The sequence below is a fragment of the Meles meles genome, chromosome 4 (assembly GCF_922984935.1).
Source record: "Meles meles chromosome 4, mMelMel3.1 paternal haplotype, whole genome shotgun sequence".
In the NCBI taxonomy this organism is placed as follows: domain Eukaryota; kingdom Metazoa; phylum Chordata; class Mammalia; order Carnivora; family Mustelidae; genus Meles; species Meles meles.
In genome coordinates, this window is record NC_060069.1 from 53,405,811 (window position 1) to 54,323,051 (window position 917,241).

At 41.4% G+C, this 917,241-nt stretch overlaps 11 protein-coding genes, 1 non-coding gene and 1 pseudogene across 29 annotated transcripts; 10 read left to right on the forward strand and 3 right to left on the reverse strand.

The window, feature by feature from the left end:
- The first annotated feature begins 20,046 nt into the window (after nucleotides 1–20,046).
- On the forward strand, nucleotides 20,047–79,295 carry ETV5 (ETS variant transcription factor 5). Of its 2 annotated transcripts, none has more exons than XM_046003134.1 (13): nucleotides 20,047–20,155; nucleotides 24,460–24,578; nucleotides 24,710–24,797; nucleotides 24,928–24,975; nucleotides 25,069–25,119; nucleotides 48,138–48,267; nucleotides 49,194–49,481; nucleotides 61,148–61,407; nucleotides 63,635–63,694; nucleotides 68,271–68,339; nucleotides 68,499–68,668; nucleotides 73,050–73,151; nucleotides 76,711–79,295. In XM_046003134.1, the coding sequence occupies exons 2-13, from the start codon at nucleotides 24,534–24,536 to the stop codon at nucleotides 76,930–76,932; spliced, it is 1,533 nt and encodes a 510-aa protein (XP_045859090.1). In that variant the 5' UTR covers nucleotides 20,047–20,155; nucleotides 24,460–24,533; the 3' UTR covers nucleotides 76,933–79,295. The 2 variants fall into 2 exon arrangements, with proteins under 2 accessions (XP_045859090.1, XP_045859089.1); XM_046003133.1 differs by lacking the exon at nucleotides 20,047–20,155 and adding an exon at nucleotides 21,124–21,268.
- Nucleotides 42,218–42,324, forward strand: LOC123941058. Its single transcript, XR_006818155.1, has one exon. It is a non-coding gene; the product is annotated as a U6 spliceosomal RNA (small nuclear RNA).
- A 71,249-nt stretch (nucleotides 79,296–150,544) lies between the features above and the next one.
- On the forward strand, nucleotides 150,545–169,384 carry TRA2B (transformer 2 beta homolog). The gene is made up of 9 exons (XM_046001937.1): nucleotides 150,545–150,752; nucleotides 162,387–162,520; nucleotides 163,574–163,736; nucleotides 165,000–165,188; nucleotides 165,415–165,530; nucleotides 166,532–166,615; nucleotides 167,769–167,828; nucleotides 168,403–168,476; nucleotides 168,976–169,384. The coding sequence occupies exons 1-9, from the start codon at nucleotides 150,717–150,719 to the stop codon at nucleotides 168,984–168,986; spliced, it is 867 nt and encodes a 288-aa protein (XP_045857893.1). The 5' UTR covers nucleotides 150,545–150,716; the 3' UTR covers nucleotides 168,987–169,384.
- A 103,440-nt stretch (nucleotides 169,385–272,824) lies between these two features.
- Nucleotides 272,825–433,372, forward strand: IGF2BP2 (insulin like growth factor 2 mRNA binding protein 2). Of its 6 annotated transcripts, none has more exons than XM_046002613.1 (16): nucleotides 272,826–273,183; nucleotides 274,773–274,833; nucleotides 389,436–389,484; nucleotides 390,876–390,927; nucleotides 394,492–394,573; nucleotides 396,769–397,041; nucleotides 398,941–399,075; nucleotides 407,929–408,051; nucleotides 408,386–408,521; nucleotides 410,876–411,004; nucleotides 421,780–421,848; nucleotides 422,758–422,874; nucleotides 426,782–426,856; nucleotides 428,180–428,311; nucleotides 430,035–430,148; nucleotides 432,528–433,372. In XM_046002613.1, the coding sequence occupies exons 1-16, from the start codon at nucleotides 273,006–273,008 to the stop codon at nucleotides 432,660–432,662; spliced, it is 1,860 nt and encodes a 619-aa protein (XP_045858569.1). In that variant the 5' UTR covers nucleotides 272,826–273,005; the 3' UTR covers nucleotides 432,663–433,372. The 6 variants fall into 6 exon arrangements, with proteins under 6 accessions (XP_045858573.1, XP_045858569.1, XP_045858570.1 ...); XM_046002614.1 differs by having other exon boundaries at nucleotides 272,827–273,183; nucleotides 394,510–394,573; XM_046002615.1 differs by having other exon boundaries at nucleotides 272,828–273,183; nucleotides 431,537–432,575.
- LOC123940137 (40S ribosomal protein S6-like) lies at nucleotides 369,825–370,647 on the forward strand. Its single transcript, XM_046002619.1, has one exon. The coding sequence runs from the start codon at nucleotides 369,848–369,850 to the stop codon at nucleotides 370,595–370,597; it is 750 nt and encodes a 249-aa protein (XP_045858575.1). The 5' UTR covers nucleotides 369,825–369,847; the 3' UTR covers nucleotides 370,598–370,647.
- Nucleotides 433,373–442,859: 9,487 nt separating the features above from the next.
- Nucleotides 442,860–479,571, reverse strand: SENP2 (SUMO specific peptidase 2). 6 transcript variants are annotated; one of them, XM_046001978.1, is made up of 17 exons: nucleotides 479,394–479,571; nucleotides 476,829–476,884; nucleotides 471,094–471,227; nucleotides 470,625–470,657; nucleotides 468,389–468,479; nucleotides 464,129–464,297; nucleotides 462,302–462,405; nucleotides 460,836–460,930; nucleotides 460,354–460,405; nucleotides 459,465–459,531; nucleotides 457,702–457,878; nucleotides 456,273–456,404; nucleotides 454,818–455,021; nucleotides 453,702–453,781; nucleotides 450,063–450,147; nucleotides 447,364–447,459; nucleotides 442,860–445,816 (listed from the first exon to the last, which is right to left on the reverse strand). In XM_046001978.1, the coding sequence occupies exons 4-17, from the start codon at nucleotides 470,635–470,637 to the stop codon at nucleotides 445,754–445,756; spliced, it is 1,428 nt and encodes a 475-aa protein (XP_045857934.1). In that variant the 5' UTR covers nucleotides 470,638–470,657; nucleotides 471,094–471,227; nucleotides 476,829–476,884; nucleotides 479,394–479,571; the 3' UTR covers nucleotides 442,860–445,753. The 6 variants fall into 6 exon arrangements, with proteins under 6 accessions (XP_045857934.1, XP_045857933.1, XP_045857930.1 ...); XM_046001977.1 differs by having other exon boundaries at nucleotides 470,625–470,691; XM_046001974.1 differs by having other exon boundaries at nucleotides 470,625–470,691; nucleotides 471,142–471,227; nucleotides 479,291–479,571.
- Nucleotides 479,572–480,814: 1,243 nt separating this feature from the next.
- Nucleotides 480,815–482,124, reverse strand: LOC123939908 (annotated as a pseudogene).
- A 7,520-nt stretch (nucleotides 482,125–489,644) lies between these two features.
- Nucleotides 489,645–533,457, forward strand: LIPH (lipase H). The gene is made up of 10 exons (XM_046001337.1): nucleotides 489,645–489,795; nucleotides 507,554–507,921; nucleotides 509,199–509,307; nucleotides 514,182–514,283; nucleotides 516,633–516,722; nucleotides 519,911–520,078; nucleotides 521,631–521,726; nucleotides 523,675–523,786; nucleotides 531,429–531,602; nucleotides 532,764–533,457. Exons 1-10 carry the CDS (start codon nucleotides 489,747–489,749, stop codon nucleotides 532,849–532,851), a joined length of 1,356 nt encoding a protein of 451 aa, XP_045857293.1. The 5' UTR covers nucleotides 489,645–489,746; the 3' UTR covers nucleotides 532,852–533,457.
- Nucleotides 533,458–540,755: 7,298 nt separating this feature from the next.
- Nucleotides 540,756–550,170, forward strand: TMEM41A (transmembrane protein 41A). The gene is made up of 5 exons (XM_046003820.1): nucleotides 540,756–540,973; nucleotides 542,416–542,569; nucleotides 545,590–545,751; nucleotides 546,559–546,697; nucleotides 548,388–550,170. Exons 1-5 carry the CDS (start codon nucleotides 540,762–540,764, stop codon nucleotides 548,606–548,608), a joined length of 888 nt encoding a protein of 295 aa, XP_045859776.1. The 5' UTR covers nucleotides 540,756–540,761; the 3' UTR covers nucleotides 548,609–550,170.
- Nucleotides 550,171–553,603: 3,433 nt separating this feature from the next.
- Nucleotides 553,604–727,442, reverse strand: MAP3K13 (mitogen-activated protein kinase kinase kinase 13). 7 transcript variants are annotated; one of them, XM_046002119.1, is made up of 15 exons: nucleotides 727,370–727,442; nucleotides 725,354–725,480; nucleotides 598,507–599,066; nucleotides 591,070–591,253; nucleotides 586,580–586,771; nucleotides 583,095–583,253; nucleotides 580,966–581,124; nucleotides 580,418–580,526; nucleotides 573,381–573,490; nucleotides 572,464–572,580; nucleotides 571,636–571,773; nucleotides 564,566–565,352; nucleotides 559,988–560,058; nucleotides 557,073–557,370; nucleotides 553,604–556,275 (listed from the first exon to the last, which is right to left on the reverse strand). In XM_046002119.1, the coding sequence occupies exons 3-15, from the start codon at nucleotides 598,979–598,981 to the stop codon at nucleotides 556,174–556,176; spliced, it is 2,901 nt and encodes a 966-aa protein (XP_045858075.1). In that variant the 5' UTR covers nucleotides 598,982–599,066; nucleotides 725,354–725,480; nucleotides 727,370–727,442; the 3' UTR covers nucleotides 553,604–556,173. The 7 variants fall into 7 exon arrangements, with proteins under 7 accessions (XP_045858075.1, XP_045858078.1, XP_045858076.1 ...); XM_046002122.1 differs by lacking the exon at nucleotides 727,370–727,442 and adding an exon at nucleotides 727,311–727,346; XM_046002120.1 differs by lacking the exon at nucleotides 727,370–727,442 and adding an exon at nucleotides 727,180–727,314.
- Nucleotides 633,079–633,452, forward strand: LOC123940681 (glyceraldehyde-3-phosphate dehydrogenase-like; the record flags this gene model as incomplete). Its single annotated transcript, XM_046003650.1, has 1 exon — nucleotides 633,079–633,452. A coding segment is annotated over one exon (282 nt), but the record flags the coding sequence as incomplete, so codon positions are not given.
- Nucleotides 727,443–739,005: 11,563 nt separating the features above from the next.
- Nucleotides 739,006–789,076, forward strand: EHHADH (enoyl-CoA hydratase and 3-hydroxyacyl CoA dehydrogenase). Its single transcript, XM_046003052.1, has 7 exons — nucleotides 739,006–739,157; nucleotides 744,652–744,755; nucleotides 751,294–751,466; nucleotides 755,321–755,432; nucleotides 764,152–764,256; nucleotides 778,634–778,975; nucleotides 785,671–789,076. The coding sequence occupies exons 1-7, from the start codon at nucleotides 739,084–739,086 to the stop codon at nucleotides 786,930–786,932; spliced, it is 2,172 nt and encodes a 723-aa protein (XP_045859008.1). The 5' UTR covers nucleotides 739,006–739,083; the 3' UTR covers nucleotides 786,933–789,076.
- A 32,249-nt stretch (nucleotides 789,077–821,325) lies between these two features.
- On the forward strand, nucleotides 821,326–903,339 carry C4H3orf70 (chromosome 4 C3orf70 homolog). The gene is made up of 2 exons (XM_046003847.1): nucleotides 821,326–821,838; nucleotides 898,216–903,339. The coding sequence occupies exons 1-2, from the start codon at nucleotides 821,643–821,645 to the stop codon at nucleotides 898,770–898,772; spliced, it is 753 nt and encodes a 250-aa protein (XP_045859803.1). The 5' UTR covers nucleotides 821,326–821,642; the 3' UTR covers nucleotides 898,773–903,339.
- The last annotated feature ends 13,902 nt before the right edge of the window (nucleotides 903,340–917,241 follow it).

A 917,241-nucleotide genomic window follows, 5' to 3' on the forward strand; every position in this document is an offset into this window, starting at 1 on the left:
GATTAGGAAATCAAGGCTCAGAAAGGGTCATTAACTTGCTCAACCAGTAACATAATAAGTAACCCAGTTCCCTCAAGTCCCAAAATTCTCGCTCTTTCCTCTAAACCAGTATTTCTCCAAGGGGTGGGGGGCAGGGACTGCTAACATCAGAAACACCTGAGGTCCGGATCTGGGGCCCTTTCAGACCTCCTGAATCCTGGGCTCTGAAAGTAGGACCCTCGAATCTGGGTCCGTCTGTAGACCCTCCCACCCACCGCGCCGCAACCTGCAGGGAGGGCAGGACCCGTCTGGGAGGACTGAGCCAAGTCAGCGTTTCAGGACAGCTCAGAAACCAGAGCCTGCGGAAGAACGCCATGAGACAGGAGAGACCCGGAGAGGAGACAGATGTGGGAAGAAGCGAGGCCGTGGACCGCACATCAGAGTGGGCTGACCCCTTACCCCAGAACGGAGACGCCAACAACAGATCCATCAGCTCGGCTCTAGGCTGAGTGGTCTCCAGCCAAAGGTTCCAAGTCACACCCAGGCGGGGTTAGGCAAGGAGGTGGGGCTCAACCAGGCAGCCTACAGGACAGGGGCCTACAATGGTGCGGCAGCGTCCGGAGGAGGACACCGTGGTTGCCAGCAGCTGGTCATCGGCCTCTGCTGCCTTTGCAACCCCCATTGCCCTGGCCAGCCTGGCCTAACTGGCCAGTCTCAGGAGCCATTGCCATTGCCTCTCCAGGTTCTTCCTGCCACAAGTGACCAACAGTGTTCCAAAAGACCCAGAACTCAAGTCCTGAAGTCTGTCTTCTCTGGGTCCCTGCTGTCATCCTCAGGGCTGGGCAAGCACTCTGGCCTCAGGGAACCTCACCAAAATGTTACTCACTCCTACCCACTCCCTCCCCTTTCCACCTGGATCTGCCGAATTCTATTTCGTGCCCTGGAGTCTAGGTGGAGGTTTCTGAAATGACAGTGGGGATGTTTGAGGTGGGGTGCTGTAAGGGGAGGCATCATTGCTACTGGGGACAGGACAAAGTTCTGGAAATAGCTCCACGGCCACTCAGCTGGGGACATTCGGCTGCGGTCTCACCCACCCTGCTGTAACACTCACCAGTCTCCATAGCTAGGGAAAGAATTGGGTAAACAAGGAAAATTCTGGTCCATTCAAGAACAAAGGCCCTTAGCAGTTGTGTTTGCATTTTAAACAATAGTGAAAAATAAGCCATTTGCCTTAGCATTTACAAGATTTTCTAACACATGTGACCGTGTTCCTGCTCCTTCCCCCACTTAACAGGTTACTGTGTGCCTTTCAAAGTAACAAAACTGCCTTTGTTTTTAGATGTTCTTCCCTCCTACTTTCCATTAAATCAGACTATCAGTTATTACAGAACTATTTCTGAATCTAAAATCTTCAAGCCATTCAAAGAGGGAGCCGAAAGTCAAAGAAAGCCAACGTGGCAAGGAAGAGCAGAAAGAAAAGATGGGAGAGATTCCAAGGAGAAATGGTGGTCTTGGACTGGAGGGCTCGCACAGAGAACCGAGTCTGACCTCTCAGCCAGAGCGGGTCTCAGCTCTATGGCCCCTGTCCTGTGCACGGCCGCCTCTGCCTCTAGACATCCCTCCGTGGGCAGCCCGCCTCCTTTCCAGGGAGCCCCTCCAGAAGGTCTCTGAGCCTTAGGTAACCTAGGCTCGTATTACACCCAAGTCTGCCTCCCATGGACTCCCAAGCCCTGGGCCCCGGCTTGGCCCTAGCAACCCACGATACACCTCACCCCTGCGGCAGCACAGCGCGCATTTATCTCAGAACAGCCACCTCGTCCTCTTTTTTTTCCCCTCGCCACACCAAACATCCCCTGAGTCCTTAAATCATCCATTATACGTCCTGACGCTCAGACCCTAAGCTATTCTTACGACTTTCTCTGGAACAGCAACAGGTTGCCAAGGTCCCTCTTAAAATGTGATTGCCAGAACCGAGCGGAGGGCGGTGCTCCAGAAGCGATCGGACAGGCGCCCGAGCCACACCCCGTGCTCCAGGCTCTGCGTTCGCTTTCCTTGGCAGCCTCACGGCTCTTCGGCCGGCAGTCCTGCTCTCACGGAGGCCACCTGCCATCTCCCACCTCCCGTGAGGGCCAGTCACTGCTGCTGGGGCGGTGCTTTACTGATCCCCAAGTGCCTTCCGAAACATGGCCTTGTTGGCTCTTCAGCACAGCTGGGGGAGCGTGGTTAAAGATGAGGAAGCTAAGGTTTTTCCAAAGCCGCGTGAGCCAGGCCTCACGCCCTGAGCCTGTGGTTCCGAGCCCTTACTCCATACACACCCATGTTGCCTTTACACTCGAACTTTTGTTAAGGCCAAGAAAGCCTCCTTGGCTTCACTTGTTAGTGTCTATTCAAAGTCTTTTTCAGGATGCCTGGGTGGCTCAGTTGGTGAAGGGTGTGCCTTCAGCTCAGGTTATGATCCCAGAGTTCTGGGATTGAGCCTCAGCCTACTTGGGCTCTCTCTCTCTCTGTCAAATAAATAAATAAAATCTTTTTTTAAAAAATCTTTCTTTTTTCTGTTCCATTTTGTTTTGTTAATTTCTGCCCATCCCGGAACCTGTCTAGATCTTTTTGACTCCCACTTCTGCCACCCCGTATATTAAAGGGAAGACACCGGATGGAAGAGAAAAGACAGCCAAAAAGGATGAAGGACCAAACAAGGAAGGAGAAAGGAGCTGGAAAGGGAGCATCTCAGAGAAGAATGGACAACACGGTGTGGCATGTTGGGGTTGGGAAGACTGGGTTCCAAACCTACCCACTTCTGCGGGCTCTGCCGCCCTAGACAAGCCACTTAGCCTTCAGAGCCTCACTTTCCCAGGAGAGGGCATCTGAATGGGACTAGTCCATTCCCAAGACTTGTCCCAGTTTCATGAATCTAATGTAGAAAAAGACTTTATCGTTAGTCCAAAGGGTCTTCTCTTTTAATCCAATGACTATACTGGACATCAGATTTCACTCCAAATATTTCACATGGTTTTCTTTTGCTACAATAAAGAAAAGCAAAGGTGGCTATGGGCATGGCATTGAGCAACATCTATTTCATTTGATCGCTACCCTTGCTTTTTACGGGGTGGAGGAGGGGAGGAAGGATTTGGAGACTTATGTCTCAAGATGTTGGACCCAAAGACTAAGGAATCCTCAGGGAGGTCGAACCAGAAGCTCTGTAGCTGTCACCAGACACCCTCTCCATATTATTAGAGGGCCAAGGGTCTTACAGTGAACAGTGGCCCCTGACATGTCATGAGAAGGGAGAGAACATGTTACTCATCTCTTGCGCACCTTCCTGGGGAGGTCACATGGCAAATGGTCTCAGACCATTGTGCTAAGATAGGAAATACCATCCCATGCTCTTATTCTTCCAGAGCAAAGTTGCTCAATAGAAATATAATGTGGACCACATATGTAAGCTTATATTTTCTAGCAGCCACATAGAAAGGGCAAAAGGGAATAGATGCAATGAACTTGAATAAAATATTTTCTTTCACTCAAAATTTCCCAGATATTATCATTTTCATGTGTAATTAATATAAAAGGTATTAACTACTTAATAATTAAACACTTAAATACTTCAAAAAATTTTAAACAACTTTAAATAATAATTCAAATACTTTGAAATAGTTAATTTAATAGCTAAATACTTAACTTTTTTTTTCTTTTTTGGACGAAACCTTCAAAACCCAGTATTTATTTGACATGACGGTGCTAGCCTGGGGGGAGCGGCTGCTGTACCAGAGAAGCTCAAGGTGCTCCCACCGCATCTGTTGTTCCCCCGACCACCACCCCCACCACAGTCCTTCTCCAACTATGTCATGACTGCCTGCTTCACGGTCTGCATTACCCGTCAGCCTGAAGGAAGTCTAGGAAGTCTAGGAAGGCTGGGACCATGGAGTTAACTGGTATGTTCTCGGCTCCCGGCTCCCTGTGTGACATGGATATCATAGGCCCTTGACGGACGACTGACAAGGAAGCAAGGAAGGAAGGGGTCTAAGCTCGCCTATATGAGCAGTACAGGGAAGAGCTTGGGTTTGAACCTGAGTGTCTGACAATAAAACACATCCTCCTTTCACTGGCTCTGGTCTCCTCCTAAACTTCCGGAAGCATTATGAAAAGAGCACTGTCTCAGTGGCCCACAGACTGAGACTCAGCCTCCAGCAAGGTGACCGGTTCCAGGCAGCTCACTGCAGAAGTTTGGGAGTGATCCCGCGCTATTCACCTTACCTCTCTTGGCCCTTGATTTCCTCATCTATAAAATGGGGATGATAATATTTACCTCATAGGTAACCATGAAGATGACATGACTCTTACAAACATCAGGCTTTCTGTAAACGTTAGTTGGTGTTCCTTGTCTAATGAGATGGAAATAAATCATTCTTATCTGGCCAACGTTGGATCCTGCAGCAGCTTTGTCCCTATCGAGAGAGGGAAAAGTAATGAAAAGCAAACCAAAATTTGAGAAAGGGAGCCAGCTCCTACCATCTGTCTCCTTGTTTGTTCTTTAAAAAGCTCCACAAAATGCAGATCCAGCCAGGGTAGCCCGTGAGAGAGTTATGAGGAAGCTAGCAATCCCCTTGCTTTCCCAGCAGGTAGACCGCACTGTCCTTGTTTCTGACCTTTGCCTCAGGGATTCCCGCCTTTCAACCTCCTCAGGCCCCAAGCCCAGCAGACCCTGTTTTTGCTATTCTGAGCTCAGGAGGCTGGAAGTGCCTGGAACCATGTCTGGGGCAACCACTCAGGTGGAGAAGGTACGCAGGAATCCCTCAGAGATTCTGTCCTGAGGCCTGAGTCTGAGCTGGGGCTGAGCCTCAGGGAAGGCAATGGCTCCTTTAACCAAGAATCTCACATGAGCTCAGGAAGAGGGACAGCTGGGGAAAGCAAAATTGCCATTGTCTGGATAAGAAAGCAGTTATCAAAATTAAACACTCCCTCCTAGCTTATTTCTGACTGTTCACCCTCCCCTCACACACCCCCTCGAGAGTCTTCTCATCTCCAGGCCTTTTCTGGCACAGCTCCTCTGCCTGCTGGGCCCTCCCCCTCCCCTGTCACCACCAGCCTGCTCCTCCCCACCTTTACTGGGCACTGAGCCTTTCCTCTCTCTGTCCTACCATGCCATGACCAATGCCATGACCAATAACAAGTACACATACACACACACCATACACATCTACCCCAAACGTCTTCCTTTGCCTAAAAGTCATCCCTTCCTCACTTCTACGACCACCATGATCAATACCCACCACACACACACACACCATACATACACAGCATCATCCCACACCCATACCCCTCACCACTACCACACCCTCACATCCCTACTCCCCACCATCACTTACTACATACATGTACACTTACTCCCTTGAACACGTACACGGCACCCTCCACACCACAAACACATGCACACATGCAGAGCCCCCACACACAGAGACACATATACAACACGCCAACTGTGTCATACACCTTGCATTGGTCCCCCCACCCTTACACACACCCAACACAGAATCGGAATAAATATCCACCTCAGAACATTTGATCTCCTGAGTTCTGAAGACTTATCTCTTTCCCTTGTATAGAGATAATCATATACAAACATCTCACCTCCCCTACTGGACTAGGAGAGCCCTGAGGACTGAGTCCATTTCTCTTTTTGTTTTTGTAAACTGCACGGCTCTTGGTCAATGGTTAGGGCTCAGTAATTTTCTTTTAAGATTTTTTTCTACTTATTTGAGAGAGAGAGAGAGAGAGCGTGCGCACAACCACGGGGAGGGGCAGAGGAAGAAGGAGACAGAGACTCTTAAGCAGGCACCATGCTCAGTGCAGAGCCCGACACAGCACTCGATCTCAGGACCCTGAGATCAGGACCTGAGCTGAAGTCAGATGCTTAACCGACTGAGCCACCCAGGTACCCCTCAATAATTATTTCTAAATGAATAAATGACTCAGTTAATCACTGTGAGTCTGCAGGGCCTACATGAGGCAGGAGGGAGAACCAATGGTGAAGGCCCTGAGCTGGCCTGGCCCCCCTAGGGGCTGAGGGTGGGAGGTGGGCGCTGTCTTTCACGGCAAGTCCTGCCTGATCCTGCTCGGCTGCCTCGGTTTCATTCCAAGGGAAATATTTGTTCTGTGAGCAAATAAAATGTGAATATGTTCTAATCTGTTGCAAAGATACACAGAGCTGCCTTGGGCCTGATGCTTAGCTCTCTGAGGGCACTTCAAAGAACTGCGAAAATAAAATGTCCCCGGTGGGGGCAGGAGGTGTAACTCTTTCCTTCCCAGAGACAAGGGCAGATGAAGACTAGGTATTATGACTCCCCTTGAACATTTCTAAGGAAAACCTACTCCTCCAGGGGCGCCTGGCCGGTTCAGTCGGTGGGGCATGTGGCTCTTGATCTTGGGGTTGTGAGTCCAAATATCATGTTGGGTATAGAGATTACTTAAGAATAAAATCTTAAAAACAAAAAACAAACAAAAAACCCTCCTCTGGGCCTGTCAAGATCCCAGACATGACAGGTCATGGTACAGTTCTCTTTCCCATTGTTCCTCAGCTTCACAAGAGCCAAACCCATGAAAACACATCACCGCACACTCACACCAGAAAACTTCGCTGGATGGCCACGGTTAACTAATGGAGAGTCTACCTCCCAGAAATGCATGTGTGTGACTCGAACTTCTCCATCTCCCTGGCCCTCTGGAGCTAGCCTCCTGCCCACCCGAGCATCACACACACACCAACATACACCATGGATCCGTGTTTTAAAAAACAGGCAGAATGGTTGGAGAAGTCAGGAAGAAACAAAATTCCTAGCGGCAGAAAACCAGGAAGGGAGCTTTGCATTTTGTTTGTTTCCTACTAAGGGATTCTTAGAAGTTCAGAACCTTCCATAATAAGCTGTCATCGGATACAGTTGTTGCCGAATATGGCCTCAGGTTTGATTGCAGGGTTTTTAAGCATCTGACCCCAGAATGCAATGTTTCAGTGTTCCCTTAGCCCGGCCCTGTCCCTGCTTACAGCCTGGGACAAAAAAAAAAACAAAAACAAAAACAAAAAAACCACAGCATCGAACTATCAGTTAAGGAAACCCAGGGTGTCCGAGTGCAACCATTTAGTAAGTGCCTCAAGAGGCGTGACTTCAGTCCCTACAGTAGATTCTGAAAATATAACCCAGGACTCCCCCTGCATGTCCAGGCTCTGGAAGTCTGAGTCTTCCAGGTTAAGCTGTCCTGAGGCTAGGCATACCTGTCTACGATTCCAGTTAGAGAACAAGCCTCAGCTACTTATTAGGGCACAGTCTCTGTGCCGTTCGCAGATCCTTCCTTGGTGTTCAAAGCCTCTCAACAAACCGCAGGTGAAAAATATTAGTGTCATCCTCTGCTTCATTTCAGAAGGTTGGGGGGATCTGGGGCTCAGAGAGGCCAAGCAACTTGCCCAGCGCAACCCAGCCCGAGCCAGAATTCTGATTTGCTGACCCCAAAACTCCTTCCCAGGGGACTGCTTCACCAAGAGAGCCAGCCTGCACAGAACTTCAGGAAGCCAATGTCTGCTTATTCCTACTAGTTTGTTATTCAAAGCAACTGCTATTCTCTCCCTCATTAGATCCTCTATTTTTTAACACATGCAATTTTAAAAATTTTAACACATGTAAAAGCAACACAATACTAACCCAATCAATTCAAAAGACTTCTTGAAAACCTCTATGTTTCCTTTGAAAATGAATTCTCTTTCAGATTCCTCCATTACAAAATGGAATCACAAGACCTCTCTGATGCCTTTACAACAGCCCTGTGCTCTGGGCTTTGCTGCCTCTTCCATGGACCAGGGCAACACCCTCTCCAGGGGTCTGGGGGACACCTCCAGAGTAGCCCTTCCTTCAGCTGACAGCTCTCATTCACAGTGAGAAGGGGGCAGCAGACTCTCATCTGGCATAGGCAACAGGGTCCGGCCCCATCTCCAGCAGTCACACCTATACTAAAACTAAAACACACACACGTGCATGCACACACACACACACACACACACACACACACAGAGATTGTCATGGTAGTGTTGTTTTTAACCCCCCAAAATTGGAAACAGCCTAATCTCCAACCTCAGGGAAACAAGTAAATGATGTTATAGCCATAAGAAGGCATAGTAAGCAAACCTTAAAAATGAAATTTAAGAGAGTTTTTAATGCCCTGGGGACATGCCTATAATCTTGGGCAAAATGCAAAGTTATATATTAAAAAATATATCTCCATTATGTAAAACAGTGAAGAGAAAAGCCAGGGAAGAAATATGTTTAAATGTTAACAGTATTCATTTCTGGAATTATGGGTGTCTGTTAATTTTGAATCATTTTTGTATTTTCCTAATTGTACACAATGAGTATATAATGATTTCATAATTTGTATGATATGTTTTTAGAACTTTTCAAAGACCAAATCCCCAATGTTCGTGAATTAAGAAGACTGATTTTTTAAAAAGTACAGAAACAAACAATTCTGGGGAAACTGTAAAAAAAAAAGTAAGACTATTAAATATCTGATTGGAGTTAAGCCATAAATTAAAAAAATTTTAAAGTATCATGATAGATATGTAAGCCTGCCAGTTGAAAGAACAATTTCTACTTCCGATCCTACTCCCTGACAAGTAATAATGTACCAAATCTTTTAAAATAACAAATGTAACAGGCTTCAGAATTCTGTTGCTTGTCAATCCCGGACTTGAGCTCAAAATGCCTTCCAATGACCTCTACCATTCAGGGTCAGTCTTCAGGAGGGGCTTTTGAAGAAATCCCATGGGGGAAGGGAGGCAGAGGTATAAGCAAACAGGAGCCTCCTCTCCAACCTGGTGCGAGCTTAGTCACTTACTGGAGGAATTTAGAACTCCGTTCTCCCTCCATTGTGCAAGCTAGCAGAGGCAGAAAGCAGCAGCAGAAGGAAATGTGTTGATTCCAACCATTTTGAGGCACTCAGAGGGCCAATAGGCCATAGCCAGCCCTCCCCATTCTTCTTGTAGACCCTGTCCTGTTCGTTTGCACTTTGGAGCATTCTGATCCAAGACAAGGAGGCATCTAGAATGAATGTTGGTTTTTTTTTTAAATCCGCTCCCCCCACCCTGACTCTTCATCTGACAGCTGAGCTATTTTTCTCTTACCTCTCTGTTCTGATGTACTTCAAGCCACCCTTCATATCCATTAGATGTGTCTTTCCCAAGTTTCCCCTTTTCATGTGTCACTCACTTACGCCAGACCCTACCATAGCTCCACCTCCCTCGAGGAATCAGATCCAGACTCCTCGGATCATCACTACCCAACTTCTGGTCCTTCCCCAGGTCCCTCCAAAGTCACCCTCCTGGGCTCTACTTCCCCTCCTCACTACCCCCCACTCCATTCTCCCTACCCTCACCCCAGCCTCCAGCCCAGCCCTCCCCACCCTGCAGGCTGCCTGCAGTGGAACCTCAGAAGTCCCATCAACTGGAAAGAAATGTTCCTTCACTAAAATAGAAGAATGGAGTCTTGTCCAAATTATGCTCAAAGATACAATTTTCTCAATGTTAAGTTTTCTCCCACTGACTTTTGTTAAACCTTTGGCACGGCAGCTCTGCCTATCTCTAGTGAGAGCCCACAGATGGCAGAGCGAAAAAACAAGTCCCTGGTGAAAAATTGTGGGAAAGCCTCAGGAACAGCCCATCGTGTGTCTTCAGTAGCTTGTTTATTTCACAGACATGTGCTCACATTGTGGTTTTATATGCACTCAAAAAATAAATCCTCATTTTCTGCTAATTAAATTGCTTGGGTGTGTGTGAGAGAATTCTATACCACGTGCTTTTTGTGATTCTCTTTTTTAAAAAAAATCATGTGTTCTTTGCATAAGAAAATTCTGATTGCTATGAGCCAGGACACCTGGGTGACTTTATAAACCATTGCTTCAGACCCTCTACTCCCAACATATCACACACATGCATATTTGTGCCTTTGTCATTCTGTTCTGCGCGTGCTCTCCACACCCCCTTCTCTGCCGAAGAATACCTCCTCAGCGTTCTACAAGACCCCATTCATACAACACATCCTCCATGAAAGGCATTCTGCCCTCTGTCCTGAGATCCAACAGAACTCCTTTAGTTCCTTCAGAAATCAATGAAGAGAGACACACTCTCGACATCAGAGAGAAGTAGCTAGGAAGAAAACACCAGCGAGATCTACGAGAAAGGAAACTATCACATCGAGAAACAAGATGTTAGAAGCTCTTTCATTTATCCCAGGAAGTACTGCAAAGGTCAGGTGTGGTCATGCAAGGTTCACCCAGCTCCTGAATTTGTACAGAGAAGAAAGGAGTGAGAACATGTGTTATGTTTCTAATTTATCCCACTGTGCTAGATGCTTTTCAAATATCCTATTTATTCCTTCTTAGAAACCTAAAGGTTTGCATTGGTATCCCTATTTTATAGTGATAAAACTGAGGCTCAGAGAGATTAAATTTGCTCAAATTCACCCACTTGGCAAGTGGCAAAGCCATAATGGAAACCCAGTCCCACTGCTCCTGCCTGTTCGCCACTGGACATCTTCACACCCAGTCTCCCTGGACAGACTACTCTGTACAGCAAGAGTTATTACTCCCATTTTTTAGATAGGACACTGACTTGCAGAGAACCGAAGTGGCCTCCACCAATAGTCACATAATTAACAGTGATGGAGCTGAAGTATGAAATGGGGCTTTGTCTCTGTATTCACACTCTCCTCCCTCTGTTCACCATACAAGGGAGCACAGGTATAATTTAGTAACTGCAAGAGAAGGCAGTGAGTCTGGGAAGCAGGGAGAGGTAGTCTAGCCCACTGAAGATTTTTTAATAAACAAAGAGCTTCTTCCAGACATGAGTCTAAGAGCTATTACCATATTACCTGATGGATTACCTCACAACCATTTACATCTGCGCGGTGTACACAGAGTTGGAAATGAACGCTACCCGCATTCTTTCAGGAATGTGTGGGTTGGAAAAGGTAAAACACGGATCCTGTAATGAAAAATTACATGTCATCGTGGAAGGTAGTCTAATACATAGGAAGGAAGAGGAAGGCCATATTTAGCATTTATATTCTCCTGTGGTTGAGACAACCCTGTTGGAACAGGCCCTGGGGTCAGCTTCCAGGTATAAAATGAACATTCCATAGTGGGAAGATCCAGATGAAACCCAGATAAATAGATAAAGCAATTAGGTATGCAGAAAAGAGCAGCAGGAGTGAGGAAAGACTGCAAGGGCAGTTCAAGTCAAAGGGCAGGGGAAATTCTCCCAACTGGGGTGCTACCTGGTGAAAAATAATTCTTCGAAGTTCCGGTAGAAATGCTGATGTTTCTGGGCTGCCTAAAGGGGACCCTTAGGGGTGGGGGTCTCTTCCAGGGAGCTGACCACAGTTAGGAAGGCCAGGCAGACCGAGGAGAAAGGGAAAGTGGTTCTTCCGACCTGTTTCATATCACCAGTCCAGTGGCTAAGGGGCCGTCCGCAGGAGAGGATCTAGGTTGAAAGAGTCAACGAGGAGGCTGATCCTCTTTCTCTGAGCAAGGCCTGGATTTCCAAAATGGGAAGGGAAGGTGTGGGCATTTTAGTGCAGTATGAATTCCCCTGAGTTGACAAGGACAGAGATGAGGCTGGAGGGTTTCACTGAGCTCTATGCCATCCCCAGTCTGGCTGAACTGAAGCCCCACATTGGACGCAGGTAGTGTTGCTAAGGAAATGAAGCAATTCCTTCAGCACACAGCCTGAGCTGGTGCAGAAGCCAAGGTTACCAGCTCTTCATTCCTCTCCCACCATGTGGGCAGGCAGAAGCTGGGTGTGCCTAAAAACAAATCCACAAAGAGACGCTCACCCACCCACCCCCTTTCTCAGGCACTGTTTTGCAGTGCAGGTGAAATCACTTGCAGCTCATTCATTCACATACTCATTCATCCTTTGGTGACCACCTGTTAGGTGCAGGAGCTGTGTTTGGGGCGGGGCAATTCAGGCAAGCATGGAAGGGGATCCGTTTGAGAGGATTTTGTCCCGTGAACAATACAGACCCAGAAACAATGTGATCGATACTTTAATCAAGGGTGTCGTGGAGGGGGTGATGTTGGAAGCAACCACTCCGTGTCTTTTGGCTCATTGTTTTTCAGCACCTAAGATATGTAGCCCATAACTCCGAAATGTGGATGATCACTCCCAGAATGACTGTCCAAGTCCCCCGACAGCTTATCCCCCAAATCCCTATCTTACTTCATTTCATTCATCTTCCAGCCCTACCCTCCTTCCGTCCTGGGGTCTAACCGCACATGAGCAACGGCCAGTCCCTGAACATGCCAGTGACTGCCCAGCCTCCCTATGTCTGCGAGAGTCCTTCCTTCTGCCTGGAAGGCCTTCCCTTTCTTGCTCTGCCCAGCAAAGTCCTAGTAAGTAAACATTCCAGGACTGGCCCAAATGTCAACTCTCTCTGATGCCTTCCTTGACCCTAACAGGAAGTACTCGCCGCTCCTTCATTTGTACTCTCAGAACCCATTTACCGGTCTCTGTTTCGACACCTGTCAACATCATATCATAGCTATTTGTTCCTGTGCCTTGTACCCACCTCCCACCACACTGGGAGCTCTTCTCAGACAAGCCCCACTCTGAGGACACCAGCCGCTCCAGAAATGTGTATGGAAGGAGGCAAGAAAGTTCCAGCTGTATAAACTCACATGTGTCTTACCTTAATAAGAGCACATTTAAAGTGATAGCCCAGCTTCGTCTGACAGGAGGGATGGGCCACTCAACTTATCGGGCCAGACACCCTCATCCGATGATTGCCAGGACTCTGTAATGCTCCGTGGGGGAGGGGGAGGGGCAGAAATCAAACGCAGTAAAATCCAATTTGTGGGATTTTTAATGGTATAATGTATATCCTTAGATATGATTGCCTGAGCAGCAGAAAATACCTAGACTGATACACAAGAAACCATTAATAGAGGATGATTCTGGATAATGGGTAAAGGCTAGGAAGATATAGGGGATTTTGTTTTCCATTCCATACCTTTCTGTGATGTTGAGAATTTTTGTCATGAGTCTCTGTCACTTTTCAAAGAAATAAGACACAAAACAGAATCTTATGGCTATATATTTTTTTAATTTAAATTTTTTTTTAAAGATTTTATTTATTTATTTGACAGAGAGAGATCACAAGTAGGCAGAGAGGCAGGCAGAGAGAGTGAGAGGGAAGCAGGCTCCCTGCAGAGCAGAGAGCCCGATGTGGGACTCGATCCCAGGACCCTGAGATCATGACCTGAGCCGAAGGCAGCGGCTTAAACCACTGAGCCACCCAGGCGCCCCTTAAATTTAAATTTTAAATTAAATTTTTTAAGTACTCTCTGTACCCAACTCACGACCCTGAGATCTCGAGTCATGACTGAACCAGGCAGGTGCCCCTTATGACTACATTTAAAATGAACCACTTCAAGTTAGGTTAATAATGTTACTGAAAAACATGATCTGCAGTTTTACTAGAATGTTCATAGCTGTGTCACTAGGAATAGCAAAAACAAGAAACTGCCTGAATGTCCATGAACAGTAAAATGGATGTATCAGCCGTAATATATTCATACAATGGGATACTATGCAGCAAAGACTGAATGAAACAGAGATACACACTACAAAATGAATGACTCTTTCAAATATAGTAAAGAAAAGAAGCTGGACGCTGAAGAGTTTGTACTGTACAATTCCATCTATAAAAAGTACAGAAACAGGCAAGATTGGTCCGTGATAACAGAAGACACAATAGGGGCTACTTTTGTGGGGCGTGGGGAGAGGGGAGTCACTGGGGAGAAGGAGACAGGAAGAGGTCTTTTGGGAGCAGGGAGCTGATAACATTCTCTCTTGTAATCTGGGTCTAGATGCACGGAAGTTCTTGCTTTGTGAAAATTCATCGAGTTCTACCCTTACGATTTGTGTCCTTGCCTGTATACATGCTTCAGCAAAAAGTAAACAAAGTCACAAAATGGGTCCTTACCTCAAGCTGATAATCCCTCTTAAGAGCAAGATGCCAACCTTCCAGCCTCCCAAAACATTCAGAGATGGGACAATGGAGATGGGAGCCCAACTGTGCCCCTGTGTCCTGCCCACGTGCGAAGAGGAACAGAAAGAGGACCTGAGCACTTCCACGGGGCAAAGATGTCAGAGCTTTCCTGGGATGGGAGTCTGTTCTCATATTTTGCATTTTTGCTTACGTATTTGGCTATTTCATGGGAGAGAATGTGGAGAAGGGAGAGGAGCGGGACGAGGAGAGGGCTTTAGGTGGGCTCTGGTTTAAATAGAAGGTGCTTATGTCCCAGAGGTAAGGGGTAGGTGACAGACTACTAGGAAGAATCGTGGTGAAGGAGAGACAGAAGGGGACGTTACCTGTATTTAAACACTGACTGGCTCAGTAGGGCAATAAGGGGGAAAGACTGCCTCAGGTCTAAAGGGTAGGCTGGATGTCTGGTTGAAACCATATGATCAAATCCACGGATCCGGCATTTCACCTGGGGGCTCCCTTACCAGTGGCTGCCCTTGATCTTTCCTTTGTCCAATTCAAACTAAATGCACCCCCCTCCACAGGCCTGATAGAGCTGAGGCAGAGGTGGGCGCTTCAGAAGCCAAGCCAAGAGCTGAAAGAACCGCCCTCCTTACCACCCGCTCTCCAGCTGCCACGCTGAAGCAGGCCCATGAGAGAATCCACGTTCCAGCCCCGACAGCCTGCCCTTCCAGCGGACCCAAGGGGCGATGCCAGAGCGAGGCCCTGCAGAGCCCGAGGCGGGCAAGTTCTGAACCTGCTACTCATATGTGGGGGGCTGAACTGAGAACAGTGCAGTAAGTGTTAACCCCTGGCCATAAGGAACTCTCCACAGTGGCATAAGGGAAGCAAAAAGAGGACTCTGAATGGTCAAAATAGATTTTGCCAAGTCGACACATTCAAATTCATCCACTTCCTCATTGGAGGGGGCCCCGTGGCTCTCACCCAGAACCCATGGACCCTTTCTCTACGCCCAATTCAGACTCAGTTGGTTGGCTGCTTTCCCGTCGCGGATCAGAGGCAGCAATTTACAGCAGCCATGAAGGGCTGCTAGGGACGCATGTTTTTCACGTGCAGACAAGTTCTGACTGACACGCTGGTGCGGCAAAGGAGCAAGAAAACTTTAAAGATAAGACTCGGGATTTCCCCCCAAATTCCAGCAGCTTGGTGGGGCTCCTTTCCGTGAGGACAGGCAGTCCTTCTTGGGCCTGGGGGGTCGAGCAGGATGTCGGGCTGTGACTGTCCCACCGGAGGGCCAAGGAAGCTCAGGAGAGACAGCAGGGGCACTTGTACACAGCAGAGAGCCCACCACAGGGCCGGACTCCTCCCTGAAGGCTGTGAGAGGCCTAGGAAGTTCCTGAAGATTTTCACTCTCCTATTTTTTTTTTCTCTTTAAGGTTTTGGGCTCAAGGATAAAGAATTCCTCAGCCATCGGGAATCTAAATATGACAGGCACTCCCAGGTTTCCTGGAGAGTAGATGTTTTCTAAAATCCAAGAATTGAAAGTTAGGAGAAGGAGGCAGGAGAGAGGATGTTCTCAAGCTTAGGAAATGAGACAGGAGAGGAGTGAGGTCCCACTAGGCCTGGCTTGTGGGTCAGAGGCCTGGCTTGTTCCCTCCTTGCTATGACAGCTCGGACAAATTTGTTAACCTCTTGCTATGACTCTCAGTTTTCACAGCTGCAAATTGGGTGTTCTTGCTCCCTCTGACGAGGATTGGGAGTATTAACTAAGACAACGTACAAGAAGCGCCTAGCTCGGAGCTTGGCATCTAGGGGACAGATAGGTCGGAGCTTGGCATCTAGGGGACAGATGATCAGTAAACCAAATTTCCATTCTCTTTCTAAAGTGGCTTCACTGAACACCAAGTCTTGCTGGCCCAGGAGTGTCATTCAGAAGTCAGAGTGGCTCTGTCTTTAAGTGTCTGCGTTCGGCTCAGGTCATGGTCCTGGGGTCCTGGGATTGAGCCCCACATCAAGCTCCCTGCTCAGCAAGAAGCCTGCTTCTCCCTCTCCCACTCCCCCTGCTTGTGTTCCCTCTCTCTCTCTCTCTCTCTGTCAAATAAATAAATAAAATTCTTTAAAAGAAGAAGAAGAAGAAGAAGACGACGACAACCAAGAAGTAGTAGTAGTAGTAGTCAGATGGGAGCTGCTGGAACAAGTCCCCAAGGAAACACTGGGACTTCTGAGGGAGGGGTCAGTAAGCAGTCAGAGCGCCTAAAGCAAATGAGGGAAGACACAGAGGGAAACTGCAGAAACATAGACTTCGTGAAATGTTTCAGAGCGAGGACTCCATTCAAGGAGTCCTACATTCGGCTCCTGACTCCAACTACTACTCTTAGATCTTAGACCAATTCCCTAACCTCTCTTGGCTTCCTGGTCTATGAAGGTCTAGGAAGGTCAAGGGGGTTAGTATAAGCATATCCCCTCACCCGCCTGGTGCAGCAAAATGCTCTCTCAGCTCTGGCTGTGGTCCTGCAGGTCCTTCCCTGGGGCTGAGGTGCCCCAGCAGAGTGGGGTCCCGCGGGCTCCGGAGGGACCCCCTTAGAGGCACTCCCTCTCTCACTGGGTGCTTGTACTGTGACCTGGAGTGATTTATGGAACCTTCCCAGGCTGAAAATCCTTCATCTGTGAAAAGTAGATGTGGTAATAATAGTACCTCCCTCAGAGGACTGTTGTTGGGACTAAATGTGCTAACACGTGTGAAGGGTTTGGGAAAGTGTCTGGCTCATATGAAGCACTCAGTAAATGTCAGCTGTTATTATTCTCCGGCTATAAGGAACCCTGAAGGCAATATGGCCCCTGTTTGTTTAAAGAGACACTGAATCTAAAAAATTTTCTTTTCTCTCTTCCATTTTTAGGGTATCTACTTCTAAATTTTAGAAAGGAAGAGATACTAGCCAAATGGAGTTCTTTATCTCTCCCTTGAAGACAAAACAAACAAAGGAACATTTCCTTACCTTTTTGACATTGCCCTCAAGCCTCTTCCTCCATATTATAGTGGATGTGTCCATGCAGCCCACACCCCAGCCTCCATCCAGGGCTACACTCACCAGGACAGTTCTAACAGAGGAATGGGAGGCAGTCCCCCAAGGTGAGGGACCGAGAGCAGGAGGCTGCCACATTTTCTGCCGCCATTTTGGTGATCAGCTAGAGGCAGAGTTGGCTGCCTTACGCTTTAACCTGCTTTGGGGATTTTAGGGAAAACTTTAAAAGCTGTCCTCTAAGGGAACAGATGTTTTCAGGCTTGAACCAAGGAACTTGTTTTTCCATCCTTCCATGTTCTTTCCCTGAAGACATACTGCACACTGAAGAACAAGGTTTGAGTTATCCTATTGTAATTAAGTGAATTTTGCTACCACTGGAGGACAAAAGCTAGGTTGACACTAGATGGGTGTTCCAGAGGACTGGTCACTCTTTTTGGTATCTTTTCCAGTCCTGTTACTCTCCTGGAACAGCAGAAACAGTACATTAGAACATACATTGAACAAAACCTTCAATGTAAGTGATATTCTAAGGAGGAAAGACTCAATGTACTAGACAAAGAGCTTCTTTTTTTTTTAAATTTTTAAACATATAATGTATTATTAGCCCCAGGGGTACAGGTCTGTGAATCGCCAGGTTTACACACTTCACATCACTCAGCATAGCACATACCTTCCCCAATGTCCATAACCCAACCACCCTGTCCCTATCCCCCTCCCCCCAGCTTGTTTGTGAGATTAAGAGTCTCTTATGGTTTGTCTCCCTCCCGATCCAATCTCGTTCCATTTATTCCTTTCCTACCCCCCAAGCCCCCTACATTGCCTCTCAACTTCCTCGTATCAGGGAGATCATATGATAATTATCTTTCTCTGATTGACTTATTTCGCTAAGCATAATACCCTCTAGTTCCATCCACATCATCACAAATGGCAAGATTTCATTTCTTTTGATGGCTGCATAGTATTCCATTGTGTATATATACCACATCTTCTTTATCCATTCATCTGTTGATGGACATCTAGGTTCTTTCCATAGTTTGGCTATTGTGGACATTGCTGCTATAAATATTCAGGTGCACGTGCCCCTTCGGATCACTATGTTTGTATCTTTAGGGTAAATACCCAGTAGTGCGATTGCTGGGTTGTAGGGTAGCTCTATTTTCAACTTTTTGAGAAACCTCCATACTGTTTTCCAGAGTGGTTGCACCAGCTTGCATTCCCACCAACAGTGTAGGAGGGTTCTCCTTTCTCCGCATCCTTGCCAGCATCTGTCATTTCCTGACTTGTTAATTTTAGCCATTCTGACTGGCGTGAGGTGGTATCTCACTGTGGCTTTGATTTGTACTTCCTTGATGCCGAGTGATGTGGAGCACTTTTTCATGTGTTTCTTGGCCATCTGGATGTCTTCTTTGTAGAAATGTCTGTTCATTAGACAAAGAATTTCTAAATACTGACACCTCTTTTTTTTTTTTAAGATTTTATTTATTTATTTATTTGAGAGAGAAAGCGAGCAGAGGGTGGTGAGGAGCAGAGGGAGAGGGACAAGCAGACTCCGCCCTGAGCACGGGCCCCATGCAGGGCTCAGTCTCACCACCCTGAGAACATGACCTGAGCCACGATCAAGAGCCTTAACTGACTGAACCGCCCAGGTGCCCCCTGAGAGTAAAGGAACTCTTATAAAGCAAAGATAACAAGAGAAGATGGCGAGTAGAATGGGGGTGGCAGCAGAGGACATAAGTTACCAAGAAGGAGAAACAGACGAAAAGGGGGAATAGGTGTGGAGAAAAGACATCAGAAATACTAAACAAAAAGGAACCAACTCTGGGCCCAGGAGTCAGCCCGCCAAAGTCAGTCACCACGAGTTACACCATCGTGTTTCACACTATAGCTACGGGGCCTGGGCCCCCAAGGACCTCCCTGTTCAACATAAGCTCCAAATTCCAGAATCATAGACTCTTAGAGCTAGAACAATTCCCTTCGTGCATCTATCTGCCCCCGCCCCAGTCCCTTCACCCAGCCACTCCAGACATCCCGAAGTCCTGTCTCATGCTACACCAAACTAATATCTGCTTCCCTGTGACATCAACCAGTTCTGTCCTCTACTATTTGGGGTTCAAATGATATTTCCTGGTGATTTGCTGATCAACTGAAACACACGCAATTTCTCCCACATAGGGTCTCTGGGGCCTGCCTGCCTTAGGGCAGTGGATGTGGAGCTAACCTGGGCGGGGAGTCTAGCTGAAGAGAAAAGGCCCTCAGGGCTGGTAGCAACCCAGTGGCAGCACAGGAGAGGGGTTAAAATCTCCATCCACCAAACAGAAATAGCATTACCTGGGAATGAATAGAGGTTCTAAGGGAAAAACTGTCCTTGAGCTGGGGTCAGAAGCAAAATGCTCTATTGGAAAATTAAATATCATGGAACTGCTTGTCGAAAGTTCAGAGCACCTTCCCACCCATCAACTCGTGCTCCCCCCAAGTATCTTGCAGAACCAATAGCTCCCACAAGACCAGTGCTGGGTCCAGGACTCAAGCAGTGTACTCCAGTTTCCTTTGGTGTACCCTAACATTTCTTGGGTTATAAATGACAAAACAAGTGGCTTCTCTCTTTAAGATACACAACTAGAAACAGAAAAGAAGGTGAGCAAATTTTGACTTAAAAAAAAAATTTTCCCCCTAAAAATCCACATTGCATTCCCCAGGCAGGAGTGGTGGCAGCCCCACAGTTGGCTACCCTGGAACCCCCTCTACTAGGGGAGGGGCTCTCTTCTAACATTTGATGTTTTTCCTCCCTACCACGGGCACACGGGGTGAATGGCAGGGCACCCCAGCATCCTGGGGGAGAGCAGAGAGCTGCCGCGCCTTCACAGAAGGGGGTAGAGGGAGCAGAGTCGGGGAGAGAATTGCTTATTTATTTGTTTCCTGGAACACCCTGTTAAGAATCTCAGCAATTGCAGTTAGTGCCCGATCGTTTGGCAGGCAGAGTAGCTTCTCGCGGTTCCCAGCTGCACGGGATCTAATTCGCAAATGCACCATCTTGCATTCAATACTTAAATGGAAAACAAGCAGTCCCGGAAGGGAAGCAGGCGGTCTAACTCTGCAGGCCGGTTTCGGAGGGATTTACGTTTCTAGGTCGGTTGACTGGCTAGTGCCATCCCCGAGAGGATTTCTTTGAGCTCCGACCCTCTCTCATCTCATCTCGGGTCCAGAACCCACTCTGGCGGGCGTTGTAAACTGCAATTAAACACTGCAATTAAACAGGGGAGCAAACGGAATTTGTTTGGGCCTTAGGCCTTGCCAGAATAAAATTGTAACTAAAACCTGTTTGAGAGCTCAGATTTTAAAGGGAGATACTGCTTATTCCTCCCCACTGGAAACCTGGTTAAAAGAAATCAAGGCCTCTCTTAAAGGTACCTAAGATTAGAGGGCTCGGTTTCCGTTTTCTGTGTTTCTGTGGGCCAAACGCCCAGGTCGGTCAGCGAGTTTCTTTCTGGGTGGAATGACGAATTTCTCTCGCCTGAATTCTAAAACGATAACTTTGCTTGGTGCTGCAGCTGCGAACGTCTGGCGCCCAGTGGCCCATCCTGGCAGTGGCGTTGCGGGGCGAGGGTTGGAGGCGAGAAGCAGGGGTGAATGGAGACGTGGGAAGAGCCAAGTCTCGGTGAAAAGTTGGGAGAGCTGCGAGAAGGCAAGTAAACGCGACTCTTAGCGGCTTCGTCCCCTTTAAGTGCTTCACTGACTCAGCTAAGCTTCCCCCTCAGGTCGCGTTTTTTATGAATGAAAAACGTCCTTACATTCATTATATAAACAAGCCTGTGCTGATTGGCCAATGGCCCCCGGTGCATAAATTATGTAAAACAGACCCCTGAGGGGGTGGAGAGGGACGCGTTATTGACCAATGGGGGCTGGAGTTGATGGGGCGGCTTGGCTGGATTTGCCCGCAGACAGGGTAAACAAGGCGTGATAGACAGGCGGAGGAGCTGCCTCGGGCCAATGAGAACCAGGCTGAGCTAGGACTGCGGGCCAATGGCGGCAGGCGGAGCAGCACGCCCCGGGGGGCCGGGCCAGCGCTCCAGCCTGGTTGGCAGCTGCGGCGCAGAGTCCAGCCGCTGGTGCGCAGAGCGGTTCAGCGTCCCCGGAGCGGTTCGGCCCAGCCATTCGCCCAGGCGCCCAGGCCCGGTGCGCGCGTGCGTGAGCGCGCCTGCGCCCGGGGCCGCTGCAACGGGAGGAGAGCGGCTGCCTCAGGTGAGGGGGCGTCGAGGAGGCAGGGGGGCATCGAAGGGGGGTGTCCTGTAACGGGTCCGAAGGACCCAGCCGGCGAGAGTTCACTGGCTGATTCAGAATCCTCAAAGTCCGGGTGTACTTTCTATCTGGACTGAGCTCTCCACCCCCACCCCCGAGCGGGCTGCCCCCTCCTCTCGTGGCTCGCTTCGGTTCGGTTCTTGGGAGGCGTAGGGTGGGGGTGGCTAACGGTTCCGGAGCGTTCCGAGAGCGGGTTTCCGCACGTCGCGAGGAGGCGCGCCCGGGCGCGAGGTGCTGGGGCTCTCGGGTGGGGATGGGGGGGAGGGACGCTGAGTTGCGGGGCTTTACAATCTCTGGAGGTCTGAGAGCCCGGAGGAGACTTGGAGGCTCGCGAGAAGAGACGCCCGGCGAAGATTTTCTGGTGGGGAGGAGGGGGCGGGAAGCAGCTTGAAGGGGAATATTTGAGAGGTGATGCCCCCCAAAGCACCAGGAAGGGTTAAGTGACACAGGCATGTGCAGCCTGAGGGTTTGAGGGTTGGCCAGGAACTTATGCAGGCCTTGCAAGTTTCAGATTGTGGAAAGTGGACACCCAATCCCGCAACTCCCACCCCCAGCAGCCTGAGAGCGTCAGGCTGCATCGTGGTTCTTGAGAAATCGGGGAGCATCAGTGCAGCGGCCCGAGGATGGTGGGGGAAAAGCGGGTGCGGGGTGGGGGTGGAGAGATGCTGGAGCCTCTCGCTGGATTAGGGATCTGTCCGCATTTTCAGAGGAGAGGAGACCTCTGGGGGGAACCGAACTCCTGGTTGAGGAGGAGTGCCAAGGAGAGATGTTTGGATGTTTGGGGGTCGGGGGCCGGGGGCCGTTGCGGGTGGTTGGTAGCGCCCGGCGCTGCTGCTCGGTTTTATGAATGTGAATGACTTTATGAATGAAGCGGGTTTCTTTCGTTGGCTCGCTGCTCCCTGCGGCTTTTTTTTTTTTTTTTCTTTCCCTTTTTGTGAATGAAGCATTGAGCTTTCTTCCTAAATCACTGGGGGTGAGGGGCCTGCGTCGGAGGCTGGGCGTGCGTTGGAAGTGGGGGCGGGGGCTCATCCAAAGGAGTTTTCATGAATGGGGAAGGCTGGGAATTGGGTGGAAGTGTGTCTTGTTTTGTGAATGGGGCCCAGCGCGAGGGATCCAGTTACAGCCTTTACCTGATGTGGCGGCCGCGGCTCGCTCTTCCATTCATAAAACCAGGCCCGCTGCGCGCCGCGGGGGAGGGGCCTCGATCGCGCCGCTGCGCCGCGTTAAAGTTTTCCTGGGGGCACCGGGAAGAAGGGGACCACAAAGGAAGTGGTTTAAACTCCCGTAAGGCTTTACAAAAAATTATACTTTGAACAAGATTTTCCTAGCCCTTGAACTCTGAGAGCTGCTTTAAAAATCCTCGATGCCCCTCCCTGGTTCGCGTAGGGCAGCTTCTTTCTTAATTTCATTTTTTTAAAAGGTATTTTTCTCTTCGTGGTGAAGTATCTTGCAACGTATTTCATCGTGAGACTCGGAAATATGTCCCCCTCCGATCTCTTCTCCGTTGTCCCTTTCCCCCTATAGACACTGACATAAATTCTAAGGTCACGATTTAATCTGACGGATTTTGAAGTCTACAGAGGACTCATTTTCATGGCCCTCAACTCACTGCCGACGTTTCTTAGATTTTGTGTATGGGTTAGTGACATTTGAGAAAGAGGCTTTATTCTGAACGTTTAGCGCTGTTTGGAAGGCATGCAGGCATGCCAGCGGGAGTGTTTTTCTAGGAAATTATGGACTGTGTACAGTTTTGCTCCTCTCCCTCTTTCTCTTTGACTTTGAAAATTTCTGACTAGTTGGGCCAGAGTGCTGAGAGGACCATGAAGGGTTTTCTTGTATCCTGCTCACTTAAGAAAAACAAGTTGTGTGGAATTGCCCACTGACAAAAAGTTCCCTATTTAAAATTTGTATACAAGGTAAACAAAAGAATTATCTGCAAACATTTTGCTTTGTTTAGAGCTGCGTAAATGAAATTACTGTTTTCTCCATTTTGTTGATTTAACTGCATTTCTATTTGGAGAATGAAACAAAGGGTTCAGGAAGGTGGTACCTTCCTAAAATTGTTACTTATTCCTCTGAAATTAGAAAACGTTCCCTCCTGGGGCGCCTGGGTGGCTCAGTGGGTTAAGCCTCTGCCTTCCGCTTGTCAAATAAACAAATAAAATCTTTAAAAAAAAAAAAAAAGAAAAGAAAAAAGAAAACGTTCCCTCCTTTCCATTTTGACCTTCAACCTGTCTTCCCAGGCCCAAGACTTGACAGTGCTGAAATAAGTTTTAATTTTTTTTTTTTTGCAAGTTTGGGGAAAATTGACTTCACTCTAAGAAACAAACTGAATTTTCTGTACATGGATTTTTTGCTTTTAATGCTTTTTTAAGATCTGTGGTAGAGATGCATTTAAAATCTGTGTGTTGGAATTTAGTTTCCTTGATCCATTACTTTTCATGGCTGTTTTATTTATTTTAGAAGTTGGTGATATCACAGATAATCTCTGTAAGTTGCCATAGGAATATTTGTGACATTACAGACACTATATCTGTTTGAACAGAAGAACTGGGTTTTAAAAAGAGTGTTGTGTGAAGATTAGTATATCTCTGATCAATATATGCCTGGAACTATATATGGTGTCTTACCACTGACCTACAAACTACTTTTAGAAACACTATGTATGTCAAATTTTTAATTGCCAATAATTTGGAAGGCTTAAACCCATTTTTCTACTTCCTGTCACTGTACTGTCAAAAATTAAATTATCTCTTAAAAAAAAAAGACCTAACATTATAAATGCCCTGGAGAATCTTCTATTGGAGAGAAACTTGAAATCACCCTTTTATAATGACAAGAAGGAGTTTTGGTTTTGGTTTTTATAGGGAACAGACAGTAACAAATTTACGATGTTAATGATTAGAGAGAGAGGGAAGGACAGCTAGGTAAATAGATTTGACACTAAGTATACTATGAACTTATGATGCCCTTAATCAGGCACACCTTTAGTCTGTAAATCTTACACCCCGAGTGGGCTTTAAGTACCTCAGAGAAAGGTAGTGATTTTACACAGGCCCTAAAAAAAAGCAGTAAAAATTACTTCATTTCTCCTTTTCCCCTCTCAGTTAAAATCTCCCAAATTCCTATTGCAGGAGGACCCCTTTCCCCCCAGAAAGTACTCAATGCTGAAACCTTTCAAAGTGATATTCGAGACATTGGAAACACCATGGATGGGTTTTATGATCAGCAAGTCCCTTTTATGGTCCCAGGGGTAAGTTTATGTGGCTTTGGGTTGTTTTGTTCTCCCTCTTCGAATATGAGTCTTCTCATTGGTTTAGTAGCACAACTCCCTTTGACCCCTTTATTACCTTTGAGCCTTCACTGTGTCTTGGCCTATTTCAGAAATCTCGATCAGAGGAATGTAGAGGGCGGCCTGTGATTGACAGAAAGAGGAAGTTTTTGGACACAGATCTGGCCCATGATTCTGAAGGTAGTGAAACTTTCCCTTTGGTCTGTGGCTTCTTCAAATGGTCCCCTGTGAGAGCCACATGTAGACTCACCCTCCCTGTTCTCCCCAGCACAGGAGTTCTCATTCTGGTGTCTTCTGTTTTCAATTCCAGAGTTGTTTCAGGATCTCAGTCAACTTCAAGAGGCTTGGTTAGCTGAAGGCAAGTTTTTTGGCTGTCCAATTTTCCATATAAAACATTTTGCTGTGCTTTGTAATAAAACTTAAAGGTCTAAAATAAAAATCTCTTTTCCAGCACAAGTTCCTGATGATGAACAGTTTGTCCCAGATTTCCAGTCTGATAACTGTAAGTACCTTTCTGGGGGTGGCACGTTTGTTCTGAAGACGTTTGGTCTTGGAACATCCATGTCTGGAAGACTCTTTTCAGCCAATGCCAGTGTATTTGGACAGTGGAATGCATTTAGTTTCTTTTAATAACTCAGAGTTAACCCCCAAAACTTTTGTTTCATTCCTTATTGGAGTTATTTCTAAAATGCTTTTATTCCTTTGCAGGTAAGATTTACTGAACATAATTTCATCCTAAATTTCTTTTTGCCTAAGAATATTGCAAGCCTTCAAGCTCAGAATTATCAATCAACTGACATCATATATATAAGATGTTGGACTTAACATCCATTAACGAGACATTATTTTATGGCTTTTTTGGGTTTGTTTTATAAATTAATTCCTTGATGCAGATCATGAGTCTGACATTTTTTTCTCTTTTAAAGGTGCAGAAAATAGTTAATGGAAGATTCCAGTTAATTGTGGCCTCACCCAACATGTTGTCAATTTTGTTTCTACTTCTAAGTTGACACAGGGTGGTCACGGTGTGACCTGATTAACTCTATTTTCTGTGTAGTTCAGGACTTTATCTTTCAGAGAGGAGTCTAAACTTACTCTTCGAATGTTCGTGAAGGGCTCCTATCATTGTGTTAATAAACTCAGTGGGAAGCTCTCAAAAGATGGCTCTCAGTGCTGGCAAGGGCATGGTTAGCTTTGTGCTGATCTTTCCGGGCTGTCCTCAACAGGTTTGGGAGCTTTTATGGTCCAGGCAGAGCTATCAAGGACAAAGCTGGCTGATGAAATGTGAGCAGCACAGGGCAGCTCTAGAGAGCATTAGTCACTGGCGAGTGAGCAGGTTTAAAGAGAGGCCTGGAGAAAATGTTGCCTCTCTTGAGGGTTGCATCATAGAGAAATTCATGTCTCTTAGTCATAGTTTATAATAGCAAGCACCTGAGCCAGGCAAGGATTCGATTTCTCATTTTGCACCAACAAATTCTTCCCTGCTTTGTTTTAGTGTGTGTGTGTGTGTGTGTTTATGTGTGTAAATGCCACGGGAGAGAGAGGGTTCTTTGTATCTAAGTAAAAGCTGGCTATTCAAAATTATTAGATAAAAGACCAGAGGTACCAGCTAAACATTCTTTAATGCACCCTGTTCAAGGCACAATGCCATGAAATTTAAAAGGGAGTAAATTCTAACCCACAGATGCGTAGTTACCTTAGCGATGTCACAGCTCGCTATAGTTTTTCTATAGGAAGGGGCATGCATGTTGATTATTGCCCTTTGATTGCTTTCAAGTGATTGGGAAAGTTGCCACTAAAAGGCTAAATAAAGATAACCCAAATATTGTGTGTGTACGCGCGCGCGCGCGCGCGTGTGTGTGTGTGTGTGTGTCTGTGTGTGTGTTGCAAGATAAAAGACAGGATTTGTAATCCCACTTTGTTCTGTGTTGACAATTTGGCCCAGCCTTTCCCGTTCCTGCTCAGAGCAGCATAAACTGCAGTCTGCTTGGGAGGTGGCTTTCTTGGCAGAAGTTCTTTGAAATGCTTTTATGACACTTTTGTTTGTTTCTCTGTAACCCAAAGAGTTAAGAGGGAGTTGAGATGACTGCATTCAAATTGATTTCATGTGCTGAAGCAAAGGTATGCTCTTTAGAGAAAGATGTCAGTAAACAAGATTTATATTTGAGATGAGAGATGTTTATCTGCAGGAACAGGCTAAAGTGAAGGAATCAATAAATGTGTTTTGGCTCCTTAGAAATAATTCCCACTCAGCCAATAGAATGTGCTAAATTCTTCAATTAAATTGCCATACCTACCTAAAATGGAGATGCTTTGAGGGATTTCTGCTTACCAAATGGGATGTGTTTTTTACTTTTGTTTGCTTTTTGCTTTAACTTCTTAAGGTTGAGCTTTTCTGTCCTTTAAGGATGAAACAGATGGTTGAGTAGCCTCAAAAAGTGTTTTAATAATTCTCTCCCCTTCTCTGACTCTTATTTCCGGAGATGGAGCTTTAAGAGGGAGGGCTTCAAGCAGATCAGCTTGCCTTAGAGGTTAAGTAAGAGTACAAGTCTGGGGTGGGATGTTCTTGAGCTGTTCACCATTCCTGTTGTTTGCGACTGGTTTGACTGCAGTTGTGACTGACAGTGGAGATGGAGGGGGGCTGGGCAGACTTCTCTGGGAGCACCTCTCACAGCCTTGGATTGAGGATCAGCTTTGACTGCAGTCACCTTCTGGAAGAGCCTGTGATTATTCGGGGGGGGGGGGGAACTCATTCAAATTTAATAAAACCTTATGAGTTGATTTGAATCAGCCAATCAATGAACTGTAAACCAAACTGCACTTGCCCAGTAAAGTAAACCTTTTCCCTATAGTGGCAAAAGCATTTGTAACAAATATTCTTCTGTGGCCTGCCACACTGATTATACTTGGTCCTTTTAAGATGATTTGATTAATTTTCCTGTGTGTGTGTGTGTGTGTGTGTGTGTGTGTGTGTGTGGAGGGTGCAAAGGCAGAGAAAGTGTGTGTGTGTGGGAGGGTGCAAAGGCAGACACTGTGTGTGTGTGTGTGTATGGGAGAAAAAGAAATACTAAGTAATGTGGTAGTTTTTATTTTAGAATGTCAGTTTTGAAGATTATGGCTTACTTTTTTCAGTAAGTGCTATGAGCTCAGCTTCTATAGAGATTATGTTTTGTAAGTTTTCCAGATTTGGGTTTCTACCCAGAGGCATCTATCCATAAGTGTGATTTGAATAAATGAAACCATTGTTCTTGTAAGTCTTAGAGAAATGTTCAGCTTACTTCTAGCTACATAGACTTCACCTTACCTCACAAGTACAGACATTAGCAAAGTATCCCCCCATTTGGAAACTCTTAAAGATCAAATTCAAGGCAACAGAAAGTGCAACCTATAGACGATAGAGGTTCTGCCAGTGCCCCCCATTGTCCCCTGACCCTGAGAAGTAACCTTGAAGTCCTAGATTGTTTGGGCTGCAGGTCCCTTGTAAACATAGCCTTCCTAACCCCTTCATTTTACAGAGGGGATAATGTAAGGTCCAGATAACTGGAGAAACTGACTGGTAGTTTGGGGCAAAGGGGAGGGGTTAGGTGAAATGAGAAAAAGAAATTATAAATTATAAAATATTATCCTTACAAAAGCTCTCACAGAGCTGCAGGGCTCGGGGGCATCGGCACATGCAGGTGTGGTCCAGGCTCTTCCTAATGATTCCAAAAACCTAGAGCCAGCCCTCAGAAACGACTTAGGGAGACCGTAGGCCACCCAGTTTGACACCTCAGTTCTCTTCATTCCGTGATCCCGAAAAACTTATTAAATATCTTTGTGCTTTGAGTTTTTCCATCTAGGATTTGGAAGAGATCTATAAAACAGAAAAATGATAAAACTGACATCTTTCCTATAAGACACACTAGTGTACATACAGACAAAACTTATCTGTATACATCCTGTATAATATAAATAAGTTTGTGTGCATATATATCCATATAAATGTGTGTATAGCTAAATATGTCTGTTAACACAGAGCTGCATACCTGGAATCTGGGTCAGTGGTTAGATGTGTATACATTTTTACTGTACATCTTCATAGAATTAACTATAAATCAAAACCGTGGATAAGATTGGAACTCAAAGTGCTTAGGTTTGGGGAGGGGGAGCTTACATTAATTTTTCTGGACTGACTTGGCACTTAAGGGTATTACTAGATTTTAGGATATATCAATAGTATTTTTTAAATGCAGATTTCAGTTCTAATTTTCTTTTAATTACACTCATTTGTTTGAATTGTAATATTGTGAATGTTTACCTGTTGGGGAAAAAGGCATGATAAAAATCTTATTTTTAAAACCATGGCCTCCATAGCAAATATAATTTAGAGAACTGTTTGAAAATCCAAATAACCTCATTTTCCCCTTGAAGTGTTCTTTTTTAGATCTGTGTTTCAAAAAGAATGGACCGATCGGAGGAAGTACTAGTAATTTCCTAAGGACTGCCTAATTAACTGATAAAATCGACTTCTCATAAATACATTGTAATAGGTGGCTCGGGAAAAAGGCAGCCCTTGAGCCTAAAACACATTGATCTTAATCCTGTTTTAATATGAAATTATTCAACTGGACTTTTTTTTTTTTTTAACTACATGTGAAGTTGATAGAGTAGAGACAGAGCCTTCCTTTTGGAGAGTGAATGCACATCATTTGGGGCCCAGTTTGGAGCAAAACTCTTTAGTTTACTTGCTCTGTGGTCTTGGACCATTTCTATTTGAAAACATGGTCTCTAAGTCTTTTTGTTTGGAAGCTAAGAAAGTAACAGTAGGCACTTTAAGCACTTGGAAAATGAGAGATGTGGGGGAGTCAAGGCTATCAGTTTGTCCTTTTTGGGAGCCAGAAATTCTGAAGGTAGAAGACAGGAGTGTTGGGGGAGGGGGGATGTGGAGGGAAGAGGTCATGTGACTCCAGGCTACAGTGTATCTTTCAAAGTCTTTGTTCTAGCCCACTACCTTACCACAGAGAGGGTGCTAAGTGACTGGAAATCCTTCCTGTTTTGATAGCCTCTAAGATCCTTAGACCAGACTCTTAAGGATCCAAGACCTAGAGTCCCCATTTATCTAAGAGAGCCATATGTTCACACGAAATCTATTTTCTCTGACTTTAATTCAGTTAGGCTTATTAAAAACAATGACTTTTTCTCTTCCTCTTTGATGTCTTTCTGCTCTTAGCCCTCTAATAAAACCCAGTAACCTTTCCAGTCCTTTGTGTTTGGCAAGAACTTGGGACGGGGAATTACATGTGTGTCTGCCCCAGGCACATCACTTATGTAAATTCCAGAGCTAACAAAATCCTGGTATCCTTCGAGAAATTACCATCTACCCTGTTTTCAGCATTCTTCTAGTTTTATGAGATTAAGATATGGGCGGCACGACAGAGCTGCAGATTTGTATTATCTGCCATTTCTACCATCTAGGGGTATCATTGTTTTCATTCCAGTCTCAGAAAAACTGTTCGTGGTGGTAGGCTTGGGTGGGGTGTGTGATTCTCTACCAAGGGACTGTAGCCTCCACATGTGACTCGAGTTTTAATGGCGGTAAAGTAGAACCAGCCTCAGAGGCTGACAGCCCCCTCTCGGGCGCACGGCTGCCCTTGAGGCAGCTTGGGCCCCATCTGTGCCCTGGCACACAGTGCTTCTCCACTTGGAATCCAAGGAGCTCAGAGTCTTGTCATGTTGCAGCTCCCAGCTCTTGGACAAGCGCCAGGCTTGCTGCTGCCAGTACCGGATTAGGTTGCTTTTTTAAAAATTCATTTTGTGAACTCATCAAGCTCATTTAACAGAGGCTTTGGTCGTCAGTTTCTATCATTGTCCCAGCCCTCTAAGAGGCTCGGCTTAAAGGAGGGGCAAAATACTAGGTCCCCAGTGTATATGCGGGTGGGCGCAAATGAGAGAGAGAAAGAGTGTGTGTGTGTGTGTGTGTGTGTGTGTGTGTGTGTGTGTGTAACCACAATGTAAGTACTCCTTTAGGCTTGGCAAGGGAGTAGCAGCTCTTCTTAAGGGAAGAGCCCCCACAAAGCAAAGGGGGGCTCCTCTGCCCAGAATGAGGAAACCTCTGGGGAAGGTTGCAGGACAGGGCACAAAGACTCCAGGGAGCAGGGTAAGATCTGGCTCTTGAGAGACCAGGACTGGTCTGCAGAGCAGCCAAGGCATTGAATGGAGGTTCTGTGGTCAGAAAAGCTGTAGAGAAATGCATACCGTGTTGCCCTCCGAGTTCACTAGTGTGGGGGAGGGGGCTGGGAAGACGAAGAGAAGAGGTAGAGAGGAGATATTTGAAAATAGCCAAATATGTTCTGAAAAAAGGGAAACAACCCAAGAGCTAATTTATCTTGTGGATTTGATTTTCACAAAGTAGGATGCTTTTTCTTGAAATAAACTCTGGCTGTCAGACTGGCTTCATCAGATCTTCTTCAGGGTAATTATTGAAGATTTGGGGGAAAAATCTCTAAGAAGCCAAACTAGTTTTTAGCCTTGTACTTTGCGTTGTCCTTGGAGTGGATTGCACCCGCCAACCCCAAGATATCCGTGCTCTTCCCTTTTGATGTCTCTTGGGCATGGGCGGGGGTGGGGGGGGGGGTAGGGGGGATTATAAACCTTTCAAGCCGGATGTGAAGCCGGGAAAGGAACTGTGAAGCTGTTCATAATAGGTAGCTCGCACCCTCCCCCCTCTGCAGCTAGAGAATCTAGTAGTGTCTCCGGAGACCCTCTCCCTTGAGGAGGATGCCAGGTGGCTCCCCATGTAGCTACTGGCAGTGAATGGAAAAGCAAGGAGTCTGGAAAGGCTGACTTCCATAGAGAGCTGTCCTCTAATGCCAGCCAGCTTGCCTGGGGGCAGGAGAAATACCAGTGAAGTCTTTCTCTCAGCTGGTAGCTACAGTCGGATTCTGAACCGGGCAACGCAAGGTAGTTTGCCTTTCCCCCTTTTGCCGGCGGGCACTTGCCGACCTTACTTGGAGCCGACTTGCCCATCCTTGCAGATTTCAGCCGGGGTCTTGGCCTTCTGAATCTAGGGAGGGAGCAGCGCAGGCAGGCGCCTGCAGTGTCTGAATTTCTTACATAAACACAGCGCACTGGGCGAGCGAGCGTCCCTCCGGCGACAGCTGGGCTCAGCTCCCTCCGCCCCAGCGAGCTGAGCTGCCTAGTCCCCCTCTTGCCTGAATGGAGCATTCCAAATTGGTTGTGAATGGAGGGCGGGGCTCCCTTGCAGACTTTTTCAATGAATAACCAGACCCTATTGTGCAGCCTGTGGAAAAACAAGCAACTCAAACAACACTGGGACTGTTAGAAATATGCTTGTGATTGGCAGCTTGGAGAACCTCCAAAATTAGTTTCCTTTGGCTTCCCTGCTGCTCCCAGTTCTCCGAGCCTGGGCTTAATGAGCCTGGGCTTAATGGGGTTCCAGTTTTCTTTTAAGTGCTGGCTTTAACCCTGCAACTGCCGGACAGATGGTCTGGGCTTCAGAGGCATAGCTGCCCCTGATCACGGAGACCAGTCCCCTCTCTTTTTCTCCCGTTTTAACCTGGAGCTGTCTGAAGGGGCGCTAACAAGAGGATGGTGTAGCTTTCCTGGATAGAGGGGTGTTGAGACTTGATCTGAGGATATTAGCCTTTTATCTCCCGCTTGCTTGCCTTGGGGCTGCAGCTCTCGCTCCCAGTGAAGGTTCCTGTCTGCTCTTTGCCACTCACTCCAGCCTTGACTGTGGGCCTGGGGATCCGGTGTTTGCTACAGCGCCCGGAGCGCCGGGATCTTTTGGCGAGGCATACATTTTGACTCGGCAATGACAAAGCTGTAATTTCCCTACTCCTTGGCCTTCTCTGTCCTGTTTAATTTCCCACTGTGGTCGGATACATGTCATTTTAAAATGATACTTCCCAGACTTACTCAGCTACAGGGGAGCCTTGCTCTGGCTGTGACCCTTCTCCAGCATGCATCAGATGCCGGGCCCCCTCCAGTGAACATCCCAGGAAGTACCAGAAAGAACCCTGCCTCTGAACAACCCCAAAACCAGAGCGGCATCCTCTCCCCAGATGAGGCCAGGGTCTAGGGGGACTCTTGCCTCAGCCACATCCCCTTGAGACACCGTCCACCATCTTGGCCAACAGCTCACAGAGCACCCCCAGAGGACTGCGTGGGATAGACCAGGGCCATGGGATAAACATAAAAAGGACAACCCGTTAAAAAAGCAAAACAAAACTCAATACTGGTTCAGTGCAGCTTCCTCGGGGGTTTTAAAGAGCCCTTCCAGTGCCTCTTCCTTATCCTCACACCTGAAATGAGGCTCTTTGCATTTGTGTTTCACTAAAAGGTGTTTTTCCCCCCCAAAATATTTCCTTTGTTATAAATTGGGCCTGCAAGACTGTCTTCCTTTCCTTATTGAAAAAAAAGAAAAAAACAGGCCTGGGCGGATTGTTCTTTTGTGAGAGAGTTTGAAGCCTCTCAGGACGTAACCCTAGAGAGCAGCCCTGTAAGAGGATGCTGGTATTTGTGCTTTTCCAGAGGGGCTGAGGACGACTTCGGCTTCCAGAAACACTTTCAGTTGAGTGCCTGGAAAGGCTTTGTGACTCCCTGAAAGGGCACTTAATAATGAGGGTCCTTTATACTTTTCTCATAGAAAAGGTGGATTCAAGGAAGGGATGTGTCTTCTATGGGGGCTGCCCTGCCCACAGTGAAGACCAGATCCTGGAATGCCTATCCCAAGTGTCCGAATCAGACTCTTAATGAGGGAGTAACTTAGTGATGGCTTCCCTGTGCCTGTGCCCACAGAGTCCTCCCGTCAGAAGACTTCTGCCCCTCAACTCCCTTTTCCTTTTTTTCCTCTTCATGGAATCTCTTGAGGAGTGAGGAGAAAGCCACAGAAGGCTTTAATGTCATTTCTATTTTGATAAATATTAAACTTCACCCCTGCTTCCCGATGTACATTCTTGTTAAAACAGGAAACAATCTCTCGAAAAGCAAAGAACCCCCGTGTTCTGTTTCTTTCTCTCTGCTGCAGCCCTAGCACGGGGCTCTGCTCACTGCCAGTACTTGGTGAGTATTTTGCATACATACCCCATTCTCTTGTCAGATTCCCTTCCCACCCCGTCTTTCAGCAGCCCCCAGCAGCAGCTTCTAACTGCTCAGAGAAACAGAGGATCTCAAAACCAGAGTTCTGAGAGTCCTTGGGATGACTTTAGAGATGCATAGGAAAAAACTAGGTAGGACTAGTTCTCATTTTCTGATTCCTCCTTTAAGCACATACAAGCCAAGTGTTCCTAGGCTGCATTTAGACTTTGTGCAGCTAATGCTATGTTTCCCAGTCAGACTGCATGTGCTAGAGAACAAGTCACGGTGTAGACACCCTTGACACATTTGCCGAGTTTCTGCTTTTAGGAGAAGGAGGGCCAGAAATAGAGGAATGGTTCTCAGAGAAGCTGATTTCCCTAATTTCTCTAGAGTTTGGATTTTTCTCCTGTCAGATTTTAAGTTCGAAGATAAAATTTTCCACAGTGCTTAAGTCCTGTTTCAAGTATCATTAACACTTTTCTTTAATGCTAGTTCAGATGAGAATCACATAAATTGGGAATAAATTATAGGAACGATGTTAAAGAAGGTTTAGTTTTACATTTTTTTCCCCATTCAGGAAAAACGCTCTGTTTCCTCTTTTCTTGACAGTGTTTCCCGCCGTGAGCAGCCCTTCACGGTATAATCTGTGGTTGACGTAAGGCCCACAGGAAAGGAAGCCATCCTGTCCTCTCTGCCGCAGAGGCTCTCTTTATAGACCCTGTTTCTCACGAGTGGAAATCAAACAAATGGTTGTCTATCATACTGGTGAAAGTTGAATACTAAAATTCTTGGAGCTGCTGCCCTAGGAAAGGAATTAGTATGGATAATGCTCAGATATTCCTTTTGGGGTAAGCAGGCCAGTCAGTCATCCTCCTAGTCTCTTCAGCTTGAAAGTAACCAAACGCCCCAGGTAGAAACCTGCTTTCTGGGCTGTGGGTCTAAAAAGCCCCATCTGGGGGTAGTCAAATGGGGTGGTTCTTTCAAAGCCAGAGAAATCACTTATTTTTATCTTGACTCTCCTCTGAGTCAGCTCTCTGTACTCGCACAACACTTTTCCTTCACTGTCCAATGCTCTGGTTTCGCCAATTGCCCACAAATTTGGGATATGACACGTTGATGCAATTAGATATATTTGTTTGTACAAAATATTTTGGTGGAAGAACCCCATCTCAGTTAATACACAAGTCCCAGTCAACATGGGGCTGGTACTTTTCGAAGCTTGTCTTCTCTTTAAGTTCTACCTCTTCTAGTCAAGGCCTCTGGGTTTCCATTTTCAAATTCTAAAGTAATAATCCTAAGTTGTTAGGATAAATGAGTCTTTTGAAGAAAAGAAACTGCACAGATCCAAGCCATTTCAAAAATAATACTGAGGTGTGGAGAGTGTGAACCTGAAGTAAATCGGAGACTAGTTTATCTGGGTCAGAAAAAAAAAACACCTCTCTGCTACCATTGGCATTAAATTATCTTCCTGATTTGATAACAGAGGCTTTCTATTTGGAAATCACTGCTTGAAAGATTTGCAATTTTGTGCTGAGAACAAGAAGGAGCTGTTCTGGGATAGACCCTTGTTCTTACCCACACTTCCCCATCTGTGAGTCAGGACATCCCTGATTCAGTACTTCCGTCCAAAGTGGGCTCCTTTTACCGACATGACCACTTCTTTTAAGGAGGATTCATACAAAGAATCTCTTTCCTTTTCTTTTAGCCGGACTTAGAATAGAACTCTTCAAAAATCATCTGTGTCATTATTGTTAGTACTGATGGAGTTTAAAGAAAGGACAAGGTCAATATCCCAAATTCTATTTAGAAACTCTCCTCCTACTTGATGACCAAGAAAAGACAGGACCCGCCAACTTTTTTACCCTGAAAGACTTGCTACTGGACAGCCCGTGAGGACTCTTGCTTCTAAGGCCTACAACAGGCATGTTATTACCCTAAGCTCTCCCCAGGGCCCATGCAGCCTTTGGAGGTGGGCAACAGCTTCCAGCCCCTCAAGACAGAAGAGGCAAATAGCCTCGAGGACCACTTTGGCTCTTCCTAGCAAAAGCTGTTCCCCCCCTCCCTACCCCATCTCTCCTTTAGAGCCTGGATGTCATCCTTCACTTGGATCACATTTTCTCCTCTCTGGAGTGGGAGTAAAGAGGTAGGGAAAGCCTTGAGCCCCACTGAAGGCAGAGGTACCCCCCCAACCCCCATATTCTGAGTGGTCAGCTTGTGTGGTACTGGCCCACCTCTTGGTACTTGGCCCAACAACAGTTGTGTATTACACAGTGACCTCCCAAACTGATGTTCTTGGGCAAAATTGAGTTTTTCATCTTTTGACCAACAGTATTTGAGCTGGTGATTTGATTCTGGGATACCATGTGCTGGTTCTGCCCGCCAGCTGCTGCTTTTGCTGGAGGAGACAGTGGAAGAGGGGGAAGGGGAGGGAGGAAATTATGGGATGTTGTCATCATTGAGCTGAGTCTAGCAGAGGCAAACCTCCAAATCATCCCATTCCCGTCCCCATTACATGAAGTCACTAGATGATACAAACTTCATAGTTCAAATAATATGATCCTAGCAGTCTAAGAGAACTCCCAATAAAGCCCTTTCCTGTAAAGTATAATCCCTTGTCAGGTCAGTCGTTTTGTAACCGGTTTTTCTCTTTTCCTGCTTTTACCCTTGCCAGAAGGGCTTTGCTGGAGGGGGCCGGGGCCGTCTACCAGAAGTTTCCACCAGGGGCCCCCTGGAGCTCAAACTACAGATGTGCTCTGGCATCTTTGAAGTTGGATTTCTCTGTTGTCGAATCTATCTTGTATCTATTCCACATTACAGGGAGGAGTAAGGGCATACAATGTCGTAACACTGGCCCTATACGAGACAAAATTTAGAAACACTTTACTTTCCTGAGCCAGTGTGAGCATTGCGACACCTTGTCGTTGCTCCAACAGCAGTCCTAGATATAGCCCGCATCTAGCCGGAGAAGGCGAGTTTCTGCGAGCTCAGTAAATATGGATGGCCCAGCCTAAACCCACGTCACCGTGAGCTCCAGACCATAGCAAAGGTTTAGGGTTATCCAAGGTAAACAGAAAATGGGAGAGGCTTCCAGAGCATGGCTTCAGGGTTTCAACTGCTTCATGGTATCAATTCCGCTGTCTAATTTAAAACCCAGGTGGGAGAAATTCTATCAATAACTCTCATTCCTGTACCCTGGGAGGAATTCTACTGCCTTTGCAGGTGGCCACTTAGAGATATTTCAGATACCACTTTTCACTAATGCTATTTATACATTTTCAGAGTTGGGCCAGTGCTTTTCTAAGCTCCTTTTCCTTCCCTTTAATTTCTAACTCTTGTATTCAAGGCCTCTGGGTTGCCGTTTTCAGAAGTCTGAAGTAATCTTCTGATGTCCCCACTAACCCTGTTTCTCTGCCACCCCAGTCATGAATTGAGAGTGGGCTCTCTCGAGACATAGTCCCCACCCCGTCTTGCAAGTAAGTGCCTCTCCAGTGTAACGGGAGCTCACCAGTGTGATCCCTGGGCTGTGTCCTCGAAAACATTGTCAGCTCTTCATTTCCAAATACCTGGTCCCCTGGTTATTCTCTCACTCTGGTATTCCCCGGGCCGTGTTCATGCAGGGTCAGAAGACTTGAATCTCACTTTTGGATTGGTCCTTTCCGAATACCAGCGTAACCCCAACCCTATTTGTTGGATCTGCCTTTTCCCACAGTCCACGTCATGATAGCAAGGTCAAAGTTTTTTTTCTTGAGCTTATTATATTACCCCAAGTTTCTAGCTCTAAATCATGAAAAATAAAGTGGGTTTTTATTGTTGTTGTTGTTGTTGTTGGGTTTTGTTTTGTTTTTGTTTTGGGGTTTTTTTGGTCCACACTCTAATTCCTGAAGCCTCTTTTGCTGACTGCAGGTTTTTCCCACTGAACAGAAGAAATCTGATTCCTGAAGCCAGATGTTCTGGGAACTAGCTTTATCAGTTCCTAATTTGGCTCTTGTGATATTTATTGTAGAGAAGATAATATTGGCCATCTAGGAAGGGCTTCTAGAATTGTTCATTGATGAATTCTGTACCTCAGGGTTGATTCTCCACCCTGGGGCCCAGAAATATACCGCCAGGGTGATGATACTCAGTCCCTTGGTGCCCAACTAGCAACAAGACAAGTAGGAAAAAACGTGGAGTAAACAACACCCCTACCACCGTGATTAATCACCAATCTAAAATCCTGAATATTGCCACCATGCCAATCCTAAAGAGAACTTTCTCTTTACCTTCTGATACCAAATCTATCCCAGGGAGGAAGCCTTGCTTTCTCCATGTAGGACTCTGTCCAGGACAAACGAAGCTGTTCCTACAGAGACTGCAGAAGGAGTCTGCCCCAAAATCCTAGTCCCTGTGTGCGTGTGCTCACCTTGGTGTTGTCCACGCCGGTATTTGTCATATATCCCATGAATTGGGCAGAGAGCCTTGATTTCACACCAGAGTCCTGCTGACATCCTTGATTCCCAAAACACAAATGCACAGGGGCTTCTCCAAGCCAGCATCCCTTTAAAACACAACTTAGGGCTTTCGTCTGCATTTCTGGCTGGTCCAGCTGGGTAAGTGGTTTGGTCCATTGACACTGTCCTTTCAGACACTTTGTGCCTTTTTCCCTAATACTCTGAGCACCAAAAGCCAAGGCCACCCATTTCAAGCTGTTTCTCCTGGCTCTGCTCAGCCTTTATGGACAGAAGGAGCCAAACCAGCTGTGTAGAAAGAAAGAGAACAAAGGAGAACCTCAAGGAAGAGGACTTTCATTCTTTCTTATTCTTCCAGTCTTCACAGATTGGTGATGACTACACTGTGTTCTCTTGAGGATTGTGGGGATAAAATCTAAGGAGTTGTCCAGCTGTTCTGGTAATGTTCTAAACCTGTTGCGCGTTTATATTTACAAGGGTAGACATTCTCCATCTTTTCCCAAGAATGCTTTGTGGTCTTGAGTTGGGCATTATGTTTTAGTTTCTGTTATGTGTGTATTGATATGTATGTGGAATTACTGATAGATTTTACTTTTGTTAATGTATTGTATTTGTGTAATTATTGTCTTTTTACCCAGACATTGGTGAAGGTGGCCATGGGCCATAGTCATGATGGTAGCAGTGGCGATTTTCATTTTGCCCTCTCTTGGGTGTTCCTTTCTCCTTTCTAAGTGGACTGGGGCCAGAAAAGGATTTGAGAACCACTGGCTTAGACGTTAGAATGTGACCAACATTTGTCTTTGTGGAATTTTAGTTCCTGGAGCTGTATTATCCAAACATGGTAAAGGATAAACAGGATAGTACCCTTCCAATTTGGTAATGAGCCAGAGGTGACTTTTTTTCTTGTGTGAATGCATGGTTTTGAAGTTCTTAGCACATCTACTTTTGACCTGTTAGTCAACCATAAGTTAAAGGCATTTTTTCCCTCCAGATATCTCAGAGGAGATGGAATATATCTGTCTGATTGATTTATTTTTATTTTTTTTAAAGATTTACTTACTAGAAAGAGCACAGTGGGCAGGGACAGAGGGGGAGGGAAAAAAAGAATCCCAAACAGACTCCCCAGTGAGCATGGAGCCCAACATGGGGCTTGGTCTCCTGACCCTGAGATCATGACCTGAGCTGAAATCAAGAGTTATTAGACAGTCAACTGACTAACCCAGGCACCCCCTTATTGGTTGATTTTTAAAACATATTCCTATATTTGCTTCATTTCTGTGTGTATAGATTATTTTTTTCTTTCTCAACCAATGCAAAAGCAAGTTGCAGACATGAATTTCACCTCTAAATACTTTAATGTGCATCTTCAAAGATTAAGGATATTCTACATAGCCTAGGAAAATTAATTTTTATATAGTAATATTCAGAATTCCCCAGTTGTCCCCCAAATGTCTTTTATAGCTGATACTAATGTCGTTTTTGATCTAGATTCAATTAAGAATCCCATATTGCATTTATTGTTACCTTTTATCTTCTTTACAACACTCTGTCCCTTTTTTCCCCCATAATGTTGACCTTTTCTTGAGGGGTCCTAGACAGTTGTTTTGGGAGGGTACTTTTTTTAAAGATTTTATTTATTTGAAAGAAAGAGAACACAGGTAGGTGTGTGTGTGCATGGAGGGGGAGGGAGAGGGAGAAGGAGAGAGAATCTGAAGCAGACTCCATCCTAAGCATGGAGCCTAACTCGGGGCTTGATCTCGTGAGAGATCAGGATCAGAGCCGAAACCAAGAATTAACTGAGCCACCCAAGTGCCCCTGGGGGGTACATTTTTAAAGGATACATAGAAATGCAAACAACACACAAAAATGCTGGCCTTAGGCCCAGAAATGCCCTATGTTGCTGATTCCCTTACTTTTCTATCCATGTTATTGCACTGACCTTAAAATGCTGGTATAAAAGGACAGTGAGTCAGATGAGATATTTAGGTCGGAGATAGTTTGCGCATGTTTGAGGAGAGGGCTTTTGAGGGAATCATTAAAATTTTTTTAGCACAGCTTACTAAATAGTTGATTTTACTATTTATGGGTGATTTTTCACTATATTCAATTTTTTAAATTTATGCTTAGCAAGGCTAGCTGTGTCAGATATTAAAGAAAACAGCACATTCTCCCATACCTCCTCCAATTCTGCTTTTAGAACTTGTGCCCCCTAACTACATTTGATAACATTTCAAATTTTTATTTTTGGAAACTGTTGCCAGGCAGAATTAATGTTAACTGTTCAAAATGGGTTTGAGCATGTTTCTTGTTTGGTTTGGAAATCTAAGAGGCATCTCCTTTTCCAGATGCTCTTTTAAGTGCCCGAACATATCCACTTACTTTATCTCCCTCGAACCTTCTTGGTTCCCAGAACAGAGTATTATCTCCTGTCCTTGTCATTCACTAGTAGTGCTATAGCAATTACAAAGAATATTGAAACATTAGAAATGTATTTTATGCTTGAAATGAATTTTTAACCTACTCAGCCCTAAAATAAAGACCTATTTCTGACCTCTTCTGGTAATAAGGTAGAACTTAAAAAATAAGCCTCGTTCTCTCTACCTCTCTTTTCCTACTAACTGGCTGTTTGCACTTTTTCTCAAAATTTGTCCAAAAAAAGCCAGAGCTAAGGAAAGGCAGCAGTATATTGGAAAGTAGGCCTGTTGGCTTTGTTGTGCTCTTCAAATCACAGGTCCCAAGGGATACTACAACTGGTGACTTAAAGCCTTCTGGTCTTTGCTAGTGGGGCACTCTGACAAGTTAAGAGTACATGAGGAGAGAAGAGATCACACCTGCTCTTTCCGGTGGCTTCTTTGGTTCTATTTTACATCCTGTTTATATTCCCATGTCCTTCTGCTTGATGGTTTTCCCCCTGCCTTCTTTCCTCATGCTCTACTCACTGCCATAACCAAAGAATAATACGGGCAGATGTCTCGGGCTTCCCCCCCCCCCCCCACTCTTGAACTAAACAGTACGTATTTCCTTACTATGGAGGGACATGAGGTGAGATGGAAGTGGTCTAAGAAAGGAACAGTGCCTAACGTTGGGGCAAAGGGAATAGTAAAGCTCAAGAATAGATCTTCACTGTAGGACTATCACTCTGGAATCTCAAGAAGTCTCTGACCATGACTACCTACATCACATTCAGGAGTGCTATGAGAAGCTCTAGAGACATAGGCTGGCCACCTAAGACGTAGCCTCATGGACTTGCCATTTGGAAGCAGGTGTTGGGGTTCTGGCCAACTTTGTCATGACACACAGCTTTCCGTGTAAAGTAAGAAGATAATGGCTGTCGAGTGTGACCACATAAGGTCCTCCCCCCAGGGCAGGCCTGCACAACTCGTTTGGAAAAGATGAGTCTGCTCCAGATGAAGGTACTGAAACTGAAGAAGGGAGGAGGAAAATCCCAAAACAAAACCTGAGCAATGACCATAGACAGGAAAGTAGGCAAAGCCTGTGTGTGAAGTGGGAGAAATAACGATGGACTTAGTCTTTCTCCCCCTCAGACTGCAGTATCACTGATCAGCAATTTCTTTAACGCGCAACAACTACGCGAATGTTGTATATATTTATAACAAAGTTAGTGGCAAATTGAAACTTTGATGATTATGGGAACACTGAAGGAAAGCCTTATTAGGGGAGGTGGGTTTTGTCTTAGTAAAAAAAAAAAATCCTTTTAAATCAAACTGTCGTTCATCATAACATTCAACAAAAGTGTTTTCCTTTGTTTTGATCGTATGTGCTGTAATAGTGAAGTTCACTGCCAGCACTGGCATGGGGTAGCTGACTTGGACAGAGTCCACAAGCCTGTACTTGTGGGCAGGAAACAGATTTTGTCAGCAGAGGGAATTATTATTTCTCTTGAATGGGCCAGTTTGTCTATTTTTTCTATTTCAAAACAATTGGGTTATTTCTTTGGAAGACTGTTTCTATACCATCAAAGAAGAAAGATTTTCTAAAATTTGAGAATTCTTAATAAGTATTAACTCAATGATGCTATTGAGCAGGGCTGCTTGCTTTAAAAAGGAGAAACTTGCACTCCCTTCAGCAGCACGTATACTAAAATTGGAATGATACAGAGAAGATTAGCATGGCTCCTGAGCAAGGATGACATGCAAATTCATGGAGTGTTCCATAGTTTTCCCAAAATAACCATGTATCTTAACAATACTGGAATTAAACTAAAAAACTTAATACAAAAACAGAGAAACTTGATTGATATGATGTATAGATCATAAAGCTTGACAAACTGTACAAGCATTTGGATCAAGACCCAGAACTTATCAGAGTACAAGAAGACTCCTTGTGCCCCCTGAATAGGCACTACCCTCAGGGTAACCTCTATTCTGACTTTAAACACCATCTATTAGTTTCCTGTCCTTTTGAATGTTATATAAATGGACTCACGCAGTATGTACTCTTTTGTGTCTGGCTTTTACTAAGCATATTTGTGAGATTCCATGTTGGTCAATGTAATTGGGATTTCTTTATTCTCATTTCTATATAGTGCTGAGATTTAGTTTGGGGTTGCAGTGAGCCTGTAGATAAATTTGGGAAAAATTCATATCGCTATAATGTTAACCTTTCTAAATGATGAACATGATATATCCTTCCATATATTGAGAGTTCTTTAATTTTCTTGTGTTTTATAGTTCTCAGTTTAGGCATCTTACATGTCTTTTATTAGATGTGCTCCTAGGCATTTGATGGCATTTGTTGCTATTGTAAATTTATTTTTTAAATTTCACATGTATACAGAAATGGTTCTTTTTTGTATTAGCCTTGTAGCCATTGGTCTTGGTAAATTAGTTTACTGATTCCTATATTTGGGGGATACTTTTATATTTTCTACATACCAAATCAGGCCATCTTTGAATAATGACAGTTACATTTCTTCCTTTCTCATCTATTTGCCTTGTATTTATTTTTCTTGCCTTATTGCGTTGGCTAAGATCAGGGCTGATTTTAAATTATTTATTTATTTATCTATCAGAGAGCGAGAGAGAGCACAAGCAAGGGGAGCAGCAAAGAGAGGGAGAGGGAGAAGCAGGCTCCCCGCTGAGCAAGGAGCCTGATGTGGGACTTGATCCCAGGATCCTGGGATCATGCCCTGAGACAACAGTAGATGCTTAATCAACTGAGCCACCCAGGAGTCCCTCAGGCTTGATTTTTCGTGTCAGATGGAAAAATCTCCCAAAGAGCTCCCTAATAAGAAACCAACTATAAAGTTAAGTTGATTGATCTGTGAACATAATATCTAGATTTAAAATGGTGTTATGGTGGTCTACAAAGCAATATATTGTACTTTGTGGTACACATCCATAGATACAGACTTAAATCTGGTTAAACAGGAATCCTTGTCTTTCCTACCCCTGACAAGTGAGACTCTCATAGTGTATGGATCCTTAACAGAGTTTTTGAAGTTCAGTAAGAGTCCAGATAGCTCACTCAAAGTATTCTTGCCTCACAGGTGGCACTGAGAGGGAATGGTCTAGAAGCACTTTCAGGAGAGGCAGAGAGATGGTATCCATGGCCATAAGGTGGGATCTGGCCAGTCAGTGACCGGCTGTGGAAGATACCAGGACTTCAAATTCCTATGGCTGTCTTAATAAGCAGAAGATATTGGTCAGCTGGATTATAGAAGGGAGGGGAGATCTTTTAGGTGGAATGGGTGGCAAGGACTGATAAGAAGTAAAGGCTACTGGAGTCAAGAGATGTTGGTTCCCAGTAGGAGTGAAAGAGGGATCTTGGGCATTTTGGTGGCCTAGGGACAAGAAAGGTATGAGTTGGATGGATGCAGGTGTATCAGGTGTGTCTCCCGCTGGAGACTGCAGAATAAACATGAGCGTAGAGACCCTGAGAGCTGGCAAAAAAATATTCTTCTGCTCTCTTCTCTGGTGTTGTCTTTCTTCTCTCTCTTCCCCCATTTCTTTTAATACTTTTGAATTTAGTCTTTTTCTTGCAGATTCTCTCAGGAGGTAATATGGTAGAGTCACTAAGCACTGTTTAAGTAGGAATCTTGACCACTTACAGCTAAGAGACTATGCCAGATTACTTACCTTTTTGAGCCTGGGTTTTCTATCCTATGAAAAGGGGATACTAGAAGTAGCTTTTTCATTGTGTTGGGAAGATGGACTAAAATAATGTATATAAGAGCAACTTATCACAAAGTAAATGCTAAGGGGTCTGTCTGGCTGCCTCTTTCTTGTCTGTCTACCTTGTTCTTTTCCAGAGGTCTTAATACTTAAGTCATTTTTCTCTTTGTTCTAGAGTACTTTCTCTCCACCAGGTGTAATGTGATATTTTTGTTTTTGTTGGGGGAAAAAAAAAAGGTTCGTGTCCTCTATTTTTAGTGTACAAAGTGGGTGAGCAAAATGTCTCCCATTTCTGTCAGTGCTGTAGATTACTGAAATGACAGAAACACTTGCTTTCTGTCCCCTCTAATAGCAGCTCCAAGACCTTGAGCAATTACTTTAATTCCTTTGGGCCTCACGGTCCTTATAAATGTAGGGCCCTGAATGAAGAGGACTATGGGTCCTTGGTCTAACTCGAAGTGCATCTAAGAGATGATGCTAGAAGTCAGATTCCTCACTAAATTGTGCATGCCATGAAAAAGGGGCCATGGCTGTTGGGCATACATCCTGTCCCCAGCGTCTTCAGGGTGCCTGGCCCATAGAAGATGCTCAGTGAGTGGGTGAATGGATGAATGAATGAATGATATCTTTATAACAGCAAAGTTTGTCTGTATTCAACGGGGATTATTGAGCCCATTTTCTGTAACTCTGAGCTTAAACTCAAAATTTCTAATTGTAGAAAATGTTTATCCACTTACATAGTCAACTCTTTCGGCATTTCTTCACCAACTTCCTCAGGAGTTCATGACCTTTCTTCTTTCCAGTCCGTCGCCATGCTTTGTAGTCCTAGGTCTCTGTCATAATTTAGGAAGTTGCCTGTGCGAAGTTAAATACTCTATTTTTGAAAGCACAGTGTGTAATTACACAACATCATAGCACCATCTGTAAGGTGCTGTGCCATTTTCTGTATTTCTCAAAGCAGCATCACATATCTCATTTTACAAAGGAGGGAGCAGACTGAAAGCAAGGAGCATTCCTTGGGCTTCTAAGTTCCTGCTTTAAATACACCACTATCTCTGACTAATGCATGCCATAATTAGGTTCCTTCACACATCCTCTGGCCCAGCAGTCCCTTTGGAGAGCTGAGCCTCCTTCCTTACCACTCCAATGGCCCCTAATGATTGTCTTTTCATTGACCTGTGGAACTTTCAATTCTTGCTCTGGCCATGTTCCACTTTCTTCTCTCTCTTTGCAGTGGTTCATTCCTGGGGAAAACATATTTATGACTAACACTGCCTTGCCTTGTAGGGTAGAAGCGGTCCCAGACTTCAAGGTTAAAAATTAATTGGAAACAATCTGCTCAGTCACTCATTGTCTTAGTGCATTCAGGCTGCTGTAACAAAATACCACAGACAGGATAACATATAAACAACAGACACTTATTTTGAAAGTTTTAGAGGCTGGAAGTTTGAGATCAGGGTGCCAGTATGGTCAGGTGAAGGCTCTCTTCTCGTTTTGTCCTCACATATCTCTGCCCTCATGACCTAATCACCTCCCAAAGCACCCCCCCAATACCATCACATTGGGGATTAGGATTTCAACATATGAATTTGGGGGGGATACAAAACATTCAGACCATACCACTCACCAGATATTTCTTGAACTCCTCCTTTGTGTAGAGAACATAAGATTCCAGGAATAAGACAGTTTGGGGGGTAGTAGAAGATGCCATTTACTTCAGAGGCAAAATGATAGTTTACACACTAAGAGTGCTGTGTAGATCTGAAGAAATCAGGACATCAGACTTAGCTGTCAGTTTAGATTCTCTTTCAAAATGGGTATGTGCTCTTCCTGAAGCCATTAGAAAAATGTTTCCTTCTGGACAACTTTGGCTTACCCTCTGGAGTTAGTCTTGTCAGCAGAACTGGTAACTTTATAAATAATCCTGTGAAAATGTCAATACATTTCCAAAACCTGAAATAGGAAAATTGAGTGATACCATAAATTTTTAACTTTCTAAATGTAGGTAAAGTCATGATTATAAAGGATTTTCTTTACATAAAGAAAAGTAGACTTTTCAAGGACATGTGACTTGTGTTTACACTGGGACATCATCAACCTTCCCTCATGATTTTTCCAAAACTTTTATGGCAGAAGGCTAATGAGAGGAGAGGCAATGACAAAGGGACCGTGCTGAGAACCACCAGAATACCACTGCATTGGAGAAGTGCTTTTCTGTGTCAAGTTGTCTGACTCTCACTTTTCATGTACTAAAAACATTCTCACAACAACAAGCTTAGCCATTTTCTGTGTCTGAATGTCTGAAAACATTTGATAACAATTGAGGGTTGCTGCCATGATGTCACCATCAAAAAATCACGAGAGCGACTCTAATGACTTCTAAATATAGTCTTCCAGTTCCGAACTTATTGCATGTATTTAGGAAAAGCAGTTGGCATTATGTGGGAAAGGAATTATAAAAACCTGTCCTTTCCAGTCAGTCACTGGCAGGACGTTGCTTTATAAACTTGTCATCTGTGATAGAGTCATCTGTTGCATTTGTTCACTTCAGAGACCTGAACTTGGGGTTGGAGATGGCACCTGAGCAAGCAGTTGGCCAGAAGATTGTTCAGTCTTCTCGGCAGAAAACAGATGATCGTTTCACTAATTCTGCCTGGTATCATCACTAAGAATGAACTAAGCTCCTGAAAGTGTTCTAGGGGCAAGCACTGAGTCAGAACTCAATTTTGGTGGGATATCAGGGCAGTGATGGTGGTTAGCTATCTAATGAGACCTTTGATAGGGTGGAGAGTTGCTGGCACAAAACTTAACTCGTCTCTCTCCCACCTTTCATGAGAGCTGGACTGGGAGCAGCAATCCTAACTCATAAGGAACAAACAGCCCCCGTGGTGTAGCGTCTTTTAGAGTTTGTCCTTCTACTTTGGGTAAAATGCCCTCACTAAAATGAGTCAGCTCCTAGATGAGACAGAAAAGGCAAACCTGGTTTTACTTTGTTTCATTTTGCTACCCTGTAAGTCACCTTGATTTGAAAAACTTTGCCCTCTCAGAATCACATAAGGAATATGCACTTGATTTCTGAACGTTAAGCAAGAGCTCTGTGTACTATTTCATCAGTTTTGGAGAAGTAATTGGCACTTATCTGAAAAGATTGGTTATGAAAACCTACCCTCGGGGGTTGGTCTGTAGGAAAGACACAGAACAGACATAAGCACAGAGGTTTCCAGGACTTGTCCTTACGCAGTTAGCCTTAGCTAGGCTGATGTTTGGTCCATTGTTGTATTTCTTTGCTCTTAAATTTTTGAAATGCCTTTAAAGCTCAGTATTTCTTACTCAGAGCTGATATTTAGAGCTGCTTGAGGAAGGACTTTTAAAAAGTCAAATATTTAATTTATATGTCTCTGAATAAGAAATATACTTAGCAGAGCAGTTTCAAGCCTTTGGTAAGTTAATGTGTACTGTCTCCCAATGTGTCTATGGCTGTTTTGTTCCTTTTGGAAACAGAATTCTTCCATGTCTGCAACTCTTGGTATTCTGTCGCACCTGCATTTCTCTGGACGAACCATCCCCTGCAGGAATTTTAAGGAAGTAGACCCAACACCACAGATATGGGGGAATAAAGAGACGGCGACTTGAAAGTGTCAGATGATGACTTGCAACTTGAAAGAGCTTTTCATTGGTTTTAGATGGAAGTCTCTGTGTTTCAGCGTTTGGCTTTCCCCCGCATGTGACTCGATATGACTTCCAAGAACCATCCACTGGTGACAGGGATTACAGAAGGAAAGCATTGTGCTTGCTTTTAATCAGCTATCCTCTCTCTGCCTACCCCCCCCCACCCCGCCCCAACCCTCTTCTGATTGCAGTGGTGCTTCACGCCCCACCTCCAACCAAGATCAAACGGGAGCTGCACAGCCCCTCCTCGGAGCTGTCATCCTGCAGCCACGAGCAGGCTCTCGGTGCTAACTATGGAGAAAAGTGCCTCTACAGCTATTGGTAAGTGGAGCCAGAGACGGCCGGCCGGAAAGGAGCCTCCCCCCCGCCCCCACCGCTGGCTGCTTCAAGGACCCTTAGCAGACACTTAGAGTAGAGCTCAGAGTCGCCGCTCACGACGATGTCGTCCTCTAGGTGGGGGCTGGTACAAACGGGGGACTTTGTGCTGCACATGAAAAGCTAAACTGTGAAACGGGCTCCGCAGGGGAACTGAGCGCAGGGGGTACTGAGCCCTCCTGAGGGAAAGAACCCTGAATACTGGGATATTTGATCTGGGGCTTCTAGGGAGGGAATATATACTTCTTCATGTCTATCATATGTTAATGTGAACTTTAAGCACCAAAGAAGTAATCTTCAAATCAGAATATATGAAAAAGTCCCTGTGCCTCTGCCCTTTACTTAAGAATATCCAGGCCCCAGGAATGAAGCTTTAATTTTAAATCAGTCTTTGCTCTAGAAGATAAACACAGATCTGCCTGGGAAAGGGGGAGAGGAGTCGTTAACTCAAGCGATGTTACAGCAGAAATGTATCTTCCACAGAGAACCTGACTAATTCCTGGGGACCCTGGAATCCTCGGGAGAAGGGCCAGAAAATCCCCAGGGCACAAACTCTGCCCCCCCCCATCCATCCCTACACATGGCATATATGGAGAATGCTTTTAGAAGGGGGAAAAAGGAAACCGGAAACAGAGGCTAAAATTATCTTTGAGAAGAATCACTAGAAGTGTTAAACAAGTCTCTGTGACGCAGTGTGTTTGTCACTTTTCAGAGGTACAAATATTCCCTCAGGGCTGCCAGCAATTTAACTATGTTAATGCTGTCATTTCCTGGCAGTGTGGCCTGCCACCCAGCCTAGCTGTCCTGCCAGACCAGGGACCAGGCTAATGGCTTCATCATGGCCTAATGGTTCCTTCTCTTTCTGTTTACAGTGCCTATGATCGGAAGCCTCCCTCTGGGTTCAAGCCATTAACCCCTCCCACCACCCCCCTGTCACCCACCCATCAGAACTCCCTGTTCCCCCCACCCCAGGCAACTCTGCCCACCTCTGCACATGCCCCTGCAGCGGGCCCAGTACCAGGTGTGGGCCCCGCCCCTGCCCCTCACTCGCTTCCTGAACCTGGACCACAGCAGCAAACCTTTGCGGTCCCCCGGCCACCACATCAGCCCCTGCAGATGCCAAAGATGATGCCTGAAAACCAGTATCCATCAGAACAGAGGTGGGTGCTGATCTGGGCTTCTTTCACTGCCTTCATCCCCTCCCCTGTGCTCCACCAGGAGAAAGGAAGCAGTTAGTCGTGTTTCCCAGGGACCTATAACGTTCTCATGGCATTGAGGTGTCTTGCGAGGTAAGACAAATGACAAGAATGTGACCCGTTTATATAGCACCCTGTTCTTGAGGTACATAAATCGGACGATTTATGAAGTAGATAAAGGAGAGATCATTAGTACCATCCCCCCATTATGGAGGTAGAAGACTGACGGAACCAGGTTATACAATCTGTTGACCCTCACTGAGGGCTGTGGCTTCTCACTGGATACTCCCTGCTAGCACTGAACCCTGGTTTATGCTACCCACAAATACTTTATTAACATTTTACTCACATACTAGGGAGGATTGCTAAATTACAAAACATATTATCTATCACTCATCTGATTTTAACGTATTTTAACAGGGAATTAACCAAAGACGTTATTTTGTAATTACCTATTTTGGAGATAGAAATCTTCTGGTTTCACTCTAGGTAGGTTCTGTGTTCAATAAGGAAATTGAGACATCGGGAATAACTTGCCCAGTCTTTCATTCATCAAACAAACTAAAGTGGAAAGGGAACCTACTCGAAAAACACCAAACTTAACATCTTAGGTCCCAGCCTTGTAAGTCCATTATCTGGGTATTCTAGAATTTTGGATGCCTGTGGCCTTCCTTTATATAGGGTGTTCTGGAGACCCATCTTTTTATTTCAAGTCTCTCTAGACATATAGGTAGAGAGTTGTCAGTGATGTTACCAAGGGTCTCAAGATGGTGACTGGTATTTCCTTCCTCGCTTTCTTGTTCTGCCCAGCCTGGGTGTGGGGCCAAGGGGCGGGAGAGGGAGGATATAGGAGTATACCTTCCTCAGGCTTGGTCCAACCCACATACATCCCAAGATTTACTCAGGGGTCACTTTATTATTTCTAGATGAAACACTGAAAAGAAAGTAGACATTCTTGTCTGATTTTTTTTTTTTTAAGATTTTATTTATTTATTTGGCAGACAGAGATTACAAATAGCCAGAGAGGCAGGCAGAGAGAGAGAGAGAGGAGGAAGCAGGCTCCATGCTGAGCAGAGAGCCTGATGCGGGGCTTGATCCCAGGACCCTGGGATCATGACATGAGCCGAAGTCAGAGGCTTTAACCCACTGAGCCACCCAGGCGCCCCTCTTGTCTGATTCTGATTCCCTTTCCCCCTTGCTGTGAAAGTCACCATAAAGAACTACATAATTTGGCTGGTTAGTCGTTATTCCCCTAGTGAGGCCAAGAGCCATGAACACCAATGATACATAGGTCCCAATAGGCAAGCATTGACTCAACTGTCTCAATAGCAGGCCTTGGTTTCAATAGGGAGCTCATCTGAGGGAGATAGCTACCACTAAGCTTTGCCAGTTTATTACCTTGTTAACAGCCTTGCACTTCTTCAGGAGAATTCAGAAATCGGATTTTCATGTGAAAATTCCAGGTTGTGTGGGGTTTTTTGTGGTTTTTTTTTTTTTTAAGTTGGCAACTAATTCAAATTGAAAACAACAGCAACACTTTGCAGACTAAACAAAACTTCTTGGGGCAAAATCACTCTGCAAGGCTGCCAGTTTGTGCACTCAGGCCCAGGCCTAGATAGCATTTTTATTTCAAAAGTTTTTTTAGTTTTGTGGTTTTTAAACAGTATCTTCCTGATTTTCTGCAGGGATCATTAATTGAGGAGGAGGGATGAAGGAGGTCATATATTTGGTATTTGAAATACTTAACAAACCTTGTATTTGCTATATCATGTGTAAAGGAAAATTACTCCATGTTCAGTCTCTTTTATTCATAGTTCCCCCTCAATCCTGTTTCTTATCCAGAGGGCTTGTGTAAGGAGAATGTTTGTCCTCTTGCAGCCCTGGCAGACAGGAAGCCTTAGTCTCCATGGTGAAATAGGTTTGTCACCAGGCTACCCAGCCCTCTGTCCTCCAAAAGGGGAGGTTTGATCCCTGAGATATAGGAGTATCTGCCCTCAGGTGTCCAGAGAGAGAGAGGCAGAAGCCAGAAACCAGGTATTTCTTTTTGGGGAGGATTCCTCCCTGACATCTGCCTGTGTATCTTAGACTTACTTCCCCTACATTCTGCCATTGGGACTGTGGGTCTAGAATAAAAAGACCCCACACACACGGGGCTGATACAGAGGTCCTTGGGAGAACTGGGGTGAAGGGCAAAGTCCTAAATTGATAAAACAAGAGCAACACTGGGACACTCAGTCTTCTACCCTAGGGCACTGTAGCCACCAGGTTGCGAGTGTACAGGAGTTCCCACAGGGGCTCATTAAAAACGCAGATTCCTTCCTTGGCCCCAGATTTTGAGTTGGTGGGTCTGGGGCGTGGCCTGGATATTTTAGTGTCACACTTTGAGAAAACATGATCCAGCTGTTTCTTCTACCCCCATCCTTACTCCAGCCCCCCTTTTTCTTAAGCATCAAATGCCCAGTACTCTGAATTTTGTTCTTATTGCCCTTATCAATTCTTAATAATGCTATCCGTGTGATATTTGGGTGATGTAAATTATATCAAAGACATGACAAATGATCTTGCTTATAGATTTTGGAGAGCACACAGAAGATGAGGCAAACTAAAATCCCTGGTCTGATTTTGTAAAAGTCATAGTAATTGCACTTGTGTATGATAACAAGCTTCATTATCCCACCTTTCATAATGATTATACCTGCCTAAAATGGAGCAGATCATTTTTTTTGGTAACTGGAGTTTGTTCTTTGATTTATTTTTTAAAAGAAAATTAAATTTGTATTTAATTACAATCTAAGAATATTACTTCAAAAAATAACCCCCCAACAAAATATATGGTATTTTACAAGATATGAGATATGAAGGAAATAATCTTTTTTTTTTTTTTTTTTAAGATTTTACTTATTCATTTGAGAGAAAGACAGAGCATGAGCAGAGGACGGGCAGAAGGAGAGAGATAAGCAGACTTTCTGGGAGGGTGGGGCCCCACATGGGGCCCTGATCCTAGGAACCTGAGATCATCATCCTTAAGCTGGATGTTTAACCAACTGAGCCACCCAGGTGCCTGGGCAAATAGTCTCGTTTGAGCTTTTTGACAATCCTCTAACCAAAGCAGAGTAAAAAACCCTATTCCACGGATAAGAGTTATCAGGCCTCAGAACAGCTAAGGAATTTCCTAATGGTCACATAGCCAACTACAGGGGCCTACATTTAGAAACCAAAGCACCCGCACCATTTGTTTTGGTTATGATTTGGTGGGGGGGAGGGGAGGTTGCTAACATTGTCTTAAACTACCAGAACTCTCTCCTTAAATTACAAAATCCTACTAAATTCCTATTTTACTCGTCTAACCTCATGTTGTGACAGTTACCTTATTTGTATTGCTCGCAGTATGCCTTATTTCTGCAGTTGAATAAACTTTCAGAGGTTTCAAAACCATGACTTAGAACCTCCTCAGCCCAGTATCTTACTTGTCCTCAGCGTATGTTTATTGACAGTGCTAGTAGTTTGCGAGGATTATGCTTTAAACAAGTAAAATATAATCTATTCAAAAGTACATTCTTAATGTCCCATATAATCTTAGTATATAATTTTTCACAACTCATAAGTTATTCTTAGAAGATAAATACTGTGTTTGGAAGCCATGATTTATATTCGTGATTTCCTCCCCCTCAAGGAGGGGGGGAGAAAAACTAACATGTAATTTGGCATGTTGAGACATGTTCCATTTATCCTTAAAGACCAGCTGTTTTTTAAAGAGGAGGCGTGTTTTTTCATTCAGCCATCCCAGTCTCAAAAGTTTTTTCATCGTGTTGCTTATGATGTTTACATGGGCTGAGTGGAGGAATTTAGAAAATGTTCCTATGTTATACCCATCGTACTGGCTAGGTATGATTTTGTCCTTTGTTTTACTATTTCTCATTACATCTCGAGTTGAGGTAGTCCCCCACAATTCAACTGAAGAGGCTCCACTAGGAAATTTTTCATCTAAAAATTTTGGAATACACTGCTTCCTCTCTCAGCATCAAGAGGCAGATCTCAAGAAATGACAACATTTAAGACAGTACTTCTGGCAGAAAAATCCTCTGCTTCTGGATGTTCCCCAAGGGATCAGTATTGTCATAGGCTGTCCTGCTGAACTGATAGAATAGAATGTCCCAGAGTCACCGAGAAAGGGTCAGTTATGCAAATCACCTAACCCGTTCAAGAAAATTCTCTCCCTCAGTGGTTATGATCCAGTCTTCAAAGCTTAAAGGAATGAGCTTACATTTTGTGGAATTGAGATTTGATAGATAACTATTCATTCCCTAAAGATGCTGTACAGATTAAGAGATTTAATAAACTCGGGCTTTTTGTTGTTTCTACTTCTTCCCTTAAAGTCCATCGGCAATAAATTGCTGTTCATTTTTGTCCTTCAGATTTTGTAGTTTTTAGAGAGGGAAGAACCTGACTGTGAGTCATATTTGTAGCCTGGCCTGGAATGAAGTGAATGTGTCTGACGCATCTCCTCTCCACGCACTGCTGTTAATAGCATGTTACGTATGGCGGCACCAATTCACTTTGGGATCCGGGACTGAGTTTCGGAGATGCTTAATGGAAGCTTCTTTGACAGACTGGTTGATGTACTTCTAATGGTTAGAGTGGGGGGTTAGTTTTGAACCTTAAGAGGGATTGTTTTTAGCATTTCACCATGTTTATCCTAGTTATTTTGTTACTTTGTGTCGAGTTAAAGGAAATTTCCTTCTATTCCTAGTTTACTCAAGAGTTTTTAATATGAATAGATATTGAATTTTATCAAACATTTTTTTCTGTCTATAGACATCATCAAGTGAATTTTCTCCTTCCATTTGATGTAGTGAGTTACGTTGGTTTATACCTGAAACCAACCTTGTATTCGTGTGCTAAATCTAACTTACTTGTTATGTGTTACCTTTTCCGCATTGCTGGACTTTTTATTCTAATATATATTGAGGACTTTTGCATCTGTATTTATGATTGACAATAATGTATAATTTTTTTTCTTATATTATCCTTGTTGGGTTTTAGCACTGAAGTTATTCTCATCAAAGGAGTGGGGGGTGGGGTGTCTTCCTTTTTATGTATACCAGAATAGTTCACGTGAAATTGGAATTCTTTATTCCTTGAATTTTTGGAAGAATTTACCAGTAAAACCATTTGGGCCTGATATTTTCTTTGTGGGCAGATTTTTAATTACCAGTTAAGCATCTTCTTCTCTGGTCTTGCTCTGAATTTCTATTTAGTTCAGTGAATTTAGTAAATTACTTTTTCTGGGAATTTTTCCATTTTGTCTGAGTTTTAAAATTAATTGCCATAAAATCTCTAGTTAGTCCTTGGCAGACAATATTATTTGTCTTTTCAACAAATCGACATTGGTTTTGCTCATCCTCTCTATGAGATGTTTTCTATTTCATTGACTTCTCCCCGCTCTTACTAAAATCTTTTATTCTTTCTACTTCCTTGCATTGTTTTTCTTTTCCTAAGTGCTTTGCTTTGATTCACTCATTACTTTTTTAGCTTTTTTTTCTTTATAGTATAATGTGTAAGCAAATAAAACTTCTCCTAAGGCTGGGGTCACCAGATACTCCGTTGGTCCCAGGTCACTTATGGTTTATGCCTAATGGAAGTTATTGCTCGTACCTTTCCTTTTTTACTCCCCTGAATGTCCTGATTTGTACAATCAGTTACTTGATTCCCCTACCCAAGTCCTGCTTTAGCTGCATCCCTGAAGCTCTGATTTAAATTAAAATTCTGATTTGATTTAAAACCTCAGTTCTAAGTGTTTTCTATTTTTTCTCTCAATCCTGCAGTTCTTTAAAAATATAGTTCTTAATTTCCAAACATATGGGAGTTTTCTAGCTGTCTGGACTATATGATTTTTATTTAAATATCATCAAGAGAGTATTTAAAAGTAGTTACAGAAACAGTATAGGCTCTGGAGTTGGGCCTGGGATTGAACCCCACCTCTGCTACTTCCTATCTGCGTGACCTCAGGCAGGCACTTAACTTTGTCTAAGCTTTGGTTTCTTTGTCTGAAAACGGTGGAAGGGTAGTTACTTGCCACATAGAATCATCAGGCGGATTCAATGACATCAGACTGGCATAGAAAAAGGGCTCAGTAAATGCTACCTCTGGTGACACTGTTTAAAGATCATTTTCATATTCCATAAAGGAATCTTCCTAAAATGATGCAGATACCACAGCTTAGAAACTTCTGTTGCTTCATTGGTTAAGGGTAGGTTCTTACCGTGTGAATCTCCCTTTATCCCTAATCTTTTCATCATCAGACGCATTAGTGTTGTGCACATAAAGCTAACACTCTCACCACCTGATATTCTGAGGACATCCTGTATTTCCATCCCCGTCCTCCTTCTGTGTTTGATGTTAGGAAACCAGACAAACATCTAGGCCTTTAAAGGACATATTTTGTTCCTCGTCTATCAATGTTTTATCACAGTTTAGATGGGCCAAATTTGAGTCGCGGCCATGCTGACAGACCTCGCAAAGCCCTGAGAGCTTTTTCAGAGTTCTGTGGTGTGCTTTTAGGGAGTGTTCGAGTTTTGTTTGGTAACAGCGTCTGGCTCTTGGTATATGGCAGGAAAGTAAACGTTAGTATGAAATAAATGTGAATAAAAATCAGCATTTTTATTCTGGGAGAGTGGATATTGGATAGGCAACTAGTGGACTCTTTCCATGTGTGCGTGATGGTTTTCTCCCGATTCTTTAAGATCTCCCCGTACAGTTATGTAGCTTCTGAATTTCGCTTGTTGGGGGGAGGGGAAGTGGGGAAGGATTTGGGGCAGTTGATGGTGGTGTTTGAAAGTAATGTAAGGTGGGGCGCCTGGGTGGCTCAGTGGGTTAAGCCTCTGCCTTCAGCTCAGGTCATGATCTCAGGGTCCTGGAATCAAGTCCCCGCATCAGGCTCTCTGCTCGGCAGGGAGCCTGCTTCCTCCTCTCTCTCTCTGCCTGCCTCTCTGCCTACTTGTGATCTCTCTCTGTTAAATAAATTAAAAATAAAAAAAAATATTGTTTAAAAAAAAAAAAAGAAAGTAATATAAGGAGAACTTAACAGCTAGCCGGGCCCTGTTTCATGCATTAGCTTTTGTAATCTCTACAACAAGACTTTGGACAGGTATCCTGATCATCCTTACTTTATTGACAAGGAAAATGAGGCTCAGAGCAGTTACATAACTCACCCAAGGTCACACAGCCAGTAAGTGGTAAAGATTGGATTTCAGCCCAGAATCTTCTGCCTTCACGGCCACAGCCTCTTATCCGGCTCTGCTGCTTCCCTGTTCTACCTTCTCTTAGCCTTAATGGAAACATTAAGGACATGGTGTTGGTTTCCTGGCCGATTTTGTCTCATCTCCCCGCTGACCTCTGGACCACAGCTACTTTACCTGGTACCCATAGCCACTGTGTAGCCTTCGTCAAATCCACACTTTTCTCCTTTCGTCCCCCAAGCATTGTGTTTACTCTGTGTGTTGGCAGCAGAAACCGAAAAGGAAATGCAGAAAAAGCATCTAACGGTTTTCATAACGTAAACCAAATGTTGGTAGCGTGGGTGAGCTCTTGGGAGGAAAGGCGCTATATAAATCTGACAAATAAATAAATAACTGGTTCTTTAAATAAACTGGCACCGAAAGAGCCTTCATCCGTCACCTATTGAATTTAAGCTCACTCCAAAGTCAGAAATCTTTTGCTCCCCAGCTGTGAGTTCACTACAGCCACGGAGGAGTTCTGCTGGGATGGCGGGTGTGGGAGGGAGAAGGGAGGGGGGTGAGCAGGAGAAGGGGCTTGTGAGGAACCAAGCAGCTCCTCCACTGAAAATGATTGCCTGCCTCCGTAAACAGGAGGCATCCTTGTCAGAGCTGTATTACATATACAACACGTTCTTAGATACTTCAAAAGGGTTGCAGAAAAGGGAAGGGGGTTCAAGTGAAGGTCAGTGAGTAAAGTTCACAGAATGTATTTTGAGGACAAGAATGGAATTACTCTACTAATCTCTGCGAATAAAACCCATTATCAGCAGCGAGCTTTGAGAGACGCTTTCTCCAAGTATGTTGGTTTTGTGACCTACCCTTAAGATCCCCTTTGCCATGCCACTCCCTCAAAACAAACCAGGACTGAACCATCCCAATTACAGACTCTCTCCTGCAGATCCCAGGCCTCTAAGCTCCATGCACCCTTGAAGTGGGGCTTGGGGGAGGGACAGGGGCTGCTGGCTGGTACCCATGTGGAAGTACCTTTTCCTGGAGGGGCCACACCAGGCCGACTCTAGAGTTTCATTCTGGAAGGTGAGAAGCTAGGCACCGGGAGGAAGTGAAGGACTTGGCCTGCCAGCTGCAGAGGCTCTGGTTACAGGACTAAGCAGTTCTGTGCCCTCTCAGAGCCATCAAAGGAAGTGATCTGTGGAGGTCACCTTTGAAGGTGCTAAGATGGTGGCAGAGGGGAGAGAATGTGGAAGATGGGTGCCTTCGTTCCTGTTCCTTCCTGCGGGTGTAAGGTTTGGTACTTTATAAAAATAAGGCCTTGAGAATATCTTCGTCTTTCTTTTCTGCCCACTTCTTCAGAATTCTCTTCAAAAATTCAGGTTTGCAGTGTGCTGCTGCTGCCTGTATTCTAAATGTCAAGCCTAAACCCGGGTTTCAAATTTACACTTCTTCAAAGACCATGGAAGGGTTTCCTTAAATAACAGCAACCTTGAAAATCCGCATTCCTGATGAAGTTCCACTGTAATGCATTCAGCACCGCAGCGAAAGGCTCTCAGCCCACCGAACCTTCTACAGTTGGTACAACTTGTGTAATACATTGACCAGGCAGATTCCGAGGCCTTTGGCATCTGGGATAAAAGAATGAGCGTATGTAAAATTGTTTGGTGATCTTCATGCTGGGGCATGATCTTATGGCGCTGCTTTTGGTAAGGTAGTAAAGATTCCCACAGAGGGCATGCCGTGCTAAACCCCGATCTAAACAATGTTTTATCTGCATCCAAATCTCTTCAGTTAAAGATTTTAAATCTTGATATTCTAGAAGTCTGTTGGCCACCTGTTGCCACAGATTGATTCAAATCAAATTCAAATTATTTTATGAAAACTATTCATAGGAGTCAAGCTATAATTAGAGTAAGACCTTAATATTACAGGATTCTATTGTTGATTTTAAATAACCTATTGGAATTTGTTGTTGTGAACAGGTAATTTCTGAACCTGAACCTCAGCTCTTGCTTTCCGCCGCATATATTCACAAATGCTTTTCGTTATACACAGAGATGAGTGCCTTACGCATATTTCCTGGATGGAGACCTCACTTTGACAGTTGCCGTCTCTGACTTCTAAACCCATCCTCCTGAAGTCTGGTAGTGCTTACAGCCATGGTGCAAACTGTGCTTTGTAGGCATGATTTTTATTTTGTCATTCCAGTAGCATTATGATGCAGAATACACCCCCGTGTTACAGACAAGGAAACTGAAGCTAAGAAAATTTACCGTCTATCACTTTCCCTTTCACTATACTGCCCTTCCAACAGAGAAAGGGCAGTTGGCACACTTCCGGATTTTTCTGACAGCTCAAGGATATTAATGCTACTCAGTTAATAACAAAAGGCTTTTATTGCCCTGTCTTATCATAAAGTAGTGTATATTTATTAAACTGTAGATGAGCAAAAAAAGAAAATCCCCTAATATCATAACCAACCAAAGATAAGCAGTATTCATATTTATATAAGTATGTAGATCTCTCCAAGGTTTGTATGGCACCATACTTTTTTTTTCATAATTTTTATTTTTGCAAAAATTTGATGCTCTTTGGAACTATTTCACAATACGTCAAAGATATCTTTCCAGGTTCTTACATATTTGTGTATGACATCATATTCGATTGTTGCTTTCAACTCAGTCGCTGTATCACAATGTGCTTAGCCAGTTTCCTTGTTGGAGGCTTGCACTGGTGGCTGTCCTTGTAGCTAGATCTCATCACATCTATGATTTCAGTGCTTTTTGTGTACCAGGCACAGTTCTGTTAACCACCTGTTCATCCTCCAAGTAACCAGGACAAACCTTTCTCTCTTAGTACTTTTTTGATCGCTGATGAAATTGAACTGCTTTTTTGTTGATGATCATTAGTGTTTCTTCTTTATTTATGTCTGTTACCAATTTTTTTCTACTGGGATAGTCATTCTCTACTGATTTTTAAAAACTGCTTGTTGTCAACAGTATTAACATTGCTGTACCTATTAGAGACTTTTCCCCAGCTTGTTTGACTTTTGTTTTTGATGTTTGCTGACTGTTAGAGACATTCTCCTCAGTTTGTATTCTTTTGATTTTGTTTCTGATGTTTTTTGACCTGTAGAAATTTATACAATGAGGAATATCCATATTTATCTTGACGATTTCCATTGTTGGTATGATGCATAGAAAGCTTTTCCCTCACTCCAAGATCATATGTTTCCACATATATTTTCTCTGCCATTAAGGTTTCACATTGAGGGGCTCCTGGGTGGCTCAGTGGGTTAAGCCTCTGCCTTTGGCTTAGGTCATGATCTCAGGGTCCTGGGATCGAGCCCCACATTGGGCTCTCTGCTTAGCAGGGAGCCTGCTTCCCCCTCTCTCTGTCTGCCTCTCTGCCTACTTATGATTTCTCTCTCTGTCAAATAAATAAATAAAATCTTAAAAAAAAAAAAAAGAGGTTTCACATTGAAATCTTGAATCCATTTGAAATTTATTTTGACATGTGGTATAAAACAAGGACCTATCCCCCCCACCCACACACACACACTAATTTCAAATGCTAACTTTAACAAGTAGTAAATTTTGGAATATACCTCAGTTTTTTACTTCCCTTTCAATTCCTTTGATATGCCTGTCTTTCATTCCTTGTATTACTGTTTTCATTACTGCAGTTTTAGAAAATTTGTGAATATCTAATATATCATCATTTCTTTTCAAAAACTATTTAATATTTTAAATAAAATTTAGAATCATTTTATCAAGTTGATTGGGAAGTCATTGCTTTAAAAAATAATTAACAAACGAATAGCTTCAAAGTCCTAAATATTTTCTCTTTAATTTAATTTTCTTTCTTTTCCTCAGAAAATAGTTTTAAGGTTTTATTCTTATATGGCCTGCACATTTCCTGATTATTCCTAGAGATTTTCTATTTTTTATTGCTATTATGAATGGGTTTCTTAAATTACATTTTCTAACTGGTCAATCTGTACTCTTTGGTCTTTAAAATTTAATTCTATCTACAGGTAAAAGAAGGAATGAACTAGTAAATATATGTATATGTTAGTCGTATTTGCAAATAAGTGGTCGTATATATTTAGACACATAATCTGGCCCAAATGTACAGATGGACTGTGTGAAATAAATGTGCGTGGGAGACAAGAGGCTATGTGTCATTGCTTTGATTTTTTTTTTTTTTTTGCCACTCCCTGACTCAAGAGGTCTGAACTATGCCATATAATTTGGGGAAGAGGGTAAAATGTTTGGAAATAAGCATTAATAAGTGCTTTGCAAATAATTTCATTTATCTGAACTTCTAATTCCTATGCTAAATCAGAGGAGGCATATATCATGTTCTTAGTTAAAAACTATAACTACTTTCTTCTTACAGATTTCAGAGACAACTGTCTGAACCCTGCCACCCCTTCCCTCCTCAATCAGGAGTTCCTGGAGATACTCGCCCCAATTACCACCGGCAAATGTCAGAACCTATTGTCCCTGCAGCTCCCCCGCCCCCTCAGGGATTCAAACAAGAATACCATGATCCACTCTATGAACATGGGGGCCCAGGCATGCCAGGCCCCCCAGCACATGGGTTCCAGTCACCAATGGGAATCAAGCAGGAGCCCCGGGATTACTGCGTTGATTCAGGTTAGCATAAAATCATGCCATTCCTTTCTTCGTTCTCTCATTTATCTGTCTGACTGTTATTGTCTTCTGTGTGCGGAGCTTTAGGGAGTAGCTTTACTAAAAATCGCCCTCAAAGAACTTAGGAGCTAGTAAAGCAGACTTGTTTATGCACAACTGAGTATAAAACCAAACAGAAGGGGCGCCTGGGTGGCTCAGTGGGTTAAAGCCTCTGCCTTCGGCTTGGGTCATGATCCCAGGGTCCTGGGATCGAGCCCCACATTGGGCTCTCTGCTCGGCGGGGAGCCTGCTTCCTCCTCTCTCTCTGCCTGACTGTCTGCCTACTTGTGATCTCTATCTATCAAATAAATAAATAAAGTCTTTAAAACAAACAAACAAACAGAAAAGCCATCCCGTGGTAGGAAGGGCAGTAGGCGTTGAGAGGTGGTGGGGAGTACACCTCTGAATCCAAGCCTAAAGATCCAGTCATGGTGATGCCCTTTTGTAAGATCTTAGGATCCCTGGACCTAGGAAATATCATTTCTGCATTTCAGTCCTTGCCCCTAGCTTTATGGCTTTCCTTTTGGATATAGTAGACTCACCAACTCCCAATATGGGCATGAGGAAGAGAGCCTACATGTAGGGTGGGATTCTTTCTGTTCTTGGAATGAATGGTATTTTGAGAAGCACCAGGTATGCCATGATTATATGGGGTGCGGGGTACACCATGGAGAAGGCTATCTTGTTGATTGCTTCATGGGATTCACTGCCCTATTGCATTGCTTTCACCTGGGAAAGTTCCTGGTGTCCTTCAGAGGCTATTGGTGTACACAGGGAGAGGGCACCTGTTGTCTATTTGTGGGTGACCTCTTGTCTGGAGACGTAAGCACATCAAGAAGTTTAAGGTGTACTTGGGGGCTCTCCCCCGACCACCACACACTCGTTCACTAACTATGTATCTTCCAGGCCCGGTAGCTAAAGTGACATCATTAGGGAAAGAAGAGTTGGAATGCTGCAGTTTGCACATTTTGAAACTGTTTCCTCCTCTTCTCTTCCTCTTCTTTCAGAAATTACTGAAACTTCTTCAGTCTTTTCTTGCAGTTGGTGCTAAAGGAATTTGAGGGTGGTAGCTAGGCCTTCAGCCTTTTCCATGGGTGCTTTTCTTGAAAAACCTGGGGGAGCAGTGGGGCAGTACGTATTTGAACGACTTTTGCAAATGGAATAGGATATGCAGTTTGCTCTTGGCCTTCTAGGAGATGATATATAGATTGCTCAATTCAGGCAGAAATGGATTATGGGAAAGGCTGTGAAGTAGACAGAAGGGAGACATCTGTTGCTTTATGATATTAAAAAAAAGTACCAAGTGCATGTATAGGTATTGATAGCTTGTAAAATTCCCACTGGCACTCCTCCTGAAGGCTTTGATGTATTTTTCTCAGGAACAGGCATGACCAGCAACAGTTTTCCTTTGGGATTGACATTTTAATCCATCCTGGCGAGTTTTTCACCCACCCCACTCCCTTAAAGCAAGACACTCAGCAGATGTTACCATATCTGCAACTCGTGTGTCCCGTATGGGCACAGCTCAACGTACCAGCCTTCCTCTCAGTGGACATCTTGGTAACCTGACGCTCGAAGAAGAGCTCACTTGACCACGGGTTTCATTCCAACACTTCCAACATGTGGGAATGTACTTGCAAAGGGCAAGTTCCCCCCTCCCCTCCTGCCAGCTCTTGTACTGGCTTCCTAACCTCAAATCCCCAAATCTCTTTGGCCCAGAAAGCACCCTCATCCATTGGAGCAGAATTGGATGTGACTGTCAGCTGTAAATGGGAGCAAATTGGGAAAGATCTAAAGCACCCCTCATCCCATTCTAACCCCTGGAGCCCCTGAGTCAGTAGAGACAGAAGGCCAAGCTTGGCCTTTTGAAAGCCAAGTTTTTTTTCTACCATTAACTCTCTCCCCAGAGTTGGTGCTAATTTCTAAGATGAACAAGTCATGAGAATAAAGCATTATTTTTTCCTACTCATTCTTTTGATGAGGAGCCAAGAGTCCTACTTTCAAATGGTGGGTGATGGTGTTGCCCATGTTGTCTGTTAGGGTGACACCTCTCTCCCAGGTCAGGACAAGAAAGACATGACCTGGGAGCAGGAGACGGTCTAGGGGGCTTTACCACAGGGCTGCAAGTCAAGAGATGTGCTGACTCACCTGCAGAAACTACTGACAGGGTGTATGTCTGTTTTTCTTTCAGAAGTGCCTAACTGCCAGTCGTCCTACATCAGAGGGGGGTATTTCTCCAGCAGCCATGAAGGTAAGTAACTTTTTAAAAAAGAGTATTCAGGGGCACCTGGGTGGCTCAGTGGGTTAAAGCCTCTGCCTTCGGCTCAGGTCATGATCCCAGGATCCTGGGATCGAGCCCTGCATCGGGCTCAGTAGGGAGCCTGCTTCCTCCTCTCTCTCTCTGCCTGCCTCTCCGCCTACTTGTAATTTCTGTCTTTCAAATAAATAAATAAAATCTTTAAAAAAAAAAAAAGAATATTCAAACAAACTGAAAATTACTCAACTCCCACGCTAAGATTTGGGATCATAGATAGGTTAAACCTTTCTTGAGTCATGAAAGTGAGAACTCACTGACAGTAACCTTCAGTCATTCTGCGGCACGGTCCTGAACGCAGTGAGGGCCACCGTCATTTTCAATAGTAATGACTCTAACTTTTCAGAGTTCATGAGATAATATGAAGAAAAAATAAACCAATAAAGCAAATAAAATTTCCATCCAAGGAGATGTATCTAGCAGTATATAACATTGCCAGCCTGAATGAGCACTTGGGAACTGTGTGACGACTTGAGATGGTAGGTTTAGGACTTTTTCTCTGAACGCTGAAACAGGGAAGGGTTTTTTTTTTTTTTTTCTTAAAACATTTTCCCCAGAAGTAGGTCTTGTCTTTTGTCATATACATCTCTCCTTAAATACCCAGAGAGGTGTGATTCCCCAAAGCCATGGCATCAGCTTCACCTGGGATCTGTTGGAAAGGTGGGTTCTCGGGAATCCCCCCCTCCACCTACTGCCTCAGAGGCTCCAGGGGCCCAGCACTCCCTGTGGTGACATGCCTTTCAGGTGGTCCTGATGCTCGCTCTGGTTTGAGAACTATTATAGCACTGGGAGTTGCAGCTTTGGCTGCATGTTAGAATCAGCTGGGAGCTTTCAAAACTTTTGGTGTCTGGGCTTCACCCAGAACAATTAATCAGAAATTCTGGGGTGGGTCTTAGACATTAGTTCTTTTTCAAGGTCCCCAGGTATTCCAATGTGTATCCAAGGAGGACTGAAAAGCTAATGGGACAGTACTAGGAAGCACCTGCTCGTTTGTGTCATGATTGGTTCACAAGCATGATCTCTATGGGGAGCTGCTTCCCACTGACCTGGAGAGAGGTGAGACCCAGTGGGGCTGCACTGGGTGCCCGAGAATATTCTGGAGTGCGTGTCCAGCCCTGGGAAGGAAGGGCTGTCTACCGGACCTCTGACTGCAATCGATCAGCACAGCTGTGCGAGGCTCTCTTCCAGGTTCCTGAATGTTTCTGCGGCAGCAATTGATGTCTGCAGCAGGCAAACTGGGAGGGGGTAGGGGAAGAGAGGGAGGAAAACATTTTGCATAATTACAACATTTAGGAAGGAGCATGCTCTTAAAGGAAATATTTTTAGTAAAGCATTGGGCTGCTTACTACACACAGAATATCTGGCGAGTTTGTATGTTTTCCCCCTACTCTCTTCCATTCCTCTACCTGACCCCCCACGCAGCGGAGAAGCTAGTTTCAAAGAGACCTGCATTTTAATTGCTCTAAATTACTGTGATGTGGCTTCTCCTTCCTTCTAGAGGCTTGACCACAGATGCCAGTTAGTGAAACAAGTGTTTCTGATTGGCATCTGTGATTACTAAGATAGCCATCCTGCCTTAGCATTCGTTCACCTGGAATCTCTGCACAGCGGGTGAATCTTTCATTTCCACTGGGCTCCTCAAATAGGTTCTTCCTTCCTGCAACCTTTGAGTGGTGGGATGGTTGTGGCCACAACTGCTGTAACTGCGGGGGCAAATTCAACTGACTTAATTTCACATAAGCCAACAGCACCTTGCAGATGTTTAGAGAACCTCGTGGGGCAGCGACTAGAAACCACAGATACACTGAAACGACACTCAAGGGCAGGCCCTCATCTGATTGGTTTGAAAGCCAAACCTAGAATTTCATGTAGATTTACCTTTTTTTTTTTCCTGTATACAGTGAATGTATTATCCTTACAGATAATACAAGTTTGACAGATGTGTAAATTTCAAAGAGTTTCCTTATAATGGCTTTATAATAAGGCCCTTAAAACATCACTGGAGTATCAGAATCCAGAGGGAAAGTCAGGAAATTTATAGGTTCCTGGCAGCCAAGGCAGAAAGGAAGAAAGAAAGAAAGGGAAAAATAGAAAGAAAGGAGGGAGGGAGAGAAGGGAGGGAGAGATAGAAAAGAAGGAAGGAAGGGAGAAAGAAGAAAAAGAAAGAAGGAAAGAAAGGAATGTAGAAAGAAGAAACATGAGGAGGGATTATGTAATTCTTATTGATAATAGAAAGTATAACAGTTTGTCATAAAAGTCAGTTTCCTGGTACCAGATTGGGAAATAAATTTATCATAGGATTCACTGAAACCCTGACTTAAAAGCAAGTGTTGTGTCCTTAAATCTTTTTTTAATGGAGATTCTTTCATATTTATTCAAATATTTGTTGAGCACTTATTATGTACAAGGCGATATGAGAATACAAAGATATTCAGGACATGTTCTTTATCCTCAAGGAATTTAGAACCCATGAGAGATACTGTATGAGATAAAGCTCTCACATTATCCAGTTTATTTCTTTTTTGGAAGGGGGTGAGGGAGACAGAGAATCTTCAGGCCCAATCTCACAACACTGAGATCATGACCTGAGCCGAAATGAAGAGTCAGACACGTAACCGACTGAGCCACTCGGGCCCCCCTACCATTAATTTCTTAATAGTACTCATTACAATGTACAGTTAGTATCTTAATCTTTTTAACTCTCCTTTATCGTACACTTATGTGCCAGGCACTACTCTTGACACCAAGGTAAAAAGATAAACAGATCAATGTAACAGAGTATATATTAATAACCCATATTCTCACACAACTAATTCTCATACAATTAGCATCTTCCCCTGTCTGCAAGTGAGGAAGCTGGAGCACAGAGAGGTCACACAGCGAATTCAGGTCCGTCAGTCCGGATCCATGGCCCACGCTCTATAATGCTCCCCACTACCCCAAGTCTCACTTTTCTTTCCCAATAGTCTCCTGCCTTTGGGATACAAGCCCCATGAGAGCAAGCACCAAGTCTCTGTTCTTCTTGTTACCCACCCTCTTCTAGCACAGTGCCTGGCATAAATATTTATTGGATTAAATAATAAACAAATGTCAATAAAATATGCTAATAAATAAATGTCAGTAAAATATACTTCCTTTGATATCGTGGGGCAAACCAAGAAATAGTGCTTCGGGCTGAGAAAATAAAAATGAGTAGCACACACCCTAAGGTAATCTCAGTCTCTTCCAAGGTGGGCAGTGCTTTCCCAGTCCCAGGCCTTTTAAACAGAGCACTGGTCCTGCCAAGAAGAACTTGATCTTGGCCGATTGTGAAGAAAGAACAGATTATTTCCTGGCGTCTTTACCTGTGAACTTTCCAAGTCCTAGCAAATCCTTCTCCAAATCTCATGCTAGTCATTCACCGCAGCGCAGGCTCACGGCATCTCCGCACCACACACCTGCCATGCACCTACCCAACACACGCACACCCCTGTACTGCCCACCCAGCTGGACAGAGCAGGGTACATGGCTGAGCTCATGGGAACTGCCAGGACTCTCTGCTGAGGAGTGTGCTGGAAGGGGAGTGGGGCTGGCATGCTCACCCCTTAGAAACAGGCTTGGCCACAGGGAGCGATGTGGTCCCATCAAGCCTATTACCTGACTTTGATTTGAACTGCTGATCTTGTCGGTGCCTGGTGACGTGACTGGGTGGTCAGCACGGAAGGCGCACATTCTGGATTGAGAGTGCCGGCCATCCTTCCTTCTCCTTGACCCCTTTCACTTTTTGCCCTCCCTTCCTTTCATTTCCACTTACATGTGTTGAGCCCATCAGTTCCCCTTTTTTGACCTCTGGTTTATTAGCTCTACAATGAACAAGTTTTTTGTTTTTTTTTTTTTAAAGAGTTAATGAACAAGTTTTTATTGCTAGGAAGTCTCTTCAGATTTCTTCCATTATGTCTGGTGATAAGACTTCCAGCTTGCTTTTAAATGTATTGCTGGTCACAATCCTCCACAGGCCCAAGTCTTTACTCATTTCGGCAGCGTTGTCCACCCTCCAAGCTCTTTCATAATTGAATGAGGTACACGGGCAGCCTCGACAATTCCTGGGAAAGGTTGAAATTAATATTTGCTAAAAGGAAAATGGCAAGACTATGTACAGATCAACCAAATCCTCCCAGGTAGGCCAACAGAAATAGATGAGTTGTCTTTTCAGATATAAAAGCTTAGTCATGGCAACACGGACCTATACAGACCTTATAACAAGATGTGAAGGACCTTACTAGTGACTCACCACTTCCCTGAAGTCTTAGCTCAAGTAGGAGGAATCGATGCTTCTCTGACTGAGGCATCAGAACAGCAAGGCCTAAGTCCTTTTGAAGCCCTGTCAGATTCAGTCTGGCAAACATATGGTAATTAGTAGGGCTTAGGACCTGAAATAGCAGAATTCCATTTTAGTCCTTAAAACCAGAGTTTTGGTAGGATACAGATAGAATTTGTTAAGCAGCATGATCATTCTTCTTAAATTCTCCTTCAGGTTTTTCCTATGAAAAAGATCCCCGGTTGTACTTTGACGACACTTGTGTTGTTCCTGAGAGACTGGAAGGTAAGTAGCTCCTCTAGTTTGTTGCTAAGCCACAATGTCAGCGATATCAGAGCCCCTCAATCTTGTGAACGCCAGGTTGGCATTAACAACTCCTTCATGCCCAAATTGTCCAAGAAACCTAAGACTAAACTATTGCATGTATATCCTCATCCCAAATAGGCAAAGTCAAACAAGAGCCCACCATGTATCGGGAGGGGCCCCCTTACCAGAGGCGAGGTTCTCTTCAGCTGTGGCAGTTCCTGGTTACCCTGCTTGATGACCCGGCCAATGCCCACTTCATTGCCTGGACAGGCCGTGGCATGGAGTTTAAGCTGATAGAACCTGAGGAGGTAAGCACCGGTGCCGGGCTTGGAAGGTGTTTGATTGGTTGATGATGACAACGATGATGATGTCTGCTCTTGTTCAGTTCTCAACGGAAGCTTCTTACTGTGTTAAGGATGCTCTTCTCATTCAGATCCTCACCCGGCCAGTGGGCTTGGCAATTCTCTTCCTGTTACTAGGACAAGTTACAATTCAGGGACAGGCAAAGTTCTCCACTGTAGAAAACACAAGAAGTACTCGTAGCACGTCTGTAAAATCGGGAAGAGTGGGGCCACGAAGACTGCAGCCAGAGAGCAACTGTTTTCCACCTCGGAAAGTCTTTTTCAAGTGTTGTTTCAGTGATACCAATATGTTGGTGATACCAGCTTGTGTTGGTGTGGGTCCTCGTTTGTCACAGGCTATATTGGAGGCTATGTGAATGTATTGTATGACTTTGTGGGAATATCAGCTGCAACTGCAATACAACAGATTGTATATTTGAAATGACTCTACCCTAGAGAAATAAAAATGATCAGAAATGAGTCATTCTTATGGGCTTAGATTTTTCTTAAGTGTATTATGTGACATCACAATAGTTGAGAGGTAGCCCAAACCTTCATTATCCTAATAGAAAAAGAAACACTATTACTATTTGTTTGCCCAGAACTATTGACAGAAAGGCATATAGACAGCATCAGTATCATTTCTTCAGTGGGGAGAATCTACAGAACCCCTTTCCTGAATATCACATATGGAAGTAAATTAAATCATGTTCTCAGTTTAGCATATTCCAAAGGGGTTGATTTTAAATTTCTATTTGGTTTAGACTCTAGAGAAATTATAAATGGGGAAAAAAAACTGTCCTGAAAATCTGATGTAGGCTTCTTCTGGTAGCTTATACCTAGGCATTATAGTTAAACCAGCAGAGCAAAAGCTATCTTTGGGTTGGATGTAAATGAAATGGGAAGAGTCCTCTTAGCAGGCATTTGAGCAGGAATGGCAGTTTTAGATGTTGTTGGATTAACTCCAGGGCTCACCTCGGCACACCAAAGGGATCAGTTGGCCTGGGGGTCAATAGCAGGAAATAGCCACTTGGCACTTGGTTTGGAAGAAGAAAATGGTCTGAAAGTTAAGATGAGAAAAGGAAACTATGTGGATTGGAAATGTCTCAAGAATCCCAGCTAGTAGGAGGGTAAGGAAGGCTTCGCTAAAGGCAGTTATAGAAGAAGGATCTGTGGCATTCCCTGTCTTGCGTCCTTCATAAAAATGAAAGTGTGTCACCATCTCCCGTCATCACCCATTTCCGTTAAGACTGAGTCTCCCTTCAAAGGCGGAGTTTGGTACTCCTGTGTTTCTCGAAGGTTTTCCTGGAGCAAGTCAGGTGGAAAATGGAGCCATGCCCAAGAGCCATCCACCCTACAGGCTCTTCCTCCTAACCTGCACCGGTTGATCGGATGCTTGAAGAAAGCATGTTGCCTGGACTCACCGAGGCTTGCTGCAAGCAAGTCTATGTCTGTCATGGGGGCCGTCCTTATTGATTTGTCTCATTTCACAAACAGGAGCTTTTATTCCTTTATTGCCACTGCCTTAGGCCTGACCACAGGCTGTGCTGTTGCAGGTGAACCTGGCCATGACCCTCTGTAAAGCCGTTATTGAATCTTTGGCTCTCCTACCAGCTGGAAAGATGATGATGAACCGATGGTAAAAGGCTCCTGCTTTCATACTTGTTAGAGAAACTAACATTAGTCCAAAATGCTCATAAATGCCAAGTAGCCAAGTCACATGAGAGGCCTATTGTGGCCTTGCGCCTCCCTCAGCTGACAGGACAGCTTCGTTTCTGCAGGAATCCTTCTTTCCACCCCACCCTGAAATCCCCTGGCGCTCCATGAGCTCTGAGTGAGCCGCTCTCTGACGTTCCAGAACCACTTCTGTTCCGTGTGCACACTCTGGCCTCAGGACACGCAGTGGGCAGCGTTGGCTGAGCTCTTTCCCTCCCGGTTGTGTTAACTTCACCATCCCCACTCTTTGTTAAAGCTGGGAAGATACCAACTCCTTGAGAAAGCTGGAAGACGTTGTCATGGGGGGAGCTTGAAGGGTGAAGCGGAGGAGGAAGCTGTTTGGGACGTAATTGTAGGCAGCTGTGTGGCTGAGTAGTGCACTCTGGGTAATTATCCATAATATCCATTACACTGTGCATGGAAATTGTGGTTTTAGAGCTGCGTTTTGGCAGGCCCCCTAATCAAATGTCTTTTGATAGTCATCCAGCTTAGCACCCTCTCAATTATGACTGACTCGGCTTTAATCTGGAGCCATTTTAACTGTGAATCTGCATTAATGAATATTTTGGGGGGTAGGGTTGTTTGTTGAACATGTGGCAGATAACTGATGCCATGGGGAGGTTTAAAAGGATAGGCTTCGAGAAAGAGCTGCTCCCCGTGCTGTGGCTTGCTGTCTCTTGAAGAGGGAGGAAGAGAAATATGAGGGTTTTTTTTAACTCTTTCGGCCTCTGTCCTCAAGATGCGTGTGATCAAAGTAATGAATGGGAAAATGACAGAAAGAGCTGCTAACAAGCTCTTGCCTGCTCCCCTTCTCCCAGAAATGGGGCAGCCCTCATTTCTAGCAGCTTGCTGTTGTGCTTCATCATGCATTACTGTAGAAGGAGCAGCCCTAGGGAGGGCTCCTGAATCACAGGGCCCCGGCCCAAGAGGATGAGTCAGTAACTATGGCTACCAGAGCTGCTTGGAAGTCGGTGCGGATGCAGAACGGCGCTCCAGGAAGCCATTGCATATGCAAGTGACAGCAGAGAGAGGTCAGGGCTGAAGCTGAAGAATCTTCCAGAATTGATTTCCACCACTGAATACAGGAAGACGACAAGACTGGGCTTCCTTTTGGGTTCCCGGCAACTGGCGGGCTCACAGCAGTTCAAAGTCAGCTTCGTAGTCCTTGCTTTTGAACAGGGTAGAAGGACGTGTATTGGTTGAGCAGGTCTCTCTTGCACCGCTGTTTCTGTTGGTTGAAAATGTTTATCTTCTGTAGCCAAGGGATGGATTTTTGGTGAACTGTGCCTTTTTGGCTATTTCAGAGAGAGACTTGGATGGGTGCAGTATGGAGAAAGAAGGAGAGCCAGGGACATCATGCGTGCCATAGGGGCCCAAGGCACACGAATGGAAACTTCACTTTCACACGGTCTGTTGCAAGGCAGAGAGGAATCAGAATCATGGCTATTGAATTATTCTAATGTAATTAGGACAGACGCATTCTTCCTTGCTTATCAGATCATTTCTGGTATTTTTAAAGGTCATTTTAGAATCCTGATTTCAGAAGATGTTGCTTTCATTCTGCCCAGATGCTTTAAGTGAAATGCTTTTTTTTTTGATCCTCTTTCCCATTTGCAATCTCCCTACTTCCCACTCCATGTGTAACATCTGTTTTTTTAAAGATCAAAAGAATATAGTTACTTTGTTTTTGTTTTTTCTTAAGTTTCAAAAGTGACCTCAAAAATTCAAAACACGACCCCTGGTTTCCATACATTTAAATACCTCTGAGGAGACTCACATTTCTAAAGTTACTCTTCTCCTACATGGACAGTCATCCTTACAAGTAGGATTTGGACACTGGGATTCTTGAGAACAGAAATTGCTTGGCTGTCCTGACAATTGAGTAAACTCTACTAGGAAGTTTTCTTGCTATCAGGCATCTTTGCCTAAAACTCCAATTACATCTCCCCATCACTGCACCTCAGGTGGACTGGGTTGGATATAATGCACTTCAGAACTGTTTGGGAAGCCCTGTTAATTTTTCATTAAGTGGATAATGGTGCTGCATGTTTTAATGTCCATTCTGCAAGTCTGCTGGGAGCAGGGGATTGGATGGCAGTGGGCTGGAATGATCTGGTTCCCCTTACTCCATGAGCTGCAGTAAGTAAACAACTCCCAGCCCCTCGCCAATCTTATTAGAATTGAACTTTTGCTCTGCTGGCCCATTAGCAACTCACTAGTGTGTTTCTAATGTTTCAGGAATGACCATTCTAATTATTCCTTATTGACTGCTACAGAAACCATAGCACTTAATGGCAACATGTTAATGGTCTATGGGTATTGGTCAATAATTCATATGTGGAGAAACAGTAGAGAGCCTGCTTCCTCTGGGCCATTAGCCAAGCCCTCTGTAATCTTAAAGTGCTAGGATCCTTCCACCTCTGGATCTCACCTCTCTTAGCGGTTGTGACTGACTCATCGCTTCTGTTGAATATTGGATCTTGAGGGAATGAAGTATTTTTGCTTCCAGGTCAGGGAAGCGGACCACTGGCCAAAGCCGTCAAGTCTCAGAACTGGCACTCCCAGGATTGGGAGAATACCACTAGGCCCAACGAACGAGTTTCCATTGCTCTCTACTTCCCTGTCTCTTTAGGTTGCTCGGCGCTGGGGTATCCAAAAGAACCGGCCAGCCATGAACTATGACAAGCTCAGCCGTTCTCTACGCTATTACTACGAAAAGGGCATCATGCAGAAGGTGAGCAGTTACGAGAGGCACCTAGACTACTCTGACCACTTTCAAACGTATCAAGGGCTTCTGTAATACGACTGTATGTAATGGCTGGGAGAATATGTTAGCCTTGTAAGTGATTCTGTGGTAGGAAAAAACTTGGGAGAAAAAACTTGAGAGTGAAATGAGATGTAAAGAGTATTGCTAATGGTCTTTGGTACATGAACACCAGAGGTGCACATGGAACACACTATAGGAAAATTAGGCCCCCCAGCTTTACTTAAACTGCCTCTAATTACCAAAATGTCCAGAAACATCGGCCAACAGTTACATCTGTAAAGGAGTGCATGGAGGAATCAGTTTGAAGGCCTCCACTCCAGTAAGAGCTGAGCTGAAGTCTTTAGTTGTCAAAATACCCAGACCTCTAAATCTCTTGGTTTCGTACTCTCAATAGTGTTAGAGGAGTAAGGAAATCCTATTTCTCTTTCAGAACCTATAGAAAAAACTGGAACTCAAATGTAAAAAAACAACAACAACAAAAAAAACCACACAAGGTTTGTAGAATGGCAGCAGAATCAACTAGTACCAGGTCACTCTTTGCAGAATGAAAGCTAAGGCGTATTTTGAGGAAGCCGGTACAAAAATCCTCATTGGGATGGGTGGAAAGGGACCACGGTCTGAAAATTCCGTGGATAGGCAGAAGATGGGAATGGTTAATCATTGATTCATCTTTCTTAGCCACCGTATTTTATGCTGCGCTCTTACCCAGATTCTAACATTTACACATTTAGGCCATCTGGTGGGTAGCCAGGAAGATGCAGCGGCAGAAGCATACTGCCGTGGCTGCTGAAAACCTGTCTGTGCTGAGGCCAGGCTTATCTCTTTCATAGGCAGGTGGTAATGGGACCCCAGGTTCCTCTCACCACCTTCAAAAGTATTGAACAGTTTGCCATGGGCCTCTGGATAGAGAACAAAGGTGAAGATAAAGATAAAGTCTTGCAGACTTTCTAGTGTTTCATACAGACTCTAAGGCTATTGCTGGTCTGGGTACCATCACCAACTCCTGTTTCCTCACCCACGCTTGACTGCTTTCACTAGCATGGCCATCTTCTCTTAATTCGTGTAGTATCTGTTTACCAAAGAATATACACCACGTGCATGGAAGTCATCAAGCATATTAGAAAGTGGGGGAAAAAAGAACTATTAGACTGTCATTCCATTTAAGAACTAGAACATTCCTAATGCCTTCATTACCTGGCCAGCCGATCATCACCTCATCACTCCCAAGAATCTGATGTGCTGAGGTTGGGTCTCCTTTCTTGCCCCCAGTAGCCCCTGCGCACCTCCCCTTCACGGCCCTTCGGTCTGTACTGTACTGTGAGCTCCTCTGGGGCAGCGCTGAGGGTTCGACTATAGTGCTTGGCACAGAGTTGATAGACAATCTAGAATGGGCAGTCTCTCGACTTCTCCTTTCTGTAAAGTATACAGTTCCGTGGTTTTTTAAACGTATTCACAGAGTTGTGCAACCATCACCACAATCAATTTTAGAAGATTTTATCACCCCAGAAAGAAACCCCAAACCTATTCGCAATCACTTTCCATTTTCCCCCAAAACTTACACACACACACACACACACACACACACACACACACTCCCCTTTTAATGTTAATACTATCAGGTGGAATCCTAAAATTCAGGAAGAAGAGCTATTATTCCTTTGCTATTCCCAACTCCGGATCCAATCTGAGGGAATGTGACCAAGACACAATAACTTGAACTACCAACAGTGAGTTGTCCCTGGGACTAGGTCCTCAGTTGTTTCAGGAAGTGGAAGAGAACTTCATTTCTGAGGACAAAACAGGCAAAGAGTGCCAGGAGGCACAAGAATGAGGCTTAGATGGCTTCCAATCCTAACACTCCCATTTATTAGTTGGATGCTTTAGATTGACCTGCCAAAGCCTCTCTTCCCAACAAAACAAAACAAATAAACAAACAAAACAATTTAAAAAAAACCCTACTGTAATTTCACAGGGTAATATTTGTGAAAATGTCCCAGAGATAATACTATGCTATGCAATGTAAGGAATTGTTGTTATATTTATGACATGACCTATGAGGGAAAGAGAACTAATTAAGGGTAAATGATAGGATTCCCGCGTGGGGAGAGATACAGAAAACCTGGGGTCCCATACTCTCAGCTTTTGAAAGGGAAAATTGAGGTGCACAGAGGTTAAGACTCATTAGTGACTGAACGGGGATGGGAAGCCATCCACTCCTGGCCCCTGATCTCATATTATTTCCACTCTGCCCTTCTACCTCACTCTGCTGTATATATGTACTGGCTTTCAGGGTGGGCCATCAAGAGATTTAGGGTTAAGCCTATAACTTAAAAAAACTAAATAGGATTGACTGTGTACATCTGCTACCCTTACATCTTGCTTTGGTGAAGATGCTGCTTGTTCAGTTTTGCTCACACAGCCCCTAATTCCTAGTGCTTGAGTTCCAAAGAACATTGGTGCAGACAGCCATGTTCTGGTGACTAAACACACATGTCACCATAAAATAAGCTTTCGGACCTATTAGGAGAATTCTACCATTCCTCTCTAAGCTGCCACCATAGCAACAGATTTTTTTAAACCCAAGATTTGGAAGCAAAGCAATATTTCTGCAATTGAAAAGAGATTCTAGAATCACAACATAATAACCACAGGGCAGGGTAAGACTCAACCTTTTGAATTTTTCAGCTTAAACATGTTCATTTTATCAGTAATCTCAGTGGCCTTCCCTTGCCCCTTTGCATTACCCAAGCCAAGCAAGTTTTCAGGCTTGATTTTCAGTGGTGGAGGTCTTCTCGCACCGATGCTAACAACCAGCAGAGAATGGCTGATCCCATGGACCTGGATGGCTCAGCAGCTACATCACGAGGCCTTTGAATCAAGACGTTTGGTTCTAATAATAAGATAACGCATAAAAATCATTAAAAGGTAGTTAGTTCTTCAATGTAGCAGAACCATGGGATGCAAAATTTAAAACCATAGGTAAGCCAAAAAGCAGTTCTGTTGGGCTGTGGAATGCATTCAAATTTCCACATAGGCTCTACTGATCAAATTCCTAGCCCTTCGAAATAACAAAGCTGTACCGTGAAGACTGTGAACTTTGGCGGTAACTGAAAACATGGTCTGGCCTCTGCTTTTCACTTTTCAATTTCCTTGAAACACCAAGCACCGGCCAGGGTATAACCTTTCTTTCTCACCTGTGAATATAACACAGCGAGAGTTTTCCTCTAAAAGAACATAAATAAACAAACAAAAGGTGAGCCTATCTAGTGTGAATTTGAAATTCGGATGTCTTTCCGTCAGTCAACAAAACACTTGGCACGTAAGAGGTCCCCCAGATTTCTCAAAATAAATCGGAATGGTTTGGGCCATCAGCTACTAATGAGCGTCCTTTGGTCCCTGGTTCCTTGAAAACCTGTTGTCATATGAATATCTCATCATCCTTCCCTTCCCTTGGTTTCCTGCCCCCACCCCTGCAGCCCCGCACCCTGTTCCAGCTGGGCCTGAGAAGGTGTGCTTTCTCTCTCAGGTGGCCGGGGAGCGATACGTCTATAAATTTGTCTGTGACCCGGATGCCCTTTTCTCCATGGCCTTCCCCGACAACCAGCGTCCGTTCCTGAAAGCAGAGTCTGAGTGTCACCTCAACGAGGAAGATACCCTGCCGCTGACCCACTTTGAAGACAACCCAGCTTACCTCCTGGACATGGATCGCTGCGGCAGCCTCCCCTATGCCGAGGGCTTTGCTTACTAAGTTTCTGAGTGGCTGAGTGGCCGAACCCTAGAGCTAGCAGTTCCCATTCAGGCAAACGAGGGCAGTGGTTTTGTGTGTGTTTTTGGCTGTTCCTAAAGCTTGCCCTTTGAGTATTATCTGGAGAACCCAAGCTGTCTCTGGATTGGCACCCTTAACGACAGATACCTTGGCTGGGGAGTGGGAACAGGGAAGGGGCCGAAAAACCACCAAAAGGCTGGTGCCTCAGCTCTGATCCTGACAAGGTTTCTGGGAAAAGATTGCAAAGGAACCTCCTTTCCACGGACAATATCTGCAAAGCAATACCTTGTTCAGGTTAGTGCCCACAAACCGGGACAGAGTGTATGACAATCTGCATTGGTCATGGGCTACGAATTGCCTTTACATCAAAGGGCTCTGATTTGCACAATTTATTGACAAAGAAATGACAAACCCATAGAACGTTCGGCGACGAAGCTGGGGCGGCTCAGCCCGCGAAGGGTTAAAAGTAGATCTTAAAATTCGGAGAGCTCTTCAAGCTCAAGCTGAAATGTTTCCCCCTGGGTCTAGAAAGAAGGGGGTGAAAGTCAGAACAGCTGTTACCCACTCCGTGGTTCTCAAATAATAAACCGTCGCTACTCTTGGGAACCTTCTAGCCATGTGGTCACCACGTAGAACAAGCCCCCTTTCTCTTCCCAGTCACACGGCTGTGTGTGGATGGCTTTCATTGTAGAAGGGTGACTTAGACTTTTGACAGTATTTTGTTTTGCTTCGATTCGGGGGATCGTTTTGTTTTGGTGGTTGTTTTGGGAAAACAGTTTATAAACTGATTTTTGTAGTTTTGGTATTTAAAGCAAAAAAAAAAAAACAAACCTTTTGGTAACTGTGCACTGCGTCCTTAGCACGGCGGTGCCGACTGATGAAGACGCTGCAGCTTGAAAGGGGCTTTGCTGGGGGCGCCCCCTTAGCCACGCACAAGCCCACTCTATTGCCTGCTTTGTGCTTTCTGCACCAGACAGCCTGACGGAACATTTGCACCTGAGTTGTACATTTTTGAGGTGTGCAGGGCAGCCTGGACACACCGCTTAGATTCCATGTGTATAGTTCCCCGTGTCCTCTAACACGCCCTCTCTGGAAAGCATATGTACATAATACGCGTCATGTCCATTTGACACCTGGCCACCCGGTGGGAACCCTGGGGCTGTCTGCTGTCTCCCCGGGCATGACCGATGACAATTTCCATTTCATCAGTTCGTTTTCTTTTTTTTTTTTTTTCTTTAATTCTTGGACTTTAAACCCTGCATAGGATTCAATAGAGTTTGAGATGTACGTGTGACACTGACAGGTGAAACAGTGCTAGCAGTTTAGTTTCCCTCCACCTTATCAAAAAAAAAAAAGTTTACTCCAGATGCTGTATGATATTGGAAAGGTTTTCCACCACCCAGCTAAAGCGATGTGCAAGTCGGCCTCAGAGTAGAGGAGAAGTTCTTAGGAAGTGGTAGTGCCTTGCTGCCTGCTCCGCTGATAGGATCCCTCGCTCCCCACCTCCCGCCCCCCAGCGGCACTTAGCACGTTGATAATGACCCCTGGTCTGCACCTGCACCAGACAGTGCTGACCCGGTGAGGGGAAGAAACATGCTTTCCGTTGTTGCCTCTGAACAGGGTGCGCACCCGTCTCCTCTAGTCCCCCTTCTGACCAGCAGCAGCACGTTCGCAGAGGTTCAGTAGGGAGAAGGGGCGCGTTTTACAGCTATGAACACATAAGGTTTCCTGCTATTGGAAGCTAATTAGCCCGCCAAGGTATTGAACTTCTAGCTTGGGCCTTAATTAGTATTGTACTCTAATCAAAGGACTCTTCCCCAACCATATTTATAGCTCTCTAACCTACACATAGTCTATATATAGATGCATACTTCACCCCCAGCTGGCTAGAGATTTATTTGTTGTAAATGCTGTATAGAATTTGGTTTTTTTCTTCCTTCTCCTGGTTTGGGTTTTCTTTTCTTGATGGATTTACGCTGTCTTAACAAGTATGAAACTAACCCTCTGTAGCCTGAGCTCTCCCGCCCCCACCCCCACCCCCACCCCCACCCCCATGCTGTAACTACGGGGCCTGTGCTGTCACGGGACACAGGGTGGCGTATCACCGTTGCATTCCCATTGGACTCATGCACCTCCCGGATGGTTTTGGTTGTTTTTGTTTTTTTTTTTCTTTTGTTTTGTTTTATTTTTGCTTCTTTTCCAGAGTGTGGAAAGTCTACAGTGCAGAAAGGCTTTAACCTGCCAGTTGATTTGAAATACTTTCCCCCGCGCAGGGCCGTATGCAATCCTGCCAAGCTGCGTTATATTCTGTACTGTGTACAATAAAGAAGTTTGCTTTCAGTTTACCAAGTGCCTGAAACCTGCCTCTTTCTTGCCCTCCGTGGTCTCACTGGAAAGCAAGCAGAAGCCACCTGGCTTCCTCTCTCTCTCATTCTCTCTGATCTCCCTCTCCCCCCACCCCCGTTCTCCCTCTGTTCGTCTCAGCTATTTAACCTTACCAGTGGACTGGAGTTGAGACTAATTAAAGGAACCTGGAAATAGAAGTGCCCCATGCTCTTTGGCCTCACCTCTCAAACTCTGGCGAAAAATTGGGATCTGAAGCATGGGGAGGTAGAGAGGTCCTCTTCCCAGCCAGTGGTGAGCTGAGACCATCCCATCCCCCTAGGCCCACCTACCTGCTCAAAATTTGTAACCATTTGCCAAAGCCTAGCTCCCGTTTGGACCTTGGATTTTGTGAAAGATTACTAACTAGGCTAGAACTGTGAGTTCCAGAGTGATTGGAGCTCAGCCCCTCAGATACATACTTACAAAACCAATAAGCACCTAAGGAATTCTTCATTACTAATTTTCCCCCAACAAGCTTTGATCTCAACAAGTAAAATTTTTACCAGTATCAGGCTGTTACTTGAGAATGACAACGAAGACTTGGGGAAGTCTTGGCCTGTTTCTTTCCTGGCCATGCAGCAGAAGGAATTTTTCTTCCCGGGGTGTCTCCTCCTCGTGGGCATGTATTGTTGGGGTTGGGGGTGTGGTGGAAGGAAATATTGGCAGGGTGTGGGGCGAGGCCGTGCCGTGTTACTCTTTCACGCTTTTCTGCACCTTCCTTTGGGCTTTTCAAGACTCCCATTACAGGAGAGGAATAAGTAGAACCTTTTTTCAGGCCTCTTAACGGAAGACTTTCTGTAAATTTATCTACCATCTTCCTTTCACTGTTTTACAAGTCCGTAAGTGTACAAACATCTGAGACTGAATCCGTGCACAGCGGCTCGAATCGGAGCTTGTGGGGCCTGAATGCCTGCCACATAAACCCATTAGCTTCAACAGATTAAGAGGAGATGCCTGGGGACAAGGCAGGGGAGCCCAGGACAAAGCGAGCTCTGCCTCTCAGCTTCACCACGATAAGTGTGACAATCAGTTCCCCGTTATTCACGGGCTCGTTATCCAACCCGGGCCTGGACCCAGATCGTTAACCTAAAGCCGGAGGTCACCAAACACTGGGCCGCCCTTCTAGCGTTGGGCACTAGGATAAGGAAGCCCAGAAAATGTGAAGTTTACTCTTCATCGAGGTCCCCTTTCATGAGCCAAGCCAGGCAGACAATGCTTACTCAGTTGTTAGATGACAAAGAGGTAGTGTGAGGGCAAAAGAATGCGGTCATGAGAGCCCGGGTATGTGCAGAATCTAAATTCTAATGCAGCTGGGACAAACGCAGACGAATGTGGAAGAAAAACTTTACTCATGTACCCAGATGGTTGGACACCTTAGACAATCCGTTGCCCGGTGGTATAGGTGGCTGGAGCTCCGTGTGTGGCCTCTGGAACACAAGCAAAAGGGGGAAAAGGCCAGAAAAGCATCAGTTTTAGCACATATATTTTTGTAAGCATTGATTTTATTTAGCATTAATGCACTGTACTTAAAGTAGGCAGTGGGAGTGAGACTGGTGGTCAGACCAGACGCTGGGTCCTGATCCCGGCAAATACACTGATGTCCCAGACGCTGGTCCTTGAGCCATCAGCCTTTCTTCTGCTCCTCCAGTTTAAGACCTGAATCCATACCCAAACCTTGTTTGTTGACCTTGGCAGTGAACCTCAGAGAGCTCACCTTTGAATGGCACTTAACAGTTTACAGAGCACTTTTTCGTCCCCATTATCTTTTTGGCAGGCTTTCTTAAATGGTAACACTCTGTTGAAATCGAATCTGAAAATACGGCTGTTAAGCCTCCCAAAGTACTTTCTTGGAATGTTCACAGTGGGTGCTGTGGGAAGAGAACTAGACACGGGGGTTCTGGCCCCAGCTCTGGGACTGACCGGATTAACTCGATGATCTCAGAGCCATCCTGGCCCTACCACCCAGGTCAGCAAGGACATTGACAAGCTGATGCTTCTGGATCTCTTAGGAGGTATGGGAGAGAGGAGTTCCTTCAGGAATTCAAAGTGTGTGTGTGTGTGTGTGTGTGTGTGTGTGTGTGTACATACACATGCATGCACAGGTTTCACAGTTAAAAACATTCTCAAGTCATCACTTCTGAGGAAGCTCTGAAGATTGCTGAGTCCCACCATTAAAGGTATGTGCTTGTTCATTTCCCAAGCCTCTGCGGGACACCTGCTAGAAGTCAGGCACTGCTGGACCCTGAAGATAAATGACCTCGGATGGCATTTTTCAAATAAAACCCTGTTCGTGGCACGGTAGTACCTTAGTGACTCCGTAAACGGTGTAGTCGCTAGCTCACGGCAGCTCGGTCACAAATACCACTGACGCCGCCTTCTTCGGACCACACTGACCAGAGGCTGAGGAGGGCGGGCATTTCCCCTCGAGGTACTTCCCACCAGGAAGAGCAGAGGGTAGGCCCGGGGGTCTGTGTGCTGGGAGCTGTTGGCAGAGGCGGGAACGCCGGTGGGCTTAGGCAAAGCAGAGCAGGGATGTGGGGTGGCGACGCCCACTTCCCGCATTAGCAGGGCTCTCCTGGATGATCTTGGTTGTTCAGTCTCCATACTTAAGGTGGGTGATTCTTTGCTTCCGTCGTTCTGTTAACCAACATTAGCAAGCATATCTTGTATAAAATAGTGCAATAGATGCTTCGAGGCAGGCGTGGGGTCACACAGGGAAACCTACCCTCCCCTTAAACAGCTCACAGGCTAGTGAGGAAAATGGTTTTCTACGTGAAGCTAGAATACGAGTTGTAACTATTACTCACCCAATAAATTGTGCCTGTGCTATGCTGGGCACCACCCTGCGATCCGTGGCGGGAAGACAAAAAGAAGTGCAAGTCTCGGCTCTCAGGGATCTTACCTCTGGGGCAGGGGGTAAAAACCACACGAAACACATAGTGACGGTGTTCTTTAGATGGTGTTCAGTACCGGGCCGAAAATAAAGCAGGGAAGGGAAATAGTGAAGGGTGAGGTGTGGGGGTTGCGATTCTAAGCAGGGATGTCGGGGAAGACCTCACAGCTGGGTAAAGACTTGAAAAAAGTAAAATGCCCCGATGGATCGCTGAAGGAAAAGCATGTGGACAGAGGGAAGAGCAAGTACGAGGCCCTGGAACTTTGAATACACGCGGAATATTGAGGAATAGCAAGGCCTGTGACTCAGATCAGAGGGAGTGAGATGCAGCGGGGCACACAGAGAGAGAAAGGCAGAAAGAAGTTGTGGTTGTATTATCTAGGGACAGGCGGACTCTTGAAAGACTCTGACCTTTGTTCTGTTACTGTTTAGCTGTCAGAGGTTTTGAGAGACAAGTGACATAATCTGACCTGTATTTGAAAGGACCCCTCTGGCTGCAGAATTGAAAATAGATTATAGGGAACAGGGAAGGAAGCCCAAGCCTGTATCGTAGGCTATACAGTAATGCAGGCGAGGTGACACATGGTTTGGTCCAAGCCACAAAGAGGCCATAGTCTGGCTGTATTTCTAAGGTAGAGCCAATAGGTTTTAGATGTGTAGAGTGAAAGAAAGACAGGAATCTGTTACGGCTCCAAGGTTTTTTGGCCTGGGCACAAGGAAGTTGCAAAGCTGCCATTTACAGCTACTTACTGAGATAGAGGAGGAGAGATTGGGGTGGGAGGGGGAGAAGAACAGGCCTCCTGCTTTGAATGTATTAACTTTGAGATGCCTATTAGAAATCCAAATGGGAACATAGATTCAGATATACAAGTCAGGAGTTCAGGGGAGAGACCCAGACCATAGGGACAAAGAAGTCATCAGTTCAGTGTGTATTTAGAGCTGAAGCTGGATGAGATCATGAAGGGAATATGTCTAGATAGAAAAAAGAAGTTCCCAGGACTGAGCTCTGAGGACTTCAAGATTAAGAGGCTGAGGCAATGGAGAAGAACCATCAGAGAAGGGGGAAAGTGGCTAGTCAGGAAGGGATGATCAGAACAGTATTTTCAGGAGAAAGGAGAAATCGATATGGTGGGTGCTTCTGATACCCTGTCAGTAGGGTGAGGAAAGAATTAGCAACATGGCGGCCATGGATTACTTGTGCATTTCCACAGTGAGAGAGAGAGACACGGCTGAATGATCCAAAGGAGGTTTGAGGCAGGGATCAGCCAAGGCTCCGTGGATTCCGAACCCCGGGCTTCAGTTCAGCTCAGACTGTCACTAGCCCTTGGATTCCCTGACTCTCAAAGTCTGAAAGAGCCCTGGGCATCCCTGCCGGTGCCCTGCCCAGGAGGTATTAGGTGAGCGCTTCAGGGATAGAGGAGGGGAGATTACATTGCTGTCATCACCATCTTTGCCATTCCTGTGGGACTCTGTTCTTGTTCTGTGCTCCTCAGTTTCCTTTTTTGAAATGTTAAGTGTTTTTAAATAACCTTTTTTCATATTACACAATTAGCATATGTTCTTTGTAGAAAAACAGAAAAAAGCCTTAGCCCAGATTTAAAACTATTCTGAAAACGCCACCTAGAAATCACAGTTAACCCTCTATCATACATCCTTCCACATGGCTTTTCTTTTTTTTTTATTAATTAATTTATTTGAGAAAGAGAGTGTGTGTGAGGGCAAGCTGCAGTGGGGGAGGGGGGTAGAGAGAGAGGGAGCGAGAATCCTCTAGCAGACTCCCCACTGAAGGGGAAGCCCAAAAGGGTGCTGGATCCCAGGACCCTGAGATCATGACCTGAACCAAAATCAAGAGCCGGTTGCTTAACCGACTGAGCCACCCAGGAGCCCCATCCACATGCCTTTTCTCTGTACTATTATTTAATTATGAAAAAAAAGGTCATGCTATACAGTGAACATAGTTTTGTAACTTATTTTTTAAACAATATATTTTGAATATCTTTCCAGATCGGGAAGTCTTTTTCCTCCAGTATCTTTTAGCGCCTGCCTCATATTTCACCGTACATTTGTACTATAACATTTTTGAGCAGTCCCTTTGCTAAAGATTAAGGCACCACAAATATATATCCCAAACCAAGTCAAATGATCTCCATCCTGCAAAATCAAATAAACAAGAACAAGAACTGGGTATTTTTCTGGGGTTCCCAATTAACAACCAACTCTGACTTATTTTACCTCCCAGATATCTCTCAAATCCACACCCACCATCATTGCCATAACTGAACCACAACCACCTCTCACTGGTCTATTGCCACCACTACTAACCCATCTCGCTTCATCCATCCTTACCTCCCCCAACCCCTTCTCCCTACGCCAGTCAGAGTGATGATTTTTAAGCCCAAGTCACTCCCTCACTTGAGACTTCCCATCGACACCACCGAAGTACCTAAAATTTAAAAAGCCTAATGTCACCACATGTTGGTGAGAATACAGTGCTGAGGGCGTGTAAAATGGGATGACCCCTTTGGAAAATGGGTGGTTTCTTATGAAGGTGAACAGACATCCACCTGATGATCAAGCAATTCCAATCATGAGTATCTACTCCAGAGAGACTCTGATATGTGTTCACCAGAAGACCTCTGCGAGAACATTAGAGAAGCCTCATTCACAAGAGCCACCAAAAGCAACCCAAGTGTCCATCCAGGGAGGATCCCATAAACAGGTTGTGGTATCCACAGAACAAAATACTACTCAGTAATTAAAAAAAGAAGGCAGCAGAGAAGCAGGAAGAGGAGGAGGAGGAGGAGGAGGAGGAGGGAAGGGCAGGGGTGGGGGAGGAGGAGGAAGGAGGAGAAGGAGAAGAAGAAGAATGGGCTGTGGTGATAGAAATGCTCTAGATGTTGGTTTCCATGGTTGTTATGTGTCAATTTGTCAGCACTGGGCAAACTGAACACCTGAAGTCTGCATTTTAGTTCATGTGAAGTAGTCCCCAAAAGAATATTTCTAGTCATTTCTTGGGATAAGCCAAAGTCCTTAACTTGGCCTTACAGTGTGGGTCCTTGCCTAGCTCTTCGGCTCCATCTTGCCCCGTTCTCTCTTATTGTAGATGTTCCAGCCCCCTGGCCTCCTGGTGCTTCAATCCTGCCTCACCCCCTCCTGCTTCAGCCAGACACAAACTATTCCCTGGACCCGAAATGTGACACTGCCTTCAAAACCTCCCTCCAGTTTAACCTCAACAAGTACTTAAATCTCAATTCAAAGGTCACCCCAGAGGAAAACAATCAACTGCTCTCACAAGTAAGTGAGTAATTTCAGTTTCCTCGCCTTCCTAGCTTTGCTCTCATCTCCCATTGTCCACTTTTCCCACACTATCTTTTTTCCCATAGCACTTCTCACAATTCTTAATTATTCATTCATTTGCAACATTAGTTGATTGTCTTTCCCAATAGGCTGTAAAGTCCATGAAAGCATGGACCCTGTATGCTAAGAACTTTATCTGCAAGACAGAGTAGGTGATTAAGAAAGATCTATTAGGGGCACCCGGGTGGCTCAGTGGGTTAAGCCTCTGCCTTTGGCTCAGGTCGTGATTCCAGGGTCCTGGGGTTAAGCCCCGAATCGTGCTCTCTGCTCAGTGGGGAGCTTACTTCCCCCTCTCTCTTTGCCTGCCTCTCTGCCTACTTGTGATCTCTGTCAAATAAGGAAATAAAATCTTTAAAAAAAAAAAAAAGATCTATTGAACGAGTATATACAGTAATCAGGTTCTTTGTTCTTTTATGACTTTCAGGATAAATTCCCACAAGATGGACATTTAAGCAAAGAGTAGGCGTATTTCAAGGTTATTTGTATAAACTGCAAATGATTCACCAAAAAAACTGTGATTCATACTTGGTTCTTATACCCTTTGGGTACACTGGTCATTATTTATGCTTATACCTCAATATACCATTCCCTCTTTCTTTTCTTTAACTTATTTATTCAAATATTTATTGAGCACCTATTACATACCATACACCAAGTCAGCTATCTAGAATTCAGTGATGAAGTATATGAGTAGTATCAGCTAGGTACTAGAGAAGCTGGGATAACCTCTGGAGCCCGCACACAGCAACGAGGAAGTAAAATCCTTTCTCCTTCAGGGTCACTCCGGCGTTTTCTACAGACAAAGTGTCACTGCCCCCTGGGAAAGAAAGAATGCATGTGGGGCCCAAGTTCATTTCACAGAGCAAACAAAAAGGATGAATTTGAGCTGAGTGACGATGTATTGATAATGGGCACAGCAACAGCAAGGGATGCTGGGGAATATAATCTAACCAATGTTACGGCGACAATCTTATTACCATGAGAGAAGAAGAAAATGAATTTGGTGGACAGCTAGCACTCTGTCCCACGGTAAATTTTGCATTTACGCAAAATTGAAAATTAGGACTCAAACTGACATTAAAACCTATCTCCTTCATACAGTGAACTAATGGAAAAACAAGAGCACTCCCATCCCAGGGATCATGGACAGATTCCTTTTTGATAAATTTTTACTTCTTAATTTTAATACATATCTACCAGATTTGATATGCCACTATATTGTTTAGACCAATTGTGAACTACTAATTTAGTAATCACTCAATACAGAATAGCTGTTTAACATGTAAAGCCTTATTGCCAAAGGAGATTATTTAAAACAATTTATTGTATACAGGTATAACAGAGTCAGATTAAAAGGCAGGATAAAGAAGCGGGATAAAGCATAAAAATAGATTGTATCAGCATAAAATTCATTTGGGGGTGGAAATACAATTCGGGATTAAAAAAAGAGTGACATAAGAGCATCTAGGTGGTCAATTGCTTAAACTTACCCAACTCTTGATTTTGGTTCAAGACATGATTTCAGGGTCATGAGATGGAGCCCTGTGTTGGGCTGTGTGCGGGGTGTGAGCCTGCTCAGGATTCTCCCTCTCCCTCTGCTCCTCCTTCCCCTCTATTAAAAAAAAGTGACATAAGTCTGTGAAGGAAGAGATTGTATAGTTTGGTGATAATCAATGATGAAAGTTTAGTGATGGTGGTAATTAAATTGGTAGCATATACAGAATCCATTGTTCAATTGGAATAATTATATTTTAAAATGTAAGAATTTACAATAAATTGGAGATTACATCCTTTTCAACATCTCATGATATGATAGAAATTATTAAATGTTGACTTAAGATAGTGCTAACATAACAGGTGTCTAGTTTTTTGGTTTTTTAAAATTTTTTTATTAACATATAATGTATTATTAGCCCCAGGGGTATAGGTCTGTGAATCGCCAGTTTTACACACTTCACAGTACTCACCATAGCACTTACCTTCCCCAATGTCCATAACCCAACCACACTCTCCCTACCCCCCCTCTGCCGGGCAACCCTCAGTTTGTTTTGTGAGATTATGTGGTGTATATATACACAATGCAATACCATGCAGCCATCAAAAGAAATGAAATCCTGCCATTTGCAGCGACGTGGATGGAACTAGAGGGTATTATGCTTAGCAAAATAAGTCAATCAGAGAAAGACAATTACCATATGATCTCCCTGATATAAGGAAGTTGAGAGGCAAAATAGAGGGTTTGGGGGGTAGGAAAAGAATAAATGAAACAAGATGGGATTGGGAGGGAGACAAACCACAGGTGTCTAGTTTTTTAAAATGTGAAAACTGCTGATGTAGTTCCTCACCAAGTTCTAAACAGCTGGCTTGGTGTATGGTATATAATAGGTGCTCAATAAATAATATTTGAATAAACAAGTTAAAGAAAAGAAGGAGGGAATGGCATATTAAGGTATAAGTGTAAATAATGTCCAGCATAGACAAAGGGTATAAGAACCAAGTACAAATCACAGTCTTTTTGGTGAACCTTTTGCAGTTCATACAAATAACCTTGTTTAAGTCTATCTGTAACAGCAGTTTAACTTCCCCTAATACACCTTGTTCACTGAAACAAATCCTTAGGAATGGAATACTCTGTGTGTGTGTGTGTGTGTGTGTGTGTGTGTGTGTGTGTGTGTGTAATAGAAATGGCACTCCTTTATAGAGTTGTCCATCCATGTTATATGCCAAAGTCCACAAACTGATCTTCATCAGAAATTATTTTAAATATCTATCAATTGACAATTCCGTTAGTTTCTCCTTCAATTTCCTTGAAAACGAAAGATTGGAATCAATTTAACTTATAAAACTGGAAGTTACCAGTTATTAGCACCTACCCATTTCTGATAAGTATACCAGAAATGTTTTACCAAGACTTAGCTACCAAATGCTTTTACATCAGTGGCTCTCGAAGTATGGGTTCCAGACAAGTGCACCAGCATCATCTGGCAACTTGTTAGAAATGCAAATTTTAGGCCCTATCCAGACCTACTGAATCAGAAATTCTGGGGATGAGACCAGCAGTCTGTGTTTTACCAAACAAGCCCTCTGGGTGATTCTGATGCTCCAGTTTGAGAATCACTACTATATGTTATATCCGTAATCCTTTTGCCTGGACCTGTATTTAATCTGATAGTTTCCAAGAGCACTCAAATATTGAAATATTAATTTCAACATATCTTTGCCACTTGTATTAGTTACCTATTAGTGCGTGACAGTACTACCTGCAAAATTAGCGGCTTCAAACAGCACATATTTATTTTCTCCCAATTTCTGTGGGTCAGGAGTCCAGGCATGACTTCCTCCTGGGTCCTTTCTTAAGGATCTTATAAGGCTGCTGCAAAGTGCCAGCTGGGACAGCAGTCTCATCGGAAGCAGAGTCCCTTCTAAATTCACATGGTGGTTGGCAGCAGAAAGTTCTCTGCTGTCTACTAGCTAAAGGCCACCTTCAGCTCCTTGCCATATTGACATCTGCCCAGTAGGGCAATTTACTGCTTCAGAGCCAACAAGGCAAAGTCTCTCCTAATAAAACTGGAGTGAAGCTTTTATATAACCAAAATCACTTAAATGTACTCACGTACATTCCATCATCTTTGCCATATTCCCTAAGTTAAAAGCAAGTTCTGGGTCCTGCCCATACGGAAGGGGAGGCTATTACACTGGGGCAAGAGAACCAGGGAGTAGGGATCATCGGAGCCGCCCTCAACTCTGCTGCATCACTCAGGACTTTTTGTTTGAGGGCCCTTGTTTCATCACTTGCTTGAACTCTATTTGGTCAAACTTCAGAGGTTCCCTTTAGATCATTCAATAATAAACATTCTGAAAAATACTTACTAAAATAATTTTTTGCAAAGCGGGGCCTCATGACCAAACCCATCAGCCATGCCAGACCACTTTCTGTCAGAAGAAGTCAGATGTCATTTTTCAGCTCAAATAAATGTGTTAATGCAAAATTTAAGAAATACAAAAACCTTGAAATAATACATTGTATAACATGTATTGTAAGAAAGATTACTAAAAGCAGCCAAGATCAAACTGATGCATATTTGATGTAATGGATCACATCTGAATTACCAGAATAAAGTGATAATAGTACTACTCATTACTTTATAATTATTCAGTGTGATGTGTAACGAAAGTTATCAATTACTATTAATGTGATAAGTAGTACTGAAAACAAGATACTCCTTCAGTAAATGTGTGTTCATGTGGGTTTTGAACTCTGGCGGACAGCTTCTGGGGATAATGCAATAAAATAATGCATTAAAAAGGCCAAAATAGCTCCATTAATTTCATTAGACCTTATGATTAAATTTCCCGTGTATTTAATGAAAAAGAAAGGTATATACTGCTAAAACTAATTGGTCCAGCAGCTAGCATATAATTTTATTTTTTGTTAATAAGAACTGGAAAATCCTATTATAAGCTGAAATAAGATGAGTATTGACTATAATTGCAATGCACATTTCATAATATGATTTGACAAAAGAGGTTTGAACTATTTTATTGAACGAGGCATACCAAATTTGAAGCCCCATGAGATTTTTATATAGTACCTATTTTTGTGTGCTTGCATGAAGGATACTTTGTTTGCAAATTCATCTTTCTTTAAATTTCAAATCTATGACAAAATGAAAGCAAAATATAATAGACACCTATAAACATTTCACTTAAATTCATCTAACCTTCTACCTATTTATAAAAATATATAAAATGGAAGTGCCTAAGTTGTAAGAATTTACCAAGCCTATTGTCTAGGAAAATACATCACAAGCTGGCTTTGTCTGATGTTCTGTCATGATTAGAGTCAACAAAACATCTTTGGGCAGGAATACTACGTAAGTGTTAGTGTACTTCCCATCCCATCACCTCGAGAGGCACATGATGTCAGCTTACCCTTAGAGGACAGATCCTGAAGCTGATCACGTGGTAAGGTGGTAACACCAGCTCCTTCTATTATGAAATTACTCTTTCCCTATGGGATTAATAAGTAGTCCATTCCCCAGTTAAATAATTACCTGATGGTTTTATCAGGCTCTGATGATCTTGCCTGAGCAAATCAATATATGCATTGGTGATTGACAATGTTCATTTTTGGTATATCTTGAAAGGTGAGTAGACCTCTTGGCTCACATCACAGAAAAGTGCAGGAGTGAGACAGAGTTGAACTCAGATAAATTCGCCAGTACCTAGTCTCTTTCTATCACACAAGGCTCTGCTTTTCACTTTGTTGGTTTTGTTCTTGGGTTACACACATGGTGTCAGTCCCTGTAAACCCAGGCTTACACTTTTGTAGCTTCAAGTCCAATAGAAAAAGATGATGTATTCTGAAGTAATACCAATAGAAGTCTTAGAGCAAAGTCTTCTTGACTCCGATTGTCTTAGCTTAGTTCAGGCCCCATCCCCAAGTCAATGACTGTGGCTGTGGAGAAGACACCAAGTTTGATTTATATGCCCAACCTTGTAGCAGGAGTTAGTGTCAGTTCCAGACAAACCATATGGACTGAGAGGTAGTTCCCCAGGGAAAACAGAGGGGCTGTTATTAAAGAGAGAGGCAAAGGATGCTGGGCAGAAGGCAGAAACAACAGATGTCTCCTATAACTGATTATCCAATAAAGATGTTTAGACATCTGATAAGCCATCTGAAAAGACCAACGTTCGGGAGTAGGAAGCAAAGCTAGGCACCTATTCACTCTTTACATCAAAATAAATTCCAGATGATTTTTTAAATTTTTATGTAAGAAACAAAACCACAAACGTACTGGAAGAAAGCATGACTGAATCATTTTAAAAACTGGGATTAGAGATAGTATTTTTAAATACAACATAAAATACAGAAACCAAAAAGGATAATTTTGATAAAACTTGACTACATAAAACCTTGACAGCTTTTATACATCAAAAATACCACACTGGGGGCACCTGGATGACTCAGTGGGCTAAAGCCTCTGCCTTCGTCGGCTCAGGTCATGATCCCAGGTCCTGGGATCGAGCCCTGCATTGGGCTCTCTGCTCACCAGCGAGCCTGCTTCCCCCCACCCCCATCTGCCTCTCTGCCTACTTGTGATCTCTGTCTGTCAAATAAATAAATAAATCTTTAAAAAAAATTACACTAAATGAGGTAATGAAGATATAATAGTTATAAAAATCTATACACCAAGAAATGTAACAATGACCATCATGTAGCATAACTTAGAAATGATACAAAAAGAAATAAACACAAATACATTAGTAGGAGACTTTAATTCACCTCTCTCAGTCCATGACAGGTCAGTGGATAAACGATAGATAAACAATGACAGAAAAGACTTTCCATACATAATTATTAGTAAGGAAGTTCTGATAGATAAAATTTCAACTCTGTACCCTGAAAATAAAGAATACATTCCGTTTCCCCACAAGGGCTCCTGAAACATTCATGAAACTTGATCTGGTGTTGGGACCATAGGAAAGCATTCTCTGACCAAGGTACAATATTACCAGTAATTCTAAAATCTGAAAATAAAAAGACTTCCCACCTTCAGAAATTTTTTTAAATGAACTTTTTTTTAAAGATTTTGTGTAATTAATTGACACAGAGAGAGAACACAAGCAGGGGGAACAGCAGGCAGAGGGAGAAGCAGGCTCCCCACAGAGCAGGGAGCCTGATGTGGGGCTCAGTCTCAAGGTCCCAGGACCACTACCCAAGCTGAAGGCAGACACTTAACCAAGCCACCCAGGCGCCCCCCACCTTCAGAAATTTTTAAAAAGTGTTAGAATTCTGTCTTAAACATTTCTTGGGTTTAAGGAAAGATAACTAAAGTTCTAGGCTACATAGGAGCAGTAATAATGAAAACAACATAGCAGCACCTGTGGGCTAACATTAAAACAGTGATCAGGGAAAATTCCATAATTTTATTTAAACTGATGAAGAAGATAGAAGAAAAACCAATAATTGAGCATCTGACTCTGAAATTTTAAAAAAAGAACAACAACATAAACTATAGGAAACTAGAAGGAAAAATAAACAAATATTGGAAAACAGAAAAAAATAGAAATAAGAATAAATTAAGACATAATGAATAAATAAGGGTAAAATAATAAAATAGATTAAGATTTCCAATCTTATTAAGGAAAAAAATGGGTATGGTAGGCAGAATAAAGCCCCCCCTCCCCAGGTGTCTACACTCTCATCTGCAGGATTTAGGAATGTGGGACTTTGCAGATGTGATTAAGGTGAAGCACCTTGGGACAGAAGAGCATCCTGGATTATCCAGGTGGGCTCAATCTAATCATAGGAGTCTTTAAAATCAGAGAACCTTTCCCTGTTGAGGTCAGAAAGAATGTTACGATGGGTGAAGTGTCCAAGAGATGTATGTGAGAATTTGGTATACTATTGCTTGCTTGAAGATGGAAGTAGAAGACCATAAGCCAAAGAATGCAGGCAGCTTTAGAAACTAGAAAAGGCAGAGAAAGAGCTTCTCTCCCAGAGCCTCTGGAAAGGAATGCAGCCCTGTCAACATTCTCATTTTAACCTGGAGTCGCCAAGTCAGACTTCCCACCTACTAAAATGTGAGATAATAGGACACTGTGCTTGTGGTAATTTGTTACAGCAACCAAAAAAAAAGGAATACATGAGGAAGTTCAATTCCACAAAATAAGAAATGACAAGGGAGAAGAAATATACCCAGAATTAGAGGACACTAAAATGGCATGAGACTGATTTGGTAACTCTATGCAGATAACTTTGAAAACCTGAATGACCTTGACCAACTTCTAGGAAAATGGGATTCCCTAAAATCAACCCCAGAATAGGTGGAAAATAAAAATAGACCAATTTCCATAAAAGGGGGTGAGAAATTTATCAAAGAGCAACTCCCTCAAAAAGCAGCAAACTCAGAGAATTTCATGAGGAATCCCTCCCCACACACACACACACACAATTTTTACTAGACTTCTTGGCAGCTGCTAATGCCCATGTTATTTAAACTGTCCTACAGCTTTGGAAAAAACAAAAACCATGTAAATGTTTCTTATGATGAGAATTTAACATCCATACAGATAAATAACAAATATTGCATACACAAAAGCTGTAGGTCGAGCTAATTTGTAAATATAGATACAAAAATCCTAAATGAAGTATTAATAAACAGACCCAGAAGAATTAAAAAAAAAAAAAAGACTACATGAAGATACTCAGTGAATGCATGGATGGTTCAATACTAGGAAATCAACCAATATAGTTCATATTACTAGATCTAAGAAGAAAAATAATATCATTCCCATAGAGGCTGAAAAGGCATTTGACAAAATTAAAAGAGCATATATTGGATTCACTAATAAATGTAAAAAGAATAAGGGAATTAGAAAATCATAATTCAGGGGTGCCTGGGTGGCTCAGTGGGTTAAAGCCTCTGCCTTTGGCTCAGGTCATGATCCCAGGGTCCTGGGATCGAGCCCCACATCAGGCTCTCTGCTCAGTGGGGAGCCTGCTTTCTCCTCTCTCCCTCTCTGCTGGCCTCTCTGCCTACTTGTGATCTCTGTCAAATAAATAAATAAATAATCTTTAAAAAAGAAAATCACAATTCAGCAACCATTACAATAGTATAATTAATGCAAACTAAGAACCATCAGTGAATGCCAAAATTAGTAAAGGAAAAGATTGAGGACTAAAAGATATTTGCACAGTCTCAGAGTATCTCCCCAAAGATACTTATTAATTGCAATGGAAAAAATAGTAACTTTAGAGGGGAAAAATCTGATCAACACCATCGAGTGATGAAGGTTAGTATCACCAGTAATAAGACAAATCAACATCCCGTGCCTCCTGATATGACACAGAGAAAACAGAGCATCCCTTCTGTAGTATTCCTACGAAGTAGTATAACCTTATCCTCATCACGAAGAAACATCAGACAAACTTAAACTGAGGGATTTTCTACGAAAAAGACTGGCCTCTACTCTTTAAAAATGTCAGCATCATGAAACAGAAAAAACTGAGGAACTGTTTCCGATGAAAAAAGAACAACTAAAGAAACATGACAGGGGCCCCTGGGTGGCTCAGTGGGTTGGGCCTCTGCCTTCCGCTCAGGTCATGATCTCAGGGTCCTGGGATGGAGCCCCGCATCGGGCTCTCTGCTCTGGTGGGGAACCTGCTTCCCCCCTCTCTCTCTGCCTGCCTCTCTGCCTACTTGTGATCTCACTGTCAAATAAATAATAAATAAAATGTTTTAAAGAAACATGACAGATGAATTTTCCTTCATTCTAAAGGACGTTATTGGGATAATGGTTGAATCTGAGTGAGATTTATAGATCAGATAACACTGCAGTAATGTTAAGTTCCTGATTTTTTTTTCAAAGATTTATTTATTTATTTTAGAGAGGAGAGAGAGAGCACGCATATGCGAGCGGGGGTGGGGGAGGGGCAGTGCGAGAGTAAATCTCCAGCAGATTCCCTGCTGAGTGTGGAGTCCACAGTGGGGCTGGATCTCATGACACAGAGATCATGACCTGAGCCGAAATCAGGAGTCTGACGCTCAACCTACTGAGCCACCCAGGTGCCCCAATTTCCTGATTTTGACTGTTGACTTATGTTCCTAGAAAATACACAACAAAGTATATAGGAGTAAGCAAGCATCCTGTGTGCAACAGTTCAGGAGAAAATATATATACAGGAATAAATCAATGTGCGGGGCATTTGGGTGGCTCAGTGGGTTGAGCGTCTGACTCTTGATTTCGGCTCAGGTCATGATCTCAGGGTCCTGAGATTGAGCCCCACGTCAGTTTTGGCACTGGGTGTGAAGCCTGTTGGGGATTCTCTCTCTCCCTCTGCTCTGCCCACCCCCCCATTAAAAAAAGAGAAGAATAAATCAATGTGTTAGAAAACAGAAAAGTATAAATAAAAATAAATCAAAACATTATGAATAAATTAAGGGGAAAATAATAAAATATATAAATACAAACATATCTATTTATATGTTTGGATGAAATTAGATCCAGAGAGAGAAAACAAATGTGGTAAAATGGAAACATTTGGGAAATCTGGGCCCAAAGTACGTGGGATGTCTTTGTACTGCTCTTGTTGTTTCTTAAACAGCCTGGATTGTGATGAGGAAGGACAGAGAAGTTGGTCAAAGGTTGGGGAGGTTGGAAGTATTTTTTTTTTTAAGATTTTTTTTTTTACAGTAAGATTTTATTTTTAAATAATCTCTTTAAATCTTTAAATAAATCTTAAATAAAATCTTTAAATAATCCCAACGTGAGGCTCCAGCTCACAACCTGAGATCAAGAGTCATAAGCTCCACCGACTGAGCCAGCCAGGCGCCCCAGGGGTATTTTTAATGAGAAATGTAAGCATACTGAAACACAGACAGCAGTAGTGGGGAGCGGGTGATAAATGGGGGAGAGAGTGTGCGTGAGAGTGGGGAAGAGCAAACAAGTGTGAGAGTGAGAACAGAAGATGAGGAATTGCTTGAGATTGTAAAAGAGAGTAAATATTCAAGGTTGAAGGATGCCTGGGTGGCTCAGTCACTTAAATGTCTGCCTTTGGCTGGGGTCATGATCTCGGAGTCCTGGATTGAGGCCAGGGTCAGGGTCTCTGCTCAGCGGGGAGTCTATTACTCCCTCTGCCTCTTACCCCCACCCCAACTCGTGCACTGCTCTCTCTCTGTCTCTCACTCTTTCTCTCAAATAAAGTTTAAAAAAAATCTTTTAAAAAGCTTCTTCTCTCTGCCTCTCACTCTTTCTCTCAAATAAATTTTTTAAAAATCTTAAAAAAAAAAAAAGAAGATGACAGGATGCTGCTGGCATTCAGTGGTTGGGAAGCAGAGATGTTAAACTTGCTACAGTGATCCAGGAAATTCTACACAATAGAGACAGTACTGTCCAAAATATTAGTGGGGTCAACGATCAGCCAACGCACCATTACTGAACCAAAGTGACTGGGCAAGGCACCAAGGCACTCATTCGTCTTGAAAAGGAGCATTTTATACTCACATCCTTCAGCCTCTGACATGCCCAAATTCTGTCATCATATTGGGTTAGCCCCCCAGAAGTGAGCAACAGTGGTCACGGGCTGATCCTGCCAATGATACACAGGTGTAGGCAGAGTTAATCCCCAAACCCTCCATTTTGTAACCTCCTCAGCCTGGGCTGGGTACTTACTAAACTCCTCATCTAGAATTTAAATGTTAACTGTAATTTCCATAAAAGTCTATAGTTACAAAGAATCTTCACCTGGGTTCTTTCATTTGGTAGTCCCATGAGTCCAGGGAAGTAGTTATTACAACTCCAGGTTTATAAACAAGAGAAACTAGATTCCAGAGTACAAATGACTTTCCCAGATAACTGGGTCAGTAAGTGAAAGATGGTGTAGGGATGAAGCCCTGCTTCTGAGGCCAGATCCCCTCTACCCCATCCCCACTCTCACCATTGCCCTGATGGCAAATGCCAGTATTCTGGTCCCTTTGGTCCAGGCTGGGCAAGGATCTCTCTCCGCCATGCTCCTGTCTCAGACGATTCTTTTCACTGGGGTTAGAAATCACCCAAAGAGCAAGTAAGAGGGTTGCAAGCTTTCTCTCAGCTTCCTGAGCAAACAACAATAGATGGCCAACTGGTCTGAAAGGTAGTGAGTTCTCTGTCCCTAGAGGTGTTTAAGAAGACACTGAGTGACTATCTGGCAAAGATGTAGTAGAGGAGATTCCTAATGTGCAGATTAAAAGGATCTCTGAGGGGACGCCTGGGTGGCTCAGTGGGTTAAGCCGCTGCCTTCGGCTCAGGTCATGATCTCAGTGTCCTGTGATCGAGTCCCTCGTCGGGCTTTTTGCTCAGCGGGGAGCCTCCTTCCCTCTCTCTCTCTCTCTCTCTGCCTGCCTCTCTGTCTACTTGTGATCTCTCTCTGTCAAATAAATAAATGAAATCTTAAAAAAAAAAAAATAAAAGAATCTCTGAGGTCCCTCCCAAATCTGAGAGCAGAGGACTCCATGCTTCAGGAGACAGCATGAGGTTTGGAAGCTGGCTGGGCAGAGGCCCAGGCCATGGAAAAGAGACAAGTCTGCAGAGGGAAAGAAAGAAAGAGGAAAAAAAAATCTGAAAGTGATTGTGAAGACGAAAGCAGATTCTTCTCTTCCAAGAAAGAGAAACTGGAGCCCCGACAGGGATGGGGAGACAAACTGGGTTGATGCCTAAAGAGAAAAGTTAGAGGAAATGTCAGTATTTCTCAAATAGCCTTGCCCAGAAAATGTGTCAACAAACACGCAGCCAAACTCCACTGACTACAACTCAGACAACACAGATGAGAAAAAAGAGGAGCAGTCTCTTGAGAGAGAAGCACTTGAATTGAGTTAAAAATATATTAAATTCACAATCAATCAAAAATGCTAAAGGCCCAGAGAATGTCTCTGGACTAGACTTCTTCCATTTTCCTGAAAGGAGATGGTGTGGAATTCTTTTTAAAGAATTATCTGAATCAACTTTTGGGGGCGGAGAGTGGGAAGGACTGGCCTGTGGTGGGAAATCTGCATTTCATCTAGCAGCCAGAGCAGGACTTCAAGTTCAATTCCAGAGAGAATTCTGGGGCCTACTGCTCTCCTTACAATGGAAACCAGGTCCAGAATGTCTCTTTGCAGCCTGTCAGCCTGAAGTAATAAACAGTATCATGTGGAAGAAGGATTCACATTGATGGTATCCGACAGGACCACCCTTCCCCAAAATCCGTTAGAAATCTCGTTCAGCTCCTCTTTTCAACCAAGGGTACAAAGACTTTAGTAAGTTTAGAGAAAAAATGTTTTTAAATAACTCCTTTTCTGACACATGAAAAACATTGAGAAAATGCAGATGCACTAAAAAGAAGGAAATAAACACGACATGTTTCTCCACCAACCAAAATTAGCATTTTGGTATGTCTACTCGATTTTTTTAATGTAATTTTCATTTTCTTGAATGGTTCAAAGCAAAGTGGTATTGAATTGATATTCCTTGAGAAGTGTTTTCCCCAAGCCCCCCTCCAGCTGTGTTTCCCACCCCCTCCCACCCTCTCAGGTCTAATCTTTTGGGTTGTTTGTGTATCCTTGTAGGGCTCCTGAACACAAACACAAATACAAACGGAACTTCCTGTTCTACACCTTTCTTACTATAAGAGGCATCAGACCACATATACCGCATCTTGCTTTTTGCTCTTGATCGTATATCTTGGTTCAGATTTTTCCCTATGTTTCTGCAAACATTTTAGTTTTTACTAAAATGGGATCACACTTTTGTAACTGGCTTTTTTCACGGATGAATGTTTTATGGACATGTTTGTACAGGATCGAACACTCCACAATGTGACTTTTAAAGGCTAGGATGTCAGGAAAAAGACCTGGGATACTAATATGGCTGGGTTTTGACCCTCCCCTGCACCCCCCATCAGATAATCTCCCGACCAGGAAAGAAGAATGCTTCGGCCCCCTGGTGTCAAAAGGCCGTGGACGTGGATGAGTTTCAGCTCAGGCAGCTAGTTAGCGCTCTGTGCACCAAGGCAGGGTTGAGGCTGCTAGTGTGAGTTTGCCATATTGACATTAACCTACCCACAGTAATGCCAGCCTGGCCTCTAACCCAGGACTGCAGGGAAGGTTAAATGAGACAATGGTTAGGAAAATACCATTCAATGGGGACCAACAAGGTGTTAAAATAGTGATACATCTACGCCATATACACAAGCATAGACCCCTGCATGCAAACACACATGCACACACAGGGTTTTGCATTTCAACAGAGAATTCTTTTTGGTTACCACTTTATGGTTTTTCAAGAAACTTTTGTTTTTAAAGAGTTTATTTATTTGACAGACAGAGTTCACAAGTAGGCAAAGAGGAGACAGAGAGAGAGGGGGAAGCAGGCTCCCTGCGGAGCAGAGAGCCCGACGCAGGGCTCGATCCCAGGACCCTGAGACCATGACCTGAGCCAAAGGCAGAGGCTTAACCCACTGAGCCACCCAGGTGCCCCTCAAGAAACATTTTTCCTCAAAATCTGAGTCTTCTGGAAACATTTTTCATATTACATATTTAACATGGATGCATTATAGAGAAATTAGGAAGAGTGGATAACCAAAAGAAGAAAATTGAAATAATCTGTAATTTGTAAATTAATTCGTAAAAATTACAATTTGTAATTTGTAAAAATCCCTGCAGAAAATTCATATATACACCTATATGTATGTATGTGTGTCTCTACACACACACATAATTTACAAAACTTGGTTCATATTGTATGTTTTGTTTTTGTAAACTCCTATCCCCACTCAACAACATGTTATAAGTACTGTTCCATATTCATAAATATTATGAATCATGGCTATATAGAATTCTATTGCAATAGTGAAGATACCATACTTGGTTTACCCAATCCACTTTTGTTGGGAATCTCAGTTCTTTTTTTTTTTTTAAGATTTTATTTATTATTGACAGAGAGAGATATCACAAGTAGCAGAGCAGCAAGCAGAGAGAGAGGGGGAAGCAGGCTCCCTGCTGAGCAGAGAGCCCGATGCAGGGCTCGATCCCAGGACCCTGAGATCACGACCTGAGCCGAAGGCAGAGGCTTAACCCACTGAGCCCCTGTTGGGAATCTCAGTTCTTTTAAGATTCTTATTATTACCTATAATGCTACACTGGACATCATAAAGCTAAATATTCACACTCATTGAAGCCGTCGATTTAGAGCGAGTGCCATGTGTTCTCATTTCTTCACTCAACCACACCCCTGAGCACCTACTCTTCACCATGAACCATCTAGGGGTTACAAAGGTGAATCTGGCACAGGGCCTGTTAATCGAGGCAAAGACACTGAAGGCATCAGTAATTACACTTTGGGCTCACTAGACTCCCCAAGGTTCCTAATGTGGCTGGAACCTATGTCTTATTGAGGCAGCCACCCTACTCCCTAACTGAAAGGACCCTTTCTTTGCCTGGTAAACTTCTACCCATCTGTCCAAGTATCCCTTGCTCTGTGGAGCCTTCCCCAACCCCTCAAGAGACAATAAGTCTCTCCTGGAGAATTTGATGGCCCCAGAACACCTGTCATGTTCCATTTGTAATGATTCATGTCTCTCGTCTCTCCCATCCTTTGAGTTGGAGACTTTGTCATCTTATCTCCAACTATGCAGAAAGATACCTAACACACAAATGTTCTCACTGGGAAGTTAATAAATGAGTCACTAGTACCATGTGCTTAGTAAAATAACAACTGAAATTATATTATTGGCAAAGAAGTACTTTTAGCAAAGACCCATGGTCAGCAACCAGTTCAAGAGAAGGCTCAGCTGTCCTGGCCCATGGGCTAGGCCAGCTTTTTCTCATGTTCGTATTTTGTCATTCTCTCGCTTGACCTTGACTGTTGAAGACTTCGATTTCATTCCTAAATGTCTTGGCTCACTAAAAGAAACAAGGGCACACCAAGGGCTCCCCAGGGCCTAAAACTTCTCTAATTGGAGGGACTTTCTAAAAGAAAAACAAACAAAATAATGAATACCGAATTAGGGATAAAGATAATATTTATTTTAGCCACGGAAAGAAAGCATAGCAAATTACGAATCTTAAAAGCTGACCAACATCATAAAATCCCTAGCAGCCTGACACACTTGTCTAATACTTTTTAAATTTTTCAATTATTCTGAGAAAAATATACATTAATCTTAAATTAAGGAGAACACAATATTAATACATTTCTAGATGGCTACAATCTAGGGCATGATGAACCTGTAGCAAGTTGTAGTTCTACAAAGTAAGGAAGTGTTTAAAAAAAAGAAAAAACTGATGGTCATATATCAGAGTGACCCCTGAGCCAACTAAAAGCGCTCCCAATGGCCAAAGCTGGAACATTCTGAGAAACAAAATAGAGAAGTACTGGATTAGAACCCCAAGTATAAAACAAATGTCTGAAGTATATCTATTATATATTGTTATAAATATATGATTGACTAAATAAAAAGAAAGAAAGGCTAAAAGAAAGCAAAAGAGAAATCTCCCAAGTAGAAGAATTACAAATAATTTATGGAGATACTACCCCCTCAACGAGGGTTACATAACTCCCCATCCCTCAAGTGTGGGCTGCACAAAGTGATTGCCTTCCAAAGAACACAGTAGGGCAAGGGCAGGGATGGGAGGAATAACTGAACAGTGGAGAAACCAGACAAACACCACCTCAGCCAGGTGATGGAGGTCACCATCGACAGTGACAAGTCATGTCAATAGTCTGTGCTCTTGATATGATGCGATGAGAATGGTCCTTTACCTCTGTGGCCTTCTGCCCCAAAACCCACAACCCTAGTCTATCCATGAGAAAAGCAGACAAATTCCGATAGACAGCGGCTCTAAAAACCCTAACCAGCACTCCTCAAAACTGGCCAAAGTCTTCAGAAAGAGGAAAATGTGAGAAATTGTCACAAGCAGGGAAAGTATAAGGGGTACATGAAAACCAAATGTAGCGTGGTGTCCTGGGTGGGATCCTGAGGCAGGAAAGGGACATTAGGTAAAAACTAAGGAAACTGGAATAAAGTATGAACTTTAGTTAACAGTAATGTATCAACATTGGTTCACTAATGCTAACTGATGTGTATTACCAATGTAAGATATTAATCGTAAGGGAAACCTGGGTGCAGGGTATGTGGGAACTCTCAACTGTCTTCACAACTCTTCTGTAAACCTAAAACCATTCTGAAAATTTAAAAGTCCATTCAGAAAAATGGCTAAAAGGTTACAATGACCTCCACAAATGTGGGGTTGTTGGTTTTGTTGGTTTTTTTTTTTTTTTAAGATTTTATTTATTTGGCAGAGAGAGAGAGACAGCGAGAGAGGGAACACAAACAGGGGGAGTGGGAGAGGGAAAAGCAGGCTTCTGGCCCCACATCAGGCTCCATCCCAGGACCCTGGGATTATGACCTGAGCCCAAGGCAGAGGCTTAACCACTGAGCCACTCAGGTGCCCCCACAAATGTGTTCTCAAATTATAAAACATATATATAACACACACATATAACAACACATATATAAAAATATGTGTTGGAGTTTGATCATGAGAAAACTTGTTCTTGGGCCATTTGGCTGCATCACGGGACATTGTCCCTATTCTTTTAAGTAAAACAACCGGACTTCGTCAGTAAATGAGGGGTTTCCATGTTTTACATGGAAGCATGTATTTAAGATTTAACAGATAAATGTGAGCGCTCCAGGTGAAGTAGAGTTGGGGGTCTGGAGCCCAGTAAATTGGCCCTCTGCTCCCCAGCACTCCGGGGCATCCAAGGACCTGCCCACGGCTCTGAGGAGTGTGGTTCATTCACTAATTCAACAAATATTTGCGCTGCTAGTGGATACTGCCATACACGAGAGACACGAGGTCTCTGCCTTCAGTCAGGGGTGGTCGGAAAACTCTGGACTGGCTCTCAATCCTGGCCGGACTTTAGAATCACCTGAGAAGATTTTTACTATTTTTTAAAGATTTTATTTTATTTTTTTTTTAAAGATTTATTTATTTATTTGACAGAGAGAGATCACAAGTAGGCAGAGAGGCAGGCAGAGAGAGGGGAAGGAAGCAGGCTCCCTGCTGAGCAGAGAGCCCGATGCGGGGCTCTATCCCAGGACCCTGAGATCATGACCTGAGCCGAAGGCAGCGGCTTAACCACTGAGCCACCCAGGCGCCCCTAAAGATTTTATTTTTAAGTGATCTCTCCATCCAACATGGCGCTGGAGCCCACGAACCCGAGATCAAGAGTCTCACACCCCACCCGTGGAGCCAGCCAGGCAGCCCATCACCTGAGAAGCTTTTTTCAAACATACCAGTGTCTGGGCTTCTCCCCAGAATCTCTGAAGGTGAGACCCCGGAATCTGTATGCTTCAAAATCTCCACCAAGAGATTCTAAAGTGTAGCCAGGATTGAGAAACAGAGCCTAACTGCTGTCGGAACAAACTGCTCTAAAACCCCGATTCGGTGATCTTTGTCATCAAGGGGAAAAAGGAGAAAAGGGCTGAAGTCCAGACCCTGGAGGGTGCCCCTCCCCCCCGAGGGAGTCTGGAGAGAAAGGCGCGGGGGTGGCAGAGGTTCCTCAGCTGAAGGCAAGGCTGGCGTCGCAGAAGTGGGGGCGAGGGGCGGGTGCTGAGGAGCAATGGTGCGTAGCATCCCACGCACTTGCTAGTTTTAGAACAAATCAGTTCTTCTCCGACATATGTACTGAAGAAGCCTCCTCCTGGAATTTTCCAGACAGAGCTGAGGACTACTCACAGCATAAAAGCAACAAGCCTAGATTCTGCTTCTTACAAAGAATCCTAAGACTGGAAGGTCCTTAAGGGGTCACCAACCCAGCCACCCACCCACCCTTACCTTCCCCCCCTCCACACACACAGACACACACACCCCTCAATAATGTTAGTGTCACAAGCTGTATGTTTTGGAGCAAGTTTTCACGGTGGGTGCGTCTGAACATTGCATGCAGATATTTGAGCTGCATTTTGGCATTTTTGCAACTGTAACCAAGAACTCTGCTTAAGGAAAAGCCTAGGAAACGTGGCTGAGGGACAAAGAAAGGGAAGAACAGATGACCAGGTGGCCTAGAATTGAACAACCTCTCACTCCCCTTATAACCTTAGAGAGAAGACAGGACTCTCCCACTTTACAGAGGAGGATACAATGCATCTGGGGGTCGGGTATTTTCTCAGAGCTCCTTTAGCTAGCACAGGGCAGAGCTGTGATCTGCTTCACCTTCACAACTCTGTCAGTAGCTTTCTTGCCCCTGTCCTCCCATGAGCAAAGTGAGGGAGGCAGGAAGATGGTGGGCTGCAGAGTGAGGCTTTCACGTGGGTCTCCTGCTCCAAGGTCAGTGTTCTCTCCTAGACACCCCAGCCACCTGTCCTCCGCCTGTCCTCCGGCAGGCCCTGTCTGTGCCCCCACCCCCAGCCACACCAGGAAAGCGTCTGGCCAACTCTCTGTACCGTCGTTGCAACTTTTCTGTACCTGTAAAATTATTCTAAGTGAAGTTTATTTAAAAACAGCAAATACTCAGTACCATTGCTTTCTTACTCCAAACTCTTTGCAAACAATAAATAAGTTGCAATTCTTTTTAAAATGCTAGTTTAGGGGCGCCTGGGTGGCTCAGGGGGTTAAAGCCTCTGCCTTCAGCTCGGGTCATGATCCCAGGGTCCTGGGATCGAGCCCCACATCGGGCTCTCTGCTCAGCGGGGAGCCTGCTTCCTCCCTTCTCTCTCTCTGCCTGTCTCTCTGCCTACTTGTGATCTGTCGAATAAATAAATAAAATCTTTAAAAAAAAATGCTAGTTTATTCAGGGCACCAGTCTGGCTGCCAGTAGAGACTGTGACTATTGATCTCAGGGTCCTGGGTTTGAAGCCCACGCTGGACGTAGGGATTACTTTAAAAAAGAAAAGAAAAGACAACTTTTTTTTAAAGTGTTGGTTTTTTTCATCTTTACACATTCTTCAATATCTTTTTTGTGTGTATATTTAGTAATGTGCGTAATATACCCATACAGGAGCCTATGTACAAATTACATTAGTTTCTTAGGGCTGTTGTAACAAAGTATCACTACCTGCCCTGCTGAAAACCTCAGAAACTATTGTCTCACAGTTCTGAGGGTTGGAAGTCTTTTTTTTTTTTTTTTTTAAGATTTATTTATTTATTTGACAGAGAGATCACAAGTAAGCAGAGAAGCAGGCAGAGAGAGATGAGGAAACGGGCTCCCCGCCAAGCAGAGAGCCCAATGTGGGGCTCGATCCCAGGACCCTGAGATCATGACCTGAGCTGAAGGCAGAGGCTTAACCCACTGAGCCACCCAGGTGCCCCTAAAGGTTGGAAGTCTTAAGGCAAATTGCGGGCAATGGTCATCATCTCTCTCAAAAGGCTCTAGGGGAGAATCCATTCCATGCCTTTCTCTTTGGTTCTGGTATTAATGGCAGTCCTTGCTCTTCCTTCCTCTGCCCCGTCATGTGGCCTTCTCCCTGCGTCTCTCTCTATGTATATTCCCTTCTTATAAAGACATCAGTCATATTGGATTACAGGCCCACCCTGCTCCAACATGACCTTGTCTTAACTTAGATCTTACATCTTCAACGACCCTATTTCCAAATAAAGTCAAATTCTGTGGTTCCAGGAAGGGATTGAATTTGGGGGAGGATGGAGACACCAGTCAACCTAGTATAGTCTGCCCTCTTGCCCCCCAAATTTCACATCTGTCCCATGTACTAAATATCCCCAAACGTCCCCAAAAGTTTCAAGTCATTCCAGAATCAGCTCTCAATCCAAAATCTCATCTAAATATCATCAACTCCAAAAAGCCCAAATTTCACCATCTAAGTCATTTATGACGTGAAACTTGGGATATGGTACATCCTGATGCAAAGTTCCACTCTATCTGTGGAGCTGTGAAACCAGAAAACAACTCATCTAGTTCCAAAATACAGTGGTGGGAGAGACATGGTATAGGTATTCTCAGTCCAAAAGGGAGAAAGAAGAGGGAAAAAGCATAAAGGGACTATGGGTCCCAAGCGAGTCTGAAATCCACAGCACAACTCTAGGTGACAGTCTAGTTTTTTTGTCTAGTCTAAAATTTCTAAAACTAAAGAAAAGGAAAAATAGCTCCCTTTTCTCTGATAGAAGAACTTCAGGTTTAATGCAGAAAAAATAGGAACAAACAAGCAACGTATAAATATGACTCCTAATTCCATGACAGAGTAACTCACTCTTCACACTTACTGCATTTCCACAGATACATCATTTATTTTTCTTATTTTATCACTTTTTTACATTATGCCTGTACTACATATGTAAAAAAGGAGAACAATGTATGTATATGTATGTGTATATATTATATATACTATGTATAGAGTAATATCTATATAGAATAATATCTATATGATTCTGACTCTTTGTCTAAGCAGTGTCCCAGAATATATGTATAATATATATTATATATTATAATAATATATATCGAATAATATATATGTATATATAGGATTTTATACACACACACACCCACACACACACACACACATATATATATATATGATTCTAATTACTTTGTCTAAGCAGTGACCCGTACCATATATTTCTTAGTCTCGTTACAAACGGCCTCGTTGGAAGGTGCAATTGCAGGTGATCTCTAACCACCAGCCGCCAGTCACCACGGAGATCCCTGGAATGGGGACGTTTTCTAAGACTGGAATGTGAAGTTACCTTTTCAGATGAAAGCCCCAGGTTTTTTAGGCTTTCTGTACAGTGACTCGCATTCTTTCTTTTCTCCTGCAGCTGACTCTAATGGAGGCTCTAAAGAAATCAAACTCTGAAATATGTTATCACAATAGGTTGTACAGGAAGAGAGTCACAAAAATAATTCTTTGAGCTAAGGTATCTGCAGCTGTCAGAATCCGCGGAGTTGTTTATTCTTAAGTATTGACTAGAATTCTGGAGCTGCACATCAATTCCAGGAGGGATATTCCTCCACCAAATAAACACGAACTTATTTATTTTTTATTTTTTGTTTTTTATTTATTTTTAAATTTTATTTTATTTTTTCAATGTTCCAAGGTTCATTGTTTATGCACCGCACCCAGTGCTCCACGCAATACGTGCCCTCATTAGTACCCCCCACCAGGCTTACACATCCCCACAGCCCCCTTTTCCAAAACCCTCAGTTTGTTTCTCAGAGCCCACAGTCTCTCATGGTTCGTCTCCCCTCCGATTTCCCCCAACTCACTTTTGCTTTCCTTCTTCTAATGTAGGCTCCATGTCCAGCGTGGAGCCCAATGTGGGGCTTGAACTCATGACCCTGAGATCAAGACCTGAGCTGAGATCCAGAGTTGGCTGCCTAACCTATGGAGCCACCCAGTTGTCCCTAAATGTGAATTTGAAAGAAACGTCGCTGCTTATGACTAGAAACAAATTAGAATTTGGATTAAAATGGTTGATAATACAATGTTGAAAATTATTCAAGGTACCTCATAAAATTCCATCTACGTATTTATATCTCTAAATACTTGCTTAGTAAATTCACTTTTTTGAGTTAAGTTTTGATAATACTGTTTAAGTTCAACTACTTAATAAACTGGTCTTTTTTCAATTTAAAAATAAATAAAATTCCAGTGAAATGCAACAATCCCCCCAACCTAGCATCAATCAGCTTCCCTTCCATCAGACCATGCATCCTTCGCCCACAAGTGTTTTTATTAACTGGGATACCATCCATCTCTGTGCAACTTTATGAAATGTGTTTTGGCCTGGAGCACAGAAAATCCATTTAGACATTAATAGTCTAGTTGCGAGTTATGTTATTCATTCACAAGAGTAACAACAGTGTGCTGTGATTTTTTTTCCAGCATTTCCCCCTTAATTTTACTGGCTAGTAAAATCCAAACACTGGAACCTTTTGCCCAGAAAGTGGCGCCAAAGGAAAGCAGCTGCCCACCCAGACCCCCAGGGGCTCTGCAAGTAAGACCTGAGTCTTGGGTGAGGCCCCAGGGGAGAGAGGAAGACTGCTCTCCAACCTCTAGCCCTCCCCACAGGGTCAGCCAGAGGTTTTCCTTCGCTCTTCCTGACTGAAGGAAGAAAACCTGGGTCTCCTTGTAGTTCTAGAAATTCAAAAGGGCAGGATCTCTGCAAATCGTTCTTCCTTTACTTCTTTCAATCAAGCGTTCTTTTTCTTCCAAACCCAACAAGCAATTGTAAGCAAATAATTATGTGCCAGATTCTATGTAAAGCGGTCATATGTAAAGGAGAGAGGTACATAAACCAATAACTGCAACAGAACCTGGTAAGAACCGTAACGAGACAGGATCAAACTACATGAAAGCCCAGCCGATATTCGGCACAAATACAGTCACACTAAGATTTAAAAAGTATAACTACTTGTAAAAATAATGACCAAAGAGCTATCGTCTATCCTAGCATCAAATATATACAAAAACATCACCTCGACCCCATTTGACAATGGTGAGGGACATGAAGCAATTTACACAAGAAAAAAAAGTACAAACAAGAAGTTTTCAAAGACCCTCTATTTCATTAGTCTTCAAAGCACAAAAATCAAAACAATGAAACCAAAAATTTATAAAATCCATTTCTCAGAAGTCTACAGAATAATTAAAAACGCCACTTCATCTGGTAGCAATGTAAATTGATACACGCTTCCAGGAAGGCAGTGGGGCCATATGACACAATTCGAAACAATAGTTACCTTTCTAAATCCAGGATCCCAATGCCATGGAATGCATCCTAAGGAAATAATTGTAATGACCAAAAAAAGCTATTTTTCACCATCTGTCCTTTATATTAGTGATAAACAGAATATAACATACATACCTAATACAAGGGGAGGTTTCAGTGGATTACAAAAAATAATTAGAAAGTCTCTGTAGCAACATGAGAAATGATTTACTTGTAAATATAAAATTTAATAAGAGGAAAACACAAAACTGTACATGATAATAAATACAGCTCTAGTCCCCAGATCCCAGGGATTCCAGCATCAGAAACCAGAACAGGTTTCAAAGTGATTTGGCAAACATGAGTCTAGGTAATCCCACAGGCGGCATTAAGCAGCTCTTCTAGGCGTCCTTCTCCCTGGCGACCTCCCACCCTTGTCACCCTCTGCTTTGTTTATTCTATTTTAAGATTTTTTTTTTTACCTCTTCATCTCCCTCCCTTTGAGGTAGAAACTATGACCTACTCACTTTTGTAAACCACCTATCCCTTCCCCAGCAGCGAAGAGATTCGATACCATCATGATTCTTCAATTTACTTAACAATGTACAAATATGTGATGAGGGGAATGCAGAGAAATGACAATAATTGTGTTAGGCTGGTGAAACTGAGAAAATATTTTTTAAAAATATTTTTCATTTCTGTTTTGTTTTACCATTTTTTTTTTTTTTAAAGGCAGAATCTCAATTGCCTGGACAGGATTTCACTGTGATATCTGAAATCAGGCTTTGGGTATTTATGTCCCATATGCGTAAGCAAGTTTATCTGGAAAAATAAATTTATAAGATGAAAAGACAAGCCAAGACATTTTTGGAAAAAAGTAAGGAAGAGGGCCTTATTCTATAGATATTATAACTTCTCTTAAAGCTATCGTTATTATGTGAGTGAGAGAGAAGCCAAGAACCCCAACACCTCACAGAGTGTGACTGTGTTGTTTCATTACCACTGGAATAGGTCTGACTTGAAAACACACATAGAGCAAAGACATCCAAGTCTTTAATAGTGCTGGACACCCACACATTTTCCCCTGTGAGCCATGATGAGTCTGAAGGACCACACTTGGCAGAACAGTATAGGACCTATCTTGGACATGACTCAAGTTCATAGTGAGGCATCCTTTACTGCCTTTCTTCTCTTGTCAGTAATTCTCCAAAATGCTTGTTTTGTGATAAGGCTTTTAAAGGACTTAAGCTTGAATAGCATGGAATTGTATAATTATGTTACAATTCCACTGCAATTATTAAGAGATCCCAGTCTGCTACATCATTGTTAGGTAATGAAGATGATGATAATAGTAATGATAGTTAACATCCAAAGTTGTGTACTGTGTGCCAGCTACAGTGCTAAACAGTTGGGAAGATGATCAGGCCACTACCTGCGAGTTCACATGCGCTACTTAATTAGCATGAAAAATTCTAAGATCTTCAGGTGGCCACAGTCCGGAGACAGATGAATCATATTTTGCTTCCGTAAATCATATTGGATGCACAGGCCAGTGTCCACATCCCCGCATGGCAACAATGGGCAGGAGCTGAATTGCTGAAGTTCTCTTTAGAAAAGGGATGCACTTCCTACTTTTCCACAGTCCTCACTGCTCCCTGTTGGGCTTATACTCCAGCCTTCTTCATAGCTTGCTTGTCTCCTATCCATTTGAATTTTCGACCCCTCCCCCTAGACATCGTGACAGCAAGTCAGGCATCTGCCACTAAATGGTACCATGCCAATAAGTAGACATAAATCTAAAAGGAACATTGGCAGTCATGTAGACTGATAGATAGCTTCTCCAAACCTTTTAGAGCAGTGAAGTATTTCTTCTTTTTTTTTTTTTCTCATTTTATTTATTTTTTCAGCGTAACAGTATTCATTCTTTTTGCACAACACCCAGTGCTCCATGCAAAACGTGCCCTCCCCATTACCCACCACCTGTTCCCCCAACCTCCCACCCCTGACCCTTCAAAACCCTCAGGTTGCCCCAACCTCCCACCCCTGACCCTTCAAAACCCTCAGGTTGAAGTATTTCTTCTAATGAAATCTTACACAAGGCCTGATCCTCTAAATACAAAGGGAAACTGATCTGGCTGGAGTGGGGAAAATGCCAAGAAAGACCCAATCTTCTCCCCGTCCTTCTCCCTTACACCCTCTGTTAGACCCATCGACACTCTAGGGACATTGGTAATGGTCCAATCTCCTGATTACAAAGCAGGAGACACAAAGAAGTGAAGTCATCTGTCCTCAGTCACATAACTAGTTAGTGGCAGAGAACCCAGGTCTCTGATACATGATTCAGTGTTTGGCAGCTTCCTCCATTAAAAAGTTGTTGAATTTGTAGAATGGAAAAGAAAAATTGTAAGAATCATGATTCTCTATTGGCTACTTTTTTCAAGCCCTCATTACTCCATATTACATACCTTTATTAGAAAAGTTTTAAACTAGGGGCGCCTGGGTGGCTCAGTGGGTTAAAGCCTCCGCCTTCGGCTCAGGTCATGATCCCTGGGTCCTGGGATCGAGCCCCGCATCAGGCTCTCTGCTCCACAGGCCTGCTTCCTCCTCTCTGCCTGCCTCTCTGCCTAGTTGTGATTTCTCTCTGTCAAATAAATAAAATATTTTTTAAAAAAAGAAAAGTTTTAAACTAAATAATCAAACATAGAATCATGAAACCACATGGTCTTAGAGCAGAAAGGGATATCCAGAAGTTTTTTTCATCCCACCCCCTCATTTTACAGGCCAGGAAGATGAGGAATTTCTTAAAACCAATTTCCCCTCTTAGGTGTTCCTGGTTACCATCCCATTCAATATATCAAGTACTGTTACATTTTGGCTGGACAGTCAGAAGCCAGAGCTTTCTATTTTAACCAGTTTCTCTCTGAAAATCATGAAGTTAAAATATAAATTAAAGTTGTGATTTCTTTCTTTTCATGATTTTGTTCGATCTTAAACGCACTCTCCCAGGTGGGCATTCCAACATCTCTTTACTCCGAAAAGTGCATTTACGCTCTTAAAGAAAGATTGTTTGTCTCAGACTAAGCTTTCCAGAATTCAACTCTAACTATCTGTGGTCAAGAGCTTTTATTTTAAAATTTCCAATTAATCTTCTAATAGATCAGGAATTTGAAAAAGACAATAAAATCCAAGTAATAGGCAAATTGAATTTTTAAAAGCCTCACAAAATACAACTTTTTAATTATTAGATTCCAAACAGAAAATTACTCTTTCAAATTGTTGGAACAGTTTTTAACCACCTACCTTCTATTCTTGTCCTCACCCCATTGTGAACCAGTAATATACACTTCCTGAGCAAATCCTGGAGCTACTCTGAGTAGCTATAGATAAAGCACCAGGGTTGGTCAGGATACAGGGCATGATAGTGAGACCACTCATGGGAACAAGGTAGTGCTTCCCATCTAGCACCTGGCAGCCCAGCCAGCCATTTTGAGAATGTGGTTGTGGTCCTCAAAGGTCTGGGTCATGGTCTCTGCTCAGAAGGAAGGAGATGTACATAACCTTCTAACTGCACCACCTGGAAAAGAGTAGGGCAGGGTTCAGATCAAGGAGGCCATGCAAATGAACTAAGAAATGTTGGGAATTCATCCTGAAAGTAATGGGAAGTTGTTAAACTTGACTTGAGTCATATTTGGATAAGAGAACAATAGGTCAGCCTGCAAGGTGAAGCAGGGCCGAGAAAGGAACAAGACCCATCAGAAGGCTTCTGCGATCGTTTTTGGAAAGAGATGATAGAGCCTGAACTCAAGTAGTAGCTGTAGCAGTGGGGTTTCAAGAGCAATTCAGAGGACTTGGCTATTGATTGAATGTAAGTGATGAAGAGCAGGGAGAAGTCACTAATGACACCCAGGCTTTGGCTTGAATGACTACATGGCTAGTGGTACCAGTTACTGAGATGCAGAACCCAGAAGGAGGAAGGTGCTGAGAACAAGTCCAGTCCCTGACAGGCTTTGAGCTGCCTGATCCTGCAGTCTGGCTCATGGTGGTCTCTAAACTGGAGTGCCCACCACTAAAATCAAACCTAAACCATAAAAAAGACATTGCAACCATCAAAGAACATAGTAAGAACACTAAAGCAACATGGCAAGACATTTATTAAGTAACATTAGGTAAAGTAATAAAAATGCAAATTAAAACAAGGTGAAGTTCTTCCCCTGTTAAATTGGCAAAAAAAAATTTTTTTAATTAAAATGCCCCAACTGCCAAGGATGTGGGAAAATTGGCACTGTCACACATTGCTGGTGGGAATGTAAATTGGTACAAACCTTTTGGAAGGAATTTGGCCACATGCGTGAAGAACCATAAAAGAGTTTGTTCCTGTGACCCTGTAATTCCACTTCTGGAAATCTATTCTAAGGAAATAACTCAAAATGTGGGAGGAAGTATTTCACACACAAAAATGTTTATCATAGCAGAAACTGGAAACAACCAAAACGTTCAATAATAGGAGATGGGTTAAATGAGTTATGATACATTGATTTGCCAGCCTCTCATGCAGAACGAAGCAGCTCAGTAACGAAGAAGAATGCTCGTGCTAGGATGTAAAGTACGTGTGGATAATACTTCTCTGCTTCCATCCTTCTTGTGTAAACAATTTCCACGGGAAAAGGACTAGAAGGAAATGATCATGATGATTAGGTTACAATGATGAGCCCGTAGATAATTTCTAAAGTTGTTTTAAATGAATTTCCCCAAAGCCATTCATTGTGAGTGGTCAAAACGCTTATATAAGAAAAACTACAGTGTATCAGGAAGAAAACTGGTAATTAAAAAAGTAAACTAGAAAATTGTATTTGTGTTAGTTATTTAAAAAAAAAAAAAGTGTACGTTTACTCATGGACCAGGAATGGAAAAGATCGGTGGTTAAAAAAATAAAATAAAATAAGAAAGGTCATGTTTTGGGGTAAGAGATTTTTATATTTACAGTATTACGATTAATTAAAATATTATGTGTGAACTTGTAGTCATTTCAAGCCACCTGCCCAATCTTCAAAACCCACCTCAAAGAACTTTTCTTTTCTCTCCTTTTTTTGAGTATTGAAGTATAATTGCCAGGCAATGCTATATTAGTTTCAGGTGTACAACATAGTAATTTGATGATTCTATACATTACCCCACGCTCACCAGAGTAAGTGTAGTCTCCATTCATCGCCACTCACTGTTATTCCAATATTGTTGACCATAGTCCCTGTATGGACTATATATTGACTGTATTTCCTATTCCCCATTTCACCTCCGTGACCTACTTATTTTATAACTGTAAGTTCGTGTCTCTTAATTCCCTTCATCTACACTGCCCATCCCCCTAACCACCTTCCCTCTGACAACCTTCAGTTTGTCCTCTGTATTTATGAGTCTGTTTCTGCTTTTTTGTTGTTGTTTACTTTTTTAGATTCTACATATAAGTGAAATCATATGATATTGCCTTTCTCTGTCTGCTTTATTTCACTTAGCATAATACCCTCTTGGTCCATCCGTGTTGTCACAAGTGGCCAGATTCCCTTCTCTTCAAGGGCTGAGTACTATTCCATTGTATATATACGCCACATCTTCTTTATCCACTTATCTATCGATGGCCACTTAGGTTGCTTCCCTATTTTGATTATTGTAAGTAATGCTGCCATGAACATAAGGATGCATCTATCTTTTCGAATTAGCGTTTTCATTTTCTTTGGGTAAATACCCAGTAGAGAAATCCCTAGATCATAGGGTAGTCCTATTTTTAACTTTTTGAAGGACCTCCATCCTGTTTCCCACAGTGGCTGCCCCAGTCTGCATTCCCAGCCACAGTGCACCAGGGTTTCCTTTTCTCCATATTCTCATCGGCACCTGTCATTTCTTGAAAGACCTCTTAAGGCTTTCTTTATCCTCTGATCAAACATTGCTCCTTCCTTCAGCCACTATGGCGTTTTGTTTTCATTCATCAGCTTTCGAAAGTTCAAATAAAGTAGCATCCACTGAACGAGGCACTAGGCAGGAATGGGGAAGACATAAATAAAGCTTAGTCCTGTCCCCAAAGTCACCGGTGACACAAGTAAACAAATGCAGTACACAGCCCCATGGAGGAGAGATGAGGCAGCCTCGGCATTGTCTGGAGGAAGAGAGAAAGGCTTCCCAGAAAGAACCGTATTAGAACTGTGACCTCAAGGGTGAGGAGGGATCCACCTGGCAAAGGTGGGAACCAGGTGAGAGCAGTCCAGGCAGAGGGGCCAGCCAGGGCAAAGCCTCCAAGACAGGACTGTACTGGCCCACGGTGGGGTAGCATGGACCTACCTGGAGGTTTGAGAGGTTTGTGCCCAGTAAGGGATGTAATGGGGCCAGGTGGGAGTCTGGGGTCACCCAGATAAACACTGGGGAGCTTTGGATGATCTTAAGAAGAAAAAAAAAAAAAAAAAAAAAAACCCTAACAGCCGTGTTTAGGAAGAACCAGAGGAACGGGAAGGCAGATCGGAAAGTATCACTGTCATTGGTTAGGGTGACGAGGGCCAGGACAGGGGGCAGTGCTAGAGGAGGACAGGAAGGGACGGCTTAAGAGAAGTTTTGGGGGTGGAAGCACAAGGAGCCAAACCTGTTCAGCATTGTGAATCCTTCCAAATCCCTTTTACACACCTACCCCCTCAGTCCCCAGCCCCCCAGCTCCGCGGCGCATCCTTCTTCCCTCCTTGGCTGTTAAATTCTAAGGCAAGGAGATTCCAAATGCTGACTACATCTTCCTTGGCCCATCTTAGCTTTTGGCAAATAAACTGGTGCTGTTCCCCAGAAAGCTTTTCTTGAACTTCATAAAGTTAGCAAAGAGAAGACGTGTTAACAGTATGATCTGTTGAGTCTCAAATTCTAATCCCAGCCCTCACACTAACCCAGCTTTTTCACTCCCTGAAGTTCTGCCAAAATCAAAAGAGAAGGTCTGTGCCAGACGCAAGTAATTCCAGCTGAACAAGCACTCGGTGGGTCACAGAGCACGGCTGTGCTCACAAAATGTCCTGCCGCTGGGGAACGGGCTTGGGGCGGCTGCTGGTGCGTGTGGTGGTGCATGTGTGTGACACAGGCAAGAGGAGAGGGAAAAGGGGTTTTCTTTGCTAAGCAAATATTCCGCTGTTTATGCCGAATTACATGAGGCTGAGAGAAGACAGGTGTCATTCGTTTATTTTAAAAATGGAGAAAGAGAGAAGGTGTGATTCTAGATGGCTTTTCAGTGAGAGACAAAAACAATTTATCCCCAGCAGCTTGAAAAAAGTCAAGGTTTGGGAGGCATGCGATGCCCATTCTCATGTGTCTCTCAGGTGTGTAATCCTTTAGAAAAACCATTGCATTTAATCCCCGCGAATCACTCTAGAAGGCAAATGGTATTATGCCCATTTCACAGATGACAGAGCTGAGGTTTAGAAAGATGAAGTCATGCGGGAATGTGCAAGCAAACTTCATCACAGTGAAGTACAGACTGTATGGAAGAAATATTCTGACCAACTTGGGGACACAAAAGGCAAAAATGGTGCTGATTACCTCACCTCTGTATGCGACTCTCCAGTTTGCAGACCACACTCATATCCGTTATTCTCACGGCGTGCTCGGGAAAACCCCGTGAGGAGGACAGTGACAGTCCCGTTGCAGAGGTGGGGGAACTGAGAGTCAGGGAGAAGGGAGTTGAACACAGAAATGAGTCCAGATCCAGCTCCTCCCTCAAAGAGGCTTTGTAAAAGACACAGGGCATGCTAAGAAAGGAGAAGAGGAGGCGCCTGGGTAGCTCAGTTGGTTAAGCGTCCAAATCTTGGCTTGGCTCAGGTCATGATCTCAGGATCGTGAGATCGAGCCCTGAGTCAAGTTCTGCAGTGGGTGTGGAATCTGCTTGAGATATTCTCTCCCTCTGCTCCGCCCAACCCCCTCACTCTCGAAAGAAAGAAAGAAAGGAAGAAAGAAAAGAAGCATAAGAGAATTCCCAGGAGACAGAGGACAGGAAAAAAGATTTTATGGGCTATGATAGAGAGCCCAAGGTCCACATGGCCATGGTGGTATGGTCATATGTGTTGGGCCTGGAGCCATGCCACCAGGATTTGAACCCAGAGTCTACCATTTAGTCCACATGCCTCAGTTTCTTCCTCTGTCAGCGCTGACAGCAACAGTCCCTCCTCTGCAGAGAACGCTGTGAAGAGTGAGCATGGGAGAAGCCCTGAGAAGGGGGCGCTGGGGCCCGGATGATCTTCATGCCGCTTTGCTGCTGTGGCCGTTTTTCCTGCTCTTACCACTACTACCACCATCAGCGAGTTCTGGGGACAGGGCTTGCCTGAGGAGAGAAAGGTTGGAGTCTCAGGTTGTTTGAGCCTCATCTCAGCCTCTTCAGGGAGCTATCACAATGCGCCACAGACGGGACGGCTTCTAAACACCGGAAGCGGACCCTGCACAGTTCTGGAGGCTGGAAGTCTGGGGTCAAGGGGCCAGCTTGGTCTGGTTCTGGTGAGGACCTTCATCCAGGTTGCAGACTGCTGACTTCTTGTGGGATCCTCGCATGGCAGAAAGGGTGAGAGGGCTGTCTGGGGTCCCTTCAACAAGGGCACTAATCCCATTCTTGATGGCTCCACCCCCATGACCTCATGACCTCCGAAAGCATCTAACAACACCTAACAACATCACATTGGGAATTAGGATTTCAACATATGAATTTTTAAAAAGATTTTATTTATTTATTTGACAGAGAGAGAGAGATCACAAGTAGGCAGAGAGGCAGGCAGAAGGAGAAGGGGAAGCAGGCTCCCCGCCGAGCAGAGAGCCCGACCTGGGGCTCAATCCCAGGTCCCTGAGATCATGACCCCAGTCGAAGACAGAGGCTTAACCCACTGAGCCACCCAGGTGTGCTCAACATATGAATTTTGATGGGATACATTCGGCTCATTGCAAACCTGAAGGAGCAAAAGGAATAGAAGGCCAATTTTCGTTAAAATAGGATAGGAGGGTCTGTGGGATGACAGTGAGCATGGCCGGTGTCTGCAGGGCTCCCCTCACACGGTTCCCTGCGTGGACGAGGACCCCACCCATGGGCTTCCCCAACTGCCTGCACTTCTTCCATCACCACACTCACCCCAAATCACTGTACATGCCTGATGACTGCCTTCTTCCCCGGCTGGACCGTGCTTGTCTTCCTCACCATGCATCGGGCGTCCAGTACGCTGAGGGGCACCTAGTGGGTCCTCAGTGAATGCCCTCCTGATGAACGAATAATAAACGACACCCAGTGGAACGACAGTTTGGAGAGGAAAGAGTCTATTGTGGAGACCAGCCAAGAAGCAGGTGCGAGAGGCAGGTGCAAGATTCTGGGTTAGGATGGGAGGGAATGAGGGAAAAAGAAGAAACATAGGAGGCATGCACAAGAAAGGACAGATAGGGCTTTGTGAATGACGGACTGTGGGAGTTCAGGGGAAATGAAGGGCAAACTGGACTCCAGCCCCGGGATCCCGGACACTGACAATGACCCTCTAAAAATGGGCCTGGGTGGCTCAGTGGGTTAAGCCGCTGCCTTCGGCTCAGGTCATGATCTCAGGGTCCTGGGATCGAGTCCCGCATTGGGCTCTCTGCCCAGCGGGGAGCCTGCTTCCCCCCCCCCCCCCCGCCTGCTTCTCTGCCAACTTGTGATCTCTCTCTGCCAAATAAATAAATAAAATCTTTTTAAAAAATAAATAAATAAAAAAAAATGGGAAGAAAGGAGACATTGGTTTGTGAGAGAAGATCCAGCCATAGCTTTGACTTGTTGAGCTTCCAGAAGTTGCTGGTGATGCAAAGGGAGTCACAGAGGGCAGTGTGGAGTGAGAGGTGCCAGCTGGAGGTGGGGGTTCGATGAGTGACTCTTCTGTGAACGGGGCAGCAGCAGGCGTGGGTAGGGACTGCCCAGTCTAAGAAGGCATAGAACAGAGAGGAAACAGGTAGATGGCGAGGAGAGCTGGATGGAACAATGGGACAGTCATTCCCAGGCTGTATGGCCCCATTTTTGCCCCAGGCAGCCCAATCCATCTGGGGGAGGTGGCTTTAAAGCCAACCCTGGTCCTGCCCAGATGTCCTCTTTCACTCTCCCCCCTCTCCCTGCCCTTCTCTGCTCCTCCCTTCCCTCCAGCAGCCACTCCATCTTTTCTCTGCTCTACCAAGGAAATCCTAAAATACAAGCAGGAGAAGGTACATTCACCAAGTGTCCTAGAGAAAGGCAGTGCTTAGCTCTTGGGACCGCTGACTCTCCTCTTCCTTTTCTCGGCAGTCTGTACCTGCCCAAGACCTGCCGAAGAAAGAACCGAATCGGAAAACCAGAAAACCAATTTCGCTTAAAGTAAGCACACAAAAAGAAGAACGTGCCATTTAATGTTTCTTTTTCTTCCTTGAAACGTTTTATTTCAATCGTGGCTGCTGTGAACCCACAACTTCTCATTGCCTTATTTCTGCAGGAAAACTGCGGCCGCTGGGGTTCTCCGGAGAGAGAAAGCACAGAGCCGCTTCTGCATGTTTCTGCCTCCCTGTGGCAGGTGGAAAACCCACGGAGAAAAGGCTAATGTTCATCCACGCTGTGAGACAATGGGAGAAGACGAACTCTGGATTCAGCTACACTTAGGTGTGTTCTGTAACTAGGGGGCTGACTCATTGTGTTTTAAAGCTGCTGGCTCCTCACCGATCAAACACAGTGAGAACGACTGAGGCCTCGGGAGGGGACATGAGGGTGACATAACATGGTCAGTGACTTAGCCCAACCTAGGTGTTCCCAGAAGACTGGCCTGGTGGGCCTAGCTGCTTCTCACCAGAGCCACCAATCCCCTAGAGGAGCCCCACAGGAGGCACAAGCTAGGGACCCACTCCCACGAGCTTTCTACCTAATGGCTTCCAAGAATTTTAACTTTGTGATACATTTTTTCAGGCTTCAGTCTGATTTGACTAAAATGTAGAGAGACCTCACAAATCTGGGGCGGCCAGACCGGCATGCCTTCCTAAGCTTATCACACTGTGTGGGCCCAAGTTTAACACCATCTCCAAACAAAACATCTCTTTCTGGCCAAAAGAAGGCCCTAGAAGGCCTGAACGGTCGACTTCATCAAGTGGAGCACTTGCTTGGAAGGAGGCCAAGTGTGTGGGAGTCCTGGCCAGCCAAAAGGACCCCAGCCACTTTTGGAGAGGGCAGGCGGAAGTGAGGGCTCTGATTTTCATGTTAAATCCCCATTTGGCCTCGGAAATGTTAAAAATAAACTTTCACCTGCATCTGATTTTCCTCTTTGTTATTGCAACCATTGTCTGTTTGAACAAAGAGGTAGCAAGAGCCTCTTTGAGCAGTTCACAGAGTTCAAGCCAGAGCCCAAATTGGAGGGACACAGATGTTAATGAACAAGGGGACCAAGCAAGAGTGCCACTGGGAATCGAAACTCTTCCCCAGGACTGTCAGGCCACACTCTGCTCTGTGAGCGGCCCCTCCTGGCTCTCAGGAGAAAGACCTGGGAGCCGCCTGTGCAAGTCACCCTCTACAAGGAAGTATTGAAGGGAGATGGTGATCCAGCCCTCCCCCGGGCCCCCCGTTTTTCTGTCCACTTGCTTGCATTTTTGAAGGCACCCATCAAATTTGGAAGTGGGTAGGTTAGTTATAATAGAATGAGAAACCACAAATTAAAACACTACAGAATTTACTGGCTACCTTAGAAGCAGTATGTTGTCACAGACAGAGTTTGGGTTTGGCAGCTGGATAAACCTGGGTTCAAATTCATTTATTTTCCGTGGCAACCTTGGGCAAATTACTTGACCTCTCTGAGCCTCAGTTTTCTGTGCTATAAAATGGGCATAAAAACACCATATTGGTTCAGGCAATGCTAGCTGTTGTAATAAACACACACACACACACACACACAAAGTTACTTGGCTCTAACATTGTTGAAGTTCATTTCCAATTCACATAAAATACAAAACAGGTATTCCTAATCTGCAGGCCGTTCCCCTGTGGGAGAGGAGTTACATGCCTGGGTCCTTTCTCTGTCTGGTTTCCTCATTTTCTAAACATGGCTCTCCAGATCATCAGACTCTTTAGGTGTCAATGCAGAGGTGGGAGGAAGGTGGGAAGGAGGACTGTGGGCTGTGGAAGACGTTTATACTAAGCCTACAAACATCACACGGCACTTCCACTCATGGGCTAGTGTCTATAGCACAGGTACGTGGCTGCAATTAATTGCAGAGAACACTTAGAACTGAGGTCCACCCAGGAAGGTGAGGAAACAGGTTTAATGACCATCTACCTAGTCTTGGCCACATACACCAACTTTTCAGGGCAATGATGGGGCTAAAGGAAATAATGTCTATGAAATAGGGCAGCTTTCAACACAGGTTGTTTCCTCTCCTCTCTCTCTTTCTCCAGGGCCATACTTTTGCAAGGATCAGTGAGAGAATCTTCATTTGTAATGACGCACAAGGAGCAGCTGGTGCCAACAAGCTCCTGACCTCCACAAGCCCTCGCCCGACATTTCCCCATTGCTGACATGAGGGACCCTGGAACCATGTTCGTGCTCCTTCCCCACATCTTCCAGCACTCTCCCCACAGCCCTGACAGCTTCACCAGGTCCCTACCCTTCCACGACATTGGAACTTGGAGCTGTTAAACCCGGGGTTAGAAAATCATCGCTTAAGGAACAGGTGAGGTCAGTTACCGGTGGTTTTCCTGTATTTCTGTTAAATGTTATTCTTCATGCCTGCAGGTGGGGTTTGCGGTCTCTCACTTCTGTAGTCCCCACACTTTCCTGTTGATGATATCCCTTCTGCTTCATTCATTGACCTGCCTAGTTCCTGGAAACCCTTGGATTTGATGCCCCCCAAGACCTCTTGGGGGCTCCCTGGGTCTTCATGCAGGGCTGCCACTCTCAAGCCCAGCCCCTTTCTTGGGTGCATTCCCAGTTTGCCATTCAGACCTCATGGGTTTTGCCTGTACCCTGAGTCACACCTTGGCTCTGCTTTCTCTCTCTGTACACACACACGGCTTCAGGGATACCCGCCTCGTGACTCCCCCAAGTACTGCCTTGTCCTCACCTTAGCATCAATTTCATTATTCATCTGGGTGAAAGGGTTGGCGAGCGACATCGTACTGAACCTTGTCGTTTCGGAGCGTAGGACTGGACAAGGTGTCCCTGGCTTCTGGAGTGTTGGTCTATGTACAGTGTGGCCGGCTAGCGCTTCTACCTTGTTTCTAAGAGCAAATGGGTCCCGAATGCCAAACAAATGAATTCAGGAAGAACATTATGATCCAAACCTTCCATAACTTGAGAATTGTGTTGGTCAAAGTGGAAAGCTCACGGACTTCAGAGACAGACAGACTTCAATTTAAATCCTGGCTCTGTCACCTTCAACGTGTATGACTTTGGGCAAAATATCTGAACTCTCTGACCTGGTGTCTCTTTCTCTGTAAATTGAGGAGATAATCTTGTTGAGAGTGTTGGTACTAAGACTTTGTGAAAGCACATATATGCAGTTTCAGAGCACGGTGATGATATGAAGTGAACAATCTTAAATAATTATTATAGCTTGCCATGATGTAAGGAAGCATTAGGGTGATCTATGCTCTTCATTAAATTTTACTTTTTACTTATTTCTTATTGAAGTTTAATTGACATACAATGTTATGTTAGTTTTAGGTGTACAACAGTGATTTGACCTTTATATATATTATGAAATGATCCCCACAATAAGTGTAGTTACCATCTGTCACGATACATAGTCATTACGGTATTATTGACTATATTCTCTATGCTGTACATTGCATATTTATTTCATAAATATGTGACTTATTTATTTTGTAAGTGGAAGTTTGTACCTCTTAACCCCTTCACCTATTTTGCCCCTCCCCGCACCCTCTGCTCTGGAAAGCACCCATTCTCTGTATTTATGATTCTGTTTCGGTTTTGTTGTTTGTTCATTTGTTTTGTTTTTTTAGATTATTTGTTAAAATTTTAAAGTTACCTTTTTTCTCATAAAGTTTCAACATATAATTGATATATTTTATATATTTATATATAAGAAAAATGGGAAGAAAGGAGAAGCTCAAAAGAGGAAAAAAGGAGTCAACCAAAAACCTCACTATTCAGTAAAAACCACTATTACTATCTTGGTCGCTTTCCCCTCAGGATTTTACTATGTACGTGCATAATTTGCACCATTGGAATTAAGCTCACTATAATGTTTCACATCTAACATTTTCCACTTAAAACATAATAAGCTATTTTTCAGTAAAAATTCTTTACAAATGCTCTTTTTTTTTTTTTTAAGATTTTATTTACTTACTTGAAAGAGAGAGCATGTGTTAGTGAGGGGAGCAACAGAGGGAGCACAGAGCCTGCCGGGTCCTAAGACCCTGAGATGGGGACCTGAGTTGAAATAGAGGCTTAACTGACTGAGCCAGCCAGGCACCCGACAAATGCTAGTTTTAAAGAACTTGAAATTCAAGGAAATTTTAAAACTATCCAATCATTTATTTATCCATTCCTTTAGTGCTGAACATTTAGATTATTTGCATTTTCTTACTCTCATGAACAATACCTCCATATAAAATGCTGCAACTTTTATTTGTATCAGGATTTGTGTTTACTTACTTAAAATAGCTTCCCAGAAGTGATATTGCCAAGTCAAAAGGGATGTACATTTCTAATCCTCCTGCAACAGGCTGCTCAGTATTTCCTTCAGAAATTCGATTACCACTTATTCTCTGGAGTGTTTTAAAATCCATGCTATTGTTTTCCTATTCACTTCTGCAGGGAGCCCATGAGCTGACTCTATTACAGGGGACAGTGACTTTGGAGAGTGCACAGTTTGGGGGGTGGGGGGGGTGGGGGGAGGGGCTGTCCAGCATACACTTTCTTTTCCTAACAATGCCCTGAATTCCTTTGGGGGAATTGTCTCTGCCCCTTGTACAGTGGTGCACAGAGTTGGAAGGGTCCCTGGGCAGGAGATAGAATGACACTGAAGCCAACTGCTGGAGCACCCAGACTCGGGCTCTGCCCCCCTCACCACTGGGCTAAAGAACAGTGCTCTGTGCTCCTGGGGCAGAAGCCCTCTTTCGGTGAAAAGTTCACCTTCCACCTGAAACTCTCTCTCCATGCTGGGTCAAGCCAGTTCTAGAGCCTTTGGATAATACCCTGACTCTTCCTTTCCTTTCCTTAATCCCAAAGTAGGCGCAGAGGAGGCACTTAATCCCACAGTGCCAGGTGCAAAGACGGTGTCTAGCACATGTTTGTTGAAATGACCTTGGCGGGGGACTGAGAGAGCCTAAAAGAGAGAGACCAAAAGGCTGTAATATGCACCATCTTAACTGTCTCCTGGAGCCTCGTTCTCAGTGAGAGCCCCTGGAGAAATCCAAGTGGGTCAAGGCCGACGTCAACCTTTCTAATGGAAGGCTCGTCCTGCCATCTAGTGGTGGGCAAAGGAGCTGGGCAGGGACAAGACCGCCCCAGAGGGCAGTCGGGGTAGGAGGAACACACAGTTCAGAAGGCCACAAGTGGGTGGACGGTCAGGGGAGACCCAGAGTGCTCTGGGGATAGCACAGAAGTCGGGGTGCCATGTGAAGGAGTTAAGGGCAGGAATTATTCCCAATAAGATCTACAGCTACTCTTCACTGAATGCTTACGGTCTGCCAAGGACTATCCAAATTGTTCTTTGTGCTTTCAATGTTTTGGTCCTCCCGGCAGCCCCTTGGGAGGATGGGAACCAGTGCCCAGAGAAGTCAAGTGACTTGCCCAAGTACCCACAATTAGTTAGTGCCACAGGGAGGGATGAAATCCAGCATTATCTGACTTCATAGCTTGGGTTTCTAGGAACGTTTCCAAAATTGAGAAAGTGAGAGAGAGAGAGCGCCTGTGTCCCTTCTGTTTCATCACCCCAGCCAGCCTTACCCTCATCCAACCCATCCCCTGGGCAACAGAGGTCAGTTTTGTTCATGCTGGTACACAGCCCTATGTTCACTCCAGGACCTCTCTCGACTCCCCATGTCTCTACTCAGAGCAACTCCAAAGGAAAGTTTTCCTCTCCTAAGCCCAGACATTGTTGAGGGGGAAGACAGGCTGATAGTGGACTCCTTTATCTGCTGTCAACAAATATTAAAATATTGTAGAATTTCTGTCACAGTTCTTTTCCTTTATTGATTATGGGAGAGGAAGATGCAAAGGAGGCCCCTAAAAGCACAACCTCCTTTCCAATGAGCCACTGTAAAGTTCGCTTTACAGTGAACTGTAAAGTTCACTTCTAAGCCCAGAAGAGGCTTCATGCGCCTTCCAAGAACAATGGTGGGGCTGGCCCAGGGCCCAAAAGGACCCAGCAAATACACAAGGGGGCCAGGAAACCCACCAGCCTGCCGACACTCCCCATTAGAGGACACTGAGGTTTACCTAGGAAAGAACAGCCATTTTTTCCTGCCTGGCCCACCCAGATGAGTAATAAACTGCCTATTTTTAGTTTAGTCTTTTGTTTTCCTTTTCCCTTTTTAGAGATCTATCCAGATCCATTTCCCAGGGTTGAGAGCTTCAGTGGCCTTGAAAATGCCCTTGAAAATGCTCTTTGAAAAGGAGAGTGGTCCTCAAATGCACCGTGACTGTGACTTCCCCCCAAGAACCAAGATTGCCCGCAATACCTTCAACATCATTCATCAATAAACACTTGCCACTTGATGCCTTAAGAGCCAAAACGGCTGATGTTTTTGGTCTTTCTCTGGGTCAGATCCTAGGCCACTGCACCCAGAGAGCACCCTCTCACATGGGGAGCATCATCCCATCCTGACTCAGCTACTCTCAGCACCAGCCACTGCCTGCCTCACCTCCGCTCCCAGAATTGGACAACCTCTCACTGGCTAAGTACCAGTTGCTGGTTCTTACCACTCTCCAACCTGTGCACATGTTTATTTCTCTTTTTTATAATGATATCATCAATGACCTTTTTCACTCATTTAGTCAATCAATACCTGTTGGTCACCTAACCTGTGCAGACACCAGGACAAAGATGAGTTGCAAGTCTCTCAGAACCCAGAGAAAACTAGTAGGTAAGACAATTACAATACGGCATAGGAAATGCTAAGTCGGAAATAAACAAAGATACCATGGAGGGCCTTCCTTCACCTTCTCGTTCCACTTTCCTCCCTTCACCCTGGCCTTCCCTCAAGTTCCTTGCCTCCACCTACCATGGAGCCTCTGGGTTTCACTGAGCTAAATGCTTAAGTGGCCCCTCTTCCCTGGCTTGACACAGACCCCGTCACAAACTGCAAAAGACCTATGGCAGCCTTGGGAGCCTGGACCACCCCGTTGGTGCTGGGGCTAAACATGAAGCTTATGGAATGGATAAATGAAGGATGGATAATAAATCGATGAAGAGCTGAATGATGAGTCAATAGGTGGTTTAACGAATGAACCAGAAAATGAAATTCCATCCTTGAAGCAAAACTGAATTTTAGAGTTTCCAACACTCATGTTTGCTCACTGAAGGCGGTGTTCCCCAGAAAATTCCCTACAAAGATTTTTTTTTATATTTTATTTATTTATTTGACAGAGAGAGAGAAAGAGGGGGCATAAGCAGGGGGGAGCAGCAGGCAGAGGGAGAGGGAGAAGCAGACTCCCTGCCTGGCAGAGAGTCATGACCCTGGAATCATGACCTGAGCCGAAGGCAGATGCTTAGCCAGCTGAGCCACCCAGGAGCCCCAGTATGATGAATTTTTAATTTAAGAAATTCAAGTTACATAAAAGTTTATTGAGAATGTGACAATCCTCTCGGAGAGGCTGCAGCTGCGGAGAGAATTTCAGAACCAAGGTTCAGAGTCACTTACACAGGAGAACGTTGAATGGCCCCCAACTCATGTGAGGGAAGAAGCTTCAGATTCCTCAGGACAGAGCCTTTTGAGGCAATTTGACAGCTGGGGGCCGGGGAACAGCTACAAAAGGTGATAGGTTTGGGGCTTCTCACTTAACCAAATGGGGGTACCACTCTGAATGCTGGCTGGAAATTTATGTGTGAGTGAAAGTACCGTGTCAGATCACCACGGCCGTGTTCCTACTGAGAAGAGAACCACAGGGACATCTCTGGCATTCCAGCAACCACGTTTTGACATTATCTCTTCCATAAGTGTAGATGCTGTGCTATAAAGAGGACCAGGGCCAGGGAGAAAGAGGGTTTTGTGGTCAGGGGCCTGTCTGAACAGTTTAAATGCCCTCCAAGGCTCCCTGGTTCTCTGAGATAAGCTGACTGAAGCTTTTGACTTTGGGATTTAGTCAGTGGGGGAGCCTGACATCACGATCTGGCTTCATTTGAGAGACGCGACAGATGTTGGCCATTTCCTCCGCTGCAGGAAATCCCAGCTTCCCATAAGCTTAGGGGGGTGATCTTTTAAGAACAAGTTAAAAGACATGGAATGCTGTAGCCCACATTTAAAGTAGTTTGAAATGAAATTATTCCCCTTAGTAATGAGACAGGTCGACAATGCTTTAGCCCAACTCTAATACCCAAGATACTCTGAACATTCTTCATGAGCAACCGGGCAGCACACTGACTTTTCTCAGCTCATTTGGTGGCAGAATCTGATCTGAACTTATGTGAAGCCATTTGTGGCGTTCGGTGATCCCATTCAGTCGAAATAGTCATATATTCTTCTGCAGAGACATTGATGCATTGATTACAGTTTTCTGCTCGGGCCCCTACTGGTGATCTTACATAATACACGTGGACCGTAACCTATCTAAAATTGCTGGAAGATCCTAAAGGTTACATTATTCCTGCCCCAGGTGTTTCGAATAAGGTGCTGTGGACCTGTACCCCTCTTCACGTGACTGGCTTCCATAGACATGTCTTCATGGAATTCATCAGGCAGCCCATTAACCCCTTGCAGCACCAAAACTCCTTCACTCTGGCACCAGGCTCTCTCCCCTTCCCTTCTGCCTGACACCCTTTCCATCATCACTCCCCTCCTTGGTTAAAAATGAGCATTTTGAGCATCCCAGCCTCTGCCAGGGAGGGCCAGGCCCCCACAGAAATACTACTGATCACGTACCTACCGAGCTACCTTCTGTCACCTTCCACAAAATCCACCCACCTGAGTCCCGTCGGACCCTAACTAGACCAACAGTTGCCCACCTGAATCAGCAAAGACCATTTCCAACCTTTGGGTCCAGTGTGATCTGTCTTTAGTCTCCAGAGATAAACTCTCACCTTGTTATGCCACTTGGCTTTAAAAAATGTGGCAGACACAAAAAATGTACATAAAAGAGTGATCGTCATGTGCCATTTATAGTAATGAAAAATCAATAACAAACTACATGTCCCAAAAAAAGAATAGCAAAATAAATGTGGATACATTTTCTCTAAGAATATTATGCTGCTATTAAAAGTAATGTTTCTGAAGAAGTTTAACAGAATAGAAAAATGCTCATAATATAACATTAAACAAAAAAGCCAGACACAAAATGGTACATATAGTGCTATTTGAATTTTATTGCATAAATACACTGGAAAAAGACCAGAAGAAAATGTGCCAAATCTTAACAGTTGCTATCTCTGATAAATTGAATTACGTGATTTTTATTTTCTTTTTTATAATTTTCTTTATTTTCCGAGTTGTCTGCAGAAAGCACTGTTATTTTTGAAAACAGACAAAAAAATTAAAATTGTAGTGAGTTTTCAACTAGAACACTATATGAGAAGCATGAAGCATGATTTATTGTCTCCTTGGGTCACTCTTTCATCCTGTAATTTGGATTACTAATATCTCTCAGTCAAATAAGAGATTCTTTTCTGTAGATTTTTGAAGGAAGAAGATTTGTTCTGTTGTGCTCAACTCCTGAGAGAACTGTGTTTCTTTTGGGATTAGACAGTTTCAACCACACCAGAGTTGTTTTGGGTTTTTTGGTTTTTGTTTTTTTTTTTTCAAGATTTTATTTATTTGACACAGAGAGAGATCACAAGCAGGCAGAGAGGCAGGCAGGGTGGGGTTAGGGGGAAGCAGGCTCCCCGCTGAGCAGAGAGCCAACCCGGGGCTGGATCCCAGGACCCTGAGATCACGGCCTGAGCCAAAGGCAGAGGATTAACCTAGACTACATTTCTTTATGGGAGTTTGTTCTGAGCCGCGCGTTCCCTGATGTGATTAACCCCACAGCCTCGTCTGACCAGACTCGGAGGAAAGTCAGACTTCCAGGGCTGCAGCGCCACCTCGTGGCCACATGCATCCTTCCCCAGAGTAGCGTGGCGCGGATACCCTTCCCCACTTGAGACAGTGGAGAGTATGTTCAGGTTACTAAGAACAGGATCACCCACTCTGTAGAACACCCAGTCTTTAAAGCTCTTGAACTTTTGGTGCCAGAGAAGTTTCCGTTGCATTGTGGAACAACTCGGTGTACCAAGAATAGTCAAGCACCAGGTATATGATTGAAAGATGCTTGGAAGGTCCTGAGCCCTCCAAAATAATGTCTACTCAGTCCACTGAGAATGAACACACACACGCACACTCACACTGCATGTTCACACTCCTTCGCTTTTCTCCACCTCTCCCTTACAGAACTCAAACCCCACACCACAAACGGACTATAAGACCCAAATGCAAATTCCCTGGGAGAGAGGTTGGTCACGGAGAAGTAAGTTTGTATCCAGGTTCAAGTGACTTGGCAGGCCTTCTCAGAAGTCCATTTTTTGCATGGGGTTGGGAGTAACCTATTCTCTCCATGAAACTGTGTGTAGTTTTTAGTGAGATTCCCCAGATGGGTTTTGTGGCTAGACTGAAAGCTACAATGGCTCCTACTCCTCAAAACAAAAAACAAAACAAAACAAAAATCCTGGGGTTCCAGTACCTGAGGCAGCATTGGGAACCTAGATAGCCCCGCAAGACTCTCTTGGACCAAGAGTTGCAGATAAAAACAAAAGACAACGTCTATCCCTAACTCCGGGAAGCATTCTACCTCAGGGATCATCAAGCTTTCTCTTAAAGGGCAAGATGTAAATATGTTAGGCTTTGTGGGCCGTATGGTCTCTAACTATACAGCCCTGTCACTGAATCATGAACAGAGCCACAGGCAATACACAAACAATGGTGTGTCTGTGTTCCAATAAATCATTATTTACATAAAGCAGGCTTGGACTCAGTAAGGAAGAAGGGGGCCCCTACTCTGAAGAGATGTTAGTGCTGGATTGGACTTTAGAAATCATCCAAACAACAGTTTTATTTCACAGCTGGGAGAACCACAGCCAAGAGAGGCAAAGAGCCGATTAGTTCATGCTTGCCAGCCTGAGAGAAGGCCTGGGCCCCTCTTTGGCTCTGACAGACTCTGTGTGAGGCACACACACACACACACACACACACACTTCCTTCTCAGAACCCTCGTTCTCTTCCCCCTTTCCTTGGAGAAATGGCCAGATGTGCTCAATACCATCAGTTTCTCTAGAAACTGTCCTTGGGGCTGTCCTTGGGGCATCTGGGTGGCTCAGTCGGTTAAGCGTCTGCCTTCGGCTCACGTCACAATCTCAGGGTCCTGGAATCGAGTCCCGTATTGGGCTCCTTGCTCACTGGGAAATCTGCTTCTCCCCCTCCCTCTGCCTGCCGCTCCCCCTGCTTGTGTACCTGCTCTCTCTCTTTCTCTTTGCCAAATAAATAAATAAAATCTTAGAAAGAAAGAGAGAAAGGAAGGAAGGAAGGAAGGAAGAAAGAAAGAGAAGGAAAGAAAGAAACAGAAAGAAAGAGGAAGAAGGAAAGAAAAAGTCTGTCCTAGCCACACTCTAGGCCAGGCCATTCCCGCCTGATCTGCTCCTTAGGACTTACTAAGCGCCAGACCCCATGCCAGGACCCTCCCATGTGTTCCTCATTTCGTCCTTGCAACAGTCCCAGGAGAGAGAGATGTGATAATCTTTTTAAACATATGAATAAACCGAGGCTGGAGAGGTTACCTATCTTGCCAAGATTCTACAGATAGATAACAGGAGAGCAAGGATTTGTTTACTTCCCCCAAAGAGCCTCTTGCTCACTCATGTTGATTCTAGAATTTAACCAGACCAGCTGTATCACTCCCTCCACCCAGACACAGGCTTGCCCACCCTCAAGGACCACCTTCTGGCCTCTTTCTTCTCCAGAAAGCTTCTCCTGCTGGTCTCTGGTCCTGTCCAGCACAGATTGTGTGAGCAGCACAGCTGAGCACCTATGGCCTTCTGTTCAGTACTGAGCACTGGGACTTCAGGTACATTAACATTTTTACAGCCCCCGACCCTGCAAACTCCTCAAAAATACCACTGGGACATAACAGGGGCCTGACATGTATGTATTGCCTGCCAAACACTTCTCCCATCTTCACGCTACCTCACTGGTCCTAGCCACCACCCCCCTTGACTTGAGTTATTGCCAAGTTGGTCTCCTTGTTTCCACTGTTGCCCTTCCATGGTCTCTTTTCAACAGAAGTGGAAATGATTCTGTAAAAACCGAAGTCAGCTCATGTCCTATCTGCTTATACCTCCAATGGCTCTCTGTGTTTTCTCTCTCAGAAAACAAAAACAAAATACAAAAACAAACAAAGAAACAAAAATATGACTTATAGGCCCAGCCCCTCTGTTAGCTCTGGCCTCACGTCCTACTTTCCCCTGCATTTGCTTTGATCCAGCTATACTGGCTGTTCTCTTTGCCCAAAAACCTCTTGCCCTGAATATTCACAAAGCCCGTTATTTACCTCCATGAAAAGGTGCTCTGACAGTCACCATCTCCAGGAAGCCCGCCAGTTGTCTCATTTAAATCTCACATCCTCTCCTTCCTGCTATCTTTCCACATATCCTGACCCTCCCCTGCGTTGTCTTCTTTTTTTTTTTTAAATATTTTATTTGTTTATTTGACAGAGAGAGAGGTCCCAAGTAGGCAGAGAGGTAGGCAGAGAGAGAGGGAGAAACAGGCTCCTCACTGAGCCGAGAGCCTGATGCGGGGCTTGATCCCAGGACCCTGGGATCATGACCTGAGCCGAAGGCAGAGGCTTAACCCACTGAGCCACCCAGGCGCCCCTCCCCTGCGTTTTCTATAGCACTGTCGCCTTCGGACATATACTGTGTTTTACTTCTCTGGTGTGTTTATCATCTGTCATCTTCATGAACGTGAGCTTCACGACGGCAGAGCATTGTCTGTTTTGAACTGTTTGTTCGGATTCCTCAATAAGGGACTGGCAAACAGGCAAAGAGTTTGGCTAGTTTGATCCTCAAAACAGCCTTGAAACACGGGAGCATCAGGTACTTGCCTGAGGGGACTCAGCCAGCCAGCAGCGGAAGTGGGTTCAAACCCTCCTCTGTTACTCCCAACACAATGGCCTGCCTACAGGGTGGTACAGCCTCTCACCCATTCTCAGAATCCCAGAACAGAACCCAGTGCAGACATGACTTAACCCCAGCACACTTTCTTTTACATGAAGAAACTAAGTCTATTTACTCGCCCAGCGCCTCATGGCTAGAGGGCGGCCAGCAGAGACAAGCATCATGGCTCCTGACTGTCATTCCAGGAAAAGTGACCTCGGGCTTAGCAGACGGGGACTAATAACCACAGTTAGTCTTTTATAGCAAAATTTGCTTCCTTGATTAGATCTTCTGGGCAAAATGCTCATTCCTTGGATTAAATTGTATTTTGCGTTTGTTAAGCAGTTAGAGCCTTTTGAGGCACTCCAAGTCAAGTCTGTTCTGACTTTGAGAATTGTTTTTACTTCAGGGTTGACGTTCTTGGGCCAAGCTCAAAACAGCTGTGGGACTGTGGTAAAGAATATCGCTCTGGAGCCAAAGTGCCTGGGTTTAAGACCTGGTTCTACCTTCATGATCTTGGGGAAGTTACTTGGTAAATCTGTCCCTCGACTTCCTCATCTGTAAAATGCAGACAATTAGCACGGTGCCAAGCACCTAGTAAGTGCTTAGTCAATGTTACTTATTCCTATAGTGTTGGGGGGTGAGATGTGGGGATATTTGATGCTGGGTTTTACAGACTTTGTGGCCCCTAATGGGACAGGGTATCAGCAGAAGTTAAAGGCATCATCTTTACACCGAGGCTCGATCTGGGAAATGTCAGACCAGCAGGCCTCTGAAACCTGGGAGAGCGGTGGGAAGAAAGGGGTGACGAGATGTGCCATATTTACACACTTATCTAGTCATTTGTTGAGCTATGACTGGAGTCACCTATGAGGCAGGGGATGTGCTCCTGACTCTAGCTCAGGTCTACTCTGCCTGCCCCAAGTTACGCCTCTGAAGAGTCTTAATAGTGCACCAAGGAAGAAAGGTTAAGTTGCTGCCATTGATACCGCAGTATTCTCTCCACACTCCAGAACCAGCCCGGACTCTCGGTAAAGTAAACAGCCCCAAAGGGTAAGGGGACGCTGGCCAGTGGACTGACAGCATTGGAATTCCCAGGTGTCCTCGTTAAAACTACAGTCCTTCGGGGCCCCAGCCGAGACTGATGGACTCAGGCTGCGCAGGCAGCTGGGAACCTGTCCCTGGGGAGCCAGGATCCCTCGGGGGATTCTGACCACGGGACCCACCCAGGTCAAGAGGGGAATGCTTTCCCCTACTGCCCCAGAAGGTCAGGTGGATGAGCTAGAAGAAGTCATATTGTCTAGCTTTCCCATCAGACATGAGAAACTAAGGCTCGAGGTCACCAAGCTAACTACTTAAAGAAGGAGCGTCAGTATGTTGAGACTGAAAGCATAACCCTTTGTGTTCCCAGTCCAAGACCCCGTTCTCTCTGAAGTCTGGGACAGTCTGCTCTCCCTCTCAGCTCTTCACACAGAACTAAGCACAGAGTAGGCACTCAAATGTCCACTGAGGAGAAGACGCCAGGGAAAGAGGGAGGAGGAAAGGGGAGGACAGCAGCTATCTGGCTAACTTTCACTACAACCTTCCAGGGGCGCCTGGCTGGCTCAGTCGGTAGAGTGGGTGACCCTTGATCTCAGAGTCGTGAGTTTGAGCCCCACATAGGACACAAAGTTTACTTAAAAAGAGAGAGAGAGAGAGAGAGAGAGAGAGAGAGAGAGAGAGAGAGAGAAAGAAATCATTGCAACCTTCCATTTACCTAAGGTGTAGCAATCACGGGCTTCCACATGGTAAGAAAGTTTTCAAAGAGGCTGCCCTGCAGACACTAGTCATGGGGATGCCAATGGACCAGAAATACCCCTCTACCTCTCCCTCCCCAACAAACTGCGGCACCTCCAACTTGCCACCTACCCAGGCACTTTCCCTTTTCCAGGCCACTCTATATCACCTGCTTCCCACCCAGGGGCTTGGCAGCCTCTGCCATGAGCTTTCTTTAAGGCACAAATTCTTTCTATAGATGGCTAGATTTGCACAGAGACTAGAGGACAGGTGCTGGGTCCCCTCCACTCCCTCCTTTTCTTACCACTCTCCTTGGAAAGGGGCTCTCCAGGATAAAAATATATTTAAGGCATCGTACGAGGGGCCACCAGAATTAGCAAGCAGAGACTCCACTGTGTCAAAATGCTGAAGCCAGCGGCCTGCTCCTGCTAGAGCTGGAAGACCCTGGGACACTGCGGAGCTGGTGGGGAGTTGAACAGGAAAGAGGGAGGAGGAGCAGAGAAGAAAGGAATTCCAGGGATCTCTGGGAAGCTGAGAGGCAGCCTGGTGGGAACAGTCTACATTGGCCCCTCCTTCTGGGCTTTCAGAGTCTTCGTGGTGGATTGTCACATTTATGTATATATATATAAAATGTGGTTTTCGGCTAATGGAGTCTATCTGCACATCATTTGGACATGGGGGGCATAACTGAGGGAGATATAGATATATTACACACTTATAGTTTGTTTATACAATTTATAAAATATGTAAATTTTATACTTACAGCAAATATATCTATCTTCTCTTTTTTCATGGTTTTTTTAAAAAAAGAGTTTATTTGTTTATTTGATAGACAGAGATCACAAGTAGGCAGAGAGGCAGAGAGTGGGGAGGGGGGGGAAGCAGGCTCCCCGCTGAGAAGAGAGCTCGATCCCAGGACCCTGAGATCATGACCTGAGCTGAAGGCAGAGGCCCAACCCACTGAGCCACTCAGGCACCCCGTCTTTTTTCATGTTTTTAATTCCAAATTTTCCAAAGCACCTTCATTTCTCTCTCTCTTTTTCTCTCTCTCTTTTCCCTCTTTTCTCTTTTCTTTCTTACAAAACCCATGGAGCAAGCAGAGAAGACATCATTAGCCTGAAACAGTAGATGCAGAAAGTAGAACAGAGAAGTAACTTGCACTCCTCAGCTCCACAGTGAGTGGAGATCTGAATCAGAACCCAGAGTTCCTAAAATAAGCCCGCCTAAAGTTTATCATTGAAAGATAAGCTGTAAATGGTAGAATCCATTTCACAGACATTCCTTAAACGGTTCAATCTTGCTCTTAATTTTTTGAATTGTGCCACTTCTGTAAGAGGCTAACCCCATCTATTGCATTTTTAACATCCAATTTTCATAATTTTTTCTAATTTATACATATATATCATTTTCAAATAGTGCTGTCAGGAGGGAAAACGCAGATCTTATAATGACAAAGCCGTTCCCTGAGCCCCAGTGCTGATAACTGCTCTCCAGAAGTAACTATTTTCATCTATTAGCTGTTTCATTATTTCTAAATAACATATTAATTCTGCTAACTCTTGATTTTTTCCAGTTTCCAGTGTCATCTCCTAAATTCCTGCTATGAAAGATGAGCTCTCATTTTAGTGCTCTCTCTCAATTCTCTCTCATAGACATAGTCTATTGCTATCACCGCCACACGGATACACAGTTTCCTCCAGTTCATCCTCCCAACACCGTATCTGTGGGTTAGATCAGGAATCAGGGCTCACACACAGCTGAGGCTGAGCCAAATGACATTCTATGGTTTCATTCGCTTTTTCTACAAACTCTTGTTTTCTCAGGAGTCAATGCTGTGGGGTTATTTGCTTGTTTATTTCTTTTTCTGTGTATCCATTACTAATTCATCCCCAAATTCTCGACCAGAAGTGTGAATATACTCATTGCACTTTTGTTCTTCCCTTTCCACTGTCAGGGTAACCTTAATATGTGGGGTGTCCTTCCTGCCACCCCTCCTTTGCCATCTACATGCAAATGGGAAGCCAAGAATCTAATGACTGGCCCCATTACTCAGTCCCTCTCAGGTATCCTAGGTCTGGAGATTTGGACAAGTGACACATGACACTGATTTCACAATCAAAGACACTCTACCAGGCACCGAAAGTGCATCGATTTCTTAAATACCGGAGTGATGTTATGGAGTGAGATCTATATTTTTGCCCAGACTGAAGGCCTACCCTCTTCTAGGGAGGGTAGAGCAGCCAAGGAGGATGAAAGGAAAGGGCTCAGAGGTCATTGCCACCTGACATGCTTCTTTCTCTCGGTCCCTTGCCTGAGATGGTCCCAGAAGCTGGTTCCCACAGAAGCCCCCTAGGCACCTTTTAAGGTGGCATCTGCTTCATAATTCAAGTCTCCTTATACCACTGGGGCACCAAAGCTCCGGAGCACCAGTGCATTTGGTGGAATCACAAACCTGGTCAGTCGTCTCCCAGACAACATTTTGCTCCAAAAGAGCCCTGGTCATAGAGCCATCCTGAGCCCCTACAGCATCAGGGAGAGGAGAAACACAGGAAGGATCAGCAAGAACGTTCACTAAAGGAAGTTGAGCTCCACTTTTCAGAGTCGAGGGGCCATAGCAGCTCCATCAGAAGGTGTCCCCCTACCTCTTACCACACTGGTTTTCAAACTAGTTTGAGTCATTTGTTGAACTATGACCAGAGTCACCTATGGGACAGGGGAGGTGCTCCTGGTACCTTTGCAGAAGTCATGGGGAGGCTGGGGAGGTAGGATGGGAGAGGCTGGAGGCAAAACGTCGCCAAATGAGCAGGGCGACAGAGCCTGCCCCAGATTCAACTGAGCAACCCTTCTCTTAGCAGGTTAAAGATTTTATTTTGAGATTATTCAGACAGTTTTATTTTCCAAAGAGGCTCCTGGCCTGATCTCTTTTCTAAGATAAATATGCTCATGGAATACAGTCAGATATATCACAAGAAAGACACGTGATGCCTCTGCTGCCCTACAGTACACAGTCCTGTTCTCTAGCTGGTTGGAGAATTCTCGGGACCATTCCAAGCCAACAGGCAAAAGAGACAAAGATTTATATTCAGAGCAGTTTATCCATAGCATTGTTGGAGTTGTAACATAATCTAAATGTTTGCCGCTAGGGAATCAGTTAAATTATGGCACAGCCGTAGGACAGAATGGTATATCTCCATTATAAATTACATTTTCTAAGACTTTTCGTACTTTGGGAAAACACAACATAAAGTGATGTGTTATCAGTAGAATAGAGAACTCCATATAGGGTGTGATTCCGGGTTGTAAGGAAAAATAATTATACACACATACACTATTGAAGGCTTTTATGCAATACGTTGGTGGTGGGGCCCAGGGACTGGGCATAACGTGACAGTATCACACTCACACTTTTCTTGCAGCTATGACATGTGGAGCGGAAGGGTAGAGGAACATCTAGCATATGATTTAAAAGGAAAAACTGATCTACAGTGATAGAAGTCAGAACCGTGTTACTCTGGGGGATAGTGACCCAAAGGAGCTTAACAAGGCCTTTATATATACACACACACAAATATATATCTATACAAATATTTGTGTATATACAAACATATATACAAATCTTACATATAGATATATAATATATAATTATTAATATAAGATATATTTTAAATATTAATATAGAAATATTTAAAATTAATGTAAAATCACATATCATTATAAATAATTTGTGTATTATAATATATAGGTATATGTTATATAAAATATATTATATTATGTATTATAAAGTTATATGTAGGGGCGCCTGGGTGGCTCAGTCATTAAGCATCTGCCTTCAGCTCAGGTCATGATCCCAGAGTCCTGGGATGGAGCCTCGCATCGGGCTCCCTGCTCAGCGGGAAACCTGCTTCTCCCTCTCCCACTCCCTCTGCTTCTGTTCACTCTCTCACTGTGTCTCTCTCTGTCAAATAAATAAATACAATCTTTAAAAAATATACACATTTTAAAAAGTTATATATATATATATACATCTATATATATAGATGTGTATATATATCTTACATAGAGATGTGTATATATCTTACACCTCATTGGAAAGTTTACTTCAAGGAAAAATAAGAAGTTTAAAGTGACCCAACAGGAGAAGCTGAAGTGGGCAGCCTGTAAGCATATACACAGGGTGGAAACAAAAACCTGCGACTTTTTAACTAAGCTAATCCCCACCAGGGTAAGAAGTGACCCTTTAAGACCATATGTTCACAGAGAACAGTCAATGCCTTTTTCTTTGTAGTTTGAAGGCATCCTGAGCTGACGTCCAAGTGTTAATTTAGGGTTCCCTGGATAAAAGGAGTCTGTGTTGTTGGTCCACCCAGCGGAGAGAACGGGCAGGATTCTCAGCTCTTAAAGTTCAGCGGCACACTGCCTTGCCTGGCTTTGCCTCTCACTTCGAGTGTAGTTACCTCCAGCTCGTCGACGCTCAGCTGAAAGGCTGTATAACATGATTCGAGCTGCGGAGTATGACCATCCTGGGTTCAACACCCCGCTCCAACCCTTGCTAGCTGTGTGAGCTGAGACAAGTTTCACACTCCCCCCAAGCTTCGATTTCCTCATTTACAGGCTGGGCGTTAGAGTAATATCTACCGCATATCGGCGTAGTGAAGATTAAATGAAATTAAACCACTTAACCTATGTGGTGCGGTCAAAGAAATGAACTGCTTTTATTTCTCCACCCACTTTGCACTCTCAGGCTAGCTTCCTCACTGCAACCAGCCTCTTACCCCACGTTGCCATTCATCTTCTCCCCTGCACTAAACTGATATGTGCTCAAAGAGCAGCAGTTAGCTTATCAAAAAGGAAAATTTGGAAATAAATCTGGCTGGGAGTGGGGGAGGCATGAAGCACGTTCAAATCCAAACAGAAAATGTAGTTGTTAGGCCAGGTTGGAGGGTTCCCGGTCTCCCACTCTCCACCGCAGTTTCTCTTGAAGGATGAATGGCACCTTGGCTCTAACGTTTTCCTTGGGTCTTAATGACACCATCCAAAGAGAGAGAGAAGCTTGGGGGATCTGGGGAGGTTGCCCTGAGGAGGATTTGACAAGTGAGGCACCCAACTCAGTACACAATTTAAGAGATTGCCAAGTGCTCCTGGGTGGCTCAGTTGGTTAAGCGACCAGCCTTGGCTCAGATCATAAGAAACTGCCAAAAAATCCATGATGAAGATAAAGATCTTAATGCAAGATTTTAAAAAATCAACAGGAATCCCTAACATCCGTGGTGAACATATTTCAAAACGTTCAGTAAAGACAGGATCCAGCAAGGCCAGGATTAGGGGGAGGGAGATGAGATTAAGTCTCCTTAGCACAGACAGGACTCCTAGGCATCTTAAATTCTTAGCTTTTACCCAAGAGAAACACCGCTGTCTGGTAAAACACACATTTGTGTAATTATCTTTTAAACTAGATAGTTCCCTTTCTGTAGGAACCTGGCCCAGGATCCTTCGTCTTCTTGGTTCCCTTTGGAGCAGACCAGGACTTGTTATATACCTGCATTTCCCAGAGCAGCAGCATGTGTGTGTGTGTGTGTGTGTGTGTGTGTGTGTGTGTGTTCTCTCCCCTGAGAATGGGGGTAAATTCTCAGGGGAAAGGATTGATCTGCCTAACTTGGGTTAAGTATCAACCCACAGTCCACTCAGCTGAGACATGGTATGCCTAATCTGTCCCAGTCACTACGTCAGGTATTAGCAAAATACCTACTCCTTATACCAACCCTGTGATTACTTTTCAGAGGAGGAAAGTGAGTTACATCTAAATCCACAGAACTAGGAAGGGGCAGAGCCAAGGTTAGAATTCAGTTCTTCTTTCTGTCTGGATGCAAAGCCCATGCTGTTTTCAATAAACACACTGCCTCCCTTTCTATATAAGAAGGACATGGTAACTGTTCAATAATTTCTCCATATTATAGTAAATATAAGCTAAATTATTGGTGTTCTAAAGAGGGAAAAAATCATTTATCACTTGGAGAGAAGAGTAAAGGGGAAAAGTCAGGGGAAGGACTTAGGAAAAGCCTCATATTCTAGTTCAGGTAAGAATTCGGATTGTAGAACTGGGTAAGAAAGTTATTCCTGCCAAAGGATAAAGCTTTACAAGCCCATAACAGGTTTTTTTTTTCAAGGAGTTTATTTTTATTTATTATTTTTATTTATTTTTTATTTTTTAATAAACATATAATGTATTATTAGCCCCAGGGGTACAATCTGTGAATCGCCAGGTTTACACACTTCACAGCACTCACCATAGCACATACCCTCCCCAATGTCCATAACCCCACACCATAATAGTTTTAAGCATTAAAAAGTTTAGGGTACCTGGGTGGTTCAGTCCGTTTAGCCTCTGCCTTCGGCTCAGGTCATGATCCCAGGACCTGGGGATCAATTCCCACATCGGGCTCCCTGCTCACTGGGGAATCTGCTTCTCCCTCTACCCTTATCCTCTGTTCATGATCTCTCTCTCTCTCTCTATCTCTATCTCAAAAAATAAATAAATATAAAATATTTTTAAAAAATTTTTTAAAGTTTAGATGAAGTTCTTTCCTTGTGTTTATGTTTCTCAGAGTTGAATGGATTTTTCTAATTTATCAAATAATGTTTTCCCCTCCAGAAGATTTGGAAAATTCTAGTACGTGTAGAATAGGATCACTTTCCTCATAATATCACTACCTTCCTTGAAGGAATGCTATTTAACGTATTTGGTCTCATATTTTTTTATTCATTTTTGTCTTTATATAGTTGAGATCATTCTTTACATACCGTAGGTGGGTAGCTGTTAGGTAAAATAAAGGTGAACAAAATACAGTAAAATCATGTTAGTATATTGAAGATTTTAGTAGTGAGGACTCTCATTTGCAAACAATAGACACTGATTGTGGAAATTATTCAAAAGATACGAGTCAATTTTAGAAACTTCAGAAATTCTGAGGACAAATCTCAGAGGCCGAATAGATAGGACATGCCTCAAAATGATGTCACAGAGCTGGTCTGGCAAAGGTATACCAGGGCTGCTGTTCCCTGCCCCCACCACAACTTAGAGTCACCAACACTGCTGACCCTGGGTGGGAGACGATGGCAGCTTCAAGATAAATCTGTATACAAATGGAAACGTAACTTACAATAAAAATAGAAGCACACAGGAAAGGACAAGTTATTTACTACCGCATGATGGAGAAGCTGGTGATCCCTCTATGGGGAAAAAATATAACAATCTATGTCCCACGCTACACACAAAAGAGGACTGTACTTGGAATTTCACCTAAATGTGATAGATGAAAACAGCAAGTAGAACAAAAGATAGAAGATCTTTGTAACTTATGATCGAGGAAAGATTCATAAATAATTCATAAAAAATTCATAAACAAAATTTCTCAGACACTGGTAGCCAGTTTAACACCTTAATAGGAAGGTACCGAATAAGAGAGCTACAGCACCTGACTCTCCCTCAGATGCCGAGAAAAAAAGCCAGCAGTGTGAATCTGAGCCCCAAGGGCCCTTCTACCTCCTGGCGAGGAGCAGTAGAGGAATGCCACAAGGAGGAGGCAGGTGACAGGCACCTCCTTAGGGTCTCCTTGGACTGAATCAGGAGTGACTAAGGATGGGAGGGAAGGTTTCAGCTGGTTGAGCATCAAATCCTGCATTGTAACTGATCATTCGACTTCTCGCCTCACCATGCTGATGTGGTCTGGGAAGACGTGTGTTGATTTAAAAAAAAAAAAAAAAAAAAAACTCTATCTACTCATTTTTAATGGTATTGGTCCTATAAATATTCTGGTGAAGGTGTTATTAACATGAAGACATTCATTTTCCCATAGCAAATCAGTAAAAGAAAATCTCTCATATCAGATTTGTCTGAGGAGACAAATATCAGAATACAAACAGAGTTTTAACCTTCCCTCTCACTTCTGTTGTTGGGTCCATGGTCAAAGGAGCGAGACAGATACAAAGGTGAAGGTCCAGCAAAGCTTTATTTCGCACCAAGCATCGAGAATCAAACTGAACGGCCAGGGCCGTCTCTTGCAAAGAGGCGACCCCTCTCAGCCTCACAGACTAACTTTTATAGAGTAAAGGTCATGTGGTTGAACCTGGCCACACACAGGTGGCCAACTGAATTACAATTCACCCCATACTAGCTATTTGAACTAGCCTATCACTCTGGTCGGAATTGGCGCCCAAAAGGCACCCAAAAGGCAGGGCCCACATTCTTGGATGGTTAGGGAGGTGCTTTCGTGATTGGATGTCTCCACCTGGTTTGACTCATCCTTGTATTCTGGGCTCTGTTACCTCCCCCTGACCTGACACGTCCTGGTATATGGGCTCTGTTATCAGGGGCTGGTCAGTCATATTTTACTGGTTTCCCAGACTTGTTTCTAAGTAAGTTCCTCAGAAGCGGGGGTGGGGAGGGGGACGGGACAGGGTCAATCCAAGTCTACTGCATAAACAACAAAATGGCTTGCTCTGGCTAAGTAGGCCCTTACACTGTCTGGTCAGAACATTTTTCCTGCACGCCGAACCCTCTTTCTTTATTTCCTCCTGCGTTGTCATAACAAAAACTGTGCAACTGCTGTCAAACGTTTAAACAAAACCACAAAAAGAAAAACCTTGAGGAAAATGTAAAGGTACATTTATCTTATCTCAGGATGAGAAAGGACTTTCTCAGCTTAAATAGAATTAAAAAAAAATTCATAACAAAGAAAATGTGTAGCTTGGATTACATGAAAATTGACAATCTCTTGCGGTCAACACACATTGAGATAGGTACCCAGTTCACAGTGATTTCCCATTGACCATATTTGTGCCACTTTCTTTTGCCAGGAAGAGAGCTGCATCCTAGGCTAGGGGTAGGCACATGACCTAGCCTAGCCAATCACAGTACCTCTCTCCTCCCACTTCCTATCATTTTGTCCTCCTTTCATTCCACATCTATTCCTTGAGCGAGGATTCAGTGATGAGGAAAATATTCCTGTCCTCTTGAAGCTTAGAGTTTGGGGGGAATTAAACATTAATCAAAAGAAACATAGAAAATTGTTAAATAATTTATGTACAGCCATATGGTAGAATATTACGCAACCAGTAGTATACATGCAACATCTAAGACCACTTTTATAACCAGAGAAAAGAATCCAGTTATAACATTCCAATTGCCAACAAGTCACGGGGCGGCAGGCTTCCACCTCGTCTGGTCCAGATCTGCTCTCAACACCACAAGCCTCCTTACTACCCAGCTGTGCTTGCAGGCATCCCGTGGACTTGTCTCTGGGTCTTGTCCCTGGAATCTGCCAAATATTCTCACCTCAGTGCCTTTGTGCCCTCGCTGATTCCCTCCTAGGAATACAGCTTTCTTGCTTTTGAAACAGCTGGCTTCTCATCTTCATAAAAAGGGCATGGTATAAAGGTCATGGCACAGATTTACCGTGGGATACCACGCAACTGTTTTTAAAATATGCGCTAAATCTATGGGTACTGATACGGAAACATATTTAGTGTATTTTAGATTGCTAACTGAAAAATGCAAGTTGCAGAATAGCATGTTAAAAGAATATATATACATGATTCCATGTGTTTTAAAAAATTTTTTTGTCTATCAAACATCTAAATTTAGTGTTTTTACACTAAATACATACCTGGAGAAGCTGAGTAATGAAACTGGAAAAGAAAAGAGAATGGGAAAAGGGATTTTCACTTTTTACATTGCTCAGTTATTACTGGAGTGTTTTTTATATCTCAGCCTATATTATTTATATAATAAGAACTCTAGAAGGGATGGGGTGGGAGGGACAGGGTGGCTGGGTGATGGATATGTGGGAGGGTGTGTCCTGTGGTGAGTGCTGTGAATTGTGTAAGACTGATGATTCACAGACCTGTACCTCTGAAACAAATAATACATTGTATGTTAATTTAAAAAAAAAAAGAATTCTAAGGCAAACGTTTTCTTTGTATGTTAAATGTCTGAGCTCTAAATGTTTTTATTTTGGTATTCTAGTTTTTGCTCCCTTGATCTCTTTCCCAGATTTCTCCAAGTAGCTGGAGAAGGTCTTTATTTTATTTTTTTAAGCTGAGTTTCTCTTTAGTGCTCAGGACACTCCAAAACGATTGGTTATTTCACCATGGTTATTCCTATTATGCAGCCATAGTTATCATATTAGGTTTCTTAATTTCCTCTCAGTTCTAAAGTGGTTCATGAAAACCTGCTGTAACTAAGTCTCCAAGTTTTGACCTCTACATTCATGTTTCCAAGCAATGGACAGGTGTTGAGTCACTAGATCCACTATTAGTTCTCTGAGGACACGCCCCCATCACTCCTTTAAGGATCATGCTTATTCAGTGGAAGGTTCCTTGACCATCTCTATACTGGTAATTCCAGTTCTATATTTTCTACCCAGATCTCCCCAAGACCCACATTGCAATAACCAGTACTCACTGGACATCTTTGCATGGATGTCCCAGCAAAACCTCATTCCCACGTGTCCCAAACTTAACTCATCATTCTGCCCACCTGCCCTTATTTTCCTCTCTAGTTAATGGCACCATTGTCCTTCCACCTTGTCACCCAAGCTAAACCTAGAAGTTGGTCTAGCTTTTCTCTTGCCTTCACTTACACACCCCAGCAGAATTTTAGGGGACCACATTCCTGGGAGCAATGTTGAATCAGGGTCCAATCAGGAGAGACAAGCTACATGGTAACATGAGCAGAGAACTTTTCTGTTTGCGTGCAGTTCTCAAACAACTTTTAATAACCAGAGGCACCCTCTAGGTATTCACTTCCTAGAAGGACAGCCTTTATCCAGCTATACAGCCATGGTATCCTTCTAGGCACATGTGACCTCTTTCTTGCTGACACAAGAAGAAGGCAATTTCAAGTATTGCCCATGTAGTTTTTTGCTGTGTTTTTCTTCCTTGTAGGAATTTATCTTTTCTGATTATAAGAGCTTTTGGGTTTTGTAAACTTGCCAGTTTCAGATATGAGCAAGGGAGACTGGTCAGAATTGCTGAGTCACATTCTGGGGCAGACCCTCCAGAGTTTGCTCCCCTGAGTCATGCTGAGCCCTGAAACCAAGGGATTTGAGGTAAGAAAGCAGCAAGCCTGCCCAAGCCATTCTACCCAGCATGGAATTCCCCAACAGCAACTTCCTGTCTGATCTTCCTGTTTGTTCCAGAACGTTCTTTTCCAGTTCTAGAGGCCAACCACATTCCTTGACTAATGGCCCATTCCTCCATCTGCAAAGCCAGGCTTTCTCCCTCACTCTCCCTCACCATTTCACTCTGACCACAGACCCTTAATATAAAGAATTATTAACTAGAACTGGGGATAGGGACAATGAGAAACTAACTATGAAGAAGTAAAGGGATCTCTAAAGAACACAGGAGTAGCAGATATAAGAGAAGCCCTACACCTAAGGCTATCTCGGAGTCCCCACAAAAGACCTGCCTCTCCTCAAAAGGTGAGGTCCAGACCCTTCCACAGAGAGCACAGCTGTGGCTCACTGGATGACAAAGAAGTTGCTGAGGTGTCATCCTGGCAGAACATAATAGAAATCTGCCCTCTAGAATTTTTCAGAAATCTTCCCTCTAGGATGCCAGGGAAAGTTGTTCATGGGGCAGTGTCTCAACTACAAAACTACCCGATGTGGTCCAGGAAAAGCCACCAGCGGCTGGGCGCTGCGGGGGTGCAGCTGAGTGCTGCTGGGTACTGTGCACTATAGGAGCAGAGTACTGGAAAAGCGGCAGATGCTGCAGGAGCCAGAGGCCTCTGCTACAAAACTTGGTTGGAATTGGGGGTGGGTGCTCTAGGGAAGCTGCAGGCTGCCAGGAGGGGCATGTCCCCATGCACTGCAGGAGCTGGGATCTGGACATGTTGCCAACACACTGCAGAAGCTCAGAGCTGAAAAGAGTTATAATCTCTGTAGGAGCTGGTCACTAGGGAAGCTTCATGTGCTGCAGGAGTCTGTAGAACACTCTAGAACTAAGAAGTCAAACCCTTCCTCCTGTAATGCCTGTCTGATGCCCTATCCTGACAAAGCGTCAGTGCCAATTGGCCAAAACAGATATATTTAAAGGGCCACATCTATTTTCACAGAGCAGGCAAAAAGGATGAGTTTGGAGCAATGAGCACAGGAAGTCAGGTCCATTCATTCTCGTCTAATACCATTGGCCATGCTCTCATTCAGACTTACTCACTTGCTCACTTTCTCTTTTTATTCCTTGTCTGGAACGTTGAAAGAGTCTAGGAACTGGTCTCTTGGCTTGGTTGCTATTTACCCAAATGATGATGTGTGAATTTGCAGAAGAGCCTTCCTCTGGGTATACAAAACACATAGTCTGGGTATCAACTCGCCTGGACCCTTGCTAGATATGCCCTGCACAGCTGACAGCAGAGGTCTTGTTCCTCATCTGTCCCTAGACTCCAGTCTTCCTTGGCCACATCATTCCTCAGATCTCTGCTCCATCTTGCTACCACACTTCTACAACCTAAACATAACAATGTAACTCACCTTTTAACCCCTCAAAACTTCCCTGTTGTCTATTTAATAACATCTAAACTCCTTAAAAAGTCATACAATATCCTCTGTGAGCTGCCTCTTGCTTTCTTCTCCAGTTTATTGAATAACTAAATGAACAAAAATGAAACCATCAATCAAAGAAAGAATGAACTCGTGAATTTCAGAACAGAAGTTGAACATCAAGGTTCTAGTCTCTATAAGGACAAACAATAATCAAATTTGGAGGCAGCCTCTGCCTTTTCCCTAAGCTGTGGGAGTAAGTCTCAGGTAAGAGAGTACTGCCAAGTGGGCACATTATTTCCTCTTGCATATACCTCCCCTACCAGAACAAAGTATTTATGGTCATTTTTCCCTATCTCTCTGCGTTTTGTCCACATATTCCCATCATCAAGATCAGTGAGGCCCAGCCTCTGAGAGTCTACCCACTCACGGTTTCCTCTCCATTTGCGTCTGCCAGTCCTCTCCACCTTGTGTTTACAGTATGGGAACCACATCCCACACAGTCCCTCATTCAACAGCCTGGCCCTGTACTAGATGCTGAAGGTCACAGACGTGAATGACACATAAGCCCTTCAGAATAACGTCCATGTCTTTGCCAGGATAATCTTCCTTGCTTTCAGTAAGTCTTTTCCCTGCTCAGGGACCTAAAAAAATCTACCTTTTGCCTACCTACTCATTTCTAAATTCATACTTCACACTCATTCACCCAACAAGTATAACTGAAGGCTTAACATGCCAGGTACTGGTAGTAGGTATAAAGCAATAGATGAGATGGGCATGGGATCTAGTCCTCGAGGAATCCAGTCCAGTGAGGAAGACAGACATAAAAGCCAAAATCACAGAAATAATCGTAAAACTAGTATTGTTTAACTACAGTCGTTATGAATGATCTGAGGGGTGCTTATACAAGTATGAAAACAAGAGATCTAATCTTATCTAAACCAGGAAGCAAGCCAAGGCCTGAGATCTGAGTAGGAGCCCAGGTATAGGTGTGTGTTGGGAGAAGGAGTGGTTGTTGAATGTCCCAGGAAGAGGAAACAGCTTACTCAAAAGTCCAAGTTTGAGGATACAAGGAGTGCGAGAAAATGTGTGCCTGCAGGATAGTAAACAAGTGGGAGAGTGGCAGATAAGAAACAGATCATGCAGAATACCACGGCTTGTATTAAGGTTTTTGAACTTTATCCTAAAAGTTATGAGGAGCCATTGATGGTTCCAGAGCATGTGGTACCATGACCTGACTTACATATTTTCCCCTCAACATTTTACTACGAAAATGTTCAAAAATAGTGGAGAGAATTGTACAATGAACACCTATCAGTTTGCTGCTGACTTAATTTTTAAATTATATCACATTGACAAATGTCTAAGTGTGAAAAAGGAGGAAAGAAATTTAAAGATTTTTTTTTTTTTAAGATTTTATTTATTTATGACAGAGAGAGATCACAAATAGGCAGAGAGGCAGGCAGAGAGAGTGAGAGGGAAGCAGGCTCCCCGCCGAGCAGAGAGCCCGACGCGGGACTCGATCCCAGGACCCCGAGATCATGACCCGAGCCGAAGGCAGTGGCTTAAACCACTGAGCCACCCAGGCGCCCGGAGGAAAGAAATTTAATTTCTTCTTCCCAGGGAGGCTACAAGGAAACCTGATACCACCTGGCCAATGAAATGACTAGAAATTAATAATTATAATAAATTAATAATTAATCAGTGCACAAAAACACAAGGGATTGTTGCAAAATTCAAAACACAATTATTAGGGGAAGTGTACTAGAATTTTTTTCTCAGGTACACCCTGTCCCATTTCATCTTTATAAATTATGACTCTGGGTCCAAGGTAATGGTTTGAATCTTTTCAATCACTATTTTTTTCTTATTAAAACTTGAAATAAAGCTGCTTAAAGTGCTTAACGGTGTAAAAACCCCACAAACACTAATTTAGTTTCTTAAGTAATAGAATATTCTCCAGGTATGTGGAATTGATGAGGTCCTAATAAATGGGGGCAAGGGGCATAGAAAAGAAAAGAAAAAAATTTTAATTGTGCAGGAAGTAGAATTGATGAGCTATGTTAACTAATTAAATAAGGAGGGAAAGCGAGAAGAAAGTTTTGGCAGAGAGATTTAGATGGCAGGGGAGGAGATTATTAAAATTATTTATTATGGATATGTTTATTTTTATAAGCCTCTGAAATATCCAGGTAAAAATTCAAGCAGGCAACAGGAATTTAAGCACAAAACTGAGGTGGGTGTTCAAAAGCGTAAATATAAAATTGGAAGCCAGCAGCATGCAGGTCACCGATTGAAACCATGAAAACAGGTAAGGATGGCTCTAGAGAGTATGTAAAAAAAAAGACAATTGTCACCTTGAGTCATCACCAAACCTCTAGGTCTCAACTGCCTTAAATACTGATGCTATACCAAGTAAGAATCAAATTGCCAGTTCTTACAACTCAGTAATAAAAATTTTTTTAATAATAAAAAGATAGATAACCCAACTAAAAAATGGGCAAGACATCTGAATAGACATCTCTCCAGAGAAGAGCTATACATGATTGATAAACACATGAAAAGATGCTCAACATCATTACTAGGAAAAATACAAATCAAAACCACAATGAGATACCATTTCACCCTCATCAGGGTAGCTAGAATTAAATTACATTTCCTTAAAAAGTTAAACATATAGTTACTATACGACCCAGCAATTCCACCCCCAGTATATTCCCAAAATAATTGAAAATGTATGTTCAGACAAAAACTTGTACCTGAATACTCACTGCAGCAGCTATCATTATTCCTAATAGCTAAAAAGTGGTAAAGTGCACTTTTGGGAGCAAAAGTCTATCAACTGATGAATGAATAAATGAAATGGATATATCTATATAACAGAGTATTATTCACTAATAAAAATGAAATACTGGTACATGCTACAACATGGATGAACCTTGAAAAGATCACATTAAGGAAGCCAATCACAATGGACTTCATACTATAGGATTCCATTTATATGAAATGTCCAAAATAAGCAAAACTATAGAGACAATGTAGATTTCAGATTCCTCAGAGCTGGGAGTGTTGTAGAAGGAGGGTGGAGAAGGTGATGTACAATGACAGGTTTCTTTTTAGGGGTGATGAAACTATTCTAAAATTGTGGTGATGCTTACACAGTTCTGCAAATACAACAAAAAAACATTTGAATTATTCACTTTAAATGGGAGTATTGCATGGTAAGTAAATTATATTTTAATAAAGCTGTTTTTAAAAAATCAAACGGCCCTTTACAGGTACCAAAGTACCTCACCACCCGGGTACCATACTTCTTTTTTAATCGGTGGGGAAATGACAAGTGCTGAGAATAAGGTCTGTATTTATCAAAAATCAAAACAACAACAACAAAAAAAAACAAAAAGTAAGTATAAGTGAACCAGAGCAGTTCAAACCCATGTTGTTCAAGAACCCACTTTATACCATGGGTTGGTATGAAGTTGGGTGATAAATGAATTAATCATCCACCTGTGACATCATTATAGTAGACACCTCTAGCACTTAAAATCATAGTTTATACATGTGTTTAATTGTTCTCCCTTACAAGACCACTAACTTTTTCAGACTAGAGTGCGTCTAATTTCAGTACAGCAAGAACTGACAAGAGTGCTTGGACACTTTATAGGTGCTCAAATGGTTTTTTCCAGGAAGGAAGCACCCACAATTGAAGTTAAATAAACGCAAAGTGGAGCATGAGACCCGGTATAGGATATCCGCCCTCTCCAACCAAAAAGGCACAGGAAAGCAAAAATTAATAAAGCAGAAGAGAGGAATCACGGATGGGAGAAAAGGGCATCTCTTCCCTCCCACCGCCAGGACGGTTTTCCTGAAAAGTTCCAGAATTGATTCGGGTGTGGCCGCTGACATCACTACACTCCTTGGCGACCACCAACCACAAGGGTAGGCCGGTGCAGCTCGCTGACTTTCCCGCCTCACTGAGATCCAGAGATGGTGGGTGGGGCCCGGCGAGCTGCGGGCCTTGCGTCACGTCCGCTTCCGGACGCGCCGCTGCTAGAAAGAGAAGGCAGAGAGTGGAGGGGCGGGGCCAAGAAAGCGCGCGTTCTGAAAGGGGGAGGGGCCAGGTTAAGGAGCGCCGCGTCACGTCCGGCTGACTTAGAGCCCGTGCGGAGGTGGTGCGGAGCGCTTCGGTACTCAGCGGCTCGGGAACGTGTGCGTCCTGAGAGGCTGCGGCGGAGCCTCCATATAGAAGGCGCAAGAGGTTGGCAGCTTCGATTGAAGCACGTCGAGCGGCGACAGCAGCTAGGAGTCATGAGCGACAGCGGCGAGCAGAACTACGGCGAGCGGGTACGTAGAGGTGGTGCAGGGGGCGGCTGTGTGGTTCCAGCTTGCATCTTTTCCCAGGCCCGTCGGCCTCAGACCTGGAGACGGAGCGATTTAGGCTCCGAAGTCTGAATCTGAAAAGGATGGGGGGGGTTGGCTTAAAAAAGCCTTCGCGGAGAGTGGTTTTGGTCGTTAAGTAGGACACCGGCCGGTTTGTGTGGCCCTCTACCCGAGACGGCGGTTTTTTTCCGTTAGAAGAGGGGGAAGATTAAAAATGGCCGCTGCGTCCCCTTGGTGTTGGGGGAGGGGAGCGGTAGCTCATATCGCCGTTGCTCTCTTGCGAAGCCTCGCTGCCGCCATCTTGGGCTGGCGAGCCAGGCGCGCTGCCAGAGGCACAAAATGGCGGAGGAGCCGCGTCAAGGCGGGCCCGCGCCTCACAGGGCCGCGTGGGGGTGGAGAAAGAAAGGCAGCCTTCTCTGGGGCGGGGGGTGGGGGGGTCCCGTCTGGCTTTTAATTTAAGAAAGGATCGTTTTACAGACCCCGGGAAGGCGGAATCTGAGGTGTTCTTGGAGCCTTTTAGGGTGGGGGAAACTAATCCCGAGGTAGACAAGTTCTGGGCGGTTAGAGGGGGTTGGCGCGGGCTTTGTGTTGGGCCTAAATGGAGTGCTTTTCTTAAATACCGACAGCGCTTTCAAAAGAAAAGTAGTTATCAGAGCATCCAGTGGACTAGACCCCCGGGCCGCAGAGGTTTTCTTGTTTTATGGAGTGGATATTTTCCACTGGACTGTGGAAGAAACTGGCGGGCAACCGTTTATGGCGCCGTTATTTCCTTTGTTTTGAGGCATTCTAATTCTGTGAACTACAGCTTGTGTTGGTAACACATATTCTGAGTCTCCCCCTCCCAGATAACGGAGTTCGGTGGGCGGTAATTAAGTTGCACAAACAAGACAGTTTCGGGCTTAAAAAGCGTGATGCAAAGCTGGTTGCAAGCCTGTGGGTATTAATGAAGATGCAGAAATACAAAGCTTGTCAGAATCCTGCACCTTTTGGAGGTTATGAAGAATTTTTTAGGAGGTTAATAAAAAGCATCATAGAACTCGATCTTTCAGCTTGAAAGGAATGAGTAGGGTTCTTTTACAGTTGACCTGTTAGGTTTTCCCTTTCTCCTACTGCCATCCTAAGATTTTAGAAGCGGCCGTCAGGTAAATCTATTCAAATATATTAGCAAGCAGACTCCTATAAAACAGATGTGGGGCCCTTTATTAGGAGGCCATTTTAAAAAAATTCTTATTTTCTGGAATGTTGTTGAACTTACTGTGTAACTGTGGAGCCAAATCTCATTGATTTAGCTTGAAATAACCAGACTTCTTCACCTGTTCAGAGGAATATTGGCTTTTTACACTTAAACATAACATAATTGATGACACCGTCTTGGGTGCTTGTACCTACCATTATTTTTAAGCCCTTGCTTTCTTATGGTAGGAAAGTTTGGATTGAGCTGACATATTAAAGATGTGATTTCTGATCTGCCAGTTGACTGTGCCGTTGAAACGAATCATTGGTGTTTGTACCAGAAAGCAAAAGATAAAGTCTTCCTTTTCGGAACAATTACTGAGTGCTTTTTGGACTGTTGAGAGAATACAAAATGGCAGGTTTCTGAGTAGAAGAGCTTTCAGTTGCATATACCTGAATAAGGTACTTGTTATGGTGTGCTTGTGCAGTCAAATGCTATACACTGAGCTATACCCCCAATGGTGTGCTTGTGAAGACAGAAATTGCCCCAAAATCGGCATATTTTACATAAGGCAGGAAGTAATTGTTGGAAGTATTTTCCTGGCTTGAGACCACTTCAAGGGACATCATCCCAATTATTTGACATTCTTGAATTGTTTGTGGGTTTTGTTTTGTTTTTCCTAGTGAAACATACATCCTTGTTTTTTCCACAATCTTGTTTACATAGATTAGGTATTCACTGATGTCTTATGGAAGGAAACTTAAAAATAATTTCAACCTGCATGTTAGAAATTAACTTTTTTCCTACATACGAGTCTTGAATCCTGGAAGTGTTTCTAAACTTCGAAGTAGTGGAATACTTACAGGTTGTTTCGACATTTTGTTTTGTATGTAGATTGCTTTCCATTTGGTGTATTGAAGCCTGAAGAGGTTAGAAGAGACCTTTAAAAAAGCATGTTGAGTTTCCTGAAGAACGTCTGGCAAAACCCTAAAGCTTAATAGAGCAGTTTAGATATAAGGTCATAAAAAAGACTAGGTGTGGGTAGCAGGCATTGGCTAAATTGCTTTTGAAAATGCCTGAAAGCAGTGAAAAAGTTATATTCGGGCTAATAATCTTGGACATGCCTGTTAGGAATAGCTTCTCTGGAGCCTGAAAAATTACTGTAAGTCCACTCTGGGCATTCAAACACTTCAGACTGTTAATGTGAATCATTAGTAAAAGCCAAATCGGTACTGATAATGTAACCACTTATAATACAAATATCCTCGTTTTGGTTGGAATCCCAACCCATAGTAAACCTACCCCATCTCCCACATAATTTAGCTGTCCAGGATCCAGATATTCCGGTATCCGCAGCCCTAGGATAGTTCTAGAGGTATTTTTTCCTTATTTGGACTTTAGAAGTTCTTTTCCTAAACAGATTGGTAGTTTGTGGTGCAGTAAATTGTTCTCAGTTTGATCATCCTGATTGAGTGAATTACTGACTCTTAGAACTGCGGTTAAGTATGTCCCCTTATCTCCTTTTAAATGCACACTTAGGGTATATTCTAGAATTTTTGTCGTTCACGTAACACTTTGAGTGTCACAGTACCTTTTACCTTTATTTTTGTTTTTTGGTTTTTTTTTTTCCTGTGAAAGTTGATAGATTTAAATTAAAATTTGTCTTTAGAGTTGATTTTCTTGATGTAGCCAAACCGGTGCAAATATACTTTTGATCTCCAAATTCAATTATCTTCCAGTATTGTCCAAAAATTACTGACAGTTTTTGGGAAAAGGTTGACCAGCACGTTTGCAAAAAAGAAGTATTAGCTACGGTCACAATTTGAACCGAATAAGAGTATGATAAAGTAGCAAGTTTGGAGGTCCTTAGTACTGTTGAGGGGTAATAAATCTTTAAGGCCCACCAACAGTCATAATATTTAGAGTATGCAATGTTTGTGTAAGTTTGGTCTCGGCACCGGTTTAATGTTCTACTTTCCTAATTGATTGTAATTTGTTTAAGATTCTGCAAATGCATCTATACTTAGAGAATCCAGAAACTAAGGAAACACTACTGTGTGAACCAGATGGTTTTAATTTCTGTCCTGTAGTTAGGACTATAATAGCAAGCAGTTACAGAAAATTTTCTGATAGAATATGGGCTGTAGTTTTTGTAGAAATGTTTGCAATATAGATATATTATCTTTAGTCTTATTCTTTATGGAGGTGAATAGCATCCGGATACCATCCCATCAAACTGCTTTTCAGATTTCTGCAGTTTTTCTCTTCTGCTTAATCTTGGGTTGTCTTTCTGTATTCATTGTTTTTAGCCCTTAACTCTGGGTTCTGATTTTCAAAAACTGAAACATCTCAGTCTGTTTCTTTCTAAAGAATTACAGCTATTGTGCCAATTCCTTTAATACAGGATTGAATTAATGTCCATTGGGAGGAAATAGTTTGCATTGTTTCACTGAGTTTGGTTAGGTACAAGTCTCTTGAAGAAACCAGGTTGAAGAATATTTTGCTTGATTTTAACTAAGAATGTGTTAATGTTGGTGTTGTCTGGAACTAGAAGGTGGCATTTTCAAACTGAAATTACAAGTGATAACAAGGTAAGTACTCTGGTTTTGTCAAAAGATTAAAGAGGAATTGTGGTGAGAGATGTTAATGTTAATAGCATTTACCTTCCCCCCCTTTATTTCCAATAAAGCCCAAAACTAAGTGATAAATAACATTTTCATAGTTCACATTTACCCAAGAGAAGGACAAAACTACAGTTCTATTTTTTGAGCCTTAGCGTTCTGTCTTATGTTGATCTGTTTTCATTGGTAATTATTTTCTGAAAAGGGATGGTGATTGAAGTTTAGGAAATTGTAAGTGTTTTTACCCAATTTAGTTTTGTGGGGTATGGGTTACATCGAATTTTAGGTATTGTTGTCACTTGGTCTTGTTTTTAAGCAAGCCCCCCCCCCCCAATGTTGCACTATAGCAAATTGGACTTTTGAAATTCCCCAAAATCTTTTTGAATTAGGTAGGTTGTGGAGGTTATTTTCACATTTGCTACTTTGATCAGCACAGATCGCCTGATAGTTAGGCATGTGTGAGGCCCCTTTTCAGAGTCTGTATGAGATGGTGTTACCACTGATTGAGGCAAGTCAGATAAAGGGGCACTGCTCCATCCCCAGGCATTTTTCTTAGTCTTTTGAAGATCTTTCTCCACCCAATCTTCCGGTAGACTTTGACTACAGAAAACTAGTCCGTTGATGTGAGCATTAACCTTTATATTTCTAGCAGTATCAACAGACTTTTCTTTGCCCTGTTTCAGTTTTTAAGATACTACCTTGTCAGTGGCCTGTGGAGTTTGTACATGTTTTTAATGTTACTTGAATTCCAGCTGTAGTCCCAGAATCGGTTTTTGTTTTTGTTTTTTAAACAGAAATTGTGTTGATGATGGGAGAAGTTTTTTTGCTTATTTCTAATAGGATCTCTTAACCAAATGGACAATAACATTAGCCCAATAGTTGGTCATCTGGTTTTATTAAAGTGGCCACTTGAGCTTAGTAGTTGAGTTGAAATAAACGTGATATTTACATTATGTAGCAACATGTTTTGATCTTCGAATATAAAAGGAGGAAGATGGTTGGGAATGGGTAATAAAAGAAAGGCAGGAAGGCGTCCATATTGATAAGTTCTGATACCTAGAGCTCTGGCCTCCTCCATTCTAGTATCTTCTGTATCTAAGCCCTGTATCTGTATGTTATCTTTAGGAGGCTGTAAAGAGGAAACCTGCTTGGGCATTCTGATTCCACGATTACATTTGTGCTGCCAGCAAACATTTCCCATTACATTTTAGTGATGGATATTAAAAGAAAATCAATTACTGTGACTCCCTTAAAAAGCTATTTAAAATTTTTCCTGGATTAAATAAACAAACAATTGACTTTCCAAAAAAAAACTAGACTGAAAATTGTACTTTCTTAGGAAAGACATCATAACACTTCCCACGATAGCCATGGTTGTCTTTATACCCAGTTAGAGTTGTAAGGACTTATTTTTTTTTCCTTTTTTTAAGAACCGTTTAACCCCAGTCACCCCAAAAGAGAATAAAACTAGTAGAGAGGAAATTGTTGACAAATTAAATGGAAGATCATAAGGTGAAGTACAGGATAACAAGGAGAACGAGGATGTTTTGTGAGGACTATTTTGTTCAGAGTGTTCAACAGACACTATTATACTTTATTGATCTGTTAAGTGATGTCGGGTTTTTTTGGTTTTGTTTTTTAATAATTTCAGGAGGTGAGCTTTAATTTTCTCCCAGTATTGCCACCTTAAAAAGTAGGATTTCTCCTTTGCACTGAGGAAGATTTTAATACTTTGTTCATTGAGGGGGAATTTTAAAAATTCTTTGGAAACACCACTGTTGGATTCAAGTTTGTTCTGCTTTCCTTCATAGCTACTTGGATATAGTAGTTGGTTGGCCTGATTTTGTCTTTTTATTATGTTAGTGCTAAATTTAGTAGTTGAACCATTCATAATTCTAAAATGTCACTAGAGCAGCTTTCTTGGGGGGTGGGTTTTGAGCACTTAAGTCCAAATTTTCTGATTTCCCTGACATGGTCTTCTGAGAGCTCTTTAAATATGCAGTACAAAATGTGTGACATTAACTACATTTCTTTACTGTGACATTAAATACATTTCTTTACTTTATAATGTAGACAAGTCACAAGTCGTAAGCCTCTCCAACCCTGAGCCTTGTCATCATTGTACAAATGAATTGTCCGTGCTTTCCTTTCTTGCACTTTTGTATTAATGTGTCACTTTTTGACTAGAGATGTGCTTTTGACACTTAACATTTTCTCTTGATGAATACAATAAGAAGTGTGAAATGTAATTAAAGTTTTTTAATGTTAGATGAACAGCAAATGTTCAGTTGCGCACTTCGCATAAAACTTAAGCATGATAAATCTATTTGAAGTAGACAGTTGAGGTTGATTACCTTATGTATTTTAGAACCAACAAGAAGCTAGTTTCCGTTTTTTGAGCTGCATATTGTAGGGTTTTTGTTTTTTGTTTTTTTAAGTCCAAAAAAGGGATTTTTTTTTTTTTTTTTTTTTAGTTTCAGTTTTGGCACTGGATTTTATCCTGGAGTTTTAAAATATCTTCATCCTGTTCTTTTTCTATTAAGGTTAATGTTGAAGAAGGAAAATGCGGAAGTCGTCATTTGACAAGTTTTATAAATGAGTATTTGAAGCTCAGGAATAAGTGAAGCTGAAATTTGAAAAAGTAAAAGAAAGAATGCATGCTAATTATCAGACCAGAAGTCCCACTTGTAGAATATTGAGCAATTTGTGTGAAGTGGGGAAGATGAAAGAAGTCAGAATTTGAAACGGAAGAATGAAGAAAAGAAATAAAAATGAAGTTAAGATAAGAAGTAATCTGGAATCAGAAAGCACTACGCTAAGTAATTACTAGTCTGTTTATGTGTCCCTGTATATTTTGCTAAACATGCATGCATTATTTGTTTAATAGAAGAAAATATATACAGGGCAAAGAAGTGCCTTCCAGGGGAAACGTTTAAATTAGGTAATTCTAATTTTAACTTCTTAGTCAAATGATTGAAATGCAATTTAAAAAAATAACCCTTTATAGTCAAATATGAGGCAGGAATGAGCTCTCCAGCATGGGTAACAGTTGGCTTCATGTTGTCCCTCTAGATTTTTTTCATCTAACTCTGCTGGTCCTGGGGTATGAGGGAGTACCTCCAGAGTTGGAATTGGTGGTTTGTGCCACCTCCGTGGACTCTTAAAATTCACTGACCCCTGTCATTCAGTACTGAGAAATGTATAATACAATGTTTTCTGTGTTTGTCATAGTTTACCTAAAGAATGTCTCCAGGATAGTTACAGAAAGGAACCCTCAAAATTGAAGCAAACCAGTGAGCAGGATAGTTAGCTCCTTTGGCCTTTATGAAAATATTCTTTTCCCAGATGGCATAGTGGAAAGCTATGACCAATTAGGCCCTACTTTTTAGGATGCAGGTTCTAAATTGACAAAGTGATTCTTAATTCATTTCTGTTCAATGCCTTTTCCAGCTGAATGAGTAGGATTATTGTTTTTTAAAAAATAGCAGCTTACCTTAGAACGAGGTGGGTCATACAAGTGAACAGGATCTCTGACTCAAAGTGGCAGTAGGTGCTTTGTTCAGAAAACAGCTTTATTCCCCTTTCTCATTTTCTGCTATTAACACTTAACTGTTAGAGTGATGTGAGAAGTATAGATTATAAAGTAGCTTTATTCTGGTTCCCCACTCCCAGTACTTACTGGGGAACAAAAAAACCTGAAAATTGTTATTTCCCCATCTGTGTGTTTTGTTTTCGTTGAATAAAAGAATCAGATGATCAGTGTAATGTCGCTTTCAGTTGGATGGGACAAGTATACGGGTCAGAATAATATCCAGTGGTAGCTAACCAACAGTTGTCCTCTGTTGGGAAAGCCAAAGGTATCACTTCTTCCTGAAATGAAGACAATCTAAAAAAACTTTCTCTGAGAGTTGTTAGATTGTCTAGCTCTTGGAAAAAGTGGCTTAAATGACATTTCTATAAGGATCTGTTCTCTGGGGTTTTAGGGCCAACTGTCAATGTGAGATTTGTGCTTCTTATAATTATTTCTGTGTTTTGCAAGAAGAAAATTATTCCCGTTTATAGTAGTTTCCAGCTTTTGCTTTGTCCCAGTTACTGGTTTGTAAAAGTTTTTGCCATGTATAAACTAATAACATTAAGTTAATGTTAATTTTGCATTCTGAATTACTTACAGATTAGGCAGAGAGCTGAGGTAAGAGAGATGTGAATGGATATTCTATTTCTCATCAAGTCCGTGGATTCTTCTATCAGGAGACCTGAAAGGTCCTTGGGGTCCAAAAGAGGAAAGACCTGTTAAGCCTCTTAAGTGGAAGTAAAGCAGTATGGAATATGATTATATGGTCTAAGCTGGATAGCTGTGTGGTGAAGCTTAAACACTGATGCTGGTGGACCATCCCATCCTTCAGGGGTTCCCCCCTCCCCCCCATCACCTATTGGCCACAGTATCTTTGAGTCTGACAGTGCCTCCTCTCACCCCTACCCTGGCTATTGGGGAGGTAAAAGGGAGATAGGCCTCTTGTTCTGAGGCAGGTGGAAATGAAAACGAGAGAAACAAGGTTCCAAGGAGATGCTTTTGCCAAAAAAATAGGCAGGTAGCATAAAACTCTAAAATTGAGTAAATCACTGAGACTTAATTGGCATCATAAATATGTATGGTGCTTCTAAGAAATGTAGAAGACCAACACCAGAGTTACTAAAATTAGTTCTAGTTTAGGGACTTGTATTATTAAATGCTTGTCGGTTTACTGTATACCTCTGGTTAAGAGCCACTGTTCAGAATCTAGTTTCTAAAAATAATACAGGAGAAACCTAGAGATTTGATGGTTTTCCAGATGATTTCCACTTCCTTTATCTGTTTCAGAAAGTTTTTTTTAAGATAGTGTCATTCTTGGAATAGGGGGAGATGAAGGTTATTTTGTTGAAAGTCTTGATTTTTTTCTGACATGCTCCTTTTAATGTATATTGTTAATATTATAATTAAGCTCAATCTACAAAAACTTGATACTCTGAGCAGAAATTCAGGGAATTTCTTGGCTTTGATACTTACATTAACTTTAAGTTCATGGTTCTTTTCTTTGAGGTATTGAAGGTCCAGAATAGTGTTTTTGGTAGGGTTTTAAGGCATTGACACACACAATTTTTTAGTCCTGAGAGTGGACTTTGAGTTTTCTTTGTGTGGAGGCTTTCCCAGCTGCTTTTATAGATTTGCCGGTGGATTAATGTTTAAAGTTAACTTTGTATTTAGATTTGGCTAATAATTTTAGGTCTCATTTCTTCTGGACAGGCTAAATTTCCTTGAATGTATTTCCTAACTAGCTAATAGCCAAAATCTCTACAAAAAGGAGTTTAGCTTCTTTAGAGGAAACATCCCCGGCAAGATAAGAGGTGGAGGTGTTGTTTAGGTGTTAGCCTAAGCCTGACCGAACAACAGCGTAAAAGGGAAAATCTTTGCATTCTAGCTGGTGTTTCCTCTATTCTTGGCCTAAGAAGTGATTACTCACAAAATTTATATGCATATAGCCAGTTAGTTTTAGAGGCTGAAAGGAAAGTTATAATTTCACAGATACGGTGTCTTTCACCCTTATCTACTAGGCTAAAAAGCAATCTCTTATCGTTGGGGAGACTGGTGAAGCAGGTTAGAAAAAGGTTTTTCTGTTCAATGAAGCAAGAGACACCTGACTTTCACACTTTGTTCCTTTATAGTCCATCCCTACACTGACTGATTTGTTAACTGCAATACTTTGTTGGTAATCTTTTAACTCTGTTGTGAGTTGTTATTGTGAGCGTATTTAGCTCTCCTTTTCAGAGTAAATTGTTTCCTTTGGTTTTCATTATAAGCTGTAATGATTCCATGAAGTAATCTTTTCTAGCATTGGAATAAATGAAGGCAGTTAACTTTTGGGGTGGCTTTTTCTATTTTCTCTTTCTAGGTAAGCTTTTGCCTGTGGTAAAAATGCGGGAAACCACGCCCCTGTTTTTTGAGAACTTCTTTGTCCAAGGAGAGGGAGGTGGATTGTTTTTAAATGTCAATGTGCAGAATATTTGCCAGAGAATGCCAAGAGATTAATTGGGGTCCCCAAAGCTGCAGTACATCCTTTAACCTTTCATTGTTAAAGGTAGCTGTTCTCACTAATAAGGGTGTCATTTTTTTCTTTGAACCCTTTTACAGTCAGCTCATGGGATGGAGAGGAGGCTGTCGTATTTCATGTCCCTTTACACCATGTTTTACAATAATTGAAATCTTACTGGGAAGTTTCTAGAGTTCTTCCAGGCTTAGAGACCAGAACTCATTTTACTGGCTGAGTAATTCTTTTTTTCACTGTTCTAAACTTAAAACTTGAGTTTCTTCTGTATTGCATATACATTTTTTTCCTGAGCATCATAGAAATGATCTTCCAGATTGTCTCCCATTATGCTGTAGATTACAGAACATAATCTAAAAAGGCTTCAGCTATAATTTAAAATCCTATTCTACCAAGAATGGCCAGAATATTCTGAAAGTGTATCACACAGGGAGGTCTCCAGTGGCACTTTTATCCAGTAGCTTTTAACTTCGGGTCTTTAGGGTAATGTTGTTTCCTTTTGGGTCTGGCCGGTTCTGCTCTACCTTGGGTGGAAAGACTCAACTAACTTGATGCCTTTTAATTTGCCTTAAGCTGGAACCTAAAACAAGGTGGTCTTGCTTGATGATACACGTTTGCTATCAGACCGAGTGGGTTTGTTCTCTTAATCCGCTGTTGCTGTTTTTGGTGCCTTGGCAGAACATTCCTTTGTTCCATTACTTCATATGTATGTCTTTTTTGCTGATGAGTTGATAGTAAGTTTTGACTCACTGATGAGCCAGTTACCGTTTTGCCATTCTTTTTGCTGGTTTCTTCAGAGATTTCTTTTCTGTGCCACTTAGCGGGTAGTCTAGTTTTGATTGGGAAAGCCATGGTTGTATAGTGTGTACCAAGACTTTGGTTTCTCATACAATTCTGAGTTCCCTTCTTTCATGGACCTTGGTAGGAGCCCCTGATTTAATCTGTTCTGGTTTTAATAGGTCCTTTATGTAACTTACCTGGCTTCTTGTTTCTAGATCCCCATCAGTTTGCCTTGATTCATCTCCATTTAGCCCAGGAAGCTGTAGATCTCTGTCTCTCAGCTCTTCTCTCTGCATAGTTCACTGCCTTTCTGCTGTGGTTCCATCTGGTTGCTTTAAGATTCTTAGGGGCCTCCCACCATGGTTAGATGGAATAGGGTTTTGTGTCCTTCAGACTGGTCCTTGCTTTCCACTAGGTATCTGCCTTTTTCTAAGACTTGAAATAGATTGTCCTTGCCTCTTTTCCCACTCAAAAATAAATAAAACTTGAGAAGTTGAGGTCTTATGGGGGAAAAAGCATTTTTAAAGTTTTATAACTTTCATAGGGTTTTTTTTAATTGATGGCAGCTTGATTGATATATAGTATAAGATATAGGTGTCATAGTTAATAAGATTCTTTCTCACCCTAGTCTTTATGGAGGAACAGTTCCAAAACACAGTCCTTGGACAGTTCCCTTAACTGCTTGGCTTTGGCACCCATTTCTGAAGAGTGTGGGATCAGTTAACTCTTCTCCCAGCTCCAGAAAAGGTGGAAGTTCAAGTTAATTGGCTTATGTCAGTTGGAGCAATGTAAATATACCAGGTATATTCAGTTCCTGCCCTTACCTATGTTTTCTTATCTTGGAAGGGGAGTGCTTTCCCTCACCATTTATCTCACAGCAGCTTATTTGTTTTTAAAGTTGCCCAGAAAGTATACAAATTAAACTTTTGACATCTACGTGTAGGAATCCCGTTCTGCTTCCAGAAGTGGAAGTGCTCATGGATCTGGGAAATCTGCAAGGCATACCCCAGCAAGGTCTCGCTCCAAGGAAGATTCCAGGCGTTCCAGATCAAAGTCCAGGTCCAGATCTGAATCTAGGTAAGAAAGACTGTCTTGGGATTTTCTTCTGTTACTCTTAGCTTTGAAATTGGTGTGTGCTTTGTAAATTAGGTAGATAGAGAGGGTTAGATCATTTGTTGGCTTATTTAATATTGGTACTAGCAATGTACTTACATAAGTTCTGGGACAGAAGACTAAGTGGTTAAGAGCCTGGGCTTTTGGCATTAGGGTTCAAATCTTACCTCTGTTTTTTCTGGCTTGGGCAGATTACTTAACCTTTTTCTACCTTAGCTTCCTTATCTTTAAAAGGCGGTTTAGTAATAGTCTAGTTCTTCAGAATTGTGAGGATTCGCTATGAGTTTAAGTATGACAGATAGACTGCAGAACACTGGCTTTCATAACTACAATTCTTAATAAATAGGTGTAGTCTAATATTATATAGACGTGTGTATAAATCAAATAATACCTTAACACAGCGCTTTTTTTTTTTTTTTTTTTTTTTTTTTTAAATGTTGGTGAAGAGTAGGCTATATGTCCTTGTATGCCCAGGACAGCCCCAGTTTATGCCTATTGTCAGGCATAATTAACTGCACCTCTTTTCTCTCTTACAACATGTCCTGTCTGGTTTAGATGACAACTCCTATCACTCTATAGTTAAGAGCGATTGATTGGTTTTAAAACACTGTTGGAGAAGATTATGGTGATGGTGATTTTATCTTAAGTGAATGGTGGTGGGCATAATGGGAGAGACTGAAAAATTAGAGGGTGGTACACTGAGGGAAAAGGTGGGCACAAATCCAGCTAGTATGAAGTACTGCATGTTTTATGTTCACCAAATTTTTGAGTGTGTTACCTGGTCTTAAGTACATTAATTTTGATCTTTATTTAAAGAAATAGAAGAGAGCTGATAGTGGTTTGGAGCTCTTCCTAGCAGAGTTCAGATGACTATAGACAGAAGAAAAATCTCAATCTCATGTTAATATATGTCTGAATTGTGTTCTGTCTTTTGGGGTTTAACTCTAGATGATTAAAATAATTGAAAGCTGTATTAATCAATTATTTAGTTATAACCCCGAACCCTTTGTCTTACAGGTCTAGATCCAGAAGAAGTTCTCGAAGGCATTACACAAGATCAAGATCTCGGTCTCGCTCCCATAGACGATCCCGTAGCAGGTCTTACAGTCGAGATTATCGAAGACGGCATAGCCACAGTCATTCTCCCATGTCCACTCGCAGGCGTCATGTTGGGAATCGGGTAAGAAGAAAAAATTGTTTTAAGAATTATGTCTCTCTCGTTTTGAAATTAGAACTGATACATTTGACAGCAGTGTGCACATGAGTTCTTTAGAGACATTTTAGTGTTTTGAGGTAAGTCTTTTTAAAAGGTATTAATGTAATGGTCTGCGTTTGGGCTATCAATCACATGTAAGCAAGATACTGTGACAGTGGTGTATCAGCTCATCCCCCCAAAAAAAATCCCCATTGTACATTACCATCTGTGTGTACTATACTGTTACTGAAGTTTTCTGGATCAGCTTTATTTAGAATGCTTCTTGGTTTTTCCGTTTAATTGTAAGCAAGTTTATTTGGGGTATTAAAGCTTATCTTACCTGAGATGGTTTTTCCCTCTGGCTTATAGAGGTAATGCTATTCTCATTATTATGTCTAGAATAAATTCCTAGGAGGTGAATACCTTGGCCAAATTACTCTCCAGTATCTTCCTACCAAAATACCAGTTGTGGTATTCACTTTTCATGAGTCCTTATTTCCCCCTCCACACACACTTAATTCTGAGGTTGAAATCCTCTTTTCAGTATTTTCTTTGGTGGGGGGGTGGAGGCTGTTAGAGCGGGAGAGATTTGGGGGCAGGCTCCATGGTCAGTGAGGAGCTGGACATCATGACCTGAGTCAGAATCAAGTCTGATGCTTAACTGACTGAGTCACCTAGGTGCCCCTTTTCTGCCCATTTTTAATGCTTGCAGCTATTGCCATAATATACCAATTTTATGGCACCTGGGTGGCTCAGTCCTTAAGCAGCTTCCTTTGGCTCAGGTCATGATCCCATGGTCCTGGGATCAACGCCCACATCGAGCTTCCTGCTTCTCCCTCTCTTGCTCCTCCCTGCTTGTGTTCCCTCTCTCTGTCTCTGTCAAATAAAATCTTTTTTTAAAAAAATACCAATTTTAAATTTTAATTGTTGGTTTTTTGTTTTGGGTTTTTTTTTAAGATTTTGTTTATTTATTTGACAGAGATCACAAGTAGGTGGAGAGGCAGGCAGAGAGCCCGATGTGGGGCTCGATCCCAGGACCCTGGGATCATGACCTGAGCTGAAGGCAGAGGCTTTAACCCACGAGCCACCCAGGCGCCCCTTAATTGTTGGTTTTAAATCTACTTTATAATTAGTGATATTTGGGGTGATAATAAGTTGTTTTTTTTGTTGTTGTGTTTTTGTTGTTTTTTTTTTTTACTTTGATTTATGATAGTTTCAAGATTTAAAATTTATTTTTTCCATTTCTAGGCAAATCCTGATCCCAACTGCTGTCTTGGAGTATTTGGATTGAGCTTGTACACTACAGAAAGAGATCTAAGAGAAGTATTCTCTAAATATGGCCCCATTGCTGATGTGTCCATTGTATATGACCAGCAGTCTAGACGTTCAAGAGGATTTGCCTTCGTATATTTTGAAAATGTAGATGATGCCAAGGAAGTAAGTAAAAGTGTATCTGTATTTTTTTTTAATAGTCCTATTGTTGGGTCCCAAGTACTAATGAACTTGGATAAGGAGTTTTTGCTTTTTTGTACCGTAAATAGGATATATTTATAGTTAAAACTATCTTATTTGTAAATATTTATAAAAATATTTATATCCTATTTATATTGGATAGTTGTGGCTTTGTCACAAGTGTATATAATAACAGTATTATCTTTCAAAGGCAAAAGAGCGTGCCAATGGAATGGAACTTGATGGACGTAGGATCAGAGTTGATTTCTCTATAACAAAAAGACCACATACCCCAACACCAGGGATTTACATGGGGAGACCCACCTAGTAAGTTTATTTTTTAAGATAAAGATTGATGGCTGAATGTAGTTTTTCTAAGAACTACCATGTACAAGGGGAGAATCTTTGATATTTCACCCAGTCTTGCCACAGTGCAAATCATTCTTCATTTGTGGTTTCTTTTTAACTGGGTAAGACCAGTCAAAAGAATATATTCGATGAAAACCATATATTATGTGCTGCACACTGATGACATCCCAGCATATCCTATAGAAAGACCATATATCTGGTTTTGCTTGGTAATTAATGTTCTTAATTAGACCATTTTTATCATGATGGAATTTTAACCATTATAGTTAAAAGGTTTATAACAAACTCTGCATTTTTACAATTTTTGTTTTCGTTAAGCAGAGTGGAAAACACATTTGCATTGAACTATGATAGGGTATCTCTCTCCTTTATTGTCATTCTCATCAGTGTATTGATCAAAATCTCTGTTTAAGTTTTTTTTTTTTTAATTTAAATTTTCCCACTCCTGAAACCACCTTCTTCCAAATATTTAATTTTTCCCTTCTTCTAGGAAAATATATAGGTTTAACAACTGACTTTTGCTTGAAAGCAAGTTAGCAGAATGTGTGTCCCTTAACCAAAAGATTTTTTTGAATGTATTTATGTACATTGTTACAGGGAGCAACGTTTATCCCAATTAGTGAAGTCTTAAATAATAAGAATAAAAATCCTTTTCCAGTTAACTTTTCTGTTGGAAAAGGCCTATGAATTAATAATTAGGGAGTTATTAGTAGATACTATTTTTGCCCAACAAAAGAGAGTAAAGAGATGCCTCAAACAGTTGCCTAGTCATGTTCTTAGAATTCCACTCCCAGGACCCAAATGAGCCATGCTGTTGCTGTTGTCTGAATAGCTTTAAACAGTAACAGTTGTACCTAGGGAAGATAGGAAAGGAAGGCCATGTGGTAATTAATGAAGAAACTCTGAAGATATGTTTCATTGGGTGAAATACATTTATGAAGATGTATTACTATTCATAGTGGCAGCTCACGCCGTCGGGATTACTACGACAGAGGATATGATCGAGGCTATGATGATCGAGACTACTACAGCAGATCGTACAGGTAAGTTAACCATACTATGAGATATGTTTCCCAAAAAATGGAAGGTAGGTATCCTCTCTTCTGAATCACTTGCAACATAATTTAAGGCAAGTGCCTTAGAAACACTAAGTTTTAGTGCTTAATAAAGTCATTTTTATACTAACCATTTTTTATACTAAGAAATGTAGGGCTAGAGTTTAAACTAGATTTTAAGGTTCTGTGTCAGTTTAATATGTTTTTGTTTTTTTTGTTTTTTTTTTAAACATCAAGCTGTAAACCAACTGAAATCCTGGTTTTGAGCATGGCAATGGAACCAAAATTACATAAACCATACTAAAGTCTTTTAACTTTTTTGTTGCTTGTTTTAAGAAAAGTTCCATGAGCTGCACTTTTAAAGTAATTGCTTTATAAAGCATTTTTGGTGTCTCTAATGTATGATGCACTGGAGAGATAGGGAAGAGTCCAAAGAAATAATTGTTGAAGGGTAGTAATTCGGTATCAGGATGGCTAGAGGTTTTTTTATTACAGAAAAATCCCTTTTTTCCTTAAGGCTTAGTAGTAGGGAAATAACTATCATACTGAGAAATACTTATTAAGATAAAATGAAAATTCTTTATTTTAGCTGCAGCAGGTAATTTAGACCCTGTCTTGCTTATGAAAATGTAATGTAAATCATGTGATAATAAGTATTGGCACACAGTTATCTTTGGTGCTTTATTGAGGTGTGAGTGTCTGTTTTTGTGTACAGTTTCGAGTGTTTAAAGAAGTTGATGATTGTCAACTATTACCTGTGGAAGTGAGTCCTTAAAGCTTGCTTCTGACACTGTGGTCCAGGATTTTATCCCCAACAAAAAGTTTGTTTGAAAGAGCATTTGTGTGTTAATTGCCACTTTTAAGCGATTAATCTGTGGAGGCTGGGAAGATTAAACTTTCAGGTTTTATTTTAATTCAGTTGAGCATTTACTTCGGAAGTGTAATTTGTTCTGTTACTCATTTTAGCCACCAGAGAGAGCTCTATGCCAGTGTGTAAAAAGGGTGACAAAACTTAGCGCTTTAATCACTTTACTTAAAAAAATGCCTTACACTTCTCTGTGGGAGTTCTAATTTTACTTCATAAATAATACATTGTCTTTAAAACTTAAAAAAAATATGTGTTGCTTTTCTGCCTTCACAGAGGAGGAGGTGGAGGAGGAGGAGGATGGAGAGCTGCTCAAGATAGGGATCAGATTTACAGGTATGGCAGGAGAGGATTTTAAATCTGCACAGTACACAGTAAAATGGCTCAGAATGGCTCACCAAAGACACTTGGTTACTAGTATTTTGGTAGTTATTTTAAGTTGCATCATAAAATTGGATTGCATGAAATCCATCAGATACTGTAACTGAAACCAATGATAGTGTATGTATACATGGCTTCATTTGTGTGTCAGAATAAATTGGGCTTATACTAGGTAATTACTCAGTGGCCCCCTTTTGTACTTTAATATGCGACTATGGTATAAGTTAAGGTCGCTGATTAAGTGTCCATAATATTCTTAGTCTTTATTCCTTAAGCTATTTTTTTGTGTTACTGCATTTTTGTTAGCTTTTAATGAGCATCTCAATAAGCAAGTAAATATTCAAGTCAGTCTTTAAAAACCTTGAAGTACTAGTAAAATTTGTTTTGGGTGTTAGTTTATGAAGGTGTTCTTGGGATTAGTGGTTTTCTTACCTAAAACAGACTTTTGAAATACTGTGACTATTGCAATCTTTATGTCAGTCTTTCTTCAATCTGTGGAGTCTTAGATGGTCTTGGCATTTGTTTACAGAAGGCGGTCACCTTCTCCTTACTATAGTCGTGGAGGATACAGATCACGTTCTAGATCTCGATCATACTCACCTCGTAAGTTTTTAACTTGATAATGATTTTATATATTAGTATGGTTTGAAGTTAACCAAACGACGGTAATGGGTTAATTTAGGTACTTTTATATGTATTATATATAATCCATCCACCCATCCTCAGTTTTTGTGTGTAGGGTTCAAGGTATTATATTAAAACAATCCTTGGGATGTTATTCTTACTGCTAATTAAAATAGTAAATGTATACTGTATTCTGGTCACCATTTGTAGTTTTTTTTTCTTCAGGAGGGGTTGGAATTTTTATACAGCCTGGAAACGTTTGGGTGACTATAAAACATTAGTTATTTGGGGGTGGAGTTATACATCCTAGCTATTTCTATTCAGTGTTGGTTCTTTGATTTCTAGTATAATAACCCTTTTCAGGAGAGAATCTGGTATATAGAATTTTCTAATGGTGGAATAGTCTAAAAAAATCTCAACATTAAATTATACTTGATAAATATGCTTCAGTACTGAAAGACTGATTATTTCTTCCTAGGTCGCTATTAAAGCATGAAGTTGAAGACTTTCTGAAGCCTACCCTAGAGTTGGGATATTGTTTGTGGACAATATTTTTTATTGTCTCCTGTTTAAAAAGTGAACAGTGCCTAGTGAAGTTAGGTGACTTTTACACCTTTTATGATGACTACTTTTGGTGGAGTTGAAATGCTGTTTTCATTCTGCATTTGTGTAGTTCGGTGCTTTGTTCAAAGTTAAGTGTTTTCAGAAAAGTATGTTTTGCATGTATTTTTTTACAGTCTAAATTTTGACTGCTGAGAAGTTTCTATTGTACAAAACTTCATTTAAAAGGTTTTTCTACTGAATCCAGGGTATTCTGAAGATCGAAGCCTGTGTGTAAAATGCTACCAAATGGTAAAAAGCAACAATAAAGTTTGGTTTTTACTTTTCTTTCTAACATCAATGCTTAGCAAAACTGTTCAGATTAGGTTGTCAGTAGTAAATTTCAAGACAAAAATACCCATTTTCCTCCAATCCGTGAGACATATTATACTTAATATACCTGCAACTAAGTGTTAAAAATTACGCTCTGTAACCCTGTACTGCTAGTATTAGAACTAAAGAACTTTCAATACAGCCAATGCTTAATGCTTATATAAATGTGGATTTGTCAGCCTTTATGTAATCTGTATCATATAAAGCAGGGAATAAGAAAAGAGGTACACAATGTATGCCTTTAAAAGGCTATTTCTTAAAGCTGTTACAAGGGGATAATGGTATTTCAACTAGTTATCAGCAAGCGACAATACATTCCACCACAAATGTACTCTTGTTCTTCTAGCTTTTAGACTATGGAAACAAATGAGTGCTTCAGAGTTCGGGAAAAGAGAAGGGAACACTACACCTGTGTTGTGGATGAACTGAAGACTTGCCTGTTCATTTTTTAAATATTATTTTCAGGTCCTTTGCTTACCAAAGGAAGCCCAATTTCACTCAAATGTTTTGAGAACTGTGTTTAAATAAATGCAAATGAAAAGAGTAAAAGGCTGATACAACTCAGTTGACCTAGAAGATTTTGTTTTAACCTTGTTACTTCGAGGGTTTTTTAAAATAGTTTTTAGTCCCTTGTACAGTAACCCTTGGGCTGAAATGTATTCTCTTTGCTTTTTTTTATTTTATTTTTTTTTTAATAGTTAAATTATACGTTCTGGAAAATACCTTTAAGTAACAAAAATACGTTCAAGTTAGTTACTTGAGTGATTATCTTCGTTAGGATGATGTTAAAATACATGAGTCTAGTTTCCACACCTGTCTTGGGGGGATGGCCAGTTCCAGGGGAAATGCAGTAGGCATGTAATTTATTAAAATCATTAAGTATGTCCTAGGTAATTTTTAAAACACTTCGTATATATTAGTTCATTTAGTCTGTAGCAGCCATGAGATGTACCTTACCTGAAGTTAAATAAGTATTAAATGCCAATGCCAGGATCTAGATGTGGGCATATCTCCATCCAGATTATGGGTGATGCCATTCTGCCACTACTCTAGATAATCAAATGAATGAAAGAGTAATGGTGATGGGATGCCTGGCTGGCTCAGTTGGGTAGAACATGCAACTCCTGATTCAGGGTAGTTCAAGCCTTATGTTGGGCATGGAGCCTACTTAAAAATACAGATATGATTCATAGGCAATATTTGCAGGCCTTAATTTGTTGCTCTGGGTGGCGTCTCACATGCATACCTGTCTCATACCTTAGAAACTCATGTAAAATTCTGCATGTTTGTGTTTCTAAAAACTACCTGGAACTATGTTTCAGATTTATTGTCAGCTAGTTTGAGAGTAAGACTTGGCACCCCGGATAGTTGTAGAATGTGGTCCAGAAGGAGTTGCAGTTCTGTAGTTTAAGAATGTACATGAAGGAACATGGTACCACTTAGCACTCTTGCTAGGGGAAAGGACAGGCCAGCACCTAAGCAGTGGGTGTGAGAACTATGGACATCAGTGTAGGTCTCACTGAATGAGTTCCCCTACTCAAAGACCTATCTCTCTCTCATTATAGTATGTGGAGTAAGAATTAGAAAGATTTCCCCGCCCTCTGATTGACTTTAGGCCTAGAGCAACTTTAGAAAGCATCCATGCCTAATTCATGTATCCCAGGAGGTGTTGGCTTGCAATTAAATCATGTAAGCTACCCATTATTCTGCTGTGGTGGTGTTTTTAAAGCTAGTGATCAGTTGAGCTTTTGGATCTGGAAGCATTTTGACTTACAAATTAATACCAGGAGTGTATTACAGGCAGCCGACCTTGAAAATTTAGAGCTTACCAGGTTTGATGGGTGGAGATTTCTTTCCTATTCTGGGATAGGAAACAAGTCATCTGTTCATGTGCTCTGATAGTCATCATCTGGTGAGTCCCTTTTGGTTAACTGTTGGCATACACCAATTAAGAGAGACAAATAATGTCGGGACCATAGGAGAGCCATTGGATAATTCAGGGATTGGATAAATAAGTCTTGAAATTCTTGCCTTAAGGCAAAAAAAAACTCGGGTTTTTATATGCCAGTACTCGCAATACATTGTTTACTGTTGCAGGCCTGGGATGATTGAAACCAAATGCAAAGTTGATTTGGGAGGACTGCTGAACTAAAATAGTTAAAATTCATAATCATACTTGGGTTTTGTGAAAGCACACATTATTCAGGAAATGTCAGATCCCAACAATTGGCGTAAGATTTTGTTTTTTGTTGTGCTTTTTTGGAGGCCTTTGAGAACCCCAGGCCCTCCAAAATGGTCTCAGTTGCTTTCCTTGCATAAGGAAAGTATGCCTCAGGATAAAAGGAACACTGCCAACCCTCATTTCCTGTTAATCCGTATTTCAACTCTGCAGAGGCTCAAGGGGACAAATTAAAAACTAGGAAGAAAAGTTCCACCCAGAAGTGATACTTACTTACATTATCAAAATTAGGTAAATTTTACAGGAAGGATTTATTGATAGTGTGCACACCAGCAGTTTTGTTTCAGACAACAAACTGAAATCTTACTTAATTATATAATTTTTAAAAACTTCTGGATCTTGTGAACAGAGGCCTGGCACAATAGAGAATTCATAAGACATTGAACTCTTTGAAGAAGAGGCCAGAAACCCAAAATAAGAACCACCTGTGCATATGAACTTTACTAGTTTTGGCAAAGGGTTGTGCAATCATTTGTGTACTTAACTATGTACAGGAGAAAAAAAATATCCAAACTCAACAGAAATATTAGATACTGGCTTGCAGTTAAATTACTTCATGGGAATGAGGGACAGACAGTATTGTGATTTTTTTAAAAAAACAGGCTTGGAACTAGGTGAATAGGATTCTGTTGAAATTTATTTTGTGGTAAGTGTGGAGGAACTTTGAATCATCCAGGGAGAGGGGTTCCCCCCACCCCAATCCTGTGTAGGTTTTAACTATTATCCTCAACTAGGAGGATCCTCTTAACCTTGGGATAAAGGCCATTGGGAAGCCATTTAGGACTTAATAAGTCATCCTGTCGCTGAGAATTGAGGGGTGTAGTGGTAGTGGCTCTGGCAAATAGAGAATGCAGACATTTTCCATTTCTTGCTTAAGTTTTGCCAGTGTGTAGACTGGTGGACATTTTAGGTGGTGATTTTAAACGCAGGTGCTAATCCAGATCAATTTTTTGTATTGGGACAAATAGGTCACTTGGTATGTCCCTAAAATCTAAAGGGTTTTTTTGTTTGTTTTTTTCACTATTCTGTTCAATACTAGAAGCAATATGCATTTGTGTGGGAAGGAGTGCAGTTTACCTTTCCCTCTTAAGAATTTTTGAATTCCCAAAGGTAGGCAAACAGCTACTAAATCTGGCTGGTTCCAGGGTTTGTTTTCCAGCTATAACCATTCACTTAATGCATTATATATGAGTGCCTTCACAGTTGTGACAGACCATATGACCCACAAAACTGCAAATAATTGCTGACCTCTTACAGGAAAATTTCTGCTTGCTACTTTGTCCATGGGTAAATAATCCACCTCCCTGTCCTACTGAGCCTGATTTGTAGGTGGCCCTCTACCCTCTTTGCCTGCATCACCCAGAATCAGACTTCAATGTTCAAGACGCACTCAGAAGACCCTAATGATTAACACCAGTTTTCCCAGTGAGAACTAAGTAGTGTAAACCTCCACTGTCTTGTCTAAAAGATAAACTGAGTTCCTGGGTATCTCCTAGACAGTGTCTTATGACCTCACTATATCACTAAGTAGCTGGATATAAGGGTTGGAGTAAAGCAAAGCAATGAACCTATATTTGAATATCTGTTCACCTAGGCTAAACATTACTGTCACTTCGAAGAGCCTGTTTTGCATAATAACCTACCCTGAGCTCCAAAATGCAGTAAGTAATACTTCTAAGGAATCACTGATAGGTAGTTTGAATTCCTTCCACTTGTGAAAGGGACATTAGTTTTAATTCTAAGAATTCTGGAATTGGATTTCTTGACATGGTAATATCTGCCACACAATTTAGGTTTATCAGGGTTCTTCAGAGAAAATGGAAAGTGGGTGTGTGTATGCATATTACATAGACACCTGTAAATATTATCAACTATGTAAATCACTTTACATTCTCACTACTTCCATACCTTAAACATGATGCCTTTAAAAAACTTCAGAAACATCCATTTGAGAGTTTTAAATTGTTTAGACTCTTGTTACCAGAAATTAATGTAATACATAAATTTCTGTTCACCCATTCTTAAATTCTAAAATGGACTTAAGTTCTAAAGTGTATGAACCTTTTTTAAGGCTCAGGAATGTTCCAGTGCACATCACTAAGTTATTTTCCAGAAGATTTTAACAAATATACCCTTCCCCCAGCAAACAAAATCCCTAAACCCTTAGTTGTCTTACACAGTTAAGTATAATCATCCTAGAAGCTTTTCAGATTTAATAGGTAAACGCACCTCTGAAGTCTTAGAAAATTGGGTTACCTGGGATGAAGAGTGCTTTTTTGTGGCTCTTAAAAAGTTTAATTCTTACAGTGCATCCAAGGACAAGCAACACTGGAAACTGGCTTCCATTATCCATTCCCTTCACTGCTGCTGATACTCCCCACTATAAGATGTGATGCTGGAATTACACCATCAATTTTGTCATTTCATAGGAAAACCATTGTTAGAATGAGTATATTAAGAGCTCTAAGCAGTGAACACAAATGGTGTCTTAACCTTATATGTAGTTTAAGTTTACATATTCAATTTTTAGGGAAGACTAGATTTCTCTTTAGCATGACATTTGACAGAAAAGAGGTGAAAGTGAGCCATAGGGATACCTGGGGAAGGTATATTGATGGACTAAGTTCCTTGGTTTGGTCAAATCTAAGGCACACCAGGGAGGTAAGTGTGAGTAAAGATTAAGTGGGAGAGCCATATCAACTTGGGATTTTTGTAGACACTAAGGAAAATTTGGCTTTTACTTGTGATGGCATGAAGAACCATTGGGAGTGTTCAGTGGAGGAGTGAACTGATAGCTCAATTCCAGAGTGCCAGCCAGTGAGTAATGAAAAGAATGAGGTCTTCAGTGGGAAAGACAGGTACATACAGAGGTGATTTTGTTAAAGATGATCTGTCAGATACATTTGTGATGCTTTGATGTTCCAGAAGAGAGCCACTGGCTAGGCTTGGGTCACAGGACAGTAATACTCCTGGGCTTATGACCATTTTTACAAAAGTGATTGTAAGCCATAAGACCAGCATATGAAAGAGAATTTTGAAAACCATCCATACATACAGAGGCTGAGTAAGTCTCAGAATTTAGTGCAGACAGGTCTCATGACCGAACACAAACATTTCTTGTTTCTATAATTAAAGCCTTATACTTTACTTGGCAACCTTTTCAACCTGTGGAATTCCTTCAGATACCCTCAAGGGTACCTAGTCAGCTGTTGCTGCATAATAACCAATAGAAACTCAGAGGCATACACTTAAGTTTCACTGCTGATCTCAGCCAGGTTCCCATCTGCAGGACAGCTGGTGTTTGTTCATTGAGACTCTTGCAGTGGTAGAGACGGGTTGGCTTCATGCTGCAGGTGTGTGGGTCTGTTCCACATCTCAGCCTCCTTGGGAAAGTGGGCAAGCTGGCACATAATTCCTCTCGTGATCACAGAAACAGGATCAATCACCCAAGTACATTTCAAGCTTCTGCTTGTCTGTTAACGTCCCAAGGCAAAAGCAAGTCACATGGCCAAGGAAAAAAGCCACAGGATGAGCAAACACTAAGTTTGGGAATTGCAGAGTTAACATGCAATGGGCACAGATAACAGAAAAGGGTCAATAAATCTACCATACCAAGTTTTCCATTGTTGGATTGGGTGTGCCAATTTTCTCAGCTTCTCTGGAGGCAGACCTGTCCAAGATATTCACCAATAAGTTTTGCTGGGAAGCAGAGACCTAACGCTGAAGATGTAGAAAATTCTAGGTACTTCAGCCCACCCTTTTCTGCTTGTAGTGCATAAAAGCCTGTAACTTAAGCTTGGTCAATCAGATGGATCCAAACTTGACATCACTAACCAGTAACCCTAAAAAGTATAGTAGAAAATCTATTCAAGTGGATGGGGTGGCTAAGAGTGCCTCAAAGATGTGGGGCAGGAGGTGGGGAGGAGGGGAAAGGGTGAAGCTGGGAGTGGGCAGTGCTTCAAACTTCAGTAGCCAGATTGCTTGTCCCTTGTCAGCGGCAGTGGGGCAAGCTATGGTTTGGCAGTGGCAATGACCACACTGAACCGTGGTGTAACTTTGGCTGTTAAACTTCCTCCCAAGCCTGGTTCCTCTTTCCTCCAGAATATGCAAACTACCACATGGTCTTATTTTAAAAATAAAATTAAGAAACAAGCTCCTTTTCTGATTAAATCAGCTGGCATTTTCTATTTTTTTTACAACTAAGAATTTTCACTGATAATACTCAGTTGGGACACTAACTGGTAGACATCTGTAGACTCAATTCCTATCTGTTCTTCAGTCCCTTCTTCACTCAGCAATGAGATTGAATGTCTTAAAATGTAAATGGAAATCAGATCACATCACTCTGCTTTGAAACTTGCCTCCCTCAAACCTTGTCATGATCTGGATAATGAAATCTTTTGATGGATTCCTGTTGCCATATTTAGACATAAATCCAAACTCCTAGTAGCCTACCAGAACATTATTCAGCCAAGCCCCTAACCCACCAGGTCTCTCCAACCTACTCTTGGAACTGTCTTCTTTTAAATACCAGAAGCAGGAGCTTCCCAGTTTTAAGAACAAGCAGCAGAGCCTCTTAACAGTAAGCCACTTAGGAAGAAAAGGATAGAAAGGAGGTAAGATGGAGACAGATCTTTGGAACTAGGTACCTCACAATGGTACTTCTGAGGCTTGGGACCAATTTCTTAATCCTTATTTTGCTTACTGCCTGCTTGGCCTTTGTAATTACAGTAGAGTTTGTTTTGAAATAACGCTTTAAGAAGCAAGCAGCCTGGGGCGCCTGGGTGGCTCAGTCGGTTAAGCATCTGCCTTCGGCTCAGGTCGTGATCCTGGGGTCCTGGGATCGAGCCCCACATCGGGCTCCCTGCTCAGCAGGGAGCCTGCTTCTCCCTCTCCTTCTGCCTGCTGCTCCCCCTGCTTGTGCTCTCTGTCAAATGAATAAAATCTTTAAAGAAAAAAAAAAAGCAAGCAGCCTAAATTTTTTAAATTTAATAGGATGACATCCAAGAGCTATGAGACAACTACAAAAGGTATAACTTACACCAAATGGTAATACCAAAAAGAAGAACGGAAGGAACAGAAGAAATACTTCTGAAACAACAGTAGTTAAGAGTTTCCCCGACTGCTGTATCAGACTGCTGTAGACTGTTCCCCCGCCCAAGTTCATGTGGAAACCTAATCTCTAATGTCATGGTATTTGGAGGTTGGGGCTTCGGGAACCAATCTGGTCATAAGGATGGGACCCTCATGAATGGGATGGCTTCTCTTACAAGAGAGAGCCCAGAGAGCTCCCCTTGCTCTTTGTAGTATGTTAGCACACAGCAAGACAAAACGACTATTCAGGGAGTGGATCCTCACCAGATACTGCATCTGACAGTGTCTTGATCTTGGATCGCCCAGCCTCGAGAAGTGTGGGAGAAACACTCCTGTAGTTGATAAGCCACCTAGTTTATGGTATTCTGATAGAGCCACCTGAACAGACAATGACACCAAACTATGAACCCAGGAAACTGAGTACGCCAAACAGGATAAATGTCAAACGAACCCTAAACAACAATAACAAAACTATACCTACGCCTACGATTTTCCAACTGCAGATAATCAGAGATGGAGGGAAAAAATCTGTAAGAAGCCAGAGGAAAAACCTTACTTACAGAGTAGCAAAGATAAGAATTACATCTCAATTCTCAGAAAGGATAAAAGCAAGAAGAGAGGAATGTGAGATATTTAAAATACTGCGGGGGCACCTGGGTGGCTCTGTTGGTTCCAAGTATGCAATTCTTGATTTTGGCTCAGGTCATGATCTCAGGGATTGGACTGAGTCCTGCATGGACTCTGCCTGAAAGTCTCTCTGCCCCCTCTAAAATAAACGCAATTTTTAAAAATACAAAGACACATATACATTAATAGTAAGTAGAAAAAAATATGCCATGCTAATACTAATAGAAAGCAAGAGTGGTTATATTAATTTCAGACAGCTGACTTCAGAGTAGAAGTTTATCAGGGAGAAAAAGAGGCATTACATAATCATAAAAATCATAATCATAATGGGGTCAATTCTTCAAGAAGATAAAACAATCCTCAGTGTATGTGCCTAACAACAAAGCATCAAAATGTGTGAAGCAAAAACTGCTAGAACTGCAAGGAGAAAGAGATGTCCCAATAGTAGAGATGGAGACTTCAGCTCCCCACTATCAGAATGGGTAGACCAAGCAAGCAGAAAAGCAGTAAGGTTGTAGTTGACTTCAACAATAACATCAATAAACAGGATCTAATGGACATCTACAGACTTAATTTATACAGCAACAGCAGAAAACATTCCTCTCAAGCTCACATGGAATATTCACCTAGATGGACCACATCTGGGCCATAAAATAAACCAAAACAAATTATAAAAAAATAGAAATCATACAATGCCTGCTCAGACTAAATCAGAATTAAACTAGAAATCAGTAACAGAAAGACAGCTGGAAAATCCCCAAATAATTGGAGGTTAGCTGACACACTCCTAAAGAACACATGTCGAAGAAGAAATTTCAAGAGAAATTTTAAAATATTCTTAACTAAATGAAAAACACAACTTACCCAATTTGAGTGATGCAGTGAAAGCAGTGCTTAAAGGGAAATTTGTGGCATTGACTATATGTAGTAGAAAAGAGAAAGGTCTAAAATTAATCATCTAAGCTTCTAATTTCCTTAAGAAATTAGGAAAAGATAGCAAATTAAGTACACAGGAAACAAAAGAAAATAAATATAAAAATAATAAATATAGCAAAAAACCAATGAAATTGAACTAAGATTTCAAAAGAGAAAATTGGTGAAAACAAAGCTGGTTCTTTGAAAAGATTAATAAAATCGATAAATCTCTAGTGAGGCTGAGGAAAAAAGAGGACACAAATTGCTAATATCAGAAATGAAGAAAGGGTCATTACCTCACATCCCATGGGCATTTAAATGATAATAAAGAAATACTATGAACAACTCTATGCCCACAAATTTGAAAAGCTTGCTGAAGTGGACCAATTTCTTGAAAGACACAATCTGTCAAAACTCCCACAAGAAGAAACAGACAATCTGAATAACCCTATATTTATTTAAGAAGAATCAATATGAATAACCTTCCAAAACTGCACCAAACCCAGAAGGATTCACTGATGAATTCTACAAAGCACTTAAGGAAGGAATTATGCCAATTTTCTGGAGTCTTTTAAAAGAAGCAAAGGGAATACTTTCTAACTTATTCTAGGAGGACAGCATTACCCTAAAACCAAAACCAGACAAAACCATTACAAGAAAACTATAGCTCAATACCTCATGAAAATATATATAAAAATATTAGCGGGGCGCCTGGGTGGCTCAGTGAGTTAAAGCCTCTGCCTTCGGGTCAGATCATGATCCCGGTTGCCCTGGGATTGAGCCCTGCATCTGGCTCTCTGCTCAGCAGGGAGCCTGCTTCCTCTTCTCTCTCTGCCTGCTTGTGCTCCCTCTCTTTCTGTCAAATAAATACAATCTTTAAAAAATATATATTAGCAAGTCAAATCCAACAACGTGTACAAGGAATTTTACACCATAACCAACTGGGATTCATCCCAGTTGCAAGACCGTTTCAACATTTAAACATCAAATAATGTAATCCATCACATCCACACATTAAAGAAGAAAAATCACATAATCATATCAATAGATGCAGAAAAAGCATTGGAAAACTCCACAAACTCCAGCAGCCATTCATGATAAAAACTCTAAGTAAACTGGGGGGCCTAGCTGGCTTAGTCAGTGGAGCATGTCACTCTTGATCTTGGGCTTGTGAGTTCGAGACCCATATGTGGTATGGAGTTTACTTAAAATTAAAAATTAAAAAAAAAAAAACCTCTTAGTAAACTAAACGGAAGGGAATTTTCCCTGCTTGATAATCAACAAAAACCCTATAGTTTACATCATACTTAGTGGGGAGAAACTAGAAGCTTTACCACGAAGTTCAAGAACAAGTCGTCAGAGGCACCTGGGTGGCTCAGCGGTTTAAGCCTCTGCCTTTGGCTCAGGTCATGATCTCAGGGTCCTGGGATCGAGCCTGGCATCGGGCTCTCTGCTCAGTGGGGAACCTGTTTCTCCCTCTCTCTCTATGCCTGCCTCTCTGCCTACTTGTGACCTCTCTCTCTGTCAAATAAATAAATAAAATATTTAAAAAAAAAAAAAAAGAACAAGACGTCATTCCCTCTCAACATCATCCTGGAAATCCTATGATGTCCTAGCCAATAACACAAGAAAAGGAGTTTAAAAATATGCAGATTGAGAAGGAAGAAAAAAGACTGTCCTTACACAGGAGACATGATTGTCTATGTACAAAAGCTGAAAAAAAAAAAAACCCTACAAAATAAAAATTTAAAAATTGGAATAAGCAATTATAGCAACATTGCAAGATACAAAGTTAATATATAAAGGTCAATTGTTTTCCTATATATCATCAATTAACAAGTGGTATTTGAAATTAAAAACAATACCTTTGGGGCGCCTGGGTGGTTCAGTGGGTTAGGGCCTTCGGCTCGGGTCATGGTCCCGGGGTCCTGGGATCGAGCCCCGCATCGGACTCTCTGCTTGGTGGGGAGCCTGCTTCCCTTCCTCTCTCTCTGCCTCTCTGCCTACTTGTGATTTCTGTCTGTCAGATAAATAAATAAAAATCTTTTTAAAAAATACCTTTATACTAACAAAAGAAATGAAATGATTAGGTATAAATCTAACAAATTATATAGAAGATGTATGAGGAACACTAAAATAACCTGATGAATAAAATCCCAAGAATAAATAAATGAAGAGGTCTTTCATGTTCATGGATAGAAAGACTCAGTATTGTCAAAACATTGATCTTCATATTGAATATGCATATATGCATATGCATATGCATATATATGCATATATATGCATATAGATCAAAACATTGATCTATAGATTCAATGCTGTCTATAGAAATAGAAATCTCTGCAAGTTATTTTGTGGATATTGACAAATTGATTTTAAAGTTGATATGAAGAGTCAAAAGAACCAAAATTATCAACAAAACACTGAAGGAAAAAAAAAAGTTGGACTTCAAGACATACTAAAAGTTACAGTAATCAAGATGATCTAATACTGGAAAAAGAACAAACAGATCAACAAAATAGAACAGAGAGCCCCGAAATAGATCCATAGAGTTAATTGATCTTTAACAAAGGAGCAGAGGAAATACAAAAGAGAAAATACAGTCTTCTCAATAAATGATGCTGGAACAACTGGACATCTACATACAAAAAGGGAAAAGAAAAATGTAGAGGGCGCCTGGGCGGCTCAGTGGGTTAAGCCTCTGCTTTCAGCTCAGGTCATAATCCCAGGGTCCTGGGATTGAGCCCCGCATCGGGGTGTCTGCTCACCAAGAAGCCTGCTTCCTCCTCTCTCTCTGCCTGCCTCTCTGCCCACTTGTGATCTCTGTCTGTCAAATAAATAAATAAAATCTTTAAAAAAAAATGTAGATACAGACCTTATGCCTTTTACAATTAACTCAAACTGGATTAGAGGGTGCCTGGGTGGCTCAGTGGGTTAAGCCTCTGCCTTCGGCTCAGGTCATGATCTCAGGGTCCTGGGATCGAGTCCCACATCGGGCTCTCTGCTTGGCAGGGAGCCTGCTTCCTCCTCTCTCTCTCTGCCTGCCTCTCTGCCTCCTTGTGATCTCTCTCTGTCAAATAAATAAATAAATAAATAAATAAAATAACTGGATTAGAGACCTATATGTAAAATACAAAACTATAAAACTCCTAGAAAATAACATAGGAGAAAACCTAGATGATCTTGCATATGGTGATGATTCTTCAGATATAATACCAAAGAAGCAATTTATGAAAGAAATAATTGATAAACTAGATTTCATTACATTTAAAAACCTCTACTTTATGGATGATAATGTCAAGAGAATGAAAAGACAAGCTACAGACTGGGAGAAAATACTTGTAGAAGATATATCTGGTTAAGGATTGTTATCCAAAATATACAAAAAACTCCGTTTTTTGTTTTTTTTCTAAGTAAAACCCACTGTGGGGTTCACACTTAAAATCCCAAGATCAAGAGTCGTGTGCTCTACTGACTGAGCCAGCCAGGCACCCCTGCAAAAAACTCCCATGCAGCAATACATAAATGAACAACCTGTTAAAAACATGAGCCAAAAAAAAAAAAAAAAAAAAAACGAGCGGAAGACTTTAGCAGACACCTTCAACAAAAAGATATACAGAAGGTAAATGGGGTTTTTGAAAGAAAGCACATGAAAAGATGCTCCACATCATATGTCACCAGGATATGCAAATTGAAACAATGAGATACCTATTAGAATGTTCAAAATCCAGAACACTGACAATATCAAATGCTGATGAAAATGTGAGGCAACAGGAACTCTCATTCACTGCTGCTGGGAATGCAAAATGAGTCAGCCCCTTTGGAAAACTAAATATCCTCTAAAACTGAACCACATGATCCAGCAGACTCCTTGGTCTCTTTACCCAAAGAAGTTGAAAGTTTAGGGGTACCTTGTGGCCCAGTCAGTTGGGCATCTGCCTTCAGCTCAGACATGGGATCGTGCCCCACATTGGGCTCCCTGCTCATGGGGAGTTTGCTTCTCCTCCCCCTCCCTATGCTCATGCACTCTCGCGCACGCTCTCTCTCTCCCTCTCTCATATAAATAAAATCTTTTAAAAAAAGAAGTTGAAATTTATGTCCACACAAGAGCCCGCACACAGATGTTTATAGCAGCTTTATTCATAATTCCCAGAAGTTAGAATCAACTAAAATGTTCCTCACTGAGTGAATGGATCAAATATGGTACGACCAGAAAATGGAATATTATTCAGCACTAAAATTGCCAAGTCATCAAGCCTTGAAAAGATTTGAAAGAAACTGGGGCACCTGGGTGGCTCAGTCAGTTCAGTTAAGCCTCTGCCTTCAGCTTAGGTCATGATCTCAGGGTCCTAGGATCGAGCTCCTCATCGGGCTCCCCGCTCAGCGGGGAGTCTGCTTCTCCCTCTCCCTGTGCCCCTACTTGTGCCTGCTCTCTCTCTCTCTCAAATAAGAAATCATCTAAAATTTTTTTTAAAAAATAAGGTCTTCAAAGAAAAAGCTAAAGACAAGAGTTATGCACAAACCAACAATTCCACTCTTACTTACCCAAGGTAACTGAAAATATATGTTCACACAAAAACTTATACGTGAATGTTCGTATTAGCACTATTCATAATAGCCAAAAAGTAGAAACAGCTCGAGCGACCCTCAACTCCTGAATGGATAAATGTGACATGTCTACATAATAGGATATTACTTGGCAGTAAAAAGAAATGGAATACTATCACATGCTACAACATGAATAATTCTTCTATACATTTTGATAAATGAAATAAGCCAGTCAAAAAAGAGCATAGGTTGTATAATTTATATAAAATGTGCAGGACAGGCAATTTGATATACAGAAAAAGTAGATTAGTGGTCTTCTAGGGCTGGGAATTTGCAGAAGGAATAGGGAGTGACTGGCTGTGGGTATGGGGTTTCCTTTAAGGATAATGAAAACATTCGAAAACTGATTGCGGTGATAGTTGCATAACTTTGTGAATACACTAAAGGTGTTGAATTGTACTTTTTATCTTAATAAAGCCATTAAATTCTAGTCACCGAAAGGCAGTATTAAGAGAGTGAAAAGGCAAGTCACTCTGACAGTGTTGCCACATCTAACAGAACTTCTAATCAGAATATGTACGAAAGAGCAGACAAGCTGTGGAAGGCAGCTCCCTAAACCACCCCCACTGATGTTTGCTTCCTGGTAGTCACACCCCCATTTAGTTAGTCCCCTCACATACTGAACTAGACAGACTTGGGCAACCAAGAATGTTACAAACATGACACAATATAACTTCAAACTCAGGGTCAGAAAAGACCTGGAAGCTTCTACCTACCTCTCACCTGGGTCACATGCTCTGGGCAAGGCCAGTAACAATGTCGTGAGAAGTGTCAAGCCACCCTATGAAGAGCCAGTGTGGCAAGGAACTGTGGCCTCCTGCCAACAGCCATCACCACCTCAGCAGCCACGTGAGTAAGCCATCTTGGAAGTGGATCCTCCAAACCTGCTCAAGCCTGTAGAAGACTGCAGCCCTAGGTCACCTCTTGAGTGCAACTTCGAAAGAAACCCCAACCCAGAAGCACCCATCTCACCCATTCCAGAGTTCCTGACCCTCAGAAACCAAGATAAGAAAGGGTCACTGGGGTTTTAGGTCAGTATGTCTTGAGGTAATTTGTTACTCAGAATAGATTCTATACAACTCAATTTTCTAAAAAATGGACAAAATCTTGAACAGAAAATTCATGTTAAAAAAAGGATAAAGGGGTGCCTGGGTGGTCCAGTCAGGCACCCAGCTCTTGGTTTCAGCTCAGGTCACGATCTCAAGGTTGTGGCTCCCTGCACAGCACAGAGTCAGCTTGGGATTCTCTCCACTTCCCTCTGCCGCTCCTGCTTGTGCATGCTTTCTCTCTCAAGTAAATAAATCTTTTAAATTTTTATTAAAAAAAAAAAAAAGGATATGCAGGGATGACTGGCTGGCCCTGTCAGTGGAGTGTGTGACACTTGATCTCAGGGTTGTGTGTCTGAGCCTCACATTTGGTGCGCATAACTTAAAATACTTTTTTTTTTTTTTTTAAGATTTATTTGACAGAGATCACAAGTAGGCGGAGAGGCAGGCAGAGAGAGAGGGGAGGAAGCAGGCTCCCTGCCGAGCAGAGAGCCCGATGCGGGGCTCGATCCCAGGACCCTGGGATCATGACCTGAGCCGAAGGCAGAGGCTTTAACCCACTGAGCCACCCAGGCGCCCCCTTAAAATACTTTTTAAGAAAGGATATGCAAATATCTAATAAGCTTAGTGGGGGAAATTCATATTAAAGCTGCAATGAAATATTGCTACATACCCAGGAGAATGACTAAAATTTCAAAATTGACAAGTGTTGATGAGGATGTGAAACAACTGGAACTTTCATACATTGCAGGTGGAAGTTTCCATTGGTACAGCCAGTTTGAAAAACGATTTGACAAAATATTTTAAAGCTAAATATTTATAACCTTATGACCTAGAAATTTCACTCCTGATTATACTTCCCTGAGAACTGAGTGCTTTTAACTATAATAAACATAAACAGGAATATTCTTCGATTTATCTGTAATAGACTCCAACTGGCAACAATTCAAAGTTCTTTCAACAGCAAAGTAATGAACAAACTGTGGTATATTTATACAATGGAATATTATACAGCAACAAAAATAACCAAAAACTGCTACATTGATTACATGGATGACTTAAACAGGCTTAATATTGTTGAAAGAAATAAACCAGAAAAAGAATAGTACATACTGTGTGACTCCATTGATATGAAGTTGAAAACCAACAAGACAAACTGTTGTTGATAGAAATCAAAAGAGTGATTTCTCCTTAGGGGGTTGTATTGCCTAGAAAGCATCATGCGGGAGTCTTTTTTGTCACTAGAATATTCCATATCTTGATCTGGATGTGATTACAGGAGTGTAATCAAATACAAATTCATTAAGTGGTATAACCAAGTTCTCTATACATCTCACTAAGTTATACCTCAATTAAAAAGTTAAACTGAAATGGGGGGATTTATGTAAGAGAAAAACCATACAGGGAACAGAAGAAAATATTTAAAAATTATCATTAACATTAACATATCATTATCATTAACATACTAAGATAAAATATTATAGCTATAGATGAGTACTATACCTAAAACCAAGAGCAATTAGCAAGATAGAACTCTTCAAAATTAAAAATGTGACGGGCGGAATAGAAGTTCAACAAAAGGTTGAAAGGTAAAGATGAAGAAAACTCCCAGAAAGTATAATACAAAAACCAAAGAAGTGGAAAGTATGAGTGAAAAGAAGAAATTAAGAGTATTTCAGGAGACGGGAGTACTAGAATTTGCCAAAAGAGAGACCAGAGGATATGGAGGGGATAAAATTATTTAAGGTGGGATACAAATAAATTTCCCAGAACTGCAGCAAAAATTCTCTATATTGAAAATGCCCATTGAGTACCCAGCACACAAATCCACATCACAAAAATTAAGAAATACTAAAGAAAATCATAAAAGCATGGAATGGGACAGAAGGAGATGGACAGAGAGAAGCAGAGAGGGAGATGACCGAGACGGAAACAGAGAGAACACAGGTCCCATTCGAGGAACTAGATAAGAGGGCGCCTGGCTGGCTCAGTCTCTGGAGCACATGACTCCTGGCCTTGGGGTCTTGAGTTTGAGGCCCACATTGGGCACAGAGGTTACTTAAAAATAATTTTTGAAAAATCCCAAAGAACCAGATAACAGAATAAGGATAGCATGGAAGTTTTCAAGAGCAACACTGGATGTTAGAAAAGAGTGGAGAGATGTCTTTAAAATTCTGAGGAAAACTTATTTTCAACCTAAAAATCTATACCCATTTAACCTTAAGTATGAGGATTGAATATTTCCAAGTATGCAAAGATTCTCCTTCTTTGAAAAAAAATATATATCATTTTTTCCCGGGAACCTGATTAGCTCAGTAGGTGGAGCATGCAATTCATGATCTTGGGGTTGTGAGTTTGAGCCCCACGTTGGGTTAGGATTACTTAAAAAAAAAAAAAAAAACTCTAAAAATATTTTTTCCCCCACATGATTTTTAAGGAATCTCCTAGAAGATGTGCTTTGTCAAAACTAGGGCATAACTTAGGAAAGTAGAAGGAATAAGATCCAAGAGACTGAGCACTCCAGCCAGAAATGCAGCCAAGGTAAGCCCAGTATGACAGTTGTGTGCTCAGCCTAGAGATGCCCAAGTCTACAATGGAGGGAAGTCTCTATGGGAAAATGAAATCATGTGTTTTGCACTCAGAAAAATATTGAGAGGCTTTAACAGATTTGTTGTTTTCCCAAATAGTTGGAGGAAGTTTTGTTACATGCACATGTAAAACTTTGAAAATGAAATGATAAAATGATTTTCAACCCTAGGATAAAAAACAAAATCTGTAAGAGATAAGAAAGTCATTCAATTTATCAAGAGAATATAATAGTTGCATATATATATATATATATATATATATATATATATATACATACATATATATCTCTCTCTCCAATATCAGAGCACCTAAGTATATAAAGCAAATATTAATAAAATTGAAGAGAAAAATAGACATCAATGCAGTAATAGTAGGAGGGTTCAATAACCCATGTTCAACAACAGAGCGATCATCTAGACAGAAAAGCAATAAACATTGGACTTAAACCATACTTCAGGCTAAATGAACATAAAAGAAAAATCCATGCAATAGCACCGGAATACATATTGTTCTAAAGTGCATATGAAACATTCTCCAGTAGAGATCATATGTTAGGACACAAAACAAGTCTTGACGAATTTCATTCAATCATTCATAGATCTTAATCTCTACACCCAACATGGGGCTCAAACTTACAACCTGAGATCAAGAGTTGTATGCTCTACCAACTGAGCCAGCCAGGTGCTCCAAGTCTTGACAAATTTTAAAAGAATGAAAAGCATATTGAGTATCTTTCTAACCACAACTGGTATGAAACTAAAAATCAATACAGGAGGAAAAGTGGGAATGTTAAAAATATGTAAAAATTAGATAACACATTCCTGAAAACCCAATGGGTCAAATAAGAAATCACAAGGAAATTTTTAAAATATCTTGAGACAAACAAAAATGGAAACACAATATATCAAAACTTAAGGCATGTAACAAAATTTGTTCTAAGATGGAACTTTATAACAACAAATGCCTACATTAAGAAAAAAGAATTACATCAAGTAAATATTGTAACTTTACATCTCAAGGAATTAGAAAAAGAATAACTAAGCCCAAAGTGAGCAGAAGGAAGGAAATAACAAAGGCGAGAGCAGAAATAAATGAAATAGGCACCAGAAAACAATAGAAAATATCAATAAAACCAAGAGGATGTCTTTTTGAAAAAAAAATTGACAAAGTTTTAGCTAGACTAGGAAAATAGACTCAAATAAATGAAATAGAAAATGAAAGATAAGACATTACAACTGATACCACATAAATCCAAAGGACAAGAAACTACTATGAATAATTATATGCCCACAAATTGGATAGCCTAGAGGAAATAAATTCCTAGAAACATACAATCTACCAAGACTGAATCATGAATAAATAGAAAATCTACACAGACCAATGGTGAGTAAGGAGACTGGATCAGTAAACAAAAACCTCCACAAAAAAGAAAAGACCAGGAACACGTGGTTTCACTGGTGAATTCTAAGAAACAGTTAAAGAACAATCAACGTCAGTCTTTCCCAAACTCTTCCAAAAAACTGAAGAGAAGGGAACACTCCCAAACTCATTTTATGAGGCCAGCATTACCCTAATACCAAAGCCAGATAAGGACACTAGAAAAGGAAACTACAGGCAAGTTTCCTAATAATATAGATGCAAAAATTCTTGACAAAATATTAGCAAACAGAATTCAACAACACATTGAAAGGATTATACAGCATGATCAAGTGAGATTTATCCCTGGGATGCAAAAATGATTCAACATATGCAAATCAATCAATACCACACACCACAGTAAAAGGATGAGTGATAAAGATCATATAAATATCTTAATAAATGCAGAAAAAGCATTTGGCCATACAGTATCTTCTCATGGTAAAAATTCAACAAATTGGGTATAGAAGGAATATAACTCAGCATAATAAAGGCCATATATAACAAATCTACAGCTAGTATTACACTTAATAATAAAAAATTGAACGTTTCCCCTCTAAGATCAGGAAGAAAACAAAGACACCCATTGTTACCACTCTTACTCAACATCATACTGTTAGTCCTAGCCAGAGTAGTCAGGCAAGTAAAAGAAATAAAATGTTTGTAAATAGGAAACAAAGAAGCAAAATTGTTGTTATCTGTAGATGACATGATTTTATATACAGAAATCCTAGGAGTGCCTAGCTGGCTCAGTTAGAAGAGCGTGTGACTCTTTATCTTTGGGTGGCTCAGTTGGTTAAGCATCTGATTCTTGGTTTTGGCTCAGGTCATGATCTCATGGGTTGTGAGATTGAGCCCCGAGTCAGGCTCCAAGCTCAGTATCTGCTTGAAGATGCTCTCCATCTGTCCCTCCCCTGGCTTGTGCGCTCTTTCTCTCAAATAAATACATCGAATAAGAAGAAGAAGAAGAAGAAAGCTGGAGGCCATCATGCTTCTTGATTTCAAACTATACCACAAAGAGATAGTAATTAAAACAGTATGACACCAGCATAAAAATAGATAAACATACCAATAACAAAAGAGCTCAGAAATAAATCCCAGCATATATAGTTCACTAATATTTGACAAGAACACCCAGTGGGGAAAGAATAGCCTCTTCGACAAATGCTGCCAGTAGAACAGGATAACTACATGCCGAAAACGCGGAAAAATTGGACCCTTATCTTATACTACTCAAACAAATTAACTCAAAATAGATAAATATAAGACCTGATAGCATGAAATTCCTAGAAAAAAACATGGGGAAGAAGCTCCTTGACAATGGTCTAGGCAATGATTTTTTGGATATGACATCAAAAGCACAAGCAAAAAAGCAAAAATCAACAAATGGTGCTACATCAAAGTAAAAAGCTTCTATACAGCAAAGGAAACAATTAAAAAAAAATGAAAGTCACACTGTGGGATGTGAGAAATATCTGGAAACCATGTATCTGATAAGGGGTTAACATCCAAAATATAGAAAGAACTCCTATAACTCAATGACTTACAAAAAAATCTAATTTTAAAATAGGCAGGGGAATTAATAAACATTTTTTCCCAAGGAAGACATCCAAAAGATCAATGGTATATGAAAGGATGTCCAACTAATCATCAGGGAAATGCAAATCAAAACCACAATGAGAGATCATCTCATACCTGTTAGAATGGCTATCATCAAGAAGATAAGCGCTGGCAAGATATGGAGAAAAGGGAACCCGCATTCACTACTGGTAGGTATGTAAATCGGTGCAGCCATTATGGAAAACAATATGGAGTTTCCTCAAAAAATTAAAAATAGAACTACCACCTGATCCAGCAATCCTGAGTATATACCCAAAGGTGATGAAACAGGATACTGAAGAGATATATGCAATCCCATGTTTATTTTGAAGCATTATTCACAACAGTCAGGATACAGAAACAGCCTAAGTGTCTGACAACAGATAAATGGATAAAGAAAATGTGGTATAAAAATATAGAATGGAATATTATTCAGCCATGAGAAAGAAGGACATCTTGCCATTTGTAACAACATGGATGAACCTTGAAGGCATTATGCTGAGATAAGTCAGAGAGAGAAACACTAGTACTGAATAGTATCATTTATATGTAGAATCTAAAAGAGCTAAATTCATAAACACAGAGCGTAAACCAGTGGTTACCAGGGGCTACGGGGTGGGAGAATTGGGGATATATTGTTTAACAGCACCAACTTGAAACTAACTAGTAGATAAAAAAGTCCTGGAGAGCTAATGCATAGCATAGTGATTATAGATAACAATGCCATATCATAAAGTTCAAAGTTTCTAAGAGAGTAGATCTTAATTCTTCCCACCAGAAAGAAGTGATAATTATGTGACAGAGGTATTCACTAATGCTATGGTGGTAATCACATTGCAATGTGTAAATTTATCAAATCAATGCATTATATATCATACAATATGTCAACTATATCTCAAATTTTTAAAGCACAGGAAACCTAGCAAAAGAAATCATGATTGGGGCACCTGGATGGCTCAGTCAGTTAAGCATCTATTGATTTTGCCTCAGGTCATAATCTCATGGGTCATGGGCTAGAGCCCCACATCAGGCTTCCTGCTCAGTGGGGAGTATGCTTGGGGATTAGCTCCCTCTGCCCCTTCCCCCCCACTGATGCTCTCTCTCTCTCTCTCAAAGAAATAAATAAAATCTTTTTTTAAAAGATTTTATTTGTTTATTCAACAGACAGAGATCACAAGTAGGCAGAGAGGCAGGCAGAGAGAGGGGGGGAGGCAGGCTCCCTGCTGAGCAGAGGGCCTGATGCAGGGCTCCATCCCAGGACCCTGGGATCATGAGCCAAGCCGAAGGCAGAGGCTTTAACCCACTGAGCCACCCAGCTGCTGCAGAAATAAATAAAATCTTAAAAAAAGAAAAAAGCTATATGAAAAAATAAAATAATCCCATTTATAATAGCATCAGAGTCAATAAAATATTTATAAATACATTTATCCAAGGATGTGAATGACCTGTACACTGAAAATTATAACACATTGATGAAAGAAACTGAAAAAGATACGATGGAAAGATATCATGTGTTCATGGATCAGGAAAATTAATATTGTTAAAATGTCCATACCATGCTCGCTTCGGCAGCACATATACTAACATGTCCATGCTACCCAAGCTACTACCAAGAGGTCTACAGATTTCAAGCAACCCCTACACAAAGATTCCAATGGCATTTTCCACTGAAATAGAAAAAACAAAATCTAAGCTTCATACGGAACCACGAAAGACCCCAAAGAGCTAAAACAATCTTGAGCAAGATCAAAGCTGGAGGCATCGTACTTCCTGATTTCGAACTATATCACAAACCGACAGTAAGCCAGTCTGGTACTGGTACAAAAGCAGAAGTACCTGACAATGAACAGAAAAGCGAGCCCAGAAGTAAATCCACACACACACAGCCAACGAATACTGGTGCCAAGAAGACACATTACCAAGTCAATGAAAAGTAATGCTAAAAATATACAATGGAGAAAGAACAGTCTCTTCAAAAACTGTATATCCACATGCACAAAAATGAAATTGGACTCTTATCTTACACCATACACTAAAATCAACTTAAAATGGATCAAAGGCTTAAACATAAGACCTGAAACCATAACACTCCTGGGGAGGGGGTGGGAACAAGAAAAGCTTTAGGGCATTGGTTTTGGCAATAATTTTCTGTATGTGACACCAAAAGCACAAGCAACAAAAACAAAAACCAACAAGTAGGACTACCTTAAACTAAAAAATTTCTGCACAGCAAAGGAAACAACAAAACTAAAAGGCAACCTACAGAACAGAAGAAAATATTTGCAAATCCAATAAGGGGTTAATAACCAAAATATATAAATAACTCATACAACTCAAATAGCAGAAAACCAAATAACCCAATTAAGAAGGCAGAAGATTGGGGCACCTGGGTGGTTCAGTAGGTTAAGGCCTCTGCCTTCGGCTCGGGTCATGATCCCAGGGTCCTGGCATGGAGCCCCGAATATGGCTCTCTGCTCAGCGGGGAGCCTGCTTCCCTTCCTTTCTCTGCCTCCTTCTCTGCCTACTCGTGATCTCTGTCTGTCAAATTGATAAATAAAATCTTAAAAAAAAAATAAAATAGGGGCGCCTGGGTGGCTCAGGTTTAAAGCCTCTGCCTTCAGCTCAGGTCATGATCTCAGGGTCCTGGGATTGAGCCCCGCATCCGCATCGGACTCTCTGCTCGGCAGGGAGCCTGCTTCCCTTCCCCTCTCTCTCTGCCTACCTCTCTGCCTACTTGTGATCTCTGTCTCTGTCAAATAAATAAATAAAATCTTCAAAAAAATAAAAATAAAAATAAAATAAAATCTTAAAAAAAAAGAAGAATGTGCAGAAGATATGAAAACACATTTTTCCAAAGAGGATATACAGATGGCCAACATATATATGTAACCATACTCAACCTCCCTAGTCATCAGTGAAACGCTAACCAAGACCATGATATCATATCACTTCTGTCAAGATATTATCAAAAAGTCAAGAAATAACAAGTTTTGGTGAGGTTATTGAGAAAAGGGAACACCTGTGCTGTTAGGAATGTAAATCGGTGCAGCCACTATGGAAAACAGTATACAGGTTTCTCAAAAAAAGTTAAAAATAGAACTACCATCTGATCCAGCAAATAGACTACAGGGTCTATATCCAAAGGACTATCCAAAGGAAGTCACTCTCTGAAAGAGATATTTGCACTTCCGTGTTCACTGAAGCATTATTTATAGTAGCCAAGACATAAAAGTAATCTAAGTGCCCATCAACACAAAAATGATTTTAAAAGGTGGCATATATATATATATATATTTTTAATGCAACATTATTCAGCCATGAGAAAGAAGGATATTATGCATTTGTGACAACACGGATGAACCTGAAGGACATGCTAAATGAAAGAAGGTGGACACAAAAGACAAAAAGACGTATCCTGCATGGTATCACTCCTTTGTGGAATCTTAAAATGTTCAGCTCATAGTAATGTAGTAACACAGAGTGGAACAGTGGCTACCAGGGGCTGAGGATGGGGACAAGGGGAGATGCTGATCCAAGAGCACAGACATTAATTCATAAGACGAATAAGTTCTAGAGGCCTAATGTACAGCATAATGGCTATAGTTAATACTAATGTGCTATACACTTGAAATTTGCTAAGAGCGTACATCTGTATTGTTCTCACACACAGAGAAAGGTAACTACATGAGGTGATGAATATGCCTGACTGTGGCAATCATCTCACAATGAATACATATACCAAAACATCACATTGTACATCTTCAATACATGTAATTTTTATTTGTCAATTAAATCTCAGTAAAGCTAGAAAAAAACCAGGATAATAAAAAAGCCATTCAGAATATATTACAGCACGTGACTCAGAAGTGAACAATACTGACACAGTCATAATAAGGTAAACACTGCATCTTAATACACTGAAAATTGTGATATACCTATATTGAGAGGACGGGGAAGAAGAAAAGCATGGATATGTAAGTAAAGGGTGCTAAGATCTCAATTTCCATAACAATAAATGGATAATGTCTAAAATTGAGACAGGAAGATATAACAATACAAACACAATATTTAGATATAGAGGTAGATACTAGGAGAAATACTAGAACAGGGGCACCTGGGTGGCTCAGTGGGTTAAAGCCTCTGCCTTCAGCTCAGGTCATGATCTCAGGGTCCTGGGATCGAGCCCGGCATCGGGCTCTCTGCTCCGTGGGGAGCCTGCTTCCCTTCCTCTCTCTCTGCCTGCCTCTCCGCCTACTTGTGATCTCTGTCAAATAAATAAAATCTTAAAAAAAAAAAAAGAAATACTAGAACAGAATGGTAAAATGAGTGTTGCTTCTTGTCTCTGAGAAAAAGAACTGAGAGAGGATAGACTCTCCTGCATTTTTATTTATTAAATGTGATTTTTAAGTTATTTTGACAAAAAATGCCTTTCATAAGATAAATTAGAAACAAATTAATTCTGTTCCTCCCTTCTTTACTTGTTCATGGGAATTCTACACATTCCAACTGAAGAAACTGATTTCACCAAATGATATAGAAATGTATTGTGTTTGGCTTGAAGTAAAAAGAACACCAAATATGCAAAAACGTGTGCACGTGTAGGTGTGGTAATATGTGCATGGGCACTAATGTAGACATGCTTGCCATCACTTTCCCTGATTAAAATTTTCCTTAACTGACAAAGAGGTTGTTTAATGCTTCCAAATTTCATGAGGTCTGGGAACTCCGAAAACAGGCTCTACTGTCTGATGTCCCTCTTGTTTCTGTTGAGAACTTTTGGCTCAGCTGTGTGGCATTTCAGGAAATTTAACCACCCTGCTAGTGATCAAAACTGACCTGTTGGGAAATCAAGAAATGGACAAAGGAGGGGCTTGTTATAGCTCAAAAGAACAATGGAAAAGAAAACGAAACTCTACTTAGAAGAAGCAAAGGTTATGAGAAAATAAAACGTATCCTGGAGGACCTGGCTGTGTTTCTGAGCTGTGATCTTGCTGGTGATTGCAGTGATTGGCTTGTTCTTGAAGAGTTTCATGACCCAAAAGCATGGAATTACAGATTAAATGAGAGAATACAAATGCAATGCCGTACACAGAGTCCTTTTGTGAGCAAAGTGTTTCCGTTGTTTTAAATTTGGTAGGAAAAACTGAAACAACATATGGATATCGGTTACAATCGATCATTCATTCACTCAACAACCAGTGACTGTATTAGATCTTCCACTAGGCACTGAAAGTGAGGGAAAGAGGCTGGGGCAAGTGCACAGATACAAAGAGAAACTGGCATACGCAGGTCTCTGGCTGTAACAAAGGTAGTGAAAGAAATACTGCACGTGTAGAAAATGATTTAAAAAAAAAAAAGGCACAGGTAAAAGCTGAAAGCAGCAGCCGTCACTGTGAACTGGGGGACTCGGGCCTGGTGTGAGGAGATGCCTTTGGAGCCTGTGCCTTGGAGAATGGGTAGTGCATGTGGGCTGGACCTCATCAAAAGGAGTCACATTGGGAGGGAACTGCAGATATTTCTGGTGCTTATTAAGGGATTAATAATATTTACGGAGTTAATGGTCCAGCTTGGATCTGAGGGCTGGAATCAGTTTTTCTGAGACACTCACTTCCATCCAGCAGAAAGCAGAAGGGTGTCCAGCAAGTCACTCTCTGACCGGAAACTGCTGACACCAGGCACCAGCAGGCCTGCTGACTCAGGGCGATAGGAGCAGCCAAACCCTCGTCAGCCCTGGGCACATGAGTCTTTACTACAGCTGTTGGGACATGGCCAGCCTTTGCAAATTGCCTTTCATGTCACTTGCCAAGTGTGAGTGTTCACTGATTTTTCTTCCCCCTGGGCAGAGGAATAAATGAGAGTGAGTCCCTTGGCTTTCTCTCCTGAGAGAATGGTAGTTGTTTCAAAATGTATAATCTGGTCAACTTTGTGCATGTCATGCTCAAGTATAAAAGTCAGACCTGATGCTAGAGGTTACAAAAGTATGGGGCGCCTGGGTGGCTCAGTTGGTTAAGCAACTGCCTTCAGCTCAGGTCATGATCTCAGAGTCCTGGGATCGAGTCCCCCATCGGGCTCCCTGCTCCTTGGAGAGTCTGCTTCTCCCTCTGACTTTCTCTCCTCTTATGCTCTCTCTCACTGTCTCTCTCTCAAATAAATAAAATCTTAAAAAAAAAAGTATAATTATGTTTGTGGGTTTGCCTATTTATTATCACAGCATTTAATAACAGCTGGATGGATGAAACATTTATGTCAAGTTTAAAAAGCAGGTGAAATAATATATTTGTCAAGATACATACATACGAAGTAAGATGATACATACACATTAGTAAGGTGGTAAAAACAAGCACAAGATTCAGTATAGTGGTTAATTCTACAAGAGACAGAGGGATACACAGGGAGCTTCTGATTGTATTTGGTTGGATAATCTTCTTTTGTAATCTGAGTGATAACTGTAAGGGCATTTCCTATACTATTCTTTATGCTTATTTGTGTGCTGAAAAATCTAATAGTATTATTATGTGCTTGCAAAAGTCTTTATTTTGCCTTTTTATGAACTTTATTGAGATTTAATTTATATGTAATAAAGTTTACCAGTTTTCAGTACACAATTGTGTACTCTTAAAATGCCAAGAATACGGTCATGAAATGGCCATTAAAATAATAACAGAACATTTCCATCACCTCCCAAAATTAAAGATATAAAATCATACAAGAGGCAGACTTATGGTTCTAGCCATGACAGAAATTGATATTCAGGGTGCCTGGGTGGCTCAGTGGGTTAAAGCCTCTGCCTTCGGCTCAGGTCATGATCTCGGGGTCCTGGGATCGAGCCCCGCATCGGGCTCTCTGCTCAGCGGGGAGTCTGATTCCCTCTCTCTCTCTGCCTGCCTCTCTGCCTACTTGTGATCTCTCTCTCTCTGTCAAATAAATAATTTTTTTTAAAAAGAAATTGATATTCAACCAGCCTTCCCACTATAACAACTATAAAATTGGATAAAATACATGAAATAACTGTTCTCAGCTGTTACATAACAGGTAATGCAGTATCATGATCCCTGGGAAAAGTGAAAAAAAACAAACAAACAAGATGAGCCTCATATTCCTTGACTTTCTATCTTTCGTCCATTTCTGAACTGTGGCGTAAGAAGGAGTTACCTAAGCAGAGCACATCAGTCTCCCTGATTTAACAAAATAGAAACCAAATACTTAGTTCTCTGGAATTTGTGAGCCAAGTAACAAAGATAAAGGAGCAGCATCCAGGAGCTACTCCAGAAATGTACATAGGGGCCCTCTTGAGTCTGGGCAAATATTAAACTGTGTATGTATAAGACAAGGCTCCAGGAGGCTGGGCAAAGAGCAACTATCAGTTAGCTGTGAGCTAAATAACTATTGAATATCGCAGAGCATAGGAAATGTTCAGCTTTGAACTGGGCTGAGTGAAAACACTTACAAAAATGATACCTTGAGGGGCGCCTGGGTGGCTCAGTGGGTTAAGCCGCTGCCTTCGGCTCGGGTCATGATCTCAGGGTCCTGGGATCGAGCCCCGCATCGGGCTCTCTGCTCAGCGGGGAGCCTGCTTCCCTCTCTCTCTGCCAGCCTCTCTGTCTACTTGTGATCTCTCTCTGTCAAATAAATAAATAAAATCTTTTTTAAAAAAATGATACCTTGATAGAGGCTTCAGAAAGATGATATCTTAGGAGAAAAACTAATCTAGACTAATCTAAATGTTTCTTTAGATCTAGCCTAACAAATCCTAAAAACTTTAAATCTCTAAAGGTTAAGCTAATCGCCAAGACAGAGTAAAATCCCAATCTAGGCTCTCAATAAGGTAACATTCGTGATGCTAAGCATATAATAAAAAGTTACTAGATATGGGAAAAAGCAGGAAATATAATTCATAACTGGGAGAGAAACCAGTCAATAGAAATACACCAACAAATGATGGAAATGATGTTATTATCAACAAGAATTTTAAAATAGACCTTTTTCGGGGGGCACCTGGCTGGTACAGTCTGAACAGCATGTGACTCTTGATCTTGGGGTTGTGACTTCAAGCCCCACATTGAATGTAGAGATTACTTAAAAACAAACAAACAAACAAACAAACTTCTAAAAAAATAGACACTTTTCCAAAGAAGACATACAGCTGGCCAAAGACACATGAAAAGATGCTGAACGTAGGGATGTCTGGGTGGATCAGTTGTTCAGTTTCTGCCTTTGGCTCAGGTCATGATCGCAGGGTCCTGGGATCAAGCCCTGCATTGGGCTCTCTGCTTGGCAGGAAGCCTGCTCTTTCCCTTCTCACTCCTCCTGCTTGTGTTCCCTCTCTTGCTGTCTCCCTCTCTGTCAAATAAAGAAATAAAATCTTAAAAAAAAAAGATGCTGAATGTAACTAACCATCATGGAAATGGATATTAAAACCACAGTGAGATATCACCTTACAGCTGTCACAATGGCTAAAATAAAAAAGACAAGAAATAACAAGTGTTCGACAAGGATATGGAGAAAAAGGTATCCATCCCCATGCACTGCTGGTGGAAATGTAAATTGGTGTAAATTTCCACTGTGGAAAACACTATGGAGGTTCCTCAAAAAATTAAAAATAGAAATACCCTTTGACCTAGTAATTATATTACTGGATGTTTACCGAAAGAAAACAAAAACACGAATTCAAACAAATATATGCACCCTGGTATTTACTGCAGCATTGTTTAAAACACTCAAGATAAGGAAGCAACCTAAGTGTCCATTGGCAGGTCAATGGATAAGGAAGTGGTATGCACATAAAATGGGATATTACACAGTCAAAAAATGATGAGATTTTGCCATTTACAACAACATGCATGGACCCAGCAGGTAATAAATTAGGTGAAATGAGTCGGACTGAGAAAAACAAATTACATACAATTTAACTTAGATGTGGAACCTAAAAAACAAAACAAAACAAACAAAAAAACAGACTTGAACTTATAGAGGAGAAAATGGTGGTTGCCAGAGGGGAGAAATAGGGAGGGGTGGACAAAAAGGGTAAAGGGAATCAAGAGGTATAGATTCCCAGTTACAGAATGAATAAGTCGTGGGAATAAAAGGCACAGTGCAGGGAATATAGTCAATGTACTGTAATAGTGTTGTATGGTGGAAGAAGGTAACTATACTTGTGGTGAGCATAGCATAATGTTTAGAGCAGTTGAATCACTATGTTGTACACCTGAAACTACTGTAATATTGTGTGGCACCTATACTGAAAAAATACTTTTTTAACAGTATTATAAACAAGTTTAACCACTTTGAGAAAAAAATGAGCAGAATGAAGAATAATTTGGAAATCCTGATAGAAAATTTGAAAATGCAAAAAAGAATCAAATAAAAAATTCTGGATTCCAAAAGTAAAATATATCAATTGAAAATTTCATTGAAGAGGTTTAGCAGCAGACAGAGACACAGAAAGATTAGTGAATTTAAAGATATTATAGAAATGATTCAAACTGAAGCACACTGAGTAAAGAAGCCTTGGAAATTGTTAACAAAATCTCAGTGATCAATTATTGGACAATATCGGGCCATCAGTTATATGTGAAATTCAATGACCAGAAGAACAGGCAAGAGAAACTAAGGCAGAGGGGTGCCTGGGTGGCTCAGTGGGTTAAAGCCTCTGCCTTCGGCTCAGGTCATGTTCCCAGGGTCCCAGGATCGAGCCCCCCATCGGGCTCTCTACTCCGTGGGGAGCCTGCTTCCTCCTTTCTCTCTGCCTGCCTCTCTGCCTAGTTGTGATTTCTCTCTGTCAGATTAATAAAATATTTTTAAAAAAGAAAGAAACTAAGGCAGAAAAATATTTGTTGCAATATGGGACTTGAATAACGGTCAATTTTTTTTGCAACATTTCCAAAATAAAAACTCACAGATCTAAGAGTCAAAGAACACTAAGAAGGATAAATATAAAGGAAAATACACCAAAGAACCATCATAATCAAATTTCTGGAAACCAATGAAAAAAAGAAACTTAAAAGCAGCCAGAGGGGGGAAAATGCATTAAAAAGGTAATAACAATAAGAATTGTGTCTGGCTTCTGAGCAGAAAAAAATGCAAGCCAGAGTACAATGTAGCAACCATTTAAAGTGTTGTAAAAAAAAAAAAATCGTAATAAACCCTGTTAAACTAGAATCTATATTAGGCAAAATTATCCTTTAAAAATGAAGAGGAAATACAGGCATTTCCAACAAAGCTCAGAAAATTCATTGTCAATAGACATGTTCTATAAGAAATTTTTTTTTTAAAGATTTTATTTATTTATTTGAGAGAGAGACAGTGAGAGAGAGCACGAGTGAGGAGAAGGTCAGCAGACTCCCCGTGGAGCTGGGAGCCCGATGCGGGACTCGATCCCGGGACTCCGGGATCATGACCTGAGCCGAAGGCAGTCGTCCAACCAACTGAGCCACCCAGTCTGAAAGGAAATGATGCCAGGAGGAAGCGTGAATGAATAAATGTAGGAATAAAGAATAAAAAGTAGTAGAACTGGTAAATAGGAAGGTAAGTGTAAAAACTGTTTCCCTCATTTCTTAATTTATTTAAAAGATAACCGTTTCAAGAAACAAAATAACAATGTACTGCAGGGTTTATGATGAATGTAGAAGTAAAATGTATGTAAACAACACCAAAAAGAATGGAAGGGAATGAAAATGCATATTATAAGGCTCTTAAATTATGTATAAATTTATATTATTTGAAGGTAGAGTATTAAAGATGAACACTACAAATCCTAGAATAATGATTAACAATATAAAACAAAGAATATGTACAGTTAGTAGGCCAATAGTATAGATAACTTTGGATACTGTAAAACACAAATTATACAAACATAGGTAGGGAAGGAAGAGGATAAAAGCAAAGCCCAAATGAAAAAAAACACAAAACAGCAACCAGAAAACAAATAGCAAAATGACAAAAAAAATTTGACAAAATTTGACAAAAAATGACCAAAAAAGCCGTAAAAAATTACATTAAATGTAAATTAATATTCTAACTTAAAAACAGAAGTTATCAAATTAGATTTTTTAAAAAAGCAAAACCAAGTGTATGCTCTTTAAGAGGTTGCCATTAAATAAATAACCCAGAGAGATTAAAAATATAATAGAAAGATATATCATGCAAATACTAATCTTATGAAAATCTATGCAAACACTAATACTCTTATACAAATACTCTTTTTTTTAAGATTTTTATTTTTTATTTTTAAGCAATCTCTACACCCAATGTGGGACTCGAATTTACAACCCTGAAATCAAGAGTCACATGCTCTACCAATTGAGCCTTCCAGGCACTCCAAAAACACTTATTTTTATAAAAGGTGGAATAGCTATCATACTATCAAACAACAGACCTCAGGACAAGGAGATTACCAGACATAAAGAAGGACATTTAATAATGATAAAAGGATCATCTCACCAGGAAGACACAATCATAATTTGTATGCACTTTAATAACAGAGTTTCAACATACATGAAACAAAACTGACAGAACCAAAAAAAATACACATTTATAATTATATTTAGCAATTTCAACACTTCTCTCTCAAGAAATAATAGGATAGAGTATCAGTAAGACTACAGAAGACTTGAATAACACCATAAACTAACTTAATCTTTTGACATTTATAGAACACTATATTGAGTGACTGAAGAATACACATTTTTTTCTAAGTGTACAGTGAACATTTATCACAAATGGCCTAGAGTGCAAGACACAAAAAATTTTAGAAGTTGAAATGATATAGAGTTTGTTCTCTGACTGCAATTTAACAAAAATAGAATTCAGTAACAGAAAGATATCTGGAACATCTTTAAGTATTTGGAAATTAAATAACATGCTTTAATTAATCAATGGATCAATGAAGAACTGCAAGGAAAATTAGAAAATCTCAAACTGAATGATAATAAAGATATACCATATCAAAATTTGTGGGATTTGGCTAAAGCAGTGATTAGGAGGAAATTTATAAATTAAATGATTTCAAGTAAAAAAGGAGAAAAACTTAAAATCAATAATTTAAGTTTCCATGATTAAGAAGTTAGAAAGAAAAATGAGCATATTAAACCCAAAATAAGTAGAAGGAAGGAAAAAAATAAAGAATTAAAATCAATGAAACAAAAATCATATAAGTGGAGGAAATAAGTGAAACTAAAGTTTGGTTTTTAAATAATTTAACAATATTGCTACACCCTAGTGACACTGACCAAGAAAAAAAAGAGGATACACACTATTAATATCAGTAATGAAGGAGGAAACATCATTATAGAGCCTACAGACACTATTAAAAGATGAATTTGTAATTTAAAATCTTTTCATAAAACAAAACAAAACAACAGCAACAAAAATCTTCCATACCCAGTGTTAGCATCACCAAGTGAATTCTATCTAGGAGAGAGACACCTGGATGGCTTAGTTGGTTAAATGTCTGCCTTTGGCTCAGGTCATGATCCCTGGGTCCTGGGATTGAGTCCTGCATCAGGCTCCTTGCTCAGCGAGGAGCCTGCTTCTCCCCCAACCTGCCACTTCCCCTGCTTGTGCAATCTCTCTGACAAATTAATAAATAAAATCTATTAAAAATATCTAGGAGAGACATAATATAATTTTTTTTAAAGATTTTATTTATTTATTTGACAGACAGAAATCACAAGTAGGCAGAGAGACAGAGAGAAAGGAGGAAAGGAGGAAGCAGGCTCTCCGCGGAGCAGAGAGCCCGACGTGGGGCTTGATCCCAGAACCCTGGGATCATGACCTGAGCTGAAAGCAGAGGCTTTAACCACTGAGCCACCCAGGCGCCCCGAGACATAATACAATTTTAAGCAAACTTTTTTTTGGTAAATAAAGACTAGAACACTTCTCGGCTCCTTTTATGATAACAGCATTACCCTGATATCAAAACCAGATGAAGACACTATAATAAAACTGCAGAGTAAATACTTCTCATGAACATAAGTGCAAGATCTATTCCAAAATAATGACAAATTTACTTCACCAATGTATAAAAATTTGCTGCATCACAACTAAATCAAACTTTCTGAAGCATATAAGTTTGGATCATCATTCAAAAACCAATTGATGTTATTTGCCACATAAAAAGGGGAAAAGAGAAGAAAAACTTAATGACCATCTCAAAAGATGCAGCAAAGGCATTTGACAAAATTCAACACACATTCATGACCAAAAAAATCAACAAACTAATAATAGAGGAAAATAATTCTTCAGTCAGTTAAAGGGCATCTATGACTATGCTTAGTGATTAAAGACTGAATGTTTTTCTCCTAATATTAAGATCAAGGCAAGTCTATCCACTCACATCATTTCTATTCAACATTATACTGGAGGTTCTAGCTAATGCAACAAGAAAAAAGAAAAGCATACATATTGGAAAGGAAAAGTAAAACTGTCTTTATTAAAAAATTACATGATTATTTTAACAGAAAATCTTAAGGAATCTATAAGAAGCTATCATATTTAATAAATAAATTTAGCAAATGTCAGAAAATAAGATCAGCATATGAAAGTCAATTTTATTTCTATACAGTAGCAATGAGAAAAAAGAATATTAGAATTTAAAAACACCATTTACAATAGCACCCAAGACATTAAAAATATTTAGGAACAAATTTTACAACGTGCAAGATCTTTGCACTAATATCTACACAACACTGTTGAGAAAACTCAAATTTAAACCAAAAAATGGGAAGATATACTATGTTCATGGATTTAAAAAAATCAAGGTTAAGATACCAAATCTCCACAAGATTTTTAGAAACTGAAAATTTGATGCTGAAATTTATGTGGAAATATAAGTAATCTAAAATAGTCAATACAATCTTGATAAAAAAGTAGAAATTTTGAGGACTTCTATACTTCCTTCAAAGATATACTTTGAAGCTCTAGTAATCACTGACAATATGATATTGACATAAAAAATATGTCAGTAGGAGAGAACACAATCCAATAATAGACCTACTCTTATATGGTCAATTGTTTTTTTTACCAAGGTATCAAAGAAATTTAATGGGGAAACAAACTTTTTCAACAAATGGTGCTGACACAAGTGGTTTCCTATATGGAAAAAGTGAACCTTGACTTTTACCTGATTCGATACAAAAATTATTGTAAGATGAATTATGTAAATTTGAAAAGATAAAGTTATAAAGCTTCTAGAAGAAACCATAAAGTTAACCATCTAGTTAAAATGGAGTAAGCACCTCTCAGCTCTCTCACTGAATGTAACTAAGAAACCCAGAGAGAATGCATGGTGGGACTGAAGCCTCTAAAAAAGCAAATAATAGCAAATAAATTGATGAAAAAAAACAGCCTGAAAGTGTTACTAATTTGGGGTACCTGGGTGGCTTCGTTGGTTGAGTGCTGGACTCCTGGACTCCTGGACTCCTGGACTCCTGTGCTCAGGTCACAGTCTTTTGGGTCAGAGGATTGAGCCCCATGTCGGGCTCCACACTCAGTTCCAGGGTTGGGGGTGGGGGCTCTGCTTGGAAATTCTCTCTCTCTGTCCCTCTCTCAGCTCATGCCCTCTGTCTCTCTAAAATAAGTCAATAAATCTTTTAAAAATTTATTTGTTTGAGAAAGAGAGCATGCGAGTGTGAGAAAGGGCAGAGGGAGAGGAAAAGCAGGCTACCCACTGAACAGGGAGCCTAATGTGGGGAACCTGCTTGGTGGACCCTGGGACCACCCTGGGACCCATGACCTGAACTGGAGGCAGATGCTTAACCAAGTGAGCCACCCATGTGCCCCAGCATAAACAAATCTTTAAAAAAAAAAAAAAAGTTCTACTAATTCAGCAATAAGTTTCCTCATTTTTCTTCTTCTGTTATCTACTAGCCTGAATGCAAATGCAGCCCAAATCCCAGAACTATGCACCAGTTGAAGATAGGAAGTTTCAAGAGAATCCCTCTCTTTCTGGATAAAGGAATGGAACTAAGACTTCTACATGTCAAAGAGAGTGGAGAAAATATTCTTTTTCCTTTTTTTCCTGACCACACCCTCTAGCAATCCCCAGTCTTGAGTTGCAATCCTGTGGTGGTGGTTAGTGCAGGCAGGGAAAGTCATATGGACACCTAAAATCTGAGATAAGGGAATATCTCTGTCTGATTAGAGGAACCATGGTGTGAAGAGAGAGTGTTGATTTTTTTCTCTAGATTGCCTTCAATTCCTCAGTCCCAGAGGCAAATCTAACTATGGAAAGCTGAAAGAATAAAGTACCAACTTTATAGCCAGGGTATCAAAAGGATTCCCTGAGTGCTTGAGAATATAAGGAGATTGTGGAGAAGAGGGAGCTAAACAAAAGTTCTGCATGAACTCCTTGGCTTATACTCAAGCTATGGATGCATAGATATGATATTAAATAGAATAGCAAGGTTTTGAGAAATGTACTATGGGGCAGATCACTGCTCAGGAAGCAAGCTGGTCCTTACATGGCAAACGTGAAGGATTAATCCCAATAACACCACAAAAACTTTAAACTATGAACTTACACTGAAATGACAGAAGGTGAGTTATAACTTATATCCTGAATCTGTGCAGGCTGATTTCCTGCTAAACAAAAACAACAACAATAATAATAATAATTGAAAAATAAAAATTCTCTATAGTATTTAAACAAAACACAGTCTCATATTTTTCAAAATATCTATGATGCTATCTAAAATTATTCAACATAGAAGAGCCAGGAAAGGGGTGCCTGGGTGGCTCAGTGGGTTAAAGCCTCCGCCTTTCGCTCAGGTCATGATCCCAGGGTCCTGGGATCGAGCCCCGCATCGGGCTCTCTGCTTGGCAGGGAGCCTGCTTCCTCCTCTCTCTCTTTCTGCCTGCCTCTCTCCCTACTTGTGATCTCTATCTGTCAAAAAATAAAATAAAAATCTTTAAAAAAAAAAAAAAAAAGAAGAGCCAGGAAAATCTCAACAACTCACCAGGGAAATGACAGGCAACAGAAGCCAACTCTGACATGACCCAGATATAAGTATCAAACAAATGCTTTCAAGCAACTATTATAAATAACCATACTCCAAGAAGCAGGGTGAACATTGTTGAAATGGATGGAAAGGTAAAAAAAATCTCAGCAGAGAAACAGAAGCTGTAAAAATGAACCCAATAATACAGATGGTCAACAGACACACGAAAAGATGCTCAACATCACTAATCATCAGAGAAATGCATATTGAAACCACAATAAGATATCACTTTATATCTTCCTGAATGGCTAGCATCAAAAAAGACAAGAAATAACTAGTGTTGGTGAGGATATAGAGAAAAAGGAACCTTCATGCACTGTTGGTGGGAATATAAATTGGTGCAAACACTGTGCAAAACAAAATGGAGATCCCTCAAAAAATTAAAAATAGAAATACCCAAAGAAAGTAAAAACACTAATTCACACCCCTATGTTTACTGTAGCATTTCAATAGCCAAGACCCAGTGCCCATTGATCGATGAATGGATAAAGAAGAAACAGTATATACACACAATGGAATAATACCCAGCCTTAAAAAGAATGAGATCTTGCCATTTGCAACAACATGGACGGACCTAGAGGGTATTAAACTAAGTGAAATAAGTCAGACTGAGAAAGACAAATACCATATGATTTAACTTATATATGGAATCTAATAAAGCAAAGCAGGAACAGACCTATAAATACGATAATAAACTGGTGGTTGACAGAGGGGAGGTACGTGGGGACTGGGCAAAAAGGGGTGAAGCAGAGTGGTAGGTATAGGCTCCCCATCACAGAATGAATAAGTCATGGGAATGAAATGCACAGTGTAGGGAATCCAGTCAATGGTATTGTAATAGTGTTATATGGTGACCAATGGTAGCTACACTTGTGGTGAGCGTAACATAACATACAGAGTAGTCAAATCACTATGTCATACACCTGAAACCAATGTAACATTTTGTGCCAACTATACTTCAATAAAACAAACAAATCCAACAGCTATTTGAGAACTAAAAAATATAATAACCAAAATTAAAAATTCATTAGTTGGATCCAATAGCAAAATGGAGATAACAGAGGAAAATGTCAATGGACTTGAAGACTGAGCAAAAGAAATTATGCAATCTGAGAAAAAAAAAAAGAAACAAAACACTGGAGAAGAGGATGAAAATGAGCAGAGTCGTAATGAACCTTTGGGAGATACAAAATCATCTCACATTTGTATCACTGGATTCTCAGAAGGAGAGGAGAAAGTGTGTTGCAAGAGTTAAATTGAGGAAACAATGGCTGAAAACTTCTCAAATTTAGTGATAAATGTAAATGTATAGAATCAAGAAATCTCACAACCCCAAAAGGCTAAACTCAAAGAAATCTATGCCAGACACATAGTCAAACTACTGAAAACCAATCACAAATTTAAAATCTTGGGGTGTCTGGGTGGCTCAGTGGGTTAAGCCTCTGTCTTTGGCTCGGGTCATGATCTCAGGGTCCTGGCTCTCTGCTCTCTGCTCGGTGGGGAGCCTGCTTCCCTCTCTCTCTCTGCCTGCCTCTCTGCCTACTTGTGATCTCTCTCTCTGTCAAATAAATAAATAAAATATTTTTTTAAAAAAATCTTGAAAGTTACTAGAGGAAAACAAAATATTACATATAGGAGAGTAATTATTTTTTAAGATTTATTTATTTATTTTAGAAACACAGAGAACCTGCACAGTGGGGTGGGGCAGAGAAAGAGGGAGACAGAATCTGAAGCACATACTGTGAATAACATAGAACCCAATGTGGGTTTTGATTCACAACCCTGAGATCACAACCTGAGCTAAAACCAAGAGTCAAACACTTAATTGATTGTGCCACTCAGGCACCCCTTAGGAGAATAATTATTTTTAAAACTTCAGATATCTTATTAGAGACCTGTAGAGGTAGAGGTCAGAAGGCTTTGGAACAAAGACTTCACTGTGCTGAAAGAAAAGAACTTTCAACCCAGGATTCTGTATCCAAACAAAATGTCCCTCAGGGGTGCCTGGGTGGCTCAGTGGATTAGGCCACTGCCTTCGGCTCAGGTCATGATCTCAGGGTCCTGGGATCGAGCCCCGCATCGGGCTCTCTGCTCCACAGGGAGCCTGTTTCCTCCTCTCTCTCTGCCTGCCTCTCTGCCTACTTGTGATCTCTCTCTCTGTCAAATAAATAAATAAAATCTTAAAAAAAAATGTCCTTCAGAAAACAAGGTGAAATAAAGACATTCACTAGTAAAAGAAAACTAAGGTAATTTGTTTCCAGCAAATTTTCTCTAAAAGAAATGCTAAAGGAATTTTTTTTTTTTAGGTATAAGGAGAATGATACTAGATTAAAACTTCAAACTTCAGGAATAGGGGAAGAACAACAGAAATGGCAAATCTGGGTAAAAATAGTACATGATTTTCTCCTCTTCATTAAAGTATATGTGATATTTGAAGGCAAAAATTACAATATTGTCTGGTAGGGTTTTCAATGTATATATAAATGTATCATATGTGACAACATCACATAAAAAGGGAGAATAAGAGACTTATACAGTGGTAAGGTTTTTCCATTCTGCTTGAAGTGGTAAATATTAATTCTAAGAATACTGTGAAAGTTAAGTATGTATTATAATTCCTAGGACAAGCATTAAAAAAAAAACTGTACAAAGGGATGCAGCAAAACAAGAAAAAAAATAATGGATTTGATCACAATGGAATCCTTTAAAAAATCAAATAATCCAAAGAAAAAGCAGAAAAGGAAAAAACAGAAGTCATAAATGGGAAGTAAGTAGACTAGACCTAAATTCAATTATATCAATAATTATACTATATATAAATGGTCAAGCACACTTATTAAAAGACAAGATTGTCAAATTTAATAAAATAAGAAGACCTAACTATATGCTATCTATTAGAAACTTAATTTAAGTGAAATGATATGGGTGGGTTAAAAGTAAAAGGACAGAAAAAGTGTGCCATGTAAACAATCAAAAGAAAGCAGGAGTGGCTGTATTAATATCAGACAAAATAGACTTGAAAGCAAAGAAACTTACCATAAATAAAGAGGTATATTACATAATGATAAAAGAGTTGATTCACCAAGAAGATATAACTTTCCTAAAACTGTATGTACTTAACAGCTTCAAAATAAAAGCAAGAATGATAGAATTGAAAGAACGTATGGAAAAATGCACAACTATGGAGACTTCAACACTCTTCTCAGTTATCAATGGAACAAGCAGACAGAAAATTGACAAGAACATATAACTTAAAAACACTATCAACTACCATAAAAAGAACTGAAATCATAGAGATGTTTTCTGACCATATGGAATTAAAATAAAAATTAATACCATTAACATCACAAAATGATCTTGAAAGAAATCAAAGACAACCTAGAGAGAAAAATATACTATGTTCATGGATTGGAAGGCTTAATACACTTAGAATGTCAATTATCTCCAAATGTCATACTCCTTTCTTACAAATATAACCTCACCAATATCCTGCACATTGAGTATGAAAAGCCCATTTGTGCGCTATATTTTTTCTACTATCACTACTCAATAAATGGGCTTACTTTGATTCTGGCTCTAGGTTTTGGGGGATAAATGTAAGTGGCTTCTGATCTCTTTAGGTAGACAAAATGTGAATATAAAAAATACATGAGAAAATAATGGAAACTCTAAAAGGGCGACAGGCTATGGACCAATATCAGAAGCTGGGTAAGACAAGATCTCCTACCAAAGCCAGGAATATGAAGTTAAAACAGAGGTAAACATGATCTGGAGGACCAGAACAATTGAACAATCAGCAATTCCATTTTTAGGTGTATATCTAAAAGAATTAAAAATACATGTCTACATAAAATCTTATGCATGAAAATTTATAGCGGCATTATTCACAATAGCCAAAACAATCAAAAGCACCCAAATGCCCATCAACTGAGAAATGGAGTTTAAAAAATGTGGTATATCCTTACAATGGAATATTATTCAGCAATAAAATGGAATGAAGTCCTGATACTTGCTACAACACAAGGATGAACCCTGAAAATAGTACTCTAAGTGAAAAAAGTCAGACAAAAAGTGCCATATCTTATATGGTTCTAAATGGCCAAAATAGACAAATCTATAAAGATAGAAGTAGATTAGTGATTGCCTATAGATGGGGGAGATGGATTAGGGGTTATGGATCAAAGTTATGGGGTTTCTTCCTGGGGTGATGAAAATATTCTAAAAATGATTGTGGATATGGTTGCAAAACTTTGTGAATACACCAAAAACCACTTAATTGTACACTTTAAAATGATGAATTGCATAGCATGTCAATTATGCCTCAGTAAGACTATTATTTAAAAAAAAAAAAAGCAACAGAAAGGGAGAGCTATAGCTAAGCTATTCTAAATATTTGCACAAGGTGCACAAGGTCACTGTGTAAATGGTGCACTGAACCAGGTCATGGCCGATGTCAGGTCTCAGCAAATTCAACAGTGTATTGGCTAAGATTCTTATTGCAACTAACCAAAATCCAACTGTAGCTGGTTTAACCAAGTACATGGGGAGTTTTTATAATTCTACAGGGACATCTCACACAACCCAGGGCATTTAGAAATAATCTGCAGTTCTGATAATTTCCAGAAGTCTTATTCTCAAGTTTTTCTCTAAGAGGTTATTTTTTTTTAACTTTTGAGTCTTTTTAAAAAGACTTTATTTATTTGTCAGAGAGAGAGAGAGAGTGAGTAGGGGAACCAGCAGTCAGAGGGAGAAGCAGGCTCCCCACTGAGCAAGGAACCTGATGTGAGACTCCATCCCAGGACCCTGGGATCATGACTTGAGCCTAAGGCAGACACCTAACTGACTGAGCCACACAGGCATCCCTACCTTTTGAGTTTTATTTTAATTTTAGGAATGACCAAATCCCCTCAGTGTCGTCTAAGGCAAGGTGGATGATTAATGTAGGAGTTAACTTTTCGTTCAAAACAAGGTGAAGACACGACAGTGGAGCTGATTTTGAAAAGGAGCGAGAAAGAGAATCCTCTTGGCCACATGCCTTGGGAGTGAAGATGTTGTCCTAATCTCAACATGGCCCATTGACACTGAAACAGAAAAGACCAGAAGGGCAGGGCACATTTGATTGCCTAAAAGGTATCTTCCCCCCTCTATTTCAGTTTTGCATACTCAAAGCAGTCCAAAATGATATTCTCTAGTTCTTTAAAAGGCAAAATTGATCTTCTTATAACACAAATTTTTCTCAAACTTTTCCAAAGAACTGAAGAGAAGGAAACACTACTAAACTCATTTTAAGGAACCAGCAAAACCCTAATATTAATGCCGGACAAAGACCCTATAAGACAACGACAGACCAATACCCCATATGAGCACTAATGCAAAAGTCCTTGGCAAAATACTAGCAAAACCAAATTCAGTAGCATATTGAAAAGATTATACTCCATGTCCAACTGGGGTTTATTCTTAGAGTGCAGAGATGGTTTAATACATGAAATCAATCAGTGTAATGAACCACACTAACAAGATGAAGGGGAAAAACCCACCTGTTTATCTGAATTGATGCAAAAAAAAAAAGCATTTGATAAAAATTCAACACCCTTTTGGGGCTCCTGGGTGTCTTAGTTGGTTGAAGGTCGGTCTCTTGGTTTCTGCTCAGGTCATAATCTCAGGGTAATGGGACTGAGGCCTGCATCGGGCTTCCTGCTCAGTGTAGAATCTGCTTGAAATTCTCTCTTTCCCTCTCTCCCCACCCCTCCCCCCACTCATGCTCTCTCTCTAAAATATATATTTTTTAAAAATTCAATACCATTTTATGATAAAAGCACACAACAAACTTAGACTAGAAGAAAAGCACCTCAGCATATTAAAAGCCATATATGAAAAACCCAAAGAAAACATACTATTCAGTGGTGAAAACTTGAAAGCAAAATCAATGGCTATAGTTGTTTTATACCACTGCTTTGGGGTAATTTGTTATATAGTAATAGGTAACCAAAACATTAATAAATTAAAGATTCATGTGGGGCTTATTATAGTAAATGATGTGAGGTAGAAATCCAAGCTAATTCTTATCCACGTAGTGACTCCAGCATCTCAATACTTGTATATTTTCTAAGACAGAAGATTATGCCTTATTTGTACTTTGTTTCAGCATAGAATATAATGATTAATACATAATAGTTACTAAAAAATGCTTGCTAAATTGAATTTATACTGAAAATGTGTCATCCTTACTGATCCTTCTCAAGCAAGATTTCTCTTTTATATACATGCTTGCTTTTATTAATCAATCCCCTTAGGGTTGTGTCGTTTTCTTTAAATCTCTTTGATTCCAAGTCAAGTCAATAAAAATTTTATTACTATTGTAAACAGAAGTTATTTATACAGCATTTCTAGTTATATGAAAATATAACAGCAAAATTTTATCCGATAAAATATTTTGCTTCAATATAAATTTTAAATACCTCTAGTAATTTAAATACCTTCATAGTATAAAAAGATACCATTAAGAAAATTTTAAAAAACAAGGCAAGGACTGGGAGAAAATATTGGCAAATCATATATCTGAGAAGGAACTTGTATCCAGAACAGATAACTTCTACATTTCAATAATAAAAGGAAACTCAATTTGAAACATGGGTGAAAGACCTGAATAAACATGTCACTAAAAAAGATAGACAAGTAGCTAATAAGCCCATGAAATATGCCCAATGCCATTTGTCATTAGGGAAATGCAAACTAAAACTACAATTAAAAAAAAAGCTACAATGAGATACCATTTCACACCCACTAGAATGGTTGTAATTACAAAGGAAGAGAATAACAAGTGTTGGTGAGGAAGTGGGATAACTAGATCCCTCATACATTGCTGGTAGAAATATACAAGGGTATAACAGTTTCTTAAAAAATAAACTTTCCATACAACCCAGCAATTCTACTCCTAGGAATCTACCCTAAAGAAATGAAAACACATATCCATACATAAAAACACATGTGTGTAAATTGTTCATAGCAGCCTTTTTCATCATAGTGTCAAACTGGAAATCACCTAAATGTTCATCACCAGATGAATGGATAAACAAAATATACTATATCCCTCTATGCAAATACTAGTTAGCTATAAAAAGGAATATAATTCTAGTACATGCTTCAGTGCGAATAAACCTCCAAAAAGTGCTAAATGAAAGAAGCCAGACACAGACATTGTATACGATATGATTCCATTTACATGAAATGTCCACAAGAGGCAAATTCATAGATACAGAAAGCCTGGTAGTTGGGCTGGAGGTGACAGGCCGGGGTGTGGAAGGCGAGATTAACTACAAACAGACATGAAATTATTTTTTGATGTTGTGGAAATAGTCTAAAAAATGGAGTTCAGTGATAGTTCTACAATTCCATAAGTTTATTAGAAGTCATTGAATTATACCTTTAAAATGGCTCACTTTTATAGTTGTGAATTAAAGCTTTTATTTATTTATTTGACACAGAGAGAGAGATCACAAGTAGGCAGGCAGAGAGAGAGAGGAGGAAGCAGGCTTCCTGCTGAGCAGAGAGCCCGATGCGGGGCTCGATCCCAGGACCCCGAGATCATGACCTGAGCCGAAGGCAGCGGCCTAACCCACTGAGTAAATTATACCTCAATAATGCTGTTTTTAGGGAGAAAAAAATACTCAGATACCTAATTATGTTAGTGTTTTAATCAAGAAAGGATGCTAGATTGTAATCAGTACTAGCAAGCGTGGCAGAAATCCCCGTTTAGTCAAAGGATATGACTTTTTTTAAAGAGGGAAGCATTTGTCCCAGAAGAATCTATTCAGGAAATTCTGAGCCACCTTGTTAAAAAAGAATGTTCAGCTATATATCATTGGTGCCAACTGTTTCTTCGGAAGCAATGTGGCTATTAACTCCATTCATCCATTCAGCAAAAGTCATAGAGTGCTTACTTATTTGCCAAGTATTATTTGTCAAACAAGAGGGGGATAATAAAAAATGAAAGGCATGGCTTGGCCTTTAACCTGCCAACATTTCAAAACTTGTGGCTCCATTAGGATTTTGGCCCTTCTTCCTTTTCTTTTTTTTTTTTTTTTAAGATTTTATTTATTTATTTATTTGACAGCGAGAGAGAGAGATCACAAGTAGGCAGAGAGGCAGGCAGAGAGAAAGAGAGAGGGAAGCAGGCTCCCTGCCGAGCAGAGAGCAGAGAGGCCGATGTGGGACTCGATCCCAGGACCCTGAGATCATGACCTGAGCCGAAGACAGCGGCTTAACCCACTGAGCCACCCAGGTGCCCCCTTCTTCCTTTTCTGACTGCTGTCCTCTCTCCTTGACTTCAGAGCCAAGAGGCTCACTGCTTTCACGTCCTTATCTCCCTTAATCACTGTTTTTTCCCTATTAACAGTATTTCAAACATACAGAAAATTAGAGAGGAAAAAATATAATAAACATCCATGTGCCTGAGTAGCTCTTAAACTTTTTAGATCTCTTTTAGGTTTTAATCTTGGGCATTTAAAAAAAATCAAATATTATAGACCCCGTTAAAGCGCCTTGTGGTCACTTCTTTTTTCACAGAGGTAAATGGGATCCTGAAATTGGATCCTGAAATCATTCCCACACATGTTTATATGCTATTATTTTGTGCATGTAGTCATAAAGTATGCCAATGTGTACCATTATTTTATAATTTATAAACTTTATGTAAGTGATATGATCCTTTATATTTTCCCTATAGTTTGTGTTCTTCACTCAACATGTTTTTTGAGGTTGATACATATTTTAACTTCTATTTAGTATTCCAGTATATGAATAAAGCAGAATTTATTGATCCACATATTGTTGGACATTTAGGTTATTCCCATTTTTAAAATTATAAACAATGCTACATAAACACTCTTATGCATATTTTCTAATGCAAATATGCAAGGTTTTTTAATGGGCTCTACACGTAGGAAGGGAATTTCTGGACCATCAGGTATACCCTATTTTTCACCTTTGGTAGATACTTCCGAATTGCTCTTCAACAACTGTTCGATTTACAGGACCTGAAAATTCCTGTTTGTCTACATCTTTGCTAACATATGGTTTTCTCAGATTAAATTTTGCCTATATAAAAAAATGTAATATGGTGTTTTATTGTGATTTTAATTTACTTCTTCCTGATTACTAGGGAGGTTGAGTACTTTCCATGTTTTTTGGCTCTTGAGATCTCTTCCTCTGTAAGTTACTGTTATTCTTTGCCCATTTTGTATTGGACTGTTGGTCTTTTTCTAATTCATTTGATGTGGTTCTTTTTTAAAAAAATATTTTTATTAGTTTACAGAACACTTAATTTATTTCTTTTTTTAATTTAAAAATTTTTTTTATTAACATATATTATTAGCCCCAGGGGTATAGGTCTGTGAATCGCCAGGTTTACACACTTCACAGCACTCACCATAGCACATACCCTCCCCAACGTCCATAACCCCACCACCCTCTACCTACCCCTCCATCCCCCCCCTGCAACCCTCAGTTTGTTTTGTGAGATTAAGAGTCTCTTATGGTTTGTCTCCCTCCCTGATGTGGTTCTTTAATCTTGGACTGTTATTTGTATTTATCTTTTCTCAGTCTATCTTTTCTCTTTTTTGTGGTGACCTTTGATAAATGAAATTTTAAAATTCTTAAGTGTCAATAAATGTATGAACTTTTTCTCTGTGATCTGTGTTTCTTATCTTAAGAAATCCTTCCCTAAATTATTTTTAATTTTGTTAGGTGTGTTAATGGTTCCATGTTATTTAGAAAAAGGTCCTTATCAACTGGAAATGAATACTGGATTATTTACAAGTAAAACTAAATGTTCATCAAAAAATGGTGGGGGTGCCTGTACGGCTCAGTCCAGTTAAGATTCCAGACTCTTGGTTTTAGATGGGCTCATGATCTCAGGGTCGAGAGATCAAGCCCCGCATCAGGCTCTGCACTTAGTGGGGACTCAGCTTGAGATTCTCCCTCTTCTCTCCCTCTACTCCTCACTCCCAGTCTCTCTCTTAAATAAATAAATAAATCTTTTTTTAAAATGGTGGAGGTATGCAGCGAAAACAACACTGGCAAAATGTTAATAATTACTGAAGTTGGGTAACAGATACATGGAGGCCTGTTATTCTAACCTTTCTTTATTCTTGGTTTAAAATTTTCCATACTTAAAAATTTAGAAAAAGGGAGAGAGAAATGCTCTGCTAATTCTAAGGCATAAGAGTATTCTGAATCATCCACTTTTTCAAGTTTTTATTTAAATTCCAGTTAGTTAACATATAGTGTAATATTAGTTTCAAGTGTAGAATTTAGTGATTCATCACTTACATACAACACCTAGTGGGCATCCCAAGTGCACTCCTTAATCCCCATCACCTATTTAACCCACCCCCCTATCCACCTCCCCTCCAGTGGCCATCCAGTAGTCTCTCTTTTTCCCCTTGTTCATTTGTTTTGTTTCTTAAATACCACGAGTGAAATCATATGGTATTTGTCTTTCTCTGACTTATTTCACTTAGCATAATAGTCTTTAGCTCCATCCATGTCTTTGCAAATGGCAACAAATCATTCACTTTTTAACCTGCTAGAAACTCTCTTCTGCCCTAACCATTCCATTGAAACTGCTCTGAAAAAGCCACCAATGACAGGTATGAATGCAATCTTCTTAGTTTACATCTTATTTGATCTTTCTGTGGAATTTCATAATGTTGGTAATTCCTTTTTTTCTTTTAACTTTTTATCATGGGAAAATGCAAACCTATATAAATGGAGACAAAATAATATAATGATATCCCAAGTGTTCATTACTATCTTTAACAATAATCAACTCATCTTCTGCGTAGAAAAATAAGACAAACAAAATGAGAAGGCAACCTACTAAATGAGAGTAAATGTTTGCAAATCATATATTGGATAAGGGGTTAATATTAAAAAGATATAAAGAACTCACACGACTCAATAACTACCACCACAACAAATACAATTTAAAAATGGGTAGAGGGGGGCGCCTGGGTGGCTCAGTGGGTTAAAGCCTCTACCTTCAGCTCAGGTCATGATCCCAGGGTCCTGAGATCAAGAGCCCACATTGGGCTCTCTGCTCAGCAGGGAGTCTGCTTCCTCCTCTCTCTGCCTGGCTCTCTGCTTACTTGTGATCTCTCTTTCTCTGTCAAATAAATAAACAAAATCTTTAAAACAAATAAAATAAAAATGGGTAGAGGAACTAAACAGACATTTTCCCAAAGAAGATATCCAAGTGGCCAACAGGTACAAGAGAAGATGTTCAACATCACTATTAATCAGAGAAATGCAAATCAAAACACACTGAGATATAGTCTCATACCTGTTAGAAGGGCTCTCATCAAGAAGACGAGAAATAACAGTTGGTGAGGATGTGGAGAGAAGGGAAGTCTTGTGCACAGTTGGTGGGAATGTAAATTGATTCAGTTGCTGTAGAAAACATATGGAGGTTCCTAAAAAAATTAAAAATAAAACTACCATATGATCCAGTAATTCCACTTCTGGGTATTACCTAAAGGAAATGAAAACAGGGCCCTGAAGAAATAAATGCACTCCCATGTTTATTGCAGCATTATTCACAACAGCCAATATATGGAAACAACCTAAGTGCCCACCAAGGGATGGATGGATAAAGAAGATATGGTGTATATATACAATGGAATATTATTCAGCCCTGAGAAAAAAGGAAATCCTGCCATTTGTGACGATATACATGGATCTTGAGCATATTATGCTAAGTGAGATAAATCAGACAGAGAAAGACAAGTACTGTATGATATAACTTACATGTGGAATTTACAAAAGCCAAACTCAGAGCAGGGCACCTGGCTGGCTTAGTCAGAAAAATGTGTGACTCTTGATCTCAAGGTTGTGGGTTTGAGTCCCATGTTGGGTGCAGAGATTACTAAAAAATATAAGTAAACTTAACAAAAATGTTTTAAAAATAAAAGTAAAAAAACCAAACTCATAAAAATAGGAAGCAAAATGGTGCTTGCCAAGGTAAAGTGGCTGAGGGGGATAGGGCAGATACAGTTTAAGGGAACAAACTTAAAATGAATAATAAAAAAGCCCTAGTGATCTAATACACAGTATAGTGAATATAGCCAATAATATTGTATTACAACATTCAACCTTGCTAAGAGACCAGAACTTAAAAATTCCAACTACTAAAAAGAAAAGATACTTATATAATGTGATAGCAATGTAATTATTGCTACAATGGCAATCATACTATAATATATAAATGTGTCAAATTCACAAATTGGACCCCTTAAATTTTCATAAAATTTTAAAAAGATTTTATTTATTTACTCGGGACGGAGACAGAAAGCACAGAGGGAGAGGCAGACTCCCTGCTGAGCGAGGAGCCCGATGTGGGGCTCGAGCCTAGCACCTTGGGAACATGACCTGAGCTGAAAGCAGACCTTAACCAGCTGGTTAAGGTAAAATTTGGTGCCCCAAATTTTCATAATGTGATATGTCAAATGTATTTCAATAAAAACAACAAAATATGTTACTAAGCACTTCTCCACATGAGAAAGACAATTTTTTTAGAAGCACTATCTCAACTTTCTAAAACAAAATAATCAACTCATAACCATGTGTGTCATCTATTTTCCAGTTACTTGCTCATTTCCCATTTTTTAAAAAACACAAATATTTTATAACTATTTAATAGGCATTGCTAAATTTTAAGGTTTGCTTTAAATTTTTTGAAAAAACAATGCTATATTTTTTTTTAAGATTTTTTATTTATTTATTTGACACACAGAGAGAGAGCACAAGTAGGCAGAGAGGCAGGCAGAGAGAGAGAGGAGGAAGCAGGCTTCCCGCTGAGCAGAGAGCCCCATGCGGGGCTCATCCCAGGACCCCGACATCACGACCCGAGCCAAAGGCAGCAGCTTAACCCACTGAGCCACCCAGGCGCCCCCAATGCTATATTTTTTAAAGTAAAAAACCATATCTAGAAAAATAAACAATTTCTTAATATCAAATATTCAGGGTTCGGTTTGTAATTAACTCAAATGTTATAAATGTATGTGTACATTTTATAAATTTACTTGAATCATGATCAAGAAAAGATCTATACATTGTGATTTGTTTTTGTTTTTGTTTTAAGATTTTATTTATTTGGTTGAGAGAGAGAGAGAGCAAGTGAGGGAGCTTAAGCAGGGGAAAGGGGTGGAGGAAGAGGGAGAAGCAGACTCCACGCTGAGTAGGTAAGACAATCTGGGACTTGAGTCCACACCCCAGGATCATGACCTGAGCAGAAGGCAGATGCTTAACTGACTTGGCTACCCAGGTGCCCTATCATTTGTTGATCTATCCCTTAATTCTTTCACTCTAGGATCCTCCTCCGTTTCTCTTTTTTCCTTGAAACTTATTTTTTTTAATAAAATGACTTGTTTATTGTGAAGAGTTTCCCACAATCTGTATTTTGCTGATTGTATTCCCATGGTGCCATTTAACATGTTTCTCTATCTTCTGGTTTTTTTCCTCACAAATTGGTAATTGGATGTAGAAGACTGGTCACATTCAGATTCAATTTTTTTTTTTTTTTTTTTTTGGCACAACTTGGTGCTCTTGTGATCTTCCACTAGTAGACACATGATGTCTTGTGGTCTCCTTTTGTGATGTTAGTAGCTATAAAACACCAATAACTAGATCCACTAATTCTTTAGAACTTCTAAATGGTGATATGCAAAGTCTATCATGGCTTTCTCATTTGTTAGCTAGAATTTTTTTTAAAGGTTTTATTTATTTGACAGAGAGAGAGAGATCACAAGCAGGCAGAGAGAGAGGAGGAAGCAGGCTCCCTGCTGAGCAGAGAGCCCAATGTGGGGCTTGATCCCAGGACCCTGGGATCATGACCTGAGCGGAAGGCAGAGGCTTAACCCACTGAGCCACCCAGGTGCCCCTAGCTGGAATACTTTTATAAAGAAATACTTTTCATCTACTATTTATTACCCAGTTCCTTTACAGTTCATAAAGGAAAAACAGAATACATGGTAATTATTTGTCCTTACTCAGCAACTCTCAAAAAGATGAATTTTGGTTCACTTGTATCTTCCAACAGCAACCAATTTTTAGTATTACTAGGAACAGTGTTGACAAATACATTGATATACTGTACATATTACCCCATCTTGGTCAGTGGGAGGACCTTAAAGTTGTAAGTTCTTTTGATAAAACCTTAGTGGTCTTTGATAACTTTCTTGCTATTTGATATTACAGGCTGCCCCAGACATGGAATCAGCCATTTCTCCAAGGAATCCTAGTTCCTTTTAGTGGGAATAGTATTTTAAGATCACGATCTGGTTGCCAGGATACTCATTTTTACTTATTGATATAAGGCCTTTGAAATGGACAGAAGACTTTTTTTCTAAGATAAATTCATCATTAGTTTATAATGACACTTCCAACTCAGAGTGTACACTTAACTCCTATCTTGTTTTTCTCTTACCATGCTGAGAGTGCCAGTTTTCAGTGACACTGGGAATGATACTGGAGTATCACATAATTACTTTCTTCACCCCACGATACACATTCAAGTCTCAGAGTAATGAAGTCAACACTAGTGCCAATAATATGGCTGCCATAAACAGTTTAAAATTCTTTAAGTAATTTTGTCCTTAGGGTAACCCCCTGGGATAAGCAATCAAATTACTGTTTTAAACTCACTTGAAATAGGTCCTTTTTTTTTTTTTCTTTAAGACTATTTATTTGAGAGAGAGAGAGAGAGAGTACAAGCAGGGGGAGGGGTAAAGGGAGAGGGACAAGCAGACTCCCTGCAGTGTGGGGAGCCCCACGGGGATGGGGGCTCAATCCCAGGACTCTGAGGTCATGACCTGAACTTAAGTCAGACACTTAACTGACTGAGCCACCCAGGCACACCAAAATAGATCCCTTCTGTTTGTCTTTGCCAGTAGCCTGATTTACAGTTTGGTTCATTTGTTTTATTTTGCTTTTAATTTTTATGAGATTGTTTTTAAATCTTAATTTTGTTTTATAATTATATAAAATGTTTACACAGTTGCTAAGTAAAATCTACAAACAAGTCTAGCTTCTATTCCTCCCTTCTTTACGCTATTCCTCCCTCCTTCTACAGATAACCTTTCAAAAAATATTATGGCTTATCTTTCCATATTTCTTTAAATATAAACGTTCTTTTACATACGTAGTTTTTACTATAAGATCCATTTTATTTGCTCTCTTCCTTTATTTCTCTCTCAAGATATTTTTTAGTGTTCCATAAGACCCCACAGACAACCCACCTTAAATCCCCTGGTATGGAAAGAGAATGTGGTGAAAGAATCATGCACGATTCTTGGGACCAATCAGGATTTCCTAATTTATCTTAGAAAAAAAGTATTCTGTCCATTTCAAAGGCCCTATATCAATAAGTAAAAATGAGTATCCTGGCAACCAGATCGTGATCTTAAAATACTATTCCCACTCATCTGAGAAGGGATGGGGTGGGGGGATGGTTCAGGGGAGAAAGTGGTCCCACTCAGCTCTCAGCACCTTCTGTGTGGCCAGTGGAGGTGGAAGGGTAGCTAGAGACATTCTTCTCACCAATACCCCATCTTCTCCTCTCAGACAGGTCACTGGAGTTTCCACTAGATGGCTTAGTTTTGTGTTTCGTTTTGCTTTCTTCTGAAGATGTGGCGATTTGCAGAAATGAAAGATCAGGTTTATGGAGAAATATGAGAAACAACAGTTTTGGTGTCCTAGTTGGTAGGGTATAAGGGGTACTCAAACCACTGCTGCCCAGGACCTAGTTTGGCCTCTACTTGTTCAGTGGTCCCACCTGTCAAGGGGCTGTCTCCAAGTGTGGGTGGAAGAGTCACAGCCCACTACATTGTAGTATGTTTGCTTCTTTCTGGAAGCTAGAATGGACAGAAACCTAACTGTGTGGTCTCAGCTCTTGGAAGGCCTCAAAGATTATAAGTGGGCCAGACACTCCAGATTACCTGAAGGACTATGACCCTAGATTCCAGCTTTAAACTCCATGATATATAGTCACATCAACTTTCAGATTCCTACTGACCCCCACGGCATGTCTAGTCCTCTCTTCCCAGAATCCCTGCTCTGCCCAGTCCTTGAAGACACACCTCTACTCGTACTCAGAAACCAACTCCACTGACCCTAAACAGTGAGTCTAAGTATTATATGAGTGAGATACGAGATTCCTGGTGATACCAATTCCACCACAGGTCTCTTGTGAAGGGCACAGGCTGGAGGACAGCCCAGGGAACTGGACTACCTACTGCCCTACGCCCTTTGCTATCTCTAGGAATTCTGAAAGGAACATCTCTGAAAGTGACAGTCTCTCCAGGGTCAACAAGGCCCTAGATGTCAAAGCATCAGAAATACAAAAAATAAAAAGGCATGACTAATATATACCATGGGCCAGGGCTCAGAACTCTGCTTAAACATGTACTTATTTATTGGCATGTCCTCTTCTTCTGGTGGTCTATTAGAAAAAAATTTTTTATTATAATTAATGTGTCTTAATATCTTCACTACACAGCACAGTGCATTCTTGCCCATAATAAGCAGCCGGAACCATGTAGTCAAATTGGAGCAGAGCGGGAGATGACAAGAAAGCAGCACTGGTTGTTCGAGCATGATTCTCTTCCTTCTGTCCACATGTAAATGTAAGGCTCTTCAGGGTTCTATCCTAGGCCATTTCTTCTCATTATACCTTGTTTCCTGACACAAGTTTATTTATGACCATGGCTCCCATTGTCATAACAAGCAAATAACTCTCTTCTCTGAATTCCCAACTCAGTTTCATGTATCCGGGAAACCACAGGACTTCTCTCCTTGGACATCTCCCTGGCATTTAAAACTCAACATGCTCAAAGTAAATGACCAACTTCTTCCCCAAACTAGCTCCTCCTCCCACACTGTATTTCCGTTTGTGTCACTCTCGCTCTCCTCCATGGTCTACCTGGAAACCTGAAGGGCATACTTGACTCTTCCTCTCACCAACCTCCCTTACCCATCAGTCAACCTGGCTTACCAATTCTATCTTCTTTTTTTTTCCCCTTTCTGATCCTATCTTCTAAATATATAGAGGATGGGTCTGTTTCTCCATCTCTCCTAATCCCCTGAACAAGGCACCATCCCCTCTCAACTGGATACACAGTAACAACCATCTAACTGGCTTGTCTTCAGCCTTCTCTACAATATAGACATACTTTCATTTAAATCACAGAGTCAGAGCTTACTTGAACTCATATCAGTCTTACATTTTTTTCATTAACATTTTTAGTAGTTTTAGAATGCTGTTAGTTCTAAATACAGAAAAGAACATAGTTGGCTTTTTCTTTATAATTCTGTGTTTAATGACCTCTTTCAATGTGCATGTTTTCCTGTTGTATTTGAAAGGAAAATAAGCTCTATTAAATTGGGCAAGCTCACATGAAAAAGAGACTGGGATGGAATTGCCAGAGAAAAGGAGAATGTTACGAAAGCCAAGGCAAGAGCAGGTTCAAAGAAGAGGGATGGTTAACAATGCCAAGTGCTTCAGAGAGCATTCAGGTTGGATGACAACTCAACAGCACCACAGCAGTCTCCACGTATGAAGTCTCTGGTGACTCTGGCAAGTGTCATTAAGGTGGAATGGTAGAAGCGGAAGCAGCCGCCGTGGGCTGTCAAATGAATGGGGTATGAGGAGGCGGAGACGATGAAATCTGCCTGTGAAGGGCAAGAGAAAGATACGGCAGTAGCTGGTGAAGAACATCTTTGGCAGAAAATATTTTGAAGGGTAGGAGAGGTGAATGGTTTAATAAAGAGGTTACAGCTGTCAGCATGCTGAAAGAAATAAATGGGCAAGACCAGTGTCTCAACGGTCCCTTTACAAGGCTTTCAACCTTGTGAAAGAAGGACTTCCTCTATTTCGTCAGCTACAGGGATGACTAGATGACACGGGTGATGAGAATACCGATGCCAAGAGGCTGCTGCAGCCAGGCTTTCAGAGCACGGGCCGGTGAGAAGTGCACAAGCCTACCAGGGTGCTGGGTCTGGAGCCAGGGCAGAGAACAACACTTCTGGCAGTGGAAACGTGGGTGCCTCTAGCTTCAGAAAATTGGGGTTGAGGGATTAAACAACAACAACAATCTTCTAGTATCAATGCTTATTAATATTCTATCCTCTTTTGACTGTGACAAGGAAATCTATGTTTTACATTGTGACCTCATAAGAAATATACATAAGAAACAAAAATTTCACAAATGAATATATATTTTTGCTATGTATAATAAAGAAAAAATTACAAAGTGTGTGTTATGTATTATTAATATTTAAATACAATATAGAGAAGCACCAAATAAAAATACAAATACAAAAATTGGGAAAGACGACAATTTGAAAAATGTGAATCTCATTTCTAGGTTTATACAACCTGCCTACTACTTTCCCTAAAGACAACCAACAAACTGGTTATGCATAGTTCCAATACTTGACTAAAATACTCTTATTTATTTTTATTTTTAATTTAAAATTTATTTATTTATTTTAAGGAATCTTGACATCCAACGTGGGGCTTAAGTTCATGACCCTGAGACCAAGAGTTGTGTGCTCCTCTGACTTAGACAGCCAGGTGCCCCTGAATAAAATATTTTTAAAGGTCAGGGTATTTATACTAACAAAAGAAATGGCCCAAATATCCATTTAGGGAGAAGTGGTGGGATAAACCATATATGATAAAATATATAATGGAATACCACGCACATGTAAAAATAAATGAGAACTACATTTGTGTATCACTATAGAGTGATACTCTGGACATATTAGTAAATGAAAAAAGCAACCAAAACAAGTATGCATGGTATGCTACAGGGAAGGAAAGGCTAAAGAATAAAGGGACAGAAACTAAAGCTTTCTGAATATATTTTGTTTGGGGGGTGCCTTGGTGGCTCAGTCGGTTAAGTGTCTGACTCTTGATTTCACCTCAGGTCATGATCTCAGGGACAAGGGATCAAGCCCTGCATCGGGTACCCCATTCAGTAGGGAGTCTGCTTGAGATTTTCTCTCTCCCTCTCCCTCTGCCCCTCCCCTCCAAAAAAAGAACATATCTAGTTTGAAGCACTTGACAAAGAAATCATGTAAACATTTTACATAGTTATAAAATATGTGATTTTTAAAAGGTAATCCCTAAAAATCAAAAGCAAAGTAAGTAAATCTAACTCTATATTGAATTGGCAGAATACACACAAATTTGTGTGTGCATGTGGGATAAAGCAAAAAAGTGATTATGTTGGTTTTCTTTCTTTTTTAAAAGATTTTATTTATTTGACAGACAGAGAGAGAGATCACAAGTAGGCAGAGAGGCAGGCAGAGAGAAAGGGGGAAGCAGGCTCCCGCTGAGCAGAGAGCTTGATGCAGGGCTCCATCCCAGGACCCTGAGATCATGACCTGAGCCGAAGGCAGAGGCTTAACCCACTGAGCCACCCAGGCACTCCTTATGTTGGTTTTCCAGGGTGAGAAAAAAAAAAAAGAGAACTACATTAAGATAGATGAGGTTAAATCAAAACCCTATGGTCCTGAATTTGAATTAGAAATTTCACTATAAACTCATGATGTGTTTTATCATTTAAAAAAAGTATTTCCTAGCTATATCCATTGAAAAGGCCTAGAAACAAGGCCCAATCAAGAACCAGTGAGTACTCTACTGAGACTGTGGTATCCAAAATCTATTTCACACTTAAGGAAACCAGAGCTCTTTGGAGAAATGATTGATTCCATACCTGGGACAGAGATATGTAAATTTAGTCTGAATTATGTCAGAAAACAAGAAAGCCCCATTAAAGCTGAGTGAGGGTTTGTTAAAATGACCCAAAACCCAAGTTTAAGAGACATCTACTGCCCCAAAACGGGACAATTACTTGGTGGCCAAAAAAATGTCCATAAGAATAATAAATGGGAGGGTGTGTGGATGGCTCAGTCAGTAGAGCATGTGACTCTTAATCTCAGGATTGTGAGTTCAAGCCCCACGCTGGGTGTGCAGCTTACTTAAAAAAATAATTAATGGGGGTGCCTGGGTGGCTCAGTGGATTAAGTTGCTGCCTTCGGCTCAGGTCATGGTCTCAGGGTCCTGGGATCAAGCCCCGTATCGGGCTCTCTGCTCCGCAGGGAGCCTGCTTCCTCCTCTCTCTCTGTCAAATAAATAAATAAAATCTTCAAAAAAAAATTTAAAAAAATAATAATTAATGGAATTATTTTACTTCAAACATGTTCATGAAATCATAATGGTCCTTAAACAAACAACAACAAAACTTATTAGTCACCTTTGGAAGATGCTAAGGAGCCAAATCATTCTTTTGAAATCTTGTCAAAAGATCTTTCTTGGGGCGCCTGGGTGGCTCAGTGGGTTAAAGCCTCTGCCTTCGGCTCAGGTCATGATCCCAGGGTCCTGGGATCAAGCCCCACATCGGGCTCTCTGCTCCTCGGGGAGCCTGCTTCCTCCTCTCTCTGCCTGCCTCTCTGCCTACTTGAGATCTCTGTCTGTCAGGTAAATAAATAAAAAAAAAAAAAAGATCTTTCTTATACAAATTGTACCAGAGAGTAAACAAATAGTTGAAGTTTCTCTTTATATAAATATTCCAGATAATAAGCGAAGAATGATATAACATTACCATTTTGCAAACAATAATGAAATTGTGGCTCTTGCTATTGATCACCAGTGATTGCTAGCATCACATAAAGAAAGACAACCAGGGGCACCTGGATGGCTCAGTGGTTAAGCATCCAACTCTTGATCTCAGCTCTGGTCTTGCTTGATCTCAGGGTCATGAGTTCAAGCCCTGCTTTGGGCTCCATGCTGCGCATGAAGCCTACTTAAAATAATAATAACAATAAAAATAAATTAAAAAAAGAAAGACAACCAGACATTATATACCTCCCAATAGAAATATACACCTGTTATTTATATCTTGTCCGTGGCCCACCCCGGAAACTGAACCTCAGTCAGATGAAGCCTCCAGATCTAAATAAATTGAACAGAGGAATGTGGTAAGCAACACTATAGGGACACAATCCGCAAACAAAATCCCAAACCCAGACTATGGGAAACTCTGCCAGATAAATGAATTACTAGAAAAAAAGAAAAGAAATAGAGGAGAGCTATCAGCTAGGGTTCGTTCAGGAAAGCAGAAAAATTTTGGGTGATATAAAGGATTATACACTTAGAGCCAACATACTTGGGAGAGCTAGTTGGGTAAGCAGTCTGTGTAAGTCAGTTGCACCTGCATTGGGCACTGGGCTTGAAGTCAAGGAGGCTGACGGGGAGAGCAAGAGCAAGCTGGGTCCCTACTATCTCTCACTGGAACACATGTTGGTCTTTCACTAACTCTAAGCCTCCAACTTTGATGATGTGGGTGAGCCACAGAAAAACTACAGCAGTGTTTTTTGTTGTTGTTGTTTGTTTTAGGGTTTTGGAGGAGGGAAAGGGAGAGGAAGAACCTTAAGCAGACTCCATGCCCAGTGCAGAACCCAACCCAGGTTTTTATCCCATGACCCCGAGATCATGACCAGAGCTGAAACCAAGAGTCTGACCCTTAACCCACTGAGCCACCCTAGGCACCCCAAACTACTACAGCTCTTAAAAGCACTATACATAAAGCTGGTCCATTAACCATATGTCTATCAGTTAAACTTGAACTTGCCTCTATTTTTCACTTCATCATTTTTTACTCTTAAATAATTTTAAAGCATTTTGTACAAGTTCACTTAAAATGTTACAATCAGTTAAAATGTTACAAACTCAAAATATATTGCATTGATAATAATGTCTTCTCTGAAAAACACAAAGTTCTTATATAAAATCCATTATAAAGTATCAATAACTTTGCCAATAGCAAATAAAATTATACTAAACTTTCCTTCAACCTTAGTTGCAATTGTAGAACATTAACCCTTCCATTATGATATTCAAATTGATCATCATATACCAGGTAACAAAAGATCAAATGACCCAGTCCTCACCAGCTCATGTATTCCTCACACTCCTCTCTCTATCCCCCTTCATTGCAATTGGTGCAATATGCAGCTTTTGCTAAATACCCATGATGAAACTCTGGTATTTGGGGCACCTGGGTGGCTCATGGGTTAAAGCCTCTGCCTTCAGCTCAGGTCATGATCCCAGGATCCTGGGATCAAGCCCCACATCAGGCTCTCTGCTCAGTGGGGAGCCTGCTTCCTCCTCTCTCTCTGCCTGCCTCTCTGCCTACTTGTGATCTCTGTCAAATAAATAAATAAAAATCTTAAAAAAAAAAAACACCTCTGGTGTTTTCTACTCCATTATAGTGTATTATATTTCATTTAAAAGTAAAAATCTGGTTAAGAGCTACTAACTTGATTTCATGGCCTACTAATGGATTGTGTCCTAAGCTGGATTATATCTACAATATTAAAATTCTCCTTTTATTAACATTTAAATTCACTGAGGTCTTTTGAGTTTCTTTATCTTTATTTTTATCCTCCATATATGTGCTTTTTGCTTTCCACAGTTCTTACTGTGTTTTTTTTTAAATTTTATTTTGAAGATTCATTTATTTATTTCAGAGACACAGAGAGAAAACACACATGGGCAAGCATGGGGAGGGGCAGAGGGAGAGAAAAACTTTGGCAGACTCCTCACCCCCATGTGGGGCTCAATCCCATGACTCTGAGATCATGACCTGAGCCAAAACCAAGACTCAGATGCTCAAATGACTGCGCCACCCAGGCGCCCTAGTTCTTACTATGATCTTTACAGTTCAGGGATATGATGGAAATTCTGAGTGTGGGTGATTTTGTAGATCATGCGATGGTTTGTTTCTGCCTTCAAAGAGATAAGTCAACCTAGCTAAGCAAAAACTCAGTTCTCTTCAATTTCTTCTTATCCAACATCTCAGGGACTAGTCTTAAAGTCCCTTTTATCACTGGGTCTCTAAAACTTAGTTCTCATCTTCTATTTGCAACTCACACAATTCTACCTTTGGAGGTGGCTTCACTGGTTAAGCATCTGCCTTCAGCTCAGGTCATGAACCCAGGGTCCTGGGACTGAGTCCGCTTTGGGCTCCCTGCTCAGCAGGGAGTAAGCTTCTCCCTCTCACCCTGCCCCTCCCCCTGCTCATGCTCTCTGTCTCTCTCAAATAAGTAAAATCTTATTTTTATTTATTTTTTATTAGCATATAATGTGTTATTTGTTTCAGGGGTACAGGTCTGTGATTCATCAGCCTTACACAATTCACAGAACTCACCATAGCACATACCCTCCCCAGTGTCCATCAACCTATCCCTTCCAACCTCCTCCACTCCAGCAATCCTCAATTCATTTCCTGAGATTAAGAGTCTCTTATGGTTTGCTCCCTCTCTGGTTTCATCTTGTTTCACTTTTCCCTCCCTTCTCCTATCTTGTTTCTCAAATTCCTTTTATCAGTGAGATCATAATGATATTTGTTTTTCTCTGACTGACTCATTTTGCTTCACATAATACCCTTTAGTTCCATCTACATCATTGCAAATGGCAAGACTTCTTTTCTTTTGATGGCTGCATAGTATTCCTCTGTGTGTGTGTGTGTGTATGTGTGTGTGTGTGTACACCACCTCTTCTTTTTTTTTATTTTGCTGACTTTCATTTATTTAAATTTATTTATTTTTTCAGCATAACAGTATTCATTGTTTTTGCACAACACCCAGTGCTCCATGCAATATGTGCCCTCCCTATTACCCACCACCTGTTCCCCCAACCTCCCAACCCCGACCCTTCAAAACCCTCAGGTTGTTTTTCAGAGTCCATAGTCTCTTATGGTTCGCCTCCCCTTCCACGATCAAGTGGGATTTATTCCAGGGCTGCAGGGTTGGTTCAACATCTGCAAATCAGTCAATGTGATAGAACACACCACCTCTTCTTTATCCAGCATTTGTTAATGGACATCTAGGTTCTTTCCATAGTTTGGCTATTATGGACATTGCTGATATGAATATTCGGGTGCATGTGCCCCTTTGGATCACTACATTTGTATCTTTAGGGTAAATAACCAGTAGTACGATTGCTGGGTCATAGAGTAGCTCCAGTTTCAACTTTTTGAGGAACCTCCATGCTGTTTTTCAGAGTGGCTGCACCAGCTTGCATTCCCACCAATAATGTAGGAGGGTTACCCTTTCTCTGCATCCTCACCAGCATCTGTCATTTCCTGACTTGTTAATTTCAGCATCCTGACTGGTGTGAGGTGATATCTCATTGCAGTTTTGATTTGTTCAAATAAGTAAAATCTTAAAAAAAAAAAAAGTCTACCTTTGTAAAATTTAAACACCGAACAAAGAGGAATCTTGAAAAGGAATGAATGGATATTTTTTCTGAGTATTCTAGTGCTACATGACAAATCACCCCAAACTTGATGGAGTAAAACTACAATCATTTTATTATGCTATGGATTCTGTGGGTCAGTAATTCAAGGAGAGCACAGTAGAATGGGCTTCTCTCTTCTCCACATGTCTGGTGCCTCATCAAGACAAGACTTATGCAGCTGAAAGATGGATCAGCTGGGAGTTTCTTCACTCCTATGTCTGAGGCCTGGCTGGGATGTCTTGAGGCGTGGCTCTGTGGTGTCTGTCAACTGGAGTGTCATACTGTAGCCTCTCCATAGAACATGGATTTGTGTATAAATGCCCTGATATTTAGGTTTCTAGGTTGTTGTTTCTTGTCCATCACTTAATTGTTCAGTGATACCTATTCAGATTTTTATTACTTTTCTTGATGTCTTTGGTTCATTGATTCATTCCCAAATATTACAGACCTACTTGTTTCAGGTGTGATGCTGAGTACACAGTTACAGAGCTCAGACACAGCTCTCACTTCAGGCAGGAATGCATTTTAGTGAAGGAGCAGTGGCTCTGATATCAGGCAAACTGTACCTAGAATCACAGCTCTATCGTTTACTAGTTGGAAACTTACCTGAAAAATTACATACGTCCTTGTCTTCTTTTTCCTTCCAAGGATGGCAATACTACTCACTCAACTAAGACAGTTCCTGGAACTTGGTGGAAATCTAATGTGTTTATCCCCTTTAAAAACAAGAACTCAGTGGAAAATTAATAATTACATCAACACATTCAAAACAATGTGAAAGGGTTAATATAAAGGTGTATATAGGGGTGCCTGAGTGGCTCAGTCAGGTAAGCAACAGCCTTCAGCTCAGGTCATGATCCCGGGGCTTTGGGATCAAGTCCCACATCGGGCACCCTGCTCAGTAAGGAGTCTGCTTCTCCCTCTCCCACTCCCCCTGCTTGTGCTCACTCTCTCTGTCTCAGATAAATACTAAATAAATAAATCTTTAAAACAAAATAAAGGTGTATTTATAAGATTCTTTGTGAACAGAGAAGTGCCACCTAGCCTAGGCTGACATCTTGAAAAATTTCCCTTAGGACAGTAATTTCCATTTTGGCATGGGTAGGAGGAAGGAGTACAAAAGCTGATGGGGAATCTTTGCACTAAAGAACAAAGGCTAAAAAAATATACGTTCAATATTATAACATTACTTTACACATGAGGAAGTGAAAAGGTATTGTTCTGATGATGCAAACTATAGAAACTAAACACAGAATCACTCCATATGGTAGAAATATTCAAATGTAGAGGATATATTCTGTATATCCCCAATTCTCAAAAAGCTATAATCATAATCTCTAGGGAAGGTTGGTATGAAATGAAGACAGACATACATCACTTTAACGGTATGGTTTTTTATTTTTTATTTATTTTTATTTATTTTTTTAAAAGATTTTATTTATTTATTTGACAGAGAGAGATCACAAGTAGGCAGAGAGGCAGGCAGAGAGAGTGAGAGGGAAGCAGGCTCCCTGCCGAGCAGAGAGCCCGATGCAGGACTCGATCCCAGGACTCTGGGATCATGACCTGAGCCGAAGGCAGCGGCTTAAACCACTGAGCCACCCAGGCGCCCAAGGGTATGGTTTTTTAAAAGATTAAGAAACTTCAGGGCTCCTCTTCTGGGTGGGTCAGTTGTTAAGCGTCTGTCTTCGGCTCAAGTCATGATCCCAGGGCCCATTCACGCACTCTCCGTCTGAAATAAATAACTCCTAAAAAAGAAAAAAAAGAAGATTAAGAACTTCACTAAAAAAACTAAATGACTAAGCCTTAAATAATGAGTAGGAATTGGCTAGGTGGAAAAGAGAGAAAAAGAAAATTCAGGGTAGTACGAGCAGCACTTAGAACAGCTCTGGGGTATGACAGAGCTGGACTAGTTGGAGGACTACAGGTGGTTTTACAGGTGGTTTTACAGGTGGTTTTACATGGCTGTGAGGGAGGGAGGGATGAGCATGGAAAGGCTGGCAGAAGCCAAATCTTAAATCACTCGTATGCTCTACTGAGGGAATACTGAAGGCAGCTGGGGGTCGCTGAAGGATTTGGAGGGAGAAAGTGAAAAAGGCAGATTTGTTTTTCTTGTAGTACCCATAAATTTCCTTCCACTGTCATGATTTCTTCTTTAATATTTCAGAAAGTAGTTAAGTGCAAGTTTACTGACCCTGGCTGGATCCTTAATGGGTAACTGCTTCTGCCATGGTAGATGCCCTATTTTTTGTGCTTTCTCTGTCAGACACTTGGAATCCTTATTGATTGCACAGGTGGACCCGGATAGTTGTTCTGCTATTTTGAAGCAGATCTACTCAACTGTTACCTTTGAACTGTCACGATTTTGGCTTTGGTGAGTCTATCTAGGAAGCTTCCAGGTCTGTTTACTGGGAGGTCGTAGGAGGAAGTGAAAAAACACAGTAGGCTTGTAGTTCAAGTACTTGATTCCATACTTTGCTCTGCATGACTTTGAGCAAGTCACAACCTCTCTGAGCTGTAGTTACTTCACTTGAACCATGGAGCGAATAATAATCGCCATGTAAAATTGTTGAGGGACTAGAGAAAATGTTCTTCAAGTGCCTGAATCAGAATAGGTGCTCCATGACAGTAACCTTGGCAGATGTTGTCAGTGCCCCACCTGGATGCCCTCAGCATGCCTGCAGGCTTTCTCTGGCCCCAGAAGTGTGATCAATCCTTGCTTGGGGTAGGCTGGAAATGCCAAGGAATTAATGCCTGCTGATGCAGCCCTTTCAACCAGTGATCATTGGAACTTGCTAGATTAAGACTCCTTCTTTCTTATCCTCTGAGTGAGACAAACTAAAGCCTATTTTCCATATTCTCCAAGAGGTCACCAGTGGATTGTAACTCAGTAGTCTTCAGGGTACTTTCTTATTCAAGTGCCCTGTATTGGCTTCTTTCCCTTCCCAGCCTCACTTCTCCATGCCCTACCAGTGATCACCTCCCAAATACATTACTTGCACTCAAGTCCTTGTCCCATGGTTGGCTTCTGGGGAACCCAGTTGAAGACAGTAACTACTGTTCATGCATTCAATAGTTATTAGTACAGAGAATGTAGCAGGCATTTTTTATTATTATTACTGCTCCATCCTCCTGTAAAACTCTACACCTGGGATTTCTGGTTTCTTGCATTTTAAATATTCCATTATTAAAAAATTAAAGGAAAAATGTAAAGAAAATTCTTTCCCATAATCTCAGCAGCTTAATACAAAAACTACTTTTATGTCTTCCTATTTCCTACTTTTCTTTATCCACATTACACATATTTCTCAGCTGCAAGAACAGGTACAAGCTAGTATTCCATGTTTTATTTTTCTATATTTTATTTTCCTACCATACTCATTTTCCCTAGCCTTTAAAATTAGCATTTAAGGCCTGTGTTATATTCTATTACCCTATTGTAGGATACTGTGATGGTTAATTTTATGTGTCAGCCTGACTGAGCCATGGAGTTCCCAGATAATACTTGGTCAAACATTATTCTCAGTGTTAAAGTGCTTAGATGAGATTAACGTTTCAGTTAGTAGACTAAGTAAAGCAGATTGCTTTTTCCAGTGTGGGTTGGCCTCATCTAAACTGTTAAGGGTCTGCATGGAAAAAGGCTGACCCCACCCCATGTAAAGAAATTCATTCTGTTCAGCCTGCCTTTGAAATAGGACATCAGCTTTTTATTTCCTCAGACTCAAACTGAAATATGAGCTCTTCCTGGGCCTCCAGCTTGTTAAGTCACTTACAGATCTTGGTGCTTGTCCGCCTCCATAACTGCATGAGCCAATTCCTTATAATAAATCTTTTTATACACACATGCACACTACTGGTTGTTTCTCTGGAGAATCCTAATACAGATGTGTAGGTTGGTTTTTAAAATTTTTTTTCCATTATGGCTAGCACTACACATAAAGTCTTTATGCTTGTTTTGAACTTTATTTATTTATTTAATATTTTTTAGATAGTTGAGGGAGGGGAAGAGGGACAGAATTTTAAGCAGACTCCACGCATCAGTCAGAGCCTGACACAGAGCTCGTTCTCATGACCCTGAGATCATAACCTGAGCTGAAATCAAGAGTCAGACACTTAACCCACTGAGCCATCCAGACACTCTGATTTTACTTATTTTAAATGGACAAAAATGAGTATTATACAAACTGAAAAGAGATTCTTTCCTCCACAACGAAGTTCACTATTACAAGTTTCTTGTACCTCATTCAAGAAGTAGACTATGGGTGTATCGCACAACTGACGGCATGCTACACATACAGTTCTATGCTTCTAACATTCATTGACATGATGTGGTCATCTTATATGCCAACCTGTACTGCCTCAGTGCTTCTGAGAGGCTTGTTCCCTCAGCAACCCTGGCTGCTATTTTTGTAACACCACCTCCTCAGCATAGTGGCTCTCTCTTAGGCAGATAAACCACTAATTTATCTCTACTAATTCTAAAATTCTCTACTAATTCATGTAGCCACCCAACAAATGTTCACTGAATATTTGCCATGAACTTAGCACTGTGCCAAGCAATGGCGCAGAATGTTGAGCAGAATAGGCCACAGCCTTGACCTCATGAAGCTTGGTGTAAGGACACAGAATCCCTGAGCCAGAAATTTCAGAGAAACTAGGAGAGTGAAGTGATGAAGGACGTTTGGGGTGCAACAGAAGACACAAGAGGGAGGACCTGGCCCAGAAGGGCTTTCTGAAGAAAGTATCACCTTACCGAGACCTGAAGAATGAAGAGTAAGCTAGAGGACGGGACTGTGGGAAAGGTGTCCCCAGGAGGAGAGAGAGCAGAGGGAAGAAGAGACAGCATAAAATGGAGAAAGCTTAGTGGGCTGGAGAAATGAGGCCAGCAAGGTTAGCAGGGGCTGGGCCATGGAAGCTTCACGCACTCTTTCCTGGCGGCACTGAAGGCTCTGCTTTTTGTTAATTCCTTCAGTTTGATGGGTTTTGTATTTTAAATATTTTAATATTTTAATACTTAAAATCTACTGACTTTTTCACTACATTCTCTGCATTATTGTTCAGTGCTTGTTCTGGGGTTTATATTGGCATCCTTAACTTCCGCAGCCTAAGTTAGCATTTATACTGTATCACTTTATATAAAAGGTAGAACCTTAAAACCATGTGGGTTCATTTACCACCCAAACCCACTCAACTTTATGAAACATATGTCATATGTATTATTTCTGTGTATCTTATAAATCCCAGAAGAAACTGAAATTTTGTCTTAAACAGTCTTACTTTTTAAAAATTAAAAGGGAGAACATAATCTTCTATCTACATGTTTACCATTCCTATGCTAATGCTCTCCATTCCTTCCTAAAGATGAGTTTCCATCTTAGTATCATTTCCATTTAGCCTGAAAACTCCATTTAGCATTTCTTATACTGTAGCCCCAATAAAAAATTACCTTAATTTTAATGTGGGAAAGTCATCTTTTTGTTTGCATTATTGAAGGATATTTTTGCTGGGAATATAATTCTGGGTTGACAACATTTTTTAGCATTTAAAAAGTGTTACTGTTACTATGAACAACTATACATCAACAAATTGGATAACCTAGAAGAAATGGATAAATTTCTCAACACATACAATACTCCAAAACTGAATCAGAAAGAAATAGAAAATCTGAACAGACCAATTACTGGTAATGAAATTGAGTCAGTAATCAACATATTCCCAACAAACAAACATCCAGGACCAGTTGGATTTACAGATTAATTCTACCAAAGATTTAAAGAGCCAATATCTATTCTCCTCAAAGAATTCCAAAAAACAGAAGATGAAGGAAAGCTCTCAAATATGTTCTATGAAGCTACCAATACCCTGATACAAAACCATACAAAGACACTACAAAAAAAGGAAACTAGAGGCTAATATCCCAGATGAACACACTTGTAAACATCCTCCACAAAATATCAGCAAATCAAATCCTACAATACATTAAAAGGGTCATTCACCACAAAGAATTGCGATTTATCCCTGGGGTGCAAGGATGGTTCAACATCCACAAATCAATCAATGTGATACACCACATTAACAAAATGAAAGGTTCAAATGACATGATCACCTCAATAGATGCAGAAAAAGCATTTGACAAAATCCAACATCCATTTTTTTTTTAAGATTTTATTTGTTTATTTGACAGAGAGAGATCACAAGTAGGCAGACAGGCTGGCAGAGAGAGAGGGGGAAGCAGGTTCTCTGCTGAGCAGAGAGCCTAATGTGGGGCTCAATCCCAGGACCCTGAGATCATGACCTGAGCTGAAGGCAGAGGCTTAACCCACTGAGCCACCCAGGCACCCCTCCAACATCCATTTATGATAAAACCTCTCAACAAAGTGAGTACAGAGGGAACATACCTCACCAAAATGAAGGCCATATATGATAACCCCATAGCTAACCATTATACTCAACAGTGGAAAAGTGAAAGTTCCTGGGGCCCCTGGGTGGCTCAGTCATTAGGCGTCTGCCTTTGGCTCAGGTCATGATCCCAGTGTCCTAGGATCGAGCTCCACACCTGGCTCCTTGCTTGGCAGGAAGTCTGCTTCTTCCTCTCCCACTCCCCATCCTTGTGTTCCTTCTCTCACTATGTATTTCTCTGTCAAATAAATAAATTAAAAAAAAATTTTTTAAAGTCCTTTCTGTTGAATGAGGAACAAGACAGGATGCCAACTTGCATCACTTTCAATCAACATAGTACTGGAAGTCCTACCCAGAGAAATTAGGGAAGAAATTAGACAATAAAAGCCATCCAGGGGTGCCTGCTCTCTGCTCAGTAGGGAGCCTGCTTCCTCCTCTCTTTCTCTGCCTGCCTCTCTGCCTACTTGTGATCTCTGCCTGTCAAATCAATAAATGAAATCTTAAAAAAAAAAAAAAGCCATCCAAATTGGTAAAGAAGAGGTAAAATTGTCTATACTTGCAGAACACATAATACTACATATAGAAAGCCCTAAAGAAAAACAGTATGGAGTTTCCTCAAAAGGTTGAAAACAGAGCTATCCTATGACTCAGCAATTGCACTACTGGGTATTTACCCTAAAGACACAAATGTAGTGATCTGAAGGGGCACACACACCTGAATGTTTATAGCAGCAATGTCCACAATAGCCAAACCATGGAAAGAACCTAGATGTCCATCAACAGATGAATGGATAAACGAGATGTGATATATCTATATATCACATCTCCTTTATCCTATATATATATCCTATATATAGGATATATTATTATAGGAGATATATATATATATATATATATATATATATATATATGAATGCTATGCAGCCATTAAAACCCCCCCAAAATCTTGCCATTTGCAACAACGTGGATGGAACTAGAGGGTTTTATGCTAAGTGAGATAAGTCAATGAGAGAAAGACAATTATCATATGATCTCTCTGATATGAAGAATTTGAGAGGCAGTGCAGGGGGTGGTGGGGGATGGGGAGGGAAAAAATGAAACAAGATGGGATCGGGAGGGAGACAAACCATTAGAGACTCTTAATATCATGAAACAAACTGAAGGTTGCTGGGGGGTTGGGGGGAGGGATAGGGTGGCTGGGTTATGGACATTGAGAGGATATGTGCTATGGTGAGTGCTGTGAATTGTGTAAGACTGATGATTCACAGACCTGTACCCCTGAAGCAAATAATACATTATATGTTAATTAAAAAAAGAAAAGGAAAACCTAAAGATTCCACCAAGAAACTGTGAGAACCAATAAGTAGATTCAGCAAATCTGCAGAATATAAAATCAATACACAAAAATCTCTTGCTTTTCTATTAGAAAGAGAATTTTTAAAATACTAATTACAGTTGGATCAAAAAGAACAACATACCTAGAAGTAAGTGTAATGAAGGAGGTGAAACACTGAATATATATATTGAAGAATTCTGAAAACTATAAGACAATGAGGAAAGAAACTGAAGAAGACACAAATAAATGAGAAGATATTACATGTTCATGGATTACAAGAATATTGTTAAAATATACATAGTATCCAAAGCAATCTACAGATTCGTGTAATCTCCATCAAAATTCCAATCGTATTTTTCATTAAAATAGAACAAACAATCCTAAACCTTACACAGAACAACAAAAGGCCCAGAATAGCCAGGGCAATCTTGAGAAAGAAAAACAAAATTGGAGGCATCAGATTATGATTTCAAATTATATTACAACTTTATAGTAATCAAAACAGTATGGTATTGAGATAAAAAAAGACACATATATCAGCGCAACAGAATAGAGACTCAGAAATAGACCTACGCACATATGGTCAATTAATTTATCACAAAGGAACTAAAAATATACAATGGAAAAAGGACAGCCTCTTCAATACTGGAACTGGTAATACTGGTACTGGAAAAACTGGATAGCCACATGCAAAACAATGAAACTGAACCCCATCTTACATCGTATTCAAACGTCAACTAAAATGAATTAAATAATTGCACATAGGACCTGAAAACATAAAACTAGGAGAAAATACAGGGATAAGCTTCAGACAATAGTCTTGGCAATTTTTAAAACTTAATACCAAAAGCAAAGGCAACAAAAACAAAATATAGACAAGTGGGACCACATCAAACTAAAAAGGGGAGCCTGGGTGGCTTAGTCGGTTAAGCATCCAACTCTTGATTTCGGCTCCAGCCATGACCTCAAGGTCATGGGACCAAGCCCCTACCAGGCTCTGCACTCAGCAGGGAGTCCACTTATTTTTCTCTCCTTCTCCCTCTGCCGTCCCCCTGCTTACAAACTCTCAAGCACGTGCTCTCTCTTTCTAAAATAAATAAATCTTTAAAAAGCTTCTGTATAGAAGAAAAAAGAATCTGGGGGCCTGGGTGGCTCAGGTGGTTAAGCATCTGACTTTTGATATCAGCTCAGGTCTTGATCTCAGGGTCATGAGTTCAGGCCCCATGTTGGGTTCCACACTGGGCATGGATTCTACTTAAAAAAAAAAAACCATCCAACAAAATGAGAGGCAACCTACATAAGAGAAAATACTTGCAAACCATACCTTCAGTAAGGGGTCAATATCCAAAATATACTTAAAAATTCACAACTTAATAACAACTTGTGCACAAGAAATGAGAGAGAGCACACAGAGAACAGGCAAAAGTGATGGAGACATGGTAATGAAGGGAATACTTCCTACCACTCCAATCATGCCACAAACTACAGGGGGGAGGGATAGTACCCAGGGAACATGAGCAGATTTGTCTGTGCTGGGGTTTGAAAAAAAGCTATAGTTTAAAAAGGCAACTAGAATATAAAGGAACCAGTCCTAGAGCCCTGCCAAATAGCAGGGAAGCTGCTGGAATTTTCTCTAGGTCAGAGGTGTGGGCAAATGCCACAGTTACCACTCCACCCTCTCTGCCATGATAGCACAGATGGGAGCACACTGCAAGTGCCATAGTATGCCTGCTGCCTCAGTGATATCTGAGTCCACACCAGTCCTAGATGCCCTGGCACAAGGAAAAAAAAAAAGCTGTGGAAAAAGAAAGCAACTGGAATATAAAAGATCCAGCCCTAGAACTCTGCCAAGTAGTGGGAAAGTTACTGGAATCCTCTCAGGGTCAGACGGGCTGGTTAATGTCACAGTTTATGTTCTTTCTATACATGGATAATGTGGACAGGAGCAGTGTCCAGGTATCCTAGCCAGCCTATCTCAGTGAGCCCTGGGCCCCTGGCCAACACTAACCCAGCCATCCCACCGGGACCACCCCAGCATGGAGCACAGTTGAAAACATCCCTAAACTGAGGAAGGAAATAGTCATCCAGGTTCAGGAAGCAAAGACAGTTGAGAACAAGATAAACCCAAAGAGGTTCATGCCATATAATAATTAAAATATCAAAGGTTAAGGAAAAAGAGAGAATTTGGTAAACAGTGAAAGAGAAGCAAGAAGTTATATACAAGGGAAACCCCATAAGGCTGATTTCTGCTGATTTTTCAGCAGAAATTTTACAGATCTTAAGAGAGCAGCATGATATATTCAAAGTGCTAAAAAGGAAAAAAAAACTTCAACCAAGAGTACTCTACCTTGCAAAGTTATCATTCATAATTAAAGGAGAGATCAAGAGTTTCCCAAACAAACAGAAGTTAAAGGAGTTTATCACCACTAAATCAGCCTTATAAGAAAATTTCTTTCCGTGGAAAAGGCCATAATTAGAAATAAAGAAATTGTGAACAAAAAGATATAAAATACGACAACATATATATAAATCTTTTTTATTTTTTATTTTATTTATTTATTTGACAGAGACACAGTGAGAGAGGGAACACAAGCAAGGAGAATGGGAGAGGGTGAAGCAGGTTTCCTGTCAAGCAGGGAGCCCAGTGTGGGGCTTGATCCCAGGACCCTGGGATCATGACCTGAGCCAAAGGCAGATGCTTAACAACTGAGCCACCCAGGTGCCCCTATAAATCTTTTTTTTAAAATTTATTTATTTATTTATTTGAGAGAGAGTGCAAGCAGGGGGAGAAGCAGAGAAAGAGGGGAAGGGAGAGAGGCGCACTCCCTGCTGAGTGATAAGCCCTACTAGGGGCTCAGTCCCAGGACCTTGAGATCATGCCTTGAGCTGAAATCAAGAGTCAGTTACTTAATAGGCTGAGCCACTCAAGTGGCCCTTGACAACATATATATTTAAAACACTGGAGGCAGGGGGAGAGTAAAAAAGCAGTTCTTATAGAATGTGTTAAAACTTAAGTGAAGGGAACCTCAGTGGTTCAGTTGGTTAAGCTTCTGACTCTTGGTTTCAACTTAGGTCATGATCTCATGGGTTGTGGGATCAAGACTTGCACTGGGCTCCATGCTCAGCAGGGAGTCTGCCTGAGGATATTCTCCCTCTGTCCCTCCCCCTCCACTCTCTTTTTCTGATAAGTAAATCTTAAAAAAAAAAAAAACACAAAAAAAACAAAAATTGGGGCACCTGGGTGGCTCAGTTGGTTGAGTGTCCAGCTCTTGACGGACAGCCCAGCATACTGGGCTCTGTGCTCAGCACAGAGTCTGCTTCTCTCTCTCCCTCTGCTCCTCCCCCTTCATGCTCTCTCCCTATTTCTAAAATAAGTAAGTAAATAAATAAATAAAATTAAAAAAAAAAAAAAACAAGTGACCACCAACTTAATATAGACTACTACATACTTAGAGTGTTATATATGAAACTCATGGCAGCCACAAACCTGAAACCTATAATAGTGTACACAAAGTAAAGAGAAAGAAAGCCAAGCATAACACTACAGAAAGTCATCAGTCACAAAGAAAAAGAGTGAGAGAAGAAATGAACAAAGAAGAACTACAAAAACAACGAGAAAACAATTTTTAAAATTGCAATAAGTACATACTTACCAATGATAACTTTAAATGTAAATGTTCTAAATGCTTTAATCAGAAAATGGATAAATAAATGGGGGGGGTAGGGGGATAGGAGAAGAATAAATGAAACAAGATGGGATTGGGAGGGAGACAAACCATAAATGACTCTTAATCTCACAAAACAAACTGGGGGTTGCTGGGGGGAGGTGGGATTGGGAGAGGGGGAGCGGGCTATGGACATTGGGGAGGGGAGGCGAACCATAAGAGACTATGGACTCTGAAAAACAACCTGAGGGTTTTGAAGGGTCAGGGGTGGGAGGTTGGGGCAACCTGAGGGTTTTGAAGGGTCAGGGGTGGGAGGTTGGGGGAACAGGTGGTGGGTAATGGGGAGGGCACGTTTTGCATGGAGCACTGGGTGTTGTGCAAAAAGAATGAATACTGTTACGCTGAAAAAATAAATAAAATGGGAAAAAAAAATAAATGGTGGAATGGATAAAAGAAAAGACCAGTCTATATGCTGCCTGCAAGACACTCAAATTAGATGTAAAGACACATACATACTGAAAGTATGTATGTATGTGGAAACTTCCATGTAAATGGAAGCAAAAAAAGAGCAGAGGTAGCAATACTTACATCCGACAAAACAGATGTTAAGCAAAGACTGTTACAAGAGAAAAAGAAGGGCATTACATAATGATAATAGGATCAGTCCAACAAGAGGATATAATGACTGTAAATATCTATGTACCCAACAGGGGAGTACCTAAATACATAAAACAAATATAAATAAACATAAAGGGAGAAATTGACAGTAATACAATAATAAGAGCAAAGTTTAACATCCCACTTACCTCAATAAATAGGTCATTCAGGCAGAAAATAAGGAAAGAGTATCTTTGAACAACACATTAGCCCAGATGGACTTTACAGATATACACAGAACACTCCATCCAAAAATAACAGAATGCACATTCTTTTCAAGTGCACATAAAACATTCTTCAGGATAGATTGTAGTAGGCCACAAAACAAGTCTCAATAAATTTAAGAGGACTGAAATTATATCATGCACCTTTCCAACCACATTCATTTCAGTATGAAACTCGAAATCAATCACAAGAAAAAAACTAGAAAAAAACACAAACATGTGGAGGCTAAACAATATGCTAGTAAACAACCAATGGGTCAATGAAGAAATCAAAGAGGAAATAAAAAAATACATGGAGACAAATGAAAATGAAAACACAGTGGTCCAAAATCTTTGGAAAACCATGAAATTGGTTCTAAGAGGGAAATTTATAGTGATCCAGACCTATCTCAAGCAACAAGAAGAATCTTAAATAGGGGTGCCTGGGTGGCTCGGTGGGTTAAAGCCTCTGCCTCTGGCTCAGGTCATGATCCCAGGATGCTGAGATCGAGCCCCACATCGGGCTCCCTGCTCAGTGCAGAGCCTGTTTCCCCATCTCTCTGCCTACTTGTGATCTGTCTGTCAAATAAATAAATAAAATCTTAAAAAAAAAAAAAAGAAAGTTTTAAAAAAAAAGAATCTTAAGTAAGCACTCCAACCTTACACCTAAAGTAACAAGAAAAAGAATGAACAAAACTCAAAGTTAATAGAAGGGAGAAAATAATAAAGAGAAGAGCAGAAATAAATGAAATAGAGACTAATAAAACAATAGAGAAGATCAATGAAACCAAGAGCTGCTTCTCTGAAAAGATAAACAAAATTGACAAACTTAGTCAGATTCATCACAGACAAAAAAAGAGGGAGGATCCAAATAAAATCAGAAATGAGAGAGAAGACATAATAACCAACACTACAGAAATACAAAGGATTGCAAGAGACTACGTGAAAAATTATATGCTAACAAATTTGGCAACCCCTAAAAAAAAGGGATAAATTCCTAGACACAGACAATATTCTAAAACTGATTCAGAAAGAAATAGAAGATCTGAACAGACCAATTACTAGTAATGAAATTGAATCAGTAATCAACATATTCCTAGCAAACATACATCCAGGACCAGATGGATTCATAGATTAATTCTACCAAACATTTAAAGAAGAGCTAATATCTATTCTTCTCAAAAGATTCCAAAAAATAGATAACGGAAGAAATCTGAATACATTCTATGAGGCTAGCATCATCCTAATACCAAAGCCAGACAAAGACACTACAAAAAAAGGAAACTAAAGGCCAATATCCCTGATGAACACACATGTAAAAATCCTCAACAAAATATTAGCAAACCATATTCAACAGTACACTGAAAGGGTCATTTACCATGATTGAGTGGGATTCATTCCAGGGATGCAAGGATGGTCCAATATTCATGAATCAATGAATGTGATATACCACATTAACAAAATGAAAGATTAAAAATCATATGATCATCTCAGAAGATGAAGGAAAAGCATTTGACAAGATTTAACATCTGTTTATGATAAAAACTCTCAACAAAATGGATTTAGATGGAACACATCTCAACATAATAAAGGTCACAAATAACACCACACAAGAAAAAGAAATAAAACACATATGAACTGGTAAGGAAAAAGTAAAACTGTTTCTTTGCAGATGACATGATACTATACATAGAAAACCCTTAGACTACACACACACACACACACACACACACACTCTGTTAGAAGCATTAAATGAATTCAGTAAAGTTGCAGGATAAAAAATTAATACCCAGAAATCATTCATTTCTATACACTAATTATAAAGTAGCAGAAAGAGAAATTTAAAAAACAAGCTCACTTAAAATTGCACTGAAAAGAGTAAAATCTCTAGGAATAAATTTAACCAAGGAAATGAAAGACCTGTACTCTGAAAACTTTAAGATCCTGATGAAAGAAACTGAAGATGACAAAAAGAAATGGAAAGATATTCCATGTTCATGAAATGGAAGAATATTGTTAATAATAAGCTGGTAACAACAATTCCAGATTTCAAGATATACTACAAAGCTATAGTAATCAAAACAGTACAGTGCTGTCACAAAAAGAGAGACACAGATCGATAGAACAAAATAATACAGAAATAAACCTGTGTTTATATGATCAATTAATCTAGGACAAAGGAGCCAAGAATGAAAAGGACAGTCTCTCCAATATGTGTTACCAGGAAAACTGGTTAGCTACATTCAAAAGAATGAAATTGGATCACTATCTTACATCATCCACAAAAATGAACTCAAAACGGATTAAAGAACTAAACGTGAGATTTGAAACCATAAAACTCCTAGAAAAAAATGTAGGCAGTAATTTCTTTGACATTGGCTTTAGTGACATTTTTCTAGATAACGTCTTCTCAAGTAAGGGGGAAGAAAACAAAACTAAACTTTTGGGACTACATCAAAGTTTTAAAAAACATTTTTTTTTTAAGTAAGCCCTATGCCCAACGTGGGGCTCAAACTGCCAACCCCAAGATCAAGAGTTGCACACCCCACCAACTGAGCTAGCCAAGTGCCCCAGAAACAACTTACACAACTCAGCACCAAAACCCCAAATTATCCCATTTAAAAATGGGCAGAAGTCATGAACAGAGATTTCTCCAAAAAAGACCTATAGATGGTCAATAGACATGTGAAAAGATGCTCCATGTTGCTAATTATCAGGGGAATGCAAATCAAGACTACAATGAGCTATCACTTCACAGCTATCAGAATGGCTCAATCCAAAATACACAAAACAAGTGTTGGTGAAGATGTGGAGAAAAAGGAATCAATGTGCACTGTTGGTGGGAATATAAATGGGTGATGCTAATATGCAAAAGAGTATTGAGATTCCTCAAAAAATTAAAAAATAGAAATACTATATGATGCAGTAATTCAATTATGGATACTCACCCAAAGAAAACGAAAACAATTCAAAAAGATATAGGCACTCCTATGTTTATTGCAGCTTTATTATAATAGCTAAGATATGGAAGCAACCCAAGTGCCCATTTGTAGATGGATGGTTGAAGATGTGCGTGCGTGCATATGTGTGTGTGTGTACACAATGGAATATTACTCAGCCATAAAAAAGCATGGGGTCTTATTATTTGAAACAACATGGATGGACATAGAGGGTATCGTGCTAAGTGAAATAAGTCAAAGAGAGACAAATACCATACAATTTCACTTACATGTGGAATCTAAAAAACAAAGAAACAAAAAGCAGAACAGACCTATAAACACAGAGACCAAATGGATGGTTGCCAGAGGGAAGGGAGTGGGGGAATTGGCAAAATGGATGAAGGGGAGTGGGATATACAGGCTTCCAGTTATGGAATGAATAAGTCATAGGATAAAAGGCAAAGTATAAGGAAGAGAGTCAATAATACTGTTTTTTCTTAAGATTCTATTTATTTATTTGACAGACAGAGATCACAAGTAGGCAGAGAGGCAGGCACAGAGAGAGGGGGAAGAAGGCTCCCTCCTGAGCAGAGAGCTCAGTGCAAGGCTTGATTCCAGGACCCTGGGATCATGACCTGAGCTGAAGGCAGAGGCTTTAACCCACTGAGCCACCCAGGCACCCCTAGAGTCAATAATATTTTAATAGTGTTGTATAGTGAAAGATGGTAGCTACCCCTGTGGTGAGTATAACATAACATAAAGACTTGTAACATCGTGTGTCAACTATATTTCAATAAAAAAGTATAAAGCTCAAAAACTAGATAAAAAATGAGCAGAGGCCCAAATAAACAAAATCACTAATGAAAGACGAGAAATAACAACCAATACCACAGAAATACAAACAATTGTAGCAGAATGTTATAAAAATGTATAGGTCAGCAAATTGGACAACTTAGAAGAAGTGGAAAAATTCCTAGAGACCTATAACCTACCAAAACTAAAGCAGGAAGAAACAGAAAATTTGAATAGACCAATTACCAGCAATGAAATTGAGTCAATACTTAAAAAACAAAAAACAAAAAACAAAAAACACCAAACTCCCAACAAACAAAAGTCCAGGACCAGACCGCTACATAGGTGAATTCTACCGAACATTTAAAGAAGAGTAAATATCTATTCTTGTCAAACTATTCTGGAAACAGAAGAGGAAGAAAATCTTCCGAATTCATTCTAGGAGACCAGTATGACCCTGATACCAAAACCAGATAAAAACACCACAAAAAAAGAGAGATTGGCGGACCTATAGGCCAAAATCTCTGATGAACACAGAAGCAAAAACCCTCAACAAAATATTAGCAACCTGAATCCAACAATACATTTAAAAATTCATTTACCAAGATCAAGTAGGACTTATTCCTGGGATGCAAAGGTGGTTCAATATTCACAAAACAATCAATGTGATACATCACATCAATAAGAGAAAGGATGAAAGCCATATGATCGTTTCAACAGCTGCAGATAAAGCATTCAACAAAGTACAACATCCATTCATGATAAAAATCCTCAACAAAGTAGGTTTAGAGGGAACCTACCTCAACACAAAAAAGGCCTTATATGAAAAACCCACAGCAAACATATACTCTATGGTGAAAAACTGAGAGCTTATCCCCTAATGTCCAGAACCAGATAGGGATGTCTACTTTCACCACTTTTATTCAGCATAGTACTAGAAGTCCTAGCCACAGCAGTTAGACAATATAATGAAATAAAAGGCATCCAAACTGGTAGAGATGAAGTAAAATTCTAATTATTTACAGATGACATGATACCATATATAGGAAACCCTAAATGCATCACCAAAAAACTACTAGAACTGATAAATGAATTCAGTAAAGTTGCAGGATACAAAATCTATGTACAGAAATCTGTTGCTTTCCTATACACTAATAATGACGCAGCAGAAAGTGAAATTCAGAAAATAATCCCATTTACAATTGTACCAAAACCATAAAATACCTAGGAATAAACTTAACCAAAGAAGTGAAAGACTTACACTCTTAGAACTATAAAACACTGATGAAAGAAATTCAAGATAATGCAAGGAAATGGAAAGACATTCCATGCTCATGGGTTGGGAGAACAAATACTATTAAAATGTCTATACTACCTAAGGTGCCTGGCTGGCTCAGTCAGCAGCACATGTGACTCTTAATCTCAGGGGTTATAAGTTTGACCCCCACATTTGGTGTAGAGATTACTTAAAAATAAAATCTTAAAAAAAATAAAATGTCTATACTAACAAAATCAATCTGCAGAATTAATGCAAACCCTCTCAAAATACCAATATTTTTCACAGAACTAAAACAAACTGTCTTAAAGTTTGAACAGAACAACAAAACACCTTGAATAGCCAAAGCAATCTTGAAAAAGAAAAACAAAACTAGAGGTATCACAATTTCAGATTTCAAGTTATATTACAAAGTAGTAGTAATTAAAACAGTATGGTACTGGTACAAAAATAGACACACAGATCAATGGAATAGAGTAGAAACCCCAAATATAAACCCATAATTATAGTCAATTAATCTTCAACAAAGGAGGAATGAATGTACAATAGGAAAAAGAGAGTCTCTTCAACAAAAGATGTTGGGAAACCTGGACAGCTACATGCAGGAGAATGAAATGGGACCACTTTCTTTCACCATACACAAAAATAAACTCAAAATGGATTAAACAACTAAATGTGAGACCTCAAACTATAAAAATTCTTGAAGTGCACACAAGCAGTAATTTCTCTGACACTGACCATAGTTAACATTTTTCTAAATATGTCTCCTGAGGCAAGGGAATTAAAAGCAAAAATAAACTATTTCCGGGGGGCGCCTGGGTGGCTCAGTGGGTTAAGCCGCTGCCTTCGGCTCAGGTCATGATCTCGGGGTCCTGGGATCAAGTCCCGCATCGGGTTCTCTGCTCGGCAGGGGCCTGCTTCCCTCTCTCTCTCTCTGCCTGCCTCTCTATCTACTTGTGATCTCTGTCAAATAAATAAATTTTAAAAAATAAATAAATAAACTATTTTGACTATGTCAAAATAAAAAGTTTCTACACAGGGGTGCCTGGGTGGCTCAGTGGGTTAGAGCCTCTGCCTTCGGCTCAGGTCATGATCCCAGGGTCCTGGGATGCAGCCCTGCATCAAGCTCTCTTCTCGGCAGGGAGCCTGCTTCCCTTCCTCTCTCTCTGCCTGCCTCTCTGCCTACTTGTGATCTCCGTCAGTCAAATAAATAAATAAAATGTTAAAAAAAAAAAGTCTCTAAAAAGTTTCTGCACAGTGAAGGAAAGAGTCCACAAAACGAAAAGACAACCTACTGAACGGGAAAAGATATTTGCATATCACATCCAGTAAAGGGTTAGTAGTCAAAATATAGAAAGAGTTGACACAACTTAAAATCCATACAATCCAGTTTAAATGGGCAGAAGACATGAACAGAGATTGCTCTGAAAACACACAGATGCTCAACAGACACATGAAAAGATGCTCAACATCACTTATCATCAAATGACATGTGATATCATTTGGTATCCTGTCACACCTGTCAGAATGGCTAAAATAAAAAATACAGGTAGCAACAATTGTCGGTGAGGATGTGGAGAAAAAGGAACCCTCTTGTTCTATTAGTGAGAATGCAAACTGGCACAGTCACTGTTGAAAAGGGTACGATGGTTCCTCAAATAATTAAAAATAGAACTACCCTATGATCCAGTGATCACACTTCTGGATATTTACCCCCAAAATACAAAAACACAAAATCAAAGCAATACATGACCCCTATGTTTATTGCAGGATTCCTTAAAATAGCCAAACTAATGGGGCACCGGGGTGGCTCAGTGGGTTAAAGCCTCTGCCTTCGGCTCAGGTCATGATCCCAGCGTCCTGGGATCGAGCCCCGCATCGGGCTCTCTGCTCAGTGGAGAGCCTGCTTCCCTTACTCTATCTCTCTGCCTGCCTCTCTGCCTACTTGTGATCTCTGTCTGTCAAATAAATAAATAAAATCTTTTAAAAAAAGCTTCTAATTAATTCTATAAAAAAAAATAGCCAAACTAAGGAAGCAGCCCAAGTGTCCATCAACATATGGATAAAGAAGATGTAGTACATATCTACAGTGGACTATTATTCAGCCATAAAACAGAATGAAATCTTGCCATTTGATACAACATGGATGGAGCTTAGACAATATATTTCTAAGTGAAATAAGTCAGAGAAAGACAAATATCATATGATTTCACTCATCAGGGGAATTTAAGAAACAAAACAATCGAGCAAAGGGAAAAAAGGGAGACAAACCAAGAAACAGACTCTGAACTATAGAGAACTGGTGGTTACCATATGGGAGATGGGTGGGGGTGGAGGGATGGCTGAAATAGGTGATGCGAATTAAAGACTACACTTATTATAATGGAAGAAAACCAGACAGAGGAACTGCATAAACATGTTGGCAGTAAAAGGCCAACACGTACATGAAAACATGCTCAGTATCACTAATCGTCAGGGAAATGCAAATCAAAAGCACAATAAGATATCATATCACACCTGTTAGGATGCCTATTTTTTTAAAGATTTTATTTATTTATTTGACAGACAGAGATCACATGTAGGCAGAGAGGCAGGCAGAGAGAGAGAGAGAGAGCAGAGAGCCCGATGCGGGGCTCGATCCAGGACCCTGAGGTCATGACCTGAGCTGAAGGCAGCGGCTCAGCCCACTGAGCCACCCAGGCGCCCAGGATGACTATTATAAAAAAAAAAAAAAAAAAAGAAAAGAAAAGAAAGAAAAAGAAATAACAAGTGCGGGCAAGGATGTGGAGAAAAGGGAAGCCTTAGGTACTATTGGTGGGACTATAAATTGGTGCAAGCATTATGGAAAACAGTATGGAGGCCTTCAAAAAATTAAAAATAGGTTGACCATATGATCTAGCAATTCCGCTGTTGGGTTTTTATGTGAAATAAATGAAAATACTATCTGAAAAGGCATCTGCACCCCTATGTTCATTGCATTGCAGCATTTTTTACAATAGCCAAGATACAGAAGCAACCTCAATGTCCACTGATGGATAAAGAAAATGTGAGATTTACTTTGTTATTATATATAGATAGATAAATAGATAGCTATAGATATAGATATAGATATATGGATGACCAATAACCTATATGACCAATATAAGATATATATATATATATATATATATATATATACACACACACATACAGATCTGAGTGTGTGTGTGTAACAAAGAAGGAAATCTTGCTTTTTGCAATAACATGCATGGACCTTGAGGGCATTATGCTAAGTGAAATAAGTCAGACAGAGAAAGAGAAATACTACATGATCTTACTTTTATGTGGAATTAAAAACAAAAAACCCCAAGCTCACACATACAAGAACAGACTGCTTGTTGCCAGAGGCAGAGGGTAGAGGGTGGGCAAAAGGGTGGAAGGAAAAAAAAAAAAATTGTTTCACTGTCTCTGTAGTCTTCACTAAAAGTCAGCATTGTTCCCCTGCATGTCGTGTTTTTGTGATCTTCCCTTTATCTTTTTTAAGCAGTTAGACTATGGTGCTTGTACACATGGCTTCTTTATATTTGCCCTGCGTAGATTTCACTTTCTTTACCCTGTCTGTCTTCGCAGGAAAATTTTATCTATTATTTACTAAAGTATTTGCTTTGTCTCACTCTTTTTTTAATAGCTTTTAAAAAATACTTATCTGAGAGAGACTGAGAACATGAGCAGAGGGAGGAGCACAGAGAGAGAGAGAAGCAGATTCCCTACTGAGCAAGGAGCCTGATGTGGTGTTGAACCCAGGACCTCAAGATCATGGCCTGAGCTGAAGGCAGACGCTTACCTGACTGAGCCACCCAGGTGCCCCCATTTTTTAAAGCATTTTTAAAATTAATTAATTAATTAATTAGTTTATTTATTTGCGAGAAAGAGCACAAGTTGGGGGAGGGACAGAGGGAGAGGGATTATGTTTCTCCTGAGAATGGGTCACATTTTCCTGGATCTTCAAACTGTATTTTGGACCTTGTAAATGTTACATTTCACAAATTCCAGATTTTAGGGATGCCTGGGTGTCACAGTCAGTTAAGCATCAACTCTTGGTTTCAGTTCAGGCCGTGACCTCAGGGTCATGAGATGGAGTGCCATGGTGGGCTCCTTGTTCAGTAAACAGTCTGCTTGAGATTCTCTTTTCTTTTCCCTCTGCCTCTCACCCCATTCATGCTTTCTCTAATAAATAAATGTAAAATGTTTTAAAAATCCAGATTTTGCTATATTTCTTTAAATAATGTGTTTTGTTATTGTTGTTTTTATATAAACCAATTTTCTGGGACAAACTGTAAACTCTCTTTTAAATGGTAGCTCAAATGTCAGTTCATTTCTTTTCTTCTTAAACTCAGAGTCTCTCCAAGGCATATACAGTTCAGGGGTCAACCAGAGATCTGGACAGTTTATACACAGAATTTAGGGGGCTCTCTCCATGATTCTCCCCTTTCTCAGATTCCACCTTCCCCCTTCCAGTACCTGAGGTTTCCCTAAACTTTGTCCTGTGGTGCTTTAGACCAGAAAGAGTTATGTTTTAATCATAGCATATAGAGCTGTGACTTGTCTTTAGGCAAAAAGCTCCAAAAGTGGGTAATTTTTCCTGTGATATTCTTTTCCTGAATATTTCGAAAATCTGCTTGCTTTTGATTACTCTCCAATGTCCTTAGGTTTTATGCTTTTGTATTTTGTCCAATTTACAGTAGTCGTGGGAGGACTGAGTCTGCTAGGAGCTACTAAGCCAAATACCCAATGGTCTATTCTTGTTTTGAATCATATGCTTAGGATAAATTTTCAGAAATGGGATTTGTGGGGGAAAAAAGGTATAAAATTGTATGTTTTACAATTTGCTTGCTCATAGATATTTCTCTTAGCATACTAATATTTAGAGAAACTCATTTAGAGAAACTCATTAGTCTTGCTTTATTGTTTTAATTTTTAAAAATATTTTATTTATCAGAGACACAGAGAGCACAAGCATGGGGAGAGATGGGCAGAGGGATAAGCAGGCTCCCCTCTAAGCAGGGAGCCCCACACGGGACTCAATCCCAGGACCCTGGGATCATGCCCTGAGCCAAAGGCAGATGTCTAACCAACTGAGCCACCCAGACATCCCTGATTGAAGTTTTGGTTTAAGTAGGCTCCATGCCCAGTGCGGAGCCCAGTGCCAGGCTTAAGATCAAAACGAGCTGAGATCAGGAGTTGGATGCTTAACTGACTGAGCTACCCAGGCACCCCTGAAATTCTTCTTAAAAGGTGAATGGGTAGCATAAATGTCGGACTAGTAGTTCGACTCAAAGGAAACAGTTCACGGACTGAATGATAGTTCTCTAAATCTCACACGAGGTGTCCACAGTGACTTGGTTTCAGGATCTTCCAGCTCCAACCTCAACCACAAAACCTAGAACCTTCTACTCTTTAGATTCATGTCCTTGCTGTAGCTTCATGCTAGGCAGAATGTATTTCCACGACCCCCCAAAGGACTTCCTTTTAAACTCTGGAAACCAGCCTATTTCTTCTCTTTTCCCCATTGGTCATCCTTATTCTGGGCCTGGCCCACAACTGGCTTTCCTACCCTAGAACCTGAGAGATTTGGGGTTTGTTCTCCTTTTTTTCTCAGAATGTCATGCAATTCTATGTGACTCTCTCCCTCCTTACTGGAGACTAGCTCTCGTACCAAGAGGCACTACGTATTAAATAAAAGGCTTGGTTATACCCTTCCCCAGATGGTGAGAACTTGTAGACCTTATATTTACATAACCAAATTTGGACTTGCATCAACATATCAAGGGATTCTGTTTTGTTACATAATACAAACATCTTTGTGTTTCCTATCTGCATAATAATTCTATATAAAATATAACAATCCGTAACTCAGTGACTTTAAACCATAATCATTTGTTTTTTACCATGGATCTTCAGACTGGCTGAGATTGAAGCTTTATGGTGCGGGCTGGGTCTGTGTTTGCTCCGTGTATTTCTCATTCCCCTTGGACCAGAGGTTGCCTGATTATTCTCATGGCAAAAAGCAAGAGTATAAGAGAAAAGGCTCCAGTGTGCCATTGTAAGCCTTCCTTTTCATTATTTTCCTTCTTAACCCACTGGCCAAAGCAAGTCACATGGCCAAGCCCAAAATCAAAGTCCATGGAATCCATTGCATCTATCATGAGGCCACAATAAGGGTGTGCATGTAAAATACTCCTACAGGGCAATAAATAATTGGGACAATAATTCAATTTACCACACTCAAGGTACTACATTTGTATTTCTTTTATACATGGTTTTTAATATTAAGAAATATTCAACAGCTGTTAGAGCATGGAATTTATAGTCAAGTCAACTTGGGTTTCAATCTGCACTCCAGCATTATGTTAACTATAAGAATTTGTAATAATAATAACCTCACTTCTCTGAATCATGGTTCCTCTTGAATCATCCATAATTCCATCACCCATATTTAAACCCTGTAAATATTTTGGTGTGCTTATTTTTTCTAAGTACATTATAATTTTCTCCACAAATTTGTAATAATACAGTGTGTTTTTTTAAAAAATTAACTTCAAAATAGCATTTCCTCAGACAGCATAAATATTTTGAAAGAATGATTTTTTTTTCTGCTCCCCTCCCCATTTCTTTCTTCTTTTTTTTTTTTTAAAGATTTTATTTATTTATTTGACAGAAATCACAAGTAGGTTGAGAGGCAGGTGGCAGGGGGAGGCAGGCTCTCTGCTGAGCAGAGAACCCGATGTGGGGCTTGATCCCAGGACCCTGAGATCATGACCTGAGCTGAAGGCAGAGGCTTTAACCCACTGAACCACCCAGGCACCTCCCTCCCCATTTCTTTAAAGACTTTATTCATTCATTTAGAAAGTGCATGCACACACACACACACACACACACAAACACACACGTGAGCAACAGGAGGGGCAGAGGGAGAAGAATCTCCAACTGACTCCATGCTGGGCATGGAGCCCAATGTAGGTCTTGATCTCACAACCCTGAGATCATGACCGGAGCTGAAACCAAGAGTCAGATGCTCAAAGACTCAGCCTCTCAGGTGCCCCTGCTCCCCTCCCCAATTCTTGTCAAAGTGAAGACCCTGGTGGTGAAGGTATCAGGCGGGGTAGTATGTATCTCAGGTTGTACTCGTGACAGAATCACAGGGAAACCTCAGTAAAATGGACTCCAAAGGCCCCCGGACTTGCAAAGACAGAACTGGGGCTGGGCTTCAGTACCCCCACTCCCACCCTCAAGATGGCCTGATTTTCACAGTCTATGAAGGAAAAAAAGTAAGTTCCTAAAGGGACCCAAGCCACTCCTACTTTCCATGCTGGAAATCCTGGAAACTCAGAATGGTTATCCAAATATTTTAAACCACCTGCCAGTTTCAGGGAAAAGCACAGTTTTTAACTGCCACATAATTTTTATCATATGGTTGTAACAATTTATTTTCCTTTTGCTGGGCATTCAGGTTCCAATTTGTCCCTATCTCAAGTAAATCATGTTGCAATAAACATATTATACAGAAATCTTTGGCCACGTTTCTGATTATTTCCAGTGGAAAGATTCCTAGAAGTGTGATCATTGAACCAAAGGGTATAAACATTTTGAAGGCTCTTGATAAGAACTATGTTGCCAAATTGCTTGACAGAAAGGTTATACCAATTCATTCTCACACAAGCATAATCTTTACATAGTGTTGCTAATGCTTTTAGATAGAACTCCAAAGGGATTATTTTCACTTAGGGTGAGAATGTGAAACTGTCACAGAATAGAATCGAATATGGCACATTTAAATATAAATTTCTTTTAAAAACTGAAGTTGGAAGCAATAAAATCTTTAGATATAAAAATCTGAATGACAAATGGAGGAGAGGAGTAGGAAATAAACCAGAACCTGTGTCAATACACTTCTAAGAAAAGAGGAAAAGAAACAAAACAAGAAAATGAGGTCAAGTTAGAAAATAACTTAAGGACAATACAGAGGGGTTTCAGAAACGCACTAAAGGGGGAAACGCCTGTGTTCTAATCAAACTATCAGTACACACAAGGGATCCAAGATCTCAGACTACCTCTTAAATTCACATGCATGCGAGGAGGGTGAAAACACTCAGGATGAAGCTGGCAGCCTGCAGATTCCCCATCATCAGGGTAACTTAAAGGTTAGCTGGGCTCTGTTCATGTCTTAGATCAGATGGGCTAGGGGCCCACTATACCCAATCAAGGTCCACAGTCCTAGCAAGCCTTCTTCTAATTTATAAGGGCATTTATTTTGGAAGGCCCCTCTGCCTCCCAGTTCTGGCTCTTCTGAAACCATCTCTGTTCCCCAACATGTCCATATGGTTCCCTGCTCTTCTTTCAACAAGCTGCCACTCACACAGAACATTGGTGTGTTCAAGTTCACCAAGATGTGGGGGCTTGGGGGGTGGGTCACATTGCCCATTATGCCACAAAGAGTTTAAGATTACATTTCAGGCTTTCTGGTTCATAAACATCCTTTTGATCATTCCTTACTGGTTTCTCCCTGGCTTTTACTCCCACAATATCCTACCCCTCTCCTCTCTTCACTCCCCCATCCTATAGGGAGAACCTACTTCCCACCCCGACTCCCAAGAAAAATTAACTTCCTGCTTCTGTAAGTGCAGTCTTCTGGTCCTTGTTGGTTGCCTGAGCCCTAGCCAGCCCTTACGCCCTAGGGGCTTATCATGGTATTTCCTGAAACTAAGCTACTTTCCCAAGAATCTGCTAATAGATCTTCCGCCTGAAAGACCCTCCCAGAAGATGATTAGAGCCAGCCTTCTGCCTTCAGCAGGTAACTGAGACTCAGATTAAATGAACTGTTCCAAATTCTTAAGAATGAAGTGGTGAGAAGCAGACTCTAGGTTTTCTGTTTCAAAAGCTGTGCTTTTCCACGTCAAATTTATATTTACCATCCGATGGCAGCTCGTTTGGCTTCTGAGTTAGTAAACCTACTTAGAGAGCCTTGGTCTCTCATCAAAAGCAGAATCTCTACCACCATTCTTTATGCCTTTTGATTCTGACAGGACTAATTGAGTTGGACAATTCAAAATTCTTTACTGCTGGATTCAAAAAGTCTGAGAACTGCTCAGCTGAATACTATCACAAACCTTGTAGATGCACTGATCACCCACTGCTACCTCACTCTCTTCTCTCCGAAAAGGCAGTGAGGCCAAATGAACAGCTTCAATGGAGCTGGGCATAGTGCTAGTTTTGAAACTTAATCACACTTCCCACTGACTTCCATATCAATTTGATGATGCCTTATCAGAGGAAAAATGCTTTGTGTGAAGAGAAACAATATTTAAGCCCACAATAAGATTTTATAAACTAGGTTTTGTTTTGTTTTTTTTAAAGATCTTTTCTTTCAGAGAGAGAGAGTGTAAGAGCAGAGGGAAGAATAAAGGGAGAGAGAGGAGCAGAGGGACAAGCTGACTCCTGTCTCAGCATGAGCACCACCAGGGCTTGATCCCAGGACCCTGAGACCCCGAACTCGGCTGAAATCAAGAGTTAGATGCTTAACCAACTGAGCCACCCAGGTGGCCCTAGTCTTTTAAAAAATAATCAAAGGGAACCACAATGCACAGTTCTTCTACTGAACCAAAACCAAATCAATATCTTACGGACGAAGTTACAGCAATGCTCCTACCTCTGACTGGAGCACGGTGAAAAGACACTCACTGGTGTCCTGCCTGACTTTTACATCCAGTCTTTCAGTCCAGCTCGAGTCCAAGATAAACTTCCGTAGAGGCGGGGGTTAGCTATTTGTTTATTTCATTGACCTAGTAAGGGCTATTAATGTCAGTTGTTCTTTTTAAAACAGCAAGAACCATGAAAAACTGCCTATAGCTGGCTGCTTGTGTGTTATTTAAAATGGGCCATCCGACTAATGGCAAATTTCTGATAAAAACAACAATTTTCATTTTGGCATAATATTTAGCTGTTCTCTTTGACAATGATTAGCTAAACAGATCATCTACTTCTGAGAACCATTTCTGGGGTGATTGCTAAAAATGTCTTTCATATAAAGGAGAGTTTTTTTTTTTTTGTAACTTATCTAGAAGGGTATATATCCAATTTGTCTAAAATGGGACAAAATTGGGGCACCTGGATGGTACAGTTGGTTAAGCGTCCAACTCTTGGTTTCGGCTCAGGTCATGATTTCATAGTTGTGAGACTGAGCCCTGCATTGTGCTCTGTGCTCAGTGCAGAGTCAGCTTGAGATTTTCAATCCTTCTTCCTTTCTCAAGTAAATAAAAAAACTTAAATTCTAAAAATGGGAAAAAATTACAAAATAAATATTTAAAAATCGAGTTACCTGGGATATAAAAATAGATACTTCCCATTACAACTAGAATTTAGGCTACCCATTCTAATAACAATGGGTATTGGTTTTTAATATTTAGAAAAGAAAATCTCAAAAACCAATGACCAGACATGGTGCCAATCTTAAAAAAACAAAGTAGTGAGGATTATTCAGTTGAATACAGTAAGATGCTCAGTCATGCTTCCTCAAAAACACTGTGAAAACCAGAGATAATTTGCCTGGCTTTGAACAAAAGGACTCACCAGTGTTATTCATCTTACACCAGGTAGATCTGGTTTGTATCATTTCTATCAACATTGCCAGAAAATGCCAGCAGTGCTGGACTTCTAGAAATTTTGCTTAGGTATATTTTAAAGTCACGTATCAGGTCAATACTTTATTTGGGAAAACTGTAAATTAACAACTCTGGTTTTGAGGCAACACATCTATTTCTTCCTTGACATGTTCCCCTACCTCCAACCTCCCCATTTTATGTGTATGCTGAGAAAACATTAAAATTAAATCTATAATCACAAATATTACCGAATGCCTTCTTTAAACTGGCATTGAGGTTTCAGAAACACAGAAGACAAATTATAAGTGTCCAGTGAGAAGGGCCACAGCCAAGAGGGTTGTGAATAACTGTGACCAATCCTATTTTTAGGGATTACCTGCTGGCTTGTCTAGCTCAAGCTCTTGCCTTTCTAGGTCTAATGGCCATCCCTCATCCCAGATATGACTCACAAATAGCCTCATTTCACTCTGCTGAAGCCAGATCACAGTAAAAGTCAGACTTAGTTCTAAGCATCAAAGTTTGCATAGGCAAAGGTGGGTGGTCAGAGTGGTGAACAGTGGGCCCAGGTTCATGGTGGGGAAGCTGAGGGATGGAGCATCTGAAAGAACTGGAGACCATAACAATTGATAACACTAAAGGGCAAGGAGGAAGCTGTTCTTTGTATCTCTACAATGCATTACCACCAAGAACACTGCCTTGCTTCACGTCCCTGACCGTCAGCTTCTTCATTTATAACATAAGCTGGTGGGCTGGAAGATCTTGCTCTAAATGGCTTTGAGTCTATAATTAGCGGGGAAGCTGATTTCAGCCCAACTCAAGAAGAATCTTTCTTCCAATCAACAAATCTTCTAGTAACAGGCAGCTTTAGGAGGTGGTGCTCCCGTGTTGGTATGGGCAGAGTTGGGACAATCATCTATCAGGAAGCCTAAGGCAGGATCTCATGCATCTCCTGGGAAGATGGACCAGATGACAGCTAAAACCCTTTCCAACTTTGTCTAGAAATTTTTCTGTTTCAAATAGTTGTCAGGAGAGCAACTCCTACTGTAGCAATGTTGAAGGGCTCAAAGTTAAGAACCTCAGTAGGAAGAAGGAAAGGAAAAACAGTCTGTAGTAAGAAAGTAATATCCTCATCTGAGTGAGAGGCCTGGTACCAGCTACTTGACATCTTTAAGTTACAACATGTTGGCATCTTTAAGTTACAACAGTTCCATTAGGCATCGTTCTCCTTTTACAAAATGGAATTGAAGCTCAGAGAGGTTAAGCCACTTTATTAAGGCCACAGAGCTAATAAGTGAACATTGGGAAATTTAATTCTAGGTGTACTGACTTCAAAATAGCATTTTCCACAACACTTTCCTGTCTCAAAGGAACAGTGTGTAATGGGAGGAGGTAAAGAACATAGAGAAGTAGAATATCAAGGAAGCCCAATGCAATTTATGCTTAACCGACTGAGCCACCCAGGCGCCCAGCCCAATGCAATTTAAATCAGAAACCATGAGCTAAAGACTAAAGCTCCATGGCCTGTAGGCAGGGGAGAGGCCACTATACCAATAATGAACATTCAGTCATAAAACAAGAGGCTCCTGGTGTTTCTGCTGCCACGATTGTTTTAGACTGAATGTTTGTCTCCCTTCCAGAGAATCTGCCAGATTCCCTCACTGGGACTGCCCCCAATCTCTTCAGGCATTTACCACTTTTCGACCTTTATTATAATTACTTGACTCATGTTCCCTTAGACCACAGATTCATTGACTAAAGTTGTTTTTTACTGTTACTTTATCATTTTATTATGTGCTGTCCATCTACAGACTTAAATGTATGATACTTTGCTTGGATATCTTCCATGTGCCCCTTCAAATCCACTCTCCACCCTTCCCTACCCTACTGTGTGCTGGAGGTTGCCAGTTACAAATGGCACTAATGGGCTCCCTTGGCTTCTGCCTTCTGCTTCCGTTCAGCCATTAGGGAGCACAGGCAGGAGTGGGAGAAGACTAAGAGGATACTTACTGCCTCAGCTCCCAACTTGTCATGCCACAGTGAGCAGTGACTGTGCTCTCCCAAATGTGAGGTTTCTACTAGGTAGTCTGCCTGTCCTGTAGCTCTCTTGATTCCATTAAATTGTCCCTCCCTCCCATCACTCTCAAGCCAAGCTCCTTGTTGCTGCTTGTGGCAGGCTGCTTCACCAGCCCTTGTTTATGCCACCTAACTCCACCCAGACTTCTACATGGCCCTTCATTAGATTTTCAATCAACCTGAGTGTGTCACATTTCTTACCAGGATCTGGTCTGATATGTGTACTTAAAAGCCTCATTAAAAAAGAAGGAAGGATGGAAGGAAGAAAAGAAGGAAAAAGGAAGGAAGGCTGCCCTCTCATACTTGTAGTTCTTTCCTTTGGCAATTACCTATGTATTTGTAACTAATTTGCTTGTACTATTCCTCGATTTATCAATTTTATCCATTATCTCATCGTTATCCCCTGGAGGTCAATGACATTTAACTCTTCCTCAGCTTCCTCTTTCCAACACAGAAACCAATGTCTTTTGTTAAATGAGACTGGTGAATAAAAAGGCAGCCTTTGTTCGTAGATGTGATGATTCAACACCAAAAAGATGTCGATTATCCTAAGTTAATTTACAACGTAATGTTATCTCAATAAAATACCAACTTTTTATGGAGCTTGACAGGCTGGTACTAAACTTCATATGGAGAAACAAACATGCAAAAACAGCCAGGAAAACACTTAAAAAGAAAGAACAAATGAAAGAAAAGAAAAAAGCCACAAGGGGACTATGCATACTGGACATGAAAACATACTATAAAGCCTTTCTAACTAAACAGTGGGGAATGGGCACATGAATGGACCAATAGAAAAGGAAGTCCACACATAGAACCAAGTACTTATGAAACTTTAGTATGTGATAAAGTTGGCATCTCAAAATACCTGGCTAAAAGGATTTTTAAAATAAATAGTACTGGAACAACTAGTTAGCTGCTTGGAAAAAAAGGTAAAATTAGATCCATACCTCATACCATACACAAGAACAAATTCTAAATGGATCTAAATATAAAAATGAAGCCACACGAATTTTATTTTTAAAAATGAGCAAATTCCTCTTTAACCTGGGTGTAAAGGAAAGCTAACTCAAAATCAAATGGAATGCAAGAAAAGACTAATAAACTTGACTATGTAAAAGCAAAAATTTCTGCATGGGAAAAACACTACAAACAAAGTCAAAGATAATTAAAATCTGGAAGAAGAAAATATTTGCAAAATGTATCACAGATAAAGGGCTCCTATTTCTTTAAGTGACTCATAATAAAAATTGAGGAGAAACAGGGGTGCCTGGGTGGCTCAGTGGGTTAAGCCTTTGCCTTCGGCTCAGGTCATGGTCTCAGGGTCCTGGGATCTAGCTCCACATCAGGCTCTGTGCTCAGTGGGGAGCCTGCTTCCCCCTCTCTCTGCCTGCCTCTCTGCCTATTTGTGATCTCTGTCAGATAAATAAATAAAATCTTTTTAAAAATGTGAGGAGAAACATAGATCAAAACCCAACAGAAAGGGACGCCTGGGTGGCTCAGTTTCGGCTTGGGTCATGATCCCAGCGTCCTGGGATCGAGTCCCACATCCGGCTCCTTGCTCAGCAGGGAGCCTGCTTCTCCCTCTGCCTATGTCTGCCAGTCTGTCTGCCTGTGCTCGCTCACTCTCTCTCCCTCTCTCTCTCTGACAAATAAATAAATAAAATCTTAAAAGAAAAAAAAAAACCAACAAAACCCAACAGAAGAACAAGCGGGCAAAAGACATGAACAGAAAACACACCCCCAAAAAGGAAATAAAGGTGGTTCACTTTTTTAAGAAAATAAAGGTGGTTCTTAAACATATGAAAAGAAGTTTCTTCTCATTCATAATAAGAGAGATACAAATTAAAACTACACTGAGATACCATTTCTCACCTATCAGACTGGCAAAAAATAAAAAGTAGAATCATATACCTTGTTGGCAGGGTGTAGGGAAATAGGCACGCTTATATATAGCTGGTGAGAAGGCAAATTGGTATAACCTTCATGGAGAAAGATTTCATAACGTTTATTTAAAACACACACATGTGCACACATATATAATCTTTTGACCTAGCAATCCCACCAAGAATCTACCCTGAAGATAAACCTCCAACGACACAAAAATACATATGTAAAGGTTATTTACAGCATCACTGTTTGCAAAACTAAAAACTCCTGGAAGCCACTGACAGGCACATATATAAGGCATATGAGGAGTAGGCAGTTGTTAAATAAAAAAGAATGAGAAAGACCTCTGTGAACTGGTGTGGAGTGATTTCCACAATATATTAAGGGAAGAAATCAAAGTGCAAGAGTATCTGCAGTTTGTCTTTCTGTTGGAAAAAGGAGGAATAAGAAAACATACATGTATATGTTCATGTGTGCAAAAAGAAGCACAGGAAAGATAAGCAGAAGTTATTAAGACTGGTTACTCTCAGGAAACAGACTATTTTTAAAAATTATTTTATTTAGTTATTTGAGAGGGGGAGGGAGAGAGAGCGCGCAGGAGCATGGAGGTGGGTAGGGCAGAAGGAGACTCCCTGCTGAGCAGGGAGCCAGATACAGGGCTCAATCCCAGGACCCTGGGATCATGACCTGAGCTGAAGGTATATGCTTAACTGACAGAGCCACCCAGGCTCCCCAAGAAACAGATTCTTTATTTTTTTTAAAAAAGATTTTATTTATTTATTTGACAGAGAGAGATCACAAGTAGGCAGAGAGGCAGGCAGAGAGAGAGAGAGAGGGAAGCAGGCTCCCTTCTGAGCAGAGAGCCCGATGTGGGACTCGATCCCAGGACCCTGAGATCATGACCTGAGCCGAAGGCAGCGGCTTAACCCACTGAGCCACCCAGGCGCCCCGCAAGAAACAGATTCTTAACTATAGAAAATAATTTAATGGTTACCAGAGGAGAGGTTGGGAGGGGATGGGTTAAATAGGTGATGGGGATTAAGGAGCACACTTGCTGTGATGAGCACTGGTAACATATGGAATGTGGAATCACTATATTGTACACCTGAAACTAATATAACACTGTATGTTAAGTAACTGGAATTAAAAAAAAAAACCAAAAACTTAAAAATAAAAGACTGGTTACTCTCCGGGGTTAGGTGGGAATGGGTTGGATAGAATAGAAGGAATGAAAAAGGGGTGAAAATCATCTGACTATATCTTCTGTGTTTTGGAATCATGTTAATGTCTTAAATACTCAAAACAGGGGCACCTGGGTGGCTCAGTGGGTTAAACTTCTGCCTTCGGCTCAGATCATGGTCTTGGGATCCTGGGATCAAGCCCCGCATCGGGCTCTCTGCTCAGTGGGGAGCCTGCTTCCCCCTCTCTTTGTCTGCCTCTCTGCCTATTTGTGACCTCTCTGTCTCTCTTTGTTAAATAAATTAAAAAAAAAACATTAAAAAAATACTCAAAACAATAACAAAAAGAGAAAAAAATTAACAAGTGTGGGGGAGACTAAAATGTACAAAACAAATGAACCAATCAAATTTCAAGTGAATAAAATAACACTGAAGGGGAAATAAAACACAAGTAACTTCTGAACACTGTAATTGGGCCCTATACTCTCGGGCTTAACAAAAAAAACCTCTAAACTAATATTAGATAACAGGAGCCCAGTTAATAGCCACCTCTTTTTTCCCACAGAAGCATGGATTAGCAATTCTGTGCATTCTGGGACTGGGCAAATAAGTAAATATATTGTGGATAATGGGAACCGGGTTTCTCACTGTTGAGTTAAAAATAGGAAAAGTGGGACGGAAAAGAAAATGACTCCTATAGTGTTTCACTGGAATCAGAAGTATTGGTATGAACTTGTGATTTTTAAAAAAGATTTTTATTTATTTATTTGAGAGAGAGATAGCACATGAGACAGGGTGGGGCAGAGGGAGAAGCAGACTCCTCGCTGAACAGGAAACCCAACATGGGGCTCGATCCCAGGACCCCAAGATCATGGCCTGAGCTGAAGGCAGATGCTTAACCAATGGAGCCACCCAGGCACCCCTGGTGATTTTTTTTTTTTTTTAAGATTTTATTTACTTATTTGACAGAGATCTCAAGTAGACAGAGAGGCAGGCAGGGGGTGGGGGGAAGCAGGCTCCCTGCTGAGCAGGGAGCCCTATGTGGGGCTCAATCCCAGGACCCCGGGGATCATGGCCTGAGCTGAAGGCAGAGGCTTAACCCACTGAGACACCCAGCCACCTCTCCCCCCAACCCCCACCCTCCGGTGATTTTTAATGTAGTAATATACTGGCAAATATAGACAGGAATAAATCTGCACGTGTGTGTATCCACGTAATCTATCTCCTAGCCTTTTTGGTTGAGAGGGTCTAGAATCAACAATATCCCAGCAGCAATGAGCATATCTAGCATGCAGATGTTTGTTTCTAAATACTGTTCTCTATTAAAGAAGCACCAGGGCACCCTAGGTAAATGACTGATTAAAGGACTGAGGCAGAGAAAGTGCAAACTAGGAACAATGCCAGAAGTTCACATGAGCCTGAAGGGGCTCTTATTGGCTAAAAGTGGGACAATCTGAGCAGAAAAATACTTAATGGTAGTAAAAGTTTATAACAGCTTGAATAACATATGCATCCACACTGATAGATTTAATGGGGGAAAGGGGAAAGCTCTTCCTTTCAGTAGAAAGCCAACTAATACAAAAGGAATGATGGAATTAGAATCACCATTTGGCAACCATTAGTCTAGGCAAGAATCAACAATTGATACTAAAACTAGTGGTTGAACTTTTGAGGAATAATAGAGTATCTACCATTTCAAAGCATCTCCCTAAGAGATACTTAGTAACTTTATAACAGAGAAACCTGGCATACACACCACTTTTAGTAAATGAGCAAAATTTGTATCACCAAAGTTAGTAATGGGACAAATCAGCATCATATGCCTATTGACACCAGGTACAGTATCACTGCTACGGTGTTCCTGCAAGAAAATCTATAATCTAATCATCTAATCACAAGGAGACATCAAACAAACGCAAATTGAAGCGCATTCCACATAACTTTTTTTTTAAATCAATAATGTCAATGTTATGAAAAACAAAAGACTAAGGAAATGTCTAGAATAAAAGAAATAGACAAAATAGTGAAATGCAACAGATGATTTGGGATTTTCTCTTGCTCTAAAGTTGTTGACATATTTGGTGAAATCTGTTTAAGGTTTATAGATAGTAGTCTTGTTTATTTCCTGGTTTTGACAATTATAGTGGGGTTATATAAATATTACTCTTTTCTTTTTTAAAGGGCAGTTTTTTTTTTTTAAAGATTTTATTTATTTGAGAGAGAGAGAGAGAGAGACAGACAGCATGAGCAGGGAGATTGCCAGAGGGAGAAGGAGAAGCTGAGCAAGAGACCGACACGGGGCTTGATCCCCAGGACCCTGAGATCATGACCTGAGCTAAAGGCAAATGCTTAACAGACTGAGACACCCCAGGTGCCCAAGACTGCTGTTTTTTTAAAAGTAGATGTAAACTACTTTTTTTAGTAGTTTTTAGGTATAAGGGGACATTCTGCCCGCAGTTTATGCTACTCTTTGAATAGAGAAAAGGTTAAAACAAATGTGATAAGATGTTAATATTTGGGGCGCCTGGGTGGCTCAGCGGGTTAAGGCCTCTGCCTTCGGCTCGGGTCATGGTCCCGGGGTGCTGGGATCGAGCCCCGCATCGGGCTCTCTGCTTGGCTGGGAGCCTGCTTCCTCCTCTCTCTCTGCCTGCCTCTCTGCCTACTTGTGATCTCTATCTGTCAAATAAATAAATCTTTAAAAAAAAAAAAAGATGTTAATATTTGGGGATCTGGGTAAATGGTATATAGGACTTCTTTGTACTATTCACACAACCCTCTTAGAAGTCCAACATTACATATATATGTTATATATGCTATATACATGTTATATACATTTATAAATTTACATGTGTATATATAAACACACAAATATAATTTCCCATATGTATAAAACAATTTTTAGTTTTTAAAAAACATAGATTCCTGGGCTCAGCTCTGAAATTTTTGGTTTAGGACTTTTAGTAATGGGTCTTGGGGATCTGTATTTTTAACATTTTTCTGGTGGTTATGATGCTTAATCTGGCTTGAGAATCATTCCCTACCAGATAAAGAAATAAAAAATATACTACTAAAGAGGTAAAAAAGAACAATCCATTTACCTACCATCCAGCTTTAAAAACAGAACCAAAAACCAGTTATAACAGAAACTGTGTGCCTTTCCATCTGCTATTCTGTTTTCCCCTCGCACAGGTAATCATCCCAAATTTGAAGTTTGTCTTTCCAATACATGCTTTTATACATTTATACCATATAAATATGTTCGTATCAGCAATGGATTTTCCACATTTTCAAACTTTATAAGTGATTTATAATAAATACTCCTTCCTACAATATAACTTTTCATTCAGCATGATATGAATGCTGAAAGGAGACATCAAACAAACCCAAATTGAAGGGCATTCCAAATAACTTTTTTTTAATCAATAAAAAAATGTGAAAATTGTTTTTCATGTCAATGTCATGAAAAACAAAAGACTAAGGAAATGTCTAGAATAAAAGAAATTTTAAAAATTCTTTTTAACATTTATTTAACATTGATACAAGTAGCCAATCATTGATTTCATTGAGAAGACAGGAAAAAATTGATTCCAGAAGAAATGAATGACATGCATATTCTTTGACCTGATGCATAATATTCAATTTTTGACTATACCACAATTTTAAAAATCCGTGTGTGTGTTTTTTTTTTAGATTTTATTTATTAGAGAGGGCACATGTGCTTGAGCACGGGGAGAGATGGGGGGAGGGAGAGGGAGAGGATCTCAAGCAGACTCCTCTCTGAGCACAAAGCCTGATGTAGGGCTGCATCCCACGACCCTGATATCATGACCTGAGCCAGAACTAAGAGTCAGACACTTAACCCACTGAGTCACACAGGTGCTCCTAAAAATCCATTTTCTTGATGATGGAACTGGGTTCCAGTTTTTCACTATCCTAGTGTGATAATGAACCTTGCATATGCTTGTACACACGTAGAATTTCGTTAGGTCAAAGGGTGTGCATGTTTATTCATTTTCTCTGGATTCATCAGTTTTCCCCTCTTTTTTTGAATCATGCATGGTCGTCGTAATAGAAGAGAAATCTGGGTCTATGGGCATAGATGATATGAGGGTTTGATAGAATTTGTTGAAGTGTTCTTCTCATTGTTTCTATTTTCTCAGTGAAAAAGAAAGCAATGTGATTGAGAGCTAGGGTGAGTGAGAAGCAATTGGAGATTAGAGGATGTGAAGAGAGGTGAGATGATAAGTAAAGGCCATCTAGGAGAATGGGAGAGATTGCCAGGGAGTGCTAAGACCCTAGATCGCCAGTTTCACTAGATACTGACAAATTGTTCTTTAGAGGAATTGTACCAGTGTACACTCTTGCTGGCAATGGATGTCTGTTTCTGATGCTATACACCTTCATCAATCCCTGTACTCAGAATTTTATAATTTTTGCCAAGTTAATGTTTGTGAATGGTTTTAATTCCCTCAATCACTCATGAGCTCAGCTTACTGTCCATTTGTTTCATCTTCTGTGAATTAGTGCATTCGTATTCCTTCCGATTTTTCTAACAGCTGTCTTTCTCTAATTTGTAAGTTCTCTTTATAAAGTTTGGATAATATATCAATGTTTACATTATGGCTATACAAATATTTTCACTATTGAGCCTATGACCACTGCTTCTTTCTTGTATGACCATGTATTTTTCCTAGAGTTAATGATTTCTTTTTCCATCACCTAGTTTTCCATATATCTATGTTTTTTTCCAAATGCTCCAACATGCCTGGCATCTGATCAGAAATAATTACTATGCATTCATATAGAAGTTCCATTTTTTTCCCCTTAAAGTCTTCTCTTTCTTATCCATCTATCTTCTTGTTCCAATCTGTGCTGGTTGCTCTTTGGAAACCTGCACTGGTAGCATTGTAGATCTTCTATTCACAATCTCCTGGGTTGGATTCCATGTTCCCAAATCTCCTATTTTCCTCTTCCATGGTTTTGCTGGTCTTTATCCTCCAGCTTCCCCCCAATGGGGACATATCTGAATCTATGCATGTCTCCCCCCCCCCCCCCCCAAGTCAACTGTATGCCCAATGTGGGACTCAAACTCAGGACTCCAAGATTAAGAATTGCATGCCCTACTGACTGAGCCAGGCAGGGGGCCCCTGCTCTTGACTTTTGATGCTGTGCCTTCAATAAACTCTTCAATCTGAAGATCCATATCTTTGGTTCTGCAAAACTTTTTGTTGTTATTTTTTGGTAGGGGGCATTATTTTCTCTTTTCTCTTTTTCTCAAACTTAGTTCTGAATCAACATTTGATTTTGATTTTAGATGTGGAGCAGATGCTTTCTTATGTTTCTGTGCCTTTGCAATTGTTACTCCTTCTGCCTAGCATGCATTTCCTTCACTCCTTCTCCTATCCTAGCATATCCCTGCTTATCTTTCAAAACCCATTCCTGATATCAGCTCTTCCATGATGATCCTCTCCTGAACTGAACTGATGAATGAGATGGTCTTTCCTCTATGTGTCCAAAGTCTATTATGGCACCTCTAAAGGCATACCATAATGCGTTTATACATCGGTCTCCCCTACTGATCATAAAGTCTTTGGGAGCAGGACAATGTTTATCCATTTCTGTATCCTCAGTGCCTAACGTTGTGTAATGCCATGAATAAATGAATGGATTCAATGAGGGGAGAAAAGTGAACATTTCCTCCTCCCACCTGTCAAGGATCATGCAAGACAGGTACCATCTCATACATCTTCATTTAATCTGTAGAGCAAATCTCAGGTAGTAATTGCTTATGCAACAATTATTACCCGAGCTTCTATTACATGAAAGGTTTGCTACTTGACCAAAGAATGAAAAAAAAACAAAATCTCATTTCTCCTGAAATTCACCACAGAGGCTTTTTTTTCCCTTCATGTAATTTTTGAAAATTGACATTTAATTCACATACCAAAAATTCACCTGCTTAAAATGCACACTTCAGTGGTTTTTAGGATATTCACAAAATCATGGAAATCACCACTAGAAAAGATACTTTTTATCAGTATGAAGCTGTGTGTGCATACTGGGGTCAAGTTATAGGAGGAGGCAATTTACCAGGGGAACAATTTCCAGGAAAAGGAGAGTATGTGCAAAGAAGTAGAGCTCTGAGAGCCTAGTATTTGGAAAAATATAAAAAATACAGAGAAGCCGGAGTTTATGTTGAGGTAGTAAGTGAGATTATTTTACAAATGAGAAATCTGAAGTTCAGAGAGGTGAATTAATTCAACTAAGGTCAGACAAATTTTCTGCTGCTACAAGAAAAGGTATGTAAAGGTTACTCTACTACCACCAAATCATCCCCATTTAGTAAGCTGACACCAAAAACACTGATTTGGCTCCAACTACATTTTTACCCCCAGCCTTCCAGCAAATAGGCCTCATTTTCCCTCCCAAATCCTTGTATTACCTAGCACCACTGGCCATACAGACCACCCTCATTAGTTGAGCAGAAACATTTTCACCATGGTTTTATAAATTCAAAGAGTTAAGGCAGCCAAAGTGATGCTATCAGAAGGTGTTCTGTCCCTGGACAAAAATATTTTGGTCATGGAAGTCCAAGGAGCACCAGGTTGGCTTGGTTGGAAAAGCATGTGACTCTTGATCTTGGAGTTGTAAGTTTGAGCCCTATGTTGGGTGTAGAGATTACTTAAAAAAGAAGGAAAGAAAGGAAGACAGTCCAAATTGAAGCCCTAATACTTCTTCATAGGCTCTTTGTTTAGCTAGACTATGTTGCCAGTCACGTTTCAAGCTCTGTATGACCAGGAAGAAGTTCTACTTTCCTGGACCTTAGTTTTCCTATCTGCAAAGTAACCTTAAGAAAACTTGTCCCAGCTACCCTACTGTGGATCCTGCCCAAAGGAATCACTGAGAAACCATGAGGATCTGTACTGTCTTTAATGTTCTTGAGGAAAAGGTTAATATGCCTAATAGAAAAATGTCTCCAAATTTCTGACCTCAGTTAAACATTCATAAAATCTTAGCTTAGTAGGCTTAAGTTCAGTCAGATCTATTTCCATTTCAACTCTGGGAGGGGATGAATTAGGGGAACTCAGGAGAAAACAGGCAGAAAATAAAGTTTTGTCAGGCAGGGGCAATGACCTCTGGATTTCTGGTTTTGCATTTGGAGGCTGTCCCCTTCTCTCTCATTTGAGAAAGCAACTCTGCATTCAAAGGTAAGGAGCCGTGGGGGCTACAAATCAGAGGAACGGTGGTAACTGTCCCCCACGACACTATTTGAAGACTTCTGCAGCACCATGGTTTACAGACCCGTGGCAGAATAGAAGACACCACTGCAGCAAAGAGCAGTTATTTCTCAGAAAAAAATTTGAAAGTGACCAGGTAAGACATGGCAAAAAGTTCACTAGAAGACACCTTGGCCAAGAATCTTTAGATGCTTGCTGCCCACTAGAGAATCCATGCTAAAATGTTTGTGGTTTTGCAGTACGACCAAGGAATTGATATGCCTGAAAATATCAGACAAAAAACAGCTTTACTTTTTACTTTTAGAGAAGAATGAGACCAATACCCCTGCCACTCTCATTTCTCTTTCAGAAGGTGCAAATTTGGATTATTGGAGATAAAATGAGCAAACACTGTCCTATAATACAAAGGTGACTATACTAATTAGGGGTATTTGTGTAAACAGTCTGAAGATCATTACCTCTGGGTTTGCTGAGGTTTATACACACATACACTAGTTTTCATTTGTGGTTCTCCAGTACATTTTGGTAGGGAAACATCCATACCGAGTTTGCCTATCAGTTTGGGAAATAATGGCAAAGTCCATTCCCAACTCCAGGAGCAGTGCAATCCAATCGTTTTTTAGAGAGAGGAACTATGTGAATATTTGAGACCACGGCCAGAATTCAAATAACTGCAACATCTAGTTATACATTATTTTTCCTGCGGACAACTAATTATTTAAGGAGCCCTCCCTCTGCCAAAGAAAGTATTTTAAAGCTCCTTAGTTCCTAAGAAGAGCATTATGTGTGCGAGCACTGTGTCTCTACAAACTACTGAGTTCCCTTTCATAGAGACTTCACAACAGCCCTGCAAGGATTGGTTGTTTTATCCCAAGCCACACAGCTGGGGACAGAAAGGAGGAAGGTTTGGGTCCTATGCCTATGGGCCTTCCACCTGCCAGTGCGTTCCAAACAAGAATCACCTGGGAGCACTTAAGGACTATATAAAATCCAGGCTCTCGGACTCAGTCTGCAAAGGGGCCTGGAAACAAGCTTATTTATTTATTTTTAAACAAGCCGCGCTCCCTCCACCCTCTTTGTCAACAGGAACGTTTAGGAAAGACAGTACTTCACGACCCAGCCAGGAGATCTGAACCTGTTTCCTCTTCACCAAGAGATCACCAGTGTCCTCAAGAACTGTTATTCCTCAGGTCAAACCATCACCACCGCTAAGGCCCCCCAGAAGTCCAGATCTTGGAATCTTCTGCCCCTTGTTCACCTCTGAATCCTGCCAATTTTTTTTTTTTCTTGCCCTGTGTAATTTCATTTCCTGGCTGGGCTCTAACCACCAGACTTCCAGCCGGGCCCCGGAACTCCCAACAGCCTCCAGCCCTTCTGGCTCCTTCTCTAGCCCCTCGGTTCGGGCTGCTATCATCCCAACCCTGCCTCTTCCGTCGGTCACGTTGTTTCCTCCGCTTGGAAGGACCTCTTTCCTCCCCGGGCCCTTCCCAATGCTCGGGGAACTCCTACACAGCCCGAGCGCCTCCGCTTCCAGCCACCCTCGCCTCCCACCACGCCAGCTCTGGGATCAAACCCGGCCTCGCAGCCCGGCACCGAGCGTCGGTCCTCCCGGCCGCAGCCCCTGCCCCCTCCCCGCTGGCCTCCCCACCCGCCACCTGGCTTCGCAGCGGCCGCTCGGGAAGCCCTCGGCACTTCCCAGAATAGAGAGCAGCTGCCAACGTCAGGCTGCCGCCCGCCGCGGGGTTCCGGGCGCATGGGGTGCGGGCGGCGGGGACGTGACTCCGCTCTGGCCTTCCGTCTCCCCCCAGCGGGCCGGGAAACTGAGGCCCAAAGCCAGCGGCAACTTCCCCGGGGTGCGCAGTCCGCGAGGGCCCGGCCAGTCCCGGGCCCCAGGCGTCCCGACTCCTGTCCGCGATCCCTCGACCACACGCGCCGCCGGGTCGCCCCGGAGAGCCGGGCGGGGAGCGGGTCTCTGAGGGAGCGCTCCGCCCGGGACCGCGCAGGGCGCCAGACGCGGCCAACTCGCCGCGAAAGTTGCCTCCCAGCCTGCCCTCGCCTCTCACCTCCGAGACACACCTTCCCGCGGGCCCGGGCAGCCGCACTCTCACATCCGGTCCACCTTGCGCACACCCCTCTCCCCGCTCTCCCACCGCCCCTCTCCCTCCCACGCCTGCGGCTCGCGGCCGCTCCCCCGCGCCCCCTCGCGCACTCCCACCCGCGCCCGGGGCGCGCCTTCCCCGCCCCGCCGCACGCCTGGCCTCCGCGCCGCGCCCGCCCGGGCTTCTGGCGCCCGGGAGCCCCAGCCCCGGGCGGCGACCCGCTTCCGCCCGCCCGGCGGGAGGCAGAAGCCCGGGTAGCCGTGCGGGGGGCGAGGGGCTCGGCGGCGCGGGGCGGGGAGGGGGCGCTCGCTCGCTCACTCTCGGCTGCGCACACGCCCGTACAAACTCTCACACAGACACACGCGGGGTGCGCTGCCGCCGCCCGCCGCTGCTCCTCCTCCCGCCACCGCCTTGAGAGGGAGAGAGAGGGAGGCAGAGAGAGCGCTTTGTCCGCGCGCCGCCGCCCGGCCCGGGACTCTGCCCCGAGGAGGCAGCCGCGCCGAGTCCCCGCCTCCGCCTCTGCCCCCGGGCGGGCCGGGCCGGCCGCGGTGGGGGGAGCCAGGCTGAGGGTGGGGGTGGGTGGCGGGCGGGCGGAGGGCGGGGAGGGGGGGCGGAGGAGGAGGAGGAGAGACGAGGGCAGCGGAGGAGGCGAGGAGCGCCGGGTACCGGGCCGGGGGAGCCGCGGGCTCTCGGGGAAGAGACGGATGATGAACAAGCTTTACATCGGGAACCTGAGCCCCGCCGTCACCGCCGACGACCTCCGGCAGCTCTTCGGGGACAGGAAGCTGCCCCTGGCGGGACAGGTCCTGCTCAAGTCCGGCTACGCCTTCGTGGACTACCCCGACCAGAACTGGGCCATCCGCGCCATCGAGACCCTCTCGGGTAAGCAGTCGTCGCTACCCCCCCTCCCCCCGCCTCGCCCAGCTCAGGCCGGGACGGCGCCCGGAGGGAGGCCGAGCCCTGCGGGCGGCGCCCGGCGGGGGCTCCCGCGCCCGCACGCTCACTTCCACGCACCAGACCCTCAACTCTCGCGGCCGGCCGGATCCCGGGACGGCCCGCTCCCCTCCCCCCACCACTCCGGACTCCCCCTGCCCTCCCAGCCGCAGCCCTGGGGCGACCCCCGACCGTTCCGAGGGTGCCCGGGGCTCGCTCGCTCTCTGGGGGCACCCTTCCTCCCCCTGGCTCCCCGAGCTGCTCTCCAGAGTTTCCCCACCCCCATCTTCAGAGAGCCCCCGTCCCCTCTCTTCCCTGACCTTCCCGTCACCCCCTTTGTCAGGGACCCCCTCCAAATCCTGCATCTCTTTCTCCCTTGACCGGACCTTACCCTTTTCCGTGCCTCGTGCCCGGGACCTCTCGCCCTCTGGCGTCCCCTGAGCCGCACTCTCCTTTCAAGCCCCCCTCCCCACCTCGCCTCGCGGTCCCCCACTTTCGGCACCCCCTCGGCGCCACCCTGATGATCCCCTCCGAGGTTTCGGGGCTTCCCCAACCCCAGCCCCTGCGCGACGGCACATCTCTCCCGGTCCTCTCCCGAACCTCAGTCCCCTCTCGCTCGTCTCTCAAGCGCTCCTATTTTTCTCTGAATTTTTTGTCCGATTTTATTGAGAAGAACTCGGGGCTGGGGGCTTTCCGCCGTCTGTCCCCCCGCCTCCCGCTCGGCCAGAAGCACCTTTTTACGAGGTGCCCTGTCTCAACTCGGTGGGGGCCCGGGCTGAGAACCGGGAAAGAGGCGACCGGGGGGCCCGCGAGAGCGCTGGAGCCCAGACGGGAGACGGAGAGCGACACACACACACACTCGCGCGCGCGCGCACTCACCAACTCTCCCTCTCGCACACGCACCGCTCGGAGCCGCGCTCGCCCCCGGGCCGGGAGCCTGCGCCCCCCAAACCCCAGCCCAGCGGGAGCCCCTTCCCCACTGGCGAGCGGGGTGGGGGCGGGGCGGCAGCGAGGCCAAGGTGACACCCAGGAGCCGGCCGGGACTGGACTCTCGCAAGCGGCCCCCCGGGTGGTGGTGGGGGGGCAGGAGGAGGGGGTCGGTGCGTCTTCTCGGGGCCACCGGGTGGAGAGGGCAGGGAGGGGAGCGCAGCGGAGCCTTCGGGGCCCGGGTTAGCGGTATGGAGAAGTGGGGGCCGGGAGAGGAGCGGGGCCGCGCCAGCCCTGCAGCTTGAGTTTCAAATGAGCTCATCCTTTCAAATTGGCGCCGCTCTTTATTAAATTTGTTTTTCCGGTAATGCCACCCACAGCTATACCTGGGGTCGGATCCCGGCTCGCGCCTTTCCCACCTCGTCCCAAGACTAGGGGCGCCCACCTTGCTTCCCACTGGGAACCAAGTTTGCCCAGCTCTGGCCGGGTAGGAGACCCCTGGAGGGCGCCCGAAGGCGGAGCCCGAGCGTGGAGTTCCGTGCGTGCCCCTCCTAGACCCCCGCCGTTTTTATCTAAGGAAGGTTCTGAGTGCTTTAATTTCTGTTTTAAAGGTAAAGTGGAATTGCATGGGAAAATCATGGAAGTTGATTACTCAGTCTCTAAAAAGCTCAGGTAAATATCTTTTACTTAGTTATTTTGTGATATGGCTTACGTAAAAATACAAAAATACACTCCGTTTTTAAAAATGTGCTTTTATAGTTAAAAAGGGGGCTTTTGTTTGTTTTGTAGTGGAGATAACACAGTTTAGAAAGTTACACTTTTTACTTTCATTATATAAGGTGTTGACTGTGCTTGGAAAATATCTGGTGCCTTATTGGGGGTGAGGGGTGGCGAACCCTAGCTGTGTGAAATTCGCTGGGACCGTTAAACTTGTTTATCAAAACTTGCCTCCCACCCCTACCCCCAGCACAGTGGCAACAAATGCTTGTCAAGACTTCCTGTGAGATGTTAAGAGTAAATATTTACTTTGTCAGCTAAATTGCTTATCTAAACTTCGCGATTAATTAGTTTTTTTTTAAGATAGCTTAACGTTGAATAATAAAATAATTCAGTAAGGGGTCAATATTTTGCATAGCACTCTAAAGAAGGTTGTTTGGATTGGATGGCAGTTAAAAAGCCAGACTTTTTTAGTCAGTGAGACTATTGACTATTGCTTCTGAGCATTTTGTTGTTGTTGCTTTTAAGATATGTTTGAGGCTGAACAAGAATCTTTGTGAAATCTATAGGTTATATTTAAGTGCACGGTTGTTAATGAAGGAGTAAAGAGCTTTGTGGAAGTTGGATTTCTCCACAGTGATTTGCCTACGTGAGAAATATCTGTGAGGAGAGAATGAGGGAGAACATCTTTGTTTAAAGTTTATTGTGGACTTTAAATCGGGGCCCTTTATTACTCATTCTAGATTTTTTTCTCCCATGTGTCGTAACTTAGTTTATATCCCATTCACATACATTTCTTCACCATTAGTCATTAAGTAACTGGATTGAAAACTCTAAGTGAAGTCTTTGATTTACCACCTTTACAATTTGTGATACTCAACAGTGTAACCACTAACTTGATTTTTACCAGGATTGAATAAATTTTAAAACAAACTGACTAATTTTATAAATACTTAGATGTTTTGTTAAAGAGGTTTTAAAAACTGTGGGCGTCTTTTCAGATACTTTTATTTTAACTAAGCAACAGAGTATCTTTTGTTTGCAAATGATTTTGTGAGGTGTCACAAAGCTACTGACTTTAGAAAAAGGCAAAAGTTATGATTTGCAGCTTCATGTGTAATATTAAGCTAGCTCTTCTCTCTAGGAACAGATGTAATATGTAACTGGTTTTTCAGTTAAGTGCTTTAATTTGTAAATTTTTCTATAATTTTTTTTTTTGCCTGAGAAATTCAAGTTGAAACTTTCTGATATATTAAGTACTTACTGTAAGTTTAAATTACTCATTTTTACAACACTTGAAAATTTGATAAATATATTGAGCAAGGCTTGAAAGAACTACCTATAACATTTGATGGGCTATTATTCTATAAATGCCTGATTCTATGGGCTGTATAGCTGTTTTGAGCCCTTTTTTTGGGTTATAATTAATAAAAATCACTTGAATTTTAATTTTGTTTAGTTGGTGTCTCATTTCATGTTGCAAAGTACATTATTTCATGTTGCAATGTAAGTGAAATACTAATGCATCTGAAGTTATTGACTTATCCTGAGCCTTCTCACAAATAAACTTCTTCTAAACTTTTTCTTTCAAAATGAAGAGGTTATTTGCTATTAGCCAGAGTATCATTTAAGTAATTTTGCTGTGTTTATGTAAGAGTTCAGAATTAAAAGCATTCCCAATTTTTTAGTATTAATTAAATAGAGAGCGAACTAGGACTTACATAGTCCTATGAGTACATGATTTCTTTGAACATGTGGGCGATGTGAAATACCTAGGAGGTAGATTAAATGCGCTGTGTATGATTCACTACACTGAAGACGTCTGACATACCAAATGTATGCATAAGCTGCTGCTGTAGAGGGTTGCATCATTTCTGATTGGATGGTTTTACTCTTTTTTTCCCTTTCCTTTATTGGTTTAAAATGCAGGAATTAGTTGCTTGTACTGCAGGCTAAGGGAGAGATGGCTAATGACTGGCGTTGTGTACTGAGCTCAGACCCTGGGATGAAGCAGCTGTATGTTCTCATGTACAGGGCACTATCACAGTGCTGGCTTTCAAAAAGCAGGGTACTGTGACATCTGAAACCAAAGCTTTTATGTTATATGGTGACCATTTTGGTGTTCCTTTGTTGCATTTCCATGAAATCTCACAAGTTAGAAGTAGATTTGTCAGCGTTAAGTCAGTTCTATATGTGGTTTCTGTGTTAGTTGAAGTGAAAATGTGAAGAAAACAATTCATCCTCATTGCTTGCTCCCTTAAAAAAATCATTCAACAATTGAGTGCTCATTTTCTTTATATTGTTCTGATTTCTTTCTGTTTGCAAGAATTAACTTTAGTATCTGCATTTCAAATAGATTTTTTTAAGCTAATGATACTTTGGGAGGAGATGTTTTTATCTTAAGTCATGAAATTATTGGTGTGCCATTTGCTTGCCAATTGGGTCTTTTGTTAAATATCCTTCTAGCATCATTTTACATGTGCTATTTTAGCAGACAGACTAGATAACCATTATTTTCTCAGGGTCATCAGAAGCAGAAAACTCTTTTTCTTTTTTGCCACATGTGTTTCATTCTTATTAGATGCAAATTATTATAATGCAAACCATAGACAAACCATCTATTTTTCTTACTTGCTAAGTTGGTTTCAAGCTTTGTTGAATATAAATCTTTGGATTGTTTTTCTCTATTCATATTTCTTGGTGCTATATATAAATCAAAGATTGCTCAAAGAGGAAGAACCTGGTAGTGACTTTAAAATTCTGTTAAAAGTTGGGGTGCCTGGGTGGCTCAGTGAGTTAAGCCTCTGCCTTTGGCTCAGGTCATGATCCCAGGGTCCTGGGATCGATGGAGCCCCGCATGGGGCTCTCTGCTTGGCAGGGAGCCTGCTTCCTCCTCTCTCTCTGCCTGCTTCTCTGCTTACTTGTGATCTCTGCCTGTCAGATAAATAAATGGGGTCTTTAAAAAAAAAAGTCATTAAAATTCTGTTAAAAGTTGTGGAAACTTCCTTGAGAGAAATTTCATTTTTGATGTCGAGGAGAGTTTAGTTTAAAAACATATACAGATATCTGCATATGTACCTACACACATGCACACACAAGCGCATGTCACACAAATTGTTTTGGGCTAAGACATACGTTAACCTGAATGTGCTTTGTAACTAAACTTGAATGATTCTGTGAGAAACAAAACTTTGAAAAATGTAATTTCTGCCCACTGCTAGGAAGTAACCAAGTGTTGCTAGACATGCTTTCACTGAGATGGTGTGAATACTATGTGGTAGTGTAGGAAAAAGCTATGAATTTGTCTTTCATGAGTTAAAAATCAGTAATTGTGTTCTATCCAATGCAAATGAATTCGGTCTCCTATAGGAATGTTAAAGAAAACAGTATCTCAATTGTATTTTGCTTGTATGTACTACATTGTGTATAGTTGAATTAAATACCAAAAAGAAAAAAAAATCACCCAACCTCAAGCCCTCCCTGCAACAAAAGCTTTTGCTGCATCAATTTTTAATTTTGTAGCAACAGAAAAGACTTTTTTAGGTTAAAATCATACAATAACCTTCTATTTAAAGAATTTGTTGAATTAAAAATTAATCCCAAATTTAATTATACAGATTACATGGGTGGATATAACATATATTAATATAAAATATATGTCAGTGTAAGGTAACTTATGATTTGACTTTGAGTTGGACATTTAGTTTCCCATTTTTGAAAAAGCTAATAATTTTTTCATGTTTCTAGGCAATGCCATAAAGAATTTCACATTTTTGTGACCTTTAAGAGATAAGAATTAGAATTGAAATAGAAGCAATAAAGAAAAAAACTAGTTGATAATTTAGGTGATAATGTAGATTAAAAGTTCTAGCTTACAAATATTAAAAGACTGGCCATTTGATGTTTTATATCATTTAGCTAAATTTTAAAAACCATTGAAATCTGCAAATCAAAATACTTTTTATGTGCTGCTTGATTTCCAATTGGTCAAATTCATCTCAGTTTTAAATTTGTATTGTAGCAATTTATAAAAGTACTAAATGACTACATCTCCCCACTAATTCTAAAAGGAGGTTTGGTGATGTTTAATACATTCGTCAAATGGTGTTTTTTTAAAATAATGTTTCCTTGTAATTATGGCTGGATATAAGATGACCAGTAAGGGATGGTCTCAGAGTTTTGTGTTTTGTTCTTTTAACCTGAGATTATATGAGAGAAGATTAGTAGTATTTGTACAATAGCTTTTATACATGGTGATATAATATATTTTCTTTAAGAAAAATTTTTGAAAGGAGATTAGATGACTTCGAACTAATCATTTATCAAAATTTACATCTAACTATTTTGAGTAGATGTTTTTGTGGAGGTTGCTGCAGGTTTTCAGCTGTGGGAGTGTAAATGAGGTTGAAAGTACAGAAGAGGATAGTAACTTGGGCACATTTATTAAAAGTCAAAACAATGAAAATCAGATTTCTACAGGAACATTTTACACATATCTGATACTTCTCAACTTTCTAAATATTTGCTGTCTATTGCTGAATCACTCTTCCAAGTCTTCTAATGAAATTCTCAAAAGTAGATGAGCAATTGGTCGGAGTTGTGAGAGGATATTATTTGAGCTAAGTGTGTCATCTCTGTGATTCAGTGGGGTGTGTGCACATGGGTGTCTGTGTGCATGTGTGCTTTGTGGGGGACAGTATTTTCAGACAGATGGTATCGAGAGGGAAGAGGAGGAAATCTTTAATTGAGCAACATTCGCTCTGGATTTTAGAATCTGACACGGCAAATGAAAATTGCTAGATGTTTGAACCTTGTGACAAAGGGGCTCAGTATTTGCTTTGAGTGATATGTAACCCTTGTAGGTGGTTAACCTTTTGGAAGCCAGGGCTCAGGCACCTATAGTGGCTTCTGCCCTAAGTGTGCTGCTGGGAGGACGATGCAATGCACAGTCTACTCTCTTCCTTTTGCTTGGATAGCCCCTCTCACTCATAGAGTTAGCTCAGTGATTCTGTGAAGGCTCTGATAATGGATAAGCCATTTTTATAAATGTTAGAAAATTCAAGATTTGAATATGCATTTTCATTTAGAAATAATATACTGTGGAAGACAGTATATTATTTTGCACAACAGAAGTACTCTGACAGAATCAATTTCATTAGAAACATAGATATTGAACTGGTTTCTTCGGAGACTCTTAAAAAAGTTTCAAAATATATTTTTTAAAATTCCACTTACATGCCACCAAATTGTCTTTACATTCTTTTTGGTGTTGAAGAAGAGAGTGGTGTGGCTTGGCTAAGCCAGTTTGTTAAACCAGTTTTCTGAAACTTTTAGTCAAAAGCATAATCTCTCAAAAGTTATGATTAACTTCTTAATTTGAAGTATGGGATGGTTCTGTTTAACAAAACATGCCCAAGTGATTTATTAGTCAAGGTTTATCCTTTTTACACTGAAATTCAAGTCTAATCAGTTTGGGTAGTCATTCAGAACACTATCATTGAAGAAAACTTAATAACAAATAAACAACAAACACCTACCAGTAAAGATAACTGTCTTTCCTCCCATTTATCATCATTAAAATATTTTAAAAAATCTTTTACTTTATAATTTGACTTCATGCTTACAAACTTGTAATTTTCATTTGGTGGCATGGACTGTATGGGTTCTATTTCGGGCAGCAAAATTGTAGAGTGCTCAGAGCATTATTTTTAAGGTTTTTCTTTTCCTGTCTTGATCATGTACTTTGGTCTTTCCATAAAATAGTGAAGAAAAATTATTTTACTTTATAGAAAAATTCAGATTCTGTTGCTTTGGCTTCCAAAGACAAGGGTGGATATGATAATTCTTTCTTTAATTTGGTTTAGAGTTTGAGGGCATATTGAAGTAAAGATTAAGTAGACCAGAGAAAATGGATGCTTTTACATTAATAGCAGGCCATCAGATCTCAAAGCTAACCCAGTGCCCATCATTGAATAGATATATGTCTCCTTCCCAAGCCTCTCTTTCTCACTGCATAATAGGCTTGCATTTTTGAGATATATTTTGTTCATTTATTCCTGGATTTCCTTGTTATTTATCTATTCTATACTTGATTCTTAAAATGTGACCATTCCTTAGAATTTTCCCATTCTGTGTACTATAAAGAATATTTCATAAAATAGGTGTTTTAATGAGTCCAATGAATGAAAATTAAGAGTTCTTTGATGCATGTTTTAGACTTTTTGGTATTTATGTGTGTTATAAGAAATGTTGTACCTAATGACCAGAAAAATATTTTGGGACCATCGCAATGAGAATATTTTCAGCTTTTCTCATTTTGATATAATTAATATGTGCCAGTGTGTGAGAATATGCCTCAGGGGGAAGCTTGGATTTTTAATTTTTGTTTTAAATGTAATCAGAAAGGTGGTTTCATGATTCCACGTGTTGATGTGTAAATAATGCTAGTAGCGTTCTCTTAGGGAGATACATCTATTTTTATGTGCCTGCATCATATATTCATATAGTACGGATGATGTCCCAGCCCCTTCAACACATTGTTTCATTTATTCCAAATAATAATTATGTGAAGAAGATAGGACAAGTAATTTCCTCCCTTTTTTTTTTTTTCTGATGAGGAAACTTAGTTTCAGAGAGATTTAATAATTTGCCTAAGGCCGCATGGCTATTAAATAGTGAAGCTGTGGCTAGAGCCCAGGTCTTCTGAACCTCAGTCTAGCATGCTAAGACTTTTCCCCCCTCTTTTTTAAGTTAAAGAAGTCAGTCAAAATCATTGTAAGGCTCAAAGGATGCTTCTCAAGAGTGATGAAAATATATGAAAATAGATTTGTTTGTGAATGACCCTTTGCAGTCTTATTCTTACATCAGTCTTAGTGATCTGTACTTTGTTACGGGTTTTTAGAAACAAAAATAATTAGAAACAAACAGAGGCAATTTAAACGTTACCAGCAGCATTACCTCCTCCCAGCACCATGCTCGCCCATAGACAGAAGTGGGTTTGGAGTTTGTTGCTTTTTTCAGTGGTTGCATTCCTTGTGCTGTGAAATAGAACACTGCCAAGAAAGACGTATCTCTCGACATCTTGCGCGACACGCATGAGGCAGTGAGCTATAGCTCTGGTCAAGACTGTAAGCCTTGTGGTAAAGGAAAGTCTAGCTCAAGGAATCACTTGGGTGGGTTCTTGCTGGGTTTTAACCACCCCATTGCTGGAGGTCAGGACTATGTTTTGGTTTCTTTTCCTGGTGTCTGCCAGGTCTTTCCCTAGATGTGGTGTCTCTCTGCTTCCCTTGCTGTACAGAATATGGCTTTTGGCCTCTCCTGTGGAGATGGAAGGAATATTGGTCGGATAGCACCCGTGAAGTTTTCAGAGGTCTTCACTAATGATATCATCACTCAAAAACATATACTGAATAACACAGTTTGTGAAGTGCAGTACATTTTCCCTTAATTGTAAACTTCTCCTGCATTTATCCTCTTGTTTCCTTTAACTTTGGGATACTGTCCTGTGTATATGGTGGTGGTGGAAGGGAGGAAGGCACTATCAAGAAAATAATAGGTGAAAAGACTCCCCACACATGTCTTTTCTTTAAGTTAGGATAGTATGGAGTAGGATATTGCATGATCTGTGGAATTCTGACTCTGAAGATGAGGAAGGAAGGTAACTAATACTTAGAAAGCAATTCCTGTGCTAGGGGCTGCCCTAGGCCTTCTGGATCTTATTTTATCTTCACAACAGCCAGGAGAGACCTGTAGTTCATCCCTATTCCAGATAGGGCTGTAAAGCTTCAGGCTCAAAAGCAATTCCTCCTTCCACCTGACTGAACCTGCTTCAAAGAAACAGAGGTTCTATTACCTTTGCTCTCCTCCTAATTTGAATATAGTGACAGCACCCTACCAGTTAAGCAGGAGTTGTGATAATGTTTACATAGGCTAGAAAGTAACTTTGTATGTTTTTCCCAACTCAGAATAAGGAGTAAAATTTACATGTATACAACAGATATGCTGAGGAAGATAAGGGGCTGAAGCTTGGTTATTTTTTGATATAATATAATTGAAAAACAGCTAAAAGTGTTAGTCATAATTGGAGGACACTTTTTGAAGTAGTCCTTCCTATTGTAGAGACGTTAGTAATTATGAAAGAGAGATGTTTTTAAAAGTCATTGTGGCTGAAAATTTAGTGTAAAAAAACATAATGTGTATGCAGTGTGGGGAGAAGGTCTGTATTCATGCCTTTGGCCCAGATATATATTTTTTAAATCCTGAAAAAAGACTCAGGCTTTTTTGTTTAGGACTTAGAATGTTGCACAAAGTTTGGCATGGTTTCATTTTCATCTGTATATCTAAAAATGTGTATGGTCTAGAGAAGGAAAATTTGGGATTCTCACACATTGCTTTTCATAAAATGATTCATCCAACATTAGAAAAGTTTAAACCTTTCTGACACATGAAAATGTCAGTGAAAGCATAGAGAGTAAGAAGATCTATATGTTCTTTTTGATACAATACTTAAACATTATATATATAGTACATTGGTGACTTTTTTAAGTATATAAGACATAAGATACAATTATACTATCAGTGAAATATGAAATATACAAGAATTTTGCTTCTAGATACAGAGGTTGTGCTTTTTTGATAAAATCATAATTTATGAGCTTATTATGAATAAAAAATAATGACTTTCTCCATCAAGAACCTCTAATAGAGCTTAAAATGTTATCAGAGAAGACATTTTTATTATCTTGCTACATCTCTTTTCTCTTTCTCTTCAAAAAGTAAAGCAAAAAATATGTAATCGAATGGTGATTCTGCAGACGGTTAACTTCAAACCAGTTCACGAAATAAAAGGTATTTTGAGAAAGCTCACGTGAGGACAGGCGATAACTATATCATATGGAGACCTTTTAATTGAGTCCCTCCTGATTGTTGTGATTTTAACCATGCATAATGAAAAATGGATGTTTTTTCTTCATTCTACGGGTAAGATTTTGGAGTAAAATATTTGTGCATCTTTGAGAAAGTCAGAGGTAGATGATTCAACAGTTTAACACTAAAAAAAAAAAATGGAGTTTATCCTCTTCAAATAGAAGGAAGGAAGAAGGGAAAGAGAGAAAGAAAGAGAGATAACTGGAGGGAGAGAGGGAAAGGAAAAGGCCAGGAGATAGGCGGCCATAGGACATAGGTGACTGAGTGACCATGCCACACAGCTCGTGCATTCTCTAATTGCAGAGCGCAGGGAAGACTGAAGTTCACTGATAGTGCGTAGAAGACAGTAAGTGACTCCAGTGGTGCCAGCAGGACTGAAAATCTCACAGTTTATTCTTTGACGTTTAAAAACTCTAGGAGTATGTGGCTGGCCTGCCCCACAAAAGGTTTTGCATTTCTTTCTATGAGGCCCTATACTGGCCACTTCCCCTCTCTCTCTTTTACTCTCATTCTCCTTCCCCTTTGCGTGTCCGTGGGGATAGCTGGGCAGGGCTGGAAGGTGTCGGGTGTGCAGGCCTGCCTCCAGCGTCGTGCCCCCTCGCTAGCTGAGTTTGGGGAAGTCAGGGAGGCGTGTGTGCGTTTGCTCAGTGTGTTGGAATGTATGGGTTCTGTGGCATACACTTACCGGGAAAGTGCAGTAGACAGACAGACAGACAGACAGACACACACACACACACACACACACACACACACGCACTCGTCAGTGGTTGAGTGGTGGTGTCAAACACTGCTGGCTTTTACCAAGAGCTGAAAATTTGGGAAGGAATTTCACAGTGTTGAAAGTTTGGGATACTACTCCCCCACCCCAGTGCAATTGTATTTATTCTTTGTAAAAGGAAAACATCTCCCCCCACCCGCCCCCAAATACCATTGAAGGATAGAAAAAAATTTTGTGGATGCATAATCTGGCCTTGCTCCTGGGTCTTGCAGTACTTCCCCCCCCCCCCTTTATGTGAATAGCGATGTCTTCAAATCATGGACAATGAATTTGTAAAATAAGCTTTTGAAAACTCTGAGTTGTGTCAGTGCTAATGGTGATAGAATCAAGGATCTTTAGAAACCAAGTTTTAAACTCAGATATTTTAAAATGTAGGATTTAGCCTCCCTTTTGAAGAATACATAATAAAATACTAGTCAATGAATACTTCTAATTCTTTTGTCCCTTAATATTTTTTAATATTTTACATTCATTTTTTTATTCACAAAAGATTTGAGATAACAAAGGTGCTGTTTATTCAATTATTTGAAATAAAGAAGAGAGGGATTTAGTTTTATGAAGTAGATAAGTGAAACTGACATTTTGTTTTAAGGGCTATAAAAGAACTGGGAACAGGTGGTCGGTTCTAATATAATTCTTTATATATCTTAGGAGATTGGCCAGAAAGAGTTGGTTCATTGATTTTTGTATTAATGGTTTGCTCTCCATGTCTATTTCAGTGATTTCAAAACAATAATTTTGATATTGGAAATTTGGGGCTTCAGTTCACTATTATGGACAAGATGTTAATATCTGCCTTAAAAATTTCCAGGCCTGCTTGGGGTGCCTGGGTGGCTCAGTTGTTAAGTGTCCGACTCTTGATTTCAGCTCAGGTCATGATCTCAGGGGGATGAGATCGAGCCTCATGTCCGGCTCTGTGCTCAGCAGGAAGTCGAGCCTGCTTAAGATTCTCCCGCTCCTTCTACCTCTTCCCCTTCTTGGTGCTTTCTCTAAAATAGATAAATAAATCTTTAAAAAATATTTCCAGGCCAAAGTCCTACCTTTTCTTCCTCCATGGTAGTATGTTTCACAGTATGTTCCACAAAGCCTTAGGATTCTGAGAAGATGCCAAATTCATGGGAAGGAAGAAGTGGACATATGTACACAGGAGATCCGGGCTCCTTAACCACCTTTCAGTCAGAAAACAGCTATATTCATTGCAGTTTTATGTATCGGAGTTCAGTCTAGACTTTGGTTCAGAAAAGAGGTTTGCTGCTTTAAACAACAGTTTGAAAGTTATCTGTCCTATAGTATGTAATTCCATGCCTTGAATCTGTTCCTTGTTCAGGCATTCCAGCAGATCCAAAGCTCTTTCTCAACGAAAATTTAGACCCTGCCTTTGCTACTTCTAAGTCTACTTCCTGTGGAATGGCCTGTCACTTTCACTTTAGTAACAAATGTTTGCTTTGCCAACTGCATGCCAGACTAAGTAAATCTATGGATTTTTCTATAATCAATAGCACAGAATGTTTGCCCTTCTGGAACTTTCTAGGGAGCTCCTTGGCCAATGATTGCAGTCCAGTTCTTGGCAGAGCCATTAGAGTCAACTAACTCTGAAGAGGCATGGGTCTGGTGACAGGGGACCCACTCATTCATCAACAGCACGTTTTTGGTTCAGGAGGTCCAAGCACGTTGGCCCTCCTGCCCCTTCTTCTACCAGAGCACCCTCCTTTTATCTGTTGCATTTGGTGAGTTTCCATAAACACAGAGGTGATCTTCAGAATATTTTCAACTAGTTAGAATGGACACCTTGCAAGTCAGAGGGAACATAAACCATTATCTAATACACACTTGCACAGCATCAGTCCTACATGCATGAGTCTTGTTCTAAAACAGGGTGTTAGGGACCCCTGGGTGGCTCAGTTGGTTAAGCGTCTGCCTTCGGCTCAGGTCATGATCCCAGGGTCCTGGGATGGAGCCCCACATCAAGCTTCCTGCTCTGTGAGGAGCCTGCTTCTCCTTCTGCTTCCCTCTCTTTCTCTGAGTCTCATGAATAAATAAATAAAATCTTAAAACAGGATATTACTTCAAACAATATACGTTATTCTCTCAGTGATTTCTTAACGTGTGGTCAGGGACTCTTGGGGCAGTATCTAAAGCCCTTGGACTTTGCCTTCTGTGTTATTTAAAGAGTCTCCTGAATGGTTTTCATGCCCAGAGAGGGGAAGCTCCCCTCTGAGCTCTGTTCTGTGCCCCGTGCTCCATTGCTCCCACTTCCTGAAGACTGGTCTTTGAAGATTGCTGATTTCATGCCATACATTCAAGTTTCATAGTAAGATTACAAGAAACCACTATATATTTACAGGGGTCCACCCTCAAATACCTGCAGATGATGTAAGTGGTGGCAAGGGGGGGCTTCTGTGACGTACAGGAGAGGTAACTCTTAAGTCAGCCAACTGCTACCATGTGGAAATGTAAGGCCAGCGTTCTTAAATCTGATTTTTCAGAAGAAGCTGGAAGTCAAGGTTCTTTTGTTAAATATTGGCAACAATTCAAAAAATTTTATAGAGACTGTGAGGGGTCAAAGAAGATAACTTGTGGGTTGAACCTGGCCCATGGGTTGCTGTTTTGCAGTTTCTGCCACATGAAAATTCTGCACCTTCTGTAAAGACTCTCTCCGTTATGTCTAGTATCTCCTACCCTAAGGCTTGCCTATGAGTGAGAGGGGAAAGTCCTTCTCTTGATAAACTGGATAAACTCGTATGTCTCTTATCTAATGATGATGATAGCTGTTTGGAAGCTCAAAATTAAAATTATGTCTCCATTGCAGTAGCCTTCCTTAGTCTAGATGGTTTCCTGAAATAATTATTTTCTCTACTGTATGGTACCTTATACGTTAAATTTGATATAATTATTATGTTTCTATTATATGAAACCATCTGAAATCCTTTTGTAAATTTAGAATGTACATATGTAGAGTATGTGGCAATCTTATAATCTTATGTATATACTATTTCATTATACATGTCTATGAGAAAAAAAAAGCCCTATTTTCATATAATTGGAGGAACATAGTTCCTCATCAGTCTCAATTACACCTTCTCCAGTTAAACACTGGGCCATCTATAGATGAAGTTTTAAACTGTTTTTTAAGAAAATATGATTCTCATATGTCTAGCAAACATTTTTCTAAGTAAGAGCTTGCATTCTGCCTGTAAATCAACATCTGATGTAAGACAGGTAATTTTAAAAGCAGAGTGTGTACTTGGCAGGAAAATTCAGTGGTGAAAAGTAGTGCTTTTAAATATTTTGAAAAGTTTTGGTTACTGTTACACTTTCTTATATTTAAGTTGAGGAAATTGAAAGCCGTATGGATTCTGCTTCTGGGTCCTGCATGCAGTAAATACTCATTAAGGCCAAACTAAACGGAAACTGCCAGTTACCTAAGGGACCTTTACAAAAAGAAACAAAAAAACACACACAAAGCAAAAACAACACAAAACCCAAGAAAACGGAAAAACAAAAAACTAGTAGAATAGTTGGATTACCATTTTAAAAATGTATCTTTTTATTCTAAAGCTTACATGAAATGAAATTGCTCATTTGGAGGAATCGCTATAATGGTGGTGAGGAGCGTGTCTTGGAGAACATAAATTAGATCACCTGTGGTAAGACAGATAGCGTGGCATATAGGAGTCTGAGAATTCAGGGTTTCATTTGGTTTTCCTCATTTGTGAAGGATCTCACGGTCATCGGTTCCACAAAAACAGCCAACCCTATTTTTTGGACTGATCTTTTGAACTTCACAATTTTGAAGTTCCACGAGATCTGGCTCTTGTCTTGTTTTTTATTTCTGCTGGCGCATCTTGAATGCCTTGAAAAGTGAAATTAGCTGCTCATTAAATATTTTTCAACTTTTCAACTATTAGAGCCATAATAAGGTATCCTTAATAATTTGCTTTTATTTCTTTTCCTTGTCTTTATTTTCAGACTGAGGGTGGGGAGTAATAGCAGTTCAAAGATTTTACTCTTTTGTGAATGGGTTTGGCAGTCTCTGTACTGAATGAATCTTTGGCCTAAGTGGAATGAAGCCTTCATGGGCATTTTAGGTACAAAGGCCCTTTAAAAATAAGAGTTGCACTGCAGAGAGCTGTTGCACAGGGCCACAAAATGAGTTTTGGAAGGTAGAGCTTTAGATCTGGTGGAACCAGAATAGGTTTTCTTTTTTTTTTTAAGATTTAATTTGTTTATTTGACAGACAGAGATCACAAGTAGGCTGAGAGGCAGGCAGAGAGAGGAGGAAGCAGGCTGCTGAGCAGAGAGCCCGGTGCAGGGCTCCATCCCAGGACCCTGGGATCATGACCTGAGCTGAAGGCAGAGGCTTTAACCCACTGAGCCACCCAGGCACCCGCCAAATCAGTCTTTTAAAAAAAAATTATAGTAATAATAAGGGTGGGTTAATCTTAGTATTACCGGATTCGTTGAGATTACTCGAAAATACAATTTTCTCTGTAGGTATTTCTTTCTCCAACCCAAATTACATTAAAAATCTGCCAGGAATCAAAGAAGAAACACACACATGCACACACACCCAAAACGGCTATCCTCCTATTGCAAGATAGTAGGTGGATACAAGAAGCAAGTTAAGGTGTGTTTTTATGTAGTAAATCAAAGATGATCAGTTTATGCAGACAGCTTCTGAAGTTGTTGTGAGAAAATAGACAAGTACAAAAATGACAGAATTTACCAATGGGTGAGATAATTCATACCCAAAGAGATGACTGATCTTAAAATACATGTTAATTGCAAAACAAGATGCTGTCAAATGCTTTGTATTAGTAATCTTTCGCTGCATACAGATTATCCCCAAACTGGGGTGCCTGGGTGGCTCAATGGGTTAAATGGGTTAAAACTCTTTTTTTTTTTTTTTAAGATTTTATTTATTTATTTGGCAGAAAGATCACAAGTAGGCAGAGAGGCAGGCAGAGGAGGGGGAAGCAGGCTCCCTGCTGAGCAGAGATTTCCAGATGCGGGGCTCAATCCAAGGACCCTGAGATCATGACCTAAGCTGAAGGCAGAGTTTTAACCCACTGAGCCACCCAGGAGCCCCAAACGTCTGACTCTTGATCTCAGCTCAGGTCTTGATCCCAGGGTTGTGAGTTCAGGCCCCTCATTGGACTCCAATTACCCCCAAAACTTAGCAGTTTAATTTAATGCAATTAAATGCACTGAACGTTCATTATCTCTTGCATTTTCTGAGGGTCAGGAATATGGCAACAGTTGAGCTGGGTTGTTCTAGCTCAGCATCTTTCGTGAGGTTGCGGTCAAGAAGATCTGCTGTCAGCCTCCCTCATTTGGTGGTAGAAAGCCTCCTTTCTCCGTGGCTGTGGATAGAGCTTTCAGGCCTTCACAGCAGGGGCCTCTCCCAGCAAGGCCCTGGGCTCCCCTGAGTGAATAGTCCAGGAGAGCGTAACACCGCAGTGCCTTGCACTCCCTAGTCCGTGAGTTGCACATCATCTTGTCTTGTGTGTGAGACCGGAGACACTAGTCCAGCCCACACTCAGTGGGAAAGGGTCCCTCAAGAAGTGAGGACCCGGAGGCAGGGAACCTTGGGGCGCCTAGGATTTAACTAAGTCAATCAGGAAAAGTCAGCAAATCAAAGAGAGCCTTGGTTGATCTGGGGTTTATACTGAGGAGAATAATGCCCTTTTGTTCATAGTGATATGTAGCCCCTTTTGGAGTAAAACGAATCCCTGATAAAACACCAGTAATAACAATTACAGATTACTGAATCCTTTTATAAACCTTACTTGATTTTTCAGAACCCCTTCTAGGGTGAGGAAGGCAATGCTCTCCTTAGTTCAGAGATTAGGGAACCGAGGCCCAGACTGTTCAAACTGCTTCGACAGGTCACATATTCAGCATTCGACCTGAAGTGGCTCCTCTCCCCCTCCCCAACTTTTTACCCTCCTTCTCTTCTTTTCTCCAAAGAATGATTGTAGTTACTTTCTCTTTTATAAAACACAATTTAATTTTTCCCTTTCAGCCTTATCTGTAAGAGCTGATTTTTTAAATGCATAATTGAAAAGTTTAAAACTCTGTTCTTACAGTATCAATAAAGATGTTAGCCATTTTTCTGCCAGCAGTAAGAGCCCTTTTTGCTATTTTTGTAACTGGGTGAGGTCTGATTTCTCCAAAATTGTGCCATATTGTGGTTAGCCATGGTCTACAAGAGGAAAATAGATTTGCCCTTCTTTAGAATCATTGGTTTTCTAAGAAATATGCTATTTACTATACCAAATTTGAGTAAATCTTTCTGGGACAAAATGCAGTGGTCACTTTGATATCAGACGAGGCCAATTCTCTTCTCCACTGAAAATGCAAAAAGTATCAGGGGTGCCTGGGTGGCTCAATCGTTAAGCATCTGCCTTCAGCTCAGGTCACTATCCCAGAGTCCTGGGATCAAGCCCCGTGTTCAGCCCCCTGCTCAGTGGGGAGCTTCCTTCTCCCTCTCCCACTCCCCCTGCTTCTGTTCCCTCTCTCGCTGTCTCTCTCTGTCAAGTAAATAAATAAAATCTTTTAAAAAAATGGAAAACATCAAGCCTTCAGATCTTTGGTATCTACCTTTATCTACGTTTATTTCTTGAGGAAATTTGATCATGTTTCTGGTGTTAGTCATATCCACATTGGTGTTTAATACAGATGAGTATTTTGCCAAAATCACACAGACCTGTCAGCTTTGCTTATAGAATGTCCTGACTTTGACTTCACTCAGATATAGTATGTTAATAGTCAAGTCTTTAAATTTTTATTGAATCTCAGTGCTTACTTTACTTACATTACATCTTCCCATAACCCATCTAACCTTTTCTCTCAAAGGTCCTAATAACAGGATAGTGTGAGTGAGGAGTTATTTTGGTTCTTTCCTTTTGAATTTGTATAGACTGAGGCTTATAGAGGGTTTAGTTTCCTTTAGGAATGATTGCTCTCAAGGAAAGATGGATGGGCCACATCTATGTAACTTACATTGTTTAAGAAAAACCACTAGGAGTAAATACTGAATTCTTTTAAAGATTTTATTTACTTGGGGTGCCTGGGTGGCTCAGTGGGTTAAAGCCTCTGCCTTCAGCTTGGGTCATGATTCCAGGGTCCTGGGATCGAGCCCCACATCAGGCTCTCTGCTCCACAGGGAGCCTGCTTCCTCCTCTCTCTCTCTGCCTGCCTCTCTGCCTACTTGTGATCTCTGTCTGTCAAATAAATAAATAAAATATGAAAAAGAAAAGATTTTATTTACTTATTTGAGAAAGAGAGCACGGGTGGGGTGAGTGGCAGTGAAGAAGCAGACTCCCCGCTAAGCAGGGAGCCTGATGTGGATCTTGATCCTAGGACCCCAGGATCTGAGCCGAAGGCAGACTTTTAACCGACTGAGTCACCCAGGTGCCCCCTGAATTTTTTACACCCTGTGTATTCTAGTTAAACAGAATATATCCTGAGTTACCCTTTTTGGGAGAGGGTTGTCCTTGAGTGGGTTCTCAACCTCTCTATAGTTTAAAATCTTGATGTATTTTTTTCATAAAGCAATCAAATGATGACATTGAAAATTTTTTTTTCCTTCGGAGATTTTAGAACTCCCCAACTGCCTTCAGTGGAAGGACCAAATTTAAGATTTATTTGAGATTTTTGTCATTTTCAAGTATTAGGAGATTAAAGGTGACCATGAACTTCTGGGAGCCCAGAGGATGACCAGTGTGGTATGTAATTCTACACATTTTTTTTATTATTGCTAGTTTTGTAATATTTTGACTGCCTGTAGATATTCACCCAAAGAAACATATTTTTTCTTAGTCTTCCTCGGTGACTTTTCTGTTAGAATCCCAGCCTGGGGGAGAAAGAGGAGGGCAAAAATTAGAAGAACGGGCTGAACTGCCACAGGTGACCTGCCAAGACCTCGTATAATCTCAGTTACTCCTCCTCGAGCTGCCCCTCCAGCTGATTTGTTTTTCAAGTCTAGAAAAGCAGCATTTGGGGTAGAGGAGAGCGTTTCCTACTTGGCTACCTCACAGAGCCTGTTTCCCAGGCCTCCTCCCAGAGCCACACAGGTATCTCTACCTACTAAACACCTCAGCACAGGAGCTGTCCGCAGAGTTCCGGTTAGGCCACCGCTCCTCAGAGTGCCTCTGGATGTGTGTCGTGGCTCTCCTGTAGGATTGCATGTTCTTTGGAAACTTACATGTTTCCTGGTTTTTCAGAAGTGCTTGTGGGCTAGCGCAATTGATGTGTGAACCTCAGACATTCTCTCTTGCATCGAACAGCCTAGGGACCACATAATGTACAGTGAAAGTGGTTGGGTGTTTTTCATCATCAGATACATCAGATCCTCTCTGAAAACACAAGCAGCATCAGTTTGTCTGAATCTGGTTGGCGCTGCTCAATTTTTGACCTGAGGTTATGGTTAGAATTAAATACCTTGAGGCTTTATTGATGCAGGTTAGGGGAAGATCAATGATAATTCGTCCAATGTCTGAATGGGCAGGTTTTTAAAAAATGTATGTTACTTTCAATTAAGTACTGCAACCTGAGTAGTTAAAGAACAGTCCTACCAGACCTTTTTATTGAATAGAAAAATGATTTATATTCATCATATCAGTTATATATAAATACTTCTGAAATGTGTTTAAATAGCTTATTCTCTTGAGTAGCTTAAATTTCCCTCTTATGAGCTTGTTTATATTGATCCCGGTTGAATCAACCACCTTTACCCTCTTTTTAAAGAAATGGTGGAATAAATTCCAGTTCTGTGCTATTACAATTAGAATTAATGGCATTTCACTCTTCATGGACTATAATATGATCTCAGTTCTTTATAGGTTTCCAATGCCCTTAAGATGCAAATAATTTAATATCTAGGTATCAAACTATTCTGGAAGGATTTAGGATGATGCTATCATAAGTTTCACATGACAGGAAGTCGTCAATTCAAAACAGTTTAAATCATGGCAGTCCATTATTTAATCGACAGAAATGAATGCAGTTTGATCAGAATAATTAGAGCTTAATAATTATTCAGTACTTTTATTTGGGAAATATTCACCAACAAGAGTCTAATAACCCAATCATACTTTAATTTGGGGGCTATTTTAATGTTTGATCATTTGACATTTGATTCTGTACTACCCTTTAAAGGCAAAATTTATATATGTTTTAGTTTTGAGGGAAATATGGGAACTTACAAGTTTGAGTATAGCAAACTACATTTTTCAGAGAGAGGATGATAACCTTCAATATCCAGCTGTTAAGGAGAAGGGGCTGCCTGGGAGCTGTGGTCTAGTAGGAGCTGTGAAGCCTGGAGTTGGCTAACCCCTACTACACATGCACTCCAAAGGGTACTTCTAGCATTTAACTTCTGCATTTATTTCAGTTCTTTAGCAACAAAAAAGTGTTTGTGGGTGTGCTCAACTTGAGAAAAGCTTTTACTTCTGGCTCTTTTCTCTGTGGGAGGTCTTTAGAGACCTAAGCTTTGTTGATTGTGCCTCAGTCTGGCTGGTGGGTAAGAGGGATTCTACGCCTCCTTGGTGATACTACATTTTGAAATTCACTGCCTGCCTGCTCTCAATATCACAGGTGACTGTCACATTATGTCCCAATCGTTTAAAACATGTTTTTGAGACTCAGTAAGGAATTCAAGTTATTTCAGTTTGGAAGAAGATTACTTGAGCGCCTACTATGTGTTTAGCCAGAGTGCAGGACACAGAACATAGGACACAGAAGAAGCCAGCCCTCAGTCTCCACATTAATGAGCTAGGTTCTAAAGAGTCTTCTCTTACTCTTTCCAAAAGCACAGAAGCAAACCATGAGGAAAGTCCTGCTTTTCATCCTTAACATCCCCATACCAGCTTAATGTGTTGTCATATTTCTGATTAGTCAAGAATACTTTTCCAAGTGTCTGTGGTGTGTTAAGCTTGGAAGGGAGCAAGACTCTCAACCTGAAACTGAACCGGACCCCCTTCCCTGTGCCTGAATGCACCCCTGAGGTGCACTAGATTTATTTTCCACATTACATTTTTTTTAAGATTCATTTATTTCAGAGAGAGAGAGAGGGAGGGAGAGCATGCAGGTGAGGGGAGGGGCAGAGAGAGAGGGAGAGAGAATCTCAAGCAGGCTCCCCATTGAGAGTAGAGACTGATGCGGAGCGCGATTCCATGACCTGTGAGATCATGACCCGAGCCAGAATCACGAGTTGGGTGCTTAACCAGCCAAGCCACCCAGGCGCCCCACCCCCCCTTACATTTTTTTCATCACTTACTCCCAGGTGTTCAGCCACACTTACCTAGTGAGGCATTGGGCTAATTTTTGTAAGAAGTACAAAGGTAGATAAACCACAGGTCCTGCCTTCAGCCTGGAAGTAAAATTAGCCTGTAGTTCCTGATCACACCTATCATGCCTGGGGACAAGGTCCAGATGCACCCTCATGGGGCGGGGAGGACACTCACTGGTGTTGTAAACTTTGTTGTGGGTATTGGGAAACTGGCAACAGGGTGACCCCCTTGAATTCTAGCTGTAAGTTTTCCTCCTGTGTAAAACTCCTTCAGCTCTTTCTGAAATGTTCCCAGTCAGGTTTTCACTGTTCCCTCAGCTGTCACCGTCTGGCTGCAGAGTTCTCTGTGTGTAGAGCAGGCTGGTCTGATAGTCTGTTCACTGCTCTAGGAAGGAAATAATGAGTTACTCATGGTGTGTGCCCAGCCATCACATGGGTGGTGCTTGCTAATGGTGGGAGTGAACTGTGTCTGATTTTTTTCCTGGTTTAACTTTAGTAACTAAAATTCTCAAGGGATGGTACATTCTGATAAACTAATTGATGGTTAAGCAGAAAGTCCTTTCTTTGGCCTGTTCTGTTGAAAACTTTCTAAAATTTTAAACCTCACTTTATTGAGGAGAGATCTAATATTTTTCTAATGAAATTAAGTTAGAGTAACTATTAATATTCAACTAAAGAAAGTATAAGGAAGTGATTCTCAGTGTGGCCTTTTGGCCATCAGTATCATCTAGGAAGTTATTTTAGAAATAGGCCTCCTGAATCAGAAATTCCCAGATGGGTCCAACAGTCTGTGTTTTAACAGACTTAGTGATACACTAAGTTTAAGAACCACTGGTACAAGTCAGTTGTTCTGAACTCTGGGTTCATAGTGTAACACTTGGGGAGCTTTAAAAAAATGCAGCCCCTGAGCCCACTCCCAGAAATTCTGATTCCTTTGGTCTGTGGTAGGCCTGGCATAGCTATCTTTTGAGTGACCCCAGGTGATATGACATGTAACCAGAGTTGAGAATCAGTGATGTAGGGAGTGGAATTATTCCACATTATCATCTGCATTTCTCTTAATAAATCCAGGGACACCTGGGTGGCTCTGTTGGAAGAGCAACTTTTGATCTGCGACTCTTGATCTTGGGGTTGTGAGTTCGAGACCCATGTTGGGTGTAGAAATTACTAAAAAATAATAATTTAAAAAAATCCAAAATAAAGCTTCTTTCTCCTAAAGAAAAATTTACAGTTGTGTTTTGCTCAATCGGGGTTTCGTTGAGCAAGGAGTACCCACTTTTCATGGCATTGCATTAATAAAGAAATGGGTGTTTAAAAGCCAGTGGTGTTTTCCCACAGGAACAATGTCATAATTGGGTGTTAACTTCCTGATCAACTCCTTGGCATCAAATAAATCATAGATGGACCAGTAACATGTCATGAAATCAATGATACAATAATTATAAACATCTGTGGTCATTTAAAATCATAAAATTATGCTCCAGGTCCAATAAAATCATCATAATGTGATGTGCAAACTGGGATCACCCAAGATGTCTCAGTGCCATAGAAAAATGCTTGTGGAAATAGGAAACAAAGGTTCCTGAATCTATTACCTAATAAATATTCATTAACACTATATGTATGCACTCTTAGAATTTGGAGGGGGAGAGATTCACATCGTCTAAGTCTCTAAAAATGCCCAGGGATGTCTCTTGATTGGATGCCTTTTCTCCCAGTAGATTGACCGGGAGTAAGCTTGGAGGTGGATAAAAATACAGAGACCTAATCATTGTCTGCTGCTATTGGAGGTGGTGGTAATGTGGGTGTTTCTATGCCTGGAAAGCTCTTTTTAATGAAAGGACTGATCTGAGATCTCTCCTCTTGGCATTACTTAGAACTTCAAGGTTCTGCCTGTCTGCAGAAATAAAGGTAAGAGAATAAATGATGTGATCAGTGCACTTCACACTTGACTGAAAAACCATAAATTAATTTTTAAATCATTAGGGGCTGCTTTTTGAGGGAGGAGCCTCAGATGTTCTCTTCCGGGTGACCCAGTTTGGCATAGACTTGCAGAGTGTGGGCAAATGGTGTGGCGGAAGAAGTGCTGGACTTGGAGCTGGCTTAATCCGGCTGTGCTCCTTCCTACCTGCTGGCTCATGATGGGACGCTTCTCTGAGCTTCCTCTGCTTTCCTGTAATGTGAACATGAACACACCCTGTTCCCAGAATTGTCAGTATTGAATTGGTTAATATAGATCATTGTACCCAGCAAGGGAAGCTAACCATAAAGGTTACTTTAAGAAGTTGAAATACTGGGGGCGCCTGGATGGCTCAGTGGGTTAAAGCCTCTGCCTTTGGTTCGGGTCATGATCTCAGGGTCCTGGGATCGAGCCCCACATCGGGCTCTCTGCTCAGTAGGGAGCCTGCTTCTCTCTCTCTGCCTGCCTTTCTGCCTTCTTGTGATTTCTGTCGAATAAAAAAATCTTAAAAAAAAAAAGAAGTTGAAATACTGACAGGGGAAACAGACCTGAAGTCTATCTGTATCTTGCTCCTCTTGACCCTGGAGTAGAAAGCTTGCTTCATGGTAGGTGCTCAAGCAGGTAGAGTTCTGGGAAGCTGGGGAAAGCAGGGTGCAAATCTTTCCTGAGAAAGACAATAATAATGTCCATGGGTCCTTAGGAAAGGCCCAGGAATGGCTGGGGTTTGGAGTGTGTTGTTGTCTCACTTGCAGCCAGGTCTGCATTTTGATTCTGAATGCCTTGTCAGTTAGGGACCTTGGTGACTGTATGTTGCTCAGTAACTGAAGTGTTGTTTGGACCAAACTATTGTTTCAGACTTTTCCTGGCAGGTATTCCCTGTTGATAACTGAGCTCAGTGGTGTACATTCATATCAACTACTATATCAACTACTATAAAGTAATCATAAGTCCACAGTGACTTAAATTAAGCCACAGTGACTTAGAGTATACAGATAATACACTCTAGAAAATTCTAAGGCAATTATCAAATAAATGTGCTACTAGGGAAGATTATTGCCTATTATATTAAGTTAGTCTCAATGATTTTATCAATTAGTCTCAGTAATTTTTTTTTTCTAGCTCGGAGGTTCTCCTTGCCCTTGAAATTTGTTTTTCAAGAATACACTAAGTTTATTAACTAGACACAGTTCTTTGGGGCACCTGGGTGCCTCAGTTATTAGGCGCCTGCCTTCAGCTCAAGTCATGATCCCAGGGTCCTGGGATTGAGCCCCATATCGAGTTCCTTGCTCAGCTGGAAGCCTCCTTCCCCACTCCCCCCTGCTTGTGTTCCCTCTCTCGCTGTCTCTCTCTCTGCATCAAGTAAATAAATGAAATCTTAAAAAAACAAAACAAAACTAGGAACAGTTCTTTAAGCTTTAATACAATTGCTTATTCAAACAGAAGTAAAGGAAAGTAATAATGAAGAAGGAACATAGCAATTCTCTAAGTTTTTCCATAGATTCCTAGAACCCACAGAATCTATAGACATTAGGGATTGTCTAGACTGCTTTCCTCCCACTGTCTCCTACATGTTCAGGGAGGTCAACAGTGTTACATTAGACATTAATACAAAGTCATTCTCCTCACTATCATTGCTGTGCTTTTTCTTCTACCTAATACAACCTCTAAAAGAGATCTCACAAAATTTGTTTTTAAGTTAAGCTAAGTTCAGGAACAAAACACTCAGTATTTTCCTTTCCTTTCCTTTTTTTTTTTTTTTTAAAGGATTCACCAAGCAATATAATTTAGTTTCTTCTGTTTCCTTGAGTAACATTTCAAAATAGCACTGGTATACCATATGATCCAGCAATTCCATTTCTGAGTATGTACCCAAAATAAAAGCAAGAACTCGAACAGATATTTGTACACCTATCTGAATAGCAGCATTATTCACAATGGCCAAAATGTGAGAGCAGTGTAAATGTCCATTGACAGATGTATGCATGCAGTGGAACATTTTTCAGCCTTAAAGAGGAAGGAAATTGAACACATGCTATAACATAATTGAACCTTGAGGACATTATGCTAAGTGAAATAAGCCAGACACAAAAAGTCAAATACTATATGATTCTACTTATTGTGAGGCACCTAGAGTATTCACGTTCATGGAAACATAAAGTAAAATGGTAGTTGCCAGGGCTGGGGGCAAGGGGAGAATGAGGAGTTACTGTTTAATAGCTACAAAGTTTCAGTGAAGAAGATGGAAAAAGTCCTGGAGATGGATGGTGGTGATGGATACCCAGCAGTGCAACTGTATTTAATACTGCTGAACTGTATACTTAAAAATGGTTTACAGGGCTCTTGGCTGGCTCAGTGGAAAGAGCATGTGACCCTTGATCTTGGGGTCTTGAGTTCGATCCCCATGTGGGGTGTCAAGATTACTTAAAGTTAAAACTTTTTAAAAATGGTTTAAATGGCAAGTTTTATGATTTATACATATGTGTGTGTGTGTATGAGATATATATGTAAATGAGATATATATCTCGTATGTGTATCTTCACAATAAAAAGTGTTTGGAAAAAAAGAGGTTTTCTTCCAAATAAAGTCAAGACTTTGAAAGGCTTTAAAAAAAAAAAAAAAAGAAAACTGAAAGAAGGGAACTGGCTGAATGAGATGGTAAAGTTTGGTGGAAGGAATGCTGGCCTGGGCTCTAATTCTGGTTCTGCCATTAACCAGCTCTGTGCCCTACCCATCTGGCCATTAGTTTTGTCATCAGTAAAGTGAGCATGTAGGCTGGTTCATGTCCAGCCTTCCTGCCTGCTCTAGAATTCTGGGAGTCCACACTCTTTGTAAAGAAATACTTTCTCAGGAACAACTGCCTATGCAAAGATAGGGAGCCAGGAGCACCTGTGAACTGTGGGCAACCCAGTTCTCTAGGACTTGTTCTGACCAGTCCTTGACTCAGGCACATTTGAAAATAGAGTAATCATTTTTTTTTTTAAGATTCTTTTTATTTATTTGAGAGAGTGAACACAAGCAGGAGAGAGAGGGAGAAGCAGGCTTCTCGCTGAGCAGGGAGCCTGACATGGAATTCCATCCCAGGTCCCTGGGATCATGACATGAGCTGAAGGCATACACTTAACCGACTGAGCCACCCAAGTGCATGAAATACAGAGTCATCATTTTAATCTGTCCATCTTCGCCTCACTGCTCAAGAGGCAGGAGCAGACCTCCAGAGTTGTCGGATTCCAGAGCTGTATTTTAGTGTCGTTGTACCTGCTTTTGACACCAGGCCCGGAGACAGGGATTTTTTTCTCTAAGTGTTTTTGACAGAGTGATTGTGGCATCAAAACTCAGTTTCTGCCTTCAAGGATGGAGGCTGTTCCTCCTGAATTGTCTTTATTTTCACTCATCTGTGGAAAAGGTTCTCTTACCTGGGCTAGTATATCAGTCATGTAAAAGTTGTTTCTTTTGGCTTTAGAGCATATAGTTTTGTACGAAGTTAATCCTTCTTCGTAGGTTTGGTGTAGGCTCATGTGAGCAGAGCTTTGCTTTTATTAAGCACACACAGGCCGAGTGACAGGCTGCAGCTTCCCTTCAGCATGCTGTGAGGGCCGTGTGCGGACAGTGTGCGGCTGTGTTGCGTGAGAGGAGGTGCAGACAACTTGGCATGTCAAATAGAGGCCATTGACTGGGCTGGTTGCTTGTATGGATTGTTTCCCACCTCTCAATAGCCCTGTGAGACCTGGTGGCAACTTTATTCCTCAGAAAAGAAGATTGAGAGGTTCAGGGAGACTGCCCTTCTCCCAAGGCCACCAGCAAGAAAGGGGACAGACCTTAGATCTGAACTTACATCTGTCTGACTGCGAAGCCTGTATAGTCTTTCTGCTCTGAACATTTGTAACTAGTGAGCCATGCTTGTAATAACTATGACCAAAAAGTAAAACAGTTCTTCCATGCCCTTGTATCTTAGGACAATAGAATATTCTAGCTGGGATAGAGGAGGAAGTAGGGTAGGCTGCTTAGGGGAAGGTCTCAGGTGGTTCAGAGCTATCCCAGGAGTCTAATGCTGCTAGTTCTTTCTAGGTCTATTTGTGGTGTGTTTTCGGAATGCTTATGGTGTGACCAGATACTCTCCTCATTTTGTTTGCACCTGCATATTTCTAAGTAATAGTGGCTCTCACTCCATCTATTTTTAACTTCTACTCTACGTCTGTAATTTATTATAGGATAGTACTTGGAATTTATCTTCCCTTCCTACTCCACTCATTAGTCATTCATCTAGACTCTAACAAGTCAAGATGAGAAATAGAAAGAATGCTACTTGATGTGACTAGTTGAGGGTGTGTTCCCTTTGTGTGTCCCTTCTCCCTTCCCCTCAATATTTTTCCTAAGGCTAATGTGGTATCTGACACATAATTTGTGTTCCATGGATTAATTTGATGAATAGATGAAGGAGCTTTCAGTTTATAGAGAATCACTGTTTATGTCTTTGATAACATCTATGTTAAATGAATATATGTGCAATTTATTTTACTTTTGGTATGGGGGGAAAAAGGCAGATACTCAATTCCAAAATTAGTTAGAGTTTTATTCTGTGTATCTGCTATCTTTGGAGGGGTTGTAATTTGGTGGTGTTTGGAACCAATAAAGTAATGGTCTGTTTTTTTTTTAACAGGATTTGCTATAATTTAATGACTGTCTATGATCATGCATTCAAGCCGATAGCAGTAATAGTAATATCTTTACTCTTTCACTAAAGTGGAATTCGGTATGCAAACCAAGATGCATCTGGGTTGAATGAGTTTCAAAATTAAAGTGTAGCAACTCCTGTCTTCACGTACTCAAATGGTCCATGTCATACACATGAATATTGCACCCACCCTATCTTTCCTTCTCTCTTTTCCCACCCTAGGAGACCCCCATTGTCAGAGGTGCCCTTTATGTCTTTTCTTCCACTTCTGCCTGAGCAACTGAGGCAGAAAGAGGAGAGAAGAGAAATTAAGAATGGGGGGACCTGTTCCTAGAACTATATAGCCTCCTGGTTAGAATTTTTTTAGAATGTATTTCTCTGTAGAAATGATATTATGGAAATAATTGGTTATATGATCTATAAGATCTTAATGGCTAGTTAGGATACTTAGGTGCATTTAAGAATCACCATTCTGGGGCACCTGAGTGGCTCAGTGGGTTAAAGCCTCTGCCTTCGGCTCGGGTCATGATCTCAGGGTCCTGGGATCGAGCCCCACATCGGGTTCTCTGCTCCACAGGGAGCCTGCTTCCTCCTCTCTCTCTGCCTGCCTCTCTGCCTAGTTGTGATTTCTCTCTGTCAAATAAATAAAATATTTTAAAAAAATAAAAAATAAAAATCACAATTCTGTTAAGTTTTCCATGGTCTTCTCTCCTTCTTCCCACTTTTATAGTCCTACCTAGGATGAACCTCCTGGTGAGCTGCTGGGTCCTGTGAGAGCTGGGCCTCTGGCCAATGTCAGCTCATTCTGATGTGCACCCTGCGATGTACCTGTATCTGTGTGTCAGCAGCTACCAGTCTGTTGCCTGGCACAGAGCACATCCTAGCCAGTTCTTGCTTAATTACATTGAATTTAAGGAAGAAAAATGTTTACATTCTCTATTTCCGTCCTCAGTAGTTTCTCAAGAACTTTCTTAGGTAGAACTCATCAGCATGGGAAGTAGGACATGCAGTTGGATTTACTCATTGACCCCCTTATTTACTTAATCACCAAACATTTATTGATCACCTGTGATGTGCCAGGCACTACCAGGCTCTAAAAGCATAGGAGTGGACCAGTACCGATCTGTGGCCTGCTCTTGGAGCTTATAGGCTGGTGGGAAAAAAGGACCATCATCAGGAAGACCCTCACTGGGTCAGGTGGGACTGTTCCTAGAAATACATAGACCGCTATTTTAGAACTACGTGGTTGGACTTTGAATTAACCTATGCGACTTACAGCAAAGTCTTTTCTTAAATACTAGTGATGAAAAAGTGACTTTTAAAATTATTCAGAATTGTCCTTAAAAGTAAACTAATGAAAGATATGTGGGCACTTTGTTTTTACACAGTGTTTGATTAGAGTAATTCTTATTTACTTTCTTTTTAAATAAAGTCTTAAAGTAGTAATCTGAGATATTAAATAATAAACTTTTCCAAATATTCACTAGCAAATTATTAATTTTCTGAGTTTTCTATTAAGGCAAGTGATCAGTTTTCTTTATGTCTGGTAACTAATTCAGTTGCATATTGTGTCTACTCATAGTTCCCCAATCTTAGGTAAAACTGAATTGATTTAATGGTGAATAGCTTTATTAGTTTCATATGGGTGAAAACAGAAAATCATGAAAAATAAAGTTAAGAAGATCATAATACAAAGCTGGAAAGATAAAGGGTGAGTAGGCTGGTGGCCAGGTTGGAAGAAAATGAAATTTTTTCTTGATATTCTTTCTGTGATGCAGGATTTCTTTCCCTAGATTAGTATAATTTACAGGAGCTGTTTGAAAAGATTACATTGTCGACAGTTTCCATAGAGTTCTTTATTATATACAGAAGCTGCCCTGTCACTTATTCACACGTGTTTCTGTGAGTAAATGCTCTGTAAAATGTAGAGGGGCTTTCAAGATAAACATAATTCTGTTGGGGGATCTTGGGAGAGCTTCTGAGAACAAACGTGGATAAATAGTACCTCATGTCAAATCCGCCTGTGTAAGGAATTCGAGCACACCTGCCAGCAAAGAGGTTTAACCTAGTTTCTCAGATAAAAACTTGAGGTGGAAGAAGGATGAGGAACCATCCAGGGTGAGCTGAGGCGGTGTTACCTTTAGCCTACTTTCCCTGGGATGACGTACTTTATCCTCAGGTCAGTCAGCCTCCTCAGCCCATGTGTTAAGACTCTTGGTTGCGGGGCATGTGGGTGGCTCAGTCAATTAAGCCTTTGGCTCAAGTCATGATCCCAGAGTCCTGGGATCGAGCCCTGCATTGGGCTCCCCACTCAGTGGGGAGCCTGCTTCTCCCTCTCCCTCTGCTGCTCTCCCTGCTTGTGCTCTGTCTCTCAAGTAAATAAAACCAAAGAAAGAAAGAAAAAAAAAAGAAAGAGAGAGAAAGGAGAAGGAAGGAAGGAAGATCGATTGATTCTTGGTTGCAAGTAACAGAAACTCATTTCATCTAGCTTAAGCAAAAGGGGGATTTTTTTTTTTTTTTTTTTTGCTTACTTAACCACCCTACAGAATAAGCTGGGATGGAGTGGGTTTTAAGGACCTTCAGAACAAGGGACTTGAACACAGCTGTATGTCTCTGTTTGGCTCCTTCCCTCTTTCTTGCCACCTTTTGTCTCTATATGTCTCGATCTAGCCTCACTTTTTTCATACCTCAGATAGGCTTTCTTTGCATGGAAGGTAGTACCACATTCAGTGCCAGCCTGTAGATGTCTTGAAAGCCTGTGATCCAGGATAAAATAGCTTACGTTCCCTCCAGTTTAAGTTTGAAAAATCTCAGGGGAGAATTCTGATTGGCCTGGCCTTGGTCCTGTGCCCGTGACAGTTTATACAGCAAAGGGATAAGGTGTATGACAGGCTTGGCTCGTGTCCCGTGCCCGGCGAAGTCACACAGATATTGCTATGAGGGAATGGTTCCAAACAGCTTGAGCTATTTCTTGTTTTTGTTTGTTTGTTTGTTTTTTAAGTTCATATGAGGCCCAGTTCAAACAACTAGTTAAGGTTCTTTCATTCATTGAAAATCGTTTAAAGTCTTTTGTTGTTGTCGTTTTTGTCAGGTTATGGACTTTACACCCAGCTAACCTGTAGGCTCCTCTTTGATTTGACTGTTTTCGTAAGAGCGCAGACCAGCAACCTGTGCTGTACTGGGTTCGTGAGAATGGTGGTTGATTGGCTAAATGAATCCCACCAGAGTAAGTTTACCGAGGCAGAGAATCATAAAACTCAAGCAATGAAAGAGATCTAAGATTCCCTCTGCCTTTAAAAGTTTCACATCTATTATGGCGTCTCCAAAACATGAAGGACCTAGAAATAAAAGAGGGTGAGGACTTACAAATGTTCCTACTGGTTCTGGGAACAGAGGATAGTGACATGAAACATAAGGAAGGTGCTTGCCCTCGTGGACTTGACATTTATTACCTAAAGAAATCTTGACAGGCTAACCAAGGATGCCGCATTTCTTTGATTTTTGGCTGAAATCAGACCAGTTTAGAGTTTGTCTTTTAAGAATGGGCTGATGAGGAACAGAGCTGAAGTTCTGATTGCCAGTATGTATCTTCAAATAATTGTTTAAAAAGCAAAACAAATTATTAGTGAGTGATGTTTGTTTAGAAGATTCAATCTTTTGAAGTATGGCATCTGTTGGAGAAAATAAATAAAAAGAGTTCTTGGGGGTGAGAATGACTAAGAGCTCAGTCTTTGAAACTAACAAACTAGGACTCAAATCTAAATGTTCCTCTTGCTGATTTGGTGACTCAGGTAAGTTGCTAATGCTCTTCTAGCCTCACATTCTTTTAGTTATAAAATGAAGATATCTATTTTTTATGGCTTTTTGGTGAGTATTAAGTGAAAATTAAAGTTATTTTTAATAACTTTCTATTATAAAATACACATAATATAAAGTTTATAGTTTTAACCATTTTTAACTGTACAATTTAGTGTTATTAAGTACATTCATATTACTATGCAAGCATTACCACCATCCATCTCCAGAACTCTTTCATCTTGCAAAACTAACTGAAACTCTATACCCATTAAACACTAACTCCTCATTCCCCTCTCTACCCAGCCCCTGGCAACCACCATTCTACAAATAGTTACTTTTTTATAAATGGTAAGATCTCAAGAAATGTTAGCTGTTATCCCTCTAGATCAGGCGTCAGCAAACTCTAGCCCACAGGCCAAGTTTGGCCAGCAGCCCATTTTGGTAGGGTCCTTGAACTAAGAAAGATTTTTATATTTCTAAAGGGTTGTAAAAACAAAACAAAGACAAAATAAGAATATGCCACAGAGTATGTAGCCCACAAAACCTAAACTATTTACTGTCTGGTCCTTTCAAGAACAGAAGCTGACCCCTGTTCTAGATCTGTTGTATGTATATATTTTATCATGGGGTCCTTAAAGAATTTGATTAAAAGTGTGTGTGTGTGTGTGTGTGTGTGTGTGTGTGTGTGTGTGTGTACGTACTTGTCCGTGTCTGTAGATGTACCTCTCCATGTATCTTATGGGGGTTAGGTGAACATCTCTCCTAGACCATGAATTCTCAGGGGGGCCATATTACCCTGAGGGAATGAAATTGGTTCTTGGAGGATAAAAATCTTAGATATGACAATGATTTGCAGACTTGCAAAGAGCCGCAGAATAAGCCGCAGAATATAAACAGATACACAATGTATCTTTGGTATTAAAATTTCTTGGGGAGAGGGACTGGGGTGATTAGAACAAATGTCTAGTTAGGTACTTAGGCTTGTTAGGGAAATGATAAAGAAAAAAAGTTTGAGAAACACTGCCCAACACTGAATTCTAGAAAGCAAGATGTGTGTCTTAGTAGTCTCTGAATATACCAGCATTTAGAGGATCTAGAATATTTTCTTCAGTCTGTTAAATTCGTTATAGCATAGTTGAATGAAAGAAGCCTCTGATCTAGTTCAGTGATCCATTCCGTCTAGAAATTGCTTTCACAACAAACTGCGCAGCACTAGAAATTTTTAAGTTCTCTTTAACCTTTAAGAAGTTTGTCAGATGAGGGGCGCCTGGGTCGCTCAGTGGTTTAAGCCTCTGCCTTCAGCTCAAGTTATGGTCTCAGGGTCTTGGATCAAGCCCTTCATCACGCTGTCAGCAGGGAGCCTGCTTCCCCCTCTCTCTCTGCCTGCCTCTCTGCCTACTTGTGATCTCTCTCTCTCTCTGTCAAAGAAATCTTTTTTAAAAAAACTTTGTCAAATGATTAATCTTTCTGATACAACAAAACATGTTTCTTGCTTGTTAGGATAGAATTTTTATTCTTATTTTTTCTTATACTTGTTACTGGCACTATAAAATGAGCGTAGGTATTTAGAGTGTAAAGACCTCTAACCTTAAACCTCCCTGTAAAGCTCTTTGCAGTTATGTCAACTCTAGATTGAAAAGAAAACACAGATATACCATTGTTTTACTTGAAGAAGAAGTCGGACTTAGACTATACAGATTTTGATAGCAGGCCACTGAAATGTCGGGAACTTAGGTCATCCTGATCTCACCTCACATACAAGGACTGTGTCCTATGTATTTCTGTATATCCCCAGTGCCTAGGACATGGCCGGTGATTAGTGAATGTGTTTCTGATACTGGCTGTACTGGTGATGTGTCCGCACAAGCCTCATCGCACCTTGGAGTTCTTTCTACTAGCAGGTTTTCTTAGCCCCAGCCTGTTCTCACTCACAGACTCATTCCTGTAGACACATCCTTCCTGTCTCACTTTGGTCCCTGGTACCAGTTCATCTTTCCACCACTGTCGTAGAGTTTGATGATGACGAATAGCAGGGTATTGTTCAAACAGCCTTCGTCGCACAGGGAACGTTTTCATGGCATAACAAATGCTAATGTAGTAGTGCCCAGCTCTGTGGTTGACTTAAGAATGTAGTGTGGTGGATGGCACTGAAAAGTCTGAGCTAAGATTCATGCCTTCTCTGGGAGCTGGAAGTGGCATCTGGGGAGGGGGACCTTCCATTCCAGCCTGAGGCTCTGAGGGAGCAGCCTGGCAATCCAATAGGCCAGTAGTCCTCAAATATCTCTACTAATATTCTCCTTGGGAATCAAAAGCCGTCCACCAAAAAGACCTTTATGAACATAACACTTGTCTCCTGTTACATTTTTTAAAACATTTCCGTGTGTTTAGCAATGTACTCCATCATATATGTGTTTGCTTTCATAAAAAGATATCAAAAAATAATGTAAAACTTTACATGGAATTGATATTCCACAAAAATTAGCATTCATCCTGTATCTTGAGCCCATCATTATGGAGGCCTGGGAAGACTTATATCATAGCTGGAGAAGCATAGTGAGGCTATTGGTTGGACACAAACAGATATTAGCCATTGTGGCCAATCAGATCTTGGGGGTTGAGTGTTTTCATGTGGAGTGGTGAAAACCAAGGAGTAGCTGCAGAGGCAGTGTCCTGTGGCTAGAAGGACAAAGTGATAGCCCTCTGGCTCTCCCTGGTTTGTGTCTCAGAGTTGGTGAATCAGTGGCTGGGGTGGAGTGTCTGGGAACGCTTTGTCCTGCCCTCAGTTTGGTGACCAGGGCAGTCCCAGTGGTCCTGGGTGTCCCCATCACCTGAAGTTCTGCACATCCGCGGAGCTCCATGAAGCCCCAGGGAGGCCCACAGTGTTCTCCTTGCTGAGGGCCAGGGTGCAATTAGGCTTTCTCAGAGCAGAGGCACCATTCTCTTTTCAGTTAAGAGTCCAAATGTTCAGAAACTTCTGGATGCTTATATTGCTGTAATGGAGCAGGAGGGTCCACTCTTGGTTTGCAAGTATCCCACGTGTCTCAAATTTGAATCATATGTATGATAACCCCCAATCTTATAGTTACCGTTTTCTGTAAACCTTCTTAAATGGCCTAGTTTCACCATGACATTTTAGTGGAATTAAACTTGAACTAAAAATTATGTAATTAATTACAACTACTAATTGAGTCAAGCCTGTAACTTGATAACACAAGGCCCACAGCTGACAGGTGGTTAATCCCTACTGCATAACTTCTTCATATTTGTTCCTTCAGATGGGATTTAAAAGAACAAGACTTTTGGTAAGAAATCTCAAGCTAGTGTATTATTTGGTGACCAGTCTGGAAAACAGTGACTTCCACCTTCCAGCTCTCAGCCTGAGGTCCTAGTCTGCCTCATGGAGGCTCCCCTCTATGAAAGTCCTGTAACCCATGAGTTTTGTGCTTTCACATACTCTAGTCACTGTGTGGACATAGTTAGTCATGCAGCTATTTTCAGATAAGATTAGTGTAGCTGTGCCCCTTAATTTACATTCTGAGCTTCTGGTGATGGACTAAAATTACTAAGGAATAGCCATTTCTTGATGACTACCTTGTATGTGCCATGGTGTAGTGGAAAGTCTTGTTTCTCAAATATAATTTTCTATATGAATGAATATGAACTTCTTAAAAACATGATGCATTAGAGAAAGCCATGGTCAGGGCGCCTGGTTGGCTTAGTTGGTTGAGCAACTGCCTTCAGCTCAGGTCATGATCCTAGAGTCCCAGAACTGAGTCGTGCATTGGGCTCCCTGCTCAGCAGGGAGTCTGCTTCTCCCTCTGACCTTCCCCCATTCATGCTTGCTTGCTCTCATTCTCTCTCTCTCTTTCTCTCTCTCTCTTTCAAATAAATAAAGTAAAAAAGCCTTGGTCAAAAGATTAATGCCAAGCAGAGATGGTGAGTAAAACTTACTTCAAGACTATTTGAAGCAAATATAATGGTATTATTGGTCTATTTGAGTGTCTTTGTGGTAAAGAGGAAAGGTTGTAGATTTTGGAATCAAACAGACACATGTTGGAAGTTAGCTGTGATGCTAAGCAGGTTTTTCCAGGGTACAAGCAGTTTTTATTCAGAAGAAAGCCGGGGGTGGGGGGAGACTAATAAGTCTCTACATCATTAAAAAGTTCCTGACACATGAAGTTCTTGGCACACAGAGGGTGTTGTTAGCAGTCTTCCCTACTGGGGCATCTCTTCCACTCTTCCCTCCCCAAAAGAAGGAAGGACTTGTCCTACTCTACCTAGTCAGGGTTTACATTTAGCAAGATCTCAGAGTCAGTACATATTTAAACCATGTTTAAATGGTTATCGGAAATCGAAAATATTGTGCCCAATATTTGAAATGAGCTGTACGTGGTTCATGATTCTTAGCAATCTATATATTCAGCCCTATTCTTAAAAAAAAAATCTCCTTTTAGGCAGTTAATTCATTTCTTAGTCATACGATGAACTCCCAGGACCTTATCCCACGAATGCAGCCTGGGTTAGAGGCACTTTCTTGAACCTTGAATGCTTCAAACCCACTAACCTCATTTGCACATTTCCCCAAAACAGGCGCGTGTGCACACACACACACAATTCATGACCCAATTTGGGGGACACAGTGTTAAAACAAACAAATAAAATTCTTAGAAAGTTGTGAGGTGCTTAAAATAGTTTGATTTTTAAATGGTTTAGGAGATTTTCCCATAAGACGTGGTGCTTGCTGCTATAAATAGAAGCATGCATGTGTGTCCAGAGTGTCCTCTGTAGTCCCAGTGCTTAAGAGGATCAAGAAGTCAGTTGTATTATCTTGGTATCTAAAGTCCAGTGTGAGATTTTAACCTTGTTAACTCCATACTTTAAAAAATAACCATAACTTCACAAAACCTGTAAGTCCAGTGGAGACTCTTTCACATGAGCAATTTTCAGATGTCTTGTCTCTTTTATTAAGAGCAAACAGCTAGTTCCCCTCCCCCCAACCACTGTTTTCATCACCATCAAGATTTTTCTAATAGGCTTTGATAGCTGTTAAAATTGGGAGATGGGAGGATGGCCTGAGCCTGTGCTCTTGGGACTCCAACCTGCTCCAGATCTCCCCTTCCTGATTCACCGAGGACAACAGTTTTGGATCATTTCAGTGGGTCTGAGCTTGCCGATGATCTTCTCCTCTACTCCTGCCCTGTGAATCTTGGACTTGCTTAGCTAGCCCCCACAATCACATAGGCCATGCCCTGCAATAAATCTTAACGCATAAAAAAATAAATAAAAGCTGGGAGATGGGTACATAGTATTTATCTACATATATATATATTTATTTAAGATTTTATCTATTTATTTGACAGGGAGAGATCATGAGTAGGCAGAGAAGCGGGGGGGGGGGGGGGGGGAGGGAGGCGGTGAAGCAGGCTCCCTGCTGAGCAGAGAGCCAGCTGCAGGCCTTGATCCCAGGATCCTGAGATCATGACCTGAGCCGAAGGCAGAGGCTTAACCCACTGAGCCACCCATGCGTGCCATATATATAGATATATTTTAATAAAAATATTATATATTAATTATATTAATATTATATATAGATATGTATTTTAAAATGTAAATTAGAACAGACAAATTTTTCAAAACTCATAATTACCAGAACTCATCCTTTTTTATTTATGAATGGAGTATGGTGGTAATATTACTTTCTCCAGTCTCATCTCCTTGAGTTGTTCAAGGCAAGGTATTGGAAAAGAAAAGAAACTAAAAATAATTGGACATGAGATCCCCGAAGTGTACATATTATTGAATTTTAATATTTCTCCTCAGAATTTCCATTCTGAAACAATCTAAAAACTGCTGGGAAATGTGAGTAAGAACCGTACTTGAGTATGGTGGCATGGCCACTGTAGTATAACTGAAAAGCAGAGGACATGGAATCACAAATGGAGAGCCCAGGTCTGGCTTTGCCACTTACTAGCCAAAGGGTCCTTCCACACACCACCCAACCTTTCTAAGCCTGTTTCTTCAGCTATAAAATGAAGAGAGTATGTGCTCTGCCTCTTAGGAGTTTTTTTTTGAGCTATTATTATTATACATAGACTGGTGGGTTATTCATTTAGCTAGACTGCATGATCATTTGTTGAACTAGGGACTGGGAATATGCAGCAATAAAGCAATCACATACAGAATTTATTTTCAAGTAGCTTGTAGACAAATGAAGGGAATACAAAAATACACAGAAAATAAACACCACACCACTTGTTAAAAAGATTTTATTTATTTATTTGAGGGGGGAGAGAGCAAGCGAGCACGTGCACACATGGCCAAGCAGGGGTACGGGCAGAGAGAGAGAAGGAGAACAGACTCCCTGCCGACCAGGGAGTCAGACATGGGGCTCCATTCCCAGGACCCTAGGGTCATGACCTGAGTCCAAGGCACATGCTTAACCAACTGGGCCACCCAGGTGCCCCCAAATACCACCTTTGAAGACAATTTTTAAATAGTGTAAAATGTGCCCAGTACCATCTGAATGCACATGTCGAGGAAAACAGTGAGAAAAAAATGGTCCATCATATATGCATATATGCAAATAACTAATTTTTAAATACCTACAGTTTGTCAAAGGTCTTTAAAGGTCTTTAAACTTCCTATCCATCTTTCTACAACCTTACCGTGATCATAATTTCTCTAGATAAACTCCCTTGGTATAAGAAACTATATAGCTGCTTTAAAAATATTTGTCCCACAAATGCATTCTCCTTTCCATAAAAAGCATATATAGGTCCTCCTCTAAGTCCGCATCTGTATTCCCACTTCCCTTCCTCCTTTCCCAAGTGTAACCACCATTTCCTTTTGGTATCTGTTCTTCCGCACTTTTCCTCTTCCTTTACTCATGCATATATGTAGCAGAGAAAATACATGATGAAGCATCTGTTTTTCTTTTGTTTTGTTTTAAACAAGTGTTGTCATCCTAAATGGAACATCCTGCAACTGCTTTTTTTCACTCAACAACGTGTTCAGGAGAACTTTCCGTGATCAGGCTCATTCATTTTAACCTCTGGTTACTATCTGTCCTTAATGTTCACCATTTATTTACTGATGGACAGTCAGATTGTTTCCAATTCCAAACAAGGCTGTCTGCGCCCGTTTGCAACATCCTCTGTAAGCATATATGTAAATTCTTCATGTATTCTTCGGATGGATATTGAGAAGTTGGAATTGCTAGGCTGTAAATTATATACTCTAAAATTTGACTAGTTAATGGCAATTTGGCCTCCCAAGTAAGATGAACACTATTTTTCATGCTTCAGTTTTTTGCCCAGCTCCTCGGAGGAACTTAAATAGGGAAAGGTTTGCCGAGGATAGTGATGGTGGTCTAGAGTAGATCAGTGCTTCTTAAATTTTAATATGCAGACTAATTACCTGAGGGTTTTGTTAAAATGCAAATTATAATGCATTTTGAAATGGGGCCAGAGATTTTGCATTACTTAAAAGCTCCCAGGTAGTACTGACACTCCTAGCCAGGAACCACATTTTGAGTAGCAGAAATCTAGAGAACAGATCTCATTCTAGCTTGTTTCTCTGTTGTACCGAAAACTACAGTTTTCATGGGTATGTGTGTCCATGCCTCAACACATGGACACGAACATGTTTCCAGAGGGAGCTATGTTTTGCCATCGTATTTAAACTTGGGCCCTTGAAGGCTAGACCTTTAAGTCCTGTGAACACGTACCGCAAAATGTTGATGGCTGTTGAAACTGGATGATGGGTACATATGGGTTCTTTGTACTATTCTCCCTACTTTTATGCAGAGCATTTTGTAGAAATGCTCATAATATAAACTTTAAAATAAGAGAAAGATCCTTTGAAAGTCGAGTTGCTCCGAAGAATTTTCACCTTGATACATGCTACTATGTCTTTCCTAGATTTCCTCTGGCAGGTGATTGGAAAGTATTCTGTGTTAATCAGTAGTGTATTTTGAGTCATGTGAGTTTTAATTTTGATATATCCCAAGTATTTTTAGAAGTTTAAAAATAAGTGCAAGAAGAGCTTTGTTGCGTACTTACCTTCCTTAGCAGCTGCAGTCAGATCCTCCTCAGCATTCCTCATTCAGAGACGGTGTCATGAACTATGACTGACACCATGATCGTAGCATGGTAGTGTGTGTGCGTGTGTCTGTGTGTGAGAGAGAGCACGATGGTACTGCAGGTACTTTGAGAGCTCGAGGGTCAGAATGCTTGTGTGCTGGTTGATTGGTGGTTACCTGGAACACCGTTGGCAGGATTTTGAGGTCTTTTTAGGATTCAGCAGAAAAAAGCTCTGTGACTCATTAGCAGTGTTTGTCGAGGTGTGCTGGATTGGAGAATGATAGCACACCTGTTGTCTGTGGTTGGTTGACGGTGGCTCGGTGAAAGCACTTGTTTTATAGTTGAGAAAACAAGGCTCAAAGAATTTCAGTGATCTTGAACTCACAGGTTATGAGGCTCCTGATGGTTCATGGTTAGAAGAGCAGGTGCTATGATCACTAAGCCTCCTGATTCCTAGTCCAGTTCCCTTCCTGCCATTCTACCCTCATGATGGGAATCTAATTATGCTCAAGGTTCTTCACTTGTTGAAGGAACTTGGTAGAGTCCAGGAGCCATTCACCTTTCACCCACCTTTTAACTGGGTGATGTTGGGCCAATCAGTTAATCGTAAGGAGGAGTGTAGTTTCTTCTTAGAGAGGTATCTGTCTTTTGCTGAACTTGCACTTCTGATTCAACTCTCTGGTCCCAGTTGGCCTGCATAGTTCTATTCTAATCCTCCCCCCCTTCCCCCACCTTTATTTCCTATTCTGATTCCCTGTTTTCTTGCTCTGGTTTATTTGTTTCATTTTTATTTCTCTGCTTTATTGTATGTCTTTACCATGAGCTGCTTCAAATATTTGTGAAACAGATGGTATATGAATGAAGAACATTGGAATGTTGGAAGAAGTTGTTATTGACAAGGCTGATGAGGATGAAAATACTGTCCTAGTTCTGAGAAAATGTTGGTGTCTGTGGTATCTGGTCTCTTTTTCTTCCTGGTCGTCTTTTCTCCCTAATGGATCCATCTTGGTCACTTCCACTCCTCTTTCTCTGCGGCTTTGGCTGCATCCCAAGCAGTGACATTTCCAACTCTGTCTCCAGCCTCACCTGAGTTTACAGATACACGCCCATATTTCTGACTTCCCTCTTCAGATGGCTCCATCTGAATGTCCCACAGGTCCCTCAGCTCAAACGAAGCTCTCATCTCCCCAAACCCCCAAACCTTCCTCTGCCTGAATTCCATTGACCCCACCATCTACCCCATTTCTCCAATCGGTCACCTGTACTCACTTTTTACCTTCTGTAATCTACCACATCAAATCAGCATCTAAGACCGGTGACTTTACCTTTTTACCCAATTTTTGGGTCTATTCACTCTACTCCATCCTTTCTGTCTCCTTCTTCTTTTGTTTCCCCATTCCAGCCCATCCTTTGTCCTAAAGTCAAAGGTCTGCATTTCTCTTCAGGCTAAGGTTCAAGTTACTTAGGCCTTTCATACACTTGCCTTTGCTTATTGGTCTTATGTTTTGCCATTCCCCAACCTTGTCCAGAAAGACCGTTTCTTTCCTCTTCCTTTGGTGTACTCCAGTCCGCCTTTTAAGACTTGGCTCTTCTCCCTTTCTTGGATGTCTTCAAGCTTCTTGCTTCTCTCATACTCTACATATCTCTGTCGTAGATCTTACCACTCTGTGACATATTGTCATATTTGATTGGATGCTGTTTGAGGGTCTGGATTGTGGCCTTTGAGTCTGTATCTCTTGTGTTTAACACTACACACATGACACACATGGTGAGTGCTCATCAAAATGTTTGTTGAAGGGATGCCTGGGTGACTCAGTCGGTTAAGCATCTGACTCTTGATTTCGGCTCAGGTCATGATCAGGATGGTGAGATGGAGCCCCATGTCGGGCTCCGTGCTCACTGTGCAGCCTGCTTAAGATTCTCTCTCTCCTTCTGCCCCTCCCTCTCTAAAAATAAAATAAGAAATAAAATAAAATAAAAATAAAGAGTAAAATTTTGCTGAATGAAGGCATTGCATTCTTTTGGAGAACAACATGAGTCACAGTAGCACATCACATCAATGGCTATTACCACCATCATTTATTGAGCTCTTACCTGCCAGGTCCTGTTCTGGATGCACAACCTTTGGTGGTCAGTACTGTTACTATCCTTATAGTAACTGAGGCACAGAGCTTAAGTAACTTGGTAGAATTTACCCAGACATACATGGTGGAGCCAAGATTTGAACCTAGGTTCGCTCTTGACCATCATATATATACTATGAAACTTACTTATTTCTCTGTGGGAAGGCAGAGCTTTAGCCAGGAGTTATTTTTTGAAGTCACTTTTGCTTTTTCAGTCTGTAATTTTGCAGTAGCAGAGGAAAACAAGATGATGTTTGAAACTTAGTGAATGGCACCGATATCCTGTGAGCCCCTGTGTAACAGGCTTCTTGCTTCCCTCCCTTCTACTCTGGACCCTTCACACTCTTCTCAGCTGTGTGAACTGGAATAAGGAAGTGGCCACAATTCTTTGCTTTTGTAGAAAGCACACATTCTGGAGCACCTCCAGAAAACTGTGTTCAGCACTTTATTAAGGAGAGGTGGAGAGTGGCAGGCAGCCCTCACCCCAGCATATCAAAAGAAATTTGTTTCTCCCCTTAATCAGCAAACTCAGGACTTCCTGGAAGGGAGGGCCAAAAGTGAGAAGTCCGAGATAATGAATGGAGCTGGACAAGTATTTGCTTTTGTCAGATCACTTACACAAGTGTGCTCAACACATTACAAGTATGACTAAGGGCTTTTAGAGCCCTTGTTTTTAGAGTACTCAGACTGCAAGAAATTAAGATTGAGCTAATACATAGCCACAAAAGGAAAAAAAAATTCTACGTGTTTAAGCCCAAGAAGTTACATTAAGAAATTAAAACAAGAAAGAGAATGTGGCATGAAATGAAGTGATAGAAGGAATTGTAAGGAACTGTAGGAATGAAGCCACTTTATCCATTTGTGATGATAAGGCTCATTTACCCATTTGTGATGTTTCTTTCTACCTTATAAATAAAGCCCCTCCTTGGTTTCCCTAACTTGGTTTTTATGTTGGGAATTTAATCTTACCTCAAATCTGGGGTGTTTTTTTTTTTTTTAACCAATTGATTTTAAACATTAAACGCTTTTTTTTTTTTTTTTTTTTTTTTTTTTTTAGTGTTTAGTGCGTGTATGAGCATGGGGGTAGGAGAGGGACAGGGGAGAGGGTGAGAGAGACTCTTAAGCAGGCTCCATATCCAGTGTGGAGCCCCGTGCAGGGCTCGATCTCACAACCCTGAGAGCAAGACCTGAGTCAAAATCAGTAGTTGGGCGTTTAAACAACTGACCCCCCTGCCCCCGCCAGGCGCCTCTACTACTAAATTTTAAAGCTAGATATTTGGGGAAATTTTCTACTTAAAAAAAAAACTTACCTATTTCTTCATTATGTTTCCATTTGAATATGTAATCTGGACTTAACGTTTACATGGCAGCGGTTTATATTCTTTTAGCACTCATGCTTTTTAAAATAAAGATCCGGGGCACCTGGCTGGCTCAGTCAGTTAAGCATCTGCCTTCGGCTTGGGTCGTGGTCTCAGGGTCCTGGGATTGAGCCCCACATCGGGCTCTCTATTCAGCAGGGAGTCTGCTTCTAACCTCTCTCTCTCTGACCCTCCTCCCCGCTTGTTTGTTTTCCCTCCTCCCTCCCTCCCCCCCAAAAAATTAAAAACAAAAACAAATAACCAAAAATAAAATACTTAAAAATCTAATAGATTATTTCATCTTAGCCAAACACTCAACTACTGTAGTCTAGGTGTTATTATAGTGATTGTTCCCTCTTAACAATATAGAGAAAGAGGACTGATCTGTTGTACTAATCAGCACACAGAGCAGTTAAGTGGCTCGGATATAGGAACTGGTACAGTGTCTAGGAGGTATAAAGATTTGGCCAGCTGTCTTTTTGCAGTTTGCATGCTCCTCACCTCAGTGAAGGGATTTACAGATATATTGACATGGTTTGGCCTACTGGGTGGTAATCACATGTGGCTCTTGGGAACCTGATTGGTACTGTAACGAAGTCAGCAGGGCTTCCCCAGGTACCTCCTTATTCCCTGGCTGGCATCATTTAAATCCTGGAACTTAAGAAGCAGGAATGAGTCTTCTGCCCATTTATTGAGAGATGGCCTGGCCAGTGACATTATCGAGAGCAGACTTTTGGAAGTATAAAAGGAAAGAAATGGAAATTTAGGGTTTATTTTATGATGATGATAATAGTACAGTACACTGTATACAACAGATGTACTAAAGAGCTTATCTTTTTTTAAATATTTTTTTAAAAAGAGCTTATTTATTTGAGAGAGAGCATGCTCAAGAAAGGAGGAGAGGCAGAGTGAGAGGAAGGAGCAGACTCCTCGCTGAGCAGGGAGCCCCATACAGGGCTCAATCCCAGGACTCTGGGATCGCGCGACCTGAGTGAAAGGCAGATGCTTAACCCACTGAGCCACCCAGGCATTTAAAGTGCTTATCTTTAAAGGAAAAATGAAGCGTGCCTGTTAAGCGACTGCCTTTGGCTCAGGTCATGATCCCAGAGTCCTGGGATCAAGTCCCACATCAGGCTCCCAGCTCCACAAGGAGTCTGCTTCTCCCTCTGAACTTCTCCCCCCTCATCCTCTCTCTCACTCAAATAAATAAATAAAATCTAAAAAAAAAAAAAATGGGAAAATGTGAATTTTTCAGAGGTAGAAGCATGGGGAACAGATACTTGCAAAATGATGGATTTGAAATCTTTCACATATTGTGTAGAAACATGGTAAAGACGGACTGAGCCTTCTCTTACACAAGTGGAATGTGTACACTGAATAAAACTTAACAGTGGAGAAAACTAAAATAATATTCATTACTCAGCAAGATTTTTGAGTATCTAATATGGGTCAAGCATTGTTGTAGGCACTTGGAATATAACAGTGAACAAAACAGATAAAAATCACTGTCCTCATAGAGCAAACAATTTGGGGAAGCAGAAAATAAATACATAAAACGTATGACTTCAAACCTTTTGGTTCCAAGTGGTAAAAACAGAATCCAGCTAGTTTAAGCAAAAGGAATTGCTCGGGGGAGGTTTCTGATTGGCTCTCTTTGGGACAGATGTCTATTCCACATCAATCAGATAGGGCCCCAGGGATAGGGTTCCAGGATATAAACATTGCCTCCAAGAGCCCACTCTGGACATGAAGAGGCAGTTCCTGAGGGTGTGGGGTGCAGTGTGAACTACTGAGTGTCTCAAAAATGTGTCTATTAAAGGCTCTCTACTTTTCCAGTTCCATTGTTTTCTTTTATTACTGAGAATGAGTCTTGCAATGCAAATGAGCTCATAGGATTTGAAATGTTCCATCTTAAAAACTCAAATACAAGACTACTTATTCAAATAGGGAAACAGAGAGCCATAGGAAGCAGAGAAAAAGATTGATTGAAATTGCTGGGAAGAGGCTTTAAGCAAAACCTTAGTTATCCAGAAGGTTTTTGCAAAGTGGAAAGTTTATCTCCTTTAGCAAATGTTTTAGTAGTTTTGGGTAGTAGTCTTTTTTTTTTTTTAAGATTTTATTTATTTATCAAAGAGAGAGAGAGAACACAAGCAGGGGAGCAGCAGGCAAGCTCTCCGCTGAGCAGGGAGCCCGACGTGGGACTTGATCCTAGAACCCTGGGATCATGACCCAAGCCAAAGGCAGCTGCTTAACTGACTGAGCCACCCAGGGGTCCTGAATAGTAGTCTTTCTAAAATGGACTTAGTAGAATGCACATATTTTAATTGTGATACAGTGATTACCTTGGGCTCTTTTCAAGCTTTATAGACCTGTTTTTCCCTATTCTGAATGGTCTCAGGCCTCTTGCTTTTTAATTTCTGTTGCTGTTTCTTGGATTTTCAAAAGCCTTTCCACCATGTCATCTGTTAGTCTTTCTTAACTTTCGCAAGCTGCTCTGTGACTACCTATAGGACCTCCTTCTCTCCTCTCATAATGTATAGTGGATAATTAAGCCACTTCCCACTTGAGTGTCACAGGTGCTTTGGGAAACATGATAGACCTCAGCGTGAGTCTTGAGTCTGCTAATTTGCCAGATTTTACAAACAAACCACTTAAACTTCTCTAAACTTCAGAGTCTTCTCTTTCTAATCTATAATGTCAGAATGAAGGTACTTTCTCTACCGGGTCTTAACTAAAGGAGCAAATGAAATGTTTGCCAGAGTTTTCTGCCGTGTATTAAAATATCTGCAAATATGAAATCCCTGTTACTGCTGTCACCAGTGTGATGGTCTCTGTTCTCTGGTTTTGCCTGTCCTGCCACATCCCATTTTCCCTGGGAGGACCAGAGAGTTAACTGTAAATCACTGGACATGTTGCCTGGGGTTGGCCAGTCCTGCTTGACCATTCCTGAATCCTAACTCTGTGCTTGTGCTCTTGCAGACCAGAGATGTAGGCTACATTTTCTCAAGTCAGTTATACACCTACTAGCACATGGATTTTCTTGGCATTTGAGCTTAAGAGGGAGGAAGTCTCCCAAGTCTATTCACTGAGGGATGTGGAGAAGGGAGTTGTTTCCCTGCTGGGGCAGCTGGATCTTACTGGTTTGTGTGGCCCTTTGGTCCACAACAGCTGAACTGTGGAAAGAAAAACTGTAGCAACTCCTGCTATAGGCGTTTAGCACCATATTGGAGATAAACTATGAAAAGATGGTTCATTCATCCTTATTTTGTGGTTTTTGCTTAATAGGTAGTAAGCATGGCAGAGACAGTATTCTTGGTTTGTGTGGTTTTGTGACTGAGATGAAATGTCTAATCTTTGAGACTGTGGTTTCTCTATCTGTAAAATGGACTTGAGAGCAAATCAAGGAATGGCTTTAAAACGGAATACCGTTGGGGTGCCGGGGTGGTGTAGTCGGTTAAGCATCCAACTCTTGGTTTCCGCTCAGGTTGTGATCTTGGGGTCGTGATCTCAGGGTTGTGAGATTAAGCCCCGCATCAGACTCCCCACACATCAGGGAGTTGGCTTAAGAGTCTCTCTTTCCTTTTCCCTCTGCCTCTCCACACCGCTCTCTCTCAAAACCAAAACCAAAAAAAACCCAGAATACCCTTGTTTGATCATGGCTTCACTATTTAAGAGTTACAGGTTTGTAGCAATGTTTGCTATATCTTTATAACTTTGTTTTTGTGGACTCAACCTTTTGAAGATGCTTATTGATCTGTCAAAAGCCTCAAAGTGAAAGTGTGATGCTTCGCCACTAGGGGGCAGTGCTGCCTTAGTCACATGATCTGAACCTACAAATGGCTGGATTTGAAGCTCCTCCCTTCAGTCTTCCACTTACAATTTGTAGTAGTTCTTTATGTTAAATATACACAATAAATACAACAGCAAAGTACAAAGTACTTTTTCGTATTTAAGTAATACGAAATGATCTTTTAAGAAATATTAAAATTAACTTCAAATATAAGTATTTATCACACAGTTCTTTGTTGTGGTGTTTACCCAGTTAACCTGAATCCTGGAGTAAACTGTCTGTCTCATAGGTTTGTGGTTTGTCATCAGCCTTTAGATTAACTCAGGGTCATACCACTGCTAACTACTTATCTAGTCACCTAGGTTTCTTCTCCCTGTTTCATTTACAGGAATGCTGCGTATCTGGCCTAGGATGCTTTAATTAATAATGGAGATATTCTTGGGAAAGTTTCCAACTTCTTCCTTTTTAGGCGGAAGGTAAAGAGCTAAAGAAATGTTTATATAGTGTCATGATGCTACTAAGGATATAGACACACTTTTGTCTCTTTTCCCTGCACCATAAGAAAGTCCTTTTTCTATCACCTAAAAAGAAAAATGAAGTAGCCCCTTTTTGTTTTTCTCAAGTCATAGCATAATTGTTTTTCCTTTTCACAGAGTGACAAAGGTATCTTAAGAACTGAGGGTCTGACATTTGCCCACATTTCAGATTATATGTTTTAGGATAGATTCCTAAAAGTGAAATTATTGAGTCTAAAGAGCACAAATATTAGGACATCTGCTAATTATTGTTAAATTGCTTTCCAGAAAGATTATACTAATGTATACTCTTCCAGCAATTCTACTGTGTTTTTTTTTTCCACTGTACACAGTCCGGAATTGGATTCCTCCTTTCTGTAGCCTTCTTTCAAAACGTATTTTAGAACTATGAACACTTTTTTCTTTTTTTAATAAACACTTTTTTCTAGGTAGAATATAAGTTGATCAGTACTTCCCAAAATGTATTACTAAGCTAATGCATTATTAAAAAATGGTTCAGTGGTCCAATAAATTTTTAAAATGTTGCATACGTTTTTGTAGATTTATGAAGCACACTTGTATGTTAAGGCTCTAAGAAATCCTGTAGTAAACGAATCTGTTTAACTTGGTGTTTCCCAGTTTTATTTATCTAATTACAGAATCCTCTTTTAAGAGTAACATCTGGTAATATCTCATGAAACCAGAACTGGTGATAGTCATTCTGGAAGCTTTTAGGAACCACCATATTATTATAAGGATTTCTTCTCGACTTAAGTTATATTCATCTCTGATCTTGATTCTGGAGAAGAGAACCTGGAGTAGCTTGATCAAATAAGGAAGATGCATTAAGATATGTAGGTAGAGCAAGAGCTTGTCCGGCTGGCTGAGGAAACACACTCCAGCCTGAGCTTCCAGGAATTCCACAGAACTGGTCGGCCACGGGAGCTGCTGCCTCTGCTGGATCCATCTCTGCCAAGATGGGAAACCACTGAGTCTATACTCGTGTGTCTCTGCCCAACTAGAAAGAAGGGTTGGGAGTGTGGTGTTTGGGCTCCTATTTTAGGAAGGAGGGATTTTACGCTATGGTGAACTATCAAATATGGAGAGAATGTTTAAAAGACTTTTGGCAGCCACTGTTGGCAGACATCCAAGAGGACAGAGTTGTGTAATGTGAACACCTCTGGATGTAGGTCAGGAAATTGGAGTGTAACTCTGGCCTAGCCACTTAGCAGCAACATGACCTTGGGAAAATCCATTTTCAAACTTCTGTATTCTCGTCTCTAAAGAGGGGATAATAATTTCTGCTTATCCAACTTACAGGCTTGGAGTAAAGAAGAATAAGAGTAACAAGTGTGAATTTACCTGAAATACTATAATGTATGAAATAAGTGAAAGGTGTTTTTCACACCCTAGATATGTCTCTAGACCAGCGGTTGGCAAACTTCTTATGCAAAGGGCCAGATAGTAAATATTTTTGTCTTTGTAAGCTATATAGTCTCTTTCTTACCTATTTAACTCTACAAAAGGAGCCATAGATAATATGTAAGTGAATGAGTGTGGCTGTGTTCCAATAAAATGTTATTTATGGAGAAATTTGAATTTCATATAATTTTTTACTTGTGGACTAGTATTCTTCTTTTGACTTTTTTCAACCATTTTTAAAAAGTGAAAACCATTCTTAGATTGCAGGCTGTACAAAAAGCAGGCGGCAGGCTGGACTTGGCCTATGGTCCATATTTTGCCAACTCCTGTTCTGGAACATGATACTGAAAATATTTTAAAATGTTGAGTTGTTTTGCTTTATAGTCACAAATACATTTGGAGCTTTTTCTGATATTGTCTAAATAGAGAGTATACTATCTTTATTGCTTCCTAGATTGGATTTGATAGTAGCTGACTCTAAATTAAATTAATTCAGTGGGCATATATGGAAACAGGGGTGGGTACATTTAGGTAAGAATATTCTGTGAAGGGAAGCCTGGGTAGCTCATTTGGTTGAATGTCCCACTCTTGGTTTTGACTCAGGTTGTGATCTCAGGGTCCTGAGATGGAGCCCTTCTCTCTCAACTTGCCCCCCCCCCCAATAAATAAATAAAATCTTAAGGAAGCCTGGGTGGCTTAATTGGTTAAGCATCTGCCTTTGGCTTAGGTAATGATCCCAGGGTCGGGATCGAGCCCCGCATCAGGCTTCCTGCTTGGCAGGAAGCCTGCTTTTCCCTCTCCCACTCCCTCTTACTTCGTCTCTGTGAAATAAATAAATAACATAAATATCATAAATAAATAAAATCACAAATAAATAAATAAAATCTTAAAAAATACAGGGACACCTGGGTGCCTCAGTTGGTTAAGCATCTGCCATTGGCTCAGGTCATGATCCCAGGGTCCTGAGATTGAGCCCGAGATCAAGCTCCTTGCTCAGTGGGGAGTCTGCTTCTCCCCCTGGCTTGTGCGCACGCGCTCTCTCTGTCTCTCTCTCAATAAATAAATTTTTAAAAATCTTTAAAAATAATATTCTGTGAAACTCGAGTTTGCTACCCAACCATTAGGCTCTTAGAACCTCCACATTTTCTCTCTTCTTCTGTGCCTTTGGTTTTGGGAAAGAGATGGGGCTATCAGGTACTTCTTTATGGAAGAATGACAAAGTTGCATTAGTGCCATTCCCCTTCATGCCCACAGTTCATGCCCCTCAAACCCACCCATTTCTTCTTTTAGAATGTTCTGTATTTGGGCAAGAAGTTCTCCCCCCAAATCCTGATTGCCACTGTAGTCTCATTGTTCCTATTGGAAAACCAGAACCAGAGTGTTTCCCTCCCTGGTCCTTAATTCTATAGAATTTTCTTCAGTCAGCAAAAGCCCAAGATCCATTTTAAATAAAACAACTAAAGTAAAAATGTATACCACGTAGCACTTACAATGATATGCTTCCGAACAAGCTTGGTTTAGAATTTCTTGGTCATCTGAGCACTTTTCCGTGCTCCCTTTCATTTAAATGAAACTTTCTCAGTTTTTCTTTTTTCCTTCTAGGTGAAGGCAGAAAGTCAAGGGTGGTGCAGATCTCCTGAAATGTAGAAATGGAGAGTGGAGAGATGGGGGTGGCAGGGAAGGGGGCTAGGGAGATGTGGGAGCAAGAAAGGAAAGGGCGGTCAGAGATTGAAGAGGGGAGAGAATGTGCCTGCCTTCCTATTGTCCTGCCACTTGGTGAAGCATGCAAGGCCGAAGGCCACTTTCGGAGAAGGACAGTGCATCTTAGGAATATATGTGTATTTATACGAACTTCACTTTCTTTCTTTTCTTTTTTTTTTTTTTAAGATTTTATTTATTTATTTGACAGAGATCAGAAGTAGGCAGAGGGAGGGGGAAGCAGGCTCCCTGCTGAGCAGAGAGCCTGATGTGGGGCTCAATCCCAGGACCCTGAGATCATGACCGGAGTTGAAGGCAGAGGCTTTAACCCACTGAGCCACCCAGGCACCCCCAAACTTCACTTTCTTAGCTACTGCCATATAGGCTAACTCTGGGATTTACTGATTCAAAGAAACTATATTTAATTTTGCTTTGCCTGTATCCCTTTTATTTGGGCTTTACTAAATATAGCTGGATGGAAGGGAGGGAAGGAGAAAACAGTGTGTAGAGCAGAAGTTAAAACACGCCAGAGCTTTGGCAGCTTTGGGACAGAAAAATAAAACTTTAAACCTGCTTTCTATTTTGAGGCCATCACAAGATGTTTTGTGCTTACGTTCATTCCTAAGTCATAAACAGGGATAGGAGGGGTCGGGGATTAAGTAAGTTATCTCTTGAAAAATATTAATTTGAAATTGAGTTAAAATTAGCAAAGGGAAGAAAGGGGAGGAATAAAACATTGGACTCAGCCTATTTGGAAGCAAAATAATAAACAGCTTACGGAGTACGGGAGTAGAAGAGGCACGCAAATTTCCTTCCAGTCTTTGGCCTCCGCTCCTGCGCAGAGCCCCACTGTCTCCAAGTCGGGGCAAGGCTGACTTGGCCAGTGAGGCCTGTCAGTGCGTTTTGACATAGGTCCACTTCTTCTTGAGGCTGGGATCTTGGAGTCAACATGATTTCTGACCAATAGGCACTAGCTGTCATGCCACGAACTGGTTTATCATAATATAATTATCACATACTAGATGCGGTAATCACCTATTTTTAGGCATTTCTGTACTGGGAATCCTGTGTGGTGAGGATGGTCTCAGGAAAGCATTCTCTGTCTTGTGAAACAAGGCCCTTCCAGAGGTGAGCCTTCCCTTCCTGGAGACCTGTTGTGCTTTACAGGTACCTCTCTCTACCTATGCCGAGGACTTTCGACTTTACTGAATTGCGGTAGGAATGCCTACCCTAGGTTTTGGCCTTGGCCTTCCCCCTCAGGTGCTGCTTTGCCCCTCAGGGTGTATTGGTGGGTCTGTTCTGAATACCCGGTCTCTCTTCCGACTTGTGCAGGTGCAGAAACGTAAACAGGAGAAGCTGTGAACATGCGTCCGGAAGCCTGAACCAGTCACCTCCATACCCAGAGAGTCTACTTTGCACTTAGACCGTCTTTGAAGATTTTATTTATTTTTATTTTGAGAAAGAACAAGACAGTTAGCATGAGGAGGAGGAAGAGCAGAGGGAGAGGGGGAAGCAGACTCCCTGCTGAGCCGGGAGCCAGACCTGGGGCTCAGTTCTAGGACCCTGGGACCATGACCTGAGCCGAAGGCAGATACTTACAAACTGAGCCACCCAAGTGCCCCTATATTTAGACCATCTTTAATCAGCCTTCTTAAAGCGTAGCCCTAGTAATGTCACATTCCTGCTCAAAAATCTTCCATGACTGTATAGATAGGGAAGAGACTGGAAAGGAGGGTGCCAAAATATTAATAACAGCTTTCTCTCTCTCTTTCTGGTGATAACTTTTTTTTTTTTTACTCTATGATTTTTAGACTTTTCCAGTTATTTTTACAGTAAATGTATACTGTTTTTTGAGAAAAATATCATTTTTGTAATGATAAAAAGTATCATTTAAAAACATTTACTGGCTCCCAGGTGCTGATTATAAACACCTAACCCCCTGCACCACCACCCCCCTGCCCCCACCGACATTCAGGGTCTTTGCACTGTTGCTCCAGCCTGTCCAACCTTACCTACTCTCTCTTGGTCCTGCCCTCCAGGTTACAGCAAAACAGAGTCACTCCTGTTGCCAAGCACATACTCTGCTTTGGCTTTGCTTTTGCTCCTCTCTACCTATCAGTTTTCCATTCTTCAAACTGATTCCACTTTCTTTACAGAGTATTTTTATTATGTGCTCCTTGTAAAAGATTTGCAAATAGAAAAACACAGATAACAAAATCCTTGATCCCACTTCCTAGCGATAACCTCTGTTAACACTTTGATATATGTCTTTCAGAAATATTTCTGAGCTCTGCAGCTAAGCGTGGTCAAGCTCATCTTGGGTCTCTGTTACAGACTTCATATTCTTTTTTTCTTTTTTAAGATTTTTAATTTATTTATATGATAGAGATCACAAGGAGGCAGAGGCAGACAGAGAGAGAGAGAGAGGGGAAAGCAGGCTCCCTGCAGAGCAGAGAGCCCAATGCAGGGCTTGATCCCAGGACCCTGAGATCATGACCTGAGCCAAAGGCAGAGGCTTAACCCACTGAGCCACCCCATCAGGCGCCCCATCAGACTTCATATTCTTGTGCTGTTATTCAGACCTGTCTCCTCTCCATTCTGGATTTTAGGTTCCTTGATTGCATGTGTAGCTACAAGAGTGACTTTCCGTCTTTGCACCCTCCGTAGGTTTTGAGCACGGTGACCTTCACATAATAATCAGCCTAAAGTCATCTAATAAATCAAACGAGAGCTCTAACACAAGCATGTCACTTAGCACAAGCCATAGTGACAAACACAGACATGATAGTTACATTATGAATATAATGCTGGATGTTTTCATAAAAAGCCACAGGAAGAATACAGAAAACCTAGTGTCGGAGGTACACCTGGAACGGGTGAATGACGAGGGCCCCACTCAGGTATGACCATTTGGGTGCACTGCATGAAAGAGATTCACCTTTGAAGGAAGGAAAAGCTTCTTTGAGGCGACTGTATAGACCATTGGCTCTCAACCCTGGCCCACTTTGGAATCACTGGGGAGCTTTTTAAAAATATCAGTGCCTGGGCTCAATCCCAGACTATTAAATTAGAGTCTTGAGTGGTGGGGGAGGGGGCTTAGCTGTTTGAAAACGCTGTCCAGGTGATTTTAGAGTGCATCCAGGAATGAGGATCACAGTCTAGGCAGAGAATCCTCCTTTGAAAAAAAAAAAAAAGTGAGTGTGTTGCTGTGACATTGTTAGAGAAGTCAGTTTATCGTCTTGAGGGTAGGAGAGCTCGTCTTGGTGGTGAGAAGAGCCGGTTCAGATCCTTCTGTTACGTGTCCTTTAAAGCGTTTGGATAAAATTCATCTGTTAGCTTTTATTAAGATAACAGCCTTTGTACATCTCAGATTGCCCAGACTCTTACCCCCTCCCAATGGCTGCTTTCTCCTAGAGCCATAACTGAAATAGAATATGGCCCATACAAGTTACTTTATCATGTTCACCTCTATTATTGTAGCCAAGGTTCTTCCAAGGATTTGTCCCCTATTCAAATACTGTCAAAATCATGTGTACTCCCACTCTTTTGTCTCTTTTTCACATGTTAAAACCCAATACTACCTACCTGCCCCCCAACAAAATTAAACAGAGACCACTGGGCAGTTTTTCTTCACGCAAGTTGTCGAAAACCACAAAGTGGGGTAGAATATCTGTTGCAGTTTATCATAAGGAAAAGGGAATCTCAGCCCCTTGCTATAGCTGTCAAGTAGCCACGCACTTGACAGGACACTTTCCACTTTCCACTGTGTGCCTCCTTGGATGTAATACAGGAAATGTTCTTTTGCTAAGTTGTGCTTTCATGTTCTGAAACATGCTTCCATGTTGTCATACAGTACTGTTTAAATCCAAACCAAAGTGATTTTGTTGCAGGGAAATATTTCAATTAATGTTTACAGTTGGAACATATAAACAAAACTTGGGTTGAAATTAGTTGATTAATCATTGCATTCCTGTCCAGGAAGAGTTTTGTTAAACGCTATCAGGGGAAGGATTAATGTCTCTGTCTGTGAGGTCCTTCCAGGCAACTTTTCCTTGGGAAAGCCTGGGTTTTCGTGTTGCTTCGTATAGGATATTTTTCTTTTGGCAAAAGAAGAACAACCAATACCACCAAGTAAAATGTGCCAGCACTTGGAAGGGGGATGAGTACATTACACTTCTATCAGTAGAGCTGCAGTTCTTATTCCCTGAAATTTACACACACACACACACACACACACACACACACACACACACACACACACCCTCCCAGTAAATGCAGTAGTAAGTTATTGAGGCACTGCCCAGCATCCCAGAATGATCCCTCTCATGCCTCTTTTCTTCTTCCTCTTTGTTTCCCCTGACAATCAACTCTCATATTTAGTTCTCTAAACCACTGACTCACCAAGTCTTCCTTCACAGATTCTTCTGCACACACACACCTCTTTTTTGTGTGTACAGGAATAAACTTCACATATTCTCACTCAAGTCACCCTTTATGCATTCATATCCTTTAGTAGGAGTCCTAGGACTGTATTTTTGGGAGTACGGGTCTAAGTGTGCATCATCAAAAAAGAAATAATCATGGCCAAATGGGAGAGATTTTCCTAGGCTTTTAGGATATGATAGGATCATATAAAAATGTCTGGAGAAAAATTTAAATCTTTCCTTGTTCCAAAAGAGCATTTGACATAAAGTACAAAAATTCTTGAAATATAAGGAAAAAAAAGCAAATGAAGAAAATAAAAGGAAAATTAAGGTAGAATACTAAAGTGAGGACAGAGGGAAAGTTTGGTCAGAGAAAGGTATATGATAAGATGCTACATGGTCATAAAAGCTGGGCCACAAATTTGACTCTGAGGTTTCTAATAGAGCAAAAAGAAATGGCTGATTCTCTCCCCAGAGGAGAGGAGAGAGGAGGAGCCCCTTGCTGGGGCCTCTTGTTCCCAAGATGAGTGTCAGGTACCACGAATACCTTCCCCAGATGACAGTTCCTGCCTTGGTTGGGAGTGGGAGGAGCAACCCCTAAACGATTTTAAAGCAGTGTGAGAGTGGGGTAAGAATGTCCAGAGAAATGGACGAAGCCCACAGAGGCAGAAGGCAGATAAGTAGTTTCCAGGGGCTGGAGAAGGGAGGTAGGGAGTGACTGTTGACGGGTACGGGGGTTTCTTCTGGGGGCGGTGGAAGTGTTCTAAAGTTAGGTAGTAGTAATATTTCAGAACCTTGTGGGTATACTAAAAACCATGTTAAATGGGTAAATTTTGTGGTGTCTGAATTATATCATTATAAAACTATTTTTAAAAATTTGAAAGTTGTGGGGGGCCTGGGTGGCTCAGTGGATTAAGCCACTGCCTTCGGCTCAGGTCATGATCCCAGGGTCCTGGGATCGAGCCCCGCATCAGGCTCTCTGCTCCGCAGGGAGGCTGCTTCCTCCTCTCTCTCTGCCTGCCTCTCTGCCTACTTGTGATCTCTCTGTCAAATAAATAAATAAAAATCTTAAAAAAAAAAATTTGAAAGTTGTAATTACAAAAGATAGTAAAATAACAATAGGAAAAACATCAGCTCATGAGTCTAAGATTCACATCTTCCACAAGGTGCACACTTCTTTTTTTTTAATTTTTTAATTTTAACTTTAATTTTTTTTTGAGAGAGAGAAAGAGAGAGTGAGAGAGAGAGCATGAGAGGGGAAAGGTCAGAGGGAGAAGCAGGCTCTCCACTGAGCAGGAAGCCCCATGTGGGACTCGACCCTGGGACTTCTGGATCATGACCTGAGCCAAAGGCAGTCATTTAGCCAACTGAGCCACCCAGGCACCCCCAAGGTGCACACTTCTAAGGGACAGTGTCACCGCTTCAAGGGGAATTGGGTCATACTGGGTAGAAATTGAACAATGCCGTCTCTAAGTTTTTTTCTATTGTGAACACTCAAGTTTTGATCAGTTGCAAAAAGATGATTAGGTCATGGGACAGTCAGGACATATTTGAACATTGATGAAATATTTGAGAATACAAAGGAATTATGTACTTTTCATTGTTAGTTATGATAATGGCATGGTGGTGACTTTCTAAAAGTCTTTGAGAGACGCATTCTGAAGTGTTTCTAAATAGTTGCGGGGATTCTGGGTTCAGCTTGAAAATAATCCAGTAGATAGGGTGTAGATGAAACACAGTTGGCCATACGCCCATAGCTGCTCAAGTCGAGTCCACTACACTATCTCTCTACTTGTGTGTAAGTTTAAACATTTTCCTGATAACATGTTAAAACAGATTTTTATCATTCTCTGTTAAATACAAAAAAACCCCTAATGTCCTAGCCAGGGTTCTTGCTCATGAGAAAGTATGTTCTTTGCAGCACTTGTCTCATTTGCTGATTTATGGGTGACTTCTGAGAGATTGGAAGCCCAGGTGCTGGCTCTAAGTCACAGGTATAAGTAAGCATGAAATTCCAGTAAGGTCATCCACAGCTTTTTCAGCCTTCCCTATGCTTCTCAGATCGTGCTACATGGGTTATGGAAGGAAGAGGTGCTGCTCTTCAGAGAGGCAGAGGGGAACACTCTTCTCTCTTAAAGGTAGTTTTGCTCTTGACATTTCTTTGTTTCCTCTTTGTCCCTGCTCTTCAGTGGGATTCAAGGGCTAAAGTGCTTAAATGTGATATCTTCTTGGGAGGGAAACTGAAAGAATAGCATTGGTCCTCGACCTCCTATGTGAACTTGAGACCCGTGCACCAGAAACCCATGCCCACACCCATATGACTGTGGGGAAAATGGGTAATGCTGATGGTGGCACGTGCTTGCGAGCGACTGCTGGCTCCTCTTGCAGGACTTCTTCAAGCACTCTTTGTTCTCAGGAGAGACCGAAGCTGGGCATGTGTATTTCCTTCTCTGATTCTCAAGACTCGAATGCTTATTCATAAACGTGTATGACCTCGCGATCCCATGTGTTCATTACACTGGATGTCCAGGCTCATTGCGTAACTGAAACTCATTTTTATGTTTAGCAGACGTGTGTGTCTACTGTGTGCTAGATGCCCTCCTTACAGTGGCCCACAAGGGAGCTGAATTCTTACACGAGTTTTGGATTCCCGCACTACCTTCCCCTAAGGAACTAGCTTTGGTTTTTGGAACAAGATTGGCTTTCTAGGAGTTTACAGGCTATATTTAGCTCAAGGTAAAATAGATGAAGGTACTTTGAAGTGCAGTCAAATGTTCTACCACTGACCTATATCCCCCACAGCCGCTTGAATTGCTGAAAGCATGGAGTGACTGTGGTGTGAGAGTAAAGCTGGAGATGTTTTACTTCCGAATAGTTTGGGTCAATATTGCTTGTGATGTCAATGAAACCTCCACATTACTTAGATTTTAATGACAGAGTTCCAAGGCATAAGATGTATATGTATATGTCTTATGTATATTCACCTTATTTCTCTAAGGCGGGCTCTCCCTGGAGCTTGTCTTGTTGACAGTGTTAAGAGGCGGCAATGCTAATTAAGTGCGATGCCGGCACTGGGGATACCACTGCTGGTTGCTGTTCTTCTCCTTCAACTGTAGCAACAACTTCCCACCTACTGAGCACCTGCCTATGCCAAGTAGTTTGCATGCATTACCTCATTTAATCCTCAGAGCAACCTTGTGATGGTAGGTGGCCCTGTGCTTGTTTTACAGAGGAGGAAACCAAAGCTAAGCAAGGTCAGATGTCTTTCCACACAGCTAGTTAGTGGCATATCTAAGAGTCAACCCAGGTTTTCTTAGTTTCAAAGACCATACTCTTCTCTATAAAGTGTGTTGCCTCTCCTTGTTGTTCAGTAAATATTTGCTGAATTGATGCATGTTTTGGATGCCTGACAGACCTTTTGCATATTTCCTAAATTTATATGAGATGAAGTAGTTATGAGTCTATAAGAAACACCAAAGGCATTATATGAATGGGAATCTATGACCAAACCCATGTTTCATGGTCTAGACATAGGAAGGCACAACCCAGCTGTACTGTCTTCTCTTGCCGTTCAGAAGTGCCTTTGGCTGCTGCATCAGGGTTTCACAAAGTGTTCTTGGTGCCAAAGGCAAACTGTTCACATTCTCTGTGGGAAAGAATATTATTGTTCTTGGTCAGGTTGCCAGGTAGCCTAGCTGGTTTTGGAGAATAGTGTTACTAAAGGTTAGCCCTTCAGGTATGAGCCAGTTAGCTTGAATGCATAAACAGCTTCTGTCACAGGCAGGTCAGCGTACGGGTGTATGGCTAAATCAGATCTCTAAGCACTGATCAAAAATTAATCAGCAAACATTTATTGACCAACTGCCACATGCCTGACACTATGCTAGGAGTGCTGGAGGATTAAGAGAGGGGGGAAAAGTGTGAGATCTAGCCTCTCAAAAGTTTATACCCAGTTGGTGCACATATGACTCACACAAAGAGGAAAAATAAAAACAGGAACCATATCTATGGTTCTTTTACATGTCCTCCTGCTCAGCAACCAGCTTAGTGCCTGGCGCATCATTAGAACTTGATAAATAGTTTTTGAATGAATGAGAGTGGAGAGCAGAGAGATAGGTAGCTTTTTAAAATGGATTTGTAGAAGTTGGATTTCAGCTGGACATTCAAGGATGAATACATTTAAGGAAGAAGAGAGGGGTGGGAAGGTGGGAAGGACATTCCAAATGTAGGAGATGGTGTCAAGAGTACTCTGGAAACACAGGAGTGAATGTGTAAATGTGCCCAGGAAGAGAAGACACCGAAGAGACCAGTTTTGCTGGACCAGAGATACAGCTGGAACCATGGAGTATCTTGAGTGCTGGATGAAGACACTGAGATTTTATTCTGTAGCCACCTGAATTTCTGATCAGCAGGAAGGTATGATCAAAATGGATGGTCGAGGATGGAACAGACTGATGGGTGGGGAGGCCAGTTAAGAGACTATGGTTATATCTTGGTGTTTGGGGAGTAAGGACCTGAATTAGAGTATTGGCTAAGAAAGCTGGAAGAAAGAGGCAGATGGACAAGCTATTACGAAGAGAGAAGAAACAGAGCTTGGTGAGTACTGACTGGATATGTAAGTCTAGTGAAGGTAAAGAAGAACAATCAGAGGTGGCTCAGTGATCCTGAACCAGGGATCTTGGGAGAAGGGTGATGGTATTGTTTCATTAAGTGTAACATGGAAATCAGAAGAGAGGTGGGTTTGAGAAAGTAGTTTTAAATTTGAGGCACGGGGACATCAAAAGGAAGTGTCTGCTTAGTAGTGGGGAGAGGATGGCTGTACCCTGCTTGTCTCTTTGAATGGGGCAGGGACTGTGTCTACTACTCATGACACAGTGGTATATCCTTGGGGTTCCCCCCCCCCCCCGCAGGGTTGATTTGTTATAGGAAGTGATAAATAGTTCAACTTTTCATAAGGGATATATGAGTCGATTCTAATAGGTAATATATATAATCTTTTCTGCATCTTTTCTAGTAATATTGGTCCTCCCAAGATGGGAAAACATATATGCTTTGAAGCTGTTAGTGAGAAATGAGACTTTGAGGGTTTGGGTAAAGGGCAGGTGGTCCCTTTCAAGCACAGTGCACCCCTGCAGGTACTAGAAGTGATGTCAGTGCTGGATGTGAAGCCCATGCCTGTACATGCTTCCTGGAATGGGATTCCTATACTCATGATCATCAGTTTTATGAGAGCTTTTTGATAAGCACAGCATAAACAGAAGAGTTAGACTTTTTCTCACATGGGGTCGCTTACTGTTTAACAGCATCAACTAATTAAAAGTGCAGTTTAAGACTTTGATTTGTCTCCCCCAACCACTCTGTATTGTCTCTGTAGTAATTATAGAGCTAGAGCATGGTAAATAACTCAGATAAGTCTTCATTTAAAAAAAATTTTTTTTTAATTTAAAAAAATGTGTTTTTTTATTTAAAAAAATGTTTTAAATACTCTTATTCTCTTTAGACCATGGGGAATGTGTGTAAAGTATATTCCTATTGAATTTCATTCACAAGATTAAATTTCTCATTAAAACAAAAGTGGGGGGAAATGCTCCACCTCCATTGAAGTACCAAAAAAGTGTGTGACTACCTGCTCTCCAATATGAGAATGTATAGAAACAGAAGTATTTTTAATCAACTCAGATGTTTTCCCCTGATTTAATAAAGTCAAGATGTAGGTTCATTAGGTAATGATTCCTTTAGCCTTATCAATCCAGCAGTTCTATCCCTGCACATGGCCCAGTGATGGAGAGCAGGGATAGTAAATACATGTATTAATTCTTCTGGATCCTAAATGTGCATAGCAAGTATGAGAGAGAAAAGGTTCCAAGGGGTTAAGTAAGTTATTGTCCAACCATGCCAAGAAATCTTTTGCAGCCATTAAAATTAATATTGTAGAAGAATATTTAAAAACCTGTACAGTATACTAAGTGAAAAAGATTGCAGAACAGAAATAAATAGTATGATCACATTTTCGTGAGCACATGCCCAACTGCAATAACACTCATCAGATTACTAACAGTAGTTATCTTGTGATAGAGTTACTAGGGGTCTTAATTTCCTAATTTCTTCTCTATATAATAAAAATGTTGTAAAACTGAAACATTTTTTAAAAGGAAAAAATGTGCACTGAATTACATAGATTTCAAAGGAAATGGCATGCATTCAGGTGGTAATGGTTTGCTTATCTTCAGATGACTGAATTAATGATGGCCCACAGCTTTCTTCCCTTTTTCCAAAAAGATAGTTTTTTTTGAACAGTGATGAAAGAATTTAGGGTGCCTGGAGGACTTAGGTGAACATACGCCAGTTAGACCTCATACATTAACATATATGGAGGGTCTGGATTGGAGCAAAGATACAAGGATGGCAGGAAGACAAGGGTTCCGAGGGGACTGGTAATGATGTTCTCTCAGGAGATGCTTTCTCCTGCCTTGGCCTCTTGTAATCCGGGTAGGGGGAAGTTATCAGTGGAAGAAGAGATCCTGGATTACAAATGTGGAATTCAAGAAATCTCTAGCAAGGAGTAGGCATGATGGCACCAACCTTTGCTGAATATTCTAGAGTTAGACCTAGGGCTAAAAGCTGTAGATACATAATTGACCCTTGAACAACATGGGTTTGAAATGCATGGTTCCACTTAGGCAATGTTTTTGTACTACAGTACTGTAAATATATTTTGCATATGATTTTCTTAATATCATTTTCTCCAGCTTACCTTTTATAAGAATGCACTGTATAACACATATGCAAAATATGTGTTAACCAACTGTTTATGTTATCAGTAAGGTTTCTAGTCAACAGTAGGCTATTAGTAGTTAAGTTTCAGGGGAGTCAAAAGCTATATCGGGATTTTTGACTGTATGGGGTGTTGGCATGCCTAACCCTGCATTAAATGTCAGCTGTATTATTCTTTCACTGAATTTTTACTATCACACTATGAGTTATAGGTATTATTATGAGTCCCATTTTGTAGATGAGGAAATGGTGGCTCAGAGACGAAATAACTTGCCCAAGAACTCACTACTTAGTAAGAGAAAGCCAAGATTTGAATTCAGGTATGTCTTACTCTAGAATTTATACTTGTAGTGGACGAGATGCATGTTGTCCCAGGTGAGATGGTTCCTAGGCTGAGGGAATTGCTCTATTTTGCTGGAAGTTCTCAGAGTTGTCTGGAGAGGTTTATGATACGTAGATTAAAGATCAACAAACAGTAAATTTGCAGTGTCAGAGGCAAAGTGTGGATCTATGGTGGTGGGCATTTCCTGAAGGATCCTTTCACCTTGCAAATTTCCAGTGCTGTTGAGGGAATATTCCCCACAGAAAAGTAAGTAACCTCTCACCTTTATACAACCCATGGAACATAAAAGCTGGGATAGTGATTCTCAAAGTGTGGTGGTCTTACCATCAACTGGGAACTTTTCTGGAAATGCAAATTCTTAGGCCCCACCCCAGATCTGTTGTAAACTCAGAAACTCTGGAGGGAGAGAGGTCCTGTGTCAAATCCTCCAGGGAATTCTGATGCATGTTGGCTTGAAGCAACTGAGCTTGGATATAGCCCCACTTTTGAAGAGTTTCTAGTCACATATTAAATCAGCAAGAGGAATAAAAGCTAAAATGCTGCTGTGGTTTTGGTGTACTTTTAATTTTTGTTGAAGATGCATGCTTGCCTGATTTATCTCAGGAACAGGCTCTTTTCTCCCTGAGCCAAGCTAATTCATGTTTTTGGCTTGGTATTAGGGACCCTTTTAACACACTGCAGCTTTGCTAATTTTAATAGTACCTTTGTCTTTCCGTGAGAGATCATATCCTGGCTAATTCCAAAACTGACTGTAAGCACTAATTTTTTTTTTTTTTTTTTCACACTGGTTAGTAAAACAACTTGAAGTTTTTTCCTAAGAATTACCCAGAGGAAGAAGTGATGGTCATAAAAACAACAACACTCTGCATTCTAGAATATTACTAGTTTTCAGAGTTCTTAAACACGTACCTGGGAGGAAGTGGCATGGGAGTTACCACAGAGATTGCAGGATAGATGGTCACTAAGTCTCCATGAGAAAGAGGCCAAGAGAACAGCAATTAGTCCATTCACTTAATTGTTTACACTTCTCTTGTAAGCATTAATTGTTTGTTTGAACTATGGACTCCAGCATAAATTATAATCATTAGTGTCTAATCAGTAATTGATTATATGTCGTTATTTCTTTAAGTTGAGTTTTATCTTCAAATGAAGACCCCCCACTTCTTGTTTGTTTTCCCTTCTTAACATTTATTTTTAAGACCAAGAGTCGAATAAATAAATAAACTAATAGGTAATTACATCATTTACCACATAGCCTTGGCATGTACATGTTTAGGTTAAATTACCATTCTCAGTGCAATCAGTCAGAAAAAGGGAGAAATTCTTGAGTTACTGTATATGTTTTTAAAATAATTTTAATGGCTGGAGAGAGGTAAATGGGCCTTATGGAATTTCTGACGTTGCCAAGGACATTGGAGTTCTTTGTGTCAACAACTTAGAGAATGGGTTTCTCAAAATGTGACTTATCAGGCTGATTTTGAGATTATGCGGGATAGCCAGACCTGTTGGAACAGGGTTGCCGCCCATCAGGCTGTGTGCGGAGGCTGAGGTGGGGGAGACAGTTGGTATATTCTAAATCCAGAGTTGGGGAATTCATCCTCCAGTGATTGTTACATAATATGCCCTACCAGTAAGAACTGCTGGCCTACAATTTGTTGGTTTGTAATTTTTAGAAATAAAACAAGCTCAGGACACCTGGGTGGTATGTGACTTTGGCCAGGTCCTGATCTCAGGGTCTTGAGGTCCAGCCCCACATCCTTGGCTCCCAGCTCAGCAGAGAGTCTGCTTCTCTCTCCCCACCATTCCCCTTCCCCCATCCCCACACCCCCCACCGCTTGTGCGTGCGTGTGCGCGCTCTCTCTTTCTCTCAAATAATTTTATAGAACAAATTCTATAATTTGTTATAATTCTATAATACTAAAAATCATAGAACAAATTCTATAATTTGGAAGAGAGGGTCTATGTAATTTTATTGGAGGAAAGGAAGTTAGTACTTAAAACGGTTGCTGTTTGACTTCCCACAATAGTAACAGCCACAGGCTTTGTGGCATATTTTTCTGTCTGCCAGTTGCTGCTTCTGGTGTTAAGGCACAAAGTACTTGTTTATGGACACACTGAGCAGATGCAGGCAGTACATCATATATTTAATGGTGTGTCTATTACGCTGACCCACTAGTCCTTTCTTTGCCTTCTCTGCTGCTGCTGAGGGCAAGCTGAATAGGACCACCTAAAAATGTGATAGGAAGCAAACTTTCTTAAGTTATATTTGTGACACTCTCAACCTACTAAAGAGACTAAAGTAGTCATTGTCCATATACACGTGTTTTAAATCCTGTAAAGAACGAGTGCCTAGACCATAAATACCAAAGACTTCCAACCCCAGGGATGGTGTCTGGACCAAAGCATAAGGAGAGTGAAGAGAACTGCTGTCAGAATATTACGGATTTTCAGTAAAATATGTTAGCAGTTTTCAGTTAAATATGTTAACATCTTAAAATCAAAATTTCTTCAAAGTAGGGGTGCCTGGGTGGCTCAGTCTGGTAAGTGTCTGACTCTTGGTTTCCGCTCAGGTGATGACCTCAGGATCCTGAGATGGAGCCCCAGGTCTGCCTCCATGCTCAGCCTGGAGTCGGCTTGTCCCCCTCCCTCCCCCTCTGCTTCTCCTTTTCATTCTCTCTCTCTTTCTCTCTGTCTCAGATAGATAGATTAATTAATGTATTTTAAGAATTTCTTCAAAGCAGTAAAAAAGTACCTGTTTATATGTTTGAAGCTATAAGTAAGCAGATAATTAATGTTGAAACTATAGAAATAATAGAAAATTAAAACATAGTAATTCCATTGATACTTGATAATTTGATAATTCCATGGGTAATTGTCCATAACTCCTAGTGATTTGGAGTTTTCTGTGTCTCTGACTTATTTCTTTGTTTTATCTGCTTTTGCTTTTGTTTGCTTGTTATTTTGCTTTTTGCCCAGTTACACTTCCAGAAGAAGGCAGGTCCAGAATGAGAAAGAGTCCACACTCCGATTTAGCATGACCACCTTTGGATACCTAGAGCTTTACAGATCAGCTTTTCAACTTGAAGCATCAGAGAAATCCTTTTCTTGTCCTGCTTCCAGACATTAGAGTACTTTCTCTTCTCCCATAAAATACTTCAGGTGATTTCTACAGGAATCTGTAGCTCCAGAATCCATCCTTTAAATGAAAACTTAAATAAAAATTATAAATAGGTGTCATGTGTAAGATGGTATGTGTTCTTGTTAGCTTTGTCCCCACTTCTGTTCCACTCCCATATAGTCTTTCTCCTGGAAGCTCACAAAGTCTGTAAATCAAAGTATGCCTCATACCCATGGACTCGGCCTTTTTGGATCCCAGAATAGAGATATTCCGTTTAAACTAGGGTTCCAGTGCTAGAAAGGCTAGTCCTTTTGAATTATATTCTATCCTAGCTGTCCGCCCCAGTGCTCCTCAGGAACATAATCAGTCACCATCTAGTGGAGCAGTGCTGTTGTTACGGGGAGGATGTGGAGTTGCCCGTGTGAGGAGCACCTCTGCAGCAGAGCAAGGCCTGCCCTTTGGAGCCCTTGTCCTTGGAGTGCTGATGTTTGGAACCACCAGGTTTTATGTCCATGGTTGCTGCGAGCAGTCAGGTATGCCTGGCTTCAGTAGCTCTGAGAGGTGGCTTCCTGTACCGTCGAATGCCCCTACTGACTCAGGATGTCCCCAGGCAAAATGTGTCATCCCACATAGACCGTATCTTAAGTTATATGGAAAAATGGGCTTGTTTTTTTAGAATTGCATTAAATTAGAGTGTACTAGGGGCAGGAAGGGGTGGGTTTCCCAGGAAACTATAGCTCCACATTTTTGTGTTTTCAAGAAGTTTCGGGGCGGGGGGGGCGTCTGTGAGGTCCTTAGATGATAGGATAGAGTCTCTTAAGTCTGGAGTGGTTTAATTGTGGTTCTACCTGAAGGAAGGTCAGCTTCTCAAACCTAGGTTCTTGGCTTTTCAGTTAGCCAGGAGTGTAAAGGAACGGATGTGTCCTTGTTGAAAAGAGACCTTTCAGACCACCCACCAAACCAGAGTCAGGTTAGGACTTTTTTTCCTATGTATAGCCTCCCACAGCTTATGATTTTTTTTGCTATCCAGTGGCATTTGCAGTCTAACGTGGTGCCAGTGACCCCCAACCTGTTGGGAAGCAGCTAACGCGCATACTGCTGTCAGAGCTGTTTGTTTGGTCAGCTACCCCAGGCTCTCGTTTTTGTGGCCAGTGTTTTGTTTATGAATGTTTTCTCCTCTATGGTTTCCGGCTTCAGGGACCAGGGGTGGGAGTTGTGGGGGCTGGAGGGAGAAGGCAGACAGAAGATGGTTGGGCTCATTTCATTTCCTGAATCCTGTTAGGCATTCTTGTGTTTCATGGTTCCATCTTGGCTGGACAGCATTTCCCACTGGTTTGTCAGACCAGCGTTCCCAGCCACCTCCGGGGGTGTCAAGGAAAACCACACCTTGCTCTGTGTCACCAGTTAACGGGCAGAGTTTTGTTCAGTAAATATTTATAGAACCTCCCTATTAACCTCGAACCCTGCAACCTTCTACCTTTGAAAAGTTTATTCTCCCTCCCTGGCCTCCCAAGTAACTGTTTGGGTCCAGGCAGTGCATGTCAGAAGGACATTGATGGTGCCATTTATCTCAGGCTGGGCACCAAGGAAGAAACTCATCCTTCCTGATCTTAACCCTGAACTTGGTAGACTGTGCCGCTTTTTTAGGGTGAGAGAGCGTTCGTGGGAAAGGGACAGGGGCAGATCATCTTTCACAGTTTCCCCCTTTGATTTGTCAAGTAAAACCCTTGTGATTAGAGAAGTGTAGAGCAGCTTAGGGAGAGGAAGGAGCCTAGCCTGCAAACCCAGTGAGCTGCAGCCTCTCCTGGCTCTGCACACAGCAACAATGAGGTCATCGACCTGCATGAGCTGTCACCTTGTCCATGAGAGAGAGAGAGAGAGAGAGGTGCCCTCTGGTAATTTTGGAAATAAATCAGATACAACCTAAATATCCAGCAATAGGGGGCTAGTTTATTAAGTAGGGTTTATCTTTAAGCATTACTATGTTGAATTTTTTAAAAGATTTATTTATTTAGTTGAGAGAGAGAGGGAGAGAGCACAAGCAGGAGGGGCAGAAGGGGAAGGAGAGAGAGCCTTAAGTAGACTCCGTGCCCAGTGCAGAGTGAGCTGGGGCTCCATCTCACAAGCCCTGACAGCACGACCTGAGCTAAAAGCAAGAGTCCAACGTGCCCCCTGTGTTGAATTTGTAATGCTTTGTAAAAATGTGATATGTTAGAGAGAGAAAGAAGAAACATCATGGAAACATGATTTTTTTAATGTAAAAAAAAAATCATGTTTTATTTAAAAAATCAGTTTTATAAAAACAAGGGAGGCATGCCTGGGTGGCTAAGTCAATTAAGCATCCAACTCTTGGTTTCAACTCAGGTCGTGATCTCCAGGTCAGGAGATTGAGCCCCGCATTGGGTTCCTGAGCAAGGAGCCTGCTTAAGATTCTCTCTTTCCCTCTGCCCCCCCCTCCCCTGATTGTGCCTGCATGTTCTCTCTTTCTCTTTCAAAAAAAAAAAAAAAAAAAGGGTGGGGCAGGGGAAGAAGCATCCAGTTGTTAATAGTTTTCTTTGGGAATGTGGGAGATTTTTAACCTTCATTTCCAACCTCCTGCAGTGAACATTTATTACCTTTTGTTCTTTTCATTGCAGACTTACTTATACACAAAAGTATTATATGAAGGTTCATGAGTGAGTCTAAAGTGAATACCCATGGAAACACTCCAGGTCAAGAATAGTAAAAGCAACATGACTTTAGCGTTGGAATACTGATAATAAAAATGGTATTGAAAATTACTTTTCCCGAGTCCCTCATATGACTGTGGTAGAAATAAAATAAGACTGTGTATGAATGTGCTTACGTTAAGTCTTAAAACATCTATCAAACATAAGCAGTTTTCTTTCTCCTTGAAAGTACCAAATAGGACAGATGCACGTGAGCAACAAGTCATTGCTGACGTCTGAGGCTGCTTGTGTCAGACAGAGATTTGCACTGAAAATGTGTCCGTGAATTCACGTGTCCTATCTGCTTGTTCTTACCTCAGAGGGAAGCCCTGCTGCACAGTCTTGGCCTCCAGGAGAGGTCTGTGACTGACTCAACATAAAAATCTTTTTCCTCCTTTTCAGACTGGATACCCTTGGTTTTCTGTGATTCTCTGGGTGGTTGCATGTGGTGTAAGAAGGTTTTGTGTGTGTGTGTGTGTGTGTGTGTGTGTGTGTGTTGATGAGTTGATTTCACCAAAGTCAGAATTCCAAGCAGTCCTGTTTTTTTGCTTTATTACAGAATTATCAAGTCTTTCACCTCTTGATTTGAAGTTTGACTGGATACAGGCAATCAGTCAATCATAACTTAATCCCCTCCTCTGTTATTGTTGTCGTGGCTGCTCCAAATTTGTTGGGCCATGTGCAGAGTGAAATGGAAGTGCCCTTTTTCAAAAACACAGGGAAAAATTCTTGTTAAAGGTACTAAAATATAGAGCTTTTCCCTTTCTTCCATGGTTTCTGTCTTGACTTGTTATAGTGTACTTTATTTGCTATTTCATGTCACTCTAAAGAAGGGAAATTTTAAAATTTTAATTATTATGATGAATTTTACTGTTTACCTTTATAGGGTATGATGCCAGTTTGTTTTATTTTTATTAAGTTTTTAATTTTAATTCCAGCACAGTTAACATACAGTGTTATGTTAGTTTCAAGTATATAGTCATTCAACAGTTCTATACATTACTCAAGTGCTCATGATGATAAATGTACTCTTATTTCACCCACCCCCCAACCCACCTCCCCCCACCCTTTCCCCTCTGGTAGCCATCTGTTTGTTCTCTGTAGTTAAGAGTCTGTTTCTTGGTTTGTTTCTCTTTTTTTTCTCCCTTTGTTCATTTGTTTTGTTTCTTAAATTCCCCATATGAGTCTAAAATGCAAATATAAGCATTTAATTCATATGCAAAACCACCATTATAAAATTTATATTTTGTAGCTCATACATTGTTCTTTTAAAAAAAAGATTTTATTTATTTGACAGAGAGAGAGAGTATAAGCAGAGGGAGCAGCAGGCAGAGGGAGAGGGAGAAGTAGACTTCCCACTGAGCAGGGAGCCTAATGCAGAGATCAACCCCAGGACCCCGAGATCATGACCTGAGCTGAAGGAAGCCGCTAACTGAGCCAACCAGATGCCCTCTCAGACATTGTTCTTACTGCACCGTGGAAATTCTGCACCAAACGAACCCAGCCATTTTTATTTCAGACAGTGTGTGCGTGTTCTACCAACACTACCTTTAGCTTACTATTGGTAAGAACTAATGGAAAGTAAGCTACAGGTTGCCCTATCTTGTCCCTTCCTTTTCCATCAGACGTGATCATTTTCAGTGTAAGTGGTTGGCTAACATGGGAAAGTAACATGAGTGAGAAAGGACATTAGAGGGTTCCTTGTTTTTTTGTGTTTCTCGGGACGGTATTGCCTTATTTCTACCTTCCAGACAAGTTCTGGTGCCAATGGAAAGCATTCCTTGGGCCGGCACCTCTACTCATGCAGTTATAGACCTTATCTTGGGCTTATCTTGGGCTTGCTCTGAGTCTTGCTGAAATCCCATGTGTGCTCCCAGGAACACTGTACGCAGTTGGGATCATAGTGCAGAACAACACACCCATTACTGACATCTCCTCTGCTCATACTCCTGCTCTGCTATTCTGTTGGACTTCACGTTCAGAACACAGATTCAGAGGTAAAATGATTAAGAATTCTCATTTGGCCCCAGGACAGCATTAAACAAAGTGCAGGCCCTGTGGGGAGCAGGGCCCTGAGGGATCCAGCCGACTGCCATGGCTAGGAAGCTGGCCCTGACTATTGTCATGTTTGTGATCCTAATGACTGGTTCTTGTTGTCACCCTCCCATGGCTTTCTCTTCTGGGTTTTGAGTCCTCCTTATGTGTAATCCTGTTGGGCCCAGAGTTCTGTTCAGGGTGAATTCTAGTTTTTTTGACAACGACAAATAGCATCATTCGTAGTACAAGGTACGCTTGCTGTTGGTACCAGTTCATTTTTCTTTGTACGTTTATCAGTCAAACACATTAGCCCAGGGATTCCGAATAGGAAGGAAAGAACACTGAATCGAAAAGGCCAAGCTCTTGGAATTTAAGGAGTTTAATAAAAATCAGAATTTATAACTAGCAGCCTCAAAACTGTACTTTTGCTGGCGGTAAGGTATTCTCCCTGTGTTCCTATTGGGTTTATAAAATCATCAGTGTATGGATGAGCTGTTGGCAAACCAGTAACTTTCTGAACTTATCTCAGAGAGGTTATTGGAATATTTTGCCACTGTGACTTCGATAGAAAATTCCTCAGAAAATATCCAAAAATTCTTTCCATTTCCAAATAATCTTGACAGTCTGTTGAGTAAGTGGGGGCTACCAAGCTTGGTAGTCAAGAGCATAACTTCTGGTCAGGGAGACCCATCCTGGCTCTACCTCTTAACTCGATATATGATTTGGGGCAAGTCACCTATGGTTCTGAGTTTGGATTCCTCACCTGTGAAGAGGCATAGCAGAGTAGCTAGCTGAAAGGATTATGCTTGTTAATATAGAGAAGATGGGTTTGTTTGATGTTTGACACAGAATGGGCATTCACTTTTAACTATATGCTTAGTAGTATACACTGGAAATAACAAGTCTTCAAGTGACTGTAGTTGTGAGGTTAGAAGGTGAATAATATTATTAGCAGATTAATAAATAGTCTTGTCTATATCTGTAGGAAATCCAGCAGATAGCCATGAAACATAAAGGAGAAAAATAATGTTGTCTATATGAAACTGAGTGTTTGAGAACAGGAGCTGTGAGCTGTCATTTCAGTATCCTCAGCCCAGCACAGTGGCTAGCACATAGTAGGTGCTTGCTGATTAAATGATGAAGGAATAAATAGGTAAATATTTTATTTTTCTCCTTGTGTGACTTCTGTCCTTCTAAATTACAAACAAACCAAGAAATACATTTTATGGTTTTTCCATGTGTGAGGATCCCTTTGCTTATTGACAGCTTGGGGGGAGGGGGGGACAAAAAACAAGGGGGAAAAAAAAACAGACAAAACCTGGCGGCATCTTTACTTTTAGTAAAATTTCCCATATCTGAACACTGGGCTCACTGGCAGATGGTCTGAGTCTCAGCTGGGATGTGGGCTGCATTGTGGGCCTGGATGGAAACCAAAGTTCTGTGTGGTTGCTTACCTGGGCTCTAGGGTCATAGCCTTCCCCTGGAGCTCCGGGCAGGAGAAGCTGTCTCCATGCTGCATGCAGCATCAGAGATGTTAAGTGTCTGCTCCCGGCCAAGCCCAGCTGCATTCTAGCAGGGGGTGGTGATTCCTAGGGAGACAGGAGAAAACCAGGCTGTCGTTCGATTGAGGCAAGATCAGTTTGTCTTTTGACAACAAAGCCTTTAGGAAGATATTTGAGCCATAGGGTGCAATTGAAGGGCTTAAATTTAAGTGAAAATAATTGACAAAGTAATTCAAAAGCCATTTTCTAATAATTTATAAGAGACCAGAGAGGCCCTTTTGTATGTGATTTTCTGCCAAGTCTATTTAAGTCCTCTGCAATTTAAACACCAGAGGATTAGTGACCTGGAGAGGCGTTTTCAGCTTTGAAAATTAGGGAATAAATGAGAGGCTTTTGACCCAGTATAGCTGCAGTTGTCCCCTCCACCCGCATTTAAAGTGTGCTGCAGGAATTCACGTTCTGCAAGAGCTTTCCAGAACAGTTAGATTCCAGACATGGGTATTTATATTTGCCGCTAGTGACATGTGAAAACACATAAAAGGGCAGCTTTTAGGGATATTTTTATTATTAAAAACGATACGGTGCCAAAATAGATTTTTATACTATTTTTTTAAGACTTATTTATTTATTTTAGGGAGCGAGTGAGCGTGAGTGGGGGAGGGGCAAAGGGAGAGGAAGAGAGAATCCTCAAGCAGACTCCCTACTGAGCCCAGATTCCCAACAGGGGGTCAGTCCCAGGAACCTGAGATGACAACCTGAGCTGCTCAACTGACTGAGCAACCCAGGTGCTCCACACTGTTTTTGTTTTTTTTTAAAGGTTTTATTTTAGGGACGCCTGGGTGGCTCAGTGATTTGAGCCGCTGCCTTCGGCTCGGGTCATGGTCTCGGGGTCCTGGGATCGAGTCCCGCGTCGGGCTCTCTGCTTGGCGGGGAGCCTGCTTCCCTCTCACTCTCTCTGCCTGCCTCTCTGCCTACTTGTGATCTCTCTCTGTCAAATAAATAAATAAATAAATAAATAAATAATCTTTAAAGGTTTTATTTTATTTATTTGACAGACAAAGATTATAAGTAGGCAGAGAGGCAGGCAGAGAGAGAGGGGGAAGCAGGTTCTCTGCCGAGCAGAGAGCCCGATGCGGGGCTCGATCCCAGGACTCTGAGATCATGACCTGAGCTGAAGGCAGAGGCTTAACCCACTGAGCCCCCCAGGCACCCCCTCCACACTGTTTTTAAACTGGATTTTGTGTCAGTCCAATTGATTATTTTTTTAGGAGTAGACGGGAGTTATTAATCTCATTTCTAATCCCTCCTACCTTACTTGAGAAAACTAATTATTTTTTACATTTTTTTTTTTAAGATTTTATTTATTTATTTGACAGAGAGAGATCACAAGTAGGCAGAGAGGCAGACAGAGAGAGGAGGAAGCAGGCTCCCTGCGGAGCAGAGAGCCCGATGCGGGGCTCGATCCCGGGACCCTGAGATCATGACCTGAGCCGAAGGCAGCGGCTTAATCCACTGAGCCACCCAGGCGCCCCTATTTTTTACATTTTTATTTAAGTCCAGTTAGTTAACGTAGTGTTATATTCATTTCAGGTGTACAACGTAGTGATTCAACACTTTCATACAACATCCAGTGCTCTTTGTAGCACCTTAACCCCCCCTCACACCCGGCACTTGTTTAACCCATCCCCCACCAACCTCCCCTTTGATAACCATCAGTTTGTTCTCTGTAGTTAAGAGTCTGTTCCTTCCTTTGTCTCTCTCTTGCTCTCTCTCTCATTTTTTCCCCTTTGCTTGTTTTGTTTCTTAAATGAGGAAACCATTTAAGGGTGATTAAGGATTAAATATCCTCTTACAGTTTGACAATCTAATTTTTAAAGATTGTATTCGACAAAATGGCTTCCCACTTGTTTTTGTGAAAGTGTTCTCTGTGAAGGAAGCAGGAGAAATCTTGCACCTTCAGTTGTTGGATGGGATCGCGGGAAGATTTGCCGATTGCTTTTCCACGGACAGAAATGCAACTGCAAATGATAAAGAGAGATGATAACACGAGAACTACCCATGAAGCTTGAATCTGGATTGCTAAGATTTTATATGATAAAACATTTTCTTGGGGAGGATTCTAGTGGCTACACAATCAGCAACTGGCTCCTGTGCCTGGATCACTCTCCTCCTCTCTTCCTTTTCTGGTCATGGCCTAAGCTTACCCCAAAGCTTATCCTTCAGAACCCAACTCAGATGTCACCACTTCCTTGAAGACTTCCTGACCATTCTCGGCTACTTTGTGTTAGTTTTGCATTTTAGGTGCACTTCTTAAGGAAGGAGCACTTTTCTACAGTGTTCTGTAATTATTGGTATTTATCTTTTGCACTGAATTTATGAGCCTTTTGAGGGCAGAGTCATCTTTGTGGTCTAACCCCCAGTATATTGCCTGGAAAGTAATAAGCTCTCAAAGATTCTATTGAACAGGCAACTACCAGAAGGCAGAACCGAAATAGATACCACATGAGGATATTTTGTGTTGGTAGAAATGAATTTATTTTAGATTTCCTCCTGTTTATTACTTCTACAAACAATCCCTTAGATGGGGAAAAAGATAATACCCAGTGTTGGCAATAGTATGGTAAGAGATATTTGTATATTGGTGATGAGGTATAAATTGGCACACCCTTTTTGGGAAACTATTTGAAAATTTGAAGTTTAAATATGGGCATAACCTTTGACCTAATAATTCCGTTTCTTTCAATTTGTTCTAAGGAAATAATAAATCAATCGTGTTTCAGGGCATAATCAAAGGAACAACAGTTACATGTTAATTATATCTCAATAAAAAAAAATTTTTTAAAGTACAGCAGGAGTGGCTTTCTAATATGTGATCCAAAGCGAGTATGTAGTAAGTTCCTGACTACTTAAGATGATGATAACTCCTTGAAGTGCTTCTTTTATGTTTACCGGAGCCCATTGTCTTAAATAGAGTAGAGGTTGAATAAATACTTTTAATGAGTCGATGAGTAACTCCATACATTGAAATAAAAAAAATCATGTCCATGTTCACCCATATCATCCAGCCCACTGTCCTGCATGTGGTAGAAGTTTAATAAATACTTTCAGTGAGTAAATAAATGAGGAATTCCCTAAATTGAAATTTAAAAAGCCGTCAAGTCCATAGAATAATGTAACCATTGCTCCTGATGCTACCACTAGATTTAATAACCGTTAATTGGCACACTTGTTTCCTATCTTATTTTTCTTTGTTTACACTTTTAAAATTATATAAGTAATATATATGCATATCCTTCATGAATAGTACTTTGTAATCTGCAAAGTGATTTTTATATTTTATCTTCTTTTGAATCATAAGAGGTACCACTCCCATTTTATAGAAGGGACAACTGAGGCTTACAGCAGAGCCAGAATTAGAACTACCACTTCTGACTCCTGGCCCAGTATTCTTTTTACTATAGGGCTTTGGAAAACTCTTAGGAAACAGGGAGTACCTAGCATGTTTATTAAGGGAGAGTGTGCATCAGTTCCAGAAAGATGTTGACAGATTAGAAGGAATTTAAAGAGGAGCCAACACTGCTGGAAGGAAGGACATAGGAGAGATGAAAGGAGCTAAATATGTATAGCTTGGCCAAAGGATGATTAAAGGGGATATGATAACAGTCCCTAAGAATGTGAAGGATGTAAACATCATGGAAAGACAAAATGTATTTAGAACCAATCAAAGCAGTATTTAAAAAGAAATAAAAATTAATGCTAAACATCAAGAAAAGCTGTTTCATGGAGAGACTTGCTAGCTTGTAAATTGGAATCCCCAGAGAAGTATCAAAAGCCCCATATATAGGAGGCATTTACAACTGAGCTCTCCTGCCTACATTTGGGGAGGGCTTTCTAGTTCTAATTTTGATGGCTGAGATCATGGCCTTTCCTAGCATGGATTTGCCACCCAGTTCTGATTGCACAGTTTTGCATATCAGGGTCAAAAGAAAGAGTCTTGTTACACTCTTGTAGAAGCCAAACTCAGGCATGTCCCCAGCGTCATGCAGTCCAACGTTGCTGACTGTTCACGAAGCCTAAATTGAAACCCTAAGAGTGTAGCGGTTTAAGTCTGCGGTCAGGTGAGTGATTCCTCCCTCTATGGTGCCCCCTGCTGGGCATTTCAGGTTGTGAGCAGGATACGAGGAGCCTCCTTGCTATAAAATTACCAGCCACACTTGGTGAGCAAGTGGAAACATTCCAGAGGGAGCCTGGGAGCCACTGCAGTCCTTGGTCCTGTGAATGCACTTAAGGCATTGCCATTGCCTGAGGAGGGAGTGATCTTGCATATATTGTGTGTGTGAAGTCATGTACCGGGAGAGGCACCAGAGCCCATGGGGACGTCAAATAAAATCTGAGGCCGAAGCTGTAAAAGGTATTCACCATTCACTGGGAGGTCACCACAGAATTACCTCTGCCCCACAGGAGTCATGCAAGAGAGATGTCCAAACTAAGCAAGAGTTAAAGGGTGGTCCTAAGAGGAGGAGTGTGATGTTCGGGGCCCTTGGAAGGAGCTGGAAGGCATTACTTGGAAGGCCACCCCACCTCTGAGCCCACATGAGGCTAGGCCCAGTGCCATCTTAGACCAAAAGGTGCCAACATGGCTTCAGCCAGGCCCATGAGCACCCAGCCTTAACGCTCTGGTGAATTTGATTTGGAAAATTGAACAGGACTGAAAACGGTGATTTGGGGTCCCACTGGGGCCTGTGACACTACCACTAAGAAAACCTGAGAGGGGGGGGAAGATTCTTAGAGGTCAGACCCAGCGCCCTGGTGAGGCAGAACTAGGCTAGATTTGAGTTAACAAGTATATGCATGTAGTGTATAAATCAACCTTTCTCCTGCCCTTGCAGCCTTCCTCTCCATTGCCATTCTTCCCATTCCTGCTTATTCACTCACTCAGCAAACTCAGTCCACCCCGCTTCTGTGGCCAGTGAGGAGCCTGATGAGAAGGAGATGAAGCCCGTGATGGTACAGGATCTGGGGGATGCTGGGTAGTGGCAGAGCTGTGATACAACCCAGGTCTTCAGGTTTCTAGGTCAGGGAGCTTCTCCTCTGCTGCAGAAAGCTTATTATCTCCTCCCAGAGGAACTCTGTCATTTTGCTTTTCTTTCCTGACTGAGTACTTGGCATCAAGGCAGCCATAGATAAGACACACGGTGTCATAAAAGCAAAGATAGGAAAACTGTATACTCCTTGGCAATTTATATTGATACTCTAAATCCTTTAAGATAAAATCTGCTGTGCACATAGGTTATTAAGGATTTAAATATATTTTCACATGCACATATTGTCATGAAATGCAGTTCTGAGACATAAAGCACATAAAGTTGTTTTCTTTAGCAATCACTGTAATTCTGAATTCTGTCCTTTAGAATAAGGACTGCGTTTCATGGCTTGAGAGCCTGTGTACTCTCTGGTGCATGGATGGTCTGGGTATCTTCAATATTACATGGTAAGGGAGGAGTTGCTCCCCCCCGCCATTCTGCCACGGGGAGACTGAGACACACTGGCGTTGAGGAATTGGCCAAGGTCACCGGGTAAGTGGCAAAATCTGGATTTGAACTCATGCAGTCTGGCTGCAAAGTTCAAGCCCTTGACCATTGTGCTATACTGTCTCTCACAATAGAAGGCTTTTGGAGTTACATTTTAGCCTCAATCTCATAGGATCTGCCCAAGAAATTTGAGTTTTTAGTTAATTTCCCTGTCCTAAGCAACACTTAAAATTATTCTAGTCCATGTGAATGCTGCTGTAGACCACTGTAGGCCACTGTCAGCACACTTCTCACCTCATTGGAAACCCATAAAAGTAATTGCCAGGTGTTAACACACACACTTAAAAAAAAAAGAGCTGTAACACCGCAAAGGCAGCAAAGTCTCCTGGATCTCTCCAGTGTATGATTCTTTGCTCAAAATAAGTGTAACGGATGGATGGAGGCACTAAATGATTGAGATAATGGGTTTTGATTATGCTCTTAAAGGGAACTAAGAAAAATGTATATAGGATTTGGAAATCAGAAGACATTCGTTAAGTTTGGGCTCTAACGTCATTCCCTCTTTGCCCTTGGGCAAGTCACTTTGCCTCTGAGTGTGTTTCCTCTTCTTTAAGATGAAGTTGGTACTTTTCACCCTTTCCAGCCTCACAGAGCTATTGTTAGAATTACATGAGGTAATACATGTGAAAAGAGTTGACCTACATAACTGTATGCTCATTATCCTGAGGCTCTGGGGTCCCAGAGAGAGGTGCCCGAGCAGAGGTGGGTATTTAAGAGTTTCCCTTGTCTACCCTATTAATAAGGAAGTGTGCACCCTCTTGTGGCAAAGTGTGGGGGTTAAGGGATCCTTCTGAAAAATACTGGAAATGTTGTTATTAGGGTTTTTAAAAGTTGTCTCCAGAAATCCTTTCCCATTCATAAATGTACATACTCTTTCTAAACAAATTCTTAAATTGTGATGTAAATAAATTGCTATGTCTTTACCCGGTTTTGTTTGCAGAGGGAGATATTTTTTTTCCTCAATCAGAATAAATGTTATGTTTTCCTCCATTTCTTTCCTGTTTGATTCATAGAGAGTCTTGCTGTTTTTGTTTTCCTAGATTGCTGTATTTATTTTGTTTTCTTTTGCCTGTTTGCATTTACTTTTTAAAATCTGATTTAATATCTGTTAAATTTTTAATGCACAGTTAGAGTGTACAAGGTCTGCGTGGGCTAACACAGGGTGTCGACTCCCACCCATATAGTAGATGCTCGATAAATGGGATTGAGTGGATGCTGAAAGTCTTCTTAAGCATTCCTCAGCTCCTTTCCCTATTTTATCTGTGGGTACCCCCTTTTCCTTGGCATCAGTTTTCCTGAAACATACAGAAATAAATGAAGGAAATGTGGCATTTCAGTCACTTAACATTATTTTTCTCAGTTCCCTCTCTAGTAAAGTGAGGGGTGAGAATAGGTAAATTTCCAAGGTTCATACTCTGTAGAAATAAAGAAATAAGCTGACATTCCTTAGCACAGGTTGTGAATGTCTTATTACGCATGTCAGCTTTTTTTTTTTTTTAAGATTTTTAAAAAATTTATTTGAGAGAGCAAGCGAGCAAGACAGAACCCAAGCAGGACGAAGGGCAGAGGGAGAAGCAGGCTCCCCACTGAATAGGGAGCCCAGTGTGGGGCTGGATCCCAGGACTCTGGGATCATGACCTGAGCCAAAGGCATACGCTTAACTGACTGAGCCACCCAGGCGCCGTTGTTATATATTATTATATCCTCCCTCAGTTCCTAGGTGAATAGAGGGAGGAAGCATCAGAACAAGATAGAGTGGAAAGAAAGGCAGAAGGAAGGGTAGACGCGGGATGAATTACAGGATGAGAGATCATTGTGTGTTGGGTGGGGGTGGGGAGTAACAGGACAGTAGCAACATTCCAGAAAGAAGCTGTAACATCCTGAGCTTGTGAAAATTTCTCATAACTTATGCACATTCTATTGTCTGTGATGCTCACAGGGGATTATCTGACTCAACATCCTTTATTCCCACACGTTGCTTATATTAAATTTGAGGAAAAAATCTTTTTCTTTAATTGAGTTATAAAGTCCCTGATCATGTGGCCATTCAAATGACAGCACTGCTTTTTTTTAACTGCTTTATATGCTCTTCATTTTGCTAAAAGTTTCTTCTTCAAACCTGTTTCTTTAAAAGACTGTGTTGTTTTAGAGAACTTGTGACACAGGTATCACAAAAGGAGGCTGGTGTCCTTACAGGGAGGGCCCTTGTGATTTGCGGAGGTCACGGGGTGGTGGGAGGAGGCTTGCCTGGCATTGGGTCTCCATTGGACAGTTTCAAGATTCATACCAATCTAACTAATAAAAGTCTTGATAGTCAAAATGCCAGTCGAGTGACATACTGAGAAGCACTGAAAAACCTGCACTCTTCCCCTGGGCTGTCTAGTCTTCCCCTGGAGAGGTCCGGTTGCCGTTGCAAAATGGCTTGGTGCATGGTGGGGAGTTAATTAGTTTCATTAATTAAACAGACCTTTTTTGAGTTTCACTCTGTGTGCCCAGTACTGAGCAAAATTCTACCTTTTAAGGCCTTACACTTCCATCAGAGAGCCACGTAAGCAAATATTACAAGCATGGGCTTAGTGCTGCAGAAAAGAAAAATACTGGGTGCTTAGAGGGAGAAGGAAGAGGTAAGCGCCTACTGGGCTAGAAGTTCCCCTTCCGGGAGAGTAAGAGTTTCTCTGGATAAAAGCAAGAACACATACACTCTGGGAACTGCAAGGAGTTGAGAATGATCTTTAATGCTCATTGTCATTAGGCCATAAAACCTGATGAGAAATGGAGTCCTTGAAACTTAACTTGCTGAGAAGTCTAAAAGGTTCATGGTTGCTAGTCATGGTACCCTCTCACCTGGAAAGTGATGCAGTTCTACCATCTGCTCTTTGGGCTTCTCATCTTCTGGATTCTTGCTGTACAGGTAGTTTTCAAACTTCTGGTCTCTGGACTTCTTTACGCTCCTACAAATTATTGAGGACTCCAACAAACTTTTGATATTCACCAAATGTGAAGTTAAAACTAAGAAAGTTTGAAGGTATTTATTAATCCACTTAAGATAATAATAAAATGATTACATATATTAATAGATATAATGCTTTTTTAGAAATAACTATATTTCCCCCCACCTCAGGTCGCCTTTTTTTTTTTTTAATTTCTTTTCAGTGTTCCAGAATTCATCGTTTATGCATCACACCCATTGCTCCATGCAATATGTGCCCTCCATAATACCCACCACCAGGCTTACCCAACCTCCTGCCCCCCTCCTCTCCAAAACCCTTAGATTGTTTCTCAGAGTCCACAGTCCCTCATGGTTCATCTCCCTCTCCAATTTCCCCCAACTCCCTTCTCCTCTCTAGCTCCCCGTGTCCTCCGTGTTATTCCTTATGCTCCACAAATAAGTGAAACCATATGATACTTGACTTATTTCACTCAACATAATCTCTTCCAGTCCCATCCATGTTGATACAAAAGTTGAATATTCATCCCTTCTGATGGAAGCGTAATACTCCATAGTATATATGGACCACATCTTCCTTATCCATTTGTCCATTGAAGGGCATCTTGGTTCTTTCCACAGTTTGGCGACTGTGGCCATTGCTGCTATGAATATTGGGGGTACAGATGGCCCTTCTTTTCACTATATCTGTATCTTTGGGGTAAATACCCAGTACTGCAATTGCAGGGTCATGGGGAAGCTCTATTTTTAATTTCTTAAGGAATCTCCACACTGTTTTCCAAAGTGGCTGCACCAACTTGCATTCCCACCAACAGTGTAAGAGGGTTTCCCTTTCTCCATATCCTCTCCAACACACGTTGTTTAATGTCCTGTTAATTTTGGCCATTCTAACCGGTGTAAGGTGGTATCTCAATGTGGTTTTGATTGAATTTTCCTGATGGCCAGTGATGAACATTTTTTCATGTGTCTGTTAGCCATTTGTATGTCTCTTACTAACGCAGGAATTTGTAATACCAAACATTAGTTGTTTAGAAAATACTGGGTATTCAGGTCTTCCAGATGTTGATTTTACATTATACAGTATCAAAAAATCAATCATTTGCTATGCTGGCCAATCTTATCTCAGAAGTCTTTAAATATTGGTAAACTGCAAGCTCATGATGATAAAATACAAGTTTTCCCAAATCCTCATTTTTGCTTGAGAGGTCCTGTTTCATCATTAGCAGCAAAAATACTGTCAGTTGTTATCCTTGAAGTCACATGCTCCCTTCATTTGTGGCTTCCTGTCAGCCAGTTTGTTTTTTTTTTATTAAAAATGGTATTTCTATTAAGAAAGCCCACAACTCAGTCACAGAAGTTCCTTTTCTTGAGACAACATCTTACTTCAGTATGTGCAAAAGTGTCTTATGTGTAATATCCATTTTATCACACAGTATTTTGGAAGACCAGTGCTCCAGGGTCAATGATTTTACAAAAATTAGTAAATTTTGCTGCTTATCAAGGACTCCATTACCAAATGGGTACGGGTGAGAATTCAGTGACTCCAGGTACATTTTGGTGCCATTGCCGGGATTCATGCTAAGGGTTCAGCAGTTTCAGCTATCATATATGCTTTTGTGCCATCTGTACAATTACCAACACAGCGGAAGAGGCAAATCATATTTTGGTATTATTAAGAAAATAGTTTTAGCCTTTTACAATTCCTGGAAGAGTCTTGGGGATCCCAAAGGTCTGTAGATCACACTTCGAAAACCACATGATGGTTAAGAGCATGACTCAGGGTCCAGGTTGCCTAGGATTTGACTTCTGCTTCTGGTGCTGATTAGCTGTGTGACTTTGGGAGGATATTGAACCTCTCTGTGGCAGTTTCCTCTCTGTAAAATAGGTGTAATAATAGTACCTACCTCATTAAATCAGTTAATCTGCTTAATAGTTAATCCGTCAGTGGGTGTTGGTAAAACTTATTACCTAGTTGATTGATTATCTGGGGAAACGCCTAAAGGCTGGGTTACCCAGAAATTGGTTGTCCTGTGTTAGTCTTCCAAGCTGCCTGAGATGTCTACCATTATCATTACTTCTTTGTACCCTTATGGTGGTAATGTACTATTAACGGAGTTATACCCATATCCTAGGAAGGATAATGTATTAGCCAACAATTTAGCAGAGGTTAGTTTATTTAATTAACCCAAAGTCTTGCCAACCAAGTCAAGGCTCTGAGGGAATGGAGGAAACGGACAGTGCTTGGTGAGGGGATGGGGGTGGGAGAATCTAAGAGTAGTGAGGGGTCCATTGGACTGCCAGCTCTCTGGGACAGGGAGAAATGATTAGTAACTTTGCCTCTCATACCCAACTGGGATTGGTCCTGGCCATGTATTTATCCTTTGTGAATTGCACACATAGTTCAGGCATATGTAATGTAAGTGCCCCTCCCAGCACGTTCTCTAGCTCCGAGCGCCGTCATCTCTAGGGCGGTACAATAGATCTCATTAGTTCAGACCTGACTAATGTTGAACTTGTGACTATTGGGAGGTAGGTGGTGCAATGCACAGAAAAGAACATGAGCTTTGCAATGAGGCATGTCAGGGCTCAGACCCTGGCTCTGTCATAAACTAGCTGTATGGCCTTGGGCAAGAGGTGAACCTTTCTAGGCCTTGGTTTCATCTCTGTGAAATGGGGGTGCCACTACCTCCAGAGGGGGTTGCAGATACTAAATGAGACAGCCGATGGTAGGTACTCAGTAAATGCCTGGGACCTTGCGTGTGCCAGTTTCATTTATCTTAAACTTCATCACTGGTCATTTATAATAAGGCCCTGACTACTATTGAGTGTGATCCTTGATTTTTCACTTTTATTAAGACAGTGAGTTTTTTGAAAAAGTTAGGTGCAGTACCGGAAGGATTGTTGCGATGCTTCTGGTTCTCCAGGAATTCCAAGTAAATATTTCACAAAAGCATGACCTCTCTTCTTCACTGTTCCTGGGGACGCAGGAAGTGCTCTGATCCAGAACCCCTCTGCTCCAAAGGACTGCCCTTTTGTTGACCAGCTCAGCCTGGAAGTAGCCCAGTTACTGTTCAGTTCACCTCAGCCACTTTCATGCCGTCTGCCCAAAGTGAAGAAGCAGAAGGAAGCCATGTGTGGCACAGCTGGCACACAGCCACCTCTCCAAGGTCTGTCCCCAACAGCCTCTTCCCTCCTGGTTGCCACCCAGACTGATTCTTCCCCAGTGCCTTGTCTTTCTGGCTGTTCTTAGAATCCTCGCTATTCCTGGAATTTAATTGTTTCTAGACTCTGGGTGGCTGCACTTTTTTTTTTTCCCATATCACCCTCTGTGAGTTTCAGAAAACCCTGTGGTCATTAATGAATCTATTTTCACAACCTCCCCAGAAACAAGCCTCTTCCGTGTTACAGATCAAAGAACCTATTACTGACACAAAAGGAATCCCGCCAACTGGCCTTCCCTGCCACAGGAGGCAGGCCCCATTCTAATCTTGCCTTGGCTTTTGACTTGCTGTGTGGCCTTTGTTTCCTCATCCAACGATAATATCTACCTCACAGGAATGTTGTGGAGTTCAACAAATGCTAAGAACTGTTCCTCTTGGTGGCTGAAAGATCAGGATCGCAGCTACTACAATGCCAGAGAACTCAAAGCACTTTATAGGAGTCTAATCTGTCCCTTATCTGGGTGAGGTGGATTAGTGGCAGGTGTTCCCTGTGCCCATGTTGTACCCTTACAACATGTTGTACTGCCTTTCACTGTCTCATTTCAACAGTTCCTATTCGCTTCCTCTTTGCAAGCTCACAGGAGATTGTCTATCTGAATGGAGACTAAAGACCGATGGACTAAGCAGACTTTGTGCCATTTCAGTCTTCAGTTTGTGCATCTGATCCCACTTCGCTTGTCTCCTTTTTGGTTTCAGTCCCCTTTTTCAGTACTTTATCCTTTGACCGCTTGGCAGCATTTAGCACGAATAATGATCACTCTTCCCAGAACTTCCCAGAACTTGTTAGTGATGTTATACCCCCAGAATTCTGCCTCTGTGACCTACGGAACCTGGTCCCTCTCCACTGTTGTTCCTCTAATAAAGGCTGAGGTTAAAACCTTTTCTCAGCACAGCCTCAGAGCTAATCTCATCTGTTTTCAAGGTTTTAACCAAAACCAGTGTTCCACTCCTAGTCCTGAATTTCTTCTTGCTCGATTGGCACTTTTTAGATCCTCCTAACATCATGCAGATTCAATGTATTCAGTATATTTAGAATGGAATTGACTTTCTCTTCTCTACACACCAGAAATCAGTTCCTCTTCTGGAGGAACTTAATTCTGTCAGGGCTTCCATCAGTAGTTCAAATGCTGAAGTCATGTGAACTCTTTTTCTCAACCCCTACATTTAATCTGCCCGCCCCCCCTGCCCCGTAAAGACTCTCCCTGCTGCAGCATTTGGGTTTGTGTATAAAACGTGCCGTATTGTATCAGTGATTCCCTACTGGGTCTCTCTGCAGACAGTGTCAACCCACTTCAGTCAAGCTGGCCTTCTGGGGAAAAGCACTTCCAGACCTATGCAGTCCCTCTGCTGCCTTAAAGCGATTGTCATGATTAACTGTTGCGGTAGAACAAATCCAAACTAAGTGGCATAAAACAGCTACCATTTTTTAGACTCACGGATTTCTGGATTAGGGATTTAGAAAGGGCACAGTGGGTCAGCTTGTCTCCGCTCTGTGATGTCTGGGCCCTCTGCTGGGAAGATTCAAAGCTGGGGTGTGACTTGACATCTGAGAGCTTACTCGCTCACGTCTTTGACAGGCTGATGCTGGCTGTTGGCTGGGCCCTCAGCTGGAGCTGTCAGCTGGAACAGTGGTCTCGCCATGCGGTGACTTGTGCTTCCTCACAGCATGGCGACAGAGTTCCAAGAGCAAGCATTCATAAGGGAGACAGGGTATGATCTAGCTTCAGAAGCCCTATACTATCACTTTTGCCATGGTCCCAAGCCTGACCAGATTCAAGGGAGGGAACATAGAATACCATCTTTTAGTGGGAGAAGTGTCAAAGTCACATCATAAGCGCATGTGGATGATTTTAGTTGCTGTCATCTTTGGAAAATACAGGTTGAAGAAGCTGGTCAAGGGTCTTCCAATTAGTAGATAGTTGGGTGGGGTTTGATCATAGAACCTTTGGCTCCAATCTCAACCTCCAGAGTGTCTCCACTTAATCGGGGCAAAAGCCGAGGTATAGAAAGAAATGGAAAAAAAAAATGATAGCAGTTATAAAAACTTACTAGGAATTAGTTTTAAATTCTGATATCCCCTTGTCCAGTTGTGGTCCTGTGAGGTTCACAACTCTAGGGAAGGAAGATTCTTGTTGCCAGATAGCTTGAGCCAGCTTAGTCCTTGGACAGCACTGGCCCCTGTGGACAAGAGCCCACAGAATCTCAGTGACTGTCTTCTTTTTTTTTTTTTTTTAAAGAAGAGGTTTTTTTTTTTTTTTAAAGATTCATTTATTTGACAGATAGAGACCACAAGCAGGCAGAGAGGCAGGCAGAGAGAGAGAGAGAGAGAGAGAGAGAGAGAGAAGAGAAAGCAGGCTCCCCGCCAAGCAGAGAGCCCGATGCGGGGCTCGATCCCAGGACCCTGGGATCATGACCTGAGCTGAAGGCAGAGGCTTTAACCCGCTGAGCCACCCAGGCGCCCCTCAGTGACTGTCTTCTTGTCTGCCTCTTCGGACCTCAGCAGGGCTATTTTGCCCATGTGCTTTCTGGGAAGCTTGCTTTCTCCATCTGTTCATTCCTTCCTAGTTCTGGTGCCCACTTAGACCTCCCTGCCTCTACTATGTTTGCTTTGACCTCATCCTCATCGCAGCCCCACTGAGAGTTAGAGATGTGTCTCAGCATGGTTTGGCTTCTCGCTGGAGTTGGCTCCTCTGGCTTCCCTGGGGTTACTCAGGGTGAACCTGCTTTTCTGGGCTTTCCTTCCCACCTTGTTCATGCTGTTTTGTCTACAGGATGAATGTCCTTTCCTCCTCCTCTTTACCTGAATAATGCCTATGCTTGCTTTATGGTTTAGGTCAGGTTCCTGCTCCTCTCCCTTATGGCTGCTTGTGGCCTCTCCTCAGAGCTCCCAGAGTTTCCTGTACATTCTTCTGGAATGAATGGTTTTTCACTCTATTCTGCACTTATCTGTTGTTTCATTCCATGTGACCCTTACAAGGTTGGGAGCTCCAGCAGAGAAGAAACTGGAGCCCTCCAGTTCATTGTTTATCATGGAGCCCTCCGTGCCTGTTCAGAGCCATGCATAATGAAGACAGTCAGATCCTCCTGAGGTGGTTGACTTGTGGCTGGAATACCAGTGCTTGCTCGTGTCTGTTAATGGGTGGACTGGTGGGGGGCACTGAGGTATTGGGGTGGGAAGAAGATTCAAGGATCCTTCTCATCCAAAAAGCTATTGTGTGTCTTTGGACAAGTCATTTCTCTGGGATGCAGTCTTTTATTTAAGAATGAAAAGATGTCTTTAAGGACCTTCTCAGCCTTAATACTCTATAAAGATAACTTTATCTGATAAGCTTTTGAGTATATACTGCTGTGGAGCTAAGTAGTGAGTTCTGAGTATTGGAAATATGACCCAGTATCATTACTTCCTAAGGACAGGGTTTAGTTATTTGCACAATTTTGATTGTGTCCCTGGTCGGGGGACTGTGGTTGGCTGGATTTGATAGAGTCATAAACACATCCACAGTCCATAAACCCTGTTCCCTCCTCATGTTAAATCTCAGTGGATCCTAAATTGCATGACTTGTAAGTCTCCATTGAATTTTATTGTCTTCTCTCCAGTTTAGCCAATAAGAAACATTTCAAGAATTTTCAACTCTTAGTTAGCAAAGCAAGACAAAAGTACATATGCCTTTGGAAACAAGACAAAACAGTGTTTTTATGGCTAGCAGTTTTCCCTTACGATGAAGTCTGCTCTTCAAAGTACTCTAATATAGTAGGTTCTCATGACTCAATTATAAGTGCATGCATATATAACATATACATAATAATTACATATAATTATGTAAATGAATGTGCATTAATGTATATTATTTATGCACATAAATATGTGTATGTGTGTATATACATATACACTTGATCCTTTAACAGCACAGTTTGAACTGCGCAGATCCACTAATATGCTTATATGCAGATTATTTACAGTATTGTAAATGTATTTTCAGTTCTTTATGATTTTCTTAATATTTTTTTCTCTCTCTTTGTTATAATTAGTTACAGTGTATAATACATATAAATATAAAATATATGTTTATCACCCGTTTCTGTTATCAGTAAGGCTTCCAGTCAACAGTAAGCTATTAGTAGTTACATTTTGGAGAGTCAGAAGTTATATGCAGATTTTGGGGGCACCTGGGTGTCATAGTCTCCGACTCTTGGTTTCAGCTCAGGTCATGATCTCATGGGTCATTAGATGGAGCCATGTGCTCCCCACAGAGTTGTTGCTCTCTACCCCTCCCCTGCGCATGCACACGCCCTCGCTCTTTCTCTCTCTCTCAAAGATTTTATTTATTTCAGAGAGAGAGAGTGTGTGCACAGTGGGGAGAGGGGCAAAAGGAGAGGGAGAAGCAGACTCCCGGCTCAGCAGGGAGCCCGATGAGGGGCTCATTCCCAGAACCCTGGGATCATGACCCGAGCTGAAGGCAGACGCTCAATTGACTGAGCCACCCAGGCACCCCTTCAAATACATTTTTAAAAAAAGAGATTATTTTAAAAAGAAGAAGTTATAGGCAGATTTCTGACTGTATGAGGTGGGGTTCAAAACCCTTAACCCCTTGTTGTTCAAGGGTCCTCTGTATTTATATAATTACACAGCACTGGGCCTGAAGTCTCCATCCACCAGCCCTGATGTAAAGAGGCCACATAATTTTCTAGTGAACTTAAATTGAGTACAGCTGAGGGTCATTTCCTGGAGTCTCTGTGTAGTCTCCACCAGACTGATCATTCTTAGTTTGATCATCCCAATCTGGATCATACAAGCCTCTTTCTTTACTTCTCTTTTCTACCCTCCCACTGTATCACCCATTTCCAAGCTCAGTATACCTCCTCCAGAAAACACAACATGGCATAAAACTGAAAACTTCAATCTGTCAGTGTTGCCTCTCGTTTGAGTTTCATTTCAAGTTGAAGAGTGAAGGAAGTGGTAAGAAGGCAGTACTGTATTAAGAAGTGATTCCATTCTTATTACCCCTTCTTTAGTTTTTGAAAATAACCCATGAAGCTGAGTTACTCTTATTTTGTATCTTGCTCCTATGGCATGTCCTGACAGTGATTTCCTCTTCTTGTGCCTCAGTTTTGGCCCCTACAAAATGGGGATAAACAAACATTGCCACCTGGATGTTTCTAAAGGCTGCCAAGGAGGCTGGTTAGTGGTGAGTGAATGGTTGTTAAATAGAAGGCATTATCTGCCACCCAGAAGAAAAGCACCTCACAAATAGACTGAAAGGCTGCCCTGACTTGCCAAAGGAGCATTCTTTGTAAGCAGGAAGAGTCAGGAAGGAAGCTAACATGGGTAAATTCTCCCTACGGTCTGTTGGTCCTGATGACAGGGAACTCACGAGGTGGGTGTTCACTTCTTTTCAGATGAAGGTGAGGGGGGTGGTGGACAGAAAGGGAGGAAGACATAACTGGTCAGGTACAAGAGAGACCTACTTGAGGTTTTTGTTCTGTTTTGTTTTGAGAGAGAGAAAGTGGGGAGTGGGGGCGGGGTAGAGGGCAAGGAGAGAGAGAATCTTAAGCAGGCTCCACACCCAGCATAGAGCCCAATGTGGGGTTTGATCTCACAACCCCTGAGATCATGACCTGAGCCAGAATCGAGGGTTGGATGTTCAACCAACTTAGCCACTCAGACTCTCTGAGGTTTTTGTTTGTTTGTTGTTGATGTTGATGTTTTTAAAGATTTTATTTATTTGTCAGGGAGAAAGAGCACAAGTAGGGAGCAGGCAGAGGGAGAAGCAGGCTGCCCGCTGAGGAAGGAACCTGATGTGGGGCTTGATCCCAGGACTCTGGGATCATGACCTGAGCCAAAGGCAGGCACTTAGCCAGCTGAGCCACCCAGGCAACCCACCCAAGGTTTTGGTTGTCAAACAGCGTTATATTAGTGTGACGGAAACCAGTATGGAGGTACAGTTTTTAGAGAAAGAATTCATTCCCATAAAATTCATTGTTCATTTGCTGAAGTAAGCAAGTAACAAAATTAAAAGTTTTAACCATAAAGATAAGAGACAAGAAAAAAACCCACCCAGGGGCGCCTGGGTGGCTCAGTGGTTTAGGCCTCTGCCTTCAGCTCGGGTCACAATCTCAGGGTCCTGGGATCGAGCCCCACGTCGGGCTGTCTGCTCAGTGGGGAGCCTGTTTCTCCCTCTCTCTCTGCCTGCCTCTCTGCCTACTTGTGATCTCTCTCTCTGTCAAATAAATAAATAAAATATTAAAAAAAAAAACCCCACCTGGAAGGAGGAGTATGAGCCTATCCTTTCACATGTGATATTAACTGGTTAAAATTTACACATTAATTTTTTTGTTATTTCAAATAAGATACCTGGAGTATTTTGCTCTCTTGATAGTACATAGGAAGTGGCATTTGGGAACGCTTTGTGGCCTCTGCTCTCTTACATGTGCACCTGTGTGTACATGTGTATACACATACACATACAGCTTCTAGACATCCTAGATGGACTTTCTTTGCTTTAACTAGACTACCCTGGGAGTAGTTTGCCAGCCCTGTATCAGCTGTGGCTTAACTGTAGGCTAACTTCTCAGTCTGCACTTATCCATGTCTGGCTTCAGAATTTGTTTCTGATCATGCAGAGCACGCTCCCAGCCTTGCCACATAGTCCAAGGTGAGCAGTTCCATAGTTCTGAGCTAGTTTGCTTTTCTACAAAATGAAGTTCTTTTGAGATTTGAAAGTAAGGTTCGGGCGCCTTGGTGGCTCAGTTGGTAAAGCAGCTGCCTTCAGCTCAGGTCATGATCCCAGGGTCCAGGGATCGAGTCTCTCTCATGCGACTACCTGCTCAGCAGAGAGTTTGCTTCTCCGTCTCCCTCTGCCTGCTGCTCTGCCTACTTATGCTCTCTATCTCTCTGTCAAATAAATAAATAAAATCTTAAAAAAAAAAAAAGAAAAGAAAGTAATGTTCTTCAGAACCCTTTTGAGAATGTCAGCTGAAAGATCTCAGTCTCAGCAATGGGGTGGGTAACTTCAGCAGCAGGACTTCAGAGAGATCTGTCCGGGTAGGAGCTGCTGTGAACAACTTGCTGGATTTCTGGTGGTTTGCTGGAGAAGGCTCGCTCTGCTCACTAGAGTCAATTGTGAGCATCTCTTTCCAACTTTCACTTGGTGACGTCATGTTAGTGGGTTTAAATGAGCTGTGCTAAGAGTATTTACACCATGGAAATTGGCACAGCTACAGATTACTGCCCTCCCCTCTAGCCTAGCCCCTGCAAGTTTGTGTACTCATGGCTCTTGGATCCAGTACAGCTTGGTTCTCTCATTTGAATTTGTCTCTAGCAGGGCCTACTTACTTCTCCCCAGGTCAGTACTGCTGGTCACTCCTAGGGCATCACTGTCTTGTTTGTGTTTAACTCATAGAAATGTCTGTGCAAGGAGATGAGGCATGTGAAAGAAGAGCTGGCATAGTGTTGTGAGCCTGTAACTGCAGCAGTTTCTCACACTCTGCTGATAGACGTCTTATTAACACCTTTACTCTAGCAAACCCAGTCTGTTTTGTCTTTTAGACTATTGTCACCCAAAGATAGGTAGTATTTTGCTGTTTCGTAGAGCTTTGTCACCCCCCACTATCTGCCTCACAAATAACCGGAATTACAAATTACCTCCCTGCTCAAATGCCTGCAGTGATCTCCCATAGCCTACCACAGTAGTGCAAACTCCTCTCCCAATGGAACAAGGCCTCTGCACTTGCCCCAAGTTAGTATTCATCTCTCCTCGTTGTACCCAGTTGGCCCTTGCCCAAATACAAGCTGTTATTTCCTCATCCCACCCAAGGTCATGTGTGACCATCACAGTCATTATGGTTCACCCTCAGTACCACCTGCCAAGGCACGACTGGGGTCCCCAGTTTCCCAAGGATCTGGCTCCTTTAAGTTGCAACAGGCAGCAACTTGGGAAGGTCTGGAAAGCCCAGAACAGCTCATCACAAAGGTGGTTTTGGACTCCAACAGATTCCAAACTATTATCTCTGTTGTTACCTTGCCCCTCGTTCACCTTCCCTGCTTGTCAGGTTTCCATCATAGCTTTGCTCTTCCCCTCTTCGACATTCAGTTTTCCATTCAGATTTCTTCCTTCGCACCTATCTGCAGTTCCAGGGGGCCATTTCTAACTTAATTTCTGGTGGAGTTATTGCTTTGGTTCTTGAACTACACTTCATTGGCTCTGATATACAGTGCCTGCCCTCCCAAGTGCAAGGGTCAGGTTTTTTGTTTGTTGGTTTGGGGTTGGTTTGGTTTGGTTTGGTAAAGAGCCAGAAAGTAAATGTATTGGGCACAATGCTCAGTGTGCCATTGTAGTGACAATATGCATATAAACAATATGTTTGCAGTATGTAAACAAATGTGAGTTTCAATAAAACTTTATTTACAAAACCAGTCTTTGGGCGAGATGTAGCCAACTAGTCAAGTTTGGTGAACCCCTTCTCTAGTCAAACACTTGTTAATATCCACTTCTTACACCTGTTCATGTAACTGTCTGCCAACCTGAACACATCATATTCTTCACATAGCCCGTGCAAGAAATCATGTCTGGGACATGCCAAGTTGGGAATCTTGCAGTCTCAGACTTGAGGGTCCTAGAGAATATACGTGTCCTATTTACCCAACCTATGCAGGAGTACTAATTTGGAGCTGCGGAGGAGCACTTGTATTCTGAGAGCCAGTGTGATGTAGAGCAGCATTTCTCAAATTTCAGCCATCAGTATACTGCTTTCATGTTTTCTGTCATGGCTCCGCGATCTGCACCATTAACTACTTTCTTGTCCTTTAACATGATCCTCCCCACCCCTGTTAAAAAGCTTAACTCAGGGGCACTTGGCTGGCTCAGTTGGCAGAGTATGACTCGATCTTGGGGTTGTGCATTCAAGCCCCACGTTAGGTGTAGAGCTTACTTAAACAAACAAACAAAAATTGTAAGCTTAATTTTAAAAGAAACTTTATTTCATTTATGTAAATGGAAAACCAGTACCATTTGCAATAGAGAAAAAGGAACAATAAAAATTAAAATATACTGTGAACAAAGTGTTATTAAATTCTAGGTACTGTTGCTTGTTGAAAGGTTCTGCTTTCAATATGATCTCCTTTTTTAAAGAGAGAGGAGGATTAGTATTGGTGAAGTGTTAAAAACTGTCCAGCCACCGCCTGAGACTTTTCCCCTGATGTACAAAGAAATACTAGAAAATAAGTGAAATGTGATACATTGTTTTTTATTGCTGTATTTGCTCACCTCCTGCAGTTACCACATGGAACTGCGTGTCTCATGTGTCACCTAAAAACACTACCAGAATGGAAGGGCTGGTGACGTGGGCATCAGATCTGTGTTCAGATTCCTGGCTTCCGGTTAGGTACCCCAAGGGCAAAGTGCAAGCTGTTAATACTTACCCTCATTTATGCAGCAGATAGGGGCCAAGTGCTGACTGGGTCAGGCTGAGTGGCAGTGTGGGGCTTTTTTAGGCACTGTGGTTAGTGTTCGTAGGTTAGCCAACACAGTGCCTATCCCTTGTGTAGGCACTGTTGTTGTCCTTGGAATGCCTGTGAGTCGGCAATATCTCTTATAGGTCTTACAGTGTTATCTGTGACATTTCTGCAGCTGGGCCTATCCCATCACACCTGAGGGACGTTGGGCAAGTTACTTACATTCTCTGCTGGCCCGCTGGCCAGAGTGAGAATCACATGAGGTAGCGTGCGTAAACATGCCTTGCAGTGGTGAAGGCTGCACTGGTTTTATCCTTGATAATACCTCGGATGGTAGGCTCTGGTGTCCTGTCTTCCAAGCCTCCCGGACTGAGTTCCTGGAAGGCAGAGGCTGTAGTGGGAGCCTTCTATCTACATCACCCCTTGCATTTACAGCTTATGCAAAAGTGTCAGTGAAAGGAATGGAAAATGTAATTCCTGCTCATTCGCACTTCCTTTTCTACCTCCCAAGACCAGAGCTTTTGGCCTTACAATCTCTAATGAATCTCAGTAGTCCCTACTTCCCGTGTAGAAAATACAAGTATGGTAGATGAGGCTGTGCCTACTGGTGTGGGCCTGGGATGAAAATGTGTCTACTTGTCCGCAGCGGGTGCTGCTTGGGTCTGTGTGTGTCACCTCCCACAGCCCCATTCTGTGCCATTTGCCCTTTAGCCGGTTAATTCTCTGCCATTTCAAAGCTCACTCTCCACCTCCTGTGATCCTGCTGATTCACAGTCTTTCCCTTAGAACGTTTGTTTGTTACAGATGTTTTTACCAGTTCTTAGCCATGGGGTTCTTTTCTTCTGGCCTTTACAAACCATTTTTCTTGGCTCACAGATTAAAGTCTGTCTATCTATGTCATTGAATGAAGATTTCTAAGACTTTTCTGAGTCCTATTCTCCGAATAAACCACTCACAGCATAGAAATTCTTCCTTCAAAGGTTGGGTTTTTTTGTTTTGTTTTGTTTTGCCTGGACAACGTAGTTCTTGTACAGATTTCTATGGGAGGAAGAGACATCTGTGGTGTCCTTGAGGGAAGACAGCAGGCAGAACTGGAGAATTCCTGACACTGAGCAGGTTTGTAGAAAGAGGCCATCTGGCCCCAAGAAATGAAGTAGCCTGCTGTAGTCACATATTGAGGAGGTGGCCGTGCGCTCAGCAGTCCTGGTGCCTCACCTCTCTGCCTGTGACTTCCCAATAAACTTGGGTCTCAAACACTGAGGGAATGAGCTTTCTCTCAGAGCTCTCTGACCCTCAGAGGGCTGTAGGAAACCTGGTCAGAGACAGAGTGGTCTCTTCCCATTCCAGTAACCTGGCCTGACCAAAGTGGATGAACTGAGAGGCCTGGTGACATGGGCTTCCAGGACAGCTACTCCTGCCATCTGCTCACTTGTTTACATACAGCATGGAAGGTGCTGGATGGTGGGATGAAGGAACCACAGGGAGCAGAGTATGGCTGGGCAGTAGAGATGTAAACAGAGGGTTGTGATAAGTGCAACAAAGAAGGCTGTGGGAGCACTGATCTTGCCAGGATAGGCAGCCTCCCCCCAGTGAAGGTGAAGTTTTGATCCTGGCACCTAAAGTTAACCACACAATACCTGGAAATAATGAATGTCCCCCGCCCCCATCCTGATAATCAGCCAGCACTGATGGGGTTGACTTCCCCTTTCACCAGCCCAGCCCTGAGTAAATACCCTCTCCTTAACCAGACCAAGATGCTCAGGATAGCCAATGGTGTTCTCCCTGGTGCTGCTCCTCTCCACCCTCCCTGAAGGAAAGTAGGAGGTGAATCCCCCATGAGGATGGGTTGATGACATGGATATGGTGGCCAGCAGCCTACTCCCCAGAGATCTGTGCTCTGTGCTGTTAGCAGAGGCAAGAGGAGCCAACTCTGAGTTTTGTTTCTGTTGAATATAGAAAGGGGAAGAGAAAGGAAAAGAGGCCTATTCTGCTTCAACACACAGCAGATTTGCGATTGTACTACAAACCAAAGGCAGATCGGCTAGATCCGTGTTTATTGGATAGCTGCTAAAGAAAATGTCAATTTAAAAAAATTCAAAAATATGTTGGACAGAAGAATTATTATTGGAGTAAGTGGATAGTCTTCTGTGGGCATTACTTTGATGGAGGCATTATTTACATTGAATTAAATAAAAGAAGTTCTAGTGCATTTGTTTAAAAAATAATCATTATTTAACCGTGACTTTCACTAACCTAAAACACTCTTAATATTTTTTTTAAATTTTTTTTTAAATACTTTATTTATTTACTTATTTGACAGAGAGAGATCACAAGTAGGCAGAGAGACAGGCAGAGAGAGAGAGGAGGAAGCAGGCTCCCTGCTGAACAGAGCCTGATGTGGGGCTCGATCCCAGGACCCTAGGATCATGATCTGAGCTGAAGGCAGAGGCTTTAACCCACTGAGCCACCCAGCTGCCCCCACTCTTAATATTTTTAATGGATTTATCTGTTGTACTCTCAATAGGTGTGGTAAATTCTTGCTGGAGACAGAAGAGTCTTACAGTGGTAGTTGGTGAGATGCTTTTAAGTTCAAGAGGCTCTTCATTTGTTGGTTAAATGTACCTGGCAGTCCCATGTCCAGGAGAAGCGAGGAATAGTCAGCAGACGTCCCCAACAGTGGTGTGCACACAGCCACAGGAAAGGGTAGAATTATGCTGTACCCAAATTTTCAGAGCCACAAGGCTCTTTCCTTGGAGGAAGGAAGTCAGTAAGAAGAAAAAAGAGAACGGGTTCTGGAAAGAAAGTTAATGCTGATGGCTGTGTTTATGTGTCTCCACTCTTTCACCTGGTGTTCAGTGACCTTGCAAAGGGCCTGATCTTTCATTTCTGGATCTTGGTGAAAGGTTTAACATTTTCACGGTTCAGCTCAGGAAATAGGAAGCTTTTCCTGATCTGGTTCCTGCCAGCCTCTCCAGCCTGCTTTCTTGACCCTCCCTGGAAGCATTCTTTGCTCCTCTCAAACTGAATGACCATGCTTCTGTGTACCTCATTCCCTTGACTTGGGAGACCTTGCTGGATCCTTCAACAGTTTTGACCTTGCTTCTGGACCCCTTACCTTTGTTCCTGTGGCCCATTGTGTCTCCTGCTGCTCAGGACTCGGCTGGGGTGTGTCTGGCCCTTGCTGAGTTCCACCCCGGCTCCATCCAGCACGACGCAGGCCTATCCTGGATCCAGGATGTACTGATTGCATATGTGGCTGTCTTCCCAACCGGACTGTGAGCTCTTCATGGGAGAGGATAGGCTTTTCACCTGTTTCTCTGGTGTCCAGCATAGTAAATGCACAGCAACTGTTTGTCAAATAAATGAAATGAGTGAGGTTAATTAAATCTAGAAGTCAGCTCTTTTTCGTGGCGCCTCGGAGGCGGTAGGCTGCTTCAGGATGAAGCTAAACATCTCTTTCCCAGCTACTGGCTGCCAGAAACTCATTGAAATGGACGATGAACACAAACTTCGTACCTTTTATGAGAAGCGTATGGCCACAGAAGTTGCTGCTGACGCCCTCGGTGAAGAATGGAAGGGTTATGTGGTCCGAATCAGTGGTGGCAATGACAAACAAGGCTTCCCCATGAAGCAGGGTGTCTTGACCCACGGCCGTGTCCACCTGCGGCTGAGTAAGGGGCATTCCTGCTACAGACCAAGGAGGACGGGAGAGAGAAAGCGCAAATCTGTTCGGGGTTGCATTGTGGATGCCAATCTCAGTGTTCTCAACTTGGTCACTGTAAAGAAAGGGGAGAAGGATATTCCTGGACTCACTGATACTACTGTGCCTCGACGCCTGGGGCCCAAAAGAGCCAGCGGAATCCGCAAACTCTTCAATCTCTCTAAAGAAGATGATGTCCGCCAGTATGTTGTGAGAAAGCCCTTAAATAAAGAAGGTAAGAAACCTAGAACCAAAGCGCCCAAGATACAGCATCTTGTTACTCCACGTGTCCTCCAACACAAACGTCGGCGTATTGCTTTGAAGAAACAGCGCACTAAGAAAAACAAGGAAGAGGCTGCAGAATATGCTAAACTTTTGGCCAAGAGAATGAAGGAGGCCAAAGAAAAATGCCAGGAACAGATTGCCAAGAGACGGAGGCTGTCCTCTCTGAGAGCTTCTACCTCTAAGTCTGAGTCCAGTCAAAAATGAGATTTTCTAAGAGTGACAAATAAATAAGATCAGACATTAAAAAAAAAAAATCTAGAAGTCACTTTCTAGAATACTGAAGAAAAGCAGGGGAGAATTCTGTCAAGTTTCTGGGGCACCTAGGTGGCTCAGGTGGTTAAACGTCCAACTCTTGGTTTTAGCTCAGGTCATGATCTCAGGGGTCATGAGATCCATCCCCATGTCAGGCTGCGTGCTTAGCAGAGAGTCTGTTTGAAGATTCTCTCTCTCTCTCTGGATGACATGAGGGAGGTTCTTCAACATACAAAGAATGATCAACCTCATTTGTGATTAAAATGCAAGATAGTACTTCTCACATATGAAGAGGCAGAAATTTAAAAATTTGATAACTATATTTCCAAATGTATGGAAAAACAACCTTATGCTGCATTTGTATTTTAACATTATAAATGCAAACCCTTTAACCCAGTGATTCTATTGCTAGGGGCTCATCTTCCAAGATGGAGTCACACATGTGCAAAATTAGTAGACAGATATTATAGCATTTGGGTTTTTGTTGGTTGGTTGTTTGGAAATAGCAAAAGAATAGAAACATATGTCCATCAGGAGGCCGGTTAAATTAATTATGGTACTTCCATAAAATTGAGAATTAGGCACTTATTAGAAAGAATAATACAACTATGTGTATGAGTATGAAACAATCTTCAAGTAAAAAAAAAACATATACAGAGCACAAACATATTTATTTGGGGGGGATATATACAGCCATGTTTATGTATAGAATACTTTGGAATTATTTTTTTTTTAAGATTTTATTTATTTATTTGACAGAGAGAGATCACAAGTAGACAGAGAGGCAGGCAGAGAGAGAGAGGGAAGCAGACTCGCAGCTGAGCAGAGAGACCGATGCGGGACTCGATCCCAGGACCCTGAGATCATGATCTGAGCCGAAGGCAGTGGCTTAACCCACTGAGCCACCCAGGCGCCCCTGGAATGATTTTTTTTAAAACTGGTATCAAGAACAAGAGTGTAGCAGGATAAGTACAGAAGAGAATTGTTCTACTATACCTTTCGGTATCTTTTGAACTTTGTGCAAAGACGATAGAGTATCTGGGGCACCTGGGTGTCTTATTTGATTAAGCATCTGCCTTCAGCTCAGGTCTTGATCCTGGGGTCCTGCAATCAAGCCCCATATCGGACTCCCTGCTCAGCAGAGAGTCTGCTTCACACTCTTTCTCCCTATTTGCTCTCCCTGTCTCTCTCTCAAATACATAAAATCTTTAGAAAAAAAAAAAAAAAAGTGCATTTGTTTGAAAGAAACCGGTTAAGTGGTAGATATAAATGTTCAGATTTGCTGAATTCTGCAGGACCACTGTACAGAAGTCACTAAAAAGAATTCTGTCCCATAAACACTTTTCCTCCTGATGTCTCCCCACACCCTTCCACCCCTGACCCCTGTCTGTAAAGTTTTTCTTGCTCACCTGTTACCTAGACCCTTATTGCTAGAAGGAGCCTTGGACAGTTATCTTGTGGTGTCTTCATTAAATCAAGCTGACCATTGCTACTTTTGAAATAAATGTGCTATGCCTGAAGTTTCACCTACTGCTAAAGCATGTTACTTTAAAAATACGAATGTAGGCTTTACAGAACTATTTAGATCAAAGTTGCAATAACAAGTAGACTATCACCACAATACTAATTAACCAACATCTGAATTACGGGCCAGAGCTGTTTCTAAGTAGTGGAAACATAGGCTTTGATCTGGTGGTTTCTGACATCAGTGGAATTCCTTGGAGGCAATTATAGTCTCCTTATTCACAGTCCCATGCCAAGACCTACATATACCTGTGGGATATAGACGAGCTCCTGCTTAGCTGTGCCATACCCGTCATTCATAGTAAATTTCATGAAATAACATAACACCTTCAAAATCCAGATACCACAAGTTGTGCAAGAGTAACCCTGAGAGTGGTGAGGGTGTAAACATAAAGCTCCTGTAATCAGGTAGAAAGGGAAATAAATGGGATAAACTGTGGCTGTTCGGATGGGTTATGATACAAGTAGAGTCAAAACCCACTGTTTTTGGAGTACTACTCATCCATCAAAAAATGAAATCTCACCATCTGCAATGACGTAGTTGAAACTAGAGGGGTATTATTCTAAGTGAAATAAATCGATCAGAGAAAGACAATTATATAATCTCACTCATATGTGGAATTCAAGAAACAAAACAGAATCATAGGGGAAGAGAGGAAAAATAAAGATGAAATCAGAGAAGAAGACAAATCATAAGAAACTTAAGCATAGGAAGCAAACTGAAGGTTGCTGGGGGGAATGGGGTAACAGGGTGATGGGCATTAAGGAGGGCACGTGATGTGATGATCACTGGGTATTATAGGCAGCTGATGAATCACTGAACTCTGCCTCGGAAACCAATAATATACTATATGTTAATTAATTGAATTTAAATTTTAAAAATGGGAGGAAACGCACTATTTTTGGATTGTAAGCCATCCTTTTATAAAATACGATGGACTCTGTCATCTAACTTATTTATTGGTTTGTTAAAAATTATGACCCAAACAAAATGCAGGCTTTGCTGAATTGGGTGTTTGTTTGTCTGTTTGTTTGTTTTTCCAGTTCTCTTTGTAGCTTAGGTCTGTGGAGATACCTCTTCTTCTTCTTACCTTCTGTTTGTGACAGTTCTGTTCTACTGCTAAGATGAAGTGAATTTTAGTTTGAGAAAGCATTTGGTCATCTCGTCTAACTGCCTCCAGGTCTGCAGCATTAACTAGAGAGGTTAAAGAACTGGCCTCAACATCTGTCTGACAAGATGTCCAAAAGGGACTGGGATTCGAACTCAGCTGGGCACGCCTTCCACTCTGTTGTGCTGAAATAACAGTAGCCTTTGGTAACAAAATGTTTTATTAGGGGAAGGGAGAAACATGGAGTTAGGAAATCCAGGGAATATATTTAAATTTATATTTTTTCTTAAATCGTATTTCTCTTGGAAATCAGGGCCTTTTTTTAGCTTACAGACGTTAGTTAATAAAGGGTTTGCATTTCCACAAGTTTCTAGCAAGTATTACAACTTCTCTATTTCCCACCAAGGAACAAAAGTACTCTCACTTAAGCATAATAATCAAGGTGCTCTTAAATGAAGAAGCATAATCCTTCTAAACTTACCCTGAAATGGATTTTTAGCCTGACTCCTCAGGTGGCTCCATATAATTTCAGTAACGTCTCCCCTGGTTCAGTGCTGGCTCCATGCAGTGCCTTCTAATGAATGACATGGTTGTGACTCATCGAATGAAGTCAGATTCACTCGCATTTCATAGGAAAACCAGCTCTCCTGGGTACATCAGAACCAAAGCTGGGAATGAGAGATGCGAGCGCAGTTGGAGGCTTCTGTGCATCTGTCAGAATAATCCTGCCCCCATTTGTAGGGTACACTGTAGTTGACAGAGTACTTTCTCATAATTCCTTGCGGTTTGCAAGGGACAATTAAGAGGAGAGGGCAGTTGCTCATCACGAAACTAAGGAGACTGGGACTCTACGAACAGCAGAGGGGAGGGCACCGCTGAACTCTCCTCCCTCCCCCAGTCATGTTTCTGAGGACCTGGCTCCAGGCAGAGAAAGAAGGAGCACCCTGAAGTAGGGGGCAGCCCTGGCTGCATCCAGGGAAGGGAAAAGAGATGGGAAAAGGAATCAGAAGCTGTGGTGGCAGGACCTCTTATGGCCACCTGCTGAGCCAGGTGGGTTGTTCACCTGTATCCAGGTCTGGCGTTGACTTCTCTCTGCAACTTCCCATTGATGGATGGTGGGGCGCCCACCCAGCCAATGGTGCTGGCTTAAGAGGAAATGATGAAAAGTCAGGAACCAACTGAGACAGATGCTCTGTTTACTGTCTTTGTAAGAAAAGAGTGTGAATCAGCAGCTGGAAGGAATTCTGTGTTTAAGTGCCAGAGACATTAACCCTGTCGTGTACGTTGATTCATTCATCAAATTTACGGGATGCCTGCTGTGTCCATGCTACCAGGTTGGAAGCTGTGGACGTATAGCCGTAGGGGTATAATGTACATAGTTGTGGAAGGGTACAGTTCATGAACCTTGCATTTCTGTTAGCACCCCTGAGAAAATTTTCTGTGTAAAAGTCTAGTCTTCCAAAATCGGTTATAAATCAAACTTACATATTTGGAATTATCTCCACGTGTGTTTGTTTCATTTCAGAATTGATATAAAGGGATCATAAAATGAATCCTCATTAAGATAATGAATGCTTTTTTTAAAAAAAATATTTGAAAGATAGAATGGGGGAGCCGGGGGGTGGGCAGAGAGAGAGAGGGAGAGAGAGTCTTAAGCAAACTCTGTGCTGAGTGCGGAGCATGAACGTGGGCTTGATCTCATGACCCTGAGATCATGATCTGAGCCAGAACCAAGAGTCTGGCTACTTAATCAACGGTACCGCTCGGGTGCCCCTAGATGATGAATCCTTTTTAAAATAAGAATAACTTATATACTCTTTCCCCAATTCATTCAGATGTTTTTAAAGTTGACTATTTGAGGTTTTAAAAAACAAATTGCAGGGTGCTTGGGAGGCTCAGTCGGTCAAGCGTTGGACTCTTGATTTCGGTTCAGGTTATGGCCTCAGTGTTGTGAGATCGGGCTGTGTGTCGGGCACCATGCTCAGTGTGGAGTCTGCTTGAGGTTCTCTCTCTCCCTCTCCTCCTGCCGTGCTGTGCCTGTGCTCACGCTCTCTTTTCTCTCTCTTCTCTCTCAAATAAATAAATAAATGAAATCTTTTTTAAAAAGTAAGTTGCATTGTATTCAGATCATGTAACATTAAGAGCTAGTGATTTTTCTCACTTTTTTCATCGCAGCTTATGAGATACTGGTTGGTCACTGATTTTTTTTCTCTGTATCCTGTGAACTGCTTTTATCTTTGCATTGGGACTGTGCGAAAGTTGTTTTTCTGACTCCTCTCCCAACTTTGATAACTAACTTTTCCCATGATCTTTTTTATTTTCTCCAGAATACCCCTTTGTATAGCAGAGAAAGCCTTAGGGGGTCCAGTGCCAAGGACAGGCCCTGGGTAGGGAGGAAAGCTTCTCCAAAACCCCTCTGTGGCAGTGCACTTGTCCCACTACTATTACACACGGAAGTACCTGCCCCAACCACCACTTCCCTCACGGCCCATGGGAACAAGGACTTGGCCATGCTCTTTGCTAACTGCAATTACGTTGTAAGAATACTGTGCAGAGGGGCGCCTGGGTGGCTCAATGGGTTAAAGTCTCTGCCTTCGGCTCAGGTCATGATCCGCAGGGTCCTGGGATTGAGCCCCGCATCAGGCTCTCTGCTTAGCGGGGAGCCTGCTTCCCCCACCCCCTTCTCCTGCCTCTCTGCTTACTTGTGATCTCTGTCAAATAAATAAATAAAATCTTTTTTAAAATATTGTGCAGAAGTAGATGTTTAAAGATATTTGGTTCACTTCTAGCTAAAACCAAAAAAATTTAAGCTAGCAAAAAGCAGGGATAGCCTTTTTCCTTCCCTATTTGATTAGATCAAGGCGCCAACTTGGAAGTACTTTCTTTTGTTCTGTTGAGGTTGAGTTGAGAGTTTTCAGGGTTGCTGAGGTCAATAGTGTCCTTTGTTTTTTACTCCCTAGAACATAAGCAGCCTAAGGACATTTTTGTTTTGTTTACTAATATACCCCAGAACCTAAGACAAGTGCTTGGCATACAACAGGTGTTTAGTGAGCGTTTGCTCAATGAATTTGGAAAAGTTTTAGGTATAATCTTAGAAATCATCCTGTTCTCCAAAATTGGATGAAATGTCCTCTCTTTAATCTCCTGTCAGAACATTCGGGTATGTGCAGTTTGGGTTGTTTACAACCTAGTATAGGTGAGATGTTACTCTTGTGTGAGGTGGTGAATACTACTTGATTTGCACAGCCAGGGAAAGGAGTTCCCTTGTGAGGGAAGGGTATGCGATTTGGCCAGCCTTCTCCTACCTTTCTCTGCTTATTGGGATTTAGGGCTATGGTAGAGATGCATTTAATTTTTCTTAGTCATCATCAGGACTATAATGAATAAGATCAAAGTGTTGTATAACTGCTGGGAACGATTCCTTCTTTTCAGGAGAAAAGTCGTGTTGGTTTATCACTCATTTCCAGACATTGAGGACTCATAGCTTCCGGCTTAAATTTTTGTGTTCATTGTGAAACTGTTTCTTCAGTAAGTCGAGACATGCTGACGTACTTCTTGTCTGAAGGGGGTAAACACCACCTTTACATGAGTCAGGACACCCAATCACAGGAAATGTATGTACTGGCTGCTGTGCTAGAAGAATCTTCTATATTTTTCAGTCAGCCACCGAGCGTTGAGCTGATGAGCATAAACTAGAGTCAAAGAAATCGGCTTGGTTGAGGACCAGTCAGTGTCTTCCATAAGCACATGTTCTTGAGTTGGAAGAGAGAAGATGGGATGGAGTGGGCCAGCAAAAAGAAGCCAGCTGTCAGCAACAAATGCTTCTGGTGAATTTGCTGATTGCTGAGCACCTGCTGTGTCCCAGACACTGTTTGGGCTGAGAAGGGGAAAAAAATGAAAAAGACCCAGGTAGGAAGGAAGGAGGGGGACAGATTTGTGTGCTCTTTGGAAAACTATAGAAAGCAATTATTTGAAATGGGTTGAAGGGATGTTGGAGGGATGGTATAACTGTGGGTGGCCAGGCATGTGGCTCTCTTTGCCTTTACGAAGATGAGTCTGTGTCTGCCACGCACCACACAAAGCAAACGCTTATATACTCGGATTATAACTTGTGTTGCATCGTGTTTATGGGTATCATTTATCTTGGCTCCAATTATGATGTGTAAATATGTGTTTTTACCCCGGTTAGTCTTAATTACAGATAATGAGTTGAGGGCCTTGTAAAGAGTAACTAATCACTTCTGTAGAAACACAGTTTGGTTTTGTTAACTGGAATCTTCATCACAGCAGAATTAAAACATTAAAGAAAATCTTTTCAGTTCTTAACTCTGTTTCGATCTTAAAAAGCGGGAATTTGGTGCACAGATTTTTGGTTCACTTTACTTTTGGTAAAACTCAGCCTTACCTCTCAAAATCTCACTGTCCTGAATCCAAATGCGTGTTTGTACTTTGGCACACATAAATGTCCTAAGCTTCTCAGGACTTCACCCACGAGTCTGGGATCTACTCCACCTTTCCCCATACAGCAGTCTGTATCTGGGAGAGGGTTCTCAAACTTTATCATGAGGCTCAGCACAGCCCTGATTGAGGCCGGTGGTAACTAAGCAAAACTGCCAGGCAGATCGGACCCCCTCAGGTCTTTGCAGGTGTGTCCATCTCCCAGCCCTGCGTCAGGAAAGCCTGAACGTCAACCAGGAATCAGTCACCTAGTCAACCAGGTGAAGTGCTTGACTAGGTAAAGCCTTTATCCCTCCCCGGACCCCCACCCCAGCCAAGGGGATTTATCTGTAAGCAAATTCTTTTGAGAAGCAAAGAGTGAGCTGCCACGGTGAAGTTTCCAAAATAACCCTTCCTAGAGGTGGTGGTTTTGGTCAGAGTCTCCAAGGAGGTTGACACTGAGAGGGAAAGGCTAGAAGCCCATTCCTAAGACCCATTTTCCTAGAATTTGCCTGAAAGTGCACATCTTATCCAAAATTCATTGAACTGAAATCTATACATGAAGTGTAAATTTTGCTATTAGTGAATTGACAATTCCAAAGTGACATTGTAAGAACAAAGATTTAAACTTTCTGAGCCTACACCAAAAATCAAGGCAGGGGACTCATCAACTCCTCAGTTTATTTGTCTGAAAAATGGGGATAACAATGTCTACTTCCTATGGGAGTGGTAAGGCTTAAATGAGATGCTTAGTATACAGGAATGTAAGTAGTAGTGGTGGTTTGGGGAAAGCTTCCTGCTAAAAACACTGTGATGGATGTTTTGGGTGAAACCTCTGAAAACTTTATGAGACTTCATTAGTAAAATACCTTGGATGGGGAAGAGATAGTGTTCAGGGAAACACATGGAGAAGTTCTGGTAACACCAGAGTTAAAACTGTTTCTTTGTCACGTCACAAAATGAATGAAGGAGGGTAATGATGGATGGGAAAGGTGATACTATCTGTAGAGAATTGTATACAGACCTTGATAAGAGTGTCACACTTTTCCTGTAAACATTTTTTATTTTCTTTTTAATTTCCTAAAGAAGTTATTGGCAAAGAAAAATATTGTTTTCCCCAAATTATTATTTAGATTTCTTTTGGTCTTCCTTCAGTTCGGATAGTTCTCCTATTTACCACTATTCTGGTAAAAGGAGCCCCTTTGTCAAAAACCGAATACGAATAAAGAAAGAGAAGGTTTTAGATACTTCCTTTTTAAAGAGCTAAAATACTGAATCTCTGAGAAATCTGGTTATCTGCTTTGCTTAAATAGTATATGGTCATTTCAGTCTATAAACTCAAGCGTGCTAATTCCTTTTTATTTAAGATTTTAAAATCTTAAATCGTGCCCACTTTGGGGCACGAACCCATAACCCTGAGATCAAGAGTTGCACGTTCTACCAACCAAGCCAGCCAGGTGCCCCCATACTGATTTCTTTTAACTGGAGATTATTTTAACCTTCCTCTTACACTTTCCAAAGGATTTGTAGAATTCTGCAATTGGAATGAAACTTCATGGTCTTTTAATGCGAATTATACTCACTGTATGCCTTCCCCATAGAGGAATTACTTCACCATCTTGCCCGGGAGTGGCTGGTCTTCTCATGATCATCTAATCATCATAAATCATCCCACTGACTTTTCTCTTTTGCCTTCTCCTTCTTTCAGCAATAATTAAGAATCCCTGTTGCTTTCCTCAAAAGGGAAATCTGGAATTGTGTTAGTAACTTCTTAAGAAGTCAAGGCCTTTTTATAAGCTAGTGGACAGAGAGGGTGTAGGAGGTTACGTAAGTTGCAAAGTCTTGGGCTACTGTTTTGTCATATTCACTGATGTCTTTTCTGTCACATTCAAGCAGTGGACTTTTCATGAGCTCCTGACCCTGAATGTGCATGAAGCTTGAGCATGTTAGGGCTGCTTGGGAATTTATGGTTTTGTGGCCATGAATTTATAAAGCAAAGGAAGTTACCAGGTTTTTAACTGAAGTTCTCCCGGCTCAAAACACTCTGCAGTAGGTCACCACAGTAATATCTGATTTAATCCTCTTGTGATTTGGCCCATAGTACTTGCTAATATTCACAAAGACTTTGATCACATAATTTTTCTTCCTAAAAAATCAGAAAACCTCTTTTTGTTCATTTTCAGCAATTTATATATTGAAAACATTAAGTTTTCTATTAACTGTTATAATACATTTATTTTAGATCCCATGGAGGCAAAGGCAATTGTTCTTAATTTTGTAAAAAAAAAAAAGAAATTGACTAATTTGTTAAGTTGACCCCTAATCATTTTCTGTGCCCTGCCTCTGTGTGTGTGTGTGTGTGTGTGACAGAGAGAGAGGCAGACAAAGGGGGATTTGGAGTTAGGATTTAAATGACAGTTGGCTAGAGGATTGGACTTGGCTAGCACCTAGGTCCTGGTCCAATTTAGCACAGAATAGCCCTTGTACAGACTATGCAGAAGTTTTAAGTTTAAGGTTTTTTAAAATTTTATTTAAATTCAACTAATTAACATACAATGCATTATTTTTTTCAGGGGTACAGGTCTGTGATTCATCAGTCTTATATAATACCCAGTGCTCATTACAACACATACCCTCCCCAGTGTCCATCTCCCACTTACTCCACCCCTCACTCCCTTCCCCTCCAGCAGCCCTCAGTTTGTTTCCTGTGATTAAGAGTCTTTTATGGGGGGGGGGGGGGGAAGAGTCTTTTATGGTTTGTTTCCCTCTCTGGCTTCATGTTGTTTCATTTTCTCCTCTCTTCCCCTATGATCTTCTGCCTTGTTTTTCTTAAATTCCACTTATCAGTGAGATCATATGATAATTACCTTTCTCTTATTGACTTATTTTGCTTAGAATAAACCCTCTAGTTCCATCCACATCGTCGTACAATGCAAGATTTCATTTTTTGATGGCTGCGTAATACTCCATTGTATGTATGCCACATCTTCTTTATCCATTCATCTCTCGATGGACATCTGGGCTCTTTCCATAGTTTGGCTATTGTGGACAGTGCTGCTATAAACATTGGAGTGCAGGTACCACTTCAGATCACTGCATTTGTATTTTTGGGGTAAGTACCTAGTAGTGCAATTGCTGGGTCATTGGGTAGCTCTATTTTCAACTTTCTGAGGAACCTCCATACTCTTTTCCAGAGTGGCTGCACCTACTTGCATTCCAACCAGGAGTGTAGGAGGATTCCCCTTTCTCCACATTCTTGTCAACATCTGTCATTTCCTGACTTGTTAATTTTATCCATTCTGACTTGTGTGAGGTGGTATCTCATTATGGTTTTGATTTGTATTTCTCTGATGCCGAGTGATGTGGAACACTTTTTCCTGTGTCTGTTGGCTCTCTAGATATCTTCTTTGCAGAAATGTCTGTTCATGCTTTCTGCCCATTTCTTGATTGGATTAGTTGTTCTTGGGAGTTGATTTTTTTTTTTTTAAGATTTATTAATTTATTTGACAAGGAGAGAGAGAGATCACTAGTAGGCAGAGAGGCAGGCAGAGGGAGAGGGGGAAACAGGCTCTCCACTGAGCAGAGAGCCTGGTGCTGCTACGCATGATATCAGGATCCTGATAACATGACCTGAGCCAAAAGCAGAGGCTTAACCCACTGAGCCACACCCAGGTGCCCCTGGGAGTTGATTTTGATAAGTTCTTCAGAGATTTTGGGTTCTAGTCCTTGTATCTGATATGGCATTTGCAAATATCTTCTACCATTCTGTCAGTTGTCCTTTGGTTTTGTTGACTCCTTTGCTGTGCAAAAGCTTTTTATCTTGATGAAGTCCCAATTAAGTCTAAGTTTTAAACACATACTAATGAGTGCGTGGGATATAGTAGAATCTGACTGTGGCACTATCTGGTGAGGCAGGGCAACACAAGAACCATGGTGGTTTTAGTCTTGGCTCTGCCACAGTCCTTGGAGTTGGTTAATGTACTTGCCACTCTTTACAGATGATGCACATGTCATGGTGCTCTATTCCCCTCCGGAGCGAGGACTGCGTGTCATCTGATGGCATCCAGAATGGCTGTGGAAACAGATGGGACCTAGTTAGGTAGACTCCCTCATTGGAGTCAAAGGACTCTTTTGTAGGACCCTCTTTACTTCCTAGATTGCCTCTCTTGCCCGCAGTTTACCTGGGGATCCTCCAGTCCCCAGACAGCCTAATTTTCAAATGGAACCTGAGAGCTCATGAGCTGCCATTCCCACAGTTTGTTAATTCTGTTCTCCATTCAAGCCATCATCATGGTCAAGGCTTGGGCTAGAGTTCCCAAGGAGCTGATTAGACTTGTGGCTAATTACCATATGCCTGAAAAACTATACCATCATCCTCTGCTCATGCAAGCATGTATTTTACTTTTTTTTTTTTTTACCCCCAAATACAGGTAAAATGGTTCTTCAGAATCATAGCAATTCCATGACAATTGAATATGACTGTATTTCCCCACATGATTGGCCACTTATTTTAAGCTACAAATTCTACCATACAAAATAATTTCTGTTGGGTAATTGAAATTCCTAACAATGGACATCTTGTTTATCTGAAATTCACTCTAGTTGGAACTTTCTATCTCCTCTGGGCATCTATAATACAAAGATAATAACATTCATAAGAAGTAGTCTAAGGCACTTAGATGTTGAAAAGTTCCATATACTGTCAATTAAGTCAGTTAGAATTAGATTAATTGAGGTTAAGTGTATTTGTTTTGTAGTTCTTTAAGATTTGATAGTCTAGACATGTCTACTACAGTCACCGATTAACCAGAATATAAAATCAAAGTAGCCAAGTACCCCAGCCCGTTCCCGAGATGGCTGTACGACTGACTGTATTCCCCCTTTCCTGGTAGTGTGGAGGCTGAGCTTCTTTCCTTTTCTCACCCAAAATGCTTACCTTCCTTGAATTTTGAGAGTGGGTAATTCTAAATTCCTAAATCCTGAAGCCACTGGGAAAGAGCCTGTGTATCTCCATTAAAGGGCACTCTCTGCTTGACTGTAGGTCTTACTCTGCTTTCGATTAAACTGAAAAAGAAAAAAATCAAAACTGTGCTTCTGACTGCCCTCTTCACTCTTGTCCATTTATCCCCCTTGGTTGTTGGATCTCTTTATTCTCTTTAAATCTAGAGCAATCTACAGTTTTGGGATTTTCTTCTTCTTCTTTTTTTTTTTTTTTTGGATTTTTTAATGACATTGACATTTTGAAGAGTCCAGACTAGTTAGTTGTCTTGTAGAAAATTTTACATCATTTCTTTGCATTGCTCTTCTCTCCTGTAGTATTGTTTTTGTTTTTGCTGTGGTGAAATGTACATAACAAACGTTTGCCATTTTAGCCATTTTTACGCGTGCTGTCCAGCGGCAGTAAGCCCACTGGCAGTGTTATACAACCATCACCACTATCGATTTTCATCATCCCAAAGAGAAACTATGTACCAATAAACAGTAACTCCCCATTTCCCCTTCCCTTAACCCATTGATCTAGATCTAATTAACCTGACCCGTATAAGTCTGAGTGGATTCTCTTAAGTTTGGAGATATATCCAAAACATTCCTTCATGTGAAAAAGTTATAAGAAAATAAATATAAGACCCTAAGAGATTAACTTTAGTATGTGTACTGCCCAAGTGAGCACACTAACAGATTAAGTTTAATAAGCAGTCCAGAGGGATGCCTGGGTGGCTCAGTCAGTTAAGCGTCTGCCGTTGGCTCAGGTGACGAATTCAAGGCCCTGGGATCGAGCCCCACATCAGGCTCCCTGCTAAGGGAGTCTGCTTCTCCCTCTCCTTCTGCCCGTCCCCCAGTTCGTGCTCTCTCTCTCTCTCTCTCTCTCAAGTAAATAAAATCTTTTAAAACATAAAAATCAGGGCAGAGCATAAAATTTTGATACATGCTACAACATGGATGAGCCTTGAAAATATGTGAACTGTAATAAGCCAAACGGAAAAGGACAAATATTTTATGATTCCATTTACAGAGGTATCTGTAATAGGCAAATTCTTTATTCTTATATTTGAGGTAGACTGATGAAAACATTGAAGGCATGCATATAAACTGCAGATGTAACCAGTTGCTTTTGATGAAGGGATAAGTGCACAAAGTCTGGGCAGTTTGGTGTGACAAGAGAAAGAGATGAGGGAGGCAGTAACAGGGTCATGAAAGGGAATTTGGATGTGGTGACAGGGAGTCAAAAAAGGCAGGAGTAACTAGTCATAGTTGTGTTTTAGAAAGTCTCTGGCAGCCAGGGAGGGATGGATGGGAGAGGAGGGAGTGCAGGTGGAAGACAGGCCAAATGGGAGATTGCTGTAATGCTTCTGGGCAGTGAGGATGAGAGATGTCATGACACAGATTTAGAGAAGCTTGATTTCTTTTTTAAAATAAAGGAACTGAGGGCACCTGGGTGGCTCAGTGGGTTAAGCCTTGCCTTCGGCTCAGGTCATGATCTCAGGGTCTTGGGATCGAGTCCCGCATAGTGCTCTCTGCCCTGCAGGGAGCCTGCTTCCTCCTCCTCTCTCTCTCTCTCTGTCTGCCTTTCTGCCTACTTGTGATCTCTCTCTGTCAAATAAATAAGTAAATTTTTTTAAAAAAAAGAACTGAGATTATTCCCTTTTTTTTTAAAGGAATTAAAAAAAATGATTTTCTTAAAACCAGTCCCTTTCCTGGGGCACCTAGGTGGCTCATAAGGTTAAGCATTTGTCTTCAGCTCAGGTCATGATCCTAGGGGTCCTGGGATCAAGCTCCATGTCAGGCTCCCTGCTCAGCTGCGAGCCTGTTTCCTCCCCTACGCCCCTCCTCCCACCCCGCTCATGTTCTCTCTTACTGTCTGTCTGTCCGTCTGTCTCTCGCTCGCTGGCTCGCTCACAAATAAATAAATAAATAAATAAAATTCTTTAAAAAAAAAAAAACTAAAACAAACAAAAACAGGCCTGGGTTACTGTGTACGTTTGGCTTTTTAAAGCAAGACACACTTTTATGAATTTCAGAGAGTAAAAGATCTACATTGGCTGGTTGAATCTGAGCCAAACACTTTGTTTCTTTTTTAAAGGGAACAGGGAAAAGAACTCTTCCCTTTTCTCTTGACTACCTGGCCGGGGAGAAGTAAACAGTTGGCCTTCCTGGGTGGGGTCAGGGGATCCACATGCGAGGCAGGCTACAGCCAGCAGGAGAAGTGCTTTTCCCAGCCCCGGGGGTGCCCTGTTCACCTTTTAGACTAGACACTGGGCTCTGTGCCAGTCAGGAGACTAGTTACCGGACAGGAGACTAGTAACCAGGAAACTGTCCTTGAGGAAATTACTTTCAGCAGAGGGTTGGTGGGGAGACATGACAGCCCCAGCAGAGAAATAATGATAGTGGAGTGAGCTGTTAGAAAAGCTGGAGTGCAGAGGAGACAGTTCTGCATGGAGATGCCCTGGAAGCCTCTGTAGGTGTGAGCAGGGTTTGAAGGGCACGTGGAAGTCCTTCCCAGAGGAGAGGGACACAGGCATCGCAGGACACTGACACAAGGGGGCATACCATCCAGATGGTGCTGTGCAAGCCAGCAGGACCCGTGAGGGTCCTGATCATTCCTGATCCTGAAAGATAATCGCTTGGGATAATCTTCCCAGTGACCCAAGGATCAGTTTAATTAGTTCTCCAGTAGTGATCACCAGTTCCTTTTTTAGTTCTTGCTTCTTTTTCTTCCTTTGCATAGTGAGTTAAGATTAGAGATGCCACACTGTAGTTTTTTAGAGATTATTTCTCCTAGAATCCTAAACAAACATTGCAGTTGTTGAACTGATTGCTCGATGTGCATTCTTTACATGAGGTATTACAGGGAAACATTAGTATTTCAGACCCATTTAGTTAGGATTTGGGGTAATTTGGACCAGGCCAAGTGTGACAGCTTACACATTAGGAACAGAGTTGGCTAAATAATTAATATTTTGTTAAACAGGATTTCAAGAATGCTTAACCTAATTATGGAAGAAGTGAGCTGTTTGTTTTTGTTCTTTCCCTTTTTTTCTTTCTTTTTTTTAATTTAGTAGATTCTGGTGTACTTTTCAAGAATAAATCTTATGTATTCATTAAAGCAGCCTTAGTAGGAGTTTTAATTGTTAATTTTTTAAAGCAAGTAAGATGTGAATACATTCCCATTTTATTAAAAATGTAAATGATAGAAGTAGCTAAAATAAAAAGTGTATGTTCCCCCCTTTACCAACTGCTTCTAGCTACCTTTTTTTATGCATTTATAAACACATACATTTAATAACAGGTAGCTTGTTTTTGGGTGCTTAAAAAACAGGATCAACCTAATCTATAATTAGCTCTCTTCTTATAACAACATGCCTTAGAGAGTTCCCTATGACCATGCCCATGTGTTTACTTCATTTTTTAAAAGTAATCTCTACACCCAGTGTGGGGTTCGAACTCTCAACCCCGAGATCAAGAATCGGATGCTCTACTGACTGAGCCAGCTAGGTATCACTACTTCATTCTTTTTAACGGTCATCTAACATTCCATCTTGTGACTATCCTATGATTTAATTTTTTTTAAATTTTCTCACCATAGCATATAACCTCCCCAATGTCCATCACCCAGCCACCCCATCATTCCATCCGCTCTCCCCTCCAGCAACCCTCAGTTTGTTTCCTGAGATTAAGAGTCTCTTATGAAAAAAAAAAAAAAAAGGTCTCTTATGGTTTGTCTCCCTCTCTGGTTTCATCTTGTTTCATTTCCCCCTCCCTTTCCCTATGATCCTGTGTCTTGTTTCTCAAATTCCTCATATCAGTGAGATCATATGATAATTGTCTTTCTCTGATTTACTTATTTTGCTTAGCATAATATCCTCTAGTTCCATCCACGTTGTTGCAAATGGCAAGATTTCGGGTTTTTTGATGGCTGCAGAGTATTCCATTTTATATTTATATATCACATCTACTTTATCCATTCATCGCTTGATGGATATCTGGACTCTTTCCATTGGCTGTTTTGGACAGTGCTGCTATAAACATTGGGGTACATGTACCCCTTCAGATCACATTTGTATCATTGGGGTAAGTACCTAGTAGTGCAGTTGCTGGGTCATAAGGTAGCTCTGTTTTCAACTTTTTGAGGAACTTCCATGCTGTTTTCCAGAGTGGCTGCACCAGCTTGCGTTCCCACCAACAGTGTAGGAGGGTTCCCCTTTCTCCGCATTCTCACCAACACCTGTCGTTTCCCGACTGGTTGATTTTAGCCATTCTGACTGGTGTGAGGTGATATCTCACTGTGGTTTTCATTTGTATTTCCTTGATGCTAAGTGCTATTGAGCACTTTTTCATGTGTCTGTTGGCCATTTGGATGTCTTCTTTGCAGAAATGTCTGTTCATGTGCTCTGCCCATCCTATGATTTATTTATTCCTTGCCCTGTTGGTGGATATTCAAATTGTTTGCAGTGTTTGTCATAACAAACAATGCTATTATCACTGTCTTTTTTCAAATCTTTGTGTTCATGCATGAATTTCTTCCAATAAGACTTATACAACTAAATTCTTGGTTAGCATTTAGAGTCAATGTTTATATTTGGAGATAACAAAAACTTTTTTTTTTAGAAATATTCAATTTCTTGCAAATTCTGATGCCTTTTCTATAAGTAGTTAGACTTGTGACATCTTCTGTGGAGCAATCCATGTAGCCACGACATGGGATGGTGTCAGCAGTTTTATTAGGAACTATTGCCAAGGGCAGTGTCAGAAAAGAGGCTTCATAGCATAGAGGTAGAAATGAATTCTTGGTTTGTTTTCTTCCTTCCTACCCTGATGCAACATTAGGGAGTCTATAGACTGGCTTGTATTGTCATTTAAGCAACCCTATAGAAAGCATTAATGCATTCTCATTTTTAAAAAATATGGCAGAAGTACTCTGTAGGCTCTAGAACATAGGGATGCCTCCACTGCATTTAAAAACAATCTGAGAAAGCTGGAGCCCTCCCCCCCCCCAATTAACTTCATTGTTGGCTTCCATGTTTCGTCTCTCTTTTCCTGTCTGCATGAATTGTAACATTGTTTTCAGGCGCTATTGCCCAGATTAAAGCCATGCAAAAACATGTGTTACTACTGTTTGTTACCTCTGACACCAGAAGGAAAGAAAAAGTAATGGGTACTTTGGCTATCACATCCCTTCTCTTGCAACCCCTCCCAAATGGATATGTAGGAGAATCGAATGTCAAGTCTATCCATGAAAATGACCTCTCTAATATTTAAATGTTGATTTGTGGGGCACCTGGTGGCTTAGTCGTTAACCACCTGGCTTCTACACAGGTCATGATCCCAGGATCCTGGGATGGGGTGCCAGATCACTCTCCCACTCCCCCTGCTTGTGGTTTTTTTTCCCCCTCTCTCTCTGTGTCAAATAAAACCTTTAAAAATAAATAAATAAGTGCTGATTTGTATTCTTTTCAGGATCTAACATGTTCTTAAAAGGTAGAAAAAAGAAAAATTCATGGGGCACCTAAGTGGCTCAGTGGTTTAAGCCTCTGCCTTCCGCTCAGGTCATGGTCTCAGGGTCCTGGGATCGAGTCCCACATCAGGCTCTCTGCTTAGCAGGGACCACATCAGTCTCTCTGCTCAGCAGGGAGTGTGCTTCCCTTTCTCTCTCAGCCTGCCTCTCTGCCTACTTGTGATCTCTGTCTGTCAAATAAATAAATAAAATCTTTAAAAAAAAAAGATAGAAAAATTCTTATCCTCCTATTTCTATTCTTTTCTCGATCTAATTTTAATGTTTACATAAAAACAAGAAACAATCGAAATCACTTAAAGTTATCAGACCAGCAGGATGTCCCAGGAAAACAGAAAAATCCTCTGACTAGAAAGGCGGAAGTCCCAACAGTCCATGAGCAAGGGACGGGTTAAATGCACTTTGGTACATCCAGGTAGGAGAAAATAGAATGAGGAAAAACAGTTGCTCTCTCCCAACATGGGAAGATCAGCAGGATATTACTGTTAGGTGAAAAAAACAACATGCAGAGAGTTTGTAGAATATGCAAATATTTCTGTAAGAGAAAAGGAGAAATAAGAATTTATATTTGTATTTGCGTTTATTTGCATGAAGAAATGGAAGGACACATGAGTAATAAGTAAAAGTATTTGCTTCTGGTGAGGGAAGGGGGTGCGTGGGAGTAAGTCTTTTCCTAGTCTACCTTTTTATAGTGTTCTAATTTTTGGGTTATTACTGTATTATTTAAAGATAAAAGTAATTTTTGAGAGGAAGTTTTGCATTATTAGGTATGGGGTGAGCTAAAGCTGATCTTGGTGAAGCCCACTCTACATGTGACTTGACCTGTCATGTTTGAGCCTATGTACCTTTTGGGGTGGGGTCAGTTGCAGGGCCATATGTTTTGGGGATGAAGGTAGTAAATTCTGTAGTTAGAATCTCTATGACAATTTAAGTTCTAACCACTTTGGCAAGAAGTTGAAAAGGCATGTTTGCATTTAAACTGTTTCTTTAGCATATTCAGACTTTTTGGGCTTATTCTTCACTTTTTTCCCCCAAGTAACTGACACCCTTAAAACATGATGCTCATGAGTCACAGCTGGAATCTCTTGTCGATGCCTCCATAAGCCCCCTGAGAAGGTGAACTCGAACTCTGGTCTTAAGCCTCTTTTTATTGCTTGTTGAAGTCTGTGTCCTAGAGAGAGTGCTACAGTTTGAGCTTTCGTTTTTACAGGAGCAGAAAAATTCAGATCCGAAACATCCCTCCTCACCTGCAGTGGGAGGTAAGCCCATGTCACCTGTGTAAACACAGACGATGTAAACATCTCTTTCCTGCTCTCTTTCCTCACCTTGCTTTTTAATAGGCCAGCAAAACCTCTCTCCCTCTGTTAGTTCCCTGAGGAATTAGAGGTCCTCGAGGCCTTTCTCACAAGGCCACTGGGTCCTCTATCTCCCTTTATCAATACCCTAATGTATGTGATCTATCATAACATTAGGTTTGTGTTTGTCCTTCTCGTGGTGCAAGATGTACGCTTTAAGCCCTCCTGCTCTGTCTTCTCCAGCACCAGGCACCAACAAATTGAAACAAAATGTGTATCTGGTTGGTGATTTTTGTCTTACGATTTTGTGAACGATTTTTGCCTTTCCAAATTATGATTTTGGAAAAAAAAATAAAATCAGTGGAAACTCAATAAAAATAGAAGTTTGTTAGTTTGAGTAGGTTTTCTTTTTAATTAGTTTTGCTACGAGTAGTGGGTAAGATACAGTTTTAGAACTGTAAAACTTTTTATAAAATAGCAACATTAAAATCAAGAAGATAAAATTCAAAGAGTGGCTTGCATTATTTAAAAACAAACTGCCCAAATGTTTATTTCCAACTCAAAATCAAAACAGCCTTGAAGGAAACAATGTTTTGTCTAATATTTTTATTACTTAAAAAAAAAAAACTAACCTTTATTATGAAACATTTCAAACATATATATCCTATTGCTTTGTAAAAATTAGGAGATTCCATATATTATATGTTAATTTAAGAATAAATAAATAAATAGATAGATAGATAAGGAGATTCCCTAGAGAGAGACAGAAGGAAGAATGATTAAAACTTTCAAGAAGGACAAATGAGCCTTGTATTTTATTCTGCTTTTCATTTCAAAAGCAGTATGTTCCAACCGTCATGATGAATGGGATTGTTAACAGTTACTAAGACTGAAATTCTTCTGTGTCACCTCAGTGAAAAGATTACTTAAGAGTCAATAAGCAGGGGCACCTGGTTGGCTCAGTGGGGTAAAGTCTCTGCCTTCGGCTCAGGTCATGATCCCAGGGTCCTGGGATCGAGCCCCACATCGGGCTCTCTGCTCTGCAGGGAGCCTGCTTCCTCCTCTCTCTCTGTCTGCCTTTCTGCCTAGTTGTGATTTCTCTCTGTCAAATAAATAAAATATTAAAAAAAAAAAAAGAGTCAATAAGCAAATGCAAGTACCATGTATTTTTCAGTTCTGTTTTTTTGGAAGACCTGAAATATCAATTTAATTGGATTATTGCCATAACTGTCCTTGTTTTGTTTTAGTTCATTTGCTGGAAGTTATCGCTATACCTTCTGTGTGTGTGTTTGTGTGTGTGAATATGATCTTGTCTTCCATTCTGACATTGAAGCTTTCTTTCTTTCTTTTTTCAGGTGCTGGATGGACTTTTGGCTCAGTATGGGACAGTGGAGAATGTAGAACAAGGTAATAAGTGAAGAAATTAGCCTGTTGAATTTTTTTTTCCATTTTATTTATTTTTTCAGCGTAACAGTATTCATTGTTTTTGCACAACACCCAGTGCTCCATGCAAAACGTGCCCTCTGTATTACCCACCACCTGTTCCCCCAACCTCCCACCCCTGACCCTTCAAAACCCTCAGGTTGTTTTTCAGAGTCCATAGTCTCTTATGGTTCGCCTCCCCTTCCAATTTTTTTTTTTTTAATAAACATATAATGTATTTTTATCCCCAGGGGTACAGGTCTGTGAATCGCCAGGTTTATACACTTCACAGCACTCATGATAGCACATACCCTCCCCAATGTCCATAGCCCCCTCCCCAGCCTGTTGAATTTTGATAGGGATTATTATCTGTTATTTCTTATAGGCTGGGCCAGCTCCAAGGAGAAATAGTAAATTCAAATTCTTTTGGAACAAGCTTCCTCGTATATGAGAGATATTCAGATCTTTTTATCCATATTTATATAATTTATGTTTTCAAGGACTAGGATTTTCAGGTTGTTTTTTTAATACTCTGTTAATGTGCTGAAGCAGTAGGCAAACACTGTCAGGCCAGGGTAAGCTTAATTCACTTGAAAGTAATTGAATTTATGCTCTTACAGTTTTCCTCTTCCTGGCTGAGAACAACAGATCCCTAATGTCTCAGTGTTTCTCAAGGAATAGGACTCCTACACCAGAATCCCCCACAGTGCTTATGAAAATGCAGACTCTTGGGATTCACCATAGACCTAGAAAGTAAAACTCTTAGGGGCAAGAATTCATGAATCTTTATTTTAAACAAGCACCCCCAAGTGATTTTTGTGTATATTCAAGTTTGAGAGCCACAGGCTTAGGAACAGAGCTGGAAATCCACAGAAAATAGATACTCTTCTTTCTACCATTCTCATCTAAAACATGAAATGCTATGATTTGAAAAAGAAAAGAAGGTACATTTTTATTTTATTTTATTTATTTATTTATTTTTTTTTAAGGTACATTTTTAAAGAAGCTGGTACCTTATATGGCTCTTTAAGTGTCCCAGAAAAGTAGATTCCAGGCTTCTGATGTGACGGACTATAACATGTCATAAAGATTATTTTTCCTTTGGCCTAAAAAGCAGGATGTGAATTCGGTCATTTACTGACTATGGGCCCTTGGGAAAGTCACTTACCCTCCCTGACTCAGTTTCCACCTGTACAAAATGGGAAGAATAATTTCTATCCCTTCCATTTCACCGAGTAGTTGTGGCACCCAAAGAGAATATAAATATATGGAGTCCTCTATGATCTCAAGGGATTGTTGAGGTTCACTTGAAAATCATCACAGAGAACCCATTTTTTTATATGCAATCTGTTCTATCTGCCAGTATAATAATCATTTTAAAGTAGTAAGTATTCAGATGTTCTCCATTCCAGGAAAACATAAAATAAAATAAAAATATTATTATTCAGTTTCATGCTGCTGACTGCCCATGCCCAAAGGTGAAGGGAAAGAGCTCAGAAAGAAGATACAATTTAGAAAGATTTTTCTCAGTTCTTGGTATTTCCCTCAACATGGAAAAGAAGACACTCTAATAAGGATTGGATGTGGTAGGCAAGATGGCCTCACAGACATGAACCTGTGAAAGTTACTAGCTAAGGCCATGTTATAAATTCAGAACAATGCCAGGCAAGGAAGAATTACTCCAGGTCCCTGGGGGAGTGTACAATTCCTAGCACACCTGTGCCCCAGAGACCACCCAGTTTCTGTCTGCCTCACAACTACAGGATGGAAGTGTTGGGCTTTTGTTTTGTTTTGTTTTGTTTCATAGGTGACTCCTGATTGAGCAGGGAAACATTTTCAGTAGAGTTTTAAGAAACTTTTTAGAGCTTTTATGTCTAGTGAAATAAATATTTGAATGGAGCTCAGTTCTTTCCAGAATCACTGAACTTTCTGATTTCCTGAAGGCAGGTGTCTTTGAATAACAGAGAATATGAGTAAGAAGTGAGAAAAAAATCTGAGAATCCTACTGGATAGATTTATTCAGGAGGGTCAAACCCAGCCCTTTCTCCCTTTGTGGGAGTCAACAGCCTCATCCAGAGCACTAGAAGGCAGCAAATAGAAACCCTGTGTACATTCTGTGTGTCAGCACTGAGAGAGGACAGTTTTGAGCTGCTCACCCCCTGTTTGGCACTGTGAGGACTTCTCTGGGTAAGTGTGAATTAGAGGCAGGAAGAACGCTCCTGGGCAGAGCCAGGTTGGGCTCAGCATTTATGACATGAACATCTCAATGGCAGCTCCTTCCCGAGGAGTGTGCATCCCTTCCTTGGGAAGGCTGCAGCGACTTTGAAGTTATTGGATAAACAATATTTTTAACCATGGTCTTTAACCTCTTTGAGAGTCTTATGGAAATTATAAGCCAGAGAGATTCATATAGCTGTACCCTTGAGTCTTGGGTAGGGGTGGGGTGTGAGTTTATGAAATTCCTGAAGCTCTAACATGGACCCAGGATTAGGAATTCCTGCACTACAGGGTTTTAGTATTCCTTTGGAAAGCAGCTTTATCATAGTTTTCTTGAATTATCATTAACTTCCTGTTGTTGTTAACTCCAAGCCTCCCAATAGCTTAAATGTTTAAAGGAAGGAACTGATTTAGTCATGGTTACTAGTTAGGAGAAGATCAGGATTAGGGGGTTAACTTTACTGGCTTGGACTGGGAAAGTTTTATCTTGCCTTCTGAGTTTATTTTTAACTCCTAACTTTAGAAGAAGAGGCAAGCAATTAGGAGCCAAGATAAGCCCGCTCACAAGAGTTTGGTATTAGCCTTTCTTAGAGTTTGTGTTCTTTCCTTCAGCCAAGTGAGTTATAATTGTCAGTTTTCTTTGTTTATTATACACAGTTACTAGATTTAACTCACACAGTCATGGAACTCAGTCAAAGGGAAACAGAAATATTATTAATTCAACTTTAGGAATGAATGAAGACTTAAAATACTTGCTTATTATTTTATACATATGTCCAATTATTTAAAAGTAAATGCAGACATAACAATTAAAACTCATACCTTGCTGGTAGTACAGTAAATTGACATAAACTTCTAGGAAAATAATCTGAAAATATGCATTAGGCATTATGTTCTGTTACCCAGTTATTTTTCTTCTGTGATTTTATCCTAAAAAAGTATTCAGAAGAGAACACAGATCAGATGGTGTTTGCAGTAAAGGTAATTTTTAGCAGTACTACTTAGAATAGCAGGTATTGGGAATAACCCATATGTCAACAACTGAGGAATGGTTAGGCAAAAGTCATGGCACATTTACTTGCTAAAATTTTATGTAACCTTAGAAATGAAAAATACAAATATGTGCATAGACATAGGCACAGTATTTATAAGTGGAACTATAGCTTTGAGTTGTATATACAATTGATTACAAATGTGTGTATACAGTTGATTAAAACGAATGCACACGAATAAAGATAGAGATTCGAATGACTGGAGTTTTTTGTGCATTCTTCTCTAAAGTCTGTTTACGTGGAGCCGGAGGGTGACAGCTTTTTTTCTATGACAGTATAGTTTTTGCTTCTTTCCTAGTCAACACAGACACAGAAACTGCCGTTGTCAACGTCACATATGCAACAAGAGAAGAAGCAAAAATGTAAGTGGATTTGGGCTACTTTCCTTTTAAATTTGGGGACGGTTGTCTTTGATTTCCAAAAGATGCAAATGTTTGACACAGCAAAGGAGCCCCAGGGCATCTGTGCTCCCTTTGACAAGTCAGTGGAGCAAGGCATTTGTACTGGGATGTCCGTGGGTGGGTGGTATGGAGACTTTATCTTGAAAAATGTTGAGCCTTGGCATCAAAACCGAGGTGGGTGCTGTGTCTTGACGTGGTCAGCAACAGAGGCACCAGCTCTGTGAAACCGTGTTCCTCAGATTCTGCTTTGCCAACCGCTGAGAGCTGTTTTACCTGGAGCTTCCCGGTGCACTGTGAGGAAGAAGCACAAACCTATTTCTGCCCACACTTGGTGAAGAGATTAACATCCATTTTTCCTCTGTGTAATGTTAAAAAATGGGGATCCATTTCAATGACACCAACAGCAGGGAGAATTGTCCGGGAGTGGTTAGTCAAAGATCACCTGGTTTGGGTTCTCTTTTCCTGACTTCCATTCACTTCTAGTCCCCATTCATAACTGCATTGCTTCAATGATAGTTTATTTGCAGTTGACAATGAATGGTCATGGGATTGAGTTTTTAACAACAACAAAACGAAACAAAACAAAGCCAAGTTCCTCTCTGTAAAAGGTCCTTAAAGTGAAATGCCTGTCAGGTCATTGTAACTAGAATTATGATCAGACATGGTCCTGTTTCATGGATGTGGCGTAACCTTGGTTGTACACCCCAAAATTATAGTTTTATTTATTTTTCAAGGTGTCAACACACATGAAGATAACCCATCCTCATACCACTAGTCTTAAAGAAGTTAATTTTGCATCGAAAAAGGCAATAGATCACTTGCTGTGGACTTTAGCCACACATAGATAAGCAGGATGCATACCAGCAACTCACCATCGTAGCTTGTGTCCAGTTGCCACTTAGCCAGGGCTGCCATACACGATATGACTGTGTTGCTTTTATTGAATTCAAAGGTACTGTTTTGTAATAAATTTACTAACCCCTAAACATCAACCTAGTAGAATAAGATTATTGTTTTCACATGCTGTAAAAAATTTGTGAAAAAAATTGTTCCATTTCCTGTATAATTATAAAAATGCAGTAGTAGGATGTTGTGTATTTCCTATCAAATTAATAAATAATTTTCAGTAATACTTTTGTTTTCGAGGACTCAAGGAAACAAACGCTCTCTTAGCTGCTGCGGGATAGTAAGTGTTGAAACCTTTCCGGAAGCACACTGGGCAGTAGTTAACAGTTAGACTTGTGCATATACTCTCTGACCCAGCAGTTCCATTAGGAGTCTGTTCTATGTGCAGTTGGAGTTGCAGAAATGCCCATGGCAACACTGTACATAATAATAAAAGATTGGACATATAGACATAGATACCTATATATCTGTATCTAACAATAGGGAATGAGTTGCAAAAACGATGATAAGTCAGTAAAATGTTAAACAGCCAGTAAAAACTAAATCACAGGGACGCCTGGGTGGCTCAGTTGGTTAAGCCTCTGCCTTCGACTTGGGTCAGGATTCCAGTGTTCTGGAATGAGCCCCACATCGGGCTCCTTGCTCAGCAGGGAACCTGGTTCTCTCTGCCTGCTCTTCCCTCTGCTTGTACTCTTTCTCACACAAATAAATAAATAAATAAAATCTTTAACAAACAAACAAAAAACAACTAAATTACAGGACATTTAATGACTTGGAAAACAATTAGAGTATTAACTCTTTTTTGAAGATTAGAAAATAGTATACACACTATAATCTATGTTTATAAATGATAATATTTAAGAAAAGAAAGATACAGAGTGGACTAGAATTTTTTTTCTCATTTGTTCATATCTATTTCTGAATTTTCAATAAGATGTATTATGATCAAAATGAGAAAAAAATGACTCCTCATTTTATACCAATATTTATAAAGAGTTTTTGATGAGGGGGATACAACCTTGGGTGGTGAAAAAAGGCAGAATCCGTAGTTGTATATCAAGTGGGACCAGGCCTGTACATTGTAATTATGTGTTTAATTGTTACGCTCTGAGGGAGCAGAACTGGCATCTGCCTTGCTCATCGCTGTATCCTCGGGGTGGATTACCTAGTAAACCAGACTGTCCGCTGGCCTGAGTGTCCTCTTTGACGTCACTCTCTAACAAAGCTCGCCTGCTCCTGCTGCATTTCAGAGCCATCGAGAAGCTAAGCGGGCATCAGTTTGAGAACTACTCCTTCAAGATTTCCTACATCCCGGATGAAGAGGTGAGCTCCCCTTCGCCCCCTCAGCGAGCCCAGCGTGGGGACCACTCTTCCCGGGAGCAAGGCCACGCCCCTGGGGGCTCTTCTCAGGCCAGACAGATTGATTTCCCGCTGCGGATCCTGGTCCCCACCCAGTTTGTTGGTGCCATCATCGGAAAGGAGGGCTTGACCATAAAGAACATCACTAAGCAGACCCAGTCCCGGTACGTGCCTCCGGGGCTTCCTTTGCTTCCTTCTGACAGGCCCCCTGAGTCCTGGTGGGGCCCAGTCATCCTCAGGTGGCTCTCGCTTGCATCAACAGTGGGGGGGGGGGCTGTGCTGTGTGGGATGGTGGCTTCTTAAAACAGAACTACTAACAAACTAACAAAGCTGAGGACTTTAACATGCTTCCATCCAGTAGCCTAAAGGTCAGATCCTGAAATACTAAAGGTTCATAAAGAAGGTACTAATGACTTCCCAGCAGAGACTAGTCCTCATAAGCTTATTAATGCTTGTGAAAACATCAGTTTCTAAAACAGCAGAGGTATAGGGCTGAGTTTTGTGGGATCCCAGAAACCACTTCTCTTAGTTCTTACCTCCTGTCTCGAGTTGGAACCCTGAGTGGTAGTCGTTCTTTGAGATCACTTAGGTGGTCTCCTAAATAGCTATGTAAAAGAAATGAGTGGGTCTGCTCTGTTGACCAAGAAACGAAGTACGTTAGCCTTATGTTTAGTCTGTCTAAGGAGATTGGAGCAGGAGTTGTAGTTATAAGAGGTGGTAGGGTGGGTGAAATGACCTGTGGGACTGTTGATTTTTGAATGTTCTTAAGAACACAGCCTGACGTAATGAAGAAAGCCCAGGACTCAAAGACCCATGTTGAAGACTGACCATTCAAAGACTCTATGATCGTAAGGGAAAAAATTGATCTCTGAGCATCAACTGCTCTTTCCATAAGCCCGGATTATTGTTAGACTTAGGACAGCCAGGCAGATTAAAAAAAATAATCACTATGAAAGTACTTAAATTGAAAAACACCAAAAGGCATTATTTACATGCCTAGTGCATTTTATTCACGTCATCCAGAGTGTCTTGTAACCTGAAAGAGAAAACACTATTGTCTTCAAACTGAGTTACTGCCAAATAATGAGCACTTAAATGTATGAGTCCCAGAGTTCACAGTCATAGCAGTGAAATGATGACCCAGTAGAGAGGGGAAATACTGTCATTATTAAATAACGAATTTAAAATAAATTCCATTTATTTTAAAATCAGCCCTTTTCTCCCCTCCAAGTTTGCTTCACTGCAGAAGTGATTTTTAGTTATATGTCTTTTTTTCCAAAAATTTCTTAAAGTGGCTTTAACAATGCAACAAGTTTAAATAAAAGTGAACTTTAGTTCTCAAAATATGTGCCTGTTTTTTACAAAGAGGCAGAAAACCTCGATCTGGGCTTTCTAACAGCCAGAGTAAAAAGGGATACAATCAATTATGTAATTTTCAAAGATAACAAAAACAAGTAGGGCCACAACTACCCTAAGAAGTCTGATAAAGTCATCAAGCTTTTGAGCCATTAGTTTTTAAGAGCCTGGAAGAAGGCAGGCTGCCAGTGGCAAGGAAATCAAAAACTTAGAGAGGCAGAGAGGCGAGGGCATGCCTCTGTTTTTAATCCACACTCAAATATATAAAGCGTGCTTGAATTTGGTGTTTGGATTTGGATTAACACATGGCTTTTAAAAGCTACAATCAGTTTAGAGACTGGCACCATGCCACCATGCAGTGTTACCCCCACTCACTTTACCCGTTGCTTCTATGATCATTTGAAAGACTACACAAAATACTTCATTTACCAGACTGGCTTCATTACCCAAGTTGGCTTGGTGCCTTTGTCCCACAGCACCGCTGCAAGAAATATTCCCTTCTAAATGGAACTGCAAAGAATTCAAGTTTGGCACAAGACATCCTGCCCTGCTTGCCGCCTTCTTGAAGAATGGCATTGGTTGCAGACGTGCTAATGACACTTCATTGTCTGTGTCCTCACTGTCTGTTGGCCCGTGAGATGCTTTCTCGGGACTAGCGTCCTGTCCCAGATGATGTTGTGTTATGGCTCCTGATTCTTTCCTTACAGGGTAGACATCCATAGAAAGGAGAACTCGGGGGCTGCAGAGAAGCCTGTCACCATCCATGCCACCCCAGAGGGGACCTCAGAAGCATGCCGCATGATTCTTGAAATCATGCAGAAAGAGGCTGATGAGACCAAACTGTAAGTTTGTTTACAATGCCCAGATCACTTAACAGAGAAGAGTAAGTTCTCATTCACTTAACACAAGAAATTTTTTAAGACCTGTAACTTTGTTACTCAGTAAAAGGAGTAGGGGACAAATTATTTTTAAGAAATTTGTTCCCAAGGAGAATGTAGTAAGAAATAGATATTTGTAATATAGCTGTTTCTTCACTTCAGTGTTTCTTTTGGTAACCTGAATGCTTCTGTCACTCGTTAGAAACAATTACTGGTAGAAACATACAGATACATAATTCTAATGCCATGCAGTGGTGGAGGCATTGTGTATCTGCATGTTCAGTATGATAGCCATTAGCCACATGTTGCCACTGAGTGCTTGGAATGTGGCCAGTTGAATGGAGGAACTAAATTATTTTAATTCATTCAGATGTACGTAGTCACATTTATGACTAACGGCTATCATACCGGACAGTGCAGGTGTGTATGGAATGTACGTTGTCATGGAAACCATCATTTACTTTTCTGGAAAACGCTTTTACTACCATGTTGCACTCTTAAATTTTCCTTAAGTAGTAGAAACTGGTATCCAAGTATCTACTTTAGTCTTCTTTCATCTCCTTCCCTTTTTTTTAAATTTTTTTACAAAATACTTCTTGGGATTCCTGAGTGTTGTACCAATTCAAACAGTGGTACAATTCTTACTAAACCCATTGACTTTGTATTATAAATGAATTAATGGTAATGGAATAGACAACAAAGAAGCTCCCTGTCCGTTTGGGAAAAAAATCCACTTACCGGTAGGGGCAGTTTTATAGAGAAGGAATGAGGGGATAAATTGAATATAAAATTAACTTAGCAAATAATGTCAAATAAGAGTGTTCTAAAACCAAGAGGCTGAAAAGAAAATTAAAAAATAAAACCAGGAGGATGAAAATAGTCCTTAAAAGCCAAACTTCACAAATCTATTCTCAGATTTCATAAGGGACTCTAACTTATAAATTTATTACTTACGAATTATTTACTCTGAGGCCTTGGAAACACCCCAAATGCCATGACTTCATTTAAATAAGCCCCTCCCTCAACCAGGTTATTGGGAACTTTATAAATAATACCCTTCTTGGTCCTTCAACCTCAGGACAAGCAACTTCAAATATTCAAAATAATTAAAAAGACTGATGCACAAATTAAATTTTTGAGTTTTCACATAGCGTCAATATAGAGTTTGAATATCTTTGAAATCAGTTTTTTTGAGTGCCACACTGTGCTCAGCACTGGGCTGGGAAATGAGGCTACAGCCATAAACAGGATCCAGTTCCTACTTTTGTGAAGCTTATGATATAGTGGGAGAGACATTTGCTAAACAGATCCTGAAACCAGTGGGTCATTAAGCGCAGCCATGGCGCGTGTGGGAGTTGAAAATAACTACATGTAAATGGAGGGCCCTCATTAAGGTTTTAGGAGAATAGAAAGAGATTTGAGGGGCTCAGAGAAGACCTCCTTGGGTAAGTGACATTTAAGCTGTGTCCTGAGGGGGATGAGCAGGAGGGAGAGGATGTAGAAGAGGGATCCTAAATTTTCTTTTTATTCATTTATCATTTATTGAACACCTACTCTGTGCCGGGCACTGTTCTCTGTGCCAATGAACAAAGCCAACAAAAACCCTTCCCTCCGAAAGTTCCGTTCCAGTGGCGTTGCTTCAAATGCCAGTGTGTAGTGGCAATGAATGTTAGATTGCTTTTGGCCCTAACGAGCAGAAAACATAAGTGGCTTAAATAATAAGACACTATTATTCTGTCACATAATGAGAAGTCCTGAGGTGAGCGACTCCAAGGTCAGTTAAATCACAGACTCAGAGACTCACAACCCTTCTGCTCTGTCTTCCTCAGGATGTCTGGTACTCCCCTGGTGATGACAGGATGGCTGTAGTGATTTGAGACCTTGTGTCCCCACAGAAAAATATTCAAAAGTTGAAAGAGAGGGCATCCTTGCTCTTTCTTTTTTGAACATTTAAAAAAAAAAAAAACCACATAACAAAATTTATCATCTTAACCATTTTTTTGTTGAGGTACAATTGACATATAATACTATATTTGTTTCAGGTATACAACATAATTATTGAATATTTGTATATATTGTGAAATGTTCACCACCATAACTCTAGTTAACATCCGGCACCATACATGTTATAATTTTTTTTCTTGTGACAGGAACTTTTAAGATTTGCTCTCTTAGGAACTTTCATATATTCAGTATAGTGTATCAGCTATAGTCACCAAGCTGTACATTGTATATCATGACTTATTTATTTGATATGGAAGTTTGTAACTTTCTACTCTCTTCACCCATTTTGCCCCTGCTTCACTACCCCCTACCCCTGGCTCTGGCAACCACGAATCTGTTCTCTGTATCTGTGAGCTTGTCTTGTTTTAGATTCCCCATGTAAATGAGATTATGCAATATTTGTCTTTCTCTGACTTATTTTACTTAACCATTTTTAAGTGTATAGTTCAATATGTTTATATATAGTCACATTATTGTGAAACAGATCTCCAGAACTTTTCATCTTACAAAACTGAAACTCTGTACCCATTGAACAGCTCCCCTTTTCCCTCTCCCTCTAGCCTTTGGTAACACCATTTTACTTCCTGTTTCTATGAATTTGACTGCTTTAGAGACTGCATATAAGTGGAATCATGCAGTATTTTGTCTTTTTGTAACTGGCTTATTTCGCTTAGTGTAATGTTTTCAAGATTCATCCAAGTTGTAGCATGTGGCAAGACTTCTTTTAAAAGCTGAATGAGGGGCGCCTGGGTGGCTCAGTGGGTTAAAGCCTCTGCCTTCAGCTCAGGTCATGATCCCAGGGTCCTGGGATCAATGATCCCAGGGTCTTGGGATCGAGCTCTGCATCGGGCTCTCTGCTCAGCAGGGATCCTGCTTCCTCCTCTCTCTCTCTGCCTGCCTCTCTGCCTATTTGTGATCTCTCTCTCTGTCAAATAAATAAATAAAATCTTTAAAAATAAATAAAGCTGAATGATATTCCTTTGTGTGCATATATCACATTTTGTTTATTCATCCATTGATGGACATTTGGGTTGCTTTCACCTTCTGGCTGTTGGGAATAGTGCTGTTATGAACATGGATGTACAAATAGCACTTCAAGATCCTGCTTTCAGTTCTTTTGGATATATACCCAGAAGTGACATTGCTGGATCATATCATATTCCTATTTTCAGGGTTTGTTTTTTTTTTAATTATTTATTTATTTGACAGAGAGAGAGAGAGAACTCAAGTAGGTAGAGCAGCAGACAGAGGGAGAGGGAAAAGCAGGCTCCCTGCCAAACAGAGAGCCCAACACAAGGCTTGATGCTAGCACCCTGGGATCATGACCTGAGCCGAAGGCAGATGCTCAACTGACTGAGCCACCCAGGCACCTCTCTATTTTCAATTTTTTGAGGAACCTCCGTACTATTTTCCATAGCAATGACATCATTCTACAGTGTCACCAACAGTGCTCAAGGGATCCATTTTCTCCACATCCTCACCAGTCATTGTTACCTTCTATTATTTGGATAGTAGCCAAACTAATGGGTGTAATATTTTGTGCTCACAGTATCTCCTAGTGGTTTTATTTGTATTTCTCTGACAATTGGTGATATTGAGCATCCTTTCATAAGCTTATTGGCCATCCATATATCATCTTTTGAGAATGTCTATTTAAGTCTTGCCCATTTTTAAAATGGGTTATCTGATTTTTTTGTTGTTGAATTGTAGGAGTTCTTTATATATTCTGGGTATTAATCCATTATCAGACACAAGATTTTCAGATATTTACTTCTTTTCCCTGCATTGCCTTTCCACATTGACTGTGTCCTTCAGTGTACAGAAGTTTTTGAAATTTGATGTTGAATTTGTCTATTTTGGTGTTTGTTGCCTTTGCTTTGGTGTCTCACTGCTAAGTCTAATGCCATGAAGCTTTCCCCTGTTTTCTTCTAGGAATATTAGAGTTTTAGATTTTACATTTAAGTCTTTATTTCGTTTTGAGTTAATTTTTGTATATGGGCTAAGATAAAGATCTGCCTTCATTTTTTAAAAAAGATGTTATTTATTTATTTGTCAGTACAAGCAGGGGGAGCAGCAGGCAGAGCAAGCAGAAGGGGAAGCAGGCTCCCCACTGAGCAAGGAGCCCAATGTGGGACTTGATCCCAGGACCCTGGGATCATGACCTGAGCCAAAGGCAGTTGCTTAACAACTGAGCCACCCAGGCTTCCCTAGCTTCATTCTTTTGCATGTGGATATCCAGTTTTCCCAGCGCCATTTGTTGAAGACTGTCCTTTTCCTCACTGTATTATCTTGGCACTCTTGTCAAAGATCATTTGATCATATATGCAGGGGTTTATTTCTGGGCTCTGTTCTGTACCATTGGTTTATTTGTCTCTCTTGATGCCACTACCATAGTATCTTTTTTTTTTTAAGATTTTATTTATTTGAGAGAGATAGAGAGACAGAGAGAGCATGAGCTGGGAGGAGAGAGAGAAGCAGGCTCCCCACTGAGCAGGGAGCCCGACACAGGGCGCAGTCCCAGAACCCTGGGATCATGACATGAGCCGAAGGCAGATGCCCAACTAACTGAGCCACCCAGATGCCCCACCACTACCATAGTGTATTAATTACTGTAGCCCTGTAACATGTTTTGAAGTCAAGAGGTTTGAGTTCTCTAGCTTTGTTCTTCTTTTTCAGAATTGTTTTGACTGTTCAGGGTCCCTTGGGATTCCAAGTGAATTCTTTTATTTCTGCAAAAAATGCCATTGGGATTTAATAGGGATCGCATTGAATCTGTAGATCACTTTGAGTGGTATGGACATCTAAACAATAAGTCTTCCAGTTCATGAACAAGGGTTTGTCTTTCCATTTATTTTTGTCTTCTTTAATTTCTTTCACCAGTTTTATATGGTTTTCAGCATATAAGCCTTTATTTCCTTGGTTAGGTTTATTCCTAAGTGTTTTATTCTTTAGGATACTATAGTTAAATGAAACTTTTCTTAATTTTCTTTTCTGGTTGTTCATTGTTAGTGTATAGAAACACAATCGATGGGCTGCCTGGGTAGCTCAGTTAAATGTCTGCCTTTGGCTCAAGTCATGATTCCAGGATCCTGGGATCCAGCCCCTTGTCAAGCTCCCTGCTCAGCCAGGAGTCTGCTTCTCCCTCTACCTCTCCTCCCTGCTTGTGTGCTCTTTCACTCTTTCTCGCTCTATCAAATAAATAAAATCTTTATTTTTTTTAAGATTTTATTTATTTATTTGACACAGAGAGAGGGAGATCACAAGTAGGCAGAGAGGCAGGCGGCGGAGGGTGGGGGGAAGCAGGCTCCCTGCTGAGTGGAGAGCCCAATGCGGGTCTCCATGCCAGGACCCTGAGATCGTGACCTGAGCCTAACGCAGAGGCTTAACCCACTGAGCCACCCAGATGTCCCTGAATAAACTTTTTTTTTTTTTAAGATTTTATTTATTTATTTGACAGAGAGAGATCACAAGTAGGCAGAGAGGCAGTCAGAGAGAGAGGAGGAAGCAGGCTCCACCTGAGCAGAGAGCCCGATGCGGGGCTTGATCCCAGGACTCTGAGATCATGACCCGAGCCGAAGGCAAAGGCTTTAACCCACTGAGCCACCCAGGCGCCCGAATAAAATCTTTTTAAAAAGAAAGGAAAAGCAAAACAAACAAACACAATTGATTTTTGTGTGTTGATTTTATATCCTGCAACTTTGCTGAATGAGTGTATTCTAACAGTTTTATCGTGGAATCTTTAGAGTTTTCTTCATTTAAGATCATGTTATCTGCAAACAGATGATAATTTACTTCTTCCTTTTCAATTTTGATGCCTTTGTTTTTGATCTTAGAGGAAAAGCTTTCAGTCTTTCATCATTGAATATGATGTTCAATGTGTGCTTTTCAGAAATGGACTTTATTTTGTTAAGGCAGTTTCCTTCTATTCCTAGCTTGTTGAGTGTTTTTATCATTAAAGGGTGTTAAATTTTTGTCATATGCTTTTTCTATATCAATCGAGATGATCATAAGGTTTTTGACCTACATGTATTGATCTACATTAATGTATATTACATTGGTTTGTTGTTTTTTTTTTAATGTTGAACCACACTTACATTCTAGAAGTACATCCTGCTTGGTCATAATGTATCAATTATCCTTTTAATGCATAATGTCTTTGAATTCATTTTTCTTGTTTAGTTGAGGACTTCTGTATCAGTGTTTACCAGGGATGCTGGTCTGTAGTTTTCTTTTCTCAAAATGTCTTTGTCTAGCTTTGGTATTAAAGATGGCCTCATAGAATTAGCTTGAAAATGTTCCCTCTTCTGCAGTTTTTTGGACATTGCAGAAAAGGATTGGTGTTAATTCTTCTTTAAACGTTTGGTAGAAAAAATAAGTGTTTGGTAGAATTCTCCAGGGATGCCAGCTGATCCTGGGCTTTTCTTTGTTGGGAGGTTTTTAATTGCTGATTCAGTCTCCTTACTCATCATTGGTCTGTTCAGATTTCCTGTTCAAGGTTTAGTCTTAGTAGATTGTGTTTTTCTTAGAATTTATCCATTTCTTCTAGGTTATCTGTTTGTTGATGTACAACTGTTCCTCGTATTCTTTTGTAATCATTTTTATTTCTGTGACATCAGTTGCAATGTCCCCTCTTTCACTTCTGGTTTTAGATATTCAAGTGTTCTTCCTTAATTATTCTAGATAATGTTATCAATTTTGTTGATCTTTTCAAAAACCAATTCATAGTTGGTTTTTCTTTTGTTTTTCTGTTCTCTCTTTTGCTTATCTTTGCTCTAATCTTTATCATTTCCTTCCTTATACTAGCTTTGGGTTTAGTTTATTCTTTTTCTAATTCCTTAAGAGTTTAAGGAATCATTTATATTCTATACACCAAAATTATTAGAGCAGATTATTATATTTGTGTATTCACTTTTACTAGAGAACCTTATATTTTCATATGGCTTTGTGTTGCTGCTCATTGTCCTTTCATTTCCATTAAAGGACTCCTTTTAGCATTTCTTGTAGAGCAACTGTAATAATAATGAACTCCCCTAGCTTTTGTTTATCTAGGGAAGTCTTAATTTCACCTTCATTTTCACAGGACCATTTTGTCATCATAATATTCTTGGTTGATGTGTTTTTCTTTCAGCATTTTGAAGATATCATTCCACTCCCTTTTGACCTGCAAATTTTCTGCTCAGAAATCTGAAAACTCCCTTCTATGTGAATAATCACTTTTCTCTTGCTGCTTTCAAGATTCTCTCTTTGTCTTTGACTTTGGAAAATTGGCTTATAATGTGTCTTGGTATGATTCTCTTTGGTTTTATTCCCAGTTGGAGTTCTTTGAGCTTCTTGAATCTACATGTCCATTTCTTTCCTGATACTTGGAAAGTTTTCTGCCATTATTTCTTCAAATGAGCTCTCTGCCCTTTCTCTTTCTTCCTTTTGGGATGTGCATGAGTATATTAGTCCATTTGATCCTGGCCCCTAAGTACCTTAATGCTTTGTGGGGACTATTTTCATTCTTTTTTTCTTTTTTCTATTTTGACTTGATGGTTTCAAATGACCAGTTTTCAAGTTTGCTCATTTTTTCTTCTGCCTGTCAAATCTACTGTTGAACCTCTTTAATGATTTTGAGGGGGAGGTTGGTTATTATATTTTTTACTTACATTATTTGTTTTTTATAGTTTCTCTCTTTGTTGATGTTTCCATTTTGTTCATGCATAGTTTTCCTGATTTTGTTTAGTTGTCTCTCTGTGTTCTCTTAGTTCATTGAGTGTCTTTAGGACAATTATTATAAATTCTTTGTCAGGTAGCTCACAGATCTGCATTTCTCTAGGGTTGTTTTCTGGAGTTACATTTTGATCCTTTGATTAGGCCATATTTCCTTGTTTTGTTTATGTGTTTTAATATTTTGCTAGGCTTGGGGCATTTGGAAAAAAACAACGATCTGTTTGTCTTTGTGCACTGCCTTCATTCAGGGGAAGACCCTCCTTCACTTATCAGCCCTCCTGGAGGTGTCAGGGCCTCTCAAACCTTTTCTGATCTCTTTCTCACCCCTGACTTCTGATTGTAAAACTGCAGCACTAACATGCTGCTCACCTCTTTTTTCAGTGGCTTCCAAAACTCTGGTGCCAGTCTCCTCACTGTTCTAAGTGAGGCAGGACAGAAACCAGTCCCTTGGGCAGCTCCCACATGAGCCAGAGTGTTGGATGTGTGGTCCCGTCTTTTGTTTACATCCCATGGGAGGATCGCTGGTATGGGAGAGTTCTTCCCATTTGCTCCTCGAAATGCTGCATAAGGGAAGGAGCACGTGCAGCCACACTGAACACTGCAAATTTTCCCACCCCTTTTACTGGAGTCTTTCTTGGCTTTACAATGGTCAGGGTGCTATAGCTTGTCAGTTGAACTCTGGAGTTCTCACAGAGGTATACCAGTCTTTTCTATTGTTAACTTGTCTCTGTGGGATCAGGAGGGCCTGTAGCATCTTAGTCTGCCATCAGGATGATATTCTTTTTTTGTCTTTTTTTAAGAGCAAGAAAAACCTTCCTAAAGTCATGCAACAGACTTCTAATATCTCATTGTCCAGATTTGCCTCATGGACCCACTTCCAGTCCATCGTAAAAAGGGAATATAATTACCGTGGTTTGGCTTATGTTAATCAGAATTCATGCACTGGGCTTGGTGAGGGAACCAGCCTCACCTAAATCCTATTGCCACTTGGGACCTGAACAAAGATCTCTGTTTGTAAAGGGGAGAAAAGTGGTTTAATAGCTCTTAGGAGGCAACCAGTATGTCCACCTTGAGTGTTGAATTGTTGTTTGTCTCTTTTAGAGCTGAAGAGATTCCTCTGAAAATTTTGGCCCACAATGGCTTAGTTGGAAGACTGATTGGAAAAGAAGGCAGAAATTTGAAGAAAATTGAACATGAGACGGGGACCAAGATAACAATCTCATCGTAAGCCACCCATCAGTTTAATTGTGCCCAAATGGAGAACTTGAGCATTTTGTTATGCCCAACTCCTCCATCTGCTTTCCTTAAAATGGTAGTGTAATCATAATTAATCTAATTCTCTCCAACACCGTCAAAACAAATGCATAAATCGTTACCAGTCATACACTTTCTGCTGTGGATATGAGCTAAGTCACTTCTAAGATTTGAGATAAGATGGCAAGTGTTTGATACCACAGTGTATGGTGAGGGAATCCTCCACCAAGACTTGTTTGTGATCCTTCTGGGATTTTATTTTTCCTTTTGAAAAAGGAAATCTTTCTCTTTTCCCGGTGGCCAGCTTGCAGGATTTGAGCATATACAACCCTGAAAGAACCATCACTGTGAAGGGCACAGTCGAGGCCTGTGCCAATGCAGAGGTAGAGATTATGAAGAAGCTCCGTGAGGCCTTTGAAAATGATATGCTGGCTGTTAATGTAAGTGCCGAATGCTTTCTTCTCTACTGACTTTCACATGTGTTTTCAGGCAGGACACAAGCCTCTCGAAGGATAGTTGTCATTCAGCTAGTGAGTAAGTGCCTTAGAATAGATATGCAGAGTTATTCCTGCCTTCTTGGGGCAAGAGCGTTGAAGCAAGCAGGAAACCAACTAGTGGACTGGGATAAATGCACTGGGAAAAAATACTGTGAAACTATTAAAAGCATAACTCTGAAGATTATAAAGTGAAGGATTGCTTATGATATAATGTTAATTAAGAAAAGAGCACATAGAAGCATACTTAACTCGGGTTACAGTTACGTAAACTAGTATGGAGCAAAATGACTGGAAGGCTGCATACAAAAATAAAAACAGCTGGTGTTCTAGGAAAGGGGGATTTTTTTTTCTACATCACAAACTTTCTGTATTGTTGTCCCGTTACTTTTTAAATTTAAAAATACCTATTTTAAAATTAAATGCTGATGTTCATCCCTTGCTTACTGATCTAACCATCCGGATCACCTAGTAAATGTCATCTACCACCTTGGCTCTCACTGATGCTTCCAGCACACATCTGGGTTTGGGCATGTCCTTCCTGTTATTGCTAACTAACTCTCACTTTATAATGAGGAGACACCAGTCTGACGTCTTCAAAATATTTGTCTATCAACAAAACCCGAGCTCCACTCAGAGGAGTAATTTTTTTTTTCATTTTTTTATGATAATGATTTTCTAACATAAAAGAGGGAAGGATACTGCAATAAATCCTCATATACCTATAATCCTACTTGAACAGTTATCAACTCACAGCCTGTTTTGTTTCATCTGGACCTCCATCTGCTATCCCACCCTTCTTGAATGACTTCGAAGCAAATCCCAGACCTGATCATATTTCACGGAGGAGTAAATATTGACCAAGAGCTTTGTAGGCCAAACCCAGTGCTGTCAGTGTAGCTCTTTCTGAGGACCCTCCTCCTCAGGTCAGAGCCCTGCTCCCACCTCAGCCCAACCCCCACCCCCAGTAGCAGCCCACATGGCACGATAACTGTGAAACATGACGAGGACAGGGTTGCACTGTCATCTCCTTGTTTGTTTGTATTTGTCCGTGGAAATAGCCTCAGATGATCTCATTTTCTTCTTCGGGGCTCTTGACATCATATGATAAACATCTCTTCTGTGAACACCAAGAAAAGCTGCAGAAGGGTCTGTGTGCTCCCCGTACCTCCACTTAAGCAAATCACTTAGACGCACCCATGTCTGCACCAAGGTCATGTGTTGATAGATGGATAACAAAACTACTGGATCTTAGGTATCAGATGAGGTCAAGGTTAAAGATCTCAGCTTTCCTACTCCAGACATCCTAAGAGAAGGCAAGATAATGGGGGACCCCACTCACAGATAAGAAAACTGGAAATGTTAGCTGCTTAGTGTTCAGGGAGACAAAGGTGGGAGCAGGGAGGTCCCAGGCCAGGTGACGACATCCCTCTGCTTCAGGAGGGCTATGCAGTTCAAACCCACCGCAGCCTAGGCGGGCATCCCTGTGTATAAATGGGAAATGAGCGAGATGAGAGGATGACAACACTGGCAACCAAACGGTGAAAAATTTGAAGTTGTGAACCATCCTGAACCTGGAGAATGGAGTTTACATGGGCGGTATACTGTTGGAAGGTCTGATGTTTCTCTGGATAGGTTGGAAAACCTATTAACCCAATATATTTTAAACATATTAATTCCACAAGTATTTATTGAGTACTTACTATGTACCAGGCACTGAGCACACAACACTGAGTGATACAGTCTCCATCCACAAGGAAATTACGTCTAAGAGGGAGAGGCAGCCACTCGGGCGGTGCAAATCCGTGTGACTGATCCTTCAAATACTATTTGAAGGAAACAGAAATGTTGGTGGGCCACATAGAAGGGTTTCCTGTCTGAGGGGACATCTGAGCTCAGGTGGGACCCACATGAAGGGCAGGACTTAGCCCCGTGAGGGGGAAGACAAGCACATTCCTTACACAATGGCTAGTGTCTGCAGGGGCCCAGGGTTTGAGAGGAGCAGGCTGGGCAGGGGGAGGCTGAGGGGCAAGCAGGAAAGAGGGTGTGGGGGCCTGAGTCCCCCGAGGAGCCTGGCTGGCTGTGTGACGGTGTGTAGACATTCTCGGAGAAGCTTTGAAGGAATGCCATGGCGATCTTGAGGTTTGGAGAGCCCACCCCAGCGCAGGGTGGTCCGCGAGGCCAGGGCAGACCTCACCAGGAGGCCCTGGTGCCAACCAGCCAAGAGATGGAGGTTGACCCAGGCAAGCTGGGCCTCTCTGCTCTCCTCCCCTCATCTTTTTCTCCATTTCTGTTCCCAGCAACAAGCCAATCTGATCCCGGGGTTGAACCTCAGCGCACTTGGCATCTTTTCAACAGGACTATCCGTGCTGCCTCCACCAGCAGGGCCCCGAGGAGCTCCCCCCGCTCCCCCTTACCACCCTTTCGCTGTAAGTAGCTCAGCACCCAGAGGTTTGCTCACGCTCTGGGCACCCCCAGGCAGCAGCCTTACTCTGCTGTGTTGAATCACAGCTAAAGCTTTAATTCGGAGGCCATAATTGCAAGTGATTGGAGGATAAATCCAGTATTTCTTAGGACTTCTTCCTAACGGGCAGAGAAATATTATTAAACCATCCTCTAAATGTGTGCTCTTGAACATAGTAGATATCATATCTAGGGAAGAAACTGCAGTGCTAGCAAATTCACTAACTAGAAGCCTCTTTATTATAAAAAAGGATTTGTTAGCTCAAATAAGAATCTTCATGGCTGTTGTTCATTTATTAATAGGGTACCTGGGTGACTCGAATATATATATTTCTCACCTGTTTCTACAACTCAAATTTATCATATTTTATTCATGGGGAATTTTTAAAAGAAAATACACAGTGTTTGTTTCTGAACACTTAGCACAATGCCTGGCATTTAGTAGGTTCTCAATAAGTATTTACTGCTTGAGTCATAATTAATAAAAAGGGAAATGTGAATGTTAAGAGTTTTCTAACTGTTACTTCCATTTCCATCTACAAGCATTATAGATCAATACATTGTCAAATTTGGGTTCAGGATACTTGACAGCTTATCTTTTTTCACTCCTAATTCTTTTCTATATGTATTGCTTATTTTTTAAGCAAACTTTCTTTCCTCTAATCTTTATACTTTTTAATGGGAAGAAGTAGGTTGATGAACACTACCTTAGCTAACATTCCTTTCTTTTCAGAGCTGGTCTCTGCTGGAGGCACTGCAAAGCCAGAGTTCCTAGCAGCTCTCTGAGTTACCTGTAGAGAGACAGGGTGAAGCCACTAAGCTCTTCTGCCAGCAAAATACAGACATGACTGGCACCTACAGTTTTGGTCACAAGAATATACACATTCTGCAGTCTTGTTTATATACCGATCTTCTGAGTCATTTCTAAACCTTCATACCATTTCTTTGGAGTTATATCCATTTCTCATGAACTAAAGGATGGGGCCCAATATTGGGCCATGTGGGGGGGGGGGTGGGGGCCAGGTAAGAGGGAGCTGAGGTGTGCCAGGAGGGATTGTGGCAGCTGTCACAGGTGGCTTCTCCAAGGAGCTAGGCCAGCTTTGAGAGCTGTACATCCCCACATCTTTGCTGTGAGATTTGAGAATGACCAAGCTTGGTCCACTTCAGTGGTATTGGGACACATCTCATTTCTTAGGAGAGAGTCTGCATCTACTGCTTACAGAAGATAACCTCAGAACCGAAGTTGAGATAAACATAAATAGTGGGGGGAAAGTATAGTAAAATAGGCCACTTCTAATATTGCTAATCTGAGATCAGCGGGTCAGGAAGCCCTTATTTTGAGATTTGGCTCAGGGGCCAGACTTGCCTACCACTTATTTTTGTAAATAAAATTTTATTGAGGGGCACCTGGATGGCTCTCTAGTTTGGGCCTCCAACTCTTGTTTGGCTCAGGTCATGAGATCAAGCCCTGCATTGGGCGCTTGCTCAGCAGGAAGTCTGCTTGAAGATTCTCTCCCTCTGTTCCTCCCCCTGCTCAACTCTTTCCTGCTCTCCCTAAAAAATAATGCATATGTATTTTTTAAGATTTTTTTATTCAGAGGGAGCAAGAGCGAGAGCAGACTTCTCCATTGAGCAGGGACCCCAGACATGGAGCTCCATCCCAGGACCCCAAGATCATGGCCTGTGCTGAAGGCAGACACTTAACTGACCGAGGTGCCCATCAGTAAATCTTAAAAAAAAAAATTTATTGGAGCACAGCCATGACCTTTGGTTATGTATTGTCTGTTTGCTTTTTTGCTATGATGGCGGAGTTGAAGAGATGCAGTAGGAAACCTGTGACCTGCAAAGTCTAAAATAAGTATTTGACCCCTTACAGAAACAGTTCACAGACCCCTGGACTGAAACAAGGGGAGAAACTCTCATGTGAGAGCAGAATATTTTCTCGACTTGAAAATAAGTTTTGCCTGTTAGAAAGCTTCCTTTCAACTGAGATCTTCTACAATAGGAAGATAACCATTTTACTAAAATACATAGTTCCTGTTCTTCATCAAATAGATTTTACTTTTTTTAAAAAAAGATTTTATTTATTTATTTGACAGAGAGAGATCACAAGTAAGCAGAGAGAGAGGGAGAGGGGGAGAAGCAGGCTCCCCGCTGAGCGGAGAGCCGGATGCGGGACTTGATCCCCAGACTCTGGGATCATGACCTGAGCCAAAGGCAGCGGCTTAACCCACTGAGCCACCCAGGTGCTCCTAGATTTTACTTTTTTTAAAAATTTTTAAAAATTTATTTATTTGTCAGAGAGAGAGAGCACAGTGGAGCCTGCTCCAGGACCCCTCAGCCAAAGGCAGACACTTAACCAACTGAGCCACACAGGCATCCCAGATTTTACTCATCTTTATAAAGCTAAAAGCCATATACTTCTGATCTCAATCCCATTGATTAAGACTGGGTTCTAATCCAGAGCATGTAGTCACCCTGACTCTCTGTAACAATATGGCTCCCTGGGGCAGCTGTGAAAGTGCCCGACAGGGCCTGAAGGTGGCCATCGCTACCTACCTGCTCAGGACCTAGGACAGGCCCCCAAAGCCACACTTGTGGCGTCTGAGAAGGACAGGGTAGGGTGGGGTGTTGGGCATGCTTTAAATACTTACATTATTCTCCTGTCACATAGGCTTTCAGATTTCCAGGAAACTCTAGGGTCCATCTTGGCTTTTATGTATCACAGAACTACTAGTATTTTTGCTCTTGGCATCCAAAGGTCAGGAAGTCTCTGTACCTCCTCATAGCTGGCTTACACACGCCGAGGTTGGTCTCTGACCTCTGAAATTCTGGAAACGTGTGTATGTTTGAAAGCTTAATTTTTCTTATTTTCTGGTTAATAAAAGTAATACATGCATAGTATTTAAGAAGCAACTAATACAGAAATGTGGAAAGTGCATGTTTTTTCTCAATATAGAAATAACCAGTGTGTGCATGTGTATGGGTATATGTATATATAATTTATATATATACTACATATATTTATATATACTCAGATTTTTCATGCTGCTTTGGAAATCCTTATATATACATCTTGGCTCTTTTCTCCATTTATTTCTTTGGGATAAATTCCTTGAAATAGAACTTCTGAGCCTAAGAATGGCTATATTTTATACATAATATATAGTTAAAAAATATATAAATGTTGATGCCTAATACGTAAATTTTGATACATGGAGGATGTACTACTTTTCCTTCCCACCAGTGTGTGACAGGGGGATTTTTCCTCCCATACTCTTATTACTCATGTAATGATTCCTTACAATCTAATACTTTGAAATACACATTTCTGGGGCACCTGGATGGCTCAGTGGGTTAAGCCTCTGCCTTCGGCTCAGGTCATGATCTCAGGGTCCTGGGACTGAGCCCCACATCAGGCTTTCTGCTGGGCAGGGAGCCTGCTTCCCCCTCTCTCACTGCCTACCACTCTGTCTACTTGTGGTCTCTCTCTCTGTCAAATAAATAAATAAAATCTTTTAAAATAAATAAAATAAAATACACATTTCTTTTGTTATTATGGGACTCAACAGTTTTTATTGGCCATTTTCCCCCTCTGTCTTTCTGTATCCTTTGCCCATCAGCCTTTTGAGACGCAGTACAGGTTCTGGAGCCGGACTGCCTGCATTTCCATCTCTGCATTACCACTTGCTATTTTTAACCTCGGGCAGGTGACTTAACCTCTTTGCATCTTGATGTCCCTGGCCTATGAGATGGGGGTAGTAATCGTAAACATAGGGGTTGTTGTTAGGATTATTAAATAAGTTAAGACCTGCATGTAATAATTTCTCTACGCAAATGTACTTGCTATTGCCATCACCTTACTTTCCATCTTTTTGTTAATAATTTCTAACAGCTGATTACATATTAAGGATATTATCTGTTCATCATGTTTGTCCATATTTTCTACCAGCTCGTCATTTTTCTTTGCCTTACTCATGGTGTCTTGTGCCATAATAATTTAAAATAGATATATTTTGAACAAACTGTTGTATGAAGTAAAATGTAAACATTTCCTTTGGCCTGCCTTATCTTACCAAAGTTTAGCAAACAACCACTCCCCAGAGGTATACCACCTTTAAGTTTACCCTTTTTAGAAATGTTTTCTCAGCATAGATAAAATCATATTATTCAAAACTATAAATGTAATCATGTCATACAGAATTACAAGGTTTTTTGTTTGTTTTTACTTATTATGGGCATTTTTTCATAGCTAGACTTAATTCTCTTTAACAGTCACATAATATTCCACTGTATGAATTTACTATAATTTTTCTAACGAGCACACACTGTTTTTAGACATTTGAATTGTTCCCACATTTTCTCTACTACACATAGTGTCAAAATGAATAGTCTTCATTATGTCTTTGCACAAATGTATGAGTATATCTGAAAGTAAATTCTCTAAGACTGGATTTATTATATCAAAGGCTGTATGCAGTTTAAATTCTCACAGATTTCCTTTCACCAGAATTCATGCAGAAATTTTAAGAAGTAAGGTACTTAAATCAGTGATGTTTGTGTGGATTCTGGCCTTTGATGACATGCTAAAGAAAAAAATCTCCCATCCAAGACTATAAAAATATTCTCCCATGTTTTCTTATTGGTTTTTGAGGATTGTTATTTGTATCTGTATCTGTAATCCTTAGGAAATTTATCTTGATTTATACTTTGACAAAAGGATCTAACTTTATTTTCTTTCCAAATGAATAGCCACATTTCCCAAAAACACTGCTTGGGTGGTGTACTGTTTTATCACTCAGTTTGAAATTCTAGCCTTGTCATACACTAAATTCCCACTTAGTCATCTTCCTGACTCTCTTCCATTCATCTCTTTGTCTACACTGTAATTACTGTAGTTTTATACTCTCTTTAACAGCATGATTATTTTTTTTTCTCAAAGAATGAATTGGAAAGATGACCAACTTTTAATGTACTTGGGAAAATTAAAGAATATATAGGAGTTTTCTACTTCTTGAAGAATTGATAAGTACTATCTGTGAAACATCTGGGCCTACCACTTTTTGTTTGTCTGTTTCATTTATAAACCTTTTGGTTTCTTATTAGTTTTTGACTTAGTTGTGTTGATTTTTACTTTCCCTTGAAAGTATTCATTTCATCTGATTTTCATATGTGTTGGCATAACCTGTACAGAGTGGACTGTTGGCCTTTTAAATCCCCAAACTTGTATATTACTCTTGTAATTCCTAGCATCGTATGTTTTCTCTCTTTATTTCTTTTCTTTTTTAAGTTTTTTGTTTTTTTTAAGTGAACACTGACCCCAACATGGGGCTTGAACTCATGACTTCAACATCCAGAGCCTCGTGTTCTAGGGTCTGAGTCACCCGGGGCCCCTCTCTGTTTCCTTAATCAGATTTGCTAGGGCTTTATCTATTTTAAACTTCGAAGTAGTTAATGGTTTCTTTTTTGTTATCTTGCATTTGTGTCCTGTACTTTGTATTCAGACAGTGTCATCAGAACATTTCTGATTTTTGTGGCCCTTACCTTACTCACTCATGATCAGTTTTTGAATTCATGAGCATTTGGAAAGATGTACCTTCTCTGATAGGCTCAGAGTTGTGTTTATAGCTATGAAAACAAGCTTCTCATTGGTGGCTCATATCTTCTATATAATTATTTTTATCCATATGATTTAATACATGATGGGAGAAGTTTGCTGGTCTCCCGCTGTGATGATGGTTTTGTCAAATTCTTTATTGTAACAAAGTTTGCTTCATGTGTTTTCGTCAGTTCACTCTAGAAATAATCTGGAATTTTATTACAAATTATTAAACTTTCTTAGTGAATACACAGCCTCGTCATCTGCAGTTTAGAATTAACTGTATAACGCATTGCTTCGCTCACTGCAGATGGTTTCTTGCGCTCCATATGCTCTCATTTTTTTAGTTACTTAGGGCTTTTTTGTTAGTTTGTCAGGAATACTTGTTTGAACAACCTTTTTCAGGAATAGTGCATAAGTAGCATAACTTCTCAGCTTTCTAGATCTGAAATGCCCTTTTTCCCCCTCACACATGAATGAAAGTTCAACGGGCTGTCTAGAGATTCTAGAGTCCTAGTACCTTTAGAACTCTAAAAACAGTACTTTCAGTATTTTGTTTTTCGGATTCATGTGCTAACCAGTCTGATTCTCCTTATTTTGTAGATAGCTTTTTCTCCTTCTAAGGTTTTTACCTTTTTTTTTTTTTTTTTTTTTTTTTTAGTATTCTGCCTTCCCCCTTAGAATTCAGAAATCTGAATCTCAGCCTTTTGATCTCAAGATTCAGGTTTTTCTTTGGTTCAGGAAAATCTTTTGCTTCTGTACTTAATGGTAGTATTACTCTCCCTCCCTCCACTTCATTTTCTCCTTCTGGAGCTCCCACTTTATGGCTCATACATCTTTATTCTCATGTCTGGTTCTTTTTGTTTTGCGTGGGTTAATCTTCCAGGGGGGCACTGATGGGCTTTGCAGGAGGGTCTTCTCTGCTGTTACATACAGCGTTGAGTGTTTCCTTTCCAAGATCAATGTAGGCCCCTCCTTGTTTTTTTCTCACAGCAGTTACTTACACGTGAATGAACTGCCATCTTGAATCTAATTAAGAAGTCAAATCAAAGGGCACCAGGGTGTCACAGTCTGCCTTCTGCTCAGGTTATGATCCCAGGGACCTGCGATCAAGCCCACACTGAACATGGAGCCTGCTTCTTCCTCTCCTGCTCCCCTGCCTGTGCTCCTGTGTATGTGCGCCCTCTCTGTCAAATAAGTAAAATCTTAAAAAAAAAAAAAAAAAGAAAGAAAAAGAAAAAATAGAAATCAGACACTTTTTTTAAAAAAGCTCTTTCTCTTTCATGAATTAATTCACTGGGGTCATTTGTTTGCCTTTCTCAGCTTTGCTCCCCTCTTTCATGTTGCTGATTCTCTGTATATTGTCTAATGAATTTTAATTGTCTATTCGTATATTTAAATAAACTCAACAGAGGGCATATTAGAATTCTTAGGGGAGTTTTTCCATAACATGTGCCATGGGCCCCCCTGAACCCATGAATTCGCAGTGTTCTAGGTGGGGGCAGCCTTGGGTATAGTGGTTGAGACCTTGGGCTGCAGCGTCAGACGCAGATCTGTGCTCAGATCTTGGCTCTGCCTCTGGCTAGCTTAACAATTTCTGGTTTCCATCAGTTCCTGAGGTTGTCCCATGAGAACACAGAGGTGGGTAAGCAGCCATTGTGGGGAAGCCCTTTGAAAGTTGGGGTAGAATGGCGAACCTTCAGAATCTTGGAGAGCTCTGCCCAAGTCCACTGCCCCCCCCCCCCACCCCCCAGCCAGGCCTGCAGCCACATCCCTGGTCCTCGGGAGAGCATCTACTGTCTTTGCAATGTGACATTATTGTGTCTTCACTAAAGCTGTTTCAGTATTTGAACATGATCTGTACGCCTGACCACTGCCATGTCCACTACCCATTTCCTACCCCTCCCTCTTCCTGCCCCCCGATTTCTTCATGCTTCAGTGTGTTACTTAAATGTGGCATCATGCTACTGGTCATACACAGCAGCTTGGAATGAAGGGTGCCACAGTTCTTCCAGGAAGAGCCGGTCCTACTATTCGTAATTCCCTTTTAGTTTTTACAGATGCATTTGATATGTACTCCTCTGCTCACACCCCAGCACAGTCAAGCAGCCAGTTTCCCTCAAACGGAGAGTGTAACGTGAACCAGTGGGTAATAATGACCCCATCCTCCCCTTGCTGCCTCTGTTGGCAGGGAGTTGGGGCATACTTGGCACAGGTCACCTTTCCTATGACATCCCTCACCCCCTCCGCAGTGTCTTGATGCTTCTCAAATACTCTAAAGTAGCTTCTCCTTTGTAAAATAAGTGGGAATTCTCAAACTGAGACAGTGAGGCCCGCTGCTGAGTTGGGGGTGGGGTTCCGTACCCACTGCCGCCTCCCTGGGCCCTTGGTTTACCCAATGGCTACAACCTGCTTTCCCAGGAGAGAGAACACGTATTCAAGTCATCAGCGGATCATTTCTCTGATCATTGTGACAAAGCATGTTTTAAAAACCTCCTTACGTTTGAGATTGTAGACTCCATTTAAGCTTGGGAGGATGGGAAACAGAGTGAGCTCTGAGCCATGCGTTTCATTATAAACCATGCTCACATAACACCCCTCATTCAGCCCATACAGCAGCCAGCGACAGACTTTTCATTCCTGGGACCTCTGAATGCCAGGTAGCATCCTTCGGGGGCATCTGTTGTACCTAGGGTCTAATGCACCTGGGCACCAAGGCCTGCAAGACCCTGCCTGATCTCCGACGGCCCACCTCCCCGTTGTTTGCAGCCGTACTCTCTTACTTGCTTTTACCAACCCATCCCATACTTTTCTGTTTTTCAAAAGTCCAACCCCTTTCTTAGCTCAGCACCTCTAAGAGCCCTGCTTGGACGGCTCCCTCCCCAGGGCCTTGCATCGGGTGCTGTGGTCTCCATGGGTCCCAGCTCAGAGATCCCCTCCTGCAGGGGTCTCCCTGGACCCTCCCAAGGCTGCCCTCGCACCCCTCGTCTCCGCTGCTTCCCTTCCGCACGCTATCCTGTTTGTTCCCTTCTTTCACACTCGTCTGCCTCCCCCATAGAATGTCAGTGGTGGCAGTGGCCGCTCTGTCTTAATGGCTGTGTCCCCGGCACCTAGAACACTGCTTTGTGGGTGGTTGGGTGCTCAGATATCTTTCTCGTGAGTGAATGAGTGATCGAAGGAACCCTCGCAACAATTTTGGAAGATCTAATTTCTAGATCTAGGTGATACTATTTTAGTCTCTTTGTGGATGAGGCTCAGAAGGGTTGGATAAATTATTCTAGCTTGTGTAGAGCTGGTGATTCAGCTCATTCAAATGGTCTCATGACTATTTGGACTCCAAAAACCGACTTCTGTGCCCAAAGCCAGGAGCTCCGCTAGAAACGAGCTCCTGGCTGCCGAGTCTAGGGTTCTTTCCCCAACAGTTTTCCTGCTATAATAACTCATGAATACAAGGAGAGTGGGGAATTCGTCCTTCTTACCCTTTTACAGCTAATTTTCTCCCTTAACGCAAGGGGTAGATCTACATTTGATACAGTGTTTATGTTGGGAGTATTTGAACCCAGAATAGGAGCTACACTGTGGCTGGTCTACTCTCGGTCTCGTGAATTTTGGGAAAAGGCAAGTATCAGTTGAAAGCAATCATTGCTGCTCTGTGGCCTCCTTCAAGAGGAAGGGAAGCATCCTTTCCCCAAGGCAGCGCTTTGAGCAGAAAGCCACAGGAATTCTCCCCTCACCCTGCATGGCTCAGGACAGGCACCTGTGCAAAGGGTCTGGCGCAGACTGCTCGTCGAGGAAGAGGCAGGACCCAGAAAGCCTTCTTCACCGGACTTCCTGTCCGATGTGGAGAGTGCCAGGAGAAGCTGGTCTCAGAGCACCCTCTTGTGGGTGTAAGGTGTCACTGCAGCCTCTTTCCAAGGCCTGAGAGTTTGCCCTCCCTAGAGCACCGCAAACCTTCCCTGAGCAGAACTCTGTGGACATCTAGGGCACCCCCCGGGGGAAGCTTCCCTGGTGTCCACACCTGCTCTCCAACCCCCTCCCTGAGACCAGAAGTCCACTCTCCAGGTTCAAAAAGGGGGGACTGTTTCATTTTTGTCCATAGTGAGTGGTAAGGCAAAGTTGTGATTTGGAGCTAAGAGAGCAGCTGGAGATCTGGGAGACCAAGAACGCCATGAGATTTGTTCAGGGGCCCTCAGGTGAAAGCTAGGCACTGGACTCGAAGTCTCATCCGTGTCTGACCCGTGTCGGAAACCTAGGAGATCATCCTGCAAGGCAGGCCCACAGGCATTGGCTTCATGGTAACCTCCCTTCCTGTAATAGGCATGCCTGCGTTTATGTGGCCTTATTTATGTAAGGCACCGCTAACTGGACCATGCTGATTCTGTCAGCATCCTGCCCATACGAGTATACGAAATCAGACCTCTTCCTGTCTTGTGGGGCTATTGTGAGGACTGAGTCTGTGAATAAAGTATCCAGCATAGTGCCTAGTATACAGTAGGTAGTCAGTAAGAAGCAGCTGCTTTTTAAATCCTACTTTCCTAATAGCTCTGTTGTTTCCTGTCCACATCTACCTTCCTGTACCACCCCCCCCCCACACACACACACACATATACGCTCTCGGTACTGTTCATTCACTCATTTTCTTTCCCTCCTCTCCCAACCTCTTTCTCATTTCCTCCATTCTCCATCTCGTCATTCCTTCTGAAATACTCTGAGGGAGCTCACGGACCCAGCTTCCCAGGAGCACATTTGATGGGAATGCCTAACTCCAGACACTGTGCCGCAGTCTCTGTGCCTTGTAGTCCCCAGTCCGTGGCTTCCCAGAAAAATAGCAGCCACGGGGCCTGCCTGTCTGAGGGAGAGCAGGTTAAAGGAGCGTGCGTGCGCCCTCTCTCCCGCGGCGGTAAGTTCCTAGGGGCCTAATGCCTAGCACAGCTGAGCCGTGACAAATTCAGCCCGGCATTCAGTGCTCCAGCGGGAAAAGTGCAGCAGAGATCTGAGCCAGGGGATAGGTGCAGACGTGACAGTGGGGCCAGGTGATGGTGCAAGGAGCCTGTGCCATGTGTGGGAATCTCGCCTCTCTGAGAGTGGGGCATGTCCCAGTGGGCCCGCGCTGACTGACCAACTGTTTCTTTCATGCTGCAGACCCACTCCGGATACTTCTCCAGCTTGTACCCCCCTCACCAGTTTGGCCCGTTCCCGCACCACCACTCCGTAAGTGTCCCTTTGGGTCAGCCCCGTCTGACATTCTTCCCTCTCCTGTGGCAGGCACTGCAGAGTCCTTGGCCGACTGATCAGCAAATGCTCTCAGTGTGAGTGCTAGGTCCCGTGCTTCCTAGTCACCCTAGGAGTGACAGTGGCAGGGCAGGAGCACACCAAACTACCCCGGCATCCGGGTCCTCAAGGTTCGTCAAAGTGGTGGTGCTGTACTGTTTGGCCGTCCTGCGGAGGCTCAGCAGCCATGGGTGGCAGGAGACCGTACATGTGAATGGTCAGGAGGCGGTGTTGAGCTCAAGAACAGAGTTTCCAAACAGTCTTTGAACAAAGTCTGACACAGGGAATCATGTCTTTGGCAAGGACTCTTAGAGCAAGGACCCCTGGTGGCCTGGCCCATGGCTCTCTGGGCTGTCACAACTCTGACATGGCAGGTTTACTTATCTACTTTTGAACAGGATGCCGCGCTCATGAAAATACCGCTGTGGCTCCCAGGTGCTGAGTAGTTTCCCATTCCTTCTAACAGAGGGCCTCGGGACCCCATGCTCAGGCCAGCTATATTTAGTCACGGTCTTAATTTCCTGGATGAAGACACAGGAGCAGTACACATCCCATTTGTATGTGACAAAAAAGCCTATGAGCAGACTGCTCTCTGTCAGCAGCGTCCGAGCTGCTCAAGAGGACTTTTCATTTTGACTGTCACTCAGGTGTACTGCGGTTAGGTTCATTCCATAGGCCTCACGCCCGCAGAGCCTTAGACCACAGAGAGCTCCGGGCACCATTTTGGCCACTTCCTTGGGCATTGGGGCCTTCACAGCAGATGGCTTGTGGTAGATGCTCGGTAGCTGCTGAGTGCCTGAAGGAGCCATCTCAGTGGGAATGACATCTCGTCTTGTGTTGCCCTTCCAGTATCCAGAGCAGGAGACCGTGAATCTCTTCATCCCAACGCAGGCTGTAGGTGCCATCATCGGGAAGAAGGGGGCGCACATTAAACAGCTGGCCAGGTTCGCTGGGGCCTCCATCAAGGTAAAGCTGCTCTCTATGGCCACCCTTTTCCATCACCAGCCCCCACCCCGTGTTCCTTGTTCCTTCTGAGGCTCCTGGCCAACGCTGATGCCAGAGACAAGAGCCCACGGGGTCTGGCAACTTTGCCTCCAGAATTAATCCTGTTGGCTCTCCTCTTTTCCTCTCCCATCCATTCCCTTCTTATTCAACTGAATTAGAAAAAAATATTAGCACCACCTAAGCCAACCCGGTCCTCTTGGGGCTAACACAGCCCTTTTCTCAAGAACGTAAAGCAAAGACATGCTGCGGGCCTTCCCGAGCCAAGGGGCAGATGCCAGCAGAGCGTCACTCGCACTTCACCCTTATCAGAGCTTTGACACTTTAATTAGCCTCTGCTTCACAAATCCTTGGCCCTCGAGAAAAGTTTGCGTGAAACCCGCTTTGGAAAGCACTAATGCTGTAGATGACCGGAGCTGGGGACACAGCAGGGTGGGCAGCCCTAGGACCGAACACAGCAGCTCAGGACGAAGGCCCCTTGATTTCTGGGAAGAGTCGCGAGTGCCGGCCTGGCAGTGGCAGTCCCATGCCCATATCCTGCCCCCTCGAGCACCCTGGGAAGAAGAGTCCCAGGAGCTGAAAGGGAAGGATTCTTCGACCCTGGTCCTGCTCCAAGCCCAGCTATCGGCTCTGACTCACGGGCAGAATGCTGAGCACGTCCCAAGCCTCATGAAACACTTCTGAAAACAGAGTTTCCGTTGTTATGTAAAGTAATTTGCTACCATGGGACAACCCGGAATTCCAAACGAGAAGTCTCATGACTTGGAGAGGAAGAATGCTTGCACTTTCTCCTCAAGAAGAGCTGGAACTTCTCCCACAGCAAGTGTGCTGCAGAAAAGGCAAAACCAAAGCGTCTGAGTAAAGGACTGCTGTGAGACCATCAGAGAGTTTCACGTAGGTAAAACATTTCCCCTCTGTTACCTGCAAAGCACAGAGACCCGGTGGGAGCCCTGAGGTACAGCAGCCCACAGCGCTGCACCCAGTGACGGGCGGGGTGCTCCCAGCAGGCTTGTTGCCGGCGGGACCCCATCCCGCGATGGATAGCTGTGGCGGGACAGGTACAGCAGGAAAGCCCACGGGGCTGGCTGTCCCTGGGACCTTTCCTGGTATCCAGTCCTGGGGCCTGAGAGGCCGTGGAGCCAGAACAAGACGATTTCAACCACGGGGGGCTTGAGGCATGACGTCACGTCCCCCGTTCCTTAAGAAGAGTGGGACTTCGGGAGGCTCCAGGGCCGGGCGGAGGCACACCAGCGGCAGGACCAGCTGTGAGCTCATCGGCAGTGCTGACCTTGAGGATACTGAGCACCTGCTGGGGCTGGCTGCGGCAGTAACTCCATTTACCGATGCCCCTAAGGAACCGGGCCCAGGGCCTGCACCGACTGTTGAAGGCCGCAAAGGCGAAAAATGTGAGAGCCGACGTTTGACCGGATGACCCAGTTCTGGTCCAGTGTTTACCGCAGCAGCCTGGGTGCTCCACCAGAATCATGCCCTGCAGGCTTCAGGGAAAGTAGGAGAGAGAGCAGCACTCCCTCAGGCGTTGCCCCACAGCGGGCCCAGCACCCTTCCCGATCCCGGCAAGGCTGAGTGACTGTGTGTCACGTTGCTCATGACCTCTGGGATGGGTGGAGACCGCAGGGCAGAACCAGGGGGCACAATGGGCTTCTGCAGTCGTCCCTGCTGCTGCACCAGCAGGCTGCTTCCCCAGCGCCCCCTCCTCCTTGGCCCTGGCCTCTCCCCATAGCAGAGACAGAGAGAAAACCAGACAAGCCAATTCTTTGTGGGAGAGATTTCCTACTTTTAAGAAATCAGTCTGGTTTTTGTTCAGCAGGACTCTGAACACATTTTTCTTTTTTTTTTTTTTTTAATGTATTTGACAGAGAGAGATCACAAGTAGGCAGAGAGGCAGGCAGAGAGAGAGTGAGAGGGAAGCAGGCTCCCTGCCGAGCAGAGAGCCCGATGCGGGACTCGATCCCAGGCCCCTGAGATCATGACCTGAGCCGAAGGCAGCGGCTTAAACCACTGAGCCACCCAGGCGCCCCTGAACACATTTTTCTAAAGTAAAACAGAGCATATAGCACCAAAGAACAAACCACTGCCCCTTCCTGCTCTGCCAGTCCTCCGTGGCTGCAGGGAGGCAGGGAGAGAGCTGTGCACTCCCTGTGGGAGCTACGTGCTGGCAGGGGGTGGGCAACCTAGAGAGGCTTTGACACTGGGCTTCCGTCACTTGCCTCCCCTGCAGAATGCCACACAGACTTCCTGAGCCTTGTGTCCGGCCCTGCTCACCCTGGGATCTGGGCAGGCACCTCACCTCTGGGTCCCCTTTGCTTCAGTCATAAGACAGCATCCTCCTTCCCGGCGCCGTCACGGGAGTTTGCCAGCAGAATGCCATTGCAGAACCGCAGGAGCGCACGAGTAGCTCTGAGACTTCAGGTCTGGGCGGTGGAATCAGTGGAGAGATGGGCTGTTTGCTTCCGAATCAGAGACAGGCAGACAGCGACGGCAGACTGGTTTTGGTCAGCAGGAAGTGTGCATTGGCCTGGCAGCCCTTACCGATTTGGGTGGGTAAGAGCCGGGACCCACCATGTCCATGCTCCCGTCTCACTTGTTTCCTCTTTGAGATAAGGACCAGACTTAATACCAACTGTGGATCGAGAAGTAGAGGCAGATGTTCCCACCAGTGGTCTCAGGGGCCAGTCTGTGTGGGGCCTGCTGGCGGGCTCCAGTCCCCTGGGGACATGTGATCTTCACTTTTCGGCTGCGGCTGCTGCCCTTGTGCCGCCAGAGCTAGCAGGTCATCTGCCTGCACGAGAGCAAGTCCTCCCGAGGAGTGCGGGGTTGGAGACCTGGGCCTCGTGTTCATCCTCGTACCACAGAGTGTCAGTCACAGCCCTCTTTGAAGATGCTCTGATCCCAGAGCCAGACACAGGTCAGAGCACACCTTGGACGCGTCGTCCCTGTAGAGCTGAGTGCCCGAGGCTCACGGATTCAGCGGATGCCGCCTGGCCTTGGTCACGGCAGAGGTGGAGGTCAAGGTCTTCCTGGGGAAACCTATGTCAGAGGCGCCACAGATCGTGGTGAATTACATCCACTGTGAACAACTCCTTCTCCAGGCTCTGGCTCAGGATGGGATGTCTCCTGAGCCACTGCTTCTTTGGCTTTAGGAACACTGTGACCCTGTAAATGAGGTTTTTTTTTTTTTTTTTTTTTTTTTTTTTTTTTTACTTTGTTCTTGGTAAGCTTGCAACTGAGTCTGCAGCCCATCTGAGGCAGGTATACGGGACCGCATGAGATGCATTTGTGTGCTGACCTCGCTCCTGGCTCATTTCTCAATGTCTGGTGTACTTTTCACTCATTTTACTTTACCTTTAGTCTTGCTACACTGTATTACTTTCCAAAGCTACCTTAATGGTTTTTGGAACAAGGTAGGCTATGCAGAGAAGAGCCAGTAATGCGGATCTAACAAAAAGTGCTTGCCTGGTCTGTCATTTAAGATGTGTTACGAGAGGACTCTAACACACAGACGGTGAGAGCCAATGGAGGAATTGAGCTTGCCGGGGTTCACCTCCAGATTTCACAGATGAGGAAACAGAGTCCAGGGAGGGGAGGGATTTGCAGAGCAGACACTGGGACCAGGGTGTCCTCACCCCTGCTCTGGAGCTGTCACACTCAGTTCCCGTGCCATGGATGAGCTGGCCCTAGCCCTCCCACTGCCCGCCCACCCCCCTGCCATGCTTCCCAGAGGGGAAGCAGCAGGTGCAAAGGCAAAAACCCTGTAGTCCCTTGCTAGTGTACGTACCACACACTCAGACGAGAGAGGGGCCTGGGGAGCACAGCCCGGCAGCAGCATTTTCCTCTTGCTTGTCAACTGCAGATTGCCCCGGCAGAAGGCCCGGACGTCAGCGAAAGGATGGTCATCATCACCGGCCCACCTGAAGCCCAGTTCAAGGTCAGTGCCAAGGGTCCCCTCAGCCTGCAGTAGCCGAGGGCCTTAAGCCGGTGGCAGCCCCCTCAGAGGCGTGTGTAAGATTGTCTTTGGGAGGCGTCGCCTCCACTGGCCTTCCTGCTGCTGCTCGCTCCTCTCAGACTTACCCTGTCTTGCCTACCCCCAGCTGTCCCTTCTGCTTGGAGCCCTCCTTCCTTGCTCTTCTATGGAAAAGTAGGTTGTGGGGACCCAGTTCCGATGGCACCCACTCTGGGGTGCCTCTGACCCCTGAGCCCTGGTTCCGAGGACAGGGGATGTCAGACTCACTGAGTCACTTACACCCTCCCGGCCCTGGGGGCAAAAGCCGCGGCTGTAAGGGGATGCAGAAGTTTGTTGGGAGTTGTTTGGTGGGGGGTGCATTTTGTTTTTGCCCTTTTTTCTCCCCTAGGAAATTTATAAATTGAGTTTTCTGAAAGTCAGAAGCTAATTTATGAAAATACAGTCCTTATCATTAAAAATATCTAGATCTGAGAACAAACAACACGCGTGGAAACATTTTAGAACAGTAACCCCTCAGCTCCTGAGCGGATGAACAAAACTTGGTATATCCACTTAGTAGGACATTAGCCATAAAACACGAAATTCTGGTGTGTGCCGCAGCGTGGGTGAGCCTAGAAGACCCGCGTGTGGTGGCGAAGACGGAAGCACAAGGCCACATGCCATAGGAGTCCCCTCATCTGAAATGTCAGGAAGAGGCCCATCCACAGGGACAGACAGTAGGCCAGCGGCTGCCTGCTGGCGTGGACATGTCCTGGGTAGTGGGGACGGTTGCTCTGATATAGTGGATACACCGAAACTCCTGGGATGGACACTTTAAATGATGAATTTTAGGTTATATAAGCTATATCTCGATTTTTCAGTTAAAAAAAAAAACGTACTTACGCTCCTAGCTGCTCTGGCTCTGGAGCTAAGACCTCTGCAAGCAGCTGCGTCCCCAGCCGCCTCGCCTCCAGCCTTCAGTGACTTCAAGTGACTTGCTTCAAGTGACTTGCTGTGTGGCGGGAGGGAGGAAGGAATGTCACACACCGGGCTGTGGGCGCTAGGGCAGCAGTGGAACGCAGACTGGGTCGCCTCCACCCCAACCCCACACCCAGCGCTTCCTAGCAGGGGCAGTCACGTGCGGCCCTGCAGTGTGGCCAGAGCGGCCCCCGGCTGGGTCTCTGGAGGAGTGACAGGCTCCCAGGCGCCCCGGGTCCGGCCCTGCGGTGTTTGGGGCTAGGGGTGCACCAGGTCCGGCCTGGCCAGTTCTGGCAGCCGAGAGTCACCCATCCCTCCTTGCTCTCTCAGGCCCAGGGGCGGATCTTTGGGAAACTGAAAGAAGAAAACTTCTTTAACCCCAAAGAGGAGGTGAAGCTGGAAGCCCACATCAGAGTGCCCTCTTCTACAGCTGGCCGGGTGATTGGCAAGGGCGGCAAAACCGTAAGTGTGCTGCGAGCTGGCTTCATCTGCTGGCTCATTCCCTGGCCAGCCTCACCTGACTTCCCTCGGACCTCTGTCGGCTCTTCAGGGACATTACTGTGGGGCTGAGGGCCCCAAATCCTGGGAGCTGAGCCAGGCCAGCAAAACCACCAGGGTTCTGTACACAGAAACCCAGCATCTCAGCCACATGCTGGAAAATGAAGATCCCGACATCCTGAAGACCAAGAGGCTGCCTCCTGCCCTCTTTAAACCCACATATAGCAGCAGGAAAGTACTAGGGAACAGAATCCATTCAGAGGATACCTACTTGGTTGACGGTTGTCTTCTCCAAAGTCACGCTCAGAGGCAGGCAGGGTTGGTTGTCCTACATGCTCCTCTGACATTTCAAACTCTCCCACTGGCAGATTCTGTGTCCTGGCTATTTCCCCAACCTGTCCGTCTGTGTCTGGGGAGCTAGTTTAGCCATCAGGTGGTGGGTGAGGAGGAAATACTTAAAAAAAAAAAAATTATTAAGGTTTTCAGCCTGAAGGTGTAGCACAAAGAATTTGTAAAAGTGCCAGAGAATGATCTGTGAAGCTTGTAGGAATGAGCATAGAGTTCATCAGACGCAGGTGTGTTCTAGAACATGACTTACCTACATGGCAGGGCTCTGACCCCCAAGAAGTTCTCATAGAGCCTGTGCACACTACCAGAGTGGCCTGTTGAGTGGCAGGAATTTGGGGCATCTCTGGAGTCCTGCGTGTGTGTGCATACAGGTGCCGGCTGTTTTCTTTACACAGAAACTTGCTAAGCACTCAAAGCCAAGCTCTGGGTATAACGAGTCGCCTTTATACAAAAGCATAAAGCCAAAAGGCTTACAGATCACCCCCACATCCAGGAACGTGATCAGCATCCGAGGGCGTACACCCAGGCTCTAGACAAGCTAGACTGCGGTAGGCAGGAGAGCTAATGGCCCACGGGAGATTCACATCCTGAGCCCCTGGATCCCGTGTATGGTCATTTGGGAACCAGTCACTGAATTCTGTGCACCCCACCCCCCGGCTGTCCGCTATCCAGGGAGCACTTGGTGCCCCCACCTGTGTGTTCGGCACCCTGGGGTCTGGGGCCCAGGCTGAGCCCCCATGTAGTGTAGGCTTCTTGAGGCTGGGGAGGAGCACTGGAGAGCAGGAAGTGGGCCACAGGTGATGGGGGAGCAGCACCAGCTGGAGGCTTCCCGGAGGGGGGCCAACACGGAACGAGAGCAGCAGGGAGATAAGGTAATGATCCAAAGGTAGAAGGAGCAGAAGGAAGAGCAGAGGCAGGGATGAAAATGAAGAGCCAGGCTCACAGCAATGCCTGATTAGAAAAATTTATTTTGGTGAGTCTGAGATACTGAGAGAGGGGTGATTTTGGCTGACGACTGACACCCAGGAGAGCATGTCCAAGAGGGGTGTTCCTTCCTGGATGGCGGGGGAGCCTGGGTCACTGGGAGCATGTGCAGGAGCCTGCATTGAAGGGAATTCCAGAGTAAGAATTCAGCCCCAGAAGGGGCTCCAGTTGGGGGCTGGACCCTCCCTGGGTCACCCAGTGAGTCTCTAGGGCTCAAACAAACATGGCCCTGTGTGACCAGGGGCTGGGAAGCCCCAGACACGTCCTAGGCTGAAAGAAAGGAGAGGAGCCTCCAGCCAACCTTCCCTCCAGCACTCTCCTCTCCCACTTCTGAACCCACTCTCTCCCTTCCCAGGTGAATGAACTGCAGAACTTAACCAGTGCAGAAGTCATCGTGCCTCGTGACCAAACGCCAGATGAAAATGAGGAAGTGATCGTCAGAATTATTGGGCATTTCTTTGCTAGCCAGGTACCTGTGCCGTGAGGGTCTGGTCTCTCCTGCCAGCTGCTTTTCAGTTCTTTAAGTTGTTGGCCTGTCTGGTGGCCACAGGCCCTGCACACACCCCACACCCTGCTCCCCAAACCCCACACACAGATGCAACCTTCCCCTGGCTCTTCAGGGAATACCTACAGGGCAAGGGAAGTTGCTCCACACCCTCTCCTCACGGCTCTCCCCAGGCATGCTGGAGGAGCTCGAGGAAGAGCCTAGCACTTTGAAGTCAAGCCAAGCATATCTCCAACCCCCTGAAACGCTAGAGCATAAGAGACCCCCTTCCTTTGCTGCCTACAGAGGCCTCAGTCACAGCCTTCCCCTGCTGGGAACCACATACCAGGCAAGGACCCACCCTCGGGGTTCCCCAGTCAGACTCGGAACCCACGTGGGTGCCAGAATCTCACTGGGTTGAACAAGGGTTGAACGTGCTCGTTGCAGGAGCCCTCCGTTCCTCTGCCGTCCTTCTCCACCTCACCGTCACATCCCCCGTCAGGGCCCAGGACCTCCTGTCTTCCATTCAGAAGGACCAGTGACTCCGCATCACAGTGGCCTGGTTCTTCTGGATGCTCTTTGTGTGTTGGGTTTGGGGATGGAGCAGTCCCAGTCCTTGCCCCAAACAAGTGAGGGTGAGCTAAGCTTACCTGGCAGCTTTGTCTGCAGCTTTGTCTGAGGGAGCCTGCTCTCCCAGAGCTGAGCCTGTGCCCAAAGCTCCGCCCCTCCCCCATCAGAGCCCCAGCCTGGCCCACTCTGCCGGCTCCTGCTCCCAGCAACTCCAGTGCCCTGCCTTCCTAGAGGGGTGCGGTTCTGCCGTCCCTGTGCCCTCCTGGCCCTGGAGCACCGGTGTGGGGGGGGTAGGGGTGGCAGGCTTGGGCTCATGTGTTTTCTCTAGTTGTACAGGGTAGAGTGTCTGGGCCTGTTTCTCACTTCCTCCCCATCCCATTTCCTGTCCGTCTTTCCTGCCATCATACTCATGTTCTTCCTAGGGGCTCCAGAAAGGTGGGTGGGGCATCCCTGAAAGCTGCAGTGGGCAGGGGATGCCAACTGATCTCCACAAGGCCTCCTCGGCGCTGGTTCCCTGCCTCTGCTTCCTGGCCTTTCCGTCCACCAAGTACCTGGAAGTTTCTGGCACCCCACCTCATTCTGCACCCAGTGGCCTTGGGGAAGGGTGGGGGGAACCCTCCACTTCACTTGAGGCAGAAAAGCCCCCCCAACCCCTCCAGAGTGAGGGCCTCAGCAGGTCGATGACACTCTCCTGAGCTTCCCACTTGCTTTCCCCACGTCCCATCCCCAGCCTCCCACCCCCACTGCTTGTCCTCAGAACCGGGTTCCTTTTTCTCCCCGTCCCCTCCTCTCCCCTGCTGCAGACCGCACAGCGCAAGATCAGGGAAATTGTACAACAGGTGAAGCAGCAGGAGCAGAAATATCCTCAGGGAGTCGCCTCACAGCGCAGCAAGTGAGGCCCCCACAGGCACCAGCAAAACAACGGATGAATGTAGCCCTTCCAACACCTGACAGAATGAGACCAAACACAGCCAGCCAGCTCGGGAGCAAACCAAAGACCATCCTGAGGAATGAGAAGTCTGCGGAGGCGCCCTGAGAATCCCAGGGGCCAGGAGGGAGGAGGGAGGTCAGCCCGGGGCCCCGCCCGGCCTCCTGCCTCCCCCCGGGGCCTCTGCAGGCTTCCCAGCCAGCCACTGCACCATCCACTCGGATCTCTCAACTCCCACCGCGCTATCCCTTTTAGTTGAACTAACATAGGTGAACGTGTTCAAAGCAAAGCAAAATTCACACCCTTTTCTTTTTGTGGAAATTGTCTCTGTACATGTGTGTACATATTAGAAGGGGAAGATGTTAAGATATGTGGCCTGTGGGTTGCACAGGGGGCCTGCAGCGTTAATATATTTTAGAAATAATATATCAAATAACTCAACTAACTCCAAGTTTTAATCAATTATTAATTCTTTTTCTTTTTAAAGAGAAAGCAGGCTTTTCTAGACTTTAAAGAATAAAGTCGTTCTTTGGGAGGTCTAATGGTTTAGTGAAGGAGCTTCGAGACCACCCAGACAAAATCCACCCGCGGGAAATCTCGAAAGGACACTCACAGCAGTTCTGGATCACCTGTGTATGTCAACAGAAGGGATACCGTCTCTCTGAAGAGGAAACTCTGTCTCTCTTCATCCCTGTCTAGCTCACACACCCATTTCTCTTTGCTTCACAGGTTTTAAACTGGTTTTTTGCATACTGCTATATAATTCTCTGTCTCTCTCTGTTTATCTCTCCCCTGCCTTCTCTCCCTCCCCTCCTTCTCCATCCCCATTCTTTTTCATTCCCTCACCCCTCTGTCTCAATTCCCAGTATCTGCGCACCCCCCAGGCAAAGCAGTGCTCTGAGTATCACATCACACAAAAGGAACAAAAGCGAAACACACAAACCAGCCTCAACTTACACTTGGTTACTCAAAAGAACAAGAGTCAATGGTACTTGTCCTAGCATTTTGGAAGAAGAAAACAGGATCCCATCAAACCAACCAACCAAACAAAGAAAAATTCCACAAAGAAAGAATGTATTTTGTCTTTTTACATTTTGGTGTATAAGCCATCCATATTCAGCGAAATGATTTCTTTCTTTTAAAAAAAAAAATGTGGAGGAGAATAGCAATTTACACAAGGTCGTTGGCCCAGGGCGTTAAATTTACAGATTTTTTTAAACGAGAAAAACACACAAAAAAAGCTACCTCAGGTGTTTTTTACCTCAGCACCTTGCTCTTGTGTTTCCCTTAGAGATTTTGTAAAACTGATAGTTGGAGCATTTTTTTATTTTTTTAATAAAAATGAGTTGGAAAAAAATAAGATGTCAACTGCCAGCCTGGAGAAGGTGACAGTCCAAGTGTGCACCAGCTGTTCTGAATTGTCTTCCGCTAGCCAAGAACCTGTATGGCCTGCTTTTGGACAAACCTTGAAAATGTTTATTTAAAAAAAAAAAGATGACAAAGAAAAACAGAGAGAGAAAATATTGGAGATGTCCTGAATTTCAATAGGGTACGCGCCATTAGGGCTTTTTGCGCTAAAGGATGAACATGTACTGGTTTATGTGAACAAGCCATTTACCACCAGACTGCAATGCCAGTTTCCTCTACTGCAAACAGTGTTCTGTGACAAAAACAAAAACAAAAAAAATTGAAATATATCCAGCTAACAAGATCCTGGTGTCGTGGTCTCTTATTTTACTAAGCATTGCCCATGCCTAAGTGTCAGGAGAGGTCCTGCTCTGGGGGACTGAGGGAAAATGCGCAGGAGGAGGCGGGCTTCCCCAGGAAGCTTTCGGGGAGGAGCTAAACTAGGTCAGTGGTGCTCCAAGTGCGGTCCCCATCAGGCAGCACCCAAATCACCGGGGAACATGTTGGAAATGCACATTCTTGGGGTCCACCTTGAATCAGAGACCCTGAGGGGCCCCGCAGTCGGCTGCAGCAAGCCCTCTGGGTGATTCCTGGGGTGGCGGAGTTTGACAGCCACGAACTGGAGGAATGAACAGACTGCGCGTCAAGGTAGGTAAGACTAGCCCCTCTTTTTAGGGAATGCTGAAGCTGGCCTGGCGAGAGCTGATCTTTATGTGGGGGAGGAGGAGCAGATAATACGCCTGACAGTTCAAGGGAAGAGGGGCTCACACACCACCACCACCACCCCCACCCCTCACCCCCCCACCCCTGCCGAAGCCCCATTGTAAGTGGTCCGGGAGGTCGGGGGCGGGCAGAGCCGGCCTTGGACTGGAGGTGGGGACGGGGTGCCCTACTGGACACTCCCGTGCATGGATCGGATGGGTGGGAATAAAGTCAGACAGGAACGGGCCCGTTGCATGTCAGAGCCTGCGTTCATAGACCTGTGGGGCCTACCACAGACAGATGCTCCAAGTCCAAGTAGTCTTTGGAACAGAGAGGTGACAGTAGACTGCCAGCAGTGGCCAGCCAGGCCTTTTGGGGTGACTGTTCATAGCACAGAAACGACAGACGGAGGGGGGCTGATGGAGTTGCCGAGGAGCCTCATTCCCCTTCTAACGAGCTCTGAGGGCTCCTCAGTCACTTAAAGTGTGTTCCTCACCCATGTCCATCCCTATTCCTGATTTTCTCCTTACTCTGATTTCTGAGACGCTCTTTGTACGTCTAGTGTTTCTGCACGTGGCCGCCCGCTGTCCTCTCCCTGCTGTGCCTGGCATGACTAAGGGCAGGAACAGACTCCATTCCTGTGGCCCTTACAAGTCCTGGACCCTCTGGCTCCACCCTTCCTCCTGTCCCCTTTAGGACTCAAACCCGCTGCCCTCTCAGGGACAAACAAACCACAGGCTGCTGTCAGAGAGAAGCCACAGGATTCCTGGCAACCAGGGTTACGTCTGAGAGCTGTGCCCTGGCCAGAGGTGTCCCTGTCAGATGAACAGAGAAACAGCACACCGTTAAAGGCAGAGCTTTAAATACAGGCCCAAGGGCTTGGTAACCAGTCTGTCAGGATGGAGCGATCTCTGTGAGAGCAAGAAGACACAGGACCCTCCAAAAATGCGCTCTTAGTTCTGCTGCCCCCGTTTCATTCCTTGGCCTTTGTTCTAGCTGGCAGAATCCGAGGTTTCCTTCCAGGTCCTAAACTGCCCCGTTGCCAAGTTGTTGTCTCTGAACATGGGAGAGAAAGGAAAGGAAGTGCTGATGATGGCCTGGCCTGCCGTGGTACTGAACACCCAGAAGTTTTCCTAGGGTTGCAGAAATGAAGGGGAGGCCACACGGAGAGGCAGAAGACAGGAAGGAGACCGTTGGCTGCTTCCTAAGCAAAGATGTTCACCCCCATTTTCTGAGAACCCAAGTGCTGGATGAAATCCTGCCTCACCTAACTAAGCCAGAACAGCCTCACCCCTGCACCGGACTCCGAGGGAGCACTCACCGCATCAGCCTGGGCTCAGACGACTCCCACTTTGTATCCGTCCTTCTGTGAATCCCCGACTTCCTGTCTTGAGAGGACATCCTGACATTCCAGAAAGTCCTACTTACGTGATTTTATGCAAATAAAGGACAGTTGTTAAATGGGGCCTTAGGTCAACAAGAAAGGTTTTATTCTTGAGCCTGCAATCAAAAAGCCCCTCCCTGTTCCCTTGGACAGAGCCCCTTGAAAACCCATGACCCCTAGTGCTTTTGAAGGTAATGCTCTCCCTAAACTTGGTGAATAGCTACAAACATCCTTTCTGTCCTGGTATATTTTCCCTCTAATTAGACTTCTAGATGTTATTTTTCCATCCAACATGGAGCTCTAGAAAAGGATGAGGTTGCTTTGGCCTGCTTCCACAGATGTCTAAGAACACTGCTAGCAAATTCCCCGGGTGTTTACAGTCAGCTGTTGCTGCTGCCTTTTATTTCCTCACTACGTTCCCCTTAAGGAGCTGATGAATGGAAATTTCAGACTTCTTCCATATGCACTGCCCCAGGGCAGGCCTGAAGGCAGGGATGGACTGGGACTCTATCTGGTACCATAGCTCCCTTTTCTTTACTGGGGTCTCACGTCCTCATCAGGAACATAAAAGCAAGCCCGGGCCCAGAAGTATTCTCCCTGCTCGTCTGTACGGGAGCAGTATGGCCTTGGAGACCTGTCTCCCTATTTGTAAAATAAACGTTTAAATACAACAAAGTCCCTCCAAGTCAAAAATAGCTGCCGGTTAGCAGCCTTCAGTATTTCTTCTTATGTTTTCTCATTCCGTATCAAAGAGGAAAACTTAAGAGCACCAAAACCAGACAAAACAACTGAACACCCAAAAAGCAAGGGAGACTGGCATTAAGTGATACGGAACTGGAAAGGGAAAACTTCAGTGCCTGGCCTGGTCTAGTTTCACAGAAGCCCTTTTTTGAAAGATAGAAACACACATACTTGCCATCTGCGGGGTCACCCACCACTTCCGCCTTCCCCCTGGAGGGAAGGCCGATGTGGGGTTGGGGAGAGCAGCGATGGAGCTATAACAGCCATCTTTAACGCAACCCTGAAGCCAAATGTTAAGGAAAGCTCCCGACACCATCGAGGATAAGGCCACATCGGACTGCTCTGACTCACACTGGTACCTGAGAGAGAAAGCTATCCTTTTAAAGAAACCGTTATTTTATGTCCTTTGTTACAGCAACAAGGCAGTATCTTAATGCGACCAAACAAAGAGATTCAGACCTAAGTAGATTCTGGCATACTTTTGGATAGAACTGAAGTTCTAATAGGATACAGAACAAAAAAATTATTTACAAAGCAAAATAAGCAAAAATCAAGCTAGTTTCAGCTATCTCTGCTCCACCACAAGACTGCCAGAAAGCAAGTTGTAAGAAGAGAAAGGGCCATGACTTGAGAATTTCAATACCAGTCATCTTTCAGGTGTGGAAACTTCAGAAAGATTCTATTTGCAGGGATTCAGATAAGAGAATTCCTATGTCTTTAAAAATAAGTATGTGAAAATGTTTCTAACTAACAACTAAAGCCGAATGAAACTCATGTTAAAAAAAAAAAAAAAAGCATTGAAACCAAACTGAAAAGTTCAAATTGTTGTAAATCTATAATTACAACTAAATTTAAAACTGAATTTAAATATCAAAATTACCCTAGAAGAGGAAGCAAAACATGGCAATGATAAAATCCCAAAACACATATTAACAAAGACCACAAATGTGTGAAGTGTATACAGGAAAAGTAGGGGGAAAACCAAAAGTGTCATAATTGGGACAAAATTGAGCACTGTGCCGGAGTGCTAGCTGCAGAACAAAAATCCATGGTCCCCTCTTCCCAGGCACCAGACCCTTGTCTCCTGGTCTCCCTTCTCTTGTGGAACTACGTGGACATGTGACTAAGCACGAGGTTGGAGCCACACCTAGCCCTGCCCATTGAAAACTGTCTACACTAGCTCCCGCAGGGACTCGGTGCTGGCCAGACCTTAAGGATTGCCATGAGGGGGATGACACCCTTTTCCGCAAACAGTGTAAATATTTTAGGCTTTGCAGGTAAGACTGAGGTGACACAACGATGCTCCCTCCAAGGAGGGACATTTGGCAAATTATATGTGCTACATATCTGACCCAGCAATTCCACTTCTAGGAATCTGTACCAAAGGTATGTTCTCAAACACGAAGTGACACAGAAGGCACATGCACTGAAGCGTTATCTGTAACAGAAAAGGACTGACAGCCTAAACGTCCGCCGTGAGGGGACTGGTAGTGAAGCACGGTGCCCTGAAACACTGGATTATTATGAAGCTATAAAAAGAAAGGGAGGGCGCCTGGGTGGCTCAGTGGGTTAAGCCGCTGCCTTCGGCTCAGGCCATGATCTCAGGGTCCTGGGATCGAGGCCCGCATCCGGCTCTCTGCTCAGCAGGGAGCCTGCTTCCCTCTCACTCTCTCTGCCTGCCTCTCTGCCTACTTGTGATCACTGTCAAATAAATAAATAAAATCTTAAAAAAAAAAAAAGGGAGAATGAGAACTAACTTACTTATCTAGAATAAATTGAGGTTTTTATTTATTTGTGTGAGAGAGAGGGGGCACAAACGGAGGGGCGGAAAGGGACCAGCAGACACTCCACGATGAGTGGGGAGCCCAACACGGGGCTTGATCCCGGGACCCCAAGATCATGACCTGAGCTGAAGTCAAAGTTAATCGACTGAGCCACCCAGGTGCCCCTAGAATAAACTGAGTTTTTTCAAACAATCAGGCACAAGTGTTTTTAACATGGTATCTTTACTAATGTAAAAAAGGAATGCAATATGAATACTTACACACCTAGCTGTATTTTCAAAAAAGGGAAAATTAAAAGCTATTAAGTTACCTACACAGGGAAAGAACAGGGTGAGGCAAGGAAACTGTTAATGTATCTTGGTGCATCGTTTTGCTCTTGGACCAATGTTTATGTTTTATACAATTAGAGAAGTAAAACGCAAATCCCTAAACACCAAGAACAAATGAGTCTAACTGTGTATCAAGTTGATACACATATCAAGCATAATTACTGGGGAAAAAAATTAAGTGATTTTAAGGGAATATTTTCACATGAATCTCCAGTGGGATATGGTCTAAAAATAAAAAGAATTGCAAAGAAATCTTAAAATGTATTTAGTGACCTTGTTAGTTGTTATGCTGGATATGTTGAAATTATTTTAAGTATACTATGGGGTAAAACAAATAATTATGTGGATGTTGTTAGCAACCAAGGTTTTCAAGATTACAATGTAAAGTCAAGAAAATCCTTAGACTCAGGGTGCCCGGGTGGCCCAGTCGATTAACTTTGACTTCAGCTCAGGTCATGATCTCGGGGTCCTGGGATGGAGCCCCGCATCGGGCTCCCTGCCCGGAGAGAAGCCTGCGTCTCTGGCTGCTCCCAGCACTTGTGCTTGCTTTCTGTCAAATAAATAAAATCTGAAAGAAGAGCAAGAGCGAGGAAGAAAGAGAGAAAAGACAGAAAATCCGTAGGCTCTCACCTTGGAATTGGAAATCGTCCCTTGGAAGAAAAAGTATTTTCTAGTCCCCCAATTGGAAAGGCCTAGAAGCACCCATAACCCAGTGGTAATCAGCTTTAACACTGCTCAAATTCTGGCTCTACGATTTCTCACTACAAGAAATCCTTCCATAAATGGCCGTTTCAGGTCTGGGGCAGGAGATGGGTAAGATGAGCCTTTAGCATACCAGTTAAGCAAGAAAGCTACCACCCTCAGACTTGCGGGATTCTGTCAAAAGAACGCAGCAGCCCAAAATAGGGCATGTGACATCCAACAGAGTGCTAAGGAGTCAAAACATATATTCTTTGCTGTATGAAGTGCATTTCAGGGTAACCAATTAGTAAGTTTCTTTAACAGAAGAATTCAAGAGTTCAGTGAACACAGAAGCAAAGACAGAATTAGAAAAGTACCATTTGTACCTTTTAATGAAGTAATGGGCCATCAAATTTAAAACCAAGAAGAGAAAGATGGATAGGAAGCCTTACAGCCTGAACCACTGATCTTAGTGCCACTAAGCAGGACAACCAGATGCAATACAACAGGGACAGCAATGAAGTGTCCTCACCTACTTCAACCCGAATCCAGTCCAGCCGCTAGATCACACTTAACCAGTTTCTATGAAATACAAGGGCTGGCAGAAATATCTAAGCACAACCAAGGAGCTCTAAGCCAAATCTGGAAGGTGGGACATTCCACAGGACAAGGCAATTTCTCTAATTAAGAGTTTAGGGAGGGAAATTGGAAGGGGAGGCGAACCATGAGAGACTATGGACTCTGAAAAACAACATGAGGGTTTTGAAGGGTCGGGGGTGGGAGTTTGGGGGAACAGGTGGTGGGTAATAGGGAGGGCACGTGTTGCACGGAGCACTGGGTGTGGTGCAAAAACAATGAACATTGTTATGCTGAAAAGAAAAAAAAAAAAAAAGTTTAGGGAGGGAGACCCCTGCTGCCCCGGAGTCTCGAGAGCTTGGTAATCATCAAAGGTAACACACACATCAAATAAGGTTTCTTATCTGGAACCTGAATTAGACTCGAGAGACCACTGTAACTACCTACCACAGATCTGATGGATTAAAGTAAAAATGTATTCTCTCACAGTTCCAGAGCCAGGAGACCAAAAGCCAGGTGTCAGCAGGGCCTTGTTCCCCCGAAGGCTCCTCCAGCTTTCGTGGCTCCAGGTTTCCGTGGCTTGTGGTGACATCACCTCAGACTTGGTTTCCATGGTCTTACTGCCTCCTCCTTTTTTTTAAACTCCAAAAATGAGTTTATAAAGAAGAAAGTAACAGTCTGTCCAGACCACCATTATTAACACTCCGTATCTTCTTCCAGACTTTGAGATATACAGATTTTTTTTTCCCCACAAAAATTAGTATAAAATATAGACCTTGCCTAGGCCCATTTTAACACCTCCTCCTTTTCTGTCTCAAACTCAGTCTCTCGGGGCGCCTGGGTGGCTCAGTGGGTTAAATCCTCTGCCTTCGGCTCAGGTCATGATCCCAGGGTCCTGGGATCGAGGCCCGCATTGGGCTCTCTGCTCCACAGGGAGCCTGCTTCCTCCTCTCTCTCTGCCTGCCTCTCTGCCTAGTTGTGATTTCTCTCTGTCAAATAAATAAAATATTAAAAAAACACACACACACACACACAAACAAACAAACAAAAAAAACTCAGTCTCTCTTATATGGCCCCTGACTGCATTTGAGCCCACCCAGATAATCCAAGATCAACTCTTTTTCTCAAGACTTTTAAGTTAGTCAACTTTTGTCACAGAAGGTAATATTCACAGGTTGCAAGGATTCGGATGTGGACCTACCATTTTGGGGGCCACCATTCAGGCCACTATTATATCCTGATTAGAGGAATAGAACAAAACATTTGTTAAATGGTCAGGAAAATCTGAATACGAACTGAGTATTAGATGATATTAGCAAATCCTTATTCTGTTAGATGTGAAAATGACAGGATTCTTTTTTTAAGTATTACTAGGGAGACATTCTTAAATATTTAGTAGAATGACACATGAAGGCTTTGCTTTAGAATACTTAGGGAGGCCTGGGGGGCTCAGTCAGTTAAGCATCTGCCTTTGGCTCAGGTCAAGATCCCAGGGCCCTGGGATTAAGTCCCTGCTCAGCAGAGAGCCTGCTTCTCCCTCTGCCATCGTTCCTCCTGCTTGTGCACTGCTCTCTCTCCGACAAAATCTTTAAGAAATAAAAAATAAAGATTAAAAATACTTAAACAATGGAGATACATATTATGCTGTGTCAGAAGTAATCAGTCAAAATACCAATAGGTGATTTTTCACCAATTTGTTTTTAATATATCTAACTTTAACTCGCGAATTTTGAGAATTTCTCCTAAGAGAATGACCCAAACATGGTGCAAGATGGTATGCGCAACAATACTAAATATAATAAATTATGTTATAGCCATATTCTGGAACACTATGCAACACTAAATGTCAGTATTTAGTGCCATGAAGATATGTTCGAGATAAACTAAGTAGAAAGGGAGTTATATAGCCATATATATGTAGTATGATTCTGGATTTGTTAATAACAAAAAAGATACATGTGTGACCATGTACAATTCACACTTACTTATATATATAAGAAGGGGCATATACCGAAGGCCAGGATATATACCAAAATGTTAATGTTCAGTTATTAACTCTGAATGGGGAGTTTGCAAATTCCCATTCTTTACCATTTATCAGCATTTTACTTTTCTACTACGGAGAACCTATTACAGGGATACAATGAAAGAAAATCGGAGGCGTGACTCCAGACTGTGTGGTCACATGGCCCTCAGGAGGCCGCGTGCATGTTGAAGCCGGTGGGGGCAGCTTTTCCCCAGGGTATTTTTGAGGTATGTTCTTCTGAACTTGATGTTACTTCTGGCACTTTCCAAAGTGTGTTCCATACAACAGTTCCACAAGTGACACACAAAGAAGGGTTCCACATCCAAGTTTTCAGAAATGTGAGGTTCCAACATTAATCTGTTCTAATGTTTGCTGTGCGTCCCAGGAGGAAAAGCCACAGAACACACACATCCATGGACCATTCTTTCACATCCCACATAGAAGTAATAGGACTTGTACTTAATATAGTTTAGAAATGCCAGAGCACAAACCTGAAGAACAAGGACTCTTCACATATTTCCATTGAGGGTCTGAAAACTTCTGGCCCATTTTCCTAGACTGAGACTGATTCATCTCAGAACAGTCCCACATTTGCCATATTTTTGTGGTCTCCAGCTTTATAGTTTTAAACATAATTTGCATCCTGCTGTCAGGTGATTTGGAGCTGAGCGTTTTAAAGTGGATTTCTATCGATTAGTGGGTTGAGAAATCAGCTTAGTGGTCAAAAAAACCTACACTTTTTTTTTTTCTTGTATGAAGTCACTTTTTATTGTTATTTACCTATTTATTTATTTTCAGTATTTAAATTTATTTTTTCAGCATAACAGTATTCATTGTTTTTGCACAACACCCAGTGCTCCATGCAATACGTGCCCTCCCCATTACCCACCACCTGTTCCCCCAACCTCCCACCCCCGACCCTTCAAAACCGTCTGGTTGTTTTTCAGAGTCCGTAGTCTCTTATGGTTTGCCTCCCCTTCCAATTTTTTTGTTTTTTTATAAACATATAATGTATTTTTATCCCCAGGGGTACAGGTCTGTGAATCGCCAGGTTTACACACTTCACAGCACTCACCATAGCACATACCCTCCCCAATGTCCATAACCCCCTCCCCCTCTCCCAACCCCACTTCCCCCCAGCAACCCCCAGTTTGTTTTGTGAGATTAAGAGTCATTTATGGTTTGTCTCCCTCCTAATCCCATCTTGTTTCATTTATTCTTCTCCTATCCCCCTAACCCCCCATGTTGCATCTCCACGTCCTCATATCAGGGAGATCATGAAAGTTGTCCTTCTCCGATTGACTTATTTCACTAAGCATGATATGCTCTAGTTCCATCCACGTCGTCGCAAATGGCAAGATTTCATTTCTTTTGATGGCTGCATAGTATTCCATTGTGTATAAACCTACACTTTTTTAAAAAAAGAAATGACACTATCGGAGTTTAGCAAGGATAAGTAGTGTTTTTGTGAAACTTTTGTGTCCACATAAAATCATATTATATGTGTATGTGTGCTGGTCACAAGAAAAAATACAAAAAAATTTGCAATCAAAAAATTGGAAAGCCACTGAATTAAAGACACGAATTTATTGGTAAATAAGATAAAAATCAACACCTACTGATTTGATAAAATCAATACCTATTTCAATACACCCAAACTCTTCATTTTATAAATTAGGTAAATTAGAAGAAAAAGAAGTTATCAAAGCAATACAGCCAGCTAGATCTCTAACTTAGAAACAATACCAAAAGTTTGAATATTGGGTGCTTAAAGAGTTTTTGCTCAAAGAAATGAGAGATCAGGTTCCCAATTAGTTCACAAAAGCCAATTTAAACTATGTAGCTTAATTATAATACTAAAGTTATTACAGACTTAAATTTCTCAACCTTGATTTATTTGTATTTGAGGTTCAATAGCTCTCCAAGGACACACTCTCCCAGCACCAACCAACTCCTTACAGTGCAGGCAAACAGCCACCACTCAATGTGGCATTCCTCAAGCTGTGCTTAGGATTTCAGAGGAGGAACAGATCAGAAGTTCTAATAGTCTTTGGCAACTGAGGTAGAATATAGGGCTCTCCAGAACATCTTCCAAATGCCCCAGGTCTGTGTCCCTCCCACCACATACCAGCTCTGGTATAAGGTCTGGTATAAGGTCAGACATGAGAAAGATACTTGCTTACCAATAGTTTTTGTGTTGTTGTTGTTTTTTTTTTCATCTTTATCAATCTTCAGGAGAGACTGCCTACTAAAAAAGAGCAATGGTCCATTTAACCTTTTTTTCAGATCCCCAAACCCCTGCAATTTAAAAAAAGTATGTATCTACCACTGGCTTTAATGTTGATAATTGGCTACTCGTAGGATCAGCTGTTGACTTTATCACCTGACTGCTTCTCTCATAAGCTGCTGAAATATAAAAATTCTATTACTGACAAGTTTCTCAGCACTGAGAGAGACACATCAGTGCCTAGAGAAGCACGGCCTGCAGCAACTGTTAAATTCAGGAACTCAGGGTGAACCAGGATGCCACTCTAGCTTTGCTCTGCCGCGCTCTGCTCTCACCGATTTCGTTATGTCCTGGGAGATGATTAAGGGCTCTCCTGAAGAGTACACAGTAGTGGGCAGCTCAGCGAAAGCTGCCTGGAGCAGCCCCTCAAATGCTCGTGTTAACACGAACGAAACCCCAGTGTCACTCACTGGGGCAGAATACAAACCGCCACTCCTCAGGATTTACCACATTAACCGAGGTACTAAATTCTCAGGGGAAACCTCTAAAAGCCAAGCGGGAACCAGGTTTTCAGTATAATGCTGACCCAGTAAACCTCTGGCTTTTGGCTTACCAGCTGCTGGATCCCAGCACTCACTGGCGCAGCTCCAGCAGCCTCCAGAAAAGGTTCTGAGAAGCCAAGCTTGAGGGAGACTCAGCAGAGCCAGCTCAGCCTTTTAGCAGCATCCAGCACGTGCCCTCTGGAGTACCTATCAAGCAGGCACAACACTTTCTGCCCGGCCCCAGATCCCATACCAAGACTCTGACACTTCTCTGGGGAAAACTGGCTACAATACCATGCCCCTGGGACCAGCGGCCATGCCCTCCAGAGGGCAGACACGTTGACTCATGGAGAACACATGCCCGATTTTTCTGGCATGAAAAATGCTTTTGCGCACCAGGACAAGTTTGGGAGGTTTAGGTACGGAGAGGATTAGAAATCATTTCAGCATATACTTTTCAGGTTCTGCCAGACAACCTTTATTACATCGGAAAAGCAACACTAGGCACTAGATCTTGCAAAATATGTTCTGACCAACTCTAAACTTTCTGAAATTAAAAATGCGTAACGACTGTAAAGTTTTTAATGAACAAAAAAGTTAAATACAAACTTTCATATGCAAAATAGATTATTGTATAACTGGCAGCCTCGGAGCCAAGTACTAAATTTTCTTCCAAATTTCAGTGGGGATGGAATGGGGGGGAGGGGAATGTAAACCCTAATGAGTACAAAACTTAATTTCGGCTTTATATATAGAAAAAAAAAACTTTGAGGAAAAATAGCTTTTACAGTGAATAGTATCTTTTGAAATCAACGGCCCAGGCCAGCCCTTACAATTCTGAGGTTTATACTCAACCAGATCTAGGATGAAAATGAAGATTTCGGGTTTACAGTTACTTCAAATCCAGTTTCAAGAGTAGCCAAGTCACCTCATTTCCAGAAAGCGCGGTCTCTTTAGGATGACACGACACTCTTCTAAAGACGCTTGGAGAGCCACAGTTCCACTTTTCCATGCCCCCACGCCAGTGCTGTCGTGTCAGGCGTGCTCTGGAAGGCGGCCGAAGCTCTCGGCCGCAGCGCTTCTCCCGGCATCGTCAAGCCTCCAACACAAGAAGATCTCCAGCTTCGAGTTGGCAGTCTCTGCTCCAGCCTTAGAGAAGTTCATTAACACTTCCTTCCTCCCCACCTCCCTGATTGCCCTCCTGATCTTCAGCTGGGAGTGGAGCTTGATTAACACTCCTTTCCAAAATAAATAGTTCAAACAGGTAATTCAGGGTTAACTGGAAGAGCAGCAGCACACAGCCACAGCCCATTATGTCTGCTAATGAGTGAGCGAATGAACACACGTGAACAAACACACAAAAGACAAATCATAGAATAAATCCTGCATTTCCCACATTCACAGGGAAAAAATCATAAAAAAAAGTTATTAATTAGCGTTTGTTCTTGTGTGGGTTGAACAGTCCAGGCTCTGAGCAGGCACAGGCTCACACATGGGGTTGCAGGCAGAACCTCCACACGGCACGTCAGGACCAGGGTGCAGGAGAGGCCGGCGCGCACGCCTGACAGCTCAGTACCTGTGAGACAACAGAGGTGATGCAGGGACTTCTGAACCCACGATGCATGAGGTATATGGAAACATCCGTCCTCCGTGACAGAACCACCAGCAGCTCAAGGGACTGGGCAGGGCATTCTCACAGCAACTGCTGATGAAGGATTTCCCACACCATCTTCTTCCGGAAGAGAGGCATCTGGTGCTGCAGACAGGCCACAAACAATGTATCACTCACTACACAGTAACAGGCCCCCCTCAACAACCTCGAGGTGTAACCATGGAAGAAACCATGTCCTTTACAGAAGCCTTCACTCTTTCCTGTCATGGTTCAGACTTACAAAGCCATAAATAAGGAGGTTATACTGTTATTATATTGTATGTCTCAGAAACATTTTTACATGTTAAGGAAAATCAAAGCAGGTTGCAGAATTATACAACAGAATCCCACAACTACTTCATAACAAAGGCGTAGACCAAAATGGAAACACCCAAGTGCTAGCATAATACGAAACTTTTCTACTTACAGATATTTACAGAACATTCTAAAATGAACATATTTTGCTTTTTTGAGAAAACATGAACTTTATTTAAAGGAATAAAAATTCAAAAATTTCTTTGTTTTACTACATGTTGTACATTGCCAATTCTCTTCAAACGGCCACTTGTGCCCTTCAAATCTCATGTCAGTAGGTTCAGAGAGCAAGTAAATCCTTGTTATTTAGAAGCATCAAAGAATGACATGCTTTGTTCAATATATTATTCTGCTTTATGATAATCACTACATGAGCCAATTTTCAAAGCAGCAGCAACACACAAGACAAATCCAAAATAACCTGTAACTCAACTAGTTCTCTTTTTGATGAAATCAGAAGTTCATACCTTTGAGTTACCCCTGGTGTCTCATCGTAAGATGGATACACCACTTTACTATGGACTAGTGATTTCCTACCTGGAGGGGCCTAAAAAGTCTTAACACATGGATGTGTAAGTTATTTTAAATAGCTCAAAACATGGAGTAAAAAAATAAAAATAAAAATAAATCACACATTTATTCTTAGTAAAACTGCTAAAACTAACCAATAAAAAGTGCCTTATTTTCGACTATAATTGTATTAATTCAGCATGGGAGCCCTAGTTATCCTATTGCTCACCAGCTTGGAATAGGGTCATTAGTCCTACTTAGTAAGTAGTTTGGTAGACATCTATCCAAATGAGATCTGTTAAGAAAAACGTATTTTAAAGGGGGTTGGTCCTCAGTTATAAAAAGGCTGAGAATCCACTATTACAAACAAGTTCTCAAGAGTTCCCAACACACTCCAATTCCCACTCAAATAGAGAGCCATGAAGAACCCTAAGTAACCAGCACGGAAGGGAAAGGCAGCATTTGTAGTTCCTAGTTCAGACCCGCAGCTTAACTTCTCACAAGGCCTGATTTCCCCGGGTGTCACACACTCTTACTTGCCAACTCCTTTGGCCAGAAACATCAGTAACATTCAGGAGCTAGTGAACACTGGAGTTCAGAGATATACAATTTGCCTCACTGGCCACCAAAGAGGAAGAGCAACGTAAGCGCAGATGCAGTGACAAACACTGACCCCAGTAGGAGCAGGGCCACCCAGAGGGTGACAACAGTGATAACCGCGGCACGACTGCCACTGTTAAGACCTCACTGTGCACCAGGCATTGGGAACACGCTCAGAGGTGAGCTTGTTCCCTAACAAGTCTGGGTGAGGAGGGGGCGTCACTCACCTGAGTAAATGTGATAGGTTTGTCCCTAGAGATATAATCTGCATATTTACAAGTAAACATTCCACAATCACTCCCATTCAACTGTTGAGGAATCTCCTAAAATTACAAAAAAAGGGGGGGGGATACAATGTCATCACACACAAACTCCTTTGGCTTCTCATAAATATTACAGCGGATAAACAATATTATAAAGAAATGTTAAAGGTACTACACAAACCATCTTCATGTGATATAAAAACCCCCACCATGACATGGAGTTCATGACCCCCACAGAAAATATTTTTCAGACAGAAAAAGAAAAGCAAACTGAGAACACCATTTCTTGGCTCTCATACCAAGAAACCAAACTGAAGGTTTATTACTAGGAGCAGGAAATCTAGTCAGAATGGTTTCAGAAGCACTTTATAAAGGGCTAAATATGGCTCAATCAGAAACAGGCTTACAATAAAACTAACCTACTTCAATACTACAGGGTTTAACTCCTCTTCTCTACACAGGAAAATAAGAGCACAACTTTTGACCCCTATAGCTACAAGCAGGGAAAAGAAAAAGTGCCTCTTAACAGCTTTAATCAGGATCTTGTTTTGATGGCTCAATTCTGTACTGAGGCAAAAGCAGTAGAGCTCACTGCAAGCAGTGCTGAAGGCATCAGAAACCATTCCACGTGAGCTAAAGTCACACTCCGGGCCTCTGCTGCCCTAATCTTGGCCAGCCCCACATTTTGGCTGTCAGCTCTAAGAAGCACAAGACAGTAAGAACAAAAGTCTGAATCCCCTGCTGGAAAACATTCTAGATGACAAAAGCTCAATTTTTATTCAAAGAAATACAGATGTATTACATACAGATGTATGGGAAAAAAAGAAAAGATCGTTTGAACATGCACAACAGCCACACATATGGGAGGTAGCTTCTCCCACAGAGTGGACAGAACTACAGATTCTGACGTACAAAGGCAGAGAAGCTGTCTTCTGTATTACGTTCCCCATACCAGAACATGGTATTCATCCTAACAGACACCTTCTATCTATGCTTTCTTCAGGAAATTTCAAAGCTTAACCTTCTAATTATTCATCTTGGGAAGGAAAATCCTTTGAGTAAAGGTAGGGGAGCCATTATACACCAGTGAGGGTTAAAACTGAATTCATGCAGCCTACTTTTACAAGAAGCCACTAGGACTCAAAAATGTATGTATTCTCAAACCCTGAATGAGATTCAAATCTGGCAAATATTAATACAATGCATATTCACTAAAAGTGTACTTGAGTCTTGAGGACCTGTGGCATGGGACCTTTAAGACTTAAGTAAGCAAAATTCCCAGTAAGTAACAAGAACTTTAAACCTTCATTAGCACCAACCAAGAAAAACATCTGACTTCAGTTTATTAGCTTTTCTGCTAATGAAAATGCTACACGCTAGCATATAGTTATTATTTACAATTTGTTTTTTAAAGATTTTCTTTTATTTATCTGAAAGAGAGAAACCAGGGAAGTGGCAGAGGAAGAAGGAGAAGCAGGCTCCCTGCTGACCATGGAACCCAATTCGGGGGCTTGATCCCAGGAACTCTGGTATCATAACCAGAGCCAAAGGCAGACACTCGACTGAGCCACCCAGGTGTCCCACAATTTTTTTTTTTTTAAGATTTGAGAGACAAAAAGAGCATGCATGTATACAGAAGGAGGGGCAGAAGGAGAGGGACAGAGAACCTCAAGCAGACTCCCTGTGACTGTGGAGCTCAACACAGGATGGTTCTCACAACCCTGAGATCATGACCTGAGCTGAAATCAAGAGCGGGATGCTTAAGAGAATCCAGAAAGAAAGGACAAATTGTCTGCAAAGGAACGGGAGCTATACATCAGGTGTCTCAGTAGCAACAAGGAAACCAGAACACAGTGGACTCACCTTCAGAGCTGTTAGTGAACATACACTGACAACCTAGAGAAACATCTCTCCTCTATGAAGGTGAAGTAGACATATTTTCAAATTTTCACAAACTAAGAACATTTACTACCAACAGACACTGGCTACAAGAATTTTTAAAGGATATGTTTCCAAAAAATGATCTCCCGAGAAAAGTCTGAGATGCAAGAATGAACCCAGAGCCAATAAGCTGGTAAAAGAATTAGGTAAATGCAAACAACCATTGTTTACAGCAAGTGATAATGATGTGTGAATCACAGGCCTTTCCAACAGGCAATCTAAAATAGTGGACAGCAACAGCATGTTCAATTGGCAGGAAGCAGATGAGTTGTGTGGCACAGGCATGGGCCAGGGCCAGGGAGGAACTGGAGAGAAGGGTTCCCAAGGGGCATAAGGAAGCTCCTGGGGTGATGGGCATCTCCATTATCATGTGTGATGATGGTTTCACATGTATATACCTATGTGTAAACTTGTCCAATGCACTTTTCTTATGTCAACTGCACCTCACTAAAGATCTTAAAAAAAGAGAGTCAGATGCTTAAGCAACTGAGCCACCCAGGTGTCCCAGCATATTGAAACAAGAAATAAAGCCTAAGAAGCAGATATCTTGGTGAAATGAATTTCTAAAGATTTAGAAGTAGATCATTCTTAAGACGTATACTTCAAGAGAATGCATGCCTAAGGGTTAAGAGTGAGTGAGGGGAGGGAGGAAGCCAAGTCCACACGATACGCCAATCAGTAAATACAACAAAGCACTTCAGATACAAATGATCGTCACTTACATGTGGCTTCATGCTGTAGTGGGTCCACTCTAAAAGATTCAGATCAATATTTCTTTTGGTCTTACTTTCATCCTGTAAATACTGACTAAAAAAACAACAAAGAAGGAATATATTGATGAATCCCTGTGGAGACTTACCATTATGATTACAGGCAGGCTATTCTCCAATCCATCTTCACTAGCCTTTTAAAAAATGTGATTGCTTTGGTTTTTAGTATTTTTCCTGCTTACAAAAAATGTACATGCTGAGGCACCTGGGTGGCTCAATGGGTTAAGCCTCTGCCTTTGGCTCAGGCCATGATCTCAGGGTCCTGGGATCAAGCCCCACATTGGGCTCTCTGCTCGGCGGGGAGCCTGCTTCCCCCTCTCTCTGCCTGCCTCTCTGCCTAGTTGTGATCTCATTCTCTCTCTGTCAAATAAATAAAATATTTTTTAAAAAAGTACATGCTTGGGGCGCCTGGGTGGCTCAGTGGGTTAAGCCTCTGCCTTCGGCTCAGGTCATGGTCTCAGGGTCCTGGGATCGAGCCCCACATCGGGCTCTCTGCTCAGCGGGGAGCCTGCTTCCTCCTCTCTCTCTGCCTGCTGTTCTGCCTCCTTGTGCTCTCTCTCTCTCTCTGTCAAATAAATAAAAATTAAAAAAATAAATAAATAAAAAGTACATGCTTTAGAAAATTAAAACCTGTAAAATGTAAAAGGCAAGACCTCCTAATAGCCATCCAGCAGTAATTACTAATAAGTTTGCTATGTATTCTTCTAGTTCTCCCCTCCTCACAATTTAAAAACATAATCTTTATTTTAAAAAGTACTTCATTACACAATTTGCTTTTTCTCACTTAAAAATGGATATAAAATGGGGCGGTGGGTGAAGCCGGTAAAGGGGATTAAGAACACACTTACTGTGGTGTGCACTGATTACATACACTGCTCTGTGATGGCTGAATCTCTGCATTGACTACATTGTACACCTGAACCTAATATAACACTGTATGTTAACTAAACCAGAAGTTAAAATAAGAAACGATCTAAAACAGAAAGTACCTATACTTGTGAGCACAGCATAACTAGAGTTGTCAAATTACTAAGTTACATACCCAAAACTAGTATAACACTGTATGTCAACTACACTTCAATTAAAAATTAAAGTAAGTATAAAGTAAGACAACTGGCCTAGATTCCCCCCCAACAAAAAAAAGCCTTTGCCATGAAAAGTGAAAAAAGGATGACTATTCTAAATTAGACTAAAGAGATATTATATCCATGTGTGAACTCTGACCGGACTTCCTGGATTAGGGAAAAAACTGTAAAACATACCTGAGGAAATCAGAACATGAGCCAAAAATTACAAAGACTGCTAATATTCCTTTTTTTAAGATTAATTAATTTATTTGAGAGACAGGGAGAGGAATAAAGAATCTCTAGCAGACTCCCCGCTAAGCGCAGAGCCCAAAACGGCTAAGCACTAAATCCCACGACCCCGAGATCATGACCTGAGCCAAAAGCAAGAGTCACATGTTCAATTGACTGAGCTACCCAGGTGCCTCTGATGGCTAATTTTCTTAAGTGTGATAATGACACTGTGATTACTTAAGGGAACTTCCTTGTTCCTAGGAGATGTATACTTAAGTATAGTTTATCCAGATCTTCAGAGGGTTATCAAATGTAAGCCAGGCATCTCCCTTCTCATCCTTACCTTCCCATAAAGGCAACCAGTGCCTGGACTGCACTCTCAGTGGGAGCAATCCCGCCCCCAAGGAGGTGCAGGTGGAAACTGGCTCTTGGGAGGCAAGAATCTTAGATATTTCAAAGATTTGTAGCCTTCTAAACCCAACAGACCGAAAGTCTTTTTTTTTTTTTTTTCAGCGTAACAGTATTCATTGTTTTTGCACCACACCCAGTGCTCCATGCAACACGTGCCCTCCCTATTACTCACCACCTGGTTCCCCCAACCTCCCACCCCCCGCCCCTTCAAAACCCTCAGGTTGTTTTTCAGAGTCCATAGTCTCTTATGGTTTGCCTCCCCTTCCAATTTTTTTTTTAATAAACATATAATCAGACCGAAAGTCTTATTCCTTAGCACTATTTTCTCTTGTCATGGAGAAATTATATTTTTCTCTGAGGGGGGAGGTAATAATGGAAAAAAAGGTGTAAAAAAAAAAAAAGCTGAACTAGGAGCATCAGGAAAGGGAGTGGGCCTCAGATACCCACAGAAGGGAGAGGGAGAAAGAAAAAGCGAAGAGTGAGGTGTGCAAGAAGTACGGTTTTTTTGTATTCTGTTATAATCAGGACACAAAACTCTGCTGTATGATTTCAGCGAGAACATTTCTATATATGTGATAATATGTATGTGTCTGTGCACATGTATGTATGTGTGCATTTTATATACATCTTAAACAGAAAAGACTAGAAGGAAATAACTGCTTATAAACAATTCAGTGTATCTTATAATTTTTTAAACTTTCTTCTCTTTAAACTTTCTATTCAAGATAAATAGTAAATAAAAAGGATCTTTTACACTAAGACAATACTGAAAAAGAAAGAACTGAACTGTTATTAAAAACAAATATTCTTGTCATTCACTTAAGAGGTTCCTTACTAAAGTACCCTTATAAACTTACTCAAATATCCTTACTAAAATTAAAAACGAGAACCCCCTTTCGCTTCCAGCGAGCAGAAGGAATTCAAAGCAGACTGCTCTTACTGAACTGCTTCCTCACTGTGAAATTCATGTCACCACTTTACACAGCTGAGTAAGTGGCTACGCTTTGAAGGCAGGTTTCTAGCAATTACTATTCGACACAGTTGCCTACAAGCCATACACTTTAACTTAAAAGTTACCTCTTGGTTCTGAGATGAACCCAACTATCACAGAAAGCAGAGACATGAGCTGGTTTAAGAATTCGAGGAATATAAATGACTCTTAATCTCACAAAACAAACTGGGGGTTGCTGGGGGGAGGTGGGATTGGGAGAGGGGGAGGGGGCTATGGACATTGGGGAGGGTAAGTGCTATCGTGAGTGCTGTGAAGTGTGTAAACCTGGCAATTCACAGACCTGTACCCCTGGGGATAAAAATACATTATATGTTTATTAAAAAAAAAAAATTTGGAAGGGGAGGCGAACCATAAGAGACTATGGACTCTGAAAAACAACCTGAGGGTTTTGAAGGGTCAGGGGTGGGAGGTTGGGGGAACCAGGTGGTGGGTAATAGGGAGGGCACGTGTTGCATGGAGCACTGGGTGTTGTGCAAAAAGAATGAATACTGTTACGCTGAAAAAATAAATAAAATGGGAAAAAAAAAAAGAATTTGAGGAATAAGACCCTAGTTAAGAGCTCTTTACTTCAGAATGTGTCAATCCCAAAGAACCCTAATTCAAATCACAGGATTCTAATAAGACATATTTTACATTACAATGCATGACAAACTTATTTCCAACGATGCTACTAAAAAGTTCTCAGTTAAGATCAGATATTAGGGGAGTTTTTTGACCAGAAGATGAATTCAAGTCAATTCCTGAACAACTGGGAGAATATCTTTCAACATTATACTACCAGCCACCAGAGCGTCCTTGGATTAAACAGAAGATAGCTCATCTATCAAGGGCACAATGACACAACAGTAAAGCTGTTCAGCATTTACTTACAGGAGAATCTCACAGATCCTGTGGCCCTTTTGTCCCATAGAATCCAGATATTTAAGACACCTTTTTCTTAGGTCTATCACCTGTAACGGAAAAATACAACACCCAGAAACGTCTTAAGCAAAACAGAATTTTATTTCTAAAAGGAAAAGCATCTTTTAAAAAGTCAATATAAGTACTAACATAAATATACTTCTAAGACACATTTTTAAATTTTTTTTAAAAGATTTTATGTATGTATTTGACAGACAGAGATCACAAGTAGGCAAAGAGGCAGGCAGAGAGGGAGGAGGAAGCAGGCTCCCTGCTGAGCAGAGAGCCCCATGCAGGGCTCGATCCCAGGACCCCGGGATCATGACCTGAGCCGAAGGCAGAAGCTTTAACCCACTGAGCCACCCAGGCGCCCAAGACACATTTTTTAATAAAATATCATATCATGAGATATGAGCTTCATTCTGTAAAATTATATACTTCCAGTCCCAGGGAAAAGCCTAGAAACTTAACTAGCAAAACATTAGTCATCTTCTCAAAGTGATGAGATTTTTTTGTTCTTGTTTTTTTCCTTTATACCTTTACTTTTCTATAATAAAACGGTACCATCTTGTAAACAAAACTAAAGAAATCAAGTAAAGAACTCATATGTGTACTAAAACTCTTTGCTGTTTTCCTGTATGCCACCTAGCTTTGTGTGTGTGTGTGATTATAATTTAATTTTTTATATTTTTTCACACTATTCTTTTTTTTTTTTTAGATTTTTTATTTATTTATTTGACAGACAGAGATCACAAGTAGGCAGAGAGAGAGGAGGAAGCAGGCTCCTTGCTGAGCAGAGAGCCCGATGAGGAGCTCGATCCCAGGACTCCAGGACCATGACCCGAGCTGAAGGCAGAGGCTTTAGCCACTGAGCCACCCGGGCGCCCCCACACTATTCTTTAAATTTAAATTCAGCTAACTGCCATATAGCTTTCTAAGTTGTTCAACTCAAGAACCACGAAGGGTCTCTATAGGGTATGCCTTTATACATTCTACTGGATTTTTCATTGGATAGAAAAGGGCAGCCTTCCTTATTCAAGAAAACAGCCATTATACAGACTCCAACAACTAACCCTCTCAACTCACCACCAGGCTCCAATGTACCTTCCGATGAATAGGCACCAGAATAAGTTCCTGTTCAAAGAGATTGACCCCTTTGGTCCATCTTTTCACTGCCTGGTACCCACCAGACTTTAATTTGGGATAGAAAAAAGTACTGAATGCATGAAGTGCTGGATACCCTTGCTTTTTGTTTCTTTCCACCAGAAGATTCATGTAAAAATTAATGACCTGTAATACCAAGGCAGTAAGCATCAGAACATGGCAAGTACATTACCAAAACTAAATTTCTACCTAACTAAATTAGGATGAATTAGAAGGTAAGAAGCTCCAGGAAAGGAAGGTACTAGAGATGGGGATGAAGGGACTGTTCACAGCAGAGTAAGGAAAATAAAAGACAATGAGTGCAAAATGGGAGGACTTAAGGAGTAAAATTGTACTTTTGAAACATGTGAGTAAAAGAGCCAAGGAACTCAAGGAGAAAGTCTTCAATAATGAAAAGGTGTACATAACTTCATCACATGAAAAAAAATGCAGAAATATTAACTAGAATTGAATTTTACTATTTAAAAATTTTACTATATATAAAAAATATTAACTGGAAGAAAATACGCCCAAATATTAATATTTTGTTTATTTTTGAATGGTGGCACTTCTGAATGGTATTTTTCTTTTACTTTTCCTGTACTTCCCAAATTTTCTATAATAAATATATAACATTTACAATGTAAAACAAAAATACTAGTTTTATAAAAATGTGTTTATATGTCATTAGTCTGGGGTGGGGAATAGGAAGGAAGGCAAAGGGGTAAAATGCAGGGACTTTGGGGAGTTCGGGAAAGGACCAGCTAAAATACGTGCAAGAACTAAGAGCTAGTTCTAGCTAACTATGTAAGGATATAAGATGACAGTTCGGTAAATTTTTACAGTTATCACTCCAAGAAAAAGACACATTTTATAGATACATGTATGCATAGTGATCAATCTATCCTTTTACTATTGGAAAAATAAAAAGGCTCTTATAAGAATTCCTCTAAACTAAGTATCACCTGCTGCTTCTTTCTATTCATCAGCTACACCCAAGGTTATAAAAATGTCACTGAAGAGGTGCCTGGCTGGCAGAGTCAGCAAAGCATGCGACTGACTCTTGATATCAGGCTCATGAGTTCAAACCCCATGTTGGGCACAGAGCTTACTTAAAAACAAATAAATAAAATTGTAAAAAAAAAAAAAAAAGTCACTGAAGACTACTAGTAACTAAAGTGGGGGATGAAATGAAGCACCGACGCAGAAGGAAACATGGCCAATCAAAGGCAGCAAAGAATCAGAACGGCTCACCGTTTTAACGTTTGAGATGTTTCTGTTTTAAATGAAACTAAAAGCTGCTTTCCCAACCCCTTATAATCATGTAGAGCTCACTCTGGCTATAGATGGCAAATGGTTAAGCATAATGATAGAATTGGGGGGAAAAAAACAACTTACTTCATCATTGAGCCAGTGATAGTTCTTCAAGGTCTGGATGTCACCTCGAGTGATTCGCAGCTTGAAAGCGCTACTTAGGACCTCATCCTGTGGGCCATGACCTAGGGCATTACTGATTTCCCTTTCCATGTCCTGAATTAGAAAGTCCAGAGGTTGTATTTTAAATAGAATCACAATCAGATTTCAAGAGTCTGAGGCTAAAACAAGCTTTTCATCTCTACAGTACAAAGCAGTTCTACTAATAGCTATAAAAATGTTAGTTCAATTACCAGTTTCTGGAAACAATAATTTGATAATAATATTTTACATTTAAAGTACAGTTTCAATTATCTCACTATCCTTTACTGAGCACTATGAGCCAAACATGGTACCAGACCTTTGAAGCACATCAGTAATCCTTGCTTGTGGGGAAAGTATTATTACCATTTTATAGAAGCAGGGAAGTTCAGAAAACTTAGGTTATGTCTCAAAGTCAGACAGTTATTAAAAGGAAGAGCCTAGCATGGAACCTGGGGTGTCTAACTTTCCAGCCTTTGCTCCTTTCACAATACTCTTTAAGTATTTTCATGTTTCCTTATTTACCTATTAACCTTTTATTTAAAATCATCAAAATAATAGAATTAGAACCCCTTGGAGATGATACTATACAGTTTGGACATGAAGGGACTAGGCAAACAGGGAGAAACTCTGCTCTACCAACTGAGTCCTCATTGAATAGATAACTTCATTATTCTGAAGAATTATGCAGATAAATGCATATTTAAGCTACTGAGATGAATCTATAAACCCAACAGAAATGAGTTTCATTCAAATATTTTAAATCTTGCTTCCTCCACTGCTCACAATTGTGCTGTTTTATGGATCTCTCCACTTTCATGTCCAATATATAGTAAGTGCTCAACGGGTTCTCACTGCACAGGACTGACTGCTTACCACCTACTAACACAACACTGGAAAAGGAGCCAAGATACGGGCTCACTTTTAAAATGAGAATTTTTAACTACCTTCATTTCCTTGGTGTTTCAAGTAAGTTTTCACTATTTTCAAATGCAATAATCAATGAAAGGGACATTTTAGTAAATAAGAATCACTTCTTAAAAATGAAATGAACTCATTCCTAATGCCAAACCCATATTATGTAACCCAAAATATTTGAAGAAAAATCTGCAAAGAACCCATTATAATTCCAAGATATGTGACAAATATGTCCACTCACATTTGCTGAACATTAATCTGATCCCTTAGGCCACCTTCACAGATCACTAATGATCAGTGTAGCCAGTGACTGGACAGCCCTTGGACCTGATTTCTCTCATACACTCATCCCTATCCTGGAGAAACTCCTCAAAATAAAACATGTGTTCAATTCTTGGTAACTAAAGTCATTTAAAAACATGCCTCTTACTCTGATCAACACAAGAAACAATACCTCTGTAAGTTCAAGAAGATCATCCATCCTTTTATCCCTCTCTTTGCCTGAGCAATGTTTTTCTTTTGTCTCAAGTATTGACATTTTCCTCCTGAGTAAGCCATTGCTCCCACTGCCCAGGCGGAGTCGGGCTGACACCTCTTCGGATAGGTCAGGTTCCAGCTGGTGTCCCCTCCTCTGATCAAAAAAGTGTCTATATTCTATTGACATGTTTGATATTTACACATATAAACACACATAACACATGAAACATAGAACAGTGCCATTGTCCTGAGAGATTTAGCGAATCTCCCAAGTAAGTGAAGGGGATTTGGTCTATCTGCCTGTCCCTGCAAGAAGAACAAAAAAATGCTCAAGACCTAAGGCTCACAGGATACCTCAATTATAAACCATGAAACAGAACACTCATCACTCTCCCTGTAGACAGCAAGAAAAGTATTTTCAGTTCTCTCAGGCCAATGAAAACTAAGATGGTTATAAGACATTTTGAAGTGTTTTTAAAAAGCAAAACCTATGACCCATAATCCCATCACTGGGAACAAAGTACTACTATCCTTATAATAAGTAAACGTGATCCATTTCATTTTCTTAAAGGTATTATTTACTACAGAAAAATGTACAAACATTTACGTACCACCTGATCTTTATAAAATGAACACCTATATAAGCACCATTCAGGTCAGCAAATAGAACTCTGCCAGCATTCCAGAAACTCTGACAATATTCTTCCTTATTATGACCCTATGTGACCTTAAATAGTGACTTTTAAGACATCTAGTAGCCCAAATTTTAAAATTAAGAAACTGAGTTAGCAAGAGAGCTTCAGACGAGAACCACACTTGTCTCCAGGGCCGAGCCAGTACTCTTCTCTCTAGTTCACGGCCAGGGATCCTGGTCCTAGGAAACCAGCAGCTGCTGGCCCCAGACAGCAGAGTCTTTAGGTTCGGCACAGAGAGAAGCACCAGGTAGTCTTTAGCCAGGTTCCAAATATACTCCCTCTCCGTGCTCTCTCAGCCATAATTTCCCCCCTTTTGCAGCTGGTGTTCCACAGGTGAAAAACAGTAACTCTACATAAAAGGTTTCACTCCAAATGACTGGGATGTTCGGAGACCTACACTCAACCTACACAGCAGTCTAATGGGAGAAGAAAAATCTGATTGAAGAGGTACTTCACATAAAGCAGCACCCTAAATTTTGGTATTTCTATGTATCTAAAATGTGAAATAATCTAAAACCTCAAGTTTGCCTTTAATTTAGAAATGTATTTCTTTTGGATACAGACTATTTAGCAAAACACTCTGCTATTATTAAAATGTAGGTATTGTTATGGAGACCACAGAACACTTTTTATTCCAGTACTTACATCGAAAAATGTAAAATCCAGTTAAGTATAAGATTGCTAAATTCTGAAATAAATCTGAGCTCCTGACTCTCAAAAGGTCCTGAACATATCTTTCCTAGAAACCACATGGTTTTTAAAAATTCTCCAAAAGAAGCCAAGTACTACAGATAAGGGTTGGGATGGAGGCAAGTTGTCTCTCTTACAAAAACGGTGGCTACCATACAGAGTTTTGTAAAAACCTGGGAATTCAGAAGGAAGCCAAAAGTTGTGTATCTTCAATCCCTGCTGCTTTTTCAAAGAAAACAATCAAATTAGACATCAAAGTAATATTTTTCATCTTTCTTTTCATGGACACCAACATTTTAACACAGGTCAGGTGAAAGAGTAAACAACATAAAATTTAACTAGAGTTTCCACTTACACCTTCATTTTCAAGTCTGATTCCAACTGTCCTCTCTGTATCAGAAATTTTCCCCTTTGAACAACACCTGAGGAAAAATATTGGGAGAGTACAGGCTGGATAATTTTAACTGGCACATATGAGACTAATTTTAGAAATAAGAGTTAATAATTTGTCAACAAAAACCACCTTGAGTTTATCTAGTCCTCTAAACCAAGGGTCAGCGAAGTTTTTTTGAAAAGGGGTCAGAGAGTAAATTATTTTGGGCTTTGCAAATCTTATGGGTTTTGTTTTTTGTTGGTGTTTTCGTTTTTTCTTTTTAAGTAATTGCTATGTCGAACATGGGGGGGCTCAAAGTCATGACTCTAAGGAACCCAAGATCAAGAGTCACATGCTCTACAGCCTGAGTTAGCCAGGTGCCCCAAATCTTACAGCTTTTGTCACATCTTCTCAACTTCCATCAGAGATTAAAAACAGCCAAACAGTATATAAATGAATCAACGTGAATGTGTTCTAATAAAACTTTATTAAAAAAAAATAGTCAGGTGGATCAGATTTGGACAAGGGCCATAGCTTACCCCAAACTCTGCTCTAACTATCATCCAAAATACTAAAGGCACACAGAACTGTCTTCACTATTCTTATACGAGGGGTGCTAATGTCTACAGATACCCACTACAACCACACTCCTATCCAAGTGGCATCTGCATCTCCCAACCCCTAATGCCCGGGGCAGAAGGGCACCCTCCGAGCTAGGGTGGGCATCTAACACAACAGCTACCTGTGTACCCATTTTTGCTGACCAGAGCTAAGGAGAATTCAGAATTCTTTAGACATAGTTATTCATCAATATAGCTTATGAAGAAAATAATGGATCAAAAGAAAACTTAGAATGAACTGAACCATGTACCTCTTCTCAGTTCTCACTGAGCATAAAGGTCCCCTTGTTTCAACAACTCTGTCTGTAAAGATGATAAAGAAAAGATTGAATGTTTCCTTCTTTAATCAATAATACAGCTGGAATTTCAACTTATGCAGTTTCCAAAGTATCAAGACATTTACTTATCATTTAGTGCCATTTAGTGAATAGCTAGTGGAGAAATATAAAGAAATTAATAAAATAAATATTAAGAAACTAATTTTAGGCTCACAAAATACTCGGTTAGGTAGAAGCTAGGAATAATAATCAAGAGGTATCTTATGAATCTACTTCGTCCTGAAATACCCTTTTTACTAAATTACTTATACTGGATAAGCTCAAGTCAAAGCCCTGGGGTCTCACAATGTTTCAAACTTTGGTACGCCATCTTTCACTAGGATGTCATTTCTCAATTTCATGTGCACGTGAACTAAGGTCAATATATGGAGATAGGGCTAGATCTGGGAACTCACATTGTTTTGGAACAAACTGAGTTGTTCTGACTCCGTGACTTTGCTCGTCCCCCCAGCCTTTGGTCTTTAATGTGTCCATCTGACTTCTTTGAGAGCTTAGGAACACAAAAAGTGAAGAAGGTCAGATACAAAAGGAAAGTCTACCATAAATATTATCTCCATCTGACAAGTTCCTTGAAACAGGGCTTACTGATTACCCTGTAACATCAAATTAGGAGAGGATGAAACATAGCACCATCTGGGACTGGGATACAAGGATTGTAAGCCTGATGCTAATATTTTAGTCAAGTTACCCTAACCTCCAGTTTCAATGTTGGTAAAATTAGATGTTCTCAATCCCCAGCACCATCTCAACCAACCAACCTCAGTATGACAAAACTCAAGTTGAAAGAGGAAATATTTCAAATGACATAATGAAATGGATCCTAAAACAATAAAACCAGGAATGTAAAATAAATAAATAATTAATTAATTAATTAAAAAAAACAAAAAAACAAAAAACAAAACAGGAATGTAAACAACAAAATAGTCTGAGAATTTTGCCAACATGACAGGAGCAAAAGCCCATGAAGCATATTGCTGCTTCCAATAGTCGCTAGTCAAAACAGAGAAAATATTAACATTCTGCCTGCGTAAACAAATTAAAAGAAAAAAAAAAACCTCAACAAAAGTTAGAATTCCTAGACAAATAATCTTTTGCTATTTGTACAGTCAACAAGCTAGACAGCCTTGTGACTTTTACCTTCAACTTGCCATTACATATTTCCAGGATCCCCCAACCCCTGCCATGTATTCTCACACCACTTGTTAGAATTCCCCTGTGTGCCTCAACCTTGTACTCACATATTTTGTGTCCCTTTTTTACAGGTGAATATAAGGCCAGACATCAGCTCCTTCTGCCACTGTCATCTTTTGCCCAAAGCATTAGAATATTTAACAAGAAGTCTTATGAAGAAAACCTTCTATAACCTGGGGTGACTTTAATCTTATTTCTAATGTGGAGGACTTCCAATCATGCAAAAATGCATTCGCCGACATGCCACAGAGATTGTGTATGTATCAGAGAGAAAGACTAGGGGTGCGAGAGAGGGAGAACTGGGCAGGAAAGAAGAAGGAAGGGGAAAGAGACAGAAAAAGACAAGAGACTAAGGGAAATGTGTATGCTGGAGAGGTTGAAAAAACTCTGTTCCCTCAGAACTTGATTTCCACCTACAATTCTACTTTTCTATATCAGAGTTTCAAGAGTTCATGTGAGCAAAAGATCCTAAAGCTAACAGAAAAATCTATTTTGTAAAACCACTGTGCTCTCTATATCTTATTACTAGATATACCGTCGAGGCAAATTATAAGGCTAGTTCTCTCAATATAAACCTCTTTTTTCAACAAAGCCTTTCTCGTCAATCCCCTCGCCAAAAATAAGGAAAAAGATGTGTGGCAAAGCATTTACTTTGTTAGCTCATTTTTACCTGTGATAAGTAGGAGCTACCGGAGGAACAGAGTTTCCATGACCACCTTCTTTAAGTCGCTCCAATAACCTTCGGTATTTCTCTCTTTCTTCTTTTTGAACACCCTAAATAAAAGAAAGGATGTCATTTAAGTTTTAACACATTAAAGCTATCATTAAATCATAAACAGAGACTAAGAGGTCAAATGCAGCCCACAGATGTGTTTTAGTTGCCAACACTTTTTAAATTTCTTGAATTACCAATTTTATAAATTTGAAAAGAAAAATCTAAAAATCTGGCCTCTTTCAGAAAACTCAATCGACAATCTGGAGCTGGGTAGGGCTATTTTCCTTAGATGGGCCACTCATTCCAGCCCACTCCACTCATTTATGTTGTCCGCTAGACTCTGATGGCATCTGGGGTTTTGACAGTTTTTGTCAACCACAAAAAACTCAACAGAAATAATCCACCTGCGTATTCAGAACATTCAGGTTCCAAAATGGATCTGGTCTCATCAGGGTCACCAATGACTTCACCACCAGAGCAAGCAGACACTTCCTCAGCCCTTATGTCACTTAACCTCTCTCTCTCCAACACCTCACCCTGCTGACCTCCCTTTGCCTTCCTAGACAATACACTCCTGAGTTCTGATCTTCTTAGTCTCCACTGCCAATTATTTTTTCTGCCTGCCCTCAAATGCCGATGGTCTGCCCATTATCTCGTCTCTCACACTACATTCTCTCCCTGAGTATCTCTCTAGCTCCCCTGATTTAGGAAACACCAAGATACAGAAGATTCAGAAATGTATCTCTAACCCTGCCTTCTTCTCATTTCTCCCATCACCTATATCCAAGAGTCTACGAGACAGGTCTTCTTGAATGTTTCACAGGCACTTTAAACAATGATCAAAACTAAAGTCATCATCTTCCCACTAAACACAATAGGGTATCTTTGCCCGTGACACATATTTATCCAAGACTGAAATCTGAGACTCAGGCTCTTCTAACTTTATATTATCCTTAGCCAATGAAAATGGACTTGCTAATATTACCTTTAATTGTCTAGAATATATCCTGTATATAACCTATATTTTTGCTCAGCCCCATCTCTGATTTCTCATCTAAGAGATACTGAAGCCTACTTCACTCTGCTTGCCTCTGTTGATTACAACTATTTAGGTACAAGCTCCTAGGGGACAAAGACCACATTTTATTCAATTTTTGAATTGCTGACAATGAGCACAACACCTGGACCTCCAATAACTCTTTGACCAACGAAACTAAATGGCTCAGAAAACCATCTGGCAAACTGCAATAGGTAATGGTCCTGGGAAATGCCAAGTACAGGAATAATTCTAAATTCTCCTAGAATAAGCAAAGATCTCAAGAGAGAAGTAAAAAGAAGACTGTTGATGAAGATTTCACACTAAGTGCCCTGAAAAAGGAAAATGTGGACACATTCACTGTTTACTTCTCTTACGCAGTCACAGTTATGCCTTATAAAAGAAACAAGTTAGTAGAAAAATTCAAACACCCAAAAGGAACAGAATCTCCTCTCTCCCTAGCATGATTCCTTCTTCTGTCCTATAGTGGAAAAAAAACCTGAAAATTGATGAATTATGTATTTATGCAGTATCTCCAGAAGGGTACAGACAAGTGTATCAGTGGTTACTTGGTAACTATAAGACAGGGTCGTAAGGTCAGGTACTAGAAGGGAGACTGGGAAATTTACAGTCACTGGACACCTTTCCATCCCTTTTGAACTCTGTATCCCAGTACACTTATTACTGATTCCCTGGAAAATTGATAAACTATTTTTTAAAAGAGATCAGAGGCTAAAAGGGCTTACCTCCTCCACGGTACAGTGGGGACGCCTCAGACCCTTGCCACCCTCTTCAGAAATCATCTCTGTTACAACCTGTTCCTGAGGCTTCCAGGTTAAGGAACTCTCTGAAGGGCCTTTGCTATGACGACGGCCACCTGGTCTTCTGTTATACCCCTCTGAGTTCAAAGTAAAACTGCGAGACAGAAAAAAAGAAAAGAAAAAGTTATCATCAAACTCCTTAAGCTGAAATTAAAGCTCCCAGACCATCCTGTGATTAAGCTATCTGTCCCAGGTGAAGCCTGCTCTTGTCAAATCAGACAACTACCTGCCATTCACAAAAGTTAAATCTATCTCTAGACCAGAAGGCACCCCCTCCACTATGGAATGTCTGTCTGTGGTCACCAGGACTGCCACACGAAAGCCTCTGCCTTCTTCTTCGTGCCCAACTGTCCAACCATAATTCTGGATTTAGCTCCCTGTGACACATACCCTCCTCTGGTGCTAACTTTTCCTTTACTCACTTGGCACCACTGGAATTAATTACTGGTGTCATTATTTGTTTAATGTGTACAACCCACACTAAACTTTAAATTCCATGAAAACAGAGATTACATCATTTCACTACTGTATCCTAGTACGAATTTAGGCCAAATGGCTCTCAGTAATTATCTCCTGAATGCTACATTAATAACCATTAAAGAAATGGAAGCCATGAAGCCCCCCCCCCCCCAGTCCTTGTTGCTGCTGACAGAGCCTGCCTCTCCTACACTTACCAATAATGTGTCAAACTGGTGTCCTACCTATCTCGATGTGATTTTTTTTGTAAAGATTTCATTTATTTGACAGAGACAGAGAGACAGCCAGAGAGGAACAAGCAGGGGGAGTAGGAGAGGGAGAAGCAGGCTCCCCACAGAGCAGGGAGCCCGATGGGGGCTCGATCCCAGGACCCAAGGACCATGACCTGAGCCGAAGGTAGACACTTAATGACTGAGCCACCCAGGCACCCCTGATGCAATGTTTTCAAAAGGTTAAACCACCAATGTAGTATTTTTACCAAAACAAACAAACAAAGCAAACAGAACTGCATAATCTTGAACAAGTAATGAGTAAACATCAGGCAAAATTAGAGAACATTCTACAAAAGAAATACCTTCCTCTCTTTAAAAATATCCATGCCATCAAAGATAAAGGCAGGCAAGGGAACTGTTCCAGATTAAAGGAGACCAAAAAGACATGAAAATTAAATGTACTACATGATCCTGCACTGAATCCTGGACCAGAAAAAAATCATCTCTATAATGGAAAAATTTAAATGAGATTACAGAATACTATTGTATCATGTTACATTTTCTGATTTTGCTTATCTATGATTATGTAAGTGAATGTCCTCACGTTTAAGAAATAAACACACTCAGGGGTGCCTGGGTGGCTCAGTGGGTTAAAGCCTCTGCCTTCGGCTCAGGTCATGATCCCAGGGTTCTGGGATCAAGCCCCACATCAGGCTCTCTGCTCAGCGGGAGCCTGCTCCCCCCCCCCCCCCCGCCCTCTGCCTACTTGTGATCTCTGTCTGTCAAATAAATAAATAAAATCTTTAAAAAAAAATCTCTTATAAAAAAAAAGAAACTCACTCATGCACTTATGATTAAAGGGACATGAGTCTAAGACTCTCAAATGTTTCAGAAAAAAATTCAGATATATATGACAGAGCATGAAGCAAATATGGAAAATGGTAACAACTGGTGAATCTGGGTCAAATGTACTCATTTGCAGAGTTTTAAATACATGAAGACAATACTGACATAACTAGATGGAGACATAGACAAATCCATAATTATAGTATAAAATATCAACATTCCTCATTTATCAATCAGCAAAAAACCCAGAAAATCAGTAAGACCTGTAAAATATCATCAGCCAACTTGACCTGTGTGACAATTATAGAACATTCCACCACCAACAGCAGAATACATATACAGAATACATTTTCAAGTGCACACTGAACATTACCCAGACAGACCATATTCTAGGACATAAAACAGATATTAACACATTCTAAAGAATTGAAATATACTACAGTGTATCCTCTGACTCTAATGGAATTAAACAAAGAAATAACAAAATGATACTTGTTCATACTTTTCCTCTTAGCCCTACAATCAGCTATTTATCCAACTCCAAAGAGGCTGCTTTTCAGTTAATGTCTCATTCTTAAACAGGAATGGAGGGCCAAACATTACCAGATATTTGAACAAAGACTCTAATACTGAAAGATAACTTCATCCCCATGTTCACCTAAGCATTATTTACCACAGCCAAGACACGGAAGCAAGCTAAGTGTCCATCGACAGATGAGTGGATAGAGAAAATACACACTGAAATGAAATGTTATTCAACCATAAAAAAGAAGGAAATCCTGCCATTTGGAAAAACACAGATGGACCCTGAGGGTATGCTGTTAAGTGAAATAAGACAAAGACAAATATGATTCACTTATATGTGGAATCAAAAACGCAAAAAAAAGCCAAACTCATAGGTACAAACATCCCGTTATTAAATCAGTAAGTCATGGGATGTAATGCACACCATGGTGACTACACTTAATACTATCATGTTGTATACTTGAAAGTTACTGAAAGAGCAGATCTTTAAAGTTCTCATCACAAGAAAAAAAAATTGTAACTCTGTATGGTGACAGACATTAACTAAACTTATTATAGTAGTCCTTTCAATAACATATGCAAACATCAAATCACTATGTTGAAATTAATATATTATAGCTCAACAACAACAACAAGACTGTACTATGAAAGAAAAGACCAAAATAAACCAAAGTGGGGAAAGGAATTCAGAGGAAACAAAGTAAGGAGACGAAGAAATTTTAAAATAAATTAACAGTTCTAGAGAGATAAGAAAAGATATGGCATCCATCTTTGCCTTTTTTTTTTTTAAGATTTTATTTATTTATTTGACAGACAGAGATCACAAGTAGGCAGAGAGGCAGGCAGAGAGAGGGAGGAAACAGTCTCCCTGCTGAGCAGAAAGCCCCATGCGGGGCTCCATCCCAGGACCCTGGGATCATGACCTGAGCCGAAGGCAGAGGCTTTAACCCACTGAGCCACCCAGGCGCCCCCCCCCTTTTTTTAAGTAATCTCTGTCCAACAGGGGTCTCGAACCCACAAACCCCGAGATCAAGAGTCACATGCTCCACCAACTGAAACAGCCAGGCAGACTCTTTTTTTTGCCTCTTTTAATAATAAGATTCTTAGAGCAAGGAAAAAACCATAAGAGGAAGGAGTAGGAGGACTCTTCTGACTTAAAAACTATGACATCAAAAAAAAGAAAGAAAGAAAAATCAGTAAAAGATTTCTTTTTTAGGGGAAAGGAGAGCAACAAAAGAAGAGAATATTTTAGATCAATCAAATCAATATAGAGAAAAATTAGAAAAATAATATCCAAGCAATAGAAATTCTAGAATGTGAGAACACAGAAAGGAAAAGAAAATTACTACTAAAAGAAGAAGAGTTCACAAAATTGATGTGTTCAGTATATGAAAATTCATCATGGTTTCTGCATTTTTCATATGTATATTATACTTCAAAAATAAAGTTCAGGGAAAAAATAAAGTTTAGGGAAGTCGGGTGGGGGGATGGGTAAAACAGGTGTTGGGGACTGAAGAGTACACTTAGCATGATGAACACTCAGTAATGTGTAGAATTGTTTAATCACTAGATTATATACCTGAAACTAATATAATACCGTATGCTAATTATACTGGAATTAAAATAAAAACTTAATGAAAAAAACTAAAGCTTCGGGGCACCTGGTGGCTCAGTCAGTTAAGTGTCCAACTCATGGTTTCGGTCCCGGTTGTGATCCCAAGGTCATGGGACTGAGCCTGCCTGGTCTGGGGCTCCACCATCAGCATGAAGACTGCTAGAGATATTCTCCCTCACCCTCCATCTCTGCCCCTTCCCACTGCTTGTGCTCTCTTTCTCTCTCTCAAATAAATAAAATTCTTGAAAAAAAAATAAAGTTTAGAAGTAAGCAAATCTTTTTTTAAAAGGTTTTCAAAATCAGATGCTATAAGCATAGGCTATTATGTAGAGAAAGTAACACACACCTGAATCCAAATCTCTCAAGAGCTGTATGATATCTGGCAAGTTACTAACCTCAAACTACTTACTTAACAAGCTTACATAACAGAACAAAAGTGGGAATGCCTAAGAGTGAACACCTAATAAGTGCTAAGTTTCCATGTACAAAAAGGCAGGATTTAACACTTACCCAAAGGAAGGCAGGACTCTGCGGGGCTGATCTCGGGTTACAGTCACTCTGATCTTTGGATAGTCACTTATTCCGTTAGGAGATTTATTACCTATTTTTATTAAAATGCATTTGAATTATAAAACACACACACACACAAAACAGACCCCAAACCTGTGAGCAGTCTGCACTAGAAAATCTGTGAACAGTCTACATTATAGAACTAAATATCTTATCCTTTCAAATGCCATTACCATACAGAGATCCAGCACAAAGTGTAAAAGTTGAAGAAAAAGCAATAGCGCTTCATTTCTCTGATCTCAGAGGGACAATAAAAATTCACAGGTAAGCTTTTCTAGTGTCCCTGTCTGGGGCCATCAAGAAGCATTAGGAATTCAATGATTACAAACTCCATGTAATCTAACCAAATTGAGTGAGTTGTTCAAATCATTTCTTTTTCCCAAGAAAACAGAAGTATTTTTAAACGAAAACCTGCTATATGTTACCACACTTCACCGGAAGCCTCAAACACTTGTTGAGATGGTTACTGGTCTTCATAAAAGGGTAATCAGACTCTCATCAGCCACATTTACTACCACAGCTACTGCACAGCCAAGGAGCCCCTGAGGGCTCCAAAATGTAGAGAGATCTAAAACTGTAAGTTTTTTCATTAAGTCTGTGGCAGCAGAACTTAAACTGACCTGATTCCTTTGTTTGCAAAACCTGATTTGAACCAATGTTCAATTCTACTGGGACTTTTTAAAAACAATATTCAAAAAAGACAATATATCCAAAATATGAAAAATTCTAAATTCCCCAACACATCTTCAAGGATTTCAAGTAAGAGACGGCAGACTTCTTTATACAAGAAACCTGCCCCCGGAATACCTGTGCTTCTCTGACAAGGCTACACGAATGCACAGAAAGACAGTGCTGATGCCTCAGTCACAAGACAAATATACCATCTCTTCCGTATGTCCTTTTTAATAATAATGTTTAACATTTACATATTCGAACAATGTGAATAGATTATAAAATCTAATTTGTATTAACTTTTAAAATGAAATGAAAGACTCCAAAAAAGTATCATCTTTGTTCCAGGTCCTTTGGAACTAGATTCTCAGACTCAGGGGTATGCGTTTGCTCCCCTTTGCTCTTCTCTGCCACCAGAAATACCTTACTTAAAAAACTTGAGAAGGAAACTTACTACTGTAAGGTTTTTATCATTTCCTTAGTTTCTTCCACTTTGACTCCTGAACCCACAACTTTTCTAAGAGCTCTTATCCCTTTATCTCAAACTTTATAGGCTGTGTGACATAAATCTCAGCCATTATCAGGAGTCTGGATTCTTCCTGTTTTTTCCCATCTACAAAAAACAATTCAATTTTGGGCTCCAAGAATGACATGGAGGTTCCTAATCTGGAACTGGAAACCTAAAGTTGCTCCCCAATCAGAAGATGTCCTTCAAAGACATTATTTGTTTTGTTTTGTTTTTTTTTTTCATTTCTTTTCAGTGTTCCAAAATTCACTGTTTATGCACCATACACAGTGCTCCATGCAATACGTGCCCTCCTTAATACCCACCACCAGGCTTACCCAACCCCCCTACTCCTCCAAAACCCTCAGTTTGTTTCTCAGAGTCCACAGTCTCTCATGGTTTGTCCCCCTCTCTGATTTCCCCCAACTCACTTCTCCTCTCCATCTCCCAATGCCCAACGTGTTATGAAAGGTTTTATGTATTATTTTGCCCTTTTGTTATTCTTGATAACCTAACACATGCCTGACACTGAGTAAGCTCTCAGGAAATGTTTTTGTTTTTTTGTTTTTTAAGATTTTATTTATTTATTTGACAGACAGATCACAAGTAGGCAGAGAGAGAGAGAGGAATGGAAGCAGGCTCCTTTGCTGGGCAGAGAGCCCAATTGGGGCTCAATCCCAGGACCCTGGAATCATGACCTGAGCCGAAGGCAGAGGCTTAACTGACTGAGCCATCCAGGTGCCCCAATGTTTTTGTTTTTTAATGAATGAACTCTGAACTAAATCATATTAAGGACACTCATAATACAAATAGAAAACACAAACAATAAATTCAATGACAATTCTAAAAGAAACCAATAATTTTTAGAAGGTAGACAGAGTATATCTGTGCTCTCATCCCAACCCAAATCGGTGTTTGTTTTCCTTTCATATTCTCAAAACTCAGAAAACAGAGGCAGAAAGAGGTACAGGAAAGCAGAAAGATTTTTGACCACCTCACCCAGTTTCAGCATGTTGTTCCAGGATCCAGAACCTGTCAGTTCACAAGATGAAGAGTTCGAAAATACCTTAAAATCAAAAGAATCACCTCTGTAGTATCTCAATTTTAGAATTTAAGTAAGTTTTTAATATAAAAAAATCACTCTATTGGTGATTCTTTCACTAGCTCACAGAAGAAATATTATCAGTAAGACCAAAAGTTTAATTGGTAAAGACTCACAAAATTATGTATAGAACAACAATTTCGGGTTCTTTACATATACTTATTCAAGAAAAGCAGATGTATTAGTAGTAATTGGGCTCTTTACAAATATTTTTTCTTGGACTTTATATCAAGGCTAATAAAGACATCAATATTTCTGGAAAGAAATGTCATTCCACTCAATTCCTAAAAAGAATATTTCTGAATTTTAACTTTAATGACTAAGTACAAAGATCAGTAGCCCCAATGTAACACTATCCCCACTGACCTCTCCTGAAGAGGCCACATTCCGTGTTCCATTACAAGCAGAAGTTACCATGGGTTTTGTGGTCAGCTGGAATGGGAATCCAAATAAGCTGGCAGCATTGTAGAGACTGGTTTTGACTTGGTGAATGAAATAATCTAGACAATATAATATAGATTACACATACATATAGAGTAATAAACTTCTAGTAAAAAAATAAGATTATATTTTAGAAAAGGCCTCTCTCAATCTCTATTAGAAGTCCTATGTTCAATCACTAAAATAAGAAGGTATCCATAAAAGTAATTTTTCTCCTATCTGAATAACTAGATTTCCAGTATTGTGATTCTGGGATTTGGGGGTTGTTTTGTTTTAGGGAGGCTCCACACCCAACGTGGAACCTGAACCTATGACCCTGAGATCAAGAGTCACAAGCAGGACACCTGGTTGGGGCCGTCGGTTAAGTTTCCAATTCCTGACTTCAGCTCAGGTCATGATCTCAGGATTTTAACATCAAGCCCTGCACTGAGCTCCATGCTGGTGGTGGAGCCAGCTTCAGATTCGCTCTCTTCCTCTGCCCCTCCCCCTCCCATCCTCTCAGGCACACTCTCCCCCTCTCTCTCGGGGTGGGGTGGAGGAAAGAATCACATGCTTTGTTAAGCCAGTCAGGTGCGCCTGTTTTTGTTTGTGTGCTTGCTTGTTTTTTTTTTAAGATTTTATTTATTTACTTGACAGAGAGAGATCACAAGTAGACAGAGAGGCAGGCAGAGAGAGAGAGAGGGAAGCAGGCTCGCCGCTGAGCAGAGAGCCCGACGCGGGACTCGATCCCAGGACCCCGAGATCATGACCCGAGCCGAAGGCAGCGGCTTAACCCACTGAGCCACCCAGGCGTCCTGCTTGGTTTTTTAAAGTAAGCTCTAGGCCCAACATGGGGTCTGAACTCAGGAACCCAAGTTCAAGAGTTGCATGCCCTACCAACTGAGCCTGCCTGGAACCCGGTGATTTTTGTTTTTCAATAAGATATCTCTTCTTCTGGATGCTACAAAAACATGAAATCATCACTTTAGCAAATCACATACTGATTCATAAAGAAATGCCCTGAAATGACAACTCGTAAGCAATGAGTTCTAGCAAGGAGTTCTTCAGAATATATAAAATAAATAAACCAAAGAGACAGGGGCATAACCTGCAGCACGCAGACACTAAGTATGGCAGAATCTGACAGGAAGCACTATAATTTACTCACTCATTTGTCCTTACTTCCTAGGCAGGGTAACAACGCACTCCTAAATAACTATTTACTAAGTGCCTATTATACACTGGCTACTCCAAGGTAGAATTAGTGAAGTATAAAATATGCAGCTCTAAACATCTATGATGAAATAAGGCTATCCCTCTACTGAGAAGATTAGATAGCCATATTAAAAAATGGGCAGAAGACATGAACAGACACTTCTCCAATGAAGACATACAAATGGCTAACAGACACATGAAAAAATGCTCATCATCACTAGCCATCAGGGAGATTCAAATTAAAACCACACTGAGATACCACCTTACAGCAGTCAGAATGGCCAAAATCAACAAGACAGTAAACAACAAGTGTTGGAGAGGATGTGGAGAAAGGGGAATGCTCTTACACTGTTGGCGGGAATGCAAATTGGTGCAGCCACTTTGGAAAACAGTTGTGGAGATTCCTCAAAAAATTAAAAACAGAGCTACCCTATGACCCTGCAATTACACTACTGGGTATTTACCCCAAAGATACAGATGTAGTGAAAAGAAGGGCCGTATGTACCTCAATGTTCACAGCAGCAACAGCCACAATCGCCAAACTGTGGAAAGAGCCAAGATGCCCTTCAACAGATGAATGGATAAAGAAGATGTGGTCCATATACACTATGGAGTATTATGCCTCCATCAGAAAGGATGAATACCCAACTTTTGTATCAACATGGACGGGACTGGAGGAGATTATGCTGAGTGAAATAAGTCAAGCAGATAGTCAATTATCATATGGTTTCACTTACTTGTGGAGCATAAGGAGTAACATGGAGGACATTAGGAGAAGGAAAGGAAAAGTGAATTGGGGGAAATCAGAGGGGAGACGAACTATGAGAGACTAGGACTCTGAGAAACAAACTGACGGCTTTAGAGCAGAGAGGGGTGGGGGATAGGTGAGCCTGGTGGTGGGTACTAAGGAGGGGATGTATTGCATGGAACACTGAGTGTAGTGCATAAACAATGAATCTTGGAACACTGAAAACATAAAATTAAATTTAAAAAAATTTTTTAAATTAAAAATGAAAATTTAAAAAAACAAAAGAGAGAAGACATGTTAGATCTGATGCACCCTTCCCTGCCACCAGAAATAAAAATTACAAAATAAGTAAGTAAATAAATAAGGTAAATAAGGGGGAGGGGTAGATTCAGTGCTTGCCACACTTCCTCCTTTTATGACACTACCCCTTTCTCATTTCCTATGCTGCTGACTGGTTCTCTACAATTTCCTTTCTATTTCCCAATTAAGGGTTTTAGAGTACTAGTTTGAGAGAAAGAGACTATCATTTTATCCACATTGTGCTTTAGAGGGAAAAAAAGCCTGAAACTGAAATGGTGGCTTTAAAACAACAAGCACTCTGGAACATATAATGCTATAAAACAGAAATAGAAAAATAGGAGAATAACTTAACAGGGAGGATGTGATAGCTAAGCAGAATGCAATGTGAAGTAATCTGTAACCAGAGAATAGGTAAAAGTATCAAAGTTTGCAAATTACTTGTTTCTCATTTTCAGATTTAGAGAATTCCAGGTTATCCCTCTAGTAATGTTGAGGGTTATCACCTACAGTGGGCTGTACTTTCTTAGGTGGAAGAATAAGAGCTTTAGAGGCTGGTGCTTGACCCACAGATTGTTATCCAGACCCCAGGGGGCATGCGGTATTCCTAATAACTAACAGAGTTAAATAGTGGATGCTAAGAAGTATTGTAATACTTCCTAAAATCTAGGTATTCCTTGAGATTATGCCAAAAAGATCTCAGTAACTCAAAAAGGAAGAGGAGGAGGAGGAAGAAGAGGGGGAGGAGGCAAGAGAGGGAGGAAGAGTGAGGAGGAGGAGGAAGGTGGGAAGGAAGACAGGCTGGTCTGCTTCATCTGTAAAATGGGGATAAGACCACCTTACTTCCCTCACAATAGACTGTTAGCTCTCTTAAAATTCCTTTCATCTCTAAGATCGTGAGTCTGCGACTCTAAGGTCTTCCTTTTCCTTTTAACCCTCTTGTTTTTTAACTCTCCAAAGCAAACAAGAGAGTTGTATCACCCAACATAGCTGCCGATGGCCACAAGTAGTCACCTAAGTTTATATTTAATTAAAATTAAATCGAGGTCCTCCGTCACACTGGCCCCATTTCAAGTGCTGAAGAGGCATCATCACGGAGAGGTCTATCAGATGCACTCCTGTAGACCTTTACAAACTCTGCTACCTGCTGCTTGCTCCTTGCCTTAGGTTCCTTTCTATAGTATCCATTCAGAAAATTATAATACCTATATATATATAATACATATATATGATACATACAATATGTATTTCATGGAAATCATGGAGGGACGGATCTTTAACATGGAAGGAAGTCCATGAAATAGATGATTACCATAATTATTTCAGGAACCTTCTGTAATACCACCTTCAAAGTTCTTTTTGTTTTTCTTGTTTTGTTTAAATTGAAGGACAGCTGACACAAAATGCTACATGAGTTTCAGATGTAACCACCATGAACTTGCTGTTATTTATTTACATTTTTGTTCAAAATTGACTCATATTTTTTACTAAGTAAATGTATTTGAAAGGTAACTTTATATCACTACTATAAATGTAAAGAAATATTATTTGCCTTATAAAGAAATGAAACAACAATGTAAGTTTTAGGTGGGCCTGTTAACAGAAGGGAGAGTCACAGTTAGTAGATGAGTATCAAAAACATACTAGCGAAGAACCTAGATGTCCATCAACAGATGAATGGATAAAGAAGATGTGGTATATATACACAATGGAATACTATGCAGCCATCAAAAGAAATGAAATCTTGCCATTTGCGACGACGTGGATGGAACTAGAGCGTATCATGCTTAGTGAAATAAGTCAATCGGAGAAAGACAACTATCATATGATCTCCCTGATATGAGGACATGGAGAAGCAACATGGGGGGGTAGGAGATAGGAGAAGAATAAATGAAACAAGATGGGATTGGGAGGGAGACAAACCATAAATGACTCTTAATCTCACAAAACAAACTGGGGGTTGCTGCGGGGAGCTGGGATTGGGGGAGGGGGAGCGGGCTATGGACATTGGGGAGGGGAAGCGAACCATAAGAGACTATGGACTCTGAAAAACAACCTGAGGGTTTTGAAGGGTCAGGGGTGGGAGGTTGGGGCAACCTGAGGGTTTTGAAGGGTCAGGGGTGGGAGGTTGGGGGGAACAGGTGGTGGGTAATGGAGAGGGCACGTTTTGCATGGAGCACTGGGTGTTGTGCAAAAAGAACGAATACTGTTACGCTGAAAAAATAAATAAAATGAGAAAAAAAAAAAACATACTAGCGTTAAATCAAGATTTTTCTACTTGAAATAATCAGAAAATAAAAAACAAATGAAAAGGATACAACTTTTACTACATAATTCACATATTATTTAATGCTATGCAATGTGGTATTCCCTAAAAATCATTTCCTGAACTAGTATCTACCCTGTGCTTTGGGAAATACTGTCCTAATGAATTTAGTATAAATCTGGCATTCAAAATCCTCTTAATTTGATCCCCTTCTCTCTCACCAACTTTTCCCGAGTTCTATTCACTGTTTCCTGAATTGCACAACTCTCCCATACTGTTCCCTCTGCCTAGAATGCTTTCTCTTCCTATTGCTCTCTTGATATCTCACCCATACTTTAAGATCCATCTCACATACTCGCTCTTTCACCAAATATTTACTGAGACTTTAATCAGCTGAAAATTAGACAGTATTTTGTTACTATCTTTCTTATTTCATTTACCATATCCTTACTGACATTAGTAATTATTTATATGCTTGTCTTATACCCTCGATGATACAATCATATACCTATACAACTCTTAAGGTCCCTAAAAATAGACACCCTGTCTTACTCATTTTTCTTTTTCCTGCAGAACCTAACACACTGCTTAGCAATAAGACATGCTCAATAACTACTCATCGAATTTAGATGAAATCTTAACAGACATGTTTACTCCTAACTACCACATCGGGAGGTAGATCGAAATTTACATTCATTTTTGAGACAAAGGTAATACTATTATAGCACTTCATTGTGCCTTTTTCCTTTAATCTAGGTTTGATCTCTTCTATTAAGCTATGTCTAGTCCTCTGGATACAGAGAAATAAACAATTTGGGCAACACATTAGATTCATTCACTAAGCTATATGAACTAGATGACTCATTTTGAAGGAGATTTTTACCATGTTTTGTCCTCAAAAATAAAAAGCACCTTTTCTTTATAGGAAGACTGAAAATTTTAAAATACATGTTCACCACACAGCCTTATTTATCTGGACAGATAATCAAGTCCCTGATAACACTGGTTACCTCTGGAAAAGATAACTGAATAGAAAAGGACCAGGAAAGAGACTTACTTTTCACTGCACATACTTTTTACCTTTTGAATTTTGCTCCACACATATACTTTTCCTACTTAAAAAATTTTAATTTTAAAAATTATCATATTCAATACCTAATCTTGGTCTTTTGGCTGGTATTTCATCAGGGTCCACTGTAGAAAACAAAGTGCTGAAAAGAGAGAGAGAAGAAAAAAATTATATATAATCTCTCTATATTTACATATACATACATACACCCGTTTTTATAAGTAAACCTAGAATGCATACAACATATCTCCTCCATCCACTTTGTCAAAAAAAATGAGATTCAACTGATGCTTAAAAAGAAAACACTCTTCTATAGTAGGCCTTTACCATTTGAGGACTTAACACTATTATTTAAACTATTTGAAAAGGCACTCAAAACTCCCTATCAAATGATAACCTGTAATCTGGCTAAAGTACAAACCTGAAACTGGCCAGAAATCACTTGGCTTAGTAAATGAACATAGGTAAAAGCCTAGGACTAGTATTTCCTTTTTCTCTCTAGAAATGATTTTATCTTTTTAAAACATCTTATTTATTTACTTGACAGAGAGAGAGACAGTGAGAAAGTGAACACAAGCAGGGGGGGTGGGAGAAGGAGAAGCAGGCTTCCCACGGAGCAGGAAGCCTGATGTGGGGCTCGATCCCAGGACCCTAGGATCATGACCTGAGCCAAAGGCAGATGCTTAACAACTGAACCACCCAGGCTGCCCTCCAGAAATGATTTTAAAAGAACAAATAATTTCCTTTTGAAAGATGACTTCTCCTCATCTTCCCCCGAAGGGAAAGTCATCTTCTACTTCACTAGAAGCAGACAATACAAGAAGCCTTAAAATTTAATTCTTAGAGAACTTGTTCTATTTAGCTGCACTTCTATCATGGAAACAATATTACAGTGGTAATAAAGAAATTGGGTATTTGCGCAAGTTTTGGACCTATACCTCAAGAATGTTAAAGGCTTATGATATATTATTAACAATCTTTTAAAAAAATATTTTATTTATTTGACAGAGAGAAATCACAACTAGGCAGAGAGGCAGGCACAGAAAGAGGAGGAAGCAGGCTCCCTGTGGAGCAGAGAGCCCCATGCAGGGCTTGATCCCAGGACTCTGGGATCATGACCTGAGCCGAAGGCATGAGGCTTTAACTCACTGAGCCACCCAGGCACCCCAATAATCTTTTAAAAGATGATTATGATTGATCATTTTTACCAAAAAAATGAACAGAAAATCCTAGGAGAATACCATTCAGTTCACAACTTTAAGCATCCCAGTAAGAGCTCCTGGCTTCATTTCCACTGAAAAAAAATGGCTTACATTGTAAAGAACTGTTTAGATTAAGGATATGTGGTGAAGAATAGTGTTTTGATCTCCAAATCATTGTTCCATATTTGAAAGTAGGGATTCAGAGCAAAAAGAAAGGATAGGGGAGGGGGAATTAACATTCTCTGATTCAATAAATACACACCAAATGCCTATCATGCACCAGCCTCGGCACAAGGCCCATGGTGTAGAATAAACAAACACTATCCTTATATATATTAAGCATCATTTTTGGCACTTTACAACATGTTCTCAAATGATCCTCACAACAACTTCACAAAAAGACAGAAAATAGGATGAAACCTTGGATTCTCTAGAACACATGATGGAATTCAGCCAACAGCCAATTTCATCAATGACCTGCATTCTCAGACTCATGGACTAAATCATCTTGTTCTCTCAAGCTCCAAGAAACCACCCTTCAACAATCTTGAGGCTTAATTAAAAAGAAACAAAAACAAAAACGAAATAAACACTTGATCACTAAAAGTTGATGGTGGGGTGTACAGAATTGGTATGGTATTTTATTCTCCAGATTAATTCTCCAGCAAGGTAGTATGAAATGGGACAAACCAACTTTTAGGTTTCCCAAAATTTTAACTGAATTTTAGAGTACAATTTTTATAGGAATGAGACACCTAATTTTTCTCCGTCATACACTAACTCTAAAGCACGGTACCACCCTCCCTCCCTCCCCCGCAAAACACACACACACAGTTTGACAGCTGTTTCAGAACAAAACAGCTGCTGTTTCTTGGTGCTACGAGAACAATTCTTGCAGTCAAAACGGCTTTGGGCAAGCTATGAAATCTCACTTCCCTTAGCTGCATTTATTGCCTACAGATGACGCTTGGGAGTGTGCTTTGTAAACAGTGAGCCACAACACAGACAGTATTCCTTCAATTTTTAGTTTTCAACCCAAGAGTAGCAAGATACGATACAGCCCCATTTGACAGCAAGCAGCCTGGACTCTGACAAGAACATCAAAGATCCTAACCATCGCGGGCCACTCCAAAGACAACTAGCTCGCTCCATCATCCGGAGCGCATCCGCACTGGAGGGAGCGACTACGTCACCAGGACACCCGCCACTCGCACCTCCACAGCCTTGGCCCGGCCAGCTGTTTCGGCCGAGCAGGGCCTGCCCGGCTGGAGCAGCGCTCTCCGGGCCGAGCCCCGGGTGGGGGAGGGGGTACAGCCAGGCTGGCACTCGGCCCCCTCTCCTCTCACCTGTTCGAGCGCCGCCTCTTCAGGAGGGCCCGGGTTGGGGGCACCGGCCGGTCACAGAAACGGAAAATGGTGCCGAGAATCCTAACCAGCCATTTGTACATACCAGGCCCAAGCAGCAGCGGCGGCCGACACACCCCGAGAAGCAAACCCCAGAGCTGTCGCCGCCGCTGCCGCCTTCGCCGCCTCGGCCACCACCGCCTAGGCTCAGTCGCCGACTTGTGACGCGATCGGAGGGCCCACAGATAAAACGTCCAGAGGGCTACAAGAGCCCCCCCACAACCCCGCCACCACTCCTGACGTCACCTCCTCCCGCCGGACCGGAAAGCATCTTCGTCTTCAATCTGCGCACGCGTAGCTTTGCCCTACCTTCTCCTCCCGAACCTAGCAACCGGAATGCGTGCGAGACGGTCCCAGTCCAATCGCTGACGAGATCGAAAAGGCTGTGGGCGGCGTTTTCTCTTCCCTTGGAGCCAGTCGCCAGACGGCCCGCGGGGCAAGGCCCACTGGCCGCACGTGAGGCTTCTCCACCCGGGAGGGAGCGCTCGGGACGCCTGAAATACAGTAGGTGCTCAGTAACCGTTTCTTGAGGGCACAAAATATAGGTAGTTCACATCAATTAACAAATGTTTATCCTGTTAACCGCCCTTTAGTTTGCATATACGTTACGTCTAGTACTTTATACACATGGTCACCTGCGTTTCTCCGAGCACCCCCAGGCGATGGAGAGAGTTTTGTGCCCATTTTTAAATAAATAAGGAAACCAAGCATAGAGCGATTAAGTTATTTGCCTAAAGTCACAAACCTAACTAGTGGTGTAGCTGGATTTGAACCAGGACCCGAGAGCCAGCGCCAGTCCCTGGCCCTTGTTGTGAGTCTACCCGGAGAGACACGATTACGAATTGCAAGATAATTATGTGCAATGAAACTTAAAGAGGCCTTACCTGAGGCGGAGGAGTACCTATTGGCCTCTTCCCCCACCCCTCCCCCCGCCAGGCTGGCCTGGAATGCTGATTAACTCTCTCTTTGTTATCTAGAGGTCACACTTTGGTTAATTTAAATCAATGAGGAAAAAGTCCCACCCTATTTAATGACAGAATATCCAATCCCCTTCTCCAAAAGGTCCTGGAATCCGTCTTTTTTCCTGCCCTAGAAATCCATTCCTGTCACTTGACCCTTACCTAGGATTCAGTTAAGGGCAGACTTCCCCGCTTGCTTGAACTTTAACACAGGCACTCCCCCTGACAGCTGTGTCCCTTGCTCAATAAAGTGTCCCGGAATTCTAGTGCAAGTCACCACCTGGAGCCCCAGGACTGCCAGCTACCCACCTATGTCTGTCACCCCTCTGGAAGAAAATCCTAAGTGTGGCCATTGGCCCCTCCCTTCATTCTCCAAATACAGCTTACACCAGACTATTACTGAAAGTTTGAGAATAGAATTACAAAGACCAAAGATTTTTTTATTTGAAAAAACTATTTAATTTCTATCAACCTTATTCCATATGGTTTGCCTTTGTGGAAGAGCACCTTAAGACCACTCAGAGGTTGTTCCTATCCATTCAGTGGCCTGAGCAGTGGGAGCTGCAGACCTGTCTTCAGCGGCCAGCTGGGCACTCCAGTCTTCAGTAGGGAACTGCTGAATTGGCACAGAGGGCACCTGCAAGCCTTCAGACCAGTCTGCGACTTCAGGCTGAGTAGCAGTGAACTCAGGAGCTGGAGCCGTCCATTTGATGAGGGAGCAGAAGGCAAGCCAAAGACAGAGCATAAGCAGACACCCTGAAACCTCCCCCCACAACCCTCACTCCTGGGTAGGACACCTGTGACAGTCTTCCAGGAATCTCCCAACTATCTTAATGTTAATACCTTGCTAGAGAGGAAGACAACCTTAACTTGACAATGGCAAGGCCTCTAGTATCTTATAGGTATCTTGTAGGTCAGTCCTCTTTAGCACATGAAAGTTCTTTTGAAACCTCCGTTTTCCATACTTTCCATACTTCCATAATCACCACTTCTCAAGCCCCCAGTGCAGCAACTCTCTCTGCCCACAGGTTCTGTCCTCGTGCTTTAATAAAGCCACCATTTTGCACTAAAGACGTTTCATCTTTCTTGGTGGTTGGCTCCAGACCCCACCTCACCTCACCTCTATTCCAAAGCCTCGTCACATTCACCCTGCCATTCCTCCTGGGTCACAGTCTTCCCAGCATCAGTCTGCTCTTCCTTTTCCAACTCTTCAGAATCTCTGCAGAAGTAGGGATCAGGCGTGACCTCCCATGGGTGTTCATGGGAATTGGTGCCACAGATGCACAGAACTTCTCCGGCCAACATCAGACCCCCTTGACTGGGCTCCCTTGTTGTTGCGAGGGATGGGCCTTTTCCACATAGCACTAGGGAGAATCTGTGTTACGTGAGCCATGGTAGGCAGGTTAACATAAGACACCTCTGTGAGAGACTGGTGGTCAGCCCTGGGATCAGTAACCACCAGAAGTCTTGGCTCCCAGAAGGCTGCCTGGATCTGGTTAGTGAAGGTTCTGGGAGTGAAATGGCTGGCCATAAGAGGGGCTCCAAGAGCACAGGACACTTCAGCACAGCTTGCTGGCCAGCATTCCTGGACATTTTCTTTTAAGCCACGTTTTCCACCACAGCAGTGGCACAAGTGGCCAGCAGAAGCTTCTCCCAGGTTCTCTTCAGATTTATGATGTAGATCCCGTTACTTTTTCTTTTGTAGGTAGACTGTTCCATTTGGAAGTCAAGTTTGGTGCCACCTAAGCAGATTCCCACTACAAGGGATTTGAAGACATCTTCCTCCTTCATTTGCAGGACATCAAGGGCTCCAGACATTGTACAAGTTTCCCTTTAGGTTACCATAGGAATGTAGAACAATGCCACTGGATGGACCCCTCGCGGAGGAGTGTGGAAAGCAAAGACCAGTTGATTTAGAAGTGACTATTAAAGTACTGCATCCAAAGTCCATTGCTCATTGCCTCCCAGAAGGACTTTCCTTCCCTCAAAGTCATCTCTCCACTATTCTCAACATCTTTCATGAGGCACCAATAGAAGAGAATTTCTCCTCCACCTCTACCCTGATGTGTTTCAGGCTGGGCTCTCAATTAACTCTAAAAAAGCACCTGCACATACACAAAATAAAATGTTAGTCATCCTCCATGAAAAGTGGAGGGCTTTGGAATTACCTCAGTCCAAACCCCCTGGGCCTCATGAACAAACAGTAACTCTTGAGTGGAGCAATGGCCAGCCACCACCCTCACTTACTGCCCCACCCCCACCTCCACACACGTCCCCTTTTTGTCCTCTTACTGCCTCTGGTTGCCCTCCGAAAGGGAGAAAAGAAAGCCACTCAACCTTATAGTTTCTCCTGCCTGGGGTTTTGCCAGTTAGTGCCCCTGCTGTCCTGTGGTCCTCAGTAGAGGCATAGGCCAATGCCTGTCCACTGGCAAGGAGTGGGATTATCCTCACCCCCCAACCCACCACTATGCTACAGCCATTCCTGGACTTCAGAACTCTTCACAAGAGGGCTGGAGAGAAAACAAAAACAAAACAAAAAACAAAAGTCCTATGGAACAAGGACATTGAGGTTTCTTCCCTGGTTTGGATAACTTGCACCCTTGTACTGTTAGTAGTGCTTAGGTTTTCATTGGGGTATCCTCCATGGTTGCCCAGTTTTCTGAAAAGATCCTCTTCCTTGGGGCACCTCGGTGGCTCAGTGGGTTGCTCCTCTGCCTTTGGCTCAGGTCATGATCTCAGGGCCAGGTCCTGGGATCAAGCCCCGCATCGGGCTCTCTGCTCAGTGGGGAGCCTGCTTCCCACCCCCCTCCCCCCGCCTGCCTCTCTACCTACTTGTGATCTCTCTGTCAAATAAATAAAATCTTAAAAAAAAAAAAAAAAAAGATCCTTTCCCTCCTCTTCCTCTTCCTCCTGCGGAGATCCTCTCCGTCAAGCCTTTCCAAGGCCCATCCCTAATTCTCCCCCTGTCCGCAAAACACTGAACAGTGAAGACCCAGCCAGCCCTCCAATTCATTGTTCAGTCTTGCACATTTTCCCTTTACCAGCACTCAGAGTGTTAAAAGATTTCTTGTGAGTTTTGGTCTAGCTGACCCCTGCCAGAGTTCTGGGCCATTTGATAGAAGTGGGTAGGAGCCCAAAGGTGAGATGTTGTTAGTTTGGGCCTATTGCGCCTAAAATCCAACATAGTTCACCACCCTGGAGATTAATTTCCTTCCGGGGATCAACTCTGGTATTCAGGAAAAACATATCCTCCTAATAATGGGACGTTGATCTTATTCAGTCTAATCTGGCCTTATTATCCAAAAGCAAGTAGAGTTCCTTGTCCTAGATTTTATTACAAAAGCTGCTCACAGGCTTGGCCTGCCTTGTGGAGAAATAGCACCCGGCCCTACCTGAACTTCTTTCCTAATCTGTAAAATAGAGGTAATCGAACCTGCTTCTCAGATCTGCAGGCCAATGAAATGTACTCGTGTGTGATGGACTGACTTCAGCGGCCAGCATGGCCCAATGCCTAATGTTTCTCTTCCCTCTTCTTCAATGATCTAATAAGCCGATTTACTGATCACTTCCACATCTTGCATTTTCCACGGGATCTGCGTTTCCCCTCTCCAAACCCATCAGAACTACTGTCATTCAGGGCCTGATCATTTCTCAGTCCTTTGCAAAAGCCACCTCCTCTTGTATTCTGTCCCTCTTGTATCTATTTGCAGGGCGATCCCTCTTTTATTGTCTTTTGTGGTGGTTAAGGAAGGCAAATTTATAGTTGTTCTTATTTATTAAGGAAAATACATTTATAAATTAAATTTGTTGTTTTCTGTTACTAAATCACTAAAAGTGGTTGGGTTGATTCTCATCAAATTCCAACTGTTTTTTGGAGTAGTCTGACTTCAACTATGGAGCAACCCTGATACTTACTTTGGAGGGCCCTAGGGAGAACCGCAAAAAGAAAGGAACCTCTGGGAGGACCTCAAGGGTTCCCAGTTTCCCATCCGGAAGAGGAGGATGACTCTAGGCAAGAAAGACCCTGATCAGTTAGCATGAATACCTTGAAGGGCTCATGATGGTTCCAAATGAGGGCCCAAGGCAGATGTTACATACAGGTGTGGATTCTTCCAGAGTTGCTTCTCACCTAGACAAACCTGTGTGCCTGCTCTGTGTATATAACTAAATAATGAGGTGCAAGATTCTTGTGACCAATCCTTGGAAAGCCAATTAAAAACAAAAAGAGAGTGTGCCTGGGTGGCTCAGTTTAAGCCTCTGCCTTTGACTCAGTTCATGATCTCAGGGGCCTGGGATCAAGTCCCACATCCGGCTCTCTGCTCAGCAGGAGTCTGTTTCCCCCCCTCTCTCTGCCTGCCTCTCTGCCTGCTTGTGATCTCTCTCTCTGTCAAATAAATAAATAAAAATTTTAAAAAATAATAAAAATAAAAACTGGATTTTGATTCTAATAATAATTTAAAACAGCAGTTTAAGATCTAAATAAATCTAAAATATATGGTACCAATGGATATTAAATATTGGACACTACCCCTAATTTTTAAAAAAAATTTTAATGGACTTTAATTTTTTTAAAGATTTTATTTAAAAAAAGATTTTATTTATTTATTTGATAGAGTGGGAGAGGGAGAGAGCACAAGCAGGGGGAGGGAAAAGCAGGCTCCCTGCTGAGCAGAGAGCTTGAAGTGGGGCTCAATCCCAGGATCATGACCTCAGCCCAAGGCAGACACTTAACCAACTGAGACGCTCAGGTGCCCCTTTAATGAATTTTCAATTAAAAAGCATTTGCCTCTGTCTTGCCCGTGTGCCTACAGGCCTTGCTAGAGCCCTCTACTCTTGAAACCCTCTGAGCAGCACTCTGCAAAGAAGCAGTTACTTAAAAGCACTGGACTTGCATTTATTTTGTTTGATACATTGTAAGGAAGTCATGGTTTCTAAAACAAAGTAGCTCTATTCCATGAAAAATACTTCTTGGGCCAGAACAGTAGTATGCAGGTGTTTTCCTTATTGTTTTGTAATAGACTACCAAAAAATTATCCACATAATAATGTTAATAAGCTAACCTAAACGTATTATTCTCTATACATTTATATTATTTCTTACATTTTTTAAAGGATTTTATTTATTTGACAGATAGAGAGATCACAAGTAAGCAGAGAGGCAGGCAGAGAGAAAGGGGGAAGCAGGCTTCCCACTGAGCAGAGAGTCTGATGCGGGGCTTGATTCCAGGACCCTGAGATCATGACCTGAGCCGAAGGCAGAGGTTTTTTTTTGTTTTTTTTTAAGATTTTATTTATTTATTTGACAGAGATCACAAATAGGCAGAGGCAGGCAGAGAGAGAAAGGAAGAGAAGCATGCTTCCCACTGAGCAGAGAGCCCCATGCGGGGCTCCATCCCAGCACCCTGGGATCATGACCTGAGCCAAAGACAGAGGCTTTAACCCACCGAGCCACCCAGGCGCCCCAGAAGGCAGAGGTTTTAACCCACTGAGCCACCCAGGTGCCCCTATTATTTCTTACATTTGTTATATATTGTTATGGCATATGTCATTTTTTATATTTATTTGTATTACTACATAAGAGTAATATATTAACATATAAACAAGTGAATAAGAAGAAAACTCAGGTTCTCACTGCCTTGAAGGTAAAACCCAAGGTCCTAAGCATGGCCCACAAAGTTCTTCATAGCCTGTCTTCAAGTTATTTTATCGTTTCCCTATGCATACATCCAAATTGGCAATCCACACTTCTTTTATGACTCCAGGTTTGTTCCCTCTGCCTGGACTGCCTTTCCTCCACCTTATTCGTCTCATGATGATGATGGTCTTTAGAACGCAGTTCAGAGAGGACCCCCTGTGTGAGGCTTTTCCTTTGGCTCTCCTCTGTGGAATTCCAGCATCTTACTGTTTTCTCCTCAGTTCTACAGAGTACTTATCCACAACTCTATATTAGTGTTGTTATCATTAACACATTTGTCTTCTTTTTTTTTTTAAGATTTTATTTATTTATTTGACAGGCAGAGATCACAAGTAGGCAGAGAAGCAGGCAGAGAGAGAGGCGGAAGCAGGCTCCTTGCTGAGCAGAGAACCCGATGTGGGGCTCGTTCCCAGGACCCTGAGATCACGACCTGAGCTGAAGGCAGAGGCTTAACCCACTGAGCCACCAGGCGTCCCAATATGTCTGTCTTCTTGAGAGAAGGAGCCACCCCCTATTCTTTATTATTTTTTTAAACGGAAGCTTGAGAAGAAATAAAACAAATATACAGATGAGGGGACGGTTGCCCTGGTCTCCTTGTAGAAAATGAATCGAGGAAACTTATTTTTCCAAAGTGTACAGCTAGCAAGAGATTGTGGGGTCACTGATGCAGATGAGAAGACATTAGAGTGAGTCATAGAGCAGCTTGGAGCACTAGACCAGGGTGAGAGAGGACATAGGTCACCTTCCCTGACTGTTGGCGCCAGTGAGAGCTATAAAATTACCTCCCCTCAGTTCCAGGACACTTCCATACCTGTTTTTCCTGTCCACACATTTGGAACCTTGCCTGCCTCCTTTCTATTCTGCTCTCTGTAGCAAGTGATTTCTAGGTTAAGGCGGCGGGGGGGGGGGGGGGGGGTTGGAAAAAGAGCCAGTGCATAATACTAAGTTGGAAGTGAAACCAATTGTGTTATTCTTGAGTTCTGATCATTTATCAGGGTCATTGTATTGAGAAAACCGACCATTATTCACTCTTGACTAGCTGATGAGAAATGAAGAAATGGTTTTCCTCAGAATACCTTGGAATAAATGTTAACACTCAAATAGTTAGGAGTTAGCCCATCTTTTGGAATTTTTAAAGACTTTTATTCTGAAACAATTATAGGTTCACAGGAAGCTGCAACAATCATACGAGGATGTGTCCTGTACCCTCACCCAGAGTCCCCCAAATCTGTAACATCTTACATAAGTAGAATGGAGAAAATTGATGTTGGTCCAATCTACAACTCAAATTTGGGTTTTACCAGTTTCACACGCACTTATGTGTTTGTGTGTGTGTTTGTGCGTGTGTAGTCCTGCCCAATCTTATCACCTGTGTAGATTGCCCTGACCACCCCACAAGCAAAAGACAGAATTAATTCCCCTCTCAAAGATTCCCTGTGCACCTGTTCTCCAGTTCACCCCACCTTTCCTCCCCCCCAGCCCCCATCCTCTGGAATGCTTTATGTTTTTTCACATTTGAGATTTCTTTTTTTTTTTCATATTTGATATTTCTTACTAAATCTCTTTCTTTGAGAGTATGGGTTCTCCCATTGATTCCTGTGTTGTTTTCAATGCTCTAAATAGAAAAAAGCACACAGCTGGGGAGTCAGATGGCACCTTCTGTGCCTACCAGCAGGAAAATCATTAACAGTAATACAAAGAGGCCTCCTAAGGGAAATGATTCTTATTCCTATAATTGGCCAGTTTCCAGGAAAAATGTACATTGGCTCTGCCTAGATAAAGGCTTGGCGTGGTACGAAAACTGATAGGAGCTCAACAAATATTTATCAGACAAGCACACTGATCCAGCAGTGAGCAATGCATTCCATAAACAGGTTCCTAAGAGAATGTGGAACAATTCTCCATTTGTTCCAGAGGGCAGTTGTTTCCAAATCAGTAAAGCTTGCTGCAAATGGAAAAATAAAAAAGCTAGCAGGTCCCCTATTTGTTTTTCTCTGTTTGTGTATCCTTAATTTATTTCTCCAGCGGGAGACAAAAGATGAAAACAGACTACAGAACTGACTCACGTCGTTCACCTGAAACATCACTGCTGTCAGGTGCCCTCCATTCCTAAAATCCACTTGATCCCTATTCTCAGCCTGGAGCAGCCCTGTTTTCCGACAGGTGGGAAAGGTGTGGAGGGCATAGCCACGTAGGTAATAGGAGTTACGCAGGGCTCAGCGAGCTTACCTTCGTAGCAGGCACAGTGCTGTGAACTGTACTTAAAATAGTTCATTGAATCCAGAAAACAGCCCTGTGAGATAGGTGGTCTTGCTTTTTTCATTTGACAGTTGAGAAAAGTAAGAGTTCAGGAACGGAAATGTTCTTAAATGTGGCTTCGAGCCACACAACTATTGAGTGGAAGACACGGGATGTGGACCACTGCTGGGGAGTCCTGGCATTCATCAGGTGTGAGGTATGACCAAGAATCTACACACAGTGCTTTGAAAAGTCCCCCAGGGGAGATCTCAGGTACTGACTCTTTGGGAAGCATTGCTGGAATCTACTTCCTGCAAGGAATCCCCTACTGTTGGGATGGAGTACAGACATAGAGGACTGATAAACTACTATGAAAAATACTGTTGCTTCATAAATGCCTATTTCATGCAGACAGTGCTAAACGACTAGTGGCTTCTGCCCTGGTGCTCCAGAAGAAAACGTATTCTTCAGTTGTTCCCGTCTTTATTTATAAATTCACGGTGCCTGGGTGGCTCAGTGGGTTAAACCTCTGCCTTCGGCTCAGGTCATGATCTCAGGGTCCTGGGATCGAGCCCCACATCGGGCTCTCTGCTCAGCAGGGAGCCTGCTTCCTCCTCTCTCTCTGCCTGCCTCTCTGCCTACTCGTGATCTCTCTGTGTCAAATAAATAAATAAAGTCTTTAAAATAAATAAATAAATTTATGTTTCAGCTCATCAAACCCCCACTAGCCTGAGTAAAGGCTACAGGCACCTCCACCAGAGGGAATTAAATGACCTTGTAGCCGTGGGAGCCCAAGTTCAGTTACTTCCAACACTGAGGTAGATAAGTTCTGACACAGCTATTTAAAGCTTTTGTGCTTACTTTTCTTTTAAAAAGGAGGAGGAGAAAGAGAGGGAGAGATAGGAACTCTGGATAGGAAGAAATAAAAATATGTGTAATGCCATAAAAATTTCCTTCAATCTGAAGCCTATTTGGACATATACAGGGGAATGATTAGGCTTACTGAAATGTTCTTAGCAGTCTAAAGACTGCCATATGAGGCAGGAGCGTGTGAATTAACATAAAAAGTAGTTTTGTGTTCACAGGCCAACAGAATAGTCATTGCATTTGTTTCATTCACAAGGACAGGGAGGCAAATATCTCAAAGCACACTTGATTTCAACATACCACGCCAAACGACTAATAAACCGCCCACAAAGAATGAAACTATTTTGAACTCGTCATTCTGCAAGTACACATTAGGATATTAAGACATGCATACAATTTTTTAAAAGATATGCATAAAATTGTGTCAGGCAAAAATGTACCAACCTTCCACTGAAAAGAGGAGGAGTCAAATATCCTGAAAGGGTTGGGACCTGCCTGCGGTCCCTCTCTGGAACTTCCTGTTATCACCACACCTCTGGATTAGTCCTCTGAACTCTCTCTGAGCAAAGCCTTCTGAGAAACTAGGTTCTGGGCAGGACACCCTTCTTGTGAATGTGACGCACACCCTCTCCAGTTTCCATATGCTGAAATTATACTTCTTCATCAGTTTGCTGTGCTTGGCCAAATCAGGTAGGTCATTTATCGAATGGCTTTCTTAATTATTTAAAAACATTCTAGCAGTATTGTCACTTTGCATTTTATTAGCCCAGTTCCTTCAGTGGACTTTATAAGCTTTATTTAATCACTTTTAAGGAAACAAGGTATGGGTTAAATGGACTTGCGAATCCTGAAAAGCTTTTTTTTCTCAGTAATAAAAGACATTATGACTTCTTTAGATTAACTTGTTCTTCTGATGTACAAAAAAAAAATATGCTGGGAAATCTAAAAGTTATTTTCTTTCATAGTTAAGTCTTCTGTGTCTTTCCACCTCTATAAAATAAGGTCAATTATTTTCCAGAAATCTTAAGTTTTCTTTTATTATACTATCTTATATATAAAGGACAGGTTTTTATAAGCTTTCGGTAACAGTTTATTTCAGTTATCTTTTAGGAAAACATGACTTTATGTAACTGCCTTGGAATGGTGCCTGGCATATTGATAACTTAAAAATTATTAATCAAAATGAATATAAATTAAAACAGTGATGTACAGGGTCTCCTGGCTGGCTCAGTCAGAAGAGCATTCAACTCTTGATCTCAGGGTCATGAGCCTGAGCCCCACATTAAGTGCAGAGACTACTAAGTGAATAAATAAGTAAGGAAATAAATAAATAAAACAGTAATGTGCATAGCAGGGTAAGAAAAATAAAATGAAGTGTTTGTTTCTTTGTTTTTTTAAAGAAACTTGGCCTTCTTAGGAATCCAGTTCTTTTTCTTATGATAATTTAGTCTTGTGAAACTTTACTATAGTTTATGGTAATGAAGATTGGTACAATTTTCTTAAGGGAAATATGTTACTTATAGTATCTATAAAAATGTTCATGCCCTTTGAACTAGTAAAACCACTGCTGAGAATTTACTCTAAGGAAATGTCTTTTAAAAGGGAAGATGTAAGAAGATGATTCTAACTATGTTACTTAAAATAACTTGAAACTAGATACAGCAGAAATGCTTCTTTGTACAGGAATGGATGAAGTCCAATATGTCAAACTTCTTTTTAAAAATGAAGCCTTTAGAATAATTCTGAAGCTATGCAGAAATGTGCAAACATGTTTATTAAAATAATGCCAAGTAGACAAAACAGAATTCAAACTTGTAGATAAACTAAGATTACAGCTACGTTAAAATCATGTTATCTATGCCTGCAAATGAGGCTTAGAAAGGGAATGGAAAAGTTAAAATAGTTGTATGAGGATTTCAGGCTTATATAAATAAATTTTTCTTAATTTTGCCTTTGAAGTTGATTTAAAAGTAAGTTACAATTATACTCATGATGGTATTTTTCACTGAAAAGTCAACATTTTAAAGTGTGTGTTTATTCTAATGTTTAAGTTTAAAAAAATGAACATAAGGGGATGCCTGGGTGGCTCAGTTGGTTAAGCATCTGCCTTGGGCTCCAGTCAAGACCCTGGGGTCCTGGGATTGAGTCCCACGTCAGGCTCTTTAATCAGCCTGCTTCTCCCTCTGGCCCTCCCTTGGCACGGCTGGTGCTCGTGCTCTCTCTCTCATAAACAGATAACATCTTTTAAAAGAAAATCATTAAAAAATAAAACAAAATAAATTTAAAAATGAACATAAATTTAGAGATAGTTTTAGGGGAGTGGGCTAACCCTGACACAAAAATCCTGATGCTGATTTGTGGGTATTTTCTTTCAGTCTTGCATTATATATCTCTATATACAACGTTGGAACTTAATTTTTTTGTGACCTGCCTTTTTACTTATCATTACGTCATCAGTAAAGTCTTATTTTAAATGATTCTAGAAGACTCACTGCTGAATGATAGAATCTAAGCAGACACACCACAATAAACTTCTGTAGCTGGAAGGAAAAAACATAATTACAGCTGTAAGCTAAATTTAGACTTCTTGGTGTCTGCAAAACCATGAACTTGCAACTTCATGGGAGAGGGTGTTGAATAATATGCATCTGATAGCAGAAATTATTAATCACAAATACAATTGACTTTCTGCTTTTCCCTTCTTTGGCTTGCTGTCCCCAAACCAACAAGTATTAAGATGTGATTCTGAAACGTAGAGGATACAGGTCATTCACTACTGGAGATCTTTATTCTGTTCCAGTGTTTGTGCAGTCATGATGGGAATATTTGCCATAATTTTAACAGTGAGCAAAGCAATGGCTACCAGCTCTAGTGTGCCCCAGAACTCCCCGGGGACTTGTTTAAAATGCAGACCACCCCCAAAGATCCAGACTCAGTGGGTCTGGGATGAGATCCTGGAATGTGCATTTCTAACAGACCTTCTGGCTTTTTCAGCTGCAGGTGATCCAAAGAACACATGTTGATAACTATCGTTCTAAATTAAGGCTGTGGCCATAAATAATATTTTAAAGTGACTCTTCTGTCGGTACTTTGGCTTACGGAAATCTGTGTAAAACTACATAGAGAAAATAGCTTAGTGCCCAAAACAGAGAAGTAGTTTCTCGGATATTTGAAGTCTTCCTGAGATAATTTATAACTCTGTGGTGTGTGTGTGTGTGTGTGTGTGTGTGTGAGAGAGAGAGAGAGAGAGAGAGACAGAGACAGAGACGGAGAGAGACTTACCCTTCTCTGACAGGGAGACAAAGGTGAAAGGTAGTGGGTATGAACGTACATATTTGTGCACATGATTAAGAGGTAAGAATGAGGAAATCTAGTCTCTTATTTATTTTCTCCATTGTATCCTAGAAGTTATGCTGGTGGTTAAAAGCAGAAATGTCCAACCAAGATGGCATTTTGCCCGTATGCTTCTTGCCTATATTTGTCAGGGTTTTAAAAAAGAAACAAGAGGTACTCCATCAGGTTTGGCCCCAGCCAACTGGGAATGTTTCTGTCCGGGGGCAAGAATTTCCTGCCCCCTTCAAAGTGCTTCAGGCCACATCAAGAATCAAAATGACATGACTCAGATGAGCAGCAGAAAATCAAATTTAATTTAGTACCTATGGGGATCCCACGGAGACACAGGTATTTTAAGGGACAGTCACACAAAATGAGGTATATATGTCATTCTGAATTAAGGAGAGGAAGGAAGAGGTCTGGGACTTCAAAGGGAAGGAATGAATTCATGGGAAAATGAAAAAGAGTAAGTGTGTGGTGAATGTGTTTGCTGGGCCACTCAGAAACAATGGGACATAGAGAATTTTGTTCAAAGAGGCCTTCTTGGGTTTCTCCCTGTCTACACACCTAATTTGTAACAGTGAAGTTATCTATAGTGATAGCTCTCCCCCTGGAGCCAGTCCTCTATCTATTCTTTCTAGGCTGTTGAAGGAGACTTAAAAAGCTTTTCCTGAATCTGCTGCATTTTTATTGCCTTTTTTTTTTTTTTTAAGAGGTGGGGGGAGGTTGGGGAGAGGCACAAGGAGACTTGAGAGAGAATCTTAAGCAGGGTCTGTACCCAGTGTGGAGCCGGATGTGGGACTTGATCTCACAACCCTGAGATCATGACCTGAGCTGAAATCAAGAGTCGGATGTTTAACCCACTGAACCATCCAGGCTGAAGCACCCATCGATTGCTTTTATTTTTTATTGTTTTAAAGATTTTATTTATTTATTTATTTGACAGAGAGACAGAGATCACAAGTAGGCAGAGAGGCAGGCAGAGAGAAAGAGGAGGAAGCAGGCTCCGCGCTGAGCAGAGCCTGTTGGGGGGCTCTATCCCAGGACCCTGAGATCATGACCTGAGCCGAAGGCAGAGGTTTAACCCACTGAGCCACCCAGGCGCCCCCATCGATTGCTTTTAATTCAAAATAATCTTCATGCTAAAGTGGCCTGTTTGGGGGCAGCCTGCCCTGGGCCCCTACACTTCACCATCTGGTTCAGAACAGGTTTCTAATGCCAAAATCAGTGTGGTTCCTCTGCATAAAATACATACATACATATATACATGCATGTGTGTGTGTGTGTGTGTGTGTATCTGAGTTACTTTCCAGATTTAAAAATTGACTAGAATTTCATAGTAGGAAAATGTTACTTCCCCCTTCTACCTCTTTTAAAAATAGGAGTCCAACTCATATTCTGATCTCTTCAAGGCAGTTTCTGGCCTAATAGGATTTTTATTTCTGGGATTTTTGGAAATTACTTCAGAGCAGTGTTTTCAGGCAAGCATAAAAATGTGCTCTAGTGTGGGTTACAGGAAACATCGTGACTTCACCAATTAACATGTGGGGAGCTGTGTCTCGGAAGAGGACTAGTAACCTTTGCCCAGAATGTGGAATCCTTGACAATATCTCCCTTCATCTTGGTATCACTGAATACTTTCAGGAAACATAAAGTTAGTATACCTGTCTGTGGACCTCCGTTCTAAAGGAAGTTATTAACACCTGTGTCATGTTTGGGGGTGGGAGAAATGATAGCTTGCGCACACCTTGAAACGCAAAGCTTGAAATAAAGGAAGCATGAGTCAGGGCCATCCTAGTTTCACTTCCTGACTGAATACTGTGCATCAGGGTTAACTGAGGTGGAATTTCACTGAGCCTGCTGCTTGGGTTTGGCTAGTGGACTACACTTCGCCAACCATAAGTCTAAGAGAAACTGATGCTTTCGTTTGTAATCAGTTGACTCAGCCACATTGAGAGACTGAAATATGAACCTCCCTGTACTTACTGATTCTCACAGAAACTCGGAATTTTCTCTCCCCCGCCCTCATTCCCAATTGCTTCATCAGTGGGTTATTTCCATCCACAATTCCATCTTCTCTTTTCACTGAAAACTCTCTAGATATGAATGAGGAGACTCTTCTTTTTGTAGAAGTTTTCCCCTAGTCAGAAATGTGGGAAATGGAATCAGTTCCAAAAGCAGGTAGAAGCTAAAACACTAGAACAGTTGAGTGACACCAAGAAGAGCCTGGGCAGCTTCATTTTGCTTTCGGGTGGTAGGTCTTGTGAGGGTAAAGGGAGAGTATCCCTTGGAAGTCTCATCAGAAAGGGAGTGGGGTTGTCAGTGGTCCGTCTGAGGGAATCACACTTTGCTCTCCAGCTAGCACTCAGCTGAAATCGATCAGTCTAGGAAAACAGAGGTCTATCTGTTTTCTCTGTTGTATCCTAAATAAATATAGCCAGTGGTTAAAAGACTGGAGGTGTCCTTGCAATCAAGAGGGCATTTTGTGTATCCAACACAGTTTTCTCTGGCAAACATAAAACAAGGTCACAGCTATAAGTAGTTCCTAAGGCTGAGAATAAGAGTACTTTATTTTGCAGGAGCAACTGCGAACCCTCCCCACAACAGACTCACTAAAGTGGGGGCTTTATTTAGTGGTATGAAGTGGAGGTCCATCACTCATTTCCCAAGGGGAAAGAAAAACTGGAAACTGGAGGCCTGTTTTGATGTTGATGGAAAAAAAGTGAATCTTCTGCCCAGTTACCCTCAAAAGAGTTCACCTTTTCACCCTGGTCTTTTCATGAAAGTTTGAAATTATAAGAACCATTTCTTAAAGCAGTTGTATTGTGACGTAATTCATACATACGATTCACCCATTTAAAGTGTTATTCAACAGTTTTTAGTGTATTCACAGAGACGTGCAACAATCACTAGTCAATTTTAGAACATTTTCATGGCCTCAGAGAGGAAACTGGCACCATTTAGCTACTGTACCCTCTTTCCCCAACTTTCTCCTTCCCCCAGCCCTTAGCAACCACCGATATACTTTCTGTCTCTATAGATTCCCCTACTCTGGACATTTCATATGAATGGAGTAATATAACTTGTGGTCTTTTATGACTAGCTTCTTCATTTATCATAATGTTTTCACAATTTATCCTTATTGTAGCATATTGAACCATGTTTGTTAACTGAAGGGTATTTAATTAGCTAGAAAATCTTGCTTAACATAAAGTGACAAAACACCTATTTGGTCAGTATTTTATTTTATTTTAAAGATTTTATTTTTAAGTAATCTCTGCACCCAATGTTAGGCTCAAACTCACAACCCTGAGACCAGACTTTGCATGCTCTACCGATAGAGCCAAACAGGTAACCCTGGTCAACATTTTAACTCCAAGGGTAATGTTTGCTTATTTTCAGATCTTTTAATTAAGATTAAGAGAAATTTTAATTTCTTGCTATATTAATTTTTTTTAGATTTGGGTTGTCTTTGGTTAGTAAGACTGCCCTGGAAATTCATTTTCCTAAATTAGGTGCCTCAGGTCCTTTCAAATGAGCTAGCTTGCAGATCTTAGAATTTTGTGTCTGAAAGGAATGCAAGAGATTAGCTAAATCTCTAAGGAATGAGGAACCAATCTGTCATAAGAGAACAAGGATGGCCCAAAGAGGTTTTGGTTAATGACAGTGTCAGAGCCAAACACGGTTCTCTGGCCAGGAAGAACTGTCACCTGTATACTGGCTAATACACTTCCCTTTTCCAAAGTCCTTCCAAAATGATGGAAGGAAGGTAGTTAGTATTTATTGAGCACTTGCTTTATATCAAATCCCATGCTAAGCAATTTACTTATTTTACTTGGCCTTCATAACAACCCTATAAGATCAGCACTTTGTCAGGGAGCAGAAATCTCCTGTCCCCTTCAAGGTGCTTCAAGCCAGACTGAGAATCAAATGAGCATGAGACAGATTAATAGCAGAAGATAAAATTTAATTTAGTACCATGGGGAATCCACATAGACATGGAAACTCCAAAGGACAGTCAGGCAAAATAAGATATATCTGTCATTCTGAATTAAGGAGAAGAAGGTAGCCTGGGACTTCAAAGGGAAGGAAAGAATTCAGGGGAAAATGAAAAAGATGTGTCTGGTTAAATGTGTTTGCTAGGCCACTCAGAAACAATGGAACATAGAGTACTTTGATCAAAGAGTCATTGCTAGGTTTCTCCTTGTCTACACATCTAGTTCATAACAGTGTAGTTATCTATGGTGACAGCTCTCCTCCTGGAGCCAGTCCTCTATCTGTTCTTTTTAGGCTGTTGAGGGGGTCATAAAAAGCTTTTCCTGAATCTGCTGGATTTTGACTGCTTTTTAACTCAAAACAATATTCATGTCAGCTAGCCCACATTCAAGTGGGCCTTAAATATTAACCCAACTCATCATACACATCATCAAGAACCATTAATTTTTTAGCATTTACTAAGCACCAGCTAATTCTTTAAATACTTCATAGACATTATCTCTAGTTCTCACCACAGTCCTGACAGCAGGGATTAGAGTGAGGTCAGTGAATCACTCATCAGGTGCAAAATTTAAGGGAGTAAGGGAGACCCAAACTCAATAATCAAGATAAATTATATTTATGATTTTAATGCAGTAAAAATATTTTTCATATTTTAATGCAATATGTGATAGTTTAATATTTAAGTAATATTTTCCTGGAAATAATGTGCATATCATTAATAATGTGTTCTCACTGTACATAATGAATGATACACATAAGTGATATTTTGGGGGCACAAGTGATATTTTAATGTAATATCTTTGGAAATGAAAATCAGTGCAAATAAGTCATTGATAAAAAAATATTCAGGGGCACCTGGGCGGTGTGGTAGTTTAAGCATCTGACTCTTTTGGTTTTGGCTCAGGTCATGATTTCAGGTTTGTGAGACTGAGCCCCGCATCAGGCTCTGGGCTCAGCAGGGAGTCTGCTTGGGATTCTCTCTCTCCCTCTCCCGTTTCCCCCACTCAGGTGTTCTCTCTCTCTAAAATAAATAAATAAATCTTTTTTTTTTTTAGGAAAAATATCAACACTTTAAATAAAGACAGACTATTATTCGTTTTACAACTCCGTTCTATTGTAGAATAGGAGTGTCATTTCCAACTCGCCGGCTGTTCCTGGGCCCACGCCATCTTCATTTCCTCGCTATGTGGTTTGGTTTCCGAGAGTTGATGATGGTGTCTGAACAGACTGAATGACAAAGGGCCATGTCTATGGTCATGGTTTTTTACTATCAAGCTAAACTTTTCCCCGCTTGATTCAAAATCTGGGAGGATATTTTGATAAGTATACATATCGTTGTTTTTTTTTCTTTTGTCTCAGGCTCCATATGGCTCTGCAGAGCACTGCCTGACAAATTGGCATTCCTGTGATCATTTTACGCAGGTGAAGCTGAGGCTCAGAGAGGTTAGGCAATTAATCACCAAGGGTCACATAGCTAGGAGGCAATGGAGTTGACCTGACCCTGAAATCTGTGCTCCAAAGTCATGTTGTATTCTGTTTAGGACATTAGACCAAGGTTGGCAGACTTTTTCTGGAAAGAGCCAGACAATAAATATTTTCGGCTTTGTGGGCCATTGGTCACTTTTACAACTGCTCAACTCTGCCTTATATCAGGAAAGCAGCCATAGACCATACATAAAGGGTCCTGGCCGTACTTGGCCGTGGGTAACCTTGCATTATTCGACCATAACAAGGCACAGATATGTTATCTCTGAAGATGTTCTCTCCAGGTTTCTTCGACATCTTACTCTGCTCTCATCTCAGCCTGTTCTCCATCGGAGTCGAAATTCCTCAGTAGATGGGAGACGTCACCCATCCAATGGTCATTTTCCAATCATTAACACTAATCGGCATTTCAGAGTAGTTGAATTTCAAAGCAGACTGAAGGGAAATAAACTTCAAATAAACTCCAGTAGAAGAGGTTAAGCTTTAGAAACCAGTTTAACATGTTCTGTGGTTATTTGGTTAAAGGCTCTGTTACTACTACTTCCAAGTAAACTTGACTTTGTAACAAAACAGCACAATAAGCAAAAAGAGGTTTGCTTTCTGAAGGCATACAAGTAATTGTTTTAGAAATATAAATGTAAATCAGAAATTAAATATAAATGTAAAGAACTGTATTTGTGAGGATGAAGCAGTTTAACCCATTTGCTATTCACAGATATCTAGTCCTTGCCTACCCTCCAAATTGCCTGAGAATTTGAGATCCAACAAGACACGTTCCTTCTCTACGTGCTGGGGCATAATGCTAGGGAAAAAGCCAAGACAGAGCTTGCCCTCAAGGAGCTTAAACCAATTTGTAACATGGTCCAAAAGAAGATAAATTTAATATTTTCTTTTAAAATGTTGTTAATTCTGAGTGGAAAAGAATAAATAACCTCAGGTAGCTTTAAGCAGAGAACATCAGAAATGGAATGCAGAACTCATTTTTGTTCGCACAGTATTTTGCAGGCCTTATAACCTGCAGACATATTTTTACACAGTTCAGTCATAAAGGATGTGTCATTTCATACTCTATTTATTTCATAAACATTATATCATTACTACTTGGAGTATCCAGATGGATCACTCTGAATGGCTGGATAATGTGATACACGCTTATTCACAAAACATTTACTGATGTCAACTCTAAGCCAGGCTCTCTTGTTGGCATTGGATATACACCAGTGGATAAACGGATCAGTTATTTTGGAGTATCAACACCAGCAGGGAAAGTTATTTCACAACAAGAAAAGAACACTTCATGGGTCATGATCCCAGGGTCCTGGGATCGAGCCCCGCATCGGGCTCCCTGCTCAACGGGAAGCCTGCTTCTCCCTCTCCCACTCCCCCTGCTTGTGTTCTCTTTCTCACTGTCTCCCTCTGTCAGATAAATAAATAAAATCTTCAAACAAAGAATAAAGAAAGAAAAGAATGCTTCAGGTGTGTGGTAGGAAAAAACCAAGGAGCATCGAAGGGTCAAAGTTCTTTAGAATGGGATCCAATACAAGAAAGCAGAGTAATACCTATAAATCCTGGGGGAAAGAATATTGTGTGAAGACCTAACTGATGACTTGGGCCTAGGGATTCACTTATGGGTATGAATGAACTTAGGAACTATATTCTCCATTAGCTCTTCTTGAAAAGACAGCAAGAGCTCTCACCCAGGGGTGAATGAAGCAGCCTGGGAACAGGATTCACTGGGAACAATGATCGTGGACATTATAGCCCTAAAACTATGTAACTGGGGAAATATGAGAACTATGATTCCAGAAGACAGTTTTATATACAGCCCCTTCTCATGATTCATGGTAGTTAACGTGCCATGTAGTCACTGCGAACACTGAATTAGTAAAGACTGAGCAATTGCTCCTAGGGGAAATGGTTTTCCCAGGGTTAGGGTTCCTGCAAGCTGCTGGTTACAATATTTTTGTTGACCAGGGAATAGATAATCTTATTTTATGTGTTTCTGTTTAAAGACACTTTATTTAGGGGCATCTGGGTGGTGCAGTAGGTTGACCGTCCGACTCTTGATCCCACCTCAAGTCATGATCTCACGGTGGCGAGACTGAGCTCCACATTGGGCTCCACATTCAGCAGGCAGTCTGCTGTCCCACCCCCGCCCCCACCCTCTAAAGTAAATAAATAAATCTTTAAAAAAATAAGAATAAAGATATTTTGGAATGTATCATTCACACGTTAACACTGAACTCATGGCCAACAGCACTATAACTCATGCCTGGAAGAAGCTTATCTGAGGTGCATGTTTTCTCTGGAAGGTACATCACACCGCTTCAGGATTGTGCTTGGGGTGCATCCAAAAGAGTGAAACCACCAAGAAAAAGGTCAAGAAGCAAAAGACTTGGCAGTAAATAGACTCTGAAAAGGACATTGGTGATGGGAGCTGAAACAAGAAGGCGGAGTGTTGCTGTGTTTGACCCCATTTAAGAGTGAGCATGTGGGGCAACCCAATTTTTTTCCATTCAGCACATGTCCGTGGATGACTACAAAAGCACCCCAAGTAGTGATTTAGGAGGTGCAAATAAATTTTAGTGAGTTGGTGAATTCATAAATAGGAAATCCGCAAGTTATGGGGATTGACAAAAAAATGTGAGTTTGTGTGAGTGTGTGTGTGCGCTCTGAAAGAGGGGCCAGGGAGGGTATGAAAGGCGATGTGTGTTAACTTTCTTGTCTTTCTTGGTAGAAAATGAGGGGCTAGAACAGATGTAATAAAGACAATAGAAACAGAGTTTCTGTTGAGACATCCATACACAGGGGCTTAAATATTTATTTTTAAACTAGGAAAGGAATCACTAGATGAACTGAAAATAATATGATAACAAAAATTGGGAGATGGACATTGTGTCAGTGAGGAGAAGTACTGGGTGTGCTGATGCCCTCATAATTTGTAATAGGATCAGTCAATACAGTCTCAAGTTATTAAAGCAAGGACTGGAACTGAGAGAGGAAGGACAACTCTTCTGGCAAAGGGCAGCAGCAGGAAGCATGGCAAGAGTTAGAAGTGCACCTCCCAGACGCCCAAGAATCCTTGCTAGGGGTTCACCTGGGTGGATAACTACAATCTTAAGTTCAAGTGCGTCAGCTCGGGAGCTCCCAGAAGCAGTCACCAGTATGGACTGGGACCCGCAAGAGATCTGCTGGAGGTACAGTGCGGGAAGGAGGAAGGATCTAGAATGTGGGGATGAGCAGAGAGAGCCTTCACATCTGGGAAAGGAGGTGGGCAAGGAAGTCTTGCGAGGGGGAGCTGTGCTGCGGTTGTGCGAATATTTCAGCTGGGCTGATGGGGTATCCCTGAGCCCAAGTTACCTGTTCTGGGAGTCTCCCGTGAGGCTGGAGGAGCCAGCCTGGTCTGGCTAGAGGACCCTCATAGTGCTCGATCAGCCACGGGAAGCAGCCTGGGGGAGCCACAGGTTTGTGGGCACACTGCGTGGTGACACAGGTGACTTCCCTGTGCTTCCCATGGCAGGTGCTCTTGAAGGCAGATCTGAGGACGACACATCTGTGGTCTCCACACCAATTACGTCTGTTACACCAATAAATGAGAACTCACCTGTTTTCTTTAAAAGGGCTCCAAGATTGGGCCATAAAATAAAACCCAGCTGGACGCTATATGAAAGATCCCTTAAAACCAAGGGATTCAGAGGTTAAAAAGGACAAAATCACGCTAGGAAAATGCTAACAAAAAGAAAGCTAGTTAGAGTCATAATCATTTGATGGGATTCAGGGAAAGGAAGCACATGAAAATGAAAAAGGATATAATACCCAAAACATAAGTCTAGGAATAAAAGTAAAAAGCTATGAAGTCAAAACTTAATAGTTTGGGAACTTGAATTTGTCCCTTTAGCAAATGTTACCCTTTGCTAAAGGGGTCTTCCATTCTTAGGATTTAGATACATGCTTTCAAGATGATGGAAGGGAAGATTCTTGATTCCCAGACCAGGGGAAACTCCCTATTTAAATTCTTATTTTATACCATATCCCTTTATACAACATACATCACAAGTTGCAATTTCATACTTATTTGTGTGTTTTATTTCATTAATGCCTGACTCACCCTCTAAAATGCCACCTGATCCAGAACCTAGGGGAGGGTAGACTTACTGAGCAATTGGTTTCCTCTGAGAATGAGAGAGAATCCATATTAAGCTGTTATAGTATTTTGTACTGAGAGAGAGGAACAAGGAAATTCATTTTTCACTCAGTACTTACAATGGGCTTCTCCAGAGCCCAATGCCATTATAAAAATAAGACGTTAAAATATATGAAGTCAGAGTGTTTCTAGCAAATGAAAATAAAAATCCACTTGCTCTGGGGGCACCTGGGTGGCTCAGTCAGTTAAGTGTCCAACTCTTGATCTCTGCTCAGATCCGATGTCAAGTTTGGGAGTTCAAGTCCCCGCACTGGGCTCTACACTGGGCATGGAGCCTACTTTTATTTTATTTTTTTTTTAAAGATTTTATTTATTTATTTGACAGAGAGAGATCACAAGTAGACAGAGAGGCAGGCAGAGAGAGAGAGAGAGGGAAGCAGGCTCGCTGCTGAGCAGAGAGCCCGATGCGGGACTCGATCCCAGGACCCTGAGATCATGACCCGAGCCGAAGGCAGCGGCTCAACCCACTGAGCCACCCAGGCGCCCCTGGAGCCTACTTTTAAAAAGGAAATAAAAATCTGCTTGTTCTGCCCTTCTTGCCCTTCTGTAACTGTCCAATGTAAGGGGTCTAGTAAAGACTCAGCAAGTCAGAGAGGCTGGTTGAGCCATTCTGTAGACATGGAAAGTGGCACATGGGCTCAGAATAACTCTGGCCCAAACTTCATGATTCTAGTCTGAGCCTTCTAATGACCCAGATATGTGACTTTTGACATACTGACTTAATATGGCTCACAATGAACAGACCTAGCAATTAAATAGTCCCCTTCTTCGGAAAGGGATCTCTATCTTCCCCCAATATGACCTCATTCATAATTAATGTCTACAGCATTCCTCTCTTGGGCAGGTAGCTGGCAAGTGAAAGATGATGTAATTTCCCCAGGTTGCCTGGTGAGTCAGTTGCACAACTAGGAACAAAGCCTTGTTTTACTGGTGGGTAAGATCAAGAGGCTCAGCCCTACCTCGTGACACCTCCTCTTCTGTAAAATGACTAGTTAAACAGTCAGTTATTTGCTCTGGGTCTTGCTCTACAAACACCAGACAAGTTTCAGTCCATGTTCTCCAGGAGCATGCAATCCACAGGAAGGAAAAAAAATGGAAAGGGCCAAGAGATGGGGAGAATGGTTATATAGGTGAGTAAGGTCTTCCATGTAATGCACAACACAGTGACTGTAGTTAATTATACTGTACCGTATCCGGGAAATTTGCTAAGAGTGTACATCTTAAATGTTCTTGCCACACACACACACACACACACATGTAACGGTGTGAGACGATGGGCCTGTTAACCTTATTGCGGAAATCATTTTAAAATACACACATCGATCAAATCATCCTGCTTTACAACTTAAACTTGCACAATGTTACTTGTCAATTATATCTCAATAAAGCTGGGGGAGAAGGGAAGACAGACAGTTGTGAACATGCCTCACTTTCCACGCCAGAGCAAACAGAGGAATATGTGAGTACGGGGCTCAATTTTTAACCAGTTTTTTCTGGAGTGAGGAATTTCAAAATCTTAATTTTTAACCTTCTGTTTGAGCTTCTTCTGCTCATTCTGTTTTGGAACTTCGTTCATTGCTGAGTACCAGACCCTTTGCAGTTTCAAATAAAAGCATACATGAATGGACCCAGGTTAAAAAGTTTTATCTAGTTATTTGAGAAAGAGAGAGAACAAGCACAGGGTTGGGGGGAGAGGGAGAGGGAAAGGGAGAAAGAGTCCTAAGCAGATTCTGCACTGAGCATAGAGCCTGACACAGGGCTTGATCTCAGAACCCTGAGATCACAACCTGAGCAAAACCAAGAGTCAGACGCTTAACCAAGTGGGCCACCTAGGGGCCCCTGAATGGCCCCAGGTTATTAAGAAAGGGTAGAGACGCCAGGATGAAGTCTGTTCTGAGGCTCAGAATGAGGGGAGAGTTATTCCTGGGCAGATTCACTGAGAATAAAGGCCCTGGGGAGAATGGTTCTTAAATTTCTATTGGAGGAAGACAGAACAGGTGTTCCCCAAGGCCCTCTAGTCTCCTATTGGACCTGCTGCAAGTCAATAGTCTTCTCCTATTCCCTCCCACAAAGAGAGTGGTCATCCATAGGACCTTGCCCCTCGCCCAAATATCCTAACGGACCATCTCCAGGGCCGCTTGGGTGGCTCAGTGAGTTAAAGCCTCTGCATTTGGCTCAGGTCATGGTCTCAGGGTCCTGGGATTGAGCCCTGTGTCGGGCTCTCTGCTCAGCGGGGAGCCTGCTTCCCCCCTCTCTCTCTCTGCCTGCCTCTCTGCCTACTTGTGATCTGTCTCTCTCTCTGTCAAAAAAATAAAAAAATAAAATCTTAAAAAAAAAAAAAAGGGCCATCTCCAGCTTGCACCTGGGGCTGATTGCTGCTCCACTTCACCTCCAACTCGGCTCTTCTCTCTCAGCCAAATAGGATATAGGAGAGCAGGTCATAACATAGTTACAGGTAATTTTTATGATTTCAAAAAACCAGTCTTTCCAAACATTGTATTTTGGATCAGCATGCCAGTGTTGATTAGAAGTTTACTTTTAACTTTTGTTTGATTGTGGTTCTTTTTATTTTTATTTTTTAATTTTTTTTAGGATTTATCAATTTATTTGAGAGAACAGACTAGCGAGAACTTGAGTCAGAGTGGGGGAGGAGACAGAGGGAGTGGGAGATGCAGTCTCCCTGCTGAGCAGAGAAAATGACTCAGGGCTCAGTCCCAAGATAGCAGGATCATGACCTGAGCTGAAGGCAGAGGCTTAACCGGCTGAGCCACCCAGGTGCCCCTTGACTGTGGTTTTTGATCAAGACCTTCCATAATGTTGCAGAAGTAACACCCTGTTTCAGTATCCAAGGACCCCAAAGCCCTCGTTCCTTCCTAGCCCCTCGTTCAGTTTGCATCTTGATCTTTAGTTTATTTCCAACTCCCTGCTGCCTTTCAAATAGAAGACTTCAGCATTCTTACCTATTTTCATTTTCTGGTATCAGAACTCACAACCTCACTCCCATTTTGCATCTGGCTGATATGGCTCTGTCCCCCTCTCTTTCTCCTTTCATTTAAGCTTTTTTACTTGGAAATAATTTCAAACTTGCAGAAAAACTAGAAGAATTTAAAAAAATATTCAGAACAACAATAACCCTTTACACGGATTCACCTACTATTAACATCTGGCGATGCATGCTTTATCATTTGCTGTCATCTGTCTGTCCCAATTTTTTCTTCTCAGCCATTTGAGAATAAGTTGGGCATTCAGTTAGTAAATACTTAAGCTGTATTTGCTAAGAATTAGGATTTTCTCCAACGTAACCACTGTGGTTATCAACCTCAATTAATATAATGCTGATACCATACTTTTATCTAATTTAGTGTTCATGTCCCAATTTTGTCAATTGATCCAATAATTTCTTGCATGACATTTTTTCTTCCATCACAGAATCCAATCGATGACCAGATATTGCATGTGGTTATACTATCTCTTCAATCTCCTTTAATCTAGAAATTTCCACAATTCCTTTATGTCCTTTATGACATTGATCTTTTTTAAGAACACAGGTCCCTTTTTATTTTTAATCTTTAAAACATTTTTTCTTTAAGGATTTTTTTTGGGGGACACCTGGCTGGCTCCGTCAATTGAGCATCTGACTCTTGGTTTTGGCTCAGGTCATGATCTCAGGTCATAGGACGGAGCCCCTCAGTGGGCTCCGAGCTCAGCATGAAGTCTGCTTGAGATTCTTCCCCCCTCTGCTCCTCCTCCTGCTTGCAGTCTCTCCCTCTCTCTCTCTCGCAAATAAATAAATAAAACCTTAAAAAAAAAAAGGCATTTTTTTGGCACTGCAAGCCCCCTTCTCTGCAGCGTGGGCCATGGTTACAGCACACCCAAACCCTACAGTTCCTTTAAAAAAAAAAAAGTAGACTATTCCTCATTTTGTGTTTGTTTGATTTTTTCCCCTGGGGTTAGGTTCAGGTTATGCATTCCCACTGGAATACTACAGCTAGAGCCCCATATGTCTGTCTGCCCCTCATTGGTAACGTTCAGTTTGATAACCTAGTCAAGGTGTTGTTCTATTTCTCCATTGTATAGTGACTTCTTCCCGCCTACTTACTAATTATCAATCTGTGGGACAGAGCTTAAGACCATACATATATGCTCCTTCTCAAAATAACCACCTCCTCAGTTTAGTGTTCACTGATAACTCTTGCCTAACCAATCTTTATTGTGATGACTGCAAAACGATGAGTTCTACCCCCAGCATTCACTCATTTTCTGGCTGGCATTCAGCACTATACCACAAGAGTCATCCTTGCTTCCATTGATTTATTTCTTTGCTTGTCTGTTTGTTATGGAATCAGAGATCCCTAATTTTCTCCAAAGGTCCATAAACCATGACTGTCCTTAATTATGTAGTGCTCAAATATCCCAGATCTGGACAGTGGAAGTCCTTTCAATCTGGCTTCCTGTGTCCTTCTGACATGTCTTTATTTATCTATTTGGTTTTATTTCTATTTATTTGTTCGGGAGAATCAGAGAGGGAGAGTGTGCACAAGCAGGGGGAGTGGCAGGCAGAGGGAGAAGCAAAAGGAGCCTGATGATGGACCTGATCCCAGGACCCTGGATTATGACCTAAACCAAAGGCAGACACTTAACCGACTGAGCCACCCAGGCATCCCGAATATTTAAATAATCTCTTACTTTCTGCTGTAACAGTATGCTCCAGCCTCAACTTTTGCTTCCACCCCATCCCCAACCTTTCTCCAAAGGCCATCCTTAGAGATTATGCAGCAGGATGAATGCTGGAAGACGGTGCTTGAGGAACGAGGAGAGGGTTCGAGAAGGCACCATGGTCAGCTATTTCAGATGCTATCGAAAGGCGCAGGGCAGGGCACATCACTTCTTCCGCTGTTGTCCCAGGAAGATGCTCTAGGCAAGGAAAGAGGTGTCTGAACCATGCAGATGCAGTTACTGAGACCTCTACTATGTGTTCTGCACTGTGAGGGATACACAGATTACAGGACACCCATTCCAAGGAGGTGCCCAGCAAAACAGACAAACATGTCCATAAAGACGCATAATACACCCCTGCGGGTATTTTCATTGTGCTGTCAATGAGGTACAGACAGTGCTTTGGGGGAGTTCTGGGATGAAATATAGTATTTAAAGCTGGAAGAGTTGGAGTAGGTTTCATCGAGGTGACTTTTGGGTTAGATCTTGAAGGAGAGTAAAATTTGGAAAAATGTCTTTCCTGATGAAAAGGAAGTCACTACTTATGTATGCTGAATCAGATATGACTTTGCAGTTTCGTTCAACTAGATCCAGTCTCCTGCTGGGTGCTGTGAAGCACAGAAAGAAGGCCAGTGAATGTAGGGCAGCGCGCTTGCTTGATGCCCAAGTAAGGAAAGAACCATCATGATGCCATCTAATTTTTATTTTCAGACACAGATGAAACATGTCCTTCATTCACCAGACTGAGCTTCCACAGTGCTGTGGTCGGTACAGGACTGAATGTGAAGTTGATGCTCTACACCAGAAGAAACCAGACCTGTGCACAAGTCATCAACTCCACATTTTTGGGGAACTTGAACGTGACCAAGAAAACCACCTTCATTATCCATGGATTCAGGCCTACAGGCTCTCCTCCAGTTTGGATGGAGGACTTAGTACAGGGTTTGCTTTATGTAGAAGACATGAATGTGGTTGTTGTTGATTGGAATCGAGGAGCTACAACTGTAATATACAACCATGCCTCCAGTAAGACCAGAAAAGTAGCAACAATCTTGAAGGGATTTATTGCAGAGATGTTGGTAAGACAGAATTCTCTTATATGATTCTGGGCCAAATTGAAACTACCCTGTTATCTGGAGATTTAAAAACAAGAGATACCTGCGGTCAACAGAGGAACTATTTTGAAACCCAACTAAGCCCCAGGGAAGGTAGAGAGCACAGCTGGAAGGAAGGCCCATAGGTATGGCTGTGCAAGTTGTGCACTGCACAGGACACCCATCTAAGGGAGCATCATTGTCATGCTATACGTTGTAGATCTATATATTTATTATGATATTTTCCCAGCAGTAACAGTTAAGTGTCTTCAAGAAGGGATATCTTTTTCTATTTCACATAAAGGTGTCTTATGGGTAAGAGAGGTTCTGTCTAGGGGTTTTCTGGCTTGACTGTGTTAGAGTTTCCTCATCTTCTAGAGTTATGCCTTTTCCTAGAAATGCCTAAAATTTACTGACCCAGTTATCAAAAACCAAAACGGATAGATGTGATCTGATGAGAGATTTGTGTGTGTGTGTGTGTGTGTGTGATTTATATTTTTAGAAGACTCACGAAGACTAAATAAATCTTAACTATTATTTAGTGATCTATCTCATGAATTTCCCCCTTTACAAAAAACCAAAACCAAAAAACAACCACAAAAAAGTGACTTTATATGAGACAATCAGGCCTGGTGGCCGCTGTGGCCAGGGGCAGCAGAATTTTCACACAAGCTTCTCACTTAACGCTATAGCCCTGGGAAAGTGAGTAATACTAACATGACTCACCACGGGCTGCCTCAGCCCACTGCAGTGTTGCCCCACCCCCACCCCTTTCTTTCCCTCCTTCCTTCTCTGTCCTTTGTGACTTCATTAACTGAGCCAGCATGAAGATAAAGGAGTTCACCAAAATGTTTCTTTGCCCTTCTCCTCAACTTAGAGCTGAAATTTAGAGATGTCTCCTCAATTCAGAGATGCCTCAGCTTGATTTCTAGCAGAAGCATGAATGGAGACACCGTGGCGTAAAGGTTAAGGCCCAGACTCAGAGTTGAACAGACTGGTTTGACATCTGCTCTGCTCCTTCCCACCTGCCTGATATTGGGCAGGTTACTTTGATTCTGGGCCTCAGATTCCTCTTCTGTATAATCAGAAGAATGGCATTTACTTTGTGGGGTTGTTGTGACATTTAAGTGAGTTCGTAGGTATAAGTTGCTTAGAAATATTTCTCCTAAGAACTGTATCCAAAATCAAGTTTAGGAAGTTTCTACAAATGTCAGCTCCTCGGCCCCTTCCAATCTGTAATGATGGACCTCTTGAAATTCCAGGTACAAGGAGCTTCTTTTGATGACATTTATATGATTGGAGTAAGTCTAGGAGCCCACATAGCTGGGTTTGTTGGAAAGATGTACAAAGGACAGCTGGGGAGAATTACAGGTAAGTCTTCCTTGAATGGGTGTGTGTTAGTCAGCCTGAGCTCAGTGTTCACTGAGGGAACGTGATACGGGCTGTCCAAGTCCTTGGGTTCAAAGCCAGCTCTTCCACTTACTTAATCCCTCTGAGTGTGTGTCCTCTTGTGCAAAGGAGAGACCATGACAATACTGACTTCAGGTTATTAGTTAATAAAATACATAATAAGATAAAAACACTTGGTAAATTGTATATGCCATAGAAAAGATTGGTGGTAACTTTCTTTCTCTTCTGGTTAGAAAATACAACTATGGCCCTTGGGGATTTGCTCTGTGCCCTTCAAACAGATAACCATCTCCCTTTCACTTAATCTAAGATAACCTGAGCCACATACCTAATATGTTTCCATCTCCAGACACAGCTGGAGTCTCATGATAGAAAAATGAGATGGGAATTTTGATAGTGGGTTTTACTTTCTGAATATCAGCTTTCAGGGCAAAGCCGAATCAAAACTCAGAAACACAGCAGGTGGAACCCCAAACAAAGGCTTTCTTGCTGGGTTCTCTGGCCTGCTGCTCCAGTAACTTTCCACAGCCACAGAGGACAGGCTGAGGGAGGCTTTCTGTTTCAGAGACTCAGGGCTTCTCCCCATGTTCATACCCTTCCCAGAATCCATCTCACACAGAAAGAGCTATTTTCAGTCTAGGGAATCTGGAGGGTAGAAGTGAACAGAAGAAGGAGAGATTCAAACCAACTGTATTTGTGAGGTAAACTTTTAGCATTGCAGTCTGAATGTGCTGCTTGACTGGTAAGCTCTGAGCAAGTCATTCTCATTTGCTCTCTCTCTGTCTCTGTCTCTGTCTCTGTCTCTCACACACACACATATCACAGGTGTCTCCTCTAGCCCTGCTACTCAAGGTCACATTGTTTTGTTTTTCCTGATTTTTTTTTTCTCACTTTCACCTCAGCAAAGGTAGCCAAGGCCACCCTCATCTTTTTACCTGTTTCCTAGGGAGGCCAAGCTCTATTTAAGTTTTTAACATTATTATTTTTATGTTTTAGAAAGCAACATGTCCTTTGTAAAAAGTTTCATTTCCTGGAGCACCTGGGTGGCTCAGTGGGTTAAGCGTCTGCTTTCAGCTCAGGTCATGGTCTCAGGGTCCTGGGATCCAGCCCTGCATAGGGCTCCGCACTCAACAGGGAGTCTGCTTGTCCCTCTTCCCTTCCCTCCACTCGTACTCTCTCTCGCTTGCTCTCTCTCAAATACATAAATAAAATATTTTTTTTTTAAAAAGTTTCATTTCCCTTATGGGATCAAAGGACAGACAGCTTGAATCTGCTTGTGACCATTATATGTTGGGAGCTCTTCTTCTGGTGGGTGGGACTTTCCCCGGTGGTATGTTAAGAACCGGAACAGCTTCCCCCAGTCCCTTCCCCCAAAATTCCAGATGTGTAGTGTTTGCTGACCTCCATGGCTTGAATATGCTCACCACTGCTGATTTCAAGCTGCCAGCCTGACATGGCCAGCCGCAAAGTTTGGGAAGAAATGAACAAAGTCAGCTGTCCAGTACTGGCCCTAGCAGAATCCAGCCCATCACTGCCTCATTCTGTCTCACCCCCCATCTCGCTGCTAGCAAACCTGTTCCTACCACTATGTGAATGAGAGTGCAGTTTAACCTGGCTTCTGACCACGGATGGGAATTCCCCAAGCCAGCCCGCCTTCCTCTCTGGGCCCACATGGCCCTGCTCTGCGGCCGGAACACCGCGAATGGCTCACGGCTCAGTCTTCTGGGTCCCCTGACTTCCCTACGTTCTTCGGATGCCTCATCCTTTCTGATCCCTGCAGTCAGTCTCAGCTGTCCCCCAGAGCAGCTTCGGAAAGAAGCGTTTCTCTTGTCGGCTCACCTCTCACCACCTTTTCGGACTGGCCTCACGGGATTCTGGGCTGGGAATTGAGCCTGTTGCCTAGGAACACGGTTCGCGCCCACCTCCCCCACAGCGGATGGGTCTGCTTGTTAATTAGCTAGACCACAATGGCTGCTTCATTTCCTCCATTTCTCTCCTTTCACTGCCCTTCTTCTTGCTTTTTCTCTCCAGGCACCTCTCCTGGTTTTATTTCTCATTAACTTCTTAATGTCGTTGTTTTTCTTTTTAAATTTTAAATAGGCTCCCTGCCCAACGTGGCGCTTGAACTCATGACTGTTAGATTAAGAGTAGCGTGTTCTACTGACTGAGCCAGCCAGGCACCCCCTGTTTCTCATTAACTTCTTTAACACAAATGGTGGAGCGTAAGTGGATTTTAGAATATTCCAAGTACCTACATCACTTGATAAGACATTGCTTTTGCTTCTCAAATTTAAGGGTGTGCCCAAATCCCCTTAGGGGTGCTGGTTACAATGCCAACTTGCTGAACCAGCACTCTGGGGTCAGGGTCCAGGAGTCCACCATTAAGCAGAAGATGCAAGTGGTCGGAACACCCTACTTTGAGAAATGACCTTGGAGCTATGCCATCCAGTCCAGTAGCCACTAGCTACATGGAGCCACTGAGCCCTTGAAATGTGACAAATACAGACAGAGATGGTCTATCAGTGGAAGACACACACACTGGATTTCAAAGACTAGGTTAAAAAGCGATATTTTAAAAATCTCAAATATATTGATTACATGTTAAAATGATAATATTCTGGATATGCCAGGTTAACTAAATGGGGTTAAATACAGTGTATTATTAAATTAATTCTCCTTATTTCTATTTACTTTTTAAATTGGCTTCTAGAAATTTTAAAATGATATATGTAGCTCACATTATACTTTTATGGGACAGCATTTCCTTGGAGAGTTCACAGTGAAGTTGGGGATGGGAAAATGAGGCCCCTGAAACCGCATGAAAAATGTCAAATGTCTGTCTGCAGAGAGGTCTCCGTTGGATGTCTGTCTGTCTGTCTGTCTGGGGAGAGGTCTAAGGCCTTCATCAAATTCCCAGATTGGTTAATGCTATAATAAAAGTCAATGAGCACCAGCTAGACACTTTTCTGATGATCTTTGAGCAATAAGGAAGAGCTCCATTTTCCCATTTTGTTTCTGTTCTGTAATAATCTCAAAATGTTCTGGATTCAGATCCAGGAGTCCTTTTATAAGTCTTCTGAAGTAGCTGTTAATTCTACCTCCATTTTGCAGATTCAAACAAACAAACAAACAAACAAAAACAACAACAACAAAAAACCCCCCTGAGGTTTAGAGAAATAAAATGGCGTACTTAAGGTCACATAGTTGGTTGGTGTTAGGTTTGGGGCCCCAAGTCACATCTCTTCTCTTCCAATGGTCTCTGTCCACACAAATTATATAGCTGTTTAAGGGCACTGTAACTGTGATTTTTGGCTGACATTGTAAGCTGATTATGTGTTATGAATTGTCACCAAGGTGATCAGACATCCAAGCTTCCTATCCCCATCTCCATTTGTGTGTCCTGATGTAATTATCAGTAGCACCCTGATCCGTCTCAAAATTGCTCTGGTTTGAACGTGTGTAGTTGGCCAATTTCTCTGCCATGGATCTGAAGGCTGCTATAGACTGGGGGCCCTCACTGTTCGTCTCCTTAAACCAGAAGTGCTGCTGTCTTATGGGGGGAGGGAGAATTCCTCAGCAAACTCTTTCCAAGGTCCTGAGTTTCTCTTGGTGTGTGGAGAATGTCCTGTGGACTTGGGTGTCAGGGTGTTGGTCCATCTCCACCCACATCAGTTTCAGTGGAGAGCCAACAAAGAAGAAAAGCTAGAGGGTGGGGATGAGAAAGATAAGGGAGGCTGATCAAGACAGGTCCCAAGAAGCACGGGAGTTGGGAGAGGAGAAATAGCAAGATTGAGGCCAGAACCTGGGAAGTCAGGCAAGAATGCCATCTCTTGGATTTTATTTCTAACACCAGGAGATGGAAGATGCCATTTAAAATGACTTTCATAGACTCAGGGTTCTGAGACATCCCTTGAAGTCTTCTTCACTCTAGGTAGGTTTCTAGAAAGCCAGGCCTTTGGCAACCTCTGGTGGTGCGTCTTTGACTGTTGTTTTCATTTACAGTTTTTAGTTTGTGGTTGCAACATCACGGGAGCTGCACTCTTGTTTTTCCAGCTGAGGGTTAGAAACGCCCAGCTCACATGGACCTAAGGCAAGAAGTCAGCCCAGGCAGTTATGAGATGGGTTAGTTCTGCAGGAACTGACACCCACTTTATTTCCCTTGCTGATACCTGGCCTGACCAGCAAGCTTCGCACTTTCCCACCACGCTTGCCAAACCCAGTGCGATGAAACCAAGAGCTCAACAGAGAGAGGTCATTGCATTGTGAGGCTGCGGCTCTGATGAAGACACTTGATCTCCCTGAGCCTTGCTTCCTGCATCTGTAAAATGGGAATAATAGCTACCCTGCCTCCCACAAGCTTGTGATGTGGGTCGTATGAGCTAATATTTAGGAATAAAAATTGACACTGTAAAGGAGTTTTAGTCATAACAAGAAGGAAAGGTTGAGGGAGGTTTCTGGACCATTTAAGATGGAATATGTATAAGTATAACATCTGCTTTTTATAAGTACCCTCAGGTGCTTTTTCCTGATGAACCGGTTGATCCCCCTGCCCTGGTCCCCCTGGCACTCGCTGCCTTGGAGCCCTGCCAAGGCACAGCCCCTAATGTTGTCTGGATGCCATTCCCAGGGGCCACGGCCAGGGTAGCCATGTCTTCTGTGGGAAAAGGCCATGGGGCTGTGGAAAGGAGCCCGACAAAGCGGGATGGGAATGTGAGTGCTTGCCCACCTGAGAGTGCCCTGTCTCCTGCTTGCCAGCCTCCTGCGGAGGGATCAAAAGCCTGGCCGCTTGTGACTCATGGCGTGGGGCTGCCAACCTGACTCGGTTTTCTTTCCAGGTCTCGACCCTGCGGGCCCTTTATACAATGGGAGACCTCCTGAGGACAGATTAGATCCTGGCGACGCACAGTTTGTTGATGTCATCCATTCCGACATTGACGGTAACAGTCCTGTCCTTGTGGGTCCGTGAGCACCCCCCTCCCACACTCCTAAAGAGTCTCCCCCTGAAGGGGTCATCTCAGGGAGGGTTGGCTCAGGTTCCTCCAGATCCCTCTTTTCCTGCAGGTCAGGGTTCCAAATCCACTGAAACACTGAAGGGACACTGGTTTAATGTAGGCATCTGAGATGTCTTGCTGGAGTGGAGGTGCTTTTCCCATCAACGTTTCTTATTTATTTATTTATTTATTTATTTATTTATGATTTATTTAACAGAGAGAGACACAGTGAGAGAGGGAACACAAGCAGGGGGAGTGGTAGAGGGAGAAGCAGGCTTCCCGCTGAGCAGGGAGCCTGATGTGGAGCTGATCCCAGCACCCTGGGATGACTACCTGAGCTGAAGGCAGACGCTTAATGACTGAGCCACCCAGGTGCCCATTTTTTATTTTTCAAGTGACCATCTTGACCTTGATTGGCTGATTTGCACACCATGTGGACAAATGTTTCCATATATGCAGCAGGCTTTGGATGCATGGTTTCTGTTCTTGTTGGTTCTTTCTCATTATTTTCTTAAGCTGAAAGGTGTGTTCAAGTGTTGTGTCTTTATGGAGAGCGATTTTGAGCCATCTGGAGCTCTCCAGCTCTCTCTGGATCTTCTGGCCATTTCTGTCTTTCCTGGTGCTGATATCATATCTGGGGTTGGGTACATGATATGGGGGTTAGGGTGATGTTAAAGATGGCTCTTTATATCCAGACATCTGGGAGAAGAGCCAGAGTAGGAACCTGGGAAGGGCTGAGGGGACAGAGCAGAGTAGTTTTTAATAATAAACCCTCTTTGGGGGCATCTGGGTGGCTCAGAGGTTTAAGCCTCTGCCTTCAGCCTAGGTCATGATTTCAGGGTCCTGGGATCACGCCTCTTATCAGGCTCTCTGCTCAGTGGGGAGCCTGTGTCCCCCTCTCTCTTGCCTGCTTCTCTGCCTACTTGTGATATTTCTCTCTCTCTCTGTCAAATACATAAATAAAATCTTTTTAAAAAATAATACATCCTTTTTGCGACACAACAACCTGAAAAACCCTTGATCAGGGGCCCCTGGGTGGCTTAGTCCATTAAGCGTCCAACTCTTCATTTCAGCTCAGGTCATGCTCTCAGGGTCAGTGGTTCGAGCCCTGTGTCTGGCTCCATGCTCAGCGCAGAGTCTGCTTGTCCCTCTCTGCTCCTCTGTTCCTCCCCACCCCCTCGTGCCCTGTCTCTAAATACATAAATAAATAAAATCTTGGAAGGAAGGAAGGAAGGAAGGAAGGAAGAAAGAAAGAAATTGCTGTCTTTGCACAAAAAGAAAAACCCTTGATGCCCTGTCACAGGCTGTCTGGTGTGATACTCAGCAACTGCTGGCCTTAAGAGAAAATGTCTCTGTGAAATGGCTGCATTCTTACTATGTAGTTTGCAATGTATTACCTTCCTAAAGTGCAGTCCCTCAATGCCATTTTAATGCTTGATGGAATAGAGTAATTTATTTTTTTTATTCTTGGAGAGAGAGTGGGTTTTGAGGAAAGAGAATAAACTTTGCCATCAGGCAGAGGCAGGGCTGAGATTCCAGGTTCTGTCCTCTCCGTGGTGTCATTTAGTTCAGTAAGCCCTCTGAACCTCTGTGTCGTCATCTGTAACTTACTTCATCTGAATTTACCAGTGGACACTTTTTAGACATTGTGAAAATGAGAAGAAAGGTGTGTACAGCACCCAGTACCGTGCCCACAGACACGTGTAGGTTCTCAGTATACAATAGCTGCTATTATTGCAATGGTCCACTATATGTATATGTGTACAAATAATCATTTAAGTCAAGCACTTTACTGATTATTTTGTGGTTACAGGGTTAAAGAGGATAAGCAGTTATTAAATCAATCTACAATTATTTTGGCCCCCATTTTCTAGGAAAGTCTCCAATTTAAAAATTTTTGTTTCTTACAAAGTAAAAGTTCATTTTTTTCTTTTTTCTTATTCATTAAAGACTGACATGAATGCAGTTAAGAGGCCCAGGAAACACCCGCAATTCGAGGGTTCCAGGCAAATATAAAGAAGAAATGCTATCATTTTATCAGACTTGCTGTGAATGAGTGATCAAAACCCCCTCCCTATAGAGAAAGAATGGAAATAAATTTCATTGCTGTCTTCATAGTCTCCTAGTTGGATATCACTGCTTTCTAACTAACTACCTGGGTAACTTTGGACAAAATATTTAAATAGGTATAACAACAACAACAACAACCACAGAGTCCCTGCCTATATCCTTTCAGCAAATGAACTATGCAATGTGAAAAGTTCAAAAATAAAAGCACAATATATTCTCCTCTAGCCCTGGGCTACAAGGAGCCATTAGGAAACATAGACTTCTACCCAAATGGAGGATTGGATCAACCCGGTTGTCCCAAAACAATATTGGGAGGTAAGTGCAGATCCTTCACATCTTGCACAGTAGTGGTTTTAAAAGGCCTATTAAAAATCTGATCTTATTCTATGAGTAATAGTTTTTAATAGAAAACAAATAATCTGAGAGATAGATACAGTATAGGTATAAATTATGTCTTAAAATTATTATTCAAATACACTACTTAAAAAAACTATTGCAGCATTATTTACAATAACTGAGATATGGAAGCAACCCAAGTATTCATCGATAGATGAATGGATAAAGAAGATATGGTATCTTTATACAACGGAATATTGCTTAGCCATGAAAAGGAATGGGTCAAATCATTTGCCACAACATGGATGCATCTAGAGAGCGTTATGCTAAGTGAAATTAGTCAGAGAAAGACAAAAACCACATGATTTCACTCATATGTGGAATTTAAGAAATAAAACAAATGAACAAAGAAAAAAGAGACAAAGAGAAAAAAACAGACTCTTAATTATAGAGAACAAACAGAAGGTTACCAGAGAGGAGGTGGGTGGGAGGATGGGTGAAATAGGTGAAGGGGATTAAGAGTGCACTTACCATGAGTAATGAGTAAGCTACAGAATGGCTGAATTGCTATATTGTACACCTGAAACCACTGTATATTAATTATACTTAGTTTAAAAACTAAATTTTAAAAAGCAAATAACCATAACCATAAGATTGAAAGCTAATATGAAGTATTTCTCTCTCTTAAAAAGGTATGTCCTTGATCTAGAAATTCCATATCTAGAAATCTGTCCTAGAGAAATAATGGAAAAAGTAGACAAAAATCAAAGTGCAAAGATACCTGACATAGCATTATTTTTTTTTTTATTTTATTTATTTGACAGAGAGAAATCACAAGCAGGCAGAGAGGCAGGCAGAGAGAGAGGAGGAAGCAGGTTCCCTGCGGAGCAGAGAGCCTGATGCGGGGCTCGATCCCAGGCCCCTGAGATCATGATCTGAGCTGAAGGCAGCGGCTTTAACCCACTGAGCCACCCAGGCGCCCCCTGACATAGCATTATTTATAATTGCTAAATTTTTAGAAAGAGTCTAAATATCCAACATGGAAAATTGTTAACTAGGTATGGTATGCCCACATAAAGGAATATAATTGTTTAAAAGTCATATTTTCAGATTAATGAAAATGCTTACAGTGGGATGTTAAGTGCAAAAGACACAAAACTCTACAGTATGATCCCAGTTTGTTTCTTTAAATGTGTATTTATACATTTGTAAGTATAGAAGAAAAGACTAAACCTAAATGCTGAAAATAATTATTAGTGGTGAACTCTGGATATTGGACTTCTAGGTGATTTTTGCATCATCATTTCCTATTATTTTATATTTTCTAAATGAGCATGTATTATTTTATAATGAGAAAAACTCATAAAACAAAAAAAAAAATGGGTAGCCAGAAGGCAACATAAAAGTAATGCGGGGGACAGAATAAAAAACCCATCCTCAAGTGCTCTGAGTATGTATTTCACCATTGCTAGAGAAAGTTAAATAATCATGAATATGATTCTAGAAAAAAATGATCTTATTACAAGATGGTAGCTATATACAGCCGCATGGACATGACGTGGTGTTTGGAAATGATCCAGATGAATTGGCATAAGTAGGGTCAGCCATATTGTACCATAAATGGTGGGTGTACAAATCCTGTCCCATGTGGTATAGCGTCATTACCTCTAAGGAGCCAAAGATAGTGTGCTTTGCTTATAAAGGACATTCTCTGTATTGGTATCAATGTCATTGTTTCTGCAAGTGGAAGTTCCAGAAAAAGCAAGTCGATACTGACCTGTCAGATTTAGTCCAGTCCAGCTTGGCCCCATGCCAACCCACGCTTTTCTTCTCTTGCCCCGATTTATTTCTGTCCTTCACTGATCTCCTCTGTGGGCATAAGTGGACTCTGGGGGAAGAGGAGACATGGGTCTGACTCCAGCACTGAATGCCTCTCCAAGCCACTAGCTCATCATCATAACTCCTCTTCTGGGGTTCACCGTTTCCTACTCAGATCCTCACCTCCATTGTTTGCCCATCTTTGGGGCCCTGCTCCCTTTCCTGAATGACTAACTTCATCATCAGACCCATCCATCTTCCAACAACCTTTCAGTGTTGTGTACTATGGTGCTTTGTCATGTCCAGTTCTCCTGATGCCATCTCCGCACCTTGCTGCCTTCCTCTCTCATCATTGCACTAATGGCACCTGCTAGGAACGAACTGCAGGCTTGCCTACCTCTTCTTGCCCATTCATGGCTTCCGGTGCCACCCCTCATTGTTCAGTCCCTCTTCCTTCACCCTTCACCCTGTAGCAAAAATGGAACCCCTACCTCTGGGCTTCTCTCATGAATGCCCTGTGTACACCATTAGAGACTCCTTTAGGTCTCTACCATGTCAGCCCCCACATTGGCGTGAGAATATTCTGGAGCTGTCATAGAGCCTTGTTAATTGAATACAAGGTCCAGGCAAACTTGCTAGCTTTTTCATGGCCCTCAAAAGTACTAGAGAATCCTTATGTTTATTTCTTGCCAACTCCCTGTGATCACCCCTCATGCGTCTATTCTAAGATCTCCCTGCCTATAAACCCTCACCTCTTAGAGGTGACCTCGATTAAGATCTCACCTGAGAGAGCCATTCTATCTCTCCTCATTTGAGGTTACAAGCTCAGTCTTCACATTCCTGTTCCCTTCTGCCCTCAGGGTGGAAGCATCCCCCATTCCTTTTCAAAGCCGTCTCCTCTGCTTGCCTTCCTTGGGGGGAATCCTCAGTGCCTTCTTTCTCTGTCTTTACTGGTTTAAATGTGCTTGCCTTCTGCTGAGCGTCTCTGGAGAAACTGTCATTGGATTTTTCTCTTCCTTTTCAATGACAAAGCAAGGACATAGGTTGAATCCTAATTCTATCTCAAAATAGCTGCGTGACCTTGGTCAAGTCATTTAAGCTCTCTGAGTCTCAGTGTCCTGCTGGGTAAAATGGGGCTAATCATGCCTATCTTCTTTTATCCTGCCATGTGCCGGCAGGAATCCTGATCTGTGGGTTTTTATAAGGTTTCAATGGGATAAAATACACTGAAGTTGTTAGCGCAGTGCCTGGCATCTAGGAGACGGGATGAAGCGTGCGTGCACCATGTGACGCACCGTTGTTAGGTGCTACACCTGCTCTACTCTTTCCTCCTTCCTTTTACAATCAAGGAATGCGGTATTTTAAGTGTGACCACCAGAGGTCCGTGTACCTGTACCTTTCTTCCCTGAGAGAGAACTGTTCCATCACCGCGTATCCCTGTGACTCCTACCGGGATTATAGGAACGGCAAATGTGTCAGCTGTGGCATAGCACAAAAGGAGTCCTGTCCCCTTTTGGGTAAGTCCAACAAGAGTTTTACCCTCTGATTCACAAAGAGTTGATTTTTGGTAGGATCCCACACCATTTTACTATCTAAAAATGGGCCTGAAAATAACGTGGTGTAAAAAAATTTTTTTACTTTGCTTTTTCCAGCCAATTTGTTCTGTGAAGTACTCTTGGACTTCCCACTCATGTGTTAGAAAATCCATTTGTATACAATTTCATCCAGAGGGCAGTGAAACCTCCCTGGACACTCGAGCATAAAAAAGAAGTTTCCAGACTAGCCCACCCAGGGCATAGTCACCTTACATAGCCTGCTCCCATGGGGACATGTGTCCTCTTTGCGCACACAACCTCTCTGCTGGGGGAGGGTCACAGTGGGCCCAGACTCCGCTTGCAGAAAGATCCCTTCCAACAAACTGTGTCTGAAATGCCCTTACATTGAACCCTGGTTCTTATGTGCATGTACAATTTGGAATGGGGGTCACAGATACACTGCGGAGGCAGCTCGCACATTTGCCAAGGGTTGGTAGAAATATTCCAGATTGTGAGGACTTTGAAACTGGATGATCAAGAGACTTGTCCAATTGTTCGAAGGGAAAACCCATGTTAACATCAGGTCGTGCTGCAGACAAGGGATTCTTAACCTTGATTGTGCCTAAGTTAATTGGAAAGCTCTAGGAAACTTTTAAAAATTACTCATGTTCCCATTCTGGATCGGTCAAGTCAGCATGTGAAGGCCATTGTCTAAGGGTGCGGACAGAGTTGAGAGAGAGAGAGAGAGAGCTCAGCCTCATTCCTGCAGGCACAGATATGAAGGACAAGAGTCCCCAATTGTTTGAAGGGAAAACCCATGTTAACATCAGGTCGTGCTGCAGACAAGGGATTCTTAACCTTGATTGTGCCTAAGTTAATTGGAAAGCTCTAGGAAACTTTTAAAAATTACTCACGTTCCCATTCTGGATCGGTCAAGTCAGCATGTGAAGGCCATTGTCTAAGGGTGCGGACAGAGTTGAGAGAGAGAGAGAGAGAGCTCAGCCTCATTCCTGCAGGCACAGATATGAAGGACAAGAGTCCCCTGCTTGTTCACATGGTCCTCGCCAACTCAGGTTCTGTGCAATTTAGGGGCCTAATTGTAGTTCTTCAAGAAAGCACAATGCTTAGCAAGAGTGATGCTATTTGAGGTATAAACTTGAATCAGTTTTAATCTATAAAATGAGTGTATTACTGAAAAATGTCAGCGCTATTCTTAGTCTACCCAGTGTGTGAGAGAACCAGCGGGCTGCTGAGAACCAGCGTGATACAATGTCAGTAGAAATGGGGGAGAGCCACTGTGGGGTCATTTTGCAAGTCCCAGCTCTGAGGGAGAGGGTAGCAAGAAGGGGCGGTGGATGCGGGGTCGAGGAGGGCAATGCGCTGGTGGCTCTGGAGGTCCTCCTGTAGGGTGGGTGTAAGAGGGGGGTTGTCTTGGGGGTGTGGGCGGTCAACTCACTGCTCTCACTACCTCCCCAGCTGCTTTGACACTTACATAATACATGTTAATGTTCCATTTTTCCAACTTGCTTTACAGGCTATTATGCTGATAATTGGAAAGAGTATTTAAAGCAGAAAGATCCTCCTATGACTAAAGCATTCTTTGACACAGCTGAGAAGGAGCCATACTGCAGTGAGTGCTGGATGTGGTGGTTTGCTTGTGCCCAGTCCCCTCCTTTTTTGTTAAAGGGCAGAGTCTCAGCTTCCTGGCTGCCTCCTGGCAAATGGCTTCTGGGCTACCTTGTGGCAAATGAAGGTCATAGTTTGGAGCTGGAAGGATTTGGGTGGAGTCCTGACTCCACCACATAGTAACTATGTGACCTTGGTCAAGACATGTAACCTCTCTGAGTCTCGGTGTCCTGCTAGGTAAAAATGGGGATAATAATGCTTATCTTCTGGGTTATAAGGATTACATCTCAACAAACATGATTATTAGCTTTGCTGGATGGCTATTCTTTTTTTTATTTAATAAAAAATATTTTTAAATAAAAAAATACATTTGTATTTTTAAGTAAACTCTACACCTCATGTGGGGCTTGAACTCATGACCCTGAGATCAACAGTTGCATGCTCTACTGACTGAGTCAGTCAGGTGTCCCCTGGATAGCCATTCTAATTACTATGATCTTCCAGAAAATTTGCTTAGCGCCCCCCAGAACCTGACATTGCGGCTAGGTAAAAATCAGGTGTCAGCCACATCTACAAAGCAAGCATGATGACCTTCTAGTGACATTGAGAGTTTGAGTATTCCAGATGGGGGCTAAATAGGGCAGCAGATGATTAGATGCCCTGTGAATCAAGCAGGGATTTTCCTAGGGCAGCGGATGATTAGATGCCCTGTGAATCAAGTAGGGATTTTCCTGGGCATATCTTACTGTCTTGTTCCCGCTTTCACTTTTCTTAGGAGCACCCTAATGAAAGAGATTGCAGATAAGTGGGTTTCCCTCCTCCTTTGGAGCCATTTGTGGCAGCCCAGGGTTTGCTGTCTGCCCAGTCCAAGTGAGGCAAGTGCCCGAAAAATAATGGACCATGAAATGGCAACACGAGGGCTACCCTAATTCCTTTATGGGAACGACATCTCCCTGAGCCTCCATCCCCTTCTTGGCAAGTCTGATCAAGAGATAGCAAGTGTGGCTATCATGGTGGGTTCCCCATCTTCCCAAAGCATCTGTGACCTTGGGAAGCAAAGAGTGGGGAGGAAGACTAATTCTCTGAACACATCATACACTCCGACTTATTCAGTAGGAATATACTGAGTGCCTATAAGGTACTACTTCTAGGATTACAAAGAGGAATCCCTTCCCAGTTACTGCTGTAGTATATTTTAGCTTTATTTTTTTTAACTGCATAAGACGTTACTTGGGCAATATTTGTATAGATGTACCCATATATTTACCAGGTTTTTGATTATCATTTTTTTCTTTTGCATTTTTAAATTCAGGTAAGTGTGCTGACTAATGGGAGAATACCAGAGCATGATAAGAATTCTAAGAGGGAAACCTGACTTAGTCTGAGGGTCAGTGAAGGCCTGACCTGGAGGAAGTGACGTTGAGCTGAGACCTGAAGGACGAGCTGGCCAGGGGGGCAAAGTCAGAGTGTCCAAGTGGGGAGAAGGCCCAGGAGCAAAAGACAGCCTGGCAGTGCAGGTGATAGGGCATGACTGGGGACGACCTTTAGGGAGGTTGGTGGACGTGGCCCAGATTATGGAAGACCTTGTCTGCTCTGGAGGGTCTCTGCATGGCCACCTGGTTGGTTTATTCTAAAAGGGGAGGGAGTGCAGTGAACCAGTCATACTCAGCAGTAGGCCATGATATCTCAGTAAATAAGGTGGGAACACCAGTCCAACTGTGATGCCTACGCATGACAACGGGAGACCACTGAATGCCACCATCACCCAGCCCATCTTTACTGAAAAGGAAAGGAATATTAGAAAATTCTGCCTTGGATCTTTGCAGAGACTCTAGGAAGGAAAAGAACAAGAGACTCAAGTTATGAGGGAGGTTGGGTTTTTTAGGAATTGACCTTTCAGGGGACCAGTTGAGAGTGTACCTCTCTTATAGTGCTCTCTTCTTGTTTTGTAGTATATCATTACTTTGTGGACATTATAGCTTGGAACAAGAACATAAGAAGAGGGTCCATTACAATCAAATTGAAAGACAAAGCTGGAAACATCACAGAATCCAAAATCAATCAGTAAGTTGGGCTGGGATAGTTTGCAGTTTGGTATCTCCCTTTTTGTGCAGAGAAATTATATCCCAAACATACTCACTTTCTTATTTATAGGTTTGTACTTGTTCTTGTTCTACAAAAGATCTAAGGGAGCAGTTGCTTCTTGTGGCTCTTGATCCTCCAGGCAAATGAAAGTAGTATAGAGATTTCCTTTCTTTTCTTCTTCCCACCCTCTTTCTCTCCCTTCTGCCCTCCCTCCCTTTCTTCCTCCCTCTCTCTCCCCTCCCTTCCTCCCTCTCCTGCTTCCTTCCTTTGTTTAAACATTTAACTGCTAAAGTCATCCTTGCTTGCTGTAAAGGATTTAAACAGTAAAGAAACATATAACGTAAAATATGTAACATAAAAGTGCAAGTACTTGTCCCATCCCAACAATCCCACACCTAAAGACACCTACCCCGCCACTCAGTATATTCAATTTTTTCATGAGTTCATAATATGCAAATATTTAAACATATATATGTATGTTTCTGAAACTCAGAAAATGTGATTTGCAAAAGAAAATTGGAAACATCCTAAAAATCCAATGATGGGGAAATGGTTAATTAAATATTATCATGTAATAATATATTATTTATATATTAATTTATGAAACATTAAATGACATGCTTTTAATATGCTAAGTGAAAAATGAAGGATATCAAATTATAGAAGGTATAAAATTGTTCAACAGTGCCAAAAAATAAAAAAGAAATATACCTATTATGTTAGATTGTGGTAGGAATATGAGTGCTTTTTTCAGCTTCTCTTCACTTTTCTCTTTTCAGCTTCTTTTACTTTTATATGATGTTGCATATATAGAGTTTAAAAGTGGTTAATTGTTTTCATACATCAATTTTATAATCAGGAGAAAGGGGGAATATAACTCAAAAACCTTTAAGCAAAGAAGTTTGCGGCTCGTTTTATTCATTTACCCAGGAAACATTTTTTGGGGTCCTATTATCTAGTAGGCACTTTGGTTGTCTGTTAACGTCACTCATAGAGAACCAAATGTAATGTCATCTGAAACTGAATGTCACCTATGGGTTTACCATGTAGATGAATAGAAAAGCTGTGTGTATTGGTGGTATGGAGGTGGCTTTTTTTTTTTTTTTAAATGCATCCTTGGATCATAATAATAACAGCCTTTGTTTATTGAATTAGGCACAGTACACATGCTGGCTAATGCAGGTCCCACTAAAACCCCGTGAGGTGGTATTACTATCTGTATTTTATATTTAAGGAAACAGAGGGTCATTGGCTAATACCACACTCCCTTGAACACCAATGTCCCCAAGCCCAATGAGGCTGCATTTTCGGGGAGGGCACCGCTAGGGGGCGCATCTTGACTAACCAGCGCCAGGCAGTTTATAGGCTGTGATCCTCAGTAAGGAAGCTGGACAGAGACCTCATCCGGAGATTCCTAGAAACAGCAGGGGAAATTGCTGTTACAAATGAGACGTGGTCACTTAAAAAAATTGGTTATTCATGCCAATAACTGGTTACATATTGGCTTTACATTGTCTTAGGAATTTTATTTTTATTTTTATTTTATTTTATTATTTTTTTTTTTTTTAGGAATTTTAATCTTACGTAGTAAATCTCTCCTGAGTAGGACTTTCTAAATGTGAAGGGTTTTCTCTTGGTTAAGATAGCGACATTAACGTCTGAACTTCATTCACATTTAGTCATTCTCAGTCACATTTGTGAAAAAGTCATCACCAATCAGAGAATATCCGGGGAAAAAAGGGAAATGGTTGTTCTATTACACGGTGAGATATGTCTACTTTTCTCTTTCTTTGCCAGGTAAACTTTTAGTTTTCAGTGTTTTTACAACAGTATCAGAGAATGCGCCCTGAGTTTATTCAGTCTTACCAGACTATGGGTACAAATGGAGTCACATTCAAGGATATTATCTGCTTGGCGATTCTCCCTCTATCCATATCTTGGATGTATTTCTTCTTTTTATTCTTAAACCTTTAAAAAAATTAAGATATAATTCACCTACCATAAAATTCACCCTTTTAAAATGTACATTTCAGTGGTTTTTAGTATATTCACAAAATGTACAAACATTACTACCATCTGATTCTAGAACATTTTTATCATCTCAGAAAGCAGCCCCGTACCTATGAGTAATTCCTCGTTCCTCCTTCCTCCCCAGCTCCTGTCAACCACTCATCTGCTTTCTGTTTCTATAGATTTACATATTCTGGGCGTGTCACATAAATGAAATCATACAGTACGTGGCTTTTTGGTGTCTGGGTTTTTTTTGGTTTGTTTGTTCAGCATAATGTTTTCAGGATTCTATAGCATGTACCACTGCTTCATTATTTTTATGGCCACATAATATTCCGTGGTATGGATAGATCCCATTTTATTTCGATCCACTGACCTCTGGGTTATGGGCCCAGCTCACTTCCACCGTGCCACTCTTCACACATACAACACTTTATTTATCCTTTTGTCAGTTGACGGACATTTGGGTTGTTTCCACTTTTTTGGCCATTATGAATAATGCCACTATGGACATATGTGTACCAGTTTCCGTGTGTACCTACGTTTTCATTTCTCTTGGGTATATATATGAGTGGAGTTGCTGGGCCATACGATAACTGTGTATTACACATTTTCAGAAAATGCCAAACTTTTCCAAAGTGGCTGCACCATTTTACATTCCTGCCAGCCCTGTGTAAGAGTTCTAAGTTCCCCCACATCCTTGCCAACACTGTTAATACCTATTTAAAATTTGTTTCTTTTGCATTGTGATTAAAAAACACAAAACATAAAATTTACCATCTCAATCATTTCTGAGTTGAGTAGTGTTAAGTATGTTCACATTGTTGTGAAACAGACTTCCAAGAACTTTTTCATCTTGTAAAACTGAAATTCTATATCCATTAATAACTAATTAATTAGATACCCATTATAACAATTCCCATTTCCCTCGCCCTCTAGCCCCGAGCAAGCACTGTTCTAGTGTTCTTATGATTTTGACTAGTCCTATAAGTGGACTCACATAATATTCATCTTTTTGTGGTTGGCTTATCTCACCTAGCATAATAATCAAGTTTTATCCGTGTTGCAGCATGAGACAGCAAGACTTTATCTTGTTTGATGAAGGGTGAATAATATTCCTTTGTGTGTATGTATCACATTTTGTGTAAATATCACAGGCATGTCTGTTTTCTTTATTGTAGCCATTCTAGTGAGCATTATGTTATATCTCGTGGTTTTGATTTGCAGTTCCCTAAGGATTAATCGCTTTGAGTGTCTCTTGTGCGCTCACTGCCATTTCTATATATATATTTTTTGAGAAATGTCTATTCAGGTCCTGTACTCATTTTTTTCCTTTTCCATAGACTTCATTTCTTAGAACAGTGTTAGAAGGGTGCTTGGGTGGCTCAGTGGGTTGAAGCCTCTGCCTTCAGCTCAGGTCATGATCCCAGGGTCCTGGGATCAAGCCCCCCGTCAAGCCCCCCATCAGGCTCTCTGCTCAGCGGGGAGCCTGCTTCCCTTCCTCTCTCTCTGCCTGCCTCTCTGCTTGCTTGTGATCTCTGTCAAATAAATAATTAAAATCTTTAAAAAAAATAGGATAGTGTTAGATTCCCAAAATCAAGCAGAAAGTGCAGAGATTTCCCATATGCGCTCTTGGTCCCATACACACAGCCTCCCCGACTATCAAAATCTGGATAATAGAGTGGTACACTTATTAAGATCATAATTCTGAATAAAGCTGCTATAAACATCTGGGTACAGGTCTTATGGGCCTCGCTTTAAAATTGGGTTATTTACCTTTTTACTGTTGAGTTGCAAGGGTTGTGTATATACTCTGGACACAAGTCCTTCATTGTTTTAGGTCTCACATCTAGATCTTATCCATTTTGAGTTCATTTTTGCCCACAGAATGAGGTAGGGGGTCTGACTTCATTCCTCTGCCTGTGGATACCCAGTTGTCACAGTACCCTTTGTTGAAAAACCTGTTCTTTCTCTGTGAATGTCTTGACACCTTTGCCTAAATCAATTGACAGTCAGTGAGAGGGTTTATTTCTGTACTCTGAATTTTCTTCCATTGATCTATATATTTATCCTAATGCAAGTACCACAGTGTCATGTAGCCCACGATGGCATTACTGAAGCTTTCCCACAAACTTTGAAATCAGGAAGTATGAATCTCCCAAATTTGGTCTTTTCCCTTTCTTTTTTATTTAGAGAGAGAGGGAGAGAGAAAAAGTGCATGCTGGGTAGTGGGGGTGGTCAGCAGAGGGAGAGAGAGAATCCTAAACAGGCTCCACTCCAGGCATGGAGCCCACCGCGGGGCTCGATCTCAGGACCCTGACATTGTGACCTGAGGTGAAATCAAGACTCAGACACTTCATTGACTGAGCCACCCAGGTGCGCCAAGTTTGGTCCTTTTCAAAGTTGTTTGACTGTTCTGGGTCTCTTGAATTTCCCTATGAATTTTAAATTAGTTATTTGGTTTCTGGGGTGGGGGGAAGGCAGCTGGGATTTTGACAGAGATTGTTTCTGGCCCCCCGAGACAGTAGGAGAGTTGTTTACTTAGAATTCATTTTTAGTTCACCCCTCCATGGAGTCTCCCATTTAAGTCCCCTCCTTGAGTGGCTTTGTTCCCTCTCCTACTGCACTGCAAGGCCATGAAAAAGAAAATCCATTACCAGCTTTCACAAAAGGACACCAAAAGATGATGTGATTTCAGTATTTCTACCTCCACCAGTTTTTAAGGTTTCTCAATAATCTTCACTTTCCCCTTCGCTCAGTGCAATGTAAAAGGTTTTGAGTTTTGCTTTTAATTGTATCCATCACTAGGAGTAGTTCTCAGGCTTTCCAGGGCACCATCCTACCAGAAGCAAACATCTGGCTCCTATTATGGGTCCTAACCCGTGGCTCACCAGCTCTCACTCCATTTATTCAGCTATGACCCCAGTCCCTTGGGTAGTGCCACCCCAGATATTTCCAGATTTCCCTCCAGATGGAAGAGTGGGTTCCACCTGTACTCGTAGACAGGCTCCTCAGCTCCAGGAGGGTTTTCCCCTCTCCTGCCTTCGGTCTATCCCACTGGGGTTCACCATCTGCCGGTGGCCTCACCCTCTCCTGAGGCCCTGCCTGCTTGTGGTTGCACAGCTGCTGTGGGAGAGGGATCCAATTAAGGGCCACTGGCTGCCATTGGTCATCCTGTCACTTTGGTCCTCACTTGCAACCTTCCATCCTTCCTTGACTTTGACACGTACCAGTCAGTTATTTTTAGAACTTCTTCAGTCTGGTCCTCATCTGATGCTTCCTTGTGATTACATTCAGTTCGCGCATCTCCCGCAAGAGGGGCGTAGAAGTGGTGCTCTGTTTGGCTCAGCGTGCCCTCTCAGGAGGCCCACAGCTTTGCTTTATTCCATGAATGTGGATCAGTTCATTAAGGGGGTTGCTGCTAGGCTTCTTCACTATCAAATTGTTTCTCCTTTGTATTAGTAAGTACGTTGCAGGGAGGTACTGTGAGACCATGCAAATGTTCCATTACTGGTCAAACTTTTACCCACTACTTTTGAGGTTTTGGGGTTGAATTGTTACTACTGTGGTTGCCAAATGACGATTTTTTCTAATTCATCATTTAGGAAAAGCTTTCTCATTTCCCCCGTTTGTTTGGTCATATCAATATGGACTCACGGATTTTTATTTTGTTAATGTTAATATTTTGTTAATGTTTTATTTTTATTTTATTAATGTTCATGTTAAATTAATACCATTTACTTATTTTGATATTTAAATTGTCTCAGATCTGGCCAGTGAAATCTCTTCAAACTGGGCCTGTGCCCTTTTTTAAATGCATTTTTTTATCGTTACGAAAACACATAATGTAAAGCTTATCTTAATCATTTGTAAGTGTACAGTTCAGTAGTGTTAAGAATAGTCATGTTATTGTGAAATAAATCTCCAGAATCTTTTCAGCGTGCAAACTGAAATTCCGTGCCCATTGATCAACATTCCCTTTTCCTTCTCCCTCCAGCCTCTCCTAACTACCATTCGACTTTGTTTCTGTAAATTTGATTACTCTAGATACCTTATATAAATGGAGTCCAACAATATTTATCTTTTTGTGATTGGTTTATTGCATCTAGTATAATGTCCTTGAGCATCCATCTTGTAGCATGTGACAGAATTTCCTTCCTTTATACAGCTAATATTCCATTGTGTGTCGGTATCACGTGGTGTTTATCTGTTCAGCCACTGACGGACATTTGGGTTGCTTCCATCTCTTTCTCTTGTGAATGTTGCTGTTGTGAACATGGGTGTGCAAATATCTTTTTGAGACCTTGCTTTCGATTCTTTGGAGTTTCTACCCAGAGGTAGAATTGCTGGATCATGAGGTAATTCTATTTTTAATTCTATGAAGAGACCCCAGACCCTTTGCCATTGTGGTCATACCACCTTACATGCTAGCAACAGTGTACAAGGGTTCCAGTTTCTCCGTATCCTCATCAACACTTCTTCTTTTGCTGAGCAGGGAGCCTGATGCGGGGCTCGATCCCAGGACTCTGAGCCAAAGGCAGATGCTTAATGACACCCAGGTGCCCCATCCTTGTCAACACTTCTTATTTTCAGTTTGTGTGGGGTTTTTTTAATAGTAGCCCTCCTGATGAGTGTGAAGTGATTCTAGATCCTTTGGAACATCTCCCACCATTCTTTGAGCCCTTCCTCCCTTTTTGGCACACAGGTTGTTGGAGGCCCGCTCTGCACTTTCCCTGACCTAGCCTTGGAATTAGCCATTTCTCCTGCAAGACGGAGGTTTTAGTGAGGGTGGTATTTAGAAATAAAAATCTGGGTACCTTTCAGATTAGTTTTATGTGTGGCATGTTTGCTCTCCACAGGGCTTACACATGATTCTAGGGGGGCTGGGGTGACACGTGCCTCCCTCACCCCCCAATCCCACCTCCAAGTTAAGGATTCACTTCTAGAGCAAGCCTCCCATTTCTGAGTGCAGGGTGGGTCTCCAGGGTCTCCTCCCCCAGCTACCCAGGGGGACACAGACCCAGCTGAACCTCCCCAGTGGGTTTACCTTAATTAGGCTCAGTGTGAGATTCCAACTGTAGGAAACATCGCATACTTGGGAAATTATTTAGCTATCTTATTTGAGGGGCAGGACTGGAAGAACAGATGCTGAAGCACAGCTCCTCTATTAGCAGCTAGCTGGGCTAGAAATACACATACACATCTAGCAATGCAGATTCATGGAAAGACCCTAACCTTGAACTCAGAAGTGAGCTTGAATCCTCACACAGGTGCACATAAGCCATGTGACCTGGGTGAACTTAAGCTCTACAGGCATCTGTTTCCTTGTCTGTAAAAGGAATAATCCTTATCTTGAAGAAGTTTTCAGGGGAATGAAGACGTGCTGAGAGACGAGAATGCTATCAGGTGTATGGTAGGCGGGTGCACCTGTCTTGTGCCCCAGTGAGACCATCATGCATGGGGCCAGAAGCTGCACTGATGCTGTTCTCTGGAATCCAGCAGAACTTGGGGGTCAAGTGGCTACCTGCTTGTGCATGATTTGTAGGCTTCAAAACTGTTTCCTTTCATTAGCGATCTATATCCACTTAGAAATATTATCTCTTCCTTCCAGTGAACCTGCAGTATTTCAGAAATACCACCAAGTGAGTCTGCTTGCGAGATTCAATCAAGACTTGGATAAAGTGGCGACCGTGTCCTTGGTGTTCTCTACAGGATCTGTAATAGGCCCCAAGTACAAGCTCAGGATTCTCCGCATGAAGTTAAGGTCGCTTGCCCATCCAGAGAGGTGAGCCATTGACAGGGTGTGACAAGTCCTTGTTTCCCAAAGACCTTACCGGTTCCTGTCCAATCCTCTGGGTCTGAGGTTTTAATAGGACTTCACAGATTACAATGAAGAAGGGTAGGGGTTTTCCAAAAATAGACATGATAAAAACCAGTAACCCCATAATTGAAGAAAATTTTACTAGTAGGCGCTTAAAGATAAACGACCCAATAATCCAAAGAAATAATGTTACATGCTTATGGTTACATAATTCTGCCCTAAACACTCCACCCACACTGCTTGCAAGTATTTCTGTTGTGGAAAAGAGCCTCATATAAAAAAAAATGTACAGAATAACCGGAATGTTTTATTCCATTGATGCAGTATGAAAGTACTATCTTGATGTTGAACTTGAATGTCCTTGTTCTTAGGAAATAGACATTGATGTATTAAGGGAGAAGCAACCTATTCTCAATTGGTTCAGGAGAAATAAGCAACTGTGTGCCCGCGTGTGTGTGTGCGCACGCACGCGTGCACGCACGTGCCAGGGGACAGAGTTGAAATGGGGGAGAAAGAGCAAAGCTGTGGTGGCATGGGCGCTCTGTGACTGATGCCGCTTCAACATATGGTCTGAGCACCCTGTCTGTGGGTGGACAATGCTGTGAGCAGTCAGAGAGAATTCCTCTCTCCTAAAGGGTTAGGGTACCCTAAAACATTTAATAACACAACTTTCTTCTAAGAGGACAGTCATTACATCTTAAAACCATGGGATTCCTTAATACTTTTTTTCCTGATCATCAAAAGAATACACATTGATTTTATAAAACCTGGAAAGTACAAAGGTGTTAAGAAGCAGAATCATATCACCATCATGTCATTATTCAGAGGCAATAAATGTTAATAGTTTGGGTTATTTTTTTTTCTAATCTATTATTGCTTTCAGCCTAGATGAAGATAAATCAATAAAATCTTTAAAAAAATCAAACCTAGATGAAATTAGGGGACAAATAACATCTTACATCCTGCTTTCTTATTGTCACTGATATTTACCATAAGCTTTCTCCTATCACGTTAGGAATAATTGCTCCACAATGTTAGATCCTAAGGACAGAATGTGACTTCTTTTCCAAGAATGGGATGTGTTTACTACTTGATTGATGAGGATATTCTGTCTCACATCCTCAGGCCCGAGCTGTGTCGGTATGATCTTGTGCTGATGGAAAACATCGAGACGGTCTTCCGGCCTATCCTCTGCCCTGAGCTGCTGATGTAACCATTATTGGGACACAGGGGCACCAATAACATCAAGCAAGCTACAACTGTAGTTTTCTTTAAAGAATCGCCTCACCTCTTCCTCAAGGCACAAACCAGTATGAATAAGCAGGTGTTTTTCCAGCAGCGTCCCATGGATGTCACATTGCAAAATGTGAGGCGACTTTGGATTATGGAACGGTCCTGGGAAGGGAGCCCCTAAGTAGGGCAAGTCAGAAATAGCCAGGCTCCCCACAGTCCAGCGCCTTGTCTGGCTACATTCTGGGGCCTTGTTTGTCCTGGCCTGTCGGCTCTGCTGCCAGTCACTGGGGCCGCTCTGCTCAGCGTGGAGAGCATCCGAAAGGGAAGGACTGGCTGGAGACCTCACTTTGGACTCAACCCTACACTCCCTGTGCCAAACTCCTCCAGGTCCTTATACGTAGAAAGGAATGGAGCCTGACCTACCTCACAGGGATGTTGTGTGGGTTTGGGGGGCAAGTCTGTGAAGGGTTCGTTGAAATCCCATGGCGGCCACATCCGTGAGTGGTTTGGTAAATGTGAATATGCTTTTATTTATTTTGATATGGCGGATCTAAGATGCAATAAGAGAGTTTCTCATCCTCAACAACAACCTGTCTCTTGAGCTGTTCACTCTGGGAAGGCAGGAAAACCACACCCCGCCTGCTCTAAAGTGCGTTGGTGTGTAGAGGAAGGGGGGACAGAGGGACAGTATGGGGGGTGGGAGGCAGCTGCTGGGACTACACAGTAAGCAAAGGGGCAGGGGAAGGTAGCTAAAGCGGTAGGACAAGCTCTCTCACAGTGACCATGGAGGGAGTGAGAGGCAGGAGAAAAAAAGCTTGGTTTTCACTTGAGATGAAGAAGGGTCACTTTCCAGGCAACCCTCATTTTGAGCAGTCCTTCAGAAATGTTCATCCTTGTTACTGACGCAATTCATGGTTATTTGAAGGAAATTGAGAGGATATGGAAATGGGAAATGAACACATGCTATCTGCCATCCACCTGCTGGAGGTCACGAATGTTCACCTTTTGGAAGGATGCTGAGTAACCTGTGTCACTAACGTGAATCAGATCCTACACCAGTGTGCTCCAGCTGGAAAAATTCTGAGGCTGCCCCAGGAGTAGGTATGCTCAGTGAGTCTGGACTGACGACAGCAGCTAAGTCAAGAGGCCCTGGAGGGCCAAGGCCAGGGAGGCCAGAACCAAAGGTAGACCATCCCTGGGGCTGGATGCCCAGTGCAGGCACAGAGCCAAAAGGGTGGCACCACCCATCCCACAGCTGTGGCCACTGCCATAAGGTTCCCCGGATTCCGGAGTGTCACAGGCCCATAACCTCCTCCTCATCCGAGTGACTGTTCTCCTGCTGCTTTCTGTGAGAAGAGCCCTTTTAAAAGAAATGGAGTCTTTATTTGATAAACTGGAGAACCCTGCGCCTTCCCGTGTGGCACATCTTGTGCGTATGTCTCTGTGTATCACGTGGAGACTGAGCTTAAGAAGGAATGAGACTCAGAGATACTCCTGCCCGCCTGGCTTTCTCCGCCTCTGTCCCTTTTCCCACATTTCTCCAGCAATTGTGCATAGAGAGATCCGTGTGCCGGTAGGCCCTGATTTCTCTTTAGAGTTTTACTGGTCCTGTGTTTTTTTTTTTTAAGACTGTATTTCTTTATTTGGGGAAAGAGACCAAGAGAGAGAGCACAAGCTAGGGTAAGGAGCAGAGGCAGAGGCGGAAGCAGACTCCCTGCTGAGCAGAGAGTCCCATGCAGGACTCAGTCCCAGGACCCTGGGATCGCGACCCAAACCAAAGACAGACCTTTGACTGAACCACCCAGGCACCCCTGGTCCACCACTTCTTTGTCCTCTTTCCCTCACCGGGTAGGCGGGGGCCAAACCAACAGCAAGAAAATGTTGGAGTAGCATCATTATCATATATGAACTCCTTTCACCAGGGTGTCTCTCAGCTTCTTCTCTAGTGTCTCCTAGCATGGTATGGGGCTCACTGGGGAATGGGCGGATGGATGGACAAACGGACGAATGAATGAATGAGTAAAGGAAGGAATGAAATTTGCTCACTGGATGGAGATGAATTTCAATGAGTCTCACATGACAGCAACCCGGTGAAGTGAAGGCAGGTGTGACCACTCCCTTCACAGGTTCTCCCGAGGCCCCTGAACTTCCCACTCTCTTGCTATACTTGCCTCTCCTCCGTCTTCTTTGTCAGAGTCTCTTTCTGAATCCCAAATCCAAGATGCCATTAAACTGCAGTCTACCCACCTCCCTCCCATCTTCATCAATTACCTCCTACTGAGCTTTTCCCCCCTTACATTTATTTGTGAGATTATTTGATTAATGTCTGTCATCTCCACTAGACTGCTCTGCAAAAGGCAGGGCCCTGAGCCTCATGTGGCGCCTACAACGTCGTCTGTGCTCAGGACATAGTAGATAAACACCTCCTAGAATCTTCTGAGCCCTGTGGAACCATGTGCAGTTCAAAAGCGCCCTCCACTCCCAGCCATTGCCCCTTTCCACAGAGTCACACCCCCTTCTCTGCCTTAGCCTTCCGTCCAGCACTTCTTTATTATTGTTTTCATTCTCTCTAGAGACCCACTACCCATCTCCTCGACTCCCCAGGAAAAGAGAGAGATTGGTTCGGTTTTTTTTTTCACTCCTCTCTAGAACCTTCCAGATAGTCCTGACACCATTCTTCGCCAAAACCACCCGACCTGAAGGCAAGGAGATTTTGCTGTCCTCCACTTCCCCCATTTGAGCGCCTTGGCTAAAATCCTCCAGGCCCCTCCGGCATTCCTGGACGACTCCAAGCTGTGGCTCAAAGACCCCCCTTGCTTCCCACAACTCGCTTCTGCCACTGATTTTGTATGTGTATCCTCACTGCTTTTATTAGGCTGCATTGTACTCTATTTCTGTGTCTGTACCCACTCTGAAACTGAGCACTGCCAAGAGCAGCTGTGGCATATTTGTTGCCCTGGCACCTGGCACAGCATGAGGCGCAGAGCAAGTGGTCAGTGTCTGCTGGACAGAATGCAGTGGGTTCACCTTTAGGACTCGAGGGAGTCACTCCACTTGGAGTTAGACAGCAATACACTTAACCCAACCCTAAACTTGGAACCTCTCTTCCTTGGACCCCTGCCTGGTGCTCTCAGTCCTGCAAAACCTAGCTTAGCCAAGAAGACTTTGAATGCCCGTAACAGAAATCTACTCAAACGAATGCAAATGTTACTAGAGAGAGGATTTGTGGAAACCCAAGAGCTCAACCATTAGCCTTCAGGAAGTGTCAGGGCAGCCCAGAGCCTTTAGCAAAATATTCATAGGCCTTAACTGACCCTATGCTCTACCTCGAGTCTCTCTGACTCAGCTTGGCTCCCGCACAGGGCAACTGTGGACCACTGGGATCTTGGCACCACTGTGTCCCCAGCTGTTAAATCACTAGGTGGCCCAATTCCAAAATCCAGGGAGAGGAAGCAGCTCTTAGGTCCTCCTCTTGGGGAAGGTGTCCAACCCATTCCAATCAGTTGTGGCTGGAATGGGGTAGGGAAGCTAAATCCTATGGTCCTCGAGCTACTCCTCTCAATTGCTCTCTGCTGATCCGATCCACCCATAAAAGGAGCCTGAGTGCCTGGCTAGTCCACTCTCACTGCAGCCTCTTGTCTTTTCTTCCCTCCCGCTTCCTCGAGCCACAGGCACGTACCTGCTTCTCAGTCCAGCATGTGTCCTTGGTCGGGGTTACTGTTGTCCTTCATCAGGCTGCCTGGGCACGTGCTGTAAATGAATGGGCTCAACAGAGGCTGCCGAAGATGCCAGGTGGTGCACCAGCTGCTTAGAATTAGTGCCACAGGTGCTGGGTCTGGTAGACAGATCAGCGTGGAGGTGGGATGGGAGTGGGGCACACAGTCCAAGGCTTCTTCCCCAAGCAGACAGGTTGAGCTGGAGGAATCAGAATGGGAATCCCAAGGAGTGAGGCAGGTCAGGCAGCAAGTAGTGAGCCTGTAGGAAATCAGGCTTGCATCTCCCAAAAGAGCTCTGTCAAAGGTCTCTTACCCCCTTCAGGTTGGTGGAAGCCCATACCCTCGGGTCTGCTTGGTGCATTTTCCCATGGACTCTGACCCTGCACATGGTTTCCTTTTCTAACATTGCTTCTTGGGCTCTCGGGACATTCCTCCCACTCATGGACATCCCTGAGTGAGCCATCTTATTCTCTGGTTCCACGATTTCCAAACCAGTCTTCTGATCTCAGTCCTCTCTCTCAGGAAGGTAGCATAGGGTGAGAGATTAGGCTCTGGTGTGTGACCTCTGTCAGCTGCTCTTCCTTTCCGAAGTCTCATGGTCAGGCTAGGAAGCCACGTCCCCTCCCCTTGTTTCTACTGTCTGCTCTAGACGGATAATCTCCAGATCCCAATGCGGTTGGAGGTCTGGATTTTCACCTGCTTGTTGGGAGGCACTACTGCGCAGAGGAAGGAGCAGGGGCTCAGGAGGGGCAGATGGGGGTTTGCGCCCTGTTCAGCACTCACAGCTGCAGCCTTCAGCAGCGCTCAGACAGCCTTCATCCAAACACCTGCTCAGCCTCGCCCTCATAAGTGGGTTCATAATACTTGCTTTTCGGGAGTTGAATAAGCTTTGCCGTATCTATTTTCCCCCAGGGCACCTATTCTACTTTAAAATGATAACTCTCTCCATGCTATCCCCCAGCCAAAGGGCAAGTGAAGTCCTTGAGAGTAGAAGCCTTTTTGTCCATTACTGTGCCCTGCCCTAGCACACTCCTGGCACAGGCTCAATAAGATTAGTTTTTCATTTACTTTTTTTCCCTCCTATGTTCCTCCGGCTTCTCAAAATCGACATGCACCCATCCAAACAACTAACCATTTCCTCACTAGACCTGACCCATTAATTTAATAAATTAATTTAATAAACATTTGTTAAATGCCAATTGTAAGTCCCAGCACAGCTGGGACAGACAAAAGATAGATGTGACGTGGTCTCATTTCTGGAGATGTTTACTCTCAGTTGGGGGGGGGGGTGGATAATGACCCAGTATTTGTACTAACAGGAATGCAGACCCTCCACAGGGAACCCCAAGCACAGAGAAGGAACAATATTTCCGACTGTAGGAGCTGGAGAAGGCTTCTCAGAGGAGGTGACGATTGCCCTGGGTAGTTACAAAAGAGTAGCAATTTTTCAGGCAGAGATTGCCCAAAAGAGAGGGAAGAGCACTATAAAGACATGAACTAACCTGTTGCAAGCTTAGCTGGAATTGAGGGTTTGAAGGGAGAGAATGAATGGAGGGCTGAGACCCTTTCCCCACATTTTCTAAATGGAAAATTTCAGACACATTCGGAAATAGAATAAATGGTACGAAATCCTCCTCCACATGCCCACATCACCCAACTTCAACAATTATCAATCCAATGGCCAGTCTTATTTGATTGCTGTCCCTACCCATAAAACCCCCATCCTATTATTTTGATGTACGTCCCAGACATGGAATCATTTAATTCATAAATACTTCAGCATTTTGAAAAGTTAAAGCATATCCCTCTTTTCTTCTTGTAGATGTCTCATAGTATCCTCTAACAATGTGACTTGTTTGTTCACTCTTCAGCCCTGCTGTTTCTACGGGGACTGCGCCGTATCAGGATATACAGAGTTGACTCCCTCTTTTAGGAAGCTACTTAGTGTTCCTTTTGTGAATATACCACAATTAACCTCACTAGTCCCCCGCTGATGGGCATTTAGGTTGTTCCTGATCTCGTAATACCAAAACAAAGCTGGGAGAATACCCTGGAACATACATCTTTGTCTGGGAGCATATCTACAGGTTAAATTCCTGGACGTGGAACTGCTAGGACCCGGTACACTTCAAATTCTGACAGGTGCTCCTTATTTAGCCCAAGAGGTGCTTTGAATGATATGACGAAGATGCTTTCTCTCTGTTGTCTAGGCTTGTGGCACTATGGAGTCCTCTCTGCCTCTTCTCCATTTAATCAATCTGATGTCCTACCAACTCAGCTCCTCCTTCTGTGTCCATCCTCCTCCCTTCACTCTTACTGCTGTGGTCCTGGCTCAGCCCACATCCTTTCTCACAAGGACAGTTGGAACTGCCAACTCAGTTGTATTCTAATCATGTGCCAGAGCAAACATCCTAAAACAGGAACGGAATCATTCTCCTGTCTGAACACCTGTGTTGCTGTCTTACCGGGTCCACTACTGAACACTCCAGCTCCTGAGCCTACCTTCCAGGGCTTTCCAGTTTGTCTCCGACTTCTCATTTCTCATATAGTTCAGGCTTCACGAAACTGGACTCTGGCGCCCTGCTTGGGCCCACGGCTCACCCTCTGCCTCCTTTCTCTGCTGTGGAAATCTTGCTCATCTTTAAGGGAAACTCAAACCCTGTCTCCTCCATGAATCCACGCAGTGTGGGACCACTAGTTTTGTACCCAGACTGACTTGGATTCTAGATTCACTTCTTATTTCTTTTTCTTTTCTTAAATTTATTTCACAGAGTGTGAGACAGCTAGAGAGGGAACACAAGCAGGGGGAGTGGGTGAGGGAGAAGCAGACTCCCAATGAGCAGGAAGCCCAATGCGGGTCTCGATCCCAAGACCCTGGGATCATGATCTGAGACAATGGCAGACGCTTGATGACTAAGCCACCCAGGCGCTTGCTGACTTGGATTCTAACCCCAACTCTGTGTCCTTTAACGTCTGGAGTCCTCTGCCCACCAGATGGATACATTTTCATTTGTAGATACGATCACCAGCCTTGGGCTTATGAATACCTTAATAGTTGGAGGCCTTAGTGAAGCATGTTTCCGAAGATACCTAACAACCCCTCTTATTATTCTTAAAATGATTATAGCCGCTACCCCAAACTTTAGTCAAGAAAGTCAAGAGCCTTATCAATAATAGAAAGTTACTGCCATGGGGCACCTGGGTGGCTCAGTCTGTTAAGGGTCTGCCTTCAGCTCAGGTGATGATCCCAGGGTGCTGGGATCGAGCCCCATGTCAGGCTTTCTACTCGGTGGGGAGTCTGCATCTCTCTCTGCCCTTCCCCCTTTTCTCTCTCTCAAAGAAACAAATAAAAGAAAAGAAAAAAAAAAAAAACACAAAAAACAAAACTGTGGCCACAGCCAAGGCCGCCTGCCACCTTCCTGCGGGATATCCCAGAGATCAGTTTAAGTGATACTTGAATCATAGATTCATGGCCCGGAGCAGGCACAGCAGACCCAGAAGTCACTACCATAAACTTTTGCCAGAACTGTTAACAAAATAGCCGACTCCACCGCCAGAGCCATCAGACACCAGCAAAGCGCCTGAGGCGCCCTAGCTCAGGTGGTCCTCAACAACAGCAATCAGGGCTCTCTTTGGGGCGGGGGGGGGGGGGGGGGGGCTGGGGCTGGGGATGTCACTTAATCTGAGACTCAGATTTTTCATCCGCTAAATAAAAACAAAAATACCAACCTTGCAGGATGGTTGTGAGGATTAGGGATAATGGGCATATAGTAGGCGCTCAATAAAAGGTAATTTTCATTATTTCTGTGGTCACTATGACCGCCGCACCGCACCGGACTGGAGCCCCGGCTGTATCTGCTCTGTAGCACAGCTGGGGGTGGACAAGAGTGTCTCGAGCACCAGACTGCAAGCTCGCTGCAGGCAGGCCTCCTGCATCACCCCGGCTCCCCCAGCGCCTGGCAAAGAGCCTGCAAATAAGCAGAGAAAGAGACTAAGGTAAACATGGGGGAAAGATGCGCAGACGGAAAAAGGGTAAGCGCCCATGAGAGCTGCTGGAAGACCTGTTTCCGCTGGAATCTCCACAGGCCGGCTCAACCCGCGGAACCCGCGTTGGGGGCGGGGCTCGGGTCTAGGGGCGGGGCTTGGCGCGGCCCCCGCCCCGGTCCGTCTGCGAATGCGCTCCGCAGGCGCAGGCCGCGCGCAGCGCCGACCAGGAGCCCCCTGCGGGTTCTTCCGCGGCTCGGCGGGTGCGGGAGCGGGCGCCGAGATGCGCCCTCTGCTCGGCCTCCTGCTGGTCTTCGTCGGCTGCACCTTCGCCCTGTACTTGCTGTCGACGCGGCTGCCCCGTGGGCGGCCCCTGGGTTCCGGCGAGGACACCGCAGGCAGGTACGTGGCGGGGGTCGCGGATCCGGTCAGAGGAAGGGAGCCAGGTCCGAGGAGGGGGTCCGGGGGGTGGGAGGTTCGGTTCCGGGAGCGGAGGCGTCGGGGGCAGGGGGGCCGGTTCCGGACTGGGGGTCGGGTCTGGGGTCCCGGCCGCGTCCGTCCGGCGTCGGGCGGGCGGGGTGGATGGGACTGGGGGCCCCGGCTGAAGGTGCGGGCTGCGGGGTGTGCATTTCGGGCGCGCGATCCGTGGCTTTGCACCCAGGGCGGGGATTTGCCGAGGGAGACGCGGCGTCTTCTCCCGGCTGCGCCCGTTCCCGCGCCTCTGTGGGCGCGTGGGCGTCGCCGCGGGAGCCGTGTGCCGGCCGCCTTCCCGGGCCCGGCCCTAACCCGCCCCTCGCTTCTGTGCGGACCCGCAGCCCGCTCTCCGTGGCTGCTGTCAGCCTCCCTGCTTCGTCCTCCCTCCCCATCTTGTCCGCTCTGCCCTTGGGACTTGCAGGCATTCGGTCTTCACAAGTGTTACATGGACAGCTTTAAATTATTCACGAATTAATGATCAGGTCCGCCCGTCTTCCTGGCTCTCTACTTTTCGCCTTCTCGTGACCGACTGGGTGGGCCAGGAGGCGGCACCGCCGGGCTGATTTCCCCAGGAGTGTTGCCCACTGTTTATGGAGGTGTGCCTGACCCGCCTTGCGTTGGCAAGGATGTTACTGATACTTGAATATGAGGATAACTTTTCAGTTACAGTATTCTTTTGCCCTGGTGGAGAAGGCTCTGCTGTGGGTGTCAGACATGCTAAGAGAAACATTCTGATGACAAGTGTAAGGGTTTGCTGGTAGTTGATCGTTCATGGATTCTGATGTCAGAGGCAAGGTGGCGTTTACACTGTAACCCTTGTACAGGGTTCAGAATGCACTAAAGGCCAGGTAAAGAGAGGGGTGAAAAGGCAGGGTTGGTTTCAAGTCTGACCTGTTATCATGGAGCTTATGTTTATGGTACAGGACAGGTACACCTTCCCAGAGAATCTTTAATTGGCACGTTAGTGACTGATAAAACAGTATTTTACCTAGTAACTGGGGAGCACTGTGAAGTTTCAGTTGTCCTTGGCCTGAAGCTTGTGGGGGAGGGGGCATTCCATGAAGGGAAAGCAATTTAGGAGTTTAGTTCTTGCTTGAAAGCGAATCCGTTTAAGAATAGATCAAAGTCTGAGAGTGAAAGGGCACTTACCACTCATTTTTCCTATAAGAGGACTGAGGCCCAGGGACTAGCCCGAGATCCCACTGCTAGATAGCAGCAAAGTTGAGATGTTAACCCAGGTCTCGAGTCCCAAACTAGGGCCCTGTGATGGGCACATTCATAAACCTGCTTTGGAATGAAGACACAAGTGACTTTCCCAGGTAGTATATTGATCTGGACTCCCGTTTCTATGCGCTTTCCCAAATCCCTAGGTCACTGTGGTTCCCCTCAGATCTGGCGGAGCTGCGGGAGCTCTCCGAGGTCCTTCGAGAATACCGGAAGGAGCACCAGGCCTACGTGTTCCTGCTGTTCTGCAGTGCCTACCTCTACAAGCAGGGCTTTGCCATCCCTGGCTCTAGCTTCCTGGTCAGTGCCCTGCCCTCCTTCTGTGCCCTCCGGGAAACCACCTTCTGTCTTTGCAGAGGGGCCCTTAGGCTGCATTCGTGCAGTCCTGAGGAAGACTGGCAGCCATGTGCTGACAGCCTCCCCCCGGGTCAAACACTGTCTTAATTGCTTTGCTGACCTTATTTAACTCTCCTAGCAGCCTTAGCGTGTGGGTACCATTATCACATTTTATAGATAAGAAAGCAGTGCACTGGGAAGTGACTGTCCGAGGTGACAAGATGAGGAGGGCTGGGGCTGGGGTCTGAACCCATGTATGTCTGCCTGGCTCCAAGCGCTGCCGGAACAGGCTGTGTGCTGTCCCAGAAAGACTTGCACAATCTGGGCTGGGTCACTGTTCCTCTGCAGAGCTTCCATAACAGTTTGCATTTCAGCACTGTTTTCTGTTACTTTTTGAAAATCTGTGTCCTCCTTTCATCTTTGGGCTCTTTGAAAACCAGGCCCATTCCTGATTCTTGGCTTGGTGTTTCTTTGCGTGGCTTAGGGACGCGCCTTCACAAATGTTTGATGAACAGATGCATGTTGTGGTGATGTGGGGCTGGAGGGCCTGGGGAAACCTCCCCATTGTGGGGAAGATAAGCCCTTCTGACCTCCCCGGCATCCCCCAGCACCCCCCCCCCCCACAACCGCCCTTGGAGCCACAGTGCTGGGCCTGGGCACGCGCTCTTGCTGCAGGCTGCTTCTCTTCCGTTGTCGCTTGAGTTCTGCAGAAGAACCTTCCTGCCCTCCCTGCAGCATTTTCAGCTGTCTCATATAAATGTGTGTCTATTTTAGGGCTTGGGGTGGGTTTGAATCTCAGCTGCATAACCACGGGGAACCCCTTTAACTTCTCCAGCCTTGTTTCCTTGCCTGGAGAATGGGGCCCCTCCTACACATTGTTGTGTGGAGGAGTAAATGAAACTGTATGAGAGCAGCTGGGTCAGTGACAGTGCCTGGCACACAGTGGCCCTCAGCGCTTGTTGCATGACTAAGTGACCGAGCAGGAGACCCTGAAAGCTTCCTTCCATCCTGCTTTTTTCTTCTACGTTGGCATCTTTTCTCTACTCCAGATTTGGGCTGGATGCCTGTAAGCCGTCTCTTTGTGGGAAACGGGAAGAAAAGCAAACGTGTCCATGTCAAGAGAGACAGGGAGGTGTGTGGTGCTTGAGGTCAGGGACTGACTGCTTGGGGATGCTCCTGGAGCTGCCTTTTTTTTTTTTAAGCATGCTCCATGCCAAACATGGGGCTTGAACTCACAACCCTGAGATCAAGAGTCAGAGGCTGTACCTACTGAGCCAGCCAGGTGCCCCCTCTGCCTCTCTTCTTGAGTTGATCCCTCTTCAGGGCAGAGTCAGATGCTACCTGGGAGTGATCCTGTCTCTGCCTAGTGTGAGCTTGGGCGTGATACTTAACCTCCCCCTGGAGAGGGGCATAAGGATGGCATATGACACAGGGTCATAGTAAGGGGGGGCATAAGACATATAGTTCATCCCTTCACGTATAGTAGTGCTCATCAGACCCCCAGCTTCTTTTTTTTTCTTTTTATTAAAATATAATTTATTATTTGCTTCAGGGGTACAGGTGTGTGAATCATCAGTCTTACACATTTCACAGCACTAACCAAAGCACAGACCCTCCCCAGTGTCCATCACCCAGCCACCCTGTCCCTCCCACCCCCCACCCTCCAGCAACCCTCAGTTTGTTTATTGAGATTAAGAGTCTCTTATGGTTTGTCTCCCTCCCCGGTCCCATCTTGTTTAATTTTTTCTCCCTTCCCTTCCCCCCAAGACCCCCGCCCTGCCTCTCTAATTCCTCGTATCAGAGAGATCATATAATTGTCTTTCTCTGATTGACCTATTTCACTCAGCGTAATACCCTCTAGGTCCATCCACATCATTGCATATGGCAAGATCTCAGTTTTTTGATGGCTTCATGGTATTCCATTGTGTATATATACCACATCTTCTTTATCCATTCATCTGTTGATGGACATCTAGGTTCTTTCCATAGTTTGGCTATTGTGGACATTGCTGCTATGAATATTCAGGTGCACTTGCCCCTTCAGATCACTACCTTTGTATCTTTAGGGTAAATACCCAGTAGTGCAATTGCTGGGTTGTAGGGTAGCTCCATTTTCAACTTTTTGAGGAACCTCCACACTGTGTCCCAGAGTGGCTGCACCAGCTTGCATTCCTGCCAACAGTGTAGGAGGGTTCCCCTTTCCCCATATCCTCGCCAACATCTGTCATTTCCTGACTTGTTAATTTTAGCCATTCTGACTGGTGTGAGGTGGTATCTCACTGTGGTTTTGATTTGTACTTCCCTGATGCCGAGTGATGTTGAGGACCTTTTCATGTCAGACCTCCACCTTCTCACTTGGAAGTTCCCCTTTTACTTTCTCTCTTGGATCCCCTGTTTGGCAGGGTGACATCTACCAGCTAAACTGTATTTAGGATGTATTCGTTCACTTTTCATTTTCCTTAATCTAAGACTTTTTTGAGTGTCAGCTAGAGCTCCAGTCAACATGGAACCCCCAGCATTCTCTGCCACACAGATGTAATTCCAACAAAAAGCAAAGAAAGAGGACATTTTATATAGCCTGGGTGGTCTTCCAGAAGGAAAATTCACGGTTTACATTCATCTAAAATGGTAACAATAATGTGTGAGTTGCATTTCTCCCTTCTTGGAGCACTAGTGATTGTAAGACCTTCCACCGCCCACGCAGCAGGCGGGGGGTGGGGGGGGCCTGTATACACATGTTGTCCCAGAGAATGTTCTCCTGCCTTCTGAAGTGTTCATCCTCATCCCTGTTGGGAAGGTGAAGAGATCAAGGCCAGGGGTGCAGTTCCCAGCCCGGTCATCACTTTTCATTCACCACTACAGAACGGGAGTTGGGTTTTGGTTGGGAAAATCCCTGGAAGAGGAGGGAGCCTGGGGCTCCAGTACAAGGTGGCTGGTAGCCACCAGCTATTCTAACGGCTGAGGTGTTTTTTCTATTTTCACAGAATATTTTAGCGGGTGCTTTGTTTGGACCATGGCTGGGGCTTCTGCTGTGCTGTGTGTTGACGTCAGTGGGTGCCACGTGCTGCTACCTGCTCTCCAGTGTCTTTGGCAAACAGCTGGTGGTCTCCTACTTTCCTGATAAAGTGTCCCTGCTGCAGAGGAAGGTAAGGGGGGGGCTGCGACTGAGTGCTGGGCCCCCTGGTGAGGGTCCCCTCAGGGCCTTGAGGGGTGTGCAGGCAGGAATTTCCCATTGCGCTCCTTTGCCCTGCTTTGGAGCTCTCAGGGGTTCCTTTCGGTATGTTCATGAGGCACAGACCCGGGGTCAAACTCCAGCTTCATCATTACCCACTCTGTGACTTTGAGCAAGTTCCTGACTTCTCTGAGCCTCAGGTACTTCCATTTTAAAAATGAGGAAAACAGGGGCGCCTGGGTGGCTCAGTCAGTTGTGTCTGCCTTCAGCTCGGGTCCTGATCTCAGGGTCCTGGGATGGAGCCCCAGGTCGGGCTCCCTGCTCAGCGGGTAGTCTGCTTCTCTCTCTCTCTCTCTGCCACTCCCCCTCTTGTGTTCTCTTTCTCTCTGTCAAATAAAATAAATAAAATCTTAATTTAAAAAAAATGAGGAAAAAAGTCTCTGCTCTGGGGAGTTGTTGGAGAGTCAGGAACAGTATATGTGAACTAGGGCACCTGGGTGGCTCAGTGGTTAAAGCCTCTGCCCTCGGCTCAGATCATGATCCCAGGGTCCTGGGATCGAGTCCTGCATTGGGCTCTGCTCAGCAGGGAGCCTGCTTCCTCCTCCCTCTCTCTGCCTGCCTCTCTGCCTACTTGTGATCTCTCTCTGTGTGTCAAATAAATAAATAAAATCTTAAAAAAAAAGAATATGTGAAGTATCTAGAGCAGTGCTGGATGCTATCAGATTTTCAGTATCTGGAGATTCTTTCTGCTTCTTAATGGCCTTGTCTTTTTTGGCTACAGGTGGAGGAGAATAGAAACAGCCTGTTTTTTTTCTTACTGTTTCTAAGGCTTTTCCCCATGACACCAAACTGGTTCTTGAATCTCTCAGCTCCGATTCTGAACATCCCGATTGTGCATTTCTTCTTCTCTGTTCTGATCGGTAAGAAGCTGGTGGGGTGAGTCTGAGTCCTAGCGTTGCCATACTGGGGGCCTGCTCTGGGTTACCAGCCACGTGGTCCTGTGCCTGCCTCTGAGAGCCCAGGTTTGGGAAGAACAGCGTCAAGCCTTGTGACCTCAAGTAATTATTCCTGATTCCAGATCTGCTGGGGGGTGAACAGAAAACCCTTAAGAATACTTTGGGAAAAGTAAGGATTGCTCATTCCACCAAGGTATTTAGCGCATGTTGTGTGGCCAACACCAGGCTAGGCACTGGGGTTCAAAGCATCACCTGTGGAAAACCAGTGACTTGGCCCTTGGCAAGGTCTCAGGAAATGCTGGCAGGAAAGCAGAGCTGGAGTGAGAGTGTGTGGGTGAAGAAAGGGCAGAGGCTGAGAGAGGAGCAGAGCAGAGGACTTCCTCTCTGGCCCTGGCCCCAGTTTTGATTCAGAGCTGCCTTGAGAAGAGTCGATACTAGTAAATTTCCTTCTTGCCTTTCAACAATTGTCTGACCTTCAGCAAGCGACTCACCCTCCATGGGCCACTTGGCTAGGTGAGGGGCTGGGACGAGAGCGGTGTTTCTCAAAGTCTGGGCCTTGGATCCCCTTTATCAGCATGGTAACGTGCTAATAGCCTACAGAAAACTGTGGTTTTCTCCACACTGGAAGTAAACCATTGCCTCTCTTAAACCTGCTTTAGAGCATGGAGAGACTGACTGACTACTCAGGGCTTCTAGGTCGAACATAACAAATCTGTGGTCGAGCAGCTGCTATTAATAGGGAATGCTTGAGAGAGAAATTGAGGTCTTAAATCGAAGCAAGATCGACCACAGCTCCCTCTGGTCATAGTAGCTTTCAGACAAAGTGCCTTGGTTCCTCAGCAGCCTGTAATTACCTAGGTGGCAGGAGGCTTGGAAAAACTCTGGAGACCAGTGTTCCAGTCCCCTCTCTGAGAAGCTGTGTGACCTTGAGTGCTCTGTGACCTGGAGGCATTGTCTACAGTAGGGGAGGAATGGCTTATCAGGGGGTCCCAAACCAGTTAGTCTCAGGAGTGGAGGTCAGGAGAAGCTGTTAGGATGCAGGTTCCTGGGATTTACTCCAGGGGTAGGTAACCAGAATTGGGGGGTGGGGCCGGGGGCAAGGATGTGTTTTTACTGCTTCTCCAGGGGGTTGCTATACAACCAGCCTGGCTGGCTGCCAGTCAGACTTCTGGGGTCCGGTGGAATTGATGATCTCGTAGAGACAGTATAGAATGCAAAAGTAGTGCTATTTCTGAGAAACTCGTTTTTATCTTATGTACATGATAACTCTCATAAAGCTGGTGCCCCTCATTACTTAGGCTGTTGGGTGCTCAGAACCCAGTTACATGGGTGAACCTTATGCTTTTTCATACCAACCGTATCTCTTGATTTTAGTCTTCATTTATTTTGGGTTTCCTGTTAAAAATATTTTTATCCTTTTGTAGTGTATGCATTTTTTGTAAATCATTTCAAGTCTTTTTGTTAAGGCAGTTTATGGGAAGTGAGGAAAGGAGAGGGGAAGGGGTGAAGAAGGGAAAGAACTAATGTGCTTAGGGGTCAGGAATTGGGCAAAAAAGATCTGGAGTCACGGGTGTGAATTCATGGGGACATTTCTGAAGGGTTGTTGGTTTTCATTTTGCTGCCCCTGGTAACAGGCTCTTCCCCTTTCTTCCAGGTTTGGTCCCGTATAATTTTATCTGTGTGCAGACAGGCTCCATCCTGTCTACTCTTACCTCCCTGGATGCTCTTTTCTCCTGGCAAACGGTCTTCAAGCTTTTGGCCATTGCCCTGGTGGCCTTAGTTCCTGGAACCCTCATTAAAAAATGTAGTCAGAAGGACCTGCATTTGAATGAAATAAGCAATGCCAATCATCTAACTAGTAGAAAGGACACGTGATCTGGGTTTTTTGTTTGCCACGTCCCTGGACTCTGTTGCTCCTTTGTGTAATGGTGTGGTCCTCTGCAGCCCCTCACTGTTTTTAATTACCCTCAACAGGTGACTTGGACACTGTTCATCTCTGTGTAGTGTTTTCATAAAGGACTTTCTATGCTCTAGAAGGGGAATTGTGTCGGCCTAGTAGGACACTCTGTGAAACAGATGGCCTTCTAGAAAATCCTGTTTATGTTCTATTGAATAACAAGGAACTCAGGGTGGTCTGTTGCATTTGCCTCTTGCCAAGCCCTGAGCTGCCTTAGGAGAAGATGCTGATTGTCCTTGTCCAGAACACCTCTTTTCCAGCCAGCTGTGACAGGTGTTCTCTGGTTAAGTCCCTAGTGGGTGTTCTTGGTGTAAATGATGAAATTACCCTTCATCTTGTTAGTCTCTTGAAGAGTATTCTGTACTACTTTTTTGCTGATGACCTACCTCTTCCATAAAACAAGGGAAAAGGGAAACAAGCTGATGTACCGCGCAGAACTTGCACGCACAGCTCAAATGCACAGTGGTCTCCGTGACGCTCTTCATGTCCAGATGCGCTGACGTTACCGTATATGTCAGACCTCTTGGTTGCATGTTCTGATAATTAAGCTGATTGCAAATAGATTATTAAATATGAATGCAGCAAACTCTATGTTATGGTATGTTCTGGAGAAATTCTTACCTGTCTGAATGGGGCAGCATCCTTGGCTCACTTGAACCAAATGACTATCAGTACATTTTCTCATCTGGCCTTCCTGTGTGGGAATCCTTTCTCCATCCTCCTGCTAGGAGAATGGATTCAGTACACTCGGCTATCAGCCAGTGTGCCCTCTGTATTTGTTTCATGTTGTCATTTGTTGAGAATAACTGAGGAACACTTTGATCTTTTAATCCAAAGAGGAAAACTTGGTTTTAGATTACTTTGTTGTGTTATATTTTAATGATCTGTAGCTGACATTGCCTCTTGCAGCTTGAACAGGCACAGGCCTGGGTTCATGCTGCCAGGAACACAAAGACCTCGGCACCTGAACTGACCAGCCCTCTGGGATCACGGACCTTACGGGAGTAACTCATATTTCTTACCAACGGAACTGTTGCCTTTGGGCGTCAGCTGCTGGGTTTCGATCTGGCGCAGCCAGTCTTGCCAAGGCTTTCACCTGGGCCACTGTTGTACATGCATCCTTGAAAATGCTCCTGTTCAGTAGGAAGCATGAATTCCCAAGCACTGCTTTTGGGACATGGTATAATCCTAAAAAACACCACAAGGACTTCATTTTTGAAGTTGTGTTGCTTTAAAAAAAGCTTGGTAACGAGTGGGGGTGAGGAGAAGGCTTTGTGAAATCTGTGGCTTTGTGTGTTCTGGAGGAGGGGGAGGGAAGGGAGAAACCAGTGTTTTCTACACTATTGCAAGTACATGCTCTTCGCCCTTCACAGGATCCTTATGTTTGTCTCTCTCTTCCCCCATGATTTTGCTACAATGTGCCTTACCAGTTGTGAGTTTACAGGTAAAGCAGTTTCCCAAATAAATGGATGTAAATGTTCTGTGTGGTGTGTGTTGGACATGTTGCTAACTTTCCATTCCCCTTGCCAGTGGGAATCAGGATTGGCTGAAAAGTGGATAACCCCAAATGGTGTTTTAGCTTTCTACTCTCAGGAGGCATCTTACCATGATGACTCTTTGGACGCCGATTTTTGTTTTTCTCTGTTTCTTCTCTACACCCACTTTATAGTGGGTTCACTAATAACAGAGGAGGAACTAGAAGATGGGCAGCAGGGAAGCTGTGGGAAGGCAGGAAGCTCTTGTCCAGACTGACAAAACAATCAAGGAGAGACTATGAGCAAAGAAAACAATAGTTTCCCTTCCTTCTATGGGTGTGTCTAAAACAACAGAGCCACAGAAACCAGCTTCTCCACACCTGGCTTTCCTGGCCGCAGGACACCCTGCCTGTAGAGTCTTCCTTTCCCTAGAGCTCTGACAAGTGCCTTGATGTGAAGGCAGCTTTCAGGACACACACAGCACCTTAGGAAAAGACAGGACCAGGAAAGAGTGAAGCACACTTTTGGTTTAATTCCATGCATTGGTTTGCTTCGCTCATTGCTCTTGTTCCCCTCAGCGTACAGTCGCTCAGTACAGATGGAGCTGGCATCTGAAACCACAGGAAGCGGGGGACTGACAGGGCTGGAGACCCAGAGGAGACTTGAGGAAGGTCAACTTGAGACTTAGCCACAGAAAAGAATTTGCTCCAGATTGATAGGAACTCCCAATTACCGCAATCAAGAATCCGAGTGGGTCTTCCGACTTCCGGAATCTGAGGAGAAGTGGAGAGCCACCTGGGTAATACGGTCCCTGAGGGACATCTTCCTAAGAGCTTGCACATTCTGACTGGGGGTCTCTGTGGAGAACCACTGGAGGACCCCTTCTGCCAGGTCACTGGGCAGCAGCCTGGGGCCAGGAGCCGGTGTTCCCCTGAGTGCTATGAAGTGGCTCCAGAGTAAGCCTGGCAGTCTGCTGGAAGTTTCCTTACAGCGGCCTTGCATCCACGTGGGGGCCTGTCTCTGTGAAATCCTGCCACGATACCCTCGTCATGTGACAGTTAAAAGCCTCACCCCAACTCCTTTGAGGTAACCCTGTTTCTCAAAGCAGTGCTTTGAGAGCTCCCCTCTTCTGCCATTTGTCCCTGAGAAGTGTTCCAGGTTCCAGAAGGGTCTTCCACTTGGCAACGTTGTTCATTCCAGTTTGACTAGGTGCTTGCAGTATTGGCCATACCATGCAAACGAGCCGACTAATGTAATTCTTCCGTGCTAGTCTACGAGGTTGGTAACATCGGTGGTAGGAGTATACGAGGGCGTTTATTCTATGAAATCAGCAAAGAAGAAAAATCTTGCTGCCTGGAAAGGCACTAAATTCATGCTGACAGTACAAGTCAAAGTCTTAAAAAGAGTATCACATTGTTTTGGTACATTAGCCTCATGGAGCCTAACAAGCAAATAACTGGGACTTCACATACTATGTTCATAGAAGGGGAGGGAGGAACATGCTTATTGAACACAATGAAATGATATAAATGAAGAGACACTTTTGAATTCCATTCATCAGTGTTTGGAAATTCTTCAACTGGAATTGTCCAAAAGGGCAGTGGGTGGAAGCAAGTGGCTTTTTTCCTGCCAGTGAGCCACAGGGTGGGCTCCAGAAGGAGGACACTGGTGTGATCCTGTCACTCTCCCTTCAGGGCTAACTCAAGATACCAAACCACCTTGAGAGAATTAATTATGAGTTCAGGATTGGGATGCCAAAACAGATCTCCCCTTACACACCAATTCCAGTCAGGTGGTGGTGGTGGTTCCCAGTGCTCTGTTGGGAGGGGTTCTGAGGCTGTGTCCAGGCTGGGTAGGGAAGAATATGGTGGTCAGTAAGTAACATCAATCTTGGGTGTTTGGGGTGGAGGTGGGGGAGGGCAGTATGCAGTCATATTTTGGTTTCTGGCTTAGCGGAAAAACAAAACACACTGTACTGCAAAGCAGGGCAGGAATTCCTTGGATTCCAAATGTGTTCTGTTCTGGAGAATTCAGTTCCAGGAAGTTCAAATGAGAACATTTTACGAAAAGGGGAAAAACTTGAGACAAAAGAGCATGGGGAAAAAAAGTAAAATATTTGATCCGTAAGGCTGCATTCACACAGAATGGATGTCAATGTTTCACAGTAGGGAAGGGCATTTAAAATTGGGTTGGTACCAGGAAACTCCAATACCATCACATCTATTACTTGGGGTAAGGGAAATTTAGCACAATGAGGCCCTGAAATGTCCAGTACTTACTAAGTACTACTTAAAAAAAAAATCCTTAATTCTAGAAGGATGATTTGTTGATACTAAAGTTTTTAAATATCTGAAATTCCAGTAGGCTGTACCAAATCATCTTCCCACAGAGCTAGCTAGCATCTTCACCCTTTTTGAGTAGGAACTCCCACTATCTTACAAACAGGTCGAAACTTCACTGGCAGTAAGGTCTATTATCATTTCAAAGTGGATGTCGCCTTCTCAGTCCCTCTGCTAAGAAATTGTTGTCAGAGGACATGATCTAAAAATAGATGAAAATCAAAACCAAATGTTCACCGGCAAGACAAATTAAAACTCATTATCTTGCAGTCCGTCAAAAGCAGATGCTAAATGAGTGTGAACGCTCATCCCAAGGGGGTTAACTTTTCAATTCCAACACTGAAGCTTGAAATCAGAGTCCTGAGGACTGAAGAATCAGCTCTTCGATTCCCCGAGCTCTGGACGCAGCAGTTTTCAGGTAACTGTGGAGTTGTTCTCAAAGAAACATATACCGATTCACAACGGTCCTGGTTAGCTCAAGGCAGGCAAGGAAGGGCCAGGCTACGCTGGAAAAGGCTTTTAACCTAGGCTATGGTTACTGTTCTCTTCTGAAGCCTCTAGTCATTTCTACTAAAAATAAAAATAAAAACGTTCAGCGTGGAACTTTATTCAACTCTTGACAATACAATGAATGGCTAAAGATTCAACACTGCCTACTAACCTAACATGCTCATAACAGTAAACCCAATAGGTAGATATGGCATTATCATGACAAGCAGTCAAGATGGGAATTCAAAAAAATATCAGAAATATGAGGTATCAGGTATGGGTTTTCTGGGAAGACCATCACTGAGAAGCGTAAGACAGAAGCTGACCCTCATGTTTCCCTTTTGCCACTAGAAGTGGGCAAGAACTGGACGAGCTGAAGCATGTTTTAGGTTGGAGAGAAAGAGGACGTAGGCTTGTAGCTTCTCTGTGCCCAGAAGCGACGAAGCAGAAGGATTCACAGTACAGTGTGGTTGAAAGTCCAACGATGGAAACTATGGCCTTTCAAGGTACCTTTCCAGCCCTGTCACCCTCTAAGTGACTAGAATTTCTCTCATCTTTTATGGGATGACATTACAGCTAGGCAATTTATGTCCGTGTCATGACATATATATTCTTTTTTTTGTTTGTTTCTTTTTAATGTTTCTTTTCTATTCCCAGCCAGAAGAAAAAAAAAAAAAGGTTTTGATGCTACCGGACCCGGCAGGAAGGAGATGACAAACTGCCGACCACTCCCGACGCTGCCTAACCCATGGACCCCGGGAGGAAACTCCCTAGGCTGGTTCCTCCCAGGGCACTAAATAATTCTCTTTTGGCTTCTAGGGTAGTCCCATGATTTTATTTCTTATGAAACTTGAGAAAGTTTACAGCTTTTGAAGTCTTTGTCCATCCACTCAGTCACCTGCCCACCCAGGAGCTTTGAGGATCAAGTCAAAAACCACAGTGTATCCATTGGGCTCCGGTGCAGAACCCAGACCCTCAATGATTGTTGTTGCACAGAGAAAATGAGGGACTACAACTAAGGGGAGTACCAGGGAGCTCCCAAATGGCAGTTCCATTTTCATTCCTTCATCAAGGTCATAAAAAGCCATCATTACTCACGGTTAGCAATACACACAGTCATTGTGCTACACTGTAAACCACACCTTCTGATCGACAGAAAATGAGAATAATTATTATAAAATAAAATAACAATGATAATAATGCCATAACTTAAGATTTTTCATGTAGTCCAGCTACAGAATTTATACAAAATGGAATAATTTAATGCAAACAATACTGCTCTCTGTATAAGTTAAACATTCTCCTTCATCCAAGCTAAGAGCTGTAAATTATAGACACTAAATTTTAAATCAATGTCTCAACATAAAGTGTAAACAAATGGAGGGATCAAACAAGCAAAAGGAACTGCTCTAAATTCCCTCCGCCTTTCCTTTTTTGGCTGATGCAATCAGTGACACCGAGAGGGGGGCAATGGTTTCATCTGAGCTGGAAATAGTTTAATACCTGTATGTGTAAGTCTTTCCTAATGTCCAGCATGATGCAGTGCCAAAGAGCTGAGCGCGGTCTTCAGGTCTTGAGCCTAGAGAGGTTGTTTGACAGTAACCTTTCTTGGAGAAAGAGACGGAAACTAGGCCAACACCTGTTTCTATATAAAAATTCTAGGTAAAAATTTCCTTGGAGCTGAGGCACCATCAAGTACCCTGGGATACTTTCCAAAGCCCATGACCCCAAGCCAAGCAGAATCTCATGCCTTGGACAATGTCAGATCTTTCTAATTGCTGCTCAGCATAGGTTGTTCTTTCCAGAAATTTCCAAATCCAATTATTCCAAACTGCATTGATCCAGAATGCAGAGTTACATTTTACAAGTTGCATTTAATGAAAATGCTGTTGTGGTGGGGAAGGGGTTGCCTTTTGCAAGATGCTTGTTTTGCCTTTATGCTGCTAGTGGTAGCCACGCACTAAAGCTTCCCAGATAGGATGAGTTAATAAATGAAAACAAGGGGGGTGGCTTGGGGTTGGACACTGGACAGACTCACACACATACTAGCTGCCTTCAAAGTGTGTTCTGTTTGAATCAATATGACTCTAGTAGACAAGCAACCCGGTTCCACAGAGGGGCAGTCTTATCTTCTGCTGGAAGCTCAACTGAGACACTGTGAGAACGTATTTCCATTAATTCCACATTTGCTTTTCAAATACTGTTGTAAATCTCCTCTTTCTCTTAAATCAGCACCCCTCGCCCTTCTTCCTAAAGGAAGTGGTCAACAGGTGGAAAGGAAATAGGCTACAAGAAAATGGCACTTGAGTCTGAAAAATCAACACAATGGTCAAGGTCACACATTGGTCAAGGTCATGACGATGAAGGCATTAAAAAGGGAAGTATTTGTCAAAGACAAGGTCTGATGCTATCTGTAAGTCTCACTACAAAATGCTGCTTCAAATTTTTCAAATGAAATCAGCTTCCACAGGTATAGTTGTCTTCTTCCTCCTGGAGGAAGCACATGCCCTCAACGACCTTGGGTTTAAGTATCTGGTCACCAATCTTTTCTGGACAATTTCCATTACCCATGTGGACAAGCTGGTTGAACTTAATGTGGTCTGTTCACAAGTTACCTGGAATTGCTTTTCTTTTGTTGTTCTTTGTTTTCTAAAATAGTATGTCTTGCTCTGGCTCTTCTTCAGTCACTTATGGCCAAAAGAACTGGTCCCCTGTTCAAGTAGCAATAATACCTCCTGGCACCACAAATTCCCAAGGATGTTGCTCCTAAATTCCACTTCTTTCTTCCTTTATCTCTCACTCTCTCTATTTTTTTTTTTGCAAGAAATTATTGTCTCTCTCTGTCATATATAGTTCACTCTTTACAGTACAAAGTGTTAAAATGTCGAACAAAAATAAATATCAATGTTACAGTAGCTAGAATATTCAATAAAATAGATCCCTGCCATTCTTGATTGAAATGTTCAGTGAGACTTAATTTCATTTGGATATTTTTTTCCAGAGATTTGCGAAGTCTCATGTTCCTGTTATTGCAGCTCATTTCTAGGGGTAAGAAAGATGGGGGGCAGCTCTCTTCCCAGACAAAAAAGCAAGGAGAGAGGGGAAAGAGTCTGGGGAGAAGGGGGAAAGGATTTGAAATGCCAGTATAGTCATGAGATCTTCAGGATGGGTCTTCCTCCATTACCAAGTAGCAGAGCTGTAGTGTTTATTGGTCCTAACCGTGGCATCAGAACACTCTCCATCGGAAGAGTCACAGTCCGAATCTTCAAACTGCATAGGATTCTGCAAAGCGGAGACAAAATAAAACCCCCATTCACTTGGGAAATTGCTTAGTAAATGCGTATTGGCCACCTCCCACGTGACAGGCACCACTCTGAGTTCCTGGCTAAGATACATGAGGCCAGGTCCTGCCCTGCAGGGCTCCTGGAGAAAGAAGACCTAGAAAGGTGATGATGGCCACGACGATGATGGCAATTACAGCAGGACTGCCTCAGCCCCGCTTGCATAGTGTTGGCTGTGATCTGGGCACTCCTACAAGTGCTTTACGACCAGAAACCCACTTAATCCTCAGAAGCACCCTAGGAGACGGATGCTATCATCACTGCCCCTTGTAGACGCCAATCCGGACCCACAGGTGAGCAGCTTGCCCAGCGTGGCAGTCAGTAGAGAACCCCGGCTGGGTGTGGCATCTGTTCAGATGCCCGGTGTACCCTCTCAGCCACTGTGCTAGCCCATCTTCCAAGACAGGGACTGTCCTGTGCTGTGCAGGCCCTCAAGTGTCCCATGTGCGATGAGAGTGTCATCCAGGGGATGGTGGGGACACGGAGGAGCGAGACGGGGTCAGGAGGAGGTCATGTTTGACCTGACCTTAGAATGAAGGAGGCCTGTGCAACTTGATGTTTGTGCCTCATTTGGGAGCCCTGCCCTTATTTGGGGAGCAGTGTGGATCTCTGGATTCTACTTACTTCTTGGAGGCACCTGTCTTATCTCATATACTAAATGGTAACTGTAAAGGGCTCAGGGACACAGGCATGCTGTAAGCCCAAGAAGCTACAGGGATGAGAAGGGAGAAGCCCCACCTCATAGCCACGTTCCTCTGCACACAGCTTGCCCAGAGACATCTGGGTCTTCACGCGGCGCACAGCGCACTCCTTGTCAGAGAGCCCGTCGGAATGCGAGGATATCTCAATGGGGATCTCTGGCGTTTGCGACAGTAGGTCATCCAGCTTCTCCGCCAGGTGGCCTTCCAGCTTGTCCGCTAACTCATCAGGACTGTTGGAGTGGTCACTGGTATTTCCCTCCTCTCCATCAGACACAGAGAAATTCTCAGAGCTAAAGGTCGAATAGGACTGGCAGCTGCTGATACAGCGATGGGGCCTAGAACCACAGAGAACCAGAGGACCTTAATCACATGCACAACTGCTGTTCTTCCCTTGCCTCTCATCGTAGCCTCGCCAGAGGTCATCTAGGCTTCTCCCAACCCCCAAGGGAGATTCCAATACAGATAGAGGGGCGCTATTTAACTTTAAAGCAGAAGAGAAGGAAACCTGACTCTCCCTTTGCCTTTGGTTTGTATGTTGCTGTAGCTAAACACTACATTCCAGAGCCGCTGGCTACTGCTGGTCTTTGAAAACCTCAGCTGGTCTGACCCCAGCGTGCACACGCACACACGGTACGGAGCAGTCCTGCTTCTTGTGCACAGACCTCCCAGATTCTTACAGGTAAGAGAGTCTTGGGAGATTCTTTGGTCTAACTCCTTTCTGGACCATAACGAAAGTGACTTGCTCCAGGCCACATCGCCAGAAAAGGCAGAGCTGTGTCTTGGGCTGGATCTACTCAGAGCTCATACCATGTCATTCCCTACCTCTCCCCTCACCCCAGCCGCATTGCTCATTGGGCACAGCAGCCCTGGAAGGCCAAGTACCTTCACCCTGTTAGCTGACCCCCAGTGGAAATGAGCTTGGAAGGAACATTCACTCCACAGCTGGGGGCACTGCCTCATCAAGTAATGGCTCATTCCAGTGAACATATGAGTTTAGCTCAGATGAGGCAAGATGGGGGTGGGGGACAGGCAGGCGGAGTGAGGATTTGCAAAAAAAATTTCATTTCTTTCCCCTTGTTTATAAGTAGACTAGTAAATAAGAATGCTGTTAGCTGGGGCGCCTGCGTGGCTCAGTGGTTTAAGCCGCTGCCTTCGGCTCAGGTCATGATCTCAGGGTCCTGGGATCGAGTCCCACATCGGGCTCTCTGCTCGGCAGGGAGCCTGCTTCCCTCTCACTCTCTCTGCCTGCCTCTCTGCCTACTTATGATCTCTCTCTGTCAAATAAATAAATAAAATCTTTAAAAAAAAAAAAAGAATGCTGTTAGCTTACATTGGTTTCAAAACAAAACAAATAATAAAATGAGGACTCCCTTTTTTCTTTGTCATTATCTGATCTTTCTGTATCTCTTAGTACAAAATGATTTTGATGGCTTATGATCTGAGGCTTGCCACTGACCAGGCCAGGTGATAGGCTGAGGTTGGGGGCCAGGGGTGGGCGGGAATCAAGGACACATGAAAAGAGCCCAGATGGGAAAGGGAAATTAAAGTAGGATTCACACAACATCTCCAGGCTGGTAACAGAAAGGAGATAGGGAGGAAAATGTTATCATATAAAAAGTAAAACCATGCAGTGAAGACATAAATATAATTTGAAGCTAACAACAAAGGCAGGAAGCCATCAGGTGGGTCGAGCTCATGGTGCGTCACAGGAACAAAGCTGGAAGTAATAAACTGTGATGTCAGTAGCGTGAGTTCAGAGAATGAAGACTCTTTACTTGGATCCAATCTCACCACGTTGGAGAAACCAAGGAGACAATAAGGTAGCAAGAGCAATAGCAATGTGGAGAGCGTAGCTCAGGGAATGAGAACGGATTTAATTTTGGGGCAGTGTGAGGACCCGGAATTCAATTTACCAAAGGAGTCCCTTGGTTTGCAGAGAATTCCTGTTTCTGGGCAGGTACACAAGCCTTCCTGGGAGGTTTCTTAGAGCCCTATGCTTCAAGAACAGAACACGTACTCACAGAAGAGGCTTTCTTGGAGGAAAAGTAGCTTCCCTACTTCTACAAAAGGCAGCTCTTCTTCTAGAAGTAGGGGGATGTGGTCCTTCTTCAATTTAATCCTACCAGCAAAATTATTCTTCCTGGCTAGGCAGGAAGCAATTTTAAGGCTGGGCTGAGAGATGACTCAACTTAATTAATTATACTTAATTTAAGGCATAATATCCAAAGCCATGGAGAGTGCTATGGACTGAACTGTGTCCACCCCCAAACCCAATTCATATGTTGAAGCCCTATCCCTGGTATGACTGAATCTGGAGATAAACTCTTAGGAGGTAAATAAGGTCAAATGAGATAAAAAATGTAGGGCCATAATCCCACGGGACTGTGACCTTAAAAGGGGAAGATCTCTCCCCCCACTTCTATACCCCCCTCTTTTCCATACTACCCCTCTCCCCCCAACCAACCCTGTAAGGACACAGGAGGGAAGGTTGCTGTCTGCAAGCTGGGAAGAGAGTCCTCACCAGGAACCCTGATCTTGGACTTCCCAGCCTCAACCATGAAAGATAAATTCCCATTATAGAAGCCATCCAGCCTGTGGTATTTTGCTGTAGTAGCCAGAGAGACTAATATAGGGAGGTACACCAAAACCCCATCAAATTATCCACAAAACAGGATGGTCATCTCTCATAAAATGCCCACTCCATTCTCAACGGTAACCTTGAATCCATATTTATGCTCCTTATCTTGAAGTTCCTAAGAAATGAATTCTAATGAACTAGGATCTGCTATGCAAACCGAGTGGCCAAAACGTCACAATGGGAAAACAGGGATGGTGAGTTCGAATCTCCCTACAGGGTGGTTGTTTGAAAGTGACCTGCCTGAACAGGAGGCATGGCAGACTCGGGATTTTCCCCATTACACTGAAAGCAGTGCATGTGTTTGTTGGGTTTACCTCTGTCTTCGTGGAAATTCAACTTCACTATCTACTTCCCCTTCTTCCTCTTCTGAGGAGTCATCTCCACTCTGAGGAACACAAAGAGAAAGAGTTTTATCTTAATCTGTGTCTCTCTTTCTCTCTCTCTCTTACACACACACACATACACACACGCACATACACACACACATTCCGTGTAAAATGTTTATAATCAAAAGGCACTAAATAGCAGTTTGCTAAGTGTCATCTTTAAACATATATATTTTCAGGGGTGCCTGGGTAGCTCAGTCAGTTAAGCACCTGCCTTTGGCTCAGGATTCTGGGATTGAGCCCCGCATCAGGCTCCCTGCTCAGCAGGGAGTCTGCTTGAGATTCTCTCTCCCTCTCCCTCTGCCCCTCCCCCTGCTCGTGCTTTCTCTCTCAAATAAACAAATAAAATCTTTTTAAAAAATAAACATATATTTTTTCACTCATTCATTCAACAACCTTTCCTCGGTGTCCCTGAGGACAGGGTCTGTACTAGATGCTAGAAGACACACAGAACTGAGTAAATGGGAATTTTGCCCTCTAGTAGGTAAGGACTCCATGAGATTATCCAAGGTGAGTGATGGGGAGGGGAAACTAGAGAGAAGATCTTGGATTTGGGGGCAGTCTCTTGTAATCACTGTCATTCATGGTCCAGGCCCTGACCTAGGGACTCCACCAAGAAGTGATCTTTTAGTTCTTCAAAACCCAACAACTACCTCTTCCCTTCTATGTACCAATCGCTTTTTCACTAATATTATAGTTACTGTGCTCATTTGCACTACCAAGGCAGACATTATTTGAGTGTCAAACCATATCCTGTATTTCTCCTTCCACCATGAACACAAAACAGGTGCACAGTGCATTATGGAGTCAGCTTGTTGGTCAGGATAAGGGAGCTCTGGTTGGGACATCTGAGGCCTTGTGATTGCCAGGGCTCTGTGGTTGATCTAGAAAGGCTGTGTAAGTGTCTTGTCTGAGAAGATGATCTTCCCTCAAAAGGAAGAGACCATCTCTCTTTGAGGACATAAGAACAGCCACACTTAGCTCCACACCACTCGGCATCAGGGAAATACAGATCAAAACCACAGTGAGATACCACCTCACACCAGTCAGAATGGCTAAAATTAACAAGTCAGGAAACGACAGATATTGGTGAGGATATGAGGAAAGGGGAACCCTCCTGCACTGTAGGTAGGAATGCAAGCTGATGCAGCCACTCTGGAAAACAGTATGGAGGTTCCTCAAAAAGTTGAAAATAGAGCTACCCTATGACCCAACAATCGCACTACTGGGTATTTACCCTAAAGATACAAATGTAGTGATCCGAAGGGGCACATGCACCTGAATGTTTACAGCAGCAATGTCCACAATAGCCAAGCTATGAAAAGAACCTAGATGTCCATCAATGGATTAATGGATAAAGAAGATGTGGTATATATATACAATGGAATACTATGCAGCCATCAAAAGAAATTTGCAATGATGTGGATGGAACTAGAGAGTATTATGCTGAGAGAAGTAAGTCAAAGAAAGACAATTATCATATGATCTCTCTGATATGAGGAATTTGAGAGGCAGGGTAGGGGGGCTTGGGGGATAGGGAAGGAAAAAATGAAACAAGATGGGATCGGGAGGGAGACAAACCGTAAGAGACTCTTAATCTCATGAAACAAACTGAGGGTTGCTGGGGGTTGGGGGGTAGTGATAGGGTGGTGGTTATGGATATATGTGCTATGGTGAGTGCTGTGAAGAGTGTAAGCCTGATGACTCACAGATCTGTACCCCTGGAGCAAATAATACATTATATGTTAATAAATTCCACATCTTAAAAAAAAAAAAAAGCCACACTTAAAACAAACCATCCTTACCCATAGAATCATGACACACTGGATTACTACCACCGATTGTGAGGTGGGTAACAGGGCCCAAGTAACAGTACCAAAGGTTGAGGATAATTTACTTTTAAAGTCAGTTTTAACATACCATCATTCTTATCCATTTGTATTCTGATATGATTTTTTGAGTAGAGAGGACAGGCATGGGGTTATACTGCCAAGATGACATTTACCCGAAGCACCGTGGAAGTGGATCTCAGTCAAAAGAAGCGGAACCGCCCCGTGGGTACTGTTCCAATGAGGCCAAATGTAGAGGGAGTGCACTCCCTGGCCCCACTGGCCCACAGAATTCATCAAAATGGCATCAGAATAGTTCAAAGGTATGTGTTACTCGGGAGTGAACTAGAGTGCTCCCAAAGCGTACAGGGTTTCTTTTTGGGATGATGAAAATATTCTGAAATTGCTGATGATGGCCTAACTGTGAATAAAAGAACAAAGTAGTACATTTAATGGGAGAACTTTATGGTACGCGAGTTTTATCTCAAAGTTGTTACCCAAAAGATACGTGTTACTGGCCATAGAGTGGTCGGGGAGCAGAATAACCCAAATTTACCGCCCAAACACAATTTAATCTCTGGGAAGGCTTTGTCAGCTGCGGCACTGTAGGGGAAGAAATACAGTTCTGAGAGAGTAGCTCTGAGGATCCACTTCTGTTTAAACTAAAGTATAACTGAGGTACAGTATTATATTAGTTTCAGATGTGTAGTGTAGAGCTTCAACAATCATATATATTAGGCTCTGCTTGCCAAAATAAATCGTTATCATCTGTCACCTTACAAAGTTATTACGTTATTGACTCTATTCCCTACGCTTAACTCTTCACCCCTTGTGAGTTATTCTGTAACTGGGAGGTTGAACGTCTTAATCCCCTTTATCTATTTCACCCATTATCCCCACCCCCCTCTCCTTTGGCAACCACTAATTTGGTCTCCATACTGTTGAACCTATTTCTGGGTTTCTGTGTTTGTTCCTTTGTTTTGTTTTTTAGATTTCACATGTAAGTGATGGATATGGTATTTGTCTTTTTCTGTCTGACTTATTTTGCTTAGCATAATACCATATAGGTCCATCCATGTTGTCATGAATGGCAAGATTTCATTCTTTTTTTTATGGCTGAGTATATCCCATTGCGTATATGTATGTATGTATGTATACACACACACACACACACACACACACCACATCTTCTTTATTCATTCATCCACTGATGGATACTCAGGTTATTTCCATATCTTGGCCATTGTAAACGATACTGTAATAAACACAGGAGTACATGTATCTTTTCTAATTAGTTCTTTTGTTTTCTTTGGGTAAATACCCAGAAGTGAAATTACCGGATCACATGGTATTTCTATTTTTAATTTTTTGCAGAACCTCCATACTATTTTCCACAATGGCTGCGCCAGTTTGCGTTCCCACCAACAATGCACATGAGTTACCTTTTCTCCACATCCTCTCCAACCTGTTATTTCTTGTCTTTTTGATTCTAACCATTCTGACAGGTATGTCAACTTCTTTTAAATGTCTAGTTGACTGAAACATATTCATTTACATTTTAGACCCTTTTGTTCCGTCAACTGCACTCCTGATGAATGCTGACGAGATGAGGCAATGCTGAGAACTGAGTGGGTGTTTGCACTGTGCCAAACACTTTTCATACATAATCTTATTTTTAACTCATTAGCAAGATGAGCTAATATTTTTGGAAGGTTGTTATGTTCCAGGTCCTGTCCTAAGTGCTTTATATGTATTAACTCACTTAATCTTCACATCAACCAATGAGGCAGGGCCCACTCTGTGCCCCATTTATAGATAAGGACACCAATGTGAACTACTGGTTCTCAGAACCAACAGAGGTTCTAAGTGGAAGAGCCTTGCTTCGAACTGAGATCTCTCTGGCTCCCAGGTTCATGCTCTTAACCACTATGGTACACTGCCTCCAAGCTAATAAAACCTAGGCAGCCAGTGGGTGAGAAGAGGAGGAGGAACAGGTTTCAGTGACGGAGGCCTCACTGGGTCATGATGGTTACTAATAAAGGTAGGGTTTTCCAAGATATATTGGTCTTTTAAAATATTTAATTTTATTTTTCTTAACTAGGCTCCACACCCAACGTGGGGCTTGAACTCACAACCCCAAGCTTGAGAGTCATACACTTTACCAACAGACCAGGCACCCATCCAAAATATATTGTGAAGAAAGCTAGTTCCATGGGATATTAATAGATACTATTTTTAAAGCCATTATGGCCAAATAGGTGAGGGAACGGCTGGATGAAACAAGGAACCGTAAGATTTTTTAAAGCCTAGGATTTGTAAATGTCCATTAGGAATCTCCAAGAGGAGAGAGAGAATACTGTTTCTCAAACTTGTTTTATAATGGGATCCTTCCTTCTTGTAACATCCAGCAGGACTAGGCTAGGATAGTTCTAGTTTTGACTACATATCCCTAGTATATGGTTATTTATTTATAAATTAGATACATTTGAATCAGTCCTCTGGTTCCGTAGTTGCCAAAGCATAGTCTCTAATCCATCACTTAAGCAGTGTGCCGAGAGAGCATTTAAAGCCAAAGAAACCTCTGTTTATGCTTCTGTTACCTCTTCCTTTCACAAAATGGACACATGATGTAGGTTTTCTAGTGTGTACAACACGACGGGCTGTCATTACAGCTTACCTTTTGCAGGGGCCTTGTGTTTCGAGGTAGCATTGGGGGGGTGACGTGGTGAGGGATGCCGAGGGATGATGCAGACCTGCAACCTTTGAATTCCCTTTCTCCCATTTTCTCGGAACCTTGGGCATCTTCCGAGAGGGGATTGTGTGCTGGTGACTTGAAAAGGTCGGGGCTCCTCCCCACTGGCTCAGCAGAGGGTATGTCCAAGGACCCACACTGTTCTGGCCTGCACTGGAGGCAGGGGTCGTAAGGGTCAGCCTGACAACAGCCCCAGGGCCCAGCTGGGCCTGCATCAGGCTCAGAGCTTCTCCAGCAGTCCGCCGCCATGGCCGTGGAGATGAGGTCGGGGCTGGAGCCGGGCATCTGTCTCTGAGCATGGTTGCTGAGTGGGCTCCGCAGGGCCGCTGCTGGGCCAAAATACCTCAGGTTGTTGGCGCAGGTGGCAATGTCCTGTCCATGCATACTGAGTCTGGGATGGTGACTATGGGACACAGCAGGGGGGGCTTGCTGGTACTGCTGCTGCAGAGGATGGTGGTGATGGGGAGAAGGGTACTGGGACTGAGCGTGGTGTAGGTCAGTGGGATGGGGTGAACTGTCCTGGGTTGGCTGGTTTTTCAAGATCCCTGCGAAGTCACTGTGGCTGCCTCTGCTGTTCCCTCGGCGGTGGCGTGGCTTGCTCCGATACCGGCTCTTGCTGCTCGAGGTTGACGTTTTGGGACTTCCGGACAAAGGGGATGCAGCAGGAGCCACCTCTGTACTGGGGATACCTTCAGATCTCAACAGATCTGGCCTGGGAGGAAAGACAAGATTTCGTTGTCAACATCTGGAAACACATTCAAGTTTGGGGAAATGCAACCCAGACCTGAAAGTACACACACCCTTTGAAATAGCAGTCACATGTTCAGGGATTTATCCAACGGAGGTAACAGATGTGCACGCAGATGTATGGTTGAAGACGCTGTGTTATATTCTACAGTTTAAAATAGCAGAAAATTAGAAACAACCTCGATGTCCACCTATAGAGGATTTCCTTAATTCCTTCTGGATTTTATTCTGTGCCTCCCTCACTGAGGTACCCAATCCCCTTTAAGTTCTAATTCTACCCTACAGGTTTCTTGATCTCTTCCGCATAACCTCAGCTATCAGTCTGGTGCCAACATGCCAAGGCAGAGGCAAGGGTTTGCCCATCATCAGAAATCTGTCTGATGATGGATCTAGATAGATCCCACAGCAGATCACAAATCACAGAGGTCTGGCACCAAAGAAGGAAACCTGAGGTTAATGAGGCGGGAGGCTAAGTTCAGGGACTTTGTCCAGACATGGTCTCCCAGAGGTCTGGGACTATGTCCATCCATCTGTGTATGGGAAGGACACTAGCAGGGAGCCTTGCTGACTCTCAGTATTCAAACATGTTTAAGGAAGGGGGCATAGGGGGTGGGGATTGAGGAGGGGGAGTACAGAGCCTAGAAGGTTGGACAGAGCCAGCAAGAGAAGGGCTTGCGAGGGGCGGCCTGGCGTGGTCCTGGCTCCTCTCCTAGTCTGTTGTCGAGTGCTCACTGGGCTGGTCGTGTAGCTTGTGTGCAAGAGCAAGCCAGGGCTTGAAGGTACACGTCACAAGCACTGATTTCATGGTGCACAGGTAAACAATAAACGGTTTCTGAACTGATGGACTGACGGGCAGAGACTTGAGGATACCAGAGAGCACCATCACTTACCTCCTTCTTAGGGACTAGACACAAATCATCAGATTACAGTGCTGAAGGACCCAAACTTTATTATATTTTTTGACCCAAACTTTATTTTAACAACAGAATCCTTTTCTCGAGAAACTCAGTATATAAAATAGATATAGTAACAGAACAGACTAGTGGTTGCCAGAGGTGGGGGATGGAGGAATGGGTGAAATGGAGGAAGAGGGTCAAAAGGTACAAACTTCCAGTTATAAACCACAAAAGTCCTGGGATATAATGTACAGCCTGGAGGCTATAGGTAATGATACAACTGACCCTCGGATGATGTGCACAGTCAAAAATCCGGGTATAACTTTTGACTCCAAAAAAGCTTAAAAATGGCCTAGTATTGCCCAGCTGCCTAACTGACAACATAAACAGTTGATTAATACATATTTTGTATGTGATGTGTATTACAGACTGTATTCTTAAAGCAAGCTAGAGAAAACAAAATGTTAAGAAAATCGTAAGAGAAAATACACTCACAGTACTGCACTGCAAAAGACTCACATACGAGTGGACCTATGCAGTTCAAGCCTGCATGGTTTGAGTTAGCTGTACCGTATCGTGTATCTGAAAGTCTCTAAGAGATCGTGAAAGTTCTTATCACAAGAAAAAAATATATAACTATTCGTGGTGATGAATGGATGTGAACTAGACTTAGCGTGGCAATTATTTCATAATATATATGTATACTGAATTATTATGTTGTACACTCGAAACTAATATGATGTTACATGTCAATTACATTGCAAACTACCCTCTTCCACCCCAGATACAGTGGGACATTTGTGGGAGGGGAGCAAAGTCCCTCCCCGCTGGGCGCCCCCCCCCCCTCTTCCTCTCTACTTCCGCAGCAATCCCTGATGTCTGTGCAAGCCCTAGGGTGTCCCAGACCTTGCTTGAAAACCCCAGATACAGTCCCACCTCTACCTTATGTGATGAGGAAACTGAAACCCAAAGTGGCTCATGGTCTCACAGTGCAGAATGGTCTCTCACTGGCAGAATCCACACAAGAAGTCTTTCCTAATCCCCGGGCTGGCTTACTGGAGATTCAGATAACAAGTTTCAACAGGCCTACAAATCACCTTAGTTAAATGGCTGAGTCGGTCAGGTCTGGGATGGGGCCCAACAGTCTGCACTTCCAGCACACTCTCTCATGACACTGAACTGAGGACCACATTTGAACAGTAGGGCTCGTAGAAAATGAGTCGGCATCAGGGTGTAGGAGATGGGTTTTTTTTTTTCCTTTTCAAGAGAACATTTAGAGGCTCCTCTTAGCATAGAAGTTCCTGGTAACATTGGTATATGATAGGATGGGCACAGTATTGTGCTGCTGTGAGCACCTTCCTGTCCCAGGTGCATGGTTCTGTGGTCAGCTGTGGTCATCTTTTGCCATAAAAAGTACATGGACTGAGGAGGTCCTGGGGCTTTTATTGAGGCAAGGGAGCCCTCCAAGGCCCAGTTAGGGGCACCTACCTATCCAGTGACTGGCTATAGGAGGACCTGGAAGAGGAGGTGAAAGTATCTAAGTCAGATGAAGGCTGCTTTTATGGAACCTGGCTGTGCAAAAATCACAGAATAACAGTGACACCGTACTTCACAGTTGACAAAACACTTTACAATATATAAAACACTTGTTTCCGACTATTCATTTTTCCAATATTCATTTTACAGGTAAGGGTACTGAGGGATCCGAGAGGTTAGCTGGCTTGTGTCCATCCCAAAGGGAGCCCATGGCGGAACTCCCAACTTGAACCCAAGTCTTCCGACATTAAGGCAGAGTTCTTAACCCCATCCCGAGCCTCTCCTTATTATGACGTATTTAGACCACTGTACTGGATTATACTCACTTGTAACAGGCTTGCTGGATCCATAACTGAACTCTGATTCTCTTCTTTTTAGTCCCCAACTGAACCCACATTGATACCTAGGCCAAAGGATGATGGATGGTTTTTCCTCTCTGATCTCCTCCCAGGTCACTGGACTTCTGACTTAATCATTGGACTGTCCGAACAATGTGAAACTGACATCTTCCAGGGGCCAATCAACCGAGAGCAGAATGCTTTGCAGCTCAAAGACCCATTCCAGGTTGTCTTCCTGCATGCTTAGTCTACTAAGCATCTTCTGGTGGTGGCAAACTTCCAAACGTATTCCTCATAGCCAACACTAAAAGTAAACATGCGCTCACATTTTGAAGAATGAAACAGTACTATTTTCTTCTCAAAAGCTCTTAGTTTTAACTGTAGCAGAATGCAGGGAGGAGCCAGCAGGTGAACTCTGTCTCCAATTAAGACATTAAAAGAAAAGAGGTGTTGGGATCCTCAGAGGGTTTTGCCAGGTGACACCTGCAATTTCTCAGAACTTGACGAGAAGGTGATCACGGGTGGGAAGTAAAAGCAAAACTGGATTAATCCATGTAATTACTCTTCAGTAGTTTTAGCATTGTATTAGTCATGCTGGGGTAGAATGGCCTTATTCAGAATGACTGCCATTCTGAAAGACTTAAAATACATTCTTGGTTTGCATTTTGTCATTATCTTTATTCTTACTGCATTCCGCAGTAGAACATTTGGTCTACATCCCAGGTTTTAGGGACATTTCTTTCCTTTGTATTAACTTGGCTAGAATAGAGTTCACTCTCCATTATTTGGGAGCAATGGCCTGATAATAAAAACTGACTGGAAGAGCATTCTAAGACTAAACTAGTATAAGGAAAATGCATTGTAATTAGAGGAAAGGGCAATCTTTTATTTTTTTAACTATTCAAAAACTCGTTTTTTAGCATCTGTGATTTGTAAGGTGATTTCACATTTCTCTTATTTAAACTTCACCAAAAGCCCATGCAGGAATAGAATGAGGGGCCCTACATGGTGAGGTACAGGTCATTATCAAAGCCCCTTCTTTTGTTTCTGGTAATGGATTTACAGGCACTTATTACATTATTAAAAAGAACTAACTAAATGAATATGTGAAAGTGGGACACACATGGACCAATGTTGCCTACAATAAGAATTACGATAATCCAAAAGAAAAGAGAGAAAGCCCAAATTAATAAAATTATGAATGAAAAGGGAGAGATCACAACTAACACCAAGGAAATAGAAACAATCATCAGAAGTTATTATCAACAGTTATATGCCAATAAGCTAAGCAACCTAGATGAAATGGATACATTCCTGGAAAACTATAAACTCCCAAAATTGAACCAGGAAGAAATTGACAACCTGAATGGACCGATATCTAGTAACGAGATTGAAGCAGTGATCAAAAATCTCCCAAAAAAGAAGAGCCCAGGACCTGACAGATTCCCTGGGGAATTCTACCAGAATTTCAAAGAAGAAATAACACCTATTCTCCCTGAAGCTGTTTCAAAAAATTGAAGCAGAAGGAAAATTTCCAGACTCTTTTTATGAAGCCAGCATTACCCTGATCCCCAAGCCAGGCAAAGACCACACCAAAAAGGAGAATTTCACACCAATATCACTGACGAATATGGATGCTAAGATTCTCAACAAGATCCTAGCAAACAGGATCCAGCAGCACATTAAAAAGATTATCCACCATGACCAGGTGGGATTCATCCCTGGGTTGCAAGTTGGTTCAACATTCGCAAATCAATCAATGTGATAAAACAAATCAATAAGAGAAGAGAGAAGAACCACATGGTCCTCTCAATTGATGCAGAAAAAGCATTTGACAAAATCCAGCATCCATTCCTGATTAAAACGCTTCAAAGTATAGGGCTAGAGGGAACATTCCTGAACTTCATAAAATCTATCTATGAAAGACCCACAGCAAATATCATCCTCGATGGGAAAAAGCTTGCAGCCTTCCCGTTGAGATCAGGAACACGACAAGGATGCCCACTCTCACCACTCTTGTTCAACATAGTATTAGAAATCCTAGCAACAGCAATCAGACAACAAAGAGAAATAAAAGGTATCGAAATTGGCAAGGAAGAAGTCAAACTCTCTCTCTTCGCAGATGACATGATTCTTTATATGGAAAACCCCAAAGACTCCGCCCCCAAACTACTAGAACTCATACAGCAATTCAGTAACATGGCAGGATACAAAGTCAATGTACAGAAATCAGTGGCTTTCTTATACACTAACAATGAAAATACAGAAAGGGAAATTAGAGAATTGATTCTATTTACTATAGCACCAAGAACCATAAGATACCTGGGAATAAACCTAACCAAAGAGGTAAAAGATCTGTACTCGTGGAACTACAGAACACTCATGAAAGAAATTGAAGAAGACACAAAAAGATGGAAGACCATTCCATGCTCTTGGATAGGAAGAATAAACATTGTTAAAATGTCTATACTGCCTAGGGCAATCTATACTTTTAACGCCATTCCGATCAAAATTCCACCGGTATTTTTCAAAGAGCTGGAGCAAATAATCCTAAATTTGTATGGAATCAGAAGAAACCCCGAATTGCTAAGGAAATGTTGAAAAACAAAAATAAAACTGGCGGCATCACGTTACCTGATTTCAAGCTTTACTACAAAGCTGTGATCACCAAGACAGCGTGGTACTGGCATAAAAAACAGACACATAGACCAGTGGAACAGAGTAGAGAGTAGAGAGTAGAGAGTAGAGAGCCCAGATATGGACCCTCAACTCTCTGGTCAAATAATCTTCGACAAAACAGGAAAAAATATATAGTGGAAAAAAGACAGTCTCTTCAATAAATGGTGCTGGGAAAACTGGACAGCTAAATGTAGAAGAATAAAACTCAACCATTCTCTTATACCGTACACAAAGATAAACTCGAAATAGATTAAAGACCTCAACGTGAGTGAGACAGGAATCCGTCAGAATCCTAGAGGAGAACATAGGCAGTAACCTCTTCGATATCAGCCACAGCAACTTCTTCCAAGATATGTCTCCAAAAGCAAAGGAAACAAAAGAATTATGATGACCCACCCAATTCTGTGCTGGAGGGGTCAAAAAAAGAAAAAGAAAAAGAAATCTCATGTGTGATCATTCTACCATTTTTCCCATGGCTGAAAGAGGGCAGATGACATGGTCCACATTATACGGCTTATACCAATAGGCAGAGCTGGGATTGGAATCCACGTCGGCCTGGCCCTCCGTTTATTTCTCTTTTCCCTATGCCATGCTAAGACGAGAAGTATCTATGTCTCAGAGAGTGAAAACTAGATTCCTAGAGTTCATGACACATCCTCTCACTTTCCTACTCTGTTTTTTTCTGGAGGCAAGTGTGCCCACGGTGAGCTACAGAGCAGACACACTGTCATGGGATCATGTATTTTTGGGGGGATGTTTTCCCCTTTCTCTGAATGTCAGGTTGGCACCGGTGTCTCACCGTTTGGTCTGCATCCCTGATTTATGAGGCGTGCCCTTCCTCTTCATGAGCTTCTCCATGGCGTTGGGGTGGATTATTGGACGGATGGGGTGTCGTTTGTACGTTCCGGGATACTTCTTTTCCACCGCTTGCTCACGCCTGCAGACGAGAGGAAAAGCCACAGCTCAGTCACTGCAGACAGGAAAGATGGGCAGGATGTTTCCACAGGCTAATTCCTCTCACAGATTCTGGACACCCATAGAAATACACTATCTGAATAACAACACTATTATTCAGGTTAAAAAGGAAAAAAAAAAAGATGCTCAATTCAACTAATCTGGACTTTGCTGTGCTCTTCCACTCTCTGGTGTGCTCAGGGGCTCACCTTCCCTCCCCCAACGTATCTCATGAGAGACACAAGGCGATGATAGAAGACCTACTTATTTTCGGTTATGGTTTTGGTCAGGACCACTGACCGGGGTCTCCTGTCATTGTCAAGAATCCCTTAAACCACTTTCATCAGCCACCTTATTTCCCCAGTGGGCAGAAGGCTCCCCCTCATCCACACCAAGCTTTTCTCGAGATGAGGACCCCTTCTCGGAGCCATTCAGCGGGGTGAAGTTGCAAATGCCAGTCAAGGGCACATTCCTCCATAACAAGCTCTGCAGCAACTCCCCTCAACTGAAACTTCATGCGGGGAAGGCATAGCACGTCCCTTAAGGAATGCTGGGTGAATGACTCAAGCATCTGCCATTTTAGTTTTGAGGAGCAGCAATATGGCAGAACAGTGCGTTTGGGCTGACTGATAGACCCAACTCGGGAAGGACAGACAGAAGTCTGGATACATACTTAATGAGCTCCTTCTCCCGCATTTCTAGCTGCAGCATGATGGCACTCAGTTCCATGTATAAATTATTAGCCCGCTCAAGTTTTCTCTCATAGTGTTCCCGAATATCCAGAGCATGCCTATCAAAGAAAAGAGAGGATCAGCAAAGCTGACTACCTGGGGGGTCAGGGGGAAGGGGGGGATGACAAAGAACAGCTCCAATGAATAAGAACCAGGATGGTTTATCTCAAAAGCGTTTGTCTGAGGGCCGTCTAAATTCAAGGGTCCCGTGTCTGAGGTAACGACTCGGACAAGATGGAGTGGGAGATGGAAAATTCAAGCTTTCGCTTCGTTTATCCTTAGGGGCCATATCCAGCCACGCTGAATAGCTGGGGCGGGGGGCACAGATAAAAATCGGACCATGATTTGTGTATAATGTGTAGTCTTTGTGTGCCACTGACGATACCTTAACAAGAATACAGTATAATATAGTCATGTTCATGGAAATATGCCAATAAGGCTGACCCCTGACCCCGTACTTATTAGGGCACAGATCCTGCCCTAATACGGTGGTTATCTATGGCTACATTTTGTACCCCTTTATCAGTCATAAGCATCTTGAGACCAGGAACTTCCTCTTATAAAGAGGAAGTGCTGCCCTCCATGTCACCTAGGACAGGCACCGAATGAAGAAAGAGCCCGGCTCCAGGAGCACTGGCTGCAGAGCTATAATAAAGAAGGATAACAAGGCTGCAGGGAGAGGACGGGACAGCGGGGTAAAGTGGGGCCAACTCTGGGGGTAACTTTTAAAGAGAATTAACAGTAAGTAGCCGAGGTGAAAGGTGTGTAGAAGGTGAAACGGCGATTCACAAAAGCGAGTTCCTGCCAGTATCTGCAGATGTGGGGATGGGATGAGGTGGAGAAGGAGGGAGCAGCCCACCTGAGCTCCTCTCTGCGCCTCCGAATCAGCTCTTCATCTAATCGGTGTATACAAGTTCCCTCACTTTTGATCTTCTCAAAGTGTTTTTTCACCTCTTCTCTCCATTCAGCCTGAGTGAGGACAGATGAGACTTTGTTAGTACTCTAGGAGTTTCAGTCCCTGGTAGAGCCAGAGGATCACCGGCAGGATGGTATTACCCCACTTGCTTTTACTGAAGAGCCTCACAGGACAAATGTTCGATAAATATGAGTTGATGGCAGACTAGCTCATGCTTCGGCACCCTCCACTCCCACACCATGACCTCATTTTCTGTCCAGCACGGGATGCCGTCTTTTTCCCATTTCCTTGCCATACTGGCCACCAGAAATATCACAGTTGGCATACTGGCCGTCACCTCTGGAACAAGAGAGCTCAGTTTCAAGTAAAGATGGTGGCTGAGATGGTCCGGTCAAAAAGAGGAGCTCTGTTAGCCATCTGCTGTAAGTACGTGCCAGTGAGAACATGATCGTGTTTACACTGGCACCGGAATTTCTCTGAGGTAACTTTGTTATGAAAATATCTTGGGGCACCTGGGTAGCTCATTCCGTTAAGCGTCTGCCTTTGGCTCAGGTCATGATCCTGGGATCCTGGGATTGAGCCCTAACTGGGCTCCCCGCTTCTCCTTCTGTCTGCCTCTCTCTGTGTGTCTCATGAAAAAATAAAACCTTTAAAAAAAAAAAAAGGAAAATATCTTGAAAAAAAATATCTGGAGTACATGACCCAAGGGGCATGCACAGTAGGACTTGGGAGTAAAAATATAGGGAATTCTATAGGAATTGGGGAGTGAGGGAAAGAACAGGAAAAGAGAAGAGGAGGAGAAAAAGGATGGCTAAATAATGTAGTGGTTTGACAAAATTTTTAGAATGGGGATGAATATCAAATATGTGACTTCAGTTATTCAAAATGTAAGCCTCTTCCAATTTCTGAAACCTTTAGTAAAGTCTCTGACATTCACCTTGATTTTGGATGAGTGTTTTTTTTTTTTTTTTTTAGACATCAAGGACGGTGCTGAACTTCATGTCTGGGTAGATGACAAGATAAAGGAACAACCAGAAGATGGAGGGGGTGGAGCCCAAAAATTTTAGGAAGGCAGAGCGAGAGTGACCATGAAATTATAGTCTCCCAGGAATTCACAGATGTATTACGACACTGGGATTTCCACAAGGCATGAAATTCCAGGCCAATGTCATCTAAATTTTAGGCAGTAGAAAAACATCTGCTGGAATATAGTCTATAGGTAGTTTCTAGAAAACAGCTAAGGGAGATGTTTCCTCAAATTACATATAAACTACAATTCCAAGAAGCTAATGAAATTGATTTCCAATGAAGGCTAGATGTATAACTAAATTCCTCTATATATTCTTCCTCTGGAACTATTCTATTACCTCAAGATTCATGTTTAAAATTATTTCTCTAGATCATGGAAGAAGTTATGTGTAAGTAATTTTGAAATTATAGAAGGTTTCTCCCCAAATTTGCTGTTTCTCATTTACTTTTTTTTTTTTTTGAAGAGTTTATTTATTTATTTGACAGGGAGAAAGACAGAGAGTGCATGTACGCACAAGTAGGGGGAGTGGCAGGCAAAGGCAGAGGGAGAAGCAGACTCCCCACTGAGCAGGGGGCCCGACACTCGATCCCAGAACTCTGGGACCATGACCTGAGCCAAAGGCAGATGCCTAACTGACTGAGCCACTCAGGCGCCCCTCTCACTTACTTTTATAAAGGAAATCATGGGGCGCCTGGGTGGCTCAGTGGGTTAAAAGCTTCTGCCTTCAGCTCAGGTCATGGTCTCAGGGTCCTGGGACTGGGCCCCACATCGGGCTCTCTGCTTAGCGGGGAGCCTACTTCCTCTTCTCTCTCTGCCTGCCTCTCTGCCTACCTGTCATCTCTCTCTGTCAAAATAAATAAATAAAATTTAAAAAAAATAAAGGAAATCATATTGTAATTATTTAGAAAGTGATCATCCTGCTTATCTGCTTGTAATATGCTAGATCTTCATATATATATATATATATATATATATATATATATATATATATATCTTGACTGACCATTGGAGAAAGATTTCTGTCAGTCAGTTGACTTTTGGGATCAAACCTGCCAAACAACGTCATCAGCAAGTGACGGTCATCAGAAAGTGAAGGTCATCAGAAACTCAGATCCAGAATGCAGTGCCCTGTTTGGTAACAGTCTGACAGTCTTAAGAAATAAATGGAAGTTTGGCTGAGCCTCCAGTAATGACGTTCTTGTCATCATCAGATCAAAGTCTGAAGGAAGAATACGTGAGCTTTGAGAAGCCTAAGATTGACAATCGGGAGTTATTAGACCAAAAAAGGTAAGAGAGAGGGCCAGGGTTGGGCCTTGAAGTCCTCTTTCATGCAAAAACGGATCAGAAGACACCAGTACAGGTACCTAAAGTAAAGGTACCAGGAAAAGGAATATCTCCCTCTGGTGGTCAGGAATCAGATGAACAGATTTTTTTTTTCTTTTCTTTTTAATTCTTGAAAACCTTGAGGAAATAAACCTCCTGATGGGAATGGAAATTTAAAGAGAACCTTTCGAAGATTGAAACCTATGAAAAGGGGCGCCCGGGTGGCTCAGTGGTTTAAGCCTCTGCCTTCGGCTCAGGTCATGATCTCGGGGTCCTGGGATCGAGCCCCGCGTCGGGCTCTCTGCTCAGTGGGGAGCCTGTTTCTCCCTCTCTCTCTGCCTGCCTCTCTGCCTACTTGTGACCTCTATCTCTGTCAAATAAATAAATAAAATATTTTTTAAAAAAATTAAAAAAAAAAAACCTATGAAAAAAGTAGATTTCCAAAAAGAAGTCCTCCCTTCCCGCCCCCAATCATGAAGAGGGAACAGGATGTGTGGGAAAACCCCAGGTCCTGATGACAATATCTTTTCCCCCAAAGCTATGGTGTTACTGGTAGATGCTAAGTCTGGAGTTCCATTCCATATGCTTAGAATCTTTATATAACAGGAGTTCCAATTTCCACTTAATCTTCAGTTCAGACATGTCTGGGCACAGCTGGAGAAATGGGAGGTGGGTAGGCTGGAAGCAAATTTGCACAGAGACTGAGGTGCCTCTGAGAGAAAATGCGGCATGAGAGAAGGAGGAATCTTTCATGACCCTGACCTATGACAAAGCCACCATCATAGGAATGGAGGAGCACTTCCCAGTGTTTCATTAAAATATCCGTAAAACACTGGGCTGTAACCAGCAGGGCTCTCTGTTACCTTTAACCAAGTGTAACTCAACAGAGAAAGGAGTTCATTGGGGAGATAGAACAATGTGCAGCTTTGGAATCAAGAAGTCCAGAGCTGTAGTTACAGGAGGAAATGGCAGCTCCTGATGGGTGAGGGCAGTGCCTTGGGCTATGGCAGCATCCAACGGATGGGCTTACGGTGTTGTAGCAGAAAACAGAGCTAACTCACAAAGTAATACCTAGAAGACATTAGCAGGAGACTGCTGTGTCTTGCCAGTCAGTGGAAAGCAGAGCAGAAGTTATTAGGAGGTTACTGAGATCCCCACTCTTCACTGGGGATCCCCCCCCCAATGCATGAGGGGTGAAGGGAGTACAGGCTGCTTCACAAGATAAGCTTAAGGGAAAAATCCAGTGACACTTGGGTTATTACCATTAATGGGAGTCTTTTTAAGTCCTAGGTAAGGCCTGGGAAAGGCCATCCCGTCTAAAAGGTTTTCATCTTTTCCAGCCTTCTACTTATTCAATCAGTACACTGAACAGGTACATTCACAGAGACAAAAAGTAGAACAGAGATTACCAGGGGTCAAGGGGAGGAGGAAATGGGAAATGACTGCTTAAGAGGGTGATGAAAACTTTTGGAAACAGCGGTGAAATTACACAATGTTGTGAATTTAATTAATGCCAGTGAATTGTACACTTCAAAATGGTTAAAATGGCAAATTTTGCATTATTTGTATTTACCACAATTTTTAAAAAGGAAAAAAAGAAGTGCAGCCAGTTCCAGGCTAGCTGGATAGAGAAGCAGGATGTTGGGGGGCTAAGGAGCAGGAAATCAGAGATTCTGAGTCAGAATAGACTTAAGAGGTCCTCGAGTCCAACCTTTACTGGCACAACAATCCTCTTGACTCCCTTCCCTGGTGAGTGCCGGCCTCTGCCTAAGGACCTACTTGCTCATGATGAAATTGTTCTCTTTTTTCTTTCCTTCTGAAGTTTTAAATATTTACTGAAGTAATCTTTCCACGTGGGGCTCTAACTCATGACCCCGAGATCAAGAGCTGTATGCCCTTCCGACTGAGCCAGCCGGGGGTGCCATGACAAGAGTACTCTTAAGGAGCACTGTCTGTCCCTCTAATGAACTTCGTGTGTCTGCAGTTCGCAGCCTCTGAATTTCTGGGTGCTCACGGTGGTACTCAAAAGGGAACCAGAATGGTGCAAAGGCAGAGTGTGGGGGGAGAGCTTAGAGGTGGAGGCCATGGCCCACCCAGCTGTGGCGATCTGGGACCCCAGCAAAATGTTTCTAACAACTGATATCCAGTGCTGGGGCTGGCTCAGTCAGCAGAGCATGTGACTATCGATCTCAGGGTTGTGAGTTCAAGCCCCACACTGGGCGCAGAGCTCACCAGAAACAAAACAAAACAAACAAACAAAAAACTGATAACAAATGCAACTGAATAACAAGACCAGTAGTTGCCTCCTTGGAGAAATAAGTTACTGTCTGGGAAAGAAGCAGCGGCTTCGGCAGAATCAAATGCTGGGGTGAAATCGGCTGCTATGTTCATCTGTGCTACGGAAGCTGCTGCTGAGAAACAGGGGAAGCAGTCAGCTGGGCTCCTGGCATGCTCCTGATGGAGAGTTTGGTGGAAAAGGCAGCACCGAAGACTACCAACCACTGATGGGTAACTGATGCAGCCTGGGCTCTGTTCTCGGGCCGGGGGAGGGGAGGCCTCAGGCATGAGACTGCAGAAGGAGTAAAACCAGGTGCTAAACTGTCAGCTCCTTCCCCATCCCAGTGGCATCAAGAGTCAGAACACTGGGGAGCGGAGTTCCCAGGCAGCCACCTATCAGTCTCAGGAGTTCACCAGAATGTACCAACCCAAAGAAGGCTTCATTTCTGCAGCTTCGCGGGCAACAAATGATGTCTTACACTCGAGTAATTCTTTAGTTTCTAATACAGTTGCATTTTTATTTTCTTATTGGGTCCTAGCCAAAACCACGTAAGGACGAGAAGAGATGATCATCTCCAGGGTTTAGATGAGTACACTGAGGTTTAGAGAATTTTAGTGACTGACCCAAGATCCTAGGACAAGGGTTAGACTCAAGTGTGTTGCTTTTCTCAGTACTTCCGTAGCTAGTTCCCAAATATTTTATCAGTAGCCAGAGAGAGTCTGAATTTCAGACCCAGAGACAGACCAGCTTGTTAAGTACCTGAAATAATCCTAGGAACTAGCACACCTAGCAGACTTGGGGCTATTTAAGGAGAGGTAAAATTTTATGTTGGGAGAAACATGTGGAAGAATTAATATTTAAAAGATGTCCAGCGTAGGGCACGTATTGCATGGAGCACTGTGTGTTGTGCAAAAACAATGAATACTGTTACGCTGAAAAAAAAAGATGTCCAGCGTAATGTTTTCCCCTTCCTTTCCTTCCTCTTCTTCTCCCCTTCATATTCTTGCTTCAAAAGAAACTTTCCTGAGTTCAGTCTCTCTGCTGCACATATTGGTAAAAGTCAGTTTGTGCAGGTGAGGGTACTGGGTCCGGGTGCTCTGTGGCACGACACAGTGCTTTGCACACGGTGGGCACTCGGAAGAGATGGCCCTGGCTTCAGGAGGGACATCCTGGGAGCATTCACGTAGAATCGTTTCCATTTTGAAGTTTTCCAAGTACATACAGTTTGACTGTTTCGATGGCTTGTGACTTTAGTACTCTCACCAAAAACTGCTTTTCCAAACCGTGGTATGTATACTTTTATGGTAAAGGAAGCAAAGCTGTAATTGCAACCATAGTCTAAAGTTTGAGAGATTCCCTAGAAAGTACTCACTGTTATTCTCTTTCATTTCATGGAAGGGCCCAGGTCTTTTTCTGAACACTCACACAGAGACTGGGCAGATTGCTCTCCTCGTGCCCCATACATATAGGTACCTGAATAGACAGCACTAGTGTTAGTAGTTCTGAGGGAGTTTATCTGAGTGTTTGAAGCCGTAGGTCTGGAATGGTCTGTGAGACAGTAAGGCTAACAGATACATTAAGTTACATTTGATCTGGTGCTAACAGGTGACGCACAGAGTCAGGGGAAAGGGCCTAATTCTATCCTGGGCTCTCTCCGGTACTTAACTTCCCTCCTCTGTACTTTAGATTTTCTCCTTCAAGGGAAGCAATCCTTTCATGAAAGTTGGCAGTAATTCCTTTTTTTTTTTTTTTAAGTTTATTTGTTTGTTTGTTTAAGTAATCTCTACACCGAACGTAGGTCTCGAACTCACAATCCCAAGATCAAGAGTTGCATGCTCTTCCAACTGGCCAGCCAGGTGCCTGATTTTAGTTCAAATACATTCATTTTTTCTTTTCAACAATTTTACCACTTGGAGGATCACATTCCGACACCTGTTCCTTTCAAATGAGATAATGATGTATCTTTTTTTTTAAAAATAGATTTTATTTATTTATTTCACAGAGAGAGATCACAAGTAGGCAGAGAGGCAGGCAGAGAGAGAGAGGAGGAAGCAGGCTCCCTGCTGAGCAGAAAGCCCCATGCGGGGCTCTATCCCAGGACCCTGGGATCATGACCTGAGCTGAAGGCAGAGGCTTTAACCCACTGAGTCACCCAGGTGCCCTGAGATAATGATGTATCTTAAGTGTTCAAAAAACTCCCAGATTCCCCATGTGTGACATATCATAGCTATTGCTTCACGACTGGAGCCCTAGAATCGTTAAGACTCAGAATGGTTCTAAGCCCCTCTTTCTCATCGAGCGCTCTCTGCCTATGCACTCAGTACACAGGAGGAAAGCTTTCAGACTTACCTGAGACTTGAAGTAGGTTTCCTGGGGGGTAGCAAGAACGTCTGCAGAGGCAATGTCTAAATGCATGAGCGTCTGCCGGAAAGAAGGCCGGTTGCGAGGTTTACTCTGCCTACAAGTTAAAAAAAGACAGCTTGTGCATTGCAGAGGGTGTGTCTGGGAGCACAGAGATTTTATTCTACTTTATGGAAAACATGTTTGGCTCCACGCATGGCTTTATCTCGGGCCGCGTGCACGTACTAAAGAGCAAAAGGAAAATGTAACCAGGAGGTACCTGTAATGATAAATGGAAATCTCCAGGATCAGTGGCCTGTTTGATAAGAACAGTCCCTGAGGACTCGTCAAGTCATTGTGGCCATCATTTACTAAGGCCTATTTGTTTCAGGATATACCAAGTTCTTTATTTATCAATGACTCCAAGTCTGCCAGGCTTTAACCAGGTGATTCAGTCTAAATCCATACTGGAGACTTCCCTAAGGTTTCAGAGAAATTTTAAATGTGGTTTTGAGGAAGGAGGTCAAAGAGAATCTTGGGAGAAAGAGATTTCTTACCATGTCTGTTTCATAAGGATTTTGAATCCATCAGGGCAAGTGGAAGGAACTGGAAGGTGCAGGCTATTGCTTCCAACACCCCAAATAATGGCTGAAGAGTCAACATCTTTGTAAGGAATCTCTCCTGTCAGCAGCTCCCAAAGCACCACTCCAAAAGACCTACAGTAGTACCAGGAACAGGCACCAAAGACAATGCAGAAAGACTGGTTTGTACGTTAGCTCTTTATTCATGTTTAATCAAGTATATCCAGTTCCTAAATTCCAAGACTTTCATAAGAAGAACAGAAACAGCCAGGAAAACTCTGGAAAAGAAACTCAGTGAGGGGTAACCAACACTGCTTGATATTAAGACATATCCTAAGGCTTCGGTAATTAACTCTGGTGTGTGAGTGGACAGCCAAACAAACGGAAGGGAACAGAAATCCATAAATGGGCTAGATATATACAGGACTTGAGTATATGATGGAAGTGGCATCCCAAACCAGCGTGGGAGCACTGACAAGTCAGTACGTGCTGTTGAGACAACTGGGGGGGAAATTAAATCCATGGCTCATCTCACACCAAGAAACATTCCAAATGAATCAAAAATTCAAATGTGAAAAGAAAAAATGAAACCATAAGCTCCTGAAAGAACACATGGGAAATTTTTTTCTTTTTACTAATCTTAGAGTGGTGAAAGCTTTCTAGTTATGAAATCCAGAAGCCACAAACGGAGAGATTGATCAGTTAAATTGCATTTAAAAAAAATAAAAATCCAGCAGGGAGGAGGAATTCCACCACAAACAAAATAACAAAATGTGAAAAGTACCCATAATTCATAGACACAAAAGTCTAATCTCCTTAATATATAAAATACTCTGATAAATTGATAGGGCTCAAGATCAGAGAGCTTAGTAAAGGATCAGAATGTTTCACAAATAAGACATTACAAATGGTTTATGAAAATAGGAAAAAAAAGTACAACCTAACTTATAATTACTAGAAGGGAAACACACATTAAAACTGTACCCATGAGGGGCGTCTGGGTGGCTCAGTGGGTTAAAGCCTCTGCCTTCGGCTCAGGGCACGATCCCAGGGTCCTGGGATCGAGCCCCACGTCGGGGCTCTCTGCTCCGCAGGGAGCTTGCTTCCTCCTCTCTCTCTGCCTGCCTCTCTGCCTAGTTGTGATTTCTCTCTGTCAAATAAATAAAATATTAAAAAAAAAATCTGTACCCATGATACCATGTGTTACCTAGATGGTTGGCAAAAATCCAGAAAGTGAGCACATTTTGTTGGTGAGACTGAGAAAACACATTTCTGTTGGGAACTTAATTGGTATAATTCCAGACGAGATCGGGCGCGTTCAGGGTGGTATGGCCGTAGACTTAATTGGTATAATTCCAAAGGAGGGTACGTTGGTGATAATTACCCAAGTTACAAATGATCCCACATTTCTCCTTTATCTTACTCTGGTGTTACATGTAATTTTAACATATGCTATTATTTTGGTTTTAAGCCTAAAAGTTATATTAGTAGCCAGTTTTAAGGATGGAAGAAAAGTGACCACAGGGAAATATGCTATTAATAGTAAAGATTCGTAATCTCAAAGGAAAAGGTGATAAGGATTTTAAAAAGGCCAAAAAGTAAATAAGCATAGCTCATTGGGGATGTTTACTAAAAGGGCAAACAGCCCTAAGATATACTTCAAATAGCTCTAAAGCACATAACCATATCCCAGAAAAGTACTCACTGATATGTTGAGGGTCTGAGGCACCAAAAGTAGGTAAACTTTGTTCACTGTATTTAAGAAGGTAAGAATTATGTAATATATTTCCCAAAGATTTCTATGCTAAATGCTTATTTGAAGTAAACTTCCCATTTGCCAGAAAGTTCAGCATATTCTGTGAAGCCCTCCCAAATGGATGAATTACTAAATAGATATTCACCCTAATTCCCCTCTCAATCCTTCTCACCACGTTCATCATGACACTGGGTAGGGACTCAGACAACAGGAGTCTGAAATCAACCATCAGTGAGTAACACTAAAGAGTATTTTGGGAAAGCAGAAGTGCCGGAGGAGGACAGGACTCTGGGAGCGGCGAGGGTGCAGTGGGGAAGGCTTTCTCGTCGGGACAGATGGCACTGCTCACCATATATCGACTTTCTCAGAGACGGGTTCATTGCGTATGACCTCTGGTGCCATCCACGCCACTGTACCGGCGAAGGACATCTTGGTGCTTTTGTCACTGAGTTCCTTAGATGTGCCAAAATCTGAAATCTTTACTGCATCTGTGTGAGTCACCAAAACACTTTAAAAAGAAATAAAGAGAACATCCAAATCATTAGTACTAATACGAATCATGACCATAACCGGCAACTTCGTGTGCTGCCTCCTACCTTGCAGAATTCAGCCTGCGGGTTCCAGTATCACGGGGGCGGTAGGTCTAGGCTAGACAGAGCATCATTCGCACACATGAGGTTGCACGGCACGGCAGGCTTTCTCTGTCTGGTCTCATCCTGCCTCCACCACTTGCTAACTCTGTGACCACCGCCAAGTTCACCTGATTCTCCTAAGCCAGTTTTCTCGTCATAAGATGGAGAAAACTCAGGTCCCAGTAACTGACCCACGATTCAAGCGTGCAGAAAACTGCACACCGTGTATAAATATTTTCTCATCTATTACCAAGCAAACTCATTTTATTCATCTGAGGCTCATTATAGAGTATTGTCCTAGACTCTGCTTGGTGTGTGAGGCAATGTACTATGTTACTTTTCCGAAATCCTCCAAGAGTTTTTTTTTTTTTTTTTTTTAGTATTTTATTTATTTGATAGGGATCTCTCCCTATCACAAGTAGGCAGAGAGGCAGGCAGAGAGAGAGGGAAGAAGCAGGCTCCCTGCTGAGCAGAGAGCCCAATGCGGGGCTCGATCCCAGGACCCTGAGACCATGACCTGAGCAGAAGGCAGAGACTTGAACCTACTGAGCCACCCAGGCGCCCCCTCCAAGAGTTTTTGATAAGGAATCATGGGCCTATAAAAATGGCCTTGTGGTATTTTCATTTGAATTAAAGGAGATAAGAGACATAAAGCACCCATGCTCAAAAAATACTGGTTTCTACCCTTGTCAGTCTCAGACAAACCACTAAGAAAAACACTTCTTTTTAAAACACTGTTTAAATGATGGCCAACTAAAATCACACATGGGACCACGACACTAGGGATTTTTACATTAAAAGGTTAACAAGTATGCTGGGATTCCACCAATGTTGATAAGGAAAAACGGGAATAAATTTAGGCTTATGTAGATTTCACACAAGTCATGTTTGTCTTTTCATGGTATATATCTGAATTGTGGCCTGGGGAAAATTGCTTTCTAGCCTTAAAGATGAGTACAATCCGGTACCAGTCGAATCCAGAATAAACTGGACTGAATTCACTTGATAAAACCTGTTTGGAACTTTAGAATATTAATGAGTTAGGGTTTCAGAGGCTTAATGATAGAGCCCTATTCTTCATAAGAAGGGGGCTTGATATTCAAGGTATCAGAATTGAGGTGGCTAGAAAACAGAAAACTTCTCAATCTCTCTGCTCCCTTCTCTGAACTGGGGACTTCGCAGTTGCCCCTCTCCCTGCCGGTGTCACACGGCTCTCTAGTCACCCAATGGCTCTGCTTACAACTGTTCTATAATACCTTCCTCCGTGTCTGACCCCCGGTTTTGCCCCTGGTATGTAGAATGTACATACTTTGAGGGAATGGGCATGGGGAGAGACTAGAGGGCACATGAGGTTAGAACTTGTATAAAGTCTTCTCTGAGACAAAGCTGGGGTCACCCAGCCCAAGATTTAATGTGGGTAATGACATTTGTCTTTAAAGCAAGCCAGACTGATCTTTGTCTTCTCAAAGTCAGCTTGGAACTGAAAGAGGCCAAGGCTGCCGGAAGTTCAAGGGAGCGCTGATAACACAGGGAAAGTCTCCCTGCGTAACTTATTACCCTAATCTTTAAATGACAGGAGCTAGAGAAAGTAGCATGTGATTTTATACATTCTAAAACTTCCTGACTTCTTCCTCTACAGTTAATTCTTAAGGGGAACAAGGTGGTTAGGAAGGAGACCATTCAAAGAGGTCTGTGGCAAGTGTTTCGTGTCTTTTGTGTGTATGTAGTGGATGATGAAAGCAACAGGTTGTGTCAGAATGTGAGCAGATGGAATGAAGACCATAATAAGTTTATTTGCAAGTAAAGGAAGGAGGGGGCTGTTCAGGGAGTTAACGACTACGGTAAGCATGGCAGAGAACGAGGGTGAGAAACAAGAGCTGCTTGAAAGTTTATAATCAAGACTGATTTTTATCTCCCGTGGACAGGAGGCAGAAACCACTGTGAATCCTTCCAGTAGGAAGCAGTCGGGGGCTTCAGGTCTCAAAGTTCTGGCCTCAAGTCCTAGCGCCAGGACTTTGGGCTCTGAGCCCTCATTTTTCTTTTTCTTTTCCTTCTTTTTTAGAAAGGGAGAAGGGGAGAGTGGGGCAGAGAAAGAGAGAGAATCACAAGCAGGCTCCATGCCCAGCTTACCCCGAGATCATGACCTGAGCCAAAATCAAGAGTCAGATGCTTGTTAACCAACTGAGCCACCCAGGTGTCCCTCGTGTCGCTTATATAAAATAAGAAGGATGATGCATGTTGCAACTATCCCCATGCAATTTTTGCCAACATCAAAGAAGATGTGATAATGGATATTTTAAAAAATACAATAAACCATGAAAGTACAGAGACCTGTTTTTGAAAAAAGATTAATTCCTCTCTGCTTCTCTAAACCAAACTGTGGTGAGAAATAATAAATAATAAATAAATAATAATAAAATAATACATAAAAATAATAAAAAATAATAAAATTAAATTTAAAAATAAAATAAAATGATAATTTAAAATGCTTAAAAACAGGAGCTACAATGAAATACACCATTTTATCAGTTCCTTTCTTCCCTTGATGTGGTTTGGGGAAGTGAATAAGCACTCCTCTTAAAAGTGGTTATTGACAGCCAAAGAATCATTTTGATAACAGATCACTAGAAACAACCCTGTTTCTCTTAAATAGCCAGCTTATATTATCTTACGGACACTGTGAGCCTTGTGACTATTTATTTCCTTCTTTGCTTAGACTCTTTGAAAGTCAAAGTCAAAATCTACAGTCCACCTCTAACAACTGTACAGAGTCTTTCGTGAGCAAGCTTTAGTTCTAACGTTCTTATTTTCTCTTTGCCTCAGTCTCTTACTCATGCATTTTTAGCCTATTTTCTGAAACTCAGTTTTTAACACAAATCCAGCCTTCAAGGTGGGAAAACGTGGCATTAATTATCTGGGATGATCAAGAGTGAACACTTCAGTTAATAATGAATCTCGTTTTACAGCTGCACAACTAAAAAGCAACACAAAGGGAAAACTTGTGCCAGGTGCTCGGAGCTGTCTGCTGTATAGGTGAGTAAGTTGGTCAACGAGAATCCAAAAAACACGCAAACAGAATTACCCACTGTGCCGATTTAAACTCAACTGCAAGTATGTCTGAAAAACTCAACCGGGCTTGATAAAATTCCCTTATTTCAAAGCAATAAAACAAAGTGGCTGAAAAATGAACTCCCAAACTCACTTAGGTGATTTGAGATCACGATGAATAATTTTATGGAGGTGCAGATAATTCATTCCACTTGCAATTCCCGTGGACCAGTCCACTAGCAATCGCGGTGTGATCTTTCTGCCGGCTCGCAAAACTTCGTAGAGCTGTCCATGGGCACAGTACTCCATGATGATGCAGTAACAGGGGGCCTGAGTACAAACACCCCTTTCAAGAAAACACAAATATGTTTATAAATTCACATATACATACAAATGTACCTGTATACATATTTATATCTATTTTACACATTCATATTTTAAGAATATTTAATGAATTTAACGATTTTAAGAATATTTAATAAATTTAATGATTAAGACCAGTTCTCTACCGAAATAATATTGGCATAATAAGGCATAACCTTTCCTGATTCTTCAAGTACCATTAAATCCCCTCTAGTCTACAAGCTTCTCTATTATTCATTCAGACAATTTTAGTTCATTTTGCTCACTCCAGATTATCTCTGTGTTGTGCTGTACCAGTGCTTCTCTGTGGGGCCATTCCATTTTGGGACAAAGAGCATGTTTCCTGACTTGTATAGGCCGGGTACTGTGTTGTGTCAGATTGTTAAGAATAACTGAAATATCTTCCTTTTAAAATTAAATAAAAGGTTCTATATATAGGGTAGGGAAAGAGAGAATCCAAATAAAATACTTCTATTTTTGTATTAATTGTTGAATTTTAAGTTATCGAATTTAAGATAACTAGACTGAGGACTAAAAAATGAGTCAATTTTCTGTACTATATAGTCTTTGAAAAACATTACTGTTTAGAATAAAAACAATATCATACAATGTAACATATTTCTACATTGCCTTTATTTCCTGTATCTTCCACAAAGTCTTTCCCGATAATTCCAGTCCATGAAGATCTTTCTTGTCTCTAAATTCCTATGCTACGCAGGAGCCATTCGTTTTTTATACACAATTTTCCTCTCCCTACACAGATTATAGATAGACTCCTTGAAGGGAAAGGTCTTCAGGTTCTTTTCTTTCTACTGGGAGGCCAAGAAGTTCACAGCAAATCCTTGACAAATATTTCTTAGCTTCACCTTAACTTTCTTTGCTGCTAAACCCTTTGCACAAACGTGAGCAGGTGCACGGGGTGGGAAGAAGGGAACTAACATGGAAGAACTTCCTCCGTCAGGAATGTTCCATGCTTATTTAATTGTCTGATTTAATCTGCCCCAGCCATTGCACAATGCATATGACCTCTTCCATTTTTACGGGTGAGGCTCAGAGAGGGAAAGTGATACACCTGTGTCAGAGCTTGGATTCAAATCCAGTCTAACTTCAAAGCCTATGCTCTTTCCACTCACTAGGCTACACTGCCCTCCCTTTGTGCTTTGTAACTCCTGTATACACAAGCAGGTTGGGGATTTCTGTATCAACATTACCCTAGAAAAGTAACAATAATTAACTTCACACTTTTGTTCTGAAGATGAGAAAAGAAGACAATTATCACATGCAGTTCTCGGTATCCCATCTCTTTATAGTATGTACACCTTCTTTCAAAACTTTCTAGAGGAGCTGAGAGTATTCTGTCTACAAGATGCCCATCTAAAGTCCTCAGCCAGCTACAAATTCATGTCTTCTCTCTTAGGCAGCTGTAAGCGATGAGACAATGAAGAGGCCATAGCTTGCGACCAGGGGAATGTCCCAGAATGACAGAGGTTATGAAGAAGTAAAATTAGTCTTCATTCTCCCTGCCGTGACACACTTGTCAAATGCCACAGAGTTATTCCTATTACTCTCTTATCATTTTCCAAGCTACCCAGAATTCTCATCTTTATTTCTAATGAAAATTTTTTTTCAAGTTTCTGTTACTTGACTCTTAGGAGAACTTGGCAGAGCCCAGATAGACCACAACCATAATCAGACAATTTAATTTTCATTACACGAAAACAAAGAATAGGCTGGGATAATGTAATGTGCTTAAGAATATCAAAATAAATATTGGCTTGAAGCTACCCAGCATCCTAGTCAACCATGTTTTAACTTGTCGCAAACAGGCAGAAAGGGGTAAGAGTGATATGTTACGTGCTTTTCACCTTTCTTGACTGATGAATGAGAAGCAATCATGCCATCAACCTGGTACTATGTATGACAAGGCTTCTCAGTGGCTATAAATAGCAGCTCTCTAATGACTTCTAATTGCTACCTTTTCTTCCCCTTGGCACCCAATTCCATTAGGAACAGTCAGATTAGGTCTTCCGAAAAGATTGCTTTCAAAAAATTGGAAGGAAAAAAAATACAGAATTCTTTTCTTTCGCTTCCCCCTCTGTACACGGTTCTTACTTCGAAGGAAGCTGTAAGCACAGCAATGAGTATCCAGAGAGACATACTAAAATCTAATCATGCCTTCGTATCTTCCAGACGGTCCTGAATGATTCATTGGCCAAGCAACACATGGCACAGATGGTTGCAAACACAACACTGCACAATGCCTCAAGAGCATGCGGTAATGAACCAGGGACACAGTCTCACTATTGTTTTCCATGTAGAGGTAAAGACTATTCAAGCATCTTCAGCCTAAAAAGTGGGGCACCGGCACGGCCATACGTGTCCAAAATGCGGAATCTGTACGTGTAGGTGGGAGGGTCAGGAGAATGAGGTACAGAAAACGTTGCAAAGAAAAAGGAGAAAGCAAAAGAAAGGAAGGAAAAACCAAGCTTCTCACAGAACACATCTCTCCCTTTAGTTACCCAGGACAACCTGCTGGAAAGACCTCATACCTGGAACAGATAGCCCAGCCCACATCAGGATGCCAGAAAGCCATGCCAATCTGTAGACTATCAAGTGTCTCAAACTCAGCATCCTACTGATTGAAGCTTGAAAGTTTTTCAACAGAAGTTAAGTGAGAGACCCTTTCTTCCATCTAGGATGTAGCATACTAGAAGGGATGATTTTCTTGGTGAAGTAAGAGGAAGAAAAGGAATCTCTTGGGAGACTGTCTGCTTAAAAATAATCCTTCTGTTGTCTTTGGAAATGTATCATCTTTGGAAAGAGTATAATTAGTCTCTCTAGCATTTCATTTTCACCTCACATCCTCCTGGCCCTAACAGGGCAACAAAGGATGAAATCACTAGGGCAACCAAAACTCTCTCCCATGCCCACTGTATGCATGTCCCTTCCCCAAGGAGATGCGTCCAAGCGCTCCATTTAGTATCCCAGCTGGATGCTTATCTTCTTTTCCACATCTCTTTCCCTTTCCATGAAGGGGTCTTGTTTGGGAATCAAGACTCAGCATCAAGCTCATTTAAACCCATTGTACAAAATCCGTACCCAAGATTTCTATTCCTTAGGAGGAGAGTGATTCCATTGAAAAATGATCCCATGACGTGTTTACCTTTATAATGAGAGTTTTATCATGAGAAGATCCCTCTTGGGAGCTGGGAGAAGTTCCTCCTACTTTCGGGAAGGAGAGATTGTAAATTATTCCCCTTTCAGCGGTAGCCTCATCAGTCACACTATTTTCTGGGACTGAACTACATATATCAAACATACCAAGAAGCTCTAGTTTCTAACTGTCATTCCACCTAAAGACTGGCTTTCCTGTTCTTCACCTTCCCTCCTGTAAAGCCACTCCTCATTTGTTGGTTTCAGGCTGGGGCAGAATTTGAAGGCTGGCAAGAGAATGTGAAGCCTGGCAAGGGACAGGTAAGAGGCAGAAGACATTACACATATTTAGGGCTCAACACTGCCAGGTTTGAGGACTGCCACCAATGTACCTTTGTGCCTCCCCTTTTGCTAGTGATCCCCGCCGTATTATGAAAATAGTCCGGCCTAGAAAGATATGTTCATACACTCTTGAAAACAACTACTTTGTGGCATAAACATAGCATAAAACTTACTCTCATCAGTAATTCAACTGTCATTAGACTTAGAAAGCTGAGTATTTGGCATTACTTGAAAAGGGATCACTGAGGCGGGGAGAAACTTTCTCAGGGTGCCCTCTTAGTACAAGTTCCTATTTAAAAAGGGAGGCTAATAGAAACTAACACAAAAAAATACCTCTCTGTTACACAGAGACTAATTGTTCTATGATCACTTCAGATATCAGCTTTGTTTTCTTAATTGAACTTTTGGATGGGCAGGTTATCTCAGAGTGACCTCCATCATCCCACTGATAAATGAGGTTGAGTCATCAGATATGATTGCTTGGTAAGAATCCATCATTCCATCGCAAAAAAAAAAAAAAGAAAAAAAAAAAAAGGCATCATTCCCTCTCTGTCCCATGTATACCCTTTCCGGGAAGGCTGAGCTCTGGCATAAAGAACTATCAGATTATATGATCCTTAAAGACCTGACTTTCATTTAATCATTTTTTGATGTCTTCCCAAAATACCTAGCATGGTACCAAGTCTATAGTCTTTTAAGACAGGAACTCATTAGTAGAAATTGGGAGAAAGAAAATCTATTTCTTAGAAAAAAAAAAAAAAAGAAGAAGAAGAAGCCTTGACCTACTTGAAAGCGATGATGTTAGGGTGCTTCAACTTCCTCAAATGCTTGATATCCGTCTCATTCTGTTCTCTCACTTTCTTGATGGCCACTTCCTCCGCTCGGAACTTGCCCAAGAAGACAGCTCCTTGGGCTCCACTACCCAGCCACTGCAGCTCTGAGATCTCCTCAAATGGCACTTCCCAAGTATCTAGGCACACAAGCGAGAAACAAACTTAGATCTCTGGATTTGCTCAGGGACGGTTCTACGAGGCCACTCCAAAGGTACCAACTTCAGCTTCACCCAGAATGATCTCTGCCCTTGGACTCTCACCTGTAACTCTCCAAAAGATATAACCTTCCTATGGGTCTTGATACAATAGATCAGATATTCTCATATATTACTTTGTATCATTTTAAAAAAAGATTTTATTTGAGAGAGAGAGAAAGTGAGAGAGAGCACAAAAAGGGGGAGAGGGTCAGAGGGAGAAGCAGACTCCCCGCTGAGCAGGGAGCCCTATGTGGGATGTGGGGCTCCATCCTGGGACTCTGGGATCATGACCTCAGCGGAAGGCAAAGGCTTAACTGACCGAGCCACCCAGGTGCCCCAATTTGTATCAATTTTTAGCCAATGAAATCAAGCATATCAGAGATCTCCAATATACTCTCCTCCAAACAAAATATATCTTGACATTCCCACAGCCCACCTCCTCACTTCAAGCTTGCATGTTCAATCCACTTATCTGTCTCTATAACACTATCCCTACCCCATCACCCATTGTAAGTCAGTGTTGTTTTAGTCCTCTTTGAATTTCTACTGCAGATGTTCAGTTAATCCTTCCTGGATGAACTGTCAATAATACTCTCCCAAGGGCCTAATTATGCATAAAATTTATATTAATATTTACCTTTTATTGAGCACCTACTATGTACCAGACACTAGCATAAAAGCTTTATATATCTCATGTTTTGATCTTTTCAACAATCTTGGAAGTTGGGCCTTATTATGGTTATTTATAGATGAGAAAACTGAGACACAGAGATTAGGTGACTCTCCCAAGGTCGTGTAGCTGGTAAGTGGCAGAACTGGGCCCGGACTCAAGAACTGGCTGATACCAGGGCCAGTGCTTTCCCCACTATACCACATTGCCTCCCATGAAGTAAACGTGAGGGTCATTAGCCATGATAGATTTACTCCCATAGATGAGTAATTTCAAGTTTCTCTTTCTTAGAATTTGATTTTCTTTGCACCAAAAAGGTAACAGGAGTCATTTCTAAGTGATCACATTATTGATGATTCGTATTATGCTCTTTATCCTTTCCTGAACTTTTTTTTTACCGTGAGCTTGTATTACTTTTATAAGGAATAAAATGTTATTTTAAATAAAATACTTCAAAAACCCAATCAATACGTGCTTTAATCTTGTGGAAATTAAAAAGGAGAATATGATCCATTGATCCTTCTCCTTGTCCCCCTTTTTATCAGCAAACTGTCACTACACTGGTAAGAAATAAACATCAAAGAACGAGGCGTCCCATGGAGTGAGGAGAGGATGATGACAATGTTAAAGGTTATGGGGGATTTTTGTTAGATCACCAATCACTGAAAGGTCACTGTTTGCAAAATACTGAACAAGGTAGTGTTGAGTCAGCTTTGAAGATATTCTTGTCTTGAAAGCAAATCAGCTCCCATCTACTATGGTGATGAAGAGCAGAAAGAAGTCATCAGTACCTAGAAGGGAACCACATTTCCCTCATCTCTCATTTTCTCAAGCTTGAGAGAAAATAAATCCTGTAGATTCTTTGTAAAATGCGGCTTCTCATTATAGCAGTTAAAACATGACCTTCCAGAAAGGGTGACATAGAGCAGAACAAATGATCGTGAGGGTGTTTGAGAGCATAGGTATTTAACCCATTCTTCTGTATCTGCTCTGTGGAAATTAGATAGATGCTACATAAAAACAAATTTCTCTGAACTACAAATAGCTCACAAACATGAAATCGCCAAATAAACAAATGAAACCAAGTGAGATGCAGGAGGGAAGAGCAAGTTACGGGCTTGACTGCTTTGAGGATCTTTCTGGCTTCAAATGACTGACAAGTATGAAGTGTTTCACACGGTCCCACCGTCATCCCCACAGGCTTATCTGTGCAGCACCCACAGGACCCAGATATCGATGGCATACTCGCAGAGGGTTTTACTTGTGAGGGGTCCAGTGAAGAATAGACACAGTGTCATTTTGGCCATTCTGGGGCCAAAGAAAGCACTATTACTGGATTCTGGGGCAAGCACATCCTGGGCAATATTTTTCTGAAAAACTTAAAAAAGCCCAAGTTAGCTTAATTTTTCATATGAAAACTACTAAAATTAGACCTCTTTGGGTGGTTTTCTTCCCCTATTTACTCCATCTTTATTTACTGTTAAATGCTAGAAACACCAGCAAATATTAGGGAAAAAAACCCCGAAGTATTTAATCTGCAATCCCTTTCCATATTCAGTTTATGTATGCACCTTTATAGAAGTTGTAGCTGACACATAACCTTTTCTACTTTTCTCATGTATTGTGTGTTCCCCATGTATATACAGATCTCATTATAAGCTTTAGTAGTGGCTTACGGTACCCGTTGACCTTTTCCGTACTTGTGTTTCCGTCTTTTTGTTTGTTGGTTCAGATTTGATACTTTTTCTTTCTTTATACAATTTCTTCAGGCTCAGTTCTTAGGTTAGAGTACCGTTTCCTGGCTTTTGCTATACCTTCTAACTTGCCACCCAAAAGGGCTTTGCTAGTTTTTGCTGATAGCAGTAATGAACGTGTCCCTTCTACTATAACTTTGCCAGCAATGAATACAGTCGATAGTCTTTCGGGTTCTAAGTTATTTAGGTGTAAATAATGTTTTATAAGTTTGCCTACTTCATTCTTTCACTCACTCATTCACTCATTCATTCATTCATTTAGATTTATTCATTTGAGAGAGACAATGCACACAGGGGCAGAGGCAGAAGGAGAGGAAGAGAAACCCAAGCAGCCTCCTCACCAAGCAGGGAATCCAATGTGGGGCTCAAACTCCCAACAAAGAGATCACAACCTGAGCTGAAATCAAGAGACAGACCCTCAACTGACTGCACGACCCAGGCGCCCCAAGTTCGCACCACTTTAATTGCCAGGGATGTAGAATATTTTCTCCACATTTGTTTAATGCTCACATCCGCTTTGCATGGATTGTCACATTTCTGCTTTGTGCATTTATCTGTCAGGGGGTCTCACAGTTCTCATAAATGTGAAGGAGTTTTTCTATTTGATACCTATGAAGAGAATTTTAAAAATTTTTTAAAAAGACTTTGTATTTTCTTATTTTTTGAACAAAATGTTTTCATAGATGCCTGTCATTTCCTTTGTAATATCTTCTATGGCCTAGTCAATCTTCTGAGAATGATCTACCGTTGATTTTTTTAAAAAAGTTGAACCTACACAACCAACTGGAGTTTTTCTTGGTGTGTGGTGTGAGAACCGAGGCATAGTAGTTTTTTTCATGTTGTTACTGAATGATTCCAAACCAGTCTGTTAAATAATTCTTTCTTTTCATATCATTTTATAATGTTTGTATGATAATTTGCTATATTTTTATATTTTAATGTATATGTATTTTTAAAGTAAACTCTACACCCAACACGGGGCTTGAACTCTTGATCTCAAGATCAAGAGTCACATGCTCTACCAAGCCAGCCAGGAGCCCCTACAATTTATTATATTTTTAAGTAAATAATGCCTATTATATAATATTTTTATAAAATGGGAAACACCAAAGGTTGATGAGATTATATTAGAGAATAAAATTTTCCTCTGCCAATGGTAGCTCATGCCCGTTATTCAGCTGTGGTTAGCAAAGTTTTAATTATCCACAGAAAAATAGAGGGGACCACACTGGTAATCCAGGAACAGAGTATTAAGTGACACTTCAACCACTTTTCCATAAATCTCTTCCCTGGAACTAATTATCAGAAGTAAAACTGACTGATGTGATTTAGTCCTTTTATCCCATCCCAGTGTCCCTGACAATATCTAGCTAGGAGCCAAGGAATAGGAAAATGACAGAAAAAAGAATGATAGCAATGAGGATGTGCAAAATTGGGGGCCCCAATAATGGACAGCAAGATAACGACTGTGTTCCCTCCAGGGTTCGTCCCAGACTTTCTGCTTTTATATCTGTCCATTGGTCCTTCTCCCCAGCTTCTATCTTCTGATTCATCACTATAACTATTTTCTTAATTCCAATATCTATCGTGATCTTTAAGACCGAGAAAAAGCCCCATGCCCACCCACTTTTAAGGCCTACGTTCTCCTTTGTTTGTATTCAGACATGGCTATGATAATACTGGCTTTAGGACTGGGAACAATTTGGTAGTAAAATATTTCTATTACACATACCACCTTACTTGGACTTCACTACCAACCAATTAAATGGGAGATGAAGAGTTCATTAAGATTTCTGAAAAATCAAGTGAAGTTTCCCTGTATGTATTGAATGCAGAGAACAGCTGTTCTGTGTGCTCTCCTTTGGTTGACTGTAATCCAGGATTAAAGATTAGCTCCCGGATCCCAGAGCTGACAAAGAAAAAACTACCTTAGTTTCTGGCTAGAGAATCTCTTTCTGGGCCCCAGCCACACCAGACCACAGTAGTGCAAACTTATAAAACATTATTTACATCTAAATAACTTAGAACCCAAAAGACTATCGACAGTATTCATTGCTGGCAAAGTTATAGTAAAAGGGACACACTCATTCATTACTGCTATCAGCCTGTCATCTGCTGAAGAGTTAGGCAGCTATAAACTGCCTTGTAAGCTTAAGCTGACCAGGCCCATTTCCTATTTACTCTTGAAATAAGCCTTTCTGTCAGTCACATAATCAATCAGAAGACAATTAAATACAAGTTTACAGGACAATTAAAAAAAATTTTTTTTTATTTAGGTAGGCTCCATGCCTGTTATGGGGCTAGAACTCATGACTCTTAAGACCAAGACCTGAGCTGAGATGGAGAATTGGACACATAATGGACTGAGCCACCCAGGCACCCCCCCCTCCCAAATTTTAAAGCTCTTTTTGATGGACATATAGGATATGTCTGTTTCCTCTCTTTATGAGCCTGAACCTTGATGCTGCATTTGGATCTTGAGATCTCCAAATTACCACCACAATAATTATTAGACTGAATAAATTAAGACCCTATTTTAGTATATGTGCTGCCCAAGCGAGCACATAAATTAAGACCCTAAAAGCCCAAAGTAGTTTTATCATGTGAGCAGATATAAGTAGGTTTTGTGTCTAAGCAGAGAAGAGGGAACTTTTTAAAAAATAATAAATTAAGGGTGGTTATCTCTGGGTTGTGGGATAATAAGTGATTTTTTATTTTCCTCTTTATGCTTATCTTTATTCCCATTTTAAAAAATAATAACACTGTTTAACTTTGAAATCCCTAACCTTTGTGTGACAAGGAACAACTTTTTAATTTCCTGAAACCTTAAGACCATAGAGGGGGAAAGAAGGGTGGAATGTGCAGGATGTATGAAAGACAGTGAGACAGACAGACAGACAGAACAACCCCACACACTGACAAAGATGTTCTGCATGTACAGGAAAGGATGCTGTGACTGACAAATCCTGGAAAGCACAACAGGGATCCACAGATTTACCAGCAAATCCCAATACACTTATGAAGAAAGCGTATAGAGGGAGAGGTTTAAGAGATACAGGTTTAAGGAAAGTATTTCAGAAATCGGAAAAACAATACACAAAAAAGTGGTCAATAGTGACTGAGGTTGATGGGCTATTGTGGAAAAGCCGTGAACAGTCTCAACTGAAAGATATGAACATACATATATTTAAATTTTTTTAAGATTTCTATTTATTTATTTGAGAGAGAGAGAGAGAGAGAGAGCGAGCGTGAGCAGGGTGAGGGGCAGAGGGAGAGGGAGAAGAAGGCTGGCTGATGTGGGGGTCGATCAGGACCCCCAGATAATGACCTAAGCCAAAGTCAGACACTCAACTGACTGAGCCACCCAGGCACCCCCAGATAAATATATTTTTAAGAGAGAGTCACAGAGTCCAACATTCAGTTATAAAACAAGTAAGACAGACTCTCATTTCTGGTCTACATTTCTGGTCCTTTCCAAAATTTCTTGATGAGAGAACTGTTAACAATGGAATCATTTATATAAGCCTACAATTATGTGTATCAAAAGCCTCAAAAAGCCATGAACCCTTTTAACCCAACCATTCCTCTTGTAAAAACTTATCTTCAGGAAATCAAAGATATAGTAAAAATGATCACAGACATAAAGATATGTGTGAAAATTAAGTAATAAACAGTTGTTCATTGCAGTATAGCTTATGATCACTAAAAAATAACAAACTGTCAAGGAATAGAGGATTGCTTAAAGAAATCTTGGGACATACACATAATTTAGTATTATGTATGTATTAAAAATGCCGAAGTATATTTCATGATATGGGGAATATTCAAAATGTGAAATGAAAAGGCCTAACGAAATAATTTGACTCTGTTTTTTTTTTTTTTTAAAGCACACACACACACACACATAGTAAGGCTAACATAGCATATACCAAAAACATTAATAGTGGAGACTGAGGATCATAGATAAATATTTTTACTTTGGGGGGGACACTTACCTGAATATTCCAATTTAACCATATATATTACTCTTGCTATCAGGAAGAAAAAAACCCTTTTAAAGACTATAAATGAAGTGATAAAGAACACGAGGGCCATGAGCTCTCTTTCCTTCAGAAGCATAACGCTTAAACTGGAATAGACAAATATGCATGTTATACCGTGATGGGAGTTAATTTACTTTTAAAAAAGCTGTGGGGTCTAGACATAATAATGCTTCTCAAGATTGGTTGTATATTTGTTCTTTCCTCACAATGTGAGCTTTCTGTGTCTGCGCTGTAAGAAAATGATTCCTTCTTACTACAGTCTAAGCCAGGACACAATCTTCAGGCACAGAACCACATGGCATCTGTCTGGTTTTGAATTATTCCAGTAGCCAACAGACTTTTCAATTGCATGGACTTTTAATAAAAAAATTTTTCAAACATGCACTATGTGATTTATTTTTGTTATGTATCTATACAACTTTATTAAAATACCAAACATATATGAAAACATGGATGAAAATAGAACCTTAAAATGATGATAGAAGGAACAGGAGCTCTAGCATTTTCTTCCTCCTAACACTGTGGATTGTCTTCTATGTACTCTACTTGACACCCCTAGACTGGACAACTACAAAAGATGGGCTTTGGCCAGAAAAGACCAACCAAAGGTGAATCTGTTGCAGTCAGAAGGTTTTTAGGAGATCGGTATAGGGTATTCATCTGGCACTAGGGTTTTAATCAAGGTTATCCAGGGAATGGTGGTGATGTGTTTACACTCCAGCTTACCTTGCTGCTGTAATTTGTAATCTGTGGAATATGCCTTGCCAATGATATTCCATACAGGCCTTAAGCATCCGAACAGTCCTTCCAGAAACCCGCCACTGCCGCTGCCCGATCTACTGAACTGGATCTTGATGTCTTCAGTTCCACTTGTGCTCTCCCCATCCACGGCGTTGCTGGTCCCCTGAGACATGGCCATCTCTGATTCATCTTGTTCCCTCAGCTGAAGAACGCTGTTCTCAAATTGGTCCCTGGAATCCTCACTCACGCTTGTCAACACTGTTGTGGTGATGGGGCTGTTCATGCTCTCGGTTAGCTCTGTTTGTGCCATCCCCTTTTCCTGCTGGTCCTTAAGGAGTGTGGGGGAAGGGTGGTTCCCCACAGGCGTGAGTTCATCCTGGAGTCTGCTGAAGGTCCTGCTTTCACTCAAGGGCAAGTGTGGGGAAGAGGAGCAGCTCAGGGGCTCCTGAGTGTTGGCCATGGTGCCATGAGTGTGCCCAGGATCCTGAGATGACACTCAGAGGATTAGTGGGACAGAATTCGGATGCAAGAGAGGGCTCCAAAACCTGGGGAAACGAGGAGGACATGAGATCACCCTTCTTTGAGTCACCCACACTACCACGCTTCTGCTTATAATAATAAAAACACTGAAACGATGGGGATTGGTTAAACACTGGTATACATCCAAATGGTGGGATACTGTGCGGTAATTACAAATCACGTTGAAGAAGAGTACTCACGAACCTGAGAAAGTGCTCATGACGTTAATATAAAAAATAGGTTAGGGCGCCTGGGTGGCTCAGTGGGTTAGGCCGCTGCCTTTGGCTCGGGTCATGATCTCAGGGTCCTGGGATCGAGTCCCGCATCGGGCTCTCTGCTCAGCAGGAAGCCTGCTTCCCTCTCTTTCTCTCTGCCTGCCTCTCTATCTACTTGTGATCTCTCTCTGTCAAATAAATAAATAAAATCTTTAAAAAAAAAAAAAATAGGTTAGAACCATATATACAACACAAATCCTTACAATTTTTTAGTTTTTATTTAAATTCCAGTGAACATACAGTATATTAGTTTCAAGTGTACAATATAGTGATTCAACACCTCAATATGTTACCTGGTGCTCATCACGACACGTGTACTCCTTAATCCCCATCACCTGTTTCACCCATTCCCCCTCCTTTAAATGCAAAGGACATACAAATACATGTATAAGAAAAAAGACTGGAAGAATATATCCCAAGAATTAACTATTGTTAACTATTAACTATTGTTAATTCTAGGTGGTTAGATCTGGGAGGGGTTTATGTAGTGTTTTTCAAAATATTCCAAGCATTCTGCATTAATACGTCGCTATGGAATGAATGTTTTTGCCCCCTTGCTCCAAAATTCATACGCTGAAACTCAATTCCTTTGGGAAGTGGTTAGGTCATAAGGGTGGAGCCCTCACAGGATTAATGCCCCTTTCTCAAAGAGATTCTGAAGAGCCCCCTTGCCTGTGAGGACACAGTGAGAAGACCGCTGTCTATGAACCAGGGAGCAGCCCCTAACCAGACATATCAAATATTCCAGTGCCTTGATCCCGGACTTCCAGCCTCCATAACTGTGAGAAATACCTATTTGTTGTTTGAGCCATCTTGTCTCTGGTATTTTTGTTATAGCAGCCTAAACAGACTGGCAAATATTATATATTAGGTTCCTAATCAGGAAAAAAAAAATTGTTTCCCTTTCCAAAATTAAATGTCTTGATAAACATTGTTTTATTAGGAACAACATCTACTTTCTTTATAAATCCCTATATAATAGTTACTCCTTCCTTCACTCTGTACTAAACATCTAGGATATATTTAATAGGAACCAGGGTATAAAGATAATCTCACTTTACAGAGGGAAAAGAAACAGACCAACAGTGATTGACAGCACAGTGCTTATCATGAATCAACCAAGTGCTCCGGGAGCACAGAAGAGGGAGATACTTTGAGGGCTAGCTGCCCAAAGGTGCTAACTATTGATCAGTGTTAGAAGTGTAGAATCTCACTGGGTTGGCAGGAAAGGGGTGAGAGAAGAAGGGTGAGTGAGAGAAGGAGAGAATACAACAGGGGTGGAGAAAGTATGAACAAGGGCAAGGATGCCTGAAAGACGATGGAATATATGACAGATTGAAGTGGCTGGAGTTTGTATGTCTATATACAGAGAGAAAGACAAGAATGGAGAGAAAGTCAGGGATGAGGGGCGCCTGGGTGGCTCAGATGGTTAAACCTCCACCTTTAGCTCAGGTCATGATCTCCATGTCTCCAGATGGAACCCCACATCAGGCTCAGCATGGAGTCTGCTTCTTTTTCTCTCCATTTGCCTCTCCCTTGGTTGTGTTCTCTCTCACACTCTCTCTCAAATGAATAAATAAAATATTTTTAAAAAATTCTAAAAAAAAAAAAGGACCCTTTTGAAAGAAGCTTTGTATGCTAGGATAAGAGTCTTAAATTTTAGTTGATGGGGGTCATAGTATCTCATATTTGTGGTTACAGATAAAAAGAAACTACCCCCTTTTCATGAATTTCTCATCTGCATTACTGAGATCCAAATCTTAAGCATTTTTTCTTTCTTTTTTTTTTTAAAGATTTTATTTATTTATTTGACAGAGAGAGATCACAAGTAGGCAGAGAGGCAGGCAGAGAGAGAAGAGGAAGCAGGCTCCCTGCCAAGCAGAGAGCCCGATGTGGAGCTCGATCCCAGGATGCTGGGATCATGACCTGAGCCGAAGGCAGAGGCTTTAACCCACTGAGCTACCCAGGCACCTAAGCATTTTTTTCATCGCCATACCCTATGAGTAGCTTGTGTGAATGAACCAATGAAAATACCCTTTCCTTTGAAGTCTCATTCATTCATGTAAACATGTACTAAGCTCCTATTATAAGCTATATAATGTGTTAGGAATTACTGAATGGTACATAGGCATCTGCTCTATAGGAACTTACAATCTAGAGGGAAAGACCAATGGACAATAAGAGCCATGTGGTTAGATATATGGTACACAGACATGAACAGGGTGCTACAGGAGCTCAGAAAAACAAACATCAAATACATCCAGAGAAGTCATAGAGGAAATGTTGCTTGGGTTGGAGGGTAAACCAGATAAAAGTGGGACTAGACACTGCAGGAAGTATTGGGAAGTGGTGGGCCCAGATGACAAACTGAAGCTTTTGGATTTTATCCTCAAGACAATAGACAGCCATTAAGAAATTTGAATTGAAGGCGTGATTTGGTCAAATTTTTAATTAATTTATTTTATTGTAAAGATTTTATTTGAAGGAGAGCACACATGTGCGTGCACATGGCGGGAGGGGTAAGGGAAGAGACTCCCTGCTGAACAGGAAGCCTCATGCAATGCCGGGCTGATCCCAGGACTCCTGATCATGACCTGAGTTGATCATGACCTGAGCCAAAGGCAGACACTTAACCGACTGAGCCACTTGGGTGCCCCTCAAATTTGTAATTTGAAATTACATTTATAGAAGTAGAGTTGGATTGAAGGGGAAACACCAAAAGTCAATGTGTCACTTAGGAGGAAGACTTCAAGTGGGAATGATGAGGGCCCGAATCGAGGCAGGAGCAGTGGTAATGGGCAGGACGGGAGAGATTGAAGAGGCAGAATAAGCAAGATCTAGGGATTGATCAGACTTGGGTATGGGTAAGGACAAGGGAAAAGAGAGGAAGACTTTCAGATAACTTACCTGGGGCAGTGGATAGATGGGCAATATCATCAACTGAGATATGAAATATCAGAAGAAAGAAAGGTTTGGAAAGAAGGTAATTAGCTCAGTTACAGACAGGGAGGGCTTGAGTCTACTGAGTGTGTTATGCACTGTACCCGGCTGTTATTTATGTTATCTGATTTTTTTTTTTAAGATTCTATCTGTTTACTTGACAGAGATCACAAGTAGGCAGAGAAGCAGGCAGAGAGAGAGGGGGAAGCAGGCTCCCCGCTGAGCAGAGAGCCCAATGTGGGGCTTGATCCCAGGACCCCGGGACCATGACCCAAGCTGAAAGCAGAGGCCCCAACCCACTGAGCAATCCAGGCGCCCCAATGTTATCTGATTTTAAAAAGACACTTTGTAGGGAGGGATTTGAAGAGATAAGGATGGGGGTGCTCCTTTAGCTTAGGGCAGAATTATCAAAATAATAAAAGGGTGAACCCAAGTTAAATTAAAAATATACTAATATATGCTAGGAGCTGTGCTTTGCACTAAGCTAAATTCTGTCGATACAAAGCATTACTGTTACCGTTACTACTTCTAATGATAAATGAGACTAAGTGTCTTACGATTTACACAGCCCAGTATGCATAATCAGCAATACTGTGGTAAAACAGCTCTGCAGGGAAAAAAAAGGGGGGGGGGGCAACCAAAATAAAACCGGGGCACTCTGATTTGTAGTGTTTACTGATTTCTCTGGTATAAATACTCCCACCGTGGCAGATTTCAAGCTAATAATAGTTGAGTAACCTACTTGCAAAGTTACCACTGGCTCTTACAAATTGGTGTGTAAGTCAGCACCAGCACTGTAATCCTTATAATAGTGTCATTCTCATTTTACAAAGAAATAAAAACCTTTTTAAGGTCATCAACTGGGTAAGTGGTAGAGCAGAAATACAAACAGAACTCAAAATTCAGATCCCCAAATTCCATTGTCATTTTTTTGTAACATCAAAGCACCTCTTACAACAACTTTTGCTTCCTCCGAGTGCTTCACAGGTTAAAAAAGTGCTGTGGGCTATGATCTTGACCTAAACATTTGATGCCTGTGCAAGAAGTCAGGGCATGGAATCATGATGCCTAGTCTTCACAGAAACGAAGGCCTCCAGAGAGGTATTCTGTTACCCAGAGCTGTGCAGAGGGCAGACAGTAATGGGGACTGGAGTGGCTCACTCAGGCTGAATGAAAGAGGGAGGACTTGAGATGAACCTTTGAAAGGAAGATGATTTGAGACCCACCAAAGAAAGGAAGTCAGGGAGGCTAAGAGCATTAGCAGACACAAGCAGAAACCACCAGGGTATGTGTGAAAAGGCTGGTAACTCAGAAATAGTGAAATAGCCAGCTACTGTCAGGAGCAGTAACAGCAAAACCTTACCTTCTTGTATGGGCTCTGAAACCCTGTAAAATAACGCAGACGGTTTTTCCCTTTAAGCAAATCAGAGAGACAAAGTTGGGTGGGATGAGGTTAAGTTAGGGAAGACTTGAACTCTAGGGCATGCAGAAATATAGGGGCTAGGAAGTTGCCTGGGAATATAAGGCTGGAGGGAGGCAGAAGAAAAGAAAATACTAGCCGGAGCCCTCTGTTACCACAACAGCTACTTGCTGAACTGACCCCTACTTCCCTCACCCCGTCCTCCCCACCCCATTCCTTTTGTGCTGATCTCTCAGCTCTGACAGTACTGATCCCTTCATTTGCTTTCTGGATGATCTCCTGCCACAACCTTGAGCTCTCCTGCCTTTGGCTTCTCGTATGTTGTTGCTCTGCCTGAGGTCTTTTAAGACTGCTGATTTGATACTATCTGACCTGGCCACTGCCTCAGCAGTTCCTTCCAATCTGCCTTTGCTGTCGGCACTCGTGGCTACCCTGTACAGCACAGGGTGTACATTATGCTTTTGGCTCACAGCAAATGTGAGGATAATGCAAATACCCAAAAGCGTATGTGAATTTCAGCCAAATACCTATTTGTGCAATTTGTTCTTTGAATCAAACTCTAGGACTTTATGTTAATTCCTGGTAAATTTCCATTTTGTCCATTTTTATCCTAAGTTTCTCCCTAATGACACCATACTGGAATGGGCTCATACCAAAAAGTGAGAAAAACACGAGTTTGTTTTGTAATCTCCTCCTCTTTCTAGGAGGAAGTTGAGTTGATCATGAACATGAAGTTGAGTTGTGCCCACAGGTACAGGTAATGAGTTAAAGGAGCTCATCACGCTCGGTTTGGTATTTATCAAGGAATATCATCCAACCCACTTGCTTTACCTCTGAGATAACACTCATGGGTCCAGATTCAAATTCATAGGCTATTGCTGACTTGCTCGACACAATCGCTCATCAGCGTCAGAGTAGGATGAGTCCTCTCCTCAGGCTACACTCTTTCCCTGGTCTGGTTGTTTGTTTACACAGACAAAGAGAAACAAATAGCTATGATATCATGACCACTGATGGAAAAACAGTAGTAATTCAGTGTTATTCTCGATGCCCTAGAGCTACTCCCAAGGAAACACAAGCACCCACCTAGACGGGTGACTGCCCCAGTCAACAGAACAGTGAAAAGCCATCCAGCTACTGCAACCCAGCAGTGCTCTGGGAGGGGAAAGGGGCGAGAGACACCTCAAAGCGTGTATAAAGCTGAGTGTAGTCCAAGAGGCTTCCCTCTGCTCACTAAGAATAGCAGATCCAATCTCCACCAACAAAGGCGGAGATGGAGGCACAAGAACAAAAGGGAAAAAAATCATCACCATGACTCTCTTAAAATATGATCAGAGCTGACTACATTTAAGAAGAGTGTAGGAGGAAACTATCTAAATTTTACCTGTGTGTATGCGTACGCCCACGCACTGCCACCGCACAGCGAAGAAGCTGGTACGTGGAAACAAGGAACACAGGGAGCCCCACCAGCTCTGCTCTGTCTTTTGCCCTCTCCATTCCTCTCTCCCTGCCCAGATTTGGCTCTGGCACCCTCATGGCAACTGACTGCTTGGATCTTTTGATTCATGAGAAGTCAAAGCTAGTATTTACTAAAAGGGAACTGGAAAAAAAAAAGCAAAAATTTTAAACCTCGAGAGCCAAAGGGAAAAAGCGAAGTGAGAGCAGGAGGGGAAAAGGGCGAGGTTGGAATGTCACCTTGATCAGCAAGGAGCTCTCTGGGCAGGGCTGCAGGGGACTTTGTGTTGCTATCCTTCTGGGCTCCTGAATCCACCAGGAGCTCAAGGCAGGGCCTCTGTATCTGCCCTCCAGGCACACTTCCCTTGCCCTTTGAATTTCTCAGTCTCAGGAGGAGGAAGTGGTTTGTGCAAAATTAGTAAGCAAGGGTTGGAGACGGCGGCAGCTGTGCATTTGCCAGGGCACTGCCAATTTCTGGAAATTACCTTGGCTCTGTGCCTAAATGGATTCAGCACTGAGAAAAGGGGATGGGAGAGGGGATGTGGCCAAATAGCCCTTGAATTCTTGTGCCTTTATCCCGTAATACATATCTTCCCAAGTTGCTAATAAAGGATAATTTTATAATAGATCTGATTTTGAGGTTTCTATCGTAAATATGTGTAAATCAAAGCTTCTGGAAAATTCTGCCCCATAGAGAAAGTTTTCAGTGTGACTAACATTGGATAAAATTATAAATTAAGAATTATTGCTGAGATTTCTTGAGTGGTGCTAAGCTCTTCCCAAGTTGTCTTCTCTTTACTTGGCATTTTCCTGCTTTACAATGAATGCAACTCTGCCATCTCTAAAATTCATTTAACAGTATCTAGAGCATAAGAGAGATTTCTGCTATTAGGGTATCAGCCCATTTTAAAAGTGGGATTAAGCTACTTGTTCATAGTATTAACATAGATTGATCTTCCCAGGATAGACGTCTGTCACTGAGAGGTCTGTCTGGATTTGAACTTAAAAAAAAAAAAAAAAAAATTAGACAGCTTTTTCTAATGGAATTTAAAAATCCTAAGTATGTGATCTAAAACTAGATAAAAGAGTGGCCTACACATCCCTCCAAAGCGGCTCCAGCCACATTGCATCCAGCAAGCAGCCCCAGCAGGGACCGGCACCACTACCAGCACATCCTGCCCTGGGGAGAGGGGATGAGAACCACACACATCCGGTCCACTGCAGCCGGGACAGGCAAATCTTGAAAGTGGCAGTGCAGAGACAGTGCCCTGATCTGACTACTGGCCTTGCCCACCCACAGAAACCTCTCGAAGGCAGCATATGGAGGAGAGAGCCCTGCAGTTCAGGGTCACTGCCATCCTGGGTATTTGGTTTGTCTGCAGGGCCCGCCCACCAATGAAAGCTTCTCAAGACAATACAGGGAGGGTGTCCTGCAGTCCAGTGTGACCTGGCCAAAGGGGTTGAGAGGGCAGGTACCTGGTCTGACTGCAGACACCGTCCAACTACAAGCTCACAGCAGCCTCAGACAAACCCTTAACAGCACAGGGACCAAACCCACCCCACAAGACACAAAGTGAGCCATTGCTGTTAACAAGACTGAAGACCAACGAGGCTTAGCCACAACACTGGGGAGCCCAACAGGGGCCTGAATTCATGACCCTGAGATCAAGACCTGAGCTGAGACAGAGTTGGATGCTTAACCAACTGGGCTACCCAGGCACCCCTTTATGTAGGTTTTATTTTTCTTTTAGGAAGATTTTATTTTCAGGGCACCTGGGTGGCTCAGTGGGTTAAGCTTCTGCCTTTGGCTCAGGTCATGATCTCAGGGTTCTGGGATCGAGTCCTGCATTGGGCTCTCTGCTCAGCAGGGAGCCTGCTTCTTCCTCTCTCTCTCTCTCTGCCTACTTGTGATCTCTCTCTGCCAAATAAATAAATAAAATCTTTTTTTTTTTTTTTAAAAAGACGGTTTTATTTTCTTATGAGCAAGAGCAAGAGCACACAAGTGGGGGAGGGGAGGGACAGATGCCCTGTTTTGCGGGGCTCGATCCCAGGACCCCAAGACTATGACCAGAGCCGAAGACAGACGCCCAACTGACTGAGCCACCCAGGCACTCTTATGTAGGTTTTAAAATGAATAAAGATGCTTTATTTTCAGAGTTGTAGACTATCAACTTAACATGAAATAAAAATCTGTAAAGCTCCCAGTACCTTAAATGCTAAATACCTCAAATACTAAACATATTTCTTTTTTTTTTTTAAGATTTTATTTATTTATTAGAGACAGAGCAAGTGAGAGAGAAAGCATGAAAGGGGAGGTCAGAAGGAAGAGCAGACTCCCCGTGGAGCTGGTAGCCCGATGCGGGACTCAATCCCAGGACTCCAGGATCATGACCTGAGCTGAAGGCAGTTGCTTAACCAACTGAGCCACCCATGTGCCCTAAACATATTTCTTGACCAGAAGAATTATTTCTCTGTAACTCCATAAATACTTAATTAATAATATGTACTATTATAAGTATGAATATTCTAGAACAGAATCAACAATTTCTTTTTTTTTTTAAGATTTTATTTATTTATTTGACAGAGAGAGAGAGACCACAAGTAGGCAGAGAGGCAGGCAGAGAGAGGGGGAAGTAGGCTCCCCGCTGAGCAGAGAGCCCAATGTGGGGCTCGATCTCAGGACCCCGAGATCATGACCTGAGCCGAAGGCAGAGGCTTAACCCACTGAGCCACGCAGGTGCCCCAGAATCAATAATTTCTGACCTAAATCTAACTTGCCATATGAAGCAAGTCAATAACTACATAAATGCACTTAAAATGTCTTAAATAATAAGACACAGACATATATGCCTTTAAGTATACAATATTAGGGGTACCCCATGTGATTTCTGTCTGTCAAATAAATAAATAAAATCTTAAAAAAATAAAGATACAAATATTAATATAAAAACAATCACATAAGTATTCCAAGAACATAAAATAGCTTTAAAAGGTCAACGGTGGTTATCACTCTTGTTCTTTTAAATTTTCTGTATTTCCCCAAATTTCTTCTTTTTTAAAGATTTATTTTTGAGAAAGAGAGAGAGAGAGAATGAGCTTGAGGGTTGTAGGGGGGCAGAGGGAGAGGAGGAAGGAGAGAAGCAGATTCCATACTGAGCATGGAGCCCCCATGAGATCATGACTTGAGCCGAAAAGAGTCAGACCCTTAACTGACTGAGCCACCCAGATGCCCCTCCCCAAATTTCTGTTATTAGCGTGCACTACCTAATCAGAAGTTTTCAACCCAAATATCTGTTGCTTTAAACACACAGACTAATGAGCCAACTTTACTACTTTTGCATATAGGAAAAATCACATAAAATGGTAAGGACATTGTTGGGAAGCCCAACAGTGTGTGGCGAGGCTTGCAAACAGGCTTAATTATAAACTGAAAACAAATAAAAGAATAAAAAACAGATGACAACGAGGAAACAAAAGTTGATGGCTCCTATTTTGTTTTCACCTTTTCTACTAGCAAGAATCATATTCAAGCAGACAAGTTAGAATAATCATGACGACAAGAATGGAAACTCAAGACAGATGAAGAGACAAAGGTATACTGGAGTGTTGTGATTATTTCCCAGTTCTAAGTTCCAGACGAATAACATGTTAAGGCACTAAAATTCTTGCACTTAGGATCACAAAAACAACCTTTGGTAAAGAATTATCGTTAGGAACTGTGAGCTATTCATGGAAAAGTAGAAGATAGAAAAATATCGTAATTTTTTTTTAAAAAAAGGGGAAAAGGAGGATTATAAAATATGTAGAATTAGGAACTTGAATTAGTCCCTAATAAAAGCATAACACACCCAGGACATACTGATTCCTCAGTGACTGTTAGCCAATCAAATCCTTAACTAGAAAAATGAGAATAAAAAGATGTGAGTATACTCAATATACATGTGAAATTGAGGAGCAGGAGAGGAAGGGCAAATGGAAGACACGTTTTTCTTAAGGAAAGTAGGAAAATGAGAAAAACGGTAAGAGCAGGGAGATCAATACACTTGGAACTTGAGACACATTGAGCTTTTAACATGCATTCGAAATTATAAATGAAGACAGAATCAATAAACAGAGAGATACAGGGTCAAAAGGGCAAAAGAAAGATGGAAAAGAGGAGAGGAAAATCCCAAATGTATGCAACTTCTTTTTCATATTTAATTTCCTTTGTCTCTAATTTAATTACAGCAGCTATTTTTACATTCCAGGTTTTACCTAAATTGGGAAAAACAAGAAAGGCTGTAGGTAGCTATAATGCTTGGGAGAGTGTTAATGCTGCATCATTTTGATACTTGGGAGAAAAAAAACCAATTTCCATGCTTCTAACACTACGATGTTAAATTAGGAGCTAATTTTATTGGTTCAAGAAAATATCTCCAGGAAAAGACTGCTTATGCTTTCAACAAAAGGGCAATGAGAACATAGAAGAACCACAGCAGAACCGTGGTCCCAAGAGAGCTCATGGAATGTTCTTCCCCAGAGATCTGCATGTTTCCACACCGTGTTGTGCACACAGGAAGGCGCTCTGCCCTTCAGAGAACTGCCTAAACCCACGCCTGCATCCCGCATCTTCCAGGAGTGGTTCCTGCCTTCACAGCTTGCCTTCACTCTCCTCAGGAAGACCTGATCTCCAGGGCAAAGTCTAAAAAGTTTGCTAGAGCTCTAGGCCTAGAGAACTCTGTACAATGGCAACTTCCCACAAATTTAGAAGAGTCATAAAAAATAAAAATGAGTGATATCCAGATTCAAACTCTCTGGGTCCTAATACTGATTCTGTCCATGGGAAAATACCTTCCTGGTCTTTGTGTGTCTCCGTTTCCATGATCAGAAACTGAGATAATATAGGGAGACTGCCCTCGCAGGGTGGTAATGAGGACAAATGAGAGAACTCCAACAAGGTGCATGACATATCCTGAAACAGAGTAAGCACTCAATAAAAGTTGGCTATTATGTTTTAAATTAATAAACATTTTATTTTTAAGGAAGGGAGTATATGCTTTATTAATAATACCTACATAATTAAAGGAGTAAGATCACATGAAAACATAATACTTTATTTTAAAATTTAGCTTAATTTCAACAGTTAAAAAAAGCAAGGAGGATTTTACTCAAAACTATCGCAATAGGGTAGAGAGACTGAACTCAACTCCCGTAAAACAAAAAAAAGCAGGAGGATTTGTAAACGCTGGGGTAAGGGAATGGGAAATACTTGGAGGATGGTGGAGTAGAAGAAGAGGGAAGTTCGGTCAAAGTGATTAGGCCATCTGTCAGAATATGTACTTGATTATTATTTATCTTTTTAAAATTGAAGTATAGTTGACACACGGTAGTTTTGGGTGTGGGACGTAGTGATTTGACAATCTGTGTGTTACGCTGTGCCCACAAGAGTAGTCACCATCTGCCGCCCTGCGGCACTATTACAACACCGGTGACTCTGTTCCCTATGCTGTGCCTTTCATCCCCGTGATGTATTCATTCCATAACTGAGAGTCTGTATCTCCCACTCCGCTTCACCCAACTTATCCATCCCTCCCCGCACCATTTCTGGCAACCATCAGTTTGTTCTCTGTATTTATAAGTTTGTTTCTGCTTTTTTATTTGTTCATTTGTTTTGCTTTTTAGATTCCATATGTAATTGATATCATATGGTATTTGTCTTTCTCTGTCTGACTTATTTCACTTAGCCTAATACCTTCTAGGTCCATCCACATTGCTGCAAATGGCAAGAGCTCATCCTTTTTTTTTTTTTTCCATGGCTGAGCAATATTCTAGTGTGTGTGTGTGTGTACATGCATATATATAAATACATATATATACATACACACATACCACATCTTCTTATCCATTCATTGAACCGATGGACGCATAAGTTGCTTCCATATCTTGGCTATTGTAAATAATTATACAATAAACATAGGGGCACATACATCTTTTTGAAATAGTGTTTTAATTTTCTTTTTTTTTTTTTAGATTTTATTTATTTATTTGACAGACAGAGATCACAAGTAGGCAGAGAGGAAGGCAGAGAGAGAAGAGGAAGCAGGAAACAGGCTCCCTGCTGAGCAGAGAGCCCAACGTGGGGCTCAATCCCAAGACCCTGGGATCATGACCTGAGCCAAAGGTAGAGGCTTTAACCCACTGAGCCACCCAGTGAGTTAAATGGGTGAAAACACCCTAGTGTTTTCATTTTCTTTGGGTAAATACCCAGTAGTGGAATTACTGGATTGTATGGTATTTCTGTTTTTAATTTTTGGAGGAAACTCCATACTGTTTTCCACAGTCGATGGACCAATTTTACATTCCCACCAGCAATGCACAAGCATTCCTTTTTCTCCACATCCTTGCCAACACCTGTTATTTCTTGTCTTTTCGATTCTAGACATTCTAACAGGTGTGAGGTGATATCTCATTGTGGTCTTGATTTGCATTTCCCTGTTCATTAGCGATGTTGAGCATATTTTCATGTGTCTGTTGGCCATCTGTATGTCTTCTTTGGAAAAAAAAATGTCTATTCAGTTCCTCTGCCCTTTTAAAAATAAGATCATCTGCCTTTATTTTGGGTGTTAAGTTACATAAGTTCCTTACATATTTTGGGTACTAACCCCTTATCAGTGTATCATTTGCAAACACCTTTTCCCATTCATTAGGTTGCCTTTTCGTTTTGTTGATGGTTTCCTTGGCTGCACAGAGAATATTAAAAGAGATTTGTCCTTGGTTATTTCAGGGCTATAACCACGGAAAAAACGAAACCTTAAAGTTGTCGCAAAGGACAGCTATTTCCATTTTATAAGGAAAAGACCCTTATTTCCCAGGGGTTAAGTAGAGCAGCTTAGCCCAGAAATAAGCAATGGCCTACCCTGTAGGATTTGACATCCCTATTCATTGGCCCCAGGCCCTGAATCCCCTCTGACCATTCTTGTATCTCTACGCCTTGTCTAGTCTGCAAAAAATAAAAAGGATCTAATGTAAAGAATTACAATAATCCCCTAACTAGGAGACAGCATGAGTAGCACAAGTTAGTATTCTGATGTTGACAATAAGCACATAATTAATCATTACCTCTTTAAGTATCACTGTCTTAAGTACAGAATAACTGTATTTGTTTACTATGTCACCTCTATTTTCCTTTGTAGACTAGGTATGTTTCTTTCTTTTTTAAGATTATTTATTATTAGAGGGAGAGCACAAGTGCACAGAGAGTGGGGGGAGGAGCAGAGGGCGATAATCTTCAAGCAGACTCCCGGATGAGCATGGACCCCAATGTGGGGCTTGACCTCATAACCCATGAGATCATGACCTGAGTCGAAACCAAGAGTTGGATATTTAACCAACTGAGCCACCCAGGTGCCCCCAGACTACATATGTTTTTTAAAGAACAAAATAAGCAAAATCTAATTAGTCCAAATATACTAGGGATTAAACTGAAGGAAACTTTTTATGCTGTACACAATCATTTTTCTGAATTAAGATTTTCGGAAGTCTGTGTGGATACTGCTTGGATGATGAGCAAGCAGTAGAAGCAGGCACAATCACCGAAGTAGGACCCTATATTAGCCTGAGCTATTACAGCAAATGGCGCAAATGAGGAGAGTCCAGTGGGACTCCGTCACAAAAGGCAGGAGCAGGAAAAGCAGCAGGGATGGTTTTATGCCCCAGAGCTAGGAACCCCCAGCAGGCTTTAATTGTGGAGGGGAAAGAATGATCACTAGAACCTGGAGAATAGCTACAGAAGAAAGTCATCCAACAAGACCTGTAGCCTTTGGTAGAGTGGTGCAACCAAAGTGCACTGATCTGATAGTGAGGGAGCGAGGGGAGTTAATACTGAACCCCAAACTTACTTTCCTCTTGCTTTCAAAGACCCTGCAGGTGCTTCCTATTGGTTGAACCTAATAGCAAAGCAGAGGGCAAGGAAGTCCACTGATGCAGTCCACACAAGTCAACCTCCAGAAACACAGAACAGGGTGCTTTGAGAAGGTCAGGAAGTGTATCTGATCCTAAGTGCCGTACCAGTGGAGATCCTGCTGCTAAAGGCAGAGACACAAAGTTCAAAGCTGGAAATGCAACTGACAGTGCTGAGTCTCAGAAGTCTACCTGAGAGCCTAAGAGGTCCACCTCTGGCTTCTGAATCTTTTGATTTGGTGAGAAAACTTGGACTCTGGTGTCAGTCATGGGCTCTGCAGCAGTTGCATGTCCGTTGGACAACTGTCCAACCTGGGCTGGGGAGTATTTTTCCCTCTAAACATATAAGATTCAATTTATTACACTTAGGTCATCCATGAATCTCAATACTGTATAATGTGTTCCCCAAAAAGCATTTCATCAGTGAAAACTAAATGATATCTATATTGTGATTAAATACTTACCATGGAGGCAGTTTGCTATACATGGGTTCTGAAAAATGGGCATCTTCATGGGATTCATGTGAGTATTAAATGAGATAGTGGACGTGAAATTGCTATTTAAGCCTCAAAGTAGTATTCGCATGCCAGTTGTTGCTATTCAAATACGTGTCAGCCAGAGGGAGGTGACAGAGAGTGCACTGCTTGGTAAGAGTTGGTTAGCTCTCCCGTCAGGAGCTACTGTTCATGACTCTCGGCAAGTAAGAAGAGAAAATCTTCTTGCATAAAACTGTATTATGAAAGTTCTTTTTTTTTTTTTTAAGATTTTATTTATCCACCCGACAGAGATCACAAGCAGGCAGAGAGGAAGGCAGAGAGAGAGGAAGGAAAGCAGGCTCCCTGCTGAGCAGAGAGCCCGATGTGGGGCTCGATCCCAGGACCCTGAGATTATGACTTGAGCCGAAGACAGAGGCTTTAACCCACTGAGCCACCCAGGTGCCCCTGTAAGTTCTTTTTTCCCCATTAAATTTACTGTCATTATCTGGACTATTTAGCTGAATACTAAAATATAAAGTAGAGGTATGAATGTAACACATTCTGTACCTGTTTTATGCTATGTAACATTCAGACCAAATAACACATTGCCATCCTGGTATAACAGAGTTACTGAAGAGCAGCAGTAACAGACTTGCAGTGATACATTTGGAATGTCTCACAAGGCAGCAGATCCTGCACAGTGCTCCTGGGCAGGCCTCCATGTACTTGGCAGGCAAGAAGTCATCAAGGGTCCTTCTGCCATCCTCAGATTGCTTAGGAATGATGGAATCGTAGATTGTTAGAATTGGAGGGAGCAAACATTAGGTCACAACTCCTATTTTTCAACAGAAATAACTCATCAGTTGGTAAATTCACCAGGAGCAGAATGCAAGTATCATTTATGTCTGTACCTCCTTGTCCCTCTTCTTTCCCTTCCTTCCAGCTTCAACACTTAGTTCAGAACCTGATATAATATGATGTAATTTATTTTTTGGATGAGAGAATTTTACATACACACAAACGCACACAGGGAGCAATATGACAAACAGTGTATTACTAACAATAGCTAACGTTCATTGAGATTATTGCCACTCACTCCTCTGGCCACTGCACTTACATTAACTTTCTTAATCCTCACATCAACCCTTTGAGAAAAGCGTTATTATTAACCCTGATAAGAACTGATAAAGAAATGGAGGCACAGGAAATTCAAATAACTCACTACAGCTACTAAGTGGTAAAGACAGGAGGCGAGCCCAGCCCCATGCCAGACCCAAAGCCTGAGCCTTGAGCCCAAGTCCATGGCCACAGTTACACTCCACTGTCAATATTAAAATGGCCTTTTATTTAATTAAGAAATGTCCCAATCAGAAAAATATGGACTTGACTCATTTTACCTTGAGCTAAGGTTCTATGTTTAGGAAAAAGCTAAAAATTCCTAGCAACAAATAAAGTGGAGAATTCTAAACTATGCCCACCTTATGTAGGGTCTACTCCATTATATTTTAGCATTTAACTTCTACACCCGCACTAATACTGTAGCTTCTAGTCATATGTGGCTATTTAATTTAAATGAATTAAAATTAAATTAAATTAAAAATTTAGTTCCTAAGGGGCGCCTGGGTGGCTCAGTGGTTTAAAGCCTCTACCTTTGGCTCAGGTCATGATCCCAGGGTCCTGGGATCAGGCTCTGCATCGGGCTCTATGCTTGCTGCGGAGCCTGCTTCCTCCTCTCTCTCTCTCCCTGCCTGCCTCTCTGCCTACTTGTGATCTCTCTCTGTCAAATAAAGAAATAAAATCTTAAAAAAAAATTTAGTTCCAAGTTACTCTAGTCCATTTCAAGCACTGTTAGCCACATGTGGCTAGTGGCAACCATACTGGACAGGGCAAAATAGGACACTGCACTTCCATCGCAGAAAGTTCTATTGTACAGCTCTGCTCTGTATGTCTTACTCACCTTAACAGATTTGCTTGTTGTGGGAAGTGATAAAGATAGTAGCTTCCCTTTGTACATGAGGATTTGCTAGATGCAGAGAACTCCATTACTTCTTTTAAAAATAACAGGTTTAGGTGCGCCTGGGTGGCTCAGATGGTTAAGCATCTGCCTTCAGTTCAGGTCATGATCCCAGGGTCCTAGGATCAAGCCCTGCACCAGGCTCCCTGCTCAGCGGGAAACCTGCTTCTCCCTCTCCCACTCCCCCTGCTTGTGCTCTCTGTCTCTCTCCCTTTCGAATGAGTAAGTAAAAGCTTTAAAAAAAATGTAGTAACAGGTTTGCTATCAAATTTTAGTAATATCTGTGAATGAAATTATTTAAATATAGCTTATTCCAATGACTTCAGCAGGATCAAATTAGAGGGTTTGTTTTTAAAAGATTATTTATTTATTTATTTATTTGACTGAGAGAGAGAGAGAGAGAACACATACAAACAGAGGGAGTGGCAGGCAGAAGGAGAAGCAGGCTCCCTGCTGAGCAAGGAGCCCCAAATAGGACTCAATCCCAGGATCCTGGAATCATGACCTGAGCCAAAGGCAGATGCTTAACTGACTGGGCCACCCAAGCACCCCAAATTAGAGATTTTTAAAAAGGCTGTTCCAAGGGATGCCTGGGTGGCATAGTAAGTTAAGCAACCAACTCTTGGTTTAGGCTCAAGTCATGATCACAGGGTCTTGAGACAGGGCCCCATGTTGGGCTCTACAGTTCACACAGAGTCTGCTTAAGGATTTTATTTATTTATTTATTTATTTATTTGACAGAGAGAGAGAGAGAACACAAGCAGGGGGATCAGGGGAGGGAGTAGCAGGTTTCCCACTGAGCAGGGAGCACGATGCCCCACTCTATCCCAGGACCCTGGGATCATGACCTGAGCCAAAGGCAGATGCTTAACCAGCTAAGGCTCCCTTTCCCTCACCCTTGTCCCCTCCCCATGCGTATGCATGTGCTCTCTCTCTAAAATAAATACATAAATCTTTTAAAAATTTTTAAAATAATAAAAAAAAATCAAAGGATTTTCCAACAGACCATAATCAGGTGTCTAAAATTATGAGAAAAGCAGAAGGAACAATTTTCAAATACCTAAGTAGTTTCAACAGTCATTTGTGGAGAACTTGAAAGTTGAAATTGTATTATTGCTGTTTTCATAATTACCCTTCTTTGAAGTCTCTAATCACTGGACTAGTGTAGGTGAAAGGCAGAGAAGTAGGGGAGGGCTATTGGAGGGAAGGGTGAACAAGACCAGAAGTTTCTAGCAAATCACCAACAGCTCCTGTCACTTCTCAGAGAAGACAGTATTACAATAACCAGGATAAGAACTCCAGGAGGAGCAAGGAACTCTAGACTCTGGATCCAATGTCCAACGGTTATTGAGAAGTAATTAAAATCATATTAGTGAAAGATCCCACTGCTTTAGACTTTTTAACTTAATGATATTTTGTTCTCCTTCCTCAGCATTGTTTTTGTTCCCAGAAGCAGTACTTAGTTTTAATTTCTTAAGATAATGATTCAATCCAGATGATACCCTAGAAAAAGTATCCTAGAAAACAGAACAGTTTGGACTTTAACAAGAATAGAAATTTGAAATTGGCAAAGATCAATCATTTTTCACCTGTCCCATGTCATTGTTTTGGAAGGTGAATCTGACTTTATGCTAGAGAGTAATCTAAACCCGTTCTTCAATTATTCATTGGGGTAGTTTCCATTTTTATTCCCAATATACAGCTGAAATTTGCAGACTACTAAAGGATCCTTGGTAAGTCCCATCTGTCCAAGATCAGGATGACAAGGAAGAACATCAATAACTATTAAATATTTATTCTAAGTGTTAAAAAAATAATAAATGTACAAGACAGTTCTAATGGAAAGAAAAATAAATTCAGAATAACAAACTATGATAGAAATTGGATATAGCCCCTCAATACAAAGATTTATACTATACAGCATGGAATTTAAAGACATATTCAGCTACCTCCCTTCAGAAATTATAATCTGAACTCATTATGAGTGCACATTTTAAAAATATGTGTTTCTAAGAAATGTATAAATTACATTTATACAATTTAATTTAAGAGCTAAAATTTAAAAATCCCCAATAGAAGTTACTATTTGAAGTAATACTAGTAAATCTATTTGCAAATATTTAAAAATCCTTTTGAAATGGTAATGATCGCTTTATTATTGTATTTTTTTGCTAATTTGATTTTCTTTGGCTTCAATGTCTGGTATGAAGCTACTAATCAACACACTTGCCATTGCTTCTCATAGCTCTTAGTAAACCACTATGACTAGTTAATATGTCCTTATCATTTGTCATGGCCTGGGAACCAGACAGGCAAACTCGTTAAAAATGTGTGCAAAATGAGAGCAATTAGGTTTTGTACAAAGGCTTAAAGAATCTTCTTCTGAGTAAACCCTGAGGGTTGGTACATGGACTTCATGAGGTCTATTCTGGCCTCACCCCCACCCCCTACCACTCTTTTCTGTTTCTAAATAACTGCTGGCAAACTTATGTGTATGTGTGTTTAGCTGTTCTTAAAAAAAAGCATGATATATAGATCACAATATTTTGTAAAGTGAGGACAAGAAGAGACAACTTGTGGAGCTTATAAAATGGAGAACCCACAAAATCCCAGTGGCCCTTTTGGCCAAGTAATAGCTTTGAAGGGGGTGTAATTGTTTTTTGTGATTTCTACTCCCAAAAGGAATGGACATAACATAAATTGTCACTTGCTTCCCTTCATAATCCATTAAAGAATCTTATTCATGGGAGGCTTGGGTGGCTCAGTGGGTTAAAGCCTCCGCCTTCCACTCAGGTCATGATCCCAGGGTCCTGGGATCGAGCTCCATATCGGGTTCTCTGCTCTGCGGGGAGCCTACTTCCCCCGCCCCCCTGCCTGCCTCTCTGCCTACTTGTGATCTCTATCTGTCAAATAAATAAATAAAATCTTAAAAAAAAAGAATCTTATTCATGTGTTGAGCTTATTTTTGTATTAAACGTAATGCCTTTATTTTATTTTATTACTAACACTTAACATTGTAAGTGATCTCTCTCTCTCTCTCTCTTTTTTTACAGAGAGAAAGAGAGAGAGATCACAAAGAAGCAGAGACAGAGGGGAGAAGCAGGCTCCCTGGTGAGCAGAAAGCCGATGCGGGGGCTCGATCCAAAGACCCTGGAATCATGATCTGAGCCACCTAGGTGCCCTGTAAGTGATCTCTTTAATATGTATGTTTCTTTCACTAGAAGAGAAGCATGCTGAGGGTAGGGACTATCTTCTAACTGTTTTCCCCAACACCTAGCATGGAAACTGACATGAATAAATTCTTACAAATTTATGAATTGAGGTAAAAATGCTTTTCAAAATTTAAAAGTAACACTTTAAAAAAATGTGTTCCAAAACGCTTTTAAGCTTCAGGTGATGCTCCTGAAGTCTAGAATTCCCAAATTTATGCAGCATGTTTTTATAAATATCAACCTGTGTTCTTCGACACTAATGTGTCGTAAAAGTTCCAGTCTACATTCCTAAGGCAGGACACATACATCCCTGGAATTGTTTCAATTGCTTTTGATCCATCTCCAACTTCACTTCATCTCTCCTTAAAACTACCACCCAGAATCAAGCCCCAAATGTCACTGCTCCTGTGTTTGTAGATTAAGAAGAAGATACTGTTTTTTATTTCATTCCTAGACTCCTTCTGATGATGTCCAACATGTTAGTGGGTCATGATCATACATTGGGCACATTTCACCAGTGAATAACTTGCCATTACTGCAAAGTTCCTCCCAGGACCATAATGAACCAGACCATAATGAATATTATAAATAGTTGCTTTCCACACATCCCATTACATTATGCTTATGACGTGTTGTAATAGGAAAGAATGTACAGCTTCGAGCTGGAAAGACCTTATTTGAATCCTAGCTCTGCCACTTACTTCTTTAATAAGTTACAGAAATAGCTCAATTGTATATTGGCATTAACAAACCTCCCTTTTAGAGTTGTTACAGATACAAATCAATCTAACGGGCATTTTTTATTTACAGTAGTGAAGACATAGAAGGAACCTAAGTGTCTATCGATAGATGAATGGATAAAGAAAACGTGGTGGGTAGAAATATGCAATGGAATATTATTCATCCATAACAAAGAATGAAATCTTGCCATTTGCCACAACAATGGATGGAACTTGAGGGCATTATGCTGAGTGAAATAAGTCAGCAGAGAAAGACATAAAATATGATCTCACTTACACATGGAATCTAAAAACAAAACAAAACAAAAAACCTAAGCTCACAAATACAGAGAACAGATTGGTGGTTGCCAGAAGCAGGGGGGTAGGGAGGGCAAAAGGGGTAAAGGGGGTCAAAAAGCACAAGCTCCCACTTACAAATAAGTCATGAGGATGTAATGCACAGCATGATGATGACAGTTAAGAATACAGTACTGCATATTTGAAAGTTGCTAAGAGAGTAAATCTTAGAAGTTGTCATCACAAGAAAATATTTTGTGATTATGTATGGTGATGGATGTTGACTTGTTATGGTGATCATTTCATGATGTATACAAATATCTAGTCACATTATTGTATACCGGAAACTAATATTATATGTCAGTTATAACTAAAAAAAATCTCCTAACAAGCATTTTATTGAGAACTTACTATAAACTGAAATCTTCAAATGGTTTCTTTCTGTCATCTTGGCATTTCTCACCAAAATACATTTAATTTCAACTGCAAAATAGGAACATTTCACTCTATATGCACACCTTCTGATTTTTTCTAAATAGTTAACAAGAGTTCTAGCTAAACCTGGTAGGCTGAATACATTTTATTTGCAGTTCTCCCCATCCCTGCACAAAATCACACTAAGATGAAAGTACGGCAGAAGAAAGGAAGGAAGGAAGGAGGGAGGGAAAGAAGGAAGAAAGAAAAGAAAAGGAGAGAGAGCGAGAGAAAGGAAAGACAGGAAAGAAAAAGAAAAGATCCAGCATCCGATAACATGGACAAGTCTCAGAAGCACTATGCTAAGAAAAAAAAGCCAACACAAAAGGCTACATACTATGATTCCATTATATGAAATTCATTTATAGGAAAGACAAAACCACAAGGACAGAAAACAGAACAATGGTTATTAACAGGGCAGGTGAGAGGGGACCAATTTGGGCTCCCACCCCTCACCCAACTCTAGTACTGAGATCTTTGAAAGGCATTCTGAAAGCAAAGTCCCTGAGCTTCCCTGGACAATGGCAGGATTGCCAGAACACATCAACAGTTTTGCCAAGGGCTCCTTGGAAGCCACCAGTGTTCTCAATACACTGATACTTTTCCCAACACTTTCACTATGATGTTTTTGATAAGGACAGTTGTGTGAGTTGTAGCAATCACATTGCTTTACAACTCTCCGTATGTGTTTACATTAGAATTAATCTTATATTTAGAATTCTTTAACATCATTTGTGATAGAGGTACCTCTAGGTATTTCTAAATGAAAGTTAATAAACATGAGTCTAGAGAGTAAAATGAGATAGGAATTTAGTGCAGTCAAGATTATATGTCCTTAGACTGGAAAAGCCACCCCTAGATTTTCCCACCTTAGAATCAGTGTTGAATTAGAGGTTAAGGTAAAGATCCAGGGTCCAGGGCACCTGGGTGGCTCAGTCCGTTAAGTGTCTTCCTTAGGCTCAGGTCATGATATCAGGGTCCTGGAATCAAGTTCTGTGTCGGGTTACCTGCTCAGTGGGGAGTCTGTTTTTCCCCTCTGCCTCTCTCTGTCTCATAAATAAATAAATAAAATCTTAAAAAAAAAAAAAAGATCCAGGGTCTAGTGGCAGGAAAAGGTTAAGGAAGGAAACACTGGTTATATCCTGAGTGTTCACAGACAAACATATAATCACTCATGAATCCTTTCCCTCACTTACTGACGCAAATCAAAGAGTTCTTCCCATAAAAATCTTTAGAGTTTCTACTGTCCTTTTACCATTTTCCTTTCCAGGCATGCTTTCAATGTTAATTTTTAAACTTTATTTCCCTGAATAAAATTTTGTGGAATAGACCCACATCTCTTCTGGGACGATCCCAACCACCCCACACACACTCTATAATTTCCAACTCTCATTTGAAAGATTATTCTACAGAGCCCCTTTCTACTTGCTCAGCATAAAAACAAGTAGATTCACTAGAGAGAATGGGTTTTGCAAGGAAGCAGCCTTTCAATCTCACTAGGCTAAAATGAATTGAGCATCAAAATTTAAACTATGAAAAAAAAATCATTAAGTACCTACAAGGAATCACAAAGCCCTTACAGCTAGTCAACTAAATGGACTTCTTCTCACAATCATTGAAATAACAATTGGGCTAGGATGGTTCACTAATTGTACCAGTAACTTAGAAATTAAGCCACTTACAATGCCTTGGACAATCCAGATTTGGGGATTAGTGGCTTTCTTCCTTTAGCCTACATACATCTAATCCCAAGGGGCAAAATTAAAGGCACGCTTGGGCTGTGGACACAGAGAAGCTTGAAGAAGAGTCTGATTATTTTTTAAACCCAGTAGATTCAGCTTCTGATTCTGATTTATTCCTTTTTTTCCTCTCCTTCCAACCTAGGCAGAATCAAGAGAAAGGACACAATTTCATAATAGCTAGGGTTTAGTTTGAGAGTCAAATAGGTAGAATAAAAATGTATTTAGCCTACTCCTACATGGGCCTGCCATGAGTCTGGCTTTATTTCAAGCCGTTTCTTGTTCACATGGCAGGGTAATTTAATTAAGGGAAGGTGCTACAAAAAGAGAAGTTGAGAACTAAATTGCTGGCTAGGGATGGCTAAATTGGGAGTCAAGTGATACCCTAGGCTTCCTGTTTTTCTGACTTCAAACTGTTTTCGGTAATTTTTCCTGACTACTCTGGCACCCTCTGGCCTTTTTTAACTTTTCTGTTACTGGACTCGCACTCCTCTTTGCACCCCTGACTCCTCTGCTACACAATTCTAGGAGGCCTCCTTCCCAATGACAGCCCGCTTTCATTTCTCTCTTCCACAAATGATTCTCAGCATCGAAGCTATTGCCCACAAGATCAATTGATGTCAGCTGCTTGTTTCACTTCAGGGAATCACAACCAGGGTATTACAACTGAGTACTCTGAACACGCAAGTAATACTGTAAAGGAACTGGGGAAGTCCTTCCAATTCCCTCACTGCAATAATCAGAAGGTCTGGGTCTCCCCAAAGTTCACATGTTGAAATCCTAATCCCTAAAAGTGATGGTGTTCGTAGGTGGGGCCTTGGGGAGATGCTTAGGTCATGAGAGTAGAGTCCTCATGAATGGGATTAGTGCCCCTGTAAGGGAGGCTCTAGAAAGATCTGCCGTGGGAGAATACAAGGAGTCTGCGACCCAGAAGAGGGCCCTCGCTCAACCACGCCGGCACTCCGATTTGACTTTGAACCTCCGGAGCTATGGGTAATATATTTCTGTTGTGTATAAGCAACCTGGTCTGTGGTGTTCTGGTCCAGCAGCCTGAATGGACAAAGACACTAGGTAAACACACACCGAGCACGTGCCTGACAATTATGATGCCATGGATGACGGGGCAGAGATATATTAGAAGGTCCTACCCTCCAGGAGCATTCCACATAGCGTGTCAGACAGGTCAGTAACCAAGTAACTGTAGTACAGGGCAGAATTAAGCAAGGCTTCAAGAGCAGAGATTCAGCTAGAATCTATAGGGCTGTAAATGCCCAGCACAGTGGACGGCACAGCAGGGGGTGTGATAACTCATTCTGAGAATATCGGGAAAATTCCATAGAGGAAATTTCATCAACAAAGTGGGACCTTGAAGTAGGAGTCACACCCGGGGAGAAAGGGAAGAGGAAGGGGGAGGCAGAGGTGCTATTTGGAGAACGCATCCATTCCCATCAAAGAGAATTCATAAAGAAAAGAATGCAGGGCCCGAAAATAAAGGCATTTTCCAGGAATAGCAAGCAGTCTGGGAGGGTTGGAACACAAGGTGCACGGGACGGCAGTGATCAGCATGCTGTAACTATAGGGTGGTTTCACGTCATGGAAGGTTCTGAATGCTGAGCTAACAAGTCTCTTTCCTGTGATCAGAAGAACTTGGCTTCACAAAAACCACTACTCATTACTCATGCAATGATCAAAAAACTTTTGTTCAAGACTATAGTAATTGGAACGAGCAAAATATGTAGTTTCTGAAATCATGCTATTACACCAAATAATGCCTATATGCCTTCCTAACAAAATAGAATTGTTTGGGGGCATAAACTTGAGGCAGAGTTTCCTCCAAGTCATTTAATGACACAAACACATTCTTCAGAGCCACTTCCGGAAAGCTAGCAGGAGCCAGGAAGGAGAACACATGATGGCCTCTGAGCAAAAAGAAACATGCCACAGGAAAGGTTCAACATACTGAGATGTCCTGCTGGCCAGAACACCATCTCAGGGCTTATGACAATTTTATAGATTAACGAGACCGGCTAGGAAATTTGCAGGATGACTACAAAATGAAAATTCTAGACCCCTCTGTTCAAGAACTGTTAAGAATTTCCGGGCAGAGATAGCAGAGCATTAAATCACGTATGGGGCCCTGTGGTCATGCACCCATGAAGCTGGTCTGATCACCGACTCTAAATTTTAATAACAGCCACTTAGTTTCCACAGGCTGGCTTGAGTACAGCAGCCCTCCGATTCGAGTGTGAACTGCTGTCACCGTTGTACCCCCAGGATTGACCCCATCCCTGCCGGAGTGCTTTCCTCTCAGCCTTTGCTGGCAAGGGTGACTATAGGAGGAGCCTTTCTTAGAGAAGTGAGAGCTTTCTCACCTATTCTGATAACACTGTTCTTCTGCATACCAAAAACAGGCCCTCTCTCTTTACTCTTTTATGTCCAAAAATTCCTCTCCTCAGAACATCACAGATAGGAGGTAAGTTCTCAACCACATCCAGGGCTTAATCTGAGACGGATGCAATATTGAGGCTACCATTTCTGCAGAGCCTAAACAGAGTGGCTACTGCCACTGCAAACAGCGACGAATGTGACTGAGCACCCAGGTCCCATGCTGGGAAATTGATCAGCGGGTGATCCCATGGCTACCTGACCTCCTTGTTGTTTACCTTTTGGCCCTCTTCCTCAGTGCATGAACACATCCCCAGATGGAAGGAGGAGGAGAGAAAAGACTTCAGTCAGCCAATTTTGTTACTTGTTAATAGGGTTGTTAAGGAAAAAAAAACTTAAAGATCAAAAAAAATAAAATAAAATGATCACTCAGTAGCGCTTATGTTATCTGTGCACTTCATTTATTCTCCCTGACCTTCAGTGGATAAACTGTTTCCTCTACATCAATAAGCTGGCCATGCTAGGCAATAAAACCATGGAGAAAAGACGCGTCTTTCTGAGTTGTATTAGTCCATCACACACATAGCATTAACTGGCTGTAGAAGAAAGAGGGACCGATCATTACTAGAGTGTGAATTCTACTGAACTAATCAGTATGTATATTGCACCGAGCCTTATGCTTCAAGCTCTCTTAAAAGACGGTGAGTTTTTATATTGTTCGTGTACTATTATCACTGAAGAACTCCTTGGTGTATTTGGTGTATCTATCAGCCTGTATTTGGTTCAGAGCGCTAAGGGGGGTTAATTTGTTTAAACTTCGCCAGTCTCAGAACATCTAACATCAGACGCTCTCAACTGATCCAAAGTAAACTCTGTATTACACCGCTCCTATTCGTTTTAGTTAGAGGGGAATGATTTTGGTCTACTAACAGTTTCCAAGTTGTATATGTAGCTGAAGTTGGGCCCCCAGTCTGTCTTTTGTTTCGTTTTGCCTTTCTATTCTTGCTTTGAGAAGGCTATATACTACTGTCCCGTGAATATAAGACGCGTTTTTCTTTTTACATGCAGAGATATATCTAGTACCTGAGGACATTTTCCCCCTGAGCCACAGCTTAACAGCATTAGCAGAAGCAGCTCGGCCAGAGGGGAATTGAACAACAGCTGAGTACAGTCTAATAATTTACACTGGGGAAAGCCCTTGGAATTCAGAGGCACATTGCCCAGCTGGAGACACAAATCTAATCTCTGCTAATGATGTTCCTCCCTCTCTTTCCTATCAGGGCTGGGCTTTTTACGCATGCGCACGTAATTATATATGCACACTCGGAGTCCAGTGAAGCCAAACAACACAGCACCCAGGATTAAATTACACAGTAAGACTTCCAGGCGTCATCTGGCTTCTACATCCTGTCCAATAAATGCTGTCCATGGTTCACGTTGTGGAGCTGTTAAAGGTCTCAGGAGTTCAAAACCATATACAGCTAAACACTGGAATTCAAGAAGTGCTAAAATTGTGGTTGTATTTGAGACCCCCCCCCCAAAAAAGCATGACTTCTTAAATTGGTTAAACCACGCAAACACATATTAGGAAACAGATACATGGACTTTGCCCTAAAAAGGGCTTGAGACTATTGACAAAAATGCACATAATACAGGAGGTGGTAAATCAATAAAAGGAAAATAAGATGGAAAGGTTTAAAGAATGAAAAAAGCCAAAGTAAAACCAGTGAACAAAAATAATTTGTATGCTCGCTGAAAAAAATAAAATGAGGAAAAAATAATTTGTATGCTAACAACTATTTAAAAATGTATAAATTTGGACCAGAGCTTTCTATGGATCAAATGAAATAGAAAGGTAGAATGAATTATTCAAGTAAGATAAAAACACGCCAATTGTCCAGAAGAGGCAGTTTTTACTTGTACTAAGGCCTGTGAGGCCTTTCTCCGTGGATCTGCACAAAATGAGGAAGATAACACAGCCTCAACAAATAGAGTAGCATCTTTCCTAGGACAGTTTTCAGGGTCCCTCTCCTTATAAAGTGAGATTCTCAGGTATTCCAGAACAGCAATGCTTACAATCAGGGATTCCAAGCAAACAGCGCTTAGAAAGTCTGATTTAATCCAAAAGGGCATAGACTACACCTTCTTCAGGGAATCTTCCCATTATTTAATCTTATTATAGTATTATTTAACATTACTATTTAATAAGAGATCATTGTTAATCACGCTCAAGCTTTCAAGAAAAATGAGTATCTGTTTTCTATTCTCTGCCAAGAACCTGACAAGCAAATATTCTTGGTTTTCTTATCAAGGGTATACCCATAAGCTTTAACGATGAACCAAGAAGAAAGAGCTGATGCCCTCCTATGAAAATTCAGGAATCCGACCAGAATCAGTGCCTCAAAAACCTCAGTTCCACACCGAATTAGGACAAGAATGATAAGCCTGGCCATGTGGCTATTTTTTCTTATAATGCATTATGTGCTTCACGCTCTGATGAAACTTTTTATTTTTTTCTGTGTTTTTACAAGTATTTTTATACAAAGCCCTTTGCAAATACCATTGATTATTTTTAAAAAAGAATGAAGCAATTCAATAGTTAATACCTCTGCTGCTCTACTGAAGTAAATGGGGGAGGGGGTGTGAATCACCATCTGGGGCTATAAATTATAATCCTGCTACATGGTAATAGACAGAGGACTGATCCATGAAGCTCCCCTAGGAGAATCCATCTATCAGCGCAGCCATCCATACAACGGATTGAAGAAAAGGGCAGCTCCAGGTCCAGACAAGGGACTCTGCTACAGCAGAAGGATACAGAGCTGGCAGGTTTTCAAAAGCAACTCTCAGACACCATCCCCCTTTCACCCAACCACACCAAATTTCTGAATTCAGAAAATTACAGGGAGATTTCTCATTCTTTAAATATTGGCAAATAAAGGGAAATCAAGGATTTGAGAAGCTCTGGGGGGAAAAAAAAGTCCTCAAGTGAGAGAGGCAAACAATAAGTTCTGAGCTGCTTCATCTATCCTTAGTGAGCTCACAGATGTGTCTTGAAAAGAAAAAGGGCATTATTTACCACAGAATGAAAACTACTGAGAGGAAGGTCCGGCTGGCTTCATGCACTCTGACTCTTGATCTAGGGTTCCTGAGTTCCAGTCCCATGTTAGGTGTACAGATTAGTTAAAAAATAATAAAATCTTAAAAAAAAAAAAAGGAAAAGAAAACTACTGAGAAGTTAACCTGGTGGCTGCCTGCGTGGCTCAGTTGGTTGGGTGATTGCTTTCAGCTCAGGTCATGATCCTGGAGTCCCGCATCAGGCTCCCTGCTCAGTGGGGAGTCTGCTTCTCCCTCTGACCCTCACCCCCCTCATGCTCTCTCTCTCTCTCTTAAATAAAGAAATAAAATAAATAAAATCTTAAAAAAAAAAAAAGTTAACCTGGCAAGAAGCTTCACAATTTTGCACACACATTCTTATAGAAAGTTGCACACCTGGGGCACCTGGGAGACTCAGTGGGTTAAAGCCTGTGCCTTCGGCTTGGGTCATGGTCTCAGGATCCTGGGATGGAGCCTTGCATAGGGCTCTCTGTTCAGCAGGGAGCCTGCTCCCCACCCCACCCCCCTGCCTGCCTCTCTGCCTACTTGTGATCTCGCTCTCTGTCAAATAAATGAATAAAATCTTTGGGAAAAAAAAAAGAAAGAAAGAAAGTTGCACACCCTCAAACAGGTGTCCTAGTGGGTGATAATTCTTTTCTGCCTCTTACCTCAGTCTAAGGGTTCAGTTGCTTTGGACTAAAAATGATATAAGCAAGTAAAAAGAAGACAGAAGATAGGAATGATCCTAATGGAAAGAAAACAGTGCTGAGAATTGAGCTTATAAAAATAATCAAAAAATTACAAGTGGAAAGAAAAACTTAGAGTTAGGATACTTTTTGAGGTCTTACATTAAACCTCAGAGGGTACCTGAGATCAGTCTTAGAAAGAGAATACAAGTGGGACGGCTGGGTGGCTCAGTGGGTTAAGTGTCCGACTCTTTTTTTTTTTTTTCCCTTTTTATTAATTTTTTCAGCGTAACAGTATTCATTCTTTTTGCACAACACCCAGTGCTCCATGCAAAACGTGCCCTCCCCATCACCCACCAAGTGTCCGACTCTTGATTTCAGGTCGTGATCTCAGGGTCCTGGGATAGAGCCTCATGTGGGGCTCCGGACTGTTATGGTTGAGCCTCATTTGCCTTCAATCCAATCAGCTGCAATGGCCCACTTTGACTCTTGTGGGCCAGGTTTGGTGCCCAGCCTGCTAAAGACTGTCTCTCTCCTTCTCTCCTTACCACCACCACCCCACCCCACAGGCTCTTTCTCTCATGTGCATCTTCTCTCTCTTAACAAAAGAGAGAGACAGAATACAAGTTACAAGCGCTAAAACAACTGTTTTCTTTTTTTTTTCTCTGTTGCTTAAATACCTAAAGCTTAGACCTATCACATCTTCTAAGATACTCAAAGACTTTTAGGGACTTTCTCACATCAGCTCTCACCACAGCCACCTGAGAAAGGCACCCATCAGATTTACCAGTGAAATCACAAGATGGCATGGAAAAATCCTCATTTCTGTGAGGAAGGTAGTTGCTTATCAGATATCTTCTATTCAGCTCATTCATGGAATCAAATTCTTTACTAGTCCCCTAGGGTGCTGGCTCTGTTAAGCAATGAGGATGCAAAGATGAACAAGATGGCGGACCCCTGCCCCAGAGAAGCTTACAACCTTTTAGAGGGGCAATATATAAGTAAATGATTACTACATAGCCTGAGAAGCTCTCTAAGAAAAACGGGTATAAAATTTGAAGTATAAAGAAGAGAAAGTTGCTGCCCAGGATGAATATGGAAGGGGTATAAAGAATATCAGTCGAAAAAAAAATCAGATTACTTAATAGAGGAATAGGCATGCATGAATGCAATGAAGGTGTGAAAGAAACCATGTGGTTATGCAGGGAGAGGGGAAACGGTCAGCAGGTACTGGTGGGGGTTTGAGAGAGGAGAAGATTAAGGCTGGAAAGGTGGGTTAGGGGATTTTTTTTTTTTCTTTTCTTTTCTCCTACGGTCAAAAAAGCTTGGAGAGGTGAAGGGAAAAGGTGTGATTAGATTTTTTTTTAATTTTTTTTTAAAGATTTTATTTATTTATGTGAGAGAGAATGAGTGAGAGAGAACATGAGAGAGGAGAAGGTCAGAGGGAGAAACAGACTCCCCAAGGAGCTGGGAGCCCAATGCGGGACTTGGTCCTGGAAGTCCGGGATCATGACCTGAGCCAAAGGCAGTCGCTCAACCAACTGAGCCACCCAGGCACCCGGTGTGATTAGATTTGAAAGACAATTCTATTTAAGGGGAGAGATGGATGGATGGATGCTGAAGTATGGGAAAAGCTAGAATGGAGAGACTGGAAAGAATCTGAGAGTTATGTAGAAGACAGATTTGACAGGACACAGGGACCAGCTGGGTATGATGGAAGAGGTGACAGGGTGGGAACTTCAATGAGAAGGTAACAAGATAGGGTTTCCACTGTCACTCACATATTCTATCAGGCAAAGCAGCAGGAAATGGAATAAGGAAGTAGCTACACTGAAACTGGGACAAAGGACTGCAAATACTGTTGAGGAGATAAAAAGGAGAGAAAAGTTTCATGTAATTATTATACTCACATCAGGAGAGTCATACATTTTATGGACTCACTTTACCCTTGGCTTGGTGCCAAAGGTTATTGTATTATTTTCCTTTATCTCTTTCATGATCCTCCTGAATGTACCAAAAAGTTCTTCGCCATTGTCCATACCACATACCGCACACACACAAATCATCTCCTCTGGCCCTTTCCTAATCCAAGAGTGTTCGTTTCTTCAAATCCCTCTGTCTTCCATGAGCCACTTTCTGGGTCTCCTCAAAAAATCAGTGATGGCTAATGAGTACAACAGTGAACACAGATAATAAACTACTTTTATCATTTAAGGCCAAGTCCATATTCCCATTAGTTATTTACACCCTCACTGTTTCATTCCTTTATATAAAACTTCAAACAGAGCATTTCTGAATAGAACACTACTTCTGAGTGCTAACAACCATCAATAATTAGGACCGTCCACTGTGGGCACCACTGTTCCACGATATTTCCATGAATATCAGAGTATATTTGCATTGACTCTGAAAGTTTAGGTCCCAGAGAAAATGATTCTGATTTGGCATAAATCTGCAAGGGACAGGAAGCATGACTGCACAAGTACAAGAGAGAAGTTAGTACTATGATTCAATGAACATTTCCTGAGCACCTGCTGCAGGCTAGGTGAGTGTGGAGCTTCTTAGAAGCTGTGCAGGGATATGAAGATATAAAGATGGCATCCTCTTTATCTTTTGGTATGCCTTAGATATTTCTTTTTTTTTTTTTAAAGATTTTATTTATTTATTTGACAGACAGAGATCACAAGTAGGTGGAGAGGCAGGCAGAGAGAGGAAGGGAAGCAGGCTCCCTGCTGAGCAGAGAGCCCGATGCGGGGCTCGATCCCAGGACCCTGGGATCATGACCTGAGCCGAAGGCAGCGGCTTAATCCACTGAGCCACCCAGGCGCCCCTGCCTTAGATATTTCTAAAGAAAACCAAGTTCCTTGCTCTTGAGAACTCAAGTCCAGTGGGGGAGTTAGCCGTGAACACAACTGAAGTCAGGCCATGATAAATGCTTATAACAGAGGTATGAGGTACAGTGTGATAATAAATAACAGATTCAACTTTCTGCTCTGGGGAACAAGAGTCTGCTCATTGGTCTTCACAAGGTTAGGGGCCAACAGTTTGAAATTTGGGGAGAAAATGTCTTTCTTGTTGATGCATCAGACAAGCCTTAATATTTTTCAATTTACAACAGACAAGGAATTAAGGTTAGCCCATTGGATGACAGGCCCAAAGCTGCTGCCAGGTCCTCCCTCTCCGAGGTCTTGGTAATTTCTTAGAAGACAGCACTGCTTGTTGGCTCTTTACTATAGCAATGCTCCTTCCCCCACATCTGTCCACACACATCAGACCCCCAGAGTCTATCGGCTTCTTCTGTCAGAGCCAACGAGTGTTCTGTCTTCCTCTTCACCACCCATCCCACACACAGGACAAGGGGTGATCCTAGGGCTTCCAGCAAGTAACTCCACAGGACAAAAAAAGGCTGCAGCTTCCTTTTAAATGCAGTCCTTCCAGAAAGCAGGGATAGGCTAGGCAACCTTTCAAAGTCCCCTTGGCATATGGACAGCTCTACTCCTGTCTCATCCTCATTGCCACTGACAGGCCTGGGACCAAAGCCTGACAAGAACAGAAAAAAGCCCCTGGCTCCCGTCCATTCCCCAAACCTCATGTGAGGCAGAGAAATGTGGTTTTGTGTCTTTTTTGGTCATGTGAGTTCTTAGATATAAGAATCAGACTGATGACTTCTTACCAACCCCTGCCCCTCAAAAAGGAAAGTGAAGAAAAAAAGTCCAGTTTAAAACAGGGAAGTTTTCATGAAGTTTTAAGGAGATGTTTGTACAAAATTATAAAGAAAGATTTACATTTTCTCCACCAAAATCAAAATAAGCTTACTTATATTACAACATAAATATTGGCCACACTAAAATAAGCTGCATACTAAAGTACTTATATAGTGCATAATAGCATTTAATACTACTCAACATTTAGGACTTCGGTAATTTTGCTGTTTAATGATTTGGAAAGAAGCTGCCAGGAATCAGGAATCCCAGCTGTGTTATGAATTAGTTGTTTAGCCTGGGGCAAGTCACCTAACCTCTCTGGGCCTTAATTTCCTCATGTGCAAATGGAAGGAATTGAACCAGAATGGTCTCTAAGACCCTTTTTAGCAAAAACAAAAACAAAAAAACCATTCTGTGAATATAAAGAATCAAAATAATCAACAATGCAAAAGAATATATCAAAACCGATTCACTTTCCCCAATCCCTGGAAATGCTCAATCTATTAGAGAAATGATAAGATTCCTGCTTTAGTAAAAAAGATTGAGCCAAATGGCCTCTCCTATGTCTTTCAATTGTAAGACTCTCTCAATTTACGGGTTACTTTTGGAGATTATAAAACAATTACAGTGAGGCGCCTGGGTGGCTCAATGGATTAAAGCCTCTGCCTTCGGCTCAGGCCATGATCCCAGGGTACTGGGATCGAGCCCCACTTCGGGCTCTCTGCTCAGCAGGGAGTGCTTCCTCCTCTCTGCCTACTTGTGATCTCTGTCAAATAAATAAATAAAACCTTTAAAAAAATTAAAACAATTACAGAATAAGATTAATTTAATAGTAAAGGGGAGGAGGGGAACACCATCTTCTAGGTACAGTAAATGTTTGCTGTTACGTTAACAGAGCAATGACAGGTAGAGCGAGTCACGGTGCAGCTCCCAGGGACTGTTTGTCTTGGGCCAGGTTGCTAGGTGGTGTAAATAACTCGGCAAACACAACACCCAGCAATGAAAAGTTCTAAATGCCTTCAGTCGCTCCAAAGTGAGCATATAGGATTTCATCACATAAAGCCTTCTGACTGCCAAGGCTAAGGAAGGAAGAAAAAGATCACAATTGGCTCTCATTTGTTTAGGGGCATACACACACTCCCTGCAGTGCCCCATCGGCCTATGTTCTCAGGGACTTACATCAAAAGAATGGCAAAAAATAGCAATAAACACTGCGTTATCTCCGCCTGGAGAAAGCTGCCAAATATGATGCCATCAAGAAGGTGGTGAAGCAGGCATCAGAAGGCCCCCTCAAGGGCATCCTGGGGTACACCGAGGACCAGGTTGTCTCTTGCAACTTCAACAGTGACACCCACTCCTCTACCTTCGATGCTGGGGCTGGCATTGCTCTCAATGACCACTTTGTCAAGCTCATTTCCTGGTATGACAATGAATTTGGCTACAGCAACCGGGTGGAGGATCTTACGGTCCATATGGCCTCCAAGGAGTAAGAGCCCCCTGGACCACCAGCCCCAGCCAGAGCAAGAGGAAGAGAGAGGCCCTCAGCTGCTGGGGAATCCCTGCCCCAACTTATCCCCCCAAACACTGAGAATCTCCCAACCTCCACTATTTCTATCCCAGACCCCCTGAAGAAGGGGAGGGGCTTGGGGAGCCCTACCTTGTCATGTACCATCAATAAAGTATACTGTACCCAGCCAAAAAAAAAAAAAACCCACTGCGTTATCTTACATTTATATATGCAGTTCAGTTTCCAAGGTAATTCCATATATATGGATTTCCTTTGAGCCCCATAGAAGCCATGTGAGGTGAACGGAGCAAGTATCATTGACCCTTCTCCAAGGAAAACTGAGGCTACCAAGGTTTAGTAACAGTCCCCTTTCCTAATAGTGGGAAATGGACCCAATCATTATATCACTTTCAAACTCCCTGAAATGCTTTTGTCACAAGCGGTCTGGCAGGATATATCTGCCTGTTTATGATTTCAGTATATTTGCATATTTCAGGAAATGGCAGAGGAACAGAATACTGTTACGGAATTTCAGGAAATGATTTTTAAGAAGGAAACAAACAACAATCCTGAATTGTATCGGTATTTTAATTTTTTAATTTTTATTTTTTTGAAGATTTTATTTATTTATTTGACAGAGAGAGAGAGAGACAAGAGAGGGAACACAAGCAGGGGGAGTGGGAGACGGAGAAGCAAGCCTCCCGCTGAGTAGGGAGCCCAATATGGGGCTCGAATCGCATGACTCTGGGATTGTGACCTGAGCCGATGGCAGACGCTTAAGGACTGAGCCACCCAAATGGCCTGTAATGGTATTTTTTTTTTAAAGATTTTATTTACTTATTTGTCAGGAGAGAGAACAAGCAGGGGGAGCATCAGGCAGAGGGAGAAGCAGGCTTCCCACCAAGCAAGGAGCCTGATGTGGGACTTGATCCCAGGACCCTGGGATCATGACCTGAGTTGAAGGCAGACGCTTAACTGACTGAGTCACCCAGTAATGGTATTTTTAAAGCTGAATTAAAAACAGATATTAAGGGGAGCCGGGGTGGCTCAGTTGATTAAGTGTCTGCCTTTGGCTTAGGTCATGCTCAGGTTCTGGGATCGAGCCCCAGCCACTGAGCCAGGAGCCCGCTTCTCCCTCTCCCTCTGCCAGTCCCCCAGCTCTCACTCTCTCAAATAATCAAAAATCTTAAAAAGAAAGAAAGGAAGGAAGGAAGGAAGAAATAGATGTTAAATTAGAAATGCCTGTCGAATCTGAGAAATAAAGGGGACCAAAATGCTATAACTAACCAAACGCAATTTAAGTTGTAATATAGCAGTGTGATTCTAGAAACATGTAATGGCAAAGGTTAGTATACTGGGAAGAAAGAAAAGCAAAGGATTTGAAATAGGTGATAAACATATCAAGAAACAAATACCTTTCTACAGAAATTATATTTTAAGAAACTAAGTTTAGGTTAAATAAGAATTAAGCAAAGGATTTAAGTCCTAAATATAGCCCATGTTAAAATAGAGGCAGATTTTAGTATAAAGGAAGCATCTAAAAGCTTTAAGCCTTAGAAGAAAAACATGCTAACATCTGTTAAGGCACCTATTACACTTCAACTTTTTATAGACTTTACCTTATTTAATCTTTATACCTTCATGAAGGTCAATATTATCACCATTTTATAGACAGAAAACTGAGGCTCTGAAAGGTCAAATAACTTGTCCAAGGTCACAGTTAATGGATGGTTTGTTAAGTCTATTTGACTTCTGGAGGGGTCCTTTTAGGTTACCTCTCCCTAGAAAAGGCATATCTAAAATTTGCAATTATATTTGGTTACTGGAACCATAAGAAACCATCTTTCCTAAGAATTGGTAGGCTGAAAATTCCATGAGTTTGTAACTTAACTCACTCATCCTAGTGACAACAGCGATAGAGTCAGAAGAATTGGGTTTGAATCCCAGAATCCTTACATAAGCAGCTATATGATCTTGGATAAGCCCTTGAATTCTTCAGGCCATAATCCAGTATGTTAGTCTTTCATTCTATCTATTTACGAAATATCATTACTGAATGTTATGGCAGACATCCCAGGGACAGCGATACACAAGACTATCTCTGTCCTCAGAGTTTATTTGCATTAAATCAACTTAGTTGAATCAAAATGACTTCCTACACTCAACACCATTCTTTTGACTTCTACTCCAAGCAAGCAGGTACAGAAGGGCAAGTGCCCAGAGGGACGTAAGATAAAGGAAGAGTTCTAATATGGACACTACAGACCAGAGGACTACTGGGAATAATTCTTCAAAACTTGTAGCCAGGTAATCCCACCCTGCAACACCTTCTGGGTCTCCTTTGTTAGGGCCCAAGATGTAAGTAAGCATCTCCAGTTTAGGGTCTCAACCCTGTATTTCTCTGTGTATCCTCTTCCGTGACCCCATCGCCCACTCTCTCTTCCCTCCGAAACTTTCCCATTGGCCCCTCCCATTCCATTTTCAATTTCTTGGCGGCATGCTTCCTCAGCTTCCTTGAATGAATGAAATGGCACAGGTGACTTTTCTCTTTTCCTCTCCACTTACCATTACCATGTCCAACTAATCACCAAAGTCCTGTAGATATTTTCGTGTCAGGGAAAATTGTCAAAGACTTTGAAAAGGGCAAAAGGAATACTGGGTATCCTTGCCTAGGACACCACTCCCAGTTTACGGGAGACTTGCCTTGGTTTTGTGATATTTACAGCTTAAAACTGTAGCAAACGTCTAGTAATGCAACTGATTCTTGTCCATAGAAATGTGAATGAATTGAGTCTGGGGGAATGCAATGGATTATTAATGCTCTGTGGATACTGACTGGTTTTGCCCCTAGTTGCACATTCATTTTGGCACGCCATCATTCCTTATTGCCTACGTGTATATGTGTTTTTGGGATCTTCCTTATAGGATCTTACTGGTTCCCTCATTAAATTAATGAGTTAAGTATAATATTTGACATACATTCATTTGATATGTGTATGAATCACTATTTTACCTTTTAAAAAAGTATCCTTCAACATTCTGAGTATCTCTTTAAATTTATGCACTTCGTTCCGTCACAATAACCCTTTCAAGCACAGCTCATCTTCACCATTGCCTAGATTATTTTAACAACCCCCTAATTGTAGCCTTGTCTCCAGTCTCTCCATCCTATTCCATTCTCTCCATAGCCAGAGTGCTTTTTCTAGCATGTAATTCTGAACATACTACTTAACTTTGCAAAATCTCCTGCTCCTAGAATAAAGTCCAACCCTCTTGGCATGATTTGCTTCTCTAGCCTCATGTTTGATACAGCCCTGCAATCACATTTCAGTTCTTGGAATTCACTGCCCCCACTCTCTTACTTCTGGGAACTTGTAGTCCCCCTGGCATACAAAGCACATTCTGTACCATCCTCTTCCCACCCAGCTCTTGCTTGTTCTTTGGGGTTTATGTACCTGGATCACTCAAGTCTGGGTGAGATGCCCCACTTATGTCCTCCTCCAGCAGCCTATACTCCCTGACCCCTTCACCCCCTCACCCAACAGCACATATCTCTCTATTATAATGACTCTTTGACTAGCTCTCCTCCTAGACTGTAAGTTCTGTGAAGGCAATTGCCATGGCTAGATTGTTCAAGAACATTAGAGTCACTACATCCCAATACCTAGCCCAGCAACAGCACATGGCGGTCATTCAAGAACGTACTCTGAAAGCTGTGTTCTCCGCAGGGTCCCAGGATAAGAGAAACTTTCTTATACAAATCCTTCTCAAGATCTGTGACCCAGCCCCCACCCCCCCCACCGCCCACTACCAAAAAAGCATAGGTTATGCTCAAATAGAATGTGTGGACTTTGGTTTTCGGCTTTTACTTTATGGAGTCAGAGGGAAATATTCAACTCATCTGCTTTTAAAACTGTGAACAGTTCCATAAAATGGCCATTCCTAGTAGAGATGAAAGACAGTTTTGTTTGACTTTCTCTATGGCAGGGAAAAGGGAATGGGAGCAGAAAAAAGCATGCAGAAGGGACGAGAAGGCGAGAATCATGTGATCACAGCACACATGCTCAGCCCTTCGTGGTACCCTCACTGGGTTCTACAAGGGCCCTCATTGTATCTATGAGGGAAAACTCAGAGGTGCTCAGTAGGGCATTGATAAGGCATTGATAGCTAATAGATGGGACTGTCACGACTCAACTCTCTGACTTCGGAAGCCAAGCTATTAATCACGTTGAAAGAGTAGAAAACAGAGAGAAGTTAGAAGAACTATGTTTAGGCAAGATAAATTATTGCCAAAGCTTGGTTTCAGTAGTACCTACCAAGTACTTGTTTTACGTTTGCTAAGGGTTTGTAATTCGACTTCTCTTCGATATTCACATGTAACTTGGAATAATTTTGATATGATTTAACACAGAGAGCATACTCTCTTATACTAATGTTAGTAAGGTCTTTCCTAAGAAGGTCAATTTCTTAAGCAGTGGTCGTACCTTTCGTATCTTATCATTCTGAAAGAACTAGTAAGACACATATTTTACAGCATAACATTATAAAACCAAATTAACAGTATTATAAAAAGTTGAGAAATAGAGAAAAAAATAATTCCATCACCCTAACTCAAAAAGGCTTGGCATACTTCCTTCAATTTTTCACTTGAAAAAGATCTTAAATATAACTCTGTGCTACTCTTGAAACTTTGACTCCCATTTCTTTTCTCTTCCCAAAACATCATACACATTTCTCATCTGATTGCACAGATTTCATCACCCTCATTTTAAAATGGCAGCATATAGTCTATTAATTGGCTATTAACTATAGTTGACTCTGGTTGTCTTGTTCCATAAAGTCATTGCAAACAGTGGATTGGATTAGTAGATGCTGAACCACACAGCTCCTTGGAGAAATACACGGGTAGGTTTCTGGTCACAATATTTTCATCAGCTGATCAATACATAACCTTATTTTATGTGTGTTTCTATTTGAAGACACCTTACTTGATATATTGTTGATTCATTAATGCTGAATTCATGGTCACCAGCACAGTAACTCACGCCTCAATGAAGCACATTTTCTCTGTAAGGCACATCACAGCCTTCTTGCACCAGGAATAGTAGGCAACACTTCAGCACTATGCTTGGGGCTATTTTATTTTATTTTTTTTTAAAGGTTTTATTTATTTATTTGACAGAGAGAGAGCACACAAGCAGGGGGAGCAGCAGAGGAAGAGAGAGAAACAGGACTCAATCCCAGGATCCCAGGATCATGACCTGAGTCGAAGGCAGTCGCTTACCCAACTGAGCCACCCTGGTACACCCCATGAAATTGACTTTGAGAAGGCACTTGTTCACAGTATGAACGTTGAAACATGAAGGGAGAGAGTGTCACCTTGCTCCATCTGAACCGGCAGTATGTATTTCCGTCAACTCAAATTTTTCTCTGTTCTGCATATGTCTGTCTCTGAATGACTGTAAAAGGACCACAGGTATTGATTTGGGGGGTGAGAAATAGATTTTAGTGAGTAGGTGAGTTAACAAATACACAATCTGCAAATAGTGAGTATCGATCGTATTTTCCTATTTTTCCATTAAAATAATTCTGTGATTAAATCTTTAGGCCTAAAACTTCCTCCTCTTTTAGGAGTATTTCCTTGGGAAAATTCCAGTTTTGGCAAAGCCTACTTAATGCAGTTCTTACAATGGCTCATGTTGAGATTCTTCAGATCGCCACGACGTACAAAGTGTGGTCCAAGGACTAGGGACATCAGCATCACCTGGGCACGTATTAGAAATGCCGACAAAAATCACCAAGACTAAGTGAATCAGAATCTGGTTTTCAACAAAATTCCAGGTGATTCCCATGCACACGAGAGGTCTGACAAGCTCTACTATAAACCAAAGATTCTCACACTTCAGTTTGCATCAGCATCGCCTAGCCGGCTTGTTAAGACACAGCTGCCTGGGCACCCCCATCCCCAGCATTTCTGATTCAGAACATCTGGGGACTGGCCTGAGAATCTGCATTTCTACCAAGTTCCCAGGTGACGGTGATGGTCTGGTCTAGGACCACACTTTGAGAACCACCCAGTAAGCTGCTTCCAGGGTATGTCTCTTCCCGGATTTAAGCTTGCAGTTTTTAAACTGGTAATACATCTTTTTTGCCGGGAGCAGGAGAAGGGAGAAAAATAATCAATGCATACCTCATCAAAAGAAATCCACACCAGGTTTTGTGGAGGCGAGCTAGCTAGCCAGGATGGTTAGACCTAATCACGGCTGGTAGGGGGAGGCCAGTATGGCTGCGTCAAATTCTCAGTTGAAAATAAAGGGGAAAAAAATTGTTGTTGTTTTTTCCTCTTGTTATTTAGGCACACTTTCTACAAAAGCTAACATTAAAGTACCTGAAAAAAAAATCTTACTGAGTAGTTTTTCACAAACTATATTTTATTTTATTTTATTTTTTTTAGAGAGTGTTTTTTTTTTTTTTAAGATTTTATTTATTTATTTGACAGAGAGAGATCACAAGTAGGCAGAGAGGCAGGCAGAGAGAGTGAGAGGGAAGCAGGCTCCCTGCCGAGCAGAGAGCCCCATGCGGGACTCCATCCCAAGACCCTGAGATCATGACCCGAGCCGAAGGCAGCAGCTTAAACCACTGAGCCACCCAGGCGCCCCCACAAACTATATTTTAGGAATTACATACAAAATAGGATGATCTGAAAAATTCGCTTGGTAAAAAGTGTCAAAGAATTTTTTTTTAACTTTTTCAGTTTCCTGTGATAATATACAGCTGTGGAAGGATAGGTCCCCAAACCAGGCCCGCAAGCTTAGTTTCTGGGTCTTTGGCAAATCCTTAACTGCAACCACCCAGGAATAATGCAGAAGAGATTTCTCTTGGAAGATGGAAGTCCTGAGCCTTCAGGTCAATCCCCAGACATAACTGTTCTCCGGCATAAAGACACCCCTGGGTATAAGACATATGCATCTCAGGTAAATAACAATTACCGTTTCACATTGCTCTTGAGCTTGGCGAAGCTTTTGATGAAGTGTAGTCAGTCTCCTGGACTCCCTTGGAGTGACTCCTTCTTCCTTACCCTAGGGACCCTTTTGCTCTGCATTAATAATGACTTTCTCTTGGTCATTCCTTTTCCCCTTCCAGACTCGGTTCAAGGCTTTTAGAATCTGGGTGGCTGGGTGGTTCTTTGGTTTTTAAAACCATGCCACAGCCTTTTAAATAGCAGGGAAAAGACAGACAGCCATTTGTAAGACCATCTGGGGCAAAAGCAGTTGACTCTAACAAAAGCCAGTATCAAAGGTGTTAAGATTCAGTTAAAGGAAGCCCTTATCATGTAGATAACCTTGGGATCAAAGGAGAGCCGGTGATGGGAAGTGAGTTCTGTTTCCAAGCGTGATGATCTTTTCTCCAAACAGGGCTTCTGCCCGAACAGAAAATACAAAGGATTATGTGATTGTTTCTCATTCTCAAAGAATCAACTCTGGTCTCCAGGTCTCTGAGACTACTTAAAGGTTAGATTCGAGCCTGGCTTTGATCATTAACATAAGCAGTATAAAAAGCAAATGTTCAGTTATTTTTGATTAGACAAACAGATGGAAGGGGTTCTGTTCAAAAATGGCCAGAAAAAGGAGGAGGAAGATGGGAGGTGGGTGGGGAGGAGAACCTGGCAAAGGAGTACAATTACAATTTCTTTTCAAATTGGCTCTGAGCCCTGGCAGCTGCGATATCAGGTGGGTATTTCCCAGGAGTTTCTCTTCTTAGCAAAGATTTAAAATGAGTCTGTACTTTTCAGCCTAGAGAGTAGTGACTGAAAGTATCCAAAGGTATGTTGCATCTGTTTCTTCTTAGGTGCATATTTATTTGAATTTGTTATGTGAGAGGAAATAATTGGTGCGTAATTAGTAAAATGCTTAATCTCACTTTAATCAAAAGATTATCTTCCCTGGAAAAAGCAGTCACGGTTTTGTATTTTGGTGGACTTGATCTCCCTAGTCTCAATTATCCATGGTTATCCGCGCAGATAGCCTAATGTGTCCCATTAGAGGCAGGCAGGACAGCTACCATAAATGTAGGCACAGCGCCTCAGGGGTAATAAGAAGCCTCAGTGGGCTTATTTTGCAAATTGAGCCCTCTTTAGTAATAGCAACTGTGACAGCAGCCCCTTTTAGGACTCGAAATTAGTCCCCCCGCCCCCCCAGTCTGGCTCCCGAATCCATTCTCTCTGATTTAAGATAGAAGCTGCTCTCCTCGTTGCCACCTGGCCAGGGTAAACCATCAGTCCAACCACAGGCTCCCTGGGCTCTGCCTCCCCGCACCACCCCCCACTTCTTTTTTCTATCACCTTTCTCCAGTCCTTTATCTTTGACTATTTCCTAAGCCCTTCACCATCAATCAACTCATTCTTCTACTTCTCTGGCCTTTCTGGGATCCAGAGTTTCACTAAAATGTCCTTCTAGTACTGCTGAATTCAACTATTACCCTAGCCCAGGAATTTGGTACAAATTAGCGGAATGAAGACAATTACCATCTGTCAGTGGGAAGTCCTACATTTTTCCCCCTAATTTTTAAACAACTAAAACTGCACAGTACTAACCTTCTCTGTAATACATGAGTGCTTTTTGCAAGATGGTTTTACCACACGGCTCCACATACAAGGTATTGTTACTAAATGGAAGCCATTATCTGAAATTATTATAGCTGTTAGGCCTAGACATGAGACTGCTCTTCTTGATTATTATACAGATAAAAAAGAATACAAGAATAATTCTAGACTGATGAAATGAACCTAAGATGGAAAGGATGTTTTCTGTTTTGTAATTTTTACAATTTATCTTTTTCCTTGACAAAAATCTGCAAACTCAAGACACCAATCCATCAACCAACTTGCTATTTGGAGAAGTCTGGGAAGAATAATTCTCGGGGCGCCTGGGTGGCTCAGTGGGTTAAAGCCTCTGCCTTCGGCTCAGGTCATGATACCAGCATCCTGGGATCGAGCCCCGCATTGGACTCCCTGCTCAGCAAGGAGCCTGTTCCTTCCTCTCTCTCTGCCTACTTGTGATCCCTGTCTGTCAAATAAATAAATAAAATCTTTAAAAAAAAAAAAAGAATTCTCAAAACCTAGCAACTCTCATACAAAATAACAGAATCTTATTTTTTCACAAAAATCCTATTTTTTTTCAAAGATTGGTTGTACCATTTATGAATTTAGTGGTTCTCATTTTCTTATTTACTATAGTCTTTTGCTCTTCATCATGGTTCAGCTGATTTAAAGAATGACCGGAGGTAGTGACAGATGGACAAAAGGAGCCAATATGATCAATTTGCAGGACTCAATCCTAGGACTCTGGAATCATGATCTGAGCCAAAGGCAGATGCTTAACCGAATGAGCCATCCAGGTGCCCTGAATTTTGCTTCTTAACAACACTAACAGAAGTCAGATCAAAGAAAGGCTGTAACACACAATCAAACTAAGGTTATTAAATTATCTGTTGCCGTATTTCCTATTAGCCCAGATCACCAGTCTAATGGAAGCTCTCTCTTGACCACAAAGAATAATGGCCAAGACAAGTGACATTTATATGGGCATGCCCAAAGGTGGCAAGGTCAGATCTCATTAGGATTCTATTTCCCGTTTATGATGAAGTCCGTGGGCAGATCCCAAAGTGACTTAACCTTACTTACTATGTCTCACCCATCTAAAACACTTAAGACATTTTCCCCTCCTCCTCAGCTATAGCAATATCCCATGGGGGCTAAACTGGTAGAAAAGTACTATGAAAGAATTGGAGTAAAGGCACATTTTAACCAGATTGTCTTATGAGTTGTCACTCATCTGCTCGATGTTGGTAATAATGAGATTCCAAGAATGGTTACGATGTTATAGAAAGGACATTTGAGATCACTAAAAAAAGTCTTCATATTTTGAAATGAAAGCTGACGGCAAATTTTTAAAAGCCAAGAGAATTGTCTTGCCATGGATGACTGATACTGCTACATAGGTACTTACTGCCTTAATCCGAAGCCTTTGCCATTGTGTCTTTGTGCCTTAAAAGGCAGGCAAACAGAAAGCACATTGATTTTATCCATTTTAATATAAGAAATCTTTAATATGATGAAAGAAGGTAGGTATATGGTTGCAAAGAAGAACCTCATTATTAAAAACTCTACATGCAAGGGCTCAATTCATCATCTGTTCAAGGTGGTGCATGGGAACCTTCTGCTAAAGTGTAATAAGCAAAAGCTATTTAAGCCACCACAGTGGTTCTTCCCCTGATTCATCTGACAACTAGAACACATCCTCCTCATTGACTATCACTCACCATGCAGTAATTTTCAGTGTGACGTTATGAAAGGACATCCCCTCAGCCCTCACACCCTCTCCCCTCACCCCCACATCTACCCACATACTCAGATGGATTGATCCTAACAAGGCAGCAAGCAAAATTTGGAAAAGTTTCCCAAGTACCACCTCTGCTCTGGCCTCTGCCCAGCAGAAAAATCACTAATCCCCCAAAATGGTTCTCCTACAATAAACAAATGTTGACAAAAAAGCCAGACACAGGCTATTAAGTGATGAACAGTGAATATTAAATATTCACTTTGAGTTTTAGTCTTAGAGCAGTTCTCTTTGTATACCCATTGTGCCTGACTTGGTCAACCACCTGGTTTGATAGTTCCTTAGTTTCTCTGAATCTCTCTGACTCTATATCAACAAATATAGCATACAGTGAAAAAGTCCCTTTTAAAAATGTTAATGTATTTTAATTAAATTATTTTTTTTAAGTAGGCTCCACATCCAGCACAGGGCTTGAACTCATGACCCTAAGACCAATAGTCGCATGCTCTACTGACTGAACCAGCCAGGTGCTCTGAAGAAGTCCCTTTTTGACTTTACCCCACTCCCAGCGTACTTTATTCCTCTTCCACCTTTACTCTTCTCTTTAAAATTTATCACTGCCTGGGGCGCCTGGGTGGCTCAGTGGGTTAAACCTCTGCCTTAGGCTCAGGTCATGATCTCAGGGTCCTGGGATCAAGCCCTGCATTGGGCTCTCTGCTCAGCAGGGAGCCTGCTTCCTCCTCTCTCTCTGCCTGCCTCTCTGCCTACTTGTGATTTCTGTCTCTCAAATAAATAAATAAATAATCTTAAAAAAAAAATTATCACTGCCTAAACCCAATTTACTTTATTTGTCTTCCCAATGAAATAAGGCCCCAAGCGGGCAAGAATTTTTTTTCACTGCTATGTAAATGTTCGATATTTGTTGATTAAAAGAATGCCAACACTTCGACACCTGTTAGTTCTATTTAATATATCTGCTTTCCCATCACAGTCTCCCCACCATTCCTTTCAATTATTCTCTCAACACTAGTATATTGCTCCTTTGCCCTCTTGGGATTTTTCCTGCTGGCTATATCTACATAGAGCATAGCCAGCTTGGGCTCCATGACTAACTGTCACATGATAATCTTCATTTACACATACCCTCTTATCTTCTACCACACCTGCTGTACCAACACTTAACCCTCTATTACTCCCCACCATCCAACTTATCTTACTCCATTGTCCTTTCCAGAGCATTGCAAGAGAAGACCTTAGACCATTGCCAAACCTCAGACCCTTGCTAGACCAAATCAATAACAAGTGAAGGTAGATCTCAATGTTCAAAAGCCATGGTATACAGGAGAAAGAGAATGGGGTGGAGAATTAGGCCTGGATTTCAGAATTGGGTATCATATGCACTATCTGGTGTCTTTGGCTGAGTTAGCAACCTTCTTGAGCCTCTTTTCTCATCATGGGGGTAGTAGTACCTACTTCATACCTCGAGGATTATATTTCAAATGAAATAATGTATGTGAAAGGTCCCAGATTTCTAGGCATGGAGAAGTTGCTTAGTAAGTGTCAGCCTCTTCTCTTCCTTTAATGTATCTCACTAACCTCTTTGAAAATGACTAACTCCTACTCAGAAGAAAATCCATGCTCTCTGGTATGAATCTTAATTTTCCTCTTTTCTCTCCTTTCTGTATAGAATTCTGTGTCTTCTTGACTTTTCTTTTTTTTTTTAAAGATTTTATTTATTTGACAGTGAGAGAGGGAACACAAGCAGGGGGAGTGGGAGAGGGAGAAGCAGGCTTCCCACTGAGCAGAGAGCCTGATGCGGGGCTTGATCCCAGGACCCTGGGATCACGACCTGTGCTGAGGGCAGATGCTTACCGACTGAGCCACCCAGGGGCCCCTCTTCTTGACTTTTCTTGATTCAGAAGTAGTGTCCCTCTTCTTTTTAAAACTAACCCTCTATCCATACAAATAGTTTTCACCCTTGCTGTACATTAGAATCATCTGGGAGCTTTTAAAAAATGCAGATGTCTGGGCCCCACCACAGACCAACTAAATATGACTCTCTGGAGGCAGGAGCATGGTATCAGTATTTTTTTTTAAGTTTCCTGGTAGGGTGCCAAGACAATTCAATGGGAGAGAGAACAGTCTTTTCAACAATATTGCTGGAACTGGATATCCTCATTCAAAAGAATGCAGTTGAACACTTCCTTAAACTATGCACAAAAATTAACTCAAAATGGATCACAGACATGAATGTAAGAGCTAAAACTGTAAAGCTCTTTAAAAAATAGGGATAAATCTTCATAACCTTGGGTTAGGCAAAGTCTTCTTGGATAGGACACTAAGAGCACAAGCAACAACGAAAGTGAAGAAACTGAATTTCATCAAAATTTTTAAAAAGGGGCACAGCAAACAATATCACCGAAGAAAGTAAAAAGACAGCTCATAGAATGAAAGAAAATATTTGCAAACCATATATCTGATAAAGAACATATCAAAGACTCTCAAACTCAATAGCAAAAAGAGAAATAAACTTTTTCAATGGGCAAGGGATCTGAATAGACATTTCTCCAAAGAAGAAATACAGAGAGCCAATAAGCACATAAAAAGATGCTCAACATCATTAACCATTAGGGGAATGTATATGAAAACCACAAGGAGATAGCACTTCAAATTCACTAAGATCACTCTTATCAAAATTAGAGATACAATGAAATGTTGCCAAGGTTGTAGAGACTGAAAGCCTTATATGAGGCTTACACTGGGGGGAATGTAAGATGGTGCAGCTCTTTTGTAAAACAGTTTGGCAGTTCCTGAAAAACGTGAAACATATAGTTATCATAGGACCCAGCAATACCACTGGTAGGTATATACTCAAGAGAAATGAAAACACGCGCTCACACAAAAACCTATATGCAAATGTTCACAGCATTATTCACAACAGCCAAAAAGGAGAAACAGGGGGTATAGCTCAGGGGTAGAGCATTTGACTGCAAAAAGGAGAAACAATCCAAATGTCCATCAACTGATGGATGGGTCAGTAAAACGCGGTATATCTGTACAATGGAATATTATTCCACAAAAAAAGGAATGAAGGGGCGCCTGGGTGGCTCAGTGGGTTAAGTTGCTGCCTTCGGCTCAGGTCATGATCTCAGGGTCCTGGGATCGAGCGCATCGGGCTCTCTGCTCAGCAGGAAGCCTGCTTCCTCTCTCTCTCTCTCTGCCTGCCTCTCTGCCTACTTGTGATCTCTCTCTGTGTATCAAATAAATAAATAAAATCTTTAAAAAAAAAAAAAGGAATGAAGCCCTGCTATATGCTGTAATACAAAGAACTCTGAAAACCTTACCCAAGTGAAAGAAGCTAGTCACGAAAGCCTGTGTGTTACATGATTTCATTAATATGAAATGATCAGAATAGGCAAATCTCTGTATAAAGAAAAAAGATTAGTGGTTGCCTAGGGCTGGGGGGCTGAGGGGAAATGAGGAGTGGCTGCTAATGTGTATGGGTTTCTTTTTCTTTTTTTTTCTTACAGTGATGAAAATATCTTAAAATTGATTGCAGTGATGGTAAAACAACTCTATGAACATACTAAAAACCACTGAACAAAGAGACAGAAGGTTCCACAGGTAATTCCGAACCTGACCACCCTATATGTGTATGGTATCTCACCTTCTAGATTCCTTAGGAGGAAATATGGCATCTTCTAAATCTTTCTCTCCTCCTATATTCTTAAGGAATAACCAGCCAACACAGAGCAGGAGGGTATTATCTCTTAAATGATTCTTTTGTTTTGTTTTGTTTTGTTTTAAAGTAAAGGAGTGTTCTTGGAAAATGCTTTCTATTTTAGTCAAAATTATAAGGGTCAGACTGCCACCTGGCAGCATTGGTCATCTTGGCTATTTTGATTCACTTGAGCTCCGCAAGCAATTAATTCAGTTGTAGCCCAGCGAGAGAGGGTAGGTAGACAGTGTAAACCAAACTGACCGGTTTGGCCATCCAAAATACTGTTGTTCTGGCCTCTACCAGTGGATATGGCCTCTGGCCCTTTAGGAACCATGCTTTTGACAGTTCCCCAGGAGAGGGCTCTGGTTTGACTGACTTTGTTTACTAAATAAATTAATTCCTACTTCTGGAGTAGCTTCAATTTTGAAACAGAAAGGCATCTATTGACAGTCACTGATACACAGGATTTTATTGTTTGATATTAAACAATTAAACAATTAAGAGTTATTGTGTTTTTTTCCCTACAAGTACACTATACAGGAAAATAAATATAATCTAGAATACAGCCACTAGGAGTGGAGAGAGAGGGAGATTCTGTATCTACTCTGTGCCTTAAAGGGATAGTTTTACTTTAATAAAATGCAAAGTACAGACTGTATTTCTTTCATGGAAATAAAGCCCTCTTGCCAAAATGTATAGAAAAGACAGCATTTGATGAACATTTCTTGAGTTTAATTATATAAACACATTTTTTAAAAAGAAAAAAATCTAAGAATTCAGTCTTTTGATCCAACAATGATCTTGACTTGAGTAATTTGATGTAACTTTGCAATTGCTACTTTCAGCAGAGTCTGAAGGTACACAGAAGAATGATGAAGTAAGTCTAGAAGCTTACAAATACAGGGAAATTCTGTCATTTGCTCAACCCAGCCTATAAAAAAAATAGCACAATATGAAACCATAGTTATCTGAATAGAGGACAAAGATCTGATTTAGAAGGAGGCATAAGTTCTCCCTTCTTTAGTGAGTTCAGATGCATTCAGAAAAACAAAATGAATAAGGGCAATGCCAAGATGAGAAACAAAAGAAAACTCCAAATTCTCAGGTAATTCTGAATGAGTTTACAGTGGGAAGAGTCACTGATAATCTTCAAAACAGGTCACGAGAGTTCCAGTTTAGAAGCCCTATTTCATGAGAAAAGATGATAATAGGAAAAATCTCAAAACTAAGTATTGATTATACAAAGTAAACATGAGAAGGCTGGATGATAAGAAATTAACAGACATTTTGCTTTCCTTCTCACTGGAGACAACAAGCAGGTAGACGCTGCCAACTAGAATATAATTTGCTCCAAGTGAGGGAGGTGGAAAATGCTATTAGGTTATCTGGGTTGAGGAGCTGCCCTGGGGCAGGACATGTCAGAGTCCCATCCCTCTTCTTTAGGATCCCAACTTTCACCAGAATACAGTCCAGAATCTTGGAAAATAAATTCGATCACAAATACTAACTTTCTGTTAAACCTCCAAGCAAAAGTATCAAACCAACTTAATACATGGAACATATCAGAACTTTCCCATGTTTGCCAAGCACAGCAGAATAAACTATTTTCAGCTGGGAGTTCATCTTCAGAAAACACTCATGTGCATTTCAATGCAATATAATTATGGAATGTATTACGAAACCACTTCTTAATTTTCATTCGGGGATATTTTGCAGATCAGAATATAAGGATCACTCCCCTTTTGCCTCTGGTGCAGGCTTTTAAGTTTTGAAAATATAAATAAAATGCACAGAGTGACAGAAAGAGCCCTAAAGATGTATAAATACACCCCTGTGAGTCCCATAATAAAAGCTTTGGAGGGGGAAAAATGGTCGGACAAGTATTTATCTTCCCCAAATTGCAAGCTCGAGACCCTGACTGGTACACAATTACGAAACAAAGGGGAGGTGAAGGGTGACACACAACAGAAAGGGCGGCAGAAAGGAAGACCACAGCTCGGCAGGTTAGAACCTGCTCTGTCTCGCTGACCCAGCTTCCCCCGGCACCTTTCTGGTACCAGCTGGAGGCTTTGCCTCTCACGCGACCCGCATCCTCTTCTCCAAGAATGAATCTCCCTTCAAGGAAAGCCAAGCCTGCATCCAGAGGTAACGTGCAGAACCGTAAATGAAAAATGTCCACGTCTAGCAAGCAAGCCGACCAGCAAAGGGAAAACCAGCTGTCAGTCTGGGAGGCTCGGAGCTCTAACTGGGTTTCAGATTACTCTTTGCCCCTGTCTTCCGCTCTGTCTTTCTCACCCAGTCTCCCTCAATAATATCAGCTTTCTAATCAACTCAAATCTCAAATACCTTCTCCATCTGTCCTTGTGCTAGAAATGCTGATGAAACAGAAAAAAAAAAAAAAAGAATGTGATACTCACAACAGTGAAGAATTCCTACACATGCCGTTCCATTTTCTTGCTTTAAAAAAGGTGGAAGGTTAATTTAAAAAGCCTTGCAGAATTAGGAAAATAAGGGGGAGGGGGATTCCACCCACACAATCCTCCAGCCCACCGCAAAGAAGCCCAAAGGCTTGCTGACGTCACAGATTCATGAATGGATGTAAATTGGGCTGGTTTAGGATTCCGCACAGACTTCTCTGTGGTGTGTGCCATGAAAAAGAAGGGGAGGGTCCAGAGCAGGCCTGGCCAATAGGCTTCAGGCACTCATGGCCTGCCTTCTTTTAGGCGGAATCTGGTCACAGAATAAACAGAGCCCGCCAATCAGGCGTCTGCCACTGCCTTAAGACAGACTGGCAGCTTGAGGGGGTGCGGAGAGGGAGGGGGGTGGGGGGATGTGTGTGTGTGTGTGTGTGTGTGTGTGTGTGTGTGTGTGTGTGAGAGAGAGATAGTCGTGAAAACGTTTTATTGCTATTGAATGAGAAAATCAAAATAGAATTTCGGTGGAATCAGGGCTACCAAAAATGCATATAGAAGAATCACTCTTTTATTCTTTAGAGCTGTTTTCTTTACTCCTTTCTTGCCGTTCAGCAACGTGCCTGCTCTGATGTGATAAAAAACAAACCAAGTCAGGGAAAGAGTTCCTAAAACTAGTGATGAGTAAGAAATGTACACCCTGCTCACCAAGCCTTGTAAAAGAAAAACAATAGGGAAATATTAATGGGAATAGTGGTTAAGAAATATAAATATATAAGCAATATTACATAAATTTCATTTTTTTTTAGAATAATGTCATTTGCTTACCTTTGTGATGCATCAAAGTGGGTGTGGAAGAGCAATGCTGTGTTTAAATAAGGTAGGTAAATATTTCCTCATTAAGACACAGCTCCAAAACAGCTCTTAATGATTCTTAGACCAATTTTTTTTAATAAGATGCCTTACTATAAACAGCACAAACAGCTATATTAAATTCACCCAAGAGCTCATGACATTTAAAACTTTCTAATTTAAAAAAATTTTACCAGCTTTATTGAGATATAAAAAAATGCACGTATGTAATTTGTACAACTGGATGAGGTCAGAGTCATGCAAACACCCGCAACACCATCGCCACAGTCAAGACAGAGGGTTTTCTTGTGTTCCTTTGCAGGTTTTTTGGTTTGTTTTTATGGTAAGACTACTTCACATGAGATCTACCCTCTTAGCAAATTTTGAAGGGCACAATATAAGACCACATTGTTAACTATAGGCACAAAGCTGTGGAGCAGATTGCTAGACTTACTCATTTAGTAAAACTGAAACTTTACACCCATGGAATAACAACTCCTATTTCCCTCCCCCCTCCTCTCTGGCAGCCCCTATTATATTCTCTGCTTCTACAAGTTTGACTCTTTTAGATATCTCATAGAAGTGGAATCATACAGTATTTGTCTTTTTATGACTGGCTTGTTTCCCTTGGCCTAATGTCCTTCAGGCTCATCCACATTTTCCCAAATGACAGAATTTCCTTTTTTAAGGCTGAATAATATTCCATCATAAGTATACACCACTTTTTCTTTATCTGTTCATTTGCTGATGGACACTTGGGTTGTTTCCATATGCTAGTCATTGTGAATAGTGCTGCTGTGGACATGGGAGTGCAGGTATCTCTTGGAGATCCTGATTTCAGTTCTTTGGGGCATATGTCCAGAAGTGGGGTTGCTGAATCATATGATAGTTCTATTTTTCATTTTATGAGGAATCTCCATACTGTTTTCCACAGTTGCTATACCATTTTACATTCCCACCAACAGGGTACAGGGTTCTAAATTCTCCAAACCTTGCCAACATATGTTATCCTTTTTCTAAATAGTAGCCATCCTAAGAGGTATGAGGTGATATCTCACTGAGATTTCGCTTTGTATTTCTCTGACAATTAATGACGTTGGGCACCTTTTCACATGCCTATTGATCATCTGTATGTCTGTGTGTCTTCTTTGAAGAAACGTCTATTCAAGTCCTTTGCCCATTCTTTTTTTTTTCTTTTTTAAGATTTTATTTATTTATTTGACAGAGAGAGATCACAAGTAGGCAGAGAGGCAAGGGTGGGGGGAAGCAGGCTCTCCACTGAGCAGAGAGCCCAATGTGGGGCCCCATCCCAGGACCCTGGGATCATGACCTGAGCCGAAGGCAGAGGCTTTAAGCCACTGAGCCACCCAGGTGCCCCAAGTCCTTTGCCCATTCTTGACGTTGGTTTTGGCAATAATTTCTTGAGATGACACAAAAGCACAGGCAACAAAAGCAAAAATAGACAAGTGGGACTATATCAAACTAAGAAGCTTTAATCAACAGAATGAAAAGGCAACCTACAGAATAGGAGAAAACATCTGTAAAACACATATCCGATAGATTAATTTCCAAAATATATAAGGAACTCATAAAACATGATAGCACAATAAATAAATCATGACATTTCTTTGCTCTTTATTTTTAAAATGTTGAAAGTTACACAAAAGTGGAGATTAATATAATTCACTGCCCCTAGACCCTATCATTTCACTTCATGATTACCAATACTAAATAACAATACTAAAACTGATCACAACTTTTTTGAATTTGGGAAATCCTTGATGCTGGAACAACAGTAGCTAATATAAGGCCTCTGTTATGAGGTGTCCAGTGACCAAGAACATTCTGAACAGAGATCTTCCTCTATTTCTTAATCAGACTATTTGTACAGCTAAAAGGAGAGTGGTTGCCTGTCTCTGTGTGGCTATGGAGGGTTCAAGCCTGACACTAGTGAGCTGTACCCTGCTAAGCTCATTTGGAAAAACAAAATGCAACAAAACTCTCCAGGACTATTTTACACACAGCAAAGATGTTCAGGGCACTGTTCTATGTACTCAAACAATAGAATATCATTGGCAAGTAACATATTCAGCAAATTTCTCTAAACGAGCTTACTGTGGAATATCACTATGGAAAAGATGGACCACTATGATTGCTCAAGACAAGTACATGACTGGTACAGTCCTAGTAGTCCTGAGGGTACCACATTGGCTTATATCAATACGTCCATGGACCAAGATTATTTTAGAACCCCTAAATGGAAAGGAATTAAGAATATACATCTCTGTTTCTTTTGACAACAATCACAACTAACCAGGGCACACTAAAAGAATCAGATTTTTTAGAAAATAATCTTTTTTCCCCAAAAATTGGTCAACAAGATGTTCAACTCTGTTATGGAAGCCAACGATGTGTTATAAGTTTTGACAGCAACACCGTCACTCAACTAGTTTACCAGGGAGGAGGGTAGTCTCTGGTGTAATTCAAAAACACAGCCTATAAATGGTTCTAAACACAGCCACCTAAGAAGTTGGCTCTATATGTAATCTGGCAAATAAAAACGAGCTGGCTGTATGGACTTGTCATTTTAGTAAGATGAACTTGGTCTGGGTTAGCATGCTTCTCCATACCACAGAAATACCGAGAGGGCCAACAACAATTTCTCCCGTTGAATATCATGGGAAATCTTTGGGAAGATAAGTTATCTCCTCCAAATTACAGAAACTGTAGAGGTAATTCTTGGAGGAAGCCATTGTTGTTTTGGGAAGAGAAGGACGGTAGGGAGAGGGGACCATGAGAAATGTATATTCAAGAGCAGCAGTGCCCAAAATTTCCTGCAATGATAGAAGTATTCTATAATTCACACTAATACAGTAGCCCCACGTGATGGTTTAGCATTTAAAATGTGGCTACTGTGATTGAGGATCTGAATTTTAAGTTATATTTTAGTTCATTTAAATGTGATTTTATTTTTATTATGTTCAGTTAACCACCATATAGTACATCTAAATTTTAAAATAAATACTCATATGTGGCTTGCTGGTGGCTACTGTATGGGACACAGCAACTCTAGAGATATCAAGCCAAGTCCCATCATCAGAATTAATTTTTTTTAGTATATGTGCTGCCGAAGCGAGCACCAGAATTAATTTTTTATTTTAGCATGTGGGCATGCCAAGTGTGGAGGACTACAAAGTCATTATCAAGGTGAGTAAACACTTTTAAGAATCAAATGAACCTCTTCAAATCTCAGTAATGACTGGAAGATTACTCTGGTCCTGCTTCCCAAGAAGATATTCAAATTTCATTATTAGAAGACAATCTAAGAATAGACGTTAAGGTATAATTATTCTGCTATTAAAAAGTATGAGCTAGTCTAGGATTGTTTTTAAAGAAAAAAAAATTTTTTTAAGGAAAATTACTCATTTAAGCCAGAATCTAAGAGAAGATCAAAATATAATGATCCGATGACAATTTCTGTCAGAAATATCACAAAAAAGGATAATGACCTTGAGGCTAATGCATGAAGATTCAGATTTCTTCCACAGGTACCAATGTGTAGTAGTTAAAAGCTAGTAGAGAGATCTGGGTTCAAATCCTGACCTTGCCACTTAACTAGTTTTGTAAGTTCAGGTAAACTGGAGTTTCTGTGTTCTCATTCTTTAAATGGGAATAGTAAGAGGCCATGCCTATTATGTTAAAGTTGACACATGAGAAGACTAGCACAGAATCTGTAATATAAAAGATACTCAGCAAATGATACTAGTAGCTGTTTTGTTTTATTGCTGTTATTCAAATACCATGGGCCCTTCCTATTCTCAGCAAGGGAAATTTCAACAACTCTGCAGATCCAGGGATTAAAAACCACAGAGAAAAACACATCTTTATTTTGCTTATAATAAACTTGAACAGATCCCTTGTAGGAAATTCTTTTTTTTTTTAAGATTTTATTTATTTATTTGACAGAGATCACAAGTAAGGAGAGAGGCAGGCAGAGAGAGAGAGAGAGGAGGAAGCAGGCTCCCTGCCAAGCAGAGAGCCCGATGTGGGGCTCAATCCCAGGACCCTGGGATCATGACCGGAGCGAAAGGCAGAGGCTTTAACCCACTGAGCCACCCAGGCGCCCCACTTGTAGGAAATTCTTAAAAAATATGTACTAGGGACACATTTTCCAAAGAAAAGCTCATCCAAATCATTTTCCTTTGGGAGACTGGGCGATACTCTTTGAGGGACTGCACCCAAGGAGGGGGGAACCTTCAGGAGGTTAAGCCGGGTGACCAAAAACTCAGTTCATAGGAAAAAAAAAAAAAAAAAGCTAAAATTTCCCAAGAAAACCTCTAGTTTATATACAATCATTTGAACTGATATGGAAAACAACCTACTAGGTGGGAACACTGGCTGAAATTCTTTACTTTCATATCAGAATGTTAACTGTAACTTTCCCTGTTTTCAAAGCGTATGGTTTGATAGCATGGATAGCAATGTCAATAATTCAATATTCAAATTTCAATATTCAAAGACTGCACCAAACTATTACTTCCATTTTGTTGTTGTGCTGCTGTCTAGCTGCCGTTAAATGCCTAGCTGAGAAAGCGATCTTTAAGCAACATCTAAGGAAAAAAAAAATTATTTTAAGTATCATGAAAATGTGGGAGCCTGGGTGGCTCAGTCAGATAAGTATCACTAAAATTTGTCCTTGTATCAAAGGAGAGAGATGGATCTTCAGAAAGCTACCTCTTACCTAAAATATCATTAACCTAGTGCCCCTTAGCAGAATCATTGTCATAGCTTTCATGTTATGCCTTGCTTTTATCAAGAATTATTATAAGGAATAGGAATATTGTTTCTGTGTTGTCCATTACCTTGCATGATGTCTCATATACCAGCAATTCATATGAACAATTCATTTTAGAACTTAATACCAGGGAAAAGTTTCCAGTTCTTGAAAAATTATTAGGCACCCACATTTTCAATAGCAACAGTGTGATCCATTGTATTTCCATTTTTTTTGTTCCTGCTGGTGGGAAGCTCAAAGCCAACTTTAGGCTCAAATATGTCTATCAATCTATGTATCTATGTCTATTTTAGCTTTTGTCATTAGCAAAACCTCCTCCCTGCTTTGGGTTTGATTTCCCTTTTATTAACCTTATTGTATATATATTTCATGGTGAGTACTACAAATCCTTTTTAAAATAGACTATAAATAAAAATGTACACTAAACACTTATCTATTAACCTTTAAAAAGTTGAGCGTCTCATGTCCATAAATTCTACAATCATCTTTACGATAAAGATAACCCTAAAGGTACACATCATTATAGCAAACTTTGAAAGATATTTTGAGTTAAATGGATTTGAAGTCTTTAATATTTCTTATCAAAGTATAATAAAACATCCAGTCAGCTGGAGAAAAGCAATTGCTTAGAGATTTTATGTGCTATTTAGAATAAATCTTAAGAGCTTAATGAAGTTTTAATGTATTATCTCTATCAAAAGGATGACTGCAAACGAAGGATGTAAGAATTCTTCTCTGATTAATAATGAAGATGCAGTGAAATAAATCAAAAGCAAATGGATTTCTCAATTAATAGAATATTTAGCATCCCTTAAATACACCATTCCATAATATACGAATTCTGGCAAGGTACCATAAACCTAACCTTTGTGGGGCTAAAAATAATATCTTGAGTTTATAAAGGCACTTTCCATATTGAAAGAGTAAAAGGGAAATTTATATATTACTTCACACATCCATAGAGACTTTGTGCTACTTCTGAGAGGCCAGGTAAACCATCTAACTTCTGTTCTTCTGAACCTATTTTAATTTCCACCCTTCTTAGCTAGATACGGGTTGGCATTTCCACTTTAGCTGCATAGTGCAAGCAAGAGAACTGAAGAGCAAAACATAGGAATAGCAAACATCTGCCATTTTGTTTTTAGTCTGCTCCTGCATCTTCTGCATTGAGAACACTGTCTCTCCAGCACTCTTAGTTCAAGTGGTTCAGAAGGGGCCGCAGGCCACCTGAAGCTAAGGGCTCCAGGAATGAACAAGTGGCACAGAGCCAGCCGTGACTTTGTGCTAAAATATCTTCCTTATATAAGTGTGTTCTTTTCACATATAGGATACCTAAATTCCAGAAACAATGACTGGGAACAAATCTGGTCATAGACATTCTTTATAAACAATCCTGTACTTCGCTTTACAATTTACAAAGTACTTTAAAATAGGGTAGATATTCGTCCTGTTTCATATGTTAGAATATTAAAGTTCAGGAAGACTGGCTCATCTAATCTAATCTAGCTCTATCTAAACTCTGTAACCTACTGACTCTACTTTTTTTTTTTTTAAAGATTTAATTTATTTATTTCACAGACAGAGATCACAAGTAGGCAGAGAGGCAGGCAGAGGGATATGAGGAAGCAGGCTCCCTGCTGAGCAGAGAGCCCGATGAGGGGCCTGATCCCAGGACCCTGGGATCATGACCTGAGCCGAAGGCAGAGGCTTCAACCCACTGAGCCACCCAGGTGTCCCCCTACTTTTAAATTCTATCCATTACCCCTTGTCCCTCTCCCATTAAAGACCTGTTTACAATCATTCAATGACTAAAAATTAAAAGTGAACTAAGAAAATTGTTTCAGAGTTTCACGCAAAGATGAAAAAGCCAGTTCTTAGTCTCAAGGAGCTTTGGTGAGATGACGACTACACAAATTGGTGAAAGTACTAAATCAGTGGGGTACACAGGGATGTTGTACTTGAGGTTGGAGAACAGTACTAGAAGGAAGTTAACTGACATTTGGGGGTGAGAATAGTCTTGCTTGCATGGGACTGTCCTACATACTGCAAAATGTTTAGCACTCTCCATTGCCTATACCAGCACCAGTCTTGGTCATAGCTTAAAAAAAAAAGCCCCCCATGTTTTTCTCCCTAAGCACTAGGGAAATTGGAACTGTCCTACTTTGAGATCTACACAGGCTGTAGAATGGTGCTCTCTGCTGCCCTCTGCTGACATACAGAGGTAAGATCAAAGCCCTTAACAGAAAAAGGCCGGTCCTGTCCTTTGGAGAAAAATGTCCCAAGAGCAAAGAAGGTGCATGGTGTTGAGGCTCTGTGAGGGCCCTGGGAATGTGGGGTGAGGCTGAATAAAGTCTGGGAGCCATTCCTCCTGGTCTAGACTATAGCCAGTATTTGCCGTTTACTTGTCTTTGGCAAGCTGGCATGTTTGTAAAGGGAATAAAGGCTTGTCCTTATACAAACACACCCTGTCCTTAAGCTGTAGTTTGCCCAGGGCTTGAACTAGGTCTTCTCTTTCTGATACAATGATTATTTGGGGCTGGGTGGCTACAATCGGTTATAAAAAGGAGGCAAACTGGAACTGGGCCTCGAAGGGGAAGGATTTGGGGAAACTGGGTATGAGAGAATAAGGACAGTTGTTCAAAGATAGTTTTTATCAGGATGTCTGGGTGGCTCAGACATGATCCCGGGGTCCTGGGATCGAGTCCGCCATCGGGCTCCTTGGTCAGCAGGGAGACTGCTTCTCCCGCTGTCTGCTGCTTATGCTCTCTCTCTGACAAGTCAATAAAGAAAAATCTTAAAAGAAAAAAAAGATAGCTCATGTGAAATGTAAAGCTGATAAGGCACATACTAGTATTTTTATTCCAAGACAAGATTGTAAGTGTACAAGAGCAGCAGCTATGGAACTGGAAGTCAGAGTGGATAACATGTTAACATGGAATCAAAACTGGCCTGTTTTTGACACATAGACCAGTGGAACAGAGTAGAGAGCCCAGATAGAGACCCTCAACTCTATGGTCAAATAATCTTTGACAAAGCAGGAAAAAATATACAGTGGAAAAAAGACAGTCTCTTCAATAAATGGTGCTGGGAAAACTGGACAGCTATATGTAGAAGAATGAAACTCGACCATTCTCTTACACCATACACAAAGATAAACTCGAAATGGATAAAAGACTTCGACGTGAGACAGGAATCCATCAGAATCCTAGAGGAGAACATAGGCAGTAACCTCTTTGATATCAGCCACAGCAACTTCTTTCAAGATATGTCCCCAAAGGCAAAGGAAACAAAAGCGAAAATGAACTTTTGGGACTTCATCAAGATCAAAAGTTTCTGTACAGCAAAGGAAACAATCAACAAAACAAAGAGGCAACCCACAGAATGGGAGAAGATATTTGCAAATGACAGTACAGACAAAAGGTTGATATCCAGGATCTATAAAGAACTTCCCAAACTCAACACACACAAAACAGATAATCATATCAAAAAAAATGGGCAGGAGATATGAACAGACACTTCTCCAATGAAGACATACAAATAGCTATCAGACACATGAAAAAATGTTCATCATCACTAGCCATCTGGGAGATTCGAATTAAAACCACATTGAGATACCACCTTACACCAGTTAGAATGGCCAAAATTAGCAAGACAGGAAACAACGTGTGTTGGAGAGGATGTGGAGAAAGGGGAACCCTCTTACACTGTTGGTGGGAATGCAAGTTGGTGCAGCCACTTTGGAGAACAGTGTGGAGATTCCTTAAGAAATTAAAAATAGAGCTTCCCTGTGACCCTGCAATTGCACTGCTGGGTATTTACCCCAAAGATACAGATGTAGTGAAAAGAAGGGCCATCTGTACCCCAATGTTTATAGCAGCAATGGCCACGGCCACCAAACTGTGGAAAGAACCAAGATGCCCTTCAACGGATGAATGGATAAGGAAGATGTGGTCCATATACACTATGGAGTATTATGCCTCCATCAGAAAGGATGAATACCCAACTTTTGTATCAACATGGACAGGACTGGAAGAGATTATGCTGAGTGAAATAAGTCAAGCAGAGAGTCAATTATCTTATGGTTTCACTTATTTGTGGAGCATAACAAATAACATGGAGGACATAGGGAGATGGAGAGAGGAAGGGAGTTGAGGGAAATTGGAAGGGGAGGTGAACCATGAGAGACTATAGACTCTGAAAAATGATCTGAGGGTTTTGAAGGGGCGGGGGGTGGGGGAGCTAGGTGGTGGTATTATGGAGGGCACATATGGCATGGAGCACTGGGTGTGGTGCATAAAGAATGAATTCTGTTATGCTGAAAAAAATTAATAAAAAAAAACTGGCCTGTTTTAAAAGGAACCTTATTTGACTCTCCATAAATAGGCTCATACTATACAGATTCACACTCAGCACCACAGCCTGCTGTTTATTATGAACACCAAGGAAGAGAACAGAGAGCACAGAACCCAAAACCATTTCAGCGAAGTATGTGTTTTGAAGTTTACTTGTAACTAGAATGATATGTGATGTCTAGGGAATACACTTTAAACCAAATGCTGAAGCCACACTGGAAAGCTCTTGGTTTTCCCTTACATGTAATCATGCTACCCCCAAACAGGGTAATAGCACCTTTACTACTAGTAGCAAAAGATAGTAGCTGCTACTAGTAGCAACCTGTTCCCAATCACTCCATCTATCTATCTACCTATCTATACACATTTTAAGAATTTTACTTCTTCATAGGTTCTGAATTACTTTCCTCAACTAGACTGAGAATTAAAGTTATACATGTAACATTCACAAAACAAGCTATAAATAGATAGACCAGGGCATTGATGGGGGCGGGATGAACATAGTGGTTACTTAATGGCCTGAAAAATCAATATATAAATCAAATATCCACATTTTTGTTGAATGCCATCTATGTTCAAGACACCTTGACATGTGTTGGGGGGGGGATATTTGTAGGGATAAATCGCAGATCCCGATCTCAACCTATTTCACTAAATAAGATAGAAGCATAATCAGCAGCAAAATAAAAAATTGCTATTGTGCCTTAAAATCATAACAGAATGTGGAGTCTATCCCCCAGTATTTGATCTCTTCTCTTTCCTTTTAGGTATAGAGCCTTTACCCCACCCCCACTCTTAACATTTTAGGTGGGTGCGTGCTATGCTGCTGAAGACTTTCTTCTCTTGGCTGTAGATGTGACATGAAACTGAGTTCTAGCCAGTAGGGTGAGAGTGGAAGTGAGGTGGGCAACTTCCAGGTGTTCTTATCTAGGAAGCTAAGCTGCTGGTCCTGGAAGCTCTTCCTCCCCATGCTGAGTCAGCTTTTACTGTGCAGATGGCAAGAGCTACAAGACCATTAACTTTGGGCTTTGAATGTTCCAGTGAATCAGAGTCCTCCATCTGTATGGAAATACCTGCCTACTTGAGGATTGTTAATGAAGGCCTTAGAAATAACAGTCTTCCTTTTCTGAGCCATCAAATTTTGTTGAGATTCTTACTGCTGTTTAGCCTGTATCCCAACTAATGTATATTGTTCCCTAGTGCTATATGATCATTTCCTAAATAAGACAAAGAAGAAATGATTATTCCAGACATCTGAAGAAGAAATACTGACTCAGACGATCAAGGACCTGTGAGAAACTTTAAAAGTCAAATCTACTCTGTCTCTCTTTTTTTTTTTTTTTAGCATATGAAGAAATTGAGGTTCCGAAATTTGTCCATAGTCTTGGAATTTGTGCCAGAGCCAGAAAATGATACCAGGTCTCCCGAGTGTTTTGTAGTACCTCATCTTGTCTGTGTGTCTGTGTGTAAGATCATAGGGACCACAATTGCTCCTTCTTTCTTTTCTTGACACGGTTAAGACTCATTCAGTACTCCTGGGACATAGAATATTGTCCTCAGTTCTAAAGGAAAGCCAGCAAGAATTTTTAAAAGACACACATTTTGTCTCAAAGGTATCTGAAATCCAGCACAAGAGAAGATTCTAGGATAACTACATGGTACTACTAAAACAAGGACAAAGAAACAAGAACATAGACCCAAACAATTAGTCGGCAATTCAACAAGCTCTAAGTGGAAATAGTTATACAAGTATTATAGAAGCCGTTTGCTCCTGATAACAAGTCCTTTGAAATTCAGAAAATATGACTAAAGAATACTTGAATCAATTCTTAAGTGCTTTATTGAAACCTAATTAAACGTGCCAGGGCCTGAAAATATATTTTTGATTGTTACAAAATTTCTTTTTTCCCTTAGCCAGGAAGTTTTAACACTTCAATCTCATAAAAATCATCCCAAAGCCTTCAGTCCAAGCATCTTTTCTGTGTTGGCTAGTCAGCAACAGCCATTCTTTACCTCTCTGGGAAGCTATACTCTGGCTGAGGAGGAAGAGTTAATGCATATGTCATTATAGGCACACAGTCTTCTCCAGAGCATGTGAAGAAAGGGGGAAGTTTTGGGGAGATGTGAAAGGAAAGAATGCAAGGAGGGGGTTTCTCTGAGGTAGTTCATTAACTTCATTTAGTCATTCATAAAAACTTGCTGTGCACTCGAGCTGAGATCTGGTGATAAATACATAAGGATAAATCCCTACCCTGAAGAACTTTACAGTCTAGAACTGGAAACTTTCCTTTCTTATTACGTGTTCACATAGAGAGTTTGAGCTGGGATGGAATTGAAGGTGAAAGAATGCTTCCTCTCCACCCCCTTCCCCCCCAAAACACACCTTAATCTTTGGAGTTGGAAAGACCACTCCTGACCACCTTCACTTTGTTCCTGAGTCCTATTCTGTTCTTTTTCATTCTGAGGCAGTCTTCAGACCAATCTACAGTTCCGTATTTTTCCTACAGTATCTAGTTGAGAATAATCTGGCCTCTCTGCCATCACAATCATCATTAGCTTTCAACTAGCCATAGCAAGCAAGTGTTCTTGTTTGTCCTCAAAACCCACAACCACAGCGCCTGTCTTAGAGCCACCCCTCCTGACCTACGGAACATGACATCCACCTGTCATTGTAGTCTGGAAATAAAAGCAGGAGTGTTCCCCAGTCCCCTGTTGTGTTGTTGGTTGCCCCTGTCATGAAAGGATCACAGACGATGCTTGTTCAACTTCAGAGGGCATATTAAGATCAAAAGAAAATTATTACCAATACTCTTGAAACATGTATTGGCCCCGAACTTTTAAATTAGCAAAGCGAAGCCCCACTGAAGACCACCCATAATGAAGGAGTGGCCTAAAAAGGCCACATTTTCTTAGCATGTATTTTTAGTGTATTAAATGACTCAGAGCTCCGCATTAAATGGTCATCGTTCAAAAGGCCACTCCTCTGGAAAAGAGGCTGGTGTCTTGAAGTTACTCTTACTATAAATATAAGACAAGGTATGTAAGGGGAGCATATGATCCAGAAAAAAAGATACTAAAACACAGTGTAATTAGTCAACACTGCAATATTTGAAAAATAAAATGCATTTTCTAAGGAAGAGTGTTTGTTGGGAGCTTCCTTTTTAGGTAGGCTGTGAAATACTCACAGACTTCATGCTGAACGTATGCTCTGAGTACCTTTCATCATGAAGCTCTTCAAATTCAGGACAAGTTCCTTTATACTGTCCTGCATAAAGTCCTGATTACATTTTGAAGCCAATGAAAGCACGTTTTCTGCTGCTGCCACCTACTGCAAACTTGAAAAATATGCTTGAAAAGTTTTAAAGACAAAATGCAGTCTATTCATAAAGAATAACTTACAAGTAGACAAGTAGACTGAGATCAATGTCATTATGTTTTACTTTTAATGAAGCTATAATTATTCCAAGAACTTGAATGATGATCAGTACGTTAATATTGCATGAAGAGGACAAATAAGCTAAGAACATGCCACAGCTTGACCGATGTGTTTCTCTGGTCTACCTTATGCACAAAAACTAGTCTATCTTTTCTGTTGAGAAAAAGCCAAATCAGAGCTACTGGAAAACGGAAGTAGAAAATACACTTTTACTAGTTTGAACAACTCTTGAGTTCAAAAATGATAAAGGTAGATAAACATACAAATGAAGTGGGAGAAGGAGGAAAAGGTTCATGAACAGGTAATTTACGGAAACAGAGATGCAATGACCAGTCAGAAAAATACGTAAATTCAGTATTAAAGAACTGCAAATTAAAACAAAATGAGTTACCAGATTCTCCTTGCAAAGTGGCTAAAATTGCTTTTTTACACATGGTAATACACCATTTTAGAAAAGGTGTGGGACAACCTTTTTTTTTTTTTCTTGAGTATAGTTGACACACAATGTTACATTAGTTTTAGGTGTACAACATTGTGATTGGACAACTCTATACATTATGTTCTGCTCACAAGAGTGCGGCTCCCATTAAACATACACTCTCATACACCTCTGGTGGTTAAATAATTGTTACAACTTCTTTGAAATGTAATTATTGGGCAGTAGGCTTAAATTATAAATACCTTTTGATCCAAAATTCAACTTTAAGGGATTTATTCTAAACAAGTAACCAGAAATTTGCGAAAAGAGTCTAGCTATAAAGATTTCATGAAGTGTGAAAAAAGGAAGGTAACACGATAATAGGTACTATGTAATCCTATATATACATATATAGGATAGACACACACACACACACACACACACACACACACACCCCTAGAAGACTATACACATAATATTAACCATGGTTATCTCTATATGTAGGTATAGGGATGATTTTATTTTTTTCCCTTTTAATCTAAATCTCTACATTATCTATGAAGTACAAACATATTACTTTTGGGAAAAAATAAAGTTATAAAAGCTGCTCATAAGTGCTCATTGTTATTTTAACTTATCTAAATTATTTTAACTTAAAAAAATCTTGTTACAGTTTTCCCCCTGTAATTTAATTTAATTTAATTTTAAGATTTTACTGATTTATTTGAGAGAGTGAGAGCAAGAGCACAAGCAGGGGGTGGTGCAGAGGGACAAAGGGAGAGGGAGGGGGGAAGTAGACTCCCCTCTGAGTGGGGAGCTTGATGTGGAACTTGATCCCAGGACCCTAGGATCATGACCCAAGCCGAATGGCAGATGCCTAACTGACTGAACACCCAGGTGCCCAACCCCTGTAATTTTAAAGGAGATATCAAATTTCAAGACACAGCTCCCTGGAAACAATTTTGTGATATACTATGCTATAGTAGGTAATATATCTTTTCATAGAATGAAGGATGGTCATGGTTGGCATAGGCTTTGAGGAAACAGGAGGGCTTGAGACTAAAAGCCTTGACAAGAAGGGTTGTATGTGTGTGTATGTATTATTTTTGTTTTGCAAGAAAATAGAAAAGTGAGGATGGCAATAGGAGATTATGAGAAGAGTAGAAAGGAAGTTGGGAAACCCCCTCAGGGAGCACAGTCACCTGGTGAAAGAGGATGCCAGAGCTGGACTTACAGGGAACAGAGGGAACAGAGAGGTTTGGATAGCTCCTGTGGAAAATGTAAATAGATATGAACTAAAGGCTACCAATCAGCAGTGATGACCCAACTGAGGAGGCAAAACTATCATGGCAGCAGAAAACATGATTAGGGAAGTACAGTGGGTTGGGCACAGTCAGAGGAGACAGGTCCAATGGCTGACAAAGAGTGGAAGAGGTATGGAGGAAAGGATTGTTGAAATGGCTACTGATGTCCCAAGCTGGACAAGGCATAAAGGGAAAGGGGCCAGGGCTATATTCAGTTTGGTTACCATAGTGTCTACTACTATGTCTGACACACAGTAGAACAGTCTATGTTTAAGAAAATTAAAAAAAAAAAAAAAAGTGAGGAGAGACTGTGTAAAGAGAGAGGTGAGACAGCTGATAAAACTGAGTCCCTACTATAGATCAGATTCTCTGGGCACAGATAAATATATCATCTTCAGTCTCTTATTGGCTAGACTTCTCCTTTGCCATGTCTCTCCCTCTTCAAAATTTCCTGTGGCTTAACTACTCACTTTCCTGTCCTCTGCCACCAAACTTCTTATAAGAACACTATATGCCAGGCTGGCAGAACTAAACATGTGTGCCTCTAGTCCTCCCCCAACACCCACGGCAGTGTAGCCAGTAGAAGGTGGCACTCTCCCCATTACAAACATGTAAGATTGAACAGCTCTAGCAAAGGACCTTCGCATGCAGTAAGCATTCAACAGAAATTCACCGAGTGAATGAATGAATGCACATCACACATCAACGTAGATTTGGGATCTATCGCACCTACTGTTGTCCTTCTTATTCTAAGGTCTTACTAAAACTTGAATACCACCTATGCCAGTATGATTGAAAAGGAATAAATAATAGTACTTTATACACTGTATCTGTGACCTTCTGGAAATGGGCTCCCTTTATGCTACTGGCAGTGGTACCTTCGGCTCTCCCCATACGCAGGAAGTCTTTGCTTAGGGTCTATCTAACTAGCTGCGTGCCAAGCTGTTTCCAGCTACAGTATTTTCCAGCCTGGAAGTGTTTTAGGATTAGGTATATCTTTCATCTCCCCTGGTTTTTGTTTATCCCATCTCTATTCATTTTCCCTCCATTCTTCTAATTCAGCACCCTTCTAGGTGTCAACCATTTGCAGTACAGAGGACAAAACAACAACAAAAAACCCCAAAACCCACAAACTCCCCAAACAAAAAACAATGCACTACATCCTTTTTTCTTTGCATACAGCTAGTATCTTTGGTGAAACATTAATTCCACCTTGCAGGTAGGATTTGGCTGGGAAGTCCATTGTGGCAGACATATTCTTAACGTGGCTCCCATGCCCTCCACTTCCTAATCTTCACACAGCTGTGTGAGCCCTCCCCTTGGGAGTGAATGAGACTTACTTCCAATCAATAAAATACAGACGATGTACTGGTTGATTACCTGTACATAATTCTGTGATGTTGCTATATAAAACCACAGCATCTGTCTTCGTGAAATCTTTCCCTGGCTAGCTGTCAGAAAGCAAGTGGCCATTTGGGGAAACCCTATGTGGCAGGAAATATGGTGGCTCCTAGGAACTGATGGCACCCTCTGGCCAACAGGTAATAACAACCAAAGGGGAAAAAAACCCCAAACTGAAGCTCTCGGTCCTACAACCACAAGGAATTGAGTGCAGTCAACAACCACAGAGTGCCCCAGAGGAACTTCCAGATGAGAATCCATCCCTGGGCAAATCTTGACTGAAGCCTTCCAAGACCTTAAGCAGAAAGCCCAACTAGGCCATCTTGAGTCCTCTCCCACAGGAATGGAGGCTGTAGATGTGTGTTGTTCTAAGCCGCTAGGTTTGTGATAATACTGTGATGCAGCCATAGGAAACTAATATACCCACAGAACTCACCACCATCCCAGCTTGCTTGGTTTGCACTTACAGAGGGCAACTAAAATCCTCCAGACACACCTAATAAAGATTATAATGGCACTATCGAATACTCCTGTTTATATAAATAATAGTGAGTAACCTAACAGAGCAAACATCCTGCCTGATGACTCAAATAACCATGGTTACAAACCTAATATTTTGTTAGTGACAGTCAGTCTCAGTAGCCACGATCACACCTCGTGCTATGTTAGTTATTAAGGAGAATATGGGAAATGTAGCCCTTGCCTTCCACTATCCTTTGTTTCCTCCCAGTCTTATCTATGTCATCTCGGAGTTTCTTTATTATATGTGCTGCCGAAGCGAGCACTCGGAGTTTCTTTATAAAATAGGTTTCATTCCCCGTATGTTTCTAAAATAGCGAAAGCCTGGGGCACAGGTAAGATGTACGGAGCCGCTCACAGGCTGCATTTGAAACCACAGAAGGGGCAGATGTGTGGACTGGTTACGTGTCACAGCATAACAAACTGCCCCGAAACTTGGCAGCTTAAAACAACAAACATGTGTTATCTCACACCGTTTCTAAAGGTCAAGAATCTGGGAGCAGGATAGGTGGGCGGTTCTGGCTCAGGGTGCCAGGAAGTTTCGGTCAAGCTGTTGACCACGGATGCAGTTCACTTCCATGGCTGCTTGTGGGAGGCCCAAGTTCCTTGCCATGTGGACCTTTCAATAGGGCTGTCAGAGTGTCCTTGTGATGGGGCAGCTGGCATTCCCCAGAGCAAGTTAGCAAAAGCAAGCAGAAAGCTGCAGTGCTTTTTATGACCTAGTTCAGGGACTGGAAACTTTTTCTTAAAGGGCTAGACAGTAAATATTTTAGATTTGCAGGCCATATGGTCTCTACTGTCACTACTCACCTCAGTGGTTTTTGTGCAAAAACCACCACCTCTAATACATAAACAAATGGGCATGGTACGTGCCAATACAACTTTATAAAAACTGGCGGCCAGTCCATGGACCATAGTTTGCCAAGCGGTGAACTGGCCTTCAAACCTATACACCCTCATTCTCTCTTTACTCATTAGAGGTGAGTTATTAGGTCCAGCCCACATCCAAGGAGAAAGGAATCAGGCTCTGCCTCTTGAATGAATAAAATTATCTTAAAACCACAACAATGAGCTGAACCCATAATACGTAGAATGTGGGTTGCATATTGCAGTAGTTTCCTAAGGCTACTGTAACTAACTACACAAAGGGGGTAGCTTAAAGCATTGGAAGTTTATTCCCTCACAGGTCTTCAAACTAGATGTGTGAAATCAGGGTGTTAGCAGGGCCATGCTCCCTCTGAAGACTCTAGGAAAGGATCCTTCTTTGCCCCTTCCTAATGTCTGGTGGCTCTTGGGAATCCTTGGCAGCCTTTGGTTTGTAGCTGCTTTGCTCCCATCTCTCCCTCTGTCCTCACAAAGCCGTCTTCTCTATGTGTATATCTGCATGTCCTCTCCTCTTCTTATACTTCAACCTACCACAACACAGAAAAGTGTGCCCCTCCAAATTCATACTTACCTAGAACTTTAGAATGTAACCTTATTTGTAATTAGTCTAGGTAGATGTAATTATTTAAGCTAATATGAGGTCATACTAGATAGAGAGGGCCTTAAAATCCAATGACTGGTGTCTTTATAAGAAGAGGAAAGGATACACACTTAAGCCCTAAAATATGCAAAGGAAGTTCCTCAGAAGACTCAGAATGAAGTACAAATTCCTGACCTTGGCACATAAAGCCATTTCTGAAGCAATCCCGACAATTTCTCAGTCCTCGTTTCCTACTGCTCCTAGTTCTAGGCTCCAGCCAAAGTGAACTGCTTATTCTCTTCACCTACAGGAACTTGACCACGTTGTTGCCTCTCACTAGAGTGCCATCAACTCTTGCTTTTTACTACTTCTCCTTTAAGACTTTGTTCAAACATATCTTCCATCAGAAACCCTTGATGACCTTTTGGGATCTGTTGGAGGTCCTTCCTCTGTTTCCACAGTACACTGTGCATCTTTAACATATTTCTATTATAATGACTGGTGTATACGCTTATATTTTGCACTAAACCCTAAGCTTCTTAAAGTCAGTAACTGTGTCATTTTCATTCCCGTGTCCTCAGCATCTAGCGGAGTACTTAAATAAACAGAAGTGTTCCAGAAATGTTTGTTAGTTGAATAAAGTTACAGGTTTTTCTTCTTAGAAATTCTTAAACACAGGATAAAACATTTTTGGGCTGGGATAATTTTAACCCAGTCTTTCATGACCACAGCAGGTTGGATTGGATAGTCCAATAGCTACTAGACCTGGACAATGGAGGCCTCCTGGCGCACAGCTGGCCCACAAGTGCAAGCATGTTGATAAATACTGTTCCGAACCCCTTCTACCACTCTCTATCTACCAGGCAATAGGAACTAAGAAGTAGTGTTGAATATTCTATTTTTATAATATACAAATCAAAGTAGAAATGTGCTTTGTCTTTTTTCTTTCTTGATACTTGGAAGCCCCTTACTTTAGCAATGGAAATTCGGTTACCTGATAGCAAGAATATTTTTTATTTTTATTGAGATAATTGCAGATTCACATATAGCTATAAAAAATAATAAAGAGATTCCTTGTAAATTCTGTCCAGTTTTCCCCAACAATAACATTTTTCTGTCCAGTTTTCCCCAAGGGTAACATTTTGCAAAACTAGAATATAATATGTATCACAAACAGGAGAGCGACATTGATATGGTCTGCCGGTCTTAGATTTCCCCAGTTTTATTTGGATGTGTGTGTGTATTACAGTCTACATGATTTTATCATCTGTGTATTTTAACCCTCATGTTAACCCTAATGCAGTATAATTCTACTACATCCCATCTTTTGTGTTCTTACTGTCATATATTCTATATCTTTAGTTTTTATATTTTATAAGAAATGATATAATATTAATTAGCAGACTGTAATAACTTAAGGATACATAGTAAAATCTCTGGTGCGAGAACTAAAAATATTGAAAAGCCATAGCTCAACAATCATTAGATCAATCAATTAGATGAATACTATAAAATATTTGATAAACTTCAATCAATCAATCAGTCAGAAAAGGAAATAGGTCACAAACCCAGATGGGATAAATAGAAAACAAAAAAGTACACCTAAGTGCAACCATATCACTGAATACATTAAATAAAGAAGGACTAGAAGGTAGAAACTGTGAGACTGGATTTAAAAAAAAAAAGCAAGACTCAGCCATATGCTATTTATAAAAAAGACACCTCAAATATAAAACCACAGACAATTCTAAAGTAAAAGGTAGGCGGGGGGAGGAGTACCATGCAAATACTAAGTATAAGAAAGTTCCTGTAACTATATACTATCAGTCAGACAAAGCAGATATCAAGACACAGTACTAGCAGAAATAGAAAGGGAGATTTAATAAACATAAAAGAGCCACTTCATCAGGAAAACCTAACAACTCTAAATACAGTTGTACTCAACAGCAGAGCTTTCAAGCACAAAACTGACAGAACTAAAGAGAGAAATAGGTGAGTCCACAATCACAGAGATTTTAAAACCCCTTTCTCAGTTACAGATGGTAGTAGGCCAAAAAAAAAAAAAAATCAGTAAGCAGATAGATTTGAACAGTATTCTCAACCATCCTAACCTGACATTCACAAAACACCACACTTAACAACTACAGAATTTGTGCAAAGAAGATTCACCCACATGGACCTTATTCTGGGCCTTAAAATGAGTCTCAGTAAATTTCAAAAGACTGAAGTCTTTTTATCTATTTTTTTATGTATCAATAAGATAGCTTAGCTAAAAAATCCCTGTTGAGGCACTTGGGTGGCTCAGTTGGTTGAGCAACCAACTCTTGGTTTCAGCTCAGGTCATGATCTCAGGGTGGTGAGATGGAGCCCCGCATCAGGCTCCATGCTCAGCAGGGTATCTGCTTAAGGTTCTCTATTTTCTCTCCAACTCCCTCTGCTCCTTCTCCTGCTCACGTTCTCTCTCTCTCTCTTTCTCTAAAATCAATAAATAAATCGTTTTTTTTTTTAATCCTGTAATGTTTGGATACTAAAAAACACACATCTAATGGCCCATGGGTGAAAAAACAAATCACAAGGAAAATGAGATTTCAAACTAAATGAGATTGAAGAAAGCATATCAAAATGTGTGAGATACAACTAAACCAGTACTTAGAGGAAATTTTATAGCTTTAAATGTGTAGTTTGGAGAAGAATTTAAAAGCAATGATCTGGGGGTGCCTGGGTGGCTCAGTGGGTTGGGCCTCTGCTTTTGGCTCAGGTCATGATCCCAGGGTCCTAGGATCGGGCCCCACATCGGGCTCTCTGCTAGGCAGTGAGCCTGCCTCCTGCTCTCTCTCTGCCTGCCTCTCTGCCTACTTGTGATCTCTCTCTCTGTCAAATGAATAAATTAAAAAAAATTTAAAAAAAATTTTTTAATTAAAAAAAAAAAGCAATGATCTGTTTCTACCAAAAAAGGTTGGGAAAAGTAGAACAAACTAAACCCAAAGAAAGAAGAAGAAATAATAAAGTTAAGAACAGAAACCAGTGAAATTAAGAAACAGAAAATGAATAAATTATCCATAGATAATTTTTTAAAATATTAATAAAATTCTCAATACCTTAGCAAAACTGATAGGGAAAAAAGAAAAAAAAAACCAACAAATTGTGTTAAGTGAAAGAAGCCAATCTGAAAGTTTACATATATATAATCCCAACTATATGGCATTCTGAAAAAAGGCAGAACTATGGAGACAGTAAAAAGATGAGCAGTTGCCATAAAAATGTATTGTTATTCATTCATCAATTATAACAAATGTACCATACTACTGCAAGATATTAATAATAGGGAAAACTGAGTGTGGGGATGAGGAAGAATATGGAAACTTTGTACTTTTTGCTCATTCTCATATAAACCTAAAACTGCTAAAAATAGTATATAATTAAAAAAAATAAAAAATTGTCATTAGGAATGAAAGAAGGGATATCATATCAGACACTGAAGACACTAAGAACAATAAAAAGATATTATGACTGTTACTCCAATATATGCAACAATGTAGGTAATATGGACAAATCTTAAAATCTTAAATTTGTGTTAAAAAACACAAATTACTTAAACTGACTTAAAAAGAATTAGAAAACTCTAAGTTTCCTATATCTATTAAAGAATTCATAATAAATCAAATTCATAATAAAAATGTTATAAAGCTCTAGGCCCATGTGGATTTACCAGGGGTAAGATCAAACATTTACCACCATCACTACCACACTACCACCACCCACCACTACTAATGAAAATACGAATTCTACACAAACTCGGAAAACACAGGAGGAAGAAACACTTTCTAATTCATTCTAGAATGCCAGCATAGCCCTGGTACAAAAACATGATGAAGACATTATTAAAAACAAAGTTACAGACCAATACCCTTTATAGATACTGACATTCCTCATTGCATCTCACAAAGATGCAAAAATGCTCCGCCAAACACTAGTAAATTGAACCTATGGTGCATGTGTTTATTTATTAATTGATTGATTTGTAGGCTCATACCCAGCACAGAGACCAACATGGGGCTTGAACCCATGACCCTGAGATCAAGACCTGAGCTGAGATGGAGTTGGATGCCTAACCAACTGAGCCACCCAGGTGCCCCATGAATTTTTTAAACACATAGCACAACATGACTGAAATGGCATTTATTTCAAGAATGCAAAGTTGGTTTAATGTCAGAAAACTCAAACAATATAACATTAAGAGAATAAAAGAGAATAGCAATACAATCATCCCAGTACATATAGCAAATGCATTTGACAAAATTCATACCAAAAAAATCTCATAAAACTAGGAACAGAAGACAGCCTCTTCAAACTATAAAACGTATCTACAAAAAACTTACAGCAATACCATGCTTATGATGAAACATGAAATGCTTTTCCACAGAGACTGGGCACAAGACAAGGATGTCCACCCTCACCACTACAATTCAACATACATAGGAAGTACTCAGGGCAAGGCCTGACACACAGGCATTCAGTAAATGTCACTAGCTTCTTCGTTGAAGGAGGTACCTGTTCAGCTTTAACAGATACTGCCAGTTTCCCGAAGAGGTTGGTGTGGACTCTTTTAAAAATGATCTCTTTCTGTTCTTAAAAAATAAAATATTAAAAGTAGTCACCCAGAATAACCATTGTTAATGTTTTTGTACATTACCTTTCAGTCATTTAACTGCATGTTTGTTAAGTAGCTAGGATTGTGGATTTGTTAAGTAGCTAGGATTTTTATGCAGTTTTATGCAGATTTTAAACTTAACATTAAAACAAACATTTTCCCATGCTTTGCAAAACTTAAAGACTTGTGTATGTGTGATTTTAATTTTGTTCTTATTTATAAATTCTGAAAAAATACCTTGTAGTCTATCAAATATTTTAAAACAGCATTTATAATGTTAAATAAGTCATATCTTGTTATGAAATTCATAGCCAACTTTTCTTTTTATTTTTTTTAAAGATTTTATTTATTTATTGAGCAGAGATCACAAGTAGGAAGAGAGGCAGGCAGAGACAGAGGAGGAAGCAGGCTCCCTGCTGAGCAGAGAGCCCGATGTGGGGCTCGATCCCAGGACCCTGGGATCATGACCTGAGCAGAAGGCAGAGGCTTTAACCCGCTGAGCCACCCAGGTGCCTCCGCCAACTTTTCTTTTTAAAACTTTTTTCTAGTTTTACTGAGGTCTAATTGATAAATAAAAATTATATATAGTTAAGGTGTACAAGGTATAGTTAAGGTGATGGTTTGATATATATTTTCATTGTGAAAGGATAACCACAATCAATTAACCCTTTAACCAATATCTTCCATCTTCCTTACCTCCCAGTCTCTGATAACTACTGGTCTACTCTCTCTTTCTGAGTTCCATGTTTTCAGATCCCACATATAAGTAAGATAGAACAGTATTTATCTTTCTGAATTAGTTTACTTAACATAATATCCTCTGGATTCATCTTTGTGGTCACAAATGGCGGTGTTTTTCCTTCTTGTGGCTAAATGATACTCCACTGTATATATACACCATATTTATTTGTATCCATTCATCCACTGATGGACATGTAGGTTGTTTCCATACCTTGGCTATTGTGAACATGGGAGAACAGATAGCTCTTCAAGATCTTGATTTCATTTCCTTTGGATACATAACCACTATGGGCTTGCTGGATAGTACTGTAGTTCTACTTTTAATTTTTTGAGGAATCTCTACACTGTTTTCCATAATGATTACATCATTCTCTCTTCTCTCTTCCTCTGATATTAAACCACTTTCTACTATTGGGTTTTCATCTAGTGAGTTTTCATCAGTGAGTATATGTTCATTAGAGAAACTGAATGATAATTTGCTTGATAATACATATCTTTTTAAAGACTATATTTATTTGAGAGAGAGAAAGTGAGTGTGAGGGAATAAGCACAAGCCAGGGGGAGAGGCAGAACGAGAAGCAGACTCCCCATTAAGCAGGGAGCCGGACTTGGGGCTTGATCCCAGGACTCTGGGATCATGAATCAAGCCAAAGGCAGACACTTAACTGACTGAGCCACCCAGGTAGACCTGATAATGCATATTTTTAACAAATTTAACTAATTTGAGGAACACTGTTAAAAATGATTTGAAAATTTTATTGGGAATTTTTTAAATTATATTGTTAAATGTTAAAATGTATTAGTGTCATTGATATCTATTTTCTTTCTGAGGAACTTAACTCAGTGTAGCTTTCTTCCAGAAGTACTTTAAAAGGTTTTTCATAGGATGTTAAATTTAATCTCTGGTTTATAATATTTCTGAGCATTATTTATGACAAGTGTTTTTCCATATTTTATGCAAGGAAATATTAATTCATTTTAGTGATACTGCAATAGGATTTCAATTTTATATGTTTTTTTCTTGTGTATACTAATGAACTTAATATTTGATACTAGAGATTTTGGGGGCCATATGTAGAAAAGGAATATACTTATATGAAATTTTATTTAATTGTTCCTTTGAAAATATGGCCTAGATTGTGTATTCCAAGGATTTACTTAAATCAAGTGTTTCTTTTGATTTTACAATTCACTTGACTTTTCTAAATTTGGTCAGGAAATTAGCCTTCTGTTATTTTCTCTTTTATTGTGTTAGCAACTGGAAATAAATTATCTTCAGAATACCCACAATTCATTACTAAGAAAGTATATTTTAGAAACCATGGCTGTGCCACTTTCAAGCTATGATGCCACTTAGATGAATTGTGTGGCATTATCTATAAAATGGAGATGATGTTATTGTAATTGTAATTGTAATCGTAATACCTTCTTATACAGTTTTTGTAAAGATTAAACAAGATAAGGCATGGCAGCCCAAAGCACAATGCCTGGTTCACAGATGTTTGTAATATTTTAATAAATCTAGTCAGTCACTAAACCCAACTGATTCTAAATATCATTCAACTTTATGCCCTACTTTTAATTCTTGCAGGCTTTGCCCAAGATAGTCTCATCTGGTTCTAACAATAGCCTCCTTATCTCCCTACTTCTAATCTCTTTTCCCCTTCAGTTCATATAGCAGTGATCTTTCTAAAACACAGTCTGATTATTTCAATTCTCTTATGAAAATATTTCAATGGCTCTCCATCACATAGAGCCATTTTTCCCAAACGTCATGAATTCCCATACCTCTTCCCAAGTGTTACAAATGGTTCCTCTTCCTGGACTGTTTGCCTCATCTTTCTTCCTAAAGAATTTACACTTATTCCTCATAATTTATCTTATTTTATCTGAAATAAGGATGTTACCTAATGTAAAGTGCAGATTTTATTCCAGACCCTTAATTTGTACTTAAAAAATTTTTTGTTGATAATAATTTACATACATGAAATGCATAGGTCTCAAGTGTTCAATCTAATGAATGCAAATAATTCTATACATCCTTGTAACTACCAACAAAATCAAGATTTAGAACATTTCTAGGACCCTAGAAACTTATCTAATGGCCCTTCCCAGTAAATAAAATATCCTTTTCCTTTTGTCTCCTTCATAAGTTTTGACAAAAACTTTTTTTTTCAGGGTCACAGAACAACCAAAATTTTTCCCATTTATATTAAAAATACTTTGCATGATTTCAGCTTGCATGATCATTTTTACGGTCCCACACTACAAAGTTAGGATGATCTGTATTTTAAATATTGTATTTTACTTCTTTTTTGGCATTATAACTGTATCTCTGTATGTGTACATGTACCTGTATGTGTTAATGGATACCCTAAAGAAGTCAACAGACTGTAGTACATGGGCCAAATCTAGCAGGCCTGTTTTCATAAGTAACAGTATTAGACTACATCCCTGCTAATGGATTTATGTACTGTCTATGTGCCTGCTTTTGTGCTACAAAGGCAGAGTTAGCGGTCACAGAGACCAAATGATCCACAAAGCCTAAAATATTTATTATCTGGCCCTTTACAGACCCCTCCCCCTGCAAATTTCCCAACCACTGCTCTAAAGCATTGGTTCTTACCTTTTGGCGTGTATCAGAATCACAGATTATTGTGCCACACCTCCAGAGTATGTAACTCAGTTAGGTCTATGGTGGCACCAAGAGAACTTCATCTCTAACGAGTTCCCAGGGCACCGGTGATGCTGCTGGTCTAACGACCACACTTTGAGAACCACTGTTTTAGAAACCACCTTGTATAATGTTAACATACTACAGTCTACCTCATGTCATACTACTTCATCCCCACCCTTTATACTCATGTTGGTATATATTTTACTTCTTTATATGCTCTTAACCCTGCTGTACATTATTATTTTTGCTTTGAACAGACCATAGTTTTTTTTCTCCTGTAAATTAACACATAGTAAAATTGACTTTTATGGTGTATAGTTTACAAGTTTTCACTTATGTATGGACTTTTATAACTGCTACCACAATAACTACCTCTGTTAAAGGATCTAGTAGAAAAAAAGAGCATCAAAGTAAAAAGAGAATCAGAAGCAAAAGCTAGGAATAAAAAATGCCAAAATTGAAAAATTCATTTGGCAGACATAAGGGTCATGCTACTGAGTGAAGGTAACTTCTGTACCAGGTTGTAAAATTGTCATGTTTTCTTTTTCTTTGTTCAGTGAACCAGCACTATTAACACCTGCCTATAGGTCGGTGATGTCCAATTTGCTCTTTATTGCATGTGTGCATCTTGCTTTCTCAAAGCAGCCATATAAGCCATTTTGGTTTTCATGTCTCTTTCTATGGACCTTCTTATCGAATCATTTTCAGGATAATAGATTATATACGAAGTCTTTTTCAATTTTTTTTCAGTTTTTTTTTCTTTTAAGATTTTATTTTCACATAGTCTCTACACCCACACAGGGCTCAAACTCACAACCCTAAGATCAAGAGTCAAACACTCCACCGACTGGGCAAGCCAGGTACCCCTCAATTTTTAATTAGTAACTTTTTTGGTCTTCCTTTGACAAACTTGTTTGCTAGCGTACGATCCCCTCGTCCTAAGGGAACTTTAGTGAGAAAAGCTTGTAGTTTCCTGGACACTTGGCAGCCACTGTCCTTCCCACCCCCATCATCTTATTAAATTCTGAAAGCTGTAGGGACAATGGAAAGACAGCCTAGAGGTGGGTTTCACTAGCTCTGAAACCTTCCATTCTGATTATAATAAAGGATTAGGCTGCTAGAAAAGAGACCAAGTTTCTTTCAGCTCCCAGGGCCAGATTAAGAAGCAGTAGAGTTAAATAAGCATCCATCCAATTGACCCCTGCAGCCCCAGATGCCCTCCGTGGTACTCCTCCTTCCTTCCGTTTATCCTATCTTAATACAGACTAAAAAATGGTTTTCAACTTCTTTTTTTTAATATTTTATTTATTTAGTATATGTGCTGCCGAAGCGAGCATTAATATTTTATTTATTTAACAGAGAGAAATCACAACTAGGCAGAGAGGCAGGCAGAGAGAGAGGAGGAAGCAGGCTTCCCGCGGAGCAGAGAGCCCGATGCGGGGCTCGATCCCAGAACCCTGAGATCATGACCTGAGCCGAAGGCAGAGGCTTTAACCCACTGAGCCACCCAGGCGCCCCTGGTTTTCAATTTCTAATGTAAAATTCTTTTTATTGTCATCCACACTGTTATTCCGCCTCTACCTATTTGCCTAGGTATCTCTCTTGACTCTCTTTCTTTGATTAGGTGTGTCATAAAGTACTACAAGGGCTATGTTTACTTTGTGTCGCATTCACTGGGAAGCACAAAAAAGGTTGTTCCGTACTTTCCAGGTGTTCCGTAATTGTCTCTGATGTCTATAAAACATCCTGTGTAAATTGTTTCTGCCAAGTTTGTATCGCAAGTACATTTTGAAATGGATTTTCCCAGGATCCATCATACCATTTTGCTATGGAAACACTGGTTTATATCACATACAATATGACATTCAAGACTTATTCCTTAAATTCCAGAATAATGCTCAAAGGAATCTATTTTATTATCTGGTTATCATTCCATTTGTTGTCCTGTGAGGAAGGCAGACTGAGATATTATTATCTCATTTTCCAGATGAGGAAGTGGAGATATGGACAGAGATGATTAAATGAGACAGCACATGAAAAAAATATCTGTGACAGAGCCTGTTACATATGTAGGTATGTGTGTACATATAGGTATAGAGTCACACAAAAATATAAACATACATATATTTGCAATGAGGGGGAGAGAATATTCTTTTTCTCTTTAAAAGAATATATTTACTTGTCATCAAAAAGCAAATTAGTGGCAGATTTATAACTAAAGCTACTTAACTTCTAGTCTTTCTAGTAAACTCTATTCAGATGACACAGATGAGGTTTCTATATCTTGTTATTATTAGCTTTCCACATTCAGGACAAACTAATATCTATTACAGTAGTTCACTTTAAAAAACACAATCCAGGATATTATAGGGACACTTCCTTAAACTTTCTGTTCTTTATACATTTCCACTGGCATTACATACCATTTTGACTTCGAGATCTCTTTTCCTAACAGGGAGAGTCTTGGGCCAAATTTTGGTTTAGGTAAAGTTTGATTTGTTTTCCTTCTACTTTCTCTTCTGGTTCTTCTCTACTTCTTATATGAAAATGCATATTCCATGAAAATTAGTTCATGGGCAGCAACAGCAGGTAGAGGAATCTGATTAGGACAGTGAAGTGAGTTAGAGACTAGAAATGCCACAGAAAAGAGACCTTCAAGCAATTGGGAACTGTGAGGAGTTGAGTCATCTGAATGAGGGTTAACACACTGGAGTTTGACAGATGGTGAAAAAGCAGGGCAGAGCAGGCCAAACAAGTACATGGAACCAGTGCAGAGAAAAGGCAAAGTGATCTGCATCTTCAATAACTCTTTATTCCTTTTACTACAGTAAATTCCGATTGAATGTGACACTGACCTAGAATCCTACCAATAGTAGTAACTCCAACAGTTGGCTGGTTGGCCAGTCAATTTGGAGTAAAGTGTGGTCATAGTTCTTTTGGCAGAGGGTTTTCTTTATCCTGGTTGTTAAAATAGATGCAATTACATTAATTCATACTAAAGAGGGGGAAACTGATCTTTCATTTATTACAGTTCTCAAAAGTAGTATGCTTCGAGGAGAAAACCAAAGCAACAACTTCTCCAAGTATATTCTTTGGCATACTGACTCCTGCAGTTTAGTTGAATGTTCTAAATGGGGGGAAAAAAGGATTCTGTGGTCAAAAACGTAGGGAAATGCTGCATGACCCTCTTATTAGAAACATTAACATATTAAAGGTCCTGAGAAATCTTGCAATAAATATATAAACTCATTTAATTTTATTTACTTTTTATGGTTGGTGCTTTTAGTGTCCTATTCAAGATATCTTTGCACACCCAAGATTGCAAAGATATTTTCCATTGTTTTTTTTCCCTACCATTCTGGTTCTGATTATTATGTTTAGATCTATGATCAATGCCTATTAAATTTTTGTATAGAGAGATAAAGATGTGACAGTTCTTTTCTTACTTTCCCATAAGAAAATTCATTTGATCCAGCAACAAGTTTAAAAAGACTCTATTTCTGGGGTGCCTGGGTGGCTCAGTTGGTTGAGTGTCTGGTTCTTGATTTCAGCTCAAGCCATGATCTCAGGTTGTGAGATGGAGGAGCCCCATGTCTGGCTCTCTGCTCAGTGGGGAGTCTGTTTTACATTCCCTCTCACCCTCTCTCTCCCTCTGCTCTCCCCTGACCCCGCCATGTTCCCCCTCTCTCTCTCAAATAAATAAATCTTAAAAAAAAAAAGAGAGAGAGAGAGAGACTTCCTTTCCCATTGAATTAATTTGCCACCTTGATAAAAAATTAATTGACCTTATGTGTGTGGGTCTATTTCTGGATGTGCTATTCTCCTCCACTGATGAATTCATCTCTTCTTAGGGCAACAGTTCATTGTTGGTTATAGTTAATAGCTTTACAGTTAAATCTTGAATTATAAAATGTTATAAATCATCCATCTTGTTGTTCCTTTTCAAGATTGTTTGAGCTATGCAATGTTCATTGCATTATCAGATACATTTTAGAATCAGCTTGACAATTTCTTCAAAACACCTGCTGAAATTTTGATAGGAACTGCAATGGATCTATACATTTACTTAGGGAAAACTGGCATCTTAACAATTTTGAGTTTTATAATCCATGATCACATTTTGCATTTTTAAGATTTACGTACTGACTGACTGACTGATTGATTTTATAGTAGACTCAATGCCCAGTGTGGGGCTTGAACTCAGGACCCTGAGGTTAATGGTCACATGCTCTACCAACTGAGGCTAGCCAGGTGTCCCCATGGAATTTATACTGAGCTTTTAAGTTCAGTCTTCTCTAATTTTTCTTAGTAATGTTCTGTAGTGTTCAGTATAGAGGTCCTTGTGCTCTTTTTAAAGATTTATTGCTATGTATTTAATATTTTCAGTGGTGATATTTAATCTATTTTCTAATTGTTTTAGCTGTTCTAATTATTTCTAATGCAACTTTCTATATTGACTGTAACCTATGGCCTTGCAAAATTACAAAGTATTTTTAGAGATTCTACAGGCTTTCTGGGTACACAATCACCATATGTGAATAATGATAGTTTTGTGTCCCTTCTGAACTTGGCCTTTTATTTATTTTTCTTGCCCTATCATACTGGTTCTATATTAACTATTTAATATATACTATCTAATTAAACTTTATAAGAACTCATTGTTATTACTATTTACAGGTGAGAAAACAAACTCAGAAACGTTCAGTAATTGCCCAATCAAGTTTGCACAACTATTAACCTCAGGCACTCTTACCCAAACATGTACCAATGATTACTAGCTTATAAATTTGGAAAACTGAGAGGCATAAAAGCAAAAAATGTTATCAAACTCATAGGAAAAAAATCCAATCAAGGGGAAAAGATATAAACAATTCAGAGAAAAAAGGGCAGGTTTCTTCATAATATGAAAAGATGTTCCACCCGACTCATAATGAGAGAAATACATATTAAAACAATGCTAACATGATGCAGCTTCTATGGAAAATAATGCAGTAGTTCCTAAAAAATTAAAAAATAGAATTGCCACATGATCCAATAATCTCACTTCTGAAACAACTGAAAGCAGGACCTCAAAATGTTATCTGCACACCCATAGTAGTAGCAGCATAATTCACAATAGCTAAGACGTAGAAACAATCCAAATGTCCATCAATGGATGAATGGATAAACAAAGTGTGGTATATAAGGGAATATTATTCAGCCTTAAAAGCGAAGAAAATCCTGTCATTTGCTACCGTACAGGTGAAACTCGAGGACTTTACACTAAGTGAAAGAAGCTATCCACAAAAAGACAAACACTGTGTGATTCCACTTACATGAGATATCTAAAGCAGTCAAACTCATAGAAACAGGAAGGAGAATGGCGGTTGCCAGGGTCTGGAAGGAGGAGGAAACGGGGAGTTGTTATTTCATGGGTATAGAGTTTCAGATTGGAAGGTGAACAAGTTCTGGAGATCTGTTTCATGACAATGTTAATATACTTAACACTGATGAACTGAATACTTAAAAATAGTTAAGATGACAAATTTTATATGTGTTTTATCACAATTTAAAATTAAAAAAAATTTTTTAAAAACTTTAACATAAATTTTACTATGAATTCTTAAAAAAATTATGCTGAAACCATTTTTTTAACCATCAGATTGGCAAAAATCCAAAAGCCAGACAACTCTCTCAGCTGGCAAGGTTATGGGAAATAGTACTTTTATTCATTGCTGGGGGAGTACAAATTGGTACAATCCCTATGGAAGACAACTAAGCAGTATTTATGGGACCTATCATACTCTCTGAATTTAATCAGAGATATACTAGGTATGTATAAAATTGTATACGCACAGGTTATGAACTTCAGCACTGTTTACAATAGGAAGATACTGAAAACAACCAAGATACCCATCACTAGGTGACTGGTTAAATAAATTACAGTATGTCCACCCAATGGAATACTATGCAGCTATTTAAAAATGAGGACACTCGGGGAGGAGTCAAGATGGCAGAAAAGTAGCAGGCTGAGACTACATCAGGTAGCAGGAGATCAGCTCGATAGCTTATCTAAACATTGCAAACACCTACAAATCCAACAGGAGATCGAAGAGAAGAAGAACAGCAATTCTAGAAACAGAAAATCAACCACTTTCTGAAAGGTAGGACTGGCGGAGAAGTGAATCCAAAACGACAGGAAGATAGACTGCGGGGGGAGGGACCGGCTCCCGGCAAGAGGCGGAGCAACAGAGCACAAAATCAGGACTTTTAAAAGTCTGTTCCACTGAGGGACATTGCTCCAGAGGCTAAACCAGGGTGAAGCCCACATGGGGTCAGCGTGGCCCCAGGTCCCGCAGGGTCACAGAAGGATCGGGGTGTTGGAGTGTCGCAGAGCTCGCAGGTGTTAGAACGGAGAAGCCGGCTACAGAGACAGAGCCGAGGACTGAACTCTCAGCTCGGGGTTACCTTGAACAGGTCGAGGGCTCGGTGAGCTCGGAGCGCGGCTGGAGGCTGGGGATACGGGACTGATTGGGTGCTGTCCTCTGGGGGCGCACTGAGGAGTGGGGACCTGGGCTCTCGGCTCCTCCAGGCCGGAGACTAGGAGGCAGCCATTTTCATTCCAGTCCTGTGGAACTCGACGGAAAGCGTTCAGGGAACAGAAGCTCCCAAAAGCGAACCCGAGTGGATTACTTAGTCCGGCCCCCGGTAAGGGTGGTACAATTCTGCCTGGGGCAAAGACACTTGAGAGTCACTACAACAGGCCCCTCCCCCAGAAGATCAACAAAATATCCAGCCAGGACGAAGTTCATCTATCAAGGAAAGCAGGTTCAATACCTAAGACAGCAGCAGAATTCCAGAGGAGGAGAAAGCAAAGCACGGAACTCATGGCTTTCTCCCCATGATTCTTTAGTCTTGCGGTTAATTCAATATTTTTTTCAATTTTTTTTCTTTCTTTTTTCTTCTTCTGCTAAATTTTTTAAAACTTTTACCCTTTTCTTTTTTAACGTTTTTTGACTAGTTTATCTAAAATATATATTTTTTCTTTATTTGTTTTATTTTTTAAATTTTTTTCTTTTTTTTCTGAACCTCTTTTTATCCCCTTTCTCCCCCCCCACAATTTGGGGTCTCTTCTGATTTGGTTACAGCGCATTTTTCTGGGGTCTTTGTGACCCTTTTAGTATTCTATTTGATCCTTCATATCCTCTTATCTGGACAAAATGACAAGGCGGAAAAAATCACCACAAACAAAAGAACAAGAGGCAGTACCGAAGGCTAGGAACCTAATCAACACAGACATTGGTAATATGTCAGATCAAGAGTTCAGAATGACGATTCTGAATGTTCTAGCCGGGCTTGAAAAAGGCATGGAAGATATTGGAGAAACCCTCTCTGGAGATATAAAAGCCCTTTCTGGAGAAATCAAAGATGATTTCTACCAAGTAGAAATCAAAAAAGCTATTAATGAGGTGCAATCAAAAATGGAGGATCTCACTGCTACGATCAATGAGGCAGAAGAAAGAATTAGTGATATAGAAGACCAAATGACAGAGAATAAAGAAGCCAAGCAAAAGAGGGACAAACAGCTACTGGACCACGAGGGGAGAATTCCAGAGATAAGTGACAACATAAGATGAAACAACATTAGAATAATTGGGATTCCAGAAGAAGAAGAAAGAGAGAGGGGAGCAGAAGGTCTACTGGAGAGAATTTTCCTAATATGGCAAAGTGAACAAGCATCAAAATCCAGGAGATGCAGAGAACCCCCCTCAAAGTCAACAAGAATAGGTCCACACCCCGTCACCTAATAGTAAAATTTACAAGTCCTAGTGACAAAGAGAAAATCCTGAAAGCAGCCTGGGAAAAGAAGTCTGTAACATACAATGGTAAAAAATATTAGATTGGCAACAGACTTATCCACAGAGACCTGGCAGGCCAGAAAGAGCTGGCATGATATATTCAGAGAACTAAACGAGAAAAACATGCAGCCAAGAATACTCTATCCAGCTAGGCTATCATTGAAAATAGAAGGAGAGATAAAAAGCTTCCAGGACAAACAAAAACTGAAAGAATTTGCAAACACCAAACCAGCTCTACAGGAAATATTGAAAGGGGTCCTCTAAGCAAAGAGAGAGCCTAAAAGTAGTAGATCAGAAAGGTACAGAGACAATATACAGTAACAGTCACCTAACAGGCTAATAATGGCACTAAATTCATATCTCTCAATAGTTACCCTGAATGTTAATGGGCTAAATGCCCCAATCAAAAGACACAGGGTATCAGAATGGATAAAAAAACAAAGCCCATCAGTATGTTGCCTACAAGAAACTCATTTTAGACGCGAAGACACCTCCAGATTTAAAGTGAGAGGGTGGAAAACAATTTACCATGCTAATGGGCATCAGAAGAAAGCTGGGGTGGCAATCCTTATATCAGATCAATTAGATTTTAAGCCAAAGACTATAATAAGAGATGAGGAAGGACACTATATCATACTCAAAGGGTCTGTCCAACAAGAAGATCTAACAATTTTAAATACCTATGCCTCTAACGTGGGAGCAGCCAACTATATAAACCAATTAATAACAAAATCAAAGAAACACATCAATAATAATACAATAGCAGGGGACTTTAACACTCCCCTCACTGAAATGGACAGATCTTCCAAGCAAAAGATCAACAAGGAAATAAAGGCCTTAAATGACACACTGGACCAGATGGACATCACAGATATATTCAGAACATTTCATCCCAAAGCAACAGAATACACATTCTTCTCTAGTGCACATGGAATATTCTCCAGAATAGATCACATCCTGGGTCACAAATCAGGTCTCAACCGGTATCAAAAGATTGGGATCATTCCCTGCATATTTTCAGACCACAATGCTCTGAAGCTAGAACTCAATCACGAGAGGAAAGCTGGAAAGAACCCAAATACATGGAGACCAAACAGCATCCTTCTAAAGAATGAATGGGTCAACCAGGAAATTAAAGAAGAATTGAAAAAATTCATGGAAACAAATGATAATGAAAACACAACGGTTCAAAATCTGTGGGATGCAGCAAAGGCAGTCCTGAGAGGAAAATACATAGCGGTACAAGCCTTTCTCAAGAAACAAGAAAGGTCTCAAGTACACAACCTAACCCTACACCTAAAGGAGCTGGAGAAAGAACAAGAAAGAAACCCTAAACCCAGCAGGAGAAGAGAAATCATAAAGATCAGAGCAGAAGTCAACAAAATAAAAACCAAAAAAACAATAGAAAAAAAATCAATGAAACTAGGAGCTGGTTCTTTGAAAGAATCAATAAGATTGATAAACCCCTGGCCAGACCCTTCAAAAAGAAAAGAGAAAGGACCCAAATACATAAAATCATGAATGAAAGAGGAGAGATCACAACTAACACCAAAGAAATACAGACAATTATAAGAACATACTATGAGCAACTCTACACCAACAAATTTGACAATCTGGAAGAAATGGATGCATTCCTAGAGACATATAAACTACCACAACTGAACCAGGAAGAAATAGAAAACCTGAACAGGCCCATAACCAGTAAGGAGATTGAAACAGTCATCAAAAATCCCCAAACAAACAAAAGCCCAGGGCCAGACGGCTTCCCAGGGGAATTCTACCAAACATTTAAAGAAGAACTAATTCCTATTCTCCTGAAACTGTTCCAAAAAATAGAAATGGAAGGAAAACTTCCAAACTCATTTTATGAGGCCAGCATCACCTTGATCCCAAAACCAGACAAGGATCCCACCAAAAAAGAGAACTACAGACCAATATCCTTGATGAACACAGATGCAAAAATTCTCACCAAAATACTAGCCAATAGGATTCAACAGTACATTAAAAGGATTATTCACCATGATCAAGTGGGATTTATTCCAGGGCTGCAGGGTTGGTTCAACATCCACAAATCAATAAATGTGATAGAACACATTGATAAAAGAAAGAACAAGAACCATATGATACTCTCAATAGATGCTGAAAAAACATTTGACAAAGTACAGCATCCCTTCCTGATCAAAACTCTTCAAAGTGTAGGGATAGAGGGCACATACCTCAATATTATCAAAGCCATCTATGATAAACCCCACCGCAAATATCATTCTCAATGGAGAAAAACTGAAAGCTTTTCCGTTAAGGTCAGGAACACGGCAGGGATGTCCATTATCACCACTGCTATTCAACATAGTACTAGAAGTCCTAGCCTCAGCAATCAGACAACAAAAAGAAATTTAAGGCATCCAAATCGGCAAAGAAGAAGTCAAACTATCACTCTTCGCAGATGATATGATACTATATGTGGAAAACCCAAAAGACTCCACTCCAAAACTGCTAGAACTTGTACAGGAGTTCAGTAAAGTGTCAGGATATAAAATCAATGCACAGAAATCAGTTGCATTTCTGTACACCAACAACAAGACAGAAGAAAGAGAAATTAAGGAGTCAATCCCATTTACAATTGCACCCAAAACTATAAGATACCTAGGAATAAACCTAACCAAAGAGGCTAAGAATCTATATGCAGAAAACTATAAAGTACTCATGAAAGAAATTGAGGAAGACACAAAGAAATGGAAAAATGTTCCATGCTCCTGGATTGGAAGAATAAATTTTGTGAAAATGTCTATGCTACCTAAAGCAATCTACACACTTAATGCAATCCCTATCAAAATACCATCCATTTTTTTCAAAGAAATGGAACAAATAATCCTAAAATTTATATGGAACCAGAAAAGACCTCAAATAGCCAAAGGAATATTGAAAAAGAAAGCCAAAGTTGGTGGCATCACAATTCCGGACTTCAAGCTATATTACAAAGCTGTCATCATCAAGACAGCATGGTACTGGCACAAAAACAGACACATAGATCAATGGAACAGAATAGAGAGTCCAGAAATAGACCCTCAACACTATGGTCAACTAATCTTCGACAAAGCATGAAAGAATGTCCAATGGAAAAAAGACAGCCTCTTCAATAAATGGTGCTGGGAAAATTGGACAGCCACATGCAGAAAAATGAAATTGGACCACTTCCTTACACCACACACGAAAATAGACTCAAAATGGATGAAGGACCTCAATGTGAGAAAGGAATCCATCAAAATCCTTGAGGAGAACACAGGCAGCAACCTCTTCGACCTCCACTGCAGCAACATCTTCCTAGGAAAAATGGCAAAGGCAAGGGAAGCACAGGCAAAAATGAACTATTGGGATTTCACCAAGATCAAAAGCTTTTGCACAGCAAAGGAAACAGTTAACAAAACCAAAAGACAACTGACAGAATGGGAGAAGATATTTGCAAACGACATATCAGATAAAGGGCTAGTATCCAAAATCTATAAAGAACTTAGCAAACAAACTCAACACCCAAAGAACAAATAATCCAATCAAGAAATGGGCAGAGGACATGAACAGACATTTCTGCAAAGAAGACATCCATGTGGCCAACACATGAAAAACTGCTCCACATCACTCGGCATCAGGGAAATACAAATCAAAACCACAATGAGATATCACCTCACATCAGTCAGAATGGCTAAAATTAACAAGTCAGGAAATGACAGATGCTGGCGAGGATGCGGAGAAAGGGGAACCCTCCTACACTGTTGGTGGGAATGCAAGCTGGTGCAACCAGCCTGGAAAACAGCATGGAGGTTCCTCAAAATGTTGAAAATAGAACTACCCTATGACCCAGCAATTGCACTACTGGGTATTTACACTAAAGATACAAACATAGTGATCCGAAGGGGCACGTGTACCCGAATGTTTATAGCAGCAATGTCTACAATAGCCAAACTATGGAAAGAACCTAGATATCCATCAACAGATGAATGGATAAAGAAGATGTGGCATATATACGCAATGGAATACTATGCAGCCATCAAAAGAAATGAAATCTTGCCATTTGCGACGACGTGGCTGGAACTAGAGGGTATCATGCTTAGTGAAATAAGTCAATCGGAGAAAGACAACTTTCATATGATCTCCCTGATATAAGGACGTGGAGATGCAACATGGGGGTTAGGGGGATAGGAGAAGAATAAATGAAACAAGATGGGATTGGGAGGGAGACAAACCATAAATGACTCTTAATCTCACAAAACAAACTGGGGGTTGCTGGGGGGAGGTGGGGTTGGGAGAGGGGGAGGGGGTTATGGACATTGGGGAGGGTATGTGCTATCGTGAGTGCTGTGAAGTGTGTAAACCTGGTGATTCACAGACCTGTACCCCTGGGGATAAAAATACATTATATGTTTATTAAAAAAAAAAAAAAGAAGAAAGGATGAATACCCAACTTTTGTAGCAACATGGACGGGACTGGAAGTGATTATGCTGAGTGAAATAAGTGAAGCAAAGAGAGTGAAGTATCTTATGATTTCACTTAATAAATGACATGGAGGACATTGGGAGATGTCAATGGGACATCTAGTTGGGAGAGGACATTGGGAGATGGAGAGGAGAAGGAAGTTGAGGGAAATTGGAAGGGGAGGCGAACCATAAGAGACTATGGACTCTGAAAAACAACCTGAGGGTTTTGAAGGGGCGGGGGTGGGAGGTTGGGGGAACCAGGTGATGGGTAATAGGGAGGGCATGTATTGCATGGAGCACTGGGTGTTGTGCAAAAACAATGAATACTGTTACACTGAAAAAATAAATAAATAAATTTGAGTATAAAAAAAATGAGGACACTCTTTAAAAAATTAATAATCATATCCATATGTAATCTATAATATAAAAAGTTAAGAACAGTATGTATAACAGTATTAGTAAAAAGAGAAAATTATGAATCTGTGCATAGTTTTATATTTCTTTGCATACACAACAAGAAACTCTGGAAGGACACATGGAAAAATAATAGTCGTTTGGGTCTTGAATGGGAACTGAATGGATTAGGGACCGGCTGGGTTAGGAAGATGTTTCAATGGACACTTTTTTCCTTTCTTAAGATTTTATTTATCTATTTGACAGAAAGAGACACCACAAGAGAGGGAACACATGCAAGGAGGGTGGGAGAGGGTGAAGCAGGCTTCCTGCCAAGCAGGGATCCTGATGCGGGGCTTGATCCCACAACTCTGGGATCATGACCCGAACTGAAGGCAGATGCTTAATGACCAAGCCACCCCTCAATGTACACTTTTCTATGGGGCGCCTAGGTGGCACAGTTGGTTAAGAGTCCAGCTCTTGATTTTGGCTCAGATTATGATCTCAGGGTCATGAGATTGAGTCCCACATCAGGCTCTGTGTTCAAGGTGGAGTTTGCTTAAGCCTGTCTCTCCTTCTGCCCCTACCCTCCCATATGTGTGCTCACTATCTCTCTCTCTCCCTTTCTCTAAAATAAATAAATAAACCTTTTTTTAAAGTATACTTTTCTATATATTTTTGAATCATCTACACAAAAAATGAAAAATTCCTATCCTTTTTTTTTTTTAAGATTTTATTTATTTATTTGACAGAGAGAGAGAGAGAGAAGGCGAGAGCAGGAACACAAGCACAGGGAGTGGGAGAGGGAGAAGAAGGTGAGAGAGAGAGAGAGAAGGCGAGAGCAGGAACACAAGCACAGGGAGTGGGAGAGGGAGAAGAAGGTTTCCTGCCTAGCAGGGAGCCTGATGTAAGGCTCAATCCCAGGACCCTGGGATCATGACCTGAGCAGAAGGCAGATGCTCAATGACTGAAGCACCCAGGCACCCAAAAATTCCTATTCTTAAAAATAAATTTTAATGACACCAACTGACATTAATATATTAATAAAATGAATATTTACTAAGTGTCTACTATATGTCATGTAGGTACTATTTTGGATACTGGCAATATAGCACTGAAGAAGACAAAGTTCTTGCCCTCTCATGGAACTTATATTCTAGTGAGAAAGAATATATATGTTGATTTTATAAAAAATATACACACACATATACAAATAATTCTGAATACAAACAGTGTATATATTCAACTATATATATCATGTGTATGTGTACATATATATGTATATATATAAATCTATATATATAAATAAAAATCTTTATATATATAAATAAAAATCTTTATATATATAAAATAAATAAAATCTTTGTATATATATATACATAAATATATATATTTATATATCTATATATATACACAAAGATTTTATTTATTTTATATATATATAAATCTATATAGATATAGATATATAAATATATCTATATAGATATATTTATATCTATAGATATATAAATCTATATATATACAAAGATTTTATTTATTTTACAGAGAGAGAGAGAGAGAACACAAGCAGGGTGAGGGGCAGAGGAAGAGGGAGAAGCCGGATCCCCACTGAGCAGAGACCCTGACGCAGGGCTCAATCCCAGGACCCTGGAATCATGACCTGAGCCAAAGGCAGCCATTTAACCAACTGAACTACCCAGGCACCCCTAAAAAATATTTCTTATTAAAATGAATTAAATTGTGCCAATATGGTTAAAAGTCAACCAAGGTAAAGGAAGAGTGATGTGGTGGGAAGTGGGGTAGTGATGGCTCTAAAGAGGAGGTGTTTGAGTAGAGATCTGAACGAAGAGAAGGAAGAAACAATACAGGGGAAGAGCTTTCCAGGCAACAAGGACCCTGAGGCACAAGAAAGTTCGATCTATTCCAGAAGCAGTAGAAACACTTAAGTAGCTGGAGCAATCTGTGTGAGAACAATGGTAGACAATGATGTTAAACAGATGGTCAGAAGGCAGATCATGTAGGCTTTGTAGGGCAAGGATTTGGATGTTACAGGCAGCTATTGAAGGTTTTTAAAGATATCTGAAAGGGGACCAGAGGCTGGGAAGAAGGTGGAGTAGGAGGACCCTAAGCTCCCCTTGTCCCACAGATACAACTAGAGGACACTCACATAAATAACCCAGAAAATGACCCAAAGACTGGCAGAAAAAATTCCACAACTAAATGTAAAGAAGAGGTCACATCAAAGAAGGTAAGAAGGGTGGAAATGACATGGGAACCTAAAGGGACCGGAGGGACTGTCAGAGGGAAGGACCTGCGAACTCAGAGAGGGAGAGAAATAGACTGACACTGGGCAGCCTGCATGGGGAAGATGAATCCGATAATATTTGGGTTTGAAAACTAGAGGGGCCAAATTTTGTGAGCACTTACAACCAGCAGGACTTAAAGCCTGGAAGTTAAAAAATCTTGGTTCTAGGAGAGCCTGGAAAGTGATGGGAAACTGAGCCCCTGCCCTTAGAGAGGCAGCACAACAAACAAGCAGTGGTTTGAAAAACGCCTGGGGAATATGGCAGGGAGAGTTATTTACTCATCTTAGAGCCTGTCCTGGAAAGTTAGGGATTACAGGGAGACCCCTACAGGAACAAAAGAGCTGGCAGGTGCCACTTCCCTCACCTGCCACCCACCCCCAACCCCAGCATAAATACACTGCCATCTGCAGGAACAAGCACAACACTGACACTACCTAACTTGCTGACGCCAAGAGCCGTCCCCCACCCCTTTGGTCAAGCTTGCCTCTGTCCGGAACTGCAGGTCCCCTCCCCAAGAAGCCCTGAGCAAACCCTTGCAAACATCATATCCCCTGACCCATGCACATTCCAGGGCCTCAGTCTTGGCAGCACTAGCAGTGGGTCCCCTTTAGCAGAGGCTCTGCACACACCTTGTTAAAACTGCACACCCCGCACCTGAGTGTTTTACGGATCAGCCCAGCCAGCCCCATCCCAGCAGTGGAGGCACATCCTTTCTTCCCTGTGTCCAAACCTTGTGGGTGCTACAGCCCTGCCCTGGAGTATGTTGTGGATCTGCCCCCTCTGATAGGCTTTTGGCTAGAGCCCATTCAAACTAGGGCCACAAGGCTGGCAGTGTACAAGCAACCCTGATGGGGGCCAGCATCACTCCAGAGAAACTCCTGCCCTGGGAATAGGGAAAGATAACCACACAAATGAATGAGACTGTGGCCTCCACAAGAGCACTGGGCCAGATAACTGGTTGGCTACAGGCCCCTTCCACCAATGAAAGCTTCTCAGAGGACAACAAAGGGAAAGTGCCCTGCAGTTTGGTGCTACTGCATCTCTGGCAAATGCCTGATCTGACTAAACTCAAGTCCAAGGCAGTCCAGATTGGCTCACTAACAACATAGGGATCAAATCCTGCCCACAATGTTCAAAGAGAACCATTGAAGATGACTGAAGGAAAAAGTGGCTTTTGCAACACACATAGGAGACACCCCTAAGGCACCAGGTTCTCGTGACCAGGGGACACTGCACTGCAGGGCATACATGATCTCTTCTTCATAAAGCCACTACTTTCAAGACCAGGAGACATAGCAGACTTTCCTAAAACACAGAAACAGACACAGAGAGTTAGACAAAAATGAGAAGACAGAGGAATATGTACCAAATGAAAGAACAGGACAAAATCACAGCAAGAGAACTGAATGAAACAGAGTAAGTAGTATGTCTGGTAAAGAATTAAAAGTAGTATGTCTGGTAAAGTAATGGTCATAAAGATACTCACTGGACTTGAGAAAAAAAAGTGGAGGACATCAATGAGACCATTAACAAAGAGATAAAAAAAGGAACCAATTAGAGGAGAATACAATAAATGAAATTAAAAATACACTAGACGGAATAAGTAGCAGACTAAAGGAAGCAGAAGAATGAATCAGCAATCTGCAGAAAAGAGTAACAGAAAAGCTGAACAGGTGAGAGAAAAAATAATGCAAAATGAGATTAGATTTAGGGAACTCAGCAACTCCATCAAGCATAATAGTAACATTTGCATTATAGGGATCCTGGAAGAAGAAGAGAGGGAAAAGTGGGCAGAAAATGTATTTGAAGAAATAATAGCTGAAAACTTGCCAAATCTAGGGAAGGAAAGAAGTTCATATCCAAAAGGCACAGAGATCCCCCAACAAAATCAACCCAAAGTGATCCACACTAAGACACATAGTAATTAAAGTGGCAAAAAGTAGTGATAAAGAGAGAATTTTAAAAGCAGACAAGAAAAAAGGAATAAAAGACATTCAGATTGGTAAATAAGGAGTAAAACTTTCACTATTTGCAGATGACATAATACTATATGTAGGAAACCTGAAAGACTCCATCAAACAACTACTAGAACTGAGACATGAATTCAGTAAGGTTATAGAATACAAAATCAATGTACAGAAATCTGTTGCATTTCTATACACTAATAATGAAGCAGCAGAAAGAGAAATTAAGAAAACAATCCCATTTACAACTGCACCAAAAATAATAAAATACCTAGGAATAAATTTAACCAAAGACGTAAAAGACCTATACTCTGAAAACTATAAAACACTGATGAAAGAAATGGAAAGACAGCTCATACTCATGGATTGGAAGAACAATTTTTGTTAAAATGTCTATACTATCCAAAGGAATCTACAGATTTAACGCAATCCCTACCAATAGCGTTTTTCACAAAACTAGAACAAACAATCCTACGATTTGTATGGAACCACAAAAGACCCCCAAAAGCCACAGCAATCTTCGGGGGGAAAAAAAAATCTGAAGATATCACAATTCCAGACTTCAATTTATATTACAAAGCTGTAGTAATCAAAACAGGATGGTACTGGGGCGCCTGGGTGGCTGAGTCATTAAAACGTCTGCTTTGGCTCAGGTCATAATCCCAGGGTCCTGGGATGGAGCCCCGCATCAGGCTCCCTGCTCAGCGGGAAGTCAGCTTCTCCCTCTCCTGCTTCCCCTGCTTGTGTTCCCTCTCTCACTGTGTCTCTCTTTGTCAAATACATAAATAAAATCTTTATTACAAACAAACAAACAAACAAAAACAGTATGGTACTGGCTCAAAAACAGACCTATAGATCAATAGAAGATAACAAAGAGCCCAGAAATAAACCCATGATTATAAGGTTAATTAATCTTCAACAAAGCAGGAAAGAATATCCAATGGGAAAAAGTGTCTTCAACAAATGGTGTTGGGAAAATGGGACAGCTACATACAAAAGAATGAAACTGGACCACTCTCTTACACCATACATAAAAATAAACTCAAAATAGATCAAAGACCTAAATGTGAGACCTGAAACCATAAAAATCCTAGAAGAGAACCAAGGCAATAATTTCTCTGACATCAGCCATAACATCTCTTGAGGCAAGGGAAATAAAAGCAAAAATAAACTATTAGGACTAAATCAAAATAAAAATTTCCTGTACAGCAAAGGAAACAATCAACAAAACCAAAAGACAACCTACTGAATAGGAAAAGATTTTCATAAGAGACATACCCAATAAAGGGTTAGTGACCAAAAATATGTGAAACACTTGTACAACTCAACACCAAAAAACCCCAAATATTCAATTAAAAAATGGGCAGAAGACATGAAGAGATATTTCTCCAAAGAAGACATACAGATGACCAAAAGACACATGAAAACACGCTGAATATCACTCATCATCAGGGAAATGCAAAAAGCAAAACCACAATGAGATAGTACCTCACACCTGTTAGAATGGCTAAAATCAAAAACTCAAGAAAAAACAAATGTTGGTGAGGATGTAGAGAAAAAAGAACCCTTGTGTACTATTGGTGGGAATGCAGACTGGGGCAGCCACTATGGAAGACAGTATAGAGGTTCCTCAAAAAATAAAAAACAGAACTTCCCTATGATCCAATAATTGCACTACTGGTATTTACCCAAAGAATATAAAAACACTAATTTGAAGAGAGTCACACCATGTTTGTCTGTTTGTTTCTATCTACCTATCTATCTTTTATTATTATTCAGCCATAAAAAAGAATGAAATCTTACCATTTACAACAATTTGGATGGATCTAGAGAGTAAAATATTAAGTGAAATAAGCCAGTCAGAGAAAGATAAATACCATATGATTTCACTCATATGTGGAATTTAAGAAACAAAACAAATGAACACAGAAAAAGTAGACAAACTAAAAAACAGACTCTTAGCTGAGTCTGTTAACAGAAAGGAGGTGGGCGGGGGATGGGTGAAACAGGTGAAGGGAATTAAAAGTACACTTATTTTGATGAGCACTGAGTGATGTATGGAATTGTTGAATCACTATATTGTACACCCAAAACGATATAACACTATGTTAACTACACTGAAATTAAAAAAAAAAGAAAAAGAAAAGGAGCAGCCTTCCCAAATCCGCTCCCATGACAGGAAGCAGGCATGCTCAGCAGGCACCTGGGGGTGAGGAAAGCACCACCTGTGGCTCAGAGTTTATTTGAGGTCCCAAGTCCCTTTCATCTGGAAGCAGTACTCCAAGGTTTCATCTGTGGCCTTGTGTCCCTTCCTAGCACCCAAGGGGCTTTCACCCAGACCTCAGGCTTGGATATAAACTATCAAACTATCAAAATGTAACAACTAAAAATAGGAAAACATACCATAAGAGACTCTTAACCATTGGAAACAAACAGAGGATTGCTGGAACAGGAAGGGAATGGGGTAACTGGGTGATGTAATGAGCACTGGGTATTATAAACAACTGATGAGTCAATGAAATCTACCTCTGAAACTAAAAATACACTACATGTTAATTAATTGAACTTAAATAAAAAATAAATTAATAAATTTAAAAATAGGAAAACAAATTTAAAAATACCCAAAAGTGTCTGGATTTAAGAGTCAGCCAGTACACACCTATATGGCCTTCCAGGTGTTAAAGGAGCAAAATATTTCCAGGGAAGCAGCAAAATACCTGCTTCCCTGGAAATAGTGTCACCTGCCATGCTTTCCTAGGACCCTTCTCCCCCATATCTTGTCTCATAAACCAACAACCTGGCCCAGGAGAGGCTATTGAGTGGGAGGGGTTAATAAGCTCAGGAACTTAGAGTCATAGAAATTCAGCAAGTTAAAGGGTGAGTAAAGGTTTTATTTCATTACAGTCCCAGAACCCACTTAGGAGTGTGTCTTGAGCTTCTATCCCCCCAAAGGTCAGTTGGGCCCAATACCATTATCCGGGCTCTGCAGGAATGTGAGACAGGCTGGAGACAGACTGGAGATCAGAGGTGAAGGCAGAGGAAAGGGGAAACTCAGTGTACTTGTACGCAAACAATCTATGTCCTCAGCACTCCTTGATCCATTTGAAAGGCTACGGGCTAGCAGCCATCATTTATAACTTGTGTATATTAATGACATCAAATTTTGCTTCTAGATTCGAAGTCACAAAATTTTCCTGAACCAAGAATTTTTTAAAAATATATGTGGCAAAAGAGAAATAGAAAATATCAACTTCTCCAAATCCAAATGCAACCTTAACATTCTCATACTCAATAAAGTTGATGTTTGCGTAACAATGTGTGTAGCTCCTGGAATCTTTATCTCAACCCAGAACCACAACAGCTGAGATGCAACAATTCCAATTTCATATAGGAAATTTATTTTACAGGCCATTGCACTGGGAATTTATTCTGGAAAATTAGTACACATGTCAAATCTTAAAAACAGATTTCTCCAAAGTTGCGTGAAATTCCTAAAGCTGCTTGCCATTTCACTCTATTTCCCAAAGTTCCTCCTCTTTGAAAACACTTTATGCTGCCCCTAAATCAAGGCTCTCAACAGCTTATTACACTGTATTCGATTCTACTTTATTCTCATTCATTTCTTTGAACCACAAAACCTCCAGTTTAACTAGCTGAAAGTATTATATATTTGCTAACATAAACTTGTAACGTGAACCTAAACTAAAGGAAAAGCCGCTGGAGAGAACATGAGGGAGAAATCTAAGCACTACCTAGAAATACTCTCTGGGCACCAGATGCACATTTGCTCGTTTTCTTTTCTGACCATAAACATCCTCACTGAACCAAAGATAAGACATTAAAAACCATCCAACACAAGCAGGACCTGTTTTAGAACACTTGCTGAAAACTTCATGGTCTTCCTTTTCATTTTTTAAAATAAAACTACTTGTGAAATGCTGAAACTTTCTTTTAAGTAGGTCTACTTAACACAAGATTCAGCACCCAGCAGGACCTTAATTTAATCCCAGATGGGAATTATTCTCACAATCTTTTTATATTCGAATATATTTTTTTAAAATTTACTTACACCACAGCAAGCCTGAAATCTGGACAGACGGTATGAAACTACCGGCAGCCGGCTGCCACCTATTTCCTCACAGACTAAACTTTGTTCCCTTGTTGGCTGTTTCTGGATCAGGTTCACACTGATACACATTCACGGTGGCCTTGGAAGCTACCACCCAGCCGGAGCGAGGTGGGAGGGCTTGTTAATTTAACTACTGCTTGGCCACCACGAATCAGCAGCTTCTTGAAGGTGGAGAGCAATGTGTTTCAAGAGACAAATGTAAAGATCACAGTGAAAGCCTGAAGAAATCTCATCATTTCCGATGGCGGGGCTTTGGTTTCAGAGGACATTTCTTTCCCATATGTTCCTGGGGAAGAAAAACTAATACAGTCGTCCTCTGAGCTTCAAAAACCGTGCTTTCTCACTTTCATGAAAGTTTTCTTTCCTCCCCAGAATCTATACATCGTGCAGTCATGGCAAAAAGAGGTCAGAAAGTTGCTTCTTCACAGAGTCCGCATCAACTCCATTCTCCCTCTTTTTATCAGGTAGCGGAACCACGCAGAGTTCTTGTTAAACTTAGTTGTTTTCTGACATTGAAACCACATGCTTCCCTAAGAGTAAAGCGAGAACTCGGATCCCAAATTCTGTTCTATGCAAGATAAAATGTTCCACTGCTTCATTCCCTTCCACATCCCTAAGCTTCTTTCCCTTCTGAGCTACTATATTTCTGTAATTTGTAGCATTAGCCGTTGAAGCAGAAACCATTTATTATGCACTTACTGCTCTAATCACTTTATAAACATTATCTCATTCTCTCCTAGGCAACATATTTGGGGATCATCTTCAATTCTTCTTAATCTGCTTCTCTATCGAGTTAGCCCCTGCAATAGGAACGGTGAGAGGCAGGACAATGGTCTCCCACAAAGATGTCCATTTTCAAATCACCAGCATCTGTGAATATGTTACTTTCCACGGCAAAAGGGACTTAGTCAATGCAGTTAAGGTTAAGGGCTTTGAGACAGGGAGATTATCCAGATGGGACCAATCTTTTCATGTGAATCCTTTAAAAGCAGTGAGCTGGGGCACCTGGGTGGCTCAGTGGGTTAAAGCCTCTGCCTTCGGCTCGGGTCGTGATCTCAGGGTCTTGGGATCGAGCCCCACATTGGGCGCTCTGTGCAGTGGGGAGCCTGCATCTCTGCCTACTTGTGATCTGTGTCTGTCGAGTAAATTTAAAAAAGAAAATCTTTAAAAGCAGTAAGTCTTTCCCAGCTGTGGCCAGAGAGAAGTGATGGGAGGACTGGACTTGCTTCTGGTGGTTCTGAAGGGCGGAGGTAGGGGACCTCTAGAAGCCAGAAAAGGCAGGAAAACAGACTCTCTTCTAAAGCCTCCGGAAGGGGATACAGCCCTGATAATATCTTGGTTTTAGCCTATTGAGATCTGTGATGATTTCTGACCTCACAGCTGTAAGGTGATGAGTGTATTGTTTTGTTTCAGTCTGCTAAATTCATGATAACTTGTTAGGACAGCAGTAGAAAAATAATACAGTTACTTTAATTTCAAAGTTAATTTCCTTTGAAAATATAATATCTAGAACTGAATACTATACTCCAAATGAGTCCTGATGGGACTACTAAATTCCTTAATCTAATGCTATAATTTTGTAAATTAATAAAGGCAACTGAAGATTTCAATTTTAACACATTACATTCTTAAGTTGGTGGACTTTTGTCGCACTAACTACATCAAGCCAGCTGCCCGACTCTACCCTCATTCTCTCTTTCCACTAATTTTGGGGATGAAATGTAGAGCTTTATATTCACTTCAATTGAAAAATTTCACCTTATTAGTTTTAGCCCATCCTTCCAAACTGTTAAGAAAATGTTCAATCATTACTCTGTACTGTCATAGGAAGTATTCTCTTTAAGCCTAAATTCATTTATTTAACTCCCATGTATTCATCAAATTATTAGTAACCAAATATTGAGCAGCAAAATCAAGAACAAAGTTCTGAAATAGAGAACAGTTTTGTTATAAGATACTCTCAGTTTGACATTGATCCATGAATCAAAACTCTCTGGTTACAGAAGTTTGATCAGTTACAAAACACTTACTCTCATAAACTTATTTTTTTTTTAAATTTCTCAAACATATCAAGAGAATAAAATGACTTAATAAAGATGTGTCCACAGCATACTAGAACTCTACTGGAAGTGGAGATGTGGTTAGTTTGATAAGAAAGGGGGTTTTTTGGTTCAATGCTGTCTCTTAATGATTAACATTTCCTTTTTTAAGAGTTCACAAACTATCAGTTAATTATTGTTTCCAGAAGTTTACCTGAAGTTAAAGGAAAGTTTATCCAATGGAGGGAAGTGATAATTTCTGTCTCAGAAGGGGAGATAAAAGTGGGAGGGGAAAATGGAGGAACGTGATGAAAGAAGGTGTGGTGGAAGGAATGAATACAGTGTGCCCTTGGGAGGGTATAAAAACCAGACTGGTCAGAGCCGTAGTAGTTATGGAAAGTAGTGTGAAATGGGGTTGAAACTATGATGTAAAGTATTGAAAAGAGGACTAGGCCTTCAACTTAATAAATGAATGCTTTAATAACCTAATTGAAAAATGGGCAAAGTATATGGACAGTTCACAGAAGAAAATGTAAACAGCTCTTAAATATATGTAAAAATGTTCCAACTTACTATAAGACAAATGCAAACTGAAAGTACAATGACATAATTTTAAACTATACTTTAACCTATCAAATTGGCGAAATTCAAAGTCTATTAAGGCACAACATTGGTGAGCTTATGGGTAAATAATGGAAGATAAAACGGTGGGAACTCTCCAAACTGCAAATTAGCCATCAAATTATGATTGCATATACCGTTCCACCCAGCAATAACTAGACGCATACCCACGTAAAATGACATATATTCGTGGGTAGTCACTACAGCACTGTTGGCAAAAGTGAAACATATCATTCAGTAGGGAACTGGCAAATCAAATTGCAGAACAGATACCCAATAGGATCCTGAAATTTTTTAAAAAGGCAACTTTGTGTTACTGATAAAAAGTGATGAAACTATACCAAGTTAAAAAAAAGAAAGCAGTATATTTAGAATGCAACTATTTGTGTATGTTTGAAAGTGTGTGTGTGTGTGTATGTGTGTGTCCTCAGAGAATCTCTTAGGAAGAATATCCAAGAAACCAGAAACACTGGGTTGTCTACAGGGATGAGACAGAATAGATATGGTTCAGAGGTAGGAAGAAACTTCTATATCCTTTTGTCCTTTTTGAATTCTTCCCCAAATTGGTATTAACTATTTAAAATTTTGATAAATGTGCTAAATAGCAATGTTGCATCCTGGAATAGGAACAGTACAGTAGTAAAAAGTCTGGTGAAAACTTAAAAGTCTGGATTTTAGTTAAGAGTCACGCACCGGGGCGCCTGGGTGGCTCAGTGGGTTAAAGCCTCTGCCTTCGGCTCAGGTCATGATCCCAGGATCCTGGAATCGAGCCCCGCATTGGGCTTTCTGCTCGGGGGGAGCCTGCTTCCTCCTCTCTCTCTGCCTGCCTCTCTGCCTACTTGTGATCTCTGTCTGTCAAATATATATAAAAAAATTAAAAATTAAAAAAAAAAGTCATGCACCAATGTTAATTTCTTAATTTTGACAAATGAGCCATAGTTAGGAAAGATGTTAACATCAGGAGAAATTGGGTGAAGGTACTATTTTTGCAGCTTTTTAAAAACCTAAAATTATCTCAAAAATAAAAAATTTATTAGAGGGGTGCCTGGGTGGCTCAGTGAGTTAAAGCCTCTGCCTTCGGCTCGGGTCATGATCCCAGGGTCCTGGGATCGAGCCCCGCATCAGGCTGTCTGCTCAGCAGGGAGCCTGCTTTCCCCCACCTCTCTGCCTGCCTCTCTGCCTACTTGTGATCTCTGTCTGTCAAATAAATGAATAAAATCTTTTAAAAAATTTATTAGAACAAGAAACAAAACCCCAAAGAGGGGTGCTTGGGGGGGGCGTGGCTCAGTTGGTTAAGTGTCTGCCTTTGGCTCAGGTCATGATCCCAGGGTCCCTGCTCAGTGGTGAGTCTGCTTCTGCCTCTCCTTCTGCCCCTCCCTTCAGCTCATGCTTGCTGGCTAGCGCTCTCTCTCTCTCTCTCTCAAATAAATAAAAATCATTTCGAAAAAACAACAGCAAGAAATAAATTAACATTTAAAAACTTAGTAGGGTGGCTACAGTGGCAATGGCTTGGAGAGAGGAGAGATTAGAACCAAAGACGCCAGATGGGAACCTGTGGGAGTAATCTTGGCATGAGGCATTGGGGTAAAAGTCATGAAAATACCATGAAATGAACTAATGCAGATATGAGATACATTTCAAAAGAAAAAAATGAACAAAATATTTACAAGAGCAGAGAGCAGAGATAAGATCAGTGATACCATTGACAAAAGATAAAAATGAGAGGAAGTGGTTTGTTTAAAAGGGGAATGAGATTCATTTCATTCATTCATTGAGTATTTGCTGGTACCCCCCCCTCCCCATGCCAGGCTCTGTGCAAGGCCCTAGGGATGTGAGTGAGTTTATAAATGCCAGGTATGAAGTGACCCTAAAATGGCCAAGCTCAACTGTCCAAAAGGCATCTGGATATCACAGGGTATTTTGGTGAGAAGACAGACTGGGATAGCTGAGAAAGGTGACAGAGACAGAGGAAGGAGAAGCTAAAACTGAGCCGTGGGCCAGAAACACAACTAGAGTAAAAGACGAGTAGCAAAGAAGACAGGGAAGGAATGGTCAAAGGGTACTGAGAATAAGCAGGACAGGGCAATTTCCTGGAAAACAAGATAAAAGAAAGATCAAAGAAGAAGGGTTCCATCAAATGCACTGTTCAAAATATGAATATCTACAAAAGTCCACAAGACAGTTAAAGAGGGACAGCTGACAGCAAAGAAGGTCGCTCAAGAGAACTTTTTCACTTTCAGGAAAGCCTAAATAGAACCCAGATTACAGAAGTCACAATTTTCTTACAAGAAAAGCACTTCTAACTTAAAAAGGCCTTTAGGAAATGGGATTCCATTTATTTTCATGCTTCTCAAACTAAGGTATATATGAAACCACAGGGCAGATCTGTATGCAACATCAGCCTTATCTGGAGGAAAATATATCAAAACTGAAGAATGCAAATTTACATGAGCTCTGAAGACAGATCCCAAAATTTCAAGCACAGAATATCTTTATAGGAGGTCACCTTCCTACTTCTAGAGCTACAGATTCATTCACTTCTAATGCTGAAATGTCACCTTGCTATTGAAATTCAGGATACCTGTAATTTAAAAAATAACTTTATGAACTATGGCCTCGCATGGCAAATTGTAATAAATATTTCACATTCCAAGGAGAAAAATAATGAAAAAATCTCGAGTTTATTATATTTACCACTATTTGCTATTGCTATTTATGTAACCATTTATTATTTATCCTTTGTGTCTGTAGCTAGAGCTTAATTACATGCTTAGATGGAAGTCACAGTGTTAATTATACTCAAATACTTAATCGGTACTCCTTGAGAATGATGAATACACGATATACTAAGAACCAACCAACACCACATACACGCATACATATATACAGATCTATATTAATTTATATTACACACATACTATAAGCATAGGCATTAATACAGGAATTGTATTGTACAACTAAAACCCTTCCTTATATGTAGTACACAGTATTTCAGTAAAAAGGAAGTACAGTATTCATATGTAATTCTCCAAGTAAATTAAAATGTTACTTTGGTCATCATACGCCAGGATAAGCATAAATTTGAAAGCTTTCCCCTGATATTTTCCATCTAATTTTAAACAGCCTTGGCCTATAGGCCACAAGGCAGTACTTCCCACCAAGCAAAGATTTTCTTTTTACATCTTTTGTGTGAGAAAGCCATTAGAGCAGTAACAGTGTAGTAATATAGAGGAGCCTCTTGAAAAATGTCATGGAAAAACTGTGTGGGGTTAGTGATTGTTGTAAAATCAGTTGTCTAGTCTAATGTTATCTGAATGGAAAAATTATCATTTATTATCTTAATCAATTCTGATACTTATGACATTTTTACTATTTAAAAGAACATCAATTTTAAGAAGAGTCAAAACAAACCAGCTTCTTTTATAAATGTTTGGGTTTTTAAACTAAAAGTTCTATAGCAGATAGCTCTCATATTGCATCTTGTATACATTGTCTCAAGGCTAAGAAATAAAAAGCTAATGCAACACTAAACCTGGAAGACAGAATCACAGCTCCCACAAGTATTTCAGCTCAGGCTGTTGGCTTGCATGATTAATAACAACTACGGGGGCATGTTATCATGTCTTAACCTCATCCATGGCCTATAACTCTCCGCTGTCGTGCTGTAAAGGAATTTTGAGAAATTATTATATTTTGAGAAAGCAAATCTGAATTGATATCCTAGGGAATAATCAATTATTTTCTTCTCCAACTTGACCTTTATAATCATGAGATTGGTAGAATTCTCAAGGATTCCTTTTTCATCTTAAGTATATATTCATGGAATGTGAACTGATATAAGGACTTTGAACCTCAGGTAAATGGAATTACAAATACCACCATGGAATTTGGTATTACCAGAAGAGTTGAAGCATGTTTCTACAAGCAGCAATTCAACTCCCAGGGACAAAGCTTCTCAACTGCTATGCCCTGGTACCCTGGTACACAATGAATAGGTTACAGGTGTGCCCATAGATATGGATCTCCTCCTCAGCCCTCCAGCCAAGCAGAAGCGCCCAGACCAGAGACACAGCTTCATTCCTTTAATGCAGTATTATGGGACAAATATTTTCTATCATTTTCTATGTGTGCCATGACATGAGAAAGGTTGAGAAACATTAACAGAGAAGCTCTTGCACATGTGTAGAGATATAGATACAGGAATGTATGTAGATATAGGAGCAATGTCTGTAGTACCAAAAAACTGGAAAATCTCAAATGTCTATCGATCAATTCATCTGCTAATAAAGTTCTAGAATATTTATACATGCAATAATATACAGCAGGGAAAATTAATGAGCAATCGCTATATGCATTGACATAGACAAATCTAAGACTTTAATGCTGATTAAAAAAAAAAAGTAAGGCCCAGAAAAATACATACGGTATGATTCCATTTTTATCAAGTTCAGAATCACATAAAACTAACCAATATACTGTTTAGGGACACAGAGAGTATGATTTGAAAAAAAACTGGAAAAGGTAAGAAAATTATTAACAAAATATTCAGAATTTTTTGAAAATTCAGAAGAATTGCTCTGAAGAAGCACAAAGTTTGGGAGAAGAAAGGAGTCTACAGGAGATATTAATGGTAAAAGATCATAGTGCTTTTTAAAAACTGGGTTACCCCTGGTGATGGGTATTAAGGGGGGGCACGGATTGCATGGAGCACTGGGTGTTATACACAAACAATATCACGGAACACGACATCAAAAACTAATGATGTACTGTATAGTGACTAACATAACATAATAAAAAAAAAACTGGGCTACAGGGAAACAAATGTTTTCCATATAGTTATTCCACAAACCTTATAGCTATTTTATAGACATTTGGTATCTACTCAATATTTAATAAGCATCTTTTATAAAAGCTCTACTTTGTCCAAAAGTAGTGAGTGCACCTGCGATCCCTGCAACAGTATGAGGGCCATAGAACACTCAGGACAGAAAGCAGGAAATTATACATGATGTTGCAGGTCAGACATGGAACCTTTCACAAAGGCCCTACAGACTCACACAGGAGTGATAAAAAATTTGAAAGTTATACAATAATTAAAATTAAAACTAAATTTAATATGCTATACCATTTTATGATATACCATATATGTAAATTTTAACATTAACCAAAATATGGATTTAAAGAATCAGGACCGAATACACTGCCAGCCTATGGATGAATAACTCCTCTTGCAATTTTCTGAACAGTCAACGTTTCATTGTGTATTTAGACCACACAAAAGACATTTACAAAATGACAATACTTAATTCATCATGTAGATCCAGCAATGTTTGCTTAGTCAAATGCCTGTCTGTTTGTCAATGTCATTGAAGGGCAGGTTTATAAAACTTCAAGAGTAGGAACTGGGTCTGTTGCAACAGATAGGACTACCAAGGAAAGCACAATGAAAACACTTTAAGAATTTCTGTATTTTAAGGGCTAGACAGTGGAAAGCCATTTTTCTAAGCACTGGATATTCTGCCAATGCAGAGGAGCTATAATACATCACAAAGATAGCAACGTAACCTCCAAATTAATTAAATTTATTATTTTTGATTTGAACTATAAAAGAAATCCAGCCTGAGCTCTCCCTTTAAAAAAACAACAACAACGACAACAAAAAAGAACACCTAGCAGCAGATAGGTTAATGTTTACACAAAGGCAATTTTTTTTGCTTTGTTTTTTTTTTTTTCAAGTCTGAATGGGTGAATGACCTTGCTGGAATTCCCCGTCAGGTCCCGAGTATCTATCTGGAAGTTTCAAACAGAAACTACTTTCACATGATACACTAGAAAGGTATGCCAAGTGGTATCTGTTTCTGCACCTTGAACCTGGGTGTTATTTAACAGATGAATCAATAAACTTTACACCAAATGAAAGGCTTCTTTTTCCCCTTAGGCCATTTAAGAAAAGATCTTTTCTTTAAACATATTTGGCATTATATATTTATAGGGTCAATTATACACAGAAAACCTTCACATATTTACCCAATTCAAGAAATTTGCCCTTGATACAGCTTCAAGCTTTCAAAGACAGGTCAATTTTTAAGCATGTCAAATACTGAATATATCAGGCTAAAGTGAGACTCTGAGCCAAGAATTAATTCCTGTTAACTAGTAAACATTCGTTATACAAATAGCATAACTACCTTAAAATCTAGGTAATATAAAGCATTTCTATTTTTTTGCTTTATTTTGGAATTTTTTAAAACACCTATTTTCACTGAGAGGGAGTTCTCTCACATATTTTGTGAAAGGCTTACAGGGAAACCTGTCTCTTCCAGTATGTGGAGATTACAACTAACTTGAAACAACCAAAAATCAATAGAGTCATAAGCCGACGGTGGGGATGATTTAGAACAGACACAAAAGATTTGCCCAACAAAAAAATTGCCCCACACCCCTTAGCTTCACCCTTCGCACTTCTTTCCCTCACTTTCAGAAGATGAAAGTACAATTACGTTGCCTGGGATTTTAGCCCAGTCATCTATCCTGCTTTCCAAAGCTGGCTCAGGACAGATTATAAACGAAACATTTCATAATCTGAGTTTCTACAGAATTGATCAGTGTCTCGGAAGTTGAGATGAAGGGTAGAGTGAATGGGGAAAGGCTATATCAGAGCAAGTTCAGCAGAGGAAGATTGCATTTGAACACTGTCCCTAGACGATCTCTATACCATGTTATAACATGCCTGGAATCGTCTCAATAGTACAGGTTCTTAGAAGAATTTTAGTTCATTGGTATGACATCACAAAAGTTATAGGACAGAATTAGAATTGTTCGTCCTGCCCAAACTCAGAATGTTTCCTGTCTACCTATTTCTGGTTAGGAAAGAACAGTGACTGGGATGGTAAATCAATGCAACCCTGATTTTTCAAATGAAGCTGGAATAAAAATGTGACGGCCCGGGGGCAGGAAGGGAAGAACACTTAGGTAATCAATTTGCTTACTTTCAAGGACTTCCCCCTTCCATCTCCCTCCCTACTCCCATTTAGTTTGCAAAAAGAAAAAAAAAATTGCTATTAGTTTGGAAACATTAATAAGTTATATAGTATAAATAATTCATAATTATGTCCTAACCTTTACATTCCAAAATGCTTTCTTCAAAAGCAATGTAATATAGACAGATGTCTTATAGGATATTGGTAAAAGCCATGGCATTTCGGGGGAGGGAAGGGATTTCAAGAACACCACTTATACTTTTTAATATATTTTGGCTCAAATATATTTATAACTAAAAAATCCCCAATATAGTTATTTTGCAAAATATAAATGTAAGCCATTCAAAGCAAAGATTTGTATGTGATGTTATTTATCAAACAGTAAACTCTTAAATGCAAAAACAAGAAGTATTTTGGCTTCTGGAATACAATTTCAGTAGCAAAATGTGTGTTTTAATTAAATCACTTGGTTTTCTTCTCTGTTTTTTTTTTTTTTAATTTCTTTAGGAAGTATTCCCAGAGGAATGATACATGGAGGAAAGGAATATGTGATTTTGTTATTTTCATTATGTATCTCCATAGTTTTCTTCCAAGATTTTCATAAGGTAGTGGTTCTCTCAACTTACTGTCTGCACCAACAGCATCATCATTACACAGGAACTTGTTAGAAATGCAAATTATCAGGTCCCACCCAGACCTACTGAATCAGAAACTCTAGGGTAAGGTCCAACAACATGTGTTTTTGCTTACACACGTGTATACACACACACACACACACACATCTGCTTTTTGTTAAATTCCTCCTCTGGGGTGATTCTGATGCATATTGGAATTTGAGGATCACTGTAGCCTTCAGTTATGAAAAAGATCCCATTTGGCCACACATTTCATATATTGAGATATAACTGAGTATTTTTTTTACTGATTTTATTGCATCTCTTGGAAAGGGATTCCACTTGCATTCATGCCATAAACATTTATTCAGTACCTACCGAGTGCTTGAGAATGAGTGCTTGAAGAACCAAGAATCTAGTTAGGCAGAAATTTAATAGTTACAATGCCAGGTAGTAATTCCCTGTGAGAGACGCACATGATGCTGGTAGATTAAGGACTGTGTCTTGATCTCTTAGGAATTCCTACACTCTACTGTACCGTCTGAGAAACATTTTATGCCAATATGTCCTATCCCTGTAACCCAGAGAGCCATGCCCCAAATAGGGGCATTAGCATAGCAGCATTCCCTGTCAACCAGTGATTAACAAACTCAGGTAATTCCTCCGTGGTTAGAATCCAGAGTCTGTGTAAAGAAAGGAGCCAGTCTCTGGAGCTTCCTAAGAGTCTGAAGAGCTTTCCTATTCTAGTCCACAGGGAACTTGACAATAATTCACCATTTTCCCACCACTGTCTCATGTTTTCCTTGATTCTGCCAGATATTTTCCAAAACATAAAACTTTCAAACAGCTTCTGTACCCTTCCAAGTTCACCCATTCTCTTCAATACTTTAATCACTATTCTGAATCTAGTGTTTATCATCCCCCAAAAGTATTATTTTTCATCTTTATGATAATGTATAAGATGATTTTTTTTTTCTTTTAACAGAGAGAGAGAGTACGTGCGTGCATGGGCCACAAGAGTGGTAGGGGGAGGGACAGAGGGAGAGGGAAAGAGAGAATTCTAAGCAGGTTCCACGCTCAGTGTAGAGCCGCTGCAGGGCTTGATCTCACAACCCTGAGATCAAGACCTCAGTGGAAATCAAGAATTGGAAGCTTAACTGACTGAGCCACCCCGGCGCCCCTGAAACTCATTTTACTCAACGTTCTTTTTTGAGACTGACCCATGTTGAGGGAGGAAGTCTACAATGTATTGGTGAATTTATGCCAAAGAATGAATAGTCCAACAAAGTTCATCCATCCATTTCCCGCTTAATAGGTGTTTAGGTTGTTTCTTTTTTTCTTTTTCTTTTAAAATATTGATACAATGAACATTTTAATAGATTACTGCGGCAACCATAAAGGCCACCCCACATTTTAAAAAAATGTGCCTGAATCTTCTCCTTCCCCTCTTTTATAGTTTATATTTCTCTGCTAAGATTCATCTGTTCATGCAAATGTCCCACCTTTTCCACTAAGAGTAACATATTAATCATAATTAAACATATTCATATGTTTAACATATTAATCATAATTAAAGTTCCTGTCAGAGAATTCTAACATGAGTCAGCTCTGGATCTGGGTCTGTTCATTGCTTTATAACTTAAAAGTGGGTGGTCATTTTTTTTCACATATTTTTAAAATTTTGGAATGCCACACATTGCCTATAGACTAACCATACGAACTGGGGAAAAGAACAGTAACTCGTGGAAATGTGCATGCCTGTTCTTCTGTTCTACAGGCGGGTAAACTGCAAGTCCAGAGAACTAATCTGGCCGGTGGCTGAGCTGGTTTTATTGTTGCTGTAGTTCCCTTCTGTTCCGCCAGCGGTGAGCACCTGCTGCTCTGTACTTCATGTGGGACCCAGGATACTCGCTTTTCCCTCAGTATTCCTGCTCCACACTCCGTTCTCGGTAGTCACTGCAGGTCTACACCACAGAAGGGGTGCTTTTGCCACATCCTTGTCCTTCCCGAAGACGCAGACTGCTGTTGTTTGTTACTCAGTGTTAAGTGTCTTTGTTCAGCCTCCATCTTAGGCAGGACCTATTCCCTATGCCTTGGGTATGGGGCTTTCTATACGCCCTCCCCAACTCCCTGTGGCAGTGAAACTCGGCCTTGTATCTATAGGGGAAGCACTGCACAAAACCCGCCCGCACCCCAGGTCCCACACTAACCACAAGGTAGCTGCAGCTACTGGTGGAGAGTTTCCCACACTTCCCCAGCAGAGAGAGCTTTTGCTTCCACCTTACTCTCACAAGCAATGAATCTTTGTCTGGACCCTGAAAAAGGAAGAGTTTCCTGTCCCTCCCCTAGTGGCTTAAGATTTTTGCTTCATATAAGAAAATGATTGGTAATGTGGACAGGGCATTTGTTTATTTATCTATCTATCTTAAAGATTTATTTATTTATTTTAGAAAGGGGGAGGTAAGAGGGAGAGAGAATCTTAAGCAGACTCCATGCTGAGTGCAGAGCCCCAAGCAGGGCTCGATCTCACAACCCTGAGGTCACAACCTGAGCCAAAACTAAGAATCAGACACTCAACCGACTGCACCACCCAGGTACCCCGCGTAGGGTTTTTAAACCATGTGTCCTAAAGGGTGGCTCTCTCTAATCTATCTTGCCCTCAATTCTTTTATGAGCATTGATAGAGGCTATTGTAGGTGCAACTGTGTTCTCCCCCAAAAGATAAATTGAAGTCTTAATTCCTGGTATCTGTGAATGTGACTTTATTTGGATATAGGTTCTTTGCAGATATAATCAAGTGAAGATGAAGTCATACTGGAATAGGGTGGGGCCGTAATCCAACATGACTAGAATCCTAATTAGAAGAGAAAACATGGAAGCCCCAGACCTCATTTCCGCACAGAGGGTCAGCAAGATGGCTGAATAGGACGTCCTAGAGCTAGCTCCCCCAGAGAGACGCTAACTTAACAATAATATATGATCTAAAAAGCCTGTAAAACCATCTAAGAAGCTGTAGTATCTCAGGCAAGCTCAATACCAAGAACAGTCACATTGAATGGGAAGATTTCATTTCACCTGTTAGAGTCCTTCCCCCAAGCTGGCACACTTCACCGTGATCAGGAGTAAATACCCAACTCACAGCTTCGCCATCAGGATAAGAGCAGAATATTTGCTCCACGTTCCAGATATTTGGGAGACTGCCTGAAAGACCGATTTCTCTCTCATTTGGCTTGGAGTGCTGAGGAAACTAGGCATACTTTGGATGTCTGGGGGCCTGTAAGTACAGGGGAGAACACAGAGGCTAGATGCAGCCCCAGAAAACCTGCAGTCTCACTGAGGAACACCAGAGGGAGCAAGAGATGACCAACTCCTATAAAAGCAGCTGGAGAACTCAAATTGGGAAGGCAGACACAGGCCCAGAGAAAGCACATGTCCTTACTAGGTTTGAGAAGTCCTCAAAATCTTTAGCAAGGGTAACTCATGAAGGTCTTCCCCTGTTGAAACCAGTCCACAGAACTGAGAAAGGTGGTTGTTTTTCTGAATGCACAAATTCCAGCAAAATAAACAAGGCATATGAAGAAATAGGGAAACATGGCCCAGTCAAAGGAACAAAATAAACCTCCAGAAACTGACCCTAAAGGAATGAAAGTGCATGAATTACCTGACAAACAATGCAAAACAATCATCTTAAAGATGTTCAGTGAGCTACAAGAAAGCACAGATAACTAAAGGAAATTAGTAAAATGGTGCATGAACAAAACAAGAGTATCAACAAAGAAAGTATAGAAAAGAACCAAAACAAATGGGAAAATTCACAAATATGTGGAAATTAAACAACACACTCTCAACCATGGGACAAAGAAAACAAATCACATGAGAAATTAGGAAATATTTTCAGACAAATGGAAACAGAAACACAACATACCAAAATTTATGGGATGCACAAAAGCAGTACTAATAATGGAGTTTACAGCAGTAAATGCCCTCATTGGAAGAAAGATCTTGGGTGCCCAGGTGGCTCAGTTAGGCATCAGACTCTTGATCTCGGCTCAGGTCTTGATCTCAAGGTTTTGAGTTCAAGCCCTGCGCTGGGCTTCATACTGGGTGTGGAGCCTACAGGAAGAAGGAAGGAGAAAGGAAAGAAGGAACAGAGGGAGGGAGGAAAGAATAGAGGGAGGGAAAAAGGAGGAAGGAAAGAAAGGAAGGAAGGGAGGAAGAAAAAAGAAGGAAGGAATATCTTAAATCAATAACTTCACTTTAGGGGTGCCTGGGAGGCTCAGTGGGTTAAAGCCTCTGCCTTCAGCTCAGGTCATGGTCTCAGGGTCCTGGGATCAGGCCCCGCATCAGGCTCTCTGCTCAGTGGGCCTGCTTCCTCCTCTCTCCCTGCCTGCCTCTCTGACTACTTGTAATCTCTGTCTATCAAATAAATAAATAAAATCTTTAAAAAAAAACACAAAAAACTTCACTTTATACCTCAAAGAACTAGGAAAAGAACAAACTAAACCCAGTTAGCAAGAGCACCTCGGTGGCTCAGTTGGTTTGGCATCTGTCTTTGGCTTAGGTCATGATCTCAAGGTCCTGGGATTGAGTCCCGTGTCAGGCTCCCTACTCAGCGGGGAATCTGCTTCTCCCTCTCCCTCTGCCTGCAGCTCCCCGGCTTGTGCTCTCTCTCTCTCTCTCTCTGTGAATAAAATCTTTAAAAATAAATAAATAAACCGAGTTAACAGAAGAAAGGACACAATACAAATTAGTGCAGTAATAAAATAGACAATTGAAAAATTTTTTTTAATCACTGAAATAAAGAGCTGATTTTTTTAAAAGATCAACAAAATTGGCACATCTTTCTACACAAAGAAAAAAGAGAGGGACACCTGGGCGGCTCAGTAGTTGAGTGCCTGCCTTCAGCTCAGGTCACGATCCTGGGGTTCTGGGATCAAGCCCCACATTGGGCTCCCTGATTGGTGGGGAGCCTGCTTCTCCCTCTCCTGCTTACCCTGCTTGTGTTCCCTCTCTTGCTGTCCCTCTCTGTCAAATAAATAAATAAAATCTTAAAGAAAAAAGAGAGGACTCAAATAACAAAAATACAAAATGAAAGAAGAGACATCACAACTGATACCCAAAAATAAAAAAAAATCATAAGAGTACTGTGAACAATTAGACACCAACACGTTGGATTATCTGCCCCCATGCTTTAATAAAACCACCAATTTGCATCAAAAAAAAAAAAAAAACAGAACAGAACAAAGAAATGGAAACATGTAATTTATCAAGACTGAATCTTAAATAAATAGAAAATCTGAACAGACCTGTAATTAGTAAGGACATTAAATCAATAATCATAAACTTCCCAAAAGAGAAACACCCAGGACAATATGGCTTCCCTTAAGAATTCTACCAAATATTCAAAGAATTAACACCAATCTTCAAACTCCTCCAAAAAAATTGCAGACTCATGAAGCCAGCATTTCCCTAATACTGAAATGAGACAAAGATACTATAAGAAAACCACACAATACCTCTGATGAATACTTATGCAAAAAACCTCAACAAAATAATTTACTGTTACTGAGATGGAAAAACTAAAAAGTTTGATGGGAAGGAAGATTAGGAGTTCAATTTTGAAGATGTTAAGTTTGAGATGAATATTGGGCATACAAATGGAAATGTTAAGTTGGCAGTTAAATGTACAAGTCTGGTGTTCAGAGGAAAGGTCTAGGCTGGAAATAAAGATTTTCAAGTAAAGATGGTATTAAAGCCTTGAGAGTAGTAAGATCATCAAGAGAAATGAGTCTAGGTAGTTGTATTAAAGCCTTGAGAGTAGTAAGATCATCAAGAGCAATGAGTCTAGGTAGAAAAAAAAATAAGGTCTTAGGATTGGGTTCCAAAGCACTCCAGTGTTTAAAGGTCAAGAAAATGAGGAGAAACCAATTGAGAAGACTTGAAGGAATAGTCAGAGAAGGAAGAACACCCAAAGGCTGTGATATTTTTGCCAAGAGACCAAATAACCTATTTCCAGAAAAGTTAAGTGATTATCTATGTCAATACTGCACAAATTATTTAACGACACATTCAATTTAGTACATATGTACCAATTTTGGAATAGTTTTAACATCTACCTTTACCAAGAGATATTGGATAAGAATTTTATTGATAATCAAGATTTATTTACTTATTTTAAAGTATATCAAATACTGTTGTAGAATATATTATGCATGTGTATACATGTATATATGTTCTAAATTTATTTTTAAATCTAGAAGAACATTTCCTGAAACACAATTCCAAGGGTTATTAAGATTTTCTGGGTAAAAAAGAGTTCTGGCCACACATAAGTTTGGAAAATAGTAATTCACATTATAAATTTTCAAAAAAGAATGCAACATTTTCCAAACTTCTGTCAATTCAGAACCCTTTTGGTTTACTGAGTCTCTTTTAGCTGTGTCGGGCATTCTGACTGACATCGTTTGGGAAATTCCAAAAGTGTGGACATATTCTTTGTCCTCAGTGTAACAAAATAATTTTGTGTCAGCAAAGAAGTTAGAGGATATTTTCTTTCTGCCATTTCAACACTTACTGAAAACAAGATCTTTCTGCTTCTATACCATTGCATGCTAGAAGATATGATGACCTTTGCATTATTTTTTACACAGATGGGTCTGTCTGTTCTTGGGTTTTCTGTAGCTCATGAAATGTAGAAAATGAAGAAACCTGATTTCTTTAAAAATTAATCTAAAGTTCAGCAAATAAATATGTAAAGTACACTCAGTTAATACATGTTTGTTAAAATAATGTAGATTTATAGATTAAACATAACCCAATATGATCATTAGTCAGCCACATGTTCTACACAATGCTTTTGGTAAAAATCACTTTTCCTTTAGAAGAGCTGTTCTGTGGTGTTCTTATTATGTCTCTTCATATTCTTTCTTTGAAATATGTAGAACATAAATGATTTTTTTTTAATTACACATTTTCATTATTTCTTTGAAAGTCTAATGTTGTTTGGATCTCCTCTCCCAATCCTAAAAAAAATAGGTCAGGAAGGAAGATTTTACTTCAAAAAGCACTGTTTATCTCCAGATCAGAGATAAAAAAGAAAGAAAAGTCAAACAAGAACACATTTTGCCAGTAGAACCCCCCTAGCTAAATAGTCTCATCTTTTGCTTCAAAATACCAGCTGTGCTGAATGAAGTGCTGCAGTTAACCCCAAGGCCTGCAGTCCACGCCCACCCACATCCCTGCTTTCTCTCTGACCTGCAGGGAGCTCCACACTTCCGACTCAGTTTTAAATGAAGAAGACAGAATGGAATTAGGAAAGCATACATTCCCATGAGCACAAAGCCAGTTACTGTATAATGTCCCATTTAACTTCACACACACACACACACACACGCACAAGGTAGCTCTCATTCTGTTACTATATTGGTGAGAGTTCTTGAAATCTAATTCACCTGCTTTACTCCCAATCCTTCACCCCAATTCAGTTACTGATTGTATAACTCTTTTTTTCCCAATTTTATTGATATAATTGGATATAAACTTGCATTGGTTAAAGTGTATGACGTAACAATCTGATCTATGTATATACTGCAGGATAAAAACTCTATTTCTAAGTTGCCCTTCTCTAAAAGAAGGCCACAACCACTGGAATCTCATATCATCTTGTGATCAGAGTCAGAGAAACTACAGAGTAATGAATGTCCTGGCTGGTATCTCTGACAGTGGACTTTTTTTTTTTTTTAAGATTTTATTCATTTATTTGACAGAGAAAGAGATAGAGCAGGAACACAAGCAGGGGGAGTGGGAGTGGGAGAAGCAGGCTTCCCACCGAGAAGGGAGCCTGATGTTGGGCTTGATTCCAGGACCCTGGGATCATGACCTGAGCAAAAGGCAGAACTTAATGACTGAGCCACCCAGGTGCCCCGACAGGAGACTTTTAAAAAATATTCCATTACTAAGTTTGAATCAACCTTGTAAATGTCCTGAACACAATATAAGTAGTGGCTGGCAGCCATGACTGTCATCTCTCAGATGTAGCAGAGGCTTTATTATGAATAGACTACTTATAAACTATTCATGTTTTATACCAACAATTTCCTTATACACATAGCAAGTTCTTTGTAGAACAGTCATTTCAAGACTTCCTATAGTTAAAGTGAATAGGTTCTCTGCATTTCTATGTAAGACTCAACTGTCTGTGATGACCTGTGCCATAGAACAAAGTTCATGATTCTGGTCCAGTGATCATTTCTGAGCAAGTTAATTCTTTAACAAATCAAATTTCAACCTGCCATTAGCCAGCCACTATGGAGGATAGTCTATGTCTTAATTTTACTCTGTTTAATGTTACTAGACATTCTCTTTTGTTCTCTTCACGTCTTCATCTCATTGTACCATATGCAGTTCTAGAAGCCACTTCAAATATTTTTTAGAACAGCATAAGATATAAACTTACCTCATCTTTTAAAATCATTTAAGAACCTTAAGTCCCAATAATTCAGGTTATAGGTCTTATTGTCCCATATATGTACCTGTGAGTACAAGTTGAATTCATTTAATAAATATGTTCTAGGGGCACCTGGGGTGGCTCAGTGGGTTAAGCCTCTGCCTTCGGCTCAGGTCATGATCTCAGGGTCCTGGGATTGAGCCCCACATTGGGCTCTCTGCTCTGCGGGGAGCCTGCTTCCTCCTCTCTCTTTGCCTGCCTCTCTGCTTACTAGTGATCTCTCTCTGTCAAATAAATAAATCTTAAAAAAAAAAATGTTCTAAGTGCCTACCATATGTCAAGCACTGTTCTGAGTGCTGGGGAAAACAAGGGTGAATATTATGTCAGTCAGAGATAAGGACCATGAGAAAAATAAAGCAGAGAAAGGAAACAGAAATGCCATGGAATGGTGATAAGGTTACAATTTTAAATAAGGTGATCAGAGAGAGCCCCCCCTTACTGAAGTGACAAATCATGGTTGGAAGGATCTGAAGATGAGGGATTAAACCACAGAGATATCTAAAGCAAGAGCCTATCAGGCATAGGGAATATCAAGCACAAAGTTCCCAAGGCAGATGAGAACTTTGCAGTTCCGAGGATAAGCTAAGAGACCAGAGTGGCTGGGGTGGATGATCAGATGATCCAGAGATGAGGGGAGAGCAAAGGCCCTAGAGACCATTATTAGGACTTTGGCTTATATACGGAATGAGATGAAAAGCAACTAGAAGGTTCTGAAGAGAAGTTACATAACCTAGAAGAATGTACAGTACCTAAAATGTCTAAATGAAAAGAGAAGCCTTAGTCTGCAAATATTTACTGAATCATACTATTTATTAGAATTTTCCTAAGCACTGGGAATATAGTGGTAAATAAAAGACACATCAGTCCAAGCTTTATTGTTATGGGTGAGAATATTAACAAATGATTAAGCAAATAATTACAACTACACAGGATATGACAACTGGGTGATTCTGGAAAGAAAATTTAGGGAGGGAAGTCTAATCTAGTCTGGGCTATAGGGGAAGGCTTCTTGGAAGAAAAGGATATTTAAAGTGAGATTGGAAATATAAGTAGGAGCAAGTCAAAACGGATAAGAGGGACAAGAACACTCCCAAGCAGAAAGTACCTGCAAAAATCACTGAAGACCCCCCCCCCCCAAAAGGCATCTTCAGGGAATTGAAGACCACTGCAGCTGGAGTTAATTAAGTAGGCAAAGAAGAATGCCTGAAGTGTTGGGGTTGAATTCTAAGGGCAATAAGATACCAACAGCTTAAAGCAGGAGCTCAAGAAGATTAGAGTTGTATTTTTTAAAGATGACTCTAAAAGCAATGAGCTTAGAGGAGGAAGGAGTGAGTACAAGAGGTCAGTTGGCAACTTTTGAGAAGTGTGGGCAAAGATAACAGTAGTGTAAATAAGCGTAGTGGATATGGGAACAGAAGGACATGGATAGCTTGAAAGATACTTAGGAGGAAGGAAAGAGAGAATGTGATGATGGGTTAGAGAGGTGGGAAAGAAGGTCCAGCATTGCTGAGGTTGCCTAACTACTTTTCTTGACCTTTTTGGACAGACGGATCTTTTTCACCAAGGGAAGAAAGATACCATTGTGATTCTTCTGGGGGGAGGGATAAGAAAAAGTTGATTGTATATGTTGATAAGCCTTTATGCCATCACTGCCAATTGTCATACACAAAAGAGCCTCAATTTGCACAATTTATGCAATTTGTTCTGTCTCCACCAATGTATGAAACTTGGCTATGGCTGTTCAGAAAAATGAACCAGTTGGATTCTACCTCTGAAATCTTCTGGTAAACATTCATGGTATTAGTACTATATAGATTTATATAATTTGTGAGCAAGGAACATCAGTATGTTCTGCAGCATTCCATCAAAGCTTACATAAGTAATCCCAAGGCACCAAATACAAATTTTCAGTATACTACAGCACTGAAGAATTAGTTCTTCACCAATGAATTCAAATGTAAAACCCATAGAAATAGCCATTCCCTCTTGTTCGTGGACACTAGAAAAGCCACTTATTCGTAACCAATGATGTCACCAAAAAGGTGGATATCTTCTTTTAGGAAAACAGTTTTGAATAAGTTAATACCAGTGACTTATTTATCTTAAATCATTAAAGGTAAATTGAGTTACTCAGAGAAAGAAAAACTGGCATTTTCTCTTCTAGAGATCATCAAACTCCTGCTAACTATATTCTCTATAGCCATTCTCCACAGAGTCCTCAAATATTACTAAACTAAATGGGAGTTGTTGTAAGTGTGTGGGGTTTTTTTCCCATGAGGTCAGAGAGATAAAAGCAAAAAAAAAAAAAAAGTTAAAAGAAAAAACATTTGATAGAATCTTTCTACTAGTATGAGGTTGAACTAACCTGATAAGTTTTAATAGTTTGGGCATCAAAGTGGATGGTTATTACATACTAAATAAAATACCCAGAGGCCCAGTGGCTTTCTCTGTGCTCTGAAATTACAAAATCTCACCAATGAGACCAGAAGTCAAACTGATATTTACTGTCAATTCCTTTGTCACAAGCAGTAGTTGGTATGAAGTGAAAAGAAAGTCTGCTAAGAACCCAGATGCATAGGAAAGCATTAGTACTAAAGTAACACACCTGGATTAGCGACTGCAACTCATAGGAAAAAAATGCATTTTATTTAATGACCAAGTACATAAATATAAACACACACACATTCACACATACATATAACTACAACACACTCACTCTTACCATGTGGGATGCAGTGTGAAATGTTCTGCTCTACACTTCTTCATTTAAAAAAAAAAAAATGCTGGTCACAACTTAGTAAACAAAGGTTGCAAGCCATGAACACAATTACAGCATATAATTGCTCTAGAGCAGTATAAATGCTAACTAACTTAAATTTTTAGGGAAATATATAGTCTTCATCCTTCTTAGAATTAGCCCACAAAAGTATTCTGTGTACTCAGAGAAAGCAAAAATTAACACAGCCTTGTTTCCATGTATCAAGCCTAGACAAGGTGCTCGCTCAGTATGCATTTTAAATCATCTACCTTCCCACACCTGAGAGCAGAGGGAATGACTTATAATGGGACTCTGTGTCTATACTGCACATTTTAAATAAATGTCCTTTTTATATATATTGTTTCATTTGACCCTCACAACAACCCTGTGAGGTAGGCAGGGGAAATAATATCAGATTTACTTTACAGATGAAATTAAGGTGCAGAGAAGTTATGTGACTTTCTCAGGCAGACAGTAAGAACCACTAACTTTTAGGTGGAGGGCTCTTTTCTCTAAACCACTGACTGTATAATCTTACCTCAAATATTTTTACCACTTCATTCTCATTTCTTATTGTTGATTCAAGTTTTTATAGGCTATAACAAAAGACCTGACTGTAAACTTATCATACCAAGTGTATGCTTCTCTACTGATGAAAACTTATGGCCACAGGACATCTATTCTTTTATTCCTTGGCTCTGATCTGAAGGATCTTCAAGGGGTGCCTGGGTGGCTCAGTGGGTTAAAGCCTCTGCTTTCAGCACAGGTCATGATCCCAGGGTCCTGGGATCGAGCCCTGCATCCGGCTCTCTGCTCAGCAGGGAGCCTGCTTCCCTCCCTTCCTCTCTCTCTGCCTGCTTGTGATCTCTGTCTGTCAAATAAAGAAATAAAATCTTTAAATAAATAAATAAATAAAGGACCTTCAACAATATGAAAGGCCCTAAAGGCCAAGGGAATTGAAGAGAAATCAGAAGAAAGCATATAAAATGGAATGTATTAGTGGATTTTTAGTCCCTGTAAGCTTTTACTTTTGTGAGAGGGTTCAATGGAGAGCTTTAACGCAGATGAGACTTGACGCTTTTGAAGAGGATCTAAGTCTTGATGAAGTTATTCAAACACAAATCTTGAATGCATAATGATGGTAGGCCCCAGGGTCTTCAAAAACTTGCACTTGATGCTTTAAAACAAAACAAAACATACAAAAAAATTCTACCAGCAAGTCTAATAAAACTTTATAAAGGTTTTGAAAAGCTTTAACTCTTTGGCCAATAATTAATCAGACTACCAGATACCATGTTGAAAGAACAGAAAGAGAAAACCAAAATGAAATAAAGAAGAAAAAGAAAAGGAAACAAAGATTTTAAAAGACAGAGTGTACAGAATAGCTTAGTACATTTACTGGCTTATCTCTTTGATTAATATTTGCTTTAAACTGCAGAACTCAAACTTCTTAGAGAACCACCTTAGGCTGTAACCAGAGAAACTGATTTAATGATAATATCCGGAATCTCTCTGATCACTATCCATGATATTCAGTTGTCTTAAAGGGCTTTTGATCTTTGAAAGCATGGACAAATATTTGTTGGAAGAGAAAGCATAAAATAAAGTTGATTTTGTGGGGTAGAGAAAGAAATTGAATTAGGAATATTATGGTCTGAAAATATTTAACACGGGAGAAAAGTCAACAAACACGATGGAAAAATTCAGACCACTTTACAGGTTTTTATGGAATAAATATATTAAATCTCATTGCCTACTTTTGTGCTCATTCTGACTTGTTTCTTTTTATTTTATGTATGCTTATAAGCCTGCCTTTTTTCAAGAAAACCTTAAGTTTTTAAAAATTAATAATAATGGGGTGCCTAGGGGGCTCAGTAATTTGGGCAACCAACTCTTGATTTAGGCTCAGGGTCATGACCTCATGGGTCGTGAAATCAAGCCCCACATTGGGCTCCAGGCTCATCAGGAAGTCTGCTTGGTGATTTTCTCCCTCTGCCCCTTCCCCCACGTGCACTACCTCTCTCTCTAAAATAAATAAATCTTAAAAAAAATTAAAAATAATAACAATAGCAACTAATATATACTAAGTCTAAACTTTGTGGTAGGCACTGCTCTAAATATTTTACATAGATTAATTAATAATCCTCACAACAATCCCGTGAATTTGATATTATCATTATCCTCAATTTATAAATGAAGAAACTGAGGCACACAGAAATTAAGAAATTCTGGAAGTTTACATGGCTAGTAAATAGTGGAATTAGGATTCAAACTCCTTTGGCTCCAGAATATCAACCTATGCCCACTAATCTATAAAACTGGTTTCAATGCAACAAAATTGACCAGGACTAAGATTTTTTTCAAGTCAGTGCTGTGCCATGTCATAATCTTTCACTTTCTGATATTCTGATCAGAAAGTATAGTGACTAATTTAAGTTTCCAAACATGAGTAATGTAGAATCAGTTTCAGCAGTCACTACTCAGAAGTCACATCCTGCAGGAATGTCAAGAAGTTTAAAAATAAAGCACGCCACTAAAATAATATTAATAGTGGTAAGGAACTATAGGTAACTTTAATTCTCTTCTGGTGATATGAGATATATATATATATATGTGTGTATACATATATATATATATATATATATATCTCACCCCAAAATATATTTCCATATTCTAATTTTTGTCGTGGACATGAATCACTTATAATAATAAAAAAAAAGGTTGCTTAAGCATGCCAAAACCATTATTAGCATGCTGCTTCTAGTATACTCTGGAGTTAGATACCAGTTAATTAAGCCTAATAGAGGGGCACCTGGGTGGCTCAGTTGTTGAAACGTCAACCTTTGGCTCAGGTCATGATCCCAGGGTCCTGGGATCGAGCCCTGCATCGGGCTCCCTGCTCACCAAGGAACGTGCCTTTCCCTCTCCCTCTGCCTCTTGCTCTCCCTACTTGTGCTCTCTTTCTCTCTGTCAAATGAATAAAATCTTAAAAAAAAAAAAAATCTTTTAAAAGAGTCAATAAACTGAGTAAGGACCTAAAAGAAAGTATATGGGTTTGGTGTCTTTTAATTCGGGAGCTCAGGTAATTTTTAAATTTACTTCCTGGTTACAGGTAAGTTGAGATTGGTGGATAAATGATGAGTGGATAAGTTAGGGATCAGTATTTAAATACACTGATAACAGAATGTGTACCCATAATGTAATAAATACTTCATTGCAGTATAAAAAAGTTTTAGGATTTGAAAGGAACCTTTACAATAATCTAGTACCTTCTCCCCTACAATAAGAAATCCCCTCTACAACATTCCTGATGTTCAAACTCTGCCTTAGCAGCCCTAATGACCCAAAGTTCACTGCCTCTGGACACAACCTGCTCCCCTGCTCACTGGTTCTATACCTTCTCTCACTTGGCCTCAACTAACAGACAAGTGTGCTTCCTATAGCTTTTCCAACTCTTCCAAAGTCTTCTATCTTCTCAACAAAATACTCCCAGTCCCTTCAGTCTTGATCATCATAGTTATCCTTTTACATAATCACAAAACTGTTAAAAATAGTTCTCTTATTCTTCGAGGTATATCTAATGATCAAATCAGTTTTTGTAGAATAATGTTGTATAAGTTAATAGATCTAGTTTATCCATCTTGGGGAATACATCCATCTTGGTCATACACAACTGGAAAGCTAGGAAAAATTTGTGGTCCTATTTCAAATTCAAATTGAGCAGCAATACATTTTTGAGTTCCCTCTTTTTTTCTCCTCCCCAAAATAATAACACCAACCAGAATCTTAAAGGATACCCTCAACCATAATCTTATATGTTTGCTAGATTTTAATTTTCTCTCAGTCTTCTATCTACCTTCCTATCACTTGAACCTGTGAATGATCTTAAAATGTCCAAAAGTCTTTAAGCTGCTCTCGTAATCATAAAATAGCCCTTGTTAGGCCCAGCTCTAAGGTCTTAAAATTCTGACTTTTTTTCCTTCCTGTGCTAACTGGGTATCTTCCTATATGGAACTTTTGGTTTTCCAGAAAATTTTACATATATTATGTGTAAAAGAATATATATACACATACATATATTTTATAAATACATATTTATATGCATAGACACACACACACATATACATGTACGTTCCCCAATTCTATGTAACTTTTATGTTGATGTGCTCCTTTCTATTTTATCACCAGACGTACCATAATCTGTTCTATTCTATTAATCATGACTCAGCCCCCAGATAAATGGCCTTTTTATTTTCACAAGATACCCAATCAGTGGTATCATAAAGGTATGTATCTTATAAAACTTATTCTCAAGCAAGTTTCAAATAAAATCCCATTACTAATGAACAAAGATTACTATATCTTTAAATTTCTTGTATTCACCTATTACTATTTTTCCAAATTTCCCAAAAGGAAAGTGTGGAAAGATGAAGATGGCTAGAGAAGTAAAAGTCACAAGAAATTTTTGTGGAGTCCCATGGCAAATAATCAGCCACTTCAAAGCATTATTCTCAATACAGAATGAGATTATCCATACATATCTAAAGGATCTTTCTGGTTTACTGATTTTGCTAACAGAGAGAATAAGCCATTCTTTAAATGTTTTAAGCCAGCACTAAACATCAAGAATGAAGTGAAATAATAACTAAGACTTATTTAAAGAGTAGAGTCCCTCAATAGCAATTCAAATAAAACAAAGTTCATAACATTCAGTAATACTGAGAGGCTCAGAAGAACCATGCCAACAATAGAAACCTAGCCTGCGAACAAAGATAATATCCATATTACTTAGGGAGGTCAGTAACATGCTACGATTATATATGAGTATTAGATTCAGCAGCACTAAGCACTTAGTTTATTCACAAGAATAATAATCCAATGGCAAGGTTAAAAACCTATTACAATGTCACCAAATCTTCCATTCCGATCTGGCAAAAATTGCACTCACTTATACAACCCCATTCCCTCTAAATAGTACAAATAATTATAAGGACAAAAGTCATAAAGAATAGTTGTGGGCTCCACAGTTCTCAAATTAACCTAAATCCTTATCATTTGCTTGTTTCCTAGTATTATAAAAACATGTTTATGGTTGAAAATTCAGTCTACCAGAAACAGTACACAGAAAAAATATGAATCATCTTCTTAACACAGACTATAATCTCATTCACCAGGAGTACCTGTCTATAGTTCTTCATACAAATTCTGAAGAAATTTTGCATGTATATATATAAACATATGCTTTTGAAAACACACTATACAAAGAGTTCTATATTGTTTTTCTCAGTTAACAATATATCAGATTTTCCCATACCTCTGCTTATGGATTAGCTTCGTTCTTTCTAAGAGTTATAAAGTACTACATTGCATGAAGGCATATATTTAATCAGATCTCTGGTGAGGGATGTTTAGGTTATTCCTAGTTTGTCTGCTTCTTAATTTAAAATAATATAGTAATGATATCTTTATATACAAATTTTTGTGTGCAGGTGGAAATATATCTAAGAGATGAATTCCTAGAAGTACTAACTGGTTTTGGAATTGAGCAAATTCTAAACAAGAAGCCAGTGTCTCTACAAAGGAGACTGGAAAAAACTACAAATATAATGCTTAGTGATTAAGAGGTGCCAAACATTATCACAAAGTTAGAAGTTAAAGACTGAAAGTTAACAAACTCCTAAGGTAAAATAGGAAAGAAAGAGAAAATTTACGCCCCCCCCCCCCCGGGACAGAAAGATAAAAGACCTGTAGAATGAATACCATAAGTGATATTTTAAAAGAAAAGAAAGGAAAATAGCATAAATAAAGTAAGATAAAGAAAGAAAGAAGACATTTATTAAACTTTTTTCTTGCTTTAACCTAACATATAAAGTAAAATTGGCCACAAGATTTGGTACACATATTATCACAGAGCCAAACTCAGATGTGAGATGATTTAAATGAGTACGTGAAGCCCCATTCCTACAGGGTAACCACAGGCTGTTATATTCTACCAGGTTCTAACGTACTGAAAGGAGAGCTCCCCCAAAAAAGAGAGAACAGAGCAGTAATCGTCCAAGAGTAATATAACTTGTCAGTCTCTTTAATTTCTACCAATCTTACAAGGAAACAGTAATAACTACCTCATATATACAGAACAAACCTCTCTTTGGAAGATCCAGATTAAAACATAATTTGAAGACTTGTTCTGTATTTTTCAATTACAATCCCCAAATTTCCTAGACCAATCCAAGGCTGTTCTATTTCTCACCTAACATAAAACATAGTCAACAACTTACCTTTCCCAAAGTGCTAGGATTTGAATGCCACAACATAAACTGATTCATGTTTTTGTCCATTAATGGTCCGTAGATTTCTTTAAATGAAGTCCATGTTAGAGTCCATAGATATCAGTGTTCTGCAAAACTGAAAACCTCAAGAATGTCAATGCACATACCTAAGTTATCATTTAGATACTAATTATGAATTATAATTATTATAGTATTATATGTTATATTATTAATTATAGTTATTATTATGAATATAGACATTTAGATACACAAAATTGGTGGAGATGACATTGAACAGCAGAGTGAGGTAGCAAAATTATACTTTATTTTTAAGTAAGACATTACTATTAACAAAATCTAGACAATCTCGAAACACTGCTTTGTACTCTATTTCTATGTATTCTAAAGGTGGCACCATAGTAAGAGCTTGTAAAGATGGGAATGATTTGGATAACAACACTTTCCAGAAACCGGGAAAATGAATTTTAAAGGCAGGCAAACTTTTCAAATTTAAATGACTACAACAATGTATTTACATGTCTACTTCCTGTTTGTTTGTTTTTTTCAGACTATTTTTAAAAACCTCTTGGATTTTTCTTTCTTAAAGATTTTATTTTTTTAAGCAATATCTACACCCAAAGTGGGGCTTGAACCCACAACCCCAAGATCAGGAGTCAAATGCTCCACAGAATGAGCCAGCCAGATGACCCTTGGATTTTTAAATCTAAAAATGCTTACTAAGTGTTTCTTCTTTGTAATAACAAAAAAACAAAAGCATAAATTCAGGTTTTTCTACTCTGTTACATCCAGTCTATAAAAGATTCTAAAACCTCTTAGGAGCTACTATTCATTACATAGCACAAAGCCCATACACAAAATCACTGCATCCAGATAATGATTCATGCCCAGATCCCATTACACAGCCTGATATGTCTGTCCTCTGCACTTTTTTCCACTTGACAATCAAAACCAATCGGTTACAGCACTTGTTCTTTAGTTCTATGGCCACTCTTCATCTAAGACATCTAAGCAAATATTTTACAAAAAGACAATTTAATCTTCAGGGATTCATTCTTTTGCAGGCCTCCTACAAGTCTATGTAAGGACTTTATGCTATGTGAAGACACCAGGTGAAACCTCTGACTGGATTTTTATAAATTAATTTTGTCTTTGTTAAGAAATTATTTATTTCTCAAATGCAAGAAGCACTACAATAAAAGAAAGAAAACATGAAGAAAATAGAAAGCAAGTTCATATTGCTGAAAAGAAAACACTTCGATCACTAATTAGAAGCTCAGTGCTACAACTGTAGCTTATCATTCCTCCCCCACTATTACCTGGAAGTTCCTCCCAGAAAAGTAAAGGAATCTTAAAGAAGCTCAATTAATCACTTTATCCTCTACCTTCACCATCAAAAGTAATAAAACCAATGTATAAATTTCCATAATCTCACAAAACAACAACAGTGTTTTGAATCTCTACTCCCCCAGCATCCTCTTAAGTTGAAGTCACTTCTACACTCAGGTGGAGATCCTGAAGTTCGGGAGAAGTTCCCCCTGCTGATCGAGAATCTGGTTCGAGCGTTCATATTGAATAACTCGTTCATTCAACAACATGTAAAGAATGCCTAATAGTGGCAAGGCACCGTCCTGGATTAAGAGATGAAGTACCTCTCCCCTATCAGCAGAACAGAGGCGGGGGTCGGAGCAGGTAAGAAATGAACTCGAGGCCCGCTCATCTCAACCCCCAGGCTCCACCTTTCACCCCAGAGCGCCAAGGCTCAGGAGCCCACGAACCCCAGCCATGACCGACTCCCGAAAGTCTCAACCCGGTACCTCCTCGACGGCCTTGGTCCTCACGACCCCGTTCCCAAAGTTCCCCGTACACCTGCCTCCCCAGAGAGTCCCTCGCCAAGAAGACTCTTCTCCAGCCTAAGGCGAGATCCATGTCTCCCTGCCCGAACTACCTGGGCCACCAACACCAACCGCCACCCTTGACCCGGTTCAAGATTAACCAGCACGTTACCTGCCCGGGATCCGCGGTTCCAGGATGACCACAGTCGCGACGCCCCGCCCATCGCGACGCCCTCCATTACCTGGTACCGCCTCCAGGGCGTAACTTCCTGTGTATCACGTCCGGCCGAAATTCCAGAGGGCTCCGTAGTCCAGTTTACCGTCCCACCCCGCTAGTGACGTCACTTCCGGCGGCCTCCTTGGTTTGCCGGGGGTCCAGGCGAGCTCCAGCTTTTGTTTAAAGGGTTCTTTCCCCCCTACCTTCCTTAACGGCTGCGTAGTCCCTCTCGAAGTTCATCTTTTGCTTTTCAGACTGGTGTGCCGGCTTCTGCAGTCACTACCCTCTGCTCCCTCCATGCCTCGAACCCAAGAATGTTCTTGGGATTTTTCCGATTTTTCTGCTCAGTGGAGTGCTCTGGAGTGCGGGCTCTGAGGTTGTACTGTCTAGGTCCGAACGCTGCTTCTCACTTGTACGGGTGTTACCTTGGCAGGGTGTTACCTTGGCAAGTTACTTAGCCTTTCTGTGCCCGTTTCTTGGTGAAGGAGAGATGATACTAGTACCTAGAACATAACGTTGGTATGTATGTGCGTTGCTTGAGATAACACATAGAAAGCTCCAGCACAGTGAAACGCCCAATGAGTGAGGATTACAAGCACTCTCTCATTTCCTGATGAAACTGGTAAATTAGGAAAGCTGGAACCAGTTTTCCAATTATCTGTTGTATCCTCAGCTTTCAATCAAGGGATTAATGGTACTTGGTACCTTCCTTTTAAGTGTGAGCTCCTCCAAAGATGGAATTTTGTGTAGGAACCAACTTCAACCCTACTTGAAGTCACCCACTTGCTTGGTTATTGTACTAGATACTGGAAGAAAGATGACTAAAACCCAGGCTCTGTCCTCAAAAACATGGAGATAATAAATTACGTAAGGAAGAAAGCTAACCCAGGGAAAAAACGAGACCAGCTGAGCTGAGGGCTTATCCTTACAACAAAAAACTTCACAGAGAGTTAGAAGTAAAAAAGAACTTTAGAGATAATAATTTAGTGAACCTCTTGATCTTACAAGTAAGGAAAATTGAACCCAGAGAAGCAACTGACTGAAAGTCCTAGTGCCAGGGCTAGGACCAAAAGTGGAGTCTTAATGCTCACCACCTCCTTCTATTCCCAAAATCTGCCCAAGGTGCTAATAAGGTAAAAACAGATTCACTTTCATGACCTTCACCCTCAAGTGAAAAGGACTAGGAAAATTCCAGTCCAGGAGAGAGGAGCAATGAAACCTAGCAGACGGGCAGATCTGATTATCATTTGAATATTCTAGTCTGGTAGTGCTGAGTGCATTTCCAATAGAGTTAGCTCCTTCTCCTCTGAAAAACTTCTTATATTTACCCAGAACTGAGGGGCTAAGTATTAGCTCCTGTGATGTCTATCTTCTGTTTTAGCCGGCTGGACGGAATAAGTAACAGATCCAATCAGTAACCAAAGGTAAACAGAAAGACTGAGTGCATTGCCAACGAGGTGACACAATCTTTTTTTTTTAAGGTTTTTATTTATTCATTTGAGAGAGAGAGAGCGCAAATGAGAGCACGAGCAGGGGGAGAGCCAGAGGGAGAAGTAGATTCTCTGCTAAGCAGGGAGCCAGATGCGGGACTCCATCCCAGGACCTTGAGATCATGACCTGAGTTGAAGGCAAATGCTTAACTGACTGAGCCATCCAGCCATCCCAACGTGAAAAAATCCTATTTAGACTAATGTATTGCAAGCAATTTCTCTTAAATATTCAGTCTTTGTTCTAGGAATATGATAAAGCTAGCGTGGGTATTACTATTCAAATATTGGTAATAAGTCTGTGTTCCAAATAATCAGGTAATTCTGTAGACCCACAGAATAATGTAGTTGGGGTGGATGAAATTTAAGTTTTCTTCCAACTCTAGAATTTAAAAAGATGACTTTTTTTTCTGTAATTTAATTTTATTTTTCAGTGTTTCAAGATTCATTGTTTATATACCACACCCAGTGCTCCATGCAATACGTGCCCTCCTTAACACCCATGAATCTATGGACAATAAGAATTAAATAATCTGCTGAAAGTCACAAAGTTAGCCAGTGGCAGTCAGTAGAGAACTGACTAGAGTCTAGAATGACTAGTTCTGACTAGAATCTAGAACTGATTGGTTCTAGAATCTCAACCTCCTGATTCCATTCACTCCTTTATTCATTTAGGAGAGACACCATGCCAGGCACTGGATATACAGAGATGAATAAGAGCCTAGGTGGCTCAGTTGGTTGAGCATCCAACTCTTGATTTTGGCTCAGGTCATAATCTCTGGGTCGCGAGATTGAGCCCTGCTTCAGGCTCCATGCACAGTAGGGAATTTGCTTGAGACTCTCTCTCTCTCTCTCTCTCTCTCTGCCCCACTCCGATGTTTTCTCTCTCTCTAAAATAAATAAGTCTTTAAAAAAAAAACAAAGATAAATAAGATAATCTGCTTTTGAGGAACTTTCTAGATGGTGAGGGAGGCAGAACTTTTTTTTTTTTTTTAAGATTTTATTTTTAAATAATCTCTACATCCTGGTGCTTGGGTGGCTCAGTTAGTTACGTGTCTGCCTTGGGTTTAGGTCCTGGGATCAGATCCTACATCAGGCTCCTTGCTCAGCAGGGAGCCTGCTTCTCCCTCTGCCTTCTGCTTCCCATGCTTGTGCTCTTTCGCTTTCTGTCAAAGAAATAAAATCTTAAAAAAAAAAGGTGTAATAATAAATAAATAAATAAATAAATAATCTCTACATCCAATGTAGAGCTCAAACTTACAACTCCAAGATTAAGAGTCTCATGCTCTACTGACTGAGCCAGCCAGGTGCCCCATGAGGGCAGAACCTTTTTTTTTTTTTTAATATATATGTATTTTAAAGGATTTGATAGTACTTTAGTAAAGAAAATCAAAGCATGGATACAAAATGAGAAGAAATACCTTAAGTTATAGTCAACATAGTTTGTTTAAGTTAGAAAGAGCCCAAGCCGGGAGAGGGGCAAACAGAGGGAGAAGCAGGCTCCCTGCTGAGCAAGGAGCCTGATGTGGGACTCAATCCCAGGACCCTGGAATCATGACCTTAGCCGAAGGCAGATGCTGAACTGACTGAGCCACCCAGGCATCCTGAGGGAGAACTTCTAATGGAAAAATAATTCAGTGTTAATATTATAATAGGTCCATCTATTTCCTTCTTTCAATCAATGCACTTTCTCCCCTTTGACACCAAAATACCATAACTTGACAAAAATATATGCAAAAATGGTATTAATCGTATGTAAAATCATTTGAACCACATTTTTAAGAGTCTGAAACAATCACAATTTACACAGATATTGATATAGGTCTTAGAGTCAACGTCTGGGTTACATGCCTTCCTCTGCTATTAACAAGCCATGTGACTAGACAAATCACTTCACTTCTCTGGGCCTCAATTTCCTCTTTTTTTTCCCTCAATTTCCTCTTTAAGGTCCTGTCTGGAGTAAACCTTATCTTGTTCTGTATAGTAGAAAATAGTGCATATTTCCCCTGTAACCACTAGATGACACACTTTCTTTTCCTCCCTCCTTGGTGCCCTCTTCCTCCCTCCCCTTCCTTCCTTCATTCCTTCCTCCCCTCCTCCTATCTTCCTTTCCTCTCTCTCCCTCCATCCTTCCCTCCCTCCCTCTTTCTCCTTTTCTTTTCTTTTCCCTCCCCTCCCCTCCTTTCCTCTTCTCTTCTCTTCTTTCTTGTTAGTTCATCTGACCAAGACATCATTACACCACCTATCTGAACAACCACCTATAAGAGTGACAACTGCGCATCCCAAGACTCTAGGAGATGATAGGCCTAAAATGTTTGTTGAATGAGTGAAGGAATGAGTGGATTTTCGGATTCTTCCTGGGCCCTTGTATCTCTTACTACTACTGCCTTTTTTTCTATTAAATTACTCTTGTGATGGTGGAAATTCTATTGAATTACTCTGTGATGATGGAAAAAAGAAGGAAAGATGAGAGGACAGATAGGAACTGGGTTGGGGGGAGAATGCAAAAGGCACTGCTTTGCATCCCAAAGCGAACAGCAGTGCACTGTAGTATTTATAGATGAAATCATATAATGCCTGAGACTTACATTAAAATAATATGGGAGAGTCCGTGTAATAAAAATGGTAAACATATAGCAATGTTGTTGAAGATGGGCATATTTGGTTTTATGATGTTCTATTTTTTTTTCCATTTTATTTTTTCAGCGTAACAGTATTCATTCTTTTTGCACAACACCCAGTGCTCCATGCAGAACGTGCCCTCCCCATTACCCACCACCTGTTCCCCCAATCTCCCACCCCTGACCCTTCAAAACCCTCAGGTTGTTTTTCAGAGTCCATAGTGTCTTATGGTTCGCCTCCCCTCCCCAATGTCCATAGCCCCCTCCCCCTCTCCCAATGATGTTCTATTTTTTGTGTATACTTGAAAATTTCCACAAAGCTTAAAATAAGGTAATGAGTGCCTTTCCCTTCCTGTAGTCAGGACCAAGTTGAAACTATCCAGTGGAGTCTCAGTTTGGATACTTTTGACTAATGTGAAAGGAATCTTGTCACAGACTGTCTTTTTGAGAGGTAGACATGGATATGAAGATGGGGATTTTTATTAGGAATGGACAGGAGCAGGATTGGTCAGAGGAAAATATTGAACTGCTACTCAGGTTGGAGGAATCTTCAGCCAACTTGGGAGAGAGCTGCAGAGTGAGATCCTGGGTCAGGCTGAAATGGCCAACCCTTTCTACTAGATGCAGTCTGCCTCAGGAAGGGTACACTTTGAAACAAGGTGGCTCGCTACAGCTGAGGCAGACTCCAGGGAAGCTAACAGCTGGGGGCTGCCCCCTGGCCACACTCTCTGGAGTTGTGAAGCAAGTCCTTCCATGTAGTCTGGGCAGCACCTCTTTGCATCTTCCACAAAACACAGCAAGACATAATTCAACAATAGGATATGTATTGACCTCTGTAAATGGACTGTTATCACAGGCGTCAGGGTTGGTTGTTCCAGCAACTCAGGATATGATTTACAGCCCATTCTTCTTCCCCGCTCTACTCTGCTTTCAGTAGCATCTGCTTCAGCTTATGCCCAACTTCCTGCAAGGTGGCAAAATGGCTGTAGCAATGCATCTCACATCTACACACTCTGAACACTCACAGAGGAGACGGACACACACTCTATAGTTCCAAGGCAATTCTCAGGCTAGAAAAGAGAAAAATATATATACATTCATTTCTGGGGTGCCTGGGTGGTTCAGTTGGTTAAGCATCTGCCTTTGGCTCAGGTCATGATCCCGGGGTCCTCCCTCATCAGTCTCTCTGCTCATGGGGAGCCTGCTTCTTCCTCTACCCTTGTCCCTCCCCCCTGCTCATGTTCCCTCTCTTTCTCTCTCTATCAAATAAATAAAGTCTTTTAAAAATATATACATTTATTTCTGTACTAGACACTCAACTCTACAATTCTTATCTTTCTAACTTTAGGGCTATTATAAAGAACAAATCTTGCCATTTGCAACTATGTGTATGGGACTAGAAAATATAATGCTAAATAAAACAAGTCAGATAGGAAAAGACATACCATATGACTTCAATCCTTTGAAATTTAAGAAACAAACAAACCAAGAACAAACTGGTGGTTGCCAGAGGGGAGGTATAGGGGCAGGGAGTTGGGGAGTCGATAAAAAAGAGATTAGGAGTACACTTGGGTTGAGCACTGAGTAATGTATAGAAATGCTGGATCATATTGTACACGTGAAACTAATATAACATTGTGTCAATTACAGTTCAAAGAAAACTTGTTTTTAAAAGTTAACATATAGTTACCATATGACCCAGCAATTCTACTCCTAGGTATACGCCAAAAAGAATTAAAATCATATTTACACAAAAATTTGGACATAAAATGTTCATAGCAGCATTAGTCACAACAGCCAAAAAGTGGAGTGCCTGGGTGGCTCAGTCAGTTAAGTGTCTGCCTTCGGCTCAGGTCATGAATTCAGGGTCCTGGGATCGAGCCCCATGCTGAGCAGTCTGCTTCTCCCTCTCCTCCTATCCCTCCCCCTGTTCATTCTCTCTCTCTTTCAAATAAATAAAATCTTTTTTAAAAAAACAGCCAGGGACGCCTGGATGGCTCAGTGGGTTGAAGCCTCGGCCTTCGGCTCCGGTCATGATCCCAGGGTACAGGGATTGAGCCCCGCATCAGGCTCTCTGCTTAGCAGGGAGCCTGCTTCCTCCCCTCTCTCTCTCTGCCTGCCTTTCTGCCTACTTGTGATCTCTGTCAAATAAATAAATAAAATATTTTTAAAAAATTAAAAAAATAAAAATAAACAGCCAAAAAGTGGAAACAACCCAAATACCCATAAATTGATGACTGGATAAACAAAATGTGATATGTACATAAATGAACTATTATTCAGCCATTAAAAGAGAAGAAACACTGATACATACTATATGACATGGATGAATCTTAAAAACACGCTAATTCAGCCTCCAGACCCACACACTGTGGGTTAAAACTTGGGTTCTGCTTTTTAGTAGCAATGTGGCTTTAGACAAGTTAGCTCCCTGTGCCTCTCTATAAAAAGGTGATAAACAATGATGCTTTATCCAGGACTGCAAGGAGGACTAAGTGTGTTCAAAAATGCAAAGCATTTAGGACAAAACAGAACAAAGAAATGTTAGTTATTTGATTTTGTATTATTGTGTTTATTATCATTAATGTACTTAGCTGGGAAAACCACTTGAATCACAATATGGTGTTAGGATTGAATACAGTGTTCTGCAGAACATCCAAGTGCAAAAATAAATAAACTGGTCTACATGCATATTTCAAAGGAGAAAACTTGCACGATTTTAAGTGTGAAGCCTTTTCTTGTGAAACATCAAAAGCCCATTTTGCAAAATGTTGTCCTTTTATTACTTTGGTGTGCATCCTGTCAACTTAAAGAAATTTGTCCCCTTCCCCTAAAAAATAAAGTCAGATGGAGGCTGCATCTTTTCTGTTTATTTTAATTGCTAATATGTCTAGTATCTTCGGGCGTGGCTGGTAATGTCCAAATCGTTGTTCTTGTCGTTGATTCTTATGGAAAAAGCTAGTTTGTGTGGTTATTTAAGGATAAATATTTCTCCATTCTGTACAGTTTTGCTTACTTTTAGAAAAAAAAAAATCAGAGTGCCTGGGTTGTTTGGTTGGTTGAGTGTCCGACTGACTCTTGATCTTGGCTCAGATCTTGATCTTAGGGTTGTGAGTTCAAGTCCTATGTTGGGTTCCACGCTGAGCATGGAGCCTTCTTTAAAAAAAAAATAACAAAAAAAACCCAAACAAACAAACAAATGTGACCTAACCTAAACTACAAATTATAGTTCGGAAGAGTGGAAGTCGTTGCCATTTCTGTAGCTTCAAATACTAAGACTACCTGGTTGCTTATGGAGCTCAAGCTGACCTTTTGTTGCTCTGCCCCCTAAAAGGGCATCTACTGCAGTGACTGCATGGGACTGTTGGGTTGACCTGTGTCCCTCAAAAAGATGTGAAGTCCTAGCCAACAAGACCTGTGAATGGGATCTGATTTAGAAATAGGGTCTTTGCAGTTTATCAGGTTAAGATGGGGTCATTTAGTGTCCTTGTAAAAAGGGGAATTTTGGGCACAGAGATACACCCACATGGGGAAAACACCATATGAAGATTGTCGTTGTGTTGCCACGAAGCCACGGAACTACCTGAAGCGAGGAGAGACTTGGAACCACTCCTTCTCTAAAACAAACAAAAATATTGTGCTAAGTGAAAGAAACCCAGGTGCAAAGGCCACATACTGTATGATTCCAATTATTTAAAATATGTCGAATAGGCAAATATGCATAATGGGTGCAGAGTTTATCTTGGAATGATTAAAATATTCTGGAATTTGAGAGTGGTGATCATGTATACCTTGTGAATATACTAAAAATCATAGGATTGTTCACTTAAAAAGGATAAAGTATATAGTGTTTGACCTCAATTTGAGATCTGTATAGATCTCAATTTAAAAATTCCTTATCCTTAAAAAAAAGATCATATCATTTGAAACTTAAAGGGGAAAAATGTCTTCTAGGTAGGGAAAAGGGAAACAAATGTGAGTTAGGGAAACATGAATATGATCTAGCTGATGATAGGTGAGAAGCAGCGCTCGCTGAAAAACTGAGAGGTTAAAATATGGGACATAGCAGTGAATGGGCTCTTGGTTTAGGTTTTGGCTACAATAAGCTCAGATTTGGTTGTAGCCTATGGGCATGATCTTTAAATACGCTCAAGAATACCTCCTTGAGGGATACCTGGGTGATTCAGTTGGTTAAGTGTCTGCCTTCAGCTCGGGTCATGATCCCGGGGGCCTGGATCGAGTCCCATATCAGGCTTCTTGTTCAGCTGGGAGACTGCTTCTCTCTTTGCCTATGCCTGCTTGTACTCTCTCTCTCTTTGACAAATAAATAAAATCTTTAAAAAACAAAACAAAAACAAACAAAAAAAAACCCCACACCTTAAAAAAAAATGAATACCTCCTTGATCACATTTTAATCAGTGAATATAATTGGCGTGTCTGAGTCATTTTTCTGCCACAGTTGGGACTTCTTTAGGAATCCTGATAGCTTATCTTCATCATGAAGGTACTGAATACTCTGTGTGTGTGTGTGTGTGTGTGTGTGTATGTGTGTGTGTATCTCCAAAGCTCAACACGTAAGCGAGCCGCTTGAAATTATAGAAATTGTCATTACTAGTATTATTGGCACAGTGAAGACACTATATTGCTTCTCTTATTTCAAGTTCTTATGTGAGCAGCTTTTCTCCTCAAATGTCAGCCAACTTCACTGTGGAAGAGTGTACTCACTGCCCGTTTCTTCATTGTATTAGATAGGACAGGTTAAAATTCCTTAACAAAGAGACCCACATTTGTTTATTTCTCTTAGGACAGTCCATGTTGGTTCTAGTCAGCAGGCCAGTCTGTCACACAAGATCACTTGAGAAGTCAGGCTGCTTCTGTCTGCGGCCCCCTCCTTCTCTGAGGCCTTGTGCCCATTAATATCCCACAGTGAAAGGGGGAAGCACATGGAAGAGAACATGTGAGAGATTTTATCACTCCAGCTGAAAAGCAATTGTTCCAGAACAATCGGATTGGTTTACCAGAGAAGTCAGCCTTGATGGCTTCATGCCACTATTGAATAAAGTTTTACAACACAAATCAAGTAGACAGACATCTCCGTTCTTATTGTGAGTACATATCTGCATGATCTAGCACACAAAAGTTCTATATTTACATTCTGTTATTTGTCTTATAATTTTAAAACCTCTTCTAGAGAAGGCAACACTTGATCTCAGGGTCGTGAGTTTGAGCCGCACATTTGGCGTAGAGTTTACTTAGACACACACACACACACAAAACTTCTTCTGATTAACTGATCTATTTTCATAAGTTGCAACACAACAGTGAAAGAGACATAATTAAGCAAAGCTAATATTCAACATGCAACTGATGCCGAAGTATACTAGCCAAGAGAAATGACATTCTGTAAAGTAGCACTTCTTGGGACAAATGAGAAGACAACTCAAGAACATAACAATTCATCGCAATGCTCAAGAGGCTGTCAAATGGTCAGGTAGTCTGTCATTGGCAGCATGGTGGGGCTTGCTAGATTGGCTTGCCACACTTCCATAGGTTTGGTCTGTAAGGAGACTGAATGGATTTAGACAGTTTATTATTCACACAGACAAGTGAAAGATCTGCTTGGTGTCACTTCCCTATCCCTGGTCCCGTAGGATGACACCAACCAGGAGAGGCTAGACGACAGATCACGGGAACAGTGAGTCGCTCTGTTACTGAGGAAAAGGGCGGGGCGGGCAGGTGTAGGATACTGAGAATGAGCGCCCTCTTACATTTTGCCCACTGGGTGCCTTGCTTGCTTACCTTGGTCCTTACTGTGGTGAAGAGCCAACTCTAAATTACTGTCAAGCAGTTCTATAGATTCACAAAGAAGTTAGCAGCTTGTACCAGGGAAAAGTTCTGCAGTCAGAACTAGATGAGAAATGACCAATGGCTCACCTAGAACTAGATGAGAAATGACCAATGGCTAGATGAGAAATGACCAATGGCTCACCCCTCCAAGGTAGATGTGAGAACCTGCCTTGAGACAACTCCACACCATGCTTATCAACTCTTGGTCCAAGAAGAACTTCAGGCCATTCAGAGCTATTCAGTCTTGCCTACATGGCCTTCGTGGAGACACTCAAGGTTGCTAGGAGGCCTCTGCGGAGTTGTTCCCCTAGAGACCAGTAGCTGGAATAAGAAGATGAAGCTGAAACTGTCACTTCCTGGAATAAGGAAAGCTAGGTTGCTCATGAAGTTTCTCCCAGGCAGAGTCAATTGTTGATCTTACATCATGTTTTTGAGCAATTGAGGAGTTGGCAAATTTTCAGAGACATCAGAGATGGATATCACCTGTAGAAGCTGGCTTTTGTCGGATGTTGACACCGGGAGGCATGCACTGCATTGTATGTGATTGGCTGGCTATTAGAAATGAGGGCTGTCCTTGCTAGATTGGCTGTCTGTGATGGGTTGGATACCTTCAGACTGCTGCTTGTTCCTAGGGCTTCAAGCCAATCCTGCTTTCTTGAGACCTAGAACCTGTTTTTATTCCCAAGAGGTAAAAGAATATGAAAATAGTCCCTAATCATTGCTGAGATTTGTGAAACACCAGTGAACAAAAGCATTCCATTGTTTCATTTTGTTTTCCTCTGAAACTTCCAGACTGCCTTCTGACTGCCTGATGGAATGACTGGGACGACCACCAGAGCTGATGGCATCTATAAAAAACCTTGTTTTGGTGGTGTGCTTTTGGAGGGAAGGGGCTGGGGCTGGTTTATTTTAATAGCTGCTCCATTCGAGGATGAATGATTAGAAATCACGATGCTTAGGAATGGCAGAAGAAGAAAAGAAGTCCCCCCCCCCCGCCTTTTGTCTATTTTTGTATCCGTATGAGATGCCGGTTATTAAACTTATTGCGGCAATCATTTTCCAATCGATGTGAGTCATTATGAGGTACACCTTTGACTTTATAGTGATGTATGTCAATTATATCCCATCAAAACTGAGGGAATTTTTTTTTTTTTAAAGAAAGAAAGAGAAGGTTAGGACCCACACATTTCACTAGGCTGCGCCATTAGAGTGAGACAGATAAGATTACTGTTCTGTAAGTGGTTGGTCCCATACCGGTTTAAGTCAAATTATTGGTGCGTGTATTTCATGTCCCAAGCCTGTGTCCTATCACCTGAATGGCAAGGCCCCAGGTATCTATCCCTGGTAAGAAGGATCATGAAGATGAAAACTAATGAGGGCAGCTCCGCCAGCTTAGCGAACCCAGAAGTTGTCCAGAGAAGGCAGCGTTGCAAACTTGGACTTGCTTACGGTTGCACCCTTCTTCCACCGTCCTTTCTGATCCGTGTAGTGCTAGGAACCAGCACAGAGAACCAGAGCACAAGCGCCCGCAGAGAGCGGGGCTGCGGTCGTGGAGGAGGAGAAGTAGGTGGGAGGACTGGCGGCGGGAGGCGGCGCCCAGCTCGCATTGGCCCTGCGGGCGCCCCTCCTTGCGGGGCCGGCCCCGCGTGGGGTCCGAGGAACGCGGCATAGCCTAGCGGTGGGAGACGGAGGCGAGTTTCGCGAGCGGGCAGACATGGCGGAGTACACGCGGTTGCGGAACTGCCTGGCGCTGATCCGCCTCCGAAACCCACCGGTCAACGCCATCAGGTAACCGGCTCCGTCGTCTCCGGCCCGCGGACAGCGAGCCCTTCGCCGCCTGCCCGCTCCGAGGCTTTCACCCCGCGGCTAGTTTGAACGCACAGACACTGGCACTGAAGGGACGGCGGCGCGCGGCGCGGCCTGGTGCTTCGGTTAGCTTTGCGAACGTTCGCTGCGAACTCTGATCGCTGTTTCGCTAGTGAGGAAACTGAGGCTCAGAGGCAGACAGATGGCTACTAAGTGGGGGAGCTGGGCTCGGACCCGGATCCTCCGTGCCAGCTTCGTGCTCAGCCCTTCTGCTTGTTAGCAGCTTTGACTTCTCGAGTGTATGTTCTGTTCCAAAGGTAACAATGCTGGCCGGACCTTGATCCCTCACTTCCCAGCCCCAAGTCCAGGCCACCCTACCAATGTGTGACTGAAAGATTTAAAAAGCTGATGAGAAGGTATCTTCACATTTGTGGGGGGAAAAAAAATTAACAAAGGCTCTCATTAATTCCAAGGCAGTGAGAACAGGTGAATTGTGATGTGGCAGAGAAATGCAAAGTTCTTTCTCCTGATCTGTTCTAAACTGAAGGCCTTGGTGCTTCACTGGAAAATATGTTTGGAGAAAGCGCATAAAGTAGCATTTCCCCGGGGCGCGTGGGTGGCTCAGTGGGTTAAAGCCTCTGCCTTCGGCTCAGGTCATGATCTCAGGGTCCTGGGATCGAGCCCTGCATTGGGTTCTCTGCTCCGCAGGGAGCCTGCTTCCTCCTCTCTCTCTGCCTGCCTCTCTGCCTATTTGTGATTTCTCTCTGTCAAATAAATAAAATATTTTAAAAAAAAAGTAGCATTTCCCAAAAAACGACTGTGCAGTTACCTTCTTTAATCCCATGGTGGAGCACCTTCCTTGGTAAACTTTTAACAGATGTGCAGTGTACTTAAACAGCCGTGCTTTCAAAACTGGTGGTTTTTCTGGTTTTTGTTTTAAAAATGTTTAATTATATAGATTTGGTTCTTGCATATCTTTGTTAAAAGGATAGTGATCCTTCAGACCAGGAAAGAGCCACCCATTCTTAGAGAGTAGGATTAGCAGAAATTATAATTTACAAAGAATGTGTAAAACAAGCAGAAAGACCTTTGGTCAACATCCTTAGGACATACCACTGGAGCAAAAAAGAGACTGGACAATCAGAGAAAGACAAACATCATATGATCTCTCTGATATGAGGAATTTGAGAGGCAGGGTAGGGGGAAGGGAGGCGAAAAAATGAGACAAGATGGGATCGGGAGGGAGACAAACCATAAAGGACACTTAATCTCACAAAACAAACTGAGGGTTGCTGGGACTGGGGGTAGGGATAAGGTGGAGGGGTTATGGACATCGGGGAGGGTATGTGCTATGGTGAGGGCTGTGAAGTGTGTAAGAGTGATGATTCCCAGACCTGTACTCCTGGGACCAATAATACATTATATGTTAATAGAAAAAAAGGAGAGAGAGAGACTGGAATGAGGAGGCCTGCTTATTTTAACTGAATTTTTATCTTAGTGTCATCAGATTTGATTTTATCATAAGTATTAGTATAATTCTTATTTTTAATACAAGTTATTGCATTTAATAATACAAAAAAAGTGCAGGAATAAAATCATAACAAGAATATGTCCAGTTTCTTGCCATTCTCAGAAAAAAAAGCAAAATATCTGTTATTTCGGTTTTGATGAAGAAAAATGTAAGTGATGTGATTACATATCCATTTTGGACTTGTCTGTGTTTTAGTTAGGGGTATTAGACATTAGGAGTCTGCGTCAGCCTCTGCTCATTATGGCAAACCATGCCCATCACGAACTTGGGAAAAAAGGTTTCACAGTCTTATACCCGTAACTAGAAATATTCTCTCATAGCGATTTTAAACGTTTCTCATATTTAGCCTGCCCCTTCCCCACCCCCCTGCCGCTGCCCTGCAAGAGAAAATTTTGTATCTACCTCCTAAAATTGTGAAATTTACCTATGCTGAAGATCCTAAAGTGTAGGACAAACAAAACTTATCCTTATGGGGCGCCTGGGTGGCTCAGTCTGTTAGGTGTCTGCCTCTTGATTTCAGCCCAGGTCTTAATCTGGGGGAGCAGGTTGTGACTTTGAGCTCTGCACTGGGCAGAAACAAACAAACAAATAATAAACAAACAAACAAACAGCACCCCCCCAAAAACCTCCCAAAACAGAACTGTTATCATTACATGGTATATGGTTTGTCATATTCTATTTTTCTCTTCTATTTCTTTGATTTAAAAAGTGCTGGTCACAAGCTACAAACTTAATATGATGACCTTTGGTTTTAAAAAAAAACTGTTACATGAAAGACCTCCTAAAGCCTCCTAAAGCTAAAGAGCTTTGCTAGGCCCCATGAAAATGATATCTGTACTCTAGACTCAAATTTCTCCACTCTTGGATGATATTAAAGGGAGAAAATAATTTCTTTTGTTTTGTTTTTTTTAGAAGTTCTTTTTAAAAAATATTTTATTTATTTATTTGAGAGAGAGAGAGAGAGAGCATGAGAGGGGAGAATGTCAGAGGGAGAAGCAGACTCCCCATGAAGCTGGGAGCTGGATTCAGGACTTAATTCCCAGACTCCATGATTGTGACCTGAGCCAAAGGCAATGGCTTAACCAACTGAGCTGGCCAGGCGCCTGAGAAAAGAATTTCTTAACCCTTGTAAACTCATTGTTGCAAGGCTGTGGTCCCTTTGTTGGCTTGAATCTGGTAAAGCTGTGCCTGTTTACAGCCATCTTCATTTCCCTGTGTTTGATTTTTGCAAAATTAGCGAGACTGTAAGAGGTCAAAGAGTAGAGTTTGGTTGAAAAGGGGGAAGCTAGCCTCTTGTCCTCAGTGGCACTGATTTTGGCTACTTTTGCAGCCATTATTTACCCAGAGGAAATATTTGCCTTTTGAACTTCTGAGTGTTCTGGATGGGTCCAAATCTCATTAGCAGATTTGGTTTCTTCCTTTCTTCCTTCCTTCTGTCCGTCTGTCCTTCCTTTCCTCCTCCTCCCCCTTCTTCACCTCCTCCTCCTTCTTTTAAGATTTATTTATTTATTTTAGGGAGAGAGGGGGAGAGAGAGTGAGCGAGCACAGGGGGAGGGACAGAGGGAAAGAGAGAGAGTATCTCAAGCAGACTCCCTGCTGAGCACTGAGCCAACTAGGGACTCCATGTGGGGCTGGATGTGGTGGTGTGTGGGGGGGGGGATTGTGTGGGGGTCTCAGTCCCATAATCCTGAGATCAAGGGAACCTGAGCCGAGATCAAGAGTTGGTGCTTAGGGGCACCTGGGTGGCTCAGTGGGTTAAAGCCTCTGCCTTCAGCTCAGGTCATGATCCCAGGGTCCTGGGATCAAGCTCCGCATCAGGCTCTCTGCTCAGCGGGGAGCATGCTTCCTCTCTCTCTCTCTCTCTCTCTCTCTCTGTTGACTCTCTGCCTACCTGTGATCTCTGTCAAATAAATAAAGCCTTAAAAAAAAAAAAAAAGAAGAAGGAGGGCGCCTGGGTGGCTCAGTGGGTTGGGCCGCTGCCTTCGGTTTAGGTCATGATTTCAGGGTCCTGGGATCGAGTCCCGCATCGGGCTCTCTGCTCAGCAGGGAGCCTGCTTCCCTCTCTCTCTCTCTGCCTGCCTCTCTATCTACTTGTGATCTCTCTCTGTCAAATAAATAAATAAAATATTTAAAAAAAAAAAAAGGAAATTTAAAGAGTTGGTGCTTAACCAACAGAGCCCGGGTACTCCTAGTAGATTTGGTTTCTAATTAACCAGTCAAAGCCAAGAGGTTTTGTCTGGTGTCATGTAGGTTAAATGATGAAAAGTAACTAGGTGAAAAGGAGTTAATATATACCAGTATCTCCTTTATTTCCTGACATTTTAACTCATGGTTGTTGATCTGAGCAATTTGGCTTTTCTAGCAGTTTGTTGGTTTTTTTTTTTTTTTAATTTGTTTAAGTTTTTTTTTTCTTTTTCATCCTATATGCTAGAACAGATATTTTACCCAGAATGTTTAGAATTCCAGTGCAAAATTGGACTCTGGTTCTGTCGTTTTTCCTTTAAGCAATTCCTCATCACATTTCCTAGGTTCTCCTCCTTCCCCAACCCTTGACACTCATTGATCCTCTACTTCTTGGCACATTCTCTTCTCTTGATCTTTGTGACTTTGGGCTCCCTTGGTACTAAATCACTCTGCTGAGCCTCTCCGACTTCTTCAATGAGGGTGTATCCAGAGGATTTACCTTCAGCTCTCTCTTCCTTCAGCCGACTCATCTAATCTCGACTCTCTTCTGTAGATTACTCCCTCATTAAGGAAAGGTAGCAGTCTGTTACATGCCTTTTCTTTCCCAGACTTTGCCTTTGCCTCTTAAATTAGTTAGTATTGGTTTCAGCTGTCAGAGACAGAAAACTCAAAAGAGTAGTGGATTAAACAAGGAAAGGTTGATTTCTTTCACAGCAGTCTCTTAGAATGGTATGACTGCTCCACAGTCATCAGGGACCCCGTCTGTTTATCTCTTGCTCTGCCATCCTCAATACATGGCTTCCACCTCTTGGTCCATAACGGCTGCTCATGATCTAGCCATCACATCCCCATTCCTGCCAGAAAAGGAAAAGAGAAAAGCATTCCTAATCCTTTAAGGATTCTTAAAGTGTCATGTTATTGTCCAGGACTTAATGCCTAACACTGGCTTTACTGCATAACAGGCCAGAAAATGTAGTCTTTACTTTGGGCAGTCACGTATCCAGCTAAAAACTAGATGCATCATACTTGAAAGAAAGTGGAAAGAGTTGGATATTTGGGGTAACTTGAAGCCCCTGACACATCTCTTAGGTTGTTTCTTTTAAACTATTTCAGTTTTCTTATATTTTTCTAGGATGACAAATTGCAAGTTCTTCTCTTTGTAAATGTCCACATCACTTTCTTTGTACTTTTATTACAGCATTTGGTATGATATTTTGTTGTTTCCTAGGATGTTGTAAACTCCTTTTCCTGTACGTAGAGGGTGTACAATAATATTTTAAATTGATGAGTGCTGCTTTTAAGTGGTCAAAGTTACAACAAAGTTCAGGAAAATACTATTTTTTAAAAAGTTTATTCATTTATTTAGCTTCGTGCTTAATTCACAGTTGAAATATATATTATTTCTTTAAGATTTTTATTTATTTGAGACAGAGAGAGTGAGTGAGAGAGGGAGAACATGAGTGGGGCAGAGGGACAGAGGGAGAGGCAGGCTCCCCACCGAGCAGGGAGCCCAATGTGGGGCTCGATCCCAGATCTTGGGATCATGACCTGATCCAAAGGCAGACTCTTAACTGGCTGAGCCACCCAGGCACCCTGATATACATATTATCAGTTGATTAAATTAGTGAAAACTGAATAGCAAGTAACTAAGGTTTTTATCCGTTGTGTGTATGTTTCATTTTTCATTGTTAGAAAAGGAAAAAAACACTGAGATGGTAGAAATTAAATTCTAATGCCTCATGGTTTTTTTTTTTCTTTTAGTATGACTGTACTCCATGGAATAAAAGCGGGACTGCAGAAAGCTCTAACAGACCATACAGTAAAAGCCATTGTGATTTGTGGAGCAGATGGCAAATTCTCTGCAGGTAACCAGTCTCTAACCCTCTCCTGCTGTCACCAGAAACCAGCCACAGACTGAGACCGATAGTGAATGAGCTGTCTCTGTGGGTAATGCCATAGGGTGGGTAAAGGATATGGGAGACTTGAGTGGGAATGAGAAACATTGTAGAGACACAGTCACAAGGAGACCCAGAGAAGATTCTGATCTTACTCTCCTTTATATTGGATTGGGCCTTCGGAAGACATTCAGTGCCAGGCTTGCTGGGTGTTATACCTGCTAATATATACTAACTAACACTAGCCACTAGCAGGTATGTTGGTACATACGTGCTCTGCATATAGTTCCACCCTATGGGAGCTCGGGCAAATCCCTGTTATCTCCTGGACCTCAATTTCTCTATTTAGAAGGTAGATAGTAGGGCCACCTGGGTGGCTCAGTTGGTTAAGCATCTGCCTTTGGCTCAGCTCATGATCCCAGGGTCCTGGGATTGTGCCCCACAGCAGGCTCCTTGCTCAGTGGGAAGTCTGTTTGTCCCTCTCCCTCTGCCCTCCCTGCTGCCCCCCACCACAAGCTTGTGCTCTCTCTCTCTCTCATTCTGTTCTCTATCTCTCAAATAAATAGAATCTTCTTTTAAATTAACATATAATGTATTATTTGTTTCAGGGGTACAGGTCTGTGATTCATCAGTCTTATACAACTCACAGCACTCACCACAGCACATACCCTCCCCAATATCCATCACCCAGCTACCCCATCCCCCTGACCCCACTCCACTCCAGCAACCCTCAGTTTGTTTCCTGAGATTCAGAGTCTCTAATGGTTTGTCTCCCTCTCTGGTTTCGTCTTGCTTCATTTTTCCCTCCCTTCCCCTATGATCCTCTGTCTTGTTTCTCAAATTCTTCATATCAGGGAGATCATATGATAATTGTCTTTCTCTAATTGACTTATTTTGCTTAGCATAATACCCTCTAGTTCCAATCACGTCATTGCATATGGCAAGAGTTCAGTTTTTTGATGGCTGCATAGTATTCCTGTGTGTGTGTGTACTACATCTTCTTTATCCATTCATCTGCTGATGGACATCTAGGCTCTTTCCATAGTTTGGCTTCAAATAAATAGAATCTTAAAAAAAGAAAGCAGATAGTAATATCTATCTTAACAGGTTTTTGTGATGTTATATGAGGTAGATCTGGAAGTGTAGTGCCTTCCTGCATCAGAAGATATTCAGTAAATGTTATTTTTTATTTCACACAGCGACTTGAAATGGAGTTCATTTTTCTTCTGAAGGTCACCCATCTCAGGGACCATGACAGTCTTTACTGGGTTATTCCATGAAGATGCAAAAATATTGAAAACATATGGCAAAAGAATCTGAAATAGGGATTCAGTGGTATTTGTGACAACTTTTCTTCTTTTTCCCACTGACTATGTTTATGCCCTTTGACAAAAGTCACGTGGATAGGAAGGTCTATGTGATCTTACTGTAGCCAAGGGAATTTAATGTATGTTCATTGAAACCTGAGAAGAAATAAGTATTGGAATCATAACAATAAAGAAATGTAGAAATGTTAATCATTATAGTAGTTACCATTTACCTTCCCTACTATGTGCCGGTTATATAGGTTATTTATTTATTAATAACGAAAACAGTGTTTTTATACATATTATATTTTAATTCTCAGGAAATCTCTATTCACGGATGAGAAAGATGAGCCTGAGAGAGATTAAAATACTGTGCCAAACATTAACCAGTTATTAAATGGCTTACTTTGTTGTTTGAAAAGTTGAGGTCAGGAGCCGAAGATAGTGACTTTGTGGCATGGAGATAGGGAACCCAATTATGTCAAACTTGATTATTTCTTTGTAAGAAAGGGAGGTAGAAAAGAGAGAATGTAGTTAGAGCTCAAGGACAGAAAAAATTATTCTAGAAAAGCATTAGGAGTTGTTAGACTTGATGGATTTATATAGAACAATGCACCCAACAATTGAAAAATATAGATACTTCTCAAATCTGCAACATTTACAAATTTGGCCAGATACTGGACCACAAAATTTGTCTCAATAAATTTCACTTAGAATACATTCACTGACAACAATGTCATTAAACTAGAAATCAATAACAAAACTATACCTAGAAATACCCATACATTTAGAAATTAAATTCATTTCTTAATCTCTGAGCCAAAGCAGAAATTATAATAGAATTTAGAAAATATTTTGAACTAAATGATAGAGAAAATGAGACATATGTAACTTGAAGGATACAGCTAAAGCAAAGTTAACAGGAGATTTATAACCGTAAAGGTATTTATCAGAAAAGAAAACAGACTGAAATGTAATGAACTAAGTATCTGTATCAGGGAACTAACAAAACAAACCGTGAAATAGACCCAATAAAGTAGAAGGAAGGGAATAATGAGGAGAAATTAATGAGATAGAAACAAATGTGATTCAAGATTAGGTCAAAATTAGTTCTTCCAAAGACGGGTAAAATTAACAAACCTCTGGAGAGACTGATCAAGAAAAAAAAGAGAAGACACGATATACATGAGGAATGGTGAATGGGCTCTCACTGCAGATGCTGTAGCCATTAAAAAAGATAACACAAATATTATGAAAATATTATGGCTTCCCAATATGACTCATGAGGAAATAGAAAGCCATTAAAGAAATTGAGTCAGTAATCAAAAATCTCACAAAATAAACTCTAGCCGCAGGTGACTCTTGGCAAGCTCTAACTAAAAAGTCAAGGAAAATATTATTCTAATTTTACACAAAATTTTTTTTAAAGGAACATAAAAAGAGGGAACGCTTCCCTTCCCATATTAGTTTCCTAGGGCTGCGGTAGCAAATGACTTAAACTAGGTGACTGAAAACAACAGAAATCTGTTCTTTCATAGTCCTGGAGGGTAGAAGTTCAAAGTCAAGATATCTGCAAGGCCATTCTTACTCCGGAAGCTCTAGGGAAGAATCTTTCCTTGGCGTCCTCTAGCTTCTGTGGTTGCTGGCAGAACTTGGTGTTCCCTGGCTTGTTACTCTCTTACTCCTATCCCTGCCTCTCTCCGGTGGCCCTCTCCCCTGTGCCCAGATTTCCGTGGACTGAGACAGGTCCATGCTTATCCAGTACAATCTCATTATTACTCAATTATATCTGCAAAGACCCTATTTCCAAATAAAGTAAGTGTCATAGGTTCAATCCAATATACTTTCCAATTCATTATGTGAGACTAGCATAACCCTGGTACCAACACATGTCAAGGCCTGTATGAAAAAGCAAAATTTGTGAATGAAATTTGCAATGGAAAAAAGAAAAAGCAAAATGAAAGGCCAGTTTCATTCACAAAACTAGATTTAAAAAAAAATCTTCAAAAAAAAAATAAAAAAATAAAAAAATAAAAAAAATCTTCAGCAATATATTATAAAATTGAATCTAACAAAGTATAAAAAGTAGAAGGCATCACCTTTTCCCCAGAAATACCAGATTGGTTGAACGTTAGAAGATTAATTTATTTCATTCTATTAAAAGATTGAAAAAGAAAAAACATGTGATTCTTTTTTTCAAGAAATGCAGAAAAAAAACATTTGATAACATCTGACATGTACTAAAAATAAAAATTCCTGGTAAACTAGGTATAGAAAGAAAATGTCTTAATCCATTTTGGACAACCTACAGCAAACATCAAATAGAATCATAAACTGAAAGCTCTCCTTCTGAGAAAGGAACAAGACATGGCTAGCTGCTATCACCATTTCTGTTTGACGTTGTGCTCCAGGCCCTGGCCAGCCCAGTAAGGCCAGAAAAACAAATGAAAGGTATAGGGATTGGAAAGGAAAAAATGAAACTTCATTATTCAGAAGATATGATAATGTTTGCAGAAAATAAAAATAATCTATTAGAAAATTACTAGAATTAATAGGAGAATTTTGCTGGATATACAATCAATATCCAAAAATTAATTGCATTTCTATATGCCAGAAATACACAGTTAAACAGTGAAAAATCAGTGTACTCTTATCTGTGCTTTGGTTTCTATAAAATGGGATAATAATACTAACCTTATGCTGCAGGTAGGAGGTATGTAGTATAACATTTAAGAATATGGGCTATGTAGTTAAACTGCCCGAGTTCGAATCCTTTTTCTACCAGTAATTAACTGGTCATATGTTTGAACTAGCCACTTAACAGCTCAAAGCCGTAACTTCCTGACCTGTAAAATGGGGATTGTTAGACACTTAAACTAGGTGTTAAGAAAATTAAGTAAGAGAATATATCAAACTACTTAGCACAGTGCCTGGTGTAAAGTGTTTATCCAGTATGTGCCAGTTGCTATCAGGATATGAATATTGTTTAAATCTAAAATTACAGGATGAAATAGATCTTGTTTTTCTTAAGCCAGAAAGGAATCTATATAAGAACAATAGTAATAACACTAGATTAGAATAGGAATACGATGAACGGGTAAGAACAAAACCATAATGCCAGGTAAGGAGCAGATAGAAACAAAAACATGAATAGGCTGAATATGAAGTAATTGCTTTAACTTTTTAACTTATACCAATAAATAAATAAATATTTATTTATATGCCATATATTTGTATATTATTTATATTTTCTATATCTTAAATATTATATTTGTAGTATAAATATTTATATTACTATAACATTAACATAATGTTAAATATTATAAAATATATATATAATAGATATATTATATATTTATTTTTATTTATTTATAAATAATTTGTATTTATCTATTTATTTGGGTGCAAAAGGTGATTTTATTAAAGCGTAGGGACAGGACCCATGGGCAGAAAGAGCTGCCCCTTTTTTTTTTTTTTAAAGATTTTATTTATTTCTTTGACAGAGAGAGAGAGCGAGTGCGCAAAATCAGGGGGAGTGGCAGGCGAAGGGAGAAGCGGGCTCACTGTTGAACAAGGAGCCTGACATGGGGCTTGATCCCAGGACCCTGGGATCATGACCTAAGCAGAAGGCAGATGCTGAACTGACTAAGCCAGCCAGGCACCCTTGCTTAATGTTTTTAAAGGATAGAAAATGCTGCAGGGGAAATGCTCAGTATTTATAATGTTATGTGAAAAAAGGAAAATATGAAAAATGATGTTATAGAATGCTCTCGGTATTGTTAAATGTATATTACAGTAAATTTCTGTTTAATTCAAAGTGATTTAAGAAGGGTGTTGAGATTAAAGGCTAAATAAATAGCTTACTGAAGGTCACGAATCCATTTACATATATGCACTGGCAAACAACTAAGAATTCCTCCGAAATATTACATTGTTATCTCTGTATGGTGATTTTTGAAGTGGTCTATATGTTCTTTATTACTTTGTATATTTTTAAAATTTCCTGTAATGCATGTTTTGGTTTTTTTAAAGATTTTATTTATTTATTAGAGAGCGGGAGCACAAGCAGAGGGAGCAGCAGAGGAAGAGGGAGAAGTAGGCTTCCCACTGAGCAGGGAGCACGACTCAGAGTTGGATCCCAGGATCCTGGGGCTTACCCGAAGGCAAATGTGTAACCCATTGAACCACCCAGGCGCCCCACATGTGTTATTTTTATGATTAGGAAAACATATAAATGTTGTTATTTTTCTTGATCACAAAAAAAATCTATTATGAAAACATAATTCCAAGCTGGATGATGAACATGTAATTCATAAATATGTATGTGTTTCCCGCTGAAGTTTTATGTTGTAATGCCTTCATGTTCTTAACAAAGATATGGGTCTAACTTGCTATGAATAGGGTTGGTGAGCAATACCATGCAAAAGATTAGGAAGGGCTGGCTCAACCTCAGAATCTCTTCCCCTTCTCTGGGTTTTTTTAACTTTTTTTTTTTTAAGATCTGTATGTATTGATTTATTTGAGAGAGAGAGAGAGAGTACACATTCAAGCAGGGGGAGAGGCAGAGGAGGAGGAAGAGTGAGAGGGAAAGAATCTCAAGAGACCCTAATGAGTGTGGAGTCTCACCTGGGGCTCAATCTCATGACCCTGAGATCATGACCTGAGCCGAAACCGAGAGTCGGCGCTCAACTGACAAGACCCAGGTGCCCCCTGAGCTTTTTAATTGTTATAAAAAAAAATTTTTTAAAGATTTTTATTTATTTTAGAGAGAGAGCATGAGTGTGAGGGGCAGAGGGAGAGAGAAAGAATCTCAAGCAGACTCCATGCTGAGCAGGGAGCCTGATGTGGGGCTCGATCCCAGGACCCTGGGATCGTGACCTGAGCTGAAACCACAAGTCAGACACTTAACCAACTGTGCCACCCAGGCGCCCCTTAATTATTTAAAGGTAGGGTAGCTACCTGTCATATAGAGAGACAGACTTCAGAAGATTGCAGGATTCCTGATAAAGATTTGGGGATTTTCTCTCATTTGCTCTATGTTTTCCAAGCTGTTCTTTCTTCACTGTGTGTCCACCCAAAAGGTAAAATGTTTCATGGACCCTAAGAGGTCTGAGATTCCTTGAGAGTTGTCTATTACCTTATCGTTATATAACAGAGCCCAAGTCTTTCTCAGCTTTCTTTTCCCTTGTCTGTGTCCTTAGGGGCTGATATCCACAGCTTCAGTACACCAAGAATGTCTGACCTCGGCCTGGGACATGTAGTAGATGAAATACAGAGAAATGAGAAGCCCGTGGTGGCAGCTATTCAAGGCCTGGCTTTAGGAGGGGGACTGGAGCTGGCCCTCGGCTGTCACTATAGGATTGCCCACGCAGAGGTAACAGCTAAAACTCCTTATGGGGCCTGGTGTGCCAGATTTTTCTTTAAGGCAAAATCTAAATGCTATGTATGCCTCAGAGGTGGTCATTTTAAAGGGCAAGCTCACTGGGTAACAACTCATGTATTTTTAGCACTGGTTTTTCTGCTGCTGTGCCCCAGCACAGTGGAAGTAGTTGTTGAAAATAATATCCATCTCGATGGGTGAATAGCTATTACCCTGAGCCCTCTAACTGTCCAGCTGATTCCCCTCACTCTATCCCTTGGGTCTCCCTATGATCCACCACCTAAAGGGGAAGTCCTGGGTCACTACTGGGCCCCCAGGACTCTGCTCCAGTAGTATGGCTCAGGTCAGGTTCCTCTGAGCCATGCTCATGCAGTATGAGATAGAAAATATTTTGACTATCATCCTGAGTATGTGTATTGTAAAAAAAATTTTTTCAAGATTTTATTTTATTTGACAGATACAAAGCAGGAGAGCACAGGCAGGGGAAGCAGCAGAGAGAGAGGGAGAATCAGGTCCCCCACTGAGCAGGGAGCCCAATGTGGGGCTCGATCCCGGGACCCTGACCTCGGATTATGACCTGAGCTGAAGGTAGTCACCCAACTGACTGAGCCACCCAGGTGCCCCTAAAATTTTATGTCCTATCTCAAAGGTGTCAGTGGTCTCTCATAATTATCAGTCCCTAAGAAGACAATTTCCCATTTGAAAATAGCACAAAACTGTAAATCCATTTGTTTCTGTAGTAGATACAATTTGGGCTATTAAATATGTAGATGAAGTCTGTAATACCAGTCTTACAATGGTAACGTTTTTGTAAGTAACATAGTTTTCTTTTTCTTTTTTTTAAAAAAGATTTTGTTTATTTAAAGATTTAAAGATTTAATTTATTTATTTGACAGAGAGAGACACAGCAAGAGAGGAGATAAGCAGGGGGGAGTAGGAGAGGGAGAACCAGGCTTCCTGCTGAGCAGGGAGCCCGAAGTGGGACTCAATCCCAGGACCCTGGGATCATGACTGAGCTGAAGGCAGATGCTGAATGACTGAGCCACTCAAGTGCCCCTATAAGTAACATAATTTTCTAATGATAATGATAATACTGATCATTGTAATAGACTAGAAAATACAGGAAACTGTAAAGATGTAAACTAAAATCACCCATAAACTGACAGTACAGAAATAACTACTATTAGCATTCTATTTTGTTTTCTTCTGGTTTTTTCCTACCTAGTATTTTTTTCTTACACCTTTTTTTTCTTTGCTATCTTTTAAAAAAAATATTTATTCTAGAGAGAAAGAGAGTACATGTGTTCATTTGTGTGCATAAGTTGGGGGTGGGGGGAGAGGAAGACAATCTTCAGGCAGACTCCCACTGAGCTCAGAGCCCTGCTCAGGCTCCATCTCATGACCCATGACATCATGACCTGAGCCGAAACCAAGATTCAGTCACTTAACCAGACCCTTAACCAACAGAGCCACTCAGGTACCCTAAATTACCTTCATTTTCAAAAGCTAGTTTTGCCAGGTATAGAGCTGTTGTTTGACAGGTTTTTACCTGAAAGTAGGTTTTTACCTGAAAGTAAAAACACTGAAATGCTTTGAATACGTCATCCCATTGCCTCTTGGCCTCTGTGGTTTCTGATGAGAAATTTGCTGTTACTCTTATTGTAAATAGTCCTTAAAACTATCATTTTAAATGGCTACATAATTTTGTCTTATAGCTATACCATAATTTATTTATTTCATTAGGGCATTTTAATTTTTATAAAGGCTTATGAATAAAGACGTATATCCTAAGTGCTCCTTTTTCTGTGTCCCTCTTGATGTGCCTTCTGCACACTGAGTGCAGATATAAGTTGTGAGCAATAAGTCATCCGGGGATGGGGATGAATAGTGGTGGAAAAAATCCTGACTGACTGTTAGGAAAGCCTTGTGTGAGAGAGGCTCAGATATTTATTTTGGAGCTGTGGGCGTTACAATGTGGGCAAATGACAGTCTGCATTAAAGTGCTTTCCTCTTCCCATCCTGAACCTAGAAGATGACTAACAGAGCTCTAGCCTTTTTTTTTAAACAGAGGGAGAGCATGTGTGCAGGGGTGGGGGGTGTCAGAGTTGGCAGAGGATGGTGGAAGGCAGGCAGTGCAGACAGACGGAAAGGGAAAGAGAGAATCTCAAGCAGGCTCCACACCTAGCATGAGCCCAATTCAGGCTTGATCTTAGAACCCTGAGACCATGACCTGAACTGAAATCAAGAGCCAGACACTTATCCAACAGAGGCACCCAGATGCCCCACGCTTTACCCACTTTTAAATAGCCAGGAGAGGCATGTGATAAAGAACTCAAGCTCACTCTCTTGTCTGGACTGAGGTTGTTGCCTGATTATTTTTCTGCAATAGCTTTATTGAGATATAATTCAAATACCATGTAATGCACTCATTTAAAGTGTACAACTGAATGGTGTATTGGCATATTCACAGAGTTGTGTAACCATTACCACAGTTGATTTTAGAACATTTTATTATTCCAAAAAGAAAATTCATACTCTTTAGGAGTAACCTACCATCTACCCTCTCCCCCAGTCCTTGACAACCACTAATCTTTCTGTCTGTATGGGTTTTCCCATTCTAGACATTTCATATAAATGGAATCATACAGCTTGTTGTCTTTTATGACTTGCTTCTATCACTTAGCATAATGTTTTCAAGGTTCACCCATGCTGTAGCCTGTATCAGTACTTCATTCCTTTCTATAGCCTAATAATATTCCCTTGTATGGCTATACCACATTTTCTTTTTCCATTCATCCATTGATGGACATTTGATTGTTTCCATTTTCTTGGCATTTTTGAATAATGGTGCTATGAAAATTTGTGTTTTGTTTTTTTTTTTGTTTTGTTTTGTTTTTGGTGGGCATTTTCTTTTCTCTTGTGCACATACCCAGGAGTGGAATTGCTGGGTCATATGGAGACTCTATGTTTAACATTTGAGGAACTGCCAAATTGTTTTCCAAAGTATACCATTTTTTATTGCCACTAACAATATATGAAGGTTTTGTATTCTCTACCTCCTAACACTTGTTACTGTCTGTCTTTTTTTTTTTTTTAAAGATTTTATTTATTTATTTGACAGAGAGAGATCACAAGTAGGCAGAGAGGCAGGCAGAGAGAGAGGAGGAAGCAGGCTCCCCGCGGAGCAGAGAGCCCGATGTGGGGCTCGATCCCAGGACCCTGAGATCATGACCTGAGCCGAAGGCAGCGGCTTAATCCACTGAGCCACCCAGGCGCCTGTCTGTCTTTTTATTATAGTCATCCTACTGGATATGAATTTGTAGCTTTGATTTGCATTTTCCGATAGCTAATGATATTGAACATCTCTTCATGTGCTTATTGGCCCATTTATATCTCTTCTTTGGAGAAATGTCTATGCAGAGCCTTTGCCCCTTTTTAACTGGATTGTCTTTTTATTATTGAGTTGAAAAGTTCTTTATGTATTCTACATATATGATTAGCAAATATTCTCTCCTATTCTGTGGGTTGTCTTTTTTAATTTCTTGGCTGCCTCACTCTTGTAGGGCTCCATAAAACTGTTTCTGGAGAATATCATTTTTGTTGGCCCAAACAGCTCATAAATGGAGTCAGAGAAAAAATGTGTAAGAAGTTAGAGATGTGTTTCAGCATGAAGCACAGCTTTGTTTATGCTGTTAATTAAGTAGAGTGTGGAATAATTTTCCCTGTAGAATATTTGCTGAATATTATGAAACGGTGTTTTCAAGAGTGTGGGAAATCCAGGGGAGTGGTTGTCTTGATTTTACAGGTCATCTCATTCTTATGATCTTCATGTCTTCAAACTTTGGTAGGCTCAAATTGGCTTCCCAGAAGTCACATTAGGAATCCTTCCTGGTGCAAGAGGAACTCAGCTTCTCCCCAGACTCATTGGAGTTCCTGCTGCACTTGACTTAATTACCTCAGGTCAGTACAAACCCTGCCAACAACCGTCTAGAGCAATGTGAGGAACTGAATGAGAATGTAGAGAAATTCTAGATTGACCATTCCCTACTCATGTAATCTTAAGAGGATACTTCAACTTCTTTGACAATCAATTTTCTCATCTGTAAAATGGAAAGAGTACCTTCCCTGAGAGCTTCTCAGACATTACCATGAAGACCACATGTTTGTGCCTTCTAAATGAAAGTGTGTACAAAGCACCAATTATATAGTTCAAGTGTCCACACACAGACACTGGTATTCATATAAGGTGCATTATATTCAGACTCAATTTAGAAATTGTAATATAAATAAAAATTAAAACCAGAATTGTCACAGAAGGATTTCGTGTGTCAGTGTGGAAAAGACTGAATTTTTCCTTTCACGAGTATTAAGATTTTAGCTACAAATAAATATTGTTCTCTTTCACTAGGGAATGTGAACAGTATAACACTATAACACTACAAACAACGTTTAAACACCCTAGGTTTACCAAATACTGTTGAGACTTTTAAAGAGATTTCCAATTGAGGTAAGGTTGGAAGAAAGAGTCATGTTTTGGTTGACAATATTTCTTCAGGTCAGGAATTTGGGACCAGCTTAGTTCGATTCCAGCTCAGGGTTTCTCATGAAGTTGTAGTCAAGACATTGACTGGAGCTGTAGTCACCTGAAAACTTGAGTGGGGCTGAAGGATCTACTTCCGAGGGGGCTCTTTCACATGGATAGCTAGTAGATGCTGACTGTTGGCAGGAGGCTTCATTTCTTCTCTACGTGGACCTCCCCCTACAGCTGCCTGAGTGTCTTCACAACATGGGGGGTGGCTTCCTCTGGAGTCAGTGATCCAAGACAGAACAAGACAAAACCTGTGATGTCTTATGACCTAGCTTTGGAGTCATGCACCATCTTTTCTGATTGATAATGTATATACGTAACAGATATATAATATACATGTATAGATCTATACATGAGATATATATAATATATATGTATACATAATGTACATATGATATTGCTTATAGAGGTCTTCCCTATTCAACATGGGAGGGGCTTGAACACCAAGAGGCGAAACTCACTGGGAGTCACTTTGGAGGCTAGCTACCACACCGTATACTCACACATATGCCTACCTATGACGTAAGTCACGTAAATAGTAGGTTAGATGGAGATAAGTGCCAAAGAGAAACATGAAACAGAAAATGGGGATATACAATGTTAGGATAGAGGGGTAATATTTTAATATAAAATGTTAGGGATGGAGGGGTTAAAAAGGCTTTCCTATAAAATGATATCTGGGTGAAGACCTGAAAGAGGTGAGGAGGCTTATTATGCCAATATCTGGAGGAAAGTATTCCACATGGAGAAAATAGTAAACACAAAGCTCAGGAGGCAGTAGTACGCTTGGAAGTGTCAAAGAACAGCAAGAAGGTTGATATAGCTGGAGTGAATAAGCTGGAGTGAGTAAGGGGAAGAGACATAGGAGATGAAGTGGCATCATATAGGGCTTTGAAGATGATGGAATGGGACTTTGGCTATTCTTCTGAATGAGGCAGAAAACATTGGAGTGTTGTGAGCAGGGGAGTCACAAGCTCTCATTTATGTTTTTTAAAAGATCACTCTGGCTGTTAAAAATACATTAACTGGAGGTAAGAGCAGACATAGGAAGGCTGATTAGCAACCTGCTCCAAGGGTGAGATGAGGAGAGCTGAGACCTGAGTGGGTAGCCATGTAAATGGTGAGACATAATCAAATTCTGCCCATGTTAGGAGGGGAGAGCTAGCAGGATTTTGTGACCCATCAGAAGCGAGAGGTGCAAGAAAGAGGAGACGGAGTGATTCTGGTGGCCTGAGCAGCTGAAAGGATGGTGCCATTATTGAGACGGGGATTGTTGCTGGCGGTGTATGTTGTAAGGAGAAATCACAAGAATTTACTTTGGGACATGTTAAGTCTGAGAGGACTGTGGGACATCCAAGTGGAGATGTCAAGTAGGCAGTTGGACAAACTGGCTGGGGTTTAGGAGAGAGGTCTTCTGATCTCCTCTCGGCCTCCATTTTCTTATCAGTAACAATACCACACGGTTGCTTTAAAGAATAATAAAATTACAGGACTTGCTTCTGGTAGAGTACCTGCCACATAGAAACATTTAATGAACAGCAACTCTGACAGGCCAAATAATGCCACCACCACCACCAGAGAGGTCCATGTCCTCATCCCCAGGACCGCTGAATATGTTACCTCACATTCAAAAGGGTCTTTGTAGATGTGAATAACTTAAGAATCCTGAGAAGAGAGATTATTCTGGATTTTTCAGGTGGGCCCAATTCCTCACAAGAATCCTTAGAAGAGGGAGGCAGGAGGTCAGAGAGGAGAGAAGATGTTGCCAGCTGGCTCTGAAGATGGAAGAAGTGGTCACAAGCCAAGCGATGCAGGCAGCCTCTGGAGGCAGGGAAAGACTGTGCAAAGGATTCTCCCTTAGAGCCCCCAGACAGTTTTGCTGACTTATTTCAGACTTCCGAACTAAGCTAAGCTAAGAAATGTGTGTTGTTTTAAGCTGCTACGTTTGTGGGAATTTGTAGAGGACTGTTAGTCTTTGGTTTGGAATTTTTTTTTCTAACTGAGTATGCTTAAAAAAAATTGTTATTGAAAGTCGAAGATCCCCTGCTGCTGTTAATGTTGAAAAAAACCCACCAACTTGGTAGGCACTGTGCCCATAGGAAGTTAATAAGTAAACAGATTTAGATTAAATTAATGAGTAAATAGCTAACATTTTTGGATCTTCTGGAAACCGTTAGAGAGCTAATTCTGAAAAGTGGAGCAATTAGGACAACCACCATTGCTTTTCCACACTTCCCTTAAAAGGCTACCTGAAAACAGCGGAATCTTTCCCAGTAACCACAAAAGAGAGGCTTTAGCCCACTCTGATTCGTTGCTTGGTGTTCTTTGTCCAATCAAATGACAAGGATACAGTGCCCTGCTCTTCTGCTTTCTCTTTTTAGGGTTTGTCCTCCTTGTTCACTGAACAGCATAGAAAGTCTCTGCTCTGTTCTCGTAGAGCTTTGCTCCAGCCCCTGAATATCTTTATGGCCATTCCCAGGACAGGGGTCCTCTCAGGCTCTAGACTTCGAGGAGATACTTCTTAGCACCAGAATAGTCAGGGGGATGTTGTAAGTGGCATCCTTATCCTACCTGCTTTTCAGGTGGGTTGAGTTCAGGTGAGTTTTCTCCGTATTTGAACAAGATATGGAGGGTAAATTTTAGTAGCCGGAGCTCCCAAGCAGCAATAATATATATCAGCAAATATAATTCAGGGACCCGAACCCATAGACAAACAAAAAAAACTTAACACTGAACCCCAAACCTCTGAAAATACTCCGTGGTGTTAGAAGACTGAAACATTAATGTGAAACAGATGAAAGAAAATGAAAATCTTAGAAAATAATCTAACTTAGAAAATACTGCATTTGTTCAATAAGAACCCCCTGTCTAAAATCAAAACAGTAGGCCAAATAACTTCTTTTCGAAGCAATGGAAAGAGGACTTGATCAGACAGACAACTCAGGAAGTGCAAGATAAATAGAGATCCATTTCTGAAATTCAGAATTTAACATAAAAATAGAGAAGGTATGTATTCAAGGTCTCTGCTTTGAATAAACAAGAGTTCCCAAAGCATGAAGCAAAAAGATGAGAAGTGGTAACCTAAGGAAAAAATAGAAAAAACTCTTCAGATATGAAATGGAGCCAGAGGTCACATTTCAGCAAGGTCACCATTTTCTTGGAAAAAATGATGAGATATCAATTGCCTGATGTATTTTTGGTAAAGATTTTAAACTTTCAGGAAATGGAATCCTTGAGCTCCCAAAAGATAAAAACAAAACAAAAGATTACTTTCAAAATAACTACAATCACTCCAGCCACAAATAAACGTTAACTATAGGGAACATTGGTGTACTATCCTAGTACCCAAGGCTCCGAGGCAGTGCTGGTGTGTATCAAATCAGATCATACGCAATACTAGTACATGACTGTTGCGTACGCTTGTCATTTTTTTTTTTTAAGATTGATTTATTTGTCAGCGAGTGAGCGAGAGAGATCACAAGTAGGCAGAGAGGCAGGCAGAGGCAGAGAGAGGCAGAAAGAGAGGCTGCCCACTGAGAAGGGAGCCTGATGCGGGACTCAGTCCCAGGACTCTGGGATCATGACCTGAGCTGAAGGCAGCCGCTTAAGCGACTGAGCCACCCAGGCATCCTGTACGCTTGTCATATTTTATTATTCTTACATTATTATCATTTTATTGTATTTTTTAACTATTTTATTTATTTATTTGAGAGAGAGAGGGATCACAAGTAGGCAGAGAGTCAGGCAGAGAGAGGGGGAAGCAGGCTCCCTGCTGAGCAGAGAGCACAATGTGGGGCTCAATCCCAGGATCCTGAGATCATGACCTGAGCTGAAGGCAGAGGCTTAACCCACTGAGACACCCAGGCACCCCCATTTTAAAGACTGTATAGAATCCTAGGATGTAGAATCCTAGTCTAAGATTCCATACAGTCTTTAAAACAATAAGCCTATTCTAAGATTCTATACAATCTCTAAAATGGTAATCTATATCAGAAATTCTGAAAGTGGGGTCCGGGGACTCCGGGGAATGCCTAAGACCATTGGGGGCGGTTCATAAAGTCAGAGCTACTTTCATAACAATTGGACATGACTTAACTTTTCCACTCTTATTCCCTCACACATGTATAATAGAACTTTCCAGAGGTGTTTGTAAGCCATGTGATGTCAGAACAAATGGAATGCAGAGCATATATGAGAACCCAGCTGTCTTCTATTAAGCCAGACATGAAAGAAATTTGCAAAAATGTAAAACAATGACACTCTTCTCACTGGACTTAAAATTTTGAAAATATAATTATTTTGCATTAAAATGTATTCACATTAATGTTAACATTAACATTTATCCTTGTTATTGTTTTTTTACGATTTTATTTACTTGACAGAGAGAGAGAAAGCACAAGTAGGGGGAGAGAGAGAGGTGAAGCAGATTCCCCGCTGAGCGGGGAGCCTGATGCGAGGTTCGACCCCAGGACCCTGGGATCATGACCTGAGCTGAAGGCAGATGCTTAACCAACTGTGCCACCCAGGTGCCCTATCCTTATTATTTTAAAGTGATTTAATGAAGAAACATTTTGAAAGTTTTCAGTTTTAATGTCTAATACAGTAAATATTGATAGAAACAATCCACATAAACAAAGGTTTTTTGGAGTCGTCCATTATCTTTAGGAGTCCTAAGCTTAAAAAGTTTGGGAACTGCTAATTGAAATCCATTATTTTTTTTTTCTGACACAGAAACCACCATACAAAACTGTGTGTACATGATCCAAATTAGAAAATAGTATGAGTCTATGTGTGTAAAAAATGCTGCTTTTTTTCTTTTAAATCTGGGGAGGTGTTATAAATCTGTACAGAGTATGAAAGGGTAGCTAGAAAACTAAAAGTATTAAATTTCTTGCTTTTCAATGAATTAAATTAGAAATTGTCTTAAGTTACAATGGTATGGTAAGAACACTTTTAAGAATGTACAGTATGTTAACTATCTAATGTAAAATTCATAAGAGCGTGCTTACAATCCAACATACTACAGAATTCAAAGCACGTAAGCCGTTCATTCTGCAAAAGATCAAATAGAAAGGAAGTAAAGCAAATAAAATAGGGGGGGGAATTATGATAGTGTGAAATGAGTCTGTAAAGTCTAAGGTTTACAAAAATTGAAGCATGGGGGGGATTATTGAGGAATCTTGTGTCTCTGTTAAGAGACACATTAAGCCTCAAAGGCAAGCATACCTTCGGGGAAATCAGGAAGAAATCTGGCTTCTTTGACAAAAATGAAGTGAACAAGGATTGCCTTTTCCAAAGCACTGCTGCTTATAGAAATACCACTATTTTTAACTTGATGAAGAGAGGAAGTACGAGCAGTAAGGATATGATGAATTTTGATTTGCATAGAAAAGGTCACAGTGAATTAGAAGAAAACTAACATTAGAATCATATACCTATCTTTTTAAATTGTACAATTTTAGGGGGAACCTTAAAAATGACATTGGAAATGATTCCATGTAGAAAAAGATTTTCTAAAGATTGGAAAAGAAGCGGGGTGCCTGGGTGGCTCAGTGGATTAAGCCGCTGCCTTCGGCTCAGGTCATGATCTCAGGGTCCTGGGATCGAGCCCCACATCGGGCTCTCTGCTCCGCAGGGAGCCTGCTTCCTCCTCTCTCTCTGCCTACTTGTGATCTCTCTCTCTGTCAAATAAATAAATAAAATCTTTAAAAAAAAAAAAAAGATTGGAAAAGAAGCCATGAAGAACATTGGAAACAATCAAGATTCCCCACTTTGGAGAAGAGAAGTCTTAGCTTCAGTTACCCTGGGTCTCCTTATGGTAGCTCTTGGCAAGGCTGTCATTAAAGTCCCTTGGACCCTGGTTGTTGTCTACACTGAGGGCAGCAAGAGAAAAAGCAAGTTTAAGTTTGAGCCTGAATATTTGGGTTGTACATACAGAGCTGGGTCTTTAGGCCCTCAAAACAGAATCAAAGTCTCCAGAATCTCCCTGACTTTGTAAGAACAGTCGTGCTACACTTCCACTTGTGTGAAATCCAGGCTGAAAGCAATCATTACAGCTGAAGAAATTTGCACCATCTGGCTAGCTCACAGTACCTACACACTTGCCCCAAAGAGCCTTTTTGTACTCAGGTTTCCATTTTCCATTTTGTCTGCCATTGGTGCCCTTAACCTGGGCAGGCTGATTCACTCAGCCCTTACCCAAGTGTTGTTTTTTTGTTTTGTTTTTTTAGGGTCTCCACTTTGGACTCCCTTGGGAAGTTAAGAATGAGTCAGGGAAACATTAAAAAAGGCTTACTAAATATAGCCTAAGCTGATATCTAGAATTGTAACACCAACAATGGAGTTAACACTTTATTTTTTTAAAAGATTTTTAATTTATTCATTTGAGAGAGAGACAGAGAAAGGGAGGGAGAGGCAGAGGGAGAAGGAGAAGCAGAGTCCTTGCCAAGCTGGGAACCTGACATGGGGCTCGATCCCGGGACCTGGAAATTATGACCCAAGCCAAAGGCAGCCGCCCAACCATCTGAGCTACTCAGGCATCGCCCCCCGCCACTCCCCTGCCCCAATGACCTTACACACAGGAGACTTGACACCTGCAGCCACTCATCCACTCCTCACCCCAGGAGGAAATCAGGGAGGCTGTTTTCAAAGGCACTTCTAGAAAATCGCCTAAATAATGTTGCAGAGTGGCCCCTGCCGGAAATCACTGAACTGTCTATCTGATCAAGAAAACCCATTTGTGGGGCGCCTGGGTGGCTCAGTGGGTTGAGCCGCTGCCTTCGGCTCGGGTCATGATCTCAGGGTCCTGGGATCGAGTCCCACATCGGGCTCTCTGCTTGGCAGGGAGCCTGCTTCCTCCTCTCTCTCTCTCTGCCTGCCTCTCTGTCTACTTGTGATCTCTCTCTGTCAAATAAATAAATAAAATCTTTAAAAAAAAAAAAAGAAGGAAAAGCATTTGTAACTCTCTGAAGCACTGCTAAGAACCCAGAATGGAGGGTTTGTCTCAAAGATGATATCTACTAACGCTGTATGAACAGCAAGGACTGTGGCATTTTTGCCCTCAAGACGGATTTGATGATCAGTTTCCACAAGGCAAGATGGTACTGGCAAGAAAGCAAGTAAGGTGTTACTGTCTCCTTTCTTCTGACCCTGTGATAAGGGGTCCTCATATCCCTTAACCTGCCACTTCAGAATATTCAGATTAAATTACATATTTATACCTGGTGAAGAACTCAGGACTCTGCTGGACAGTAGATGCTCCTGGTACCACCACCATCAGACACTAGATGTCGCTAGCTGCTGCGTAGTGTCCTCACTGTAGGCTAATACCCCACTGCCTAGCACTGCTTTCACCAAACTTGGGGTCATGGGCCACACACTACCTGAATGGATCTGAAGGAACAATTGTCTGATCACTTCTGCTTCCCTTTTAGCTGCTGTAGTAAAAGGCAGGGCTCTAAAACTCACATTATAGCAACTCCACAAAGTTGCTGGGTAGGCAAAAAAATGACAGAAGTCCACCCCATTTAGCCCATGTGATTTTGATTATAACATAAACAGTACCAACCTAATAATTTCCCTGTTTACCCAACTATATTCATGTTTCAGGACTTTTTTTTTTTTTTGTAATCAATGTTGGTATGTATGTCGGTGTGTATCGGTGTAAGAGAGTACGGCTGCTTTGCCGCTGTTACCATATTATTATTCTCAAAATCAATCATTTCTTCTTTAGAGATGTATAGTTTACAAAGTACTTGTATAGTGATTTATGGAATATAAAGAAAATGTATTATTCTCATTTGATACTCAGAATTACTGATGTAAGCATAATTATTCCCATTTGCCTAGAGGGAAGGGGGGTTCCCGTACAGTTCTTCACCATCACACAAACAGCAGTAGAAGGCAGAGCTGAAGTTTGAATTAAGTTTTCTGGTTACCTATACAGTGACCTTTCTACTGTAAAAGTCAGTGTGTTGTTTATTTATTTCATTTAATAACAGATGTTTGTACCTAGGACGGATAACCTTCCTACTAGAAAGAGTCATGCTTTTGCTTTAACCTCACATTGTTCTTTGTATTGTTTTGTTTTAGGAAGACATGTTTCAGCAGTTGAAGCACTCAAGCTGGGTATTCTAGACAAAATCGTGAACTCAGACCCGGTTGAGGAAGCAATCGAATTAGTCCAGAAAATTTCTGGTAAGAATATAATGAAAATAGCACAAGATTGGAAGGAAGCTAAGCTTTCATTTTTTAAAAAAAATTTTTGTTAATTATTTTTATTAACATATAATGTATTATTTGTCCCAGGGGTGCAGGTCTGTGAATCGTCAAGCTTACAAAATGCACAGCACTCACCATAGCACATACCCTCCCCAATGTCCATAACCCAACCACCCTCTCCCTCCCCCAGCAACCCTCAGTTTGTTTTGTGAGATTAAGAGTCTCTTATGGTTTGTCTCCCTCCCAATCCCATCTTGTTGCATTTTTTCTTTCCCTGCCCCCCAAACCCCCGACCTGCCTCTCAAATTCCTCGTATCAGGGAGATCATATGATAATTATCTTTCTCTGATTGAGTTATTTCGTCCAGTATAATACCCTCTAGTTCCATCCACGTTGTTGAGAATGGCAAGATTCCATTTCTTTTGATGGCTGCATAGTATGCCATTGTGTGTGTGTGTGTGTGTATCACATCTTCTTTATCCATTCATCTGTTGATGGACATATAGGTTCTTTCCATAGTTTGGCCATTGTGGAAATTGCTGCTATAAACATTCCAGTGCACATGCCCCTTCAGATCACTATATTTGTATCTTTAGGATAAATACCCAGTAGTGTAATTCCTGGGTTGTAGGGTAGCTCTATTTTCAGATTTTTTGAAGAACCTCCATGCTGTTTTCCAGAGTGGTTGCACCAGCTTGCATTCCCACCAACAGTGTAGGAGGGTTCCCCTTTCTCCACATCCTCGCCAGCATCTGTCATTTCCTGACTTGTTAATTTTAGCCATTCTGACTGGTATGAGGTGGTATCTCATTGTGGTTTTGATTTGTATTTTCCTGATGCCGAGTGATGTTGAGCACTTTTTCATGTGTCTTTTGGCCATCTGGATGTCTTCTTTGCAGAAATGTCTGTTCATGTCCTCTGCCCATTTCTTGATTGGATTATTTGTTCTTTGGGTGTTAAGTTTGATAAGTTCTTTATAGATTTTGGATACTAGCCCTTTATCTGATATGTCATTTGTGAATATCTTCTCCCATTCTGTTAGTTCTCTTTTGGTTTTGTTGACTATTTCCTTTGCTGTGCAGAAGCTTTTGATCTTGATGAAGTCCCAGTAGTTCATTTTTGCCCTTGCTTCCCTTGCCTTTGTTGACGTTTCTAGGAAGAAGTTGCAGCAGCTGAAGTCGAAGAGGTTGCTGCCTGTGTTCTCCTCAAGGATTTTGATGGATTCCTTTCTCACATTGAGGTCTTTCATCCATTTTGAGTCTATTTTTCGTGTCTGGTATAGGGAAATGGTCCAGTTTCATTCTTCTGCATGAGGCTGTCCGATTTTCCCAACCTGATTTGTTGAAGAAACTGTCTTTTTTCCATTGGACATTCTTTCCTGCTTTGTCGAATATTAGTTGACTATAGAGTTGAGGATCTATTTCTGGGCTCTCTGTTCTGTTCCATTGATCTATGCGTCTGTTTTTGTGCCAGTACCATACTGTCTTGATGGTTACAGCTTTGTAATAGAGCTTGAAGTCTGGAATTGTGATGCCACCAACTTTGGCTTTCTTTTTCAACATTCCTCTGGTAAGCTTTCATTTTAATGAGGGATTCCTTAAATATCTTATGGTACATCCATGTGATAGAATATGATAGAGGTTTAAAATGAATAGGAAACTCTACATATTGATATGTTATGAATGCTCTGTCAAATTGTATTATTAGGTGAAAAATACTACACATCGGGGCCCTGTGTGGCTCATTTGGTTAAGTGTCTGCCTTCGGCTCAGGTCTTGATCCTGGATCAAGCATTGGGCTCTCTGCTCAGCGGGAAGTCTGCTTCTCCCTCTAACTCTCCCCCATCTTTCTCTCTCTCTCTCATAAAAATAAATAAAAATTTTTTAAAAACCCTATACATTATTGCGTATGGTGGTTCACCATTTATGCAAAAAGGAAAGGGGAATGGGACTGAATGTCTATATGGGGAGAGTATACATATGTAACTGTTCATCTACACATGAGATATTTCTGTAAAGATTCACAAGAAATGATTAATAGTTGCCTCTAGGAATGGGGTTGGTCAGCCAGAGAAGCTGTTGGAAGAAGACTTTTCATTGTTTACACTTTTCATTATTTACCCTTTTGTACTTTTTGAATTTGTATTGAAATAATATATTTTCTGTAAGATACATAATAAAAATGAAAACAAGCAGGGCACCTGCGTGGCTCAGTCATTAAGCCTCTGCCTTTGGCTCAGGTCATGATCCGGGTCCTGGGATCGAGCCCCACATCAGGCTCCTGCTCAGCGGGAATCCTGCTTCTCCCTCTCTCACTCCCCCTGCGTGTGTTCCTGATCTAGCTGTCTCTCTCTCTCTCTGTTAAATAAATGAATAAAATCTTAGAGAGAAAGAGAAGGAGAGGAAGGAAGAAAGGGAGGAAGGAAACAAGCAAACAAACATTTCAGCAAATAGAAACAAGCCTACCAGGATGCCTGGGTGGCTCAGTTGGTTGAACATCCAGCTCTTGGTTTCGGCTCAGGTCATGATCTCAGGGTTGGGAGATCAGGTTGTACTCTCAGCAGGGAGTCTGCTTGAAGATTCTCTCCCTCTGTCCCTCACCCTACTCTCTCTCAAATAAAAAAATAAATCTTGAAAAAAAAAAAAAAAGAAAGAAGCCTCTCTAATTTGCTGCAATGAAACCATAGTTAGGTCTCAGCGAGCTATCTTTTCTTTCTCTGGCTGGTTTCTCACTTTGTGGATTCATGGCATTCCTTCAAGAGTTCTTGGGACTGGCGCTCCTAGAGTTTTCCCTTTTTCTTTTTTTCAGCTATTCCTTTTCACTTTATGGAGATTGGCAGCAAGATGGAGAGGGTTAAAGAGTGCTGAAAAAAATAATTGGGAGCAGGGTTGGGTCACAGTTAGAGCTGTGTGTTCATCTTTCTGCTTGGTGGTAGGCAATGGCTCAGTGTCATTCAAAGGCATTCTTTTGAAAAAGTCATTCTTTTGTGGACCCTGGCAGGGACCAAACACTTCCCTGAAATAATCTTTCCTTTTGTGGCTCTAGCCAGTTGCGGTTTCAATGCAACTGTAAAAGCTTGAACTGGAGAGGCCAGGGACTGTGGGGCGAAAATCCTGGTGACTCATAAAGAGAATTAGCAAGTCTTTGCCCAAAAAGGAATGAGTCTCCTGGTATCTTTCTCTGACTTCCATACAATTGTCTCCAATTTTTTGTCATCAATTTCATCGTACCTCCCGGGAGGCTTTACTGTCGTGTTAGAAGTCACTAGGTTGGCTGACAGCAAAGGCTATTTGCGTTTGGAGATGCGTACACGAGTTTTTGGTTTGGGCCTTGTGATAGACCCATGTCTAACATCGACACCCACAGTTTAGTTTGTAAAGAACTAGGTCTCAACAGGAAGTTCTTTCCCTTAACTGATTTCCCCAGATCAAGATCTGAGAATTCAGTAAATAAAAGAGATAGATGAGGATTGTAGTCTAGTAAATTGTAAATGGTCTGTTTTAATTTTTAAAATTTGACTTTAAAAATAATCTTGAAATGAGAAAACTAAACTTTAAGTTGACTTTTTTTTATTTATAAAATTTATAAAATGGCTTACTTGGTCTCAGCAACATTGCACAGTTTGTCCACTTGGTGGCATCCAAATATTGAGGAGGAATTATCTGCCTTTTTTGGGGGGGAATCCTCTGCTTTAAAATTTGGTGGTTTACCTGTTAACAGTAGGGAAATGATTTTGGGCTTTGGATAATTATGTATAACTATTTTAAATCATAATTATGAAGACTATACAGAAATGTGTAAAATTGTGTATAAAAATGTCTAAAATATAAATTTACATAGATTCTATAATTATAGCTGTATAGAGAATGAATATAGCCAAAAATTTAAAGGAAATATGCAAAAATGAAAATAAGATTTTTTTTCAAGAAATTTCATAGTAATCTTTGCTTCTGTTTTCATTTCTTCAAGCTTTATTGGGGTATAATTTACACACAATAAAATCCACCTATTTCAAGTGTAGAGTTTGAAGAATTTTTGTAATTGTTTATAGTTGTGTAACTACTGTCACAATTAATATATAGTTCTATTACCCTAAAAAAAGATATTTTCATGCCTCTTTCCAACAGATTCTCTTCTCTTCCCCTTGGCCACAGATAACCACTGACCTACTTTCTGTTACTATAGTTTTGTTTTTTTAGAATTTCATATAGTTGGAATCACAATATAGCATGTACCTTTTGTGTCTGACTCCTTTTACTTAGCATAATGTCTTTGAAAATGATCCATGTTGTTCCATGTAATAATATTTCATTGTTTTTTATTACTTAATAGTATTCCCATAGTATGGATATCTTTGTTAAATATTGGAAACAACTCAAAAATCTAATTTTAGGGGCTTGTTTACATAAAAGATGGTAGATCACAACCCCATTCAGCCATTAAAACTTCCATATTTTAAAAAAATTTTTTTTGGTTTTTTTTTTTCAAAGATTTCGTTTATTTATTTGACAGAGAAAGAGGGATCACAAGTAGGCAGAGAGGCAGGCAGAGAGAGAGGGGGAAGCAGACTCCCCACTGAGCAGAGAGCCTGATGCGGGGCGTGATCCCAGGACCCTGGGATCGTGACCTGAGCTGAAGGCAGAGGCTTTAACCCACTGAGCCACCCAGGGGCCCCTAAAACTTCCATTTTTTAAAGAAAGTTGAAGAATGTGGGAAAATGCTTACATGTAATATTATAGAAAACAACCAGATAGGAAATTGCACAATTGTATGTGTCTTCATATGAATTATGTATGTCTTCATATTTGCATAAGGAAATAAACTAACAAATTTTTGTCAATTGTTGTATTGGGTGGCACATAATGAAGACTTAATTCTTTTTTAAAGATTTTATTTATTTATTTGACAGATCACAAGTAGGCAGAGAGGCAGGAAGAGAGAGAGGGGAGGAAGTAGTCTCCCCACTGAGTGGAGAGCCCAACCGGGGCTTGATCCCAGGATCATGACCCAAGCCGAAGGCAGAGACTTTAACCCACTGAGCCACCCAGATACTCCAAGACTTAATTTTTATAAAAAATTATTTATCTTGGGGTGCCTCGGTGACTCAGTTGGTTAAGCTTCTGACTCTTGATTTCAGCTCGGGTCACGATCTCAGGGTTGTGTGATTGAGAGTTCCAAGGAGGGCTCCAAGCTCAATGGGGAGCCTGCTTCTTTCTCTCTCTCCCTCTCCCTCTGCCTGTCCCCCTGTACACATACTTGTGTATGTAAAGAAATATTATTGCATATTTTTAAAGAAATAAATGTTTTTTAAAATGTTTATTGGGGCTCCTGCCTTCAACTCAGGTCATGATCCCAGGGTCCTGGGATCAAGCCCCGCATCGGGCTCTCTGCTCAGTGGGGAGTCTGCTTCCCCCTCTCTCTCTGCTGCCTCTCTGCCTACTTGTGATCTCTCTCTGTCAAATAAATAAATTAAATCTTTAAAAAATATATAATAGTTTAAAAAAATGTGTATCTTTTCCTAATATCTGAGTCATTAAATTTACCCAAAGGAAAAAGTGATGTCTGGCCAGTGTGGAAGAGGGGCAGTCTGTAGAACTGGGCTCGGGACCAAAGTCAGGAGACCTAGATTATAGTTTCGACCTTCTATAGACCTTTCAAATCAGCTTTTTGGGCTTTATCAAGAAAAGGAAAAGACTCCGTAAAATCAGTCGGTTTTAAACCCTGTTCGGAGACCCAACAGGCTATAGGGGTTGGGCTCATTTTTTGTTCTTGCTACAACCTGGACAGCTCCACTATGTCTCTTTTGGGGGTTAAGTCTTGGAATCCCAATGGGAGACTCTGGGAATTTTACCGTTTGGTTTTACTTATTTATTTTTCTTAGGGAGAGAAGGAGAGACTACATGAGGCTGGGGGCAGAGAGGGGCAGAGGGAGTGAGAGAACCTCAAACAAGCTCTACTCCCTACTCAGCTCAGAGCCTGAGGAGGGGCTCACTCTTATGACCCTAAGATCATGACCTGAGCCGAAATCAAGAGTCGAACACTTAACTGACTGAGCTACCCAGGCGCCCCGTTGTTGCTTTTAAAATGAGTTCCACTATTTGGAATTCTATGATTCCTTGGTGTTGCTTTTTAATAAGGAAATACCAGAGAAACAAGGTAGGGAAATAGTGCAGCTCAACAAAGGGCTATCTCATAGAATCATATGTACGTTTGCCATTTATTATCTTACAAAATGCATAGCGTAGGCAGATTTACTTATCTTGCCTTTCATTTTCATTGTGCTTTTCCTTTCTGTTTGTTCCGGACTTTCCTTCCCTTCTCCTCCCTCTCCTCTCTAGTCTTTATTTGCTTTTAAATATAGCTATTAGTATGTGGTTATTTGCCAGAACAAAAATGATGGATTGACTTGAAGGAGAAGCTCCATAAAAATCTTTTTTAAATATATATTTACATTTTATAATGGATATTTGTGAGTATACTAAAAACCACTGAACGGTAAACTTTAAAATGGTGACTTTTATGGTCTGAATTATACCTCAACTTTTAAAAAGAATTTACTTATTAATTTTAAAGAGAGTGTGTGTGTGTGAGTGGGGGCAGAGGGAGAGGGAGAGAGAATCCTCAAGCGGACTCCCCACTGAGCACAGAGCCCAGCTTGGCCTGAACTGAAATCAAGAGTCAGCCACCTAACCAACTGAGCCAACCCAGTACCCCTGTACTTCGATTTTTTAAATACATGTAAAATCTGGGTTCTCCTTTCCCATTTGTAAAAATACTCCATTAATTAAGCCTATTCCCACCCCATTCCTATGTCTGACCTCCAACCCTCCATCAACTTCTTCAGCTGACATGTTGACTTAAAAATAATAATAAGGTTATATATATATATATATATATATATACATATATGTGTGTGTGTATAAAACATAATAATAACAAGGGAAAGATTAAGGAACTTATTTAGTTTCCACATCCAATAGGAAAGGAGAGAAGGAAAGGAATTTCTAATAGTCAGTGTTGTAATCAGCAGTTTGGAACCAGTTAGGGTAGAAGAGGGTTATAGGAAGTTAGCATGTATCTAAAAATATGACTTGGGGGGGCATCTGGGTGGTTCAATCCATTGAGCATCCAACTCTTGACTCTTGATCTCAGCTCAAGTCTTGGTTTCAGGGTTATGAGTTCAACCCCCATGTAATATATATCACGTATATGTATTCATGGGAAGATTTGGGAAGTAGCTGCCATTTTCTCTACAATTTAACATGCATCCCAGAGAGGAAAGTTGACTGTGAAAGTTAATTAGCGTCATGCATCTTAATGCTCTTGTTATATGAAGCTCCTCAGACTACCGCAATGCAATGGATTTAGCTGAGCAATTTAGAATTACTTGGTCAAACCAGATTGCTTTGGCTAAACTGGGGAGGAGAGGGTTCTGTAAAATGCTATTTATTTGCACTTGAATTTGGCCAGCAGCCTGTTTATTCCCAAACTGAGTAAGAACTCCCCATTCCCACGTGCATGTTCCTGGCATGAAGTTGAAAGCGTGTGCTGTTATCCAAAGAGGGGCACAGGAGACATCCAGCTGGGGGCCTCGACTCAGAACCTAATGCCGTTTTTGTCCCTGTGATGAACACCGGTTCTGTTACTCTTACGGTACCATATTAGCCATTTTTAGTGATTCTAATTCTGCCTACAGACTTTGGTCTGTATGTTCATTTTGATTTTGTGACTTTAAACAAATCTTAATGGTAACATCGTCTTTCTTTCCATTTTATCTTTGGCTTTTTATAATTTATTTTTGCTCTCTGTGAACCTTTATACACACATTTCACAAGAACAGAGTGACCTTGCCCCCAGAGAAGGCCTAAGCGCATGTCTAAATTGAGCTGCCTTTTTTTGTAATACCCGAGTTCTGTGGATGACCTCCTGCAAGACTGAAAAAGTACAGTTGTCCTGTCTGTCCTTTGCAGAGCTTCTCTGACAAACACAGCTTACTTACTGTTTATCGGAATTGGAGAAGAGACCGTCCTCCATGTCTTAGGTAACCATTTCTGTAAATTGCATGTCGTGCCTCTCTTTAAACTAGGCAGAGAAAATCTCTTCCTGTCAGTTTCCCAGAAAGAGGGGAAAATAATCTCCTCCTTTTCTTCCTTTAAGAAGGTGATTCACCACTTCTTTCTTTTTTTTTTTTTAAATCAAAACTTGAATAGTTGCCTGCCTTACAATACCTCAAAGAATTAAGAAAAAAATGTGAATGGGTCAAGGAAAAAATTCAATAAGCATACTTGAATGACTAATTAGTTCCCCTTTTCATTTTCCTGGGCAGCAAACACCGGTGCTGACCTGCCCATACCTGGCTCTCTTATTATGTGGCTACAGCTGAGTGAATTTAAAACCACCAAGACGTTAAAACAACCCAGTGTGTAAGAAACACACATTGAAAACACCATACCCGTAGACCCAAAGGGGAAATTCTGAATATATTTTGTTCTAATAGAACAGATTTGTAAGGTAATAGCATCCTTTATAGCCGCGGCAGCAAAGAGAGAGGAAATTGAGCAGAAGCATCTGTATTTGCGCCCAGATCCCAGCTCTCCAGCAGATGGGCTCAGGTTGGCCCTGGACTGGTCTGGACAGGTGCCATGGGGAGTTCCCAGAATGCCCTGCAGTCCCAGAGGTTCTGAGTATCCCCAGGATAAAAGCATTATCCTGATCAGCAATAATTACTGCAATAATTATTACTGCACACCATTAAGCAGGCTTTCCTTTTTTCTTTTCTCTCTCTCTCTCTCTTTTTGTTTTCTTCCTTCCCTCTTCAGTGTCTGGCCCAGGACGAAGTTTGCCAGGAGCTGCAGCTGTCCTCGACTCATGCGCTGACCTAATGCTCTGCTCTTACACTTTCTAGAAGCTATGTCTCAAAATCGCGTGTTGAAGTCTCAAAAATACTCGTGTGTAGGCCCCACCCTGAAATATTCTGAGCTGGGTCTACAGTGGGGCCCGCGCATCTGAACTTTTGAATTCCTTGGATAACGCTGATGTGTACTATGGTGTTGACATTCTGTCCTAACCAGATGGGAATTCTGGTAGTGTCACAAGGACAGAGACCCAGCTCTAGATGTGCCCCGTCCCGGCACAAACTGCCCCAGCTGCCTGTTCATGCCACAGTGCTGGAGCTTCAGTCCCCTTTCCTCATGCACTTTGTCCTCCACATACTTGTTCCCTCTCACCTCAGCCCCCCGCTGACCACTCCTGTCTTCCCTTTTGGACCATCAGGAAATTAAATCAGCTGTAGGCCCTGGAAAGGTCTCCGTCCTTCTCTGCTGAACTTGTCTTCCTAGAAATTGAGGATCAGGCTAAGACACTGGATAACTGAGCCAGTCATTGGAAACCTGTTGGGTAGAGTTCATATCTTTCCAACTCTAGCAGGGCAAACAGGGACCATATAGCTAACCATTGTGTTCCCCCCCCCTTTCCTGTTCTCAACATCATATGGGAAAGAATTAATTTAAAAATCCATGATTTTTTATTCTACTTAGTCATCAGGCATTAAGGAAATATTGTTGCCTCCTAGGTTAAAAAAAGTTTGAGATTGTGCAGTGCCTCAAAGATAAATTTACGTGTGTACGTGATTCAATCCAAACCTTACTCAGTCTCCCTTACATACGTGGTAACACACCAATGCCAGACAGGTTCATGTGCACATGCCTTTTTATACTGAAATTACTTTATATCCTCTGGTGGGTTTTCTGTCTAATTAACTGAGGTGTACATTTTTGATGTAATGGTGTATTCTTGAAGAGATGGTAGCACTTTAAAAAAAAAAAAAACAGTTTCTGGGGCACCTGGGTGGCTCAGTGTGGTTAAGCCTCTGCCTTTGGCTCAGATCATGATCTCAGGGTCCTGGGATCGAGCCCCACATTGGGCTCTCTGCTCAGCAGGGAGCCTACTTCCCCTTCTCTCTCTGCCTGCCTCTCTGCCTGCTTGTGATCTCTCTCTCTCTCTGTCAAATAAATAAATAAATAATCTTTTTTAAAAAACAGTTTCTGGCATAGGTAGACAGCAGTTTTGGTAATATAATGCTCCACGTTCATTCTTTTTATTTGAAGATCTGATAATGCGTTTATTATAATGCAACTGACAAGAGTTTATTATATTGCAGTTGACAAGAGAATTTGGTTATTTCTGTGAAATACATCTTAAAATTATGACTGATAACATTCCACCAGGCCATAACAGATTTTTAGGAATTTTATCTAAGTATATTCTAAAGAAAGTTTAACATCGTGTCTTATTTGATACATTTCTCATACACATTTATCCTCTGATGCAAACCTTAGAATCATCATTCTGTTGAAAAAAAGAATCATTCTGTTGAGTTATTTTTGCTTTTATTACTATTATTTTTTGAAGTAGGCTCCACCCCTGATGTTGGGCTCAAACTTACAACCCTGAGATCAAGAGTCACGTGCTCTACCAACTAAGCAGCTAGGCACTCCTGTTGAGTAATTTTTTAAAAAATATAGAACCAAAAAAAATATATAGAACCGCAAGTGTTCTGATTAGAAATTCATATATAATATGTTTATATATATAATGTTTATATTTTTATGTTTTAAAATATTTATATCCAGGAACATGGAGTCTCTCTCTTTTTAGAGACTTTATATGTTCTCCAATAAAATGGTATAGTTATCTTCTTAAAGGTCTTATACATTTCTTGATAAATTCATTTGTAGGTATTTTTAAAAACAGTTTTAATGAGGCATAATTCAGTTCACTGTATAGAGTTGCACAGCCATCCCCATGAGTCAATTTTAAGACTTGTTACCACCCCCAAAATTTCCCTCATATTGTGTTGCAGCTTTATCCCACTACCATCCCTGGCCTTAGCCAACCACTAAATCTTTCTGTCTCCATGTTTGCCTTTTCTGAACATTTACCACGAACAGCATCATATCATATATAATCTTCTGATCTGGCTTCTTTTCAGGTTGCATAATGTTTCTGAGGTTCATTTGAATTGTAGCATGCTTCGGCAATTTGCCAATAATATTTTTATTGCTGAACAGTATTGTGCATAGCCATACCACATTTTCTTTATCCCTTCATCAGTTGATGAGCTGGTATGAATAATACTGTTATGGATATTTGTATACAAGATTTATGGGGTCACGTGTCTTCATTTCTCTTAGGTAGATTCCTTGGAGTGAAATGGCTGGGTTAACCAATAAGCTTATCCTTTTAAGGAACTGCCTCACTGTTTTCCAAAGTAGCTGTACTGTTCTGTTTCAGATTTTCACAAACAATGACTGAGGATTCTGGTTACTCCACATCATCACCAACACCTCGTGGTGATGTCTTTTTGGTAATAGTCATTCTAGTGGGTGTGTCTTCATTTTCTCTAGCTACACAACAAATTACTCCCAAATTTAACTGCTTAAAATCAAACCTTTATTACCTGGCAGTCTCTGTGGGTCAGGAATAGAGGTGGGGTGAACTAGGTTCTCTGGTTGTGGATTCCACACAAGATTGCTTTCAAGGTGTTTTCTGTGGCTCTTCCCACCTCAAGGCTTGACTGAGGGATGATCTGCTTCCAACCTGATTCAAGTTGTTCGTAGGATTCGACTCCATGTGGTCTGTTGGGCTGAGGGCCTTAGCTCCTCACTGGCTGTTGGCTGAAGGAGGTCTTCTTTGGTTCTTTCCCACGTGGGCTTCACCAAAGGGCCACTCACACATGGTAGCTGGCTTCCACCAGAATGAATGAGTGAGAGAGCAAGAGAGGGTGAACAAGAGGAACCCAAAGTCTTTTTGTAACTTAATCTCAGAAATGACACCCTATGGGCGCCTGGGTGGCTCAGTGGGTTAAAGCCTCTGCTTTTGGCTCAGGTCATGATCCCAGGGTCCTGGGATCGAGCCCCACGTCGGGCTGTCTGCTCAAGCCTGCTTCCTCCTCTCTCTCTGCCTGCCTTTCTGCCTGCTTGTGATCTCTGTCTGTCAAATAAATAAATAAATAAATCTTTAAAAATAAAAAAAGAAAAGAAATGACACCTTATTACTTAGAGACAATCTACCACATTCACCATGGTTTTTTTTTTTTTTTAATCAGTGTGATTTTTATTTGCATTTCTTTAATGACTAATGCTATTGAACACCTTTTCACATATGTATTAGCCATTCCTATGTCCTCTTTGGTGAAATAGCCACTCAAGTTTTGCCCATTTAAAAAACTGAGTTATTTGCCTTCTTACTATTGAGTCAAAAGAATTCTTCCCATACTCTGGATACAAATACTTCCTTAGATATTTGATTTACAAATTGTATTGGTTTTCTATTGCTTTGTTAACAAATAACTGCAAGTTTAGCAGTTTAAATGACACAATGTTATTATCTTATAGATCAATAGGTCAGAAGTCTGCTGGGTGGGCCTCACTGACCTATAAAGCAGGTATCTGAAGTCATACTCCTTTTGGAGGCTCTAGGGGAGAATCTGTTTCCTGCTCACTCAGGTTGTTGGCACGACTCAGTATCTTATGTTGTGGGAACAAGCTCCTCATGTTCTTGCTGGTTCTAAGTCAAGGGAATGGCCCAGAGACCACTGAATTCCTTGATTCTTGGCCCCCTTCTTGCATCATGAAAGCCGTATCATCACCAACAGGTCACATCTTTGCCATGTTGTGTCTCTGACGCTTCCTCATCATCAATGTCTTTTTCACCATAACTGGCAAAGGGTCTCCTCTTTTAAGGACTCATACGATTAGGTTGGGAACATCTAGACAATAAAGGATAATCCCCACACCTCAGGTTCTTTACCAATAATTGTATCTGTAGAGTCCCTTTGCCATGTAAGGTTATATACTCATAGGTTCTAGGGATCAGGAAGTAGACATTGGGCATGTGCAGCACACCCTGCCTACCATACAAATATTTTCTCCCAGTCTGTGGTTTATCATTTCATTTTCATGATTACTATTCTTTGAAGTACAGAGTCTTGAATTTTGATGACTTCCAGCTTATTGATTTTTTTCTTTCATGAATCATACTAAGAATACTTTGTCTAACCCAGGGTCATGAAGATTTTCCCTGTGTTCTCTTCTAGAAATTTTTATAGTTTTAGCTCTTTAATTTAGATTTATGTTCCACCTTGAGTGAATTTTTATATATGGTTCTAGGTAAGGATCTAATTTCTTCTTTCTTTCTTTCTTTTGCATATAGCTATCCAGTTATTTCTTCTTTCTTTCTTTTGCATATAGCTATCCAGTTATTTCAGCACCATTTATTGGAAAAATTCCCCTTGCATTGAATTGTTTTGACACCTGTGCTGAAAATCAGTTGGCTCTGTCAGGATTTATTTCCGAACTCTCAATTCTTTTCCACTGATATGTATGTCTCCTTTTGTATGAAGAGAACACTGCCTTCTTTTCTAGGTCTTATAAGTGTTTGTTACTATTAGGAATGGAATTGAGATTAGTTTGAATCTAAAATATTCTTTTTCAGTGATTCATAATTCATTGCTTATGCACCACACCCAGTGCTCCATGCAATATGTGTCCTCCACCGCCAGCTCACCCACCCCGCCCCCGGCCAGAACCCTTCGTTTGTTTCTCAGAGTCCACAGTCTCTCATGGTTTGTCTCCCCCACCGATTTCCCCCAACTCCCTTCTCCCCTCCATCTCCCAATGTCCTCCGAGTTATTCCTTATGCTCCACAAGTAAGTGAAACCATATGATACTTGACTCTCTCTGCTTGACTTATTTCACTCAGCATAATCTCCTCCAGTCCCATCCATGTTGATACAAACGTTGGGTATTCATCCTTTCCGATGGAGGCATAATACTCCATAGTATATATGGACCATATCTTCTTTATCCATTCATCTGTTGAAGGGCATCTTGGTTCTTTCCACAGTTTGGCGACTGTGGCCATTGCTGCTATAAACATTGGGGTACAGATGGCCCTTCTTTTCACTACATCTGTATCTTTGGGGTAAATACCCAGTAGTGCAGTTGCAGGGTCATTCTTAATTCAGAAATATTTTCCTTAAACTCACTGAGAGTTTAAAATTTAATCTATTATAGCACTGTCTTGACTTTGGAACAGAAGGAAAATGAAACTTATATGCCTACGTGAGATAACTTGAAAATTGCATTGAATCTGCTAAATTCTATCTTACCGGACTAAAGTACATTAGATATTTTGATGTTAGTGCTACAGTAAATAGCTTGATGGAGAGTATTTATTTAATTTTGTACTTTGAATTGGAACAGGTTGCTATTATTATTATTATTACATACTCCTTTTCCCTTTGTATAAGTAACATTTCCAAAGATCCCATTTTCTTTCTCCTTCCTTCCAGATCAGCCTCTGGAATCCCGTAGACTCTGCAACAAGCCAATTCAAAGCTTCCCCAACATGGACAGCATTTTCAGTGAAGCCCTTCTGAAGATGCGGAAGCAGCATCCTGGGTGCCTTTCTCAGGAGACCTGTGTCCGTGCAATCCAGGCTGCCGTCCAGTATCCCTATGAAGTGGGCATCAAGAAGGAGGAGGAGCTGTTCATGTACCTTCAGAAATCAGGGCAGGCTAGAGCCCTGCAATATGTTTTCTTTGCGGAGAGGAATGCCAATAAGTGGTCAACCCCCTCGGGAGCATCCTGGAAAACAGCAACAGCACAGCCCATCTCCTCAGTTGGCGTCGTCGGTAAGAACGTGGTGGGGTTAAAGTCATTCTCCAAATCAGCACATACGAAATCCTGCTGTTTGCTTAGGGCCGCCAGGTACCGGGCTCTGTACGAAACACTTTACTTGTGTGGCTAACTTGTTTTTCACCCCAGCCCGGGAATGATCTTCGTTTTACATGTGAGGCCTAGAGACACCAACCTCCTCACCAGGGAGCTAAACACAAGTGGTGTGAGGGTCTGACACTAGGTCTGTCTGACTCTAGACTCTGGGTATTTTCTTTTCTTTACTTATCGCCTCCTCTCCCCTGCATGAATCTCTTGCTCCTGGATCTCCCAGCAATGATTATTATTTGTACCACGTTTCCAAGTACGGTTTGTCACTCTTGTAGCTAGGTGTTTGGAATGAAGGCTCTACCTTCTTGGTGCCTGGATTCATTCACTTCCCATTCGACCCTATTGACCTCAAATCTCTCTGCATCCTGAAACAATGACGTCCCTGCTTTTTCCCTCTGGGATTTTCCCAAACAAAATGTCTTCTTTCCTCAGAAGCTAGCCCTCTGATTAGCTTTTTTGATCTACTTTCCCAAGCTTCCCTTGTTCTTAGTATCAACCCAAGAATGGTCTTTGGTGGATTTTAAACCCCATGAAATGGTGAGCAAAGTGTTATATGTGTCAGCTGATGTACAGTCTTCCAAGGGAGGAGTCATAGTTTACTATAAAGTGTCAACCTTCTGAACCCTCACTCTCCTGTCTAGCAACAACCCAGTTTGGAGGGAAAGAGCCCATGCTACATCCTCTCAGTCTACTGTATCAGTCACGCTGTGATCTTTCCAGCATTGACTCTGTTCACTTGTGATTTTTATTTATTTTATTTTATTTAAGTTCAACTAGTTAACATATACTGTATTAGTAGTTTAAGAGGTAGAGTTCAGGGATTCATCAGTTGTGTATAACATCCAGTCCTCATCACATCATGTGCCCTCCTTAACGCCCATCCCCCAGGTACCCCAACCCCCCCCACTTGTGATTTTTATTTATTTATTTATTTTGAAGATTTTATTTATTTGACAGACAGATAGAACACAAGTAGGCAGAGAGGCCAGCAGAGGGAGAGGGAGAAGCAGGCTCTCAGCTGAGCAGGGAGCCCGACACGGGGCTGGATCACAGGACCCTGGGATCATGACCCAAGCCCAAGGCAGCCGCTCAACTGGCTGAGTCACCCATGTGCCCCTCACTTGTGATTTTTAAAGGAGGTGGATAGAGAGTGTGACAGGGGACTATGAATGTTTCTTTTTTGTGCTTTTTTTCAGCAGCACCAATATTTGTTTCTAGTTGTGCACTTACTCTGTTTTTTCTCTATATTCCTTCAAGCCAAGGATAATTAGTGCCATATAACAACAAAGGTGAAATTTATCAATATTGAGTTCATCAGCTGTTGTCTGAGAATTTCCCCATTTCTTTTTTTTTTAAGAATTTTCTTTTTTTTTTTTTAAATGTTTTATTTATTTGACAGACAGAGATCACAAGTAGCCAGAGAGGCAGGCAGAGAGAGAGGAGGAAGCAGGCTCCCTGCTGAGCAGAGAGCCTGATGCGGGGCTCGATCCTAGGACTCTGGGATCATGGCCTGAGCCGAAGGCAGAGGCCTTAACCACACTGAGCCACCCAGGCGCCCCAGAGAATTTCCCTATTTCCTTGTTGTGAGCCTTTTAAAAAAGATTTCTGATTCATGGCCGGCATGAAATGTCTAAAAGTTTTTAGTTTTGTTTTTTTAAGTACACCCATATTGTTCAGAAAAATATTTGAAGAAGCATTTAAAAATCCACGGAAGATAACTTGAGTACAAATAAAGTGAGAGAGTTTGGTTATTTCCCCCTTCGTCATCGCATCTATCCCCGTACTGCTCCACTCTGGATCGTCGTTGTGATGCAGCCTCCCGCTACTCCCTGTGCCCACTGGAACGCTCCTACAACCTGATCTGCTTCCTGCCTGAGACCCAGCTTACTCGGGCACCCACTCCTTCTGCGGCCCTCTCAGAAAAATGCTGCTGCTGCTTTCACAGTCTACGCCCCGCCTCCCAGCCTGCCCGCATCTCTTCCCAATTCCCTTCCCAGACCATTGTGTCTTTCAGGACACTCTTCCGTGGTTCTGCCACCTGGTCTGATTGCTCTCTCCCTCCTCGTTACTGTCCTTACTCCTACCACCCCTATTTGCTGAAAAATTTGGCTGGCTCACACTTACCCACTTTCCCCCAAATCCTGCTGTCACCCCAATTGTTGCCATCGTCTGTGTGGACAGTGCATCCAGCCCTGCTGCTTTCCAGTGCCTTTGCCTCCTCAGATCCGGTGTCGTTCACCTCACTTCACTTCCTGTGACCCCTACTTAGGACTTTTCCATGGCTCTTGCCTTTACCCTAATGTATCTCCACATCTGAAATTCAAATTCTGACCTTTCCCCCACAACCTGGTATCTTCCCACATCTCTTCATTGGTTGTTCCAAGTATATGCATTACTTGATCAGCTCCCCTTATCTTTACTTTCTTCTCTTTCTAAATTTCACTTCCAGGGTCGTCACTTCAGCCACTCTCTTGTCAGTGCCCTCCAACTCCATGACTTACCATCCTTTCACTCTGCCCCTGGCAAAACCCCAAGTGTGCTCTTCCATGAGCCCATTTCTGGGCTTCTCAGAACAGGTTAGCACACTGCTGCGAGTTCATGTCCCCCACCCCTTGCCTGAGCTCTTAGAGCCATCCAAAAGAGAGAAGACTGCAGTTGACCAAAACTGCAGAACCTTCAATGAATGCGCCCTTTGTTCTTTCTTTACTTATGTCAGTAGAAGAGCTTCTTGACTAGAATTAATTCCTTGGCAGTTAAAGACAATGAGTTGTTAGGGAAGCAGGACCCCTTGCCCCTCCATGTGTTTAATGAGGAAAAACTAGGGAACTAAATTCAGTATAAATATAATATGCACCTTTGGAAACATAACTATCAACAATGAAAATCTTGGTTTTTCAGCCCTCCCCCCCCCTTTTTGAGATCTTTGAGATCATAAGTTCATGAGAAGAGAAATTAGGAGCTAAGAACTATTTATTTATTTATTTTTTACAATTTAATTATTTGTTTGGGTGAAAGAGAAGAGGGGAGAGAGAGAGAGTATGTGTGGGGGCAGGGGTAGGGGCAAAAAGAGAAGGAGAAAACCTCAAGCAGACTCCCCACTGAGTGCAGAGCCTGAAGTGGGGCTTGATCCCAGAACCCTGAAATCATGACCTAAGCCAGTACCAAGAGGCAGCTGCCCAACCGACTGAGCCACCCAGGCACCCGGAGCTAAGAACTTTCTGAAATAAATATATATTGTGTTTTCATGTTTTTATTGTTTCAGTGATTAAATGAAATGTGTCCATTTATAGAGCTGAATAAAGTCTACAGTTATGGCTGGGACACTTGCAAAAAGCATTAGTTTGGTCCACTTTGTTTTGTTTTTTTGTTTTTTTTTTAAATATATTTATTTATTTAACAGAGACAGCACAAATAGGCAGAGAGGCAGGTAGAGAGAGAGGAAGGGAAAGCAGGCTCCCGCTGAGCAGAGAGCCCGACGTAGGGCTTGATCCCAGGACCCTGAGATCATGCCCTGAGCTGAAGGCAGAGGTTTAACCCACTGAGCCACCCAGGTGCCCCAGTTTGGTCCACTTTGTGATACGGATTCCAGGTCATTCAGGTCTGCTCCACAAGGTCAATGCTGAAGAACTGTGCTTGACCCTCACAGGCGCCTTTCTTTCACTGCTCTGTGGTCCTTTCTGAGATCCCACCTACCTTATGTGACACTTTACAAAGTATTTTCACGTTACATCTTGTTAGTCCTCATTGTCTCTGAGAGATTATAATTTCTGTACTCTTAAAAATTTTATGTGAGGCTTGGGACTGAAAGCTAGGAGGCCAGGGTTTTGAACCCAATTTGAACCCTTTACCCAGGCCGAAGTTTTGGATACAAGTTGCTATAGCAGCGAGAGCTATCCAGCCTTCTGGCTACTGAGTGAAATGCAGATGTTTATTAATTTTGGAAAATTAAATGTTTTTAACTAATTTAATATATTTATTACATTAGATAAATTAATACAGTTTTAAATTTAAATGTATTCCAGAGAAACAAGGATTTCTGATGACTGATAACGTTCTGTATTCAAAACCAATCCCCAAAAAACAAAACAAAACCAACAAATCCCCAAAGCTAGTCAGTGAGAAGTACAGAAGAATAATATATAAATAGTTTTCACAAAATGGTTTCATCCACAGTGGGTTGATGAGGTAACAGATAACTTGCTGCTGTAACAGATAATAATCTTAGTGGCTTAGTACAATAAAGATTTATTTCCTGCTTGCTGTATAAGGCCATTCTAGGACAAGGTTTTTTCTAAATAATGACTCTGCCATTCTCCTGAACAAGGGTCAGTAAACTTTTTTTTAAAGGGCCAGATGGTAAATATTTTAGGCTTTCTGGATTGTATGATCTCTTTTGCAGCACCAAAACAACTCTGCACACAAAACAGCTATAGATGGTATGGAAACAAATGAGTGTGGTTGTGCTCCAGTAAGACTTTATTTATGAGACTAAAATTTGAATTTGACATAATTTGCATTTGTCACAAAATATTGTTCTCGTTTTTGTTCTTTTTTCAACTATTCAAAATGCAAAACCATCCGTAGCTCACAGGTAGTACAAAAATAGACGGTGGGATGGATTTGACACACAGACCCTAGTTTGCTATCACCTGCTCAAGGGTCTCCTCCAAGGCTTCACAGTTCTCTGCAGCCTCTACATCCTGGAAGTAATAAAGGATCTTGTGAGAAGTTCTGGTCACCAATTATGATCCCACACTACGCTCCTTTCCCATTTCATTGACCGGAAATACTCACAGGCCCTATCAGGTTACAAGGGATCCAGAACAGGGGCACCTGGGTGGCTCAGTCATTAAGCTTCTGCCTTCGGCTTGGGTCATGATCCAGGGTCCTGGGATCGAGCCCCGCATCGGGGTCCCTGTGTGGCGGGAAGCCTGCTTCTCCCTCTCCCACTCCCTCTGCTTGTGTCCCCTCTCTCGCTGTGTGTCTCTCTCAAATAAATACATACAATCTTTAAAAAAACGAAGGATCTAGAATAGTCTTCCATGTGCCCAGAAGAAAAATGAAATGGTAAGGGGAAGGAACAGTAACATCTTTGCCATCAAATAATTTGTCTACATGTTCTGATCTTCTTGCCTTTGCTTAAAGTAATACTCCCTTTCCTTTTCCCTTCCCCAGTCTGGGGAAAAGATTTATAATCTTCCTGCAATGTGTCAGGATTTCAAGTTCACCACATTCTCACTTGTACCTCTCTCTTTTTAATGATCTCTCTCCTAGTGGGTGTGAAGTGGTAGCTCATGGTGGTTTTGATTTGCATTTCCTTCATGATTAAGGATACATCTTCTCGTATGCTTATTAGCTGTTTGTGTATTTTCTTCAGAAAAATGTTTAAGTTAAGTTGTATTTCTATTGTGAGTTGTAAGAATTGTTTATATATTTTAATACAAGTCCCTTATTAGATAGATGATTCTGTGGGTTCTTTTTACTCTCTTTATAGTATCCTTTGAAGCACAAAAATTTTTTTTATTTTGATGTTATCTAATTAATCTATTTTTTTGTTTTTGTTGTTTATGCTTTTGATGTCGTAAGAAACCATTGCCTTATCCAAGATCATGGAGAATTACTCACAAGAGTTTTATGGTTTTAGCTCCTACTTCAGTCTGTGATCCATTTTGAATTAATTTTTGTATATGGTGCACAGTAGTCCAACATCATACTTTTGCATGTGGATATCCAGTTGTCCCAGCATCGTTTGTTGAAAAGACTGTTCTTCCCCCATTGAATTATCTTGTCCAGTTGGCCACAGTTATGAGATTATTTCAGGACTCTCAATTCTATAGGTCTACCCTTATGCCACACTTGAATACTTGAATACTGTAGCTTTGTCATAAGTTTTTAAATTGGGAAGAATGAATCCTCCAACTTTGTTCTTCTTTTTAAATAATGTCTTTGGTGACTCTTGATTCCTTGTATTTATGTATGAATTTTAGGATCTGCTTAATTTAATTTGTTGATTTCTGCAAAAAGCCAGTTGAATTTTTGATAAGGATTGCATTGGTGGTGCAGATCGGTTTGGGTAGTATTGCCATATTAACAATATTGAGTCTCCTGATCTATGAGAACAGGGGATGTATATCTCTTTATTAGGTCTTCTTTATTTCAGCAGTGATTTGTGGGTTTTAGCATTACAAGTCTTACAGTTCTTTCTTAAATTTATTCCGAAGTACTTTATTTTTTTTAATGCTAGTGTAAGTAGAATTGTTTTCTTAATTTCATATTCTGATTATTCATTGCTAGTATATAGAATATAATTGATTCTTATATATAGATCTTGTATTATACAACCTTGCTGAACTTGTTTATCAGTCCTAATATTGCGTGTGTGTGTGCATGTGTGTGTGTGCGTGCATGAATATTACTCAATGTCACATCCTCTGGAGCATTTAACACAGTGCCTAATCTTAACTAATATTCAATCCATTTGTATTCCTCGCATCGATCTCTTTAAATGCCCTGTTGCCACAGAAGCCTCCCGTTTACCAAGTAATTTTTCAGTTCCCAATATCACTGAACCATTCTTTTTCTTCTTCACTCTCATCTGCAGGCTTGGGAACAATGGGCCGAGGCATTGTCACTGCACTTGCAAAGGCCAAGATCCCTGTGATTGCTGTGGAATTGGACAAGAAGCAGCTAGAGACTGCTGATCAGATAATAACCTCCCTCCTGGAAAAGGAAGCATCCAAAATGCAGCACAACAGCAACCACTGGTTAGGACCAAAACCCAGATTAACCACATCCTTGAAGGAGCTAAGTGGTGTAGATTTAGTCATTGAAGCAGTATTTGAGGAAATTAACTTGAAGAAGCAGGTCTTTGCTGAACTGTCAGCTGTATGCAAGCCAGAAGCTTTTCTGTGCACCAATACTTCAGCCTTGAACATTGACGAGATTGCTTCTTCCACTGATCGCCCTCACTTGGTCATTGGCACTCACTTCTTCTCACCAGCTCACATCATGAAGTTGTTAGAGATTATTCCCAGCCAGTACTCGTCCCCCACTACCATTGCCACAGTTATGAATTTATCAAAAAAGATGAAAAAAATTGGAGTAGTTGTAGGTAACTGTTTTGGATTTGTTGGCAATCGAATGTTGAAGCCTTATTGCAATCAGACATATTTCTTGTTGGAGGAGGGCAGTAAGCCAGAGGAGATAGATCAGGTGCTGGAAGAGTTTGGTTTCAAAATGGGACCTTTTAGAGTGTCAGATCTTGCTGGATTGGATGTGGGTTGGAAATCTCGACAAGGGCAAGGTCTTACTGGACCTACGTTGCCTTCAGGAACACCTGCCCGAAAGCGAGGCAGCGAGAGATATTGCCCAATTCCTGATATGCTCTGTGAATCAGGACGGTTTGGCCAGAAGACAGGAAAGGGTTGGTATCAATATGATAAGCCACTGGGTAGGATTCACAAACCTGACCCCTGGCTCTCTGAATTCTTGTCACAGTACAGAGAAACCTATCACATCGAGCCACGTGTCATTAGCCAGGATGAGATTCTCGAGCGCTGTTTGTATTCACTCATCAATGAAGCATTCCGTATCTTGGGGGAAGGGATGGCTGCCACTCCAGAGCACATCGATGTTGTCTATTTACATGGGTATGGATGGCCAAGGCACAAGGGTGGACCCATGTTCTATGCCTCCACAGTGGGGTTGCCCACAGTGCTGGCGAAGTTGCAGAAATATTACAGGCAGAATCCTGATATTCCACAACTAGAGCCTTGTGACTATCTGAAAAAATTGGCTTACCTGGGCAACCCTCCTCTGAAAGAATGGCAGAGCTTAGCAGGACCCCCTAGCAGTAGACTGTGATTCAGCCTTCCAGGTTATGCCTCACGTGCTAGCATCAGGAAATGCTCATGGAATTTCATTGATATTAAATCAAAAGGTCCAAAGTAAGATTGCTTTGAAATACAAAGCAAAAGAATTAAATGGTCAGCTGAACCTTCTCTTTGTGACTTCAGTCTGATTATTCTAATGGATCAAATCTTTAGGAATGTGCTTCCTATGCCTCTGAGTCCATCTTTATTGGATAAATCATTTCGATTCCAGTGAATAAACTTATGTCAATACCATAATAGCTAAGGAGAGAAACTCAGGATTAAGTTAAGGTTTCCAAGTTCTTTGATTGTTGGAGATGTCAACAATGAATCCCTGGGGCGCCTGGGTGGCTCAGTGGGTTAAAGCCTCTGCCTTCAGCTCAGCTCATGATCTCAGGGTCCTGGGATCGAGACCCATTTTGGGCTCTCTGTGCAGCAGGGAGCCTGCTTTCTCCTCTCTCTCTGCCTGCCTCTCTGCCTACTTGTGATCTCTCTCTGTCAAATAAAAAATAAATAAAATCTTTAAAAAAAATGAATCCCTGATAAATGCCACTAAGCCATAAATTCATTTTGACCCCTTTCCACTTCACACACACAGGACTGATAGGAAAACTTACGGGCCCTTTAATCAACAAACTTTTACTCTGCAGCTCCTGACCATTTTGCACAGCACTTGGCAAACCCAGAATCCAGAGGGGGCATGAATTCAGCAGGGAAAGCTATGGTGAAGTTTAGCCCCTAGTCTCAAAGATGGAGTGGAGATAGTTGTCAGGCTCGAGTCAGCAGGGAGGGTCTCTGTGAGTGAGTAGGGAACATCACCCATGGAGATGCAGAGGGAGTAACCAGAAAGAGAGACGAGGTGTCAAAGGCTTAACAGTGCTAACGTTGTAGGTAGAACCCAGGTGGGAGTAGTGAGGGCGTCAAGTGCTTCATACTAGAGTAGGGAACTCAGAGTAGCTTGGCAGCCTATACTCGGTGTATGACTTCTGTCCACAGTGCTGTTATTTGTGCAAAATTTTGGGCAAAGCTTGCTGCTTTGCAAGGGGTTCAGCAATGTTTGTTGTAACTTCCTGGGGACCAGGGGATGTCCACAACCTGTCATTCTTTTCTTTGCATGGAGAAGTAACAGAAAGTAGCCATTGTTGACTTCATGTAAGAAGGGATCTTAGAAAGCATGTCTAACCTCCTCTGAGTCTATGATAGAGTCATGATGCCAGTCTCCCTACCATGATGAGCCTTTGTGATGCTGGGTATGGAAATTGTTGAATCTTGAAAAGTCTGAAACTACTGCAAAACAGATTATGAATAGTTTTAAGAGTTCTTCTCTTTTTACTTTTTTTGTGGGGTTAAAAGTTGAGGGGCTGGTCCACACAAAAACTGGTCCACAAATGTTTATAGCAGTATTATTCATAATAGCCCCAAATTGGGAACAAGCTAAATCTCCATCGACAGATGAACAGGGAAAGTGAAATGGCCATAGAATAGAATATTTTGTCATTGAAAGAAATAAAGTAAGTATAGAGATATATTATGACATGGTGAACCTTCAAAATTTTATGCTAACTGAAAGAAGCCAATCACAAAAAGCCATATCTTGTATGGACATTTATGGGAAATAAAATAGGCAAATCTATAGAGACAGAAAGCAGATCGAGGATGCCTAAGGCTGGAATCATTAGGAGCTAGGTATGGGGAGGGTTCTAATGAGGACAGGTTTCTTTCTGGGTTGATGAAAATGTTCTGAAATTATTGCAGTGACGGTTACATAACTCTGTGAATCTACTAAAAACCATTGAGTTCCATAATTTTAAATGGGTGTATTGTATGGTATGTGAATTATAACTCAAAATTGTCAATAAGTAAGTAAACAAATGGACTCAGCTTGTCCTTCAGTGTGTTGTAAATGAACTATTTTCACAGTGTTTTCTCCTCTGAATCCAAGCAGAATTGTCAAAAGTTCTGATAGAGGAAATTTGAATGAATATAGCATAAGTTTTCCATTATCAAAAACAAACAAACAAAAAAACCTCTGGAGTGTGCCTTGAATTTAATTTAGAATCATTTTTAAATTGTGTATTGCTGGATTTTATATAAATTGGTCCTTGAAATGAAAGAAAATAAAAAATTCAGGAAGTGTAAACTTTGTCTGCAAAATGACTTATCTTCAAATGAGTGTTAAAGGACTGGCCTGTGTATGCACGTGCGCACACACACACACACAACCACACACACCATTTCTTCTTTAGACCCTGAGTGGATTTTGAGTTCTTAAAACTCATTTTCACCCTCCACTACTCTCTAGATTGGGCCTTTGACACTAGAGTGTCTATGAATAGAATTCGTGAGTCAAAAATCCCTGAAATCTGGGGCACTTGGGTGGCTCAGTCAGTTAGGCATCTGCCTTTGGCTCAGGTCGTGATCCTGGAGTCCCAGGATAGAGCCCTGGAAGCATCAGGCTTCCCACTCAGCGAGGAGTCTGCTTCTCCCACTGCCCCTACCCCCACTCATGTTCTCTCTCTCTCTCTCTCACTCTCTCTGTCTCTCTCTCAGATAAACACAATTCTTAAGAAAAATTTTTTTTTAAATCCCTGAAATCTGTTGCTGATGTTTGTGTATATATATATGAGTATATTGCTTAGAAGAGGTCCCATATCTTACATCATATTTTCAAAAGTGCCCGTGACCCAATAAAAGTTTTAAAGATTAACATTATATAATATGGGAAGAAGAAATAGGAGTTAATTTATTTTTATTTTATATCAAAGAAGCAAAACTAATTTTAATTTCTTGGGTTCTACATACAACAGTGGGTAACGTGATGAAATTTGTCCAGGATATTCTATTTCATCCTGAAAATGTACTTGCTTCAAAAGGTTATTTTGGGGGCGCCTGGGTGGCTCAGTGGGTTAAGCCACTGCCTTCGGCTCAGGTCATGATCTCGGGGTCCTGGGATCGAGTCCCGCGTCGGGCTCTTTGCTCAGCAGGGAGCCTGCTTCCCTCTCTCTCTCTCTCTGCCTGCCTCTCTATCTACTTGTGATCTCTCTCTGTCAAATAAATAAATAAAATCTTTAAAAAAAAAAAAGGTTATTTTGTTGTTGCTGTTGTTGTTGTTGTTATTGATAACTCTAAAACTGCCTATCTTTTTTTTTAAACAGCTTCTGAATGACATTTTAAGAATGTGTTCTAATGATAATTGACTCTGACAAAAACTATGTATTAGAAGCACCCTTGAAGCTTTGCTGTAATACTCCAGCTTTAAAGACGAGACTAACAGTGTTCCTTAAATCAGTAAAGCCACTGTGCAGCTGTGGTTGCTATCTACTTATTCACTTCCAGCAAGAACAGGTGTGCGTGAGAGAGATAAAGTGTGGAATCCTAACTCCCCTGATTAATGATGCCTCAGAATTATGTATGCAAATCATACTCCACAGCAGTTAGAAACCTGATATTTCCAGAGTCTTCCATTTGTCTTTAAAATAGACACCTAGAAATCAGAAACACTGTAGACTGACTAGATTGACTGACTCTTCTTGGTAGTCATTGATGAGATTAATAGAAAAGAAGTCCTCTGGACAAAAAACAGCTTTCTGCAAGAACAGAAAAGTCTTTGATTATTCTTGGGACTACCAATGCCAACTGCTTATCTTTCGAGCTTATGATTTTGAGATTAACAGACAAGTTGCACTGCTTCCTAGTAGGACACCACTCATACTGTGTTCCAAGAGGTGGGCCATTCACATAGAAATAATGAGAATAGCACCCCCTAGAGTTGTACAACACCCAGTATTGTTTTCAAGTCAAAAACTCCTTCCTCTGTTCATTGCTATAAGTATCTTTCCACCAAGAGTTAGTTGACGAAAGTAAAGGGAAAGTTTTGCTTTAGTTTGATATCTCCGATGGGAACAAAATTTTACAAAGATTTCATCTTGTCTGTTCGTCTTTGTACTTTTTTTTTTTTTTTTTTTTTTTGGTCTAGCATTCCAACAAAGAGGAACATAAGAGATGAACAGGACTTCTTCATTCTTGTCTACCGTGTTCCAGGGCATGTCAGTTGTAATATTTATTTATTCTCTTTCACCAAACTTAAAGGAGCTGAGCAGAATGAGTGCCTGAATGCGTCTGATAAGGCGAGCTGAGCTGGCACAGTCTAGCTCTTCCGCTGCAGTCATGGTTATCCCACCTCCTCTAAGAGGAGGCAGTTGCTAATTCTAGCCATAATGTGAAATCCTTACGGTGGCTAGGGCAAAACCTTCTCCAACCAAACCACAACTGCCCTTGGATTCCCGAAGTCTGCCAAGGCCTAGACAGTTGTTCATTTGCGTGTTTTGGCAGAGACTGTTGGCTGTCCCCCAGTGTTTTTCTTCTTCGGGAGTAATACACTTCTCAATTTTTCAGCTGAGCATGAGGTTGCTCACAATACGCGATACGTTTGTCAGCTTCTCTTGCATCCAGCTGTGAACATGGGACTGAGATCTAGACAACGGGAGGTGCAAAGGAGCATCCCATGGCAGCTTTGGGGACCCTCCCTTAGAAGTCACCTGATGTGCTTCCTTTACCCGCTTCTTTTTTGTCCCTTCATCCATTTTGCTGCCTGGAACAGCTGTGACAGCTGGAGTCTAACCATTATCCTGGGCCACGAGGACAAAGGTCATGCCTTAGGGATAGCAGAATGGAGGGTTGTAAAGAGACTGGTCTCCAAAGCCCTTCTAGAGCAGAGTTGCTACTCTGCCTTTCAACAGTCATTTATGTGAGAGAGAAATCAATTCCTATCATGTGTAAGTAAGCCAGTGTTACTGTAGATCTTTAATTATCACAGGTAGGGCCCATGAGTCAGTGGGGGTTTGTTTTGGTTTGTTTTTGTTTTCCTCAGTGCCAGGGGTAATTCTGATGCAAAGGCAGGCTCAAGAATCCAGTCTCATTAAACAGGATTTCTTATTTCAAGAAAAAAAAAATGCCAGTGTGATGTGATTTTTCAACTTGATATTGAATTGCTCATAAATTTTTATGTTCTGTTTCTCATAGAATTGTCGTAGGCAGTTCATGGAGAGGTCCGATAAGAACCTGAGAATAGGGCTTTAGATCAACATTTAGTATGAAATAGTCTCACAGGCTTATTTGAATCTCAGATGGACTCCTACTTAATGAGGGACAAAAACACCCAAAGAACGTGTGCATTGTGGGAAGGAAAGGTGGTCAACAATGGCACGAAGGAAAAGAAGAATAATTCAAGAAGCAATATCTTGAATTAAACAAATAGTATCTCTCAGCACTGACCAAAAGGATGGTGATAAATCGGGAGTGTACAGACTTTCTGCTCAGTAGATCAGAGATCTCCAAACTGGGGCATCTTTACCTGAGGAAGTGTAAAAGATGACTCATAGAGGTTCAGGCAGAAACTATTAGAAATGACTGCTACTTATCTTTGTCTAAAAATGAGAAATTAATCTTTATTAATCTTTCACATATATATGGACACTCTTGGCCTCACCAGGCTGCATCTCAGACAGTCATATGTCAGGAATGAAGTCATCCTGCGGGGAGAAGGCAAGTTCCAACATATAGAGGGGGGGACAGTGGCTTCTTTCCTCTTTCATTTGTTGTCAGCATTTTTTTTTTTTTTAGAGATTTTGTTCATTTATTTGACAGAGCACAAACAGGGGGAGAGGCAGGCAGAGGGAGAAGCAGGCTCCCCACCAAGCAAGGAGCCTGACGCAGGACCCTGGGATCATGACCCAAGCCTAAGACAGATGCTCAACTGACTGAGCCACCCAGGAGCCCATGCTGTCAGCATGTTGAGAAATACTGCAGATTATGTATGCTGGATAAGTGGATATTTGGATTTAATTATTTAATCTAACTAAATTAACCTTCACAAAAGATTCCTTGAAAGAAAGCATAATTGAAAATAATGCAAATAATACAAAGGTAAACAACAAGAAAACTGCAGAGCTGGTAGGTCTGATACCAGTTTTTTGTCAGGCGCCTTATAAGGCAGAATTATTTAGTCAGATCCAGCAAGAATTTGACCGAAAAGCTTTGAAATTATCAAGACGATTGTTAGGAATATGAATATATAATCTACCATTCATGATGAAGCTTGCCCTAAGTGTGTATTGTGTCTTATGATATTAGTTAATAATATGATGAAACCATCACCTATTAACAAAGTGTTTTAACATGATTTATTTCATCATTATCTCATCATTTATAAATTTCTTTCTTTTTTTTTTTTTTTTCCAGTAGGCCCACACTCAGTGTGGAGCCCAATATAGGGTTTGAACTCATGACCCTGAGGTCAACACCTGAGCTGAAATCAAGAGCTGGACGCCTAACCAACCAAGCCACCCTGGTGTCCTCATTTATAAATCTCTATTTTATTGTTTTCTAATGTGCATATATATCAGTATAATAGTGAACTATACAATTTATAAACATCCTACCTAATAGAGATGTATACTAAACTTTATGTGATCCTTTACCCAGACCCTCCTTTAGGAATGAGAGATTCATTTTCCTAGCTGCCGGCAGTGCTGCCAGAAAATGGCCTTCGTCAGGGATTGCCTTGCTCAAGGTCATATCTTGTTCCAAAGGGAGCTTGCAGCCGATGACTGCTCAGTGCAGAAGTGTAAATGCCTGGTCCTCTTGCCCCAGCTCCAAAGGGCTGCCAGCTCTAGAACTCCCAGTGGTATTGGCCCGGGGTCTTCACTGCTACTGTGCTGAAATGCAAGCTCTCCCTCTGCTCATTCCTCCGCTCTGCTTCACAGGTGTTAATCCCAAGAGCACTCCCTAATCTCTATCTTAGAGTCTGCTTCCCAGGGAACCCAAACTATGACAGTGAAGCTGCATGATCAGAAATGTTTGGGTCCATATACCCTCTAACAGCTCTTTGGTATTGGTCTAATAGATTTCTTTTGCTCTCACAGGTCATTAATTTTTATGAATATTCTGGGTGTGCTAGAAAAGAATGTGCATTCTCTGACAAATATGGGATTCTCTCATAAGATCAAGCTTGTTAATTAAATTACGTGTGTCAGATTTTCTATTTAGCCTTGATGATGTTTTATTTGTAGTCCTCCTTGTCCTGTGACTGGGGACAATTACCCGTGCCAGAGTGGCCACTCCTTTCCTTGGCACAAAGAGCCAGAAGTGACTGAGAGGCATGTGCATTGTGCAGAGGCTCTTACTGAGTCCCTGGGGGAAGTGCTTCCCTTCTAGGAACAGACTTCTAGATCTCAGAGCTTTAGTTGCTGATATTAGATGCAAGATTCTCCAAGTGGGTCACTGGCTGTAATGGTAAATGGGGCCACTTCTACTTCTGCTCTTTGGTCCCTATAACCTTGAATTCTACCTATTAGAAACATAGCACCACATAATGGTTATGATGTTATCATAATGGTTATTGATTAAGGGTGTGAAGTGCATCCCGGATGATTATACCCCATCCTCACAGGATGTCCTCTCCAAGCTGGCACCCCATGGCTAACTTCAAAGAGATATTCTTTTATTCCATTAGGAAGGCCAATAGCTTCTGAGTGGTGTCATATACAAATGAGGTAGGGAATCCATGCTCGTATGCCCAGTTCCACACCACCTTTGTTGGAAAGTGTGTCCTTCCGTCTGATGCAATATTCTGTGGGCTCTCGTGTCACTGGATCAGATGCTTTCTAAGTCCTTGGAAGGTGCAGTCCTGCAGTCTGGAAAGGAGAATCCGCACATGGACTATATGTCTATTCCAGGCATGATGAATCGCTGATCTGCTGACTGAAGTGTTTCCAATGTAATTGGCTTACCACGAGGGGTTGGTTGTCTCAGGATAGGACAGTGCCTGGGGCTAGCCGTACATTCAGCAGCTAGGTTAGCCTTGGTAAGTGGGAGGCTGTTTTGTTGGGCTCAGGCATAACTTCCATCCTTACAGCCCACTCTGTTTATAGGCTATGTGTGCCTGACCAAGGTGGTCAAGGACACTGGCTCCTTGATGTCAGCCAGCCCGGCCACTACGCCTACTTGTTTGCTTAATTCGTCTTCTGTGGTAGAGGTTTTCTGGATGACGTTAACATGTGGTGCACAGCTCTTCACACTTTGTGCCTGATTCCATAGGTCTGTCCCTCGATTCCCAGTTTTTGCTGTACCCTGTCTTCCCATATGCTCCTTCTAGGCCCCAACCAACCATCTAACTATTTGGCAATTTGCCATTGCCTATATATATTCTCACCTCGAGTTACTTCTCTTGAGTCTTTTGATTCCTTTTTCCACCATTGGCCATGGCAGCTCTATCTACTTCATTGATTATGCCATCATTTTCTCCAAGCCTCCAAGAGCCAAATTAGCAGTGTATTAGTAGTGTGTCCCAGAGTCTTTACCTGGGCACTAAATTCTCTATCATGGAGAATGCTTCCATTCAATAAGCTCTCTCTACCATAGTTCATGTCTGTCCCCTACTTTGATCCAGCACACTCCGAAATGTACTGTCCTGGTTTCTAGTGATACCTGTTGGCTAGTCCTGTAACTCCTTGGAGGATATAAGACCTTTCCTTCCTTAGTCTCAGCACTACCCTAAATGGGTTATTTTGTGACTCAACTGTAATCATTGTTCCGTTGACCGCGAGGGAATGTATTTCGTGAGCTAGGCATGTGTCTTGCAGAACAGAAGCCTCTGACTTATCTTAGAGCAAGTAGGGGTAGGGAGGAGAAGTCACAGGTCTTTAGCAAGGAAAGATGAGCCTCTTCCATGGAATTTGATAGTTTCAATTTCATTGACCCGAATGTCCCCGTTCCAAATCACAGGGTCACACTTCTTCCCAATCACAGCCCTAACTTTGGCAAAGGAGAATTGCCACGAAAAGCAACCCTCTCTGGGACTCCATTTCCCTTATAATTTAGTCCTGGGCTTGATCCTCTGCGTACCTGCCCAGTGACTATAGTAGATGAGTCTCCCACATGCTGCCAGGGGAGGACTCTGACATTTGCTGTTCATCTTCCATTGGTAACTAATGACCTTCACACCTCTTATTGTGTGTCTCTAGTGCAGTGGTAGCCCCCAGTAACAACCATCTGACTCCATGTAATTGCAACTTCCTAGAAACCTCTCAAATGCCTGAGATATGGCCCTCATTACCTTCTGTGGGAATTCCACTTCAACTTCTCCACTGATGAAAGTTGGTGGTTTTTGTTTGTTTGTTTTTTCTTTTAGGTAGGCTCACTGCCCAGCATGGAGCCCTCCACTGATGAAAGTTTTAACTTTTTCACAGCTACAGCATGCTAGAAACTTTCAATATTCCACTTCCCACCAGTGATGATGTTTTCATTGCCAGTTGCCTGATTTATAAGGCAGCTCCAACGTCCCATTTTAGAGTTTGCTTCCTAGGACCAGTTCTGTTAGCAACTGTCATAGGCCACGATCCCCAGGAAAGAGACTCTGGAGTAGAGATTCCCATGCAGACTGAGTGGAAGGAGGAGTTGAACTGCAAGACAGGTGCAGCAAAGCTTTCTCAGGCTCCCTGAATTGAGGCAAAGGGGTTAGGCTTTGTATACCGACCTTGCTTTCGAATGTAAGTTGCCCCCAGCGAGGCATGGCTTTGAATTACGCATCTAACTTCATCTAAGGTCAATATCCTTGGAGAAACTCAGGACCCTGGCCTCTACCAGCAGCCAGCACTCCTGGGAGCTGAGGGAATAATTGAAGGGACAGAAAGGCAAGACCTGGGCAATGCAACACAGTGTCCAATACACAGCTCTGCCATGCTTTCACATTGCTCTCATCGCACCTTATCCCTCTTTGGATCATTCACTGCCAAAATCCCACACTCCCAGCCATCTCTCACCTCATCCCTGAATTCTCACCCCCATACAGCTCTGTACATCTCCTGTCTGACCTTGATGCCTTGTCTCCTTCAGCCTTGCAAACCCTTCCCCCCGAGTCCTCAAGGGACTCAATTCACAATTTGCATCAGTGGAATCTCCTCTAGTCTCAAAATGTTCTCTGAATATTCTTTTGTCTTCTTGACCTAAATTCTTAGGGTCTTCAAAGGGGGTCTCTAGTGAACAGCTTCACCAGCCAGCTTCAGAATAAATTGAGGAATAAATCAGAAGTAACTATGGGCACCAAATACCACCTTTACCAGTAGTACAGTCCAGGTGGAAGGATGTGGGTTTTGGTACATTAAGTCTGCAGACTGGATAGCACTGTATTCGAGAAGTAGATCTCCCCAAACAGCGGCTGCAGTGCTGGACCAAACATTTATTTCCTCCCTCAGTTATGTAGTTTGAAATATTTCTCTACTGCATGTAAGTTGTCTCAGACCCCTGTGTGAAACAGGTGAGGAATAATGAAGAGAAAAAAAAAGAGAGCGGACTCTCAAAATCAGATAAACGATAATAGAATGGAACGCGTGTCATAGGGAAATGAATAATGTAGAGTATTAGTATTGGAATTCAGAGAAGGAGGTGGTCACTAAAAAATTAATGCCACTAACCTCAAGGAAGTTATCCTTGAGGATTACATTTCCTCATGCATCCGTCTCCCCATTCTCCTTCTGGCTGACTATACCTTCTATTCTTCTGCATTCCATCACTTCCTTCTCCATTCTCCTTCTCAGCTAATGTCTTTGCTTCCTTCACAGAGAAAATATCAGATGAGAGCTTCCACAGGCAGCCATCAACACATCTACCCACTTCCCTGCATCTGTGCTCATATATCCTGTCTTCCCTCCTATTTCTGTGAATGAGCTATCTGTCAAAACCCAACTCCTCCACTTGACTCTAGACCCCCTCCCCTTTCACCTACTCAGATCCGTTCTCCCAGCAGTCCTTTCTTCTTTCTTCTGCTCTGACTTCCCTTTCTCTGTGGCTTCTTTCCAATCAGCCTATAAACAAGCTGTAATTTGTTCCATTACAAATACATATTAAGAAAAACAAACAAACAACTTCCTTCTGTCTTAAAAAATCTTGATCCTATCTCCCCTTCTAGCTACCAACACTTTCATTCATAGCAAAACTTCTATTTCTGATGCTTCTCTTGGTTTCCCATTGTTTGCCTCTCATGCTCTCTTCAGTCTACTCCAGTCAGGCTTGTATCCCCTCCACTCTACCAATACTGCCTTTGTCAAGGTCACCAATTCTCTTCTGCTGAATCCAATGGTCAATCCTGGTTCTCGTCCTACTTGATTCATCTTTTGTTCCCTCTTCCTTCCAAAGCTTGCTTCCCCCAATTCCAGGATATCACCACTCTTTTGATTTCCTCCACCTCACTAGCCTCCTGCTTGGTCTCCACTGCTGGTTCTTCATCTCCATCACCTCCAAATGTTGGAAGACCTTGAGGCTCTGTCTTTAAACCTCTTCTTTTGTTTGTGTACACCTACTCACTTGGTGATCTCAGTTGCACAACTTTAAATATCATCTATGCACTGAAAACTCTAAATTCACACCTTTAGCATGGACCTCTCTCCTGTTTGACTTGTCTACTTGAAATTTACATTTGGATATCTAATGGATGTCTAAAACTTATTATGTTTAAAATTGAGCTCTTAATACCCGTCCATCCCCTCCCCCACATATAGGCTTTTCTTTCCCATTTTCAGTTAGTCCCTTTGGCTGTTTACTCAGATCATAAACCTTAGGATCTTCTTTGACTCTCCTCTCTCACTCTCCGTATCTAATCTATCAGCAAATCTTGGTGGCTTTACCTGCAAGTATAGCAGAATACAAGTACTTATCACTGCTTCCTCTGCTGTCACCTGGAGCCAAGCTATGGTTATCTCTCACCTGGGGCAACAGCATCCTAACAGGACCCTGCTTCAGCCCTTGTTTTACTGTGGCCTTATGGACACAACAGCCAGTTGCTCTGGCTGAACTCTCACCTCTGCCAGAGCCACTCTTCCACTCAAAATCCTCCAGTAGTTTCCCATCTCATCTGGAATAAAAATGAGATTCTCTGCAATGCCACAAAGCCCCATAACTTCTCTGTCCTCTCTCCTATTTCTCTGCTTGAATCATTCTGTTTCAACCAATCTGGCTTCCTTGGTGTTCTCAGCGCATGTCAAGCAAGCTCCCACCCCAGGGCCTTTCCACTTCCTGTTCTGGCAACCTGAAACTCACTTCCCTCAGCTATTTGCATAGGTTGCTCCCTCTCTCTCTCTCTCTCTTTTTTTTTTTTTTTTCTGTTTCAATGTCACCTTATTAGAACTATCTCTGCCTACTGCACATACAATAGCACACCTTAACATAAAGTGGTGTAAGAACCAAATTTCCATTGGTAACCTGAATTTTGTCTTGTCTACCTACCCCTAATTTTATTTTTATTATTTTTTAAGATTTTATTTATTTATTTTGGAGAGAGAGAGAGAGCCAGCACAGTGGGGGCCGGGGCTGGGAGAGAGGGAGAAGGACAAAGCAGGCTCCACACTGAGCACAGAGCCCACGTCAGGGCTCTGGGCTTGATCCCATGATCCTCGAGATCATGACCTGAGACTAAACCAAGAGTCAAATGCTCAACTGACTGAGCCACCCAGGTGCCCCCCCAACTTTAGAACACATGATCCAATAAAATTTTTCCTAATTTGTGACTTAAATTAAAAAATGCTTACAAAAGGCTAAAAATCAAATTACATTTTATGGTATAATTAACAAATTCTCTTTACTTAAGAAAATAACATTACCTAAAAAGAAATCTAAAATTCTAGAATATTTGTTATTAGAATATATGGAAATTTGAAATTTGAACTATTGAAGAAAATCTATGTTGTGCTATATCACTATATTTTCAATTATCCAAGTGGTCCTGAAGACTATCTCATCATTGAGACTCTATGTCAGAAGATGAAACAAACTTTATTAAGTAAAATTTAAATAAATCATTCCAAGAAGTAGGTATTCAGAATGGGGTGGTTTTTTGTTTTGTTTTGTTTTGTTTTGTTTTGCTGCACTCCCCACTAGATGGTGCTGCTAAGAAGTTTTCTAGAAAATTCCAACTTAAGGGTTCACTTTTAATTAAGCAATGGAATATAATTCATATGTTTAAGGATGGTTCTTTAATAACATTTGTTTTTATAACTTTAGACAAAACATTCTGTGGGCTTCTAGAGCTGGTATGTGGATGTGATGTGGGTCAGTTTCATCAATAATAGACAGTCTGAGTAGGTGGAAATCAGAGATAGGATTTCAGCTGCAACAACATTTGAAATTATTCAATATTCAGCAGTTGTCATGTGCTTGGCTTCCAATAACTTTTCCTGGAAGCTTCAGCAGGCCTCCTGAATTGCAGATGTCATTCAGTCTGCAAGAGTGAGCATTATAGGGGCGCCTGAGTGGCTCAGTGGGTTGAGCCTCTGCCTTCAGCTCAGGTCATGATCTCAAGGTCCTGGGATCGAGCCCCGCATGGGGCTCTCTGCTTAGCAGGGAGCCTGCTTCCCCCCTCTCTCTGCCTACTTGTGATCTCTCTCTCTCTGTCAAATAAAAAAAAAAAAAAAAGAGTGAGCATTATAATACTATTTCAACTTAAAAACCCAGTTACTTATTCTTGTGGTTCATGAAAAGCTAGCTTTATTAATTGTTTAAAATAAGGGCAAGAGTTTTTAAAATAGAAATTGAACAGGTGGATTTATGGTTCTTTCTATGAAGATAGTTTGTCTATTAGGCAGAAAATTCAGTATTTTTTCTGTGTGTAATACAAAAATGTAATAGTACGAGTTACTGGTAAAATACAGCAATTAGTCCCCTTGACCACTTCCTTAGAGATCATTTTTGGTGGGAAAACGCGATGAGCTAGGTAGTCAGATTTTACAATTTGCTATGGATTTGAGGCTTTTATGGAAATTTAAGGATCAAAGACTTCCTTTACTTTATCCTCTGTGGAAATAAAAGTTTGCTGTGAAAAAGCATTACATTTTATTTTCTAGATGAAAATTCCAGTTTCTTTACTGTTTACACGTTGATTCTATTTCCCATCTTTTAATCATTTTTTCCAGCTTTATTGTGATGTAAGTGATTTTCAACATCACATAAGTGTAAGGTGTACAATGTGATGCTCTATGAAAAATGATTGCCATAATAATGTTAGTTAATATCCATCACTCCCTATAATTACCTTTTGTATGTGTGTGTAGTGAGAACATTTAAAATAAATTCTCTTAGTAACTTTTAAGTGTATAGTACATTATTGTTAACTAGAGTCACCTTGCTGTACATTAGATCCCAGAATCTATTCATCTTATAACTGGAAGTTTGTACCCTTTGATCACCTTCCCCCTCCAGCCCCTGACAACCACCAATCTACCCTCTGCTTCTGTGAGTTTGGTTTTTTAAGATCCCACATGTAAGTGAGATCATACAGTATTTGTCTTTCTGTGTCTGACTTATTTCACTTAGCATTATGCCCTCAAGGTTTATCCATGTTTGTCTCGAATGTCAGGATTTAATCGCTATTGTTCCTTTCTCTTACTGTTACCAGAACCGGGTGGAGGAAAGGCAAGGCATCATTTACATAATCATTTGCCTACTCATCTACATGTATTTGCATAAGTTATGAATCTCTCTGAGTAGCAGACCCAAGGAAGGAGACGAGGAGCATGGAGTGGGGGTTGGGACTTCGCAAAGATCTCCAGGGACCTTCCTTCAGGAAGCAGAGAATCTGGATGACAGCATTCTGGGGACTCAGAAGAGCCAGACCAGTAGACCTCCGGGCTTAAGGGCATTGAAGCTGCGGGAGGATACCGACTGTGAAATCATCGCTGGAAAGAGCAAAAAAGGAAAGAAAAGTAAACAGCATAAGCAAAACTCAATGTACTTCTTTTCTCTGCAGCTGATGTTCCCACTTCCTGGTGTCTCAGCCTTGGGGTGAGACAAGCGGGACCTCAGGGCCAGGGATCAGCAGCTGTCCAGCCAGGCTCGCGGGGGGGGGGGGGGGGGGGGGGCGGGTCTATGGCCCCAGCACACAGACCCCTTTCTTCTTTCTTGGAGGGAGTGGGAAGCTGCTGTAAGTGGAGCTTTGTTGTTTGGTCTCTCCACCCCCAGTTATCAGAGGAAAGCTCTGTGTAGCAGCCTGTCTCCCACTCCGCGGCAGGCGAACAACACAAAGAGAAATAATCCCAGCATATGAACACCCTCTTTTCACTCCCGGGCGGTGAGGCAATTTGGCAGGTCTAGCCCAGATCCCGAAGCCAGAATCTGGCTTAAGCAGGAGGGGGCAGCTTGGGGAGGCATCTTGATCTGCTCCCCCAGACTCATTTGCTTCTTTGCCTCTACAATAGTTAGTCGAATTGTTAGAGCCATGAATGCCAAACTTTTGAGATCACACCTTTCTTGGTTGGTTGAGAGAGTGCACCCTTAACATGCTTTAATAGATGCGAAATAATCACTGTTTTTCGAATTTTGTTTTATTTTATTACTGTTTTTTAAATTCCGTATTTAAATTCAATTTCGTTTTAATCACAGAAATCACAGAAAAAAACCTTCCGTAATACTTACTACTGCAGGACACTGTTCTAAATATTCTGCATGTGTCAACTCACTTAATTTTCACAACAACTCTCTGTAGTAGGTATTATTATCTCCGTCTCATAGATGAGGAAACTGAAGCACAGAAAGGATTCTTTTCCAAGGACATACAAAGGCAAACCCAAGATTTTAACCCAGACAGTCTGATCCCAGGGTCTGTGTTCTTAACTTTTAAGTCATGCAGTATGTACTTACTTATAATTACAAACATGTGTATATACCTTGTGAAACATAAATATACATAGATATTTTTTAAAAATTTTTGAGAGAGAGAGAGAGCAAGCGCTTGAGTACGGAGGAGAGCAGAGGGACAGGGAGAGAGGGAGAATCTCAAGCAGACTTGGCACTGAGTGCAAAGTCTGACATGGGGCTCGATCTCACCACCCTGAGATCATGACCTGAGCTGAAATCAAGAGTTGGACGCTCAACGCACTGAGCCACGCAAGAGCCCCCATATGTGGATATTTTTAAAGGTAAGGGTAAAAATAAATATAAATAGAATTTCAGATATATTATTCCTTTACCCCAACAGACTGTTTTATAGTCTCTCACTTTAGAGACTACTCTTTGAGAATATGGAACCCTGTGGAAAGAGGTTGGCTATGGCAGACCCAGGGAACATGAGCTATACCACTGTACCCTTCACAGAGTGGGCATCCAGATCTTTCCAGCATTAGGGTCCCATTTAAAATTTAAAAAAATTTTTTTTGCAAGTGCTGGGGTGCCTAAGTGGCTCACTCATTAAGCGTCTGCTTTCGGCTTAGGTCATGATCCCAGGGGCCTGGAATTGAGCCCTGCATTGGGCTCCTTGCTCCACAGGAGGCCTGCTTCTCCTTCTCTCACTCCCCCTGCTCACTGCGTCTCTCTCTTTCTCAGATAAATAAATAAAATCTTTTAAAAAAATATTTTATTTATTTGACAGAGATCACAAGTAGGCAGAGTAGCAGGCAGAGAGAGAGGGGGAAGCAGGCACCCCGCCAAGCAGAGAGCCCGATGTGGGGCTCAATCCCAGTATACTGAGATCACAACCCGAGCCGAAGGCAGAGGCTTAACCCACTGAGCCACCCAGGCGCCCCAAATAAATAAAATCTTTTAAAAAAAGTTTGCAAGTGCCCATATAAGAGTTGTACTTTCCATATCTCTTGATTGAGAAAGGAGACTATGATTTAGGCTATTAAGTAACACTCATGCTTTTAAATGAAACCATTTTATTAGCTACGATAGCATCAGTGCACTGTAGGAAACATTCTGGGTATATGCCAGTCACATTCATTTTTCCATGTACATACAATACCCGGTATACTTAGAGATTTGCCTGCATATTATGCTAATCCCAGGCCCGGGACATATATAACCTCTGTGGTTGTTGAGATCTGCTGGTTTGGTGGAAAGAGTATGGGGTCAGGAACCAGCCAGAACTGGATTGAACTCTAGTTCCACATGTATGACTTGGGATAAGTAACAAACCCCAGGGTTTCCTCATTTGTAAAATTAGGAGAACACATCCTCCCTTGTTTGTTGTAAAGAGAGCTGTCAATGAAAATTCTCTGGTACAGAATGACACAAGAAATCAAACTCTGGAAAGGCCCGAGTGACCTGAGGCCAACAGAAGTGCCCCATCTCCCACCGCCCCCCCACCCCTGCCCCGAAGTCAAGGCAAGCCTGTGAAGGAGGGAGGCAGAGTTCAAAGTCAGTTCCCAGAGAAAGGGCTTCAAAGGGCCAGACTTCAAGAACGTGTGAAGGTGATAACTCTAAGCCTGGAGCCAGAGGCCCCGGGGGGGGGGGGGGGGGGGGGGGGGGGCTGAGTTGCTTCCTGACTGCCCTAAGCCCTGCGCCCTGCATAGCAACCAAAACAGCAAGGGTACCCTTCCCCTGTCTGCCTAGTCAGACTCAGAATTAAGATCAGTTCTTGGTCAGGCTCTGAAGTATGTCCTAAACTGATGGTTCTCAACTCTGACAGCATGGGCAAATCAGTCCGGGGAGCTTTGAAAAAATACCGACACTTGGATTCACCCCTGGAGATTCTGACTTAATTGGCTTTGGATGAGACCCTGGCACTGGTATTTTTATAAGGTCCCCAGGAGTTTTATAAGGTCCCCATGTGCATCCGGGCTGAGAACCACCGTCTAGATTCGTGTGAACAGCTTCTGTAGGACTAAGAGTGATGTCAGAACTAGTGACCAGCAATGAGATGGACAGCAGCAGAAGGCACAAGACCTTTCTTAGGACTGTCGTGGGCCCATACTGTGCTAAGAACACAGACGTCCAAGAGCTAGGACTGTCTCCTGCCCATAAGAAACTTGCAACCTTGTCGGGGAGAAACGCATAGGTAGGTTGCTGTGACGTTTGGAAGAGGGCTTTTGGTTCAGCAAGGACATATCAAGGAAGGCTTTCTGGAGGACTTACTGGCTCATAAAGGGTAAAGTCACTATCCAGATGAAGATGAGAAAGGGAACAGTCCCCCACAAAGGCTTAGAGGTATGAACCACACAGTGAGGCTGTGACAGTTAATTTTTTGTGTAAACCGGATGGGGCCACGGGGGGTCCCGGATATTTGGCTGAACATTATTTCTGGGTGTGTCTGTGGGGGTGTTTCTGGATAATTGGTAGACTGAATAAAGAAGAATGCCCTTCCCAAGGTGGGTGGGCCTCCCCCACTGAGTCCCAAATAGGAAGAAAAATAGGCAGAGAATTCTCTCTCTGCCTTATGTCTTAGAGCTGGGGTGTTGGTTTTGCCCTGCGTTCAGACTCAGCCTTGCATTGGAACTATACCATTGTTTCTCTTGGATCTGGACTTCACCGTCTCTATAACTGTGTGAATCTATTCCTTATTTAAAAAAACAAAAAACAAAAAACTCTTCATATATTGGTTCTGCTTCTCTGAAGAACCCTGAGTAATATAGATGGTATATTCATTGGGGTGGGGACAGGAGAATGACAATGCAATTTGGAATTATAGAGAAAAAAAACAAGGGAGGCACTGACATTAGTTTGTGCGGTGATGCGGTGTAGAGGACGTGGATGGGACAACTGGGCAGGCTGGAGGTGCCTGGCTGGGGCAGCCGGACTGGCTCGAGCTGGGCCTCAGCTGGCAGTGTGCACTGAGAGAACCACAGATCTGTCTTGCCTGCATAAAGCCGTTCTGGCCCCCAAGCTGGAAGAGGAGGGACAACAGGGCTCTGGACAAACCTAGCCAAAGCAGATGCTAGAACAGGAAAGGGGGCCACCTTCGCTGAGTTAGAGTACCTCTGGGCTCACGTGGAAAGCAAGCCCTGGACATACCACTGGGATAGGGCCTTTTAACAGAGAGAGTGAGACTTCAGGCCATCCTGAAAGTCCAGCGCCACTTCTCCCCTCCCCGTGCCCCCCTCACCCCCACCTGTTGCCCCGGCTGGCAACACTTCCCAAGCTACCTCCCTTAGGAGCTCAATAATACCTGTTTATTCTCAAGCATACATTTCATTCAAAAGAGTTGGTTTTTTTCTTTAAGTTTTTGTATGTCCATCCTGTCTCTGACAATGTTCTTCATGCTTCTATGATCATAAATTTGTTTCTTCTCCACCACTAGGATAAGTGTTTTTCGTTTATATTTCTAGATCATTTAACCAGTTTGTTCTCATTTATATGTAATGCTCTGATTCATGATAATATTATTCACTTGGCTCCTGGCACTGGGCTAAGTGCTCTACTGTGTTACCAAGTTGCTCCTCAAAACTACCTTCAAGATAGATGTTATCAGTCCCATTGGGCAAAGAGTGAAAAGGAGTCTTAGGAATTTTAAGAACTTGCCATAGTTGAGCTGATTCTAATTTGGTTCTTAACCACTGCATAAGTGAATGCTTTTTTATGCCAATATCTGATTGTCTTAATAGCATTTATTAGTGATGCCTTTCCTCACTGCATTATTTCTGATGTGTCCTACTCAAACTCTGAATTAACCTGTTACATCTCTATTTTTTCTGATGTAACAACTTAATTATGCTTTTTTAAAAAGATTTTATTTATTTATTTGACAGATAGAGATCACAAGTAGGCAGAGAAGCAGGCAGAGAGAGAGGAGGAAGCAGGCTCCCCACCGAGCAGAGAGCTGATGCGGGGCTCGATCCCAGGACCCTGGGATCATGACCTGAGCCCAAGGCAGAGGCTTTAACCCACTGAGCCACCCAGGCACCCCCTTAATTATGCTTGTAACATAGTGCTTTATTGCCTTTATAATTCTCACTTTGTACTATGTTTCAAAATTTACTAAAGCAAAATATTAAGTAGGGTAAGTCTGCCACCATTATGCTTTTTAGGATAAGCATTGTTTAGCATTTTTCTTGTTATTATACCAGAGGAATCATACTCTTCATTTTTAGGCACCTTAATCTGTGAGGCTTTCATAAATCTCCATCCTAACCTTGGACATACTATTGTATTTATTTTCCTAATCAAATACAGGCACAACACTCAATTTATTAACTCTCTCTATAAGTTCTCTAGATGAACAAGTCTACCCCTGTGCATTTAATCTGCTTTTGTTGTAAGAGCAACAGTAGAAATCCATTTTTATTGTATTTCCTTGTTATGTATCAGTATATAAACTGACATGTATACATATATAATAAATACAGTATATACGTACATACACATTTTTTAGTGTCAGTTCTGCAGCTGAACTCATTATGTTCGGTAATTTTTGATCTCTTTCGATTTCTAGGTCTGCAATCATGCCATCTGTAAAACAGATACTCTTGCTTCTTCCTTTCTAATATTTATACAGAATATTTTCTTCTTAAATAGTTATTCATGATGTTTCTAGAACAAGAGATCCTGATTTGAGAAAACCAGTGTGTTTTTTCTTTAAGAATACCAGTGTGTTTCTTCTTTGTTTTCCGTACATACTCCATCATATTTAGACTGGAAATCCAACATAGCTAATGTAGCCTTAGTTTCCTATTTGGAATAGCTGAAGACAAAAATAGTTTGGAGGCCAGCACCTGGTGGCAGTCAGGTGAGCCTCTGACTCTTGGTTTTGGCTCAGTGGGCCTCAGAGTTGTGGAAAGGAGTCCCTCCCCAGGCTCCCAGCTCAGCACGGAGTCTGCTTGGGACTCTCTCTACCTCCACCTCATCCCACCCCGCCCCCACCCCAACATGTGCACTTTCTGTCTCTCTCCCCCCACTCTCTAAAATAAATAAATACATCCTTTTTTTTAGATTTTATTTTATTTGACAGAGAGAGAGAGATCACGAGTAGGCAGAGAGGCAGACAGAGAGAGAAAGGGTGAAGCAGGCTCCCCACTGAACAGAGAGCCCAAAGCGGGTCTCTATCCCAGGACCCTGAGAGTATAACCTGAGCCAAAGGCAGAGGCTCAACCCACCGAGCCACCCAGGTACCCATAAATAAATAATTTTTTTTAAAAAATAGTTTGGTGGAAGCTCAAAGCAAAATAAGCAAGAAAAAAAATTTTTTTTTGAGATTTTATTTATTTATTTGAGAGAAAGCCAGAGAGAGCACAAGCAGGGGGAGAGGCAGAGGGAGAGGGAGAAGCAGGCTCCCCACTGAGCAGGGAGTCCAATGCAGGGACTGGTCCCACATCTTGGGATCATGACCTGAGCTGAAGGCTGACGCCTAACTTAACAAAATTAAGAAAGTAATTTTTAAAGAAGTGTATCATTAAGTCATCAGAAGCATTTGTTCCTACTCCCCTTTCTTGGGCATTGTTAAGTTATTTTGCACATGTGAGCCTCTTGAATTGGTCTCTCCTTGGATCTTAGATTCCTTAGTGCCACAGTCTGTAAATAATAAGCATCCCTGCCCCGAGGTGCTGATATTTTTCTTCTCACCAGTCCCCCTTCCTCCACATCCTTGAGTAAAGGCTATATTCTCATATAAGAGAAGAGGTTTTAAACAATGATGACCAGGAATCTACCCTTCTGATGAATTACTGAACTAAATTCCATATGACAAAAAGCAATCTCTGAATTATCAACACCTGATTTTCAAAGTTCTCATCAGGAAAAGAAGAGAATTATAGTCAACAACTTATTAAAATCTCTTTGGATAAAACATGTGTATCTATTTCCATTTTTCTGTTAATGTGATGTGCTATATTAGTTTTACTCTGGGGCAGCTGGGTGGTTCAGTAGTTAAGTGTCTGCCTTCGGTTCAGGTCATGATCCCAGGTTCCTGGGATTGAGCCCCGCATCAGGTTCCCTGCTCAGCGCAGAGTCTGCTTCCCCCCTCCCTCTCCCCCTGCTTGTGTTCTTTCTCTTACTGTCTCTTTCTCTGTCAAATAAATAAATAAAAATTTTAAAAAATAGTTTTACTTCTTTGAGCCAGTCTTACATTTTCTAGAATTAAAAACAGTGACTGGTACATGCATTTTTCTCCCTTTTTGCTCACGTAAGATCTTAATTTTTTTTTAAAAGATTTTACTAAGCAGGCTTCCCGTTTCTTCTCTTCTGCTCTCCTCCTACCATGCATTTTGGTGAATAAATCAACCGAGGCCTATTGTGCAAACCTGGCCATATAGTTCCCTGTTTCTTTGACTTCTTCATCTTTGCAGACAATCAGAGGGCAGAGAAATCCCAAGAAGAAGAAGGCCTCACTTACTTTTTTACCAGAGAGCTCTACATTGGGGTATGGATGCCTGGGCCATGTTAATAAAGAGGTATTTTGTTTCACAATCTGTAATTATTTATTGTGCCTAGCTTCCTTGGAGCCTGGTGGGAAGAGGAGAGGGAAGTAGTCATCAAGGCAGGGTTTGGGCATTGCTGGGTCCTTATCTGTAATAACACAGTAGGAAAACATCATCCTAAAAACTAACAGTGGGTAAAGAACAAAAAGAAGTAATCAAAATTTTAAATGCATCAAAGGAGAAGCCAATTTGTCTTCACAGCTCTAAGGTAGAAGGAAGAGCAGGGGCCTTTGGAAATATATGGTTTCTATTTCCTTCTGCAACAGGAATAGATTGTGGAATGAGTGGTTTTATGACCTTGGGCAAGTCACATGTCACTTTTCTATGCCTCCACTTTCCTAAGTAATAAAAGGGATGTTTTACTTAACTAATTCTGTCAATCTCTGAATCTATACATTTCTCCACTCAGTCACCTTCTAAGCTATTCACCCTGTCAGCTTCCAAACAGGCTCATTTGGCTTTGGACACCCATGGGAGACGCAAGAAGGGTAGGGACACCCCAGTTCTACGCTTTCTTGAAATCACACCAGCTGCCACTGGGGCTTGGCCCTCTCTTTGGGAAGCAGAGAATGAACACCCGGGGGGACAGCAGCTTCCTGGGGAAAGCCAGCTGCCAGTGAGGGCAAAGACTTGATCCTACCCTTGTTTCACCCTGGATGAGCTCTGCGCAAGACTGAAGTCGCAGTAATGTCCCAGATTCTACACCCAGGCTAAGCAGGAATGAGTAGCAAAGAGAGAAAACAAGCCTTATCCTTGCCCTTGACGTTGGAGCAGAGCGTAGGTTCATTTTCCAAACAGCTATATAAAGAACTGAAATGCAGCCACCACAGACACTACACTAGGAGCTAACCGCATTGGTAAGTCCTTTGTACCTGATCCATTGACAGAGGGAAAAAAAGTGGGACTCCTGGAAGAAACTTCCAGTGTTGTAATGCTATGTGACATCTTCAGGCAACTAATTTCATACGGACTATTTTTTTTTTTATTTTATTTATTTGACACAGAGAGAGAGAGAGAGAGAACAGGAGCATGCAGGAGACAGCACAAGCAAAGAGGAGTGGCCGAGGGAAAGGGAGCTTGATATGGGACTCAATCCCCGGTCCCTGGGATCACAACCAGAGCCTAAGACAGATTCTTACCCGACTGAGCCACCCAGGCGCCCCTAATACTATTTTTGAGATATAATTGACATATAACATTATATTAGTTCCAGATGTATAACCAAATAATTTGATATTTATATATACTGTGAAATGATCACAATAAATCTAGTTTATACCTGTTAACACATATAGTTACCAATGATTTTATGATGTGAATTTTTAAGATTTACTACCTTAGCAACTTTCAAATATACAAAACAGTATTATTAACTATAGTCACCATGTCATACCTTACAGCCCCAGGACCTACTTATCCAATACCTGGAAATTTGTATTTTTTGACAACCTTCACCCATTTCTTCCCCCACCCCACTTCACACCCCTGGCAACCTCCAATAAGTTCTCTGCATCTATGAGTTCAGGGATGTGTGTTTGTTTGTTTTAGATTCCAGGTATAAGTGAGATCATACAGTATTTGTCTTTTTTAGTCTGGTTTATTTCACTGGTATGTTTTAGCATAATGCCCTCAAGGTCCATCCATGTTGTCACCAAATGACAGGATTTCCTTCATTTTTATGGCTGAATGATATTCTCAGACTGGGGGCACCTGGGTGGCTCAGTGGGTTAAAGCCTCTGCCTTTGGCTCAGGTCATGATCCCAGGGTCCTGGGATCGAGCCCCGCATCGGGCTCCCTCTCTCTCTGCCTGCTTCTCTGCCTACTTGTGATCTCTGTCTGTCAAATAAATAAATAAAATCTTAAAAAAAAAATATTCTCAGACTGACTTCTAAAATAACAGTATCTTTTTTTTTTTTTTAATTTGCCTTGCGATCCAGCCTCCTGGCCTGTGCTGGACACAAGCTTATACTATACTGGGCATGTCAATTGTGGTTTCTCCATGCCCTCAGTCCCTTCTATGGGAAATGGTCCACCCACGGGTCCTGTTAAAGTTGAGGTGGTTTTTGCATCACGTGACTTCCCCTTCTCTTTTTTCAGAGGTGGATGGCTGCTAAGATGGTCTTTGAAACAGATCCTCATTCACAGTTTAAGCCCCAAGGGAAAAGCAGAAGGTAGGTCCTCTCAGGAACTGAATTAGAAAGGATATCCTATCTAATACCGAATTAGATAGGATAGAACTAGATATCCTATCTAATTCTAACTGAATTAGAAAGGATAATTCTAACTGAATTAGAAAAGGATATTCTTTTCTTTAGAAAGGAAAAGAATAGGTGGGGTTAGGACTATAAGGGGTCAAAGTTAGTCAGACACTGTGAGAGAAGAGAAGCTATCAGGTGGAAAAAAGAAAAGGTAGAAAGAATAAATATACTGGCGATGTGAGCATCAACACAGCTGGAGTCCTATTTCCGGAACACCACTGTGAAGCTCTGTCAGCTCCCGCCGCCATTGTCTGAGGGCTGCTCTGGATGAAATCCCAGTTCGTGGAGGCCTGGATGTACCATGGTTTCCTGGGTTTCCTTCTTGTACCATGTACCTCCTGAAATTCAACTTTCCATTACTTAACAGTACTTGCAACACACACACACACACACTCTCACCCTCTTGGACACAGTACTGGGAGCTCTCACATGGGCACTCTGTGATGACTCTTGTGCTCTCTACACAGAATGGTGGGTATGTTGAAGTGGCCTTCACAGAGAGGTAATGGCCATTATTATAACACAATCATAATGTTAGCTACGACTTCTGAAGTACTTATTTTGTGCCAGGAACTTTCTTTGCGTTAAAAATCATTATCTCGCTTAATCACAACAATTCCATTAAAATTGGTATTCTTAACCCTGTGTGCAGCTGAGGAAATGCCAGCTGAGAGAGGATAAGTAATGTGCCCAAGGACCCTGGTGAGTAAGTGGCGGAGGCAAGATTTGAACTTAGTGCTGTCTGACTCCAAAGCTCACGCCCTTTTTAGTCTGTTGTGACATCTTCCTCAGGAATGCTAAGTCCAGCTTCTCTTGAAGTGGAGTTCAGTCCTGCAGACACCAGTGTTTCAAACATGTTTGGCTTTCATAGTTTAAGGAAGGTAGGAACCTTTCATTTTAACACAGTCTCCACTGCTCCCTATTACTTCATACCCAGGACTCTTCTCTCTATTGTGTTCTTTCCCTATCCCACAAAGGCACTGGAGTTCGCAGCGTCTGTGAGGACAGCTCCCTGATGTGTAAGGACATTTTCTCATGTAGAGCACCCTATTTCAGACTTCTTTGTATCATGCCTCCAAGTAACAGTGTTCCCCACAAAGATGACTCTCAGCTACTTTGATCTCCACACATTCCAAGTTAAACTTTTTCCCTTTCTCTCTAAACATTCCTTCCTCTTTGCTCCCTAGCTGATGACCAGCATTGTCCCTGAAACTCCTTTACTCCCACAACCAAATAACCTCAAGTTTTATTAATTTTACCTCTTCAGTAATTATGCTCCTTCCCCTCTTCCCATCCTTCCCTCCCCTCTCCCCGCCACTGCTCAGGCCTTCTTCATCTTCCTTCTGGGCCAGCCACTGCCTTATCAGGTCTTGTCCCAGTAAATGTCTCCTGCTAGCTCATTCCCGAGTTAGCATTTAAAATGCACATTTGATTGCTTCTCGGCCTTTTGGCTAAGATCAAGTGTAAAATGCACAGTTGATCCTGTCACTCTGTGCTCAGAATTCCGCCATGGTGCCTGTAATAGTTATCTCTTGCTGTATAACAAGTGGCCCCACAATGCTGAGACTTAAATATTATCTCGCAATTTCTGCGGTTCAGCCGTCTGGGTATAGCTTAGCTGGCTCGAGGTCTGTTACAAGGCTCCAGTCAAGGTGTTGGCTAGAATTGTGGTTTCATCTGAGGATTCAACTGGAAGGATTTGCTTCCAAGCTTACTCATGTGATTTCTGGCAGTCTTTGCGTCATTACTGGCTGGTGGCCAGCGATACCAGTTTCTTCCTATGTGGGCTTCTCCAGACGACCACTCACAATATGGCAGTTGGCTCCCTTAGAGTGAGATCGCAGGGAATGAGGAAGAGAGAGATGAAAGCAGCAGAAGTCACAGTGTTTGCAACCAAATCTTAGAAGTGACTCCATGCCTGCTTCTGGAGTTGCTAAATCCAGTGTGTACTCAAGGGAGGGAGCTATACAGGCTGTGTAGATCAGGAGGTGGTGTTCCCTGGGAGCCACGTTAGATGCTGCTGACCGCAACTAGCCCTGCCTGAAACCAAACAAATGGAGTTCAGCATTCCCACCAGCATGTATCCTCCCCAACAGGAGCAGCCAGACTTCACAAATCTCTTTCATTTATGCTTTCTGGTAAGTGTTTCCAATGAACAAAGTGCCTCTAGCTTCAGTGGGTTCAAACACAACTGATTTATCTCGCAAAACAAACTGAGGGTTGCCGGGGGGAGGGGGGCAGGGAGAGGGGGAGGGGGTTATAGACACTGGGGAAGGTATGTGCTATGGTGAGTGCTGTGAAGTGTGTAAACCTGGCAATTCACAGACCTGTACCCCTGGGCTAATAATACATTATATTTTAATAAAAAAATTAAAAACAAAACACTGCTGGTTTAGAGGGCTAAATCTAAACTTTGTTGGGCTTATCATCATTTGGCCGCTGCCTACCAGTCCCTCCTCTCATCTGATCGCTCCTTCAGCCCACATTACTTTCAAGCAAGACAGACTTCCAGAATAGCCCTTTGCCTCTCTTGCTGGCATGCATGCCGGTCCTTCTCCCGTAATACATCATTCCAGCTTGTCTGCATTGTCAGTGCTAACTCACTGGTTTTGTGAAATACTTTTTGATGGCAGACTTATCTGTTTCTTTCTTAATGTTGTAGTTTGCTTTGTTTAAAGCCCTTAATCAAAGCCATGACTTTCTATACTCTTGTGGTTGGTTTCTAGCTCCCCTCTAAATGATCTCCAGCATCCAACCCAGAGCCTGACACACAGAAGACACTCAGTAGCTAAGTGTGGAGGAGATGAGTGGGCCCAGCATTGTATGTTGGACACTGCCTAAGTGCCTGGGGCCCTGGGTGTGGCGGAGGGCTGACTACTTCCCAGCATTTCCACAGGTTAAGAGGTACCTCGGCTGCCTCCTTTATAAACCATGAGTCATTCATTGTATTCCAGATCGCTCTTCACTGTCATTTTAGCCTTTAGCTGCTTCCTGAAATAAGCTAATGAAAGCTGATTATTTTAATTGTTAATCATCAAGGAAAAATATTTTTTTAAAATGGAAATAGCAGAATGTGTGTTATTCTACCATTTAAAGAAGTCAGAGTGTCTTCTTTCAGAATTAGGATAAGTCGACTGCTTCCAGAAGTAAGTGTGGACTGTCAGCACGTAAAGAACAGATTCTGTTGTGTGGAGCACAAAATTGACCCAGATTTTACTTCTATTAGTGTCACATCACATCACTCAAGAAAAGTTCAGTGGTTATTGGCCTTGAACACTGAGGGTGTTTACTGAGGTCCCCAGGAGGCTGATTGCTTGACACAGTAATGACTGGCCTTTTTGCCCTCACTCTTTATGTTCAAAACCTACTCTGGAGGTTGATTTTTCCACTAAAGTTTTTTATACATAAAAATATTTCTCTAATGGACTTTTCCAAAAAGTGGTGCACCCCTCTCTAAGAAAAACTGAGGAATAAAATGGTGAATTTTGAAAAACATGAAGGCAATCCACCAATAATAACTACTTCCACCACTGTAAAAATACAAGAAATTCTATTTTGGATCAGCTCAGGGTCCAAAACATTGGGTCTGTTTTTCTGTCTTGCCTCTGGTGATTGCACAATGGGATACTTTGTGGGAAAGCTGCCCTTCATGGGGCCATATCAGAACGTTAGGGAGGGACCATGAATATTTCTCTATTATGGGCCTGTCATTCTTGCAATGTCTAAAATGCCTTTTTGAGCCCATAGTTGTCGTAGGCTGGGTCACCTACAGAAGTAAGACATTCAATGAGATTACAAGTGAGTTTATTTAAGTAAGATTTCTTTTTAATTTCCAAGGCTCCAAAGGAATCTCTTAGTTCTGGAGGCTTAAGCTTTGAAAAACAGATGTTTTGCTTTTCCACATTATTTATGAATTTTTAGTCCTAAATCTTTTAATGTATCCACTCCAAAATATTTGTTGAGGGCCTCCGAGTACCCACGTAATGTCAGGCACTGGAAATACACAATACCTGCTTCACTACTTGAGTTACCAAGTGGAAGGCACAGGATGTCCTTGAGTGTGGAGAAGGGTGGCAACTAAGAAAAGGCTCCAAGTAGCATTTGAGCTAGAACTGGAAGGTAAAGCAGAAATTGCATGCATAAATGAAGTTAGGCATTTTGAGACAAAGGAGAGGATAAGGGAAGAATGAGGGAAGACATAAAGGCATCCAGGAGAGGATATTACATGTCTAGAAACAAAACAAATAATCCAGTGGGGTACAGATACGGAGGCATGAAGAAGAGTAGCTGGAGAAGACATTGGGAGGGCTTTGCATAGCCTACAAAGGAGTGTGAATTCATTTTCAGTAGGCAGTGAGAAGTGTTAAAAGTTTTTAAGGCTAAGTATGATACAGATTTTAGAGCGTTCTCTTCTTAGCATTGTGAAGGAAGGATTGGAGCGTAGAGAGTCTGTAGACAGGGAAGGCATTTGGGGTGCTTGGAAGTGGAATACTAACACTTCTTGAGGATCAGCAATGTGCCAGATACAGTGCTAGGCTCCTGACATACGTGATCATGTTTAGTGTTCACTGCAAGTATATGAGGTAGGAATTCTAATTTTCATTTAAGAACGAGGCCAAGTAACTTGCCCAAGATCACCCCCCTAGATGACAGTGGAGCTGAGCTTTGATTCCATTCTGCCTGATTCTAAAGCTGCCCTTCTTTCCTTTATGTTAAAGATGATGACGAGGGTCTAAGTTATGCCCGTGACAATACCACAGAGGTGTCGGGTCCTCCCTCCCCACAGAAGACTCCTCATTTACTTGCTCCTCATTTGGAAGCTTCTCCAACTACTTCATCATTTTAATTGCTTTAATATGACAAATTGACCAATTACTAGCAGGTTATTTATAACCATGATGCAATTAGTTGCTTGGATCAATCAGGCAACCAAAACATAACTGATTTGTAATGGCTTGATCTATCAAAGTGTTCAGAATTGTTGGTGTACATAGATCTATCTTACAGTAGCATTAGACAAATACATGCAATAGAATAGGAAGGCAGAATCTGATCATTCACAAATGACATCCGGACCAAAAGGATTTTAACCCTAGCTCCATCCATACCCAAATGGACAAGTCAGAGCTTTGTGTGAAAAAAGATGTTCTGGGAAACCTTCTGTTTTGCTTTGCTGATAAAGAAACTGACGCCCAGAAAGCATAAGGGATCTGCCAAGGTCTCCCAGCCAGGAAACAGCAGAGCTTAGACTTGAGCCATCTGCATTTTTCCGATGCCAGGTCCTAGAGAACTTTTCCCACTATGCCTGCTGCACTGTGACATAAGCAAGTCACTTAGCCTCTTGAATCCTCAATTACCTTGCCTACAACAAGAGATCAGTGGGTGTGTCAGTTAGCTTTTACTCTGTAAGAGACTGTCCAAAACAGCAGGTTTTGCAGCAACTGCTTTATGTAGCTCTTGATTCTGTAGAGTGTCCTGGTGGCTGTTCAGGTCATAACTAGCTCAGTGGATTTCTGCTGGACTTTCTCATGCTTCTGTGATCAGCTAGTGGGTCTAGGATGGTCTAGCAGGGCCTCACTGATAGTTCTTGTGGTTGGTAGACCATTGATTGGCTAGAGATTGGCTGCTTGTCAAATGGGGCATCTTCCTTTTCCTCCATAAGGCATTTCATCCTCCCATTGTTCTTGTACACCTGGTACTCTCAGGATTCCAAGCACAGAAAGAAAGGAACTCCACTGAGCATGCTCTTTGGAAATCTTTGCAATGGCAAGTTTATTATTCTCTCATTGGCTAAAGCGAGTCACATGATGTGGCTCCCATGAATTCCTGCCTCCTGATATTCATGTCTTTGTGTATTCTCCTTTCCCTGCATGAGAGATGGGGTTTAGGACTTGCTGCTAATGAATAGAATTCAGGAAAAGTGATAGGCTATCACTAGGTCATAAAAGACCATGACACTCTCTTTGACTCTTTCTGCGTGCTTGCTCCAGTAAAGCAAGCTGCCATGTCTGAACTGGCCTATTGAGAAGTTCGTGTGACAAGGAACTGAGGGAGTTCTCTAGCCAATAACCAGTGAGGAACTGAGACCCTCAGCCCAACAGTTCCTTGAGGAAATGAATTCTGCCAACAAACCGTGAGTGAGTGAACTTGGAAGCAGACCCAACCCCAGTTGAGCCTCTAGGTGACAATGCAGCCATGCCCCACACCTTCACTGCAGTCCTGTGAGAAACTTGGAAGCACAGGACGTACCTAAGTTATGCCTGGGGTCCTGACCCATAAAAATGGAGTTGTTTTAACTTAGTAGTGACTTGTTATATAGCAATAGATAGCTAATACCCATAGCTAAGTTCAGAGTCAATGGGGGAATATCCAAGGGTGTGGTTATAAGAAGAGTAATTATACAAACTATTCACGCATATTTGCAAACAATTTACTGTAGATGGGCTTTTTCCAGCCTTTGGGAGTCTGAGGTGGAATAATTTTCACGACTTTAACAATTACTTATTCTCTGTGCTTAGAACTGGGAACAAGATAGTGACCAAGACAGAGGTCATGTTCCTCCTGCCCTCAAGGAGTTTACAGTTTGTGGCAGGGGAGGGGAAGAATGGGGAAAGATATTAGTTCAAGAACTCCCTCTTTAATTGTGTGTTTAAAGTTATATGAAGAAAGAATGTATCTAAGAATTTAGGTTGGTCAGAGAAAGCTTCTTTGAGGGTGCCTGGGTGGCTCAGTGGTTTAAAGCCTCTGCCTTCGGCTCAGGTCATGATCTCAGGGTCCTGGGATCGAATCCCGCATCGGGCTCTCGGCCCGGCGGTAGGCCTGCTTCCTCCTCTCTCCCTCTCTGCCTACTTGCGATCTCTGTCTGTCAAATAAATAAATAAAATCTTTAAAAAAAAAAAGCTTCTTTGAGGAAGTAGCCCATACACTGAAAAGGCAGGCAGGACAGGAAGAGAAGGAAAGAGGAGAATTCCAGACAGAAGGGTAGCTTTCAAAAAGGGGCAGTGGAGAGGAGGTTAGCACCAATGGGACAAGTACCCGTATATGATCAAAGTGTATCTTATTATGTAATAATGATGCTGTGGGTTACGGTTTTAGAGACAAATGCAAAAATATTTATGGACGAAATTATTTGATGTCTGGGATTTGCTTCAAAATAATCCAGTGGCAAGGTGGGGGTATGAGTGGGTGGAGCTAAAAATGAAACAAGAATGAATTAATCATTATTGAAACTGGGCAATGGGTTCAAGAAAGTTGATTATACTAGCATCTCTACTTTTATGTATATTTTCCGTAATAATACTTTAAAAACTTGTATCCTGACAATACATCTTGAAGGGTAAATGTATATATGTTTGAGAGGTCACAGGACATTTATTTCCTCCAGCTCCACTGCAGACAGTAGATGGCACCTTTGGGGCAAGGGGATAGAATGAGTTTTGTGTTACAGAAAATGTAAAGGCTTCTCAGCTTCAAATCATGTGGCTAACATAAAATAGGGTATTTGGATAATTTACCTTGCCTCCTGGTTAAAGTGCTATATTGCATTATTTCTCATGCTCATTTTTCACTAGCTGAGACGGTATGGTTTCATATAGCAGAAACTTCTAACATGTTTCAGCCTAGAATAGAAGGCAGGGGAAGGATGCTGTTTAAATATTAGCGGAATGCTGTAAAGATTCTGTTACAAGGCCTTATATAATATGGGTAGTATTAGAATGCTTATGGGTTAGGGAAAGAGAGAAATAAGATAGAGATGGGACTCCCCCTTTGTTCAAAAAATTCTGGGTTGGCTTGCCACAGCAATAATGGATTATGGATTTATTTGATTAAGTTTTCCTTTAACTCTTGTTATTCTGAGGTGGGTCATTCTGTGAAATTAATAGCCAGAACAGATAGATTTTATGAGTCAGGGATGTATTTCATTAGGATTTTTTTCAGGAGAGGGACGCCTGGGGCTGAAGCTGAAGAGACGATGTTTCATATTTTTAGCTGTTTCAGTGTTAGGTTTTGGGGGAAGCATATTTTGTGATTTTGATTCAGATCTTTCTTGAAAATTCCGTTTCCACCAAATTGAGTCCGTAACCCCTAACAAATGAAGACTTCACTAGAGTCGGATATATGCAAATTACATTTCCCTTCTTGAGCCGAGGTTAAATAAAAGGGAAAATTATGAAAGATTGCTTATGGCAGCAAGGATTTTCAGTGCTTGAAGATGAATTTTGTTATTTCAAAACCATGACGAGTCTCCTTGTCAGTGCAAAGCAGGAAAGAAATAAAGTAACAGAGAAAGTGGACCTGGGCATTAACATGTTCCCACACAGCATTTGTACCAAAAGGCTTTGTTGTTGTTCCCTGAACCTTGGCAATTACAGGCATTTTCCTTTGCTCTGAAAAACAGTTGGCAAATAAGGAGAGTAGGTCCCTTCCTTTTCTGTGTTCAAGGCTAGGTCTCGCCTTGTTGCAGGGAAACACTAATTCCCAACCATGCTCCCTGGGAGCAAATGGTTTGTTTTCTCTTCACTGAATCCAGCCTGGATTGGGGTGGGCTCTCAGCAGCTGAGCCTGGCATGGAAAATCTATTTGGAGCAGCTTGTCCCCAGGAGGGAAGAAGGCAAGCTGATTGTGTGCAGGAACCGCTGCCACCATCCTGGCCAGTCACACCCACTGGCCAGGGCAGGCATTAACACACAAAGCCACATACAAGAGTCCGTGGCAGACAGGAGTCCTGTTTGTGCCCACACCCACATGTACTACACAGACCCAATTCTACCCATAGATGCACTGTGCACACACACTTGACCTACCAGTCCCAGGCGCCACAACGGCACACATCCCACACACATACACGCAATACTTATGTAACCACATCCTGTGCTCATATACACAAAACACATGTAACCACATTCACGCGCACACTGTGTACATGCATACGCAACTGCACATACTATGCAGACCGCATATACTCTAATACACAAAAATACACACCACCCACACTCTGCATTGGTATATCCATCCATACTATGTTATCCTGTATACACACACCTCATCACACACTGTGCACCATGCACACTGCACACATTCCACATATACCAGGTACATACTTAACCCATCCAGCTACACACCCCCACCCCCACCACACATACTCAACCTAACATTCATACACACCCACATACCACATACATACCAAACCACACACCCATGCAACACATTCCACACACTGGTCGTGTGCACACAAATGCATCTCTCTCTCTCCCGCCCCGACACACACACACACACACACACACACACACACGCGCGCGCGCGCGTGCATTATTTTCCTGCTCAGCAAGGTGGGGCTGCACCCCCATGGAGACGGGGGCTGGGGCGCCAGGGCGATCTCAGGGCCAGCATGGAATGGTTCCCACGGGCGCGGTGGCCCAGGCCGGGAGGCTTGGACCCCTGCCACGTGGCGGAGTGGCCGCGCCCGGAGCGGGAGGCTTGCCTTGGGGGGAGAGTGCGCGCGGGCATGAACGCGCGCGCGCCTCCGAGGGGCCTCCGTGTCTACTCTGGGAGGCGTGTACGAGGGAAATGTGAGCCGCGTGTGGGGAGAGGCTCTGTGTATGAGAGGACCTCGCGGGCAGAGGCGCAGGGACCAGCCCACCGAGCGGCTCGGGTGGGCGTGTCCTCAGCGTGCACAGCCCTCGGCGGAGTTCTCGAGACTGCCCAGCTCGGCGGGAAGTGTGTGTGGGAAGCGCGCGTGTAAACTGCCGTGCCTGTGAATGCCAAGCCCCGAGGCGCTTGTATGTTCACTAATGGCCGTGCGTCGGTCGGGGTGGGTCTCGGAGGAATGAGTGAGTGTGTGTCAGGGACTCGCTGTGAGAAGAGGGGACGCTGACAGCGTGTGTGAAGAGGCCGGGCTCGCTGACCGACGCTTGGCGCCAGCCCGGGGGGGGGGGGGGGGGGGGGAGGTCGGCACGCGCGCCCGTGTGCGCGTGCGTGTGCGCGTGGGGACGCGGCGCGCGCCGCGGCGGAGGGAAGCAGGCGGCGGCAGGCCCAGCCCCCCCGGTCGCAGCGCCCGGGGCGGCTCCTTTGCGAGCCTGGGACCTCCGCGCTCCTGCCGCCGCCGCCGCCACCACCACCACCACCACCAGCACCATCAGCACCGCCGCCGCCGCCACGCGCGCTGGCGTGACTCCCGGCCCGCGCCCTCCCACGTCTGCAGCCGGCTCGGCTTCCTGCCCGCCCAGACGCCGCTTCTCCCGGGATCCCGGCCTCGGCTTGGCGGAGGGAGCGGAAATGAATGCGGCGTCGGCGTCGGCGCCCGAGCGGGGCTGGAAGAGCGAGAAAGTGGACGAGGCTCAGGCCCTGGCGCGGAGTTGCGCTGCCCGCAGACCCGACTTCCAGCCGTGCGACGGGCTTTCCATCTGTGCCACGCACAGCCACGGCAAGTGCTTCAAGCTGCACTGGTGCTGTCACCTAGGATGGTGTCACTGTAAGTCGAGCCGCGTCTCCCCGCGTTCGCCACCGTCCCGGGGCGCTTGCGAGGCTCTTCGGGGTCGCGGCTGGGACCCTGCGGCGCCGGCGGCTCCGGGCTCGGCCGCGGCTGCTCGGTTGCCAGCTGGGGCCACCCTGGGCTCCGGGCGGGCCGGCGCTGCCCTGGTGTCGGACGCCTCGGTTGGCACTGCCTTGGCTACGAGATGAAATCCCACGGGGAGCCTCGCTTTAGCCACTTCTACAAAAGGGGATCTCCCTGTCCCAGGAAAACTGGAATCTGTTTTTGTTTCTTTTTCTTTTTTATCGGAAAGGACCAGTGTGTTGAGAAATGGTAGAGCGCCGTCAAGAGTTGACAACCAGAGGGGAAGCCTTTTTTCAGGGCTGGTGGTTAAACATGCTCCTCTTTTTTTTTTTTCTTTTTTTCTCACTTTTGTCTTTTCCAGGCTGCTCTTTAAAAGAAAGAGCCCTTGGTAATCGAATTGTGGCCCATTTATTGTATCCAAATTGAGAAAGCACTAAAGTGTAAGGGACAGCTTCCAAGAAGTTAATATTAACAGTTTGGAAGGATGAACTCCTTCAGCACCTGGCTGTAACTGGGTATATACAGAGCCAATATAGGAGACGGTTTTAAAATTACAAAATAAAATGAGTGGAAGTAAGCTTTAATGATATTAAGCCAATTTATAAAAACCAGAACTAAATGGGCTAGGCCTTTTCTCTGTGTTTATCTTGCGTGTGTGTGTGTTTTCAAATGGATTAAACTTAAGTAGCCATTTAATCAGAATTCCACAATTTGATTAGTTCATGATATTAGGCCTGCTATATCCAATAAATCATTTCTAAAAAAGATCTATTATAAACTTAGTTTCACATACCCTTATAATGGAGGTTTTTGGAGTGTTTATTCAGGACACAAATTCTCAAAGTGATCTTAAGTTAAAATTGTTTTTTCCTTGTTGGTTAAGAAAAAATGGCTCCCAACAAGAGATGCAGTACATGACAAGTCCTTGTTTACGTTAATTGAACATAGTGAGGTATTTTAAATTGAATTTACAGCTTAAAGTATAGAGAATTCCTGTATTTTCTGTACATTGAACAGTATTGATTTTTTTGTGTTCTGTGTGCTGATGGTTCAGTTTCTTCCCGTAGTCCATTATTCCTATTGCTCTCAGACCGTTCCCCATTATAAAGCATCATTTCAGGGGAGGATAGGGTACAAAGTTGGAAGTAGCAACTGTAGGAAAGCTATGATGCTGAAGTGCACAAGTACGGTGAATCTGGTGAGAGTCCATTTCCTAGGGAAGTGTAGAGTCCTAGTATCGAATACGAGGAACATTAAAGATGGTCAGTTCAGTGCCTGTCTTATTTCAGCAGTCTCTCCACTAAGTACAACATTCCTGATGGGAATGGGAACCTTGCTGTCTTCTCGGGTAGCTTCTTAAGTCATCTTTGATTCCTAAAATACCCTCATTTGGAGCTGAAATCAGTTACTTTCAAACTTCTTTCCACTGGTCTTATTTCTACCTTATGAAATCATATAGAACAGTCTAATCCTTTTTCAGATCATGGCTTTTTCAGCTGTTCAGGTATACATATGAATATGCCATGGACATAGACTCTCTTCTCTCATGGACATAGACTTTCTTCTCTCGGTATTCCCAGACATTGCTACAGCATCTGGCCTGAAATAGATTTGAAATTCATGTTCACTGAGTGACTGAATGAAAGTAGCCATCATTTTCCTCTCAAGGCACTGTTTTGTCCTATTTATAAATCTTCTTTCTCTCCTGCCTCTCCTTTTGTGGAATGGTATCCAGGGTCCTGAGCATCCTGGTGGTTCTGTTCCGAACATGTGCCAGTATGGTTATGATCCCCTGAAGACTGTGACCCTTAGAAGGATACACAACATCCCAGTTGTGGTCAGATCAGTCCAGAATTGAGCAGGACTGCTGCCTCCCATGTTTGAGATACTGTTACTGCTGTATCTAGCATCACATTAGCTTTTCTGAGATCCTCATCATATTGAGCTTGCTGCTGTCAGATTGAACTAAGATTGCTGTCAAGAGCTGTTAAGCCCCTTTTTGTTTGTTTTACATATGTGTCAATTAAGTCATGGGACTTGCCCATCTCACAGTTCTATATGTATTTTTTTTTGGACACTGATTGATGCCTTAGATATTTTTCCCTGTTAAATTTCATCTTAATTAGAATTAGCCCATTTATCTGGCTTATCATTGTTTTTTCAGATCCCAGCTCTTTCTTAATACATCTTTGTGCCCCTTAGTTTCATGTCAGCCATATATTGGATAAAGGCAGTAGTATAGTAGCCTTTTACATCTTCATTCAAATTACTGATAAAATTGTTGAATAAGAGAGGGCCACAGATAGGAGTTCTGAACCCTGCGGGTAGAACTGACCTTCAAGTTGATGGCGCTTAATTAAGAAACACTCATTGTTATGGTCGTTTAAGTAATTAGCCAGCACTTAATTGTACTGTTACCATCTTATATTTATCTTACCATATGGTGTAATGAGAGCCTTGTCATATACCTTGTTGAAATTCTACCTTGTTGAAATCTGATACTATTTTTATTGCTTCTTTTTGATATATGATCTGTCTATAAAGACAACCTTTAAAAAAAAAAAGAAAGGAAATTATATTTGTCTGGTTACTTAAGTTGGTTCCACAAATGCTTACCATTTTTGTTTCGAAGTGATTAGAAGCTGCTTTTTAAATAAATAATCTGATTTTAGGAAAGAACTGATGCCAAGTATACTCGACTATTATTGTCAATTCTATTCTTTTCTCTTTTATTCTATATTAGAAAAAATCAGATCTACATTTATTTGCTTGTTTCCAATCTTTGGCAACCTTCCAGGTCTCCATGCTTCCTCCACTGGCAGTGATGCAGTGATCACATTCAGAAGGAGCTTCATTTCATTTAGAGCAGCAAGGTGCTGTGTTATAGTCTTCTCACCTATACTGGGCATACCTTCTTTCTGCCCTTTTTTAGTCCAAATACCATTTTTCTCGGGGAAAAAAAAAAGCAGAGTTCACACATTTGAGAAGTTCTGCTTTCTTTTTGGCACTAATGAACATTACAACATCAGCCCTAAGCAAGATTCTTTGAGTCTGTTGAACGTGTATTGAGCACCTTCTCTTTGTGAGACATTTTGTGGAAACTAGGGATACAAATATTAATATAGCTGGATCATGCCCTTTAAGCAGAGTATAAGGACATGATTCATGCTGTATTTATTTTTTTTATTCCTTTAAAATCACAAAGGAGGGACGCCTGGGTGGCTCAGTTGGTTAAGCCACTGTTTTGGTTTTTTTTTATATTTTATTTATTTGACAGAGAGAAATCACAACTAGGCAGAGAGGCAGGCAGAGAGACAAGGGGGAACCAGGCCCCCCGCTGAGCAGAGAGCCCGATGTGGGGCTCGATTCCAGGACCCTGAGATCATGACCTGAGCCGAAGGCAGAGGCTTTAACCCACTGAGCCACCCAGGTGCCCCTAGGCCACTGTTTTTGGCTCAGGTCATGATCCCAGGGTTCTGGGATCGAGTCCCACATCGGGCTCCTTGCTCAGCAGGGAGCCTGCTTCTCTCTCTGCCTCTGCCTGCTTGTGCGTGCTCTCTCTCTCTCAATCTGACAAATAAATAAATAAATAAAATCTTTAAAAAAATAAATAAAATCACAAAGAATATGGGTGAGAAAACTATCAACTTGTTCATTAAATGAGAAGATGCTGAAATGAGAGGACCACTTTGATACTTGGGAGACGACTTTCAGAACAAATGAAGTTCCGCTACATATGATTTGTGTTAAAGTTGTGAAATTCATAATCTTATGAAACAAAAGGTTGATAACATACATGTTTATAAAAGATAAATAAAACATGTATACATGGATGTGGTAGTTGTATTATTAAAGGAAATAGTTTATTTGGATAATGGCAGATTTTGAGGACTATGGGAGGAAAACTATTAAATGTCCTGTAGGTGTCCCTGTCAAAGAGAGATGACTGGGTTAAATAAATTATGGCCCTGAATGTGTAACCTTCCCCCCCACCATAAGGAGTTATATTGGATGGAATTAAAGAGTGAAGGATTCCAAGAGGTTTTTTTTTTTTTTTAAAGATTATTTATTTATTTATTTGATGGAGAGAGAGAGAGAGAGAGATCACAAGTAGGCAGAGAGGCAGGCAGAGAGAGAGAGGAAGCTGGCTCCCCGCTGAGCTGACAGCCCCACATGGGGCTCGATCCCAGGACCCTGAGATCATGACCTGAGGCTTAACCCACTGAGCCACGCAGGTGCCACTCCAAGAGGAGTTTTGAGAGGGAAAAAAAAAAAAAAGACATGGCTAGGAAAAGAATAATCACATGCAGATATTATAAAGTAGATTTTGTGGCTAGAATAGGTAGAATATTTAGAGGGCATTATACATTAGATTGCTGAGATGTAAGGGAGGGATGAACAGGAAAGATGTAAAGTCTAAAGTTTCAGTTGAGAGAGACCTTGAAATTATAGCAGTAATATGGGCAGTAGAGGAATGAAACTAGCAAAGGAGATTATTTTGGTATTAATGTAAAAAATAGAAATTAATACAATAATATGCATAAATGGAAATTGGAGTAAATTAGATTTGGAGAGGGAGGAAGAGGAAGGTTATAAAGGATATCTAGACTTCTAGACTTCTGCCTCATGCACCTCGGATGGATGGTGATGCCATTCATTCACCAACAACACAGAATACTAGAGATGAACTAGGGTTTGACTGAACAAGGATTGTGAATCTAGTTTTGAATAATGTCCAGGGAGACCATGAGTTCAGTTTTGGATCTGTTGAGTTTAAGCTGCCTTGTCATCACACGGAAATATCAGCAGGCAGTTGGATATAGAGATCTAGGACTTAGAAGAGAGGTCTGCACTAGAGATAATATGGAAGTCATTTACTTATTTTTAGATTGCAGTTGTGGCCATGATGAAGCAAAAAGACCACCAAGGGAGAGAATGAGAATCCTTAGGCTTTCCCTTTAGAACACTAATATTTAGAGTTTTCGGTACAGGAGGGTGAACTCGCAGTAGAGTCTACAAAGAAATGTGAGAGAAGAAAAATGTGGAAAGTTTTTTTTTACAGGTTTTACTGCAGAAGCCAAGGGAAATTGAGTGTCTTAAGAAAGATTATAAAGATGAGGGATACCTGGCTAGTTTAGTTGGTAGAGTGTGTGGCTCTTAATCTTAGGGTTGTGAGTTCGAAGCCCAACTGGGTGTAGAAATAATTTAAAAATAAAATATTTAAGAAAAGAAAGAGAGAAAGTATGAAGATTGAATCAGTTTTTAGCAGGTTATTTCTTAGATATTGGCAAAATATACAAATAGTGATTCTCTTTATTACTGACGAAGAAGGTAAAAGGTTTAGTCCTTCAACAGTAACTTGAGGAATATATTTAACTGCAGTATTTAGTCAAATACTTTGAATTTGAAGATTTCAAATAAGTTGAATTCTTCAAAGTAGACAGAGAGGAATAGAATAACAGGAGCTGGAGTGCCTGGGTGGCTCAGTTGGTTAAGTGTCTGCCTTTGGCTCAGGTTGTGATCTCAGGGTCCTGGGCTGGAGCCCTGCATGGAGCCCTCATTGTGCTTCCTGCCCTGCTCCTCCCCCTGCTTGTGCTCTCTTGCTCTTTCTCTGTCAAATTTTATAAATAAATAAAATCTTAAAAAAAAAAAAGAATGACAGGAGCTGAGAATTAGGACACAGAATTTATAGTCAACATTTTTGAGTGATTATTTCATATCAGAGTAAGCTGCTTATGCTAAGCACTAAATAGACAATAATGTCATTATGTCCATTCTACAGTTGAGGGAAAAGGCTTGGGGGAAGTTAAGTAACTTTCCCATGGGCACATAGCTAGTAAAAATAGAGACTGGATTTGAATCCAAGTCTGTTTGAAACCTAGTACCTAGACTCTTAACCATCTTAGGTTCTACAGAGCAATTTAAAATTAATATGCACATCAACTCTTTTTTGTCTCCATTAAAGCCAGTGATGGGGAAGGTTATTAAGAAATGGGTGGAAAATTATTAACAGTTGCAAAAGTGAATATAGAAGAATGAGAACTATAAAGAGGTCATAGGATGTGATGGGGAATGAAATCTAAGTTAAGAATTAAGGAAGAAAAAGTGATTAGAAGGTGACAGGGGTGGGTGGGGAGTGTACGTGGTATGATGTCGGTGCCATCAGCAGAACTCAAAGTTGGCTTAATAAAATCACATAATAGACGAGTTCAGTTTTCTGCAGAAGACATCTTAAAAGATGTCTGTCTTTTTCAGATTGAAAGCTGGAAGAGTGGGACTTGATGTAATCTAGTAGATGATATTAACATATCTAAAGAAAGACTCACAGCAGAAGGTGGATGGGCAGCATGGAAATACAGAAAAATGGAAATTGGAGAGGCAGAATTTGGAAATGTTTTTTCAGAACTGTTCAGAGAAGGTGATAACACTGCCCAGAGCTTAAATATCTGGTCTGTATGATTGGACTGTCATACAAATATTTGGCTATAATTTGGCTTCCTATTTATAGATTTCCTTTAGAGAGAGAAGGAGCTGATTAAAGAATTTAACTCTCAGAACCTTTCGGCAAATAAAATACACTTCTCTCCGTTAGTTAGTATATTAGCATTGTGGTTTTTGTGTTATTGTGTTTGTTCTGTTTTCCTGCTTCTGTACAAGTAAGGGGAAATTCACAGAGTCAAGTCTGACTTTCCCAGGGTAATGCCAGCTGTTTTAAGCCACATCTCAATCATATCAATAACAGTTACTACAGGAAATACATTTAAGAAGTTTGACAGTGAAAACTAGCAAAAAAAAAAAAAAAAAAAAACCCAAAACAAAACAAACCCAACCACAGAGTGGTCATTTGACTAGATGAAGAAGTCAATGGGAGTTTTTTCCCTAAGAATGAGGGTTCTTACCATGTCTAGTGCTTGAAGGAAGAGGATAAAGTGCTAAGAGGACAAGTGTGACATTAAGTTCTGAGTAAGATTCCTCAAAGGTTTTTAGAGAGAGGGAGAAGCGATAGGTTTTTTCCATCCACATGGTGCTTCAATCACGGACATGCAGCAACTTAAACAATCACAACTGTGGTTATATGTAGGCATATCTTTTTGCTCGTAATCTTTATATATGTTGGCATCATCTTTCAGCATGTGTCAGCTCATTTAAACCTCACAACAACCCTGTGGGGTAGGTATTGTTACCCTCATTTTTTAGGTTAGGAAACTTGTCGATGGTCACATATAGTTACTTCGGTTGCATATGGTAAATGTACACCAACCAGCATCTCACAAACCAACTAGCAACCAGGGCTCTGGGTCACTTGGTTCCAGTCAAGGTAGAGTGAGGATAATTTTCAGCTGTTTTACATTCTTTCTGGAATAAGCAGGAATTAAATGAGTAAAATGAGGTTGGTTTCTGATTTTATTTTTTATTTTTATATTTTTAAAAGTTTTTATTTATTTAAAAAAGGATTTTATTTATTTGAGAGAGAGCGCATGAGTCAGGTGAGAGACAGAAGGAGAAGCAGACTCACCATTGAGCAGGGGGCTCAGTGCAGGGCTCGATTCTGGGACTCAGATCATGACCTGAGCTGAGGGCAGAGGCTTAACTGACTGATAGACCTGGGCACCCCTGGTTTCTGATTTTCACAGAAGGGCAATTGTATGCAATTGGAGTATTTTCAGAGTTGTTACCAACACTGTAAAACTGTGCTTTTAAAAATTAATAATGGGGGTGCCTGGGTGGCTCAGGATGATCCAAGGGACCTGGGATCAAGCCCTGCACTGAGCCCTTGCTCAACAGAGAGCCTGCTTTCTTCTTCTCCCTCTGCGGCTCCCCCAGCTCGTGTGTGCATTCTCTCTCTCAAATAAATAAATAAAAATCTTTAAAAAATAAATAGAATAAAAACTAACAATGTATTAGTATAATATGAAGCTTTAGTCATCTCATATTCTCAGCTGATCCCTAGCTAGAGCAAGCCCCCAGGTTTTTTGTTGTTGTTGTTGTTAGATTTTTGCTGTTGTTTTTGTCATTGCTGTTACATTTGGATGCATACCATTAATTATTGCTAGTTTCCAAGACTGTTGCACTTAGGGACTTCAACTAGGTAGCTTTTGAGAATGTTTCTATGATAATTTCCTACATTCCCAAACCTTCATTTTCTTTAGGTTTGTTTTCTCATACTGTAGAAATTAATTAATTATAAGAAAGAACATTTTTAGAGAAATTATATGTTGTTAATTCCAAACAATAATAGGAATACATGTTTAACAATCAAAAGTTTTCTAATAGAAGATTTGCTTTCTTGAAAAAATAAGGAATGGTTTATACCTAGAGCAAGGAAGGCAGAATGTAATCCTAGAAAGGAAAAGGGTCATGGAATCAGACAGTGGTTTGAATCATGGTTCCTCCATTTACTGGCAGTATAACTTTGGACAGATTACTCAACCTCTCTCAACCTTAATGTTCCCTCTGAAAAACAGGAGTAAAAGTCCTATTTCACAGGGTTGTTGTGAGGGTTCAAAGAGACAAGCAAAGTACTTACTGCAGTTATTCAGTGAAGGGTGGCATCAGGCCCTCCTCAAAAAAACCAAATGAACAAAAATTGGAAATACCAGATAGTATAAGCATCTTGAGGGCAGGCTCTGGGGTTGGACTGTGTTTGCATCATGGCTCTGCCCACTTAACTAGTTATGTGGTTTGGGAGATGTTAACCTCTTTCAGTTTCCTCACTTTTAATATGGGGATAGTAATAGTACCAGTCTCATAGTGTAATGACCATACATCCCCAACTCTAGCAACGTATTCCTTCCACAGTAATCCTCATTTCATCTGAAATTCACTTTGTGACCGTACCCATTTGTCCAATTAAACACTCAAAACCAACAAAGATTGTAAAAATACACATTTTGAATATTCCATTTAGAAATTGCTGAGTTTTTTGTTACCTTCATTGTTGGAAGGCCTATTTTGTAATAGTTACTATGTGACAATTATCTACTTTTTGTCATGAAATTTTACAGTGTGCTCCAACTCCCAAGCCCCTTCTGTGTCCTGTTTTCCACTATTGTTAAGCAATGGATAGTTCTGGTTAATCAGATATACCAATTAATAGAGAGCTTTCATGTACAGCAAATTGTGGCTCAACAGGTTTTAAAGGATCAGAATATTATAAAATTACATTGTATTAAAGGGAAACGGAATATATTTAACTTGAATGACTTAGAAGCCTTGTCAGGATCCTGTGGTGATACTTGGCCATTATTTGGAATGCTGATTTTATATGGAAAATGGCAAAAGTACTACTTTGGTAAAGTATTCCTGGTGGCTAGAATGCTGGATAAAGTTAACTTGATTGTAGTCTTTGCAAATTACTTTTCTCAAGTTCACAGAATTTTTGTTCTGTGTTTCTCTTGTTGTTATTGTTGGTTTGTTCTTCAATTTTCTGATACTTAACAGTATTCTGTAAGTACACTGCCAAAAACAGGCAATATCCTGAGTGCCAACAATGTACAATCAATCCCTCCAGCTGTGTCTGCACAATGCCCTAGAACAGTCTCTCCAGGACAAATCCTTTAACTTGCCTAGTACTTATCTGTCCATTTAAAGCTAGACATTTTGGGGTAATACAGACGTGTATTTCTTCTTCTCTATCTCATTCTAATAGACGGTAGTGAAAAAGAACACGAAGAGTGTAATAATTTGGTATTTTATGGTAAATTCTTTTAGACTCATCGCTTTATCTTTTTCTGTCTACACACATACATACATGCATGCATACACACTCTTCCTAAAGTATTTAAAAATAAGTTGCAAATATCATGATATTTCACCTAAATATTTCAGCATGCCTCTCAAGAATGAGGACATTTTCCTCTATAATTGCAATACTAATCACATCTAAGATAATTAACGCTAACTTAGCAATGCCATCTGATATACAGTTTCCTTAATTGTCAAAAAATGATTTTTCGGAGTGCCTGGCTCAGTAGGTTAAGCATCTGCCTTAGGCTCAGGTCATGATCCCAGAGTCCTAGGATCAAGCCCCAGATAAGACTTCCTGCTCAACAGGGAGCCTGTTTCTCCCTATCCCTCTGCTATTCCCCTGTTGTGCTCGTTCTCTCAAATAAATATAATCTTTTAAAAAATGACTTTTATATCTGACTTTTTAAAAAATTCAGGGTCCAATCGAGCTTCATAGATCACATTTCATTATAATATTGCTTTAGTCTCCTTTAATCATTCTAGAATAATCGCACTTTTGGGGGATGACATTGAAATTTTTGAAAAGTCCAAGTTAACTGTCTGTAGAATGTCCTATATTTTAAATTTGCTTGACCATGATTAGATTTAGGTTAACATTTTTGTTGAGTTTGTTACATGAGTGGTATTGTATCCTCCTTATAGTATCACATGAGGAGACATAGAATGTCAAGTTGTTCCACTACTGCTAATGCTAAGGTGATAACTGACAAGTCTGTTATAAAGATACCATTTCCCCTTCATTGCTTTTTTTTAAAACATTTTTTATTCCTTTTTTTTAATAATGTACTGTGTGATGACTACTTTGACACTGAATGAATATCCTCTTCTCTAACAGTATTCAGCCTAGTGATTTTAGTATTGACTGAAGAGTCTTAGGTGGATCACTTATTACATTGGTGGTTTCAAAATGGTGATTTTCTAATTCTGCTGTTCTTTCTACCATTTGATGGCATCTTTTATAAAGAAGGGGTTTTTCTTTTTTACCTACATCCCTTCTTTTTTTAAGTATTACTTCAGGTAGCTTGGTTCTCTTTATTCATTATGTTATAATTAAGTACCATAACTTTTTTGATGCTCAAACCATTTTAAATTTGGCCAGTGAGAGTCCTTTTAAGCTGGCTTCTGTGTCCTTTTGACATGTCCCTATCATTTTTTGAGTACTTTCCTATTTTCTGGAACAAATTGTTCCAGGCTTACCTAGTAATTTCTCTGCCTCAGACCAAAAATCTATTGTTTTTTTTCAAGGATCCCATGTTCCTTTTAGTGGTGAATGGCATGGAAACTATTATCTGGGCTTTTGGTGTGCTTATTTCTGCTGGGATGGTACTGTATTTAGGCCCTTTCAGTGGACAGATTTAGGAAGTGTGTGTGTGTGTGTGTGTTTCCATCCTTCACTTTTCCCCATTCTGTATTCGTGCCTCACTTCTCTGTGGGTAAAAACCCTGGTTTCCCATATGTTACAATATTTACTCATTTCCTCTATCCTCAGCTACCCATAGTTTAGGGATTATTACATCAGTACTAATACCAACAACAAACTGATGAATGAGTGTTAAGATTCTTTTTTTTTTTTTTTTTTTTAATTTTTTCATTTGAGTGTTAAGATTCTTTACATGTTTTGGTCTTTAGGCTGTATCCTAGGAAGGATGTATCATCAGAGCACTGTGTTCAGAAGTTTCTTGATCTGTGTGTGTGTGTGTGTGTGTGTGTGTGTGTCTGTGTGTGGCTATCAGGTTTATTTATTTCTGATTCTAAGCAATTTTGTGTTCACTTTTTTTAAGGTTTTATTTATTTATTTGACAGACAGATCACAAGTAGGCAGAGAGGCAGGCAGAGAGAGAGAGAGGAGGAAACAGACTCCCCGCTGAGCAGCAAGCCCGATGTGAGGCTCGATCCCAGATCATGACCCCAGCCAAAAGCAGAGGCTTTAACCCACTGAGCCACCCAGGTGCCCCTTGTGTTCACTTTTTTAAATCTTTTTAAAATTAAACGTTTTGGGACGCCTGGGTGGCTCAGCTGGTTAAACATTTGCCTTTGGCTCAGGTCATGATCCCAGGGTCTTGGGATTGAGCCCAGCATCGGGCTCCCTGCTGAGCAAGGATCCTGCTTCTCCCGCTGCTTGCCACTCCCCCTGCTTTTGTGCTCTCTCTCTCACATACACAAATAAGTAAAATCTTTTAAAAAATTAAACTTATTTTGAAATAATTTGTAGATTTATTTGCATTTGTGAGAATACAGACATCTCATGTAGGCTTTATCCAGTTTTGCAGTGCCAGCAACTTGCAAACGGTAGCACAGTATCAGTTGATACAGCCAAAATCAAAAACATTTCCATCATGGCAAGTTACTTCATATTGCCCTTTTATAGCCACACTTCCCTTTTGGCCTACCCCCTCATTAATTTCTGGCAATCACTAATCTGTTCTCCACTTCTATAATTTTATCATTTCCAGAAGGTTTTGTAAATGGAATCACACAGTATGTCACCTTTTGCGATTGGCTTTTCTTCACTCAGCATATTCTCCAGAGTTTCATCTACACTGGTGAGCGTATCAATAGTCCGTTCCTTTGTATTGTTGAGTAGTAGTATGTGGCGTACGTGTACCATAGTTTAAGCATTCACGCATGGAAGGACATATTGTGTGGCCAGTTTTTGATGATTACAAATAAGCCTGTAAACGGTTATGTACAATATTCTATTTGAATAAAAGTCTTCATCTCTCTGGGATAAACGTGCAGGGGTGCAGTTGCTGGGTCGTATGGTAGTTGCATGTTTAGTTTTTTAAGAAGCTGCTAACCTGTTTCCCATAGAGATTGTACCATTTTATATTCCCACCAACAATGTATGAGTGATGGGTTTCTTCTCCACATTCTTCTCAAAGGCATTTGATGGTGGTGCTCTTTTTATTTTAGTCATTCTGGTAGATGTGTACTGATAAATTCATTTTTATTTTAATCTGCACTTACCTATTAATATTCATGTGCTTATTTGCCTTTTGTATATCCTCTTTGGTGAAGTGTATTTTTCCTTTTTTTTTTTTTTTTTTTTTTTTTTTAAGGACTTCGTTTCTTAGAGCCTTTTTAGGTTTAAAACAAAACTGAGATGGAGGGCACCTGAGTGGCTCCGGTGGTTAAGCAATTGCCTTGGGCTCGGGTCATGATCCTGGAGTCCCCGGATCGAGTTCCAGGATCGAGTCCCCCTTCGGGCTCCCTGCTCAGCAGGGAGTCTCTTTCTCACTCTGACCTGCCCCTCTCATGCTCTCTCTACCTCTCTCTCAAATAAATAAATAAAATAAAAAATCTTAAAACAAAAACAACAACTGAGTTGAAGGTACAGAGATTTCTTCTATATTTTGCTGCCACACATCCACATGTTTTCCACAGTGACTACACCAATTTATATTCTACCAGCCATACACAAGGGTTCCTTTTTCTCTATATCCTTGTTAACATTTACTTATTGTCTTTTTGATTCTAACCATTCTAATGGGTGTGAGCTGGTATCTCAGTGTGGTTTTGATTTGCATTTCCCAGATGATGAGTGATGTTGAGCATCTTTCCATGTGTTTGCTTGATGTCCATAGGTCTTCTTTGGAAAAATGTCTGTATAGGTTCTCTGAAGTTTTTAATCAGATAATGATTTTTATTGTTATTATTTGGTGTTTAGTTGTATATGTTCTTTATGTATTTTGGATATTAACCCCTTATTGGATATATCATTTGGAAATATTTTCTTCCATTCAATAGGTTGCCTTGTCATTTTGTTGTTGATTTCTTTCACTGTGTAGAAGCTTTTTGTTTAAATGTAGTCCCAGTAGTTTATTTTTGCTTTTGTTTTCCTTGCCATAGGAGTCCTATTTAGAAAATGTCGCTATGGCCATTGTTAAAGAAATTACTGCCTATGTTCTCTTCTGGGAGTTTGATAGTTTGAGGTCTCACTATTAGATCTTTAATCCATTTTGCATTTATTTTTGTATTTGGTACAAGAAAGTGGCCCAGCTTCATTATTTTGCATATAGCTATATGGCTTTCCCAGCACCATTTGTTGAAGAGACTGTCTTTTCTCCATTGTGTAATCTTGCCTCCTTTGTCATGGATTAATTGACCATTTGAGTCACACACATTTGAATGTGAGTTTCCTACTTCTGGTCTCTGTATTCTGTTCCACTGATCTATGTATGTAACTGTACTGTATTGTTTTGATTACTACAACTTTGTGGTATATCTTGAAATCTAGGATTGTGATACTTCCAGCTTTATTCTTCTTTTTCAAGATTGCTTTGGCTCTTTGTGGTGTTTTGTGGTTCCATACAAATTTTAGGATTATCTGTTCTAGTTCTATGAAAAATGCTGTTGATCTTTTGATAGAGATTGTTTCGAATCTGTAGATTACTTTGGGTAGTATGGACATTTTAATAACATACTTCTAATCCCTGAGCATGGGATGTCTTTTCATTTATTTACATCTTCTTCAGTTTCATAGTTTTCACAGTATAGGTCTTTTACCTCCTTGGTTAAATTTATTTTGATATGTTATTATTTTTATTCTTTTTGATGCAAATGTAAATGGATTTGTTTTTTTAATTTCTCTTTCTGCTACTTCATTATTAATATATAGAAAAGCAACCAATTTCTAGTTATTAATTCTGTATCTTGCAACTTTACTGAATCTATTTGTTACTTCTAGTAGTGTTTTGTGGAGTCTTTAGGGTTTTATTTGTAGTATTATGCCATTGCAAATAGTGACAGTTTAACTTTTAACTTTCTAATCTGAATGCCTTTTATTTTATTTTTTTCTTGTCTAATTGCCATAGCTAGGACTTCCAGTACTATGCTGAGTGAAAGTGGTGAGTGGACATCCTTGTCTTATTCCTGATCTTAGAGGAGAAGCTCCCAGTTTTTCACCATCGAGTATGTTAGCTTTTGGTTTTTCATATATAACCTTTATGTTGATACATGTTCCTTTAAACCCATTTTGCTGAGAGTTTTTATCATGAATGGGTGTTGAATTTTGTCATGCTTTTTTCTGCATCTGTTGGGATGATGGTATGACTTTTTCTTTGTTTTGTTAATGTGGCATATCACATTAATTGATTTATGAGTTTTAAAACATCCTTGCATCCCTGGGTTAAATCTCACTTGATTTTAGTGAATGATCCTTTTTTTTTTTTTTTTTTTTTAAGATTTTTATTTATTTATTTATTTGACAGATAGAGATCACAAGTAGGGAGAGAGGCAGGCAGAGAGAGAGAGAGGAGGAAGCAGGCTCCCTGCCAAGCAGAGAGCCCGATGCGGGACTCGATCCCAGGACCCTGAGATCATGACCTGAGCTGAAGGCAGCAGCTTAAACCACTGAGCCACCCAGGCGCCCCGAATGATCCTTTTAATGTATTGTTGAATGCAGTGTGCAAATATTTAGTTGGGGGTTTTGCATCTGTGTTCATCAGTGATAGTGGCTTGTAGTTTGTGTGTGGGTGTGTGTGGTATCTTTGTCTGGTTTTGGTATCAGTGTAATACTGGCCTCATAGAATTTGGAAGCCTTCGTAGTATTTGGAAACCTTTCTTCCTCTTCTACTTTTTGGAGTATTTTGAGGAGAATAGGTATTAACTCCTCTTTAAATGGTAGAATTCATCTGTGAATTGGTAGAATTCATCTATGAATCCATCTAGTCCTGCACTTTTATTTTTTGGTAGTTTTTTTATTACCAATTCAATTTCATTACTAGTAGTTGGTCTCTTCAGATTTTCTGTTTCTTCCTGATGCCATTTTGGAAGATTGTATGTTGCTAGGAATTTAATTTTTTCTTTTAAGTTGTCTAATTTGGTGACGTATGATTTTTTATAGTAGTCTCTTGTAATTCTTTGTATTTCTATGGTGTCTATTGTTACTTCTCTTTGTTTTCGATTTCATTTATTTGGGTTCTTTCTCTTTTTTTCTTGATGAGTCTGGCTAATGGCTTATTGATTTTGTTGATCTTTTCAAAGAAACAGCTCTTGGTTTAATTGGTGTTTTCTGTTTTGTTTGTTTGTTTGTTTAGTTTCTATGCCATTTATTTCTGCTCTGATCACTTACATTTGAATTTTTTACCTTATAGGTAAGGAACTGTTTTTTCCTGGCTGCTTTTAAGATTTTTTCTTTGTCTTTAGTTTTCAGAAGTTTGAATGTGTTGTGTCCTGGCCTAGGTTTTTGGAGTTTATCCTTTTTGTGGTTTGATCAGGTACTTGAACCTGTATGATACGTCTCTAGCCAAATCTGGGAGGTTTTCAGTCACTATTTCTTTAAGTCATTTTTCAGCTCTGCTTTTTTTTTTTTTTTTCCTCTTCTGGGACTTCAGTAACATAAACATTAGATTTTATTGTTGTTCTTGTTGTTATGGTCACATGGCTTCGACAGCTCTGTCTTTTTTTTTTTTTTTAGTCTATTTTCTCTTTTCTTTCAGTTGGGTAATTTCTATTATTCTATCTTCCAGTCCATTGAAGCTTTCCTTTTCCATTCTTCTGTTGAGCCCATCCATTGAGCTTTCTGTTCCGGTTATTGTATTTTTCAGTTCTCCTATTTGTTTGATCCTAATTTTTCTATTTGCTAAGACCATTTCTTTTTTGTGTCTTTCTTTATTTGCCTTTGTTTCAAGTATGTTTATCATTACTCACTGAAGTATTTTTTGAAATAATGTCTGTTTTAAATTTCTTGTCAGATAATTCCAACAGATCTGCCATCTCAGTGCTGGCATCTGTTGATTGTCACTTTTAATTCAGTTTGAGTTCTCCTTGGTTTCTTGGTACAACAAGTGATTTTCAGTTGAAACCTGGACTTTTTTGTGTTATGTTATAGGACTCTTGATCTTAAATGCTTAGTTTTTACCAGATTTTTTTTTTTTTTTACACCACTCTGGCAAGGGAAAGGGGCACTACCTTATTACTGCCAGGCGCAGGTAGAAGTCCAGGTACCACCCTCAGCTTCCACTGACAGCTAATAGAGAGGAGTTTTCCTTGTTTTTGCTGGATGGTTGTGGGTTCTAGCTCTCCAAGGGGCTTCCACTAACACCACAGTAGGGATCAATCACCTCATTACCTGACTTTCCACTAGGTCTCTGACACCACTGAGCTGGAGTATTGAGAAACCTTATTAGGGCTTTTCAACATTTGAAGTCCAGGTTCTTTCTCTCTTCCTGGTCTTTGCTGTCATGGTTTGGGTGGAATACAGTTTTTTTCTCTGATGTTTGTAAGAGAGTTGTAGTAGAGTGATTATTATCTAAAAGTTTTCTGTCCTGCTAGGTTGCTCCTTGTCATTTGGCGAGAGAGAGCAGACATTTGTTGGGACAACTTTGGTCTGGTTCCAGTGGCTTTTTTGGTTGACCTTTTCTCCATATACCCACACAAAATATCTGGGAACTCATTGTCATGTTGCTGCTTGAACTCTGAGGTTGCTAGGTGTTCAGCCTTTTCTTCCCTCTTAGAAGTCATCTTTTGTTTGTTTTATATATGGTGTCCAGGGTTTTTAGTTGTACTTAGTAAGGAATAATAGGTAAAAGTATGTCTACTTCATCTCCTGAAAGTATTTGTCTCTATTGTCTTGATTTGATTTTAGTTTTTGGGTATGTACTCAAAAATCAAAACTATATAAAGGAATACTGAGAAAAATCTCATTTGTATTTCTGTACTTTCTACCCCCTTCCAATTCACCTCCTCCAGATACTCATTCTTGTTAATTTTCTATTGTACTTTGTGTTTCTTTCGCAGAAGTGTATTATATGTGTGCATATGCACATTTGCATATTTATACACACATACACATTCTTATTTCACCTTCTTTCTTAAACCAAAGCTAATCATACACTATTACTCACGGCATCATCCTTTTTTATTTTACTGTTTATTTCTAAAAACCATTTCATAGCCATTCATGGAGCTACGTCTTATTTCTTTATGCCTGCATAGTGCTCTATTGTGTCTATATGTGCATTTGGTTTTTAACCGATTTGTTATCACTGGGCATTTTGGTTCTTTTTCCTCCTATTTGGTTACAAATAAGGTTGCAGTGGTTAACTGGCGCATATACTGTATGGTTGTAGTGGTGTATCTTTAGAGTGAAGTCCTAGAAGTGGGGTTGCTGGATTAAAGAATACATATTTTTTGGTAAGATATTGTCAAATTTTGCTCCATATGGGTTGTACCATTTGTCTTCCTACTAGCAGCACATTAGAATGTCTGTTTCCTTATAGTCTGGTAAAGTGTTTTGTCAAGCCTTTGAGTTTTGGCTGGTGTGATTGGTTAGAAATGGTGTTTCATTATAGCTCTAATTTTCATTTCTCATGTTATGAGTGACATTGGGCATATTTATATTTGTTTTCACCCTCACTTTTCAAAGATATTTTCACTGAGTAGAGACTTCTAATGTATCGAATATATCATTCCACTTTTTTCCCCGAGCTCATTGTTACTGTGGAGAAGTCAGGTGTCAATTTGTCATTTCTTTGAAGGCTAGCTCTTCTTTCCCTGCCTTTTTTTTTTTTTTTTAAGATTTTATTAATACATTTGACAGAGAGAAAGAGATCACAAGTAGGCAGAGAGGCAGGCAGAGAGGTGGGGCGGTGGGAAGTAGGCTCCCTGCTGAGCTGAGAGTCCAACGTGGGGCGATCCCAGGACCCTGAGATCATGACCTGAGCCAAAGGCAGAGGTTTAACACACTGAACCACTGAGGTGCCCCTCTCTCTGCTTTTAATATAGCCTCTTTGTCTTTGATTTTCTGCATTTCATTGTGTGTTTATATGTGATATTCTTTTTCTTTATCCTGTTTGGGATTCATTTAGCTTCTTCAGTCTCTGGATTGATTTTTATCAGTTTCAGAAAATACTAGATGACTCTTCAGATTTTATGATTTCCCCATTCCTACTATTTCCTTCTTTTGGAACCCTAATTAGATGAATTTTATATTTTTACTTCATTTATCCCTGTCTTTTATTTATTTATTTAAAATATTTATTTATTTGACAGAGGGAGATCACAAGTAGGCAGAGACGCAGGCAGAGAGACAGAGAGGAGGAGGCAGGCTCCCTGCCGAGCAGAGAGCCGACGTGGGACTCAATCCCAGGACCCTGAGATCATGACCTGAGCAAAAGGCAGAGGCTTAACCACACTGAGCCACCCAGGCACTTTATCCATGTCTTTTAAACCTTGTTTCATATCTTGATTCCCTTTGTCACTTTATCTTGCATCTCAATAATTTCTTTAGTTATGCTTTCTAGTTTACTAGCTTTTCAGTTGGGTTTAAGTTGTTACTAAATTAATCCACTGAGTTTTCTTACTTCACCTATTGCATTATTTTATAGATGTTCTATTTGGTACTTTTCAAATAGTCATTTTTGAACAAGATTTGCTCATTTTAATAATTACCTTGTTTTTACTCCTCTTTTCAATTCCTTTTATTTCTGTAAACATAAGAAATATACTTATTTTATATTCTACTTCTGATTGCTCCAGAAGTTTTGTAGATCTGTTTTTACTTGATTTCTGAAGAGTCTTGTTCATTTGTGTATTTGTGATTTTTTTTTTTTTTTTAACCTGTGAGCACCTACTTCTTGGAATGTTATCCATGGAATTCCTGCAGACAGGATTTGCTTTGGCTTCTGTTTGATGTCCTATGGGCACAATTAGTACAAAATTGCTTTAAAGTAAGCAAGTAGCTTGACATATTTGGACCACCTAGGAAACATGAAGTTTGGTTAAAACCTGTTGAAGGACAGCTTTTGCTCACGAGTTTATCATTTTTCTTCCATCCCTCCTTGTATGTTCTAAGTTTCAGATTTGTAAAACCCCTGCAGGAATATGTTTCTTTATAATTTACTGTTATAACACTGATATCAACTTTATGGGGAGTTTCTTCTTAGACTATTTTGGTATGCCTTAGCTTTGTCTCTTGAACAAAGCTTCCACAAGATCATAGAAACCAAAGCTAAAGTTCACCTATTCCTGCTCGTATCCTCAAAGTAAATTCCATGTTCATTTATACACTAATTTCTCTGAATTTCTATCTGTATTTAGATTTTGGCCTGATAATTCCATACTTTTTTTTTCAGTTCATCAATGTAGTGGGAATATTAAAATTTTTTCTAGCATTTAAAAGTTGTGTTTGGCAGGAGGATTAGCCTGGTTGCCTAGTAAACCATACATTTGGAAGCAAATCTATTTTTAAAATTCCTACCGTATGGCATGTCTTTTTAAAAGTTGCCTCAAAGCTTTTTTTGGATCAACATAGAATATAAATACATGCACATATAAAATCAGTATAATACGGGGCAGTAGGTATAATAATTATCTTGTTAACCAGACATTAGACTATAGGCAAACTCTACTATAACAAGATACTATATCACTTGGTTCCTTTTTGTTGAGTGGTAAATGCTTCCATTCAAATCATGGAGAAATTATCATCGGATCATAGACTTACTATGGTTAACTTTTGAGTCAAATTACAACTTCTGTAAAATTATTTTGATTTGGGTGAGATGATAGTCATTTGATTGCTTACAATTTTAGCCTGCCGGATCATTTAAGAATTACTTTTTAAAGCCACAATGAGATACCATTTCACACCCACTGTAAGGCAGCAATAACAAGGGCAGATAATAACAAGTATTGGCAAGGATGTAGAGAAATTGAACCCTCATGCATTGCTGATAGGAATGTAAAGTGGTATAACCATTTTGGAAAACAGCTTGGCAGTTAACTCTATTTTAAACATATTGAGTATCATATGACTTAACAACTGCACTCCTAGATGTATACCCAAAAGAAGTGAAATGTGTCTACATAAAACTTGTATGCAAATGTCATAGAAACATTATCCATAATGTCCCAAAAGTGGAAACAACCCAAATGTCCGTCAGTTAACGAATGGATAAACAAGGTGTGGTATATCCATGCGTGTACTGTTACTTGGCAACAAAAAGGAATGAGTACTACTGGTACCTGCTGCAACATGTACGAAACTTGAAAACCTTGTACTACGTGAAATAAGCCACAAAATCCACATATGCTATGATTCCATTTATATGAACTACCCAGAATTGGCAAATCCATAGAGACAGAATAGATTAGTGATTCCCTCTAGCTGGAGGAGGGAAGAATTGAGAGTGTTTTGGATTCTCCAGAGAAATGAACCTGTAGAGGACAGGTATGTACTCCCCTCCATACAACACACACAAAAGGGGATTTATTATGATGAATTGGCTCATGTGATTATGGAGGCTACGTCCTACAATCTGGCTTCTGCAAGCTGGAGACCCAGGGAAGCTGGTCATGTAATTCATTTTGAGTCTCAGCATTTGAGAACCAGGTTGCTGACGGTTTGAATCCCAGTCTGAGGATTGAAGAAGATGAGGTGTCCCAAGTTCAGCATGCAGGCAGGAAGCAAAAAGTTGTGAATTCCTTCTTCTTTTTCTTTTGTTCTTTTCAGGCCCTCAAAGAATTGGATGGTGCATACCCACATGGGGAAGGGCCGTCTACTTTACTGAGTCCATCTAGTTAAGTGCTGATCTCATCTAGAAACACTTTCACAGCCATACCCTGAAATAATGTTTAACCTAGGCACAATATGATCACAAAACAAATTGTATGTTGATGTACAATTAATCACAGAGAGTGACTGCTAATAGGTATGGGGTTTCTTTCAGGGTGATGAATGCATTATGGAATTAGGCAGTGGTGATGTTTGTACCACTCTGAATACACTAAACACTGCTGGCTTATATACTTTAAAAGGATAAATTTTATAGTATGTGACTTTTATGAATAAAATCTATGAAAAAAATTTAATTTTCTATCTTATATTGAGAAACAGATTTCCTTCATTACATTTATTTCTAGCCCAGACTTCAGGAAAAAAGAAAAGGGTGGGGGTGCAGAGAGGGAATCTCAAGCAGGCTCCATGCTGAGCGTGGAGCTGGATATGGGGCTGGATCTCATAACCCTGAGATCATGACCTAAGCCGAAATCAAGAGTCCAATACTTAACTGACTGAGCCATCCAGGTGCCCCAGGAAATTATTTTTATAGGGTCATTTTGTTGTATAACTGATATAACATGAGATAATGTCATAGGAGGAAATCAACAAGAAAAATAGAGGGTTTATGTGTGTGTGTGTGTTGGGTTTTGTTTTTGTTTTTTTAAGTAATATCAATTTACATTAATTAAAAGATTATACATTTTAAGAGGTACCCTGAAGGAGGAGCTGACTCTTACTTTAGTTGCTCACTTTGAGAATGTCTCTACGCTAAAATATCAGTGATGTTTAGCTTTCATTGTATAACCAAGGTGAAAATATTACTTATGTTTTAATCTGTTTATTGTTAATATAGACTTTACTTTTGGGATGCCGTATCACTTATTACTCTGTAGTCTTCTCTTGACTCAGAATGATATGAACATGTATGCTATAATTTTTTTGTTTGAATATAAACATTTCAATAATAAAACAGGTCTAAAATTCCCTTCTTAGGATACCTGGATGGCTCGGTTGGTTGGATGTCTGCCTTTGGCTAAGGTCGTAGTCCCTGGGTCCTTGGATCGAGTCCCGCATTGGGTTCCCTGCAGAGCAGGGAGCCTGCTTCTCCTTCTGCCCCCACCTCTGCCTCTCTCTGTCTTTCATGAATGGGTAAATAAAATCTTTTTTTAAAATTGCCTTCTTGGGGCGCCTGGGTGGCTCAGTGGATTAAGCCGCTGCCTTCGGCTCAGGTCATGATCTCAGGGTCCTGGGATCGAGCCCCGCATCAGGCTCTCTGCTCCGCGGGGAGCCTGCTTCCTCCTCTCTCTCTGCCTGCCTCTCTGCCTACTTGTGATCTCTCTCTCTGTCAAATAAATAAATAAAATCTTTAAAAAAAATTGCCTTCTTAATAAGTAGATTAAATATATTTAATATTATCAGATTTGTTGTCAAAAATAAATGCCTATTGTTGTATGTACCTTTTTTTTTTTTTAAGATTTTATTTATTCATTTGTGTGAGAGAGAGGGAGCACAAGCAGGCAGAGGGGCAGGCAGAGGCAGAGAGAAGCAGGCTCCCCTCTGAGCAAGGAGCCCGATGCAGGACTTGATCCCAGGATCCCGGAATCATGACCCAAGCTAGAGGCAGCAGCTTAACCCACTGAGCCACCCAGGCATCCCTTTGTATGTACCTGTGATAATTTATACATATTCACTACATTTGCACTTCCCCCTTTTGCCCTGGCAAGTTGTTAACTTTGCTCTTCTCTTATTATTAATTTTGTTAAATGACACAATGTCTTGTTAGCCATGTTCTGTCTATAATGGCTATTTTTAGAAAATATTCTTAGATTTATAGTCCTGATTCTTTTTTTTAATTCATTTTTTAGTATATAACATATGAAGGTCCTAATTGCTTGTTAATAATATCAACAAGAATATAAAATTAGAGAAACTTAAACATCATCTGAGTCTAACTTGTTACTTTGAATATTTTCTGTAGCCCTTTTTCAAAATGGGCATCAGTCTCTAGAGGCTAGGAAGCTGTGACTTCTACCTTTGGGCAGTATAATCATTAGCAAGTTATTTCTAAAATTGAGACGTCTCCCTTCTTAGTTCTCCTCTGAACTCTGCCTCTTTGTCCCAGCTGTCCCTACCTAGAGCGGCACTGAATTGGTATACTCCATTTATCCATGCAGTATTTTATGTAGCACCCACTATGTGTAAAGCCCTGAGCTAAGTGCTGGGAATCTAGCATTGAACAAGATACCCATGGTTACTACTCTCCTAGTGCTTATGTTTTAGCAGGAGAGGCAGACATTAAGCAACTCATTACACAATGAAGTGCTTAATTACAACTGCCATTTCTATTAAGAAGGAAAAATAGAAACTGCTTAGAGTGTGATACCTAGACAGGGGATGGGTGACAAAGGGAAGGCTTGTTTGAGGAAGTGATGCTTGAGTTGAGAGCTGAAGTATAGGTAGAAACTAACTATGTTAATGGTTCAGGGAGACTGGAAGGGAAAGAGAGGGCCATCCAAATAGAGGACAGGGTGCGTGGAGATCCCTAGGGAGGAAAGGAGATTGGTTTCAAGGAAGTCAAAAAAGGCCAAGGTTAGTTTTTGTTGTTGTCAGTTATTTATTTGTTAGACACAGAAGTGGTTTAATCAGGATTTGTGTTTTATTAAACTTTTATTTAACTCTTCATTTTGAAATAATTTCAGACTGAAGAAAATATGAAATTGATGTGCACTGCTCACTGAGATTTCCCCCAAATATTAATATGAATTTTATATTTCTCTAGTATCAATATCAAAATCAGGCCTGCTACGTGTTTTGTAAAGCATGTAAGATGGATTGTACATTTTTTAAATTTAAATTCAATTAGCCAATCTGTAGTGCACTGCTAGTTTCAGATGTAGCATTCAACAGTCCATCAGTTGTGTACATCTTTAAAGATTATTAAAAAAAAAATCAAAGGACTCTGTGATGGTGACCTTATGTGGCCCACAAATCCTAAAATATTTACTATCTGGCCCTCACCCACAAACCCACAAAGGTTTACTGATGCCTGATCTAATCCATAGACTATTCCAATTTGCCCAGTTGTCCTACTACCAACATCCTTTTTCTGCTCCAGGATCAAATCCAGGATGCCATGTTGTATTTAGTTGATATGTCTTCCTGGTAAAGAAAAATAGGAAAGTGAATCAAAAAATGTAATCAATATGGAGGACTCTCAGTGACTATTTGTTAAATGATTTAACACAGCTACTATTATTTTAAATTACTTGGTTGAATACCATGCATTTGCAGTGTGATAGAACTTACCTCTAAGTTCTGTAGAATATAGGAAAGAAAGTACCTAGAGATCATCTGTTCCAGAGTTTTTCAAACTATGCTACGAAGTAGGGTTTGATGGAAGTACAGAGTGAAAGTGGCCTATTCTGAGCCCCCTTGCCTACTTCAGGGGCATCTCTTTCTCTGTTTTACATAAAATGGAAAAACTGAAGAAATTGATATCATTGGACAAAGAAAATTATGTTTTCTAGACTTCTCTTCACAAGGTTAATCAGCTACAAACCCATTCATTTTCAGAAATAGAGATGGAAAAGTCTCAAACTCACAGATTATATTGTTTGCTAAATAGAGTATGATCTCGTTCATTTTAATTTCTAAGCCATTCTTTTTATTAATTTAAGCTCCTTCAAATGTTCTATAATATCTGAAAATTGTAGTTTTACTTCAATTACTATCTTATCCTTTTACTTGTTAGTTTATTCCTTGGTTTGGCATGAGTGTTTCTGTACTGGTGGATTAATTATATTCACGCATAAAACAGAAAATGGAGGAATCTGGAATAATCAGAAAGTCAGCAAATGAGAATATAGTATTTTTCATGTAGTAAAGAGAAGGGAACTTAGCACCATCCCAGACTACATTGCTGAAAGAACATGTGAAGATGTCTCAGATTCTTCTTCAGCATGTGACAGTAAAGTTCCTACATCAAATTCTAAGCATACTGCTTATTTTGTAAACAACGTGCAGATAGTAATAACATCATCACTCTTTCTGTCTTCTGCATTCATTATTTCTCTCTCTCTCTCTTTAACTTGCAATCAGGAATACTGTTTGATTTTTAAAAACAGCTGGTTGTATTGGGCTATTTTGAAAGGGACTTTAACCACCAGTTTGCTATCAGATTTGAGTACAGTGATTGCTGAAGTAATTGACTTTACTGTTATGGATTTTGTTTCCCTTCTCACTCTCAGTATTATAAAACCTCTAACCATTATTGTTTCTTAAAAGGTCCCTTCATTTGCCTCTTCAAAGGCATATTAACTTCCATGTTTAAGAGCTTTTGACTGTTGGGGCTCCTGGGTGGCTCAGTGGGTTAAGCCTCTGCCTTCGGCTCGGGTCCTGATCTCAGGGTCCTGGGATGGAGCCCCACATCGGGCTCTCTGCTCAGCAGGGAGCCTGCTTCCCCCTCTCTCTCTGCTTGCCTCTCTATCTACTTGTGATCTCTCTCTATATATCAAATAAATAAAATCTTTAAAAAAAAAAAGCTTTTGACTGTTAAGAGCCCTTTTTAATTAAGTTTTTATTTTAATTCCAGTTAATATACAGTGCTATATTAGTTTCAGGTGTACGATATGGTGATTCAACAATTCCTTGCATCACTCATGCTCATCATGACAGGTCTTTCCTTAATCCTCATCACCAATTTCTTTCTTTCTTTCTTTCTTTTTTTTTTAAAGATTTTATTTATTTATTTGACAGAGAGGGAGAGAGAAAGAGAGCACAAGCTGGGGGAGTGACATGCAGAGGGAGAAGCAGGGAGCAAAGCAGGGAGCCTGATGCGGGGCTCGATGCCAGTACCCTGGGATCATGGCCTGAGCCAAAAGGCAGACACTTAGCCAACTGAGCCACCCAGGTGCCCCTCCTCATCACCAGTTTCACTCATCCCCCCACCCTTCTCTCCTTTCCTCATAAGTTTGTGCTCTGTAGTTAAGAGTCTTCTTGGTTCCTCCCCCCGATTTCTTTTTTTCCTTTTCTATTTGTTTCTTAAATTCTACATGTGAGTGAAATCATGTGGTTGTCTTTCTCTGACTAACTTATTTCTCTTAGCATTTTACTGTCTCGTTCCATCCACGTTGCAAATGACAAGATTGCACTTTTTTAATGACTAATATGCCATTGTACATATGTACCGCATCTTTTTTATCTATTCACCTATCATTGGTCACTTGGACTGCTTCTATAATCTGGCTATTGTAGATAATGCTGCAATAAATATAGGGGTACATGTATTCCTTTGAATTAATGTTTTTGTATTTTTGGAGTAAATACCCAGTAGTGTGATTATTGTATCATAGGGTACTTCTGTTTTTAACTTTTTGAGGAAGCTCCGTCCTGTTTTCCAGAATGAATGTCGTTCATGTTTTCTGCTCATTTTTAAAATTTTTTTTCAGTGTTGAGTTTTTTTTTTCAGTGTTGATTATTTTTTCAGTGTTGAGTTTTATAAGTTCTTTATATATTTTCGATACTAACCCTTTATCTGTAAGATATGTCATTGCAAAAATCTTTCCCCATTCCATAGGTTGACTTTTAGTTTTGCTGGTTGTTTCCTTTGCTGTGCAGAATCTTTTTATTTTGGTATAGTCCCAGTAGTTTATATTTGCTTTTGTTTCCCTTGTCTCAGTAGACAGATCTAGAAAAATGTGGCTACAGTTGATATCAGAGAAGTTACTGCCTGGGCTCTCTTCTAGGATTTTTATGGCTTCAGGTCACACATTTAGGTCTTTAATCCCTTTTGGATTTATTTTTGTATATGGTATAAGAAAGTAGTTCACTTTCATTTTTCTGCATATAGCTGTCCAATTTTTCCAACACCATTTATTTTTCTTTTAAAGACTTTATTTTAAAGATTTTATTTTTTCATTTGGTAGAGAAAGAGAGCACCAGTAGTGGGAAAGGCAGGGAAAGAGAGAGGGAGAAGCAGACTCCCCTCTGAGCAGGGAGACTAACATGGGGCTCCATCCCAGGACTCTGGGATTATGACCTGAGCTGAAGGCAGGCACTTACCCAGCTGAGCCACCCAGGTGTCCCTACAACACCACTTATTGAAGAAACTGTCTTTTTCCCACTGCGTGTTCTTTTTTGCTTTGTTGAAGATTAATTGACCATGTAATTGTGTGTTTATTTCTGGATTTTTGTTCTGTTCCATTGATCTGTGTGTCCTTTTTTGTGCCAGTACCATACTGTTTGGATGACTACAATTTCATTATATAACTTGAAGTCTGAATTTTGACACCTTCAGTTTTGCTTTTCTTTTTCAAAATTGCTTTTGCTGTTTGAGGTCTTTTGTGGTTCTATACAAATTTTAGAATTGTTGTAGTCCTGTGAAAAATGCTGTTGGTATTTTGATAGAGATTGCATTAAATGTGTAGATTGCCTTGAGTAGTATGGACATTTTAACTATATTCCTTCAATCCATGAGCATGGAATATTTTTCCATTTATTTCTGTCATCTTCAATTTCTTTCATCAGTGTTTTATTTTTCAGAGTATAGGTCTCTCACCTCTTTGGTTAAGTTTGTTCCTAGGTACTTTATTGTTTTTGGTGCAATTGAGATGGGATTTTTTTCTTAATTTCTCTTTCTGCTGCTTCGTTGTTAATATATAGAAATGGAACAGATTTCTATATGTTTATTTTGTCCCCTGAGACTTTACTGAATTCATTTATCAATCCTAATAAGTTTTTTGTGGAGTCTTTCAGGTTTTCTTTTTTTTTTTCCATTTTATTTATTTTTTCAGCGTAACAGTATTCATTCTTTTTGCACAACACCCAGTGCTCCATGCAAAACGTGCCCTCCCCATTACCCACCACCTGTTCCCCCAACCTCCCACCCCTGACCCTTCAAAACCCTCAAGTTGCCCCAGCCTCCCACCCCTGACCCTTCAAAACCCTCAGGTTGTTTTTCAGAGTCCATAGTCTCTTATGGTTCGCCTCCCCTCCCCAATGTCCATAGCCCGCTCCCCCTCTCCCAATCCGGTTGCTGGGGGGAGGTGGGATTGGGACAGGTTTTCTATATATAGTACTATGACATCTGCAAATAGTGAAAGTTTTATTTCTTCCTTACCAGTGTGGATACCGTTTATTTCTTTCTGTTGTCTGATTGCTGTAGCCAGGATGTCCAGTACCATGTTGAATAAAAGTGGTGAGAGTGGACTTCCTTGTCTTATTCCTGACTTTAGGGGGAAAGCTCTCAGTTTTTTCTCACTGAGTAAGATGTTTGCTGTGGGTTTTTCATGTAAGGTCTTTAATAGTTTGAGGGATGTTTTCTCCGTGCCCACTGTGTTGAGGGTTTTTATTATGAATGGACGTTGTACTTTGTCAAATGCTTTTCTGCATCTATTCAAATGATCATGTGGGTTTTTTTTAAAAAAGATTTTATTTATTTATTTATTTGACAGACAGAGATCACAAGTAAGCAGAGAGGCAGGCAGAGAGAGAGGAGGAAGCAGGCTCCCTGCTGAGCAGAGAGCCCTATGTGGGACTCGATCCCAGGACCCTGAGATCATGATCCGAGCCGAAGGCAGAGGCTTTAACCCACTGAACCACCCAGACGTCCCCATATGGGTTTTTTTTAAAATCCTCTCTCTTATTGATGTGATATATCATATTGATTTATTTGTGAATATTAAACCACCCTTGCATCTCAGGAATAAATCCCACTGGATCATGGTGAATGATTTTTTTAATGTATTATTAGATTTGGTTTGCTACTATTTTTTTGAGGGTTTTGGATCTATGGTCGTTAGAGATATTGGCCTATAAGGTTCTCTTTTTTGGTGTCTTTATTTGGTTTTGGTATCAAGGAATGCTGGCCTCATAAAATGAATTTGGAAGCTCTCCTTCTATTTTATGGAATGGTTTGATAGTTTGAGAAGAATAGGTATTACCTCTTTAAATGTTATGTAGAATTTGCCTGTGAAGCTGTCTGGTCCTGTACTTTTGTTTGTTGGGAGATTTTTTGGTTTTTGTTCTTTCCTTTTAGATCTTATTTATTTATTTGAGAGAGAGTGTGTGTGTGCATGTGTATGTGTGGGGGGGGGAGGGGCAGAGGGAGAAGCAGGCTCTGCACTGAGCAGGGAGCCCATTGTAGGACCTGATCCCAGGACCCTGAGGTCATGACCTAAGCCAAAGGCAGCTCTTGGGAGTTTTTTTATTACTGATTCAATTTCCTTACTAGTAATCAGTCTGTTTAAATTTTCTATTTTTTTCCTGCTGTTTGGTAGATTATGTTTCTAGGAATTTATCCATTTCTTCTAGGTTTCTAATTTGCTGTCATATACATTTTCATATACATTTTCATTATTTTCTCTTAAATTTGTCCATATTTCTGTGATACTGGTTGCTATTTCTCCACTCTCATTTGTGATTTTGTTTATGTGAGTTCTTTTTCTTTTCTTTCTTGATGAACCTAGCTGGAGGTTTGTCAGTTTTGATTTTTTCAAGGAACCAGCTCCTGGTTTCATTATCTGTATCATTTATTTCTGCTCTAATCTTTTTTTTTTTTTTTTAAGATTTTATTTATTTATTTGAGAGAGCACAAGCAGGGGGAAGGGCAGAAGGAGAAGCAGACACCCGGCTGAGCAGGGAAACTGATGTGAGGCTAGATTCCCAGTCTCTGGGATCATGACCCAAGCACAAGGCAGAGGCTTAACCGAGCCACCCAGGTGCCCTCCACTCTAATCTCTATTATTTCCTTCTGCTGGGTTTTGATGTTGTTTGTTGCTCATTTTCTAGCTGTTTTAGCTGTAAGGTTATGTTGTTTATTTGAGATGGTTTTTTTTTTTGTTTTGTTTTTTGGGTTCTTTTGCTTCATAAGGTAGGCCTGCCTTGCTATAAACTTCCTTCTTAGAACTACATTGGCTGTATTCCAAAGGTTTTGGTCGATTGTGTTTTCATTTTTATTTGTTTCCATGTAACTTTTTATTTCTTCTTTGATTTCTTGGGTGACCCATTCATCGTTAAGTAGCATGTTATTTAATCTCCTTGTATTTGTGGTATTTCCAGATTTTTTCAGGAGGGAGTTAATTTCTGCTTTCATAGTGTCGCGGTCAGGGAAGATTGCGTGATCTGACTTCAGTCTTTTTGAATTTAGTGAGACTTGTTTTGTGTTCTAGTATGTGATCTGCTGTAAAGAATGTTCCATGTGTACTTGAAAAGCATGTGTATTCTGCTGTTTTATGATGGAATGCTCTGAATATATGTTAAATCCTTCTGGTCCAATGTGTCATTGAAAGCCACTGCTTCCTTGTTGAATTTCTGTTTAGATGATTTGTCCATTGTTGTAAGAGGGGTGTTAAAGTCCCCTAGTATTAATGCATTACTGTCTATTAGTTACTACATGTTTTTTATTAACTGTTTTATGTATTTGGGTGCATATTGGGTACATAAATATTTATAATTGTTATATCTTATTGTACTATCCCTTTCATTATTATATAGTGTCCTTTTGTTAATATATTTTATTTTCAGGATTTTATTTATTTATTTGACAGAGAGATCACAAATAGGCAGAGAGGCAGGCAGAGAGAGGAGGAAGCAGGCTCTCCGCTGAGCAGAGAGACCAATGTGGGACTCGATCCCAGGACCCTGAGATAATGACCTGAGCCGAAGGCAGAGGCTTTAACCCACTGAGCCACCCAGGCACCCTATAGTGTCCTTTTTAAAAAAAAAGGTTTTATTTATTTATTTGAGGGAGGGGAGAGAGAGAGCAAGAGAGCAAGCAGGCACCAGTGGGGGAAGGGAGAGGGTAAAGCAAAGTCCCTGCTGAGCAGGGAGCCCAATGTGGGACTCTATCCCAGGACCCCAGGATCGTGACCTGAGCCGAAGGCAGACACTTAACGATCTGAGCCACCCCGGTGCCCCATATTATTATATAGTATCCTTCTTTGTCTCTTGTTATAGTCTGTTTTAAAGTCCATTTTGTCTTGTATAAATATTGATACCCTGGCTTTTCTAAGAGCTCTTTTGGAGAGTGTCTGCTCCGTGATAGTGAACACATGGGCTTTATCCCTCTTTATCCTTTATGATCTTCCCTGAACTTTAATGTTGTATTTGTACAATCTCTCAACAAAGCAAACAGTATGTATTTGCAGTATTTTATTAATTTTGTGGGTGCGGGAGGATCAGAGGAAAAGGGAGAAAGAGAATCACAGGGAGACTCCACATTCAGCACAGAGCCTGATGTGGGGCTCGATCTCACAAGTCTGCGATCATGACCTGAGCTGAAATCAAGAGTTGGGAGCTTAACTGAGTAAGCCACCCAGGAGCCCCTATTAATTTTATTACAAGGCTGAAGTCTACTTTTTTCTAATTCAAATTTCTCAGACTGTGAACTGGAGATATTATCAACCTTTGTGAATTTGTTCTTTCTTTAATTACCTCAAGAACCATTCTTTCATTTGTTGATTCTTGTGCATATTCCACTTTTAGTCACATTCTGACTTGAAAGAGATTTACAGAATGTGTTACAAAACATGGTGCTTTTAATTATTTAAAAAAAAAAAACACTAAGCATGATACGCTCTAGTTCCATCCACGTCGTCGCAAATGGCAAGATTTCATTTCTTTTGATGGCTGCATAGTATTCCATTGTGTATATATACCACATCTTCTTGATCCATTCATCTGTTGATGGACATCTAGGTTCTTTCCATAGTCTGGCTATTGTAGACATCGGAGAAAGACAACTATCATATGATCTCCCTGATATGAGGACATGGAGAAGCAACATGGGGGGGTAGGGGGATAGGAGAAGAATAAATGAAACAAGATGGGATTGGGAGGGAGACAAACCATGAATGACTCTTAATCTCACAAAACAAACTGGGGGTTGCTGGGGGGAGGTGGGATTGGGAGAGGGGGAGCGGGCTATGGACATTGGGGAGGGGAGGCGAACCATAAGAGACTATGGACTCTGAAAAACAACCTGAGGGTTTTGAAGGGTCAGGGGTGGGAGGTTGGGGGAACAGGTGGTGGGTGATGGGGAGGGCACGTTTTGCATGGAGCACTGGGTGTTGTGCAAAAAGAATGAATACTGTTACGCTGAAAAAATTAATAAAAAGGGAAAAAAAATGTAAAAAAAACAAACAAACAAAAAAACAAACAGCCATTTTTGTTACTCATTCAACAAATTGCTCCTGAATTCCTAATGATGCCAAGTATTATTCTAGAAGTTGAGGCCTTAACAATGAACAAAACACAAAAATCCCTATCCTCATGGACTTTCCAGTAGTTATTAACAATGAGTTATAAGGTTTGTTGCTTTCATGGTCACTAACAAAAAAACAACAACAAAAAAAACTCAGCCAAACTAGTCTTTGGGTATTATCCTTGGTACTAGGAAGATAATTTTTGTGTGTATACAGTTTCTTTTTTTATTTTATTTTTTTAAAGATTTTATTTATTTATTTGACAGAGAGAGATCACAAGTAGGCAGAGAGGCAGGCAGAGAGAGAGGAGGAAGCAGGCTCCCTGCGGAGCAGAGAGCCCGATGCGGGGCTCGATCCCAGGACCCTGAGATCATGACCTGAGCCGAAGGCAGCGGCTTAATCCACTGAGCCACCCAGGAGCCCCAACAGTTTCTTTTTTAAAATAAATGTTTGGATAATGTGATCACACACTAAAAGGCAGTGATTATGGGGAAGACATGGTCTCTATTGTCAGGTACATGTGAGTTTGAATTCTAGCTTTGCCACTTATATTCATTTGGGTGGTCTTGGTTAAGTAACTTCTTTGAATCTTAGTTTACTAATTTGTCAACTGGAGATGATAATTATATTAGAGTTATCACAGAGAATTAGAAATAATGTAACACGGTGAAGCACTGGCAACTACCATTATCTTGTCATATTTTTCATAATCCAGGCTTATAGCCAAGAAGGACAGTAACAATAGGAAGGCAGGGCCTAGGCCCCAAGATTCAAAGGTTTCTAAATATCCATCTGAATTATTCCATTCTTAGGGATTGAGACTGGGTACAGTAAAGGAGCATGTTGGGAGGATTGTGAGGCCTTTTAGATTGAGAAAAGTTGATCAGATCAGCATCAACAGATTTCTCTTAGAAACATTGTTTTAACTTGTAACTAAGGTACTAAAATAGCTACTCAGTGTTACTCAACACTTAAAAAATTTCGAATGTTGATTTTATTGTGCTACTACTGGATACCTAAGCTTGGGATTCTTTGGACAAGGAGAACAGGTAACTAGGCACTCTAGTGCAGTAACTATATATTTGCTTCTGAAAGAGAATCTCTTCATACAAGGCTGAGCCAACACATATGGATGCCCTGGAAGGCTATTAATTTTAGCATTTTTATGAACTGGTATTGTTTAAATATTTTGTTCAACAATTATTTATGGAGAGTAGCAAGAACTAAAAAGCTGTGTATCTTTATGTTCATCAAGTAGAGCTTTTAGGCTCCTAAATGGAATATAAAAGTTTTATTCTTACCTGTAAGGTGCAAAATACTCAGAAATAGGTGGGCTCAGCAGTTTTCATATAAAAAGCTATTTACTTTAGCCATGACATCTCCAATGTATAATTTACTTTAAAATGTGGAATCCTGAGTTTACTGCAGTTCTGTTTTTTATTTAACCCTTATAAACTGGCAGCATAGATCTTGCTGCCCTGTTCCTTATCCAATGCTGTCCCTATATCTGGGTAAAAGGAGACAACCTATTTTTCCAATATCTTCATAGGACAAGAGCTTTGTTAGACCAATAATACCTTAAACTGGAAAATAAAAGAGCATTGCTTCTATGCCCATGTGAAGGTAGAGACTGGCTCTAGGAGAGACCCTTTTGCTCTTCATTCATTATTTTATTTTTATTTTGTTTTAATTCAAGTTAGTTAACATGTAGTGTGTCACTAGTTTCAGAAGCAGAGGTCAGTGATTGATCAGTTGCATATAAGACCCAGTGCTCATTATATCACATGCTCTCCTTAATGCCCATCACCCAGTTACTCCATCCCCTCACCTGCTTCCCCTCCAGCAACCCTCAGTTTGTTCCCTATAGTTAGGAGTCTCTTATGGTTTGCCTTTTTGTTTTTTATCTTATTTTATTTTTTCCTTTCCTTCCCCTGTGTTCTGTTTTGTTTCTTAAATTCCACATGTGTGAAATCATATAGTATTTGTCCTTCTCTGACTGACTTATTTCACTTAGCACCATTTTCCATTTATATGGACAGTTTGTTCCTCTGTGTCAAGTGCATGCACATTAGATTTATTTACTGAGCACCTTTTATCTCCCAAGCACAGTGCTAGATTTGTTAGAAGACAAATATGAATAAGAGACAGCCTCTGCCCTTGGGAATTTAGAGTCTTTTAGGGATGGAAAAAAACTAACATGTGATGAGTACCTGTAGTGTTCTGGACATTGTTAAAGGCTTTCATGGCCATTGTCTTATGTGAGTCTCTGTAAGTGCATATCAATACCTCATTTTGAGGGGCAGAGAGTATAGGGGTTCAGAATATGGAGTTCACAGTCAGACTACTTGGGTTCAAATTCAGACTCCAACACGTACTGGCTGACTTCAGGCAGCAAGTAAGCTACTTACCTTCTCTGGACCTCAGTTTCCTTATCTGCAAAAATGTAATAATATAACCAATCTCAAAGTTATTGTAAGGATTGAGTAAGGTAATATGAACAAGGGGATTAGAAAATTATGTGGGATATAGTAAGCACTAAATCATTCTTTATTTAAAGGTTAAATAGCTATTCATTAATTGATGGAACTGGAATTCAACTGTCTTTTTCCCTTCCCCCTACTCTCAGTGGCATTGATATAAGACAATGGGCAGCACAGAGTTTAGGAGAAATAAAAACTGTTAGTAGCCATTTAGAGGAAGGAGTACTTAATTCTGCATTGCAGATTAGGAGTCCTTAATCTAGGTCTAGATGGATGAGGTAAATTCCCTTTGGGAAGGGGATCTTTCAGAAGGCAAACTCCCATGACTGTCTTTTAATAATCTTGTAACCCCGCTACCACAAACAGTGACTGGAAGACAGTAGGCACTGGATAGGTAGTTCTCAAACTGAACTGAACCGAACAAGTGGAGAGTGGAGAATGTACTGAAGGAGGATAGCTGAGTGGGTCAAGCTCAGCGGGTAGAGATCCTTGTTTTCTCCTTATCTGTCCTGAAGAGTTTTACTTTTTTCTTTTCGTTTATCTCAATCAGGAATGATCTCAATTATCCTACCCTGTATCAATGTAAGTAAAAATCAGTGTAGGAAAATTTCACCGTGCTTTGTCTTTGTTATTCTGGTTGAGCAGAAACTTGAAGAGACGATCTGATAAACAAAAAAGAGTTGCTTCCCTTTCTTTGAAAATGTGTACATCAAAACATTATTTACTACGCTAGCCCACTAAGTGAATCAGCAGATTTGGAGAGGGAAGGGAGGTATACTCTAGCTAGATATTTTATATCTGTGTCTGAGATGATATAGTTTGTTACCACTGAAAATGGGAAGTGGAATAAGTTAATTTGCAGGGTGGAGGAGGTTGCCTAGTGTCTGGATTTGTTTTGATGTCATGGCATAGGATTTTTTCTATTCTCATTTCTTATGTCCTGCTTTCAAAGATGTGACAGGTTATGTTAGTTGTTTCTGCTTGCTTGTTTTAAAGTTATTGAACATAGGGATTTATTGGCACGTTGTTTATTGGCTTTGAGGGGTTTTTAGGATAGGGTGGGGATAAATTATTACATCATTTCTGGGATTAAAGATATTTCTTTCCACATAGATGTACACTATTTTTTCATGACCTTGTTTAAAAAAATGTTTTTAGAGGCATTGTTTTTATAACTTCAGTTGTTGGCTTAGTTATCCCAGAAATGAAGGGTATAAGTGTGAATAATTTATTCACACCAGAATATAATTTAAAATTCACTTTAATTAGGTTTTAGAAATAAAAATTTTGCATTTCTTAACTGCATTTTATAGATTTATGGATCATAACGGTTTAACACCTGGTTTGATGAGAAATTTCACTTTTTATTTGGTTTGTTTCATAATTTTATAAAAAGCACTCACTTTGAGAGCTGACACTCTCAAAGAATGCATGCTGTGACAGTGAGTACCATGGTCAGGGTTTAAGCAGCAATCAACTGTCTAAAGATCAGAATTATTTGACACATTAATTAATTAATATAAATAAAACATAAAATAATTTAATTATTTGATTATTATTGATTTTGTTGCTTATGTATTTCATTTGAAAATTAGCTTCTGCTTTGTAGTTGTAAAAGAGCTATTAGCATAAAATGTAAAAGAGCTTTAAGCATAAGAGCTTTATACTTAGTTTTGTTTGTATTTCAGTGACAGCATACTAACTAAAAAAAACCGAAGCTAACCTTAAGGGGAAAATCTGGACAAATCATCATGTGACCTTAACTCAAAAATCTTCTTAGTCTCTCAGTTTTTTCTTGTGTTGATCTGTTCTCCATGTTCTCCAGGTGTCAAGTATATGGACTTTCGGAGGGGGGTCCATTTACTTGGACTGTAAAAAAAATATTTTTATAAGGAATAATTTCTTAGACCCTTTCTGTAAGGTTAATCTTACATATCTTTTTAAGGAGCTAAAGGTTAATTAGTCTTTTTCTTAAAAACGGAGATAAAAGGTATAAAAGCCTTACTCTTCTACTACACATTTAGCTTTTCAATAGTGCTTTCTTGTTTATTATCTAATTTTTAGATCCACTATTTAAACTGGTTAATTTCTTTCTAGATTGTTTTAGGTTTGCTGACAGAATGCATTACTTTTTTTTACTTTTACTTTCACGTCCTGTGGTTCTAGATAGACAGCGCATAATGATCTTCAGATATATAAAAGGGACCTCTTACAGGCAGTGATAGAAATGTATTTTCTGTTATTCCTAGGTATGAGATAAGGGAGATGGAGAATTTCAATAGAAAAGAAAGATAAAAGATACCTGGAGAACTTTTCTGACACAGTAAAATGGATTTTTAAAAAGCTATAGAAACTCCTCTGGAGATTCGAATGTGAGGATTTAAAATAATATTTTAATGGTATAATTATCAGTGCAGTTAGGGAATGGACAGGAGATAGCTCACATGTTTATGAATTTGTCAGTGGACTGTACTTTTCCCTATGGCTGGGTTTGTGGACATGTGACTGGGCAGTTGGACACGCCCTACCCTTAGAAGGCCTTTGTGCTCAATTTAATTATTTGCTGTTGTCATTTTGAAATTCTTCAGTTTTTTGTTTTTTATTTGTTTATTTACAGCATAACAGTGTTCATTGTTTTGGCATCACACCCAGTGCTCCATGCAGTATGTGCCCTCCCTATTACCCACCACCTGGTTCCTCAACCTTCCCCCCCGCCCCACCCCTTCAAAACCCTCTGGTGGTTTTTCAGAGTCCATAGTCTCTCATGGTTCATCTCCCGTTCCAGTTTCCCTCAACTCCCTTCTCCTCTCCATCTCCCCATGTCCTCCATGTTATTTGTTGTGCTCCACAAATAAGTGAGACCATATGATACTTGACTCTCTCTGCTTGACTTATTTTGAAATTCTTCAGTTTTGAACAAGTGACCTGGATTTTCGTTCTGCACTAGGAACTGCAAATGATGTAGCCTATTTCCCAACATTATTTGAAAGTGAATTAAAACACACGAAAGTCCATCCTGAGCCTCCGTACTTCACTGTGACTTCTGTTTGCTACATTATTTCCCGGATCTGTCGTGTCAGCTGCAGGCACCTTGAAGCAGCCAGAGGAGTTATTTGAGACTCCTTGCTCTAACAGTAATGACCCTGTTCTACAGCTGTTTTGCCACCTATCCCTGAATTTTACTTGTCTGAAAAGACAGTTCCTTCAGTCTGACTCACATCTCCTTTTTATCGTCTTGCAACAAGTTGTTGTAAGTTGTTTTACCTAGAAAAGAGACCTAGAGCTTTCAGCTGTCAGAGTTTGCTAGCTATGTTTAAGACCTCGGCAGCCTGAACTCAGACCACCATATTATTATGTAAATTGGTATTTTTTAAATTCAAGAAATTAATTAAGTTAAAGAGTGGTCTTACAATGATAAAATACATAAACTGTTTAGAGAAGCCTAAGAGCATTATAGAATTGTAAGATATCTATCATTTTTATCTTTATTTTTTTATTGGTGCCCTTTTGTACTTACTATGATCCTTATTTTCTCTTTTAGAGAATTAGATTTGTTGACATATAACTTATAGTAAAATTCACACATTTTTAGGTGTACCGTTCTCCGCATTTTTAATAGATATATATAGTTGTTTAACTACCACATCAAGGTGTAGAATATTGTAGAATATTTCTATCATCCCAAAAGATTCCCTCAAGCCCCTTTGTGGTGAATCCTCTGTCCGCAGTCCTAGCCCTAGTAATATTTAATCTGTTTTTATTCCTTACAGTTTTATCTTTTCCATAATATTTTATAAATGGAATCATATACAACATTTCCACTATACTTTTTTATTTTTTTTAAATATTTTATTTATTTGACAGAAAGAAATCACAAGTAGGCAGAGAGGCAGGCAGAGAGAGAGAGGAGGAAGCAGGCTCCCTGCGGAGCAGAGAACCCCTCGATCCTAGGACCCTGAGATCATGACCTGAGCTGAAGGCAGAGGCTTTAACCCACTGAGCCACCCACGCGCCCCTTCACTATACTTTTTATAGTGTTCCAGAATGTTATCTAAATGGAATTATATAACATGTAGCTTCTACTTAATGTAATACTCTTGAGATGCGTCCATGCTGTTTACTGAATCAGTAGTTTGTTCCTGTAGATCGCAGTTTGGTATCCCATTGTATGAATGCACTACAGTTTGTTTATCCACTCTTCAGCTGTTGGCCATTTAGGATGTTTCTGGTTTTTGCCGATTAAAAACAAAGCAGATATGGACATCTGCATGCATGTTTTTGTGGGGTCATAAATCTTCATTTCTGTTTGGTAAATATCTAGGAATGGGATTACTAGATAAGAGTGTTTAATTATCTGCAAAACTGCTTACCTGTTTCCCAAAGTGCCTGTACGGTTTTGTATTCCCACCAGCAATGAGGAAGTGTGGCTTTTGCTCTGCACCCTTGTCAGCACTTGGTATTGTCAATTTAAAAAAAATGATCTATTTAAGTATGGGAGTACTTGTATCTTATGGTAGTTTTAATATTATTTCTCTAATGATTAACAGTGTTGAGCATCTCTTCATGTGTATATCTGCCATCTGTATAGTCTTTGATGAAATACTCAAATTATTAGCTCATTTATTTGAGTATTTTTTACTGCTGTGTTGTGAGAGTTCTTTATGTATTTCAGTTATCAGTCCTTTGTCAGATATGTGTTTGCAAATATTTTCTCCCATTCTGTGGATTGTCTTTTCATTTTCTCGTAGTGTCTAGAAAGGAGTTTTGAATTTTGATGACACCCATTTTAACAATTTTTTCTTTTATGGTTTATTCTTTTTGTGTTCTCTTAAAGAATTTTTTTGCCTATTCCAAAGTCACAGAGGTTTCCTCATATGTGTTCTTCTAGAAGTTTTATCATATAGATTTCATATTTAATTCTGTGATTCCTCCATTTCAAGTTCATTTATACCTTCTGTATGGTGTTAGGAATTAGGTGAGGTTTTTTTTTTTTTTGTTTGTTTTTTAAGATTAAGATTTTATTTATTTATTTGACAGAGATCACAAGTAGGCAGAGAGGCGTGGGGGGGGGGAAGCAGGCTCCCCACTGAGCAGAGAGCCTGATGCGGGGCTTGATCCCAGGACCCCGAGACCACGACTGGAGCTGAAGGCAGAGGCTTTAACCCACTGAGCCACCCAGGCGCCCTTGTTTTTGTTTTTTTTTTTTTTAAACACATGGATACTCCGTTGTATCAGCACCCTTTGTTGAAGACTCCCTTCTCCATTGTATTGCCTTGGGCTCTGTTGAAAATCTATGGACTATAAATGTGCTGAAGCCAACTTCAGTTCCATCAATACCATATTGTGGTTTTGTTATAGGGCTGAAATCAGGCATTGTGAGTACTCCAGCTTTATTGTTCTTTTTCAGAATCCTCTGGGCTATTGTAGTTCCTTTTTCTTTCCATATATATTTTCGAATCAGCTTTTCAATATATAAAACAAAACAGATCTCCTGGGAATTGGATTAGATTTGCATTGAACTTGCAGATCAGTTTGAAGGGTTTGATTTCCCTTCATGTATTTTGAAGCTCTGTTGTCAGGTTTATGCATATTTAGAATTATTATGTCGTCTTGGTCAATTTGTCCTTTTATGTGAGGAACATTATGTAACATCCCTCTTTATCCTTGGTAATCTAACCCTTGTTCTGAAATCTGCTTTGATAATAGTATAGTCACTGCAGCTTTCTTTTGCTTAATGTTTATATGGTATATATTTTTTATTCTTTTACTTTAATCAGTATATCTTAATTTTTTTGTTTTGTTTGTTTGTTTTTTTAAGATTTTATTTATTTATTTGACAGAGAGTGAGAGAGCATGAGCAAGGGGGAGGAATAAGGGAAGAGGGAGAAGTAGGCTTCCTGCTAAGCAGGGAGCCCAGTGCAGGACTTGATCCCAGGACCTGGATATCATACCTGAGCCGAAGGCAGATGCCTAACTGACTGAGCCACCAAGGCAACTGTTATGTCTTAATGTTTTAAGTAGGTTTCTTCTAGATTGCATATTGTTGGGCCTTGTATTTTTAATGCAGTTTGGTATCATGACTTTCTTTGATTGTCCTGCATGATCTGGTCTTGTCATTTCTCTAGTCTCACACATCTTGGTACACTCTCCCTCCTCCCTGCTATACATCAGACTGGCTTTAATTTAGTTTGTGGAAATCCTAACATGTTTTCTTGGTATAAACTATAGTTCTTGCTATTGTCTCTGCCTTGAATATTTTCATACCCCTTGGTATTCTACCAGTCTTCTGCCCTCCAGCCCCCCATGCTGTAAACTTCTAGTAAATACCCTTCTTGTCCTTCAGGTCTCTTCCTTTCATGATTATCTTATCTAGAACGGGCCCTTTCAATCTGTGATAGAATCATGCTTATTTCCTTCTAGCTGTAATCCTAATCTCTGTTTATTTGCTTTGCATGTTTGTTTGTTTACTATGCTGGAGATAATTGGGAGATGTTGCAGGTTTAGTTCCAGGCCACTGCAATAAAGTAAATGTTGCAGTAAAGCAAGTCAAACGAATTTTTTGGTCTTCTAGTACATAAAAAGTTATGCATGTTACACTGTATTATAGTCTGTTAAGTGTGCAGCACCATTATGTCTAAAAAATGGACATGCCTTAATTTAAAAATACTTTATAGCTAAAAAAATAATGCTAACTATCAGCTGAGTTTTCAGCAAGTTGTAATCCTTTTGCTGGTAGAGGCTCTTGCCTGGATGTTGATGGCTGCTGACTGCTCATGGTGGTGGTTGCTGAAGGCAGGGGTGGCTGCGGCAATTTCTCAAAATAAGACAATGAAGTTTGCTGCCTTCATTGACTCTTCCTTTCATAAAGAGTTTCCTATAGCATGTGATATTGTTTGAAAGCATTTTACCCGCAGTAGAATTCTTTCAAAATTGGAATCAGTCTTCTCAAACTCTGCTGCTATTTTATACCAAGTTTATGTCATATTCTACATTCTTTGTTGTCATTTCAACAATCTTCACAGCATCTTCACCAGAAATAGATTTCATTTCAACAAATACTTTCTTTGTTCATCCATAAGAAGCAACTCCTCATCCGTTTTAGTTTTTTCATGAGAGGCACCTAATTGGGTCAGTCAGTTAGGGGTCAGCTCTTGGTATCGGCTTAGGTCATGATCTCAGGGTCCTGAGACTGGGTCCTGTGTCAGATCCCATAGTGGGCTCCGTGCTCAGTGGGGAGTCTGCTTGAAGATTCTCTTTCTTCCTCTCCTTTTGCCCCTTCCCCCACTGGCACACATGCATGCATGTGCTCGCTCTCTCTCAAATAAATAAATCTTAAAGTTTTATCATGAGACTGCAGTCATTCAGGCTCAACTTCTAATTCTACTTCTCTTGGTATTTCATTTCATGAAGAGTCCTTCATGAGAGTTGGAATACACTTCTTCCAAACTCCTGTTAATGTTGATATTTTGACCTCTTCCCATGAATCACAAATGTTCTTAATGGCATTTAGAATGGGGACTCTTTTCCAGAAGGTTTTCAGTTTACTTTTCCCAGATCCATCAGAGGAATCACTATTTATGGCAGCTATAGTGTTATGAGATGTATCTCTCTTTTTTTTGTTTAAGATTTTATTTATTTACTCGACAGAGGGATAGAAAGCACAAGTAGGCAGAGAGGCAGACAGAGGGAGAGGGAGAAGCAGGCTCTCCATTAAGCAGGGAGCCTGATGCGGAACTCGATCCCAGGACCCTGATCCCAGGACCTGAGCCAAAGGCAGACACTTAACTGACTGAGCTACCCAGGCGCCCATGAAATGTATTTCTTAAATAATAAGACTTGAAAGTCAAAATTATTCCTTGATCCGTGGGCTGCAGAATGGATGTTGTGTTAGCAAGCATGAAAACAAAATTCATCTAATTGTCTATCTCTATCAGAGCTCTTGAGGAACCAGGTGCGTTGTCAATGAACAGCACTATTTTGAAAGTAATCTTTTTTTTTTCTGAGCAGTATGTCTCAATAGCAGGCTTAAAATATTCAGCAAACCATGTGTAAACAGATGCGTGGTTATTCAAGCTTTGTTGTTTTGTTTGTAGAGCACAGGCAGAGTAGGTTTAGCATAATTCTTAAGGGCCCTAGGATTTTTGGAATAGTAAATGAGCCCTGGCTTCACCTTAAAGTCAGCAGCTCATTAGCCCCTTACAAGTGAGTCGGTCTGTCCTTTGAAGCTTTGAATCCAGGCATTGACTTCTCCTCTCTAGCCATGAATATGGCATCTTCTTCCAATACAAGGGTGTTTCATCTACACGAAAAATCTGTTGTTTAGCGTAGCCCTTCATGAATTATCTGAACTAGATCTGGGTAACTTGCTGCAGCTTCTGCATCAGCACCTGCTACTTCGCCCCCCACATTTGTGTTGTGGAGGTGGCTTCTTCCCCTAAACCTCATGAACCAACCTCCACGAGCTTCAGACTTTTCTCCTGCCGCTTCCTCACCTCTCTCAGTCTTCACAGAATTGAAGAGAGTTAGGGCCCTGCTCTGGATCAGGCTCTGCGTTAGGGGAATGTTGTGGTTGGTTTGATCATCTATCCAGACCACTCAGACTCTCTCCACATCAGCAATAAGGCTGTTTTGTTTTCTTACCATTTGAGTATTCACTGGAGTAGCACTTTTCATTTCCTTCAGGAACTTTTCCTTTGCACTAACAGCCTGGATAACTGTTTTGTGCAAGAGGCCCATCTTCTGTCTCACTTTTGACATGCCTTCACTGAGCTTAATCATCTCCAATTTTTTATTTAAAGTGAGAGACGTGCAACTTTTCCTTTCACTTGAATACTTAGAGGCCATTGTAGGGTTATTAACTGGCCTAATTTCAGTATTGTTCTGTTTCAGGAAATAAGGAGTCCTGAGGAGAAGGAGAGAGGGGAACATCTGGTCAGTGGAGCAGTCAGAACACACACAATATTTATTAAGTTTGCTGTCCAAATGGATGTAGTTTATAATAGTAATATCAAAGACCACTGATCACAGATCACCATAATAAATAAAATAAATGGAAAAGGTTTGTTGCCACAGACCTTCAATTTGTACAAAATGCAATATCAGTGAATTTCAATAAAACAAAGTGCAATAAAACAAGGTATGCCTGTACTTTCTACCATCTCCTATTGGAATGCCAGTCTAATGAAGGTAAAGGGGCCTTATCTACTCTCCACTGAATGGTTAGCATTTAAAATACAATGTCTGGCATATAGTATATATTTATTGAGTGAACAAATTTTCTAAAATTTGGCTCATTCTAGGAATTACATAACCACATGTGTATGTATATACGTATGTATGGTGTATGTATACATATATGGCGTTTATACACACACACACACACACACACACCCACCCCTATAGGTGTGTGTGTGTGTGTGTGTGTGTGTGTGTATGCCCCATTGCATATTTCTTCCATTAGGCAGAAGTGTGTTTGTACTTGTTAAATTACCTTTGCCATTAGCAATCCTACATCTCAAGTAATCTTTAGTCTTGCTGTTATATGACCAAGTATAGGATCTTTGTAAGACACTTCATAAAACAACTTCATATTTCTTAAAGTACCTGAAATTCTAAAAACTGCTATACAATCAAGAGAAACGAAACTAAAAATAGAGAAGTGATCAACTTTCATGACAAATTCAGAATTAGATTAATTGAAAACCTAACTTAAAACTTCATAATCAGACATGCCTTTTCAGTTTGTTTTCAAATTTGAAAATGTCTTGAGATCTGGTACAGTGTTTCGATTGGACATTGGATGGCTAATGTCAAGTAGTAGTAAACTGATAATGAGATGTTAGAGCTAATTTATCATCAGTCAGTCAGTAGGATCCACGAGCATTGATGGTGGCAAGAAGGGCAAAGTCTGCTTAGAAAGTAATTAATACTTTTATTTTTATTTTTATTTTTTTAAATCAAACATCAGCTTTTTTTTTTAAAAGATTTTATTTTATTTATTTGACAGAGAGAGAGATCACAAGTAGGCAGAGAGGCAGGCAGAGAGAGAGGAGGAAGCAGGCTCCCTGCTGAGCAGAGAGCCCCACGCGGGGCTCCATCCCAGGATCCTGAGATCATGACCTGAGCCGAAGGCAGCGGCTTAATCCACTGAGCCCCAATACTTTTATTTTTAAGGGACATTAGTGAAGACTTTAATGCTACAGCATACTGAAGAGTAACGTCTAACAAATAAGGAAATTCCAGGTGAGATAATGGAATTCAAAGATGAAAGAATGTCGTTCTGCTGAAAAACTAGATAAATTTTGGATTAAATATAGCAACAACAAAAACTCTTTTCATAAAAAAACAAAAACAAAAACAAAAAAAAACTCTTTTCATGTAGAGCCACATTTGAAGGCAGGAAAGGCAAATCTCCTGGTGCCAGAAGGAACTCCGAGATTGGAAGTTCAAGTTCAGAGGCCCACGAGATAGCAATTGGACCGAAGATGGGCTTCTGGGGTTTTATTTTATTTATTTGACAGAGAGAGAGATCACAAGTAGGCAGAGAGGCAGGCAGAGAGAGGGGGCGGGGAAGCAGGCTCCCTGCCACCCAGGACCCTGAGATCATGACCTGAGCCAAAGTCAGAGGCTTAACTCACTAAGCCACCCAGGTGTCCCAAATTTTGTTATTCTTAAAGCACACCAAGGAGAATATTGGTAAAGATTTGTTAAAAGCTATTTTGTTAGGTCACAGCCCTTTATGGATAAGCTGTAATGTAATTTAAATGTTGGGGCTTTATTTCAGGCTCTATTTTGTCCTTATAATGTTCTCCCTCAGCAGGGGTTTCTGCAGACAGGTAGGAACCTGTGTAATAAAATGCAGTGCATTTACCTTGGTATTCATTCAAACATTGATAGGATATCCCCTCTGTTTTTAGCATTTGCGCTGCGAGCAGAGCATATCGGATGATTGACACAACTCTGATCCTTAAAAAGCTCACAGTCTAGTGGAAGAGATGGGGGGACACAGAGAGACAAGTACAGAGAAAACTACAGTCAAAGATATATGCTGTATAAAAATATATCCAGGATGTTATGAGAGCACAGAAATGGAGTATCTAACTTAGGGATCAAGTTAGATTTCCAGGGTAAAGGATGGTGAGCTGAGTTTTAAAGGAAAAGAGGAGCTGGCCAGATAGAGAAGGAAAAGAGGGTCATTACAGATAGGAAATAACACCCTGAAAAGACCTGGAGATGTAAAAGAATACTCGTTGATTTATTTGATAAATATTCCTTGAGCATCTACAGTATGCCAAGCATAAGTGAAACTTGCGTTGGAGATAACAGTGGATGGTATGTCCCAAGTATAAACATGAAACTTGCGTTGGAGCTAACAGTGGACAGTATGTCCCAAGTATAAACATACTTCCTGCCCTGTTGGAGTTTACATTCTGTATGGAGAAAGAGATGAATGAAATAACCACGCAAATAATTGTAAAAACTCTAATTGTAATAAATGCAGTAAAGGAGAGGTCCATGGTGCTGTGAAAACATGTAATGGAGTTGGGGTTGGGGTTGGGGCAGTGTTCTTGAGGAAGTCACACCAGATCTGACAACTGAAGGGTGGGTTCGTAAACAAGCATTACAGGCAGTTGTGTTATCTCACTTTTCCTGCTCTTACTAAATATAGGTTCTTGGGTATCTTTAGAGATCTTCAAGGAGTACGGAGTAGCTGGAACTTAGGGTATGTATGGGAGAAGGAAAGGAGATGAGGCTGGAGAAGTGGGCAGGAGCAGGATCATGGAAACTGGGAAGTTTGGTTTTTATCTTGAAGATGATGGATATTGTGAGCCTTTGAGGGATTTGAAGCCAGACTGAAGGAAACATAATCAGATCTGTGTTTTAGAAGGATCTTTTTGAGAAAGGTTACTGTGGAGGATAGGTTGGAGAAGGCCAGACTACATTAATATCTACTTGTTTCTTTGCCTTGTAATACATGATGAGTTCTGTACTTTTTATTAATATTTTAGTTCTTTATTTCTGTTACATCATTACATATATTCTTATATTTTTTTGTGATATATACATATGGTGAGAACCATGGTTTTTACCTTTAGTAGTGTAGGCATGGCTTCTAAAGATTTCTCATAGGCCTTATAAGAGCAAGAATTGAAGGAAATGTATTTCATGTAGTTGAAAGTGATACAGCACACAGCTCTAGAAATAATACTAATGTTTTCAGGAGGATAGACAACTAGGGAATTCCTAGCTTATGCTTCTTTTTGCATTTTTTATCGTTAGGGTTGCTGATTTTAAAATATAAGAGGTCTGCCTCAACAAATGACTTGCAAAAACTATTAGTATTTTCATAATTGTAGTTTCTCATTTAAAAATCAAAGTGCTGGACTAGGTGGGCTGTAAGGACCTTTCTGGCCATTGTAATATATGATTTGGTGTTTGCTTTTTCAACACCTATTCACACTTCTGCTTTCCTGTACTGACACGTCAAATTGAGGCAGTGGTTCCCACCACTGGGTGATTTTGCTACCTGGGGGACATTGGCATTTGGCATCCAGACATTTGGCAGTGTCTGGAGACTTTTTTGGTTGTCACAACTTGGGAAGTTGCTACTCACATCTAATGAATAAGAGCTAGGGATGCAGCTAAATTTACTAGAATCAGGGCAGTTGTCCTCAGCAAGCATTAGTCAGCCCCGATTTTTGGAAGTGATGGATATGGTTATGGAATAGATTACAGCGATGGTTTCACTGGTTTATACTTACCACCAAACTCACCATGTTGTATACATTAGATATGTACAGCTTCTTGTATGTCAGTCATGACCTCAACAAAGAGGTTTTTAAAAAAAGAAATTTTTTAGCCCAAAATGTTAATAATGATAAGGTTGAAAAACCCTGAATTAAGGCAATAATGATAAGACTTATTTTGGTTCGGGGTGCCTGGCTGGCTCAGTCGATTCAGCGTCTGCCTTCGGTTCAGGTCATGATCCCAGGGTCCTGGGATGGAGCCCCGAATTGGGCTCCCTTGTCAGTAGGGGGTCTGCTTCTTCTTCTCTCTTTGCCCCTCTCCCCCGCTTGTGCTCGCTCACTCTCTCTCAAATTCTTTTTTTTTTTTTTAAGTCTTCCTTTTGTTAAAATATAGTCCTTGAATAGATCCGTAATAAATATACCACAGTGGCTTAAAAAACAAATATTTATTTCTCCTAGTTCTGGAAGCTGGAAGTTCAGGATCGGGGTGCCAGCACAGCTGTGTTCTGATTGTGTTAGAGAACACAGTTGTGTTCTATAAACTCTTCCTGGTTTATAGAGGGCCACTTTTTTGCTGTAACCTCAGATGAGGAGCGATCATTTCTCCTGTGTCTCTTCTTATAAGGGCACCACTCCCACTCATTAGGGCTTCACCCTCATTACCTAATTACGTCCCAAAGATCCCACCTCCTATTACTATCAAAAGGGGGGGGTAAGATTTTAACATGAATGTTGGCAGGACACATTCAGTTCGTAACAACCATAATATTTATTTGTTCATTTACTCACTCTGACTGTTACCAAATGATAAGGATATCATCCTCATATTCCTGTGGCATTGTTAAATACCACAAGGGTAGGCCTTGTTGAGATATCTAGGAGGGCCCAGTAAAACAGCATGGCTCTTCATTTACTGAGTTCTGAACCAGTCGAGAAATAAGACAAGCATAAATATTTGGGAACCAAATATTACCCTTTTCTAATAAAATCTGAATTAGAGTGTTGCAGCTTGTATTTGCTGCTGGATAAGCTTCTAAATTCTGGACCTCAGAATTAGAAGGCTTACAGCAGTCATAGCAGCCCTGGACTGAGGGGAGTCCCAGTGCAGAGACCGTCCTTAGAGAACTAGGTTAGAATTTGTGTACTCTGGTTAGCTCATTCCCAAGAGGTGAAAGGAGGGAGATGAGCCAAGCATCTACAGATTATTCCTCCAGATTTGCCGACTAATAAACAAGTCTGTCTTGGAGGGAGGGAGGAAAGGCATAGATAGAGAGGGCCAAGAATTTGATGTTAATTGAGTTCCCTCCATAGAGAAAGATACTCCAGGGAAGAAGAAGGTTTCTTCTGAATAGGACTCAATAAATGCTAAGGGATTATGGTATAGAATCTACACACACCATGAATGTCTATGTAGTCTAAAAGGGACTTTTTTCTGGATTTGTGTACATTTATTGTGTCTAATGTGCCCATAGTGTTAGTTAATGTTACTAACAAAACAAGGGAGAATAAATTCAAATTTTATATGATAAAAGGGACCTTTAAATATTATTTAGTCCCGTGGGCCTCAGTCTTGGTTACACATTGGAATCACTTGGGAAACTTTAAAAATAATATTGAATGCCTGCAGACCATCCCAGACCATTTCATGTAGAATCTGTGTGGGGTAGAACCTTGGAGTTGCTGTTTTTAAAAGGCCACTCAGAGGATTCGACTGCATAGCCAAGACTGAGAATCACTGATCCAGTCTAACCTCCTCATTTTATATACAAAAACTGAATCCCAGAGTTTTAGTGACTTACCTAAGGTTATGATTAATAATAGCTGGAGTAAGAATCTGGTCTTTTTCTGTCTCTGAATCCAGAAAATTTGCTTATGGGAAACAAAGCTTTTGTAGGGTCCTTTTTTTTTTTCCTCTGTCCCAAAACTTTAGCCCAACAAAAGAATTTGCAGAAACCCCAGTCTTATGATAGGAGACTTGGATTTTAATCCTGGCTCTGGTGCTAGTTGGCTAAATCATTTGGCCTCAGTCTCTTTAACTTTTAAAATCAAGGGGTTAGAGGCACCTGGGTGGCACCTGGGTTAAAGCCTCTGCCTTTGGCTCAGGTCATGGTCCCTGGGTCCTGGGATTGAGCCCTGCATCGGGCTCTCATCTCCGCAGGGAGCCTGCTTCCTCCTCTCTCTCTCTGCCTGCCTCTCTGCCTAGTTGTGATTTCTCTCTGTCAAATAAATAAAATATTTTTTTTAAAAAAATCAAGGGTTTATACAAGATCATTTCCAAAGGGTTTTCAGTCAGTAAAATTCTGGGCTGCTTCTATAGTTTCAAATATTTTTTGTTCCATAGATAAGGTTAATTGCTATTGTTGTTTTAACTTTTATTAAGAATCCACTGTCTAGCAAGTGTGATGCTAGCTGCTTTCATATACATGAACTCACTTTAACCGAAGTATTTTAGGATAGGTCTGATGGGGAATCTTTAAAGTAATTATTAATAGCTAGATATTGCTACCACTTAAAATTATAATGCCTTGGAAATCTGAGCTGCTTTAGTTTGTTTCTTTAGTTTACTGTAGAGGTAGCCTCTAGGGCTATGTTTATGTGGTAAGGAATATCAAGAAAAATGCTACTGGTTCTTCTTGGATATTTCCAAGTCTGGATGTATTCAAATATCGGAATAATTACTTGAGTCCTTTTAATGTAATCTTAATATTTTTAGTATAGAAGTGAAACTTGAAACAAAATTAACCCAACTATGTTCTTTTACTTATTTTTGTGTTCCTTTAGTAATTTTATGTAATCACGTTAGTATTATTTGAAATTTAAATTATTGTTTCAGCTTCTAGCTGTAGCCTGTTATATTCCAAGGATTAAGTTACATACCTTTCCCTTCCTTGCTCTACATAGCTCTGTCCCTGGCACCTAAGAAGTGCTTAATAAATATTGGCTGGCTTAATTACTGTTTTGTATTCTGGTATTAATAGTCCACTGTGTCTTTTTTTTTTTCCCCATGTATATCACAACTGGAATTTCCTGTTGGCACTGTTTCATAATGAATTATAATTGAAGCTCCCTATGACTAATGAATAGAATTATTTCATTAAATGTTTCTACTAGTGTTATTTATAGTCCCTTATACGCTTGTCCATTATTTTTAAGACTGGATAAGGTTTTCCTAACTTCTTCCTAAATAAATCTCAGGTGAGGCAGGAATGAAGACACTGCTATTTTCAGTCATGTTTGAAACAAGGAATACTCTCTTTAGGCAGTCATGTTTCTTTCAACTCCTATTCTTATAGTTCTATCAAAAAAATACGGCACAGTTAATTCTTTAGGAGTCTAATTTGCCTTTCTGTATATTGTGCCTATATATAACTTTCTATATATTGTGTACCCTTTTTTCTAGTCTAGCTAAAAGCTTCCATAGGAAGGCAAATATTAGATATGCTACTTTGTTTTTTGCTATAATCTCCATAGGATTGTGTGCATGTCAAATGGCAGTTATGAATTTGGAATAAAACTGTTAAAAATTTAACTCCTGTTTAGTGACTCAGGTTTTAAAATAATGTCATGGGAATTTTTTTCTCAATTTACAAATTTGGGAATTTTTCTTAAGTACCATAATCATTATTAGTTATTATTTATTAGATAGAGTTGGTTTGGCAGTATAGACTATACAAAAAACAAAATATTTTAATTAGTCTAGACATACAAAGTCTAGAGAGGTAATGAAAAGGGTAGAGGTTACCTTGGAAGTGATGATGTAGGGAGAGAGAGAGAGGAATGAAATTGGGAATGAATAAATAGAGACTTCAACTATATTGCTAGATTTATTTTTATTTCTTTTTTAAACTGTGAGTTCTTTATTTTTTCTTTATACTTTCGTGTAAGACAAATATTTTATAGTAATTTTTTTAAATGCTAAAAGTAAGTTGGATGAAAATAAGTTAAATATGAAAATGCCATAAGCATAATTTTTCTAGCCTACTGGGAATGCTAATTTGAATTATTTGTTGAAAACTTGTCACAGAAATAAGTTTTCTAGTGAAATTGGAAAATACTGAAATTATTTGGCAACAGAAGCACAGTGTTTCCAAACTAAAGGCAGGATGAAAGAGAGCAAGAATAGAGAAAAGGGATTCTTGTTGGGAAGTAAGGGAATGAGAGCCACGTGGCAAATGATCACTCGATCAGTTTCTTGATAGAGTCAGAATATTGTCACAAAATGAGCCACAAGGGACGACTATGTACTTGACACAAAAGTTATCAGTGGCACTGCCAAAGTCTTGAGACTGGGAGGAATTAGAGAGAAAAGAAACCAAAGGCTTAACTTTTCTAAAGGAAGAGCTACAAAAAGTTCACTTACGTCTTTGGGTTTCATTAATAAAAACTATTATTTACCTTCTACCTGGGCACGTTGCTTTCCATCAAGGCTTAAATCAATACTTTTCACTATATGTGAAATTCCATATATTTTTAGGGTAAGAGTGAGTCATCCTCCAAATTGTGCATCTCAGGTTGTCTGTGCTGGCAAATATAGGATGACTGGGCTCTTGAGAAGTCATCCAGACTTTGTCTTGGTAGCGTTCCATGGATATCCCAATTATTTTTTTTTATAATTTTTTGTTATGTTAGTCATCATATAGTACCTCATTAATTTTTGATGTAGTGTTCCAAGATAACACTCAGTGCTCAATGCAGTACATGCCCTTCTTAATACCCATCACTGGCCCACCCATCCCCGCACCTCCTCCCCTCTAAAACCCTGTTTGATTCCCAGAGTCCAGAGTCTCTCATAGTTTGTCTCCCCCTCTGATTCCCCCCCTTCATTTTTCCCTTCCTTCTCCTAATGTCCTCCATGCTATTCCTTATGTTCCACAAGTAAGTGAAACCATATGATGATTGTCTTTCCCTATTTAACTTATTTCACTTAGCATAATTTTCTCCAGTTCCATCCATGTTGATGTAAATGTTGGGTATTCATTCTTTCTGATTGGTGAGTCATATTCCATTGTGTAGATGGACCACATCTTTTTTATCCATTTGTCTGTTGAAGGACATCTCAACTCTTTCCACAGTTTGGCTATTGTGGACATTACTGTTATGAACATTGGGGTGCCTATGGCCCTTCTTTTCACAATATCTCTATCTTTGGAGTAAATATCCAGTAGAGCAATTTCTGGGTCATAGTGTAGCTCTATTTTTAACTTTTTGAGGAACCACCACGCTGTTTTCCAAAGTGGTTATACCGACTTGCATTCCCACCAACAGTGTAAGAGGGTTCCCCTTTCTCCACAACCTCTCCAACATTTGTTGTTTCTTGTCTTGTCAATTTTTGCCATTCTAACTGGTGTAAGGTGGTATCTCAATGTCATTTTGATTTGTATTTCTCTGATGGCTAATGATGATGAACATTTTTTCAGATGTCTGTTAGCCATTGTATGTCTTCTTTGGAGAAGGGTGTTCATGTCTTCTGCCCATTTTTTGACTTGATTATTTGTTTTTTGGGTGCTGAGTTTGAGAAGTTCTTTATGGATCTTGGATACCAATCTTTTATCTGTAGTGCAATTTGCAAATATCTTCTCCCATTCTGTGGGATGTCTCTTTGTTTTGCTGACTGTTTAATTTGTTATGCAGAAGCTTTTTGTCTTGATGAAGTCCCAAAAGTTCATTTTTGCTTTTGTTTCCCTTGACTTTGGAGGTGTGTTTTGAAAGAATTTGCTGTGGCCAATGTCAAAAAGGTTACTCCCTATGTTCTCCTCTAGGCCAATGTCAAAGGTTACTGCCTATGTTCTCCTCTATGTTATTTTTATTAACATGAAATGTATTATTTGCCCCAGGGATATAGGTCTGTTGATCATCAGGCTTACACATTTCACAGCCCTCATCATAGCACATAACCACCCCCCCATAGACATTTTAACAATGTATATTCTTCCAAACCATACATCTTTTGGGAACTGGACTCCTTTTTGAGAAATTAGAGTTTAAAATACTTGACCATTTCACAAATCATAGAAAGTAGATATGTATGTAATTTGCATGATACAGTGTTTTTGTAGAATTGCCAAGTATCTTATGTTTGTTGTTCTTTGACAAGTTGATCTTTGATCTTTGACAAAGTTATGAAGCCTTTTCAAGCTGTCTCGTCCTTTTGTTCCCTTACTCCCTTCAGTGTTTACCACCGTCTCTACTTTTATTGTCCACTTCTACTTTTGTTTCTTCACTCCTTCTCTGTCATAGAGAATGAATCTGATATTACCTACTGTTAATTGATTGATTGTTCTTTAAAGCCTCTAATAGGTTGAATGGCAGCTCCAATAAGATATGTCCAGATCTTAACTCCTGAAATCTGTGAAGTTGACCTTATTTGGAAAAAGAGTCTTTGAAGGTGTAATTCTGTTAAACTGGTATAGTCACCCTGGATTATCCAGGTGGGCCTTATATCCAGTGACAGATGTCCTCTAAGAGACAGAAGAGAAGAAAATAAAAAGGCCTTGTGAAGGCAGAGGCAGAGACTGGAATTTTGTAGCCATAGGCCAACGAAGCCTGGAGTCATCAGAAACTCCTAAGAAGCAAGATTCCTCTTCAGAGCCTTGGAGGGAGGATGACTCTGTTCACACTTTAATTCTGGACTTCTGGCCTCCAGAGCTGTGAAAGAATAAATTTCCATTGTTTTAAGTCACTAGATTTGTGATGATTTGTTACGGCAGCTACAGGAAGCTAACACAGATTTTGTGAGATTTTTTGTTGGGGTCAAGAAAAGCGTTTTACTTTTACTTTTCTGGACCCTGGCTTTTTAATCTTTAAAATAAGAGAATTAGATTAAATGGTATCTAAAGCTCCTTTTATTTCTGTGAATGCTTTAGAAACAAACCGTCTCAAACCAGTTAAAAGCTACAAATTCAAATTAAGGAAAGGGAATGCCAGAGACACTGGTATTAGCCAGGAGAGGCAGTCTTTCAATAAAATTACTTAGTCTCTTCATCAGCATAAATGAAGAATACACTTCATTGTGTATTTGCCAAAACAAAACAAACTCATCATAACAAAAAATTTAAAAATACCCTACTAGAAAGTTATGACTATCAGGCTTCTTTTTTCTAGATAAGTTTTTTTCTTTTTTGTTGTTAAACTTCCTTTACTAGGATAAAATACTGAAGTTTAAAAATACTCCTGATTGGGGCGCCTGGGTGGCTCAGTGGGTTAAGCCTCTGCTTTTGGCTCAGGTCATGATCTCAGGGTCCTGGGATCGAGCCCCGCATCGGGCTCTCTGCTCAGCGGGGAGCCTTCTTCCCCCTCTCTCTCTGCCTGCCTCTCTGCCTACTTTTGATCTCTGTCTGTCAAATAAATAAATAAAATCTTAAAAAATAATACTCCTGATTTTATTTATTTATTTTTAAAATATTTCTATTTATTTATTTGAGAGAGAGAGAGAGCATGAAAAGGGAGAAGTCAGAGGGAGAAACAGACTTCCTGCTGAGCAGGGAGCCCGATGTGGGCCTCGATCCTGGGACTCGAGGATGAGGACCTGAGCTGAAGGCAGTTGCTTAACCAACTGAGCCACTCAGGTGTCCCAAAATACTTCTGATTTTAAAAAAATAATTCTGATTTTTGGCAGTGTTTTTAAATCCTCTACATATTCTTTAATGTGTGGTTTCTGCAACTACACCTTTTACTGAGGTAAGCACCTGACCAGAACTTAACAGTGTGTATTTCATGGCACCGTGCAGCCTCCTATTCCTACTCGTGTAATGCTTTAACCACGTAGATTTATAGCTACGCTTCTTTTGAGATCTTCCTTATACGGGTGCCTGGTGGCTCAGTGGGTTATGTATCTGCCTGCCTTTGGCTCAAGTCATAATCCCAGGATTCTGAGATCAGGCCTTAGTACGTTTGGCTCCCTCCTCAACGGGGAGCCTGTTTCTCCCTCTCATTCTGCTGTTTCCCCTGCTTGTATTCTCTCTCTGTCTCTCTGTCAAATAAATAAATAATGAAATCTTTAAAAAAAATCCTCCATGTATTTGGGTCATTTATTAGCACTTCTTCCTTTGTAGTTAGTTTTAATGTGTGAGCTTATAATAGGCCAAGAACCTTCCTGGGAGTGGTCTCTAAATAAATGTGTGCCAAATAAATTATTAATTTTAGGGGAGATTCCCCAAACATATTCTTCTAGCAAATTTAGTTTTAAAATCAGTATTTTCTTGACGTTTATATTGAGTTACCTAATGTGCCCCCCGCCAAAATTTTAAAGCCACTTTGTTGCTGTTGTATTCTTTTATGGCAAGGAATTTTTTTAGTGACCTCAGAGTAGCTGTTGGTGGACATATTAAAGAAAATATTTTTGTAGTTGGAATAGCGTAACCTCTCCATACTGTTTCCATTCAATGACAGCAATGATCACTCACCTGCCTTTCCTCTTCCAAAGTCATGTTACCTATAGAATGTGCCACCGCAGGAGTGATGATCATGTCTTCTACTTAATAACTATTTTTGCCTTCTTAAAAATTTAAAGATTTTATTTATTTATTAGAGAGAAAGAGTACAAGCAGGGGGAGCAGCAGAGAGAGAGAGAAGCAGGTTCCCCTCTGAGCAGGGAGACCAACATGGGGCTTGATCCCAGAACCCTGGGATCATGACCCAAGCCAAAGGCAGATGCTTAGCTAATTGAGCCAGCCAGGCACACCTGCCATTTTTTAAAAATTCAGTGTCTTAGTACAGTTGCGATATGAGCATATGCTGCCTTAAGCATTACTAATACTGCATAAACATCCAGATTTCAAAAAAAGGGAAATACTTTGTTAAAAATATCACTATAAAAATAGTTACTGTTGTATTTAGTAATATCACTCTCTCCTGGTACATTTAGAATATGATTCAATTTATAGTAATTGAACACTTTTCCCCATTGCTTGTTTTTTCATCTTGTAAAAAACAAAAAGTGGAAACCTTTTAAGTAATTCCTTAATTTAAAAAACTTCAAATTTTTTATTTTAAAATGAAAATAATATTGAAAGGCAAAGCATAAGGAATATAGGCAGTGGTACTGGAATTGCATCATGTGGTGACAGATGATAGCACTTGTGAGCAGAGCATTATGTATAAACTTGTCAAATCCCCATGCCGCCCACCTGAAACTAATGTAACACTGTGTGCCAGCTACACTCCAATAAAAAAAATTAATAAAATAATGAAAACAAAATGAGGATAATGTTAGACACAGACAGAATGTTTCCCTGATCTCTAATTTGGGGGGAACTATCAGTGGGGAAAGCACTCTTATTATTTGACTCAATAAGGTATGGTAATTGAGCTGTTTAATGATATAAAATAGAAAGTGTAACACAGACCTTGGCCTGATTATGTAGCTATCACCTAGTGTCCTTTTATTACATCTTACTGCAAGGGAGTTAGTTTTGAAGAGAGAGTGACAAGTCTTAGGTATCATATTAGATCTCTGCTAGAGTCTAGCTTACATACCTGGCCTGAGGAGCTCAGTGCTGCCTGGGACTGCCTCTGTCCTGTGTGTGTGCGCATGAGGGCACTGAGAGGAGCTGGTCCTGTTTCCATTTGCCTCAAACCTGAATTTAGGAACTGCTGGGAGGGAATGGTGGGTTAGGTATCACATCTTTTTGGTGTCCTCCCTAGAATGTAAGTGCATATGAGGCAAGATAGAGTTAAAGACGTTGGTCCTGGGAGTGACTCAGCAAACAGTTATCCTGTGGGGGCAATTAAGTACGTGACCGCGCATGTGCGTTCACCTGTGTACGTCCCTGTGCAGACTTAAGAGGCTGTAAATCAGTGTCTTGAGTTGCTAAGTATAAACTTTAATTCTGATGTTAACATGCTTTTTAAAACTACATACACTCTCAGAGTGCCTGGGTGGCTCAGTGGGTTAAAGCCTCTGTGTTCCGCTCAGGTCATGATCCCAGGGTCCTGGGATCGAGCCCTGCATTGGGCTCTCTGCTCAGCGGGAAGCCTGCTTCCCTTCCTCTCTCTCTACCTACTTCTCTGCCTACTTGTGATCTCTGTCTATCAAATAAATAAATGAAATTTAAAAAATATTAAAAAAAAACCCAACCCTACATTCACTTTCCCCTTGATGTCCTGAGATGTTCCCACGTAGGTCCTGCACTTCTACCCCTCCCCCCCCTTGAGAATTACTGTTCTCAGCATACACTGTCAGGGACGATAAGATAGCATTCATATTCATGAGTCCTGAAACCCTGGATCCCTGTACATATCAAATGAGCACTTCTCACAAAATTTATCGCTTTCTAACCTACTCCTTTGCCGCTGCCTTAATGCAGGCTCTTCTTCATCTCTCTCCTGCAACCCAAGTTGTCTTCCCCACCCTTTCATCTTTCTTCATACTGTTGACAGAGTGATCTTTCTATAACACAGATATTCTCTGGCCCCATTCTTCTTTACCCAGGATCCTTCAGTGACTCCCCATTACCTCCTGGATAAACTCTCTATATCTGGTCTCTGTGGAATGGCCTAACACAGTCCTTTGTGGCCAAGCCCCTGCTCATCTATTTGGGCCGTGTTCCTTCTTACCTGTACCATTTTAAAGTGGGACTAAAGTGCTTTAATTCTTTGAAAACATTTGCTCTTCTGCATCCTTGTGCGTTTACACACCACACCGTCTGCTGGGGATGCCTGACCTTTTCCAGCCCCACCAAGCCTCCAGCCACCAGACTTAGCTCAGACATACCCCTTACAGGCGTCTCCTAAACCACTTGCCCTCCTGTGGTTAATTCCTCTCCTCTTCCTTTGTTCTTTCTCTGTGCTCTGCACATCATCTTGTTACCACACTTGCCACATTGTATGGCAGTTGTTATTTCTGGACTGTTACCCAAGATAGAAATGACAGCCATTTTCTAATGATGATTCTGAGTTACATAGGCACTGTGTAACTAGAAAAAGGATACAAAATTTGAACTTGAATCCTATGAACCACAGTATCAAAACTCAAACTACTTTAACAAAACAATGGAAAATAAGTGAAATAACTCAAAATATTTTAGGTACCTGATGTAACTTTTAATTTGATTTTACAACTCTTTACATTGGAACATAAGACTCAGAATGCAGTTTGGCCTTATTCACTGTCACAACCAGAATGAAAATGCATAAAGGATAATGTCAGGAAAAATTTTTTTAAACATTTAAAAATTAAAAACATTTAATAACCTACAGTATGGGTAATCAAAGTAAATGGGGGAAAATCATGTTGCCAATATGTACTAGAAAACCTGATGGAAAAATCTGAAAATAACCTATCAATGTATATGAATTCCATCATTTTATTGTATGGGAATTAGACTAGACCTAGCCATATAATCTATTTAAAATATGTAGTACACATGCATGTATGCCCTTAAAAGAAGCAGGGCTGGGGCTTCTCACCAGCTGGCCTGAGGAACAGTTAATGATGAGGTAGAATATCCCTTTTTGGGGTGGTATCATGAAGAAACAAGGACCGTGGAATAAGGAGTTGGATGTTTCTTCCTACTAGTAGACATTAAATTTGAACGTATTTGATTATATTTCCATGCCAATATCTTATCACTACAGGTAAGTTAAGTCCTACTGCATTAGTCAGGGTTTTCTAGAGAACAGAACCAGTAGGATTTGTGTGAATATGGGAAGATATAAGAAATTGGCTCATACAATTTTGGAGCTGGTGAGTCTAAAATATGCAATGTGAGCTGACAGGCTAGAGACTCAGGAGAGCCATTGGTGCAGATGAAGTCCAAAGACAGTCTACTGGAGAAATCTCTCTTGTTCAAGGAAGCTGGTCTTTTTGGTCTTTTTGAAGCTGCAGCCTTCAACTGATTAGATGAGGCCCTCCTACATTATGGGGACAGTAAGCTTTACCCAGAGTTCACTGGTTTAAATGTTAGTCTCATCCAAAAGTACCCTCCAACTTGATACATAAAATTAACCATCACACCCACTGAGCAGTAAAATGAATGTTTTGTAATTAGTTTCCTCAGGCATTACAATATAGTAATACATCTTTTTATGTCTCTGGGTTCATTAAAATATTCACTATAAAGGGAAAGGCTGTTTGCCTTTATCTCATCATTTTGTAATCCTTTGAGGTTTTATGGGAGAACTCTAGATTTTTCTGAGTTATTGGCATTAATCAATGAATTCTTGGAGATATTTGTTTTGACTCAATGTGGTCTGCTTATGTTCCAGACAGAAGCAATAAAAGCCTCATTAATCTCTCTGAAATCATCAAGAAGATCTCAACTGACATTTTAAGCTCATGGTCTACAAAAAAATTCACTCGCATTTGGTTCTTCATTAGCAACATTTCTTAAAAAATCTATAATTGGTACTCCTCATTCAAGAACAGTTGGGGATCTCTGAACCAACCACTTGGAGAATTAGATAGTGCCCAGGATGGTTTTATTTGCTTATATTAACCCAGGCACATCAGAACAGCTGCTTCTGGGCATGCTTCATCCTTGCTGTGGGACTGGTGTCCCTGGGAGTGTTTTTTAACCAGAGCCTGTCTCTCAAAGGCCTGTGGCTTTGTCTGCAGGGGACATACTTGTGCTGATAATATCTTTTTTCCCTTACATTTTCAAGTGGTAATTTTGAAAAATTAATCGAACTCATAGAAATCTTATTTGGCCTTGAAAATCAGAATTATCATATTACCAACTCTAACCAATATATCAGTAGTCTAAAATCATACAGGCATATGCTGTAGTCCTAAATTATCACACACGCAATGCAGGCAAACAGGCATGAAGCTCCCACTGTGCCCATCATAGTGCTTCCTTTCCATGCAGCTCATTTTGTCTAGAACATCACACGTAATCAGGATTTCTCTTCTTGAGTGGTCAGTTCTGCATTTTTTTAAAAATATTTTATTTATTTATTTGACAGACAGAGATGACAAGCAGGCAGAGAGGCAGGCAGAGAGAGGGAGGGGAAGCAGGCTCCCTGCTGAGCAGAGAACCTGAAGTGGGGCTCGATCCCAGGACCCTGGGATCATGACCTGAGCCGAAAGCAGAGGCTTTAACCCACTGAGCCACCCAGCCGCCCCCAGTTCTGCATTTTATGTTCCACATGATTTACAGGTAGGGGTGATTGATTCCTCCTTGTCCGTTTCCATTATTCTCTTCATAGGCGGTTGTATTCCAGGCTGTAGGGAAAAGAACTGAATTACTGTACTCTGCCAGCCATGGTGGTGATGTGTTCTCATTCATAAAGCTACTGAATGTTATTCCCAACCTACCCCCTGAATTTCTCAGTCTGGAATTAAGATTAACGTGTGTTGGTCTGTTATAAAGGCTGGTTCAGAATTTTCTTTCCTGCTTTTTTTATTCCAGGGAAAGCACTTTTAATTCAGTAGTTTTATATGTCATTCCTTTGGAGGAGACTACTCAAGGATATTCAATAAGCTCTCTTTGTTTTTTTTTTTTTTTTTTAAGATTTTATTTATTTATTTGACAGAGCATAAGCAGGGGGAGTGGCAGACAGAGGGAGAGCAAGAAGCAAGCACCCTGCTGAGCAGGGAGCCCAACGCAGGGCTCCATCCCAGGCCCCTGGGATCATGACCTGAGCCAAAGGCAGATGCTTACCCGAGCCACCCAGGCACCCCTATTGTGTTATTTTTTGACATTAAATATTGATATAGAAATATTAAGTAGTAAAAACCATGCTCTTTAAAAAAAAAATAGGTTTCAGAGTGATTTTTTTTTTTATTTTCAGCGTAACAGTATTCATTGTTTTTGCACCACACCTGTGCTCCATGCAATATGTGCCCTCTCTATTACCCACCACCTGGTTCCCTAACCTCACACCCCCCGCCCCTTCAAAACCCTCACATTGTTTTTCAGAGTCCATAGTCTCTCATGGTTCATCTCCCCTTCCAGTTTCCCTCAACTCCCTTCTCTCCATCTCCCCATGTCCTCCATGTTTTTTGTTATGCTCCACAAATAAGTGAGACCATATGATACTTGACTCTCTCTGCTTGATGTGGTACATATACACGATGGAGTATTATGCCTCCATCAGAAAGGATGAATACCCAACTTTTATAGCAACATGGACGGGACTGGAAGAGATTATGCTGAGCGAAATAAGTCAAGCAGAGAGTTTTTTTTTTTTTTAAAGATTTTACTTATTTATTTGGCAGAGAGAGCATAAGCAGGGGAAGTGGCAGGCAGACGGTGAGAAAGAAGCAGGCTCCCTGCTGAGCGGGAACCCAACACAGGGCTTGATCTCAGGTCCCTGGGATCATGACCTGAGCCAAAGGCAGATGCTTACCTGACTCAGCCACCCTGGTGCCCCTGTTGTGTTATTTTTTTTGACATTGATTAATGATAGAGAAATATTAAGTAGTAAAAACCATACTCTTTTTAAAAAAATAGGTTTCAGAGTGGTGTTTTGTTTTCTTTTTTAAGATTTTACTTATTTATTTGACAGAGACACAGAGAGAGAGGGAACACAAGAAGGGGGAGCAGGGGAGGGAGAAGCAGGCTTCCTGCTGAGCAGGGAGTCCGATGCGGGCCTCAATCCCAGGACCCTGGGATCATGACCTGAGCCGAAGGCAGCCGCTTAATGACCCAGGTGCCCTAGAGTGTATTCTTCTAATATTCTCCTCTATTATTATTAAAGTTAATTGCTTGTCAGTTTTCCAATTTTAAACATCTAAAAACTTTAATACATAACATTTAGTATCTATTAGTCTAAGTTCCAAATATATACAATTTAATTTCTTAATATAATGTTTATATTTTCTCAGTAGACAAATTAGGAAAGTACCGCTTATAAGAAATCCCACACCTTGAACTTGATCACTGAAACAGTTTAAGTCCAGTCAGAAAAATGGAAACCATACAGTATACAGGTATTTTAATAAAGAAAATTACGGGGGCGCCTGGGTGGCTCAGTGGGTTAAGCCGCTGCCTTCGGCTCAGGTCATGATCTCGGGGTCCTGGGATCGAGTCCCGCATCGGGCTCTCTGCTCCGCGGAGAGCCTGCTTCCCTTCCTCTCTCTCTGCCTGCCTCTCTTGTGATTTCTCTCTGTCAAATAAATAAATCTAAAAAAAAAAAAAAAAAAAAAAAAAAAAAAAAAAAAAGAAAATTACGAAACTCTAAGAAGTAAGTGACTATGAGGTATAAGGAAAGCTTGCATGGTTCCCATGGGCTGAGGGACGATACCCAGGAAGGACAAAGGTGGAAGGTAGTACCCTCCCCAAGGCCCCCCAGAGGGGTTAACCCCCTGTTGAAACAAGCGTATTTCATCCCACTTGGTAGCAGAGAAATTTGCTGCTTTGCCAGGCTGTACTGGTAATGAAATTGCCTGGCAAGCAGGAAGCACACCCCTGGAGTGCAGGGGAGGCACAGGCAGTCAGCAGTTACGGGTGTGGGTGTGTAGAAGGAGCCAAGGCTTGGGTGGGCAGGAGGGTATGATGATGGCAGAAGGCCTTTGGAATGGTGGCTTCCATGTGAAGAGAGCCACAGGAAGCCTATCACCAGGCCAGGCCAAGACTGCAACTTTGCTAAGGAACTGCATGTTCTGGGTGCCTGCCTGGGGCAGAGCTCCGACAGATTTCCTCACCCCTGACCCCTCGCATGTACAGCAAACAGTAAGAGAGCCCCTTACTTCTGCAGAGTCCCTCCAGCACCCTTTCCTGAGAAAAGTTAACATCATGCTGACTGTAGGGGAAACGTGCCTAAAAGAATGCTGTGCATTACGGCAGAACATACATTGAAAGGAAAATATGGAGTCGAGAGGCAATCAGTACATAGCACATTTATAATCTCATTGTAATCTGGTTTTTACTCCTGACTGTTAGTGTCAAGTGTGGAGTGCCTCCATCCACATATTTTACCACCCAACTATTGTCATGAAGAAGTAGTCTAAGAACAAAGCTCCAGAGTGGGTTTCGGTGCCATGCTCTGAGCCTCTTGTCCCCATCAGGAGTACGGGCATACCGCGGTCTACCGTGCTTTGCCTTATTGCATTTTGAAGATACGGGGCTGTTAAACAGATTGAAGACTTGTGGCAGCGCTTGGCGAGCAAGTCTGTCGGTGCCGTTTTTCCAATAGCAGTCGTTTGCTTTGTGTCCGTGTGTCACACTTTGGTAATTCTAGCAATATGTCCGACTTCTTCATTATTACATTTGTTAGGATGATCTGTGATTAGTGATTACAATTCTCTGAAAGCTAAATGATCGTTAGCATTTTTTAACAATAAAGTATTTTTAGTTAAGGTATCTACATTTTTCAGACCTAATGCTATTGCACACTCAATAGACTACTTTTGGAGGCACTAGGAAACTCAGAAATCCATTTGACTCACTTTATTTCAACATGCGTGTGAGTGCAGTGGTCTGGGACTGAACCCACAGTCTCTCTCAGGTATACCTATAGTTAAGTAGATAGTTAAGTAGAGATGCAATTTAGTTGTAAATACTAAATTTGTTACTTCTTATCCCTTAACTCTTTGGATTTTCCCAGTAGCACTGTTCTTAAAATTGGCTAGCCAGACCACTTCCAAGAGAAGTGAATGGTAATTATTATACCTGATTAAAGAAAAAACATATTTCCTTTCACTATATCAAGAAATAATAATATGTAATTATTAATAATTTGATTTAAAATTACATCATTGATATTTAGGATGTGTTTCATGTTGTAATTGATTAATAAAAAAAAGTTCTAGAATGCCATATTGGCTTGTATAAATTTGAAAATGTGGTTTTTGAATATGTATAGACATATTCTCTACAAAAATAACCTTTAACAAAGATGCATTTTTAAAAATGTAGTCTGTTGAGTCCCTACTGAGCTCCTTTGCTAAGCAGAGACTTCACCTTTCAAGATCTTATTTTTCTTAAATCAGGTTGACTGGTTAACATCACTTTCTCATGAATTTCTCAATTTTTCATCTCCAGATCAATAGATAAATGTGACAGATGCCTTAGACTGTTTCCCTTAGCTTTAGTCTGTCAGGAATATCTGTCCTTTGAATTAATGGCTGCTAATAACTTATTTGGCGTCTGGAGGACTATACAGCTGTATACTAGTGATATGGTAGAAAACTGCACCAGGGTCATCATGTTCTAGATCTCCACTTTTGCTGCTTCCCTTAGGGAAAATTTCTTCCTTCTCAAATTTTTTCTAACTGCAGTTTCAGAAATCTGCTGCCCAGTTCATGGCCTGGGTAACACAGCCCATATTCTAGTGATTTTTGCAGAGAAAGGTAGGAGGCTAAGATAGATGGCCACATAAAATGCCCATAAGGTCAAGTCTTGTTCTAAAGAAATCAGAGGTCATGACTGTTACTATTGTGTTATCATCATCATCATCATCATCTTCTCCTTATCATCCACCTTTAAGTAAAAAAGGATAGTAGGGGCACCTGGGTGGCTCAGTGGGTTAAAGCCTCTGCCTTCGGCTCAGGTCGTGATCCCAGGGTCCTGGGATCGAGCCCCGCATCGGGCTCCCTGCTCTGCAGGGAACCTGCTTCTCATCCTCTCTCTGCCTGCCTCTCTGCCTAACTGTAATCTGTCTGTCAAATAAATAGATAAAATCTTAAAAAAAAAGGATAGTATTCATACAGCTTTTCTTACTTTGTAATGATCCATAATCAGCCATTTTCCCCATTAATTCCTCTTTCCCTCCATCAGGCTTCTCGGTGTTTTCTTGCACTTCAAAGTACAGACACTTAATACATATGGGTTGAGTCTCTGTGTGCTCTGTCAGCCGCCATCTATTTCTTTCTGAACATACGGTTTTCATGCTTCTTCTCACCATCAGTGACCAACCTATCCTTGGAGAAGACTCCTTCAGCTCTCCCTTAGCTCTCCCTTTTCTAACCAACTTGACTCTGTTAAGACCAGCCCTATAGAGCCCCTCTGAGTGGATAATAGGGCTTCAGATTAAGTGGAAGGAGGTAGACATATTGCTCCTGCATATGAAACCCTTGTTTGGCCAGCTGAAATGAAATGGAAACCTGAGAGTTCTCATTCTCTGTCCTTTTTATTTTAACTGTGGGCTCTTTTAGCCAGACTTACCTATTCCGATGTTTCTGAACTCTCTGGGCTCTTTCCCCACTGGAATCGTCTGTGTCTACAAATCCAAGGAGTTCCTTTGTGCCAGCTGACTCAGCAGAGTGGCTCCTGTCGTGTCTAGCCTAATAAGGCGGGAGGAGGGTCTTGCTCTCTTCCCAGATTATCTGGGTGGTGAGATTGCTCTTGATCACAGGAGAGCCCTCTGCTACAGTCAGGCTGGTCACCCCACTGCCCTCTGCAGTAACCCACATTTTTTCCACCTCTGGATTTTTGCACAAGGCATGCCACTTTCTTTTGTCCAAGTCCTAGCTCCTCTTCAGTTTACACCCCATATTTTCCAGGCCCTTCCAGCCCTCACTTTTCTCCGAGCTCCTACCCTGTATATAGTGTGTACCTCACAACTGGATACTTAATCTTTCCTCTTGTGCTGTTTTTGGATGTGTGTGTGACCCACCTGGATTATAGGAGGGGGGTGTGTTTTACACTTCTGTTTCCCTCTTGTTGCTCACTGGTAGGTTGTTAAAATACTCAGAAGTTTCTTGCTTCTCTCTATCCCTTAAATCGGAGGGGTTGACTTCAGGTAGAACTAAACATGTTTTAAAAAAGTACAGAGCCTTCATTAGAACTCTGTTCAGACTGGTTGTTCTGTAAAATGATAAATGTGGCAAACAGCTTCTCCTGTTTGTTTGTTTGTTTATTTATTATTAAATAAATAAGCAAACAGCTTATTTATTTATTTGACAGAGAGATCACAAGTAGGCAAAGAGGCAGGCAGAGAGAGAGAGGAAGCAGGCTCCCCACTGAGCAGAGAGCCCGCTGCGGGGCTCGATCCCAGGACCCTGGGATCATGACCTGAGCCGAAGGCAGCGGCTTTAACCCACTGAGCCACCCAGGCGCCCCTTCTCCGTTGGTTTATGGCACTTTGCAAAATGCTGTATTTAGGGCGGGTCTCACTGTAACACCTGCCCGTACCTCAGGCTGTCGGAAGTGTGGCTCGGAGCAGAGCGGATTGTAGGAGTCTGTTGGGAAAGGGCTCCTGCCCAGTCCTGGTTGCTGGGTGGTGGTTCTTCTACCTTCTCCAGTCCTTCTTTCACCTGTTTCACTTCAGTCCAGATCTGAGTGGGAAGCTGGGAGAGGAGTGGTGGCTGAATTGTTGAGGTCCACTGAGTGCTTCAGATTGACTTTGTCTGTGCCCACACTGGGGGAGGAGCCGATAGCAACGGAAGCAAGCAGAAAGGCCAAGCTGGTCATGTTACTCTCCCCTTAAAATTGCGCAGCACCCTTCTACTCCGCAAGGGAAGATCCCCAGTCTTTACATGGCCTCTAGTGCCTGCATGGTCTGGCCTCCATGACCCTCCTCTCTTACCATTCTCCCTCTTGCTCATCCTGCACCAACCATTCTGCCCCTTTGCCGTCATTCCCTGGTGACTCCTACTCATTCCTGAGGCGACATATGCTCCATTCAGTCATTTTCTCAAGGATGTCTTGCCTGATACCATCCCCACCCTCCCATGGTCTAGATCACAGATCCCACATGTGATTTCGAATCACCGATTCTGCATTTTCTATTGCTTTACGCCTGTCACTTTTTAGGGTTTTTCATTACATACCTTTTGGGGTGATTATTTGTTCAAATAGATATATCCCTTCCATACGGGCAGGGATGCGGTCAGTCTTCTAGCTATTTTAACTTCATGTCCCTAATTTAAGGCCAGGCACACAAGTGAAGCTCAGTAAATGTTAGTTTGAGGAGGAGAGACAGCAGATGTAAAAGTGAATTGTAGGGTCTGGGGGCTAGGGAATGAAGGCAGGGTGGCAGAGAGCTGTGATCAGAGAGAAGTTTACAGGCTAAGCTGAGTCAAGAAAATGGGTATATTTGGGGCATTCTAGAGGCCAAGGGCGAGGGTGTTCATGGCTTGGCAGGGCTTGGCCACATGGCAATCTATAAAGCCTAGAGTGCCTTGGAGACTGGTAGACAGCCCCTGCCTTCTGTAAATAACACTAGTAGTAGAATGTTTACAGTGTGCCAGACACTGAGGTAGAGCTTTTAAAAAGTAGATATTACTAACCACTTTTACACCGAGGAAATGGGAAACATGGGAGATTGACAGTCTCATGAAGGTCAAGCAGCTAGTAAGCCCCTGAGTCAGGATTCATACCCAGGTGCATTTGATTCCCCAGTCCTTGCCCTTAAGCCCCAGGATCTGTCTTCTAGAGTGTCTTCCACGTTCCTTACTTTCCCAAGACATGTGACTTTAGATCAGACTATCCTGTGTGAAAATCCATGACAACCTCCTCTGAACCCCCATCTCCTCTCTCTTCAGTTAGTTTGTGCGTCTTTACCAGACCGAATTTCTTTAAGGTCCTCCGTTTATCGTGGTTACGCATGTCCTCAGCGGTCCTCAGTGCTTCGCCAGTCACCGAAACACGAGCTCTGGCCCTGCATTCTGAGCCCCATCCGCCCTCCATCTTCCTCACAGACGTGACTGTCCTTTGCTCTCTCGGTCAGCCCTCTGAACCCCCAGTGCCTGCTGACCCTTCCAGCTCTGAAACAGGTCTGGAGCAGGTCTGTGCTGCTCCCTGGGTTCGTGTCCTTTCTTAGTCTCGTGAAATCCTTCAGGGAAGCCTGGAATCCCATTCTGCTGCTTGCTGAATGCCCTTGTTATGTATTCTTGTGGTTACTCAATTCTTGACTTAATTGTGCTTTGTTATCTTCTACCCCTAATTTGACTGGAAGCTCCTTGAAGCTTGACTGTGTGTTTTATTTGTTTCCCCGTAGCATCTGATAAAGTAGCATAAACATGGTGGATTTTTTCTTTTTTTTTAATATTTTATTTATTTGACAGAGAGAGATCACAACTAGGCAGAGAGGCAGGCAGAGAGAGAGGAGGAAGCAGGCTCCCTGCCGAGCAGAGAGCCCGATGTGGGGCTCAATCCCAGGACCCTGAGATCATGACCTGAGCCGAAGGCAGAGGCTTTAACCCACTAAGCCACCCAGGTGCCCCAAACATGGTGGATTTTCAATAAATGTTTGTTAAATGAATAAACAATACATGCTTCAGGTATTCTGGCTTACTAGGGTTTTGCTTTACATTAATGTGTTGCCCTGCACTAAAGGTTATCCAGTTTGGAAAATGAAGAAACTACGATCTTGCTTAAAGTTGTGACTAGGGACTTTAACATATTGGGCAGTATGTAAACTTTAATGTTCTCCTAGAATGAAGTGGCGTATTGACTGCCAGTGGGGCAGAGTGCCAGATAAGGCCACAAAAAATACTGGTTATAATAAAAGATATATTTTATATATAAACATATTATATATATATATATTTATGTAGTAAATATGTTCTTTGTTTTTAGTTTATGATATGCTACTCAACTTAGTAAATAATGCATATTGCAGAAAGAGCTGAATAAGGATATTTAACATTACTTTCAGTATAATGAATGCCCTTGGGAATAAAATAAACATAATTGTGATTCACTATATAAAATCAGAGAACTGAACTGTGGATGTAGTTTCCCTTAGGCCACTCATTTTTTTTCGTAGATTTACCTTTCTAATTTTATTTTGCTTAGGCTAATATTAAAATTACTTTGCATTCCCTGAGAGCAGAGTACTTCATGTGTCAAGGGGACACATACTTAATAGTCCTAAATACTATCTGTAAAAGCAAAAAGCTCATTTCTCTCCCAGAGGATCTTTTTTAAGAATTAAACGCACAACTGTTAAAAAAAAAGTTTATAAAGTGCATACAATAGCTTAACAGGGCATATAAATTATTTTTTACATTTATTTGGGTCTTCTTTCCCTCTTTGTGCTCTAAAACAAAAAAAAAAACAAAAAAATAAAAACAAAAAAAAAAAAGAAAAAAGAAAGAAACCCCTTCAAGGAAATATATCTTCTCTGTGTTTATACTATGTTCCAAATTGGAATATTAGCTGAAGTTAACCATATTAATGAAGGAATGAGTATCCTCATAAAAACGCATGCAGTACAAGGCTTGGGTCCTAGAATGGACTTCTGTTGTGTTACGTGAGCTTGAGAAAAGTAATTAAGTCTTCTGTTTCTTCTTCCTTTTTTATTCTTAACCAAAGAACCAGGATGAAAACACAAGTCTTTTTTAGTGTCTCATCGAGGCATTGTTAAAAAGTATATACTACATGTTATTGCTAAACACCAAAGGGGAAGAATAATCAGGATAGTTAAGAACTCAGACTCCAAAAGAATAGTGGAAGTTACTTATCTAATGGTTTTGATCAGCCTTTAGTTGAGGAAGAGCTGGAAGTGTTGAACCAGGGTCTCTAAAAAGAAACAAGATGTATGAAATTTCTTTTTTTTTTTTTTTAAAGATTTTATTTATTTGTCAGAGTATAAGCAGGGGGAGCAGCACAGGGAGAGGGAGAAGCAGGCTTTCCACTGAGCAAGGAGCTGGACAAGGGGCTTGATCCCAGTACCCCAAGATTATGACCTGAGCCAAAGTCAGCTTAACCATCTGAGCCACCCAGGCACCCCTGAAATTTATTTTTCACTTATGGATCACAATTGGTTTTTGTGATCTTGGTATTGTATAGTCAGTTTCATTATTGAGAAAATTGATTCAGCTCCCTTGAAAAAGATTCCAGATAAAATGATGAGTTTGTGACATTTATTTTTATTTTTTATATTATTTTAAATGGGAATTAAGTACTGTAATGAGGCTTAATATTCACTTTCTTATGGATGAATTTAGTGAGTGAACGAGTCACTAGCAAGCCAAGGCTGCTTCCCAAGAATATTTTGGCAATAAGCTTAAGAATGTATTTAGGGGGTACCTGGGTGGCTCATTTGGTTAAGTGTCTGCCTTCAGCTCAGGTCATAATTTCAGAGTCCTGGGGTTGGCCCCAGTCAGCATCCCCACTCAGCAGGGAGCCTGCTTCTCCCTCCCCCTGTGCTGCTCCCCCTGCTTGTACTCTCTCTGTCAAATAAATAAAATCTGAAAGAAAAAGAAAGAAAGAAAGAAAGAGAAAAAAGAGAGAGAGAGAAAGAAAGGAAGAAAGAAAATAACGTGTTTAATTTCTTAAGAAAAGGAACTCTAGGGTCTCTTGGAGAAGTGGCTGATTTCTGCACTGGGGCAGGGAAGTACATGATAAGCCAGTAACCTCTTATGGTACCAGAAAGCACTGAATGCTCCAAAAAAGGATGGGGGCACATTGAGAGGACACAGGTGCTAACTTGAAGGAGCTCCCAGAGTTAAATATGGGACATTTGAGCAGCAAAGTAAATAATGATAGTAATGGATTACAATCCATAGAACAAAATAGTGAATCATGCTTAATTTAAGTAATTGGAAAAATAAATGAAGGAGAATGAACAGCTTTTACTTAAGTAGAATTCTAATTAATAAATGTAGACATAATGATGGAAATAGGAAATAACTGTTGGGCAAACACCACAGTAGTGATCATTACAGACCAAATCCCCCTGGGCATGCTAAAGTTAGTAGGTGACAGTATGCGGACAAATGGGATATTTGCACAGTCTCAGGGTTATCTCTTCACAAGATATGTAAGTTATAAAGGGAAAATGCTAACTTTCAGTGGAGAAAACTAGACAGACACCACATTAAACAAGTGTTTAAAGTTACCATCATCTGTAATGAGATCAGCAGCATTTTACCTCCTGATCAAATGCACTGAAAAAGGTACAACATCACTTCTATGGGGATTTTTAAATTATACTTTTTATTTTGAAAATAATTATAGATTCACATGTAGTTTTATGCAAAACACAGAGATTCTATGTATCCTTTACATGCTTTCCCCTAGTGACAACTATAGTATGAGAGAAAGGGAGAGAGAGAATCCCAAGCAGACTCCCTGCTGATTGGGAAACCCAATGTGGGGCTCGATCTCACCACCCCAAGATCATGACCTCATGACTCCAAGGTCATGAACCTGAGCTGAAATCAAGAGAGGCCCAACCAACTGAGCCACCCAGGCACCTCAGCCTTCGTCCTTTTTAAAATTGGGCTGCTTGTTTTCTGTTACTGAGTTTTAAGAATTTTTTGGTATTTTCTGAATCATATGGAGTTTCCCTTCCAGTCTGTTAATATAGTGAATTATACAGATTTTTTTAGTGTTAAAAATTGTGGTAGAATACACACAAAATTTACCATCATAACTACTTTCAAGTGTATAGTTCAGTGGTATCAACTACGTTCATATTGTTGTACAAACGTCACCACCATCCATCTCCAGGACTGTCTTTGTCCTGCAAAACTGGAACTCAGTACCCATTAAATAGCTCCCTGTTCTGTCTTATCTACTGGCCCCCGGCAGTCACTACTCTGTTTTCTTCCTATATGAATCTGACTAATCTAAGTGGCTCATGTAGGTGATCTCATACAGTATTTGTCTTTTTGTGACTGGCTTACTTCACTTCCCATAATGTCTTCAAGCTTCATGCATGGTGTAGCATGGATTTCCTTCCTCTGTAAGGCTGGGTAATAGTCATTGTATATTCCACGTCTTGTTTTTCCATTGATCTGTCGACAGGCAGTTGGGTTGCTTTCACCTTTTGGCTAATGTGAATGACGCTTTCGATGAACATGGTTATACAGCTACTCTCTTTCAGACCTTGCTTTCCTTTTTGGGGGTATATACCCAGAAGTAGAATTGCTGGATTATATCTCGTTTTTCTTTTACTCTCTCTACTTTGTATTCTGCAAGCCCAGTCTCCCTCTGAATATCTTTTCCTTTTTGAGATTCAAGTTTTAAAAGTTCTCATCTGCTTATTTCCTTAAATAACATAATAAACCCTTAATTAAAAAGACTGTTCGGAAAACAGAGTATAGCGGTTATTGAATTTCAGGGCTAAGTGGCCAGGAAACCCCCTTTGTTTCAGTCCTTGCTATTGCGGTGTGTTAGTTTGTTTTATTCCCTTAGTAAGTACATTACAGCAGACATAATTGAATTTCTCTGATAATTCAGCATCTTGTGATGCTTCGAGGCTACCATTACAAAAACATAGACTCACAGTGTAATAAAGCACAGGGCAGAAGTTACTGGGGAGTGGAGGCAAGTACAAACCCTTCTGGACTCTTTACAAAACTAAATCCTTGATACAAGTTTTTTTTCTCCTGTTAAGTATGTGCTATAAGAAAACCAAACAATACGGTATTATAACTAGTTGATTTTTTTTTTAAGATTTTATTTATTTGACAGACAGAGATCACAAGTAGGCAGAGAGACAAGCAGAGAGAGAGGAGGAAGCACGCTCCCCAGTGAGCAGAGAGGCTGATGTGGGGCTCGATCCCAGGACCTGAGCTGATCATGACCTGAGCTGAAGGCAGAGGCTTTAACCCATTCAGCCACTCAGGCGCCTCATAACTAGTTGACGTTTGAAAGATGTTTACTCAACTTAGTTTCTCATCTGGCCGTCTTTACTATTTCTTTCTTCTGAGCCTTCCTCTCTGCATCCGTATCCCCGCATCAACGGATAAGGGGCTGGCACTCTAGCTCGGAGTAAGCACCTTTAGTAGATGTAACATGTAGAAGCAGATGGAATCTGGAATTCAGTATCCTGACATCTTGGTTTCCCAGCTGCATTTCTCTTTCTTTTACTACACTTCGAGGAATAAAAACAGAGCTTTGGAGAAAGCAGGACTAGAGAAAGAGGTAGACGAACTGTGACGAAGAGAAAGAGCAAAGGATTTTTGAAGAAGCACAAAGGAGGAAAAGAAAGACGGGGGTAGAGCTGGGACTCAGTGCGGGGGGCAGGGGGGATGGTGGGGCGGGGCAGGGTGGTTACAGAAGTCCCAGAGTCAGGCTTCATGGAGTCCCTCTTTTGGATTAAATAAAGTCCTGAACCCTGTGAGTCTGAGGACAAATTTCTAGGTACTTCTACAGTGTGACCAGTGGGCAATTAAACCAGAGGTCACTTGGGCCCGAATGAACTTACTCAGCACCCTACATCAGGCATTTCTTGAGTGCCTGCCGTTCACAGCCTCCCAAACTCAGTAACCCCCAGTCCACCAGCCAGGAACAGAAGAGACCCACCTCCGTTCCAGATGTTCTATTCACCGTTTTGTGAACATGAGGGAGCCTAGGTTCTGCGAGTAGTTTCTTCTCTGCCCTTGCTAGACTTGTCTTTCTCTGGTCTTGAGGCTGGAGGACTGGAGGGGAGGCTTGAAGTTCTGCCATCTTTACCCCTTCAGCTGACCATGCCCATGACGCTTGGATGTGGAGGTCCTAATGTACCAAACTATTAATTAGTTTTACTGATTTGAACTTTCCCTGATTAGTAGTAATACCATACTGTCTTTATAGATAACAAAGAGATAAAGATACCTGGCATATTTGAAACACAGTTCCCCAGGCAGGTGTGATGGGTTCTTCTCACTTGCATTTTTATCAGATGGTATAAGGTTTGCATGATATATATGTCTGGGCTTCAAAGCAGACCTAGGAATCCAGAGGCTTAATAGTTTTAAATATACCTTTCCCATGTGTTACTCCAGAATGAAGCTAAATATATTTTAGAGTAATTTAGTTACAATGAAATTATAACAACTAAGCCTACATTTTTGTACATTTTTGTACAGTAGTCCGGAAACAAGTAAAAAATATAGGCAGGCTAATCGATCTTAATAGATTACTGATGTTGCACTATTTGTGGCCTAGTTTGCTGCTCACATTTCTGATCTGAAATTGCTATTCTCCCATGGCCTAAATAAGTTGTTAAAAAGTCTAAAGTAGTTTTCCTTACAAATGTCATTTCTGTCCTAGAATTTCCAGTCTGACCAAGAAATAAACAGGAGCAGGTGTCATGTGCGGTGAGCGAGTAGCTTGCGAAGAGACGCTCATGAGGATATCAGAGATCAGTAGTTCTCAGCCAGGGCGACTCTGACCCCCGGGACTTTATGATAATGTCTGGTGACGGTTTTGATTGTCATGCCTGAGGAGGAGGTGCTCCTAGAGGTCAGGGAGGCTGTTGATCCTCCCACAGCGGGCAGGCCAGCCCCATGCAACGAAGAATTAGGTGGTCTAAAATGGCAATAGTGCTAGGGTTAAAACATGGCATCAGAAATATGCAGAAGGTACAGTATGGACTGATTGATAATCAATTATATTAGGAAAAACCAAAATGGTGTCTACCATTGTGGCTGTTTTCTCTGTTTTTCAGGGCTGTTTTCTCAGTTTTTCAGGGTTGTTTTTTTTTTTTAAACTTCCAGATGCCTATTTTGAAATCATTTTAGATACACAGACTCATTTCTGTCTCAATTTCCTTAGCGCTTGGTACCTGAGAGGCTTTGCAGAATGTTGAGTGAAGTCAAAGAGAACAAAGAGAGAGACACATTAGGGACAGATCTGTTTAGGTCTCACTTCCACAGTGAGCTGTGCGGCACACTGCTCAGAGCAGAAAGTTGGTAGATAACTACAAACTTATTGGTTTCTTGAAATGCCCACTAGGTCACCCCCTACACCACCTGGATTGCTTAGTGCCAGTGGAGTTGGGGCCAGGGAGAACTTCTTCTAACTGGGCCACAGATGAACTTAGGTCTTGAAAGAGATCATTCCATGCCTCATTATCTTGCCCCAGCCCATTACTGGTGGCTAGGACAACCCTCCAGGCCATTACATACATCTGTGTGTGTATACGTATTCTCACGAAAACATAGAAACCTAAAATGTGGAAGTCTTCTGTAATCCTGATAATAAATTGGTATATATTCCTCTAGTTTTAAAATATATATATTACCACATGTATTAATAACTATTAAAGATAGAATGGAATTAGAACTTTATAGTCTACAACTTTACAGCATTTTGTTTTGTTTTGTTTAGATTTTATTTATTTATTTGACAGAGAGAGATGGAACACAAGCAGGGGGAGTGGGAGAGGAAAAATCAGGCTTCCCAACGAGCAGGGAGCCTGTTGGGGGCTCGATCCCAGGGCTCCGAGCCAAAGGCAGATGCTTAATGACTTATCTACCCAGGCACCCCTTTACAGCACGTTTTTATTGTACTATATCGTGGGCATTCGGTGTTATAGTGCAAGGGGTAAAACATTTAAAATTGTCTGTAAAGTAAGGATTTTAGTATATACCCACCTCAGAGGTATTAGAAAGACATAAATATAAGTTAAAATTTGTAGTGTTGAGTTTCTTAGATGAAAATACCATGATGTTATTATGTACCATGGTGTATTTTTTCATTGATTATAACAACGTTGAATGATTCTGTTACTGGTTTCTTTTGATGGTGAAATATTTTTAAAAATATCTGATCCTCCGGGGATGACTGGGTGGCTCAATGGGTTAAAGCCGCTGCCTTCAGCTCAGGTCATGATCCCAGGGTCCTGGGATTGAGTCCCGCATGGGGCTCCTTGCTCAGCAGGGAGCCTGCTTCTCTCCCTGCTCTGCCTGCCTCTCTGCCTGCTTGTGTGTACTCTCTCTCTCTCTCTGGCAAATAAATAAAATCTTAAAAAAAAAAAAATCTGATCCTTGGAAAGAAACCATTATGGCTACATTAATGTAGTTTGTGTCATACTCTTTTTGATTTCAACCACCTTTTTGGTGTTCCCCGCAGGCAAATATGTGTATCAGCCCATGACCCCTGTGGAGCAGCTTCCGAGCACGGAGATTCCCGCGAAGCCTCGGGAACCCACAAACACCATTCAGATCTCCGTGTCACTCACTGAACACTTTCTGAAATTTGCATCCGTCTTCCAGCCACCCCTCCCCCCTGATTCACCAAGGTACTGTATGATCTCAGACCTCTTTATCGACAACTATCAGGTGAAATGCATTAATGGGAAGATGTGTTATGTGCAGAAGCAGCCAGCGCCGCATTCCCACAAAATGAGTCCCGAGGAGGTCTCTGCACACGATGCCTTAATTTCAAGAGAGAGCAGTACCCCTAAAATAGATCACTGCTCTTCTCCCTCAAGTTCTGAGGACTCCGGGATCAATGCGATCGGGGCTCACTACGTGGAATCGTGTGATGAGGACACGGAGGAAGGAGCAGAACTGAGTTCCGAGGAAGATTACAGTCCCGAGAGCAGCTGGGAGCCGGATGAGTGCACCCTTCTCTCCCCCTCGCAGTCCGATCTGGAAGTGATTGAGACTATAGAAACCACCGTGTGAGAGCCCAGGCAGGAGCCACGGCCTCTGACCGTGCTGAGCATCTGCAGTTCCGTCCGACGGATCCTTTCTCCGCTGCAGCCGGTGTTTTCTGCCCCTCTCTAACAACTGTAGCAGTTCACTGGTCTGCTGATTAGCTCACTCTTACGTTAGTCTGATAACTAAGACATTCCTTTTCTTATAAATGGTTTTCTTTTGTATCTAGACTTATTTTCTATGTAGCATCTGGTGTCATGAATTGTGACCCAGCCTTAATTTCACTGGGAACTTTGAAAGCGATGCAGTGATGGTCACAGAGGGTCATGGATCAGGTTGAGGAGCCGCCCCGAGTGAAGGAGGCAGTGAAGGGGCCGGTTCTTCACACACACACCCCACTCCCCTCTTGGCATTCCTTCTGGTGTGCCCACAGGCACCCCCACCCTGCTGGTCTCAAATGGGAATCAGCTCCTTTGAGGGGAACAGAGCTGATGCCATTCTGTCCCTTTTCCCTTCTCCCACCACTTGCAGGAGCCTGGGCCTGTGTTGCCTCTGCTTACCGCTGGAGGTTTCCAGAGACCCTCGCTCAACCCCAATTGTGGCCAGTGTCCACATTCCTTGTGACCTTCACTGACAAGAGCTGGCACCTTCAGTTTCATGTTTAGCCCGGCTTTAGCTGAGTGCCCGCGCTCTGTCGGGTGCGGCGTGGGGATGCAGCCTGAAGGAGACCTGACTCCTAACAGGGAGGGGTCCGCGGTCCAGTAGAGCACTGTGCCAACGCATGCAGGGCACGGTGCCCAGAGCGCTCTGGGAACCCAGGGGAAGGAGGGAGGTGCTAGGCTTGCAGCTGGGGAACATGTTGCAGTATTCGAGCTGGCCCCTTGGGTGCGTTCCTCAGCGTTTCCCTGTATTTCTTAATTGTTCTTCAAATCCGGGGAAAACTTTTAGGAAGTTATATAGGTATTATACTTAGGAGGCAGCCACATCTGACGTCTTAAGGAAAAAAAAATCAGTAATAGTTTAGTTAGCATGGAAATGCTAAAGACAGCAGTCCTTTAGGGATTAGGAATGAATCTAATAGGTTTGATTAATTCTGCTTCATTTGGTTGTATGAAGCATTAGAATGGTTTAGGTGAGAAATGGGTTAGAATTCAGTATGATGCATGGATTTTTTTATGCAAATGCAAAAGCAGTTGAAATAGTTTGCTGCTAAGTCAGGAGAAAATATTTTGTGTGATATTCATTCACTTTACTATAGTAATAGTCATAGTCTGTTGTACACGTTCTCTTTTCTCACACACACAAAATAGTAAATCATTCTTTCTTCGTTAGCTCTCTTCAGAATTCTCCTAATTTCCATTTATACAAGGTGTTTTAGTGTGAGTTGCTTATCTGCCATTTCTCCAGATCTGCTTTCTGTAAAGCATAGTTAAGAATCCAGGAAGTTTAAAATATGGCCCTAATGAAACCAGAACTATCCTTGGTGGAGAGACAGAAATATGTCTTGTATCCTAACCATGAGCATGCTCTCGGAGCATTATCTTGTGCTCTGTTCGCATTTTGGCACATCTCTTCTGTGTCACACGAGTGTGTATTTTAAGAAATAAGAAGAGGCCCGTTGTGTTCTTCTCTGAAGACTTTATTTGGCATCCTTCACAAATCACTCTAGGCAGAGTCTGCTTTCTTAGTTGTATGTGTCGTTCACGTGACTGGCTAGAACACTTCGTTAGGCTTAGGTGCCCAGAACGTCCCTAGTGATTAGAAAGCAGAGCACGCGTATTCCTTTGAAAACAGTGTTAGTTGAAAATTCCTATGCTAGATGAGAATGCAACATACGGTTCCCACGTACTGAACTGTAGAGACTCAACAAGACAGACCAGGAAGGTGGTGAGAGGAGCTGCAGGAACAGCAGGGTACAGGAGAGGGCAGGTGGAGGTGGGCGTGGAGAGCAGCTTCCCCAGCCCAGATGGCTTAGGGACAGACCTCCCGAGAGTCAGCCTGAGGTTCTCAGGGCCACCCCTGGTGGAGTCGCCTGCTGGAGGAAGGCATGGAGACCCAGTCCTGGGAGCCTAGTGGTGTGGCCAGCCACTGTGTGTGCCTGCCCCGTGGGTGAGCTCACTGGAGCCCCCGTGTGGGCACATGCAGGGTCTTCTTCGTCAACACTGCTCCTCTCAGTTCTCAATTTTGCGCCTACATTCCTGTTCATTAAACATTGCAGTCAACCACCAGGTCTCCAAAGCCATGGAAATATGTGGTCACAGGGCCATGTTTCTGAAGCTGGCTGGAGCAAGGTTGGGGCCTTTATTGGTAATATCTACGACTTTTGCCTAGGTTCTTGTTTTTTAAACTCCTGAACTGCCATTCAGAATCCCCATGATTTTAATGGAATTTTTGGATTTAATAATGGTTGATAATCACTTTAAATATTTGCACAATCTCTTTATAATTAAAAACTCACAAAGCTTCACTTGCTACTATTTTATAGAATTGGAGATATTCCATTGGATTCTAAATCAGATGCTCCTGGATCTCAGAATAGCCTTTTCTACACAAGCACAAGCAAGAATTTCTGTTCCCAGCACTGTTAATAATTTTCTGAAAATCATATATGATTGAACCAGAATTGTTTCTTTATGCTTGCATTCCAAAAACAACTGATAAGATATAAAAATGTGTATTTACAACTAAATTCTAGGCCTATCTGTTATATATTATATAAAAGAATTTCTCTGTAAACCTGATATTATATTGTTCATTTGTATAAGCATATTTATAGGCACTTTAGAAAATGTTTAGACTGTAATGTGTACTATAGACATCAAACACAGTCATGTTAAGTAGTCTTTTGGTTTGATACTTATACATTGACAGGTATGAAAACTTTTTGACGTGAACCTGGTAGTTTGCTCACTTGGAGCAAAGGGTTGGGCCCTGTGAATGGAGAAGCTGCTTTTGGGGTCCTTGATGGAAACCCAGCTCCATTCCGATTTACTTCAAGTTGGTGTAAAAGCTGTTCGGTCGAAGATGCATAGAAGTGCAGTATGGAATTGAGCTTTCTTACTGAACCAACATTTATTTTAGAATTTTAAATGTTCAGATATGCTCATAACTCTTCTGAGCAATGACAAACCAAATAAATTGCTTTTGTGGCTGTAACTCTTTGGCACATTAACAAATAAGGCTTTACCGTCACATCTAGGTATTTTTTTACCTTGTAATTTCTAAGATTTGAAGTAATGATGTGAGAAAACCCTGGATAAAAACCAGTTGCTTTCCTGGAAAAGCAAAATGTGTACTTCAAGGTAATATAATACAAAACCAAACCAAACCAAGTAAAACCACCCAACCCCAAACAAAACCATGAAGTGTTTGTCCTGAGGTATGTTTTGGGTTTGATCTAGGGTTTGATCCCATTTTGGGGGTGGTGATTTTAGTTTTGTTTTTTTTTTTTAAAGATTTTATTTATTTGACAGACAGATCACAAGTAGGCAGAGAGGTAGGCAGGGAGAGAGAAGGGAGGAAGCAGGCTCCCTGCTGAGCAGAGAGCCCGATGCGGGGCTCGATCCCAGGATCCTGGGATCATGACCTGAGCCGAAGGCAGAGGTTTTAACCCACTGAGCCACCCAGGCGCCCCGGTGCTTTTAGTTTTTAACCTCCACTTCCTGGCCTATTTGAAACTGTTCTTTTGGGACTAATTATAAAAACTCCTTTTATACAAATTTCTCTTTTTGGGTAACAGGACACCACCTATTTTAGAAAGCTGTCAAAATCCCCAGACATGTTTGGCAGTACAACTACTACCAGGCAAAGGGGGGAAGAGCACAAGCTAAACTAATATTCGTGTGTCAGCTCTTGCTTTTTCCGTCTTGTTTGCAAAGTTGTATCGACGTGTTTTGGCTTTTCACATGAGGGAAACATTTTAACAGTTTTTCTTTCCTACTTCCCTCCCCATGGGAGGTGGGAGCCAGAACTGAGGAAGTTGCATTCTAGGCTTTTCCGGAGAAGAGCATAGGCTTGTGTCTCCTCTTGTTGAGGAAGAGAGGGGAAGGAAGTGGGAGTTGTACTTGCTGTCTCCTGCCAGAACTTCCAGGGGTGTCTGTGTTTCTCACCTCCAAACACAAGTTTATACTTGTACAAAAGAATTAATTTGGGAATTCTTTACTTCTTAAAAATGTTCTGTCTCTGCTCCCATTCATTACTCTGGGGGATGGAGAGTTGACCGTACTGCGTGCGAAAGGGCCGGGTTTCTGTTAGTGCTTGGAGTTCTTCTCTTGGGACTGAAGCCGTGCTCTCTTACTCGAGCTCTCTTATTCGTGTGAACGAGTCTGAAAGCACATCACCTCCGAAGGCTTTAATACTGAGCTTCTGTATCATTGTGTCCATATACCCTTTGGAAGGCTGTCCATACCTTGCAAAATTCACTTACTGTACTACTTTTTGCACCTGTCTGTTTTAAAGTTTTAAGCACAATGTTGACCACTCTGTAATTTCCTAAAATTATGTTGTTTTCCTACAGACAGCTCAGCTTTCCTTTATGTATAATACTTTAGGAAAATACTTACTTGTAAAATAAATGTAATTTTTTTCTTTTGTACCAGCATCAATCTGATATTTTGGAGTTCGGACTATTCTCTCCCTCACTTTCTCCTTTGGAGAGGTTCTGTCTTGTTTAAATATTGCACTGTGAACTTCACAAAACAAAAACAGAACCCGCATTTGTCAAACGTGTAACATGTATATCGAGTGCTTACTCTGTGCCAGGAAACACGCAGCCGACATCATCGTCACACTTAGACGGGACAAAGACGATGACGCGTAGCCGAGTATTCTTACTCATAACGGGAAGGTGCTCCCGGTGACCTGCTCACACTCCCAGAACACTTTGTAACAAGGACTTTTTGTCGGCTATGTCAGGTTTATACTAGTAAAACTTACATACCCCCCCACAGTCTTCCTTTCACACAAAGCCACAGCTTTGTATTTGGTTTACACATGCATGTGAGACAGTTCTAACCATAGGTCCTGGGGGTGCGGTCACTCTGTCACCAAGGCTCAGGGTCCAGACCTCCGCGTGGCAAATCCAAAAGCTCAGTTTGCTAGTTCACACCTGGAAAAGAGCAGCTTCTGGGGTTGGATTTCAGCGAATAACCTCACTAGGGACTGCTAAATACATTCACTTTTCAGTAACAATAATAATGCCGTTGTTACTGTTATTAGTAATTATGGCCCAGCCTTACCACCTTCTACAGGTAAGCCTCTCGGCAGCCCTCTGAGGGAGAATGCAGCCCTGCACTGCACTGCACGCATCAGGGAAAGTGCTCAAGGAGTGAATATATTTGCCCCAAGTGGCCCAGCTTGTAGGTCGTAGGAGTCCGAATGGAACCCAGTTTCTTTGGCTCTAGAGCTCACATTCCTGGCCCTTTGCCAGAGTTGCTTCCTCTGGTGCCCCCCTCCAACTCCCAGGGTATCTGGAGGCTGAGTCAGGATGCTGCTGGTGCCCCTGGGAGAGGAACAGAGCAGAGCCCAGCAGCTGCCAGTCCTGGCTGTAACCCAGCACACCCCTGCCCCCAGGCAGGGGACTTAGGCCTCTCCCCGGCGGTGATGTTGGAGCACCACCAACAGACTTCCTTCCCCTCTCCCTCTGTTCTGTGCTCCACACAGACCACACACACACACATCCCAGCTTGCTGCACATATTTCGGGGCTTTGATGAGGCTGTGGCTTCTTCCATGTTTAATCACATCTTGACTAGCTTTCTAGGCTAGCTGTTTCTGCCTTCACAAAAGATGACTTGTCTGAAAATGACTTTTGCCGACAGCTAATCTCATCTACTGCGTGTGCATTTTACTCACTTAACGCTACATAATTGTACTGCCAAGTTCTAGAAGGCATCTCATTGTAGCCTCTTACAAATGCTGACTACATACACTTTTATTCTGCAATAAACTTTAATTTAGCATCTCGTGCTCATTACAATTCAATCACTGCGAACTGGTAATGCCTTTAACCCTTGCTGTGCCACCCCTGTTCTGTGCTGACTGAAGGGAGTGGAGCAGGACCTTGGGACTCAGGCCTGGCACAGTGGGGTTGAAGGAGGTGTGCATCAGAGGTCAGGTGGAATTGTGCAGGAACCAAGCATGTATGGGAACCGGTGGAAGTGAAAAGCAAGACAAAGCAAACGTGGCAGATATTGGTGTTTTTCTATTCGCCTTTTTGAATTTTCCTAGTTGTCTAAAATGAATCAATACTACTTCATAATCAGAAACCTGGTGAGTTAACTTGAAGATGATGAGTTCTAGGCCACTGAGTGCAGGTGGAGCATTGGCAGGGTGTGTGGGGTGGACATGGAGAGCCCATGTGTCTGACAGGCAGTGACACCTGCTCAGGGACCTGCAGGACGAGACTGAAGGCTGGACCGGGAAGTGCGCCCTTGAACAAACCAGCCTCCACTGAGCAGTGACTCCTTTCCAGGCCTCCAACCGTGGATGGAAAGTTCCTGTGCCCGTGGGTTGGAGAAAGAGGAGAGGATTTGTTTCTTACTGTCTTCTCAGTCCCCAGCCTGAAGCTCTGCATGTGGATTTGGAGATGGGCGATCAGAAGGCCTGGGCTTCAGTGGGGTGCCTTACTTAGCCCTCTGTGTCACCTAGTTTAAGACCCCAGATGATTTATCCCAAGAAAGAGATCTGGAGTGTCGCTGTGAGGTGAAGACCATGCGGCACCGTCAATCAGCAAACGAATGCAATGTCTGAATGGAGAAGTGACCAAGCATTTTCCCAGATGTCAGTCATCCACACCCCGTAACTCCGTGTGGTAGGCGGGAAATGATAATTTGGGGAATTTATGGCTGATGCAACCAATAGGAAAGTCAGCGATAAAGGCAGGTAAGTGAGTTCTATGTGGCAGGTAAGTCGCGGGGCCGGAGCTCCGTCTGCTGAGGTTTCAGAGCCAGCTGCTGTGACTGCCTCACTTGCTGAGCCTGTGTAGTCAGACCCTGTTCTGCTCCTGCTTCGGCCTGTTCCCTCGGCTCTCGCTCCCCTGTCTCTCTCCTCCCCCTACCTGAGGCTCTGAAGTGGTCCACTGCACCCCCGCAGGCCCACCTCTGTCTGGACCGGCCCTGGCACTAGGTGGAGGTGTCAGTGAGCCGCAGCTCAGCCCCCTGGTGTTGCCCTTGTTGCGAAATCGCTCTGGCTTTGTGCCCAGCTTGGCTTGACCTGGACCTGGGTCTGGCTTGGGACCTCAGACACTGCCTTGTGCTCGGGTGGGGTCCTGGATCTAAGAACTCTGTTGGCACTTTTGTTACCTGCTGCCTCTACCATCTCCCCTTCCCAGCCCTGTTGGGGTGGGGCCTTTGATGCCGACTGCTTTCTTAATTATCGCATATCCTTCTGTCATCCCCTGTTATGGACTTGCTCTTGGGACCAGTTTACTTCAGGGGACTGTGTAGACCTTGACTCCGATTTCCTGGTCGTGAACGTCTGAAATCAGCTTAAGCAGGGCTCCGTGCAATAGACAGAGGGCTGAGATTCTGCTCTCACGTTGAGAATCTGCCTGTGCGAGCTGTGATGACAAAATTCACGGAGCAAGCACATGCACGTATTTATAGAAGGACTTGAGAGCTATTGCCGTGCATCCATAGCACCACTCTAACAGGCACCCAGGCCAGGAGCTCTTGGGAAGGCCCGTTGGGGCACTGCTCTGTGTCTGGAGGGGGTGCTGGCTGAGGCCTGGGATTTGCACAGGGATCCACACGGACTGCTCAACCTGGGAATCTAGAATGAAAGTTAACTCTAGCACGATTTAGGGACTGCACCGAGTGTATGGAGAGGACACCAGGGATTTGGGTTACCCAAGGAACCCAAGGCCCTAGATAAATGTGGAACCATATTTATCTCTGCATAGGTCACTGAGAGGTCAGTGGAAGATCAGTGGGTCCAACTGGAATTCACTGGGTGTCCTTTTAGATTACTAGGGTTCCCAAAGGGGTCAGCTCTACCCCAAGGAGTTGATTTTCATCCTATAATCAATATATCCAAAAGTTGGAGAGGCTGTGAGTTCCTGGAGCTACAGTGTTCCCTGAAACAAACGGGAAGTCACCAGGCCCCATGTTATGTCTGCCGCATCCACTCAGAAAGGACATAATGGGGTCACAGGTCAGCAAAGGGGAGGATGAAGGGAGGAATCAGCATCTCAGCTGGAGGTGAGGTTGTAGTGTGGGAATGTTGAAGGGTGATGGGAAGACACCTTTCTAGGGAGAAGAGGCTGGTTGGGCAAACTGTGAAGTCCTGGGGCTTGAAACCCTGCAGACGATTAGGAGCAAATCCTGACCTTTGAGATGGTTGTGGTGCAGAGTTTGGAGGGAACAGTTGTCAGGTGGCAATGGGGGCTACTGGGCTCCTCGGTTTTGGAGAAGAGCCTCGGTTTTGGTAAGGCCCATCCCCACCAGCAGCTTCATAAGCCGGTCCTGTCCGGCTCCTGAGCTAACCACCTACCCGCTGCCTGGGCAGGAGGCAGATTTCAGGGCTTGTGCACCAAAAGCCAAGCTCAGGAGGAGAGGGTGCCAGGCTGGCATGCATGTGTCCTGTCTTTCCTACCCCACTGTCCGCTGCCGAAGCTGTAGACATGCGTGTGTGCAGGTGGGCATAGATTCAGAAAGAGGCCAATTACCTCTATCCTTTGACCCTGCAAGATCTTTCCTAAGCTCATACCCAACAGAACTGAATACATATGTTCACCAGGACAGGAAGCAGAATGGCAATAGGCCCATACTGGAAATAGTCCAAGTGTCCATTGACAACACAGTGGATAAATTACAGTATATTCAGATAATAGACTACTATACAGCAATGAGAAGGAATAACAAAGATAAATCTCATAAACAGAATTAGAGTGAAGGAAACCACTCCCCAAAGAGTGCATAATGTACTATATTTCTATAAAGTTCAGAACAAGCAAAACTATGCTACTGGAAGGCAGGATGGTGGTTAAGTTGGGGGGTATGATGAACAGAGAATTCAGGAGGCCTCCGGGGTGCTGGTTCTCCAGGTGTCCTCAATTAATTAAGCTGTGTACATTGGGTTTGTGAACGTTTCTGTCCATAAAAAGAGTGACTTTAAAGAAACCTATTACATTTAAAGCACTGAATTACGGAAGTCACAGGAGTGTACAGAATGCAATTCTCCCAAGCGATGGAGATAGACAGGAACCGCCCCCCCCCCACCCCGCCCCAGGTGTGGACAAAGGGTGAGTGAAACTGCCATTTTCCTTCAGGTGCTGTGCAAGCCTAACCAGAGTATCAGCGCAGGAGGCTGGTGGCAGAAGGAGGGGCCCCTGGGATGAAGCTGATGGCGTCTCTGCCCTCCGGTCGTTCAAGGGTGCTCCGACACCCCAGGGGCTGGAGTTGGCTGTAGGCTGCCCAGACACAACACACCAAGACGCCTTCCCTGAATCTTCGGGCATGTCAAAGGCATCTGATTCTGGAGATGCACCTTTAGAAAAACATTTTCAGCAGGCAGAGCTGAGTGGAAACATACTGTTTCTAAAAGGATCCCCAAAGCTCTGAATTATTTATTCACTAAAGCATTCATCATTGATGAGGCCCCCTGTTGGCTTTCCTCCTCCACAAACACCTTCCCTCCCTCTCACCACAGAAGGTTCTGGTTGGCAATGTCATCTTTGGAACGCATCTTCCCACCCATCACTTGGACCTTTGCTTATAGATGGAACAGATCACTTTATTTTTATTTTTCAGAAGAGCAGACAGCCTTCCTCAGCTCTCGTGTGGGCCAGTGGTGGGGGCCTGGTTGGCAATCCAGCACTCTTTCCAGCAGTCCATTCTGCTGTTTGTGGAGAACTGGGCGAGACTCTCCCCCGATGGATGGGAGGGGGCAAACGCAGTCGGCAGGGGGCACTCAGCTGAAGCTGGGAGCTGAGAGTAACCGTTTTTAGGTGGGCTACAGTAACATTCAAATACTTATTACCAGGAAGGAACAAATCTGTGACGGGTACTGCTGTATTTTGACAAACCAGAATCCACTCCCCTCTCCCATCAGGTCCTTGATGTCCTTTCAGAGGATCATCTCCTCCTCCCCCAGGGGTGGGGGGCAGCATGAGAAGAGACTTCAGACCAGGTACCTGCCCTCCCAAATGGTACCTGAAGGGTCTATGGAAACTTTCTCTCCAGATCCTTCCTTTGCCACCTGTCACAGCCAAGGGGTGAACATGGGGCCTAGCAAAGCAGCTGGAGCTCAAGACGGGTGAGTGGGGGACACATAGAGCTGCCTGCTCCTAGTCTGCTCCTTGACCCTGGGAGCTCCCCTGCTCCCCTCTGTGAGCTCCATGGAAATGCCAGTGGAACTGCTGCTGTTGCTGAGTCGAGAAAAACTTCCGGACAAATATTTGCCCCTAAGGGACTGCTTTTGAAGCAGGACCTGACGTCCCTGCAGAGTAGAATATCTGCTCAGTGCCATGAGAAGGGACAGGGACGGTGGCTTCCAGATGGCAGGTGTTGGGGCTCGCTCAAGCCTGCCACATCCCCAGTGCCCAGGGCTGCCCCACACTCAAGAGCCTGTTTCTCATCTACCCTTAGGTGAGACAAGAGGGCTCTTCAAATCCAATCCAGAGTATGCTCTCAGGAAGGCGTGATCTGAATATAAAGATGCTGTAATTGATTCAGTGGTGCTGTGACAGGAATGAGAAGTTAAAGAACCAAAGGACTGGTTAAACAAGACCGGGGCTAAAGAAGAGTCACGTGTTGTTTACTGGCCCTGATTTGAACAGAAGTTCTGATATTACGAAGAGCTTTTTTTCTTCAGACTATAAAATGAAGAAGGGCCATCACCACATTTTGCTTTGAGAATATCAAGTGCCTTTGGTTTTAATTTCAGGCTCATTGAGAAACCTGATATGTAATTTGGGCAGGGAGCATCAGTAGCTCTGGAGTCACAGTTCTGAGTTCAAATCCCTGATCTACCACTTAAATAATTACATTTGGGTGTACAGCTTTAAAATTCGTCTGTGTGCATTACAAAGTGGTCACCACCATCCATCACCAAACACTTGACTCCTTCATCCATTTTGCCCACTTGTCAACCCCTCTCCCCTCTGGTAACCACTAGTCTTTTCTCTGTATCTGTGAGTTGTTTTTTTTTATTTTTTTTTTAGATTCCATACTTGAGTGAAATCATACAGTACTTGTCGTTTTCTGACTTATTTTGCTTAGCATAAGATCCACAAGTTCCATCCATGTTGTAAATATCAAGATCTCATTCTTTTTTTTTTTTTTTAAAGATTTTTTAAATTTATTTGAGAGACAGCAAAACAGCACAAGTGGAGTGGGAAAGGAGAGGGAGAAGCAGGCTCCCTGCTGAGCAGGAAGCCTGACTCAGGACTCAATCCTAGAACCCTGGGATCATGCCCTGAACCGAAGGCAGATGCTTAATGACTGAGCCACCCAGGTGCCCTTTTTTATGGCTGAATAATATTCCACTTTGTAAATATACCACATCTTCTTTATCCATTCATCTATCAATGGATACTTCATTTGTTTCCATATCTTAGGTATTGTAAACAATGCTGAAATGGACACAAGGGTGCATGTAACTTTCTGAATTAGTGTTTTCATATTCTTCAGATAAATACCCAGAAGTTGAATTACTGGATCGTATGGTAGTTCTATTCTTAACTTTTTGAGGAATAAACAGGCTCTTTTCTGTAGTGGCTACACTACATCCCCACCAATAGTGTACAAGGATTCCCGTTTCTCAACATCCTCTCTGATGGTTGTCATATCTTGCCTTTTTGATAATTCTAGTAGGTGTTAAGGGATATATTATTGTGGCTTTGATTTGCATTTTCCTAATAATTTGTGCTATTAAGCACCTTTTCATGTGCTTGTTGTCCATCTATATGTCCTCTTTGGAGAAGTGTCTATTCAGATCCTCTGCCCATTTTTTTTTTTAAGATTTCATCTATTTATTTGACAGACAGAGATCACAAGTAGGCAGAGAGGCAGGCAGAGAGAGAGGAGGAAGCAGGCTCCCCACCGAGCAGAGAGCCCAATGCGGGGCTCGATCGCAGGACCCTGGGATCAACGACCCGAGCCGAAGGCAGAGGCCTTAACCCATTGAGCCACTCAGGCACCCCCTCTGCCCATTTTTTAATCAAGTTTTTTTTGTTGTTGTTATTGTTGTTGGGGTCTATGAATTCCTTGTATGTTTTGGATATTAATCCCTTATTGGATATATGGTTTACAAATATCTTCTCTATTCAGTAGGTTGCCTTTTTGTTTTGATGATGGTTTCTTTTGCTGTGCAAAAGTTTTTTAGTTTGATATAGTCCCATTTGTTTATTTTTGCTTTTGTTTCCTTTGCCTTCGGAATAAGATCCACAAAGACGTTACTAAGACCGATATCAAGGAGTTTATGCCTATGTTTTTTTCTAGGAGTTTTATGGTTTCAGGTGTTACATTCAAGTGTTCAATCTATTTTGAGTTACTTTTATGTAAAATAGTCATTTAATTTCATTCCTTTGCATGTAGCCGTCCAGTTTTTCCAGCACCATTTATTGAAGAGTTTCTCCTTTCTCCATTGTGTGCTCTTGGATCTTTTGTCATAGATTTATTGTCCCTATATATGTGGGTTTATTTTGAGCTCTCAGTTTTGTTCCATTTATTTGTGTATCTGTTTTTGTACCAATGCCATACTGTTTTAATTAATCTAGCTTTGTGCTATAGTGTGAAATCAGAGAGTATAGTATCTCTGGCTTTGGTATTCTTACTTATTCTTTCTCAAGATTGCTTTGGCTCTTTGGGATCATTTGTGGTTCCATGAAAATTTTAGAATGATTTGTCCTCATTCTGTGGAGTATGCCATTGGTATTTTGATTGATAAGTATTGCATGGAATTGTAGATTGTCTTCTTCAATTTCTTTCATCAGTCTTGTAGTTTTCAGTGTATAGGTCTTTAACCTCCTGGTTAAATTTATTTCTGAGCATTTCACTCTTTCAATGCAATTATTGTTTCTTTTAAAAGATTTTGTTTGTCAGAGAGAGTGCAAGAGTGAGACAGTGAGCGAGCACAAGCAGGGGACGTGGCAGGCAGAGGGAGAAGCAGGCTCCCTGCTGAGCATCGAGCCTGACATGGGACTTGATCCCAGGACCCTGGGATCATGACCTGAGCCAACCGCAGATGCTTAACTGACTGAGCCACCCAGGTGCCCCCTTTCAATGCAATTATAACTAGGATTTGTTTATTAATTTCTGGGTTTTTTTTTTTTTTGGGTTATTAATGTATAGAAACACCACAGATTTCTACATATTGATTTTGTATCATGCAAATTTACTGAACTCATTTATTAGTTCTAACAGTGTTTTGGTGGATTCTTTAGGATATCCTATATGTAGCATCATGTCATCTGCAAATAGTGACAGTTTTACTTCTTCCTTTCTGATTTAGATGCATGTTATTTCTTTTTCTTGCCTAATTGCTTTGGCCAGGACTTCTAATACTATGTTGAATAAAAGTGGTAAGAGCGGGCACACTTATCTCGTTCCATTCTTTTTTTTTTTTCTTGTTCCCATTCTTAAAGGAAAAGTTTTCAGCTTTTCACCATTAAGTATGATGTTAGATTGTAAGACTGTCATATATGACAATTTGTTGAGGTACCCACTTTTGGTACTCAATACCCACTTTGTTGATAGATTTTTTTTTTTTAAAGATTTTGTTTTTATTTTATTTATTTGACAGAGAGAAATCACAAGAGAGGCAGGCAGAGAGAGAGGAAGGGAAGCAGGCTCTCCGCTGAGCAGAGAGCCTGATGCGGGACTCGATCCCAGGACCCTGAGATCATGACCTGAGCTGAAGGCAGCTGCTTAACCCACTGAGCCACCCAGGCGCCCCTGTTGATAGATATTTTTAACCGTAATTGGATGTTGCATTTTGTCAAATGGTTTTTCTGTATCTATTGAGATGATCGTGTGATCTTTATCTTCCATTTTGTTAAGGTGATGTATCATGTTGATTGATTTGCTGATCTTGAACCATCCTTAAATATCTAGAATAAATAAATACACTTGGCCATAGTGTATGATCCTTTTAATGTATTGTTGGATTTCATTTGCTAATATTTTGTTGAGGACTTTTGCATCAATGTTCACCAAGGATATTGGCCTATAATTTTCTTTTTTTGTAGTGTCCTTGTCTGGTTTGGTATCAGGGTAATGTTGGCCCCATAAAATGTGTTTGGCAGCTTTCCCTCCTTAGTTTTTGAAATAGTTTGAGGAGGATAGGTAGTAAATCTTTGAATGTTTTGTAGAATTTACCAGTGAATCCACCTGATCCCAGACTTTTTTTTTTTTTTTTTTAATTGGGAAGCTTCCGATTACTCTTTCAATCTGCTTACTAGTAATTGGACTATTCAGATTTTCTACTTATTCATAATTCAGTCTTAGAAGATCGTATGTTTTCAGGAATTTATGCATTTCCTCTAGGTTGTCCAGTTTGTTGGCATATAATTGTAGTCTCATGATCCTTTGTATTTCTGTGGTATCAATTGTAACTTCTCTTTCATTCTTGATTTTATTTATTTGAATCCTTTCTTTTTTCTTGGGTTGTCCAGCTAAGGGTTTGTTGATTTGGTTTATCTTTTCAAAGAATCAGCTTAGTTTCATTTATCTTTTCTTTTGTCCGTTCAGTCTTTATTTCATTTATTTCCATTCTGATCTTTATTATTTCCTTCCTTTTATTAATACTTGACTTTGTTCTTTTTCTAGTTCTTTTAGCTATAAAATTAAGAGAGATTTTTTTTCCTATTTTTTTTTTTTAGGTGGGCCTGTATTACTATGAACTCCCCTCTTAGAATTGCTTTTGTTTTTTTTTTTGCTATAAAAAAAAACTATAAAAAAAATTGCTTTTTTTTTTTTTTTTGCTATAGGACCCTATAGATTTTGATATGTTCTGTTTATCCATTTGTCTCTAGGTAATTTTTTTATTTCTCCTTTGATGACCAATTGATTGTTTAGTAGTATGTTATTTAATCTCCACATTTTTGGGGTTTTTCCCATTTTCCTCTTGAAAATTAATTTCTAGTTTCAGGTCAGAAAAGGTGCTTTATGTGATTTAGATTTTCTTGAATTTACTGATACTTGTTTTGTGGCCCAGCATGTGACTGTTTTGGAAAAATGTTCCATCTACATTTCATCTGCTTTAGGATGGAATGTTCTGCGTATATCTAGTAAGTCCATCTGATCTAATGTGTTGTTTAATGCCAGTATTTTCTAATTACTTTTTGCTTGGATGATCTATCCATTGATGAAAGGAAGGTATTAAAGTCCCTTACTATTACTGCATTGCTTTCAATTTATCTCCTTAGTTCTGTTAATATTTGCTGTCTATACTTTGGAGCTCTTATGTTGGGTGCATATATATTTATAAATGTATATTTTCTTGCTGGATTGATTTTTTTAAAAAAGATTTTATTTATTTATTAGATGGAGAGAAAGAGAGATCACAAGTAGGCAGAGAGGCAGGCAGAGATTGGGGGGGGGGAAGAAGGCTCCCCGCTGAGCAGAGAGCCTGATGCAGGGCTTGATCCCAGGACCCTGAGACCATGACCCAAGCTGAAGGCAGAGGCTTTAACCCACTGAGCCACCCAGGCACCCCTCTTTATTATTTTTTTTAAAAAGATTTTCTTTATTTGAGACAGAGCAAGAGAGTGAGGGAGCACAAGCAAGGGAAGCAACAGAGGGGGAGGGGGAAGCAGGCTCCTCACTGAGCAGGGAGCTGGACATGGGGCTTGATCCCAGAATCCTGGGATCATGACTTGAGCCAAAGGCTGATGCTTAATGGATTGAGCCACTCAGGTGCCCTGACCCCTTTATCATTATGTAATGCCTTTTTTGTCTTTTAGTAGTCTTTTTTTAAAGTCTGTTTTGTCTGATATGCATATAATTACTCCAGCTTTCTTTTCATTTCCACTTGCATGGAATTATCTTTTTCTATCCCTTCATTTTCAGTCTGTACATGTATCTAGATCTGAAGTGAGACTCTTGTAGTCACCATATAGATAGTTCTGGCCTTTTTATTTTTTTTAATCTTTTTGGCCACCCTCTAGGTTTTGACTGATGAATTTAGTCACTTCCAGTGAAAGTAATTATTGAACATATTATTATTATTCCCATATTGTTGTTTTCTGGCTGTTTTGGTAGTTTCTCTCTGTTCCTTCTTTTCTTGGTCTCTTCCCTTGTGATGGTTCATTGCCTTTCTTTTCCTTCCTTCCTGTCTCATTCTCTCTCTCTTCTTTCTCAATATCGTTTGGGCTCCTTTCTCTTTCTTTTTCATGTATCTATTGTAGGTTTTTGGTTGTGGTTACCATGAGGTTTATATATATTGGAACTAATACAGAGCAGTCTATTTTAGGCAGATAGCTGCTTAAGTTTGAACACATTCTAATAGCACTACATTGTTTACTCCCCCTCCCTAGTTTTGTTTCGGATGTCCTATTCTACATCTTTTTTTTTTTTTTTTTTTCTATTCTACATCTTTTATTTTGTGTATCCCTTAACAACTTCTTATAGTTATAACTGATTTTATTATTTTTGTCTGTTAACCTTCATACTAGCTTTGTAAGTGGCTGATCCACTGTCTTTATTATGTATTTGCCTTCACCAGTGATATTTTTCTTTCGTTTGTTTTATTATTCCTGGTTATAGCTTCTTTTTTTTTTTTTCAAGATTTTATTTATTTATTTGACAGACAGAAATCACAAGTAGGCAGAGAGGCAGGCAGAGAGAGAGGGGAGGAAGCAGGCTCCCTGCAGAGCAGAGAGCCCGATCCCAGGACCCTGAGATCATGCATGACCTGAGCCAAAGGCAGAGGCTTAACCCACTGAGCCACTCAGGCGCCCCGGTTATAGCTTTTTCTGTTCCACTTAAAGAAGACCCTTTAACATTTCTTGTAAAGTTGGTTAAGTGATGAACTCCTTTGGTTTTTGCCTATCTGGGAACCTTCAATTCTAAATGATTATCTTGCCAGGTAGAGTATTCTTGGTTGGAATACTTTTAATGCTTTAAATTTATCTTGCCAGTCCCTTCTGGTCTGCAAAGTTTCTACTTGCCATTTTAATTATAAAATGTCTTCATGTGACTTTGAGTTTGTCTTATTTGGAATTCTGTGCTTCCTCGACCTGGATGCCCTTTTCTTTTCCCACGTTAGGGAAGTTTTCATCCATTATTTCTTCAAGTAAGTTTTCTGCCCCCTTCTCTCTCTGCTCTTTCTGGGACCTCTATAATGTGAATGTTAGTGTTATGTGTTTTCCTAGCAGCCCCTTAAGTATCCTTATTTTTACAAAATTCTTGTGTCTTTCCCCTCTTCTGGTGATTCCCCCTATTCTCCCTTTGATTGCTGATCCATTCTTCTGCATCTTCTTATCTGCTGTTGACTATCTCTAGTGTATTTTTCATTTGAGTTATTGTATTCTTCAGCTCTGGTTATTTCTTATATTTTCTCTTTGTTGAAGTTTTCCCTGTGTTCCTCCATTCTTTTCCCAATTTCAGTGAGCATTTTTATGACCATTACTTCGAACTCTTTATCAGATGAATTACCTCTATTACATTAGGATTTTTTTTTTTTTTTAATTTGACAGAGATCACAAGTAGGCAGAGAGGCAGGCAGAGAGAGAGAGGAAGGGAAGCAGGCTCCCCGCGGAGCAGAAAGCCCGATGCGGGGCTCGATCCTAGGACCCTGAGATCATGACCTGAGCCGAAGGCAGCGGCTTTAACCCACTGAGCCACCCAGGTGCCCCTACATTAGGATTTTTTTCCCTGGAGTTTTTGTCTTGTTTGGTTTGAAACATATTTCTGTCTCATTTTTATTTTATATGTTTGTTTCTATAAATTAGGTGGAATGGATGCCTATCCTGGTCTGGAAGGAGTGGCCCTGTGTAGGAGCATTTCCTGTGGAGACTATTGTGTGACTGGAAGCTTTGGCAGGCTGGCAGGAGCTAAGCAGGTGTGGGCTGGGGTGGGAGGGGTATATCAGGCACTCACTCCATGTCAGGACTGCCTTGGCATAGTGGTTTTAGCTGGAGTGAGCACACGCCAGGGCCCCCTTGATGGGACAGCTGGATTTGGAGTGGTCATGGGCTGGGGGACCTAGGGTGTGCCTTGTCGGGGCCACCCTGGAGGCAGTCCCTGGGTGCACAGTGCCAGAGCTGCCCTGGCAGGCTGGCTGAAGCTGGAGCAGGCTGAGGGTCCTGGGGCACACCGTGCCAGGGTGGCCTTTGCAGGATATGGGCTGGGAGAGACTCCCTGGGTGTGATGCACTGGGGCTGTATTCATGGGATGACTGGGTTGGGTGCATGCTGGGAGTGGAGGGGGTAGTCTTTGTGCCACAGACCATCTTGCGGGGTTTGGCTGGAGCTGGTTTGGGCTAGGGGTCTAGGGTGCACTGGGGCAGCCCTAACAAGGCTGGCGTGAGTGCCTGGACCCTGCTCCTGCCTGTGC

Bases quoted from the DNA above. Each gene is read 5' to 3' on its own strand.
- SENP2 (XM_046001973.1), bottom strand. From the start codon at position 479,391: ATGTACAAATGGCTGGTTAGGATTCTCGGCACCATTTTCCGTTTCTGT. The intron at 476,885-479,290 runs GTGAGAGGAGAG...CTCTCTTTTCAG, and splicing joins AAGAGGCGGCGCTCGAACAG to CACTTTGTTTTCTACAGTGG. The intron at 468,480-470,624 runs GTGAGGTGGTCA...TAATAAAAATAG, and splicing joins GAACAACATGCTGAAACTGG to GTAATAAATCTCCTAACGGA.
- MAP3K13 (XM_046002119.1), bottom strand. From the start codon at position 598,981: ATGGCCAACACTCAGGAGCCCCTGAGCTGCTCCTCTTCCCCACACTTG. The intron at 572,581-573,380 runs GTGGGCTGCTCC...TTTCTTTGATAG, and splicing joins AGGCGCAGAGAGGAGCTCAG to GCATGCTCTGGATATTCGGG. The intron at 556,276-557,072 runs GTGGGGCTTCTC...TCCGCTTTGCAG, and splicing joins CAGAGGAACGTGGCTATGAG to AATCCTATGCAGTTTGAAGA.
- EHHADH (XM_046003052.1), top strand. From the start codon at position 739,084: ATGGCGGAGTACACGCGGTTGCGGAACTGCCTGGCGCTGATCCGCCTC. The intron at 739,158-744,651 runs GTAACCGGCTCC...TTTTTCTTTTAG, and splicing joins CCACCGGTCAACGCCATCAG to TATGACTGTACTCCATGGAA. The intron at 744,756-751,293 runs GTAACCAGTCTC...CTGTGTCCTTAG, and splicing joins AGATGGCAAATTCTCTGCAG to GGGCTGATATCCACAGCTTC.
- LIPH (XM_046001337.1), top strand. From the start codon at position 489,747: ATGCTGAAATTATACTTCTTCATCAGTTTGCTGTGCTTGGCCAAATCA. The intron at 509,308-514,181 runs GTAAGTCTTCCT...TTTTCTTTCCAG, and splicing joins ACAGCTGGGGAGAATTACAG to GTCTCGACCCTGCGGGCCCT. The intron at 514,284-516,632 runs GTAACAGTCCTG...ATTCTCCTCTAG, and splicing joins CATCCATTCCGACATTGACG to CCCTGGGCTACAAGGAGCCA.
- TRA2B (XM_046001937.1), top strand. From the start codon at position 150,717: ATGAGCGACAGCGGCGAGCAGAACTACGGCGAGCGG. The intron at 162,521-163,573 runs GTAAGAAAGACT...TTTGTCTTACAG, and splicing joins AGGTCCAGATCTGAATCTAG to GTCTAGATCCAGAAGAAGTT. The intron at 167,829-168,402 runs GTATGGCAGGAG...ATTTGTTTACAG, and splicing joins GATAGGGATCAGATTTACAG to AAGGCGGTCACCTTCTCCTT.
- LOC123940137 (XM_046002619.1), top strand. From the start codon at position 369,848: ATGAAGCTAAACATCTCTTTCCCAGCTACTGGCTGCCAGAAACTCATT.
- C4H3orf70 (XM_046003847.1), top strand. From the start codon at position 821,643: ATGAATGCGGCGTCGGCGTCGGCGCCCGAGCGGGGCTGGAAGAGCGAG. The intron at 821,839-898,215 runs GTAAGTCGAGCC...TGTTCCCCGCAG, and splicing joins TCACCTAGGATGGTGTCACT to GCAAATATGTGTATCAGCCC.
- TMEM41A (XM_046003820.1), top strand. From the start codon at position 540,762: ATGCGCTCCGCAGGCGCAGGCCGCGCGCAGCGCCGACCAGGAGCCCCC. The intron at 540,974-542,415 runs GTACGTGGCGGG...CCAAATCCCTAG, and splicing joins GGCGAGGACACCGCAGGCAG to GTCACTGTGGTTCCCCTCAG. The intron at 542,570-545,589 runs GTCAGTGCCCTG...CTATTTTCACAG, and splicing joins TCCCTGGCTCTAGCTTCCTG to AATATTTTAGCGGGTGCTTT.
- ETV5 (XM_046003134.1), top strand. From the start codon at position 24,534: ATGGATGGGTTTTATGATCAGCAAGTCCCTTTTATGGTCCCAGGG. The intron at 63,695-68,270 runs GTAAGTAACTTT...ATTCTCCTTCAG, and splicing joins TTTCTCCAGCAGCCATGAAG to GTTTTTCCTATGAAAAAGAT. The intron at 68,340-68,498 runs GTAAGTAGCTCC...CATCCCAAATAG, and splicing joins TGTTCCTGAGAGACTGGAAG to GCAAAGTCAAACAAGAGCCC.
- IGF2BP2 (XM_046002613.1), top strand. From the start codon at position 273,006: ATGATGAACAAGCTTTACATCGGGAACCTGAGCCCCGCCGTCACCGCC. The intron at 273,184-274,772 runs GTAAGCAGTCGT...TCTGTTTTAAAG, and splicing joins CGCCATCGAGACCCTCTCGG to GTAAAGTGGAATTGCATGGG. The intron at 428,312-430,034 runs GTAAGTGTGCTG...CTCCCTTCCCAG, and splicing joins TTGGCAAGGGCGGCAAAACC to GTGAATGAACTGCAGAACTT.